Source organism: Amphiura filiformis, chromosome 11, assembly GCF_039555335.1.
Source record: "Amphiura filiformis chromosome 11, Afil_fr2py, whole genome shotgun sequence".
Lineage (NCBI taxonomy): Eukaryota > Metazoa > Echinodermata > Ophiuroidea > Amphilepidida > Amphiuridae > Amphiura > Amphiura filiformis.
The window spans coordinates 2921330-3808829 of record NC_092638.1 but is presented as its reverse complement, the minus strand read 5'-3'; the positions used below and the strand labels follow the sequence as shown (position 1 = coordinate 3808829).

The following is an 887500-nucleotide window of genomic DNA, read 5'->3' as shown; positions in this document are numbered from 1 at the left end:
GTGGTGCTGATTGGGGAGCAAAATGTGCCGATATATATTTAAGAGTAGGTGGATTAAGCATTATCTTTACCAGAACTTCGGCGAGGATGGTTGGACCCGGACAGCATGTGAAATGTTCCCGAAAACTTTGTGTGCACGGTGTATGCCAAGAACAGCGAATGCAGCACAGTGAAGGAGTTGAGATGAGAAATTCTTCAAATTTTGTTGAAGCTGAAAAGTTGCCACGAACTCTTCGAGCACTGAAACCAGACATTCAGACAGCCAATCTCATATCGCTAATCGGCAAAGGTTACAAAGAGCCGAAGCCACAAATACCATTACGAACTAACATTGGATGCGATAAAACATCAGATTGGAGTATTGCCCCTGAGAAATGTCTTGAACCACCTGCACCTCAGGCAGTTTGTTGAACTTGTCAAATGTGGACCAAGGTGTGATGTACATAGCAATTACTCAAACGTATCGAAAAAAAATGTCTGCATATAAAATGGAATAGTGGTCATTTTGAAAGCTTCCATGGTGGCTGAAATGATAAAAACCACAGGAATTTGGAATCCTCGTCATCATAAACATATATGCAAAAGTGAATTAAATATGGCGGCCATTTTGAAATTCAAGATGGCAGCCAAACCAAATTAGCTACAAGTAAGACAGTGGTTTTAATAGAATCCCTGGTATCACAAACATGAGTATTGCCATTATTTTTATTCTCCTATGTTGCTCAGAAGCTGAGATATGGGACAAATGATAATGAAAAATGGCGGCCATTTTGAAATTCAAGATGGCAGCCAAAACAAATTAGCTACAAGTAAGACAATGGTTTTAAAGGAATCCTTGGTATCACAAACATGAGTATTGCCATAATTTTTATGCTCCTATGTTGTTCAGAAGCTGAGATATGGGACAAATGATAATGAAAAATGGCGGCCATTTTGAAATTCACGATGGCAGCCAAACCAAATTAGATACAAGCAAGACAATGGTTTTAATGGAATCCCTGGTATCACAAACATGGGTATTGCCACCATTTTTATTCTTCTATGTTGCTCAGAAGCTGAGATATAGGACAAAATTTTTATAATGAAAATGGTGGCCATTTTGAAAATCAAAATGGCGACCGCAGACGCCATTGAAAAAAATGATACCTTATTTTTTTTAAATCAGCACCCCAAAATTGACCAAGTTAGCCAATAAAATCCATTTTGGCACGCAAATCCAGCGAGAATACATATGGAACTGTACTACATGGGGGGAAGACAGTCTGGAAGTCCAGTCCACTGGATGTTGAGGGGGGTTCTGGAATTCCAACGCGTCGTTCGGGGAAAAAGTCTGGAATTCCGATGCCCTCTATAGTTTGGAGTAGCCTACATGACTTTGAAGTCTGGAATTCCGACGCATTGGGAAAAAAAGGAGTAAAAAAAGTCTGGAATTCTGATGCCGCTGGGGGAATAAAAGTCTGGAATTCCGACGCGTTGGGGGAAAAAAGCCTGGAATTCCGACGCCCTCTATAGGTTTGGATTATATGATGTGAAGGAATTTGGGTGAAAAAAGTCTGGAATTCCGACGCATTGGGAAAAAAGGAATAAAAAAAGTCTGGAATTCTGATGCCGCTGGGGGAATAAAAGTCTGGAATTCCGACGCGTTGGGGGAAAAAAGCCTGGAATTCCGACGCCCTCTATAGGTTTGGATTATATGATGTGAAGGAATTTGGGTGAAAAAAGTCTGGAATTCCAGACCAGAATACATACAAAAAGAGTATGGAATTCCAGTGCCCTCTATAGGGGGGGATTGATTATTATCTGGAACAGCTTAGGAGTTACATTTCATCCACATCTCTCTAATGGGCATTTTTGTTAGAGTATTTGTAGAGTGAAAAGGTATCTTCCTGTTAGATCAGTTAAAACACCTGCCGAAGCACTTGTCTTTCCTCATTTTGACTACTGAGGCTGATCAGTTTAATCACGGACGGACATTTTCAAAATTGATAGAAAAACAGCCTGGTAAAAAAAAAAAACTACTGACGTTTACTTCACTGTTTTATGTTTCATGATTAAGAGTAGGCCTATCATTATATTCCTATTGAAAAAAAAAATGGCCGGTATGATTTGTTACTAAAAATAGAACGTTAAAGAAATGTTTGCGTCACGGACGGACGAGATAGAAATAGGTTCCCCTACTTCATGTACTTTCCAGGACAAATAGTAGCCAAGATACATGGATTGATTACCTGATACACAGATATTGGAAACAAGCTTCATCTTTTGCAGGAGAATGTGACCAATTTTGTTACGGACGGACACGTTTGGGTGTCACGGACGGACATAAATGCTAACCAGAGGAACAACTATTCCTGACACCAAGTGCCATTTTCAGTAGTGAATAAAGTAACAATGAAAATGAACTGTGCGTATCATTTGCTTTAACCACCAATAATGTTTGTTGCTTTGCAAAGATTGAGCATCACTTGAAGAGATTGGTCATCTTTGAAATAGGGAATAGACCACCGCCCCGAAATTAAAATGTCCGTCCGTGACACGTATTTTGTCCGTCCGTGTCCGTGATAAATTCTAAATTGAAGATTTATCTTAATTCATGGTGCCTTTGTTAAATATCATTCCTGCATGGGAAAGGGCATGAATGATATTGATAATTCAGCATGTTTTTATTTTTCTACCCTGTGTTAGCAAATAGTTAAAAAAACTCTCAAACGTGTTTTTCGTCATGGACGGACATGCTGTTACTAAGTGATCAAATATTTATTTTATTTTATAAATACGTGTTGAATATCACAGCACCAAACTTGATAATGTAACATTTACTTGAAAATATTGCTATTTGAATTTGCATCCGTGACACATATTAGTCACACCACTTCGGCAATAATGGGCTGTTCCACAGAATACTGTATGCATTTTCAACTTAGTTCATAGTTCCCGGGCATAGTATACAAATATTGACTGCTTTATTCGGGACGTAGCCGAGGGGCAAAGTCATGGTTTTGAGATCACCGCGGGCCTATAATTTTAACCATGCCCCGAATAAAGCAGTCAATATTTGTTTTATATACCGAATGAAAACGTGGATGTTGCGATTGCGCAGTTTGATCGGGACGCACGTGACCGGTCCATAGTTCATTTCCATGGACCGGTCCATAGTTCATTTTGAGGACATAGTTAATTCAATGACTGCACATTCAACCAATCAGATGACAGGAATTTATATTTGAGGTATATAATTCCAGTTAGTAGAGAGATACTGTTCAAAACTGTAAGGTATGTTTCAATATCAATATTAGAAATTTAATTTTTCAGACCAATGCTAACTCTAACCCGATCAACCTCTACTCCAGCTCTGTTCGGTAAAATTTAGTGCTGGTCACAGAAATGAGCTTCAGATCATTCTGCAGAATAGACTTGCCCGTATTTTACTTTCTGTAGTCATAGAACACCAGTGGACAAAATGATAAAAGACGTGGACTGGGTTAAAGTGGCAGAATCAGTAACTTGTTTTAATTTTTAAATGGCTAAAGAAAATTGCTCCACATTATTTTACTCTCATATCCTCTACTCATTCTAAGAACACTCATAACAAATTGTTTATTCGGTGAAAATTATCTTCTGGGCAGAGAACATTTCCCTTCATGGAATAGACTCCTTTTAATCTCTGTTTGGATTTTTGGATTCACTAATTAAGCTTGCTTGAATGAGTTCAAGAATGCCTTATATATTTCTGTACTAGTATTTAAGATATTAATAAGGAACTTATTATAGCCCTCTTCATTGATTTGTTAATTTGAACTTGTTCTATATTTCCATGGTTATATCCGGGGGGGCACTCAACTTTAGAAGTGACGGGTATATGTGTCTCGGTGTGGCGCAGTAGGGGCCTATCGGTAAAAAAAAGGGGGTCATTGGGTATAATATTTTGAAAAAGGGGTCATTGAGTACAAGATTTCAAAAAAATGGTCATCGGGTAGAAAATTTTGAAAAAATGGGGCAACATTTTGAAAGTTTCGGCATAGGCCTAATTTTGAAAAAATGGAGCAAAATTTGAAAGTTTCGGCATTATGTTGTTGCATTTTGATGATGCTCTTCTAGAAAATCTAGAAAAAAGGGGGTCATTGGGTAGCCGCAACCAAAAAAAGGGGGTCATTGGGTAGCCGCAACTAAAAAAAGGGGGGTCATCAGGTATGACTTAAAAAAAGGGGGTCATCGGGTATAGTCGACTTCAAAAGAGGGGCCTATTGACAGGCACATACCGTCACTTCCAAAGTTGAGTCCCCCCCCCCGGGGGGGGGGGGTTATATAGGCCTATGATAAAAATCTGAAACGCCATCCCACTCTTCGACTAAGTTCTCCAGATATACAAACGAATGTACGATGGCGGATGGCGCTATTGTGGCAAATTTGTCATGATGAGATCGGTGACATCCCGCTATCTCTAAGGTCCGCTATCTCTAAGGTTCGCTATCTCTAAGGTTCGCTATCACTAACGTGTAAAGTCTATGGAGACAGAATCCCGCTATCTCTAATAGAGAAAAAGGTTCGCTATACCTAAAAAAAGGTCCTCTACTTCTAAGGTTCGATATCACTAATTTAAAATAAGGTTCGGTAGTTCTAAGGTTCGATATCACTAATTTAAAATAAGGTTCGCTATCACTAATTTAAAATAAGGTTCGCTATCACTAATTTTGAATAAGGTCCGCTATCACTAATTTATTGAAGGTTCGCTATCTCTAAGGTTCGTTATCACTAATTCCAATAAAGGTTCGCTATACCTAAGGTTCGCTAATACTAATTTTAAATAAGGTTCGCTATCCCTAATTAATTAAGGTTCGCTATCTCTAAGGTTCGTTATCACTAATTTCGATTAGGGTTCGCTATACCTAAGGTTCGTTATCACTAATTTTAAATAAGGTCCGCTATCTCTAATTTTAAAAAGGTCCGCTATCTCTAATGTTAAAAAGGTCCGCTATCTCTAATTTTAAAAAGGTCCGCTATCTCTAATTTCAAATAAGGTCCGCTATCTCTAATTTTAAATAAGGTCCGCTATCTCTAATTTCAAAATGGGTCCGCTATCTCTAATTTCAAATAAGGTCCGCTATCTCTAATTTTAAATAGCGCCCGCTATTCCTAATTTTATATAAAGCCCACTATACATCTCTAATTTTCAATAAAGTTCGCTCTTTCTAATTTAAATTAGCCCACTATCTCTGACTTAAAAGTTATTTTAAATAAAGCGGGAAAGGCGCCCTCGAGTTGAATAGTTTATACGGGTGAAAATATACACATAAAGTACACGAACTCTTTTTAAAAAAAAGCCGTTTCTTAAACACACTAAAACTAAATTACAAGATAAAGTAGTCAATAGATAGAGAATTTTGTCATGCATATTTTCATGGCCTCATTTTCAGATATGCGGAATTTTGCTGTGATTTATGATATCAACAATATTATTATAAAGTTGGAGGTAACTCGACTAATGTCCTAAAACGCGACCCCCTATTTAGCACGTAGATTTAGGGATAAAAGTCTAAATACGGGAAAATCTGTCGCTAATTTTCTTAAAAAGTAGGCCTATACCTAAAAATGTGGTGTCATTTTCAGATATGCGGAATTTTGTTCTGATTTATGATATCAACAATATTATTATAAAGTTGGAGGTAACTCGACTAATGTCCTAAAACGCGACCCCCTATTTAGCACGTAGATTTAGGGAAAAAAGTCTGAAATTAATTGGCAACTTCTGTAGATTAAATTCAGACTTCCGCTCTCCCCATGGTTCATTTAGAATTGGGTAAATGAATCATGAAAGTACTCCGTCCTTCGGAGGGGACGTTAAGCCGTCAGTCCCGTGTGCAGAGAGCCATACCTGTATTATGTATTTCGCAGCCAGTTTCGAAAAGAGTAGGGTGTTAACCCCTGACTGTTCCCAACCCGTCCCGGTGTTCAAATGGAACCCAATGGAAATAAGCTTCAATAGAGGCTTTCTTGGGTTATCCAGGGTTGTCAAAACCCGAACAAATCAAATCAAATCAAATAAATTAGCATAGATTATCGTAGAGGGCAGTACACAGCCCACTGTTTTTTGCCAGGCTTATTGACAATAATCGTATGGTATTGCATATCGTATAGATTCCCCATCTCTTTTCCCTCCTCTCCCTATATCCCCTCTCTTTTCCCTTCTCTTTTCTCTCTCTCTCTCTCTCTCCTTTTTCCCTTTTTTCCTTCGCTAGGGGGCGGGGGCCCAAATAGCGCTAGGGGGCGCATTTTTGTCAGGGGGGCAATTGTAGTACATACATGTAATTATAGGCCTATGAGGCTAGATATAACACGAGTTTATTACCATTATTATTTCCTCTTACTTAATAAAATAAAAAGAAATCGATAGGTTTACCTGGGGTTCGAACCCACAACCTATGTATCCATAGTCTAATGCCTACACGACTGTGCTATGATTCGTTGTGCCAGATAGGTGTTTGTTTATGATAGGCCTACTTATTGATTACGGAATAAAGTGCATACACACAATATACTATTACTAGTATATTAGTACTAATAAATACGAATATAATCCTAACCCTAACCCTAATCCCTAACCCTAACCCTAACCCTAACCCTAACCCTATCACTAACCCTAAACCCTAACCCTAAACCCTAAACCCTAACCCTAACCCCTAACCCTAACCCCTAACCCTAACCATAAGACCCTAACCCTAACCCCTAACCCTGACAATAATGAACCTTGCCTCGGACGATGCGGTTAGTGATATATTGCGGCCCATTATGGTTGCAGAAAGAAATTAAGCGGACCGGACCAGTATACGTACTAGCGATCTTGTAAACTTTAGGCCTATCAGGTTTATTAAAATAAAATTACTGATCATAGCGAACCTTACAGTAAATTAGAAATAACGGGTCCTATTTTAAATTAGATGGGCCTTATAGCGGGCCTTATTTTTAATTAGAGATAGCGGGCTTTATTTTAAAACTTTTATTTATATAGATAGCGAATTTTATTTTCAATTACAGATATGAAGCGGGCTTTATATAAAATTAGAGTTAGCGAACCCTATTTGGAATTAGAGACAACGAACCTTATTTGAAATTAGTGATAGCGAACCTTATTTAAATTTAGAGATAGCAAACCTTATTTAAAATTAGAGATAGCGAACCTTATTTAAAATTAGATATAGCGAACCTTATTTAAAATTAGAGATAGCGAACCTTATTATAAATTAGAGATAGCGAACCTTGTTTGAAATTAGAGATAGCGAACCTTATTTAAAATTAGTGATAGCGAACCTTAGAGATAGCGAACCTTAGAGATAGCGAACCTTAGAGATAGCGGACCTTATTTGAAATTAGAGATAGCGAACCTTAGGGATACCGGGATTGTTAAAATTAGAGATAGCGGACCTTATTTTAAATTAGTGATAGCGAACCTTAGAGATAGCGAACCTTCAATAAATTAGTGATAGCGGACCTTTTTAAAATTGGAGATGGCGGACCTTATTTAAAATTAGTGATAACGAACCTTAGGTATAGCGAACCCTAATCGAAATTAGTGATAACGAACCTTAGAGATAGCGGACCTTTTTCGTAATTAGTGATAACGAACCTTAGAGATAGCGAACCTTAGAGATAGCGAACCTTAGAGATAGCGAACCGTAGGCTGGATGAGTTGGATAAGATTGCTTTATTTTAATGGGCTATTCCACAAAATAGGTGCACACCCCCTATAGAGGAGTAATTTTTCAATCAAAGAAATGTCCGGATTTCCAAGTCTGCTTTCTGAAAACGACTGGAATTCCGGTTGCCAATGTCACTTGAAAAAGCTTGGAAATCCAATTAAATGAAGGAAAAATCACGGAAATGTCCTAAATGAGCTCTCAAATTGAGGATTTCTGATTTTGAACTATTTTTCTGCCGGATTTTTTTACCTTTGGACACTTTAAAAGTCTGGATTTCCAACAGTCACGATTGGATAAAAAGTCCAGATATCCGACCTCCTCTATAGGGGGTGTGCATCTCTTTTCTGGAATAGCCCAATACTAGCACCCACAGTATGTAGATATATCATAAACGTGACTTGATCTCAAAATATGATTAATTCTTGAGCATTGTGTTTCTCGTTTGCTTATTTTGTTTTTTACTTTTTTTGATGGGGAGACTTCCTCTGACCTTACTGGCTTTCTAGTCATCCCCTCCATAATTCGTTTGTTTGATCACAGACCCTTTTTCACAGACCCTAGAAAAGGGTATGCGGTTTGATATTGCATTGTTTACTTGTTTTTAAAATGTATTCTTGTGTGATTTCTTATGAATTATGGGAAATAAAATTATCTTGTATCTTGTAAAAACTGAAGAATTATGTATAAAAGAATACACGAATATTAACAGTACATCATGTATAACGATTCGTGATACACAAGCGTACTACAGTTTATAGGAGGCAGAGAATTTTAATGTAATTTTATATACGCCGAAATATTTTATGAATTAAGTGAATATGAAGACTGAAAAGATGGTAAAAAATTTATGTAAAATTACATTAGACCCCGCCAAAGATTACTGTTTCGTTTTTATGGTAATAATCTTTTAGTTTCTCGGAAATAAAATTTGGGTATAATGTGGTTTTTTTTTTATGGAAATGATAAAAACTCCAGTCAAAATCGATATTCATGTATATTGTGCACGTGTAAAGGCCCTTGTATTGTCGTATTTCTGTACTTATGTATTAAGTATGTCAATGTTTAATTGTACTTATTTGTTTTTCATGTCTACGCCTCGGAATAGTTCTACTAGAGGGGTCGAAGGTCATAAAAGGGCCAACATTTTATATTTGTTCTGCCATGTTGAAATAAACCTCAAATTGCTCTTTGCTGGGAATAAAAAAAAAGTCAGGGTGCTTTATAGTTCAGGAGTTACAGAGTAGGCCTAAATAAGGTCAAATGTCAAATATCTCATACACAGAAGCCATTTTTTTCAAAATGCACCTATTCATTCGAAATTTGTCTTAAATTACTCCTCTCAGCAGCAGATAGGAAAAAAAAAATTTTTTTATGAGAAATGTAAAACCTCAGAATCGGATGAACTCATGTGTCAAATGTTATGCTTGTACATACTCTATAGAACTAATTTGGCTGCATGAATTCTGAAGGGGGACAAGACAATACAAAAATGCACTAAAATTTTGAATTAAGTATATATGTTGGAGATTTCTTATGTTAAGGGGAATAATTGAGACCAGTTTCGATGAAATCAGCCCATTTTTTAATTTTGACCTCTGTGTATGAATTATTTTGACATTTTGACCTATTCTACTTTATAACTCCTGACCTAAGCACCGTAGAAAAATATGACAATTGACTTTTTTTTTAATTCCGTGTGATAAGAGAAACAATTTGAGATACATTACTAAATGATGGGATTATTTTTAAGTTTTGCCCCACTGTATAAACCTTCGACCCATTCGGACCACACGGGGCATAGAAAAAAATGGAACCAATCAAAATTGTATCATTTCAAGTCTACGAATGAATATGAAACAAACTTTTAACTTTGAGAAATTAACTTTTGAAATTGGGTAAATTTGTTTTTGAACCACCCTGTAGTAGAGCCCCAGTGGCGTAACCAGTGGGGTGGCCGGGGGGGGGGGACAAGCTACCCCCCCCCCGGACACAAAAAAAACTGGGAAGAAGACCAAAAAATTGGGAAGGGGAAAGGGGGGAAAGAGAGAAAAAGAGGGAAGAAAAAAGGGGAAGGAGAAGATAACAAAGGGGAAAAAAGAGGAAGAAGAGAAAGGGAAAGAAGAAAAGAAAAAGAGGGGAAAAGGGGAAGGAGAAGAGAAAAGGGAAGGAGAAGAGAAAAGGGGAAGAAAGAGGGAATTTGAAATTTGTACTCTGAAACACTGAATTTTTAGCTTCTAATATGCCAAAAACCAGGAGCTTCAGGGGGCTCTGCCCCCTTGACCACCGCCGGGCTTTGCCCCTGGACCCCACCAGGCCCCCTAAGGCGGGCCCCTGGACCCCACCCGTTTTGTTTTTGTTTGTTTGTTTTATTTCTTCTTTAACCTGGGACACTCAATCAGTTGAAAACACAATTAATCATCTGTTCTTCCTTGAGGCCCAGGGATCAATACAACATTTACATAACATAATTATTAAGGTTTTAAAAATACTACATACATTCAAATACACGATAATATTGCAAATTTTGATAAATACAATGCTTACAAAATAAATCAAATTACAATGTAACTTTACAACATGTTTAAAATACTATTAATATTACATACATAGGCAAAGCATATAGAATAAAGGATCAAATATAAACATTAAAACTACTTAAAAGATAAAACACTACAAAAATCAACCTATGAACCAGCATAGCTATAAAACAATAATAATTATAATATTATTCAAAATAATCGATTGCACCAAATACAAACTAAATAATTCATATACAAATAATTCAATATGGAAACTGATTGCACAAACATGTAGTAAGGCCTAGCATGATAGTATAAATACAACTCAAACAAATCTTGCAAAATAAACGAATGAAGCCAAAATATGAAACAAATTTAAAGACTACAATTTAAGAATCATAAAATTGAGAGTTGTATATTGTTTTGAAAGTTGCTGTGCTAATTGGGAGAGGTGATTTCAGTTTAGGATCAAGTGAGTTCCAGGCCTTAGCCCCTCTGAATAAGAATGAGCGTCTACCAGCTTCAATTCTGGGTTTGAAATTAAGTGCAATATTGCCATGAGCGCTACCACGTGTATTGTGACGATGACTGGTTTTCACAGAGGTAAAAATTGTTTGCATATACTTTGGAACAAAACCAGCAATACATTTATAAGTTAAAAGACACAGATGGTCTTGTCTAAGGTTGCTTAGAGGCTTCCATTTAAGTTTTTCCCTGATCAAAGAAGATGGTGTCCTGACTGGAACTTTAAGAATGGCCCTCCCAGCCCTGTTCTGGAGACGCTCAATCCTATTCAGAAGAGTGTTATTGCAATTTCCCCATACGGTATCACAGTAAGTCAATCTTGGAAGAATAAGAGCTTTATAAATTGTATTCATGTGGTTAGCAGATAGCCATTCCCTGATTCTGTACAACATACCAATGTATTTCGAAACTGTTAAACAAGTTTGATTAATTTGTGCTTCCCATTTTAGATTTTGGTCGAGAATGACTCCCAGGTATTTACATTGATTGACATTTTCAAGTTGTTCCCTATTCATGTAAAGACTTAGCTCATCAACCCTTGCATTAAGATAACTTGAACAAAAAAGCATGGCTTTTGTTTTTTTAGCATTTAAGGTCGATTTGTTCACTTCCATCCACGATGTAATTCGTTTAAGATCATCATTAAGATGCACATTGATCTCATTTATGTCTTTTGATGAGCGAAAAACGGCAGTGTCGTCAGCATAAAGCTTGATTTTGGTATCACTGGACACAGTTAGAGGCAGATCATTGATATACATCGTGAATAGAAGTGGGCCCAAAATTGTACCTTGAGGTACACCAAAGCTGACACATTTGAATGCAGAAATAGTATTACCAATCTTAGTTGCCTGCTCTCTATCACTAAGATAAGATTTAAACCAATCCAGCTCCAGACCCAAAATTCCAAAAGATGTAAGCTTTTGAATAAGAATGGCATGATTGACCGTATCGAATGCCTTTTTAGGTCAATAAAGACCCTCCAACAAAATGGCCAGCATCAATGTTCTGGAGGATGTATTCTGAAACATCGATCAAAGTGGTAAGTGTGGAATGTTTGGGTCTGAATCCGGATTGATGTGAAGAGAGCAGATTATGTTGACTTAAAAAGGCATACAACTGATTATGAATTAGGCGTTCAAAAGTTTTCATTACAACAGGAATAACAGAAATTGGACGGTAGTTGTTGACATCGTCTCTGGACCCCTCTTTGAATAAGGGAGTGACTCTGCATAATTTCCATTTTTGAGGGACCTGCCCACTAGATAAGCTGTTGTTGAATAACTTAGTCAAAGGAGAAGTAAGGGGACCAGCCCCTGCTTTGAGAAGCCGACTGTTAATACCATCTAAACCAGTTGCTTTCTTTGTATCTAGAGACTTGAGACACTTAAAAACCTGTTCCTCAGTTATGGGGGAAAATTTAAAATGATTACCCTTAAAAGTAGACATTTGCTTAGGATATTTATCATCAACATTGTCAAACTTTTCTGCCAATTTTTCACCAACAGAAGAAAAGAAATTGTTCATAGCATCAGCTACTTGTTGTTTGTCATTAACAATTCCATCCTGCGTTTTAACAGCAGGGATATCACTCTTGGTTTTACCAGGTAACACGGTTTTAAGTGTTTTCCAAAGTCCACGTGGATCACTTTTTGTTTCATTAAGTTTTTGCTGAAGATCCTTGGATTTCAATTTATTGCGCAAATTATTAACTTTGTTTCTGAGAAGTTTTGCCTTCTCCCAATCTGCTGAGGATTTGGATTTCTCCGCAATTTCACGAGCTTTTGACTCTGCCGTCTCAAATTTAGATAATCATTAGTGATCCATGTGGGCTGTTGGTCAGATACTTTGATCCTCTTTATAGGAGCATGCTTATCACATACTGGAAGAAATAAGTCAACAAACTTGTCCCAACCTTGGTCTGGGCTATCAGCCGTGCCAACAGGATCCCAGTTGATATCTTGAAGATCAGCTGCAAATTTGGTCTCATTAAAATGGCGGTAAGATCGAGCCTCAATAATTTTGGACTGACGTTTGATGGTGATATTTTTCTTCCAGTATAAATAAGTGAATGGTCACTAAGTGTACAGGTATTTACATCTCTACTTGAGTACATGTGTGGCCTGTTAGTCCAGATATGGTCAATGCAACTTTTAGTGTTCTTAGTTATACGAGTTGCTTTTGTTATGATTTGTTGAAGTTTAAAAATACCCATTGTTTTTTCAAAATTTTTCCATTGAGAAGTATTTGTTTCAAATTGGTTGAAGTTAAAATCTCCCACGCACACTATTTCACATGGAATTTTACGTTTATTTATTGGTTCTAATATATCATGTAAAGCAATTTCAAAAGTCTCACAAAAGTTTGTTTCTATCTCTGATCTATAAACTGCTCCAAGAAGAATTGGGCGAGTTTTTGGTAATGAAAGCTGAATCCATAACATTTCTGATGTTTCCGGTAGAATAGGCTCAAGTAGTGTATAAGGAAGTTGGCTGTTGACATAAATGGCTACACCCCTCCATTTCGGGTCCTGTCCTTCGGTGAAGATTGAAATTAGGAATGTCCAGCTCTGATGAGCAGATAGTATAATTGAGCTTAGTCTCCATTAGAGCAATGACGTCAGGCTTACACTCAATCACTAACAGGCGTAGTTCCTCTAATTTTGCATATAAAGAACATATATTGAGCGAGATGATCTTCAGCCCTTTAACCATCCTTATGTTTGCGTAAGGGGATTCTGTAAGTTCTGTTTTGCTATTACCATCATTAGAGGACTGCTCGTTTGGACCAGGGTGGGGTTCTATGTCCCCACAGTCTAATAAGTTAACTCGAAAGGTGGAAACCGAGTTACTATAATAGCAAATTGGACGAGATAGAGTACATTTGGTTGTTTTGATACAGCCAGTTTTACATGGTTTGGCACAGGTTAATTGATTGCTATCTGCACCTAAACACAAAAACAGCAACACAGCAAGCTGGTAGAAATTCATTGTTGCCAAGTCAAGAACCACTTCAAATTGCTTAAAAGTAGAAGTTCCTTGATAGCTCTTATTGAAGATGATTATTGGAAAATTGATTGAAATCAACCATGCATGGGCCTAGTAGTTGTTATCAATACTACCAGTACTACACAAATCCTTGTCAATACTGTAGAATTCTCCTACCTGATTTGCACATCAGCTGAACAATATTTGAAGACAATTTAACTTATTTAGTTGACAGTCGAATGGTAAAAATACATCAAAATAATACTTAAAAACATGTTACACAGTGGCTATAGTTGTTAAAAGGTGGCGCATTGAGCCAATACAGCCCAATGTCTGAGTTGGCCGCACTTCCACCCTACCACCATGTCAACACGTCAAGTTTTTCAAATAACACACGGACGTCCCAGATAACGTCCCAGATAACACACGGATAACACACGGACGTCGGTCCGACGTCGGATATAAGGAGCTAGCAAAGTCGACCGGACGTCGGGATTCGTGTCGGGTGCTCATCGGGGGTGCATCCTGCCGTCGACACGTAAAAGACGTTGTTCCAACGCTGGGCCGTCGTTTTGCCTACTGTCATGCCGATTTTAGTCCGATGTTTAAAAAGGGTTGTCCCGACGTGGGACCAACTTTTTCATGTCGACTTGAAAAGGACGTCGTTCCGACTTAGGGGACTGAATGTTTTGCCGGCTACGGACCTTACTTATGCCGACGAGAAAAGTACGTTTGATTGTTTTAGGGCCAACTCTTTGCCTACGGCCTTACGCTAGTGCCGATGGTATACCAACATAAAAAGTAGGCCTACGTTGGTTTTACTTATACACTTTTTGCCAACGGTCCTGCTGATTGTATACGACATGATGGTCCGACTTCGTAAAGTACGGCAACGGAAGTTGTGAAGGCATCGTAGTGAGGAGAATCCTAGTTGTAAACACATAAAACCATGACGTAGTCATACACCGACCATGATAAAGTAAAGTACATCATGTACCCGGATCATGTAGTAAATGTATGACCCCGTGGTTAAACATGTTTCTGTTGACCGTTTTCTTTCACAAACATCAGTAAACGTCTGTGCCTACCTGTTTCGAGATTTAAAAAAGATCTAATATAGCAATACATTAGGCCCTAACTGGTTAAACATGAGTGAATTTGATGTAGTTTAATAGGTTTACACGTTAAAAATTCAAATTGGAAGAAAAATATTTAGAAAATACTTACTTGAACCTGCATAGGCCTAAGCTAGATCCTTCTACTTCTACGCAATTGTGTTTGTCAAAGCCTGCTCGGCACCCGGGGCTCGGCAACTAGACAACACTTATCTCCTCATCACTCTTCAATGAATACGAGCAGCAATCATATAAACAGTATAAGGCCAAGTAAAAAATAAAACATGTTTCACGTCCGGGTTTTCGAAAAAAAGGAGGAGGAGGGGGGCTTTTTATTTTCTATTTTTTATCGCAAAATTGGTGTAAATACCCATACTTAGAGCTGTTTTAGCGTATATAATAATGCCTGGAAAAAGGAGGAGGCCCTTTTTTATTTGTTGTTCTGAGAGTTACACCCCCTCCAATGATCACAAAACCTTCCTAAAATGTTTCTTGTATCTTAACAAGGCTATAGAAAGCATTCCAACTTCCTAGACATATTTTTTGAAAAGTTATAACTGAATTTCAAAAATAAAAATATATTTGAGGAAACCTCAAAAAGGAAGCGGAGGGACGTGAAACATGTTTATTTTTTTATTTTGCCTAATGTACAGCCAAAAAGATATAATATTATCCATAACTTCCAAAAAATATTAACGAGCTTGTCTCTTTGTGCCATTTGAATTTCAACTGCCACGCACTGATGTATAGTAATTCTACGTAGCATTGGCTGTACATGTTTACGGCAACGGAGGCCAAAAGTTCACTTCACAGCAAAAAATGGGAGTAATTTGCTCCCGAGTAAAACATTTTGAGTAAAAAACGAGTAATAATTTACTAAAGAAAGAGCGAACCGCGAAATTTAGATTACTCCTCCCTAAAGTAAAATCTGATAAGTTTGAATCGAGTAAAGTTTACTCGACAGCGTAGTAATATATGCTACAAGTTCGGAGTTCGCTACCGATTTAGGTTGCATTGGAGTAAAGTTTAGTCGGTACAAGTTCGGAGTTCGACGACGCGACGCCATTACAAGCCTATATACGTGTACGTGTTGCGAAAGATGGAAGACGTACCCCTGGAAAATTATGTGTGGTGTTGCGTGGCGACTGCCTGAGGTTTAGTGGAAATTGTCCCAATTCTTGAAGGTAAGAGCTGATTATTTTGACCCGCAGGTTATGCAATAATTGTGTCATTGTTTGATGCAATAAACATTTCATGTTTGGCATGAAGTTGGTAAACGTAATGCAAATGAATTTAAGCTTACTCGGTCCAGTATGCTTATGCTCTGAATGTACCTGCCCTGCATACGATCATGCTGATATATCACCTGTTTTATTGTGTTTATTTATTATGCAAATTGGTACATCAAGTTATGGAGGACAGAATTTTATTCAAATGATGATGACTCTGTTATGATGAGTGACGTCATACTGCATACCCTCTATAGGCCATGCACATGTGGCAAGGGGCTGTGTTGCCCCCCTCCCCCCATGCTTTGATTCTTTGGCAAGCCAATTATGCCCATGTAGTACCTACATGTGTTGGGTTGTGCAATAATTACAGGGGCGGAGAAATGGAGGGGGTTTAATTTTTTGGCAAACCAAAAAGGTTTGGGGGGGGGGCAAGCATTTTTTGACCAGTCAAAGGGGAGGGCAAGTAATTTCCCTCAAGAGCCATGTTCTCACAATGAGTTTTTTGTTTTTTCCTTTTTTGATACAGGAAGAGAGTTGCAACTATAGCTTGGATGAGAGATACTCAAGTTGGACTACATGGGATCAGAGGGTAAAAGGAACCAAGTGAACTGCCTGGTATCTGTGGTGTAAAGGACATGATGAACATTATCAATTGTATACTTAAATGAAAAGTAAATAACCAAATTGTACAAAGGTCAGAAAATAAAATTGCTCTAATTTGAATAGAAAATGATGCAAATCGTTCTCTTCGCAAGAGGAAAAAGAAAGGAAAATTTTGAACTATCGATGATGCCTGGTTCATATGTGTGCTTTATGATCTAAATGTCACATGAGAGCCAACCGGCTAATTGATCTTTATCATTTCATATTCTGGTAACTTAATATTGCAGATAATAGTGCTAACTACTTTCCTACCTTAATTCTGATATATGATGAAGAATTCGTAACCATTTGTAAGACCGTTTTGGAGCAATTTTATTATTTTTGTACCCTTGACAATAACCGTATTGTGACACTAGTGACATCAGACTGTCAGAGGACTTCTGATTTTTGAAATATTGTGGCATCAGACAACAAACATGTATTAATGGAGAACATTGAGAAATAATGGACATAAAACTAACAGCAGTGGTTTATACAATCTGTAGTTTAATTTAAAACTCCAACTGAGAGGTATGCTGCATTTCTGACCATCCACTACAAACCTGGTGCAAAATTGCTACATTTAACAAATTTTATGTAACTGTTTTTATAGTTTTCTTATAATATCCTTTAGGGAGGTTTTTAAACCTTTATGGGTCTTCACTCAACTTGTATTTATCATATTTTGAGGGTTTTTTTGAGTTAGATTAGATAGGGCTTTCTCACTTAAAAGGCCCTACTTTACACCAGGTTTGTTCTGGATGATTTTTGTTGGGTTTAGGAAGCAAAGGCAACTTTACATTTGCTTTGCTGATGTAACACTGTACTGATTTTGTGGATTGATTGTACTGTTATAGAGTTAATTGCTGTTAAAACCTTTTTTTATTTTGAAGTTTGAATAATACTGTTTAAAAAATAATTTTCTTGCCAGTCATTGTTTGATTAATTGGTGTGATGTGTAAATAATTTCATGTTTTTATTAGAACAGAGAGTAAAATTGAATGACAACAGCTTCATTGATTCTGGATATTACAGATGTCACAGTTTCAATCTACTCATTAAACTGAGTAAGACACTATTTTTGCATCTAATTTGAGCAAAATATTTACTCACCTTTAGTAGTAACCTTTACTCAATCCATAATGAGTCAAAATATTATACTCCATGCAGAGTAAATATTGAGTAAAATAATTGCTCAATCTTGTGGTAAATCTTACTCAACCTTAGTTGAGTACAGTTTTACTCTCTTGTTGAGTCAAAAGGGAAAGCGCTTTCCCAGAGTAATTATTGAGTAAAATAAGTTGAGTAAAAGTCTTACCCAATTCTGAGTAAATTTCTAATCAGCAAGTTGAGTAATTGGTTACTCAACCTTGATGGAGTACAATTACTCAAAATGGCGCTTTCCCTTTTACTATCAGAAAGAGTAAGATTTTGATCAACTTTGAGCAATTATTTTTTGCTGTGTTCCAACACTGGGCAACAGGGGTTAAGATCAGTTTAAATGTTGTAACGGTTTTGTATAGTCTCATCACCCGTGAGCTGCCTACTCATTTCAAAACAAACATCGTCATGATAATAGCTAGCCTATGACTGGGTCATCATTTCAACTCTAAAATCGAGATTATAATATTGCTAGTAGGCCTAGGCATGTGCCTATTTATTTTGGGGAAATCTTTTTGTTTTGCGTTAGTCATTTACACAGGTTATTATTATTATGACGTGAGTTTTAACATTGTTCAACACATTATTAGTATAGCACTTTCGACCAGGTAATGTACAGAACTATAAAGATGAGCCATTGCCGGGGGGGGGAGGGGCTATGAATTAATTAATAGGCCTACCCCATTCCAGGCAAAGAAACTTTTAACCCAATTTTGCAATTTAAATTATGCACTAAAGATCGTCCTATGACGTATATAGGCCTATACGGTTCACTGTCGTTGGACCAACGTTTTACCGACTACCCATAAAAGACGTCGTTACTCGACCGTAGGTCCGACTTTTTTCCGACTATGCATGAAAGACACCGGCTGACTGTTGTTGGCCCGACGTCCTTCCAACTATCTGAAGAAGACGTCGTTACATTGCCGTAGGCCCGACGCCGTTCCGTAGAAGCAAGGGCGACTCCGACGTGTTCCCACCATGTCCAACCCATTGCCAACGTAGGCCCGACGTATCGGTGTTTACTGGGATATATATCAATCTTGCCCCCCCCGAAGGTCAGGTCTGGTTACGCCCCTGAGAGCCCCCCAAAAAAAAAAAAAACTGCCCGCAAATCAGTTCTTAGTTCCCAAAATTTAAAAGTTGAGTACAATGTACCCGAGTTATTTCATAATTAACATAAGTAAATTCGATAACTACACTATTGATGTTAAATTCCCATACTTTTAAATTTGCGTTTCTGAGTTTCAACCACTGAAAGCGAAGGAATCAAACCTCGGTATCAATATTTCACAAACACAGTGTACACCAGGTAGGCCTACAAGTACAATACTGATTATACTCTGCATGTGTGCTGATTTATAATAATATTACGCATATTTTTGTTTGTGGTAACCCAAAAGAAATTCATCGGTTCATCGGATAACAACAAACAAGCAAGGGCAAAAGAAATGATGTCATATTCACGGTCAAATTCACTGGTATATTCTTATTTTCTTTTACGTTTACACAATACTGAAAAGCACTAAAACGTGCATACGTACCGAGCGTCTTATTGAAATTATGTATACACGTTTCTTGCATGGGCTGCATGTTTGTGACGGACTAGAATATTGAACGTGAAAACAGTTTATGAATTCCAAATTGTATATAATTATGTTGCGGCTAATTATTTTAATTTATATTCAGCATATAACTGGTGGTCTTGGAATTGACGGTAAGCAGAAAACAGTCAAACTGATTCTGATCACTTATTGGGAAACTTATGTTAGTATAATAATAATATACGTGTAGTATAGTACCTATTGCTAGGTAAGCTTGAAAGTATAGGTGAACACACCCCCAACGTTACCAAGTGTTAGAAACGCGTTATGGTTTTGGTGAAAACGTTATTATAACATTTAAATATCGGGTTATGTGAAGGTCATGAAAATATTAAAACGTTTATCAGTGGGAAAACGCTATAACAACAACATTTTAAAAATGTTGTTAAAATGTTATCGCAAAATATTTTCGGCAAACATTTGTTCAAAATATTTGTTGTCAACTCTTGTTAACATTATGTTAAAATGTTTTGCAGCAAGTTTTTAACGTTTTTTTCCCATTTAACCAGACATTTAAATGTTTTCTGTAAAATGGTTTGTGGTGTGGTGCTGGGTTGAAAGCTATTGAAACCTCATATCTGGCATTTGGCTGTGCCAGTTATTCGATATTTCAAGTCATGATAATGATTATTTTAATGTATGGTAATGTTGCTACTATTTCTGAACTCATTATTATTTTATGACTTATTGTTGATGCTGCGGCTATAAGCAATGTGTCGATTTTCATGATGTTTTTGGCGGGTTGTGTGATATACATCATAGTTTTATCAACAATTTGATAGCACATTTCGTTATAACTCCAAATTGACTAATTAACTGATCCAAGTGCACCTTCACAATTGCAGCTCGCTTCACAATTGTTGAAATCTGCCACGAAAATCTCTTGCTTTTCTCTTTTATACCAAACTTTTCAAAACTGAAAAGTCCCTTTCTATTAATACCTCATTCTGCCACATTCATCTTATTTATTTATTTATTTATTTATTTATTTATTTATTTATTTATTTATTTATTTATTTATTTATTTATTTATTTATTTATTTATTTATTTATATTTTTTAATTTTTACTTCTTTGTTTAATACAGTTACTCCACCAGATATTACCTATTGCCCGTCACCAATAACAAAAGGAGCCCCTTCTGGGCAATTCAAGACGCAAGTATCGTGGACAGAGCCAACTGCAAGAGATGATTCTGGACAGCAGCTGACAAAACTAAGGAGTCACACCCCCAACTTCAGCTACTTTTACGTCGGTACCACCGTGGTTACGTATTGGTTTATCGATGGGAGTTCTAACGTCGCTTGGTGTTCATTTACGGTAATAATAACATCTTTATGTAAGTATTTACCCTCCGTGATTTAAATAATAATGTTTTTTCCTTGACCACAGCGAGTGATTACAGATTTCCACGGGTTTTTTTTTTTTTCCGCTGTACAAAATATGGTTGAATCAAACCGAAAACAAAAGTAAAAAACATAGCAAAACAAAAACAAAAAAACTCAAATCGCAACATGTCTAGTTCCACCATACTGGCAGATTTCTCCAATCGTAAGTCAAATCACATACCGGTACTGTTTTTCTCCTGTAGCGTCATGCAAGTGGAGCTTCATAATAATTATCCATACTGCCGTTTTCTTCCATTTTGCCCAATTGTTTTGTATTGTGATATAAATACATAATGACAATTTCATTGACTTATCCTTCAATTTTATTAAGCTATTCCTACAAAGAAAGTATATTTTGCCATGACTAGGTGACTTTGCTACCAATTCCTATTTTTACACGTTTTACACGATCACGGATATAGACCTTTTTCCCTCTATCCCACAATGCACTATTCCAGGGGGGTATGACGTAGTTCATCAACCTCATAGATCGTGTGCATCCGATGGTCTTTGCCAGGCCTTTGCAATTATTTTGTCTTAATATGGTAATACTGATTCCATATATGCGGATTATCGTAAAGGCCATCGATGTTACTAATTATGCAATAATTGAATACACGAGTGATGCAGTTACGGAGCGATGCAGAACATCTGTGTAAGAGATTTTGTGTTCGTTTTATTTTCAACTCCGAAAAAAAAGTGACACGGATGCCGGTAAAATATCACTGCGTGTCCCGTCATCAGTTTTTCACCATTAGGTCTATAAAATGTATGCAAAGTTAGGTTTCAATAACAGGAAACTTTTTTGGGTGAATACACCATGTCCATAAGGCATAGAAATGTTGTTTTTTGCCCCCGAAAGGTATTAGTGACGGTGGCGCCATTATCATCATTATCGGGGATTCCTTTTTTGTGATGAATGGCACCAGTCGAAATGTCCGTATTCCAGAATGTGATGAACATAACTCTGTACTCCCCCGGGGAGATGATGTATTTTGCGACACTCATACCCCCCTGGAATAGTGCATGATGGGAAAGAGGGAAAAAGGTCTATACAAGCTTAAGCTGCGGCTTTTAAAGTTTGGTTTATTGAAATTTATTCAAAAATACTTCAGCCGAGAGCCGAGAATGTTCTTGAAGTACTATACTACACTCTTAGAAAAAATTATGCTAAAAGTGTTCTTCGCTTGTCCCGTATATGGAACCCTTTATGGTTCTCAAAGGAACCACTAAAGGTTCTTTTCCTAAAGACACTCTGGGAACATTTGTAGTGTAGGTTCTCTGTGCACGTTATAGAACCTTTAAGGGTTCCCCAAAGGGTTCCTGGATTTCCTAGAACCTTTTTTGAGGGTTCAAGAGCTAATGTTCCATATACGGGACAAAAAAGGTTCCAATTGGCACATTTTTTTCTAAGAGTGTATCGAGGTTTCATTTAGTCAATATTCTTTTCATTCTCACTATCTTTTTCAGCGTACCCTAATTATGACATAACACCACCCTTCCTGAGATGCCCACCCGAAAAGAAGGTCTCCGTAGATCCTGGTCTTCAAAGCACCAGAGTGACCTTCAACGTAGATTACAGCGATAATAGTGGTGGAGATGTTAACGGGTATATATACCCTCCCTCGGGGAGTTCATTTAATATCGGGACAACTACTGTTTGGGTTGTAGCGAGTGATCAATCTGGCAACACTGCTTATTGTACATTTGATGTGATTGTATCAGGTAAAACAGTTACTTTTCAATTCCTATCCATAAATTAATGTTCCAACTATACGTGTCCACTCCAATAAAGGATTAAACACAGTCATTTTGCTTTTAAAATAGATTTCAATTTTGACATCCTTATGGGATCTGGAATGAGCGTTTTGAGCGTTTCGACAGTATTTTTTGTGGGACATGAGAGCACATCAGACATATCGAATTGCATTCTGAATACGAAGAATGTCTTTCTGATATCAAATAATTTTCATTTTTGAAATTTACTACATAATACAAATTTTATAACAAACTATTAAAATTTGATATTTTTGACATTTTTGATATATAACAGTCCTCGAAGTAAATTTGATAAATCTAATGATATATTCTAAAAGTGTATGTAGCTGGGAGGAAAAGCCGACGATCAATTGAAAATTTTGACCTTTCATATTGAAGATATGGATTTTTTTTCCCAAAAAGACCTATTTTTTTGGGGAAATCCATATCTTCAATACGAAAGGTCAAAATTTTCAATTGATCGTCGGCTTTTCATCCCACCTACATACACTTTAAGTATAAATCATCAGATTTAAAAGTTTACTTCAAGTACTGTTAAATATCAAAAATATCAATTTTTAATGATTTGCCATAAAATGTGTATTACATTGCGAATTTCAAAAAATCAAAATTACATGATATCAGAAGGACATTCTTCGTATTCAGAATGCAATTCGATATGTCTGATGTGCTCTAATGTCCCACAATAAATACTGTCCAAACGTTCATACCCTTTCCTTTAAAGAGGTATTTCGGGATTTAAGCATCTTCTTTTCAGCATGTTTAGGGTATGGTTAAATAATTATCCATGACAAATGCATATTGCCAAACTTTTAGTTGATTCGGACATCGAGTAACGTATAATTACAAGTATTACATCACCCCATTGGCTTCTGTGTTGTAATTTCGCGGGCTGTCGATAGCCCCAAAATACAAATGGGACGATATCTGTATTAAACGACAAATGCTGCAAAAAGCTTAATATGCACACACTCATGATGTAGTCATAGGTTTCTGATGGTGTAAAAACCTTTTTGGAGTAAGGAGGGGGTTGGGGGTCGTTGTGAGGCAGTGTATCACGAAATGTCCCTTAAAAAAACCAAACATTATCGCTCCGTAGAGCTTGTCACCCCTAAGATTTTACAAGTTCAAACCAAGGGGGAAAAGTGAACAATATCAAAAAAATGTCCGTGTTACATATTGGTGATTATGGTTTTAAAAAGTTCCGCCAAAAAAACACACGTTATAATGCCCTAGATTATACTGAATGATTGACTAATTTCTCAAGCAATTATAATGCGCACGTTATATTAATGCGCTTGTGGTCTCTGAGACAAATAATAGATTTGCCTTAAACTTGAAAAAGATACCGGATTTTTTTATTTTTATCAAAATGAATTTATTTTGTTTTCAAACTAAATCACTCAAAGTCATTATAATCATGTTATTTTTTTATTGTAAATTTCTTTTCAGAATCGGTAGATATTTGCCAGCCAAATCCATGTCCGAATGGTAGAGAGTGCTACAGGAATGCAAAGAACAACGCGTATAAATGTGATTCGGGATCTTCTATGACACCTCTGCCAACAGGTATGTAGACGTGATAGAATATCAGATACAAATTAATTTCGTTTAATATTTGATACCAGTGTTGTTTTACCTGCACACCTGTATCTGTGTGTTCAATATCAGACGGTATAGCTGATACGTGTGTGGGTGTACCTGCAGCTGTGTGTCCAATAGCTGATACGTGTGTTGTTTTACCTACAGCTGGGTGTCCGATATCTGATACGTGTGTTGTTGTACCTGCAGCTGTGTGTCCAATAGCTGATACGTGTGTTGTTTTACCTACAGCTGGGTGTCCAATATCAGTAACTAGCGTTGTTGTACCTGCAGCTGGGTGTCCAATATCTGGTACAAGTGTTGTTTTCAATATTTTGATAGTATCCCAGTGTATGAAAATATTGGATCCATAACATAATAATGATAAAATTGGATGTTATGCGCCCAATATTTTATTGGTCTCGCTATGAGTTTTACAATATTGGAGTCAACTACGTCTCGTCCAATATTTTTTGTTGTATTACTTACATCCATATTAGGTGTCCAGTATCTGATATCAGTGTTGTTTTTTACATGGGTGTTCAATATTACATGCAGGTTTTGTATAACCTATGGATGTCCACTACCAGATACAAGTGTTGTAATTTAGTACTCGAGTGTTTCAAGGCAGGGAAGTGAGATCAAAATTAGATGCCAGTGTTGTTTGATCAATACTCTGGTGTTAAAAATCCGATGCTATAATTGAAGACCGTATTAAAAAGACTAGTTTGCGTCTGACGTACGGCATTATCGCTCTAGTTGACAGGATGTAATACGCAAACTACAATCTTGGAAATAAGTCTGGGAACACTTTTGTGTCAAGAATTAAAAACTGACACCCCTCTCCCCCGTACAATGTTGGAAAATGCCAAATGTATTCAGCAGTTTTCCAAAGTGTTCCAACATTGATTGATTGGGAGAGGGAAGGTTAAATCATTGCTGTAGATGTCATGTATGTTCAAAACCAAACTACACGTCATTCCCATGATCATTGTAATGTCGGAATTACGACAACGTGTACCAAGTGTTCCAAGTATTTTTTCCAAGATTGTAGTCTTCACGCACTCTTTAAAAGGCACCAAATATTACATTGCACAATTTCTATAATCTAGTTGGATGCAGTCATCCTGGACAGGTGGAAAATGGCTACGTCATACCTGATAAGGAAGTTTATGATTTCGGCACCAGAGTTACGTTTGTCTGTATGGACGGCTTTGTACTAAAAGGATCCACTGCAAGTATCTGTTCAAATGAGATGACCTGGTCTTCTGAGTTACCCAACTGTGCAAATGGAGGTGAGCTATACTATACATTCACTATTATGAAAGCGTGATGACTTTTGGCAAAAAATTTTGCCGTTTTCAACGACCGAAAAACGCTGACAACAGTATTAAATGGCTTTGTTAATTGTTTAAAATGAGTCTAAATTAAAATGTCAAATGTTTTCAAAACCACGTGTTATATTTAATTTCACGCTTCCACTACTCAGTTGTCAATTCTGGCGGTTTTACCCCAGACAAACTACGCGACAGCCTGCTACGCAACTCACAATACTATGCGCTACCAGCGGTTGCTCTTGCCAGTCTAATTTTTGAGCCCAAGGTTAATATCACCGTTCTAGCCACCATTGGATTTTAACGCGAGTGTGATAATAATAACGCTGAAAACAGCTCCACGAAGTTCCGTTTATCAGAAAATAGATCTACTATTATTGCAAATTATAGTGTACATTCGCTATGTAAATCATTATTGACATTAAAACCTACAATAATAGTTCCTGTGTAATATCCGTATTTCGCGCGGGCTTTGGATATCGTCTTTTTCCCATGATGCGTATTGTGGCCTCTCCCCCAGCAACCGTTGGGGGCGCATCGTATTATGAATTGATTTCCTGTGCAGAGCCACATCTACAATAGCTACTTCTTATTCTTGAATCTTTGGTACTTCGTCCGTTTTTTTGTCAATAACTGTCAATTCTAGTCTGTTCAATACCTGTCACAATTTCGTTAAGTTAGACAGTGAGTTAGCCTGTCAATTTTGACAATATTTGGATAATGTCAAACTCCGAAATTATAACATTTATTTCTCGAAATGTTGTATATAATTTCTAACTGTTGTCTGTTCTAGTACAGTGTACGAGAGTTTGACAGAAACTGGCCAAAATTACGATGTTTTTAAAGGGAAATTTTGTATTGTTAAAAGATGGAATAATCCTTAATTTCGGGAAACATATTTACAATGCACAATTACTGAAATTCAACACAACATTACTTTACAGACATTTCAGCGCAAAGTGGTGACTGCCAAAAACCTTATGGAACTGGTGATCTCCTTGGCGCTGTATTTGGATCTATCATTGGCCTGTTGGTAATTGAAGCTATCATATTTGCTATTTTGTACAGGAGGTAGGTTGAGATAATAATAGAAATATAATATTATTGTAAATGTGCAGTAAAAAAAGTTTTGACCACTTTGCAAGGTAATCGGCGGTCAAGTAAAATATTTTGAAAACTTTCACTAGGTGTGCAATATTCTTGACGGTTGTATCGGTTGAATCAACCTTCTTTAATAAAATGATGCCCAGTAATATAACCGACCATATATTTGTTCAAATTCAGATTAGATATACCGGTTTTTGGTTCTCTATTTTGACCGGCTGATAGGCTAAATTTAAGGTAGGGCACTTTATTTCGAGTCTGAAAATCCTGGGTCATATTTAAAACTAGTTTTCATTTCATTACAGATACCGACGAAGTCCTGACAGGCAAGTCACATCAACGACCAAACCCTCCCGGCCACCTCCGATATTAAGCACACGATACGCCACTAACCCAATTACATCAGTATCAGCGTCAACACCTACATCACCGTCACAACCAAATGGGGAACCCTACAGTACCCCTGGATATCAAGGATTAGATCCCATATCACGTGACAGAGATCATAGCTATATGTCAATAACAGATAGAAGCCTTACACAAAATGGACCCAGTCATCAATCCAATGGAGGTCTAGAAGAAGATGACGATGGATACATGCCGCCACTGCCAGATTATGTGGAAGTCATTCCATGAAAGTCGCGAAGGGCAAAACAATTTTGGGTCATACTCTCTTAATGTAAAAGAGTGAAAAAATCCTCCTCTAAAAGAGTGAGTAGAGTGGAAATCACTCTAAAGGAAATATACTCCTAAAAAGTAAAAACCACCACCCTTTCAAGGTATGATATAAGGAACATTTCTCTTTTTCGAGTAATGAACCTTATATCGTACCACAAGAAAGTGTCTTTTAGAAGTGATTTTCATTCTTTTGGAGCAATTTTCACGGAGTGATCCTCCTCGCCGCGGATACATGTATTATACCTTAAACACGTCAAAATACATGTATTTTGAAAGTATATTAAATTAATATAATATGGTATAGAATTTATTATTTTTTATGTGTATAAATACAATATGTGTGCAAACGTTTATATATAAATACGTTAACAAGTTAGACGTCGCTTTAGCTAAGGCACAAGAGCACAAACTGGCTGCACTATAGCGCAGCCGGCTGCACTCTGGCTGCACTCTAATCTTTGCGGGGCCAGGCGAGGCCAACTCAAGGTTGGCCCCACTACCTGCGGCCGGCTGCGATAGTAATAGTTTTCTGTTATCACCTACCTTGCGACCCATATCCAAGACGCAGTGAATTGGATCTAAGGCATAAAAGGCTTATTGTGTAATAGTAAATAGCCCAGAGAAACCACAAATCCTTATTGCTACAAAGTGGACAAAAGGAAATCAAGAGACTATAAGCATCACGATGACTGTTTCCTAGATTCCTAGATTCTTTATGCAAAGTATACTTCATATTAAACAGAACCCTGTTTGTTTAGCATTATTTTTGTTACACGGTAAATAACTTTTTGATATTTTTTCATTGCGTGCTTATTTCAGTTCTATCCATGTTTCTGTAGTATGACTTTGTAAAAATTGTATCTCGCTTATTCATAATAATAATCAATTGTCAATTGGACCTATTTGCATTAGGCCTACTATAGTTGATTAATCTATATTGTCAAGTTCTAATGGTATTGACCTTGGTGATAATCATATTTATATAATATTAATTGTATTAATAATCTTAGATTGTATTTGTAAATGTTGTTATATTTTGTAGGTTTGCATGTTGTATGATAATATTCTGTATTGCCTACGTTTTCTGATAACATTGAATATAACTGATGAATGAATGAATGATTTTAGGTGTCCGTGTTTTTATTATTTTATGTATTTCACATAATTATTACATGTACTATGCATTTGACATAAAGATATGCAGTAAGAATACAAAACATATAAAAATAGCATACCAGTGTGTTATGGTAAATGGTAATATGAAAGTATGACAATAGGAATAATGGTTTATTGTACAGCAAACCACATTATTTGTCCAAGCGGATATAATCCTCATGCGACCTAACACCCTATGGCCGCACTCTGGCTGCAACTTTCAAAATACATTGACCACCTATGTTGCAGCCAACCTTGTAACTGTTGCAGCCAGACAGTGCAGCCAGAATTAAAAAGAATAGTGGGGCCAAAGCGCAGCCGGCTGCGCTAGAGTGCAGCCGAATTTCGCTCGCATCCCTAAGTTAAGAAGGCATTTCACGGTTTTTAATTATAATATTAGGCTACTTTACTACCCTTGTTTGTTGACGAAAAACACTATAACACTGTTAACACAGTGAGAAAAGTACATCGCAATGGCGTCGCTTTCCTACTTGACGCCGTCAGGAAGCGTTGAATGATTTCGTTCATTTGGTTTCATGGAGACATTCACCCCAGCTCGAAGTTCGTCAACATGGTCAAAATGGAATGAAATCGTTGTCATTTGAGTCATTAACATAATTTATTGCGCATTTTTTGGATTGAAAATAGCACAAAACACACTTCTGTCAGTGTCATGACAAAATGGTGTTCGCCTTCAAATCGACATCACTGCTGCCATATCAGCGTCTATGAAGCAATGTCAACAGTCGATATCACTATATGGTGAGTTCTCTAGACACGATTGCGACATACCTGTTGCTAAATTGGATCCATTTCAGCGTGTATGACGCCAAAGTGAAGGTCCGTGTAATTTGATCCTATTTCGACATTTCTGAAGGCAATTGGTCATGGAGCCATTTCAGCATTCATGGCGCCAGAATGGAATCACTAATACAATACAGACCGAAAAAATAGGTACCAATTATTTCTTAGCCCTAGCTGTATATCCTAATCAAAGACAGACATGTCATTAGAACCAGCACTGAGCCAATAGCTGCATTTTTTGCTCGGATTTAAGACCTCATTCGTTAAAGTTAAAATCGCTCAAGAAAATAATAAAGACACAATGATCCAAAACGTTTTCAAAATCAAAAATTGCAGTTGATTTGTACACAAAGTGAGAACTAGCGCCGTGCTTCCATCAATTAGTACATACATAAAAGTAGTGCCGTGCTTTCTATTAATTTAGAACATAAAAGTGCAACCTTTGAATTAATTACTTCCTTGGGTTTTAGATCACCGTTTCTTTAATTCTCAAACAAATGAGGTCATAAATCAGCGCTAATGGGTACATGTACTGGCTGCTTTTGTATACAGGGGTGAATATGATTGGTACCTTATTTTTTGGCGGTCAGTATTTGACCGTACTATCCTTTCTAACGCAATTCGAAGTATCCAGGCGGTGAAAAAGGCAGACAAAAACGATGCCTAATGAAATTTACATCTAATGTGCACATTACAAGCTTGATAATAGTGATCAAATATTAAAATTTGTGAATATATATTTGTATTAAAACAAAAGTATGAACGATATTTGCTTCTTTTTCCTTAACGTAACTTGCAAAGTTTCTTTTAAGTATCAATTAAAGAAATTTTATATATATGCTCAAAATTTGGAAAATATTACACAATTTTGAAAAGGTTCGCAAATCCACTTAAAACTCGCGCAGCCTAAAACAAAATAAAGATTCCATAACTGACTACTTTCAAACAATACAAAATTTTCATAGCGAGACTTAGTTTCCTGACAAAACTTTGCCTTCCATCATGCATATCGATGGCTATAATATTTGCTCATATAGATAGATAGACAGATAGAAAAGGTAAAGGAGGTGGAGTTGCGTTGTATGTCTCTGACCAACTTAATTATAAAATGATATTAAATTAAAACCTAGTTTAGATTATGAATCACTTTTCATTGAAATAGAAACTAAACATAAAAACACAATTTTTGGCGTAATTTATCGACCTCCTAATAGCACTGTCTATCCATTAATCGATTACTTTTCTGCCACTAATCAATATCTACCACATGTCAATAAAGATCATAAGCCCTCTTTCATATGTGGCGACTTTGATTATGATTTATTAACATACTCTTAAGGCGTGGGGTATGGACGAACTTGAAGTACAGGTATCTGGAGAAGGGAAGCAACGAGTTACCCCAAATCACAGCGACAGGTAGTGACTGGGCCGCCGAGTGCTAATATATATTTATTTTGGAAGGTTCGTGTTTGTTTTAAATTTTGGGGCGTTATCACCAAAAGTTGATACTTTTGGTGATATTTCAAAAAAGCGACATGCCAAAGACAAATCTTTTTGCACATACTTTGTTATTGCTAATACAACTCTTATCTTCATACTTACGTTACAATTCGTTTTGGTGATTTAGTAATATTATAAATTTTGTGACTGCATTTTGGCGTTTTCGATGCGATTTTAGGCTTACCTTGATTTAACGTTGATATCTGGTCTTGCTCCTTTTATAATTTTACTTTGATCGTCGGCTTTTGTAAATAACAGAATGTAGATTGGCTCTGAATAAGTATCGTAGTCCTCTCGGCATGCTCGGTGTTTTTTTTTCGTGATATAATTAGTTTGTATTTGCATGTAACAACCCAAAATCTACCTCTGAATTCGGGGTTCAATGCTGTTTCTGGAATAGCCGTGGACTCAAACAAGTGCACGAGTGGCGCATCCCGCATTGATGATTGCGTCTACGCCTAATAATATACTTCTTTGTATTATGTTGACTGTTGCTGGTACAAAGAATTGGTTACATGTCAATGACCATTTGGTTAGTATGACTTCAGGGATAGATCCTTTGTGCGCCTTTCTATTATGCAGAATCTTTACCCGTAGACATGTGCCCGTGTCATGTGCCAATATTGCGTAACGTTAAAGGTTAATATATTTCTTTGACATTGAGTGGACTGTGTGATTCTGTGGCCGAGCGGTCTAAGGCGTTGTCATTTCTTAGGTGCTTTTCTGAGCGTCGCTTGTTCGAAACCGCGCGTCTATTACTTTTCTTATGCTGCTTTATTTTCCAGCGATGGGCCTAGAAAAACTAATTTATAATTTCTTTTTGTATTATTTATTCATTTATTTATTTATTTATTTATTTATTTATTTATTTATATATATATTTATTTATTTATTTATTTATTTATTTATTTATTTATTTATTTATTTATAGATTGATTATTTGATGATTGAGTGAGCAGATTTATCGATTGCTACTTGAGTTGTGGGACTTCTATTTGATTTTGAATGACAACGTACATTAGTATTGATTTTTTCCGTTGAAGCATTATCAAGAATTAATATCACAGGTTTCAGTGTAGATAGGAAGTTGGCTCAGAATCGAAAGGTGCCGGGTTCGATTCCCACCTATGCCTAATTTTTTAAAGACTTGGAAAATTACTGCAGTAAGTTTATTTGGCGCGAGATCTCAGTTATTCATTTTCTGATGGCTGTGCCTCTTACAGACGCCCTCCCTCTGGAATCCAAGCCACGGTTCGCTCTTTACACCTCCCTTAACCATACCACTTCCCCTGGACTTTCAACAACTCAACTAATAACTTAATAAACCTATTCAGACTTTCGCAGACTATTCCTCTCATACTAATAACTCATTTTACAAGTTAAGTACATTAAATATTTTTGACATAAATAAACATTAAATTTATTAATGTTACAATATGAAAAAAGTACCTCCCAAACTCATTCACTAGCGTTTTTCTTAAATGGAATTCATAGTTATAATACACGAATAGCTAACCAATTCAAGCCAGCTAAACCAAGCTTTGACATTTTCAAATTTTTCAATGAAATGATTTTTCCCAGTGGGTATGAAGGATATGTGGAACCAGGTTATAATACGCAGATTTATCGACCAAGATGCACTCCTGTTTGGAGGCAACGGTAAAGATCTTGCTCGTCTACAGCGCCTACAAAAACATCTCTCTAAACTCTCTTCACCGGTTACCAGTTGATAAACGAATCCGTTTTAAAATTCTTTTCCACGTTTTCAAAGTACTGAATGGACTTTCGCCGAGGACAGGCCTTCGCTCTGAGCTGGATATTACTCGCCTTGTCATCCCAGGAGTAATAGAAGAACTTGTGATGTACATTTAGTGTACCTGGTACTACTCTCTAGAACCAGTACCGGATAACATACGGACTTCTCTCATAGTTGAAACTTTCAAAAAGAGTCTTATAGCATATTATGTTACGTTACGTTACGTTACGTTACGTTACGTTACGTTATGTTATGTTATGTTATGTTGTGATATGTTATTGTTTACAGTCTGTCCACATAGAAGTACAAACCAAATCTGTGGCATATCAATTTGTAAGCGCTCTTTTGTAGTCATAGTTCATTAATTTACAACCGTATAAAAAAACAGGCGAAAATAGTAATTTTTTGCACAAGATTACCAATTTAAAGAGAATTTAACATTGCTCATTCTAGTGACTCTAGTATATGGACTATATAAGTGTGCTTTTTCATTTAATGACATGAAATTTGAAAAATATTGTAAGGAACACTTGAGGTTTTGACTTTTAAAACCTACATTTTTAAAACATTTTAGTCAAAAAATGTGCTTGGATAGGTAGTTTTCAACAGATTTTCCACATTCGCCTTGCTATAACATTGAATTGTGTTATCTGTTAATGTTGACATAGTTTCTAAAAGTGTTTTTAGGGGGAAGTTTTATCTTTCGATTGATAGAATTCTGATTGGATGAAGGGCAACACTTGAAGTTTCGACAAAAACCAATCAAAGAGGCCCATATTTTAGCTAGAAGCTTCACAGCTCCTACATTGCTATGCACTCACCGTGAATATGGTAAAGTGTAATCAAAGACTGTGGTGGAGACATTCGCTGATTGTTGTTCTCTACTTGTAAGCTCTTGGGACGAAAATGTGTGCTCAGGTGTATCGAGGTGGAAACTGCGCATGATGGTTTATAATAGAATCGTTTTTGTATAGAAACCTTTCCATATGCATCGGGGATTGACGCTTCGCGTAAAAACACGACGCATAAAGAGCTTGGTGCGCTCGGCAAGTGTACAAATCGCGCTGCAGTTGGCGCGTCAAAGAAGCATTTACGCACGCATTGCACCGACATAATTACTCTCATACATCCAATTTCCGAGATCTATTTACTTTGTACTTCTACATATGTTCTATGTGGACTGTAGTCTGGCCAAAAAAGGTCAAAGTTCAAATAAGTGGCATGTAAAGCGCACGGTGTATTCTTGGATGCTGTGAAATGGATCAAGAATGTGAATTATGGTATTATAATCTCTTTATTTCGGGTAGCTAAAGATCAAGGTTGTGATTAAGGATACTAAGTATTATAATATTTTAGTGTGATAGCTGAAGATCAAGGATGTGAATGAGCTATTATAATCTCTTAGTGTGGTAGCTGAAGATCAAGGATATGAATGAGCTAATATAATCTCTTAGTGTGATAGCTGAAGATCAAGGATGTGAATGAGGGTATTATAATTTATTAGTCTGGTAGCTGAAGAGCCTGAAGATCAAGGATGTGAATAAGGATATAATAATCTCTTAGTGTGATAGCTGAAGATCAAGGATGTGAACAAAGACATTATAATCTCTTAGTGACGTAGCTGAAGATCAATGATGTGAATGAGGGTATTATAATCTCTTAGTGTGTTAGCTGAGTAAATAGGGTGTGAATGAGTGTATTATAATAGTGTCATAGCTGAAGACCAAGGGGATTATAATCTCTTAGTGTGGTAGTTGAAGATCAAGGATGTGAAGGGTCAACCCAACAAAGCTCGCGTCACAATACCATTATAGCTGGACTGTCAGAACGTGTAAAGAAACACCTCAAAGCTTTTGGGATTTCCTCGTCGTTTAAGCCAAATAACACCCTACGTGGCAAGCTCGTACAAGTAAAAGACAAACAATCTAAAGAAAAACGCTCCAACTTAGTGTATGGATTAGTGTGCGGTGACGCTGATTGTTGTGCTGCCTATGTTGTCAAAACAAAACAAGCCTTGAAAGCTAGACTCAATCAACATAGGAGGCCCAGTACAAACGAGATCCAGAACTCCGCCGTGTACCTTCACCTTAAAGACACTGGTCATAATATTAACACCGAGGACGCAGTGATTCTTTATAAGGAGGAACAGTGGCATAGGAGAGGCATCAAGGAAGCCCGCTAGAAAGCCATCTGGGAGAGAGTAGAGCAGTCAAGTTAGCTCAATCGATAAGGCGTTCGACTATGGTGCGAGAGGTTGCGGGTTCGAACCCTGGTGTTGCCTAGTATGCTCTCGTGGAAAAATTGAGTTAGCTTGAAATTCCCCTGGACAAGGAACTCACTGCTAAGGGACCGATCGTTATTTACGGCAGGGGGGGGAATGGGTGTTTTGGCAAAAATATCGACAAAAAATTTCGCGTTCCCCCCTCGCGTCCGCTCAAAACTTTCGCGTTCCCCCTTGTTTTTCCAATTTTCTCCATTTAAAATTTAACAATCCCCCTCCTGGTTCAACTAAAATTTCAGGTTCCCCCTCAAGACCACAAAAAATTTTGTGTTCCCCCTAAATTTACCCATTCCCCCTGCCATAAATAACGATCGCTCCCTAATTTGTCTCGTTCGTTATAACCCGTAAGAAACTCGGGTATCTGATCCTGGTTGCGATGGTTATTTGTGGTATGTCTAGGGTGTGCGCTCTTGAAGCAGCAAAGTCCCTAAATTGTTGTTCAATGGTTTATGGAATGATGTGGGCCATAGTGGTCAGCGACAACCTGTAAAGTGCTTGTGGATCAGCGTCTAGGCGTTGTGCCTGTGCGTAGCGCACTGACTGAGACACATCTTCACGCATGGGACCGGGCCATCAAGACGATCCCTAGCCGTCTCAAAGTGTCACATGACCAGCCCAGCGGGTCAGTTACCTGATGAAGTCTGATGGTTTCAGACACAACGTGGCAAGTTGCAAAAAATGTAAGTTCCAGTATTTGATTTACGTTGAGATTCCTACAGATCGTGATGCCATCAATTTCCTTCATTCTGCAAACCTGCACCAACATGTCATCGGTCCAACTCACATATGTGGTCATACGCTGGACTTATTAATAACACATGAGGAAGACACTCTGTCGACGATATCATAATAAAGCGTATTCTTCCCTCTGACCACTATGCAACCATATTGTTAATATTGCCCGCCCTGTTGCATCCAAGGAAACTATGAAACTATGAAAGTCCGTAAAATTGAGGAATATTGACATCAGCTAACTTAAGGAATATATACTCGCATCTTCTCTGATTACATAAACAAACCTTTCGTGAAAAATGTGTTGCCTATAAATCTCTCCTGGAACAATCAAAATCAACATACCACAGATGTCAGATTTTAGAATGTGATCAGAGTAAGCTTTTCAAGCTGGTTGATAGTATGTACATCAAAAAATCTACCAATATTCTTTCCACTCATGAATCTGCTCAGCTCTTAGCTGACGACTTTGCCACTTTCTTTGATGAGAAAGTCCAAAAGCTTCATGCTAACTTAAGCAGACAGAGCACTACCCAGATTTACACTCTCTGGACATGGAAGAATTAGAAAAACCGTGCTCTTTCAGTGAGTTTTACCCTTGTCAGAAGTTGGTCAATAGTATGCCCTCCAAATCGTGTCCTTTGGACCCGATGCCAACATGGCTTGTCAAGCAATTCTTAGATCAGCTTCTCCTTCAATAACACACATTGTTAACCATTCGCTGTGCTCTGGTTCCTTCCCTTCAACTTTCAAAATGGCTGAAGTCATCCCTCTCATCAAAAAGAGCACACTTCAAAGCTACCGTAGTGTGTCCAATCTAAAATTTCTGTCTAAAGTGACAGAAAACGCCGCTATTAGGCAGCTCTAAACTTACCTTGATGAAAATGGATTGTACCCAGAGTTTCAAAGTGCTTATCGGAAACATCACAGCTGTGAAACTGCGCTGAACCAGGTCTTAAATGACCTCCTTCTGTCTGTTGATGAGCGAAAAGATGCGGTTCTAGTCTCTTGGATCTAAGTGCCGCATTCGACACTATCGACCACAACATCCTCTCTCAGCGGCTTAAGACCAGATACGGCGTTACAGGCAGTGCCCTTATGTGGTTTGATTCTTACATGCGTGACCGCAAGCAAGTTGTAAAATTTGTTGACTCTAGATCAGAACCACACAATTTGCTTACCGGCGTTTCTCAAGGGTCTGTTGCAGGCCCACAAATCTTCACTTTGTCCGCTGCCCCGGTTGAAGACATTGTTAAGCGTTACCAAGTCAGCGGGATGTACTATGCAGATGACTCTCAGTTGTATGTTAAGATCGACATAAATAATATTGTTCCATCTATAAGTGAACTTGAGAAATGTATCAAGGAAATTAAGATCTGGACTGTGCAAAACAAGCTCTCTCTCTGAATGACAGTAAGACTGAGGCTATCCACATATCATCCCGCTACTCACATAACGCTGACATTGATTCCATCATTGTGGGTGATACTGTTGTTGAGACTGTCAAACAAGCCAAAGATCTCGGCGTTCTCATCGATGAAAATCTCTCTATGATCTCCCATGTAAATAACACTTGCCGCTTCAATTCGCTCGCCATTAGAAATATTGGTCGTGTGCGCTAATACCTTGATCAAAATAGTACTGAAAAACTGGATCATGCATTCATCTCCTCAAGACTCGACTCAAACAATAGTATTCTGTATGGGCTTCCAAATGTTCAGATCAGCAAACTACAACGCATTCAAAATGCTGCCGCCCGGCTTGTTACATTGACTAAGAAATGCGAACACATAACTCCAATTTTTATATCCCTTCATTGGCTGCCTGTAGAGAAGCGCATAATATACAAGCTTATGCTTCTTACTTTCAAATGCCTCAACAACCTGGCACCTGACTACTTATGTAACCTCATCACCATCAAAAAGCCAACTCGTGCTCTTAGATCAAACATTACCACCAACTTGCAACGCAAGTCTGTCAATACTAGTGTTAAGTTACTTACGGCCAGAGATCTTTTTCATATTCAGCATCGGAACTGTGGAATCAACTCCCAATTCATGTCGGGAACTCCAATTCTCTCAATCAATTCAAGGGTTCACAAAAATCTCATCTTTTCAACATTTGATTGTGTTTATTTTGTATCTTTGCATATCATGCATATATTATGTGTAGTTTTAAGTTGTAGTGTAAGATTATGTACATATTGGGGTCAGTAAGTAACATTTCTGGTGTGAATATATGTAGATTGCAAATTTCCTAGACCGCATTATTTATGTCTTTTCCCTCTGCGATTAATTCCCTTCCCATGTTGTCAAGCTCAATTCCTGTGACATTTTATCATATAAATTTAACTTTTTGCCTAAATTTGCATAAATAGTTGCATAAAAGGATCAGCAGTCTTCTGCGATAGAGTAGTGCATCTGTCTTCCGCCATCCACGTAGAAGTGAATTCTAAACAATAAAAAAATCATTTACCCTTACTCTTTTATTATAAACTACTCTGTAATCTTTACTTTGTTTCTATTTGTTTTGTGCCAAAATCACGGGGTTATGTACTTTCCGGACTTGACCACTTTTACGGCATTTGTGTCCAGTGTTATACCTTTAATTCTTGTGATTTTATCCATATTACTAAGAGCCATGGCATAATTATTGGGCCCACCTGATACAAAAGTTTTGATGTAGCTTACCGTTTCCGATCTCATCAGTAAGGTCCCAAGATATGGCCCTAAAGGAGGAGAATATTCTCCTTCCTTTTCAGTTAGTGCTATCGAATCAATGTCAAAATATAATACTCTTTTTGCAATTTTTCTAATATGGAATAACGTTTTAATCTTACATGACATGTAGTAAAAGCCCACAATGACCACATTAGTAGCGTTATTTCGGCCCACAAATGATTCTTTGCATATGTATGATACCTTTGCAAACATATCATCAAACACATTTAAATCTTTCAATTCGTATTGACAACTTTCTAAAATTTGAAATATACGCTGTGGTTTTGTTACGTATTCAGTCTTGATGAAGTTGTCAGACATACCAAAACGAACACATAAAGCATTAGCTTAGCGATCCGTCGCGACGGTGCATAGACCAGGATAGTGTTCAATTTAATCATAGTCAAGTTAGACTCCCTCATTTTTTGCAATAATCATCTATGTACTTCGTTTGTTTTGACATTTTCGGGCCATTTTTTTTTTTCTATTTTTAAAAACGCTTTTTGCCATTTTTCGGAACTGGTAGGGGGTATATAGATGTAACTTGGTAGGGTGGTGGTAAAGGGGCAGTCTTAAGATCCCACGTGATTTTTGTCGCAAAATATTCAAATTAGCCACCTCATTTGCATATTTGTTTATTTTTAAAAAGCCTTTTTGACATTTTTTGGAACTGGTGAGGCGTATAGAGATTTAACTTGGTGGGATGGTGGTTAGGGGCAGTCTTAAGATCCCATGAGATTTTTGTCGCAAAATATTTCAAGTAACCACCTCATTTGCATATTGTTTGATTTTTCAAAACGCTTTTTGCCATTTTTCGGAGCTGGTGAGGTGTATTGGGGTGTAACTTGGTAGGGTGGTGGTAACCCAGCAAACACAAAACGTTTTCGACATCATTCGCAAAAGGTTATAAAAGGTTGTCAGAAAATGTTTAAATGTCGGGTTATATAAAGGGTATATTAAGGGTATAAAACGTTTTCATAACATTAAAAAACATTTATGGATAATCTACTGCCCAACAAACACAAAATGTTTTACAGAAAACGTTTAAATGTCGGGTTATATAAAGGGTATAAAAACGTTTTGATAACATTCCAAAAACTTGATACAAAACATTCTAAACATAATGTTATTTTGGGGTTGAAAAAACATTTTGCGAAAAATGTTTGCCCAAAATATTTGCAATAACGTTTTAAAAACGTTTTCATGACCTTTAAATAACCCGACATTTAAATGTTATTAAAACGTTTTGAATAAAACACTTTAAGAACATTTTTGTGTTTGCTGAGTGCAAATATTTTAACATAATATTATTTAAGAGTTGACAAAATATTTGGTAAAAAATGTTTGCGAAAATAGTTTACAATAACATGTTTAAAAACATTTTCAAAATTTAGTTGTAGTGTGTTTTCATATAAAACGTTTTCATGACCTTTATATAACCCGACATTTTAATGTTATCAAAATGTTTTTACCTAAACCAAAAGCCAAAATATAACTTATTTAAAACGTTTTTGTGTTTGCTGGGAAGTGGCTGCCCCCAGACTTGATGCACTTTTTGGCGCAATTTTTTTGTTGCCATTTCGAAGAACTGGTGAGGCGTATAGGGATGTAACTTGACGAGGTTGTGGTAAGCGGCAGTCGTAAGATCCGATGCGATTTTGGTCGCAAGATATGCAAATTAGTCACCAAATTTGCCTATTTTTTATTTGTTGAAATGCTTTTGACCGTTTTTCGGAACTGGTGAGGATGGTGGTAAGGGCAGTCTTAAGATCCCATGTGATTTTTGTCGCAAAATATGCAAATTAGCTATCTTATTTGCATATTTTGTATTTTTAAAAAACGTTTTTTTTTTGCCATTTCACAGAACTGGTGAGGTGTATAGGGATGTAACTTGATGAGGTGGTGCTAAGGGGGAGCTGTAAGATCCGATGCGATTTTTGTCGCAAAATATGCCAATTATCATTTACCATTTTTCGGAACTGGTTAGGTTTATAGAGATGTAAATTGGTGGGATGGTGGTAAGGGGCAGTCTTAAGATCCCATGTGATTTTTGTCGCAAAATATGCAAATTAGCTACCTCATTTGCATATTTTTAAAAACGTTTTTAGCTAGAATAGAATGCTGACGCTGCGCCAAAACACGTATGTAAGTGTATAATTATTTAATGATAAATGAACTACCACTAAATGTTCCTGTCAGTGCTGCAGTGCAAAACTTCTCATGCAATTCCATCTTTAACATTACATTCAAATAATAATTACATTGTAAATTGGAACTGACACCAATTTTTTTGCAGGAATATCTTGTTTCTTTTGTTTTTTCTTATTACATTTTATTTGTTTATGATTTACGAGGTCAGATGTGTCAAATCTGTCTTCTTTAGGGGTAGGGCCTAAAAATTCTGGAAGCGCCATTGTTCTCCACGTTGGTTTTCTTTTACCGCTTGGTTCACCAATGTGTTTTGGTTTACTTTCAATTGTTATCTTCCTCAACAGTCACTGTTGCCATTCCTTTCATTCTGCTTCTATGATATGTAACAGAACATCCACTGTCGACTATAATGACAAAGTTTCCATTCCCTGATACACGAACCATGTTGAATAGACAGGTGCTAGATTCAAAATGATAGACCCAATAATGATAAATCCTGGATATAATGGTTAGTGTCAACAAATATTTGGTTACTATAAACAAACTATATTTGTGACGTGTCATGTCAAAAGCACTTTTGGGCAGGTTGTCAATTTTGAGGTTTATACATATCTTATATAAAGAGATATTTTGCTCCACAGTGCCGTTTTCCCCAATAAAATTAGACATTCCTAAGTGAAGATATTGAGTTTGTAAGTTATGGTATTATAAAACTGGAAATGGAGATATCGGCCTTTAAAAATATTATTGACAATGTTGAGAGTAGGAATTACCTTGGAAAATGTCTCAAAAAATACAAGATGCCAGTTATATTCCGGTCTGAAACTATCAGACAATATTTTAAACATTAATAACATCACAAATTCGCAACAAACCCAAATTGTGAAAAAATCACCCGGGCAAATTTTTGGCTAATTCTCCATTTACGATCCTGCCCAATAGTGTCTGGTTTTGACATGACACGTCACATTTTACTATAAACGAATAGTGGTCAAACAATAGAAATCCAATAATCACCTGGATAATCCCATTTTCTACTGAGAAAGTGAAAGAAAGAAAAGTAAAGAAATTCCAAATTTAGAATTAAAGAAAAAGAATGGAAAATGCAAGAGGTATACAATTGGCATATAGCATATCTATTATTTAAATGCCCATAACATGTAATACATTGTTAAAGAGGTTAATACAACCCTTTTTAAGGGGTGTTATAAAGTTATAAATGTTTGTCAAAATTCTGTTTTTAACACGATTAGCCTATTATTGTATCTATAGTAAATTAACATACCCTGCAAAAATCAAGGCTTTACGGTCGAGCTATTAGTCGAACACGTACGTGATTTTCATGTTCATAATACATCAAAATGACCGACCTCAGCCACGTTCGAAGAAGAAGTGCACATTGGCGACATATGCGCTGCTATTAAATAGCGTCTTTCTTTGTATTGCCTTAAATGTTCGGGCCAAAATTTAAAACGGGACCTATCTGACAATGAAAACTAACATTTTGTTGAAAAGAAATACATTTCTATTTCGTATGTAAATGTTACAATATGGATTAATACTTATATAATATTGGATGGCATTGAGGGTTGTATGAGAATATACTGCACGCGCCATGAATGATATTCAATGAATTTTATTGCCCGGGATCTCAAAGCACAGAGTCCACACCAGGTAAATAATTATTTTTGTACAGGCGGTAAAAGAACCAATAGAAATACGCCGTGCAGCGAATCACGTGGATTTGCAATAGCATCGTGAAGCGCTGCTGAGTTACAAAATAAACTAAATTTATACTCCGCGTGCGGTGAGCGATTGGTATTTGAATAGTTGCATTGAGATGATTTGAATGACTGCCACTTCCATTTCTGGTATTTATTCCTAGCTATAATGAAAAAAGAGTCGCATGTATAGTTTGATCAGTTCGTTATCGGCGGGCCTTATAACATCGTGTATTAATATCAATATAATTATTTTATTTCGAGAATTGTCTTGTGACTTGTCGCCAGAAGCATCACGAATTATTAATTCAAGTCCTACAGGGTGTCCCAAAAAAAGAGGCCCCTCATTGCGCCCTCTTTTTCTCCTATTTCTGAAAAGTTGATCAAATATATTTTGGTATGTAAAGAAACCTTGAGGCGTTAGCTTTAATAAACCAAAACAATTATATCAATCGGCTCACAACTTTTGAAGATATACTCTTTTAAAGAAATGTACCCGTTTTTCACTCTGTCCACGGAAAAGGTTTGGCTACTTCAAAGATTGAAAAGGAGTACATATACCATGCACAGATATCCAACATTCCTCAATGATAACTTTGTAAAATAACTTTATTTATGGAATGGGCTTTACCGGTGGGTTTATGGGCAATACATTTGGTTAATAGTGTCATTAATTTGTGGGTAAAATGGATGCCGAATGGAACTTCTTTTGCTTTACTAGCAATTACTTATTTTTTCTTGCTAATTTATGCCTTTTTGTTTTAATATGTTTCTTACTTTGTTGTTTTTTGTTTTCTTTTCAAAGGTAGCCCTAAAAGGCTGTTTGGTTTGTCTTTGGTTCTTCTGAAGTGAGTTTACTGCGCTGCTCTGCCCTCTACCTGGTTCCCTCCTTGGCGAATACAGGTTTCAGCCCTGGTCCTCATTGCATCAATTGCGTTGCGTTCCATCCTTGTGCGCCGGGTACTTGCGAATGCATTCAGTAATACGTTTGCGAAGATCTTAGATTATGCCACAAAGGAAAAAAAATCAAGTGGTGTGATGCCTGGTGATCGTGCAGGCCGGGATTTTTTTTTCCACGACAAGGATGCGTAATAGTAATCTCTTATACAGCTATCGCCATACGCTTTCTCTATTAAAAGTAACGCTAGTAGCCATGATTACGTCTGTCCCAGAGTTTATACCACGATAAAGGGTGACAAGCTGCATTTTGTGTTTGTTTTGTTTACCAACTCAGCTGGCGAGCCGAAAAAAAGGCCGTGTAGGTTTGAAGTTAAAAGGTAACTGAAGTTTTTATTCGCAATTCCTATAATAATCAAATATGCGGATATGGATGAAACACTATCGAGATGAATATATCTTGTGGCATCTTCTCTTGCCATGACAATATAAAACACCCCGGTAAAATACATGCATGTAAATTGTAATACAGTACATATCTAGACTACTTCGCCGTAGCCCACTTGCCAATTGTGCCATACATTTAAGCTTAAAACTATGATTCAAGTATTTGTGCACAATTGATAGATTTTCACATCTGATCTTTTCAGTCACCATACTCCCTCTGTTTGTTAGCTTCCCAAGTGGACTACTGACTTTGACTTGCGGTTAACATTTTTAACACTGGACTCTATGGAGAGTTCGCGAGTTCTGGCCTACCTAAGGCCGAGTAAATAAAAAACATGTTTCTCGTCCCTCCCGCTTCCTTTTTAAAGATTTTGTATTTTTCTTTTTATTTTGCAATCCTTCTGTAAAGATACTAGAGAAATTCTGCTGTATCATCTCCGTCATGTGACGGAAATGATTTTCTCATAGTAAAGTCATCTCCGAACGTCCTATCCGTCACAAAATTGTGACGGATATGACGTGATGGTATATTACGAAATGAACAAACTTATGACCCTAGTGGTAAAACTATAACATACACATGGTCAATGCCGGAGGTAAACAACTGTTGTAATTTTGAAAAAGTAAAATAAATAATGCGAACATTTTAGGTATCAGAAGCGTTCAGAGATGATGATTAATAAAGGTTAATAAAGGTACCCACCCGTATGAGTGAAGAAATGGTTATAGTGAAGAAATGATTATTGCGCGAACATGAGGGAAATTTTTTAATGAATTTACTGCATATTGACTTAATTGTGCTCTCTGGGTCATATAGGAACATCGATACTAAACAACTGCAAAAAAATTAAATTCAAAATCATGTTTCATATTTTCTCCTGAAAGTGGCGGGACTGCAATTAGGCACCTTACCGAAGAATGACCCAAATGTAGGCCTATTATATTATATAGTATAGGACAGCTCATAATTATGTTTTTGTTGCAAAAAAGTAAACAATTTTTGGTGGAATACCAGGGATTAGGTGCTAAAACAAGCAATTTCTGGAATTTCTCTTATGATATTACTAAACATTCAGGTTTCTTTTACTTTTTATTTGATACAAATCGCACATTGCAAGTGAAAAACTTTCAACAGACGATGCAACAAACTGTCAGAATGAACGTTCATCCTATAATACACAATGCATTATATTTCTTATGTATTCTATTGTTTTCAAACAGTGTTACTACAGTAATCAACTAATAGAAATTAATTACAGGCCAAAATATTATAATGGAACAGAACAAATTGTTGCATATATAAAGTTCAAGTGATATGTCAAAAATAATCATTTCTAATCATAATATTATGCTAATTAGCTAATTAATATTCATATTTCAACATTATAACTTTAAAGTAGATTTTCTCCTATTTCATATTTTACCGAAAATGCATTTTCAAAAAAATGTAACTCCAAAATGTCTACATCACAATGTTTTGTAGATATCCCATTTCACACATCAAAAGAGAACAAAATGTGATGTACTTGAAATTTAAGGACATTTGTAACATTACACACACGCACATCCAATACCCTCCAACACACATTCTCAAGGGCTATGGTGAGGGGAAAGTCCACCCAAGCTTTTGCTTTTCTTCCCGTCATAATAGAAAAAGTGGGAAACGTGCAACTTTTTTGCCAAAAAAGCCCAATATTAGGCTCATTGTGCTCCGTTATAAAAACCGAGTGACTGTTTTCATGTAAATGTCTTATTTTGTGTCTTTTAAATACATTGCTTTCGGCTGAACCACTATAGCACACTATGTTTACATATTTATGACATTATAATGACAAAGGTACCAAAATCTGAATTTTGATGATTTTTACGATCGTCCAGATGAGCAAAACACTGTCATTTAAAGTAGTAAAAATGTTCAAGTAGTTCTTGAACAAAGCCCGCTGATGGCCCTTCTGGCACCATGGAGGAGAGGGGCCTTTATATTCAAAATTTTTACTTTGGCCAAAAATGTCCATTTTACTGGTCTGGTACCCTGGTATACCACTTAGACATACTGTAAGTATACAGTGAAATGTATGATGTATGTATAAATACAATAATACAATTTACCTGTGAGCAAATTGGATGTCAGGACAAATAGCCCTGTCTGCTGCTTTGATGTGGTAATCTTCCCCAAACTTCATCTGAAGCTTGTATTTCATCATTTCTACGGCTTGGGTGGGCCCATATTTCCTCTTGAATAGAGATGTGAGTGATGACTTTGCATCATCTGAGACATCTCTATATTTGAGAGCATCAGCGCAGAATATGGGGTGGTTGTGCCTAAAGTCCAATTTAATTTCTGTTGGATACTTGGGTAGGTGTGTATCTTTACTTCTGTGAGATAAGAAGAACAAAAGAAATTGTATAGTTGTATATGAGTGAACACAAGAGCTGAGTAACAAGTAATATTTTGTCTTGGGAACTGTTACACATATGGGGATGCCACTTGGTGGGAGGACGGTTAACTTCTGTAAGCAAGATCCTGGTGAAAAAATGTAGGTGCCCACCAAACACAAAATGTTTTACAGAAAACGTTTAAAGTTGGGTTATACAAAGGGTATAAGACAGTTTAATTACATTAAAAACAGTTCATATAGTTGGACTTAGACTTGGCTCAGACTTGGTACCCTGGTCTTAAGTCCGGACTCTGACACAAAAGGACTCTCACTTGGCTCGATTTGATTCGAATCGGCTCGACTCAGACGGGTACAAGTCTAGGTACCGGGTAATTTATAATCTGTTTGTGCATATTTGAGAGAATCAATGATGCATGATACCACTAGAGCCCTTTCCTGTTATAGGCCTATTAGCACAGGCTCTGTGCTGTACTCTGATACCTATATCATGATCCAAGATATTCCACCAATAGTAGCCCTCGCTACGATGGGTCAGTTTTGAGTCCGGACTCAAGTCCAGATTCGAGTCCACCTTTTGTTGGACTCTGACTTGGCTCGGACTCGGACACAAAAAGACTCGGCTCCGACTCTGACACAAAAAGACTCGGACTTGAAGCCAAGTCCGGTCTGAATCCAGTTCAATATTAAATCCATGTAAAATGTGAAATGATTATCTAAAAATGTCAAAATAGCTCTCAAATATGTTGACTTCACAGATTTGGCCATAAATTGATTCGGGCTTTCAAATCTGTGATCTGTCATATCCTACATATCCACAAAATTATTAGATTTATAGTATAGTAGAATTATTGTCATCATTAATGAAATAATTGATAATTATAATTAATTAAATGCATAATTTTATTAAATATTTGGACTATATAAAAATATCTAAGACTTCTTTCATGGAACTTTCTAATCCATTAAACTCTTGAAAGAGATATAAACACATACACACTGGACCATACATCTCAGCTCCAACTCAGTAACTTGGTACTCATTAAAATTTGTATGTGCTCACTACTCACTGCACATTTGTCTGGGACATTTGGCCAATTTTGAAAAGATTTTTAGAATTAATATCACACAACCAAATATTTCTGAAACGGTGAATTTCTGTTTTATTATTATGACGATGATGATAACGATGACGGACGATGATGATGATGTTATTTTTCTATTTGAATACATTGCCCTACATTTACATGTATGCTGCCCCAGATTTGGATCTGTGCTGCAAGCAAGTTAATTGTGAGTTTACATGTAGTGTGTCAGTGACACACGCACAAATACCCACATGACTGCTGTCTGATACATGATAGTTTTTTCCTTCGGAAGTTATTTTTGTTTTGTTGAATAAATTCAGGAGTTACCTGTTCACATACCTGCCAACATTGAAAACCTAGAAAACAGAGTCCATGGCGAACGTGCGCCCCTGACGGCCGCGGGTGCAGGGGCCCTTAAGCGGGCCCCTGCTGGGGTCCAGGGTCAAAGCCCCGGTGGGGGTTGAGGGGGCAAAGACCCCCAAAGCTAGAGGCTTTCTACACTGTAAAAACCCTTATACACCCCTTATCAAACAACAATAAAGAACAAGGTGAAAATGAAGCCCTAGGCTTTTATACACTTCAGCTTGCATTAGAGGAGGGATTTAGACTCAATATCTAGGAACAATTTCAACACATATGATGACTACAACCTACCTTTGAAAAAAAAAAAAAAAATTTAATTTTTTTTTGTTTTCAGAAAATCGTAGTACTCAATTTTCGGGGTTTAAAACTCGGAAAATCGGAGTAACTCCGCAAAATCGGAGTAGTTGGCAGGTATGTGAATGACCCCCATTTTTCAACAAAAATCCTACACACACAGACCCACAGATTTTACTCCATATACCCAGGCTAATATGCAATCCTGGTGGGCAGATCTGTAATATAAATGTAACAATAAAATATTACAGCATTCTATCTTTTAACTTTATACAATTCAACTTCTGATATGCTTTCTATCATACAGAGCAAAAAATTAGGTTACAATTTTATTTTGAGGTTATGGCAACTTCAATATTTGACTTCATTGGAATTCATACTGACCAGTGTTGTTGGGATGCATCTATTATTTGCTTTGTCTCCAGCAAGGTACCAGGTCCCCCTGTCTTAATCTTGAATGATACACATTACTGCACATCAAACTCAAAGACAGTATTATCCACTCTCATGTTGGGGGTATCACTGACCGCCGCTCAGCTCATTGTTGCCAGGTTCTGCTGGATACCATTGTTCGTCCAAATGGTACACCAAGATGTTACATAATAACACAAGGTGTATTACCAAAAGACGGTTAATATCTTTTACACCCATGAAATGATCTGGATGTTTGAATTGAATTGAATTGAAAAAGTTCAGAGTGACATATTTCTGTGACCCACAGTTTTTGAGCTATGACCACATCAAAACCATAAACCATTCCTTTCTGCACTTTTAAACATGTAAATACAGGCATAATAGCATGATTTTCTTATTTTTTTTTTTTGCAGGTATGTGTTCATGTGTATGGGTCTTTTAAATGAAGTGTGTACTGTTGGTTGGTCAATTCTTTGAAATGTGAATTTGTGAACAGTTCGCAACTCTTCTTAGCAACTCACAAAATTTCAACTCTCAAATTTCAACTTGCAACTTGCAAATTTTAACTCGCGAATGTCAACTCGCAAACCGTCTCGCAACTTCTTTAGACAACTCGCATCTCGCAATCGCAATTCGCAACTCGAACTCGCAACTCACAACTCGCACATTATCCACACCCCTGATGAGTCTTCTGGCACCATGGCCGTTTATATTAAAAACTTGGGCAAAAATCATTGCAAATAATTAGTCCAATTAATTGTCCACTTTGGGCATCTTTGGCAACCTCAGAAAAAAATTCCTGGTGCCCCTATTGACTATAATTACTGAACGTTTTAAGGGGGACTTATTGTTGATAACCCTGTAGTACCAATATCATAAATTTCCAAATCACTGCAAATAAAGTTCATACCTGCTGAGTTTGTGACCTTGATATTTGAACTTTTTGATAACCATTGTCATACTGGCTTGGCAGTTAGTGTGTTTCGAAGGTACACGACGGTTTGCATTGGTCGTTGACTTCACAGGCAGGGTATTGTGTTGGCAACGGTAGGTTTTCTGAAATAAATGTTAAATAGTTGAACATACATTTATTTACAGTTAACAGTCATGCAAATGTATCCCAGGGGGTTTCGCTCCCATTGTGGGATGTACACCATACGCGATAATCAACTTTTGAAAAGCACCCTAAACAAGGATTTAACCCTTGGCTAAAACGATACCCTACGTACTAAACAGTATGTAGGTAACACGCGCCTCTAAACAGGGATTTTATTCCTTTAATGCATCAAATTTCATACCCTAAATTTCATTTCCATGTATTAGCAATTGCAATTTTTTCATGTTTTTGACACCCTAAACACGATACGCGCGTATCGTGCCTACCCACGAAAAACTACCCTTTTTACGCGTTTTCATTATCGCGGATGGTGTACAGGCCACAATGGGAGTGACCCCCCCCGGGAAATGTATTTCATTGGAGATGTAGGCATTTGTATGCAGTAACATACATACAAAAATAGAGTGCTTAATTGTGAACTTCTCTGAAAGCATATTACAGGGGACTCAATTTATTTATTCACATAGCAAATGCAGATCTTACAAATCCTTACAGCTATTTTAAAAAAAACTCATATGGCCATTAGTCTTGAACTTGCCACCCAAATAAGGTGGAGTGGTTGCACTTTTTTGTATCCTTTTGAAATACATTTACTGTAAGGTACATCTTTGCTTTTGGTATCATTTTAAACCTTAAACTCACTTCGAGATGCTGTGCAAAATCAAGATATAATGTTGCTGAATGCTGCCGAAACGTCTGCTTGTATTTTGATTATTGTGGGTGGAGGAGATTGTGGAATCGAAGGTGGTGGAAGCAGCGTTCAAATTATAGGGTGGTTGGAATTTAAAATTACTCCCAAAGTATAAGAACCATGCCCATGCAACTTGGACCCAAGTGTCTATAAGTAAAGAAGGAAGGGTCGCAGGTCAAAGCTCATTTTCCAAAACAATAAGCACATCTGTATATTATGCATTACCTCTATTTACAAGTACATACATTTTTTGAAAACATTACACTTTGTGCACATATCACCGCCAGAAGAAAATCACAGGGTTCAATGATTCAGTTCAATATGCCAGCTAGCCTAGCACCTAAAAGAGACCTTGAATATGAGACTGTCAAGGGGTAAGTGTAGATTTCTGATTTTACATGATGCAAGAAACAAATCAATTATTATTCCCTGTTTTTCCTTTACATCTGCCCCCCCCCATTGGCGAAACCCAGAGGAGATTTGATAGATTTTTCCACCTTTATTGACCATTTTGAACAAAGTTAATTTAGGATTTACATCTCTATGAGAAGTGAATACTGAACTGTGATCTTTTGAAAAAACTCTCCATAATTGTTTGTCTCCATAACTAGTTTATACCTTGAAAAGTATTTTCTGTCCCTCTGATTGATGCTGCCTTAAAACTCTCCATGTAGCATATGAGACTTCTTGAAAGTCTTCCCGCCATGTGTCCAACTCCTTTTCACTTTGCAGAGCAAGTCGTAGAGTGGCAGTAAAATTGATGTCATTGTCACTGTTTGATGATTCCTCAACAGTGACTTGGCAAACATGGTAGTCGTAACCAACTGGAAGAATATTCTGTACAAGTTTTGAAATAGAATTGAAAGTACTGAGGTAAACTACATGTAATAGAAAAGCAATCGAGCTATCCCCACACAGATCCCATATATTTTCCTCAAATTCCTCATCATAGACCTCCATTTGAAAACAAAAATCCTCACCAAAAGATCCCTGAAATTTAGCACCGCAAGAACATTGCCCCTGAAAGACCCCTATTTTAAAACACCTTTACCCCTGAAAGATCCCCTTGGATGTGAAAGTTGCAGCTGCATCCCCTCCCCATGGTTACAAACTGAAAACTACCCAGGAGAGAAAATATTTTCACCATTTCTGTCCTGATGAACTTTCTGAAGTAAACACATCTGATCACGAATTCACGATTTTGTATTTGCACTTCAGCTTTTAATTTTAGAATGTTCAAATTAGGCAACATTTGCTATATCTGAAAAATATAGTTTGACTGATCAAAATGTAACTATCGTCTAAATTTAAACATCAACAGAATATTTCTACCGAAAATGATAGCTTAGTTAATTCAGACTCTAGCCTCATGCTCGAAATTCAAAGATTTAGAGTTTTTGAGTAAGAGGACAAGGATCACTTTCAAATCTTTTTGTGGGATTAGTGCCTGAGGGTTTATCAATCAGAATCTCATATTTGAAAAAAAAATTAAAGGGCCTCTTCATTTTCCTCGATTAGGCCTACTGTTGGAAAAAGAAAGACCAAAAACTAACAATGGCAATGCTATTTTTATATTGAACCCATGAAGTGGAAAAACACCTCCCTCACTCAGCAATTCATGTATTGTCCTGTCGAGAATTAAAAATAATCAAAAGTTAATATTTTGTGTGGCCTTTGGCTTTTTGGATGGGGTATGAACGTTTGGACAGTATTTATTGTGGGACATTAGAGCACATCAGAAATATCGAATTGCACTCTGAATACGAAGAATGTCCCTCTGATGTCAAATAATTTTGATTTTTTGAAATTCGCAATGTAATACACATTTTATGGCAAATGATTAAAATTTGATATTTTTTATACTTAAAGTGTATAGGTAGGATGAAAGCCGACGATCAATTGAAAATTTTTACCTTTCGTATTGAAGATATGGATTTTTTTCCCCAAACACCAAAAAAATTAGGTCTTTTTAGGAAAAAAATCCATATCGTCAATATGAAAGGTAAAAATTTTCAATTGATCATCAGCTTTTCCTCCCAGCTACATTATATATCATCAATCTTTATTCAGCAAAACAGACAAACAAAGAAAGTAATGAAAAACAAAGACTGGACTTACGCCCAGGACAAGTTGGTAGACAAAAGTCATCAACTATGCAGGGCTATGCATGCAACGTGAGCAACGAAAAACTATAAACTGGACGAGTGCCAAAGAAGATTAGAGCTGGAGGTGGGGTTGATCAGCAGTGCCCCAGGAAGGATCATGGCGGGCATTCCAAATAGTGTAGCTGGTCAACAGGGAAATTTTGCTGAGGTCTTTTGGCAAAGATCTCGGTGGTTTTGACTTACCAAAAGAAAAAACACTTTAAAAGAATATATCATTAGATTTATGAAATTTACTTCGAGGACTGTTATATATCAAAAATGTGAAAAATATCAAATTTTAATAATTTGTCATGAAATTTGTATATCGTGAATTTCAAAAAATGAAAATTATTTCATATAATAAAGACATTCTTCGTATTCAGAATGCAATTCGATATGTCTGATGTGCTCTCATGTCCCACAAAAATACTGTTGAAACGCTCATTCCAGATCCCTTAATAATTTACCGTACATTGTACCTCATTCCTCTTTATTTTGCCTTTGTCTTTTTCTAAATATAATTTAACTGTTTTAGGCTAAAATACATGTCATTCCATGCCAACCTAGCAAGGGGTGTACCCCATACATTGTGGATTTCTTGTTGGTTGGGGTAATTGAAAATAAAACCCCGAACATTTGAGCCTCTAACTCTGTTTGTTTTCACACAGCATCAATTTGAAATCTAGGGGGGTTGGCATGAGTGTGTCGTTGCGCAAATCCAACTTTTAAACGTTTAAATGTCGGGTTATATAAAGGGTATAAAAACGTTTTGATAACATTCCAAAAACTTGATACAAAACATTCTAAACATAATGTTATTTTGGGGTTGAAAAAACATTTTGCGAAAAATGTTTGCCCAAAATATTTGCAATAACGTTTTAAAAACGTTTTCATGACCTTTAAATAACCCGACATTTAAATGTTATTAAAACGTTTTGAATAAAACACTTTAAGAACATTTTTGTGTTTGCTGAGTGCAAATATTTTAACATAATATTATTTAAGAGTTGACAAAATATTTGGTAAAAAATGTTTGCGAAAATAGTTTACAATAACATGTTTAAAAACATTTTCAAAATTTAGTTGTAGTGTGTTTTCATATAAAACGTTTTCATGACCTTTATATAACCCGACATTTTAATGTTATCAAAATGTTTTTACCTAAACCAAAAGTCTAAATACAACTTATTTAAAACGTTTTGTGTTTGCTGGGAAGTGGCTGCCCCAGACTTGATGCACTTTTTGGCGCAATTTTTTTGTTGCCATTTCGAAGAACTGGTGAGGCGTATAGGGATGTAACTTGACGAGGTTGTGGTAAGCGGCAGTCGTAAGATCCGATGCGATTTTGGTCGCAAGATATGCAAATTAGTCACCAAATTTGCCTATTTTTTTATTTGTTGAAATGCTTTTGACCGTTTTTCGGAACTGGTGAGGATGGTGGTAAGGGGCAGTCTTAAGATCCCATGTGATTTTTGTCGCAAAATATGCAAATTAGCTATCTTATTTGCATATTTTGTATTTTTAAAAACGTTTTTTTTTTGCCATTTCACAGAACTGGTGAGGTGTATAGGGATGTAACTTGATGAGGTGGTGCTAAGGGGGAGCTGTAAGATCCGATGCGATTTTTGTCGCAAAATATGCCAATTATCATTTACCATTTTTCGGAACTGGTTAGGTTTATAGAGATGTAAATTGGTGGGATGGTGGTAAGGGGCAGTCTTAAGATCCCATGTGATTTTTGTCGCAAAATATGCAAATTAGCTACCTCATTTGCATATTTTTTAATTTTTTAAAACGTTTTTAGCTAGAATAGAATGCTGACGCTGCGCCAAAACACGTATGTAAGTGTATAATTATTTAATGATAAATGAACTACCACTAAATGTTCCTGTCAGTGCTGCAGTGCAAAACTTCTCATGCAATTCCATCTTTAACATTACATTCAAATAATAATTACATTGTAAATTGGAACTGACACCAATTTTTTTGCAGGAATATCTTGTTTCTTTTGTTTTTTCTTATTACATTTTATTTGTTTATGATTTACGAGGTCAGATGTGTCAAATCTGTCTTCTTTAGGGGTAGGGCCTAAAAATTCTGGAAGCGCCATTGTTCTCCACGTTGGTTTTCTTTTACCGCTTGGTTCACCAATGTGTTTTGGTTTACTTTCAATTGTTATCTTCCTCAACAGTCACTGTTGCCATTCCTTTCATTCTGCTTCTATGATATGTAACAGAACATCCACTGTCGACTATAATGACAAAGTTTCCATTCCTGATACACGAACCATGTTGAATAGACAGGTGCTAGATTCAAAATGATAGACCCAATAATGATAAATCCTGGATATAATGGTTAGTGTCAACAAATATTTGGTTACTATAAACAAACTATATTTGTGACGTGTCATGTCAAAAGCACTTTTGGGCAGGTTGTCAATTTTGAGGTTTATACATATCTTATATAAAGAGATATTTTGCTCCACAGTGCCGTTTTCCCCAATAAAATTAGACATTCCTAAGTGAAGATATTGAGTTTGTAAGTTATGGTATTATAAAACTGGAAATGGAGATATCGGCCTTTAAAAATATTATTGACAATGTTGAGAGTAGGAATTACCTTGGAAAATGTCTCAAAAAATACAAGATGCCAGTTATATTCCGGTCTGAAACTATCAGACAATATTTTAAACATTAATAACATCACAAATTCGCAACAAACCCAAATTGTGAAAAAACCACCGCCGAGAAAATTTTTGGCTAATTCTCCATTTACGATCCTGCCCAATAGTGTCTGGTTTTGACATGACACGTCACATTTTACTATAAACGAATAGTGGTCAAACAATAGAAATCCAATAATCACCTGGATAATCCCATTTTCTACTGAGAAAGTGAAAGAAAGAAAAGTAAAGAAATTCCAAATTTAGAATTAAAGAAAAAGAATGGAAAATGCAAGAGGTATACAATTGGCATATAGCATATCTATTATTTAAATGCCCATAACATGTAATACATTGTTAAAGAGGTTAATACAACCCTTTTTAGGGGTGTTATAAAGTTATAAATGTTTGTCAAAATTCTGTTTTTAACACGATTAGCCTATTATTGTATCTATAGTAAATTAACATACCCTGCAAAAATCAAGGCTTTACGGTCGAGCTATTAGTCGAACACGTACGTGATTTTCATGTTCATAATACATCAAAATGACCGACCTCAGCCACGTTCGAAGAAGAAGTGCACATTGGCGACATATGCGCTGCTATTAAATAGCGTCTTTCTCTGTATTGCCTTAAATGTTCGGGCCAAAATTTAAAACGGGACCTATCTGACAATGAAAACTAACATTTTGTTGAAAAGAAATACATTTCTATTTCGTATGTAAATGTTACAATATGGATTAATACTTATATAATATTGGATGGCATTGAGGGTTGTATGAGAATATACTGCACGCGCCATGAATGATATTCAATGAATTTTATTGCCCGGGATCTCAAAGCACAGAGTCCACACCAGGTAAATAATTATTTTTGTACAGGCGGTAAAAGAACCAATAGAAATACGCCGTGCAGCGAATCACGTGGATTTGCAATAGCATCGTGAAGCGCTGCTGAGTTACAAAATAAACTAAATTTATACTCCGCGTGCGGTGAGCGATTGGTATTTGAATAGTTGCATTGAGATGATTTGAATGACTGCCACTTCCATTTCTGGTATTTATTCCTAGCTATAATGAAAAAAGAGTCGCATGTATAGTTTGATCAGTTCGTTATCGGCGGGCCTTATAACATCGTGTATTAATATCAATATAATTATTTTATTTCGAGAATTGTCTTGTGACTTGTCGCCAGAAGCATCACGAATTATTAATTCAAGTCCTACAGGGTGTCCCAAAAAAGAGGCCCCTCATTGCGCCCTCTTTTCTCCTATTTCTGAAAAGTTGATCAAATATATTTTGGTATGTAAAGAAACCTTGAGGCGTTAGCTTTAATAAACCAAAACAATTATATCAATCGGCTCACAACTTTTGAAGATATACTCTTTTAAAGAAATGTACCCGTTTTTCACTCTGTCCACGGAAAAGGTTTGGCTACTTCAAAGATTGAAAAGGAGTACATATACCATGCACAGATATCCAACATTCCTCAATGATAACTTTGTAAAATAACTTTATTTATGGAATGGGCTTTACCGGTGGGTTTATGGGCAATACATTTGGTTAATAGTGTCATTAATTTGTGGGTAAAATGGATGCCGAATGGAACTTCTTTTGCTTTACTAGCAATTACTTATTTTTTCTTGCTAATTTATGCCTTTTTGTTTTAATATGTTTCTTACTTTGTTGTTTTTTGCTTTCCTTTCAAAGGTAGCCCTAAAAGGCTGTTTGGTTTGTCTTTGGTTCTTCTGAAGTGAGTTTACTGCGCTGCTCTGCCCTCTACCTGGTTCCCTCCTTGGCGAATACAGGTTTCAGCCCTGGTCCTCATTGCATCAATTGCGTTGCGTTCCATCCTTGTGCGCCGGGTACTTGCGAATGCATTCAGTAATACGTTTGCGAAGATCTTAGATTATGCCACAAAGGAAAAAAATCAAGTGGTGTGATGCCTGGTGATCGTGCAGGCCGGGATTTTTTTTTCCACGACAAGGATGCGTAATAGTAATCTCTTATACAGCTATCGCCATACGCTTTCTATTAAAAGTAACGCTAGTAGCCATGATTACGTCTGTCCCAGAGTTTATACCACGATAAAGGGTGACAAGCTGCATTTTGTGTTTGTTTTGTTTACCAACTCAGCTGGCGAGCCGAAAAAGGCCGTGTAGGTTTGAAGTTAAAAGGTAACTGAAGTTTTTATTCGCAATTCCTATAATAATCAAATATGCGGATATGGATGAAACACTATCGAGATGAATATATCTTGTGGCATCTTCTCTTGCCATGACAATATAAAACACCCCGGTAAAATACATGCATGTAAATTGTAATACAGTACATATCTAGACTACTTCGCCGTAGCCCACTTGCCAATTGTGCCATACATTTAAGCTTAAAACTATGATTCAAGTATTTGTGCACAATTGATAGATTTTCACATCTGATCTTTTCAGTCACCATACTCCCTCTGTTTGTTAGCTTCCCAAGTGGACTACTGACTTTGACTTGCGGTTAACATTTTTAACACTGGACTCTATGGAGAGTTCGCGAGTTCTGGCCTACCTAAGGCCGAGTAAATAAAAAAACATGTTTCTCGTCCCCTCCCGCTTCCTTTTTTAAAGATTTTGTATTTTTCTTTTTATTTTGCAATCTTTCTGTAAAGATACTAGAGAAATTCTGCTGTATCATCTCCGTCATGTGACGGAAATGATTTTCTCATAGTAAAGTCATCTCCGAACGTCCTATCCGTCACAAAATTGTGACGGATATGACGTGATGGTATATTACGAAATGAACAAACTTATGACCCTAGTGGTAAAACTATAACATACACATGGTCAATGCCGGAGGTAAACAACTGTTGTAATTTTGAAAAAGTAAAATAAATAATGCGAACATTTTAGGTATCAGAAGCGTTCAGAGATGATGATTAATAAAGGTTAATAAAGGTACCCACCCGTATGAGTGAAGAAATGGTTATAGTGAAGAAATGATTATTGCGCGAACATGAGGGAAATTTTTTAATGAATTTACTGCATATTGACTTAATTGTGCTCTCTGGGTCATATAGGAACATCGATACTAAACAACTGCAAAAAAATTAAATTCAAAATCATGTTTCATATTTTCTCCTGAAAGTGGCGGGACTGCAATTAGGCACCTTACCGAAGAATGACCCAAATGTAGGCCTATTATATTATATAGTATAGGACAGCTCATAATTATGTTTTTGTTGCAAAAAGTAAACAATTTTTGGTGGAATACCAGGGATTAGGTGCTAAAACAAGCAATTTCTGGAATTTCTCTTATGATATTACTAAACATTCAGGTTTCTTTTACTTTTTATTTGATACAAATCGCACATTGCAAGTGAAAAACTTTCAACAGACGATGCAACAAACTGTCAGAATGAACGTTCATCCTATAATACACAATGCATTATATTTCTTATGTATTCTATTGTTTTCAAACAGTGTTACTACAGTAATCAACTAATAGAAATTAATTACAGGCCAAAATATTATAATGGAACAGAACAAATTGTTGCATATATAAAGTTCAAGTGATATGTCAAAATAATCATTTCTAATCATAATATTATGCTAATTAGCTAATTAATATTCATATTTCAACATTATAACTTTAAAGTAGATTTTCTCCTATTTCATATTTTACCGAAAATGCATTTTCAAAAAAATGTAACTCCAAAATGTCTACATCACAATGTTTTGTAGATATCCCATTTCACACATCAAAAGAGAACAAAATGTGATGTACTTGAAATTTAAGGACATTTGTAACATTACACACACGCACATCCAATACCCCTCCAACACACATTCTCAAGGGCTATGGTGAGGGGAAAGTCCACCCAAGCTTTTGCTTTTCTTCCCGTCATAATAGAAAAAGTGGGAAACGTGCAACTTTTTTGCCAAAAAAGCCCAATATTAGGCTCATTGTGCTCCGTTATAATAACCGAGTGACTGTTTTCATGTAAATGTCTTATTTTGTGTCTTTTAAATACATTGCTTTCGGCTGAACCACTATAGCACACTATGTTTACATATTTATGACATTATAATGACAAAGGTACCAAAATCTGAATTTTGATGATTTTTACGATCGTCCAGATGAGCAAAACACTGTCATTTAAAGTAGTAAAAATGTTCAAGTAGTTCTTGAACAAAGCCCGCTGATGGCCCTTCTGGCACCATGGAGGAGAGGGCCTTTATATTCAAAATTTTTACTTTGGCCAAAAATGTCCATTTTACTGGTCTGGTACCCTGGTATACCACTTAGACATACTGTAAGTATACAGTGAAATGTATGATGTATGTATAAATACAATAATACAATTTACCTGTGAGCAAATTGGATGTCAGGACAAATAGCCCTGTCTGCTGCTTTGATGTGGTAATCTTCCCCAAACTTCATCTGAAGCTTGTATTTCATCATTTCTACGGCTTGGGTGGGCCCATATTTCCTCTTGAATAGAGATGTGAGTGATGACTTTGCATCATCTGAGACATCTCTATATTTGAGAGCATCAGCGCAGAATATGGGGTGGTTGTGCCTAAAGTCCAATTTAATTTCTGTTGGATACTTGGGTAGGTGTGTATCTTTACTTCTGTGAGATAAGAAGAACAAAAGAAATTGTATAGTTGTATATGAGTGAACACAAGAGCTGAGTAACAAGTAATATTTTGTCTTGGGAACTGTTACACATATGGGGATGCCACTTGGTGGGAGGACGGTTAACTTCTGTAAGCAAGATCCTGGTGAAAAAATGTAGGTGCCCACCAAACACAAAATGTTTTACAGAAAACGTTTAAAGTTGGGTTATACAAAGGGTATAAGACAGTTTAATTACATTAAAACAGTTCATATAGTTGGACTTAGACTTGGCTCAGACTTGGTACCCTGGTCTTAAGTCCGGACTCTGACACAAAAGGACTCTCACTTGGCTCGATTTGATTCGAATCGGCTCGACTCAGACGGGTACAAGTCTAGGTACCGGGTAATTTATAATCTGTTTGTGCATATTTGAGAGAATCAATGATGCATGATACCACTAGAGCCCTTTCCTGTTATAGGCCTATTAGCACAGGCTCTGTGCTGTACTCTGATACCTATATCATGATCCAAGATATTCCACCAATAGTAGCCCTCGCTACGATGGGTCAGTTTTGAGTCCGGACTCAAGTCCAGATTCGAGTCCACCTTTTGTTGGACTCTGACTTGGCTCGGACTCGGACACAAAAGACTCGGCTCCGACTCTGACACAAAAGACTCGGACTTGAAGCCAAGTCCGGTCTGAATCCAGTTCAATATTAAATCCATGTAAAATGTGAAATGATTATCTAAAAATGTCAAAATAGCTCTCAAATATGTTGACTTCACAGATTTGGCCATAAATTGATTCGGGCTTTCAAATCTGTGATCTGTCATATCCTACATATCCACAAAATTATTAGATTTATAGTATAGTAGAATTATTGTCATCATTAATGAAATAATTGATAATTATAATTAATTAAATGCATAATTTTATTAAATATTTGGACTATATAAAAATATCTAAGACTTCTTTCATGGAACTTTCTAATCCATTAAACTCTTGAAAGAGATATAAACACATACACACTGGACCATACATCTCAGCTCCAACTCAGTAACTTGGTACTCATTAAAATTTGTATGTGCTCACTACTCACTGCACATTTGTCTGGGACATTTGGCCAATTTTGAAAAGATTTTTAGAATTAATATCACACAACCAAATATTTCTGAAACGGTGAATTTCTGTTTTTATTATTATGACGATGATGATAACGATGACGGACGATGATGATGATGTTATTTTTCTATTTGAATACATTGCCCTACATTTACATGTATGCTGCCCCAGATTTGGATCTGTGCTGCAAGCAAGTTAATTGTGAGTTTACATGTAGTGTGTCAGTGACACACGCACAAATACCCACATGACTGCTGTCTGATACATGATAGTTTTTCCTTCGGAAGTTATTTTTGTTTTGTTGAATAAATTCAGGAGTTACCTGTTCACATACCTGCCAACATTGAAAACCTAGAAAACAGAGTCCATGGCGAACGTGCGCCCCTGACGGCCGCGGGTGCAGGGGCCCTTAAGCGGGCCCCTGCTGGGGTCCAGGGTCAAAGCCCCGGTGGGGGTTGAGGGGGCAAAGACCCCCAAAGCTAGAGGCTTTCTACACTGTAAAAACCCTTATACACCCCTTTATCAAACAACAATAAAGAACAAGGTGAAAATGAAGCCCTAGGCTTTTATACACTTCAGCTTGCATTAGAGGAGGGATTTAGACTCAATATCTAGGAACAATTTCAACACATATGATGACTACAACCTACCTTTGAAAAAAAAAAAAATTTAATTTTTTTTGTTTTCAGAAAATCGTAGTACTCCAATTTTCGGGGGTTTAAAACTCGGAAAATCGGAGTAACTCCGCGAAAATCGGAGTAGTTGGCAGGTATGTGAATGACCCCCATTTTTCAACAAAAATCCTACACACACAGACCCACAGATTTTACTCCATATACCCAGGCTAATATGCAATCCTGGTGGGCAGATCTGTAATATAAATGTAACAATAAAATATTACAGCATTCTATCTTTTAACTTTATACAATTCAACTTCTGATATGCTTTCTATCATACAGAGCAAAAAATTAGGTTACAATTTTATTTTGAGGTTATGGCAACTTCAATATTTGACTTCATTGGAATTCATACTGACCAGTGTTGTTGGGATGCATCTATTATTTGCTTTGTCTCCAGCAAGGTACCAGGTCCCCCCTGTCTTAATCTTGAATGATACACATTACTGCACATCAAACTCAAAGACAGTATTATCCACTCTCATGTTGGGGGTATCACTGACCGCCGCTCAGCTCATTGTTGCCAGGTTCTGCTGGATACCATTGTTCGTCCAAATGGTACACCAAGATGTTACATAATAACACAAGGTGTATTACCAAAAGACGGTTAATATCTTTTACACCCATGAAATGATCTGGATGTTTGAATTGAATTGAATTGAAAAAGTTCAGAGTGACATATTTCTGTGACCCACAGTTTTTGAGCTATGACCACATCAAAACCATAAACCATTCCTTTCTGCACTTTTAAACATGTAAATACAGGCATAATAGCATGATTTTCTTATTTTTTTTTTTTTGGCAGGTATGTGTTCATGTGTATGGGTCTTTTAAATGAAGTGTGTACTGTTGGTTGGTCAATTCTTTGAAATGTGAATTTGTGAACAGTTCGCAACTCTTCTTAGCAACTCACAAAATTTCAACTCTCAAATTTCAACTTGCAACTTGCAAATTTTAACTCGCGAATGTCAACTCGCAAACCGTCTCGCAACTTCTTTAGACAACTCGCATCTCGCAATCGCAATTCGCAACTCGAACTCGCAACTCACAACTCGCACATTATCCACACCCCTGATGAGTCTTCTGGCACCATGGCCGTTTATATTAAAAACTTGGGCAAAAATCATTGCAAATAATTAGTCCAATTAATTGTCCACTTTGGGCATCTTTGGCAACCTCAGAAAAAATTCCTGGTGCCCCTATTGACTATAATTACTGAACGTTTTAAGGGGGACTTATTGTTGATAACCCTGTAGTACCAATATCATAAATTTCCAAATCACTGCAAATAAAGTTCATACCTGCTGAGTTTGTGACCTTGATATTTGAACTTTTTGATAACCATTGTCATACTGGCTTGGCAGTTAGTGTGTTTCGAAGGTACACGACGGTTTGCATTGGTCGTTGACTTCACAGGCAGGGTATTGTGTTGGCAACGGTAGGTTTTCTGAAATAAATGTTAAATAGTTGAACATACATTTATTTACAGTTAACAGTCATGCAAATGTATCCCAGGGGGTTTCGCTCCCATTGTGGGATGTACACCATACGCGATAATCAACTTTTGAAAAGCACCCTAAACAAGGATTTAACCCTTGGCTAAAACGATACCCTACGTACTAAACAGTATGTAGGTAACACGCGCCTCTAAACAGGGATTTTATTCCTTTAATGCATCAAATTTCATACCCTAAATTTCATTTCCATGTATTAGCAATTGCAATTTTTTCATGTTTTTGACACCCTAAACACGATACGCGCGTATCGTGCCTACCCACGAAAAACTACCCTTTTTACGCGTTTTTATTATCGCGGATGGTGTACAGGCCACAATGGGAGTGACCCCCCCCGGGAAATGTATTTCATTGGAGATGTAGGCATTTGTATGCAGTAACATACATACAAAAATAGAGTGCTTAATTGTGAACTTCTCTGAAAGCATATTACAGGGGACTCGAATTTATTTATTCACATAGCAAATGCAGATCTTACAAATCCTTACAGCTATTTTAAAAAGAAACTCATATGGCCATTAGTCTTGAACTTGCCACCCAAATAAGGTGGAGTGGTTGCACTTTTTTGTATCCTTTTGAAATACATTTACTGTAAGGTACATCTTTGCTTTTGGTATCATTTTAAACCTTAAACTCACTTCGAGATGCTGTGCAAAATCAAGATATAATGTTGCTGAATGCTGCCGAAACGTCTGCTTGTATTTTGATTATTGTGGGTGGAGGAGATTGTGGAATCGAAGGTGGTGGAAGCAGCGTTCAAATTATAGGGTGGTTGGAATTTAAAATTACTCCCAAAGTATAAGAACCATGCCCATGCAACTTGGACCCAAGTGTCTATAAGTAAAGAAGGAAGGGTCGCAGGTCAAAGCTCATTTTCCAAAACAATAAGCACATCTGTATATTATGCATTACCTCTATTTACAAGTACATACATTTTTTGAAAACATTACACTTTGTGCACATATCACCGCCAGAAGAAAATCACAGGGTTCAATGATTCAGTTCAATATGCCAGCTAGCCTAGCACCTAAAAGAGACCTTGAATATGAGACTGTCAAGGGGTAAGTGTAGATTTCTGATTTTACATGATGCAAGAAACAAATCAATTATTATTCCTGTTTTTCCTTTACATCTGCCCCCCCATTGGCGAAACCCAGAGGAGATTTGATAGATTTTTCCACCTTTATTGACCATTTTGAACAAAGTTAATTTAGGATTTACATCTCTATGAGAAGTGAATACTGAACTGTGATCTTTTGAAAAAACTCTCCATAATTGTTTGTCTCCATAACTAGTTTATACCTTGAAAAGTATTTTCTGTCCCTCTGATTGATGCTGCCTTAAAACTCTCCATGTAGCATATGAGACTTCTTGAAAGTCTTCCCGCCATGTGTCCAACTCCTTTTCACTTTGCAGAGCAAGTCGTAGAGTGGCAGTAAAATTGATGTCATTGTCACTGTTTGATGATTCCTCAACAGTGACTTGGCAAACATGGTAGTCGTAACCAACTGGAAGAATATTCTGTACAAGTTTTGAAATAGAATTGAAAGTACTGAGGTAAACTACATGTAATAGAAAAGCAATCGAGCTATCCCCACACAGATCCCATATATTTTCCTCAAATTCCTCATCATAGACCTCCATTTGAAAACAAAAATCCTCACCAAAAGATCCCTGAAATTTAGCACCGCAAGAACATTGCCCCTGAAAGACCCCTATTTTAAAACACCTTTACCCCTGAAAGATCCCCTTGGATGTGAAAGTTGCAGCTGCATCCCCCTCCCCATGGTTACAAACTGAAAACTACCCAGGAGAGAGAAATATTTTCACCATTTCTGTCCTGATGAACTTTCTGAAGTAAACACATCTGATCACGAATTCACGATTTTGTATTTGCACTTCAGCTTTTAATTTTAGAATGTTCAAATTAGGCAACATTTGCTATATCTGAAAAATATAGTTTGACTGATCAAAATGTAACTATCGTCTAAATTTAAACATCAACAGAATATTTCTACCGAAAAATGATAGCTTAGTTAATTCAGACTCTAGCCTCATGCTCGAAATTCAAAGATTTAGAGTTTTTGAGTAAGAGGACAAGGATCACTTTCAAATCTTTTTGTGGGATTAGTGCCTGAGGGTTTATCAATCAGAATCTCATATTTGAAAAAAAAAAAAAAAATTAAAGGGCCTCTTCATTTTCCTCGATTAGGCCTACTGTTGGAAAAAGAAAGACCAAAAACTAACAATGGCAATGCTATTTTTATATTGAACCCATGAAGTGGAAAAACACCTCCCTCACTCAGCAATTCATGTATTGTCCTGTCGAGAATTAAAAAATAATCAAAAAGTTAATATTTTGTGTGGCCTTTGGCTTTTTGGATGGGGTATGAACGTTTGGACAGTATTTATTGTGGGACATTAGAGCACATCAGAAATATCGAATTGCACTCTGAATACGAAGAATGTCCCTCTGATGTCAAATAATTTTGATTTTTGAAATTCGCAATGTAATACACATTTTATGGCAAATGATTAAAATTTGATATTTTTTATACTTAAAGTGTATAGGTAGGATGAAAGCCGACGATCAATTGAAATTTTTGACCTTTCGTATTGAAGATATGGATTTTTTTTCCCCAAAACACCAAAAAAAATTAGGTCTTTTTAGGAAAAAAATCCATATCGTCAATATGAAAGGTAAAAATTTTCAATTGATCATCAGCTTTTCCTCCCAGCTACATTATATATCATCAATCTTTATTCAGCAAAACAGACAAACAAAGAAAGTAATGAAAAACAAAGACTGGACTTACGCCCAGGACAAGTTGGTAGACAAAAGTCATCAACTATGCAGGGCTATGCATGCAACGTGAGCAACGAAAAACTATAAACTGGACGAGTGCCAAAGAAGATTAGAGCTGGAGGTGGGGTTGATCAGCAGTGCCCCAGGAAGGATCATGGCGGGCATTCCAAATAGTGTAGCTGGTCAACAGGGAAATTTTGCTGAGGTCTTTTGGCAAAGATCTCGGTGGTTTTGACTTACCAAAAGAAAAACACTTTAAAAGAATATATCATTAGATTTATGAAATTTACTTCGAGGACTGTTATATATCAAAAATGTGAAAAATATCAAATTTTAATAATTTGTCATGAAATTTGTATATCGTGAATTTCAAAAAATGAAAATTATTTCATATAATAAAGACATTCTTCGTATTCAGAATGCAATTCGATATGTCTGATGTGCTCTCATGTCCCACAAAAAATACTGTTGAAACGCTCATTCCAGATCCCTTAATAATTTACCGTACATTGTACCTCATTCCTCTTTATTTTGCCTTTGTCTTTTTCTAAATATAATTTAACTGTTTTAGGCTAAAATACATGTCATTCCATGCCAACCTAGCAAGGGGTGTACCCCATACATTGTGGATTTCTTGTTGGTTGGGGTAATTGAGAAATAAAAACCCCGAACATTTGAGCCTCTAACTCTGTTTGTTTTCACACAGCATCAATTTGAAATCTAGGGGGGTTGGCATGAGTGTGTCGTTGCGCAAATCCAACTTTAAGGGGCCATTTTCCCCAAACTATACCCATAGAACATTCAAATGCTCTATTCTGGGATTTTTTTGGGGGGCGTAGATTTCAAATTTGCTTGGTAACAAATCCATATATCTTACTTCCAAACAAAGTTCAAGACCCATTCAGTGATCCCAGCGCAAGTGTGAAAAAATTAAAATTGTTTATAAATTGCTTAAAAGTGAAGGATAAGTTGTTCAAATTATCATTTGGTATTTTTAAAATGACAAATTTGACAAAAAACAAAGAAAACAGCAGTACGGTACTGACAAAGTTGAAGCCCCATTCAAATACATGTACCGGTAGTTAATTTAGACACTGTCAGTACATCTAAATTACAGATTTGTGTAAAATGTCTTATTTTGACTTAAATACACAGCTTTCGGCTGAACAATTCGCAAGCTATGTTAGCACACCTATGACAATGACAAAGGTACCAACATCTGAATTTTGATGATTTTTACGATTGTCCGGATGTCTGAGCAAATCACTGAATGGGCCTTTAAAGGGCTCCCAAAATGGGACAATTATAGGTTAATGAACGTGTATTACTTATTGGGAGAGAAATTAGACAAAATAATGCATGCGCGCTGATGTCAATGCGTCTAATGCACGAGCCCCGAAGGGTGAGTGCATTAGATTCATCAACATCATCACTCCTGAATTTCTCTCCCAATAAGTAATACAGTTGATTTTTACTTTTATAACAAATTATGACTATAAGTGTTGGAAAACAGAACCAAATATAAATGCATCAAGCCGCCCAAAAAATGAATCAATCCTGCGGACGCGAACATGCGCGAGCAAGTGCAAGATTCTCCCAGTGGTATATTGCAAGAATCCATGGATTCTTGCTAAATAACTTTGTATAATAAACTAATATACTTACGAGAATCCATTTAGATTCTTGCTGAATTTCTGACCCTGCATTGGTCCCAGATGTTCTCATATTTTGTGCTGAAGCTCCTTCTGGACTTTGTCAACACGACCATTACATTACACAAACGTACAGTTTGTCCACTCTGAAGTACAAAGTGACAACGTACGCGTATACAGCATAAACAGACTCCTATACAGTGCGTACTGTGTAGTGCTGCATCTCTGCTGCAGGTATGCGTGCCTCAAAGTAGAGCTTCAATGTGGGCACAATGTGTGCGTTCACGTCTATACGTTGTAGTTCAGAGTAGACAGACTGTAGACCCTATCTAGGAATCGCAGATTTGCAAAAGTGACTAAGTCTATATCCCTATACAGTACTAGTTAGTACTATTGATTATTACTCATTCATTCATTGTCATTTAGTACTGATACAATGACGTCGATGTGTAGCCTGCCCTTGTTTTATTAAAGTTGTGAGTTCATCTGGAACCAATGGAAATCGTACATTATTGTGGCTTTAATTTACATGTATGCTAGAGCCTAGTAGATCTATCATGTAGACCTTTCAACTAACTTTTAATTATATATATTAAAGCTTACCTGAATTCTTTCTGGTAATGTCACATCTTCGCACACTGTCACTGTGGACACTGGTAAGCTTCTTGAAGTCATGGAAGTTGAACTTTCAGATTGGCTTTCACTAGTTTTTGCCGTATCTACATGTACAATTACCACATCATTGGCGCACGCAGCGCCTGTGACATTTTCCTCCATTGGGAAAAGCTAACAATACTTGAAAACGACCGATACTTTCTTATTAAATATTGATACGATAAATAAGAAATTCGTATTTGGCCGCTGCTGCCAAGCAAAGCAAAACAAAACAGCGCGTAGGAAAATATTAAGCCCGTCACCCTTTTAAGTTGTAGTCTCTTGTACAAATACTATACTTACGCATACAATAACTTAACTGTGCAGAGCGTATATATATAACTGTATAAGAGATTACTATACGCATCCTTGTCGTGGAAAAAAAAATCGCGGCCGGTCCTACCACCGGGTAAGGTGCTGGGGTAAAAAACATTATCACTAGAATGAGCGCAAAGGATCGATGGGCGATCGTGTAAATGCGTCGTTTTTTTACAAAATCTTGGGGGGGAGGGGAGAGGGTAGGTTAAAAACACACCCCCTTGTAGTTCTAGGGCGACCCGTTGATTATTATAATTTATTGCACCGTCCCTAAATATAATAGAAAGCAAACAAACGAAAATAAAATGTGTATACACAATACCTGCCTGCTGACCGATGATGACCGTGACTTTGACCTTTTCAACAATATCAGCGATATTGGTGTTTGCACCAAGACCGATGTCACGGATTGAGCTAGGTCATAGAATAATATAAAAAACAGCAGCTAAAACGAGAACAACGTTTATAAACCTGCAGTGAACAAAATATTATACCATGGCTTCTGATGTTGGTGATGTTCCACGACTTGAAGATTATCATGTGTCGAGAAAACTTGGATTTCTACTTGAAGATCCGCTGGTAAGTTAGTATTTTATTCTGTACGTATTGTAAATGTTATGTACAATAATGAAACGGCATGTATCAAAATATTTATCATTCAATACTAGGCATACAATAAAACGTCTGACGGTGAATGTACATCATCTCTTTATAATAATTATGTGTGAAGGTCTATATATTAAGGCCGTATAAAATTAATGTTTTGGTTCTCGTCCAGAGGATTTTCATGAATTGATGAGGGAGGGAGGTGTTTTTTGTTTGTTTTTTTTTTCAATGTAAAATTAGCATTGTCAGTAGTTTTCGGTCTTCTCCAACAGTGCTCGAGGAAACGATGAGGCCCTTTTTTTTTTTTTTTTTTTTCAAATGTGAGATTCTGAGGATAAACCCCTAGAGTACCACAAAAAGACTTGGAAGTGATGCTTGTTCTCTAATAAACTTATTTATATGTATGAAGATTTCATAAATCATTCCAAAGTCTAAAAAATTGAAAAATCTAAAAAAAATAAAAAAATCTGACAAATCCCAGAAATTGAGGAGGGAGGGGACGAGAACCAAAATATTAATTTTACACGGCCTAATGACACTAGCTCTAAATAAATAAATAGGCCTAAATATAAAAATATTTCCATTTCTGCACGCACCTTGATTTATATTAACCCAACAAACAAACACGTAAATAAACAAACACCCAAGAAATAAATAAATAAATAAATAAATAAATAAATAAATAAATAAAAAAAAATAAAAAATAAATAAATAAATAAATAAATAAATAAATAAAAATAAATAAATAAATAAATAGATAAATAAATAAATAAATAAATAAATAAATAAATAAATAAATAAATAAATAAAAAGTTCAACATAGTTGAGTCAAGGTGCGGATTCAAATGGATTTCTTTTTTACATAACGTAATAATATTGAAGTTAAATTTACCTCAGAGTTATATAATATTTACCAAATTATGTAAAATTTTAATTAATTTGATTTGAATGAACCCAAGACTTGAAAGTTGCAGCAATTTGTATTCAGTATCCATTGAAGAAAATCTTACCAGCTCTCATTGGATTATTATTTTTTGTTTCATGCATTTGGGGGGTGGGGGGAATCAAAACATGCGATAATCAGTAAACAATTGTCATTATTCACATCAGTGATCATTATTCACTTAATGTCAAATTGAAACATGAAGATTTTGGTTCAGGTAAAAAGTTTTATAACTTTAAAATGTCGGGTTATATAAAGGTCATGAAAACGTTTTTTATGAAAACGCACTACAGCAATATTTTTAAAATGTGTTCAAAATGTTATTGTAAACCTTTTGCAAACATGTTTTGCCAAATATTTTGTCAACACTTAAATAACATTATCTTAAAATATTTGCACCCAGCAAACACATCTTGAGTTACTTTCATTTAAATGTACGCTGCGACATGGGACCGAAAAATTTGTAACTTGCCTAGACCAAACACACAACTGATAAATTCAACGTGGCAATACTGTGTTCTAAAAACCCAGTTGCTACAAATGAGGTGTCATAATGCGCAGAAATAAATTCTGCTTCGACTGCTTATTCCAAATTTGGCATAAAATTAACCGTTTAGGAATAAGGGGGGGTAATTAAATAAATAAATAAAGAAATTTATAAAGCGCATTATGCCAGGCCTCAATGCGCTGAACAGAGAACTAAACTTACTAATACATTATGCAAAAACTACAAAATTACTTTTTGTTAGATGTTTATTGGGTACAAATATGTACTATTCTGCATGTGTAGTACAAATAATACTATACAACATGTTTACTGACAATAAATAATAATAATAATAATAATAATAATAATAATAATAATAATAATAATAATAATGATGAATAATAATGATGATGATGATGATGATGATGATGATGATGATGATGATGATGATGATGATGATGATGATGATGATGATGATGATGATGATGATGATGATGATAATAATACCAAAAAGTTTCTCACTTCGGAGGGGGATTCCCTTCAGAAGTCCCCCTTTTCAAAATCCTGAATCCGCACCTGACGTGTGCACTGGGTTGTACACAATGCTCATTTCCCGAGGGTGGAGGGGTTGAGCAGAGGGACAGCATTTTTTGGCAGGTTAAAAGACAGAATTTTGGGGCAACTTTTCCATATTGCAAAATTGTTATGGATTTAAACTGGGTTTCCCAAACTCAGCGGCATGTTAAAGATGTGTTGCCACGTCGAAAGTCGGAGCGCAAAGATACAAACCCTAATTTCAAATCATTAGTTTTGGTTTCTTTTGTTCAGAAACCAAAAATCAAGGGATTAAAAAGTAGAACAGATCTGGTCTGCAATCATAACACTATTATGCTGGGAGGACACAGTATAGGGTATATTCAGAAGTATACAATAGCCTAATTGTGCTAACATAATTATTATCATGATTGATATCGGAAATCTATCTCCGCTGACGACAGTTGATGCTCTCTGTCGAAGGTGGCATATTCAACGCACTGAATAGTCTATTGTTCTATTGTGTCCGATTTGAGCGCTGACATATTGGAAAATGTTGCCAATCAATATTAATGAAGTCGTGCGATCGACACCTACAACTGTTCAATTGGGCGACTTTATTGTTAGGTGCTTTTATTCATACATTGGGCGTATCGAGCTGTATCGGTTGGTCCACAATTATATTTAATATAGTATTATAGGCCTACAAGTATAATTTGCTTTGCTTTATTGATTGATTCAGAAATAGTATGGCTATATGCTTCTCGAGTTATCAGCAAATATATCACATTTGAGGTCCAGGATAGACTCCTATATACGCGATTCTCATGTAAATTACTATGGTAGGCCTATACATAATAAAACACGATGTGGACCGCGGCTAATGTCCTTAAAAATACTACAGTAGGAGTGATATCATAATTACTTCAAATCCTTATCTGTAGACCTATTGGCAAACAATGTAGACAATTTGCTTGTGTAGATTCTTATATCCGCCACACAGAGCGCACACTTTGCCTATGCTGCTGAACTGTCCGTAGCGAAATGGTAGAGCAAAGCGTGTTCACTGAGTATAATCAAATGAGCGCCCAAACCAATTAGGGCGCTGCAATAGGTTTGTATTGTAGGTGAACCTCTGTTTTGTGTGCATGCGACAACTCACGCACACCCTTGGGATGGACTAGTACAAAAGGTACCTCTCGTTCGTATAGGCGCTTTTACGTGACTTTCGTTTCATCACTTATTGACAGTAGCCTGCCTATTATAGCGTTAATACGCTGGTCAGGTCAGTTACCGATTTAATGGCGGAAGCCCTTTGTCTCGAACAAAAGGCACCTCTCGATGAATAGCGTGTCGGGAACTCCAATTGGCACAAAGGAACACTAAGCGTTACATAATCTATTTCCTCTCCTTCCTATATAAACTCCTTGGGAATAAGGACATGAATCGATTTTGTTTATAACACCTATACAATTACAATAGTCGCCCCTTTTGTATTAATGTCGAATGCAAATATTTCGATGGTCTATATATTTTCACAGCTAAAATAGCCATGGCATTCGATTTTGTAAACCACGTCTTTCAATGTAGATTGCCATGCTCGATTTCTCTCCTCGTGAATATTGCACTGCGAAATTTAAACATTTATTTTGCATACTTCAAACCAATTAATTTTCTTCTTCACACCACTTATAAGAAACTGAAACGAAAACCGAATCTGCCTGATAAAAATGTTAAGTTTTTAACAAAAGGTAGAAACAAAGAATTCGATATCGTGTGAGTCAAGTGGTTAGGCAGGATAATAGGAAACCACGTGACCAAAACCAAAACCAAAACTAAAACTAAACATTTGAAATGACCGAAAGGGAGGGATATTTTGGGGAGCCAATTAGAAAAATTAACTCCCGTCATCCCGGTGAACGAACATAGCATTGACTTTTTCAAACATCAGAGGCGTTAAAGTCAATCAAATGATGATTTTAATTTTGATTATTTGGTATCAAGCTTGCAAAAATGTTGGATTGTTCCATACATCATGATGCATGAATAGACATTCCAAGCGCAACTGAAACAATATAAATTTAATAGCAAACTGTAAACACTTATTTAAAACTTATTTGTTTGTTTGTTTGTTTGTTGGTTTATCACTCACAGACGGATCTGCCTGAATATTTTCAGCCATGGATGAGATTGGCCAAAAATTTGGAAGAGCTTGTCAAGAACGAGACAATCCGAGAAAAAATACACCAGGTTGGTACTGCCTGAAGCATAATGTTCACTTTTTACTCAGGACATACACTCAGAACGCCACTGACCACCCTATATACTAAATTAGTACGATACTAGCCGGATGAATATGGGGGGAGGATGCCCCAAAAACTACAAAAGATGATGCTTAGATATGCCCGATAAATGATGATGTACACACATTTCAGAAACTATAGCAGCGTTGATATGCCATAACATGTATAAGTTTTATACATGCTTAAAGGTACATGTAAGAAGGGTTGTTATAAGATCAGAACAAATTCATGGAATGTTACGGATAATAGATGATACAGGTGCGTGATAGCAGGCCTGTAATCATTCCATGAACTAAAACTGAAAAGATAAGGTAGCTGCCGAAATTCAAATAAGTGAAAAAGTATGTAAAATCACACACTGAGTCTGCCAAGTCAAACTAGGACTCACAGTGGCTGGAACTGCATGAGATCGCAATCTTTGCGCAAAATCGAAGGAAGGGAATTGATTGGCGCATTTGAAAGAAACACTGTAATGCATGTTACGTACACAGGCTTGAAAATGTAGTAAATCTTTAACAAAAAATGTAAATCGACCACCATAAGATTGTTCTTCTTTTACTCATAGATGCTACTTTTGGACCACACTCGTCTAGCTATATTACAAAGAGTACTTTAATATATTACTGAAATATATTTTGTTCTCCTACTCGTAGATGCCACTTTTGGACCACACTCGTCTAGCCATGGAAGAAAGAGATAAGAAGGAACCACAACGAACGCATTCACTTTGTCCACTCCCTTTACCGACATTTAGTTGGCATTGTTATTCATGAGGATTTACTTTGATCAATACCCCGCGTTAAATAGGTGATTGGTATTGTATTCCATGTATTTGCATGTCTTCTGGAGCGTGTGTGAAGGATGATTTGAACTAATGACCTTCCGTGCAAGCACCCTATAGGATTTTCTCTGGTGACGTGATCATCGGTCATTGATGGCCTACATCTTTTTCTTCCATTTTGCCCAATTTTCCCGAACTTTGATGACTTTTTTCTCAGAGTTGGCAGTCTTTGGCACTAAAACGAGTTAGCTAGTTACGATTATACACATATAAACTATTAAATTAAACAGGTTTTATGTACCGGACTCAACCGGAACATTGTGCATTATTTAAGAACATTTTACATCTATTTTTCATCGAAAAAGTCACCAAAATCTTACCTTATTTGCTAAAGATGAAACTCAGCAAAAAAACGGCCGATTTTGATTACCTTTTCGATGTTTTATAGGACATTTTCTACACAACACGATCAAGAAAACAGTTTGACTGTAGATCCCAAAACAAAGCTACTATACATGTTCAGAGAATCAGTGAAATTCCATAATCTTACTTCTGGGTAGCGTTTGGTTGTTCGTGGATGGGTTTGTTATACATTTTTTCCAGTAATGATATCGCCAAGCATCGATCGCGGTAAATGGATTATACATGAAAGGAAGTACCATTGATAGCTTTTCTTTTCATTCGTCAATAGATAAGCGGATTAAAACTTGGCCGATCGAAGTCGTTGTGGTTCCTTCTCATCTCTTTCTTCCATGGTCTAGCTAACCACAAAGAACGACGATTAGCTCAAATTGCGTTGAGTTTCATGATGCAGGCATATGTCTGGGTGTTTGGTGAAGATGGTGTACCCGCTGTAAGTCGTTTATACTTAAATATTATGTGACAATTTATTTTGACATTATACCATTAAAATTAAAATACATTACAAAGAGTTCTTTAATTGCACCTTACATTTTGAGGTTGGTGTCTTGAATTTTAAAGGTTCTTCCCAAACAAGTTGCAGTTCCATTGGCAGGGATATGTGAGCATCTTGGTACACAACCATGCCCCACTAACATGGCGTATGGGCTAGCGAATTGGAAAAGGAAAGATCCTACTAAAGCTTCAGATCTCGAGTAAGTCAACGATATATCTGTCACCAATCTTAACTTAAAATGTATGTATTTTTGGTAGCACATTTAGAAAAAAAGTCAAGTCATTTATATTGTATAAAATCAGTTGAACGGCTGAAATGTTGCTTTATTTTGTAGGTCTGTATGTCCCACCTACAGTTAGTTGTACTTATATATATACATGTTTGAATATTTAAATAATTTGATAAAAGATGTTCTTTGTAAAAATGTATCAGCTCAAAATATATTAATGAAATATGGGTGGAGTTTCGTAAATAAAGGAAAGAAAAAATAAGCTCAAATCCTTTGCAGTCGAAAATCCACTCATTCTTTTTTATGTGTTATTCTGTTCCGTAGAAATTTAGAGGGCATCATTACACTGACTGGTGGCAATGATTTTAGCTGGTTGTTCATGGTCTATGTTGCCATTGAAATGGATTCCGGACCAGGATTGGGAGCCATGGTGGATGCTCAGCAGGTCAGTGACGCGTTCTAAGTTCCCGGACCGGGGAGTAAACTGATTAAGGATTGACTAAGTATTTTGTTGGTCGAGGCAGCTAAAAAGATAGATTTTCATTATCTAAATCAATATACGAGGGTCATTCAAAAAGTTCTACCTCCATCATCATATCTCTGTTATCGTACGTGTCAGGATATTAAAATTACCCATGATTATACCCTTACACTACAAAATGAAGGTTATTTGATGAAAATGTGATTTTTGGTTGTTTAGATATATTGGTTAAAGCGAATGCAGATTTGGTACGTCGGAAACGGTTAAAAACTGAAGCCAAATGTTTAGTAAGCATCTTATTGTAGCTTTGGCTATTCTCCATAAAATATTTTTAAGATGCAGTTGTCCAGCTGCTTACTCAGGATAAATATGCCGAGAGGGCAGAGCAAGCAATTGCACTTTTCGCAAGCCGTTCAGAAATTTGACCCCCCCCCAAGGAGGGCTTATTCTCAGAAATAAATCTGTAATGATTTCCACATAGATGTGGCCCCCGGATGTGGCCTACATTTTTAATCAAAATTGGCCTTTCTTTTCAGACCGTTACCGACGTACCAAATCTGTAGTGGCTTTAACCAATATATCTTAACAACCAAAAATGACATTTTACTCATATAATTTTTATTTTGTAGCCAAGATTTAAGAGTATAATCATGCCTAATTTCAAATTCCTGGCACATACGATAACGATGAGAGATATGACGATGGAGGTAGAACTTTTTGAATGACCCTCGCATTATTGAAAAATAACACCTTGATGTTTTGCAGAAGTTCATTCTACAAATCATATACTTTGAAAACTTATGTACGTTTTATAAAGGTGATGTTGTTTCAGCCCTCTTTATAACATAGTTCAAGCACCACCGGTCATACAAAAGTATACCTGATATTTTAATTCTTCTACACGCTCGCTATGAAATGATCACTGCAATATTTACCAAAGCTCACTACCATTCGCAAGATGCTGTGAACTACCATATTGCAACAGTTTAAAATAGTTGCTAACCTTTACAGAAGGAACACTCTGGAAATCACAACATTATGCCTTATATCGTTATGAATTGGTGAATTATGAATCAAGCATTTTGAGCAAATGTATGCTTGTGATTATGTTTAGGCGATCTTTCATTTCCACTAAAATTAATGATAAATCTTACTTCCCGACGTAGATATTGAAATTGTGATTTGGACGAATCGCGCCTAAGTGCGATTAATGAATTTGACCAAAAGACGAATCGTATACTTAGCTATACAAATCAGGTTGATCTCATTGTATAATATAGCTGGAAACTCCAAATTTTCTGTCCTATACTATTATATTTGATAGCAATGGGTAGCTATTAGGTATCTTCTTCAAGTGATACCAAAATAAGTACAAACATTCCCTACACGATATCGCTATGGCGTAATTATGTCAGAGCGCGTCGCAAAATTGAGAAATCGCAGAAAATTATACACAAAATATAAGCCAATATTGTTCCCGTCTTGTATCTCTTATGAGATATAAGTATAAAACAAACAGAAAAAAATATAGTTATAAGTTTATTATTATATTTAAAACGAACTTGGTTTATTCAATAAACCAAATTTGTTTTAAATATATTCCAGCTCCCTCCTTGATTTACCTTACTAACATTTATTTAGTTATAAGTTTAATCATCTTCAACCACTTCAAACTAAGATTGTTCAAATTGTACGGCATTTCAATTCACAAGATGGTGAAATAGAACAGAAGAGAAAATTCCATTTCACCTGTTTCGTGTAGTTACTTAGTTGTAATGTGTTGTTGTTGGTAATTCGCAGGCTGTTAAGAATAATGATCCGGAGAAATTAGCAGAATCATTAAAAACAATGGAGCTGTCCTTGCAAAATATGACGAAGACTTTGAGTCGAATGTACGGTAAGTCTCGTGTTTGTAACATTCAATTGATATAAATATCCAAATAACATTCAATTAAAGCCATATTACAACATTTCTGTAAAAAATAGATTAGTATTTATTTTCCATAAAATGTTAGCTTTTACTGTCAGATATGTCCAATTTTGATTTTGAGCCGAACAAGTGAGGTAAAGCATAGAAAATTGGAATTTACTACTAGCGCCCATGCATGTTACTCCTGCGGTGGTAATACGGTTATTATCGTAATAATAAAACGCCGGTTCCGTCGTTTTATTCAAAATCTCTGATTTTGTAAAATTGGAATTTACTACTAGCGCCCATGCATGTTACTCCTGCGGTGGTAATACGGTTATTATCGTAATAATAAAACGCCGGTTCCGTCGTTTTATTCAAAATCTCTGATTTTGACAAAACTACAGCACCTAAAGTTTTGATTTTTGCAGAGTATCTTTATTGACTAAAGTACATTACAATCGTGTAAAAACCAGAATTTAAAATAATTTTGAGGGTGTTCTCATCAGCAAATGTTATAATATGGCTTTAATGTTTTAGGCAAAACGTGTTTGAAACACATCTCATCTCTATTTGATTTAGAAGAGAGGGACTATTAGTCGTTCACGCTACATGTAGTATTTTAGACGGGAGAAGAACAGTCTTCCATCAAAGAACAGTCTCCCATCATATCAAAGTGTTAAAACTTAATTCAATCTTTCCACTGGACCTTTTTATCCATATTGCGCATTAATCCGTAATGGGGAACAACAAAGATCAAATGGTCAAATGGTTTTTTTAGTGGCCGACTCCTCGTGAGAGTGGGATCCGTATCCGTACTAGCAAGTGTATACACGCGCACCAAACCGTCTGCTCGCACTGTATATCACATTTATCCGGATGCCAGGAGTGCGTATTGATGATAATCCCACTTCCTGTGAAGAGTCGGCCATTGTTGTGTTTTAGTCCAATATCTGTGGTGTATCCCAACCAAATTACTATAAAATTCTGTGTTATATTTCATATAATAGTCGAAGTTAAAACACTTACGTGCAGACTGCAGACGTTTCGATAGCTACCAGCTATCTTTATCAATGCTTATAATAATAATAATAATAATTGGTTTTACAGAGCAATGTACACCTGAAGTGTTTTACAAAGTGATTTGGCCGTACTTTCACAGGTAAAGTATGACAACGTGAAAGAGCAAAAACAAGTTGGTCGAAATCATTGAAATCATTTATTAATTTGTTGCTAAAATAATATTCCACAATTAATATGGAATTTATGACATTGATCAAAGCCCATCATTGGGAATTACATGAATCAGGATTGATGAAGGTAAGGCGAGCGAATATAAAGTTGGGCGGTTGGGATAACCCAACAGTTGGTATATGCATATGTTCACAACGTTGGGCAAAATTTCGCCAAATCGTTTTTTGCAGCGTGGACTGACCGGAAAACGAAAAGGGTATTTAATAATTAAAAAAATATATTGACTATAATTATGATAATCGATGATAATATATACGTATTTAAATAAGGTCCAAAATACTTAGCCTAATTTTTGAAATATCAGAACAAGGGGTTTTTCTTTCAGAATATTTGCATTGTAGATTATGATTTTAAAGTGTCAGTTCACACTTCTAAATTAATCCAAAATATGAATGAAATAATGAAATAGTGAAATATCCTTATTCACGTCTTATATATAGTTTGGTCTATGAAATTGTGTATTTAACCGAACTATGGATGACAAAGTGTTATTCCTTAGCCGTAAAGAACAGTATTACATTGGCTTTGTGGTTAATTGAACATTTTACTTCTTCTTTAATTATTACAGTTTTAATAGTGTTGCGTTTAAAAACAAGGGTCTCGGAGGACTGATATATGAAGGTGTGAGCCCTGAACCAAAACAGGCAAGTTGCGGCTAATAAAACTGCCCTCCCAATGCAAAATGTTGAAAATAAATTTAAAAAGCGATACTGATATTAGTTTGCGTCTGACATCAGGGCAAAGGCGCGGCGTGATTGGTTGCTGACCTGCGCAATATGGCATTGCCGGTCAAGTTGCAGGACGTCATTCCGTCTTGAATTGTATAACGGCTCTTTTCAGAGCCACTTTATTTCTTTAGTAGCTACTACATAATTGGACAAGGGGTTGTAGACAATTTGCACAAACTCCTCACAAAAAGTATCGTTACATTTGAAAATGTTGCCATGTTTTAAAAACAAATTTAGGTATTCAATTAATAACTCCCAGTCAAAAATAAATCCTCACGTAGTGACGAACCATAATATTTGTAGATTTCTTCCATCCTCTTGTATGTTTTTATTTATTTCCACAGTTTATTGGGGGAAGTGAAGCACCAAGTTCTACGATTCAAAGTTTTGATGCAGCTTTGGGCATAGATCCTGGAACAGAAAGTAAGCATAATGTGGTTACGTGCGGTGTGCTGGTGGAGGGGTGGGTGGGGATTAAGGGTGTTACTAAGGTTTTGCAATGATGAGTGAGAAAATTGTTAAGCTCCTTTGAGTTCATTTTGTGTACACCGTATTATATTGGTTGTTTACACCACAAATTCTGTATTGGTCGCTTCTCTCAATGTTTCAGAAACAGAAATAGAAAAGTTTCGTGGATACATGCCCCCATCTCACCGTGATTTCATCATTGCACTGTGGCATGGACCATCGATTAAGACTTACGGTATGTCAGTATTTTGTGTTTTACGTTATTACTTTATATTTCAATAATTTCATCATCATCATCATCATCATCATCTTCATCATCATCTTCATCATCATCATCATCATCAACATCATTATCATCACCACCATTATTACTTTATATTTCAACAACATCTCGAATTTGGAAGATGCAGGTGTTTCATTAGACATTAAAGCTACCAATCATTTGATACAACCGGTATGTTGCCAGAATTTGCATCGTGATCATAATTTGTATAACAATATTCAAACTATTTTCAGTTCAAAGCGGTAAAAACAAGGAGCTGCAGCAATTGTACAATGGATGCCTGGAAGCCCTGACGCAGTTCCGGTCATGTCATATTCAAATGGTCGTAAGGTAGGGTAATGATTGGTTCCTTGATCGCAGTTCCTCTGCAATTTACAGTTTGCTCTGATTTTAGAAACATCCTGTCATTGGAAGCGTAAAAGAGTATAAAAACATTGTGCGATAACGCCATGTCAGTTTGCATTACGGAGCCCAATTCTAAATAAATCATTTTTGCCAGTAAGACTCCGCCACCGGAAATTGAACCGCGCCCGAGACCTCAAACGGCGAGCACTCTAAGCATTATATCATACTCCAGCACATTCAAAGCTGTATTTTTGTGAAGGAAGAAATTAATTGCTTATAATTACCATTAACGCAATTATAATTACCATTAACGCAATTATATCTTCATTCAGAAGTGAAGATCAAAATGTAGATTTTTCTGAAATTGTGGCGGCCATTTTGGATTTATGCAAATTAGGCACCTATCCTATACTTGGATATTTTGGGACTTTTAGTATTGTACTCTGGGGACCTCAAGGAAATGCATTGCGGTGAAAAAAATTCTGTTGCAGTTAATTCCTTAGAAAATGCCACATTTACTGGCCTAAATATCCGAAGAACCCGTGACAAGTTACACCGTATCTTCATTAATAACTGGCCTCAAAAAGAAACTTATAATTTTTCACAAGATCATATCTTAAAATCCTTTCCATAAAAATGAACAAAAATTGCACACAGGATTACTTCAATACTCTACTCTAAACACTGGTCAGTAACTAAACAGTCGTTCAACTGACACGACAGCAAAATGCACTGTAATTTTTGTTCATTTTTATAGACAGGATTTTGAGATATGACCTTGTGAAAAATTATAAGTTTCTTTTTGAGGCCAGTTTATATAGGAATTTGGTGTCTCATAAGGTCATTATTTCATTTTGTTACATAATTTGTTTGTTGTTTTTCTCAGATATCTGATCATCTTTGCTGGAAAAAGAGAAGATAATCCCAAGTTTCCAAACGCTGGTTCACATTTGCGGCAAGGCACTGGTGAGTATAAAGGGATACGTTTATCATTTTGTAGCAACATTTTGAGAAGTGGGTACCACCCCAGTCATCCCAATCATAACCCTACAAGGACATTTCTTAATGGTAAATAACTCTCATCCTAAAACTTCACCCAAACCTTAAAACCCAACCCGCAGTTATGCTATATAACGTCATGCTGATTTTGTTTACTTATTTACGATTGTTCTGAAAGGCTAATTTTGGTCAGGATCTGATACAGAAATATCTCTGTCTTTCCCTAATAGTGTTCGAAATAAAGAGGGGGCCCTGGGGCCAAAAGCCCGTTAATTCGAAAAGAGAAGGGGGACCATCCCCGGTTCTGATATCTGTATAATCACCTCCTCTAAGTTCCAGAGGACTTCCAGTTTAGCTCAAATGAGCTGCTATAGGAAGTACTAGAAAGGAAATGAAAGGAAAGGATCCGCCAATACGCTACCCTATGGACCCGCATTGCCCGTTAGATTTTGTCACCAAGGTCAGCAAGACGGTCTCATTGCTGACTTTACCATCAAACCATGGTATTATTTGTTATTGATATGTGGCTCTGAAGTCCTACAAAGTGTCACAGAAAGTGGACCAGTGTAACATTAATATTTACTGTAAGAAGTCGGTTCGTAAAAATTGACGAGGGCCTGAAGATTTCAAACCCAAAGGCCTAAATAGCCATTGACTGTAATTGAAGACCGAATTAAAAAGACTAGTTTGCGTCTGACGTCAGGACAAAGTCGCGGCGTGATTGATTGCTAACTAGTCTTTTTAATTCGGTCAATTATAGTGACTAGTGGAAATTTAAAACAAGAATGCTTTCAAGAACGATGAGAATTGGACAAAACTATGAGAATGGGAAATTTTCTCATTTGAAGTGAGAACATTTTCCGATCTTATATATAGTTTTGTCCAATTCTCATTGCTTATGAAATAATTCTCATTATAAATTTCCACTCGTAATCATGGTAATTGACATTTAACGTTTACGTTCGTTCACCTAGTGCTGTCTATAATCTTAACTCGATCTTATGCGGAGGGGAATATTGCATGTTAATATTTGAACTGCTCCAGAGCATGCGCATTGTGGTTTTCTTGCCTTCTTTTATTGATGTGTTTCTCTTTGTATTTTATTTTTTACAAACGAATATTATTCCCGAACCACTTTCCTAAATGATATAGCTTTCTAACAAAATGATCTTAGCTTGAGACCGAGATCTGTCCGAGAAAGCAAGACAGTGGAATAGTTTTGGTTCAGGTTTTGGATTATATGCAACATATAAGTCAAATGTGTCACAACGTTCATATTCAGATAAAGTCCCTGGTATAAATTTCCCCATTTATAAAAAATAAAACAAATCATTGTGCATGTATCTTTACTTTATAACCATTATATAGACATATTCGTGCATTATCATCATTGTTTCCTATTTCTAGAAACAATGGATTTCCTGAAGAACTTGAGAGATACCACCAAAAACGCGGGTCTTCTTGACTGAGAAAACAAAACAGAAACCAATCCAGCCGAACCCATCTTTTTGTATGACTAAGACTAAGTTTTTTTCGACTTAGAATATTCTAGAGACACTAGAGATTATTGTGCTCAGAGAGCAGACTTAGACAATGTCATTAGCCTTTCTTTACATGTATTTTATTGCAAAAATGACCAAAGAAAGACCCTTGACCAATGCCTGTTGCTTCAACCCTGGTAGTTGTCATTTACATTGATGTGGGTTTTTTGTTTGTTCAGAAATACATTTGGGGGGGGCTAGAAAATATGTAGGGGTCATACAATTGTTGGAGTTCTGAATGGGGGGGGTAAACAGTTTTGCACGCGCATATGTTCCAGTACAACCAGAACAAAAGTACATGGCAGATAAGGGTAAATCATTCAATACTCCACAGTAAGGGATATCCCAGCAAACACAAAACGTTTTCGACATAATTCGCAAAAGGATATAAAAGGTTGTCAGAAAACGTTTAAATGTCGGGTTATATAAAGGGTATATTAAGAGTATAAAACGTTTTCATAACCTTAAAAAACATTTTTTGATAATCTACTGCTCAGCAAACAAAAATGTTTACAGAAAACGTTTAAATGTCGGGTTATATAAAGGGTATAAATACGTTTTATTAACATTCCAAAAACATTCTTGAAAACTTGATACAAAACATTCTAAACAGAATGTTATTTTGGGGTTGAAAAATATTTTGCGAAAAATGTTTGCCCAAAATATTTTCAATAACGTTTTAAAAACGTTTTCATGACCTTTATATAACCCGACATTTAAATGTTATTAAAAGGTTTTGAAAAAAAACCATTTTAAGAACATTTCTGTGTTTCCTGGGTTCAAATATTTTAACATAATGTTATTTAAGTATTGACACAATATTTGGCAAAAATGTTTGCAAAAATAGTTTACAATAACATTTTTTGAAAACATTTAAAAATATTGTTGTAGTGTGTTTTCATACAAAACGTTTTAAAACGTTATCATGACCTTTATATAACCCGACATTTTAATGTTATTAAAACGTTTTTACCTAAACCAAAAGCCAAAATATAACTTATTTAAAACGTTTTTAAAACGTTTTTGTGTTTGCTGGGATATTATGCCTTGTATATAACTTAATTTTTGAGTGTCAGTACCTTCTGGTCCAAGTGCTCTTTAAATCATTAAGGAAGGTAGTTTTGTAGCTAATATGATGGGGGGGTCAAAAGTTTTAGGTCCATTAAGAGGGCGGGGAGGGGGTCAAAAAGGTTTGGGTTCATGAAGAGGGGGGGAGTTCCAGATTCCAGATCCCCCACCAAAGTATATCTGAACACTCCTTTAGTACACTGAATATAAGAGGTGGTGCAATAATTAGGTGTACCCCCGGGGTGGTGAATTATAGGGGAGGCAAAGATTTTTGGCAGGGCAAAATGGGGGAAGCATTTTTGGCAGGTCGAAAGGGGGGGGGATCAAGCAATTTTTGGCACAGATATTTTGGGCACCGTTTCTATATTACGCCGAATGGTATAGGAAAACGTTAGGAACATGTTCAAAAATGCAAAATTTCTTGATCGCTGCGGTCGCATTATATGATAAGACAATATAAGGTTTTACATTCAGGTTCCCAAAAATCTTGCATGTGTAGGGGGGGGGGGCAAAGATGTTTTGTTACATCAAAAGGGGAAACAGATTTTTTAGCACGGCCAAAGGGGGGGGGGGGCAAGAGATTTTGGAAGACCATTTTGAGAATTCACCACCCCGGGGGTACACATACTTATTGCACCACCACTAATATAAAATTAGGAAAGGACCCCTAAATGATATTTGACCCCAATTTTTTGTACAACTTTCAGACACTGGGTTTGTACAATCAATAGACACTGGTATCATATCGATTTGTAAGCGTACTTTAGCGAAGTCATAGTCCATTGAATTTACAACCGTGTGACAAAACAGGCGAAAATAGTAACCTTTTGCACAAGATTTGCAATTTAAAGAGTATTGGCCATTGCTCATTGAAATGAAGCTAGTGTATATGGACAATATAAGTGTGCTCTTTCATTTAATGACATTAAATTTGAAAAAAATATTGTAAGAAACACTAATTGAGGTTTTGACTTTTAAAACCTACATCTTGGTCAAAAATTGTGCTTCAATAGATCGATTTGCACCCTATTCGGTAATTTTTGCCCGGAAATTTATATTGTTGACCCCAACTTTTTTACAGAACCGTTTTTGCAAATATACCAATGATAATATTATTATAATTTATTGCACCGTCTAAAGCAAACAAACGGAAAATAAAAATATGTGTATACACAATATCTGCATGAACGTGACTTTGACCTTTTCAACAATATCAGCGATATTGGTGTTTGCACCAAGAACGATGGCACGGATTGAGCTAGGTCATAGAATAATATCAAAACAACAGCAGCTAAAACGAGAACAATATTTAAACTTGCACAGAACAAAAATATATGTATCATGGCTTCTGATGTTGGTAATGTTCCACGACTGGAAGATTATCATGTGTCGAGAAAATTTGGATTTCTACTTGAAGATCCGCTGGTAAGTTCGTATTTTATTCTGTACGTAGGCCTAGGCCTAATGTAAATGCTATAATGAAACTGTATATATATACAATAAAAACGGCTGGCGGTGAATGTATTTCATAATGACATAAACTTGCTCTAAATAAATAATGGAGTATTCAGAAATACTTTGGTGGGGGTTTGGAATACTTTTTTTCCACGTTTACATTTTTACCCCCCTTCGTGAACCCAAAACTTCTTTGACCCCCCCCCCCTCTTAATAGAACTTTTTGACCCCCTCAGCTCATATGTGAGTGGACGCGGCGAATCAGCCGTAAACTCGGCAAATTGTATTCTGAGTTAAAGTGTAAAATGTATGTGAAGGACGTATTCATAGGTGTATCAATTCGTTGCGACAAGTATCTTATCAAACGCTGTTTAAATCAATCAATAATACTACTGCTGAAGAGGATAATAAGCTTCTACCTATTTCTATAGAATAGTTCTTGTCTTTGTTTGCTTTGGCTAAATCCTGTTCAAGTGGTAGATAACAAAGCATTGTATTTTGTCTAGGTATGTATAATCAACAATGAACAATGAGAGGATATTTCTGAACCTCGTTGACTTGGGGATGATTTGAAATGACCGCCAATTATGACTGTTGGATATTTATTACCAGAAATGTAGAAAAAGAGGCACATGTAGAACCGATAAAAAATACAATTTTGTCGAAGGAACAGAGTTCAACAAATCATAACCCCGCTTTTGGATATCGTTTGAAGTCAAATGATATACCATTTTAAAGCTTATGGTATACTAGTTTCTAAACACGAAATAAAACAAAATTGACCGGGCCGACTTTACGGCTGATTCGCCGCGTCCAGTCACATATTAGATACACAAATATTTTGACCCTCCCCTTTATAATGTACCGTTCTGCATCAAAGGACAGAGGAAACATATTAATGATACTAACTAAAACTTGTGAATTAAAAGATGTGGAATTGTGGCAATGTTTTGTCATTTTGTAAAGTAGCTCATAAACATGCAACCCAGTATTGATAAACCGTCCATTTATGATATGAATCCGTGACAGCAGAAGCATTAACAATGGGGGGGGGGGGGTCGAGACGGATATATTTTGTTCTGGTTTTACTGGGACCTAAATTTTAGACTATTTTAGTCCGAAATGAAGGTGTAATTAGCTATTTGATGGGTCAGTTCACTTCGCGGTGCCTTTCGACGTGCTAAAAAGAAGATGCTCAGGACAATATTATTGCTTTATTTTTTTCTTTTTTAGGGGGATGTCCCCCATGGAAAAAAATAGGGGGGGGTGTATCCCCATTCCCCCATTTCGCTGCCTATGATGGGAATGCCACATGATTTAACAGTAAAGAAATATATAATGATCAAAATACAGTGATAATAAAATGTAAACTGTTGACACTAAAGAAGAATTAAGATTTTGCAGCTTTTTTAGAAGGAACTGACGTATAGCTCAAAATGAAGTTATAGACAAGACAATCTTTAACACTGCATACATCGATATATCTGACAGTGGATTGAATGATTTATCAAAATAGATCAAGTAGCTGATCAAATACCATTATCATATAAATTTTATAAATGATAAATTTTGGATTTATAAAGCGCCTTTCTCCCGATCTTAGAGGACTCAAAGCGCTGTAATTTCGCTGCAATGGTGAATCATCACAATCAGATCGCATCAACTAGGTTGCTGCCGAACGGCGCACACCTATCCGCATTTAGATTGTAACATCCATCAATTTCTGTGCAGCTCCCCAAATTCCATTGGGTGAAGGAAGTTTTGATAACCAAACAACTAATCACCGATTTTTGCGATACAGGAGGAAACCGGAGATCCCGGAGAAAACCTGCGAGAGCGAGCATGGAATCGGGATAAACCAAGTGCACATGAGTCCTTGGGCCGCGCCGGGGCTTGAACCCGGGACCTCAGTGGTGCAAAGCGAGGGGAATTACCGCTGCGCTAACTCGCCCTCCCGTCATGTACTTTTGTTTTGGTTTTACTGGAATATATGCGCGTCAAAATGTCAGGCTATTTTATAAGGTTTTTACACCCCTGTTCATACACCCAAAACACCCCCCTATTCAGAACTCCAAAAATGGTATGACCCTACATATTTTCCAGCCCCTCATCATGGTATTATTGAACACTCCCTATCAATAGGCCCGAATAAAATAGTTTCCTCCTCCACGCACCTTGATTTATATAACCCAACAAACACCCCAATAAATAAATAAAGTAAGTTAATAAATAAATAAATAAATAAATAAATAAATAAATAAATAAATAAATAAATAAATAAATAAATAAATATATAAATAAATAAATAAATAAATAAATAAATAAATAAATAAATAAATAAATAAATAAATAAAGGTGCGCATACACATAGAGAAATGTGTACACAACGTCATAAATAATATTATTATTAAAGGGGGGTAACCCTATCGGTTTATGATACAGATTGTCTTCAAACTTACATACAATGTCAAATATCGTCCCCTTGATGCATCTATGTGAGAAAAGGAGAACATTTTCAGCGTAAACGTGAATAATTAGCAAAATTTGCAAGCCAATACGTTGTATTATGGTCCGGCATGCGTTATTTCTTTCTGCAACCATAATGGGCCGCAATGCGATAACACGTAGTACATACATGTAATTATAGGCATATGAGGCTAGATATAACACGAGTTTATTACCATTATTATTTCCTCTTACTTAATAAAATAAAAAGAAATCGATAGAATTAAAATTATACAAAGGTTTACCTGGGGTTCGAACCCACAACCTATGTATCCATAGTCTAATGCCTACACGACTGTGCTATGATTCGTTGTGCCAGAAAGGTGTTTGTTTATGATACTTATTGATTACGGAATAAAGTGCATACACACAATATACTATTACTAGTATATTAGTACTAATAAATATGAATATAATCCTAACCCTAACCCTAATCCCTAACCCTAACCCTAACCCTAACCCTAACCCTAACCCTAACCCTAACCCTAACCCTTACCCTAACACTAACCCTAAACACTAACCCTAACCCTAAACCCTAAACCCTAACCCTAACCCTAACCCTAACCCTAACCCTAACCCCTAACCCTAACCCTAACCCTAACCCCTAACCATAAGACCCTAACCCTAACCCCTAACCCTGACAATAATGAACCTTGCCTCGGACGATGCGGTTAGTGATATATTGCGGCCCATTATGGTTGCAGAAAGAAATTAAGCGTCCGGCATCCAGAAACAACAACGCCATACCACTACGCCCATCATTCTTGTGACAAAATATCTCATTCTTTTTATTTTAATTTGACCCTGATATATTTCCTTTTAGTTTTGTGTATTATCACCATGTACATTTCTCACTTTTCTTTTATTTTATGATTTGTTTTGTGAGAAATTAGTAATTAGTAAATTAATGAGCACGGTCATGACGGTGGCCGAACGGAACGGGTTCCGATTCATAATCGGAAGGTTGCGAGTTCGAGCCCCGGTGACACCATCGTGTTGTGCCCTTGAGTAAGGCACTTTATCTCGATTCTTCATCTCCACCCAGGTGTATAAATGGGTACCGGCATTCTTAAATGCTGGGAAGGTAACAGACTCGCTAGCTGTAGCGTCGGTGTAGCGATCCCCCTACATATAGCAAAATTACAATCGCCAATGAAAGAGAGATGGGCACTCCGATTTTGTTTATACAGGATCGTCTCCTTTACCCTTTTAGGTCTAATTAATAGAGAGGCATTTAGTGCTGTTCTTTGTAAGCTTATTATATAAATGCCTTGCCATATAGGTACCACATTACTGCACGTAAAACCACGCAAAAGCATTGTATTAACTTAGTATATTGACTATGACTATGTGTGTAAACAGCGATTGTTGTTTATGAAAGCGAATGAACTAGTGATGAAAAGAAACAGAAAATAAGAAGAAGAACTGTGAACATTCTACATCTTGTGTTTCGTCTGCTTTACTATTTAGGCCGTTCATTTACATGTTGTGGCCCCAGCACTGGTTTGATAGGTTTCTGCCCATCCGTAAACATTAACTAGTAACAAACGCAGGGCGCATGCGCGAGCCGGGAAGTTCAAGCTTGCTGTAGACTCGGTCCCTACACACGTACACACATATTCACCGTATATGACACGTTTGCAACGCCCCGACTCAGGTGTCAATTTGTAGATTAAATAAAATAAAATTAAATATCTTTTTTTCTATATGTCCGTTTCTCCGTCTCCCGGGGAATTGACTTGAAAACACTATGATGATTACTCAGCCAATTTTTGAGGACAAAAATCGTGAAATTGGTGGTGTACGGGAATTTTGTTATGGCCAAGAATAAGAAAAAAAAAATATGATTTTTTTCGAAAAATTTTTGACCGAAAATTCGACCCTTTCTCGCTTATCTGATGAATTTTCAACTTCTTTTTGACATATGTGGTAGATATGACTTTGGTGTTTATATTCCCTGAAGTAATTGTTGTAATTTTGCTTAGTTTTATAAAAAGAAGTGATTTTCTGCACGGAGTTGTTTTGATATTCGGCTTTGTTTACGTTTCAAAACCAAAACTGAATTTCCCGGCCCGCGCATGCGCCGTGCGTTTGTTACTAGTTAACGTAAACATGGTCTACCGCCCTCATAAATATTCTCATAATCCCCTCCCAGTTTTCATGTTACAATACTGTACAGCTCTTTTATGGTCATGTCGGTGAACGAACATAGCATTGACTTTTTCAAACATCAGAGGTGTTAAAGTTAATCAAAGGATGATTTTTATTTTGATTATGTGGTATCAAGCTTGCAAAAATGTTGGTTTGTTCCATACATCATGATGCATGAATAGACATTGCATGCGCAACTGAAACAATATAAACTTAATAGGAAACTGTAAACACTTATTTAAAACTTATTTTGTTTGTTTGTTTGTTTATCACCCACAGACGGATCTACCTGAATATTTTCAGCCATGGATGATATTGGCCAACAATTTGGAAGCGCTTGTCAAGAACGAGACAATCCGAGAAAAAATACACCAGGTTGGTGCTGCCTGAAGCGTAATCTTCACTTATTACTCAGGACGTATACCGACTACCAGTGCCGCCGAGAGCCATTACGGGGTAAAATGAACGCACGGAGCCCCTTTTTTACGGGCCCAATGAGGTGTCTTTTCTTTGCTTTAATGGGCCCATTAATGTATGTTTTCTTAATTTTTACGGGCGCCTAGGACCCGGGCCCGGGGGTAATGCACCCCCTTAACCCCCCTTGTCGGCGGCACTGCTGACCATCCTGTATACTAGTACGATACTAGCCGGATACTAGTCGATCGCATCTGGTATGTTAAAATCAGCACAATTCTAAGATACGCCTTTTTGCTTTGAAATCAATTTTCACAGTTAAATAAAAACAATTTTTTTTTTTTTTTATAATCAGATAAAATTATCGTGTTTTGATATACTTTAAAAAATCCAGGTGTTAAAATTAGGCATGAAATTGTGTCTTTTAGTGTAAGAATTCTGATTTTTACAGACCTGAACGTCGTCCGTGAGCTTTTTTGGTGTTAACTTTGTAGCGTTTCGAACTAGATTTTTCCAACTCTATATATTATTGTCAAAATATGAAGAGCTCTCTTGCAAAACCCCTTACATCCACTTTTGGCTGAAATTGAGTTATTGACATGACATTATAGAGTAGGTAAAAATACACATTTTTGTGGTTGTTTGACCTTCATACCACCTTCCCTCCCGGTGATATCGTATATTTCCCGTTCGGAAAAATCTTAGGGAATTTCTGGAAATCTGAACTGAAATCTGAATTGAAAGAAATGTTTTTTGATGTATAATAGTAGCCTTGAATGTTCTTTAACTATTAAAACCAAAAGGAACTGTTTTAGGGTCACTATGTTTGAAAAAAGTCATCGCAATTAACAAAAATTGTAGCTTCGGAAATGCTCAAAATGGCATTTTGCCGGATTTAATTAAAAATTCATAATTAAAAAAGTAAATGAGATATTTCAATTTTTCTTTTTGATTTTGGAAGCATTCCCAGCAAACACAAAAACATTTTAAAAACGTTTTAAATAGGTTATATTTTGGCTTTTGGTTTAGGTAAAAACGTTTTAATAACATTAATATATCGAGTTATATAAAGGTCATGATAAAGTTTTTAAAACGTTTTGTATGAAAACACACTACAACCATATTTTTAAATGTTTTCAAAAAATGTTATTGTAAACTATTTTTGCAAACATTTTTGCCAAATATTGTGTCAATACTTAAATAACATTTATGTTAAAATATTTGAACCCAGCAAACACAGAAATGTTCTTAAAATGTTTTTTTCAAAACCTTTTAATAACAATAAGGTCATGAAAACGTTTTTAAAACGTTATTGAAAATATTTTGGGCAAACATTGTTCGCAAAATATTTTTTTCAACCCCAAAACATTCTGTTTAGAATGTTTTGTATCAAGTTTTCAAGAATGTTTTTGGAATGTTATTAAAACGTTTTTATACCCTTTATATAACCCGACATTTAAACGTTTTCTGTAAAACATTTTTGTTTGCTGAGCAGTAGATTATCAACAAATGTTTCTTAAGGTTATGAAAACGTTTTATATTCTTAATATACCCTTTATATAACCCGACATTTAAACGTTTTCTGATAACCTTTTGCGAATTATGTCGAAAACGTTTTGTGTTTGCTGGGTTAGTCAAGTTACATAAAGTAGTGCAAACAAATGGGCTCAAATTTGATTGCAAAGGTGGTTTCTAGAAAAGGGGTAAATTTATTATGTTGCAAAAGCCCTTATATCCACAAAAGGCGCAACATAAAAGAAATAATAAAATAAATAGAAAGGCTTGAAAATCGTACCAAACTTATTCTTTTAGTTTCATTTCATCAACACTTTATCCAAACCCAAATTGAATCAAATCGAGCAAGTAATACTTGCACACTTAAAAAAATCTGTTTTTCTCAAAAAGTCAAAAGTGGATGTAAGGGGTTTTGCAACAAACCTCTTCATATCTATTTTCATTTCACCATTTTTCACTTGCGACTGTCAAAATGTCCAACTGAGTACTTTATTTTGAATACAACCAACAGAAATAACCATGGGTACATTCTTACGTTAATGTTGGAAAAATTGGAAGTCTGAAAATGCAAAATGGTGCAATCAAAACCGAAATTATTTTCGAAAAACCTTTTGAAAGTTGGGAAAAACTTTCATTAGCGAATTACATTACTTTGAAAAGCTAAACAAATGACGCCCAAAGTTCAGGCGAAGTTTGGGCTTACCAAAATCGAAAATCTTACACTAGACGACTAAATTTCACACGCTGTAATGCATGTCACGTGCGCAGTCTTGAAAATGTAGTAAATCTTAAGAAAAGTAATGTTGGTTTCATACTTTCTGCCGCTTGCCGCTGAGCGGCATGACGCTTCATCATGCCGCTTGTACTTTTCTGCAAGCGGAGCGGCACACCGCTGAGCGACAGCGGCATGACTCTGAAAGCTACTCTTGCCGCTCCAAAATCATATTTTGTTCTCATACGTCAGAGCGGCACCGCTCCGAGTTGACTTGAATTCAACTCCCAGCGGTACTGCCGCCGCGGCAAAGCGGTGGAGTGATCGATATATCGGCTTGCCGCTGGTCACCGCTAGCGTTTTTAGTGAGATTGCGCAGTGAAGTAAAATCATCTTCAGAGCGGCAAAGCGGCAAGCGGCAGGAAAGTATGAAACCAGCATAAAACGCCCAATTATGCCACTTTTGGACCACACTCGTCTTGCGAACCAATAATTCTACACCAATAACAAAGAGTACTTTAATACTAGTATATTACTGAAATATATCTTGTTCTCCTACTCGTAGATGCCACTTTTGGACCACACTCGTCTAGCTAACCACGAGGAAAGAAGATTAGCTCAAATTGCTTTGAGTTTCATGATGCAGGCATATGTCTGGGTGTTTGGTGAAGATGGTGTACCCGCTGTAAGTCGTTTACACATTTTGGTACATTATCTGGAAATTTTCTTTGACACTATACCAAAACACATTACGAAGAATATTTTAATTGCGCCTTACATTTTGAGGTTGGTGTCTTGAATTTTAAAGGTTCTTCCCAAACAAGTTGCAGTTCCATTGGCAGGGGTATGCGAGCATCTTGGCATACAACCATCCACCACTAACATGGCGTATGGACTAGCAAATTGGAAACGGAAAGATCCTACAAAAGCTCCAGATCTCGAGTAAGTCACCAATCTGAAAATTGAAGTTCTTTGATATCCCGATTGAAGCGATATCCTTTGATAACCTGATTAAAACAGGTGATAAAAATTGTTTGATTGTTTGAAATTGGAAAGGTTACTTTAATTTAAGGGTTACTTTACAGTCGAAAATCCACTCATTGTTTTTTATGTGTTATTCTGTTCCATTTTTAGAAATTTAGAGGGTATCATTACACTCATTGGTGGCAATGAATTTAGCTGGTTGTTCATGGTCTATGTTGCCATTGAAATGGATTGCGGACCAGGATTGGGAGCCATGGTGGATGCTCAGCAGGTCAGTGACGCGTTCTAAGTTCCCGGACCGGGGAGTAAACTGATTAAGGGTTGACTAAGTATTTTGTTGGTCGAGGCAGCTAAAAGGATCGATTTTCAATATCTAAATTATTGAAACATAACACCTTGATGTTTTACAGAAGTTCTTCTACAACTACATATCATACTTTGAAAACTTACGTACGTTTTACAAAGGTGATGTTGTTCCGACCCTCTTTATAACATTGTTCAAGAACCACAGGTGGTCCTACAAAAGTATACCTGTGATATTTGAATTCTTCTACACGCTTGCTATGAAATGATCAATGCAATATTTGCCAAAGCTCACTACCATTCGCAAGATGCTGTGAACTACCAAATTACAACAGTTTAAAATAGTTGCTAACCTTTACAGAAGGAACACTCGGGCAATCACAACATTATGCCTTATATCGTTATGAATTCGGCAGAGTGACGAATCAAGCATTTTGAGCAACTGTATGCTTGTGATTATGTTTCAGGCGATCTTTCATTTCCACTAATAATTCTATATAACATGTCCTATACTGTTATATTTGATAACAAATGGGTAGCTATAGGTATCTTCTTTCCAGTAAGTACAAACATTCCCCACACGATATCGCTATGGCGTAATTATGTCAGAGCTCATCGCAAAATTGGGAAATCACAGAAAATTATAAGGTAATATTTTTTATATCAGTCTACTCTCTCTGAAATCCTTGATTTCAACCGGAGTTTTCACTAAATATTACGGGGATGACTAAATAACTTTTATACCAAGTGTAGAATCTATAGCCTTAGGACAACCAGTAATTTTAACATGAAGCCCCAAGTCAAGGATGAGTGCTATAGTTTACACGTAGTTGAATGCGGATCTCACACGCGATAGTATTATGATGAGATAAAATAAACAGAAAAAAAAGTTAAACGTTTAATCATCTTCAACCACTCCAAAGAATGTTCAAATTGTACGGTTACAATTCACAAGAGCTTCACTTCCGCCAATAAACTGTGGAGAAAAAAATTCAATTCACTGAGATAGGACAGAAGAGTAAAGTCCATTCACCTGTTTTGTGTAGTTACTTAGTTGTAATGTGTTGTTGTTGGTAATTCGCAGGCTGTTAAGGATAATGATCCGGAGAAATTAGCAGAAGCATTAAAAACAATGGAGCTGTCCTTGCAAAATATGACGAAAACTCTGAGTCGAATGTACGGTAAGTCCGTGTTTGTAACATTCAATTGATATAAATATGCAAATGACATTCAATTAATGTTTTCGACAAAATATGTTTGAAAAACATCTCATCTCTATTTGATTTAGAAGAGAAGGACGACTTGCCTTTCACGTTACATGTAGTATTTTAGACGGGATAAGACCAGTCTTCCATCAAAGTGTTAAAACTTAATTCAATCCTTCCACTGGACCTTTATCCACATTGTGCATTAATCTGTAATGGGAATTTTGCGTAGAAGTGACGTAGTTAATCGGATTAACTACCATAGCAATAGAGGAATACAATTTAGACTATATCGCCCTGTACTACAACGTTCACGCGGTACCGATGCATTGAATCATAGATGTCAAAGAAAGGCTGATCACTCGCCCTTGTAAGATTAGTATCTTTGAAAAGAGCGGAATTGTATTCAATCTATGTTTGCTGACATATACAGCTAATTATTGCAATCTGCTTGTAGTGCAGGACGATCTATTCAAAAATTGTATTCCTCTATTGCTATGGTAGTTAATCCGATTATGACGTCACTTCTACGGCGAATAACAAAGACCAAACATGCAATTGATCAAATGCTTCTTTTTAAGTGGCCGACACCACACGAGAGTGGGATCCGCTGGGCATCAATGCGCACTCATGGGATCCGTATCCGTACATGCCGTATAGCAAGTGTATACACGCACTCCAGGAAATGATCGCGTAGTGAATGTTATGAGGCGTTGGGGTGCATGTGTGTTCACGACGCCCATGACGTGATACTATCTGCGCGCACTGGATATCACCTTTACCCACATGCCAGGAGTGCGTATTGTTGATAATCCCACTTCCTGTGTAGAGTCGGCATCATTGTGCTTTGGTCCAATATCTGCGGTGTATCACAACCAAATTACTATAAAATTCAATTTCAAAACTTTTTTAAGTCATGTGGCCTTTATCTCAAAATCGTGTCTGCCGATTTGTTCCAGGTATTGTAGGAACGGTTCACAATTTTGCTCACAAACACTTATAATAATAATAATTGTTTTTACAGAGCAATGTACACCTGAAGTGTTTTACAAAGTGATTTGGCCGTACCTTCACAGGTAAAGTATGACAACGTGAAATAGCATACTCTAAATCTTACAACGGTTAATGTAGTTGTGAACAAATAGTTGAACCGTTTGTTGCACTCTCTTGATGCTGCGTACTTTGAATAAACATGTGTACATGCAGAGTTTATATGATATAATTACTATTAAATGGCCACATGTGTCTTTGGGTAAAGGGCTCGTGATTGTTAGAAGACAATTTATACAAATTTCTCCATGTAATTTCGGGACAAAGTTCACTGACACATAGTTGTCCCGAAAGTATACGTTTGTATTTTCGGGACAATTATATGTTAGTGCAGTTTAAATAGCCAATAAACTAATTACCAATTACGAGTCTTTTTCAAAAAGACAATTGACACCTATGCTTTATTGGATTTATATTGTAATATAGGCACTATATGTACACAGGTTTATTCAAAGTACGTAGCATCAAGACAGTGCAACAATCGGTTCAACCATTTGTCACAACTACATTATCCGTTGCAAAATTTAGAGTGCATACACTGACAAAACAAGTTGGTCGAAATCATTGTTGGACGACGTCTTTTATTAATTTGTTGCTGAAATAATATTCCACAATTAATATGGAATTTATAACATTGATCAAAGCCCAACATTGGGAATTACATGAATCATGATTGATGAAAAGTTAGGCGAAATTAAGGTGAATTATATAGAGTTGGGCGGTTGGAATAACCTAACAGTTGGTATAGGCATATGTCCACAACGTTGGACAACATTTCGCCAAATCGTTTTTTGCAGTGTGGACTGATCGGAAGAACTTAAGATATATATTAAAACGAAGAGGGTATTTAATAATTATTACTATCATGAGAAGTAAGATGCCAACTTGTCTGAAACGAAAGGTTTTCAACCAGTGTGTACTACCAGCCATGACCTATGGAGCTGAAACATGGCCACTTACTAAGAGGATGGAGCAAAAACTGAAAACTGCACAGCATAGCATGGAAAGATGTATGCTGGGCTACACCAAAAGGGACAGGAAAACAGTGGCATGGATCAGGAGCCAAACAGAAGTTACAGACATAATCCACACAATAAAGATGAAGAAGTGGCATTGGGCTGGCCATCTTGCAAGATCAACAGATAATAGATGGACAAAGAATGTCACAGAATGGAGGTCTTGGCTGGGCTCAAGACACCAAGGCAGACAGAAAGTCAGATGGAGGGATGAGATAGCAAGTTTCATAGGGATCAGGTGGATGGCAAAAGCAAATGACAGGAAACTTTGGTGCCAACTTGGGGAGGCTTTCGCCCTGCAGTGGGCTGAATACGGCTGATGATGATGATGATGATAATCGATACGTATTTAAATAAGGTCCTCCACCAACCGCACCAAAATTTGTCTTTAATGTACAAAAGAATACTTACCCTAATTTTTGAAATATCGTAACAAGGGGTTTTCCTTGCAGAATATTTGCATTGTAGATTAATCCAAAACATGAATGAAATAATGAAATAGTGAAATATCCTTATGCACGTCTTATAGTGTGGTCTATGAAATTGTGTATTTAAGGGTATACGGGGTAGTGTTGGTCGAAGCAGCCAAAAACAAACAAACATAGTTTCATTTTCTTAATCAATATATTATTTAAAAATAACACTTTGGTGTTTTGTAAAAGTTCATTCTACAAATCATATACTTTGAAAACTTGCTTAATGTATTGTTGTTAATGAGTTATGTACGTTTTACAAAAGTGCTGTTGTTTCAGCCCTCTTTACAACATAACTCAAGAACCACAGGACCTACAAAAGTATATCTGTGATATTTAAATTCTTCTACACGCTTGCTATGAATTGAGCAATGCAATTTTTGCTAAAGCTCACTACCATTCGCAAGATGCTGTGAACTACTTTTTTTTCTGCTGCTTCGACCAACAGTACATCATACCCTTAACCGAACTATGGATGACAAAGTGTTATTCCTTAGCCGTGAAGAACAGCATTACATAGGCTTAGCGGTTAATCGTGCATTTTACTTTTGTTTGATTATTGCAGTTTTAATAGTGTTGCGTTTAAAAACAAGGGTCTCGGAGGACTGATATACGAAGGTGTGAGCCCTGAACCAAAACAGGCAAGTCAAGGCTAATTAAACTGCCCTCTCAAAGAAAACCGTTGCAAATAAATGACAAAAGCGATTCTTGGGAATTAAAAAATAATACTGATTTGCGTCTGACGTCAGGGCAAAGGCGCGGTGTGATTGGTTGCTGACCTGCGCAATACAGCATTTCGGTCTAGTTTCAGGACGTCATTCATAAATTAAAGGTTTAAAATTCGGTCTTGAATTATATACCGGTAACAGCTCTTTTCAGAGCCACTTTATTTCTTTTGTAGCTACTATATCATTGGGCAAGGGGTTGTAGAAATTTGCACAAACTCCTAACAAACTCCTCACAAAAAGTATCGTTACATTTGAAAATGTTGCCATGTTTAAAAACAAATTTGGGTATTCAATTAATAATTCCCTGATAGGGACGAACCATAATTTTATATAAATTTCTTCCATTCTCTTGTATGTTTTTTTCCACAGTTTATTGGCGGAAGTGAAGCACCAAGTTCTACGATTCAAAGTTTTGATGCTGCTTTGGGCATAGATCCTGGAACAGAAAGTAAGCATATACTGTTGGGGTGATTGTGGGTATGTGGCGGTGTTGTGGGGTGTGCTGGTGGGGATGGGTGGGGATTAATGGGGTGTTACTAAGGTTTTGCAAGGATGGGTGAGAAAGTTGTTCAACTCCTTGGGGTTCATTTAGTGCTCATTAATTGTAGTTGCCTATTTTCAAAACAACTATTCCTTTATTTGCGTGAAACTATGATTCACAGTTTGGTTGTTTACATTACAAAATCTGTATTGGTCGCTTTCTCAATGTTTCAGAAACAGAAATAGAAAAGTTTCGTGGATACATGCCCCCAGCTCACCGTGATTTCATCATTGCACTGTGGCATGGACCATCGATTAAGACTTACGGTATGTCAGTATAAAATGACACGATTTGAAAGGAAGTTTTTGTGTTTTACGTTATTACTTTTATAATTTCTTCAACATCGTCATCATCATCATCATCATCATCATCATCATCATCATCATCATCATCATCATCATCATCATCATCCATCCCCCCACTGGCGTCTGTGTTTCTTACTTTCTTGTTCCTCCTTTTGTTCCATTCGCGTCTTCTTCACCTTCTGGGTTTTTTTTTTGCATTCTTCTCCACTTATCTTCTGCAATACTTCTTCTCTCACTTTTCTAATCCTCATTCTTAGGTTGCGTTCAAGCAGAGTCACGACTGGTCATGGTTGGTCAAAAACGAGACAGCTTTGTTTTGCGTTAACATAGAGATTTAGCCATGCGTCATTTTGAACATTACCGGTTGCGTCTGAATACTTCTGTCTGAACGCGCCTTTAGTCTTTGTCATTTCCCCTCTTACATCGGCATGCACAAATGCGGGAGGTTCAAGTTATTTTCAGCATTCGGGAGAATCAATATGCCTACTTTGAGTCCTCTACTTTGTACAAGTCACTGCTATTTGTCTCTCCAGAGCTGCTTCTATTTCTCCTTCATCTTCGCCTACATCTCCCTCTTGTACTTGCTTCGTTTTCGTCAACATTATATATTTCTTCTTCTAGCTTTTATTGCGGTTAATGATTTCACATTTTAATTAAATCTGATATACCATGTATACAGGGTGTATCAAAATGATTGGTACCAATCAGTATCCAACGAGTATGGCCAAGACTGCCATATCAAAATGCAGTATAATATTCACCTTATGTAATAAAGGGTCATTAACCTATATATAAATTGTAGTCGTTTCAAGCTGACCTACTCTTGAATTTGGAAGAAGTGGGTGATTCATTAGAAGCTGATAGCTACCAATCATCATGATCATTTGATACAACCGATATGTGGTCAGAATTTGTATCGTGATCATAATTAGTTTAACAATATTCAAACTATTTTCAGTCGAAAGCGGTAACAACAAGGAGCTGCAGCAACTGTACAATGGATGCCTGGAAGCCCTGACGCAGTTCCGATCATGTCATATTCAAATGGTCGTAAGGTAGGGTAATGATTGGTTCCTTGATTACATTATTTTTGCAATTTACAGTTTGCATTGATTTTAGAGACATCCTGACATTGGAAGCGTAAAAGAGTATACAAACACACACGTGTAATGGGCTATTTCAGAAAATAGATGCACACCCCCTATAGAGGAGTTCGGATATCCGGACTTTTTGTCCAGTCGTGACTGTTGGAAATCCAGACTTTTAAAGTGCCCAAAGGCAAAAAAATCCGGCAGAACAATAGTTCAAAATCAGAAATCCTCAATTTGAGAGCTCATTTTTAACATTTCCGTGATTTTTCCTTCATTTGATTGGATTTCCAAGCTTTTTCCAGTAACATTGTCAACTGGAATTCCAGTCGTTTTCAGAAAGCAGACTTCGAAATCCGGACATTTCTTTGATTGAAAATTTACTCCTCTATAAAAAAAAAAAATTAAAAAAAAGCGCAGTGATTTATATTGCGCTACGCACAGGCACAACGCCTAGACGTTGATCCACAAGCCTCAGCACACTTTACAGGTTGTCACTGACCACTACGGCCTCACATCATTCCATAAACCATTTAACAACAAATCAGGGACTTTGCTGCTACAAGAGCGCACACCCTAGGCAGTCCACAAATAACTATCGCAACCAGGATCAGCTCCCCGAGTTTCGTACGGGTTTCAACGAGACAATTAGCAGTAAGTTCCTTGTCCAGGGGAATTTCAAGGTAACTCAATTTTTATGAGAGCATACTAGGCACCGCCAGGGTTCGAACCCGCATCCTCTTGCACCATAGTCGAACGCCTTAACGATTGAGCTAACTTGACTGCTTATAGGGGGTGTGCACCTATTTTTTGGAATAGCCCAATAACGGCATGAATGTTTGCATAAACCCAATTCTAAATTTTTGCCAGTAAGACTCCGCCACCGGAGATTGAACCGCGCCCCAGACCACAAAAGGCGAGCACTCTAAGCATGCTATAAGCACTACGTCGTACTCTAGCATATTCAGTGCTGTATTTGTGTGAGGGAAGAAATTCATTGCATTTATTTACCATTACACAATATCTGAATAACCCGTGGCAAATTATACCGAATCTTCATTAATATATACATAAAAGGAATTTGGTGTCACATGAGGTCATTATTTTATTTGGTTACATAATTTGTTTGTTATTTTTCTCAGATATCTAATCATCTTTGCTGGAAAAAGAGAAGATAATCCCAAGTTTCCAAACGCTGGTTCTCATTTACGACAAGGCACTGGTGAGTATAAATGAATACGTTTATCAATTTGTAGCAACATTGTGAGAAGTGGGTACCACCCCAATCATCCAAATCATAACTCTAACAAGCGCATTTCTTAATGTAAATAACTCTAATCCTAAAACTTCACCCAAACCATAAAACCCAACCCGCATTTATGCTAACGTCTTGCTGATTTTGTTTACTTATTTACGTTTCTTCTGAAAGGCTAATTTTGGTCAGGGTCTGATACTGAAATATCTCTCTTTCCCTAATAGTGTTCGAAATAAAAAGGGTGCCCTGGGGCCAAAAGCCCGTTAACATCACTGCGGACCCGCCAATACGCTACCCTATGGGCTCGCATTGTCCGTTACATTTGGTCACCAAGGCCAGCAAGACAGTCTCAATACTGACTTTAACATCAAACCATGGCATTATTTGTTACTGATATGTGGCGCTGAAGTCTTACAAAGTGTCACAAAAAGTGGACCAGTGTAACATTGATGTTTACTATAAGAAGTCGGACCGTAGAAATTATCACGTTTCAAAATGCGATGCGCCGCCAGCGGTTGCTCTTGGCAGTCAATTTTTCTGACTCCAGAGTCGACATCGTCGTTGTAGCTGCTATTGAATTTTCACGCGAGTTTGATAATAAATAATGTTGAACAGCTCCACGAAGGATTCCCTGTGATCAATAGATAGAAAATGGATCTATTGTAAATTGTTGTTGTAGTGTGCATTCGCATGTAACATCGTTATAATGACATTTAAACCCACAATGATATATGTTCCTGTATTGTATTCGTATTACGCGGGCTTTGGATGTCGACATTTTCCCATGATGCACGAGGGCCTGAAGATTTCAAACCCTATAGCCATGACCAGTAACTATTGGAAATTTAAAACAAGAATTCTTTCAAGAGCGATGAGAATTGGACAAAACTATGAGAATTGAAAACTTCTCAATTGAAATGAGAAAATTGTCGATTCTCATAGTTTTGTCCAATTTTCATTGCTTATGAAATAATTCTCATTATAAATTTCCACTCGTAATTGACATTTAACGTTTAAGTTCGTTCACTTAGTGATGTCTATAATCTTAACTCGATCATATGCGGAGGGGAATATTGCATGTTCATATTTGAACTGCCCCAGAGCATGCACAATGCCTTCTTTTCTGCACTTAAAATATTGCCGTGTCTCTTTTTTTTAAATTTGTTACAAACGGATATTATTCCCAAACCACTTTCCTAAATGATAGCTTTCTATAACAAAATGATCTTAGCTTGAGACCGAGATCAGTCCGAGAAAGCACGTGTCCCGATATCAAACAGACAGTGGAATAGTTTCGATTCAGGTTTTGGATTATAGACAACAATATATAATAAGTAAAATGTCAGAACGTTCAGATAGTGATATAAAATTCCTAATTTGTAAAAAATAAAACAGATCATTGTGAATGCATAATTGCTTCAAAACCATAGATTTAATCGTGTATTATTATCATTATCCTAACTTCCAGAAACAATGGATTTCCTGAAGAACTTGCGAGATACCACCAAAAACGCGGGTCTTCTTGACTGAGAAAACAAAAGAAAGCAATCCAGATAACCATCGTTTTATATGACTAAGGCACGCTGTATACTTTTTGAATACAATATTTGATGCAACATGTCTTCGTCATGCAATCTATATGTACATTCTACATGTCCTATTCGCTTAACTTCTAACGAATGTTTGATGACGATAATATATATATTATCCACCAGACATTAGATATCAAATATAATTACATTTCTGTCGACACACTTTCGTTAGAAGATAAAAATTAATTGATATATATCGAATAAGAATACTTGAACGAATATACTACGTTAAATATGATGTAGTTTTGTAGTTTTGAGCGCTACTAACGATATTATAACTTTTGAGAGAGATAGAGAGAGAGAGAGAGAGAGAGCGGGAGAGAGAGAGAGAGAGAGAGAGAGAGAGAGAGAGAGAGAGAGAGAGGATAGAGAGAGAGAGGGAGAGAGAGAGAGATCATTATAATCACAGAGGTCGAAAGCCACGTATGTTATGTGTAAAGTCATTAATTGCGTTACCCTTGATACATTTTAGACTATTTTTGCATTTTCTCAAAAAATAATTATAATATAAATAATAATAATTACCAGTGTGTTGTTATTTTTAAGAAAAATGCAAAATTAGTTACAAATTTATCAGGGGTGTAGTACCACCTAAGCTTAGGCTAAATCAAGACAGATTGTACAGCTCTGCATAGTAAGTAATATGTATCTTGAATACTACTCTCGTTTTGGGAAAAAAATGTTATAAAAAGGTGAATGAATCAACGATTATTGGCAGCTCTCGTAGGAAGGAATTTATGGTCAAGTGGGAATTGAACTATCATCAGTTTTGTAAAGGGCTGCAAGAACATGTTAAAAAGTTTAAGTTCAAAAAGTCCAATTTTAAGGTACTTTTTCTAAATGTATTTATTAACTAGCGTTTTCTGGACCATTATATTTGCTTATAACAACATGAAATAAGATCATCCTGAAAATTTAAGCGATTTTGTTGACATGCAACAAAAATAATAAGACCTCAAAACCCAAGGTTTCCTTGGTGGAACCTCAAGCATGATCATAGATGGCTGTCATGGAAAATATCTCCACAGAGGAGCTGAACAAGAAGTGCAATATTTCAAATGGATAGCGGAAGTCTTAAACAGTGCTCAATCTTTTAAGGTCAGATTGTGACCGTGCTCTTGGTGTACTCTCTAACTGTATATACAAGATAGACACCTGGATGTACCAAAACAGGTTGCAACTGAATCAAGCCAAAAGTGAGTTTATAGTAATCGCCACACCAAGAATATTGAGTACATTGCCTGTTATACAAATGGAGCTCGGTAACATAACCATTCAAACTACCTCCTCTGTAAAAAAATTAGGCGTCATATTTGATTCTGTCATGAATATGTCCGACCAGATCTGTGTCGGAGCGTTAATTTACATATTCGTAATTTATGGCGAATAAGAAGGTTCATTACACAAGAAGCCTGTACTGTCATCACGCTGTACGATCTTTGGTCCTGTCCCGAATAGACTATGCCAATTCGTTACTTTTTGGCGCTAAGGAAGTCGACCTGTAGCGTATTTTAGCGCCTGCAGAATAAGGCTGCGCGGTTGGTGTTTGCTTGTGGACGGGACCAAAGTTCGTCACAGCTTTTGTGTACTCTTCACTGGCTTCCGGTTAAGTGTACGATTTCCTTCAAATTTTAAATTTGTCATTATATACTCAAAATGCTGAAATAATACTAGTAATAATTATCGGGAATGGTTTCTGTCCACTTTAAGCTGAAATAACGAGGTAAAGTGAAAGAAACACTGCTTGTTATTTTGACCGTTTAACACGCAGTTCTATGGGTGAACATATGTCATAATTCTTTGAATTATGACTTTATGTCGAACTTTGCTCTGTTTACCTACAAACACAACAAATTTGGCTGATTCCATTTAGGTGCAAGTTGTGACATGTGTAAACATTACAAATATGCCAAACAATCAGGTTTGAAAAAAATTAACCAAATTTATATTATAAGATCGTACATTATGACTTTAAGTACAAGATTCTGTTATATATCTATAAATGTCTTCATGATCTATATAGCTCCAAGCTATCTTACCAATGATCTTGTTATGTACAATGTTCCAGATGGCAGTGATGACTCTAGGCGTCGACTCCGTTCTTCTTCTGATGTTACCAAGCTTGTTGTTCCACGCTCGAGGCGAACGGCTGGTTACACAAAGTCTACCCTCACTTCTTTTGTTAATCAAGTCTTATTAGTCTAACAACCATCTATTGTTACCATGCACCCAGATGATGTATTTTTCTAGTCCCTAGTACACAAATTGTGTTGTTCCCCAAACGAAATATCGTCCCAAGGGTTCTTAGTTCCAAAATGATTCCATGTATCACACCGACACATAATTGATGTGGATTTGTTTTGCTGAAATCCTGAGGTTTCAAGCACAGGCATAACTGACCAAAACAACAGGCGCAGCAGAACATCAGTGGCGGATCTAGAGCAGTCAGCGAGGGGGCTAATTTGAGAAGAAAATACAATGAAATGTAAGAAATGTACGCGGAGCGGTCATAATGTCGCACTTGCGCGACGCAGGGGGTGTCTGAAGGGCGATGTGCGCCCTCAGAAGTAAGAAACTTTTGCAACATGAAGACCTAAATTGAAAAAGCCGAAAATTTGTGAAATGAGCGGTCCATGCAGCCTTTTTATACATAAGACCTAAATTGGAAGATGTTGAAAGAAGAGCAAAAATGGTCATTTGTTTATCCACTGCACAAGGGGGTGTATGGGGGTGTTCCCCCATCAGAAGTTTGAGAATTTTGCAAAATGAAGGTCCGATTGAAGCCATTTTGGTGCATCATTTTAACACTATTTAAATCAATTGCTTTAAACTGAAAAAAAAAATGGCCCGAACTCAATTTGCAAAACTTGAGACTCGCAATTACGAAAGCATGCATGGATTATTTGAGAGCTCGCAGACAAAAATACGGAGCCCGGGTTTTTGAAAATATTATTTCTTGCACAGCCCCTAAATAGCAAAGCAAGCTATATATTAAAACGAAAATACAAACACGTAAACAATACCATGACTTTTCCAACGATCATTATGTGGTGTTTTTCGTTAAGTACAAGATAGGCTTAGGAATCAGGGGGCTGGGGGGGTCAGTCCCTCAATAATTTTGGTGCGGGGCTGGAATACCTTTCAGCCCCCCAATAATTCTAGGTGAAGTTAAGAAATTGTGATAAAATAGAGGGAAAATGGGTGTTTGTGACCTATATTTTGAACCCCCTCGCGCACCCCCGGGGTAGACCACCAAAGTTTTTCAGGTTTCAGGCCCCCTCCCCAATGTTGAAAATCTTCCTATAAGCCAATGTACAAATTCGAAATAATAAGACAAACAAAGAGACAAACAAAATATAAACATGTTGTTTAAGGACCCCTCTTCATTTTATTGAAATTCAGTTATAACCTTCCAAAAATATGTCTAAAAAGGTTTTGTGATAGAGGGGCCTACCTCTAAGAACAAAAAAATAAAAAAGGATTCCCCCTTTCGAGGCATTATTGTATATACTGAAACAGCTCCAAGGGTGGGTATTTACACCGTTTTTGCGATAAAAAATAGAAAAAGCCCCTCTGCCCACTTATTTGTTGAAAACCCGGACGTGAAACATGTTTTTACTCTACTTGGCCTAATGTTGGAATAAACTAAGGTCATTTCAGGTCAATCGTAAAATCAATTCCATCACAACATTTTTGGAGTTCTGCTGACGAGGATGTGTTTCTCCACATAGTCTCAGTTATTTTTGTGTTGAAAGACTGTTTGAACTTAACGTTATTAAACTTAGACGGAACAAAATACACCATGGCTTCTGATGTTGGTGATGTTCCACGACTTGAAGATTATCATGTGTCGAAAAAATTTGGATTTCTACTTGAAGATCCACTGGTAAGTTTGCGTTCTTATTATTAATAATAACATGATTCATGTAAATGCTATATACTCGTATGATTATGTAGTAATAATAGTAAAAGTATTATTATTATTATTATTATTATTATTATTATAGTTATTATTATTATTATTATTATTATTATTGTTATTATTATTGTTATTATTGTTATTATTATTATTATTATATGCTTACAATAATGACGGTCAAAAAAGTTTGATTGAGCCAATAAAGTTTTATTTATTTTTCAATTAACCAAACAATCAAAAAAGTGTACAATAATTATGAGCCCTGGGGAGGTTAAATTGGGGGTGTAAGACATTTTTGGCGAGCCGAGGGGGGGGGCAAGCGATTCTTGCTTGGTTCATGGTGGCGCGCCTGTTTAATAAAACGCTTTATAATGGCTTATAATGGCTTCAAAAGGAGGGGCAGCATTTTGGCGGGCCGAGGGGGGGGCAAGCGATTTTTGGCAGGCCGAGAGGGGAGGGGGCAAGTGATTTTGGAAATTTTACCCCCATTGTGGGTTCATAAGGGGTGGTGCAATAATGCAATAATCATGTGTCCCCCCGGGGTGGTGAATTCTCAAAATGGTCTGCCAAAAGTCGCTTGCCCCCCAGCCGTGCCAAAAATATTTGCCCCCTCTTTTGACGTGCCAAAAAACCTTAACCCCCCCTTCCAGGCCAAAAAAATCATTGCCCCCCCTTACCAATGGGAGATTTTGGGGAACCTGAATTTACAACCTTAAATTGTCTTACCATATCGTTATGAACACGGCAGAGTGCCGAATACGCAAAATTGCTGTTCTGAGTAAACGGCGTTTCAAAATCTTGGTACCATTCCATTGGTCCTTCTAAAAATTTAGAACATTCGTGAGCAATCATTTGTAATGTATATCATAAAAGTAAATTTACACGAATTATTGGCAATACTTGCATGTTCTGAAATAATCAATATATCCCTCAAAACGCGTTTTAACAGCTATTCGGCTTTATGCTCCCAGCAAACACAAAAAACGTTTTAAATAAGTTATATTTTGGGCTTTGGTTTAGGTAAAAACGTTTTAATAACATTAAAATGTCGGGTTATATAAATGTCATGAAATCGTTTTGTATGAAAACACACTACAACAATATTTTAAAAATGTTTTGGAAATGTCATTGTAAACTATTTTTGCAAACATTTTTTGGCCAAATATTTTGTCAACACTTAAATAACGTTATGTTAAAATATTTGCACCCAGCAAACACAGAAATGTTCTTAAAATGTTTTTTACAAAACGTTTAATAACATTTAAATGTCGGGTTATATAAAGGTCGCGAAAACATTTTAAAAACGTTATTGTAAATATTTTGGGCAAACATTTTTTGCAAAATATTTTTAAACCCCAAGATAACATTCTGTTTAAAATGATTTATACCAAGTTTTCAAAAATGTTTTTGGAATGTTATTAAAACGTTTTTATACCCTTTATATAACCCGACATTTAAATGTTTTTTGTAAAACATTTGTGTTTGCTGTGCAGTAAATTACCAACAAATGTTATTTAATGTTATGAAAACGTTTTATACCATTAATGTACCCTTTATATAACCCGACATTTAACGTTTTCTCACAACCTTTTTTAACCTTTTGCGAATGATGTCGAAAATGTTTTGTGTTTGCTGGGCTGCCTCCAAAATGTCTCTACCACTGCGCAGAGAGAGGTCGAATACGCATTCAACTATGTATAAACTATATAGCACGCATTCTTGATTTGGGGCTTTTGTGTAGAAATTACTGTTTGTCCTAAGGCTATGTAGATTTAACTTGCTATATAAGTTATAAATAGTCATCACTGTAATATTTAGCAAAAACTCGAGGATTTTAAAGCAAACATATTTTTCAATTTCACGGGTGCGCACTCACATTATTAAACCACAGCATTATCATGTGGGGAATATTTTGGTATCACTGTATAGAATATACCTACAGCTATACGTTGGTATCAAATATATTAGTATAGGACATGTAATATAGAAGATTCGGGGTTTCCTGCTATACAATACTATAGATCAACATGATTTGTACATTTAAGTATACGATTCGTCTCTCTGCCGAATTCATTTATCGCACTTTGGCGCGATTCGTCCAAATCAAAATTTCAATAACTACATCGATTAGTAAGATTTACCATTAATTTAGGTTTTTTTTTACGATATTTGAAAAAATACAAAATGTCGTCAAAGTCATCTAAGAAAAGTACGTGTTAGCACACAGACTCAACGTGATTTATACTTTTAGCTACTTTTCAAATTCCAAAGTTCAATTTGAAACCCCATTTCTTTACAACTTGCCTCGGGCAGTTACTTGGGTCCACCAAAAGGGTTCGTGATCTTTCATAAATCGAGTGGGACAGGGCATTCTCTACTTAGAAAGGTCATAGACCCTATCGAATTAAAAAACAGAACTGTTCAACAAGAGGAAGAGGCCTCCACAGGGTAATTCGCATCAGGGCTGTCAACTCTCACGCATTGGCCGTGAGTCTCACGCATTGGGTAACTTTCTCACGGTCTCACGCCAAGGTAGTATAATCTCACGCGTAGGTAGTAAATCTCACGCAAAAAGCTGGAAAATGAGCAAAATCTCACGCATCGTCATGAATAATTTGTTGCTCCTACTCCCCACCTCCCACCCCCCGCTTTTCACATTCTGTTTTCTCTCTTTTTTTTTAGGGGGGGGGGGTCACCCTTTACGAACGGTTGTGGAATCGAACTAGAGACCTGCCCTCTGACACTAAGGTTTTGACTTTTAAAACCTGCATCATGGTCAAAAACCGTTTTTTCACATTCGCGTTGCTATAAACATTGCATTACAACAAGTTGCCACAGACCGAGTGACAAACTCTAATGAGCTGTGACATCATCACCCAATTTACATCTCGCTGTCCAATACAATTGGAGCACCATTAGCCTCGTGACATATCATTTACACACAAGTGCGCGAGAAAAGGATTTAATAGTGTATTTACTATACAAATAACCACTTTCCTTGCTCCACAGTGTATCGGGAACTAACCCTTTGTTATGCTAAATAGCCTTCTCAATTGTACCTCCATACCTCAGTAAATATCAAAAGAGAAGTTAGCTGTTTTCCATGTCAAAAATGACATGGAATTTCTAGCGCACTTGTTTATAATATTTTTGTAATGGTTTGCCAAATATGGGCATTATAGTGGCGTTCGACCAATGTTTATGAATATCGCATGGTAAATAAAGGAAAAATATCCGGATGGTGTCCAAATTTGGAATATGGTCAATACTATCGAATGAATTTGATATTCTTTATGAATGAACTGTAGTATGAATGGTAGCACGCCGCCATACACAGCTTTGATTCACTACGAAATTACATCGGTACCTTAGTTCATTCATTCATTCATTCATTTTATTTTTCATCATCATCAATACATATAGAGATAAACAATGTGGAATATAATGATGTGATGAGGTAGATGCATTACAAAGCCAAAGGCCTGAAAGACAATGCATCACCTTTACATTAAATAATATGTAAGTTTAGATATTTACACAAGAAAGAAAAATCAGTAAATAAAATTCCCTTTAAAAGGGAAAGCCAGCCTCAATGTAGAAGAGGTCTTGTAATTAGTTTTGGTCAATGTGAAAGGCATTTTTAGGATCACGCTTACATCTACATGACAGTCCACCAAACCATCAACGATGAGAACATGCACACTGAAACAGCAGAAAACATTAATTCCTAATCTCATGTCAACTCTTTTAATTCATTACATGTACTCCAAATTGTTCTGGTCTGTTTGTTTTGTTGTTGTTGTTGTTGTTGTTGTCGTTGGTTTTTTTTGTCTTTTCAGCTTTTTACCCACGATATCTCAATTTCCAATTTTGTAATACCAGAACTTACGAACTCAATATCTTCGCTTAGGAATGTCCGATTTCACTGCTTTCGATATATACACTGCCGGTTTGAGTTAACTTACATGTACATTTTATTTTAAAATAACTTAATTAATTCGCAATGTATAGTTTAAGCCTACTATATTATAATAGATAGTGGCCAGCACATTTATAAAGGACTGGTTACTCACTACAATCTTCACTCTTAAACTGTGTTTTTCTGAATGTGCTGATCATGTTGATTGCTAGTCGGAAACTCCTGCGAAGCTATGGACATGGCATCTTACATACTCCATTCTATAACAGTCTGCCTAGTGCCTTGTGTGTTTTCTCTTCAATCATTTTGTTGAATGTAATTTTATGAATCAAATAGTTATGTGTCATTTTATTTATAATAAAGAAGTTATTAAATTAATAAAGCAAGACAATTTATTTATCTATAAGTGCATGTCAAATGGGGTACATTGTTCAATACTATATGCATAAATTATGCCCATATTATAGCTAGGCCCTAAAACTTTATTTTGCATCGGATTTTTCCCGTTGAAAAGACACAACTGATGTTTATGATAGCAACCATTTCATCAATAACATTTTGAGTCATTTTTATCCATAAAACGACACAGGATATGATAGATAACTACTTTCACATCAATATGGTCCATATGATCACAGATTGTTGAGAATCTGTGATATGATCCGGGGATATGATGAAGATTTTGATTCTATAGATCTGTTATCAACATGATATCACGCTGTTCAGTGGTCAAGGAGTAAGGACCCCCGGTCAAGGACACTGATAGGACATCATAGGTGATGTCAGATTTTCTTCTGCTGACCATATGATGCTATATATATTAACTATTATTGTTACATTTAGGCCTTTAAACTTTTAAAGTCATAATTAATTAGTTCAAACATAACTTTGGTAATACTCACTCGTTTTCGTTCGTTGAAACGGCAAAACATACTTACTTTTCCTAACAAATCGAATTAAAATATTTAAAAAAAATTTAACCACAAAAAGTAAAAAAAAAAAAATCATTCCAATACCACTAAAATATAATCTCTTGAGTAAACTGACCCCAAACCTGAAACAGGTACCAGCCCCGAATGGGCTGGCGAAAACAGAAACAAGACAACACGGAACCCATCTTGAATATCACTTATATACATTAACGAGGCAAATTAATGCAAAAATCTTTTTTTAAAGTGTTTATAAGTAACAACTTCAGTAACTTGTACAACAGAGTATAAACAGAAATATTACTTGCATGCGATAATCAAGAGTTAGTGATCACCTTTAATGATTCTAATAATACCAGTTTTGAATTTGGAGATGCAATTTGCTTCTTTGACTTCTTTTGGTAAGCTATTTCACAGCCTAGGGCCAAGTGACAAAACATTATTAAGTCGATGGACCTCGGCCCGATAATCATTTTACCTCCTTTTTCGAAACTGGTATTATTAGAATCATTGAAGGTGATCACTATAAACTCTTGATTATCGCATACATGTAATATTTCTATTTATACTCTAGTTGGCTTTTATGCCTTTATGTTTTTTTTGATATTTTTGGCATGAAATATGAAGATAACATATTCAAATCAATAATAATTGTGATACTTTGGCCTAAATACATTTTGTTTAGCCCTTGAGTGTCTGATTATTACGTAATTATGGAATTGTGTCACCTGTTGACGGAATGAAAAAAAAATGTATAAAAGCATTCCTTTTTATTAATTTGCTTCAAGTGAAAGAGGTCTGAAACCAAAAGTGATGCATAAAAAGCCTATGTAGAAAAGTGCAAGTGGCTGTATTTCTCAGTGAAGATGATATACGATAACAACAAAACCCCGTTCACTTGATGCATAACTAATCAGTCAATGTTCCAAACTTTAAAACAAGAGAATTGATCAAGCTGTTTTTGGATATTACCAAAATGTCTTAGAGGGGACGTACTTTTTTTGAACCGTTTATCAGACATTTCATGCCCAACTGAAACGATATCAATTCGATATCGTAATTTTGTTTGTTTGTCAAGTCAATTGTTTGAGTGTTGGTTTATTATTTTGTCACTCACAGACGGATCTGCCTGAATATTTTCAGCCATGGATGAGATTGGCCAGAAATATGGAAGCCATGATCAAGAACGAAACAATCCGAGAAGAGATACACCAGGTATAATGCCTTCAAAATTAAAACTATAATTTATTTTAACGATTTATTTTAACCATTATACGGTACATTGGGGTTCCTGCCAGTGTCCTGCAGTCAGAGCATGATTGCGGAAATACTCACTGAAAATTTAAAGCCACAAATAGGAGGCCATATTTATTAATTGTCAGAGCATATAATAGACATGACACTGTTTTCCAAAGGCTCACGATGCATTGTAAGTTTCCTCTAAATTTGCAAGTTATACTACCTGACTACAATACATATGCCAAACCAAAATTAAGGAAGATTGTTGAGTATTGGAGAAAAGTATTGGGCTATACTGTTTAGTGTGTATGCCTACAGCAAAGCCCACCATGTCCACTTAAATTTTAAAACTTTTCCAAATATTATGATAGTTTCTAGTTATCTAGTATAAAACAGATTCACAAATAATCTATTAAATGCTATAGACTTGCTACTTTAGTATACAGCATAATGATTAGAATAAGATTGTGAATAGGCTACTTGAATAAAAGTTAGTTCAAGGGAAATTCACATGATGGGTGACCCTAGTATTTTGTGGCAAGATCCAGGTTATAGGGATTATACTTGCGTGCCATATCCCTTTAAGGGGATTTTTTATTAGGCCTGCTAAGTCAAACCAAGAAGCATGTCATTTCCATTTGTGATCGAAACTGAAAGAAATTGAAAGATTTAGATAATGATTTAAAGTAAACGTTAATAAATCGCATACCGTATCGGGATTTCGCTATAGACTTAAACAGATACCATAAAACACAATGTTGTAAACAACTTAAAATATTTAGGCAAAACAGTAATATTTTCTATCTTTTTAGATCGGGCTCAGTAATAAAATAGAATAGAAATAAAGGGTGTAGTATTATCCTTTACACCTATAATGTGTCCTAGGTAGTAAAAATGTTTAAATAATGGGTTCGGCTGCGCCTCAACCATTATTTACATTTTGACTGCCTCGGATATATTTTTGGGTGTTTAAAGGATACGGCATTACCATAATACTTTACTATTCTATCATATAGATGCCACTTTTGGACCACACTCGTCTAGCTAACCACCGGGAACAACGATTAGCTCAAGTTGCGTTGAGTTTCATGATGCAGGCATATGTCTGGGTGTTTGGTGAAGATGGTGTACCCGCTGTAAGTTACTTATACAATAATATCATCTGAAACTTTACTAATCCTACACCAACAAAGAGCACGTTTTTTAGACCTGAAAGCACATCAGACATCGAATTGCATTTTTTTAAATGAGGAATGTCCTTCTGATATCAAATAATGTTGTTGTTTTTAATTCGCGATATGATACACATTTTGTGGCCAATGATTAAAAATTGATATTTTGGATTTTTTTGGGTTGGCAGAAGCATTTACAAAGAGATACTAGTAATAATACGAAATAATCCATATCTAAACAAAGTAGTAAACTGAACTTCTCATGTCAGTTTCGTTTGTGACGTAGGCTTAATAAAAACGGAAATAGTCAAAAGATGGAAGATTTGAAAGTTATTATACTTAGTTCTCAAGGTTGATATGATGATTAAATTTTTATGATCTGTCCGCAGAGATGGAACATTTGTTTGCATCTAATATTCGACAACTGAACATAATATATGTTGTTACCTTCCATTTTCAAGGTTCTTCCCAAACAAGTTGCAGTTCCATTGGCAGGGGTATGCGAGCATCTGGGAATGCTACCATTTATCACCAACATGGCGTATGGGCTAGCAAATTGGAAACGGAAAGATCCTACAAAAGCTCCAGATCTCGAGTAAGTCAACAACATTTCTGTTACAACTTTGAAAATGTTAATTCGTTGATAGTCTCATTGCAGTGATTGATGAAACGTCGGTTTCTAATGGTTAGAAAGACACCGGTTTTCAATTTGACTTTTATTCTGCGCTTTTACGCTTTGCAAGACGCGCATCGGCATTTTGAGATTAAAACAGAAAATTTGGAAAAAAGCAAAATATTTATATTGTTATAACACTACATAAATCAATGAAAAGTTACTTTATTTTCTAGGCCTACAGTTTTACTAAAACATGTTTGAATATATTAAAATATTTTGGGAAAAGACGTAAAAGGAAAAAAAAACCCCACAATTTATGCAAAAACAAACCTAAATTCAATTTTTGTGTTAAATGCTATTCCATAGAAATTTGGAGACCATCATCACACTTAATGGTGGCAATGATTTTTCCTGGTTGCTCAGTGTCTATGTTACCATGGAAATGGATTGCGGACCAGCATTAGGAGCCATGGTGGATGCTCAACAGGTCAGTGAGACGTTCTAAAAGTTCCCGGACAGATGGTAATACGTCTTGTGATACAGTTGTTGTTCGGGCTGGGTTACTGTGGTGGATGAGGGGAGGGGAGGGGGGAGGTCAATAGAGAGATTACGATTTCAAACGAACGTGGAATCTATTCAAAACCACTCTCCACTGACGGGATTTTGGAATAGATTTCACGTACGTTCGCAATCTCTTTATCATGTGCGGTAGTCCTACTTTCGGGCTACGTTGAGTTCGCGCTCGGTCCAACCTTCGGGCCGACAGGCCGAGCTTGCGTTTCCGTGAGGGCCACAGGCCCTGAATACTTATCGATTGGTTCCAAACAAATTATTTGAACCGGTGTCCTTCACCGTAATCATGACGCAGTGCAGTCCATTCAATCAAATTTGACCGTAGTGCATTTTGTTATGTGTGTGAGACGAACTGTCGCGGTAGATTGCAATCATGCTTTTGTTGAATGTATTTGAGTAGTCCGCTATATTTACGGTATGAAACGTCACATGTACAACCTCTATATGAGCGGTTGTGATCACCCATTTTAGCGCCCGAATAGTTTTTTAAACACTTTTAGCTCAGAATGAATGATTTCGTTATTAAGACTCCATTTATTAATAAATTTGAAATTGTATGGCAATCTGGACTTTTAAATTCACAAGATACTGAAACAGAACAGGTAGACGAATGCAATTATTTCTAATTCACAGGCTGTTAAGAATAATGATACGCCGAAATTAACGGAGGCCTTAGAAATAATGGAGCTGTCCTTGCAAAATATGAAGAAAACTCTGAGTCGAATGTACGGTAGGTCTCAATTAATTTAATCAAACGCATGAAGATATTTCAAATGAGAGGCGACGCGCCTTCCACGCTAATATTTTAGAGGGAGGACACAGTAGCGTAGACAGGGGTGAGCCGGTTGGGTGTTGTACCTCATAGCAATTTTCAGTGATGAAAATGGGGACGGCAAAGAGAACAAATTAAAATGACTAAAAATGGGTCGGAAAATTGACGAATGGGGAAGAAGTTTTGACTTTGCCCCATCGCATTAAACAGCTGGCTACGCTGCTAGGAGGACTCTCGCCTTCCATCTAAGTGTTGAAATATAGTCTCACCCTTCCACCGAACCTTTATCCCCATTTTTAAATGGAACCTCCTAATCCGTAACGTTGACTAACTAAAGTAAATAATGATCAAATAAAGTCATTTCTAAAACGCTAGTCTTTTGTTATTTGGTAAGTGCTGCCTGTATCCCAACCATGTGACTTAAGGGCAGGTTAATACTATAAATGAACGTCGAATATTTGAATTCGTTATTTAATTGATTTTTATTTTCTGTTAATTAATGATGATGAGTTCCTGAACGCGGCGGTAGAACAGGGCACCTTATGCACCTTCAAATACACACAACTTCTTTAAAATTAGGTCTTCTTATTTTGTCGAATATTCGACGTATAATAAAAGTATGAATCGGACCAAAAAGCATTTTTAATTCACATTTTGCTTTATGGTTTGTTGCCTTTATCTCAAAATCATATCTGGCAGTGTTCCTGCTTTTTGCTCAAAAATACTTAATTTTTATTTCGTTTACAGAGCAATGTGCACCGGAAGTGTTTTACAAAGATATTTGGCCGTACTTTCACGGGTAATGTACTTCCCCTATCCTGGACGATGTCGGAAAATAATAGGGTTTGTGGGCGATGTCGGAAAATAATGGGGGTTTGTAATTGATGGTTTATTACGATCCCTGAGGATCGATTTCTCTAGGTATTACGATTTTTTGAAGGGATAACTTCGATATTAAAAAGATTCCTCTAATCAGAGGTTTTTGATTTTTTTTAATTAGCAAAATGTTTGTCAAGTTATCTTTTTAAACCTGTATATTTTAACCAAATTTTTGTTTAAATATGAACAGCCTTATTAATGGTTGAACAACCTTATGCATAATATGTATGTGTTACGTTTCATCGTGCAGTTTGTTTTCCTTTAATTGCAGTTTCAATAGTGATGCGTTTATAAACAAGGGTCTCGGAGGACTGATATACGAAGGTGTAAGCCCGGAACCAAAACAGGCAAGTTACGGCTAATAAAACTGCAACCCCATATAAAAACACAATATCGGCAAATAAGTAACAAAAGTGATACTTGGGTAAGAGATCTAGACACTAGGATCCACAACATGCTCGTCTATCAGGGGCACAGTTCTAAAACCCTAATACATTTGTACATTCATTGAATGACCTTTGAAAATGTGGGTACAAAAAATCATACTCTGCAACTTGAGGTCAAATTTCACACTATGATTGTGTAATTGAGGTTATTGGACTATGCCATTGGGATGAGGCTATTGTGGTCCATAGTGAGGGCAACTCCATACGAGAGCGGAATGTGCATCAATACACATCAATGTGATTTCCCACGCTTCTTGCAACACACACCCACTCACTTTATATAGTATTGCAACCACTTCCAAAATAACAAATATACCGTAGCTAGGATTTATTGGGGTGCGACCTTCTCATAAGCGGACCTTCTGTGATTTAACCCTAACTCTCCTGTATACTACAAAATACTACTTGATATATGCGCTGTTCGTGCGTGCATCCCACGTGGTGTGATGACGCAATCGCCCTAAGTGATATATAGGCACGGTTTCGCTGGCCAGCGAAGCCCAAGACCCATGGCAAAGTGTCGCCGACCGAGTGCTTGGCATGCGAGGGGTCTCGGGATCGAATCCCACCCAGAGCAAACAACTTCTTTCTTTCTTTTTTCTCTTTATTCGTTCCTTCTTTCCCTTCCCGTCGCCAAAAAGCCCTTGGGCGGTTAGGGTTAAGGGGTTATTTTCAACAATTTTACTCAAAAAAGTGGACCTTTTCATTCGCATTGGCATTTGGTCACATTAATGTACAATAGACTACGAAAACTGTAAAGATAAAAAAAGACCCTAAGAATAACATATAAACCTAGCTCCTTTGTATTATTTGTAAATAGAGGGTGACGTTAATATCGACTATTTAAGGTTGCAAATTTGACGAATTGCGTTTGATATGGCACTTATATTGATTTAGGATCTTTAACCCCAATATATTTGCCCATTCATTGAATGACCTTTGAAAATTTGGGTACATACTTTGGCCAAATTGAGTTAAGCATGGGAAATTGTTGCTAAACATAGGCCTGTCATATGCATGAAAGAACAACTCAAATTCATTCTCTGTGTCTATTGGGCATGTGAAAAATAGCATGTATGAACGAATCACCCAATTCCATGATTTGAGTCTTGTAACACATTGATTGAAATCCAGTATGTATAAAAGTTCACTTGTAACACATTCATTGCTAGAGAATGACTTTTGAACAAAAAATGGGTTTAATAAAGGAAAGTGTGTGGTTTATATTACATGGCAGAATGCTTATCAACATTATACATACCTGTGTGCTTTATTTTGTATTATCTTACTAGTGGTAATCTCATTCTAACATTGTTGTCTTTGTATATGATTCAAAAACCAAAAGTCCAAAATTTAAAATGAACCCTACGAAGTCCCTGAAATGCTAATCGTCATACCTAATACAGGTTAATCCACTCATTTGCACGTAACACTTACCATATTGACCAGGTAAATCTAACTGAAGGAATTAAAATGATACACGGGTTTTTCTCTCAAAATAACTTCGCATGGACTTAGGTTGCTGTTGTATTCATGTATTCAATATTGAGGTTATTGAACTATGCCATTGGGATGAGGCCATTGTGGTTCGTAGTGTAATCGGCATTATGCAAACATTTCAATAATTTTCATTATTGATAAACTGCAACTAAAAGGCTACTTAAGATACACAAAATGTTATCAATTACATTCATTCAATTCAATTGCAATGCATTTTTGTACAAGATCAGATTTGCGTACGGAGCTACGTTTATATTTTATATTATATTCTATACCTCTTTTTTGTGTTTTCACAGTTTATTGGAGCCAGTTTTGCACAATCGTCGACGATTCAAAGTTTTGATGCCGCTTTGGGCGTAGAACTGGGAACATTAAGTAAACATACTTTTATGTCTTTGGGTGTGGGGATGTGTTGATGGGGTGGGTGCGTGTTAAGGTGGGCTTGAAAGTGATGGGGATAATTGAAAATAACTGCTGCAACTTGAAATACAATTGTCTGACTGCGCCTGTTGTAACGACATATTAGAGAGATTGCGATGGTGCGTGACACGTGTGTTGCCCATGCGTTTAAACGACGTTGAAAACGGTGTTAAATATTGCTAGTCTCAGTTCCAAACTGGATTGTGCTAATTCGTCACGAAGGGGAACAAGGTGGCTGGAACAAAGACTGATATCTTATCTGGTCGATAGAGGGCAATGTGATTGAAATTTTAATGGTTACTGACTCTCTGCCTAATTCAATACAGCATGCTTTTGATTTCGACTAAAAACCAAGGTTAATATGCTGCTTAAACTTAATTGTATTTTTGTGCTCCCCAAACAGGATAGTTGCCAAAACATATATTTTGGTAGATTAAAAACCACTACATCCATATATCATGTCTTTACTTTCAAAATGAGACCTTTTCATGCTGAAAATTAGGCGCGTTTCACGAACTTCGACATGTCGTAAAATCAGAATATTTCCAAGTAAGCCCATGCGTTTTATACGCTGGTGTCCAAAATGCGAAATCTATGTCATTTTTTATACGGAAAGTATCACACACATTTCAATATCTGCGTGTGGACATCGCCTAATGAAATCAGTTTTTAACACATCACTGTAGCTTTATTGTTAATATGATTTGTTACAAACAAGAAGGATCATAATAATAATTAGACTTTCCTTCGTATGTTCACTATCCTTGACTTTCTTTAACAAATTATAAAATTGGCAAATTTCGTGTATTTTCAACGATGTATCCACGGTCATATCGAACGTGCAAAATCATCAAAACTGGCTAAATACGCGGCCTCGCTTTGACACAGGAGAGTGGTTATAAATCGCAATCTCTCTATTGTATTATACTCAATACTCAAAAACTGAGCTGAGCTCAATATTACCCCAATTGTCTTTCCAGCCCAACAAAATCTTTGTTGCTTTCTTCAATGTTTCAGAAACTAAAGTGGAAGAGACTCGTGGATACATGCCCCCAGCTCATCGTGAATTTATCATTGCACTGTGGCATGGACCATCGATTAAGACTTACGGTATGTCAGAATAGGTCTGTAAAGTGCGCTTCAGACTCCGTATTGTACGTACAATATTGTATGTACAATATTTTTCGTGACGTCAGAAAGTATTGCACGTACAATAAAAAGTATGTACCGGCAAAATATATATTTTGCCACAATCATTGGTTGCTTAATTGATACGGAGTTGCCAAATTTCTAAGAGTGGTAAATTTAGTGCAGTGTTCGTGCACGGAATGATGAACATCTTTTTATGTCTTCTTGTATTCAACTGTACTTGAATTATTATATAATCAATGGGCACCTTTAAAGTTAATAATATTAATACTGATATTAATAAAAAAAAAATTAAAATTGTAATAATAATATAAATGGCACATTCAGTTCTTATTTATTTATTTATAGGTTCATTTATTTAGGCCTATTCTATTTGTTTATTTATTTATTTATTTATTTATTTATTGATTACTGATTGATTAATTGATTTAGAGATTAATTTATATTTAGTCATATATTGATTTAGTCAGTTTCTTAAGTATTATTTATAGGCCTGTAGACCCGGATGCAACGCCTTCTATACTTTTTCATTAATTATAGGCCTATTAATAGTAATGCGTTGAGATTTTAAAAAGTAATATCCGCCTTTATTTCTTTCTTTTTGAAATGATATACTCGTTACAAAACAAATCAGCATGGAAAACTTTTTTTTCGTCAGAGGCGTCCAAAACACCACAGTTAAGCGTCCAAAATTGTAAGTGGGCTTTCTTTTATTTTACCTCATTATTTCGTTAAAATTACTCGAAAACCCTCCTAAGAGTTGTTACTAATAAACATTTCATAATTTTGGGCAAAGAATAGCCAAATAGTTGACCGTATATTTGCATCAATATTTGACTGAAATCGTATATTAGCATTACCGTCCCTTCGTGGCTTTATTGCAAGCCAAAGTGCTGCTAAATGTGAAACGCGATTACTTAAAATATTGAAAGAGTTTCAACTATACGAACATATTTCTGAAATATGTCTCTCTGATTGGTTGATTATCAAGAGGATTACGGCATCCTCAAAGCCTCCTGCTGTAATTCTCTATTCGATATCTATTATAGGACCGATCTTTTGAAATCCATACAACCGTGTCAAATGAAATAGTCTCGAATCATAATTTGTGCACGATACAACGTTGATAGGCCTACCGTACGTCAGATTTCGGAATTTTATTGAAAATAGGCATAAATTACATTGAACAGGTTGAATGCTGGCAAAAGTAGACAAAATAACTATGGGTCGAATTTACATTAATCAGTGTCCTGGGCCTGGGTAACATTTAGGACTCCTTCGCATTCTAAAACAATACTTCACCAAATGTCCTTGCTTTCATTTTCTCATTTAATTTGTTTTAATTTTAATTAATTTCTTTATCCACTGGCTCTGTGGTAAATCCGGTATTGCCAAATATTTCTCGTCCGTTATCCGTGTTAATCTATTTATTTATTAAAATGCACCATCTATTAAATTCCTGTAATACAATGTATAGGCCTAGTGTATTTGACAACAAAGTTGTTTTTATTTTTGATTGGAATTTGGGGTTCCAATTTACAAGTGGTCTGTTTTTACACGATTTCATATATAAAATATGTTTGGGCATGGCGGAATTAGTATATGATTAAAAATAGACATACTCTTAGGCCCCCTTTTTTAATGTTTGTACATTATTAATATTAATATTAATATTAATGTACAAAATGCAAACGAATGTGTATATATTTGATTGTTTTGTAAACATTAAATTTGATGTTTACTCATAATTATGTCTGGAAAGTCAGGGATAAAACTAAGGAGTATCGGTATTTAGTTTCCTGGGAAAGTGGATCAGATGAGCAGTGAGTAAAAACATTCCCTCTAAATGTTTATTTTATTTTTATTTTTTAATGAATTTATTAGGCCTACTGGTAAAGTGCAGAAAACCTCAAAACGCACTCTAGGATTTTTCATCAGCAGCAGTAGAAATTTCTCTTGCATAGATTTTCGGGTGACCTCGCTTGGATTTAGCAAACAATGAACCGTCAGGGTTTTATATTATATAGCGCGTTATTTAATCTGATTCAACTCGTCGTGGCACGTATATTTATTGGACGTGCAATACTTTTTGACGTCACGAAAAATATTGTACATACAATATTGTACGTACAATATGGAGTCTGAAGCGCACCTAAGGTGATTGTCAGTATAGGCCTGTAAGGTGATAACCTTCAAGTTAGCTCAATCGATTAGGCGAACCCTGGCGGTGCCTAATACGCTCTCGTGGATTATTTAGTTAGCTTGAAATTCCCCTGGACAAGGAACTTACTGCTAATTGTTTCGTTGGAACCCGTACGAAACTCGGGGAGCTGATCCTGGTTGCGAAGGTTATTTGTGGAATGTCTAGGGTGTGCGCTCTTGAAGCAGCAAAGTCCCTGAATTGTTGTTAAATGGTTTATGGAATGATGTAGGCCGTAGTGGTCAGCGACAAATTGTAAAATGAGCTGAGGTTTGTGGACCAACGTCTGGGCGTTGTGCCTGTGCGTAACGCACTATAAATCACCTCGCTTTTTTATTTGCTTAGATGGTTATTGTTGTGTTTGCCATTGTTATGTTATTTCCTTAATAGTGTAATATTAATATATATCAACATAAATCATCATCATCATCATCATTATCATCATCATCATCATCATCATCATCATAGTCATTCCGCCCTATCTTTATTCTCTTCCATTTTACTCTTTCACTTCTTGCTCTCTTTTTGTTCAATCTTCACCTCTGAACTGAAGGTGGCGTTCAAACAGAGATTTTAGTCAAGACCTGTCATGACTAGTCAGGAACGAGACAACTTTGTTTTTCGCTCACGCAGAAATGTAGCCATCATTATAAACATGACCAGTTGTGTCATAAATGTTTCTGTTGAAAAAACCCTCAGTCTTCCGCCTCTCTCCTTCATCCTCATCCTCCTCTTTGTCTTTTGTTACGGTATCCGTTTATTAAGTTTACAGCCAACTTGTCATGTTTTGCACTCATGACATAAAAATTTTGTTTACAACGGCACTATACTAGGAATTTCAATTGAAAAAAACATGGCTTTCAACAGCTGTGCACGATCCAACCGTGATCAGTGGACTTCGGGTATATATATATAAATGCGCTTTTATAAATGCGCACGTGACATCTACAAGTCACCATACCGTGTTCAACGATGTAAGGTACCCGGATGTACACAAATTCCACACGCAAAAGTATAGGCGAAAATGACAGGTTACAAGGAAAAATCGTTTTTGCAAAATAGTGGCATTGATTGCAAAGTGCAAAATAATTTGACCCGAAACATAAACTCTTTATTTGGATTTTCCATCACGGAAAAAAAAAATTAATGACGGAAAAGCTAGATATAGCTGATTTAAAAACTTATATTTCATTATTTCCGTGCTGAATGGGCGTGGCAATCGGCCATATTGATGACGAAATGTGACTCTTACTGGCATTAAGGTCAGAACTGAGTAGCTGCCGATGATGTTATTTGATAATTTTTGCGCGTGATGATAGGAAACTTAGGGGGCTGTCATTTTCTTCGGAAGGAATGGGTCATGGATTTATTTATTTGGGAGTCAAGATAAGTACCCCCCCGTAGTGCCACCACAGAACATACCCCAGACCCTAATTTTAACGTAAATTGACGAAATTGTAACTTTAGCCCTATTCGGAATAATGATCCTCTCGAACTAATAGATGTTCCCGCCTGACCTCCTCAACCCTAACTTACTCATTCGCTGGCTCACAATAAAGTATCAAAATGGACAAAAACAAATTCAAAATGTGTTTTTTTACCTTTTTGTGTCCCCCATGCTAAATCGGTAATCTGTACACCCTCTGACGTACAATTTAGAGTATAAACACGTAGATGACTGTACATTATCTAATCATCCCGGCTGGAAGATGTTGAGGAAGACTCGTATACAATACATCACACTCATACGTTATATGACAATTTGACGTACAATCACGTATGTAAATCATGGTTTATTGGGCTAGTATCGTATGGTGAGTTAGATCGTCATACACATTATTGTCATGGTATATTGTAAATGTATACGTCAATTTTGTTCAGTTTGGTTCAAACGGCTTATAAAGTTTTACTTTACACGGAAGGGGAAACTTAGCAAAAACAACTAATTTATGAGTGTAAAAGGGGGGAGGGAGGGTGGGGTTTTGTCTAGCCGAAAGGGGGAACAAATATATTTATAAAATTATAAGTAAGGCGAAGAAAAAAAGAAACGCTGTTCTACGGGCGGACGGACCTTTCAAGTAGGGTCGGTCGGTCGGTCGGTTTTTTTTAAATAACCCAAAAAATCACCAAAATCTGTAAATAATTTGCAATTTGAGAAAATACAAAAAAACAAATAAATAAATAAATAAATAAATAAATAAATAAATAAATAAATAAATAAATAAAAATTAGTTATGTTTGTACATGGGGGGGTGCTGTGCAATAATCATGATCCTTCAATATCCATGATTTATCCTTGCAAATTTATAGCATCGAACCTCCAGCCAATGTTCCGTGCCAGTGCTAGCAACGAAACAAGGTCACAATTGTAGCCACTCCCTCAATGGTCGCCATTTCAGTGATTGACAGTGATGTAATGCAAAGATGGCGCTAGCCATCTGGTCACGTGCGCATTTATAAAAGCGCATTTATATATACAACCGAAGTCTACTGGTGATCGTATATCGCGTATTTCAAACTACAACGCGAACCCACGGCCTTGGATACATATTATTCAACCAATCACGAGTGCGTTGGCATGGTTAGATTCACTTTGGCGTTACGCACGCACAGTCGCACACGCTGGCGTACATCGCGCAAACAATCACTCTATGTCAGGCTGTGTTCATTCAATTGAAATGTCTACTTTAGGAAAGAATATAATACCTACTATTGCTCAATGAGTACGTAATCTTCGTCTTGTACAGGGTTAAGAAACTTTCCGTGTCGATGAGAATGTCACACTCTACCCCACCCAACACACTACGTTTTCACGACGTTCGCAGAAGTTGTGCTTAGGTTGTCATCTACGTTGTAAATACGTAAATTTGTAAACTCGTATTGTAACAATTATTTTCGACGTTGATTTTCGGACGTTGATATTAACGCCATTATGACATTGTTTTGACTTCAAGTTGTGAATGTATTATTCGAACGTCCCTATTAGCCTAAGTCCTGTCGAACGTTGTAACAACGTATGAATAATACGATCACAACTTGACGTCGAAACAACGTCAACACGAATACGAGTTTCATACAACGTTGTAACAACGTAAAATTGTTGGCTGAGACATCAGTATAAACATCAAAGGAAAAGTTAGAACAGGCATTAAGTAAAAATCAGTGGTATGAATTGTCTGTGAGGAAGCAGAAGTATTCTGTAAAAAACCTAGGAATAATCTGTAAAGAACAGATATATTCTGCAAAAAAAAACCTGAAATATTTTGTAAAAAACAGAAATTGTCTGTAAAAAACCCAAAAATATTCTGTAAAAAAACCCAGAAATACTCTGTAAAAAGCGACAAACTGACAATTCTGTGAAAAAAACCAACCCAGACAACTCTGTAAAAGAAAACCTGGACAAATCCTGTAAGAAAACTGGACAATTGCTAGCAGTTTTGCCGTTTTTTACGGAATGATTTTTAACATTGTTTCATTTTCTGGTTCTTCGTGATCTTCATCATCATCTTTGTGTTTTGTTTTCACTGTTTGCTTTTATTGCAATGCCATTTCATTGAACCAGATTTATGTGATCTGAAGTGGTATCATGATCATAATTTGTTTAACAATATTAAAACTAATGATTACGTCTTAATACTGGAACTAATTTTGCAACTCACTTTGCTACATAGTGTCCGAAACCATAGGACATGATCAGGCATCTGATTTATGATGGTGGGACGTCAGACGGCGCATACTCATACTGCAGTTACTGTCCGTTTTCCTATACACAATACACAGTGCTCTTACCATTGACGCGTAACCTCTACAAATAGCGTATGTTAGAAGTATGGGTAATTGCCTAGTTAACGTCGCTGTGTGAAAAATAACCGGCCAATATTAAAAGTACTCTTCTAAAATTCTAGAAAATATAGTTTTGTAACATGTCCTAAATTTTTAGCTAATTTAGATGTTTGGAAATATTCGTACTTTGGTGTTTTAGTGTAGGTTATAGGTAATAGTACATTGCCTAGTTAACGTCGCTGTGTGAAAAATAACCGGCCAATATTAAAAATACTCTTCTGAAATTCTAGAAAATATAGTTTTGTAACATGTCCTAAATTTTTAGCTAATTTAGGTGTTTGGAAATAGTCGTACTTTTGTGTTTTAGGAAGGATATATAAACGACAGATAACACCAACAAATATGATGAAATTATTTCCAAACCGTGTTAAGTCTGCAAACCACCATGCTTCTCATTTTCAAGAACGCTGGTTAACAATAAGCAGAGTATTGTCTCATTTCGGAAACAAAAGCCCACACAGAATTTTTCTCTAGCGTTCGCTTTATAATCGTTCACCCAACTGAAACTATAATACCAGCTCATTGCTCCATTGCACAGTAACGCAGAAACATATGTTGTGTGGATTTAACCTGAGAAGATATGATTTAATCAGTTGAGCTGTTTTCAATGAGTGTTATCTTGGTTTGGGTTTAAGTCCTGCAAAGGTCGTGGTGAATTTTACTGTAGACATGACTGCATCATGGATGAGTGTGTCGTAACGTATACATGACTGCATAATGAGATAAATGTCAAACTATTTTCAGTTGAAAGCGGTAACAACAAGGAGCTGCAGCAATTGTACAATGGATGCCTGGAAGTACTGACGCAGTTCCGGTCATGTCATATTCAAATGGTCGTAAGGTAGGGTAATGATTGGTTGCAGTTTCTTTGCATTTTGTAGTTTTCTCTTTTTTAGAAGGATTCTGTCATAGGACACCAAACATACAAAGGGGTATAAAAGCACGTTATACAATAACGCCAAGCCATTTTTATTATGGTACATTGCATTTAATACCCAATACCCAACTATATACTAAAAAGGAATTTTTTGTCAGTTTACTTAAGGTTGGTCTGAACCCTGGAATTATGGAAACTTTCGGGCCTCATAACTTCTAAATTGTTGGTCTAAAGTATATAAAAGTATACATATTTAGAATGGCAAAGACTTGATAAGTTCATCTGTGAGGTCAAATTTGGGCCAAAATGGCACTTTTGGCCTAAAATCCCAAAAATAACGGTTTTTGGCCCACTTCTTTTTTGTGCACCGTAACAAACAAATTCTTGGGCCAAAAGTTTTTTGAAACTAATTTTTAAAAACTAGATCAAAATATCTAGGACCCGTTTTTTCATTTTTTTGAATTTTGACCAATTTCACCAAAAGTATTTGAAATTTGTGCCAAAATCGGGCTTTTTTATGATTTTTTTGAAAAATCAGCATTTTTTGACCATTTTTGGCGCAAATTTCTCAAAGTTAGTCGAAATTCAAAAAAATGAAAAACGGGTCCCAGATATTTTGATCTAGTTTTTAAAAATTAGTTTCAAACAAATTTTGTCCAAGAATTTTTTTGTTACGGTGCACAAAAAGAAGTGGGCCAAAACCATTATTTTAGGGATTTTGAGCCAAAAGTGCCATTTTGGCCCAAATTTGACCTCTCAGATGAACTTATCAAGTCTTTGCCATTCTAAATATGTATACTTTTATATACTTTAGACCAACAATTTAGAAGTTATGAGGCCCGAAAGTTTCCATAATTCCAGGGTTCAGACCAACCTTAACTTACCAAGATCAATATATATATATATATCAAAGAGCAAGGATTTGTGATGTGTCAGATGTGACTGGTTTCATGGGAATGTGTCACATGAGGTCATTATTTTATTTTGTCCCATAATTTGTTTCTGTTTTTCTCAGATATCTGATCATCTTTGATGGAAAAAAAGAAGTTAATCCCAAGTTTCCAAACGCTAGTTCACATTTCACCGGTGAGTATAGATGGATTCATTTATCAATTAATTTGTGGCCACTTTAAAAACAAAGTGGGCACTACCCTACTCTTTTAGCCCTAACCTTTCTTAATCCCAACTCTAATCTAAAACGTAACCCATAAAACCCAAATTTAATCTCTTCGGGAATCCGGCAGTTATTCTAAATTCTTGTTTATTTGCGATTATTCTGAAAGAATTCTTTAATTTTGGTTCTGTCTGATACGGAAATATCTTTACCCGTCTTCCTCTAAAGCCCGTCAAGATCACTGCGGACCAGCCAATACGCTACTCTGCGACGTTTGGAACTTCCCATCAGTCTGAAGGGTCATTAGTCTAAAACCTACAAAAGGGTTCGGGTTTAGGGCATTTTAGGTTAAATGATTATGGTTAGGGTTATATTTAGTGTTAGGTTTAGAGTTAGGATTAGGGCTTAGGATGTAGGTAATAGTCCTGCTTCCTGAAGATATTGTGTGAAAGGTGGAAATAGCACCATTTTTGGAGAAAGCAGCGCAAGGATTTAGGCGTTTGGAGAATTTTGAGGATTTTATTCGCAAGGATATTTATCAATGCAAGTGTACCAAGGACTTCGCTGATTTTCGCAGGACAAGAGAATAAGGATATACATCAGCCGTCCAGAACATTGCAAGAACTTTTTATGATCACCAAGAAGAAGAATGCTGGCTACGTACTAAATAGTTAAAGAGTGATTATATTTGATTATTGTGTATGTGCATTTGTTATCATATATTGTACCAATCATAGGCTTAGATTTTGTTAGCTTAATCAAACAGTGTATTTGTGTTGTGCATTCGTGTGAGTTCTGGTAAAAGGTGATTTTGGCCTTGAGTCAAGTACGATTCATAACACTAGTATGATTTCTAATAGCCCTTGACATCTCGCATTCACATTCATTCACTAGTGCTGTCTAGCTTAATCTTGATCTCATGCATAAATGAATGTGGCATGTTAATATTTAAATTGCATTGCTCAGTGCATGCGCAAATTGGTTTATTGTCTTCTTTTTTACACCAAAAATACTGTAGTGTCTCTCTCTTTTTATTGGATGCAAATAAAATACCATTCCCGGAAAAAACAGAGCAATATCAGTCCGAGGAAACAAGCGTACCGATATTATATAGACAGTAGAAAAAAAGATGAATAATTTCGTTTCGGTTCATACTTCGATTATATGAAACAATTTTTTAGTGTTTTTGACAATAAATTGTCTGGTTTACGACTTTATTTTTTCTTCTTCTTATCTGCTTTATTCTTTTATACAATTATTGTAAATATTTTAACATAAATGTCACTTAATATTACAATCTATTTTACAATAATATCATTTTCTATCTACATGTATATTCATTCTCAGTTTTCGTTTTGTATTTAACATTATTTGGTCAATTCGATATGCAACAATATTATAAGTCTAATCCCGAAAAATAAAATAAAGCAAATCATTGTGCATGTATGCTTTATAACCATAGATCTAATCGTGTATTGACATCATTGTTCTAATTTCCAGAAATAATGGGTTTCCTGAAGAACTTGCGAGATACCACCAAACCAGCAGGTCTTCTTGACTGAAAACAAAAGAAAGTAATCCTGCTGAACCAATCTTTTTGTATGACTAAGGCCCGCTTTATACTTTTTATTCGACGAAGAGTATTCGATTTTTTTGTTATTTAATCTACAGACAAAAATAGTTAAGATACCAGTTATATGCACCCCTGTATATCCTTATAAAGATGATGTCAAAATGAAAACTAGGCGCTTATACCTGTATAATATGTACGTACCCTTTAGCTGTGAAATGATGATCTAAAGGAACGAAATCAAATGCACTTTTAAAACATTAAAATGTTACAATCAATGGAAACCACGGCGATTTTTGATCATCGTGTTTTTACCGATTTCAACGAATGAGGTCTTAAATGCGAGCTATTGGCTACTGGTTCTAATTATGAGATATCTGCCTTTGATTAAGATATACTGGAGTGAAAGGAACTGGTACCTTAATTCTTTTCCGGTCTGTATTCCCATTTCCATTTTGATGACGTAAAATCTGTAATATATTTATACCAGACATTCGCTATCATATATAATTGACTTTCCGCCAACAAACATTCGCTAGCTTAGAAGATAAAAACGAGTTGAAATAGATTAAATAACGATTATTGTTGAACAGTTATTGTATCGAATAATTGGAGTATGACCTTAAGGGCTGGGGTATGAGTATTTGGGCAGTATTTTTGTGGGACATGAGAGCACATACGACATATCGAATTGCATTCTGAATATGAAGAATGTCCTTCTGATATCAAATAATTTTGATTTTTTAAATTCGCGATATATTACATATTTTATGACAAATGATTGAAAAATTTTAATTTTTGTTATTTAACAGTCCTCGAAGTAAACTTTATAACTCTAACGATATGTACTTAAAGTGTATATAGCTGGGATGAAAAGCCGACGATCAATTGAAAATTTTGACCTTTCGTATTGAAGATATGGATTTTTTTCCAAAAACACCAAAAAATATAGGCCTTTTGGGAAATTTTCAATTGATCGTCGGCTTTTCATTCATTTATAAAGTTTACTTCGAGGACTATTTAAAAAATATCTAATTTTAATAATTTGTCATAAAATTTGTATTATATCGCGAATGTCAAAAAATCAAAATTAGTTGATATCAGAAGGACAATCCTCGTATTCAGTATGCAATTCTATATGTCTGTTGTACTCTCAGCTTCCAAAAAATATTTGTGAAAACGTCTAAACGTTAATATCAGATCCCTTAAACGTTACTAAGGATATTATAGGTTTTGCTAATGAGAAAGAGAGAGATCATTATAATCACAGAGGTCGAAAGCTACGTATGTTTAATCTTGTTAAATGTTTTTAAAGCCATTAAAACTACGAATGGGTTATACCCCAAGATTTTTTTATCCGTCATAAAAAACGCCCTTGTTTACGCCCTAACAACCTAAGCTAATCGTAGATCCATCCTTTGCGCCCCGGCTTTGCGCTCATATTAGTGATAAAATATTTTAAATATATAAAATATTTACCCCAGCACCTTACCCGCGGGTCGGACGGACCATCAAAGATGACCAGGGGGCTGGTGAGGCTCACCACTGGTTTCTAGAGTAAAGTGCATGCTTTTTATTTCACTCTTGTAAAATTATTCAAACTGTTTACTCGTTAGTTAGGTTGATTTGATATTGCCTTTTATAATTTATGTAGGAGAAAATAAATTTTGCCTATACTTTTGTACCTGTACATAGCACATAGCAAGAATGTCCACATTTTGCATGGGCGCCCTCACATTATGACGTCATAGCGATATTATGTGGGGAATGTTTGTACGTATGTTGGTATCACTGGATAGCGGAGACCAAATATAACGGTATATGACGTTTATAATTGAAAATTTAAATTAATTGATCTTTGACTATTGCACATAGCAAGTAAAGTAAACAGTTTAGAAGGTAAGTTCTGTGCCGTTTTTGATTCGTATATCTGTTGAAACGGGAGTAAGTTGAAATGTTGACTCCCGTACAACCAAAACATGTAATTTTCCCTAAAAATGAGGTTTTTGTAGGATAACTCAATAACGATCGTAGGTCGAAGATAGCATTAAATATTAATCTTTGTCATCAAACGAGTAATTTGATATATCTTTCAACAAAATCGAAGCATTTTCAATTTGTTACGCCTGCGTGACATTTCAATTTGAGTCCACTACCCCCGTAGCAGTGATCTAGAGGGTCTATCCTAACACTTATTTGTAAAAGCATTGGTTGACATGGGTGTGGAACGCAATCCTTGCTCGTGTGAGATTTAGCTCCTAGACTAAAAAGTGCAAGAGGAAAAGAGACGAGACAAGTGCAGGCAATGTAATTTAAACACGCATGCGTAAATTAATAACATAGGAAACAAATAAGGGGTATATATTTTGTATGTAAAAAATGAAATTAACTTCATAGAAAAACCGTGATTTCACGTTTCTTAAATTATTATTCAGAGAATTCCGTAATAATGGACCTTGTGTTCGAGCAATGTTATACTTAAAGATATGAATTGATCTGTTCAGAATAAACTAATCGGCGAAGTTGATGGGAGAGATTTTCAAAAGAATAATTATGCATAATTAAACCAGTTAGCAATCTATGAATGTCGAAAATGGTAAAAGTATTGATATTCTTGAATAAAGGAGGTGTGTGAGCGAACCAGAGGGAATTTGAACAAGACTCTAATAATTCGTTTCTGTTTGAGGTAAATTGATTTATGATTGGCGTTATTAGAATTGGCTCAAATCAAATTGCAATGGTACAAATGAGGTAAGAAGGGTAGGAAAAAAGTATTTTTGATCATACAGGCCTCAACATTGCCCGCGAGGTTTTTTCGGAGTTATTTTTTTTTGCATTTCCAACTAATATAGTTCGCTAAAGAAAGATATTTCTCACCTCTATAAACTATGGTGTTGATTTCATCTTTTTTCACTTGCCAAAATATCCAACCAGTACTTCAGTTCTAATATAACTAGCAGAAATGATCGATATTTTTTTTATTGTGGCTTGCAAAATCATCCATCCATGGGTACATTTGCGAGTTGATTTTGACAAAATTGGTAGTCGGAATTGAAAAATGGTGCAATAATAAAATTCTGACAAAAATGTATATGATGTGCTGTAGAAAGTTGGGAAATATCTTTTGCTAGCGAATTATGCTAGTCTGAAAAGGAAAAACGTTCACCCAAAATATACGTCTAGCCCTCTTCTTTTGTTCCATTATCTATTGTATTTCTTTTGTTAAAAGTCTGGTCCACTGTCAATTTTATCAAGTAATGTGGACAGGTCAAGATAATCTGGACAGGTCAAGATAATCTTGGTCAGGTCAAGATAATCTTGGTCAGGTCAATAAATTTTGAACAAGAGAAGTACATGTTCGCATTTAGAAACACTGGCCACATTATTTGACTTTTTGAACATTTCAACAAACTTAAATTGCATCAAAGTACATTATGAATTGATCAATAAATTGATTATATATTTTACACGATCAGCATAAATTATTACGCAAGTTGATGCATATTATATTTAATTGAAGATGAAATATTGAATGACACCAAGAACACCTCTATTGAATAATGCAAATTAGTTTGTATTATGTCTCTTAACTTAAGCCTGCATAATAAGGACGAGAGTGTCAATCTACCTTTGTCCCCCTTCTCCCAACAAAACGCAGATTCCGACAAATTAGGTTACAAATCAAGAGCCATGAGGTCTTCCATCAGTTCAACCAAGGATATTTTGTGCACCTAAAATGCAGTACATTACAGGCCACAAAGACTAGATGTAGGAAACCTACAACAATCCGCGGCCTTACCCCAACCAAAATAGGTCGAGGAGGGTACCCAGGAAAATGCGTTGAGTTGGTTCGGGACATTTATTCTAAACGTATATTAAAGATAAATATATATTCTATGGTGTTAAAAGAGTTGTCTTGGTAAAACCCACCTACTTTGGTAATTTGACCTTTGAACTATTTACATATTCATTATTAATATTATGAATTAATGAGGAATTAATAAGGCTCTGTTTAATAATGGTCTGTTTCTCACCCTTTATCTACTACATAACTTCGCGGGCCAAGTTGAAGCCTGTAAATATCGAAAATCTTACACTAGAAGCCTAAATTTTACACCTAAGTTTAACATCAGGGTTTGAAAAAAATATACAGTACCAAGTATTATAGTTTTCTTCTGACATTTACCGAAGAATTGAAAATTATTGCTTTCATTTAACCGAGAAAATTAAGTGAAAAGGTGTAACTATGCTAATTTCAACGCCGAATTCTATCGTTTCAAGCGCCTAATCAAGTGACTGAGTGGGTCGTGTAAGAAAATCCCGCGTTTTTTCATTCAAAATTCTAAATCCTGGGTTAAAACCTCGGGGTTTCAATGCGAAAGTAGCATGTTATTGTCGCATGATTCAGAGGGGCTTGTCCGTTTAACGTACACAGTCAAATAGTCTGTCGCTCTTTATTTTTTTCCACGGACGCAACATGAATATTCATACTTTCAGGTTTCCGTAGATATAAAACTTGATATGATTGGATAAGAGAAAAGGCCCCTTTTTTACTTAAAACTTGAGATTTATTTTGAAAAATGTGCTAAAGTTGGACAAAACCACAGTGCCCACTTGAGTAGTCAATACTTGTGCCTCCTTTTGTGCAAGCGTGGGGTCAATTATTATATACAATGGCACACACTAACTGTGCGCTTGGCTGGTCAATCTTTTCTGGCTAAAAGTGGGCCAAACTTTTCCATATAAACTTTTCCTGATAGCTGCGCTCGCAACATGTATCTAACCCATTTAAGGTTTGCAAAGTGGTATCCAAAAAAATTGGCATGTGCAAGGGGGGGGGGGCACAGATTTTATGACAGGCTGAGAGGGGGGGGGGGTTGGCGAGCCTTTTGGAAATTTTATCCCCGGGGCGGCTCATAATTATTGCACAGGCCCTTAGCTCGCATTATTCATCCCGTATTTTGGGGGAACAGGCCGTTTTTGAACATATTTTTGCGCAGCCCCTAAATAGCAAACCAACCTACATAAAACAAAATACAAACACGTACACACACCCCCATTGACCTTTCAAACGATCACTGTTTGCTTAAAGTGCAATTTCGGAATAACAATAATAATATTGGAATAACACAGCAGTTAAACCTACCTAACGAGAATAACGTTATTTACACTGAACAAAAATATACCAATGATGGCCTCTGATGTTGGTGATGTTCCACGACTGGGAGATTATCATGTGTCGAGAAAATTTGGATTTCTACTTGAAGATCCGCTGGTAAGTTTGCGTTCTTATTTCATTAATACTAGGTAAATGCTACATGTTGCCTATTTTTATAGACTTTCAATAGGGCTATAGTCTTTTTTTAAAAACGAATGTACATCATCTCCATCATAGCTCATTTCAAGTTTATGCAATAATCATAAATGATAGACATTAAATAATACCCTTTTTTGAGGCAAATCCTACACCCAATGACCACTCGTTCAACACTGAACATGCTGAAAGAAACACCGATATCGTACAACGCAAACAAATTGGTGTAAATAATTGTTGCAGATTGTTGCCGACGTCTTTTATTCATTTGTTGTTCAAATAATATTCAACAAATCATGGAATTTGTGACATCGATCAAAGCCCAACGTTGGGAAATACATGATAAAAGTTGGGTGACACAAAGGTGAATTCTACAACGTTGGACGGTTTGGATTTACCGGAATTTTGTCTAACAGTTTTCAAAATTTCCATATTTGCACTGTACTCAGGGAGGTACGTCCGTCACTTTCAAATTTGAGTGTCCCTCCCCTTGGGAAAACAGTCATCACAGTCAATATTGCTCTCTGGATAAATTATGGGAGCGTATAACCAGATGGAGCTGGAATGTATTTTAGAAACATTAATTTCCAAAGTGCTTTTCAACGCCTTTTTACGCCTACCACGTGCACCTGTCCTGAATATCACCGTCCTGACCTGTCAGGCACCAACAAAACACTCACCAATTTACCATCCTCTTGGGCACATACGCCGGATATTATTGCACATCCCTTGGGTTAATTCTTTCTCAAGAATTCCTGGCTTTATAGAATATCAATAATATCTTTGATATATAGTGCGCTTTAATAGGGAGGTCCGATTTTAAAATAGGGCTCTATATTCCTCCAAGTAGGGAAGTGAGATGTGCAATAATTATGTGTACCCCGGTGAATTCTAACAAATGATCTACCAAAAATCGCTTGACACCCCCACCCCTGTCCGCGCCAAGATTCCTTCAGTGCCCCCCCCCCCTTCGCCCTCAAAAATATTTGTCCCCTTTAATAGACATGCTAGCTTTTGGGGAACCCAAATTTAGAACCTGCAACCTGGCGATGTATTCCAACTAGTAAGTTTACTTAGGACAAAAAAGTTGTTTGCTTGTCCTCGTCTGACTGACCGTCTTGGCACACCTACGGAGCCCCCGAAGTGACATGAAAGAGTTATAATCTCGGGTCCGAGATAGTAACTTGGGGCCCCGACTTAATAACTCGGGGCCGAGATAGTAACTCGAGGCCCCGACTTAGTAACTCGGGGCCCTGGCTTAGTAACTCGGGGTCCGAGATAGTAACTCGGGGCCCCGACTTAGTAACTCGGGGCCCTGACTTAGTAACTCGTGGTCCGAGATAGCAACTCAGGGCCCCGACTTAGTAACTCGGGGTCCGAGATAGTAACTCGAGGCCCGACACCCGAACATACAGAACTTTTTTTTTTCATAAAAGGGTGTTTTTTTACAATTTTCCCAAAAATGCAGGAATTTCTCGTCTGAAAAACTGAAGATATAAAAGAACTGTTGTAAACTACCATATCCTGCATGTTTCTCCCTTCCAGTCGTACCTGGCTGAAGGTTCCGAAATTTCGTATTCATCCTCAGCGTTTAATCGAATATAAAACAACGCAGTATTTCAAATCTGTCAGACATGTGCATGACAAATAGTATAGGGATAACCTTGTCTTTAGTGGAAAGTCTGTGGACAGTGATTGTTTTACATACAAACAAGAGGGATGCTTCACGTTATACTTTTGGTACTTGGAAAAAAAATCTTGGAAAAAAAAATTCCCGACCTACTCAACTTCTAAAAGTGATCTATGGACAAGCAAATAATTACTTTCAAAGATACAATACAAAACAATGTCTATAAAATGTCCCATATTAGAGTGATACCTGCGTGTCCCTTAACCTGTTTGTGAAAAGGGATTAGGAATTTGAGTTTGTGAGTACCACCCAGGATGGTCACATGCTACGTGTTGCCACTGATATATATTGGGGGACGGGTGAAGGGTATTTGAGACCCTCCCAGTTTATGAGGGGGGTGTCGAGCCCACCACCTCCACCAAGCCCCTGGACGGTTCAAATATGCAATTTCATGATCACTGCATTCTTGCAAAGTTTTACATTTGGATTCCCCAAACTCTGTGCGGCATTTACTACGTGTAAAGCTTGTGGGTCGAGGCATAGCTTTTACATGTCGGAAAAAGGAGGGAAGAGGGGTGCCAAAGAAAAATGGGATTTTTATTTTGCAGACAATATAGAGAATTCACACCGGCACAGCTGTTCAGTCGCTCTGGGGAAGGAGCATGGTATTGACTTTTGAACCTCTGAGTTAGGCCAATGATGACTTGCAGAATTTTGATTGTATCGAGCTTGCCAAAATGTTCACACCTTTGACCTAAATGATGATTTGCAGAATTTTGTATCAAGATTGCCAAATTATTGGTTACCTGTGTTCCTTACTTCATGCTGCATGAATATCAGACAGCTAAAGGGCCCAACTCCGTCAAAACTGTTTTTAAGATATTAAGAAAAAACTTAATATTTGGAAAAGTTTTATAGACAAAATGTTTTCATCTTCTGGGGACCTTTAATACATGACTATTATTATTATGATGTTTCCATGGCAACGGTACAGGTCTTAATACGAGGTGCAGTTGGGCCCTTCTTCCACTAAAATACTGCAAGTGCCAGTTCCGCAAGCAGATTGTGTTAATATAAATAGCTACAGAAATTTGGTAATTTTCCATATTAATTGAACACGTAGAAGCATGTAATATGTTAACAAGAAAGTTTATTGTAATGAAAAGCAGATTTCATGGATGAACAAAAAATTCCTCTTTAACCCAATCATCTTTTACACACAAGGTAGAACAGTCTGCTGGCAATAAAATGCTGGGTCTAACTCATTTTTGTAAAAAAATGGAGTTGGGCCCTTCTTCTACTTGATACTCAATTATTTATTTGTTTGTTTGTTTGTTTGTTTCTCACTCACAGACGGATCTGCCTGAATATTTTCAGCCATGGATGAGATTGGCCAAAAATTTGGAAACGCTTGTCAAGAACAAAACAATCCGAGAAGAAATACACGAGGTATATACACTTCTCAAGTATAATTGAAGTATAATTTTTTTTAGTTTTTTTAAATCGTGGTGGCTATATAAAACCACCATATAATAAACTATTTTAGCAACAAATTAGGGGCTATCGGGGACTCTGCAGGTATGAAGCGCACACCCCTATACGTTCCACAATAAACCATATCACAGCCAGTTAGCTATTTACACAGTGGAATTTCAAACAGGGTTTGCACTGGAGCTCGAATCTTGAACTCTCATTCCCAAACACCAATGATCAAAGTTATGTTTATGGTGTTTCTTGTTTCAATTTAACCATGGAAGAAAGAGATAAGAAGGAACCACAACGAATGCATTCACTTTGTCCACTCCCTTTACCGACATTTAGTTGACATTGTTATTCATGAGGATTTACTTTGATCAATACCCCGCGTTAAATAGGTGATTGGTATTGTATTCCATGTATTTGCCTGTCTTCTGGAGCGTGTGTGAAGGATGATTTGAACTAATGACCTTCCGTGCAAGCACCCTATAGGATTTTCTTCGGTGACGTGATCATCGGTCATTGATGGCCTACATCTTTTTCTTCCATTTTGCCCAATTTTTCCGAACTTTGATGACTTTTTTCTCAGAGTTGGCAGTCTTTGGCACTGAAACGAGTTAGCTAGTTACGATTATACACATATAAACTATTGAATTAAACAGGTTTTACGTACCGGACTCAACCGGAACATTGTGCATTATTTAAGAACATTTTACATCTATTTTTCATCGAAAAAGTCACCAAAATCTTACCTTATTTGCTAAAGATGAAACTCAGCAAAAAAACGGCCGATTTTGATTACCTTTTCGATGTTTTATAGGACATTTTCTACACAACACGATCAAGAAAACAGTTTGACTGTAGTTCCCAAAACAAAGCTACTATACATGTTCAGAGCATCAGTGAAATTCCATAATCTTACTTCTGGGTAGCGTTTGTTTGTTCGTGGATGGGTTTGTTATAAATTTTTCCAGTAATGATTTTGCCAAGCATCGATCGCGGTAAATGGATCATACATGAAAGTAAGTACCATTGATAGCTTTTCTTTTCATGCGTCAATAGACAAGCGGATTAAAACTTGGCCGATCGAAGTCGTTGTGGTTCCTTCTCATCTCTTTCTTCCATGATTTAACGTAGTGAGGTCCAGATTTGAAATTTTTTTTTTTTGAAACAAATTTTTACAATACAAAAACACTCATATATCAATATCATTACACAGATTTCCTTCCATTACATTGAATACAAAATCAATACAATTTACTGCAACTTTGAAATCTTGGGTTACATTGATTTAAATGTACGCTGTGACGTCAATTTTTACTCAATTGCTGGAAATGAAATGTCAAAATGTGCAGAAATCAACGCATTTTACAGATTTGTAATACAATCACCCGTTTTTGAATAATGGTCATTATTTGAGGGGTTAGTTACGTTTTGCGAGATGTTTATATGTTGTTCTTCTACTCGTAGATGCCACTTTTGGACCACACTCGTCTAGTTAACCACAAAGAACGAAGATTAGCTCAAGTTGTGTTGACTCTCATGACGCAGGCATATGTCTGGGTGTTTGGTGAAGATGGTGTACCCGCTGTAAGTCGCTTTATGTTGGTACATCATATGGAATACGTTACAAAATACTATAAGCACTTATTATTGTGCTAGTGTTATTCTGTGAAATTACACGGGCTATTTTTTGTACCTTTTTTGAATTTTAAAAGCGTTGTTGGTGTTCCCTTGCTTGGCTCTTAACAAGGGATGGGACTCAATTATGAATAGGTGTGTAAATATAATACCTTTCCTCTGGTTCTCATTATCTATTTATTAAACATCCAGTATTCCACTCCGCAACATTGGAGGGGATTGTGTTATGGTCGGCACAACCCCAGACCTTCCAAGATGGTTTGGGTGATGGCCCTGTGTGTATCTAGCTCGAACCTTTTTCCAGGGAGGATCCCAGATTGTGGGATTTTGTTGAATTTGATTCTCTAGAGTTATGTTTTTAAATATATTTTTCTTCTATTTAGAGGTTTGCATAATATAGCGCGAAGCATGTGACTTTACATAATGTAATTATAATCATGACAAATCGTCAATGTCGGTGGGAATCTTGTTGTATCAGCAGATGCATTTCAGAGAGACTAGTAATCATTCAAATTAAAGCAAGCTTTAAACTTAACTCTAGTTCACCACAATTTCGGTAAAAACGTAGGTGCGTATTTAGGTGGGTATTCATATTTCTTAAATAAAATGGAATTATAGCTGTCATATGGAAAGTTTGTTTCAATGCATATAACTTAGACAATTAAGCAATTCAATAAACATTTGAATGTTTAAACCTTCAATTTTAAAGGTTCTTCCAAAACAAGTTGCAGTTCCATTGGCTGGTGTATGCGAGCATCTTATATACAACCATGTTTAACCAACATGGTGTATGGACTGGCAAATTGGAAACGGAAAGATCCTACTAAAGCTCCAGATCTCGAGTAAGTCAAAGACATTTTATTACAACATTTTTAGTTCTTTGATTGCAGCGAGTGATGACACGTCGGTTACTAATAATGTTAGAAAACACACCGGTTTTCAATAATTGTTGGACGTTTTTCAAGACGCGCATATCAGCTGAATGGTTTTGATTGCGCTTTTGAGCTAAACGACATAACGCATTTGTATCACATTTAGAAAAAATATGTTGCTTTAATTTGTAGACCTACAGTTTACTAAAATATGTATGGTTATTAAAATAATTTTGTAAGAGACGATCTTTGAACAAATTCAGTCTATATTATTCGATTCCATAGAAATTTGGAGGGTATCATCACACTGATTGGTGGCAATGATTTTAGCTGGTTGTTCATGGTCTATGTTGCCATTGAAATGGATTGCGGACCAGGATTGGGAGCCATGGTGGATGGCCAGCAGGTCAGTGACACGTTCTAAGTTCCCGGACGAGCCCCCATAATGTTATATAACAGAAAGTGATCACCGTGGCGGGGTGGGAGAATATGATCATATCTACCAATGATACAAATGTGCTTTTGTGAAAACAGATTTTCGCGCCTGAATTATACTTTCTTTTTTTTATTATCTTCAACCACTCCGCTGTAATAAGTTCAAAATTTAAGCAATATTTACAAAAAGAACAGTAGGTGATGTAGTTACTTACCTTTTAATATGTTTTTTATTGCTGATTCATAGGCTGTTGAGAATAATGATTCCGCAAAATTAGCGGAGGCATTAAAAACAATGGAACTGTCCTTGCAAAAGATGAAGAAGACTTTGAGTCGAATGTACGGTAAGTATCATGTTTGTAACATTCAATTGATATAGATATCCATATCCAAAAAAGGTTCATTCAAAAAGGTCAAACATGATTATTGATGATCAAATAAAGTCCTTTTCTGTTTTCTCAAATACTCGTCTTTTCTCAACCATGTAACTTAAAGCCATAATTGTAATAGTTGCTGAGGAGGACGCACTCAGTGTTTTTCAACAAAATTCCGATTTTTACCCGCTTGTAATGCAATTTTGTAAACTAACATACTACTACCCTAGAAAATCAAGTCTTTAGGTGCTGTAGTTTTGATACTATTTGAGATTTTAAATAAAACGAATACAATGGTTTCTGCATTATTCTGCTGCTAGCAGGAGACATAAATTTAAATCCAGGGCCTGCTTCGTGTCCAGTTTTGAGATCTCAATTGCCAAAAATCGTCGTAAAATAAAATGTGCAGAGTGCGACGATGAGTATCATGCAAAATATGCAAAGCTAACATCTAAAGACTATAATCTAATTCTGAAAGCTAACCATACATGGCTGTGTCCACTATGCAAGCCTGCCCCATGTGGAATGTGTGATTCACCAGTTACTAGTTACCACAATGGAGTGGAGTGTGATAGCTGTAAGAAATGGGTGCATGCATCTTGTGGTGATATTGACAACGAAACCTACAGTGAGTTATCTGGTAAATCATGCCTTTGGGTTTGTCCGATTTGTGACGTCATGAACTTTTCAGATACAATCTTCAATGGATCTGGGTGTAATACCAGAAACCAATTTTCAGTTTTAGAAGACCAAGATGGAAATGAAGAGGAAACTCAAGAAGGTTCTGAGACCCAAAACCCGGTGGACGTTGATCGATCCAGAAAACAAAACAAAACGCAGAAGAAGAAAAACAAAAGAGACTCTTTGCGCATCATGTTAATCAATTTTCAAAGTATTACAAACAAGACTTGTGAAACAAAAATCTTTATTGAACAATATAACCCTGACAGTATCCAAATTTACGGAAACATGGCTAACAGCTGACATCAACACTTCTGAAATATTTCCAGACTCCTATGATGTCTTCAGAGGAGACAGAAAGGGACGTGGTCATGGAGGCATACTTATTGCCTGCAAAAAAGATCTGATCATGACTCAGAAATCAGAATTCGAGGTGGACAGTGAAATAATGTGGAATCAACTCGAGCTACAGGGCAGACGCTCACGTCTTCTGGGAACATGTTACAAACCAAGACATGACGATAGAGAGACAGTTATTGACTTAGGTGAATCCCTTGGGAAGATCAATAGCAAGGCTAAAGGGTACAACATAATTTTGACTGGGGATTTCAATCAGCCAAACATGGATTGGAAAGAGGGTACTGTCATCAAAAATCATCCTGCTTCCAAAGAAACAGCTGAACTTTTGCTAGAGACCATAACAGAATTTGGGCTGGAGCAACATGTTAAGGAACCAACTAGGAAGAAAAGTATTCTGGATCTGGTGTTTACAAACAATGCAAGTCTGGTAAAGGAGACTACTGTGGTACCAGGGATTAGCGACCACGATATTGTTCTCGCCGATTTCGACCTGAGGGCTAAGTGGAAAAGACAACCCAGGCGCAGATATTATGTCCGTCGTAAAGCTGACACAGAGTCCATCAGTAAAGAATTTCTGACCTTCAAAGACGAGTACTTCAGCCTAGGTAATGCCTCTGTGCAAGATAAATGGGATGCACTGGAAAATAAGATCAAAGTGGTTATGGAAAGACATATCTCGAAAAAGACTGCAGCTAAACAGAATAGTTTACCATGGTTCAATAGAACCCACTCAACAAAGCTAAAGAGACCCAAAGGACAGAGGACTGGAACAAGTTGGTTGTAAGTCAGAAAGAGCTTAAGAAAGCCCTGGAAGTTTCCGAACGGGAGTTTGTGTCAAACAATCTCACTACTGCCATGAAAGAAAATGTTAAACAGTTCTGGTCATATATAAAGAGATTTGGTAACAATGAAACAGGGGTTTCAGACCTGAAAGTCGATAATAAAATTATCAGCGATGGAGAGGAGCATTAAACAACCAATTTTCGAGTTTGTTCACATCGGAGGACGACACAGATATTCCAACTCTGAGCGGGAAAAACATCCCTGATGTACCCGAGCTTGACATCTTTGAAAAGGGCGTGCTTAAACAACTGCAAGACCTTTTACCAAACAAAGCGCCAGGCCCCGATGAAATACCACCGTGGTTTCTTAGATGTTTGCCACGGAACTAGCACCCATTCTCACATACCTATTCCAAACTTCTGTAAAGCAGGGAGTATTACCAAGGCAGTGGAGAGAAGCGAATATCTGCGGTGTATTTAAGAAAGGGGACAAAGCTGCTCCTGAAAACTACCGTCCTGTCTCCCTAACTAGTGTTGTTTGTAAAATAATGGAACACATCATCCATTCCCATGTCATGAAGCATTTGGAAAAATTCAACATACTTGTGGATTCACAACGTGGTTTTAGAAGCAAACGATCTACTGAAACTCAGCTGATATTGACAGTGGATGACATTGCCAGAATCTTGGAGAAAGGTGAGACTATCCACATGGCTATCTTAGATTTCTCCAAGGCGTTTGACAAGGTGCCGCATGAACGACTACTGGGCAAACTCAATTATTATGGCATAAGAGGAAATTTGCTGGACTGGATGAAGAATTTTCTTACCACGCGCACCCAGAGAGTAGCATGTGAGGGAAATTTGTCAACTCTGAAACCAGTCCTGTCCGTCTCTTCGCTGACGACTGTTTGGTGTATTCAAATATCTCCTCAGAGGAAGACATGGATTCCTTGCAAGATGACCTTTTACAGCTTGAGAAACGACAGTCAACATGGAAGATGAGTTTGAAGTGTTCCATTATGGAGATATCGCATAAAAAGCAACCTCCACACAGAGACTACATCTTCTGTGGACAAAAACTCCAGGTTCCTAACTCTCATCCATACTTAGGAGTAGAGCTTGATGACAAGCTAAATTGGGCTGAACAAGTAGACAACACAGTGAAAAAGGCAAATCGTACTATGGGCATGATTAGAAGAAATTTGTGGTTCTGCCCAAAGGAGGTAAAAACAACTGCTTATATCACCTTAGTTCGACCCAAACTTGAATATGCAAGCTGTGCATGGGATCCATACAAAGCGGGACAAATCAAGAAAATAGAAGGGGTTCAGAGAAAAGCAGCTCGCATCTGCATGAGGAACTACAAGAGGGAAGCAAGCGTCACAAAGATGATAGCTGAGCTTGGTTGGGAAACACTCGAGCAGCGGAGGGAAAGTGCTCGACTGAATATGTTACACAAAATTCAAGACAACTTAGTTGGTATAAACAAGGAGACGTATATTAAGCCTTCGCAAATAACTGCCACTAGAACTAGGAAGCAGAAAGCAGAAGTGCCGTTTGCAAGAAAATATGTTTTTAAATAATCATTTTTTCCAAGAACATTGAAGAAATGGAACTCCATGGGAGAAGACACTGTAGACTTCAAGCAGAAAGACACCGTGGACTTCAAGCAGAAAGACACTGTAGACTTCAAGCAGAAAGACACTGTGGACTCCAAGCAGAAAGACACGGTAGACTTCAAGCAGAAAGACACTGTGGTTTTCAAGGAGAAAGACACTGTTGATTTCAAGCAGAAAGACACCGTGGGCTTCAAGCAGAAAGACACCGTAGACTTCAAGCAGAAAGACACTGTGGTTTTCAAGCAGAAAGACACTGTAGATTTCAAGCAGAAAGACACCGTGGATTTCAAGCAGAAACACACCGTGGATTTCAAGCAGAAAGCAACGGTAGATTTCAAGCAGAAAGACACTGTGGACTTCAAGCGGAAAGACACTATGGACTTCAAGCAGAAAGACACTGTGGACTTCAGGCAGAAAGACACTGTAGACCTCAAGCAGAAAGACACTGTTGACTTCAAACAGAAAGACACTGTGGATTCCAAGCAGAAAGACACGGTAGACTTCAAACACAAAGACACTGTAGACTTCAAGCAAAAAGACACTATAGACTTCAAGCAGAAGGATGACACTGACGCAGACTTAAAACAAAACGATGGCACACCTGCAATTTTAATGCGCGCAACCCACACAAGTTAGCGACTTGCGGAAAATCGCCCTACTGACTAAACATTCAGAAGGTTCAGAAGGTTATCGTTTAATTATTCCGATCAAAATAATAGACGAACGCTGCACGCGATGCCCACAACACTGTACGTATACAGTATGCGAGGGATCATAAGACATCAAGGACCAGACTCATGGTCAACAGAGTGACACGCATTGACGTCATGCTGGAAATTTTCTTTGTTTTGCCTAATCTGTTCGGGTTGAAATTAAATGGGTATATATCTGACAATGATTCTGCGGAAATGAAATGCAAAATATTTCATGGAAATGTTATTACATGGCTTTCAGGGCCGTTTCATACTTCATATATTCGTCGTCGAATATTCGTTCAACAAGTATTCGTTATTCAATTCATTTTTATTTTTTCTAAAAATCAATTATATCTGACGTCGAGTATGTGGTGGAAATATGCCTATTTTATCGATTTCACGAATTTTGTCGAATATTGGACGTCAAATAAAAAGTATGAACTAGCATATCTGAACTAGACCTAAAGGTGATTTATAATTTACAATTGTTTTGGTTTGTTACCTTTATATCTCAAAATCATGCCTGGCAATGGCAATACTCATAAACACTTACTTTTTGTTTTGTTGAAAGAGCATTGTGCACCGGAAGTGTTTTACAAAGTGATATGGCCGTACCTTCACAGGTAACGTAAAGGCTTGTAATTTTCGGCTTCTTACAATTACTGACCCCTGGGGAATCCTTTAGGTTCCCACTATACCGTGTTTAGTCTACTATCATATTGCATAGGTCGGCATATTGCACATGCAACAAAACGCTGCACACTTCTAAGCGACCCTCTGCTCCCCCCCTCCGTCGCTACGGCAATGACAGTTCGGACTATGATATTTAAAAACGTTTTCTGCTTCCACTTCCTTTTGGAGGACAATCAAACAGTTTTTGTTTTTGGGTCTAATTAAGGGCGGATCCACATACGAGAAAATCTGGCGCACACGCCCGAAAAAAAATTCTAAAAACGCATTTGAAATTTACATGGGTGTGGAGTGTGGAGGATTAATTTTTTTTTATTGGGGAAGTCCCCCCTTAAAATCTTAATTAAAGAAAAAATAAAGCAATAATTGCCCTGTGCATTTTTCTTTTTAGCCGAATAAACACCGTGTTTTGGGCTAAAATAGTATGAAGATGCAAACTTGCGATACATTAAACAGCTTAAATCACCTTAATTGTGGCCTAAAATAGCTTCAAATTGTAAACTTTTGTTTCGCGCGCATATGTCCCATTAAATCCAGAACAAAATTATTATGTTCACTCCCTCTAAATGTTAATGTTTCCACAGCCAATCTGTGGCATCGGGGTCGATGCTTTGAGTCACAAACACCACGCGACGCATAAAATGATAAAGAGCGTGGTACGCTCGGCAAGTACAAATCGAACAGCAGTTGGCGCGCCAAAGAATTATTTACACACGCATTGCACTGAAATAATTATTATCATACCTCCCGTTTTCGAGGCCTATTTACTTTGAGCTTCTGAGTTGACGGACTATAATAGACAATCCTTGATCCGCTCCTATTAATTGTTTATCTTCAATAAATAAGTTTGTTCGTTATATAACCACACTATGCAGAAATATGTTGCCTTGGCCGTATAAGTGGTCAAAGAGCATCACGATTCATCTTTCCATTTTGTTTTTCTTTAAAAATTGTAGTTTTAACAGTGTTGCGTTTACAAACAAGGGTTATGGAGGATTGATATACGAAGGTGTGAGCCCTGAACCAAAACAGGCAAGTCAAGGCTATTTATACATGTATGCACTTTGAGACACGTGCAATATTTTTGTATCGAGTGCAATATATTTTTGTATGACACGAAAATAAGCTATTGAATTTGAATATTATTATTATTACTTCTTTTAATATTATTTGAATTATTATAAGATTAACATGGTAAAAAATAAATTACATTTGACTCGATGCGATTTTGACAAGATCAGATTTGTTTTCTATTGTGTAACTTTGATTGAAACACTATTGTTTCTTTTATTCATCTTTTATTTTTGTATTTCCACAGTTTATTGGAGCCACTCAAGGACTAACGTCGACGATTCAAAGTTTTGATGCTGCTTTGGGCATAGAACCTGGAACAGGAAGTAAACATACTTTTATGTATTTGGGTGTGGGGTGTGTGGATGGGCTAGGATGAGCGGGTAACTAAATATAACTGAATTTTAACAACATCTTGTATCATGCTCCTAAATTAAGCAGCGTGAGTGAGGCCTTTTATTTTAAACAATCGGCTTTACACTACAACATCTGTATTTCGTTGCTTTCCTCAATGTTTCAGAAACTATATTGGAAAAGTTCCGTGGATACATGCCCCCAGCTCACCGTGAATTTATCATGGCACTGTGGCATGGACCGTCGATTAATGCTTACGGTATGTCAGTATATAGGACTGTAAAGGTAATGTTGTGATTTGCTCTAATTTATGTGATAAGGCTGTTCTTGCGGTGTTCTGCATTGTTGTTACATGTGTGTTTTTTCTTATTTTACTTGCCGTTTTTGTACTCAAGACAAACAATTTTGAACACAAAGGTACTAGGAAATAATTTATAATTTATATATAATTAATGCCCAAAATACTAGTATTCAGGGTTAGGAACAGCTAGGGTTACTTTTTGACATGCTGATAGTTTTATGTGGAGTAGTAGGCATCAAAGGAAGAATTTAGAACAGACATTAAGTGAAAACGGCAGCATAATTTGGGTCTTTTTTTGTTTGTACGGGCGGTCCGTTTTGTCTCCTTTCTCTGTTTCTCAGTTTTGTTTCAGGAAGCATGGTGTGAAATAACAATATTAAAACCTTTTTCAGTTCAAAGCGGTAACAACAAGGAGCTGCAACAATTGTACAATCGATGTCTGGAAGGATTGACGCAGTTCCGGTCAAGTCATATTCAAATGGCCACAAGGTAGGCCAAACGATTTGGTCCTTGATTGCAGTTTCTTTGCAATTTGTAATTTGATTTTACCTTTTTCCCCAAGTCACAGTAAATATCAACCACGGGGATTGGACCGGAACCTCATTTACCAAAGGCTTTCACGCGAACCACTGCATCAGTCACTAGCATATATATATATAAAAATCATATTAATAATCCAAGAAAGGTTGAAACCATGGACATGGTAAAGTGCTCAACCAAGAAGGGAGCTTAATACATGATAAATCTTAGATGACCCTGCTACATTAGTTTTACAGAACTTTTAGCATGGTAAGGGCCTTAGCCCTTACTCTTCAGAAACTCATTCTGCACAAAGTTTCTGAGGAGTGAGGGCTATGGCACTTACGAAAAAATTATATACCAAGAAAGAGTTAGTTGTTATTTAAAATTACTTAAATACAAAACTTTATACCATTATCAAAGGGCAAGGATTTGGGATGTGGCTGATTTCGTAGGAATATGTCACATGAGGTCCTTATTCAATTTTATCACAGAATGTGTTCATTGTATTTCTCAGATATATGATAATTTTTGCTGGAAAAAGAGCAGACAATCCCAAGTTTCCGAACACTGGTTCACATTTGCGACAAGGGAGTGGTGAGTATGTGATTCGTTTATCAATTAAAGAAGTATTTCGTGATCCTAGCATCCTCTTTTTATTTCATTTTTCAATAGTTATCCACGAAAAAAGCTTATTCCCAAAAGTTCAGTTGATTCCGATTTTGCGTTTGCGAGTTATGTGTATTGCACTGCTCCATAGACAATGTGTTGTAATTTCGTTCTGGTGTACCAGAACGTAATTCAAATTTAAAAATATTTTTGCTAAACGAATTAATCTGCAAGACATTTTTGGAACATAAACATTATGTAGCCAGAGATTTCCAGTGGTATAATAATTTCAACTTTTGTGAGAAAAATGGGGGATGATGCTGTGGATCACGAAATGCCCTTTTAATTTGTAGCAAGTTTTAGAAAAGTAGGCAGCACCCAACCTTAATTCTAACCCTCACATCTCTTAATCATAATTATAATCCGAAATGTTAACCTTAACCATAAATCCTAACTCTAATATCTTTGGAGTGTCGGCAGGTGTTTTCAAGTCTTGATGAAAAAGCCCGTTAAGATCATGCGGACCCGCGAATACGCTACTATGTGTGCCCGCATTGCCCGTTAAATCTGGAACTTCCCATTATTCCGAAGGGCCAGTAGTCCGAAAAGGGTGTCGGGCGTTTGAACTAGGGTTAGGGATTAGGTTAAGGTTACCATTAGTGTTAGGGACAGCGTTAGGGCTTAAGTTGTAGGTTAGGGTTAGGAAGAAGTTTATGGTTAGGGGTAAGGTCCGTTCATACTACCACCGCATTTGCGATGCGTTGCTTTGCGATGCGGTGCGTTGCCGCACTGCATCGTACTGCAAACTACTGCGTTGCGATATCGCAATGAAGTTAAATACATTTTAACTTGGAAATGCGACGAGTTGCGTTGAGTGGCGGCAAAAAGTAATCGATATTATCGGCCTCGCAAAGCAACACATCGCAAATGCGGTGGTAGTATGAACGGACCTTTAGGGTAAGAATAAGGATTTTCGGACTATTGACCCTTCGAACTATTGACCTGTAGCCGGTAAAATGTCTCACCAAAGTCCGCAAGGCAGGCTCAATGCTGATTTCAACAATGGCATAACTCAATTTGTAAGGCGTCAGACTCACATATCAATTATACCTATTATTGATATGTGAGTCTGAATGCTTACAAATTGAGTTCAGGTCCGTGACAATTGACGAGTGCCGGACATATTTCAATAGATAGATCTCAATAGCAGTTGACATGTCACTTTCACCTTCGTTCACAAAGCATGCCAAGTGTTACTTATAATCTTAACCCGATCTCATGCACAAATGATTATTGCATGTTAATATTTAAACTGCTCCAACGCATGCGCAATTTATGTTTTCTGCCTTCTATTCTTTCTCTTTTTATCTGATTTTATTTTGAAGTAAGCAAATATTATTTCTGAATGATGCATTTTTAACAAAGCGTTCTTAGATTCAGAGCCAGATCAAGCCGAGAAAGTTAGCATCCGAATTTGGATATAATAGTTTAGGTTCATTTTTGGGAATATATGCCATTTATAAAAATAAAAATAGAATATTGTGCATACAACTTTATTTAACAACAATATACCTAATCGTGCATTATTATCACTGTTCTTCATTTCCAGAAACAATGGATTTCCTGAAGAACTTGCGAGATACCACCAAAAACGCGGGTCTTATTGATTGAGGAAACAAAAGAAAGAAATCCAGATGACCATCTTTTTTATGACTAAAGCACGCTGTATACTTTTTATTTGTCAAATAATCCATGCGATGTCTTTGTTAGGCCGAGTAAAAAAACAAACATGTTTCTCGTCCGCTCCCTCCTCATTTTTTGAAGATTTTTCAAATTTCTTTTTATTTGGTAAACTTTCAGTTATAACTTGTAGAAAAAGATGTTTCAGAAGTTGAAACTTATTTTACGGCTTTGTAAATGCATAATACATCATTTAAGAAGAGTTTTGTGATCACTAGAGGGGTCTACCTCTCAAAACAATAAAATAAAAAGGGCCTCCTCCTTTTTCCCAGACATCAATCTGTATGTAGAATACCCGAAACATGGTGCCAAATACAGGTATTTAGCGTCGTTTTCCAATAAAAAATAAAAAATAAAAAGCCCCTCATTCTCCTCATTTTTAAAAACCCGGACGAGAAACATGTTTTTATTTTTACTTGGCCTTATGTATTATTATACTTATTATATTTCCAATTATGTTAAAATTTTAAGGAATGTTTATGACATAATATCGATAATATATCCCAATCAAGCAAAACCAGTCTTAAAGTAGGCTCAGGTCAATTTTGGGATTCTTACATTTTTTATTTTGAGCATATTCATTAAAAAGAAAGAAATAGAGAAATTCTCCAACTGTACTTTAAAGAGTACTGTAATTGAGTCATTTATAGCACACCTTAAATACATGTATACATAGCCAACTAAACAACGATACCTTCGGGTTGAAATATGGCTACGAAATTTGGCATAACAAAACGCTAAATCCGAGCTTCTTTTTCAATAATTTCACGATTGGGTGGGGTAAAAAAAGTCGTTTTTTTATCATTTTCCTTCAGAATTTCATCAAGATATATTTTCGTGTGAAAGAAGAATTAAGTCAATTTTGATTTTCCCACCCCTACACACATTATTTGGCCCATATCGCAAAACTAGGATTGCCGAGTTCCGACTAATTTTGCTTGATCGCATCACATCTTATTTCCACCAGACATTTGACATCAAATATAATTAAATTTCCTTCAACAAAATGGTCGTTAGAAGATACAAGCTATTTGAAATAGATTGAATAACGAATGCTGGTTGAACGAATACCGTATTCTACGTCGGATATTTGGAGCATGCCCTTTAAACGCTACTAAGGATATTATAGGTTTTGCTAATGAGAGAGATACCATTATATTCACAGAGTTCGAAAGCTACGTGTGTAAACATGCATGCATTGCTAGTATGTTTTAAAATGATACATTTACGATACCTGCATATATAAACATTTTAAGCTATTTCAAGAAACATTTATATCACAACTCTGCAAAGAAATACGCACCTTGCATATTATTGTACTTTCTGAAAAAGAAAAAAAACACCATTACGTTACAGAATCCCCAGCAAACAAAAAAGTTTTCGACAATATTCGCAGAAGGTTATAAAGGTTGTCAGAAAAATTTAAATGTCGGGTTATATAAAGGTGTATATTGGGTGTAAAACGTTTTTACAACATTCAAAATAACATTTTGTAAATATTCTAACTTATGTTATTTAAGTGTTGACAAAATAATTGGCAAAACATGTTTTCAAAAATATTTTACAATAACATTTTGACCACATTTTAAAGATGATTTTATAGTGTGTTTTAAAACAAAACGTTCTAAAAACGTTTCCATTAACTCTATATAACCCGACAGTTAATGTTATTAAAATGTTTTACCAAAACGAATACTCAAAATATAAGTTGTTTAAACCGTTTTAAAAACGTTGTGTGTTTGCTGGATTCCTCAAACATAACTTTGTTTTAGCCTAAAAGGAGGAAAAGTAAACCACTCAACCACTCTGGCCAATAAAATGTTACCAACTGCCAATAGTATACAACAACGTGCATCAGAGGTCACATACTGGAAAGCTGGTCATCTAATGTAACCGATTCCAAATGGTCTCAAGGACAGGCACATTATGGAAATTAAAACTGTCAAGAAGAATTGTTAAAACTTACATGGACCTGTAACGTATTGGAAAAATCTCCCTCCATAAAATGTATATAATTACCATACACATTTAGGCAGGATAATGCAATATTCCTTTCATCAAATACACATATATAAAAAGATCAATGTATTACAAAAACTAGAAGAAAACGTGTTCAATTTGAATGGAGGAAGAATGGTATAAGTACAATGGTCCCGTTTTAATGACGTTGCCTGTGTTGCAAATATTGGGAACTGGTGCTTCCTTCAATATATTACTACATGTTATAAATGGAGTCATATAATAAACTTAATACGTGAATATGTTCACTTTTTACCGCACCTTTTTTGAATAAAATACCAACAGGTTAAAGTTCGTCTTTGTGCAAATTAGCAAGAATAGGCGAGACAAGATTTTGCAATTGTATAAGACGTTTTTCATACACGTCCCGCTCCTCACCTGGATGATCTGATATCCATTTGAGTTCATTTTCCGCAGCTCCCTTTACTTTCTCAAGATTCGACTTTGAAATACCTTTCCCCTCCGTGATTTTGCTGATTATGGAATAAGCAAAACTTTGAAGTTCATTCTTGGCGAGCGCTCGTTGTTTCACCTTTCGATCTTCCTCAGCAAAATTCTCCGCGTCATTTATCATACGCTGGATTTCTCCAACACTGAGACTACTTTGTTCGCTTGTTATCGTAATATCACCGGTACTTCCCGAACTGCCAGCCACAGCTTTTACCGTAAGAATTCCGTTCGCATCAATTTCAAATGAAGCATCCATTTTTGCTTGTCCTGCTGGTAGTGGTGGAATACCACGTAACACGAATCCTCCTAAATAGTGGTTGTCCGCCGTCATCGGTCGCTCGCCTATGAATTTTGTAAAAAAAAACTCGTATTAACGCGGCTGTCTACTCCGAACGTTGTTTCTTTCGAGGAATTGAGCATTTTAGATATGTATATATTTCGCAATGTTTTTATAAGTTCAAGCAAAGAAAATCCTGATGTGTAAACCCCAACTGCGTTTTTTAGGAATTTTATTTCATTATTTCGCTCGTGTTCGAAATTTGAAAGGTAAGACAGTTTTGTTGCACCAGCGAGGTACACACGCATCGCGTTGCGTGGTCGCGCAATCTTTTAACGCACAGATACACAACTTTACTTATAAAAGCACTGATAAAAACCTAGTGGTCAAATGGCCCCGTGTTAGAAAGCTAGAAAAAAGACGGAAAAACAGAGAACAGGGGAGGAGAACAAACTAGTAGGCCTATATACGATCTAATCCATCCCATAAGCTGCTTGGGTACGGCCCCACCCCTTTTATGAGTCTCACCCTTTATGCAGAAATTGCTCATACATGCCCTATTCGCCGTCGAAGTGACGTCATAATCGTGGATTAACTCACCCATAGTGGGTAGGAGAACATGAAAACTAATATGAGATACTGTATTAGGATCACATATTAAGTATCATGTGAGAGTATACTCTTGTACTCCAGAAGACAGGATCACATATTAAATACTTGACACCATAGAATATAAAAACTAGTAATTTGATAAGTTAAAATAAGATTGTTAACGGAATAAATCTAAATAATATGATTATGCAGTTTATTCCGTTATTAATATTTACCCCATAATTTCCCTCATTCTTCAGGCCCTGCCCTCTATCGGGTGCTAATTTAAAGTTTAAGCTTGATTGCTATTGTTTCTTTGTAAGCATGCGGCGCAACCTTGAACAATATTGTCCTTGAGATACCCATATCCTGCTTTTTATATTCCATAGTGTCGCACATTTAATATGTGATCCTGTCTTCTGGAGTACAAGAGTATACTCTCACATGATACTTTTAAGTATTAAAATATGTGATCCTAATGCAGTATCTCATATTAGTTTTCATGTTCTCCTACCCACTATGGGTGATTAACTACCATAGCAAGGATGAACGTTTGAATAGATCGTCATGCACTACAAGCAGATTGCACAAATCACCTGTGTATGTCAGCAAACATCAACATAGATCGAATACAATACAGCTCTGTTCAAAGACACTAATCTTACAGGTGCGAGTGATCAGCCTCTTTGACATCTATGGTTCAATGCATAGGTACCGCGTGAACATTGTAGTGCAAGGCGATATAGTCAAAATTGTATTCATCCATTATTATGGTAGTTAATCCGATGAACTACGTCACTTCGACGGCGAATAGTCCGGTTGCCAAACATATATTAGGTCTAGCAAATATATCAAAACAAAGTTATTGGGTGTGTAGATTTGTGCACGAGTGAGAGCTTATTAAATTGTCTGTAAAGAGTGTGAAAAGAGTATTTTCATTTTAAATCCTAAATCTGTGTACCTTCAAAAATCGAAAAATCAGCGTTAGTCTGACCATCTAGGGCTGTAACATATACCCTTGTTTTTTTGCATGGTATTTCTGTGTTGCGCTTGATGACAGGATCCATGATGTTATTACTCAAAGTTATCGAAGTGCCTATTGTCAATGGTGTTACATCTTGAAGAACTATCAGTGCTACAAACGAAAGAAACGAGTGTCATTATAATCCAGATATGTAAAAGTATTATAATTATGTACAGGTTGTAACAAAAATTGTTATTCAATTTAGAAAATAGTATTAGGCAAACATGTCACTTATTAATTGTATTGAGTTTTACTTGGTCGTCAAGGTAATTTCTAAATCGGTGGTCTGCAAGCAAAGATATGACCAATTTATTGTGTAAAGTAGTCCTAAAACAGCTGGAGTCACTTTCAAAAATGACTGAATTGAGTTGAATCACGAACCATCTTGTCGGTGCTCTTAAGGGGTGGGGTGTGAACATTTGGACAGTATTTATTGTGGGACATTAGAGCACATCAGACATATCGAATTGCATTCTGAATACGAAGAATGGTCTTCTGATATCAAATAATTTTGATTTTTTTTAAATTCGCAATGTAATACAACACATTTTATGGCAAAAGATTAAAAATTGAGATTTTTGATATTTAACAGTACTCGAAGTAAACTTTATAAATCTGATAATAAAAATTCAAAGAACAGACCTTCCAGAATAGGTAGTCGTTACTCTGAGTTTCATGCCTAAAAGTAGGTATGTCACAGTGGCTGCACAATGATTCTGCTACACTGTGCATGCAAGCATAACAGTGAATTGAAAAGGGCGCGCTTCAAATTTGGCCAATTTTAGAAAACATCCATGTCGATAAATGCATTTCTTCATATGCTTAATTTATCCAAATTGTTTAAATTTTTAATATATGATGTGTGAAGCCTTTCCGAGGCTAACATCGGGTCCTCAAAAATTAAAAATTGTTTTGTTTAAGAGCTACTGCCTGTTTTATGGATTTTTGAAGATCGCTCATAAATCAGTAAATATAGGCCTATTGAAGTAAAGGAACTACCACCATTTAGCTGAAATACTAATCTTTCTTAGCATGTAAATTAATTCCGTCGACAACAAATGAAACACTTCCCTAAAACCAGTTGAAGCAAAACATTAATCAATGTTTTTTTAGGGAGTAATTTTCCAAACCACAATAGCTCTAAGCCATTGTGTGTGTCCAAGGCCATACTATTTTTGTATACGCGGTACAGTAAAATTGCTGTTCACTTTACCGATTGTTCTCCCATGTTAATCCAGATGACAAAATGTTAATTTAAAGTCTCATTGCAACTGAATTTTAATTTTTACTTTTCGGACTTGGCTTTGAGTAATGGTGACACATACCATGTTTACAGTAAAAATGAAAATTATATTCTAGACACCGTCAAAATGTCAAACTTTTATTTTTTTTGTATTGTTTTTAAATAATTAACTGCAGTTCATTTATTCAACCTCATAACAGGATCATACTTAAAAAAATTATGATGAATGAACAGACGTTCATTAAATATTGAAAAAAACCTAAAATTACTCATGCCTAATTTGCATAATTATAGCATGAATACATAATTAGCTGTAATTACCTAATTTGCATAATTAATTACTTTTTGTGTATTTTTTTGTTATCAATTGAAAGAACTTTGTACACATATGTTTGTGAAAAAACCGCACCCTGACATCATGTACGGTTTTCTTTTGGCATCAATTTTGCATATTAATTAGCTGAACTTAGTCATTTTTTCAACTTTAATTTGTCTGCAGATTGGCCGGAATTGCTAAAATAGTATATTTGGTAATTTATTATAATTATTCAATGATAGATTTTTTAATTTTGTTTTCTTTGACGAAGTTAAAAAAGATAGGCAATTAACCTGTAATACTTAAATTAACGTTGCTTTTTCAAGCAAGTGTCCAAATAAACCTTCAAAATCTCGAAATGTGCCAATTTTGTCATTTTGTCATTTTAGGAATTTGTGGCAGATTTGCATTCCATTTATGAGCATCTTAAAATTGACACTACGTCACAATGCATTGACCGATTTCAATTCGGTTTTTTTATTTTTGATGCTTTAATAAAGGTCATTCATGTAGAAACATTAAATAACGTGTTTCTACTGCCCTTATTTTTGAGGTGATATACCTACTAAAAGGCAATCGTCAGACGACACGATGAACTACCATCACTTGGGAATGTGAAAGAATATACTTTCCATGGTGTCAACACAGCCAAAGTCTATTCAGAGTCAATCTGTCTATCGGATAATATGTACTTTAAGTGTATGTAGGTGGGATGAAAAACCGACGATTAATTCAAAATTTTGACCTTTCGTATTGAAGATATGGATTTTTTCCCCAAAACACCAAAAAACATTAGGTCTTTTTAGGAAAAAAAATTCACATCTTCAATATGAAAGGTCAAAATGTTCAATTGATCGTCGGCTTTTCCTCCCAGCCACATACACTTTAAGAATATATCATTAGATTTATGAAATTTACTTCGAGGACTGTTATATATCAAAAATGTGAAAAATATCAAATTTCTGATATGTTCTCATGTCCCACAAAAACTAAAAAAAAGCTCAAAACGCTCATTCCAGATCCCTTAAGATGGGTAATTTTATTCAATGAAGCATTTGAAGTGATATTCTAATTTATAAAATGGAAATAAATATATTATTTATTTACTAATGTCAATTAAGGGAAAGAAAAACATGTAAAAACTTTGTTTTTGTTCTGAAATCTTTGACCAGAAGCATTTTACAAGGTGCAAACTTCATACGTGGCAAAAAGTGGCCCTATCCGGGCGATTAAGTACAATCGGGCACAGCGTTTGAACCTGGACTAGGAAAGGATCCAAGCAAAGTTTTCTGATAGCCAAGATATTACTGATTCTACTGCATATCACATTTACGCCATTTTAGTTTTGTTCGAAAATCAAAAATGCAATTGCTAATCGTCACTTTTACCCGATGCAAGCTTGATATGCGCGTCAAAAGTGGCGCAACTGGACGATTTAGGTAATTGGACCCAATACACACATATTGTACATGGAAAACACTGTGACAATAGGTAGTGTATTGTCACGGTGAAGACCGTGCTTGGAAGAGTATGCTGTATGCTAGCCTACGTATGGTCACGGTGTATCCCGTTGTCAAAATACCACGTACTTTAGTACAGTAATAGCGCCCTCTGTTGGTCATAATTCACTTTAGAGTGAAGAAATATTTTAGGTAATATAACACTAGAATATAAAAACTAGTATTTTTAGAATATAATGTAAATATATATAAGGGCCCCGCAGGGCAAGAAAGCAAGAGTAACCTTAAGGATGACGAACTGATAACGAAAATTCTGTTATATTTACGAACCGCTCGTCACCCATTTCATAGGCCTACTTTTACATTTTTTTTACTCTTTACCCCATAAATTCCATCATTCTTCAGGCCCTGCCCTCTATCGGGGGCTAATTTATAGTTTAAGCTTGTTTGCTATTGTTTTTGGAGCAACATTGTTTATTTATAAGCCTGCGGCGCAACCTTGAACAACTGATATTGTCTTAGCAATATTGTCTTTTGAGATAACGCCCCGCGTAGCCACCCCCAGCCAGCCCCATACAAAACGTTGAAAATACGTAATTATGACCAACAGAGGGCGTTATTACTGTACTAAAGTACGTGGTATTTTGACAACGGTATACTCTTCCAAGCACGGTCTTCAACGTGACAATACAACTACGTATTGTCACAGTGTTTTCCATGTCCATACGTGAGGATCAGGTAATTCAGCATAATTCGTCGTTATAGTGGCGTATAGTGGGGCGCCGCGAATAAACAACTTTCCGAGAAAATCGGCTTTGAAGAAATGCCAATTTAAAATCGAATTCATTATATTTTGTAAATGATGTGAAATTTCTGTAGTATACTAAATAGATTTTATTGTTATATATTTTTCAAAAGAAATAAATACATACTATTGATGGCAAACTAAAAATAAAACTATACGTCACTATGGAAAACAAACAAAACGCAATACCCTAACCTAACGTTAACCTTACGCCACCTCGGTCGCCGTGTAATCCCTATGGCGTTACTTTTCGTCGTTTGTATTCCATAGTGGCGTATATGGCAAGCTAAGCGGCTCAGAACGTGGGACTAGCTACGCGCAGCTTCTTTCTCGTTACGTGCAGCTTATTAACCAATCAGATTCGCGGTTTTAAACACGTGGAGCTGATGTAAACATCCTCTCTCACAAATATTACGTTGTTAATTTTTGTAAAATCTGTAGTATATCAGCAAAAAATGGTATAGGTGCTATTAAAGTAATATCTGAACAGAATGATGATTGTTCTATATTTAGGGGCTATCATTTTCTTCGGAAGGGGATCCCAAATATAGGGGGTCATACTTTTTTGGAAAGAAAAATAAGGGGAAGGGGGTCATAAACTGATAATGACAAAATGTAGGGAGTCATATGACTACAGATAGTGTGTTTATTGTATTCAAATAGACTGATTTCAATACAATTTTAGCCTGTCTAGGGGGTACGGTGTATCGGTGGTGGGTGTCGGGGGTCATAACATTTTGATGAGTGAGGGCCGCAATTTATTGACGCCGACTTTTTGTAAATTTAGGAACCCCCCCTTTCCGAAAAAATTGATGACCCATTTTACTCTCTCCATATTTACACAGTGGCATGTGATATCGCTTTCCCTGCAATATCTTTACACAGCGCTTTACATCAGTAGTTGTTGTTGTTTGACCTTCATATCCCCTGCACCGCTAATACAGCCCGAGTATAAAGTTACTTGCTCTTAAACACGGTGTAAACTTGGAAACACTAAATAAATATGCTTTGTGTCGTTTTAGCCAGGCATTAGCAACATGTTCTCTTGACACGTGCTGTGATTTGGCCTCCTTTACCCGTTCGTTATCTATGCTAATTCCGTAAATTAATTACAAGATAATAATTGTGAAAGAGGATACCTATAACTATACTACGCGCAGCTAACGACCCAACCACGTGATTAAATTTGACTATTTTGATTGGTCAAACAGCTGCTCGTAACGAGAAAGAAGCTACGCGTAGCTGTTCCACGCTTTTGGCCCCCTTGGCTTGCCATAGGCGTATAGGTCCGATACGTGTACGCCACTATGACATACAATATTTTTCATTTTGCCGATATTTCATAATTATAAAATGTGTATAAAAAGTGGCGTATGGTCGATACGCCACTATGGAATACAAAAATTTCACTTTGTAACTATACGCCACATTTAATTAATTAATTACTAATTAATTAGCTAATTATGACTGATGAGACTTAGAAAAATGAAAGAGAACATCATTAAAAACATATGTGCCAATTTTTAAAAAAAATGACCAAAAATCACTATACAGCCGACGAATTTTTATTGTTATAGTCTGTATAAAAAGAAGTTGTTTAAATGTTAAAAATTTTTCCAAATAACATTATGCATTATTTTCCACTCAAATTAAAAAAATGATTGTTCCAATTACCCAAGAAGCAATCTATTTATTACAATTATGTTGTAAAATATTTTATTGCTTTTTCAAGGAATTTATGTGTAATTAGACCGCGTTGAACCCTAAGTTAATTTCATGATTGATATTTTAAGTAGGTTTTTGATTTTTTAATTGTTATAGCTAATTTTTTTACCCTCCTGATTATTGAAAATTACCTAATTCCTTTTCGCCACTTAAAATTCCTCCTTCTACAGCAGCACCATAAGCCACAGCCTCATCTGGATTGATACCTTTAGACGGCTCTTTGCCATTGAAAAAGTCTTTAACAAGTTCCCTGATCATGGGTATTCGTGTTGATCCACCAACCAACACAATTTCATCAATGTTTCCTTTTGCAATGCCGGAGTCTTTTAACACTTGTTCAACGGGTTTCAATGTTGAGCGGAACAAATCCTGAAATGATAATACAGGCTGTATCAAAATGATTGTTCTCCGTCCTTGTTTTGGTATTTTTGTGAATCTTGCCTCTTCCAAATACACCATTAGATCCACGCAATTTTATCAGACTTAACACTTCATTTGTACGAGCCTAGTCATTACAAGTGGGTTAAAAATGTTGCGTTTGGAATGCAAAGTTAGTATTTTTTTAAGCAGGCAAACGACCAACCATAATGTGCCATAACACACAACCCATTGTTGTGGGGTCCAAAATATGAATATCACCCGTCTCCTACTAATTCAACATGTTCAAAATATTATACATTCTTACCATGTTCAGAGCTTCAAACTTTGCTCTGGTAAGTGTTTCTGAGAGGTCGTGTCCTCCATACAAAGAGTCAATTTCGATTCCAGCTTGGACCTGGTAACTCAACTTTCGTTTGGCTTTCTCGACTTCATGTCGTAGTCGCTGTATTGCACGGTTGTCTTTTCTCATATCCTGCCCGGTTTTTGTTTTGAAAAGTTTAATGAAGTATTCCATTACGCGATGGTCAAAATCCTCACCACCTGAATAAATGAGTGTGACGTATTATAATATCCATTATATACATGACATTTATGACATCTTTATATACCTACTCTGTATGGAGATGATGCTACCGCGTATGTTGTAACTCATTTGAAAGATTAAACCTCGACGCAAACTCCACTTTAATCAATTTAAAATCACTTTTATGTGACTGATTTTCAATTGAATTAGCTGGCGTAAAAAACTTCGCTTTGGAGTTCATTGCCTGCTTTCGCGAATAAAAATAAGAGCCGATATTTAATTCTTGAAATAACAATGCGTTCCTGTTTGAGGCTACACAGATTGTGCATGACTTTCACCCTTTGACCTTAAATACAAAGGGTCATTTAAAGGGGCGATACACAGAGTTTGTTTAACAATACTAGTTCACCTGTAGCTGTGAGAGCCTGGTTGTGAGAGTAACTGATAGCAATGCTGTTTGACCCCTGATAACCCTTTTGACTTTTTGACATGTTCCTGTCATATTGAGGATCGTTTCGCGCATATATTTCCCTCGTATCAAGGATTCCACCCATCACGTTTGAGCCCGATCGGACAAAGTTTGAAATTTGACCCCTCCGTGATAACCTTTGACCTCGGTTGACCTCAGTTTCGTTTCGCGCATTACATCCCTCTGGCATCAAGGATTCCACCCACCAAGATTGAGCCCGATCGGACAAAGTTTGAAATTTTGACCTTTGACCTTGACATCCGATGACCTTTAAATCAGCCGAAGGACATGCTTTTCTCGATACCCATTCATATCCGAAATATCGGATCGATGCGTCAAAGCACGGCGAAACGCATAGCCAGACAGACATACACCCAGACACACTTCGCTCATTATAGTAGATGCCAAAGTTTACTCATGGCTTGTGGTATTTTCGTGTAAAGGTACTTCAAGTTTTATAAATTGAAAGTATTCACATATACCCTTTGACTTTGTGTGCTTATTGAAGATAACAATGGAGAGAATTTGATAAATAATCTACTAATTGAACTTACTTTATGCCACTGTTCCTCCTGATCTAGAATAACGACTTCTTTGTTTTTAATTGAATGTAACGTATCTGTTTAAATCTTTTCTTTTTTAACTCGACAGAATTTTACACTTCGTTTGCGCTTCTGTTTGAATTCTCCAACATAAGCAGTTGAGCAATCGGTGTCACCACACACAACACCATACACCAAGTTAAAACATTTTTACTTTGACTGTTAGGGGCGTACCATTTGATTTCCAGGAGGGCGATGGGATTTCGACAATAAACTTACCCCACTAGTTAAAATTAAAATTTCAATAACAAAAAATTCGGGGATTTCTTTTTTTTCGGCAGTTCGGCGGCCAAAAGAAGTCCGCCAGACCAAAAATCCCATGGCCCTCCCCCCCCCCCCAAATGATCTTGTTTGCCACGTAGTGTGCTCACTGGCGTGGGAAATTCCGACTTATGATTGAAAGTGAATACCAATCGTCTATCACGTGACAAATCCAGCGGGTCAGCTGCCTTATGAAGTCTGGTGGTTCCAGAAGCAACGTAGCAAAGTTGCAAACGTAAGTTCCAGATTTATTTCTGTTTCCAACTACTAAATGTAATCTATGACTAAGAACATTCACTCATAGCTTTACATAGTCAATCAAGCGTTAACTACAATCTGAGTTTAGCGCGATCTTTAAGAAACGCCGTTAGGCGTTTACGGCGTGGAAAGCATACCTCTAAAGAAAGTGCCCCTCTGACAAAAAATTAAAGAGAAAATGGGAAGGGCAAAGGAAAAGCAAAGTGACAAGGAACCCCGATCATGGGCCAAAATAGTGTAAAATACAAAAAACAACAATCATAAAGCCCTTTTCACCCCGATCGTTGGCCAAAAATAGTGTAAAAGACAGCATATTGATCGCTGCGCGCGCATTGTTGGAGACTCGAAGACTTTACATGTACTGTCTCTCTACAAAAAATGCATATATTCCACCGATAATGCCAGGTCAAAATGCAACGGGGAGTGTTTTCGTCTGTAACCACGAACTTTTAATTTTGCCCCTCTCTTCCCCAACCAAGAAAGTTGGCTATACGCCACTGGACGTAGATTGTCATTCTTACGCACTCTTGGTTACTTCTCGATTGACTAACAATGTCTTGAATTAAAGGTTTCATACCTAAATGTGTATCACCGTCAATGGCTCTAACTTTAAAGATTCCATTGTCAAAAGTCATAAGTGATACATCAAACGTTCCCCCGCCAAGATCAAATATCAGGATGTTTTTCACTTCATCCTTTTTGTCGAGACCGTAGGCTATCGCAGCTGCAGTTCTGTGGAAACATTTGAATAAGACATGAAAAAACAAGAAAGACGAAAGGAAAAAAGTGTGCGATTGGTTATAGTATTAAGGCAGCTGTGTACTCTCAGACATGCATGTAGTAAAAGTGCCATAACTCTGTAATTATTCACGCAAGATATATAAAAGTATACATTTTTATAAAGGCAATACATCAATAAATCTTAATATAAATACCGATTTGGTGCAAAAACAACAATTTTGAAGAAAATCACAAAAAGTGAGTTTTGACAATTTTGTTCGGTACATCATAACAAAAAACAATCTTTCCAAAAATTTTCGTTTTGGTTTTTTCTTAATCTTGAGACACCATTCCAAAAACGGTTTTTTTAGTTTTTTGATATTGGCCTTATTTTTTGAGATATTGACCATATGTGACCGTACAGCACGAATGAGCCGTAAATGTCCTCAATTGTATTCTGAGTTACAGTGTAAAATGGGCATGAAGGTCGTATTCATAAGTACCTCAATTGGGTGCTACGTGTACCTCATTTAATGAGATACACGTAGCACCAAATTGAAATACCTATGAATATGACCTTCATGCCCATTTTACACTGTAACTCAGAATACAATTGAGGACATTTACGGCTCATTCGTGCTGTACGGTCACATATAAGGCATCAAAATTAACTTTTAAAAATTCAAAAACGCCTATTTGCACAAAATGATGCCTAAAATCGGAAATAGACCAAAATATAAAAAAATGAGAAAACCGTTTCTTAAGTCGATCATGCTTTTTATGATGAGCATAATTGCTTACCTATAGATGCTGTACTTATTGAGTTATCGTGTACCTAAATCGTCATTTTAACGAGAAAATTAACATTGAAATAAAGGCCGTTGAAGTTTAAAGTGGTCACATTTTGCACTTTGATCAATGCTCACAGAAGAATGCGGCAGTTCTCGTTTTTCTACCTTACATTGCGTGAACATCGGGTAAATCCACAGCCCCTTGAGAAGTTTGGGCGAACTTTATTCATATCTTGATGTTTAAATCGGGGGAAAGAACTTGAAAAAATTCACATTTTATCAGCTAAAACGGAGCCATTTGACCGCTAGGTTTTTATGAAATCAGTGCTTCCGTGGTGCTTCCATAAGATGCGCCGCGCATGCAAATAAGCGTTGCGTATGCGTAGCGTGTCTGTGCGTTAACAAATTGCGCGTCTACAAAACGCGATGCATTGTTGCGCGCGTATACCCCGATGGTACAACAAAGATTTTCTTTCCTTTTAAATTGTGGAAACAGTGAAATAGTGAAATAAAATCCATAAAATAGAGCAGTTGGGGTTAACAAATCTGGATTTTCTTTCCTTGTATTTATAAAAAACATAACAAAGTAAATACATTTCAAAAAAGCTCAATTTCGCGAAAGAAACAATGTCTAGAGTACACAGCCGCGTTAAAACAACCTACAACGATACTTAGGTTGCATGTTACGAAGGAAAAGAGGGCTTACATTGTTGCAATATTCTTGCAACTATGATCGTGTTAATTTACAATAAGTTTTTGGCTTTTATATTGAGACATTTTTGATCTGAAACTTGTCCTACAGAATAGTAGACACTCAGGCAATCTGGACAAATTTGAATCTTCGTGTATCTTTATAGTGTGAGAATGGGCATTTTTAAAAAGTAAATCAAAAGCAAAAAACAACAAAAAAAAAAAAAAGCAAAAAAAACAAAAACAAAAACCCGAAAATACAAAAAACGATCTCGTATAAATGTTTTGTAATTTTAAAACCTTTTTTTTGTTAATCAATTTAATGCATTTGTCACACTTAAACGTACTGGGTCAACGTACATCGCCGTATTATACAACACTAGATTTCGCGGTTCTCGGGTCGGGCAGTTCTTGTAATAGGATCCCCGAAATTAGTAAACGCAATAACGCCTAATATAACGGGTTATAATGCCATACCATAACTGATTTTTTTAATGTTAACCATTCTGGATGACCCCGGAAATAGTCATATTCTACTGAAATAGGCCTATGCACGCGTTCCGTATTGAAATATGTGTTTAAAATAGGACTATTGGTCCGATGAGATGCACATGGTAGTCACACTGTTAGGCCTAATGCTTTCAGTTGCACACACTGCGCCCGTTGGTACTCAGCGAAAGCGATCCGCGCGCACGCGATAGCGCGCGGACTCACGGACGGACGGACGGACACTCTGTAAATAGTATTATGATATCGTTATGAACACGGCAGAGTGCCGAATACGCAAAATTGCTGTTCTGAGTAAACGGCGTTTGAAAATCTTGGTACTATTCTATTGGTCCTTCTAAAAACATTTTGAGCACTCATTTGAAATGTATATTATAGAAGTGAATGTACACGAAATGTTTGCAATACTTGCATGTTATAAATAGTCATCCCTGTAATATTTAACAAAAACTGGAGGATTTTATAGCAGAAATAACAATACTGGCCTACCTTTTGCGTATGATTTTCCGGGATTTTCTAATTTCACGGAGGTGCACTCACATTATTAAACCACAGCAATATCATGTGGGAAATGTTTGTACTTATTTTGGTATCACTGGATAGAAGATACATATAGCTATACGTTGGTATCAAAATATCAGTATAGGACATGTAATATAGAAAATTCGGGGTTTCCCGCTATACAATATTATAAACCAACATGATGTGTACAGCTAAGTATACGATTCGTCTCTCTGCCGAATTCATTTATCGCACTTAGGCGCGAATCGTCCAAATCAAAATTTCAATAACTACGTCGGTGAGTAAGATTTACACTTAATTTTTGGTGGAAATAAAAGATAACCTGAAACATGATCATAAGCGTACATACTCAATTTCGTCAAATTTCTCGATTCGTCACTCTGCCGAATTCATAACGATTATATATTGTCCGGTGGCTAGTCCGGCAGAAAATTCGGTGGGATTTGGGGTCCGATTTCCGTTCGTTTCTCTATGCGTTTTGACCGGTCCGATCGTTCAACATCCGACAAATGACCGGGGAATCCGTCCCATGTGGCGCCAGCAGGGACATCGATCCTATAGAAAAATGGGCCGGGGGGGTGGTTGGAGAGTCTGAGAGGCGATGTGGTCACCTTTCAGGTGAGAAACCTTTGTAAAATGAAGGCCCAATTGAAGCCATTTTGGACCGTTTTTGCATTATTGGGTACAATTTTAATTTGAAAAAAAAACCCCGAAAATGGTGAAATGAAGGCCTAATTGAAGCCATTGAAAAGTTTTAACTATTATTGTATAAATGATTGTTTTAAACACAAAGGGGTGGATGTCCATAGCAGAAGCAAAAAGGGCGACTTGTTTATCCATACGCAGGGGGGGGGGTCTGAGGGGGATGCTCCCGCGCAGTCGTTTTGTGCAAAATGAAGGTTAATTGAAGCTTGTAAAACTTAAGTTTGAAAATGTGTGAAAATGAAGGCCCAATTAAAGCCCTTCGTGGATCATGTTGTTTTTGAAATCATTGCTTTAAACGTAAAGTGCACGGATGTCCAAAAGCAGAAGCGAAAAAACGGCCACTTTTTTTTTTTGTTTATACGTAGGGTCTAATGGGGGATGTTCTACCGACAGTAGTTATTATTATTATTATTATTGTGTAAAATTTTAGTTGAAAATGTGTGAAAATGAAGATCCATTTGAAGCTATTTTAATTCGAAAATTGGAAAATTGTTCAAATTTAAATGTACAACAGAAAATTTTGGTGCATTATTTTAAACTATTATTGCTTTAAACAAAAACAAAAGGGCCCAAACTCAATTTGCAAAATTTGAAATGTTACATTTTCACTGACACTTTAATATAAGACTTCAGACTCGCAACTGTCACGGGCCCTGCATAGCGACGGGCCCTGCATATCGACATATTTTTATGCTCATAATGTGATGTGTGCTCATCCCGGCCACTTTTACCTTGATAACGTTTAATCTTTTAAATTCATATTATGTTACTGTTACTGTTACTGTTACTGTTAGTTGTGTATCTGTAATTGCAAGGTTACAGATTTTGAGCCCCGTACCCCTTACAGATATCCAGATAAGGCAATTCTAAGATTTGGCCCCAAATGACCTTTGACCTGACCCATGCAAGATGTTCCAACATGTTCCCCTAGTCATGCGGTTTGTTGTCACCAAGTTTGAGCCCCGTACACCTTACAGATGTCCAGATAATGAAAATCTAATATTTGACCCCAGATGACCTTTGACCTGACCCTTGCAAAATGTTCAAAAATGTACACCTGATCATGAAGTTTGTTATCGCTAAGTTTGAACCCTATACCCCTTACAGATGTCCAGATAATGCAGTTGTAAGATTTTACCCCCTTAATGACCTTTGACCCCAATTCTGTGTACAAGCTATGGGCACTGGGTATAGCCAATGCATATGTGCAAGTGACGTCATTGTGCAATGTAATATGTGGCAGAAGAAGCATTTTGAAGGTATTTGGTTATATACCAGAAATGCCCCTTTAATGACCTTTGGCTCCAATTCTGTGTACAAGATATGGGCCCTGGGTATAGCCGATGCATATGTGCAAGTGACATCATTGTGCTATGTAATATGTAGCAGAAGAAGCATTTTGAAGGTATTTGGTAATATACCGGAAATGCCCCCTTAATGACCTTTACACCCTATGGCTACTGGCAAGTGACGTAATTGTAGGGAGTAACATGTAGGAGGAGAAGCATTTTGAAATTGTTGCCAGAAAGAAGAAGCGGAATCGGATAGCATTAGAATACCTAGCTGGGGGTGTAAACCCCCCAGCTAGGTAATAAATAAATAAATAAACAAACAAACAAACAAACAAACAAACAAACAAACAAACAAACAAACAAACAAACAAACAAACAAACAAACAAATAAATAAATAAATAAATAAATAAATAAATAAATAAATAAATAAATAAATAAACAAATAAATAAATAAACAAATAAATTATAATAAACAAAATGATTTATTTATTGCATATTTCACTTGTTTGAAGTGTGCTCGTCATCAATTAAATTAAAACAACGAATCTTCAGACCTCACTGACCATGAGCACTGATAGTGGAACGAGTACAATGGGAACAATGGGACCCGGCGATATACCATTTTGCCAAACACTGTATATATAATCCCTTGTCCTACTGAACCTTATTTAATAACACGGACTATGAAGGGTTTGTTGTTGCAAGTTTCTATAATGTCATAAAACCGTTACATTTGGTACCAATGTATAATTGTCCCCAAAGCAGTTCTCCCATAAATAAAGTTAGATGTAAACTTACGGTTCATTGATAATTCTCATGACCTTGAGACCAGCAATGGTGCCGGCATCTTTGGTCGCTCTCCGTTGGGCATCATTGAAATAGGCTGGTACTGTAATCACCGCGTGTGTCACCTTCTGTTCTAAGAAATCTTCTGCCGTTTCCTATTGACAATGAAAGACTGACCATTTATTTTTTCATTATTATTATTATTATGGTCCTTAATGTGAATTGTTCGCTAATGCTCAATAGATGTCCTTATACGTCAACATATGTCCACTGATAGGCAATGCATTGACGTAAGTGGACCTTTTTTCATTGCCTATTAGCGGACATATGTTGACGTAAATGGACATATATTGGCTATAAGCGGACATTTTCATAGAAACGTCAGTGATCAGAGGAAATCTATTGCGCATAAGGGGCCAAAGGTTATGCGTCCTAAAAACACTATGCATTTCAATCATAGCGCCCTCTGTTGTCACAACGTGACAAATTGCAAAAACACGGGTTATATTGAGGCGGTGTAGTGTGTGGTTACAGGGGTGTGCGTACGTGTGCATTCGTTGCTTTGGATGATAGGCGTAGGCTTATTCGTGTGTCGGGGTGTGGGTGAAGTATTAAGGTGGGGATGGGTATGAGGTGGGTATGGATGAGTGTAAATATTCTGATGTGTTGGTGAGGTCAGTGATAGAGTGCTCTCTTGTAAAATTGTTTAATTTTTACATTTCATAAATAAAAAAGAGAGTATTTTGCCCCAATTGGTATGATTTTTTAAAATGTGTATTGCGCAATACGAATATACACGTTTAAAAGCAGACTGGTGAAGAATTGGGGCATTGTTATTTTATTCTTTCCTTTATATATTTATATTAATTATCTATTTATATATTTTTATATCTATTTACTTATACAATATTTGGTGCACTACTTCATTAAGTTGTGCTACTCTGAGTTTCACGCCAGCACACGCTGTACCTAGGGACCTGAGCCCTCATTTTAGGGGGTACCTCAATTCGCGAGTTATAAAAGGTTGTTGGGTATGGGGGTGACCAGTTGGGTCCCCTCAACACCCTCCAGGTGCACAACCAAAAAAATATAGGTAACTTTTTATTATACGGGGGGGGCAAATGACGCTACTCCACAAAGGGACCTCAATTAGTCTGTCTTCAAAGTGACCACATGACTCCTAACGCCACAGTTACTCTGAAAAATTTCTTTAACCCAAAATGACCCTTACCCCAGACCCCAAATCCAAAAATGAATACCTACTCTATTCTTGCCCAGAATTAATTAAATAGGGCCTAATTGCCGTCTTCAGTAGATTGCCATATAAATTACTTAATTACTGTCTTCAGTAGATAGCAATAATAAATTGCATAATTTCCGTGACACCAAATGACCCTGCTCCACAAAGTGACCATACTCCGATATACAAGTTGCATAATTACTGTTTTAAACAGTAATGGATAATTTCATAATTGCTGTCAGCAGTAATAACATTAACAAATTTGCATAATTTGCAAGCTAATACGTACTAAAATTCACGCATGGTTTACATGCTCAGCCTGTTCTCCTACTTTACTTGGCACAAATGGCGTAGTGGGGGAAGGTGTGGGGGGAAGCTGCCCCTGTGGGATATATTGCCCTTCGGCCACGTGCTCGACCCCGGGGTCCGCCGTGATATTTTAGACGTTTAGGACTTGTACTTTTAAGCCTATATAGGTACATTTTAGTCACATTTCCCTTAACCCAACCCCCATGCCCCTCTCCTTCCCAACAATCCTGGTAACGCTAGTGATCGTAGCTACTTCCAAGAGCTAATGTTTAATTAAGCGTAATGATGAAAGAGGGTGATACTTAATAGGGATTCATTTTAGTGCACAAAATCGCAGTATGGTGGTACAAGATGCACATTTTGCATACATTGACTTATCTTTATTGACCCTATACAAGTGGTAATATTTAATGAAAAAAAAAATCATTTTACTTAATGAAGTGTTTTAGCGCCCTCAACGGTGTTTTTTCTTTTTCATTCACTGACGCTTTAGTTCTTTATATTTGATTTTTAAATTACGTGCAATTTGCTTTCATAATGATTTACTAATCAATCATTAGAGTGTTGATCAATTGTATAGTTTATTTAAAATAATATTCGACTTTCCCAAAATGATCTATGTGCATTGACGTAAGCGGGCGTGAACATTGCACATCAGAGGACATGAGACGTGAAAAACACAAACTCGATTAAAAGCTCTTTATGTGAATAGTATTTAACCAATCATCTGATATGTGTATTAGGGCGTGTCTGACCTCCTTCCCTGAAAGTTTGAGCTTAATTGTGATGGAAATAAAGAAACTATGGTCTATTGGTGTTTTGCAAAATGTCATCAAAATAAACATTTCATGCATGTTGGGTCTTAATATAAGACAACTTCATTTTTTCGTTAGGTGATTGCATCGGGTCATTTTATAATTAGTAGTAGAGCTATGATGCTAAAATATCAAAATAACAATTATATTATGTATTTCTGTCTAATTTGTACCTGAATATCATCTTTAAAGATCATTTAACAGGCCATCACTTTTGGTCCCTAACAGTTGTAGTAGTAGTATTACAATAAAAGTTTGAAAAAATGTTGTACTTTACTGATTAAATATATGCAAAATAAGCAAAATCAAAGTAATACGCAACACATTAGTACCCATTTGTTAACTACCGTTTATCAGTGGGGGCTGGCAGCCTAATGCACAGGGTGTCCGTCTACAGGGTGTAACAATAAAATTTATACAATTTTGTGCATTTTGACTACTCAGGAAAAAAGAAAAAGAGTTTAGACGTTTTGTTGATTCCTTTACTAGCTTTGTCCGATTAAATAAATCGTCCAGAAAACGTGTTGGGCCACTTTTGCCATGTTTGCGCATATCAGGTTTGCACCGCGGAAAACAGATTTTATGCTTATCGTGGATTAAACATCAACGAACTGACATAAAATAATTATAAGTGGTTTTTCCTCATATTAACATGTACTAAATAAAAATATTTATAAATGAAGTCATGATATTTCTTTCAAATTAAATTTTAAATAAGTAATGTCTCATATCCCTGAGATAATTATTATCATTTAACTAAGAACAGTTTTTGCATCCATAATTCTATTCTAGCATTTCAGTTGGTACTCTTACCAAATTCTACATACTTCTCATAGTTAAACGTTATTGTATGCCTGACGTTTTGGAAAATGGGCTTCAAACAATATTATAGTTACTGCTTGACTCCATGTGCTAGAGTATGTCACAACCATGAACGTGAATTGGGGTTGATGTTGTGGGGCTGCAGCCACGATTCCTAGTAAATGAGAAGGAGATACTCTATTATGTAATAATTTCTATCACTTCGAATACCCCATTGTTTAAAACTACCTATCATAAGAGCACCGACCAACTGGTTCGTGGTTCAAACTCTATTAAGTCACTTTTGTCACACACTGACAAAAGTGGCCCAAGCGATTTTAAGACTAAGTTACATAATTGGCCATATCTTCACTTGTATACCATTGATTTTTATTGAAAGAAAGCCTATCTGGTGGCTAAAACAATTATCTTGATAGACATCAAACTAAAGAAATAAGTGGCATACGGGGGGGTAATTCTATTTTCTAAATTGTATAAATTTTATTTTTACCAACCAGCATGCAAACTGGCATATTCAATTGCTTTTTTGTTGGGTTATGTGCCGGTCGGGATTTGTGTTTATTTGTTGTCAGGTTTAATTGTAATACTTTGGGTTTGTAAACTGTTCCTTCTTTCTTATTAAATATATTCAGCTTCGTGGTATAGCGGGCAATTGATCCCCAGTGTGTTTATTTGTTGTATTTAAGGATGCGTTAATTGCCGGTTCCATATTATGCTGGGAAAACGATTACGCATCAGCAAAGATATCCTGCACTCTCGTACTATAATATTTGTTTGTGTGTATTGTATACCTCGATTCCCTACATTAGTATCAAGTTTTAATCACCGTTTATATTGTGGGAGCTTGTGTGCCGGTCAGGATTTGTGTTGATTTGTTGTCTTGTTAATTTAACACTTTGGGTTGGAAAACTGTTCTTTGTCTCATATATACGCAACACATTAATTTAAGAAAACACTTACCTTCATTTTCATAAGGACCATAGCGCTAACTTCCTCCGGAGCAAATTGCTTCTTTTTATCACCAACATTTACTTCAATGTAAGGTTTCTTCTGTTTTTCTTTTTCTTTCTTACCTTTCTTCTCTTTTTTAACAACCTGAAACATAACATAACTATTAAATTTAAAAACAGCAAGTATGTGACATAACATCTAATGGGAGTAAAAACAAATAATTGCACAAAGTTAAATTAATTGTTGCTGTTTTTAGATTTATCATTTGTTAGACACACTGCATCCCTTTGATCTATCCTTTAGTTCCCTGTTTGTCACTTGGAATAGAATTTTAGTAATTATATTATAATGATTTTGTTCGTTTCAAGTTTTGGTATGAATTCAGATGTTTCTTTCATTCCACACCGTGGATATTATTTCCGTCTAAAGATTACCTTAAAGGGGAAGTATTTGATGTCATTCTGGAGAGCAGGGTCATCCCATGTGCGTCCAATAAGGCGTTTGACATCAAAGATCGTGTTTTCAGGATTCCTCTTGACCTGATTCTTCGCACCTTCACCTACTAAGCGCTCTCCGGTTCCTTCTTTGAAAGCAACATATGACGGTGTGATTCGTTCCCCTTGATCATTGGCTATAATTTCAACTCTGCCGTTCTTGTAAAAGCCAACACTATCAAAAGTGAAATAGTATACAAATACTAACTGTCTATAAATGTAATGGTCGAAATATAATCACGAGGTGAAAGATGGATTGTTCCATTCCACGAGCCGGAACGGCGAGTGAAATGGAACAATACATCTTTCACCGAGCGATTATATTTCGATCATTACACGAATTTGAAACAGTTAATATTTGTTTTATATCACTCATACATAAACTCTATTACTAAAATACTATTTAAGGTAGAAAATACATTTTTTCATCAACATAATACCATGTTTTGCCGTGATATACTTCACATTTTGAGGTCCACCCCAAATAGGCGAGTCTAAGAGTCAGCGCACGACTTGACGCAGGCGCACTACGGCGCAGCACTATGATGGTAAGAACTATCACACGGAGAGGCTGATGGTAAAAATGATAAATGGTAATCAACCAATGAACTGTCTAGAATGTATGTACGAGTGATATAATATAATATATAACTTACATAATAGTTAGGTGAAAAAGTTCAATTTGGTGACCACTCTCTGGCTAGTAAGGTTTGACGATTGATTCGACTTCTATGGACCATTTAGAAAAAAATAGCCACCATGTCCCTCGCGAAAATCCCGGCATTTTTCGCTGGAGGCCAAAATCCAAAATGGCCGCCGCCACCATTTTGAAAATTTAAGTTTTGAACCAGAGCACCTACAATCACCTAATTTTTCGCCTAACTATAAGAATACACTTGACACAGACCCCAGCTAACCGTTACTGTTGGGAGTACAAAAGCCAATAATGTCATTATAGACTAGTTCTATTTTGGAAATATGATCTTAGTTAAGCGCCAAGCGACAATTTCGCGTAAAAGCTAGCAACCAAATTATTTTTGATAATTCGGGTATGCCCAATTCAACTATTTTGTTTGCCAAGCTATTAACCCGTGACCCTAGTACGGTTTGAGACCCCACAATACGTGTACTAAGCCGTGAAAAAAGTGATTGTTTAAAATGTGGTGTAAAGGTTGTAAAGGATATTATTAGCTGTTCATTGATATGCAACACGATATGAACATATGTCACAAATAATCTGAGAAACAGATGCCTTAAAAAACTCTTGTTGAGGATTTATTTTAACTCTTTGTGTGCACCGCCTCCGTAGAGTATCACGCCAATGGAGGGTCAGGGTCAGTAGCGTAGCCAGCGGGGGGGGGCATGGGGGGCAGAGTGCCCCCTGACAAAAAATGAAAGAAAAAGTGCCCTCTGACAAAAATGAAAGAGAAAATCAGGAGGGCAAAGGAAAAGAAAAGGGCAAGGAGCCCTTTTCTAGCAAAATTCAGGACCAAAATAGTGTAAAATACAACATTTTTCCGCGCTACGCGCGCACATTGTAACAATAAAGCTCTTTTCGGGAAGCTCGAAGACATACAGTCTCTATGTATTGTATGATGCAACTGCAATTTTTTTCGTCTGTGCCCCAAAAATTTATTTTGACGCCCCCCCGACCAAGAAAGCTGCCCACGCCCTTGATCAGGGGCAGTTAGATGTGCTGCAGATGTGCTTTCAACCTTTCTTTAAATTGTGTTGTTTCTTTCTGTTTACTCATCGGTGAAATAGGCTTGACAAATGAAAGAAATTTATACTTAAACAATACTGCTTAATATTTCCGAATAGATAAAAAGTATAGAATTTGCGAAAAAAATGGCTCTATGACGTCTCAAAATCAACATTGGACTTTGTACTTAATGTGTAGAAATTTTCATGCTCATGCTTCATGCAGGAAGTGCAAAGTGGCTCCCAGTTTTGGAGCTTTGCAGCTGTACTATAAGCGCTGTAACACTGGTCAGCTCAATTCCTCCATGCTTGAAATGAGCTGATGAACTAATTTATAATCGAAGCCAGAGAAAAAACAAAACAAAACACTAGTTTGCCTTTGACGTCACCTGAACGCGGTGGTGAAGCTGTGCATTATTGTAATTTTTGCACCTTCAAGCATACAAACCGTCTCAAAGATTGGATCTTAGTAAATAGGACAGTTTCGTTTTTGAAGGCCCGTACCGGTATGTCAACAATGCCTAGAAATTGATGCCTTGTAAAAGTACCGTAATTTGTCGCCATTTTCTGAAAAATGTTCCTTTTCTGTAGTAAGTAGTAAAGTTTATTTTATTTCATATCGCAGCCCTAAGGCTGAATTACATGTAAACTTACAATTTTAAAACACATCCAAAATATATGATATTATATACAACAATCAAAATTACAATATTGCACATGACACATTTCAATACACAATTTATCACACATCAGTATCAAATAAGTTATGTAAATAAAAATTATAAAGGGATAAAATTTCATAAAAATCAACAGTGGCATATAGGGGCTGAATGAATTAAGTTAGCAGGACAGCCCTGGGCAGGTAATATGAAAAAACCTAACTATTCAATAAACTAATAAAATAAGGAATTGGACTACCCTGGAAGCGCGAGGTTCTGGTAAAAAGCTGGGACAATTTGTTAGCATTGCGTAGGTTGCGACCATGGACCCTGCCCCTGACAGGGGGTAGCAAATCATTTGTTCTAGGATTATTGGAGATAATGATCCACCCTCCTGTCACAGAGAGAGTCCAGGTCACAATCCTGCAGTGCTTCAGAAAAAGACTATTCTGCAAGCTCTTCTTTGCAGCTGTTCAAGTGATTTGGACTGGCCAGCAGTTAAAGATGAGTGCCATGCTGTGTCACAATACTCTAAAAGAGGCCTTATATATACCCTCTATGCACTGTTATCAGTTCTTGATGGTTAAAACCGAACTTTTTTAACATGCGCAGCATGTACAGCCTGCGGTTCTCCGATGAACGCACCAGAATGTTGTATCAAGCGTCATTTTATACACTACTATTAATACTTGTACCAACCAAGGATCTTTGGGAGTTTGATAAACATTGACGTCAAACGCAAACTAGTCTTTTTAATTCAGTCTCAGATTATAAGCGAGCCATTATATCGTTATGAACACGGCAGAGTGCCGAATACGCAAAATTGCTGTTCTGAGTAAACGGCGTTTGAATCTTGGTACCATTCCAATGGTCCTTCTAAAAATTTACAACATTCGTGAGCACTCATTTGAAATGTATATTATAGAAGTGAATGTACACGAATTATTGGCAATACTTGCATGTTCTGAAATAATCGATATATCCATCAAACAGCATTCGGCTTTATGATGTATCCAAAATGTCTCAACCACTGCGCAGAGAGAGGTCGAATACGCATTCAACTACGTGTAAACCATAGCACGCATTCTTGATTTGGGGCTTTTGTGTAGAAATTACTGGTTGTCCTAAGGTTATGTAGACTTAACTTGCTATATAAGTTATAAATAGTCATTCCCGTGATATTTAGCAAAAACTCGAGGATTTTAAAGCAAAAATAACAATATTGGCCTATATTTTGCCTATGATTTTCCGGGATTTTTCCGATTTCACGGGCGCGCACTCACATTATTAAACCACAGCAATATCATGTGGGGAATGTTTGTACTTATTTTGGTATCACTGGATAGAAGATACCTACAGTTATACGTTGGTATCAAATATATTAGTATAGGACATATGTAATATAGAAAATTCGGGGTTTCCCGCTATACAATACTATAGATCTACATGATTTGTACAGCTAAGTATACGATTCGTCTCTCTTCCGAATTCATTTATCGCACTTAGGCGCGATTCGTCCAAATCAAAATTTCAATAACTACGTCGGTGAGTAAGATTTACCATTAATTTTTGGTGGAAATAAAAGATAACCTGAAACATAATCATAAGCATACAAAAACTCAATTTGCTCAAAATTCTCGATTCGTCACTCTGCCGAATTCATAACGATTATTAATACCAGTCAAGAAATATGAAAACAAAATTAAGACTATTATTATTTTTTTTTATTGTAGGCCCTACGATTGATACATACATACCATGAATATGTGGTTCCCAAGTCTATTCCAATTACTGTGCCAATATCTTCTTCACCAAAACAAGATATCACCAAAGCAAATATAACCAAAGCAAGCTGGCACACCGTAGGCATGATTACTAAAACAAATGTATGCAAAGGCTATTATTTTCTCCGATGCACAAAGGTATATTTAAGAATCTTATTTTGTAACAAGCCCAAGTAATGCAAGTATGTTATTGGTTTTCTTCATCAATGAAAAGTCACTTTAACTAAGATAAAGAATTGAACAGGTACCGTATAATGTATCATTACTATTTTACCGTAACATTATCACAATCAAAAACAAACAAATAAAAAACATAACAACAGTATGTACCATCAATACATAGCATCACAAGGAATATTTTAGGTACCCGGTATCATTTTTTTATTTGGGGGGGGGGGTAGGAGAGGGCCTGGTATTCGTTGAAGGGAAAATATTAATCAGTTATCCAAAATGGTTATTTTAAATCTAAACAAAACAGTAGCGGCACTATGGTGGTTGCAAGGGGGACAGTGGCCCCAAAATACTTTTCGTATCCCCAGTTTGCATCCCCACACACTTTTAATGCCCTGTTAGCTTTGCAAACCCAAATTACGAAAACTTTTTGCGCCAATTTACGCCCCTGAAATTTACTTTGCCCCATGCCCACCCCTCGAGAAAAAATTCTACCACCGGCCGCAACTGAGTTAAAAGCGCAATTAAATATCTTGCCAATATATAGCTTCCTATACATCAACATAGATTATATTTCGTATAACTCACTTTGTACATACATGTAGATTATGTTAGCGTGGCCATGCGACATTCACAGACCATCATTTTATTTTAGGCAGAAATCACAAACATGCAATTTTTATACGATTTTTGTAATACAATATGAAATAAAAATAACTATTGGGGCTGGCGGTTTGACCGGTGCGGTGAACTTGAATCATAGCGCCATGAATACATTTTTATGTACATTTTGTATGTACAGTACGTTGTATGTATTGAACGTATGACTAATTCCCACTATCCGCTTTCGCTCCATTCACAGTAGCCTACATGTTGTTAAATATGTGACTGACTGTGTAAATGTTCAACCATTTAATTCGTTGACTATACGCCAAACTAAAACAACAGTACTAGTACAGTATTAGGCATATTAATATTATTTAGTGTCATGAATGTCACAATGTACTTAACACAACAATCCTTATTTTCTTACCTTTAAAAATGTTAATTCTTACAGTTAGCAAATTTGCCTGAAAAAGAATGAGGACAATGTCGATTTAAATCGTAGTTCTGATTACTAAACTGGGAATTCCCTATCACGAACAGCTACAGGGTCAAAGGGTTGAACGTTCTTAAATAAAATAAAAATCCCTTTAAAAAGGATGTACATCGACAGAGCCTTGCCTATAATGTTGCAAGGAAAATTAATAAATAAATGATTGAATTGATCATTTATGTTGTTACGCACTGGTACACTCGTAAAGGATGAATGATACGTGCTGAAACTACCAATATTAAATTAGTAAATGCCACGATGGAACATGGCAGTTGACCCGTTTCTGGTGTTCGGGAGCTTGCACTCGCATGAAATAGCAAAATTCGCTAAAGTATCACTAGCAGCGTTTGCATTGTACTTTTGTGGGACATAAGAGCACATTGCATTCTGAATACGAGGAATGTCCTTCAGATATCAAGTAATTTTGATTTTTCGAAATTGGCGATAGATATAAAAGACATTTAATGGCAAATTATTAAAAATTGATTTTTTTTATTTTTCACATTTTACAGTGAAGTAAATCTCGAAGTAAAATTTATAGATCTACTGATATGTACTTAAAGGATACAGCTTAATTTTTTAGGTCTTTTTAGGAAATGATTATGATTAATACGAAAAGTCAAAGTAAATATCATTAGATTTATAAAATCACTTTTGCCATAAAATTTGTATTATATCATGAATTTCAAAAAATCAAAATCATTTGATATTTAATTTGTTTTTGATTATTTGAGCATTTGATATCCTTGTATTCAGAATGCAATTCGATATGTCTGATGTGCTCTTATGCCCCCAAAACACCAGTGATGTATCATTCGAGTCCGGACTCGGACTCGAGTCCGTACTCGAGGCCACTTTTTGTTGGACTCGGACTTGGCTCGGGCGCGGACACAAGAAGACTCGGCTAGGCTCGGACTCGGACACAAAAGGACTCGGACTTGAAGCCGAGTCCGGTCCGAGTCCAGTCCAATTAAAACCATGTAAAATGTGAAATGATTATCTAAAAATGTCAAAATAGATCTCAAATTTGTTGACTTGACTTATTTGGCCATAGTTTCCAAATTAATTGGGGGCTGTCAAATCTGTGATCTGTCATATATCCTACATATCCACCAAATTATTTAGATTTATCTGTCACTTAGCAGAATCATATTACATGTATTGTTATCATTTAAAATGAAATAATTGATAATTAATTACATGTAAATGCATAATTTTATTAAATATTTGCACTATAAAAATATCGAAGAGTTCTTTCATGGAACTTTCCAATCCATTAAAACTCTTGAAAGAGAGAAACATGCACACTGGACCCTACATCTCGATCAGCTCACACTCAGTAAATTGGTACTCAAACATAGGGCTATTATACTATAATAGCGTGCTGTAGTTTGTGTGTGCTCACTACTCACTGGCACTGCACATTTGTGTGGGACAATTTTGAAAAGATGTTTAGAATTAATGGTGAATTTCTGCTAGTATTATTATTATTATTATGACGATGATGATAACGATGATGACGAAGGTGATGATGATGATGACGATGATGATGATGTTATTTTTATGTAATGTATTTGAATACATTGCAATTCATTTACATGACTTGTATGCTTCTCTAGTCTCTGGGTGCAAGAGTTTACATGTAATGTAGATTTTACCTTCAGGAGTTACATGTACCATTGTGTGGTATGGCTGGTTGGTTGACTTGGGTTGAGTCCTTGAAATGTCAACTGTGTGAGGTGCACTTGGTTGGGGTTTGGTGGGGTGGGTTTGATAGGGTGGGAGTGTATAGGGAGAGTGGTGTGTGGTGTGGTGTAGTGAGTGACCTTTGACCAATGACCTTGTTTTTCTACAATTTTATCATCAAAATGCCATAAAATTATGTGGAATCTTTGAAATTTTCTTTTTTTTTTTTTTTTTTGTATTGTAAATTTTCAAATTAGAAACAAAATATAAAATTTTGCTCCATTTCTTATGAACCATTTTTTCAAAATGTTATACCAAATGACCCCCTTCTTTCAAAATGTTTATACCCAATTACCCCTTTTTCAATTTGTTATACCCATATTTATACAAATAGGCTCCTACTAAGCAATGCCAGTAGGCAGATACATGTCACATTAAAGTTGAATGACCCCCCCACCGGGAATGGACTCTGACCGAGTCCGGACTCGCGCCGTCGGGCCCGGATTGTCTTATTTTTGTTGGACTCGGACTTGGCTCGGACTCGGCACCCCCGGACTTGGACTCGAGTCCGGACTCGGCATCAAAAGGACTCGGACTTGGCTCGGACTCGGATACAACTGGACTCGGCTCGGCTCGGACTCGGACAAGCTGGACTCGGGTACAAGTCTGCAAAACACTGTGCAAACGTTATTCGCTATCCGAGCCCGTAAATTGGGGTGAGTGTGAACTATCATAACCGATCGATAGCTTGCCTCACTTTCGCAAACCAACGGAATTTATCATAGGTTTGTGTCAATTGCTAACCGGTCACACCCTGCACACACTTTTCAATGTTAATTAGGTTACAGGTGCCTTACAGATTTTTCAGGGAATAATGGGACAAGCTACAAACAAAGCAGAATAGACAAGGTATGGCTGATGAGACATGTGCAGATAGGCAAGCACTGATGTCAGGGGAATACAAATTTTATGCATCATTTTGACCCGGTATTATGGATATGATGCATACTTATAGCTTTTTTTGTTAGAGATACTGTACATGTAAAAGTCTTTGAGCTTCCAAAACGATTTTATTTACTGTTTACCCTGACTGCTCATATCCGTAAGTACCAGACTTGAGTCCTGTTTATCAGGAACAGTCTGTGTAGCTCAGTGGTTAGAGCGCTCGCCCGAAAAGCGAGAGGTCTGGGGTTCAAGTCCCCGAACAGGCAGGTATGTGCGGAGTTTTTACTCCGGTATATCTCCCTATGCATGTCATGTTTTCATTTGTAATTTCATGTTTAATTGTACTATTGTGCGATGCATAATTCATCTTTCCCCTGACTTTATTGGAGTAGAGGCTCTGGGGATGATGATTTCGTGTACATTCTTTAAGAAATATTATACTTTGCATTTTAATGTTATATATAGTTCAACAACTCTTCCTATACCTTAGTACAGGAGCAAACCGTTGTTAATCCGTGATGAATCCACAGTTCAGTAGCGTATACGCGAACGCAAGGTTACGCGTACGCGTTACGCATGAGCGCGTAAAATTCGTCATGCCTGGAACATATGCGTAAACATGAACTCTCTTATGTTGGCGGTAGCAGCTAAATATTACCGCTTCATTATGTAGTTTTATTGCTGATATCAACAGATAAATACTGCGATCTTGTTGTAAGGTTGAGTGGCAATGACAAACGGACATTCCGAATGAATGAATCATGTGAATTAGACATCTTTAGCTTGTTTCGTTGTTGAAAGGATTCAATCATGTTTCCCGTTGTTCATCACCGATTAACAACTCGCGTCTGCGTGGTTTACTTCGCTCGGGCAGCTAAAGATGCCCTCGCGAAGTAAACCACTCAGACGACGCGGATGCATCGTTGTTAATCGGTGATGAACAACGGGGAAACATGATTGAATCCCTAATAAAATGGTCATAAAGAGTTTATATAATTACAGTAAAAGTTATCGAATGCAACATATCTTGCATAATTATAATGGCTCACCTCTACTAATCAATTCTGATTTTGGAATTGGTATTCCTTAAATCAACATGAGTTCCATAATATGTGACCCGGCAGCACAAATGAGCCGTAAATTCCCTAAATTGTATTCTGAGTTACGATGTAAAATGTGTACGAAGGTCGTATTCATCGGTAACTTAAGCTGGCCCGACATCTGTCTCATTTTGATAGTCAAAAACTAATCAATAATCCTATTGTTGAAGTGGATAATAAGCTTCTACCTTAGATGGTATAGAACTTTTAATAGCTCTGGTCTTTGTTGGCTTTTGCTAAATCCTGTTCAAGTGGTGGGTTACCAGGCATTGTATTTTGTACAGGTATGCATAACCAACAATTAACAATGAGAGAACTTTCTTAAACCTCGGTGACTTGGGGATGATTTGAAATGACCGCCAATTATGACTGTTTGATATTTATTGCCAGCAATGTGGAAAAAGAGACACGTAAAAAAAACGTAGAAAGCTATAATTTTGTTGAAGGAGCAAAGTTTAACAAACCATAACTCCGCTTCTGGATATCGTTTGAAGTCAAATGATATACCATTTTTACGTTTATGATGTTTATTTTTAAACACGAAATAAAACAAAATTGACCGGGGAGGAATTTACGGCTCATTCGCCGTGGACGGTCACATATTAACGAATACGATAAATCTACCCAGCGGCCTTTTAGCTATGCTAATTATAATATCCGGCAACTTTGTGCATCATGTTATTCATTATTTGTATATCTTTTATTATTATTGTTATTATTATTATTATTATTATTATTATTATTATTATTATTATTATTATTATTATTATTATTAGTATTAGTATTAGTATTAGTATTAGTATTATTATTAGTAGTAGTGGTAGTAGTATGCATAATGTCATCATCATCATCAGTCGGCTGCGGAGCAGGCGACTACAAGCTTTCTCCAACTAATGCGATCTTGGGCAAGCGAAACAATTTTGTTTGGCTGCAGCATCCTTCAGTATCTCCCAGGAGGTGCTGGACATACTGTAAGTACAGTGTGCGCGGCCGTCCCGGTTTCCTCTTCCCATGTGGTGGAATATAAAGCGCATATTCTTTCACAGGCTCGCCATCTTCAAGACGCAGTATATGGCCGAGAAATTTGAGTTGATGAATCTTGACTCTGGCAACCAGTGGAGTGGTGTTGGTCAGGTTGTAGATGGTTTCGTTTGGAATCCGATCCACACGCTTGATGTTTAACATGACTCTGTAGCAAGATGTTGCAAATGCATTGATCTTGTTTTCCATGTCCTTGGTAATTACCCATGACTCGCACCCGTACAGAAAGACAGTAACACACGTTGTCTGAAACAGCTTGATTTTTGTTTCGATTGGCAGGGACGGGCTTCTCCAAAGGCGTTCCAGTTTCCAGAAAGCTGCCCAGGCTAGTGCTTTTCTTCTTTTTAGGTCTCCAACACTAGAGCCCATCTTGGAACCCAAATACCTGAAGTCTGTGACATGGTTGATGGTACTACCATAGACTTCAAGTGCTGGTTGGGCGTTACAGTTTGCAGTCATATATTCTGTCTTAGGTGCGCTGATTACAAGGCCTAGATCTGCTGCTGCAGTTGCAGTCCTAGTAAGCTGTGACTGGGCCCGGTCTATGGAAGATTCCAGCAGGGCAATATCATCAGCAAAATCCAGGTCATTCAGCATCTTGGCAGGATACCTGCTTGACCGGCGTGGGTAGGTAACAATTCCAGCGTCAATTCCAGAAGTTGATTTCATCAGAAGGTAGTCTACCAGGATAATAAACAGGAATGGTGCCAACACATCACCCTGAAGCACTCCAGTTGTTACTTGAAAGGCTCTGAGATACTGCCATCTACCATAACGGCACTATTGGAGTCTTTGTAGAGCACCTGGATGGCATTGACCACAACCTTTGGTATTCCATAATGCCGCAGCACTGAAAACATGACGGACCTGTTGATGGAGTCGAAGGCTTTTTTTTAGTCCTCAAAAGTGACTGTTAAGGGAAGTTGGTACTCCTTGAAGCCTTCCATGATCCTCCTCAAAATGTGTATTTGCTGAGCACAGCTGCGACCAGATCTAAAGCCAGCCTGGTTGCTTCTCAGTAAAGGATCAATGTGGGGACGGATCCTGTTCAGAAGGATCTTGTTGTACACTTTTGCGGCAATGGACATAAGCGAAATACCACGGTAGTTTGTCATGAGAGAGAGGTCACCTTTCTTTGGTAGAGGAATGATTACATTCGTAACCCATTGACGTGGTGGTGTCAGCGTTGAGAATACTTCCATACAGAATTCGAGAATCATATCAATCATGCTATCCCTCCTCCCTGAAGTGCTTCTGCAGTTATAGCACAGTCCAATCCTGCTGCCTTGTTGGTCTTCATGGCTGCTATTGCTTTGACTACTTCTTCACGAGTTGGGGCTCAGTGATAATAGGAAGATCTTCAACAGCTGGTGCAGGAAGTTCTGAAGCTGCTGTGCCACTGTCGTTGTTAAGGAGTGAGCTAAAATATTCCTTCCATTCCTCAAGCAGTTCATGGTCACTGGTTGGAGCTGATCCATCTCTTTTTGACTTTCACCCTTTCCTTGAGTTCTTCCCAGAAAGCGAGTGTATAATTTTCCAGGTGGTGGTATAATTCCCCATCTCGTCGGCCAGCTTCAGGTCTTCCATCTGCTTATTGATGGTAGCAAGCTCATCAGATTTATAGGAGTTGTTAAGGCTGGTGTTCAAGTTCCTCCATCTTTCTCTAGATTGACGAGACTTTGAAGAGACTGGCCTCATCCCTTTCAAGTTTAAGTCTGATGGTTGCATCTGATACCCAACTTGGTAGTCCGCATGGCTCTTGCTTTCCAATAACTTTCTCGGCAACTTCACGGACCGCTGTTTCGAAGGTCTCATACCTGTCAGAGATGGGTGTGGTGTCATCCATGCTCAAGACCTGGAATCTGTTTGATAGCTCCAGCTGAAATTCCTCCTTTGTATCAGGATCTTGCAACTTCTTCCAGTTGAATTTTAATCTCTTGCAAGGTTTTCCTTTGCTAGTTCGCAGACTGGCAGCTAGACGGATGCTCACAATACGATGATCGGAGTCCACTTCTACTGAGTTGTATGCTCGACAGTTGCGGAGAGAATTTACCCACTTGCTGTTTATTAGTATGTGATCTAGCAATGTCAATACCTGCATCAGCACAGCCCATGAAAAGCTGATGCATTTTCCCTTGTTGATTTACAGTACGGACATTATAAGTAGATATTACAAGAGGTTTGAAGGTAGACAGGCGACAATAATCAGGGCCAACAGTTCGTGATGGTGTGCCGAGTTCCCGCTGGTCCGTCATGAAGTCAACAGTAGACTGCCGCTCATCTACCCTCGGTATTTTCGAAGATTTGCTTGTAGTTTTCGTAATGCATAATGTATGAACACAAAATACTACACCAAGATGCATTGCAATATATTTCTGTTGGATTGAAAGTGCGGTCTCACATTTGTTCCTGATCTGGAGTAGTGCCTATAATTACGAGTATGATTCAAATAACACCACTTAGTTTCGTTATAGAGTAGTTTATGAATAGAACATCTTCGACATATCAAGTTTGTTTAGATGTACACGATGTATCCAATGAAGCAGCCAAAAAAAATCGATTTCCATTATCTGAATCAATATATTATTGAAAAATAACACTTTGATGTTTTGCAAAAGTTCATTCTACAAATCATATACTTTGAAAACTGTTTCAGCCCTCTTTACAACATAACTCAAGAACCACAGGACCTACAAAAGTATATCTGTGATATTTGAATTCTTCTACACGCTCACTATGAATTGAGCAATGCATTTTTTTCTAAAGCTCACTACCATTCGCAAGATGTTGTGAACTACTTTTTTCTGCTGCTTCGACCAACAATACATCGTATACCCTTACATTAACATGAGTTGAGTTCCATAATATAAAACAATAAACTTGTACTCCAATTTCTTGCACCCCATACGGGATTTTTTTTTGAGACTGAATATAATATGTCCGGTGAATCTGATTAGCCATTGTTTCGTTGCATACACAATATGTCTATACACACCACTCCACGCCATACATAAAATCTCCCAGTCACATTTCCCCAATATGAAATTTAAAAAAATTAAAATTAAGTTTGGCAGAGGCGGGGTTCAAACTTCAAACTCACGGCGCACCGCTTTGGATACTCTATAAAAAATATTTTGGCGTATATAAAATTGAAATAAAATTCTCTGCTTCTCAAACGACATCAAATATGCTACAATTTGGTATCACGAGTCGTTATATATGATGTGCAGTAAATATTCATATATTCTTTTATACATAGGATGCTTCAATTTTGACGCAAAAAATATTTCATTGAAAACCCTCTCGGTCGGCTATTTAAAAAAGATAACCACGCTTCCCTAGAATGTGCAATAAATTATCATTAAACGTTTTCTTATTTTAGCAGCATTCCAGAAACACTTGTCGTTTGGCAAAAGAGAAGTAATATCTATACTAAAGTTACTTATGCATAATGTATGAACACAAAATACTACACCAAGATGCATTGCAATATATTTCTGTTGGATTGAAAGTGCGGTCTCACATTTGTTCCTGATCTGGAGTAGTGCCTATAATTACGAGTATGATTCAAATGGCACTGACCACCTAGTTTCGTTACAGAATAGTTTATGAATAGAACATCTTCGATATATCAAGTTTGTTTAACCCATTGTTTAACATATAACATGTTTATTTCCTTTAGCAGCATACCACTTCCGCAATGCATGCCGGTTAGAAATAAAATTGTGTACTTTATTCTTTAGACATGACCTTGATTACGTGAAGCTTCTTTCACTTCACTTCCTTCTGGTGTCACGGTGCCTTTTACATATATCATTAGTGCAATAATTTCCTTGCTATTGTCTGCAATGTACAACAATATGTGGTACGTTAGTGGCCTGCTGCTACTACTGTATTGTTTGCCTTTGATATCTGCTAAACCAGCCAAAGGTCAGTGTATATTGGATTGTTTTTACTTACTTTTTTTTACTATAATCGCATTTTTACTTTAGAAAATGCATTAAAATTAGTTTGTGTAAAGTAGCCATATTTCGAGCGGTAGCCTATATCAATATACTGTAGAATTCCGCTTACAAGCATAATATTTTTTTTAATGAGGGGTTTCGACAAATGCATAAATAGTAGTTTGAATAACTTTATAACAATTATTAAAGGCGGCATGTTTGTAGATGGAATTATTCGGTAGTGTATAATTATTAACATTATCGTGAAAAACATCCACCTTTCATTGCCCGGTACGCTTGCATTTCCTAAAGACAAGGTTTACATGTATATCTTCGATATGTTGCTTTTTATCTTGAAACAATAATATTTTTTCTTATTGGGCCCACCCCTGCTCATTGTGCCCCTATCAATAATCAAAGTATACGTGTGAAATGATCAGTATGTATTCTTGCTACAATTTATTAAAGGTATACCAAAAGCAGGCAACAACATACAAACCGATGAAGACTGGGGCTACGTCAATGTCAGGGAAGATGCTTATATGTTTTGGTGGTTGTACTATAGTACGTCCGAACCATATTCAGCAGCACCCCTTGTACTGTGGTTGCAGGTAGGAAAGAGTAAAGAAAAAAGTTGCAAAATGGAAAGCAAAATAATACAGAAAAAAACAGGGAAGTAAGTATAAAGAAAGAAAAAGAAGAACATTAATTTTATAATTGATAAATTAAACGTTTCATTGAATTCATTACTTTATTTTTACCTTAAACAAAGTTGTTGTTTTTCAATTCAGAATTTGAGTGTTCCCTGCCACATGTCTGTCTGTCTGTCGGTCTGGCTGTGTCTGTCTGTCGGGGTGTCTGTCTGTCTATCTGTCTGTCGGGGTGTCTTTCTGTCACTGATATGTCCACATTTAACAAATTGTCATTTAGACAAGCCAGTATATGGCTCAGATGGGTCAATGAGTTACGTACAGTAACCGTCTGCAGTCATAATGTATTATTCTTAACACTGTCGCTCGTCTGAGGCATTGTTAAAATGCTACATATTCTTCTAGGCATTTGTAACCTAATGTAAAGACAAATAATATGAGGTTCATAATATTTCAAATGTACATTTCACGTCTTTATTGCATGTAGGTTGTAGGAAGGGAACATAATACCTTCGAGTGTTAACCACTACCATCAAATATTTGTCAAGGTCATTACAATTATACTTGCTTATTAGCTTACGCTCTGTAAAAAAATTCGGAGAAGCCCAATTATTGTCAGTATCTTATGTGTTATACACTCCTCAAAAAAGTTTGGTAACTTTCAAAACGGCTGTATATCAGGAATTGTTTCATATCAGTGAAAACATTGTTTTTTCCTGTCAACAATGACACCTCATTTGTGACGACAACTTATTCCACGGCTGAGTAACTTTCTTTGAAAGACAGAGAGGTCGCAAAGAAAGTGTGCCAAACTGACCATTGTCTGCGTGGTTTGCAATATATCATTTTGAATGAAAGGTGCTAGGCTGGTTTAAGACAGATTTTGCTTGAAGAGTTGAATGCCATCCCTCAGGAGCGTGTCGCCAGGTTGATAAGAAGCATGAGAAGAAGATGCAATGCTGTTGTGAACGCATATGAGTGGCGATTGTTTTAATGAAACAGTGTGACATTCCTTACTCATGTTTTCTGATGCAAATGGCCCAGAAAATGGCAGATTTGGCCCATTTTGTATGAAACCTCCTTGTCTTTCAAAGTTACTCAACAATGGAATAAGTTATGGTCACAAATTTGGTAGCATTTTTGACAAGAAAGAACAATGTTTATATTGATATGAAACAATATGGAAATAGATCTCAAATATTTCTGATATATAGTCGCTTTGGAAAGTTTCCAAAATGTATTTGAGGAATTAATAATATGTGTTACTTATAGGGCGGACCGGGTGGTTCATCTTGTGGATTTGGAAATTTTGAGGAAATTGGACCTTTAGATGTCGAGCTAAATCCACGCAACACCACATGGGTAAGTGTGTATTTAAATGGTGGTCTTTGAACCGTCAGTCGCCGTACGCGCTTTACATTGATGTATACAATTTAAATATGGGGGGACTGCTTTCTCTATAAATCGCATTATTTTTGCTGTAAAGGAATAGGAAGAAAGGTATTTAAAGATATTTTGGCAACACTTACAAAAAGTTATTTTGGAATATTTACAGTAAGTTATCATAAAATGTTTTTGAATGTTATGGAAACGTTTTGTACCCTTTAACCCAACATTTAAACGTTTTCTGGAAACCTTTTCTAACCTTTTGCAAATGATATCGAAAACGTTATGTATTTGCTGAGATTTACCCACGATAATTATTGTTTAAACCTGTAAATACTACATGAATTATAGCGATATTCGGTCCTTATACTCTTTAATTTTCAGATTTCAGCAGCCAATGTACTCTTCATCGACAACCCAGTAGGAGCAGGTTACAGTTATGTTAAAAACACGAGTGCATTAACAAAGAACAACGAAGAGATAGCCAATGACCTGGTGACTACCATCTCGGCTTTCTTTAAGAAACTTCCAAAGTTTCAGGCAAGGACATAGGTTTGAACACAGATAGATACACAATGACAAAATGTCACTCGTGTAGGAATTCAATTTGTGACTGTACACCACGAATCAGCCGTAAAGTCGGCCCGGTCAATTTTGTTTTATTTCGTATTTAGAAAATAAATATATCATAAGCTTTAAAATGGTATATCATTTGACTTCCAACGATATCCAGAAGTGTGGTTATGGTTTGTTGAACTCTGCTTCTTCAACAAAATGATACCCTTTTTCGGTTTTTTGGTTTCACATTGCTAGTAATAAATATCAAACAGCCATTATTGGTGGGCATTTCAAATCATCCCCAAGACAACGAGGTTCAGGAATGTCCTCTTATTGTCAATTGTTGGTTATACATACCTAGATAAAATACAATGCTTTGTAACCTACCACTTGAACAGGATTTAGCCAAAACAAAGACTACAGCTATTTAAGGATTCTATAGACACAGGTAGAAGACTATTATCCTCTTCAGCAATAGGATTATTGATTGGTTTAAACGATGTTTGACTCACGCTAAAATGAAAAAGAGATCAAACCAAATTGAGGTACATTTTACACTGTAACTCAAAATACAATTTGCCAACTTTACGGCTCATTCGTAGTGTACGGTCACATTTATACAACTATTTATAATGAAACCTAACTTTGCATTAAGGGATCCAAAATGAGCGTTTATTGCGTTTCGACAGTATTTTTTATGGGACATGAGAGCACCTCAGACCTATCGAATTGCATTCTGAATACGAAGCATGTCTTTCTGATATCAAATAATTTTCATTTTTTAAATCACAATATAATACAAATTTTATGACAAATTATAAAAATTTGATATTTTTCAAATGTTTGATATATAACAGTCCTCGAAGTAAATTATATAAATCTAATGATATATTCTTAAAGTGTATGTAGCAGGGAGGAAAAGCCGACGGTCAATTGAAAATTTTGACCTTTCATATTGAAGATATGGATTTTTTCCCTAAAAGACCTAATTTTTTTGGTGTTTTGGGAAAAAAATCCATATCTTCAATACGAAAGGTCAAAATTTTCAATTGATCGTCGGCTTTTCATCCCACCTACATACACTTTAAGTATAAATCATCAGATTTATAAAGTTTACTTCAAGTACTGTTAAATATCAAAAATATCAATTTTAATGATTTGCCATAAAATGTGTATTAAATTGCGAATTTCAAAAATCAAAATTATTTGATATCAGAATGACATTCTTCGTATTCAGAATGCAATTCGATATGTCTGATGTGCTCTAATGTCCCAAAATAAATACTGTCCAAACGTTCATACCCCAGCCCTTAATATAGCATGGAAGTATAACATGTAGTTGTTCCCCTTTTAATCTGCATATCTTTATTCAACTCTGTTCACAGCTGAAGTAACCTCAATTTCTTCAAAATCTTTGCTTACTACTTCTTTTAATACCTGCAAATACTTAGAAATCAATTGTATTTCTCATAAATGATGTAGTTGTATAGGAAAGTCAATATCGACTGATGGAGTTTTTGACAAACCGAGGTTAGCCCAAGAAAATGCAATTATGCGGAGATAAATGTTGAATAATTGTTGTGAAGTAACAATAATTATTATATTGTTTCATTTATATTTTCAGGATATTCCATTTTACATTTTCTCTGAATCATACGGAGGTAAAATGACTGCTGGCTTCAGCAAGGCGCTACTCAAGGTACGGTCTCTGATAAAATCAATCGTATGATAATATCCCTATAATGTTATTTAACTGTACACAATCTGCCGTTGTTATCACATGGAGTAGAAGTTCAAAAATAAATTTGAGGACTCTCGGCCAGAAACGCGTACCTTTTTTCTTTTAAAATACCGTTTTTTACCGATAAAGGGATCCAATAAGGCTGGCTAGAAACTGGTTTCATAAGAAATGTCTTAATCAAGTCGACAACACTAATTGATACTAAGTTTATGAGTATTCAGAACCATCTGGATGACCATATTAGTCAGTAGCATAAGTGTTCCTGCACAAAGACTCTTCACTTTCATATTACGAGTATAACATTTTTACAACACAGGCTATCGAACTAGGGAGAGTGACCTGCAATTTCCAGGGCTTTGCAATGGGCGATTCTTGGATATCACCAGTTGGTGAGTATATAATGGTACAGTTTGCATGACTTGAGAAATATACACACATTATAATTTATATTACAGACTTGACATTTAGTATGGAATATTTTTTCGCCAAATTCCACGACTGGTCGGAAAGGGGTCTACATAAACCGTACGGGCTAAATTGTGGCGTGTCGGGAAATGGTGTAAAATAATTGTTTGATAGAAAATGTGCTTGTCATGAGTTTACACTATGGTGCTCATTATGTGGTGAATTTACCTAAAATGGCGGATTATTTTACACAATCTCCGACACACTCTAATTAATATTTAGCCCGTACGGCTTATGCAGACCCCTTTTAGCAGACAAGTATTGGAATTTTGCCACAAAATATTCCATACTAAATGTCAAGTCCGTACATGGGCATCTACAGGCAGTCAAATGTGTTCTTGTCCGTTTGTCAATGTTTGTATCACTTTTTTTTTAAAATATGAACGCAAGAAAATAATGTTGCCGCCAATGTTGAAGAAATACTACACTTAATAATTATATACTATTATACAATATTAATTTCAATGCAATGTAACCTGCGATTACATCCTGTCGTTTTTAGTCATCGTAAACAATTATTATTTACAAAACTATCAATTATGCGTATTTGCCTTGTAGATTCTACTATGACATGGGGACCATATCTGTATGCCACGGTAAGTGTATAAATGCAGGAAATGCAAAAACTATATGCTTATAACAATGCAGGAAATTATTTAAAAAAATAATTGAAACTAAATGAAAAAAAAACTTTATATCAATTTTACTGAAACCAAATAACTGAAACTAAAACAAACGGTGCGGTTTTAATAGACTTCTTGCATAGAAATAGTAGTAACAGTCTGACAACGAAACCAGAAAGAATGAAGAAAAAAGGCGGGGTCAAATGCATCAATTTACACTTTTTTTACATTAACACATTAAACATCAGTATATGAGTATAAATATAGGCAACCCACAAGAAGGCAAATACAGGGCTACCAAGAAGTAAGTCCCTCCAAAGACATTTCGGTATGATCCAAAACCAATCAATTATTTTTATCCTGTTGGGAACACAGACTGATTCATTATGCATCAAGTGAGCGTATTTTTGTTGCTACCTTTTATCATCTTTACCGAGAAATACAGACACTTATGAAATTATTAGCCAAACGTAAGTTACTAAGTACATTTTTCTAAAATATTGCTTACTCCTCCTTTGACATTCCCCCGCCCAATTTGACCCTCACTCCAGGGCTCATATAGCCCCTTAACAGGTTGAACTGTTATCATGGTGTTAATATAATTATTGTGACTTCAGAATTGAATAGTATCATTTGACCATCTACGTGGTTACAGTTTCGTCTTTGTCGCCAGCTGTGTATGTCATTGTCTTTTGCTCTTTTCAGTCTTTACTTGACCACAAAGGATTTGTGGCGGTCAACCAATCAGCAACGAAAACAAAGGAAGCGTTTGACGCTGGCAATTTTACCAAGTCCACGTTGCTTTGGAGTGTAACTGAAGAAGTCATCGATAAGGTAAATGATTCAAAAAATGATATGGTCGAATCCAACCAAAAGTGTCCACGGGCCAAAAATAAAAGTCCGAAATAAAAATGTCTCCACAATTTTTTCCTTTTGCCCATTGATTGATGACATATTGGCCTTATAGGAACCAAAAGTGCCATTACTAATCTTGAAAAATAAATCCAGGACGTGTGATAGTAAATGTGATATCAAAACCCAATGCTTTCACTATCGCAATACTAATCAACCTAAAACCAATGGAATATTCCCATTAACGCTTTTTTCGTGTAATGTAGACCACAGGGTGTCAGGAAAATGCTAACTCAACCAGAAAATATTTGTTTTTATTTTTATAACGCGATCAATATGATCTTAGTCAATTTATGCTAGTTTATTTTTGAAATGAAGTTTAGGTCAGTTTCTGTATTTTATTTATCAAATGAGTATGAATCAATTTACACATTGTATAAGAACGAGTATGATATATGTTTTCAAGAATATTAGGAATTGTACGCATACACCTAACGCTTTATACAATGAAAAGGTGAAGAAACCCGGGTATTCGTAGGTAATATGAGCGATTTAACAATATCTATATTGAGTTTATAGGTTTAAATTTTGCTATTATGGTAATGAATTAATAAAATGGTAGTTTTTAGATCCCTTTCAGATGGTACGTCCAAATGAATAAATGCTATTACCTTAGATCAAAAATTTTTTGATGCTTTTAGCAAGAATTTGATATACAAGTAGTTAATCAGCAATTTTACATAATAAATAATTGTTGAATGAATCCGTATATGGGTAATAATAGTGTCCTGGGGTACCGCTTAAAGTTTTTGACAATTAATTTCCATTGGTAGGGACACTTCATTACATATTTCATGTATTATGCTGTATTCGTAAGTAACATTTCAGTATTTGTAGGTAAGAATTAGACTTTTGGTGGATATCGCAATCAAAACTTCATTTTATAAAGCACTTTGAATGTATTATTTTCTTTATGTGCGTTTATTGATACATTAGACCCTATCATGTATAAATAATGTCGGTTCACAACGGTTGAAAGAGGATTGAAGTAAGAAACAACCGCACTAAAGTGACTTTAATTTGCTTAATTGCACACAAATCGCTTAAAACCGTTATTGCAGACTTGTGAAGTCCATCTTGGAGTCAGTTACGTCTTGTGGCCTTTCGTTTGAGGGCAACTACAATTAGCTTTATACCAGGGTCCATCAATGTGTTGTCTAGATCATGAGACAATGAGAACTGTCGTTTTTTCCATGGTATTCGTAGGTAACCTTAGCGAAAACGTCAAAAGTTACCTTCGAATAAATCAATTTGGACACAAATTACTAAGAAACCAGAAGGTCGGTGAAAATTTAAAATGAAGCACACATGACAGTTGACAAATCCAAGTATTTATCCCTTCTAATCTTCTTTGAATCTGATTTTTCTTTCAAATGAGCAGACCGTCGTCTATTTCAGTACATATTTTTCACCAATTAAGCCGTATTCAGTTTTGCATGGTGGGCACGTATGTGAATTCGCAACTTTCATTGACATATGATTTGATAGCAAACATACAGGCCTTCGTTATGTACCAATATGGGCATTGGCATGAATGGCGGTGTTTCACAATACTGTCATGATGTCAAAGTGTATTCGTAGGTAACATTCGGTTACCGAAATTTACCTACGAATATTTGCTTTTATTGTTGACATCTCAGAAATATTTAAACGCAGGTTATTGAAACTTGGTAGAAATAAAGAGTGTATTACCCTGCACCTATTTCTTAACTATTGTTTACTATTCTCTCACTTTGTGGAAATGGCACAGCTTTTAACATGTATTCGGAGGTAATGCATATTTTTTACCAAACCTACCTTTGTGCCATTTAGAATTTCTGGCAGCTAAACACAATAATAAAGATGTCCGAATGCAATGCATTTCAGTATTGGACATATCAAAGCTTGTATCAATTGCGCATTTATTAGTGATTTCCATTTTTAAAGATATATCTAGTGCTATGAAAAATTGTATTCGTAGGTAATGTAAAAAAATACCACTCAAAAATTATCACAAAAATTCATAATTATGTACAAATATGTGAAAAATTGAACAGGCAATCTTTGAATACACACCTTTCAGGAAATCAATTTAGATTCAATCCAATGACTTCTTTTCATAACTGATTTAGATGTTTTTAAAAATACTTTAAGAAATATTTTGAAAAAATGGGTAAAAATAGCTTGTTTTGGGGTCTCTGTGTCTAAGTTTTTCACAGTAGGGGGTCTTATTATATATGGCGCGAAGCGTATGATCAAGGCGAATAAACACAATACAAAAACGAATGCCAATTGATTAATACTTTTAAGTTATGGCCCTGAACATGCTGTGTACACTTTTCGTTGGATTCGACCATATAATTAATATAATAATAATAATTGATTTTAAATTTTTAGGTAAATGTTACAAGTAAGGCAGCCGCAAACATTTCTTGGAAAGTAATTGACATAATCAAGTACAGCGTCTACACCCAGCAAACAAAAAAATTTTAAAAACGTTTTAAATAAGTTATTTTTTGTGTTTTGGTTTAGGTAAAAACGTTTTAATAACATGAAATGTCGGGTTAGGTCATGAAAACGAAAACACACTACAACAATATGTTTAAAAAATGTTATTTTAAACATTTTTTGGAAACACTTAAATAACATTATGTTTAAATGTTTTGGGTGATAAAATGGCTGATATGTGTGATAAAATGGCTGCATGATGCGCAACTCCAACCTTGCTTTGCTCTCCCTACCTAACCCCCTCTTTCTCCCTGCATGCCCTTACCTCTCTCCTGCATGCTACTTACCCTTTGCTTGCTTTGCTATTCTTACTATACTATATGGTTGTAGGCACAGGAGGCATTCCATCAGTCCTCTTGTTCCTAATCGCCTCTCTGTAGTTACCAACCCCCACGTTCTCGAAGATTGCAAGTCAATCGCGTATCGCCTGTTATGGCTCTGCCTTGCGGCAAAGTTAACAGACGGGGGCTCTGGGGGCAATATTCTGTGACCTGAAAGGCTGTTGGAGCAGTCTGGATGGTTGCAGATGTTGCTTGCTGTAAGACATCTTAAGAACATCGAACCTACATCTCCAGGAATGTCTACAGATAGGAGGAGAATAAGGGTGAGGTAACCCTGACAGAAACCTCAATCGACAACACGCCCTGCCAGCGCGTCGATTTATGGCAAAAAACCTTCATGATTATGGAAAGTAGCAAAACTAGAGGCCGTAGAGCCCATGGCCAGAATGGGCACAGCTATCAACCATACAGAAGCTGTAAATTGCCTAGTCATAACGCTCAACATGACGTCTTGAAGCCAAAGCCTAACGGAAACTTCAAGATTGAGACGGGAAAAATGGCTGGACAAAAGTTGAACATTTGTACTTATAATACAAGGACTCTGAGAACAGAGGAAGTGTTTGAAACACTGTTGGATGAACTACAAGAATTCAAATGGGATATCATTGGATTAGCAGAAACCAAGAGAGAAGGACAGGGGATTGTTGAACTACAGGGAGGAATGTGGTTGTATAATCATGGTAAAACTGAAGAGGACACAGAAGCAAAAGGAATTGGATTTCTTGTACATCCAAAACTTACCGATTATGTCACAGAAATAAAAAGCTACTCCAACAGAGTAGCTGCACTGAACCTTCACTTGACAGGAAAAGACCAAATAAGCATCATCCAAGTGTATGCGCCCACTAGCGAGTACGATGATGAGATAGTAGAAATATTCTATGAAGACGTGAGTAAGGCAATAGAAGCCAACAAAGGAAAGTATACCATTGTAATGGGCGATTTTAATGCCAAAGTAGGAGAATGCCAACCAGATGAAGAGGCCATCATGGGAAAATTTGGTTATGGACAGAGAAATAAAAGAGGTGAAATGCTACTGGAATTTGCAGCACAGCATAAGCTGGTTATAGGCAACACATTCTTCAAGAAAAATAGAAAACCGCTATTGGACATGGGAAAGCCCTGATGGACACACCAGAAACCAAATTATTCTCAGTAGCCAAAAGGGAATTATCCAGGACTGTGGAGTTATCACAAATGTAGATATAGGAAGTGATCACAGAATGGTGAGGGCTAAACTTCATATCTGCAAAAGACTAGCCAGGCTTAAATTTATCAGAAATGAAAAGAAAAGCAAGATTAACATCCTACGACTAAGAGAGAAGAGGTCAGAATTCCAGTTGGAATTGAACAATCGCTTTGAGGGACTAGACATTGAAGAGTTGGATATAGACCAAACATACCAAACTATATCCAGCACTGTGATGGAAGTGGCAGCAGAAGTAGCTCCACAAGAGAAGAGGAGGAAGCAAACAACTGAGGAGGACAAAGAGATTGAGGCCCTGGACAAAAGGAGGAAAGAATTAAGAGAAATTATCGACAAATCAATACCTGAAAAGAGCAAATACAGGGAGCTCGTCAAAACTGTGAGGAAAAAACGTAGACAGAGGAGCAGAAAGAAGAGAAAAGAACAAATAGAAATCATTCTCAAAAGTGGAAGAGGACCTCAGCATATTGCAAAGCTGAACCGGAAGAAATCAAGAATGCACCAAATGAGACAAAAAGATGGTATCTTAACAAATGACAGGCAAGAGATACTTAATGTATGCGCAGACTTTTATCAGGACCTGTATAGCTCCAAATCAAATGAGGCAAAACCAAATACAATATCACCAGACATATCAGCCATCCCAAGTATAACACAAAAAGAAGTGGAAATGGCGGTAAAGGAGATGAAAGACAGCAAAGCACCAGGAACAGATGACATTACTAGTGATATTATCAAGATTGGAGGAGAGGGGATTACTCAACATTTAGTTGGACTCTATAACCAAATACTGGATGAAAAAGGATACCAGTTTGCTGGAAAGAGGCAAAAGTGATCCTCCTTTTCAAGAAAGGTGAAAAAACAGACATCAAAAACTACAGACCTATCAGCCTGTTATCACATGTTTACAAAATTTTCACAAGGATAATACAGAACAGAATTAAAGGAGTGCTTGATGAAAACCAACCAAGAGAACAGGCAGGCTTCAGAAGTGGATATTCAACAGTAGACCATCTGCATGCCATCAACCAACTTATTGAGAAGGCAAATGAATATAATTTGAAGCTATGCATTGGATATATAGACTATGAGAAGGCCTTTGACTCAGTGGAACATAAAGACCTCTTTACAGCACTACGTAAAGTTGGAGTCAACGAAGGTTATGTCCAAATTCTCGAGGACATATACACAAATGCCACAGCCAAAATCCACATTGAAAACGATGTTTCAAAAATAATCCAAATTCAGCGTGGTGTGAGACAGGGAGACACAATATCCCCCAAAATATTCACTACAGCAATGGAAGATATATTCAGAAAGCTGAACCTACAGGAGAGAGGGATCAACATAGATGGCGAGAAGCTAACAGATCTGAGATTCGCAGATGATGTAGCTTTGGTGACAAGATCAGTAAAGGATATGGAGGTCCAGTTAAATGATCTGAATAAAGGAAGTAAAAAGATTGGACTGAACATACACAAGGGCAAAACAAAATATATGACAAACTACCAGTCAGAGGATGTCATTGAAGTTGAAGGCGATGTTATCGAAAAGGTGGATGGTTACAAATATCTCGGCCAAACAGTGAAGATGGAGGACAACACCAGGGAAGAAGCTTTGATCAGAATAAAGGCAGGTTGGAGTTGCTTTGGAAGATTCAAGGACATTCTATGTGACAAAAAGTTACCAATGTATCTGAGAAGTAGAATGTTCAACCAGTGTGTATTGCCAACAATGACATATGGGGCAGAAACATGGACAACAACCAAGTACCTGGAACAGAAATTACAAACAGCCCAAAGAGCAATGGAAAGGAAGATGCTTCACATTACCTTAAGGGATAAAATTAAGAACACTGAAATAAGACGTCAAACTCAAGTCAAAGACATTATGGTGAAACTCAAAGAAGCGAAATGGAGATGGGCAGGTCACCTTGCACGAAGGGAAGATAACAGATGGACTAAACGGCTTACAGAATGGCAACCAAGAACAGGGAAAAGATCAAGAGGAAGACAGAAGAGGAGGTGGCGTGATGACATTACTGCCTACATGGGACCTACATGGACAAGAAATGCAAGAGACAGAGAACAGTGGAAGAATCATGAAGAGGGCTACGTCCAACAATGGTCGAACACAGCCTGGTGAGGTGAGGTGAGGAAAATGTTTTTGAATGTTATGAAAACGTTTTACCCTTTATATAACCCGACATTTAAACGTTTTCTGACAACCTTTTATAACCTTTTGCGAATAATGTCGAACGCGTTTTGTTTTTGCTGGGCAGTTACTAATAAGAGAAAGCAAAAGAGATGAGATGTTTATCTTCCAGCGTTTCTTTTTTCATTTATGGTCCTCCCAACAGCTCATTCTTGGTTGGTCTAACGGTTGTGGTGGGACCCATTAACCTGGTTTAAATCTACCACACCTTAGTTTTCGATAATTCCCGAGAATTTGCGCTCTACTGCGTTTGCATATATATCTTGACGTAGGTGAAACCTACCTTCTGTTGATTGAGAAATTATTTCTATTGAGAAATGGAATGCACTGACGGCGCGCTCATTGTGTACTGCTGTGTACGGAGATTTGGAGCCATCATATGTGACCGTCCACGGCGAATGAGCCGTTAATTCCTCCCCCGGTCAATTTTGTTTTATTTTTTAAAACCATCATAAACTTAAAAATGGTATATCATTTGACTTCAAACAATATCCAGAAGCGGGGTTATGGTTTGTTAAACTTTGCTCCGTCAACAAAATTATAGCTTTTTACGTTTTTACATGTGTCTCTTTTTCCACATTGCTGGCAATAAATATCAAACAGTCATAATTGGCGGTCATTTCAAATCATCCCCAAGTCAACGAGGTTTAAGAAAGTTCTCTCACTGTTAATTGTTGGTTATGAATACCTGTACAAAATACAATGCCTGGTAACCCACCACTTGAACAGGATTTAGCAAAAGCAAACAAAGACCAGAGCTATTAAAAGTTCTATAGCCATCTAAGGTAGAAGCTTATTATCCACTTCAACAATAGGATTATTGATTAGTTTTTTACTATCAAAATGAGACGGATGTCGAGCCAGCTTAAGTTACCGATGAATACGACCTTCGTACACATTTTACATCGCAACTCAGAATATTATATCATTATGAGTAAAACTAATTATAATAATAACATCTAGTTGATTTAAAGGAGTATTTCGTGATCCTAATATCTCTATGCCATGTTTCGGGAATTTATTCCCAACAATTCAGTTGATTCCGGTTTTGCGTTTGCGAGTTATGCATAATTATGTGTCTACTGCTTCATGCATGGACCACTATGTTGTAATTTCGTTTTGTTAACATAGCATAAATACAAAACATCTTTTATCAAGCGAAAATTAATATTTTGCACACAGACATTACGTAGCCAGAGGTTTCCAATGGTATAAAAATCGCAACTTTATTTGCGAAAAGTGGGGATGGGGCTGTGGACAAAAACAAAACAAAGCCATTACCAGTAGTGATTTCTTCGGCCAAACAGTGATTGAGTAATATTAATTCGGATATTACATAATTACATTGTTTTAATTTATATATTTATAGCATACAAACGGAGTAAACTTCTACAATATTCTGCAATGGAATGGCGAATCACCGAAGCGTAGGAAATCATTTGCCTTTGAAAAACTCTCCTACCTTGGTAAGTTGTATTACGGTATCCAAATCACAATTTGGACAACTTGCAGACATTTTGGCGGCCATTTTGAAAAACGCTTGCTATGTGGTGTTCCTATGGCACACTTTTTAAATGATTTCACCGTAAACAAGAAACCATTTTGAAATCACCTTCCCTGTGAATTGGCTACGGAACCCCTACTATTACCCCAACTAGCCGCAAAGAAAGTTAACTCTTTTATTTTGTTACCTTTGCATTAGTTTGTTATAACTTTCATCACTGTTTCGTTTCTAGTTTTTATATAGTTTTTACCTAATTCCAGACATCCCTTTCATTTATTCACTGTTTTGTGCTTTTTCATTCCAACAGATAAATTGTTTCAACGGCACGTGCAGCCGCTTCAAAGCGATGACCTTGCAGCTCTAATGAACGGACCAATCAAAGAGAAGCTAGGAATTCCAGATGACGTTACATGGGGTGGTAAGTCTGGATGTCTATGCTATCTAATTTGTCGACTATTACTATCTTGAATAATAAGTAATACAGTTGCATATTCATATAAGAACATTACAAGGAGAGGGTCATGTAGGAGCCTAGTGTACAGGTACATGTAAAGTACTTTCATAGCTTTTTTTGGTTTCAGCCCGCTATCTCAAAAAGACTCAAAGGTCGAATATGAAATGAGGTTCGCTATGCCGAAGATTCGCTATTTTCTAAAATATAAAATGAGGTTCGCTATGTTAAAAGTTCGTTATTTTAAATATGAGATAAGGCTTGCTATGTCATAGCTTTGACATAGCGAGCTAGCAGACCTTCGGCATAACGCACTTTCGATCTACCGGGCGTACATCCTTTCAATTTCTATGTCAATCTGTTATTTGACACTTCCTATCTTCTACTGCAGGTCAATCAGATGAAGTATTTGAGGCTCTTAAAGAAGATTTCATGAAACCAGTAATTGATATAGGCAAGTATACTATTATTTTTATTTAGTGTCGTTGATATGATAGTGTCATAGTATGGTGGTATATAAGCGACGATAAATCATAACCAAATAAGAAAACAAATTATAAATGACATGTTTCAATGCGATAACATGGTAATTAATTCAATTGTTTTCATAATGTTTTCTTCCTTTTGCAGTGGATGATCTTGTGACAAATAGTGACCTATCAGTGGTTGTGTACAATGGACAGCTGGACCTTATAGTTGACACGATGGGTATGAACTCGGCCGTATATGCTACTTTATTACTATTATTAAAATTATTATTTGATTCTCTTATATACCGTCACATGCTCCTTGAATAAATTCAAATTGTGAATTTCTTTTGGCTATCAAAGAGGAGAATACTGGTTTTTTTTTTATCTTAATGCCAAAAAATTCGTTTGACAAACAAAAGTGTCTGATTTGTAAAAATCATAGTTGTATGTCCCCCATTTTTCTACGAATTATTAAAAAACATTGTTACATGAGATTCTATATTTTCAGAAGACAGAGTAATGAATAATCCCACGTTTACTTCTATTCGATACTTGAATCTTATCTTAAAAATTTATCATTTATTTTCTTAATACCTTGAAGGAACGGAAAGGTGGGTGCAGAAATTGACTTGGCCAGGTTTGCGAGAATACAACAACAAGACATGGACACCTTTATGTGTAGAGTCAGCACCAGAAACAACGGCTGCCTTTGTAAAAACGTTGGATAACTTTTCTTTCTATTGGATTTTGGACGCCGGGCACATGGTAGGTGTTGGTTGTGTGACACTTCTTTTTTGGTTGGGGGAGGTCAAACGTACCGCGCTGTAAATGTTTGAGTTGGTGGGTGCATCTACTAGAGTTACATATTATTTCATTTTAACATGAGATTGTGGGGTTTTGTATATTACTTACTGGCCTATTAAGGGGATACAGTGTGTGTCTCAGTTATGGGTATTTTGAAACAGCTGTGTTTGGGTATATCCTGTCAATGTAGCTCGTGTTGGTACAGGGCTCTGTAAACGTGATTAGTTGTCCTTAAAGGATCTGTGTAGACCTAAAACTCATATGACATTAGGGACCCTTTACAAACACAAATGTTGTAGCGGGGGAGGGGCTGATGGAAAAAAAGGGGGGGGGGCTGCAAATTTATATCCCTCTGAAGGAGGAGTGGCCATTAAATATATAACATAATTTTTCTCGTAGAACATGATTTACACTATATTCTATGGGGTTGAGGTTCATTTTTCATGGCCAAAAAGGTGGGCCCTGATAATAGTTTTAGGTTCTAAAGGGGGAAATGAAAAAAGGGTGATTTTTCTGTTTTCTTCAGCCCCCTGATAAAAGTGTTTGTGAACGGTCCCTTACTGGGGGAAGGTATTAAGGCACCAGTTATGTTCAACCCTGTATATTCTAAACAAAGACAGATATGTCATAATTGGAACCAGCAGGCAATGGTTGCATTTTTTAGCTCGGATTTCATTCGTTGATGAAATTGTTCAAGTAATAAAGACAGGATGATCCCAAACTTAAGGTAGATGCAAATTCAAAGTTGCAGTTTGCGCCATTGCATGCCCTATTGATTAGCATACAAAGCGTTCTCAAACAAGAGAACTAGCGCAGTGCTTTCCACTGATTAGCACATGAAAACTAGAGTCGTGTTTTCATTGATTAGAACATAAAAGTGCAACTTTTGATATCGTTTCCTCCCTATGTTTTAGATCACTGTTTCTTTAATTCGCAACCAATTTCAACGAAATCAGACCTAATGAGTACAGGCAGGTATTGGCTGCCTGCTTAATGTTTAAAAAATGAATTTTACCTTAAATTTTAAATCTTCACCTAAAGTTATGATTTTTACCTTAAATTATTGGGGATCATTGGGTATTTGTACCCTGACCAAAATATTAATGGGGATGCCCCTCCCCCCGCTTCCGGAGCCACCGATTACTCTCTTCATAATAGTGTAATAATTTTGCATTCGTCACATTCGTGTATTAATTTCAGATTCCATCTGACCAAGGGGAGGTAGCACTAAAGATGATGAAGATGGTTATTGGAGCTAAGTAGGAAACTTTTACAAAGACATGTACTATGCAATCAAAGGAACAACAAATATGTCAAATATGGTTACACGACTCGAGGGATGTAATCTACATTATATTACTCACAATGTACTAGCTTATAAATGGACAGAAATGCGTTATGCATCATGAGCAAATAACGAGTTTTAGTTAAGGGACGTAGTGGATGAATGTACTTTACTTAGAGCGGTGAACTTGAGAGTCAAGTCTACAAGGTGGGTGCCGGTTAGCAGAACAGAAAACCCATCATGTGATGTCATCCACATAGTGCATCCGCTGCATCTTTTACAGGATCTCTTAACTAAAAGTCGCAATAGACCATTTGCGCAAATCTCATTACCGCACTTAATGCATCATTTTTTGAATAAACTAAGTCACACCATGTATTGACGTAGATTAAATCATTTGTAATGTATTTTGGGAATGCACGAATGCTTAATGTTTAGCATCATAAAACACAAAGACATTTTAATGTTAAAACAGGTTGCATTAAATGTCTTTATAATAGAAAAGTATCAAAGATAAAACATTATGATTATGGCGTTATCTAGCTTCCGAATTCCATTGCTTATTTTTGCATTTGTAATTGTATTTATTTTGTAAAGCACATAATGAGTTGCAGATAATTAATTTCATTAGGTTGAAAATTAAAAATACATTTTAAAGCCATCACCAGGATCGTCATTTTTATGTATAAGTTTTGGCATCATTATGAACACTATGCTCATTTTGCTCTACTCTCCATCTGAACATATCTCATAAGTGGCTCTACTTCTGAATTTTTGAAACCAAGTTTGTTTCGTATCTCATTTCATATATGATGGTTTGCTAAGCCATACACACATGGATTGAGCATATGGGATAACGCAAACACAATACATTGTATACTTAGAGCATTTCCCAACATGAAGGTTGCGCCAGAACGCGTGTAAAATATGATTACGTAGGCGATTACTTCAGCGACAAGCGGAATCCAGGTCATTGATAGCGTTAAAAGAACCAAACCTATAAGACATACACCCTTACGAACATCAAAATCAACTGAATGATGCAAGTTGCTGTGGCTGCTCGATAAACTTTGCAAAGATGCTGTCCTTTTAATCAATTTATGCCTCGCCCAGATGATATTGATGTAACAGAATTTTATAATGATGAAATAAATAAATCCGATTACCGTAAAAAATATCAGAAAGGTTATTTTGGTATATCCTCTGATGAATTCAGGTGGTAGTGTTACAGTACAAGCGCTAATAGCAGGAAGGTAGCCGAAATTTCCCCAGTCAAAAAGTGGTGGGATTGCAGTCAGAGATGCAATGATCCAACCTCCAATGATCAAACAGCGTACTCTTTTCACCGTAACTTTTTGATGATACCTCAGTGGGTATCAATAACCAATTATAACGGTATTTAGAATCTTCAGAAATACGATTCTCATTTTGCTCTACTCTCCATCTGAACATATCTCATAAGCGGCTCTACTTCTGAATTTTTGAAGCCAAGTTTGTTTCGTATCTCATTTCTTATATGATGGTTTGCTAAGCCATACACACATGGATTAAGCATATGGGATAACGCAAACACAATACATTGTATACTCAGAGCATTTCCCAACATGAAGGTTGCGCCAGAACGCGTGTAAAATATGATTACGTAGGCGATTACTTCAGCGACAAGCGGAATCCAGGTCATTGATAGCGTTAAAAGAACCAAACCTATAAGACATACACCCTTACGAACATCAAAATCAACTGAATGATGCAAGTTGCTGTGGCTGCCCGATAAACTTTGCAAAGATGCTGTCCTTTTAATCAATTTATGCCTCGCCCAGATGATATTGATGTAACAGAATCCTATAATGATGAAATAAATCAATCCGATTACCGTTAGAAATACCAGAAAAGTTATTTTGGTATATCCTCTGATGAATTCAGGTGGTAGTGTTACAGTGCATGCACTAATAGCAGGAAGGTAGCCGAAATTTCCCCAGTCAAAAAGTGGCGGGATTGCAGTCAGAGATGCAATGATCCAACCTCCAATGATCAAACAGCGTACTCTTTTGTCTGTCAGTTTTTGATGATACCTCAGTGGGTCACAACAGCCAATATATCTATCCAATGTGATCAAAGATGCGTTTAAAAGTGACATGTGAATTAGGCATAGTCCTAACCAGGCGTGAAATTGACACATTTCGTCTCCAAGTACCCACTCATTTCCACATAACAGCACGGCAATCCGAATACTCTGCAGAAACAAACACATAGCTAAATCCGTAGCGGCTATGTTCAAAGTGATCATAAACTGTGGTGTATCTGTGCGTCCATTTCCATTTCGTTTCCATAAGGCAAAGATGACAAGTCCGTTAAAAAGTACTCCGAATGTGATGATCACCATTGAAATAATTGCAGCTACAACTTGATAGGTGTGAGATGTGACAAATAGATATTCGGCAAACGATGGTCGATTGTAACCAAAATGGGGCGCTTTTAAAGTGTTATTTGAAGTCACATTCCTATTAGGTGTTTTGCTAAATACTGTTGAACCTAGATGTGGAAGACCTAGACCCAATTCGTCTGAGGATAAATACGTCATCATGTTAAGGGTTCCTTTTAAGCAAAGTAATCTCAATGTGTTAATATGGTACCGTGCGGACAAAATATGTTAAAGCTTCAATTCTTTACGTGGAACGCATCAGAAGTGTTTGCTACCAGATAGCTGACAGCTATCTACACGTCACCATTGTAATCCAGTTCATTCTGAACCGCCAAAATATTAATCAGAGGTGATTTGGTAAATACGTAGTATCCGTATACTCGCTGTCATTCCCTGCCAATGTAGGCTATTATTATGGTCCAGGCATACATGGATCCGAACCAATTTGAATTTAAAAAATTGATATTGATGGTCTACCAACATATGGATGCTTCCCATGTATATTGACCTTCTTGGCTACAAGATAAGATTATCGCAAATGTTTTTCAAGTATAAGAGTATAGTGAATTGTTAATACATGATAAGCTGAAGGCCTTATCTATAAGATATTGTTCAAAATATTTGCTTCTAGACGTGGCACGTTACTATGTTCACCGATTGTCACGATAAATGTTAAGTTTATGCTATTTTTTTTTATTAAGTAGTGTGTATTGTAAATGGATAAGCACCGTGGAAGACCTGAGAAAACCAAAGTTTCACCTGACAGCTTATTAAATCCTGACACCAGCGATTGTCAACGATGCTATAAATTACTAAGACATACATAAAAGTGGGGTTAATCATTACATGAATAAAATAATACACTTATAATTATTGTCTCTAGTCTATTTCTTAATCGTCAAATAATGTTAGTCCCAATCATCGCACTGACAGAGACTACTTGTCAACAGCCTCAATAGCAACGCAACTACCTTAAATCTGCCACTTTAGGCAAATGCATTACATTATGAGCCCCATAATATAAACTCATGGAAAGCACATTTTCTATCGCAAATCATTTGGCACCATCTCCCGACACACCCCAATAAATATCTAACCCGTGCGGTTTATACAGACCCCTTTCAGATTAGTCCTGGCACTTCGTGAAGAAATATGCCATACTAAATGTGAAGTCTGTAAGTTATTATTTGTTTGTTTTTGTGTGACATTGTGTGTGTATATATTCTGACAGTAAAATGGCTGGCCATTGTTGCATTAATCGTACTCCCAGATTGTTTATGTACAAAGTGTCCTTTATGAGTGTACGCCGCTCATAACGTTGTCTCGGTCCCAGCCGGTTTGAGTTCCTCTGTCACTAAACAAACCGTCTGGCGACAACCCTGAAATGACAATCGCTGATTGGTTAATTGATTTCCAAATAAAACTGTTTTCAATTGGCTATAGGACGTGACTTGTGTAAGTGACACTAAACATCATAGACCCTCCACTATTTGTAGTCTTTGTAGATACCGCAAACGAAAAATGTACGCTAGCTAATAGCAGCCACTGAGGCGCCGATCGTCCGATACTTGCAGCGCGTACTCACGTACATTGTGTGGATTTATGTAACCGCATAGCTGTCCATCAACCACTGCATGCGCCGAAGCCCAGCGTTGATTGACAGCAAAATTTAACGCCAGTATTAAGGCGTTGATGTTCAGCCAATCAGAAAAGACGTACTATGAGGTTGTCGCCAGACGGTTTGGGTTGGGTTGGAGGTGTGTAGTAACAGGTGCTCTATGCAATATCTGTAAATTGTAAAACTTATTCACACAATTACAAGCAATTGAAATTGAATACAAAACCCACTCAAGTTCATACTTTGGACAAGTTGAGTCAAGCACGGGAAATTTTGGTCTGGTGAGCATGTGAAATTCACCCCACACATATTATAGTGTCCTCACAAACAGGGCAAGAGTGCCGACTTGCTACATCGAGGTGATAGCAACAGTGATGACGGAATAAGAGCTAAAAAACCCGCAGAAATGAAGCTGAATGGGGAAAGAAAAAAAAAAAAAGACTGAGAGCAAAGGAAAAGAATACACTAGCTATGTGATTCAAAACCAACACCCCTCTCGCATAGTGCAAATGAACTAGCTAGTCTGCGTTTACCTGGAGACCGATATCCGAAAAGTTGTGTTAGTACAGTATGTGTATATGTTTGTCGGCGTGTGGGGTGCGTGGGTTGTAGATGTTGGGATGGGTGTAATAATCAAGCAAACCAACAGATAGATAAGGTATTACAAAGTTAAAATTGGTTATAGGATGACTCGCTTTACTGATATCCGCTCTATTGAATATGTTCGAAAAACTCACAGTTTATGTGGTGGCACATTTCAACGCATTTGAACTCCTTTACTCCAGATAGGGGTATTTCGACAGCAAAAATTATTGTAAGCAGTACTGGTAATTCTTTTGAGCATCGACTTTTGCATGATTTCAGATTTGTTTGTATAGATCAGTTAATAAATACCCTGTAACAAAATGGCATAACTCTCCCGCGAATTTCTGAGTGTGTGCAATGCGTGCTTTTAGAGCTTTATTTCACCGTGTTAATTACTGACAGATGCACATAATTATGTTTGTTCCATTTCTGCTACGTACTATGCAATTATTTCAAATGTGTGTCTCGAGCAAATAATGAAAAAGCCATCCATCAGTGTGTGAAATTATGCTCACAGATAAAAATCAAACCTGTCGCTCTAAAATTTATTAGTAAAACGTCGCATCACAGCCACAATGCGATTGGACGATATCACACTTAATCAGCAAAAATGGTGCGTGTGATCGACAAATTTATCAGTAGTGTTGGAATCCATACAGGAAGAAAGTGAAGAACTGACCTGGTTGATTTAACGAAGTCTTAAAATAGATCGCTGAAGTCGCGTGATAAAGGAAAGTGCAGTTAAAGCTACTATCATCTTTTGATATCAGAATTTTCCAAGAACTTGAAATCGTGAATTCATGCCAAGATGAATACCAGTGTTGTTCAGAAACCATTTGCTTTACCACTACCAAATCAAGATACTACAAATCCTTCGATAATTTTGGATAAAAATCAAACTAATTCCGGGCCGAATGATGACTCTTCAAGTCTTACGAACAATTCCTGGAATGGAGAGGTTACACCAAATAACAATTGGTCTCTACAGGTTCAGATTACAGTAGGTGTACTCTGTGCCATGCTCTGTATTTTCACAATTACCGGTAACTCGTTGGTTCTCTTATCCTTTATAATCGAGCGTCGACTTCGATGTTATTGTAACTATTACATCATCAACCTCGCAATATGTGATTTGCTTATTGGTCTCTTCACCATGCCTGTATTTTCGGTTTACTGGGTCCTTGGATACTGGCCATTTGGGTCGGCGTTATGTACGTGTTTTGTCTTCTACAAGTATGTATTCACTCACGCTTCGTTTTTAACTCTACTAGTCATATCGATAGATCGTCATAGAGCCATTGCGCATCCAATCGCTCATTTACAGGAACGAACAATTCAGCACGCAACAAAGATGATTACTCCGACGTATGTTTTTCCTGTTTTACTTTGGGTTTTCCCGTCTGTATCTACCCATTGTTAGATAATCAAAAACAGACCAACTAGAAGGAGATGTGCCACAATGTTACCTTCTATTGACAGGAGAGTTTGCAACCTTTGTGACAACGATTTGTATCTCATGGATTCCGTTGTCAATTACGGCCGGGATGTACTGTAATATGTATCAAATCATCCGAAAACATGATCAGATGAGATGCCAAAGTCTTCGTATCGTTAAATCGACAAAATCATCATGTTCTGTTGTTCTGGATGATGTCAAGATACCTGCAACTTTACCCACCATCAAAAGTGGGACAAGCAAATCAAATAACTCAGATGCTCAAATGCATTATACACAGAACGCTATTGTAGTAACTGAAAAGAAAAACGTTGAGCAAAATACCAGAGGAAGTAAGACATCTGAGGAGCCATTAACGAAACCTAATAATATTTTCGTTGCTAAATCAGGCCAATATGACCCGGAAATACACGACGTTGGTAAAAGAAGTAAGATTTATTCCATTGCTAAGTCTTTACAACACAAATTGGAACATCAGGAAAATTATAATACAAGTACCAAGAAATGTGAGTTAAGAAATTTAAAAAATCTCTTTCTCGCCTAAAACAAGTTTTCGAAAAAAGTGCCCTGATTGTAAATCCATCTCCGATAAAGCGAGAGAGCACACGGGCAATAAAGACACTGACTTTTACATATGCTTCAATGATGATTACGGGTGTACCATGGACTATTGTCGGGCTCATCATTTCTATCAATTCCGAGTTGATTCCCTATGCTGTAGTTCAGGTATTTACGTTTTTATTGTTTCATGCACAATTTATCTGTTATCACGGTGATCTGTTTATATGCATTGCGATGTTTTAATAATCGGACACAATAATGCACTTGCGTTTAATGTTGATGAGTTCAATGCACCCTCCTGCGGGCTCGTGCATTGGACACATCGACATAGCTCAGCGCGCATGCATTGAGTCCAATTACTCTCCCAACAAGTGATACGCATTTATCAAGCTATAAATAAAAGTTAAATTTCAACAAAATCAATCTTTCTTTGTCATTTGTCTTTCTCAGGGTTGTGTAATGGCGGCGCATCTCTGCAGTGCCTTGAATCCGTGCTGCTACGCCGCGGCCAATCCACTATTCAGGGAGACATTTGCTACCATACTTTGTTCCTGTTGTCGTCGTTGTCGTCAAAAGCCTTGAAAGAAGGGAGAAGTGATATGTGCAAGCACGAAACGATTTGCAATATAATTACATCTGTGTGACTTACTACATAATATAGAAAAATAGTGAGACTAAGATTATATTAAGCCTGTACTTAAGGAATGGGGTATGACAGCTGGTATGAACGTTTGGACAGTATTTATTGTGGGACATTAGAGCACATCAGACATATCGAATTGAATTCTGAATACGAAGAATGTCCTTCTGATATCAAATAATTTTGAATTTTTGAAATTCGCAATGTAATAGGGGGCCTACACATTTTATGGCAAATCATTAAAAATTGATATTTTTGATATTTAACAGTACTCGAAGTAAACATTATAAATCTGATGATTTATACTTGAAGTGTATGTAGGTGGGATGAAAAATGTTGACCTTTCGTATTGAAGATATGGATTTGTTTTTGCCAAAACACCAAAAAAAATAGGTCTTTTGGGGAAAAAAAATCCATATCTTCAATATGAAAGGTCAAAATTGTCAATTGATCGTCGGCTTTTCCTCCCAGCTACATACACTTTACGAAGTTATCATTAGATTTATAAAATTTACTTCGAGGACTGTTATATATCAAAAATGTGAAAAATATCAAATTTTAATAATTTGTCATAAAATTTGTATTATATCGTAAATGTCAAAAATGAAAATTATTTGATATCAGAAAGACATTTTGCGTATTCAGATATGTCTGATGTGCTCTCATGTCCCACAAAAAAATACTGTCGAAACGCTTAAAACGCTCATTCCAGATCCCTTAAGATTCTGAATCCACCTACAAAAAATTGACCTTCATTGCCAGATGGTTCTAACTAATGAATTATGCATCATTTCACTTCCTGAGCTATCATGGTACACATTATGATTTTATTTGAACAAGTTACTCAAGTTACAGAAAAGAGCAGTAAGAAAGATTTCAAAGAGTGACTTTAGATCTCATTCAACTCCACTTTTCAAAAGTCTACTGATTCTCACTATTTATGATATTTTATTTTATAAATTTATCTAGGAATCTTTATGTATTTAAGCATTCCGTCAAATTATTACCAAAATAATTTGAATATTATTTTATGAAAAGAATGAATGTTCATACTATAAATATAAAACGGGTTTCTCATCCAGAGGTGCAGGATCCACGGTCCCATTTTATGGAATAAAGTATCTCATGAAATACTAAATTCAAGGACTACTTACATATTTAAAATAGATTTAGTAAGGCTTTATGAGTAAGGTATTGGTTGCAAATCATTAATACATCACATATTTATTATATTATCCTCGCTATTTTTAATAATCTAAAATATAAATTATGTCATGTGGTTGTTATTGTCGGCATACATGTAGGTGCTCTGTATTTTTGTCTGTAATAATATGTAATGTACGATGAAGGGGTTGTCCACGCCTGACCTCCTTTGGGCTTGTGGACGGCTCGGCCATATCAAACAAGGGAGCGTTCAAAAACACTTGTTGGGAAGGTGGGGGTAGGCTGATGCAAAAAAAAAATCATCGCAAAAAAAAATTTGGGCCCCCTTTTCAGACCTCAAACATTTCAAGGCCCCCCTTTCTGACATGAAAATTACGGGTCAACCCCATAGAAAAGCATATAAACTCAATTTTCCCAGGAAAATGTGTGGTCATTTTTAAGGGGCCCCCATTTTGCATCAGTCCCCCTAACAAGTGTTTGTGAACGGTCCCTTAGTCTCCTGCACTTAACTTTAAAATGGTATGTATTGTTATGCATTATTTTGGCATGGAAATAAATAAAGATCTATGTCAAACTTGCAGTTTCGGCCAAATTGATTGTTATAACTCCTTCCATTAGCATAATGTCACAGATTGTTAACATTTGACAATCAAATACATCAGGCAAGCGAAGTTCACTTCAGAGTTCAGACTGCTTGAATGCAGAAGATGTATATAACTCATTGGTACATATGGGTCATTTACTGCCCGGCTACTTTCAAAACCAGTTTATGTGGTCAATTCAGTGATATACAGAAAGCCTTGAGGGAACTCAAATTGTGAAGTGAAAATGCCAACTTTGTTTTAGGCACATGTAATGTAATAAAATTATTTTGGAGAGACATTGTAGAATTGTATTTTATAAATAAAACTTTCGTTTTGATTCCTTGACTTTGAGTTGATATTCAGTTTGGGAGAAAATCACCTAAAACGTGTTTCTTCAAATAAATTCTTGAGTAAAAAAAAAACTAGATAAAAATATTTAGGATTGCTTTTTTATTCTTTGAATAACCAACTTAAGAAATGTTCACCAATATGGTTCAATTTGCCAAAAAATCTTAAAAAACATGATTTCACCCAAATTTCAAAAACAAATAATGGTGAAGTTGATCAAAATTTAAAAAAAAATATATAAAACAGGGTCCTAGATATTTATATCTAACTTCAAAAATTAAAAAAAAAATACTCAAGAATTTTTTGTTACGGTTCCGAAAATAATAATAATAATAAAAACACCACGTTTGGGGTATTTTCTCCAAAACTGAGCATTGTTTCCCAAATTTGACCTCGCAGATGGATTCGTCAGGTCTTTGCCATTCTGAATATGTATTCCTTTTATATACTTTAGACCAACAATTTGGCAGATTCGCCACTTGCACGGTTCCGCCATTATGCACTATATGCGGGAGAGCCTCGAACTGGCAGCATACATGAAAGGAAGAATTACGTAACCTTACACAGAATGTTATATGACTGGTTCAATTCCCATTCATGTATGCTGCCAGTTCGAGGCTCTCCCGCACATAGTGCATAATGGCGGAACCGTGCAAGTGGCGAATATGAAGTTATGAAGCCTAAAACCTTAAGTAATGAAAGAAAGTCATCATTCTTGACCAGGGCTAGAACAGGGTAACCCGGAGACCCTTTGATCTCCAGATTAGTGATCTTGTGCCTGAGCTGTGCAGCTAGTGCTTTTGCAAAACCGCAGCAGATCGTCGCAACCACAATAGTGTAAAAAAAGAGTCAGAGGCCAAAACGTCTACAGTGAGTATTGTTTAATCGCACTAGAAATAAGTAGTTTATGGTAGTCAAATAATATTGTAACAACAATGTGTTACATTGTTTTTGTAAACGATAGTAGATTATGTTATTCCTTATTCTTGTAGTGTCGATCTAAGGCCCTTTCAGTGATTTTGAAACTAAATAACTTAATTTGACACCCTTAAGGGGGTACTACACCCCTCAATAAATTTGTGTCTACTTTTGCATTTTTCTCAAAAACTAATAACACAGTGGTATCAAAAGTTATGTATATTATAGGGGCAAGGAATCCAATTACTACACTGGAATTTCGGACTCAAGACAAGCGGTTTGTTATTTATGATAAGAAAAGAGGTACCGCTATCATATATTCTGAACCGCTTGTCTTGAGTCACTGAAATTTAAGAGTAGTAATTGGATTCCATGCCCCAATAATATACATAAATTTTGTTACCGTTGTGTTATTATTTTTTGAGAAAAATGCAAAAAATGCAAATGTAGTACCCCCTTAACGTAAACATAAACACAATTTGACGTTAATTTGGGTGTGGAGAACCTTGTACCTCGCATCGCAAAAGTCCGTTTTTCAAAATAATGTAAACCGTAAAAGTTTTTAACCTTACCAATTCGCCAATCTCAGTAATTTATTATATATATAGATTAATACACATTCACACATACCAAAGTAAGTAAGTAAGTAATAATAATAATAATAATAATAATAATAAAGACAGATTTAATATAGCGCCTAATGCAAATGCCTCTAGGCGCTTTACACAACCAGAAACAGATTAAAATATCTTAAACTACAAAAAAAAGAAAATTTAAGGGCCTAACAAATACATTTTTTTTAAATAATAAACAAAATTTTATACAAGTACAATATAAACAAAATGAAAAAACATAATCCACGCCGCTCCCCATGAGCCAAATAAAAGAAAACGAGGAGGCACGACAAAAGGCACATGAAGCGACGAGGAGAATGAGTTTAGAACATCACATTTCAAAAAATCAATAAGCACATAAGGAATTATAATTGTAAATATACACAGAGTTTAAAATAGAAATGCACTACAGCCCAAAAACAGCATATATCGAGCACACCACCGCATAAAAACAATAAAAAAACTGTAACCGGCACAGACGAAAAACATGGTAAAAAACCCTGGAGAGGAGAGGTTGCCAGCACATCACTCTCAGCAATATTTCAAATGTCTTGCTCCCTAAATAGAAAAATGGGCAGGGTTGACTAAATATACACAAATAGCAATTATTATCACAAAATACAATAATAGCAATATAATAGCAATATAACTAAATATACAATATAAGTAAGCAAATGAATAACAAAATTCGTGTCTTATAAGTATATAATTCGTCGCTGTTTAGGCATACTGTCGTATGACGAAAATGCCGTTTTGAGAAATTCGCATTCAAAGTTTTTCCAATTTTTGAAGACCAACTAATCAATAATATATTTTTCTTTGTTCTCAACTTAATACAAACTTTTTATTCATTCACTAATTAGAAGTAATTAATCTGCAAACTCATACGGCAGTATGCCAAAATATGCACAATTTGACAACCTATGTAAAAATATATGATACGCCATGTGATACGACAGTATGCCAAAACAATAGGAAACTGCAGTTACACGGTGGCCTATGGCGACGTATCATGATACAACTATGATACGACTGTATGCCAAAACACAGAATGCAGATTTAGGGGGGTATTACATAAAAACCATGTCGTATCATACTAATTAGTGCCATATCTCATTAACTAATTACATTTAGGTCTCAAAACTGTGTAAATATATAGAGTTTCATTCATAGATTTTGAAAGTTTATATAACTCATTTTGCCCAAAAATCGTCATACGACACTATGCCAAAACAGCGACGAATTATTAAAAGTCAAGTTAAAGCGTACCGATTCTAGAAAAATACACTAATACTATTTGGAATAAAAAATAATTAATTTTTCTGTTTTGACAATGAAACATAGCTAATTCCTAATCCTTTTGTTGCGTAGCAATAACTGGCAGCAAAAGTCCAACTTTAATATTTGGCAACTTTTTGGGAATACAGGCCAAAGATATGCGTGTTTAAGGCGTTTTCTTGTCTTATGAAAGCACAAAATGAAAAGTACAAAATATGGTTCAAACATGCACTTAAACATATTTATTCACCAATCTTTGCACAAGAACAAATGATAATGATACAAATGAAAAGGAATAATCCGAAATAATTAGGGTGATTAAGTAACTGATGCATGCTTGCACCGCATTTTGTTCTTTGTTCTCAAAATTACAAAAATTGACTTAGGCAATTAGCGTAGCCGGTTGACGATATCCAATTAGTGCTACATTTATTAGTGGAGTCGGGGCGGAGTACTGACTGAGTACTGACATATTTACGATGCTCTGTGTACATTACAAGAAGGCGTGCCTTTCGTTTCATCAGAATTGATTGCGGCAAAATATAAGATTAGCTATAATCTAATTTTTTTGTACTGCAAGAAATCTTTTCTTGATCTTCAGCTTCTATTTCCTATTTGATATTCATAATACAGATTATATTTATATAAGAGACTGCTGTTATAGTTGATCACTTCTGTCACGATTTAATCACCATTAAACACACCCAAATCTATTTGTGAGGGCGTAGTTATGCATTAATTACACACGGCAGGCAAATAATTATCAATCTAATGACCTTCATGACCTTAGAAAGTGACCAAAGATGATAAGATCACGCATTTTCCTCATTTACTTTTCTAAAAATTGGTCTGTTAAATATTTGTAATAAGAATTTATTACGATTAAAGTAAGGTCTACAGGGTGTCCCAGAACAAATTACCGGGTGAATGAATTTGGACGTAAGTCAAGATAAAAACATCAGAATCAAAAAATCTAAACATCAGCCTGTAGCCCATCTTATTCTGCATCTTATATGCTAATTTTATTGGAATCAGTTGATTGATTACGAAGATATGAGCGATTACATAACGCATGCGTCAATTCACTTCATTCCAAGTTTGTAAAAAGATCATTCAACACAATGCGCACTAGTCGTTAACTATCAATGGGCTTCATATTTTGTTCTGTCACAGAAATCCTTTCTGACAAATCCTTTTCGGTTTTTTAAACAATATGTTTCTTGCAAAACATGTAATAAGGTTTTGTTCAAATTTGAAAACCTGCACAACATTGAAAAAGAAAGCTTGCATGTAAGATGATGCTCAGTACTTACAAATATCTTTTTTCGTTAATGTTGATATAAATGTTGCATAAAGAATTATTGCATAAAGATTTCCAGCTGGCTTAACAAATCTAAAAAGAAATTATAATGCAAAGTTTAAATCTGTTAAAACTTCAACATTAATGTTGCATTGTATCAAAAATCACACGTAAAGCTGTAAGCACTTGATCATTGTCATTCTTGGCTCAAATGTCCTTTGGAAAGTTAAAACATATTTTGCACAACCTAAAGAATTAAAGTTGGAAAGCTTCCAATTGCAGATATCAAAGTTTTTCTCGGACAAACTGCTATTCATCTTCAGTGAAAGCATGAATAACATAACATCGTCGGATTATATAATAGATAATGTGTACTAAATTTAATGACCGGTGAGCGAGTATGAATAAAAAAACGCCTGTTGATCAAACTTGGAATGAACTGCATTGATGCGCGCATTATGTAATCGTTAATTTCTTCCAGACCAGTTAACCGAATCAAATTAAATTTTCATATGTGATGCACACTAAAATAGGCTGTGCCCTACATTTTGTTGATTCTGTTGTCTATTTCTCGACTTACGTTCAATTCTATTCACTCGGTAATTTTTCTGGGACACCCTGTATTACATCAAGGATATACGGATGAAACTTTAGAGCAAACATGGTTTAAAGTTTTAGAAGGAAAGAACTCAGTGGCGCACCGTGGCCGCTCCTACCCCGGGGGTGGGGGGGCTGAAGAAAATTCAATTTTGCCGTCCCTTCCTCAACAGCCCAAAAAGGTTGACCAAATTTTTTTTAGATTTTTTGAAAAAGTGAAGAGCAAAAAAAAATTATTATAGACGCTACCACCCTAAAAGCAACACATTTTGATGTATAGTACCATTTTTTCAAATATTTTTATACTTTTTCAGATTTTTCCGCCCTTTTTCCTTTACTAATTCTTTGTGCCGCCTCTTCTTCTTCCGCCGCCCCTCTTTTTGCCGTCCCCTGCTTTTACCCCGTGGCGCTCGCAGCCTCAAAGCCCCTAAAAATACGCGCATGAACTTGATCAATTCTGTTGTCTAAAAAATTGAAACACGGATTGATTATTTTTGCATCAAGTGAGTGGCTTTTTTGCTACCTTTTCTTGTTATCACTTTGTATGCATTTCACAAATTTGTCATTCCAATTTAATTTATTAAGTAAAAACACCAGTAACTTCAAAGAAATATCTAGTATTAATTTATTCTACCAAAGGTCCCCTTTTTGGGTTAAATGATCAGGTATATTGGGTATTAATAATTTAATTAATAAGAACCTGTGGTAAAGAGACTACCCGAAGTCCCACCGCGGGATGTGCAGTGAGCCTGGACATCTGTGATCAAGATGACATAACCGGTCATCGAAAGCTAAGATGACATAACCGGTCATCGAAAGCTCAGAAAGTGAGTACAAAACATTGGATTTGTCTGACAAAAAGTCACCGATCGTATGAAACAATCCTACAAATGAGACTCTTTAACATCAAAAGTAGTTCATTATTGCGAAAAGAACACTCACTAAAATTACCACTCTTAGAAATTGGGCAACTCCACATGTAACACCCCTATAACAAAACATATATTTTCCCGGTACATAGTTGTATGTATTGGCCGTGGAATACTTTTTGACGTCACGAAAAGTATACGACATCAAATATTCTTAACATACGGAGTCTGTAGCGGTCTTTATATCTTGTGAACCGTAACATGTACATTCATTCACCATTCACGCTACACGTACGCACCCCGCGCCGCTTGAGCACCCTTCTACGTATAAACACTCAATACCAAATCACAGTTTATTTGGTGGCATAGGGGAATTCCGGTGACGAAGCAACAAAAAGGAAATTAAATTTTGTAAACATTTCATACTATACATTAGAGAGGTGCATTTTACAAAGCTATGCACCACTGTTCCACCATTGTGCAATAACGATATAGGCTCATTATATTTTTGCTATGTTCAAATGCGACGATGATGATATCAATCATATCAATAGTGTAGTGACTCCAGTTTAGTTATACAGCAGGACTTCCGTCTTGTGAACCTGTATTATACCGTATTATACATGTACATGTACCATGATGCAGTCATGTCTACAGTAGAATTCATCTCGAGCTTTGCAGGACTTAACCCCATTAAAAGCTATTAAACCAAGATAACACTCATTGAAACAGCTCAACTGATTAAATCGGATCTTCTCTGGTTGTGCACAAGTGTCTGTTTTCATGTGCGATATCGCAATAAAGCTGGTATTCAGAGCTTCAGTTGGGTAACCGATTATAAAGGAAATGAAAGGAAACAATGGTATGTGTACCTTTGTTCACGAAATGAGACAATGGCGTGCTTTTTGTAAACCAGCATTCTTGAAAATGAGCAACATAATGATTGTTGACTTAACACGGTTTGGAAATAATTTCTTCATATTTTTGGTGTTATCTGTCGTTTACATGTCCTTCCTAAAACACAAAAGTGCGACCCTCTCCAAACACCTAAATTAGCTAAAAATTTAGGACATGTTAGAAAACTATATTGTCTAGAATTTTAGAAGAGTACTTTTAATATTGGCCGGTTATTTTTCACACAGCGACGTTAACTAGGCAATGTACTATTACCTATAACATTAACTAAAACACCAAAGTACGAATATTTCCAAACATCTAAATTAGCTAAAAATTTAGGACATGTTAAAAAAATATATTTTCTAGAACTTTAGAAGAGTACTTTTAATATTGGCCGGTTATTTTTCACACAGCAACTAGTCATATCCCCATACTTTTAACGTAGGGCTATTTGTAGAGGTCACGCGTCAATGGGAAAAAGCACTGTGTATTGTGTATAGGAAAACGGACAGTAACTGCAGTATGGATTCATCAACATTTATGCTACACAGACGCACTCCGCTCTAGCCACTCAGCTCAACCTTCCACGTACATGAAAATCTCGATCAGGTTTTATTTGGGGATATGTCCTGTGACGAGGCAACAAAGCGGAATTCCATTTTGCAAACATTAAATGATAAAACACTGTGCGAGCGTCATAGGCTATATTCTCGGTATGCCCGCATGGGATGATGCATAGACCATTCCATGTTTCGATGGTCTATGGATGATTGTGAATGTAGTGACTTGTATGATTCCAAATTGAAAAATGATTGCAAAGGGCAAATCTGTCACTGTTTACGGTTACCAGATGATCCTTATAAGATTTTAAGTACTATTAGGTTGAAGCATCTCACCTATGTAAAAGTCTTTTATATCGGCCTCTTGTGTTCAAATACGTTTGAAAGCAACCATTCACCAAAACGAAGGGGACGCTCTTGTATAATTGTCCCAATGAATAAAACTGTCACGAACTCATTTGATTTTATTTCTGCAGTCTGAGTCTGAGTAGATATGTTATTCTCCTTGATCAGTCATTAAAAATACCGTATTTTTCAACATCCTGATTTGTTTGACATGTATGAGTAGCTCTGTCAACTGTCTCATTTGTCAGCATCCTCTTTAGAGGACTCCGTCATCTGTGAATTAGACTTGTCAACCTCCTCTTTAGAAGACTCCGTCATCTGTGAATTAGACTTGTCAACCTCCTCTTTAGAAGACTCCGTCATCTGTGAATTAGACTTGTCAACCTCCTCTTTAGAAGACTCCGTCATCTGTGAATTAGACTTGTCAACCTCCTCTTTAGAAGACTCCGTCATCTGTGAATTAGACTTGTCAACCTCCTCTTTAGAAGACTCCGTCATCTGTGAATTAGACTTGTCAACCTCCTCTCTAGAAGACACCGTCATCTGTGAATTAGACTTGTCAACCTCCTCTCTAGAAGACACCGTCATCTGTGAATTAGACTTGTCAACCTCCTCTTTAGAAGACTCCGTCATCTGTGAATTAGACTTATATGTCTCTATCGCTTTTATCATCTCTTCCAGATCTTTAATGATGTAATCAAGATTGTGCTTTATTTGGTCAGGTCCAGCGCATAAAATATTCCAAAACCGGACTAACAGTGCCTTGTAGCCATTTGCAATTAACTGGGCTTTGTACGCTTCATCTCCAGTAACCCTTGAATCGATGCGGCTTTTAAAGTTATTAAACTTTTTTTCCGGCCCCTGGTTTGCTTCCAGATCCTCCATCTTAATTTCTAGATCAAGCAATAGAGCCTTGATTTTGGCAAATTCTTTAAAGTGCACTTCTCTGATTCCAGCTGCTGTACTAAATGACTTCCAGACTATTTTCCATACATCTGTCAATTTGTCTATCAACCTCGCTGTTTGTAGGAATTGAATCCAAATGTTTGCATACGTTGGTACACTACCTAAGATCGCCTTCAACGTATCCTTTGACATTAAATTTGAGAGTAGTGTAGCCATGGTAGCTGAAGCAGGTTCCGGAATCTTCGGAGGATTCGTCGGGGGCTTCTCTGGGGGAATCTCACCCATATTTTATCTCCAAAAGCTCTCCTTAAATCCGTAATATTGACCGAATTATAACCAAAAATGGTAAGATGTAGTTATTCGCCTAATGTCATTGACGCCATTGTTGTTTCTGTTATCGTTAAGGGCGCATACCACAAATAATATGTTCATTGAAAACATTAATAAAAAATAGCATTTTCTCGAAGTCGTTTTCTACCTTGCGTCTCAACATGTTGCACTACAGTAAGCGAAAATATTAAGGTACCAGTTATGTTCACCATCTGTATGTCCCAAAGATATGTCATAATTGGAACCAGCAGCCAATAGCTGCATCTTTTAGCTCGAATTTAAGACCTCATTTGTTATTGTTCTAGCAATAAAAACACGACGATCTAAAAATCCGAGGAAGATGCCAATTTAAAAGTTGCAGTTTGCTTCATAGCATGCCCTATTGATTTGTACACAAAGCGTTCGCGAACAAGAGAACTAGCACTGTGCTTCCATTGATTAGCACGTTTCTTCATTAGGTTTTAGATCACCGTTTCTTTAATTCTCAACCAATTTCAAAAATTAAGATCTTAAATCATAGCTAAAGAGTACAGGTATTGGCTGCTTGTTTTAATTTTAACATTCTTGTCTTTTTTAGGATATACAAGGGGTGAACACAAAATTCTTTGGCTTACTGTATTAGGTTATCAGTAGTATCACGGTATTGGTTAATGATCATAAACTTTAATCTGGGTACGAGTTCTACGAACGATAGATCAGGAGGCTGAAAGTTCATAAAGGAACAAGGAACGATTATAATACGACCGAAAGGAACCGGAGCTTCTGGTCGACATAAATGTAACGATTTATAATTGTACATTATTGATTCAGATTTTAATCAATAATGTTGAATAGATTTTAATCAATAATGTTCCATATTTGTATATCTGGCCACTGAAATCCAGTTAAATCAAAGGTTTGAATCTCTTGTCGATTTCAATCACCAATTGAAATCGAACATCAGTGGCTGCAGCGACAGCAGGGATTTTTTCAGGGTGGAGGCATTGAGGGGAAAAGTAAATTTCAGGGGTGGGGGAAATCAACATATTTTGCGTAAAATTTACGACATGCCGAACATATATATTTCACGGAAAACGACGTCCTTCTGGACACCCCATAATTTGTTTTAAGTAAGCCTATCTTTTAATTACCTTTGAACCTTTGCGTATTGAGGACATCCATAACATACAATCTTTTGTTAAAATAAGTTTAGATGTTTATTTTTTCAAACCTGATTCTTTGGCATTTTGTAAATTGTAATGTTCCAATAACAACCCCTGGACAACAACCTACAACATATAACTGGAATCAGCCAATTGGGTTTTTTTTTATAGGAATTGAAAGAAATTTTGGATTATTGTCATCTTTACGATAATAGTAATAAATCTATAGAGCTCCAAGGTTTAACCATGCAAATACACTCTCAGAAAATAGGTTCTAAAAAACCATAAAGCACATTTTTTCCTCTGTATGGAACTCACAAGAAAAAGTTCTTCAAACTGAAAGAACCCTTGTAGGTTTTTAAAAAGTGTTATTTAACACTTTGTAGACTTTGTATTGGTCTTTATCGAACCTTTTTGGTCATTTACAGAGTCATTGAGGGTTCCAAAGAGAGGACAGATTTTGAGAGTGTAATAAATGTATTCTCTCTCAGTATTTTAGCGTAAATTAGATCGAAAATCTTCCTGACAATTATTACTAAATAGGCCTACTACTAATCCGACTTGTGAAACAAACTTGAATTTAATAAAAATTGTATATTCGGTTTATATTAGTATAACGAGTCCTTAATCGGAACTATGACCTTTGTTCACATGCCATTTCTTGCCATTGATACTAATTTAGTATCGTTTGAGCAACAAAGGGAAAGTACGTTATGTGGCAACACATAGGGGAAACTCCCTTTCCAGAACGTTTTCACGTAACTGATATAACTTACTAGCGCACACCGACATCGCCTGGCTAATAATTACTTTGTCACCAGAGATACTAAAATCAATACCCGGGATCGATACACGTGAATGTGCTATGCACGAGTTTGATATGAGACGAAAATCTTTGGGTACCGGGGTAGAAAATGATGAATATCTCCCGTAAATGATTTCGTATAAAGAAACCAGATATGGTTCCTTGCACTTGAAAATATATTTTGAACAGATATGATAGTCGTTAGCTTGTGTCTTGAGAAAGAAGCTTGCGTCTTGAGTCAAAAACTGACAATAATTCTGATTTATATGTGCCGTATTATATAGCGCAGTGTATAGGCCAGTCGTGGAGGTAGTCTAAAAGCATATGACCTATGGCGTACCATGCTCGACTCACACACAGCGAGGTCAGTCACCGGCTTTATCGGGACTATTGTCAGTAGCCTTAGTCAGATGTCCTTCGGCCCATTATGCGACTCAAAATTATTAAACAGGTCGGTACAAAATCGCCATGCGTGGCGGTGGATTCAACCTACCATGGCGATTCTGCCATGAAGATATCGGGGCGATGACACTGTGTAGCGGGTAACCCAAGCTCGCAGGTTTAATGTTTTATGATTGTATCATAGTCCAAGATAAATACGTAATGTTTCAATGGAATCTAAAAAAATTCCGTCACTACAATCCACAAGCTTGACATAATCCAAGGAGTGCATAGGCGTATATATAGGAGTATAGTTTGACCATTTCTTCAAAAGAGGGCCTTTTAAGAAGGCACCTGGTGGATCATTTCGTGGGCAGAGTGCAAGGCCATTGTAAGTGCAGTTTGCATAGGTTTCCACCTTATCTGGATTTTCATTGGCTAATATATCCGTCACCATGACACTCACTGTCAATCATAGCTCATGACTATGCTTCAGCGGTCAAGAAACGATTCTGCCCCAATAATCCCAAGCTATTGTCTGAAAATAGCCCAGTCTTCAAATGATAGTCATCAGTACGACGGCAACTTAGCTCACTTCCGGTAATTTTTACCGTCGTAACCTCTGCTGTTACGTAACAAAATGGTGAAAATAAGCCGGCAAATACGGCTTTTTGGAAAACAATCATAAAATGGATTTTGCGAGTCATCATTTCTCGCTTAGTTCCCGTAATTGAGCCCATAGAAAAGATAGGAAACACGAGTATAAAGCAAACAATAAAGTAAAAAATGAATTATTACGGAAAATAATGTTTATGGTGCGCGAAAAATACATGTCACGATCACTAAAAATGGTTATATCTACAACTGTGAGCAAACGCGGGCTAAACGCTTTTCTGTAATGATAGACATTCACTAACATCAGCTTGTATTCCATTTTCAGTGAAAATGGTTGTTGTAATAATCGAGTCGTAGGTTGAAAAGTTGCTTTCAAAGAGGCCTCGTGTCGTAATCATTCGTGACCATTGGTGACCAGTGTCACCGGGAAAATGAGCGAAAATTGACAGCCGTCCTCTCTATATATCGATTAACAATCGTCTAGTGATGTTTATTTATCAATGCAAAACACTACCTTGCCTTACAAAATATTGATATAAAAAGTAATATCACATCATTTTACTGAAATTCAATCAGTTTTAAAAGGATTGATATTGAGTGAGACACTGAAGGAGAAACAAGGTTGCAAAAAAGTATTTTGTAGCAGGTTGTGCTGGTGTAGTGGCTAATACTTTTGTTTTTAGTGGGAGAGGTTGAAGGTTCGAACCCCTACCGTTCCAAACTTCCTTTCATACGCAACACATTGAATTCAGTTCGTGTATGAAATAGAATAATAAATGCCGATCCCTTATTTCTCGAGCGAGCAATAAGCCACCTGTGCTGAATGTTGATGCATCCAATGCACTCATCTACATCTCAGCGCCCGTGCATTGAGGCCCATTTATCGCTAAACAAATGATACACATTTATCAATCTATAAATAACAGTTAAATTTAACAAAAACCAAACTTTCTGTATCACCTTCTTTTCTCAGTAGCTAATCTACTATTCAGGGAGACATTTGTGACCATATTTTGTTGCTGTTGTCGTTGTCGTCATAAACCTTGAAAGAAGGTAGAAGTGAAAATATTTATTATGCACGAAACGATTTGCTATAATTATAATGATGAAAATGATAAGTGAAAATGACAACTTTGTGTAAGGCACAGGTAACGTAATGTAAATTTAGCAATGCTAACAAAGACATCGTAGAATAATAGATAAAACTTTCGCTTTGATTCGGTGACTTCCTGTAAAAAAAAGAACATAATATATTTATCATAGTATTAATTTCTTTTATTGTCTGCTTCAAGTACTTTCTAGTCAAAATTTAGAGAAAAAATATTTCAGCTCTAGCCGTTTTCTACGCTATTGAGGTTTATCTGTTTTGTCGGAAAACAAAGAACTCGACACACTCGACAGCTGAACAACGTGGCTCAAGACGCACCTTAAACAGTTTAGCAACAACCAGGGCTTGCAGCTAAGAAACATATACCCTGTACATAAAATAAATCATCACAGCCAAGAACATGTTCCCGAGTTCTCGTACGGGAAACCGAATCAATTAAATTATTACGAAATTTCAAGTTAGCTTAATTATTTCAACTTCAACAGGGTTCTAGCAGGTCCCCCACTGTAACAATCGGACCAGCCAAATTTGCTCGCTACAGAGGCTGAAAAATAAGATCCCGCGAATCACAAATTGACACACGTATGGGAGCTGCCATCGGGTGCTAACGGCAACGCGGGGGGTCGCCGGGGTGCTAACTAACGCGTCGCCGGGGTGCTAACTAACGCGTCGCCAGCACAAGCGTCCTACGCGATCAATAACGCGTATAGGGCGCATTCAAGTGCGCCGTAAGCGACCGGTAGTTCCTGATACGCGAGACAGGGTCAATGACCGCTTCAGATTCAGATTCAGATTCAGATTCAGATTAAATTTATTTCAAATTCGTGGCCCGTAGGCCAAATTACATGAAATATTACATTTGCATTGTTTACATTAAAAGACATAAAACAACATATAAAATATAGATCTCCACACTCGCTGAGGCAAAATTTCACACTCATACAGGTAACTGCGTGGAAGCTGTTTATATTGGATATATTCGCCCAACATGTGAATATGCAGCCCCTGTCTGGCATGGTAGTATCTCCAACGACCAGGCACATCAATTAGAGCGCATCCAAAAGAGGGCTTGCCGCATTATCCTTGGTGCTAATTACTCATCCTACACAGATTCCCTAGACCAGTTGGAACTCCAAACTTTGAATGATAGAAGACTACATCTCTGTACACAGTTTGCCCAAAAATGTGTCGAATCTGATAGGTACTCAGAATGGTTTCCACACAATATGAGGACCCACAATATGACCCTTAGACAGTGCAATAAGTATCAGGTCCCCAGAACAAAAACAAAAAGATATGGGAACAGCTCAATACCATATCTCACTTATTTACTAAATTAGTGCATCTAATCATTTTCATATTCACCTTTTGCGTTTTAACTGTGATTTTATGACAGCATTTTTATCTTGATGTATCCAATCTGTCCCTTATAATTTGGCTGGTCCAATTTATGTGCAATATTTTGTTAAGTTATTAAATTAAGTTATTTATTAATTACTGTTGTATTAAATTAATTTTTAGTGTCTCTATATGGTGTGTGGGGTGTGCATTTATGGAGGGCTGATAGTTTGGATGTGGGTGTTGTTATGTGCACCCCAAAATATTCCATAATATTCATTAAAAGTTATGTATTTTGCCATCAAACATTAATTTTCACTTTTTGATATTTATCTCCATTTGTTTGTGCATGGAATATTCTAGAAGGTTAATGATTAAAGTGATCAAGAAATTCATATATCTAGTAATGTGGAGAAAGTTCTAGCAACAATTAGATCATACTCTAATGGTCACTTGATTACCACAGTAGTAAAGTGCTGGCACTGTGCCAACAATCAGTGTACAGTGTCTGATTGGTTTGTGTTGAGGTAATGCGCTATTTTTTAGAACTATGTGTACAGAGTAATTGATCTGATTGGCTTGTGGTGATTTCATGCACTATTTTGGGAATGGAGGTAAGGTAATATGCCATATATGGGATGATTAAATGCTGTAATTTATGCAGATTATTCTAGAATATGTAGAATTTAGATAAAAGCCTGGAGGTTGAATGATTGAGGCAGCAGTCTTGAGGTGTAAGAGGAAACTCTGTGAAACTTATGTTAGCCAGTATTGGTACAAAGTTACCATTGAAGTCTTCAAACTTCGGTTCGCGGTTCTTGTGTGTGCGTGTTGGAGAGAATTCTTTACGCCAAAGGCGGTAGTGAAAGCCAATAGTGCTTTATTGTTTGTCGACTCAAAGAAGTGACAGACTGAAGTATCTCCATCACCGAACTGTGATATTTTGCTGGACTAGCATAGAGTGTTATCTGTCTGTCAAGTGGAGCAGAAAGCTTGCTCAAGAGATCTCCAAGAGAGGAGCTTAAGGTCAACATAGAAGACCATTTGGAGAACACTAGCAGAGTAGCTAGGGTAGTGGAAGTATAGTCATCAGGACTTTGGACTGAGATTGGGGTAGATAGGATCGCGGACATTGCCGGATCTTGGATCAAGAACTGAGACCATCAACAGAATCTCATCAGAAAGCCAGCCAATCAAGATCTCCAGGCTTAGCTAAGTAACCATAGCATAAAGAATAAAGAAAGAGTTATTGTAAATTAAGTAATTGTTGTAACATTGTATAAGGATTGATTGATAGCCATACTGCACTAATTAGTAAATAATCATAAGTGTTTTAAGTAATAAACAGTGTGTTTGTGTGTTTGGTGTTGCGTGAACCCGAAGCAGGTGATTTTGGCCTGGGTCATTTTGGTGACCATAACAGTGTATGTAAGGTACGTGTGAAGATGTAGGTGGGTAGGTGGGTGTGACATACTTCTGAACTTGCTGTCAGGGTCCTGGTTCTAGCTTATTGGTAAGGATCTCCGCAGCTATGGCTTAATCCTAGAACTATGACTCTCCCAGATGATAAAAAAAAACGCCGTTGTTTTCGCCAAACGGTCTAAGCTAATCGTATAATTTTAGCCTAAAATCAAATTTTGCATAATTATACTTTTGTACATAGCCAGAATTTCCCGAAATTTGCATGGGCGTGCTCACATTATGACGTCATAGTGACATATGTGGGGAATGTTTGTACTTATATTGGTATCACTGGATAAGAAGCCCAAAGCTATGCATTAGTACCAAATATAATGGTATGTGACGTTTATAACTGAAACAAATTAGGCTCAGTAACTCTAGGGTTAATGGGATCTTACACGTCGTCTCTATTCATGCTTCATGATTTCAGTTGCTTCATTGATACGCGTTTTTATCATTCAGTAGACATGAATAATGACTTTTCATTGGTTAATAGCCAAATAATATAATTTCGTATTGTTCAGCGTTCATAAATTACCGTACAATATATAGCCGTATTTCATTGGTTAATAGCCAAATAATATAATTTCGTATTGTTCAGCGTTCATAAATTACCGTACAATATATAGCCGTATTATTCAGCTCTTAATCAGTACCGGCAATTAACGGGCCTGCATACTCGCGTTGAACTGTACACTGTGCTGATCGCGTATGCGGTAGAGACGGTAATTACGCGCTACGTCGCGTCGCGTGCTAAGTGTGCGTCACGCGTTGGCAATGGCGCGCTGTATTACATGGCCTAGCGCGCCCTGGCTGTAGTTGCATGACAGAAAACTTTAAAGCATGCATGGAAGAGTTTGGAGTAGGCCTATATCTTGATCATTTTATGATTGTGGTATTATTTATTTATTTATTTATTTATTTATTTATTTATTTATTTATTTATTTATTTATTTATTTATTTATTTATTTATTTATGTCTACTGAATGATAAATTCGTTACCCCCTGTCTGTTCATATGCAATACGAAAATATCACGCGCGTTACCATGGTGACGGCACCAACACGCGTCATGATACAACAGCACAACAATACACTACAGACACCGTAACGGCTCACAGGAGATTTTGTACTGTATAAACAAGTAAAATCACAAACTTAATTCGCGGCAATTCTGCCATGATGATAACCTGAGGAAATATAATCCACATCTACAAATAAACCTATATATAATTATTCCGAAAATGTCTTTGGAGAGTAAAGAGCAGAAAACAAGAAGGACAAAAGGTAAGCTTACATTACCATACACATTGCATTGGTTAAACCCGGTGGCTAGGTAAGCTTAAATTTTCATTTTACCGCATAGCAAAAGCCTGATATAAATAATAATAATAATGTTGAATGGCTTATTTTCGTGTGATACAAGAATATATTGCACTCGATTGAAAAATATTCTTGTATCACACTCAAAGCCATTCAATATTATATAAGTATCTAGCAGATTTTGTCGATGTTCTCAGTACACTGGCTGACAACAGTCTGAAATGGAAAACATTGCTTTACTTGAGTTTAACTAATGAAAGAAAATCATCATCCTTGACTAGGGCTAGGGTATCCAGATCTCCAGAGTAGTGATCTTATGGCAGAGCTGTAAGGCTTGTGTTGTCGTGAAACCACAGAAGATTGTCGCTATAACAATAGTGTAACAGGGTCAGAGGCCAAAATACCCACAGTGAGTATTGTTTAATCGGACTTGAAATAAGTAGTTTATAGTCGTGTTCACACAGTCGGACATAAGTAACTTATTTCCCGTTAGAAGTCACTTATTACCGGTAATAAGTCACTGATTACTGGTAATAAGTTACTTATGTCCGGCCGTGTGAACACGACTATTCGCTGGAATAGTGGGATGTCATAATAAAGCCTGTATGCCTACTTTGGTTCTTGAAAGGACATGTTCCCAGTCATGCATGGTTCCTATTGACTTTGTGTTGAACAGAAGAAGTTTACATCCACCTAAATTGCATTATTTCAAAAACAACACAATTGTAAGAGCTAAAAACTCATCCAGTTATAGTAATTAGCTAAATAAATCATAATATTCTGCAATTATGTCTTAAAAATATGTGAGTGGACGCGGCGAATCAGCCGTAAACTCGGCAAATTGTATTCTGAGTTAAAATGTAAAATGTATGTGAAGGTCGTATTCATAGGTGTATCAATTCGTTGCGACAAGTATCTTATCAAACGCAGTTTAAATCAATCAATAATACTACTGCTGAAGAGGATAAGAAGCTTCTACCTATTTCTATAGAATAGTTCTTGTATTTGTTTGCTTTGGCTAAATCCTGTTCAAGTGGTAGATAACAAAGCATTGTATTTTGTCTAGGTATGTAAAATCAACAATGAACAATGACAGGATATTTCTGAACCTCGTTGACTTGGGGATGATTTGAAATGACCGTCAATTATGACTGTTGGATATTTATTACCAGAAATGTAGAAAAAGAGACACATGTAGAACCGATACAAAATACAATTTTGTCAAAGGAACAGAGTTCAACAAATCATAACCCCGCTTTTGGATATCGTTTGAAGTCAAATGATATACCATTTTAAAGCTTATGGTATATATTTTCTAAACACGAAATAAAACAAAATTTACTGGGCCGGCTTTACGGCTGATTCGCCGCGTCCAGTCACATATGAAGTTTTGTCAGAATTTATCATGTTCTTTTTACCAATTGGTTGGTTTCCCAAAATCCAATTAGTCATACTGTGTGAACATGGTAAAGAGGGGCTGTCCTTGAGAGGTGCTTGAACCAAAACACTTCAAATTGTATGCATGGCTGATGTAATGACTATCTACCAAAAAACGTTTCAAAACGTAAAAAGCGGCCAAAATATAAAAAATCTTTCCTGTGTGGCTTTTCACCCTTTTTTAAACTTGGTCCCATTTAGTAAAGTAGTATTAACATGAAGAATGAGTCCTAATTTTTACATGCAACAATGTACTCTTATAGGTTTAAGACTGTTCGAAAGTGGTGCAATATGACGTAGGCTACCGTATGTATTATCAAAAACATTTCAAGGTTTATGTTTTATTATATTGCGTGATCATAAAGAGTAGTAGAGTATTATATATACTTAGCAAATTGACTGTGTGTCAACCTGCTACATATAGGCCCTACATCTGTACATAAGGCGCAGAATCGCACATGACGATGAAGAATTTAACAAAGTGAGTAATTGCTACAAAATACATTATAACGTCTATACGGAAAAAAACTTCAATTACGCACGAACATTAATTCATTTGCTCTACAAAATAAACATTGACAACTAAGAAAACCAACAAGTAGCCTATAGATGACTTCGTATGGGTCTTTAAAACTTTCATAAATGGGACCAAGTTTAAAAAAGGGTGAAAAGCCACACAGGAAAGATTTTTTAACTTTGGCCGCTTTTTACGTTTTGAAACGTTTTTGGTAGATATTAATTCTTTTTTGAGGTAAAAAATATTGCGCGCTAAGTGGTTCTTTGTAGCCATGCGAGGTGAACTAGTTGGATATCCATATTTCGCGGTTAATGGTGCTTTGTAGCCCTGCGGGGCAAACTAGTTGGATATCCATATTTCGGGGTGAGTGGTTTTTTGAAGCTCCGAGGGGCAAACTAATTGGATATCCATATTTCGCGGTTAGCGGTTTTTTGTAGATTTGCGGGGCAAAAGTAGTTGGATATCCATATTTCGCGGTTAGCGGTTCTTTGTAGCCCTGCGGGGCAAACTAGTTGGATATCCATATTTCGCGGTTTGTGGTTCGAGTGGTTTTAACGACCCGTAACCACCCCAGTCAGCTGCATACCGCATCCAGCTATTTTAATTATCAAAATACTAGTTTTTAATGATATGGGGTAACAGAATTAATAAAAAATTAATAGCTGAACCCAATGGTTCAGCCAAGGACTGGAAACGACATATTGATGACTTTATATAGAGTGTATTCAATAAACCCAAGGCGGAACGAGAGTTGCTAAGTAACCGCTATCCGAACCATAAACACACATGCATGATCAGACAACGAGTATTCAATTTCCTCATAGCATCCCACGTTGTACACACGTCAGTCGAATTTGGCGGTGTTGGTTTGTTAGCCCTCCAAGTTATAACATCGTTCACTTTGTGTTGAACATTGTATGTGGGCCTCGCTGTAATAACATAAAGATCAGTATGATCGGTATGGTATCACAGAGCAGACCCTTGAGAGGGTCTGCTCATTTGGCTCATTTGCATGGCAGTCGGACTCGCCATTGTATTTGATCATTTGTGTATGGAGAGCAATAGCGACCCGTCATTGTATTTGTTCATGTGTGTATGGAGAGCCACTCTTGGAGCCCATGGGACTTAGGCTAGGTCCTCAGGTAGAGTCAGACGCTGTATGTACTAGAAACGCCCATTCTTGATTCTGCGTTCATTCAATGTTAGCATTAAATTTGTATTGCCCGGCGGCCCCGCGTAATGGAAAAACCTGAATTTGTTACATAAAAAGAAATGAAAATTAAAAAAAAGCAAGGTTCCACCTGAGTACATATTAAATTGGTGTAGAAATTGTTTTCAAATATATATATGAATTTAGACAAACATACGGGATATAATGAACCTTTGACATGACGCCATGATGACATGATTTTATTAGTCGTTTTGTATAAATTATCATAATACCAGTATTTGTAATTTTATATTATATAGAACTAATATTTTGCATCATAAATGCGCAGTTCATATGCACAGACGATTACTAATCTTCAAGACTTCAAAATAACATGTTACTAAGCAGGTAATAGGTGCTGGCCTTGTCCTATTGTACTTGTTCATTTGTGTATGGAGAGCTCACTGACCTGTTAATAGAGGTCAATGGGATAGCTTCTTTATGGGGCACTTCTCCATCGGTTTCAGGGCGCAGTTCATTGAACTCAGCGGGATTCTATTGCAAGTGCTTTTATATTATTACAAAACGGATCGTGGTTATTGCCTTGACAAATCTAATACATAATTCATACCAGGGATTAATAAATCCAGGGGTGCGGACATTTCATTGGTCGCAAACCACCGGGAGTCGATACAAGTTTGCGTTGTAAATGAATGCGTGAATTAGAGTGTCATCCCCTTGGCGCGATATTTGATTTCTGAAAATACTCAAGTTGCCGTTCAAAATGCCTAAAAATCATCAAGATATTGCAATACTGTCTAAAGTGATGTAAAATTGTGGCAAATTTGTATGATTTATTGCACATAATTTCTGCGTAGCGTGGAGAATCATTTACATAGGATTTTGGAGAAAAAATGTGATAATTTTAGGGAAATATAGAATGGCGGAAGAAACAAATAAAACATTTTCCTGGAATGTGTAGACCATACTCTTTCTGTTCCTATTGATTTGGATACTGAAATAATTCTTAAAATGAAGCTGTTGGGTGATTTATGTTGGCGTTTCTAGAGTGTGTCATTATTGGCAAACATCTAGGGATATTGTTGAGAGGGCACTCGATTCACGAGATTTCTTTTGCAAGAACGCCAAAATAGCACGAATTTTGTTGGTTTGCGACTGAAGAGTGTCCGCACTATAGATTTCTGCCATGCAAATTAGCTAGTGTCAGTGGGTAAGAAAGTGGCATCTTTTGAATCGTTAAGACAAGCCAAATAATCTTATGTAAAACTCTGCTGGGTGTTTCGATGTATTATGCGTGTTTGGTCAAGTGAGGGTAATTTGTAAAGCATCAACTTGTGAACAAATCATAGAGGGTTTGATCATGCTGATGATGTTGCCATTTTGGAAGACTTCTGAGTGTTTAAAGCCCAAAATGAATGAATAAAATCGTGTATGAGATATTTGCGGGGATATTTGGGTGCATTGGGCACTTATGGGTTGGGTATAATAGATTTCTATGTATACAATTAAGTCTGATATATTTTCGATGGAATATATATTTTCACTTGAAAAGTTAGTAGTTTTCCGAATTGCAATTTCTGAATATTATATAAAAGGTGAGAATAAGACTATAAATGTAAGAGTATGGGATAATTTTGATTGTTAATAAATGCGAAACGCCGGCGGTAGACATCAGCAATATCAGGGATTGCCGCGATTCTTGCAGTAGCTTTTATGAATAGAATACAATAGTGGATACAATAGCGGATACAATAGCGGAACAATAGAGCTCTCTTACGGGCAAATAAACCTCGTCGCGTTTTGCTAAATTTCACTTCTTCTTTTCATGAACTAACCGTTATTTTTTAAACTTGTGGCAAAACTTCGACCGAAGTTTTTAATTCCAGCGAATAGACGAATCCAATTTTACGCATTCCTATTTCCATTTGAAATGTGAAAAGATGCGGCCTTGGCGGGATTTTAAACTGCATTCCTTCACCCGCGTAACACGTAGAAAAAAAAAAAGATGAAAGTTCACAGCGAAAGTTGGTGCGAAGGGGACCCAGGAATAGCCCAACCCACCTGATCTTGTTATTGCTGGAAAAAGCTTGAGTTGGTGAATGAAACCAAGATTCTAGGCCTTACAGACTGACTGAAGCGTTTTGGAGTACCCGTGGAGGACCTTGTTTCTGTGTACGTGGGATATGTTCGTCCCACTGTTGAGTATGCTTCGCCTGTATTGCACGGCAGTATCACCATCCAGCAAACTCAACGGATTGAAAGAATCCAAAAAAGGGCCTGCCGCATCATTCTTGGTTCAACATATACCTCGTACACAGATGCATTGTCCCTCACGGGTCTCCAGTCGCTTGAAGAAAGGCGTCATCACCTTTGCTGTCAATTTGCAAAGAATTGTACCACCTCTGAGAAATATACTCACCTGTTCCCTTTTTTACAAGAGTTCCCATGGTATGTGTCTTAGAAGATCCAGCACTTACCATGTCCCAAGGTACAGGACCAATAGATATGGTAACAGTCCCATTCCTTATCTCACAAGGCTTCTTAACCATCAGTGATCAGTGTTTAAATTTGTCTTGATCTTCTGATCTTATCTTGTTTTTCTGATGTGTGTTGATTAAGTTGTTTTTCATTGACGGTGTGTTTTAATCATGATTATGTAGCAGCATTTTTATCTAAAGTTTAGTTATATCATATTTGATTTTTTTTTATTACAATTTGGCTGGTCCAATCTATGTGCAATATCTTGTTTTTCATTGAATTGAATGTAACTTCATTGAATGAAGTTCTTAATGCCTGTGTTTATTTGTGTGTGAGGGCTGATAATCTGGATGTGAGAGTATATGAGCGTTGTGTGTAGAAATACGATGGCTTGTGCAGAAATATGAGGTGTGTATGTGGGGGTGAGTCTATGTATGCGCAGGGGGGAGTTTATATTTGGAGTGTTTGCAGGGCCGTGTGGATATAATTGAGTTTTGTGAATTTTGATTTATAATTCAATGTAAATTTATTATGTGTTTGATGTATTCAAGTGCTTCAGTAAGTGCAATTAATTTCTTTTAATAATCTTATTGTGTTTTTCAATTTAATTTTGTACGTTTTTTATGTCATTATAATTGTAATATTTCATGTAATTTGGGCTCCGGGCCACGAATTGAAATAAATTTAATCTGAATCTGAATCTGAATCTGATTCTTACCATCACTTGGATTCGTCTATATTTCATTTGGAAAAACAGGCTAATATATAAATCCATAACAAGCAGTTCTGAAATTTTGGAATCGGGTCGGAGTATAGACTGACATATTTCAAGAAGCCATGCCTTTCGTTTTAATAATCTAATTTTCTTGTAATGCAAGGAATCTCTTCTTGATCTTCAGGTTCAATTTGATATTCATAATACAGATTATATTTATATAAGAGATTACTATGATTATTGATCACTTCTGTCACGATTTTATCACCATTAAACACATCCAAGTCTATTTGTCAGGGCGTAGTTATGCATTAATTACACACGGCAGGCAAATAATAATCAATCTAATGACCTTTGAAAGTGACCAAAGATCACGCATGTTGCTCATTTACTTTACTATAAATTGCTCTGTTGAATATTTGGAATAGGAATGAATAATGATTAAAGGAAGGGGCATTTGCCACTTTTGAAACTAACAGTTTTTACGGAAAGAGCTCATATGGTATTCCTTAAGGTCCATAACATCCAGAAAAAGTATAGTTTGACCAACCTAAGACGTACGGTACTTGAGTTCTAAGATTGCTTTGGACATAAGTTGAGAAATATCAGAATCAAAACATTTAAAAGGCAGCGTGTAGCCCATCTTAATTTGCACCTTATTACCTAATTTTATTTGAGTTTACTGGTTGTAAAGAAATGAGCAATTACACGAAGCATGCGTCAATTCACTTCATTCCAAGTTTGAAAGATAGATCACTCAACACATTGCCCATGCACTATAGGCTAATGGGCTTTTACATTTTATTTGGTAAAATCCTTTTCGTTCGTCTTGATCTGTTTTTGAATATGAAAAAAAAAATCACTGACTATACAATATTTAAACCTGAAATCTGTTTCTTGCAAAACATTTAAAGCCATAATAATGTGATTTGCTCCACAGCGACGCCCTCACGTGTTCTTGAATTGTTACTTTTTGCATGATTGTAATGCCCAATGGTGTATTAAAATAGGACGTGAAAAACTAAACCTGAAGTGCTTTTTAAAATAACAGTAAAATTGACCTTTTTATATTAAATCCGGAGATCGCTGGTTTTATTTCGAATTCCGTGATGGCTTTTCACGTCTCGTGTATCATTGAATCAATGACGTAAAAAACTGCGCGTATATCGTTATTCGTCTTACGTCTTATTTATACGCAAGTTTCTTCGTTTTACTTTTATCTCATTTGATTGACTCCAAATAAGACGGGACAATTCGCCGGAATCAGACAAACGATTCAAGTTTGTTTTGTTTTTTTTGGTTTTTTTTTAAAGATGCATAATAAGATCGGGTAAACGCTTTTTTTTTAAATTTTGGATTCTGATGGCTATTTCTCGACTTATGTCCAAATTCATTCACCCGGGTATTTTATGTGGGATGATGCTCGGTACTTACGAATGAACACCCATGTACCTTTAAGTCAGTTTCTCTGGAGGTAACCACTACGGCTATAAATCAAGGAGTTTGAAGTGTTCTCCATTCGGTATTGAGTGCTTGTTTTGATTATATACAGCTATAAATCAAGGATTTCGAAGTCTCTTGCTTCAATCAGTGTAAATTGAGCGTATGTAGTGATTATATTACAGTGTTATATTTCTTCCACAGACAAAAGACATTTCAATTCCCTTTTTTAATTTGAACCTCCTTGAGTACATATTTACCGGTACATGTTACCGTTAAAAAAGGTCCTTTTTGTCGATTGAAGAGGTAAGTGTGTCATATGATATACGATATTTTAAATGACATAAAAGGACACGTCACATATTTCTTAATATCAATACTGTATTTATTAAACATACACACAAACGCTATATGATAAAACCGAATCTCGTACAGAAACTTCTTGCTTAGTCTATTCACCAAGATGCTAATTAATTATTCTTGGATGCTCCTAACGTGTAATTGATTGCTCTTCTACAAATCTGCTCTCAGTGGCGTAGCGTCATATTGCGGCACATGGGGCATTTGCCCCCATCTATTTGAAAATTTAGAAAATCCTATAGGAAAATTGCCAAAATATGGCATGTGATCCCCACACCCCCCACCTCATGGTCGGTGCAACACCACGTCCCTCCCCCGTGTCTCCATAGGAGGACTTACGCTACGCCACTGTTTGCTTTTCTCAAGCACCACAAAAGAGCATTTCAATAATGTACCCATGCTTGTCAGTGCAGCCCAGATCTCTAATGTTGCACTTGGAATTGTTGAATTGTGTAGAGTTATAAATATGCACGTGGCAAATATCAGGGCTCTATTTTACCGGCTTTCTAGATATATAATCTTACCTTATTAGCCTACTAACTTAATAACACATCCTACTAGCGCTTACTCGCAATGTTGCATATTACACGAAAACACAAGTTGCATGTGGGATGATTGCGGATAATAGTGCAATTATAGCCTAAATCCTCATGAGCAGTTTGGAATATCACCATCCTTGCATATGCAAGAAGGCTACCATGGGCTTGTGTCAGATCGCATTATTGCCTTATGCGCATAGAGTGGGATTCGCAATACCAGTTGCATAGCCAGAGGGAGCCGAAATGAAGGGAAATTGCTCCACCCACCCACCCCACAGTGTATTTTACCCATACGAAAAATCATTCCGTACGGACCGTACCGTGCATGCACAGATCACTGACAGTAACGCAATCAACCAATCAGCAGTTGGAAAATCGTTAACCCAATGACGTCATCGCTGCATTTTCATTGATAAAATTCAAAATCGTTCAAAAACACGAGCTTTTAATTGCAGATATTTAATTTTTGTAACCATGAATGTCAATGTCTAACTCAAATTAACATCGTGTATTATCGTAGCGTTGAAGCGCTGAAGCTTGTGAGGCGGATCCTTTGCAAATTTAGCGGATCTTTTGTTTTGTGACATTAAAAATCCATCTTTCGCATGGCCGCTGTGTGTGTGTGTGTGGGAACGGGGTCAGCTATGCACGCATGGATTCTATTAATAGCGACCTGCATGCATAAACACTAGTACTGCTGACTGAGTGTACCAATCGTAGCAGGGTGTAAAATATAAAACAAAGTCAATGTTTAATCAGGTGGTGTATGACGTGCATTCCCTAAATTCAGTAAATTTTCATCGTCAACCGTGTAAATGAATGGGATTATTTTGAAATTTTACCACGCGTGAAAAATCGCAAACAAAGGGGCGTGTGTTATTAAGTCATATAAATACAAGCTAAAACCGTTGGGGTTCGATAATGAACCCCACAAAACTAACAGAGTATATAGAAAATACCATACGGCCGGGCGGTTTCACGAGTTGCCGGCTCGATCGTGTCATCCGCCGCCTGTGTTTAATCTCAAATACGCTATGGGGTAAATATAAGCATTTGAATAATTTAACAATAATTTGAACCTGAAAAATAAATGAACATGAAAGTTCATGAGTGATTTTTCAACATATTTGACTGTTGGATAAATATGGGTGCTGCAGCTTTGGAGCTAAGGCAATATGGCGCATTACTTTGAAGTTGGTAATGGGTAAATTACACTGTGCACCCCCGCCCTAGAAAATTTTCACGGATAAAATGGGGACGACAACGAGTAAAGTGTCATTACATGACTGGAAATGGAACAACAAATAGACAAGCGGGAACGGAAATTTTGCTTACCCCAAAAGCATACCCACCCCCACACACACACCCACCACCCTCACCCACACACCGAGACACTAAAAGACTGGCTACGCACCCTGCGCAAAACAAAACTCACACTAACATGCATTTTAGTTTGTTTATCATTTGCCGACTGCAGTGGACAAATAATGGACAAAGGAGTGATATTCAATCTTATTTATGCGATTGAAGTTCCGAACCGATTGGTTGTCCTCTTTGTAAATCTTTTGCCGATTGCACACATAAAGGGTTAACAAAATACCCATCCCCTAAAATTATACAAAACATTTCTTTGCATAACTATACATACATTTCGTTGATTTGAAAAATTTTAAAAACCTGTGAATTTTCCTACCTTCGCAAAGTTCCTTTTTTCTCAAATCCTTCATTTTCCAAAAATGATGCTTTCAGAAATTTTTTTCACTTTTCAGCATCCTATACATGTAATGTACAAAAAACATTCTCGATTTCAATGTTAATGATTGATTTCATCGTTTAGTTGTGCTTCACCTTTCTGTCTCTGCTTCCTTAGTCACCCATGTAACCATCATTTAGTGCAAAATAATGATTAGTTGAAGCTAATTTTGACATAAATAATAACCGACTCAATAAAACCTAGAAAAAACCCGCACATGTCAATTAATCATGATACTCCAAGATGATTGCATGGGTGACTGGCTGTTCGCATTCGCATACGTATAAATTAAAGAAAACAAAAACACCATTAAATCAATCCTCGTACATTACATGTATAGGATGTTAAATCCCAGCAAACACGAAAACGTTTTAAAAACGTTTTAAATAGGTTATATTTTGGGTTTTGGTTTAGGTAAAAACGTTTTAATAACATTAAAATGTCGGGTTATATAAAGGGCATGAAATCGTTTTAAAACGTTTTGTATGAAAACACACTACAACAATATTTTTAAAATGTTTTCGAAATGTCATTGTAAACTATTTTTGCAAACATTTTTGCCGAAATAGTTTGTCAACACTTAAATAACATGTTAAAATATTTGCACCCAGCAAATACAGAAATGTTCTTAAAATGTTTTTTACAAAACGTTTTGGTAACATTTAAATGTTGGGTTATATAAAGGTCGTGAAAACATTTTTAAAACGTTATTGTAAATATTTTGGGCAAACCTTTTTGGCAAAATATTTTTTCAACAAAAAAATAACATTCTGTTTAGAATGGTTTGTACTAAGTTTTCAAAATGTTTTTGGAATGTTATTAAAACGTTTTTATACCCTTTATATAACCCGACATTTAAATGTTTTCTGTAAAACATTTGTGTTTGCTGTGCAGTAAATTACCAACAAATGTTATGAAAACGTTTTATACTATTAATGTACCATTTATATACATACATACATACATACATACATTTGAGGCATTTATATAGCGCTACATACATAAAGAGCGAAGCGCATATGACAAAAAGACAAAATAACATGGTAAAAGATGAAACCAGATTAATTAAATACAAAGAACATAAAAATTATGACCACTGTGGAACAAACTATTCATAAGCAGCAAATAAGTAAGTTTTAGACCCTTTTTGAAACCAGACAATGTATTTGATTCCCTGATGGTAGTGGGCAGATTGTTCCAAATATGTGGTGCTGAATGAACAAAAGACCTGTTTGTAGCAGTTTTCAGCAATTTGACACTGTTGATCTCAGAAAGACGTGTGGTATCAGAGGCGGATCTGAGGCCAGCTCTGGCTGGACAATACAGAGAGAGCAGATCAGTCATATAAAAGGGGAGCTGATCCATTAAGGCATTTGAAAATAATCATCATGATCTTAAAAATGATCCTCTCTCTGATCCGAAGCCAGTGTAATTCTTGTAAACAAGGCGTAGCATGGTCCTGTTTTGTTCTGCGGCAAATGAGTTTGGATGCCCAGTTCTGGATTCTTTGCAACCGTTGAATGTCAGATGTATTACTACCCAGAAGGAGCCCACTTCCATAATCAATGCGAGACAGAATAAGACTTCTAACAACAAGGTGGCATGTGTCAACATCCAAGAAGCGTCTAACATGGGATATATTACGAAGCTGATAATTCAAACTTGAACAAAGTGAGCTGATGTGTGATGTCATTGTCATTTGACGATCAAAATAACACCTAAGTTCCGATCATAATCTCCATGTCACCAATCCGAAGAGAAACAGGCGGCATAGTTTGCTTTTGGTAATCAGATACCGCTACAAAGAATTCAGTCTTCTCGTCATTCAGACGCAGCAAGTCATCCATATTTTGATCTCACTGCTACAAGCTGTGAGGCGAGCAAGCGCATCAGTGATGGATGATATATTTCGGGGATCAAAGTTGATGTATAATTGTATGTCATCAGCGTAGATGTGATATGAAAGACCGAATTGGAGAGGTGTACATTGAAAAACACAGCGGTCCAACTAGAGATCCCTGTGGTAATCCAAAGCTTAGAGGTTGAGGTTCAGACAGTGTACCGTCTATACTAACACGAGATGATCTGCCTGTAAGGTAACATTTGAACCACTTCCACACCACTCCACCAATGCAGAAGTCACTGGTAAGTCTGTTTAGGAGAGCACAATGATTCACAGTATCAAAGGCTGCGCTAAGGTCCAGAAGGACCAAAAACACGCCTTCACGCTTGGCAAGATGTTGCATGATGTCACTCTTCACTTTTAATAGCGCTGTCTCGTACTGTGGAGAGGCCTGTACGCTGACTGTAAAGGATCACAAAGCTCATTGCTCTCCATATAAGCAGATATTTGCTTGATGACATGTTTCTCAATTACCTTGGACACATAAGGAATGTTTGAAACAGGGCGGTAGTTCTTTAGCGTTTCAGGGTTGAGAGATTGCTTCTTAATTAGCGGGGTCACAATTGCTTGTTTCAAGCATGCTGGGAAAGCGCCGGTCATCAGGGAATCATTTGTGATTTTTGTTATGATTAGAACAAACATGTCTGGATGCTGCTTAATAAACCATGTGGGTATGGGATCAAGACAACACGATTTGGCAGGTGATTTCTGAACATACTCAAGAACATCATTCTCACTCAGTACATCGAAATTCGTGAGAGAACAAGATACACTTCTTTCAGGGTCCACATTAGTGGAGGTCTCATTACACAACTTAACAACATCATTTTCAAGACACTTATATATGTTAGAAACCTTTTCACTGAAAAATGAGGCAAACTTGTAACTTAAATCTTGAGATGACTCATGGGCTGGAAGAGCCTTAATGCTTCTATTTAATAGTGTGTTAACCTTCTTGAAAACAGTTTTAGTATCAGCTTGAGCAAGTTCATTTTTATAATATTCTTGCTTCGCTACACAGATTAAGCTGTTCACATGTTCTTTTTGAACAACATACAGTTGGTGGTCAACTTCAACCCTGGATTTCCTCCACTTGCGTTCATGCTTCCTACGCACTCTGCGAGCTTCATGGATAGAGTTGTTATACCACGGTTGATGCAATCTTGTGCTTCTGGTAGATCTTTTTTCTGGAGCATGCTTGTCCAAAGTGGTCTTAATGACTCTATTATAGTGTTCAGCAAGATCTTCTATTTGGGAACCTGAGGACTCCAGCAGTAAGTGGAAATCTGCCTCAAATGATGGAACATCCATCAAATGTAGCTTGCGTGATACTATGACTTGTTTCTGAGAATGAGATTTCTGTTGGCATATCTTGAAACAAACCACATGGTGATCTGAAAGGCGAGGATCTACAACACAATCCGTAACAAGGTTCTCTTCTGTGCGTGAGAAAACCAGGTCTAAGGTGCTTCCAGATATGTGTGTAGGGCCAATTACATGCTGGTGAAAACCTGCACTCTCTAACGTTGTCATGAAATGGACTACATCTGGCCTTTCAGGGCATTCAGCGTGTATGTTAAAATCACCAGATATTACTGTTTTTGTACCAAGCAAGTTGAGAAAATCCACAAATAGATCAAATTCTGCAAGAAACTCGCTTGTCTTTATGTCATTTCCTGAGGATGTATGAGGGCTATAAATCACAAAGTAATATAGATTCTTTGACATGTTGGTGAAACAACAATGCTCAAAAGTACGGAAAGATTTTCCTGTTTCAAAGATTTGTAGTTTCAGCTCATTCTTAAAAAGTACACCGATACCACCACCATAAGTATGTGAGTCACGAGGGATACTCAGGAATGAGTAACCTGGAGGGGTCAACTCGCCTATGACGACTGGTTCTGACTTCTTTAACCATGTCTCAGTGATGATAAGGCAATCTATATTATTGGCAAGAACATATTCAGAGCATAGGATATAAACCGACATTTAAACGTTTTCTTACAACATTTTATAACCTTTTGCGAATGATGTCGAAAACGTTTTGTGTTTGCTGGGATAGTGCAACTTTTTCTGAAAGCATCATTTTTGGAAAATAAGAGATAACACGAACAGTCCGTTCCTGCCCATCAGGAAACACTACCGGACCAGGCAGAATGTTGCCTGCGCAGCATGTTGCCTTTGTAACTCTTCTGAATGTTGCAGTTAAGCACTAAATTTTTCATGGTGACTTGGTGATCGGGGAAATTTTACTTTCACACACATGAGCTACATCTAATTTGATAATCTGTTTCACCTGGCGAAAAAAAAACGGTTTTTTTTTTCTTCTAATTTTAGCTATGTACGCAAAATTGTTAGAGCATTGCATTGTGGGATACCATATTGCCTGCACAGGCATCATGTTGTCTGGGCAGGAAGTGTTTCCTGGTTCCCGGAAGTGTTTACCGGACCGGACTGCTAAAATTTAAACGCAGACGGTGTCTCTGAATATCTTTAGTGCCAAAAACACTAGATAACTAGATATATAGTACGAGCATGCAATACATGTCAAGGAACATGTCTATCTTAAAGTTACATAAAATGATTTACAATCGTGCGTGAATAAATTTATACATTTATAATGTGCTCAGGACAACGTTGTGCGGAATATAAGAAAACAACATTTTGCAATTTGGAGACATAATGATTGATCACTTTCTTAATCATAAACCAACAGAAAACATGAATGAATGAACAGTTTAACCAAATTCTCACAACAGAAAACATATAACAGTGTTTTTAAAATTCAAAAATGCACGAATTTCCAAACAACGGCTCCTATGCTCACGATGATTTAACTTTTGATATAAAATTTGGTATCAACCTTCGATCGAAGGAAACTGTATAGAAAATGATAATATAAATTATTTTGCTATAAACTCATCAGACTCTGATTAAATGGGGATGGAACTGGTGGAGACTTTTTATTTTGACTGTGTTTATTATTTGGTACCAATGTGGATCTCCTCTATCCAGTGATTCCAAAATAAGTACAAATATTCTCCAAGTAATATCGCTATGACATCATAATGTGAGGGGCCCATACAAATTTGGAAATTCTGGCAATTAATTCATCCAGGTATAGGCAAAATTGATTTTCGGCTAAAAATTATAGAAAAAAGCGATTTTTACTGAGTCAGTAGCTTTTCGAATAATTTTACAAGAGCGAAATGAAAGTCATGAATTTTACTGTAGAAACCAATGGTGGGTCTCACCAACCCTCCTCTGTGGTAATATTTTGATGACCGGTCCTATCCCCAGGTAAGGTGCTGGGGTAAAAATTAAAAATGAGCGCAAAGATTGGATCTACGATTAGCTTGGATCGTTTGGGTGTAATCATGCCCGTTTATGATTGATGAAACCCCTTATAGTCCAGTCAATCTAAACAAATTAGTGGTGTCACTCACCACTAATTGCAACAGAATTTTTTCACTTTTATACATTTTAGAGATGTCCCTGAACATCATACCAAAAGTATACTAAAATATACTTGGTGGAAAGGTAGTTTTTATGGCGGGAAAAGGTCATGCACGGGTCAAATTTCAAAATTGCTTTAAGCGTTTTAAAAACTAGACCAAAATATTCCTCTAGTCTTAAGGATTCAGAAAAAGTATAGTTTGTCATATCTGTGATGTACCATTCTCAAGTTATCAGCAAAAGGTCAAATGTCAAAATTTTGGCTCCACGTGGGTCAACTTCAAAAAAATGCTCCGATCTCCTTTAAAATGGTCTCAATGTGTTCTTCCTTTAAAAACACTCCAAAATAAGAATAGTTTGCCATATCTTGGATGCTTTGTTACCTAGGTAGCAGGGTAAAAGAGGTCATTGACCATTGAACTCTATTGACCCCGGCCAAGTTTTCGATTTTACGCATGTAATTTAACAACCTAAACAGTGCAAATATTCTTTAAATGAATTATGTTTGCAAGCCGAACAATTTGAGACCATTTTGGTTTAAATCAGACAATTTTTAGTTTTTTGACCCAACATTTGACCTTTGACCTTTTCGGCTATAACTCAAGAACCATACATCACAGGTATGGCAAACTATATTTTTTCTGAATCCTTAAGACTAGAGGAATAATTTGGTATAGTTTTTAAAATGATTGGAGCAATTTTGAAATTTGACCCCTGTATGACCTTTTCCCGCAAAAAACTACCTTTCCACCAAGTATATTTTAGTATACTTTTGGTATGCTGTTCAGGGGACATCTCTGACATTCATAGGAGTGAAACAAATTCTGTTGCAATTAGTGATGAGTCAAAACCCACTTTGACTGGACTATTAGGAGGTGGTACAAATCGTACATTTGGGTAAATTGTGTCCTCAGTCTTTTGACTCCGTGCGCTACTGAATGTGCGAGAGAAAAAATCAGTAATGCTGAGGCAGACTCTTCTTTTGTAATTCTATTGGGCCCACACTCAGTAAAAATTGGAAAATAGCACGTCCGAAGACATCCGTCTCAGACTTGGTCAAAAACATTTTAATGACTTTAAATGTCAGGTTATATGACATGTATGAAGGTCATGAAACATTTTTAAAATATTGTCGAAATGTTATTATAAAATATTTTTTGTAAACACTTTGGTAAATATTTTTTCAATATTTGAATAACGTTATAATGCTAGAATGCGTTACAGCAAGTTTTAAAAAATATTTCGGAATGTTATTAAAACGTTTTATAAACATTAAATATCATTTATATATCAAAATTAACACGACATTGAAATGTTTTCTGGCACGTTTTAACCTTTTGCGGATCATTTCGCAAACATTTGGTTCTTGCTGGGAGCATATGGCTATATACAATGGCTCATTTGCTGCTCAGTGCCAGAAGTGGGTAAGTACAATAGCTGCCAAGCCTGCCATGTGTAGCTATATGTGTAGATGAGTACAATATACTAATGTACTTTAATACCCACTTCTGCACTGAGCAGTCGAGAAGACAATGCAGTAAATACAGACCCTTAGCCATGACGTGCCAAAGGACAAAGGTTTCTGCAAAGTTTACAGTACATATTATGCAATATAATATAATGCAGACTTATCTACAGTTCTACCTAATTTTAAAAACTACTTCAGCATTTGCTGATAATGCTGAAATGCCACGGTTTGGCTCGTGTCCGGAGTTCCAGAATAGCGATTTAATATTTAACACGCGTAGTAAATGTAAATGTCCATACAGGCGAAGACGTGGACCTTGGCAAGAAGTTAGATTAAACACTCGAAGAGGACCATTAGTCCTTATTAAAAGTTCATAAGTAGAGAATTTCAGGATGTTTCTATTGACGCTAAAATTGTTCTTGTAATTCTTGACATGGGTAGTCGTAGAGAATAGCGAGGTTATGACATGCGTAGGTGTCAATGCGGATATCCAAGACATAGTTATCAACAATTACGTTTGTCAGGCCCTTATAACTGGTTTTTACATATTTATTATAGGTACAACGAAATGTATTTAATTACAAATTTGCAAATTGACTGTAGTGGGCAGCGTTATCCAATTTGTTTGCCGTGCAAAGGCTTTTTTTGTCGCCATTACGCTATTGGTTATTCAAGTGTGAAATAACAATGGCTTACTCATACTCGAAACCCCAGGTAACTATAACCCCACCCCTCCGCTCTGTATTATACGGACTGTAGAGGGCAGCGTTATTATATGTGTTTGCAGTGCAAAGGCGTGTTTTACCATTACTACCCACGCTATTGGTTGGTCAAGTGCTGGTTATGTAGGGATACAAACAGAGGAAGAGGCTTACGCATCATATACACTGGAACATGGAAACATTCAAACATTACAACTAGCGCACGAGATCAAATTAATGATGCTTAATCGTTATTCTTAATATATCAATATACAGGGGAAAGAAGAATTACGCATCGCACACTAGCACATTTAAACATGAATTTACAAATGGAAACATAACATGCATAGGCAGATATACCAGAGAAAAAACTCTGGACATACCTGCCTGTGCGGGGACTTGAACCCCAGACCTCTCGCTTGTCGGGCGAGCGCTCTACCACTGAGCTACACAGACTGTCCCTGATAAACAGGACTCAAGTCTGGTACTTATGGATATGAGCAGTCAAGGGTGAACAATACACACAACACATTACATACCAGTGCACGAGATCAATTAATGATGCTTACCCGCCAGCCTAATATAATCATACAAACAGAGGAAGAGGCTTACGCATCATACACTGGAACATAGAAACATTCAAACATTACAACTAGCGCACGAGATCAAATTAATGATGCTTAATCGTTATTCTTAATATATGGACATGCATACGGGGGGAAAAGAAGAATTACGCATGTTATGTTTCCATTTGTAAATTCTTGTTTAAATGTGCTAGTGTGCGATGCGTAATTCTTTCCCCTGTATATTGATTTTGATTTGCAACTTGCGTTTCGCTCGCGGAGGGTAAATTCTCTGGATTATTTTGCAAACCTTTGTAACACTTGCAATAAATACCTGAGGTACACTTTTTGGTTCGGCCCGGGGATGGCGGATTTACTATAGCGTTAGGCATAATTCTGAGTCGGCACTCTTTGGATCTAATATCGTTGCTTTTTTGTAATACTGCTGAAACAAAATTGATCTCAACTTTTTCTATGGGCTATGATTCTTTTAATTTCTTCGTCCAGCAATTGTCCTCATTTGGATGTTCTCTTCCTGTCCTCCACATTCGCAACACTGGCATTTTTTTTGTTTTTTTTTAACCCAGCCAAAGTATATATATATGGATTCAGGGTGGAATTGATTGGCAGTACAAATGTTGCTATCCAGGCATATGCTTTAGGGCTTACTTCAATTGCACCTGCCTGGACAAGAATTGATACTATCCCAATTGATACCCAGCTAAAGAGGTCGGTGAGAACAAGAAGATACATTTTCCTAGCCACGCGCATTTCTTCCCTTGCTGTTTCAGAGCTTCCCGGGGCTCTACTTGTTTTTCTAGCAGTAATAAAAATGGCCGCGTAACAGAAACCCACTATTAAGAAACAGAGAAGGTTGAGACCAGTAAACACTATAATTGAAAAGTACATATGCACTTTGTTCTGATCATACAAATTCTGTGATACTTGATCATATTCAACACCAAAGGTTACAGTGCTTGCTTTGTAATACTTAAACTTTGAAATGGCGAGATCAACACAATTCTCAGAAACTGCATAAGCACTTGAATCGTTTTCTGATAGTTTATAGAAGGTAATACTTAAACTGAACGCCACTAGCCACATAATAGCCGCTAGTAGGCGGCCTGATTTTATACCCAAGCGTCGGTTTCCAAATGGATACGTTATCGCCAGAAAACGATCAATGCTAATCAGTGTTATAAAGAAAGCTGAAGCCTCACTGGATAATACAAATAAGGCTCCAGCAAACCTACACAACGCACTGCTTTGCCAGGATTCAGAATTTGAATAATCCACATAATATGCATCTACTGAAAGCAAAATGCACAGGTATATGCACATTGTGAGATCAGATATGAAGAGGCTTGTGATGAGAAGTAATTGGACCTTATTACCTTGTCTCCCATTTCTGAACCTGATGTAAAGAGCAATAATATTTCCAAGAATGCCAAATACACTTACAAACCACATAACAATGCGAAGAATATGAAAACTCAACATGCGCTTACAGTTTAAGATTGGAGAGGGTGGCTCATCACTAAGACACTGGACAGATGTTGCATAACAGCATGTTGCAGCGCTGGTGACGAATACGTCAACACTTTCATTTAACCCTAAAAAAGTGTCCCTTTGTATCCATATCAGTGGGTTTACTTTTAAGTTAACTGCTTGTAAAGAGATGCAGTTTGATAGGGGTGGAATCTGATCCAATTTATTTTCAGAAATGTTCAAATACCTTACTTGAGTCAAGCTGTGAAATATATTCTCTGGAAGATTGTGGAGCTGGTTGTGATCAAGTCCTAGCTCCAGAAGCTTGGTTTGGTTTTGAAATGTGCCCGGATGGAGGAAGGATAGCTTGTTGTAGGATAGCCACAGTTTGCGTAGGTTCCTCAAGGATCCAAAAACATCAGGTGATATTTCATGTAATGCATTATTTTCCAGGTATAACAGTTCTAAACTTGCCAGTCCGTCAAACTCCCCAGACTGTATGTCACGTAATGCATTGCTTATCAGTATAAGTAACCTCTCCAGACTTGTCAGTCCTGCATACGCACCAATCTTATGTAATGTATTGTTATTCAGGTATAAACTCTCAAGATGCGTCAGTCCGTAAACACACCAGGCCATATCTCTTGTAATCCATTGTGACCCAGATCTAACCACTCCAGACTTATCAGTCCTTCAAACACACCAGGATGTATCGCTTGCAATGCATTGTAACCCAGACGTAACCCCTCCAGACTTGCCAGTCCTTCAAACACACCAGGCGGTATCTCTTGTAATCCATTGTGATCCAGGTATAACCTATCAAGACTTGTCAGTCCTTCAAACACACCAGGCTGTATCTCTTGTAATTCATTGTGATCCAAGTTCAACAACTCCAGACTTGTCAGTCCCGCGAACACACCAGGCTGTATCTCTTGCAGTGCATTGTTATACAGGTATAACCTATCAAGACTTGTCAGTCCCGCGAACACACCAGGCTGTATCTCTTGCAGTGCATTGTTATACAGGTATAACCACCTCAGACTTGTCAGTCCTTCAAACGCACCTGGTTGTATCTCTTGTAATGCATTGTGATCCAGATGTAACCACTCCAGACTTAACAGTCCTTCAAACGCACCTAGTTGTATCTCACGTAATGCATTTTCACTAAGATCCAATATCTGTAACGTGTTGCCAAACCTTGCAAATGTCATCGGTTGAATACTATGCAAGGAACTGTTACTCCAGTACAGATCAGTAACATCGCCAGAAGGATACAAAACAGGCATGTTGAACACATTTCCATCTATGCAATTACTGATTATGGCACAATCATCCAAAGTGCAGGAACAATTAGATGGGCACTTCATATGACATCTTGCTTCCCTCTCTCCGACACACTTGATTATGGCTTTGTCCTGTCCATTCACACTTATCTGTGTGCTGCATGAAAACAAAATCAAGTATGCTGCCAGTGCTATTTCTATATAGCATAGGAGTGAACCAGAAATCCTGCAATAAGCCAGTCTAGCCATGGTGGTGTTGTCAGCTCCGTTTCAAATCACAAAATGATCGTTTCATCCTGATTGCTTCATGCGTTTATAAGTGTAAAGGTGTAATATTTCAAAAATCAATTAATTACTTGATCGTTTTATACACGATTTCCCGTTGGTAATCCTTGTTAATACAATGAGGTTGGGAGCAGCATAATAATCACAAGGAGACAAAAACTGTGATCGGTTGAAAAATCCGTGAAAAATCTGCTGTACAACAGATTTCATGATGTGAATATAAATTTATAATATATATATAAATATAAATAGCATCAATACTTAAGATATGGATAATTTTGTAAATGATATTTTTGCCAAATTGCTAGTCTGAGTAATGTGCCAATTAGTTTCCTGCCTTACACAGGATTGAATAGGGATTATCATGATTAAATACACCTCTTTTTTATAAGTACTTTCAAGGATTTGAAAGTCCACTTGAATCCCACGGTCAAATACCATGAAATTAAGAATTCCAAAATTTGATTTTTTTTTTTGGGTATGTATGCTTTAAAGGCAGAGAATTCAAAAACGTTGGAGCTGATCACAAATATTATGTTTTAAAGGCATCTTGGAAAGAATTGCGTAATTTACACTTTAAATTAGTTTAAAGTAGAAGAGACCGAAGAGTGTACGCCTCAGTTTTGGGTTGATTCGTATCATTATGGGGAATTTGGTGATGACAACACAGTGTCGACAGCCTCTAAATAAATATTTTTCCCTGCAATGAATCACGTTCTAATACTCCGTTGGTGAGCGACTGGCGATTGGTATTTCACCAAGAAAAGAAGTCCTTATCTGATCGGCTAGAACCCGATCGCTAGATCACTCAGTGATGTAAGTACAAACTCAGATGTAGAGATGTATTCAATTCCATTTAAATCAATATTCTATTATTGACGCAGATAAAGAAAGTTGTATAGTGTCTCACTATGGTGCATAGTGTATTATAGACTTGTGATTTAATTTTCTATAGCACGTGGATCTGAGCTGTATGGACTAACTACAGATACAGATTTAATATTCTATATAGCACGTGGATCTGAACTGAATGAGCTATGCTTGATTTTTTTATATGATTACAATTCTAAAACAGTTGAATATATCACATTATTATCGTACGATTTAAAAACATTTCGGTAAAAATGCAGTAAAATATATGTGTTGAATGAAAACGGCAATCGCAGCTGAGTGTATTGAACTTGCAGTTGGTGTATTTAAAACAAACCTGAGTTTTACCTGACAACAAATTGAATTGTAATGGCAACGTCATATGGGGTACTGAGCATGCGCAGATCGTAAACACGTGTATGAATAGAACCGCTGCGGTATCTCATATTGTTCAAGTGATATGCTTAGCCTGAGTCGCTCGGCCTATCTCGAACAAAATCGCCATGCGTAACTGTTGAAGAACGAGTGGATTCGCCGTACTATCACGGCAATTTTTGACAGGAAGATATAGGGATGATAACGCTGTGCAACATTATGTCACACAGGTCATCGTAAACTTCTCATTAAAAAAATGCATTGGAACGTGTTCATAGAACTGTAACCAAAGATCGACACCTAAAAAACAATAATGGTTCAAATTCAGATTCAGATTGTTTTATTTTCACATAAATTCACATCTCCACATACAGAAATATTTATGAAATAAATGTTACATGGTTGCACTTAAGTATTACAATTAACACACAAACCATCAACATCATTATAATGATAATAATAATACATAAAAATAATAATAACGAAAATAAAAGGAAAATATAATAAATTTAACTATACTGATAATAATAGCAATGACAATGGTGGTGTTAGGAATAATAATGGTAGTAATACCACAATAATAGTGCTTACATTTATATATACATAATGATTTTATAAAAATCATATGGGTATCACTTAAATATTAAGAAATAATAAGTTTCCATTACAGATATGAGTATGACAATCAATAAATAATAACATCAATAAATGAATAAATGAAGCGCCTGGTTCTAAGCCATGCTAGGTCCACAAACACGTGGCTCTGATTTACTCGTGCGAGTAAATGCAATGGACCGTGATGCCACAGGCACATTTAATTCAGATGGATGCCATCACAATTAAAGCAAACGTTGAATGGATGAACAACAATAGTCTGCATCCCTTCAATTTATTGTTTCTCAATTTTGGGTTTTGCCTGGCGTTTCGCCAAATGTTATAAATAAAAAAATAAATAAATAAATAAATAAATAAATAAATAAATAAATAAATAAATAAATAAATAAATAAATAAATAAATAAATAAATAAAAAATAAATAAATAAATAAATAAATAAATAAATAAATAAATAAATAAATAAATAAATAAATAAATAAATAAATAAATAAATATTGACAAGCAACTTTGATGTGGAAAATAATGGCATGTGGATAGTACAACTTATTGTTGCTAGTGTCATACTTGACAAAGCAATTGCGACTGCATCACACAGTCAATGAGAAACACGCTGTTGTGTACCCAACACGGCTTGAAAACAAGCTCTTCAAATAATAACAACATCAGATTTAACAAGCTGGTTTCATTTAGGTGAAAAGAACTAATTAATGTCATTTTGAGCATCATGATTTGTAAAGTGAAGGAGGGATGTTAAGGAGAGACTGAATAAACTCAGAGGAGCTTTTAGACTAGCCCCACCATAGGTTAGAATTCTTTTCTTGACTGATGCACAGTGTCTTCGACCCTATATCTTCATGACAGAAATCGCCATGGTAGGTTGAATCCACAGCCACGATTGGCCATTTGGTTCAGACCTTTGAAGCTCTTTGTGACGAATAATTAGTCGAGGGACATGACTAAGGCTACTCACAATAGCCGGGTAATTGATCTTGGTTGTGCGTGAATAAGCTTGTATACCCCATTGAGGTCAATGGTCATCGACTTTTATACTGCCTAGTAGTGAGTGCAGCTGTACTACACGCTGTAGTCCATACAGGACCAACGCAATATAAAATTAGAGTTTTGGTCAGATTTTGAGTTCAAAGCGCACGGCCAATTTTCAAAGCGCATTCTAGCGACTATCATATCTGTTCAACACGTATTTTCAAGTGTATGAGACCACATCTGGTTTCTTGAGACGAAATCATTTACGGAGATATTCATCATTTTCTAACCCGGTATATCAAAATCGTGCATAGCAATTCACGTGTATCGATCCCGTGTATTCATTTTAGTGTCTCTGCTGCACCAAATAATTATTAGCCAGGCGGTGTCGGTGTGTGATGAGGACAGGACAGGACTGGACAATACAAACAATGCAGGGGTGGGTGGGGCGGGAGTGGGGTGAGTTAGTACTGTTATTGCGATAAAGATATCATCTTTTAACATGGCAGTTAAGTTGAAATAGTCATTTCCTGTTATAATCCGGTGAAAATCGCATGTTCATATAATTTTAGCCAGAAATGTGGGCACGCCCATATTATGACGTCATAGCGACATTATGTGACAAATGTTTTTACTTATTTTGATATCAATGGATGAAAAAGAGCCATAGCTATGCATTGGTACCAAATAAAACAGTATATTTTATAACAGAAAATTATGGGCGGGTGATCGCAAAAAAACTTCTGTCGTAGTCCGTGTTACAAAATATGGCTCAGTAGGACGATGATTAATGGACAACGATGTTGATAAACAAAATAAGACTTACGATCTGTTTGTTATCGTTATATCAGGGTCGATTACAATCTCAATTTTGAAATTGGTGTTACATGTAACATTATACGATTCTTCATCCTGTGTCCCCAAAAGGGCATTAGCTTAATTAATTGACTTTGCAATACGCACTGTTCAACCTTATATAAAATTAGTATATTTTTTTCGTCTTTCTTCGAGCTTCCCATTCTGGGTAACAGGGTAAAGAAGGAAAAAGCCCATTCAATTCTGTTAACCTTGACATTTGTGATCATGTTAACCAGGTAACGAAACACCTGAGATATAGCAAACTTTTATCAAAATCTGAGCATTTTAAGTACAAAGCTCAGTCATGTCCTATCAGTAGACTATTTTATAACTCTAGAATATCATATACTGGTATTTTGCCGGCCATTTAGAATACTGAATAAGAGATTCAAATTTTGCAAAATGTTGAAAAGTTGAAGAAACAATTTCTCACTGTCTTCATCACTAAACAACATTAAATAAATTAAATAAAGAGATCATATTAATATAATTTGGATTTTTATTGCTTCCACTAAATTGTGCTGTAGTTATTTATTTACTCTTTTTTTTATCCTTTTTTCCATTTTTTTTCCTAGATTACAAATACACGTAACATAGGTAAATAAATACATGTAACATGGGTAAAGCAAAATTCCTGTGTAAAAGACAATTACTTCACATGGTCAGCACAGGCCTTTATGCTTGCTTTAGATTTTGCCAACAAGTCATACTCCTGGAACACAGTTTTGGTCTTGGTCCAGTGATTGGAACATATTATATCTCTCATACATAAATTCTAGAGAGTTCATTGGTTGATTACCATTATCATTTTTACTATCACCCTCTCCGTGTGATAGTCTTTACCATCATAGTGCTCTGTCGTAGTGCGCCTGTGCCAAGTCGTGCGCTGACTCTTGGACTCGTCGATTTAGTTATGGGGTGGACCCCAAAATGTGAAGTATATCACGGCAAAACATGGTGTTATGTTGATGAAAAAATGTATTTCCTACCTTAAATAGTGTAATTTGATGACTTGTTCCATTCCACTCGCCGTTCCGGCTAGTGGAATGGAACAATCCATCTTTCACCTCGTGATTATATTTCGACCATCACACTCATAGACAGTTAATATTTGTATACTATTCATCAACAGATCACTATAACTCGTTTACATTGTTTAAATCATTAGCTACCCTTGCCTTCATCCACCCTTCAAACCTCAAATGTTAGTGAAGACAGTGGTTTTATAATTAATTTTAAGGAAAAACTTGGTCACATATGGACAGATGGCAATAATGTTTTAAGGCCTCCATGTATTGTAAATAATTAATGCTATGCATGCATTGGTATAACTGTGCTCAAAGATTGTTAGCTATTGACAAAACCTCAATTAAGCATGACCAATATTAATTTTTTCCGTATAATTTTTGCAAATATCACACCGAATGTTGTCGTCAAAGTGCATACAAAAAAAATGCTATCAGTATACCAACTCAGAGCGCTATAGCTGCTTTATTTAAAAGATCGGCCCTTTGTTTTAACATCTGGGCCTCTGGGGCCCTTGGTATCAATCATCCGTTACCAAAATGGGCACAATGTACATCTACGGATTAAGGCCATTACGTGTTCTACTTATGAGCCCCTTATTTTAACATTTGAAACTATATAAATGAAACAAATTTGAACCAATTCTACTTTTATCCTTTGAGGTGTAAGGATGCCAAAAAACATTGGTTTCACTAAGTAGAAAAACTAGATACTCAAAAACTCAAAAATCACGCCTTAGCGCCATGCACTAATGGTTTTTTGATGTAATTTATTAATCTAACAAAACATTATATTCAATTCTAGACCTAGACAATACAAACAGCTATCACACAAATATACACATATATTTTTGTACCTATTTTAACAGTGTTGTAGTCGAGACCGGCCTATCCGAGACCAAGACCGAGACCGAGACCAGGCAGTCCGAGACCGAGACCAAGACCGAGACCAGCTGGTCCGAGACCGAGACCAAGACCGAGACCGGCAGGTCCGAGGCCAAGACCGAGACCGAGACCGGGCTTGAAAGTAATATCATTATTCATTAATGAATGATGACTCTCTCGGTGACTGATACCTGATGGGCCATACAATCCACTAGCTTTTTAAGCAATTAGATACCAAAATTCAATTATTTTAAAAATATTTGGATCCCAAACAAGAGAAATAAGGCGGTTCAAATGACCAGTTGGAAACATCGAAATGATATAATATAATGCACCATTGATTGATCATGGTGCATTAAGTTGCATGCAGCAATGTCTGCTATCCCTGCCATATGTCTAAGTATGGAATTTGAAGGAAAAAAATAGATCCTCCTGCCCCAAATGTCCTTTTTTTAAGAAATAATAAATGCACTTAAAAGTCATTCATATAATAGTTCGAGATAATTTCTCAGCAAACATAACGTGTTTGAAATGTTAGAGAACATTTGCCCAAAAAGTTGTATAACACTTTAATAACTTTGGCCTTCATATGGACTTAAGGAAAGATTTTAAAATAATAATTATCAAAAATAGTATTGTTGTCTTTATTATTGTTGACTGTTTTCTGCCAAACGTCAAAGTTAAATGTTTTTTAACTTTAAAAATAACAGTGTACACAACAAAATCGGAAAGGTTATTGTAAAATATTATGAAATTTTCCATAACCGCTACTAGAAATGAACATTTTAACATTATCTAACCTTTGTGAGTCCTTTCATGTTAGTTGAATCATTTTCTTACGATCCGTGACCATTCATAGCATACCTTTGTTTCTCTGTGGATTTGACTAGATGGATATATTTTAAGAAAAAATGGCTCCTATGTCCCTCCCAAAAATGGCGGGAAAATCTATTTATAGCTCATTTTTCAAAATGGCCACCGGTGACATATTGAAAAACATGAAAATCTATATACCATGACCTGGATAGGCTATAATGACAAATAATGTGCCGTTTTAAACTATTTTTGGCATGCCAAACCTTTTAAGATAATATTCAAAGTGTTTAGAGGTCATCTTGACCCCTAAATCTAAAATGGCCGCCAGCTTCATATTGAAAAACATGAAAATCGATTTATCATGGAGTGGATAGGCTATAATAACAAACAATGTGTCGTTTTCAACTATTTTTGGCATGCAAAACCGTTTAAGATCATATTCAAAGAATTTGGGGTCACCTTGACCCCTAAATCCAAGATGGCCGCCAGAGCCATATTGACAAAAACATGAAAATCTATATACCATGGGGTGGATAGGCTATACTGACAAACAATGTGTCGTTTTCCACTATTTTTGCCATGCCAACTCTTTTTTGTCATATTAAAAGTGTTTGGGGGTCATCTTGACCCCTAAATCCAAGATGCCCGCCAGCGCCATATATGAAAAACCTGAAAATCGATATAATGAAGTGGATAGGCTATAATAACAAACAATATGTCGTTTTCAACTATTTTTAGCATGCAAAACCATTTAAGATCATATTCCAAGAGTTTGGGGTCACCTTGACTCCTACATCCAAGATGGCCGCCAGCGCCATATTGACAAAAACATGAAAATATATATATTATGAAGTGGATAGGCTATAATACTGACAAACAATGTGTCGTTTTCCACTATTTTTGGCATGCCAAATCTTTTTATGCCATATTCAAAGTGTTTGGGGGCCATCTTCACCCCTAAATCCAAAATGGCTGCCGGAGCCATGTTGCAAAACATTAATATTGGTATTTAAGATGTGACACACATAAGGCCGATACTTATTTTTACTCAATCGCTTATACTTTAGATTTTGAAAGCGATACTTTTGTTCATTCAGGAAAGTTGCATGTTAAAAGCACGTGATGGAGAACAGACCAGACACTGAAGAGCTACAGAGCAACCAAGGGACTGATAAACTAGAATGCATGCTGTGTAAAGATCATTGCCCTGTAAAAGACAGTTTAGAAAAAGTATCTGGAAAGAAGTGGGAGAACATTAAAGACAAATCTTTACAATGGAAGGGCCTTGATAAATTTCAACATGTCAATAGTTCGCCAACAGTGGAATAGGATAAAGGACCTAAGGGTTATCATATGCATGCTACTTGTTACACCACGATGTCTAACACACATGCTCACTCCCAAGCCACAACACGCAAGCACAAATCTGAGAAACCAGAAAAAGGCTGGGATGTCAGTTCAGCAATCATCTTTCTCAGGACCTCCTGAGAGTATAGGTGTTCTGCATGATAAGGCATTGTGAAAGGTCCACAAAATCTGGTAACCGGAACAAAAAACACTTTTGTTGCTTTCGACACAAGATGCATGTAAAAGGTTCAAGACACACACTATCTACATTGCAGATGAGGATACAAGAGAGCGAAAATACGTATTATGTTAATAACGTCAATCCCAGACAGCCAAACAGCCTTTGGCTTGAAAATCAGATACCATCGTCATTCACTGCTGGCGTCAATACGTCAGCAATCAAGCGAGAGATAATATCATTAAAAAGGCAGAGCATCTACAGCATGTTAACCTTCAGGAAGCTCAAGCTTTGTTCTTTCAACATAGCCAACAAGTCGTATTAAAGATCATGAAATACGCACCCTTCAAGGACTGCTCAAAGACTACGGGCACTTTCCCAAGTATGATCCAGCTACCTCAAGGAACCTCTGAAGAATTTGGACAAGACATATGATTTCACGAACGTATTCAGTAGAATGTTAGTGAGCTTGTGTATGATACAAGAGCTGTCGGTACATTCATCGAGGCCGCGCTGTTATCACTGGCCAAGAATGTCACAACACGACTCAGAGAACAGGTTATCAAAACAACCATTGTTCCTTGGCCCCCGTACATACATGAGTTGGAGCAAGCTGAAAACTTGAGTGAGCTCCTACTAAAGCTCAACACAGGTTCAGCTGATGACAACCCAACGGTCTGATCAATTGCGTCAATCTTGCGTCAATCTTAGGGAACTTTAGTAGGAGCTCACTCAAGTTTTCAGCTTGCTCCGACTCATGTATGTACGGGGGCCACGGAACAATGGTTGTTTCGATGACCTGTTCTCTGAGTCGTGTTGCGACATTCTTGGCCAACTGGTCATACTCCCAGTGATAACAGCGCGGCCTCGATGTATGTATCGGCAGCTCTTGTATCATTCACAAGCTCACTAACATAACATTCTTCTGAATTACGTTCGTGAAATCCTATGTCTTTTCCAAATTCTTTGATCAGAAGTTCCCTGAGGTAGCTGGACCTTAATTGGGAAAAGTGCCCGTAGTTTGAAGTAATGTGAATGTAATCTTGGAGCAGTCCTTGAAGGGTGCGTATTTCATGATCTTTAAATATAGCTAAATATGACTTGTTGGATATGTTGAAAGAACAAAGCTTGAGCCTCCCGAACGAAGGTTAACATGCTGTAGATGCTCTGCATTTTCACTGAGATTATCTCTCGCTTGATTGCTGATGGACGCCATTGACGTTATTAACGTCGCTCTTGTATCCTCATCTGCAATGTAGATGGTGTGTACCTTGAACCTTTTCCATGCATCTTGTGTCGAAAGCAACAAAGGTGTTTTCTGTCCCGGTTACCAGACAATTTGTGGACCTTTACAGGGCCGTTTCTAGGGATTTTGCCGCCCTAGGCAAAGCCTCTCCCTGCCGCCCCACCAAAGCATACCAAAAAAGTGTTAAGGGGGTGTTACCCCCTTGAAAAGTAATCAGTTTTGACCTATTTGTATACTGCCCATTTTTTCTTTTTATCCGCCCTCATTTTTTGTTCCCGTCTTTCTCCATTCCCGTTTTTTTTTTTTTTTCGCCCCCTCCCTTTTTGCGCCCCTCAGCGTTTGCCGCCCTAGGCGACCGCCTTACCTGGCCTAATGGTCGGAACGGCCCTGCCTTTTAATGCACCACACACACAATACCTTGTCATACAGAACACCTATACTTGAACGAAGTTTCTTGGGAGGAGGTCCTGAGAAAGATGATTGGTGACCTGACATCCCAGACTTTTTTCTGGTTTCTCAGATTTGTGCTTGCGTTTTGTGTCTTGTGAGTGAGCGTGTGTGTTAGACATCGTGGTGTAAAAAGTAGCATGCATATATTATGATAACCCTATTCCACTCTTGTATTGACATGTTGAAATTTATCAAGGCCCTTCCATTGTAAGGATTTGTCCTTAATGTTCTCCCATTTCTTTCCAGATACTTTTTCTAAACTGTCTTTTACAGGGCAGTGACCTTTACACAGTATGCATTCTAGTTTCTCAGTCTCTTGGTTGCTCTGTTGCTCTTGAACAGTGTCTGTTCTGTTCTCCATCCCGTGCTTTTAACGTGCAACTTTCCTGAATGAATCTATAGTATAAGTAATTGAGTTAAAATAAGTATCGGCCTCATGTGTGTCACATCTTAAATATTGATATTCATGTTTTTCAACATGGCTCCGGAAGCTATCTTGGATTTATGGGTGAAGATTACCCCCAAACACTTTGAATATGACATAAAAAGGTTTGGCATGCCAAAAATAGTGGAAAACGACACATTGTTTGTCAGTATTATAGCCTATCCACTTCATGATATATAGATTTTCATGTTTTGTCAATGTGGCGCTGACGGCCATCTTAGATGTAGGGGTCAAGGTGACCCCAAACTCTTGGAATATGATCTTAAATGGTTTTGCATTCTAAAAATAGTTGAAAACGACATATTGTGATATATCGATTTTCATGTTTTTCATATATGGCACTGGCGGCCATCTTGGATTTAAGGGTCAATATGACCCCCAAACACTTTGAATATTACAAAAAAAGATTTGGCATGCCAAAAATAGTGGAAAATGACACATTGTTTGTCAGTATAGCCTATCCACCCCATGGTATATAGATTTTCATGTTTTGTTAATATGGCGCTGGCGGCCATCTTGGATTTAGGAGTCAAGGTGACCCCAAACTCTTTGAATATGATCTTAAACGGTTTTGCATGCCAAAAATAGTTAAAAACGACACATTGTTTGTTATTATAGCCTATCCACTTCCTGCTATATCGATTTTCATGTTTTTCAATATGGCGCTGGCGGCCATCTTGGATTTAGGGGTCAAGATGACCTCTTAACACTTTAAATATTATCTAAAAGATTTGGCATGCCAAAAATAGTTGGAAACGGCACATTATTTGTCATTATAGCCAATCCAGGTCATGGTATATAGATTTTCATGTTTTTCAATATGTCACCGGCGGCCATTTTGAAAAATGAGCTATAAATAGATTTCCCCACCATTTTTGGGAGGGACATAGGAGCCATTTTTTCTTAAAATATGTCCATCTAGTCAAATCCACAGAGAAACAAAGGTATGCTATGAATGGTCACGGATCGTAAGAAAATGATTCAACTATGTTGTCACTTTTGGCACGTACATTTATATTTATGATTATTTGGGCAAATACACCAATGAAATTACTTAAATAGATTCTAACGCAACAAGATTCTGGAGATTGAGATAGTTTGTTTACAATGAATTCATACAATGTTTTGAACAATCTTTACTAATTGGACCTAACTGATAATAAATTAATAGGTCCTGTGTAAGATTGAGAATGTTAAATGGGATTTAGTTATTCTTAAATGATTTAATTGATGAAAACTGTCTGCGCAGAATTGCTGCCAAGTATCCAGAATGGTGCTATTTTGCCGGTCTCGAACCCGGTCTCGGACCAAGACCTGGAGACCAGGAGGGCCGAGACCGAGACCAAGACCGAGACCAGCAGGTCCCGACCAAGTCTCGAGACCTACAACACTGTATTTTAACGACCCCTACCATCTTTATTTGTATTTTGTTCTTTTTGAGGTCCCACTACTTTAAGTCCCACAAGGATTAGATTAGGATTAGTGCATCTATTTAAGGGGGAATAATACCCTGATTTTCATCAGTACCCCTCTTCTTTTTTTTCTTGCAAATTTATGACGTACATAAATATGTTCATCACCTCATGTCCTGAACTTATAAAATATATCTACATACAAAGTGATTTTAAACCATTTTAGAAAGTCATTTTAGCCCTATATATTTTTTGTTTACTGTATCCTAGTAACTCAGATATGTGTTTCATAGCAAACCATATTTTATTCTTTTCAACATGTTCAAGTAGGGTACATGAATAGAATACATTAAAAATCCTTTGTTATACTCTCTATAGAAAATCTAGGGGTGCATGCAAAATACCTACCATGATATAACACTGAATAAATTAAATTAAGTTTCAGTGAAATAATGTTGCAAGTTAAAAATACAAAATATAGCTCAACATTGAAAATAGAAGCATTTTAACCAGTTCCTTTTTTTGATAGTTGTGGAGCACCAAGTTCATGAAGTCATAAAAGAAATCAGGAACCACTTATTCCCATTTTACATATCAACTTTATTTCCCTAATGTGTTAGCAACACATATCCAAAATTTTAACGAAAACGAGAAGATTTGCCCCTTCATTTTGCATACCACTTTGTCCATTTTTTTTGTAATTTCTTCTCAAACCCATTACAGGTGAGCAATAGAAACAAATTCAAAGTATAGACCTCTGGCAAGGCAACCGTTACTTAAAGTTTCACGGAATACCCTCACTTACGATCATTGGGTAAACCGATCATCAGACGGATAGTTTGTCATGATTTCAAATTTACAGAAATGTTTATACGAGTATATACATTCTGTGGTGTCAAAATCATGACGAACCAAGCCAACCAGAACAGTCTCTACTCCAAAAGTAGTCGAGAGTGCTCAACCACTAAAAATAGTGGGGGCGTATTATAACAAGTTTACTTTACAAGTGACTAACTTTGGAATTTTAGAGTGCTCAAACCCATTACAGGTGAGCAATAGAAACAAATTCAAAGTATAGACCTCTGGCAAGGCAACCGTTACTTAAAGTTTCACGGAATACCCTCACTTACGATCATTGGGTAAACCGATCATCAGACGGATAGTTTGTCATGATTTCAAATTTACAGAAATGTTTATACGAGTATATACATTCTGTGGTGTCAAAATCATGACGAACCAAGCCAACCAGAACAGTCTCTACTCCAAAAGTAGTCGAGAGTGCTCAACCACTAAAAATAGTGGGGGCGTATTATAACAAGTTTACTTTACAAGTGACTAACTTTGGAATTTTAGAGTGCTCAAACCCATTACAGGTGAGCAATAGAAACAAATTCAAATAGATTTTACACGTGTCGACGAGGAGATACGAAACGCTCGATAAATATATTAGAGGTACAAAACTTGATACGAGCGAATACGATAAAACCCCATAGACTTTACACACGACGCCGAGGAGATACGAAATGCACGAATAGCTGCATAGAAATTGATACGAACCAATACGACCAAATCCCATAGACTTTACACACGCTGGGGAGGAAATACGAAGAGGCGTGAAAATCGATACGAGCGAATCCGACGGGTTATCATCGAGTACGATGTCGAGAACCATCGGTCAAATAATCAGGGAAGTGAGCGAATGAGCGGGGTTGCGCAAAAGTGCGGACACAAAATACGGACGCGATGCAGCCGGTAGAAATCGCGGTAGTGTTCCAGGCCTACGCGATGGCAGGGTAATGGTGGCTTCCATAGTTTTATTACTTTTTATAAGAGTGACACTTCCCAATCTGTGTATTCCCTGGTGCTATTTAGACACGAAATAATTCAAAAATAGTTTTGACCCATCGCAATGGTAAATAATCCTGTATTGCCCTGCGCATAGACATACACCCTACCTCTGCATCGCATCATTGACTATCATAGAATAGGCAAGACATTGATCGTAATTCTATAGAAAATTCACATTATGCTGAGTCCATGTATGTTTCACTCGCACCTTAAAGTCCCATTCAGTGATCCCAGTGCAAGTGTAAAAATATTAAAATTGTTTATAAATTGCTTAAAGATGAAGGATAAATCATTCAAATTGTCATTTGGTATTTTTGAAATGAAGAATTTGGCAAAAATGAAGAAATCAGCAGTAATGACGAAGTTGAAGCCCCATTCAAATACATGTAGCTAATTTATATACCAGTGTCAGTATATAAATTACAGATTCATTTAAAATACCTTATTTTGTCTTAAATACATAGCTTCCGGCAGACCCACTAGCAGGCTATGTTAGCCCATTTATGACAAGGTACCAAAATCTGAATTTTGATCATTTTTAGCAAATCACTGAATGGGCCTTTAACTTGTCAGTGCTTACGCGCGACCGGACTCGCAAACTCTCTTTAGTGTATGCTTGCGCTATGTTTTTGTTGTTTATTAACGCACCCCTTACTTATCATCGGCCGCTTACCGTCCGCGGTATGAATGAATCAAATAAATAATTGATCTTGTTACGATACGATGTCCAAACAGTACAAAAAAGGATGGCATATTGAATTTTAAAGAGAGTAGACATAAAGAGAACAGACTAGAACAGAACAGCAAAAGCTCAAAGATGCAAAATGATCTTTAGATTTTGGGCTATTGACAATAAATGCAAGAGGAACACTATTTTTTTCTCCATTCAAGACCAACAAAGATGGCGCACACCGACATCGCCCGGTTAATAATTACATTACACCGCAGAGACACTGAAATGAATACCTGGGATCGTGAATGTGCTATGAACGATTTGATATTCAGACGATAAATACCGGGGTAGAAAATGACGAATATCTCCCATAATTTATTTAGTCTAAAGAAGCCATATTTTGTTCATTGCACTTGAGTATATGTGTTGAACGGATATGATAGTCGTTAGCTTGCGTCTTGAGAAAGAAGCTTGAGTCTTGAACTCAAAAACTTAAATTCTGATTTTATATGTGCCGAAATATAGACGAATCCAACGAGCCAAGTCATGGTCAGGATTTGGTCGGACATCTTTGGGTAGCCGATAGCACCAACCTGGTGTTTTGAGCGTCCAATTGTGCAAATAAAAGCCGCCTGACACCTAGAGAAGATGCAAGGACGAGGAGGGTTAATAGAATAATATATATAATAGAGATAATTCCGCAGGTAATTCCATCGCATCTATTCATACATAAATTTACATAGTCCTTTTGTTCACAATGCATAGATACCGCGTGTAGTTAATCCGATTATTATGTATTAAGGTGTAAAACGGGTGATGGAATGCAGTTTAAATTTCCGCCAAGGCCGAATCATTTCACATTTTGAGTGCATTGTAGCCGACGGCTACCCAACTAAAGGCTGCTATTCAGGTGTAGGAATGCGTGAATTTAGATTCGTCTATAGCGCAGCGTATGCTAGCTCCACTCACTCGTAGAGGCAGTCTAAAAGTAGATGACCATTGACCTCATCATGGCGTATACATGCTCACTCACACACAGAGAGGTCAATTACTAGGCTATTGTCAGTAGCCTTAGCCGGATGTCCCTCGGCTCATTATGCGTCTCAAAGGTCGGAACAAAATGGCCATGCCTGGCTGTGGATTCAACCTACCATGGCGATTTCTGACATGAAGATATCGGGGCGATGACACTCTGCCGGCGGATTTACTTTATACTCACAGACTGCTACAAACCATGTATCAACAGTCAAAGACCCCATGCATTGTATGCTGTGAATTCTCGCATATTCACGAGAGCCGATTGTTCAATCGTGCCGTGTCTAACAATCACGTCTTCGCGTGTACACGATAGAGTGTTGCGTGTCTTTTCGATTAGGCGATAGACCCCCGGGGATAGACCGTCAAAATACGCGGTAAATGCGTAGCAGTTTTACCTGTCGCATTTCATGGAACAATCAGCACTCATTATCAGGTGATGGTGAGACTTTGACTACTTGGACACGGTCTATTATCTTTTATACTATACAGGCCATTCTGAGTTGGCAATCTTTTGATTATTTTTTATTTTAAATCTAGCTCATATTTCCAAAATGTTTTTTTTTTCATGATCAAACCATGTATTTGTATATGCAGTGGTTACTCTCAACTTGTTTGAGGGTTCAGTTGTGGTTCTTTTAATTTCTTTGGCCAGTAAGTTTCCTCATTGGGATGTTCTCTTCCTGACCGCCACGTTTTAAACACGGGCACTTTTCTTTGTCAAATAGAAACCCAGCCAAAGTATATAGATATGGATTCAGGGTGGAATTGATTGGCAGAACAAATGTTGCTATCCAAGCATAGGCCGTAGGGCTAACTTCAACCGCGCCAGCCTGGACAAGAATTGACAATATCCCAATTGGTACCCAGCAGAAAAAGTCTGTGAGAACAAGAAGGGACATTTTTCTAGCCATGCGCATTTCTTCCTTCGCTGCTTCAGAGCGTCCCGAAGCTCTGCCTGTTTTTCTAGCATTAATAAAAATGTTTGTGTAACAGAAACCCACTATAAGGAAACATACAAGGTTCAGACCAGTAAACATTGCAATTGACAAATACATGGATACTTTGTTATGGTCATATATATGCTGTGGTACTTGATCAGTCCTGGTCAAAGTGGAATAGCTTGCAACTTTGACATCTATGGTGACTGTGCTTTCATTATAATACTTTAACCTTGAAATGGGAAGACCCACACAAATCTCAGAAACTGCATAAACACCGGAATCCCTTTTTGATAATGTATAGGAGGTGATGCTTAAGGTTAATGCCACCAACCACAAAATGGCCGTTAATAAGCGGGCTAATTTTGTACCCAAACGTCGGCTTCCAAATGGGTACTTTATACCAAAAAAACGATCTATGCTTATTAGTGTTATAAAAAAAGCTGAAGCCTCACTGGATAACACAGATAAGGCTCCAGTAAACCTGCATAACACACTTCTTCTCCACGATTCAGAATTTAATGGGAAATAGTCCACATAATATGCATCTACTGAAAGCAAAATGATCATGTATATGCACATTATGAGGTCAGATATTGAGAGATTTGTGATGAGAAGCAACTGGACCTTCTTACTCTGCCGCCTATTCTTGAATCTGATATAAAGAGCCACAACATTTCCAAGAATACCGAAGATACTTATAAACCACATAACAATGCGAAGGATATTAAAGGTTAACATACGTTTGCATGTCAAGAATGGAGAAGATGTCTCATCACTTATACACTGTACAGATGTTGCATTACAACATGTTACAGCGCTGGTGACGAACAAGTAGACGTTTTCATGTAACCCTAAAAATACGTCACTGTTCATCCATTGCAGTGGATTTTCTTTCAAGTTAACTATTTTTAAAGAATTGCACTTTGATAGAAGTGGAATCTGATCCAATTTATTTTCAGATAGGTTCAAATACCTTACTTGAGTCAGGGTGTAAAAAATCCGCTCTGGAAGATAGTGGAGCTGGTTGTGATCAAGTCCTAGCTCCAGAAGCTTGGTTTGGTTTTGAAATGCGTCAGGATGGATAAAAGATAGGTCGTTGTGAGATAGCCACAGTTTTTCCAGGTTCCTCAATGATCCAAAAGCATCAAATGCTATTTCGTTCAAGCCATTATTATTCAGGTATAACAGTGTTAGATTTGTCAGATATGCAAACACACCGGATGGTATTTCGCGTAATTCGTTGTGATGCAGGTGTAATTTCGCCAGACTTGTCAGCCCTGCAAACACATCAGGTGGTATCTCGCCTAATGCATTGGTATCCAGGTGCAATCTGTCCAGACTTATCAATCCCGAAAACACACCAGGCTGTATTTCATGTAATGAATGGTGACTCACATATAACTCTGTTAGATTTGTTAGTCCTGCAAACGCACGATGTTGTAGCTTACCTAATGCATTGTTATCCAGGTTCAACAACTCCAGATGTGTCAGTCCCGCAAACACTTCATCCAGTATCTCATGTAATGAATTGTTTTGCAGATATAACGTAAGAAGACTTGTCAACCCTTCAAACACATCAGAGCGTATCTCACCTAATACATTGTTATCCAGGTTCAATATCTCCAGATTTGTCAGTCCGTAAAACACACCAGGATGAAGCTCATCTATTGCATTGTTATCCAGGCTCAACCACTGCAGACGCGGCAGTCCTTCGAAAATACCAGCCTGTATCTCACGTAATGCATTGTTATCCAGGTGCAACATATTCAGACGTGTGAGTCCTGCAAACACACCATGTTGTATCTCACGTATTGTATTGTTTTGTAAGTATAATGCATACAGACTTACCAGCCCTTCAAACACACCAGGCTGTATCTCACCTAATGCATTGTTGTCCAGTTTCAACCACCCCAAACTAGTCAGTTCTACAAACACGCCATGCTGTATTTCACGTAATGAATTGTTTTGCAGGTATAACCTTTTCAAACTTGCCAGTCCTGCAAACACACCAGGTTGTATCTCACATAATTTATTGTCACCAAGATCCAATCTTTGCAAGCTGCTCCCAAATCTTGCAAATGCTCTTGGTTGTACATTGTGCAAAGAACTGTTACTCCAGTAGAGATCAGTAATATAGCTAAATGGATACAAAACATACATCCGAGACAAACTTTCATCTGTGCAATTACTGGTTATGGTGTCGACATCATCCATTGTACAGGTACAATTAGATAAGCATTCCATATGACATCTTGCTTTCCGTGTTGACTGCCACATTTCATTCTCACTGACACACTCTATTGCCTCATTGTTAGTTTGTCCATGGACATTCACCTGTGCAATACATGCAAACAAAATCAGGTATCCCATATAGCATAGGAGTGAAGCAGGAATCCCGTAAGCCATTCTAGCCATGGTGGTGTTTTCGTCTCCGTTTCACGAAATGATCATTTCATCCTGATTGTTCAATGTGTTATAGTAAGTGTAGAGGTTTAATATTTCAGAAATCAATTACTTCATCATATTATAGTCCAGGGCCCTGTGTCACACAAAAAAAACACCTCCCCAGTTTCATTTTAGTTTTTGTAAACTGAAATCCAATCTACACGGACCAATAAATCAAATGAGCCATGCTGCCAATATTTCTGATGTGGTTAAGGGATGATATCCAAGCTGGCGATCAAGTTAAATTTAAAAAAATCAGCATGATACGATCAAGCTCTTTATACCACAAATTCTTTCTCTAATCTGAGGAACAAAGAATTCTACTGTTGGTGAAAGATGCAAAGGTCAACGACCTTTCGTACATTGGTCAAATTTTTAGAATTATCTGATTGGAGGGAAAAATTGTCGAATTATTTAACTTTTGCAAAGAACACAAAATGATAGATGGTATAGTATGACCAATGTGACCATGCTGATATGCTGATAATATGTTGGTTGACCTATGACCTCCAGTTTTATTACCATTCGTAGTCCGTATTACAAAATATGGCTAAGTAAGTCATGTAAGTAGTTCTAGGGTTACTAGTTACGCATACAGCATGAAAGAACACACTCGGATCAGGCGGCGAGTGACATGATCGAGCCGGCAACTTGTGAAACCGCCTGGCCGTATGGCATTTTCCATATACTCGGTTAGTTTTGTGGGGTTCATTATCGAACCCCAACGGTTTTAGCTTGTATATATATTATTTATTAACATAGGCCTATTTGTTTGTGATATTTCAAGCGTTTTAAAATTTCAAAATAATCCCATTCAATTACACGGTTGACGATGAAAATTTACTGAATTTAGAGAATGCAATGCGACCACCACCTGCCTCGTATATCAAGGTAAAGTATGATTTTTTTTAATTGAAAATTTCGATATTTTACATCCACAATACATATTATGGCCCCTGTGCAAATTTGTTATTTACTGACATCCAGTCAGATGAGATTGCATTGGATTTGATTTGATTTTTTTTTTAAAATAAGCAGTCTGTGCTTAGCATTATTTTTTCAACACATTATATTCAAATAACTATCTCTGTATGTCATCCCTAGTAGTGACTGCTAGTGTCAGGGGCCGTAGCCAGCTTTCGTGGTCGGGATGGGGGGGTACAAAATAGTGATTCCGGGGCAAAGACGAAAGAAGATTTCCCGGTTGCATCGTTTTCACACGGAATTATCTGTGGGAAATAGCTCTTTTTTTTTAGTTGTTGGGTTTTTTCAACTGTTGCGTGTAAAATGTTAGTATTTTACATTATTTTGGCCCACGATCGGGGTGAAATTGGGGGAATGCTTGTTTCAACAAAAAATGTTGGTGTATTTTATAATGTTGTGGTTTGGCTAATCACTGATATTCCCTTTCATTGGATTATCTCTTTTCAGTAATAGATTTGTTCCCTGTTTTTAAATGATATTATATTTCAGAGATAATAACCAGTGTAAACCCAGCAAGTTGCAACCTCCAGATACTTAATACGTGTATAATCAGCTTAATGGGACAAGATCATATACAATAAGAGTAATTGTATACACAAAACCGTTGCCTGGTAGTGGTGTGACCATTATTAGGTTTCTGCAAAAATGAATTAATCGAATTAAAGGGATGTGCTGTTAAGTTTAATGGTTACTTATAGATATGAGAATACACATTTTGCTTCCGCTATATTGGTGCAAGACTGTAGTGTAGCCAGGATATTCCACAGAGGGAGCCAGAGTCAGATCCGGGTGTTTGAAGGGGTGAACCCATTTCATAACATATTTTTCTGGCTTTCATTTGTGGGCCAAATTTTACAGCAAATACGAATAGCCATCCTGGGGATGCAAAATCCATGATTTATTGGCATCCATTGTAACACAGTTTCATGACCACGATATCTTCACGGCAGAAATCCCCATGATATTAAATCGAATCCAGTAGTCCTTCAACAGCCAATCATGGCCATTTTGTTTCGACCTATTTTAGTTCATATTTTGTTTGAAGTGTGAAACCATTATTTTTGCTTTACTTTTTAGGGGAATCACAGTTCCTTTCCTGTAGGCGTACAGTTTTATCCTTTTTGGAATGCAAATAATAAATAATGACTAAAAGCATAGAACAGGGAGGGCGAGATGGCCGAGTGGCAGGCCCGTACGCAGGGGGGGGGGGCGGGGGTGCGACCGCACCTCCCAAATTTGCAAAAGTATACAAAAGTCCCAAAATTTCCGAATTTGCGAGAGTAGCGAGCAAAAAAATCAGGTTTTTTACGGTTTTTTGGTCAAAAAAGGTCCAAATTTGGGGAAGAAAGTCCACTTTTCACAAAATCGCCCCCCTTGGAAAAAAAAAGTCCACTTTGTTCAAAATCAGCACCCCCCACGGGCCTGCCGAGTAGTTAAGGCGTTGCGCTGCCGGCCGGGAGATACGATCGACGAGGGTTCGAGCCTTGGGCTTGCCTTAGGTGAAAATTCTCTTCCCTCCCAAAAAGTTCCTATATGGTCAGAAATCCTTCAATTCAGTTCAGTTTTTAATTGAAGAATCTCTTCTCGCCCCCATACACTGCTTATCACGTGCAGATATAGGTAGTGTATGTGCTTCGTCCGTGATTCGGAAGTCACGTAAAGCCGTTTATCCCGTGTACAGGAAGAGACAAACCCTGTCAGAGCTATTCCAAAAGAGAAGGGGGACCATCCCCGGTTCTGATATCTGCAATCAATCCTAGGTACCAGGATCGTGCATAGGTAAAAAACGATGCACGTTAAGCCCGTGCAACAATACTCAATTTGAGGTATGCACGTATATAGGAAGAAGAAGTATCATTCACACAAGCAGGACACATAATAAAGTCAAGTGGAAATAAAATAATACATAAAAGACACAAAAACATAAAAACAAGAATTTGTCTTTAAACAAGACAAGTTCACGGATCAGGTGTATAGTACTTTGAGCTACTTTGGTCTAACATTTAATATTCATATCGAACCTACTCTGCACTTACGACAATAAATAAGTGACACGAGGCTTAATAATGATAACAATTGTTTTAAAAACCTCATTTTGCATTTAGGTTTTTAAGCCACCTAAAGGATCTCATTTTGCATTAAGTTTTAAAGCCACCCACAGGAAACAATTTTGGCTATAACTACGAAGAAAATTGTATCAAATGTCCACTATTATTGCATGTTGGCAATATCTTAAATTTGTTGAATATAATTTTCTATACAGATGCAAGATGCCTTATCACTAACGTAAACAAATTACACAGCCATTATGGTCTTGCTGGCTTTTGTCGGGGGTATTTGTCTCATAGCCCTGCTTTTATGAACACCAATTCTTATTTTGTAACAAAAATATAGTATACAGGTTTATACACACATTGCTGGGTAAATAAACATTCAATTAACAAGAGTCAATAAACATTCAATTAACTATAGATAATGGACTTATGCAAGTTTTGTGCAATGTAGTTATATTGAACTTTTTCTAAAGTAAATCGCCCATTGTAGCTTGCTGCATAGTTTTCTATACATATAGGCCTAATTACAAAGTAAACATTCAGTATACTGACCATGACCTGCCTTCCTAGCTTTGATTAACCAATCAGTTATGTGTATTGTCAGCATGTGATGGCTATAAGCCAATTGCAAACATGTTTATAAAACAAAGGCTAAAAATGTCCTACACTGAACAGACTCACTGCCAGATTTAAGGGTTAAAGAGTACTTGTCATGTGGGGCAGGATTAGATAAAGGCATATAAACTAGGATATGAGATATTAGAAATTATTTCCTACCGTGAAAAAAGTCTTGGATCAAGTTGTGTACAGTATGAGCCCAAGTACAAACACACGGGTCTAGGCTAGTCTTTATGCTGGTAACATTGCGATAATGAGACGGCAACCTTGTTACTACGGTAAACTGTGAAGGACAACACCTTATGCATCTGTACCTCCTACTGCGTATAAAATTGCGTCGCTGGTACAAATGGGCGCGGTTGTCAAGCGGTAAGCTTGCAAGACCACTAAGACTTGGTCGCATTTGCGTTGAAGAAATCCGGCTAGAGCTAGTTAAGACTCGGGTTGCGAGAGCGGGCTAGGCTTAGTAGCCACAAGGTCACCTTAAGACTAAGGCTTACTAAGACTCCTGTCGAGAAATTCACCCAGGTGAACAAACTCGATATTTACGTGTCGCTAAATGAAGATGCAAATGATCATTACCTTTTGGGCTCTTGGCTCTTTTTGGACCTATATCATAGTTTTGAGACTATGGACCGAGGGGCTAGCTCCGACTCCCCAGCTAACACATTACGTATTCACGACGTTCGCTTACATTGGACTTAGGTTGTCATTTACGTTGTAAACACGCAAATCTGTTGTAAACACGCAAATCTGTGAACTCGTATTCGTGTAGTGAAAACGTTATTTTCGACGTTGATTTTTGGACGTTGATATAACATCATTATGACGTTGTAATGACGTTGTTTCGACGTTGATGCAATGTTTGACCAGACCTGGTGACAACGTTTGAATAATACGTTCAGAAAACGTTACACAAATACGTATCTGAAAAATAGTTTAGATGTTGACACCATGGAATGTAAATTCTTGCATTCCAAGGAGAATGTTGTCCAGCCGAAATGTCTCCATCGTGTCGTCTGACGATCGCCTTTAGCGTGAAACTCAAAGTAACGACTTTTATTCCTGAAGTTCTAAACTTTGAACTTTTATACGCTCTCCCTTTTTGGGATTGAGCATCATTGTTGCCGGATGTTAATATAATGTCATAATCACGTTATCTCGACGTATAAAGCACGTGGTTAAAACGTGGTTTAAAAGTCATGAACTGACTCAGATACAACGTCAACTATGGACGTTGTTAGTACGCAAATTTATGACGTTGTTTCGACGTATAAAGCACCTTATTACAACGCCGTGTAAATGTCATGGTCTGACCCGATACAACGTAATCTACGGATGTCGTAATTACGTTAATTTGTGAACTCGTATTCGTGTTGTGATTTTCGAACGTTGATATAACGTCATAGTGACGTTGTTTCGACGTTCACGACTTGACGTCGAAACAACGTCATAATGATGTTACATTAACGTTCGGGAATAACGTTGTCACTACACGAATACGAGTTCACAGATTTACGTATATACTCACAACGTCCGTATATTACGTTTTTACGACTTAATATAACTTTTAGACAACGTTGTAACAAAAAAATTGTTAGCTGGGTCAGGCTATTGATAGTAGCCTGATTTGTTTCCTTCCTACTACGCAGGCGCGGCAGCCCCTCATCTGCTTATCTTTTACGTTCTGCGCATATAAAACCCGAATTTATGTCTTCAACATACGCCATGCTTAACTCGGTTAGCCCAATATAGCCATTAATAAAATTATCTCAAGTGGCGGTCATTTCAAATCATTTCATCCCAACTCATTTATAAGCTCTTATGTATTGTTTGTAAACATCTCAAAAACAGTAACTAACCCCCCTTAAAAAGACACCGCTGTTTATGCATCATCTCTTCCACAGGTCAGTCTCTCACACAACTTAGACATAACACAACACACTTGATTGTACATTGAGTATCCTTGGCAAAAGTACCTCTCTCATCCATTATTGACGGTCGAAAGTTCATCGTAGTTTATGATGCCTGTTACACATTGGAACTTCGCACTGTGCATGATGCTGAAGAGGTACTTCTATTCGTTCGCGACAGGGGAATTTATTTCATACTTTTCATCGGGTTTCATCATAATTACTCAGTATGAAAAGGTCTATTACAAAACCACTTGCTTCGCTGCATGGCGTATTTCTGTTAGTTTCAAGCCTGTAAAATGAAACACATCATGACATTATGCTATACGAATTATGCCTACTAAAGACAAAAGTCTATGCCTCGTTTGCGTTCTAAAGGCTTAATGGAAATGAGATCAAAGTACGGAAAAGGGAAATTTTTTGAATAGATATGCATGTTAAAGCGGGTCGAAGGGAAAATAACATAGCGGTGTTTGGACTTAAATATTGAGACAAATAAAGCGGACATACAGGAATGATAGAGATCCATAAAGGAGATCACAAGCGGTGTCATTTCCGTCCCATGTACATGATTTTGTTTTATTTGCCATGTCCTTAATTACAGGTTTTGCAAAGACCTTTCGCACTGCTGCCGATTGATCGCGTAAAAAGGACTAGGTCACGCCAGCGTCACACGACGCAACGCAGGTTGAGCAGCGAATTCAAGTGTACAGTGGGCTTCGCTGAACAGGGATATTCTCAGGACAGGATCAGGATATATACATCAGTCGACCAGATCATTGAGTGTAACAAAACGTTGTTATCAATAAGAAGAAGACTATCGGGTTAGTTATAATTATTAGTGTGATTATATTGTATGCGCATTTATTGTTCATGTGTAAAATCATTACCAATCATATTTTATTTAAGAAATAAAGGGTAATGCATTATCCTTTACACGCAAATATTGTGTCCGAGGCAGTAAAAACGTAAATAATGGGTGGGGCGCAGCCGAACCCATTATTTAAACGTTTTTACTGCCGATGACACAGTATTTTCGTGTAAAGGATAATGCTGCACCCTTTATTTCTATTCTATTACCACAAAAATAGTGCTATATAAAAAGAAAATATCACATTTTTTCCCCAAATATTTTTCCCCAGCGTAAGTGATAAAGTTCGTTGCCCTTGCCACTTTATTGCTAATTAATGGTCTTTCACGTGACGCGTTTCAACAAATCACAGTGCGCGATTTTGAATAATGGGTCGTGGGGGTAATAGAATTTTCATTAAAGAGTCAGATATAAAGTGGGTTATTGTTGTGCATTCGTGTGAGAACTGGGAAAATTGATTTTGGTCAGTTCTTAAGTTAGGCGTGCAACCTAACTTATTTTTTTCTTGCTGTTTGTTTCTTTCTTTCTTTCTCACAATTTACTACTAGTGCTACATCCGTGATCGGATTTCGACCAAACGCATAGCCAAGCCGTATTGGGTAAGTGGCTACAAAAGTCTTAAAATGTTTTAATATCGGAGGTCATCCAGGGGTCACAGGGGTCAAAAATGGTCATTTTTGCCTCATATGTGCCCCACCCCCATATAATTAGGGGCAAAACATGGAGACATCTAGTCTAGTGTTTTGATAAACAAGAGATAACCACAGACAATGGTTCTGCTGTCTGTGCTCCAAAACGTGTAAATTTTCGTCAGGATTAGTCTAGTGCCAGGTGGTGAATGCCGTGCATTCTCTAAATTCAGTAAATTTCCATCGTCAACCGTGTGGAAAATGTCAGACGGCTGGGCGGTTTCACAAGTTGCCGGCTCTATCATACCACTCGCCGCCTGGCTATTGCAACTGTAATCCATACATCAAAATGTGTAAATTTTCGTCTAGTATGATCAATAATTCCCATTTTGGGGAAAATGATCCCTGACACTTGGGGAGTATAAAACCACAAAGGTCATGTGAGGTCAAAGGTCAGGTCAAATTTAAAGTTGCTCCAATGGGGCTGTAAGTCGGGGAAAATGATCCCTGACACTTGGGGAGTATGAAACCGCAAAGGTCATGTGAGGTCAAAGGTCAGGTCAAATTTGAAGTTGCTCTGATCAGGCTGTAACTTGGTGAAAATGATCCCTTTTTTGAAGTTGCTCCAATTAGGCTGTAAGTTGGGGAAAATGGTCCCTGACACTTGGGGAGTATGGAACCGCAAAGGTCATGTGAGGTCAAAGGTCAGGTCAAATTTGAAGTTGCTCTGATCAGGCTGTAACTTGGGGAAATGATCCCTGACACTTGGGGAGTTTAAAACCACAAAGGTCATGTGAGGTCAAAGGTCAGGTCAAATTTAAAGTTGCTCCAATTAGGCTGTAAGTCGGGGAAGATGATCCCTGACACTTAAGGAGTATGAAACCGCAAAGGTCATGTGAGGTCAAAGGTCATGTCAAATTTGAGGTTGCTCTGATCAGGCTGTAACCACAAAGGTCATGTGAGGTCAAAGGTCAGGTCAAATTTGAAGTTGCTCCAATTAGGCTGTAAGTCGGGGAAAATGATCGCTGACACTTGGGGAGTATGGAACCGCAAAGGTCATGTGAGGTCAAAGGTCAGGTCAAATTTGAAGTTGCTCTGATCAGGCTGTAACTTGGGGGAAATGATCCCTGACACTTGGGGAGTATTAAACCACAAAGGTCATGTGAGGTCAAAGGTCAGGTCAAATTTGAAAGGTCAGGTCAAATTTAACGTTGCTCCGAATATGAAACCAAAAGGTCAACCGAAGACAAAGGTCGGGTCAAATGTAACGTTGCACAGTATTGCTGCGTGATGATGTCATCACAGTCATACGTCTAACTTACCTCGTGCCCTTGCAAAGGGCACAGTTGCTCTAGTTCTTCTTTCTTTCTTTCTTTCTTTCTTTCTTTCTTTCTTTCTTTCTTTCTTTCTTCTGTCAAACTTTTAACGAGTCATAGTAGCCATATGCTTTAAGCCAATGTGACCATATTTGGTCACAAGGACCATTGGGTGGGGGCACAAATGTTACATGACCAACTCGGGGTCAAAGGTCATCCAAAGGTCATTATGGCCAAAATGTGATTTTCACTAAAAATGCTTCTTCTTCAACAAATTACATAACACAATGTCGTCACTTGCATACCTGCATCGCCTTTAGCTAGTGTCTAAAAGTTGTACAAAGAATTGGGGTCAAAGGTCATTAAGGGGGTAGAATCTTATAATTGCATTATCTCAACATCCGTAAGGGGTATGGGGCTCAAACTCAGTGACAACAAATCTCATGACCAGGGGAACATTTTACAGGGGTCAGGTCAAAAGTCATGCAGAGGTCAAATTTACGAAATGCATTTTCTGTACATCTGTAATGGATACGGGACTCAAACTCTGTGACAACAAACTTAATGACCAGGGGAATATTTGTGAACACTTTGCAGGGGTCAGGTCAAAGGTTATCTGGGGTCAAATCTTATCATTTCCTTTCCTGGACATCTGTAAGGGGTATTGGGGCTCAAACTCTGTGACAACAAACTTAATGACCAGGGGAATATTTGTGAACACTTTGCAGGGGTCAGGTCAAAGGTTATCTGGGGTCAAATCTTATCATTTCCTTTCCTGGACATCTGTAAGGGGTATTGGGGCTCAAACTCAGTGACAACAAATCTCATGACCAGGGGAACATTTTGCAGGGGTCAGGTCAAAGGTTAAATTTTAGAAATGCATTTCTTGGACATCTGTAAGGGGTACGAGGCTCAAACTCGGTGACAACAAACTTAATGACCGGGGGAATATGTTGGAACACTTTGCAGGGGTCAGGTCAAAGGTTATCTGGGGTCAAATCTTATACCGTAATTTCATTGTCTGTAAGTGGTATGGGGGCTTAATTTCGGTGACAACAAACCTCGTGACCCGGGAAACATTAAGGTCAAAGGTCAGGTCAAACGGCCATTAAAGGGTTACATGCCTTGCGATTGTCTGCGCTCTGTGAGCGCAAATTATCTCTAGTTTACGCTTGTTTTCATACACTGTAATTAAAGTTGCTACACATGATTTTCTTTTTAATAGCCCTTGTTGCTCCATAAATTGATAAAAATGTTTTGAAGAATTCCAATTACCTAGCTCTTATGAGCTGAGAGCTATCCCTAGAGTAGAAAGTTGTTATATTTTGTATTTTCAATATTTTGTATTTTCAATATATGGCATTATATTATTTCATCACAATGAAAACACAATATTGTAAATATGCAAATAAAAGCTGCAAATGCTTTGAATTATTAGCATATTGACAATATTTAAGAAAGAGGGTTCTGGTCTATCGAATAAAGAATCAAATAAACCCAAGCTGTACCGGTAAAGCATATGTAAATAGCGTCTCTTAAAAATAAAACATGCGAGTTACTAATCATTTTAGCATGTTTATTAAAAACACACTAATATTATCTTGAAAGGAAATGCAAAGAGGTTGAATCACACTCTTCTACCAACCACTCCAGGGATCTCTTTGGGGCAGTGAGGGGGGTCGCGGGGAAGGAACACCGGAGCTGAATGTAATCAAAGATGAGGATGGTGGAGTTCTGACTGGGGGTGATCGGGTCGGGCAGGGGTGGCGGCAGTCCTGTCGGGGCTGTGTGCGGGTGGGGATGGTTTGGGAGATGCGGCAGAGCCAATTGGGGTTGGTGAAGATGGGCCTGACATGCTGGGATCTGGGGTGGTGGTGGCGGATGTGATGGTGTCCCAGCTGGGTTGATCAGGGGAGGCCGTAGACAGGGGTGGGAACAGGGTTTGGCCTTTTTCTGAATGTGGGCTGAACGGGGTGATGGTCATCGGCCAGTAGTTAGTTAGTTAGTTAGTTAGTTAGTTAGTTAGTTAGTTAGTTAGTTAGTTAGTTAGTTAGTTAGTTAGTTAGTTAGTTAGTTAGTTAGTTAGTTAGTTAGTTAGTTAGTTAGTTAGTTAGTTAGTTAGTTAGTTAGTTAGTTAGTTAGTTATTTATTTATTTATTTATTTATTTATTTACATAAGTGGCTAAAATACATCAAAAATACACATACAAAGTATGTCATAAAATAAAAATTATAAAAGATTGTCCCGGTAGGCTAGCCAGGAGGAGCCAGAAGCCAACCCACCGACACAAGTGAACTCAAAACATAAATATTAAATATTGCACATTTAGAATAAGTTACATATTACACATTACACATATTTCATCAACAATAACATAAAATATAGGAGTCCAGCTCCAGCTCTTGCATAGTCATTTCAATAAAATGTGTTTTAAGGTGGCTTTTGAATGGCTTCATATTTTTATGCAAAATAAACTGATCCCTGATGGACACTGGAAGTGCATTCCAAAGACGGGGAAAATTGACTCTGATGCTATATTTAAAACAATCGGTTTTTGGGGTGATGTGATTGTTAAAAAGCAAATTGTCAAGATGGCGAATGTTTACAATCCAGTTGTTGTTAATCCGATGATTACATCACTTCGCACTTCGCTCAGTGATGAATATGGGTCATTTACTGCCTCTGGTTACTTTGACAAACAGTTTATGTGGTCACTTCAGTGATATACAGAAAGCCTTGAGGGAACTCAAATTAGTGAAAATGACAACTTTGTTTCAGGCACAGGTAATGTAATAAAATTTTGGCAACGCTGCAGAAAGTCGTTGTAGAATTATATTTTTTAAATAAAACTTTCATTTTGATTCGTTGATTTAGAGTTGATACTCAGTTTGGGAGAAAATCACCCAAAACAGGTTTCTTTACACATTTTTGTTTTTAATTCTTGAGTAAAAAAAAACTAGATAAAAAATTATTTAGGACTGAGTTTTTATTTTTTGAATTTTTACCAACTTAAGAAATTTTCACCAAATTGGTTCAATTTGACAAAAAATCATAAAAAACACGATTTCACCCAAATTTCACAAAAAAAACAAAAAAAAAAAAAAAACCTGGTCCTAGATATTTATATCTAATTTCAAAAATTATTTAAAAAATTTTACTCACGAAATTTTTGTTACGATTCGAAAAAGAAAAATTGACCTCGCAGATGGATTTGTCAGGTCTTTGCCATTCTGAACATGTATTCCTTTTATATATTTTAGACCAACAATTTGGCAGTTAATTAAGTAATTAAAGAAAGTCATCATTCTTGACCAGGGCTAGAACAGGGTAACCCGATACCCTTTGATCTCTTCTTGTGCCTGAGCTGTGCAGCTAGTGCTTTTGCGAAACAACAGCAGATCGTCGCAACAACAATAGTGTAAAAAAAGAGTCAGAGGCCAAAACGTGTGAGTATCTTCTCTGGTATTATTTAATCGCACTAGAAATAAGTAGTTTATGGTAGTCAAATAATATTGTAACAGCAGTGCGTTACATTGCTTTTGTAAACGACAGTAGATTATGTTATTCCTTATTCTAACAGTGTTGATCTAAGGCCCTTTCATTGATTTTGAAACTAATTAACATAATTTGACACCCTTAACGTAAACATAAACACAATTTGACGTTAATTGGGGTGTGGAGAACATTGTACCTCGCATCGCAAAAGTCAGGTTTTCAAAATAATGTAAACCACTAAACCGTAAATGTTTTTAACCTTATCAATTCGCTTATCTCAGTAATTTATATAGATTAATAAACATAGATAATATATTCACACATAACAAAGTAAGTAAGTAATAATAATAATAATAATAATAATAATAATAATAATAATAATAATAATAATAATAATAAAGACAGATTTAATATAGCGCCTAATGCAAATGCCTCTACACAACCAAAAACAGATTAAAATATCTTAAACTACAAACAAAAAAGAAAATTTAAGGGCCTATCAAAATAATACATTTTTTTTAAAATAATAAACAAAATTTTATACAAGTACCTGGTGTCCCAAAAGTAACTTAACATTGTGAATTTGCCATAACTTGCATTGGGTTAATAGTGTTATTACAAAAATTGCACAGTATGTAGATAATTCTTTTAGAAATGTTATGATACCAAACATGCCTATGTGGTCATGACCCTTTGGCATAAAATTAACGGATATCTACCGTACCGTAAAACCTACTTCTATAAACGCAAAATAAGTCTCGTCATTGGACAGTGTTTGAGACGTGATAACACGATATAACGTGTTATCGTTTTAAAATCTGTTTTGTTTAATTTTGCTCTGTTTGTTTGATTGTTTGTTTGTTTGTTTTCAATCCGTAATCTTCATAAGTTCTTTTTATCTGGATTTTATATGGAAACTGCTTTTAAAGATCTTTGCTGATCATTTTAGCATGTTTATTAAAAACACACTAATATTATCTTGAAAGGAAATGCAAAGAGGTTGAATCACACTCTTCTACCAACCACTCCAGGGATCTCTTTGGGGCAGTGAGGGGGGTCGCGGGGAAGGGAACACCGGAGCTGAATGTAATCAAAGATGAGGATGGTGGAGTTCTGACTGGGGGTGATCGGGTCGGGCAGGGGTGGCGGCAGTCCTGTCGGGGCTGTGTGCGGGTGGGGATGGTTTGGGAGATGCAGCAGAGCCAATTGGGGTTGGTGAAGATGGGCCTGACATGCTGGGATCTGGGGTGGTGGTGGCGGATGTGATGGTGTCCCAGCTGGGTTGATCGGGGAGGCCGTAGACGGGGTGGGAACGGGGTTTGGCCTTTTTCTGAATGTGGGCTGAACGGGGTGATGGTCATCGGCCAGTAGTTAGTTAGTTAGTTAGTTAGTTAGTTAGTTAGTTAGTTAGTTAGTTAGTTAGTTAGTTAGTTAGTTAGTTAGTTAGTTAGTTAGTTAGTTAGTTAGTTAGTTAGTTATTTATTTATTTATTTACATAAGTGGCTAAAATACATCAAAAATACACATACAAAGTATGTCATAAAATAAAAATTATAAAAGATTGTCCCGCTAGGCTAGCCAGGAGGAGCCAGAAGCCAACCCACCGACACAAGTGAACTCAAAACATAAATATTAAATATTGCACATTTAGAATAAGTTACATATTACACATTACACATATTTCATCAACAATAACATAAAATATAGGAGTCCAGCTCCAGCTCTTGCATAGTCATTTCAATAAAATGTGTTTTAAGGTGGCTTTTGAATGGCTTCATATTTTTATGCAAAATAAACTGATCCCTGATGGACACTGGAAGTGCATTCCAAAGACGGGGAAAATTGACTCTGATGCTATATTTAAAACAATCGGTTTTTGGGGTGATGTGATTGTTAAAAAGCAAATTGTCAAGATGGCGAATGTTTACAATCCAGTTGTTGTTAATCCGATGATTACATCACTTCGCACTTCGCTCAGTGATGAATATGGGTCATTTACTGCCTCTGGTTACTTTGACAAACAGTTTATGTGGTCACTTCAGTGATATACAGAAAGCCTTGAGGGAACTCAAATTAGTGAAAATGACAACTTTGTTTCAGGCACAGGTAATGTAATAAAATTTTGGCAACGCTGCAGAAAGTCGTTGTAGAATTATATTTTTTAAATAAAACTTTCATTTTGATTCGTTGATTTAGAGTTGATACTCAGTTTGGGAGAAAATCACCCAAAACAGGTTTCTTTACACATTTTTGTTTTTAATTCTTGAGTAAAAAAAACTAGATAAAAAATTATTTAGGACTGAGTTTTTATTTTTGAATTTTTACCAACTTAAGAAATTTTCACCAAATTGGTTCAATTTGACAAAAATCATAAAAACACGATTTCACCCAAATTTCACAAAAAAAAAAAAAAAAAAAAAAAAAACCTGGTCCTAGATATTTATATCTAATTTCAAAAATTATTTAAAAAATTTTACTCACGAAATTTTTGTTACGATTCCGAAAAAGAAAAATTGACCTCGCAGATGGATTTGTCAGGTCTTTGCCATTCTGAACATGTATTCCTTTTATATATTTTAGACCAACAATTTGGCAGTTAATTAAGTAATTAAAGAAAGTCATCATTCTTGACCAGGGCTAGAACAGGGTAACCCGATACCCTTTGATCTCTTCTTGTGCCTGAGCTGTGCAGCTAGTGCTTTTGCGAAACAACAGCAGATCGTCGCAACAACAATAGTGTAAAAAAAGAGTCAGAGGCCAAAACGTGAGTATCTTCTCTGGTATTATTTAATCGCACTAGAAATAAGTAGTTTATGGTAGTCAAATAATATTGTAACAGCAGTGCGTTACATTGCTTTTGTAAACGACAGTAGATTATGTTATTCCTTATTCTAACAGTGTTGATCTAAGGCCCTTTCATTGATTTTGAAACTAATTAACATAATTTGACACCCTTAACGTAAACATAAACACAATTTGACGTTAATTGGGGTGTGGAGAACATTGTACCTCGCATCGCAAAAGTCAGGTTTTCAAAATAATGTAAACCACTAAACCGTAAATGTTTTTAACCTTATCAATTCGCTTATCTCAGTAATTTATATAGATTAATAAACATAGATAATATATTCACACATAACAAAGTAAGTAAGTAATAATAATAATAATAATAATAATAATAATAATAATAATAATAATAATAATAATAATAATAAAGACAGATTTAATATAGCGCCTAATGCAAATGCCTCTACACAACCAAAAACAGATTAAAATATCTTAAACTACAAACAAAGAAAATTTAAGGGCCTATCAAAATAATACATTTTTTTTAAAATAATAAACAAAATTTTATACAAGTACCTGGTGTCCCAAAAGTAACTTAACATTGTGAATTTGCCATAACTTGCATTGGGTTAATAGTGTTATTACAAAAATTGCACAGTATGTAGATAATTCTTTTAGAAATGTTATGATACCAAACATGCCTATGTGGTCATGACCCTTTGGCATAAAATTAACGGATATCTACCGTACCGTAAAACCTACTTCTATAAACGCAAAATAAGTCTCGTCATTGGACAGTGTTTGAGACGTGATAACACGATATAACGTGTTATCGTTTTAAAATCTGTTTTGTTTAATTTTGCTCTGTTTGTTTGATTGTTTGTTTGTTTGTTTTCAATCCGTAATCTTCATAAGTTCTTTTTATCTGGATTTTATATGGAAACTGCTTTTAAAGATCTTTGCTGAGGATTCGATGAACAGTTGTACGCGGTACGTTCTCCATTGAAAGTCGACGTATTGATCGTCTTGGGCTTTTCGCCACCGCTCTTCGTATGACATCGATGTTTGTAGCCGATCTTCCTGTTCTTCCACGTCATGCCCGAGATAGATCATGAACAGATCAAGCTGATAGGAATTTCTGCACTAGTTGCTGGATTGTATTTCGACTGGGTGCATAATTTACATTAAAATGTTCCTTAAACTTTGCTTGAGTGAGTTTGTCCGACTTTGTCTCGGCAAAGAACCATACGATCTGAATCCTTTGATCTATAGGAAATTCATCTTCACTTCAACTGTTTTAAAGTAAAGTTTAATATTGTCAATGCATCCTAGTTATAATCTAAAACAGCAGTCACGCTTACGCTAGGCCATGTAATCCATGAATGTTCTTACATAAATGTAGCGTGTGCAGTGAGTGAAACAACTTTATTGTTCAGGGAAGCACATCATTCATATGCTTGAACAAAGATCATATATAAGCTTGCTTTTGTGGGTTTGATACACACATATGTACAGTCGCACAGTATGGTCAAGGAGTCATCAATAATGCTGTTTTTGGTATCAGAATAATTCTAAAAGATCAATCTATGTGAATATGTTCTCCATTTTGGTATGAAGTAGGAAATATTTGAGATATGGCAAATTCACAATGTTAAGTTACTTTTGGGACACGCTGTACAATATAAACAAAATGAAAAATCATAATCCACGCCGCTCCCCATGAGCCAAATAAAAGAAAACGAGGAGGCACGACAAAAGGCACATGAAGCGACGAGGAATATACACAAATAGCAATTATTATCACAAAATACAATAATAGCAATTATAATAGCAATATAATTAAATATACAATATAAGTAAGCAAATGAATAACAAAATTCGTGTCTTATAAGTATATAATTATTAAAAGTCAAGTTAAAGCGTACCAATCCGATTCTAGAAAAATACACCAATATTATTTGGAATACAAAATAATTAATTTTTCTGTTTTGCCAATGAAACATAGCTAATTCCTAATCCTTTTGTTGCGTAACAATAACTGCCAGCAAAAGTCCAATTTTAATATTTGGCAACTTTTTGGAAATACAGGCCAAATATATGCGTGTTTAAGGCGTTTTCCTGTCTTATGAAAGCCAATTAAGCATTCTAATTGTTGGAAACACATTTATCTCATCTCTTTTAAAACTGATTATATAAATTAACATAGCGAAATACAATTATATGCAAATTCTTAGCATATGTTCAATATTTTGAATGCAAAAACTTATGCCAATGTTTTAAATTTTGCGACTGCAATAATTGTAAGAAAAAATGTGCACAAACTACATGTTTCGACACATTTTTCCTGAAATTGCAAAAATAGAATTTTATTGCTAGTTGTGCCATTATCTGTTCCAACTGCAGTGACTCCTCACGCATATTGTATTTTTAAGGCCTATGTTCACTGGAGGGCATGTTATTATCACTACAGCCCTGTTATACTGATTTATCAAATTAAAATGCATATATCGGTTACAATACATTGAAAGGTCGAGGGAAATTAATGAGGTGTTACTTGAGTTAATAAATAATAATTAAGAATTGGGATTTAGCTATGTTTCACTTGTATATTGGTCATATCGTCAGCCTGCTACGCTAATTGCCTACGTTTTTTGTAGTTTTGAGAACAAAGTACAAAATGGGGTTCAAACATGAATTTAAACATATTTATTCACCAATCTTTGCACAAGCACAAATGATAATGATACAAATGAAAAGGAATAATCCGAAATAATTAGGTTGATTACGTAACTGATGCATGCTTGAACCACATTTTGTTCTTTGTTCTCAAAATTACAAAAATTGACTTAGCGTAGCAGGCTGACGATATCCAAAACAATTAGTGCTACATTTATTAGTGGAGTTTAGGCCGGAGTACTGACTGAGTACTGGCATATTTACGATGCTCTGTGTACATAACAAGAAGGCGTGCCTTTCGTTTCATACAGGATTAAGGGGATACTACACCCCTGCCCAATTGTGTGCCTATTTTTGCATTTTTCTCACAAATTATAGTACATTGGTGACAAGTAAGATATATCATAGGGGCAAGGACTACAACTACTGCACTGGTAATTTTTATTTCAACACAGACAAAAGTTGTGGAGTTACAGTCAGAAATGAGGGAAACCCAATATTTGATAAATAAATCAATAACTACTTGCCTTGAGTTGCTGAATTTTCAGTACAGTGGTTCTAGTCCTTGCCCCTATAATATATATATGTTACTTGTCACCAATGCACTATAATTTTGAGAAAATGCAAAAATAGGCACAAATTGGCCACGGTGTAAATACCCCATTAATTGCGGCAAATGTAAGATTAACTATAATTTTATTATCTTGTAATGCAAGAAATCTCTTCTTGATCTTCAAGTTCAATTTGATAATTATTCATAATACAGATATTACTATAATAATTGATCACTTCTGTCACGATTTAATCGTCATTTGTTAAACACATCCAAGTATTTGTCAGGGCGTAGTTATGCATTCATTACACACGGCAGGCAAATAACAATCAAACTAATGACCTTCGTGACCTTAGAAAGTGACCAAAGATCACGCATTTTCCTCATTTACTTTTGGTCTGTTAAATATTTGTAATAAGAATTGATTACGATTAAAGTAAGGACTATTACTACAAGGATGAAACCTATAGGGAAAACTTGGTTTAAAGTTTTAGAAGGAAATAACTTGATCGATTATGTTGTCTATAAAATTTTAAACACGGACTGATTATTTATGCATCAAGTGATCGGCTTTTTTGCTACCTTTTCTTGTTGTCACTTTTCAAAACAGGCTATTTGTATTCATTTAACAAATTTTTCATTCCAATTTAATTTATTAAGTAAAAACACCAGTAACTTCAAAGAAATATCTAGTATTAATTTATTCTACCAAAAGTTCCCTTTTTGGGTTAAATGATCAGGTAAAAGGTGTATTAGTAATCTCTTTTGCTGGAACCTGGGACCAGCAGCGTCGCCAGTCTTTTAGTGTGAGGGGGAAATTGTTTTAACCCAAAGGCCCTTGGAGCCTTTTGAAAGGAATAAAGAGAGAAAACAAAGACTGAAGTTGTTTACTCTGGGTGGGAATCAAATCCGAGACCTCTCACATGCCTAGCATTTGGTCGGCGACAGGTAGCCACGGGTCTTCTGCTGTTCCGGCCAACGAAATCGAGCATATATTTCACTTAGGGTGAAAGCGTCATCACGTCACGTGCGATGCATGCACGCGTAGTGCATATACGGGGTATTCTTAAACACTTGAGAACGTTCCTGCAATCCTATTGGTTCTTACCCGTGTGATATGACACGATATCACACGGGTCAGCGCGTGTGCATCGACGCGATACGCGTACTCACTATTTGAACCAATCGGAGGCGCATAGCAACAACGAGACTGATCGATTTCAAGCCCTTGGTAATTCCTTACAAAACGTAGAATTTGATTAAAATTTGTAATACTTATGATATTTTTATTTGAATTGAAGTGTTTAAGAATGAGAATAAAGGTATTGTTTTAGCCGGTGTCGTGCATTATCGTCTCATATAACACGGGCGAAATCATTATTTTTGGCGTAAAACAACTCGGCTTAAAATAATGATGTCGCCCGTGTTATATGAGACGATAGATGCACGACAGCGGCTAAAAACAATACCTTTATCCTCTAAGTATTTTTAGTACCTGGTATAATTAGGGTTAAGGTTAGGACACCCATTTTTGGGGTGGTCATAACCGGTCATCGAAAGCTCAGAAACCCAGCAAACACAAAACGTTTTCGACATCATTCGCAAAGTACATTATATTAAGGGTATAAAACATTTTCATAACATTAAAAATCATTTTTGATAATCTACTGCTCAGCAAACAAAAAATGTTTTAGAGAAACGTTTAAATGTCGCGTTATATATAAAGGGTATAAAACGTTTTAATAACATTCCAAAAACATTTTTGAAAACTTGATACAAAACATTCTAAACAGAATGTTATTTTGGGGTTGAAAAAATATTTTGCGAAAAATGTTTGCCCAAAATATTTGCAATAACGTTTTAAAAGCGTTTTCATGACCTTTATATAACCCGACATTTAAATGTTATTAAAACGTTTTGAAAAAAACATTTTAAGAACATTTCTGTGTTTGCTGAGTGCAAATATTTTAACATAATGTTATTTAAGTGTTGACAAAATATTTGGCCAAAAATGTTCGCAAAAATAGTTTACAATAACATTTTTGAAAACATATTCAAAATATTGTTGTAGTGTGTTTTCATACAAAACGTTTTAAAACGTTTTAATGACCTTTATCTAACCCGACATTTTAATGTTATTAAAACGTTTTTATGTAAACCAAAAGCCAAAATATAACTTATTAAAAACGTTTTTAAAACGTTTTTGTGTTTGCTGGGAAGTGAGTACAAAACATTGGATTGACAAAAAATCACCAATCGTATGAAACAATCCTACAAATGAGACTCTTTAACATCAACAGGTGTTCATCATTGCGTGAAAGAACTTGTTAAAATGACCACTCTTAGAAATTGGGCAACTCCACATGTAACTCCCGATTTTCCCGGTACATAGTTATATTGGCCGTGGAATGCTTTTTGACATACGGAGTCTGTAGCGGTCTTTATATCTTGTGAACCGTAACATGTACATCCATTCACCATTCACGCTACACGTACGCATCCCGCGCCGCTTGAGCACCCTTCTACGTATAAACACTCAATACCAAATCAAAGTTTACTTGGCGGCATAGGGGAATTCCGGTGACGAAGCAACAAAAAGGGAAATTAAATTTTGCAAATATTTCATGACTAAAATGGTATACTATAGAGACGTGCATTTTAACGGGCATTTTAAAAAGTTATTCAAAATCAATGTACTGTACCACCACTGTGCAATAACGTCATGGGCTCATTATGTTTTTGCTTTGTCCAAATGCGACGACGATATGATATCAATCATATTAATAGTGTAGTGACTCCAGTTTAGCTTCGCCTCGTTGTTTTACTTAAAATAATGATGTCGCTCGTGTTATATGAGACGATAGATGCACTCCAGGGGCTAAAAACAATACCTTTATTCTCTAAGAAGTTAATATGTTGCAAACGGCAACTCTGTCAATGCACCAGTGGTTTGACGGCTACTGGATTAAAAGTACTGTTAGGCCGAAGCATTTCTTGTGTTCAAACACGTTTAAAGCAGACATGCACCGGCAAATTGAATGGGAAGCTATTGTTTAATTTTCCTGATGAATAAAACATCACACCTTATGTTTATTATCGTCAATAATTATCGCGATATTTCTGCGCTCGTTTTCTTTTTACAGTCTTTCTGCAGTCTTCCTCTTAGCAGGTGATTTCTTCGTTGGCTTCCTGGTCGCTGTCTTTTTAGCTGGCTTTGCCGCCTTATTTGGCGTGACCTTATTAGCTGCTTTCTTTGTAGACCTCTTCTTCGTTGTCGTCTTCTTGACAGTCTTCTTTGTTGCTGCTGCCTTCTTTGCCTTTGCTGTTCCCTTCTTTGCCTTCGGCTTGGCTGCTTTCTTGATCTTCACTGCCTCTCTTGTCTCCTTCTTCTTTTCGGCAGCTGCCTTCTTGCGTTTTGCTGGTTTGGCCTTAATCGCCTTTGCCTTTTTCTAAGTCAGCAGAACCAATGGCTCCCTGACCCTTTACCTGGACTAGGCTGCTCTTGGTTACACAAGACTTCAAGGCTTTGTTGATGTGCGGGTTCATCGTCTCAATGCCGCACTTACGTTTCGCGGATTTGCGATATTTCTGCCCTCGTTTTCTTTTTACAGTCTGCGTAGATCTGTCACTCTTCTGCTCAGGCACCGTCATCTGAGATTTATATGTCTCTATCTGTTCTATCATCTCTTCCAGATTTGTGATGATGCAATCAAGATTGTGCTTTATTTGGTCAGGTCCAGCGCATAAAATATCCCAAAACCGGACTAGCAGTGCAATGAGACCATTTTCAATTAACGGTGCTTTATACGCCTTATCTCCTGTAACTCTTGAATCGATGCGCCTTTTAAAGTCATTAAACTTTTTTCCGGCGTCTGGTTTGCTTCAAGATCCTCCATCTTAATTTCTAGATTGAGCAGTAGAGCATCAATTTTGGCAAATTCTTCACAAAGTAAACATGTCTGACTCCAGCTGCTGTACTTAATGATTTCCAGACTATTTTCAATACTTCCGTAACATTGTCTATCAACTTCACACTTATTAGCCATTTAACAAAACTGCTTGTATACTCTGGTACACTACTAATAATCGCCGCCAAACCATCTACAATTGCTCGATTCTTCTGGGAGTTCTCCGGGGGATTCTCCAGGATAATCTCATCCATACTTTGACCCCAAAAGCTCTCCTTGGATCCGTAATATTGTCTAAATAACCAAAATTAATGAGACGTAGTTATTTGCCTAATATCAATGACGCCATTATTTTCCTGTTATCGTTATGGGCGAATCACACAAATGTTCATTGAAAATATTTTGAATCATTTCACCTGAGGCGTTTTCTACCTCGAGTCACACTTTAAGTTACCACGGTAATATATAGTTAATAATCATATTTCAATATGAAAACGAGTCCTATGTACAATTACTTTAAGATTAATTCTTATTGTCTTGTTTTATACAGGGTGTCAACCAAAAAAGAGAACCCTCGTTACACCCTCTTTTTCTCCTGTTTCTGAAAAGTTGATCAAATATATTTTGGTATGTAAAGAAACCTTCAATTGTTAGCTTTTTAAAATAAACAAAAAAATAAAAACAACTATTTCAATCGGCTCACAACTTTTAAAGATATGCTCTTTTAAAGAAATGTACCAGTTTTTCACTCTGTCCACGGAGGAGGTTTGGCTACTTCAAGATTGAAAAGGAGTACACGTAACATGTATGAATATCAAACATTCCTCAATGTTAACTTTATAAAATAACTTTACTTAGGGAATTGGCTTTATTGGTGGGCTTATGCGCAATGGATTTTGTTAAGTGTTATTAATTTGTGGGTAAAATGGATGTGGGATGGGACTTCTTTTGCTATACTTGCAATTACTTACTTTTTCTTGGTTATTCCTTTTTGTTTTATTATGTTTCTTACTTTCTTATTTTGTTGTTTCTTGCTTTCATTTTATTTACAACATAAGTCATTTCTTTTTTTTTAGGATAAAAGGTAGCCCTGAAAAGGGCTGTTTGGTTTATCTTTGGTTCTTCTGAAGCGAGTTTACTGTGCTGCTCTGCCCTGGTTGCCTCATTGGCAATTTTCCTGACAACAGAAATTATTATGGATTTATTAGTATAACGCGTCCATAATCAAAACTATGACCTACGTTTGTTGACACTCCATTTGTGCCACGCATATCGTTATGAGCAACAAAGGGGTATTGTAATTGTTAAGACTGCTACAGACTCCATATGTTACCTGGAATATCTGATGTCGAAATACTTTTCGTGACGTCAAAAAATATTAATTAATTTACTTAGAGCAACAAATTTATTAAACACAACTTGATGCATAAAAAGCATTAAACGCATTATAATAATATTTTTTATCTTAAAGCCATAATGTGTGATTTGCATAAAGAATGTTACTTTTCACATGCTACTGATCACATTGTCCCATTTTAATTTCGTGTCAAACATATGAGGTAAAACAAAGAAAATTGCTAATTCATTCCAGTGCCTAGAATGCGTGTATCAGCTCACCGATCGTTATTGGCGGAGCGTCACGCAGCTGGGATGTACAAACAAGACATAAGACGAATAGAGATATGCACACAGTTTATACGTCAAGATGTAAAATGAATGCGATATGGACACAATTTATACGACACTGATCACTTTAGGCTTAGTCTTTGACGTGGTATTTTACACCACTGGGCATTAGGAGTGGTGCAATACTGGGCATTAGAGGTGGTGCAATAATTATGTGTACCCCCGGGGTGGTGAATTATGGGGGGAGATTTTTGGTAAGCCAAAAGGGGGGGGCAAGCATATTTTGGCAGGTCGAAAGGGGGGTCAAGCTATTTTTGGCAGGTCAAAAGGGGGGCAACCGATTTTTGGCATTCACATTTTGGGCCCCGTTTCTATATTACGCCCTAAAAAGGTGTTGGAAAACGTTACGAACACGTTCAAATATGCAAAATTTCCTTCTCGCTGCGCTCGCATTATATGATAAGACAAGTTAAAGTTTTAAATTCGGATTCCCAAAAATCTTGCATGTTTAAGGGGGGGGCAAAGAATTTTTGGCACATCAGAAGGGGGCAAAGGTTTTTTGGCAAGTCAAAAGGGGGGGGGGCAAAGATTGTTTGGCACGGCCAATAGGGGGGCAAGCGATTTTGGGCAGACCATTTTGAAAATTCACCACCCCACAACCTTTTTGGCCGGAAATTTCATATTATGGCTGTATTTCTCAGTGAAAATTTCAAAAAGGTATCAACAAAAACTCGCTTACTTGTACAGTTGCAGAGCCGAACATCCAAAATTTAAAACAAAAGAACCGATCAAATAGTTTTTGGATTATACCAAAATGTCGTAGGACTTCCATCTTGTGAACCTGTATTACACCGTATTATACATGTACACGTACATTCATCAACATTAGAGAGATTGCGGAGAGGCGTTCACTGGAAACGCCATACGGGTTACGGGTTTCGGCATTTTGCGGGCGACCGTCATAATGCCGTTCGCCGCGAAAATCAAATACAATACATTCATGGTGGCGCTATGCCGAAACAAATATACTATAGATGCCATGCATGCTTTTCTCGATTGGATCCAAACAAAGGATTTGAACCGGTGTCCTTCACCGCAATCATGGCGCAGTCCAGTCTATTCAATCAAATGTTGTCATCAACCTATTTGATCGTAGTGCATTTGCTATGTGTGTGAGAGACGAACTGTCGCGGTAGATTGCAGTCATGCTTTTGTTGAATACATTTGAGTAGTCATATGCACAACATCTATAAAGAGATATGAATCACCCATTCACCCTTGGGTGCATCGAACCCACATTTGTATTGGTATGCAAATACGACTGGCTGCAATCAGTCCAGTTTAGAATATAGCATCGATGTTTTCCGGGCCTTTTTTAAATGAGTATTTTTAACAGGTGTATGTCATTTGTCATGTTTGTCTAAATAACGAAAAACAAGAGTTTGGTGTCGGATGGCGAAGCGAGTATGATTAGTAAAAACCTGAGTTTATACAGATTGTACGAATTTGAATCCACTGATGAGATTCTTGGACAATGTTCAAAATGTGCTATGATGATTTGATGATCGAAATACACGTTTCCTTTTTTGATTTCACATGAATTGAAGCAATGTTCGGACAATTTTCTTGTACAAAATGTTATATTTTGACGCTATTATTCAAACCAAGGACATTTTGCTTTGACTCGATTGCAAAATTTGATATATGCTGGCGAAGTTACGTAATAATCGGATTAACTACCATAGCAATAGGTGAACACAATTTTTGAATATACCGCGCTGCACTGATACGTTCACGCGGTACCTCTTCATTGAACCATATCATGCTGATTACTTGCACCTGTAGTATCTTTGAAAAGACCAGTATTGTATTCAATCTATGATTGCAGACATTAAACAGGTGATGAGTGTAACCGGGCTTGTAGTGCAGCGCGGTATGTTCAAATTGTTTTCACCTATTGCTATGGTAATTAATCCGATTAATTACGTAACTTCGCCAGCGTATAGGTCGTATTAAAACACCAAATTGGCAAATCTGAGAAATCTATTCCTTTGGGATATTTTTGGAACCCGATACTAGTATCGCTATGGACCACAAGAGCATCATCCCAATGGCATAGTCCAATAATCTCAATTACATAATCATAGTGCAAAATTTGACCTCAAGTTGCAGAGTATGAGTTTTTTTGTTCATTCAATGAATGTAGAAATATATTGGGATGTTACACACTGTTTAAGAACTGTTCCCCTAATAGATAAGCATATTGTTGATCCTAGTGTATACACATACATGGAAGACTCACGACCCCGGGGCACTCCAACTTTGGAGGTGACGCGTATGTAGGGCTGTTAAGACCCCCTTTTCAGCATCGCTGTCACCCAAAGACCCCATATTTTTTACGAACACATGTTCTGTCACCCGAAGACCCCTTATTTTTTCATTTGATCTGTCACCCAAAGACCTTTACTTGTTCAATTTAACAGCAACTTTCATTTATCACTGATTTTGTCACTTATTTTGATTAAACAAAGAAATTTGAAGCCATTTAGAACTAGAAATTCGATTTTCGAGGTTTCTGTTGCGCTGTTTTGGCTCTCACCCAAAGATTCCAGTTAAAAAAGTCATGTTCTCACCCAATGACCCCATATGTTTTACATTTTGCTCTCACCGAATGCCAAACATCATGCTCTCACCCACTGACCCCACATTTTTTGTATTTTGCTCTCACCAAATGCCCCTTAGTGCGAAAGTGCCAGCCCTACACCTATATCCATTTCAAATTGAAGTGCCCCCCGGACACGACCTTATCCAAAGGGCTTGTAGACTTCAATGGAGTCACCCATTCAGGTAAAGCAATTTGAAATACATACTCCCTCTGCCCGGGGGGCACTCCCACTTTGGAAGTGACGCGTATGTAGGGTTGTTTAAGACCCCCTTTTCCAGCACCGCTGTCACCCTAAGACCCCATATTTGTTATGAGCACATGCTCTTGTCACCCAAAGACCCCAGCTGTCATTTCGATCTGGCACCCAAATGCCCTTATACAGGGTGTCCCAAAAAAAATAGGCCCCTCATTGCGCCCTCTTTTTCTCCTATTTCAGAAAAGTTGATCAAGTATATTACCGAAGCCTTTACCCGTTAGCTTTAATAAACCGAAACAATTATTTCAATCGGGTCATAACTTTTGAAGATATGCCCTTTTAAAGAAATGTATCTCTTTTCACTCTGTCCACAGAGGAGGTTTGGCTACTTCAAAGATTCCTCGATAATAACTTTATAAAATAATAACTTTATTTTAGGGAATGGGCTTTACCTGTTTGCTATCCGTGGACAGAGTGAAAAACGGGTACTTGTCTTTAAAAAGACATATCTTCAAAAGTTGTGAGCCGATTGAAACAATTAAAGGTTTCTTTACATACCAAAATATGTTTCATCAACTTTTCAAAAATAGGCAAAAAAGATGGCGCAATGAGGGGCCTCTTTTTTTGGGATACCCTGTATTTTCATTTGATCACCAACAAGTCATGTATCGCTGATTTTGTTACATTATGCTCTCACCGAAAGCCAAAAACATGCTCTCACCCAATGACCCCATATTTTGTATATTTTGCTCTCACCGAATGTCGCTTACTGCGAAAGTGCCAGCACTACACCTATATCCATTTCATATTGAAGTGCCCCGGGTCCCTGTGCAAAAGAATAATATCTTCAATGGGGTTCTGGATATCAAATGGAACAGCCCAATACGAATTCCGCATGGTGCGCTGCCACGGGCCAAATCAATAAATTGCTGACACACTCTATACGCTGGCGAAGTTACGTAATTAATCGGATTAACTACCATAGCAATAGGTACAAACAATTTTGAATATACCGCGCTGAACTACAAGCAGGTTGCACTCATCACCTGTCGTCAATCATATAATAGATTGATTCAATACCGCTCTTTACAAAGAGACTAATCTTACAGGTGCAAGTGATTAGCATTTCTTTGACATCTATGGTTAATGCATGAACGTAGTAGTGCAGCGCGATATAATCAAAAATTGTTTGTACCTATTGCTATGGTAGTTAATCCGATTATTACGTAACTTCGCCAGCGTATTCGCCGTCGAAGTGACGTAATAATCGGATTAACTACCATACCAATAGATAAATTCAATTTTTGAATAAATCACCCTACACTACAAGCAGGTTGCACTCATCACTTGTTTATGTCTGCAATCACAGATTGAATACAATACCGCTTTTTTTCAAAGATACGGTAGCTTACAGGTGCGAGTGATCAGCATTTCTTTGACATATAATTATGGTTCGATGCATATTCAAAAATTGTATTTATCTATTGCTATGGTACTTAATGAATTGACCATTCCACTTGAAAGAGGTCATATGTCTGTGAAGCAGTGGTTGTCCGGCAAGGTCCGTAGAGCTGGCAAAGTAATTGCTCGCGGGCAACTCAACCCAAACCTCCACGTGGTGTCGGATGGATAACGCTAACTTGGGCTCTGGGGAACAGGCTTGGATGCGGGGAAGTCAAGCTAGCGTAGGATCATGCAAAGTAATTTGACCACGTTTTAGCCCTTCCTCGGCTGACTCAGCCTGGTGTGGCTCTGAAGAGACACCGTTTGGTTTTTACCACGTAGACAGAGGAAATGTCTGGATTTTAATGTACGAGCATATTATACAGCAGGTGAAATACAACGAGCGAGGCACGAAGAAGATAGAAATAACTAAGATGCAGTGAAGCAGATAATTACGCATTGAGACTGAATGGAGTTATACAGGTGCAACTTGACAAAGGAGTGAGTACTGGCGCAAATAACCTCAGTAGTTGAAAGCGCCATACAAATCAATCAAAAACAAAAAAAACAAAAAAGCAGTGGTTAACTGATCACTGCATTGCACAAACCCCTGGGGAGGAGTTCTTTCCGGTTGAATGTATTTTGCGGGGATATGTAGCACGGGTTGGTTTATCGATTGGCGGGTTTTCAGAGCGGCCAATGCGTCCAATTGGGCAAATGTTGGTGACTTTTGGTAGACTGCGGAACTCAGTCCTCAATGATAGTCAGTCATTTATCTTTTGGTCGTTATATGACTATCATTTGAGGGACTGAGTTGTTATGATATATCTTCCGAGGTGCAATTTCAGACAATAGCTGGGGATTAGTGGGGCAGAGGTTATCTATTGAATCCTTTCATGACCACTGAAGCATAGTCAAGTCTGCCAATGACACTCGGCACAAATTGAAAGACCACACGACACACGGCACCAATTTGGTGTTTGTTATGACTAGACTAAGTGAGTCATGTGGAATCATCAATATGGCAAAAATGACCAGGTGTGACTCAATGTGTATTAGTCAATCTGTATCACATGACTTATTTAGCATAGTCAAAATGATATTGACTAGACTAAGTGAGTCAAGGTGAGTCATGTTGACTCATCAATATGAGTCCAGCAACAATGACCAGATGTTACTCATGAAAATTAGTCAATCTGTATCACATGACTTATTCATCATAGGCAAATGGATATTGACTAGACTGTGTGAGTCATGTGGACTCATCAATATTAGTCCAGCAAAAATGACCAGGTGTGACTCATTTAGATTATTCAATCTGTATCAGATTTAGCATAGTCATTTAGCATAGTCAAAGGGATTTTGACTAGACTAAGTGAGTCACATGCACTCATCAATATGAGTACAGAAACAATGACAACCAGATGTGACTCATCTAGATTAGTCAATCAGTATTACATGAACTATACAGCATAGTCAAAAGTGTATTGACTACACTAAGTGAGTCAAAGTGAATCATGTGGACTCGTCAATATGAGTCCAGCAAAAATGTCACCAGATGTGACTTATGTAGATTAGTCAATCTGTATTACACGACTCATTCAGTACAACAAAAAGGGATATTGACTAAACTAAGTGAGTCACATGGACTCATCAATATGAGTACCGAAACAATGACAACCACATTCGCTCAGTATAGTCAATAGGATATTGACTAGACTAAGTGAGTCTAAGCGAGTCACATGGACCCATCAATATGAGTCCAGCAGCAATGACAATCAAATGGGACTCACCTAGATTAGTTACTATGTGTCAAATTACTCATTCAGCAAAAGTCAAAATGCTATTGACTAGACAAATTGAGTCATAGTGAGCATTAATTATAAGTCCGGCAACATTGATCAACCAGAGGCAACTCATCTAGATTAATAAAACCGTATCACATGGCTCCGGCATCAAAATGGACTCATTAAAGTTACCTTAGCAATCAATGCTAACCAAATTGGACTCATCTTGGTAAGTTGGCCTGTATCAAATGACTTCTCATGGTAATTCAGATTACATTGACTATGACATAAACTTAATTAAAAATAAGTCACATGGACTCATCAAAGTGATTTCGACAGCAATATCAAATGATTGTGACTCATCTAAGGGACCGTTCACAAACACTTGTAAGGGGGCCCTGATGCAAAAGGGGGCACTGAAAATGTTTGACCCTCCTTCTAAATAATAAATATTATACCGAGTTGAAATTATAGGAAACAAAACCACGGATGATAGCACGCAGGAAAAACGCTATTTCACACTACTGATTATATATTTTCAAGCAAATAGCATTTTCTTCTCGTTCATTTTAAAAAACCTTAGTTTTTAAGAATAATTTGTAGAGTATGTGTCACTATGCTATCAAATACATTTGATGGCTATCCAACACCATTGAAATGGGTCATCATAAACTGCTCATGAGATGACTCATCTTTGTCAGTCATCATGGATTATTTATTGACTCACTTGGCTGGGTCAAACTAGCCATAGCTAGACTCATCCATATGAGTAAAGACTGGACTCATCTTTGATAGTCACACTGACTTAACGTTTTGTTGATTCATTAAAATGGGTCATTTTAGACATAACTTGACTCACCCATGTTAGTCGATGCTGGACTCATCTTTGTTAGTCATATTGACTCAATATTTTATTGACTAATTTAACTGGGTAATTTTAGACATAGCTTGACTCACCCATGTGAGTCAAGGCTGGACTCATCTTTGTTAGTCACATTGACTCTATGTCTAAAATGACCCAGTTGAGTGAGTCAATAAAACGTTTTACTGACTCACTTAACTGGGTCATTTTAGACATAGGGCTGGACACGTGTTCCAAAATGTTCCCCTGGTCATGAGGTTTGTTGTCACCGAGTTTGAGTACCGTACTCCTTACAGATGTCCAGAAAATGCAATTTTTAGATTTGACCCCAGATGACCTTTGACATGACTCCTGCAAAATGTTCCAAATATGTTCCACTGGTCATCTAGTCTGTTTGAGCCCCATACCCCTTACAGATATCTAGAAAATGAAATGATAAGATTTGACCCAAGATAACCTTTGACCCCTGCAAAGTGCTCCAAAATGTTCCCCTGGTCATTAATTTTGTTGTCAGCAAGTTTCAGCCCTGTACCCCTTACAGATGTCCAGGAAATGCGTTTCTAAAATTTGACCTCTGCATGACCTTTGACCTGACCCCTGTAAATGTGCCCCTGGTCATGAGATTTGTTGTCACCGAGTTTGAGCCCCATACCCCTTACAGATGTCCAGATCATGCAATTGTAAGATTTAGCCCCTTAATCACCTTTGACCTCAATTCTGTATACAAGTTATAGGCGTATGGTATAGCCGATGCCATATATGCAAATGACATCATTGTACTATATAATATGTAGCATTAGTAGCATTTTGAATGTATTTGGGTAAATACCGGAAATTCCCCCTTAATGACCTTTGACCCCAATTCTTTTTAGACCCTATGGGCACTGGATATAGCCGATACATATGTGCAAGTTACGTAATTGTAGGGTGTAACATGTAGGAGGAGGAGCATTTTAAAGTTTGTTGCCAGAAGAAGAAAGAAAGAAAGAAGATATAGAAAAACAGTACCTAGCTCGAGGGTTGTAAACCCACAGATAAATAAAAAGGGCTAACACAATAGACTTATTAGTACATAAAGTGTTCATACAATATTTAAATGTTTGCAAAATAACATTTTACAAAATTGCTTTTCCTACAGTATCGTGACCTTTACATTCCCTGGTATTTTAATAAAATTTTATAAAAATGTTTTAACCAAAACACGTGATCATGTTTAAAAAATATTTTGATGTTTGCTGAATAGTATCCATAAGCAAAACACTCTGACAGCTGTTTAACACAACGAAAAAGCAAGGCGAAAAATGGCGTTGCATGAACTTCTGTCCCCCGTCCAAAAAAAAATTCAACGGCAAATTTGCCGTAACACGACTCGATCTTGCCTAAAACGCCTCTTCGCAAGCTGATTTTTGGACGGCATTTTCCACACAGAAATGAATAGGTAATCTTCCCGTTCGAATTCGCGTCGAAAAAAATCGAAATTTATTCACCTCTTCTGGTCTATACTAGGTCAAATTGTAACCCCCAAAATGGATTTTATTACATGTCGGACTCTACTTGCTCTATTAGGATACTTTGATTCGCTTCATAATAAGACAAACATAACATTTTTCTGCATTTTATAATGCGTCTTTTTGTCATTTTGGAACGTCATTTTTTGCTACCAACCGCAACGTAATCGCCTTACGGTAATTCCACGATTGACCAATTCACAATAGATTTCACCATCTAGAGGGCGCACTAACCTATTTTTGACTAATGTAGTTTGCCGTTCCCGTTCCCGTTTCACGTTTTACGTAAATTTCGCAATCTCTCTATTATGCTACACAGACGCACTCCGCTCTAGCCACTCAGCTCAACCTTCCACGTACATGAACATCTCTATATCATGTCAGGGTTCATTTGGCGACATGTCCAGTGACGAGGCAACAAAGGGGAATTCCATTTTGCAAACATTAAATGATAAAACACTGTGCGAGCGTCATAGGCTATATTCTCGGTACGCCCGCATGGGATGATGCATAGACCATCCCATGTTTCGATGCTCTATGGATGATGGTGATATGCAATAATGTAGTAACTTGCATGATTCCAATTAAGTTTAGAAGTTAACCATGGTTGAAAAAGGCAAATCTGTCACTGTTTTGGTTACCAGATGATCCTTATAAGATTTTAAGTACTATTAGGTTGAAGCATCTCAGATCTCACCTATGTAAAAGTCTATGTAAAAGTCACAAGCCTCTTGTGTTCAAATACGTTTAAAAGCAACCATTCACCAAAACGAATGGGACGCTCTTGTATAATTGTCCCAATGAATAAAATTGTCACGAACTCATTTGATTTTATTTCTACAGTCTGAGTAGATATGTTACTCTCCTGATCAGTCATGAAAAAAGTATTTTTCAACCTCCTCATTTGTTTGACATGTATGAGTAGCTCTGTCAACTGTCTCATTTGTCAGCATCCTCTTTAGAGGACTCCGTCATCTGTGAATTAGACTTGCCAACCTCCTCTTTAGAAGACACCGTCATCTGTGAATTCGACTCTTTGCATCCACCTCCTCTTTCAAATTGTCCAGGCGTTCAATGATGCACTCGAGATTGTGCTTTATTGTGTCAGGTCCAGCGCATAAAATACGCCAAAACCGGTATAGAAATGAATCGTCAATTAACGAATCTTTATACGTTTTATGTCTCGTAACTCTTGAATTGACGCGCCTTTCTAATTTCTGAAACTCATTTTCCGGCATATGGTTTGCTTCATCCTCCAGCTTACTTTTTAGATCGAACAGTAGGTCCTCGATTTTGGCAAATTCATCAAAGTACACATCTCTGATTCCAGCTGCTGTACTAAATGACTTCCAGAGTATATACAATCCATCTGTGAATTTGTCTATCAACTTCACATTAAGTAGCCATTGAACAAAATTTTTTGTATGCTCTGGTAAACTACTAATGATCGCCTTCAACGCATCCTTTGACATTAGTGTAGCTGCAGCAGATTCCGGCTTCTCTGCGGGACTCGCAGTCGCAGGGGGGTTCTCCGGGGAAATCTCTCCCATATTTTAACTCCAAAAGCTCTCCTTGGATCCGTAATATTGGCCAGATTATAACCCATAATGGTAACACGTAGTTATTCACGTAATATCATTGACGCCATTGTTGTTCCTGTTATTGTTAAGGGCGCACACCACAAATAATATGTTCATTGAAAACAACAAAAAATTAACATTATCTCGGCGACGTTTTCCACCTCGCGTCACAACATGTTGCACTAGTAGCTAATTAGTATCACGGTAATGATCATAAACTTTAATCTGGGTACGAGTCCTGCGAATGATAGATCAGGAGGGTAAAGGGTAAATCTCATAAAGGCACAATTAACGTCAGACTGATATTTTACGAATATAATACGACCGAAAGGAAACCGAGTTTCTGGCCAAGTCTCATTCCAACGTAGCCAGGATTTCGGAACGGGGGGGGCACTTGTTAATGTACCGACGGAAATATTTTTTTAACTAACGTCCTTCGTCTACCGACAGCCTTAGAGGAACCAACGCGTCGCGACGGTCATGAGGGGGAGGGCAGGTCCTACACCCCCCCCCCACCCCCCACTGGCTACACCACTGCTTCTGGACGCCCCAAACCTTATTCTTAGGCATTTCGTACATTGTAATGTTCAAACAACAACTCCGGGACAACAACCTACAACCATGACAAAATGTAATTGAAATCTGCCAATTTAGATGCCTTTTTTTTTATAGGAAAAGAAAGTAATTTAGGGAATGTCCCATATAGGTAAAAGTATACTTTTTCTGGATCGCCATGACAAGAGGAATAATGTTGACCTCTGTATGAACTTTGACCATATCTCAAAATGCCCAATGCTGACAGAGGTCCAGTAAACTTATTTTTGAAGTTGGTGGTCTTAAAAGCAATATCCATCAAAAACAAAACTATGGACACCAAAACAACATCATACCTTGGCAGCCAGACTAATACAGAATCATGGAGGATTCCACAGATGTTGAGAGTGTAATAAATGTTTTCTCTCCTATTATTTCAGTTTAAATTAGATCTTCCTGACAATTACTACTAACGAGGCCTACTAATGTTTATATTTATCATTCTCGTTAAACGCAATTTAATTTAAAAGAAATTGTATATAACGCGTCCTTAATCGAAACTATGACCTTTGTTCACACGCCATATCTTGCCATTGATATAATAGTATCGTTATGCGCAACAAAGGGGAATTACGTTATGTGGCAACACATAGGGGGAACTCCCTTTCCAAACCGTTTTCACGTAATTGATATAACTTACCAGCGGGTAACTAACGCTCGCAGATAATGATTCATGATTATATCATAGTCCAAGATAAATACCCAATGTTTCAGTTGAATCTCAGGCAAATTCCATCACTACAATCTACAAGAATGATAAATCCAAAGAGTGCATATGGCCGCCGATATTTGAAGTCTTGTGCATTGGAATAATTGTTTATGGTTCGTTTTCCAGACACACTTTTAGGTGCTTTTAAGGCCTAAAATTATAATACAAAAATAAGCACTGTGAATCAAAAGCTATACCTGTCTTAATTCGTTTCAACCCATTCATCAGCATCGGCCATTGTCGGTCCACTGCTGGACGCGGAACCATCAGCATGTCTCCGCCAGGTAGCTCTATCTCTCGCCTTGCTGAACCAATTTACTGTTCAGTATTGGTCTATCTCATCTCTCCATCTCTTATACTGTCTTCCCCAGTGCCCGTTTCCCACCATTGGTCTCCATACAGTAATTGTTGTTGTCCATCTGTTGTATGTTTTTCTACTAATGTGCCCTGCCCAATTCCATTTCATGTGTTTAGCTGTTTCCAAGATGTCTTGAGTCTTCGTTTGTTCTCTACCCATTTTTTTGTCTTTTTGTCTTTGTAGGTCATCCCTCTGTACCGATTGTAGCTTCTTTCCATTTTTGCAGTAAGCGTCCACGTGTCAGCCCCATATGTAATAGTTGAAATTATACATTGGTTGAACGCTTTGCTTTTCAGGCAAATTAGTATATCTCTTCTGGTAATATTGCTGAGTTAAGAGTTCCTTCGTGAAATCAAAAGAATGCATCAATTACATAATTTTTTTGTTAACTGTTTTTACTGTTTTATCATGATGCAGGAATAATGATTCTCTTTTTCCACTTAAAAAAGATTAAATGATAAATAGATATCGTCGGCTGTATTCCATAGTGGCGTATAGTGATTTTTGGTCATTTTTTTGAAAATTGGCACATATGTCTTTAATGATGTTCTCTTTCATTTTTCTAAGTCTCATCAGTCATAATTAGCTAATTAATTAGTAATTGATTAATTAAATGTGGCGTATAGTTACAAAGTGACATTTTCGTATTCCATAGTGGCGTATCGACCATACGCCACTTTTTATACACATTTATAATTATGAAATATCGGCAAAATGAAAAACATCGTATGTCATAGTGGCGTACGCGTATCGGACCTATACGCCACTATGGAATACGATGTTTTTCATTTTTGCCGATATTTCATAATTATAAAATGTGTATAAAAAGTGGCGTATGGTCGATACTACTATGGAATACGAAAAAGGTTAGGGTATTGCGTTTTGTTCGTTTTCCATAGTGACGTATAGTTTTATTGTCAGTTTGCCAGCAATAGTATGTATTTATTTCTTTTGAAAAATATATAACAATAGAATCTATTTAGTTTACTACAGAAATTTCACATCATTTACAAAATATAATGAATGTCTGATTTACACAACTCGATTTTAAATTGGCATTTCTTCAAACCCGATTTTCTCGAAAAGTTGTTTATTCGCGGCGCCCCACTATACGCCACTATGGAATACGGACGACGATATTTCACATTCTGCTGTAAACTTAAATACATGTGCATGTCAATGATTTTATCATGGTAAATACTGTTCTCTTAGTCACTTATGACATGTTAAAAAGACAAACAAATATTGTACATTTATAGGTTAATGAACGCGTATTACTTGTTGGAAGAGAAATCAGACAAAATAATGCACGCGCACTGATGTTGATGCGTCTAATGCACAAGCCCCGAAGGGGGAGTGCATTAGACGCATCAACATCAGTTATCACTGATTTGTACATGTACAGCTCTCTTCCATAGTAAAAGTGGCACAATTGTGATTTTACCCTTTCGTTGTTAAATAAATATATCTCGAAATTGAAACAAGCAAATTGAACAAAACAAACGGCATTTGAGAGCTAAGACTACGCCATTGACGTTGATGTAAGCATCATGTCACAACGGTATACACTCTCAGAAAAAAGGTGCTAATTAGAACCTTTTTTGTCCTGTATGTAGAACCCTAAGCAGTAATAAGGTTCTTAAAAGAACCTTAAAAGGTTCTATAAAGAACCTTAAAGATTTAAATAGGCCTGGGGACATTCTAATTCATTCATTCAGGGACTCATCACAAAGTTAAGAAAAGTAAAACGTAATGTTAACCCTTTTTGGTACGAAAAAATCATTTTCTTGGATGAAAAACCTTTTTTCTGTTCTACGAAGAACCCTTTGAGGGTTCTTTCTTTAAGATTCCTTAAAGGTTCTTCAAGCTTAAGGTTCTACAAAGAACCCTTTTCTTGGCTACAGAACCTTTTTTTTTTTTTCAAAGACCCCCATTGGGTTTCAATTGGGTTCTTTTCTTTGTAGCACCAAAAAGGTTCTGTAAAAAACAGGTTCTGTAGAACCTTAAGCTTGAAGAAAAAAAAAGAAAGAACCCTTTTTCGTAGAACAGAAAAAGGTTTTTATCAAGAAAAAGATTTTAGTACCAAAAAGGGTTAACACTACGTTTTACTTTTCTTAACTTTGTGATGAGTCCCTGAATGAATGAATTAGAATGTCCCCAGGCCTATTTAAATCTTTAAGGTTCTTTATAGAACCTTTTAGGGTTCTTTTTAGAACCTTATTACTGTTTAGGGTTCTACATACAGGACAAAAAAAAGGTTCTAAGTAGCACCTTTTTTTCTGAGAGTGTATTTAGAGTTATTCTACAAAAAACTCATTTTGGGTTAAAATGGCACGTTGTGATTGTACAGGGGTAAAAATTGAAGATGGTAAACATTTTCATGTCGAGATGTTTTTCAATGTTTTAAAATTGTCTTAGATCAAGAAATTAAACAATTCTAGTATTGCTTGCTGGATAAACAGTCCACTTTACTATGTCAACAAGTTTGTTATGGCTATGAATGTAATGTAGTTTCAACCAAATCAACACTGTATGCAAGAACGTTATTGTCACCTTTCTTGTTTTTGTTATAACAACATGTTTAAAGTCTGGTTCAAAATTAGATGTACTTCAATGAAAGATAACATACCGTCGGTCGCTATTCGATATTTTTGACTTTTGTGAGAAAAGTGGAGTGTAGCAATATGGTTTGAAGCTATTCAAATCCACTAACTTACATACCCTAATTCTTTCTAATTATTGAGATATAAAACGTACGTAAGCTACTTTGATCCATTTATTAGTACGTATTCACATGCAGGTCTATACGGTGAGCGACACATCACATTCAGATCGATTCAGAGCTTATTCGCAACCAATACACACATCACATAGAGACCTATGCGCATTAAGAAAACCATAGCGAGATTGCAGCATAATATTGCGACAGAGTAAAACAAAATCGTTTCACATACAGAGCTATATTAAAGTTTAACACTATATTAGGTGAATCATAGACATGTCAAATTCACCAAAATGAAACTTCTAAGTCTCTTTTGATATGTAAATACCCTGTCGAGGCTATTCTATTGAGAAATAAGTAAGTATGAAGCCACATCTTACAATCTTAGTCATTGTAGCAAACAAGTAAAGGAAGCTGCGTACACTACGTATGTCCGTCCTACTGTTGAATTTGCATCCACATCATGGGACCCTCATACTAAGAGAAATATCAACAAGGTAGAACAAGTTCAGCGAAATGCAGCTCGATTCGTTGTTGGCAACTACCAACGCACCAGCAGCGTTTCTGATATGATCAGCGCCCTCAACTGGCCTTCTCTCCAAGAAAGACGCATCCAGAGCCGCTTGGTGATGTTCTATAAGATCCATCATGACCTGGTTGACATCAAGTGCAAAGACTACCTCACTCCACTCAAATCATCCACCAGAGGTCACAACTCCCGGTACTTCATCCCATCAACTACCTCTTCAGTCTATACCAGCTCGTTCTTTCCTCAAACCATCAGGGACTGGAACAATCTGTCTGCAGATCCAGCTGAGTATGCATCCCTCGACGCCTTCAAGGACGCACTGAGGGACCGCCTGCTGAGGTAGCTCCATTATCTCACCTCCAGTTTTTACTTGCACTTTGTTTATACGCACCGTAATTCATTTTCTGTCGCCTATGAGACGACGCATGTGCACACCGCAGTGCGAGTTATTTTCGCTTATTTGAAGTCAGCACTACAAAGGGAGAAAGAAAAAAAAAAGCGTATTGCGTCGAGTAGATCAGTATGTGATGCGACTGACGATATCGGACTATTACAAACAAATCATTTAGAACAATGATCTTATTTGCATAAATGCTAATTATGCAAATACCGTAAAACCTCGTCTACAAGCATTATATAGTGTTGTTGATGAAAGCTAAATTACTACGAAACAGCCGTAAATATGCCAATACAATAGATTGATCTTACAATAGTACTTGTTTGTATATGCGTGTACAGGTAATGTATTTGCTCAAACTCAATATTGGTATACAGTTGTTGCTGGATGGCGCCTGGAATAATCAAGCTTTCATCAAGAGCATTCTATATGCTTGTAGACGAGGTTTGACGGTATGAAAATTACAAGGCGGCTTTACTTTCTGCCCAATGGTAGAAAAGAACTTATTCATAACACTGGCAATTTTCACTATATAATACAGACCATATTAGAAACACAAAAGTATACAAAATAAAAGTACCCTGAACATTTAGGGTTTTTACCAAAATAGTGGCAAAAATTACACATTAATGAGCTTTTCCAGTCATTTTAGCTCATTAACTTTATTGATTTTTGTGCAAAACAATAACATACAAAGAAACTATTGATATGTTTTGCTTCAAACAAAAGGCAAACGATTTCAACCTAAGTAACAAGTGAAAAGTCAATGGTTCTTGGAATAATTTAAGAGAGCGAAATCAAAATCATTGATTTTACTATAGAAGTACCTCTTCACCATCATGTACAGTGCGAAGTTACAATGTGTAACAGGCATCATAACTACGATGAACTTTCGACGGTCGATTAGGGACGAGAGAGACTACTTTTGCCAAGGATACTCAAGCGTGTGGTGGTAGTGTTGTGTAAGAAACTGACTGTGGAAGAGGTAATGCACATAAACAAAAAGTTCTTTAAAAAAAATTAACTGACGAAAAATTACGGACATTTTGCCATCTCTTTCAGTTAGTATCGTATTGTGAAAAACTAAGCTGATTTGTTAGCTCAATATGCTAGGAAAAATGAGCTGTATTTTCGCGCAAAAGGGTGTTTTTGTCCGCCAGTTTGGATACAATTTGACCACATAGCTTACTGAATAAATAACGTGGTTTTCCGAACTTTTCTGATCTTGATTTGAAAAGGTCTATAGATAAATATAAACTTCAGTCCGTTGGTACTCCTCCCTAGTCCATAATTAACTTCGGCTAGCCCAATTTTCCTAGTCCATCAGTAGACTTCGGTTGTATATATAAATGCGCTTTTATAAATGCGCACGTGATCAGATGGCCAGCGCCATATTTGCATTACATCACTGTCAATCACGCAAATGGCGATCATTGAAGGAGTGGCTACAGTTGTGACCTTGTTTCGTGGCTAGCACTGGCAAGGAACATTGGCTGGAGGTTCGATGCTATAAATTTGCAAGGATAAATCATGGATATCAAAGGATCATGATTATTGCACAGCACCCCCCATGTACAAACATAACTAATGTTTATTTATGTATTTTTATTTATTTATTTATTTATTTATTTATTTATTTATTTATTTATTTATTTATTTATTTATTTATTTATTTATTTATTTATTTATTTATTTATTTATTTATTTATTTATTTATTCGACGAAAAACGAAAACCCTGTTCTATTTTGAACAAATTGGGAAACAAATTTCGGAAATTTCAGGACAATTTTTTTTTTTTTTCTCAAATTGAAATTTATTTACAGATTTTTGTGATTTTTTGGGTTATTTAAAAAAACATTTAAAAAAATACCAACCGACCGACCGACCCTACTTGAAAGGTCCGTTCCCCGTAGAACAGGTTTTCTCTCTTTCTCGCCTTACTTATTAATTTTATAAATATTATTTGTCCCCCCTTCCCCAAAACCACCCCTCCCCTTTTACACTCATAAATTAATTGTTTTTTGCTAACTTTCCCTTCCGTGTAAAGTAAAACTTTATAAGCCGGTTGAATCAAACTGAACAAAATTGACGTATACAATTACAATATAATACCATGACAATAATGTGTATGACGGATCTAACTTACTAGCTGAATAAACCTCAAACCATGCATGACATACGTGATTGTACGTCAAATTGTCATATAACGTATGAGCGTGATGTATAGTATACGAGTCTTCCTCAACATCTTGATTAGATGATTAGATCATGTACAGTCATCTACGTGTTTATACTCTAAATTGTGCGTCAAAGGTTGACAAAGGGTGTACAGATTACCGATTTAGCATGGGGGAGACAAAAAGGTGCTTAAAAACACATTTTGAATTTGTTTTTTTGTCCATTTGCGAGCGAATGAGTAAGTTAGAGTTGAGGAGGTCGGGCGGGGACATCTAGCCTATTAGTTTGAGAGGGTCATTATGCCGAAAAGGGCTAAAGTTATAGTTTCCTCAATTTACGTTATAATTAGAGTTAAAATTAGAGTCAGAGTTATGTTCATTGGCGGCACTACGGGGGGATACTTATCTTGACTTCCAAATAAATAAATCCATGACCCCTTCCTTCCGAAGAAAATGACAGCCCCCTAAGTTCCCTACGTGCAAACATTATCAAATAACATCATCGGCAGCTACCCAGTTTTGACCTTAATGCCAGTAAGAATCACATTTCGTCATCAATATGGCCAATTGCCACGCCCATTTAGCACGGAAATAATGAAATATAACTTTTTAAATCAGCTATATCTAGCTTTTCCGTCATAATTTTTTTTCCGTAATGGAAAATCCAAATAAAGAGTTTATGTTTCGGGTCAAATTATTTTGCCCTTTGCAATCAATGCCACTATTTTGCAAAGCCAATTTTCCTTGTAACCTGTCATTTTCGCCTATACTTTTGCGTGTGGAATGTGTGCACATCCGGGTACCTTACATCGTTGAACACGGTATGGCGACTTGTAGATGTCACGTGCGCATTTATATATGCGCATTTATATATATACCCGAAGTCCACTGTCTAGACAGGACTCACTAGATAGCACGACAACATGGATGGTCATACTAACCGCACTTTCGTATAGTTTGGTAATGTTTTATACATGTTCAGGGGCGAAAACAAATCTTTCACAACATTTCTTGATGTTTTTACCCTGGAACATGTATTAAACATAAAACCCTAAGAAACTATACGTAATTTTAGTGTATACATGTTGAGGGGCCAAGTCGATTTACGGTCTTCTTGCGCTCAGGTCTTCATATGCGTTTACAAAATGTACAGTTGTGTACAACTTATCAAAATGATGCACTTGGCGGCTGCTACATGTGTTTTCTTTTTAAATAAAAGCTAGGAATACATTATCTCTATTGTCGATCACTCCAACATCTAAGTTACGTGGTTTAGTTTAGGAATACTTCTTCTTTTCTCCCGATCAGCGTATCAAAGAAAGGGATCTTGCCATTTATATTGTGCTCTTCCTCGAATGTGAATTTTATGTTACTTGTGGTGTCTATAGTATTCATAGGTTATGTCAGTTGCTATGAGGTGTCTTTCTTAATTATTTTCAAAATATCATCGACATAACGACGCCATAGCTGGGGTTTGCATTCTAATAGTGCGGTGGTGATGGTTTCAAGAACTCCATGAAAAGTGTAAGGACTATTGCACTAACCGACTTCCCATTGCTGCGCCGAATCCGTTGCGCGCCACTCCAATCCAGGTCTGTACTGACCTTATTTTTTTCTGTGATTTCCTTCTTATCTAGAAGTCAGTTTGTATTCTTTTGTGTCGTTTCTTTCATCGTTTCTTCCGAATGTTTACTGTTGTTCTCAACGTGTTTATCAAGGTGTTGCTTGACTTCCGGGTCTGTGATTACCAGTGTTTCTAGAACGTTATGTTGGCATTCTTGTTTCTGTTTTAAATTCCTTTGTTCCTTTAAGTTCCTTTGCTATTAGTTAGGTGAAAAAGTTCAATCTGGTGACCACTCTCTGGCTAGTAAGGTTTGACGATTGATTCGACTTCTATGGACCATTTAGAAAAAAATAGCCACCATGTCCCTCGCGAAAATCCTGGCATTTTTCGCTAGAGGCCAAAATCCAAAATGGCCGCCGCCACCATTTTGAAAATTTAAGTTTTGAACCAGAGCACCTATAATAATGCACAAAGACACTTTTTTCGGATATGTCGAGTACAAGGATTCCGATTCTGACATTAGTTTGACATTACGGCATCATTTTCACTCAGAAATCCAAGATGGTGGCCGGCACCATCTTGAAAAATTTAGTTTTGAATAAGAGGACCTAAAATCGTGTACAAAGACACTTTTTTGGATAAGTCGACCACAAGGATTTCAAATTTGACATTACTTTGACATTACGAACTCATATTTACCCAGAAATCCAAGATGGTGACTGCCGGCGCCATCTTGAAAAAAATAAGTTTTGAACCAGATTACCTAAAATCGTGTACAAAGACACTTTTTCCGGTAAGTCGACCTCAAGAAATCCGCATCTGACATTAATTTGACGTTACAAAATAATTTTTGCCCAGAAATCCAAGATGGCCCCATTTGGTAGAGCGTAAATGTGATTTTTGAATGAGAGCAGAAGCATAAGTGTGTCATTTCCGCCTTATCTGGGGTTCATGTCTCTTATATGGGGTTTAAACTGCCTTATATTGGGGTTACATCACTTATCTAGGGATAAGACGCCTTATCTGTGGTTTAGACGGCCTTATCCTGGGGCTAAGATGCCTTAACCTTAGCATATCGCAGTCTAAACCCAGATAAGGCATATAAACCCCAGATAATGCGCCGTAACCCCAGATAAAGCAGTCTAAACCCCAAATAAGGCGCCTTAACCCTAAATAAGGAACATAAACCCCAGAAAAGGCATCTACACCCCACATAAGGTGCCTTAACTCTAGATAAGGGTTGTTAACCCCAGATAAGGGTCGTAAACCTCAGATAGGGCATCTAAACCCAAGATAAGGCGCCTTAACCCCAGATAAGAGACGTAAACTCAGATATGGGAGTCTAAACCCCAGATAAGGCGCCGTCTGTGGTTTACTTCTCTCATCTTATGTTTATGTTCCTTATTTAGGGTTAAGACGCCTTATTTGGGGTTGAGACTGGTTTATCTGAGGTGTACGTCCCTTATCTGGGGTTACGGCGCCTTATCGGGGGTTTAGACTGCCATATCTGAGTTTACGTCTCTTATCTGGGGTTAAGGCGCCTTATCTTGGGTTTAGATGTCTTATCTGAGGTTTACGACCCTTATCTGGGGTTAACAACCCTTATCTAGAGTTAAGGCACCTTATGTGGGGTTTAGATGCCTTTTCTGGGGTTCATGTTCCTTATTTAGGGTTAAAACGCCTTATTTGGGGTTTAGACTGCTTTATCTGGGGTCTACGTCGCTTATATGGGGTTACGGCGCATTATCTGGGGTTTATATGCCTTATCTGGGTTTAGACTGCGATATGCTAAGGTTAAGGCATCTTAGCCACAGGTAAGGAACGTAAACCCAGGATAAGGCCGTCTAAACCACAGGTAAGGCGCCTTATCCTTAGATAAGGGATGTAAACCCAAGATAATGCAGTTTAAACCCCATATAAGGGACATGAACCCCAGATAAGGCGGAAATGACACACTTATGCTTCTGCTCTCATTCAAAAATCACATTACGCTCTACCAAATGGGGGCCATCTTGGATTTCTGGGCAAAAATTATTTTGTAACGTCAAATTAATGTCAGATTCGGATTTCTTGAGGTCGACTTAGCGGAAAAAGTGTCTTTGTACACGATTTTAGGTAATCTGGTTCAAAACTTATTTTTTTCAAGATGGCGCCGGCAGCCACCATCTTGGATTTCTGGGTAAATATGAGTTCGTAATGTCAAAGTAATGTCAAATTTGAAATCCTTGTGGTCGACTTATCCAAAAAAGTGTCTTTGTACACGATTTTAGGTCCTCTTGTTCAAAACTAAATTTTTCAAGATGGTGCCGGCCACCATCTTGGATTTCTGGGTGAAAATGATGCCGTAATGTCAAACTAATGTCAGAATCGGAATCCTTGTACTCGACATATCCGAAAAAGTGTCTTTGTGCATGATAATAGGTGCTCTGGTTCAAAACTTAAATTTTCAAAATGGTGGCGGCGGCCATTTTGGATTTTGGCCTCTAGCGAAAAATGCCGGGATTTTCGCGAGGGACATGGTGGCTATTTTTTTCTAAATGGTCCATAGAAGTCGAATCAATCGTCAAACCTTACTAGCCAGAGAGTGGTCACCAGATTGAACTTTTTCACCTAACTATATGATAAGTTCCTTTTCTGCGCGTGTTGATCGGACATCTTAACTTTTAAACTTAAGGTGATATCGCTTTGTCTTTACATCGGCGGGTAACCGTCAGGTGTTGTTGGTAATGGATTAGTTTACGGTCGATACTCCGTAGATTGAATACGTTTAAACTCATGAAATAGATTCATTAGTCGGATTGTATTTTCGGACAGAAGCCGTTAATGTAATACCATGAACACTATACTGAGACACGTCAGAACCTCGTTATGTAGCTGATCAGTACACTACGTATACCCTAATGTACGTTTTCACTTCACAATTCTAAGCGGGATTCTAAGGTTCTGTCAATGAAATGATGAGATGATCAGGCAGCGAAATAGCCGGAAGTAAGATGACAGGGTGTAGTTATGTATTTCATACATTGGTATTTTACCATGAAATATTTACCCCCCCCCCCCTTACATTTTAAGCGAGGAGATAAAGTTTGGGGCATGATTCAAGACGAGGTAGCTCTCCATTTATTTCTGTTAATGACTCGTCGTCTTCGGCACCGTAGTATATCGGCGAAGGTAGTTCGAAATAGAGGATTTGCAGCAGCGTAACAAATAGGATCAAACGTGCTACTCACGTGAACGATAAACACACTGGCCTATAAAAATAAAGGAAAAAACATAAACACGGTCATTAAATATTTTTAAATTGTTTAAAAAATCGGCGTTACCTTTATCCATTTCCATCAAAAATCTGCTTCTACATTTTTTTATGAACTATATTGCCGATTTGCTTTTTACTCCTTTACTCGCTTTACTTTGGTTTTCGCTGTTTCTCCCTAAATGTATGGGCGTTGTTTATCCATGATTTTGTTAAAGAGTCTCAGGTTTTGGTGTAGCCGATGTAACCTAGTGAATTGATCAATTAAAATACACAGGACAATGTAATTTGTATTAAAATAATAAAACATCATGATTAACCAGCTCTTATGGGCGGAGAGATGCTCCTAGAGTATATAGAAATCTGTCTGTTATAATTTGTATATTCGGTATTGGCATTATATTGAGACGTCTTGCGGTGCTGAGTCTCAATAGCCCATCCAGCAGCGCCCCAACGTGATAACTAAATTTATTTAGAGAATTACAGACAGAAAGCTACCCAAAGGTTAACTATAGCTGTTTTAAGAAACAAGGATTTTTCAATTTGCCATCTAATAATTATATTATTTCTTCCAAATGAAAATATTCCAAACAAACATATCGTTATGAATACGGCAGAGTGCCGAATACGCAAAATTGCTGTTCTGAGTAAACGGCGTTTGAAAATCTTGGTACCATTCCATTGGTCATTCTAAAAATTAAGAATATTCGTGAACACTAATTTGAAATGTATCTTATACAAGTGAATGTGCACCAATTATTTGCAATACTAGCATGTTCTAAAACAATCGATATATCCCTCAAAACAGGTATTTACAGCTATTCGGCTTTATGCTAAATCCAAAAAGTGTCAACCGCTGCGCAAAGAGTTACACAACGGACGAATCCGCATTCAACTACGTGTAACCTATATCACGCGTCCTTGAGTTGGGGCTTTTGTGTAAAGATTTCTAATTGTCCTAAGGCTATAGATTCTTAACTTGGTTTATAAGTTATAATTAGTCATCACCATAATATTTAGTTGAAATTAAGGATTTTTTGAGTAGAAATAACAATATTGGCCTATATTTTGTGTATAAATATCTGTGATTTCCCAATTTTGCAACGGCGCTCTGATATAATTACGTCATATCGATATCGTGTGGGGAATGTTTGTACTTATTTTGGTATCACTGGATAGAAGATACCTATAGCTACCCATTGGTATCAAATATAACGGTATATGACATGTAATATAGAAAATTCGGAGTTTCCAGCTATACTATACAATAGATCAACCTGATTTGTACAGCTAAGTATACGATTCGTCTTTTGGTCAAATTCATTAATCGCACTTAGGCGCGATTCGTCCTAATCACAATTTCAATATCTAAGTCGGGAAGTAAGATTTATCATTAATTTTTGGTGGAAATGAAAGATCGCCTGAAACACAATCACAAGCATACAATAACTCAATTTACTCAAAATGCTCGATTCGTTACTCTGCCGAATTCATAACGATATTATACAAGCTGCAAATGCCTTAAATTATTATCATATCAAGAATATTTAAGGATCACGAAAATTAAATGATCTCCAGCAAAGGGCCAGGATATGGGTTAGACATAATTATTGTACTTTTCGGTCAATCCCGAAATCCTTTGCGTTTGGTCCACTTCACACGTCACGCCGATGCGCACATCGTTAGTGAACATCGTTATTGCGCAGCCTTCCGTAACGATGTACGCATTGACGCAAATGATTTCGGGGTTTTGGAAATGGTCAATCACCTGCGTTTATCCATTACATTAACAACGTTTTCCCACTGCACTACCATGTTAAAAGGGAGAACAAAGCTAATCTGTTTAACCTGAAATACAACCGTTCATAAGTTACGAATACTAGACGTAACTTTACAAATTATTTACGAAGGTTACCGATCGTAAGTCATTTGAGTGAAATGAATTTTACTATGTGTCATAAATTACGATTGATTTTGAGACTTAATACGAAGCTTCGTAAAGTTGGGTGAAATGGTCCCCTGACTATACATAATACTGGCCCTTATCTTACCTGAATAATCGAGAATGGTATACACGCACACATCATAGCAACCAATGTGATGATGGCCCATGGTATGGTAGACACCAGCATAACAGTGAACGTAAGTGTCAAAGCCTTTGTTGCTCGCATGCTATCCCGACGCTTCTCCGTACTTTTAGAAAGTACCGTCGTGAAGGAACTCATCCGCGTAATGTTACCTGGCTTGAGTTTACTAACCTTTGACCCTACCCCTCTTTTCACCCCTTTGATTTGTTCTTCATTTTCATGTTTGATACTGCTACTTGCTTCACTAACAAACATCATGTTTGGGGCAATAGAATTCGACATGGGTGGGTTAATATCTGCAGTTGTAAGGATTGCATCAGCTGCAACTTCTGCCACCTTACTTTGATAAGGGTCGTCATGGTCTTCATGAAGAGGATCATCACTGCTTCCGTTATGCAAATGTTCTGGTTTCATTATGACATCAATTGAGATGCTGCGTCTAATGCAGCGAGTTTGTACAACACTCAATGCTATGTCCTCATCATACACAGATGATTCCTCAAGGTCACAAAGCATACTTGGCTTGCATTCGTGCTCTTGGATTGTCTTCAATTTAATAGACGTAGTAGAAACACTTCTGCAATAGATAGGTCTGATGTTATTGTGAATGCTACCAACATCACTTCGAGTTTCAAGAGAGTGGCTTTCTAAAGAAGGCTTCTGTGGGATTCTTTTTGAGTCCACACCAATGTCTCTGTTAGTTGTGTCTTTAAATTGAATATAAGGAGTTGCGTTTCTTGAAATTATCTGGTATATCTTAAAATACAAAACGGTTATTAATATCATAGGAACAAATGCGATGACTAGTGTGAGAACCACAGCGAACTTTTTATGAGGAAGATATCTTGGTAAGCAGATATATGCATAATCATGGTAGTGAATAAATCTGTCGTCAAAAATTGGCCAGATGAAATATACCGGTGTCCACAATCCGAACGGAATTGTGTAAGTAAACGATATCATGAAAATCGCGTGTCGTTTGGTACGCTGAAACAGTCGATGGCGTATTGGGTATACTAAAGCTCTGTATCTATCAATTGCAATGACTAGAATCGACAGAAAAGTAGCGTGTGTAAAGATGTGGTTAAGGTAATGATAAGTGGTACAGAGGTGTGTACCAAACGGCCAGTATCCTAAAATCCAATATATCGAATAAACAGGCATTGTGAATAAGCCCGATGCTAAATCCCAGATTGCTAAATTTACCAGATAAAAATTAGCGTATGTTCGAAGTTGCTTGACGGTCAAAAATGCATGCAAAACAATGGCGTTTCCGATAATAGTTATAAGCACAATGATTGTACAGAATGTGATGAGAAAGACTTGTATGTAGACAGATTTATCGTATGACAGATTTAAGATGTCATCGGCTGATGTGCAGGTGGAGAGGTCGACGTTGTCAGAGGTTGATGTCTCGTCTGGTATCCACGGAGTAGCCTCAAACATGATAGTAGTGTTAATTGCATTCATGATGAAAAATTGCGATGCAGTTGTTGCACTTGTTGCAAGCAGATAAGGCATTCACGAACTTCTTCGATTAAACCTGTACCTACATGTAATAAAGTAATTCAAATATGGTTATGGTTTTGGAAAAGACAGTACACATGGTTATTATCAACATGTGATACAGCCGATAACATAGTTGTTTCACTTTGTACTAAACAAAAAAGCGCAGTGATTTATAGTGCGCTACGCACAGGCACAACGCCTAGACGTTGGTTCACAAGCCTCAGCACAATTTACAGGTTGTCGCTGACCACTACGGCCCCACATCATTCCATAAACCATTAAACAACAATTCAGGGACTAGTATTACCTGGCTAAAAACTTCATTTACATTTGCACAATATTGAATAACAATTAACAATACTTATAAGAATATAGAAATCATCATCTTTATACAAATTTATTTTTGCCCGTTTACTTACAGACCTACGTACTTCAAAGAGCAACAAAAACCCAATTGTAGCAAAATACGACTCACTACTACTCCCAATATTCGAAACGCCGTAAAGGTGATATTCATATTCTACGTCCAGATGAATAAACTCGGTCTAGCTGATCGTGTTTGTGACAAATCTATCACCAGGGATGTCTCAGGAATTACTAGGCAAATAGGACGTGCCTTATCTCAGAGAATCAGGTCCATGTTAACAGGCTCACTGGGTTTAGTTATTGAAACGTGCTGGGTGCTGGAAAAATTACGTTTAACGTTTGGAATAAAAGTCACAGTCGTGTTGAAAAGGCGTTGATTTTCAAAGATTACTTAGAGTGGAGTGTCAGATAATGATTAATGGGAGCTTACATATCGCGTAATACATGGTTGTCAACAATAACTGGTATTCACCCATATTGCAGTGTCAGGTGTATTTTGAAGTTTTACTTTACTGACAAGTTTCTTCCCGATTTCGAAAATTGTGTTTTGCTTCTAAATAATAATACCAGTCTCAAGGATAATTTCCACATGTAATTGAATGATCCTGAATCCATTCAGATGGATCTTGTCAGACCACAAAATTTGTTATAAATCTGTTTTGTTTTGCTTTTAAGTAAAAAACCGAATCAAAGTTATGTAGGGATAGTGTTTGAGGATAATATTGCTCATGTTGTGTGTTGGTACAAATGCTCATATTAAGTAACTTATTTTCATAATTATTTGTTTTTTTATTGAATAATAGCAAAAAACGATCGCAATAAACGATCAATTTACGTTATGTTTACTACAAGACATTGCCATGCTGTATGTTGTAGCTTCCAGTATTATTGAGCTTCTTTTTTGGATTGAAACTACATGCTAGTATGTAGGACAAGTAATAATCAAAGATTAGGGGAAATAAAGGTCAGTAGTAAATAAAAAGGATCAAGATTGATAACCAAATGACCAAGACGTGATACAATGCCTGGAGTAAGTTAGTAAGTATCTGATAAGAGTAAGATAGCATCAGTCCAATCGAAACTCATCAGTACGTGTGTTCTTTTCCGCCTATCAAACGTGTTTGTGAATGCCAATGAATTATAATGCTACGCAGAGCACTAGAACAGCTTTGACGGAAATGGGTAAGAGTACACTTCCTCATCAGCTACACTGGCGTTTTATTGTAGTCCTTGATGATTCTTAAACAAAATGCTTGATATTCAAGTGGTAGAAACTGAATGGGTGAAGAATTCGACAGTAAGGAATCAGCATGATGCTACGTTTGGAAATGAAATTCTGCGGAATCCTGTAATTCCGAACCGCACGGAAGGGTTCACTAGTTCAACGCCTTGGCATTTGACGAACACATATTTTCCTCTATATGCTCAAATACTAATTGCAACGTTCTGTGTGGCCATGATAATCCCCGCAATATTCGGAAACATTTTGGCTCTGTACACATTTTGTACCATACCGCGATTAAGACGCTATAACAATTATTACTTGGTGAGTTTAGCTGTTTGTGATTTAGTCGGTGGCATTGTGATCATGCCTGTATATGGCACATATTGGACATTAGGATACTGGCCTTTTGGCAACCTAGCATGTGAAGTATATAAGTTCATCAACCATATTTTCACCCATGCCACGTTTTTATCTGTTTTGGTTATAGCAGTGGACAGATACAGAGCTCTGCATTATCCTATTCGGCATCTACAGGAACAAACTGCCAAACACGCCCTTAAAATGATATCCGCTACGTATATCATACCCTTAATAATCTGGTCGCCGCTTAAGCTTATTCAAAATTTTTCCGATATTATAAAGTTTGTCTTTATTGAGAACCACTGCTTACCATTCTATAGTAACAACATCGGTTTTGTAATAACAGTTTCTTTCTTTAGTTTCCTACCGATGGTTATCACTACTGTCATTTACATCGAAGTCTACAGGATCGCAAGCAGAGCAAGATCGCGTACATATTGTTCAAAAATAAAGCCAAAGGAGAAAATTAATTTTAAAGGACGAGTTTACCGACGACCATCACGGTCTTGTCCAGTGCATCACGTCGATGAGACCGAATCTTCTTTTACGACTCTTAAATCCGACCTTTGCTCTTCTCAATTGCCAGCAACACGACGTGCATTCAAACGATCATGTTCTACTGTCGAATTCACGCAATCTACTTTCATCAACCCAACTTTTGAAAATGATATAGATGACACAAAAGATGATTTGGTCAACAGTGATAAAACAGTTAGAACATTGAAAAGGTATTTTTCTGCCGATAACCTATTTAAGCGACCACCACAATTGACTTCTCAGGACAAGCAGTTAAGCTTCACCTCGATCAAAAAGGAAAGTTCTCGAGCTACTAAAACGCTGACTCTGACATATTTTGCCATGGTTCTGTCCGGATTACCCTGGACTATTACGTCTATAGTTTCTCAGTTCTGCAGACCCTGCATACCATACTATTTTGCTCAGGTAAGCTTAAATGTTTTTTACATAAGTGAGAGTTTGGACTGAATTTTGTCTATGTTGCCCTTTTGGTATGAGAAATGTTGTCGATTAATAAACTATTTTGCCTGCGGCGATTAGTGTTTCGTCGTGGAGTTTGTATTCATAGTTTTAAATACAAATAATTACCACCACCCATCTCTATAAACTTTAAACGTCTCCCTCATCGGTTTATATAAAATGAGGGCGCTTTATATTAATAAAGGTTTGATTGTTAAAATCAAGGTGAATTTAACAAATTTACACGATTTCTTCCTTTCTCATTTTCCAGGCATCAGTGTTTATTATTCACGTAAGCAGTACCTTGGATCCACTCTGTTACGCTGCTGCAAATCCACAATTTAGAGATGCTTTCTTACAAGTACTCCGTTACAAACGTCAGAAGAATGGACATGGCGGGAAGTCATCGAATGAAGACACAGGGACAACGTCGTGAGGCGTGTTGAAGTAACTAGCTGTTGTGATTTGGTCGAATTGGGGTAATAGTAATGAACACTGACGCAAATTGTTGTATTTATGTTGAAGCAGACTTGACGAATAATTCAAATTCACAATTTTACCTTTGTAGGTGCTGTAGTTCTTGAGTTTATGATGTAAAGAGATTTGAAACGAAACATCATCATAAAATGACTCATACACAAGAACTAAGAAAAATTGCTCAGTATATGTATTACGCAATTTCTGAAAATGCATTTTTGGCATTCCATACCCCCCCCCATTCAAATCTTCAAGGTTAATCCCTAATCTATGAAATGATAATTCATTGTTTGGCGTTTAACAATCATGACCATAAAATTGATTGAAACTGCAAGGCAAAGGAATTTTCGATGCTCGAAAAGGTTTGTAGCGCTTTTATCTTGTATTTATGATATGATTTTGTAGGTATAAATTGCTTTACTATTTAGAAATTGTATTTATTCGACATTAACATTATAAAATTTATTTCTACCGAACAATACATCAGTTGTCCCGGTAATATTCCTCATTCCCAATTTCGGCATTTTTAAAAGCCACTGAAATAGTATCATTAACCTGGGTGTATTCTTTGACACTTATGCGTTACACTGACCAAGATGCCTGTATAATAACTGTTTGTCTTGTCTCAAGTTGAGAGTAACGCCATGTTGGATTTCACAGTGGCAGAATCGATTCAGTGCGTTTACGCGGTTGTGTCGGGTAACGACAGAACGCCCTTCTACGCAATTCGAATCTGCCACTGCAGAACAAACAGGAGATAATTGAGATGTGATCAAGCAAAATCAGTCGGAAGTCGACTATATTTGAGATATAGCCGTACTTACTTTTGTTCTTATTGTTTTGGAAATTCTTTAACTGCTCACATCTTTTGAACTGGTTGTCCAAATTCAATGGCATTTGCTTGCAAAATTTAGTTTTGCAAATGCTGTTTACAATCCAATATGAAACTGAAAATTGAATATATGCGACTTCAGATTGATTTTGCTTCATCACAATTAAAAATACCAATATATCCATTATAATATCACGGTCTTAACTTAAATTAGGGTCGGTAATATATAGTTTAAGGTATGCTTGATGGCATAAACATATATTGGCGTGACAGTAAATAAAAGGGCAGCAGCAAAGCACATCATTTGGTCAAGTGGCCAGCTGATCCTTATTTCTTAGTCAAGACAAAAGTACGGTGTCTTATTATTCGTCAATATCCATTTTATGTCTCAATAGTGTGCACTTAAACTATTGTGCTTTATTCAACTCTTAAAAGCCATATCCTTCGTGTTATCTCTCAAATTCTTCAGAAAATCCATAAATCCTAGAACAAAAGCAAAATACAAGAAAGAATCTTGGTACTTAGTGACCGAAGAATGAGCAAGGTAAATTCCGCTCTATTTACACATTATATTTCCCGGGCCACTAATGTGATATTTACTCCGCACCATATAGTCGTACGGTAGCCTCTTTTCAAGCTCATTCTCCTGAAAAGATATGTCCTTAAGCACCTCATGAAATAGGAAAATAACAAAAGTCAACCCCCGAAACCTCAGTGTGAAAGCTAGGGAGCGTAAACTGTCTCATTTGCATAACAAAGAACCATTTTAATAAGAGCTAACACCTTGTATATCAATTTAGTTGATGTCTGATTTATCATATATCTGCAAAGCAATAAGCGATAAAAGCCCGGGGATAAAAAACCGTTTACTGGGCCCAGGGTAGATCCTCCAAAGGTACTCAAATCTGAAATATCATGTAGCTAGCTTGTTCTTGCAAACCTTAAACCCGTTTAGTCTGTTCAATTTTGCTTGTTTTAATCTCGAGATATACTTACTTAACAACGAAAGGGTAAAATCACAATTGTGCCACTTTTATTAGGGAAGAGGGCTGTACATGTAAATCAATGATAGCATCAAGTTTATCAAGAGTTCCTTCGTGAAATCAAAAGAATGCATCAATTACACAACAATACAAAATTGTTTTTAGTGTTTTATCATGATAAATGATAATGATTCTCTTTTTCAACTTACGATAAATTAAACGATAATAAAATATTGGACATTCTGCTGTAAAATTAAATACATGTGCACGTCAATGATTTTACCATGGTAAATACTGTTTTCTTTGTCATTCAATGTTAAAATACAACAAATATTGCACACTTATATAGGTTAATGAACTTTGACAAGTTTTTTCAACAATTTTAATGAAATTAGACAAAATAATGCACGCACGCTGGTGTTGATGCGTCAAATCCACGAGCCCCGAAGGGGGGGGGGTGCATTAGACGCATCACCATCAGCTATCATTAATTTACATGTACAGCCCTATTCCCTAGTGAAAGTGGCACAATTGTGATTTTACCCTTTCTTGGTTAACTAAACAAATTTCGAGATTAAAAAGAGCAAATTGAACAGAACAAATGGTATTTGAGAGCTAAGACTGTGCCCTTGACGTTGATGTAAGCATCATGTGACAGCGGTATTTTCCAATTGCCAAAGAGGGCGCTTTTCACTTGCACATTTTTTTTTTGAGACAGGCTGTATATTAATTTTTTGCAAGATCTAATCCAAGACCCAAGTAGGCATTTTCTTTCACATTATTTTGAGTTATTATGAATTATCAATTGACCTTTTCGGTAAATCCCATAACCCTTTGCGAGTACACCTGAGAACTCGTCATTTGACGTCACGCCGACTTGCAATGCGCAGTAACGATGTTCGATAAACGATGTGCGCATTGGCGCGGAGCGGCGTGACGCAGAATGACGAGTTCTTAGGTGTACTCGCAAAGCCTTATGGGATTTACCGAAAAGGTGAATTTGCTATTGCTGAAAACCTTACATCCCTAGAATACTTGGTTACAAAACTACTCGCTCTTACAGTCCCATATTTCTTATGTATTTGATTGTTTTTGTTCCATTATGTTTGCCTGTATAGCAATTTGACAATTGCCAACTATGAGCTGATTGAATCAGATCTGAGCTGATTGAATCAGATCGTGTCACAAATAATATGAAAGGTCCTCATATAAAATCTTCATATGCATGTTACCTGAGATGAAGCAATACGGATATGTTTTTAATCCCACGAAAATTATTCAAACAATATATAAAGCGTTTTTTTACCAGTTCCACCCGTTCCAGCCAAAGCTTGACTTGATTGCTCAGAGTTGTTTTTCTTGTTGGCCATTGCAACTATATATCTGCCAAAATATTCGAGAAACAAAAAAGAAATGATGATGGGAGAAAATTGAACAGAAGTGGTGGTCGGAAGAATCCGACAGGAAATGAAGGTATATGTATTCCAAAGAGAGAGAGAGAGAAAAAGGACTAAAAATTCTCACCAACAGTAATAATGTCACGCGTCAATCGCCAAAAGATGTTAACGACTATTCTTAAACACTTAAGAAAGTTCCTGCAATCTTTTTGGTTCTTACTCGTATGATATATCACGATATAACTTTAGCAAAAGCGTGTAGAAGCGATACTCGTACACTCTTAAAATAATGGTAAAAAAAATACAAATCAGCACGGTTCACAGGGAACAACCAAATTTTGTGGGTAAACTTTACACAATTTTGAAAAGGTAAAACGTTACCCCATTATTGAGTACTATTTTACACAATTAGTTGTAAAAGTGCTCACAATTAGCTATGTACGGTTTTACACAATTAGTTGAATAAGGTTTTACAAAATAAATTTGGTTGTTCCCTGTGAACCGCATTTTTGGGTAAACTTTACAAATTTCAAGAGTGGTAAGTGGTAACCATTTTACTCAAGAATTGTGTAACATTTTGACACAGAAATGGGGTCAAATATTTTACACGATCATGGCTTTGGACGTATTTTGCCACTAATTTGTGTAATTGACTTTACACATTATGTGTAAAATGTGTGTCATGCTGAAATGCAGAACATCAAGCTGCACACAATTCAGTGACTAAGAAGATACAGGGTGATACAATAACATTTAGACGCACATTGCGAGAGTTGCGGGTAAATGGGGGCGTGAACGCACCTTGGATCGTCCCCTACCCCCAGTTCGATATTTAGGGTTCGACTCTATAGAAATACGATATGCATGTTTTCACTCCAATGAATGTGACGTGGCTCCGACCCTGACATCCGTCACATGATCATAATGATAGTCAAGATGAGATTTGGTTAAGCTTAACCATGTCAACGCTATAGGCCTATAATTCATGGCTATAAGATCCGGGCTATAGGTTTAAACTTCACTCTTAAATACAACAACAAATGGCACAAAACAATGCACATGCTTGTTTCTTTTCTTACCTTTAAATGTTTCCAACAAGTGGCATAAGCCACTTGCTTGCAAAAAGTTTCGGACCTGATCATATTTGCGAGTGTCCTCCATCATGGTCCCTCGCGCGCGGAAGTTTTATGCATCGGGATGATTTTTTTACACACCACACATTTGTTTAACTTTTATTTTACACATTTTATCGTTTAAATTGACAAAACTTTTTACGGTTTCCGCTTTACCGCTCAAAAGTTCTGTAAAAATAATTAAGAGTGTACGCTCTTTTTTGAACTAATCGGAGGTGCATAGCAACAAGGGCACTGATCGATTCTAAGCCCTGGGTAAGTTCCTTGTAAAATGTAGGATTTAATTTGAATAAAATTTGCTATACTAAGTGTTTTTGACCGCTGTCGTGCATCTATCCTTTCATATAACACACGTCATCACTAATCACTATTTTTGGCGTAAAACAACTTGGCTTCGCCTCGTTGTTTTACTTAAAATATTATTCATAGTTACCTTGCTGTAAGCTGAATGTGATAGGATCGAAATTGCTCTAACGCGGTTAAACATCTGTTGTACAACTCATGGAGTGAATTTATATTGCTGTTGGATACTACAAAGGAAGAAAATTGTATTTATGCAGTTAGCTATATAATTTATTTCAATAGTGATAACCTGGAAAACTGCAGGTCAATAAATGTCCATAAAATGTATTAAATTGTCCACAAATGTCTTGGTCATCAAAATCAATCGGTGGCAGTATAACTGTCTATAAAAGGGCATTATCATGATTGTTTTTTTAGAAGTAGTAAGAACTTGTGCATAACGTCCATATAACACCTTGTCTTGTGTTCTACCCCTACATGATTAATTACACATTCTTCCTGCATAATAGATCAGCAAAATAATGGACAGTGCTTGGAGAGTAGTTGATGTTGGGAAATGCTGGTCAAGTGCTTTCAGAATTTGTGCAGTTTACTAGTAAAAATAATGCCAAAATGTATTGCACCCGTTATAATACTTTAATGTGTATGTATAATCTTGAAGAACAAAAAAATGCAAGCTCTTTACCATATGATTTAATGGAAGGACCATTTCTGACAGCATCAATAAAATCACTATGAGCAGGTGGCATGTAGTCTCGAAATGTATCCAGTAGCTTTTCTGCAAACAATAATAATAGTTCATAACCTGGTTTAAAGGAGTATTTCGTGATCTTAGCATCCTCATTTTATGACATTTTTCAGTAGATATACACAAAAGAATCTTATTCCAAAAATTTCATTTGATTCTGATTTTGCGTTTGCGAGTTATGCATGATTATGTGATTACTGCAAAATTCAAATTATTATTCAATATTTTTGCGAATAATATTTCTGCAAATAATATGTGAGTGGACACTACGAATTGTATTCTGAGTTACAGTGTAAAATATGCGTGAAGGTCGTATTCATAGCTGTCTCAATTCAGTGCGACAAGTATCTCATCAAACACTGTTTAAATCAATCAATAATACTATTGCTTACGAGGATAATAAGCTTCTACCTATTTCTGTAGAATAGTTCTTGTCTTTGTTTGCTTTGGCCAAATCCTGTTCAAGTGGTAGATAACAAAGCATTGTTTATTTTGTCTAGGTATGTATAATCAACAATTAACAATGAGAGGACATTCCTGAACCTCGTTGACTTGGGGATGATTTGAAATGACCGCTATTAAATTATGACTGTTTGATATTTATTACCAGAAATGTGGAAACAGAGACACATGTAGAACCGATAAAAACTAAAAATGTTGTTGAAGGAACAGAGTTGAAGTCAAACGATATACCATTTTAAAGCTTATGATATATATTTTCTAACCCCGAAATAAAACAAAATAATTGACCGGGGCCCGACTTTACGGCTGATTCGTGATGTCCAGTCACATATTTGGTACGTAAACATTATGTAACCAGAGGTTTGCAGAGGTATAAAAATCTTAACTTTTTTGAGAAAAGTGGGGGGATCATTATCATCATCATCAACAACAACAACAACAACAACAACAACAACAACAACAACAACATCATCATCATCATCATCACCATCACCATCACCATTATCATCATCATTAGCATCATCATCATCATCATCATCATCATCATCATCATCATCATCATCATCATCATCATCATCAAAACATGTAATTTCAGACCTAGTAGCTCGGGCTAACTTACTCTCTGGCGCAGGAGCTTGCACACCTAAAGCTGCATCAAAACTTGGAAGAGTTGAGCTCTGTGCTGCGGTTCCACCAACAAGCTGTGTTGAATACATTGCAATATTACTAGCAGCACAAAACAACAACAACAACAAAAATAATAGTAATAATAAAAGTGATTGATATTGGGCTATTCCAGAAAATAGGTGCACACCCCCTATAGAGGAGTAAATTTTCAATCAAAGAAATGTCCGGATTTCCAAGTTTGCTTTCTGAAAACGATTGGATTTCCAGTTGCCAATGTTACTGGAAAAAGCTTGGAAATCCAATCAAATGAAGGAAAAATCACGGAAATGTTGAAAATGAGCTCTCATATTGAGGATTTCTGATTTTAAACTATTGTTCTGCCGGATTTTTTTGCCTTTGGGCACTTTAAAAGTCTGGATTTCCAACAGTCACGACTGGACAAAAAGTCCGGATATCCTAACTCCTCTATAGGGGGTGTGCATCTATTTTCTGGAATAGCCCATTCCATCTGTATTACGATGATTATATTAAATGTTTTTATTAATTGCTTTGATAAAAGTTACCATTAAGAAATATACAACTTTCTTACACGTTTTGGTACTGTGCTGACTCCTTCGTAAATCAGACCTTCCAATCCCTTTTTCTGAAATGCTAAACTGTCCCAACTGTAAACAAATATATTAAAAAATAGCACATTTTAACGATCTATATAATTATTCACATCAATGTATTTATCATTTAATTTATTTATTCATTTATTCATTCATTCATTCATTCATTCATTCATTCATTCATTCGCTTATTCATTCATTCATCAATTAATTAATTAATTCGTTCGTTCAATCATTCGTTTATTCATTTATTCATTTATTCATTCATTCGTTCGTCCGTTCGCCCGTTCGTTCATGCATGCATTCATTTATTTATTATTCTTTCATTCATTCATTTATTCATTCCCAGTTTCTTTCTTTTTCTCGTTTCTTTTATGTCACCGCTTTTCTTTCAATCGTTTCTTGCAATATATTTTTTAGCATATTTCAACTTACCCTGCAAGAAAAGGACGCAATTTATTGAAAAATGCTTCAGGTGCACATTTTTCTGTAGAAAAAGAAATACAAATGATCAGCAGTCAAACTACTGGTTTATTGTCTTTAACCCAGTAATATATAATATCTTAATCTACATTTCATGCATGCAAGTAATCAAATTTGGATTCACATTCCCGTCACTTCCAAAGTGAGAACTCCCTTTTTATGGCTATCCCAAAGCAAAGATAAAGAGGTGTCCACAATGGATATGTTTGCCTTTGCCATTATTAACAAACAAAAATGAAGAACTAAATGTATATACCAACCGTGCATTCGACTCATAACAGTCTTCATACGCCTCAAAGAAGTCTCTATCTTTTGTAGAGCTAATCCCAACATTTCTGCATCGTCATCTTTAACAGCCTTATTTTAAGGAGATGAAGATCGAAAAAGGGAAGAGAGAAAGAGCAGGTTGTTGTAAAAAATAGATACGTGTATCATTTACCAAACCAAAACTAAACCTTTTGACAGCAATGAACTTTCATTCAAATATAAGTAAAGTAGGACTACAAACTTCTAAGCATGAGTGGTGACAACATCTTATTCTACCTACAGATCCTGGTACAAGTGGCTTTTGACCGTTTGTAGGCACTGTTTCCTATATATACCTAAGGCGTTGGACGCATTACATCCCCACCTTGAGGAGAAGGAGTTAAAAGTTCCACGAAATCATAAATAATCACTGATGAACCAAACTCGACCCAAATGGGTGAAATACTATTTCATAGTTAAAGGTATACATTGGAATGTCATCTTTCCCTGGGTAAGATCTGATACCAGGCCAGCCCATGGCCAGAGGGTAAAATGAGTAGGTATCTTTCACCTTGAAGTCAAGGTTAGTCTTGCAAATATGGGTTAACTTTCCCCTAGGCCATCCAATATGCCATATACAGTAGGACTACAACTTGTATCTACTGGTCAGTTTATACTCCTATTTCCACATCTGTTATTAAGAAGATTTGACTGTCAATAGCTCTTTTTGGGTGGGTGCGGCGTGCCGCACCCACCCTGTATTCTCTGACTATTGACCTACTTTTTCACATGCCGCAGTGTTGAGAAAATATTCGTGCCGGTTATATCCCAAACACCCACAGAGGTGATAGTTTACGGCGAGTTTTGTAATTATTACATGATTTTGATATGTAAGTAATACGATAAAGTCGTCATAGGCAGTAATATGTTTGTATTAAAAGAAATAACAAAAATAATTATTTAAGTAATAGAAATACTATTTGGAAATTGCAGCAAGATTTGCAGATGTTTTTATTTGAACAGTACCAGTTCACCAGTTTTGCTAGTTTTCCTAATCTTTGGGCTAAATTAATAGCATCGTGAAGGTCATATAATACTGACAGCTTCGGCATGTACTTGAATACAGCTTGTATGTTCAGTGTGTACATAGGCTATTTACTTTTCAAATCTTGTGACAAATAGTGTTTGCTGATGCTTGTATAAGGTATTATAGACAAATTATTATAATGCATGTGAACCAGTAGAAATGGCCCAGGTTGAGTAAAATAAATAAACATATGAATGAATATTTTATTCCCTGGATTATTTTTGTTGGGACAAAATAATGATAATAGTTTGACGCTTTGAAATACAGTTATGTTAATCATAATAAAGTTACAAAGTTAAAAAATAATATCGAAATATTGTAAAATCAAACATTTCCCCTCATAAGTTGCAATACAACATATTGAGGAAATTGATATGACAGCTTTTTAAACTTTGATATGGAAAGATACCCCAGCCCTGTTGTCTCACCAGAGAAGATGAGCAGAAGTCTTTCTATCTGATGATAAAAAAAACCCTCTAGGTATGATTACGAAAATGTTTTAAATAACTATTATCTACAAAAGTTTTATAACCATGTTTTATTTAAAATGTTAACATAAAACGTCTTGTGTTATGATGTGAAGGGTTAATATTAAAACAGGGAAAATCTGTTTCAACTGACCAGCAGAGAACAAAGGATAAGCAATAGATCAGATTAAAATCAGGGAAAATATGACACAACCTCCAATGGGGGAATAACAAACGTATAAACGTATAAAGTTAAACACTCTTTTAACTTTGTTTATACGTTTTGTGTTATTCCCCTATTGGAAATCGATGTTGTGTCATATGTTCCTATTTTTAATTGTGAACTTGACTTACTCATTCTTTCATTTCTCTTGACAATTTTTCATTTGCCCACCCTATTCCTTTTAAAGGAATTTTTATTAAGGACTACCGCCGGGAATCTTGAGTCTTTGGTGATGAAAGCTTGGCCTTCTCTAGGAAAGCTGTGCTGTGCAGGGATAGCGGTAACATACCCCGGGGGTGAAGAAAACTCAATTTTGCCGCCCCTTCACCAACAGCCCGAAAAGGTTGACCCAATTTTTTACGGTAGTTTGAAAAAGTGAAGAGCAAAAAAAAAAAAAAAAGGATATAAGCGCTAGCGCCCTAAAAGCAACACATTTTGATGTATAGTACCATTTTTTCAAAATTTGTTAAGCTGTTTCGATTTTTTTTCGCCCTTTTTTTTTTACTAATTCTTTTTGCCGCCCCTTCTTCTTCTGTCGCCCCTCTTTTTGCCGCCCCTTCTTCTTCCGCCGCCCCTTCGTTTTGACCGCCCCTGCTATTACCCCGGGGGGCTGGCACCCCTACCCAAAAAAAAAAATACGCGCATGATACATACTTGCTGGGCATCAATGATCGCACCTAGACCAGGGCCACATTCCATTTCTACTGCAACATATACCGTAAAGAACCAGCAAGAATCACTTCCGCCAGTTATTTTGATAATAGGATCTAAATTACTGAAAATATAAAAATGGAGGAAAGTGTTATTTTTTTTTTTTGATGTTGGTTTGTTTTGAGTCGTTGATGAGGGCATGATCACTCAGAGGATGATTTAAGGAAGCCCCATAATGCACTGTAAAAGTGTTATCACTAGAGTTTCAACTGCCACTTTACTTTTCAAATCCCATTGAATTCTGTACAAAAGATGTTGTTTTAGAATTGTGTGTGTGTCATTATTACTTGGGCAATTTCAGATCTAAAGTGATATATGCATAAAGGATAATTCACACCTTCTGTAGATAACATAAAATGTGAAATCGACCAGCTTTTTGAAGCTGTTTTATTGTAAATTTATCTGTCCAAATTCAAATTTAACCATGCACGTGTATAGTGCAGTGGGCGAGCAGTGGTGTCATGTTCACTCACACAGCTATGCTAACCGCAAGACTTGCTGGGTAGTGCTTAAATCATCCTCTGATGATCACTATACAAATGTAGTGAGTCTGTTTTGTCGAACAAAATGATATTCATTATTCCAGATTCTTCAATATACTATAAATTTCTTTAAGAATTGGTCAAAATAGAATAAAATTAATACTCAAGTTCTGCCGGTTGAGAAGGATCCTTAAGTTTCCAGTTACACAAGCCAAAGTTTGTAACACATATGATTGGTTGCACATGTAAATGTTCACTGACTCCTGCAAAGGGAACAGCTAACTGTTTGGGAAGAATCTGTAAGAAGATATCGTTGGATTTCTAATTCGTTTTTTCAAACATAATATCAAATGTTTTCTTTTCGTACGGATTTTTATTACTATAGAACTACGTACTAGAAGGGTCAATTGAACTGGGCAATTATTACGGACGAAATATATACTGATGGATATAATAAAAAGAGATGACAATGAAGTAGGCTATGGTCATGATGAAAATAGATGATGAAGATGGTTATACGATGATGATAAAGAAGATGATGAAGAAGACGACGAAGAAGAAAGAGAATAAAGACGAGACGAATATGGTGCTTACAAAGAAACCATAGAGAAGCAAACGAATAAGAGGATTTGGGGGAGAGGAAAAAAGGGGAAAAGACAATAATAAGATGATATAATGCATAAAGAAAAAGTACAAAAATGAGAACAAAATTACCTCAGGAATACCATCCTCTCCGTCGACCCACACGTAACCCTGTGTCAGACAGCAAAGTATCAGTTGTGCAAGACGATATTGCTTATGTCCTGAAAGCCGACTATAATCCAAAAGTGGCATCTGGAAATTAAATATTGGGTTTAATGTTATAATAAAATTTTCCATTACATTTTCAGATTTCGGAGTCCATTTCAGTACTAAATTATTTTACCACAGGAGGCATCTGCAGTTGACAGTTGTTACTCTATCTCAGATGGGTCTACAGCTGATGACAACTTATGAACATCAGTATAATGTAAAATTATCAGGTTAACGTATGTGAATAAAGAACGTATGCACACGATATCATGTGATCCCGCTATAACCAATCAGCATGACTGAATGGCACAACATTGGCATGACGCGTTCACGTATAGAGTGCTGTCTATTATATCTATTATATGATATGAGTGAATGGTGACCGCATTGCAAAAGAGACATTGACAAATTTTCCCGATGAGCTTAAAAATGAACATAATTCGATCGAGACAAAATGCAACATCAATAATAAACATTATTATTTATATCAGGCTTTTTATCGATACAATAAAACTGTATATTGTACAATATTTGCAAAATACCCGGATGCAATACAATATTTTTTAAATATTGTACGCGTATCGCGCGTTATCATGGTGTCAGCACAACGCGTCATGATACAACGGCACAATACACTACAGACACCGTAACGGCTCACAGGAGATTTCGTAATGTAAACAAGTAAAATCACAAGCTTAATTCGCGGCAATTCTGGATGATGATAACCTTAGGAAATATAATCCACATCTACAAATAAACCTTTATTCCGAAATTGTCTTTTGAGAGTAAAGAGCAGAAAACAAGAAGGTCAAAAGGTAAGCTTACATTACGATAGGCCTACACATTGGTTAAACCCGGTGGCTAGGTAAGCTTAAATTTTCATTTTACCGCATAGCAAAAGCCTGATATAAATAATAATAATAATATTGAATGGCTTATTTTCGTGTGATACAAGAATATATTGCACTCGATAGAAAAATATTGCACTCGTCTTCGACTCGTACAATATTTTTCTATCTCGTGCAATATATTTTTGTGTCACACTCAAAGCCATTCAATATTATATAAAAATTGGCCCTAGAATGAAGCCCTGAGGAATGCCAATATCAATGCAATGTTTACAACTAAGATAAATAAACGCGAATAGGAACCAATAATATCGTAATCAGAGAGTATCTCAAGTAGAAGGGAGTGATTGTCATAGATAGTCAGATAAAAACAAAACAAATGTTACTGTTAACACTCTACCGAGGTCAGCTTTTTAGCCATTGATTTATTGAACTTTGACACTGCAAATGAGATTGTTTGTCCCACTATAATGATTCAAACAATCTTAAGCTTACCGCTTGAATTTGTTCTCTGATGGTGCCATTTGATATAGACTGTTCCAAGTTCTCGGCTATTGTCATCCATGGTTGATAATATTCTGGTAGTTTAGTCTACGAGACAACAGAAAATAATCATAGTGGGCACGTATGTCATGAGTCATATTCAACTCGTAAATTTCAAACTTGTTTCAACAACAGCTCTTCCTATACTTTTGCACAGGAGCACAACTCGCGTCCGGCGTGTCTGCGTGCACCACTAATACGACGCGGACGCGTCGTTGTTAATCGGTCATGAACAATGGTGAAACATATAATTGAATCCCTAATTCAACAACTCTTCCTATACCTTTGAAGCGGATGTTGTAGTATCACAGGTCACCTTCGAGTTCAACCTGAGAGAGGGATCTTCCTAATCGCTGAACTGTAGGCCCCGGCCAAGTTGTGACGTAGGCCGCCTCCCCTGTTCAGTGAAGGCTCCTCGAAGGTGACCTGTGATACTACAACATCCGCTTCACAGGTCAATGAACTTTTACCGCCAGAAGATCAGTCGGGCTGATGATGCGTTCAGGATAGAACGTGAAAATTTCCCACTCAAAAACGTAAGTCCAGTTGCCTAGATTGTAGTTCAAAATAATTTATTGTTAACAAAATATTTGGCAAAAATGTTTGCAAAAATAGTTTACAATGACATTTCGAAAACATTTTAAAAATATTGTTGTAGTGTGTTTTCATACAAAACGTTTTAAAACGATTTCATGACCTTTATATAACCCGACATTTTAATGTTATTAAAACGTTTTTGCCTAAACCAAAGCCCAAAATATAACTTATTTAAAACGTTTTAAAAACGTTTTGTGTTTGCTGGGTTAAGTATGATATGGCCATGCTTTTTAAGAAATCTTTTTGATTATATAATTTTATTGTTTATTTATTATGCTTTTATGATTTTGTGCAATACGGAAAATAAAAAACAAAGTGTAACATGTCAAAATCCCGCTCCGATTCAATTGTTCCTGTTACATTGTGTGAATTATTGATTAGCCAGTGGTGCTTGTGTACAATACAACGATGCGTTCCCATTGAAAATCGTTGAAATTACAACTTTTGATTTTGGAGTTAGAGGGTTTGGAGGCGCATATCTTGGTAAATTCTTACTCGATTTTCACGAACAGGGTGTCAAATGAGAAAGCAAAGTCCAATTAACAAAATGTATATTTCAGAATTGGTTGTTGAACAGCAAGGATGACTATAGCTTTTTTATGCCTGGTGTAGATACAAACATAGACCGATATCACAAACAAATATTGAAATGGTTTTGTTTGAATTGATTTTGGATCGCTCTTGACAGGTGACCGAGATAATCACTTGTCAATTTACCAAGATTAAAATTTTTCATGAATGTAAATAGAACAGTCGAATTTTACATACATGGCAATGGGTTTATTCCAAATTTGCGAAAATGACCATGCGTTTCAAGTTGGGTACCCCAATGCGTTTCAAATTGGATACCCCAATAGGTTGGAGTTGTGACATTTTACTTGAGAAAATTAAATGTTCTGTTTTATTTGTTTAGGAAATAACTAGATTTACAACTTATTATGGTCTTAATGGAAAGCATGTTACTTCCTTTCTAATTTGATACCAAATTAAGGTCTATACACTGTTGCTAACTTCTTTTATGATTAATTAATCTAATTAGGTCCTTAGTTGGAGGAGGTGTGGACACGGAGGTGTGGTCACGGAACCATACACACTGTATGGATAGAGTCAATTTTGATGACATGTTTGTTTTCCCTTTTATGTTGATTTACAAACTAGAATCCATGAATATTTAGAAACAAGGTTGACAGTAATCATATAGCCAATAAATAATTAAGTAGTTAATTTCAATTAATAAATTAGACTAACGAACTATTATTTTCCGCTCCAATACAATTAACCAATTGTTTTTTCGCTTCACCCTATAATCATGATTGTGTTGATTATTACATGAATGGAGAAACATGTTCCAGAAAGTTATCTCATTTTAATTGCCTATAATCAAATGTAACCCTGTTGGTTTCATTCATATATTTTTCTCTTTTTGTTTTTTCAGCTGTTTTTTGTTATTTTGTCCAAAACAAAATGTAATAGTCCTATAATGTCTACCTGTACTGTATTCTTAACTATATGTGATGCGATCAAGCAAAATCAGTCGGAACTCGGAAATATTAAATTTTCAGTTTCTTATAGTATTGTAAAAAGGATTTACAAAGCTGCATTTTGCAGAAAACGCCATTGAAATTGAACAACCAGTTCCAAAGATATGAGCAATTAAAGAGTTTCCAAAACAAGAAGAAGCAAAAGGAAATATTTCCTTTGTTTGACTGTATCTCAAAATCAATATTTCCGAGTTCCGACTAATTTTGCTTGATCGCATCACATATATGCACACTTGATATTCGGGTCATTGGGTCATTCATTACGATGATCAACTACAAAGGAAAATATTATTGTCATTCTCCATGAACCCAGTATCCATAGAAACCTTTGAAAAAAGAATTAGTGATGCATACATAAATCAGGGCACACAGGTCTAACCACAGATTCTACATTACGTCAACAGTACACATATTATTTGTCAATGGATTGCAGGTGAATTCATGCTATGCTATTGGCCCTATCCATTGTCCGTTTCATTTGAGAAGGACATTTTTGACATTGAAATACATATAATTGCGATTAACTCGTAACGTTAAATCGTACAGTGCTGCTTTAACCCTGTCCTTTCACTAAAAGTATGTTTGATACTTTCCAAGACTCCAGGGTTACAGCCAATGTAAAATGTTTTTACGGAATATCACTATGTGGCCTCTTTATTACAATAATAGTATACAAATGACATGACTTTATTCACTTCAATGTTGATAAAAACTACGCAATATGATAATAACCGACAAACTCCTCATTATCTGACTTAAATTTTTCTTTATAGAGGGTAGCCCAAATCAGTGAACAAAGCACTGCTTTCCACTGGGGCCCTCTTTACATATTAAAATACACAGATATACAAAGTTATAAAAAAAAAATATACAAATATTGAAAAATAAAATTTCCTTAATCTTAAATTACAAAGCACTTAAAGGAGTATTTCGTGATCCTAGCATCCTCTTTTTATGACATTTTCAGTACATATCCACGAAAAAAAGCATATTCCCAAAATTTCAGTTGATTCCGATATTGCGTTTGCGAGTTATGCATGATTATGTGTATTACACTGCTCCATAGACAATACGTTGTAATTTCGTTCTGGTGCACCAGAACGAAATTCAAATTTCACAATATCTTTGCTAAACGAATTAATCTGCAAGAAATATTTTGTACATAAACATTATGTAGCCAGAGGTTTCCAGTGATATAAAAATCTCAACTTTTTTTGAGAAAAGTGGGGGATGAGGCTGTGGATCACGAAATGCCCCTTTAAAATACCATGAAAAACTGTATAAATTGCACTTTTGTAGATTGCATGCATATCAATAAAATAAAGTCTGCACAAAAAGCAACGCAGCTGCCACAAATACGCCCATAGCTCCAGAACCAAATATTCGCTCCCACAATATCCCAACATAAAAAGGAAGGACGATCCACCCACGCGCTCTCCGATGCCCAATCTATCCAACTCGGTTCAACATCAACAACACAGCAGCGCCTCGATAGAAAAATACCCGAACTCAAAAGCTGCAGCTATCCGTATGGAATCTAAGCAAGCGCGACTTAGACAACGGCGGGCCCCACAGCACCGGAACAACATCCATTGAACGATGTTAACTGCAACCTTCAAACCCAGGCACCTCTCCCCAAAAGCACTATTACGCTGTCAATATTGAACGACATCCGACAAATGGGGCACCAAAACGCGCGCAAATAAACCACCCCCTCTCCACGCGGAAACATTCCGAAAGCAAATACTAGCTCCGAAGCCACCGGCGCATCTATAACAGCCGCGTCACTTCCCGTGCAGACTATACATGTACATTGGATCACAATTTAAAATCAAATGAGCATAAAATATAGGTACAACAAAATTGATAAAATTGCATTTAAATAAAACTGAAACATCTCATCAATGCACAGAGAGTAAATTGAAGATTAAAGTAATAAGAAGAACGGCGCGCATCATCACAGCATACGAATAGACGAATGGCAGACATGTTGGTTCTAAGTTCTAAGTGTCAGAGGGGCAGGTATCTTGTTCGATTCCACAACCATTCATACGTATCACCTGTTTTGTTGTATTATCATTCGAATTGCCTCGTGGTGGCCTCTTGGAGGGCAGAATTTATTTAAATGTGGACGAGTGACGTAGTATTCGATAGGGTCTAAATGTAAAGTGAACTAATGAACTATATGGCGTATAAGACCATGTAAGATGTATGATTCTGAAAATAACCGTGTGAGTCGTATTATCAGTATAGTTTTCACCTAATTTGAGAATTTGGCAAGGATGGTTTAGGGAATAGGGAAGTATTAGGGAAGTATTGTCTTGTAATTTATGCTATAATCGACTTGACTAATTCAGAACTCAACGGGCGAAAACCAACGTTTTTCAGCAAAATAAAATGTGAATTTCTGGTTATGTTCAACTGTATATTTCTAGTTCTCTCACGATTAGTCATTAATATAGGCTAGTCATAGACAAAACCCAGTGGCCTTAATCCTTGAGACCAGTAGTGTCAACTGATGAAGGAATCAAGGAACAAGTCATTATTAAATAATTTACTTACCAACGGATCTTGGAGCAGAAAAGCATATTTTGCTGACACGTGGTATTCCTCTAAACATGGGACCGCTTTATCCGAAGTCACCTTATTTGCCATGATTAGATATTCAGTTTATCGACTTGCAACTGTTTCTTTATCGGCATACAAATCACTGCACTGGTTAATGAGTGTTTAATAAGCCAAAGGTTGATCCTACAATCCTTGAACTCCTGTAAGGCTTTCGTATTATAATTATTTCTGTTCATTATTTAGGCTCATCCAACCGTTGAAGGCAACACACAAGTATTGTCTCTGCCACAGGTTGCTAGTCATTTGTTTAAACTCCCAAGTTCAACGTTCTTTTGAATACGGCACTGTTGGCAAACGACAGAACGTGACTTTTAAGAAAAGTTGAACAACGATGGCGCTATTTATCTTAAATATTGTTTGCATCTTTTCAAGGGTAGACACTTTTATAATAGTATTAGAACCTCAGCAAAAAGACTAACAAATGACAAGGGAATATTCAAGCAACTTTTATCATGCAATAATAACTGATATCATTTGGCTAATTTAAATTTAAAATACATATAAATAGCGCCCTCAATTCGTACAGAAATGTACAGTTTATAGAAAAACAATTACCACAAAAAGCAGAAACATTTGAGTAATTTGATATAGAAACGAAAATCTATGATAAAAATGGCTACAAAATATATGTTTATCAGCGCTCTGCTTTGGACACATTACGAACCCAGCGCCTTAGACCACTAGGCCACTTGTCTTGTTGGAATCTTTTTGAAACTTATTTGAAGATATAATCGCAACTTCAACATATGCCTACCACGTGACAAGCAAAGGCAGAAAACGTACCATATTTTGAAATTTTATTTGCCTAAAAACATTAATGTGTATTATTAGCGCTCAATTGCTGTTAACTGCGTGTTTTATACAAAAAAAATCCAACAATAAACATGATAAATGGGCGTCTATATGGACAATACATTATATCGATTTTGACACGTGCTCGTGTCTCAGTACATTTCCATGGTCAGTAAAATACTATAGAGGAACCTACCATTTTCTTGTATACACGTTCGATGTTTTGATCAAGTATGTGAATATTCGACATTAGACCCAAAATGTTTTTTCAGGAAATAAAAGATTAGATTACCATAAAAACGAAACAGTAATCTTTGGTTGGGTCTAATGTAATATTCACATAGAATTTTCAACGTTTTTTATCCTTATTCTTGCTCAATTAAAAAATATTTTGGCGTATATAAAATTGAAATAAAATTCTCTGCCTCTTAAACGACATCAAATATGCCACAGTTGGGTATCACGAATCGTTATATATGATGTGCAGTTAATATTCATATTTTCTTTTATACAGAGGATGCTTCAGTTTTGACAGGAAAAATATTTTCTTGAAAACCCTCTCACTCGGTTATTTTAAAAAGGTAACCACGCTTCCCTAGAATGTGCAATAAATTAGCATTAAAATTTTTCTTATTCTAACAGCAAGCGTTTCTAGAATGTAGTATGGCGAAATGTGGTGTAATTTACATTTAGCCATATAAAAGACACTGCATGTTTCAAAGTAGACCTACGGATAATACAATGCCCCTAAAAGTATCCAGACACTTGGAAACAAGAAATGTCTTAAAAAGACAATGCCTCAGAGATACCAGCAGGCACCTTTTTGTTATTAGTTAAGGAGATTATGGGGGATACTTGAAATGCTAGCTTTAAACCATCTTGCAATCCTGCAGATAATTCTGATGTATTTAATGCAGGAATAAGTTGTCCACATTTGATATTCAACCTTTACTCTGGGCATCTGAGATAAATGTGAAAAAATTAATTCTAGTGCGTTCAAAGCTGACTCACCACCTATTGTATTATTTTTCCTTCATGGCAGAAACCACTGACTTGCGTATAGATCAATACCCAAGGTCATTAAACATTGTCACACATGTCATCATAGATCTCTTCATTTTTTAGTCAATGTTTACAGTATTATTATTTACTAGGTTTGACGGTTCTCAGCAGTCGCGATTACCTGGCTGACGGTGACTGCAACCACCAATTGTTATGCCCATACAACAGTTTTTACTAATTTGACCTCAGATGCCCCTGGTGACCCGGAAATGACCTCTAAAGCTTTTGGCTATAAATGTTGACTTTAACCACCAAGTTTCATACCCATACGACAGTTTTTAATATTTTGACCTTTGTAGTTTTTAGTAATATGACCTTAGATGACCCTGGGTGACCTCAGGTGACCTTCCAAAAATTTGACTTCTTGCCAGGACAGAACTACATCCACCCACCGAGTTTGAGCCCCGTACGACCTACGACGGCCCCATATTAGCAGTCACAGATAAACAAACAGATCTACAGAGAATCGCGTGTTATAATATAGATGATGATTATTTACTAATTTTGAAGCGTTAAGGCTGTTCCTGTTAAATCACATACCCAATGGCTGTTCCATTTAATTTATATACATACTCCCTCTGAAATGGCCCCCAAAATAGCTGTTCCATTTCATTTACATACTCTCTTTGAAATGGCTATTCCATTTAATTTACATTCTCCCTCTGGCAAACATTTTTCACTCTTCGTTTTATTTTTATTAAACTACAACCCATATAAAGAATTTTATGACCACTTCCTGTAATGCAACTGTTCTAATGCATAATTCATAATCCTGAAATTTCGGGCTCTTTATACAGCAAGACCTGGAGAATAATTGGTAACATAGAAAACGTAGCCCCAACCAAGCCCCAACCTGAGCGTTATCTCAATATTGGGCGGAAATTAAAGTACTTGTCAGAATATCATTCATCCAGGTATTTAACTATGAATTATACTTGTCAGAATATTAAATTCATCATGCATAAAAGGACAATTCGGCTACATTCCACCCAATAGTAATAGGTGTCAATTTGAAAACATACTGCCTTGGTCGGCAGAAAAAAAATCTAATCCTGCATAATTTATTATGACACGGCAGGCATCAGATGAATCAACATGCCGTTTACGGCCTACAGGGTGTATCAAAATGATTGGTACCCATCAGTTTTCAGTGATTATGGACAAGACTGTCACATTAAATTGCAACGTAAGATTCACCTAATTTGTAGATAGATGTTGTGAAAGGATGTAAACTCTAAATTGTTGCAATTTCAATATGATCCAATGTTGCATTTGGAGGCAGCAGGCTTGTCAATAAATATGAAAACTGATGGGTACCAATCATTTTGATACAGCCTGTACTAACCAATCAATGGTTTTAAAGCGTTTGATTGACAGTGACGGCAGACGCAAACTAGTCTTTTTAATTCTGGCTCAGATTATAGTTTACCGAAAACATGAACGCAAAGATGGACTTAGATTAGACCATTTGATTGCTTTAATGTCCCAATATAACATCTGTTGAGAGGTGGATAAAAGATTATTTCATGCTGCTAGCTAGTTTCGTAAATGAAACTCCAAATTGCATATTATCGATCATAATTATGTTAATTGATTTTTGATTTCTTGTTTACTCATAGTTCAAAAGGTCAGACACTGACTATTGTACCGCTTAGACGTATAGATATTACAAACCACGTTGATATCGTCATTATCTAACGTTCATGGTTCAAAACTTTACAATACCCATGGCATTTAGCTATATAAGTATTATATCAAATTATATATAATTACAATTAAACGGAATTTGTGTATGCAGGTAGTAAGTACAAACAAAATGGCCTTGACAACAAGCATCATTTTGCTTATTACCTGTGCTGCAAATTGTTTCATTGACGTTGATTCACTTTACACGGTAGTTCGGCCTCCTACCCGCAATATCGGTCAGGAAGTTGCTTTAATTTCCATACCCGGAGCGAACATTACAGGAGAAGCATACGAGCCTCTTTGCATCGCGATTCAGAAGGCTACGCCGATGAAGATATGGGTCGGTTTGGCGTCCGGGTTTCCTTCAAATTTGCCAGACCCAATTAACGTCGGTGCTGCAATCAAGTTGGCCATAAATGACTTACATGCTGCTGGAATGAGTTTAGACGCACCCATCTTTGTAGGGGCACATGATATGGGGGGTAGGTAAGAAGGTGCAATTTTATACCATGTTTGTATTATAAATGAACGTGAGAAAAGAGAACAGAGTACGCATGGCATGTGTGTTTTGTGGAGTGGAGATCACTAAGTGGACAGTACCTTACAATTATTCGAAGCAGAATGACCAGTGAGTGAAAACAAATCACAGGCATTATAGGTTGCAATAGCCCCAAGCTTTGAGTTAGCTTGAAATTCCCCTGGACAAGGAAGTTACTGATAATGTGTCTCGTTGTAACCCGTCATGATGCAGTCATGTCTACAGTAGAATTCATCTCGACCTTTGCAGGACTTAAACCCCATTAAAAGCTATTAAACCAAGATAACACTCATTGAAACAGCTCAACTGATTAAATCGGATCTTCTCTGGTTGTGCACAAGTGTCTGTTTTACATGTGCGATATCGCAATAAAGCTGGTATTATAGCTTCAGTTGGGTAACCGATTATAAAGGAAACGAAAGGAAACAATGGTATGTGTACCTTTGTTCACGAAATGAGACAATGGCGTGCTTTTTGTAAACCAGCATTCTTGAAAATGAGCAACATAATGATTGTTGACTTAACACGGTTTGGAAATAATTTCTTCATATTTTTGGTGTTATCTGTCGTTTACATATCCTTCCTAAAACACAAAAGTGCGACCCTCTCCAAACACCTAAATTAGCTAAAAATTTAGGACATGTTACAAAACTATATTTTCTAGAATTTCATAGAATAATTTAAATGTAGCTTGTACCGTTTTTTGTGGCATCCTTCAGAAGTGAGCGGTCCGATACCAATATTTTCGGTCACATCTCCATTCAATTAACACGGGGAGTTGGCTAGCTATGCCTTGCCCTCACTCATATTTTACAAAAGTGCGACCATTTCTGAACATCTAACCTAGCTGTAATTTTAGGTCATGTTAGAGAAATATATTTGCTAGAAGTTTGGAGAATAAATTAAATATTGGCTGGTTATTTTTCACACAGTGATGTTAACTAGGCAAGTGTCCATTCTTCCAACATACATCATTTGTAGAGGTCACGCGTCAGTGGTGAGAGCACTGTGTATTGTGTATAGGAAAACGGACAGTACCTGCAGTATGTACCTAACTCAGGGAGCTGATCCTGGTTGCGAAGGTTATTAAATATTTTGTAAAATGTCTAGGGTGTGCGCTCTTGAAGCAGCAAAGTCCCTGAATTGTTGTTTAATGGTTTAAGGAATGATGTGGGGTCGTAGTGGCAGTGGCGTAACTATGGTTGGTAGCGCCCGGGGCAAGAAACAAAATTGACGCCCCTACACCCCCCCCTCACCCTATAATATCTTAGACGAGGGCGAAATTTGCGAAATTTTGGACAAATAAGGCCTAACTAATTAATTTTGGTTACTAGAAGTTGAATATCGGGCTCAGAATGTTCTTTCAATTGATTTTGTGGTGAAATGTGCGCGAAGCGCGCGAAAACTTTGACTTTCATCGCTTGGAGGGGCGCATAATCGACGCTGAATTGGTCAATTTGGTGTCCCCCTAAGGGTTGCGCCCGGGGCACGTTGCCCCCTGCCCCCCCTAGTAACGTCACTGCGTAGTGGTCAGCGACAACCTGTAAAGTGTGCTGAGGCTTCTGGATCTGTGCGTAGCGCACTATAAATCTCTGCGCTTTTGTTTTCTTTTTTGTTTAGTCCGTGTTACAAATCTAGACAATGAAAATTTATTTTTTGGAGTTGAACGACTGTGACTACTCCGAGTTGTAAAGTACTAAAATATCATGGGTATATGAATCACAAATCCTTTGATAAGCCGTATCTCAATTTTTGCAATTCCAATGGATCACAGATAGTGCAATGTCGGTAATAAGCATGAGAGATTTTAAAACCAGCATGGAACTAGCACAATATTTATGTATTATCTTGGATTATGTTTTTTTTTTCATTACGTTTTAGGTGTCTCTATTCAAACCGTAATAGCTGCTGACCCAGACAGATATGCTGGTGTATTGTTATGGGCTGCCTATTTAACAGGAGCGACCGGAGATTTGGGCGCATTTCCAACACCAGTCTTAACTGTTTCAGGTGATTTGGACGGCATCACCAGAATGACTCGTATTGGAAGAACATTCAGGTAGGTAAAATAATAGTGCACTGCAAAATCGTTTATGGAAATCGGTCCTTGGAAAGCTTTAGATAATTATACACGTGTTTGAAATTCAGAAATAGACAACTGAAAAAAGAAAACCTATAACACAGAATGAAAACACTGCAATTAAGATACAAAATTTAGACCTGCATCAAAATCAATTTACAGCTAACAAGTTTTACATTTTAGATGTATATTGCATTGTGGACCTGCTTTTTTGTGGCGGGACTTTGTGTCTTGCTAAAAAAGTATCTCAAAACAGGACGTCAGGACGTGTCCTGGATTGGGTTTTATGGTAGGACGCATCGTTTCCATAATATATTATTAACAACATTTTACTCAAGTTAGACTATCTTTTGAATAAAGTGCTCAATCCCAAAAGGGAGAGCGTATAAAATAATTCAAAGAACATACCTTCCAGAATAGGTAGTCTACCTATTCTGGAAGGTCTGTTCTTTGAATTTTTAATATATTATTATCTTATTGCTTGTTATATTGTCTTTGTGTGCAGGGTGTGGGGAGGGTGTGCTTATGTATTTCCTTTTTGCTTGTTCTTAACATATCTTCCCAATTGTATACTTAACAATAATAATTTGCAATTTCTTTTTTAGAGAACTTTCAACACTTGTCGCTTCTAATCCCAAAGCCATATATACCAAGCCTGTTGTCCTTATAAGTGGTGTTAATCACGGCCAGTTTGCATCTGGAATATTGCCGCCTAATATAGTAAAAAATGACATCCATTCCAACCTGTCTCTCGCTGAAGCACAATGTCTTATTGCCAAGATATGCAGTCTTTTTATGGTCGTCAATACGGAGTCATCTGCTGATCAAGCTAAGATACTTTTACAAGAACAAGTCGTGACAACGAATTCAACTTTTAAGCCGTTGTTTACAGCTCAAGATGTTGAAGGTCTTGGAGAAATTAGTAACTGGGCTATTAAAGCGCAGGTAAATTGGTTTATAATACAAAATTGTCACATACCGGGTGTCCCAAAAAAAGGTTACATGTAGATTTTTTAAAATAATCTAAGTTAATGTTAACAAATATGAATATCCTTTTCATGACATAATCTTTGTACCCTCTACTAGTACTCCTGTGAATGTCAAGTTTCCAACCTACGTACTTAGTCCGCATTCCACGCATTCCTGAGCAGACCTGAGCAAGCTTTTTACAGGACATAATGCAACACGCGGTTCATTGTCCGTCACAGCCCACGTGCATTTGGCGGGCCACTTGAGTAGGCGCAGCCATAGCATGGCAGATGCATTATTTTATTCTGATAAACAAAGAATAAAATTTGTTCAGTTTTATTTCGAAAGTTCAGTCAGAAATGTAAAAACAAAGAGCAGCGATTTCAAGTCAACAAAATCCAAACAAGGCCTCTAAATGCAAAAGATTGTTATTCACGGTGTTGATGACAGGAGTTACAGCGTGCAGAACTGCATGCTTTCACCAAAAACGTGTTCTTCTCTTTTGACCATCTTCCTTGTTTGTTACCACCAAGAGTCCAAGAAGTTCTAAAACTCATTTATTTTCGGTGTACAATTAAAATTGTCCATATGTTTCTTTTGTGCAATAAGTTCAACAATGAAAAATAAGAGAAACATAAAAAGTAATAAAGAAAAAATCTGAAAACAAAGGTGTGCGTGTGTTCAACTTTCGTTGTGCGATATTGTGATGGTTAGCCACTCTTGACACCCCTGTCATCTTGAGCTCATAGGTTAAGTTGCTTTAAAGGTACGGAATTGAAACTTAATAAACAGTTACAAGAAGGATCAATAAATAATTTGTGAAAAAATGACATTGTTTTGATGTATCATCAAAAAATGCGGTTCATTTTCTACATGTAACCTTTTTATGGGACACCTTGTACTTTTGAATTGCAATGTTACTTTAATCATCACGGTTGAGGTAGAAATTATTTTATGACGTAATACCATCTGTTGCTGAAGAGGATGCCCTATCTTTTTTTTTCAAAATTCTGCCTTTTTACACAATGGTAGTCTGGGGCTTTTTTAACGTGCTTCCTAGACTATGCCATAGTCGATTTTGATAAATAAAAATGTTATTAATCATGATGAACGCATTCAGTTGAACTCGAAATTATACTGATATTTAGTACATCAAAATACTAGTATAAAATGGTTATGAAAAAGTTTAGGCTATATAATTATATTTGTGACAGTAAAAGTAAAGTATAGGCCCTACGTAGTCTTATATTATTGAATGCAACATATCATAATGGCATAATTATAATGACACTTCAATATTGAACAATTCTAATTTTAGAATCTGCCAGTTTATTATCCGAAAAACCGACTATGGACTTTCACTTTTAAGCAGAACTTTACCCCGGGACTCACACACTGTCAATCATACTTGTTTATCAATAAAATCTAACCACAAGACTAAGCATGGTGGTACAATACGCGCTAGATGCATACGTTCATCCACCAGCACAAAAGCGCCGCATTCCCTAGATAGTTGTGTACCATGTATAGTTATAATGGTACCAGTACGCGTCGGGAGGATTTAAACAATAACGCGATCTGGGCGACCAATCACAAGCCAGATTCATTTTTAAAGATGCATTACATCATCACCAATTTTAGTTAGGCCAGAAATTGGCCTAACTCTCAAGGCAAAGTCAGTAGTCCACTTGGGAAGCTAACAAACAGAGGGCGTACGGTGACTGAAAAGATCAGTTGTGAAAATCTATCAATTGTGCACTCATTAATTAAATCAGAGTTTTAAGCTTAAATGTAATAGCCAGAGTAGTGCACAATTGGCAAGTGGACTACGGAGAAGTCTACGTGCTTCCTGACACGTTCGTGCAGTGAGATTAAAAATACGTGCAGTGATAATTAAAAATACGTGCTTTAAATATTTATATGCCATTCAAGTTTCAATTGGTCGAATGACCAGGAAATAAAAGTTCTTCCGCGAGTAAGAAAAATGCCACCTAAAGTGGCCAAAATATCTCTCGCTGAAACCTATTGTCTTATTGCCAGGATACGCAGTCTTTTTATGGATCAAGCTAAGAATACAACTTTTAAGCCGCTGTTTATAGCTCAAGATTTAGAAGGTCTTGGAGAAATCAGTAACTGGGCTATTAAAGCGCCGGTAATTGTAAACATTGCAATATTTTCTTCTACTTTTCAATTGGAATGTAATTATTAATGTTTGTTTGATTGATCAGTGATCATCGCGATTGAAGTAGAATGACTGACATGTTGATTTGATAACATTTGCCGAGGAAAACGCACTAGTTTGTATCTGAATATTTATTCCATTGCTAAAGATTAAACCTTTTACCAATGGGCGTCACTTTTTAAAATGACTGCTCCTTGTCTTTGGCAAATTGGTTTGTTTAGTTCCGGGGATCAGTTCGTATGACAGTGTCATTTACCTATAATTATGTCATACGCGTGGTTTTATGACGTCCAATTCACGCCATGTATAAAAAATGCCCTCTTCAAGCAAAAAAATACAATCTTGTTGAAACCGTGTTACTTCAAATAAACTATTAGGCTTACACTAATTAAGTTTGCTTAAACGTACACTTGCATTATCTTCTTCTGCCAACAGGAAATGGTTGCCAGTATTCCAGTCGCTTATCAAAGCATCTTCGATATAAATTGCCATATTTATCCTGATGAAGACAAATTCGTTGACTCCAAGCCTTCTGTTATCAAGGATGAAAATGGGCATGTCGTGGCTACCACCACAGTCAAGATTTACTTACCAAGCAATCCCACTGATAATTCACTGACTGCAGAATCGGCTGATCAGATTGCGGTGAAGACTAAGAATCAGAAAGCTATTCAAAGAGTTTTGGGGGATGGGAGTTACGGATATATGAAGTTATGTCAAGAAATAAATCAAGTGAGTTAATTTAATGGTTAAATGGTAATGCTGGTTTGGATGAAACTATTGGCGGGAAAACTGGATTACTATTTCGAAAACAAGAAGAAACATCGTGATATTGTGTACTTGATATGTTTTAATATCAGTTACTTGGTCACTGTTAGAGAATGAAGACAGCAATGTTAAATCGGGTGGTCTGAAGGTATCCATGGATTTGGTGACTTATGATGCGAACCAGATACTTACCAAATTTAAGAAGATATTTAATCTTGATATTTCACTTGGGAAGCAATGATAAAGTATCTTTAGATGCGATATAAGTGAGTATTGTGATCAAAACGATTGAAAACACCAAAACTCTTTTCAATCAGACTTATTTTGTCGGATATGTTAATCTACAGTTTTCGGCAAAGATCTTCAGCGGTCTGCCGATTTGCCGCTGTTTGGACTGTAAACACCGGAGTAGGGTTCTGAGGGGCTAATTTAATGACGTAATCACAACAGCACCTTATTCATATCGCATGACCCAGGCGTTACCTACCCTAGATCTTTTTACGCGATAATCAGTTAGAACAAATCTTATTACAAGCAGACACTTTATATCGCTTTTACCCAGAGCAGGTCAAGTCGATACAATAAATTATATCTCCAGGTACGATAGAAATGAGTCATCAATACATATCGGGGCACTGATAGCGCTATTATAGGACCAAGATAATGATCCCGATATAACAGTATCCTATTATGCATCTTCATTTGTTCAGGAAGCCTTAACATGGGCCTTACAGAGAGCATCATCTCAAGCCATCCATCTGTATAACACCAGAGGGAGAGACATGGTATTTGATAAAGATATGAAAGCAGCAACTGGCTCACAATGGGTCGCAGCCTCACTGGACTATAAATACACTTCTACAGGGGATCAAGTGGTATGTAACTGTTTAACTTTATATTAGAAAACACAAATAAGAAGATTACAACGGTCCGTTATTTTGATGATTTTGTTAAGAATGCATTTAATAATAGTCAAACAGAGCATATCTTAGTTTTAAAATTTCCGTATTGTTTCAAAGCTGTTCAAATAAGACACCAAACACAGTTAAATTGGTACGTCCTAAACCTACCGCCTTGGAGAGGCAATCTTTATTGAACACCATAGCAGACTAAGATGCACGTATTTGAAAGTTTTTAGTTTAAGTGAGTACTACACCCCTGGCCAATTTTGTGCCTATTTTTGCATTTTTCTAAAAAATTATAGCGCATTGGTGACAAGTAAGGTATGTATATTATAGGGGCAAGGACTAAAACTACTGCACTGGAAATTTTATTTCAGCACAGACATCAGTTGTGGGGTTACAGTCAGAAATAAAGGAAAACCAATATTTAACCAATAAATCAATAACTACTTGCCTTGAGTTGCTAAATTTCCAGTGCAGTAGTTGTAGTCCTTACCCCTATAATATACATATCTTACTTGTCACCAATGCGTAATAATTTTGAGTAAAATGCAAAAACAGGCACACAATTGGCCAGGGGTGTATTACCCCCTTAAGTTGACGGTTGACATACATGCCTAACGTTTAATATGTTTCAAAGAATTAATTTTAGCTTTACACAGATAGTGCCAATTTATAAGAAAAAAATGTTATAATTTATTCTAAAATTATGCGTTACTTGAGTATTTTTCATTTATTTTTAGGTGACTTCGACATCATTGTACACAGATCCTGATTTTATTATACCTGATTTAGCGGGAATGTACTACTGTAAATTGTTATCACCTTACCGAGCCATGGAATGGATTTACGTGGACAGCCTGAGACCATATTAAACATTTGATGAGTAAAAAGTGATTTATGTTGACAGTCTGAAACCATAATGATGAGTAATATCAATGATGGATGCATAATTGTAGTCCTAAATGAGAATAGACTATTTAGGCCAAAAGATCAATTGTTCATTTTGCCGACATTTTGAGTAAAATAAACTGGTACAATAGACAATGTTTCGAATATTGTCAATAATATGAACTATCACTAAGCTTTAAAAGAAATGAAACTTTTTGTAAAAAAACCCAAACAAACAAAAAACCACTCCAAGGAACAAAACAAAGATTTTTTTCTTTGTGCGATTGCCTCAAATGATTATGTTAGATTATGCCAGAATGAAGATATTTGCACCCGGTGCGATCTAGCATGATCAGAGCTCTGGCCACCCTCAACATCTTCTGGTAATTAAGACACAGTTTACTGGCCTTTAACCTAGCTTGTAGTTCAGAGTTAGACTTTCTTTTGTCAAGCTCCAGTTTGATCTTGCCCAATATATATCAATATGTCTCAATACTCTCCAATATTGATTCACCTGCCATCAACGCAGGGTACACATCATCCATCAATGTCTCAAATTGGGCAAGTTTTACAATATATGGATTACTAGTAGCCCCAGGTTCACCACAAGAAATGTTAACTTTAATTAAAAATTATGTCCCAATTGTTTACTAACTATATTCTACTATTAATTACGATTTGTATCATATATATTCAAAATGGCTGCCTTCATGGAAATAATTATATTGAATAATACATTTAATAATGAAATTAATGTTTCCATTTTACTTGTTTTGTATTATTTTTAATTGTTTTATGAAACATTTGAACAAATGTATAGCTTTTGTCAAAATTTTCAAAAATTTACAATTTAGGCAAAATATTTCAGAAATGGCAGCCATTTTGAAATTCAAGATGGATGCCATCACTTGGTGAAAGTTTTAATGGTCTCATTGGATTATTTGACCTCACAAACATAGGGATAGACACCAAAATTATAGCTCTATGATAAGAAATAAGTGATTTATAGCAATTTTAAGGGTATTGGCGGCCATTTTGGACGCCATCTTGAAAAAAACACACTTTTCGAGTGCCCGATTTTTTAAAACTTTTTTTCTGTTGTTTTAGAAGTCCAGTAGGACTAAAATCCGTTGGAAAACCTTTTGTTGCAATTTTTTGACGTAACACCCCTTATTTTCATATATTCCCCCGTCTACAATGCCAAGTCTTCGATGTAAGAGCCAGTGAAGAGAACTACCAATCCGAGGGACTAGCTGAAACGAGCTGGCCAAGACGCTTCTTCTGTTATCTATCCTGGTACGAACCTCGCCGCCTAAAATATTTATTATTATTATTATTATTAGAATTATTATTATTATTATTATTATTATTATTATTATTATTACAAACGCTCGTTGAATTACAAATATCGCCGTTAAATAATATACATTCCTAGTTAAATAACAGAGGAAGATAGAAGTTTTGTTTTACGATTTCTATATACATTATTATACGTCTGTCACATTTATTTCAAATTTACTGTATCGTAAAATAACGAAGCAGCGCTCGTTAAATTACCAACACTGCCATTAAATGACACGATATTGATACTTTCCCAGTTAAATAACAGAGGACGGACAATCTGATTTCCATGTTATTTTACGATTTCTTCGTCATTATACGTCTTTCTTCAAATGTAATTTCAAGTTACTACGAGGGGTATCAAAAGGTTTTTGAAAGCACCCAGAAGTAAAAGAGCTATATCGATGAAATTTTGTCTATGCAATTACGGGTTCTTATGTACATTATAGTACAAAAATGGTCTCATAAGTATGTTTACTTTCTTTACAGGTGGCACTAGATGCCAGTAACCTACTGCCCCAGTTACCGCGCATAAACTGCAAGATGGAGAAAATTGAGGCAAACATTTAAGATTAAGATCCTGTTTTTGAAGGGTTAAAGTGCCAAGAAAATCTATGATGAAATGGAAGCTGTCTACGGTGGTGATTGTCATATGCCACTATTGCTTTTTAGATTTTCAGGGCACAGCACACAACAATTAAAATGGAATGCCTCAATATTCTCCATCTGCTGGTTATGCGGTTACATAGGCAGGTACTGACATCTAGCGCCGCTGTAAAGAAAGTAAACATACTTATGAGACAATTTCGGCACCACAGTGTACAGAAGGACCAGTACTTACACTGACAAAATTTCATTGATATAGCTCCTTCACTACTTGGTGATTTCAAAAACCTTTTGATACATTTTCGTAATAACAACAGGATAAAAACCAGCAATCATAATAATATACAAACATCAATAATGCAGGGCCAATTTACACATAAACCTAATACGACTAAAACCAGCGAAATTTACACATGCTGAAATCATTAAAACACAAGAATCAATCATAGAGTACATCATACAGCAGTTCAGCTGTATGAATGATTGAAAAGATGAATTTTGAGACATGTTTTGAATTGGTCAATTGTACTGGAGTCTTTGCACCACGAAATAGCGAAAAAAAGTCAATGGTCATCAATATATGCCGACAAAAGTTGTGGAATCTCCAGAAACAGAGCTTAATTTGATACCAGATTCATTTTGCCAAGTATTGTATGGACACAGGAATGGCGCTTGAAGTAGGCCGAATTCACACGTTATCATATGGGACACTGATTTTAATAGTGTTGCGCCCCCTTGACCGTCGTTATGAACGCGTTCTTTATTATGTAACAACGGCATTCGGCTAATATAGTCCATAGTGAATGATGATAATAATTATAATGGACAATCGCACAAAACAAAGGGTCTATAGGCACTGCACAAAAATGAAAAATACAGTAAACTACAAACATCTTAAAACTACAAATGCATAAAAACCATCAAGTACATAATTTAATCTACAACAGGATAAAACGAGCAATCATAATAATACAGAAACATCAATAATGTGGGGCCAATTTAAACATAAAGCTAAAACAACTAAAATCAATAAAATGTATACATGCTGAAATCATTAAAACACAAGAATCAATTATAGAGTACATGATAATCAGATATAATACGGTTTGCGAACAGTTCAGCTGTATGCCTGATTGAAAAGATGAGTTTTGAGACATGTTTTGAATTCATTGGTAAACTTGTACCGGAGTCTTTGATATAAGAGGAAAAACTGTTCCATAGCTTGGGTGCAATTACGGAGAAACTCCTTCCATATGTAGTTGTGTGGCTGGAATATTCGTGAAGCAAGTTCTGTGAGGATGATCTTAAAACCCGACTTAAGATAAGAGATCATAAGCGACCGTATCTACCGACATGTTCAATTTAAATCACTTAATATCCGGTCATATCCACAAAGAGTTTCTAGGCGCTTCTCAAAAAGGAAAAATACAGTAAACTACAAAACTAAAAACTTCAAAAGCATCAAATACATAATCTTAATCTACAACAGGATAAAACCAGCAATCATAATAATACATCAATGTTGCAGAGCCAATTTACACATTAAGCTAAAACGACTAAAATCAGCAAAAAGATGAGTTTTGAGACATTGTATTGAATTCATTGGTAATTTGCACCGGAGTCTTTGATATAAGAAGAAAGACTGTTCCATAGCTTGAGTGTAATCACATAGAAATTCCTTCCATATGTAGTTATGTGGCTGGAATGCTCGCGAAGCATGTTCTGTGAGGATGATCTTAAAACCCAACTTAAGATAAGAGACAGTAGTCACTATATCTACCGACAATACCTCTCAATATCAGCTCATATGATTTCGACAAGTGTCTCCAATGATAATATGCAGAAAAAAACCGGACATTTTATCTTAAAAGCAAGTCTCTGTGGCAGATTAAGACAACTTCCGATTTTAAAATGTGAGTGGTTAGTTAAGTATATTTTTAGCACTTATTTTTTGCACCACGAAATAGCGAAAAAAAGTCAATGGTCATCGATAAATGCCGACAAAAGTTGTGGAATCTCCAGAAACAGAGCTTAATTTGATACCAGATTTATTTTGCCAAATATTGTATGGACACAGGAATGGCGCTTGAAGTAGGCCGAATTCACACGTTATCCTATGGGACACTGATTTAGTGTTGCGCCCCCTTGACCGTCGTAATAAACGCATTCTTTATTATGTAACAACGACATTCGGCTAATATAGTCCAATAGTGTATGATAATAATAATAATAATAATGGACAATAAAGCCCACAAAACAAAGGGTCTATAGGCACTGCACAAAAAGGAAAAATACAGTAAACTACAAACATCTTAAAACTACAAATGCATAAAAACCATCAAGTACATAATATTAATCTACAACAGGATAAAATGGGCAATCATAATAATACAGAAACATCAATAATGCGGGGCCAATTTCAACATAAAGCTAAAACAACTAAAATCAGTAAAATATATACATGCTGAAATCATTAAAACACAAGAATCAATCATAGAGTACATGATAATCAGATATAATACGGTTTGCGAACAGTTCAGCTGTATGCCTGATTGAAAAGATGAGTTTTGAGACATGTTTTGAATTAATTGGTAAATTGTACCGGAGTCTTTGATATAAGAGGAAAAACTGTTCCATAGCTTGGGTGCAATTACGGAGAAACTCCTTCCATATGTAGTTGTGTGACTGGAATATTCGTGAAGCAAGTTCTGTGAGGATGATCTTAAAACCCGACTTAAGATAAGAGATCATAAGCGACCGTATCTACCGACATATTCAATTTAAATCACTTAATATCCGGTCATATCCACAAAGAGTTTCTAGGCGCTTCTCAAAAAGTAAAAATACAGTAAACTACAAAACTAAAAACTTCAAAAGCATCAAATACATAATCTTAATCTACAACAGGATAAAACCAGCAATCATAATAATACATCAATATTGCAGAGCCAATTTACACATTAAGCTAAAACGACTAAAATCAGCAAAATAGATACATGCTGAAATCATTAAAACACAAGAATCAATCATAGAGTACATAATAATCAGATATAACACGGTTCGCGAGAAGTTCAGCTGTATGCCTGATTGAAAAGATGAGTTTTGAGTATTGAATTCATTGGTAAATTGTACCGGAGTCTTTGATATAAGAAGGAAGACTGTTCCATAGCTTGAGTGTAATCACATAGAAATTCCGTCCATATGTAGTTATGTGGCTGGAATGGTCGCGAAGCAAGTTCGGTGAGGATGATCTTAAATTCCGACGTAACATAAGAGATTGTAGCAACCATATCGACCGACATGTTCACTTTAAATCAGCTCATATGAATTCTACAAGTGTCTTCAATGATAACATGCAGAACAAAACGGACATTTTATCTCAAACGCAATAGTATTCTCTGTGGCGGATTAAGACAACTTTCGATTTTGAAATGTGAGTGGTGAGTTTAGTATATTTTTAGCCCTTATTTTTTGCACCACGAAATAGCGAAAAAAAGTCAATGGTCATCGATTATGATATATGAGAACTTGATAATAATAATTGTTATCGCCATTGCAACACACTTTGCATTTTCTTTGATTCTTACTTTATTTTATTTTGTCCAAACTGACAGTATACAGTCTTTCAGGTTGATGTTCACACTTTCTACAAGAGAAAGCAACCCGTGTGGTGTCACTGTTAAACTTCTGTGCACTAACGAATCTACGTTTTCAATGACGCGTCCATCGTTGGTGTAGTGCGACTGTGGGCTGCTAGTCACATCACAAGTGTATTTGTACACGCAGCAGGAGCTATGTTTCGTTTTGGTTTTCGTCTTACTACCAGCAACATACATCTCTCCGACATCTTTCCCAAAGGACACGCTTCTCAATCGCCACCCACTAGGCGACCCTATCCTACACAACTCTTGTTTCAGATTGCTCAGTGGTTTTACAACTATCTGATTTCGACTCATTATTAACAAGTAATCTTTACTGATACTCAGATCATGTATGATGAAGTCCATATCACAGCTGTTCTGACGTTTGAAATCAGGTAAATGACACATTATCAATGAATGTTCCTCTTCATGTGTCCATGATCGTGGCTTTCTTTGGACAATGACGATAGATGTGCCATTAGCCATCATATACACTGGGTTTACGCTATCCGGTAAGCCGTCACTCTTTATTTCATATTTCGTGACAGCATTATCGGCCTCGTGATCTGGAAATTGATACACATACGGTTTTGAAAGGCATGTAACCATGATGCTTTTAGGCAAGTATTCACTCACTGCAACTCCGGTGATTTGATCGGATAAGAAGTCGCCTGATCTTAACGTGTATAACAGGGGAAAGCTCTCTCCAGCAACCTCGTACACATCCACATGGTCACCCACACAGATTGCCAAGTGCTTAAGGCTGATCCACCGACATAAATAGATACGGCCTGCTGGAGTGTGAATTGTGTGCTTTTGGGTGCACCGCCAACCTGAAAGAAGGAAGGAAGAAAGGACGGAAGGAAGGAAGGAAGAAAAGAAGGAAGGAAAGAAAGAAGAAAGAAAGAATATTAGAAGAGCTCTTTGATCTAAAAGTATTGCCTAAAATAACAAAAAAATATTGCAATATGGAATAGATTTTGAATAATAACTGTGGAAAAGAAGAGGGGTCTTGTATTAAAATATTATGTTCTATCTCCCCACTATTGAGAATTTTTTTCTCATCTTTTCTTGGCTCTTGCCTGTGAACAACAACAGTAACATCTTTGCAAATATTTCTACAGTATATATCGCAGCATTGCCATCCTCTCGTTGCTGCAAAATTACCAGAATCATCTTCTTTACCAGCAGTGACGTAACTGGGATGTTTTCCAGGGGAGAGGGGGGGGGGGCGGAGGCCCAAACATACTAAAAATAAGGTGTAGGTGCTGGTGGTACAACAAAAATGTATTTAAAAATATCAAAGAGGTTCAGAAGTAAAAAGAAAAATTACAAAGGCCATCTTCATGCTAAACTGTTTAAAACAGGCCACAAAAGTGAGTTTTTGCAGGAAAAATTGCCGCATTGCAAAATATTGTCACCATTCTCTTGCAAAACAATATTGCCTACGTGCCTCTTTGTCTAAATTTGGCCTCCACCAAAACTTCGGTAGCAAAGGAGTAAGACGATTTTAGACAAGGAGGGCCGAAATTATCAATTTTTACAGTGTATTGTGTCATTTGCTGTGCCCTTTTGTCTATTAATATATTTTTAATGTAATGAGTTTATTAGTTGTTTCTGTGCCTTTTGTTCTATTAATATATTTTTAATGTAATGAGTTTTATAGTTGTTAAACACAGGGCTAGCAATGCAGTGGTCCAAGATGGGAAATGAAAAATTGAATCATCTACCGGACCTCTCCCTATACTTATCATTTTTTCAAAAAATAAAATGTGCAATTTCCATACGAAATGAAGCCGTAATGTGTGATTTGCTCCACAGCAATGCCCTAATTTTGTTTTTTCAAATTTTACTTTTTACACCATTGTAATGGCCGTTGGTGTACATAAATGTCCTGTGAAGACTAGACCTGAGGTGCTTTAATTACAGCATTGCACCATAGTAAAATTCAACATTTTATAATAAAACCGGAGATCTCCGGTTTTATTCTGAGTTAGCCGATCGAGTGCTGGATAACCACATCGCGTGCGTGTGTATCATTGAATCACTGAATCAGTGACGTATACACTGTATGCATATCGCTATTCGTCTTACGTCTTGTTTGTACATCCCAGCTGTTTGAAGCTCCGCCAATAATCATGATAATAATACGATCGGCGAGATGATACACGCAATTGTAGGCGCTGGAATGAAATAGCAATTGTCTTCATTTTTTTTCTCACTTGTTTGGCTCGAAATTAAAAGGAGAAAATGTGATCAGTAGCTATCAGTGAAAACTAACATTTTAATAGGAATCTATTCTTTATGCAAATCAAAAATTAATTTTTGGCCATGCAAATGATTTATAATTTTTCATTGAGACAATGTGAACTTTATACGATATTTTAAGTCAAACAACAGCTCAGTTAATGACTAAATCGAGAAATTTTGTGGCAATACCGACTTTCTTTCTTTCTTTTACCAATTTACCATTTACTTCTACTATAGGCGGCTGTTTTGTGCAATTTGCATTTAAGGGATCTGGAATGAGCGTTTTAAGCGTTTCGACAGTATTTTTTGTACGACATGAGAGCATATCAGGCATATCGAATTGCATTCTGAATACGAAGAATGTCTTTCTGATATCAAGTAATTTTCATTTTTTTAAATTCACGATATAATACAAATTTTATGACAAATTATTAAAATTTGATATTTTTCACATTTTTGATATATAACAGTCCTCAAAATAAATTTTATAAATCTAATGATATATTCTTAAAGTGTATGTAGCTGGGAGGAAAAAGCCGACGATCAATTGAAAATTTTGACCTTTCATATTGAAGATATGGATTTTTTCCCAAAAGACCTAATTTTTGTTGGTGTTTTGGGGAAAAAATCCATATTTTCAATACGAAAGGTCAAAATTTTCAATTGATCATCGTCTTTTCATCCCACCTACATACACTTTAAGTATAACTCATCAGATTTATAAAGTTTACTTCGAGTACTGTTAAATATCAAAAATATCAATTTTTAATCATTTGCCATAAAATGTTGTTACGAGTCGTACTTGACTCAAGGCCAAAATCACCTTTTACCCGAACTCACACGAATGCACAACACAAATACACTGTTTGATTAAGCTAACATAATCTAAGTCTTTAATTGAAAACTAAGTATGCTTGGTACATATAACAACAATTACAATAAAATCACACAATCAGTTTTATACTATAGGTACTTAACCAGCGGTCTTCTTGTTGGTGATTCTAGAGTTCTTGCAATGTTCTGGACAACTGATGTAATATATCCTTATTCACTTGTCCTGCGAAAATCAGCGAAGTCCATCGTACTCTTGCATTTATAAATCCTTGCACATAAAATCCTCATACGAAAATGATGATGCTTCCTCCAATCTCCTTTGCGCTGCTATCTCCACAAATATATCTCCTTGCGCTGCTTTCTCCGCAATATATCTCTTTGCGCTGCTTTCTCCAAAAATGGTGTTTCTTTCACCAATCACTCTTTTTCCAGGGAACAGGTTTCTTTAACACAGCTCCGCTGTTTTTGACAGATGTGTTGCCTTCACAAACCCAGCAAACTCCAGCAATTTGACAGAAGAACTTTTAATCCTTTGATGAGGAAGAGCACTTTTGTGTGCTCGCTGTCTTCTTCGTTGCTGTATTAAAATTAGCTCAATTATTGGCTATATAAACTGGTTTAAATGTACTTCCTTTTTGAAGCACGAAGACCATCACACACATGTGGAGTTTTCAATCTCACATGACATTCTGTAAAGTCCCAACAAAACCTCCAGCCTTTTATATATCAGTACTCATGCAAAACCCATCATCTATTAATAAACCATTACTTCAATCACATTTTCACAACATTGCTGCAATCTTGGGATTTCCCAAGATTAATTATACACATTCACCTTTCACATTACATCACTTCCTGGGGGGTTTTCCTGATGGTGCAATAATGAACTGGGGCTTTCCAAGTTCCAAACATAGATCTGACTTTGTTTACAATAATTTGGGGAATTCCAATATACAAGGGGGTTTCCCATCTCATGAAATACTTTCAGCTTGTAAACAAAGTTAAATAATTAAATTAAATCAAATTACTATGGGGCACATCACACCCTCCCCCTTAAAAGAAGAAAGTTCGAATGTAATGAAAACTTTCTTAAATGCTTTCTTCTTTTACATCAACTTCAACATATTATCAACTTTGAGTATTTAACTCATCATACACAGTGACTACTTGTCACACACAACTTCCCTTTTAAAGGAAATTTTGTTTATCAAGTTTTTTTATGCAATTCTGGACAGGGCATCAGCCATTACATTGTCTTTTCCCTTAATATGTTTGATGTCCAGATTGTACTCTTGCAAGGTCAAACTCCACCTCACCAGTCTTTTGTTTTTGTTCTTCATCATGTTGATGAAGGTGAGGGGATTGTGATCTGTGAAAACAAGCACAGGGTATACTGTGGTACCCAAATACACATCAAAATGTAGCAATGCTAATAGCAATGCTAGACACTCCTTCTCAATTGTGGAGTAATTTCTCTGGTGCTTGTTGAATTTCCTTGAAAAGTAACAAATGGGGTGATCTATTTGATCTTCACCCTCTTGCATCACAACACCTCCACAGCCTATGTCACTGGCATCAACAGTCAACTTGAACTGCTTCTGAAAATCAGGTGCAGTAAGTACTGGTGAACTCATGAGTATTGATTTGACTTTGTGAAAAGCATTTTCACACTGTTCTGACCAAATGAATTTTGCATCTTTCTTCAACAAATCAGTCAAAGGACTTGCTATCTCTGAAAAGTTTGGACAGAACTTTCTATAATAGCCAACCATTCCTAGAAATCTCATGAGTGCCTTCTTGTTTACAGGTGTGGGGTATTGCTCAATTGCTTGAACTTTGGCTTTGATAGGTTTCACCTGACCTTGACCTACAACATATCCTAAGTATGTGACTGTGGCATGGCAAAACTCACTTTTTACCAGGTTGACTGTCAATTGTACTTCTGACAGCTTCTCAAACAATTGATGGAGTTGTTCCATGTGTTGTTCCCAAGTTTGACTGTAAACAATCAAATCATCTACATGGTCAATTCCAGCGAAAGCGGGACAAAATTCTCTCTATGTTAACTTTCCACTTTAAAATGTCATTAATAAAGGAAATCACGTTATTGATGGAGTATATCATGTCACGTCCAATGTGCTCTCTTTGTGCATACAGGCCTTTACTAGCAAGTCATACCAGGGGACAAGTTATGATAGCTAAAATGAATTGGCGTTACCCACGAATTCAAAGATAAAGCATCATATATGTCATTGAATGTCCTTCAATCAAAATGAAATTATTACCGTTAGAAAGACGTTTGCATGATCTCTCATCATATGTAAAACGATTGAATTCCACCAAAGTTTGTGGACTCTAGAGGCCATTAAGTCAATTTGGCTAATAATTTTGTTACCCGCGTATCAAAAATAAAATGATCGTTCTGAAAAATGTTAAGTGAATATGCCATAAATGACTATAGCATGAGACGAAGTTTCGTTCTATAATTCTGAGGTCCAAGTGATTATTTTATGCAAATACGTTTTACCCATAAAATTCCATAAAATCAAATTTGACGTTACCCACGTATCAACTGTTACCCACGAGTCCAGCAAATATAATTGCCATAACTTAAATTAACATTTAATGACTTTGGACACTGAATTTAGTTTGACAAGCGCTTAAAATTGTAAATCGTAAAAATACGTTCACCGCTTTAATAAAGAATCTACGACGGCTTAAACTTTTGTTACCCACGAATCCCGAATAGATGCTAACCTTGAAAAATAAGGAAATTGTTTATTTTAAGTTTAAATCAGCACATATTCAAGCCATGGGTATGCTATAATTTTGACAGTACTTAGAGTTTATACACCTAAGAAACGCAAACCCCAAACGGTACTATAGTACTTATAGCTTTACCCACGAATTCGGCTTTACCCACGAATCCAAGGATTTACTCGTAAATTATATGTTTCTTATGTATCTTAACATTTTGAAAACATGCGAAATAGGTTCCAAAACAGTCCTGTTTAATAGCGTCCTCTTGAAGGTATACTGAAGCTGTATCATGAAGTTTTGATTGATTATCCTAAATTACCATTTTTTGGGTAAATGCAATTGGTTAGAGAAACGGGAATCATTGAAACACAATGAATAACCGCATGGTGGTTTCCAACCTTCTGTAATATTTTCTATTTTGCCGCTTACCAATACATACCTTCAAATATGTGTTACCCACGAACATTTTGGTTACCCACGAATCCCTACTTAAATTATAGTTAACAATGTATTGATAGTGTTTTTAGTTCATAGGAACTGTCAAACACGAGTTAATAGAATATTGCTGCATGAAAATATGGAATGATTTTACTAAAATAATAATATAAAACTGTTTGCTCTGTCTATTTGAATTTGGCAACTTCATTATTCTCAAAATTGTTATACCCAAAATGCCATAATGATCCATTCTAAATATTCCATGTAGTCTGTATTTTGATTAAAATTCATTTTAGTGCCATTGCAGCCTGAATTATTAACATACGGAAAAGTATTTTTTATTTTTATTAAAAAAAAATAATAGGAATTGCTATTTTCCAGACGCTGTTACCCACGAATCCATCCGAGATCCTCATCCTGCGACGAGATACAAAATCTAACTTTACATTTATATGAAGCATTTATTCTAATCTTTCGAAATAATACAGTAATGTTAAATGACAGCCACTTTGGAAAGAGTTCGAAGAATTGACACAATCTTAACTGTACACCTGGTTCTTTCTTAAAATTTGTAATAACCAAAATATTTCTTTGTAGATATATGTAATAAAATTCTATTTTGCGTTCAAAGTCTTCATCGATTTCTAGTGCATATGAGTCACACATAAAATATTGAAAGATATTAAAGAAAGTGAAATTTTATGGCGTACAACAGGTGAAAAATGCTTGAATTCGTGGGTAACATGCATATGCGCATTTAACACTTTATTTGGTCTAGCAAGAAAAGTTATTTTTCAATCCGATGGCACTTCCACCTGATGATTCACTAGACATGATCGTCTCATTTGATAAGTCTAGAATTGAAAAGGAAAACATATTCAAAATGGCCCCCAGAGAGAATTTTGGCCCGCTTTGGCTGGAATTGACCACATACGCTTCACATCCCTCTATGTCTGCCACAATTTGGTTCACCATTCTCTGAAATGTTGCTGGGGCGTTTTTCAACCCGAATGGCATAACTTTGTATTGGTAAAGACCAAATGGTGTACAAAAAGCAGAAATCTCTTTGGCACGGTCTGTGAGTGGAACCTGCCAGTACCCTTTCAAAAGATCAAATTTGCTAACAAATTTTGCATTCCCAATTTTGTCAATGCAATCATCAATTCTTGGAATTGGGTACGAGTCTGTCTTTGAATGAACATTTGCAACTCTCATGTCTGCGACCAATCGGTATGAACCATCAGGCTTGGGAACAAGAATACATGGTGAACTCCACTCACTACTACTTGGTTCTATGATATCATTGTCTAGCATGTAATTGATCTCATTTCTGAGATGTTCCATTTTCAATGGATTGACTCTGTAAGGATGCTGCTTAATTGGTTTAGTATCACCAACATCTACATCATGAAATGCAGCATTTGTTCTACTTGGCGTATCAGGAAATATATTGTCAAATTTGTGAATCAAATTTGCAATTTGACTTTGTTGATCTTGAGAAAGATGACCTAACTTTGAGTCCAAATTAGTGAGCACATCAGAATTGTTCAATTTTACATTATACTCTTTGTGCTCCAGCTCTTTATTCTGGTCAAATGTGACATCAGAATTGTCATCTTTACTCTTGTCTACATTGGCGATTTTGTCTACATCGGCATGTTTGTCTACATTATCAGCATGTTTTACTGTACACACAGGTTTTGAAATGCCACTGTCACTTCTTTCAACATACTCTTTGAGCATATTTATGTGGCATAACTGCCTGCTCTTGCGTCTACCAGGAGTCTTGATAATATAATCTACTTCACCCACTTTTGACTCTACCTCACATGGGCCATGATATCTGGCTTGTAATGGGTGTCCTGGAATTGGAAACAGTACTAGAACTTTGTCACCTGGTTTGAACACTCTCTCTTTGGCATGTTTATCATACCACTGTTTCATTTTGGCTTGACCCTGTTTCAAGTTTTCTTTGGCGATATCAGTTACTCTGTTAAGCCTATGCTTAAAATTGGAGACATAATCCAATAAATTGATATCTGATTTCTCATTGAGCCACTTTTCTTTCAACAACTTTAAGGGTCCGCGTACTGTGTGTCCAAACACTAACTCAAAAGGACTAAATCCTAAAGTTTCCTGAACAGCTTCCCTAGCAGCAAACAACAACAAGTGTACTCCCTCATCCCAGTCCCTCTGAAATTCCAAACAGTATGTTCTGATCATGTTTTTCAAAGTTTGGTGGAACCTTTCTAGTGCACCTTGTGATTCTGGATGGTAAGCACTTGAGGTATACTGCTCTATACCTAATTGATACATGACCTGTTGAAATACTCCAGAAGTAAAGTTTGATCCTTGATCTGACTGTATGGACTTGGGGAGCCCCACAAATGTGAAGAACTTGGTTAAAGCTTTCACTATGGTCACTGCTTTAATATTTCTCAAGGGTATGGCTTCAGGAAAGCGTGTTGACGCGCACATAATTGTCAGAAGGTATTGATTACCTGACTTAGTCTTTGGTAGGGGGCCTACACAATCAATAATAACCCTACTAAATGGTTCATCAAAGGCTGAAATTGGCTTTAATGGAGCAGGAGGTATTTTCTGATTTGGCTTCCCTACTACTTGGCATATGTGACATGTTTTGCAATATTCAGAAACATCTTTTCTGAGAGTGGGCCACCAGAAATGTCTCAGAATGCTTTCATGAGTTTTCTTAACACCCAAATGCCCTGCCATGGGACTATCATGTGCTATGTTAATTACTTCAGTGTGGTAGACTTTTGGTACCACAATTTGGTGCACTACCTTCCACTCTTCATCGGCAGGTGCATCAAGGGGGCGCCATTTTCTCATTAGCACACCATCTTGTTTGTAAAAACAGACAGAATTTTGTTCTGCTTCTTCTAGGGTCAATCCCGGGGGGGGCACTCGAATTTTTTTTGGGTAGGGGTGTGCCACCGCCAGTTTCGAACTTGAGGTCTAAGGAACTGATCGGCCAGCCAAAAAGGAGGGTCTAGGGAACTGATTGGCCGGTCAAAAGGGGGTCTTGGGAACTGATTGACTGGCCAAAGGGGGGTCTTGGGAACTGATCGGCCGCCAAAATCTGAAAAATCTCGGAAACTAAACCCGCAGGCCAAACCAGGGTTCAATTTTGTTGCGTTTTTGCCACAGATTTTTGAAGGAATCGATTTCACTTTGAATTGTGCATTAAATTATTAATCAGGAAAATCATTAATGCAAAATAGGTCTGGTTTGGCCCATTACGATGGAAACCTCAACAAAGCAAAACAGCATTCAAATCAAAATTACTAGACCCTGTAGACCTACAATCTATGCTATTAGCCTACTGATAATTATAGCAGCATTACAAAAGCCCACCATAAAAACAAACCCACAAGAATTATTTTTTTCAGTGCCGAATAGAAAAACATTTAGACTACATTGAACTGTCATGCTTATACCATGAGATGATTGAGTGAAGTGTGCAGAATTTGACAGCCATTCCACTCCCGATTTTACTAGACCAGTAGATCGTAAATTATCTTTTATTTCATTGTTTATGGAGAGCTGCAAGGATGTGTACATAATTATTAAGGTACTTTTCCTCATATTTGGCAATTTTATTCCAAAAAGAGATCTCAAAATCATTTATTTCTAGCTATTAAAATGTTCACCAGCTGGACTCTCGCGATCGGCATTGCTGCAATGTTTATTTATTATCAGTCAACCAGTGTTGCCACTACTAAAGGAGCCCAAAATCCCACCCAAAGTTCACCTTATTCCTTACAATGTGTTTCAATGGGGAAGAAATTAATGGAAAATTCCCTTTGAAGTTTTTGGGCTCGCAAAAGTAGCTTTTGGGTCTGCTTTTGGGCTTGAAATAGTAGGACAGAAAACACGTCTCTCAAGATGCCGATGAGAGCGGAAATCGATGATCTGAGGGTCTTGGAACGGCTAGAAAAATGTTGGGGCTTCAGAGCGGGCAAACAATGAATTCAGAGGGTCTAAGGAACGGCCAGTGGCTCTGAAAAAGGGGTCGTCGCCGCGGCACATACCCGTATAGCTGGGAAATGTGAGTGCCCCCCCCCCCCGGGGGGTCAATGCCCTTTGATTGATCTCTTTCAGTTCTGGGTCATTTTGTTGCTCCAGAATCAGCTTGTCATGACTTAATGGGTCTTTCATGGTTTCCCCAATTTGTTCATGCTCAGAGGCTGTGTCATTTTGAGGGGTATTTTTATCCCCAGGAGAAGGAAGTTTATCTTCTTTCTCATTCAACTGTGACACAAATGTGTCTTCCAAATTGTAGCCTAAGTCATCAATTTGGTTGTCCTCAATTGTTTCTAATGAAGCTCTCTTACTCATTGCCCGTGTCACTGCACATGCAGGAAATATCTCCTCTTCCTCACTATTATCATCCTGTAAACAGGGCTTATCTGTAACTATTGGGTCAGGAAAAACCTTCCCCCCTGCCAAATCATTTCCTAGCAACATGGACACTCCTTTGACTGGCAATTCATGTCTAACTCCTATGGTTACAGGACCAGAAACCAAGTCAGATGTCAAGTTAATTTTGTGGAGAGGTACACTAATTATTTCCATCCCAATACCCTGGATCAAAGCATTACCTGCTGAACTATCCTCATTAAAGGGCAAAGTTCCTTCCAGAATCATAGACCGTGCACAACACGTATCTCGCACAATCTTAATGGGCTTTGGACTACCATTATCACCAAGTGATACCACTCCCTCTAACACAAATGGTTCAAATTCTTCACACACCTTGTCTGTCTCACCTCCCTTTTGTGGGACTTCTTGTTTCTTGATTTGACTGACTTGTTTCTTTGACCCAAGTGACACTGCACATCCTACAGTATTACTAGCAGTTTGCTGCTGTTTTTGTGCGTCTTGTCTGCCTTTTAAGAAATAACACTGGGTCATCGTATGCCCTGGTCTCTTACAGTGAGTACAAGTTACTTTGGATTTAAATTCAGTCCCAAATTTTGCTTTGTTACCTGAACTCCCTGGGATCCCTCTACCACCAGCACTATGCTGTGAATTAGACTGAGATCTCCCTTCTTGTGTACCACCCTGATTTGCTCTAGGCTGATAATGGCTGAACCTGTTTGAATAACTTCTGTTATGACTAAATCTACTGTGCTAATGTGCTTCCATTTGAATTTTTGCTAGTTTTTCCTTTTCTTCCATTTCTAATTTGTGGTGCTCAAGCGCCATCTTTTCTTGGCGTGCTTTTTCTTCCATTGCTAGTTTTTGTTTTTCAATGTCTAGCCGTTCTTGTTTCTCTTTATTTTCCATATCTAATCTTTCTTGATTTTCTTTATTTTGCATATCTAGCTTTTGCATGTCCAACTGCAATTGCATTTTCATTTTTTCCATTTCCACCTGAACTTCTAGTTCTTTCAACTTAACTGCATCCCCGATTTCAGTTTTGACCTCTTTTCTCTTGTCCAAAATGGATTCCTCAAAATACTCTTCATCAACCAAAACTTCAATCAAGGCATTTTTGATTATTTGTTTTCTGTTGGCTTGCTTTACATCCAATTCATAGTATTTTGCAAATGCTAATAAATCAGGTTTCTTCAACTTATCAAACTTCTCCCAATCTATAGTTTCAAGAAACTCTTCTGCTTTAAACTCTGCCATACTGTACTTTCACTTTCAAGACTCAGTAAATGAATGTCAACTTTTTTACAGTGCATATCCCGGACGAGCCCCCAATTTTGTTACGAGTCGTACTTGACTCAAGGCCAAAATCACCTTTTACCCGAACTCACACGAATGCACAACACAAATACACTGTTTGATTAAGCCAACATAATCTAAGTCTTTAATTGAAAACTAAGTATGCTTGGTACATATAACAACAATTACAATAAAATCACACAATCAGTTTTATACTATAGGTACTTAACCAGCGGTCTTCTTGTTGGTGATTCTAGAGTTCTTGCAATGTTCTGGACAACTGATGTAATATATCCTTATTCACTTGTCCTGCGAAAATCAGCGAAGTCCATCGTACTCTTGCATTTATAAATCCTTGCACATAAAATCCTCATACGAAAATGATGATGCTTCCTCCAATCTCCTTTGCGCTGCTATCTCCACAAATATATCTCCTTGCGCTGCTTTCTCCGCAATATATCTCTTTGCGCTGCTTTCTCCAAAAATGGTGTTTCTTTCACCAATCACTCTTTTCCAGGGAACAGGTTTCTTTAACACAGCTCCGCTGTTTTTGACAGATGTGTTGCCTTCACAAACCCAGCAAACTCCAGCAATTTGACAGAAGAACTTTTAATCCTTTGATGAGGAAGAGCACTTTGGTGTGCTCGCTGTCTTCTTCGTTGCTGTATTAAAATTAGCTCAATTATTGGCTATATAAACTGGTTTAAATGTACTTCCTTTTTTGAAGCACGAAGACCATCACACACATGTGGAGTTTTCAATCTCACATGACATTCTGTAAAGTCCCAACAAAACCTCCAGCCTTTTATATATCAGTACTCAAGCAAAAAACCCATCATCTATTAATAAACCATTACTTCAATCACATTTTCACAACATTGCTGCAATCTTGGGATTTCCCAAGATTAATTATACACATTCACCTTTCACATTACATCACTTCCTGGGGGTTTTTCCTGATGGTGCAATAATGAACTGGGGCTTTCCAAGTTCCAAACATAGATCTGACTTTGTTTACAATAATTTGGGGAATTCCAAAATACAAGGGGGTTTCCCATCTCATGAAATACTTTCATCTTGTAAACAAAGTTAAATAATTAAATTAAATCAAATTACTCAGGGCACATCACAATGTGTATGACATTTGATATCAGAAGGACATTCTTCGTATTCAGAATGCAATTCGATATGTCTGATGTGCTCTAATGTCCCACAATAAATACTGTCCAAACGTTCATACCCCATCCCTTAAGTGCATTTATATTTGTTTGCCTTTGAGAAATGCCAACGATCACCATCACTGAACCTACGGGTATACTAGTAAAATATTTCGTATGAAACTGCACCTATCGACGGGTTCTCCGGGACGGATTCTCTCACTCTCTTCTCCCCCTCCCTCTCTCTTTCCATCTCCTTCTTTTCCTCCACCTCTCCCTTTCCTCTTTCCCCCTGCACTGGGAGGGGCGTGTGCTCATTGTTTACCAGGTAAATGCCATAAAGAAATATTATCACGAGCCTTATTATGTTTGTTGTATGAGAAGGATTTAATCTGTTCCAAGAAAAGTTATTATCAAAGAATGTCTTTGAATTATTAAATGAATGTTTTATGCAATTACGATATATTGCTAATATAATATAAGCATTGATTGTAATATAATTTTCTATCTTACTCACCATGCAATTTTTGTTCTCTAGCTAAGTCTAATGAATACTTCGCCACATCTGCTCTTGTATGTTGGCTGAGATCACTAGTAGAATAATTGTTGTCAACTTGTTCACCTAGAGAATATTCGACACTCCCGGCTTCTTTAGTTGTTTCATAATTGGCAGGACCATTGTCTTTTGTCGGGCATGTACAGAATCAAGAAAACAAAACAATGATAAGTCATTTATGAATGTTGAATGTGTATGAGAGTAAGAATATTTTCATGAGGTGAATATGGACCGTTCCATTCAACGAGGCTTTTCCATTGAACGAATAAAAACATTAAATATTTGTTTTATATAACTCATACACAAATTCTTTATCTTCCACTTTCATTAGTAAAACAAAATAACTTAAAAAATATATGAAATATGCGAGTCGAGGTGGTCATCGCATTCGCTTTACGCACGCGTATGTCTTTGTATATAGCTGCGCATGAGTGCAATTGAAAATTGACAATAGTCTTTTTTTTAAATAGCAAAAATAATCAATAGTAATTGAGCAATCAAATCACAAGAATCGTTGTATGGTGAATCAGGATGTGTAGAAAGTAGAAAATTAACTGCGTCGACATTTAATATATATATATATATATATATACAACATTTTACTCAAGTTAGACTATCTTTTGAATAAAGGTAGTCGTTACTCTGAGTTTCATGCCTAAAAGGCAATCGTCAGACGACACGATGAAATGCTTTGGGTGGACTACCATCACTTGGGAATGTGAAAGAATATACATTCCATGGTGTCAACACAGCCAAAGTCTATTCAGAGTCAGTCTGTCTATCGGAGATAGTCAGAAAGTGCTCAACTGCAACTACGGGGCATTGAGTGCTTCAAATTGTATTAATAATCTGGCTGCCAGTGTGTATGATATGTTTTGGTGTCCGTAGTTTAGTTTTTGATGGTTTTTGCTTTTCAAGACCGCCAACTTCAAAAATAAGTTTACTTGACCTCTGTTAGCATTGGGCATTTTGAGATATGGTGGGTCAAAGTTCATACAGAGGTCAAACTTCAAACTGCTTCAAACTGCTGAAGAGTTCTCTAAATTCATAGCGATCCAGAAAAAAGTATACTTTTACTTATCTGTAACATCTCCCTTCTGGAGTTATAAGCAAAAATGTCATCGAAGGTCACGGGAATTGCGACTGGTAAGTCAGACACCTTTATAATATATAATGTTAAGCTAGAGCGGCCAGATTACAAGTCGATCAAAGGTCACGACTTGACCTCCACAGGGGGTAAAAACCTGAAAAATACTCTGTTTTTTATGAAAATAGTCTCAAATTGTTCGTCTTCTAAAAGCAATTGAAAACAAACAGTTTGCCATAACTAGGATGTTTCGTTACCATAGTAACAAGGTGACAAAGGTCAATGCCCATTGGATCATAATAGACCTGACCTTTTTTGCTATATTACCATGGTTACCCACGTAAGTAAACATATCATATACAATACAAACTATTATTTTTCTGGATGGATTTTCTATGATGAACACTTTGAGACTATTTTGGTGAAGATCCGAGTATTTTTCAGGTTGTAACCCCTGTCATGCCTGTGGAGGTCAAATCGTGACCTTTTACCTTTTTGCTTATAACTCCAGAAGGGTATTTTACAGATTTCAAAGAGGCAAAATTTGACACTCTTTTCATAAAAACCGGAGTATTTTTAAGGTGTTGACCCCCGTGGAGGTCAAGTCTAGCCGCTCTAGCTTAACATACATATTATAAAGGTGACTGACTTACCAGTCGCAATTCCCCAATCATGGGATGCTCTTAATAATTAGCAGTAAGCATTGACTTACTAAGAAATATTTAGCTGCCTAGAAAATTTGCCAGAGTATACAGGACTATGATTATACTTAATGAAATATGATATTTTGATATTGTAGCGTGAACAAATTAGAAATTTGCCTCATCGTAATATAATTTTCTGTCTTACTCACCTTGTGATTTTTGTTCTCTAGTCGAGTCTATTGGATTCTTCTTATCATCGGTCACTGTCCCTTGACTCTCTTCACTTATTGAATCATGTTCGTTAACTCTTTCAACAGTAGATTCTTCGACACTCCCAACTTCTTTTGCTGCTGCAGAATTTGCAGAACCACCATGACCATCTTCTTTGTCGGGCAAGTAGAAATAAAGATAAAATATTATTTATTTAGTGAGCATGAGAAGGATTTAATTTTCCAAAGCATCATAATTTCATAGCCATTATTTTCGTCTAGGAAATGTGGCCTCTTCTCAATAAAATGTTTATAATACACGTGAATATTGGCAGTATCACTACTTTTAGCGGGCATTATGATAAAGAAACAATGATGACCCATTAATAATTTGATGAACATACAAAATGTTTTTATTTACCCAAGCACCATCCTTTCATAACTGCTAATTATTAGAATTTATATACGCGCATTTTGATAACACCATGATTGCCGATAATTAGAGTTTCTTGTATACAAATCCAAAATTTGGGTTGATGTTACGTACCTCAATGACAGTTTCGTGCTAAGACTTAGCACTTTCTCAACATTGACGACCAATTCCTGCACCTTGACGGCTGCTTCCGGTTGGAGCTGACGTTGGTGGCGCAATTAGGAGTTGGTCGTAGATGTCAAGGTGCAAGTAATTCCCTCGTCTCTGTTGAGTGTTTTGGCCCCTCTTTCTCAGCAGAGAAAGTGCTAAGTCTTAGACGAACTGTCATTGAGGTACGTAACATCAACCCAAATTTTGGATTTGTATACAAGAAACTCTAATTATCTGTTTTATTGACAATCCTGATGAACTTATTTGCGGACCATGATTGCCTTACAAGACATATTATGAGCACCGCGTTTCGGATGCTGAGTACATGGCCAAGCATTACATAGGCCCACATATTTTTTGTGTGAAATATCACAGTGCCCCTTATTGCTGTTTTAATAGTGTATGATAGGCCTACTAATGGCATTTTATTCACTGGCTGTATACCTGTGGGCTAATTCTGTGTACTCTTACAAAAAACCTCAATATACCTTCATTCCATACATTTTCGAGAGTTTCTTTGGCGTCGACATTTTTACATTCAACAAGAGCTTTCAGAATGGATTCCCGAGTAGCTTCTTGACCATTTAGTTTTTTCCATGTTCGGAGCACATTTATTCCCTGCAGCTCAATATTGTCTGTAGTGGCCTCCTTCTTTGCTTTCAGGACAATATGGTGTTCAATGTCAAGCTCAATGTATAACAAATCCAAATCATCTGGACTGAGATGTTTCACTACAGTCTTGAAATCGAGCTCAGTTATTCTAAACTTTTCCTCACTTGTTTCTTCATCTGCGTTCGATGTATCTACAAGTAAATGACACAGTGGATAGAGTATTTTTATTTTATAACTGCAAATTTGTTGAAAAGTGCCCATAGAATATGTGTAAAAATGTTGCCACATCATTTTATCATTCTTTATAAATCACAGCATAAAGAAACATCAAAATTAACAAAAGAATGTACAAACATGTAATTGAAACAGAATCCATTTTGCATGCGTCCATCTCCCAAAAGCTCACACAAAAACATATCAAAAGTCCCCCAAAATCCAAGTATTGAAACAGTGCCTAATTTGCAAAAATCCAAAATGGTACCATATTGAGGCCAAATGAAGTTGACTTATTTTGCTGTTTTACCTAGATAACGAAACATCCAAGATGGTGCAATCCTATCCTTATTTGATTTGTTTCATCAAAACGAATATTTTGACATCTTTTTGTGTAAAATCGGAGCACTTTGATGTTTTGATCTCCATAGAGGCAAAAACATGACCTTTGACCTTTTTGGTTATAACTCAAGAACGATACGTCCTAGATAGGACAAACTATAAATTTTCTGAATCCTTGTGACTAGAGAAATACATTTTAACACAATTTTGGCAAGTTTGAAATTTGACCCTGTTTTTAGGGTCATCTCAGGAACCTAAAAAAGTTGGTTTGGTGCGGTCCGGGGGGGGGGGGGCAAAGCAAGTGGTCCTAGCTCCCCCGAGTACATCTGCTTCACAGGTCAATGAACTTTTACCTTTAGAAGGGCTGATGATGCGTTAAGGATTGAACGTACAAATTTTCCACTCACAAATAACACTAGAAAACATTTTTCTGTGAAAAAATATTTGACTGCTTGAAAAATCCGTGTTGAGTTATAGATTTTTCACGGATTTTTCAACCGATCACAGATTTTTGTCTCCTAGCATGCCTAGTGTAAGTTTAGTTGACTGGGTTATAGATCAAATATTATTTTTGCTTTCCTCAAACTCGTAAATCTACAATCGACTACTTTGGGAATGTTCGTGTTATTTTCTCCAATCCAAAGAACAATATAATGATCTAAAATAGTGAAATAATCTTACCTATCTCTGCTGCTGTTCTCTTATCAGAACTGACATGAATGATCTTTATTTTCACGCTCTTTTGCTTGTCATCTAGCCTTGTTGCGGTTAGTACACCATCGATTCTTTTAATATTATGACAATCATTGTTGACTAATTCGAAGTCAATGGAAGAATGTCCTAATCCGTTTGTCATATCTTTGGCGGCAATTGTCTTGGGAGGAACAAGAACAGCAGTAGATTAGTAAATTACAAATATTGATATAGACATATTAGAAATGTAACTAAAAGGGAACAAAACACATTTCGGGACGTTACTTGCATGGTAAACTGACTTTCCCGTGTTTTATCATTTGGGTTTGACGAGAGTCCGACAAGCTTAAATAGTTAACAAGGAATACTTTTATAGGATATATCTAGCTCTAAACGTATACGTCACTATGTGAAACGGATGATGGGGGGCGGGGGGTTGGGCACGTTTTTGAAGCTTTGGTTGCCACTATATATGTGGCATGGGTCATAGAATTTAAGTGTCTTTTTGTACTCCCCCGTTGAAATGTCTTTCCGCACCTCCTATAACCGCAGAAAATGTTAAATTGTAATGATACTACAAATGGAAAATGTATCAAACTTACTCTCACTAAAATATTCTCTTCTGGAGCCCTGTAGATTTAAGGGGGCATGATAAACCCTTCTGCCAACTAGACATCTAGTTAGTTTTATCTTTGTGACTGAATTTACCTTATTCATTTCGCCTTTCCACGTACTGTTATTATTTTCATCCATAACATCAATGGAAATTTGTAGACCATGACCCCTCTTTACTTTGATGCTTTGCAAAGGCCGTGAAGGTGATGCACAGCAGACGTAGTTGTGTACTGCTTTAAGATCATTTTCAAAGGTCTTTTGCGGGTTAAATGAAAAGAAAAATAACGATAACAATGATACATGTGAATATCTGTAAATAAGAGTACAAGATTAGCCCTAGAACTAATAAGCCATATTTTGTAACAAGAACTACTAGGGGGGTGGTGTTTCAATTACAAACAATATATACCATTATATTTGGTACCAATGTATAACTATGGGTCTTTTTTGACCAGTGATGCCAAAATAAGTACAAAAAACGTCATAATGTGAAGGCGCTCATGCAGATTTAGGAAATTCTGACTATGTACAAAAGTAGAGGCAAAATTGATTTTTGCTAAAACTTATTTTCACAAAATTGTCTCATAAATAAAAACGCAAATGACTATTTCAAACGAATTAACAAGTAAAAAGTCAGTAGCTCTTGAAATAATTTTACAAGAGCAAAATAACACTCATTGATTTTACTGTATAAACCAATAGTGGGCCTTAATTACCCTAAGGTGCTGGGGTAAAAATGTTATCATACACATACTGCCCAGTGATGAATATCCGTTCATACATACGCGCTATATAACGTGAGTGGTCGAGAGCCGGGCATAAACAGCGTTTATGCCCGGTGGCCCGGATGTGCGATCTCGGGGTAAAGAAAACGAAGGAAATTCATCGTTTTTTATGATGTTCCTTCTTATCTTTTGTCATTATTTTGTTGAAATAAGAATCACAAAATGTTCTGCTATGTAGCATAAACAACCGTTTAGTCATGAAAATATATGAATGAACCCCTAATTCAGAAATTCACTTAGGTGACGTCCCAATCTGTACTATGTGTCGTCTTCAGATTTAAATAAAGGAATACATACTTATTAGAATTCTGCTTGTCCCCCAAAATGGAAATGTAAACGTGAAATATATACTTGAAATGGCACCGGCTGCTTTGATTTTGGCTTCAGAATTCGGCAGCTTTACACATTTGATTTTGCCGTAACGTTATAATATTTTAGAAAAATACCGTCTTGCTGATGATTTTCGGAAAAGGGACGGTTATTTTCTGATCAAAACAAAAGCATAGTTTGACAATCGTCGATCGAAAGGTTCAAAATATCGAGAATAATGGGAATAATTGCTTGTTGATTGAAACTTTCTCTTCATAGTTAAATGATTTAGCTTTATATTCATCTAAGTGTAGTGATAAAAAAATCTTAGGTGGTGATACACACCCTTCGTAGTTCTAGGGTTAAGGCTACAGATGATACGAAATCTCACCTTGCTAGCATGACTTTTAATAACGTACACCGTCATCATCGACTTGGATGTCTTGCTGTGTAAGCATGGTAAGAAGTCTTGCCTGATGTAAGGGAATATCACATACTTCAATGGAAGGAGTTTATCAGCACAAGTTATAACAAATTTACCCAAACGTTTTGGATAAAACTTGATGCGCTTCGTTTTGTGACATAATGTTGGTTTTGCGTCGTCACATTTACTCCACCCCTCTGTTTCGTCTGAAAAAGTATGTAATTATATTTCTGTTGGATGTTTTGATGGTTTTTCTTTGACACAGGATGTAGCAGCTCGTCAAAAACGTGAGAAACTGACATTGCCCTTCGCCTCTATTCATCTGAGTTTATGTGACACCCATTTTTGGTGCAGAGGGTGTTTGACCAAAAGGAGCGCTTTGTCGCGAGCGAAATAAGAAAATAAGAGCGTAAAAGAAGAAATTCCAGGAAGCGTTGAAAGTTTGTGACTAACGGTTATCCTGATTGGAACAGGTGAAAGACCAGACTGACGCAGGCAGTCAAACCTAATTCACTAAGTGTGCAGAAAAAAGCGAGGGGAATGTGGTTTTGTCATAGGCCTACCCATAGCAAAAAGAAAAGGTATCGGTATAGTTCGGGCTACTATACGGGATAGTATCCGATAGGTATTCTGGAGCTATCCGAAAGTATCTGCTAGCAGATACTAGTTGGATACTAGTATCGGTATAGTGATCTGCTAGCGGGTACTCCGATACTAGTATCTGATACTATAGTATCGGAATAGTATCCGCTTTCAGCTGGCGCCAATCCATGTCACATGACTAATTAGAATAACTGCCATATCGGCTTGGAGCCAAATTGCTATACAGTCAAGGAATGAGTTCCTCTGATTCAAAGGATAATATATACGTTATGCGATCCGTTTAATATTACCCAATCCATATACAACATTCCTTGCTTGAATTTTGATCTTTCGTACGTGTGAAAGACGGGGAATAAATTTGGCACTCGACTAGATGAGCACCGCTCGGAAAAGGAACTTAGTATTAGATGGTACAGCTGTGTTTTACCAAAACACTGATATCTATGCCCGTGACTTCTACCCTATCACCCCTTAACCCCCCATGACACCACTTAACCCACCCTTATAACTCTTAACTAGTAGATGTCTCATTTAAGACAAACCATCACCATATGCTAATTATTGTCAAGGGTTTAACCCTAACCCTTACCCAAACCCTAACCTCGTAACCACTGACCCTAATTAGCGTATGGTGATGGTTTGTCTCAAATGAGACATCTACATCTTAACTCAGCAGGATCCCTCAACCCACCGTGACATCCGCTTTTTATGGTAATTGGCTAATTTGGATGGGTCTAATGAAGAAATAAAGGTCATTTACAATGATGCTCATCAAATTGGCCACATTTTGGTATCAAGGTTGATACACTTATTGAGACAATATTTGAGTACTTTTATGCTAATTAGCTAATTTGCATATAGGCCTAATTCAAAACAGAAGCGTCTAATGAAAGAATGAAGGTATGTTGCTCATGAAATTTTCCACATTTTGGTACCAAGGTCGATACACTTTGGGCAATATTTGAGCACTTATATGCTAACTAGCTTATTTGCATATAAATCAAAACAGAAGCGGTCAATGAAAAAATAAAGGTCATATATGTTTTTCATAAAATTTGCCACATTGTGGTACCAAGGTCGAAACACTTTGTAAAAGATTTGAGCATTTTTATGCTTATTAGCTATAGCTGTTTAAAATTTTACATATTTTGCTCTCTGTAGCCCATGACCTCTGACCTCTGGGTCGATGCTATCACATGAATATCAAAGGATCATGGTTCATCATTGTACCGAGTAAAAACCTTGAGGGCGCTGTAGTTCTGGAGGTAAAGCTGACATATAATGTCTTGTAAGATAGAAATGAGCAATGTTTTGGCTAATGGAGGCTGCCATTTTGTTTTATTTTGCTCATGAATATTCATAGCCTATGACGTCACTGTACCGAACGACCAGAAATGAAACATTTAGTATTGCTATTGCATGTATAAGAAAATAATAAATTTGATCTTGCTGTTCAAACTTTATTAATGTTGTAGTAGTGTCTATGACAAATGGTATTACGATCATTTTTTTAAAACCATTTCTTTTTAATTGATAAAAAATTGCTGTGTCTGTCCCATCAATATCACCCCTCTAGCGGCGGCCCTGCTGGCGACCAAAATCAAATTTTAGAGGTATAGTTTCATTCGATGAACAATTTGTTCAACCTTTTACATTAATAATTCTTCTTGTCCCACCCTTTTTTTCTTTGATATTTCTTCTCGTCGCCCCTTCTTCTTCCGTGCGCTCCAAAGCCCCCCCCCTGTTTGGGCCCAAATTAAAAGAAGAAATATCCGACAGTGAAAACTAACATTTTATACCAAAAAATACAATTATATTTCTTATGAAATGTTATAATATGGCTTTAAGTCTTTCTAATCCTGAATAATATTTTCCACAATTCCTTTAATTCCATCTTTAAAGTACTTATTTTGACCTTTAAAATAATAAGATGCTCATTATTTAAAAATATCTTTTATCATTATAAATGAATCTGTTTTGCGTAAGATCAGTCCAATTTTAATCAAATAAATTGCTAAAAAATGGGATTTATTTATGACTGCCGTTTGGCAGTTCATCTTTCAGTCTTTCAATGTATAGTACAATAACTCTAGGCAAGTTTGGTACAGTAATGGTACAGTGACGTCAAAATTCAATCCCATAATATGGAATTTATCACAGCGGCACTACGGCAGTAGTGGCGAATTTAAAATATTACTGGACGAGAGAATGTTGTTTTTATTCATATTTTGCATTATGGTGAAATATTTATATACATTATTGTTAAATAATCAGGCTGTGCTTGATAAATATTTTAAGATCATTTGATTGATATAATTTGTTTCTTCACTACGATTCTCCTTTAGTACATTTCCGGTGTTGTACAATTTTAACTACTATAAAGATTGGAAATAAGACCTGAGCAAGGCTGGCAACTCGGCACCATGTTTTATGATTAAATAAAGTAAGTGCTCTAAAAACAGAATTTTGTCTAAATGCAAAAAAAAAATAGTTTTTTGGGTGTTGATGTTAGAATTAGGGGTAGTATTCGGGAATTTAACAAAAATAAAATGTTTTAGGTGCGTTTTAAGCAAAGGGGTTTTTCCATGGCGGATACGAATGATATGAATCCAGAGCAAGCGGGAAGGAATCGCTAACAGCCACCAATCAATTGGCCAACTTAGATCATTTCGCCGAAAGGTTTCATGTCATCGGTTGTGAAGGCAGAGGTCTTAGACACGGAGCAAGACCTATATAAACGTTGGGTCAAAGAGGCGATAGAGATTAGGAAGAGAAGGGGCGCCACCATGAACAGTGAAGGTCAATATCAACTTTCTCACATATGCTGCATATCCTGTGTCAAACAATCAATCAATTCAACCAACAGGAAGAAAATCAACTGGTAACACTAAGTCAATCAATAGGTGATTGTAAGACCAATTCTCAGCAGCAGTCTTCATATGCATTCAGTGTAGACAAAGATCATACAGAGTGAATATCGAAACGTACACAAGTGCGATTTATTGGATTATAAATAAGAACCTTTTGATTGATTTTATACCGAGTTCCAACCTTTTTAATTATTTTACCTAAATCATTAACCTCTTTTACATGTACAACGATTAATAACGTTGTACTTGAATAAGTGAACAATGATTATTATAATTTTTAATACGGCAAACCAGCTCCAAAAAAAAACACGTCAACGACCTACAAATATTAATCTCACAAACAAAAAATAAAATAAAATAAAACTTGCCAGCAAATTTGTGCATAATAATGCATTTATTACCATTTGTGGTCCAAACTTGCAGATCTAGCTCCTCATCATTTTCAGTTTCAATTGAACACTCAAGTGACACTACCACAGGTTCCTCAAGATGTAAACCCTCCGGTTCTATCTTAGTTACATGCGTTACAATGTTCGCACTTTCTTCTGTTATTGGAAGTCCGATGCTTTCTGGCGAATCCAGCGATATCAAGACTTGAGTTTGATTTTTAAGGCTATTTGCAGGGATTTCAAGATCAACATTCGCATCTTTTATAGACAAAATACCACCGTCTCTTCCGACTTCTTTCTTTGTCAAATATTTAGATGCCCAATCTTTTCCAATATATTTTAATTCGTCTTTTTCTGAAACAAAAATACATAATCTTATCGCTGTTGTTTGTACATTATTGCGATTGTATAAAATGTTTTAGGTGCGTTTTAAGCAAAGGGGTTTTTCCATGGCGAATACGAATGATATGAATCCAGAGCAAGCGGGAAGGAATCGCTAACAGCCACCAATCAATTGGCCAACTTAGATCATTTCGCCGAAAGGTTTCATGTCATCGGTTGTGAAGGCAGAGGTCTTAGACACGGAGCAAGACCTATATAAACGTTGGGTCAAAGAGGCGATAGAGATTAGGAAGAGAAGGGGCGCCACCATGAACAGTGAAGGTCAATATCAACTTTCTCACATATGCTGCATATCCTGTGTCAAACAATCAATCAATTCAACCAACAGGAAGAAAATCAACTGGCAACACTAAGTCAATCAATAGGTGATTGTAAGACCAATTCTCAGCAGCAGTCTTCATATGCATTCAGTGTAGACAAAGATCATACAGAGTGAATATCGAAACATACACAAGTGCGATTTATTGGATTATAAATAAGAACCTTTTGATTGATTTTATTCAACTGATCATTATGTATTTGTGCAAGCAGGTGCTGAGACTTGTAGATAACGTTGTCCCTGTGCGTAGCGCACTACTACACTGCGCTTTTAAGTGTTTTTTCGGAAAGGTATACAAATTGCATACATAATGTGTAATTTTGACCCGTTTAAAAATTTCGCGGAACGTGTCACTGATATGAAAGCGTACAAAATCTCCTTCTAATTACATTAAAAATCAACTTAAATGCCTGTTGGGAACTACCCTCCCACACCCACCCCGTGCACTGCTACGAGCTATTACTAAGTCAGGACCTAAAGACTTCACAAAAAAACCGTTACGAATTCGCTTATAGCTTCAAAACTATAACTATTTCTTGTTATCACAATATTGTATCATTAGGCTAGTCCAAAAAATCACCCACCTCAATTGAAACAAAAAACACTTTTTTTGAGGGGGGAGGGTGTTACATCCTTTGAATGAGGGTAAAAAAATTGTTTGTTTAAAGAAGGGGAAAAGAAATGTTTTATAATTGCAAGTCCAAGAAGTTCGCGCGACTGAATTATTTCAGAACACTCTCTAATTCATTTAATAAGAGACTGCCAATGATTTAATATGAAAATTTGTCCAAAAGAGATGACGCAAGCAGCTTTTAACATGAACATTTAGCGCTATTCTTTTTCTTTATTTTGATAAGTAGGAAAATAGGAAAAAAGTGACCCAGATAAATATATTTGTTTGCTTTTACATTTGATGTTGGAACCTGGCCTCCCAACTGCAGTGTATAGCCAGTTTGCAAATGATCATAAACTTATCATATACGTCAGATTTAAAACGGAATAAATCTAAATTATATTAATATGCATCTTATTCCCTTTAATACTTACCCTTTAATTGTCCTCATTCTTCAGACCCTAACCCTCTATCGGGGGCTTTAATCTTGATCGCGATTGTTTTTGTACGCCATTGTTTCTTTGGGAAATCTTGATTAATATTGTTTTTAAGCTCTATTGTTAACCGACAACTTCAGCGGATGTTATTGTTCTGAAGATTGTTGTTACTAGTTATGTTATTGAGACACCTCCGATGACGTCAAAGATGTAAATGACGTCAAACTAAAAGATGTTGTGGCGCCCCTTGGCTGGAGGGTGGTCAAGAGGTTGTCCCTGACTAGGGTCGATGTATAACCCTTTGTCACGGTTCAGTCTAGGTCTTTTAGTTCTGATATGTCCTGACCTCTGGATCCAAGGGGGCGCCACAACATCTTCCAGTTTGACGTCATCTACATCTATGACGTCATCGAAAGCATCTCAATAACATCATCACCAACAACAACAATCTTCAGAGCAATAACATCCGCCGAAAACGCCGGTTGACACGGTGAAAGCGCTCCGGTAAGTGAAATTTGCATAGCGTAGAAGTCTAAATTTGCTTTCTATTTACGTTTACCTCTACGTATAACCATTATAAGCTTAAGATTATATCTAAACTGATTATATACGGCAGTTTAGTTGGAAGACCATGTTGCATACCGAGTTCTAACCTTTTTAATTATTTTTCCTAAATCATTAACCTCTTTTACATGTACAACGATTAATAACGTTGTACTTGAACAAGTGAACAATGATTATTATAATTTTCAAATCAGCTCAAAAAAACCCGTCAACGACCTACAAAATATTAATCTCACAAACAAAAAATAAAATAAAATAAAACATGCCAGCAAATTTGTGCATAATAATGCATTTATTACCATTTGTGGTCCAAACTTGCAGATCTAGCTCCTCGTCATTTTCAGTTTCAATTGAACACTCAAGTGACACTGCTACAGGTTCCTCAAGATGTAAACCCTCAGGCTCTATCTTAGTTATATGCGTTACAATGTTCGCACTTTCTTCTGTTATTGGAAGTCCGATGCTTTCTGGCGACTCCAGCGATATCAAGACTTGAGTTTGATTTTTAAGGCTATTTGCAGGGATTTCAAGATCAACATTCGCATCTTTTATAGACAAAATACCACCGTCTCTTCCGACTTCTTTCTTTGTCAAATATTTAGATGCCCAATCTTTTCCAATATATTTTAATTCGTCTTTTTCTGAAACAAAAATACATAATCTTATCGTTGTTGTTTGTACATTATTGCGATTGTATAAATCACGAAATAATTTCATAAATAACGATAAGATGACATTAACTGCATTGCGACTATGATTGTGAGCAGCTGAGTAATGATTTCAATAAAACAAAATATCATATATAATTGTTTTCAAAATGAGACCACACAGGGGGACGTCCTTTTGGACCATTCGGTGTTCTTCTATAGGATGCCACCTCTTGGACCCCATCCGTTGTTGATCCACTTAAAAGTCGTACCACTTACTAGTATCAAATCTACACCACTGGTAGTTGCCGGTAATATTAGCAGTATGTGGTTTATAAGTATTAGACCTGCGGCGGTGATAGTTTTTACGATGAAGAGGGTTTAACCAGAGTTGGATGAAAAAATCAACATAGATGATAAACAACGGTAGGATAAGATAACCTGCTGAAAATAACAGGCGTATGGAAATCTAGTTTAACCTTGTTTATCGACCTCATTGGATTTTTTTCCAGCTCGAGTAAACAATTATAACATAAATATAAATGAACATGATTTATAAATCCTGTTCATTTATATTTTATTTTTAAAAATGAAGTCACAGAAGTCACACGAAGTATCAATAATACCTTATCAGAGCACGCGGGGGCCCGTCATTTTAGAGTGACTCTAAAATGACGAACCCCGGGATTTAGACCCTTCGGTGTTCTTTCTAAGATATCACCTCTTGGACCACATCCGTTAGTTGGTCCACTTGAAATTCATACCCCTTTCCTACCTAGAGAAGAGGTTTTATATGAGTTGAAAGGAAAAGATCAGCAGAGGTTCATAAAGCACATCAGAATAAGATAAGCTGTTGACAATAATATGCGTATGGAAATCTTATTCTACCTTCTTCTATCAACTCCATTTGATTTTTTCATCCAGCTCTTGTAAGTCTTGCATCAAATCAATCATAGGTCAAATACACATTGACCTTTATTGATTTTTCTTGTTTTATAAATACGTATTGAATTTGAAATTTAATCTTACCTTTGTTTATCAACCTTTGTAGATGTTCATCATCCGGCTCTTGTAGACCATCTTCGTCTGTAAAAGATGAGGTACAAAATTTAACATGTAGGATAATTTACGATGCATAGAAATTGTAAATTGATTTGTCTTCAAACTATGTTGAGATACGAATTCTAATCTACATTGTTAAATTACGAGAGGACATTCTAGCTGTTCATTAATAATAATTGGACAATCGTTTCTATTATATGGGGATGATTATTATAGATGATATACCACTTGTGACCTTTTTCAGTCGCCTATCCCTTTATATTGATCCCTGACTCTATTCTCATCCTCTATGGTTCGATGTACACAAGGGGAATGAATTGGTACTTCATATATCTTTAGATAAACATCTCAAAAAAAGTAACTAACTCCCCTTAAATAATGACCATTACTCAAAAACGAGCTATTGTATTACAAATCTGTAAAATGTGTTGGAAGTAGAATTTATTTCTGCACATTTGGACATCTCATTTGATACGATAACTCAGAAAACAATAAAACACCGGTCAATTTAATGTAGTGAGGTCCAGATTTGAAAGTTGCACTTACAACAATACAAAAAGACTCAGATATCATTAATTACACACATTATCATTTTCAGTTTTAAACTCATGTGATTTAATGGTTTTTACAAATATTTCTTGAACGGTTGTTGTAATGTTCACTTTCATATCAGTTAATATCGAGTGTGGCCTCCTTCTGCCTGAATAACTGCCAAGCACCTCCGCCTCATACTGTTTACAAGACGTCTGATGCGTCCCTGGTCTTGATCTTCTTGATCTTGTTGTTATACTGGCCAACACTCCTCCTGGAGTCAGACGGTCAGGAAGTGTGCGTGCGGAGTGCTAAGTTAGTCTTAACTTGAAGTGGTTTTGATGTGGTTGGCTACAGCTTCTTTGAACTGTGGTATTTGTTCTATTTGTGTTATTTTTTTCTGGTAGGTTGTTCCAATTTATAATAGTTCGGGGAAATAAAGAGTATTTCATACAGTCTTTGCTAGTGGTGATTGTAGAATAGGCGTTGCAGTGGAGATGCCGTGAACGACGTTGGACGGGTTATAGGAGTGTTCCGGTCGGCAGGGACAAGTGGCCTAGGCGGGATTGCTGCAGGATAGTTAATCTGCGAGAAGTTCTTCTATTCTCCAACGAGTCCCATTCCAGGTTTTCAAAATATTTGTAACTGATCCAGGTGTGCGATATGTGTACTCATTGAAGACAAAGCGAGCGGCTCTTTTCTGTATCATTTCAATCTGGTTTATAGAATCTTTGGTGTGAGGATCCCACGCTGCCGAAGAATATTCTAAAAGTGGTCTGACGAGGGATCTGTAAGCAGCCTCCTTGGTGGATTTAGGAAATGAATAAAAATTTCTCTTGATGAAACCCAGTGTCCGGTTTGCCTTAGCGGATATCTGTTGAATATTTTTCCAATTCAGCTTGTTGGTAATGAAAACACCCAGGTAGGGGTGGCCATCCGTTTCATTTAAAACAGAATCACCCAGTTCGTTTTCAAAGAGTTTCGGTTTTTCAGAGTGTGTGAGTCTCCTTATGAAACACTTTGAGGGGTTGAAACTTAATTGCCACTTTGATCCTATTCAACCAGGGTATCAAGATCATCTTGAAGCTCCTTTGCATCAAAATCATTTTGTATTTCATGGTATAAAACGCAGTCGTCTGCGAACAGACTGACAGACGAGTTCAATTTATCAGGCAAATCATTAATGTAGATGAGGAATAACAACGGCCCCAACACCGTGCCCTGAGGGACGTCTGAAACAACATCAGCCCAGGTCGAGTGTTCGCCACCGACGACGACCCTCTGGACACGGCGCGTGAGGAAGTTGTTAATCCAACTGTGGGTTTTGTTATGAATACCATACAACTGAAGTTTATATAAGAGACGATTATGGGGAACGCTGTCAAAAGCTTTAGAGGAATCCATTATGGCAAGGTCAATTTGAGATTTTTTATTGAGGCCAAGGGCAAGGTCATGAATGGTGAGAATTAACTGACTTTCACAGGAGTGTTTACTCCTGAACCCATGTTGTTTGTCAGTTAAAATTGAATGTTTGTCAAAGTGAGCCATGATACTGGAATTAACAATATGCTCGAGAACTTTGGAACACATACAAGTAAGTGACACAGGCCGATAGTTGGCGGCGCATGTGCGCTCTCCTTTTTTAAAAAGAGGGGTAATATTTGTTCGGAGCCATGACAAAGGAATCTCTCCAGAATCCATTGGAAAATTAAGCTTAAGACTGGGGCAATTTCCACAGCAGCGATTTTGAGGATCCTGGCGGGGACATTATCAGGCCCTGAAGCCTTACTAGGATTGAGCTCCTGCAACAATTTGGTAACACCGGCAACTGATACCTGGATATCAGGCATGATAGGAATTTTCAAATCAGGCAAGCCAGGAAGGTCAGGATTTTCACAAGTGAAGACCGAGCTGAATTGTTCATTTAGTATCTCTGCTTTCTGCTTATTCTCCGACTCAAGTTTCCCGTCCTTTATTCAAGGTAGGGATACCAATATTGTCGACTCTTAAGCTTTTTACATAGGACCACAATTTCTTTAGTGACTCAGTACATGTATTGTTAATATAACTCCTGTATGCGTTTCTTGTTTCTTTGAAAGTTTCTTCGAAAATTTCTTTCCGTTGTTGGATGAGGCCCAAAAGTTACAATTAATTATTGCTATTATAATATTGGTATTCTATTGCAATTGTCATTGCTCATATCAACGGCATCTCTTTGTTTTGCAGGAGCTCTGGCTTTTGACCAGGAATTTCCCTCTTAGGATCTTAGGATGCATGGAAATGCATAAACTTGATTTGTCAGTACTCTGTATAATGTCCATTGTGCACCCGTCTGCATGGAGAAGCCATTTTTCCACCGAATGAATAATTGCTGTAAAATGAATACAATTTTGACTATATCGCCCTTCACTACAACGTTCACGCGGTACCGATGCATTGAACCATATATGTCAAAGAAAGGCTGATCACTCGCACCTGTAAGATTATTATCTTTGAAAAGAGCGGTATTGTATTCAATCTATGTTTGTTGACATACACAGGTGATTAGTACAATATGCTTGTAGTGCAGGGCGATCTATTCAAAAATTGCATTTATCTATTGCTATGGTAGTTAATCCAATTATGACGTCACTTTGACGACGAATAATTTAATACTTTAAAGGAAGCATCCATGTTTCAAACAGAAAATGAAATAAACATAAGTTTGGTATCATTTGAGATGCATGAGCTGCGTTCAACGAATTCAAAATCGGAACCAAATGCTGTGCTTCCTTGAGGATCACTCAGCTTGCTAGTGGCAAATTCACGAGGATCAGTAAGCTTTCCACCTGCAAATTCTCGAGGATCGCTAAACTTTCGAGCTGTAAATTAATTGGCGTGTATTTAGATAACATTTACAAAGATGAATTATGCTAGTGTATGCCACCAAACATACAGGGTGTCCCAAAAAAAAGAGGCCCCTCATTGCGCCCTCTTTTTCTCCTATTTCTGACAAGTTGATTAAATATATTTTGATATGTAAAGAAACCTTCAATCGTTAGCTTTAATAAACCAAAACAATTATTTCAATCGGCTCACAACTTTTGAAGATATGCCCTTTTGAATAAAAGTACCCGTTTTTCACTCTGTCCACGGATAGCAAACAGAGTGGTTGGGATGGCTCATGCTGTGGAGTGGCCTGCACGATCACCATACCTCACACCACTTGATTGTTTTTCCTTTGTGGCAAAATCCAAGATCTTCGCAAACGTATTACTGAATGCATTCGCAAGTATCCGGTGCACAGGGATGGTACGCAACGCTATCGATGCAATGAGAACCAGGGCTGAAACCTGTATTCGCCAAGGAGGCAACCAGGTACATGTAGAGGGCAGAGCAGCACAGTAAACTCACTTCAGAAGAACCAAACAGCCTTTACGGCTACCTTTTATCCTAAAAAGAGAAATGACTTATGTTGTAAAGAAAAAAACCAAGAAACAACAAAGTAAGATAATAAGAAACATAATAAAACAAAAAGGCATAAATAACCAAGAAAGACTAAGTAATTGCAAGTAAAGCAAAACAAGTCCCATTCGGCAATGTTCGGCATCCATTTTACCCACAAATTAATGACACTATTAACAAAATCCATTGCCATAACCCACCGTACCGGTAAAGCCCATTCCATAAATGAAGTTATTTTGAGGAATGTTTGATATTCATGCATGGTGTGTGTAGGCCTACTCCTCGCTTTTCAATCTTTGAAGTAGTCAAACCTTCTCCGTGGACAGAGGGAAAAACGGGTACATTTCTTTAATAGAGCATATCTTCAAAAGTTGTGAGCCGATTGATATAATTGTTTTGGTTTATTAAAGCTAACGACTCAAGGTTTCCTTACATACCAAAATATTTTTGATCAACTTTTCAGAAATAGGAGAAAAAAAAGGGCGAAATGAGGGGCCTCTTTTTTGGGGGACACCCTGTATATAAAAGGAATGCAACATTCAAACAGTAGGGAGTAGGCAGTATGGATGACGGACTTGGTAAAATGTCCCGCCTTTAATTACTCGACCGCACCAGTTTGTGTAGTGCTCTGTGTTATATGAATCGCGACCGAGGTATCTTTGAAAAAGACAAGACCTGTTAATTTGGAAACCGAAACAGAAATGTTGCTAACGCCATCTACACAGTTGGCACTCCAAACGTGCGTGACGTTATAAAACTGGGGGCGACATTACAAATTATCATCCGGATAATTTTTAAATCGTTCACTGGTGAAATAACTCGATAACATAACAGTTACTGTCGCTAAGAATGTACCATAATAGGGTTGTGTCTGTGTGTGATACAAGTGCTTCATGGATATTTATAGAAAATGTTTTAATAGCATGTTATCTCAAGATACTAAATCCAAATCTTTTCCTTCCTTTTTTTTTTTTTTTTATCTTTGTAGCCCGTGAGGGTCTTTATTAAAGTGACACAAAAAACAACAATATACAAACATGTATATTAACAAAAACACACACAAAAATTACATCAGCCAGCAATGATTTTTACATAATATATGACAAAAACTTTTCTAAAATGGTATTATCAATACATTGGTTCCCATTTCTTGACATGAACACCATATTTATCTTTACTGAAGGCAATATTTTTCTCAACTTTTTCCATAAAGTATAACCACACCTTGAAATCAGAGAAATTCAGTTTTAATTCTTGAACTCTACACTTGTAAATGTATCTTTTTGCAAAAAGTATAATCATATTTATGAAAACCATATTTATATCATCTTTATAGCATCCAAGACAAATGTCAAAATATGTTAGCTGCACATTGATATTTACATCTTTCAGCCATTTCATAATATTGTCCCAAAACATTGATACACTGTGACAATCCCACATTAAATGTCTCATTGTTTCCTTAGCTTTCTTACAAAATGAGCATCTGTCACTTTCAATTTTTCCAATTTTAAACAAGAATTCATTTGTTGGAAGAATCCTATGGATGAACCTAAATTGAAAATAGTGATCTTTAGTTTCAATTGTACACCTGTATGGCATTGAAAACACCTGCTTCCAATCAACATCCATCATGCCCCTCTCACAATTAAATTCAATCTCCCATTTATGCTTAGCTGTTGGGATGATTGTGCTTTGCTGACACAGCAATTGATATGCAAATGAGCAAACCTTTATGGCAGCTCTGAGTTGGTTAATCAACTGTATCTCACGGTCTAGCATGCTAGTAGGGGTCAACTGATGTTTATAATGTTTGGAGACTGCATTAATTACACTGAAATACTTCAAAAAGTTACACTTAATATTGTACTTTGCTTGAAATTCTTCATATGTCATAAAATGATTTTCAAAAATTAAGTCTCCAACAAAGTTCACACCTTTTTCACACCATGATTTATAATAAATTGTTTCTCTGTTTATCTTAACATGAGAATTATGCCATAAAATATCATCATTATTTTCAACACAAATATTTCTCAAATTAAACCATGACTTCATAACCTCACACAAAAAGGAGTTATGAATATTCTTATACTTAAAATCATTGACTGACCTTGGTTTACAATACCAAACCCATTCACCACCAACTTTGGAAAGTTCCTTGTAGAAAAGGCTTTTCCATTTTCCTTTATTATCATCATCTAAATATCTCTTTACCCATGTCACTTTTAAGGCATTACAAAAATGAGAAATATTTGTCATTTTTAAACCTCCATTTTCTTTGTTACAGTACATTACATCTCTCTTAACCTTATCTGGTTTACTATTCCAAATAAATTTGAAAATAATTTGCTCCACTTGTTTCATGTATTTTGAGGAGGGGGTGGGTAAAACAGAAAATAAATAAGTTAATTGTGAAAGAGCCAGTGATTTAACAATTGTAATTCTGCCTATTGGGGTCAGGTCCCTCTGCGACCAGATGTCTAAAACAGTTTTTAACTTCTTTAATTGTGGATCAAAATTTAGCTCAAACAGCTTAGTCTTATCCAAAGAGACATTTATCCCAAGAAATTTAACCGGGCCCTTTGACCACTGATAATTTTCCTCTGGAATTGGATTATCAACATTATCTTTTAAAGAGCCAATTTTGAGAAAAGTGGATTTATCGATATTTAACTTCAAACCAGAAACTGTACCAAAATTTTGTATGATATCAACTGCATTCAAAATTGATTCTCTGGATCCATCTAAAATAAGTGTGGTATCATCTGCAAATTGAGTGATTTTAACATGGTTATCATTAATTACAATACCTTTCACCTTTTTATTTTTACGAATAGAGATACCCATAAGTTCTGCACATAATATGAAAATATAACAACTTAAAGGGCAGCCTTGACGCACGCCGCGAGATAATTTAAAAAATTTGACATATAACCATTATTTACAACACAACTACTTATTTCTGTATAAAATACTTTGACCCATTTTTTTCAGATCTCTTCCAAAACCAAATAATTCTAGACTCTTTTGCACAAAATCCCATTCAAGTTTGTCATATGCTTTTTCAAAGTCAATAAAGAAAAGGGTACCCGGTACATTATACTCTTCTGTATACTCAATGATATCAAGTACTAGCCTAGCATTTTCACCAATATATCTATTTGGCAAAAACCTGTTTGATCACATGATATAATAGAATTCAAATTCTTTTTCATTCGATTGGCAATCACTTTGGCAGCTATTTTGTAGTCAACATTCAAAAGGGAGATCGGCCTCCAGTTTTTAAAAATTCTTCATCTTTCCCTTCTTTGGGAATCAATGTAATAACACCTCTACGTTGACTCACTGACAAACAACCTTTATTGAAGGAATAATTAAAAGATTTCACCAAAATAGGCCCAATTTGGTTCCAGAAAATTTTGAAGAATTCTACAGGATAGCCATCAGACCCTGGACTTTTGCCATTTGGCATAGATTTTACAACATTGAGACACTCACCAATTGTCATAATTCCCTCACATGAGTTGGCCTGTTCATTTGACACCTTGGGAATATCATTTAAAGTAATGCCTAGTTTATTGAGAATACTTTTACTATCCTGATTATCAATTGTACTTGTATAAAGTGCAGAGTAGAAATCAACTTCTTCATCCAGAATTGCAGCACTACCAGTAATAACATTACCATGCTTATCATTTAACTTACAAACACTCTTCTTTGTGAAGTCCCGTTTATCTAAATTTAAGAAGTATTTGGAATTCTTTTCACCTTCTTCGACCCACCTGGCTCTACTGCGTATCATGGCCCCTTTGGCCCTATAATTATACATAGATTCCAATTCCTTTGTTTAACTTCAATAGATGCCAGTACATCTGGGTTAGAATTTTGTGCATACAACATTTCCAAATTTGTAATTTCATTCTCAAGAGATTTTTGCAAGTTATTTCGCTCTTTAGCTTTTTTAACAGAATATCTTATAGTATTACCTCTTACAACACATTTTATAGTCTCCCATAAAATACTAGGATCGGCTTCACTATTCTCCTTTACAATATTGTCAATGTCTGCTTTTACCATGTTTACATAATTAATATCATTCAATAACGAAACATTTAATTTCCAGTACCCTTTACCTGGCTTTTCATAATTGTCATTAAACACAGTAGAAATTAATGAGTGATCTGTTCGATAACCATGGGATATAGTACAATTCTCAACACATGCTTTTAGTGTCTTTGTAATTATGAAATAATCCAAACGACAAAGTATTGGTGGGTCACCATTAGATTTCCATGTAAAACATTTTGTATTTGGATTCATATCACGCCAAATATCAATAAGGCATCTTTTCTCCATAAATTTCAATACCTCCGATCTTGCCTTAAAATTTGTTTGCTTTCTACCACCTTTTTTGTCAAGAGCCAAATTAAAAACAAAATTAAAATCGCCACCGTAAATTATTCGATCACATTGGAAATGGTTTAGATTAGTATCAATTTCACGAAAAAATTGAGGGCAATCATCATTCGGAGCATATATATTAACACATGTAAATATTTTATCTGCAATTTTAACATCAACAATAATATACCGTCCATCATTGTCAATAACACTGTGTTCAATTGTGTAAGCAAAATTACTGTGAAACAAAATACCAGTACCTTTACTGTTCGTAGTACCATGGCTCCACAAGGCTTTTGAGCCCCATTCATTGGTCCAACACTTAATATCATTTAAAGTGCTATGGGTTTCTTGAAGAAAATACATTGAGAATTTTTTATCTCTTAACCATAAAAAGAGTTCATGTCTTTTATTTCGGTCTCGTAGACCTTTGACATTTAAAGAACATATTTTAAAGTCAGTCATTAGTAAAGTTCTTTATGGTATAATTTTTACAATGGTATCGATTGCTGGCTGCCACATTGAAGAAATTAAAAAGACATTGAAATTTGAACATTAACTTCCATTTGTAGGCTATGAAAATGAAATAATTGCCTACATAGGGTAGACCAAGTTTTAAGCAAAAAACCATGGTCATAATTGTGGTTCTGTAAGTTGGTAAAAATAAAAAACACATGTCCATAGAGTTCCTATGCCACCGAAAAACACTAAATGAATGAGTGCAGCAGTTTGCCATTTCTAAAGTTTATTTTTTAGATCTCACTTGATTTTATCTTTCTGCTTGTTCCATCCGGTTCAACAATACGAAGGACTGCTGGGAAGTTCACAAACACTTTCCTGTTCTTATTTTCTTGTAATAATTCATACCGCTTCTTCCATAACTTCTGTCTTTCTGCTTGCAACTTCTTACTCAAGTCTTCTGCTATTATCACTGTTGCGTCAGGGAATGGATTGTCTTTAAGTTTAACCGCAGCATTCAGCACCGTTGTCTGTCTCCGTATCGCAAAAAAGCGATATGAATTGGTCTTAGCTTATTGTGTTTTTGCTTATTTGCAAACGTTGGTGTGCGATGCGCCCTTTCTATTTCTTCGACTTCCAGCTCTAGGTGATCTTTGAAAAAGGTTTTAGAAAGTCACTGCATTTCTTGTTTTGATTACCTACTTCTTGATTACCCTCTACACCTTCTGGCAATCCGAACACTATGAGGTTATTTCTACGTAGCCTGTTTTCAAGAGAATCTACATGGTCGACTAATCTGTTGAAGTCTTCTACACTGGCTTTAGATGCCATGTCATCCTCTAGGGATTGCTGTCGCTCTTCAACTTGACTAACATCTGCTTTAATATCAATAAGTTCTTTCTCTATATTTGTCAACCGATTATTTATCGAATCAAGCACATCTAATCTCTTTATTATAATGTCAAATTGCGCTGAGCTATCCATCATATTCATAGTATTCATAGCGGGATTCATAGGTCTATTTATAATGTCAGCGTTAGTTCCACTACGGCACAGCGCCGATGTGTCTGGGTTGTCGAATTCAGCACCTCCTTCTGTCGACGAAACACGCCGATATTTCTCACCTGGTTTTCTTTCTTTTTCTTGTGAAGTTTTCTGTCCTTTGTTGCTTGGCATCTTGATATTACTTAACTTGTTAGGTATATCAATAGTTTATGCTGCTCTGGTTCTAATAATGGTGTAAATAAAAACAATTTCGGTGGCAGGAAAAGACAGCTGATGTTTACGCCATCTTTGACATGCGCAGAACCTTTTCCTTCCTGGTGATTTTGGTTCGTCAGATAAAAATTCTTGAAATTTTGGACCAAAAAACCTCATGAAACGATGAACACGTTTGCAGTGAATGGAAAATTGTGCACCAACATTATCTCAATGAAAGTAAAACAGATTTGGAAACATTCAGTTGGTCTTTATTAAAGATTCTATTACCCCCACGACACATTATTCAAAATCGCGCACTGTGATTTGTTAAAACGCGTCACGTGAAAGACCATTAATTAGCGATAAAGTGGCAAGGGCAACGAACTTTATGTTCTTCTATTATCACAGCGCACAGCAAAGCGCACAGCACACCTGCGTATGTAGGGGAGAATGGAGTGCCAGGGGTGTGTTATTGTATGTGCATACCTGCTTAGGGGAGAATGGAATGTTGCGTTATTGGAATGTGCATACGCTTTGGCTACGCGTAGACGCTCCACCTTGAGGTAAACAACTTGAAATATTTGGCCAAAAAATGTGATATTTTCTCTTTAAATCGCACTATTTTGTGGTAATAGAATAGAAATAAAGGGTGCAGCATTATCCGTTACACGAAAATAATATGTCCTCGGTAGTAAAAACGTTTAAATAATGGGTTCGGCTGCGCCTCACCCATTATATGGTCAATTCCAGCGAAAGCGGGACAAAATTCTCTCTATGTTAACTTTCCACTTTAAAATGTCATTAATAAAGGAAATCACGTTATTGATGGAGCATATCATGTCACGTCCAATGTGCTCTCTTTGTGCATATAGGCCTTTACTAGCAAGTCATACCAGGGGACAAGTTATGATAGCTTAAATGAATTGGCGTTACCCACGAATTCAAAGATAAAGCACCATATATGTCATTGAATGTCCTTCAATCGAAATGAAATTATTACCGTTAGAAAGACGTTTGCATGATCTCTCATCATATGTAAAACGATTGAATTCCACCAAAGTTTGTGGACTCTAGAGGCCATTAAGTCAATTTGGCTAATAATTTTGTTACCCGCGTATCAAAAATAAAATGATCGTTCTGAAAATGTTAAGTGAATATGCCATTAATGACTATATCATGAAACGAAGTTTCGTTCTATAATTCTGAGGTCCAAGTGATTATTTTATGCAAATACGTTTTACCCATAAAATTCCATAAAATCAAATTTGACGTTACCCACGTATCAACTGTTACCCACGAGTCCAGCAAATATAATTGCCATAACTTAAATTAACATTTAATGACTTTGGACACTAAATTTAGTTTGACAAGCGCTTAAAATTGTAAATCGTAAAAATACGTTCACCGCTTTAAAAAGAATCTACGACGGTTTAAACTTTTGTTACCCACGAATCCCGAATAGATGCTAACCTTGAAAAATAAGGAGATTGTTTATTTTAAGTTTAAATCAGCACATATTCAAGCCATGGGTATGCTATAATTTTGACAGTACTTACAGTTTATACACCTAAGAAACGCAAACCCCAAACGTTACTATAGTACTTATAGCTTTACCCACGAATTCGGCGTTACCCACGAATCCAAGGATTTACTCGTAAATTATATGTTTCTTATGCATCTTAACATTTTGATAACATGCGAAATAGGTTCCAAAACAGTCCTGTTTAATAGCGTCCTCTTGAAGGTATACTGAAGCTGCATCATGAAGTTTTGATTGATTATCCTAAATTACCATTTTTGGGTAAATGCAATTGGTTAGAGAAACGGGAATCATTGAAACACAATGGAGGAATAACCGCATGGTGGTTTCCAACCTTCTGTAATATTTTCTATTTTGCCGCTTACCAATACATACCTTCAAATATGTGTTACCCACGAACATTTTGGTTACCCACGAATCCCTACTTAAATTATAGTTAACAATGTATTGATAGTGTTTTAGTTCATAGGAACTGTCAAACACGAGTTAATAGAATATTGCTGCATGAAAATATGGAATGATTTTACTAAAATAATAATATAAAACTGTTTGCTCTGTCTATTTGAATTTGGCAACTTCATTATTCTCAAAATTTTTATACCCAAAATGCCATAATGATCCATTCTAAATATTCCATGTAGTCTGTATTTTGATTAAAATTCATGTTAGTGCCATTGCAGCCTGAATTATTGACATACGGAAAAGTATATTTTTTTTTAAATTTAAATTAATAGGAATTGCTATTTTCCAGACGCTGTTACCCACGAATCCATCCGAGATCCTCATCCTGCGACGAGATACAAAATCTAACTTTATATTTATATGAAGCATTTATTCTAATCTTTCGAAATAATACAGTAATGTTAAATGACAGCCACTTTGGAAAGAGTTCGAAGAATTGACACAATCCTAACTGTACACCTGGTTCTTTCTTAAAATTTGTAATAACCAAAATATTTCTTTGTAGATATATGTAATAAAATTATATTTTACGTTCAAAGTCTTCACCGATTTCTAGTGTATATGAGTCACACATAAAATATTGAAAGATATTAAAGAAAGTAAAATTTTATGGCGTACAACAGGTGAAAAATGCTTGAATTCGTGGGTAACATGCATATGCGCATTTAACACTTTATTTGGTCTAGCAAGAAAAGTTATTTTTTAATCCGATGGCACTTCCACCTGATGATTCACTAGACATTTGATAAGTCTAGAATTGAAAAGGAAAACATTTTCAAAATGGCCCCCAGAGAGAATTTTGGCCCGCTTTGGCTGGAATTGACCATATACGTTTTTACTGCCTCGGACACATTATTTTCGTGTAAAGGATCATGCATTACCCTTTATTTCTTAACTATGTCAAAGTCGTATTTTAAGTAAAATAATTATGTTATTAATGATCATGATGAACGCATTCAGTTGTACTCGAAATTATACGAATGTTTATTACAATTAAATTATTCAAGAGTAAATAAAAGACCATACAAAATTTATATAGTTAGTGACAGTAAAGGTAATGTATACGTAGGCCTATGTTATTGAATGCAACATAATTATCTTAGCATAGCTCCCTTCAATACTAATCAATTCTGATTTTGGAATCCACCAGTTTATTGATCGTGAAAGCCCGAATAAAAATCAGCTAACAAACAGAGGGATTACGGTGACTGACAAGATCAAAATGTACACATCTATCGATTTTTATTGTCTGAATCAATATATTAGTGAAAAATAAGACTTTCATGTTTTGCAAAGGTTCATTCTACAAATCGTATACTTTGAAAACTTGCTTGATTTGTTGTGAATGAGGAACTGTTATGTACGTTTTACAAAAGTGTTGTTGTTTCAGCCCTCTTTGCAACATAACTCAAGAAGCACAGGACTATAATATAATGTGATATATCAATTCGTCTACACACTCGCTATGAAATGATCAATGCAATTTTTGCCAAAGCTCATTACCATTCGCAAGATGCTTTGAACTACCAAATCGCAACAATTTAAAATAGTTGCTATAGCCAGAGTATGCACAATGGGCAAGTGAACTACGGAGAAGTCTAGTCTCATAACAAAAAAAATAGGATCTTGTTTGCCCATTACGTAATTGTACGTTAAGGGCTTGATGTTCTTTAATGTAGACTTGTTATTTTGAGGGGATCTTTATGGCGCATTAAGATATAAGCCCATAAAAATGGCATGATGGCGCTTTTCATCAAAGGGGCAAGCAACAATAACGTCATGCGCCAACGAGCTCCCATTTTTTTGTTATGAGGCCAACTTAAAGTCATAATGTACGATCTTTTTTCAGAATTTACCTTTATTTTTTTCAAAACCGATTTTTTGGCATATTTGTAATACTTACACATGTTCTAACTTAAATCTATGAGCAAACTGTCAAATTCGTCCTATTTATAGTAAAACGGACGATTTTCTGTTGGTCCGACATAAAGTCATAATTTTTAGATTATGACTTTATGTCGGCCACGATCGCAAACCGTAGTCTCCTACAAAACTAGCTTGGTTACGGTCCACATGTGGAGGGAGCGTAACCAAACTGGCCGCGTAGGAGACTAACTCTGAGGCCGCACTCGCTGTCCTAATCCAAATAGTGCGAGATGTTTCGAGTGATAAAGGTGAAGTTTATGATGTTGTTTCTTTGCAAATTCCCAATGTTTTTCGCGTCCAAATGTATTGGGAACTTTCATAATGATTGCATATTATCATTTTAGAAGAAAAAAAAGAAAAATCTAAAAATTTAAAAAGATCGTACATTAAGGCGTTAAGGTTTCAAAATCTTTCATTGGGATAATGTTGGCGCACAATTTTCCATTCACTGCAAAATGTGTTTATCGTTTTATTAGGTGTTTTGGTCCAAAATGTCAAGATTTGTTATGTGACGAACCGAAATCGCCAGGACGCTAAAAACTTGTATGTAAATACGATAATGTGCTATCAAAATATTTTTTATAAATAAAAATCAATGACGCACTTGTATCACCACATGGTACACTCTTCGCGACAGTAACTGTAACTGTGCAACTAGGCCTCCAATTCTATATGTGACCGTCCACGGCGAATGAGCCGTAAATTCCTCCCCCGGTCAATTTTGTTTTATTTCGTGTTTAAAAAACAAACATCATAAACTTAAAAATGGTATATCATTTGACTTCAAACGATATCCAGAAGCGAGGTTATGGTTTGTTAAACTTTGCTCCTTCAACAAAATTATAACTTTTTACGTTTTTACATGTGTCCCTTTTTCCACATTGCTGGCAATATATATATAAACAGTCATAATTGGCGGTCATTTCAAATCATCCCCAAGTCAACGAGGTTTAAGAAAGTTCTCTCATTGTTAATTGTTGGTTATGCATACCTGTACAAAATACAATGCCTGGTAACCCACCACTTGAACAGGATTTAGCAAAAGCAAACAAAGACCAGAGCTATTAAAAGTTCTATAGCCGGCCATCTAAGGTAGAAACTTATTATCCACTTCAACAATAGGATTATTGATTAGGTTTTGACTATCAAAATAAGACGGAAGTCGGGCCAGCTTAAGTTATCGATGAATACGACCTTCGTACACATTTTACACCGTAACACAGAATACAATTTAGGGAATTTACGGCTCGTTTGTGCTGCCGGGTCACATATGTGAAGAGCTTTGTTGCAAAACCTCTTACACCCACTTGAGCTATTTTGAGACAACATCAAAAAATCATCAAAAAAAAACCTCACTGATATAATCCCCTTATATAAGTGATTTTTTTTCTTTTTTGATGAATTTTTGATATTGTCTCAAAATTGCTCAAGTGTGTGTAAGGGGTTTTGCAACAAAGCTCTTCATTTAGACCCAAAGTATATCTGCATACAACTCATGCTTGTCAAAACATATGGATAATTGTTGGTTGTAACAAGTTTCCAACATATCACCTTTGTAAAATCCGACAACTCAAACGAAGCATGTTGTGCACTCATATACTTCATAAATATGCACATAACTGAATGTTTTTGCTCAACAATAGTTCAATATTAATGATACAAAAGAACGCAAGCATAAAACATCACGTATATCTTGTGAAGACTTCTTAAAAAGCATATCCATGTACATGTACAGGCTTTTTATTTTATCAATCGGTAAAATGGCAGTTGGATACTTACAAGTACTTAACCATGTTAACTGATAATAGTGATTTGGTGTTTCAGAGTGTTCAGAGAGCGACGGTCCGGGTATAGTCCTATATGAAGATAAAATGTCACCTGCGTCGACATCTTCGGTATCCTCGACCTGTAAAATCGGATTCACTTTTGGTAGTGATCGACACCCCTGGGAATAGAAGGTTAAACCGGTGTTATCGATGAGGTAATAGTTTTAAAATGCGGGTATACAATACATGTGTGTTTTAGTTGCCCAGTAAACACCAAGATGCTTTTAAATCGTTACAAACGTGTTACGAACGTGTTATGGTTTTGGTCAAAACGTAGAGGTCGTGAAAATTTTATTTTTATTCTATTCATCTGGCAATTAACAACAAAATTGGAACAAAACAACAAATTCAGGTCTGTCAGGGAGCACAGAAAGCACAAAATAGCACTGTCACCACAATGCGCAGCGCTCCCAACTCAGCAGACCTCATACATACAAATATATCTAATGGCATATAATAATAATGACCATAATAATGGGAAATTGACTAAAGCATCCATTTTAGGAGTGATTGATTGTTTAAAAATTAAAGTTTCATGTCTAGTATTAACACACCACCTGGCATCAGTAAGACATGAACAAGCGAAAGAAACAGATAAATAGGTCTTTCTAGTTTTCAACGTTGTGAGATTAAAATTTCTGAATCTGTTCTCATGTAATTATGCCTTTTTGACAAAAAATTGACCTAGTTGCACGATGTTGTATCTGTTCCAATTTAGCAATATTACATTTCTTGTAAACATTCTAAACAGCAGTGACGTGCGCGAAAGGGGGGGGGGGCACATGCCCCCCAGTTTGACCTATCAGTAGGGGAACAGGAGTGGACACTGTTCATGTCAGTTTGAGTCGGAAAATTTGGTACCGTTCTGTACTTCACGTCGGCAGTGTGAAAGCCTACTTGAACTGTTGAACAATCAAATTGCCCATCGGTTGGTCCCGCGCAAAATAATAGTTAGTAGGGTCCTAAATAATAAAGATTGCTAGCGCCCTTTTTTCCTAGGCGAGCAACAATCTAGTATTGGCAAAATGAGTGACTGGTAAAGTTTGAGTAGAAAATAATGAGTAGAAAATAAGAGTTCTTACGTCCAGCGAGAATTATGGTAAAACCAAGCATTTTATTGCACTTTTTGACAATGTTATGACATGACAATTCCACGAAAGATCACCGGAGACTATTACACTCAGGAGACGAAGGTTATCACTCAGTAGTGGCAAGATTAGACGTGGTAGAAAGGAACAGGTTTGTTTTTGCGTTTGCGCCTGGTTACTCAAATGGTTCGTATATGTCTGGAATGGACTTGTGAATTATTATAGGATTAATGTCTTTAAAGACGAAGACCAGTGAATTAGGGCGTAAACGTGGAAGACATAAAGATGAGATCTGGAGTGGACATAGGCAAATCGAGTGAATTTGGTGTGAGGCTTACCTTCATAAAGGCAATGATTTGATTTTTGATTTTATTTGTTCGGGTTTGACAACCCTGGATAAGACAAGAAACCGAAGTGAATGTGGTCTAGGGTAAGACAAAGATGAGTGGAACCAGTGGATTTAGCCGTAAGTTTTCCTTCATTACCTTCATTTTAAAGCTATCTCACTCTCTGAGTTCAAAAGGGGGATATTATCAAATTGATAAATTCCCGGGTCCGAAAGAGATCGCCCTTTGGTTCTAGTCTCTGTTGCGATGTCATCATTATTATCTGCGTTGGGTAATCCATTAACCATAATGTCTGGAGGCTTCGCCGGTGGCACATCATTTGAGTTATGTCCATTGCTTTCTACAATTCGATGATGATTGACAGCAAACGATGATGATAAATCCGAGCCACATTTCGGGCACGTATTTATATCTAGCAGATTCACCTGAACTTCGGCATTCTCAAACTTTTTCTGACATTGTATTCCTACATCACGTTGACATGGAAATCGCGTATCGCTACTCTCCCCAACGATTTCAATTTGCTCATATACTGATATATCGTGATCAAAACTCGCCTGAGGCACGTGGGTATAGGTTTCACTCCTCGGAGGAGGGGGTGCTGTCCCAGTAGTATGTGCACGTCGTCTAGGTAACGAACCTAAAGCCGTCGTTGCCATTCTGTTGCTCGGACTCCTGAACTTTGGATGCCGAAATGGCAAATCAGTCCTACTGTCTGTGGAGTTGTTTGTTTCTTCATCTTTCAAATCATGCCGTGCGTGTATGTCATAGGATGACGATGATTGCTTGCTTATTCCCAGCGCAAGAGTATTCGGCGGACTCTCTGAAATGAACAAGAGTAACAAACAAAACTTTATTACTAAGATTATGTTTTTGTCTATGAATATCCGATACTGGAACGTGGTCAGTGGATTCCTTTAAACATGTTAAAAGGTTTGCATCAGGGACCGATCAATATTTATGCCGGGATATATAAGGGGGATGGCGAGATTTGTGGTCGAATTATTGACTATATAGTCGACTTCAAAAGAGGGGCCACAGGCCGACAGGCCCATACCGTCACTTTGAAAGTTGAGTGCCCCTCGGGTGTCATTTTTAAATTCAGTGGTCACATGATATCTTGCGTGCAATAATATTATATTGGTATTCAAGTGGCGGTCACTTTGTGTAAATTATGTTTTTGTAGTATGGAAAGGTAAGAAATTGAGTGATGCATAGTCGGACTGAATTGCATGATCTCATCACAAGCAATTTATTGAAACTATAACGTGGGCACAAAGAAGGCAAATGGTGAGTAGTATGGCACGTCCCTTTACGAATGGATTAGGAGGAATGTACCGGGAGCAGGATGAGAACATGACATCATGATGGACGGAAGTGGTGTTAATGACAGGAAATCACGCCTTTTTGGGTCGAAATCCTGCTCTCTGATTGGTTAATTCAATGTATCTGGGTCAAATTAGGTGTGAAACAACGGAAGGAGATGTGTGAATTAAAACTTACTCCCGAAATTGGGAGGAGAATTTAGGAGGGAAGAGTCGGGAGCGTAAAGTATTTGTACTCTATATGTATTACGTAAGTTAGTGTTTTAGTATAAACTTAAGGATCGGGCTATGGAAACTTGAGGATTGGGGCGAATATAAAAGCATTAAGATCACGTGTCGGCTCATCCGGCTCACTAAAAAGGGGTGTGTGGGGTTTACGGGTTGGTCCATGAATTTATTTTTAAGAGATATAGGCATTACAACAACAGGGATGAAAGAAAAGAGACAAATACGGACTGATTATGAGATCGTATAGAGTTAATATTTTATTGTTCTTTTATTCGTTACTCTTTGTCTTATATATTTGTACAGCGCTTTCTATAATATGTGACCGTACAGCACGAATGAGCCGTAAATGTCCTCAATTGTATTCTGAGTTACAGTGTAAAATGGGCATGAAGGTCGTATTCATAGGTACCTCAATTGGGTGCTACGTGTACCTCATTTAATGAGATACACGTAGCACCAAATTGAAATACCTAGGAATATGACCTTCATTCCCATTTTACACTGTAACTCAGAATACAATTGAGGACATTTACGGCTCATTCGTGCTATACGGTCACATATAGATTTACATTAGAAATCTTTACGATAAAACATAACGAGTATAATATTACAAGTATACTACTAATAAATTACAATATTATTATTTAAAGATGTGGTTTACAAGTATTTACAGTAGGTTGGGACACACGCAGCCCCCTCTATACAGCATAAATATTATAAATTATACAAGGGTTGCTATATTTACAGCTATTACAATAATACAGTAAAAATTATTTACATGCAAGAATACATATTTGAAGATCCAACTGGGTAATTAAATTAAATCCATCCATGTCTATAATTTTGGAACCAACATTGGCCAGGTAAAAAATAAAACATGTTGCACGTCCGGGTTTTCGAAAAAAAGGAGGAGGAGGGGGCTTTTTATTTTCTATTTTTTATCGCAAAATTGGTGTAAATACCCATACTTAGAGTTGTTTTAGCGTATACGATAATGCCTGGAAAAAGGAGGAGGCCCTTTTTTATTTGTTGTTCTGAGAGTTACACCCCTCCAATGATCACAAAACCTATCTAAAATGTTTCTTGTATCTTAACAAGGCTATAGAAAGCATTTCAACTTCCTAGACATATTTTTTGAAAAGTTATAACTGAATTTAAAAAAATAAAAATATATTTGAGGAAACCTCAAAAAAGGAAGCGGGAGGGGACGTGAAACATGTTTATTTTTTTATTTTGCCCAAGATTCAACTTGTTTAATTGAAACTAATTAAATAGTTGCGTAACAATTGAAACTTCCTTCTTCCCTACTATGAGATAATTGATATTGTCTTTAGTCAGGTTAATTACTTAATTGGTATTGTCATAATCTAAAATCATAATTACTTCATGACATTTATTAATTTGCATAATTAATACACTTCCCATAATAGTTCCCGCTATCCCATAATAGTTTCCTGGCATTTCTTTGTTAATAGGACAGTGTTAATCAATTTGAAATCATTCTGTCTTTAGACATCGAAGCGTTCACTTGTCTTCTCTGCTCTTCAGTATCTTCTCTGCAGTAAATTTATTTATGATTCTTGTTCACAATATACATTGGCTGTTACAGTATAATTCGCCATGGCTTCAAAAGGCATCAAGCAACACCATTGTCAATTTTGCCAAGCTACCTTTGACCGTGCTTTTAATCTGAAGAGACACATTCGGACGCAGCATAAACAAAATGATAGTAATTTCGTCTGTGTTGTCTGCGGTAAAATCTTTTCTCGAGAAGACCACATGAAAACTCATCGAAAATTACACTTTGGACGCGAGGGTAACCTTATCAACATACGACCGAGACAGCAGGTCTTGAATTGTGACAAATGTCACAAAACTTTTAAACGAAGCGACAATCTAAAGAGACATCAACGCGAGCAACATGGAGATGGAACAGAGTCCTTTCAGTGTGGGACATGCGGACATATATTTCAACGTGCCGACCACCTGAAAAGTCACTTGAAGGTTCATACAAAGAGACCAAAACCAGACACAACTGAAATGGGTGAGTGTATTTTATTATTATTATTATTATTATTATTATTATTATTTTTCTTTAATTGTTTATAAACATAATAAGAATGGCTTACGTACGTTCTAATATATGGTTGTTTAACTGTTATACAAATTCATGCAACACTAAACTCATTTGTTGTGAAATAGGTTAGAGCCTATATACAGAAAGATTGTCTTTTTAAACAATATTAATAATTTTATTATTCATTAAATTGATCAAAAACAGTACAAGGTTCGGTTATGTAGAATTTACTAAGAAAGTATTGACTCTATTTTAAAATAATAGTCAGTCTATAGTCTTTAATCGGCATTATCTTCTTCGTCAGTTTCCTCATCTTCATCTTCAACTTGTTGGAACAATCCGTCAAATTTGGATTGGTGTTTAGGCAGCACTCTGCTCAATGCTTTGTTGACATCCACGCCTTTATCTAATTTCTCTTCAAGATCTTCCACAATTTCTTGATAAGTATCGTCGTCTTTAAGGTGTAGGTAACTGGACAAAAAGTCCGTATAGTTGTCGAAGAAGTTTCTCTTGACTGCCCACTGTGTCTTCCTATTTGCTTTTTCCTTGGCTTCATTTTCACTCATGCCTCCATTGACATATTTTCCATACTTTGCACTCCACATTTCTTCAGTTGACTCCATGGCTTCTTTCAACCAGTCTTGATAGGTGGCATTGTCTTCCAGTTCAGAACTAGAGTCATTTTCATCCGTTGACTCCTCATCTTCTACCTCCTTTTCAATCTCAGAATCCCCTTCCTCCAAATGATTGTCATCATCAGGAGATTCACTTTCAGAATCTTCTACTTGGGAATCTTCAACTCTACGCTTCTTAAACATAGGCCTATAATTTTCCGATGTGTGTGAATTTTCATATCGAATGGCTTCCATTTCATTATCATCACTTTCATTTTCATCGGTTGTAGACTCTTGATCAGCATGTACAGCTTCTATGTGTCTTCTTAAATTATACTTCTTATCGAAGCTTCTGTCACACAGGTGACAAGCGTGTGGTTTGATGATGGAGAGAGAATTCATGATGTTTACTCTTCTGAGGTTTATCTCTAAATGACAAAAATGTGATGAAACGGTTGTTTATATAGACAATGCTCACTTTAAGTTCCTCATCTCCTCAGTTCCTTCCTCTTTTGCTCACTTTGTCCTCCTCATCTGCACAATCAGCTCACTTTAAGTTCCTCATCTCCTCGGTTCCTTCCTCTTTTGCTCACTTTGTCCTCCTCATCTGCACAATCAGCTCACTTTAAGTTCCTCATCTCCTCGGTTCCTTCCTCTTTTGCTCACTTTGTCCTCCTCATCTGCACAATCAGCTCATTTAATAGAACATCATCGGCTCATTTTGGCTTTTCATTGGCTCATTATCAGCTCTTCTCCTCACTTTAACCGGCTCAGTTGGACATTATTGGGTCTTTTTGGCTCCTCATTCGTTCATTTCCTCATTTTACCTCCTCATCCACTCATTATCAGCTCTTTTGTTTACTACACATTGCACATTTGAATAATACTGGCTCATTTTATGTTCCACATTAACACCTTCCCTGTTTGTCTCAACTCTTTGCTTAAGACAACAAAATAAAACTGGTAATCATAGAATCATTTTTTTTTTCTTTTTTATCAAAGTTGTTGACATGAATGCTCTTTTTAAAATCAATTAATAAAACCGATATTTCTGCTTCATTTATACAGGAATACCTGACCATGGTGATCAAGATATTTTTCAAAACCAACAAGAACCTGGACGACTATTCAAGCGAAGAAGGACTGGACAAGCATCTGATTTTCCAGAAGAACAAGAGGAACTTCCTAAAGATCTGTTTGATCAACTGAAGAATGACGAAGTATTACGCGCATTGTACAGAAAACATTGGAAGAAGATCAAAGACTCTTGTAAAAAGGGCAAAATTAGGGACACTTATAACTTTAGGTTACTGTCTCTGGATTCAGAGTATCTAGCCAATCTAGTCACAGACTTGTTTGAAAAACAGAAAACGGCATTCAAAATTAATGTGGCATTTGGCTTCGTGCTCCGAAACAATGAGACTAAAGAATTAAAGTATCATTACTCATCTACTAATACCAGAGTATTGACAGCCCCTTTCATGATTCAGAATAGGCTTGATCTTATGTCGTTTCTGAAATCTTTTTCAGAACAAGATCCCCTCGAGTATGCAAGATTGCAACGTCCCGATTCTAAGTGGATAGTAGATCTTGTAACAAATGTCACATTTTACCTCTATAGATTACCCGATCACCCCATAGGTGCTCGTGAAGTTCAACTGCCCGAATACATCCGAGATAACCGGGCGGTGATACCTTTGACAAATGACCCAAAGGGAAACCCTTATCACGACAATCTTTGTTTCTTTCGTTGTCTTGCTTTGCATCAAGGTTACACCCAAGATCGGCTCGTAAAGAAGACAAATGAACTATTTCATATATACGCAGCTGATAGTAACTGTAAGGACTTTCCAGGGGTAAAACTCTCAGAGTTGAGTAAACTAGAAGAGGTTTTTGAAGTTAACATAGTAGTTTACGAGCTTGTACAGAAGTATGACAAGAATGACGAAGGGGAAAGGGAGGAAAGTGAAGGGATGAGTGAGGCTGTTGATGGTGGGGTTGATGGAGATTCAGAAATGGATGATGTGGATAGAATCAACCAACCCGTGGTAGTTGCTCATCTCCTGCAGCGCAGTCTTGATAGATATGACACCACCATGTATCTGAATTTGTATGGATGTCATTTCAGCTTCATCACAGATATTAACAAGTACAGCAAGTCATTCATCTGCAAGAAGTGTAATAAGCTGTGGAAGTCGGGTAAACAACTACATCGTCATGAGGCAAAATGCAACGGTGAAGGGACAAAGCACAAATATCCAGGAGGATACTACACCAAGCCACCCACAATTTTTGAAAAGTTGAAAGAAGAGGGTATTGTCATTGCTGAAGAACAAAGATACTTCCCGTATCGAGCTGTGTTTGATTTTGAAGCGTTTTTCGATAAGACTAAGAAGTCTTCTCCAACTGACACGCTGACCTGGGATATGAAACATGTCCCTGCCAGCGTTTCAATTTGTAGTAATGTACCGGGTCATGAAACTCCTCAGTGTTTCGTTTCAACAGGAAATCCTCAAAGCCTAGTAGATACCATGATGCTATATATGTTGGAGATCAGTCATACCAGGTATAAGTTGATGAGAGATTCATTTGCTGGGGTCTTTGAACAACTCTCTGAGCAAATCAACAAACTTGCACCTCTTGCTAAAGATGATGAGGGTAAACCAATGCGAGTTCACCTGGAAAAGTTGAATGCAGAATTAGAAGCCTACTTGAAAGAGCTCCCGGTATTTGGCTTTAACAGCGGGAGTTACGATACAAACCTCATCAAGCCCTACCTCTATAAATTCTTCAAAACACATGAGGAGGTGAAGTTCCAGGTGAAACGAAACAATAGTTACATGTGTCTCAAGACCAAACATTTGCGCTTTATGGATATTAGGAATTTCTTAGCACCCAATTTCAGCTACGATGCTTTTCTTAAGGCCTATGATTGTACTTTGAGAAAGGGGTTCTTTCCATATGAATGGTTTGATAGTCTCGATAAGCTTGTATACCCTTGTTTACCACCATACGAGGCCTTTTATAGTTCCCTCAAGAATGATTATGTATGTTCGCCAAATGATTATGCCTATTGTCAGCAAGTTTGGAAAGAAAACCACATGCAAACTGTGAACGATTTATTAGTATGGTACAACAATAGGGACGTGGAGCCATTTATAGAAGCCCTAGGGAAGATGGCCAAGTTTTACAAGGAGCGCAAGATAGATGCTTTCAAAGATGGGATATCAGTTCCTGGATTGACTATGAAGTACCTCTTTCAAATCAGCCCAGAATCTACTTTTTCGCTGTTCGATAAAAAGAACAGAGACCTTCATGGAACATTCAAAGACAATTTGGTAGGAGGACCGTCGATAGTTTTCCACCGCTACCACGAGGCAGGTAAGACCAGGATTAGAGGAGGAAAGGATTGCAAGAAGATAGTTGGTTACGATGCAAACGCACTCTACCTATCAGCCATCATGCAGCCCATGCCAACCGGAGACTATGTCCGACGACTCGAGAAAACTGGCTTTAAAAAGAGAGGAAGTCAACGTCTAGAGTAGCTCTTGAGTGGCTTGAGTGGGAATCTCACAAGCGAGGTATCCCCATAAGACATATAGGCAACAAGCGAGTAGGACCGCGAAGAGTACCAGTCGATGGATTCTACGACAATCTTGTATTCGAGTTCGGAGGGTGCTTCTGGCATGGTCATGATTGTTTTCTAACAAACGGTTGTGAGTTCAACAAGAAAAGTGGAAAATCCATGAAAGAGCTGTACGAGAAAACACTCTACCTATCAGCCATCATGCAGCCCATGCCAACCGGAGACTATGTCCGACGACTCGAGAAAACTGGCTTTAAAAAAGAGAGGAAGTCAACGTCTAGAGTAGCTCTTGAGTGGCTTGAGTGGGAATCTCACAAGCGAGGTATCCCCATAAGACATATAGGCAACAAGCGAGTAGGACCGCGAAGAGTACCAGTCGATGGATTCTACGACAATCTTGTATTCGAGTTCGGAGGGTGCTTCTGGCATGGTCATGATTGTTTTCTAACAAACGGTTGTGAGTTCAACAAGAAAAGTGGAAAATCCATGAAAGAGCTGTACGAGAAAACACTTGAAAAACGCCGGTACATAGAGGACCTCGGATATATATACGTAGGGATGTGGGAATCCGAGTTCAGGACTCTGAAGCGTACTGATCCATCCATGAAGCAGTTTTTTGAAGCTCGACAATCACCTCTTGACAGATGTTCATCTATCTCTTGTCAGAGGATTATTCAGTCAGTCCTCAATGATGAACTGTTTGGTTGCGTCGCATGCGACACGTACCAGACAACTTAAAGCCCTACTTTGAAGAAATGACACCAATCTTCAAAAATGTCAACATCTCAGTGGATGACATAGGCCCATTCATGGCAAATTATGCAGAAGAGCACGAGATCATGACTACTGCGAGAAGAAGTCTAATAGGAAGCATGTTTGGGGAAAAGGTTCTTTTAGCCACACCTCTCCTAAAGTGGTACTTGACCCATGGTCTTGAGGTGACACACATCTACCAAGTAGTTGAATACTTACCAAAGGCATGTTTCAAAGCCTTTGGTAATGCCGTATCAGATGCTCGAAGAGCTGGTGATGTTGATCCTTCAAAGGCCATAATAGCTGACACCATGAAGTTGATCGGTAACTCTGCTTATGGAAAGACCATCACAAACAAGGAGTGCCACATGAATGTCAAAGTCTGCACTGACACAGAAGCAGCTAAATACATCAATGAGCCATTATTTCGAGATCTCGATGATGTTAATGAAAACGTGTATGAAGTGGCACTGGCAAAGAAAGTTATACGAGAAGACTTGCCGATACAGATAGGCTTCTTCGTCTACCAATATGCAAAATTGCGCATGCTGGAATTTTACTTTGATTTCTTGGATGTGTTTGTAGATCGATCCAATTTCCAGTATGTCGAAATGGACACCGATAGCGCCTATATTGCCCTTGCTGGTGAATCGCTAGAAGAACTTGTTAAGCCAGAATTACGAGAGCGTTTTCACAAGGAAAAACATCAATGGTTTCCACGGACAGATACCCTGGCAAACGCTGCTCACGATAAGCGGACCCCGGGCCTGTTTAAAGTAGAATGGGAAGGTCAAGGCATTGTGGCCCTTTGTAGTAAAACGTACTACTGTTTTGGTGGGAAGGACAAGTTCAGCTGTAAAGGGGTCAACAAGCAATGCAATAAAGACATCATTACCAAAGACCTATATTTGGAAGTATTGCGAAGCAAACAGTCAGCGAGTGGAACTAACAAGGGGTTTAGAGTTCAAGACAACAGCATTTACACATACACACAATCTCGGGCTGGGTTCACGTACTTCTATCCCAAGCGAAACGTCCTAGAAGATGGTATCACGACCACCTACCTAGACAAAACGCCCCCTACGATCGGGTTGACATGATTATATAAACGTCCGTTACTAGGTGACAAAAAAAACCACAATTTCCATCAATCTACGGCATATATTCAAGTAAATCTTCATTCTACTACTTCATCTAAGGACACGGAATACAATGGGCGATAGGAAGGAGACAAGATCCCTAAGTCTTAGAGGTAGAAAGGGAAACTCTACATCCTCACCAACATCCTCACCATTACGTAAAAATCAAAATGGCGCCCAACCGTGTGATTTGCCGTCATCACCAGCCGTCAGCACACATACGCCGTCAACACCAGCCGTCGGCACACAAACCAAGCTGGCCACCCAACTACGCCAACTTTTAATTAATGATGAGTCACTTCTCAATTCTCTGGCAGACACAATTGCCAATATCCTCTTAACATCTGACACTCTTGTTGACAAGATCACAGACAGACTACAGGAGAGCCTGGAAGATAAAATCTCCCAGAACGTAACCAATGCCTGCGAACACGATATCCATGCACTGAAAGAAGAATCTGGTACTATGAAAGAAAAACAGAACTCACTCTCCACTGAAGTAACAAAGCTAGATGAAAAACTGGATGACCTAGAACAGTATTCCAGAAGGAACTGTCTCCTCTTGCATGGTGTTCCTGAGCAAGACTCAGAAGAAGAAGACACCGATGACATAGTCATCAGCCACATCCAAAATCATCTCGGCATTACCATCACATCAGCAGACCTAGACAGAACCCACCGTCTTGGGAACAAGAACAAGAAGAGCAACCGATCCTCAGATGAGAACACTGCTTCCCGTCCGCGATCACCGCGACCAATTATCATCAAATTCATTAGCTACGCCGACAGGAGCAAAGTTTTTAAAGTGAAGAAAGCGCTCAAGGGGACCGGGATCCTTATTTCCGAGAATCTTACAGCCAAACGAATGAATCTTCTCAATGCAACCAGATCTCATCCGCTGGTGAAATCTGCATGGACCACTGATGGACGCGTCCAATGCCTTACAACATCAGGCAGATTTGTTAATATCTTCAGATCACGCGACCTAGCATCACTATAATTTATTTTTACAAGCCGACGTCAAACGTCGGCTTGTGCTGTCTCTTCTCAATTCTTTCTTCTTTCTTTCTTTACAAGCCGACGTCAAACGTCGGCTTGTGCTGTCTCTTCTCAATTCTTTCTTTCTTCTTCTTTCTTCTGGCAACCGCAATCAACTGCATGTAGCTCCGCAAGGATTGACAGATTTCAACCAAAGTTGACCCAAATGACCATTGGGCTAGGCCAAACCTTCCATTTGACTTTGACCTCGCTGTGACCTTTGACCTAGCTATAATGGTCAAAATGTGATTTCACAAAAATGCTACTCCTTCCACAAATTACATGCAATGATCATGTGACTCATGCATATGAATCAACATGTGGCAGTGCTTAAAACTTCCTAAAAAGAATTGAGGTCAAAGGTCATTAAGGGTCATTTCCGGTCAAAATCTGAAAAATTTGTAAAAATATTCAAAAATCACTGTCTGTACAAATTACATAGAAGAGAGTCGCCATTAACACACATGCATTGCTATTAGCCAGGGTCTTTAGGATGCCTACAGTTTCGGGGTCAAAGGTCATTAAGGGGTTACTTCCGGTCAAAAACCAAAATTATCAAAAATGTTCAAAACATTTTTATCTCAAAAGATAAACAGACCAGAATAATATAACCATCACACATGAATCAGTGTTCCCTGATGTATGCATGGTATTTTTATTTTGGGGGTCAAAGGTCATTAAGGGGTCACTTCCTGTTTTTAGCTGAATAACTTTAAGAATTTTTATCTCAAGAACTGAACATGTTAGAATTTTTTAATTAAAATTGGAACAATACATTTTGTCGGTGTACATAAGGTTTTTTTTTCATTGAGGTCAAAGGTCATTAAGGGGGTCAAAAGGTCAATCAAAAATTTAAAAAATCAAAATCCATGTATAAGTTCCGATTAAGCTGAAATTGACCAGGAATATTTCTTATGACATCCTAAGCACAATGCAAGAGCAGTTGACCCCATCCGTGACCCAGGGGTCAAGTTATAGGGGTCAAATTGCGGCTTGTATTCAGCGTCTGTTGACTCTAGTTACCTAGCCGGGACACCGGCTAGGTCTTGTGATGCTATCGGATCTTTCTTCTTTCTTCTTCTGCTTCTTTCTTCTGGCAACAAATTTCAAAATGCTTCTTCTCTTACATGTTACATCCTACAATGACGTCACTTGCACATATGCATCGGCTATATCCAGTGTCTATAGGATATTCACAAATTTGGGGTCAAAGGTCATTAAGGGTCATTTCCGGTATAAAACCAAATATCTTCAAAATGCTTCTTCTCCTACATGTTACATCATATAATGACGTCACTTTCACATATGCATCGGCTATATCCAGTGCCTATAAATTATTCACAGAATTTGGGTCAAAGGTCATTAAGGGGTCATTTCCGGTCTGAAAGCTAAAAATATTCAAAAAATCACTGTCTTTACAAATTACATAGCAGAGTGTTGTCATTAGCACACATGCATTGCTACCAACCAGGGTCTTTGGGGTGTCTACAGTTTTGGGGTCAAAGGTCATTAAGGGTCGCTTCCGGTCAAAAACCAAAAATCATCAAATATGTTCATTTTTTTTATATCTCAAAACGTAACCAGACCAGAGTGACATAAATTTCATATATGTATTAGTGATACCTGATGTATGCACGGTATTTTTATTTTTTGGTCAAAGGTCATTTAGACGTCATTTCCGGTTTTAAGCTAAATAACTTCAAGAATTTTTATCTCCATAACTAAGCATAGTAGATTTTTTAATTTAAACTGTAACAATGCATTTTCTCGGTGTATATGAGGTTTTTTATATTGGGGTCAAAGGTCATTAAGGAGGTCAAAACGTCAAATTTGCAAAAAATGTTTAAAATTACGGAAAAGTAGCTGTATCTCAGCCTATGGAAAACGGATAAAGCCCCTACATGCTACAGTGATGCACCATTAATGGTGTGAGATGTCCATAATAGCCGGTCAAAGGTCAAACTTTAAGTTAAGACTGGCATTTCCGGCCCGCTAGGTCCAGATCTGTAACCAGATCTAGTTCTTTCTTTCTTCTGGCAACCGCAATCAACTGCATGTAGCTCCGCAAGGGATTGACAGATTTCAACCAAAGTTGACCCAAATGACCATTGGGCTAGGCCAAACCTGCCATTTGACTTTGACCTCGCTGTGACCTTTGACCTAGCTATAATGGTCAAAAATGTGATTTCACAAAAAATGCTACTCCTTCCACAAATTACATGCAATGATCATGTGACTCATGCATATGAATCAACATGTGGCAGTGCTTAAAACTTCCTAAAAAGATTGAGGTCAAAGGTCATTAAGGGGTCATTTCCGGTGAAAGTCTGAAAAATTTGTAAAAAATATTCAAAAATCACTGTCTTTACAAATTATATAGCAGAGAGTCGCCATTAGCACACATGCATTGCTACTAGCCAGGGTCTTTAGGATGCCTACAGTTTTGGGCTCAAAGGTCATTAAGGGGTTACTTCCGGTCAAAAACGAAAATTATCAAAAATGTTTAAAAAAATTCTATCTCCAAATGTAAACAGACCAGAATAATATAACCAACATACATGAATAAGTGTTCCCTGATGTATGCATGGTATTTTTATTTTGGGGGTCAAAGGTCATTAAGGGGTCACTTCCTGTTTTTAGCTGAATAACTTCAAGAATTTTTATCTCAAGAACTAAACATGTTAGAATTTTTTAATTAAAATTGGAACAATACATTTTGTCGGTGTACACAAGGTGTTTTTTTCATTGAGGTCAAAGGTCATTAAGGGGGTCAAAAGGTCAATCAAAATTTTCAAAAATCAAAATCCATGTATAAGTTCCGATTAAGCTGAAATTCACCAGGAATATTTCTTATGACCTCCTAAGCACAATGCAAGAGCAGTTGACCCCATCCGTAACCCAGGGGTCAAGTTATAGGGGTCAAATTGCGGCTTGTATCAGCGTCTGTTGACTCTAGTTGTATATGTTACTGACATTTGCTCGCGTTTCCACAACGGAATAATCACGCGACCTCGTCTATCAAATTCGGACTATTTGTTGTATTGTATTTTGTATCAACTAAAGGTTGTTATCTCTTTCATCTAAACAAGGTATTTACTATGCTTTGACTTTTTTATGTATCTAATTATGTATACACTCTTGAGTACCTACTCTCAATGAGTCATTCATGACTGAATTTGATATTGACTACTTGTTTATGCTTTCAAAATATCCCTGATATATTTTCTTATTTATATTCCTTCAGTTCTTGCTTAACTATATTCATTGCACAAGGCACGTGTATTGCTAGATCAACTTCCTCAACTGGTTTCTTGATCTTCCTTTGCATCCTCCTTTTAGCATACACTTGTCTCTGCAATTAACTTACTTTATTAGTGCTACATTGTTTCAAATAATGGCTCTGCTTTATCTTATTTATTTGAGTTCAAAATCTTAGCATATCATCTTGTCTAATTATATTAATTGTACAAGGCACGTGTATGGCTCCATCATTTCCCTCCATTGGTTTTATGATCTTTCTTTGCATCCTCACTTTAAGCATACACTTGGCTTTGCAATTAACTTACTTTAGTGCTATTGTTTCAAATAATTACTCTACTTTGTCTCATTTACTATACACTGATTGCATGTCAATTCCCACTTAAATATTGAATTATGTTCAGTATCTCTCACTTGATCATGGTTTTCTATTGTCTTAGTTATAGACATGAACTTGATTATGATGTTTATATGTAGTAATTTGTATTTGAGTTCAAAATCTTAGCATATCATCTTGTTTAATTATATTAATTGCACAAGGCACGTGTATGGCTCCATCATTTCCCTCCATTGGTTTTATGATCTTTCTTTGCATCATCACTTTAAGCATACACTTGGCTTTGCAATTAACTTACTTTAGTGCTATTGTTTCAAATAATTACTCTACTTTGTCTCATTTACTATACACTGATTGCATGTCAATTCCCACTTAAATATTGAATTATGTTCAATATTTCTCACTTGATCATGGTTTTCTATTGTCTTAGTTACAGACATGAACTTGATTATGATGTTTATATCTAGTAATTTCAAAATCTTAGCATATCATCTTGTCTAATTATATTAATTGCACAAGGCACGTGTATGGTTCATCATTTCCCTCCATTGGTTTTATGATCTTTCTTTGCATCCTCACTTTAAGCATACACTTGGCTTTGCAATTAACTTACTTTAGTGCTATTGTTTCAAATAATTACTCTACTTTGTCTCATTTACTATACACTGATTGCATGTCAATTCCCACTTAAATATTGAATTATGTTCAGTATCTCTCACTTGATCATGGTTTTCTATTGTCTTAGTTATAGACATGAACTTGATTATGATGTTTATATCTAGTAATTTGTATTTGAGTTCAAAATCTTAGCATATCATCTTGTTTAATTATATTAATTGCACAAGGCACGTGTATGGCTCCATGATTTCCTTCCAATGGTTTTATGATCTTTATGTGCTTCCTCACTTTAAGCATACACTTGGCTTTGTAATTAACTTACTTTAGTGCTATTGTTTCAAAAAATTACTCTACTTTGTCTCATTTACTATACACTGATTGCATGTCAATTCCCACTTAAATATTGAATTATGTTCAATATTTCTCACTTATTTATGGTTTTCTATTGTCTTAGTTACAGACATGAACTTGATTATGATGTTTATATCTAGTAATTTCAAAATCTTAGCATATCATCTTGTCTAATTATATTAATTGCACAAGGCACGTGTATGGCTTCATCATTTCCCTCCATTGGTTTTATGATCTTTTTTAATTCTTTGCATCATCACTTTAAGCATACACTTGGCTTTGCAATTAACTTACTTTAGTGGTATTGTTTCAAATAATTACTCTACTTTGTCTCATTTACTATACACTGATTACATGTCAATTCCCACTTAAATATTGAATTATGTTCAGTACCATTCATCATTCCTACTAAATCTGTTCTTGCTGGTAACACCTCTAAAACCAGAGGACCACTTCTCTGGAACTCTCTCCCTCTTAACATCAAACACTCTGTATCACATGTTGCCTTTAAAAGCAGGCTGAAAAAATGTTTCATCGGTGAATATGATTTGGCATAGACACTACATGTTTACCCTCGAAGCTTTACGGTAGTTGTGCTTGATTTTTTTATATTCTACTTAGCTGCTATCCAATCTTTGTATTGTGTTCCCCCTGTGTTCCCTTTGTGTGCTTTAATTATCTTCTACTGCTTGCATTCCTACAATAGTAGCCACCGAACTTCACATTAATACTGCATCATCAGAATCATCATCAGAAACCGTAGGCGTTTGTTTCCATTATGCTCTTGACGTAATTAGTAGCTATGACCTTCACTATTCTTCTCTTTCTCTTTTCTTTTTCTTCCCTTTCATATCCTTTTCTCTTCTTTTCTTTCTGTCGGATATGTGTATGTGTATGTTTGTGTGTCAATGAGGTCTCTGCACCTCACGCCCCGCGTTTAGCAGAGTCCTCGTCAATCATCTCTTTTCCCTCTCAATTTCCTTTGCTCAACAACCTAGTTTAGAATTGTATTACTATACTTTGTATTTATTGTATCAATGACCATTTAAAATGTATTCTGATAAGCATGCATTATTATGTTGTTGTATTTATTTATATTATACTGATATAATTGTTACTAATTGATTGTATCGATATATAATTATACCATTAATTCTTGCCTCATATTTCGTATTAATTTTGACTATTCATTATATCAATGATCATTCATATATTTTGTATAATCTAATGCTTGCTTAATCTTGCTTAATAATTAATCATGCAGTACTATATTGTATTATCATTATTATTATTATTTGTGTTATTATTATTATCATCATCATCATTATTATTATTATTATCATTACTGTCATTTAAAATGTAGTCTGCTTAAGCATGCATTATTATATTACTGTATTGACTTACATTATATTGATTTAATCGTAAGCTTGATTATACTATTGATTCCTGATTGTATTTAATATTCTAGCTTTATATATTTTGTATTACTTTGTTGGCTTTTATGTATTACATGCATTTTGATGATTGATGAAAATAAAATATGAATGAATGAATGAATGAATGAATGAATGAATGAATGAATGAATGAATGAATGAATGAATGAATGACATTTAAATCGGTATAAGCAAAATTTAAAATGAAAAAAAAATGAAAAAAACTTATTTCTCTGGTCTTCGCGCCATTGTTATCCTCTCATATCGAGTGATTGAAATAATCAAACAACTTAAAATAATGCCTCACTGTGTATGATGATCTGATCAGTCTTGGGTTTAAAGATTTAATGTAACCCTTGAAAATCAGCAATTAAAAGAAGATGCTCTATTTTACGAACGAATATAAAATAAATTATACATATATTTATACTCGCAATGTTCTATCTGTCAAATTTATTTTGGTAATAATATCTTTGTTTGATGCCTCATGAGTATGAATATAAAACAACATGCTTTGCTTATAATCTGTATCACACAGTCATTCTTAAAACCTTTGTAAATGATGTAACCATTTACTGTGTAAATGATGTAATAATATATACATGAGTATAATGTGTATGTAACCAATGTTAAGAATTAACTTACTACATGTATGTTAAGTGGATATGTACAATGTAAATACACCTGTAAATAAAACTACATGAACTTGTTATAAATGTAGAATCATTTTAACCATTGTATAAAATGATTTTTTCAAATCATAGTATGGGTTTACATGTAAATATAATGTAAATATAGCAACCCTTGTATAATTTATAATATTTATGCTGTATAGAGGGGGCTGCGTGTGTCCCAACCTACTGTAAATACTTGTAAACCACATCTTTAAATAATAATATTGTAATTTATTAGTAGTATACTTGTAATATTATACTCGTTATGTTTTATCGTAAAGATTTCTAATGTAAATCTATATTATAGAAAGCGCTGTACAAATATATAAGACAAAGAGTAACGAATAAAAGAACAATAAAATATTAACTCTATACGATCTCATAATCAGTCCGTATTTGTCTCTTTTCTTTCATCCCTGTTGTTGTAATGCCTATATCTCTTACAAATAAATTCATGGACCAACCCGTAAACCCCACACACCCCTTTTTAGTGAGCCGGATGAGCCGACACGTGATCTTAATGCTTTTATATTCGCCCCAATCCTCAAGTTTCCATAGCCCGATCCTTAAGTTTATACTAAAACATTAACTTACGTAATACATATAGAGTACAAATACTTTACGCTCCCGACTCTTCCCTCCTAAATTCTCCTCCCAATTTCGGGAGTAAGTTTTAATTCACACATCTCCTTCCGTTGTTTCACACCTAATTTGACCCAGATACATTGAATTAACCAATCAGAGAGCAGGATTTCGACCCAAAAAGGCGTGATTTCCTGTCATTAACACCACTTCCGTCCATCATGATGTCATGTTCTCATCCTGCTGCCGGTACATTCCTCCTAATCCATTCGTAAAGGGACGTGCCATACTACTATGGTGAATGTGCTGGTATGTGAACTTTCTTCGGTGAGAGAGTTACATTTTATAAGAAACAGCATGTATATCGTTAGCTACGCACATCGTCCACACATTGCCTCATTTCAAATATATAGTTTTAGTTTTGGTTTTGGTTTTGGTCACGTGGTTTCCTATTGTCCTGCCTAACCACTTGAATCACAAGATATCGAACTCATTGTTTCTACCTTTTGTTTAAAACTAAACATTTGTGGCAGGTAGTTTCGGTTTTGGTTTCAGTTTCTTATAAGTGGTGTGACAAATAAAATTACAGGATTTTCGAGTTACCTGATCTAAGTATACAAAAGAAATGTTTAAATTTCGCAGTGCAATATTCACGAGCAGAGAAGTCGAACAAAGCAGTCTACATTTGAAAGCATTGATTTAGTTTGAAAGCATTGACAAGAGACTACGAAATAGCCTAAGCTGATTTCACTGTGAAAATATATAGACCATCGAAATATTTCCACAGACATGACAATAGACACTTGACAGATTATGACTTCAGTGATATAAACACTATTATACATAACTCTATTTATGTGCATGTCGCATGACGGAAGATCAATATCATAGAAAGCTGGTTTAAACTGACTTTTATTCAATTTATTTATTGGAGAAGGGAGAGAGAGAGAGAAAAGAGAGTAAGGGAGAAAGAGAAACAGAGGGGGAGAGCATTGGAAGTGGGAAGGAAGGAGGGGAAAGGGGGCTCAAGAGTGGAGTGGAATAATAGGGAAGAGTCGATATCGAGTGTGGGGAGGGGGAGGAGGAGGTTATATATAGGTGGCGGAGGGAACATAGGTAAGAGGTATGGGTTGTGCTTTCCGGGGAATAATCTAATTCATAATCAAATCATCTACATCATCATGCATCGTTTAAATTCAGACAAATAAACAAAATACCCCCCCACCCCTCAATATATGCACATGATTTCTACATGTAGGCCTAGGAATCGTATATATCCATCCTTTAGGCCTATGTCTCAACGATGTCTATGCATAACTTATTTTATGGTGTCATGGAAGTGTGCCACCTACGGCAAGAGAGCATCAAAAATCGCCCGCGTTGTTAGATATCGATAATGAAAATATTAGCACAATAGGCTATTATATACGTATGGTTATAGGCCATTATACTTTTGATTATATATACCCTCTTGTGTCCTCCCAGCACAATAGTGTTATGATTGCATACCAGTTCATCTCCACATTTTAATCCCTTGATTTTTGGTTTCTGAACAATAGAGAAACCAAAACTATATATTTGAAATGAGGGAATGTAAAGAATTATTTTTATAGGCAGTAAACGAACCAATAGAAATTCGACTTGAATCAATGGATTTTTATATAGGTCTAAGATCAGGGTCTGCCTTAGATTAAATAATGGATAATGGACGAGAAATAATTGGCAAGGCCGGATTTACCACAGGGCTAGTGGATAAAAAAGACATTTGGTGATTTTATCAACATTGTCCGCATTCAAGTTCAAATAAAATTCCAAAATCTGACGAACTATTCCATTTGACACGGATTTATGAACATCAAAAGATCAGTCCTATAATAGGTGTCGATTATGGAACTATGCTATGAAGCTGTCGCACTCTCCTCGACAATCAACCGATCATAGAAACATATTTCAGAAATAGTTTCGTTGAGTTACATTTATTTCAACTCAGAAATATATTTCAACTTTAATCTCGTTTCACGTTTAGCAGCACTTTGACTTGCGACTATGCCACAAAAGGACGGTGATGATACTTAGTATACGGTATACTATTTAAAGCCATAGGCCCGTAATATAAGGGTTTCAAGCAATTGTTTCATAAATGTCATCGATGTTGGTATTTATCCACAGATCCATCATCAATATTTAGTTGTTCACAATTTTTCACAATCTTATTTATCTTGTTTATGAAATAACAAATTAAAGTTTAATCAACAAGTTTTAACCTATCCCTGTTGTGTAACCCCGGGTGTGTAACATTGAATTAACCAACAAATGAATAAAAGGTTTAGCCAATCACATGCTAAAGTTAACCAACAGCTGTTGGTCACGGTTTTTACCAACAAATGTGTAGTTCACCTGGAAGTCTACCGTTGAAAAGTGTATCCATCAAATTTAAACAATTTAATACATGATTTCAAAGTAACAGTGTACAGACCCAAAGGATTTACATGCCTATTTTTGTGATTTTGTCAACTCTGTCCCCTTAATGTTATGATCCTGCCTCACTATAAAACAAATTACGATCAGAGAATTATTTAGTTTCACGCCATTTCCTTTCAAGCTGTAAGGGAGAGTTGCATATGTAAGGGGTGGTGCAATAATTATGTGTACCCCGGGGGGGTGAATTCTCAAAATGGTCTGCCAAAAATCGCTTGCCCCCCCCTCTGGCCGTGCCAAAACATCTTTGCCCCCCCTTTCGACGTGCCAAAAAACCTTTGCCCCCCCCTTTTGATGTGCCAAAAATCTTTGCCCCCCCCTTACACATGCAAGATTTTGGGGAACCCGAATTTAAAACCTTAAATTGTCTTATCATATAGTGCGAACGCAGCGAGCAGGAAATTTTGCATATTTGAACGTGTTCCTAACGTTTTCCTACGCCTTTTTAGGTCGTAATATAGAAACGGTGCCCAAAATATCTGTGCCAAAAATTGCTTGCCCCCCCCTTTGACCTGCCAAAATCGCTTGACCCCCCTTTGACCTGCCAAAAATGCTTGCCCCCCCTTTTGGCCTGCCAAAAATCTTTGCCCCCCCTATATTCACCCCCGGGGTACATATAATTATTGCACCACCCCTAATTGACGCAGTTGTTCTATTTAAATTTGTTGTACCATACATTGCCATTTTACATCGTTTCAACAAATAGAAAAATGGAAATTGTATTTACAAATATCCCGTGACTCACTATCAAATCCTGAGATCTGATTGAGACTAAAGATTACTTTGAATCATAATTATAATGTAATGATATCAAAACTAACAGGCATAACAGAGTTTGGGATCAAGAGGTGACTGGAGTAACCATACATGCCCTCTTCAGCAAACAGGTAAATCAAAATGTCAATATTTTCATGATCATTAATCAATCTCCGTGGCGTTTATTTTACGTATGTGCTGATAAGCTACATGCAATGAAACAAGGCCGATATTTAGGCATTGAACACGTCTACATTCCTACCGACAGATCACCACACTCACGCCGTGCTCATAATTAGTGAGTTTATGGAAATGTTGTCACTATTGAAATACTCTCTTTTTATTGAAATTGATATAACTTGGATAAATAAAGTCGCATAATGTTAAATTAGGTATCAAAATATGCAGAACATTAGGTTTCACTGCCTGAACAGAATTGATCATGTCTCACCTCCTTTTTCCACCAAATCGACGGTCATAACTCTTATAGTGACAAGTCATAAAATATACAGGTCAACAAAGGAAATCAGCGGAAACACATCATGGAAAAAGATAGGTCTTAATCGACTTTTTAAAACTCGCGATGGAAGAGGATTGTCTTATTGTGATGGGAAGGTTATTCAATTCCCGTGAAGCACATAAAGTAAATGTCCTGTCGCCTGCTCTAAGGTGAGCCTTAGGGTGATCCAAACGATGAAAATCATTGACGGATCTGAGATTGCGGGTTGGCTGATAAATATGGAGACAAGTGTTCAGATAATCTGGTGCTAATACTCGGGGAGCTAGAGGCACATCCTGTGCATCCCCCAGGACTAAATCAAACCAACTTTTTTTGGTTCGTGAGATGACCCCAAAACATTTTCAGGATGTTCCCAAAAATATAAACTGGCCCCAAGTGGGTTTTTCCAAGATGCCGTCCAAAATGGCCGCCAAATGCAGGTAATCACTATAAATGACCATGAATACTATTTCTGAATCAAACTAACCTTTTTAGTTTAATTAAAGAGCCCTGCATAAACTCAAGTTGATATAAAGAAAACGAATTCCCAAGAGTCAGTATATTTTCAATATGGCGCCCAAAATGGCCGCCAAATACTGAAAAAAACTATTAGTTATCATATAACGGGATTTTTCTGAACCAAACTATAACTTTTTGGCTTGATTTAGGGCCTAATATACTTCTAAGATAAGATAAAGGGAAAAGCATCCCAGCCATCAGTGTCCTTCTGTGATAGCACCGAAAATGGCCGCCGAAATTGGCACCGATACTAAAAATGACTAAAAATACTCAAATATTAATATACTTTTATATACACATCCAATTTCTCACTGGATGTACTCTGGAGCTACTCCGGATTACCCCCAGGGCTACTCTGTAGCGGTGTACCGTAACGCGAGTCAAAAATCCGTGGACTACTCCTATCCGGTTTTCCACGGTGTACCTCCCGTAGAGACAGACAATAGCGGAGTACCTCTAGAGGTACTCCGTAAAAAAATGCGTGATGATCTGTTGCCAGATTTAATGCTATTTTCTCAATTTAGCTTTATTGTATGCTTTTATTAGGATATATTAGGGATTTTTTTTTTTTCTTTCTTTCTTTCTTTTATTATTTTTCAAATATATGTTAATAATATAATAATAGAAAATAATAAACAAGTAAATAGGCCTACATAAATACATAAACACGTTCAGAAATAAGCAAGTAAGTAAAATTAATGATGTAAATAATTGACTAAATAAATTTATCAAGGAATAAACAAGTAAATAAATAGGTAATTAAATTAACAAGTAAAAACTACACAAATAAGAAAGTAAATAAGTAAACATGTGCATTATTTAAGGCCTAAAAAATGAATAGTACTCGTAGGCCTAGGCCTATGTAAAATAATCAATAATATAATTATTGTTATTTAGCTTTTAATTTGATTACCCGTTTGCTTAGTTCTTTTTTCATTTGTTTGAGTAGGCTTGCATTTTGTATGTTTTTAAGCATTTTTCTTTGCATATTATACTTGAATAATTGGTCATTTTATAGCTAATATTTATTTTAGGACCCCACTTTTACTCAGTTATTTTTACGCTTTTATTAAATTTATTATTAATTTCATATTTATTATTTCTTTATATGTATTATATTTTACTTATTTACTATTTAATTGTTTAGTAAGTTATTTAAATATTTACTTTTGAATAAGTGACTAATCATTCAAGTATAATAAGCAAAGAAAAAATGTTTAAAAAGCAAACAAAATACGGCCTACTCAAACAAACGAAAAAACACATATCAAATAGGTAAGTCAAAGTAAAAGATGAATAACAACCAAGTATCAAAACTGCGAATAACATCAAGATGAAAGATGAAAGACTAGTAGGGCCTAACCAAAACATGTAAAATATCAAAACTGTATTGCAAGTAGGCATATTATAGGCCTAGGCCTACGAATTACAACAGTAAAGGAATGTGGTGCAAAATGTTAGGAAAACGGCGTGAAAACAAGAAACTCAAGAAGTATAAATTATGAATAAATTTTAAATGTGGGCCTAATAATAAACTTGGGTAATAAACAAACAACATGGGAAAGCAGAACCGCGAACCGCAATATGCACACTTTCTTTAAAATACAGAAAAACAACGTCACGCAAACATCTAAAGTTTAGCAAAACTAAAAACATAACAAGAAACACAAAATTAAATAATGATTAAAAATGATTTTAAAAACAAATTGAAAAGAAGTCGTACTGTCGTTAAACAAAAGAACAAGTTTCTACAAAGGAAACAACCACTAAATAGAAACAAAACGTCTCCGTGACATCGACAACGGTGATTCTCATTCCGTGTGGCTGAAAACGATTCATGACGACCTATGCAAAAAACGTGCAATACACTGCGCACCCTCTACTTACCTCCCACGACCTGATCTATGCACAAAACGAAGTTTGGGACCACAAGAACCCCCCTGTACCACAGAAAAGGTTTTGGCACCCCCGGGAGAACGGGGATGACAACGCCCAGGTGTTGGTATCGCCCAACACTAACGAGATATCGCCCTCACCAATTCGTTTCTTGCGACCAACAAGGACGTGTTTACGAAGAGCTCCAATTTCTGTTGAGAAATATCGTAGCAGCGTGAGGCTTATTTCCGAGTATCAGTTATCACTTCGGTGGTATTTTTTGTAACTATAGCAAGATTTTTTCCCATTTGTGATGTTTTTCCTTGCTAGTTTCTCGTAGTCTCTGTGGCCGACGTGAGACCGCCCAAGTAAAATAATCATAGGTTCTCACTCGGCTCCCCCCTGGTAATTCAACAGGGAGGTCGCCGGGATTATTTCTTGGCGATTTCCCATTCTGTCCCGGCTACTTTGGCTTTCGTAGTCGGTGTTTTGACTCATTTTTCTTCGCACATGCAGTAAGCTTAAAATTCGCGTTTTTTTTTTCGCTTAATAGTGCGGGGGCATATGTCAAAACTGTTCCCATGCGCACCTTTCAGTAGTACGGGATCTCGTGTTCACTTTTTTGGATCCCGTGCGCTTTCTCATGTTTTGGGTTCTCTGGCGGTTGAGGAGGGTGTCCTCCCCTTTGGGGAGTCGGTGGCCCCATTGCAGGTTGGCCCTCTTGCTTATCCCTCTCCTCTTACGCCGGGGTTCCCTCCCTTCAGTCTGTTCGGAGACGAGAGGGAGTTTACATGTTTTCTTATCCTTTCTCCATTGCAGGTAGCTCCAGGAGACCAGGTATGAGAGAGACGGTCTCTCTCTCACTCTGTTGCTGGGTGGCTCGTACCCTCACGGGTCGATTGCCGTAGGTGGGTGTACAGCCCCGGCACCCCACGGTTGTTTGATGGGATAATTTATTAGTTTTTCAAACAAAACATCATGTACAACCAAATTTTAGGCTTAAACAGCTAAAAGTGATATCATGCTAATGTATACAGATGCTTTTGATTCATTTTCAACTTCAATTTTCCCTCTTTTACAAAATTATTCACTTTTATACTTAGTATTTTTAAAGCTTTTTCGGATATAAAATGTATCTGTTAATGACAAAATTGGTGGCGCTATTTAGTTACTGGAAATTACTCTTTCAAGCTTTTAATACAAATAATTCTTTTTCTTGTTTGATAAAATATGTTTATAAAATTTCCTTGTTGCTTGTTTCACCTATTCCAGCTTTTTTAATGGCAGTATTAATCACCTAACCCTTGCAAATAAAGAAATATGATTGGGGATAAATAGCGCCATCCATAGTTTCCATTTAGTTAATAATGAAGCCAATTCTATATACATCAAACAACCGTGGTACCCTGAGCAATGGCCTAGCTCACGCCCGAGCGGCCACTCCTCGATTGCACCTGTTGCGGTCGGGTTGAGTGCCCCGGGCGTGGGCGCTGCTCAGGCGTCCTCCCCGTGTGCGGTCGACCTCAATGGTTCCATGGCTCGACCTCCGGTGGCAGCTACGGTCCACCGGTCAGCCGCTCGGCTCCTGGCCAGAGCGGGTATCGGGATCTCTCCTCTGTCCTAGGTTCTGGCCCGATGGTTGAGCATTCGAGATCCCAGAGCAGTCAGTGCTCGGCATCTCAGGCTGAGGCCCTGTCAACACTCATCTCATCGCTTTCGGACCCTGTCAGTCACTCATCGTCCTTCTCGGTCTCTCGCCTTCCTTCCGTCAGGCTCGCAGGCTCAGATCCCACATCTCCCCCCAAGCTTAGCTGGCTCGGCGTTCGCTGCAGAAACTCAAGCTTTCTCCTTACATTCGACCGCAGAGCGGTCGGGCCGCCTCGGTCCTGAGCGTGGCCCCACTCAGGAGCCAACTCGGTGGGGAGGGGTTCCTCAGCCCGATTCGGCTCCACCTGGACGGTACCAGTGGAGTTATGATCAGTGTCGAGGCTGGGGGACCCTTACTCATTCCCATCACCGATTCAGGGCTCCGAGGAGGACCAGTTGCGGTAGAGGCTCCTTACGCCTACGTCTCGGCTCCTTTTCTCGCAGCCGTCCTATCGGACGCTAAGATCCGATTGGAGTTTGAGACGCCCCCACAACTGGCTTCCGACTTCGGGTATGCGGCAAAGCCAACTAAGCCATAAACCCCCAGTCAATGCCCTTTATCGCCTTATCACGTGACATCAAAGCACTCACCACGTCCTTACAGGATAAGGGTGAGGTAGACCGCCTCCCGTGGCTGGCACGTGCGTTCCCCCACGTTACAGAGGATGTGGCGTTCTTAGAAACCCCCCCTCTGTCCGGAGGCGGCCTATCACCAGATGGAGCGGGATAAGGGGACCAAGTATCGCCCGGAGAGCTCCCTCCCCTCAGGAGTTGAGGGAGCCCCAGGCAGGCTGGACCAAAGGCACCACACAAGGTGCCTCCCTGGGATAGGGCCCGGGATGAGGAGCTACGGTCCCTGGAGTCTCTCGCCAGGGACAGCGCTCATCTAGCACGGAGCTAGGCAGAGCACTTCGCTCGTATCTCGACCCGTTCTGTCTTGGCGCGCCGAGCCTTGGTTGCCCATGCGCTCAACGTTTCTGATAAAAGAGAGCTGAGGTCTGCTCCGTTTGGTACCGATCTATTCGGTGGGGCCTTGTCCAGGCTGGCCGAGGATGAGCGTACCAAACGGAAGGCGGCTAAGGAGGCCAGCCAACCAAAGGCATCGGCCACATTAGCGCCCAAGTAGTTTCGGCCCAAAATTCTGACAGCCAACCCGACCTATATCCAGGTGCCTCAACAGCAGCAGCTGGTTACGCAGTAATTTCAGCAGCAGCAGTATCCTTCCCTCTTGCAGCCGTTATTTCCGCCAGCCACCCATGCCCCCTCTGGCTCCGTTCGGGGTGCAAGAGGCGGCAGGCGGAATCGCAACCGCAATCGCAGTCGCAAGGGAGGGCGAGGCAAGAGTGACGGTGCCGGTCGTGACGACCCATCGGACGTGGTCGGGGACGCCGGTTCTGACTCCCTTCCGGGACCCGACCGTCCACTCCCAGTGGGCGGTTGTCTCCTAGGGCTTGGCGGGGGTGACCTCAGACCGATGGGTCCTAGATACAGTGTCCCTAGGCTACCAGATCGAGTTCACCTTCCGCCCCCTCGTTTCCGGGGGGTTCGAGTCACCCCGTCTCCGCTGGATCCCTTACAGAGGGAGGCCTTGGTAAAAGAGCCATCAGACCTCTTCCCAGGGCCTTCCTTTCAGGCCACTACTCCACGTTCTTCCTTGCCACAAAGAAATCCGGAGAGTGGCGCCCAATCCTCAACTTGAAGCCCCTAAATGCCAACATCAAGGCCCCGCGTTTCCGGATGGAGATGCTGCGGGCGGTGTTATCTGTCCTTCAGCCAGGCTGGTGGGGAGTCATCCTAGATCTGAAAGATGCATACCTCCACGTACCAATCTGCGAGTCAGACCAGAAATGGCTTCGCTTCGTGTTCGACGGTACCGCGTTTCAGTTCCGGGTCCTCCCCTTTGACCTCTCCACGGCCCCCGGACATTCACTCGACTGGTCAAGTCGGTGGCAGAGTTTCTCCGGAGGAAGGGGATCACGATCTTCGTCTACCTAGACGACTGGTTGTTGGTAGCCCCATCTCCACAGTGTCTGCGCCAGGATGTTCGGGGTGTGTGTGCAGGCTGGTCGGGTCCCTGGGGTTTATCATAAACCACCAGAAGTCTTTTTTCTCCCTATCCCAATCGCCTCAGTTCCTGGGGGCGACTATGGACTTCGCCAGGGGCCGGGTTTCTCCTATAGGCTCGAGGATCGCCGACGTTCGGCTCTGCACTCTGCAGATCAGGTAGGCAGCATCGGTCCAGGCTCGGTCGTGGCTTCGCCTTCTAGGGCTGATGGCCAGCCTTATAGATCTGGTTCCAGGCTGCCGGCTACGCACGAGGAAGATACAGTTGTACTTCCTCGGGCGGTATCGAACGTGGTACCATCCTTTGAGCCTCCGGATTCCGGTCCCTCGGCATCCCCTCCCCTGCCTTTCCTGGTGGATAGGTCAGCCAAGTGTTCAGTTAGGCGTTCCATTCCCGAAACCCTTAACCCCGTCCTTCCCACGTCTTTACCATGGATGCATCCAAGTCAGGGTGGGGAGCCCACTTTCAGGGCATCAGGCTCTCCGGGCGGTGGTCGAGAACTCAAGCTCGGAGACACATCAATCTCCTCGAGCTGTGGGCCATTTTCCTCGCCCTCCGCCAGCTGGGCCGGCGGATTCACGGCCTGTTCATCCTGGTCAGATGCGACAGCATGACAGTTGTGTCCTACATCAACAGGGTGGAAGGCACCAGAAGTCTCAGCTTTTGCATGGAGACGGTGTCCCTCCTCCTGTGGTGTCAACGGAGGGATATTTCCCTCCTTGCGGAGCATCTGGCCGGGGTAGACAACACCCTGGCCGATTCACTGTCCCGAGGGGGGCTTCAGTCCTCCACGCGCTTAGCCCAGAGGGGAGCGTCAGAAGATTGGCATCTTCATCCAGCAGTCTGCCGTTCCATCTTCCAGATCGCCCGCATGTCGACCTGTTTGCGTCTCATCGGAACCATCAACTTCCGACCTACTTCTCCTGGGGTCAAGACCCCCAGGCGATAGGCAGAGACGCCATGCGGGAGAGCTGGGAGGGCGTATTCGGTTACGCCTTTCCTCCCATTGCTCTGATCCCTCGGGTGCTGGAGAAGGTAGCCCGATCTGTAGGCTGTTTCCTCCTTCTAATCGCTCCTCTCTGGCCCAAGCAGTGGTGGTTCCCCGCCTCCTGGACCTCCTAGTGGGGGAGCCAGTCAGCCTCCCTCGCCGTAGGGATCTTCTGTCCGTTCCGCCACGCCAGCAGGTCAGATGGAAGTGATCAACAACCTCCATCTTACTGTCTGGCGTATCAGGCGTCGGAATTTTCTGAGTCAGCTGCCACGCTCCCCGCAAAGGCAAGGCGACAGACGACTCGAGAGTCTTACGACTCGCGACTTTGCCGGTTCTACAGGAGGTGGGCTGGTCGAGAAATCGACCCCCATTCTGCCCCTGTAGACTAAGACGCGGACTTCCTTACACAAGTTTTCCACGGCGGTTGTATGCCTCGGACCACCCAAGCGTACAGGACGGTCATAGCCACGCACGGTCCATCACGGCTTTGGGGAGGACCATCTCCTCGGGTCCAGCCCTCTCCGCCCTCATTAAGGGCACATTCAAGGAGAGGCCCAGTCCACTCCTGGTTCCGGAGTGGGACCTCCCGTGGGTGTTGCGATATCTAGCTGAGATTTTTGAGCCCTTCGAGAATCTCTCGCTGCAGGACCTGACACTAAAGACAGTGTTCTTAGTGGCAGTGGCCTGCGGCCGTCGTTGCTCTGATATCCATGCTCTGTCGATCGACGAGCCCCTTCTACGCTTCACCTACGGGGTTGTCTCTATTCTGCCTAGGACCAGATTTTTGGCTAAGAACCAGATCATGTCCTTGCCCGTTAGGGCCCTTAGACCGTACCTAAAGCGTACCGAGCAGATCAGGGGGCAGGGGCATCAGGCAGCTTTTTATCACATCGGCCAGGCCATTTAGGCCGGCCGCTAAAAACACCATTTGCCACTGGGTTGCCTCCGTCATCCGTTGCGCCCATCAAAAACATCCTGAACGGATGACGGGTCCCCAGACACTGTCACAGTCCGGTGTCACAACACTCGTTCCCGAGCGGCCTCTTGGGCCTTCCATTCTGGGACGTCCTTAAGAGAGGTGCTCGACGCAGCAGGCTGGAAGAGCCCCACCACCTTCCAGTCGACCTACCTTGAGGACGTCCTCGCAAGTCGTTCAGCTGTAGGTACTTCAGCACTGCTTGCAGGCCGCCAGGGATCGGGTTGAGGACGTTAGGCGAGCCTTGGGTTGGGTGGTTTTTTGTTGTGGTTGAGCGGAGTTGGCACTGCGTGCCCTCCTCACCTCTCACGACTTTCTTCCACCTCCTAGCTCTCAGTGGTATTCTGTGGATAGATCAGGTCGTGGGAGGTAAGTAGAGGGTGCGCAGTGTATTCCCTCTCAGAAGTGAGAGGGACATACACAAGCGCACGAAACTTACCTCCCACGACCTGAGCCCTTCCCGCGTTTTATGCGTTCCACCCCTCAAGAAAGTCATACGTTCTCACGTAGAGGGTCGCAAGAAACGTGTGTTGGTGAGGGCGATATCTCGTTAGTGTTGGGCGATACCAACACCTGGGCGTTGTCATCCCCGTTCTCCCGGGGTGCCAAAACCTTTTCTGTGGTACAGGGGTTTCTTGTGGTCCCAAACTTCGTTTTGTGCATAGATCAGGTCGTGGGAGGTAAGTATCGCGCGCTTGTGTATGTCCCTCTCACTTCTGAGAGGGGAAACATGGTCAATCAATTAATCAAAACAACAAACGTTCGCTTTGCTAAAAATAGCTAGGTACGCGCACTAGTACGTGGCCGATTACGCGTTCGGCGAGTTGTTTACCGCTGCCGGTCAATGACCCGTTTGGCTGCGGTTGTACACCGGAGCTGACTTCGGTGTTACTCCAGAGTTGGCTCGTGGCTGACAGCTATCAGATGTACTTCAGAGTAGCTTCTTAAGAGTGCCTTTGGAGTAGCTCCGATATGGCGTATCCAGAAGTTGGCACTAGTATAGCACCGGAGTTGGCTTCTAGACAGACAATGGATGGAGTAACAGCGAAGTAGATCTGATATGGTGTATCCACTATGGGTTTTGCTAAGGTGTAGCTGCTTCGGAGTAGCTTCAGAGTAGCTCTATTAAGGTGTAGCTTCAGGGCTACACCAGGTGTAGCCGCGAAGGTATTCTGCCGCGGGGGTAAACCGTGAATGAGAATCTGGATGTGTACTTTAGACCAACAATTTAGAAGTTATGAGGCCCGAAAGTTTCCATAATTCCAGGGTTCAGACCAACCTTAATAATACGCTGTTGGACAGGAAGTCAATGAAGAACAGACAACAATGGTTGCGAATCGTGCTTGCGAGGTACATTAAAAACAAGTCGAGCTGCCCAGGTTTTTTTTGAAAACCTTGAAGACGAAGGACATGTTTATGTGAAATTGAAGACAATAGACCGTTACAGTAATCCAAACGGGACAAAACAAGTGAACGAGCAGCATGATTACACATGTACAAGTATCTTAATCAATATATTTCCGTATTTTAGTTAAATTACGTAGATGAAATGTAGTTGTTCTGCATAAATTAGTGATGTGCGTTGTCATAGACATAATCAAAAAATGAACCAAGGTTACAAACTGATTCTGATGGCAAAATGGTTGAATCTCCAATTTTGAGCGAAACATTGTTGATAAAGCGTGTGTTATGAGGAGACGATGCAATGGAAAATTCAGTTTTATCATTGTGAGTTGTAATTTGTTTTGGATCATCCAAGTTTTGATTTCATATATTCAGTTTTGAACTTTTGCGATAGTGTTATCTAATTCACCGCGTATCTTTGAATTACAGGAGACGCAGAGTTGGGTGTCATCAGCGTAGACATGGTAGGACAATTCCTGTTTACGAGCGATATAACCCATGTGAGTCATATACTGCCTCTCGCTATAATGACAGCCTGGTGATGTGGTCAATTCATTGATAGATACTAACCTCAGGAGGGAATTCAATTTTTGATCAATTCTCTTCAGGAAGTGAAAAGTAATGTAAAATTAACCATAAATTATTATATTGATTAATCAGGCACTCGTGTGTGAGTACCAATTCATGCTAATAAATTTAATTACTTCGACTAATCGACTGAAAGAATCGACAGACTGAAATATCTCCATCAACGAACTGTGGTATTTTGCTGGACCAACATATTGTGTTATCTGACTGTCAAGTGGAGCAAAAAGCTTGCTCAAGAGATCTCCGAGAGAGCATCTTACGGTCAACAAAGAAGACCATTTGAAAAACACTAGCATACCAGCTAGGATATTGTAAACATATTCTTCAGTAGTTGTACTGAGACTGTGGTAGATCAGGGGTTTCCCTTGGGTAGACAGGATCTTGGACATTGCCGGATCTTGGATCAAGAATTAAGAACCATCAAAGGAATCACATCAGAACGTCAGCCAATCAAGACCTCCAGACTTAGATAAGTAACCTTAGTAAAAGGAAATCTGTGTAATAATTCGAAGTTTAATTCTTGTATGATATTGTAACTATAGTGACTTGATTCATAGCCATACTGCATTAATCAATAAATGATCATAAGTAATTTGTTTGATATAATAAACAGTTGTTTAGTGTTGAGTAGGCTCAATAGCAGGTGATTTTGACCTAGTTATTTAGTGACCATAACACCACTCCTTACGCCCATTTTATCCAGGATTTCCCGTTTACTTAAATTTTCCCGAACTTGCTAACCAGTGAGGGATAGTAGAGCCCAGCGAACATTAGACTTCATCAGAAACTTCATCAGAAATGAAAGAGACCCCAAGGTCCTATGGAATGATTTAATGGTCTAATGGTATAGATCTCCCATCGCATTCGAGATGTTCCCGTGTTCGAAACCTGGTGTAAGAACAAATTTGTTTTTGTCCCTGATCACAATACGTTGATAATTCCATAAATTCTGTCTAAAAATCCAAAATTTTAAGAAATTTTCTTTTCTTGCCCCACAATTTGAGCGTTTAATTCTTATCTAGGTATTTGTAATAACGCAGTTTAAAAGTCAAAATTCTGGGAAAATTTTGTCCTTTTTTATTACACAGAGAAACATCCATTTTAAAAAGGATTTGTCGACTACATCTTTCATATTCCAGTAAAACATTGGTATCTACGATTATAAATTAACTGTGGAAAGTTGCATGAAGCTGAATTAAGATGGTGGACTCATGACGAAGAAGAAATTCTCCTAAAAATCGAAAACGATCTTCGCAATTCGCATACTGTGCTTTGTCTTACTCACCTATTCTGAATAATAGTTTTCCTACTACCAGTGCTATGATGGCTGAAATAAAATGTGAAAAACGATTAAAAATAACAAATATTTCTAGGCACAATGATCATGATCATTGTACTATTATTTTAATTATTATATTATTATACGTACGCAATATCCAACTGTCAGGGTCAGATCAAAGGTCATGATATGGCTTGTCTATTTTGATCTTGTCCTATGATAAACGTATACAAGACACCGATTTGAATGGCTAAAAGTGGTTTCCGTATACCGGGACCAAATTTTGCTAAACTTGTTAGTTCTCGGGTGTAAATTATCTAAAGTCAAGAACAAAATAAATATATTGATTTCTGCCTCTGTCTTATTTATTACTGTACAGCAATCTCTCCTCAATTTCTGAAAGACTGAAAACAAAAAGGCTGCAATTTGTTGGAAACTGCCAGAAGCCAAACAAAGCCAGTTTTTTTTTAAAATTATTAGTGCCGCAGCCTACAAATGATAAAAACCAATAGGACAACCACAGAAGGACTACTGGAATAGAGAGACAAGACTTGAAGACTGCATGTATAACAGAGACGTTTGGGGAGCCATCTGCGGAATCCGACTGGACAAATCGGCCTAAGTACAATAAAACAAGGACGATGCTTGAAAAAAAAAAAAAAAAAAATGACATGACGATGGGAAAACCAAAGAAGATTGGAAAACCAAATGGGAAAAGGGAAAAGACCCAAATTAAACAACAGTTGATGAGTATAACCTTTTATTATATACATATTGTAGTATTACCATTTCTACGATGTATACAATATTTATAATACGGACTTGACATTAACTATGGAATATTTATTTACGAGGTGCCAAGACTAAGCTGAAAGGGGTCTGCATAAACCGTACGCGTTAAACATTTATTGGGGTGTGTCGAGAGATGCTGTCAAATAATTTTTGCTAGAAAATGTGCTTTCTATTAGTTTACATTATGGTGCTCATAATGTAGCAATTGGCCTAAAATTTAAATTTTGTGGGGGGGGGGGGGTAAATGAATTTGATAATAGCAGAACAATGTTGCATAAAGTCCGAAATTGTGTCCCCCACAAAGCTCAAATTCAGTCTCCTTAAGGTGGTCAATTACAGTGACTCAAGCAAGCGGTACGTTATCTATGATTAAAAAAAGAGGTACCGCTAGAACGTACCTCATTTCTTAACATATATATGACGTGTCATGTCAAAAGGAGACACTTTTGGGCAGGATCGTAAATGGAGAAATAGCCAAAAATCTACCAGGTGGTCATTTTTTCACAATTTGGATTTGTTGTGAATTTGTGATGTTATTAATGTTAAAAATATTGTCTGATAGTTTCAGACCGGAATATAACTGGCATTTTTTAAACATTTTTCAAAATAATTCCCACTCTCAACATCGTCAATAATATTTTTAAGGCCGATATCTCAATTTCCAATTTTATGATAACTTACAAACTCAATATCTTCGCTTAGGAATGTCCGATTTCATTGGGGAAAACGGCGTGGTGGAGCAAAATATCTCTATAGTTAAGATATGTAAAAATCTCAAAATTGATAACCTGTCCTAAAGTGTCTCCTTTTGACATGACACGTCACATATAATGAACCACTTGTCTTGAATCACTGAAATTTCAGTGAAGTAAATGGATTCCTTGCCCCTATAATATACATAACGTTTGTTACCTGTGTGTAGTTACTTTTTGAGGAAAAATGCAAAATTAGTCACAAAATTGATCAGGGGGTGTAGTACCACTTTAAATCCGCCTTTTTAGGAAAATGCACGGCATTATGAGCATCATAATGGAAAACATGGAAAGCACAATTCCTATCAAACAATTGTTTGACACCACCTCCTGACACACACGCAGACTAGTCTTGACACCTCGTGATCGTGAAGACATAATGTCAAGCCTGTATATTGGTATATCCACTTCCATTGTTTTTAAGGAATGCACTTCAAACAAAACTTTACTCTTACCAATGACCACCAACATCACGTCTGGAATGAAGTCGTGGAAGTGGTACCACCCCGCCATCGATTCTTCTACGATTACACGCTCACTGTACTAGTCAACTTAATTCTTCCAGCTAAAGTTGTACATTCTAAAATCAGTACTCTGAAGCCAAATCTGCATGTTATGGTGTAGTGTATTTTGTGATTGAATATTCTGTACAATGATTAGGGAAAGAAAAACAGAAATAATCGAAAAAGCCAGGCAGAAAACAGGCAAGATAAAAGTACAAATATCAATAATTGTTTTTATACCTAAACAATGCGAGTATCGAATCAAAATTTTCCTCACAATATTTTTCAGGATGTCATGATTTTACCTCTAAAAACTAAAAAAACTAAACAAAATGATTAGACTATATAAGTGTGAAAGGCAAAGACAAAGAGAATGAGTGAATAAAACGACATGAAACTTAAATCATATATAAATTTATATAATCATTAAATAGAATTCCATTTATAGATCTTATCATAATTTAACAATGATAATTACTATTACGGTTTATAGAACTATAACGGTCATGATAACGGATCAAAGTGTTAACATTTTTAGCATTATGCGTAGTAATACATTTACATCTTTACGCCTTCATATAATTCATTGCAAAATGTCAATTAATTTTTCTTTTACTATTACTAACGCAACAAGAAATATTGCTGGAAACACTGCACTCACCAATACTACCGAATTTTATATAGACAGGTTTTCACCGGCACAAAGAGAAACATATTGTCACTGATGTTGCACATTTGAACAACGAATCCATGATAACAAACAGATCTCAGAAATCGTCCCGACCAGTGCAATGCGCCTGCGCAGATTTTATGCCTCCAATTAATGATTGATTGAACGATAAACCGTAATGTCTACACAGGCTGAGCGCACAGCGGCCTTCGCCATCGGGCCAAAGTGTTTTCAAAATGCGTAAAAACAACTTGATTTTAATGCTAATTATTGCATGTACTAGGGAAGTCTGATTATCTTTATAAAATAGCCGAGTGGGCGGGTTTTCGCTGAAATATGTTTGTGTAAAAAATGAAGCATTCTATGTATAAAGGAATATATGAATATTAACTGCACAAGATGTAGAAAGATTCGTGATACCCAATTGTGGTACAGTTGGTGTTGTTTAGGAGGGGAGAATTTTATTTCAATTTTATATACGTCAAAATATTTTTTTAATTTACTGAAAATTAACGCTCAAAAGATGATGAAAAATTTATGTAATTTTTACATAGAACCCCGATAAAGATTACTGTATCGTTTTTATGGTAATCTAATCTTCCATTTTCTAAAAACGTCTTGGGGTTCTATGTGAAAATCTTGAATAAACTGGGGGAAACCCAACGTCTATACTCCGAGGACTATAGGCCTACAAGAAAATGGCAGACTCCCTATACATTGCACGGACCGATATACCATGCACGATGCAGTCAAAATCGATATTATGTATTTTGTGCAGCACAATACACGTATTGTTGTATTTCTATGCTATACCCGAGACATGTTGGAGTTGCCTATAACCTATATGTTTAAAATTCAATCTTGCTACCAACAACTGGACTTGGAGATTCTGTATGCAGCTGCGGCGTGGGTTCGTGGCCCTCCTCTACCAAACTGGATTTCACTTTTTCTAAATTTCATATTTGGGAAATGGGACTGGGCGAATTTATGTATGGCGAAGAGTGGTGTGGGCTGAGCGCTAGTAAGTCGATGCCTAATTACTCTGAACGCTGGTCAACAATGGGTCTATTGTTGTAAACACCACTCCACGCCATAGATAAATTCTCCCAGTCACATTTCCCCAATATGAAATTTAAAAAAAAAGTAAAATTAAATTTGGCGGAGGCGGGGTTCGAACTCACTGCGATCCGCTTTGTTCACACTATGAACCCAGCGCCTTAGACCACTCGGCCACTTGTCTTGTTAGTATCCATTTGAAACATATTTGAAGATATAGTCGCAACTTCAACATAGGCCTACCACGTGACAAGCAAAGGCAGAAAACGTAACATATTTTGGAATTTTATTTGCCTAAAAACATTAATGTGTATCAATAGCGCTCAATTGTTGTTAACTGCGTGTTCTATATACAAAAAAATCGAACAATAAACATGATAAATGGGCGTCTATATGGACAATACATTATATCGATTTTGACACGTGCTCGTGTCTCAGTACATTTCCATGGTCAGTAAAATACTATAGAGGAACCTACCATTTTTCTTGTATACACGTTCGATGTTTTGATCAAGTATGTAAATAATCGACATTAGACCCCAAATGGTTTTTTTTCAGGAAATAAAAGATTAGATTACGATAAAAACGAAACAGTAATCTTTGGTTTGGGGTCTAATGTAATATTCACAAAGAATTTGCAACCTTTTTTCTATCCTTATTCTTGCTCAATTAAAAAAATATTTTGGCGTATATAAAATTGAAACAAAATTCTCTGCCTCTTAAACGACATCAAATGTGCCACAATTGGGTATCACGAATCGTTATATATCGTTATGAATTCGGCAGAGTGACGATTCAAGAATTTTGAGCAAATTGAGTTTTTGTATGCTTATGATTATGTTTCAGGTTATCTTTTATTTCCACTAAAAATTAATGGTAAATCTTACTCACCGACGTAGTTATTGAAATTTGGATTTGGACGAATCGCGCCTAAGTGCGATAAATGAATTCGGCAGAGTAACGAATCGTATACTTAAATGTACAAATCATGTTGATCTATAGTATTGTATAGCAGGAAACCCCGAATCTTCTATATGTGACCCGGCAGCACAAATGAGCCGTAAATTCCCTAAATTGTATTCTGAGTAACGGTGTAAAATGTGTACGAAGATCGTATTCATCGGTAACTTAAGCTGGCGCGACATCTGTCACATTTTGATAGTCACAACACCAATCAATAATCCTATTATTGAAGTGGATAATAAGCTCCTACCTTAGATGGCTATAGAACTTTTAATAGCTCTGGTCTTTGTTTGCTTTTGCTAAATCTTTTCAAGTGGTGTGTTACCAGGCATTGTATTTTGTATAGGTATGCATAACCAACAATTAACAATGAGAGAACCTTCTTAAACCTCGTTGACTTGGGGATGATTTGAAATGACCGCCAATTATGACTGTTTGATATTTATTGCCAGCAATGTGGAAAAAGAGACACATGTAGAAACGAAAAAAGCTATAATTTTGTTGAAGAAGCAAAGTTTAACAAACCATAACCCCGCTTCTGGATATCGTTTGAAGTCAAATGATATACCATTTTTAAGTTTATGATGTTTATTTTTAAACACGAAATAAAACAAAATTGACCGGGGACGGAATTTACGGCTCATTAGCCGTGAACGGTCACATATTACATGTCCTATACTAATATATTTGATACCAACGTATAGCTGTAGGTATCTTCTATTCAGTGGTTTAATAATGTGAGTGCGCACCCGTGAAATTGAAAAACCCAGAAAATCATACACAAAATATAGGCCAATTTCGTTATTTTTGCTTTAAAATCCTCGAGTTTTTGCTAAATATTACAGTGATGACTATTTATAACTTATATAGCAAGTTAAGTCTACATAGCCTTAGGACAACCAGTAATTTCTACACAAAAGCCCCAAATCAAGAATGCGTGCTATAGTTTACACGTAGTTGAATGCGTATTCGACCTCTCTCTGCGCAGTGGTAGAGACATTTTGGAGACAGCATAAAGCCGAATAGCTGTTAAAACGCGTTTTGAGGGATATATTGATTATTTCAGAACATGGAAGTATTGCCAATAATTCGTGTAAATTTACTTCTATAATATACATTACAAATGATTGCTCACGAGATTTTCAAACGCCGTTTACTCAGAACAGCAATTTTTCGTATTAACTCTGCCGTGTTCATAACGATATGATGTGCAGTTAATATTCATATTTTCTTTTATACAGAGGATGCTTCAGTTTTGACAGGAAAAATATTTTCTTGAAAACCCTCTCACTCGGTTATTTTAGAAAGGTAACCACACTTCCCTAGAATGTGCAATAAATTAGCATTAAATTTCTTATTCTAACAGCAAGCGTTTCTAAAATGCAGTATGGCGAAATGTGGTGTAATTGTTGTACAAGGCTCACTCAGTCATTTAATGAGGCAATACACACGATCGAATTTGGTGTTGAAATGAGCAAAATTTTGAGTTACACCTTTTCAATGTAAAATTTATTTCCTCGGCCAACTGAAAAGCAATAATTTTCATTTTTTCAGTAAATGTCAGGGAAAACTGTAATACTGTATTTTTTTTCAAATCCTAGTGTTAAACTTAGGCGTGAAATTCAGTCATTTAGTGTAAGATTTTCGATTTTGATAGGCTTCAACTCTGCCCGCGAGCCTTTTTGTATCAACCTTTTAGCTTTTCAAAGTAATATAGTTCGCTAATGTAGGATTTTTCCCAACTTTCTAACGCACATCACCGTGAGAGATATATCATAGTTTTGTCAGAATTTCCGTTTTGATATCACCATTTTTTACTGCCGGCTGAAAAATGTTCAAAATCAACGCGTGAAATCTGAGGCTAATACTAGCATTGTGGATCGATATCCCTGGGTGCCGTACGAAGATTGTGGAAAACCGGCCGGCCTGGCTACAGTGTTGCCAGAACTTCAACATAACAAAGAATTCCCAGGCCTAATATGTGGGCTCCTATGACACTGATCATGTTAAGCACAATGAGAATCAAAAATCTTACACTAAAATATACAATTTCATGCCTAATTTTAACACCAAGATTTTTTTTAATGTATATCCAAGTACTATGTTTTAACTGACATTACTGAAGGAAAACAAATAATGCTTCAGACGGAGAAAAGTAATTTCAAAGCAAAAAGGTGTATTTCTGAATTATGCTGATTTCAACATATATCGATCGACTTTTAGCGCGACTATGCATAACAAAAGAGGCTGTGACCACGGTTCTGAGTGTACATGCTAAACATAAGTACAACACAAAAAGAAATTAGAGACTTTCGAAATGAAGTTTGAAACCACAAACTTTAACGTCTAGAGGATTATAGAGGATTATGTATTCAAAATCACTCTGCCATTAAAGCCGCTTGAAGTAAAAGTTAACGCGAGAATCTATAGTGTGCCGTAAATTATGATGAAAAAAAGTCATAATTTAGAACAATAGTTTGCATATTTCCTCATAGACTACATAATTACCACTTATGTATTATCTAGTTAATAGACCAATTATTGGAAATCTAATTTGGTTTGGGTAAAAACATGCTACATGTTGCTGAAAATTATTGATTGAATTAGATCAAAATAATTTTTGTTCCAAACGTCACACTTGATATATACTTTTGTGTGTGCTCATGACGTACACCAAATCAGTTTCCGGAACCAAGTTTTGGCTTGACGTCAACGCCAAGGGGATTACGTTTTTACTTGAGCCAGCAGTATACGATACTTCTAGAAGAGTAGAAGCAGGTGCATAACATTTTTATATATAACATGTCATAGGTTGTGCCTGGTAAGAGAGTGGGAAGGAGGGGAAAGAAATAAAGAATATGTATTTCATTAGGCTTTGCGTAGTAAATTGGAATATGAAATTGACAAAGCTGACGAGCCTTTATTAAATAATATATATAGGCCTATAACTATTGTAGGAATATTAATTGAAACGTATGGCTAGTTTCAAAATAATATAAGGAGATTAACGCTGGGTCCCGACATAATCCATGTTGAGTGGTATCGCGAGTTCATTCATGTTTACTCAAACGAAGCTCTTAAGGTAGAGTCTTTTGTCTTGAAGTGGGACTAATAACCACTTGACTGAACAAAAGAGAGACATTTTGATGTAGTCAGTTACAAGCTCTTACACATGCTCTTCTTTTGAACGCACATTGATACACATGTCCCGAGTTTAAGCGACAAGACGCTGTTGTTGCAGCAACCAACCATACGTTCGCGTTGGAGTTAATTACCTCACTAACATAACCCGTCATGGTTTCTCAGGTTATGACAATTATGTGCATTTTAAAAAGTTGCAAATTAAAATGATCACATAGTTGGAATTTTATGCATGGCCATGCAAGCTCGCCTGCACGCGACGATCCCCTGTCGATTATCGCAAGTGCTCGGTTTATATACATTGCTAATGCACCTAAATATTTACCCTCAGTATGATCGTTCAAAAAAAAAAACAGGTACTTGGAAACTATCGCCTTGGGTGACATTGAAAAAATAAATTTTTGCTTGTTGCCAGGGTCACAGGCAAAAATTCAAATGTCCTTATTTTGGCCTATTTTAAGCAATTTTAATGTTGAAATTGGCACATTTCAATCACCTTCCACTCTGACAATTTAAACGTTAATTTTCGTAATCGGTTTAAACGAAATATGATTTCAGTTTATGAATAACTTTTTTTCATAAACTGAAATCAGTTTTTGGGCACAGTCCATTTTGTCTTATTGGTCTTGCATGTTAGGTCTCAAGTGATTTTGTTCTTGTTATTTTTGCAACGAATTTTGTTTAGGGTTTGTTTATTCAGGCCTCATTGGCCTTCCGGTCAACTTCTCCATATTGTCTTTTTTGTTTGCTGTTTGTTTTGATATAATTTTGATTTGATTTGATTTGATTTGATTAGAGAAACCCACTTCCATCCATGGGCTTTCTCTTGCATGCAAATTGTATAAATTCAGATTGAAATAAAGGATCTGGCAACACTGTAGTTTTCATTTTTTCCAAAACACTTTTCCATGACACTTTTCAAGGTGAATTGCCAGGGGTCTGAGAGAGTTGCGGTTCTTTGTGGGCATGCATATCACATGTACATTGGCCCACAATAATCTGGTGTTAGAACTTTGGGCAAAGGCAGTGTAGCACAATTGTCAAATTCTTACCAAATTACAAAAGGTAACATTTTAAAGGTTTTTGATTAGGTTTTGTAGCTGAAACTAATTCTAACATATATTTTCAATCAAAAACATTAAATTTGTGACTCTCAAGTGCTAAATACTGTTATATATTTTGACTACCTTTAAGTATCAAGTAGTGTTGCCATATTGGGTAACAAGTCAATAAGCATAATACATTCAACGTCCAGTTTTCGAAATTGGGTGACTTGTGTTTGGCAGGTGTGAAATACATCTGACTGGGCGTTTTAATTACGTAACGCTGTCCAGTGCTGTTATGTGTTTAGTTATTATATAGCCTAATAATTATTATTAAATGTATTAATCATTCCTTTCTTTTTCTTTCTCTGTACTTATTCTTTCCTAGAATACTTTATCACTCCCTCGCTCTCCTTGTCCCTGTCACCCTCCCTCTCTCATTCCCATCATTTTCCTTATATATATATTTTCTATTTATCTACTTGTATTTATTATATCTCTTCATTTCTTCCTCTTTCTCCCTTCCTCCAGCCCTCTCTCATTCTCCATTTCCCCTCCTCCCCTCGCAAGACTTCTCACAGGGGTGAATATGCCCCTCCCCAATCCCCCTCCCCTCTTTGGGTACGCCACTATTTCTATACCAATCTCCTTTTTAAAATAAAATTAAATGGAAATTTCTTAAAAACAACCTTTATAGGCCTATACTAATACTTACATGTATACGTATAGCGATTACCATTATCGTGTAATATAGATATATGGACTGGACATGGCAGCCTTCATACATTCTAATGTGTAATCGTTCAGCAAGAGCATTTAATTTATTTAAATGAAGCGCCCAAAGTCAGGTGGGTGGTAAAGATGATTGCATCGACAGCTAAAGCCTCCTTTATAGACTTGAGACCCACACAAGCACACATTTGGGATACGTGAGAACGATGGTACCACTTAACACATGACTGCCCTTAATGACTGTATTGTGGTCACTTATTGATACTCGCCTGTTGTGTAGAGCGTTAATATGATGCCGGATCAGTGACCAATTTAATGGCGGAACCCCTTTATTCGAAACAATGGTACCACTTTTATGAATAGCCTGTCGCAAACTCTAATCGGCATCAAACGAACAAAGCATTACATAATCTTTTGCCACTCTATTTCTATTAAAAGCTCTTTGCCTAAGGTAGTCTTTTGTTTTGAAGTGTGACCAACAACTCACTTGACCAAACAAATGGGAGAAATTTGGCTGCAGTCGCTTACACATGTCCTTAATTTGATCGCCCATCGATACACATGTCTGGATATTTAAGCATCAACACGCTGTCGTAACAAATTAGACGTTCGCGTTGAAATAAATCTGAGCAAGACATCCATTCGATATAATGTGAAGTTGCCGTGGAAGTTGAAGTAAACTTTGAAACTTCACTTCGCAAACTCTCTAGTGTCACAATTTGCGGTCAAAATAAAACCTCTTGTATTAATTAACTTTGGTAGAAATAATTTTTTGGAACAATAGCTACTCGGAGCAATGACAAATTAGCATTGGTGCAAGAATCTTTCGGGTTTATGACCTTCCATAGAAAAGCGTGTACGAACAAATGACCCTTCGGAATAAAAACCGTTCGGAACCGAAATAGTTCTGCCATATTTTCCATCGCGTCTTCCGCTTGCACCATTTTATTGGATTGTATGTCATTAATACAAAATGTGCAACATCACATTAATAACATATCAGCACATATCCATTTGGGAACGGTAAAGATAAATAAATTGCATTAAAAAAAAAAAAAGGAAAAAAAAACCCAAAAAACAAACAGCCACTTTGTAGTTAAACACAATCTCCGTCACATCCTATATCGTCAAAAGGTATTGATGTTCCTGAATTATTGGATAGTTGTGGCTGGACCACAAAATCCAACCTATAGAAGAAGATCTCCAATCACTCCTTAAAAGACAGGTCAGTATCCATGTTTTGGGTCTTTTTTACAGTAAATAACTCCCAAAAAGGCGTGACTCCTTGGTGATGTTAAATGAAAGCGATCTAGAGCGGTTGTTGCAAAGGTGGACCTAGCTACATGTAGTTTCTTCAACCGGATTGTTAACACTTTTGGTTTCTTATTTTTTGAGATGTTTAATTTTAAAAATAACACAAAATGGGATCGATTCTAAAACTTTTAGGAGTATCCCCAGTGTTTTTAACGATTTCTTTACATCCATCTTCCCATAGCAGGGGCCAGCAACAACCGCCACTTTAATTTGAAATATCTGCGTACAGCCCCTGGTAGTTTAGTACATCTTTGTCAGCTCCTATGATTTGTTTGTCAGTTCCTCTACAGGTTGTATGACATCTGAATCTTTTTGTCGTATCTTTTTCCTAACATATATAAAAACGAAAAAAAAAATTAATCAGGTTCACTATCAGTTTGATAAATAAATAATTGAATCTATCACCTTAATTTGCTTGAGGACGTCAAGAATTGATTGAAATTTACGATTATAGAGACATCACAAAATACTTTAGAGAAAGATAAAACACATTTTCATGATGAACAAATCCCTTACTTTAATTTGGTTTGACTACGCACAGAATATGCTGTCCATACAACAGTAAAAATGCTTGCAACTGCGACTACAGCAATTATAATGATGGTTGAAGTGCTAGACGAAGAATTATCTAATAATGGTAATACAATCAAAGATCACGATCATTAGGTATAATACTTTTGTATGAAGGCGAAAGTTTTGAGAATGTACAACTTTCTTTCTCTCTCTTTCTCTCTCTCTCTCTCTCTCTCTCTCTCTCTCTCTCTCTCTCTCTCTCTCTCTTCTTTCTTTCTTTCTTTCTTTCTTTCTTTCTTTTTTCTTTCTTTCTTTCTTTCTTTCTTTCTTTCTTGCTGCAACACGTCCACTGCTCCTTCATGCTGAGGCCGATCTTGACCAAACTTTGTCACAAGCACCACCGTCCAAGATCATGATACGTGATCAGATCCGGGTCAAAGGTTACGCAAGGGTCACAGGGGTCAAAAAGGTGATTTCAGTTTAAAATGCTACTCTTTCCACAAATTTCATGGCTCAGAGTTGGGACTTGCACACATGCCTTAACCTTCGATTGTACACAAAAGTAAATCTTCGATTTGAGATCAATGGTCATTTAGGGGTCACTTCCGGTCATTAACGAATACCTTGAAATGCTATTTCTCGCACAAATTAAGTAGTACACACATGCATTGACCTTAAGGGGTGCACAAAAGTTATTCTCCGATTGGGGGTCAAAGGTCATTAAGGTGTCATTTCCGGTTAAAATCTAAAAAATTAAAAATTTCACATCTGCTACATGTAACATAGTGTGTTGGTGCCACTTGCACAGAAATGATCCTAAGTGTTTAAAATATTTGTGACCCCAAAGGTCAATGTTTATGGGTCAAAGGTCAAATTTTAAAATTGGTTTAATTGAGCTCAAATTCTACAGGGATGATCCTTACGACATCCTTAACATGTTAAAAAATATTTATGACCCCAAAGGTCAAAGTTTAAAGGTCAAATTTTTAAAATTAGACCAATCAAGCTCAAATTCAACAGGAATGGTCCTTACTACATTCTAAGCATGTTAAAAATATTTATGACCCGAAAGGTCAATGTTCAGGCGTCATTTCGTCTAAGGTCATTTAGGGGTCATTTCTGTTGAACGGCTACGGCTAGGTTCAGATCTATAGCTAGATCTAGTTTATCTTCAATCTTGTTTGCTTCTTTACAAGGCATATAAGGGGTGGACACTTGTATAGTGGTATTAGAACATAAAAAACTAACAAATGACAAGGAAATTTGAAAAAAAAACCTTTTTATCATGAACTGTAGGGAATAATCCAAATTATTTGGTAATTTTTAATTTAATTTTTATTTTAATATCATTTTTTTCATGGTTGAACTTATTGTACAAAAGAAACATTTTGAAAAATTAAATACAGGAAGATGGTCAATAGAGAAGAACACTTTTTAGCGAAGGCGTTTCTGCACACTGTATCTGCTGTCATCAACATAGTGAAATTAATAACGATCTTTTGCATTGGCTTGTTGAGTTGAAATCGCTTCTGTGTTATACTTTAAGAATATTGCACATTTCTGACTGAACTCTTGAAGTAAAACTTTTATTATCTGTTCATCAGCATGAAAGACTACATCTGCCATGCTATGGCTGGGCCTACTTAAATGCTCCGCCAAATGCAAGGTGGCTGTGATGGTAGTAATGAACCCCGTGTTGCATACAGCTTGCTCATTCATACTGCAGTTACTGTTCATTTTCCTATACACAATACACAGTGCTCTCGCCATTGTATAGGCATAGGGCATTGCCTAGTTAACGTCACTGTGTAAAAAATAACCGGCCAATATTTTTTGTACTCTCTGAAATTCTAGAAAATATAGTTTTGTAACATGTCCTAAATTTATAGCTAATTTAGATGTTTGGAAATATTCGCACTTTGGTGTTTTTGGCCTGCAAAATTCTCTGTGTAAATCGAATGCAACTTTTAGTGACTATCACTCACTTGTGGACCGCTCTCTTCTGAAGGGCATTAAAGCTGAACCACGTGACGGATATTTTTTGTACTTGCTGTCAATCAAGAATAATGTATACATTTCATGTTGGCTAAAAACTAAGTAGGTGGGGCATCTGCAAATGTTCGTACCTCCCTGATATTTAAATGACAGGTAACAGCAAAAACCTCTCCCATATCTGTCCATAACTTTGGTCAGTGGAGCAGTCAGTGGATTTCAAGTGGGTGATTATTGATTGGCAAGTGCCATATTTGGGCATAGGTGCAGTCCACCATTCAATGTGGAGGATGGGCTAGACTTTATCGATTGATTTTGCTGGAGTAATTTCCTGTTAACCAGGTTTAAGTACTGCAAAGGTTGAATCATGTTTGCTGTGCAGCATAACTGCACTATGTAAAAGGACATTTATATTTGTTAACATTAACATAGATTATTTTCAAAAATCTACATGTAACCTTTTTTGGGACACCCGGTATAATGTGAATTATGTGAATAATGTGTGCCCAGAATATTTTGATACCTTTCTATGCAGTTTTCCTTTTAAAGGTTAGAATCGGATTAATAAAAATGTGAACCAGAAGTAAAAATGCAAAGGAATGCCAAAGATCAAAGGTTTTTTTTTTACAAACTAACATAGCATATTTGTTTTTTACTTATTAACCCACGGCTTCTATACTACACGTGAAAATGCTATTACACAAAGTTTTTCAAATATATCATCATGCAGCTTTGATAGTATATGGGGAACTTAACCCGTTCTCAAACGCAGTTTTTAATAATTACTCATTGGATTGAGTCTAAATGTCAGATACTACAATTTGATGACTAACATTGCACGTGCCTAGTGGCGTATTTGGGTGGAAGTGGTATGGGCAAGGGAAAAGTTTGGACCAATATTGTTATGTGCATCTTCTGCTTCGCAAGTTTAAAACCAAACTTCAACTGGAATATGGGTGGCCAAAATATTGCGTCTCTTCAGCTGCATAAACCAATTTTGGGAAATCGGGCCCTTTGAAGCTACTATCTGGGCCACGTAAGGAAAAAGCTGCTATCATTGGTATTTAAACACATCCCAATGTGTAAAAGCTCTAATGCAAAAAAACCAAACCATCAATGTGTCTCTTCACCTGAAAATACCATAATGGGGGCCCCATTGGGGATACTGTCTGGGCAGGCAAAAATTGATGTCATTGTTATCATTCTCCTGGCAGGGATATCTAACATGTTTTGTCCGTGTGTCTCATGAGCCGAATAAATGCATATTTTGGCACTCTATTGTGGGACCCCCGGCTGCCTGTACAGGCTGTGACCCGGCAGCAATATGGAATATTGAATTTGGCCCTATACTTACACAGCCAGACCTTTTGGTCTCTATTGACCTGAACAAACTCGCTGGGCTTTCACTTTTCCCCTTTTTTAATACTTTCATTTCAGATGACTTCTACGACAGTATAAAGATTTATGAACTTTTGTCGCAGTTAAGAGCAATACAATCGGTGATAAGTAAAATGAGTGCATTCCAGGGTTTTTAACATTTCAAAAGATATTATTTTCTTTACATTACGGAAAAAACGAGCAAGGCGTACGAGAGTTATGGCGATTTTATTGATATTAATCAATAATGTAGAGAAGGTAAAGCCAAAATGACGATTTCTCTGGGAAAGCCCAGCATCTATAAACCCGCACCCTAAGAAATAAAATCCTGGCTACAAACCTGCACACGTCAATCTACAACTAGTATTTTAACCATTTTAAAAATCCTTGTAAAGCTATTGAATTTATCCAAATAAGTACATCGTACATGAGTGAGTTCTGCTTTTTAATTATAATCTATACTGCAACTTTTAAAACATTGTTGAACTGGTCATAACTGGCATGTATAGATTTACACGATTTTAAAACAGAAGTTGTACAACATGTTTTTTTAAGTTGTGATACCTGAAAACTCCAACATAGCTGATTGCGCAAAAATGTGACCGACCCTCTCCGACGAAGTTCACAGACTTTACCTGTAACTGTTATTTTGAAGGAAGCGGTAGCTTGATTGCCACTGGGGTCCGTTGCAGTGTAAGTCACTGTGGTAGTGCCGATAGGAAAGTTTGATCCGTTCTTAGCGTCAGACGTTAGTGTCACAGCACCAGAATTATCAGAGGCCGATGGATCTATCCAAGACACAGCAGCGGTTGCGGAATTTGAATCCGTGTTAGTGGCTATTGCGGGTGGTGTACCAGTAATAGTAGGCATTTCAGCATCTGTAATTTAGGAAAAAAATAAGAGTTAATAGTTATGTGTTCACAGAGCACAACCTAAGCCATTAGCTTATAGCCTTTTAGCATGTGTACCGATTTGAAGAATCGTTGTTGGCAGCCCAAAAATGTGACCGACCCTCTCCGACGAAGTTCACAGACTTTACCTGTAACTGTTATTTTGAAGGAAGCGGTAGCTTGATTGCCACTGGGGTCCGTTGCAGTGTAAGTCACTGTGGTACTGCCGATAGGAAAGTTTGATCCGTTCTTAGCGTCAGACGTTAGTGTCACAGCACCAGAATTATCAGAGGCCGATGGATCTATCCAAGACACAGCAGCGGTTGCGGAATTTGCATCCGTGTTAGTGGTTATTGCGGGTGGTGTACCAGTAATAGTAGGCATTTCAGCATCTGTAATTTAGAAAAAAAATAAGAGTTAATAGTTATGTGTTCACAGAGCACAACCTAAGCCATTAGCTTATAGCCTTTTAGCATGTGTACCGATTTGAAGAATCGTTGTTGGCAGCCCAAAAATGTGACCGACCCTCTCCGACGAAGTTCACAGACTTTACCTGTAACTGTTATTTTGAAGGAAGCGGTAGCTTGATTGCCACTGGGGTCCGTTGCAGTGTAAGTCACTGTGGTACTGCCGATAGGAAAGTTTGATCCGTTCTTAGCGTCAGACGTTAGTGTCACAGCACCAGAATTATCAGAGGCCGATGGATCTATCCAAGACACAGCAGCGGTTGCGGAATTTGCATCCGTGTTAGTGGTTATTGCGGGTGGTGTACCAGTAATAGTAGGCATTTCAGCATCTGTAATTTAGAAAAAAAATAAGAGTTAATAGTTATGTGTTCACAGAGCACAACCTAAGCCATTAGCTTATAGCCTTTTAGCATGTGTACCGATTTGAAGAATCGTTGTTGGCAGCCCAAAAATGTGACCGACCCTCTCCGACGAAGTTCACAGACTTTACCTGTAACTGTTATTTTGAAGGAAGCGGTAGCTTGATTGCCACTGGGGTCCGTTGCAGTGTAAGTCACTGTGGTAGTGCCGATAGGAAAGTTTGATCCGTTCTTAGCGTCTGACGTTAGTGTCACAGCACCAGAATTATCAGAGGCCGATGGATCTATCCAAGACACAGCAGCGGTTGCGGAATTTGCATCCGTGTTAGTGGCTATTGCGGGTGGTGTACCAGTAATAGTAGGCATTTCAGCATCTGTAATTTAGGAAAAAAATAAGAGTTAAAAGGGCATTTCGTGATCCACAGCCTCATCCCCTCACTTTTCACAAAAAAAAAGTTGAGATGTTTACACCACTGGATACCTCTGGCTGCATAATGTTTATGTACCAAATATTTCTTGCAGTTTAATTCGTTTAGCAAAAATATCGCCAAATTTGAATTTCGTTCTGGGGCACCAGAACGAAATTACAACACGTTGTCTATGGAGCAGTGTAATACACATAATCATGCATAACTCGCAAACGCAAAATCGGAATCAACTGAAATTTTGGAAATAAGCTTTTTCGTGGATATCTACAGAAAAATGTCATAAAAAGAGGATGCTAGGATCACGAAATCCTCCTTTAATAGTTATGTGTTCACAGAGCACAACCTAAGCCATTAGCTTATAGCCTTTTAGCATGTGTACCGATTTGAAGAATCGTTGTTGGCAGCCCAAAAATGTGACCGACCCTCTCCGACGATGTTCATGTCGTGTTGCATATCAGTGGTTAGCTACTTTATCTTCCTTTACAATGACACCACATTTGAAACAATCCCCTTTTTCACACGTCTTGTGAATGTAGTGGGGTCTCAAACCGAATGTGCCAAATTGATCATTATTCTGTGCAGCAAGTTGTAATCTCATATCTTCACAATCTGTGGCCTAATACAATCCTCCATGATAACAACGATCGCCTCTAAGAGCCAGGGTAGTCAACGACTACCTACAGAATATGGAAGTAGAGAGAATGGAATGGCCTGCCATCAGCCCAGACCTCAACCCGATTGAACACTTGTGAGACCAACTTGGTCGTGCTCTGCGTGCCAGAGTAGCCAATGCAACCACATTAAATGACCTGCGACGAATCCTGGTTGATAAATGGAATGTCATTTTACAGCAACGTGTGACCAGGCTGGTGAGCAGCATGAGAAGGGGGTGCCTGGCTGTCGTGGCTGTGTATGGCTTTCCACCCGCTATTGAGGCTAGTGAATAGAGTTGTTTGAGCACAGAATAATGGTCAATTTGGCACATTCTGTTTGAGGCCCACCAGTCACTACAGTTACAAGACGTGTACTCAACCGTGAAAAAGGTGATTGTTTCAAATTTGGTGTCGTTGTAAAGGAAAATAATGATATGAAACACGATATGAATATGTCACAAATAATCTGGGATATTTGATTGACATTTGACTAGATGCTTGAAAAAAAAAAAACTTTCCAAACTTTTGTTGAGGAGTTTATATCTATATCTGACCTCACATTGGTCATGTGACAGTAGCTAGTGATCTGATTGTGGCTAACGTTGGTAAAAAGTAACAAAAGCATATGCCTACATTGGCTTTAAAAAGTGTGGATTTAAAATAGGAAAACTGACAGCTATCTTAACAGGTAGTATTATACACAAGTGTACCGATTTGAAGTGTGAAGAAAAATGTGACAGACCGTTTCCGATAAAGCCCTCAAACTTACCTGTTACTGTTATAGTGAAGTAATGGGATGCTTGGTTGCCACTAGGGTCCGTTGCAGTGAACGTCACTCTGGTAGTGCCTATAGGAAAGTTTGATCCGTTCGGGTTATCTGATATTAGTGTCACAGCACCAGAATTATCAAAGGCCGTTGGATCTGTCCAAGACACAATAACGGTTGCAGAATTGGCATCCGTGTTAGCGGTTATTGCAGCTGGTGTGCCAGTTATAGTAGGCATTTCAGCATCTGTAAGTCAGAAAAAAATAAGAGTTACTAATTATTTGTTCACAGAGCACAACAACCTAAGCCACTAGCTTATTGCCTTTTAGCATTTAGTAATATATAAGGGTGGTATTTGACCTCGCATTGGTCACGTGACAGCAGCATTAAGTGGCGTTAAAAAGTGTGAGTTTAGAATGGGGATATAGCTTCCAGATAGCTGGCAGTCATCTTCACAAGTAGTAGTACACACAAGTGTACCGATTTGAAGAATCGTTGTTGGCTGCCCAAAAATGTGACCGACCCTCACCGACCAAGCCCTCAAACTTACCTGTTACTGTTATAGTGAAGGAATCGGTCACTTGATTGCCACTAGGGTCCGTTGCAGTGTAAGTCACTGTGGTAGTGCCGATAGGAAAGTTTGATCCGTTCTTAGCGTCTGACGTTAGTATCACAGCACCAGAATTATCAGAGGCAGTGGGATCTGTCCAAGACACAGCAGCGGTTGCGGAATTGGCATCCGTGTTAGTGGTTATTCCGAGTGGTGTACCAGTAATAGTAGGTATTTCAGCATCTGCAATTTAGAAAGAAATCCATTTGGATGACCTATTACCTCGCATGCATTGGTCACTTGAAACTAGGTAATGATCTTATAGTAACCAACTTTGGTCAAAATTAACAAAAAATAATGCTTACAATAGTTGATAAATGAGAAAGTAAACCTGCAAATTAGTAAAGGGGACTCTGTCTTTAATAATCAGCCCCAAAGTATAATGCAAGAAAACCAAACAGCAGATCCTAATTGTGGGGATAGGCTTTTACGACGGGAATTCATAACAATTAGTGGGTTTTTAGCGGGTTTAGAACTGTCAAGCTTTCGTCAGGAGTAGCTCTGACTTAATTCTTCAGGACAAAGTACCTATCATCCCGGTCAATATTGTTCGAACACTTTAACATGAGTGCGGCAAATATGCCCCCATTGCCCCGATCAATGTTGGTAGTTGTTTATTTGGCCATGCACCCTTAGAGACAACCAACATTGATTGGTGGGGAAGGGGGAGGGTTGTAGTAGTAGGAACGGGTTCAAACTTTACACCAAAGAAAGCTAAATTTCAGTATGTTAAGTATTATAACTAAAATACGGGTTTAAACAATCAAACTTTTACACAAGTGTTTGAACGACTTATGGCCGGGATTGTAGAATGAGACCCTTTTGGTAGCTCTGAAAGGAGCCGTTCACTGAAGACTGCCCCTTGTTTACAGAAAACAAGCAGACCTCGCCAGTGGCTCTGGTTCGGTGGCTCAGAAAAGAGCCGTTCAATGTGATGCCTTTTTCTTATAAATCTTGTTCCTATCACGATTGGAACCTGACAACACACTAAGCGAGAGAACCCGCTTGTCTGCGATTCAAATTGTTAACTTTTTTGAAGTGTGTATCAAGTGTACTTATTTTGTGGACAATTGGAATTTCTACCAGCAAATCCACGGAGCCGCAATGGTTTCATCCGTTTCGCCGATTGTCTGCAATCTGTACAAGGAACATTTAGAGCAGGAGGCCATAAAATCAACGCCCCCCCCCCCGTTATGGTGGTATCGTTATGTGGATGATACGCACTCGAAGCTAAAGAAACAGTCGCGGAGGAGTTCACTAACTATCTGAACTCCATTGATCCGGGCACCACTGAAGGAGAAGAGGATAGAGCGCTCCTTGATACACACGCGGTTATCCAAGCGGATGATAGTGTGAAGATCAAAAATTATCGCAAACCAACGCACACTGATAAATATCTCGATTTCCAATAAATCGTTCCTTTCAGCACAAATTAGGTGTCATCCAAACCCTACATCACAGGGCAGACAACATCATCACTGAAAAGGAGGATAAGGAGGAGGAAAAATTGCACGTCAATAAAGTTCTAGAGAAGTGTAATTATCCAAAATGGGCTTTTGATTATGCGAACAAGCCCAAGAAAGTGAGATCTGACAATAACAAGGACAATACAAATGTAGAGACTAGAAGACAAATAGTGCTACCTTATATTAAGGGAACCTCTGAGGCCCTCAGCAACTACGGTGTCAGGGTGTGTCCCAGGGAGGAGCCGGGAACTCACACCCTTAGACAGTTACTCGTCTCACCTAAAGACCAGACGGAAAAAGAGGACATAGCTGGATCAGTGTATTTTATCCCTTATCAAGGAAAACACGTAAATCCAGTGCTCGGAATCTTATATTGGCGAAGCAGAACGATCTTTAAAAGCCAGATACCTTGAGCACCGTCGTCCAAGTTCCAGCTCGTCAAAGTCTCCAAACACATTCACATCGAATCCCCGGGACACCAAGTTGATTTGGACAAAGTCAAGATCCTCGACTGGGAACCAAAGTATTTCGAAAGGAGGCCATTTACATCAGAGTCAACTAACCATCACTCATCCGTGACGGGGACTGATATCAGTTACCAAGATTCTACGACCAAGTGTTGGGGTCAAGTGTCCAAAGGTCATTGGTCCCAAACTTGAGTTGCCAGTCTCCCGATGAAGGTCGAAGTTACAACTGAAAATTTGAGGTATGTCTAATTTTGTGTTGAGATCAAACGTTTAAATCTTAAATTAAGTATCAAAATTGTTTTCTGCATACAAAATGGAATGGCGGCCATTTTGAATCGTCCATGGTGGCTGAATTTGCTCATGAATATAAATGGTAGACATGCAGGAATTTGGAATCCTCACCATCATAAACATGGGCAATGGGTATTGCCATCATTTTTATTCTTCTATCCCCTTCGTACATACTGTGTACAATTGTACACATGAACTTCTATTGCACCCTCTGTGCCAGTGGAAGCCTATTACTGCAAACAGTCACCAAGCGTACAATATTGTGTATTATTGCTATTCTCCTGTACAAAGCGCCCTCGCCTAGCTGAATGTCACTTTTCACAATCTAAGAGGGCACCAACCTCTACAGCACGTTGCCAGAAGACAGTTACTTTCCCTTTTTAATTTTATATGAAATAACATTATGGACAAGCTAAATTCTAGTCAGGGGGTTAGTGTAGAACACATGAAACCTTACTTTTGATAAAATGCTTCAAACATGTGTGGTATAGAATTTTATTTAAAATGGTTTGTACAATTGTACACACTGTGTCTCACCTTGTAAATATATTGTTTTCATTTGTACACAGTGTGACTAATCTTATCAATAGATAGGAGACATTTAGTGTATTTATAAATCATTAAAATATTTGTAACTCTTTTGTTAATACTTCCATTCAGTTTATAATTTGTTCTGGATACATTTTTTGACAATACCATTCTATAGGCCTATTATAACAGAGAAAGTCAGGAGTAACTGGTCGGTGGTGGGCCCGGAAATGGATCGTGTAGAGTGGAGTAACAAAATTGTTCTCAGAAATCAAGTGTAGGGGGCACTCCCACTTTGGAGGTGACGCGTATGTAGGGCTGTTAAGACCCCATTTTTCATCGTCGCTGTCACCCAAAGACGAACACATGATTTGTCACCCGAAGACCCCCTATTTTTCCATTTAGACCCTTACAAGTTCAATTTGTAAAGCAACTTTTATTTATCATTGATTTTGTTATTTATTTTGAAAAAATAAAGAAATTTGAAGCCATTTAGAACTAGAAATTCGATGTTCAAGGTTTCCGTGGCGCTGTTTCGGCTTTTACCGAAAGGTTTCATTTAAAATAAAATGTCATGTTCTCACCCAATGACCCAATATTTTTTCACATTTTGCTCTCACCGAATGCCAAAAATCATGCTTTCACCCAATGACCCCATATTTTTACATTTTGCTCTCACCGAATACCCCTTACTGTTAAAGTGCCAGTCCTACACCTATATCCATTTCATACGAATTAATAGCAATTCAACAGTATTCAACTGTCTCCAGATGCACCGTAAAACAGAAGGGATATGATTATAACCAAGTATGGAAAAATAAAAGAATGATCCTGCAAGAAACAAACCACGGCAAAAACGTTGTCATAAAGAAACTGCAAGAAAAACGGAACACATACCTACTGTGTAAAGAAATCCCGCATAAAACACACACCATGCACACACAAAACCCAATATCACGTAGATTAACAAACTCCTATCTTCTTTTGTTCCTGCAGAAAAGTGACGTAATTATAGAGGGATTTTAAGAATTCAGGGCGTAACGGGGATAATGTTGAACGATACATTAATGCGAAATACTGTATATGCCCTAAATGTATCTCAGTAGAGATGCAAATTTCTTTCTGTATTAACTTCGTTAATGAAGAAATATAAATCATCTCAGAAAACTTCACGTATTACACCGAAATACCGAATTTGTTTACAATATCCATCATTATGTGAATTGCTTTTTAATTAAAAGCATTTGTATTTAATAAGATTACCGTAAGGAATGATCGGGACTGATGGTTGACTTGGATCACTGACACCACGTTTATTACAAGCTGCCACGCGGAATTGGTATTGATTGCCCGCAGTTACATCACTGAGGATATATTTGGTGTCGGTTATTTCCTATAATGAAAAAGGCAAAAAGGAAAATAAAACATTTATTTCATATCCAAACGAAAGTGCCAATTCACGTTTCTAAACAATGTAATTTGTAATATTTGTACTTAGAATACAGTTAGCAACAAAACAACACAAATTAGACAGTGTATCTTAAAGAAATCCAGATATGTCATAAATGGAACCAGCAGCCAGCTAGCAGCCGTCTGTAAATCGGTCAAGAAATAAAGACACGACGATCCAAAAACACAAGGGAGATGTCAAATAAAAAGTTGCAGTTTGCTCCATTGCATGCCCTATTGATTTGCACACAAAGCGTTCTAGAACAAGAGAACTAGCGCCGTGCTTCCCTTAAATCCAGCGTGGTGCTATCATTGATTAGAGCACAAATGTGCAACTTTTGATTTCATTTCTTCCTTAGGGTTTTCTTTAATTCTCAACCAAGTTCAACAAAAAATTGACCAATTTGTCTTTATTGCGGATATACAAGGGTAAATATAACTGTTACCTTAATTCTTTGGCTTACTGTATGAATGCTTACATTTTCTTGGACTTGCACCCATTGCTGTTGTTTGATGTCTATTCTCTCAACAATGTACTCAGTTACTGGGGAACCATTATCACTTACTGGTGACCAAGTAATCTCAATTGTCTTCCGGCCAATGTTTTTAACCGTAGGTGTACTCGGTGCACTCGGTTTATCTGTATTAGAAATAATGCAATTGGGAGACACTAACTTAGTTAGGCATGTCATTTTGTATTTCTTATTTCTCATATTTACTACAGATTAATAGCTTTTAATTTGTGTATAGTCCTTACCTATGACACACATCTTGTACAATCTCAAAAGATAACTAAGATTGTCATAAAGTAAACAAGAAACATATAACTGCTTCATGTGGAACACACTTCACTTATTGCTCACTGCTAGTACAATATGGATGAGTTTAAACAAAGTACATGTAGTAGGTACATGTATGGTATCTCTGTAATTTCAAACCGGTTTGTTGAATTAACATAAGTATTATAGAGTTTATTGAAAAGTGTTTAACTGAGCGTATGGCAATTCAAGAACAAATAACATCAGTTGTTTTAAACATTTACCATAAGGAATTATCGGGACTGATGGTTCACTTGGATCACTGACACCACGTTTATTACAAGCTGCCACGTGGAATTGGTATTGATTGCCCGCAGTTACATCATTGTGGGTACATTTCGTATCTGTTATCTCATTTATATAAAATGCAAAAAGAGAAATAGTTAGAATGAGTACATGTTTTGATATCCAACCGAAAGTGTCATTTCAATTTTCTTTACATTGAAAGTTATTTCCATTACATTAAAGGTTGTAATCTATGAAATTAACTTATATCCTTTTTTTTTGTATGTACTTTTGAATATTCATGTGCAATATATTTTGATGTTATATTATAATTATTGTATATACCAGTGATGAAGTGTAATAAATAAAAAATAAAATAAATAAAAATTACCTGTTGTTGGAGTTTCACCCATTGCTTTTGTTGGATGTCCGATTTCTCAACGATGTATTCAGTGATTGGAGCACCATTATCACTCGTTGGCAACCAAGTAATCTCAATCTTCTTGTTACCAATGTTTTTAACTGTAGGGGTACTCGGTGCATTCAGTTTATCTATATCACAATTAAGAAAATTGAAGGAAAGGAACTTCGGCTTTTTTTCCATTAAATTTGTTCTCACATTTATTAAGATAGTTGATATATAGTCTCCAAATTTTTGCATATTTTTTTCTTATTAATTTAAACACTGAAGTGAGACAAAAAAATAAAACTGCGTCTAACTGCCTGAATAGCGCCCTCAACCATTTTTAAAGATACAATACCTCTTGTATAATGTTTGGTGCTCTCCATTAATTGTATAATTTCTTTTAAGTATCAATCGTTGTCAAATTAGAGTATTTGGTAGCACATTTGGTATCAAATTGGAGATAACAAGATTCTGCACACGGTCGTATGTGTTTTACTTGTATTTTGCAGAGTGCATAACATTATTCAAGAACAAATCACATCAGTTGTTTTAAAAATTTACCCTATGGGATTATGGTGACTGATGGTTGACTTCGATCACTGACACCACCCTTATTAGAAGCTGCCACTCGGAATTGATATTGATTGCCCGCAGTTACATCACTGAGAACATATTTCGTATCGGTTATCTCCTTCGTACAATGAAAAAATGTAAAATGGTTATATTGAGCACATTTATTTCATGTCCAACTTAAAGTACAATTTTAACTTTAATAAAATTACACGTTGCAATCTATGTAATTAATTTATCAAGACTTACCTGTTCATGGACTTTCACCCATTGCTTTTGTTGGATGTCCGATTTCTCAACGATGTATTCAGTGATTGGAGCACCATTATCACTCGTTGGCAACCAAGTAATCTCAATCTTCTTGTTACCAATGTTTGTAACTGTAGGGGTACTCGGTGCATTCGGTTTATCTATGTCAGAATGAATAAAACTTAGCTCGACGTGTCGTTTTGCATTTAATATTTCTCACATTTACTAAGATTGTCGATGTATAATCTATAATATGTACTAGTTTAGTCACCAGAGGGGGTTCCCATGCACCGAGTGCTTTTTTTTCTAACTGAAATTTGTGTAATCCTGAAGGTGTCTAGTAAATGAATATTGATGTTCCCAAAATTAAATATTGTCCCATGGGGTTCATTTGGCGGCCATCTTGGATTCCGACAAAATTCAATTAAATTGACATAGTTTTTGAACTAGACATCATAGGAAGACAAATGACCCCATTTTTCGGGATAATGTGGACATGAGCAATCAATTAAAAGGGTTATTTGCATGATTTAATCATGTTGGATACATTAAAATGCAAAATATTACTAAAAATAGTGTCTTCAAGGCATACTCGTCTGTATATAATAGGAGTTCTTTTTGGTACACTGATAAGGATATTTTGATGTTATTGATTTATTTACTATTTTCTCTTCTAGGTGCATGACTTAACTTATTATTAGCTAGAACTGGTGTTAGTGAACTAAAAATCGTAGCATAGTTATAGTGAAGTGGTGGATAATCATGCCAAAATAAAGGGTGATAAAGGTCACTGCAGAAACGTCCACCTGTAAATTGTATTTTACATGTGAGTGGTATTGAGCATCTAGATTATACGCCGCTCAGCAAAGTAAGGGGCTCCGCCACTGACAAGCTGGCTCAGCTACATGACATTTGCGACAAAAGACACATTGAACCTCATGATTCACCCTATCGCATGGATGATGTCTTTAATCACATTCCGGAGAGTCTTCCTGGTGTATATTTATATAGAAACAATTGGATATCATCGAGGCTGCTACCAAAACTTTACTCAAAATCAATATCGTTTGAAATGTAGTGCAGGAACTAATAGAGCTTCAACATCACAATCCTCTCGTAACCGTAAATTACAATTATCAACAGTCAACAACCTGGACAACCGATTCTTTAGAAATGCTTAGTCGCGCTAAAAGTCGATCGATACATGTTAAAATCAGCACAATTCAGAGATACACCTTTTTGCAATGAAATTAATTTTCTCGGTCAAATATAAAGCAATATTTTTTTTCTTCAGTAATGTCAGTTAAAAACTTGGTGCTTGGATATACATTTTTTTAAATCCAGGTGTTAAAATTAAGCATCAAATTGTGTCTTTAAGTGTGATATTTTTTATTTTTATAGGCCTTGAGTTCGCCTGCGAGCTTTTTACGGAATTGATTTTTTATCGTCTCAAACTAATATAGTTTGCTAAAGAAAGATATTTCCCACCTCTGTAAGGCACATCGTGTGGGTCTATATATTATAGTTTTGTCAGAATTTCCGCTTTTATTTTACCCTTTTTCCCTTCATGCTCCGAAAATGTCAAACTCAGTACTTTCATCTCGAGAGCAACCAGCAGAAATAGTCGATATTTCCTTTGTTGTTATCCAGGTCAATTTTCCATTGAATTGCCCGATTGCCCGACCAGCGATTTTGTGGCCCAAATCCCCAATTGGATGTTCTGGTAAATGAGGTGAATTTTAAAAATTTGCTCCCGTGATAGCCTGAATTTCAATTCATATGGATTCCATGATTATAAAAACCATTTTGTCTGTCTGCTTGTTTGTTTACCTAGGTTAGTCCGTATGCGTATTAAAGAGACGCACGCTTGAGGCCCATGGGAAAATCCACGGTCCAAACCTAGAAAAATTAGCGTGTTATTATAGGGGATTTTAATCTTCTGTCCCTCCTATCTCCAGGTGAATATTGTTATGACCCCACCGCCCCCCCCCCCCCGCCCCCATCGCGGGTTGGCATTTTCATTACACCCTTCAGACTTGTGTTCGGGTTTGTTTTTAATTTGACATGTTGGCCTATTACCATTATTTGTCACAATGATTTAAGCTATACCTATATAAATGTATAGCTATAGTCGTGCTATTTAAATATTATTATGTACCAGTATGTAATATCATGTACAGACTTGACATTTAATATGGAATATTTTTTCGTAACATTCCAAGACTGGACTGTAAGGGGTCTGCATAAACCGCGCGGGCTAAATTTAATTGGTGTGTATCGGGAGACGATGTAAAATAACTGTTTGATAGAAAATGTGCTCTCCATAAGTTTACATTATGGTGCTCACAATGTAGCGAATTTGCCAAAAATGGCGGATTTAGGGAGGCTGAATCTGAGCTTTGTGGGGAACACAATTTCGGACTTTATGCAACATTGTTCTGTTATTATCAAATTTATAGATGTTTGAAGTGGTATTTTGTAAACTTCGTCAACAATTGGCATTCATCACAGCTGAAATACACTTGCAATGTACCAATTATTTGAACATGGGAGGAGCTTAAAATGTGGCTCATAAGAGTTTTACGTATTCAGAAAGTTTGAATGGCCCCCCTGAGGTCAAATGTTATAAACTTTCAGTACAAAACAACTGCGTGGATTTTTGGTTGTCCAATGAACTCACGCTGTTTCTTTGTGTACAGTAAGTTAATAACATTTGGCCCCAGGTGGCCATTCAAAATTTCTGAGTGCGTAACACTTTTCAGAGCCATAATTTTAAAAGCTCCTCCCACTTTTAAAACTGGTAGATTACAAGTGCATTTCAGGTCTGACGAACACCTATTGTATTTAGGTTCAGTAAATATCCCCTCAAACCTCAATAAATTTGATAATATCAGAATAATATTCCTCAAATTCAGATATTTTACCCCCACAAAAATCAAATTCAGTCTCCTTAAACCCGCCATTTTAGGCTAATTCAGTACATTATGAGCTCCATTACGTAAACTAATGGAAAGTACATTTTCTGTCAAACAATTACTTTACAGCATCTCCCGACACACCCCAATTAATATTTACCCCGTGCGGTTTATGCGAACCCCTTCCAGACCAGTCTTGGAATTTTGCGAAAAAATATTCCATATTAAATGTCAAGTCTGTACATGTAGGCCTATGGGGTGGGGTGGGTACAGAAGTGTGTGAGGTGGGTAGCCGGGGTGGGTAGTGTGGGTGTATGTAGGGAAACTTTGGGTGGTACTCAAGACACTTTAACCATGACTTTCAATGCAAGGCTCATTGTTACCACAATTTTTTTTCCTTTAGGTTATTTAATAGGTTTTATAAACTTCCATGTTTAACCTGGTATTGTTTTGGCTGCTTCATTAGGGCCTATGACTTTCCGTGGGTTTCCAAAAGCAGTTTCAAACAAAGGCATCATACCCAGTCACCTTCATCACAATTGAAACACTACGTCAAGTATTAACATCCAAGTTATTCTGTTTTTAGGCAAGCAATTTTAAATAATTGCTTGAACAGGTTTTTGTTTAAAAACAAAAACCTGTTTAAGCTAACAATGATAATGAATGGTTCTTATAACCCACAATATCTTCTGATGAGGAACTCAAAGCGCGTAAAGCACGAAATTTACAAACGTAAAAACGATCAATTTACAGAGATTGGTTTTAAGCTGGCGTTTAAATAACGAAAGTCTGGGGGCGTTACCAAGGTTATATGGAAGTGTGTTCCAAACAGTTTGCTTGATCATAAAACATACAGCGTAATATTTATGTTTTGTAAATGAAAGTTTTGCTTAAAATATTGCCCGATTGCATGTAAGATTGTTGGGCAAAGTTGTTTTGAGGAGAAGCAAATTTCAACACATTGGTCCGATGATCACGGTGATGATGAAATCAAATAATTAATCACTAATCGTGCTTAAACATGATCAGTAGGAGCGCTATTATAGGCCTGGGAATTTCTTTGCTATATTGAAGTTCTGGCAACACTGTAGCCATTCCTATTAAACCCAGGGATATCGATCCACAATGCTAGTATTAGCCTTAGATTTCACGCGTTGATTTTGAAAAATGTTCAGCCAGCAGTAAAAATGGTGAAATGAAAACGGAAATTCTGACAAAACTATGATATACCGCTCACGGTGATGTGCGTTAGAAAGTTGGGAAAAATCCTTCATTAGCGAACTATCTTACTTTGAATAGCTAAAAGATAAAAAAAAAAAAAAGGCTCGCGCGCAGAGTTTAAGCCTATCAAAATCGAAAATCTTACACTAAATGACTAAATTTCACGCCTAAGTTTAACACTAGGATTTGAAAAATACAGTATCAAGCACTACAATTTTTCCTGACATTTACTGAAAAAATGAAAATGATTGCTTTTCATTTGGCCGAGAAAATTAATTTTACATTGAAAAGTGTAACTCAAAATTTAGCTCATTTCAACACCAAATTCGATCGTTTGTATTGCCTCATTAAATGACTGAGTGAGCCTTGCATAACAAAAGAATTGGTTGTCCAGGTTGCTAACTGTGTATACATTATCTAAATTTGAGATACCGCTTCTATAATTTTGAACATTCTGAAATTGTTACATTTCGTCGGCCGTATCACATACTGACGTGTATTTGCAAAATACGCATTTCGAGAAAATCGAACTTGTAAATCTAGCGATTTTCATTTGCTGCATAATCTATATTAAACCATTATTGTCGATTTAAATTTGGTTAAAAGTAATGCAAATATACCATATTTTTAGTATAATTCACATATCACTATCAGAACATAACTTATTCTGCAAAAAATCAATATTAAATAAAATACGTCAATATGTGAAAAGCACCAATGACAATTTCGCCGTTCAAATGACAGATACGTCGTGCAAATACGTGTGAAACAGTTGCGCAAATACGTCACTATGTGAAAAGGACAAAACAGCAATTTTACCTTGCAATGACAAAGTAACGCAAATACGTCGCGCAAATACGTCACTGTGTGAAACGGCAAATTTCAAGGTTTTGCAAATACGACATAATTAAACTAATCAATATCTTAAGCCACTTTGAGGCTTGGTTTTTGGTGAGTATATAGAGTAGAAAATACGAAATTAATGTACCAATTTTCTCAAAAATTTTAAACATGTTGAATACGTCAGTATGTGATACGGCCGACGATATTTATCCCAGTTATTTTATAGATTCAAGTTTATTTTCTGTAACTTTAAGTGGAAAAAACTTACGTAGTTACACCGAAACGCCAAACTGAGTATGTCTACAAATATTTTACAATATGCATCATTAATTGAATGGCTATTTATATATAACTAAAAACATTTGCGTTTCAAAAGCTTACCGTAAGGAATTATCGTGACTGATGGTTGACTTGGATCACTGACACCCCCCTTATTGGAAGCTGTCACGCGGAATTGATATTCATTGCCCGCAGTTATATCACTGTGGATACATTTGGTGTCTGTTATTTCCTATGAGAAAGGGAAAAAGGAAATTCATTCGTTGAATAGATTCATCAGGTTTGTTCATTAAATAAGCATTTTGGATTTTTTGATTTTCGAAACCAAGTGAAATTTTACTCACTACAATATTTCGTCCTACACGTCGGAGGACTTCATCAGGTATGACTGATTTTGGTCATCTGATCCATTTTCCCGGCAAACAAGTTTGAGTGGTTTCCGGTATTCCTTAGTCTCTTTTGCAGACTTCAGAAGTGGATCGTAGACATGACTCAATTCATTCATTTTATATCCCACCGAAAGTCCAATTCAACTTTTAAAAGCTTACCTGTTCATGGACTTTCACCCATTGGTTTTGTTTGATGTTCAATTTCTCAACGATATAGTCAGTGACTGGGGAACCGTTATCACTTACTGGTGACCAAGTAATCTCAATTGTCTTCTTACCAATGTTTTTAACCGTAGGGGTACTCGGTGCACTCGGTTTATCTGTGTTAGAAATAACAATTGGTGAAACCGGTAACAACGCTCTGGTAACACCGCTTGCACAGTATTTTTGTGGGAAATGAGAGCACATCAGACATATCGAATTGTATAGTGAAAACGAGGAATGTCCTACTAATAATCATTCAAAATCTCCTGATATAGCTTCAGTATAACTACAAGACGCTATTAAACATGAATGAGGAGATTTTTGGAACCTACTTCGCAGAGGAAATAGGTTCCAAAGCAGTCCTCTGAAGCTGTATCAGGATTTGATTGCTTATCTTAAATTACCATTTTTGCAGAGAAACGGGAATCAATAAAATGATTTCCAACCTTCTATAATATTTCCTATTTTGACGTTTTTCCATACCATGAATACATACCTTCAAATATGTGTTACTCACGAATCCCTGCTTAAATTATAGTTAACAACGTCTTTACAGTGTTTTAGCTCGTAGGGACCACCAAACATGATTTAATCGAATACTCCTACTGCAGTTACTGTCCGTTTTCCTATACACAACACACAGCGCTCTTACCATTGACGCGTGACCTCTACAAATAGCGTATGTTAGAAGTATGGGGATTTGCCTAGTTAACGTCGCGCTGTAAAAAATAACCGGCCAATATTAAAAGTACTCTTCTAAAATTCTAGAAAATATAGTTTTGTAACATGTCCTAAATTTTTAGCTTATTTAGATGTTTGGAAATATTCGTACTTTGGTGTTTTAGGAAGGATATGTAAACGACAGATAACACCAAAAATATGAAGAAATTATTTCCAAACCGTTTTAACTCTATAAACCACCATGCTTCTCATTTTCAAGAACGCTGGTTAACAATAAGCAGAGTTTTGTCTCATTTCGTAAACATGACTGAAAATATGGAAAGATATATCTATTTGAATTGGACAACTTCATTATTCTCAATTTTAATGCCATAATGATCAATTCTAAATATACCATGTAGTTTTTATTTTGATTACAAATCACTTGTGCGATTGAAGCCTGAATTTACTGACATATACGGAAAGGTAACTGAATAGGAATTTGCAAATTTTCAGAAGTTGATACCCAACGAATCCATCCTAGGTTCTCATTCTGCGACGAGATAAAAAATCTTATTTTACATTACTATAAAGCATTTATTATTATTTCGAACTAATGCAGTTATGTAAGATGACACACTCCGCACGCTAGTCACTCGATGGCTATTGTTATCTACAAAGCTCACTCATTCATTTTAGACTAGTTTTCTTTTGGAAAAATCGCGTTCCTAGCAGCAAGTTTGTTTTTGTTAATTTGTGTAAGCTGAACTCGAATCTGCTGCCTGTCAAGCAATATTTGGAATCCGTGACCCTAAAAAAGACACACCCCTCTAAAAAAAAGAGACCCCAAAGGATCGCAAAGAGGGACAAAAACTAATTTCATTCCAATAACATTTTCAAATATGTCAATTTATGGCTCTGGCCGGCCCCACGGACCCAGAAATGTAATGTTTGTGCGTTTACGACCTATCGTTAAGAAGTTATGGAGCACGTTGTTTGTTGTGTATCGGTCAAAAGTCAGAGATGCTCAAATGTTCGCAAAGGCTGAGGCAAATTGTTTGTCAAGCTAAGAGGATTTAGAAAAAGAATAATTCGCACTTCGCACTGTCTGCGAAGTCTAGTTAGCATGACACACAGCAAAGAGTCAAAACATGTAGGATTCAATGTAATTTGTATTTATTTATCATCTATCTTCTGAACTTGACCTCGCAGATAGTAAAAATGATTCTTTTCCTGAAGCCCTAGAATTTGAGGAACAGTTTGCATCCATTTGTTCGAAAATCGGAGCAACTTTAATTTTACACCCATGTATAGGCTTACATACAAATTGACCTTGCACATGTTGAGCCTCATACCTTGGTAACTATATGTTTTACATTTCTGTGATCCTTATACCTAGACGAATAATTTGACATGCTTTTCAGTGAATTTAGAGCATTAGAGGGTCTTTTTTAGGGTCACGGGGCTACAATATAGCTTGGCAGACAAAATGTTTGAATTCAGCATACCTGAATTAACCAAAATAATTTGGTTGCCAGCTTTCATGCTTAAATAAGCACATATTTCCAAAATAGAACCAGTCTATTTAATTAGGCACTGTAATCGATTGTATTCGGTATTGAAATGAGCAAAATTGTGAACTACACCTTTTCACGTTAATATGTATTTTCTCGACAAAATGAAAAGCAATGATTTATATTTTTTTCAAGGGTCTCGCCTTCCGAGCGACTAACATGCTCACCATACCTCAACAAGACACCGATTATCTATGGTAATGGTCTGTTTCTCACCCTTTATCTACTACTGAAAAACTTTGGGAGGTACAATCCGCCCCACCCCTCTGCCTTTGTAGCACTATCGCTAAGGTTATCAGAAGTTTCGTTGATCTTATATTTATACTCTGCTAATGTATATGATAATTGGATGAAGGCAGTATTCATTTCGGCCAAACAAATGCTTTGTGTTCATATCAGCAGTACGATTTTTTTTCATTCAAGTGAAGGGTAAAAACACCTAATATACCTTTATTCCATAGTTTGTCAAGGGTTTCCTTGTCGTCGACGTGTCTGCATTCTACCAGTGCTTTCAGTATGGCTTCTCGAGTAGCTTCCTGACCATTTCGTTTCCTCCATGCCCGGAGCACATTTATTGCCTGTAGTTCAATGTCCTTCGTATCAGCCTCTTTCTCTGCCTTCTTAACAAGCTGGTGTGGAATATCAAGCTGAATAAATAACATCTGTAAACCATCAGGAGTGAGCTCTTTCACTACATTGGCGAAATCAGCCTCCGTTATTCTTCTGAAGTGTTCGTCACTCGTCTCTTCATCTGTCCTCTCAACTAATATCGCAGATAAACGAGACAGAAACATGCAAATAAAATAAGAAAATGGACTTTTTACCGCCTTCAACATGTTCAAACATGTTGCGAAAAATATATATAACACTTACAAAACTATGACGTCTACTAACCCTCATCTTTAAGAGCATAATAAGGGGAGAAACTGATAGAATACTACTTCTTGATATTTCCTCCTATTTCTTCTTGATTTAAAGATCATTATTTCACTCTTTCCAACTCTATAAAGTCACATGGCTCAAGACAGCTGAAGTAAATTTTCGGGAAATATGAGTCAGGAATGCGAGAATGCGAAATATTGTGATTACGCGAGCGATTCGCGGCGCCTGATGCGACGCAAACCTGCTCGTTTGGCCAACGCATTTAACGCGGCTGTGTACTCTAGCCATTGTTTCTTTCTCAAAATTGAGTTTTTATGATATGTTTGTACCTTGTTATGTTTTTTATAAATACAAGGAATGAAAATCCAGATTTGTAAACTCCAACTGCAATATTTTAAGGATTTTATTTCACTATTCCACTCGTGTTTGAAATTGAAAAGGAAAGAAAATCTTTGTTGTACCAGCAAGGTACACGCGCGCAACAACTCATCGCGTTGCGTATCGCGCAATTTGTTAACGCACAAATACGCGACGCATACGCGACGCTTATCTACATGCGCGGCGCATCTGATGGAAACACCACGGAAGCACTGATTTCACAAAAACCTAGTGGTCAAATGGCTCCGTTTTAGCTGATAAAATGTGGGTTTTTTCAAGTTCTTTCCCCGATTTAAATATCAAGTTATGAATGGATTTCGCTCAAACTTCTCAAGGGGCTGTGGATTTACCCGATGTTCACGTAATATAAGTTTGAAAAACGAAAACTGTCGCATTCTCCTGTGAGATTCGATGAAAGTGCAAAATGTGACCACTTTAAACGTCAACGGCCATTATTTCAATGTTCATTTTCTCGGTAAAATGACGATTTAGGTACACGATAACTCAATAAATACAGCATCTGTAGGTAAGCAAATATGATCATCGTAAAAGAATGATCGACTCAAGAAACGGTTTTCTCATTTTTTTATATTTTGGTCTATTTCCGATTTTGGGCATCATTTTGTGCAAATAGGCGTTTTTGAATTTTAAAAAGTTCATTTTCATGCCTTATATGGTCAATATCTCAAAAAATAAGGCCAATATCAAAAAATAAAAAAAACCGTTTTTGGAATGGAGCCTCAAGATTGAGCTAAAAACAAAATAAAATATTTTGGAAAGAGTGTATTTTTGTTATGATGTACCTAACAAATATTGCCAAAAACTCACTTTTTGTGATTTTCTTCAAAATTGTTGTTTTTACCCCCAAATCTGTATTTGTATTAAGATTTATTGATGTCTTGCCTTCATAAAAATGTATACTTTTATATGTTTTGCGCGAATAATTACAAAGTTATTGCACTTTTACTACATGCATGTCTGAGAGTACACAGCCACCTTAAGTCGCATTCGGAATACCGTTACCGGGGCATATAAAGCATACATTTTAGTATTCATTACTGCAGAAGGACAGCATGACAGTCTTACCGTTTTAAAATGTAAGGACATTTAATGCATGATTATGATTTGTTTACTATATAAACGTCGATTTCTTAGAGTTCACTTTTGACAACATTGCACGATGCAAGCAAAAGGTAATTTTTTGCACTATCGTTTTGAGCACATCATATTCTACGGCAGCTTTTCCCACTTTTTTTTCAAAATATACACCATTATGTGCAACTTTTTGATAATCAGCAGTCGGAGCAAATTCCCTAATCAGGTACAGATTTACCTAATAAGGTAACGGTTTTCGGATTTTGTCCCTGGACAATTTATTTCAGGTCTGGAAAAGTTAGGTAAGCCATGAGCGTGTTAATTAAAACAATACAATTGATAATATTACGTAATCAATTAAATGAAACATTATATTTTGATTCTTTGACACATAACTGTAAATAATTAATCATGAAACAATTTTTATTCAAGAAAACTTGATTTTTACCATTAATTTTGGTCTAAATTAAATTTGAAATTTGAATTCAGAACAACAGCTGCAATGCATTATGGGATGTATTTATAGCTATGAAGAAGAAAGAAGAAAGAAAGAAACAGCTAGATTACAGGACCTAGCCGTCGTAGCGGCTAGGTAATTACAGTTAAGAAAACTAGATATGCTGCGGTCTTATTAAGACCGCGAAATCCAGCCGTGACTTTGAAATGACCTTCGATGACCTTGAAATGACTTTGGACAAAATTCCCTTTTCGTGAAAAATGTAGGCACTAAGTTTAATAACAATATATCTACTAAAATAACTTTACATTTGTTGACCTCTGATGACCTTGAAATTACCTTCATTATATGTTTTAAATCATGTCAACATCACAATATACTAATTTTTATTTAAATTGGACAAACTAAGGAATTTTACCCCGTTTGACCTTTGGTTGTATCTGGTGACCTTGAAATAACCTCCATCAAATTTGAATCATATCAGGATTACATATACTAAATTTTCATTTAAATTCAAAACTTTAGAATTTTAACCATTTTGACCACAAAACAGACCCCTCCTAATGTTCAAGCCGAATTTGATTACAACCACATATGCTTCTAATTCTGCAGCCTTTTTGGCATTATTCTGATGATCACAAAACTTGATTTTCAGTAATCAACCCTTTTTGACCTCTGCATGACCTTGAATTCAAAATCTGTGTACACCCCATAGACACCAGCTAATGTCAATGCATATGTGACTCGTTCCGACAAAACCAGGAACAAGTCGCATTTTTGACATTCCATGATTTTAATACAAATGTAAGCACGGGACAATAAGCTTCAAAATTATATACATAGCATCAATACTTTTCAAGATATGGATAATTTTGTAAATGATACCTTAATTTTTTGTCAAATTGCTAGTCTGAATAATGTGCAAATTAGTTTCCTGCCTTACACAGGATTGAATAGGGATTATCATAGTTCAACTGGCAAATATTGATTAAATAATCCTCTTTTTGATAAGTACTTACAGGGATTTGAAAGTCCACTCAGTTCTAAGGTCAAATACCATGAAATTGAGAATTCCAAAATTTGATTTTTTTTTTATGGGAATGTCATCTTTAAAGGCTTATAACTCAAAATCATGCCTGGCGACTTGCTCCGGGTTTTGTTGGAGCTGGTCATATAATGTGTCAGTCGCATCCCTGTACCATGTAATCTGCAGGAAAAGAAGTATTTTGAAGGTATAATGATTATGTACCGGAAAAAACCTTTGGCTTCAAATTTGTGTACATATAGGTCCCGGCTATAGCCAAGGTCAATGCTACCTACCTATGGTGTCAAACCTTGTATGTAGTGGGGGATGACCGAACTCATTTTTTGAGGTTGCTGCTCCTGGACTAATACTAAAGAGTGATTGGTGAAAGAAACACCATTTTTGGAGAAAGCAGCACAAGGAGATATATTTGTGGAGAAAGCAGCGCAAGGAGATACATTTGTGGAGATAGCAGTGCAAAGGAGATTGGAGGAAGCATCATCATTTTCGTATGAGGATTTTATACGCAAGGATTTATAAATGCAAGTGTACTATGGACTTCGCTGATTTTCGCAGGACAAGTGAATAAGGATATATTACATCAGTCGTCCAGAACATTGCAAGAACTCTAGAATCACCAACAAGAAGACAGCTGGTTAAGTACTGATATAGTAAAACTGTCATTGTGTGATGTTATTGTATATGCAATATTGTTATTATATGTACCAATCATACTCTGTTTTCAATTAAAGACTTAGATTTTGTTAGCTTAAACAAACAGTGTATTTGTGTTGTGCATTCGTGTGAGTTCGGGAAAAAGGTGATTTTGGCCTTGAGTCAAGTACGACTCGTAACAATTGTCATAGGTTTTTATAAACAAAGTTTATCGACAGACAAGCCTGTTTTTTGGCGATAAACCTGATTTTCACTGATAAACATGGTTTTTCAGTCGAAAAACCAAGTTTTTGTTTTAATTCGATTGCCATAGTTTTTGATAAACAAGGTTTTTCGTCCTTCACATTTAAGCAATTAAGATTTCTTTACACTATCATTGGGATCACTGAATTGCCCTTTAAGTGTTGCAGATACGTGACGGGTTGAATTAAAGAAACGTGCATTGTTTTATCATACTTGAATTTGATCTCACCAGGTCTGTAAACTACATTTTGTATAGTTTACAGACAAATATAGGCAATACAAATAAACACCACCACTGTCAAACATCATGCGCGATTGTTCATACACTGCTTCGCACGTAGGCCAAATAATAGCACGGTGCATCATACGAAATCCATCATTTTTATCATGCTGGGCGAACCGTGGTTTGGATTCGGAGGGACGGTGTCTGTAAGAGACACAGCCCACACAGGGCTTACTGAGATCGCGCGCCAAGTAAACTTATCATAGCAGTATTTCCCCAATCTTGAAAAAGAAAAGGGAAAAAATTGGCAGAGTTGGGAATCGAACCCAGGACATTTCGGTTGTGAAGTATGGTAGAACCACTAAACCTACTAACTTTCTGCTCTAAGATGTGTGATATTAATCCTTGATATTGCTTAATGGAATAAATCAATACTGTTGATCAGGGGCGTATCCAGCTTTCTTGGTCAGAGGGGGCAAAATAATTTTTTGGGGGCATGGACGAAAAATTGCAGTTGCATCATAAAATACATATACCGGTTTTGTTTTTAGAGAGACTGTACTCTACGAGCTTCCAAATAAGGCTTATTGTGACGATGTGCGCGCGTAGCGCACAAAACATTTGTATTTAACACTTATTTAACGGTTGCCTTGCCAGAGGTCTATGCTTTGAATTTGTATTTAACACTATATATTCGCCCATGATCGGGGTGAATTTTGGTGGAAAAGGGGCTCCTTGCCCCTTTTCGTTTCATTTGCCCTTCAGATTTTCTCGTTCATTTTTTGTCAGAGGAGCACTTTTTTCTTTTATTTTTTGTCAGGGGGCCTGCAACCCCGCTGGCTACGCTACTGCTGTCGATGTATCGAATGTAAGATGTCATTCAAATAGAAGTTCCACAATTAAAGTAGCAAACGAAGAACCATCACTCAATTAGGTATTCAAATAATCAATTGATAAATAAAACAACAAATAAATAGATAAATAAATAAATAAATAAATAAATAAATAAAAAAATAAATAAATAAATAAATAAAAAATGCAATAAATAAATAATGCAAAAGGAAATATAAATCAGTTTCTATAAAAAAATTATTAAAAAGAAAGAAGGTTTCGACCCAGATCAAAATTCCAGTTGATCCCAGTTGAACCATAGATTATCTATGGTTATCTGATCGATGAAGTTCCGTCACGGAAAATGGAACACTCCAACTGGTAACTATAGGCCCTGGACTACGAACCGACCCCCTAGGGATTTTTGAAGACAACTTCTTTTTGGAAACCAATTGAAATCAGGTTTTCTGCAGAAATGTCGACCATTGGTTAAGCGGTGAGGGTGCTGTTTTCAAAATAGTCGCCAGTGATATACTTTATTTTTTTCTTTGCAAATGTAGTGTAAAATTGACTCAAGCCTACTTTTGTAAACGAAATTTTGTTTTTCAAAATGGCCGCCAAAATGCCATTTGAAGAAATTGTAATTGTTTTAAGTTAGGCGGGCAGCCTAACTTATTTCTTTCTTAAGTTAGGCGGGCAGCCTAACTTAACTTTCTTAAGTTAGGCGGGCAGCCTAACTTATTTCTTTCTTGCCATTTCTTTCTTAACGCTACATGCTCTTTTTGGTTGAAATTTTTGGCGGGAAATAATTCCGCCAAAACATTAAAGTAATCTTTTCCCACAACTCAATATCATAGTCAGGAAATTAATGATGCATCTGGTAGCTTAGATCATAACTTTAATTATACTTAGTTGCAATTATCCCAGAAAATTCTTGATTTGTTTTTACAGAGTCTTGAATTGTCGATGTTTTTGGTCAAAAAACATCACTCGGTGTATTTTGAAACTCGAGGCATTAACTCTTCTCAAATTAGCCCCAAATCAAAATTTATTATATGCACGTGTAGCAAACACCAATGGGAATAATTGGACGTTGTTTGCGGAGCCTAAATTTGGTTTGATTTTATTTCACAATAATTCTAAGGTGAGAATTTTGACCTGACATTTCCTTTTTGGATTTCCAATTTAAATTCATTGATATGTGATATTTTGAATAAATAAAGAGTATGCTTACCTTTCTGCAACACTTCCCGGTATCATTAAGTATCTGCTGATAACCAACATTTTAGCTGAAAACAGTCCCTTCCTATCATTTTTGAACAAAATATGGTTCAAAAGTGCGGCCGTGCGAGTATAAACGGGCACAGCGAGGCAATGAAGAGAGCTATTTACGGTGGGGTATCTATTGTAAGCTATTAGGGTAGGCCTATAGTATATCTTCCGGCAAGTGACAGGATGTGTCAAGCAGGGCGGTATATTCAAACGCTATTGTCTGGATCATTGAGTATCGATTGCGCACGTATACGTGCAACACGGATGTGTGTGGTCCTCCCCAGGTTTTGACATGAATTACAAATGACGTCGTGAATGACCCAGCGTTTTCATTTTATTATTACTAAATTAATCGTCGTTTATCACGAGTGCTAAGAGTCGTACCAGTTCAATTCATCAAAATTAATTTGTATTAAATGAAAAACAAACAGACTGGTACTGTTCCTTCCAAATGGAAAATTAGCAGGGTCACACCATTGTTTAAAGATGGTCAACGTTCTTCTGTTGGAAACTACCGACCCATCTCCGTCATTCCTGTGGTGATGAAATTGCTTGAAAGGATAGTTCATGATCAGTTTTATGAATATCTCTCTAGTCATAACATGTTTTCTAGTGAACAATCAGGCTTCAGACCCAAACACTCGACTCAGACAACCCTTCTTGAGGTATCCGATTACATTCTGAAAAATATCGATGCTGGTCATCTTGTTGGTGCAGTATTTTTGGACCTCAAGAAGGCGTTTGATACGGTTTGTCATCCTATTCTTATTAGAAAGTTACAGAGTTTTAGTGTTGGGGGTCTGGAGCTTGATTGGTTCATCTCATATCTATCAAATAGAAAGCAAATTACTCAAATTGGCACTGCCATTTCAGATGTTGCTAGTGTAAATTATGGGGTGCCGCAGGGATCCATACTAGGCCCTCTTCTATTCACATTGTACATAAATAGTCTGCCTGCTGTGGTTTCTCATTTGCCATGTAAAATCAATCTTTATGCAGATGACACTGCTGTTTTTTGTGCCGGTAAATCAGCTGTTGAAATTGCTAAAAATCTCACTGCATGCATGACTAGAGTTGCAATTTGGATGGAAGAAAATGGACTTACTCTGAATGTATCAAAAACAAAATCCATGCTTTTTGGGTCTCATTTTAAACTAAATAAAGCTGCCCTTTCAATGTATATATTAGAGATGATCAAATTGAAACAGTGCCCTCTTTTAAATACCTTGGCTTACATTTTGATCAAACCCTATCCTGGAATGTTCATGTTGATAATGTTATTAAATCTGTGGTGAAATATATTGGGTTGTTCTACAGAATAAGAAAGTATCTGTCTCAGGAAAGTCTTACCATTTTACACAATTCCCTTTTATTGCCAAGAATTGATTACTGTGATATTGTATGGGGCAACTGCAGCAAGTATTTATGTGACAGAATAGAGCGCCTCCAAACAAGATCAGCCAGGGCTATTCTAAGGAAACCAATTCGCACAAGTAATGAGTATCTTCGTAAAAAGATGGGGTGGGAAACTTTGGAAAAGCGCAGAAATTACCATCTCAATCTTGCTGTTTTAAATGTCTTTCTGGGCTGGTCCCAAATGCTTTGTGCAATCATTTTTCACTTGTAGGGAATTCACACACTCTCAATACTCGCTCGAGTGCTCACGGGAAAATTAGACCCATTAGGCCTTTTCTTGAATATGGCAGGCGCTCATTTCAATATAGGGGGCTCTTGCTTGGAATCAACTCCACAATTCAATAATTTCTCCGTTACCAACCAGTACTGGTGTTTTTAAATCAAGATTATATCCAAAATAGTAGGTTTATAAATTTCTCTTGCCACCAAACATTGGTTTAAAATTTAGGCTCTTTTGTTGAGTATTTTTAAATAAGGCATTGCAATGATTGTTACAGGATCAACTTTTGCCAAATTTCTTTTGTTTAAAATTTTTTGCTGTTTGATTATTGTGTTCTATCCTTCATTTTGTAGCCACTAAGTTTTTATCCATTTCCTTTGATTATTTGAATGTAGTTTGTTGTTTTTTTGAAATCCTGATTTAAATTATTATGCTGGCATAAAAAAACATGAAATGTTTTATCATTTTAAAATTTAAATTCTCATAGTGCAATAAGAAATAATAATAATATGAATTTTGTCAATGTATTTGAAAATGTAGTATAATTAATGCAATATAGTGTGTGCTATGTATTATTTTTTACCTATCTTTTAATATTATTGTTGTACCCAATTAATTTAGGTAATTCATGTAATTTAAGTTAATATAGTAAATTATTCTAAGTGTTTTGTAATTATTTATTTGTATTTTTAGTATGTAATAACTGGGCCATATGGAAGAACAGGGGAATACTTAAATTTTCCCCTGAATATGGACCCAGTATAAAGAAGAAATAAACAAACAAAAACAAACAAACAGACAAGTAGAGTCATATGTCTTTCTATGACCGTATTCCTACCAAAGTCTGATTTTCAATACACTAGGAACGTGTTGATATGTATATCTTTGAAAATCGCCGAATGTTAACCACAGTCACCGTGGCACAGTATAGGTATCTTTAGTATTCATAGTGCAGTTGGCAGTGGTTCGAACCCCGGTGAAAATTTTAGTATTTTTTATTCTTTTTACTAATGCGCTGTGCCGTTTTTCAAACACGCCCCTGAATGAAACTGATGGGCAAGTACCCTTAAGTTAGGCGGGCAGCCTAACTTATTTCTTTCTTGCCATTTTTTCTTTCTTTCTTTCTTCTTTCTCACAATTTGCTACTGCTCCCACATCCTTGATCGGATTTCGACCAAACTCAGTCACAAGCAGTATTGGGTAGCTGGCTACAAAAGTTATGGGTGGTATAACGTGAGAGGTCATCCAGGGGCCACAGGGGTCAAAAAAGGTCATTTTAACCAAAAATACTCCAATTGAGCTGAAATTTATATGCAATGATCCTTATGACATTCTAAACATGTTTAAAATATTTTAATATTTATTTAAGTTCATTAAGGGGTCATAAAGGGGTCAAAGGTCAAGTTTTTCCAAAATACTCCAATTGAGCTGAAATTTAAATGCAATGATCCTTGTGACATTCTAAACATTTTAAAAATATTTTAGAATTCATTTAAGTTTTCAAAATACTTCAATTGAGCTGAAATTTAAATGCAATGATCCTTATGACATTCTTAACATGTTTTAAATATTTTAAAATTCATTTAATGTCATTAAGGGGGTCATACAGGGGTCAAAGGTCAAGTTTTGAAAATGCCAGCTTTTCACGATCACGGTATATTTAAACGGCAATTAATGAAACAGTCTTAACATATTTTAAATATCTTAAAATTCATTTAAGGTCATTAAGGGGCCATACAGAGGTCAAAGGTCACGTTTTCAAAATACCAGCTTTCCCTGATCAATGTAGGCCTATATTAAAATGGCAATTAATGAAACAGTCTTATTAAAATTAATCTTATCCAGCACAGTATTGCTGCTTGATCAGATAGTCACAATCATCCGCCTAACTTACCTCGTGCCCTTGCAAAGGGCACAGTTGCTCTAGTTGCCATTTCTTTCGGCTTTCTTTCTTCTTCTTCTCACAATTTGCTACTACTTCCACATCCTTGATCAGATTTCGACCAAACTCAGTCACAAGCAGTATTGGGTTGCTGGCTACAGAAGTTATGGATTTGTTTAACGTCAGAGGTCATGCAGGGGTCACAGGGGTCAAAAAGGGTCATTTTAACCGAAAATGCTGCAATTGAGCTGAAATTTAAACTTAATCATCCTTATGGCATTCTGAACATGTTTAAAACAGTTTAAAATTTATTTAAGGTCATTAAGGGGTCATAAAGGGGTCAAAGGTCAAGTTTTTCAAAATGCTCCGATTGAGCTGAAATTTAAATGCAATGATCCTTATGACATTCTAAACATGTTGAAAATATTTTAAGATTCATTTAAGGTCATTAAGGGGCAATAACGGTGTCAAAGGTCAAGTTTTCAAAATGCTTCATTTGAGCTGAAATTTAAATGCAATGATCATTATGACATTTTTAACATGTTTTAAATATTTTAAAAGGGTCATACAGAGGTCAAAGGTCGAGTTTTCAAAATGCCAGCTTTCCACGATCAAGGTATATTAAAACGGCAATATTTGGAAACAGGTTTTATTAAAATGAATACTATCCAGCACAGTAAGTGATCAGATCGTCACAGTCATCTGCCTAACTTACCCCGTGCCCTTGCAAAGGGCACAATTGCTCTAGTATTTTTTTCTTGCTGTTTCTTTCTTTCTTCTCTCAATTTACTACTAGTGCCACATCCATGATCGGATTTCGATCAAACTCAGTCACAAGCCGTATTGGGTAGCTGGCTACAAAAGTTATCAAAATGTTTTAATATCAGAGGTCATCCAGGGGTCACAGGGGTCAAAAATTGTCATTTTTGCCTCACATTTGCCCCCCCCCCCATTATAATTAGGGGCAGTAAACATGGATACATCTAGTCTAGTGTTTTGATAACAAGAGATAACCACAGACAATGGTTCTGCTGTATGTCTGGGCATTTGTTTATAATACAATTATTTCAGACATGTTTGTTTACATCCAGTGGGCGATTCACACGAAGCAAACTGCGGTATGTTCAGATGCCAATTTTGTTACATATCTTGAGTGAGTTTGTTTGTTATCTATGGTATAACTTGTGATGTGATGCCTGTATGCTAGATAAAGAGCTTTATCATTTCCACTGATGGCTATACTTGTGGGAGGTGTGTGTGTGGGGGGGATATCTTGGCTAAAACTGCATCATGCCTTCCCATGATGCATTTATGGAAATCAATATATAGTTTCTACTGATCGCAATAATGGTGAATTATTGGGGGGGGGGGTAAGTAAAATTGTGAAATATGACTATAAAACTTAAAAGGTCATGTGAGGTCAAAGGTCAGGTCAAATTAGAAGTTGCTCCGATTGGGCTGCAACTCGGGGAAAATGATCCCTGACACTTAGGGAGTATGAAACCACAAAGGTCATGTGAGGTCAAAGGTCAGGTCAAATTTGAAGTTGCTCCAATGGGGCTGTAAGTCGGGTGAAATGATCCCTGACACTTGGGGAGTATAAAACCGCAAAGGTCATGTGAGGTCAAAGGTCAGGTCAAATTTAAAGTTGCTCTGATCAGGCTGTAACTTGGGGAAAATGATCCCTGACACTTGTGAAGTATAAAACCGCAAAGGTCATGTGAGGTCAAAGGTTAGGTCAAATTTGAAGTGCTCCGATCAGGCTGTAACTTGGGGACAATGATCCCTGACACTTGGGGAGTATCAAACCGCAAAGGTCATCCGAGGCCAAAGGTCAGGTCAAATTTAAAGTTGCTCCGATTGGGCTGCAACTCGGGGAAAATAACTCCTGACACTTGGGGAGTATAAAACTGCAAAAGTCATGTGAGGTCAAAGGTCAGGTCAAATTTAAAGTTGCTCCAATGGGGCTGTAAGTCGGGGAAAATGATCCCTGGCACTTGGGGAGTATGAAACCGCAAAGGACATGTGAGGTCAAAGGTCAGGTCAAATTTAAAGTTGCTCCAATCAGGCTGTAACTTGGGGAAAATGATCCCTGACACTTTGGGAGTATAAAACCAAAAAGGTCATGTGAGGTCAAAGGTTAGGTCAAATTTGAAGTTGCTTCAATTGGGCTGTAAGTCGGGGGAAATGATCCCTGACACTTGGGGAGTATGAAACCACAATGGTCATGTGAGGTCAAAGGTCAGGTCAAATTAGAAGTTGCTCTGATTGGGCTGTAACTCTGGGGAAATGATCCTTGACTCTTGGGGAGTATGAAACCGCAAAGGTCATGTGAGGTCAGACGTCATAAAGGGGTCAAAGGTCAAGTTTTCAAAATGGTTCAATTGAGCTGAAATTTAAATGCGATGATCCTTATGACATTCTTAACATATTTTAAATATTTTAAAATTCATTTAAGGTCATTAAGGGGGCCATACAGAGGTCAAAGGTCAAGTTTTCAAAATACCAGCTTTATTAATCTTATCCAGCACAGTATTGCTGCTTGTTTCAAAATACCAGCTTTATTAATCGTATCCAGCACAGTATTGCTGCTTGATCAGATCGCCACAATCGCCCGCCTAACTTACTTCGTGCCCTTGCAAAGGGCACAGTTGCTCTAGTTGCCATTCCTTTAAGTTAGGCGGGCAGCCTAACTTCTTTCTTTCTTGCCATTTCTTTTTTCTTTCTCACAATTTGCTACTACTTCCACATCCTTGATCGGATTTCGACCAAACTCAGTCACAAGCAGTATTGGGTAGCTGGCTACAAAAGTTATGTGTTGTTTAACGTCAGAGGTCATCCAAGGGGTCACAGGGGTCAAAAAAAGGTCATTTTAACCGAAAATGCTCTGATTGAGCCGAAATTTAAATGCAATGATCCTTATGACATTCTTAACATATTTTAAATATTTTAAAATTTATTTAAGGTCATTAAGGGGTCATAAAGGGGTCAAAGGTCAAGTTTTTCAAAATGCTCCAATTGAGCTGAAATTTAAATGCAATGATCCTTATGACATTTTAAACATTTAAAAATATTTTAAAATGCATTCAAGGTCACTAAGGGGTCGGTCATAAAGGGGTCAAAGGTCAAGTTTTTCAAAATGCTCCAATTGAGCTGAAATTTAAATGCAATAATCCTGATGACAATCTAAACATGTTAAAATATTTTAAAATTCATATAAGGTCATTAAGTGGGTAATAAAGGGGTCAAAGGTCAAGTTTTCAAAATGCTTCAATTGAGCTGAAATTCAAATTTCAATTCAAATTCAAATTCAAATTCAATTGAGCTGAAATTCAAAGGGGTCATACAGAGGTCAAAGGTCAAGTTTTCAAAATGCCAGCGTTCCACGATCAAGATATATTAAAACGGCAATTAATGAAACAGTATTATTAGAATTAATACTATCCAGCACAGTACTGCTGCTTGATCAGATCGTCACAGTCATCCGCCTAACTTACCTCGTGCCCTTGCAAAGGGCACAGTTGCTCTAGTTTATATTTCTTTGCTAATGTGGTGTAATATTGACTCAAGCCTAATTTTGTAAACGATTTAACAATTTGAAGTAATTGTTAGATTTTTTTTCTATTTGCAAATATGGTGTAATATTGATTTAAGCCCACTTTTGTAACTAAAAGGCTGTGATAGAGGGTGCTTTTTGTGAAAATGGCTGTCATGCCAAAATGCCTTTAAATGACTAGAATGTACTACAAATCTATCTACGTTATTACCATAGCCGTTGTGTAATTTTGCACATAAAATGATTGCAATTTTACTTCTTTGTTCTTTTTCTCAACAAGTCATAGACTGGCTATATGCACTACCTGTCTATACAAAAGCACTCTTCAGTGTCCAGATAAAAACATGAGAAAAGCAAATTTTGAATGAACGATTCTTGGTGCACTTCAAAGAAAAAGTAATAAATGTCATGGTCTGACCCCCGGTGCAACGTAATCTACGGACGTCGTAATACGTTAATTTGTGAACTCGTATTCGTGTTGTGACATCGTTATTTACATAGTGATGTTGTTTCGACGTTCACAATATAACGTCGAAACAACGTCATATTGACGTTACATGAACGTTCGGGAATAACGTTGTCACAACACGAATACGAGTTCACAGATTTACTTACAACGTCCATATATTACGTTTATACGACTTCATAAAACTTTTATACGCCGTTGTAATAACGCAAAATTGTTAGCTGTGTCTTTCTTTCACATAATTTGCTACTTCTTCCACATCCTTGATCGGATTTCGACAAAATTTAGTCACAAGCAGTAGCTGGCTACTTGGGTAGCTGGCTACAAAAAGTTTGGGTTGTTTAACCCATCCAGGGGTCACAGGGGTCAAAAAAGTTCAATTTAACCGAAAAAATGCTCCAATTGAGCTGAAATTTAAATGCAATGATCCTAATGACGTTCTAAACATGTTTTGAATAAAACACTCAAGGTTTGAGTGCTCTGTGACATCCACATCAAGAGAAATGTCTTATCAAAGTTACATGGGTCAAAGGTTATGTTTTTAAATGCCCCAATTGAGCTGAAATTTAAACGCAATGATCCTTATGATTCTTAACATGTTTAAAATATTTTAAAATTCACTTGTCATAAGGGGTCATAAATGGGTCAAAGGTCAAGTTTTCAAAATGCTCCAATTGAGCTGAAATTTAAATGCAATGATCATCCTTATGACATTCTGAACATTTGCCTAACTTAACTCGTGCCCTTTCAAAGGGCACAGATGTCCTAGTATATTGTTGTTGTTTTTTGCTTTGGTTAATTTTGTCATTATAAGATCTTTTATTTTTTGTAAAGCGCTGTGGTCGTGTTTTCTCATGTAACGGCGCTATATAAAAGCCGCTTTGTTGTTGTTGTCGACAATGTTAAATACAAATACATACATATTTTATTTATTTCAATCAAAAAACATGCAAGCAAATTTAATAAAACAGCAAAATATAATTTAAAAAAGGTGGCGGAGATGCAACAAAAGGCAAAAGCCTGAATTAAGCATTGCACCACGTTAAATGAAATCTTATAAGCTAATTATTATAATACTAGAATTAAGAATTACACACAATCACACTTACAAACATTACACACAAAAAACACAGATGTCTCAAGCAACAAAAGCAAAGTAATGGAGGAAAAAAATCACAAAAATAAATCATTTGACCAATAAGTCAGATTTACGGATGTGATAAGAAAATAGTATCAACAAATCATAACCAATTATATATGTATCAAATACTGGTACATAATATACAACAAAGATATATTATAGCTAAAAGCTACAGCTATTATTAGCTAAAAGATATGCTTTTTCAGGAACATTTTTGGAGTGTGGAGATTCTCCCTGGAGGACACTATAGGACCCTTTTGGAGTCTACTGCACCTATACAATTTCCACGGGTTTGAATCAGATTACTTAATTGTGCTAAGGGCATGTCAGAGTAATGATGCTCGTTCAACTCCAAAGAATGGAAGTTGCACCTTTAAGATTTAAATGGCTACGAATTGCAAAAGATGCACTTTTAATGAATTTTTAATGTATGTGGTTCTTCAGATATATAAAAATGTGTCGTGTTATGGCGATGTTTCGTTTCGACACTGTTTACATCATAACACAAGAACCACAAGACCTACAAACGTGTCACGCTTCACAATAACCACACGAAATTTATCCAGGGTTTATTACTATTCCCATTATACCACTATTCACATGATACCACTATTCGACCAATTTACAACAGTCAAACACAATACTGGTCTTAATAAATGTTGAACACTTGAATATCTGCAGACGTTCTGTTTTCGGCAGGACAGGTGTTCACTTATTATTCTAAAGAAATATATCAGTTAATTTACCTTCTTCACTTTTTGCAGACTTCATGATATCCAAGCTTTCTAAAATGTTCTTGATATTTGGCCTTTGTCTGTTATGTCCATCCCAACATCTCTCAATAAGATTTTGTATAACCATGGGCATATCTGTTGGTATTATCGGCCTTTCATTGGCACGGACCAATAGCGTTATTTTATATTTAGTTTTGCCTTCAAACGGCACATCTTGTGTCCACATTTCCCAAATCGTCATCCCGTAGGAATAGATGTCAAGCGAGAAAGCTACTTCGCACCCTGAATATAATTCGGGTGCCATATATCTCCACGTTCCTCTTTCCGCAGCCGTCTGCAGCTTACTCCGATCACCTATGTACACACTTGTGTCAAAATCACAAAGTTTTAACACAAAATCTTGAGTTATTATAAAGTTTCCAGGTTTAATATCGAGGTGAACAACTTTCTTGTTATGAATGTACTCAATAGCTTTGGCCGATTCCGTCATCCATTTATAAAGTCGTTTGTCAGATAACCATGATAACCGCGATTGACGAAGTCGTTCTTTAGATAATCCAAACTGATTCGCTTTCACGTCTTTAAGGTATTTGTCAAGTGAACCTTTGGATCCATACTCTATTACTATGTCATAAACGTTGGGTGTACTGGATCGGGTACCCACTCCGAAAAATTTTACTATATTTTCATGGCCAGCCACATATTTGAGTAGTTGAATTTCATGCAATGCTTTCTTCGTGCCCGAATCTATAGCTACACGTTTAACAGCAACATCCATGCCCGATATTTGTTTACGACGACACGTCAACGTGGCAGCAAATATTTGACTTGAGCCAATTTCTCTCCCAACTAATAGCTCAGCACTTGTCAATTCGTCCCCTAGGAATCCGGATTTGTCGTCGGCTTTTTGAAACTGGTACGAGTCAAATCCAGAAGCCATTTTACCATAAAATCTCTAATATTCACGCTAATGTATATGCATCACAAGGTCCATACACGCTAGTAAAATATAATGAGACTTTTTTCCCGTCATGCACTATTCCAGCGTACAGTTTGTTTAGGGGCTGTGTAATAATTATGAGCTCCGGGGGGTAAAATTTCCGAGCAGCCCGCCATGTTGCGAGCGCAGCGAGCAGGAAAATTTGCATATTAAAGCGTTTCCGTTTTCCTAAGCCTTTTAGAGCGTTTTATTTAAAAGGCGCCCAAGAGTGTGTGCCAGAAATCGCTTGCCCCCCTCTCTGCTGGCCAAAAATTGCTTTCCCCCTCTTTCGGCTCGCCAAAAATGTCTTCTCCTCAATTTTACCCTCCAACTAGGGCTCATAATTATTGCACAGCCCCTTAGTCACCAAGGAGCACAAGCCGGCTGGGACCGAGACTAAACACTGACTATACGTTTGATGAGGACCCGGCACAGCTCCGATGACCCTTGACCTGGCCCTTGACCCTATGTTTGTTATTTAGATGAGCATCCACTGTCTCGGAAACATTCACCGGACTCGTGATACTGTTGATTATTTTAAAAAAAACCGTGGTGTTATATATCAAGCACATAGCTTATTGCGCCTTTCCTAGATAGTTACGGACTTTGAAATGATCCCATGTTTGACAAGAGTTGAATGACGCGCTTTTTTATTAGTACAAAGTCTCGCGTGATCTTTGCTTTTTATAAATAAATCGATCGACATTGTCAGGCAGAGGGAGATTTACCGGCGGTGAACAAACATATTGAGATCAAGGAGCTCCTGTGGCTTTACTGGTTTGCATTTGATATATCAATTTTAAGGTAGGTCATGTGAGCGTATTTTGTTATAGGGATAAAATGACACTGAACAAACAGAAACCATTCACTAGCAATGTATATGCTACCACAATACTCTGGATACTAAATACCTGAATTGCTTTAAACTAATCCTAAACAAATTACTAGATATTCTAGAATTTTCAGAAAGTAACATAATTATGTGCGTGAAATGTGAAACTCATGAACTGTGTGAGAGCATTCCGGAATCCTGGTTTAAAATTCGATGTTACGATGTATAGACCACACAGCATCATCATCCCAATATCTTCGTGTCAAAAATTGCCGTGATAGTACGGCGAATCGACTCGTTCTTCAACAGCTACGCATGACGATTTTGTTTGAGATAGGCCGAAGACCCAGGCTAAGCATATCACTTACACGATATGATATACCGCAGCGTTTCCATTCATACACGTTTTTACGATCTGCGCATGCTCAATACCCAATATGATGTTGCCATTACAAAAAAATTCGAATTGTTGTCATGTAAAACCCAGGTTTTGTTTTCAATTAACTCACTGGAATTTCAAAATTTCAATTAACTAAGATACGATTATCGTGTTCTTTCAACACATATATTTAACTGCATTTTCAGCGAAATGTTTTTAAATCGTACGATAATAATGTGATATATTCCACTGTTTGAGAATATAATAATTATGAAAAGAACAAGCATATCCCATTCAGCTCAGACCACGGTGCTGTAAAGCACAGTGAAAAACTATACAACGTTCTTTATATGTGTCAATAATAGAATATTGTTTTAAATGGAATCGAATACATCTCTACATCTGAGTTTGTGCTTCATAATCATCACTAGCAATCGGTTTCTAGCCAATCAGATAGGACTCATTTTCTTGCGTTCGGTGAAATACCAATCGCCCGTCGCGTACCAAGTACGGAGTATTAAGACGTGATTCATTGCAGAGAAAAAATCTTTATTTACAGGTTGTCGAAACTATGGACCACTTGACATTGTTTATCAACTGGTCTATGGATATACTTGAACAAACCTGTAAACTGTTCAATGGCTTTCTTGTGCATATGAAATGTGGTGGGCGATTTAAAATGAAACATTTTCGCGATGAAATTTTTTTGCATTAGCCCCCTCCCCTTACAAGTGTTTGTGAACGGTCCCTTGAACAATTAAGATATAAACTAATCACATTACACCACAAGGCAGCCATTCGATGATTTCAAAGCCTTATGCGCTATACGCCGTAGAAGTGACGTCATAATCGGATTAACTACCATAGCATTCATTCATTCATTCATATTTATTTGGCAAAAAGCGACATAAAATTGTACAATGAAACATACAAAATATTAACACATTGAAAAGCTGCACACCAAAAAGACACCAAAATGCCGAATTGCCAGGATGACCCATAAAGTCTAGCTTCCTGTGTAGACTTAATTCCAATGGGGTCCCACAAAAGAACAAAAAGATGCCTGGGAGCGTGCGAAACATAAGATAAAACAAAGGCGGGGACCTAAAAGAGTAAGCTACACAAATTCAGCAGACTCATGGGTCATAGCAACTCTAGCCAGGTATTTTTTCATAGCATGTTTAAAAGTACATTTGTCCAGAATGGATTTAATATGCGAAGGTAGGTTATTCCAATCAAGAGTTGCATGGTAGAAAAAAGATTTTTTGGTATTTGAACCAACTCTTGGGACATGGAAATTCCAAGAGCTTGACCTAGTGGCATGAGAATGAATATCAGAAATTTTGGTAAAAAACTGGGTAAGATAAGAAGGGCCCTGTGAATGGAAAATATTGTACATGTGGTTGATGAATACAATTTTTGAATATACCGCGCTGCACTACAGCAGGTTGCACTCATCACCTGTCTTCAATCATATAATAGATTGAATACAATACCGCTCTTTTCAAGGAGACTAATCTTACAGGTGCAAGTGATTAGAATTTCTTTGACATCTATGGTTCAATGCATCGGTACCGCATGATCGTTGTAGTGCGGGGCGATATAGCCAGAATTGTATTCATCTATTGCTATGGTAGTTAGGTCTGGTTAGGTATCCTATTTCACACCTGCCTAACACAGGTCACCCAATTTCGGAAACTGATGCTGATTGTACAAGCTTATGAATATTCGTCGTGGAAGTTGCACGCCAGACGAAAAAAATATTAATGCCTAACTATTTAGATTGCAATGAAGAAGGGGACTGGGGAGAAAATTTGGCTAAAGCGGGATTTAAACTGACCACGTATGCAATTTGAATGTAGTTGTCTTCCATCTAAGGCATAGATTGCCATATGATGGACGGTGATCCCAATTTATGTTCCATCGCTGGTCAGAGCCATTGATATTTAGAACTCTTTTAACTGTTCCATGAACTGCAGACATGATCAGTAAGATTTTGACACTGCGTATATTAAAGTATACTTCTTGTTCCAGATAACGTCTGATAACTTCAACCATGGCTGCAGGTGATATTCCATCTAGGAGATGGAACGACTTAAAAGTTTTTGGAAATATAGGTCATTCTAAATTAGCAACGGTAAAATTGGAGACGACCCAAAAGGGTGAATATATATCAGCGATTGCTAAGACATTCGATCATCCAAAATTTATCAAACGAAAGACTGCATATCAACGAGAACTAGAAATTATCAAAAGATTACATCATAACAATATTCTGAAATGCATTTGGTATTTTGGAGACACACAAAAAAACGTCTTCAACATTTTCCTCGAAAGTGTTTCTACAGAAACCGTCCTCGATCGTTTGAAATCCAACCAAAACACTACCCTAGAAACGGACATTTTACTCTCCTGGATGCAGCAATCTGCAAGTGCTGTTGAGTATATCCATGAACTTACACCCTCAGTTATTCACAGAGATATTCGTGCCAGCAACTTCTTCATCAACGACAATGGGATACTCAAGCTTTCTGGATTCGGTTTTGCTGAAAGTACAGAAGAAACTATCAATAGCCCAACTATGTCCACTACGACAAGTGGTATCTTTCACGATGCGTCTGCGTGGAAAGCACCGGAGGTATTAGACGAAGCAAAAATTACTAAACCATCAGATATATATTCGCTCGGAATGTTCTACTGGGAATGTACTACAAGAGAAACTCCTTTTGCAGGAATGAAAGTTGCGGATATAGCAGAAGCAGTTGTCAAAGATCAGAAAAGACCGGAAATACCAGAAAGATGCACTAATAAGTTGCGTGCATTGATAGAAGCATGCTGGGCTCAAGAACGAAGCAGAAGACCACGTATCAAAGAAGTCTCAGAAATAGTGAAATATATGTCAGACAAACACCATGTCCGAGGTAAGATCAGGGTGTCCCTGTAATAACTGTGTCGTCAGCTTAAGGCTGCGATCACATAGAAGTATACGGTATACGGTATTCGCTATACGAAATACACTCATTCGATCAGGCTGAGTTCACATAGGAGTATACTCCTATGTGAACTCAGCCTGATCGAATGAGCGTATTTCGTATAGCGAATAGCGAATACCGTATATGTGATTCTATGTGATCGCAGCCTTAACACATAAACCAAAAATAACTGTTGTGGTTGAGAAATATATCAGATCAGCTTTCACATACTGTTTAAATTGTGACAATTGGCCACTCCGTTTTTGAAATACAAGCATTTTACGAAACTACCTCATTTTCGATCCGTTCCATGGAGTCAGATATCTATCAATAGAGAGCTTGCGAAATGGAGTTAGAAAGCACAAACTTTAACGTCTAGAGGATTATAGAGGATTATGTATTCAAAACCACTCTGCCATTAAAGCCGCTTGAAGTTAAAGTTCGCGCGAGAATCTATAGTGTGCCGTACATTATGATGAAATACGTCATAATTTAGAACAATAGTTTGCCTATTTCCTCATTGACTACATAATTACCACTTATGTATTATCCAGTTAATAGACCAATTATTGGAAATCTAATTTGGTTGGGTAAAAAACATGCTACATGTTGCTGAAAATTATTGATTGAATTAGATCAAAATAAATTTTGTTCCAAACGTCACACTTGATATATACTTTTGTGTGTGCTCATGGCGTACACCAAATCAGTTTGCGGAACCAAGTTTTTAGCTTGACTTCAACGCCAAGGGGATTAAGTTCTCGTAAAATGGTCTGGTTTTACTTGAGCCAGCCGTATACGATACTTCTGGAAGAGTAAAGCAGGTGCATAACATTTTTATATATATCCTGTCATAGGTTGTGCCTGGTATTGAGAGGGGGCAGGGCGGAGGAGAGGGCGGGCATTGGAAGTGGACAGGGAGGTGCTTTGCTGGTAGCCAGGGGGCTCCCCCGTTGGTCATCTTGTCTTCCTTCTTGACCCTCCCCTTTTGGATGCTGGCCGCCGTGATATTTTACGCTTTTAGGCCTTTTTCTACAATTTTAAGCCCATTTTTGTAAAAACGTTTCCCTTTGAGAATCGGCCCACGCCCTCCTAACAGAAAAACCCTGACAAAATCACTGGGAGGGGGAAACAGGAGTGCGAGTGGGTAATTATAGGAGGGTCAAGTTTGAGAGAGCGAGTACAGATAGAGGGGAGAAGGAGGGGAAAATAAGGAGAAGGTAGGGAAGGGGAAACAGGAGGGGAAGGGGGAGAGAGATTCAGAAGGAGGGGAAAGAAATAAAGAATATGTATTTCATTAGGCTTTGCGAAGTAAATTGGAATATGAAATTGACAAAGCTGACGAGCCTTTATTAAATAATATTATATATATAGGCCTATAACTATCGTAAGAATATTAATTGAAACGTATAGCTTGTTTCAAAATAATATGATAAGGAGATTAACGCTGGGTCCCGACATAATCCATGTTGAGTGGTATCGCGAGTTCATTCATGTTTACTCAAACGAAGCTCTTAAGGTAGAGTCTTTTGTCTTGAAGTGGGACTAATAACCACTTGACTAAACAAAAGAGAGACACTTGGATGTAGTTGGTTACAAGCTCTTACACATGCCCTTCTTTTGAACGCACATTGATACACATGTCCCGAGTTTAAGCGACAAGACGCTGTTGTTGCAGTAACCAACCATACGTTCGCGTTGGAGTAAATTTGAGCAAGAAATCCAATCGATATTTCTGAAGTTGCCGTTCCAGTTAAAGTAACTTCATTCCGCAAGCTCTCTAATGACTCTAGACGCCTCATGCGCTGATGATGCGTAGTGATTAGCACTCCGAATACAGATCATCCGTTGATATTTAAAGCCGTGGAAAGGTTTGAAAATGAGGGAGTTTCGTAAAATTCTTATATTTCAAGAACGGTGCACACCGACACCGCCTGGCTAATAATTATTTGGTGCAGCAGAGACACTAACCTGAATACACGGGATCGATACACGTGAATTGCTATGCACGATTTTGATATCAGACGAAAATCTTCGTATACCGGGTTAGAAAATGATGAATATCTCCCGTAAATGATTTTTTCTCAAGAAACCAGATGTGGTCTCATACACTTGAAAATACGTGTTGAACAGATATGATAGTCGTCGGCGTGCGCTTTGGAAATTCGCTGTGCGCTTTGAACTCAAAATTTGACCAAAACTCTAAGTTTATATTGCGTTTCCTGTAGCGTGTAGCGTGGCACTACAACGTGTAGTACAGCTGCACTCACTACTAGGCAGTATAAAAGTCGATGACCATTGACCTCAATGGGGTATACAAGCTTATTCACGCACAACCAAGATCAATTACCCGGCTATTGTGAGTAATAATAATAATAATAATATGGAGGCGCTTTTAAGTGCATAAACAAAACATGTCTCTATGCCCTTTACAAACAAGAAAATAAATGCTATCTTAAACTACAAACTTACACTACAAACAATAAATACATATTAAATGACATTTGAAATAAATAAGTGAGTTTTGAGTTGCGATTTGAATGAGTTCAGAGAATGTGCGTGACGAATATGAATTGGTAACTTATTCCATAGTGTGGGAGCGGCAACTGAGAAGGCACGCTTAGCATAAGAAGTTGAAAATCTTGGTGAAACAAGTTGGTGTTGTGAACTAGAACGAAGTGACCGAGGTGGATTGTAAAAAGAAACAAGTTCAGCAATATATTCCGGTGACTGACCATTGACGGCTTTGTATGTAAGAAGTAGAATCTTGTAAATGATGCGTTTGTGGATAGGCAACCAATGAAGTTGTTCTAAGACCCTGAAATATGATCAGATTTCTTTGTTCTGGTGATGAGACGCGCAGCAGTGTTTTGGATTCGTTGAAGTTTGTCAATCTGAGCACAAGGTAAGCCATAAAGAAGTGAGTTGCAGTTGTCAAGATGAGATGTTATAAAGGCATGGACAAGTCGTTCAGTTTGGGTATTGTCAAGATATTTCCTTATTTGGCTGATCTTCCAGATGGCATAAGTAGCAGTACGACAAATGTTTGTAATATGATTGTTCAGAGAGAGTTTATAGTCATGTCCCTCGACTAATTCTTCGTCTCAAAGAGCTTCAAAGGTCTGAAGTTCTCTGAACCAAATGGCCAATTGTGGCTGTGGATTCAACCTACCATGGCGATTTATGCCATGAAGATATAGGGTCGGTGACACTGTGCGGTGTGGTTTGAAAATGAGGGAGTTTCGTAAAATTCTTATATTTCAAGAACGGTGTGGTCATTTGTCAAAAATTCAAAAAGTATGTTACGGCTGATTTATTTCTCAACCACACCAGTTATTTAGTTATGTTTAGTTGTGGCGTTAAGATACCTAAACAATTAGTTTCCGACTATACCATTCTATCAAGGACACCCTGTATTTGGTTGGACTGTATACAACACTTGTAACCCATTCCGTATTCTATGGGCTTTCAAATGCACATAATTATTTAACTAGAAACGGTGTGGTCTAAGACCACGAACACAGCCGTGCTGTGACCTCCTGTGACCCCCCATATACTAGGTCGCATCACAAATATGTCCTATTCGAGATTTTTGACTTTTTTGAGAAAATTGGTGTGTGGCACCACCTTATATACCTCAATTTGTTCTAATTAATGAGATATAAACCTTATATTTTGGTATATTTGCTGGCTTTTTAAATTTATGTTTCACATATAGCGCTATTCAACGACGTAAGCTACTTTAATCCTACCCATTATATGGACCATGTCACACTCCTCCCCCCACCATCTCCACCGGTTCTACGCCTATGAACCGACAGAAAACGGCCAGTCAGTTCGTTACAACTTGATGATACTACATATTGTTGAAGGGGAGGATCCTCATATTGGCTTTTGGAAGCATGGTATTTGGCACCTCAGCCAACCAGAACAATGAAAGAACATTTCTAAACTAAACCATGCGACTTGGAGATGTTACACGTGTAGCAGCCGACAAGTGATAAGTTGTACGTAACTGTACATTTAATATGTAAACGCATAAGTAAAATGACATTGACATGATTCTTGTATTGATTGATCAATACAGTTTCATTTTAGGGAAATCTAATCCATCGCGAAAGGACATACAAGTGCGTTATAATGCCCATCAACGCTGTCAGGCGTTGTTGTAATGACCCATAAGGCTGCGTTCACATAGAAGTATACTATTCGGGTATACGGTGCACGTTTTGCAGGTGCACGCGTATAGCTTAAATCGAGCAATGCAATTCCATAGTACCGGGTCACATAAGGCTACGATCAGATAGAAGTATACTATTCGGGTATACGGTGCACGTTTTGCAGGTGCACGCGTATAGCTTAAATCGGGCAATGTAATTTCATAGTACCGGGTCACATAAGGCACTATTCGAAAAGGCCGTATACCTGCGTATAGTATAGTATAGCATGTATAGTGGGAATCGTGCGTGCTCGATTTTAGTGCAGTGTATACCGTCCTAATTTTAAAACTAAACCATATGTGGGTAAATTCATTTTTTTTTAATAGATGCACTATCTAATTCTGCACATTATGACACCTCATTCAATGCAATGTGACCTCAAGAAGTAAAGTTACAAGCATTTGATTAGACGAAGAAAATTGGTAAACTGACCTACAAATGTATACTCGCTGTTAGCTATACGAAATACGCTCATTTGACCAGGCTGAGTTCACATAGTATACTCCTATATGAACTCAGCCTGATCGAATGAGCGTATTTCGTATAGCGAATACCGTATACCGTATACTTCTATGTGAACGCAGCCTAACGGGTCCTTTCTTGATGGACTAGAGAAATTGGGCTAGCAGAAGTTATATGCACGGCGTAGTGAGGAGTGCGTTTGGCTATGAGCTAATACGAAGTGAAAAGTTATAGTCGACCTGAAGTCTATTGACCTGAGGTCACTTGACCTGAAGTCGACACTTTAATGGTTATATCCATTCGTGCATATATTATTAAATGTTGATGCATTTGTTTTTGCCAATTGGTATAATTATCTTATCTTGCCGGCTGAGATCCAAGATCCTAGAGCGTACTCCAAGCCACTATGGAAAAGACAGCAGTTTCACAATCTTGTTTTTTCTTACATATCAACGATCAGAGCTCATTGGACCAGAAGGGGGCACTCTAGGCTTTGATGACAACATCGCACAGCTGAGCATTCCACCAGGAGTCTTGAAGAAGACGACACAGATAACATTATCTATTGTCTCACCAGCATCAGACCATCCACCACTAGACGACAAGTTCATCATTGCGCCAGTAGTGAGATTAGAACCTGATGGACTTCAATTATCGACACCTGTGACATTGACTGTGAAACATGCGGCAGTTGATTTGACTCTGAAGGACCTCGAAGTCTGGACAAAGACCGCAGGTAGGGGAGATCCAGGAGAGTTGAGCATAGTTTTATATTCTTGCCAGTATCTTTTTATTTTATTTGCGACTTGTGTGGAACATTTATATGCATATTGACATAGAACTACTCCCTATTCCAGAAAATTAAAGCACTAATTTTTCGGAATTGAAAATATTATCCTGTTTTGCTAAATTAAACCATTTAGTCCTAACTGGCGATAAAAGACAAATTTTAATATTTTTGCAATTTGAGGTAGAATGGTCCAAAAACATGTGATTTTGAATGCTTTCTTACAATTGTAGTGACAAAATTGTAAGACTTGACACAAGTCTAAACATTCAAAATCTTGAATATAGGCTAAGAGTTATAGCTCAGAATTTTAATATTATATGTTATTTTTGCTAATTGGTTATAAAAAAGATTTGAAAATGTGTTTTCCAAAAATTAGAATGCATAACTTGAAATTGGGTTTTTTTTTTTTTCTTTTTGGGCCTGATTGTCACATAATATGAAAAAGGTCTAAAAACACTCTAGAAATGCATGCTTTGGCCCTTATTTCCAAAAAATTGACCAAATATTCAATTCTGACTTTTATTGCCAGTTTGGACTTTTTATTAGGCAAAACCCGATAATATCTTTTCTTCTGTTGCTGCACGTTCAAGCAATTCAGAATTACGCCCACGGTTTTGTTGTTGTCTTCCTGTGGCATTATGATCTACAAGAAAAACATCATAAGTAATCATTAGTTCTGCAGTATCATGGGTCACTCCATCGGGTTGAGAGACAAAGTAATACATTCGTGATCCGTAGCCTCGTTCCCCTACTTCCCTCTAAGCATGTTGAGATTTTTATGTCATCAGAAACCTTTACCTATAATATTAATACATGCACAATATTAATACATAAGTTGAGCACCGGATGAACTCTACTTATGCTTATTGGCTCAATTCTCCTTATTGCTAATATGTAAGTAATAAAAGGGATCTTTCCTGGAACTCAAAACGTCACTTTTTAGCGCAATTTAGCTCTTTGTTGTGCACTATTTCTCTGTGGAGCTGCTATCCATCTGCCTGGTTCAACTAAAACAGAAGTTATGTTACACACTACCAACAGAGGGCGTTTGGTCTTTACCACTCTGTATAGGGGACTTTTCCTGGGGGATCAACCCTCTTGTGGCTCAACTGGATCTTCCCTAATGGGTTATGGGAGGTGCTTAATATAATCATGAATTGTTTTTAAGTACAAATTGAAACCAAATCTTTAAATAATTGCTCATATATGAAATGATATAATTTGACCATTTTCAGGCCGAGATGCCGAATGGGAACTCGATTATGACAGTCAGACCGGTAGTAACTCAAACACATCCTTATCAAAGGACGAAGTTACGATTGGTATGACGCATTTCTGCTTCAAGTGCATATTTGGAAAATGTAAGCTACGGGTGCAGATTATGCCGTTTATTCCTGTTGACTTGCGGAGGTCAAAATCAATAGGACTTACAGTTTACGCTTTGAAAAGCTTCGATGTTCAGGTAATTACTAATTAAAAACACAGGATACAAAAAGAAGATAAAACTACATGTCCCATTGGGTGAAGATTCGAAGAACAAACGTCATAAATATAACAAGGGAGGTTACTAAAGGACGTAACAGCGGTATAAGTATAAGTCAGGGACAAAATGTTCATTATTTTGATCTTTTCATCAGATCGTTATAAATCATCCATTCAGATTATACATGTATTTATCCGTAATTTGTCTAAAATTCAATACACCCAATAAGTGACATGTGCCTTTTATTATTTTCTAAATTGTATAAATCTTTTGTTACAACCTGTACGTAACAATTGATACGTATTGGGTTCAACTTCTTCTACCTAGAACAAAAACTGACAAAAATAAATCATTATGCCCAATACGTAACAAAACTAAAAATCTAGTTAATATTACATTATTCAATTCCCTCCCTCGGTCAATTTGATACGTATTGTGTTCAATTTCTTCGACCTATACCAAAAACTGACAAAAAATAAATCATCCTGCCCATATGTAACAAAACTAAAAAATTATTAAATTTATAAATAATTAATATTACATTATTCCTACTCCCTTCCTCTGTATTGAACACATTAGCTTTGGTTGTTTAAGCAAATCATGGGTGGTAGTTACATGTGTTTCTTATAGAAATACTTCATATTGACCCAGTAACTCATTTTGAGTCATTTTGTGTTGTTTTGGAACAAATTATTTGATAGCGTTTTTCCTCTAGACTTGAAAAAAAAAATTGTTACGTATTGGGCTCTGGCTGTTTTGAGAGCAAAGGGTTGTAGAAGCATTTGTTTGCTATTGACCCAGTAAATTTTTGTCAGTGTTTTTCTCTGGATTTTTTTGTTACGTATTGGGCTCTATACATTTTTTTAAAGCAAATTATGAGTAGTAGGTGCATGTGTTTATTATTGACTTACTTTATTTTGACCCAGTAGCTCATTTTGAGTCATTTTGAGTCTTTTTTAGAAACAAATCTTAGTGTTAAAATTAGGCATGAAATTGTGTCTTTCAGTGTAAGATTTTTGATATTTACAGGCCTCAACTTCGCCCGTGAGCTTTTTTCGGAATTATTTTCTTTGCGTTTCAAACTAATTAGTTCGCTAAAGAAAGATATTTCCCACCTCTGCAATTGGCACATCGTGTGTGTCTATAATTATATTGTAGTTTTATCAGAATATCCGTTTTGATTTCACCTTTTTTTACTTGCGACTGCCAAAATGTCCAACCAGTACTTCATTTCTAACATAACCAGCAGACATAATCGATATTTCTATTGTGGCTTGCAAAATCATCCATCCATGGGTACATTCGCGAGTAAATTTTGACAAAATTGGTAATCGGAATTGAAAAATGGTGCATTCCAAACCGAAATTCTGACAAAACAATGACATATAGCTCTATAGGATGTGCTTTAGAAAGTTGGCCAGGAACCTGTTTTTGCCGTTGCCGGTAGCAAAAACTGGCAAAAACCTGTTTTTGCGTGGTTTAAACCGGCAAAAATGGCAAAAACTGGCAAAAATTCACATAATTATAGTCTCAAATATTAAAGGTAACACAGAAAGCTCATTAACAGTAGCATACAACTTTTAATGAATCATTGAACATATTTTTTGTCTGATCAAGTCCTTAAAATGAAAAAGTTTTGAATTCGATATATGGCACATTTCGGTTAAATGCACTTGAGCAATGAAAACGCATGCCTTTAATTTCTTAATATGTTACTTATAATTACAAAATCTGGCCTTGTTATACTCAGGAAATTATTTTTGTAACTTAAGGGGTACTACACCCATTGCAATTTTTTGCATTTTTTTTGCATTTTGTGAAGAAATGAGAAAAAGAAATTGGACAAAGTGGTATGCAAAATGAAGGGGCAAATCTTCTCGTTCAATTGGTGGCATCGGTATCAATGAAGCGTACATGCTTCTAATGGTATAAGCCAAAAGGTGGTACATCACTGATGTTTTAAATTCACTTCATTTTGGAAAGCTTACTATCAACGGATTTCGTTAAAATTTTGGATATGTGTTGCTAACACATTAGGGAAATAATGTTGATATGTAAAATGGGAATAAGTGGTCCCTGATTTCTTTTATGGCTTCATGAACTTGGTGCTCCACAACTATCAATAAACGAACAGGTTAAAATGCTTCTATTTTCAATGTTGAGCTATATTTTGTATTTTGAACTTGCGACACTATTTCACTGAAACTTAATTAAGCCATAGGTAACAGGTTACCACAACCACACTGCAGCAATGTTGAAAAAAATTGTATTTTTTGTCACCTATACCACCATATTAGGTAGTTTTCCGTAAGCTTCATTTTTGTGACTTTGGTAACTATTTTATATTTATTTGCCCAATCCATCTCAACTAGGCAATCTAAATTGTACTCACCATTTACATCCCAAGGTATTTTAGTATATCCACCTCACACATTTCCATTATATATCCAGTAACAGACAAAATATCAAAATTGATGCCTCATTATGACATATGATATCACAGACTATCAGATGTATTCAAAATTGATGCCTGAATTTGACCTGAACCAATTGACCTATAACCTGACCTTTGATGACCTTATAGCCTTTTTTAATCTCTTTTCCTAACAACACATTATAGAAGATACATACATTGTGTAGTATTAAATTGTCTATGTGGAAGAGATTAGACCTATTTAATTTATTCAGTGTTATAATCAGTGAGTACATTTCTATAGATAGTATAACAAAGGATTTATTGTATTCTATTCATGTATTCTACACACTTCTGAGTTACTAGGATACAGTAAACAAAAAAATATATAGGGCTAAAATGATTTTCTAAGTTCAGGACATGAGGTGATGAACATACCGGTATTTATATACTTCATAAATTTGCAACAAAAAAAAGAAGTTGGGTACTGATGAAAATCAGGGTATTATACCCGCTTAAGGGATCTGGAATGAGCGTTTTTAGCGTTTCGACAGTATTTTATGTGGGACATGAGAGCACATCAGACATATCGAATTGCATTTATGAATACGAAGAATGTCTTTCTGATATCAAATAATCTTAATTTTTTGAAATTCACGATATAATACAAATTCTATGACAAATTATTAAAATTTGATATTTTTCACATTTTGATATATAACAGTCCTCGAAGTAAATTTTATAAATCTAATGATATATTCTTAAAGTGTATGTAGATGGGAGGAAAAGCCGACGATCAATTAAAAATTTTGACCTTTCATATTGAAGATATGGATTTTTTTCCCAAAAAGACCTTTTTTTGTGTGTTTTGGGGAAAAAATCTTCAGTACGAAAGGTCAAATTTTTCAATTGATCGTCGGCTTTTGATCCCACCTACATACACTTTAAGTAAAAATCAGCAGATTTATAAAGTTTACTTCGAGTACTGTTAAATATCAAAAATATCAATTTTTAATCATTTGCCATAAAATGTGTATCACATTGCGAATTTCAAAAAATCAAAATTATTTGATATCAGAAGGACATTCTTCGTATTCAGAATGCAATTCCACATGTCTGATGTGCTCTAATGTCCCACAATAAATACTGTCCAAACGTCCATACCCCTTCCCTTAATAATTTGTTTTGAGATGAAAAAAATGAACTATAAATCACTTTTTTTAGTTTTTGCCATTTTTGCCGGCAAGGAACAATACGAAGAATGTCTTTCTGATATCAAATAATCTTAATTTTTTGAAATTCACGATATAATACAAATTCTATGACAAATTATTAAAATTTGATATTTTTCACATTTTGATATATAACAGTCCTCGAAGTAAATTTTATAAATCTAATGATATATTCTTAAAGTGTTTGTAGATAGGAGGAAAAGCCGACGATCAATTGAAAATTTTGACCTTTCATATTGAAGATATGGATTTTTTTTCCAAAAAGACCTTTTTTTTTGGTGTTTTGGGAAAAAATCTTCTATACGAAAGGTCAAATTTTTCAATTGATCGTCGGCTTTTGATCCCACCTACATACACTTTAAGTATAAATCATCAGATTTATAAAGTTTACTTCGAGTACTGTTAAATATCAAAAATATCAATTTTAATCATTTACCATAAAATGTGTATCACATTGAGAATTTCAAAAAATCAAAATTATTTGATATCAGAAGGACATTCTTCGTATTCAGAATGCAATTCCACATGTCTGATGTGCTCTAATGTCCCACAATAAATACTGTCCAAACGTCCATACCCCTTCCCTTAATAATTTGTTTTGAGATGAAAAAATGAACTATAAATCACTTTTTTTTTAGTTTTTGCCATTTTTGCCGGCAAGGAACAATACGAAGAATGTCTTTCTGATATCAAATAATCTTAATTTTTTGAAATTCACGATATAATACAAATTCTATGACAAATTATTAAAATTTGATATTTTTCATTTTTTGATATATAACAGTCCTCGAAGTAAATTTTATAAATCTAATGATATATTCTTAAAGTGTATGTAGCTGGGAGGAAAAACCGACGATCAATTGAAAATTTTGACCTTTCATATTGAAGATATGGATTTTTTTTCCAAAAGACCTTTTTTTTTGGTGTTTTGGGAAAAAATCTTCTATACGAAAGGTCAAATTTTTCAATTGATCGTCGGCTTTTGATCCCACCTACATACACTTTAAGTATAAATCATCAGGTTTATAAAGTTTACTTCGAGTACTGTTAAATATCAAAAATATCAATTTTTAATCATTTACCATAAAATGTGTATCACATTGAGAATTTCAAAAAATCAAAATTATTTGATATCAGAAGGACATTCTTCGTATTCAGAATGCAATTCCACATGTCTGATGTGCTCTAATGTCCCACAATAAATACTGTCCAAACGTCCATACCCCTTCCCTTAATAATTTGTTTTGAGATGAAAAAAATGAACTATAAATCACTTTTTTTAGTTTTTGCCATTTTTGCCGGCAAGGAACAATACGACGAATGTCTTTCTGATATCAATAATCTAAATTTTTTAAATTCACGATATAATACAAATTCTATGACAAATTATTAAAATTTGATATTTTTCACATTTTTGATATATAACAGTTCTCGAAGTAAATTTTATAAATTTAATGATATATTCTTAAAGTGTATGTAGTTAGGAGGAAAAGCCGACGATCAATTGAAAATTTTGACCTTTCATATTGAAGATATGGATTTTTCCCCAAAAAGACCTTTTTTTTTGGTGTTTTGGGGAAACAATCTTCTATACGAAAGGTCAATTTTTTCAATTGATCGTCGGCTTTTGATCCCACCTACATACACTTTAAGTATAAATCATCAGATTTATAAAGTTTACTTCGAGTACTGTTAAATATCAAAAATATCAATTTTTAATCATTTGCCATAAAATGTGTATCACATTGCGAATTTCAAAAAATCAAAATTATTTGATATCAGAAGGACATTCTTCGTATTCAGAATGCAATTCGACATGTCTGATGTCCTCTAATGTCCCACAATAAATACTGTCCAAACGTCGATACCCCTTCCTTTAATAATTTGTTTTGAGATGAAAAAACTGAACTATAAATCACTTTTTTTAGTTTTTGCCATTTTTGCCGGCAAAAACTGGCAAAAATTGTTTTTTGCCAAGCGGTTAAAACCGTGGTTTTTTCCACCTGCGGCAAAAACCTGCGAACCCTGGTTGGGAAATATCTTTCGTTAGGGAATTATGTTACTTTGAAAAGCAAAAACGTTGACTCAAAAAAAGGCTCACGGGGCAAGTTGAAGCCTGTGAAAATCGAAAATCTTACACCAGAAACCTAAATTTCACATCTAAGTTTAACACCAGGATTTGAAAAAATTTACAGCATCAAGCATTATATTTTTCTTCTGACATTTACCGAAGGAAAGAAAATTATTGCTATTCATTAGACCGAGAAAATGAATTATAAAGTGAAAAGGTGTAACTAAACATTTTGCTAATTTCAACACCGATTTCGATTGTTTCAAGCACCTAATTAAGTGACTGAGTGGGTCTTGTTTAAGAATGACCATCGACTGACTGGCGTTCTGCGTGTAAAGGGGGTTCAAATGAGGTTATGAGGAAAATATATGAACCTTCATAAGGAGGGGGTGAGGATGTCTATCGGGCCACACAATTTTAATGTAAGCCCTACTTTTCATCTCAATATTACATTTGGCCCAGAACGTTGCATACGACATGGCGGCGACACAACATCGGAGTTGTCTAGAGAATGTTGTACAAGTCTATGACATTCGTAGACACAGACGGCTTGAAATCGACCTTGAAGAAGTCCAGGACAAAAATAATAATATTGATGCATGGAAAGTTATAGAAACCTCTCAAGTAAGTATATTTTACTTGTTCCCTTTTTCGAAAGAAACGTGTCCTCTACATTTTGCCCGGAGGCACTTCAATAGTCGATATGTTAAGGCAGTAGTAATATTGCTTTCTAGGACCATTTCAAGGCCACGAGGTCAAAGGTCACGAGGTAACTTCCGGTTAAAATGTCAAATGTCAATCGAGGTCACATCCGGTTTACATATTCATGAGGTAGGCGTGGCTAATTTACATATATGAATATTAATAAAGGGCGTGGTTAATTAGCATATATGAATATGAATGAAGGGTGTGGTTAATTGGCATATATGAATATTAATGAGGTGGGCGTGGCTTATCGTTCCAAAAAATATTCCAAAAATATAATTCAAACAAAAAATTTTAAAAAATTCACAAAAATTTCCAAAAAATTCCAATAAAAAAATTCCCCAAAAAATCCAAAAACATTTTTCAAAAAAAAATCAACCAAATTTTCGAAAAAAACAAATTAATGAGGTAGTCATGACCAATTAGCATATTCACGGAATCATGAATATGAATGAGCAAATTTGAATAACATACCGCCATTTTTAATCGTGAAGCAGAATTTTCTTCTTTTTACCTTTATTAAGAACATTTAAGAAGTAATACTAGTAATTAAGCGATTGAGTCATGAAATACGTAAATTGAGTAACGAAATGAGCGAATGAGCACTGAAATGAGTCAATGAGCAGGAAAATGAATCAATGAGCATGTGAATGAGCGGTGAAATGAGTAAATGAGCAGGGAATGAGTAGAAAAATGACCGAATGAGCGTGTAAATGAGCAAGGAATGAGTCAATGAGTGAGGGCGATGCAGCGCTCTTTGACCATAACTATCGAATATTCCCCTTTCAAGGGGTATTTTGAGACGTATTTACAAGTCAAGGGGGAATCGTGATATAGAACCGGATAAAACCGGTTCCTCTCTCCACTCCCACCACCTCCCACATACATAAAAATGCACTAATTGCGTCAAAATGCGTCAAAGCGTAACGAATCGCGTCAAAATGCCTCGATTGCGTCATGAAATACGTTAAAGCGTAACTAAATTGCGTAAATTACACAACAAAATGCGTCAAAGCGTAAAAAAATGCGCCAATACGTCGTTGTTATGAATTGCGTCAATTACGCAACAAAATGCGTCAAAGCGTAACGAATCTGATCGGCGCTCTTAAGATGGGTGATTTTTTTACAATTGGGGATTTGAAGTAGTATTTTCATTTGTAAATTTGAAATATATATCATATTATTTATTTACTAATGTCAATTAAGTGACAGAAAAACATTTCCTTTTGTTCTGAATCTTTGACGATAAGCATGGAAGTTCATTTTACGCGGTGCAAACTTAAAACGTGCGAACATGGCAAAATTAGCCCAACTCGGGCGCTTAAATAACATCGGGCATAGCGTTTGAACTTGAACTGGGAAAGAAAACGAGTAACGGTTTTCTGAAAAGCCAAAACGCAATTGGTAGGTTAATTTATACGGTTTGGAAAATCATTGAAAGTATAAGAAATGTATAAATCATGAAAAAGGAGATAATAATATATAGATGTGATTATGCGAGAACAAATAGCACGAAAAGGTTTCCTGCAGAATACAATATTGTGATGTGCCCTGAGTAATTTAATTTGATTATTTATCTTTGTTTACAATTAAAATCTATTCTATGAAACATTTTAGGGATTCCCCTCTTATGTATACAGCAAGTTGGGCAACAACAAATTGAATCATTTCTAATTTTGGCTACTTGGGAATTCCCCTGAGATTGTAAAGTGAAAGTGACATCTTATGGGAATCCCCTCAGGAAGTGATGTAATGAGAAAGGTTAATGTTATAATTAAGGCTTGGTAATTTCCAAGATTACATCATGTGTTGTAAATTAGCAATTGGCTATTAAAATAATGGGATTTTCCAATTCTTGGTATATAAGAAAATGTTAACATAATTCTGCACAGTTTGTAGTGTTGTCCTGGGCTAGCTAATGTACTTACAGTCCATTTCCTTCAAAGAAAAGATATTGCGAACCAGAAATATTTTATGTAGTCAATGTATTACTACCTGCCAGTAATTTCGGAGAAGATCTAGTTTACGTCAATTTCTGTAGACTTGCTGAAGTCTGGTTTATGAAACAACACATCTGTCAATGTAAGTGGAAACAGGGGAACTGTATGGGACACATGCCTGTTTCCTGAAGAAATTGTGTGAAATGTGAAAGTAGCACCAGTTTGGAGATAGAGAACGGCGCAAGGAGCTATTAAGTGTTTGGAGAATAGCGCAAGGAGTTCAGAGTGGAGAAAGCAGCACCATTTCAGAGCGAGGATTTTATACGCAAAGGATTTTACGCATAGGATTATACATGTAAATGCAAGTGTACAGTGGACTTCGCTGAGTAGTGATTTTCGCAGGACACTGAATCAGGATATAACCCTATATATCTGCCTTCCAGAACATTGCATGAACTCTATGATCATCTAAAAGAAGACTGCTGGTTAAGTATTGAGTAATTAAAATTGTGACTGTGTGATTTTTTGTATGTGCATTTGTTGTCGTATATTGTACCAATCATATTTTACTTTCAATTAAAGACTTGGATATTGTTAACTTAATTAATCAGTGTGCTTTGTTGTGCATTCTGAAGTGAATTTGGGATAAAGGTGTTTTTGGCCTTGATTCATTAAGGGATCTGGAATGAGCGTTTTGACAGTATTTTTTGTGGGACATGAGAGCACATCAGACATATCGAATTGCATTCTGAATACGAAGAATGTCTTTCTGATATCAAATGATTTTCATTTTTGAAATTCACGATATAATACAAATTTTATGACAAATTATTAAAATTTGATATTTTTCACATTTTGATATATAACAGTCCTCGAAGTAAATTTTATAAATCTAATGATATATTCTTAAAGTGTATGTAGCTGGAAGGAAAAGCCGACGATCAATTGAAAATTTTGACCTTTCATATTGAAGATATTGATTTTTTCCCAAAAAGACCTAATTTTTGTTGGTGTTTTGGGAAAAAATCCATATCTTCAATACGAAAGGTCAAAATTTTCAATTGATCGTCGGCTTTTCATCCCACCTACATACACTTTTAAGTATAAATCATCAGATTGACAAAGTTGATACTTCGAGTACTGTTAAATATCAAAAATATCAATTTTTAATGATTTGCCATAAAATGTGTATTACATTGCGAATTTCAAAACATCAAAATTATTTGATATCAGAAGGACATTCTTCGTATTCAGAATGCAATTCGATATGTCTGATGTGCTCTAATGTCCCACAAATAAATACTGTCCAACCGTTTCGTAAACGTCTCGTAACAATATGTAAAACTTCAATTTTTTTCAAAGTTTGTGGTTTTTCACTTCAATCACTAATGCTACACACAGACACGAAAGTGACCCAAGCTGTTTATGGACTACTTTACACAATTGGCTATTATCTTCGCTTGTAGACCACCGATTTTATTTAAGCTTATAGTAGCATAAGTAATCTACCAAAAAACGTTTCAAAACGTAAAAAGGGGCCAAAGTTTGAAAAATCTTTCCTGTGTGGCTTTTCACCCTTTTTTTAAACTTGGTCCCATTTAGTAAAGTAGTAATAACATGAAGAATGAGTCCTAATTTTTACATGCAACAATGTGCTCTTATAGGTTTAAGACTGTTCGAAAGCGGTGCAATATGACGTAGGCTATGTATTATCAAAAACAAGGTTTATGTTTTATTATATTGCGTGTTCATAAAGAGTAGTAGAGTATTATATATACTTAGCAAATTGACGGATTGTCAACCTGCTACATATAGGCCATAAGGCGCAGAATCGCACATGACGATGACGAATTTAATAAAGTGAGTATTTGCTTCTTTTTCTTAAATCAAAATACATTATAACGTCTATACGGATAAACTTCAATTACGCACGAACATTAATTCATTTGCTCTACAAAATAAACACCGACAACTAAGAAAACCAACAAGTAGCCTATAAATGACTTCGTATGGGTCTTTAGAAACTTTCATAAATGGGACCAAGTTTTAAAAAACGGTGAAAAGCCACACAGGAAAGATTTTTTAAACTTTGGCCCCTTTTTACGTTTTGAAACGTTTTTTGGTAGATATTAATTCTTTTTTTGAGGCAACAAAATATTGCGCGGTAAGTGGTTCTTTGTAGCCATGCGATGCGAACTAGTTGGGTATCCATATTTCGCTGTTAATGGTTCTTTGTAGCCCTGCGGGGCAAACTAGTTGGATATCCATATTTCGCGGTGAGTGGTTTTTTGAAGCTCCGAGGGGCAAACTAGTTGGATATCCATATTACGCGGTGAGTGGTTTTTTGAAGCTCCGAGGGGCAAACTAGATATCCACATTTCGCAGTTAGCAGTTCTTTGTAGCCCTGCGGGGCAAACTAGTTGGATGTCCATATTTCGCGGTGAGTGGTTTTTTGAAGGTCCGAGGGGCAAACTAGTTGGATATCCATATTTCGCGGTTAACGGTTCTTTGTAGCCCTGCGGTGCAAAATAGTTGGATATCCATATTTCGCGGTTCTTTGTAGCCCTGCGGGACAAACTAGTTCGATATTCTCATTTCGCGGTTAGTGGTTTTAATGACCCGTAACCACCCCAATCAGCTGCATACCGCATCCAGCTATTTTAATTATCAAAATACTCGTTTTTTAATGCTATGGGGTAAAAGAATTATTAAAGAAAAACAATAGCTGAGCCCAACAGTTCAGCCAGGGACTGGAAACGACATATTGATGACTTTATATAGAGTGTATTCAATAAACCCAAATGGAACGAGACTTGCTAAGTAACCACTATCCGAACCATATACGTCTAGCCCTTTTCTATTCACAGATTATCCATTGTATTCCTTTTGTTTGAGGTTCGTTGCCTCGACCATTACCTAGAGTAATGGAGGTAGCTCGCTGCCCGAGACCGTTATCTTGAGCTATTGTGTTGATAACGGTCTCTGGGCAGCTAGCTAAACAAAAGGAATACCATGGACATTCTAGAAACACTATGGAAAGGATCACAACATACATGTAGAATCTGAGTTGGTTACTAGTCTCAGATAGAATTTTGGAAATGCATTTACAGCTCGATTTAAATGCAAATGTTACATGGCAAGAGAAAATTATAGAGGGCTCATGCAGTCCGTATAATAGTAATTCATATAACACCACTGGTGCTCAGTTAGATTTATGCAAATTAAAGTTTAATTAGCATAACGAAGTAAATATTCATAAATAAAAAGTAACCGTTTCGTTGAATGTAAACTCAGTACATGTATATAAACTTGCCATTGGTTTTAGAAGGGAATCTGCCTTTATCCTTGCCCGACCCAAAAACGCTCAACGGTCCATGCAAATTAGTTGCTAGGCAAGAACCCCCGGGATACTACCCGACCAGGGGAGCTTCGCAAACTAACCTGCGGTACTCATTACAAGTCAAGAGGCTGGGAGTGCAAAGCCTTACTGTGACCTACCCATAATGGGGAGCACCATTGGACACAACGTTACTAGGTCTTTCAAATATCTGCTTATACTCACATTTTTCTAAGATATAAATTTCATGGTGTTGAAACAGATTGTAGTCCACGTTGACAACTCTATATAATTTGCATTATTCATTAATTATTTGAATAACAATGGTCACGGGGTGAATAAACTCCAGCGGATTAAAGCAAGTGAATAACCTACCAAACCACTTCAAATACAATTGTCAATTGAGATCAATTCTGTATTGATTTGATTAAATCACTTGCATTGTCATTAAATAGACTCTCACGCAGGACACATGGGAAGAATATTACACTATCTCGAGGTGTTTTTATTTTGGGAAAAACCCACAACTTTAACAAAATAATATACATCCGTTTTTTCCATTTTGTTTTTGGAAAATGAATACACTTTTACAACAAATTCGTTTATTTTTGCTCGCCGTATATGTAAGATAAACGGTTCAAAACAGACCATCACCATAGATAATCGGTGTCTTGTTGAGGTATGGTTCGCATGTTAGTCGCTCGGAAAGGCTCGACCCCTCACCATACCTCAACAAGACACCGATTATCTATGGTAATGGTCTGTTTCTCACCCTTTATCTACTACATAAACACGTATGCATGATCAGACAACGAGTGTTCAATTTCCTCATAGCATCCCACGTTGTACACGCGTACAGTCGAATTTGGCGGTGTTGGTTTGTTAGTCCTCCAAGCTATAACATCGTTCACTTTGTGTTGAACATTGTATGTGGGCCTCGCTGTAATAACATAAAGATCAGTCTGATCAGTGTGATATCATTTCAAGAGGTCACTTCCCGATTAAGCTAAACAGCCTATGTGGAGGAATGTTATGTATGAGCAATCATATAAATGATGAAGTAATGAATACCCTCTATTGTTATCGGCTTAACTTTTACGACCTTCGATTACATGGAGGTTGCGACGAGGGCGCGATATTTGATTTCTCAATATATATACTTATTTTGCCCTTCAAAATGCCTAAAAATCATCAAGATATTCCAATACTGTCTAAAGTTATGTAAAATTGTGTAAAATTTGTATGATTTATCGCACATAATTTCTGTGTAGCGTAGAGAATCATTTGCATAGGATTTTGGAGAAAAGTGTGATAATTTTAGGGAAATATAGAATTGTGGAAGAAACAAATGAAACATTTTCCTGGAATGTGCAGACCATACTCTTTCTATTCCTATTGATTTGGATACTGAAATAATTCTCAAAATGAAGCTGTTGGATGATTTATGTTGGCGTTTCTAGAGTGTGTCAGTATTGGCAAACATCTAGGCAGATAGTAGATATTGTTGAGAGGGCACGCTATTCACGAGATTTCTTTTCCAAGAACGCCAAAATAGCACGAATTTTGTTGGTTTGCGACTGAAGAGTGTCAGCACTATCGAATTCTGCCATGCAAATTAGCTATTGTCAGTGGGTAAGATAATGGCCTCTTTTGCATCGTTAAGACATGCCACGCAAAACTCTGTTGGGTGTTTCGATCATGTATTATGCGTGTTTGGTCAAGTGAGGATAATTTGTAAAGGAGCAGGTCATAGACGGTTTGATCATGCTGATGATGTTGCCATTTTTGACGACTTCTGAATCTTGAAAGCCCAAAATGAATTAATAATCGTGTATGAGATATGTGCGGGGATATTTGGGCGCAATGGACACTTCTGGGTTAATTGGGTATAATAGATTTCTATCTATACAATTAAGTATGAAATATTTTCGATGGAATATATATTTTCACTTTAAAAGTTAGTAGTTTTCCGAATTGCAATTTCTGAATATTATATAAAAAGCGAGAATAAGACTATAAATGTAAGAGTATGGGATCATTTTGAATGTTAATAAATGCGAAACGCCGGCGGTAAACACCAGCAATATCAGGGATTGCCGCGATTCTTGCAGTAGCTTTTATGAATAGAATACAATAGTGGATACAATAGCGGATACAATAGCGGAACAATACAGCTCTCTTACGGGCAAATAAACCTCGTCGCGTTTTGCTAAAATTTCACTTCTTCTTTTTCATGAACTAACCGTTATTTCATTAAGTAACCGTTATTTTTTAAACTTTGGGAAAACCTCGACGCGAGGTTTTTAATTACCTTGACGACAAAGTAAAATTCAATACAATCAATAAGTGACATGTTTGCCTAATTCTATTTTCTAAATTATATACATTTTTTGTTACAACCTGTACTTCAAGAACATTGGATTGATAAGGTGGCTTTTTTTGTAGAATAAGATACCTTTGTTCCATAACCATTAAGGTATAGGACATTTTTTGTTTTTACTATAGCCCCCGAATGAAATATATTTAATTATGTTTGTACTCACTCAGGTAGCATTGTGTGTGAATTTTACATCCAAACTAAGTGCTATTCTTTTTATTGTCATTTTAGTGTCTAAAATGGCCCAAAATGAGGGTTTTTCAATATTGCCGTCCATTTCTAATCGTCAACCCCATAGACTTTACATGTAATAAAAAGGCCCATAAAAATTTAATAGCACTTAGTTCGGATGTACAATTCACACAAAATGCTTTTTGAGTGATTACAAAGATAATAAAATACTTTTCATTCGGGGGCTATTATGATGTGCCCTGAGTAATTTAATTTGATGATTTATCTCTTTGTACAATTAAAATCTATTTTATGAGACATTTTAGGGATTCCCCTTTCTTGCATCAACTTGATCAAAAACAAATTGAATCATTTCTAATTTTGGATCACATGGGAATACCCCTAGAGATTGTAAATTGTAGATTGATGATGTCACAGGATTCCCCTCAGGAAGTGATGTCAGGGGATTCCCCTCAGAAAATGATGTCATGTGAAAGGTTGATGCTATAATTAAGGCTTGGGAATTTCCAAGATCACATTTGGCTATTAATATTTGGGTATTTCCCACTGCTTGATATATAAGAAAATGTAAACACAATTATTGACACAGTTTATAGTGTTGATCTGGGCTAGCTAGCTAATATGCTTACAGTCCAATTCCTTCAAAGAATGGAAATTGCAAACCAGAAATATTTTATGTAGTCAAAGTACTACTATTTGCCAGTGTTGTCGGAGAAGATCTAGAATACGTCAAAGAACGTACTTCTTCCAAGAAAGGAATATATATTCTTCTGTCGACTTGCTGAAGTCTGGTGTTTTGATTCAACGCAACTGTCAATATAAGTGGGGATAACTGCATCGCAGTCCTGCTTCCTGAAGATATTGTGTGAAAGGTGGAAATAGCACCAAAGCAGCGCAAGGAGTTAAGTTTGAAGAAAGCAGCGCAAGGAGATAACGGTTTGGAGAAAGCAACGCCATTTTTGTGTGAGGATTTCATACGCAAGGATATTTATAAGTTACGCAAGTGTACACTGGATTCCGCTGATTTTCGCAGGACAAGTGAATAAGGATATATTACATCAGTCGTCCAGAACATTACAAGAACTCTAGGATCACCAACAAGAAGACAGCTGGTTAAGTACTGATAGAGTAAACCTGTCATTGTGTGATTTTATTGTATATGCGATATTGTTATTATAATGTACCAATCATACTCTGTTTTCAATTAAAGACTTAGATTTTGTTAGCTTAAGGTTAGCCGAGAGTTTTTCATGCGCTTGATTTCAGAGGGGCGTAAGTTCATAACAGAAACAGCCAGCTATACTGGGACGTAGGCCTACTTACAATACAATATTGATCCACGGTCAAGACATGAAACTTGGCTTAGCTCGTGCCCGGAGCTCGTGAGTCGGGGGCGGGCGGGGGGTTACATGAGGGGCGACCGGCAGGGGCGTGGCCAGCTTTCTTGGTCGGGGGGGGGGGCAAAATAATATTTTGGGGGCACAGACGAAACAAATTGCAGTTGCATCATACAATACATAGAGACTGTATGTCTTCGAGCTTCCCGAAAAGGGCCTTATTGGGATGATGTGCGCGCGTAGCGCGAAAAAAATGGTATTTTACACTATTTTCGCCCATTATCCGGCTTAAAAAGGGCTTTATCGTTACAATGTGCGCGCGTAGCGCGGAAATTTTTTTATTTTACACTCTTTTGGCCCTGAATTTTGCTAGAAAAGGGGCTCCTTGCCCTCCTGATTTTCTCTTTCATTTTTTGTCAGAGGGGCACTTTTTCTTTCATTTTTTTTGTCAGGGGGGGCACTCTGCCCCCCTGCCCCCCCGCTGGCTACGCTACTGGTCGGATGCCGGGGGAGGGGTACAAGCCATTTTCGGCAATTTTCATAAGGATTTTATAAATTTTAAAATTGATTGGGGCACTTCGTCAAGCTACGCCCTGGAAAATGTGTTGATTTTGAATTTATAGCCTTGATATCTTTGATGAAATAAATCAATGCTGCTATTCCCCTGATTACAATGTAATAGGGTACAACAATAACATCAACAACAATATCAAAAAGCAATTATTTGCAAATCGAATTTGGGAAGAATATTCAAAAAGACAGACTTAGCAGGCCTACAAATTTCTGAATTATATAAAGTGAAAAACAATCAATCACGATTCACTGCAGTCAGCGAATCAATCAAATAAAACTAAAAAGAAAGGAGCAAGAAAGAATAAAGAAATAGTGAAAAAGAGAAAGAAAGAGAGAGAGAGAAAGAAAAAGAACGAAAAAGAAAGTAAGAAAGAAAAAGAAAGGAAGAAAGAAATGAAAAAAAAAAAGAAAAAAGAAAAAGAGAAAGAAAAGAGGAAAGAAAGGAAGTAAAAATGAGAAAAGAGATAAAAAAGGAAAGAAAATTCAGCCACATGGGGACTCGAACCCACAAAAATTGTTCATAACAGATTCCCAGTCCAACGCTCTATCCACTGGACCATACATCAGCTTACGCAATTTCTAATTCTCGAAGCGGATATGTAACTATAATTTGATGTAATTACTTGATTACAATCGCGTCCGCACAATGGCTCTTAGAATAAACACTCATGTCGGCGCTGAAATTTTGAACGAACTGATGGAGGAAAAACCTCGTTTTTTGCAATACTAGCTTCAATTTGGAGTGAAAATCAAATGGGATAGCAATTGGCAGAATGTTGAGAAATAATGTAGGTATTCAGATGTCTAAATTAACGCCCCGTTATCAAGATATCGATAATTTCACAAAACAGTTTTTTCTCAGACAAGATTCTCGAAAATGTTCCCCAAAAACGGGCTTTTTAAATTTGATCGGTACTGTATTTGGTTCTTCCCCATGGCAACATTATTTCTTTAATCGATTTGTAGTACAATACAAAAAAGGAGAAAACAATCACTCGGCGTGGTTTTATACGGAGCGAACATTTGAAAAAAACTGCATGGAACGTGTTTTTGATCTTGTGAACATGGTGCGTAAAAATTATTTAAACGAAGGATTTTCAAACAGATTCTAAAATTTTTTATAAACACACAAAAATAATGTAAAGATACATCCATGCACCAACATTTGACTCACTGCGATATTTGATTGCTGAGAAAACGCGGTTTTAGAGAACAACTTTATACGTCTTTTATACGTTTTTTATACGTTTCTTCGTGTAACCTTAATCAAACAGTGTATTTGTGTTGTGCATTCGTATGAATTTGGGTAAAAGGTGATTTTGGCCTTGAGTCAAGTCCGACTCGTAACACTATGTGGATTTTTTTTTTTTGTATTGCTTGTACACTGACATATAGGTCCTTTCACAATAAGATGTCCATCTGAAACAAAGGTGAAGAGTGAATTTACTTCGTTACTTTTTCCTCCTTGCCTTTTTCATTGTAGAACATACTCGCGAAGAGTATCAATAAAGGACCGGGAAACGGATATTGTCGATTTGTTTTGACACCAAAAGATGAAAAGGTTAATAGCATTAAAGCAACCCTCAATGTTCAGAGGAAAGCTAATGATCCAGATGGCATTAAGGTGCACATCTTACACATTATGGAAGATGCATCGCCAGACACCAGACAATTGCCAGCAGTCTCAGCAGCCGAAACATCATATTCAGGATCCAGCACCAGTGCCATGAATACTAACAAAGCAGCTGATATTACGGATTTGAATTCTTCGGCTACAGCTGCTGTAAATTTGAATACAAGTACATCAGTACGATGCAGGAGTGGTAGGTGAAGAATCGTTGTTATCATCATCATCATCATCATCATCATCATCATCATCATCATCATCATCATCATCATCATCATCATTTCTCTTCTTGTTTAGCAGATCGTTGACTTTGTCACAACTGTCTTCTGTATCTCTTGCTCACAGAGCACGAACAGAGCTGGCAAATTGTGACCCATTAATGACCTTTGACCCTAAATCTGTGTACAAAACAAGGAACTTATATATACAGCTGAAAGTGCTCATCCGTATACCGATTCCAGTGACGTACCGTGGCCACTTCTCCCCCGGAGGGCTGAAGAAAAAGTTAATTTTGCCGCCCCCTTCATCCACAGTCGGAAAAGTTTGACCCATTTTTTTTTCGATGGTTTGAAAAATTGAAGAGCAAAACAAAAAACAAGTTTTAGGCGCTAGCGACCTAAAAACACAAACTTTGATGTATTGTTCCATTTTTTGCTAAATTTTCACAGTTATCATAATTCTTCCGCCCTTTTTTCTTTAACAATTCTTCTTGCCGCGCCCCTTCTTCTTCCCCCACCCCTTCTTTTTGCCGCCCCTGCTTTTACCCAGGAGAGCTCCCCCAATACGCGCATGGATTCGTGGCCGCAAACGTAAACGTCCCGGCTAAAACATGCATAAATGAATCAAAAAAGGTATTTTTGTGCACCATGTCGAAGTTCACTTTACAATGTGCGAACTTAAGATAACAGAAATGACTGGTATGCAGGTCTACTAATTGTTAAGTCGTCTGAAAAATAAAAATGGCGGACAAATCGCCGTTTCCCTCTCCAGAATTAAAACAGCATATTTAGCCATTGTCAACATGGGGTCATGGCAGAAATATTTTCCTAACATAAAAAATTAACTGACTTCCGCTGTATGGGATTTCACGATATAACAGTAGTGGAAAGAAACTTGCAAATGTTCGTCGTGTTTCACATCGGAAAAGTGACAAGCTCTAATGACGTCACGATATAAACAACGTACGGGAATTAATAATTAATTTGGTAACGCCAAATATGGAGGTATCCAAAAGTATGCTAATTAGAAGTTCAACAAATCAAAATGCGATCCTGGTATTCAAAGTTATGTAAATGAGTTGAAGGATGTTATGTGAACAAGTACATTATGAATCTAGGGAGTAGTATTCCAAGATCTTTAGTACAACATTATAAATATTGACTACAGATAATTGGATACTGTGCAAATGACATCACTGTGCTATTTAATATGTGGCTGAAACACTATTTCAAAGGTATTTTGCCCGCACTGAAAGCCAAACTGGAGTCTAGGTGACTCCAGTTTGGCTTTCAGTGCGAAAAGTAGAGTCTAGCCACTCTGCGACTCTATGTCTAAAATGGCTCCACATTGGGAGTCATTTGACTCCCTTGGAGAGTCATAAATTTCTTGACTCCGCTGAAGAGTCACTGTTGATGACTCTTTACACAGGAGTCATTTGACTCCCAATATAGAGTCATTTTAGACATAGAGTCGCGTAGTGGCTGGACTCTGCTCCTAGAGTAACCCAGACCCCATTAACAGAGTCACCCTGACTCCATTACAGGGTCACTCCGACTGTTCGAAAAAAAGACAAGTATAAACCTACCGGAATAGGAAATCATCATCATCATCATCATCGTTTCTCTTCTTGTTTAGCAGATCGTTGACTTTGTCACAACTGTCTTCTGTATCTCTTGCTCACAGAGCACGAACAGAGCTGGCAAATTGTGACCCATTAATGACCTTTGACCCTAAATCTGTATACAAAACAAGGAACTTATATTATACAGCTGGAAGTGCTCATCCGTATGATTCCAGTGACGTACCGTGACCACTTCTCCCCCGGAGTGCTGAAGAAAAAGTAAATTTTGCCGCCCCCGTCATCCACAGTCGGAAAAGTTTGACCCATTTTTTTCGATGGTTTGAAAAATTGAAGAGCAAAACAAAAAACAAGTTTATAGGCGCTAGCGACCTAAAAACACAAACTTTGATGTATTGTTCCATTTTTTTCTAAATTTTCATAGTTATCATAATTCTTCCTTCCTTTTTTCTTTAACAATTCTTCTTGCCGCGCCCCTTCTTCTTCCCCCACCCCTTCTTTTTTGCCGCCCCTGCTTTTACCCAGGAGGGCTCCCCCCCCATACGCGCATGGATTCGTGGCCGCAAACATAAACGTCCCGGCTAAAACATGCATAAATGAATCAAAACAGGTATTTTTGTGCACCATGTCGAAGTTCACTTTACAATGTGCGAACTGTAGTTAGGATAACAGAAATGACTGGTATGCAGGTCTACTAATTGTTGAGTCGTCTGAAAAATAAAAATGGCGGACAAATCGTCGTTTCCCTCTCCAGAATTAAAACAGCATATTTAGCCATTGTCAACATGGGATCATGGCAGAAATATTTTCCTAACATAAAAAATTAACTGACTTCCGCTGTATGGAATTTCACGATATAACAGTAGTGGAAAGAAACTTGCAAATGTTCGTCGTGTTTCACATCGGAATGTAGCTGGGAGAAAAAGCCGACGATCAATTGAAAATTTTGACCTTTCATATTGAATATATGGATTTTTTTCCCAAAAAGCCCTAATTTTTTTGTGGTGTTTTGGGAAAAAAATCCATATCCATATCAATACGAAAGGTCAAAATTTTCAATTGATCGTCGGCTTTTCATCCCACCTACATACACTTTAAGTATAAGTCATCAGATTTATAAAGTTTACTTCGAGTACTGTTAAATATCAAAAATATCAATTTTTAATGATTTGCCATAAAATGTGTATTACATTGCGAATTTCAAAAAATCAAAATTATTTGATATCAGAAGAACATTCTTCGTATTCAGAATGCCATTCGATATGTCTGATGTGCTCTAATGTCCCACAATAAATACTGTCCAAACGTTCATACCCCTTCCCTTAATAATAACCTTTTTATCATAACTATGTGTAAAAATGGGGGGAGGGGCTTCAGTCCCCCGGGGTAAAAGCAGGGGCGGTGAAAAGGATGGGCGGCAGAAGAAGGGCGGTGAAAAGAGTTATTAAAGAAAAATGGCGGAAAATTGTCAAAATGTTTTAAAACTTTTGTTTTTAGGTTGCTAGCGCTTATTATCCTCTTGAAGGGGGAAGGCGGCAAATTGCACCCCCCCGGTAGGAGCGGCCACGGAACGCCACTGATTAAGAATACTCTTTGTATGATATCTGACGTCAAGTTGTTCACTTGACATGTGTGCCACTAGCATTGATCCTACTGAGCCTTTAGTTATTACCCGATGCTGTGTTTTGCTTTGGACAGTAAATCTAAAAACACGGTCATGATCCACTTTGTCATTTATTTGTAGATACATCAAAGACAGATGAAGAAACAAGTGAGGAAAAGTTTAGAATAACTGAGCTCGATTTCATCACTGTAGTGAGACATCTCAGTCCAGATGATATGGAGAAGTTATACATTGAGCTTGACATTGAACACCATATTGTCCTGAAAGCAAAGAAGGAGGCCAAAACAGGCGATCCTGAGCTACAGGGAATAAATGTGCTCCGAGTATGGAGGAAACTGAATGGGCTAGAAGCTACTCGGGAAGCCATTCTGAAAGCTCTTGTTGAATGTCGAAACGTTGAAGCCAAAGAAATCCTTAACGAAATATGGGGATGTTTAAAAGTTGAAGCCAAAGAAATCATACATTAAGTATAGAATGAAGGTATTGACGGGTTGTTTTTTGGTAACTCTCACTTAAATACAACATATCAAAGGATTTCCTTTCTCAAAAAAGGTTGGGCATTTTCCCTAACATCTACTGTTGTAAATTGTAAATGGATATTTATATATTGTGGTCATATTTCCAAAGGTCATGCTGTATAGATCTAAAACTTTCTGCCCAAGAAATCATTGATTCTTTCTTTCATTCTTTTTTTTCTTAAAGCCATATTGTAACATTTGCTAAGGAGGACGCCGTCAATAATTTTCAAAATTCTGTTCTTTACACGATTGTAATGTACTTTAGTAAACTAACATACCTTGTAAAAATAAAGACTTTAGGTGCTGTAGTTTTGTCAAAATCCAAGATTTAGAATATATCGTCTGAAAAAGACGGTTTATTATTACGATGGAAATATTAGTCGAACACGTACGGGATGTTCATAACACAGTACGTATATGGCGTGCAGGTGGTCATATACTCATATACACACATCTAAGGATCGTACCGTAGCACTACCGACGGAGTGACACGCATTGGCGACATCGGCGCTGATTGTAAATTCCAATTTTCTTTGCTTTACCTCAGTTGTTCGACTCCAAATCAAAAGGGGACATATCTGACAGTAAAGCTACCATTTGATGGAAAAGAAATACTGACCTATTTATTATGGAAACCAACTTCAAAAACCGCTGGAACAATCACAAGTCATCTTTCAAACTTGAACATAAAAGGAAAGAAACTGCACTTAGTAAATACATTTGGGAACAAATCCACTGCATTAAATTCTAAATCCGCGCGCAATACGGAGAAAATAAAATATATAGACCTTTTTCTGATGACGTCACCTATACTCAAATGCAGCAAACCTTTGACGAGCGCGACTACCGCGATGTTGCAAATTCGGAGCTAACAACGCGTACGGCGCACAGTTCATTCATAAATTTCCACTCGGCAACAGCAGATTGTGAAAACACCAAATACTGCGTATTTTCTCCTCTGTTTTGTCATGTTTCACATTAGCTTCCATAAAATAATTTTTTAAATACAAAAGATACGGAAAAACCGCCATGCTATTTGAAAATTAATCTTTGTTTTGTTTCACATAATGAGTGCAAGTGATTTTGACAGTATTACTCCAATAACCAAATTCGTCAAATCAGCTTTTGATTCACCAACGAACATGGATAGATAAGAACAAAGTCCCCATTTTGGCTTAGAGCAGCGCGACCCCCTGTCATATTTTCATTCAATAGGCTCAATGCAACGTGGACTTGAGCGCCACTAATATTGTCTATTATTATTAAGGCTAATTTATATTTCTTTTTTCTTTTATAATTGTAAATATTTGTACTTGTAACTTTAATATTACAATTTCAATTGTAAATATTTGTAGGCCTATTTGTAAATATTAACTATACCAGTTTGTTTGGTGATAGACTGGCCCCCAGTCTCGGTTCGGTTCCATCTCTGGATAATGTAACAATAAATAATTACGTAATGCCCTATGAAAAAAAATGCCAACCCCCCCTTATTTTCTTCAATGCCAAAAACCCATTCCTCTTCATCCACAAATCGACGCCACTAATTACACCCGCCACAGTCAACCATGCAGCAATATAGAAATATACTCGTATTATAAGTGAACGCGAAAGTCCATTGAGCGCTGATTTTTAATGCTATGTAATCTACATTACCAGTCGTTCTCCACGGACCCGAGGGAGGGTCTAGTTTGGTGAATGTTAATAAAATATTGCTATTGCTATCGATTGATTGGTGACGTCTGAGAAAAAGGTCTATAAATTTTGTAAGCGACACCGTAAGCGACACGCAAGAAAGCGACCAGAGCGTTAAACGTGTTTAAGGAAAAACGCAAGCGAGCGTATAAAAATCAAGCGCGTTAAACATGTTTATAAAGGAACGCGATAAACGCATGACTCTTAAGTTTGTTCTACATTTCTCTCATTCACCTGAGGAGCCTTCGGGCAGAACGGACCGTAGTGATCATTCGCTACTTGCACGGTTCCGCCATTATGCACTATGTGCGGGAGAGCCTCGAACTGGCAGCATACATGAATGGGAATTGAACTAGTCATAACGTTCTGTGTAAGGTTACATAATTCTTCCTTTCATGTATGCTGCCAGTTCGAGGCTCTCCCCGCACATAGTGCATAATGGCGGAACCGTGCAAGTAGCGAATGGAATAAATTTGTTTCTTTTAATGTTATGTACACGCTCTCCTTCACAGGATCGAGCACTCTTTTTAATGAAAGAAGAAACGCAACTTTATGTATATACATATATAGAAAATTAACTGCGTCGACATTTAATGAAGGAAGCAAAGAAGCGAAGAATAATTATAATGTCGTAAAAGAATATTTATTACACGAATTTTCGGGCCTCGCCCTTCGTCAGGTGACAAAAATAGTGTTGTGAGGCCTACACAAGAGAAACATTTAAAACATGATTAAAACGCGAGCGCTTTTTTTGTCACCTGACGAAGGGCGAGGCCCGAAAATGCGTGTAATAAATATTCTTTTACGACATTATAATTATTCTTCGCTTCTTTGCTTCCTATCTATATAAGGGACCGATCGTTATTTACGGCAGGGGGGAATGGGTGTTTTGGCAAAATATCGACAAAAATTTCGCGTTCCCCCCTCGCGTCCGCTCAAAATTTTCGCGTTCCCCTTGTTTTCCCAATTTTCTCCATTTAAAATTTAACAATCCCCCTCTTGGTTCAACTAAAATTTCAGGTTCCCCCCCTCAAGACCACAAAAAATTTCGTGTTCCCCCTAAATTTACCCATTCCCCCTGCCATAAATAACGATCGCTCCCTAAATAAAAGAAAGTCGCTAAATCTTGTTCGCGAATAGACTCGGAGATGATTTCACTTTCAGCTCTGATTTATTCGTACATTGATCGGGTACATTTTGCTCATTTTTGCAAAACTATTCAATCACTATGGAAATAACAAAAAAATTGGTCGGTTGCTAGGCCGTTGAGGTCAATAACCTTACGGCTCAGGTCATGACCAAAAACGCGTCAAATGCACGCGCGCGATTAGTGGCGAGTCACGCACCCTGACACGTACTGCGTCTGGGTTTATAGGTCGCGCGCCGCATAGGGTTGTCTGATGGTCATGAGGAGGGGGTGGTGTCCTAGCCTGAATCCTTCCAGGCCCAGAATTGCGGCGTCTTTATATTACCCACAATCCTTCACGTTGCCTTATTCAGGGCCTGAATTCGTAACATGAAAAATTTTGGTGCACTTTTTTCGTCTGGAGCCAGAATTCTGGCTCCACGAGCGTGCGCAGTAGGAAACTTTTTCTCATAGTCTCCAACACCGCCAGTTTTGTTCCGCTCAAACCATTGCAGCTGAGGCCCGGGTTGAGGAGACTATGTCATGAATAAGTAATGAGCTTGCGTCATAGCTTGCATATTGTCGAAATCTGGACAATCATAACTACAGCCAGCGGTGTATAGACAGCATTAATTGATTTTTGCGGGATTTTTGGAAAAGCAACAGTTTAAGTTTTTAAGTTTAATATTTTTGTTTTTAATTTACTTTCATTGCCACAAATTATTATCATTCTCATTCTTAATATTCTTCTTATTACCATTATTAGTAGATTTTTTCCAAGGGGGGGGGTTGTGAAAAGTGGACTTTCTTCCTAAAATTTGGACCCCGGATTTGGACCTTCTTATTTAGACCAAAAGTTAAAAACTTGAATTTTGGCTTGTTACGCTCACAAATTGTGATATTTGGGGACTTTCTTTTTTGCAAAATTATTTTTTTACTTTTTGGTTAAAAAGAAAACCAATCACAAAATGCCGTTCTCTCGACTTTCAATTTAACTGATTCCCCAAAAACCCAGAAAAAAAATCACGCTGTAGTCCTAGTACTTTCAACCAGGGTCCAGGGATGTTGTTTCATATCAGTCTCTAAATATTTCAACAAAACTGATTGCAGAATTTTGCCCTATGCCTTCATTAAGATTTCTCAAAAGCAACCGCAAAAAGTCGGGTTTATATAAAGGGCATTCAACGTTTTAATAAATAAATTCAACTTTGAACTTTAAAAAAAAACAAATATTTTGACAACATTTAAAAATGTTTTTCTTTTTTGGCAGAGTTTTTCATGTAAACACGTCTTCATGACCTTATGTTCTTAGGGAGTGTTCATGACTTCTTTGGTGGGGGTGTAAAATGTGGGGATCAAAAATATTGGGTTCTAAAAGGGAATAAAACCAGTCCTTAATAGCGGAGGCCGGGTAACAAAATTGAGGGTAAAAGTCCGGGGTAAGATGTACCAGAAGGCATGCACATTTTAATTCTTTTAATGAAAAATTGTGTTTCATTTTATAAATTCTAACATTTACAAGTTTGTCTTTTTTTACTGGAAAACGTATCACCGAATACATCAAATATTGATTAGTCCTGAAAACACACAGATACCGCACATGTTATATTTCTTTTCATTTTATTTTTCTAACACATGACTGATACAAAAAGGATAACAACTTGATATGGTCAATATGATTTAAACAAACATCAATTTATTTTAATTGAAAAATACACTAAGAAAAGTTGCAAAAAAAATCAATAAAAAATTGGAGGAAATAAAACTGCTTTTAACATGAAGTACCTGATATCCAGATTACTCAGTTTACTTATTTTTGAAAGTTGCCACGTCCCCAACTTTTGTCCAATCTGCAACCCTAATAAACTATGACCAAAGAGGCCTAGCCAATTCTGAACACCTTTTCATGAAATTGTACATCACTCATCACTGTCAGGGCCTAGATTTCAACGAGCATCACAGAATCGATTCTCGTAATGATTCTTGTAAGATTCGGGTGTGAGAATCAAAATCTCTCATTGTATCATACAGTAAGTGCAGTGACTAGGATGGATTTTGATTCTTGCAAACCAAGGCGAAATCTAGGTTTCGACTGTGCTGATTTATACAGAGCCCTCGAAGTGACCTGGAAGAAAAAACAGGGTCTGAGATAGCCTTGAGATAGCAACTCGGGGTCCAAGATAGTAATTCGAGGCCCGACTTAGTAACTCGGGGTCTAAGATAGTAACTTGGGGCCCAACTTAGTAACTTGGGGCCCAACTTAGTAACTCGTGCCCAAGATAGTAACTCGTGCCCCGAAATAGTAGCTCGGGGTCCCCAAACTACTAGTCAGGGCCCCAATTTACTATCTCGGACCCGAGTTACTCTTGGACCCGAGTTACTATCTTGGACCCAAGTTACTAAGCCTGTTTTTTTTCTTCCATGTCACTTTGGGGGCTCCGTAGTCAGTGCAGTTGAAATTGCTGCTTTTGGAAGTAAGGCATTTTGTGATTGTGATCCACAGCATCATACCCCCCCCACTTTTCTCAAAAAAAGATTTTTATACCACTGGAAACCTCTGGCAACATTATGTTTATGTACAAAGAATTTCTTGCAGATTAATTTGTTCAGCAGAAATATCATGAAATTTGAATTATGTTCTGGTACACCAGAACAAAATTACAACAAATAATCATGCATACCTCGCATATGCAAAATCGGAATCAACTGCAATTTTAGGAATAACCTTTTTTGGGAGATATCTACCTAAAATGATATAAAAAGAGGATGCTAGGATCACTAAAATTGAAAATTAACATTATCTAATTATTGTCCACTGTTTAGTACATACAGGTACATGTATAACCTACACCACATCCCTCTCTTCTAGGTTATTTATTATTTATTTATTACTATAATTCATAGTCTGTAAAATGGGTACATACATGTACAAAAGTCATACCTAGCTTAACAGGGTAAGGGGACAGTTATTGGCAAGTTAAAAATGGGCGAGTAAGAGCGAGAGAAAATGGCGAGTCAGATAAGTTTAATATCACCTGGTCCCTGCAGAGGTTAAAGATTGATCCCTGCTGAGAATACGGGAAGTCTCGCCATTGAGTTAAGATTTTTTTGCAGACGAGTTACGACAAGTCCCATCGATGAGTTAAAATTTACGGCAAGTCCCATCAGCAAGTTATGGCAAGTCTTATCAGCAAGTTAAGATTACAATTTGATTTAGGGTAAAATGGATTTTTTCTCATCATCATGAACCTCAACTATAGAAAAAATATTAAATTTGTGTACATCGTGGAACATTCAACTACGCTTGTTACTCCGCAACTAATCATGCTAACTACACGCCAAGCATACAATGCTACTCTCACGCGTCCATATTAGCGAGGCTATCTCATGCACAACTGCTTACTACGCACAGCCACGCAAAGAGTATGTTCCACGATGTACACAAATTTGATAATTTTTCTATAGTGAAAGCCATTTTCCATTCATCATTACGGCATTCCTGTAACTCTCTTACAGGACTTGATAGCATTGCTGTAGCTCGCCGATTTGATCGTGTTGTCGTAAATCGCCATTTGGACTTGATGGCTTTGCCGTAACTCGCTGGTGGGACTTTGATGGCTTTGTCGTAACTCATCTTTAGCTTACTTTGTGGGGGTAATTGAAAAAAACCACACCCTAATCTCTGGGGGGGGGGGTAACTTGCCTTTTCTTTAACTCGCCTTTTTTTAACTCGCCTTTTTTTAACTCGCCTAGTTACCACTGTGTCCAGTATTTGTTGACTTAATTGTAGTCCACATTATCATAATTATATATTATGAGTTCCACTGTGTGGTAAAACATGTTCCAAATTAACAGTGATGGCTAGTGGCTACCAGCTAGCTAGTCCACTAAACCTAATTGATAGGTAGGCGTGAGGTAACAGCCATATGTTGACAATGTCTTTTTCTGTCGATAGTTTTCCCCTCGAAGTTAAATTCGCTTGATTTTTATTTTTAGTGCCGACATTCTATATGGCACAGGTGATTGCTATGGAGCATTTACCTGTATCTTGCTTAAGCTTGTTGCTGCAGGTGGTTCCTTCCAAGAAGTTCATATTTCATCTGTAAAGAAAAATAACCAAAATATCAATTAAAATATTTAGATTTTAATATTGAACAACCTACAGATCCCCAAAAGTGACATAGAAAGAAAAAATATCTTTGGGCCTGAATTAGTAGCACTGGCCTGACCAGGGTTGTCACCATGACCCAAATAGTACTGGTTAAAATATTGAAGGCAAAGCGTGGCGAGCGAAGCTCTCGCCTCGCACTATCTTTTTAGTTGAACGCTAGGGATCGGGAATAGGCTTTGAGGGTACCACCCCCTAAAAAAATTTTTTCTTCCTCTTTTATGATGAAATATCATCATCCACTTCCGGAAATATATAAAATAAAAAAAAATGAAAAAAAAAAAACTTTAAAAAAACCCAATTTAGTGAGTGCCAGACAGCCCAGTCCAGCGTGGTGATAACCCTGGGCCTGACTATAAATAAGGGCCCATGCTACTAAGTCAGATACTATCTTGGGGCTTGAAGTTACTATCTTGGGGCCTGAGTTACTAAGCCAGGCCTTATGGCCTAATCCTTTCATCAACCAATATAGCAGTTACTCATGGATTGTCTTTTGGAACTTGAAGGAGAGCAATAAATAGCTCTTCATGAGCCTTCAAGGAGAGCTGTTTCACATGTCAAACATCACTCTCCTATATCAGATTTAAGGGGGTACTACACCCCTGGCCAATTTGGTGCCTAATTTTGCATTTTTCTCAAAAATTATAGCACATTTGATACAAGTAAGATATGTATATTATAGGGGCAAGGAGTACAACTACTGCACTGAAAATTCAGCAACTCAAGGCAAGTAGTTATTGATTTATTGATCAAATACTGGTTTTCCTCATTTTTGACTGTAACTCCACAACTGTTGTTTGTGCTGAAATAAAATTTCCAGTGCAGTAGTTTTAGTCCTTGCCCCTATAATATACATATCTTACTTGTCACAAATGCACTATAATTTTTGAGAAAAATGCAAAAATATGCACAGAATTGGGCAGGGGTAGTACTTCTTAAGGAGAGCAGTAGAGAGCAATGCTCTCACTCTCCTCAAAAGGCAGTCCCTGGTTAATCATAGTACATGTACATACCAGCTTTTTGTTGTACCAGTACTGTTGAGTTCATCACTATACATTCTGATTAAAAGCCACCACCTCCTGAAAACAGTTGCTGCAACGTAACTGTACAGTTCACATCAAGTTGACATCACTGGTATCACCTAGTTGGGAAAATTCAAGAAACAAAATATTAAAATGGAGAAACGTTTTACAAGAACAAGCATGTTTCACTGTGCCTCCAGGTTTCTGAAATTGGGCTGCTCCATGCTGCAAGCCCCAGAGTTACATATATGGGAGGCCTAAGTATGGTACCAATTCAAAATATATTTATGGAAATTGTTTTACCATTTATTTGCACACAAAAGTAAACTCATGCGGATTTACTCATGCACCTTTTAGATAAAAATTTGATCATTGCATCTGTGTGTGACTTGTATGGCATGCGAGTTGTGTTGGAGATCAATGGTGGTGCATCCGTAGTGTACGTAGCACACATATTGCAATTTGGCATTTTGCCCATTCATGCCTAAGGCTAAACTATGATCAGCTCATCATCATGTGTGAGATGGGAGTCAGGACTAACTATAAAAAAAAAGCCCAAAATTTTCCGCTTTACAAATGTCAAATTCCGCTTTTTTCCGCCTTTGTAAATTTTATGACAAAAATTTTTCACAAAAAAATATTACGCCTTAACATTGGAGATTGTCAATTTCGCACAAATATCATTTGATTTAAGCATTGCTTGCGACCACCTGCATGGCAGTGCGTGCATGCCATTCTACATACACATATATTTCAACAACTCTTCCTATCCCTTTGTACAGGAGCCAACCGTTGTTAATCCATGATGAATCCACACTTTTACTGTAGCGTATACGCGAACGCGAGCGAGACTAAGCGTTACGCGAGAGCGCGTACAATTCGTCATGCCTGGAACCTTTATGCGGATGCAAGCTTACAAGTTGAATTCAGTATTTTTCAGGTAGTGGCTAAACATTGCCGTTTTATTCTGTAGTTTTATTGCTGATATCAACAGAGAAATCATCGAAGTTTTTGTAAGGCTGAGTGGCAATGATTAACTGACATTCCTTGTGAAATAATCGTGAATTAATAGAATTATACGATATTTAGCTTCTTTTCGTTGTTGAAAGGATTCAATCATAGTTTCATCGTTGTTCATCACCGATTAACAACTTCGCGTCAGCAGCGTCTGCGTGGTTTACTTGGCGGGCAGCTAAAGCTGCCCTCGCGAAGTAAACCATGCAGACGACGCGGACGCATCGTTGTTAATCGGTGATGAACAACGGTGAAACATGATTGAATCCCTAAATCAATACCATGTTGTTTCTTGTTACAAGTCTTATTTGTTCCACCTTATAAAAAACCGAACAAACTTAAGGTGCCCTCAAAGATCATGTTGTCCGCCTCGGGTTGTCTGCATCCCAATTTAAATGCATGAATGTCACTCTCCTCAAAAGGCAGTCCCTGGTTACTCATTGTACATACCAGCTTTTTGTTGCACCAGTAGTACTGTTGAGTTCATCACTATACATTCTCATTAAAAGCCACCATCTCCTGAAAGCAGTTGCTGCAACTGTACAGTTCACATCAAGTTGACATCAGTATCACCTAGTTGGGGAAATTAAAAAGAAATAATATCTTAAAATGGAGAAAAGTTTTACAAGAGGGGCCTCTAGACTTCTCGCGTAAATTCACATAATCATGCGCCAGTCCTGCATTACACAACGCACAACTAGCGTAAAGCATTCATACACTCCTATCAAAGCAGCCAATCAGAAAAGTATGAAACATGCATTGATTGTGTATATTGTGCATTCTGCGTAGTCTACGGCAGTGTTTCATGCGTGTTCGTGTCACATAGGATTGATTCATTTTTCGGGGGGTTTATATTTGGTTCTAATTTCCAACATTTTGAGTGATAATTTGTTACATAAAAAGTTAAAATTATGTGTTTTTTCTTGTCGTGTATGACATGCGCTTATTTTGGGGGGCTTTGGGGGTGCCAGCCCCCCAGGGTAAAATCATGGGGCAGCGAAATTGAAGGGGCTGCAAAAACAGGGGTGGCAAAAACAAAAACAAAGGGGAAGGAAAAAAGAATTAATAAATAAAAAGGGCAGAAAAATTTGATAAAGCATACAAATTTTTGAAAAATGTTGCTATACATCAAAATGTGTTGCTTTTAGGGTGCTAGCACCTGAAATCTTTTTTTTTTTTTTTTGCTCTTCACTTTTTCAAACAACCGGAAAAAAATGGGTCAACCTTTTCGGGCTGTTGAGGAAGGGCAGCAAAATTTAATTTTCTTCAGCCCCGGGGTTGGGGCGGCCACGGTAGGCCCTACGCCACTGTATGAAATAGATTAATAAACACATATTACTTAGGCCCTATTGCTCGAGAAATTAGGCAAAATAATGCACTTGCGCTGATGTCGATTCGTCTAATTTTGTCTTCCCCTTTGGGGCTCATGCATTAGACGCATCAGCATCAGCGCATATGCATTATTTTTCGAGCAGTAAGTAATACGCATTCATAATTACCTATAATTATTGAACCCCAGGCCTTGCCGTTTGACTTTTTTTTGGTGAGCGATCGCTGCCACACGCCCCCCCAAAAAATTTTTTTTTCTAGTGAGCGATTTTCCACTCGCCATGGCAGGGGCTATTTTAACGTGCCTCACCGTCACGTTCGTGCAATGAGATAAAAGTGTTGATGAAGTAGAGTGCGTTTCAAAAATAAAGAAATTGACATTTTTACCTGAATGTGACCGTATTAGAAAGGCTCTACCATTGACATTGTCTACTATAAAGCATATCTACACGGATGGTTAATTGTCACTGCACAAATATTTTATCTCGTCACGCACGTGACAGTGAGGCACGTTAAAATAGCCCCTGCGCATGGACACTAAATATTACTCGCTGCGAATCTCACAAAATCAGCCAGCGAATTAAGTGTTAAAACGATTTAGAAAGGTACAAATATTAGTGCCTTTCGCGTGCATTTGAACGTGAATTTTAAAACCGAAACTCTTATTTGAATATACCCCAATAAGTGTATTGTGAAAATTCAACCATTCGCGTACCATCATTCGCGTACCATCAACCACTCGGCTTTAAAATCTAGACAGCAATGCCTGGCGCTCAACTGCGTGCATGCCATATCAAATCGATTGTCATTGATACAGGCATTACAGGTTAATTGTTTATGACTGATGTTTTTCGTGGCCTGATCCCGGCCTGGCCTAGCCTACAATATAAGAGTGAATCAGTCATGAGTCACGACACTGCTCTTGTTTACGGTGTAAAAGATGGCCTTATAAACCATGCACACTACACGTGAAAATAATTGAAATAACTTCAGCTTTTATACTTACATTGTTTACCACCAGTGCCACTGCACCGCACCGTGAACGCCGAGGCTGTGCATAGCCATAGTCAGTGCATCCATGTCACTGTGGTCTGAGCGGGGTCTGTGGCGACGAACTTTCCTTCTCAAAATCAAGTTAAATATTGCGATCTGACGGTGTGCAATGGACTCAATATGTTACAAAACCACAAAAGTTTCACCATGAGAGTCGAGAAGGGGAAGAGTGGAGAACTCGGGGGTCGCCGTGGCATTAAAGAAAAAACTACTAATGGCGGACGCATCAGAAATTTTTTTAAACATCAGCTACCAAATTTGCTGGCAAAGAGGTTTATTCCCTGCATCGGTACTCAGCTGTTTGTTTTCAAGCTCGCTTTATGTGTAGCGAACAAAAGCTACCCAAATCAGCCAAATGTCGGGCTTTAATCAGGGCTCCGTTTGTCTTTATATTCCCATGGTAGCTTCATGAACGAAGAATGGGGCACAATAGTAGCTGAAAGCAATGACGTAATCAAAATCTACTAAATATTCATATTTTAGCATTTTTCACTGCACCAATATTGGATTGCTGAACGATTCAGTCCTCACCATCAGCACAACCCGATGACCGTGCGTAGATGTTGATAGGACTGGAGGATTCAGTCTAGTGGTGTCCACTCAGAATTGAACACTTGATCAAAATAAAGGCCTAGGCCTATAATTGAAGCCATTTCGGGGGCCATTTTTGTTTTGTCATTGCTTTAAAGTGTACAGGTGTCCAAAACAGAAGCCAAAACGGACACTTCTTTATACGCAGGGGGTATCAAGGAGGGGGGGCTGAGTATTTGAAAAAATCAAAATAAAGGCTCAATTGAAGCACCATTTTGACACTAATGTTGTTATCATCGTTTAAAACGTAAGTGTAGGCTACAGCTGTCCGAAGCAGAAGCAAAAACGGATACTTCTTAATACCCCTGAGTAGGCCCTATTTGAAAAAAAAATTCAAAATAAAGACCGAATTGAAGCTATTTCGCGACCACTTTGACACTATAATAGTTGTTATCGGATGCATAAGGGGTGGTGCAATAATTATGTGTATCCCCCGGGGGTGAATTATAGGGGGTGGCAAAGATTTTTGGCAGGCCAAAAGGGGGGGCAAGCATTTTTGGCATGTCGAAAGGGGGGTCAAGCGATTTTTGGCAGGTCGAAAGGGGGGGCAAGCAATTTTGGCACAGATATTTTGGGCACCGTTTCTATGTTACGCCCAAAAAGGCGTAGGAAAACGTTACTGAACACGTTCAAATATGCAAAATTTCCTGCTCGCTGCTTTCGCATTATATGTTAAGACAATTTAAGGTTTTAAATTCGGGTTCCCAAAAATCTTGCATGTGTAAGGGGGGGCAAATATTTTTGGCACGTCGAAAGGGGGCAAAGGTTTTTAGCACGGCCAAAGGGGGGCAAGCAATTTTGGCAGACCATTTTGAGAATTCACCCCGGGTACACATAATTATTGCACCACCCCTAATGTCCAAAACAAGCTTCATATCAATACGCGGAGGGAGGGTGTCTGATAGAGGGTGCGCCGGGGAGGGGGGGCACTCGAATATGAAAGTAACGTACCTGTCCCTACCAGAGTATGACACTAGGGTCTATCGAAGGCGATTATGGTCAAAAAGGGGGTCAATCAGTGGGGGCCTCCAAGAAAATGTGTGAGAACGCTAAAATTCAGTGCCATTAACCGTAAAATATAACTTTGGCAACGTTTTGTGAAACTGAAATTGCTACAAAAATGTTAAAATTGTTCAGAATGCGCGCGAAGCGCCTAAAATATTTGCAGATTTGTTGTAAATTTCTATTAAAAAAGGGAGTCATTGGGTGCAGCTGGTGAAAAAAGGGGTCATTGGGTGACAGATTGGCAAAATAAATCTGAGGGATTGAGTGAGTATAACAACATTATCACAGATCTGGATATTCACTTAAATAAAAGTTTAGCTTCTTACATGACAGGAGCTAACAATCAACATCTGATTATTACTGGATGAATATACACCAAGACAGCATGATTATCATCACCGTTTACTCCCGTTTACAAAAAAACTCCCGTTTACTAACCACTCCCGTTTATATACTCAACTAGCGGGGACCCGCGCGAAGCGCGGGTCTCCCGCTAGTATACATATATAATATATTTTATAATATATTTTATATGGCTTTCCTAACTAGATGACGCTATATCTACTATATATAGCCCTATCTATATGTATATAAGGGCCTCATTGTCCTCACAAATACGGAGATCAGGTCTTCATAAAATGGTATATATGTAATGTCCACAAATTTCGGTGTTTTATATAGCGCCTTTTCCAGATCTAAGAGGCATTTGGATTTGGATTTGGAAGATACCTTCTCTTAAATAACAGTGTTGCGAACCACCAGCATACATAACTCGATGTAGAGAGTCTTTCCTATTCAGAGGAAATATTGCAATTACACACCTTATTGCCTTTTAACAATAACCATTGACACTAGCACTAGCACATATCAGAGAAGATGTAAGAAAAGGAGGGAGAACATAATTATATCCTTGAGATAATCCAGTAGGTAATCCTGTTGCGCCTATTCATAGTCCTTTATTCTCAAGTGGTGGGTTAACCAACAATTAACAATGAGAGGACATTCCTGAACCTCGTTCAGTTGAGGATGATTTGAAGTGACCGCCAATTATGACCATTTGATATTTAATACCAGTAATGTGAAAAAAAAAAAATGTAGTGCCAAAATAATGTACCCTATTACGGAAGGAGCAAGTTATAACTCCGCTTCTGCAGTAGGAATGTCAGCGGCGAATGTCAGGTTATTATTTCCCAGTCTTTAAAAAACATTGCAGGCAGAGGTGGGAATCGATCTCGGTACCTCCCGGTTAAACAGCACTGTGCAAAACCACTAAGCCAACTAAATATCTGTTGTGAGATGTGTGACATTAATCATTGATATTGCTTAATGGAACAAATCGCGGAATTAAATCAGTAATAAAAGAAGTAGATTTTTATATAGCGGTCAAATTGGATAAAAGGGGAAATATTTGTCCCTGCTCTAAAGAAAATATAGTTAGAAAATTCAAACAAATAAATTTAAATTAAAAATTGAGATTTTATATTTATTTATTTCACGAGGCGGCATTATCACAGACAAACACTGTATAATAAGCTAAAAACTCGACCCTCATCACTAGATGCTGTCATAGCTCAATGGTAGAGCATCAGACTGCTAATGTCAATATCGTTGGTTCGAGTCCTCCTGCCAGCAATGGTAATATTTATTTGTTTTGTTTTTTCGCACAACACCTATGAGTTTGCATCATACATGTCATCATCATGAAAAAAACATTCTACAGGCTGTATCAAAATGATTGGTACCCATAAGTTTTCATGTTTATTGACAAACCTGCTGCTTCCAAATGCAGCGTCGGATTACAATAAAATGGTCTCAATTTGTAGTTTATAATTGTTCACATTATTTGTCTACAAATTAGGTGCATCCTATGTTGCATTGTGACGTGGCAGTCCTGTCCATAATCACTGAAAACTGACGGGTACCAATCATTTTGATACACCCTGTATGTATACCTGACGCCGGCAACTAGCCTACTACTATACAAAAAATAGTATCACATCTTTCCTGCTCAATATAATACTTGCAAATAGATCATAGTTTACTAATCTAATCCTGTAATATAGACCTGTTATATCACCTGTAATATAGGTGACCATTGTTTACATGGTTTGTTATGGTAGGATTATTGTCCGATCTCTGTAATGTAATGTAAATGAAGCATATTGATATGCAGGAAGAATCGATCAGGGCGCTATCTATTAGGGAAAGATAAACACTATTCAAAATATCAATACACAAGAAGAAAGGGATGTACAGATTTGTAATTGAGTCATGCATGATTTAACAGAAGGTTCTTTCCAAAACCCAAACGTAATGGGGATCAAAGCGCTTCGGTGCCATGGTGGATCATCACAATCAGATCGCATCAACTAGGCTAGTTGCAGCTGAACTTGGCGCAAACCTATCCGCACTTAGATTGTAACATCTATGCAGCTCCTCAAATTCCAAGGAAGTTTTTGATAGCCAAACAACTAATCACCGATTTTTTGAAAGCAGGAGGAAACCGGAGATCCCGGAGAAAAACTGCGAGAGCGAGCATGGAATCGGGATAAACCAAGTGCACATGAAACCTTGGGCCGCGCCGGGGCTTGAACCCGGGACCTCCGTGGTGCAAAGCGAGGGAACTACCACTGCGCTAACTGCGCTAAATATAAACAAGGGGACTATCCCTGATTTTGCACAAAAATACTGCAGATTTAGCGAATCAATTGAGCCCAAGGTGAGTAACAGAATTGGCATAATTTTCTCCTAATGGGTCACTTCATAGGGAAAATGTGTTAACCAACGTAAGCCATTTCATTTGTGAAATTCCATTATTCCAAGGTCAAAGTTTATACAGGGGTCAAAATTTTAAGTTGCTCCAATGTTGTTAAAAACCTATTCAAAAATATTTATGTGGTCATAAGGATTAAGAAAACATAAGTCAACATTTGGGCTCCACATCGGTACGCGGTCAAAACAGAAAATTTCCTCCGATTTTGATGAAAATGGTCTCAAAATGTTCGACTTGTTAAATAAAAAATTCTAATAGTTTGCAATACTAAAAGGAATAGTTTGCAATACCTGAGATGTTTAGTTGCCTAGGTAACATAGTGAAACGGGTCAATACCCAATCAGTACTATTGGTTGTGACCTATTTTGCTGTTTTCTAGGTAACCAAATGTCCTATAGTGAAAACTATTCCTTTTATTGATTGCTATTACAAGATAGCAATCAATCAACGAAACAGTTGAGACCATCAAAATGTGTAGCCCAAATGTTAACCTTTGATCTTTTTGCTCATAACTCTGAAACGATAAGCCGTAGATATGTCAAACTATACATTTTCTGCATCCTTATGACCCAAGAAATATTTTGGAATAGGTTTTAACAAAATTTGAACAATTTTGAAATTTGACCCCTGTATAAACTTTGACCTCGGATTTCTGGGATTGCACAAATGGCTAACGTTGGCTAACATATCTTTTTCTAATAAGTGACCCGCAAGGATAGTATATTCCAATTATGTTGATTGTATCATCTTGGGCTCAATTTTGGGTTGATCCTTCATGTAATTATTTCGTGTAAGCTAATCCTAACCCTAACCCTAATCATAACCCTAATCCTAACCCTAAACTAACCCTAACCCTAATTTCATGTAAAATTACATGAAGGAATAACCCAATTTTGGCATCAAAATTGATTAATCTGCAGTACTACAATGCAAAAACCATTTCGCCCCTTAAAGAATTTTTAAATGTGTTAAAAGTACCCAGTGTGTTATTTACATTCTTACAGAACAAAATTAATAATTGTTTAATTAAATTGTTAAAAATCAGGATTAAAGTTACACTTTATCATTTAAATTCCCTTAAATATTGTATCTTTAACTTATACAAAGCAAAGATGCAATTTAGTCTACAACTGTTCTCACAAAATTCATTCAAATTTGAATTCAGAAACTACTCTGAAATAATCTTAGCATAAGCTTATTGCATGTACAGCCTAGCAAGTACATCGCAGCTAGTCAGGTAAATCCCTGCACAGCAAACTGATGGTGCCTTCATCAAGCTCTTTAAAGTCCAGGGGCACCATGTGAGGACTTGTAGATGGCACAGACATCGATGATGTGCTGCATCATTTGAATTCACAGTTCGGTGATGAGATTTCACCAATCTTGGATTAGAAGAGGGCTCAGGTTAGTGGATGATGTATGTCTCCCATTTCTTAGCCCAGCACTATGCTATTCTGGAGGAATGGCTGGAGGTAGGTAACTTCAGAGGCAGACCTGCCACTTGTTTACACAGTGTCTTCTATAATCTAGGATGGTAGCACAATAAGGCTATCATTCTGGTCACATTTATGGGTTAGCTTTAGGGTATGCAGATCTCTTCTCAGCTTTCTTAACAGGCGTTGCAGTGAGTGCACCACTCATGGCATCGTTAAGGACCTCATCGACCTTGTCAGTGTGGGGCCTGTGGCTCCATGCAAGTGCAATATACTTAGCAGTAGAGTGTGAAAGTTTATGTGCCTAGTGTGGCATAAGGATGCTCCCCAACCAGTGCCAGCAAGTTACTTAATAAAGGTTACATTAGATATACGCTTTTACATGAAGACACTAAGGGGCTGTCCATAATTTTCCCCATTTTCACTTACGTACAAAGTGTACGTAACTTTTTACCCCCCTCCCTCCCTCGAGTTACGTACAAATAAAATGGCAAAGTATTTCAAGTACTACTTATAGCAAAATTGAGATGTTGGGTTGGGGTTTGGTTAGAGTTTAGGTTACGGTTTGATTAGGGTTAGGGCTATTGTTCCAGGAGAACAGTTGGTTCTAGATTAATATTTTTACAAATAAGTTAAGAAATACTAAAAAAACCTTCCTTTTAAACCATATTTTCATGAAAACGAGAGCCATCAATAAATTAAAATATAGCTTAAAATGCAGCCCGAATCTTAACTAAAAGACCATTGCACCCCAAAATCTACCGAACACCCCAATACTCTCTTTTCCACTAAGAACCCCCGGGATCACATCATATATAGGGGAACCAGGGGGACTTCCTTTTGGCATATTTGGTGTATATTCTTGCAATTTAGACTATATGCGTTTCATGTCTTTTGTCGCAACAGTGACAATCCACACTTGAGCCTCTGCTGCCATTGATCCTAGCGCAGATAGAAATATTTTCTTAATGTATTTTGGTATGAAATAAAATTAAGCATAATGTGAAAAAGGACCACTGTGCATAGACTCTAAAATAAAGAAAAAATCATTGTTTGCTAGAACGAATTGAACAATTTTAGGTCAATTGGTTATAACTTATGAATAAAATAATGGAAAATACCATAATTTTTCACTCTCATTTTTTTTATTGCTCAAACAAATCGCCATTTTTCTTACGTACACATGCCCAGGATTTTTACCCCCCTCCCTCCCTCTTACGTACGCTTTGTACGTAAGTGAAAATGGCGAAAATTATGGACGGCCCCTAATAAACTACATTATACAAAAACTTTTTTCAAGGTTTCTTTTTGGGAAATTTAATTGATAAATATACACAGAAAATAACATGCAGTGTATCACACTATCAAAAACAAGCATGCTGTAATCATACAAAACAGATGTACAAACTCATATCATCAAAAATGTAAATACTAGTCAAACTGAAAGTCAACAAAACCTGTTTACAAAGAGAGAACAATGCTTATATTTTGCCTTTTGATTTGGCTAGGAGGAAAGGTAACTGCTTATCATAATTATTTAGTTTTATGTCTTATCAATGTTTAATATTCCATGGTATATGTATTATCTTTAGGCCTATTGATTTGGACCTTCATCACCTAAATTAACCCTTAACACTCCCAGGTACTACAAAACACTGTAAGATATGGGACAGGCAATTTGCACGGAAAAAATAGCAAATTGCGCGGAATTGCGCAGAACTTTTTTTCAGTGCAAATCATGTATCCCTGCCCATAGGAAAAAAATAGCCAATAGCGCGGAATTGCACGGAAAAAAAGTTCCGCGCAAATCGCCTGTCCCTGGCTCATATATCCACTACGTGTGCATGCATTGCATCCTACATCATGTGATGATGCAATCACCCAAAATGATTATACACAGGCTTTTGTTGGCCGGTCAGTTAAACACCTGCAGTCACCAACCTAGTGCTTGGCACGTGAGCGGTCTCAGGTTCGAACCCTGACCCAAACAAACTTCTTTGTTTGTTTTCTCTTTATTCCTTCCTTCTTCCCTTCCAATCACCAAAAAGCCCTTGGGGCATTAGGGTTAATATAATATTCCACTAAAAATAACCATATTTGATATGCGAAATGAACATGCATCAAAAATTCATGATAATCAGAGAAAGGGTGATTGTATTATAATTATGTTGGTTTAAAGCATAGCTGATTATATTGTTTGATTTCACTGAAGAGCAACTGAAGAGGTCTTTGGTTTGGTACTAGCAATATTTCATGGAAATTATGATCAAATATTGCGCTATTCCAGTTGAAATCCATGCACCCCTCTGGAAGACATGGCCTTATTCTCTCAAACAAGGAGTGTAGATTTCGAATGGATTCACCCATTCAGGTAATTATAACCCCATTTGAAATTCACACTCCCTGTGTGGAAGATTAAGGTGATGCCTTCCATAAGGGGAGTATGGATTTCAACTGGAATAGCCTATTTTGAAATAGTCTTGGAAATATTCCAGAAAGTATAATAATGGAATATGTGCCCAGGGGGTCACTCCCATTGTGGCCTGTACACCATCCGCGATAATGAAAACGCTTGAAAAAGGGTCGTTTTTTAGTGGGTAGGCACGATCACGCACGTATTGCGTTTAGGGTGTCAAAAACATGAAAAATTGGAAAAAAGACGGTATCAAAATTGCAATTTCTAAATACGCGGAAATGAAATTTAGGGTATGAAATTTGATGTTAGGAATGAAATCCCTGTTTAGGGTGTCGTTTTAGCCAAGGGTTAAATCCTTGTTTAGGGTGTTTTTCAAAAGTTGATTATCGCGGATGGTGTACAGGCCACAATGGGAGTGGACCCCGAATATGTGGTTATATTAAATAACAAAAAAAAAACACCTTATTCGAATCTTGATGGCCCAGAAAGGTGTACAACAGTTGGTGAACAGAGTTTTGTGTACAGGACTGAAGAAGCAGCAGATATATGCAGGTTCCAAGAATTAGCAAATTGATTTTTTTTTACCTCATTGTACTTTTTAGACTGAAGACACATATTTTGTAACTTGCTCTGTACTGAAACATGTTGAACATCTTATCTAAAATATCATAATCATTTGTTCAATACTGCTCTAAATTTATTCACTAACACACATTAAATATACAATATTGGAATGAATGGGCATTAAAAGAAATTGCATTTCAGCACAGGTACTAAATAAATTCACACATCATGGCGGACAGAGTAGTAAATAAGGAATATGCCGTAAACATTTTGCATTAAGGCCATCAACATCAGTCATATAATGCTAGCTTTAAATTCACACATTACTTTAACAATGTTAACAGCACATATTTTCTTATTATGTTCTATATTTAACAAGTTATATGTGTCTGTATCTCAAAACAAGAAAAATGAATATATCGCTGTTTGCATCTGAACTGAAATATATAACGTATTGCATCAAACACAATGGTTCTCAGGAAAATTAATATTTGATACCAAATGGAAGATAATGGTTATGTGCTTCAAAATGACATTAGAATATACTTCCCACTTACCGAAATCTAAAATTGCCACAGGATTTTCTGAGCCGCAGCAAGCAATATTCAACTAACCCAATTCTGCAGCTCAACCCTGCGTTGGCATCGCTGATAGCATTATCAGTGTATAGATTCCTATTGCTGCCACCCCTAGAGGTACACTGCTGCCTAGTTACTTAGTACCAGATGTGCGCATCACCAGTCCAGTAACAGTGTGTGTACTATACCAATTCCGATGTGTATACTCTACAGTACCCTTTACAGTACCCACAAGGGTACTCCTTGTGGGAACCATCATGGGCATACTAGAGTACCAATGAAGTAGCTGCATGGCAGTGTACAAAGTACATCTGGGGGCAGCAGCAATAACAAGCTGGTTGTGTAACTCTGCAATCTAAGGCAACCTTTAATCACATATATCCATACTTTGTATTAAAGATAACGAATAAACATAAAATACAAGGTTCAATATAATCACTTGTTACAAATGTTTCACATGAGTGACATGTTCATTATACACTCCACATATTGAAAACAAATTTTTCACAAGAAAACTAAGTTGGAAAGGAGTTTACTAAACCCATCTGTATTTTTATCATGTATTACACTGATATCTTTATCCCCAAGTACATACATTACGGGCGTTTGTAAAGCACCTCGATCAAGAACAAAGCACAAATACTGGTTAGGTTTTAAAGATTTTCTTCATCACTCATATGGCAACATTAAGGCTCTTATAACCAACATATGCAAATGCAAAACAAAATCAAAATTTCAAATTATCAGGATACTATCTCTTGAAATAAATATCAAAGTAAAGTAATTCAACAATATGTGACCTACTGGAAACCAATTCAGAAGGATGAAAGTTCATCTGGGTTGTTATATTTATTTATTTGTATTTCCCATGACAATGATAACCTATTACATTATCTTTGTAAACTCAAATGAAAATAATCTAGTAATAAAAACGTACCATTTTTACAACATGCTGCACATGGCTGAAATGTATGGCAAAAAAAATATATATATATGACTGTATCAAGCAATTTCTTTTCCTAAGTAGTTTATATAAAAGTTTACCCTTTTTAAGTAGATGGACTAAGTATAGCAACAAAGCAAACATTCATTAGTCAAGCGTAATTTGAGGATAACCCAGTTCAGGAAAACATGGGTCAAAGTTTTTGTGGTATTTTGCCGACATTCAAAACAAGCTCACTTGTTTTTCTAAAATGAATAGCCCAAACATTTCCAACTGCAGAATTGGTCAACCTAAAATAGTTTTTAAAATGGAAGACATAACCTCAATGTTCCACACAGAGGGTGTAGATTTCAAATGGATGCACCCATTCAGGTAACCTCATTTGAAATTTACTCCCTGTGTGGAAGGTTAAGATCTTCCACAGGGTGTATGGATTACAACTGGAATAGCCCAATGGTCACAACCAAAGCCTGGGGACATTTGTCACTTTCCCTGAGAGAATATTACCTTATTATTTAATATGAATATGAATTTATTTTAAAAGAACATTTAAATCCATCAAAACCATTACTGCTTTAAGATCAAACACCAAACCAGGGATAACAGATTATAATTGTTTGTAAAAATATATGCTACACACATTAGGTTTTCGGAAATTTAGTGGATACATACATGTATACAAAATTCTACAATACTTCAACTAGACCGTTTTCAAGTTTCTATAATTGGAAGTACATCACATAAGGAATTTACAAGTTTTGAGGAGATGCTAGCCCTAAATCACCGTTACAAAGATACCAATTTCTAGAAAATATATTTGGATGAACACAACTCACAAGGATTTAAATAAGTTTAGAAGACTTATTGATCTGCTAAAATACTGACTTCTTGTTGACTTACTTAACTTACTATACATATGAAGAGTTCCTATACTAAAATGTGTTTGTGTTAGGTCTGTAATAAATATTGCAATTAATGTCTTTTTGTTTTCGTCCAAGTATTTTTCTGTGCTTTTAGTTCTTTGTTCATGGATATTCTATTCTAATGAATAAACTATTCAACTCATATTTGTGACCATCCTCAACAAATCCAGTGTAAAGTCGCACTTTTGAGTATATTATTAGGTTATTAAACAGTTGAAATCTCCATAAAATAAAAAAGGATATATCACACTAGAAATTCCTTCTTTTTTTTCTGTAGTGCTTATTGGTCCATATCTCTGAATAAGCACTGGGGACTTTACACTGGGTTCATGGTGGATGGTCACATTTCTTTTGTATTAAATTATCAATATTAATAACAAACAAAGTGCAGCAATGGTGTATATTACTAAGCATCTGTAGCATGTTAACTAAAGCAGGATGTCTGTCACCAGTATTGTACGTATACATATAGGCTACCTGTTATTTTTGGTTCCAATTTTCTTGTTTGCTGCAGGGGCAGAATTAGATTTTTTTAGATTTTAACCTTGCAGTAATATGATGCTGAACCAGCTTGGCATATAAAAGGCAATTTGTAAAAGCAATGGTAACACTTTTAATAGAGGTAATGGGAGAATCATTTTCATGCAGTTTATTGCTGTACAAAGCATGATTAATAGTCACATAATCTCAGTACTGTCAATACGGGGATGCCCTGGTCATGATTAGGGAGCAGCAGTCAAAAGACACAAAGGCCAAAAGTTTGTTCTTTTCGAGGCCACACAGGTGATAAAATGTGTTCAAAAATTAGGCCATCTATTCCCCTCCCGGGCCTAGGCTAGTTTTCTGCCACTCTACATGATCTTTTTCTTTTCCAATGTTGCGCTACCATTCAAATTGTTCATTTGATGTGAGAAACCTTCCTGTGACATTGGTTATCACGTACAGAGACTCAGGTCAAGCAATACAACTAATTTGTCCAGATGAGAGTTACCAATATTTCAAGAGCAAAATTATTGATCAATCTGAGATTTTGATTTGTTATCCTTACAATTTGTCTTCCCTAATGTGAAAAAGGCTGCCAAGTACACTTTACCAATAACCAATACTTTCACAATGTTTTTTGAAACATGCCTTCTTAAAAGACCGAGTTTCATTTTAATTTGATAATATTCAAGACATTTACTCCAGGTAAAAAGTTAATTATTATCTTTGTACAGAGAAAATAGGTAAAAAATATCTGGATTCAGGATTTATCCTGAAAACTAATATGCCTGACAATGTTCTACCTATTATGTGAGATTATACTTTTATAAACCCAAGAAATTCAAACAAAATAAAACGTGCCAAATAGCAGGAAGTAATGAATATTTCCTGGCTTGGAGACAGGTGGAAGAAGCTGGCCATGCCATGCACATATGTGACCATCCACCACAAAGTGGTAGTAAAGTCAGCTCCAGGTCATTTTCTGTTTATTGCAGATTTTGAAAGAATTTACTTTCAGCTTTAAAATGACACCTCAACCAGCTTCATCAGACACCTGGAAGTGAAGTTATGGTTCATCAAAGGTCAAATTCCTAGTATATTTTACATAGAAATCCATATACTGTTTTTGATTGTATCTCAAAATGGAGAATGCCGACTTTACGACCAGTTTGTGGTGGATGGGCACATATGGTATCAACATTCAAGGTGATTGACCTTTGTATCTTCATACTGTGTGATTAAGTCACCATTGACAAGATGCCAGAATAACAACGGGAAACAAAAATAGAACATGTCTATAAACAAAAGGAATTTACTATTGTGATATCGATATCGCCACTCTTGGCTAAACTCCAAGGGATATGATAAAAATGGTAATATTCATGCATTTCCCCCTCTACAAAGAGGTCTGATTATAATAAAGTTTAAAGATCAAGTTATAATTTTGTAAAACAAAAATGAAACAAACAAAAAGGCAGAGATGGATCTTTATCACATTTCTTTATTGGAAACATTTTCCCCATTTTTGGGGAATCAAAATTTGTAATGGGTACTAATAAAATACATGCTGGTTTCAGACATCTATGCCAGAAATTAGAATAAGCAAACAAAACTGTGAACTCAATATAATAGTTATGACGTTCATATCAGGGGAAGATGTTCATAACAATATCCCAAGATATATATCTTTTATACCATTTTACACCCGATGTCAGTGCGCATTTCAATGGGTACAGCTTCAAATCGCTAGCATTCGCTCAGCACTGGTGTACACATGCTCAAAACAGGTATTTACAGCTATTCGGCTTTATGCTAAATCCAAAAAGTGTCAACCACTGCACAAAGAGTTACATACGGGGCGAATCCGCATTCAACTACGTGTAAACTATAGCACTCATCCTTGATTTAGGGCTTTTGTGTAAAAATTATTGATTGTCCTAATGCTATAGATTCTAAACTTGGTATGTAAGTTATAATTAGTCATCCCCGTAATATTTAGTGAAAACTCCGGTTGAAATCAAGGATTTTAAAGTAGATATAACAACATTGGCCTATATTTTGTGTATAAATTTCCCAATTTTGCGACGGCGCTCTGACATAATTACGCCATAGCCATATCGTGTGGGGAATGTTTGTACTTATTTTGGCATCACTAGATAGAAGTTACCTATAGCTACCCATTGGTATCAAAAATAACAGTATATGACATGTAATATAGAAAATTCGGAGTTTTCAGCTATACTATACAATTTATCAACCTGATTTGTACAGCTAAGTATATACGATTCGTCTTTTGGTCAAATTCATTAATCGCACTTAGGCGCGATTCGTCCAAATCACAATTTCAATATCTACGTCGGGAAGTAAGATTTATCATTAATTTTTGGTGGAAACGAAAGATCGCCTGAAACATAATCACAGGCATACAGTAACTCAATTTGCTCAAAATGCTCGATTCGTCACTCTGCCGAATTCATAACGATATGACCCAATGCGAGTAAATGAGGAATATGTCATAAATTTTAATTGAGATTTTTGCATTTTCATAAAAAGCACTCAATATGGATTAAAATGATATCGTCACATTTGCAGTTACTAATTATGTACAGAGAAACAAGTCTTTAAGTTGAAGCACATTAATTTTAATAATAAAAAAATTGCTTTTTTGAAAATGTAGATGTGGATATATGGTTCGAAAGAGGAGATATCATGGTAAGGTATGATTTGCTGCAAATTTTAGTTTGTTTTGAATTTTCAACACCTTCGTAACAATTTTTGGCTGCACAGTAAATTAGTATTTGTCGACACCAGCCAGCTGGCGTTGAGACATTAAGCCTTATGGTTTTACACAATGATACTAGTATATCAGCTGTACTATAGGGAGGTTGATACTTGATACAGCTTGTTCAAGATATATCTTAGGATATTCATATTTTGAGAATTCACCCCTAAACACAACTAAATTGGCTTCTGTTCACAACATCTTTGTACAAATTTCTCTCTGTATAAGTACAACAACAAAATTCACAACTGAAAAAAAAATCAAAACCATAGTTTCATTGAGAATACCACATGTAAAATATTATTTCATTAACTAATGACACAACCACATCTTGTATAATAGAGGAAGTATATGTATGATCAATACTTATCAATACAATAGATCAATACTTATCAATACAGTAACTGTAACCATAACAACACATCGTTTTTAGTCTTTGGCTTGGCATTTCGTTGGGCAAGAAAACCCTCCTATGTGTCTATGGCTCCTGAACAAGTTTAATGCAAAACCTCCTATAGGAGGTAACCTGTTGGCAGCTTTGCTTTAAACATGTTCAGGGGCTAAAGACACATACGAGGTTTTTCCAGCCCAACAACGTATTATGTTACTTGTCTCATTGCAACCATTGGCCTTTTTTAAGGCCTGTTTCCAAAACAGATCACACAGCAGTACCTAAAACACACAGGCTACTTCAGATTTTCATAGCATTTGATAGATCTCTATTTTCAGTTTTTTGAAATTACATGTATCATACATGACCTGCTGCCACGGAATTAGTGTAAAGTCACAAGTTGGTAGTTCCAAGACCCTGGCTGCTGAGTTGGTGAAAACGAAGACAACTCTGCGCCTCGTTGTCTGGTTTTAATTGTGGTCACACCCTTTCACAACAAAATCAAAGTAATGCTGCATATACACCCTCTGTTGGGCAATCTGTTTCAGAGTCGGCACTTTGCACATGGCTATATACCTTAAATTGTTACAACACACACAGACTGACTATTACAGTTACATGAAAATAGATGCATTTTGCATAATATACTTGACACAAGATGTAAATCCTGTTGCTTCCATTGGTGACTCTTTAGTCTAACTCCAGTCACCGGCACTAGCTTTGACGTTCAGCGTGTTCTCGTCAGCTTAGCCTTACTTGGTGTGTGTACATCAGGCCTGAGAGTGTGTCTTTGTAAAAATATCTGTTTTAGCTTTTAAAATCTAAAATTATATAAACCATACATACTTTTGAACACAACAAGTGTAGAAAAATATCTGAAAGTTGAAAAAAAAATATCTGAAAACAGATAAATATCTGGTATCTCACACCCCTGGAGTACATACTTTCATGGGCATGATCAATGTGCTGCATATGTACATGCAAGAAACCACACCAAGTCAACGCAGCACATGCTGAACTTCAAAGCTAGTGCTAAGGACTGGAGGTAGATATAAAGATAATAGAGGAGAAATATGAGAGTGAATTTGCATGTCAATTCTATGTTGAAGGAATGACTGCGACTCCCTACCTTTTACCCGATATTGATGGGTACCAATCATTTTGAACACTCTGTATATATCTAAACTTCATTACTAGACCAAACATACCAAAATCATTTATTACACAAGCTGTAGTTAATTTTGAGTTATTGGAACTAGAACATTTTGAGTATTGGAACTGGAAGTCCCATTTTTGATGGCATGGCATTTTCAGCAAATAAGATGGGCAAGAAAATTTATACAAATGAAATACGATTCATTAAGCTTGATCAGATCACCCAGATTAATGACAACAAATAAATTTCCACTGGTACCTGCATTTTGAAATGGAAAGTGGGACGAGCCTGCCAATCAAAACATCCTTCACTGATCGTGTACATACCCAGTGTTCCAAAAGGTATATTTAAGAAAAATTATATAAGATTTAGTTTTCTGTTTTCTTATTTTAATGCTGGAAACCTCAACAAAAATAACTTTAAATGCTGTTCAATTTTTGCAAATGTTTGGAATTTTTGAAAATCAATTGCTCCATTTGGGCCCATACCTAAATATCAGTGTGTAACTTTCCCCCAGCTTGTCTGGGGAATCCATCGTTCAATGGGAGCTTAAACAATGTGGCTGCAGTAAGCTGAAGCAAGCTGCAACTTGGCTGGGTAAGGCTGTGCACTGGTAAATAGGTATGGGCCCTTAAGTATATTAATCCTACAAAAACATCTCATTTCAGGGACTGCCTTTTGAGAGGAGCAAGAGCAATCGCTTCTCTTGATGACTTGTTAAATTCTTAATGCTTTAATGGTCACAGGTGCAAGCAGCTCCTATAAAGCTTTTCTTGAAGAGACCAGAAGAGCATAATACAGCTCTTATCCTCATTTTCAAAAGACAGTCCCCATCATTTAGAATCTCCAAGAGGACAAACTGTGAAATAATTACAACAGCTTTGAGAGAACACGGTCAACTCTCACAGTGAGTATAAATGTTCTTTTAACAGATATACTTTCTTTCATTTAATCTGCGAATCAAAATGAGGTGTAAACCAGTCAGAAATATGTCAAATATGCTTTTTACTTCATTCAGAAGATCATTTAAACCTCATTGCCCTGGGCATTATTTAATATTTGCAATGACACCTGTAATAGGGTTTTGAGGCAGCTTCCCCAGCATGAGTGCCAATGACTCAATGACTACCAAATGGTTACACCCAGAGCTGCCAACATTGGAATATGAAAATGCAGAAGATTTCTGCCAAGTGTAAAAAAAGCTTAAAATGTGGCTCTCTCGCACCAAGGACAGCGGCCCTTGCTTGGGATCAGCCCTCCCGAAAGCTCCTGGATGTTAGCTTTTTGTGACCCTTAAAAATGCCTTTCCAAGGCTACCTAACCTTTTTTTTCAAAGGACAGGACAGTGGGCCTATAATTGATTTTATTTTGCTTTTTTAGCCCGATGGCTGTAAATGCAGAATATTTAGCCAGATGGCTGCAAATGCAGAAGATTTAATATGTTTTGCAGAAGACAGAAGATTGTCAGCAAATGAGGAAGTATTGTGCAGGATCAAGAAGGGTTGGCAGCTCTGTACACCACAACAGCAACAGGATTAACTCTTGTGTCTTTATTTACTACCAATATCCAGACCATCACAATTGTATTCATTTATCTGTATGTAATCAATAATAATCTGTACATCAAAAAATTATGATACATTTCACTCTTTTTGTAATATAAATATTTGAAAAATATGAACAAATGTAGTATATAATGTAGCTCTACAAGGTTTCTTTTACAATAGTGTATAAAATTGAAAAAGATGGGGTCTCTGAGCTGATGATTAAATAGTACACAAGAAATGATACACACAAATAGTGACTTACATATTTGTGTAGACCACTGACAAGATTTAGTTACAATTATAAATACACTACCATATTCCTATTGCTTCCGACCTTAAAGGTACACTGTTGCCTAGTTACTTTGTGGCTAGGGTACCAGTGTAGTACCAATCCAGTACTAGTGTGTACTGTACTTGGGATTCCAATGTGTGTACTCCCGAGTACCCACTCATGTTCCCACAGAGTACAATGAAGTAACTAGGCAGCTATGCTGAAAATCAAGAAAGTAGACAGAATACCAAACACTACCATCTACAATCTGACAGAGACAGCACCACATGTTGAGAAAGCCAGGACTCGTCAACTGAAATTTGTAAGGTATATACTCCGCTTGCCTGACGATGAGCCAGTAAAAGAGTATGCATCATATGTCTCAACTCATGGCAAGAGGAAACCCGGACGGCAATGAACCTTGTTCTGGAAATACATCCATCATGCTGAGTCAAGGTCAACTATCAGCAAAGGCTCAAGACTGATGTAGCTAAAAGAAAGTTGTTGTCGCCTGCTCCGCAGCCTAAGGATGATGATGATGCTAGGCAGCAGTGAACCTCTGGTGGCAGCAATAGGAATCTTGTAGTGTTGTTTTTGCTTAACAGCTGAAAATTATTCAAGGAAAGAGGAACAAAGCGAAGGTGAAAGTAAAAGTATTCCAGCTCAGTGACACCTCATTAATTTCACTGGATCTTTATTTGGATATATGTATATATAGCATTTAATTTTACAAATCAATATGACAGGGCTGTAGCACTAGTTTTCATGCACCACCAGTAAGCATAGGCCTAATCCTACTCAGAACAATATACATGTGTTGTAACTGGAATTGGTACAGATAATAATTATTATTAGGAAGCAGCCCACATTGGACAGTAAATCCACATTAATGACCATCAAGGCAGTTCTACAGTCAGCAATATGGAGTAAATTTCTTCGAGTGCCATTTCATCAGGATCTCATCACTACTGTTCACAACCATTGGGCTATTCCAGTTACAATCCATACACTCCCTATGGAACATATAGCCTTAATCTCCCACACAGAAAGTGTAAATTTCAAATGGAGTCGCCCTTTCCAGTAACCCCATTTGAAATTCACACTTCCTGTGTGGAAGATTAAGATCATTTCCATAGGGGGTGTATGGATTTCAACTGGAATAGCCCAATGCCTTGGAAATGATGCCTGTACTTTAGATTGTGAATTAAGTATTGCTCTTATTTGTAAATCCCATACGCCTTTGCGGGCAGACCTGAGATGTCATCATTTGACGTCAGACAATGCACAAATTGTTTAGCGACTATCGTCACTGCGCATTTGCTGTGTAGTGCACAGTAACAATGTGTGCAACGGTGTGACAACATCATACAGGCATGAGACTAAAATTTCCTAAAAAAATTGAACAAACTGAAAATACTCGTGAAATTGGACAAGAAGTACCAAAAGCAGGCTGAAATTAAATAAAGTTGCAGAAATGTTGACAAAAAAAATGAATTCAGTTTTAAAACTGAAATTCTCATGCCTGAATTAATAGGTCTACCCCCAAAGGCTTATGGGAAAATGGAGAAGGTGAATTGTTGATGCAGATTTATTATCCCTAGTAGATTGCTGCTGTGTTCTACAATAGTTGGGAACCAAACCAAAAGATCAATGCAGTCCTGTAAACTCAACTAATTTTGTTAGGGAGGGAGGGAGGGAGGGGATTAAAAATGTCGATTATATTTCTCCTATAAAATTAAAAAAATATTGATATTAGTTTTGCTCCATTTCCGGTTTTATTACAGACTGGGAGGATGGGTGGTTTCAGCTATGAAACAAAACTAGTTACGATTATAGGACTACATTGATCTTTTGGGTCGCTCCCTGATAGCACCTATGTATAGATTTCATGGGTCCATTTCACTAAACTTTACGAAGCTTTGCAAGTCTCGAAATCGTTCGTAATTTTCCAATTCACTAAACTTACTTACGAACAGTACCCCTTGTTAGTAATAGGAATTTACTACAAGACCCTTCGTAATTACCTCTAGTATTAGGTATTCGTAACTTTACGAACAGTTACTTGAGTTACGAAGGGTTAGAAGTTTAGTGAAATGGACCCCAGGTGTTCTCCCACCAGTTGTGCTTTTTAGACTCAAAAATTAAATTGATGCCAAAATTCTCAAAGAGCATTTTATTATTCGCTTCATTCATTCAGCTCTGGATAAGGAGATGTGGTTTATAAATATTCTTTGACAACATGGGCATTCAGAATGAAAAGAATAAGGCAAAGTTATATTGAAGAGAGTTATCAACACATAGAGAGAGACATATTTCATTTTGTCTTCAATATGATAGTGAAGTCTACAATGTATTCAAATTGGCATATATACATTTCTTTCAACAGCAAACAAACAAACAAAGAGACCTACAATAAATGATCTCATTGAGTGTATTTATATACTTGATGGCTTAAGCATCGTTGACTTATTCTCTATATGGGTTTGGGCAACACACCCAATTAACAATTCAGGAGAGGGCAGGGACAATGTTTGCCAATATAGTGCACAAGTTCATCAATCGGTGAGGAAGTTTCATGATGACCAAATGCAAACCATGGGACAAGAAACTTCCTCGCAGATTGACCTCGGACGACCTTAGGTCATACACCCAGCTGAAGGCCCACAGTTTTGGCCACAACATCGGGGATTGACTAGATTTAATCAATTATAATTTTCAACCTTTAACACAATTTTGCCTCGTACTATTTAAGTAGTAATTTTCCTGAGGGTTTTAATTTGTGAATTTTTGCAAATGGGCAATTCCATTTGAAATCCGTTCACCTCTATGGAAGACATGACCTTAATCTCCCACAAAGAGATGAATGAATTTCAAATGTGGTTACTTGAATGAGTAACTCTTATTTGAAATCTACACCCCAGGGGTGAAAGATTATGGTCATGCTTTCCATATATAATGTGTGGGTTTCAACTGAAATAGCCCAATAAAGGCTAGGTCACCAATTTAACAAGAAGTATATGATTTTTTGTCATTCATACATGTATATGACATTTTGTCATATAGCATTATATTGTCAAGGTATGGATTTTATTACCACTGTACAATAAGGTCCCCTTCGGTGCGAAAATTCTGTATGTGAAAATAGAAACTTAAAAGTACTTCGCACGAATCACACAGGTACCTTAGGTTAGAGACCATAATTCTTTCTTTGTTTTACAGAAAATGGAGAAATTTCATGGAATTCCAAGTAGAAAATAGAAAATTTAGTTTGCGACAACAGTCAAAATTTAATTATTTGGGTTTCATTTTGAATGTACATTCAACAGAATGCACAAACCGATTAAATATCTAACCGAAATATTTCGCCGATTTGCGCATGTGAATTGAAATTTTTGATTCAGTGTTTCTAGATAGAAACATACTGTTTGTATTTTTTCAGTGTTTTTTAATATGAAAAAAAAAAAAAAGATTTCCCTAGTGTGGGATAATTTTTTGGTTATTTTTAAAACGGAAAACAACACAGAATTAAACATTTACAAAACGGGAGAACTTTGGTCTCTACCTTAGGTATATCTACTCTTTATATCTAGCTATAATTGATCAAAAATACTTGTTCTTCATAAATTTCATGTCTGTCAACATTATTATCCAAATATACACACAGACAAGGAGGACTGCATAAATTTCAGCTTGTTCAATTTAGAGACATTCAATATTCTCAATGTCATATTACGTCCCATTCAAAATCAACACATTCATATACACATCTTATCATTGCATTGATATACATAATGTATCTATCACAAGATTTCACAATGTTTTTGTACAACTCATGTTTAATAAACAGTTTTTCAACTTCAAACCGACTCGGTTGTGCACACACTCTTTTGTACAACTGGACTGGAAACTCTCGGAGCATCATCTGTGCTGCTGATGAACTATGACCGACTCAATTTTTGTGTTTGTCGTATATAAGTCTGACGCGAACTTGTTTGGCTTGAGTGGAAGGCAAGGAATCTCACAAGAGAACTAGAATACACCATATCAGGTTGGCAAATTTCATTATATTCCAGTTAACGTCAGTTCCTACTTGTTTCCAACTAGCTACACAGAAGCTTATTAATTACAGATTGCCGGCTGGCCGACTGACCGGTCATTCTCATCTCTTGTTATCGTCATCGTTACGCTTGCTGACCGCCTCTGCAGCTTGTTGTGGTACCTGACCTGGATCTGAAAGTATCGAGGTTGTCCTACTCAGCAATGTCAGCGACGACAGCACAGCTGGTGAAAAGGAAACAAACAAACACATTGTTTTTGTGAGGAGTCTTATAGAGAGATAATGTATAATTGGGCCATTCCATTTGTAATCCATACACCCCCTATGAAAGACATATCTAATCTACCACACAAAGAGTGTGAATTTTAAGTCGGGTTACCTGAATGGGTGACTCCATTTGAAATCTACACTCCCTGTGTGGGAGATTAAGGGCATGTTTTCCATAGGGGGTGTACGGACTTCATCTGGAATAGTCCATTGTGTAAACATTACCATTTTATTCTGTAGTTTTATTGCTGATATCAACAGAGAAATCACCATCATCTTTTTTGTAAGGCTGAGTAGCAATGAATAACTGACATTCCTCATGAAATAATCATGTGAATTATATGATCTTTAGCTTGTTTTTGTTGTTGAAAGGGATTCAAACATATTTTACAGTTGTTCATCACCGTTTACCAATTCGTGTCCAATGCGTCTGCTTGGTTTACTTCACTTGGGTAGCTGAAGTAAACGACGCAGATGTATCATTGTTAAACAGTGATGAACATACGGTGAAACATGATTGAATCCCTAAATGCCAGGCATGAGACTGCACTTTCAATCCTAAAAAAACTGAAAATGCATGTGATGGGCAAAAAGTACCGAAAACAGGCTGCAATTAAATTAAGTTGCGGAAAAAAAAAATGAATTCAGTTTTATAACTGAAAATTCTCATGCATTTAATGCATGTCAAGTGTGTTACTTACTAGGGCGTAAGGCAAGAAGTGAACAGTGTTGATCCAACCAGGAAAGCACAGTTCGGAATAATTCCTCAGTTGACGCTGTCGACACGGACGCATTGTAGGACTCAAAGAGTGGCCGAATAATAATGCTGAACTGTAGGATACTATGTCAAGGAATACAACTTGATATCTTTTACTTAAACGAAAAAGACATGCAACAATGTGTGAATTTTTGTTAGACTTGGGCTATAAAACAAATGGTCTTGGGCATATTCAAACATTCTCATTGCATACAAACATGCAATGTTGCCTGTTGTGGCTCCATCTGTTTCTCTATAATCTATGGATACTAGGGCAATGAACACTTCAAGATGGTACTGACCTATTTAATGAAAATGCATACTGCTTACTGATCAATTCATAAAGCAGTTAAGCTAATAATTTGAAAAAAAAAATGATATCTCTGAATATAACTTGAATAAGAGCCCTGCTGGGGAAGATTTTCTTTACCCTAATCCTGGAGTTCCCCATCCAATCTACCCCCGAACCCGACCCAACTCAAACATTTGAAGGCAAACCGGATGTACTCCGACTCGCAAGGTTTTCTTCTAGACTGGACTGATTCTATTTTTGTCAATACCCCAGTATAGTGAGTCTATGAACTTCCTACACAAATCAAATCGTCAAATTCAGTTCCCGTTCGCCAATTGCTGCAAACTTGCTATTATTACATAAAAGAAAGTACAGAAACCGCATACTGCATTATCTGAGTCAGAGATTTTTTTTTTTTAGTTTAACCCAAGGCTATGAGTATTTTATATGGACGAAAATTCCTGGTATGCATTAAATTATTTCCCCAGCCCAAATGTAATGCAGCCATGACCCGACCCAACAATATGTTCCTGGACTGAACCGATAAATAGATAAAAGATGGATCCCAGACCCGGTTTCAATATGGTCCTGGGAAATATGGGGTACACTATACGGCTATAACTATTTATTGTGGTCACAATAAATGTGTCAAAGGATACAATCCAGAATTTCCAGTTGTGAGTGGTCCTATCCCTGACGTATTCATCAAATATGTCCTTCATCATATCAAACCTTTGTCTTGTCACTGGCACACCACTGGCTGGTAGCTGAGATTGAGTTTCACTGAAAAACACACAAACAATAACTTAAAATTAGACACAAGAATTCCACCAGCTCATTGTTAAATTGTTGCCCTTCAATGACAGAAGGGCATCTTCTAAGGATGAAATTTGAAGTTTTTATAATTTAAGGCACCAGAACCAAATGTGTCTGATCTCTGGATTGACCGTCGATGATGCTGCTGCGTATCAACTACATGCACAGATTCATATGTAAATTGAGGTTTTTAGGCCCTATCATTCACAAAAATAAGTTGCTCCATTTTGCTTTTCTTTCAGTAAATCCATCCATTTACCTGATAGCTACATTGAGTGCAGCTACTTCTTGCTTGAGTGTGTCTATCTCCTCATTCACATGAGATCTCTCCACCTGAAGCCTCTTGGTGTATTCAACAGCTAAATGGTGAAGAACAATAAGATAATTAAACATTAGTGTACAGCAATTGTCATGTGGTTAACTTAAATCAAAAGTTCCTTCCTCACTCACTCACTAACAAGGGACTCTACTATCATATGGAGTGCATATTTTCGATTCAAATTAAACACATTGCTCATTGCTGACTAAACCCAGAATTTCCTGTTTTGGAGGTACTGTGCAGCAGTTGTTATGAGGATATTGTGAAAAAGATTAACATTTTGCTTTTGGAATCGAGGAATAAGCCCTTTTCTACATGTTCCTACATCTGTTTGTCATATTTTTGGGTCTTGGTGTCTTCTGAACACTTCTTCTGAGATCAATGTCAATTAGATTCAATTTCATTACATGAACCATTCTCTCAGCTGTATTGTACTGCAAACCCCCCATCAAAATTTACTTATGCTTCTAGAGACATGGCCAATTTAGTGTTGCTCAGAACAATCAAATACAAAGAAGTTGAATACTATTGCAAATAAAGAGATAAATACGTGTTGAATACTATTATTGGCTATATCTCTAGATCAATATTCCACACATCGTGACTTTCAATCATATTTCAGTTATACAGTAGAAGTGTGTGAACCTACCTTTCTGCAGCATCTGTGCTTTGCTGACTTTAGCATTAGGGTTTTGGATCAGTGATGGCACTAATGTATTCAGCATGTCAAATCCAGACTAGATAAGGAAAATGGGGGAAAAGAAACCACATCAAACATATTACATTGCAGATAGATTTTCTTCAATGGAACTTAAATGAACTTCTTATTATAATTTGAACGCAGTAAATAGCAATTGGATGCATTTGCCCCAGTCCATTTCACTCAACTTTACTAAGCTTTGTAAGTCTCAAAATCAATAGTAATTATGATGCATCGTAAAATCCATTTCACTAAAATGATTTACGATCTGTGCCCTTCATAAGTAATAGGGATTTACTACAGGAAGCCTTCGTAAAGTTACATCTCCTTAAAGGGTATTTATAACTTACAATTTTTTATTTGAGTTATAAAAAGGGTTAAAAATTTAGTGAAATACACCACTGAAACACTTTTACTGCCCTCGTGCCCTGCCATAGGATCAGAAGAATCGGGAAGCAATGTAAAAAAACTTGGCGCCTGGTGGCAAGAAAGTTCCGCACCACGTACGACAAAGTTAACTTTTCACAGGGCGAACTGTTTTTACGAAAACAAAACAGAAAAAAAGTCTACTAAATGACCTCCTAAGGTCAAGTCGTCTGTGAAAATTAAAATGGCGTCAGTGACTGTAACCCTTACGAGTGAAAATACAGCTTATTTAGTCATCTGTTTGCATATTTTCCTAACATATTGGACTAACACCACTGCTATAATTATTTTCACAATTTTGTGACGTCTCCCTAGAAGCATCACAAATCATTAATTCAAGTTCTATACTTTGTCTACTTTTTAAACATGCACAATAGAGACCAGACAGGTCACCTATATCACTCTTAACATGTGTCTACTTTAAGGCGTAGAGGTAAAAGCCGAACAATTTCAGCGATTATGAGGTGATCAAACTGATTATCATGACTGCAGGCACCTGTTGCTGTAGTTCAAGTGAGCATTATTGGACTTGTATTCTCTTACACCGACTCAATATGGCAATGTCACTTGTAAACCACAGTAGTCCAGATCAACACAAATTCATTTAACTGCTAAAAACAAAGAAACGTCCATTACCCTGAAAGGGCTTTTTGGTGCTCGGAAAGGAGGAAGGAAGGAAGAAGATGAACAAAGAAGTTGTTTGTTTCCTTTAGGATTCAAACCCCAGATCCCTCGGGCGGTAAGTACACCATCAGCGACCAGTAGCCTTGGGTGTTTTGCTGGCCTGGTCAACAAAATCATCATTACATCACGTCGGATGCATGCATATACAGTGGCTTCCCTTAATAAGATTTTACAGCGCTGGGGTTAAAGGTCACACTTACCTTGATATTGACTCTTCTCTTCTGTTCTGCAGATATGTGAGTATCTTTCTTTGGTGTCTGTAAAACAGAAAAAAAAAACATTTTACAGGTAGTTAACATCTTTAATATGATACTAATTTACCAGCTGAATGCATATACATGCAAATACCAGAGATAAACTAACCACATTGATGAGTAACTCTCACAAATATATTTATTGAGAATCGAAATTGAAAATTGAGATAAGGAAAACAAAAATTAGCCACTTGTCAAGAAAAAATTATAATTTCTCCTCTTTTTTTCCTTCATGCAATATCATTCCCTGTCATACTGCAACACAGACTCGAGTGGGACATAAATGGAAATGAGGGAGTATTGCCCTGACCAGTCACAAAAATAATGATGAAAAAGTAAGTAAGGAAAGATCATCATGTGCACACTACTGAGAAAACAAGACCATGCAAAAGACAGATGTAGAATTGAAACTGAACCTAGAGTATATGATCATAGAGACTTTTTAACCTTCATGCACTGAATGTGACAACACCAGTAAAAAAAGCTTCAAAAGCAGCTGCCCAACTCTTAAAAAGATTCTCCTAAACAAATATTTGTTACAATACCGTAGAATTTCATCTACAAACATCAGCTCAAATGAGTGTTTTTGTTTTTGTTTTTTGGGTTTTTTTATGAAAGAGGTGAAAGGCAGACACTCTCCAAAAAAGCATTACAATAGATTGGTTTTACAATAAAACATGTTTGTAAAACCGTCTGTATCATGCAGTAATATAGCTGCTCAAACTCCAAATAATGTTTTTATGGAATATGTCCAAGTTTCATCTCTTTGAATAAAACAATATTCATTTACAGGCATATATCCTTGTAGATGGAATCCTATGGTATAATAGACAAACTTTCTCCTGCTCTATGCAAAGTAGATGCCTATATATGGTAAGTAGATGCCTATATATGGTAAGTAGATGCCTATATATAGAAATAGGCCTACCTGTAATGCACTGTTCTCCATCATCTCTAATTGCTCCATAGATGTAAGGTCACCCTAAACAAATGAGCACAAGATACATGTACATGTATATCCCCTTGATGTAGGTAAAAAACATACACTGACATTTCACCTATCAAAATGGCAAAACACCCGTTGAGTATCATGCTCTACACCCAAAATGAATTTAGCCCTGGATTTCACATACTGTGGGTCTCGACCAAAATGTGGGTCACACTTCTTCAGGGGTCGTGGACCTTTTTTCCAAAAGGACAAATAAAATATGAGGATGATAATGCGTAGTTAAACTTCTTTAAAGAGGAATTTGCGTAGGTTCCTGCAGCTTTTGTGTCTCATCACTGTGCACTGCAAGGTACCATTGTATGATGTCACCAATTTTGTTCCGTATTAGCATTAAAATTGCACATTTCACACAAGTTTGCCCCAGAAAAGTTAATATGGGAGCCAGTCACCTGAACTACTTTGCAATTTTGCCCCTATTGGAGTATTCCAGATGAAATCCACACCCACTAAGGAAGACATGACATTAATCTCCCAAACAGGGAGTGTAAATTTCAAATGGGATTACCTGTGAATGGGCGACCCCATTTGAGATTAAGGTCAGGTCTTTTACAGGGGTTTATGGATTTCATCTGGAATAGCCCATTTGACGTTGAAACTTGCTCTGTAAAATGCAAAAGCTGTCACATCTATCAAGCACATGTAGCGAAATCTTATTATTAAGATACTGTGCTGCTAAAGATTTGGTTTTGTATTTACATGACTTTTGTGATTCTTCCGAATAACATTTTCAAGTCCTTGTAAATTGTAATACTTAGCTTGACAAGGAAATGAATTTGCAAGTGCTATTCTACAGTGTTGGGGTAATTTTTTGATTTAGCGCTCAATAAATGCTGTGATATGAGTGAAAAGTATGTGATTTCCAGAAAAATAAATAGTATCAGCCAAGAAAATATAGCAGTGTTCAGAAAGGTAGAGTCTGAAATTGTGCATAGATAATTATAGGGAACGTGTGTTTGATGTGATGATTGGTATGATAGTTTGAGAATATTTCACTACTTCATTTTCAAAGAGCACCACAATCCGTATTCTAGATGAGTGTTGCCAAATTATAGCAAGCACCAATCCAAACTACAATTTGCACCATGGCCTGATTTGCATTATTGATAATGAGTGTGATTTTTCCACTGATCAAACAATAGCTATAAGTTTTGGCAAGGTTCTTCTGTGGTCTACCGATTTAGTGCTGTTTAGAGCATAAACACAAAAGTGGGGTTCTGATTGGCTAATTGCATTGCTTCATCATCATATCACACCTCATTTGACGATCAAACTGTGTAGCATCGTGGGATCCAAGCGTCCCCTAGTTATTTTTATGTGATAATCAGATAAAGCAGTCAGACACCACTGAAGGACCTTGCTGAATACAATAGCTTGATCAGAGAGGTGCACAATATGATTGCTCTTGGATTTGTAATAGGCTTAACTCTTAATTAAGGGTGGTCTTAACCATGGAATTATGGAAACTTTTGGGCCTCTGAACTTCTAAATTGTTGGTCCAAAGTTTATTTTGGGGATTTTCTCTACTTTTGCCCAAATTTGACCTCAGCGATGGATATCATGTATACTTTTCTATACTTTAGAGTTAAAGTTTCCATAATTCCAGGCTTAAGACCATCCTTAAATAGTGGCTGGCACAATTACTCATCATGCAAAACTGTCATGAACCAACAGAATTTGATTGATCAGACAAAATTGCTTCCATGGGCCTGAAAATTCAACTGATCTTTTAGGAACCTATGCGAGTGGATTCTGCCTTAAATAGACAGACTGATCACACTTTCATGACACCAGGCACTGGAAGCGATTCATTATTACTACATTGGAGCCCATCATAACCCAGGGATGCTAAGTTTGAATTCTGTATCACTTTGATGATTCTCAGTAGATGCCATATGTGCTTACCTCTCCAGCTGATGATCCAGATGCTGATGGTGTTGGCGGTGATGATACCATGCCAATTGTAAACGATGGTTTATTCTCATCCGATTTGCTTGGAGCTGCAATCAATCAATCAATCAATCAATCAATCAAAAAGTTAAATCAAGTTGTGTGTATGGGATGGACCAGGGTCTCGATTTCATCTTGGTTTGCGAGAATCAAAAGCCATCAATGATCATAGTCGCTGCACTTACTGTACGATACAATGAGTTGATTCTCGCAACCGAATCTTACAAGAATCAATTCTTGTTGAAATTCAGACCCTGGAGACTCGAAAAAGTAAAATATGTTCAAATGTGCTAATCACTATTTGGAATCTCTGATGAAAATGAAGCTGTGATTATCCATCGCTTTTCATAAGTGCTGCATCACAATCACTCAGCGATTGTAGGATAATGACCATGTATTACTTGTTGCTCGAGAAATTATTGCATGCACGCTGATTCTACTTCTGAGTTCTTATTTTGGCTAGTCGCATTGGAAAACCGCTATCCAATATGTGACAAATGTGATGTGTGATGAAGGAGCTAGGGCCGAGACTAGATGGAGCTGGGGCTGAGGCTAGAAAGAGCTGGGGGCTGAGACAAATTATATTAATACCAATTAATTATAAACCTACTAGATAAGACGGATGAAATGCCAAGGATAGACATTGAATTTGTTGTACTTGTTGATGCTGGCGATGCGGTGAAGAGACTCGGTGTCTGAGAGACTCCAATGAATGGCACTCCACCTGGCAGACTGGATGTCTAAAATAAAACACAGAACACAAAATAATGGTCAAGTATTGACATTTTGTGGATGTGGGTATACAACAGAATTAAAACCAGAGAACCAGTATAACGGTATGTGCAATAGCAAGGACAGTTATGGGGGGTTTGGGTGTTTTCGGGTCCTTGCAGACGGTACATGGAAACGAACAAAAACAATTTTGCGTAATAATCAATATAATGCATTACATCGCTCCTTCGATGCAGTCTGTGCGTCACGCCATGCATGAAGTGGGTCTAGTGTCGCACAAAGGCACCGAGCAACACACAAATACTTGCAATTTTTGCTCCATGGATGTATCAAGATGGTGGTCGAGTCTAGGTTCTCTGGTTTTAAATCTATGGGATATACACTATTATTCATTTAACTTAGCAACACTTTTGAATGCTGATTTTTATGGAAAATGTGTTCTGTCTGTACCTAGACTGGCATGTTTGGTAAAATAAGTTGTGCCTCTGAACCCTAGATATTTTTCTTTGGCACAGAATGCTCATAGTAGTACTTAAGTGCCCAGTAGGCCTCTGTGTGCTTTGAAGGCTGGTAGATGTCAGCTGAAGACTATACAGCTCCAACCAAAAACAAACTTGCAAGATATATGTGTAAACTTTCTTTTTTATAATGGTGTTAATTGATACCAGGCTGCAAAATAACCAAAGGCAGTTGCCTACGGTGCCCCTACCAGTTGCCTTGATGCCCTATTAATTGCTGCTATTCTTAACATGTAATTGCCTTGGAAAATAGATGTGCCCTTTCAAAATTGCCTTGAAATGGGTGCGCTTCAGAATCCTTATTTTGCAGCCTGGTTGATACTATTCACATAAGATCATTTTGGCCAAAAGATATGCAACTTACCACACTAAGAGCCACAGGCATGGTGCAGGTTTTTGCCGATTTGAACTCTGACTCTGTCTTGATTGGCTGTATCAAGATTGAGGTTGTTGTTGTTGCAGCTGGCGGTAGTGGCTTGATTGGCTGAGGAGCACTTGATGCCCTCAAAGCACTTTCAAATCTCCCTGTAAATATTAAAACAATGACAGGTCAAATAAGATCAACATTTGTACTTGAATGTCACAAACATCTTGATGAGGGTCTACAAGTTTGAACAGTTTTAAGTTCTCACCTATTAAGACTCTTTAAAATAAACAATTTTTTTAGGATATTAAAAGATTGTATAATAATTGGTAAGAAGATAGGGTACCAATAGGTTTTGTAATCTTTTAATATTGTAAGCGATTTAGTTTCAGATTCAATTTCCGGCTTTCACTTAAATATGTCAGAGGTACAATATTTTGCTGGGCAAAAAAATTATACTGGCAACATCTGTAGATGATGAAATTCAGACCTCAACTCTCCCATTGGTGCATTTGGAATGGGCTAGTGAATCATGAGAGTACTCTTTCCTTTGGAGGGGATGTTAAGCCATCGCTCCTGTGTATTAGAGAGCCATCATGTATATCACAGTCAGTTTAATTAGTGTGTTAACCCCTGACTGTCCCGGTGCCATTTGCATATTCACAATTCATGTACAGACAAGATGTGTGTTGAAAGGCTGCTGCTTGGAAGGGATCCATTTTGATATTCACCATATGGCCACAAAAATCCAGTAAATATGGAAAAATCCAGACAAATCACACCCATAACATAAGCACTCACTAATCACAGGCACAACCATGGCAACTAGCTGCACTCAATAACTGTGTGATGACTCAATCTTATACAGTGGGTCATCATAAACAAACAGCTATCTTCAGGAAAACTTTGATTTTAAAAGGTCTAAAAGTGGCTCATAACTTACCTTGTGTAAGAAGTTGTGTAAGTAATGCTGTACTACTAGGAGCTGTGATGTTGTTATTAGTACTTGTGCTACTAGGCGGTGCTGGTGCTATCTTAGCCGGCTGTTGCTTTGGTTTAGGCTGTCTCTTAGTTTTAGCCTTGGCTCCCATGGGTATCGCAGTACCTGATGTAGCCTTCATTTGACTGGGCACTTTTGCCACTGATGTCACCAGCTGATTTTTAGTGACTGGCTGCGCAGTTCGAGTTTTTGCCTGAGGTACTGCTTTGGTAATTGCTACGGGTATTGGCGGCTGTTGCTTACGCTGTCGCTGTTGCTGTCGCTGTTGTTGAACAGGTTGTTGGACAGACACAAAGCTGTTATTTCCAGTCGGTATCATATTTTGTTCAAAAATTTGTGTGATAATACCTTTGTTTTCAGTCTGTTGGACAGCAATGCTTTGCTGTTGCTGTTGTGGCTGTTGCTGATTATTCTGTGACACCTGATTAGCTACCTGCTGTAATAGCTTGATAGCTTGAGTCTGATTGCCACCAGTGGACAGTATCGTGGGCAAACCTTGCAGCTGGCTGGACTGCCCACTGGTAGTCAACGTCCCTGCTACATTTTGTGCCTGATTGACTGTCCTCACCGTCACACCAGACTGTGACGATAAAGTTCTATGTGGCCGAACATGAGGAATTTGGTTTTGCTGAGAAACATTAGCAGCTAACTGATGAATAGGCGTGCCTACTTTGACATCATCACCAGGTGCTATTCTAACTTGCACGGATGTCAGCGGGTTCAGCACCGGCTGAGTGTTTATTCCCTGCATGGGCTGCTGGGGCTGCTGCTGTGTGTTGTTTTGTAATGGGCTCATGCCGTTACTATTGTTAATGTGGCTCTGTAAACTAGCCAAGTCAGCATTGTTCAGTAAGATATGTGTGGTGTCACCTGTAGCACTGTGCAAGGTGGCTGGATGACCTACACTGTTTAATGGTATGCCTAGATTCTGCAGCTGATTCTGCTGTGTTTGCTGCTGTAGAATAAGCTGCTGTTGCTGCTGCTGTATCAACTGGATCTTGAAATAGAAAAATAGGAAGAAAAAAACTAATTATTAGGAGACCTGTCAAATTGCTATATACATATTACTATTCAAAGAAAAATCAGGAAAGGTAACTTGTCGAGACATACAGAGATCTCTGGATCATGAGTGTCGCTTGATTTCACATTCTCGATTTGGGCTGTTAAAAACTCAATTGTGTCATGTGATTTTTCAAACAAAACTCAAAGTTCTAAAAACTAATAATAAAATTCATGAATAACCCATAACTGTTTAAAATGACATCAATTGACCCCTAGATACAGTTTCATCAAAATCCACTGCAGTCTCTGGAAGATGCATGTTCAGTAATTAAGGAAAATGACACATTTAAAATACCTCACTACGATAAAAGCCAGAAATAAAGGAACTATTATAATAGTCCGTCAACTCAGAAGCACAAAGTAAATAGACCTCGGAAACAGGAGGTATATGAGAATAATTATTTCAGTGCAATGCGTGTGTAAATGCTTCTTGCCGCGCCAACTGCTGCACGATTTGTACTTGCGGAGCGCAGCACGCTCGTTATGTGTCGCGTTTTTTAACCCGCAGTCCGTGTGACGCAAAGCATCGACCCTCGATACCACAGATTTACTTTGTACTTCTGAATTTAAGGACTATAGTTCGCATTTGACGCTCCTGTCAATCAAACTGTCCATGGCCTGTGATTGGTTAGTAGGGCATAAAAGGTAGGTTTATTCATCTGCTGCCTTCATAAGGTTTATAATACATATAAGTGCAGGTCTGCAGGTTCCCTGTAGAAATTCAAGAGTCTTTTTGTGTTTTTACTGTATTGGTCAATGCAAGGAAAGCCAGTTCTTGTGCTATCAAAAAGCTGAAAATGTCCACTTTAAGGTGGTACTACACCCCTTGATAAATTTGTGACTATTTTTGCATTTTTCTCAAACAATAATAACACACCGGTAACAAAAGTTATGTATATGGCCAAGGAATCCAGTTACTACACTGCAATTTCAGTGACTCAAGACAAGTGGTACGTTACCGTATTTCGTCAAATAAACGCCCCCGGGGGCGTTACATTTTCCCACAGGGGGCGTTTATTCAAGGTCAATTTTAGAACGATAATTCCCGTTAAAATCATTAGGTAAACTTAAAACTCACGCTAAAATGACGAACTATGAACTAGAAACACTGACTTCTGGTTCACTTCCGGGTTTCCAATCATTGACGCTATTATCGACCATGTGGACAATTTGGTAAGCTTACTACACAAGATAGCATGGAAATATCGGCATTTTTGAAACATCTTGGTTGAAAAAAGTGGTGGGGGGCGTTTATTTGAGGGGGGGGCGACTATTTGACGAAATACGGTATTTATGATAAGAAAAGAGGTACCGCTAGAATGTACCTCATTTCTTAACATAATATATAATGACCCACTTGTCTTGAATCACTGAAATTTCAGTGAAGTAATTGGATTCCTTGCCCCTATAATACACATAAATTTTGTTTTTTGAGAAAAATGCAAAATTAGTCATAAAATTTATCAGGCGGTGTAGTACCACTTTAAGTTTGTTTAAAGAAACCCAGTTCTTGTGCTATGAAAAAGCTGAGAAGGAAATCAAACTTTCATACCTGTTGCTGCTGCTGCTGTAACTGCTGTGTATTAAACTGATGATCAACAACTGACTGCTGATTTACAGCTGACTGTCGATTGTTAATGTGTTGCTGAGCTGCTGACATCTGACGACTTACTTCCTGCAGCTGCTGTTGAGTGGCTGCAAGTTGTGAACTAATGTCTTGAGGTGTCAATGGCTGCTGCTGCTGCTGCTGTTGCTGATGAGTTTGCAAATCCTGCTGGGTAATGATAAACTGCTGGCCATCAAGCTGCTGATTACTGCTGATTTGTTGCTGTGTGTTGAACTGATGTGGCTGTTGTTGCTGCTGCTGTTGATGCATTTCCAGCATCTGCTGATTTTGCTGCTGTTGCTGTGACATAGACTGATTGCTGCTGAGACTGTCTACGGAGTCTTGTAATGTCATACTTTCAATCAGGTTTTGCTGCGGCATTTGTACACTTGGAGTTGAAGGAGGAGTGACATCATGTACTGATGACGATGAAGCCCCACCCAAGAACTGTAATGGAAATGCATGATGAATATAGGTATTAATGTACTTACATGTAAGGCTGTCAATTTACACGTGCCAAATTTTTAAACGGTGCCACTGAGAGTAGCCACTATTTGAAGAGCTTTCCAAACCGTGTTATGTCCACAACCACAAGTTTCTCATTTACTTGTGTGATACAATCACAATTTATACTTTGACAAGTTTAACATTAGCAACAATGAGTTATACCATCAAGAAGGCATTATTTACCACAACAATGCTGGTTAACAATATGCAGACTATTGTTCTTATTTGGGAATCAAGGCCTCACACAGTATTGTTACTATGCATCCATCCACTGTTTGCTTTGTAATGGTGCATCAAACTGAAATTATAATACCTATAGCATCACAACCCATATCGCACAGGTAAATCAGACGTGTGTTTGTGGACTTAACATGGTTTGGAAATAAGCTCTTCATTTGGTGCAGACTAATTATAGCTGAAGTCATACAACCATAATATTATCTTATGTAGCACCATTGTTTTGTTTTACATGAGAAATTCCCTAAATCCTTCATTTACATTAATCTCAGTTAGCACATCCTTCTACCAATAGGACTTTTATAAGTAGCTAAACCTATTTACAAAGACCTTTCGCACTGCCTGATTCGACATAGTTTACGGTATAAACATGAGGTTTGCTTCTGATTGGCTAATTGAATCATGTCATCATCACATCAGCATCTCATTTGCCGATCAGTATGCATTATGCAAAGCTTTGTGTGATGCAGATGTAACCTAGTTCTTTTCAAGCAATCGGTTGACCAGTGCAAAAGGTCTTGGCAAAATAGTGTACAGTTTGATCAGCTCGTAATCGGCGGGCCATATAACATCGCGGATTAATATCAATATATTTCATTTGGAGAATTGTCTTGTGACATCTCGCCAGAAGTATTATAATTGAAGTCCTATACTTTGTCTATACTTTCTTTAACATGCAAAATATAGACCAGTCAAATCAACTACATCTCTATTAATGTGGATCTACTTTTTGGCGTAGTGATAAAGCCTATAATTCCCGCCGAATACGAGCTGATCAAAGTATAGGGTGTAAATTATATAACAAAGTTTGGACTCACATGTGCTGCTTGGACGACAGGTCTGATTGAATTATTTCCAGTGAACACAAATGTACTAGGTGTATGGAAATTATGGGCAACAGACTTCATCACATCTGAAAGTAAACACCATAAATGAAGCATTAATACATCAAACAAATCATTGTGGGGTGTGCATGTATAAAAGGACCGTTCAACAACCCTGGTCACACAAGTAGTTTTTTGTTATTGTGGTCTAATTACTTGATTAGGATAAGTTAAACAACAAAAGTGGTCACAGTTAAAAAGCAGTCTGCATCATAATTTGAATATTCATGGTATGACGACAAAATGCGGGCACACAGTGACTTAACAGCATTATATTGTGATCACAGTCCTTTGAGCAATTATCTTAAAATTACAGAATTCAGATCTCCCTGCGACTTCATGGTCTTAATTATGACATAATCATGCTACAAATGGGCCTAATGATGTCAGTTTTCATCATTCACTACTGATGACACAATTGTAGTATGTTAATGACATATTGTGGACGCCTCTTAATGATCGTAATCAAGGAAAAAACCACTAGTGTGAATAGGGTCTAAGAAATTAGTAATTATCAGTTTCAGCTACAGTGATACCTTGTGCACATTGTCCTGGGTACAATGTTAACTGCAGGCTGCAAGGGCATCAATGTGTTGATTTGAATTGTTAATCCCAAGCACTACACAGAAGAGTTAAATCGATTTTAAAAGTATTACATTTGATTTAGTATTATCATTATTACCAAATACTTATATGGCGCTCTACAGAGATCACAGCGCCTTACTTAATCCTATTACAACGCATTCAAAGGTGCAAGACAATTATTGAGGGAACACTGTAGCTGAAACAGATAATTATTTTTCCTTTCTTAATACTGAGGGTTTTAAAGCCAAAATTATGAGTTTCCTTCAGGTATAGAGATGCACAGTTCGTTATAATTAAGGGATTATGTGGAGTATGAAGTTTTCACACAACTAGATTTGTGAGTGACTTCTAACATGTAGGAGTAACCCAAAATCGGGCCCAGAATGGGCAATATCAAACATGTTTATAAACTAGGCACAGCAAGACACACAAATTCTTGGATCTAAGCTCTCTGAATTTTCCATAAAATAAGAACTTGACTGATTGCATAATCTTTTAAATTTGAAGTTCTAACACAAAGATGGTGAAAGGTCACATGTACTATTTGCCACACAGGTTGGACCAGGAGAGTTTAGACTCCATCATGTTGCTCAAGGAAGGCATAATAGTGTACCTACAGATTATTTTCCCCAAGCACCTGGCACACTACTTAGATTTAAAATGTGTGCTTTTTTTATGTAACAAGAATTTAGGCGACAGTGCACAATTAGTTTTCCATGTATAAACCATATAATTTAGCATAGCTGTATGGTGTTATAAAGCATGCACTTTTTAGGAAAAGCACTTAATTTTGATGTATGTAGAGTGTCATGCTAAATAATTCTTGCCATGGGCATGGTCATTCTGCTCTAAAAAAAATTGAGTACAAACTCCATGTTTGCTATGGAAAACACATAGGAAATATGCAACAAACGCCCTCAACATTAAAAGGTGTACATAGTCGGCAACTGTGACCCTGAGAGAATTATGCGTACAATTTAAGAGGTCCCTTAATATACCGCCACCTAGTGACCACATGCTAACCAGACAGGTTAAGCAGGTAGTCTATATAAACTGACCTGACGACCCCATCTCCAGCATCCAGCCTGGAATAGGAGGTAAAGCAAGTAGATAAAACATTATTGATGCAACACTCTTGATATCAGCTTTCCAGTGGCGTAGCCAGGAATTTTTAGGGGGTTAAAGGGGAGCAAGGCAACTATCAAGGTGGGCAAAATTTTAAAAAAATTGACTAAGAAGCACAAAAAAGGCCGAAAAATCTTACATATTAGGGCAGACAGCATATCTAACGGGGGGAGGGGGGAAGACTTCGACCAGGGGAGGCGCCTCTTGCCTCTTCCCCCCCCCCCCACACCACCATTGGCTACACCACTGCATCTTTCGGGTAACAGTACGGCTACCGCCGAAATCTACACACCATCACCATCAATACCAACTTGTAATAGCCTCCTTTACTAAGCAAGCAAGCATGAATACAGGAAAAGGGAAGCTTAAACATCCATTGCTTTCACACATAGGGTTTTATGAGACAGTCAAGGAAAGACAGTGAAGGTCCACTTCCAAGCAGCTGACAAACAAGTACAGTTAACCTGCAACTTATGGTGCATAGGGAAAGGTAAATCCAGCACAAGCAGTAAGCAAAACACACCAGTTATTGGTTACTAAGGATGTCAGGAAGTCTCAGAACATTTTAAAAGCCCTGCACACAGCGCCATATAGCACCCACTGAGTCTAACTATAGCACAATATAGACCTTTTCACCAGATGATTAGACATTTTCAAAATTTTTCTGAAAGACATTGTATGAGGCCAATAAAACCAAACACCTATTAGACACTGGTGACAGCATGTTCTATGAGCGTGTGGCATGGCGTGAATCGCTCAGTACTTGAAGCAGCGTATTGAATCCTGAGGCCACTACATGATCCAATATGCCTTCCAAATCACCAGTAATTAATTGGTTGAATATGTTTTGATTATAATGCATATTCGGTGTTGGGTTGTTTTTTTGTTAATCTTGTAGAATGATCTATTGCACCCAGTCTAGCTACTTGTTGACAAACCTACATCAACAACATGATAAATAAACAAGCACATACAGAACAAACTAAGCTTCATATACAAAGGTAGGGCGTGCCAGGTATCAAAATTATTTGTCCAACTTGTGTCGCCAAGTTGCACCTTACTTTTGAAGTTGAGTTGTAATGTTTTTTTCAAAACAGGAATATAAAGTTGATAACATAATAAAAAGTGGTATCACATTTTGCACCCCTATGAAAGTTGTATCGCAAATTTTGGAATGCAAATTGTGATGCAATATGGGTTAATTAGATGTCTACAAAATTGAGTGATGTTGTGTTCAGACAGATATTTTAATATCCAAGATGTAGATTAGTAAATTATGTGGTGCTTAAAATGCGTCCCCACCAGAAGGGTTGTTAAATTGTTTTCGGGGTTTACTACCTTACATGGAAACCTCCTATTGTCAAAGCGATCTAATTCTGAAGTTCTGAGTTAAAGTGCTCCTGCAGTTTATATTAGTAGCAAAAACATGCATAGATCAATGGCCCATAGAAGAGTACAAACTTTTGCAGCACATAGTACACCAACATGGGGATGAGGTTACCACTCATAACACAAAAGGAAGCATGTCTCAAGCATAATATTTAATTTCATGTCATTGAAAGAAATATATGACTATGAGGTTTTCTTAACCCAACTATCCTCTGGGTGGTTTGGGGAGAGGTGTCAAGGCTGTAGTATTTTGAAGTATGCAGTAATATTTGGGTTAGTGTATAGGAGGGTGTGGCACCTGTCTTGTGGATGTGGCAAGGGGGAAAAGAGAGAGTGCAAGAATAGCATGTGTCTCACAGACTGGTCGGCCCCAATATGGCAAATTAAAACAGCTCAACTCAAAATGTTGACTTTTTCAGTTATGATCATTTTTGTGTAAATCCGGGGCGCTCTTTTCATTTCTAAAAGCCTTAGCTTACCAAAATGTACAGTTTCAAAGATAGCTTGACACATCTCAGCCTCATTTTGCAATTTGTTACCAAGTTGTATGGCAAAATAATGTATCTCAAGTTACGTGGTGCACATAGCATATTTGTATCTCTTGCAGAAACAATACAAAAGCAACAGATTCAACAGGTTGTTCTGTCATATAAATTTGCCTTTGACAATAGCATTTTTGTAGACTAAGAAGAACAAATAAAGAAACTTTTATGAGAATGAAAATTAAACACACTTTTCTAATTTCAGCAACTTTTTTAGGAAAATCTTAAGGTAAAACTCTGAAAATGTCATATTTTGAATTACGTTGTGTTGCCATATCAAGGCTGTGGTGAGGAACGGGAAGCACTTTCTGACGGCAGGGTTGCTGGCTTTCCAATTAGGTAACACATCTTTAATCTATCATTTTGATCTGAGCCCCATTTAAGAGATTTGTGCTACTGTTCAAGTCCACCAACCTACCTTGTAATGGTTCAAACGTATCCATTAACTCTTCTAACGACGGCTGAAGTTGGACGAGACCGGGCTGCATGATGTCAGCATTGGTGGACATATGTGCTATATAACATGAAAAGCATAAATGATGTTAAATAATATGCAACATTTTTGTTGGCTTCTTAATTTCAAAAATGCCATTTGATTTTAAAGCATCTTATTAAAATGTGCCATAAAGCCTTGATCACACAAGAGCTGGCTATGTATCACCATTTCATAGCACAAATCCAGTTCCACCAGGACCAGAGTTCCCTTTTTTGTTGAACCAATTCAACTACGGTATTTGTTCTGATTTGGGCAAAAAATCAGGCTTTTTTATGATTTTTTTTTAATTGAGCATTTTCCAATCATTTTTGGTGCAAATTTCTCAATAGATATTTTCATCTAGTTTTTAAAAATTAATAATTTTATCTTATTTAAGAATTTTAGAGGATCTCTCCAAAAATAAGTATTTTTTTTTTTTTTTTTGCCTCAGAGATGAATTTATCAAGTCTTTGCCATTCTAAATATGTATACTTTTATATACTTTAGACCAATTATTTAGCAGTTATGAGGCCCAAAAAATGTCCATAATTCCAGGGTTAAGTCCACCCTTAATTCAGCTATACTCACACAACTCCTTTGGATTTGGGAAGAGGAATTTACTATCCAGACTCGTAAACAGGGTATCCGTGAATTCCGACAGCAACGCTTCCTCGTCCAAGATCATCGGCACCGGATCCGGGCTCTGATGGGTTCCTCGCAGAATCTCCTGCAATAGTGGATCCTGCAACGGTGAGGCCTATGCATTTTATGTGCAACAAATCAAATTTGCAGCATGCAAAGGTAGTGGCACACCAAAACATCAATGATACATGGGTTACTAAGGCAAAAAGCAGTTATCTACGTTAGTTAGTGTCTACAGCAGGGTTGTTACTTGTATTCTAGGTCAAAGGAGTGTGGAATACTGTAGAATTCTATCTATTTGACAATACATTATTTGGAGTTTGAGCAACTTTACTGATACAAGTGGCTGTACAAACATGTATAATTGTACAAGACCAATCTATTGTCTTTTTGTGGAGCATGGCTTTCCTCTGTATTGTCAAAAAACACTAAAGAGACATTCTTGCTCAAAGATGGATTTCTACAGAATAACATGAAAAATGTAAATTTTTTAATAAACCCAACTCTAATCCTAACTCTTATCTTAACCCTAACCCATGACTAACAACATTAACCCTAATGCTAACCCAAACCCTAATCCTAACCTAAAATGCCCAAACCCTAAGTTTACCTCTTTTCGGACTAATTGGCTGATCCCAAAACGTTGACTAAATTTATATCTGTTTGCTCTTGGGCAGAGCAGAGAGAAGGTAATAGGAGTTACCATGTCCAGGCCCAAACAGGATGGTTTCAAAATTCTTATTCCACAAATCAAGAATAATAACTTTTTGGCACATTTCAGCATTATTGCAAATTTGTATGCGCTTTATGCGTTCTGATGAAGTCCTTCTGAGAGCGTATCAGCGGGACAACTTTGCAATTTTTCCTCCTGGGAATTTTAACATGTGGACACATTTCATGATGGCTTCCCTAGAAAACAAGTAATTGAGCAATTCCTTACTGGGGTAAAAAACTAAAATGAAAGGAAAAAAACACACATTTCAACAATTGGCAACAAAATTAAGGTCAGTATCAACCACAATATGAAAAACAAGAAGAGCTCTTAAAAAGCACAAGGTCCTACAGCAGACATATCAATGGATCATTGTGCGTTTGACCTCATGTTATGACCTTCCTCATAACCACATTATGAAAATTAATCGTGAATATACTTGAGGATTGGAAATACTAAAAAGATTACGCCTCATAGCACGATATAATTTTCTGTAGTGCAATGAGCCTTTTGGCAGGATATATTTTCTGTAGTGCAATGAGCCTTTTGACTTTGTTTTATTGTGTAACAACCCTGTTAGTTCTAGGCACAACAAAGAAAAGGTGAACTTTCTTTAGCAAATGGAATCACTACAAAAATGATTTTGCACATTTGACTTACCATACCGTAACGCGTTAGCTAATGCGGCACCTGGGCTCATTTGCCTTGGGGTAAATTTCATGTGCAAATAGAGAGCTCCCTCCTCTGAAATCCCAACAAGAATTAAGGTTTTGTGCCCTTATTTGCTGGTGGGAATTTTACGGGAGGGCACTTTTAGGTTGTGCCTAAAATTCTAAAACTTTTTACATAAACCCACCATATCTATTCCAGCTCCAACCCATTAATTTCCCTGGACCTTTGGATGTATTGTAATAGGTATTAGCATTTTACTTTGAAAAATCATTTATCAGGTCTGTAATGCTAGTTTCCATGCCCCTTCGGTTGACATAGAGTCTCTGGCAGAGAAGAATGGCACTTGAGGTTCTGATTGGCTGATTCAATTGTTGACAATAACAATAAATAATAATCTGATAGGCCGATTACGCGTCAAAGCATTGGTCGGCGCAGTGCAGCGTTCTGGAAAGGAGCACAAAGCTCAGGTATGTCGCTCATTGACAGGGCACGTGCGTCAATCAGAACAAAAGACTGCCATACTTTTCTGGAAGCTAGTGTAGGTAATCATACCCAGGACAATATGCATGAGGTGACACTGGATGTGGAACAGAGTAACAGTTTCATTAGGTCAAATACAGTATTTACAGTTAAGCAGTCAAAGGGTACATAAATTGCTAACTAAAAACAACGTAGGTACCTTAATAACTACAAAGTGGTCATTTTCATGAGTGAATTTTTCGCACGAAGCTGCTTTTGATCTACTTGTGTTTATCATGACTTTTGGTCTTCATCCATATACCACAGAATTAGAGGAGAACAGGGACTCCCGATACCACCACATGCAATCACGCCTTCAGCTATGGGGAGAAATTGGAGGTTTTCTTAATTGGAGGTTCTTGCCAACGGTGCGTGGAGATGAACAAAAGCAATTTTGCGTCTCATCTAAATAGCGTCTTGGTATCGCGTTCAAGTCGTATCAATTGTGCGTCTCTCAAATGTCCATGTCCCATTTGCATTCGGCTTCGAGCGCATTCCGAGGCAAACAGAACACCCCCAATTTTTGCTCCATGCCTGTATCAATTGGCAGTCGAGTCCCGGATCTCCTCCTCTAATTATGTGCCAGAGAAGAACATATTTGTGTCAATCATATTTTCGCTAAATACATGTAGGTCACTAGGATTCCAACATGTTCATCTATCAGGGCACAGTTCTTTAACCCCAATACATAATTTGTACATTCATTGAATAACTCATACTTGAGGTCAAATTTTGCACTATAAGTGTTTAATTGAGGTTATTGAACTCGTCCACTGAGATGAGGCCATGATGGTCCATAGTGGGTGTGTTGAGCATATGAAATGCATGAAAATTAATGCCCCACAAGCATTTCCACTTTATGGATAAGGCCAAGGAAAGTCGATTTTGAGTTTCCCGTCACCCGCCCTCACTTCATTTTCTGACCCTCACTTGAATTCATTATTGTGATTTTCCAAAAAATACCGATAAAAACTGGTTATATTTACAAAAACAATTATGAAAATCCCTTTATTTTTTGTGGAAAAATCAAAATCAAAACATACATTTTGCTGTCAACCTTGCAGACTCTTTTTTAATATACTTTTGAATCTCATTTGGGCTAAACATCCATCTTCAAGTGATTGAGCGGCAAATAACAACACATTTTACATGCGTGTTGGTCATATAAAATGAAAGGCAGAAAAGTTCCCTCACTTGTTTTCAGAAATTATGTGACGGGAAACTCAAAATTGACTGTTAGGGGCCTAATAATCAGCTAAAAGAAACACCACATCAATTGGAGTGAAATATTCATTCATGCACTAGCACACATGTTCTAACAATAACAGCAAAATATATTTTCACAATTAAAAAACACTTGTACTTTATGATCGTGTAAAGACTTTCAGTTTGCCAAATTTTAAGGGTATTAAAGCAAAACATGTTGCAAGAATTAAAAGTTTTACAAATTTCATGGATGACCAAAATTTGACAAATTTTTATGAAATATATTGTATCAATTTTGCACAATTTAAATTTGTTTCTAAAAGTATCATGAATATGTTTATGTGCTTTACAATGGATGGATGCAAATTATTAGGGTCAGTATCTCAGCAAGCACAAAATGTTCTTAAAACATTTATTCAAAACGTTTTAACAACATTTACATGTCAGGTTATAAAGAGGGCATGAAAACCTTATTTATTGTAACATATTTTGGGCAACACTTAAATAACATTCTGTTAGAATGTTTTGCATTATAAAATTTTCAAAAATATTTTTTGAATGTTATTTTAAAACATTTTTATACCCTTGATATAACTCAACATTTAACCATTTTCAGTAAAATGCTTTGTGTTTATTTAAAATGCTTTATGTTTGCTGGGATGTTTGTCACTACATGTATACTGCTATTGGCAGATGAAAGGTTAACAAATGTATGGTGGCAGCAGAAAAAAACTTTTATGAATGTAATATATACGTACTGAATATTTACATGTACATAACAGCAGCATCATATAGGTTAGTCTGTCAGACCATCTGGTCTGTAAAAGTAATAGTGAAACACTGTGGTTCCTTTCATCACTCAAGAACCAATCAAGAATTTGTTTTTAACTCATGGCTACAAGCCTTGGGCATGAACTTTATATAATCAACATCTTCAAGGAGTATCTCCTGAAACTTAAAGGCCTAAGAAGTAACCATGATAAGGAGCGGAATTAAACTGCTAAGTTTTGGTTGTAAATTTGCTTCTGGAAAAAGAACATCCTGAATCATGCTACGTAGTGAATGCAACATCAGTAACACAATAAAGTGGAACATATAAATCTGTTCATTTATTTAGTGGGGATTTTTAAAAACTGAAGATTTAAAAAAAATGATAATCGACCGACTGGCTTTTTCATTTTTTCCACTTCAGGACAACATAAGAATGGTGTTTTTTTGGGCCTAATCATAAAAAAAAATATGATAGTTCATTTTAAATCCTTTCCATTAAATTCCAATGCACCAATCAAATCAAACAAACCAAAACAGTTGAAATAAATATAATAATGGGTATAAAAAATCCGAAAGGTAGATATAATCGACTTGTAATGGGATGAATTTGTGCGAGCAGCAAAGGTGCTTGCCCCTATTGGGTGGGGGGCAGGGGCCAGCCTAAGGGCCCTTGGCGAAGCCCCGGCAGGTGTCCAGGGGCAGCGCCTTGTTCTATTTTGTTTCGTTGCCGCATAAAAATACTCAAAATATAAAATTCTTTCAGAGCCACCCTGTATCAGCAATCTATAGTGTCACATGACTCATCTCTTATGATAGTTCAGTCCTTTGATAAATGGACAGATTTTAATAGTTTCAAAACAATGCCATGTGTGCACAAAATATTTTGGTCTGTCAACAGAAACTGATACTAATCAATCATGGGATTGATTTTAAAACAACCATCTTTAAAATGTACATGTAGGCTATACGAGGGGGTATCAAAAAGTTTTTGAAATCGCCCAGAAGTGAAAGAGCTATATCAATGAAATTTTGTCAGTGGAATCACTGGTCTTTATGTATACTATGGTGCAAAAATGGTCTCATAAGTATGTTTACTTTTTTTTTACAGAAATAGATCACAATATAGTGGTTGTCTTGTCTTTGTAGAGGTGAAACCATTATTCAACCTCCTGAGTTCCATTTATCAAAGGACAGAATGTATTTTGTGACAGGCTCCAATACTGCATTCACTACTAATTTTCACTCATATTCAAACTTTATATGAGATAATTACTTAAGTCAGGGTAAAGAGAGCAAGGGATCTGAATCTGGGGAAAAGGTGTCCTTTGGAAAGTTTCAACTCCAATTTGAAGACTTTCCAATCTTAACCCCCTGAGTACTACCTGCTGATCTAACATTGCCTCTGATTGGTCAATTACATGATATCTTCACTTTAAAATCACCAATCAGATTGGAGCTTTGCAAATAATTCACCCCAATATTTTTGTGTGGTGAAATTATTCTAACAATGTTGCTGATTGGTCCAATTGATAACCAAAACTTCTTTTTGACCAATCGGCAGGTAGTTCTCATGAGGTTAAACACCTGCCATCACATACCGGTTCGTTTCCACCATCTGATGAAAATGACAATGACCTCCTCTTCTTGTAGAACGCCCTCCATTTCATGTACTCTTTGACGACAGTGCCAAGGGTTCTCTTCCAATACTTCCCTTCCAATACGACAGCCTGAACAAGCAGAAGTGAAAATAAAAAACAAGGATACAAATTTATATCATAAGGTGAAAATTAGCTTTGTTTCTGCTTGAAAAGATGCATGCAAATTGCAAAGTATACATATGTACAGTGTACCCCAACAGAAATACATGCATCACCTGTATGTACAATGTAAGTAACAGGGTTCACACCATGGCTGAAAGAATATGGGAGATATAATTAATTGTTTTGTTTTTAAATAAATCAGTGTGTTTGAGACCTTCCTCAAAGGTCCACAATTTACAACTAGTCACCACCGGGCAAATAACAGCCACAGTGTAACTTGCCCCACAACTTTACAGCTCTCAAATACGAAAGAACAAGTTCTGACTCTAAGCTACATGTATATAGTAAAATTTAGTATAATTTGCTTCCAGTGCAGTGAAATCTCCAAAAATACAAATGGTGACAAGCAAACTTTGCCTTTTGAAACAACAAAACTGGCAAGCAATTGATGCCACAGAAAAGGAAATCTAAAAATTAAATTATTCAAATATGAAGTTATTTACTCTTTTCAAAAGGTCAACATTCCCGGGTGGTTTTTTTTTGGGGGGGGGGGGGAGGGGGTAAGAACCATATCAAGCAAAAGCATCAAATTTCAGCTACAATACATCCCAGATGAAGGTAACATCGAATCATGCACATTGCAATTTTAATTGTCACAATTTAATTTTGTAGAAATAGGTCCCTTTTTAGTTTGCACATTGAACACATTAACCTAAAAAATAAATGTCAGTGTGTCTGCTTTAATGTACCTCCTATTTACCAATGCCATGCAGAACAAAATTGTGGCAGTAGTATTTATAATCACATGTTACATTTCCCTGACGGTGGATATGATTAAAGCAAATTCACAGTGTTAGCTCTTAGGTTTTACAACATTAATGCATGACTGGAATTACCTTTAATAACACTACAGTTGAAAATGTAATTAAATTTTGTTAGGACTACGTGTATGACATGACAAACGTGACCATATCACATCTAATTTGGACACTTCAGCAGCAGCATTTATCTTGTTCAAATCTAAATTGTCACCCACATAAAATTTGGCATCCAACAATTACCATGATATTTATAACAACTTAACAATCTGTGTAATGGGGAGGAGGCGCAAGAGGAGGAGGAGGAAGGTGAGGAGCGGTGCAGAGAGAGAAGATGAAAATGAAGATGATGATGATGAATGTGAAGGTGAAGATGATGATGATGAAGATGATGATGAAGATGATGATGAAGATGAAGATATAAAGATGATGATGATGATGATGATGATGAAGGTGAAGGTGAAGATAAAGATAAAGATGATGAAGGTGAAGGCAAAGATGAAGATGAAGATGAAGATGAAGATGATGAAGATGATGATGAAGATGAAGATGGTGAAGATGACGAAGATGATGAAGATGAAGATGAAGATGAAGATGAAGATGAAGATGATGATGATGAAGATGAAGATGATGAAGATGAAGGTGATGAAGATGAAGATAAAGATGATGAAGATGAAGATATGATGAGGATGAGGATGAGGAGGAGGAGGAAGACGAAGAGGATGAGGATGAGGAAGAAGAAGAGGAGGAGGAGGATGAAGATGATGAGGAGGAGGAGGAGGAGGAGGAGGAGGAGGAGGAGGAGGAGGAGGAGGAGGAAGAAGAAGAGGAGGGGAAGAAGAAGAGGAAGAGAATGAGGAGCTGAAGCAAGAGGATATATTCAAAACATCAAACCGGCAAATGTTGACAGCTTTAATACTGAAACATTACTCATACAATTACTGTCATCTGGTCTGGTTGTGTACATAAAAAACACTACACTATCAGTTGATCATACAGTTGAGTATGCATGTGTGTGCTGCATATAACCATAGGCCATAAGTGTCAAAATACCAGCTAATCAATACTTGATGCGCTTCCAACATAGCATTCCCATTACTGCAATGGTACTCTACATGTATCTGCCTGCCCTGATGATGGGTCACAGTTTTCAACATTTTACATTATTATTCATTTCATGTCTTGCCTTGATTATTTTTTTGAACTTCTATAATTATTTGCGTGCATAATTTGTGAGAGTAATATGATGATAAATGTGAGCAAAAAAAGAGAAGCTTGTTTGTGTTTCTGTGCATATTGGGGTGCAGGTTGCACTAATCACCTGTGTATGTCTGCAATCATTGATTGACTACAAAAAAGTATACAATACCATAAATACCGCTCTTCTCAAATATACTAATTTTCTATAGTTCACATAAGATTCAGGTCTTTATCCCTGTTCTTTGACATCTGTGGTTCAATGCATAGGTACCACATGAACGTTGTAGCGCAGCCCTGGCGATATATTCAAAAATTGTATTCATCTATTGCTATGGTAGTTAATCCAATTATTACATCACTTCTACAGAGAATTTTGTCTGATTTAAATACAAAAGTACACAGACAGACAGACACATCAAGAAACGATTTGACCACATTCTTTGAAAGTTCCCAGTGGATAAACTCTGTCCAATAAAACCAACATCAGGGACTGCCTTTCGAGAGGAGCGAGAGCAAAATTTGCTCCTCTGCAGCTCCTCTTTAAGTTGATTTTGCAAGAGCGATTCATAGCTCCTCTTAATGACTCATTAAATTCTTTACGCGTTAATGACCACAAGTGCAAACAGCTCTATAAAGCTCTTCTTGAATAGACAAGAAGAGCATTCTACAGCTCTTTAATCTCATTTTCAAAAGACAGTCTCTGCAAAATGGCTAACAATCAAATCCTTCATGCAGTGCCTGTGAAATGAATATACAGGGTTGCCAAAAGCGCCAAAAGATTTCAGCCCGAATCGCGGGTCAAATAATCAAAAAGGTACCCAATTTTTCTCTTTACCATTGGTTTCTATGGGGCAGGAAACTATTGGAAGTCGCGGGAGCTAATGTTGAAAAGTCGCCCAATTTTTTCTTAACCATTGGTTTCTATGGGACAGGAAATTGTCAAAAGTCGCGAAAAATCTTTCAAAAGTCGCCCAATTGGGCTATAAATCGCTGGTTTGGCAACCCTGTGAATATAATGGTCATACCCAGAAAAGATATCTTGTGCTTTCCACAATGCAATTCTCCCTCCTTTTTAAATTTCCTGTACTGATTTGTACATCATATCGGACAAACTACCTTTTTTTTAAAATTCCCTGTAACAACAAGGCATTATCTTTTGTCCCTTCTTTCTATTATTTACACAATCCACTTCAAAAGGAGTAACAATTCACAACCAGCTCTTGACATTCCACTTCAAAATGAGTACTAATAGGAGTACTAATACAAGTACTAATTCAAGATCTGCAGACCACTATGGAGCATAGTCTTTTTCATTGATTTGTAAATTAATGCCAAGAGGTGGAAAATAATTAACATTGCGTGGAACACGGACTCGTTTGATGTTTTGTACCTTGTTTTTCTACTTTGGGTGAATGTACTTGTTTCAATTTTTGTTTTGCTACTCGTATTGCTAGGGTAACAAAGATAATCCCCCATTTTTCAGGGGCGCTTTAAAAAGAGGTGGTTTGTCAAATGTGATGCCATCAAGCAAAATGAGTCGGATGTTGGGAATATTGATTTTGAGATATAATCAATAATAGTATTCATCTTCCTTTGTATTTTATTTTTCTGAGCAAAATTAAAATGGCCATATCTCTGGAACCATAAGTCTAATTTTGATGGGGTTTTCAGTAAAACAAAGCATTGAGAATGTGTCGTATAATGAGATTGAAAACTGAATTTTTATTTTCATCGACATCAGACTCATTTATCGCATCACAAACACTAGGTACTTCCATACCCGGGGGAGGGGGTACTCCCTTAGAATAGGCATACGGGGATGTGGAGCTCCAATGGGTTGATCGCTTGCAAAAAAACCCTTAGACGTGGGTCCCTATTTTTTGCTGGAAAATCCTTAAACATGGGTCTGTTTTTGACATAAACCCCTTTCCATGAGCATGATTAGTATCTCAATCTTTTCAAGGAAAATGGGTCTGCAGTATTTCTAAAAGAATCATTAGACACAGACCTCTATTTATGAGAAATTCCATAGAAATAGGTACCTGTCCATGGTCAAATGGCCCTTGGAAATGGGCAAGGGTTTCAAATCTGGAGCCTCACATCCCCGTCCAAAAAATACTGAAGTACGGTGCTTTCAATTATAAGCACAGCTTTTAAATGAAAACTTATAGAATTATTAGAATTTTTCACACGGTGGAGGAAATAGAGTGCATTGAAAATCATAAACTCCAACTGGTGGTGTACACTGTACAGAATGGTTATGAAAAGGAAATACATCAATTTTACAAAGAATATATTATAATATATATCAATGTTAGTAAATTGTACATTAATTAGCCAGGTGAACACACCACTCCTAGTTTCATAAAAGAAAATTAAAAAAAACCATTATGTACATTTTTGTTTTTAGTTGGGCACTGATTAACAAACTTAATTAGCAAACTTTTAAAACACAACTTGTGGCTCTGAGAAACTAACCGTTGGTATTTCCACCATATCTGCTAGCTTTGAAATTCCGCCATTCTGTAAAAGAAACGCATCGATTTTGTCTCTAGGTTTTTTTCAAAAAAACAATCATGAGGATAATTGTTTGATGCTACTTGAACAGAGAAGGAAAAAAAAGCGGAACAGAGCTCTCCAAAATCCTTGATCTTCACCAATTCACCTAAGTTCAGGCCTTGTCTTTTGAGGCGAGTGAGAGTGATCACTCAGCTAAAATGAAGCTGAGGAAAGCTTATTTGGTGTAATATTAATACAAGTGAATAAAATCACTCACCTACAGCTCACCTGACAAGTTTTGAGGAGAGTGATTTGTCACTCGCCAGCAATTTTCAAAAGCCCACTCGGTACCACATATGCAATAGAAGAGCCATTATATCCATTATATGGTCTGTATAAATGCAGTTGGCTTTGATTTTATGTAGATTTCTAACTACCATAATATGAATCTAGATGTTTACACACATGTCTGTATGGACATTAATTCCCGGTGTTAACTAAGGGTAAAGTCTAGTCTACAAATTATGACAAATGACTCATCAACCAACAATTAATTGTAAAATTACCGTATTCGTCCGAGTATAGTCCCATGTTCGAGTATAGTCCCACCACCCCCCCCCCTCCATTTTTCGAAAAATTCCAGAAATTGCAAGTTATTTTTTCGGTTTTGGAGTGTCCCTGGACCTAGATCTAAATGCTAGGTTCATTCATGGTTGACCTAAAAAATAAATTTGCATGATGTTTTGTGTTTTTAATATGATTGATAATTTGTATTCATGTCATACTTAAAATGATATCAAAATGCAATGAATTTGAACTTAAAATTTTTTTTTTAATTCGAGTATAATCCCACCCCCCAATTTTGAAAAAATTTTTGCCTAAAAAACGGGTGGGACTATATACTCGGACGAATACGGTATCTTCTAGTTACAAGTAATTTATGATAGTTCATAAATTTTTGGTGAAAATTGAGTGCTATGTTATGAAATTACTGTAAAGAAGGATTAAAAACGTACAAGCAATCACTGAATTCATTTCATTAGTCGCCCAAGCCCCTAAAAGCACCCAACCAGTGACTTTACAATTCATGTTGAAAATAAGAAATTATTAAGCACCAACCGGATATATTCAAACCCCCTTAGCTTCAGAGTCAAGTTATGGTCTTTCGGCATTTAAAAAATGCTATGAAACACTTCTTATTTATACTGTAAAATGTATATACCTTTCTAAATTGGCAATTTCTTTTATGAGAGAAAATTTAATTTGGAAGTCAAAATGTAAATTTTGTGACAATTTTTACCTTCATATTGTGCATTTTCAAAAATTTATAAAAAACTACAAAACTAATACTGAACATCAAACTTGAATAGCCCTCTTATGTGATTAAACACCACCTCAAAGCGCCATAGTGGCAGCACAATCAGTTCAATTCATCTATGTATGTGCATGTTAATGTCCCCTCCAAAGGACGGAGTACTTATTTTCATGATTCAAGTATCATTTTGTGCTAACAGGTCTCATACAATGTATGTTGTGTGTTGTGTGTCTATCAACATAGTGAATGTTTGTTGCATCCCACAGGTTGGTCAATTATTTTTTGCTGGCTGGTAGCAGTTCAATCTTAAAATAGTTAATGGCGACAAACTGAAAATTTGGGGGAGGGGGCATGGGGAGGAGGGCAAAGTGAATTTCAGGGAGGGCAAAAATCAACAAACTCTACACAAAATTGCTGCAAAAAGTGGAAATGTTTGTAATTTTGATTGGTTTTTACTGAATCTGGGGCAAGAGTGCTCCTCTCCATTGTGGTGGCATATCTCCTGTGTTCCATAATGACTTCCATCAGACGATAGCTGGGTCTATAAAACAATACTTTGATTATCTAATCCTTTACTGGAGCCCTGTAATACTTGTGGTCATACCAACCCTACCTTGTAATACCTACCTGAGGTGTGCTGTGAACTGCCTCTGAGATTGGGAATGAAAACTGACATAGGATTGGTTTGCGTCCAAACACGACTGTTGAAAGAGAAACAAGAAATCATAGAAAAAATTAATGATAATGATTTTAATGTAATGCAAAAATGTAAACTATATAAAAAAATAAACACCCATTTAAAATGACTTTGTAAAAGCGCCCTGGGCGGTTTAAGATGGATCGTATGCAGTACCATTTTTCAATTTAATGACAATAATTTTAAAAACCTACAACTTCAAATATTCCATTGCAAAGTATTTAAACACTGTAAGTGTAAAGCATGACAAGTTTGGAATGAAAATTTTGTGAATGTAAGTGATTCATGCAAAAAATAGTTTTCTTCATGTATAGACCTTCGTGAAAATTTCATGTCACAAAAACAAGGGTTCTCTCCACAACGCAATATTTTTATGTTGCAAAAATGTCATGCTTACAAGTCACCAATTGTAGTCCTTTATGTAATTTTACACCAAGTTAGGGCTAGGGTAGGAGCAGGGTTAGGGATAGATGACTGTTATTAGGATTATGCTTAGGGTTAGGATTAAATTGCACATTTACACGAAGGATCGATCCAAATTGCAAGCACTTGACAAACTTCGTGAAGTGACAGACTTACAGTTACAATTCAATTCAACTTTATTTCAAAATCATAACAAAATCATCGCAAATATACTAAAATATAAATTCACATCATCTGCCAAGTTTTCTGTAAGAAAATTACAATCTTTGCACAATGTGGTTTTAGTGTCGATATACAATGCAATTTTTTCCAGACAATTTGATTTTTTCCGCACAATTTGAAAAATAGTTCTGCACAATTAACATTTTAATCTGTGGAAACATAGGGCCCTGGACATTTGACTGAAAGGGATTGGTTTCATGATCTCTATGAACTGGAGCGGTTACAGCACCAAAGCTGAACCATGGCTCCGGCAGTATATTGTGGTATACATGTAGGCCTACCATTGTCACCCGGAGTTGATAATTGCCTTGGATTTTCACTGAAAAGGCAAGGCAGCACAGCAGTTTGTGATATTTCAAGAGGGCATCATGGCAAATGTTGAAAATTTAAAAAGGGCACCAAAGCAATTTATCAAATTCAAAAGCGAAGAAAACACACACAAACAGTGTGATACATGATTTTATAATGTAAGGGGCAGGGCTGGGGCACCGACAGCAACTTCATTAGAGGGCACAGCAAGTGACTGCCGTCGGCAAAGGACATATTTTTAAGGGCATTACGGCAGTGGGGATGGGCACCCAGAGCATTATGCCGTGGGTGCCGTGGGTTAATTCGAGGGCTGGTACTCAGCTACTTCTAAATCTCTTAACTCAACCAGGACTGGACTTGAAAGTGCACTGACTGTTAACTAGCGAAAGATGGTCTTACATTGTGCAAGAAAATCAGATTTTACTTTAAAATAATAATTTGCTTGTTGTTGAAAATAATATGTGCAGCAGAGCGAGTTGTTACAGATACACATAATAAAAAAAAGCAACTGATCTGTGTCAACGGTACAATTTCAGGCTGGACCAGATCTGATCAACCCATACCTCATAAATGAGCCATAGCAATAGCAATATTTTGCCTGCCCAGGGTTCTTTCCTGAGTGTAGATTGTCTGGACAATACACAGTATGCTCACACCTGGCACCTGGACAGCACCCAAGACTAGTACTAGCTAGGCCAGTATGTAGGACTTCAAAGAAATTATGGAAATATGAATCATGGTACGCTACTTACATTTATTATTCTACAGTGCAGTTCTTATCTATTTCAAATTATTGTTTATTTTTCAATACAAGCAATATTAAAATGAAATTATGGATTTAATCCTTATTAACTTGTTGTTGTTTTTTTTTTTTTTTTTTTTTTTTTTTTTAATGTTTGGTTTGGTTTACTGTACATACTTAAGTACATAACATGTACGGCCTTTCAATACTTTAAGGCATGCTCTGATTTTTTAATGTTTTCTATCTCACATTGAATTCTAAAAACAATACACATTTCCACATTTTGAGAACACTCCAGCAGTTTTGATATTTAGCAAAATCATAACAACTGGTGCCCCACAGGATAGACTTTTGGTTTATACCACAATTTGCCACAGTTTTGTTCACGCCATCTAAACAAAATGGGCGTTCAACTTTACTTGGGTAATGACGAAAAAGGGGGGGGTGAGGGCTGTAAATTGGGTTACACCCCATTAAGTCTGATACAATACTGTAAAATATGAAGGGCAAAACATAATCTTCATTACAACTGATAATACAGGATGAGGCTGTACAGGTTGTACTGACAAATAATGATAAATTTGTAATAACCTTTAACACTAATGACCATGTATTACAATTTCCTTTTGAGCACATTTGTAAAACTGGACCTGTCAGTGTACCCTTTTCAAGCAAATCTCACCCCCATTACCCCCACTGGTTGTTATAATTTTAGATCAGCAACTCCAGTTTCAATTATTTACCAGTTACCACACAATGACAAGCTATTTTCCAGATAAATTGAGCAGGCCTTTTCAGATATGCAGCAAAAGGGGTACCAGTATCCCAAAATTGAGAAACAAGACAAAGATTCAACTCAAATGAAGGTATACTCACTCCACAGACTGCTAGCAGTTTAGAGTCATTTTCCCTACACGTACTATGTAGCTATGGCATACAATAGCAGAAAGGGCAACAAAAAAGGACTTTCCCCTTCATTGTAATACATACGACATACATGTCTATTTAGTATTATCAATAAGAAAAATTTAACTGTGTATGGATGTGGGTGGGAAAGACATACTGCATGGGCTTCACAAAATATGTTTTCTAACTTATCAAACTCTCTAATGGTCATGCGTCATATGGTGGGGCACAATTGCGTTACAAGCACTGATTTTGATAATTTGTCCTCCTTTTCACTAAAATTGTTACATGTCTAAAACTATACATCTCACACCAACAAAACTATACATTTTTGGAAAGCTTATGTTCCAAGGAATCCAACTATGCAAAAATGAAGTTGGTATACAGGGTGCGTAAGAAAATATATAGGGTGATATCATGAAAAAAATTAATTTTACTAGTAAATTCGTAATTTATTGCATTTACTACTGATATGGAATACATCAAATGTAATCTAATTTTGGGGCAGGCAACACTATGAGCTTGAATAAAATTTATACTTTTGCTATGTTATGAATGACCAAAGTGGTGATACAGGGTGTGAAAATATACGTAACTTCACGCACAAAATGTTGATTACATTTTTGAAAATATTTTCTTTAGAGTGTATCCTACATTCATTTTAACTGCATATTTGGATTCCTTGGGTAAAAACCTTTCCAAAAATGTATACATTTCCTATCTTAGGGTGTATAATTCTCAAGATACAACAATTGAAAGCCAAAACGCATGTTGTGACTGAAAATCTTGACATTTGTGTGTAAGTGACTAGGAAAAATTGAGGTTCTTGTGACTTGCGGCTCTCAGTGAATACTTGTAAACACAATTAGATCAAATTAATAGCTGAATAAGAATAATGAATGATCAAGCTTTCATTTGAGGTATGATTTGCAAGTATAGCACACTATTTGGTAATGATATAATTCAAAATTCAAAAAGATGCCATGTCTCCCATAGAGAATGCACATACTCCTCCACCGCTTATCCACCAGGTTTATCTTCGTCAACATTTTGGTATTTTTCACTAATTAAACAAATTGGCATTCCAAATTGAGAAACATATTTGAAAATTAGAATAATCAGGCTGTATAATGAGCCCAAACTTGATGCAATTGGACCAAGAATAGCCCTGTGACAACAAGTTAAATCAGAAAGAGGAGAGAAAAATGTAACGTCACCAGGTATTTTGGGGTCCCACCATAAGACACACGACCTAATACAATAATGGTATCAATGACAAACATTTAGCAAAATGAGTAATTTTTTGACAAATTTATGAATTAGATCAAACAAGATTAGACCAAAGTGGAAAGTGGTTGTATAAAAGACCTTTTCATACTGAGTAATTCTGATAAATCCCGAAGCATGAAAAAATTTCCCCTATCGCGTGTGCGAATCAAAGCACCTCTTCATCATCATGTACAGTGAGAAGTTCCAATGTGTAAGTTCTAGCATCATAAACTATGATGAACTTTCGACGGTCAATTATTGATAAGAGGGGTACTTTTGCCAAGGATACTCAATGTGCTATCAAGCGTGTGGTGGTATGTCTTGTTTAAGAGCCTGACCTGTGGAAGAGGTGATGCATAAACAAAACGTTCTGTAAAAAAATTTACCAGGGGTAACTGCCCAAAAAGATGAACATTTTATCATTTCTTTCCATCGTTAAAAACCAAGTACTGTAGCTGTGGTTTTAGGAAAATATTTAAACTGATGACCCCATGTTTGGCTAAATAAGATGTATTTTGGTGCAAAAGGGTACCATAATTCATTTTTGTCCTCCAATTTGGGTACAACTTGACCCCCTAGCTTATTGTATAAATAGCGCAGTTTTCCGAACTTTTCCGATCTTGATATGAAATGGTCTATAATTATGAGCCCTGGGGGAGGGTAAAAGAGGGGAGGGGTGAGAGAGAGAGAGGATGTCATGTGCAATTCCATATAATTATTATCAATATACCAGAGCTGTATCCCAGGATCCTTTTTGACTTCCTTTTAAAGGGGGTACTACACCCCTGTGGTAAATTTGTTACTATTTTTGTATTTTTCTCAAAAAATAATAACACACTGGTAACAAAAGTTATGTATATTATTGGGGCAAGGAATCCAATTACTACACTGAAATTTCAGTGATTCAAGACAACAAGCGGTTCGTTATTACAAGAAATGAGGTACATCCTATCGGTACCTTATTTCTTATCATAAATAACGAACCGCTTGACTTGGGTCACTGAAATTCCAGTGTAGTAATTGGATTCCTTGCCCCAATAATATACAAAAATTTTGTTACCACTATGTTATTAGTTTGTAAGAAATATGCAAAAATAGGATTTCTTTTAGAATACCCAAGTACCACTGTAGATTTTCAATGGGGGTCTTTTATGAACGACCCATACACATTCACTGTGAATGTAAAAAATGGTAGGGTATTCTAAAAGATAGCCCAAAAATAGACACACATTTATCGAGGGGTTACTTACCCCCTTAACGCGGCTGTGTACTCTAGACATTGTTTCTTTCGCAAAATTGTGTTTTTTTGATATGTTTGTACTTTGTTATGTTTTTTTATAAATACAAGGAATGAAAATCCAGATTTGTAAACTCCAACTGCAATATTTTAAGGATTTTATTTCACTATTCCACTCGTGTTTGAAATTGAAAAGGAAAGAAAATCTTTGTTGTACCAGCAGGATACACGCGCGCAACAACGCATCGCGTTGCGTATCGCGCAATTTGTTAACGCACAAAATACGCTACCCATACGCAACGCTTATCTGCATGCGCGGCGCATCTTATGGAAACACCACGGAAGCACTGATTTCACAAAAACCTAGTGGTCAAATGGCTCCGTTTTAGCTGATAAAATGTGGGGTTTTTTAAGTTCTTTCCCCCCGATTTAAATATCAAGTTATGAATGGATTTCGCTCAAACTTCTCAAGGGGCTGTGGATTTACCTGATGTTCACATAATATAAGGTACAAAAACGAAAACTGCCGCATTCTCCTGTGAGATTCGATGACAGTGCATAACGTGAACACTTTGAACTTCAACGGCCATTATTTCAATGTTCATTTTCTCGGTAAAATGACGATTTAGGTACACGATAACTCAATAAATAAATAAATAGGTAAGCAAATATGATCATCGTAAAAAGCACGATCGACTCAAGAAACGGTTTTCTAATTTTTTTATATTTTGGTATTCCGATTTTAGGCATCATTTTGTGCAAATAGGCGTTTGTGAATTTTAAAAAGTTCAATTTGATGCCTAAATATGGTCAATATCTCAACAAATAAGGCCAATATCAAAAAAATCAAAAAAACGTTTTTGGAATGGAGCCTCAAGATTGAGCGTAAAACAAAATAAAATATTTTGGAAAGAGTGTTTTTTTGTTATGATGTACCTAACAAATATTGCCAAAAACTCTCTTTTTTGTGATTTTCTTCATAATTGTTGTTTTTACCCCAAATCTGTATTTATATTAAGATTTATTGATGTCTTGCCTTCATAAAAATGTATACTTTTATAAGTCTTGTGCGAATAATTACAAAGTTATTGCACTTTTACTACATATGCATGTCTGAGAGTAGGCCTACACAGCTGTACAAAGGCAATTGCTGAAATGATATCGCAGAAAAGCCCCTATCGATAGGAGCAGTAAATTGTAAATTGGACAAGTAAAAATAAAACAATGGAAGGGCCAACTTTTGAATAGTTGTACCCGCATAATACAGCACATACAAAATGACCCAATGATGGCGAGAGGATTAAAAATATGGGTGATGTTGAAAGCATGGTAATGTGAGGTGCTCACTATAAACACAGATCGTGATAAACCATACTCAATGCGCTTCACAATCACAGCAGTGCCTTGAGATCCACTTGCAATTGGTGGATACAATTCTAATTCCCTAGTATTTGTTTAACTTGAACTTATTTTGTGATCCTAGCATCGTCTTTTTATGATATTTTTTCAGTAGATATTCATGAATAAAGCTAATTCCCAAAATTTCAGTTGATTGCGATTTTGCGAGTTATGCATGATTGTATCGTTCTGGTACACCAAACAAAATTCAAATTTGACAATATTTTTGCTAAATGAATTAATCTGCAAGAAATTTTTTGTACTTTAAAAACATAATGTAGCTGGAGGTTTACGTGGCATCAAAATCCCAACTTTTTTTGAGGAAAGTAGCACGGGGGATATATTTTTTCCTGTGGATCATGAAATGCCCTTTTCTAAAAGGGCATATTAAAATATGTCAGCTCACAGGTCAAACAAAGATGTTTATAATATCAAACACGAAATTGTTTCCGATATAATCAAGTAATCTATCAAGAAGGAAGCAAACAATTCACAATATAGTTCATGTGCATATTACATATTTACACAAGTCACTGTCTCATATCCCTGCTGATATCAAAGTGTACCCTACGTGAGTACAAAGGACCAGACATTATAGTATGTACCGATAAATGCAAGCAGAAAATTCAGTGAGAAATTTAATCATAGAGATCAAAAAATTCATATTAGCATCCATGTAGAACTAGTAAAAGGTCAGTCAATTATCTGATATTCTTCTTATTTGAACAGCACCGTTGATGAACTTTGCCCGAACTGCAAACCGCGTACCCAGACCTACAATGCACATGTACGTGCAGAACCTTAGCAACAGAATGATGATCAATGATCTAAATATAACGGTTACTTTATTTCAATCACTTTTCAAATATTGGATAAAAAAAGTACACTCAGACTATAACATTTGGGGACAATATTTAATCAAACTAACATGCTTTGAAACACATCCTACCTACAGGTGCAAACAGCCGAGTTTCACTTTAAAATCTCAGGTTTCAAGCGCATTTCTAGGAAGTACTTTGACTGAGATTCAGTGAAGATGTTACTTTTTACACTTTTTTGATTATACATACCGTACGTAGAAAATATAAATTAACATTTTTTTTTAAATTTGTTTTGTTCTTACTGGTCAGTATTTACATGTAGGTTACAAATCTCTTTTGATATACAATGTATAATCTAAATATCAGTCCAATTTTGGTATCTTCCTATCTTTTGATGTACATCAACATAACATGTGCAGATCTTCATACATGTATCTTCGTAAATGTCCTGTGGTTTGGTTTCATGTAAATAAATAATTTGTCATTAAAATAGCCATTGAGAGCCATTGACCTATAAAACTAAAAGTGCACAAGAGGAAATATACATTTTTCACTGCCGATTAATTTCACAGCTCTTCAACTGGTGTCTATTTTCTTTATTTAATTCGCTGTCGTAGTGCACGTTAGAATATATAACCGTTGCTAGCTCAACTGGATCACGCTTGCTTTGTTACGAACCACTGATCGAAATGATCACAACACAAAGCCTATGGCATATCAAAATTCGGAACAGGTGTATACTATGAGCCCAGGCTTGGAGCAGTAACCATTGGTTACTAATGTGCACTACCACCACAGCGAATAGTTGAACTGATGTGAAAGGAGTAGAACCCTTACCGAATGGAACTGGATGTAACTTTTACTTTTCAGGGCTTATAATTAGGCAGCCAGCCGTGTACACACCCAAATTTGTAAATACAAACCCAGTTTTTGCCCACATGGCCTATAAAATACTTTGTCACCTAGTTTTTTTTAAATTTATACACCAAAACCTTCAAATCCTGCCTAAGACCCCTGGCCCAAAGCCAGGCTAAAATTTAGAGCCTTCTGGTTTATATCCTGAATTCCTGATCCGTGTTTTACACCCACACCCAGCAGTCCAGCACTGCAAATCATTTCTCATTCAAGATTTTACATTTTAATTTTCCTACATTTTTTTTAATATTTTTTTTTTTTTTGGTAATTTTTGCAGGGGGTCCTGGATCTTGTCATTTGCACCCTGTGCCTGGGCATGTGTGGCCCTGTGCAAAATCCGGCCCTCTGCAAAATCCATCTGTCTCAGAAGATGAGATACAGGTCTAATTGAGGGTTTATAAGCAGTGTCCGAATTAAGAAAATAAAAGGGGTTGTCCCACGGACAACCAGGTTGTAATTTTTGGTTGTCCATTAAAGTTTTTGGTTGTCCGTAAGCTGCCACAATCTGAAACAACTACATGTACCCAATAAAGTGGAGTGAGTGTAGTCAATTTATGAACGATTACTCTTAAATATTTAACAATTCATCAGTTCTGTCAAGTTTGAGCAAACTAACATGCTGAAAAAGTGACTTTTGGCTGTAGATCTTTGGTTGTCCGCCGGACAACTAGAGCATTATTTTCGGTTGTCCGGTGCATGTTTTGGTTGTCCCGGGGCGAACGGACAACCAAAATTTCGAACACTGTTTATAAGTGTCCCTCCACCACCACCACTCACCTGGCACAGAGCTTGTCCCCATCTGCCACAGGATACATCACCATAAATTGACAGAAATGTAACATTGCCTCTGATTGGTCAATTACATGATATCTTCATTTTAATCACCAATCAGAATGGCGTGTTGCAAATAATTCACCCCAATTTTTTTGTGTGGTGAAATTATTCTAACAATGTTGCTGATTGGTCCAATTGATAATGAAAATTCCTTTTTGACCAATTGGCAGGTAGTTCTCATGGGGTTAAATAGAGCACATCAAGTATGCAGTGCTTCTTTAAGATTTCATTCTTGATTATGTCACTTGAACTCAATGACATTTGAATTCTTGTCAGCTTTCCAAGCTTCTTGTGCTTCAAGTTCTAATGAATAGATAGTCTCCATTTATTTTCAAAAGCACACTGTCTATCTATGAACACCGCCAGAGAGGTAGCCCTGCAATATAAATTTGCTGCCAAATTGTGTTCCAGTTGACTTGTAAGGTGAACTGGGGTACGGTAGTGCAAAAACATGCAATAATTATGTGTAAAATTGTGTATGCAGGGGATGAATTTTACGAACAGGAGACAAGCATTTTTATGGAAAGATAAAAGGTGGGTGAAAGTCAATATTTTTCTGGGAAATAAAAAAGGTTGGCAAAGCAATTTATGGTACATAATTTTAGGGCACGTTTCGATACATATGAATATCGATTTAGGAATTTAACCCACATGAAATTAAAGCCATGTTGCAACATACCATAAAAATAGATTAGTATTTCTTTTTCCATAAAATGTTAGCTTTTACTGTCAAATATGACCCCTTTTAATTTTGAGCCGGACAACTGAGGTAAAGCAAAGAAAACTGGAATTTACTACCACTGCAGATTCATCTTCCCCTACAATAATTTGCAACAAATAATTTTACTGTAATGCAGGGGGTAGTCTGCCAAGTAGCCTATTGTGTGAGTTTCATGTTCAACCACGTCTTGGTTTGAAAAATAAACTTACATGCATGTAGTAACATTGAATTTGTGAGATACTGTTGATGAAACTGTACCACTGTGCAAGCACAGACTCTGTGCCGAGAAACTGATACCTGTATTATGAAAATGGACCCTATGGAGCATCAAGTGACTGTTGATTTTTTAATTGATAAATTATCAATTGCTGTGATTTTTAGACAGAAGAAGTAACCTGTGAAGAATGTCATCGATATTCTTGGTCATTGTATGTTTGTTTGCATATTTTCTACCTTGTCCGTGTCGCTCATTTTATGTGTGTGAAAACTCACCCCTGTACTAGCCGAAGATGCAAATTTGTGCGTGAATATATATTTACAAATTGGTTTTTGTGTGTGATTCACATGGCAATATAGTGACATGATCAAGGGGAATGGGTCACATGTCGGCCCTGGTCGAAAATGAGTTTTACACATGTTTCTAAAGAGGACATTTAAAGCTTTCAGAAACTGAAAACCCCATGTTGATACAACTTTTCTTTGCAAAGTTACGTCAATTTATCAATCGCTAAAAACAATATAAAACAAAAGAATTTTAACACTTTCTTTGCTAATATCTCAAAATCAATATTAGCGACATCCGACTCATTTCCCTTGATCGTGTCACATATATTGCGTTCATGCGACCCCTGATTGCCCTGAATGGGGAAAGGTCTAATTTCTAGTCAGGGGTAGCGCTAGGTTGCTTTTTGGGGTCCTGGACCCAACAAAATAGAGTTCGGACCCCTGTTTTTAAATTTTCTGCAAGTTCAGGGGTCCCTGCAGACCCCCAGTTTATCAATCTAGCGCTATTGCAGACATACTATTTATACTGCATTTGTGCAACTCGGACTCGCCAAACGCTACTCCGGACCCCCTACTTTTTAATTTTCTGCAAGTTCGGGGGTCCCTGCGGACACTGGAGTGTTTAGTTCTGGCGCTACCCATGTTTCTAGTATGTGCATGCATGTGACTTACATTGGCAGTGCCATTCCCTCCATATGGCGTTGTTTAACCTGATTTTGTCTTTCCATGTTAGCTTCATTCCTTTGAATGTCTTCCATTTCGGTGACACAATGGCAGCTCTGAAACAAATAATATAAAATGTATTCAATTATTTCAAATATAAAAACATTGTATTAATCTTCAACCAAAATGTATACAATTACAAGTTTGACAAAAGTGGCAAAACTAGTCCAAAGAGGTCAATTGTATAATTTCCACACACCAGGTAAATATACTGCGCCAAAAAAGTATCCTTACACTTGGAAAAATAATCACAATTTCAATACTGGGGTAAATTTGTTTTTTAAATGCACTATCTAATCCAGTACATTATGACACCCCATTGAATCCAATGTGACTTCAAGAAGCAAAGTTACAAGCATTTGATTAGACGAAGGTCCAGTTTTAAAAGTGACCAACTGCCCTATTCAAAACTCCACGGACTAGACACCTGGTTTGAGAGTGGTGAATGGTTAATTTGTGTATGCTTTTAATTTAAAACAAAAGGAACAAAAGAAAACTTAAACAATAGAGCTGACAAATAAAATAAAAGTTATGAAAAGTACAGAGAAGTAAAAACTTAAATAAAACTGCAAATAATAAAGCTTCATTGAAGAAACTGTGTTGTCTTGTCTCTTTGATGTGCTAGTTGGAATCTTTTCGCGCCTTACATAGGCCAATTTGTCACTTTTAAAACTGGAATTTTGTCTATTCAATTGCTTATAACTTTACTTCTTGAGGTCACATAAGATTCAATGTGGTGTCATAATGTGCAGGATTCGATAGTGCATCTATTAAAAAAAATCATCCCAATATGGTTCACTATTGGTTCAGTTTTGATTCACAAAGACCTGGTTTTGGTCTTATTTTGTAAGCAATTTAGTAGGCTAAAAGAATCAGAAGAGAAAACTAAAACAATTCACTTTGACTAATTAGTAAAGCTTGTTAAGTGGAATTAGGCAGGGGTGGTTGAGGTGGCAGAGCAGGAGGTGGCGGAGCAGGACAATGCTGTACAATGGTGATTTTACATGTAGTACACATTGTCTCAATAAACATCATTGATGGGTTTCTACTTGTTTAGATGTACTTGATATCAGCCAAGTGATACCACTTTTAGCATTCACTGCCTCAGAATTTGTTAATTGGACAATTGAAAATTACTAAATTTTACTTCTTGCTACATGAATTTAGTTCATTCTTGACTTCTGTATATTTAAATAGGGATTTCATGTACAGGGAATATTGAAATGGGTACTACGGTTGAACGAAACATGATACAAGCCTTGCATTTTATAAGCAGACCTTGGTTGTGATCCTTGTTACTTCGGTAAACTAATATTTATTAAAACGTAGACAAATCTGAAAGAGCGCCCTCACACTCAAATTTGATCCGAAAAGTCATTTTTATGAAAACGCTTTGTTAAATTTTCTTTTACCTTTCAAAATTGGATTGTTGAGCTTATTTTACATCTAGTTACACACCTGAATCATGAAAATTTGCATCTCCAGTGCCAGATAAGGGGTATTTTGAAGAAATTCATATAAATATTAATAGATTTTTGACCACCCTGTATCTACATCAAGCCTTACATTAGACAGGCGCCGGGCGATTTTTACCCAGTGGTTCTAACCTTTTGGCTCCTGGTTCAAGTGAAAAATGTATAGACCAGGAGCCACTAAAAACAAGTGTTTGGCTCCTGGTATAAAAGCTTAAATTGACCAGTATAAACTATAATTGACTGTTTTTGTGCTCAGTTGGCAGGTCAACATGACAAACCACTAGTATAATTATTGCTTTAAAAAGAAAAAGAAAAGAATAGGCCTAGCAGTTTAATTAATCGTACAAGCAACTAAAATGCCCTTAAAGCCCTCAGCAAGTAAAGTATTAATACTAGTCCAGGTGCAATTTTAATTTACCTTGCCACTTTGACCTTCTTGAGTCCCAGTCCCAAAACACTTGTTCATTGAAGTTATTGCAATTTTTGAACGCAATTTTCTTATCTGGTTCAGTTCATGAAAAGAGTGGGTCACTGGGTTGCCAGTTTTATTAATCTGTATTACAAATTAGGATGTTTTTTCTTTGATTTTGTATGATTTAAGCTTGGTCTATCATGTAAAAATGGATAGAACCTGTAAAACTAATTAATTTCTTCATTTCTTGAAATTGCTCCTGGGTTTGCAAAAATGGCTCCTGGTTCAGCAAAAATCCCAAGGACCAGGAGCCGCTTGTTGGCTCCTGGTCTTTTGACATGCTTAATGTAAGGCTTGATCTACATAATCGAAGTACTTGACCGGTAAAAGTTCTGTATGGCTGGGTGGGCAATTAAGTTAGATATATCAAAGATGTGTCAAAACTTTACATTATCAATGTTCAGGTGTGACCCCCATAACTGAATTAATATTTTTGACCTAATTTTGTTTGTTACACCCTGTATTATTATGAGTCACCCTGTATAATGACTCTCATTGTATCGTTTCTGAAATCATCTGAGTATATGCTCTCAGAATATAATTTTATACTTTTATTGGGTTCTAGTGTAAACTTATGGAGTTATAGCACCAAACCTGTAAAAGCATGTGATTTGCTTGAAAAATGCATCCATGTCACGCAATTGGTACCCAGTATAAAAAAACATGACCAGATATATACTAATTATGCAAACTTGCCAAAATAAAACCCTGGATGCACCTTACAACTACAACTTGAGAACAAGTCCTCAAGTTTTTGAAGAAATTCATATATAAATATTGATAGATTTTTGACTACATAATCGAAGTACTTGACCGGTAAAAGTTCTGTATGGCTGGGTGGGCAATTAAGTTAGATATTTATCAAAGATGTCATTAAATATCAATTCATAACCTCATGAATATGCATGATGCGTGTGATCCAATCATATTTTATTATTTGTGAAAACGCGAACGCAATTCGAGGTCATTAATATCTCACAATTGACTCCGGACGCGCAACAATGACTTCCGCGTCTGACGTAGCAATCAAAACATGGGGTGATCGGGGCCCCGAACATGGATAGAGAATTGGCATTGCGAATTGCAGCGTCCAATTCAAATGGCGACTCCCTTCAAAAAAAATAAATAAAAGCAGCCCCGATCACAGCAGGTAAACCAATGAATATGCACACACATTCTAAACAAAACAGGGTCCTGTTCTGAATGAATATTGAATAAATATAAACAATTTTTCCTAATAATATGTTTATCCCTGTGTTACGTTGATCGAGTGAGCTCCCGGAGTGAGCTTTATGACCTGCGTCTAGGTCTAAGCTGCTCCCGGCATCTGCTGCTCTCAATATTTATATGATTGCATCGTATGACGTGACTCAAAACAAATACAATTGGGGAATCCCAACAACAACAAGAAATAGCAACAACAACAGGAACCAAATTTTAAGGCCCTCCGTGACATCCCAGTGAAGGTGTAAAAATACAAATTTGTTATTGCCTACGTGTACTTGAAGGATAAAGTCATTAAAATTGCCAATTAGATATTTTTTAAATGAAACATTTCTTCTTCTACCATTGTCTACCGGTGAGTACATTCCTCTCTTGAGAGAGTATCGTCAGTACTGTGTGCAGTGCAAATGTGAATGACGAGGAACACGGCTTGCCCCCCCAAAAAAACACACAAACAAACAGGAAAATTAGCAGTATGGTGGACTATTGACAAGACTGGAAAATAAATCTTATATTTTGTTTGTAAAATAAATTACACGTCCGGCTTTCGGCTTTAAAACCACTAACAAAATCTGAATCTTGATTTTTATTTATCATCCAGATGAGAAAATTACTGAATGAATAGGCCTATTTATTATTTTGTATGTTAATTATTTTGAAGCTCAAAATATCATGACCATATAGTTATGCTGCTGGCCGGGCATACTGGTGGTTCTTTCCCATGTTCCTCACAATATAAACAATTAATTTCTTCAGGTATTTATTCACAATCATTTTGTAAATGGTAGGCCTAACAAATATCATGTAGCCGAAACATCAGGGGGCCTAGCATGCTAGCTAGGCCTAGCATTTGTTGTTCCTCACCATAGGAAGTCAGTCATCATAGTGACGGAGGTGTGACGATGTGAGTAGGCTACCTCGGGATAGGTAATTTTAAACCTGGAACTGTTTTTTTAATTTCATTTTTAGAGCATCATTCCATTCTATTTTTCTCGGATCATTCTGCAAGTTTGTTTAAACGGTCCTCACATGCTCGGTAAACGGTCGCGCCGTGCAGAGACACTTGCACTCGCGCTCATGATGCTGGACAGGCATGATGCTTGGTTGGGTCCTGATATTGACCAGCAGTGCCAGGCTTAAACAAAATGCTCAAGCTAGGCTTAAAAACGTAGTAATCATGATGATATAAATTATAACATAAGCATGCTGGCCAATATGGAACAAGAGCACCAATGGCGCTGTGGCTCTGCGCTTTTTGGTGACAGTGAAAGTAATTGTTCTTGGAGTCGCATGGGCAACAAGTGAAATCATTTGAGTATGTGACAGATCACATTCCCCCAACAGGTACATCTGGTAGGTTGGTAGCTATCTCATTTGCAGAGCATACAATGATACATCAATCAATTTAGGGAATTAGCGACATGGATCGAAACGGGTGGAAATGAGTCCAAATGGGCCAAAACACATCAAAATATAATTATATACAGGCGAGTAGGCCTATGTCAAGAATAGTGTTAGTCTGAATAAGGCTTTGGCTCTAAATGGTGACTGTACCACCAAGTTTCATGACAGTTAATACTAATTTGACCTCAGATGACCCTGGTGACTCTGAAATGACATTCCCAAAATTTGACTCTAAAAAGTGACTATACCTAACAAGTTTCATGCCCATCCGACAGTTTTTATTAATTTGACCTCAGATGACCCCTGGTGACCCCAAAATGACTTTCCAAAAATTTGACTCCAAATGTTGACTGTACCCACCAAGTTTAAAGCCCATAAGACAGTTCTGACTAATTTGACCTCAGATGACCCCTGGTGACCCAGATATGACCTTCCAAAATTTTGGCTATAAATGTTGGCTGTCTCCACCTATTGATAAGCCCATATGACCGTTTTTACTAATTTTACCTCAGATGACCTCTGGTGACCTCAAAATGACCTTCCAAAAGTTGGCTCTAAATGTTGATTGTACCCACCAAGTTTCATGCCTGTCCGACCGTTTTTACTCATTTGACTTTAGATGACCCTTGTTGACCCCAAAATGACCTTTCAAAAATTTGCTCTAAAATGTTGACTGTACCCACCAAGTTTCATGGCCATATGACAGTTTTACTAATTTGACCTCAGACACTGGATGACCACAGGTGACCCTAAAATGACCTTCCAAAAGTTGGCTCTAAATGTTGACTTACCCACCAAGTTTCATGCCTGTCCAAGAGTTTTTACTACATTGACCTCAGATGACCCCTGTTGACCCCCCCAAATGTCTTTCCAAAAATTTGACTCCCAAATGTTGACGATACCCACCTAGCTTCACACCCATTGACAGTTTTACTTATTTGACCTCAAGATGACCCCTGGTGACCCTGAAATGACCTTTCCAAAATTTGGCTATAAATGTTGACTGTATCCACCAATGTTCATGCCCATACAACAGTTTTTACTAATTTGACCTCAGATGACCTCTGGTGACCCCGAAATGACCTTCCAAAATTTGCCTTTAAATGTTGACTATACCCACCAAGTTTCATGCCCATCCAACACTTTTTACTCATTTGACCTCAGATGACCCCTGGTGACCCCAAAATGACCTTCCAAAATATGACTCAAATATTGACTGTACCTGCCATGCCCACAAACACTTTTGATTAATTTGACCTCAGATGACCTCTGTTGACCCCGCAATGACCCTCCAAAAATTTGGCTCTATATATTGACTGTACCCACCAAATTTCATGCCTGCCCAAAAGTTTTTACTAATTTGACCTCGTGTGACCTCTGGTGACCCTAAAATGACCTTCTAAAAATTTGGCTCTAAATGTTGACTGTACCTACCAAGTTTCATGCCCATAGGACAGTTTTTTCTAATTTGACCTCAGATGACCTCTGGTGACCCGAAATGACCTTCCAAAAATTTGGCTCTAAATGTTGACTGTACCCACCAAGTTTCTAATTCTTGCCATGACAATTTTACTAATTTGACCTTAAATGACCTCGGGTGACCTTGACCCACTTGCCAAAACAAACTTGTTCTGTCTCGGGTCAAGATGCACCCACCCACCAAGTTTGAGGAACACGCGACCCTAGTCTCCGAAAAAATAAGAATTTGCTCACCGATAGCTTCACATTCTACATTGCATTCAAAATCTAATCGGATTTGCTGAAGAATGACACCGTGTAATAATGGAAGTTCAGAAGTAAACACAGCCGATCACAACAGGCGATTGCATCAAAAATGTTGCTAAAATTACATTTCACTCTTCGGCAAAATAAGCAAATCTTGCTCAAAAGATGCAGTTGACTCATCGAAATAACTTTCATCCAAATTTCAACATTAACAGAATGAACCTCCAGTGCAAACTGCAAAAAATTGCACTGCTGTCTGCCTGAAAAACGATAGCAAAGCACTCTCATGGAATGCGTAAGAACGTGTACAAATTCGAAACTAGCCCGAGGTACTCACACTGACGTCATCACCGCGACGTGACTTCACGGTGCCCCGTTTTTACGTACGTATGTATGGCATTCAGGGCCCTAGTGAGAGCTAGTGAGGAAGGAACAGGGCCATGATGTTTGAGGCTAATTCGAAACTAGAGTTCTGGAGTAAACTGACAGACAGATAGACGTTGCGTATTATGTGGGCATAATTTATTCAATATTATATTATTACTTGTCTTTGGGCATTATTTTTATGTTTGAGAAAATATTTGGGCCATCATAATTATCTATTTTTTTTTTTTTAAAAGCCAGTTGAAAAAGGATGTTTGGTTTGGTGATTGAATTCACTCAGTGGCTAGTAGTAATACTATGACTTTACCATGTTTACGTCCCGGGTTTACGTCCATGTACCCATGATGTACCAGTGCTATGTAGTCCATGAGTGCATCATGTGCATGAGCATATGCCCATGATGATGGCTGATGACTGAGTGGTTTCCGACTTTGAAAGTTGCATCGATCGTAGAGGTAGTACTGCTCCTACTCCTAGTCTCCCAGACACCTTGCGATCTCTCTTTGGGATATTTTTACCAAATAGAGTAACAATCTGTCCTTTGACATATTTAATTTCATTTGTTTTAACCATGTTTACGACTTATCGTAGTGCAATTTCGCCGGCGACATCTGTCATGTGTATTCATGTGGGGGCAGACATCTTGGTTGTTTGTTGACTTGCTCACTTGCTCCACTGCCAAAGACTGTTCATTACGATGTCTGTGATTGGTTCATTTTGGGGCTAATTTCTAAGGACAGCACTGATTGGATAATTACGCATTACATCATTGGGAGATAACCGCGTTACCGAAAAAGCAAAAATTTGCACTTGCGCAAGGAAAATAGTCCACTAGGAAATTCATTTTGTTCCGATTTATTCAAGATTCGACAATTTTCATGACTATTTTTTTGATATTCCTTAACTATTTCTTTATTTAAATTGTAAAGAAATAGTTAAGAAAAGTTAAGAAAGTCAAAATAACTTTTGAATCTGAACCTGAGAGTACTAAAATCTTTAAGACATTTTAATGTTAAACTTCCGTTGGTTTGCGCCATTGTCACGCAAGGTTAAATTATACAGACCAAAATAATCTCTAGCACACTGGGGAACCAAGTAATAACTCGTTATGGTGGCTTTTTAACCAAAAAATCACATTTTCTCAACTGAATTTCAACTCTATCAGGAGTGCAATCGATGAAAAAATAATTTAGCAAAACTTAGAAACCAATTTGAAAACCTAAAGCCAAGCACAAAAAATTCCTTAGCATAAAAACCAACACTGTATTGTGTAACCCTACGGTTCTGATGACGATGACTCCTTAGCTTCGCTGGAGCCAAAAATAGGGCCTACAGATTTGAAGATACAGTGCAAGGAAAACTTGAGCTCTATTTTTACTGTCAGCCACCGGTACGTACGGTATAAGTTGTGGGCCAAGATAAAATTCTGATTTTAAGCCAATAAAATTGTAATCACATTTATAAAACCTGTAAAACCTACTTACCGGGTGTAAACCCTAATGGTAGAACTATTCATCCATTTAAATCCAAGTATACAATATATCCAGGTCCACTTGTAAACATGAGAATATATAAAACTCGGCGTGCAATATCATGATTGATGCAACTCATTCACGCATTCAGAAAATCTGCATGATCTTGGGCCAAGAGTGATCGTCCAATTTCACACACGTACACGTCTCATGCATGCATAATTACGATAGCCAAATATTCAACATGAATATGCTATTGTTTTCCAGATAATGTCACGATATAAAAATAAAGTTTCATGTAAAAATACATTTCTGTAAATCAACAGTATCGCAGTCAACGGTCAAATTAATCAATTAATCAAGGGGCCCCGGAATATGGATAGCAAAAATGCCCTGTATCCACGCCAATGACGTCATGTAGTCAGGATTCGCCCATTATTAATGAGGGATGACGACAAAATAAATTGAAATATTCGAAAAATTTCCAGCACATAATACAAAGGAAAGATAGGATTTTGTACAAAAAACGGTAATGAATGACAATAATAACTTTGCACCATCTATTTTGAGGTCATTGTGTGAAATTGTCGGGTTTTGTTTTGGGCCTCGGTATTTTCAAGGCGCTGACGCGCCCTCGGAAAATACCTCGGCCCAAAACAAAACCCTCCAATTTCACACAATGACCTCAAAATAGATGGTGCGCAGTTATTATTGTCTAATTCAATTATGTATGTTCAGGTGTGACCCCCATAACTGAATTAATATTTCTGAAATCATCTGAGTATATGCTCTCAGAATATATACTTTTATTGGGTTCTAGTGTAAACTTATGGAGTTAAAATAGCACCAAACCTGTAAAAGCACATGTGATTTGCTTGAAAAATGCATCCATGTCACGCAATTGGTACCCAGTATAAAAAACATGACCAGATACTAATGCAAACTTGCCAAAATAAAACCCTGTTAGGCTAATGAAAGTCGATTCCTTGTTTCCCGTTACCCTACTCCGCTCGAAACCAATTGCTGGGCAAATAATTCATTATTTTGAATAAAATATTTATTTCTAACAAACTTTAACGTTCCAATAAATAATTGTGGTTTTAAAATATCATAAATCTCTTTCTGTTGATTTTCAGGGATTTTCTTTGCAGTAGGAGCATGGTATGGTTAATAATGAATTTATTATGAATACCTACTCAATTCTATGTCCCACACTTTTTGATTTGCTCTGATCTCATCCCGTAAAAAATATTGTGAAACTTTTGATAATACTGTAGTTGGTCGCATGTCACAAATAGGTCACCCAAATATGGAGGAGCCGTAACATGAAAATGCTTTCTTCCCACTTCAAGTTTAGTTTATTCTAAAAGTATGATACCTATTTTAGAAAGTTTGGTGTCATTTTGCAGATAATTATGTTCTTTGTCAAATGCAAAAAACCCCAAGTCAATTAGACAACTACTTTGAGATTTATACTTCAATATGTAAGATGTGTCAATGGAGGAGCTGGGGCGGGTGAGCCGGGGCGGGTGAGCCCCATAGGGTTGTACACAAAATTGTGAAAATATAGCAAACTTCAAACCTTTGTATCTTAAAAAGTACAACTAGCATGGACACCAAATTGCACATATATCATCCTGGATTGTTAATCTACCTCATAGTAGATCAACTGTAACAAAAGATGTAACTAATTAATTGCCTAATTAAATATTAATTAAGACAGTTTTCCCTATATGTTACTGTACAAAGTGTGTAGGTAATGCGCCGACATTTCTAAATGGCCTATCTCTTGCCCGGGTCACCCTGCTTATTCAAAAGTACACATTTTTTTAAGGAAATTTGATGAGGAATTCAATTATGCTATTAGTTTTAGTGCCAGACATGGAGGAAAAAAGTTTTGATTGATAATGTCATACAAATTGTAAAATAATTTTTTCAATTTTTGCCCACCCTGTATGTTTAACGCAAGGGATACCAAACTCTTTCTTCCTAATTTGTTGGAAGGGCCCATGCAATGTCTTTCTGAATCCATATTTATTTTGAGCTACATAGCTTTCAGAAAAAGAAAATATGGGGTTTACCATGACACGAAAGATGCTAATTTTGTTGATGTTCCACCCTGTATATTTCTTACCCACCCTGTATTATGATATTATACTTTGTTGATTTGGCATCCTTGTAATATAAGCTTTCCAGAAATGTATACTTTTAAGGTTACGGAGGGTGAAAATTCCACTCAACTTGTCTTTTGTTTTTTAATTTTTATTTATGAAGTATATACATTAAACATCTCAGAGATGTAGATTGAAAAAATTGTATCAACAAAGTATTTTTTAAATTATTTTTGTGTATCAATATTTGCTCTAGATATCCCACAGCACTAATTCTTTTTTAAAGACAGTTCTTGTTTTAAGGGGACACTACACTAAATCCTTCCGCATTTGGTGTAACTCATGGAAGAAAGAGAAGGTGTGAGGGGCTATCATTTTCTTTGGAAGGGGAATCCCAAATATACATGGGGGGCCCGTGGGTTAGATTTTAAAAGGTATGCCAACATTTCCTGTCATCCTCCCCTGGCCCTGCTCTCGGCCAGCCTAACTTTGCCAATGTGGAAACTTTAAATGGCCTAGATATTATGATGCAGATTTGAATGTTTCTGTAGTGTTTCCTAAGCCTTATAAAGATGCACTGTAAATGTTTGCCAAAAACTGCTCCCCCTCCCCATTCTACCCTCCCCAGGACTCATAATTATTATGCACCTAGTTACTTTATTGTATTTTCACATGTATTTCAATGGGACATTTATTTAGTGATGTGCCCCCTTATAGTGATTATTATTCCAGTGCATGAACTGGCAACCCTATCATTTTCATTTGATTGCTAAAATCACTGAAGCATATGCACAGTGCAGCATGAGTATTCAACCAGCACTATACTAGACAAAATCAATAAAATAAGTACTATCACCTTGGCCCTGGCAACACTAACTAGCATTGTAAACAAGTTAGCACATGGTTTGAACATGATAATAGATAGTGTGTAAGTTTTGGCAGAAATTTGTCAATTTCTGCAAGTTTTGTGAAAATCAATTGATACTTCCCATGCAGTAAGGATTGTCAGTAGTAATACAGGAGCACTGCACCTGGAATATTATGGGATTGTGAATTGATACTGTGAAATAGCAGAAAATGTGAGTACTTGAAACCAAATGTGTGGATATCTCAGAACTCCATTTTGGACCATTTGGCCTGATATGCTGAGATGAAATAAATTATTTTTAATGTTTCCCGTAGCTGATTCATAAAATTTTGATATGCATGTGTTAGCTGATACTTCAAAGAAATAATGTAGGGAATAATTGTGTCAATATATTGGCACACTAAATTAATATTGTTGTTGCAAAAAAGACGACATTTACCCCATCATTTTCATTGACATTCTGTGAACATGCAAGCTTACTGTTTTAAATCAGGAGGACCTATCGAAAGAATAAATAGGTACATTATTTCATTGGTTTGTTTGTAACACATATGCGAAATCGCAATGAAATCGGACCCTCTCCCCATATTTTCCTGGCCTCTTTCCCAAAAAAACCTCATGCTCATGAAATTGAACACAAATTGAAACACTTACAAAGTACATTTGTGTATGAGCTATGACGTTAGAAGTATTACAATAATAATCATTAGAGTGTCAACTTTAAGATGAAGTATGATTTTTAGGCCTGCCATGTTTATTTTTGAAAAACAAAATATTTTAGGTGGCTACGTGCAGCCAATTTGCCTACACAAAAGTTCAAAATCCTGTATTATAACCTTAATGGTCTAAAATGTATTCATTAAAAGTTGTGTTGAAGTGAATCAAGATTGGTGATATTTTTATCATAAAACATTATGTTACACAAAAGATGACCAATTCATGACATGCGACCAGTTGTACAATCACCTTCATGTGGTTGTAAACTACATGTACATCTGTAAACTACAAACTATGATTTATCACATGTATACATGGGTAGTTATTGGTTTACACCTGTAACAGATGCAATAATGAAATGGTATACAAATAATGAATGTTTATGAGTGCAATGGTAAGAATATTTTCATGAGTTGAAAAATGGAATGTTCCATTCAACGAAGCGAAGCTGAGTTGAATGGAACATTGCATTTGTCAACGAATGAAAATATTCTTTCCATTGCACGAATGAAAAACATTCATTATTTGTTTTATATAACATCTAAGTAGATCTTTGTCATTTGATTGGTTGATTGTAATGGCCTTGCACGAGACGAGTTTTAAAAAATCATACTGAATCGTATAGACAAGTAGGCCCTTTTTAGCAATATATTCTTGTATCACCAAAAATAAGCCATTCAACATGTTCAAAAGTATTATAATAAGGGCCTATTATTATTAATATCAGGCTTTTCCTATGCGGTAAAATGATATTTAAGCTTACCTAGCCACAGGCATGCAGGGCCTAACCAATGCGTATTGTAAGCTTACCTTTTCACTTTGTTTTCTACTTTCCCCAAAGAAAAAAAAATCAGAATAGGCATATTCGCAGCTTTATTTGTAGATGTGGATTATATTTCTTAACGGTTATTCATCATCCAGAATTGCCACAAAATAAGTGTGTTGTTTTAAAATCCCCGTAACCCGGTATGGCCGATCGGACTGAAAAACATGCAATTCTCTAGCCATGCAATAGAACGTATGGAATATAACAAAATGCAAGGTGCATATAACGAAAATGCACGGCGCATATAAGTTATAACCAAACTCCACGGTAGTGACGTAGGCCGTAAAATAGTTTATTTATTGAATGACATGTGACCAACAATCAACCAATCAAATGGCAAGGATCTACTTAGGTGTTATATAATATTATACAAATATTTACTGCTCATGATTCTGGTGGAATCTATTAGTCGAGGTGAACTGGAGACCGTGAGCCTACTATTTCCCGAGACCGCCAGGTCGAGGGAAATAGTAGGCTCACGGTTTCCAGTTCACCGAGGGGACCAATAGATTCCACCAGATCCCGAATTTAGAGCAGTAAATATTTGTTTTATATCCTTCATTAATATATTCTTTGTTCATTAATTGGTTAAAATATTAGAAAGGCCGGCTTTATCATACATAGGCCTATGCATAAATCTAAGCTAGGCCCGAGTCAAGGCTAGGCTGGCCTTGCTTTGTTTTGATTGAATGCATGCACATAGGCCTACATGCACAAAGCACGCACCCAGTTGAGTGGCTATAAAGCTTACCGTTGTAATGTTGTAAACCTCTATGCATGTTCTCTGTTATTTCGCCGTCAATATTATAAGATATTGATCCTGATGTAACTTAGATTAGCCTATGCCATGAAACCGCCAGTATTTTAGCTGCACTTCTGTGCTGATTGTAGGCCTACTAGTTGTAGCTGCTTGTGTGCTTCACAAGACAACATGACTTGCTACACATTAAACCGGTAGCGATATCCAGCGTATCTGGCGAGTTGCACCGACCACTAGGAACTGCGACGCTGCTATGAGGTCATCTACGCTCAGAGGAGATAGTAAAACTATTTCCCGGAAATAGTACTTTGAATAGTACCTCATTCCCTCATCAATCGGCTTTTTCCACTGCTTTACAAAATAGCAAAACTATTTTTTGGTCACATGACAGTCGTTTAACCAATTAATGAACGAGAATATATTAATGAAGGATATAAAAAATAATGAATAATGAAAAATGAAATGGTCACCAACACAGTCATGAATGAAAAATTGTGTAACGGGAAACAATGAATTGACTTTCATTGGCCTTACGGGAGTATCTACAACTTGAGAACAAGTCCTCAAACGTTTGAAATTTGTAGTTACTACAACTACTGTCCTGCCAATAAAATCGATATCCTGATACTGAACATGTTGAATGCAACTACAAACATGTATCGTGTGCAAATTCGAAGCTATAGCCAAAATATAAATTCTCGATCATGAGAGCCAACTTGGGTGGGTACGCACAGTTATTTGTGCCGAGCGTACAACGCAAATAGCGGCACTTACAGCGCAAACAAAGCTTTTGAGAGTTGACCAATCACACGGTCGTTGCTAGACATGGTGAAGGTTTGGTCATGCAGGTCGCGCGATCGTGTTATATTCTATGAAAAGTACGCTGACACAGAGAAGGTACATCCTCTCATGATCGAGAAATTGTTATTTTGGCTATACATGTACCTATGGTAGAGTTCTCGAGTAACGGCAAGTGGCAGAAAGTGATGTTACGTCTTAAGGGGGTACTACACCCCTGTGGTAAATTCGTGACTATTTTGGTATTTTCTCAAAAAATAATACCACACTGGTAACAAAAGTTATGTATACTATTGGGGCAAGGAATCAAATTACTACACTGAAATTTCAGTGACTCAAGACAAGCGGTTTAGTTTATATGATAGGAAATGAGGTACATTCGAGCGGTACCTCTTTTCTTGTCATAAATAACGAACCGATTGAATTGAGACACTGAAATTCCAGTGTAGTAATTGGATTCCTTGCCCCTTAAATATACATAACTTTTGTAACCACTGTTTTATTAGTTTTTGAGAAAAATGCAAAAATAGACACAAATTTATCGAGGGGTGTAGTACCCCCTTAAGCAAGCGTAAATCACCGTCAAAACGAGCATACATCAAGCGCATGTGCTACGCGAAAGTTTTGGAGTTTGCATCACCGGTTTTGCATTCAGCTCTAGCTCTTTTACGTCAAAAATTGCGATAAAAACATGAATTTTGGAACAAAATAAAGCTTGTTCGACGAAATAAAAGGTATCTTTGTATAGCTAAGAACATGTTTAACCTTGAATGATGCGAAAGTTTAATTTGATAAATTCGCAATTTTAACCTTAGCTCGGGTGGTCCAAAAGAAAAGATCGCCGAAGCTATATTTCCCGGGTATAGTTCCACATTCTATCTCTATCTATACAGTAACAATTGTCATGATTGTGTCGTCATGGATATTATAGATTTCTTGATCAATGCATGACATTCATTGAGATTGACAGATTACATCACATTCACTGTACTGTACATAGAAAAACTTCTGAACATCAACATGGATGAACTTTTTGTCAACTGACAACTGATCATAGTTCTTACCCATTGTAAGCTAAACTTAAACATTGAAACAGCTTAGCAAATGAACCATCTATTTCAAAAGATTCATGTTCTCCTGCACCAAACCGATAACTGGTGAGTGGTGACTTCAAAGCATCCTCGAAGTTGTAACCATGTTTTTTAATACGATGCGGATTGCTGATCATAAAATGACCCGAGTGTATCTGCTCAACTTTGTCTGCATCCAAATTTGTCGGACTCGGTGGAGACCCGTCTCGGGATGAAGGCTCCCTCCACTGCCCATGTTCGAAACTTTGAGCTCCTAAGATTTCATCACGAGCCATTTTGAGATGGAATACTATTCAGAATCAGTTAAATTGAAGGCTTTTTGACATTTCGAGAATCATTCTCTCGACAAAGTCGTACGCCATTTTAGCATCTGGATGGTCTTGCGGGAAAATTTGGGTTGCCAGTCCAAAACGTCCGATCAGGTAAACAACTTGAAATCCCTAAATTTTTTTCAGTAAAATGGGTTCGCGTACAGTGTTGCCGTTGCGGTATTATATCTCAGTTCAGATAAAAATTCCTTTAAAAGGAATAGGGTGGGCAAATGAAAAATTGTCAAGAGAAATGAAAGAATGAGTCAGTCAAGTTCACAATTAAAACAGGGAAATATGACACAACATCGATTTCCAATAGGGAATAACACAAAACGTATAAAACAAAGTTAAAAGAGTTTTTAACTTTCTACGTTTATACGTTTGTTATTCCCCCATTGGAGGTTGTGTCATATTTTCCCTGATTTTAATTTGATCTATTGCTTATCCTTTGTTCTCTGCTGGTCAGTTGGAACAGATTTTCCTTATATTAACCCTTCACATCATAACACAAGACGTTTTTTGTTAACATTTTATATAAAGCATGGTTATAAAACTTTTGTAGATAATAGTTATTTAAAACATTTTCGTAATCATACCTAGAGGTTTTTTTTTATCATCAGATAGAAAGACTTCTGCTCATCTTCTCTGGTGAGACAACAGGGCTGGGGTATCTTTCCATATCAAAGTTTAAAAATCTGTCATATCAATTTCCTCAATATGTTGTATTGCAACTTATGAGGGGAAATGTTTGATTTTACAATATTTCGATATTATTTTTTAACTTTGTAACTTTATTATGATTAACATAACTGTATTTCAAAGCGTCAAACTATATCATTATTTTGTCCCAACAAAAATAATCCAGGGAATAAAATATTCATTCATATTTCTACTGGTGCACATCCAATAATTTGTCTATAATACCTTATACAAGCACTATTTGTCACAAGATTTGAAAAGTAAATAGCCTATGTACACACTGAACACAATGCACATACAAGCTGTATTTAAGTATAGTCCTCTTGCTCTATGAAAAGGGATGTGTATCCAGGACCAATTACTAGTACAAATGTAATTATCCCCTTCAGCCAAATTCACTCCAGGCTAGACTAGGGCACCCCAATGATAAACCACAGTAGACAAGCCAAAAGATAGAAAATTGTTATGTAATAATGGTATTATGGGATATTTTTACACCATTTTGATAGCTCTATAATTGGGCATCAGCAGGGGGTAATTGGATAAATTTGTGGGTTTGATAGTAATTCCTTTTTGGTAGAGCAACCAGAGTATAGGCCTACATGCTGAAGCTGTCAGTCTAAAATGATATATATGACCTTCACGATGCTATTAATTTAGCCCAAAGATTAGGAAAACTAGCAAAACTGGTGAACTGGTACTGTTCAAATAAAAACATCTGCAAATCTTGCTGCAATTTCCAAATAGTATTTCTATTACTTAAATAATTATTTTTGTTATTTCTTTTAATACAAACACATTACTGCCTATGACGACTTTATCGTATTACTTACATATCAAAATCAAGTAATAATTACAAAACTCGCCGTAAACTATCACCTCTGTGGGTGTTTGGGATATAACCGGCACGAATATTTTCTCAACACTGCGGCATGTGAAAAAGTAGGTCAATAGTCAGAGAATACAGGGTGGGTGCGGCACGCCGCACCCACCCAAAAAAAGTTTTTGCTATGTTTTAGGCCGTATAAATTTAATATGTTTTGGTTCTCGTCCCCTCCCTCCTCAATTTCTGGGAATTGTCAGATTTTTTTTGATAAGATTGTTCAAAATTTATGGATCACTTTTTAGACTTTTTAAGGTAGGCCTGCTCTAGAAGGTTTATCCCCCAGAATATCATATTAAACAAAAAAGAAAAAAAAAAAAAAGAAAGAAAGAAAGTAAATACTCCAACCCTTGATTTACCGGATTTACCATTCGGCCAGAATGGGCCTTCTTAGCCCAGAAACACTTTGTGTTATTTGGTCTGATCACTGAGAGGACTGAACCGTAGGGTCTAATTAGCTATTTATAGGCCTATACATTAATTCCATGTTTGTCTTTTGAAACAATTTGAGGAGCATTACACGATTCGATTCTCTTTTTCGGGTCACTATACAGTATTTCTTCCAAGATACAAGACTTCAAAGGGTATTTCGATCGTGATCCACAGCATCATCCCCTCACCTGCCCCCCCCCCCCTTTCCTCAAAATAATTGAGATTTTTATACCGTTGGAAGCCTCTGGCTACATAATGTTTAGGCCATATAAAATTAATATTTTGGTTCTCGTCCAGAGGATTTTCATGAATTGATGAGGGAGGGAGGTTTTTTTTTTTTTTTTTTTTTTTTTTCAATGTAAAATCAGCACTGTCAGTAGTTTTCGGTCTTTTCCAACAGTGCTCGAGGAAACGATGAGGCACTTTTTTTTTTTTTTCAAATGTGAGATTCTGAGGATAAACCCCTAGAGTACCACAAAAAGACTTGGAAGTGATCCTTGTTCTCTAATAAACTTATTTATATGTATGAAAAATTCATAAATCATCCCAAAGTCGAAAATAATTAAAAAATCTTTAAAAAAAAAAAATATCTGACAAATCCCAGAAATTGAGGAGGGAGGGGACGAGAACCAAAACATTAATTTTATACGGCCTTAGGCAAAAAAAAGTGTTTGTTTGCCCAGACAGGGGGTAAAAAGGAGTGGGTCGGTAAAGGGCGATTTCATTTTCTTTTCTTTTCTTAAGCATAGGTTAATGAACACGTAGGCCCTATATACTTGTTGGGAGAGAAATTAGACAAAATCAACTATAGGCTGGAGTACAAAATCTCAGACAATACTTGTCAAGTTTGGTTCTCTATTGATGTTGATTGATGGTAAAATATTGTTGGGGAGGGCTAAATGGGAAAAAATGAAAGCTGTGATTGCTAGGATAATTAACTTTTAAGTGTCATTACATTTTTATAGGAAAAAAACACCATTTTCTTTATTTTTATATCATTGTAAAAAAAGTGTTTGCTGGGTTTTTTTTTTTTTTATTTTTGGGTCGGTCGTGTCTGGGCAAACAAAACGCTTTTTTTTTTTGGCCGTATGTAAAACTTTCTTGCAGATTAATTCGTTTTAATAGCAAAAATGTCGTGAAATTGCGCGTACATCCTTCATCCATGCTATTGCCGTTTATTTTTACTCAATCTGGCAACCTCGATCCATTATTGGTTCAAAGCAGCTGTAAGGTAACTTACAAACGATATACAATCACAAAGATTACAAATTCATGAACTTTTCACCCATTAGCGTTCATAAATGTGTTAAGAGCGTACAAATTATGATGCAATCAAAGTTCCCTGCACGATGCGCACGGTGTGTTGATTTCCAAGAAACCTAAAAGCTGCTGGGTCAATATAATTGTGGGCGTTCCCAACTACATGACTGACAGCACATCCCAGGGACCAAGGAGGAAATCAGCACTTCATTGAGACAAGGTTGGTCAGCTGCCCGCTGGGAGCCCGGGGCTGGGACCCGGTTGGGAGGTGAAGTGAAATCGGGAAAAGCTACTTTAAATTTGGTAATTTGCCCAGATTAGTGAGACTTCCGCTAGCGATAGGCCAAAGCTTATTTGTCATAAAAAACCAAGCTTGGGGTGCAAGATATAGGCCTATTTGGCCGCAAAAAAGAAAAAAAAACAGCAGTTGAATATAAAGTTGAGCTCCGTTCAAATATAGGCCTAGGAGGGGGTCTACATAGCTCCTACATGGAGGTCTATAGGTCTTAGTTAATTTTAATGACTTATTTGTCATTTTAGGCAATTTATAGGCCTATATAGGCCTACAATTCTAATTTTTTTACCCCTTCGCTGAGATCATCCTCCATAAGGCAGGCCTACCAGGCAATTCGCATGATTGAACATTGATTGGCAACATTTTTAAATTAAAAATTAATTAAATTAAATGTCAGCGCTCTATAAATGGGAAACAATTAATAAATGCTACAGTCCGATGAGGGCTCTTATTAAGAGCCATATCTTAGGACAAGGAAAATCTGTGCGCAAAAAACGCCGAAAATTGGGCATTTTGGGCCATCGCGCATTTTAGGTTCAACCGCGAATTTTAAAATTTGCCCAAAATAACCATTTTTCAAGGTACTCATTTTCCAAAAACATTTTCACTAAAATCAAATAATTCATAATGATCTGCACTGCAATCCATGTTTAAAAAAGTATAGAAAATAGGCCGCCGCAAAAATTTGCAAGAAAATATAGAAATATAGAAGAAAAAAAGTAAAATTGTTTAAATAGTGCATACATTTGAACGTTTTGGGGAGAAAAATCACACATTTTGGTAAAAATTGCGCAAATTGCGCATTTTCAAAAACTGCGTGCGCATTTAAAGGCTTAGTGTAAATAGAATTTCCTTCCAATTTTAAATTTGTCATTATATATACTCAAAATGCTGAAATAATACTAGGCCTAGTAGGCCTAATAATGATCGGGAATGGTTTCTGTACATTTTGAGCTGAAATAACGAGGTAACGTGAAAGAAACACTGCTTGTTATTGGCCGTTTAACACGCAGTTCTATGGGCGGACATAAAGTCATAATTTCTTGAATTATGTCGAACTTTGCTCTGTTTACCTACAAACACAACAAATTTGGCTGATTCCATATAGATGCAAGTTGTGACATGTGTAAACATTACAAATATGCCAAAAAATCAGGCAGGCCTACCAGGCAATTCGCACGATTAAACATTGATTGGCAACATTTTTAAATTAAAAATTAATTAAATTAAATGTCAGCGCTCTATAATGGGAAACAATTAATAAATGCTGCAGTCCGACGAGGGCTATTATTAAGAGCTATATCTAAGGACAAGGAAAATCTGTGCGCAAAAAACGCCGGAAATTGGGCATTTTGGGCCATCGCGCATTTTAGGTTCAACCGCGAATTTTAAAATTTGCCCAAAATAACAATTTTTCAAGGTACTAATTTTCCAAAAACATTTTCACTAAAATCAAATAATTCATAATAATCTGCACTGCAATCCATGTTTAAAAAAGTATAGAAAATAGGCCGCCGCAAAAATTTGCAAGAAAATATAGAAATATAGAAGAAAAAAAGTAAAATTGTTTAAATAGTGCATACATTTGAACGTTTTGGGGAGAAAAATCACACATTTTGGTAAAAATTGCGCAAATTGCGCATTTTCAAAAACTGCGTGCGCATTTAAAGGCTTAGTGTAAGTAGAATTTCCTTCCAATTTTAAATTTGTCATTATATACTCAAAATGCTGAAATAATACTAGGCCTAGTATGCCTAATAATGATCGGGAATGGTTTCTGTACATTTTGAGCTGAAATAACGAGGTAACGTGAAAGAAACACTGCTTGTTATTGGCCGTTTAACACGCAGTTCTATGGGCGGACATAAAGTCATAATTTCTTGAATTATGTCGAACTTTGCTCTGTTTACCTACAAACACAACAAATTTGGCTGATTCCATATAGATGCAAGTTGTGACATGTGCAAACATTACAAATATGCCAAAAAATCAGGTTTGATAAAAATTAACCAAATTCATATTATAAATATAGCGAAGCCAAGGAAGGGGGTGATATCTATACTAAAAATAACACATGCACAGCAAATGTATATAGCCAATGGTGCGGATGTGTTATCTGCTGACGATAAAAAACAGAAAAATAGCCCAAGGGGCAGGTGTGATGCTGAAGATAACACACATCAAATATAGCCAAGGGACAGGTGTGCTATCTACTGAAGATAACAGACAGCAAATATAGCCACGGGGGCAGGTGTACTATCTTCAAAAGAGATAACACACAACAAATGTAGCCAAGGGGCAGGTGTGCTATAAGACAACACACAGCAAATGTAGCCAAGGGGCAGATGTGCTATCTACTGAAGATAACACACAGCAAATGTAGCCAGGGGGTAGGTGTGATATCTACTGATGATAGGGGCAGGTGTGCTATCTACTGAAGATAACATACAGCAAATATAGTCAAGGGAACAGGTGTGATATCTATTGAAGATAACACACAACAAATGTAGCCAAGGGGCAGGTGTGCTGTCTACTGAAGATAACACACAGCAAAATTTATGTAGCCAAGGGGGCAGGCGTGATAACACAGAGCAAATGAAGCCAAGGGGGAAGGTGTGCTATCTTCTGAAGATAACACACAGCAAATATAGCCAAGGGGCCGGGGCAGGCGTGCTATCTTCTGAAGATAATACACAGCAAATGTAGCCAAGGGGCAGCTAGTGCTATCTACTGAAGATAGCGCACAGCAAATGTAGCCAGGGGTAGGTGTGCTATCTACTGAAAATAACACAGAGCAAATGTAGCCAAGGGGGCAGGCGTGCTATCTTCTGAAGATAACACACAGCAAATGTAGCCAGGGGCAGGTGTCGTATCTACTGAAGATAACACACAGCAAATGTAGTCAAGGGGCAGGTGTGCTATCTACTGAAGATAACACACAGCAAATGTAGCCAGGGGCAGGTGTACTATTTACTGAAGATAACACACGGCAAATGTAGCCATATGGGGCAGGTGTGCTACCTGAAGATAACACACAGCAAATGTAGCCAGGGACAGGTATGCTATCTACTGAAGATAACACATAGCAAATGTACCCAAGGGGGCAGGCGTGATATCTACTGAAGATAACACACAGCAAATATAGCCAAAGGGGCAGGTGTGCTATCTACTGAAGATAACACACAGCTAATGTAGCCAGGGGCAGGTGTGCTATCTACTGATGATAACACACAGTAAATGTAGCCAAGGGGGCAGGTGTGCTATCTACCGAAGATAACACACAGCAAATGTAGCCAAGGGGCAGGCGTGATAACACAGAGCAAATGTAGCCAAGGGGCAGGTGTGCTATCTACTGAAGATAACACACAGCAAATGTAGCCATATGGGTAGGTGTGCTATCTACTGAAGATAACACACAGTAAATGTAGCCATGGGGCAGGTGTGCTATCTACTGAAGATAGCGCACAGCAAATGTAGCCAAGGGGGCAGGTGTGCTATCTACTGAAGATAACACACAGCAAATATTACAGCCAAGGGGCAGGTGTGCTATCTACTGAAGATAACACACAGCAAATGTAGCCAAGGGGCAGGTGTGCTATCTACTGAAGATAACACACAGCAAATGTAGCCAAGGAGGCAGGTGTGCTATCTACTGAATATAACACACAGCAAATGTAGCCAAGGGGGCAGGTGTGCTATCTACTGAAGATAACACACAGCAAATATAGCCAAGGAGGCAGGTGTGCTATCTACTGAATATAACACACAGCAAATGTAGCCAAGGGGGCAGGTGTGCTATCTACTGAAGATAACACACAGCAAATATAGCCAAGGGGGCAGGTGTGCTATCTACTGAAGATAACACACAGCAAATATAGCCAAGGGGGCAGGTGTGCTATCTACTGAAGATAACACACAGCAAATGTAGCCAAGGGGCAGGTGTGCTATCTACTGAAGATAACACACAGCAAATGTAGCCAAGGGGGCAGGTGTGCTATCTACTGATGATAACACAGAGCAAATATAGCCAAGGGGGCAGGTGTGCTATCTACTGAAGATAACACACAGTAAATGTAGCCATGGGGCATGTGTGCTATCTACTGAAGATAACACACAGTAAAATAGTTAATAAAACTAGTTAACAAGATCATTTCAAACAGAATAAATAATTACAAATAAATCACTTTATTATTGAGCTTTATTACCTTGAAAATAATATAAAGTTCACAATTTCAGTGGTATGTTAGAAGTGTGATATTTAGCTTTTTTGTGTCCCATACTCCCATTCCAATTGAAATCCATAGAGCTACGTACCCCCATGGAAGGCACGACCTTAACAGGGTTCCCGCATGTATTGATACTTGCATGCATTTTCCACTTTTTAGTGACAATTTTGTTGTAAAATAGCAAAAATCACAGGATTTTTTGTGTGTATAATAATAGGTTAATAAATATGCATCACCTGTACTGAGATGTTGATGTGTCTAATGCACAGGCATTAGACACATCAACATTTCAGTATGCATGCATTAATTTGTACAATTTCACTCAAAACAAGTGCTACACATTTATTAACCTATAATTAAAGACCGACCTTATATTTTAGGTTTTAGTTTTGGTAAAAATGTTTCAATAACATTAAATGTCAGTTTATATGAAGCCCGAATGAAGGTCATGAAACTATTTTAAAACATGTTGTAAGAAAACACACAACATCATCATTTTTAAAATCTTGTCAAAATGTTATAGTATAAATAATTTGAGCAAATATTTATGCCAAATATTTTGTCAACACTTAAGGGGTGGGGTATGAACGTTTGGACAGTATTTATTGTGGGACATTAGAGCACATCAGACATATCGAATTGCATATTTCTGAATACGAAGAATGTCCTGATGATATCAAATAATTTTGATTTTTTGAAATTCGCAATGTAGGACACATTTATGGCAAATGATCAAAAATTGATATTTTTGATATTTAACAGTGCTCGAAGTAAATTTTATAAATCTGATGATTTATATATAAAGTGTATGTAGGTGGGATGAAAAGTTGGCGATCAATTGAAACTTTTGACCTTTCGTATTGAAGATATCGATTTTTTTCCCAAAACACCAACAAAATTAGGTCTTTTTGGGAAAAAAATCCATATCTTCAATATGAAAGGTCAAAATTTTCAATTGATCGTCGGCTTTTCCTCCCAGCTACATACACTTTAAGAATATGTCATTATATTTATAAAATTTACTTTGAGGACTGTTATATATCAAAAATGTGAAAAAATATCAATTTTAATAATTTGTCATAAAATTTGTACTATATCGTGAATTTCAAAAAATGAAAATTATTTGATATCAGAAAGACATACTTCGTATTCAGAATGCAATTCGATATGTCTGATGTGCTCTCATGTCCCACAAAAATACTGTCGAAACACTCAATACGCTCATTCCAGATCCCTTAAATAACATTATGTTACAATATTTTGCAGTAAGTTTACAAAAAATGTATTGGAATGTTACGAAAACATTTCATCCCCTTTATATAACCCAACATTTTAACCTTTTCTGTTAACCTTTTCTGTTAACCTTTTCTAACCTTTTGCAAATAATGTTGAAAAAAGTTTTTGTGTTTACTGGGAAATTATCTGCTAATCACAATGAAATACACATTAATATTAACTGTTATGTTAAGTGTTTGTCATTGAATACAAACAAATTACTAGTATTGAATTAAGAAGGAACAATTAGTTGTTCCAGCGGTTTGAGACTAACGATGGGTTAAAGGCCTTAATGATATATCTACGCCACAACTTGTCTCAAAGCTACGAACCAACCATCAGGAAAATTCCTCGGCAACTCCAGTGTGATGTCACACCTACCACCATGACGTCACAAGTCAATACCACAGAGCCAATTCACATCACTAGGCCTGATGAAACATCAGAGATATGACGTGATACTGTAGTCAACAAAAACAGTAAGTCCAGTTGCAAAGATTTATAACCTAATCTAACTTGACTTAATGATATGTTGGAAATGTTTAATAGTGAAATTCATCCTAAGGTGTAAATTGAGTTTTTCTTTGTTACTCTGTTTTGTATCTCACATGCTGCAAGAAAGTACATTATTTGAATGTCTGTGCCTCTAAAATAAGAACCATGTTACTTTTTACACTGGCAATATGAATTTTAGATTCCAAAACCTTTCAAAAAGAGTCTTGATACCAAATTAACTTCACTGAATGAATCATTGGCCTTAGTTTCAAAATGAAACATCTGAATGCTATTTCACTTCTTTTTTAAAAGTTTTGCAGCCTCACACTTGCTCCAGATATCTATGGAGGACATGAAGTCGTATAGCCTGTGCAAATTAAGTTGCACAACTGTGCCACAAGACAATGACATATTACCTTAAGAACAATGAAACAACAATTATAATCATTACATTTGCAGATTCAAAGTATGTATACTTCCTTCCTGCTTTTGAGAGCCCTTGGGCCTGAATGAAATGTTTGTCAAAGTCCTTTTCTCTATGTCCTGCGTTGAAGTACGCATACCATCATAGGGTCACACCCTTGCTGATATGCGCAGAGTTATGTTGACACATTAATGAGTTGCATAACCACCAATTATAGACAAGTGAATGGTAATGCACAGTATTCACTGCACACTTAAAGTATGGGAAAAAAAGAATATCGGTAGAACTTCTAGACTTTGCCACTCTTCATGTTCTGAGGTTGACTGTTATCATTCTGGTAAATCCATTATTAAGTTCTCTTGGCTTGTTTCACCGGTGTCTTCAATCTTGATTTTTGGCGATGACTGAAAACTTGGCTTCTCTGTTGATTCCCTGCAATAGAATAATAAGAAGAAGAGAAGATGAAAAGCATACATTTGGATATGCCAGTTGAAATCCATACACCCCCTGTGGAAGACATGACCTGAATCTTCCACACAGGGAGTGTGAATTGCAAATGGGGTTATCTACACATGTGATTACATTTGCAATCTACACTCCCTGTGTGTGAGGTTGAGGTCATGTCTTCCACAGGGGGTGTATGGATTTCAACTGGAATAGCCTACTGATTGCTTGAGTTTTTACTGGCTAGACAAATCAACAAAAGTGACCCAATGCTGGAATACAAAACTAATGAATCATCAAGCTTTACATAATTCTGAAATCTTTACTGCCTGTCGGACAAGTCCACTTCAAATTCTACTTGCCCGACTTAAAAACCTGTGGTGCTCTTTGCACACATTAATTCACAATAAACTGTATGATGGTAATCACTAGACAAAGCGTAGCATGCAATGCTGTGTACTTCTTTTTAACAGAGACTTTTAAAGAATACAGTTTGCATGTTTTTAATATCTGTCGTTTTAAATCTAGTTGCTTGCCAGGCTGACATGTTAGCATCTTTGGTTGTCATATGATGGTTGTCTTCAGCTGCCGGTCACATATTTACTAATTACAACCATAATGGGCAGCACAATACTAAACCGTAACCCTAAACCCTAACAGGCTATACTGCTTCAACCTAGAAGTACAAACCAAATCTGTGGCATCGGGGTCGATGCTTTGCGTGGTGAGCTCGGGCCAGTACAAATCGCGCAGCAGTTGGCACACCAGAAGCATTTACACACACATTGCACTGAAATAATTAATCTCATACCTCCAGTTTCCAAGGTCTTTTTACTTTGTACAAGTTTCTGAATTAACAGACTGTATCCAAGTTATGGACCATTGTGGTTGCAAAAAGAAATTACACCTGTCACACAGAGGGATTTTGCAAGGCTTGTGAATCACACCATGCTTATGTTAAAAACTCTCACCTTTTTACTTTCTTTTTAGCCTGTAATCTATCAGCTGTCCCTGCACTGTGTGATACCAATGATGATGTGGGTGTGGTCTGGTTACCTAGTGATACTGATGATAGGTTGCCAGGTGATGATAGAGCTCTCTCTAGTATATTACTGGATGATAAGCCAGTGTTGCTACTAGTGGAAGGCTGGTTTATAATAGTAGTACTGCTAGATGATGTCAGACTGGATTGGGACTGCTTCCCTGTTGAACCTGAAAATTATATCAGTTAAGAAGACTTTTTTTTTTTCATTTTCATTTTATAAGAATTTTATTTCATCAAAGTTTGTTTCTCTCTCTCTGGGTCAGATGGCGCAGGTTTACGCTGCTGTGGTCTTCACAAGAGTACGCCATCTACTTCTATCTAAAACCAAATGTGTTGCACCATAAAGTTTGTTTACAACATGATTATTGGTCATGTTATAGTGGTATTGTAGATTAAATAAGTAAGTTCTGCTAACAGATCAAAAGAAATGAAGTACTCACTCAATATATTTCAGTTCTAATCAGAAACCTTGTTCACTCTGCAATGCCTGTAGTGTTTCTAGATGTCGGCAGTCATTGGTGGCTGTGATGATGTCAACACTTTTGTAGGTTGTCGTTTGGAAATAATCTGGTCGTTTATTCTGTCCAATTTGTATGTACCCTTGTCCTTGTTCATAGTGTATTTGCCCCTGCTCCTGATCCAAATGGCTTCTTTTAGCCAACGGGTGGTTTATCTGGCTCTTGATCAATGATTTTGGCCTCATCCCAGCTGATTATTTCAAAACAGCAACCAATAAAAGTGACGACGTCATCACAAGAACTGCCAGCATCTAGAAATACTAGTCATTGCAAAGTGAACAAGGTTCTTGATAGGAACTGAAATATTTTTGTGGATTTGTGCAACATTTCAAATGTCATGCCTGCGAAATGGGGTGCATATTGGTCTATTCCAGTTGATATTCATACAACCCTATAGAAGTCATGACCTTAATATCCGACACGGGGGTGGAGATTTCAAATGGAGTCACCCATTCAGGTAAACCCATTTGAAATTCTTACTTCCTGTGAGGAAGATTAAGGATGTCTTCAATAGGGGTGTATATATTTCACCTGGAATAGCCTTTTTTATGGCAACCCAACTACTGATAATAATTACTGTACAAAAAAGGTTACTCCTTTGAATGAGTTATAAAACCCTATGGGTCAAAATCATTTCTGCTGGATTATAAATTTGCAGTTCTAAAATCACCTGTGAATTCAGAATTCACCAATAAAATGTATACTTTACAAAAAGAAATCCAACTATAGACAATTTTCATAATTGACCACTTCATCGCCGTTGGCGGCGTTTGGCTCTGCTAACTCCAATTTAGCAGAGCGGAAAACTGAAAGCGAGGGTTAATTTCTTGAAAAAATAAAATGAACTCTTAATTAATTATGCAGATTAAAATTAGCAAAATGCTAAACGTAATACACTTCTATTTTACTTGTACTACATATGTACCAAGTTTCAGCTAGATAGTCCTTATAATTACTTAGCAAATTAACTTTGCATAATTGGGAGTATGTAATTAAATATTTGGCCTCGCTTTCAGTTTTCTGCTCCGCTAAATTGGAGTTAGCAGAGCCAAACTCCACCAACGGCGACGAAGTGGTCAATTATGAAAATTGTCTATATCATTATGACTATATTTTACAATTGCAAAGAACTCACCTAAACCTGCAAATGGTTGTGTCGATGAGCCTGGTAGATTACTTGTTCCTTTGCTCATAAGCTCTGCTATCTGTTGGCTCTGATGAAAGATGGACAGACATGAATTAAGAACTCAATAAGAGGTAACGTAGCTCAGGGACATAACAATGCAAAAACGGAGGGTCCCACCAAAGAAATATTGGGGGTCCCAACTATTCCTCGTAATTGTTGAGCAAAGTCCATCCATTTGTGATTTATTTGTATATGCTGTACAATTAAATTTGTTTAAAATTTGTTTTAAAATGTTTTATTTATTTGTAATTTATTTATTAATTTACTTATTTATGTTTGTTTATTTTCCTTTCCTTTTCTTTTCATTTGCTTGTTATCTACTACTCTGCTTCTTCTGGAGGTTCAATCAATTCTAATAGCTAAATTGCTATAGCCTTTATCTCTGGCATTGTTTTGAGTTCACAAAACTTATTCAAGCATTATTTTTAGAATTTAGCATATGTCATAGCCATTAATTTTGCCTGTCCCAGGAGCAAACTGTCTGTCTAAAATGACAGGTGGACGGGTGGCTAGCTAACACCTAGACTACTTCGGTTTGAAATTAGCTTAAAACTACAGTTTCAACTACACAATCAACCAAAAGGAGAACATTAGAGAGCTTGCGAAATGACGTTACGTTAACTTTAACTTTAACTTCTAGAGGATTATAGAGGATTATGTATTCAAACCCATCTTGGTTTTGAATACATAATCCTCTATAATCCTCTAGAAGTTAAAGTTAAAGTTAACGTAACGTCATTTCGCAAGCTCTCTAATTTTATCTATGTACACATCTACATACACATTTATTGAAATCTAATTTGAATGTCTCAAGTAAACCTTGTACATGTGCAATATCCTCAACATGGTCATGAAATTACTTGACCAGGAAATGAACCCAGGACCTCCTGTTTATTAAGTGGACCGTGACGCTCTCACCACTGAGCTAACAATGTCAGTTACCTATAGGCCTTGGTTCCAATTCCCTTATTCTCCCCCTGACAAAAAATGAAATAGAAAAGTGCCCCTCTGACAAAAAATGAAAGGGAAAATGGGGATGGCATTGGAAAAGAAAAAGGGCAAAGTCAAACCTTGTACATGTTTGTATTATGTAAGATAGAGTATACTAACCATTTGTTGTGTAAGAGTTGAAGAGAATGCAAGATTTGCTAACATTGGTGTTTTCTCACTATTGTCTTGAGTCACCTCTGGTTTCATTTGCGTTAATTTCTTCTTCCGTTTCTTTGCTTTTTTCTTCTGCTTCTTTTCCAGTGCTGCAGCTGCCTGTAATATGGAGAGGTTCTAAATGTGTTTAGCACAGCAGTCAGGGCCATCACTAGAGGGGGGAGGGGTATGGGGTGTGACACCCCCCATACACATATTTTGTTGGCAAATATTGACTGTTGTCGTCAAAACCATGTGATTGTCGGCAAATGTAGTTAAAGCTATGTGATTGTCTGCAAATTGCAAAAGTCATATAAAAGATTAATGTGTTACAAAACTGTGCTGTTGTTACCTAATAGACCTATTGCTAATAGACCTATTGTTTTAGTTACTAATTTTAAAAAAATTTGTCTAAAAATTTTTGACAGTTACACCCCCACTTTTTAGACTCTTGAGCGCCGTCCTGGCTAAAAAAAATTTGGGTCTACAATTCACAAAATATTTCCGTCGGCAAAACATGCTGTACAACCCCCGAATCATATTGGTCTAGCGACCCCTGACAGCGGTTCCCTAACTGTGGGTCGTGACCCTTTTGGGAGTTGCGGCCTCTTTCAAAAAGGGTTGTGGGATTTGCTGGAAAATTTTGAAACCGAAATTAATCTGTTCATCAAAAAATAGGGTACCATCGTATTGGTCATGCAACCCCATTTAAGCATTAATTACAAATTTTTGCATGAGTCTGTCTTGGAAAAGTCATTTTGAGAGCTGGTCAGTGTAACAATTTGGAAAGTTTGCCACCTTTGGAAATTTTGTCTGGTATGCCGCTGATAAGTTTCAGTAAGTAACAGCATTTGTATTATGCTGTGGGTCACGTAATATTTTTCTTATTTGGGTCAAGGGAAAAAGTTTGGGAAGGCCTGGTTTAGCTGAACAAGCAAAGAAGGGTCTTATTTATTTATTTTTATTTTATTTTATTTTTTCTTATTTAACCTGGGGTGACGAATCAATGCACTGGCACTGTTTTCCCTTGGTTCCCAGAGTCTTAGCTAGGATTTGACAAGTACCTGTTATTTATACCATAACTGCCTGTCCAAAACTTGACCCCGAAAACATAAACCAGACCTCTATACAATTAGGCATGTTGGGGGATCACTACCGGATCAGTCAATTCAAAATAGCTATTGCTATGTTCGCAGAACTTAATCAACATTATTTTTTTTAATTTAGCATAATGTCCCAAGCATTAGTTTTGCCTGTCCCAGGAGCAAACTACCTGTCCAAAATGACAAGACAGGTGGCTAGCAAATAATGCTTTCTGATCACCTGCTTGAATCAAATTGGTAAAATTTTATACAAATGTACCTTCTTTGTATCAGCGTCTGATGAATCAGTAGACTCAGCAGATGAAGCAGATTCCTCAACCCTCTCATACTGCATTAATCTGTCTAGTAGAAAACTCTTATCTCTGGATACCTTCAGGAGCTTCCGTTGTGATCGTCGTAATTCCTCATGAAAACATTCTTGCTCCTAATTAAAGGGAAACAAGACAGACAATTAAACAGAATCTATTTTAAAAATTGCATCTTTAAAATCAGCCGTTGTTCGTAAAACACATATTACGAGGAGCGAAAAACACCAAATTGGTGTTTTATGAGTTTCAACATTCTTCTGTGGAGAGCGACAAGTCTTTCAATTCACTTGAGTGTCCTTAACTATGCTTCAGTGGTCATGAATGATTCAAAAGATAACCTCTGCCGCAATAATCCAAAGCTATTGTTTGACACTGCTCCCTGGAGTATGTAAGAACTCAGTCTTCAAATGATAGTCATATAACATCCATTCTAATAGAAGGCTGAGTTCCGCAGTCTATTAAGGGGGAATAATACCCTGATTTTCATCAGTACCCCTCTTCTTTTTTTTCTTGCAAATTTATGAACTACAAATTATATGTTCATCATCTCATGTCCTAAACTTACAAAATATCTCTACCTACAAAGTGATTTTAAACCATTTTAGTATATCATTTTTGCCCTATATACTTTTTTGCTTACCTGTTACTATGGGATTATAGTAACTCAGTATGTGTGCCTCACTCATAACAAAACATAATTTATTCTATTCAAATAGTACTTGAATAGAATAAATTATATCCTTTGTTATAAATACCATCTTCAGACTTGTGATCAACTATATCTCTTCCTCAATGAATGGTATAGCAAATTTAATACTATCATGTCTCTATCATGTGTTGTTTGGAAAAGAGATTTCTATAAGGTTATAGGTCATCATAGGTCAGGTTATATGTCACCTGGTTGAGGTCAAATGTTACCCCATTTTGTACATTGTATACACATGTGACATCAACATAGCTGCAATGAGGCATCAATTTTGATATTTGGTCTACATGTAGTTTGTCTTTTTACTGGATATATAATGCTATGATGGACAGAATAATATTTCTTGGGAATGGATGTAAATGGTGAGTACAATTTAGATTGGTTTGTCCAATCCATTTCAACTAGACAAAGGTAAAATTGGTACCAAAATCACAAAAATGAAGCTTACGAAAAACTACCTAATCTGATGGTATAGGTGAAAAGAAATGCAATTTTTTCAACATAACTGTAGTTTGGTTGTGGAAACTTTTTACCTATGGCTTAATTAGGTTTCAGTGAAATAATGTCGCTAGTTAAAAATACAAAATATAGCTTAACATTGAAAATAGAAGCATTTTAACCAGTTCGTTTGTTGATAGGTGTGGAGCACTGAAAATCACCAAGTTCATGAAGTCACCAAGAACCATTTATTCCCATTTTACATATCAACATTATTTCTCTAATGCGTTTGCAACATGTATCCAAAATTTTAACGAAATCCGTTGATAGTAAGCTTTCCAAAATGAAGTGAATTTAAAGCATTGGTGATGTACCACCTTTTGGCTTCTATCTGTAAAAGCATGTAAGCTACATTGATACCGATGCCACCAATAGAACGAGAAGATTTGCCCCTTCATTTTGCATACTACTTTGTCCAATTTTTTTTTCTCATTTCTTCACAAAATGCAAAAAAAATTCAATGGGTGTAGTACCCCCTTAAAATGATATTATACAATTGTGCAAGACATAAAAGTTTTATTATAACTGCCCAATGTTTTCTTATTTCTGATTGGTTGATAACTTGTAATGCTCATTTCAATTGCCAATTACGACTAGGCTTAAAAACTATTTATGGACAAACTTGCATTTGCAGAGGACCTTATTAATACCCTCCTTGATTGGTTCAAAATTGGACACAATATTCATTTTAGCCAATCGGCAGGTAGTTCTGGTTAAACTTACATAAATAAGAAACCTTAGCTTCTTCTTAAGAGACCGGTATTTCTGTTTGTAATCTATTTCCTCCTGGCTAGCCATGCTGTTCTGTTTTACTACCTGCAAAAACAAGCACAACAAAGGATTGGTTGGTATGAAAGAAAGTATGCACAGCTTTTTAAGTAGACAGCTTTACTTTTTCCAAGCACTGTTTATAGGGCCTATTCATTCCATTAACCGCCCAGGGCACTTACCGCCCAGGGCACTTAACAATGTCACTTTGAGTGGGTGCTCATTTTTGACATTGTTTACATAATTGCAAACAAACAATGGCCCAAAATATTGATTTTAATCAAGTATAGATGGTTCCATGATTATGTGTAGTTGGTTCCCGCACATTACACACATAATGTTGGGGAATTGTGTGTAGTTAAGTCACTGGGTGGGCGCTTATAGGGGCATGGGCGGTTAATGGAACGAATACAGTAAGTCAAGAGTGAAAACCCCTTGCATGTATACAATGTACTAGAGAAAAGCAGCTGCTGTTTGTTTTGGACACCTACATTTTTATTGTTTAAAAAGTAACAAGTAGTTTTTCGCCAAGTTTGAATACGGTACTACACATGTTTCTAGTAGCTGTGATAAACATAAAAACATGTGTAAACGTGGTCCAGTCCAGAAGATTGTGTGCATGTGCCTTTTACACTGGGCACATTCTACATGGATGCAAGTAGGCAATTGCAACATGTTTGTCAACACATCATAAAAAGAGGTAGGCCCATACTTTTTTTGGTTATTTCCCCAAAGCCCTAGCTTGAACTGGAAGTAGTTTTACCTACATGGATCTATACATGGATTTTTTAAGGGTGGATCAACATATAGGAAAGTTACATTGAAAATACAGGTAATCCAATGCGCTACGCAATTGAATAGCGTTGCGGAACTCCAGAGCCGGGCATAAACAGCATATCCCGGATGTGCCATCACCGGGTACGGAAAATGAAGAAAAATCATGTTTTTTAATAATGTTACTTGTAATTGTTTGTAAATTATTTTGTTGAAATAAGAATTACAAAATGTTCTGGTATGTATGAACAGGGTTCATTCATATATTTTCATGACTAAACGGTTGGAATGGCCTCGGGCCACAAGCAGCCCCTGGGGCATAAACAACCGTTTAGTCATGAAAATATATGAAGGAAGCCCTAATCACCTATCTCCCTTGACCCTTGGTCACTGACTTTGCCTTGCCAAGTCTCCCAAGAGGTTTGTTAATTGGTCAGTGTTTCAGGGGATTTGTGGTAAGCCATATCACAGCAGTACACACCTATGTAATTGGGCAGATTTTTCTCTGTTCAATGCTGTTTTTAGATAGACCATGCATATGGAGATACCTCCATGTATGGATATAGTGCCGTACTAGTCTATTACTCTGCCTTTCGTATTCGCCGAGGAGGACAATTTCGACCTCCTCGTTTGTTTACAAACAGAGAGGTAGACAAAAGGCCTGTCAAAACTGTTCCGCTTGTCCAAATACTCAAGTATCAAAAGGATGGTCCACAATAGAGTGATCCACGCAACATGAATAGGGGATTAAAAAACTGTGAAGTAGGACCATACATGCTTCTTTTGTCCAATTTGGCATCAAGATTTCGAATGGAAACAGTTCACACCCAGAACACGATCATGTCAGAAATTAATACTAGTATTTTGTTCTGGGACTGATTATTCGGACTAGGATAGACTCGCTTGCCAGTCTCGTGTACGCCGAATACACAGAGACTGGCTTATGCCATTATGTGTTTTACACTAAAACGTTTTGCGCAGCTCAAACGTTTCAACAATTTTTTTTGCAATTCAGTCAATTTATTTGAAATTGATACTCACATATCTGATCTCCAAATCATAGTTATCCTATTCAATGTATCCAAGTAAATTAAACTTGGAATTTCTGATACTTAAAAGATAATTTCCGAGCCATCGACCCCCTACGTCTGACGAGCGTGTTCCAAGATGAAACAATGCAAGTCACCGAGATCTCGCAAGATGACCCACCTCTTTTACAGCCGGTTTCTGTCGTCAAGTCATGTTCGCGATACAGCCACGTTGCACTCTGGGGTCGAGACTAATCAGTTACATCGTTAACAACAGAAAACGCTGGATATACATGTACTAAAGATATACAGGTACATTGTAGGATATAAATTGGATGGTAAATAAGCCAAATATTGCAAGAAATCTCCTCGCTAGAATCGTATCGAGCCCCCAAAAAATGACTGTCCAGTGTCCATGCAAATGTAATATTGAAAACGTAAAATCCCTACTAGACTATAGAAAAAATAGCATGGCTGGAGCCTGTGTTAGACATGATCACATTTTGAACATGTGAGGGCGGGCTTCATTAAGCTTACTTGTGATCCAAGATCCTGTCTTAACTGTGAAATCCAATAGGAAAATGAAGAAAATTTGGATTTTGACCCTCAAAACTCCAACCTAGCATGATTTTTAAAAAATCTGCATTTGAATAATATTTGATGCTATCATTTATTACTATCAAGTAATGAAAGCTACATTTCATGAAACAGTAGCACATTTTTGTAAAATGGCCTTCCTGCTCAAAATTTTAGCCATAAAATACATACTCACATGTTAAGACATACATGTACATGTAGGAAGCCATTGATAATGCTGGGACACACAATTTGGCCCATTTTGGGACATGATTCAGGCGAGCATACTTTTCCTCATAACATTGCCAATTATAGGCCTACATACATAATTGCATAATCTTCTTCCACGGTAAACCAAACAGCTACCGTGGTAAACCTTATAGCGCCATCACTTGATGAAAGTACGTTATTAGTAGGCGTGAGTTAAAAGCTATCTGGGCTAGAACTATTGGTCGTGTGTCATATGGTGGGGCACATTTGCGTTACAAGCACTAATTTTGATCATTTGTCTTCCTTTTCACTTAAAATTGATTATATCTATCTCACACTAGCCAAACTATACATTTTTGGAAAGCAATGTTCCAAGGAATCCAACTATGCAAAATTAAATTTGGTATACAGGGTGTGTAAGAAAATATATAGGGTGATATCATGAAAAAATTTTGCTAGAAAATGTGTAATTTATTGCATTTGCTACTGATATGGAATACCTCAAATGAAATCTTAATTTTGTGACAGGCCACACTATGAGCTTTAATAAAATGTATACTTTTGCTATGTTATGACTGACCAAAGTGGTGATACAGGGTGCGAAAATAATACGTAACTTCATGCACCAAATGTTGATTACATTTTCGAAAATATTTTCTTTAGAGTGTATCCTACATTTATTTTAACAGCATATTTAGATTCCTGGGGTAAACAGCTTTCCAAAAATGTATACTTTTCCTATCTTAGGGTGTATAGTTCTCAAGATACAACAATTGAAGCCAAAACGCATGTTGTGACTGAAAATTTTGGCATTTGTGTGAGTGAATACATGTAGGAAAAAATTGCGGTTCTTGTGACTTGCGGTTCTCAGTGAATACTTGTAAACACAATTAGATAAAAATATACCTGAATATGAATATTGAATAATGAATGAACAAGCTTTCATTTGAGGTATGATTTGCATGTATATCACACAATTTGACAGTGATATAATTTAAAATTCAAATAGATGTCATGTCTTCAAAGCATTTGCCATAGAGATTGTACATACGGCCGTGTTTCCTGAACTCGCCATCCTTAGCGTTACATGACAAATATTTGAATTTTTACACCAACCGGGTTTCTAATTAGATTATCTCGACAATCATCAACACTGAACTAGAAAAAGTATACATTTTTGGAAAGCTGAAGGCATAAGCAATTCAAATATATACATTTCAACTCATTATACAGGGTGACCTACAAGTTATACAGGGTGGAATAATAAAGATTTTGATAAAAAATGGATCACTCAATGCATTGCTTATTACCAACTTACAGTAATAAACTGGAAGTAAACAGCATTCATTTGGTTAGAGGATATGGAGAGCCAACTGACTTTGGAAGAAACCAAAATCACAGCTGTTTGGTAATCTTGGAATATAGGGTGTCCCAAAGTATGTTAGATTTTTTACAATTCAACATATTTCGAACCTAAAAATTTTCCCCCTGACCCATACAGAAAAAATATGTCCATATTTAGATTCCTCGTCAAATTTCCCTTCAGAAAATCTATACTTTGACTATGATAGGATAAGTAATTAAAATTTTACAGTAACTTTTAGATTTTGAAGACATCTGCATTACTTACTACAGTGTGACAACGGGTAGTTTTGTATTGAAAAGTTTGTATTTTCTAGACTAAACCAATGATAAATTATTAAAAACAATTAGTAGAATTGTTTAGCTGTAAGGCCATGAGTGTTTTAGATGCTAAATAGAGTCCAAATCCAATTTACAGCCTTTACAGAAGCAGATTACGCACTAAAAATACCAATCCCATAGAGTTTGTGTGTACCACATCCCCCACCACCACATCCCCCATCACCGCCACCCTGCCCATTCTGAATTCTATGAAGCACAGTGTCAGTATTAAAAAGTTCAAGTATTTCTTTTTACAGGGTTGAAAGTACATTTAATACCTTCTTGCTTGACAGAGAGATCATCATTTGTTTTGAGTCGACTTTGGCAAAATGTAACGTCGCCACCTTTTTTTGGTGGCGAGCTCAAGACACACGACCATACTCCTCTACCACTTATCCTCTACCACTTATCCACCAGGTTTATCATCGTTACCATTTTAATTTTTTTCACTAATTAAACAAATTTGAATTCCAAATTGTGAAACATATTTGAAAATTAGAATAATCAAGCTGTATAATGAGCCCAAACTTGATGCAATTGGACCAAGAATAGCTTTGTGACAACATGTTAAATCAGAGAGAGGAGAGAAAAATGTAACGCCACCAGGTATTTTGGGGTTCCACCATAAGACACATGACCTATTGCGACTGAAGTAGGGGTAGGCCTAAGCTTGCCTACAGGTAAAAAAAATACTTGTGGCGGTTATATTACACGTCTAGTTTAGGGCAACAGGGGTGGAAAGGAGGTTAGGCCTACTACGGGATGTGCGACAGATTCGGGTGCATTTTGGTTTATTGATGGCCCTCAATTTCATGAAAATTTGGTTTTTAAAGAAAGATTTTTTTTATTTTTTTTTTTTTTAATTAATTTGTTTCCCAAATTTTTATCGGAAAGTGTGCCCTTTTTTTTATTGTTACCATGGTGTGCGATAATAAATAGGCCTATTAATATAATTTTTAAATGCTATTTTATTATTTTGTTATTACCGGTAATTGAAAATCTAAAATAGTATAAAATCGTATATGATGCCTTAAATTAAAGTTTAAAACGTTCTTCAAATTATTAATAACTATTATTAAATAATTCCTAACATCTCGGACAACACGCCCCCCTCCCCCAACACACACACCACCACCCCCCTACACCAACAACCACATGCCAAGTCTTGGCGAAAGTCTACCTTGCACATCGTGCACGCGTGCGTTCACCATCCAGCATTGTCCCGCTACCCGCTAAAATACACTACCCTATTACGAGCAATGGAATAGCCCGTCAATCATGCACAGTGGTTGCTCCTGGAAGGAAGATTATACCCTATGTGACGCGGTTGCTCATGGTCCGGAAGACAAGAAGGATTATACCCCTTTTCCATAATTGACCACTCATTTTTTAAGTTAAGGGGGTACTACACCCCTGCCCAATTTTGTGCCTATTTTTGCATTTTTCTCACAAATTATAGCGTATGGTGACAAGTAAGATATGTATTATAGGGGCAAGGACTACAACTACTGCACTGCCTGGAAATTTTATTTCAGCACAGACAACAGTTGTGGAGTTACAGTTAAAAATGAGGGAAAACCAATATTTGATCAATAAATCAATAACTACTTGACTTGAGTTGCTGAATTTTCAGTGCAGTAGTTGTAGTCTTTGCCCATATCTTACCGGTCACCAATGCGCTATAACTTTTGAGAAAAATGCCAAAATAGGCACAAAATTGGCCAGGGGTGTTAGTAGTACCCCCTTAAACGATTCTCTTTTTAATGAAAGCAATTTTAGATGAATTTATTAAATTTCAAAATTGTATGAACATGCCTCATGTCATGACCTGTGTGCGTAGACGTAGTACGCTGTTATATGTGTGGAATAGGGAGACATGAAGTCCATGTACAAAGACCAGAATTACATTTTAAATGTACACCAAGGTATTCTTCCCTAACTATTTCACTTACCATGTCACTGTTGCCCTAAACATCTTTGAAATAAGCTTCCTTGGTTGTATTATGTCTCTGGAAATTTATTGGTCCAAATTTGTAGTCAATATCCTGAAATTATGTGTCCTGCTTGTAAGCTACACCATGCTTCAAATGGTGTTGATCAAATCTAGAGCTCTCTCAAAATGTCTGACAAAACAATCCCTAACTTTTGACCTTTCATAAAGACATGTGTTATTCTACCAATACCCCACAGAACAGAGACTGTGACTATGAGCATGAGGTTGATGACACATCAGCAGTTGTTGAAGCATGTGCTAACATGTGCAGGTGCATGGGTGAATGAACATGTGGACTCTCAACCAGTCTCTTGTTCAGCATGAATTGGGCTATCAAGGCCTTGTGCATGTGTCTAAGGTCTGATTTTGGGTCATGTTGTGAACATATACAATGGACATGTACAGCTGAATTTGTCATGTGGATATTTGGACTTTTATCAATAAAGTAAGTACAAATTGGGGATCATGATTCATATTTTTCAGATATGGAATAAGGACTTTGAGTGCATTTTAAAAGTGGTATGTGTGTGGGAATTTTTATAACTGGTGCAGTTATCATGTTTTGAAATATACACTCTTTGACAGCTCTCTCCGTGCCTGTTTGAATGCCTGGTTATACCATGTACCATACACTAGGTATGGGTACATGAGTATAGTACACTGTCACCATGCTGTTGTACGCAGATAACCTCGCATATATATCATGGACGCGCAGAGTAGCGTTGTACGCTCGCGTATTAGCATGATTAGTCGCAGAGTAACAAGCGTAGTTGAATGTTCCACGATGTACACGAATTTGTTATTTTTTCTATACATGTATAGGATGGATAGACTGAATTTGGAATACAAGTTGTAATGTCTAATGATACAAAAAAAATTATTGCAGGTTTAATATTATAATTTGTAACTTTCTACATTTATTTCTATTTGAATACCTTCATGAAAACGCAGGTGCACTTTCCGAATTCAGAAGAGTCCGAGTGAACAACAAAGGTAAATTTAACAGGTCCTTGCCCTTGCAGTAGACAAATTCTCGCTGCTCTGTATGTACCAACATGACCAACGACAAATGATCAGCATGCAACCATTTTATGTGTTGATCAATACTTTCTAGAAACACTGAAAGATTAATTGAAGAAATAAAAAACTAAAAAACAGAGTACTGTGAAAAAAACATATAAAAATGAAAGAGGCTCTATCTTTATTTGCATTTAATTTAAATTTTCATAGCATACATTTATGCTTTGACATCTCCTGGATTATAGATCCTTTCTATCTTCGCTATTTGGCCTGTTGGCCTGTTTGGCCAGAGCTATTTGGGCGCAAATTTAGGCGCTTTCATACAGCGGTATTGCCAGATGGCCAAAAAACTGAAACAAGAACTATCTTTAAAAAAGACAACGCCATGGATAAAGCTCAAGTTTCATAATTTTGCATTGACAAGTACTTGGAATGACAGGTTGGAATGCTAGTAATTTTGTGTGTGTCACAGCTAATCGGGTGGGACGCAAATTTTTGTGTTGTGATAAACCACTAAATTAAATTAAGAATTTTCATGTTGAGAGCTGAATTTAAAAATGTGTTCTAAATATAGGTCAGACGTGTAGGGTATAAGATGGGGTAAGTGGGACACTTAAGGATATTATTGGATATAAAACTCATGTAAGTGAATAAAGATTGGATTTATGTTTTTATAATTCAGGTATAATCCTATGTCTGGTGTTAGTTTTGGGGCGATACTCTAATTCCGGGGGTAGGCCAATTATGCAATGACTCAATGCCACTTACCCCCAACACTTTGAGGTAAGTGGGACACATAAGGGGTAGGGGTAAATTTGACACATATATTTATGATATTATTACATTAACATTTGGAAAGGTTTCTATACAAAAACGATTCTCTTATAAACCATCATGCGCACACTCCGCACAGTTTCCACCCTCGATACACCTGACCTGAGCACACATTTTCGTCCCAAGAGCTTTAAAGCAGAGAACAAAAAGCAGTTAGCAACGAATGTCTCCACCAAAGTCATTGATTACACTACACGTTTGAGTGCATAGCAATGTAGGAGCTATGAAGCTCCTAGCTAAAAAATGGGCCTCTTTGATTGGTTTTTGTCGAAACCTTAAGTGTTCCCTTCATCCTATCAGCATTTTATTTATATCAAACGAAAGTTAACAGTTCCCCTTAAAAACACTTTTAGTCACTAGGTCAACAGATAACACAATTCAATGTTATAGCAAGGCGAATGTAGGAAATCTGTTGAATACTACCTATCCAAGTACATTTTTAGACCAAAATGTAGGTTTTAAAAGTCAAAACCTCAAGTGTTCCTTGCAATATTTTTTTAATTTTATGTCATTAAATGAAAAAGCACACTTATATTGTCCATATACTAGAGTCACTAGAATGAGCAATGATCAATTCTCTTTAAATTGTAAATCTTGTGCTAAAAGTTACTATTTTCGCCTGTTTTGTCATACGGTTGTAAATTCAATGAACTATGACTTTTAAAAAAGAGCGCAGACAAATTGATATGAAGAACATAATTTACAGCATTATGCATAACTGGAGCATTTGGGCATTATTAAAATAATTATACCAAAAAATAGTGATACTATCATTTTGTTTATTAATTTCATCTGAATAGGCCTACATGCATGAGGCAGCGGATTTTTTTTTTTCATGGTTTTTAGTGACAAAACCCAACTAGTGGCAAATGGTGGTCATAGACCACAAACCTAGCTGGGGCATGTTGGTGTTGTGGAGGTATCTGACCCCTGCAAAATGTTCCAAAAATTTTCCCCTGGTCATGAGGTTTGTTGTCACCGAGTTTGAGTCCCGTATTCCTTACAGATGTCCAGAAAATGCAATTTTGATATTTGACCCCAGATGACCTTTGATCTGACCCCTGCAAAATGTTCCAAATATGTTCCCCTGGTCATCAAGTTTGTTGTCACCAAGTTTGAGCCCCGTACCCCTTACAGATGTCCAGAAAATAAATTTATAAGATTTGACCTCTGCATGACCTTTGACCTGACCCCTGCAAAATGTTCCCCTGATCTTGAGATATGTTGTCACAGAGTTTGGGCCCCATAACCCTTACAGATATCCAGAAAATGAAATTATAAAATTTGACCCCAGATAACCTTTGACCTGACTCCTGCAAAGTGTTCCAAAATGTCCCCCTGATTATTAAGTTTGTTGTCACCAAGTCTGAGCCCCGTACCCCTTACAGATGTCCAGGAAATTCATTTCTAAAATTTGACCTCTGCATGACCTTTGACCTGACCCGTTCAAATTGTTCCCCTGGACATGAGATTTGTTGTCACCGAGTTGGAGCCTCATACCCCTTACAGATGTCCAGATAATGCAATTGTAAGATTTTGCCCCTTTAATGACCTTTGACCCCAATTCTGTATGCAAGTTCTAGGCGTGGGGTATAGCCGACGCATAAATGCAAATTACATCATTGTACTATATAATATGTGGCAGAAGAAGCATTTTGGAAGTATTTGGTTAAATACAGGAAATGCACCCTTAATGACCATTTGCCCCAATTCTGTTTAGACCCTATGGGCGCTGGATATAACCAATGCATATGTGCAAGTTACGTAATTGTAGGGTGTAACCTGTAGGAGGAGAAGCATTTTGAAGTTATTGCCAGAAAGAAGAGGAAAGATCGGATAGCATTACAGTACCTAGCTGGGGGGTGTAAACCCCCCAGCTAGGTAAGAAAGAAAGAAAGAAGAGGAATCGGATAGAAAAACAGTACCTAGCTCGGGGGGGGTGAAAACCAACCAGCTAGGTAAAGAAGCCGAATCGGATAGCATTAGAATACCTAGTTGGGGGTGAAAGAAGCATAGGATAGATTAGAATACCTAGCTGGGGGTGTAAACCCTCCAGCTGGGTAACCAGAGGTGAACCAGTCAAATTTTATGGGCCCTTATGGGTTAGCATTTAGCATTATCAAGTTTCCATTTATGGTACATGCCCACATGCACAGAGTGCATAAAGAGTTCATCTGTTGCCAGCGGAAGAAACTCACTTGAAAACAGACCCTAGCTGGGGGGTGTAAACCCCCCCAGCTAGGCAAAAATTAAAAACCCACGATTTGCGATTTTCAGCCACAAAATCAATAATCAAGTCATTCAATAGGCGTGTTCAGTATCAATTTAATTTTTGAGCTTGTTGGCTCATTACGAAATGAATTTGGAGAAAACCTTCTGTTAATAAAATACTATGCTGAGCCACTAGCCTGGGTGGCTCACGCTCCAGTAATTTCAGATGATTGAGCTCAGTAATACATCAAAGAATGTCTTCCATTTCATGAAAACAAATAGATAATCAGCTTATCGGATTAAAAGCTTAGTGTCCCACTATACCCCACTGTCCCACTTACCCCATGATATTACCCTAACAACTAGGGCTCAATGGAAATCACATCCACCGATTTCACGACAATGATCTATATTCAGACAACCTTTAATCAAGAAGTAAGAATGTTTGCTGACAATCTATACTTATTTTGTTTGTTTTAATTTTTTTTTAAATTGTCTCTATTTAGAATATACAGGGGTGAATCACATGGGCGTATTTGGAGGGGCGATTTGGGGGGCGCGAGCCCCCGGGGTAAAAGTAGGGGCGGCCAAAACGAAGAGGCGGCGGAAGAAGAAGGGGCGGCAAAAAGAATTAGTAAAGAAAAAGGATAAAAAATTGTGAAAAATGGTACTATACATCAATATGTGTGGCTTTTAGGGCGCTGGCGCCCATAACCACCGGCAAAATATTGAATTTTCTTCATCCCCCCAGGGTAGGAGCGGCCACGGTACGCCACTGGGTGAATACAACTGGTACCTTAATTCTTTTGCTTACTGTATATATATTCACATGGTATAATTTACTGTTAGTTATAAGGCCCTATGTCACCTGATCGATAACGCAAAATAACGCAACATCGTTTAAAAAAAACCTAAGAAAACACAAGAATGTTGTAAAATAACACAAATATTTACAGCAATAACGGAAAATATCAGTAGATATTCTAAGATAATCAAAAAGACTGCATGCTTACTCGCGGCATTTTCTGAATGAATTGATTATTGTGCAGCAAAAGTAGGGTTTAATATGAAAAAGCTTTATTTGTGCACGCATTTTCATCGTTGACAAAACAAAATGTATGTTAAATATATTAATTATTTCATCGGTAGCATTTCCCTTAAATTTCATCCATAAATAATCACAGAGTATTATCTGTTTATAAAATAAGCGGTTTTTTTAATTGTATGTTCAGATTCAATTAGCGATTCCTCATCAGTACTACCTGCTGAGGCTACAAAAAACATGACCTTGCTCATGTTTACATCGTTATAGGCCTATGTCAAAAACAGATATATGCAATAGTAAAATCCGTTTCTGAGTATACCACTACCATATACTCTATAACTGATTATTTATGAAACTTTGGCTACTAGGAATTTTACCCGGGGGGGGGGGGGCACTTCAATTTGAAATGGATAATAGGTGAAGGGCTGGCACTTTCGCAGTAAGGGGCATTCGGTGAGAGCAAAATGTAAAAAATATGGAGTCATTGGGTGATAGCATGATTTTTGGCATTCGGCGAGAGCAAAATGTAAAAAATATGGGGTCATCTTGGGTGGGTGAGAACATGCCCTTTTTTTTAAATGGAATCTTTTGGTGAGAGCCGAAACAGCACCACAGAAACCTCGAAAATATAAACCAGATATTGTTGATTTTACAGCAAATTTCATGAACAAAAAACCTATAGGCCTAGGCCTACAGCACATTTCATAGTTGCCTAAACTCTTCAACAACCTCATCTCTTTTTCGGAAAAAGACACATCTTGAAGGTCAACACAAGAAAATCATGCATAATAATAATATGCAAAAGGAAATTCCTACATGTACTATGCCAACTCAGGTAAAATGCATGCTCGTCATAGCCCAATCTCGTACATCATAGCACCCCCCCCCCCAGTTTTGGTTTGTGGTTTCAAAATATTGCAATTAAACATTGGTTCTCAAAATGAGACTATGCAAAAACCCAACACGGTGCTTTCGTGAATTTGGCCCAAAAAAAGTCTGACACATTTGGTGCTATGTGTTTTTCAATTACAGTCATAGTCGGGCACAATATTTATGTAGACCTACTTTTTGATATTCAAATACCATGAATACATTAAACATTATAGTATAGGCCTAATACTACTACATGTATACAACTTATACACGATGCGGATAGTTTTGTTGGTCTCTTAGTTTCACCGTCATGGTGAAATGTGTAGGCCTACAAAAAAAAACAACCAAACTGCAAAAAAAAAAGAAAAAAAAAGAGAGACAAAATTGGATCGCTATTGGCCTATACGATACTGAAAAATATTTTTAAAAATTGAACATATGGGCAAAAAAAATTATGGCCAACTCGTAACTCTAAGCGCTAAATTGGAGCCCCCCCCTTCACAAACAGAATGCACAATGCCATAATATGCCATGATCAGACCCTGGCCATCGTCACATTTTCTACGCCCAATTGTGCGCACCAAACGCCGTCTAAATTGTTTTTCAATTTTAGAAGCACCGGATATAAATTAAAGATCGCCCTCATCGTCGAAAAAATATTCAATGACCTTTTTCGTGTCAACCAAGAAAAATGTGAGTGGAGTAAACAGTATGTGTGTTAAATATCATTAAAAATCTCCCAAACACGTAACCATCGACACTTATGTACCAACATTTTGTGTAGAGTATATAATGATTAGTATCATTAAATGTAAATTTAGTGTTATATACCGTTATTTATCTTGTCCTGGGCAAAAATGAAGAAGAGGTGGATAAATGCTCCAAATCCAACAGAATCTTCATGTTGTCTATCGATCTTCAATCTTCAATCGATGCATGAAAGTATCCATTATCGGGCGCAGATTTTCTATAATTTTCTCTTCCCCGATCCCGAATGGCACGTAACATAATTATGTAACCCTCACTGCCCAAGAACTGGCCATATAGTACGGTAACCCTATACTATTTAATTTAGTCATGATAGGGGTGGTAAAGTTGACCCCGGGGCCGGGCCCGGGTGGTGAATTGGGGGGGGGGCAAAGTTTTCTTGGCAAGCATGCAAGACGGTACTACTGGCATGCTGGGGACCTGGGCGTAATAATTTCAAATTGATTCTATTTTAAACCTGAATGAATTGTTTTTGGAAGAGAGAACTTCTCAAGCTTCTACTGTATTGCATTAGCAATAGCATGTGATTGTTAGTTCGCAACGCAAACTTAAAAACCAGGCAAAACAGACACGTCATTTATCGGTATGACATTTTCGTATACTATTGGTGCTGCCCTAGTTAAGTTTGCACTGAAATGCCATCTCAATTTGGGTGCGCCGATTTGGATCATGTGGTAATGAATTTGTATTTATTCTGGACTGGATAAGTAATAAAGTATTAATTACAATTTCAAGCATAGGTGTTTAGGCAAGAAGTACAAGAAGCTGCGTAATTAATATTATGACAAACATGCAACTATTTAAGCCACAGCAGGAGCCTTGTATTTTTTAGTGCAAACTCTAATTGAAATCATGCAATAATGTTGCACTAGCTTTTTGTATACAGATCATCCCATACCGTACTAGCAGAGCTAAGTACGGTGTCGGTATGGGTTCCTCGTACTAGTATTGCATGCTAAGTTGCCCATGACAGTGAGTGTGCGCTATGTGCAGGGTCAGAAATCCAGCGAGAATCCATTCTTGCAAAGCCAAAGATTGGCTTCAACAACAAAATTGTAAGAATGTAAATGGATTCTCGTAAATATTCAATTTATCATACAAAGTTTACATGCAATGCATGGCGATAAGCCATGCATGGCTTCTTGCAAAATTCCATTGGGTCTGGGAGAACTCAAAAGGATTCTCGCACTTACTGTCGGAACATAAAGCCCTATTTTCTGATTAGACTTGCCATTAGGAGTGCATGGCCATGCATCCTTGTGCATTTTTGTGCGACCCTGATCATTTTGTTTAAAATAAATTGTAATTTAATCTAATTTTTGTTGAAAATTAGAAGTCCTTAAATTCATAAAAATTCTATGATTTTTAGAACTTCATGATGTACCGTACAAAATTCAATTCCAAAATATCAGAGCGTGGAATCATCAATAACATTGTTAAATTCATCACTAAAGCTTCAATGGGAAAATGCATGGCGTCTGGAGAGGACATTTTGTTTTACAAAATAACTTTGACCACTTGATCATTTTCAACACATCTGTGAAATTTCGTATGAAAATTCAAATTTGTAGATAAATTGCGATTTTTATGCTAATTTTGGTCAAATATTGCCATTTTTCAGCCGTATTTATTTCCCAAGGCAAAAAATGATGATTTTTGCCAAGCAATTACAAAAAAAGTGCCTTCTCTCCCGGCAATTAAGTAAACTTGATGGTATATTATAAATTTTATGTTTTGAGAAGCGAATTGACCTTTTAAGTAGACCAAATTTGTAGGAGGAGGCCATATCAGCACATATTTGAACCCCCAATGGGCTATAGATGTCTTATACATGTTTTAAAGGTCAAATTAGTACAGGCAATTTTATTCATATGATGGGCAACCCTCAATTTCTAGCTAAGACCCTGCTTAGATGTGCCCAGTGTTCGATTTACCTGGATTAGCGTAGCAAAATGCTACTCACAATTTTGGAATTGCTACTCAAATCTGAAAGTGAGTAGCAGTTTTTACTACACACAAAAATATACTGAAAATCGATCACTGGCCACTGCATTTGTCTACGAACTTGCAAGAAGGAATAAAAAGAGATGATAGATACAGTTATGACAGGAATTCCTCTGAAAGTAAGAATGTTTTGGCGATGGTAAGAGGTATACAAAAAAAATCCACAAAATATGGTGAAAATAATTGCTACTCACAATTTTGGAATTGCTACTCAAATCTGAAAGTGAGTAGCAGTTTTTACTACACAAAAAAATAGATGAAAATCGAACACTGGATGTGCCTGTTCCCACAGGGCTTGAAGGGGGTGGTGGGCAAGCATTTTTAGGCAGGTTTAAGCGGGGTCAAGCGATTTTTGCTAGGTCGAAAGGGGGCATGGGGGGGCAAGCAATATCGGCACACAACTATATGGCCACTTCTTCTACTTCTACGTGATAATCAGCAGAGTCAAAAAGTCTGCATTTAATGCCAACGACTGGTGTAAGCACATGTGCGGAAACCAAAGGTGCGAGTAAAAAAGACAAGTGAAATAGGGAGCAGTTATGAATATTGTCAATGACATTTTTGATAGAACATTTTAAGTTTTTTAACTTACAAATTTTGTGGATACACCTAAGGTCCTCTTATCTAAAAGTAGTCCTAGGCTACAGTTAATTACACTAAGTGAGTTGGTTGATGCATGACGCTGTATTCTTTTTTGTGTGTGTACATTTCACAGCATGGGCGACGACACACCGAAGAAGGGTAAGAAGCACTCTTCCCGCCAGAAATGGCTGACTGGCGGTATCCCACGATACAGCAAATCGCAGATGTACAAGCGTGCTGCTAAATACAAGAGAAAACACGTAAGTAATGAATTTTTTTATTTTTAGAATACTGATCACCATTCAATATGGCAAAGATCAGATGACCCTAATCTCTTAAATCCCGAGCCTAATCTCTTTAATCCCAATCCTACTCAGCTCTGGAAGGTAAATCCATCCTAGACATAAATATGAAAATGATGAGAACCATTGATGACCAGTCCTGCTTCTGAAAGATCTGTGAAGTAAATGGTTATTCTGATTTGTAGTCTTCCCCCCAAAGCCATCTTTTGTTAAAACTGAATGATACTTATCTTTTGGATTCAACTTTAAAGATCAGCATATTGATAACATTTTGATGTACTTTTTGTTTTGTCAGGTTGTTGTTAAGAAGGAGAAAGTCAAGCCACCCAAGTTCATCGAGAAGCCAATTGGCGGTGAGAAGAATGGGGGAACTCGTCAAGTCCGAGTTAACAAAGGGGTGAGTGTGTAACAAAACAATGCTTAATGATTTAAAAACAGAATACATTAGCCAAATTTTAAGATTCTCATTTCATATAAAGGGATTATAACCTCTCTCAACTTGCAAGTAGGGAACAAATCCAAAACTTCCTGTAAATGATGGTCCCCTTGTTAGGAATGGGGAAAAATGTGTCATTACGTCGGTAAAACATTTGTTGGAATTTTCATTATTTCGCACTTGTGTTACAGAGAGAGGGGAGGGGTCAGCCTCCTAACGAAAGCACTTGTCGTTTACCTGACAGAATCAAACTTTTGGGTTATTCCTAACTATGGGCATAAAAAAATTAGAAATTGACCCAAATGTTGTTGCACATCATCATCTTTGTACAGTCATAACAAATATATTCCATGCAGAACTGACTGCAACTTTGTATTGGGTTGTTCTGGTTAGTTAATATGGTTGTTGAATTGACAATGAAGAGAACATTATGACCAGTCCTGCTTCTGAAAACAGCATTGAAGTCAATGGTTATTCTGACAGTCAATATTCAAACCTACCATCAAGACTCAGATTTGAATCCAAAGGTATTTCAAGTGCTTTGCTGGATTTGCTTCTCACTTGAGTCGCTTCCCATTATAATCAAAACCACTGTCCAGGGCAATACAACTCTCAATTTGGAAACACTGTTTTAATGGTGGGCTTCAACAATGTAAGATAGAAAACAGAACATAAAAAGATTGGACTATGACACTTTTAAAAGCAATATTGAATTCTTCAAATGTTTGAGTCCTGCTAACAGGACTTCAAAAATTCAGAATGTGGGTACAGTCTGGCTTGTCAATCAAGCAAAGTGTCTTGTCCTGTTTGAATAGAAATTCCCATTCAAATAGAACTCATAATTTTACAATTTCAATTTTGTTCTCTTGCAGCCCAAGTACTACCCTACAGAGGACCGCCCAAGGAACCTGCACAACCGTAAGAAGCAGTGTTTCAACGAGCACAAGCACACGCTTCGCCCATCACTCACCCCAGGCACCGTGCTCATCTTGCTGTGCGGACGCTTCAAGGGAAAGAGGGTCATCTTCCTCAAGCAGCTGAAATCTGGCTCGCTTCTGATCACAGGTACGGTGTCAGTGGTGTTCTTATTTGCAGAAAATATCTCTTTTTCAGATCCCAAAAAAATGTTAATATCCTATGGTGTGTTTTTATGATTTAGCAACAGAAAACAAGTCTACATTTAATGTTATTCTTTGGTTCTCCTCAAGTTCAGTAGTGACGTATGTGCATATTTTTCCGGTCGCAGTATCCATTCGCGTGCGTAAAGTTAATCTTGCAGATCATACACGTACGCCTACAAAAGCGGTTTGTCAGTACAGCGAAAAGGCATTGATGTCACTACCGAACTTGAAGCGAACCAACGTATAGCAAAGAGGGATAATGCAAAACATAGCCTTGCTAATGGTAAACCAAATAAGTCCTGCCAACATTACTTCACAATTTCCTAATGAACTAAGAGCCATGTGTGACAAAAAATGACTCCTGGACCTGGATTTCTTATGAACAGCCTTCTTTCTTCTTTATTTAATAATCCGTCAATAGTATGCTGAGTGATGAGAAAGAAGATGTGATCGAAATTAGGTGTTGGAAATACAAAAACAAACAAAAAACACCCCCAATGGATAAATTAGATGTTATTTAAGCAATTCATGGCTGCACAAATTATAACATGAACATGATGAGAACCATTATGACCAGTCCTGCTTCTGAAGTTTACATTGAAGTTAATGGTTATTCTGACAATTCACAATATTATATTTGACATAAATTTGCCCTTTTTTGTGTTGCATTATTTTGAATTTAATCAATTGAATCTTGCGTTTGTTGCCCAAAAGGTCCCATCAAGGTCAACGGTGTACCAATGAGGCGAATGAACCCAATCTATGTGATAGCAACCAGCACCAAGATTGACGTCAGCGGTGTCAAGATCCCCAAACACATCAATGATGATTACTTCAAGAAGCCAGCAGAAAAGAAAGGCAAAGGTGGTGGTGATGAGATCTTCGATACTGAGAAGAAAGAGGTACGTTTATTTTATTGTTGGCCAAAAAAAATTTTCCTTACAGAGCTACAAGAAGTTATGTATTGGAATAACATTGTTCCAGCAATTTCAATTTAGAAGAATCAACATTTAGAGAATCAATTTGTGAAATAAAAATTTCACACAAAATAATTTATACCCTAAACATCTTGTGACCAGTCCTGCTTCTGAATTCAGCATGATGAGACCAGTATGACCAGTCCTGCTTCTGAAGTTAGCATTGAAGTCAATGGTTATTCTGATGAATACAGAGAAGAAAAAAAATAATGGTCAAATCTCACCCAATTTTTGAAAAGACTTTATCGGACAACATTTTTGTGTCATAAAAATGTGCAAACGTTTCGTGCTCTACTAATTAATTGTGTTTTGTTTTTTTAAATTAAAATGTTGCATTTGTTAAAGGCTGCTTGCACCACTTTAGCTATTTAAAGATGAAAGATTCAATCATTCAAGACTTGCCTAGTTTGGGTTTTTAAGAAAAGCATATCATATTAGTATTGAAAATTTGACCAATAATTAATAACAAAATAATATTGACTAACTGAAATGTCTTTCTTTTTTATTGAATTTGCAGAAGAAAGAATTACCAGAGGAGAGGAAGAATGACCAGAAGGAAGTAGACAGCCAGCTTCTGCCTCTCATCGACCAAACAGAGCACCTCAAAGGGTACCTGAAGATGCCATTCTCACTTCGTACACATCAGTATCCCCACAAGATGGTCTTCTAAGGAGACACTGGACTTGCAAAAACTCTTTCACATGTCAAAACAAAAGTCCCATATAATTGAATCATGCCAACACAGGTTTTACCTAAATGGTTGAGTTCACATATTTTGCTGCAGAATTACGTGAAAATTTGATGTAGGTACTTTTTGAAGACATGCATTAAATGGAGTATATGATGTGATTCATGCAGGAGAAAATGCCTTTTTGCAGAGCCCCACTGGGTTTTGTAATTACCAGTCTGATAGGCATGGGTCTGCTATTTAGGATTGTGTGTTGGCATGATTTGATATGATGAAAACAAAATATGATCATAATGAACATTTTATCAGCCAACAAAATAAAAGCCATTGTAATATGTGGCAAAACAAAAATGGCATTGTGTGATGTTTGTTTTATATTTGAAATATGTGTAGCTCCATGTTTGTATTCCCATGCTCAATGTTGGGCAATCCTGAATGGGCCAAAAATGGTAAAAAATTATCCCCATAGCATTAAGCCCTCTCACCAAAATAAATTGTCCAAATCTTTGAAAGGTCAAGTTTATAATGAGCTTTCAGTGCGACTAGACTTTGCAAAATGTCTCCAACATGCCAAATTGATATACATAACCCATTTTTTTCCGTGATGTTGGTGAAGACATGATTATGCTATTTATGTAAGAGTCCTGTACTGTTGTAAACCCCGACGATGGGCTATTCTAGTTGAAATCCATTCTGGAAGGGATGACCTTAATCTCTCACACGGAGTGTAGATTTCAAATGGAGGCATCTATTCAGGTTAACCCTATTTGAAATTCTTTCCCTGTGTGGAAGATTAAGGTCATCTTCCAAAGTAGTATGGATTTCAACTGGAATAGCCCAATTTAGCAATGTCACAACAGTAGTCTCGGGCCAGACTGCATGTGGTTATCACAAACATACAGGAACAACATCGGGACCGACACAAACTAGCTGTGAAGGAGACTACGTTCCAGGGGGCCACTGGTCTTTGATAAGGTATTATGCATGATCATGAAGTCTCAAAACACCTAAACAAATTCTGACCTGCTACCATGAGATGAGCGTCAAGTTGCAAGTTGGTAGTTTGAGACTTCCTGGCAGCTGCATTGGTTCTTTCTGTTTCACATACACCTGTTCAAGCCAATAGTGTGCCCTTTGTGATTGGGTTGGGAAACAAAGGCACAAAAGAAATGTGAACACCCATTAGACTAAAAAGGGTTCGAGTTGGGGTTTGACATTTAAAATTGGGAGTTCGGGATAAGATTAGGTTATTGAAGTTTGGAATTAAACCCTAGCCGTCTGTCACATGACCAGTCCAGCGGGTCAGTTGCCTGATGAAGTGTGATGGTATCACACGCAACGTAGCTTTGCTAGAAATAGTAAGTCCAGTATTTTGATTTAATTCCAAACTTCATATACTACAACTGGATGACTGAAAACATTCATCAAGATTAGGTTATTATTAGGGATATGGTAATATGAGACATATTGTGGCGTGTGGTGTTGAGCTATACGACATGTAATCGTTAGTGCACGCTGGTTCGAATCCGAACGGTTCTGATTTTTTCTCTCCATTATTATAATGCCAGTTTGTCTGAGCTCCGTTTCTTTAATTATTATATATTTTCTCAGGCATGCATCCTCTGGATCCTCGCATTTAATATTTAATGTCTCATATTGACCGATGTTCTGCCAGGACACAGCAGATAGGCTGCCCTCTCTAATTATAATTAAAATTACATTGGCCGTGAGACATTTTCGAGAGAATAAAATCATTACATGTTCAATTCGCCGGTAGATCCGCCATGAGCTGTTGTGGCGTGTGGTGGTGAGCTATACGACATGTAATCGTTAGTGCACGCTGGTTCGAATCCAAACAGTTCTGATTTTTTTCTCTCCTTTATTATAATGCCAGTTTGTCTGAGCTCCGTTTCTTTAATTATTATATATTTTCTCAGGCATGCATCCTCTGGATCCTCGCATTTAATATTTAATGTCTCATATTGACTGATGCAGATAGGCCGCCCTCTAATTATAATTAAAATTTGACAGAAATTGTACATTAGGCTTTAAAAACAAAACAAAACATGAAGAACAACGAATTTCACGATTTTCAAAGACTACGCACAAGGTTTTATGCACACGGCTGGCTTTGAGACCCTGGGATTTAATTAAGATGGCCCAAATATTGGCATTATTTTTACCCCTCCAGAATTTGGAGATTCATGAACCCCACCATATCCTTGAGTTGGGAAACAAGCCACAAAGGAAATGTGAACACCTTAAAGGTTAGAGTTGGGATTTGTGGCATTTTAGATTGGGGTATGGATAAAAATTAGGGTTATCATTAGGGATATGGCAAGGCTCATATATTTACATTTAGGTTCAGGGTTAGGGCTTATAGGGCCAATCCAAGTAAGAAAAATAAGCGTTAAGCCACCATTGCAACAGAATCCATTTAATTCCCATTCATTTCAGAAAAGCATAGTAAATAACACATGAAAAGCCTGATTGAAAGTTGGTCAAATCTCCCTGTGGAATCCAAATTTTGACATTTAACCTTTTCCCCAATTGTACATGACAAGAGGAATACATTGGTATGGTTTTTAGCAAGATTTTACTCATCAAAATTTCACCCCCTGCATAAACGGCCATTTTGGATTTATGTAAATTAGGCACTGTTCCACTATTTTCGGGGACTTTTGATTGATATGTTTTTGTACAAGCTTTTGGGAGATGGACCCATGTGAAATGCATTCTGCTGGAATTAGTGGTGAGTGATTTCATATTTTGACTGCCCTAGCAGGTTAGGTGAAGTTTAGGGCTGGGGTTAGGATTTTAGGACTATATTTCAGTTATAGGTTTTCTGACTATCAACTCGCAGCCAAAGAAACAGACCGACAACACTGTGTATAGTATCTGGTTCAAATAAAGTTCTCTTTATTACAATAAAGTATTCAAATTCATAACCCATAACTCATCACCACACACAGATAGTAAGCTGCATCAAGCAGAAGGAAAAAAAAGAATACAAGGCCCAAAAAATATTGTTGTGTTGCCCTCAAGTGGGAAAGTTGGGTCGGTCAATGTTTAAAAATCCCCACAAATATTACGTAATGCTTCTTCGGTTCTTTCATAAGAGACATTGTCAATTTTTCTACTGTATAATAGTTAGATAATCAATGCAAGACTAGTCCTTCAATAAAAGATTTATTTTTAGTGAAAAACATCTGTAAAAATTGACATTTTTTTCCAAGATTTTTCAGAATTTAGGGTCGGCAACTGTAGGCAACACAACAATTTTATTTTTTGGCCTAATGCAGTGTCAAAGGAAATGTATATATTTCTTGCATAATTACCATTATGTAGAAAATCTAGAAGATAGAAAAAGATCATTTTGCTGATGATTTAATAGCTATACAAATAAATTAATGTCGGGTATGACCCAACCACTTAAATTGTTACACATTTGATTGGAAATTAAATTGAGCAGATAACATGTGAAGGGAACTACTCATATTGGAATGCATGATAATGGAATTATTACAATTATTTAGTCACCTTCAATCATTTTATTTGGTGTAGTGTTTGTTTGTTTAATATAGGCACACAGCTTTAACGGTCAGTGCTATATTTGTGACACGTTGTAACATCAATCATTAGGCTGTATAATATTAATAGTTTAGTTCTCGTCCCCTACCACCTCAATTTTTGGAAGTTGTCAAGATTTTTTTAGCAGACTTTGGAATGCTTTAGTAAAACTTTATACAGATAATTAAGTTTACTGGAGAATGAGGATAGTCTTTGTGGTACTACTATAAGGGGCTTATCCCTCAGAATCTCGCATTTTAAAAAAGAAAAGAAAAAGGCCTCCTTTTCCTCGTGCACTGATAAGCATTAAAAAGACTGGAAACTACTGATGATGCTAATTTTACATTGAAGACAAAAACAAAAATGCCTTCCTCCCGCATCTGATCAATTTGTGAACATCCACGGGACAAGAACAAAAAAATTAATTGATGTGGCCTTATGTCTGCAATTCTGGTTCTGAGATTAACAATGACACCAATTTAACTGCAATATAATGCCACATTTGCTCAATGGATTACAGGATAGACAGGCAGAATGTGTGCAAGTAAAATTAAACATCACTTCATATTTGTTACTTAGACAAAACGTGCCTTCACATCATAAAACTGCTTCGTCAAACTTAGAAAATGCTTGCTTCATCAACCGAAGCAAATTTAATCTCGAACAAAGCTGTGCATTCAGATCAGCAAAATCTTGTTTTTAATCTTTGAATTTATGAATCTTCGTCAAATGAAGCAATTTTAAGTGTGAACAGTGTCTTTATTGACTTGAACCAATTCAATGGCACAAGTTACAAACAGGTGGGGTGGGGCAAGACCTCAGTCAGGACACTGGCACCCAGAGAGGGGGGGCATGCTCATAAGTCAGGACATTGGGGCTCCGGTGAATTGTCAAGATTCTACTCGTGGAGATCTAGATTTTGCCTAGCCCCTGCACTGTATCCATATATAATTGAAGACTGAATTAAAAAGACTCAGTGGCGTAGCGTCATAGGGGCACTGAAATTTTTTTAAATCCCATAGCAAAATTCCCGAAAAACGGCATCAGACCCGGTGCCCCTCCCCCCCCCCCCATCATGGTCGGTGCCTCCCCCAATGTGATGACCCACGCTCGCCACTGAAAAGACTAGTTTGCGTCTGACGTCGGGGCAAAGGCGCAACGATTGGACGTCATATGCAAACTAGTCTGCTTAATTCTGTCTTCAATTATACCATCTCTACTGCCCCAAGTTTGATATAAAATTGGATCGATTGAGCCCGTATTTATTGGTCGAGCTATGAGTTTTAAAATATTAAACGAGACGTAGTCAAGTCCAATCTTTTAAAACTCATAGCGAGACCAATAAATATTGGGCGTAAAGCATCCAAAATTTATCATTATTATGTTTTGGATCCAATATTTTTACACACTTGGATTCAACAAAACATAATAATGGGAGCATCTGGGCACACTTCTCTGTCTCGTATGTCCGTCTTCAATATCACACATTCTGCCAATCCATAGATTAATACGGTCAAACATTTTGTGCCGTTTATATATAAATTTCACATGATCATTATCACACGCTGGGTCCAATCACTCCCTGCACTCCGTGTATCCACAGGTATGCAATATGCATGCTTGTGTGTGATTTTAGGTGAAAAGCACCCTTTTATTTTGCCAAATTCATAAAAAAATTTGCCCTTCAACAATAACCTTTTTTTGGCTAAAACATGAACAATGGTGACGGCTTTTATTGACAGAAATGCATCCAACAAACTGAGCAATGTTTTTATTTCTCAAAATTTTGTAGCAATCATATATACATAATTGTTTTTATCATTGTTGGTTCAATGATGAACACCTTTATTTAACAGTTTTGCGAATGCGTTTCGCAAAATGAACTTTTCTTGTGTTTCGCAAGTCGCGTGTCTTCATCAGAAATCGCACCCTATTTCGTGAATTTTTATGCAAGCATGCCTACCTGCTGAGTGCATGGAGTGCAGAGACTGATATTCTCTCTTAAGTGGGTAACCATGATTGTCCTCCCATTTTTGAAATATCCACTTTCTCCAAATTGTGCTATTCCAGTTTAAACCCATACACCCCCTATGGAAGACATGACCTTAATCTTCTAGAATATCAAATGGAGTTACTAAGAGTGACTCCATTAGAAATCTACACTCCCTGTGTAGGGTGTATGCATATTAACTGTAGTAGCCCACTGTGTGGACCAAGGATTCTCAACTGTATTTGCTTGCAGGTCACGGCTGGCCATAAACATTTCAAAGAATTGTTTGAGGGCCAAAATACACATTGGTATGCTATGTTTACTGTACATTTCAGAGCTGTTCAAGGACCAACCACACTGGTTGGCGGGCCGGACCTTGCCCGGCCATGGGCCACCAGTTGAGAAACCCCGGCATGGACAGTGTAACTTTAAATGGGCTATTCCAGTTGAAATCCACACTACCCCTGTGGAAAAGTTTGGAAATATCTTCCACAGGGGAGAGTATATTTTTCAAATGTAATTGGTCAGGGTGTATTATGGCTTTACCCTATATCTTCTACAAGTGGAGTGAGTATTTCAAATGGAAGTTACCCAATTGTCTATTCCATTCAAAACTCATACTCCCTCTGTGGAAGACTTCAGCTAAATCTTCCACAGGGGTAGTGTGGATTTTAAATGGAATAGCCCAATACCACTTATTTGATGATTTTTCAGTTTGTGCTGATGTTTGGAATAATACCAACAAATTGAAACCAGAGAACAAAACATGAATACCCCAAATGTTTAGTCCATGCATGCATCAAGATGGCAGTCAAGGCCTGGTTCTCTGCATAGACTATAGAAAGTTTTAATTCTTTGAATAATACCCCTTTTCTGTGATATTTATACTTTGGTTCACCTCAAGTTTGGTAGTGATGCCAATGCTTCTTCCCGGTTACGCTACAAGCGTGCCAACAAAACGGTCATGTACGTGTGCATGCACACTTAGGGCGTTTAACTTTACACGCGCGATTTGATACTGCGGCACGAGAAATACACACATACGTCACTACCAAACTTGAGATGAACCAAATTATAGAACAACTATGGTCACCCACTATAATATAGTTTTGAGTAGAGGGACTAGGAAGGACATATTAGTTTATACTGTACAAAATAGTGGTGGACCACTTTTACCAAAAAAATACTGTGAAACATAAAGGCACATCTTGTTATTATAATAATTGTAAATTTGTAAGTATGATTATTAAGTTTTTGTATACATTTTGTCAACGCGGATTGGCTAATTTATACACATCATAATTTTGTTTTTAATCATCGTTTTGGACAAAACATCACGTTAATGATTTGCTGGAATGAATAATTTGTGACTATAATTATAATAAAGTCCTGCAAATTAAAATGTTAAATCAGGTGTCAAATTTTATGAATTGTGATTCCGGTTCCCCTGCATCCTAGGGGAGGGAGTAAGACATTTGATCACAACACCATTAAAGCATGGCATCTGTTCACTCTCAGTGTATTTATACATGTATTGGACAAATTGCTTGCATTGTTAAGCAGTTACATCTTATGAAATTACTCCCACTGATACTGCAGATAAAGATTTGTGCAATCAAACAAGAATTATAGCTCATAATACAAATAAAAAAATAAAGCACTAAACTTTGTTTTTTCAATTAAACAATAAAGCGCCTCTATCCAATGGGCCCTGCATAGGCATCTGAGAGCAAGCCGGGCGTCTGGAACCTGCGATTGAAGCGTCGCTGGAGCTTGGCACGCAGTTTCTGGCGTTGGCGCTCTAGTGACTGATGGTCTTTGTGGAACTGCTGAATTTCATCTAATGGTATGTGAGGTTCTTCCTCTTCTGTTGAACAACGATGATCCTGCTGATAGAGACAACATGAAAACACACAATGAGCATTTATAGGTATCACCCACAGAGTACTACAGAGAGCGTACCACCAGTCAAAGTCTCTGCATCACCCGATAATGAGGGCCGATTGTTCCATGAAATGCGACAGGCGAGACAGCTACGCAATTACCGCGTATTTTCATGGTCTATCGCGTAATCGCGAAAGCATGCAATGCTGAAGGCACGCAGCGCTGGCGTGATTGTTAGACACGGCACGATTGAACAATCGGCCCTCATAAATATGCGAGAACTTACACCATACAATACACAGGGACTTTGACTGGTGGTACGTACTCTGTGGTATCACCAAACTGGTAATCAGGTTTCCCGCTGGGTCCAAAAATGATGGTATGCAGTTGGATCACATAATCTGGAGTCCCAAAGAATTGTTTTTGGCTTGTAGACACACATTCTGACATAAGGTTATAAGGTTTTGATCTCAAGTCAAATTTTGAAAAATATAGAGTCCCACACAATTTTGCTGTGTAAAAAGACCCCAAAACTCGTCTATAACATATTTCATTCTGATGTGACAGTGACTTAAGTGCACATTGGGCGCATCTTCAAATCGCTAGTGTTTGCTCAAAGTGCTGGCGTACACACACATGCACACAGGCAACACCTGCTTCACTGGCACATCAGGGTGAAAAATGGAACAGTGTGCACCCTGCTGGTAATGCAGTAAAGTGAAGTACTCAAATGGGTATAATACAGGCCTTTTGTTTTGAGGAGAGCTAGAGCTGTCACTCTCCTACAGCTCTCCTTAATACCCTCAAGGGGAGCAACAGCTCCCCTGCAAAAATCTAAAACACAAGGCCTGATAATATCAAGCTTTGTTTAACCCTGGTCATAGCTAGTGTAGCAGTTGTAATCATACTGTCCAATCTCTGTATGGTTAGTCTAATACATCATTGAATGTCTCCACCAAATTTGCGCATAAGATCACAAAATGTTGGTTAGTCCGCCTTTGTGTTGGTTTAATCAGATTGAGTCCCAAATTGGGGGTCTGAGTATCTTCTGTCATATGTCTTACCTCTAGCATCTCTGTTAATGTGGACGTCCAACCCAACGCATGCCTTAACTGCCTCTCATTGGAACACTGGCAAATCTTCTTCACTTGCTCATTCACCTCAACCCCCTGTGTAACAAAAGCAAACATCAGTCATGAATATCACACACATCCACAGAATTAAAACCAGAGAACCCGGACTCCCTATTCGCGGGTATAGTGCACGTTAGAATATGACCATTGCTAGGTCAATGGGCTCACACTTTCTTTGCTACAAACCACTGATCGAAATGATCACAACACAAAACCTATGGAATATCATAATTCGGAACAGGTGTATGAGTCCTGGCTTGAACCAGTAATTAGGGGTTCATTCATAGGATTGAGGGCATGATCGCTGTTTGTGCGTGAGCCGAGGGCATAAACAGCGATCATGCCCGAAATCCTATGAATGAACCCCGTTCATACATACCCAACATTCTTAGCAATTCAATACAGATGAAAATAATAAGGGTTTACAAGTTTAAATAACATTTCCATACCGTTTTCCTTCATAAATAGGAAGAAAATGAGTAGGCCTACTTGCAGGAAGCAGCTCAGCTCATGAGGTCAACGGCCGGGCGTCAACGCGTTCATCTCTTGCGCTCCGCGTGTGATGGGCGCGGTGACATGCGCGTGTACGCAACACTAGCAAATCGTGGATCGTGTTAATTGGGTTCCAACGCTGCGTGGCGCAGCTTGTTTATGTTTCATGCGTACTGGTCATAAACGGTATTTATGACCAGCAAAATGGGCGCAAATCCAATCAGAAACGTTGTTATATCGTGAGTATGTATGAACGTATGGTTATTAACACGCACTACGTCAGCAAATACCATCATGTACAGTAGCGCAGTTGGCTATGTGGTAAAAATTGGGGGTATTTCTGATCCTTGCTGACAGTGCACTGTAACAAACAAAAAGTATTGTGTGCAGGTCTCTCAAATGCGTCTAGTATGCGATGCTGAGCTCACGTGACAACGATTGCCTCAAGCACATTCCGAGCGAAACCAAACACCCCCAATTATTGCTGCATGCGGGTATCAAGATGGCTGTTGAGTACTGGATCACTGGTTTCAATTCTGTATGCACATCTAATCTTTAATACAAAGGTGATTGTATTCAGAATATCCACTGGGAAGCTTCCAAAAATAGTAAAAATGTGTTTGATTTGGATTGTTTTTTAAAGCAGAAAATTATTTTAAACAGGTACGAGAGGACAGACCAAAAAAGTGGAAAATTTACAACGCCAAATATGGGCTGAAAACATGAATTTTGGCAACAAAAAAAAGGGGAAAATCAGCTGAAAAGAGAAATTCTCAGCAATCTGGATCTTAAGGTGCCAAAACATTCATGGGTTTTGTGTGCTTACAACAAGAGAAGGGAAAAATATGTCAGAGAATGAACAACACAAAGTAAACCCTGAACAAAACTTTTTTTCTTTTTTTTAACATTAAAATATTTCCAGATTTTTTTTTTGTTGACAAATTCGGAATTCCGGTACTTTCCGGAAGATCTACATCTCTGTTTACAGATGAGCATATTATTCACCCATTGCACGTTTCAGCCATGATGCAAGGAGAGCCTCGATCGGCACTCTCCTCACACATGGTGTAACCATGCAATGGGTGAATACTGTGATTCCGACGTGCACGTTTCCAAACTACACAACCTAAAACATGCAGTGACGTCATTTCCAAACTCAAAGCATCACAAGGTATCATCTGGTAGGATTTTGAGATTCTGCTCACACATCCAGTCCCACTCACCTGATCATCACAATGTGGACAGGAAGGATTATGGATCACTTCTGCCTCGCCTTCTCCACATCCCCCATGACGGGGAGACTCTGCCGCATCCTCCTCATCACTCATCACGCTCCTGCAGTTGATGTGGACCTCTTCAAGCTTGGTCAGTGAAAAGTCTCCGTTGCAACTTGTGATGTGCACCTCCTCACCTAGATGGAAAAACATATAATCCTTGATCCCTTTGCAATGGAAATATAGAAAGGAAAGGAAAGGAATGCAGGATGATGGTGGTTAGAGACGTGCAAAATGGGCTAATCCAGTTGAAAACCATACACCCCCTATGGAAGATATGATCTTAATTGCTCACACAGGGAGTGTGAATTTCAAATGGGGTTACCTAAATGGGTGGCTCCATTTGAAATCTACACTCCCTGTGTGTGAGATAAAGTCATGTCTTCAATAGCGGGTATATGGATTTCAACTGGAATACCCCAATAGTGGAATGTGCAGGAAAGAAACATGGATGAGTTAGTAGGAAAGAAATAGGCAGAGTACACACCACACATCATTCAATCAAAATTGTGTGGTTTTATTTTCTATGAGTGACAATTACCGGTATTTGAAATATTTTTGAATGAAATGAATGACACTACCAACAATGTGCTTCTCCGGTGTTATAACCCATTCAATCTTTACTTGGTTATGGTTAGTTTTGTGCAAAGGTGAGAAAGAAAATTTAAATTGGAAAACAGTATCAGTGGTATATCATGTGAGGTTTGAGGTGTAACTATGGTGAGAAAAGTAATGCAATGATGACAAGGAACGAAGTATCGGTGCTACACACAGAATTAAAGACAGAGAATCGGGACTCGACCGCCATCTTGATACAGGCATGGAGCAAAAATTGGGGGTATTCGGTTTCCCTCGGAATACACTCGAGGCATTCGTTGTCATGCAAGCGCGACATGGATGAAGGGTGCATTTGAGAGACGCACTTGATCAGACCTGCACGCGAGTACAAGACGCTTAAGATGAGACGGATCATTGTTTTTGTTCGTCTCCGCGCACCGTCAGCAAGGACCCGAATATCCTAAATTTTCTCCCCATAGCTGACGGCGCGATTGTACATAGCGGTATAGGGAGTCCCGGTTCTCCTTCTCTAATTCTGTGGTGCTACACCATTGTGAGGTATGAGACATGTAACAATGGAACAATGGTGAGAACAATGATGACAAGGAATAGGAGACAAAGACAAGTTTGGCTACTACATAATTTTCATTGTTGAGTCAGCAAGAAGGTGAATTTCAAGTATGATGAAGTTCCCATTAACTGTCCCTTCAACCACATCAATAATAAATTGTCAAAATCATATGAGCATTTTGTCGTTTGCATCACACACTGTCACATCTCAAAAGGCTTTGTGTGATTTTTATTATCATTGTTGTATTTCACATGCAATACAATTTGGTGCTACTTGCGCTAAGTAATATGTGCACTAACTTCTAATGCTTATGCTTTCAGATGACAGTGGTATACAATTTGGGTACCCATATGAGACAATTTGGTAACTCTTATCATTTATACTTTGATCAGCTCGTAATAGGCGAAAGTTATTCGGTTTATGTTACTACAAGCATGCGCTGTCACACAATACGCAAACACGCAGGTGCTGCGCCCAGCTGTGTATACACCATTCTTTAACACTTGAGAATGTTCTTGCAACCTTATTGTATCTTACCCATGTGATATGACACGATATCACACACTTTAGCGCGTGCAAGTCGACATGATACTCTTACGCGCTATTTGAACCAATCAGAGGTGCATAGCAACAACGGGACTGACCGATTCTAAGCCGTAGGTAATTCTTTGTAAAATGTAGGATTTGATTTGATTAAAATTTGGTATACTCATGTCATGCGTTAGACATTACGACCCCATTACGCGGAAGTCGCAGCGCATGACGTACCTCTTCAGTCAAGCGTCAACGCGGTAATCTTAGCAACAAGGCACTCCGTACCCACAAGATGACAGTGTTGACATCACAATGACTATGACTACCTCTATTGTTTTTAGTGACTACCTCTATTGTTGTGTATCTATCGTCTCATATAACACGCCACATCATTATTTTTTGGAGTAAAACAACTCGGCTTCGCCTCATTGTTTTACTTAAAATAAAGATGTCGCCTGAGACGATAGATGCACTCCAACGGCTAAAAACAATACCTTTATTCTCTAATTCTATATCAATCCACAATGTTATGAGTCGGCCTATTACGAGCTAATCAGAGTATACCTTCTTTGCATATACCACTAACTATTTCATTCTCACCTGGTGCATCATGATTACACAACCCCTCGGAGCAAGCCACATCTGAGCTCTCTCTGGAACTTATCATGCAGTCTTCTCCGCAATCCACCCCACTGGAATCGTCCGCTTCATTGGCCCCACCTCCTCCTTTGGTCTCTCCAGGACACACAACGACTGGTTCCCTTGGCCCATGTTCGGTGTGGTTGTGACACGGTATTAATGGAGGTATTTTGTCCGGCAGGTTTCTATGGGCATCTTTAGACGGCTTGTTTGTAGGGTTGGTATCACACACATTGCAACGAAGGCCACGCTTATTATCGTTTTCGTCTGGTTCTCCAGGACACTGTATGTTGTAAATGGAAAGATGGGTTAGAATGATTCACACACTTTCCAATCAAATAATAACTTCACTAGCGTACCGACAAACTGTCCTTGTATGTGTGCGTGTACGCTCTGCATGATTCGATACTTCAACCAGCAAAATATACACCTACATCACTGCTGAACCTGAGGCAAAGTTAAACCAATTTACGAGGGGGTATCCAAAAGTTTTTGACATCACCCAGAAGCAAAGGAGCTATATCGATGACATTTTGTCAGTGTAATTACTGGTCCTTATGTACATTATGGTCCAAAAATGGTCTCATGAGCATGTTTACTTTCTTTACAGGTGGTGCTAGATGGGCAGTAGGCGCATAACCTTTAAAATGGTGAAAATTGAGGCATGCAGCGGGATTAAGTTCCTGCATTTGAAGGGTTAGGCCTACAATGCTCTGAAAATCTATGATGAAATGAAAGCTATCTATGGTGATGATTGCCCATCATATGGTACTGTTGCTTTTTGAAAAAGGAATTTCCAAACTGGCCACATGTCCCTCACAGATGAGCCAAGAATTGGACGTCCATCACTTTCAGATGATGCGCCACAGTGAAGAAATTCAAGAAAGTGGAGGATCTTATCATGAAAAGGTTATGCGCCTACTGGCCATCTAGCGCCACCTGTAAAGAAAGTAAACATACTTATGAGACCATTTTTGGACCATAATGTACATAAGGACCAGTAATTACACTGACAAAATTTCATCGATATAGCTCCTTCACTTCTTGGTGATGTCAAAAACTTTTGGATACCCCCTCGTATACAAGAATTGATTCCCTGATTCTTCCTTAAAGTCTTGTTTTTATGACGGAAAGTATGACCTTACCTCGCATTTGATTTCTTGCGACAAGCCTTTCTGTGCCGCCGTGTCGCCATTCTCCATCATTCCCTTGTTCTTTTTTCTGGCTTTTCGCTTTTGTTTCTTGAGCGCCCTCCTCTCCTGCTTGGCTCTCTCAGCCTCGTTGATCTCTTCACACACCTGTTCCAGCTTGGACATACCCTGTTTGGCCTCCAATGCCATCTGCCAATAACAAATAAATACAGCTCTATAAATACTGCCATTTATAATCCATGACTTGGGGAACGGACCGCAAGATTGATGACGTCCTATAAATACAAGAGCAGGTATGCTGCTGAAGTTTCGCCTGAATTTATCATTCAAAATTTTGTTGAAATTAAATCAATTTCAAAATGTGACCCTTGCATTATCTTTGACCTCAAGTGGCCTCTGCTTTGCTTTTGGGGAACATTCCATAAGATCATTGACATCCTATACTAAGCCAAAAAAGAAAAATCCTGTCCACCAAAATTAACCAAAATTACACACAGGATTGCCTCAATACTCTACTCTAAACACATGTCAGTAACCAAGCAGTTATCCAACTGACACAACAGTTGGATAAGTTTCACCAGGGGGAGGGGTCAAAAAATATGATTACATAAATAATTGTAAAATAATTGCAAAACAAGAAGGATATAATTAAGAAAATTCCACAAATGATGAATTTCCAACATTTCATGATTGTGGTCTGGTCAATCTGGTCCATGGAGGCGAGGGAGGCATTCTTGAACATTGAGTTACTTATTTTTATTTCCTTATACAAACATTTGGCTATCATATACTGAAAACACCAAAGGTCTAGCATACTTGTTTCTGAAGTTTTTGATGTCTATTTTCTTATGTAATTTATAATTTTTTTACTCCATACCTTTGCCTTATCTCAATTTCAAATTTGCTGCCTTCAGCCTCCATGGACCAGATCGTATCACATTAAGGATGAAGCTAGTTAATAATTTACAAACCTCAAAGGCTTTTTGTAACCTCTGCACACCAACATGGAATAGCAGCAACCAGGTCTGTTCCTCTGTTCTGAGGACCTGCCAGATGGCATTCAATCTATTGTACACATAGATCCCTAGACATGTCAGCATCTCCTCCTGGGCTATGTCAATGGTCTTGGCGTGACGCTCACGACGTCTGTAATGTAGACAGGTAAAATGTGTAAGCAAAAGTATTTGTATGAGACGTACTACTCACAAGAGTATTTGATGTTTGATTTGATATCAAAGACACCGTTTATGGAGACATTATCATATGACCAGAGTTAATTAAACGGAAATTATTTGGCTTTTGTTACTGCGCGTGTCAATAAAGTCCCAACTCATGCTCACGTAAATTCACATAAGCGTGCGACAGTTATGCACTACACAACGCACAACTAGTGTAAGCACTGCGCCAAACAACGTGCATGCTATTCTATATTAAAACACGGTGTTACAAGTCTTATTTTTTCCGCCTTATATAAGTAGAACAACTAATTAAATTCTTCATAATCTTGACATGACATTTCAAAATTAAAATTAATTTTGCAAAATTTTATGTGCTAATATTGTTACCATGGTAAAAGCCAAAACAGATTTCCCTATTTTCAAGTAGAAATAAAGAGAGAAAAAATTCAACAGGACATCCTGGATATTGTATTGAGTTCAGAAACGGGTGGCCTTTGCACTGCATATTATGCTGCCAATCAATAGCATTTTGCCCGACTCTGATGGCATACAACAGCTGTATAGTGCTTTAATTTACAACAACATTTTGGTATTACGTACACAAGTCCTTGATTAATTTGTATCATGTCTGGTTTTTTTTTTTTTTTAAATGATATTTTGCAAAATATAATATTATTCAAGTTCACTGTGCTTAACACTTCTCCCACTGTCATTCATACACTACAAAAAAACCCGTAAGAATCTCCTTACTAAAGTTTGTTCGGCTTATAAGGCGGAAATTATTCGGCTTTTGTTACTGCTCACCTCAATAAAGTCCCAACTCACGCTCGCGTGATTTCACATAAGCATGCGCCAGTCACGCATTCGCAACGCCGCACAACAAGCGTAAGCATTGTGCCCAACTGCGTGCATGCCATTCTATATCAATACACAAGGTTATGAGTCTCTATTTTTTCCGCCTTATATAAGCCAAATAAACTTTACACTTACATTCCATTGAGGTCTGGTTCAGCCCTGCTGATTAGGCCCCCAATATACGCCGTGTCACACACAAGATGCAGGTGCCTCTCATGGGGACACTTGCGGATACCCTCATAGAGGGAGGCACAGTAACCTTTCTCATCTTTGGTTTCCACTTCACCGATCATCAGATTATAGGCACGCATCACTTTGTTCTTGCACTCCCCACAGAACCTGAAATAAATGTGATACAGGCAAATTAGATCAAAAAGATACTACAACTCTGTTGTTGACAAACAAGTTTTAAAAAAGATGTTGCAAGAATGTAAGTATTTTGTTTGCTTGTTTTTCAGGTCTTGTCCCAGTACAACCCTCAGCAAAATAATCTTTCAGTTTTCCAATTTATTGTAAATAATACTAGTAAATAAAATTCTGATGAAACAAGATAATAAATCAAGATAAGGATGATTTTAAAATGATGACTATAGTCAAATGCTGCAAACCTTTGACGAGCGCGACTACCGTGATGTTGCAAATTCGGCACTAACAATGCGTAAGGCGCACAGCTCATTCATAAATTTCCACTCGGCAACAACAGCAGATCGCCTCAGCAGCCAATCAGAGACAAGTGCGCGCAACGCAGTAAATACGCGATGTATACTTACAATACGCGATCGTCAAAGGTTTACTGCATTTTAGTATACCAAAATCCAATTAGTCAACATCTTCTGTACAAAGAGGTTCTTTTGGCAGATGGTCATGACAATTACTTCTGGGACAGCATACTGACAGTGCACATGATTTTAACATCCCCTCCCGTACCCATTGTCCTATCATGACATGGCCTTATTGACCCACCTACCTGTGTTTTCTGAGATAGTTTTCTGTGGTGGTCAGCAATCCTGCTGCTGATACTAGTGTCACCTCCTCTCTACATGACATGTCCATTGCATCCCAAACATCAATCCACTTATACTGATAATACTCATTGTCCTATCATGACATGGCCTTATTGACCCACCTACCTGTGTTTTCTGAGATAGTTTTCTGTTGTGGTCAGCAATCCTGCTGCTGATACTAGTGTCACCTCCTCTCTACAAGACATGTCCATTGCATCCCAAACATCAATCCATGTGCTGAAAAAAACACAAAGTATGACACCAAAAATAACTTCTCATGAGGCATGTAATTGGCAAATTTGCAATCAAGGATGTGCCAATAGCAGAAAATGTAGGAAAAAAGTCCTAAAATCATCACATTTCCTATTCTTTGGAAAAGGAAGGGAAGGTAAAATTAATCGGTTCATTATCAAGTTGGTTCCGCTCAATAATCCAGTTCGAGCACAAATGGTAGGCCAAATCATGACAACTGTTGGTTCAATGGGGACCTAAACTTGAAATTTCAGGCATGTGAGCCTCAAATACACCCTAAATTTTTGTACATGAACACCATATAAGGGGGTCAGTTTTAATTTGAAACATCAATTTTTTTGGGGGTGACTTATCGTGCAATAATTGCTAGTATGCTTTAACATAGGGTCCACAACTTATAAGTTCCCCAATACTTTTGAAAATAAGTCGAAAAATATTTTACAAAATTTAAAACTGTAAAGAGGTATGTATAGCCCCAATTGTTTTACACATGTGGACCAATTTATTATAGCATCACATATCATTGCATTCGGTCACAATGGTTAATTGTGTAAAAGATGCCGTTTTAAGAGCTGCACCCGAGTCCATAGCAGTCAGGTTTTAAACACATGAATAGACCTGGCTGACTGTATTGTTTGAGAGTTGACTCCTATGGACTCAGATGCAACTTATAACACTGTTTAAAACAGGTTCTTTTTACATAATGAACCATTGTGACTGAACGCAATGACGTATAACGCTATAATTTGGTCCACATGTGTAAAACAAATAAGGCTACCCATACCTTTTTCCACATTTGCATTTCGTCAAATATTGTTCAATTTATTTAAAGAAGTATTTACGGGGGAACATATAAGATGTGGACCCTATATATGTGGTCTGGATGATGATTACTTACGATATTTGTTTGGCTCGGTGGTTATCCAGGGAATGTAAAGCACACCTTTTATTCTTCTTATTCTTGTGCAGAGCTTCAATCAGTTCATTTAACTTGGTCCTGAAAAGAAAATGATACGCCATCAAATTACTGAACATTGTAAACGTAAAATGAAAATAAGACTAGAATAATTAGAAGCTAGAACAATTCTATCAGCTGATATTAGGATGCCAGTAATCTATAGATACATGTATGTTAATCTCATTTGGGTGGATCCAACTAAGTGACAGGTGGAAAAATCATATGCTTATTCTTACATCATTCTTCTAACACGTTGATTGTTTCAAAATACAACACTAATTCTGGTTTGCGTACATTTCATGTCAGAGGTGCGCATATTTGGAACAATTTATCACCAATGATAAGAACTGATATGGAAAATATGTCTGAGACAATTCAAAACAAATGTTCTCATTTCATGTTAAAGTATAATTTATGAATTCCTAATTGTTATTGCATTTTTTATCTTATATTGCATCAGTTTTTGTGTACTATTATACTAGCTTATACTGTATTATACTATGAATATTATGTTTTGTATTGGCTGAGGGCCTCCTTGGAAAGCAGTGCTGGCCACTGAAGTTGTTACCCTCAATAAAGAAAGAATAAACTAAAACTTTTAATTAAATTATAGCTGAAAGGATTGATTTCCCATACGCTAAGATTATGTGTTTTACATTTATTACACAACATGAATACCTACCCATAGACAAAGAGTAATGAATGCATCATCCTCATATCATACAGATAATGATGGGTTAGGGACAGCTCTGAGTGGCCTGTGATGACCAGAGGCTCAAAGGCTCCTGTCAAGTGTTGGTCCTGTGTTTTACATTTATTACACACCATAAATACCTACCCATAGACAAAGAGTAGTGAATGCATCATCCTCATATCATACAGATAATGATGGGTTAGGGACAGCTCTGAGTGGCCTGTGATGACCAGAGGCTCAAAGGCTCCTGTCAAGTGTTGGTCCTGTGTTTTACATTTATTACCCCCCATAAATACCTACCCATAGACAAAGAGTAGTGAATGCATCATCCTCATATCATACAGATAATGATGGGTTAGGGAGAGCTCTGAGTGGCCCGTGATGACCAGAGGCTCAAAGGCTCCTGTCAAGTGTTGGTCCCGTGTTTTACATTTATTACACAACATGAATACCTACCCATAGACAAAGAGTAGTGAATGCATCATCCTCATATCATATAGATAATGATGGGTTAGGGACAGCTCTGAGTGGCCTGTGATGACCAGAGGCTCAAAGGCTCCTGTCAAGTGTTGGTCCTGTGTTTTACATTTATTACACAACATGAATACCTACCCATAGACAAAGAGTAATGAATGCATCATCCTCATATCATACAGATAATGATGGGTTAGGGACAGCTCTGAGTGGCCTGTGATGACCAGAGGCTCAAAGGCTCCTGTCAAGTGTTGGTCCTGTGTTTTACATTTATTACACAACATGAATACCTACCCATAGACAAAGAGTAGTGAATGCATCATCCTCATATCATATAGATAATGATGGGTTAGGGACAGCTCTGAGTGGCCTGTGATGACCAGAGGCTCAAAGGCTCCTGTCAAGTGTTGGTCCTGTGTTTTACATTTATTACACACCATAAATACCTACCCATAGACAAAGAGTAATGAATGCATCATCCTCATATCATATAGATAATGATGGGTTAGGGACAGCTCTGAGTGGCCTGTGATGACCAGAGGCTCAAAGGCTCCTGTCAAGTGTTGGTCCCGTGTTTTACATTTATTACACAACATGAATACCTACCCATAGACAAAGAGTAGTGAATGCATCATCCTCATATCATATAGATAATGATGGGTTAGGGACAGCTCTGAGTGGCCTGTGATGACCAGAGGCTCAAAGGCTCCTGTCAAGTGTTGGTCCTGTGTTTTACATTTATTACACAACATGAATACCTACCCATAGACAAAGAGTAATGAATGCATCATCCTCATATCATACAGATAATGATGGGTTAGGGACAGCTCTGAGTGGCCTGTGATGACCAGAGGCTCAAAGGCTCCTGTCAAGTGTTGGTCCTGTGTTTTACATTTATTACACAACATGAATACCTACCCATAGACAAAGAGTAGTGAATGCATCATCCTCATATCATATAGATAATGATGGGTTAGGGACAGCTCTGAGTGGCCTGTGATGACCAGAGGCTCAAAGGCTCCTGTCAAGTGTTGGTCCTGTGTTTTACATTTATTACACAACATGAATACCTACCCATAGACAAAGAGTAGTGAATGCGTCATCCTCATATCATACAGATAATGATGGGTTAGGGAGAGCTCTGAGTAGCCTGTGATGACCAGAGGCTCAAAGGCTCCTGTCAAGCGTTGGTCCTGTGTTTTACATTTATTACACACCATAAATACCTACCCATAGACAAAGAGTAAAGAATGCATCATCCTCATATCATACAGATAATGATGGGTTAGGGACAGCTCTGAGTGGCCCGTGATGACCAGAGGCTCAAAGGCTCCTGTCAAGTGTTGGTCCTGTGTTTTACATTTATTACACAACATGAATACCTACCCATAGACAAAGAGTAGTGAATGCATCATCCTCATATCATATAGATAATGATGGGTTAGGGACAGCTCTGAGTGACCTGTGATGACTAGAGGCTCAAAGGCTCCTGTCAAGTGTTGGTCCCGTGTTTTACATTTATTACACACCATAAATACCTACCCATAGACAAAGAGTAAAGAATGCATCATCCTCATATCATACAGGTAATGATGGGTTAGGGACAGCTCTGAGTGACCTGTGATGACTAGAGGCTCAAAGGCTCCTGTCAAGTGTTGGTCCTGTGTTTTACATTTATTACACACCATAAATACCTACCCATAGACAAAGAGTAATGAATGCATCATCCTCATATCATACAGATAATGATGGGTTAGGGAGAGCTCTGAGTGGCCTGTGATGACCAGAGGCTCAAAGGCTCCTGTCAAGTGTTGGTCCTGTGTTTTACATTTATTACACACCATAAATACCTACCCATAGACAAAGAGTAATGAATGCATCATCCTCATATCATACAGATAATGATGGGTTAGGGACAGCTCTGAGTGGCCCGTGATGACCAGAGGCTCAAAGGCTCCTGTCAAGTGTTGGTCCTGTGTTTTACATTTATTACACACCATAAATACCTACCCATAGACAAAGAGTAATGAATGCATCATCCTCATATCATGCAGATAATGATGGGTTAGGGAGAGCTCTGAGTGGCCTGTGATGACCAGAGGCTCAAAGGCTCCTGTCAAGTGTTGGTCCTGTGTTTTACATTTATTACACACCATAAATACCTACCCATAGACAAAGAGTAGTGAATGCATCATCCTCATATCATACAGATAATGATGGGTTAGGGACAGCTCTGAGTGGCCTGTGATGACCAGAGGCTCAAAGGCTCCTGTCAAGTGTTGGTCCTGTGTTTTACATTTATTACACACCATAAATACCTACCCATAGACAAAGAGTAATGAATGCATCATCCTCATATCATACAGATAATGATGGGTTAGGGACAGCTCTGAGTGGCCTGTGATGACCAGAGGCTCAAAGGCTCCTGTCAAGTGTTGGTCCCGCATCTTGTTGAACAATTGCTCCATACTGTGGAATGAAAAAAAGTCAAAATTTAGGTGTTTGTCACAACTGAAAATTTAAAGATCTACCATATGGACATATGGGAACAATATTATTGTGTCAATATTACATGCCTGCAAGCAAGCCTTGAACGAAGCGGGCGCTGGAACAAATTTACCCTTGTAAAGCCACCAATTGCTCCTGGTCCTTGTAAAATTCACATAAACCAAGAGCAATTTTCTACAACAAATTGTTCCTGGTTCCAGTGCTGGTATGTCGTATTGTATGCAGAAAAGGATTTACTATTTGAAAATTAATCCAGTTTCTTCAGAAATTGCTCCTGGTTCTTGTAAATTCCCAATGAACCAGGAGCAATGTTCAAAAACAGATTACTCCTGGTTATTTCATGGCTTGCCTGCAAGTTCCATTCGAGTGTGACTGTGAGGGATGTTTGTGTATGAACATTTCAGGCTTACAGTGCACTCTGCCAAATTGTACCGATTTGAGTGATAATTTCCAATTTTAGAGTGCAGCATGATTCACAACTTACACATGGAAGTACAGGTTTCTTGAAGCCCTTATTAAATATTCCAAAGTACAAACAATTATTCTTCCATTGTCTTTTCACTTTACCTTCTTCTGCATCCGACACAAGGCACGTTTTCTTTCAGAGAGCTCCCAAAGAGCTCTTTGCTGGGAATCAGTAACGATGCCGCAAGTTCATCCCGACTCAACAACTGTGACCGCTATAAAATACAAAAGATGTACAATATGACATTTGAAATATTATTCTAACATGCAGAGTTGTACAAAATTGATTTAGCCGTTTATACTGTCATATACAAAAATTTCTTCAAGGGGGCGCTGCACCCTTGAACCCCCCGAAGGGGGCGCCCGCAGAATGCCTTGCCTTCGGCTCGAGCCATGGCCTTTGGCCTCAAGTAATGTCATTGACCCAAAGTAGGGAGGTTTTGAAGCTTGGGTTTACCAATTTACTTTTGGTTTGTTACTGCGCGCGTCAATTACGTCCCAACTTACACCTGCGTAAATTCACAAAAGCTCGCGTCAGTCAATCAATACACAAACCGCAGTCCGCGTAGATGGTGCACCAAGGTATTTGTACGCAATTCTATATCAATCCACGATGTTAGGAGTCCCGCCAATTAAGAGCTGATCAGAGTATGATATAATAATGGTCACATAATAAAATCACTCAAGGAAATCTTGGCCACCTGTTAAATCACCATTACCTTGCCATCACTTGTCAACCCTTTGCTCAGTATGTACACATTGTCTGAGTCTAATTTCAAGTGTTACATGTGGACTACACTGGGGCTGTCGTCAGCAAGCTTTTGGCTAAGCGACATGTCGGGAAAAAGTCAATCCCGACGTCGACACATTGTCGACAAAGACAACAAATCAGATCAACCACATGATCCCGACTGCCAAAACACTGTAATCGTCACAAAAGTAAAAACAAAGTATGAAAAAACTCCGAAAAAGTAGGGATTACCATTGAATACGCGCTATGCTTGCTCATTAACTTAAAATGCACTCTCGAATAAGGGCAGTTTGGAAAATAAGGTCAGGGAGATGGTGCAGTATTCCATTTTTGTTCTCTTATTAAACTTTTGCAGCTTTGCCATCGCAATCATTGTGTGATGCTGCCATGCTGGAGCATACTGCTACATGCCTGGTAAACATTTTTTTCCTTCTTGCTTGTCGACAATTTCACTAGTATTGTCGACTGTCGGGGAAATGTGCCTTGTCGACAACATTGTTGACAGAGGCCTTGTCGATGACAGCCCTAGACTACACATAGCTATGCAATTTAGTGTCTAGCCTATTATAACTTAGTGCCCACATTACCTTGAAGAAGTCATCCACACTAGAATGCTTGGATTTCTTGCCTTTTGCAAAGTCAAACGCAACAGGTTCCAACTCTGGAAGCTCCATGATCATCTGCAAATTATGAAGAGAGGACACTTATAAAAATGTTGGGAATAATAGGTATCCCAGTAACCCCAATAGTGTTTTGAGCATTGTAGTACCAGAGCCCATATGATCTCCATTTACGGGCAAGCCCATCAATGTGTTTTTGAGAGACTTCTGAAGCTCTGGGTTGCTTGAGAAGACTAGCCACAAACTTGCTCACCGATGAGCTTCACATTCAAGGGCTTACATGTATGCAGCCAGACGTGTCTAGTGTTTTACACACCTAAATTTGTAAATTACACACCCAGTTTTTGCCCACATGGAATATAGAACTATACTTTGTACATGTACACAAACTTTTAATTTACGCACCCAAGTTTTTAAATTTACACACCCAAACCTTCAAATCCTACCTAAGACCTTGTTCACGTTCGAGGCTAGAGACCAAATGTTGCATTCGAAATCTAGGCAGATTCGCTGTCAAAGCATGACACTGTGTAAAGCAATGGAAGTTCAGAAATAAAACCCCAGTTGACCATGAATCCAGGGACCATGCTCTTGTTTGCTCGATGAGGGGTGTGGCCAATTAGAAAATTGTGTATGGTACTGATATGCTCCATAATGCTACCCCTACCCCTTAATTTAGCAACTCAAATATCATCAATATTTAACTAAATACATGTCTAAATTTTAGCAAAAAATAATGGTAACCAATTGGAGATTGCTTGCTAATTGGTGATGTTCTGGAGGGTCTAAACAAACTACCCAAATTGTTTTTGTGTCAGTTCCTGCAGAACATTTTTTTTGCCATTTCGAAGAACTGGTGAGGAGTATAGGGATGTAACTTGATGAGGTTGTGGTAATTAAGCGGCAGTCGTAAGATCCGATGCAATTTTTGTCGCAAGATATGCAAAATAGTCACCACATGTGCCTATTTTTTATTTGTCGAATTGCTTTTGGCCATTTTTCGGAACTATATAGAAATGTAATTTGGTGGGGTGATGGTTAAGAGCACTCTTAAGATCAGATGCTATTTTTGTCACAAAATATGCAAATCAGCCACCTCATTTCCCTTTTTTCTATTTTTAAAAAACGGCAGTCTTAAGATCCCACGTGATTTTTGTCGCAAAATATTCAAATTAACCACCTCCTTTGCATATTTGTTTATTTTTAAAAGGCTATTTGCCATTTTTTGGAACTGGTGAGGCGTATAGAGATTTAACTTGGTGGGATGGTGGTAAGGGACAGTCTTAAGATCCCATGTGATTTTTGTCGCAAAATGTGCAAATCAGCTACCTCATTTGCATATTTTGTATTTTTAAAAACGTTTTTAGCTAGAATAGAAGGCTGATGCTGCGCCAAAACACGTATGTAAGTGTATAATTATTTAATGATAAATGAACTACCACTAAATGTTCCTGTCAGTGCTGCAGTGCAAAACTTCTCATGCAATTCCATCTTTAACATTACATTCAAATAATAATTACATTGTAAATTGGAAAGTCTGACACCAATTTTTTTCAGGAATTCTTGTTTAAATATTGGCTATGATGTCATTTCAATGCCTACCCAGGTTGTTTCTACCGATTAATCTATATTAATAGAGTACCGGGGTACACTAAGAAATTATAACAAACAAGTAGGGATTGTGTGAAAATCTACTGCCTGGGCGAAACATGCTCCGATCTTACTGATCCAAGTCGATCCAAGAAAAAAATGTTTTTCGCCCCACCCTAGTGCACATGCCCAGACTGCCGATCGAAATTATGTACAGTGTAAATGAAGCAGTTTTGTTACTGTTAGTGGTGGCTTAAAACGAGTAAAAATAGTTTACATTAGGGGTAGGTTAAACAGCCTTTTAAAAAGGGTGATGTTTCATATTTCTTAAGGAACGCATCATATTTGATGCAGTATGATCTCCTGAGCATTTTGACACCATTTTCATCCAAATCGCCAAAAATGAGTTGGTGCCGCCAAAACAAGTATTTGGACAGGGGGGGTCTGTGGGGGGGTCTGAAAATCAATATTTTTGACAATAATCATTAATATGCCTAATTCTGTTAAAGTTGGTGCTGATTTGTATGTAATTGATGTCTAGAATTCAATTTATGAAAGTTGCATAAAAATTGGAGTTGTCGTTTTCTTTAAATGGCTGTTTAACGTCCAAATCTGGATGCCAACCAACAGAAAGTAACAAAATCTGAAGACGACATCAATAATTTACATGAAACTTGCTCAAAACATTAATTATTTAACACTAATTTAGTAATACGTCGATAATGCATAGTTTCTGACATGTTTGGGGTTGGGCCCAGTGTTCGAAATATGATTTTAAGTTTTAGCTTCCTCGCTCATTTTGTTTGTCCGCAAAAAAATGATGAAATTTTGGCCCCAAAAACATTGTTAAATGGTTTATTAGGCCCTTCGCACTTGATTATTAGGGTCAGTCCATATCAAATCAACAGGATTTTCAGCAAGTTCCACATTGACCCTCTTGGAATTGGCCGATATGCTCATGATGTGTTCCCAATATGCCAAACTGAAGAAATCCGGCGAAAACAAACAAACAAATATTTTGGTTGTTAAGGAACAGCCCCACCTAGCAACCACTTAAATTGCCATTGTTGTGGACCTTTTTACCCCTTCAATATTTGGGGGTCATTTTGTCACATAAATTAATGAAAGAAAGACCCCAATTATATTAATTATGTTTGACCCATATGTCCTCTTCACATTTACGGGATAAAAGGGGAAAAAATATGCATCGTTTCTACGCAGGGGGTAATTAAAAAAGCATTTTATCACATTTAGTAATTTAAGTTGGTACTTTCATGGTGCTTTAACCTATAATAAAGAAGTGCTTGTTAAAGTTATTTTTTGTGGCAGGCTAGAGCCCAGTGGGAGTAGGGGAGATTGGGGTTAGTTGAAACATTTTTCACAAAATCGTCTTTTTAACGCAAACCGATTACTTTCAAGAAACACTAACCATATCAGTATAAACATATACATACATGCTACAAATACAGCCTTAAACTTTATTGGACCTGCTTATGATTATTCATATAATCCAATTTGAAAACTTGAAAAAAAGTGTTTCAACTAACCCCACCCCTGGGGTAAGTTGAAACATAGGGTGGGGTTAGTTGAAACACGGCTTGTAAAAATTTCAAAATAATTATTATTGTGTTGTTAGGGTTATACATGTACTTCCCTTGAAGGCACCCTTTAACATACAATCAGTGTGAAAAAATGAATAAATAAATATGTGGGAGTGCGGGTCAATACTTTGGACACAAGGTGACGAGTGTCACCATGGACCAAAATATGAGAAGCCTAAAATATTATAAAATGTACTTTCTGTGTGCACTTTTTGCTTGTATTATTGCATTTTAACCATAAAAGCAATATTGAAGAAATGGAAAACATGTTACAAATTTTTAAAAAGTCAAATTTTTAACCATATTTTTCTATGCGATTTTCACGTGTCAACTAACCCCACCTCAAAAGTTTCAACTAACCCCGATGCCTATTTTTCCATTTCAAAGTTCATTACACAAAATAAGAAATACAATAAAACTTTTATTTAACATTATTCTGGGACTTACTACTAGTGCTTATGATACTCAAAAAATAATCCCCTGAATCTTCAAAGAACATGGAGATAACGCATCTTTTCCGAGGGGTATAAAAATTAGTCAGCAAGTCAAAAAACAGATATTCCTTTCCCAAGCCAACACTGGTGGGGCATCAGTGCTGACATTGCTAATTTGGTGGATGACCCTTACTAATACCTATTACTAGGTGCCAGTATTTTACCAAATTAATTTTTTGTGTCAGAAAAAAATACAATGTTTCAACTTACCCCACGTTCCAACTAACCCCAATCTCCCCTACTCGAGAGTTATGAAGAAGAAAAAAATATTTTTGACTTAAATTGATTTTTAGGCCTCCGAAATCGACGAAAAACATGCAATTTCCCCATATTACAGAGAATATAGGGCCTATTATGGGTTTTCCATTGTCTGTAACTTAATCAAAATGACTCAGAAAAGTTTTATGTTGAAGGAATTGGTAATCTACCATGAGAGGTTTGGATTGCTGTGAAAACAAGCGGTCACAAATTCTATAACATTTATGAAAAGCGCCCTCAAAGTTGAGATTTTATCAATCAAATTGAATTTCATGGGATTTCAATGGCCAATTTAGTAATATTGCACTAATTGATTTCCTTCTTTTGTGTGTGAAAAGAGAACACATGTGAGACTACTTTTAATAATTATATTATAAAGTTACAGGCACTGGGAAACCATAATCAACCATGTATTCTCCAAGATATAGGGAAATTGCATGCTTTTCGGCAATTTCGGAGGCCTAAAAATCAATTTAAACCAAAAATATACAAACAAAGCACTATAGATTTTGAAAATAGACTGCCTGCTTTACTAAAACCATGAAAAAATAGAGTAATAGATGGAGTGCCACAGGTCCAAATTTCCCCTTAAAATAGGGCCAAAAATGGAAAATCTCAACTTTGAGGGCGCTGTTCAGCTAAATGAAGCGCTTCAGTATTTTTTTTTCTTTGTAACTCTCGAGTACTCCCACTTGCCTCTAGCCTGCCACAAAAAATAATTTTAACAAGCACTTCTTTAATAGGGTTAAAGCCCCTTGAAAGTGCCATCTTAAATTACTAAATGTGATAAAATGATTTTTTAACTATCCCCTGCGGAGAAACGATACAATTTTTTTTTTTTCTTTTATCCCCAAAATGTGAAGGGGACATATGGGTCAAACATAATTGATATAATTGGGGTCTTCCTTTCATTAGTTTATGTGACAAAATGACCCCCAAATATTGAAGGGGGAAAAAGGTCCATAACAATGAAAATTTCGATGGTTGCTAGGTGGGGCTGTTCCTTAGCAACCAAATTATTTGTGATTTTTTTTTCGCTGGATATCTTCATTTTGGCATATTGGGAACACATCATGAGCATATCGGCTAATTCCAAGAGGGTCAATGTGGAGGCCTCTGATGAATTGACATGGATTGGCCCATTAATTAGTTTCCTGTTAAAGATTTGAAAAAGGGACGAGGTGACTTTTAATTATTAATTATTTTTTATTTTCTTTATTTAGTTTGAACTATTACAAGCAACTCGTTTTGACTAGAGCGGGCATTTAATTATTTTACGACAATATTTGATTTTATAAATAAGTGAAGGTGGAGTTGTACTCTTTGTTCATTCATCATTATTGTTGATTAAAGTCAGAAAATGGCAAGTAGAAGTAATTGAAAATTATTTTAAAGGAGAAAATTAGAAAGAAACAAAAATAAAATAATTACCGTAATTATTTTGAGATTTTCAATTTTGGACGCGGGCGGTAAACAGGAAACTACCGTACTGACGCGAGTATAGTCTCACCCCGTTTTTGGGTGAACATTTTTCAAAATTGGGGGGTGGGACTATTTCAAGATGTTTTGTATTGTATTCATGCCATACTCTATTAATGATTTCAAAATTGAATTTGAATGCATTTTGAAATCATTACTAGAGTATGACATGAATACAAATTATCAATTTTCATATTAAAAATACAAAACATCTTGAATGTTTTTTTTGTTTTTTTAGGTCAACCATGAATGATCCTAGCATTTAGGTCTAGGTCCTGGGACACTCCAAGGCCGAAAAAATAAATACGGTAACTTAAAAAAAAAAAATTAAAAATTTAATTTATGAAATTTTTCGAAAATTTTGGGGGACCCCCAAAATTTTTCGAAAAAATTTCATAAATTAAATTTTCAATGGGGGTGGAACTTTACTCGAAGGTGGGACTATACTCGCGTCAGTACGGTAATAATCAAGTGCGAAGGGCCTTATTTAGCAATGACTACAAAATTGTGCGCCAACATTGGCCCAGTAAATAGAAAACAGTTTTTGAATCCTAGATGGGTGTCATTACAATTACACACAAAAATGGTTGGGTTACCATTGCCGCGCCGTCGTAAATTTAAAATATTAGTGAAAAGCACCCTTGTGTTGTTTTCTGTGGCTTGAAACTCATTGCGCCATTATGCACCCATGTAAAAACTAAGCAAGCTAAAATGGATAAACTAATTATTTAGAAGCAAATGCAAATGCAAAATTGATGGGTGCTTGTTGGTGCTAGAAGAAAATTGGGGTCAAAGGTCAAATGTTCTTATTTTGCGATATTTTCACGCCCCATTAATTTTGTGAGCCAAGGTCAAAGAACATTAAAAGTGGTGTTCAGTACATGTAGTAAAGAAACTATAACTCTAATAAAAGAAACAGAAACAAGCTTGGGTCCTGTTGGTTCACTATTTTTAATGATTTTCTAAATATCATCCCAAAGCCTAGTAAATAGTAAATAGACCAAATAGGGGTTCCATCAATGTTCAAGCATCCACAACAGGACGTGCCAACAGGTACCCATGGTGTTTTTACTTCATTCACCATATTTAAGTGCTGTTATTTGCATTCATGTAGAAATTAGTTTGGGCTCATGTTGGTGCAAGGATATTTTAGGGGTCAAAGGTTAATCCAAAACCATAAAGTTCGTGCAACCAATATGCAATCTTCAGGCATCCACTACTGCTTAATTGCATTTTTAATGTAGAAATTAGTATGGATTCATGTTGGCGCAAGGATGTTTTTAAGGTCAAAGTTTAATCCAAAACCATAAAATGCTACTTTTTGATAGTTCCTGCAACTACATGTAATACGCAATCTTCAAGCGTCAACTACTAACTAGATGTGCCAAAAAGGTGGCCTACCCATGTTATTACTTCAATCAGTTTATGTGCTGTTACCTGCATTTATGTAGAAATTTATTTGTGTTCATGTTGGCGCAAGGATATTTTAAGGGTCAAAGGTCAATTTTTTTGCGAGTTTGTACAACTGTGAAAATGTGCGCAAACATGTCCCAATTTCTACCTCAAATGGAGTATGTATTTGCTTGTTGAAGTCATAACAATGGGATGCTCATGTCATGGCAGTGATATTAAAGAATATAGCACTTACATGTACATGTAGCTTAATTTTGTTGAATGCAGAATGTGTATCGAAACTTACCCTGCATTTTCAGATCATGTGACCATCCACAACAAACCAAGTGGAAGGTACACATTTTAAGTTTTCATGGTTTACAAAAATATTTAGGAACTCCAAAATATTATAAGCCTGCAGTGTGACTGCCTGCACATGTTACAATACAAGTATATTGATTCATTGACATTGCAGTCAAAATGCAATGTCTTATAATAATTATATTTTTAATAAGCTTGCAACTTCTGCATTTTAAATAAAAATTCACTAAGGTACCATACAATGAATGAATGAATGCATAGGTTTTTTAGCCATAACTCATGCATGCATGCCATGAACTGTTATTATTGTGTTTAAATGTTATTCATCAACTGTTCATGTTATTCTGTCATGATCATGTCATGAGTGACTGTCATACATGTCTGTTCACTGTCAGTTCCAATAATTGAAACTCCCGGCTCTGACCGGGAGTTCCAACAGGTGCTGTGTATGTGTTTGTATGTGTTTAATGTGCATTCACATATTATAAGATGGCGTCAGACTAGAACTGTCACGGCACAGTCATCGCTGCAATTTCCTTCAATTTTAGTGCAGTTTCTTCAGTTACCTATCATTCTACAAGTGCTTGTTAGAATTATCTTAGATTGGTGACTACTCCGGTTGATCATTTTGAAAGTTAATTCGCCTTCAACATCGTAATTTTGGCGGTTTTGTGAGTCTTCGTTTCATCGCTGATAGTTTGTGTGTACATGTATATAAGTACTCAAGGCTGACATTATTTATATTTCACGACTCTCCAATACACCCTCCATAAACTTTTGTGTGCAGAGATGTCAGCCCTGTGTAGAACTCGCTTTTGCATTGCATTACATTGCATTGGCAATTCAACTGTGTATATAGGAGCCCAGATATAGATACATAACCATGGCAACTGATAATTCGTCGTGTTACTTTTATGCAGTGGCAATTGGCCGAACGGTAGGGATTTTCCTGCAGTGGCCGCTGGCTTTGAAGAGTACGGACAAGTTCCCCGGAAATCGCCACAAACGTTTTGATACCTGCTCAGAGGCTATCGATTTCCTTGCAAGTTTCGGTATCGCGGCGTGGCGATATCAAGGTTTACCTTGATGATGATGAGACTCATGTAATAGACTTATGTGACTTTGATATTAAAGCTGCTCTCCTTGATTTTGATTCTTCGTCGTTAACCATAACTGATCCTGTTGTCACGATAGATACTGAATCTAAGTCCATGTGTGCTACAATCATGATGCAGCCTGATAATCCTGACTCTACTTTGACCACCGTATCTACCGATACTCCTGATTCGTGTGCTACAGATAAGCCCGACTCTACTTTGACTACTGATACTACTGATTCGTGTGCTACAGATAAGCCCGACTCTACTTTGATTACTGATACTACTGATTCGTGTGCTACAGATAAGCCCGACTCTACTTTGAATACCGATATTACTGATACGTGTGCTACAGATTTACCTGCGACTACATGTACTGACTCTGTTAATTGTGCTACAGGTGATCATTGTGTTGCCATGGACGTGAATCTTGTTGCTAGATCTGATATTTCTGATAAGGATGTGCCAAAATCATGCCCTATATGCCAACAACTTTATTCTGATGAGTTCATGATCCGTTGTTCAAATTGCGATTCTTGGATTCATTATGAGTGCACTCAACTCCCAGCATATGGTCATTTTCACAGTAAAGGGTGTAACTTTTTGATTTTTAGGGTCAAAATTTCAAACCACTTAAATATGTTTCTATTTACTGAAATAATGCATAGAAGCAACTTAAATTCCAGTAAAATAATGTTTCAAGGCTTAAACCTTTTGATTTCTAATAAAAAATTGACATTTCCATAACATTTTGGTTAAAATCTAAGAAAAAACGTATTTTACATAACCTCAGAAAATCATGACATGAAAGCTGGAATACATGTGACATCCCATTCCAAAGTAAGTCAACAGATATAAGTTAAATTTTATACCATGTTTTGCTATGTTTGTAATTGCAGTTTTGAAAATTTTCAACATCAAGTGTCATTTACAATGGAAATTTCCAAACCTTAAACATATTTTTTAAGTTTTAATTGGGTTCCTAAAATAATTTGAATGTCTAACTTCATGTACAAATACTACTTGATGAAAGGAACCTCCCAGCCAAGTTTCACAGAAATTGGAGTTATTTTTAGAATTGGCAATTCAAGCGATTTGTGTTTCGGAGGCTTCAGTTAACAACACAGGTGATCATAAAAGTAAAATATTTGGCTAACTACTACAAGTTGACATAAAAAAATAGGTAAAAAATATCACAATTATCAATTTTCATGATTTGCTTCTAAGTATTGAATTTCAGTTGTGACAAAAATTAAATTATCACAGCAAGTCATTTTTTTTGTTTCGGAGGCTTCATGTTAACAATTGTTAAACATTGCAGAAGTAGTTTTTTGAAAACAACAGTGTTGGGATCATCTAAGCTGTTATTTTCTTGTGTGTATTGAATCAATGATTCTATGCGGCAGATATTGTAGATTTATCACATGTTAATTTTTTCACCCATTCGTTAAGTGTGGTGTTTTTTGCATGTGAAGCCTCCGAAACAGGCTTTTTTGGGTATCAGTATATTTTTCAAACATTAACCATAATGTCAATTTTTTTTAATTTATGACATTCTGCTCATATCAAGTAATAATTACAATGCAGATATCAGTATGAAACACACCAATTTAGATATGCATAGATGATAATTAATCTTATTGTTGTTTCGGAGGCTTCATTTGTTTCGGAGGCTTCAATTGTTAACGGAAAGTTTGTATTGGGTCCCATTTTCAAACGGTGATACATATCTCCACGATTTAAAAACATGTGACTTGAGGATCTACTTTGCTACATTTTGATAAATAGATTGGATGAGCTCTTTTATTTATATTTGCACAAGCTTGCTGAACAGTTTGTTTCGGAGGCTTCAAAAAGTTAACGGAAAAACGGCTCTTTGAAGTCAAGATTTTATAAAAATTTTAAAAGCTTGCAAATCGACTAATTTTTGTTACCCACTTCAAGTTAAGATAACAACTGTTATGAATCAAGAAGAAGTGAAGAAATAACCAAGAATTATGAACCAAAGCTACACCCACAAAGTTTGTTAACAATTGTTAACGGAAAATGAAGCCTCGAACGACAAATATCGAAGTCTGGTTCTCAAAAATACAGTGCTGTTCACAATTAAATCTAATGTGGCAGTGTTTACTGAACATATGACTGTACTTTCAGGATAAGAAAAATTATCCATGAACTAACTGAAGAAAACACAGGGTTTTACAAAAATGTTACTGTTTTTTATAGTTTTTCAAAATGGCAATATTAAGTACATTTAAGCCTGCTAAAACTGAACGCAGTAACTCCCAAAGCTGATTATGCTACCCAAGGTAGCTGCTAACTAGATGACTTATGTGGCCAAAAATCATGGAATTCTGTGGCTTTATTAGAACACTACGGATTAAAATGTTAAAAATCCAAAGTTACACCCTTTACCGTGAAAATGACCATATAGTCTTACCATGTACTCCAACACCACCAGGAGGTATTCTTGTGCTAAATGCTATATAGCTGACAGTAACATAGTTGCATATTTAGATCAACAGTCTACAACTGATATTATCCATACGGTAAACTGTGCAACACAAGCTTCCACATCTGTTCCCATGGTGGACTTTGGTGTTCAATCATCTGTACCTGGCGATCCGGATTCGTCATGCTCCTCTCATATAAGCTGTCAAACTGAAATTATCCCTACAGTAAACTGTGCTACACAAGCGTCCATATCTGTTCCCATGGTGGACTTTGGTGTTCAATCATCTGTACCTGGTAATCCGGATTCGTTGTGTTCCTCATCGTGCCTAACTGCGATTAGAGATTTAGAAACTACTCTGGTACAAAAACTGTTGGAATCCGAAAAGACCTGTTATAATCTCAAGGTTGACAAAATTGCTTCAGAGATGGCAGTATTGAAGAAGGAAAACGCATCACTAAAATCACAATGTGATTCACTTAAGACTGAATGCGAATCGCTAAGAAAGAAGCGCGATACGGGTAATGATTCTTGTTCTTCTGTCCCGACCCAATTACACAAGATGAAGCAAGACATTGACCAGCAGCTTAAGAACAGGCATCAACAATGGCAGAAGTCCTTTGACTCTTTACATGATAAGCTGAAGGCCTTTGACGCTATGGTTAAACGTAATGATCAAATGCTTTTGGCCAAAGATGAACAGATTGCAAGTCTTCACGCTGATTTAAAACATACCACAGCAAAGTTAAGCGCAGGCTAAGGATGACCTTTACGAGACCAAGCGTGCCCCCATTATGTACACTCCTGAGGAGTTTCAGGCAGTAACACAGACACCTAAGCATGTCCCACCATCGGATCTGCCTAGTACATCTGCGCATGTGAACCCCCAACCTCTTCCACCTAGGATGGACTCACCTCAGCAAATTGTATCTGCGCAAAGTGTGGTCCTCCAACCTTCTCCACCTGTGATGGACACGCCTACTTGTTCCTCATCGCTTCCAGTTAACCATGATAATCATCGTTCCAAATCGTATGCATCTGCTACGGTACTAAAGCTCATGATAGCTCTCACTCTTCTCCTACTAACTCTGCTCGACATGGTCAACAATCTAGTCCCCGCTCAGGTAATCACAGACGTCAAGATCATCAATCTAGTCCCCGCGCAGGTAATCGCAGAGCGTCCCAAACCATCCGTTGTGGTAATTGGGAACTCGCATATGTCCTCCTTAGACACCAGCCGTTTCATTCCAGGCGCTGAGGTTACCTCTATTCGTGCATATACAATCGATGAGGCGAATAACCAGTTGAATCAACTGAATTTTGTTCCGGATTGTGTGGTTATCCACGAAATAACAAATGACATTACGGCATGCCCACCTGATAAGTGTGCATCTTATTTACAGTCCATCATTGACTATCACGGTACAAGATTTTCACATACTAAATTTGTCATATCCTTAGGTGTGCCTCGTCTTGATAATTTGTTCTATAACACCATGACGGATGTTACCAATGCCTTCATCAAATGCTCTGTGCTTAAATCTAGCAACAACAATATGAGTTTCTGTGATAATAGTAACTTTGTTAAGAATGGTACTCCGTTCGTCATCTGCTTAGCGCCTCTGATTGGTATCATTTGTCAGAGGAGGGTAGCTGCTTATTGTATAGCAACATCAGGTGTAAGGTACAACAGGTGTTATCTCTGAATAGAAGAGGTTATTTCAGAAAATAACTTAAAATTCACTTTTCCAAATAAATCTATTTCTCTTGGAGCTTGGAACATCGATGGTCTTTTCTCACGAATTGGCAATACTCGTACCTCTAAACTAGATCTTGCTCCCATTCAAAACATTCTCAATAATTATGATATTTTCTGTTTATCAGAAACTCACTGTGAGGTAAATGATATTGTTGAACTTGATGGGTATAGTATTTTTCAGAATCATAGACCACGTTCACATAAAGCTCCACATGCATTTGGTGGACTAGCAATTGGGATTAAATTGAATTTAATGAAAGGTATCAAGGTTCTACCTCATTCTAATTCAGAGTTTATGTGGATTAAATTGTGTAAGAACTTTTTTGGACTTACCAATGATATTTATCTGTGTAATGTTTACATTAGTCCTTCTACTTCTAGCTATAGTCAACGTAGAGATGATATATTCTCCTCATTGAAACTGACATTGCAAAATTCACCTCAGTTGGTAATTGTGTGTTGATGGGTGATTTTAATGCCAGAACATGTACTGAACCTGATTTCATTGTTAATGATAACGATAAGCATATTACTGTACATCCTAATTATGTAAATGATATTCCTCTTATCAGGCGTAATTTAGACAGAAAAGAACCTGATTCTCATGGTAAGAAACTTTTGGATTTATGTAAAGGCAGTGGTCTTCGCATTGTCAATGGACGTAAATTGGGTGATATATGTGGCAATTTTACTTGTTTTAGCCACGAGGTAATCCTAGTTTGATTGATTATATGTTATGTGATACTGACATCTTTGATGATGTTGAATTTTTCAAGTTCATGATTTAAATCCAGTTTCCATTCATTGTTTGATTACTTGTAAGTTACGAGCGGGTTGGAAGAATTATGAGATTCCTTCCACACAGGATTCCATGCAACTTCATGATTTACCCACCCAATTTAATTGGTCCTCCAAAGTTGCTTCTTTATGGAAACTTGCTTTAAATCGTGATGATATAAAACGTGATATTGATTTGTTTTTGTCAGAATTTGTTAATGCTGATATTTCTGTTGATACTTGTCTTGATAAGTACTATGAGTTGTTACGCATTTATCAGTTGTAAAGCTGGCTTACGACGGATTAATTCTAGAGGTAAACGTGTTAAAACCAATAAGAAACAATCTTGGTATGATCATGATTGTAAGTTGATTTACCGGAAACTTAAATCTCTTTCTCGCAGTATTAAACAACAGCCTACTAATTTAACTCTAATTCATAGTTATCGCAAGATTCGTAAGAGTTACTTTAAGTTGTTATCTAGCAAGAAATCTGCTTTTCGGAGAAAGATTTTTCAGAAGTTGGATGATCTTCAAAGCAACAATCCTCAAGCTTTCTGGAACATTTATAATGATCTATGCGTCTCTAAGAAAAACATGTCCAATCCTATTTCACCTAAAAATGGTGGGACCATTTTCTTACTCTAATGAATAGGAATATTTCGCATAATGATGTTAATTTTGAGAAGCACATTGATGATTTTGTGTCCAATTTAAATGTTAATGAAATTAATTCACTTGATTTTGTAATCTCTCCATCTGAGATCATTCAGGCGGCTAAACACTTAAAAAGTGGTAAGGCTGCTGGTATCGATGGCATTAGACCTGATATGATCAAAGAAGGAATTGATATATTTGCTCCTGCTTTAGCAAATTTGTTTAATTTAATCTTCCAGGAAGGGAACTTTCCTTCCCAATGGAGAACTAGTTCGCTCACTGTTATTCATAAAAAGGGAGATAAAAATACTCCTAGTAATTATCGTGGTATTGCTGTTTCTAGTAATCTCTGTAAATTATTTTGTATTGTACTTTATAATCGTTTATATACCTTTGTTACTAACAACTCTGTTATTCCAAAACAGCAAATTGGTTTTCAAAGAGGCTCCCGTACAAGTGATCATATTTTAGTTCTTAAGTCTCTGATTGATAAATATATTAATCGTGCTGGTAAGTCTTATCTTTATGTTTGCTTCATTGACTTTTCTAAAGCGTTTGATACAGTATGGAGAAATGCACTTTTATATAAATTAGTCCATGTTGGAATTGGTGGCAAATTCTTAAATATCATTAAAGATATGTATAATTCAGTATCTTTTGCCATTAAGTGTGATGATAAGATTACAGATTCATTTCAAACTAGTGTTGGTGTAAAACAAGGTTGTGTTCTTAGCCGGTATTTTTTAATATATTTCTTCATGATCTTCCGCATATTTTTGATACAAGCTGTGATCCAGTTACTTTAAATAATTCTTTCTTGAGCTGTCTTATGTATGCTGATGATTTAATTCTTATTTCTGAAAGTGCTAAAGGATTACAATGTGCTATTGATAAATTGTTTGATTATTGTAATAAGTGGAAGTTGATAGTCAATATACGTAAATCAAATGTTATGATCTTTAATAAGAGTGGTCGCATGCTGAAGAATTATACTTTTAAATATGGTGATGTTACATTAGACTTAACGAATGAATATTGTTATCTAGGTATCATTTTTTGTTCCATCTGGCTCTTTCACTAAAGCTATGAACCAGTTGAAAGATAAGGCCAATAGGCATATTTCAAAATAAGAGATAATTTGTATAGTTCATCTGTTGCTTGTAGCCTAAAATTGTTCACTACTCTTATTCAGCCCATTTTGAATTATTGTTCTGAGGTTTGGATGCCCTATTTGCTTAAGAATTTAAATGATTATAATATTACATCTATTTGTGATAAATTGCCTGGTGAATCTTTACATGTGAAGGTTGGTAAATTAATTCTTGGTGTTAATAAAAGAACCACTAACAATGCAGTAAGAAGTGAATTAGGTTGCTTTCCAATGTTACTTTTTATGATGAATTTATCTGTTAAATATTGGTGGTCTTTAAATAATCATTGTTTACATGGGAAGAATTCCATAGCCATTGATGCTCTTTTGGACAATAGAATATTATGTGATACTGGTTTATTCTCATGGTCTTCTGGTATTAAGAAAATTCTTGCTAGTATAGATAGATTAGATATTTGGGATAAACCAAACATATTAACTAAGCACAATTTTCATGTTAATATTCTTTCCAATCTTCAATCCAATTATGAAGTTCAATGTTTAGATTTTATGTGTCAACATCAGCCTAAACTTCGTTCTTATTGTTTGTTCAAAACAAATTTTCATTGTGAGAATTATGTTCTTATGTTTCATCGCATTTAGATCAAATTTCAGTAGATTAAGACTCAGTGCTCACTCTTTGATGATTGAAAAGGGCGTCATTTAATACCTAAACTAGATCCTCATAAGAGAATTTGTCATCTATGTACTTTAAATATGATTGAGGATGAATTTCATGTTATTATTAAATGCCCATTTTATGATACTTTGCGTGAGAGATATGTTGAAAATTTTAACTGATATGTATGATAACTTTGATAATCTGACTGACGATGTTAAATTTATAAAATAATGAGTGTCACAGATTTTGATAGTATAAAACCTGTTCTTACTTTTGTAAACTCTGCTTTTGAAGCACGTAGTAACCTAGATGTTTAATAGTTTAGTTTTATAATTTACTTATTCTCTTTTATATTTTCTATATGTGTATCTTTTGTATAACTTGACTGTACCTATTTGTTTGGTGATGTCAATAAAATAACTTGAACTTGAACTTGAACATACACACATAGCCGTCGGTTCGAAGAAATCGTTGCTCCAAAAATGATTGCAAATTACACATTTGTAATCATTTTTCACCACAAAATATGATATGAAAACACAGGTGAGCAATGTATGAATATATGTGACAGTACATACGAATGAGCCGTAAATGTCCTCAATTGTATTCTGAGTTACAGTGTAAAATGGGCATGAAGGTCGTATTCATAGGTACCTCAATTTGGTGCTACGTGTACCTCATTTAATGAGATACACGTAGCACCAAATTGAAATACCTATGAATATGACCTTCATGCCCATTTTACACTGCAACTCAGAATACAATTGAGGACATTTACGGCTCATTCGTGCTGTACGGTCACATATGGAGAGGTGAAACAGGTTATTAATTTAATATTGTCAATATTAATATTTTGCGACATTTATAATGAAAATAATTAACACTCTAGCCACCCTATGGCACCTTCTACAACTTGAGAACAAGTCCTCAAACGTTCGAAATTTGTAGTTACTACAACTCAATCTCAATCTCAATGTGGTTTCGTCGGTAACGGTGAGCTGCACACATCTAAACCAATGTTAAACTGGTTCACTGTTGACGTTGTGTCTGCTCTCTCTCTCTCCCTCTCAGTCGCGCGCTCTCCTTCTCTCAAGTTGTTCTTTCTCTCTCTTTTCTTTCTTTCTTTTTCTTTCCTTCCTGACCTAAGCTTCTTACCGTGAGGGATTTTTCCACGGTAACTGGCACCTGTCTCCTCTTGAATTGGTACGGATTGTCCACATAGCCAGCCAACGGACAGACACCTACCAATCGGGCGAAACCGCTCAGCTCCATATTATCGCTCCTGGAATGTACACGTAAAATCGGGAATGTTATGGGCACATCGACTTCTCCAGCAATCGCATAACTTGTTGCACTACGTAGACGAGCTGTTTAAATAGTTATTTGGACTGTTTTAATATGTAAACTGATGGTAATTTCGACCAAGATACTGGTTGCGACATAACTGCCACTGAAATGTACGGGAATAACATTGCCGAGCAACACATGAATGTACATGTGTAACAATGGGCAATAGAAAAGTAGTTCATTTTGTAAATTAATTTTTATCAAATTTTTCACCATTTTAGTTAGTTTTTGTAAATAAAAGTATGTTTCTAAACCATTTTATCTCAAAATTTACAATTTAAGTCAATAACCTCATCTAGTAAATAATCAGTGTATGAATATAAAATATTGAAAAGTTATGCGGCTTAACATCGATAACCAAATTTGGGACTGCCGCGTGGACGTCTGACGGACTGTTAATTTGACCCTGAGAATTGTCACCGCGTGGTAGAGTCCATAGATAATATCACAAATTGCAAACGAGACTACTTTATTCGCCATTTTTTATTTTCTTGGCCGATCGAAATGCTATTCCCGTGTTTGCAGATAGCACCACCTTTCCGATCAATTCGTTGCAAAACTATAAATGAGCAATTTTCAAGTTGAGAAAACATCAAAAACAACGGGGGTTTGCAAATTGCAACAAAAACAGTTTTAGCGGGATGCAATTGGGTATGATGAGCATCCCGCCAAAAACCGCTTTGGCAATCTTTTGCTACTCATTTGCATCAAGGTTTACTTTTGCATCGGCAAGGTTAAACAATTAATTGCCAAACACAGTCAAGGTTTAATCAGTAGGCATATTGCAAGGAGAGGGCAGCAGGGCTTCGAAAAGGGAAATTATGGGGTAAAATAAGGTTAAACAACTTTTTGAAATCAAAACAAGTGAAAACAGCTATTCTGCTAGGAAGTTTTTGTCTCAAAAAAATAAAACATCACTGATGATCACTTCCGTCACATACAAAGATGATCAGATGAGTATGATATAGGCCTATGTGATTTTTTTAAAAGAAAAATAGGCCTACTATGTTTTAAATCGCGTCAGTGCAGTAAAATACCGTAGGCCTACTGTCAAAGGCGCCAAAATGCTTGATAAGCGAGCGTAGGCCCTAAAGCCGTGCCAAAAATCTCCCCCCTTTCGACGTGCCAAAAACCGTTGCCCCCCCCATTTTTGACGTGCCAAAATTCTTTGCCCCCCCCTTAGTGCTATAGGCCTAGGGAAGGTGGGGCATAACAGAACACTTAACTTCGAGGATGCTCTGTGACGTCACCATACTAAAAAGGCCTAATATGACTGTAAAAAGTATATGTTCAGTTGAAGTTTGTATTTACCTTTAATATACCATTAACCAATATAACTTGAACCTTACAATTTTTTATAAAAATGAAGAAATATTTTCAAAAAAATAAATCCGTTTTGCCCCACTATCGGGGCAAAACGGAACCCCCCTATGGGGCAAAACGGCACCCTGGGTGTAAACTTATAGGCCTATCAGTAGTTCCATCGGTAGGCCCTAGGCCTAGTTATATGTAGGCCTATATTCAGTTACAATATTAAGTGGGCCTACCATCTCTGTGGAGTGAGTGGTTAACTTCTTATAGACCTAGTAGGCCTATAATATGTGTAACGGTTTAGATTTTTAGGGTGATTTTCTTTTTGTTCAACTTTGGATCCAGGGGCTTACTCGGGCGATAATAAATGTCCAATACCGTTACACAAAATAAATAGACACGATGGAAGACTTGTAAATATACGCTGTTAATGCTCCGGCTTTAATATATGATGATAGAACCAATGAAGATGGATGTAATATTATAAATATATATTTAATGAATATGATGGCGATTGAATTGATGTTGACCAGTTGGAAGCTAAGTTGGAATATTTTGATGTTGATCAGTTCGATGCTCGGATGGAAGTGAAGTAAATTTATCTAAGATACAAGTTCATATGTGAAAACACTTGAAAACCAACTTAAGTACCATCTCTGCAACAGCATAAATAATAACCCTAACTAAGCATTTACTTAATGACTAATCTTAACAATACATAACACGTTAAAGAGATAAAACTTTCTCATGAATAATTCATAAGTAGGTCACCTACCATCTTAAGCCAAAAGATAAGTGGCAATAATTTACACCACACTTAAGTTTTTAGGATAACAATACACACTCATATAAAAAGGAATCAATTGCTAAAGTGCTCTTAAAACTTCTATGAATGGAAGACAATAAACAACTAGAAGGCTATATATTTGTACACAAATACGGCTATACCCGCATGTTATCGGTGTACCCAAACTTACAGTCCTTATTTGCTGCACATAAAATAAAGAAATTGTAAAAAGTCGCCCAAGCTTTAATTGAATGTAGGTTGCACTGTCGTAGCACTTAAAATAAAGAAATTGTAAAAAGTCCCCTCCCAGGGGAGTCGTCTCTGTTACTCTCCATAGGTTGCTGTTGTCAGTCTCTCTTACTCACAGTGAGGCTATGCAATATGATTAGGGGAAACTATTCCAGAGGGAGTATGTAAATTAAATAGAACAGCCATTTCAGAGGGAGTATGTAAATTAAACGGAACAGCCTTTTTTTGGGGCCATTTCAGAGGGAGTGTGTAGATTAAATGGAACAGCCAATGGGTATGTAATTTAACTGGAACAGCCTTAACGCTTCACGCTGGTATTTCCAATTATGCTATAATACGATCTGTCTGTTTAGTCCTACATGTGTGTGGTGGATGGGTGTTTGAGTGTTAGTAACAATATAATTCTCAGGTGCTATCTGTGTACAGATTCTGAGCCCGGAAGCTGCTTTCTTTGATGAGAAACGGTCCGCCCTTTGTTTTAACATTTGGGGCCCTGGGGCCCATAATATTTGACTTATGAGGCCCATCTACATAATTATGTTGAAGTATAATTCTCTAGTGCTATCAGTAGACTCAAGCTGGCCACTGTAGCTACTTTATTTACTGAGTAACGGCCGGCCCTATGTTTTAGCGTTCGGGGCCCTGGGCCCAATATTATGTGATATATGGGGCTCATATGTACATATAACAATGTAATTCTCAGGTGCAATCTGTGTACAAACTATGAGCCATAAAACTGCTTTATATGATGAGAAACGGCCGGCCCTTTGTTTTAACATTTGGGCCCTAGGGCCCAATATATATGACTTATGGGGCTCATGCACATATGTTGAAGTATGATTCTCAAGTGCTATTAGTAGACTCAAGCTGGGCATTGTAGCTGCTTTATTTACTGAGCAACGGCCTGTCCTATGTTTTAGCGTTTGGGGCCCTGGGGCCCATATTATGTGACATATGGGTGTTATATATACATATGACAATATAATACTAAAAGACCTATCTGTGTACCAAATCTGAACCCTGTAGCTACTTTATTTGCTGAGAAACGGCCGGCCCTTTGTTTTAACATTTGGGCCCCTGGGGCCCCCAGCCTTGTACATCTGGGGCTAAAATGGGCAAAAGGCACATCTACAACTTAGGGCCCATACATATGCCACATATGAGCCCTAGTGATCTTGTACTTTTAGAGCTAGGCTTGTCAATCTGTTGCACCATATTTTAACATTTGGGCCCCTGGGGCCCATAATATATAACATATGAGACTCTTGTATATTTGTAAATATAGAGTACACCTAGGGCTATCTGTGTACCAACTCAGGGCCCTGAGGTTGCTTCATTTGATGAGAAATGGCGTGCTTTGTATTTTCACATTTGGGCCCCTGGGGCCCGTGACCTTTGACCTCTGGGGCCAAGATGGGCAAAAGGCACTTCTACGGGGTAGGGCCCATAAGTGTACCACATATGGGCCCCAGGGCCTTTGTAGTTTTAGCGCTAGCCTTGACAGAATGATGTGTTTGATGGAAGAAAAGGAGGAGAAGAAACCACAGGATGGGAAGATACCCTGCATGCTATTGCATGCGGGTATAATGAAGACATAAATATTTGAGGTACTCTTGAGAAGCAAAGGATGCCTACATTTTTATGATCAAAAGAGGTGACTGACCTTTTCAAATTAAAGATAAACCATGATCTATTAAAATGATTTCAAAGACAATGATGATTATGATGGAAAATAAGTTAACTTGATGATGATTATGATCGATTAATTACACAACAGATAGAAATATAATTTGATATGAAACCAAAAACCTTCATTAATTAAGAATGACACAATCAAAATAAACAAAATAATAAACATGGTAAATAATAATATTACCTTAATCCCTAACATTTCAAACCCTAACCTTATTATTAAAACCAACCATTCTAGTGCCGGTTACATTCACCCCTGCTGCAAAGAAAATGACGTCCGCGGCATTTTACATGAACTTTGGAAAATAATTTGAATGTTACAAATTTCAACAAAAACATAATAATCAAAATACATGTACATACTGTAACTATCTCTTTTCAATATAAAGTGCATTTATGACTTTCTAATTTGGTGTCAAATCCAAAAGGTACACTTTGCTCCTATACAAAACAATACAAAAGAATCAATATCCACACTTCAACTTTTATGACTTTCATGACCACATCCAAATCTGACTTACAAATCAAAAGAAACTTTTCATGATAAACCAATTAACACTTTGGAAGAGACAAAACCAATGTTATGAATGCAATGACTCAATTTGAATTAAACATGATATTAAAACAAGATTAATTTGGAGAAAATAAAGGCCTACATGTAGAATACATTTTCGAGATTCTACTTTTAATTTAGTCATGTGAAAATGACACAGATCAAAAATAAACAAGTGAATAACTTTGCATGTATACGATGGAAAACAAACAAGTTATACGATGACAAGATAATTATGAACTTAATGAACTTAAGTTAAGATGGAGGATACATAATTAACTAATCATTAATATTCCTGACAATGAAATCAAGAACAAAATAGAACACATGATTGATGGTTCTACACATAATTCTTTCATATGTAGATGACAAATCAATAAAATCAGTATCATGATGATGAATGAGACATAATATCATAAAATAATAAAACATTTGCTGAGTAGCTTTTTGGAAAAATGTGATGACATGTTGCGCAAATTAAGATCATCTTTTCCCGTGATCTTCATGCCAAAAACATAATTAATAAAATATAGGTTCAGTTTATAAAACCTACACTACTCAAACAAAATAGTGACCCATAAAACTTCTAAAAACAATCCTAGCAAACCATAATCTTTATGATATGATTCTGAACGCAATGTTAAAGCTCATAACTTAGCTCATATCAAATGTCATGGAAAAATAAAAATAAATTATGAGATAAATTGGTTGGCAAATTACTCAAGATGGTATCATGATGGAAATGAAAAATACCTTTGTTTAAATAACTGATGCCAAACAAATATTCAGATGATTTGATGATAATTTTGGATTGACAATAGCATGCAAATTGGATCAAATTTTGGTAATGATCTCAAATATGCCAAAACACAAAATACCACAACAATAGGTTTAATTTGGAAACCTGTTCAAATCAATTAATAAAACATCAGTTTGCAAAATGAAAATCAATAAACATGTAAAACAACAGGAGACTATCAAAAACTCTGTTTTGAAGAGCAATTGGATTTGAGCAGTTATGATGCTCAACTTAACTCCTTTGGCCTACATAAAACATGGAGTGAAATAAAATAATGAAGCAAACAATGGCTTCAAACTCAAAGCAATAACATGATTAATAAAATGCCATGACATACTCAGATTTTTATGAGCAAAAATAATAGAATCGCAAAAGAGGACTGCAACTCTTAATTTGAAAGAGGAACTAAGTTTGAATAAGTGCACGTCTTCAAACTTACTCTTTGCAAAACTATACGTAAACATGATAAACACCTCTAAAATAATGATTTAAGAATTTAAGTTGTACACAAAGAAGACAACAAACTTACTCATGATCATAAAATGAAGCATTAAGAACCATTATCTGACAAACATAATATAAAGTTACTCAGGGGTGACACCTACATTCAACTCTGCTGCGAGGAAATGGCGTCCTCGACATTTATATAATTATAACACTGTAAAAACATGATAAAAAATAATGTTTGATGTGCATTTTATGACAACTACATTATGATATTTTGATAGAGTCAGTATTTGAGAGATATTATTCAGATGACAAAAATATGTAGATCGCACAATAATTTGAAATTTAAATGTTGTAGGATAATGTCATTTGAAGTGTTTTTCAAAAGTCAGTTTACTTTTGTTGCTCTGCTGCTCGCTGATAATATACCTTCCATCTTCGATAACAGTTGTATAACGTAGTGGCGATGAGTTCTTGCTCTTTGCTAATGTAAAATAGGTGACATAATTTATCAAGCAAATGTCCATATTGTTCCAAGTTGGTATGTTGATGGTTGCAGAAGATCTTACTTGCGTTGGCACTTGTGGCATTCGCGATTTCAGAGTCCGAATAAAGGATGGCAGAATCGTCAGAATATAAGCTGCGATATGTGGGGTGGGAGTTGATGGCTACATATCCACAGGAAATAAAAGCATGGTACTTCCTAAGTACTGTCACAAATGGTGGTATAATATCACGAAGATGTCCATGGTGGTCAACGTCCAGAAGGTGTTGGCATAAACATAATAATACTTTCAAGATATCTTGGGATGGAACACGACGGGAAATATCTTCCAGTTGACACAATATAAGGAAATTAAACTTTCTGTCCAGTAACTGGTCACAACAATCATCAGTTTGTAAATTACTCAATTTCTCCCAAGCTTGAGACATAGAATGTTTGTCCTGTTCAGTAACCAGATGATTATCAAGAGTTGCTGCAGCTGGTGTGTAATTCAAATCAGAGTCACTACATGAATCAGATTCGACAGATGGTAGATCTTCAGCAGGTAATTCTTCAGAAATAGTGTCAACCAAAGGCGCAATATCAGATGGTGGCAAGTCATCATGATCAGGTATAGAGTGTTCACTTACATCACTTGTGTCACATGGAAAATCATCAGAGTTATATTCAAACATATCATCATGACTATCAGCAAGATTGGGTTCAGAGTCAGATTCACTATGTTCACATTCAGGCTCAATTGCATGACTTTCATCAGTTGGATCACTTTGCATTGTTGTACATGTAACAGTTTGATGCTGAACACTATGATTGAAGTACATGTATGGTCTGTCCATGGTATAGTTACTTCCAAGAACACATACGCCTCCAGGGCCGGTGACATGAATGGCTTCAGGGGTGCGTCCTGGAATGAGCACAACGTCGAATACAACCGCCTCACCATCGCCTACACTTGATTGCACTTTCGCAGGGTTGTTCCTGGTAATACCTCGCCAATGCACAAACACATCTTCTCTGGTGTCATCGCGAGTGATGAAGCCATACCCATTCTTCACGTTGAACCATTTAACATGTCCTGATATCTGATGAGCAAGATATGATGGAGATGAATGCTGTCTAAGGTGATGGAGATGACGAAGATAGTTCACTTCAGCTTCCAAGGCTTCAAGCCGCGATATAATACCAGAGATCATGATGTAGTCCAAGGGTCGTGGGTGCCCTGATCCAATTTGTTGAAGAAAAGTTGTCGCCAATATTTAGCCCCACGTTGGGCGCCAATGTAACGGTGAAGATTTTTAGGGTGATTTTCTTTTTGTTCAACTTCTGGATTCAGGGACTTATTCGGGCGATATCAAATGTCCAATCCCGTTACACAAAATAAAATAGACACACAGATGGAAACTTGAAGATATATACGATGTTATGCTCCGGCTTTAATATAATATTAGGGATGACCAATGAACCATCAACTTGATTAGAACACTCCCATAGACATGCAGGGAGCTCAACTGTGCACTGCTTGCACATACATTTCTAAATTGATCTCATTCTTTTATTTTTCAATATTTTTCTGTAAAATTTGGGGAAGTTACTGCCAATTATATTTTGTAACTATCTTGCAAATTACAGCAACATAACTTATTTTGTTTTTCTGTAAGTGCGAGTCAAAATTGGTCCATCGCCACAGTGCGCTTAATTGCCAGTAGCTGAGTTTAGCACTGCTCAAGAATGGCACAAAATATTCAAATCAGTAAGATCAGGTGAAAAACGTGGCCTACTGAGCTGTAATTTGGCAGAGTTGCCAGTAATACCTCTATCATACCCTCTGTAAAAAGGTTAAAAAATTGAACAAGTAGATCTCGAGTTACAAATTAAATCACCAGCTTCCCTTTGGAATTTTTATATTCCTTTCAAATCGTGTTAAGAAGACACCTTTCTGAACATAAATGTGAAGTTTCGTGCTCATTCGATGTATTGTTCACCTGATATTAACCCTAAACGTTTTCTTATATTTAGGCCTATAACATCTACAACTTGCTGCTGGCTATACCTTGTTTAGGACTTTCAAAAGAAGTACCTGAATGTGCAACCATAACTGTTTCAAAATAGCCCGCGATAGTCATGCAGGTAACTCCGAGGTCAAGCATTGAATTGGTTTGAACAAAGATACTCATAATGTATTGAGTGCTACTTTGGTTTGAATGAGGAATACTACAGGAATACACATGAGCATGATGAGGATAATCTCTATTGTTGTGAATGAGTCAATGACCTTCAAAACTTAAGATTTTGTTTACATACACCTACTAATTGGTCATATTAAACCCAATAACATTGAAATTCTCCCGGAAATTCTTGGTTGTGAAAAAAAAGTTCACCTACTTAGTGCAATTTTGATTTTGTGCCATATCGGCTATCTTGGATGATTTTTGGCAAATGTCCTCTAAATGCATGATTTCAATGCCTTGGTTTGAAAAAATAAGTTATGCCAGTGACTAGTTAAGTGCCATTGCATAAGAAACTCCTTTGATACTTTCACAAGATGCTTGTTTCATGTTTGCAAATATGTTAAAATAAAGAAATATATAAAGGTAAATATATGCTTATGCCAATTTTGCTCCCAACTGCTATTTTTGGACCTTGTCATTTTATTTCGTTCCAATGACCGGTCAGAATGGGAAACTTTGATAATTCATAATTCGAAAAGTTTTTGACCGATTTTGACCATTTAACCACCAAAATACTTCTGTTGATTAGTTCTACTCAGAAAACAATCTTTTGTAGCAATAGGGTCAACATGAAATTTTGATGGTTATCCCTAATAATATAATATGATGATACGCAGAAACAATATTCTTGAAGAAGATGGATGCAATAATATATTTAATGAATATGATGACGATTGAATTGATGTTGAGCAGTTGGAGGCTCAGATGGAAGATTTTGATGTTGATCAGTTCGATGCTCGGATGGAAGTGAAGTAAATTTATCTAAGATACAAGTTCATATGTGAAAACACTTGAAAACCAACTTAAGTACCATCTCTGCAACAGCATAAATAATAACCCTAACTAAGCATTTACTTAATGACTAATCTTAACAATACATAACACGTTAAAGAGATAAAACTTTCTCATGAATAATTCATAAGTAGGTCACCTACCATCTTAAGCCAAAAGATAAGTGGCAATAATTTACACCACACTTAAGTTTTTAGGATAACAATACACACTCATATAAAAAGGAATCAATTGCTAAAGTGCTCTTAAAACTTCTATGAATGGAAGACAATAAACAATGAAGACATAAATATTTGAGGTACTCTTGAGAAGCAAAGGATGCCTACATTTTTATGATCAAAAGAGGTGACTGACCTTTTCAAATTAAAGATAAACCATGATCTATTAAAATGATTTCAAAGACAATGATGATTATGATGGAAAATAAGTTAACTTGATGATGATTATGATCGATTAATTACACAACAGATAGAAATATAATTTGATATGAAACCAAAAACCTTCATTAATTAAGAATGACACAATCAAAATAAACAAAATAATAAACATGGTAAATAATAATATTACCTTAATCCCTAACATTTCAAACCCTAACCTTATTATTAAAACCAACCATTCTAGTGCCGGTTACATATGTATGACCAATATTTGATTAGAAAGAAATATTAAGTAGGCCTACCCATCTCTGTGGAGTAAGTTAACTTTTAATCATTAATTCTATCTGTAGGCCTAGTTTAATATGCCTATGTTTCAGCGAAGTGTTTACCATGCTCGAGTAGGCCCCTAGATAACGCCTACATTTCCTTGAGTGAATACGTATTATGTCCAATTGGGGCAAAACGGAACCCATCTGTGGGGCAAAACGCCCGGGCAAAACGGAACCCTGTTCCGTTATGCCCCACACTAGGGTTCCTTTTTGCCCCATACCTGATTTTTTAGGAATAGGTTGCATGCATAATACATTGTAGCATATAGGCCATGCAGTTCATACAGCTCAAAGCTAGTACCTTAGTGTTTACAATATACACAATTATTTGGGAATCCGATATTAATGAAGTAAAATTTCCGCGCATTAAACATGTAGGGCCTACATATCTTACGTCAGACAGGTTGTAATTTTTTGACTCGATCTTGCTCGGATGTCAGTAGATTGTTTCAGATCAAATTTTTGTTGTAAATCTGTGTGGCCATACTTGTGTTCCTCAATATAATTTGCATAGACGGCAGTATTGCCAAGGCCTATTTTTCCGTTGGGTCCGTTTTGCCCCGGGGGTCCGTTATGCCCCACCTTCCCCTACATGCAAGATTTTGGGGAATCCGAATTAAAAACCTTTTAGGCCTATTGTCTTTTCAAATAATGCGAGCGCAGCGACCAGGAAATTTTGCATATTTGAATCCTTTTTACGGTAGGCCTACATGTGTTCCTATTAGGCCTATAGGCCTAGTAGGCCTACGGTATTAGCCTACAAGCCTAACGTTTTCCTACACATTTTTAGGGCGTACCGGTAATAGAAATGGTGCCCAAAATATCTGCGCCAAAAATCGCTTGCCCCCTTTCGACCTGCCAAAATCGCTTGACCCCCCCCTTTCGACCTGGAAAATGCTTGCTCCCCCGCGCCCTTTTGTCCTGCCAAAAAATCTTTGCCCCGGGGGTAGACGTTTGCACTCCCCACACTAAAAGGCTGGTGGGGGTCCCGAGTGGGGGTCAATCCAAGGTTGAATTTGGGGTAGGCCTACCTATAGGGCCTATTCAGCAATTTTCGATGGGTGGGTTTTCAGTGGAGATCAATGCGCACAATTGGGCGCATTTTGGACGAAGTCCCCGTATAAAAGCGCCCAATTAGGGCAAATTTGGGTGCTTTTGTTGAAAATTCATACTGATGCACGATGGGTAGCACAAACAGCAAACATGACAGAGGCATTTTATTATAGAGAAAGAAAGTCAGCATGCAAAAGTATGCGTGGCACGTCCCCGTATAAAGTTTTATGAAGACCCCCCCCCCCCCCGGGGTTGCTGCTTACGGCACTTGCCGCCCCATAATTTAAGCATATGGTTAAGAGCTCTTTTGAAAGATTATTAATTCTGCTAATTGTTTTTAATCATTTTGAACACTTTATGATTGGTTTAGTCTATAAAATACAAACTTTTACGTACAAAACTACCCGTTTTCATATTAAACACTGTAGTAAGTGATGCGGATGTCTTCAAAATCTAAAAGTTGCTGTAAATTTTTAATTACTTACCCTATCATAGTCAAAATATACATTTTCTGAGAGGAAATTTGATGAGGAATCTAAATATGGACTTACTTTTTCTGTATGGGTTAGGGGTAAAAATGTTTCAGTTCAAAATATGTTGAATTGTAAAAAAATTTGAACATATTTTGGGACACCCTGTATTCCGAGATTACCAAACAGCTGTGATTTTTTTTTCTTCCATAGTCAGTAGGCTCCCCCTAATCTTTAACCAAATCAATGTTGTTTACTTTCAGTTTATAACTGCAAGTTAGTAATAAGCAATGCATTAAGTGACCCATTTTTTATTTGGAATTATTTTATTCCACCCTGTATAACTTCAAGGTCACCCTGTACAATGAGTTGAAATGTGTATATTTAAATTGCTTTTGCCTTCAGCATTCCAAAAATGTATACTTTTGCTAGTTTAGGGTTGATAGTTGTGGAGATATTCTAATTTGAAACTTGATTGGTGTAAAAATTCATAATATTTGTAATGTAACGCTAAGGGTGGCGAGTTCAAAACACACGGCCATATAGCCTATCTCACCAACAAAGAAAACCCGAACATGCTCTTGCAGAAGCCCTGAATCGTAGTAAAGCTCAAAACAATCAATTTACATTAAGGTTAATAACATTTATTATACTTACTTTAACTTTGCCAGATAATCTGCTAAAAGTTTCTCTAGTTCTTTTTTGGATGGTGGTTGTTTCATCATGTTGACTTGCAGTGCTTCATCCCGTATTTCATCGATCATGTCGACATCTTCTTCTCTTTCTTTCTTAGTCTTGACCAAGAGACGATGTTGCACGTAAACCTGGAGATTACATGCCTGCCAACCTCCATCTTGTCCTGGATTTCTTTGCATGATTGATATTATTATGCTGATTAAAATTATAGAGCAATTTTTATCATGATTAGAGTACCTATTTCGGTATATTTTGTAAAATCTTTATGTCGAATGAATCATCATGTTGATGTGGCTATCGCGTTATGTTGTCGCGCCGGTGCGCTATCGCGCAACCTCGCAGCTGTTTCACGCCTGAAAGCCACGCGAGGCGCTAGCTTTGTATTGCGTAATAAGGCCTAAAAATTGTTTGATTGGCGTAACCCGACCTACCCTAAAAGCTCCTAAAAATATGCCCGACCTTGACTTTTTTTTTTTTCAAAAAAGATTTTAAAAATATTAAATTTGATAAGTAAATTAAAAAAGAAAAGAAAAAAGTTCCGAGGCCTTTAATCGAACGCAAAAATTACGCAATTTACGGCTTTAAAAAATCCCTACCTTATACATACCTACCTACCTACCTACCTACCTACCTACCTACCTATACATACCTATACCTACATACCTACCTACCTACCTACCTACCTACCCTAAAATATTTTTATGTTACGCCAATTAATTAATGTTTTTAGGCCTAAGTGCAGGACACAGAATTCATTCTGTGGTGCAGGATCAACGTCGGTATATGATCGATCGGAAGTTTCAGTTTTCAAGCTCATTGTTCAAAACCAGATTTACCATTGGGTCCGATTGGCCCGGGCCCAGGGTCCTCAACATTTGGGGGCCCACAAAATTGCCCTGTGCATTTGTCATAAACCAAAACACCATTATTTTGGGCCAAAATGGGATGATATTGCAAAGATTTTGCGCCCTAATTTGTAAACCTTCATTTTGGACTAAAATACCGTAAAATTCCGTCTACAAGCATATATATGCCCCGGGGGCACTCACATTTCCCAGCTATACGGGTATGTGCCGCGGCGACGACCCCCTTTTTCAGAGCCGCTAGCCGTTCCTTAGACCCTCTGAATTCATTGATTGCCCGCTCTGAAGCCCCGAAAATTTTCTAGCCGTTCCATAGACCCTCAGATCATCGATTTCCGCTCTCATTGGCATCTTGACAGGCGTGTTTTCTGTCCTACTATTTCAAGCCCAAAAGCTACTTTTGCGAGATCAAAAACTTCAAAGGGAATTTTCCATAAATTTCTTCCCCATTGAAACACATTGTATTAGGAGTAAGGTGAACTTTGGGCGGGATTTTGGGCTCCTTTAGTAGTGGCAACACTGGTTTGTTGATAAACAGCACTGCACTGTCGAGTGCCTGCCGCGATGCCGATGCCTTCAGCTGATGAACATTTCGCTAGAAATAAATGATTTTGAGATCTCTTTTGGGAATAAAATTGCCAAATATGAGGAAAAGTACCTCAAATAATTGTGTGCACATCCTTGCAGCTGGCCATAACAGTGAATTAAAAGGTAATTTACGATCTACTGGTCTAGTGGAATGGTGTCAAATTCTGCACACTTCACTCAATCATCTCATGCAGTTCAATGTAGTCAATGTTTTACTTTTCGGCACCGAAAAAATATTTTTGTGGGTTTGTTTTTATGGTGGGCTTTTATGTAGTGCTGCTATAATTATCAGTAGGCTAATAGCATAGATTGTAGGTCTGCAGGGTCTAGTAATTTGATTCGAATGCTGTTTTGCTTTGCTGAGAATTTCATCGTAATAGGCCAAACAGACCTATTTTGCATTAATGGTTTTCCTGATTTAATAATTTAATGCACAATTCAAAGTGAAATCGATTCCTTCAAAAATCTGTGGCAAAAACGCAACAAAATTGAACCCTGGTTTGGCCTGCATGGTTTAGTTGCCGAGATTTTTCAGATTTTGGCGGCTGATCAGTTCCCAAGACCCCCTTTTGGCCGGTCAAACAGTTCCCAAGACCCCCCTTTTTGACCGGCCGATCAGTTCCCTAGACCTCAAGTTCGACCTCAAGTTCGAAACTGGCGGCACACCCCTACCCAAAAAAAAAATTGAGTGCCCCCCCGGATATATGCCTCTAAACGAAGTTTTTTGACACAAGAGACAAGAGGCAGACACTCTCAACAAAAACGTTATTTGGGGTTTGAACAACTATATTACTGATAAAGGCGGCTGTACAAACATGTATATTTGTAAGACCAATCTATTGCAATGTTTTTGAGAAGGGTAGGCCTATTGGCCTTTCATATCTTTCGTTAAAAAAAACCCTCGTTTAGAGGCATATGTGCTTCTAGACGGAATTCTACGGTAGCCTGAAATTGAATTTTTGCACTGTTGACTGAAAATAAAACAACAACAGACAAACGGTTTTGTTTCTTTGTATTTTATTCACCTTTTTCCCAATTATTTCCATTTTATTTTTCCAACTACATGAACCTTTTTCCCAATTATTTCAATTTTATTTTTCCAACTACATGAAATCCTGTTTTCCGTTTTCTACCTCTTATTCCGTGAAATTCGTCCGTAAATTTTCCGTCATTATTATTATGGCGGAAAACTTACCGGCTCTAAAATAACCAGACACCCCTGCGCACTCCTAGAAGAAAGTGCAACTTAGAACCTTTTTTGATACAGCACCCTAAGCAATACTAAGGTTCTATAAAGAACCTTGAAAAGTTCTAAAAAGAATCGTAAAGCATGTTGAGATTTAAATAGGCCTAGGAACTTTTTAATTCATTAATTCAGGGACTCATCGCAAACTTAAAAAAGTCAGGAGTTGCACCGTCAAAGGCAAGTTCAATCACTTAATTGCATAGAGCAAGTAGCAAAGGGTGTTATTTGGAATTTAAATGCAATTATAGCTGACAATAATTTTAAAATCTTAATATCTAAAGTAATCAAACCCCCCGGGATCAAACCCTATTAATCTAATAAAGTAATAATCTTAACAATCGAATAAAACTCGTCGCATTATACCTGTGGTAGCCCAGCACAGTTTACCAGAGCGCCATCAATACATATTTTTTTAATGCTAACACGCCAACAGGGCGGCGTTTCCCTACTTTTCTGGCTTCAGAAATATTTCCTAAAATATTATTAAAACGTCACAACATTTAAATGTCGGATCAGAATACTTTGGTCGGATAATATGAAGTTCATGAAAACATTTTTATAAAGATTTATATGAAAAAAAAACCCCAATACAACAACATTTAGAAAGTGTTGTCAACTTTATATTGTAAAATATTTTTGGCAACCATTTTAGGAACATAGGCCTATTACCGGTATTCTGTCAACACTTATTATGACATTTTCAAAAACGTTTTCTGAATGTTATTAAAACGTTATACACCAGCTTTATAACCCGGGCATGTACGAACAAACGCAATGAGCAATTCGTTTAAATGAATTAACAAATCGTTTAAGCCAGGGCAGTGTTATCAAAATTTGGAGGCTGCAAACTCACGGCGTGATATGCGTAGGCCTACCGTGATGTGAGGAAGAGATAGGAGGTGCACTGAACATGCTGAAGTGGTCAAGTTTTGGTATATAAGATCGACAGTAGCGGCGGGTGCATTTAAGAGCTAAAGGGCTAGGGGACGAGTAGGCCTATAATGTGTTCCCAGGACGCGCGAGAGAAAAGTTCAATGTCAGGCTATTTTAGCATAAAAACGAAGGTGAATTTTGCTATTTGAAGGGCGAAGCGCGCATAATTTTATCCTATTTTGGCCCAATTTCAGTATTTTCAGCCACGTGCCTGATGTTATATCACTCTAAATTTCAAGGATTTAAAATAAATCCTAAGGATTGTGATTAGGGACCAATCAAGTATTAGGGGAGAGCGGGGAGTGTTCGCCCTAGGGGCAGGTTCGCCCACCCTTGTTTCTCAGCACTACGGCTATCGAGGAATTTGGTGGATTAGGTGACATAGGTCATGATAAACTTCTCATATTAGCTACGCGACATATAGGGACGTGTTCATCGAACTGCAGCCAAAACAAAACAAATACACCAAAACGTAATTTTGTCTTGCATTAATAATGTTGTTTTATCATTGATACATAAATACAGATGGTTTTAATGGAAATCTGTATTTGGAACATATGGGATTTGTTAAAGATTTAATGTAGTTATAAACTCCTTATTCGATTTGGTTTTTGCATACCCTGAAGAAAATACAAAAAATGTGCACAAGGGGCACGTTCGCCCTTTTGAGGATGGGGCATGTTCGCCCTATATCTTCCCCGGGCGGACTTGCCCCGAACTGGAGGGCGGGCCTGCCCCATCCGCCTATTATGCAAAATATTGATAATACCATTAAACAAGGTAAAACTACTGAAAAGCATATTTTTTTAAAGTTATGTGGTATCAGTATTACACATACCACCGTTTATGTCCTAATCCATAATTCCCTCGAAGTTGTAAACATTATACGTTTAAGCTCACTTTTTGGACCCCTACATTTTGCCTTGACCCGACCCCTGCAACAAATTTAGTGATTCCCCAGAAGAGAATGAATGCCCTGTATACTCTTGCTAAATGTTTGCATTGAATATGTTATTGTTACGCAATGTTTAAACCTTTTTTTTTGTGATTAGGGTGAACTAACCCCACCATATGGGCGAACCTGCCCCAATATGGGGCAATTTCGCCACTTTGCAAACCTTTTTTGCTTGCTCCAGCCTGTTGCTATTGTAAGGCCTATAGTTCTGAGATTGTGGTCATATAGCTAAGACATAGGGCTTTCACATGGGCTAATCAGGTCATCCCTAACCTTAAAATTGACATCGCTAGGCTGGTCAGAAAAAAATAGGGCGAACACTCCCCGCTCTCCCCTAGATATAAAATTTAAAATTCAAAAAATTTCAACCTGACTTTGACCTTCGGACGTCGAAATTTCAACCTGATTTCAAGGTGATTTTAACGTCAGGTGTGCCCACTGGGATGGAGAGTGTCGTCAGCATACTGAGGGAAGTTGGACTGAACTCAAGGAGCTGTTTAATAGCTATAGGGTTGAATAATGGAGACGTCACAATTTTGTGAGAGGCAGAAGCACCGGGCAGAACCAGCTTTGAACCCGAACTAAATAATATCATAGGACAACCGATAGGCCTAATATCATATTTTAAATAAGATGTGCACCCGATCAAAAAAAATATCGGTTTTTAATCAAGTGCACGTCTCTCGCAAATCACAGAAGTTTCCCATCAGGAAACAGCTTACATGATTTTGGCTTCATTATTCAACATTCATGATCTAGGTACACTGCAAGATTCTCATCTGTGTGACGCCGATGTCACATCAATGTCACTGCATCGGAAACTACACCTCGGTTTTCCATATCGCCGGTCCGAAATAGCCGGGTAGCCAGCCTCCTAGGTTTCTACAAAGTGACTTCGCGGCGCGGTGACTTCGCAGGAGAGTCACACAGGTGTGACTACGCGACTGGGCCCTGGTGCTCAGTACCGGCGTTTTGGGTTGCCGGTTTTGCTTTTATTGCCATATTTTTTATATTCTCTTGATTTATTCAAATAATATTCTTTATTTCTTGCTTTTGTTAGGGGGTTAGGGAGGGGAAATTGCAAACTGGAATTTAAAAATAAGGGAAATATTAGATGAATAAAATAAATTTGTTAGTAAAAGAAATAAACATGATCAGTAAACAAAGTATAATTCAATAAACTAATATGATGAATAAAATACATTTTTGTTAATTGGTGGTTATTTGAATAACTAAATAAATAAAAAGTTAAGAAATAAATAAACAGGAAGAAACCAATAAACGAAGAATGGAAGAAACAAAGAAACACTTCGAAAGAAAACAACTTGAGAAAAATTGCAAATAAAGAAGTTAAATGTAGGAATATTATAAGAAGCATGTAGGCCTATTGATGAATTAAAATATTAAATGTGTAAAATAAATAAATAATTATAACAATAATAATTCATAACAAGCATTAATATTTGCGTGATAAAAAATGAGACAATTTCAAACAAACATTGCAACAGGCCTATATTGATGTGACACCGATTTATAGGCATAATTTGATAACGTAAAAAAAATCAACATGAAAAACAAATCAAACTAATATAGGCCTATAAAAACACCATTTTGAAAAACGGAAAAAGAAAATAGCACAAGCCAAAGTTTTGCATAAACTTACGGCAGTAAAAGTATAAATTTGCAGTAGACCTTTCAGGAAAGTGACAAGAAGTAAAACAAAATGCATGCTAGGCCTATAAATCAATTTTAAATATAACAGAAAAATTCTTGCTTCAAAATAAGTAAAGTTTTGGCAAATCAAAATGTATAAATTGAAAATGCTAGGCCTAATAGGCATACACTGCAAGATTCTCATCTGTGTGACGCCGATGTCACCAGAATGTCACTCCATCGGAAACTACACATCGGTTTTCCATATCGCCGGTCCGAAATAGCCGGGTAGCCAGCCTCCTAGGTTTCTACAGAGTGACTTCGCGGCGCGGTGACTTCGCAGGAGAGTCACACCGGTGTGACTACGCGAATGGGCCTGGGTGCTCAGTACCGGCGTTTTGGGTTGCCGGTTTTGCTTTTATTGCCATATTTTTTATATTCTCTTGATTTAGTCAAATAATATTCTTAATTTCTTGCTTTTTTTTAGGGGATTAGGGAGGGGAAATTGCAAACTGGACTTTAAAAATAAGGGAAATATTAGATGAATAAAATAAATGTGTTAGTAAAAGAAATAAACATGATCAGTAAACAAAGTATAATTCAATAAACTAATATGATGAATAAAATACATTTTTGTTAATTGGTGGTTATTTGAATAACTAAATAAATAAAAAGTTAAGAAATAAATAAACAGGAAGAAACCAATAAACGAAGAATGGAAGAAACAAAGTAGGCCCCTACACTTCTAAAGAAAACAACTTTTTCAAAAAAATTGCAAATAAAGAAGTTAAAAGTAGGAATATTATAAGAAGCATGTAGGCCTATTGATGAATTAAAATATTAAATGTGTAAAATAAATAAATAATTATAACAATAATAATTCATAACAAGCATTAATATTTGCGTGATAAAAAATAAGACAATTTCAAACAAACATTGCAACAGGCCTATATTGATGTGACACCGATTTATAGGCATAGGCCTACTTTGATAACGTAAAAAAATCAACATGAAAAACAAATCAAACTAATATACCGTAGGCCTATAACAACACCATTTTGAAAAACGGAAAAAGAAAATAGCACAAGCCAAAGTTTTGCATAAACTTACGGCAGTAAAAGTATAAATTTGCAGTAGACCTTTCAGGAAAGTGACAAGAAGTAAAACAAAATGCATGCTAGGCCTATAAATCAATTTTAAATATAACAGAAAAATTCTTGCTTCAAAATAAGTAAAGTTTTGGCAAATCAAAATGTATAAATTGAAAATGCTAGGCCTATAATAGGCATACTTTGCGAACTTAGGCTGAAAATTAATATCTCTTTTAAAACTTTAAAAAACACAATTCGTCTTAAATATAAAAAAGTTTCATTAGGCCTATATAACGTTATCATGCAAAATATGAAAAAATAGGCATAATTTGATAGCAAAACATGTCATCTAACCACTGAAGTAAACAAAGCAATGATGTAAGTTTTGTGGGAAAACAAGCAAACAAATAAACAAAATAAAAATGTTTGAAATGAAACAAACAAACAAATAAACCAAGAACAAGAAATGCAAATAAAACACACAGTTGCTGAGGTTATTAAGCAGGCAGCACGAAAAGAATTAAAATATTATAAAAGAGAACAATAAATAAATGAAACAAAATGAATCGGAAGTCTCACAGTTGAAATATAAATGATAAAGAATGCAAAAGCACAATAAAAACAAAACAAAAACAAAGACGGCAGTAGAACCACAGACCCACTGCATCAATCAATTAATTATAAAACCAGCTCCTTCCATTCATGAGCGTATACAAGCAGTAAACAAGCATGATATACGCGTATTTGTCATCATCAGCGCGTATTTGGTAGATATACGCGCGCGTCCCCAGAGTGTTCGAACTCATAACAGGGTTCGGTCAACGACCTTTCGGCAGCGTAGTCACCTTGAAGTTCGCCGACTGGGCACCGAGCAGGCGACGCATGGGGCACTGGCTACGGAAGTCACTTTGATGTGACTACAAGATGTGGACCACTGTCGGAATCTAGTCGGTGGTGTACATCATGAGTCGCCGATGCGGCATCGAGCAGGTAACACATCGGAGGCTAGCAGTTGTAGTCACTACGTGATGACACTGCTGCATAGTACCCTACTGCCTTGTTTCCGATGTAGTCACTCTCCTGTAGTGACTCTGTCGGCCACCATAGGGTAGGTTATTCGGGAGTGACGGCGGTAGTGACTTCAGAGTTCCAGTGCGATGTAGTCATTCTGTCGCCAGGAATTTTGCAGTGTACTTTGAGAAACTTCGGCTGAAAATTAATATCTCTTTTAAAACATTTAAAAACACAATTCGTTTTAAATAAAAAAAAAGTTTCAATAGGCCTATATAACGTTATCATGCAAAATATGAAAAAAATAGGCCTAATTTGATAGCAAAACATGTCATCTAACCACTGAAGTAAACAAAGCAATGATATAGGTTTTGTGGGAAAACAAGCAAACAAATAAACAAAATAAAAATGTTTGAAATGAAACAAACAAATAAACCAAGAACAATTAAGAACTGCAAATAAAACACACACAGTTGATTAGTCTATTAAACAGGCAGCACGAAAAGAATTAAAATAATTATTATAAAAGAGAACAATAAATAAATGAAACAAAATGAATCGGAAGTCTCACAGTTGAAATATAAATGATATAAAAGAATGCAAAAGCACGATAAAACAAAACAAAAACAAAGACGGCAGTAGAACCACAGACCCACTGTACAGCATGCATCAATCAATTAATTATAAAACCAACTCATTCCATTCATGAGCGCATACAAGCAGTAAACAAGCATGATACGCGTATTTGTCATCATCAGCGCGTATTTGGTAGATATACGCGCGCGTCCCCAGAGTGTTCGAACTCATAACAGGGTTCGGTCAACGACCTTTCGGCAGCGTAGTCACCTTGAAGTTCGCCGACTAGGCACCGAGCAGGCGACGCATGGGGCACTGGCTACGGAAGTCACTTCGATGTGACTACAAGATGTGGACCACTGTCGGAATCTAGTCGGTGGTGTACATCATGAGTTGCCGATGCGGCATCGAGCAGGTAACACATCGGAGGCTAGCAGTTGTAGTCACTACGTGATGACACTGCTGCATAGTACCCTACTGCCTTGTTTCCGATGTAGTCACTCTCCTGTAGTGACTCTGTCGGCCACCATAGGGTAGGTTATTCTGGAGTGACGGCGGTAGTGACTTCAGAGTTCCAGTGCGATGTAGTCACTCTGTCGCCAGGAATTTTGCAGTGTACCCGATGTTAAACATGTCGGTAATTCATTAAACCTGCGTGTGTTATTCATTTTATGATATTAATTCATTTCAACCTGTGTGTTTTATTCATTTATTTATTTATTTTCTAATTGTGGTAGGAAAACGTGATATATCAATCTTTGAAGTAAACCAGGAAAGATACTGGTAACGTGGATCTTGGTAAAAATGATCATTGTGAAAATGCACTGCACTGACCCAGAGAATAGATTCAGTCTGTGATGTGGCCTTCGCGAACTTAGCGAGCGCGTATTGTAGCGCGAGTGTGCTGACATGGCTGACGAACAGTCGGCCCGAAAGTAGGGCTAAGTTTTGAAGTGACTCGAACTCATAAATAATATAGGCCTTTCATCGAGAGCACATTGTTTCCTATATACAGTAGTGGTGAATAGGCCCACATGTTTTCCCAACAGGAAACATCATGATATGATTTTAACTTCAGATTCAATATTTTTATTCATTTAGCTGATGTTATGCAAGCTTTTCTAGATGGATTAGGAATAAAATGCTGTCAATATTTTGAGTTAAACCAGGTTTATACTGATGCACGTGGATTCTGTCAAAACATTGAGAAAATAAAGGTTGTCCTTTCTAAAACTTTTTTAAATTTCAGAAAGGACAACATTCATTTTCGAACTAAAGGTGTAAGCTCTATACTACAAGTGGATTGGGTTTGGAATTGCCGAATAATGTAAGCCGAGCCGGGGTGGGGGGGGCGAAAATTTGTACGAGGGGGGGGCGTTAATTTGGGACAACTTTGTAGTGACCTGAACTTAATACTATTATCAATGTGAAGGTCTTTGGTCGAGAGCTATAGATCTTGTTTCCTATGATAAATACATGTTTTCCCATCAGGAAACATCTAACATAGTGACATGATCATTTTGACTGAATTTGATTTTAATTTTCATCCAGGTACCTGATGTTGTGCATGATACTACCATTTCCACATTGATCATTCATTTGCGTGTGTTTTACATTTATTCATTTATTTATTTGAAAAAAATAAAATAAAGAAGGAAGGTAATTCTATAAAACAGGAAAGTTGCAGATTACGAGCATTTCTGTGAAATTATATTATGAAAAAAGTTTGCACTGGTTTGCACCGCATCCATAAACATATGATAAATGAGTTCGTCGTGTTTACTGCAAGAATTCTTTATGTACCATTTTGCAGAAGTGTTACAATTTTTAATTATTTATTTTTTAAACATATTAATTAATTAAGCAAGTAATTAAATGAATTTAAGATTAGTAAAATAGCAAAATATGCGCATTTACCTATATTTTCACAATCCATCAAATATTAATTTTTGACACTAAATAAGAAATACATAAAAATAAGTTTATCAGAGAACAAGGATATAATTTCCCAAGTATTTTTGTGGTGTTCTGGGGGTTTCCATCAGAATCTCATAGTAAAAAAGGGCCTCCTCCTGTCCTCGACCACTGTTGGAAAATACCAAAAAACTACTAACAAAACGTATTTTACAAATAATGACAAATGCAGACAAAGCTATAATAAATGTGCATTTTCTTTGACATGTCTAGAAATTGTCTGCTTATTATATATTTGTTAAAACTACATATATATATTTTAAAGGTCTAACATCGTTGGCCGTGCCAACTGGCCAGTTTGTGCAGTAACTGAATATAATACCACCAATTACTCAATTACTTAGGCAAAATAAAAAAATAAACATGTTTCACGTCCCCTCCCGCTTCCTTTTTTGAGGTTTCCTCAAATATATTTTATTTTTGAAATTCAGTTATAACTTTTCAAAAAATATGTCTAGGAAGTTGGAATGCTTTCTATAGCCTTGTTAAGATACAAGAAACATTTTTTTGTGATCATTGGAGGGGGTGTAACTCTCAGAACAACAAATAAAAAAAGGGCCTCCTCCGTTTTCCAGGCATTATTGTATACGCTAAAACAGCTCTAAGTATGGGTATTTACACCAATTATGCGATAAAAAATAGAAAATAAAAAGCCCCCTCCTCCTCCTTTTTTTTTTTTTTTCGGACGTGAAACATGTTTTATTTTTTACTTGGCCTTATATATACTAGGATTTGGACAGGTAACCTTGTCCTTATATATTACAATGTTGGAGAGTTGGATACTTTTGTTATCATGGATTAGGCCTATGTTATGCCATAAAATGTTGAGCTTGTGTAACATTTTATGAATAAATCCAGATGTGTTTACTCTTTAAGGGCAAGGCCACAAGCAGTAGGCCTATATCACCTAGGCCTCAGTATATTATGTTTTTAAATTGGTTATTGCTCATTCTTGCTCACCCAGCGAAACAGTGCTTTGATTGTTTTTATACAAAGACAACCAAATCTGATCTGAATAAATCACGCTCTTAATATAAAAATAATGCTCTACTCATTTTTTATTCAAATTACCGAAGAAACATTGAACATTACATTTGTTGAAAAACGTGCTCGGAAATGTGCTGTTTCTTGAGGAAATGAAATGTTATATTTTATTAAATGATGGAGCAACTTACTAAGCTTGAGTAATTTCACTATTGTATAATGGTTTAAAGGCTCACTCGAGTCCTCCTTATTACTTTTCATAAAATTATCATAATTATACCGTGTGTCTTAAGTCCGTTCCGCCTATTCCGACTTCCCCCGGGAGCATAGCCTCAATATGGAAGTACCCCCTCTGTTTAGGGGCTGTGCAATAATTATTTCCCCGGGGTAAATTTCAAACGGCTCGCCAAAATTGCTTGCCCCCCCTCGGCCCGCCAAAATTGCTTGCCCCCCCCTCGGCCCGCCAAAAATTCTTTGCCCCCCCCCTTGAACATGCCAAATTTTTTGGATCCCAATTTGCAAACCTTAAATGGTCTAGATGTATGTTGCGAGCGTAGCGAGCAGGAAAATTTGCATATTTAAGCGTTTCCGTACTGTTTTCCTAAGCCTTTTTAGAGCTTTTTATTAAAAAGGCGCCCAAGAATGTCTGCCAAAATCGCTTGCCCCCCCCTCGGCTTGCCAAAATTGCTTGCCCCCCCTTTCGGCTCGCCAAAATGTCTTGCCCCCCCAATTTTACCCTCCCCAGGGCTCATAATTATTGCACAGCCCCTTATTTGCCTTTGGGCTACTAGCTGCAACGAACCTTAAGGCTCATTGCAGCGAAAAAAATATGTCGGCCGTTGTTCTAGAATTTTAGAGCTAATTTTGTATGTTATGGCAGATTTCAAGGTCTGCAAACCTTGATTTTTAATGGAAAAACACTAACAATGACCGAGGTTTGCAGACTTTCGGAGGTTATCGACCATAAAAAGACAACAACTTCAAATAAATTGCTAAGTGACATTTATATTAATCCCAAACAATAACCAGTAACAAATTAATATCAAATTAATAGTGTAAGTTTAATATAAAGCATGTTAAAATGGTTTTCCTATGGGGGGACACACGGTATATATTTTGATCAAAATTAATGCCTTATCTTCATCATTTCCAAATCTAGACCAAATGTCATGTGTGGTGTTCGCCAAAATTATTCTAAATTTAAACATGCTAATTAGCTAATTTGAACCCTTTACGGTAATAGGAGCTGGAATGAGATAGCCATTTTCTTTGTTTTATCTAATTTGTTCAGTTCGAAATTAAGAGGGGACCTTATCTGATAGTCAAAACTAACATTTTGCGGGGAAAAATAAAAATCTCTTTTATGGAAATGCTAGAATATTACTTTCACTCCAAAGGTTTTCAAGAAGACTGCAACAAGCAATACATATACTTTCTAAAGTCAACATTTATTTCTATGTACAAAACAAACAATTTGTTAACAATAATTTGCATAAATACGATTGCATATGTACGTTATAAATACAATTTTTACAGTTTTATACTTATATACATAATATGTTCCAAAACGCAAGGCCTAATTAAGTGTAAAGTCATTTCAAGCCATATTAAGTGTTGCGTCTATGGTGTCCAGACTACAGGCCAATAGTCGGAAGGGTCGTTACTCCGAAAACCCAATAACTTAGTTATAAACTCGTATATATACCTAACCCTAAACGTCACCCTATCATGTAACCTAAGCCCTAATCCCAACCCCAACCATAGCCCTAACCGCAAACTTAACCATAACCATGATAACTTTAATCCTACTCTCTAAATGTAAAAGAGTGAAATTTTCTCTCCCTGTCAAGAGTGAACTGATTTTCACTCTTATCGAGTAAAATTGGCTCCTTTTCGAGTGACAAGAGATTAATATAATTCACTCTAAAAAAGATTGATTAGTTTTCACTCAATTAAGAGTGAATTACCACTCTTTTGGAGTGAGAGTCATTTCATTTCCATTCTTTTGAGAGTGGGTTTCAGTCTTTTTAAGAGTGAGAAAGCACTAAAATATTTTCACTCTTTACAAAGAGTGATTTTCACTCTTCAAGGACTGGTCCCTAGAGTCACCCTTTGTAAGACTGAAAATTCACTCTAAAAAAGTGAATTTTCACTCTTTTACATTAAGAGAGTAATATTAACTTTAACCCTATAACCAAACTCTATCATATACCACTTACCCTAACCCTAATGCTAACCCTAACCTTAGTAATATAATTCTAAACTAAAATGCCGTATAATTGAAGACCGAATTAAAAAGTTTGCGTAATGACGTCCCGTCAACTAGACCAGAAATGCCGTCTGCGCAAGTCAGCAACCTATCACGTCGCGCCTTTGCTCTGACGTCAGACGCAATCTATAGATTCAGTCTTCTATTATACAAACCTTAACTTTAACCCTTTTCAGACTAATGACCCTTGACTAATGGGCAGTTCCTGTATTTTTGGAAGTAAAAAACGGCTGACACGTTCAAATTAAAAAAAAATCATATATAAGAACCCATAGCTTTTTTTTTTTTTATATATAGCTATGTACTTGCAATTATAATTTGGTTCACCAATTTCTGTAGCGATGTCAATGCTCTTTCGCAGTTGCGCCGCAAGCTTAGTGCCGACAAACCGCCTCTGTACATGCGTTTGTGTACACTTATGGCCTTTAACTTTGTACTTGCGCGATTCGATATACCGGCGAGAGAAATACGCCACTACCGAACTTGAGATGAACCAAATTATATCCCTCATAAATGTAAAATTTGCAGTTTCAGCGACAATAGACTAATGATATGCCACATTTACCATGTTTACGCAATGACGTGACAAAGTACACGACCTGATTCCGATTGCTGCCGCCCGAGATGTACACTGCTGCCTAATTCATCATTGGTACTAAAGAGTACCCGTGTGGACACTTTCGACTACACACACTTTAATCACATGTACAGTACACGACCGGAATGCACGACACACTGGTATTACACTGGTACTCTAGAATAGCCACAAAGTACCTGGACAGCTGCAGTTTATCTTTTGGTTCGGATCGGCAGCCATAGGGATCTGGTGATATAGTTTTAAAGAAATGTACACACATTATTGAATTGCGTTTATTGGGACAACTGCATATAATTATATAACCAACACACAAAAAGGTGCAAAGTGCAGTTTGGTATCGCAAGTCTTTAAGTCGAGTTTGTGTTTTGCCGAAACGAGTACTTTCTTGAAACAATGATGTCCCAGTTATGCCAAAATAGTGGTGTGCGGAATCATTGATGGGCTATTCCAGAAATTAACATACACCACCCCTAGAAAACACTTTTTATTTAAAACTCGTAAATTCCCAGACTAGAATTTCATTTGGGGAAATTCCATTGAAAACTCAGCCCCCAGGTAATATTTCGCTAAGATTCTTGGGAAATCCCATGCCTTCTTTATTTATTTGAAACATGATACATAAATTGGGAATTCCCATTTCTTTTCCTAACAGGCGACATGCTAAAATGGCTGGGAATCCCATGTCTTCTTTAGCGGGTGTAATTCATTTCTGGAATGGCCCAATACGACATCACTTATGATAGAGCCATCCTCTTTTAAATAATTATGTACACCAGGAGGTCTCCAGGGAGAATTTGTTATGATAACACAATAAAACGGGTGGTAGGTATATGAATGGTTGTGGAATCGAACCAGAGACCTGTCCTTCTGGCATCTTAGAACCAGGGGTGTGATTTGTCTGGATTTTTCCAGATCTTTGCCTAATTTCACGCTGTTTTTCTGGATTTCTTTACTATTTTCTGGATATTTCACAAGCTTTGAATCACATCCCTGTAGAACTGAGATGGCTGTCATTTCAATTGCATACGTTCCGGTGGAAAACTGAGAAAGAATTAAATAGACTAGTATGCTTCTGACGTCACTGTCAATCAAACTCCCCATTACCTTTGATTGCTTTGTAGCGTGTAAAAGGGAGTTGATTCATCTGGTGCCGGTCGGAGAAAAAGAATAGCAGAAATTGGCGAAAAAATGGACTTTTATAAGGCAAAAAGCCTTAGTCTTTCTAAGGGAACGTCTCCAAATTCCCACGTTAATTTTAACGTGTACTTAACGGGTCACGATGGAATTTTTAACCGATGATATTTCAAACTTGAACTTGTGTAGACTTGCACACCATTTACAGTGAGGTACCAAACAACGTAGGTCTACACTTCTAACTTCTAAGTACATGTTAAACGTGGAGGTATTAAGTGAGTACATTAGTGCTGACTCCAACATGTCCAACGTGACACGTTGTGTACACGTTAAAAGTAACGTGGGAATTCGGAGACGCTCCCCAAGCATTGTTATTATGGTGTCTTCGGAAAGAAAGTGTCCTGCTACTAAGACCTAACTTTTGAGAAACTTTGTATATTTGAAGGTACAAATTTAACCAAAAGGCACGCTGGTGCCCGAGTTTGATTGGCAGATGACGTCAGACGCAAACTAGTATCTTTAATTCTGTCTTTGATTTATAGGGTTTATAATTCCAAAATTGTAAGGTGTGGAATCATTTGATACCACTGCAATGCCGGCCAAAATGGTGACTTGCCGAATCTTTGGTACGACTGTTATGCCACATTGATGTCTTCCGAGTCGATTCATGCAACGCCAATATAGTGCCTTAATCATCGGTTCCGTTGTAATACCAAAAACAGTAGTTTGTGGGATCACTGATAACACTATTCTAAACTTGAAATGGTGGAATCAAAATATTCTAAAATGCTTGAATTCTCAATTGTGGCTTGTGGAATTATTGATGCCACGTCATATGCCAAAATTGTGGCTTGCCGAAATATTGATACAGTGTAAATGCCAAACTTGTATCTAGCAATTACGGCCAAATCATTGATCATAATTATCGCCACCCTACTACGATAATAAGTCATTTGTAATTTTGAGAACAAAGTACAAAATGTGGTTCAAGCATGCATCGTATTTACCCTAATCATTTTGAATTATTCCCTTTAATTTGTAGTGTACCATTATCATTTGTTCAAAGATTGGCGAATTAATATGATTAAATGCATGCTTGAACCATATTTTGTACTTTGTTCTATTTTGTACTAATTACAAAAAATAGATTTAGGCAATTAGCGTAGTAGGCTAACGACATACCACTTTACTACCAAAATGTTGACGTGCCAAATTATTGATAGACCAAAATTGTGGCTTGCCAAGTCATTGATACCACTGCATTTCCAAAATTGCTTTGTGGGATCATTGTATGTAGCCACAATTATGCCAAACGTTTTGGCTTGCCGAATCATTGAAATATGGCTTAACCTATAGACGAATCCAACGAGCCAAGTCATGGTCAGGATTTGGTCGGCCATTATAGGGTCCTCGCATGCACCAAACAGGTGTTGTGAGTGCCCAATTGGGTGGATTAAACCCGCTTAAAATTCGATGATAGATTATTTTGTGTTGTAAACTGTCATCATTCGTTTGTCTACGTGTAACACGGGTGATAGAATGCAGTTTAAAATACCCTTCAAGGCCGCACCATTTCACATTTTAGATGAGATAGCTGGGTCCCCGTCGCGGCTATGGCTGCCATTGAGGTGTAGGAATGCGTGAAATTGGATTCATCTATACCTAATCATTGATGCCACCGTTATGCAAACATTGTGGCTTGTTGATTCATTGATGCATAATATGTTTGTTTGGTATATGTAGCTGAAAGACCTAAATTGCATAACTTGCTGAATCATTAATTCTAAAGTAATGCCAAATGGCTTGCTGAATCACCGATACCACAGTAGTGCCCAAATATATTACCTGGTCGAATCACTGATATCCATATCCATCTAAGACCAAACTGAGATATAGCTTGAAAACCGTTGATATCACTGCAATGCCAAAAGCGATAGTAAAATACCAACTATTTATCAAAAGGCATTGGCAAGATACTTAACGGATATAGCTTCAAAACTCAACCACCGTACGACCACCGACGCCCTGGGTAGAAAACGCGGTAGATCCCAGTTTCTATTGTTTGGAACATAACCATCAGGCGGTCTGCCGGCGGTTGGGCTTTGAAACCATCCCTAATAAACAAGTTATATTATGCCCCTTATAAAGAATATGACAGTATAATAGGGGAGACGAATCTATAGGAACTGGTCAGTAACAAACACATAATCAATCCATTGGACTTCTCTTCCTTTCCCATGAACAAGCAATTTCTAAATATGCAAGAAAAGGTTCAATGAAAATATATTATATTATATTATTTTCATTTATAACTGACAATTTTACAATTTGGTCTACACGATGCCTATCTAGTCTACCAATTTGATTCAGTACGTTACTTGTACAATATCGTCATGTCATACTAAATATGGTTTTGAACGTTATAATCATATTTAAATATCAGCATATAAAAATTACCATGTAAAACAATATAAACAATTAAGGGATCATATCAAAACGCGAACGCTAGTTCCGGGTAGGAAACCACTCAGAACCGGCGGTCAACCGGCGGTCGAGATTTGATTTGATCCCTAATGTAAATAAGACGTACTTTTCCAACACACAAGTGTACATTGCATTAAAGATCATCAACATATTATTCTACTACCACCGGTATGCTCTGGTCAAATTCACACATTTTTTGTCCGGCTCTTACTCCCATTCCGCTCATTTTCTTCCTTTGGTCAATTTACGGACATAATGTGAACCGTTCAATTGATTCTCCGAAATTTGGTATATCGCAAGAATCATCCTCCGAAACTATTTATAAAGTTTTGAACAAACGTCTCATTGTCCGTGGTCACACTTTCGGCATCCATATCTACAGCAACGAGCGAAGACGAGTTATAACACTCTTTCTGGAGACATTTACTGGAACTCAGACACATGGGGTAAAATGACCCGTTAAAAATGGTAAAATATTCCGGTTGTTGATCGAACAGTCTCTCTTATTAATCCTTGGAGTAACATGGATACTTGTTTGTGTCTGTTTATGACATTATTGTCTTATGTATCAGTATAAAAACAGGGTGATAGACACATATCCGACTGATCTTCCAAACGAATTCGAAGTGTTCGCAAATACTCATATTAAAATACTCTATATCATCACACTGATAAATCACAATCTATGATAATATCGAGAAGGTTGTTCAGTGCGTGCAAAATCTGCTACAAATAGTAAGAATATTATTTCCCAAAGCATCGACATCAAAATATGTACGTTGTCAATAAATAAAGAGCAAAGGTGTTCTATTGGTTGGATCTAGCTACAAAATATCATATTTTGCACTTGACAACCAGCTACTCATTCCTCGATCCTCAAAAATCAGCGTAGCTTACTTATAGCGATCCTAATAATCTTCTGATCAATAATTAATCAATAAAGTTGATTTCATTCCATAATAATACATTCATTGAATTCAGCTGTTGGTAAAGGTTCATGTTCAATTGTACGTCGTTTAGAAGAACGCCCTCTATATCTCCACGTAAGGAAGATAGCTACCAGAAGTACCAAGACAATAAACACAAGTCCAAAGGCGATAAACCCTGAGATACCCCCTCTACCGACACCGGATGTACGTTTCTTTGCTTTCCTCCATCTTCCTCGTGATTTCCTACCGCCGCTTCGTCTTGCGGATGCCTGTCCACGTTTGCTGACCTGTATGATATCCACATCATCTGCATCGGTTGTAGTCATGGATCTGTACAAGACCAACTTTTGTGTAGATGCAGAAACTGGAAGACAAAAGACACAAAATTTGTTTAAATTGTTTGGTTTCAAGCTTGGTTTGGCATTTTGAGAGATTACTTGATCACTCATACAACAACAATGCATCGGTGAATGGAGATGACGGGGCATTTTAACTTAGTCACTTTTATGATAAGCTCATCTAGAGGGCGTCATTATCTCCATCTGATGACATCGTCATGTACGTATGAACCCCGAAGGACACATTTCGCTTCAGAATTTTCTTTGAGATGGAGATAATTCAGTCCCGGGAATACAGTCTATGAGTCATCTGAAGGTGTCACATTATTGGTAGGCCCCTAGCCACTAATATTAACAACGTGTTTTACAATTTTTTAAGAAAAGGTGAAGATACAATTTGTTTTGAATTCCTGCGTGTCTGATGAAGCTATTCATATTTTGTGAATATTATTCAGCGTCATGCATGCCACCGTAAGGCCACCATGAAAATTACTTAATACTTAAAAAAAAGTGCTATGACCACCAAATTTGGGTCCGAAATAAAACACATAATTTGCATATTTAATTGGTGACCATCTTGGATTTTAAGACGTGAAATTTCAAACTAGGTATAGAACTCATGGAAATGAGCTGAGAACTTGTCTTTATAGAGGTTATCCGTGTTCTATAAGCTGCATATCCTATCGGCGACTGCTATACCTTGTTTAGGACTTTCAAAAGAAGTCCCCGCATGTGCAACCATGACTGTTTCAAAATAGCCCGCCAAAGTCACGCAGGTAACTCCGAGGTCGTGCATTGAATTGGTGTGAATGAGGAATACTTCGGGAACCAGCGCTTTTTGTTAGAAGTCACACATGAGTAAAGTGGATAACCTCTATTTTAGAAAAGTCAGTCATACATATTATCTAAAAAATGTGGAGTCAGATTATTTCTAAATTTGTTTGTTTTGCCCCCAAAAATAATATCCAGAATACCAAAAAACGCACTTGTTTATATGTATGAAAGGTTCGTTTTTTGGTATTTTGAGGTTTTTTTGTCTTCCCTTGAATTACAAGTATCCAGTTTTGTTTTAAAACCAAAACATGAAAATCATGTTCAAGGTATTTCGTATTCAGAATACAGCTGAGCTACAAGTCATTGACTTCATGTTATTCCCAACGGATAATCCTGACGATATAGCCAATTTTGTATAAATTCTACAATTAGACAGATTGTGTGCAATTAGACACTGTGTAAATCATATCACTCAATACTCAATATTCCTATTATGTCATACAACGGTGATTCCCGAAGGACACTTTCTCTTTAGAATTTTCGACTGACTCTCATCGGCTCATCGGGATGATTCAGTCCATGGAGTGATCTGACGGGTGCCACATAATAAGAACAATCGGCATTGGAAGTTTGCAATGCATTGTGGGACACTTTTTGCAGTTTTGGGACACTTTGTCCTTTGACCTATCGGGAAAATTCAGAAAAATTGGAGTTTTGTGCATACAAAAAAATAATTAAAAACGTGTTACTAGAATAAAAACAAACCCGAAAATTTGGTTATTGTATAAATTAATTATTTTCTTATTTATAATGATAACATTATTACAATAATAAATTAATTATTAATGAGTACAGCAATTTCGCCGATATGTCAGAGGTCAAAGTGTCACAAAACAAACCCCGGAAGTTATAATGGCGATTGGGCTTATTGGTGTGGTGCATTAACCCTAACTCTATATAATCTTATATAAAGCATTAACACTGCGCATGCACACATCCCACGTGATGCTATGACGCAATCACCCTAGTCCCTAAGTCATATGTTACGCACGTTTTCGTTGGCCGGGCCAGCGAAAATCAAGTGGCTAGCGGGCGATGATCCTGTGCTTTGCACCCGAGGGGTCTAAGGTTCGAATCCTGGGGTTGCAAAGTAACTTGAAGTGTATTGTTCCTCTTCTGTCCTTTTTCCTCCTTTCCTTTCCAATAGCCAAAAAAGCCACTTATAGGGTTAATAAAACTACTATGATCATGATAACATTCAACAACATGTTCAAATTGAGCAAAGTTTGATAGTATTTAGCCTGTATTATAGTGTCAATGGAAAGACAACGAAATTTTCCCCCTATTGACATGCGTTCTCGCTTGGGATGATGTGAGCACAGTAAAAATTTCAACTTCCGTGTAGCAATTGGTCCCTGGACCTTTTGAGCATGACTAGTGACTGAGATTAGTGAAATTGTTTATTCATAGAAATGAATCCCTTCCTACATGGAAGTATTAAAGAGACGCTTACTTCTATGCTTCATAACGCCGGTTTCCTGGATCGGTTCTGCAGAGAATTCCTTTTGAAGCCAATTTATTTGGCCTACCATCATGACCATTAGACCATTTTGATGCAAGAGGGAAAAGGGGAATTCCCCGTTGCACCACAATGGTGATGGGGAAGAGGAAGGGCCTGCTATACGTCAATCATGTGTAATGTATCATGATTATGATCACGGTTTTATAAAGGTATCATTATCAGGTATGTTCTATATGATTCATGCTTAAATAATATTGGAGTTACATAACCAGCGCTACTTTTACATTGATACATTCCATTGGTGTTTTTTTGGTCCCACCTGACATCTGACGCCTGTCATGAGATGGTCTATTGAAAGAGCTCTTTTTATAGTAGTGTCATCTACAGCAGGCTGACCGTCAGACTCGGAGCGAATGTTCCGCAGATGTAGACCAGAATATTGATGCAGCCCTTTGCCACGGTATTTTCCCGACACTCATTGTGGCAAATCTGTCAGTACCGCCGGGCATGTCTCAATGCATATTTCCCGGGGCATATTTGCAGCAGCATTTCTATCAAGTGGCAACTCCCCCTAATATCGAGACAACAAATACCGGCACAAATTGCCGCATCAAGTCGGGGTACATCTTCCTTTAGGTCACTCTGCTTAAGATACCCATTTACCTTGGTTGAGAGCCAAATGTAAAGTCATGGTAGAGTTGTTTTGCCAGCAGGGTCAAATTTTTAAATTCGAAAATTTCAGAAACATTTGGCACATTTTGTTTGACACCTACTTGTCTTTCAAAGACAGTTACTCAACCATGGAATAAGTTATGGTCACAAATTTGGTATCATTTTTGACAGGAAAGAACAATGTTTGTATTGATATGAAACAATTTGGAAATAGATTTCAAATATTTCTGATATATAGCCGTTTTGGAAAGTTCTAAACTTTTTTTCGTTTAGTATAGCCTATTATAGTGTCAATGGAACGACATCGACATTTTCCCCTATTGACATGCGTTCTCGCTTGGGATGATGTGAGCACAGTAAAAAAAATTCAACTTCCGTGTAGCAATTGGTCCCTGGACCTTTTGAGCATGACTAGTGACTGAGATTAGTGAAATTGTTTATTCATAGAAATGAATCCCTTCCTACATGGAAGTATTAAAGAGACGCTTACTTCTATGCTTCATAACGCCGGTTTCCTGGATCGGTCCTGCAGAGAATTCCTTTTGAAGCCAATTTATTTGGCCTACCATCATGACCATTGGACCATTTTGATGCAAGAGGGAATGCCCAGGAGGGAATGCAAGGGGAATTCCCCGTTGCACCACAATGGTGATGGGGAAGAGGGAGGGCCTGCTATGCGTCAATCATGTGTAATGTATCATAATTATGATCACATTTTATAAAGGTATCATTTTCAGGTATGTTTTATGATTCATGCTTAAATAACATTGGAGTTACATAACCAGCGCTACTTTTACACTGATACATTCCATTGTGTTTTTTTTTGGTCCCACCTGACATCTGACGCCTGTCATGAGATGGTCTATTGAAAGAGCTCTTATATAGTAGTGTCATCTACAGCAGGCAGACCGTCAGACTCAGAGCGAAGGTTCCGCAGATGTAGACCAGATTATTGATGCAGCCCTTTACCACGGTATTTTTCCCAATCTGTCAGTACCGCCGGGCATGTTTCAATGCATATTTACAGTAGCATACCTTAAAGTGGCAAACTCCCCCTAATATCGAGACAAATAATACCGGGACAAATTGCCGCATCAAGTCTGGTGTACATCTTCCTTAAGGTCACTCTGCTTAAGATACACATTTACCTTGGTTGAGAGCCAAATGTAAAGTCATGATAAAGTCATTTTGCCAGCAGGGTCAAATTTTTAAATTCGAAAATTTCAGAAACATTTGGCACATTTTGTTTGACACCTACTTGTCTTTCAAAGACAGTTACTCAACCATGGAATAAGTTATGGTCACAAATTTGGTATCATTTTTGACAGGAAAGAACAATGTTTGTATTGATATGAAACAATTTGGAAATAGATTTCAAATATTTCTGATATATAGCCGTTTTGGAAAGTTCTAAACTAAACTTTTTTTTGTTTAGTATAGCCTATTATAGTGTCAATGGAACGACATCGACATTTTCCCCTATTGACATGCGTTCTCGCTTGGGATGATGTGAGCACAGTAAAAAAATTCAACTTCCGTGTAGAAATTGGTCCCTGGACCTTTTGAGTATGACTAGTGACTGAGATTAGTGAAATTGTTTATTCATAGAAATGAATCCCTTCCTACATGGAAGTATTAAAGAGACGCTTACTTCTATGCTTCATAACGCCGGTTTCCTGGATCGGTCCTGCAGGGAATTCCTTTTGAAGCCAATTTATCTGGCCTACCATCATGACCATTGGACTATTTTGATGCAAGAGGGAATGCAAGGGGAATTCCCCGTTGCACCACAATGGTGATGGGGAAGAGGGAGGATGCCTGCTTCACGTCAATCATGTGCTATATATCATAATTATGATCACATTTTATAAAGGTATCATTATAGCTTTGTTTTATGATTCATGCTTAAATAATATTGGAGTTACATAACCAGCGCTACTTTTACATTGATACATTGCATTGGTTTTTTGGTCCCACCTGACATCTGACGCCTATCATGAGAAGGTCTATTGAAAGAGCTCTTATATAGTAGTGTCATCTACAGCAGGCAGACCGTCAGACTAAAGTTTTTTAAACTTCGATCCGGAGCTTCCATAAGGCTTATATACAATGGGACCATGAGCTTCCATAAGGCTTTTATATACAATGGGTCCCTGAACTTCCATATACAATGGGTCCCTGAGCTTCCATGAGGCTTCCATGTACAGTGGGTCCCTAAGCTTCCATATACAGTGGGTCCCTTAGTTTCCTTATACAGTGGGTCCGAAACAAACTTGCAATAAGGCTTCCATAAGGCTTTCAAATACAATGGGTCCCTGAGCTTCCATAAGGCTTCCATATATAATGGGTCCCCGAGCTTCCATATATAGTGGGTCCCCGAGCTTCCATAAGGCTTCCATATACAATGGGTCCCTGAGCTTCCATAAGGCTTCCATATATAATGGGTCCCCGAGCTTCCATATATAGTGGGTCCCCGAGCTTCCATAAGGCTTCCATATACAATGGGTCCCTGAGCTTCCATAAAGCTTCCATATATAATGGGTCCCTGAGCTTCCATATATAGTGGGTCCCCGAGCTTCCATAAGGCTTCCATATACCATGCGTCCTTGAGCTTTCATAAGACTTCCATATACAATGGATTCCTGTGTTTCAATAAGGCTTCCATATACAATGGGTCCCTGAGCTTCCATAAGGGTTCCATATACAATGGGTCCCTGAGCTTCCATAAGGCTTCCATATACAATGGGTCCCTGAATTTCCATAAGGCTTCCATATACAATGGGTCCCTGAGCTTCCATAAGGCTTCCATATATAATGGGTCCCCGAGCTTCCATATATAGTGGGTCCCCGAGCTTCCATAAGGCTTCCATATACAATGGGTCCCTGAGCTTCCATAAGGCTTCCATATACAATGGGTCCCTGAGCTTCCATAAAGCTTCCATATATAATGGGTCCCTGAGCTTCCATATAGTGGGTCCCCGAGCTTCCATAAGGCTTCCATATACAATGGGTCCCTGAGCTTCCATAAGGCTTCCATATACAATGGGTCCCTGAGCTTCCATAAAGCTTCCATATATAATGGGTCCCTGAGCTTCCATATATAGTGGGTCCCTGAGCTTCCACAAGACTTCCATATGCAATGGGTCACTGAGCTTCCATAAGGCTTCCATATACAATGGGTCCCTGAGCTTCCATAAAGCTTCCATATATAATGGGTCCCTGAGCTTCCATATATAGTGGGTCCCTGAGCTTCCACAAGACTTCCATATGCAATGGGTCACTGAGCTTCCATAAGGCTTCCATATACAATGGGTCCCCGAGCTTCCGTAAGGCTTCCATATACAATGGGTCCCTCAGCCTCCATAAGGCTTCCATATATAATGGGTCCCTGAACTTCCATAAGGCTTGGATAGGTAATGGGTCTCTGAGCTTCCACAAGGCTTCCATATTCAATGGGTCCCAGGGCCTATGCCAAGTACGAAGGTAATGGTAAAGGAGGCGATCCTGTATAGACATTTTTCCCTCTATCCCACAATGCACTATTCCAGGGGGGTATGACGTAGTTCATCAACCTCATAGATCGTGTGCATCCGATGGTCTTTGCCATACCTTTGCAATTATTTTGTCTTAATATGGGCATACTGATACCATATATGCGGATTATCGTAAAGGCCATCGATGTTACTAATTATGCAATTATTGAATACACGTGTGATGCAGTTACGGAGCGATGCAGAACATCTGTGTAAGAGATTGTGTTTACATTTTATTTTCATCTCCGAAAAAAAAGTGAAACGGACGCCGACAAAATATCACGGCGTGTCCCGTCATTAGTTTATTACCATTAGGTCTATAAAATGTATACAAAGTTAGGTTTCAATAGCAGGAAACTTTTTTGGCTGATCACACCATGTCCATAAGGCATAAAAATGTTGTTTTTGCCCCGAAAGGTATTAGTGATCGCGGCGCCATTATCGTGATTATCGGGGATTCCTTTTTTTTTTTTTTTTCACCAGCCGAAATGTCCGTATTCCAGAATGTAATGAACTTAACTCTGTACTCCCCCGGGAGATGATGTAGTTTGCGACACTCATACCCCCCTGGAATAGTGCATGATGGGAAAGAGGGAAAAAGGTCTATAAACAGTGATCGGAGTGCCCATCTCTCTTTCATTGGCGATTGAGCCAGACTCCTCCATTTATGTAATGTTGCTATAGGGGGATCGCTACACCTCCTCCACAGCGAGTCTGTTACATGGCGGTACCCATTTATGCACCTGCCTTGGGTGGAGAGGTGTAATCGAGATAAAGTGCTTTACACAAGGGCACAACACGATGGCGTTGCCGGGGTTCGAACCGGCAACCTTCCGATTATGAGTTAGAGCCCATTCCGCTCGGCCATCGTGCTCCCTTGCAAATACTGATTGAAGTGATTGTCATAAAAAGCACAGAAATGGATCCTTTCCTATCGGTTTCCTGAATTGGCCCCGCAGAGAATTCCTTTTGAAGCCGATTTAATTTGTCATCCTATTTTGATGCAACGGTGAAATGCATTGGTTAGAGGAAGGATTCTGGTTTGTATCCATCAACTCATCATTAATATAATCACATTTATGTAAAAGTACCATAAATAGGTAAGTTATATATGATTCACGCTTAGATAACAGTACAACATAGCAATATTATCAACAGTAGCGTAGATTTCTTTTTGACATTGGGCAGTGTTGAGGACTGGTTTTGGGGGAAATCTTGTGAACATGCACTCATAGAAATGACTTGTTCGTCTTGTTGGCGCAATTCAAAAGGAGTAAGTTTGGACAACACAAAAATAGTGTAAAAGTTGCCAAAACAAAATTAATTTTAGTTATCCGAACTTAAAAAATGCTGAAAAAGCTCAAAAAGTTCCGTCAACTATAAATCAACTTTGTTGGCATTACTTAAAAAGTTGATGTAAGTCGTTGTTTCAACTTTTAAGTAATGCCAACTTCTGAATTCAAGTTCAGGGAACTTAGAAAATAAACAAGGTTCAAAGAACCAATTAGTTGAGTAATTGTAACTCAACATGTAAGTTGATGTAACTCGTTCATATTAAGTTACTGGTACTTATTGTTTTGAGTTATTCCAATTTGGTACTTTGTTACTTAATTCACGTAATTGGATCATTTTCTGCACAATTAGCAGTATTCAAATATTTATTTTTGTAATCAGTGCAAAATTGTGTATACTATAGCACACCTCTAGAAAATTATGCTAACCTAGTTTAATTTTCTGAGTTGTAACAACTCAATAAAGTAAGTGCAAATGAGTGCGACCAACATAATGATATCGAGTCAGCGTTACTCAAAATTGTACGCGTTGGCATTACTCGGAAAGTTGACGCAACGACTTACATCAACTTACTGAGTAATGCCAACGAACAATTTCTATGAGTGTGGTGAAAGTATAGTGAATTCATTACCTTTTGTGGCGACAGAATTATTAGTGGTACATGACAAAATACGGGATATTGCGCGCGCGAACAATTTTGCTATATTGAAGCTAAAGGTGAAATATGGTGTAAAAATTGAACAGATTTGCGCAAATATTTGCACTTTTAGGCAACTAATGGCCAGAAATGAGGTACATTTGGTCAGAAACATGATACAGCCTGGCGTCGACAGGGGGAGGGGTAATTGTATGGACCATCACCCTAGTATCAAAATATTGGGGGAGTTATGATTATCAAGTGACTACACAGCTACTTTTCCATTCCCTTGGGGTTTTCCCACGTGACAATGACACAACCATTTTTGACATGGAATGTTTTATTTAAAGGACCATCACGCGATATTGATGGGGAGAAATAATCGACACCATTCATGCTAAAAATGCGGACTTTAATTCAGGAGGAAATTGACGGGTGGATCTGATGCAGTGTGTCCCGTTTGAATTAGGCCCATTCAGTGATCCCAGAGAAAGTGTAAAAACAAATAAAATTGAGTTACTTAAGAGCTCGGATAGCGACGTTTTCACGTATTTTTTGTGGGATCTGAGAGTACACCAGACACACCAAATTGCATTTGGAAATCATACGTAGACACTCTGTAGAAGTGACGTAATAATCGGATTAACTACCATAGCAATAGATGAATAGAATTTCTGACTATATTGCCCTGCACTACAACGTTCACGCGGTACCGTATCGAACCATCATGCTGATCACTCAGACCTGTAAGATTAGTATACCATTGAAAAGAGTGGTATTGTATTCAATCTATGATTGCAGACTCAGACATACACAGGTGATGAGTGCAACCTGCTTGTAGTGCAGGGCGATATGGTCAAAATTGTATTAATCTATTGCTATGGTAGTTACTCCGATTTATTACGTCACTTCTACGGCGAATTTTGGATAATGCATGGATACGCAATTGATGCGTGTGGATTCTCCCATTGTTCATGAGGAAATGAATTTGGAGAAAACCTTCTGTTTATAAAATACTATGCTGAGCCACCAGCCTGGGTGGCTCACGCTCCAGTAATTTCAGATGATTGAGCTCAATAATACATCAAAGAATGTCTTCCAATTCATGAAAGCAAATAGATAATCAGCTTATCGGATTAAAAGCTTAGAGGGAAGGTCTTGCTGCTCAGCGAGTGTTTGTAATTATCATCAGGTTTTCTCCAAATTCATTCTCTAATGTTCAACTGGTTACTGTCGACTTACCGGCTTTTTTGTTCCTTTCAGTACTTGCAGGATAACTTTGTTGGATACATAGAAAAATGATGAATATCACCAAAAACCACGCTCCATTATCAGTATACATAGTGATGCGCTGTCAGTGGTAGGTTCCTATCATATCTGTAATACACGGAAACAAAATATCAAAAGTCAATCGATTTAGAATAGTGAGAATAGTGAAAACAACTAGTGAGTTCACGCACAAAACGCGAAATACTGCGTGTGCTGCCTGGCTTTTGACTAACACACGCGTCGCGTCACGTCACGTCACGTCACGTCACGTCACGTCACGTCACGTCACGTCACGTCACGTTGATATCTTCTTAAGTTACAAACAAACCTTGACCTCTATCAAGTTGGGGGCATTGGGTGAATGCACCCGAGGTGGGCCACATAACACCCGCCCAACGAACTGGGTACCGTTGGGTCCCTCAATTCTCTGTTTTCAACTCCTATTTTCCTATTTTATTTTTATTTGATAAAACTTTCCCGGAAACTTTTTTCCCTTCGCCACTTAGTTTGTATTTCTTTTGCCAATTGAGAATGCTTGACAACCACCTGTATTTACTGCCTTTTTGACAACCCGATCCAGAACTCAACATGACCCTTGTTTGCACCCCAATCAATGTTTCGCTTAGCACATACCATGAACATGCACTAGGAACTTCCATTGAAAAGACCCGATATGAATGCATGGGATACGCGTGGCTATTTTTAAACTGTGGAAAATACCCCGGGCCGTATTCTCGCAAAGGGGCTAACACCCGTCCCAGGACACACCCCGGCCCCGCAGAAAAACCCGCAGACGCCACGAAAGAATGAACAACACAACCGCGCAATAACATGACCCAGCCGGTGACATCCCGCTATCTCTAAGGTCCGCTATCTCTAAGGTTCGCTATCTCTAAGGTTCGCTATCACTAACGTGTAAAGTCTATGGAGATCAGAATCCCGCTATCTCTAATAGAGAAAAGGTTCGCTATACCTAAAAAAAGGTCCGCTACTTCTAAGGTTCGATATCACTAATTTAGAATAAGGTTCGCTAGTTCTAAGGTTCGATATCACTAATTTTAAATAAGGTTCGCTATCACTTATTTAAAATAAGGTCCGCTATCACTAATTTATTGAAGGTTCGCTATCTCTAAGGTTCGTTATCACTAATTCCAATAAAGGTCCGCTATACCTTAGGTTCATCACTAATTTTGTTTAAGGTTCGCTATCCCTAATTAATTAAGGTTCGCTATCTCTAAGGTTCGTTATCACTAATTTCGATTAAGGTTCGCTATGCCTAAGGTTCGTTATCACTAATCTTAAATAAGGTCCACTATCTCTAATTTTAAATAAGGTCCGCTATCTCTAATTTCAAATAAGGTCCGCTATTTCTAATTTTAAATAAGGACCGCTATAGCAAACCTTATTTGAAATTAGAGATAGCGAACCTTATTTAAAATTAGAGATAGCGAACCTTATTTGAAATTAGTGATAGCGAACCTTAGAGATAGCGAACCTTCAATAAATTAGTGATAGCGGACCTTATTTAAAATTAGAGATAGCGAACCTTATTTAAAATTAGTGATATCGAACCTTAGAAATACCGAACCTTAGAGATAGCGAACCTTAGAGATAGCGAACCGTAACCACCCAGCCCACCCCACTTGACATGGCCAAAGAGCCTCCCAGGCCTAAGGTTTACCCGTCTTCAAGAATACGACCTCAGAGTTTTCAATGGAAAATTCCATACAGCTGTGTTTTCCATGGCCTGCTCTATTGCATATGATACACACATGCTGATATCGACAGCGAACGAACTTGCACCCGCTGGGCCTGTTGAAATCAAAACAAATCTTTGCCGGGGGTCCACTCTTGCAGTAGATGGGGCACTTGGGGTTCTTTTTAGACGGTATTGGGAGCCTCCGTGAGGGTAATTTGTGGAGTTTCCTGGGCCTGATTGAGTGGGATTTTTGAACCCAGAGAACCCATTAAATGGGGTCGGATTTGACATGAACATTACTGCAAGAGTGGACCCCCGGCAAAGATTTGTTTTGATTTCAACAGGCCCAGCGGGTGCAAGTTCGTTCGCTCATGAAGATATCAACGTGACGTGACGTGACGCGACGTGACGCGACGTGACGTGACGTGACGTGACGCGACGCGTGTGTTAGTCAAAAGCCTGCTGCCTTGCGTTATATTTATCAGAATGTGTTCTTTTTGCAATTCAGCCCCATGGAGATAATGGTGCGTTCCATTACTTATACTCTTACTCACCATTGGTCCTAAGGGGTGTGAATGGGACATTCACATTCGTAAATATGGTCTTAAGGGGTCTGAAGGGAGTAAGAGGCAATTCACGCTGATTGGTATACCGTCACATTTTGGTCAAATAGTATTTTTGGGTTTTGATACCGTATTTTAATAATGCCACTTTAATATAAGTTTCACTTTCTCTGCAAAATGTAGCCTGGGTTCGGAACAGTAACCTCAGATCGTGCACTGCCTACTGCGTGCGTGCTAGCCATATGCTTCAACGTAAAAAGTTCCATGTTTTCTTAAGAACCACTGAACCAATACTAGACTTGTTTGTACACATGTTCCATTATAGAGAATGAATTTGGAGAAAACCTTCTGATAATTAACACTCGCTGAGCAGCAAGACCTTCCCTCTAAGCTTTTAATCCGATAAGCTGATTATCTATTTGTTTTCATGAATTGGAAGACATTCTTTGATGTATTACTGAGCTCAATCATCTGAAATTACTGGAGCGTGAGCCACCCAGGCTGGTGGCTCAGCATAGTATTTTATTAACAGAAGGTTTTCTCCTAATGAATGCATTTTAACTCTCTTCACGCGGGTGTCGACTGCAGACGACAAGTTTCAATTTTTTTTTTTAAATTCAAAAATTTCAAAAATGTAAATTTTCATGACCATATTTGGAATCAGCATTAAAAATGCATTAAAATGAGTACAAACAAGCCTAGTATTGACTCAGTAGTTCTTGAGATAGCTCTTGATATTTTGAGAAAATATTTCAAAACTTGAAATTTTTCCATTGAATCGCATGGATAGCACGTAGAGCATTAACAACAGCATTCCAAATATCATGAATATGATGGTCGTGAAAATTTACAACCAAAATTATTGTCGCCTGCAGTCAACAAAAGACAAAAGCAAGCATGAGAATTTTCAGTTTTAAAACTGAATTCAGTTTTTTTAGTCAAAATGTCAGCAACTTTATTTAATTTCAGCCTGTTTTTGGTACTTTTTTGCTCAATTTCACGCACATTTTCAGGGTGTTTTTTTTTAAGAAAGTGCAGCCTCATGCTTGCTCACGGCAGCATTTGGTTATACTGCTTCTTGCACCTAAACTTTTCGACCGGTCATCTGAATATGATCTGCGCAGGAAATAATAAAGAAATTTGAGCTGTATTAAGATTATCCAGGACAATCTATGAGATGTTGAAATAGCCACGTACATTTACTCAAGTTCCGAAGTTGCCAAATATCGGACGGAAATCGAGGACTATGAATCAATCATTTATTTCTTTATCTATCAAAAACATCAAACATGATTCTATAAATGATATAAACAGGGCAACAAGTGACTAAGGCTAAGAAAAGTTCGACAAGTTGGTCTTAGAAAATAGAAATCAAAAAGTGGTATACATACGATAAGCAAATCGTTTTTGTTAAATATGATAAACATCTCAACATGCTCAAGATGAATGGAGTGGTTTTGACAAATGAATTTGGATTGAAACCGAGGTAATTTCAGAGTGCAGAAGAAAATGTCGCCGGTAGGCCTATAGGACCCATTGTCATGGATTTAGTTTGAAATATTACCTTTCATTTTTATGATCACTGTCAGTTTTTAAAATTGAATGTTTTCAGAACTACATGTATTATAGGCTAGCCTACACTGTAAAAACAATATTTAATCTGCGTTTACTTTTACAAGTTTGTCAGTATTATATTAAGGGCTGGGGTACGGTATGAACGTTTGGACAGTATTTATTTTGGGACATTAGAGCACATCAGACATATCGAATTGCATTCTGAATACGAAGAATGTCATTCTGATATCAAATATTTTGATTTTTGAAATTCGCAATTTAATACACATTTTATGGCAAATCATTAAAATTGATATTTTTGATATTTAACAGTACTTGAAGTAAACTTTATAAATCTGATGATTTATACTTAAAGTGTATGTAGGTGGGATAAAAAGCCGACGATCAATTGAAAATTTTGACCTTTCGTATTGAAGATATGGATTTTTTCCCAAAACACCAAACAAAAATAAGGTCTTTTGGGAAAAAATCCATATCTTCAAAATGAAAGGTCAAAATTTTCAATTGACCGTCGGCTTTTCCTCCCTGCTACATCCACTTTAAGAATATATCATTAGATTTATATAATTTACTTCGAGGACTGCTATATATCAAAAATTTGAAAAATATCAAATTTTTATAATTTGTCATAAAATTTGTATTATATTGTGATTTTCAAAAATGAAAATTATTTGATATCAGAAAGACATGCTTCGTATTCAGAATGCAATTCGATAGGTCTGAGGTGCTCTCATGTCCCACAAAAAATACTGTCGAAACGCAATAAACGCTCATTTTAGATCCCTTAATGTGCCATTACGGTATATTAAAGTTATTTGCTAAACAGTGTAGTTGCAAAAGTGTGGATGCAATGGGCAATTCCATTCAGAGAATAAGTGCCCACCCCATCGAGGAGTAATTAAACTGAGAAATGTCTACATTTTCAAGTTTGATCCCTGAAAACGACTGGGATTCTAGTTGCCAATGTTACCGGAAAAAGCTCGGAAATTCAATAAAATGTATATAAATCACGGAATTGTCAGAAATGAGCCCCTCAAATTTAAGATTTTCGATTCATATGTGAGCTATTTTGTCTGGAAATCCGAACTTCTCGGTAGCGGGTAGTCACCATTTTCACTAGGTTTTTCAACTTGCCGATGGACTATCCCATATCAGGTTAGATTTGGATTAACAACTTCCGCGATTGATCATGTTCTTATTGTTTCTTTACTTATAATTTTTTTTTTTTTTGACACAATGAGGTTTCCGGGTGAAAATGCGAACTTCAAATCTAGGTCAAGCCGAGATGCCGACAGGTATTTATCCGAATGATTTTATAACTCCACACTTATACTTTGATATACAGGCAAACTTTGATCAGAAATATATGGGATATTATTTTATATTAAAGCCACAATGTACGATCCTTTGAAATGATGATATTTTTTTTTCAATATTTGTAATGTTTACGTATGTCCAAGCTAAGTTTACACCTATATACTAGTAATTAGAATCAGTCAAATTCGTTACCGTAAAAACTTGATAGTTAGCATATGTGCTTACTATCGAGCGCTGTTGAAAACATGAAATTGTAGGCGCTTTACCAACTGAGCTAATGGGGTTGAGACACACATTTGTTGGTTTACTTGTTCGTCTATAACTATGTGTATCGATGATTTGATCAAAACCCTTTACACTTTTGTGGGTGGGGCTCTTCATGTTTGCATGTTTTAAAAGCGCTCGATAGTAAGCACATTATGCTAACTATCGAGTTTTTACGGTATGTTTCTAAGACAACGGAACAATTTGTAATTAATATATTCATACAAGGTACTAAAGGTTTCCTTTCATTTTACCTTGTTATATTTCGACTTAAGGGGATACTGAAGTTTTTTTTAATGGTGCAATATGTGTATATATTCGTATATATTTATAATTTCTTTGAAATTTCATCTCAATTTGGTTTATATTTGAAAGAAATAAGAAAGTCTATTCTCAGACAGACAAACACCCCTTTCACGATTCCGAAGCTGGATATTAGTCTTTGAACAAAATGATTGGTGCCGGCTGCCGACAACTGTGCTTCATTTTTATAATTCGCCATAAAACTATGCGGGAGAAAACAGCAAAACACTGTCACATTATTCACGCTATTAAACAAAAGTAGAAATTTATACCAAGAGTCAAACCACAAGTAACACAGTAACACACCATCTAACATACAACATTACGAGTTCAAAGATTGGCAGCAACAATTTCAAACGTGCGACCCTCTGAAAATAAAGTTTTGCTAGTTTTAGCAAAGTGCAACGATCCTTATCATATAAAGTTGTCAGAAACTGTACTTTTCTATTACTCGTTCTACATAAGGGAGTCATAACAAATGTTGCAACACATGCAAACTGTCTGACATGTTCTCTATCAAATATTAACCCTCTGTTTACATGGTTTACACTATGGACCACAATAGCCTCATCCCAATAGCATAGTTCAATAACCTCAATTAAACAATCATAGTGCAAAATTTGACCTCAAGTTGCAGAGTATGAGTTTTTGTACTCAAATTTTCAATGGTCATTCAATGAGTGTACAGATGTATTGGTATTAAAGAACTGTGCCCCTGATAGATGAGCATGTTGTGGATCCTAGTGTTATATTATGTTTTAGACAATAACTTGTCATATTTGATGACAATTTATATGAAATTCTGCGAAAATTGGTTATAAAATAAACCAGTTTATAGGCCCTAAGTAGCCTAATTATCCCGTGCTTAAAGCAACCTCAAAGCTAATATTGTTTATCGTGTAAAAACGCAAAAATATACTTCCAACGCATTTTAATACATAAAATAAAACTTCATGATTATTTACAACTCTATTAAAAAGTATTTACAATACAATTTCAGCAAACCAAGGCTCTTTGTACTTTTGATTACTATTTTACGGCTGACATACTGAGAAACAACGTACGATAATAATTGTTAAATTGGCATTTACTTATCACTTGTCGAATATCGTCAAAAGAAAAGTGCATTTTATCATGAATCACAGGCCTATAGGTGTTTCCCCAGATTTGATGAAGGCTTCTTCAAAATTAAATGCAATTTATTCTATCTTAGCTCTGGTCACAAGAATACAAAAGAAGAATTAGCTTCAACAAGAACATGTTCAACAAAAGAACAGGTCTGTCAAGGTACCGGGCTTTTTATAGACCTATATAGTCATTTTTGACAAAATGTAGAATTTTATAAAAGAAACTAGGTTTTCCATTAACAAAACCCCATTTTTAATGTTCACCGGCCGTCAAAACCTGGGGTTTTGCTAATTTTCAGTTTATTTTCTATATCCGATCCGAAGCGCCTGATTTCAGTGAAAAACTATATGGTTCTGTGAAATCAATCGTTCTACTTTTGAATAGTACAAAATATGGTAAGCTGCATAGAATTCTTCCATTTCTGTGCACACTAAACCCCCCTGGTTTTGCTTTAAATTGTGAATTAAGAGCACAATGTATGCTTTTCGCCAGCCCATTCGGGGCTGGTACCTGTTTCAGGTTTGGGGTCAGTTTACTCAAGAGATTATATTTTAGTGGTATTGGAATGATTTTTTTTTTTACTTTTTGTGGTTAAATTTTTTTTTAAATATTTTAATTCGATTTGTTAGGAAAAGTAAGTATGTTTTGCCGTTTCAACGAACGAAAACGAGTGAGTATTTCCAAAGTTATATTTGAATTATTTATGGCTTAAATATTATACGTTTATTGGTATTGGAATGACTTTTTGTTAAAACGTTTTGTGGTTGAATTTTTTTAAAAATATTTTAATTCGATGTGTAAGGAAAAGTAAGTATGTTTTGCCGTTTCAACGAATGAAAACGAGTGAGTATTACCAAAGTTATGTTTGAATTAATATGACTTCAAAAGTTTTAGGTATAGGCCTAAAATGTAACAATAATAGTTAATATACAGCATCATATGGTCAGCAGAAGAAAAGTATGTCATTTCAGTGTCTTTGACCCGGGGTCCTTGACCACTGAACAGCGTGATATCATGTTGATAACAGATCTAAGAATCAAAATCTTCATCATATGGACCATATTGATGTCAAAGTAATTATCTATCCTATCCTAAATCCTAAAATGACTCAAAATGCTATTGATGAAATAGTTGCTATCATGAACATCAGTTTTGCCTTTTCAACGGGAAAAATCCGATGCAAAATAAAGTTTTTAGGGCTTAGCTATAATATGGGCATAATTTATGCATGTAGGCCTATAGTATTGAACAATGTACCCATTTGACATGCACTTATAGATAAATAAATTGTCTTACTTTATTAATTTAATAACTTCTATGTTATAAATAAAATGACACATAACGTAAGTGAAGCTACTTTCTATCTTTTTTATTTGATTCATAAACTTACAGTCAAAACACACAAGAGTGAAGATTGCAGTGAGTAATCAGTCCTTTATAAATGTTCTTGCCACCATCTATCATACAGTAAACTATACATTGCGAATTAATATCAAATTATTTTAAAATAAAAAATGTACATGTAAGGTGAGTTTATATTATGTTATATGGCGAATTTAAGGAGTATTTCGTGATCCTAGCATCCTCTTTTTATGACATTTTTCAGTAGATATACACAAAAAAGCTTATTCTAAAAATTTCAGTTGATTCCGATTTTGCCTTTACGAGTTATGCATGGTTATGTGTAGACAAATTTCACGATTACTTTGCTAAACGAATTAATCTGCAAGAAATATTTTGTACATAAACATTATGTAGCCAGAGGTTTCCAGTGATATAAAAATCTCAACTTTTTAGAGAAAAGTTAGGGGATGATGCTGTGGATCACGAAATGCCCTTTTAACTAAAACCTGCAGTCAGTGCAGTGTAGTATTTGTGACGTGGTATATCGAAAGCAGACACTTTTGGGCAGGATCGTAAATGGAGAAATAGCCAAAAATCTACCCGGGGTGATTTTTTCACGATTTGGGTTTATGATGTTATTAATGTTTAAAATATTGTCTGATCGTTTCAGACCGGAATATAACTGGCATGTTGTATTTTTGAGACATTTTTCAAGGTAATTCCTACTCTCAACATTGTCAATAATATTTTTAAGGCAGCTTATCTATTATTAATATTAAAGGCCCATTCAGTGATTTGCTCATCCGGACGATCGTAAAATCATCAAAATTTTGGTACCGTACCTACATGTGCTAAGTCTGCAAATGGTTCAGCCAAAAAGCCGTGTAGGCCTATTTAAGACAAAATAAGACATTTTACACGAATCTGTATTTTTAGATACTGACAGTATCTAAAATTAGCTACAAGTATTTGAATGGCGGGGCTTGAACTAAGTCAGTACTGCTGTTTTCTTCATTTTTTGCCAAATTTGGCATTTCAAAAATACCAAATGACAATTTGAATGACTTAGGCCTATCCTTCTCTTTTAAGCAATTTATAAACAATTTTAATTTTTTTACTCTTGCACTGGGATCACTGAATGGGTCTTTAAGAAATGTGGCGTATCATGTCAAAAACAGACATCTTTTGGACAGCTTATAAATTTGGAGGCTTTCACATAAAGAGCTATTTTGCTCCACAACGCCGTTTTCCCCAATAAAATCGGACATTCCTAAGCGAAGAAATTGAGTTCGTAAGTTATGGTATTAAAAAATTGGAAATTGAAATATCGAGGGTAAGAAGCTGAAAAGACAAATAAAACCAGAACAGAACAATTTAGAGAACAATAATGAATTAATAATAATGAACAATAATGAATTAAAGAGTTGACAGGAGATTAGGATTTAATGTTTTCTGCAGTTTCAGTGTACATCTTCTCACCGTTGATGGTTTGGTGGACTGTCATGTAACATGGATGTAGTAAGCCGTGATCCTAAAAATGCCTTTCACATTGACCAAAACTAATTACAAGACCTCTTCTACATTGTGGCTGGCTTTCCCTTTTAAAGGGAATTTTTATCAACTTATAAACAATAGATTCCAGTATCGACATTCCATTCCATGTGTAACTTGTGACATGCCTAATTTGGTAGCAATTATCTAGAAATTGTACTCTTCAAAGCCAGCGAACTAAATCAAAGACTTGAAAAACCACAGTTCTTTGACCAATAGTGATACGTAAATTTGACACATGAGGAAATGAGAAAATGAAATGAGATTAATTTAATTTACATTCTGCATAAATGACCATAATAAAAGCTCATTGAACTTTAGTCTCCTCCGCAGCCAGTTTGGTTACGCTCCCTCCACACAAACAGTCTGCCAATGGCCACTTATAACGCCGTTTCTGATTGGCTGCACGTTTGTAGCCGTAGAGCTGTACATACGGGAACTTGATTGACCTCAGTCTAGCTGGCGAGATGGCGGGTCAAACTTGCTCATGAATAATAAAGTAGCCGTCTAGCCGATCGACCAATTGAAAGCTTTGTTTGACGTCAAGCTGGATGACATCGGCAGAAAACCGTTAGCGAATCAAAAAGGACCAGTTCGTGACCATTGGCAGACTGTTTGTGTGGAGGGAGCGGAACCAAACTGGCTGCTGTGGAGACTAATTGAACTTCAACTCTATTGCCAATCATTTCGTTATTGGTCCCTTGAGAAGAAACGGAAGTTCAAAGTACATTTAGCATGACCGTGACTGCCGTCACTTGTTCATGTCAAATCAGCCAAGAAGTCAATCTATATGCGGCCCACCCACGGAATACTCAGAGTTAGGGGAAGGGGGCATCATCATCACATCATCATTGTGGTCTTTATCATAGAGGAGGAACTAGGAGTTTGACCCAGTCAAGGTCAGTGCCCCTACATGGATGTGCACAATGGCCACCCATACATGAAGAGGATTTATCAGTGAAGGGGTAATGGGAATTCCAACCTGTCCAAGACAAACTTGAAAAGCGTCGGGGGAGGGGGTCTTCAAAAACTTGTACTGGGATGTGCCACGCAGACTTTTCGATGATGACTTTCTCTATACCTACTTTCTGATGTTTTTGCAACCCATCAGAATATTAGTTTACAAAAAGCACATAATTTGGCTATAATCATGCTAATTGGGCGCTTTTAAGAGCGGTACTTTTGCCCAAATACACCCAATTCTCCACTGAAAACCATATACCAAAATTGCTGAAAAATTACCCCCAAACCGTGACACATTCCCGTATACCTTCAACCAGGAAGAAAATCCCCCCCCTAGTTGGCTCCTCATGTTCATCAAGTCATATCAATACGCCTGCATGTTATATTATTTTGTTTGCAGTTGGTGGCAGTCAAAGGTTCCACTCATCAGACACAGTGCCATTTTTTCCCCTTCCCTCACAAATCACAATTCTTAGGCTCCCCCCCCCCCCCCACAAAAGAAGACAATCGCTTCCACGCACAATGAATTTTTTCATTACCTTAAATAGGGCTATTCCAGAAAATAAATGCACACCCCATATAGAGGAGTTCGGATTTCCGGACTTTTTGTCCAGTCGTGACTTTCCAGGCGAAAAACTCCAGCAGAAAAATAGTTCAAAATCAGAAATCCTCAATTTGAGAGCTCATTTTGGACATTTCCGTGATTTTTCCTTCATTTAATTGGATTTCCAGGCCTTTTCAAGTGACATTTGCAACTGGAATTCCAGTCGTTTTCAGAAAGCAGACCTGGAAATCCAGACATTTCTTTGATTGAAAATTTATTTCTCTATAGCGGGTGTGCGCTTATTTTCTGGAATAGCCCATTATCTAAATTAGATCATCCGAACTAATATGTCAGTGGTATATAGCATGCGAGAAGTCTTACCCCTTCCCCTTCCCCCCTGTGAGATGCTGGCCGCCCTGATACAAGATTTTTGGACCTCTTTAACAGAACCAGACTTAAGATCATGATTGTTGATGAAAATATTGATTTTCAGACTCTCTGTCCAAATAATGGTTTTGGCCGGCAACAACTCATTTTTTGGCCCATTTGGATGAAAATGATGTCAAAATGCTCTGTAGATCATCATGCATCAAATAAGCTGGTTACTTGAAACATCACTATTCCTTAACCCACCACTAATACTATTAGTATATTACTTAAAGTTCCCCATAGAACTCCATGTTAAAGGCCAAAATAGCCACTGAGGGTGTTTATTATTACAGCTTGAAATGGACAGAAATCATCCCCGCAGTTATTACTATTATTATGTCAGCATTGTAGGTAAAGAATAACAAAATAAACATTTAACAGAAATCGTGCATTATGGCATCAAATCCTGACCTCTTTACGGGGATAAAACCATAGATTAACATTATTCGCAGACTAAAAACCATAGTTTAAAGTTAAAAACCTGGCAAAAATCCCGATCCATCAACGTTATCAGCCATGTAATAAATATAAAACAAATTGTCATACCGTAAAACCTCGTCTACAAGCATGAATAGTGTTTTTGACAAAAGCTAAATTAATACGATAGGCCTACATGTGTAAATATAATACAATAGATAGGTCTTACAATAATACTTGTTTGTATGTGCTTGGATCTATAATTTATTTGCTTAAACTTTATAATGGCGCCTGGATTAATTTAGCTTTCATTAGACATGCTAGAAGAACTTTAGGCCAAGTAAAAAATAAAACATGTTTCACGTCCGGGTTTTCGAAAAAAGGAGGAAGAGGGGCTTTTTATTTTCTATTTTTATCGCAAAATTGGTGTAAATACCCATACTTAGAGCTGTTTTAGCGTATACAATAATGCCTGGAAAAAGGAGGAGGCCCTTTTTTATTTGTTGTTCTGAGAGTTACACCCCCTCTAATGATCACAAAATCTTCCTTAAGTGTTTCTTGTATCTTAACAAGGCTATAGAATGCATCCCAACTTCCTAGACATATTTTTTGAAAAGTTATAACTGAATTTCAAAAAATAAAAATATATTTGAGGAAACCTCAAAAAAGGAAGCGGGAGGGGACGTGAAACATGTTTATTTTTTTATTTGGCCTTATATGCTTGTAGACGAGGTTTTACGGTGTTCGATTTATTGCCATTCATATATATTGGTGCATGTACTTAACAATTAAGTGAATATTCTCAGTCATCCAGTCTTTAGCCCATTTTTGTCTATTGAAAGTTGTCTTCCCACATTGCTCACCCTCTGAAAAGTCTTGGCTACACGTTCAAAATGTACAATTAAAACAAAACAATGCTACTCAACAGCTCAACGCCCTCGCAAACAGAAAACATGCCGAATGGTGCCCGGGGAATGGTGACTCAGTTGATTAGAAATATATCCAACAATTTGTGGAATTTGTAGAAAATAAAGTGAAGAATCTACCTACAGGCTACACTAATGTTTTGTGATTATTTGGATTCGTCAGAGTATATAAATACTATCGCCTTACAAAAATAAGTGTACGAGGTTGCATGTTTGTGAGATACCGGAGTTTGTTTGTTTCAAACACAATATTTCTCTCAAATTGGTACAGAATAGACGTATGGTTTTGCTTTTGCAGCAAATTACAATTCGCAGTGACGTACCGTAAAAAGCCTCATATAAATTTCGCCGCACCTTCATCAACAGCCCCATTTTTTTGTCGATGGTTTGAAGAAAAAAATCTAAAAATTCCAAACCAATTTTTACGCCCTTTTTTTCTTTAATAATTCTCTTTGCCGCCCCTTCTACTTCCGCCACCCACCGACCCGCCCAATAATAAATACTCGCATGAATCGCATCATATAATTTTCATCGGCGATTTAAGATTGAACATTTTCAACAAGTAGACACCCCCCCCGAGTACAAATGACCATACGGGGACGTGCTGCAAACATGGGTAGCATTTTCGGCCTTCTGGTATATCAATGACCCCTTTTTCAAAGCCTATTTTGGTATATGAATGGGTCCTTTTTTCAAAATTTTCTCAATTTTTTCGGAAAACAGCCCAATTTTTCCTTAATCTAGCCAAAATGTTCCCAAAATTTGTAAAAACTAAGACAATTTTGATTAAATTCGGCCAAAATTTTTGACTTTTGGTATATCAATGATCATTGAAACTTTAAACAGAAGCATAATCATGATACTAGTAATCATGGTAATCATGGTAATAGGTTTATAAAAATCAGTAATCAAGCTATGTGCAATGTGCATTATAGCATAAGCAAAGATAAAGCATGATGAGCAATACTTTGGCTGAAATTGAAATTGGCGCCGTCAGATTGAATTCAGGATGCATGATGAAAGCACCAATTGTTGACTGATTCAAGACTGATTGACAATATTTGAACAAGACAGAAACATGAAAACATGCAATCTACCAGATTATATATCATGCATGGTTTATTTGGCCTAGCAGCCTGATCGCAAAAATATATTTTAAAATAGGCATATTATGTCAATGAACGCGTTTTGGTTTTGGTCAAAATGGGTTTTTTAATAACGTTATTTTAAATGTCGGCTTGTACATGTATGATAACTTTTCATATAGGCCTATTTAAAAAACGCACTTCAACAACCATAACCATGATAACAGCATTTTAAAAATGTTGTCAAAATGTTAGTTGTAAAACATTTTTTTAGCAAACATTTTTGCAAAATATTTCGTCAACTCTTTACAACATTTTTTGCATCACGTTATTAAAACATTTATATCCTTTATACAACCCGACATAAAAACGTGTTCTGCAAAACATTTCGTGTTGGGATGTATACTAAACAGTTATCTTGCCCAGGGAGGGATTGTTGCTTCATGCCTATCAGCCTAAGACCTAAAATACTTTCAAAAAAAGCTAGTAAACAAATGCTGAAATTATGGATGGTTCCTCTGAAAAAGAAACCAAAATATCGACCTGTAAAATAGAATATTATTATTAAATTTCGCTGCACAATGAAATGCAACCCAAGTAGGCCTATCAGTTCTTCAAAACTTCTCATGCATGATGCATATATCATGCAGTCGCCCAATTCGGAGCCTCCTAGAAAATTACAGTAAGATTATTAATAACGTCACTTTCTCTCTGAAACTTGAGTAATACTAATAATGACAATGCCAAAATGACTTTCCTATCAAGAAGATGGAAACAATTACGATGAATATGTGACACATTTACGCTCTGATAAAAACACCCTCGCCTTAAGCGAAACTATTACAGCATAAATACGACTTGGACTTGGACAGGGGTTCAACTTAAACTTCTGAAGCAAAATGGTGTCCCCTTGACCATAATTGACCAGGTGAAACGGACTTCATCAATGACAGTGACCAGCAGTAACCACGAAAAAAACATAATTTCATTTACCTTCCAATTATCTATATTTATCGTCAAAAATAGGCTGACATTGCTTGGCATTAAATAAATGATTAAAATGATTTGCGTTCATTTTGATACAGATTGCTGTTTTTAAGTAGTTTTAAGTGACCCGTCATACAGGTCAGTGACCGTAGCAATGACACAGAACCCGATTATTGAATGGACGAGATGAAATCAAACCCACATGCATTTCATTAAATTGGTAAATTGGTGTTTATTTTCTGCTCAATTGCAAAAGGCTGAGTTTGTGGTCTTTTACAATAATTGCAATAACTAACGAACTTGAAGCTTAAATTCCGCCTCAAACGTGATATTGGAAGCACAGAAACCCATATTCCTACTTAGTTTTTGGCTTTAGGCTTATTATGTAAACTTAAATGTGCCAGATGGTTCTAATAACATTTCTTTGCCATTGTCATTGGATTGCTTCATTTTTTACTGCGTAAAATGAAGTATTCTTTTTCTCTTTTTTCCTGGCTTTTTAATAAGGGACCGTTCCCAAACACTTGTAACCGGGGGGGGCTGATGCAAAAAGGAGGGGGGGTTTGAAATTTTTAACCCTCTGAAGGAGGGGGGCTTTAAAAATATCACCTTAATTTTTCTCGTAGAACATGAGTTTACACTATGGGGGGGGGGACGTTCATTTTTCATGGTCAAAAAGGGGGACACTGAAAATAATTTTAGACCCTAAAGAGGGGACCTGAAAAAATATGTGAATTTTTCTTTTTTGCATTATGCATGGCATAGTTTGGGCACAGTGGGACAATATTCATTCTCAAAATCACACATTCCATGAACAGTAACATTTTGATCGAGTAGCACTTTTGAATAGCCTAGCATTAATTGGAACTGTTGAATAGATAGTTTTAACTTTTCATCTAAGTTGAACTTGAACCCATGTCCAAGCAACGTTTAGGTGACTGCATTGAGTAACCGAATCATTCACTGAAATGTTCCCCACTTGTTCAATACATCATCAGCTTCTATAGCCCAGACTAGTTGATGAACTAACAAACAATTTCACTGAGTTAAAATGTCATAATTGCACGCAAAAGTAAAAGTTGTAGCCATTATAAATACCAAAACTTACCTTTCTCAAGTACTGATTCCAAGGTATAAAAACCTTTATATTTTTAATCTAGTTCCAGGATCTAGTTCTCAATTGATCGCAAGAATAATGCATACAATTGCTAAGATATCATATATCAAATCCAAAGGCAAATCCAACATTTTTTTATAAAACTTTTCACATAAAACAGAAGCACCATAATCATGATAAATCCAAAATGTAAATCCTATTTTGTAGAAGCTCGTAGATAGATAACGCATGGATTCGGATATCATGGATATAGCAGCACTGCACAGACTATCACCTTGATCACCAACAGCATTTCTGGACGTCCACGGATCTCGCACTCCGGTCTCGCACTATGAATATTTCCTATTCGTCGTCTGCGTACAATGAATATCTTTTCCTCACCACCACAGTTCCCGCGAGAACTATTCATTCAGGTAAGAGGGCCTGACCCACCAAATTTGTTTCCAATCATAGAGGAAATAGGAATCAACCCCGAAATTAGACGCCGTAATATGGGTCTAGTCTTCATATCCCCTGAGACTGACGAAAAAGTTACGCGTTTAAACTTTCAAAACTTTTTACAGGTACTTTATTCACTGGTATTGCCAGATTTGGTGCAAATGAATATTGGTTTGTGCAAAAAATATCAATTTAGTGGTTGGATCTATACTGTTTCATCATACATTTTGTTAAACAAGTGTACTTGCAAGTTTGCCTTGCGATATTCCCTCTTTACGAAAACGCCCAAGATGCAACTCTTATACGGCGTTTTCCAAAATGATCTCTCTGAAACTTTGAGCCAACGTCCATATGACGTCACAACTAAATTTAGCCACATATGCGCATTATGATTGCGCACAATCCGTTAAAATCGAATTTAGCGGATTTGTGAAATTAAAAGACAATATGAGGGTATGAAACGTTAATTTTCAAATTCGAAATGTTTCAACACTTTATAATCATTGGTTTCGGAACCGGGGCCGGGGCGGCACCCCTAATGGTGGTGACGGGGTTCCAAGTACCCTAATCCTCCCCAATATAATTTAAGGTATAATTCATACACTGCAAAAACAGCAGAGCAACACTTAATAAACACTTTAACACTTCATAAACACTTGTTTGTACAGTAAAGGTATTTTAAACACTATCTTGTGTTAAAAAATATAAACATCTTCATGTTTCTAAACGTGTTTTGGTGTTTATAAATTAACACCCCTATACCTTCACTGTACAAACAAGTGTTTATGAAGTGTTAAAGTGTTTATTAAGTGTTGCTCTGCTGTTTTTGCAGTGTAATTGAAGGTAAACATCACGTCATACATTTCCAAAGCTGGTGGCTGACACCACCGACACCTCCTGCACCCGCCCCTCACCTCAGTAAGTCACTATACATTTCTAAAGCTGGGGCCAACACCACCTCCTGCACATACCCGTCAGCGTTTCGCGTCTCAGATGAGGCCTCATAATGGATACCCCCGCAGTGGCTTAGGAAGATTTTCAACATGGGCAGGGGGGGGAGGCTCAGAAAATAAAAATTGTCGATGACCCATTCTGGATTCCCCCTCGGTGTCAGAATATGTTGGAAAAAATACGAAAAAAACACCCATTTTTCCTGGTTTATGAAGACATTTTTCCACTAAAATTATTGAGGGGCTGCCAGGGGGGGGCACTTCACTTTGAAATGGATATAGGTGTAGGGCTGGCACTTTCGCACTAAGGGGCATTCGGTGAGAGCAAATGTAAAAAATATGGGGTCATTGGGTGAGAACATGACCTTTTTTTGAAATGGAATCTTTGGGTGAGAACCGAAACAGCGCTTCAGAAACCTCGAAAATTGAATTTCTAGTTCTAAATGGCTTCAAATTTTTTTTTTTTTTTATAATAAATAACAAAATCAGTGATAAATGAAAGTTGCTGTTCAAATTGAACTTGTAAGGGTCTTTGGGTGACAGATCAAATGGAAAAATAGGGGGTCTTCGGGTGACAGAGCATGTGTTCGTAAAAAATATGGGGTCTTTGGGTGACAGCGATGCTGAAAAAGGGGTCTTAACAGCCCTACATACGCGTCACCTCCAAAGTTGGAGTGCCCCGGGGGATGAGCCCCAAACCCCCTCCGGTAAGTCATGCCCCGGATAATACTAAGTTAAAATAACAAGCATAATCCAGAGCATGAAAATGAATTAATGTTAAGATATTGCAACTTTTCAAAATCACTTACTTTTGCCATTGTTTAGATTCGAATTAAAGCTGCATTTTTGTTGGAAAACGATGATAGGAAATAGTCTATGAATATCATTAATTCGAACTTTTCCACATTTTCCGGGTACCTTTGTGGGCCACGTCACGAGCCCATGCGCGCCTTTTAAATAGACATAAAAGAGCGTTACATTAGAAAAGGTATTTTGAAAAATCGAAAACCTTTTTTCAATCGTAACTTTTGTTTTCAATTTTACTATTTTAATTATTTTATAATTATAATTATAATTATAATTATAATTATAATTATAATTATAATTATAATTATAATTATAATTTTAATTTTAATTTTAATTTTAACAGTGGAGCTTTTTCGAAAATTTAGACCTTTTTGACCTTTTTTTTTTTCCATTTTGGTCAAAAATGGGACTTTTTGGCATTTAGCGATCGGGGGGCGTCCTTGCCCCTCCTCTAGTACGGGCCTGCTTGCTCGTTGTTGTTTTTTCTTCACACGAAAAAGTATTTTCCGGAATAATGAATCAAAATGTTCATGAACCCTTGAACTAGGCCCACTAACCATACAGGAACCGTATACCCTAGGATCCACAACATGTTCATCTACCAGGGCACAGTTCTTTAACCCCAATACATTTGTACATTCATTGAATGACCTTTGAAAATTTGGGTACAAAAACTCATACTCCGCATCTTGAGGTCAAATTTTTCACTATGATTGTTTAATTGAGGTTTTTGAACTATGCCATTGGGATGAGGCCATTGTGGTCCATACCCGGGCCGTATACAATCTGGCAGCTATCGGAATGTCGTCACACAAGATAGTGTTTTATTGACGCCCTTAACATTGACATCGGAAGTGCTGTCACATAAAAATTAATATATTTATTGTTTGGAAACATAGGACATGAAAATGGGACATAATAAAATGTAATGAAACATATCCACTTCATTTCGCACCTGTTAAGCTGTCTGTACCAATACATTACACGATCCTAAATGGCTCTATTTGCTTATCAAGATGGCTACACTCTTAGGAAAAAAAGTTTCTTAGCTGTTTATGTGGAATCCTCAAGAGAAGAGATCTTGATTGAAAATTAAAAGAACCCCAAAATGGCTCAATTAATTTCGGGCCTTTACAGAACCCTTTTCATGTCTATGGTTCGTTCTGACCTTTCCAGAACCCTTTTCTATTCTTTGCAGAACCATTAGGTTCCTTACACGAAGTAATGTCGCTAGTTATAGTTACACCAATCAGCTGTTCCAGATGAAATCCATACACCCCTATGCATACCATAGGCTTTGGAACCGGGGGGCTTGTGGGGCTCACCCCTTCAATAATTTTGTGTAGAGCCGCTCAGTCCCCAGCACCCTCAGGATGGCTCACCAAAACTTTATCTTTTGTTGGGTCACCCCCCCCCGTGAAAATAGTTTTAAGCCAATGCATGTTAAAATATATAGAAGAAATTTAGCAAATGGGTATATTTTGTAGATATTTTTGTAGCGCCATAACATAGATGACCTAATCTTCCACACAGGAGGTTTGAAATTCAATGGGGTTACCTGAAAGTGTGACTCTATTTAAAATCTACATCCCCTGTGGAGGGGGGTGGGGGGTGGGGGTATGGATTCTAACTGGAATAGCCCAGTTTCATTTACTTTATGGCTCTTGATTGAATGTCGATCCTTTGTTGCTCGTTACCTGCGTTCCATAATTTAGGCAACTTTAGAAAAAGTCCATTTACTGAAGATATTTAATTGAATAATGCACATTTTGAGATTTCAGAATGGGTTTCTTCGTGATAGGGACAAAGTAGGGGCCTAAATAATAATTTACATCGCATAAGTACAAATTTTTCATCGTTTTTAGCAAAAGTTAGTAAAAATTATACGCAACATTCGCAATATTGTTTTGTAAATAACACTTTGACGCCGAATTTATACGCACCTTTACGAGCAATTTGGTAAGCAACTCTACTATTTTTACGACAGATACATATCTCCTTTTCCCAGCTATAGGAGCATGTACTATTTTCGACAATTTTTTTCTTCTAAATTTCAATTTCAATTTATTTTCAATAAAAACCAACAAAGAAAGAATATTAGAAAGAGGTTAAAAGTATATGGGACGAGGTGCAACGCAAAGCAAATGTTTGTCATTTTCGGCAACAGTCTTGTGACACACACCTTTAGATAAGTGTGTTATCTACTGATATACGGACGGACGGAAGTTGGATACCATGTACCTAATTTCTGTTCTAAATTCAAACCATCACTGTTTAACTCATTTCAGCGACACTTTAAAATCATCTTAACCTATGTGACGCGACTAATCTGACTTAGTCTGACACTATCAGCAATTGTAAAATAAATTGAGTTTAGGCAGAAATAGGGTGCCAAACATGATAAAATACATAAGAAATTTGTTATTTAAAAAGCTACGTTATACCATTGAAAGCAAGAAACCTACACTCTAAAATGTTTGGACATGTACACATGCATGTATGCATTTACACACATTTAAACACCTTTTTTTGTAACAGTTCGTGAACACCATTATGCATTATGTGTTCCACTATTGAACATTGGTGTTCCAAATATATAAACGGCAGTGTTCAAGGAGGTGTTCCAAATATGAACGGCAGTGTTCAAGGCCCGGGTTCAAGGTGGTGTTCTAGGTTTGTTCCACTATTAAACACTGGATGTTCAAACCTTGAACACTGCCTTATATATTTGGAACACCACCTTGAACACTGCTGTTTATATTTGGAACACCAGTGTTCATATTATGGTGTTCAAGAACTGTTACAAAAATGTGTGTAAATGGTGTTCATTCTTTTAACATCAGGCGTCCAAAAATTTTAGAGTGTATTCAGAAATAGCACACTTGGTTAATACTGCTGCATAGGCAAGTTGATGACGATACTAGTAAGTCAATTTTCAAAATGACCTACTTTGGCCTGATAGAATCAGATTGTCTGGACCTAATGGATATACCGTATACACTGTAAAAGTCATAGAACACATGTTTCCAAGATTAGTTATGAAAAGATGTCTGCATATCCATACTAAAATTTGCCTTAAATAGTGTCTCCTATAGCACTATCACAAAAGGAAACATTGTTACATTTGATTTTTAAAAATAAGACAACATTTTCAAAACTTAGAACACATAATGTAACACCTTTTGAACACTTGACACGTGTTCAAAATGTCCTTTTGTCTTTCTTTGTTTCATTTGAACACTGGTGTTCTTGTAGTTTGAACACTGATGTTCTGAAATATTTTTAGAACACTTATTACACATGTGTCATGTGTTCAACTGTATCTTATGAACACGTCTCAGGTGTTCACACTAGTGTTCTCTAAATAAGTTGAACACATGTCATGTGTTAAAAACCGTTACATTGATGAATGAGTTCCATGTGTTCTGGCCAATTTACAGTATAGGTAATACAGGGTGTCCCCCCCAAAAAAGAGGCCCCTCATTGCGCCCTCATTTTCTCCTATTTCTGAAAAGTTGATTAAATATATTTTGGTATGTAAAGAAACCTTTAATCGTTAGCTTTAATAAACCAAAACAATTATTTCAATCGGCTCACAACTTTTGAAGATATGCCCTTTTGAATAAAAGCACCCGTTTTTCACTCTGTCCACGGATAGCAAACAAACAGAGTGGTTGGGATGGCTCATGCTGTGGAATGGCCTGCACGATCACCAGACCTCACACCACTTGATTGTTTTCCTTTGTGGCAAAATCCACGATCTTCGCAAACGTATTACTGAATGCATTCGCAAGTGGCAGCGCACAAGGATGGTACGCAACGCAATTGATGCAATAGACCAGGGCTGAAACATGTATTCGCCAAGGAGGAAACCAGGTAGAGGGCAGAGCAGCACAGTAAACTCACTTCAGAAGAACCAAAGACAAACTAAACAGCATTTTAGGGTTACCTTATATCCTAAAAAGAGAAATGACTTATGTTGTAAATAAAACAAAGAAAGCAAGAAACAACAAAGTAAAAAAGTAAGAAACATAATAAAACAAAAAGGCATAAATAACCAAGAAAAAAATAAGTAATTGCAAGTAAAGCAAAAGAAGTTTGGCATCAAGTTACCCCCAAACTTAATGACACTATTACCAAAATCCATTGCCCATAAACCCACCGGTAAAGCCCATTCCATAAATAAAGTTATTTTATAAAGTTATCATTGAGGAATGTTTGATATTCATGCATGGTATGTGTACTCTTTTTCAATCTTTGAAGTAGCCAAACCTTCCCGTGGACAGAGTGAAAAACTGGTACATTTCTTTAAAAGTGCATATCTTCAAAAGTTGAGAGCCAATATTGATATAATTGTTTTGGTTTATTAAAGCTAACGACTCAAGGTTTCTTTACATACCAAAATATATTTGATCAACTTTTCAGAAATAGGAGAAAAAGAGGGCGCAATGAGGGGCCTATTTTATTTGGGACACCCAGCATATATTTTCGTGTGCGTTTGGCAAATTTGACATCTTGGAAAAATATCACATTAGTGGATCACATTCAAGTTCCTTTAATAGTGGTATAATTATACAAAGTAAACTTTGAGTCGAAACGCACCGCTCAGGCAACTATCAATTCTGGTAAATCATGGTGGTTGTGAAATATGAGTCTCTTTAATTGAACTGAACTAAATTAAATTGAAATAATTAAGAATGAATTGAATTGAATTAAAATGCGTTGAATTAAATTGAAATTAACTGAATTTGATTGAATTGCATTGCATTGCACTGGATTGAATTAAAAATGAATTGCATTGCTTGACATTGAATTGAATTGAATTGAATTGAATTGAATTGAATTGAATTGAATTGAATTGAATTGCAATCATGTGCATGGCATTCATTGATATTGTATTTACATTGCATTACATTGCATTGTATTGCATTGCACTGCATTGCATTGCTTTTACTTTGCATTACATTACATTGCATTGCATTGCATTGCATTATATTGCATTGCATTGCATTGCATTACATAATTTTGCATTGCATTGTATTGCATTGCATTGCTTGCATTGCATTACATTACATTACATTACATTACATTACATTGCATTACATTGCATTGCATTGCATTGCAGTGCATTGCATTGCATTGCATTGCATTGCATTGCATTGCATTGCATTGCATTGCATTGCATTGCATTGAATCATTAATTACTTCAGAATGGGTATATAGTTTCTTATACAAGAAAGGGAACAATTGCGTGACAGTCATCTTCAATGTTAAATAATGATACACATTATATTATGTAATAAAATTATAACATAGGGCCTACCACTGAGAATTTGATTGGCAAAGTAAAAAGTAAATTGAGTTAGTAATAATATTATTGAGATATTCCATGTCCCGACATGATCATGATTACATTCACTCATTTATGCTCATGGGATAAAAGATGGGCTGAAAACAACTTCCCTGAAATGGTAACTAGCTTCTTCTTGACAGTATCAAGGCTCTGAGTGGTGAGAAAGAAGTAGTATATCATTCAGACCCTGGATATCGTTATTTCTATTATAAAGGTAAAAAGTTTGAAACTACCGTAATGTACAAAGTTTGGCGAGCTTTCAGCCATATGCCTTTTCATAGCCATAATAAAATACTTCAATATCGTTATTTCTACTTAAGCGCCACCCGTTCAGTGCACAGAGGTCGAAAAGAATATTGCTCACAGGCGAGGGCGTAAAATTGAATTTTGGTCAGAAAGCTAAGAAAAGACCCTTGATTATGACCATTTGCAGCTCCGAAAAAACACCCATTTACCACCCGATTTACCGGTACGCCGTCAGCTCTCAAAGACCCACCACGACAAAATTCCAGGAGAGCATACCCACCAAAAACGATGATGTGCCCCACCCCCTCCTCGGAGTTCTTCATTCAAATGGTAACAATTTGGGACTATATTGACACAACTAAAGACCCATTCAGTGATCCCAGCGTAAGTGTGTAAAAATTAATATTGTTTATAATTGCTTAAAAGTGAAGGATAAGTCATTCAAATTGTCATGTGATATTTTTGAAATGACAAATTTGGCAAAAAACGAAGAAAACAGCAGTACTGACGAAGTTGAAGCCCCATTCAAATACATGTACCTAATTTAGATATCTAAATTACAGATTCGTGTAAAATGTCTTATTTTGCTTTAAATACGCGGCTTTCGGCTGAACCACTCGCAGGCTACGTTAGCACGTCTATGACAATGACAAAGGTACCAAAATCTGAATTTTGATGACTTTTACGATCGTCCGGATGAGCAAATCACTGAATGGGCCTTAAGTATTAAAGTGAGCAAAAGCATCTTTTGTGTTATTAAACTTTTAAAATATGATGCACATCGGCGATATTGATTTGTGGTCTTCCAAAATGATTCATACGAAATAAAGTCAAACTCAAAATTTCAGGCAGCTTGTCTTGAACCAATCAAAACCCAGGGTATTTATAAAGTCATTTTTCATGTGCAATGAGTTAATGGGCCATTGCATGACAGGTACCACCATAGGGACTGAAACCCCAATGTTACCTTTAAACATGGATTGATGCATTCACAGGTGGATTCAGATCATGATTCATCATTTTATTCAGGTCATTCATATTTCATGAAATAAAATTATGTCTCAATAACATCGAGAATATGAAATTACAAATGATTTATTATGTGCCTGAGTATGACATTGTTGGTACAGTCATGTTGTATTTCTCTCAAAAGCTCTCACTGTCAAAGTGAGATGATATTTTTGAAAAAAAAGTGCTCCACATAATATAACTGGGTTTCAAATACTGATAATAATTAGGAGCATCACGTGCATGCACGTATTTCTGGGTTTTAAATGTATTTTAAGAGCAGATGTTGGTTCTAAAAGGCTTATAATGTATCCTAATGTAATTAAAACGCTGAGATCGATGTGGATGGATGTGCTCTTAGGTCCCACAAAAAATACACAAATAAAAAGCTTTAACACGATACAGAAATAAGCAACATTTAAACAACTATATAGCATTTTTTTTACATGTATAACATATAAATTTGTAAGCGCTCTTTAGCAAAGTCATAGTTCATTGGAATTTACAACCGTATAGGCGAAAATAGTCATTCTTTGCACAAGATGGCAATTTAAAGAGAATTGGCCATTGCTCATTGAATTGAAGCTAGTATATGGACAACATAGGTGTGCTCTTTCATTTTATTGACATAAAATCTGAAAAATATAAGGATCTTTCGAGGTTTTGACTTTGCCTACATTTGGTCAAAAATTGTGCCTGGATAGGTCGTTTTCAACAGATTTACCACATTCGCCTTGCTATAAACATTGAATTGCGTCATCTGTTGACGTAATAAAAAAATGTTTTTAGGAGGACGTGTTAACTTTCGTTCGATATATTAAAAAAATCTGATTGGATGAAGGGAACACTTGAGGTTTTGACAAAAACCAATTCCAGATGCCTATTTTTTCCACTAGTCACCAGCTAGAAGCTCACATCTCTTACGATGCTATGCACTCAACCGTAAAGACTGTGTAGAGACAATTCACTGCTTGCTTGGAAGCTCTTGGACGAAATTGTGTGCTCAGGTGTATTGAGCCAAACCTTTCCATGTATGCAAGAGCCACCTCAAGAACCACTGAACCAATGTGTTGTTTGTACTCATTTTAATGCATTTTTCATGCTGAATCCAAATATGGGCATGACAAATTATGTACAATTTTGGAATTTATCGTCTGCAGTCGACACCCGCGTGGAGAGGGTAATAGAAACAATCGAGGAAAGGAAAATTCTATTATTTAGGAGGAGAAAGTAAACGACTATTATCATCACAGATTATCACACACAAAAAGGTGAAAAGGTCCGTTTTTAAAAGTTTTAAAAATGCTTCAAACATGCTCAACATTGCTTGCAGGTATTAAACAAGAACAATATTTTTTGCACACACGTTTCTTTATTATTGAGAGACTCATCGCATCCAAATTACCACGGATATTAGCAGGAAGACTGTTCTATATTTTGGCAACTCTCATGTGAAAAGCACATTTTAATACCAAAAGAATTCTAAAGAGAGATGACATTATGAGTAAGTGGTTGGGCTATGTACTCTTGTCTTACTTTGCCCTTTTTTATGTCTGTAGGTAGGTGGCAAATGTGGTGAAATGCCATGATAATTTTGATTCGATTTAGCAAAAGTTATACTTAATGCTTCATGAATACCCGCATGCCAAGTTGTGAAATTCCTTCCGAGAAGTTGTGGCTCTGGCATGTTTGGCGACTTCTAAATAATTATGTGGTATTAAACTACGATCATGTAAATAAATGAATATTTTGTTTTGGGACTGATTATTCGGACTAGGATTAAACAAAGTTGTGTGCAAATCATTAACATTATCAGTCAGTCTGATCCGCAACGAAACTAGGTTACGTTCCTGCTTTAAACTGACAGGTAAACGTCACCGATGACGCGGTTTCTCGTTTCAGTCTTAATTGGACCCTGTTCACATTAGAAAATTTCTTAATTCAACGAAGATAAGTTAATCTTGATTAACTAATTAAGCATGTATACACATTACGCTGAACGAAGATCGAACGACACACATTTCATGAAAATTAACGAAGCTATTAACGTCCGGCTATTATTAAAGGCGGTGAGGGTCACTTGTCACATCGGATCACTTTCCTTCGTCGAACGAAGCGAACGTACACATTACCAATGATTACAAAATCAAAGTATTCCTTCGTCGAAACAACCTTTTTAGCTTCGTTGAACGAAGCATTTTCAATCTTCGTCGAAGGAGGAAAAGTGCGTACACATTAGGAAAAAAGGATTTTTAATCTTCGTTTGAGATTCGTCGAAAGAATAAAATTTTCTAGTGTGAACAAGGTCTTGGATATCAAGGTCCAGGTAAGTTTTCTTGGGTATTTTTCGCATTTGGAACGTTTTTGACAGCCCAATTCGACGCCTTAATCGCGACACTGGAATCACTGATCAAAGGTGTACTGATGCCGATGGCTGACGTTGCCTACAATTACATTTGTGTGGCGCCCTCTATATATTCATGTTATTTACGGATCCCCATCATGTATTTCGTGTGCCAAACTGGCCCTGGGAGACTTGCGTTCCCAGGCTGGCGTTATCAGGAAATTAATCGAGAAAGAACACATTTCTACATTTCAAGCACACGATGGCTAGGCTGGTTAATGCATCTGTCTTTGCGTTTCATCAAATGCCAAGTATCTTAAACTTTATAAACATAGTCCTACACGTATCATGGTATCGAAATCCAATGACATAAAAAAATTACATGGGACTCATAGCGCAGTTACGTCCACGGCAAATTCACCGTGACCTTTCCAGCCATAAACCCGCTTATTGAAGATTAAACCGATATATGCAGTACTAAACCATTATATAGTAATCTATTGTCCAATGCAAATTTATTACCACATGATAATATTAATCCAATGAACGACCGAATTGTCCGCTACGGACGACTAATCCAATCGATAATGACGCTATTGGCATGTACGAGAGGAGCTCCACTGACCGAGTTTTGGGGTATTTTTTCACTGGTTTGCAGCTGTTTGCTGTCATTTACTCATCAAGGCGGACCACCGTTATTATTTATAAGGACTATGCTAATTATTTAAAGATTGACATGTAGAGAATAAGCCACACTTGATTGACAGAAAGTACTAAAATTGTACCTATTACGGTTTTATGACACCAATCTTCCAAATACGACCAAACCATGGCTGCCCGGTGAAGCAAAATGTGCAATGCATTGGAATAACACGGCGAGTTTGGATAGATGGTAGGATTTCTTTTTCATAAAAATGTATGTACCCCCGTTATTAAAGCTTGTACCGGGTTGAAAATTCAGATATTTGGAAAAGAATAAGTAATTGAAACATAGAGCAAGTTCTAAAATCATAGCTTTTATACTTTTTGATATATGACGCTAAGTAGTTCATCCCCTGTAGCTACAACACAGCGCTACCAGTAGGGTTCAATTGCCTATTGTGAGTGCCCCTGTGCTGTGTGCATATATGTAGTTAACATCTCATATTCACTATGGACTATATTAGCCGAATTTCGTTAATTAGTGTTGCGCCCTTACTTTTAGTATAACTCGTTACAGTACGAGTACGTGTAAGGCGCTCATGATATCGTGTGCGTGTGGTGGAACACTCATGTCACGATGGCGTCTGCGCGCACTGTCATGACAAGAGGATATCACATTGATCCGCATCTGAGGAGTGCGCATTTATGCAAATTCCGCTTCCTACAGAGTCGCCCACTATCTTTCCCCTCCTAACACTGTAACCATGGTAACAGTCAAACCAAATATTCACATTCCAGGGAAAGGGGGAACATTAACAATCGGGCTTAATGCATTGAATAATGGACAAAATTCGGTTCTCAAATGTTTTTTTAACTCACAGTTATATCACATCCCCCCGATAGAGGGTGACTGTCGTTATACGTCAAATAAAAACCAATTATACAACTCAATACTTAAAATTCTCTTGTGGCACGTTTTGCATCACGCTTCTAAATAATACTGGACAGATGCTACAGTAGTCATGAGCAATGTATGTTTGTTTCCCGTTTGTTTCCTTTCTTTGCAGAGTGAATAAGCAACTAAAAATAATATTAGAATACCTATAATGAAAGATTCCTCTGTGTTCACGTATTATTGTACGTAGTTCGCACTTATACACCAGGCACAAAAAGAAACTCGTCAGTTATAGTCATCCGTGCTGTTCAACAACCTGATAAGTTTGGATTATTCTGAAATATACATTTTGTTAATTCGACTTTGCTTTCTCATTTGGCACCCTGTTCGTGAAAATTTAACGAGAATTTACCAAGATATGCGCCTCCAAACCCTCAAACCCCAAAATCAAAAGTTGCAATTTCAACGATTTTCAATGGGAACGCATCGTAGTATTGCACACCAGCACCACGGGCCGATCAATAAAGCACAATATAACAGGTACAATTGAATCGTAAAAATTGCAACTTCACTATATTTGCCACCTACCTACAGACATACAAAATTGCAAAAACATCTTCCTGAATATTCTTGGAATTCTGAAACCAGTTCAAATAAATCCCATTCATTAGAGAATTATATTTTCTCATATTCTTAATAAGAATATCAAATTCAACAACTAAATCTTCACATGTTTTGAACAAATTGTTACCATAATAAAGATCTGAAATATGACGAATACCCTATTCATCCCACTCATGGTAATAGAAAAACATTTTTTGTTTTCAACCGAACATTTTTTCCCACCAGATTGGGTCTTGAAGATGAAAGTCAGACAAGTCTAAATTCTCCTTGATTTTGTACCTATATAAATACCAAAGTTCAATACTTTCCACAAGCTGGCAGTTAGATAAAGTATTCAAAACACAATCAGGGGCATCAGTCCTAAACAGGACTGTCCAGTCAGAATGAAAATTTTCCAGAACAGAAAGTTCCAAATGCTTCAAAAAGCTAGAATAGAATAGTCAGGGTCAAGCAAGTGCTTAATCCAAATAAATTTTTGAGCCTGAAAAAACACAAGAGGATCAAACATGCGTGGCCCACCATGCTCAAAATCATTACATAAAATGTCCCGCTTGACTCTATATCGTTACCCCCCATTCCAAATGAATTTGTAAAACAAGTGATTCAACTTTTTAAAAAAAGGTTTTGGGGATTTAATGCAAAGAACTGAAAACAAATAAAGAAGTTGGGGCAGCAAAAGGGATTTAATAACAGTAACTTTCCCAATACTAGTATTAGGGATAAATTTTATATGCCTCCAACAGTTAAGGGTTTGCTCAATCTGATAAGTTTGGGGATAAAATTGAGTTCATAAAGGGGGCTGACATTAAGTGAAGAATTATCGCCCAATGTTTTAAAAGTGTTTGAATTCCACCTAATGCCATTATCCTGAAAAGGACAAAGATTGGTTCCCTTAAGACTACCAATGTGGATAGCTTCAGATTTAGACACATTAGTTTTAAGGTTATTAATTTTTTTAAACTGTTGTGATTTGGTACTTCACAGCATCTTACGAATGGTAGTGAACTTTGTCAAAAACTGCATTGCTCAATTCATAGCGAGCGTGTAGAAGAATTAAAATATCACAGATATATTTTTATAGGTGCTGCGGTTCTTGAGTTACGTTGTAAAGAGGGCTGAAACAACAACACTTTTGTAAAACGTACATAACTCATTAACAACAATAAATTAAGCAAGTTTGCAAAGTATACGATTTGTAGAATGACCTTTTGCAAAACATCAAGGTGTTAATTTTCAATAATATATTGATCTCTATAATGAAAATCGATTTTTAGGTTGCTTCGACCAACAATACCTCGTCTACCCTTAAAGCCAGACAGTTCATAGCTTAGCAATCAAGACTTTGGGATTTTACATCAGTAAGCTTAGGTTCTAAGCAAGTTAGTAATGGTAATAACTCGATTTTCAAAATTTTAGAGTAGTCCGATGATCTCTGAATTGAAGAAAAAAAAGAGAGAGCGGAGATGGAGAGAAAGAGGGAGAGAGTTGAGGAAACATACAGAACGTTACGCTAATTTCCTTAATTTTAAAAAAGGATCCAGATGTTAAGTAAAGATACAGTTGAAATTATAAATAGAATACAATTACCACGATGACTGATAAATAATAAAGAAAAAAATCTAATTGACTTAGCGTTTGAAGGCTAGCCTGGATGATATAGATATGAGCTGTCTTGCACCAAAAGGTGTTTCTGTCCTTGTCTTCTTTCTTAATTTGCTCTTTCAATCCATGTGTTTGAATACGAGTAACTTGTTTGCAGTAAGGTTGACTCAAAAAATCAACTTTGTATACTACTTGAAAACTAACAAGTTTCTATAATAACGTACATTAAGGGTCATTCCACCGACACAAACTTCTCATTCAATAATACAAATTACTGTCACATCGGCTTCATAGCTCGCTCTTTTCGCGACTGACATCCGATTTGTCACAGCTTAAAGTTCATGTTGAAAACTGTTATTTTTTTTTCTTTTTGTATAGGCCTATGTGTCAGAAATTAACAATGGTTATTGAAAATATGCCAAAACATGCCAAATGCGGCAGGTTAGCCGGGCCGGGTAATCATAACACAAACTAATTATCAAGCACGAATCACATGGTTTTATTTAAAACAAACTCATATTGACCATAAAACGAATAAAAACAGTCGGCTTTCAACACGCAATATTCAAAATTTCCGCGCCGAAATTGTCTAAGTGCAATGACGTAAGGATCATTTGTGCTAATTTGTCGTCAGCCTTCATTGTATTCATAGACACAATCCAAGGTGATTTTGTTCGGGTGGTCGGACGCGGAGAAATAAGCGTTCATGTCTGGAGAGAAAGACGCGCTCCTTTGCGTGATTGTATTAATAATCTAAGGTTACGCCATTATCGCTCGCGTCAAATGCAACATGTTCCATAGACGCGAACATATCTGCTTGCTTGCGTCCGGGTATGCGTCCTTGTCAAAGTCGTTGCTAAGCAGTGTCGGCTTCACTACGCGAACCAAAGTCACTGGTCTACAGTCTGTCCACATAGAAGTACAAACCAAAATCGGGGGTCGATGCTTTGCGTCACACGCGAACGCGACGCGACGCGTAAAGAGCGTGGCTCGCTCGGCAAGTACAAATCGCGCAGCAGTTGGCGCGCCAAAGAAGCATTGCACTGAATTAATTATTCTCATACCTCCTGTTTTCGAGGTCTATTTACTTTGTACTTCTATGTGGACAGACTATAGGTACTAGTTTGTCTGGGATTGTATTACTGGGACGTCATTGCACTCGACAAAGTTCGGCGCCCGCGCCCGGGAATTTTGAATATCGCGTGTTGAGAGACGCCGCAAAAAATGCGTCCAAAAGCATTGCAGTAATGAAGGGCTTTTGTGCGCAGTATAGTTGCATTACAATGACGTATGCCAATGTCCAAAATTCAAGAATGGCGGACCACGCCAGTGTTACCTACTCTATATTATTCACTGACCATTTTATTGCAAGTGTTTTGTTAATACAAGTAAATGACGAGGCTTTATTCTTTAAAAGGAAAAACACAAATCCCTAGCGCCACTAACTCATAAGCGGAACCTGGGCTTAATTATTACAAATACAGTAGTACCAAGAATCAGCTGTTTTGATTGGGACCATAGGATATGCGGCTAAGCCAACCGTCCCCTTCTGACACGCCACTATTGCAAAAGTGCCAGAAAAATAGTATTACATGTATAATGAAAACTTGTCTACTTCCAAAATAGACCTCACCTCACCTCACCAGGCTGTGTTCGACCATTGTTGGACGTAGCCCTCTTCATGATTCTTCCACTGTTTTCTGTCTCTTGCATTTCTTGTCCATGTAGGTCCCATGTAGGCAGTAATGTCATCACGCCACCTCCTCTTCTGTCTTCCTCTTGATCTTTTCCCTATTCTTGGTTGCCATTCTGTAAGCCGTTTCGTCCATCTGTCGCTTCTTTGAGTTTCACCATAATGTCTTTGACTTGAGTTTGACGTCTTATTTCAGTGTTCTTAATTTTATCCCTTAAGGTTAAACAAAGTGTTGAAGGGCTTTACCTCCAGAAAAAATATATTATTACCTTATACGTAAGAAAATATGTCTACTTATCATGTGAAATAAAAAAATCCGGAAAAAATTGTGTGAAAATGTGTTTTTAGCCTATTTTTTTTAGCTGTTATCAAGCACTATTATTCGATTTGTTTACAAGCGCCAAGCAACTGTCGTCTGGGAGAGTGATTGACATCTTTATTATTAGAGAAGAATGGAATCTGTATAGTTCATGAATATTCATGTAGTATTTACACAACCTGTATCCCAGCCATTTTTCCTAGTTATCGTAAATCGTAATCGTTCATATAAGACGCCCATATGATCCATGGTGTTAAACTGATATTCAACAACTTTATATCTCTCGATCTTTGCGATCCGAAATATTGAATTTCAACTTTAGGCACATCTCTAGCAAGATAATAAATACCTGTCACAAATAGAGGTCTTGAAATGTTACTTGCAACGTTAAAAATGTGAATAGAGAACAAATCGGGTTCAAACATGCTTCAAAAATATGAAGGTAATTGTCGACGCCTACTACCAGAATAGCCGGAAGAGGGCAGACTTCATAAGGGAGTGTTCATATATTTTAGTGGGGGACAAAGAATTTGGAACTTATTTCGGGAAATTTCCTGGGTTTTTGGTTTTGTTTTTTATTTTATCTTCCTGTTCGGGTGTTTCGGTTGGCACATTTTCGGGGCATTTTCATGCACTTCACAGGAGTTTTTCGTGGTTTCTCTGTAGCTGCCGTGTGTACTTTTTCCCACGTACAGGGTATAAATCCCGGGGTATAAATAAATAAATGAATAATAACATACAAAAAAAAGAATCTGGAACTTCAACGTCAAAAAACAAGACAAATTGTACCCTGCTAAAAATATCAACCCATATCCTCTCTGAGAATAAAAATAATAAGACTCCAACCTCACCTGCAAAAAATATTTTTCGGGGATAATTTGGGATAAGTTCGGGCCTATTTTATTGCGACAATTTTCAAAATCTATAAGGTGAAATGTGTCGTGGGATGTGCGACAGATTTGGGGTGCATTTTCAGCCATTTAGTTTAGACTCTGTTGTATTTTTAGCCATGATTTTATTGACCCTCAGTGTCATGAAAATTAGGTTCAAGAAGGGTATTTTCAATAAATTTCTCGAAAAAGTAAAAATTTGCGAAAACTTTCAGTCCAAAAGTTGATACAATTTTGGATCTGTTTTCTTCAAATTTGGTTTAAAATCGTACCGTAGTTTTTCGGAGTCGCAGCCTCACATCCTTACCCAAACCAGCTTGAGAAGGTTCCCCCGGGTGTGTGCAAATTTGTAATTTATAGGCCTACACTCGTTATTTAAGCCTAAAATCAAAGTGTTAATACCATTAACACTGCCATGGCCCCGTTTTGTCGTGATGACTGGCTTCCAAAATGTAGGCCTATTTTAAATTATAGAGGTGTGTTTTTACCCGCGGAGGTCTCTCCTCGGGTTCGTGGATGTGCCACAGTTTTGGGGTAGGCCTACCTTTTCAACGACTATGATGGGTGGGTTTACAGCGAAGACCAACTTTTGGGCGCATTTTGGCAAAAGTGCCCTTAAAAAAGCGTCAAATTAGGCCAAATTTGGATGACTTTGATCCCCGCGGTACAAATGTTTTGAACACACCCGCCCGAGGTGTTTTTATTTAAAAAAATGGTCGGGCCTGCTAAAAAACCTCCCGGAATCAAGCATGGGTAGGCCTACCAAAATGCCTTGAGACCCCCCCCCCAACCCAGCGCCGGGACCTACATGACATGATATTCTCCGCGAGTCCACCAGAAAATATAAAAATACAACATTTTGATAGGCCTACTATATTTGTCTGTATAAAGAGCTAGGCGTACCGGGATTTGCTGACTCCAATGGGGGGTGGTAGGAGCAACAAATTAATCAGGACGATGCGTGAGATTTTACTCATTTTCCAGCTTTTTGCGTGAGATTTATTACCTAGGCGTGAGATTATACTACCTTGGCGTGAGACCGTGAGAAAGTGACCCAATGCGTGAGAGTTGACAGCCCTGCTTGTAGGCCTACCGCGTATGTCTACCGTGATGACAGTAGCGTAGCTGCCGGGGGGGGGGGCAATTGCAAAAATTGCCTATTTGGGCCCCCGCCCCCTAGTGCAAGGAAAAAAAGAGGGAAAGGGGAGGGGGAGAAAGAGGAAAAAGAGAGGAGAGGGTGAGAGGAGGGGCAGAGAGATGGGGAATCCAAACGATATGCAATACAGCTCAATAGGCCTACCATATACGATTATGATAAGCCTGGCAAAAATTGTCTATTTGGGCCCCCGCCCCCAGTGGGAAATTTGATGGATTTGGGCCCCGCCCCATAGGGCCTACAGTCTTGCCCCTCCTGGAAAAAATCCCAGCTACGCCGCTGCGTGATGATGTTGCAAAGTTGCGGAAGTTCATTCATAAATTTCCCATTTCCACTCGACAACAACAGACCAGCACGCAGCGCGCAGTAGCTAATCCCCGAGCTAATCAGAGACATGTGCGTTTCTCTTTCAACAGAAAATAATGTGACCATGTGACTGACACGATGTACGCTTCAAATAATTATGCTCTCGGCGTCAAAAGTATGATAATGGAAAATATTTATAATGAACACTCCCTTATTTAGCCACACCTTTCTCGTGTTGCCTGGTATATCAGCAAAATCCTACACTATCGCCTTCCCTTGGTAAAATCCCTGATAAAAACTCGTGATATTGAAATTGAATTTCAGCGCCAGAACTTCCGTCATTCTAGCATCATGGATGGATATGCAGTGGCGCCGCCAGGGGGGGGGGGCAATATTTCCCCAATATTTTTTCTTTCTCATCCAGTTTTTAGGCAAAATCCCCACAATTACGTAATTTTCCACTTTTTGCGGCAATTTCAAGTGCAATAAGTGCCCCCGTCTCAAATTCACTTCCCCCCGGGCCCCATGCCCGGAAAAAAATTCTGGTTCCGCCACTACGGGTATGGCCATAGCTAGGGGGCGTCCCCCCCGTTGCCCTTGGTTATGCTGGACGTATGAGAAATTTAGAGCTTGTTCAATTCCGCCAATTTTAGAAATGTTAAAGGTAGGCCTATATACAGTGTAGGCATGTATATAGCCTATAGAAAAACGGATCACAGTCAAATAAAATATAAACTTGAATCGTAGGCCCAATAATTTTACTAATGGCATTTATTGAGCTGCTCACTTCTAGAAAATCCTATGGTTTAATATTGATATTATATAATTAAGCTCCTTGTCAAGCTCCTCAGTATAGGCCTACACATAGGAGAGTGACTAACTGAGCTCCCGCTATTTTCAGAAATGAAGGCCTGGCCTATTAAATGAATAATTAGGATTGAGGCAGCCTTTTGTTTCATTTTACAGAACTTTTTTAATCCTCCATAATTAGTGGGTTTTTTTAATGGGGAGTAGGCTTTTAAAACGAAATTCAAATTTGGCAATATTTTCCATTGCTTAATGAATTGATCTGCGTGAAAATGCCTAAACATGTGGCCAGAGCGGGATGACTGGTATAAAAATCTTAACTTGTGAGAAAGGACGTAGGCCTATGGGGTTGTATGAGGCTGTGGATCACGAAATGCCCCTTTAATACGTGCTAGGTAAAGTCATTCTTCCTTTCGACCTGCCAAAATTTAATTTTATTCCCTCCCCCGGCCCCGCCTTGCCAAAAATTGCTTTCTCGAAAGGCTGTGCAATCAGTACCGGTATTAGCCTACTAATTATAAGCCAACATTTCCAAGCGACTCGCTAAAAATCGCTTGCCTCCCGTCTCGGCCAGCCGAAAATCGCTTGTCCGCACCCCCCTGGACTGCCAAATTTTTGTGGCCCCCTCCCCCTTGGCCTGCCAAAAATGCCCCATCCCCTTTGCATATAGCCTATATATAGGCATACGCCAATTTTTTGGGATCCCCAATTTCCATACCCATACCTTAAATGGATTTCTAAATATCTACCTGTTGCAAGCGCAGCATTGGCGCTGGATTTTAAGCTAGAAAATACCTAAATATTTTAAAATCCAAACTCGGCAACACCACTTGCCCTCGGCAACACCACTTGGCAAATACAGCCCGTCGTAACAATGTCGTAGGCCTACGTAAACAACGTGTTTTAAAAAGAAATGAGAGTGTCACTTCTGTCCAAAAAATTTCGAATTTTGGCCTTGAGCAGCGACAATCAGAGGTAAGAAAAACACAGTATGACGCAGCTTGAAATATAGAATCACTATATCAATTTTGAAGTTTGTACTCCAAAGCACAAGCCGAAACGAGGTGAAATGGTTCGAAAAAAAAATTGATTTCGCTGTATCTTTTTATCGCGAAACTAGACAATTTGGCAGCAGCGAGTCGGAAAAATAGCAAATATCTCAATTTTCTGCTATCGAAATGAAAATTTAAATAGCACCTGCATGCAGAAGAGGGTTTATAGAAATAATGTAGGTCAGAATTTTGTCTATGAAATCTTGCACGGAATTATTATTACTGGTTACAAAACGACATACAAGTGGAGGCCATTTTACTTCAAATTCGGCCAACATTTTAAGCTTACATAAAAATCGAGACAACCAATATCAAGAATGAATATGCACATTCTTTTATTGACTTGTTTGTAATGTGCGTCGAAGTTCCCAACAAAATCGCCACTTCCAATGAGAAATTATGGCCGTGTTCCCAAAAATCTTGATGCTCCGGATATTGAAAAAAAAAATTGAAATGTTTGAAAAGTACATTTCATTTTGAGCCAAGTGGAAAATTCAAGCATAATAATGACCCTTACACTTTCAGCTTTTAGACGTAGTTTGCGTTTTCTCTCTCGATATTTATTTCCAGAAATAGATAAGTTTAAAGGGGGCTACGTGCATCCCATTTTGCTTCTGAAAATGGCAAAATTGTGTATAACCTTAAGGTAATGTGAAGCATCTTCCTTTCCATTGCTCTTTGGGCTGGTACTTGGTTGTTGTCCATGTTTCTGCCCCACATGTCATTGTTGGCAATACACACTGGTTGAACATTCTACTTCTCAGATACATTCTCGATCTCCAAAATAGACATTGACCATTTAACATTTCATTTTAGCAGATAAGCGGCCTAATACACGTTCAATTTTATTAACCCTAACGCCCAAAGGGCTTTTTGGCGACTGGAAGGGAAAGAATAATGAAGGAATGAAGAGAGAAATTGAATTGAATTGAGAGGATTTGAACCCTAGACAACTCGCATGCTAAGCACTAGGTCGGCGACCGTTAGCCACGGGTCGTTCGCAGGCCGGGCCAATAAAAAGCGTGCTTATATCACTTAGGGTGATTGCGTCATCACATCCCGTGGGATGCACGCACGCGCACTGAAGTTGTTTTTTAGTAATTTGTAGTACTCAGGCCTGTTAGGGTTTAATCAATATCATAAACCATAGATACAAGCTTCGTAGAAGTGATAAGATATAGGAGAATAATAATTTTGGCACCGCATCGGACTTATAAATAAAAGTTGATTTCTAAAATAGTTCCGATTAATATAAAAGAATAGACCCTTTACTCGTATTAAACATTCAATTAATTAAATTCGTATTAACAATGGAAGGCACAGTCAATTGCATTGGAAACTTGGAATATGGTAAAGTCACATTCCTTTTATCAGCCGTATTTCCGTAAGTTTGAATGAGTCTTTGTTTAGTGTTAAGGGGGTGTCAATCCTATATCCTTTCCTAACCGCTCGAATTTCCTCCTGTCTCAGCAATCAAGGTTCGTGCCAAATTTAGTCTTGGTTATAAAAGGGTCTTCAGTGTTACTATTTTAAACAATAATAAAACATACGTGGCATCTTGTGTTTTAAATATCATATTCAAGATATTATTATGCCAGGCAGTTTGTAACAATCACATATACTTTCGTCGCATTATATTGTATAATTACTTATTATTGCATTGTTTCAACACCATAGAGTCATCTAGTAGACACGGCAAATTAAATACTGTCACGTGACTGTGATTCATGCACCCAATCCCTGAGCGAGTGATTTGAAAGCACAGAGGTACTTGGTCATCTTCATGATTTGCTCAACTAGTCAGTCAGCGTTCTTTTCAAGTACTTCTTTCCATTTGATTATTTGAATAATAACCATAATGCAATGCCAAGCTAGGCTCCGTTCATTTGTTTTCTGGTTCAGGGTGAAAGTTAACAACATGGCTGGCTTTGCGCTGATGTGCAACCCAGTGGTAATTCTAACAAGAAATGTCTTTAAAAAGACAACGCCATGGATGAAGTTCATGTTTCATAATTTTACATTGACATGTACTTGGAATGGTAGTGTGTGTGTGGCACATGCACAACTAGGGAAATATCGTTACCACAAATGACACACTAGGAAATTCCCAAGAATTTGCATATTGAAAGCTGAATTGAAAAATGTTGGCTTAATAGGTCTACATTTAATTCATACTTACAAAGGGATCAATGGAAATCACATCCACAGTTTCGCAACAATCCAACAATCTATATTCAGACGACCTTACGAATGTTTGCTGCCCAAGGGTGATCATAACCAATTCATGACAATCCAAATATCTATTATCAGTAACTGTGAACTTTGATATGACTTTGAGGGTTTTTTAATGCTTAATTGTGATTACGTTTTATGACACAACTTTGAACATTCTGACAATTCAACCAAAAATACTTAGTCGACCTCAGATGACCTTTAACATTTTTGACGCAGAGTTGTCAGTGATCGACAATCTGTACTTAATTCACCTCGGAGGACTTTGACCTGACCTTCAACATTTTCGTGCTTACACCCATCATGTCCATAATAATTTAACTCTTACAACTTTCTGTCAACTCTCTAATTCATAACTCTAAACTTTTGTCAGTTTGGCTTTTCTATCTTTTACCATTTAATACACTACAGTTTTTTAATTAAATGGCTAAAACTGAAACAAGTAGAGTCTAAAGACACAATTCACGGATCAAGTGTATAGCAGTTTGTTCTAACTTTGCATTTTCGTATCTAATCTACTCTGCACTGATCTTATAATAGATTAGTGATTTGAGGCATAATGAAACCTACATTTTTTGTACATCCTGACTATGACCTATTAAACTCACCAGCAAGAAACTTGTTCAAATACAAGCTTTCAAATCATTATCACAATAATTTATTAGGATTCTAATTAAGATAAGCAAACATTACTGGTAGATAACAAGAACAAAGTTTTGAGTTGGCAGTGTTTAAAAAGTAGTATAATGTCAAATATTAATGGTCCTAAAAACTTTATTTGTAAACGGATTTTCATTGTTAACAAAACAAAATGTATGTTTAATATATCAATTATTTCATTTGTAGCAAATTTCTTAGTTTCCACCCATAAATAATCACAGAGTATTATCTGATTACAAAATAAGCGTTTGGTGTTAAAATTCAATTACTCTATCTATGCACAAGCATAGTGGTCTTGGAGCCTACGACCACAGATATACAACAACATTGTATTGTGACCTTGATCATATGTTATAGTCAAAAACAGATACTTAGAACGTACGGCCCAGCCTGCATGAAGGAGACTACATGCACTTGATAATTTTCTTGTAATAAAATCCATTTTTGAGTATAATAGGAAAAAACTCAGATACCATGGATGGATACTGACTATATTATTTAGAGAACTTTGCCTACTAGGAATTTCATTGAAACATAATGGGATAGGGGAAAAACAATTGGACAAGTATTAATTCAAAAGAAAATATCCTAACCAATTTGAATATGTTGGGTGTCAATCTGGACTGAAAATGAGCCATTCGCCAGATTCCGTTGATTACAGGAAATTTCATCCATAAACAAAAAACTTATCCAGCACATCCTTTTTTCTGAAAATAAACACATTTTGGTGGTCATCACAAGAAACTCATGCATATGCAAAATGAAGCAATTCCCTATGTAAAATGCACACTTGTAGCCCATTATCGTATATCATAGCACCCAGTTTTGATTTGTTATTTCAAAATATTGCAATTACACATTAGTTCTTTCAAATATAAAATGCAAAAACCCAAATCTAGAACAATCGATCATAGCTGATCATTATATTTATAAAGATATAGCAAACTTTCCATGACGTTCGACCCAAGATAAATTACACCTAAATTGGGTGCCAATTCAGTATTATACCCGCATGGCGGGAAAAAGACAAACATGTTTCAATAAAGCTCAATAAGGACTTGTACTCAAGTAACAAGGTTACAAAGAGTGTTCCAACCCCGGGGAGGGCACTCATATGTCCAGGCTATACGGGTATGTGTCGCGGTGACGACCCCCTTTTTCAGCGCCGCCGACCGTTCCTTAGACCCCCAAAAATTCATGGATCACCGTTCTGTTGCCCGGCAAGTTATCTATACGTTCCTCAGACTACCATAATTCATCAGGTCGCTCTGATGCCTAGCTTGGATCGGCATGTTTCCTGTGCTACCTCCATGATTTATGCAAGCCCAAAACTTCAAAAGGTGTTTTTTAGTCAATTTCTCCCACAGAAAATAGTTCTTTGGGTGAGATATTGGGCCCATATTTGGCAACACTAATTAATGCAATTTGTATGTTTATAAACATCACCAAGGGTGGATCGTCCGACCAGCTCAGTGTTGACTTTTTGGCTGATGACCATGACCATTTGAAATGAGAACACCATTGGGAATAAAATTAGGGGAATATGTTATGACTATACCTCAAATATGTATATTTTCTTGGGCCAGGAACTGTATAAATAGTGAAGAGAGGTCTACAAATCTTGTGGAAAGACTGCCGAATTCTGAATACTTCAGCCAGTTCAGCACACATGTAATGGGTAGGCTTAAAATGTTTTTCTTTACGGCAATGATCGAGAAGGAAAACCATTATTTTGGGGTTTACTTTAAATTGTGGTCTATCTGGTCATTCAACCCCAGTGTAGGCCCCTAATGAAGGTTGATATGGGGTTAATATTCTCATAATTCATAAATTTTCCTTTATAGCCTATATTCATGTAAGGGACGCACTATTAGACTTCAAGGGGGGGGGGGGTGGAGGAAGTTGGGGTCGGGCAAGATTTTTTTTTTCGTCATAAAGGCGACAAGTTTTTTTTTTCAAAAAATCCCACCCCACCCCCTTGAAGTCTAATGGTGCGTCCCTAAATGATCTTGATCCAGAGAGTACTTCCATGCTTGGATTAAAATAGTCTCCCAAAATCGTGATATATTAAATTTGATGCATAGTTTTTGACACGGATCGCACCCGATTCTTTCGACTGTGGCAAAATTGCTCAATTCCCGATTGGCGGATGATCAGTTCCCCAGTCCCCTCTTTTTGACTGGTCGATCAGTTCCCTAGACCCCCTTTTTGACTGGCCGATCAGTTCCCTAGCCCCCCCCCCCTTTTTGGCCGGCAGATCAGTTCCTTAGACCTCAAGTAGGAAACTGGCGGTGGCACACCCCTACCAAAAAAAAATGAGTGCCCCCCTTGTTGTCGAGCTTTCGTTAGGTACGACTCTACCTTCATCAGGACTCAATCCAGATGACGTTATGGTGTTTAATGGCACCGCACCGAACTAAATGTCCAAAATCAATGGCAATAAGCTTTCTAGAATGGTTCCGATTAATTTAAAAGAATGGAGATACCCTATCCCTGTGCCTCTACTCATAACATTGATTAATTTGTATTTTAAATACGGTCACGTGACTGTGACGCATTCATCCAATCCCTACGCGAGTGATCTAAAAGCACAGAGGTACTTGGTCATCTTCATGATTTGCTCAACCAGTCAGTCAGGGTTCTTTTCACGTGTTGATTTCCATTTGATTATTTGAATAATAACCATAATGCAATGCGAAGCTAGGCTCCGTTCATTTGCAGTTTTCTGGTTCAGGGTGAAAGTTAACAACAAGGCTGGCTTTGCGCTGATGTGCAACCCAGTGGAAATTCTACTAAGACACTTTCAATAAAGCTCAATAAGGACTTGTACTCAAGTAATAAGGTTACAAAGAGTGTTCCAACAGATTGAAAAGGTTGTCGAGCTTTCGTTAGGTACGACTCTGCCTTCATCAGCATGATTTTATCGATCAGGACTCAATCCAGATGACGTGTCCAAAAGCAATGGCAATAAGTTTTCTAGAATGGTTCTGATTAATATTTAAAAGAATGGAGATACCCTATCACTATGCCTCTACCCATAACATTGATTAATTTCGTATCTAGTGCCAACAATTGAAGGCATAATCAATTACAGTGGAAACTTATCATGAATATAGTAAACTCACATTCTATTTATCAGCCGTATTTCCGTAAATTTTGAAATGCTGACAAAAAGCCTGACATGACTCTTGTGTGGTGCTTTTGGGGTGTCAATCCTATATCCTTTCCTAACCGCTCAAATATCCTCCTGTCTCAGCAATCAAAAGATTCGTGCCACATTTAGTCTTGGTGCCAAATTTTCAGCAGTACTGTTTAGTGTTTTTAGCTGTACTATTTTAAACCATAATATAGCATGCGTGGCATCTTATATTTTAAATGCCATAATCAAGATATTATTATTTCAGGCAGTATTACGAATTGCACTGTTTCAATACCAGTCATAGAGTCATCATGCACCCAATCCCTGACCGATTGATCTGAAAGCACAGAGGTATTTGGCCATCTTCATGATTTGCTCAACCAGCCAGTCAACGTTCTTTTCAAGTACTTCTTTTCATTTGATTATTTGAAAAATAACCATAATGCAATGCGAAGCTAGGCTCAGCTCATTTGCAGTTTTCTGGTTCAGGGTGAATGGTGAATGTTAACATGTTTCAATAAAGCTCAATAAGGACTTGTACTCAAGTAACAAGGTTACAAAGAGTGTTCCAACAGATTGTTGTCGAGCTTTCGTTAGGTACGACTCTGCCTTCATCAGGACTCAATCTAGATGACATCATGGTATTTAATGGCACCGCACCGAACTAAACATGCTACATGTCCAAAAGCAATTGGCAATAAGCTTTCTAGAATGGTTCCAATTAATTTAAAAGAATGGAGATACCCTATCACTGTGCCTCTACCCATAACATTGATTAATTTCGTATTTAGTGTCAACAATTGAAGGCATAATCAATTGCATTGGAAACTTATCATGAATATAGTAAACTTACATTATTTTTATCAGCCGTATTTCCGTAAATTTTGAAATGCTGACATGAGGTTGTTTGGCTGCTTGGGGTGTCAATCCTATATCCTTTCCTAACCGCTCAAATATCCTCCTGTCTCAGCAATCAATTGATTCTTGTCAAATTTAGTCTGGGTTATCAGTGTACTTCGGTTATATTTATAAATGCGCTTTTATAAATACGCACGTGTTTATCAGTGTTCTCTACCGCATGGGCACGACATACCAAGACCAGCAAGCGTGACCAAATCCTCATGCATTGAAAACTATATATACAGAAAAGGATAGGAACTCTGTAGATAATTTACGTGTTAATTGAATTGCAAATGTATTACACATGTTGCAATTCCGAATTTGTAATAGGTTATCAAAAACAACATTTTGAAAGTATTTGACGACGGAAAAAATATTCAACGGTGGAAACGTTTACAATATAATCTCAAAATTGAACAAAATAGACAATTTTGCAACACATCAGTCTCATGTTGTTCTGTCTTTGCATTCAAATGTATAGGAAGACCACTCGCTATGCAGAAGGTCACTTCGAGACTTACTGTCTATAAGCTGTTATGGCAGCGCGGAGGTGGTCACGTGCGTATTTATAAAAGCGCGTTTATAACTGAAGTACACTGGTTATATGAGAGTTTTCAGCTGTACTATTTTAAACTTTAATAAAACATACGTGGCATCTTGTGTTTTAAATGCCATACAAGATATTATTAGTCCAGGCAGTTTGAAATAATCACATATAATTTCGTCGCATTATTTTGTACAAATTCTTATTATTGCATTGTTTTAACACCATGGAGTCATCTAGTAGACACGGTAAATTAAATACGGTCACGTGACTGTGATTCATGCACCCAATCCCTAAGCGAGTGATCTTAAAGCACAGAGGTATTTGGTCATCTTCATGATTTGCTCAAGCAGTCAGTCAGCGTTCTTCTCACGTATTTCTTTCCATTTGATTATTTGAATGATAACCATAATGCAATGCGAAGCTGGGCCCCGTTCATTTACAATTTTCTTCTCCTGGGAGAAAGTTAACATGGCTGGTTTTGTAATGATGAACAAATCCAGGGGCATACTTTTAGACTATTAATAGACATAATGTTATGTTTCAATAAGGTACTTGGACCTTGACTTCATCAGGACTCAAACCAGATGAAGTTATCATGGTTAGAGACACACCTGACAAAATCTCGACAATCGTTTTCATTCCGACGACCCACTCGTTGAAACCTTGTTACGGATTCCAGTCGTACAGGCTTATCTACTTATGTACTTAGATTCATTCATTTCTTGTTAAAAACAACAAAAGTTTGTCATGACTGTTTCTGTCCAATGAACTTTTTATATTCATGGAAGGAGACAAAACCATTCACAAAATAGAGTAAAAAAGGTGGACAAGCATACAGATGTGTGAGATCATTTCGACATATAAACCATGGAATGAATTGATTTTTGGAAATTTAAATTCGGTTTCCGCATTGCCTCCCAATTTATCCTGCGTATTCATATCTGGGAATGGCACAATTGTGGAGCAGGCGGCGTGGTATTTTCTTTTAGAATCCAGTATAAAAAACTACAAATTTGATATATAATGTTAGTATCCTATAACATTGTGGCAGACAATCGCTTTGAATTGTGGTATTTGGTTAATTCGTACTCTTTTTCTTGCAATAATGGTAATAATCGCTAATGACTGTACGTTAACTAATCGCTGAATCATTCATAATCGTCACTGCACTATGAGCTTATTGGTCTCAATTCCGTAGCCATAGTTTAAAGACCTGATTGACCTCCATTAAACAACTGCAGCTCAAAAGTTGACCTCAAGTTGTATGAGTATGAGGTTGTATACCCAACATAAGTAAAGGTCATTATGTGATTGTTGAAGCATATTGAGGTTAAAGAAGTGTGTCCTTATAGATGAGCATGTTTGTCTGAGATCCTAGCGACTGTAACAGCCAAGTTTGAATTCAAGGTCATTCGATCATCAGCAGTTTCCCTCGATATACGTTAGCTCATGTTTTACTCCATTAAAACTTTGTATTAGTTTTGGCATAGCATTTATTATTTCCGTCAACATTGTTCAAATTATGTACGGGAACGCATATCATACATTGGATAATATTGTATGGAAATTTGTTTCCCTGTCAAATTATTTAGTCCCCTATATGAAAAATAATTATTGTATAGAGGCCTTGCATTCTTTTATCGATTGGCTCCAAACAAAGGATTTGAACCGGTGTCCTTCACCGTAGTTATGGCGGAGTGCAGTCCATTCAATCAAATGTTGTCATCAACCTATTCGATCGTAGTGCAGGGTTATATGAGCGAGACGAACTGTCACGGTAGATTGCAATCATGCTTTTGTTGAATGCATTTGAGTAGTCCGCCATATTTACGGGATGATACGTCACATGCAATGCCTCTATAAAGAAAAAAGAGGGAACAAAAGTGTTTGACAATTTTCTGATATATGCATGAAAAAATCAGCCTATATTAGAACATGCAAATAAATCATTGGTAACCTATGTTCAATATCACGAATAAACTTTATCTACCTAATATAGAGCTTTTTAAAACTCGTTATACGCCGAGAACCGCTAAAACTCAGTGACCATGGTGACTACTTCGGTCACTTGGTTCTAGCAGGGCTAGTTTAAACTGGGATGCTGTACCCCAGAGGAGAGAATAACCCGCAGCATTCCATGTTTGATGATAAGCTATCATGTTGATTTGATCTAATAAAGAGCATGTAGTGCCGGTAGTTACTCAAACAACTTTCCGGAAAATAGAAGCACAACCCCTCCTCCTATAGAGGAGTTCGGATTTCCGGACTTTTTGACCAGTTATGATTACTGGATATTCAGACTTTTTAAAGCATCTATATACGAACAAATCCAGCAAATTTGAGGCACAATTCCGTGATTGTTGGATACATTTTATTGCAGTTGCAAGCTTTTTCTAGTAACATTGACAAATGTAATTTCAGTCGTTTTCAGGAACTTTTTTTCTCCCCCTTGAGGGTCTGCACTTACTGTCAGTGTGTTGCATTTAGAAGAAGACGATGACACGAAAAGAAAAGGTCCTAATCTATACCATAGTATGAAACGGCACTGATCGGCTGATAAATCGACCGATCGATTGCTTGATTGATTGGTTGTCTGTTTGATTGATTACTAAATTGATCGATGTGCTTGTTAATTTATTTACTTGCTTACATACTTATTTGTATATCAACCCTCATATCGTTATGAATTCGGCAGCATGACGAATCGAGCATTTTGAGAAAATTGATGCTTGTGATTATGTTTCAGGCGATCTTTCATTTCCACCAAAAATTAATGATAAATCTTACTTCCCGACGTAGATATTGAAATTGTGATTTGGACGAATCGCGCCTAAGTGCGATTAATGAATTTGACCAAAAGACGAATCGTATACTTAGCTGTACAAATCATGTTGATAAATTGTATAGTATAGCTGAAATCTTCTATATTACATGTCATATACTGTTATTTTTTATACCAATGGATAGCTATAGGTATCTTCTACCCAGTGATGCCAAAATAAGTACAAATATTCCCCACACGATATGCATGCGCGTATTTGGGGGGGGGGGCTTTAAAGCAGGGGCGGCAAAATCGAAGGGGCGGCGGGAAGAAGAAGGGGCGGCAAAAAGAAGTAGTAAAGAAAAAAGGGCGGAAAATGTGAAAAATTGTACTATACATCAAAATGTGTTGCTTTTTTTTTTTTTTTGCTCTTCAGTTTTTCAAACGACCGTAAAAAAATGGGGCAACCTTTTCGGGCTATTGAGGAAGGGGCGGCAAAATTGGCTTTTCTTCAGCCCCCGGGGAAGGATCGGCCACGGTACGCAACTGGCTATGGCGTAATTATGTCAGAGCGCCGTCGCAAAATTATATACACAAAATATAGGCCAATATTGTTATATCTACTCTAAAATCCATGATTTCAACCGGAGTTTTCACTAAATATTACGGGGATGACTAATTATAAGTGATATACCAAGTTTAGAATCTATAGACTTAGGATAACCAGCAATTTTTACATAAAATCCTCAAATCAAGGATGGGTGCTATAGTTTACACGTAGTTGAATGCGGATTCGTCCCCGTATGTAACTCTTTTTGCAGCGGTTGACACTTTTTGGATTTAGCATATTAATTAAAAGCCGAAAGCTGTAAATACCTGTTTTGATGGATATATCGATTGTTTCAGAACATGCAAGTATTGCAAATAATTTGTGCACATTCACTTCTATAACATACATTTCAAATGGCCTGGGTGCTCACGAATGTTCTCATATTTTAGAAGGGCCGATGGAATGGTAGCAATATTTTCAAACGCCGTTTACTCAGAACAGCGATTTTGCCGATTCATCACTCTGCTGCCGTATTCATAACGAATTATGATCGAAGATGTTTATTTATTGGTTGGGCTATAATAGTAAGAGTCAAATTAAGCCCCAGACTTTCTCATGATCTGATTCTGAGGACAATTAAGCACGAGGTTACACGTTCATTTTACCGTGTTTACGCAGTAACGGTATAGAACAGTTTCACTGAGCTAAACACCTGAACACCAAAGTAAACACATTAATACAAGGAGTATGCAGATTTTAAGCATTTAACATGTTTACTTTCAGAAAGTAAATGCATTATGTGTTTTTATTTCTAAACATTTCTGTATTCAGTATTAATTTTATCTTCATAAATTACCCTTCATTATATAAATTATGTAAAAAAATCCGAACACTTATGTGTTTCTTCAAAAAGGAGATTTGCACCCATCCGTGCTCCTGAAAGAGGAGAACTAAAGTAGTTTAGAATTTAGAATTCTAATACATTATCTACATCTCTTCATTTTTATTCAAAACCTTACTCACGCATAATTTCTATAAACATAAAATGTAATCGAGAGACATGCCTGAAAATTTTGTTTCATGAACTTTCAGACTGGTTTTAGGAAGTAAATGACAGGTTCAGATTATTTCATTATCCCATTTTACCTGAGAGAGATGACATACTCATTCATCCATTTTATGTGAAGGAATTATGGAACTCTAAATCTTATCGCAAAATCACTGCCTTCTTTTTCAATTATTCGTCAAATGACACTTGATAATACGTGCTCATGGGGTTATATTTCCTGAAGTCTGGGGCTTAATTTGATTCTTACTAGTCTAACCCATGACGAAATTTGTCCTGACCAGGTCCAATTAATAAACAATCTTCAATCATCACATAGATATACGAGGGTTGATGTACAAATAAGTACGTAAGTGAGTAAATATATTTACAAGCATAATCGATTAGTTTAGTAATCAATCAAACAGACAACCAATCAATCAACCAATCGGCCGGTCGATTAATCACCCAATCAGTGCAGTTTCATGCTATAGTATAGATATTATTATATACTAGAAAAGTTTTGAAAATACAATGAAATGTATAAAAAATCACGAAATGTGCGAACTATTTTTGCTGGATTTTTCGTATCTAGACACTTTGAAAAGTCTGGATATCCAATACTCATAACTGGTCAAAAAGTCCGGAAATCCAAACTCCCGGTCCAAACTCCTCTATAGGGGTTGCATCTATTTTCAGGAAATTTTTGTTTGAGTAACTACTTGCACTACATGCTCTTTATTAGATCAAATCATGATGAGAGCCTATAATCAAACATGACGGAATGCTGCGGCTTATTCTAACCTCTGGAGAACAGCATCACAGTTTAAAGTAGCTCTACTAGATAGAACTGCTAAAACCAGAGGCGTAGCCAGCTTTCTTGGTCGGGGGGGGCAAAATAAAATTTCGGGGGCACAGACGAAGAAAATTGCAGTTGCATCATTACAATAAATAGAGACTGTATGTCTTCGAGCTTCCCGAAAAGGGCCATTGGAATGATGTGCGCGCGTAGCGCGAAAAAAAAAGGTATTTTACGCTATTTCGCCCATTATCCGGCTGATAAGGGCTTTATTGTTACAATGTGCTCGCGTAGCGCGCTAAAATTTTGTGTGTTACACTATTTTGGCCCTGAATGTTTCTAGAAAAGGGGCTCCTTGCCCTTTTTCTTTTCCTTTGCCATCCTCAGTTTCTCTTTCATTTTTTGTCAGAGGGGACCTTTTCTTTCATTTTTTGTCCGGGCCCCCCTGCCCCCCCCCTACTGGCTAAAACCATGGAGCGGTTACTAGATTTTAGCAGGTTCTCGAAGGAGAACGTGTTTAAAAAGGCTCTATAGTTAGACTATGTTGCATGTAGAGCACGGTAAGATAATAGCATGTGATATTGAACATATGTTCCCATTTTGATTCAAATGAGTTATTTGCATGTTCTATCATAGGCTGATTATTTTCTGCATATATCAGGAAATTTTCAAACATTTTGGTTCTCTCTTTTTTCTTACGATGTGTTTTGTCTTTTCATATCGGGGACTGAATATTTTGACAGGGAAACACATTTTAATAGAAAATTGTACAAAATGATATGCTTTCCCGAACATGATTTGAACAACGTTGACGGAAATAATAATTGCTATACCAAAACTAATACTAATACAACGTATACAAAAATTAATATTGCCTTCAGTCGACGTTCCGGTTAAACTATTGGACCCGAGGTGAGATAGTACTGCTATATTGATCTCACCTTGGGCCCTGATTTACAATCAGAACCTCTCATAGTAGTATATTTACCGAACATGTTTAGAGTACTGGATAATTATTTTAATAAATGAACATTGATGTTTTAGAAATTGGATAGCTAATGTGCTGCTTCTACTACACCAGTAGACTCCCCTGGACAAAGTGATTGCAAGAAATTGTACAATTGCTGCTACACATTGCATTGGCATTTCAATTTAAAAATGGTTCAAGCAAGAATGCAGTGTACAGCTGCAATTAATCTGACCCACTTTTGACAACGAAAACAGGAACACATCGGTGTCCTTAGTTAACTCTGTGCATTGCTCTAAGCCGAAGTCAATTTGTCAAAGGTTATCTTACTCTTTAAAGCACTTGGAATGGAGAAGGTGTTTTTGAGCGTTGAAGTGAGAGGGTTTCAATTGGAGGACAATAGAACCCTATCATATTGATGCAGCAGAGTAACATTAGGAAATGAATTTGGAGAAAACCTTCTGTTAATAAAATACTATGCTGAGCCACCAGCCTGGGTGGCTCACGCTCCAGTAATTTCAGATGATTGAGCTCAGTAATACATCAAAGAATGTCTTCCAAATCACGAAAACCATAGATAATCAGCTTATCGGATTAAAAGCTTAGAGGGAAGGTCTTGCTGCTCAGCGAGTGTTTGTTATTAACAGAAGGTTTTCTCCAAATTCATTCTCTAATGAAATTGCCAATCCTTTTTATTAATGGTACACCTCGAATGCATGCAAGCTAAGCTGTTGCAAAATATGCTAATCAGTACTGGAATGTATTTAAAACAGTGCATTTTTAAACCAAAGCCTTATAATAGCTTTCATCAGTTTTATGTGATCATGTCATAACGATTTAGAGAAAACGTATATATTTCATTCAACTTGCACATAGACACTTTTGTTCATGTGGATATTGAAATTACCATTAATTACGAAACCTGCACTTTGCTAGCTTTTGCTGAATGAGTTGCACTTTATATTATTTATGATGGCGTTATTCCATAATGGTCGATAATTACACCCGTAAACATTGCTGTTTTCCACTTTTTATAGTCGTAATTATAATAAACCATTATTATAACATAACAAACGCGCACTCGCATTCCCTTCTGAAGTGGTATAACTTCTATTTCTGTTTTTAAGTCACAACATGTATTTCTATTGAGCATTATTTTCGTTTTTCAAAAATACCAAGCTTATTAGGATAGTCAACGCATCATCTATTTAAATTTAACGTACAGTCCGACTAGGGAAGCAAATTAATTCATTGTCCAGATTTTCAGGTAAACATTATTCGATCTTCGTGCTGACTAATAGACACGATGCTAAGTGAAGATAATAAAGGATGCAGTAAAATACGAGGGCTGGTCAATAAGTTCCCGCAACTATGGTGAATCTCCGCTCATGCATGACTTGGATGGCTGTTACTTACGCTAAATTCAAGTTTGTACTTTTGTCTTTCAAAACGAATATGTATTAGCGATGCTGAATGCGTGATTACGTAATGACATTAGCATAAACACAATAGCGTATTGGCACTGACTGATTTATGGTGAAAAGTAGTCAAGAAAATCTCGCTCCAAATTGAGGTATTGTTACATAATTCCAAATATCTCGAGAATAAAAGTATAGAATCTGGCACGATTTTTGCAGCTTTATAGACCGATAACATAGGCATGATGCTGGACTCTTTTTAGACATATACCATTTTTATTAAAGAATATCTCCAATTTTGAGTAGGCTTTATCACCCATTGTTCTTTACATAATAAGAGATAGAAAGATTAATCGATGACAGAATTTAACAAATGGTACCTGGTTTGATTGGGTATCTACTGATTATAAAAAAGGGAGGTCCCAGTGGTGAAACCATAAACATTTCTTTCTTAATGAACCCTTAATTTCAAAAGATCTTGTTTTTATAATTAAAGGGACCATTGAAAGAAAAACATATTTGGTATCAAAATAAAGCTAATAACATATAGAATCCATTTCTAAAATTATAAACGCAATTTTCCTTTATTTTACCCCCCAAATCAGCAAATAAAGACAAAGCGCCCAATGTCGCGTCGTTCCGCCCAATTCATATGTGCAGAGACACGTGGCAACCCCTGTGACGTCAAAGTGGTTATCCTTCCCGCTGCATGGCAACACTTCATAGTCCAGACTTGGTCCTAAAACAACGCATGAACGTGTTTACAGCAATGAACTTTTATGTGTCTTTTAGGCCTAACAAGTTAGTATATAGGCCTATATTAATAATATAAATTATATATTATAATATAATATAAATTACAAAGCTACAATGACTTCTATGATAGGCCTATATATAAATTCTAGCTAGGCCTACAAAATTGGCCAACAACGGGGAAACATAAGTTAGGCCTAGGCCTTCATATTGACAAAGTCAAAGCTGTCAGTGCTAGCTGCTCGGCGCACACCGTCGACGTCCTATACGATAAATATAAATTTAATACTCCGTTGGTGAGCGACGGGCGAGTGGTAGTGAGCGACAGGCGAGTGGTATTTCACTGAACGCAAGAAAAGGAGTTCTATCTGATTGGCTAGCAATCGATCGCTTAGGTCGCTCAGTAGTCAACTACAAACTCATGCATTCAATTCGATTGAAATCGATCATTCTATTATTGACGAAGATAAAGAGCGTGATAGTGTGTCAATAATGCACATTGTATTGCAGCTGGATTTTACATGCATTCTTTTATATACATTTTTTCTCAAAGAGTTGAATATGATTACAATTTTTACTCAGGATTTCAAATTTTTTACCCGCAAATTGCAGTTAAACATATCCACAGCAAAATACCGGTCCTCACTAATTAGTACATTTAATTTCCAGTTAGTACATTTAAACGAAACCTGTGATTTACGTGACAACAAATAAAATTTTCTTACAATAGAAATATCATATGGGATACTGATATGGTAGGCCGCAACCGCCACAACGTGTCAGTGGAGCTGCTACGCGTAGCTGACTTTTTGTTCCGTGGAGCCAAATTGACCAATCATGTTAGAGTTTTTCATCACTCGGAGGTAAAACTGACCAATCAAGTACGACTTACTCATTACGTGAAGCGAATTTAGTCATTAAGAATTTGCCAGACGAGCTTCACGTAGTTGCAAGATATCCTCGGTCACGATAGTTATGATTCAAAAAGTAATTTATGAAAAGTACGAACCGACTTATTATTAAGATGGACATGCACTCACAAGAAACTCATACAGTATTGTACACAACTATATAGCTAGGCAGAGTGGTGGTAAACCATGCACACAATTCTGCGATCTGCAGTGTATCGCCGGGAGCTGATTTGTACATCTTGCGCGGCGTGGCCTGCGGGATTCGACCTTCAGCAAACCAGTTCGGATTTACTTTATATACTAGTAGTAGGCCATACATACTGTACTGCCCGTTTTCCTATACACAATACTCAGTGCGCTCACCATTGACGCGTGACCTAGTGTATGTTAGAAGTATTATGCCATTGCCTATATGACGTCACTGTGTAAAAAATAACCAGTCAATATTTAAAGTATTCTCTGAAATTCTAGAAAATATAGTTTTGTAACATTTCCTAACTTTTTAGCTAATTTAGGTGTTTGGAAATATTGGTACTTTTGTGTTTTAGGAAGGATATGTAAACGACAGATAACACCAAAAAATATGAACAAATTATTTCTAAACCGTGTTAAGTCTGCAAACCATTATGTTTCTCATTTTCAAGAACGCTGGTTAACAATAAGCAGACTATTGTCTCATTTCGTAAACAAAAGCCCAGACAGTATTGTTACCTTGCGTTCGCTTTATAATCATTCACCCAACTGAAACTATAATACCAGCTCATTGTTCATTGCACAGGTAAAACAGACACAAGTGCAGTGTGTATTTAACCAGAGAAGATCTGATGTAACATAGTTGAGCTGTTTTCATTGAGTGTTATCTTGGTTTAATAGCTTTTAATGGGGTTTAAGTCCTTCAAAGGTCGTGGTGAATTCTACTGTAGACATGACTGCATCATGATTATTTTAAAGTCAACAACATTCAACAATATGATCACCGTGATAGTATGGCAGTATCAGTACCGTGGGTGTCAGTGATCCTGGCCTGACACAGTAGACAAACAAACAAACACGCCACACACATGGCACATGCATGCAAGGTAACATTGACTATACACTAATCAAACACTGGTATTGATCCTGTACAACTGTTGGTGGTTTATTTACATTCGATTCATTTAAAATCCACATAGTAAACATTAATTTTGGCAAGAGTTTTCTCTCTCTGGAACGATGATGCATCAACTGGCTCCGCGTAATGAAAAGATCTAACATGATTGGTCAATTTAGCTCCGCGAAGCGAAAAGTAAGCTACGCGTAGCAGCTCCACGTTGTGGCGGTTACGGCCAGCCATATACTGATCATGCGAAAATCGTAAAACATAGAATAGAAACAGTGTGGCCGGCTCTCAAAATCTCAAATTGTATGCATAGCCTGAGTCGCACGGCCTATCTCGAACAAAATCACCATGCGTATATGTTGAAAAACGTGAGGATTTATCGTACTACCACGGCAATTTTTAACACGAAGATATAGGGATGTTGACGGTGTGCGGCGTTTGCAAGAGAGTATCATTTGTCTTGACTGAAGCATTCTGATATAGCAACTCTTTACTTATATTTCCTCTGAAATATCTGGTGAGGATAGGAAAGAGAAGGCAATGGTGTTTCGGGTTAGCCCATGACATGCGACTTCATTTCTTTAGAGCTTTTAGGCCTAATTAGCCTACCTCCCGGGCGTGCGGCCTAGGTTAGGCCGTATAAAATTAATATTTTTGTTCTCGCCCAGAGGATTTTCATGAATTGATGATGGAGGGAGGTGTTTTTTTTCAGTGTAAAATCAGCATTGTCTACAGTTTTCGGTCTTTTCCAACAGTGCTCGAGGAAACGATGACGCACTTTTTTTTTTTTTTTTTCAAATGTGCGATTCTGAGGGATAAACCCTCTAGAGTAGACCCTACCACAAAAAGACTTGGAAGTGGCCCTTGTTCTCTAATAAACTTATTTATAGGCCTATGTATGAAAAATTCATAAATCATTCCAAAGTCTAAAATAATTGAAAAATAAAAAAAAAAATCTGACAAATCTCAGAAATTGAGGAGGGAGGGGACGAGAACCAAAACATTAATTTTATACGGCCTTAACCGCCAGGCCTAAAACGCAAGCCGATTCTGACTCCGAAGTTTGGAAGCTGAATTGCGAGTGATTAAAGTGTGTTGCTTGTTTCTAAACGGTCGCTCCGTGCAGAGACACACTTAGGTTCAAAACACACCAGGTTCAAAACAAAGGTCAGGCTCGGGAGAGCGAGTTGTCGCGGTTGTTTCCTCGCCTTGCACCACTACTGAGGTCCCGGGTTCAACTTCCAAGCCCCTGGCGCGCGGCCCAAAGACTCATGTGAACTTGGTTTATCTCGATCCCGCAGGTTTTCTTCGGGATCTCCAGTTTCCTCCTGCTTCTCAAAAATCGGTGATTAGTTGTTTGGTTATCAAAACTTCCTTCACCCAATGAAATTTGGGGAGCTGAAAAGATAATTGGTGGATGTTACAATCCAAGTGCGGCTAGATTTGCGACAGGTTCGGCAGCATCCAGCCTAGATGATGTGATCTGATTGTGATAAGTACCATGGCAGCGAAATTACAGCGCTTTGAACCCTCCGAGATTTGGGAAAAGGCGTTATTATATAAAAGCCGAAATTTATTTTTATTTATTTTTAAAAGCCTATGAAAATGAGAAACAAATTTGAAGATAAAGAACCACGAGAGGAACATATAAAGGCCACTTCAAACAATCATATGAACAATATTTACTGTCAGCCTTTAGTTTACGTTATGGAAATGCTTATAGGCCTAATCCAATCTCAACTCCCACTGATACCTTAAAGTGTCCGAGCGTTTAATCAAAGGTAGGCCTACAGTTACAAAGTTTATGTTGATTGGGTAAATATCCTGGCTGGATATTTCGTTTTTAGAAATGACTGACATCAATTTCGCATAGCCTAGGCCTACCCCGGTCCTACCATCCATGGATTAAAATAAGTGTAGGCCTATAATATTTCCCATTTGATGTTTGTAGCATAATAGGCTTTTTGAAGGCCTATGTATGTTTATAGGCGCTCCTCGTAATTTATTTCAAGAACAGTTTGCATGTCATGTTCTTCTGAACCAACTTCTTCATCTGCCGTTTCAGCTACTGCCCCAGTGCCAACGGCTCAAATAATATTGGCAAGTCTCCCGGCATAGCACATGGTAGGCCTATAGGGGAATAAATTTGCAAAATAAAAGGGCCTAGGCCTACTTTGCATTGTTTGGGGTATGAAAATAAGCACTTTTGAAAGTTAACTTATGGAAGAAAAAGCGTTTTTATACCAATTGTCAGGTTTTGGAAAAAATAATCATCTCTTGAATATTTTTTAAGGTAGGTCCTACGGAAAAAATACATAGGCCTATAATAAATAATACCCACGGGAGGTGCTCGCGCTGGCACATCATCTGCAATGTATGTGTTGCGACCAATCTTGGTGATATTCCCCTCAACATCGTCACTATATCATAGGCCTATAGGCATACTCATAATTAGTTTTATGCCAGTTAGGGCCTACATAAAGTCATCGGAATCATGGTCATGTTGACCGGGGGTTGAATTTATGAATAAGTAAAATAGGAAGCTGCTTGATGATGATAAAAAAAACCCAATTGATCGTCCCCGCCCGCTTCCTTTCGCATGGCATTGTAATTGAGGGAGTCTGAAATGTTTAATGCTATGATTATAAGGGAAAACTTCTTTTTTAAATGTTTCAAAAGTTAATAATATTGTCAATAGTTTAGATTTGCTTCTGTCCAATAAGCATTTCAATTTAGAGGCTTTGTTTTAATCATCCTCTCAGAGAACCATCAAATAACAAGAGCCTCGATCCTATCATCCTCCTCTACAAATTACACAACTAGTAATGTCCGGGAATATACATAGGCCTAAATGATCCATTTGCATTGTAAAAAATAATAATAAATGATAAATAAAAAGGCCCTCCACTTCCTCTTTTTGATACAATGTGGACAATCAACTGGAATTTTGTTTTTACTTGACCTTTAAATAATTATAGGTGGTTGTATTACCATGATTATTGCATCTGATATTTAGATCGCGATCGCTGTTGTCAAATTATCCCGGCAAAAATGTCAACGCAACACAAACGCGTAACCACAATGACGTCATCAGGAAAGCGCCCAATTTTCTACTTTTGATAAATGATGCGCGATGTAGCGTCGGAAGGGGGTAAATCGAGTACGTTGTTTTCATTGTATTTTTATTTCTAAAATAGTTAGTTCTTCAATTGTATTAGATATTGATTCTATATTTTATGGGCTTTATTTTGATACCAAATCATATTTTCTTTCAATGGTCCCTTTAAAGTAGCACACCATAGAGAGGCTCTGGATTGAATAAGAAATTTGAATTTCGAAAGGTGTGTCTAATTTTAGCATAAGACTTGGTATAGCAATTCACTCACACAGCTACTGTTTCGCAAACCTTGTATTAGTCATATTTTTAGCGCGTTTTTTGATGAATTTTTACTTTTTTCATACATTTTTGGTACCTTCAATCATGCATACCATCAACGCATGCGCATATTTCTATTTTTATTGCAACAAATTCTATTGTCCTGACTATGATCTCTAATACCATACCAATAACCATATTTGGTTTTGTTTTATTTTGGAGATAATTTGGATTCTTTCTTCTGCCGTGTGGGCTCTTTTTCGCGATTTTCACACCATTTTTGCTTGTTGTTATAGGCCATTTTTTGGTGAAGTTCAAAGACGGTCCCTTTCCTCATCTGTTGACGGGTACATTTCTTCTTTCACGATTATCAATTGAATAATACTCAGATTACCTCATACCAAAAATAAGGCTTGTAAACTGTTTTGGTCCTTACTTCTGCTTCTTTTTATTACACGTTCCTCAAAGCCAATTCAAATTTCTCGCCAATGTTGACAATTGTCAGTGTACATATAGCAATGACTTTATGCAATTGAGATTACGTAATTAAAGGTACTCTGATACTAATTGTTGTGCGTTTTGAAAGACAAAGGTACAAACTTTATTGATCGTAAGTAACAGTCATCTAAGTCATGCATGAGCGGAGATAAATAATGGTTGCGGGATATTATTGACCAACCCTCGTAAGTCGTGTGTTGAGGAAAATGATCCTTTCATGTCATAACTGACAAAATTAGGATTAGCTTTTCCTGAGATATAACAATTTTGAAGTCTGAAAACGAAATTAACTTAAACCATCAAATAAAGAGCAAACAAGTAATACATGTACGTTTTTCATTTGGACCTTAAAATGGCTTCTTTTGTTTTTTCGTCGCTTCACAAAATACGAAAGTGTGAACATCCGCCCTTTGAAGAGCAACAAGGATAAGTGGTTTTGGAGTCACTATTCTATGACCAATAGTGTAGTGTTTTGATTGAAAGATTGTACTCTACAAAAGTTGAATGACCTTGCAAATTCTCACTATACAGAAAGATGGCTTCCTTAATTGTGCATCATTTTTCTTTTTGAAATTAGATAGTGCAGAAGAATTAATATAATTTTTGAAACATAGAGCAATTATGCCTTCCACACAGAATTATTGATTTTTGAAACAACCCTGTTAGATTGCAGTGGAGACATCGAACATGATCTTAAAAATATAGATTAAATCTTTTATAAGTAGAATTTACAGAAATTGCAAAACGTGCAAAGCGAGCAAAAGGATTGTAACAGTAACCCATATATTGAGAATTCAAGGTCAAGAAGGCAGCGACTCTCCTTTTAGCATCTATAAAAAATAATACTCTCACAATAATGATAATGAGGAGAATTAAATTAATTAATTTCTTACTTAACATGTCTTTCCCCTTCGTCCTGTACCATTTACAAAGAATGTGACAGAACTGATCAAGAGCATGAGAAAAAATGTCCTATAACAATCGAAACTTTATATTTCAGGGCATAAAGAACTGTAGGGATAACTTTCTTTCCACTTTGGAAGTCTAAAAGTCTTTTTAGTACCGAAATTCAAGTAAGAACGAAATAATGTTTATTTTTAAACTGCTAAAATTATAAGTCAGTTGTTCGCTTCTAAATTTAATGTGTCATATTCTGCGACAGTATATGTAATTTATGTGTATTAAACTTTCCATTTGTATTGTTTTGCAGTTGCAATGTAAGGGAGCTTTTCAAATTAGTGATCTAAGTTAAACATTCTAATCGAGCAAATGGATGGAATTTGTGTTCATCGTACGGTAACTGCTGCTGATATTGGCTTGCCAGTCCTATTTAAATTGTATTGAATAACCATGTTAGACTCAACATTAGTTAAAAAAGAATATGATAGCTGATTCTTTCCTCAACCACGCCAGTTATTTAGTTTTGGTGTTAGAATACACAAAAAATAAGTTTTCGACGATACAGTAAGTCTTGCAGAGACACCCTGTATGTTAGCTTAGTTTCTGGGTTAGACTGAAAGTGGGCGTAATACTAAGGTTAAAGGTCACTTAAAACTACCAATTAAACATGCTGAACACAATTTTGCTTTAATCCTAAATGAAAACAATACATATGTTTCAGGAACGGTGTGGTAAATTATCAAAATTAAAAAAGTATATTATATATAGCTGATTTTTTCCTCAACCACACCAGTTATTTAGTTATGTTTAGTTGTGGTGTTAATATACCCAAACAATTAAGTTTCCGACGACACAGTTCTTTCAGAGACACCCTGTATTTCTGGGTTAGACTGAAAGTGGGCATAATACTAAAATTAAAAGTCGCTTGAAACTACCAATTTTAAAACATGTTAAACACAATTTTACTTTAAACCCAACTGAAAGCAATACATAACCACGTTAAATGAATCCATACATGTGTCTCAACAAGGAAACGGATGACGCTGGTTGGTCATAACTAGTATTGGCTTGTCCAGATCTTGTTAATTTAAATAGTATTACCTTAGAATCCGGAATAGCCATGATAGATTCAGATTAAGCACCTCCTGTCCATTCCATGTGTTTCAAAGAGTAAGATAGCTCGTGACAAATTGACTTCGGCTTAGAGCAATGCACAGAGTTAACTAAGGACACTGATGTGTTGCTGTTTTGGTTGTCATAAGTGGGTCAGATTTATTTGCAGGTGTATGCTGCATTCTTACATGAACCAGTTAGATTGTAATGCCAATGAGTAGCAATTAAACAATTTCTTACAATCACTTTGTCCAGGCCCTGGTCCAGGGGATCCTACTGACGAAGAAGCTGCACATTAGCTATCCAATATTTCTAAAACATCAATGTTCCATTATCAAAATAATTATCCGCCAGTACTCTAAACAAATATACTGCAATGAGAGATTCTGTTTAGTTTTAACCAGAACCTCGAATAAAGGCGGTATATTTACGTCCATTTTTATGGTTATTTTAGTTTTTATATCAAGTTCAATACAAGTCACTCCCGTGCACGAAATTGACGATTCCGTTCACGTGCGAATGCAAAATACCGCGCCGCGCGTATGGAAGGAAAGAGTATTATTATACATTCATAACCTCATTAATAAACGCGATGCGTGCGATCCAATCATATTTTATTATTTGCGAAAACGCGAACGCAAGTCGAGGTCATTAATATCTCACAATTGACCGCAAAATGCGTAATTGTTCCAATGTCGAACACAATTGACTTCTGCGTGCGCCATATTGTGTGTCCAACAAACTGCGCGCGCTGGCTGCCGTATTTGGATTGCGCGCTACCATATTTGCACAGATTCTGATACGCACTTTTGTTATTGGTCGTCTTGTTTTAGCCTGATCGATTTTGGGAAAGGGAAGATGTAAAAATAGTTTATTTTTACAAACTTTTGAGGAACATTTTGTGTTATTTTGTAAAGTTAAAAGATCAAAGTGACGGTTATGAATGAGGTTAATAACTTTGCATCGGTAATATTCGGGCATTGTGAAAAATCTAAACATTTTGCTTTGGACCTCGGGATATTCCTCGGTTCCAAAGGCAAAATGTTTAGATTTTTCACAATGCCCTCCAAATAACCGATGCGCAGTTATTAACCTCTAAATCATTTAACAGTTATATTAACGCAATCTTGATATTTAATTGGTTAAAAGTGGATAACATGACCAAAATAGTAACTACCATCAGTACTCCCATCCGTAAATATGAATGTAAGCAATAGACTTTTCAGTGTCCCGGATGAGCCGTAAAGATTTTGCAATTTATACATGCGGAAGACAATTTAGACAACGCTAAGCCCTGGAAGCTAATTTCATCTTTAATGGTATTTTTGTACTGGTGTGTATTCAAGTGTGGAAAAAAGTAAATTAATATTCTTTATTATTATGAGTGGTCAGATGAGATCCAGCTCACGGGCAACAGGTGGTCTTAGCTTCTACTTTATTATATTTTATGTGACCACGCGCAAATGATGATACGCAATGACAAGGTCTTCGGACGTGATGGATAAGACCATAAGACATAAGACATAAGATCATAAGACATATGACAGTTTTGTTTTGACCTGTTTTTTCAGTAACAACATCATTATGAAATATTTAAATTCAAAATAAATGTCAATAAATAAATTTGGGATTTATGGTGCACCATGCCAACTCACTGGTCTCTGCACAGTTTATATATATTTTCGCTGACCGCTGTGGCCCATGACACACCTTATACTGCATTTTGCAGTGGCTCCGGAACCGCCGGGACGGGGGGCTCGGTCCCCCAATAAATTGGATGCCTATGGAAAATTACCATTGCCCCCCCAATAATTTGGGCCAGGCAACATTGCCCCTCCCCCTCCCAATATTTAACATCTTCCGGAGCCAGTGATTTTGCAACATTCCGGGAAGCAGCTATCTAGTCTCCCATCGCAACCACGATCAACTCCCCGAGTAAAGTGCGAGTAAACAAAGACCATGGTAATTTAAAGGTATATATTTTCTTCAAGCTTGTTGAAAAAGTTATTAATAAGTTATTATATCTTGCGTTATTAACTCAAAATGGCAAGTGTTCGTCCTCTTGTTATGACATCTTTCAAAAAGGTCACATATTCAATAAAAAAAAAGAACAACCACCAGACCACATTAAACCTAAGAAAGGTAACCTGTACTTTGGTATATTCATCGTACAATTAATTTTACTCACAGGATCGGCGAATAATATCTAGGTCAAGGTTATGTCGGCTGCGGTTAGAATGAGTCAAACTCTAAAATGCAAAGTATTTATTTTCTACACGCTTTATTTTCATGTCTTGCAATTATTAACTAATTATTATTAGGATATATTGTGTTGATGAGCCTATCGCATAAGCCGTGCATGTCAATGTATTCTGTCATTGCCTGAATTCCAAACAATAACCTCTATAATTCACGAATTAAACCTCTATAACTCACGAATGTAACCTCTATAACTCACGAATGTAACATATATAATTCACTAATGAAACCTCTATAATGCACGAATGTAACGTCTTTAATGCACGATTGTAACGTCTATAATGCACGATTGTAACGTCTATAATGCACGAATGTAACGTCTATAATGCACGAATGTAACGTCTATAATGCACGAATGTAACGTCTATAATGCACGAATGTAACGTCGATAATGCACGAATGTAACGTCTATAATGCACGAATGTAACGTCTATAATGCACGAATGTAACGTCTATAATTCGCGAATTAAATCTCTATAAAAATAAATACATTTTTATTTTTTGGACTATCGAAACTTAGGATAGACAAGATATGCATTATGGGAAGTGTAAGATACATGTATCTCCTTCTTCTCTGCCTTAAGGGCTGGGGTATGAACGTTTGGACAGTATTTATTTTGGAACATTAGAGCACATCAGACATATCGAATTGCATTCTGAATACGAAGAATGTCATTCTGATATCACATAATTTTGATTTTTGAAATTCGCAATTTAATACACATTTTATGGCAAATCATTAAAAATTGATATTTTGATATTTAACAGTACTTGAAGTAAACTTTATAAATCTGATGATTTATACTTAAAGTGTGTAGGTGGGATGAAAAGCCGACGATCAATTGAAAATTTGACCTTTCGTATTGAAGATATGGATTTTTTTTTTTAATTAGGTCTATTTGGGAAAAAAATCCATATCTTCAATATGAAAGGTCAAAATTTTCAATTGACCGTCGGCTTTTCCTCCCTGCTACATACACTTTAAGAATATATCATTAGATTTATATAATTTACTTCGAGGACTGTTATATATCATAAATTTGAAAAATATCAAATTTTTATAATTTGTCATAAAATTTGTATTATATTGTGATTTAAAAAAAATGAAAATTATTTGATATCAGAAAGACGTGCTTCGTATTCAGAATGCAATTCGATAGGTCTGAGGTGCTCTCATGTCCCACAAAAATACTGTCGAAACGCAATAAACGCTCATTTTGGATCCCTTAATACTAGCGGTCAACGAGTCCCGTTAACGGTTTATGTATTAAGAGATATTTTAAATTAAGCGCTCTGTATCAAGTTGGGTAATCCTATTCAGACTATTTCCTTTATAAATTACCTTCATGTCAGTACTCTTATTAATATAGATATTAAAGTTAAGAAGTTAAAAGCACTGCATTTGATCACGTTGACAGAAGGTTTCAATCAAACTGCACTATAATACATATCATGCTTTGCCATGTGTATTGAGAAATATATAGTCCCGTATATAGTATTTCTTTCAACAAATTATCGGACACTGAACTCAAGCGCTAACCACCAAATTAAGGATGAATAGAACATAATCCTTGATTTTCGTTGAGGTAATATGGACCCTGGACAAGGAGGCTACATTTGAGAGGAAAAACATAAACTTACAACTAACTGAATAATATAAATTTAATATTAATTAATAAATTAATATTAAGAGCTTACAACTCAACTAATTGTAAGCTTAGTTGTAAGGTAGTTTGAAGCTCTTAAGCAACCTGTTAATCCAATTCGCAAAGAAGGCTCACTGCAGTATCGTTGTGTATCACTAATTATCCACACGTTGATGGGATAGATTCTGTATGAGATGCAATAATGAAACACAGTCTTCTAGGTTTTTTATCCATCTCTCTCTATCTAAAAAATAATTTTCCTAATGGTGCTCCGCATAACATTTTGCCCATTTGCGACAGATCTATTATTATTTTCCCCATTCATTTGCATTGAAATGTGACAACGCATGTCATGTGCATATGTTGGTAATCAGACTAAGAATAACTAACATTATTAAATTATTAGAGTTTAACAATGGGTTATCTGTATTAATCAAATTTGTATATAAATATATCATATTGTATGGATTTCATTCAACATGCGTCCGCCGGAGCGACGCTGAATATAATATCTAATTATTTCTGAACATCATAAGCCTTATACATGCGATGACGCGTTCTGTACTTGATCTAGAGTTTCCATTGCAAAAACTGGATTGCAAAAGTTGTATGAATATTCCAATCTATGGAATTTCTAGTGCAGAATAAAACTGGATTGTAAAATGTTGTATATGAATACTACTAATTACATCTGACGCCACGGGTAATATTTTGTGAACCCTACATAAATGTAGGCTAATGCTAATTGTATCAGACTATATCTAGACAATTTCATTAATGAAAACCAATAACCTAGCAAAACCATAATAATTACAAAATATAACTGACGTTTTCATTTTATTCTACTCCGAATGAAACCTTAGGCTAAAAAAATGTCACTGTCACATCAGGGTGAAATGGTATTGAACAACGCAAACCAGCCAAATTTGTCATAAGTTTGAATAGCCACTAGAAAAACCGTGAATATAGTGTCAGAAAGTCTTACACATCTTAGTATAACCTTGTCGTTAGTGTGATACTGAATGCAGCGCCATGTTTGGAATATATTCGTACACGGTGTGGGCAAATAGTTGGTCAAATGTAGGCTAAGTAGGCCTAAATCATGAAAATCGCTTAATCTGAATAATACCAACCAGTAACGGACACTGAGACAACACTACGTGTAAAGTTTGAGGTAAGTAAAGCTAGTAAAACAAGGAAAGGGCAGTCATTTTTATCACAACGCGATATTTAAAAAAAGTACATTTTGAGAGGGCCTACGCTGATTCTTTTGATTCTAGTTTAAAATCTGTTCATCACATGCAGTCCGATTTGGTATCTATGGTGTCATCAAAGTCTTGAGAACTAATTTGGATGGTATGTTGGTTAACAAAAACGATACTGTTAAAAATAGCGGTATTTATGCAAGCGACGTATCTATTGTGTAAAATGCATTGAAAATTGTCGGCTAAAGAGGGCATAAATTAAAATCGCGAAGAGTAATATAGCAACAATAACTATCTACATTCCAAGCGGAAACGCTTTTCAAAAACATACCACCTTTTTCGGGCAATCGCTGAAACCGAAATATGAAATTCCAGGCTATCTGTTAAAAAGTGCGTGAACAGAAATGACCACGAACTTGGGTCACCGAAACAAGTGTTTATATTAGTGTCAGGCCTTTCATAGTGAAACAATTAGCCCCCAATAATGGCTTTCATTTGAACCGTTATTTGTTAAACTGCGATTTTTACTTTTTGAGAAATCAATGAATGTATCAAAAAACTTTTCGAAAGTCGATTTAAAATGGCCTAACCCGTTAAGGGATCTAGAATGAGCGTTTATGGTGTTTCGACAGTATTTTTGTGGGACATGAGAGCACCTCAGACTTATCGAATTGCATTCTGAATACGAAGCATGTCTTTCTGATATCAAATAATTTTCATTTTTGAAATTCACGATATAATACAAATTTTATGACAAATTATTAAAATTTGATATTTTTCAAATTTTTGATATATAACAGTCCTCGAAGTAAATTTTATAAATCTAATGATATATTCTTATAGAGTATGTAGCTGGGAGGAAAAGCCGACGATCAATTGAAAATTTTGACCTTTTATATTGAAGATATGGATTTTTTTCCAAAAAGACCTAATTTTTTTTGGTGTTTTGGGAAAAAATCCATATCTTCAATACGAAAGGTCAAAATTTTCAATTCATCGTCGACTTTTCATCCCACCTACCATGCCTACGTACACTTTAAGTATAAATCATCAGGTTTATAAGATTTACTTCGAGTACTGTTAAATATCAAAAATATCAATTTTTAATGATTTGCCATAAAATGGGTATTACATTGCGAATTTCAAAAAATCAAAATTATTTGATATCAGAATGACATTCTTCGTATTCAGAATGCAATTCGATATGTCTGTTGTGCTCTAATGTCCCACAATAAAAACTGTTCAAACGTTCATACCCCTTCCCTTAAGAAGTTGCAATAACTGGATAGGAAATCAAGTTATAAGTGAGTTATAACTTCACACTACTGTACAAACCAATTATCCGTCCGAATCGTGAGTTTTTTTGTTTTACCAACAACGTAGTACCAAAAGATGGATCCAAAAGGATACAACAGTGTCACACTAGCAACGGATAAAATTAAAAACAGGGAAAATATGACACAACATCCAATGGGGGAGTAACAAAAAACGTTACAGAAGTTAAAAACCCGAAGTTTCGAAAAGACAAAACTTTTCTTTTTCAAGGAATAAAATTGGAGACCTACTCTCAACTCTTTAGCTTTGATTTAAGACCTTATTTGTTGACATTGGTTGAGAATTACAGAAACGGTGATCTAAAACCTAATGAAGAAACAAACAAAAAAGTTGCACTTTTGTGTTCTAATCAATGAAAGCACGACGCTAGTTTTTCGTGCTAATCAATGACAGCACGGCGCTAGTTCTCTTGTTCGCGAACGCCTTGTGTACCAATCAATAGGGCATGCAATGGGGCAAACTGCAACTTTTACATTTGCATCTTCCTGAGGTTTTTGGATTGCTGTGTCTTTATTTCTTGAACAATTTCAACGAATGGGGTCTTAAAATTCAAGCTAAAAGTTGCAGCTATTGGCTGTTGGTTCCAATTATGACATCTGCCTTTGTTTAGAATATACAGGGATGAACGTAACTGTTACCTTAATTGTTTGGTTTACTGTAGTGCAGACCAGCTCTCAAGAACTTTTCTGCAAACGGAACTAGGAACAGTGTTTATGTGGGTGTATGTAACATGTGTAAGGTGCTAGGTGTAAGTTAATACATCTTTATATTTTGAATAGACCAAATCGGAGGGATGATAATAGTAGCAATTATATTGTGATATAGTCTCTTCCTTTCCCTGTATATGTAACGCCGCCCATAAGTCTATCACAATAATAAGACGTACGCACGTCAACATGATAAAGACCTACTCCAATTTATATTTTATCCTACTTATGGTACAAATTATAATTGCCATAAAATCGGACTTCATAGTCAATTTGGCACCGCAAGTTGATGGCACTGACTCATTCTGACAAATTCAGTACTCTGCAGTTAACATATTAAATGGTCATCTATGTTCCATTAAGAGAGACACTGTTGGTCCCTGGGTAAAAAAAATGATGAAGCACAACGCTGGGTTGATGGTTGGGCGGATATGAGCAACGATAGGACTTGATCCACTTGACAAACAAGAGAAAAGTCCCTCGGATTTATCGTTATTATTTTCTTTTATCTGATTATGTTTATGAAAACATTGTTTAGATTAAAGGCAAATGGTTAGAGAATGGGTTTGACTTCCTCGTATAAACGGTTCCTTTCTTGTATACCTAGGCCTTCATGCCCTGGTTTTGTTTGTGATTCCATCAAATGCGCTTTCATGCTCTTTTTAAATTTTTTTGGAAATAAAATGCTAGAGTGAACAATAGTGAGGAGTGACACCTAGGCACTAAGACAACCACATGGGCCAATCAGTGGTTCACAGCAGCTTAGGATCAACACGAGTGACGGGGTACAGTAACTTAAGCATCAGAGACATGAAATGAGATGCTTATGCACTCTGCTCTTGAAGGAAGGTGCGCCGTTGCCATCTGGTAGGCTATTCCAAACGTGAATTACAGTAGGGATGAAGGTCATGCCAATAGATATGGCTTTAGAAACTGGTACTGTGAGAACATGGCAAGGCATGGACAAACTGGAGCGGGTAGCTCTTCTAACTACAAATGGCTTTGGTAGCAGTGCCTTCAGATCTGGTGGGCACAAGCTGGTGTAGAGGACTGTTGCTGCAGTAACTTGACGTCTTTGAACGGGCAAACGCGCTAACGATGTTCTATTAACCTTTTCGATGCATGGCAGCATTTTAAATGGGTAAAAGTCGGCAAATTCATGCATGTACCACCATCATATCGTGACCGCCATACCGCTAAAAGTAAAAGACTAACCAAATGACTAACCAACTGACTAACTGAACGACCAACCGGCACCGATAAATGATGGACTAACCGACTAATTGATCACGTTAGCGACTAATCGACCAATTTATGGACCAATCGAGGAACTGCCCGACCATGCTGACATGACTATGCAACCTGTCAAAGAACCGACATGTATGCGAGCCGAGACCAGTCAACAAGCGAAGAACCAACCAAACGAGTGACTACTCTCACCGACGCGACTGAGCAACCAAAACTAACTCAACATTGACTAATATACCCACCGACTACACACCTACATCCGTGGGATTACAAGAATATTTGAACCAACAGGCGACCATTTACCATGTACTAATTTCTTAAATCGAAATTTTTTAAAAATGTTGACATTCATTATGTAATTGGCTGTTCAATAATTATGAGCCCTGGGGAGTGTGAAATTGGGGGTGTTGGCCAGCCGAAAGGGGAGGCAAGCACAATTTCGCAAGCCGAGGGGGGGCGGGGAGAGAATTTTGGCACAAATTCATGGGGCGCCTTTTAAGGTTATTAATTATTTTAAACTGTTGTGATTTAGTAGTTCGCAGCATCTTACGAATGGTAGTGAGCTTTGGCAAAAACTGCATTGCTCAATTCATAGCGAGCGTGTAGAAGAATTACAATATCACAGATATACTTTTATATGTGCTGCGGTTCTTAAGTTACGTTGTAAAGAGGGCTGAAACAATTAACAACACTTTTGTAAAATGTACATAACTAATTAACAACAATAAATTAAGCAAGTTTGCAAAGTATACGATTTGTAGAATGAACTTTTGCAAAGCATCAAGGTATTAATTTTCAATAATATATTGATCTAGATAATGAAAATAGATTTTTAGGTTGCTTAGACCAACAATACCTAGTCTACCCTTAAATAAAACGCTCTAAAAGGCTTCGTAAAACAGTACTGAAATGCTTCAATATGCAAATTTTCCTGTTCGGTGTGCTCGCAATATCATGATATGTAGATCATTTAAGGTTTGCAAATTGTGGTCCCAAATATTTGGCATGTGCAAATTAGGGAGGCAAAGATTTTTGGCAGGCCAGGGGGGTGGGCAAGCGATAGCCCTAAGTGAAGGTCCTGACAGATTTGTCAGTGGTGTCATTTATGAATTTAAAAACGACAGCAATATATTATTTGAAATTCAGATACATACAAATAGTAACCAGCGAAACATGCATACTAATAGCTGAAAGTAATAAAGAAAACAACGACAGCCAAAACAAAAAGCAACAGAACAACCACCACATGAAAAAATATCAAAGAAAGCATACTACTTTTGCCAGGCATGCCAGGGATGCTTTTACTAAATATATATCTAATCATTCGTTAATATTCTACTCACGGATTACGAAGGACCAAAGAATAAAATCCAAATACTATTCCAAATCAAGCATCAACGGCGTACGTATTTCCATTGCAATAAACACAAATATTGTTGGTATCAACAAGAAATAGCTATAGAGTTGCAAGTAATCGACGTGAAGAGTATTTCCATTGGTTTGCCATTAGTGATTGGAACGTAATGAGGTATATCGTAAAAGCTAATGATCTGTTGTGTGGCGTGCCTAGATGAAGTGACATAGGATCCTGTGGTCCCTCGCTAGTCATGCAAAAAGCTAAGTACTGTCTTTCAACTGGTATCATTTGTGCCAATGTACCTGGCATGCCATGAGTCATATAAAAAACCGACAAAATATAGTCATAAATGCAATTTCGTATCTATGACGCTTAAAACTGTTTTGTACAGCCCGGAATTAAAATAAATCCCAACAAATGTATTAGAAATAACTGTCAGCTTTTATAAACCTCAAATTTAAGCTTTTGAATTAGAGGGTCAGGATCAGGGTTAAAGAAGTAAACTTTACTAATGTTAGCGTAACAGATTAATGATACGCTTCGGGATATGGTGGTATACAAAATAAGGATTAGAGTCAAGATTCTGTTGCACTGTGATTAGTATGTTTAACAGTAATTCATAAATACTTAAAACCAGTCTTTAACTCTCTCCACGCGGGCGTCGACTGCAGACGACAAGTTTCAATTTCTTTCTAAATTACAAAAAATGCAGAATTGTATATTTTCATGACCATATTTGGAATCAGCATGAAATATGCATTAAAATGAGTACAAACAAGCCTAGTATTGGCTCAGTGGTTCTTAATATAATATCTCAAAACGTTTGACTTTCTATGTTGAAGCTTATGGCTAGCATTCAGAGCATTAAAGGTTACTTAAAACCAGCCTTTAAAGGTTATTCTTTTCTACTTACAGTTCTTAATAGGTCATTTGTCTACCTTAAGCCCCCTAAACAAATCACTACAACTTAAGAGAAGAAAGTGTTACAATGTTACTCCTCCGCTGCAACAACATCAAAACAAGCCGAGAAAGCTTTTATTACCATTGGGATATATAACTATACACGCATTTTGAACTGAGTTTTTATAACAAAATGAGTAATTCATAAACTTCTGCAATTTCGACAGGTTTATTAAATTGTCTGGGCATTTCAGGATATAGTACTTGATAGACATCATGAATGTTCTGAAAGGTATGTGATTTGCTTTTCCTCTATTTACCACGTTTACCCTCAGCGTGCTTTAAGTGGTATGCAAAATAAATTGAAACAAAAACATTTAATTTGTTGTTATTAATTTTTAAAATGAAATGTAAACAAATGAATATAGGGACACGCCTCCCAGTATACAGTAGTTGTTGAGGTAGCCCTATAAATGAGGGAAATGACAGAAGTGATTTTTAATGATTATGAAATCAACAGCATCCTATTGCATATACTAAGTTCCGTTTCAAATTCCATAATGCTCTTTAAGAATTATACTGACTTACAGGTGCAAGAAAACGCGTAACGAAAACAGGTGTATTTTAAAAGGATGTGTAGTATTAATATAATTCTTTAAAAGTACATTTTTTATAGGTGGTGCTAACTTCGCAAATTAATGAGCTGTTTGAATAATGAACCTATTGTGTAACTTATTATTGTGTATCTTATGAAATATATTTCAAATATTTATGAAAATACTGTTACCCCATACTTCAATGACATAATTGATTTTATGTTTTACATTTCTTTTAAAGGGCATTTTGTTTCATGATTCGAAGCCACATCCCCCACTTATTCCAAAAAAGTTGGGATTTTACGACATCAAAACATAATGTTTGTGTGCATAACCATGAGAAAGATATGGTTCCACTGTGGGGCACTAACGTAAGAACTTGACAATTCAACGACTATTAAAAGGAGGATGAGCGAATCACAAAATGTCCCTTTAACAGATTGATTTGTTATTTTGTAAAAAGCAGAGGTTCTTTAATAAAGGGAAATGTTTTGACTGACTTACGATAGTGATTTTGGGGGAAATTGACATAGCCTAGTTTAGTCTGGGATAAGTAGGGTGAATCTGAACCAAAATGAAGCCAAAGCGACGACAGGCTGTACTTCATGTTTTATCATGTGTTTTATTTCGTATTCATTTTGTAGTCTTCTGAAACCTGTGTTCAAATATTATACCTAGAAAGTGATTACAAGTCACATCATTTTACAGAAAATAATTTTGTTTGTAACAGTTGACAAACTAAGCTTTATAGCCTGGGCTGTAAACCTTCTCAATAGATTTCTTTTCAAAGTCAAACATATTAAAGGTACCACGATATTACATGTATATTTCCTGTATTGAACACACTCTTTCCAGTTTTAACCCTTGGCTAAAACGATACCCTTAACAGGAATTTCATACCCTAAATTTCATTTACTCGTATTAGCAATTGCAATTTTGCTACCCTTTTTTTCCAATTTTTCATGTTTTTGACACCATAAACACGGTACGCGCGTATCGTGCCTACCCACGAAAAACTACCCCTTTTACGCGTTTTCATTATCGCGGATGGTGTACAGGCCACAATGGGAGTGACCCCATTGTAAAGATGTAAAGATGATATCTGAAATAAATTATAAAGATGTATACAGGGGTTGGTCTGGAAGTTTCCGACGACGCTTAAGAAAACAAATTAATGTGCAAAACTAATACTAGGTATGTCACAGTGGCTGCGAAATAATTCTGCCACACTGTGCATGCAAGCATAACAGTGAATTAAAAAGCGCTCGCATCAAAGTCGGCTGATTTTTGGAAAACATCAATGTCAAAAATGAATTTCCTTAGTATGTTCCATTTATCCCAATTGTTTGAAATTTTAATATATGGTATATGAAACCTTTCTGAAGCTACCATTGAATCCGACAAAATTAAATTTTGCTTTGTTCAAGAATTACTGCCTGTTTAATGGATTTTTGACGATCGCTCATAAATCAGTAAATATAGGCCTATTGAAATAGTCTGATCTACCACCATTTAGCTAAAATACTAATCTTTCTTAGCATGTAAATTATTTCCGTCTACATTGAATGAAGCACTTGAGGAACACTAGTTAAAACATAATATTATCAAAGATATTCCATAGGGAGTAGTTTTCCAAACCACAATAGCTTTAAGCCATTGTGTGTGTGTCCAAGGCCATACTAGTTTTGTATACGCGCTAGAGTGAAACGGCGCTTCCTTTTACCATTTGCCCTCCTACGTTAATCCAGATAACAAAATGTTAATTTTAAGTCTTATTGCAAATGAATTTTTAGTTTTAGTTTTCGGATTTGGCTTTGAGTAATGGTGACACATACCATGTTGACAGTAAAAAAGAAAATTCTATTCCAGACACCATCAAAATGTCAAACTTTGTATTTTTTGTATTATTTTAAAGTAATTAACTGCTGTTTCTTTATTCAACATCAAAACAGGTTCATACTTGACAAATTTATGGTGAATGAATAGACTTTCATTAAATATTAAAAAACACCAAAATTACTCATGCCTAGTTTACATAATAATATCATGAATACATAATTAGCTGTAATTAGCTAATTTGCATAATTAATTACTTTTTGTGTATTTTTGTTATCAATTGAAAGAACTTCATATACATATGAGTGCAAAAAAACCCGCACCCTGATATCGTGTACGGTTTTCCACTGGCATCAATTTTGCATATTTATTAGCTGAACATAGTCATTTTTCAGCTTTAATTTGTCTGCAGATTGGTCGAAATTGCTAAAATAGTACATTTGGTTAATTTATTATAATTATTCAATGATAAAATTGTAATTTTGTTTTCTTTAACGAAGTCAGGAATGACAGGCATTTAACCTGTGATACTTAAATTAACGCTGCTTTTTCAAGCAAGCGTCCAAATAAACCGTCAAAATCTCGGAATGTGACAATTTTGTCATTGCAGCCATTTTGTGGCAGGTTTTTATTCCATTTACGAGCATCTTTAAATTGACACTACATCACAATGCATTGACCGATTTCAATTCCGTTTTTTTATTTTTGATGCTTAAATAAAGCTCATTCATGTAGAAACATTAAATAACGTGTTTCTGCTGCGCTTATTTTTGATGTGATATGCCTACTAATACTATTTTACTTTTACATCGATCCATATGCGGAATACATAAAACATTTAAAGCTGAAAAATAAATTGTCACAGTAAAATGCGATTGTATACTAGTATATCCTTCACATCTTGTACTTTATATGGAGTTAAAATGTCAAGATAAAAAGCGTCTTTAAAACCATGACAATGTACTCTTACTTGTACGCGATTGGTTCCCTTTCTCCAAAAAATGGACCATTTTATATTAAAAGGTTAATGTTTGATACTTTATAATTCTGTCCATGTAAAACGGAGTTCAATATTGTCAGGTGAAATTTAGCGATTTAAAATACGATTGATTATAGAGTTGTACAGCTATTTGTAATGAAGTAAATAACATGTTAAATAAAAAAATCAGTGGAGCTAAATAGAGTTCAAATTGGTATTTACATGTAATTTTAGGTGAAGGAGATTATCGTGATATGCTGACGCTTGTTTGACAAATTCTGAATGGAATTAGATATGTTGGAGTTGAACTATAAAAGGTGATCCACATATTATTTTCGTCTTTATGCTGGTTTCAAACTTTCATGTCGCTTGCCGCTGAGTGGCGTGACGCACGCGCATCGCAGGTAAACGGACATAATCAAACCTTGTCAGTGGCTAATACGTCAAGCCCTTTGCCGCAGCGGCATATTTAATAGTTAATGAAGGTAAGATTAATGTAACCAGTACAGCGTATTTTATTTGTTGTTATTCCAAAGGAGGTGATTACAATCTTAAGAAAATGTTTCGTGCTTTAAATACAAATAAATTCGACTCCTAGATGTGGATTAGGATAAAAGAATATTCATTTCCACTACGTGTCACATTAAATTGACTGAACTCAAGCGAGCTGATACTTATTAGAATTATAGTTATCAGCAATATAACATGATTAGTACAGTAGCAAAGCGTGATGTTATGCAAATAGTATTATTGTATTGTGTTTAATAGTTTTATTAAGGGCTCGGATAGCGACGTTTTCGCATATTTTTTTTGTGGGACCTGAGAGCACATCAGGCATATCGAATTGCATTTTGAATACGGAGAATGTCTTTCTGATATCTAATAATTTTGATTTGTTGATATTCGCGATATAATACACATTTTATGGCAAATGATTAAAGATTTATTTTTTGGAAAGCTAACAGTAAATTGTATCAATCTAATGATATGTACTTAAAGTGTATGTAGATGGGATGAAAGCTCGTCCGTCATATGAAAATTTTGACCTATCGTTATTAAGATATAGATTTTACCCCAAAACAACAAAATAATGAAGCTGTTAGACAGATGAGCCTGATCAATTACTGAAATATATGCAAACATTCATTTTTATTTTAAACGAAAGCCCTGTAGTTGACGTATAAGCGTATAGACGAATCCAAGTAGCCAAGTCATGGTCAGGATTTGGTCGGACATCTTTAGGTAGCCGTTTGCACCAACCTGGTGTTTTGAGCGCCCCATTGTGCAAATTAAAGCACCCATCACCTGTGTATGTCTGCAATCATAGATTGAATACAATACCGCTTTTTTCAAAGATCATATCGTACAGGTGTGAGTGATCAGAATGATATGGTTCAATGCATAGATACCGCGTGTAGTTAATCCGATTATTATGTCACTTCAACAGCGAATAGACCATGTAAGCTCATGTAAAAGCTGTGTGTTTTGCCGAAGGGAACTGTAGGGCCTATTGTGTTGTAAACTAATCATTCTTTTGTCTACCTGTGTTTTCGCGGAAGGTATAAAACGGGTGATGGAATGCAGTTTAAAATTTCCGCCAAGGGCGAATCATTTCACATTTTGGGTGCATTGTAGCCGATGGCTACCCAACTAAAGGCTGCTAGTCAGGTGTAGGAGTGCGTGGATTTGGATTCGTCTATATCATAAACTTCTTTGCGATTTACAGAAAGACGTGTATTTCATCAATTCTCGCTATTCACAATAAGGGCGCCGCCAGCGGTTTGCGATATAATCGATGTATCATGGGAAAAGGTCGACATCCAAGTCCGCGCAATACGAATATTACCATGCTATTACATAGGAACACGTGACAATATTTTTTAGTTTGTCAATATAACGGTGTTACACGCGAATCGATACTCAATAATACTTAATAATGTGATTTGAAATGTGCACAATTAATTTTTTCTCTATCGATTTGCGTGTAATACCGTTATATTGACCAACTAAAAAATATTGTCACGTGTTCCTATGTAATAGCATGGTAATATTCGTATTGCGCGGACTTGGATGTCGACCTTTTCCCATGATTCATCAAGATTACATCGCAAACCGCTGGCGGCGCCCTTATTGTGAATAGCGAGAATTAAACTTGCGCATTATAATTATAGATACATGTGTAAATTGAAATGACCACTAAACGCACTTTGCTGGAATGAGCTGTCCTTCTGTAATAGTCGATAATTTTGCCTTGAAACATAATCATTTTCCACTTTGTCGTAATTATTACAAACCCTTATGATTATTGCGCTTTTTGAAGATCCTATTTGTTTCTGTAATGTATGAATCTAAATTACTGGTTGAAAAATTGCATTTACAAAAGAACCATCGATGATCAAAATGTTGTTCCAAATTACTCATTTGTCGCTAATCGTCTCGCACTGCTGTGTGGAACATAATGCGGGTGAAAAGCAATTTTGCATGGCGCTGACTTTCCTATTTTCACTAAGGCTAATGCAAGTAGTTGTTAAGTCCGTCACATTTATTTGTTGAGTGATGAGGCGGCTCTTTAATTATTCATTATTTGGCTGTATTTCATTATATTGTTGATGTAAGACCATGTCAACACTTGATAGGTGATACAAAGGCAACTATAACAACTAATAAGATAAAAGACCTCTTCTCGATAGTGAGCCCAGCTTTCCCTTTTAAAGGGAATTTTGGTAATATGTAATGCCCATTGTAGTTTGTACATAGAACTTAAATGAAAATAGTGATTAGCTTTTCCAGCGATTACCAATTTGAAGGTTTGATTTATTTTTCATTTGGATCTTAAAAATGACTTATTTTTCTTCTTGATTGCTTCATAAAATGCATAAGGGTGAACATCCACCCTATTTTATCTCTATGATAAAAAGCGCAGTGTTTTGATTGAGCGATTGCACTCTATAAATGGAATCACCTTGAAAATCTCACTCCAGAAAGATGTCATCTTACAATGTGCATTATTTATCCTTTTGAAATTAGAAAATGCGAACAAATTTATATATTGAAATTAGAAACTTTATATAATTTTTGAATTAACATACACCGATTATGCACTCTTACATAGAATGATTGATTTAGGAAGACCATAACCTTGTGAATGGTAGTTAAGAAATAGCAGTGTAGCGATTGGATATATTCAATCATAACAATAATTCGACGCGGAAATATTATGTTGAAATATAAATGTGACCAGTAGCTTCCTTGACTAATTTCCTATAAGGCCAATGTATAACATTGCAGAAATAAACTGTACTATTTAAGCAAAATAACACAAACTGAAAAAATGATCTGAAGGCTGCGACACGCCTTACATGTTAAAAAAAGAGGGTTGCATTAAGGCAAATTCAGTGATTTGTTCATCCGGACGATCGTAAAAATCATCGAAATTCATTCAGATTTTGGTACCTTTGTCATTGTCTTAAATGTGTTAACGTAGCATGCTAGTGGTTCCGACGAAAGCCGCGTATTTAAGACAAAAATAAGGAACTAACATGAATCTGTAATTCATATACTGACGGTATGTAAATTAGCTGCATGTATTTGAATGGAGCTTCAACTTTGCCGTTTTCTTTATTTTTTGCCAAATTTTGCATTCTAAAATACCAAATGACAAATTGAATGACTGATTTATTTATTTATTTCTTATTTAACTTGGGGTGACCAATCAATGCACTAGCACTGTTCTCCCAATTTGTAAGCAATTTTAATTTTTTACACTTTCGCTGGAATTTCTTAAGGGATAGGGTATGAACTTTTGGACTGTATTTATTGTGGGACATTAGAGCACATCAGACATATCGAATTGCATTCTGAATACGAAGAATGTCCTTCTGATATCAAATAATTTAGATTTTTGAAATTCGCACTGTAATACACATTTTATGGCAAATGATTAAAAGTTGATATTTTTTATATTAAACAATACTCGAGGTAAACTTTATAAATACCACACACAAAAAAAATTAGGTCTTTTTCGGAAAAAAATCCATATCTTCAATATGAAAGGTCAAAGTTTTCAATTGATCGTCGGCTTTTCATCCCACCTACATACACTTTAAGAATATATCATTAGATTTATAAAATTTACTTCGAGGACTATTATATATCAAAAATGTGAAAAATATCAAATTTTAATAATTTGTCATAAAATTTGTATTATATCGTGAATTTCAAAAAATGAAAATTACTTGATATCAGAAAGACATTCTTCGTATTTAGAATGCAATTCGATATGTCTACGGTGCTCTCATGTCCCACAAAAAATACTGTCCAAACGCTCAAAACGCATATTCCAGATCCCTTAATAGGGTTCTGTACTTAACACTGCGCTTCTCTCCTCATGTCTTCGGCATCGTCAGCCTTCATCAAGCTGATCATCAAGCTGATTGAATCTTAATGGAACATTCTGAAGAACATAAGTTGTATCCTATTAGAATAATGAAGTATTTTATGTACACAAAAACCTAAAACTTTCTATCCACATATATGTTAGCGAAAAGTTAAGTAAGAACAAAAACATGTTTCTTGCCAAAAATGATAGGATTAAAAATCAGTTCAAGCTATTACTTCGACCTGACATACTTTTTTCCGTGCAACCAAATCCAAATTATATTAAAACAAGTCAAATGTGTCACAATCTGCATCCAACGAGGCAAACGGGTGGAACTTGTGTTGGTGTTCATTAGCATTGGCTTGTCCAGTTCTAGGTAGTTTAAATGGTATTGCATTTTCTTCCGGAATAGATTTAAATTAAGTACCATTATATAGGTGCTTTAAGACAGCCCTTGCCAATTTGTCTTCAGCTTCGCACAATGAGAATTTAAGGATTAACTATTGACCAAAACTTACTAAATCAGCAGATAGGCGAGATCTGCTTGTTTCTGTAGACAAGGGGCAGTCTTCAGCAAACGGCTCTTTTCAGAGCCACCAAAACCTTTATATTAGCAGATAGGCGAGATCTGCTTTTTCTCTGTTGACAAGGGGCAGTCTTCAGTGAACGACTCTTGTCAGAGTCATCGGTAGACAAGGGGCGGTCTACATGTCTCATTCTTAGGTACTTTGTCCTGAAGAAGTAAGAGCAACTCCTGACGAAAGCTTGACAGTTCTAAACTTGTCCGACGGCGAACCCGCTAAAAAACAACTAATTGTTATGAATTCCCGTCGTAAAAGCCTATCCCACAATTTATTGACATTGATTTGTTGTTTTTTGTTCCTGTAAAAAGTGGGTCAGAATTTTCAGGTGTATACTGCTTTGTTACATGAACCATTCATAGCTGCGTAGGCAGCTTTCTTGGTCAGGAGGGGCAAAATAAAATTTCGGGGGCACAGACGAAAAAAAGTGCAGTTGCATCATACAATATATTTGTAGAGAGGCTTTATTCATTGGGACGATTTGCGCGTGTGGCGCGCAAAAAAAAAAAATATTTTACAATATTTAGGCCATGATCGGGGTGAATTTTGGTGGAAAAGGGCGCTCCTTGTCCCTTTTCTTTTCCTTTGACCTCCAGATTTTCTCATTCATTTTTTTTTTATCACAGGGGCACTTTTTCTTTCATTTTTGTCAGGGGGGGCACTCTGCCCCCTTGCCACCCCACTGGCTACACTACTGGTCCATACATATGTATTAACTTCCCAAACGGATGATACTTAAGTTGGTCATAACTAGTATTGGCTTGTCCAGACCTTTTTAATTTAAACAAGTATTGCTTTAGAATCCGGAATAGCCATGATAGATTAAAGTGTCCATTCGATCCAGGTTGTAAGTGTAAGATAGCACGTGACAAATTCACTTAAGCTTAGTATAGTTAGAATACAGACAAAGTTAACTATTGACATGCAAATGATAGTACGCAACGACAAGGTATTCGGACGTAGTGGATAGGACACACATCCATTTGCTTTTCGTATAGTGGCAACATAATTTTGCCTTAACAAAATATGACAAGGGAGTTGCTATTCAAATATATGAAATAATAAATAATGAATAATTCAAGTGGCAATTCACGAACTAGGAAAGTACTATTCAAAAATTCGAAATAAAAAAGACAGTTGATTATTTTGTATTTAATTCGTTTGTCGTAAGTTGTAATTTTTATACAATATTTGTTATAAAGTCACATGATGTCTTACTTCATATTCTGTTTCAATAATAACTTCGTATTGCACTATATTACTAATAGGCCTATTTCGCCCAGGCTGAAGTCGAAAATGGTTAATTTGAAGAAAAATGACAATAGCGTATCGAAACAATAAAATACATACCAAAACGTCATTTTGAAATATCAAAACTTTTTAACCAATGCAAGTGTGCTATAGACATACATGGAGTTGTCAAATTCACAAAAGATTAATAATCATGATATGGGCAATAAGATCATAATATTTATATACGTCGCTGTCAGTCAATTACACCTTACAAAGGTTATCTGTACTTTATAATATCCTACAATTAATTTTACTCACAGGATCGGCGAATAATATCTAGGTCAAGGTGATGTCTGCTGCGGTTAAAATGAGTCAAACTCTAAAATACAAAATGTTGTCCTTACCTGATTTTGCCTTCTTATCTTTGCTCATATTTGTAGCAAACAGATTTAGCATTATTAAAAGATACCCTGTTGAATAATTAGTAAGCTTAGTAAGTTGCAAGTTGAGTAATCCTGTGCAAGACAAGTAACTGTGTAATAATAATTTGTAGAAATAGTTTCTGTCTAAATTACATAATTTCTGTACTCTTATTATGAATATTAACGTTAAGAACTAAAAAGTTAAAAGCACCACTTTTGAACAGGTTGGCAGAAGTTTCCAATCAAATGACATCGCTCAATAAACATGATTTACACAGACGGAACCAAGTTGGTGTTATGTGGCTGGAATGTGTAACTGAACACACAACGTTTTGTTTAACATACAAAACCAAGGGATGGGTAATAATTGTAATTATATTGTGATATCGTCTCTTCCTTTCCCTGTATATGTAACGCCGCCCATAAGTCTATCACAATAATAAGACTTACGCACGTCAACATGATAAAGACCTACTCCAATTTATATTTTATCCTACTTATGGTACAAATTATAATTGCCATAAAATCGGACTTCAAGTTCATAGTCAATTTGGCACCGTGAGTTGATTGCACTGACTCATTCTAACAAATTCAGTACTCTACAGCTAATATATTAGATGGTCATCTATGTTCCACTAGTCCTAGCCGAGCCCATGTTGTGTCACTATTTTTTTGAAAAAGGAGAGAATGTGAAGAAAAAAATCACTTGGTACCCGGGATTCTACCCTCGGACCCCTCGCATGGCTGGCAGAAGATCACCGACCTGGCCAGTGATTCCGTGGGTATATAATGACTTGGAGCTGATTGCACCATCGCATCACGTGTGATGCATGCATGCGCAATCCTTTTCATAGTGAGCTTTAGTGAGTTTTAGTTCGGTTAAGGTTATGAGAGATATTGCTGGTCCCTGGGTACCAAATGATAAAGCACGACGCTGGGTTGATGGTTGGGCGGATATGAGCAACGATAGGACTTGATCCACTTGACAAGCAAGAGAAAAGGCCCTCGGATTTATCGTTATTATGTTTCTATTATCTGATTATGTTTATGAAAACATTGTTTAGATTACAACCAAATGGTTAGAGAATAGGGTTGAGTTCCTCGTATGAACGGTTCCTTTCTTGTATACCTAGGCCTTCATGCCCTGGTTTTGTTTGTGATTCCATCAAATGCGGTTTCATGCTCTTTTTAAACTTTTTAAAAATAAAATGCTAGAGTGAACAACAGTGAGGAGTGACACCTAGGCACTATAAAAGACAACCACATGGGCCAATCAGTGGTTCACAGCAGCTTAGGATCAACACGAGTGACGGGGTACAGTAACTTAAGCATCAGAGACATGAAATGAGATGCTTATGCACTCTGGTCTTGAAGGATGGTGCGCCGTTGTCAGTTACGTCTCCGACAACTCCATCTGGTAGGCTATTCCAAACGTGTACTGCAGTGTAGATGAAGGTCATGCCAGTAGATATGGTTCTAGAAACTGGTACTGTGAGAGCAGGGCAAGGCATGGACAAGCTGGAGCGGGTAGCTCTTCTGACTACAATTGGCTTTGGTAGCAGTGCCTTCAGATCTTGTGGGCACAAGCTGGTATAGAGGACTGTTGCTGCAGTAACTTGACGTCTTTGAACGGGCAAACGCGCTAACGATGTTCTATTCGATGCATGGCAGCATTTTAAATGGGTAAAAGTGGGCAAATTCATGCATGTACCACCATCCTATTGTGACCGCCATACCGCTAAAAGTAAAAGACTAACCAAATGACTAACCAACTGACTAACTGAACGACCAACCGACACCGATAAATGATGGACTAACCGACTAACTGATCACGTTAGCGACTAATCGACCAATTTATGGACCAATCGAGGAACTGCCCGACCATGCTGACATACAACCTGTCAAAGGACCGACAATGTCGGTCCGTCGGACATGTATGCGAGCCGAGACCAGTTAACAAGCGAAAAACCAACCAAACGAGTGACTACTCTCACCGACTAATATACCCACTGACTACACACCTACATCCGTGGGACTACAAGAATATTTGAACCAACAGGCGACCATTTACCATTTACTAATCATTAATTCATAAATCGAATTTTTTTTTTAAATGTTGACATTCGTTATGTAATTGGCTGTTCAATAATTATGAGCCCTGTGAGTGTAAAATTTGTGGGGTGGGGGGGGATGGCTGTTGGCCAGCCGAAAGGGGGAGGCAAGCAAATTTTGGCAAGCCGAGGGGGGAGGAGAATTTTGGCACACATTCATGGTGCGCCTTTTAAATAAAACGCTCTAAAAAGGCTTCGTAAGACAGTACGGAAATGCTTCAATATGCAAATTTTCCTGTTGGTGTGCTCGCAATATCATGATATGTAGATCATTTAAGGTTTGCAAATTGGGGTCCCAAATATTTGGCATGTGCAAATTAGGGAGGCAAAGGTTTTTTGGCAGGCCGGGGGGGGGCAAGCGATAGCCCTAAGTGAAGGTCCTGACAGATTTGTCAGTGGTGCCATTAATGAATATTATTATTTGAAATTCAGGTAGATATAAATAGTAACCAGCGAAACATACATACTAACAGCTGAAAGTAATAAAGAAAACAACGACAGCCAAAACAAAAAGCAACAGAACAAACACCACATGAAAAAATATCAAAGACAGCATATACTACTTTTGCCAGGCATGCCAGGGATGCTTTTACTGCTTTTACTATATCTAATCATTCGTTAATATTCTACTCACGGATTACGAAAAACCAAAGTGTAAAATCCAAATATTAATCCAAATCCAGCATTAACTGCGCACGTATTTCCATTGCAATAGACACAAATATTGTTGGTATCAACAAGAAATAGCTATAGAGTTGCAAGTAATCGACGTGAAGAGTATTTCCAATGGTTTGCCATTAGTGATTGGAACGTAATGAGGTATATCGTAAAAGCTAATGATCTGTTGTGTGGCGTGCCTAGATGAAATGACATAGGATCCTGTAGTCCCTCGCTAGTCATGCGAAAAGCTAAGTACTGTCTTTCAACTGGTATCATTTGTGCCAATATACCTGGCATGCCATGAGTCATATAAAAAACCGACAAAATATAGTCATAAATGCAATTTCGTATCTATGACGCTTAAAATGTTTTATACAGCCCGGAATTAAAATAAATCCCAACAAATGTATTAGAAATAACTGTCAGCTTTTATAAACCTCAAATTTAAGCTTCTGAATTAGAGGGTCAGGATCAGGGTTAAGGCGATATAATACCCCGATTTTCATCAGTACCCCTCTTCTTTTTTTTCTTGCAAATTTATTAAGTACATATATATGTTTATCACCTCATGTCCTTAACTTATAAAATATATCTACATATAAAGTGACTTTCAACCATTTTAGTAAGTCATTTTAACCCTATATATTTTTTGTTTACTGTAACCTAGTAACTCAGATCTGTGTTTCATAACAAACCATAATTTATTCTTTTCAAAATGTTCAAGTAGGGTACATGAATAGAATACATTAAATCCTTTGTTATACTCTCTATAGAAAATCTATAGTGGTGCATGCAAAATACCTACCATGATATAACACTGAATAAATTAAATAAACACTTATACAATGGATGCATAGTCATTAGTTGTTAGGAGAAGAAAAGGCTATTAGGTCACCGTATGTCAGGTTATAGGTCAATTGGTTCAGGTCAAATTTAAGCATCAATTTTGAAAACACATGTGAGAGTCTGTGATATCATATGAGGCATAATTTTGATATTCTGTCTTTAACTGGATATATATCGAGAAGTGCATGGTGGATATACTAATATACCTTGGGATGTAAATGGTGAGTACAATTTAGAATGCCTAGTTGAGACGGATTTCACAAATAAATATAAAATAGTTACCAAAATCACAAAAGGTAAGCTTACGGAAAACTACCCAATATGGTTGTATAGGTGACAAGAAATACCATTTTTTCATCATTGCTGTAGTATGGTTGTTGTAACCTGTTACCTATGGCTTAATTAAGTTTCAGTGCAATAATGTCGCAAGTTAAAAATACAAAATATAGCTCAACATTGAAAATAGAAGCATTTTAACCAGTTCCTTTTTTGATAGTTGTGGAGCACCAAGTTCATGAAGTCATAAAAGAAATCAGGAACCACTTATTCCCATTTTACATATCAACTTTATTTCCCTAATGTGTTAGCAACACATATCCAAAATTTTAACGAAATCCGTTGATAGTAAGCTTTCCAAAATGAAGTGAATTTAAATCATCAGTGATGTACCTCCTTTTGGCTTCTATCTGTAAAAGCATGTAAGGTACATTGATACCGATACCACCAATAAAACGAGAAGATTTGCCCCTTCATTTTGCATACCACTTTGTCCAATTTTTTTTTGTAATTTCTTCACAAAATGCAAAAAAATGCAAAAAAAAATCAATGGGTGTAGTACCCCTTAAAGAAGTAAACTTTACTAATGTTAGCGTAACAGATTAATGCTACGCTTCAGGATATAGTGGTATACAAAATAAGGATTAGAGTCAAGATTCTGTTGCACGGTGATTAGTATGTTTAACTGTAATTCATAAATACTTAAAACCAGCCTTTAACTCTCTCCACGCGGGTGTCGACTGCAGAAGAAAAGTTGCAATGTTTTTAATTTCAAAATTTTCAGAATTTATTGTACATTTTCATGACCTTAAGATAATATTTCAAAGTGTTTGACTACTTTCTATGTTGAAGCTTATGGCTAGCATGCAGAGCATTAAAGGTTACTTAAAACCAGCCTTTAAAGGTTATTCTTTTCTACTTACAGTTCTTAATAGGTCATTTGCCTACCTTAAGCTCCTTTAACAAATCCCTACAACTTAAGAGAAGAAAGTGTTACAATGTTACTCCTCCGCTGCAACAACATCAAAACAAGCCGAGAAAGCTTTTATTACCATTGGGATATATAACTATACACGCATTTTGAACTGAGTTTTTATAACAAAATGAGTAATTCATAAAAACTCCGCAATTTCGACAGGTTTATTAAATAGTCTGGGCATTTCAGGATATAGTACTTGATAGACATCACGAATGTTCTGAAAGGTATGTGATTTGCTTTTCCTCTATTTACCACGTTTACCCTCAGCGTGCTTTAAGTGGTATGCAAAATAAATTGAAACAAAAACATTTAATATGTTGTTATTAAATTTTAAAATGAAATGTAAACAAATGAATATACGGACATACATACCAGTATACAGTAGTTGTTGAGGTAGCCCTAGAAATGAGGGAAATGACAGAAGTGATTTTTGTAATGATTGTGATATCAACAGCATCCTATTGCATATACCATGTATACTAAGTTCCGTTTCAAATTCCATCATGCTCTTCAAGACTTATACTGACTTACAGGTGCAAGAAGATGCGTAACGAAAACAGGTGTATTTTTAAAACGATCCTTTATCTATAGTCTTAATATAATTCTTTATAAGTATATTTTTTACAGCAGGTGCCAACTTCGCAAATTAATAAGCTGTTTGAATTTGACCCTATTAGGTAAATTATTATTGCGTGTCTTATGAAATATATTTCAAATATTTACGAAAATACTGTTACCCCATAGTTCAATGACATAATTGATTTTTAATTTTACATTTCATTTGAAAGGGTATTTGTTTTTCGTGATTCAAAGCAGTCCCCCACTTCTTCCAAAAAAGTTGGGATTTTACGGCATCAAAACATAATGTTTGTGTGCATACATATGAAAATTTTTTGTATATTCTCTCTGTCGACGAACAGAAATTACAACACATTAGTCTATGGGTTACTGTAATAAACATGAGTAAAAGAACTCGCAACTGAACGACTAAAAGGAGTTCTTTAATAAAGGGAAATGTTTTGACTGACTTACTAAAGTGATTTTCGGGTGAAAATTGACATATAGCCTAGTTTATTCTGGAACAAATAGTGAATCTGAAGGCGAAATGAAGACAGAGCGACGACAGGCTGTACTTCATTCGTGTACAAAAATATATGTATGGTATTTTTTTATTGTGTGTTTTATATTGTATTCTTCTGAAGTCTTTGTTTAAATATTATACCTGGAAATTCACATCATTTTACAGAGAATAATATTGTTTGAAACAGTTGACAAATTAACTACGCTATACAGCCTGGGCTGTAAACCCTCACAATCGAAATTTCTTTTCAAAGTAATACATATGAAAGATGCAACGGCATAACATGATTGAACACTCTCTTTCCAATCAATTATGTCAACAACAGGTGGTAAAAATCTGAAAAGATATAAAGATGTTTACAGGGGTTGGTCTGGAAGTTTCCGACAACGCCTAAGAAAACAGATTAATGTGTAAAACTAATACATTGTACTATTTTACTTTTACATCGATCCATATGCGGAAAACATAAAACAATTAAAGCTGAAAACCAAATTGTCACAGTAAAATGCGATTGTATACTAGTATATCTTTCACATCTTGTACTTTATATGGAGTTAAAATGTCAAGATAAAAAGCGTCTTTAAAACGATGACAACGTACTCTTACTTGTACACGATTGGTTCCCTTTCTCCACAAAATGGACCATTTTATATTAAAAGGTTAATGTTTGATACTATATAATTATGTCCATGTAAAACGGAGTTCAATATTGTCAGGTGAAATTTAGCGATTTAAAATACGATAGATTATAGAGTTGTACAGCTATTTGTAATGATGTAAATAACATGTAAATAACAAAATCACTGCAGCTAAATGGAGTTCAAATTGGTATTTACTTGTAATTTTAGGTGTTCAATTTACTTTCGGTGAAAGAGATTATCGTGATATGCTTATACTGGTCTGATAAATTCTGAATGGAATTAGATGTTAAATGGAGTTGAACTATAAAAGGCGATCAACATATTATTTTCGTCATTATTCTTAAGAAATTAACGCAAGCTGATACTTAGCTTTCTCAATATTCTGTACAGTGGGTTTCTTTGTTTATCCAAAGGAAGTGATTACAATCTTAAGAAAATGTTTCATGCTTAAATACAAATAAATTCGACTCGTAGATGTGGATTATGATAAAACGAATTTTCATTTCCACTACGTGTCACATTAAATTGACTGAACTCAAGCGAGCTGATACTTATTAGAATTATAGTTATCAGCATTATAACATGATTAGTACAGTAGCAAAGCGTGATGTTATGCAAATAGTATTATTGTGTTGTGTTTAATAGTTTTATTAGGGGTAGGGATAGCGACGCTTTTACATATATTTTTTGTGGGACCTGTCGAATGGCATTTTGAATGCGAAGAATGTCCTTCTGATATCAAATATTTTTGATACTTTTTATATTCGCGATATAATACACATTTTATGGCAAATGAGTAAAAAATGATATTTTTTAAAATTTAACAGTCTTCGAAGTGAATTGTCTAAATCGAATGATAGGTATTTAAAGTGTATGTTGCTGGGATGAATGATCGTCCATCATATGAAAATTTTGACCTTTCGTGTTGAAGATATACATTTTTTCTCAAAAATACAAAAAAATCAATACTGGAATAGCGTATATCATAAACTTCTTTGCGATTTACAGAAAGACGTGCATTTCATTAAACTTGCGCATTAGGCGACGAAAAAAGAAAACCCTGTTCTACGGGTCCGACCGACCCAGATTTTGAACAAATTGGAAAAAAAATCATGTACAAATGAATGCCGACCCAAATTTCGGAAATTTCAGGAACAATTTTTTTTATATTTTCTCAAATTGCAAATTATTTACAGATTTTGGTTATTTTTTGGGTCATTTAAAAAATAAAAAAAAGAAGAAGAAGAAGAAGAAAGAAAAAACAGATATACCGACCGACCCTACTTGAAAGGTTCGTCCACCCGTAGAACAGGTTTCTTTTTTTCGTCGCCTTATACTAGATACATGTGCAAATTGAAATGACCACTGAATGCACTTTGCTGGAATGAGCTGTCCTTCTGTAATAATCGATAATCACGCCTTGAAACATAATCATTTTCCACTTTATCGTAATTATTACAAACCCTTATAATTATTGCGCTTTTTAAGGATGCTATTTGTTTCTGTAATTAATGAATCTAAGAAACTGGTTGAAAATGCATTTACGAATGGACCATCGATGATCAAAATGTTGTTATAAATTACTCATTGTCGCTGATCGACTCTCGCACTGCTGTGTGGAACAGAACACTGGCGAAAAGCAATTTTGAATGGCGCTGACTTTACTTTTTCCTCCAAGGCTAATGGAGGTTGATGTTAGGTTTCCCGTCACATATTTATGTTGAGTGATGAGGCGACTCTTTCATTATTCATTATTTGGCTGTATTTCATTAATACATATATTGTTGATGTAAGATCATGTCAACACTTGATATGTGATACAGAGTCTACTATATCAACTAATAAGATAACAGACCTATTCTCGATTGTGAGCCAAGCTTTCCCTTTTAAAGGGAATGTTGTTTTCATGTAATACCCATTGTAGTTTGTACATAGGGATTATCTTTTCCAGAGATGACCACTTTTAAGATTTATTATTCATTTGGATCTTAAAATAGCTTATTTTTCCTCTTCATTGCTTTATAAAATGCAAAAAGTGAACATCCGCCCTATTTAGGGCCTTCCATATAAAGGACAAGCGGTTTTAGAGTTTGAACTCTGTGATCATAAGCGTATAGTTTTGATTGAGAGATTGCACTCTATAAATGGAATCACTCCAGAAAGATGGCATCTTACAATGTGCATCATTTGTGGTGTGATCAAGCAAAATCAGCCTGAAGTGGGACATATTCAAATTTCAGGTTTTTTTTATAGGATTGTAAACAACATTTGCAAAGCTACATTTTGCAGAAAAAACCATCGAATTTGAACAAGCAGTTCAAACAAAAGATATGAGCAGTTAAAGAGTTTCCAAAACAATAGGAAACAAAAGGAAGTGCTTCTTTTGTTTAGCTATGTCTCAAAAACAATATTTCCGACTTCCGATTGATCACTTATCCTTTTGAAATTAGAAAATGCGAACGAATTAATATAATTCTTGAATTAAAAGGGCATTTCGTGATCCACAGCTTCATCCCCCCACGTGTCTCAAAAAAAGTTGAGATTTTTATATCACTGGAAACCTCTGGCTACATAATGTTTATGTACAAAATATTTCTTGCAGATTAATTCGTTTAGCAAAGATATTGTGAAATTTGAATTTCGTTCTGGTGCACCAGAACGAAATTACCACGCATTGTCTATGGAGCAGTGTAATACACATAATCATGCATAACTCGCGAACGCAAAATCGGAATCAACTGAAATTTTGGGAATAGGTTTTTTCGTGGATATCTAATGAAAATGACATAAATAGAGGATGCTAGGATCACGAAATACTCCTTTAACATGCACCCATTATGCACTGTTACATAGAATGATTGATTTAGGAAGAACAAAACTTTTTGAATTATAGCTAAGAAATAGCAGTGTAGCGATTGGAAAATATAATCTTAACAATAATTCCATACGGAAACATATAAGGAAATATTAACGTGACCAGTAGCTTCCTTGACTAATTTTCTATAAAACCAATGTATTACTTTGCAGAAATAAACTGTACTTATTAGCAAAATAACCAAAAACTGTAAAAATATGACCTGAAGGCTGCGACACGCCTTAAGAGGGATGCATTAATCGAGTTCTGTATTCATACTTGTGCTTCTCTAACGTCTTCGGCATCGTCAGCCATCATCAAGCTGATCATCAAGCTAATTGAATCCTAACTGAACATTCAGAAGGACAGAAGTTATATCCTCTTAGATTAATAAAGTATTTTCCCACTTCACATGTCAAAATTCTTATATGTTAGCGAAAAGTTAAGTAAGAAAAATGATAGGATTAGAAATCTGTTGAAGCTATTGCTTGGACCTGATATAATTCTTTCTGTTGCAATTAACCAATTGCAAACAATATTAAACATTAAAGTTAAGTACCACGTGTCCATTCCAGGTTGTAAGTGTAAGATAGCACGTGACAAATTAACTTAAGTATAGAGCAATGCACAGAGTTAACTAAGGACATCGATGTGTTGCTGTTTTGGTTGTCAAAAATGGGTCAGAATAATTTACAGATGTATACTACATTCTTAGATGAGCCAGTCAGATTGTGATGCCAATGTGTAGCAATTAATCATTATCAATTAAACAATTTCTTACAATCACTTTGTCCAGGGGTACACCACATTTCGCCATAATACATTCTAGAAACGCTTGCTGTTAGAATAAGAAAAATTTTAATGCTAATTTATTGCACATTCTAGGGAAGCGTGGTTACCTTTTAAAATAACCGAGTGAGAGGGTTTTCAAGAAAATATTTTTTTTTTTTTTACTGAAGCATCCTCTGTATAAAAGAAAATATGAATATTAACTGCACATCATATATAACGATTCGTGATACACAATTGTGGCACATTTGATGTCGTTTAAGAAGCAGAGAATTTTATTTCAATTTTATATACGCCAAAATATTTTTTTAATTGAGCAAGAATAAGGATAGAAAAAACGTTGCAAAAGATTACTGTTTCGTTTTTATTGTAATCTAATCTTTTATTTCCTGAAAAAACATTTGGGGTCTAAAATGGATTTTTATGTAATTGATAAAAACATCGAACGTGTATACAAGAAAATGGTAGGTTTTCCTCTATAGTATTTTACTGACCATGGAAATCTACTGAGACACAAGCACGTGTCAAAATCGATATAATGTATTGTCCATACAGACGCCCAGTTATCATGTTTATTATTGGATTTTTTTTGTATAAAACACGCAGTTAACAATAATTGAGCGCTAATAATACACATAAATGTTTTTAGGCAAATAAAATTCCAAAATATGGTACGTTTTCTGCCTTTGCTTGTCACGTGGTAGGCCTATGTTGAAGTTGCGATTATATCTTTAAATAAGTTTCAAATGAATTCCAAGAAGACAAGTGGCCGAGTGGTCTAAGTCGCTGGGTCCATAGTGTATCCAAAGCAGTCCGCCGCTGTGAGTTCGAACCCCGCCTCCGCCAAACTTTAATGAAGTAAAATTAAAATTAATTTTACTTTAAAAAAATTTCATATCTGGGAAATGTGACTGGCAGAATGTATGTATGGCGTGGAGTGGTGTGGTCCAGGGGAGTCTACTGAGAGGCAGCATATTAGCTATCTAATTTCAAAACATCAATGGATGTTCAATTATTAAACTAATTGCCCGCCAGTACTCTAAACATGTTCTGGAAACAAATAAATATTGCCATGAGAGGTTATGGTTAAAACTATGGGCCAGCGGTGAGATCAATAGTAATATACTATGGTCAGCTCGTAATAGGCGAGAATTATTGGGTTTTTGTTACTGCGCTCAAGTTGTTAAAAGTGCGCGTTTTTACGCCATTCTATATCAATGTTACGAGTCCATCCTATTACGAGCTAATATTTCGTACTGTATTGATCTCAACTCGGGCCCATATAGTTTTAACCAGAACCTCAAATAAAGGCAAAGCATTACAGTACTGGAGTACGCGTACATGCATTATACACACTCTGATTGGTTCTATCAATATACGAATTTGACGATAGTTTTGCTGCAACGATATTTTTTGCACACAAACTGACAAACGCTATTAAACCTGAATAATCATACCAGCAATGTCAATACATATACCACAAGATTTATCAATTTATATACGTCCCCGTTAGGTCGCATTAATCTGCATGTGTGCAAAAGTCTCTTTGATGTCTCTTTTAAAACATTTACGAATTTGGCTCAAGTTGTTAAGGGAAGGGGTATGAACGTTTGGACAGTATTTATTGTGGGACATTAGAGCACATCAGACATATCGAATTGCATTCTGAATACGAAGAATGTCCTTCTGATATCAAATAATTTTGATTTTTGAAATTCGCAATGTAATAGGCTCGTAGGTTAATAAATGCGTAACATTTTATGGCAAATCATTAAAAATTGATATTTTTGATATTTAACAGTACTTGAAGTAAACTTTATAAATCTGATGATTTATACTTAAAGTGTATGTATGTGGAATGAAAAGCCGACGATCAATTGAAAATTTTGACCTTTCGTATTGAAGATATGGATTTTTTCCCAAAACACCAAAAAAATAGGTCTTTATGGGAAAAAATCCATATCTTCAATATAAAAGGTCAAAATTTTCAATTGATCGTCGGCTTTTCCTCCCAGCTACATACACTTTAAGAATATATCATTAGATTTATAAAATTTATTTCGAGGACTGTTATATATCAAAAATTTGAAAAATATCAAATTTTAATAATTTGTCATAAAATTTGTATTATATCGTGAATTTCAAAATTGAAAATTATTTGATATCAGAAAGACATGTTTCGTATTCAGAATGCAATTCGATACGTCTGACGTGCTCTCATGTCCCAAAAAAAATACTGTCGAAACGCCATAAACGCTCAATCTAGATCACTTAACAATACACACATATTCATAATAAAAACAATAAAGACATAAATTATAGGAACAACCACAAGACCACAATTAAACCTAAGAAAGGTTACATGTACTTTGGAATATTCATCTTACAATTAATTTTACTCACAGGATCTAGGTCAAGGTTATGTATGCTGCGGTTAAAATGAGTCAAACTCAAAAATACAAAATATTGTCCTTATTTTTACCAGATTTTTCCTTCTATCTTTGCTCATATTTGTAGCAAATAGATTTAGCATAGTTGAAAAATGCCCTGTTGTTACTTCCCGGGGGTTACTTGTACTTTGGAATATTCATCTTACAATTAATTTTACTACCAGGATCGACGAATAATATCTAGGTCAAGGTCATGTCTGCTGCGGTTAAAATGAGTCAAACTCTAAAATACAAAATATTGTTCTTATATCTACACGATCTTTCCTTCTTGTCTTTTAATGTTACATTTTCTTGCATAAAAACCTCAATTTGAGACTTCTGACAGGAAGTATTGTTACGATTTATTTTGTCGATAAGCCTTTCGCTTAAGCCATACATGGCAATGTATTTTGTCATAGCCTGAGTTCCGAACAATAACCTCAAATTTAACCTTTATAATTCAGGCTTATTCAGATTTGATGACTATTCAAATTTGATTTGTATTCAAATTTTCAAAATAATCAAATTTGATATATATGAATAATTATTCAAATGTTCTGACATTTTTCTATTTTTTTGAATACTCAAATTTTATAAACCCCAAATCACAGATCCTAAAAAGAATGTAGTCAAATCGTCTACATCCACTGGTCACCCAAGGTCTGCTAGTCCTAAGGTTCGCGAATCCTGAGGGTCGCTAGTCCAAAAAGTCTCTAACACCCTAGCATAAACCTGATCTTAACACTAAACCGAACCTGAACCCAAACCCTAACGCTAACTCTAAACCTAGCCTAACTTTCGAAATAGTGAACCTTTTTGTTTTTATTATTTATGGCACTATCGAACATTAGGATAGACAAGATATCGCACAATTCCCAGAATCCTTTGCAGCATGATACATCACCTCAGTTCGTCAAATGATACTTCTATTTCTTTGTACATGTTCTATTTGCTTTGAAATTTAGAATATAATACACTGGCTAAACATGGGTCGAATTTGCAAGCTTTGAATGTGTTCTGTTCGTTGAGGTACCGTTGGTCACTATCAACCCATGTTGCACTAGATAGCAAATCAGTACAGGAAATTGAAATAGAAGAAATGCATTTCGGGAAGTGTACGAAATCTTCTCTACCTTAAGAAAGGCGGTCAATGAGTCTCTGTTAACGTTTTATATGTATTAAAAGATACTTTATTGAATAAATTAAGCGCTTTGTATCAAGTTGGGTAATCCGAAGATGTGTAGAAATCTACCTATTCAGACTATTTCCTTTATAAATTACCATGTCAGTACTCTTATTAATATAGATATTAAAGTTAAGAAGTTAAAAGCACTGCATTTGATCACGTTGACAGAAGGTTTCAATCAAACTACACTATAATACATATCATGCTTTGCCATGTGTATTGAGAAATATATAGTATTTCTTTAAACAAATTATCGGACACTGAACCCAAGCGCTAACCACCAAATTAAGGATGAATATAACATAATCCGTGCACATCATACCTTGATTTTCGTTGAGGTAATATGGACCCTGGCCAAGGAGGCTACATTTGAGAGGAAAAACATAAACTTACAACTAACTGAATAATACCAATTTAATATTTATAAAATAAATTAATATTAAGAGCTTACAACTCAACTAATTGTAAGCTTAGTTGTAAGGTAGTTTGAAGCTCTTAAGCAACCTGTTAATCCAATTCACCTTTGAGCACTGCAGTATTGTTGTATATCACTAATTATCCACACGTTGATGGGATAGATTCGGTATGAGATGGAATAATGAAACACTGTCTTCTAAATCATTATCTGTAACTCATTAGGTTTTTTCCCATCTCTCTCTATCTAAAAAAGTAATTATCTAATGGTGCTCTGCATTGAGTACTTTCCCCATTCATTTGTATTGAAATGTGACAACGCATGTCATGTGCATATGTTGGTAATCAGACTAAGACTAACTAACATTATTAAATTATTAGAGTTTAACAATGGGTTATCTGTATTAATCAAATTTGTATACAAATATATCATATTGTATGGATTTATAAGCTTGCGTCATTCAACATGCGTCCGCCCGAGCGACGCTGAATATAATATCTAATTATTTCTGAACATCATAAGGCCGTGTAAAATTAATATTTTGGTTCTCGTCCCTCCCTCCTCAATTTCTGGGATTTGTCAGATTTTTTTTATATTTTTTTTTAATATTTTTCTATTTTTTAGACTTTGGAATGATTTATGAAATCTTCATACATATAAATAAGTTTATTAGAGAACAAGCATCACTTCCAAGTCTTTTGTGGTACTCTAGGGGTTTATCCTCAGAATCTCACATTTGAAAAAAAAAAAAGGGTCTCATCGTTTCCTCGAGCACTGTTGGAGAAGACCGAAAACTACTAACAATGCTAATTTTACATTGAAAAAACAAAAACAAACAAAAAACACCTCCCTCCCTCATCAATTCATGAAAATCCTCTGGACGAGAACCAAAACATTAATTTTATACGGCCTAAGCCTTATACATGCGATGACGCGTTCTGTACTTGATCTAGAATTTCCACTGCAAAACTGGATTGCAAAAGTTGTATGAATATTCCAATCTATGAAATTTCCAGTGCAGAATAAAACTCTATTATAAAATGTTGTATATGAATACTACTAATTACATCTGACGCCACGTGTTATATTTTGTGAACCCTACATAAATGTAGGCCAATGCTAATCGTATCAGACTATTTCTAGACAATTTCATAAATGAAAACCAATTACTCAACAAAACAATAATAATCACAAAATATAACTGACGTTTTCATTTTATTCTACTCCGAATGAAACTTTAGACCGCTTTTAATTTGAAAATAACTATTGTATATAAAATACTGAAATGCATCAAATGTCTGAGGAATATATTTTTTACCAAATAGTCATCACAGTAAAGCAACAAGACCGCAGCATAAACGGGAGCTGCCCACACTGTTCAAATCATATAAGAAGCATGCACAAACCAGGGAAATTTGTGTTTTTTCTATTCAATTTGTGATGAGGTTATCCCACATGAAACAGACGACTTAAGGGATCTAGAATGAGCGTTTATGGCGACAGTATTTTTTGTGGGACATGAGAGCACCTCAGACTTATCGAATTGCATTCTGAATACGAAGCATGTCTTTCTGATATCAAATAATTTTCATTTTTGAAATTCACGATATAATACAAATTTTATGACAAATTATTAAAATTTGATATTTTTCAAATTTTTGATATAGAACAGTCCTCGAAGTAAATTTTATAAATCTAATGATATATTCTTAGAGTATGTAGCTGGGAGGAAAAGCCGACGATCAATTGAAAATTTTGACCTTTTATATTGAAGATATGGATTTTTTTTTTTTTTTTTCCTAATTTTTTTTTGGTGTTTTGGAAAAAAATCCATATCTTCAATACGAAAGGTTAAAATTTTCAATTGATCGTCGGCTTTTCATCCCACCTACGTACACCTTAAGTATAAATCATCAGATTTATAAAATTTACTTCGAGTACTGTTAAATATCAAAAATATCAATTTTTAATCATTTGCCATAAAATGGGTATTACATTGCGAATTTCAAAAAATCAAAATTATTTGATATCAGAAGGACATTCTTCGTATTCAGAACGTTCATACCCCTTCCCTTAAGAAGTTGCAATAACTGGATAGGAAATCAAGTTATAAGTGAGTTATAATACGTGCTTTGAAATAAGTACTTCACACTACTGTACAAACCAATCATCCGTCCGAATCGTGAGTTTTTTGTTTTACCAACAACGTAGTACCAAAAGATGGATCCAAAAGGATACAACAGTGTCACAATATCAACGGATAAAATTAAAAACAGGGAAAATATGACACAACATCCAATGGGGGAGTAACAAAAAACGTTACAAAGTTAAAAACCCGAAGTTTCGAAAAGACAAAACTGTTCTTTTTCAAGGAATAAAATTGGAGACCTTCTCTCAACTCTCTAGCTCTGATTTAAGACCTTATTTGTTGAAATTGGTTGAGAATTACAGAAACGGTGATCTAAAACCTAATGAAGAAACAAAATAAAAAGTTGCACTTTTGTGTTTTAATCAATGAAAGCACGACGCTAGTTTTTCGTGCTAATCAATGACAGCACGGCGCTAGTTCTCTTGTTCGCGAACGCATTGTGTACAAATCAATAGGGCATGCAATGGGGGCAAACTGAAACTTTTAAATTGCATCTTCCTTAGGTTTTTGGATTGCTGTGTCTTTATTTCTTGAACAATTTCAGCGAATGGGGTCTTAAAATTCAAGCTAAAAGTTGCAGCTATTGGCTGTTGCTTCCAATTATGACATATCTGCCTTTGTTTGGAATATACAGGGATGAACATAACTGTTACCTTAATTGCTTGGCTTACTGTAGTGCAGACCAGCTCTCAAGAGCTTTTCTGCAAACGGAACTAAGAACAGTGTTTATGTGGGTGTATGTAACATGTGTAAGGTGCTAGGTGTAAGTTAATACATCTTTATATTTCAAATCGGAGGGATGATAATAGTAGCAATTATATTGTGATATAGTCTCTTCCTTTCCCTGTATATGTAACGCCGCCCATAAGTCTATCACAATAATAAGACTTACGCACGTCAACATGATAAAGACCTACTCCAATTTATATTTTATCCTACTTATGGTACAAATTATAATTGCCATAAAATCGGACTTCATAGTCAATTTGGCACCGCAAGTTGATGGCACTGACTCATTCTGACAAATTCAGTACTCTGCAGTTAACATATTAAATGGTCATCTATGTTCCATTAAGAGAGACACTGTTGGTCCCTGGGTAAAAAAATGATGAAGCACAACGCTGGGTTGATGGTTGGGCGGATATGAGCAACGATAGGACTTGATCCACTTGACAAACAAGCGAAAAGTCCCTCGGATTTATCGTTATTATTTTCTTTTATCTGATTATGTTTATGAAAACATTGTTTAGATTAAAGGCAAATGGTTAGAGAATGGGTTTGACTTCCTCGTATAAACGGTTCCTTTCTTGTATACCTAGGCCTTCATGCCCTGGTTTTGTTTGTGATTCCATCAAATGCGCTTTCATGCTCTTTTAAAACTTTTTTTGAAATAAAATGCTAGAGTGAACAATAGTGAGGAGTGACACCTAGGCACTACGACAACCACATGGGCCAATCAGTGGTTCACAGCAGCTTAGGATCAACACGAGTGACGGGGTACAGTAACTTAAGCATCAGAGACATGAAATGAGATGCTTATGCACTCTGCTCTTGAAGGATGGTGCGCCGTTGCCAGTTACGTCTCCGACAACTCCATCTGGTAGGCTATTCCAAACGTGAATTACAGTAGGGATGAAGGTCATGCCAGTAGATATGGCTTTAGAAACTGGTACTGTGAGAACATGGCAAGGCATGGACAAACTGGAGCGGGTAGCTCTTCTAACTACAAATGGCTTTGGTAGCAGTGCCTTCAGATCTGGTGGGCACAAGCTGGTGTAGAGGACTGTTGCTGCAGTAACTTGACGTCTTTGAACGGGCAAACGCGCTAACGATGTTCTATTAACCTTTTCGATACATGGCAGCATTTTAAATGGGTAAAAGTCGGCAAATTCATGCATGTACCACCATCATATCGTGACCGCCATACCGCTAAAAGTAAAAGACTAACCAAATGACTAACCAACTGACTAACTGAACGACCAACCGGCACCGATAAATAATGGACTAACCGACTAATTGATCACGTTAGCGACTAATCGACCAATTTATGGACCAATCGAGGAACTGCCCGACCATGCTGACATGACTATGCAACCTGTCAAAGGACCGACATGTATGCGAGCCGAGACCAGTCAACAGAACCAACCAAACGAGTGACTACTCTCACCGACGCGACTGAGCAACCAAAACTAACTCAACATTGACTAATATACCCACCGACTACACACCTACATCCGTGGGATTACAAGAATATTTGAACCAACAGGCGACCATTTACCATGTACTAATTTCTTAAATCGAAATTTTTTTTAAATGTTGACATTCATTATGTAATTGGCTGTTCAATAATTATGAGCCCTGGGGAGTGTGAAATTGGGGGGGTTAGCCAGCCGAAAGGGGAGGCAAGCACAATTTCGCAAGCCGAGGGGGGGGCGGGGAGAGAATTTTGGCACAAATTCATGGGGCGCCTTTTAAGGTTATTAATTATTTTAAACTGTTGTGATTTAGTAGTTCGCAGCATCTTACGAATGGTAGTGAGCTTTGGCAAAAACTGCATTGCTCAATTCATAGCGAGCGTGTAGAAGAATTACAATATCACAGATATACTTTTATATGTGCTGCGGTTCTTAAGTTACGTTGTAAAGAGGGCTGAAACAATTAACAACACTTTTGTAAAATGTACATAACTAATTAACAACAATAAATTAAGCAAGTTTGCAAAGTATACGATTTGTAGAATGAACTTTTGCAAAGCATCAAGGTATTAATTTTCAATAATATATTGATCTAGATAATGAAAATATATTTTTAGGTTGCTTAGACCAACAATACCTAGTCTACCCTTAAATAAAACGCTCTAAAAAGGCTTCGTAAAACAGTACGGAAATGCTTCAATATGCAAATTTTCCTGTTCGGTGTGCTCGCAATATCATGATATGTAGATCATTTAAGGTTTGTAAATTGTGGTCCCAAATATTTGGCATGTGCAAATTAGGGAGGCAAAGATTTTTGGCAGGCCGGGGGGGGCAAGCGATAGCCCTAAGTGAAGGTCCTGACAGATTTGTCAGTGGTGTCATTTATGAATTTAAAAAACGACAGCAATATATTATTTGAAATTCAGATACATACAAATAGTAACCAGCGAAACATGCATACTAATAGCTGAAAGTAATAAAGAAAACAACGACAGCCAAAACAAAAAGCAACAGAACAAACACCACATGAAAAAATATCAAAGAAAGCATACTACTTTTGCCAGGCATGCCAGGGATGCTTTTACTAAATATATATCTAATCATTCGTTAATATTCTACTCACGGATTACGAATGACCAAAGAATAAAATCCAAATACTATTCCAAATCAAGCATCAACGGCGTACGTATTTCCATTGCAATAAACACAAATATTGTTGGTATCAACAAGAAATAGCTATAGAGTTGCAAGTAATCGACGTGAAGAGTATTTCCATTGCTTTGCCATTAGTGATTGGAACGTAATGAGGTATATCGTAAAAGCTAATGATCTGTTGTGTGGCGTGCCTAGATGAAGTGACATAGGATCCTGTGGTCCCTCGCTAGTCATGCAAAAAGCTAAGTACTGTCTTTCAACTGGTATCATTTGTGCCAATGTACCTGGCATGCCATGAGTCATATAAAAAACGAGAAAATATAGTCATAAATGCAATTTCGTATCTATGACGCTTAAAATGTTTTGTACAGCCCGGAATTAAAATAAATCCCAACAAATGTATTAGAAATAACTGTCAGCTTTTATAAACCTCAAAATAAAGCTTCTGAATTAGAGGGTCAGGATCAGGGTTAAAGAAGTAAACTTTACTAATGTTAGCGTAACAGATTAATGCTACGCTTCGGGATATAGTGGTATACAAAATAAGGATTAGAGTCAAGATTCTGTTGCACGGTGATTAGTATGTTTAACTGTAATTCATAAATACTTAAACCCAGCCTTTAACTCTAACTCTCCCCACGCGGGCATTGACTGCAGACGAAATGTTTCAATTTTTTTCTAAATTACAAAAATGTCAGAATTGTACATTTTCATGAACATATTTAGAATCAGCATGAAATATGTATTAAAATAAGTGCAAACAAGCCTAGTATTGGCTCAGTGGTTCTTAATATATTATCTCAAAACGTTTGACTTTCTATGTTGAAGCTTTACATGCCTAGCATGCAGAGCATGAAAGGTTACTTAAAACCAGCCTTTAAAGGTTATTCTTTTCTACTTACAGTTCTTAATAAGTCATTTGCCTACCTTAAGCTCCTTTAACAAATCACTACAACTTAAGAGAAGAAAGTGTTACAATGTTACTCCTCCGCTGCAACAACATCAAAACAAGCCGAGAAAGCTTTTATTACCATTGGGATATATAACTATACACGCATTTTGAACTGAGTTTTTATAACAAAATGAGTAATTCATAAACTTCTGTAATTTCGACAGGTTTATTAAATGTTTGGGCATTTCAGGATATAGTACTTGATAGACATCACGAATGTTCTGAAAGGTATGTGATTTGCTTTTCCTCTATTTACCACGTTTACCCTCAGCGTGCTTTAAGTGGTATGCAAAATAAATTGAAACAAAAACATTTAATTTGTTGTTATTAAATTTTAAAATGAAATGTAAACAAATGAATATAGGACACACCTTCCAGTATACAGTAGTTGATGAGGTAGCCCTGTAAATGAGGGAAATGACAGAAGTGATTTTTTAATGATTATGATATCAACAGCATCCTATTGCATATACTAAGTTCCGTTTCAAATTCCATCATGCTCTTTAAGAATTATACTGACTTACAGGTGCAAGAAAACGCGTAACGAAAACAGGTGTATTTTAAAAGGATGTGTAGTATTAATATAATTCTTTAAAAGTACATTTTTTATAGGTGGTGCTAACTTCGCAAATTAATGAGCTGTTTGAATAATGAACCTATTGTGTCAATTATTATTACGTGTCTTATGAAATATATTTTGAATATTTACGAAAATACTGTTACCCCATACTTCAATGACATAATTGATTTTATATTTTACATTTCTTTTAAAGGGCATTTGTTTCATGATTCGAAGCCACATCCCCCACTTATTCCAAAAAAGTTGGGATTTTACGGCATCAAAACATAATTTTTGTGTGCATAAATATGAAATAGACATAGTTCAATTTGTATATTCTCTCTGTCGACGAACAGAAATTACAACACATTAGTCTATGGGTCACTGTAATAAACATGAGTAAAAGAACTCGCAACTGAACGACTAAAAGGAGGATGAACGAATCACAAAATGTCCCTCTAACAGATTGATTTGTTACTTCTTAAAAAGTAGAGGTTCTGTAATAAAAGGAAATGTTTTGACTGACTTACTAAAGTGATTTTGGGGTGGAAATTGACATAGCCTAGTTTATTCTGGAACAAATATAGTGAATCTGAAGGCGAAATGAAACCAGAGCGATGACAGGCTGTACTTCATCCATGTCAAAAATATCTGTATGGTATTGTCTTATTGTGTGTTTTATTTTTTATTCATTTTGTATTCTTCTGAAATCTGTGATTAAATACTTGACCTAGAAAGTGATTAAAAGTCACATCGATCATTTTACAGAGGATAATATTGTTGGAAACAGTTGACAAACTACGCTATACGTGTAAACCTTTCAAAGTCAAACATACTAAAGGTGCAACGGCATTTATACATGTACATTTCCTGTATTGGACACTCTCTTTCCAATCAATTATGTCAACGGCAGGCGGTAGGTGGTAAATATGATATCTGAAAAGATATAAAGATTTTACAGGGGTTGGTCTGGAAGTTCCTGACAACGTTTAAGAAAACAGATTAATGTGCAAAACTACTACTATTTTATTGTGGAACCGATAACGATGAAAACTAAATAGTCACAGTAATTTCCAATCTTTCATAATTATTTTTTCACATCCTGTACTTTATAATGGAGTTAAAACGTCAAGATAAAAGGTGTCATTAAAACCATGACAAAGTAATTGTGTACTCTTGTATACGATTGGTTCCCTTTCTCCAAAAAATGGACCATTTTATATTAAAAGGATAATGTTTGATACTGTATAATTCTGACTTAGGTAAAAGGAGTCCAATTGTCAGGTGAAAGTGATTGAAAATACGATATATTTTAGAGTTGTACAGCTATTTGTAATGAAGTTAATAACATGTAAATAAAAAATCAATGGAGCTAAATAGAATTCAAATTGGTATTTACTTGTAATTTTAGGTGTTCAATTTACTTTCGGTGAAGGAGATTACCGTGATATGCTTATACTGGTCTGACCAATTCTGAATGGAATTAGATGTTAAATAGAGTTGAACTATAAAAGGCGATCAGCATATTATTTTCGTCATTATTCTTAAGAAATTAACGCAAGCTGATACTTAGGTTTCTCAATATTCTGTATAATGGGTGTCTTTGTTTATCCAAAGGAAGTGATTACAATCTTAAGAAAATGTTTCATGCTTAATGCTCTGCATGCTAGCCATAGGCTTCAACATAAAAAGTCCAAGTTTTCAGGTATTGTCTCAAAATATCAAAAGCTATCTTAAGAACCACTGAACCAATAGTAGGCTTGTTTGTACTCATTTTAATGCATTTTTCATGCTGATTCCAAATATGGTCATGAAAATTCACATTTCTGAAACTTGTCGTCTGCAGTCGACACCCGCGTGAAGAGAGTTAAATTCAAATAAATTCGACTGCGACTCCTAGATGTAGATTATGATAAAACGAATATTCATTTCCACTACGTGTCACATTAAATTGACCGAACTCAAGCGAGCTGATACTTATTAGAATTATAGTTATCAGCATTATAACATGATTAGTACAGTAGCAAAGCGTGATGTTATGCAAATAGTATTGTGTGTTGTGTTTAATTGTTTTATTAAGGACTCGGATAGCGACGTTTTCACTTTTTGTGGGACCTGAGAGCACATCAGGCATATCGAATTGCATTTTTACTACGAGGCATGTCCTTCTGATATCAAATATTTTGGATTTTATTTATATTCGCGATATAATAAACATTTTGTGGCAAATGATTAAAATTGATATTTTTAAAATTTAACAGTCCTCGAAGTAAATGATAAATCTAATGATATGCACTTAAAGTGTATGTAGCTGGGATGAAAGGCCGTCCATCATATGAAAATTTTGACCTTTCGTGTTGAACATATGGATTTTTTCCCAAAACACCAAAAAATCAATACTGGAATATATATATTAAAAATTCATTTTTAAACGAAAGCCCTGTAGTTGACATATAAATTTCTTGCGATTTACAGAAAGACGTGCATTTCATCAATTAAACTTGCACATTATAGACACATGTGCAAATTGAAATGACCACTAAACGCACTTTGCTGGAATGAGCTGTCCTTCTGTAATAATCGATAAACATAATCATTTTCCACTTTGTCGTAATTATTACAAACCCTTATGATTATTGCGCTTTTTGAAGATCCTATTTGTTTCTGTAATGTATGAATCTAAATTACTGGTTGAAAAATTGCATTTACAAATGAACCATCGATGATCAAAATGTTGTTAAAAATTACTCATTGTCGCTGATCATCTCGCACTGCTGCGTGGAACAGAACACTGGCGAAAAGCAATTTTGCATGGCGCTGACTTTACTGTTTCCACCAAGGCTAATGGGGGTTGATGTTAAGTTTCAAGTCACATATTTTTGTTGAGTGATGAGGCGACTCTTTCATTATTCAATATTTGGCTGTATTTCATTAGTACATATATATTGTTGATGTAAGACCAAGTCAACACTTGATAAGTGATATAGAGGCAACCATAATACTAAACTAATAAGGTAACAGACCTCTTCTCGATTGTGAGACCAACTTTCCTTTTAAAGGGAATTTTGTTATCATGTAATGCCAATTGTAATTTGTACATAGAACATCTGAAATTAAATGAAAATTGGGATTAGCTTTTTCAGCGATTACCACTTTGAAGGTTTGATTTAGTTTTCATTTGGATCTTAAAATGACTTACTTTTCTTCTTGATTGCTTCATAAAATGCATAAGGGTGAACATCCGCCCTGTGAAGAGCCATCCATATAAAGGACAAGCGGTTTTAGAGTATGAACTCTGTGATCAAAAGCGTAGTGTTTCGTTTGAGCGATTGCACTCTATAAATGGAATCACCTTGAAAATCTCACTCCAGAAAGATATCATCTTACCATGTGCATCATTTGTGGCGTGATCAAGCAAAATCAGACTGAAGTGGGACATATTCAATGTTCAGTTTGTTATAGGATTGTAAGCACCATTTGCAATCCTACATTTTGAAGAAAACCTCATTGAATTTGAACAACCAGTTCAAAAGATATGAGCAATTAAAGAGTTTCTAAAACAATAGGAAACAATAGGAAGTACTTCCTTTGTTTGGCTATATCTCAAGATCCATATTTCCGACTTCCGACTGATCACATTTATCCTTTTGAAATTAGAAAATGCGAACGAATTAATATAATTTTGGAATTAAAATGCACCGATTATGTACTAAAGTTTTACATAGAATGATTGATTTGAGAAGAACAAAACTTTTTGGATTTTTGAAATAGCACCGTAGCGATTGGAAATTTTAATCTTAACAATAATTCGATACGGAAACATATTATGAAATATTAATATTACCAGTAGCTTCCTTGACTAATTTGCTGTAAGACCTGCGACTCGTCTTAACAGGGTTGCATTAATTGAGTTCTGTACTCATACTTGCGCTTCCCTGATGTTTTCGGTATCGTTAGCCATCATCAAGCTGATAATTTCGTATACTTGTATAATTATGTAGTGTAATGCAATAATCTTTGTGTTCTGAAAATGTTTGTTTTAACGATTTAAATATGTATAATATGTGGTTTTCGTAATATGTATAATAAAGGCCTAACCCTAACCGCCTAAGGGCCTTTTGGCGACGGAAGGAAAGAAGGAAAGAATAAAGAGAGAAAAGAAGGAAAGAAGTTGTTTGCTCTGGGTGGGATTCGAACCCGAGACCCCTCGCATGCCAAGCACTCGGTCGGCGACACTTTGCCACGGGTCTTGGGCTTCGCTGGCCAGCGAAACCGTGCCTATATATCGCTTAGGGCGATTGCGTCATCACACCACGTGGGATGCATGCACGAACAGCGCATATATCAAGTAGTATTTTGTAGCATTCAGGAGCGTTAGGGTTAAGGAAGCCTATACTGAGTTTCGATAGTGGTAACCTAACCCTAACCGCCTAAGGGCCTTTGGCGACGGGAAGGGAAAGAAGGAAAGAATAAAGAGAGAAAAGAAGGAAAGAAGTTGTTTGCTCTGGGTGGGATTCGAACCGAGACCCTCGCATGCCAAGCACTCGGTCGGCGACACTTTGCCACGGGTCTTGGGCTTCGCTGGCCAGCGAAACCGTGCCTATATATCGCTTAGGGCGATTGCGTCATCACACCACGTGGGATGCATGCACGAACAGCGCATATATCAAGTAGTATTTTGTAGCATTCAGGAGCGTTAGGGTTAAGGAAGCCTATACTGAGTTTCGATAGTGGTAACCTAACCCTAACCGCCTAAGGGCCTTTGGCGACGGAAGGGAAAGAAGGAAAGAATAAAGAGAGAAAAGAAGGAAAGAAGTTGTTTGCTCTGGGTGGATTCGAACCCGAGACCCCTCGCATGCCAAGCACTCGGTCGGCGACACTTTGCCACGGGTCTTGGGCTTCGCTGGCCAGCGAAACCGTGCCTATATATCGCTTAGGGCGATTGCGTCATCACACCACGTGGGATGCATGCACGAACAGCGCATATATCAAGTAGTATTTTGTAGCATTCAGGAGCGTTAGGGTTAAGCGCGCTTCAGACTCCGTATTGTACGTACAATATTGTATGTACAATATGTACGTTATTTAATCTATTGCCATTCTATTTCAGTAATGTTTAAGTTCTAACGAATGTTTGATGACGTAAAATCGATAATATATTTCTGCTAGATATTGTATGTAACATATTATCGATTTATCGTCATCAAACATTCGTTAGAATTTAAACATTACTGGAAATAGAATGGCAATAGATTAAATAACGTACATATTGTACATACAATATTGTACGTACAATACTCGGAGTCTGTATACGACTTTATGCCAACTCGTCAAAATTTAATATAAAAAATCATCAAGCTGATAAGCTGATTGAATTATAATCCTAATAGAATAATGAAGTATTTCTGTGCACAAAAACCTAAAACTTTCTATCCACATATATGTTAGCGAAAAGTTAAGTAAGAACAAAAACATGTATCTTGCAAAATGATAGGATTAAAAATCAGTTCAAGCCATTACTTTGACCTGACATATTATTTTCCGTGCAACCAAATGCAAACAATATTAAACCAAGTCAAATGTGTCACAATCTTCGTCCAAACATGCGTATCAACGTGGCAAACGGGTGGAACTTGCGTTGGTTATTACTAGTATTGTCTTGTCCATTTCTAAAATTAAGTACCTCCTGCCCATTACAGGTACTTTAAGACAGCCCCATGCAAATTTGACTTCAGCTTCGCACAATGAGAAGAATTAACTATTGACATTGATTTTTGTTGTTGTTGTTGTTGTTGTTGTGAATAGTGGGTAAGAATTTACACGTGTATGCTGCTTTATTACACGAACCATTCTTTAAAGATAATTTTGGTCTCAAAATCAAATCAAACCAATACATAATTAAGTTAATGGGTCATATTCTGCGTCCATCGGATGATACTTAAGTTGGTCATAACTAGTATTGGCTTGTCCAGACCTTGTTAATTTAAAAAGTATTGCAAGAATCCGGAATAGCTACGAAAGATTAAAGTTAAGTACCACGTGTCCATTCCAGGTTGTAAGTGTAAGATAGCACGTGACAACTTAGAATATATAAACACACAAAGTTAACTATTGACATGCAAATGATAGTACGCAACGACAAGGTATTCGGGCGTGGTGGATAGGACATATACGTGATTGACAGCCGTTTGCTTTTCGTATAGACGAATCCAACGAGCCAAGTCATGGTCAGGATTTGGTCGGCCATATTTGGGTACCCGCATGCACCAAACAGGTGTTGTGAGTACCGAATTGGGTGGATTAAACCCGCTTAAAATTCGATGTTAGATTCTTTTGTGTTGTAAACTGTCATCGTGTCTACGTGTTACACGGGTGATAGAATGCAGTTTATAATACCCTTCAAGGCCGCATCATCCCACATTTTAGGTGGGATAGTTGGGTCCCGGGGGGGGGGGGTTCTTCGAAAAATTTTGTACGGGGTGTGCCACGCAGACTTTCGGATGCTGACTTTCTCTATACCTACTTTTTGCTGTTTTGCTACCCATCAGTATACCAATTTTCAAGAAAAAGCACCCAAAAGCACCCAAATTTGCCATAATTGGGCGCTTTAATGGCATTTTGCCCAAATGCGCCCAATTGGGCGCATTGGTAACCACTGAAAACCCACCCATCGATATACCAAAATCGCTAAAAAGGTACCCCAAAACCGTGGCACAACCCCGTATACCTTCAACCAGGAAGAACCCCCCCCCGGGAGTTGGGTAGTACCCGTCGCGGCTAATGGCTGCCATTGAGAAGCAGGAATGCGTGAAATTGGTTTCGTCTATAGTGACAACATAATTCGTCGTCTGTATTCCATAGTGGCTTATAGTGGGGCGCCGCGAATAAACAACTTTTCGAGAAAATCGGGTTTGAAGAAATGGCAATTTAAAATCGAGTTGTGTAAATCAGACATTCATTATATTTTGTAAATGATGTGATATTTCTGTAATAAACTAAATAGAATCAACTGAGGAGTGTAGGTGTGACAACACCTATACGAAACAACAGTTCTGTATTAAATGATGGTGTAAATATTAAATTCACTACATTTAAATATATTCCTGCTCCTTTTTAGTTGAGCACTTTATCCGTAGTGATGGTTTCATCTAAGTTTATTCTTGTTGATTTTATTGTTATATATTTTTCAAAGGAAATAAATGCATACTATTGCTGGCAAACTAAAATAAAAAGCACAAAACTATACGTCACTATGGAAAACAAACAAAACGCAATACCCTAACCAAACGTTAACCTTACGCCACCTCGGTCGCCGTGTAATCCCTATGGCGTTACTTTTCGTCGTTTGTATTCCATAGTGGCGTATAGGTCCGATACGTGTACGCCACTGTGACATACAAAGTTTTTCATTTTTGCCGATATTTCTTAATTATAAAATGTGTATACAAAGTGGCGTATGGTCGATACGCCACTATGGAATACAAAAAATGTCACTTTGTAACTATACGCCGCATTTAATTAATTAATTACTAATTAATTAGCTAATTATGACTGATGAGAACATCAATAAAAACATTTGTGCCAATTTTTAAAAAAAATGACCACTATGGAATACAGCCGACGAATTTTACCGTAACAAAATATGTAACGTAGGGAGTTGCTATTCAAATATATGAAATAATAAATAATGAATAATTCAAGTAGCAATTCATGAACTAGAAAAGTACTATTCAAAAATTCGAAATAAATTTGTCATTATGATGTTTATTTTTTTTATTCAAATTTTATTTCAATAATAACTTCGAATGTAGGACGCATTCATGTAAGCCTAGCCTATGCCCCCCAAACCCCTTTGTTAAGTAGAATGTGATATTATGTGAACGGCACGATTTTATTCAGGCTGAAGTCGGAAATATTTAATTTGAAGAAAAACGACAATAGCGTATCGAAACAATAAAATACATACAAAAACGTTATTTTAAAATATCAAAACTTTCTAACAATGCAAGTGTGCTATATAGACATACATGGAGTTGTCAAATTGACAAAAGATTAATAATCATGATATGGGCAATAAGATCATAATATTTATATACGTCGCTGTCAGTCAATTACACCTTACAAAGGTTACGTGTACTTTGGAATAGTCATCGTACAATTAATTTTACTCACAGGATCGGCGAATAATATCTAGGTCAAGGTGATGTCTGCTGCGGTTAGAATGAGTCAAACTCTAAAATACAAAATGTTGTCCTTACCTGATTTTGGCTTCTTATCTTTGCTCATATTTGTAGCAAATAGATTTAGCATTGTTGAAAAATAACCTGTTGAATGAATGTGCGCTTTGCTGCAAACTGAATAATCCTCCGAGAGGTCTTCGAACAAAATTACGGGGATGGGCAACGCAAACTTTCGGATGCTGACTTTCTCTATACCTACTTTTTGCTGTTTTTGTCACCCATCCGTATACTAATTTTTAATAAAAAAACACCCCAAAGCATCAAAATTTGCCCTAATTGGGCGCTTTTAGGGGCTTGGGCGCATTGGTCTCCACTGAAACACACCCATCGATATACAAAATTGCTGAAAAGGTACCCCAAAACCGTGGTACATTCCCGTATACCTTCAAACAGGAGAACCCCTCCGGGGTAATCCTGTGTAAGAGAAGTAACCATGGTACATGGTAACTGTGTGATAATTATTTGTAGAAATAGGTTTTTTCTACATTACCATAAATTCAGTACTCTTATTATGAATATTAACGTACAGAAATAAGAAGTCATTTAATAGTATATCTTTTTATGTATTATGTATACCTTTTGGTGACAGTGTCTTGATACTTCTGACTCTTCCTGGCTAGCCCATTTGGGTCTATTTATTTTACTTTTATTTCCTTTTGTATGTATTGCGTAATTTTACTTTGCTTTTTGATGTATTTTAGCCGAATTTGTAAAATAAAATAAAAATAAATAAAATAAAAGTTAAAAGCACCACTTTTGAACAAGATTTCAATCAAATGATGTTGCTCAATAAACCTGATTTATACATACGGAACCAAGTTGGTGTTATGTGGCTGGAAGGTGTAACAGAACACACAACGTTTTGTTTTAACAGACAAAACCAAGGGATGGGTAATAATTGTAATTATATTGCGATATCGTCTCTTCCTTTCCCTGTATATGTAACGCCGCCCATAAGTCTATCACAATAATAAGACTTACGCACGTCAACATGATAAAGACATACTCCAATTTATATTTTATCCTACTTATGGTACAAATTATAATTGTCATAAAATCGGACTTCAAGTTCATAGTCAATTTGGCACCGCGAGTTGATTGCACTGACTCATTCTGACAAATTCAGTACTCTGCAGTTAATATTTAATAGATGGTCATCTATGTTCCACTTACCCTAACCGAACCCACGTTTTGTTGTTGTTGTTGCTGTTGTTTTGTTTGTTTGTATGTTTGTTTGTTTGTTTTGCTATCGGAAGGGAAAGAACAAACGAGAAGGAGAAAAATGAACAAAGAAGTCACTTGGTACCCGGGTTCTACCCTCGGACCCCTCGCATGGCACGCAGAAGATCACCGACTTATAGCCACGGGGTTTCGCTGGCTTGGCCAGTGACTCCGTGGGTATGACTTGGAGCTGATTGCGTCATCGCATCACGTGGTATGCATGCATGCGCAGTGCTTTTCATAGTGAGCTTTACTGAGTTTTAGTTCGGTTAAGGTTATGAGAGATATTGCTGGTCCCTGGGTACAAAATGATAAAGCACGACGCTGGGTTGATGGTTGGGCGGATATGAGCAACGATAGGACTTGATCCACTTGACAAACAAGAGAAAAGTCCCTCGGATTTATCGTTATTATGTTTCTATTATCTGATTATGTTTATGAAAACATTGTTTAGATTAAAGGCAAATGGTTAGAGAATAGGTTTGACTTCCTCGTATAAACGGTTCCTTTCTTGTATACATAGTTCTCCATTCCCTGGTTTTGTTTGTGATTCCATCAAATGCGGTTTCATGCTCTTTTTAACCTTTGTTTAAAATAAAATGCTAGAGTGAACAATAGTGAGGAGTGACACCTAGGCACTATAAAAGACAACCACATGGGCCAATCAGTGGTTCACAGCAGCTTAGGATCAACACGAGTGACGGGGTACAGTAACTTAAGCATCAGAGACATGAAATGAGATGCTTAAAATGCACTCTGGTCTTGAAGGATGGTGCGCCGTTGTCAGTTACGTCTCCGACAACTCCATCTGGTAGGCTATTCCAAACGTGAACTGCAGTGTGGATGAAGGTCATGCCAGTAGATATGGTTCTAGAAACTGGTACTGTGAGAGCATGGCAAAGCATGGACAAGCTGGAGCGGGTAGCTCTTCTGACTACAAATGGCTTTGGTAGCAGTGCCTTCAGATCTTGTGGGCACAAGCTGGTGTAGAGGACTGTTGCTGCAGTAACTTGACGTCTTTGAACGGGCAAACGCGCTAACGATGTTCTATTAACCTTTTCGATGCATGGCAGCATTTTAAATGGGTAAAAGTCGGCAAATTCATGCATGTACCACCATCATATCGTGACCGCCATACCGCTAAAAGTAAAAGACTAACCAAATGACTAACCAACTGACTAACTGAACGACCAACCGGCACCGATAAATGATGGACTAACCGACTAATTGATCACGTTAGCGACTAATCGACCAATTTATGGACCAATCGAGGAACTGCCCGACCATGCTGACATGACTATGCAACCTGTCAAAGAACCGACATGTATGCGAGCCGAGACCAGTCAACAAGCGAAGAACCAACCAAACGAGTGACTACTCTCACCGACGCGACTGAGCAACCAAAACTAACTCAACATTGACTAATATACCCACCGACTACACACCTACATCCGTGGGATTACAAGAATATTTGAACCAACAGGCGACCATTTACCATGTACTAATTTCTTAAATCGAAATTTTTTAAAAATGTTGACATTCATTATGTAATTGGCTGTTCAATAATTATGAGCCCTGGGGAGTGTGAAATTGGGGGGGGTGCTGGCCAGCCGAAAGGGGGAGGCAAGCACAATTTCGCAAGCCGAGGGGGGGGGGGGGCGGGGAGAGAATTTTGGCACAAATTCATGGGGCGCCTTTTAAGGTTATTAATTATTTTAAACTGTTGTGATTTAGTAGTTCGCAGCATCTTACGAATGGTAGTGAGCTTTGGCAAAAACTGCATTGCTCAATTCATAGCGAGCGTGTAGAAGAATTACAATATCACAGATATACTTTTATATGTGCTGCGGTTCTTAAGTTACGTTGTAAAGAGGGCTGAAACAACAACACTTTTTGTAAAATGTACATAACTAATTAACAACAATAAATTAAGCAAGTTTGCAAAGTATACGATTTGTAGAGTAAACTTTTGCAAAGCATCAAGGTATTAATTTTCAATAATATATTGATCTAGATAATGAAAATAGATTTTTAGGTTGCTTAGACCAACAATACCTAGTCTACCCTTAAATAAAACGCTCTAAAAAGGCTTCGTAAAACAGTACTGAAATGCTTCAATATGCAAATTTTCCTGTTCGGTGTGCTCGCAATATCATGATATGTAGATCATTTAAGGTTTGCAAATTGTGGTCCCAAATATTTGGCATGTGCAAATTAGGGAGGCAAATATTTTTGGCAGGCCGGGGGGCAAGCGATAGCCCTAAGTGAAGGTCCTGACAGATTTGTCAGTGGTGTCATTTATGAATTTAAAAAACGACAGCAATATATTATTTGAAATTCAGATACATACAAATAGTAACCAGCGAAACATACATACTAATAGCTGAAAGTAATAAAGAAAACAACGACAGCCAAAACAAAAAGCAACAGAACAAACACCACATGAAAAAATATCAAAGAAAGCATACTACTTTTGCCAGGCATGCCAGGGATGCTTTTACTAAATATATATCTAATCATTCGTTAATATTCTACTCACGGATTACGAAGGACCAACGAATAAAATCCAAATACTATTCCAAATCAAGCATCAACGGCGTACGTATTTCCATTGCAATAAACACAAATATTGTTGGTATCAACAAGAAATAGCTACAGAGTTGCAAGTAATCGACGTGAAGAGTATTTCCATTGGTTTGCCATTAGTGATTGGAACGTAATGAGGTATATCGTAAAAGCTAATGATCTGTTGTGTGGCGTGCCTAGATGAAGTGACATAGGATCCTGTGGTCCCTCGCTAGTCATGCGAAAAGCTAAGTACTGTCTTTCAACTGGTATCATTTGTGCCAATGTACCTGGCATGCCATGAGTCATATAAAAAACCGACAAAATATAGTCATAAATGCAATTTCGTATCTATGACGCTTAAAATGTTTTATACAGCCCGGAATTAAAATAAATCCCAACAAATGTATTAGAAATAACTGTCAGCTTTTATAAACCTCAAATTTAAGCTTCTGAATTAGAGGGTCAGGATCAGGGTTAAAGAAGTAAACTTTACTAATGTTAGCGTAACAGATTAATGCTACGCTTCAGGATATAGTGGTATACAAAATAAGGATTAGAGTCAAGATTCTGTTGCACGGTGATTAGTATGTTTAACTGTAATTCATAAATACTTAAAACCAGCCTTTAACTCTCTCCACGCGGGCGTCGACTGCAGACGAAAAGTTTCAATTTTTTTTTATTTCAAAAATTTCAGTATTGTACATTTTTTTCATGACCATAATATCAGCATGAAAGATGCATCAAAATGAGTACAAACAAGCCTAGTATTGGCTCAGTGGTTCTTAATATAATATCTCGAAACGTTTGACTCTTTATGTTGAAGCGTCTGGCTAGCATGCAGAGCATTAAAGGTTACTTAAAACCAGCCTTTAAAGGTTATTCTTTTCTACTTACAGTTCTTAATAGGTCATTTGCCTACCTTAAGCCCCTTAAACAAATCACTACAACTTAAGAGAAGAAAGTGTTACAATGTTACTCCTCCGCTGCAACAACATCAAAACAAGCCGAGAAAGCTTTTATTACCATTGGGATATATAACTATACACGCATTTTGAACTGAGTTTTTATAACAAAATGAGTAATTCATAAACTTCTGCAATTTCGACAGGTTTATTAAATAGTCTGGGCATTTCAGGATATAGTACTTGATAGACATCATGAATGTTATGAAAGGTATGTGATTTGCCTTTCCTCAATTTACCACGTTTACCCTCAGCGTGCTTTAAGTGGTATGCAAAATAAATTGAAACAAAAACATTTAATTTGTTGTTATTAAATTTTAAAATGAAATGTAAACAACTGAATATACGGACACACCTCCCAGTATACACTAGTTGATGAGGTAGCCCTATAAATGAGGGAAATGACAGAAGTCATTTTTTAATGATTATGATATCAACAGCATCCTATTGCATATACTAAATTCTGTTTCAAATTCCATCATGCTCTTTAAGACTTATACTGACTTACAGGTGCAAGAAAACGCGTAACGAAAACAGGTGTATTTTAAAAGGATGTGTAGTATTAATATAATTCTTTAAAAGTACATTTTTTATAGGTGGTGCTAACTTCGCAAATTAATGAGCTGTTTGAATAATGAACCTATTGTGTCAATTATTATTGCGTGTCTTATGAAATATATTTCAAATATTTTTGAAAATACTGTTATTCCATAGTTCAATGACATAATTGATTTTATGTCTTACATTTCAATTGAAAGGGTATTTGTTTCGTGATTCAAAGCCTCGTCCCCACCTTATTCCAAAAAAGTTGTGATTTTACGACATCAAAACATAATGTTTGTGTGCATAACCATGAGAAAGATATGGTTCCACTGTGGGGCACTAACGTAAGAACTTGACAATTCAACGACTATTAAAAAGGAGGATGAGCGAATCACAAAATGTCCCTTTAACAGATTGATTTGTTATTTTGTAAAAAGCAGAGGTTCTTTAATAAAGGGAAATGTTTTGACTGACTTACGATAGTGATTTTGGGGGGGAAATTGACATAGCCTAGTTTAGTCTGGGATAAGTAGGGTGAATCTGAACCAAAATGAAGCCAGAGCGACGACAGGCTGTACTTCATCCGTTTCAAAAATATCTGTATGGTATTGTCTTATTGTGTGTTTTATTTTTTATTCATTTTGTATTCTTCTGAAAGTTACTGTGATTAAATACTTGACCTAGAAAGTGATTAAAAGTCACATCGATCATTTTACAGAGGATAATATTGTTGGAAACAGTTGACAAACTACGCTATACGTGTAAACCTTTCAAAGTCAAACATACTAAAGGTGCAACGGCATTTATACATGTACATTTCCTGTATTGGACACTCTCTTTCCAATCAATTATGTCAACGGCAGGCGGTAGGTGGTAAATATGATATCTGAAAAGATATAAAGATTTTACAGGGGTTGGTCTGGAAGTTCCTGACAACGTTTAAGAAAACAGATTAATGTGCAAAACTACTACTATTTTATTGTGGAACCGATAACGATGAAAACTAAATAGTTTTTTTTTAAATAATTATTTTTTCACATCCTGTACTTTATAATGGAGTTAAAACGTCAAGATAAAAGGTGTCATTAAAACCATGACAAAGTAATTGTGTACTCTTGTATACGATTGGTTCCCTTTCTCCAAAAAATGGACCATTTTATATTAAAAGGATAATGTTTGATACTGTATAATTCTGACTTAGGTAAAAGGAGTCCAATTGTCAGGTGAAAGTGATTGAAAATACGATATATTTTAGAGTTGTACAGCTATTTGTAATGAAGTTAATAACATGTAAATAAAAAAATCAATGGAGCTAAATAGAATTCAAATTGGTATTTACTTGTAATTTTAGGTGTTCAATTTACTTTCGGTGAAGGAGATTACCGTGATATGCTTATACTGGTCTGACCAATTCTGAATGGAATTAGATGTTAAATAGAGTTGAACTATAAAAGGCGATCAGCATATTATTTTCGTCATTATTCTTAAGAAATTAACGCAAGCTGATACTTAGGTTTCTCAATATTCTGTATAATGGGTTTCTTTGTTTATCCAAAGGAAGTGATTACAATCTTAAGAAAATGTTTCATGCTTAATGCTCTGCATGCTAGCCATAGGCTTCAACATAAAAAGTCCAAGTTTTCAGGTATTGTCTCAAAATATCAAAAGCTATCTTAAGAACCACTGAACCAATAGTAGGCTTGTTTGTACTCATTTTAATGCATTTTTCATGCTGATTCCAAATATGGTCATGAAAATTCACATTTCTGAAACTTGTCGTCTGCAGTCGACACCCGCGTGAAGAGAGTTAAATTCAAATAAATTCGACTGCGACTCCTAGATGTAGATTATGATAAAACGAATATTCATTTCCACTACGTGTCACATTAAATTGACCGAACTCAAGCGAGCTGATACTTATTAGAATTATAGTTATCAGCATTATAACATGATTAGTACAGTAGCAAAGCGTGATGTTATGCAAATAGTATTGTGTGTTGTGTTTAATTGTTTTATTAAGGACTCGGATAGCGACGTTTTCACTTTTTGTGGGACCTGAGAGCACATCAGGCATATCGAATTGCATTTTTACTACGAGGCATGTCCTTCTGATATCAAATATTTTGGATTTTATTTATATTCGCGATATAATAAACATTTTGTGGCAAATGATTAAAAATTGATATTTTTAAAATTTAACAGTCCTCGAAGTAAATGATAAATCTAATGATATGCACTTAAAGTGTATGTAGCTGGGATGAAAGGCCGTCCATCATATGAAAATTTTGACCTTTCGTGTTGAACATATGGATTTTTTCCCAAAACACCAAAAATCAATACTGGAATATATATATTAAAAAATTCATTTTTAAACGAAAGCCCTGTAGTTGACATATAAATGTCTTGCGATTTACAGAAAGACGTGCATTTCATCAATTAAACTTGCACATTATAGACACATGTGCAAATTGAAATGACCACTAAACGCACTTTGCTGGAATGAGCTGTCCTTCTGTAATAATCGATAAACATAATCATTTTCCACTTTGTCGTAATTATTACAAACCCTTATGATTATTGCGCTTTTGAAGATCCTATTTGTTTCTGTAATGTATGAATCTAAATTACTGGTTGAAAAATTGCATTTACAAATGAACCATCGATGATCAAAATGTTGTTAAAATTACTCATTGTCGCTGATCATCTCGCACTGCTGCGTGGAACAGAACACTGGCGAAAAGCAATTTTGCATGGCGCTGACTTTACTGTTTCCACCAAGGCTAATGGGGGTTGATGTTAAGTTTCAAGTCACATATTTTGTTGAGTGATGAGGCGACTCTTTCATTATTCAATATTTGGCTGTATTTCATTAGTACATATATATTGTTGATGTAAGACCAAGTCAACACTTGATAAGTGATATAGAGGCAACCATAATACTAAACTAATAAGGTAACAGACCTCTTCTCGATTGTGAGACCAACTTTCCTTTTTAAAGGGAATTTTGTTATCATGTAATGCCAATTGTAATTTGTACATAGAACATCTGAAATTAAATGAAAATTGGGATTAGCTTTTTCAGCGATTACCACTTTGAAGGTTTGATTTAGTTTTCATTTGGATCTTAAAATGACTTACTTTTCTTCTTGATTGCTTCATAAAATGCATAAGGGTGAACATCCGCCCTGTGAAGAGCCATCCATATAAAGGACAAGCGGTTTTAGAGTATGAACTCTGTGATCAAAAGCGTAGTGTTTCGTTTGAGCGATTGCACTCTATAAATGGAATCACCTTGAAAATCTCACTCCAGAAAGATATCATCTTACCATGTGCATCATTTGTGTCGTGATCAAGCAGAATCAGACTGAAGTGGGACATATTCAAATTTAAGTTTTTTATAGGATTGAAGAAAACCTCATTGAATTTGAACAAGCAGTTCAAAAGATATGAGCAGTTAAAGAGTTTCTAAAACAATAGGAAACAATAGGAAGTACTTCCTTTGTTTGGCTATATCTCAAGATCCATATTTCCGACTTCCGACTGATCACATTTATCCTTTTGAAATTAGAAAATGCGAACGAATTAATATAATTTTGGAATTAAAATGCACCGATTATGTACTACATGTAAAGTTTTACATAGAATGATTGATTTGGGAAGAACAAAACTTTTTGGATTTTTGAATTAGCACCGTAGCGATTGGAAATTTTAATCTTAACAATAATTCGATACGGAAACATAAGGCTAGTGAAAGTCGATTCCGAGTTTATCGTCCCCCGCCCGCGTCACTTTTTGGAAACCAAAAACACCCGCGTCAAATTTTCAAAAATGCCAAAATAATTCATTATTTTCAAAGTATCAGTGTTTTCACCAGTTTTAGCAATTGGAAACATATATTTTTGTTTGTAAAACATATAAATTCATAACTTGGAAGCAAAACCAGGCTCTTTTCTAACTTTTCTAGTCCCTACCCATATAAAAACATGTTTATAAATAACATGTATGAGTGTGGCTTTAAATCAACACGCATTTCAGGTCAATAATGAAATCTGATGAAATAATGAAAAATGAAAAATGAAAAAGTCACCTCACCAACCTGGGAAAAAAAGGGACGATAAACTCGGAATTAACTTTCATTAGCCTAATAGGAAATATTAATATTACCAGTAGCTTCCTTGACTAATTTGCTGTAAGACCTGCGACTCGTCTTAACAGGGTTGCATTAATTGACCTTTTCGGTAAATCCCATAACCCTTTGCGAGTACACCTGAGAACTCGTCATTTTACGTCACGCCGACTTGCAATGCGCAGTAACGATGTTCGATAAACGATGTGCGCATCGGCGCAGAGCGGCGTGACGCAGAATGACGAGTTCTTAGGTGTACTCGCAAAGGCTTATGGGATTTACCGAAAAGGTCAATTGAGTTCTGTACTCATACTTGCGCTTCCCTCATGTTTTCGGTATCGTTAGCCATCATCAAGCTGATAATTTCGTATACTTGTATAATTATGTAGTGTAATGCAATAATCTTTGTGTTCTGAAAATGTTTGTTTTAACGATTTAAATATGTATAATATGTGGTTTTCGTAATATGTATAATAAAGGCTTAAGCGCGCTTCAGACTCCGTATTGTACGTACAATATTGTATGTACAATATGTACGTTATTTAATCTATTGTCATTCTATTTCCAGTAATGTTTAAGTTCTAACGAATGTTTGATGACGTAAAATCGATAATATATTTCTGCTAGATATTGTATGTAACATATTATCGATTTATCGTCATCAAACATTCGTTAGAACTTAAACATTACTGGAAATAGAATGGCAATAGATTAAATAACGTACATATTGTACATACAATATTGTACGTACAATACTCGGAGTCTGTATACGACTTTATGCCTGACAACTCGTCAAAATTTAATGTAAAAATCATCAAGCTGATAAGCTGATTGAATTATAATCCTAATAGAATAATGAAGTATTTCTGTGCACAAAAACCTAAAACTTTCTATCCACATATATGTTAGCGAAAAGTTAAGTAAGAACAAAAACATGTATCTTGCAAAATGATAGGATTAAAAATCAGTTCAAGCCATTACTTTGACCTGACATAGTATTTTCCGTGCAACCAAATGCAAACAATATTAAACCAAGTCAAATGTGTCACAATCTTCGTCCAAACATGCGTATCAACGTGGCAAACGGGTGGAACTTGCGTTGGTTATTACTAGTATTGTCTTGTCCATTTCTAAAATTAAGTACCTCCTGCCCATTACATGTTCTTTAAGACAGCCCCATGCAAATTTGACTTCAGCTTCGCACAATGAGAAGAATTAACTATTGACATTGATTTTTGTTGTTGTTGTTGTTGTTGTGAATAGTGGGTAAGAATTTACACGTGTATGCTGCTTTATTACACGAACCATTCTTTAAAGATAATGTTGGTCTCAAAATCAAATCAAACCAATACATAATTAAGTTAATGTGTCATATTCTGCGTCCATCGGATGATACTTACGTTGGTCATAACTAGTATTGGCTTGTCCAGACCTTGTTAATTTAAAAAGTATTGCAAGAATCCGGAATAGCTACGAAAGATTAAAGTTAAGTACCACGTGTCCATTCCAGGTTGTAAGTGTAAGATAGCACGTGACAACTTAGAATATAAACACACAAAGTTAACTATTGACATGCAAATGATAGTACGCAACGACAAGGTATTCGGACGTGGTGGATAGGACATATACGTGATTGACAGCCGTTTGCTTTTCGTATAGACGAATCCAACGAGCCAAGTTGTTGTTCTTTGTTTGTTTTTTATGCCCGTTAAAGATGTATGTGTAAAGTGCTCAAAAACTGTAAACCAATGTCACAAGGATATATCATGTAAATTATGTAACGGTTATGTTCATAAAAAGTGTACTCTATTAAAACCAAAACAATTGAAAGTTCTAAATCCCAAGGAATGGATTTGTCAGAACTGCAGTAGGCCTTCTGATAATTGTGACAATTCAAATTCTGACATTGAGGCTGAAGTATACGATTTAAACCAGTCCCCCCACGTTAAAAATATAAAAGATGTAGACCTAGAAAAATATGATAAGATAATTTTCAATCCCATAACACTGGATTGCAATTTTAATAATAAAAATTATAATGATATTGTAAACAGTGCAAACTGTGATATGCACGAATGCTCATATGTTACCCTTGAACAGTTCTGTTCAGATCCTGATGCAAGTCGTGGAAAATTTAATATACTAAATGCCAATATCAGAAGCGTGTCAAAAAACTTCGAAAAACTCAAAAATTGTTTAAATACATTGGACCAAAATTTCAGTGTAATTGGTATTTCCGAGACTCATTTGAAAGATAAACCTCATGATTATTTTAATATTCCTGGATACAATTTGGAATATATGAACAGGACTGGTCGGGAAAAAGGTGGTGTCTGCATGTATGTTTCTGATAAAGTAAAGTATAAACTCAGAAAAGATCTTTGTCATGCCAATTCAAATTTTGAATCTTGTTTTATTGAAATTGAATGTAAATCTAATCAGAATGTGTTAGTGGGAGTATTATATAGAGCACACACTTCAATCGATAATTTCATTACAGACATTGACCCTATTTTAAAGAAGTTAACTTTGGATAAAAAACATATTTATATTATGGGTGATTTTAACATCGATTTACTTAAAGTAGACAGTGACAGACCTACTCATGATTACCTTGAACTTCTTTACTCCTATTCATTAATACCTACTATTTATAAACCAACAAGAATCACAGAATCAACTGCTACAATTATTGATAATATCCTTACAAATAATGACAATATTATCAAATCAACAATTATGATTACTGACATAAGTGACCACTTTCCAACTACTTTATCAACCAACCTCGAAGTAGAAAATCAAAAGTGTAAAACGAAAGACGTTATATATAAAAGAAATCATAATAATAAGAATATTGATAAATTTAAAACAAAACTATCCGACGTTAAATGGGGTGAAATTCTTGATAATATTGATGCAAATGATGACTATAATAAATTCATTGACACCTTTAATACGCTTTACGACGAATGTATTCCGTTAAAGAAATGTACTGGTAATAGAAGAAAAGAACCAATATCGCCATGGATTACGAAGGGATTGTTAAAAAGTATTAACAAAAAGAATAGGTTATATAAACAATACATTCAATCTCCAAACGACAAACAATTTCAAATATTCAAAACATATAAAAATAAGTTGCAAATGCTTATTCGAAAATCAAAACGCAAATACTTCTTTACCAAGTTTGAGCATGCTAAAAATAATATATGAAGCAAACATGGAAAACAATTAATAATATTATTGGACGAGGAAAGAAACAATCTGCACAGAGCAAATTTAAAGCTGAAGATGGCAGTTCTATTACAAATCCTAAAGAAATATCAAATCAGTTCAATGACTTTTTTCGTAAACGTAGGCCCTAAGCTTGCATCAAATATCCAAAACACAGGAAAGCAATATTTCGCTTATCTCAATGAAAACAAGACCAGTAATATGTATATGAAGCCTTTTGTTGAATCCGATATTGTAAAAATAATTGATAAATTCGACATAAACAAAGGTGGAGGCCATGACAATATTGGCAATCTAATCATTAAAAAAGTGTGTAATGAAATTGCCAAACCTCTTAATATGATATTTAATTTGTCTATATCTACTGGGATTGTTCCTGATAAATTAAAAATAGCAAAAGTCATACCATTATACAAAAAAGATGATGCCGAGGCATTCTCAAACTATCGTCCAGTTTCTCTACTACCGTGTTTTTCAAAAATTCTTGAAAGGTTGGTTTTTAACAGATGTACGGATTACATTGACAATAAGCAAATCCTTAACCCCAAACAATTTGGCTTTCGGTCAAAACATTCCACCTTTATGGCTATAGAGCAAATGGTAGACAAAGTTACTGCAGCAGTTGAAAGAAACGAAACAACTATTGGAATATTTCTGGACTTATCAAAAGCCTTTGATACAATCGATCATAACATACTCTTACATAAATTAGAACACTATGGCTTTCGTGGTATTGTGTTAGAATGGTTCAGAAATTATCTAAGTAACAGAAAACAATATGTTTATTATAATTCTTATGAATCAGAATCACACGATATTATATGTGGTGTTCCACAAGGATCAATCCTGGGGCCACTTCTATTTATACTCTATGTTAATGATATAACTAATGCATCTAAAGTACTCGAATTCGTCCTTTTTGCAGACGATACCACCATTTTATACTCCCATAAAAACGTAGAACGCCAGACAAACCTTGTTAATGAAGAGTTAAAGGAAGTAAGCAATTGGTTTAAAGCTAATAAATTGTCAATTAATGCTACCAAAACAAATTACATGATACTTGGCACACCCAAAATGACATCGATGAATCAAGACCTGCAAATCACACTAGATCACACGGCTTTAGAAAGAGTGCATCAAACTAAATTCCTTGGTGTACTAATAGACGAATGTCTCACTTGGAAATGTCACATAGATTGCGTATCTAGAACAATTTCAAGAAATGTCGGTGTCATGAATAAATTGAAACATTTTGTTCCAAGTCGTATTTTATTTACACTTTATTGTACGTTAATATTGCCTTATTTGAATTATGGAGTACTTTTATGGGGAAATACATGTAAAACTTACTTAAATAAAATTGTAAAAATTCAAAATGGGCTATTAGAACGGTGGCAAACGTTCACTATAGAGACCACACAGTGCCATTGTTGTCAAATTTGTAACCGCGCGTTCATTTCCATTTCCACGCCTTTAAGGGTACACGAAGTACTACTCAGGATTTGGTCGGCCATATTTGGGTACCCGCATGCACCAAACAGGTGTTGTGAGTACCGAATTGGGTGGATTAAACCCGCTTAAAATTCGATGTTAGATTCTTTTGTGTTGTAAACTGTCATCGTGTCTACGTGTTACACGGGTGATAGAATGCAGTTTATAATACCCTTCGAGGCCGCATCATCCCACATTTTAGGTGGGATAGTTGGGTCCCGGGGGGTTCTTCGAAAAATTTTGTACGGGGTGTGCCACGCAGACTTTCGGATGCTGACTTTCTCTATACCTACTTTTTGCTGTTTTGCTACCCATCAGTATACCGATTTTCAACAAAGAGCACCCAAAAAGCACCCAAATTTGCCATAATTGGGCGCTTTAATGGCATTTTTGCCCAAATGCGCCCAATTGGGCGCATTGGTATCCACTGAAAACCCACCCATCGATATACCAAAATCGCTGAAAAGGTACCCCAAAACCGTGGCACATCCCCGTATACCTTCAACCAGGAAGAACCCCCCCCCGGGAGTTGGGTAGTACCCGTCGCGGCTAATGGCTGCCATTGAGGAGCAGGAATGCGTGAAATTGGTTTCGTCTATAGTGACAACATAATTCGTCGTCTGTATTCCATAGTGGCTTACAGTGGGGCGCCGCGAATAAACAACTTTTCGAGAAAATCGGGTTTGAAGAAATGGCAATTTAAAATCGAGTTGTGTAAATCAGACATTCATTATATTTTGTAAATGATGTGATATTTCTGTAATAAACTAAATAGAATCAACTGAGGAGTGTAGGTGTGACAACACCTATACGAAACAACAGTTCTGTATTGAATGATGGTGTAAATATTAAATTCACTACATTTAAATATATTCCTGCTCCTTTTTAGTTGAGCACTTTATCCGTAGTGATGGTTTCATCTAAGTTTATTCTTGTTGATTTTATTGTTATATATTTTTCAAAGGAAATAAATGCATACTATTGCTGGCAAACTAAAAATAAAAAGCACAAAACTATACGTCACTATGGAAAACAAACAAAACGCAATACCCTAACCAAACGTTAACCTTACGCCACCTCGGTCGCCGTGTAATCCCTATGGCGTTACTTTTCGTCGTTTGTATTCCATAGTGGCGTATAGGTCCGATACGTGTACGCTACTGTGACATACCAACTTTTTCACTTTTGCCGATATTTCTTAATTATAAAATGTGTATACAAAGTGGCGTATGGTCGATACGCCACTATGGAATACAAAAATGTCACTTTGTAACTATACGCCGCATTTAATTAATTAATTACTAATTAATTAGCTAATTATGACTGATGAGACTTAGAAAAAATGAAAGAGAACATCAATAAAAACATTTGTGCCAATTTTCAAAAAAATGACCACTATGGAATACAGCCGACGAATTTTACCGTAACAAAATATGTAACGTAGGGAGTTGCTATTCAAATATATGAAATAATAAATAATGAATAATTCAAGTAGCAATTCATGAACTAGGAAAGTACTATTCAAAAATTCGAAATAAATTTGTCATTATGATGTTTATTTTTTTTATTCAAATTTTATTTCAATAATAACTTCGAATGTAGGACGCATTCATGTTAGCCTAGCCTATGCCCCCAAACCCCTTTGTTAAGTAGAATGTGATATTATGTGAACGGCACGATTTTATTCAGGCTGAAGTCGGAAATATTTAATTTGAAGAAAAACGACAATAGCGTATCGAAACAATAAAATACATACAAAAACGTTATTTTAAAATATCAAAACTTTCTAACAATGCAAGTGTGCTATATAGACATACATGGAGTTGTCAAATTCACAAAAGATTAATAATCATGATATAGGCAATAAGATCATAATATTTATATACGTCGCTGTCAGTCAATTACACCTTACAAAGGTTACGTGTACTTTGGAATAGTCATCTAACAATTAATTTTACTCACAGGATCGGCGAATAATATCTAGGTCAAGGTGATGTCTGCTGCGGTTAGAATGAGTCAAACTCTAAAATACAAAATGTTGTCCTTACCTGATTTTGGCTTCTTATCTTTGCTCATATTTGTAGCAAATAGATTTAGCATTGTTGAAAAATAACCTGTTGAATGAATGTGCGCTTTGCTGCAAACTGAATAATCCTCCGAGAGGTCTTCGAACAAAATTACGGGGATATGGGCAACGCAAACTTTCGGATGCTGACTTTCTCTATACCTACTTTTTGCTGTTTTGTCACCCATCCGTATACTAATTTTTAATAAAAAAAACACCCCAAAGCATCAAAATTTGCCCTAATTGGGCGCTTTTAGGGGCTTGGGCGCATTGGTCTCCACTGAAACACACCCATCGATATACAAAAATTGCTGAAAAGGTACCCCAAAACCGTGGTACATTCCCGTATACCTTCAAACAGGGAGAACCCCTCCGGGGTAATCCTGTGCAAGAGAAGTAACCATGGTACATGGTAACTGTGTGATAATTATTTGTAGAAATAGGTTTTTTCTACATTACCATAAATTCAGTACTCTTATTATGAATATTAACGTAAAGAAATAAGAAGTCATTTAATAGTATATCTTTTATGTATTATGTATACCTTTTGGTGACAGTGTCTTGATACTTCTGACTCTTCCTGGCTAGCCCATTTGGGTCTATTTATTTTACTTTTATTTCCTTTTGTATGTATTGCGTAATTTTACTTTGCTTTTTGATGTATTTTAGCCGAATTTGTAAAATAAAATAAAAATAAATAAAATAAAAGTTAAAAGCACCACTTTTGAACAAGATTTCAATCAAATGATGTTGCTCAATAAACCTGATTTATACATACGGAACCAAGTTGGTGTTATGTGGCTGGAAGGTGTAACAGAACACACAACGTTTTGTTTTAACAGACAAAACCAAGGGATGGGTAATAATTGTAATTATATTGCGATATCGTCTCTTCCTTTCCCTGTATATGTAACGCCGCCCATAAGTCTATCACAATAATAAGACTTACGCACGTCAACATGATAAAGACATACTCCAATTTATATTTTATCCTACTTATGGTACAAATTATAATTGTCATAAAATCGGACTTCAAGTTCATAGTCAATTTGGCACCGCGAGTTGATTGCACTGACTCATTCTGACAAATTCAGTACTCTGCAGTTAATATTTAATAGATGGTCATCTATGTTCCACTTACCCTAACCGAACCCACGTTTTGTTGTTGTTGTTGCTGTTGTTTTGTTTGTTTGTATGTTTGTTTGTTTGTTTTGCTATCGGAAGGGAAAGAACAAACGAGAAGGAGAAAAAATGAACAAAGAAGTCACTTGGTACCCGGGTTCTACCCTCGGACCCCTCGCATGGCACGCAGAAGATCACCGACTTATAGCCACGGGGTTTCGCTGGCTTGGCCAGTGACTCCGTGGGTATGACTTGGAGCTGATTGCGTCATCGCATCACGTGGTATATGCATGCATGCGCAGTGCTTTTCATAGTGAGCTTTACTGAGTTTTAGTTCGGTTAAGGCATGGGTTCATTAAAGTAGCGTTCTCCGAAAAGTTTTTCGATAAATTCATTAATTTCTCAAAAGTAAAAATCTCAGTTTAATAAATAACGGTTAAAATGAAAGCCATTATTGGGGCCTAATTATCGTATCATTATAATAGGTCTGGCACCAATGCAAGCATTTGTTTCGGTGTCCCAAATTCATAGTAAAATATGCTGACGCTATTTTTTTTTTTCGCCTGGAATTGCATATTTAGGTTTTAGCGATTGCTGAAAAAAGACGGGTATATTTCTGAAAAGCGTTTCCGCTTGGAATGTAGATGCCTATTGTGGAGCTTAATGTCCGTGATTTTAATTTATAAGCTCTTTCATTGACAATTTGCAACGTCTTTTGCACACCATGCGGGTCGCCTGCTTGAATCCCGATATTTTAAAATTATGTTTTTTTAAACCAAACAACTAGCAAAAAGAGTTCTCTAAACTGTCCTCTAACCGCAGATAACATTAGATCGACTGTGCTATCGGTAGAATTTAAACGAGAATCAAAAGTGTTCGCCAAAGTCATGTAAATATGGACTATCGCGGAATATGGCGTTTTAGTAAAAGTTGCATTTTTGCCAGTGATTATTCTGTTCTTGCTACGAAGAACATTATGAACTTACCTCAAACGTAGAACATAGTTGGCAAATATATTCCGGTTCGACTATGACTTATTCCAGATCCTTGATCTTTGCTATTGGCAAACTTATGAGCATATTTGTATTTTGTAAAATGGCGAAAATATTCCAAAACTGACTACTCCACCAGCCATACTTTAACATCTAGTTACAACGTGTCATGCTGTCCTTTCCGATTTTGACAGAATGCCGTAAGCGTATTGGAATTCATATTCTGTCCTATTGATTTGAAACAATTGATTCGAACCAACGTCCTTGATTCTACTGTAATGTGTTCAGAAGTTTATGGATCTTGATCAATTGTGCAACAGCTGTGCTCAGTCTGTCGTATAATAAGCGTCTCTTTGTTATTTACATTTAATAAATGATTGGGAAATAAAGAGAGTTTATTATCGTGAGTTCTATATATGTTTTTTGGTTTAGTTTATCACTATGCACAGCTCCAAGATATAATATATAGTGCGTTTTATTTTTTTTAATTCATCCCATTATTTTGGCTTCAAATGGACATAAACCATTTTTACAGTTATTACTGATATTATTTCTTGACTTTTGGTAAACCGAAATAATAAACTATAAAACCATTAACTTATGGAATATATTTCCTATAAGGCGCGTGAAAGTCGATTCCGAGTTTATCGTCCCCCGCCCGCGTCACTTTTTGGAAACCAAAAATACCCGTGTCAAATTTTCAAAAATGCCAAAATAATTCATTATTTCCAAAGTATCAGTGTTTTCACCAGTTTTAGCAATTGGAAACATGTATTTTTGTTTGTAAAACATATATTCATAACTTGGAAGCAAAACCAGGCTCTTTTCTAACTTTCCTAGTCCTTACCCATATAAAAACATGTTTATAAATCACATGTATGAGTTTGGCTTTAAATCAACACGCATTTTATAGGTCAATAATGAAATCTGATGAAATAGTGAAAAATGAAAAAGTCACCTCACCAACCTGGAAAAAAGGACGATAAACTCGGAATTGACTTTCATGGGCCTAATCTATACTGTCATGTTGGTGCAAAGTAGAGCATTTGAGATTGTTCATCAGGTGGTAAAAGTTGTTCCTGAGAGCATCTTAAGTCCCGCTACCTTCAAATTTCAAGCCGTAACAGTATCAGAAATGTTGAATGATACCAGGCAGCTGTTAATTGCCTAACCCACCCCTCCCCCATAAACCCCGGGCCATAAACACAACACATGCCCCTCACATCCACACACCTCGCTCTGCTTTCACTTTGCAATGGCGCTTATAACTCCCCATTAAGAACTCAGGAAATCATTTTGTATTCTTACATGTCAAAACTAAGCATAAGCCTGTCATTATCTTGCTATTCGGGGAGCACTTCAATTATATGAGATCTACTAATGACGCCTACTAATTTCAAAAGACTATTCGGCAACATAATCAGTGATAAATATAATAAAAGTTGTAAATGAAACAATAAAAGCGTCTGAATCAGGATGACGATAGATCCAATGGGAAACAAGTGTGTGTGGGGGTGTGTGTGTGTGTGTGTGGGGGGGGGTGGTGGTGGATGACAAACCATGTGATCTGGGTGATAGCGAAAGGGGGGGGTCTTAATTCAGTGATCCCAGCGAAAGTATAAAATGGTAAAACAATTTTAAATTGTATATAAAATGCCTAAAAGTGAAGGATAAATCATTAAAATTGTCATTAGATATTTTAAAACGTTTTGGCAAGAACCGAGGAAAGCAGCAGTATTGATAAAGTTTAAGCCCCGTTCAAATGCTGAGCCCTGTCCTATATTTTGTTAATCTTTTAAATCAGTTATCTCCTAGTCTTGGTGCAAGGTGCTAAAATCTAAATTTTGCTGATTCATGGATTTCTACATTCTACGGATGAAATTACTGAACAGGCTTTTTACAGCCCTACATAGGCCTACTACGCATCAGTCACCTTCGCCATCCTAGAAAATAACGCCACTGAGCTATTATGGAAGACCCCCGGACAAGACAAATTTCAATACCATTTAAAGCTCGAGGTACTTGCCCACTGAAGCATGATTAATAGCTGCTAGTATTGCATAATATTGTAAAGCGTTTTCTATCGGAAAAAATATAGTCTGGTCAGTACTAAAAGCGCAGAGTGATTAAAAAATATTACTATAGTCTGGTCAGTACTAAAAGCGCAGAGTGATTTTATTTATTGCATTTTTAATTAAAAGAACCACTTTTTAGGTAAGTTACACAGCTGAACTTGTGATAGTATTGAGATACAACAATATCATGGTATAAACAAGAATATGTTCCTTTGGTAAAAATTTCTATTGTCTCTACCCTTAAGGTTATGAGAGATATTGCTGGTCCCTGGGTACAAAATGATAAAGCACGACGCTGGGTTGATGCATGGAAGAAAGAGATAAGAAGGAACCACAACGAACACATTCACTTTGTCCACTCCCTTTACCGACATTTAATTGACATTGTTATTCATGAGGATTTACTTTTATCAATACCCCGCGTTAAATAGGTGATTGGTATTGTACTCTATGTATTTGCATGTCTTCTGGAGCGTGTCTGAAGGATGATTTGAACTAATGACCTTCCGTGCAAGCACTCTATAGGATTTTCTCTGGTGACGTGATCATCGGTCATTGATGGCCTACATCTTTTTCTTCCATTTCGCCCAATTTTCCCGAACTTTGATGACTTTTTTCTCAGAGTTGGCAGTCTTTGGCACTGAAACGAGTTAGCTAGTTACGATTATACACATATAAACTATTAAATTAAACAGGTTTCATGTACCGGACTCAACCGGAACATTGCGCATTATTTAAGAACATTTTGCATCTATTTTTCATCGAAAAAGTCACCAAAATCTTACCTTATTTGCTAAAGTTGAAACTCAGCAAATAAACGGCCGATTTTGATGACCTTTTCGATGTGTTAAAGGACATTTTCTACACAACACGATCAAGAAAACAGTTTGACTGTAGATCCCAAAACAAAGCTACTATACATGTTCAGAGCATCAGTGAAATTCCATAATCTTACTTCTGGGTAGCGTTTGTTTGTTCTTGGATGGGTTTGTTATAGTTTTTTCCAGTAATGATTTCGCCAAGCATCGATCGCGGTAAATGGATCATACATGAAAGTAAGTACCATTGATAGCTTTTCTTTTCATGCGTCAATGGATAAGCGGATTAAAACTTGGCCGATCGAAGTCGTTGTGGTTCCTTCTCATCTCTTTCTTCCATGGTTGATGGTTGGGCGGATATGAGCAACGATAGGACTTGATCCACTTGACAAACAAGAGAAAAGTCCCTCGGATTTATCGTTATTATGTTTCTATTATCTGATTATGTTTATGAAAACAAATGGTTGGAGAATAGGATTGACTTCCTCGTATAATCGGTACCTGTCTTTTATACCTTGTTCTACATTACCAGGGTTTATATATTTTATGTATGATTCCATCACATGTGGTTGCACCCTTACTTGTTCTAGATTTGTTTTGAACTGTACTACTTTTAGTCTGAACAAACGATGCTTAAAAAATTATGCAAAGGCTGATGCAGCATTACTTGATCACGTTCTACCTGTTCGACGTACTATTGCATTATTTCAATTGGAAAAAACCCGCCAGATTTAACCCTCTTTCTTGCAACGCCATCCTAAGCGTCCATCATACTCTTACGGCTAATTTTGATAATACTTACACAATAAACTGTAAACCAATCCATCGGCTATCCAAATGACCAACCATGTACCAATAAATTTCCAGTTAGAGACCTTGGTAACTAATTCATCGACCAAGTGAGTAAACCGACTATTTAACGGATCAATGGACCAACAGTTACCCAATCATGACCAGCCAACAACACAACTGGAGAACCAACCAATCGAGAAATTGTTGGTCTAAAGTATATAAAAGTACACAATACTGTATTTAGAATGGCAAATTCAAATAAAATAAAAAAACGGTTCCTAGATATTTTTATATAATTTTCAAAAATTAATAAACACATTTTTTTGGCCCAGGATTTTTTGTTACGTTGGTCCAAAACTCGTTTCGAGGATTTTTTCCAAAATGAGCATTTTGGCCCAAATTTAACCTCACAGATGAATTTATCAAGTCTTTTCCGTTCTAAAAATCTATCCTTTTAATTCTTTAGACCAACAATTTAGCAGTTATGAGGCCCAAAAGTTTCCATATTGGGCCGCCCTTAACCGATTAAGGGATCTGGAATGAGTGTTTTGAGCATTTCGACAGTAGTTTTTGTGGGACATGAGAGCACATCAGCCATGTCGAATAATATTCTGAATACGAAGAATGTCTTTCTGGTATCAAATAATTTTCATTTTTTGTGCTCCAATGTCCCACAATAAATGCTGTCCAAACGTTCATACCCCAGTCCTTAACCGACTCGGCAACTAATACTGTATCACAGTATAGGCCTATGTAATAACCTAGTGTATATAAAACTAACTAACCCAGTCACTATATCAACTGACCTACAAGCACGAAATTAAAAAAAAAGTTCCACTGACCAATAGCCATGCGCTTCAATGGAAAAAGTTCAAGTTTTGAAATATTTTCTTAAAATATCAAGAGCTATCTTAAGAACTTACTGGATCAATGCTAGGCTTGTTTGTACTCATTTTAATGCATTTTTCATGCTGATTCCAAATATGGTCATGAAAATTTACATTTCTGAATTTTTGAATTTAAAAAAAAAATTTCAAACTTGTCGTTTGCTGTCGACACCCGCGTGAAGAGAGTTAATATGGAAAATTGTACGCTGTTGACGTTTAGATCCTATAATAAAAGTGGAGGTCCTAGTAGCAGGTTTGGCCGTATTGCCATCCCGGGTTGAACAATCACCTCGAATCAAATTTAAAAAAAAAATAACTACTAGCAATAGTAAGGCCTATATTGTATGAAATGCACATTGGTACAAATGCTAAATAGCGAAACATGAAATACACATGAAATGCTGATAGCAATAAAGTAAACAACAACAACAAACACAAAACAGCAGAAACAAACGAAATGAAACAAATATCACCAAAAGTACTGTTCTTTTTACAGGGATGCTCTTACAAATCATCAATCATAAATGCATCAGCGAATCTAAAATATTTGTTATTCTACTCACGGATTACGAAACCACCAAAGTAGAAATTCCAAATATTAATCCAAATCCAGCATTAACTGCGCACGTATTTCCATTGCAATAAACACAAATATATTTGATATCAACAAGAAATAGCTATAGAGTTGCAAGTAATCGACGTGAAGAGTATTTCCATTGGTTTGCCATTAGTGATTGGAACGTAATGAGGTATATCGTAAAAGCTAATGATCTGTTGTGTGGCGGGCCTTGATGAAGTGACATAGGATCCTGTGGTCCCTCGCTAGTCATGCCAAAAGCTAAGTACTGTCTTTCAACTGGTATAATTCGTACCAATGTACCTGGCATGCCATGAGTCATATAAAAATCCGAGAAAATATAGTCATAATTGCAATTTCGTATATATGACGCTCAAACCTGTTTTGTTATATCCTTTATACAACACGGAATCAAAATTAATTAGACAGAACTGTCAGCTTTTATTAAACGTCAAATTATAGCTTCTGAATTAGAGGGTCAAGATCAGAGTTAAAGCAATAATGTGTGATTTGCATAAAAATAGATTCCTATTTAACTGTTAGTTTTCACTGATCGCATTGCCCCTTTTAATTTTGAGTCAAACAAATGAGGCAAAACGAAGAAAATTGGTATTTCATTCCAGCGCCTACAATGCCTGTAGCTCGCCGATTATAATTGTCATGATTATCGTGAGTTTCACGCAGCTGATGAGATTCAAACAAGACGTAAAGACGTTTAAAGACACCGTTTATGCGTCAAGTCGACGTACAGCGCCTACAATGCGTGTATAATCTCGCCAATCGTTTTATTTATCAGATTATTGGTGGAGCTACACGAAGCTGACGGGATGTACAAACAAGACGTACTACGAATAACGATATGCGTACAGTTTATACGGTACGTCACTTATTCAATAATTCAGTATACACACGCAGGCGACGTATTTATTCTGCATTCGATCGGTGAGCTCAGAATAATACCGGGGATACCCGGTTTTATTATAAATGTTAAATTTTACTGTAATTAAAGCATTCCAGGCTTGGTCTTTCACAGGGCATCTATGTACACCAATGGCCATTGCAATGGTGCAAAAAGTAGAAACTCGAAAATCACACATTATGGCTTTAAAGAAGTAAACTTTACTAAGGGGCTGTGCAATAATTATAAAATTTTCACATGGCTCGCCAAAAATCGCTTGCCCCCCTCTCGGCCGGACTAAAATCGCCTGCCCTCCCCCCTTGCACATGCCAAATTTTTGGGGTCCCAATTTCCAAATCAAAGCGAGTAGGAAAATTTGCATATTTAAAGCGTTTCTGTACCGTCTACCTATACCTTTTGAGGACGTTTTATTTAAGAGGCGCCTCATGAATGGGTACCAAAAATCGCTTGCCCCCCCCTCATCTTGCCAAAAATTGCTTGCTCCCCCTTTCGGCTCGACGAAAGTTTGTTGCCCCACCCCCCATTTTACCCTCAGGGCCCATAATTATTGCACAGCCCCTAATGAACATGGTGGTATACAAAATATATAATGATTAGAGTCAAGATTCTGTTGAACGGTGATTTAACACTGTATAACAGTAAATCATAAAGTTATACTTCAAACCAGCCTTTAAAGGTTACTCTTTTCTACTTACAGTTCTCTACCTTAAGCTCCTTAAACAAATCACTACAACTTGAGAGAAGAAAGTGTTACTCCTCCGTTGCAACAAGATCAAAACAAGCCGAGAAAGTTTGTATTTAATACCATTGGGGTATTACCATACACGCATTTGAGCTCAAATTTAAGCCGAGTTTTTATAACAAAATGAGTAATTCATAAACTTCTGTAATTTCGACAGGTTTATTAAATAGTCTGGGCATTTCAGGATATAATACTTGATAGACATGACGAATGTTCTAAAAGGTATGTGATTTGCCTTCCCCGTATTAACCATGTTTACCCTCAGTATGCTAAAAACGGTTTGCAAAAATTTAATACAAAAACATCTAATTTGTTTTTATTTATTAAAATGAAATGTAAAATTTTGATGTTACCTATAAATGTGGGAAATTACAGAAATGGTAATGATTATGATATCAACAGCATCATATTGCATAAGTTCCGTTTCAAATTCCATCATGCTCTTTAAGACTTATACTGACTTATAAGTGCAAGAAAATGTATACCAAAACAGGTGTATTTTTAAAAGGATCCCTTATACTGTATATATATATAAAATTAATATCAATATATACCCAATCTAACAAATTCTAACAAAACAAAGGAAAACCACTGCCGATAAAAACAAACGACGATGGATTAAAGAAGCAGTGAAAATCTGGCAGCAAGGTACCACCATGAATAGGGGCCAGAGACGAGGGGCAATACAATCTACTAAGTAACTCACGTGTCTTCAAAAGAAGGAACCAACTGGCAACCTCGATGCTATAAGCAACGAGTGGTAAACAGAAGGTCGTTTTAACATCTTATGATTACTGACATAAGTGACCACTTTCCAACTACTTTATCAACCAACCTCGAAGTAGAAAATCAAAAGTGTAAAACGAAAGACGTTATATATAAAAGAAATCATAATAATAAGAATATTGATAAATTTAAAACAAAACTATCCGACGTTAAATGGGGTGAAATTCTTGATAATATTGATGCAAATGATGACTATAATAAATTCATTGACACCTTTAATACGCTTTACGACGAATGTATTCCGTTAAAGAAATGTACTGGTAATAGAAGAAAAGAACCAATATCGCCATGGATTACGAAGGGATTGTTAAAAAGTATTAACAAAAAGAATAGGTTATATAAACAATACATTCAATCTCCAAACGACAAACAATTTCAAATATTCAAAACATATAAAAATAAGTTGCAAATGCTTATTCGAAAATCAAAACGCAAATACTTCTTTACCAAGTTTGAGCATGCTAAAAATAATATGAAGCAAACATGGAAAACAATTAATAATATTATTGGACGAGGAAAGAAACAATCTGCACAGAGCAAATTTAAAGCTGAAGATGGCAGTTCTATTATTAATCCTAAAGAAATATCAAATCAGTTCAATGACTTTTTCGTAAACGTAGGCCCTAAGCTTGCATCAAATATCCAAAACACAGGAAAGCAATATTTCGCTTATCTCAATGAAAACAAGACCAGTAATATGTATATGAAGCCTTTTGTTGAATCCGATATTGTAAAAATAATTGATAAATTCGACATAAACAAAGGTGGAGGCCATGACAATATTGGCAATCTAATCATTAAAAAAGTGTGTAATGAAATTGCCAAACCTCTTAATATGATATTTAATTTGTCTATATCTACTGGGATTGTTCCTGATAAATTAAAAATAGCAAAAGTCATACCATTATACAAAAAAGATGATGCCGAGGCATTCTCAAACTATCGTCCAGTTTCTCTACTACCGTGTTTTTCAAAAATTCTTGAAAGGTTGGTTTTAACAGATGTACGGATTACATTGACAATAAGCAAATCCTTAACCCCAAACAATTTGGCTTTCGGTCAAAACATTCCACCTTTATGGCTATAGAGCAAATGGTAGACAAAGTTACTGCAGCAGTTGAAAGAAACGAAACAACTATTGGAATATTTCTGGACTTATCAAAAGCCTTTGATACAATCGATCATAACATACTCTTACATAAATTAGAACACTATGGCTTTCGTGGTATTGTGTTAGAATGGTTCAGAAATTATCTAAGTAACAGAAAACAATATGTTTATTATAATTCTTATGAATCAGAATCACACGATATTATATGTGGTGTTCCACAAGGATCAATCCTGGGGCCACTTCTATTTATACTCTATGTTAATGATATAACTAATGCATCTAAAGTACTCGAATTCGTCCTTTTTGTTGACGATACCACCATTTTATACTCCCATAAAAACGTAGAACGCCAGACAAACCTTGTTAATGAAGAGTTAAAGGAAGTAAGCAATTGGTTTAAAGCTAATAAATTGTCAATTAATGCTACCAAAACAAATTACATGATACTTGGCACACCCAAAATGACATCGATGAATCAAGACCTGCAAATCACACTAGATCACACGGCTTTAGAAAGAGTGCATCAAACTAAATTCCTTGGTGTACTAATAGACGAATGTCTCACTTGGAAATGTCACATAGATTGCGTATCTAGAACAATTTCAAGAAATGTCGGTGTCATGAATAAATTGAAACATTTTGTTCCAAGTCGTATTTTATTTACACTTTATTGTACGTTAATATTGCCTTATTTGAATTATGGAGTACTTTTATGGGGAAATACATGTAAAACTTACTTAAATAAAATTGTAAAAATTCAAAAATGGGCTATTAGAACGGTGGCAAACGTTCACTATAGAGACCACACAGTGCCATTGTTGTCAAATTTGTAACCGCGCGTTCATTTCCATTTCCACGCCTTTAAGGGTACACGAAGTACTACTCAGGATTTGGTCGGCCATATTTGGGTACCCGCATGCACCAAACAGGTGTTGTGAGTACCGAATTGGGTGGATTAAACCCGCTTAAAATTCGATGTTAGATTCTTTTGTGTTGTAAACTGTCATCGTGTCTACGTGTTACACGGGTGATAGAATGCAGTTTATAATACCCTTCAAGGCCGCATCATCCCACATTTTAGGTGGGATAGTTGGGTCCCGGGGGGGGGGGGGGGTCTTCGAAAAATTTTGTACGGGGGTGTGCCACGCAGACTTTCGGATGCTGACTTTCTCTATACCTACTTTTTGCTGTTTTTGCTACCCATCAGTATACCAATTTTCAAGAAAAACCACCCAAAAGCACCCAAATTTGCCATAATTGGGCGCTTTAATGGCATTTTTGCCCAAATGCGCCCAATTGGGCGCATTGGTATCCACTGAAAACCCACCCATCGATATACCAAAATCGCTGAAAAGGTACCCCAAAACCGTGGCACATCCCCGTATACCTTCAACCAGGAAGAACCCCCCGGGAGTTGGGTAGTACCTGTCGCGGCTAATGGCTGCCATTGAGGAGCAGGAATGCGTGAAATTGGTTTCGTCTATAGTGACAACATAATTCGTCGTCTGTATTCCATAGTGGCTTACAGTGGGGCGCCGCGAATAAACAACTTTTCGAGAAAATCGGGTTTGAAGAAATGGCAATTTAAAATCGAGTTGTGTAAATCAGACATTCATTATATTTTGTAAATGATGTGATATTTCTGTAATAAACTAAATAGAATCAACTGAGGAGTGTAGGTGTGACAACACCTATACGAAACAACAGTTCTGTATTGAATGATGGTGTAAATATTAAATTCACTACATTTAAATATATTCCTGCTCCTTTTAGTTGAGCACTTTATCCGTAGTGATGGTTTCATCTAAGTTTATTCTTGTTGATTTTATTGTTATATATTTTTCAAAGGAAATAAATGCATACTATTGCTGGCAAACTAAAAATAAAAAGCACAAAACTATACGTCACTATGGAAAACAAACAAAACGCAATACCCTAACCAAACGTTAACCTTACGCCACCTCGGTCGCCGTGTAATCCCTATGGCGTTACTTTTCGTCGTTTGTATTCCATAGTGGCGTATAGGTCCGATACGTGTACGCTACTGTGACATACAAAGTTTTTCATTTTTGCCGATATTTCTTAATTATAAAATGTGTATACAAAGTGGCGTATGGTCGATACGCCACTATGGAATACAAAAAAAATGTCACTTTGTAACTATACGCCGCATTTAATTAATTAATTACTAATTAATTAGCTAATTATGACTGATGAGACTTAGAAAAAATGAAAGAGAACATCAATAAAAACATTTGTGCCAATTTTCAAAAAAAAATGACCAAAAAAATGACCACTATGGAATACAGCCGACGAATTTTACCGTAACAAAATATGTAACGTAGGGAGTTGCTATTCAAATATATGAAATAATAAATAATGAATAATTCAAGTAGCAATTCATGAACTAGGAAAGTACTATTCAAAAATTCGAAATAAATTTGTCATTATGATGTTTATTTTTTTTATTCAAATTTTATTTCAATAATAACTTCGAATGTAGGACGCATTCATGTTAGCCTAGCCTATGCCCCCAAACCCCTTTGTTAAGTAGAATGTGATATTATGTGAACGGCACGATTTTATTCAGGCTGAAGTCGGAAATATTTAATTTGAAGAAAAACGACAATAGCGTATCGAAACAATAAAATACATACAAAACGTTATTTTAAAATATCAAAACTTTCTAACAATGCAAGTGTGCTATATAGACATACATGGAGTTGTCAAATTCACAAAAGATTAATAATCATGATATAGGCAATAAGATCATAATATTTATATACGTCGCTGTCAGTCAATTACACCTTACAAAGGTTACGTGTACTTTGGAATAGTCATCTAACAATTAATTTTACTCACAGGATCGGCGAATAATATCTAGGTCAAGGTGATGTCTGCTGCGGTTAGAATGAGTCAAACTCTAAAATACAAAATGTTGTCCTTACCTGATTTTGGCTTCTTATCTTTGCTCATATTTGTAGCAAATAGATTTAGCATTGTTGAAAAATAACCTGTTGAATGAATGTGCGCTTTGCTGCAAACTGAATAATCCTCCGAGAGGTCTTCGAACAAAATTACGGGGATATGGGCAACGCAAACTTTCGGATGCTGACTTTCTCTATACCTACTTTTTGCTGTTTTTGTCACCCATCCGTATACTAATTTTTAATAAAAAAAACACCCCAAAGCATCAAAATTTGCCCTAATTGGGCGCTTTTAGGGGCTTGGGCGCATTGGTCTCCACTGAAACACACCCATCGATATACAAAAATTGCTGAAAAGGTACCCCAAAACCGTGGTACATTCCCGTATACCTTCAAACAGGGAGAACCCTCCGGGGTAATCCTGTGTAAGAGAAGTAACCATGGTACATGGTAACTGTGTGATAATTATTTGTAGAAATAGGTTTTTTTCTACATTACCATAAATTCAGTACTCTTATTATGAATATTAACGTAAAGAAATAAGAAGTCATTTAATAGTATATCTTTTTATGTATTATGTATACCTTTTGGTGACAGTGTCTTGATACTTCTGACTCTTCCTGGCTAGCCCATTTGGGTCTATTTATTTTACTTTTATTTCCTTTTGTATGTATTGCGTAATTTTACTTTGCTTTTTGATGTATTTTAGCCGAATTTGTAAAATAAAATAAAAATAAATAAAATAAAAGTTAAAAGCACCACTTTTGAACAAGATTTCAATCAAATGATGTTGCTCAATAAACCTGATTTATACATACGGAACCAAGTTGGTGTTATGTGGCTGGAAGGTGTAACAGAACACACAACGTTTTGTTTTAACAGACAAAACCAAGGGATGGGTAATAATTGTAATTATATTGCGATATCGTCTCTTCCTTTCCCTGTATATGTAACGCCGCCCATAAGTCTATCACAATAATAAGACTTACGCACGTCAACATGATAAAGACATACTCCAATTTATATTTTATCCTACTTATGGTACAAATTATAATTGTCATAAAATCGGACTTCAAGTTCATAGTCAATTTGGCACCGCGAGTTGATTGCACTGACTCATTCTGACAAATTCAGTACTCTGCAGTTAATATTTAATAGATGGTCATCTATGTTCCACTTACCCTAACCGAACCCACGTTTTGTTGTTGTTGTTGCTGTTGTTTTGTTTGTTTGTATGCGTTTGTTTGTTTGTTTTGCTATCGGAAGGAAAGAACAAACGAGAAGGAGAAAAAATGAACAAAGAAGTCACTTGGTACCCGGTTCTACCCTCGGACCCCTCGCATGGCACGCAGAAGATCACCGACTTATAGCCACGGGGTTTCGCTGGCTTGGCCAGTGACTCCGTGGGTATGACTTGGAGCTGATTGCGTCATCGCATCACGTGGTATATGCATGCATGCGCAGTGCTTTTCATAGTGAGCTTTACTGAGTTTTAGTTCGGTTAAGGCATGGGTTCATTAAAGTAGCGTTCTCCGAAAAGTTTTTCGATAAATTCATTAATTTCTCAAAAAGTAAAAATCTCAGTTTAATAAATAACGGTTAAAATGAAAGCCATTATTGGGGGCCTAATTATCGTATCATTATAATAGGTCTGGCACCAATGCAAGCATTTGTTTCGGTGTCCCAAATTCATAGTAAAATATGCTGACGCTATTTTTTACAAATCGCCTGGAATTGCATATTTAGGTTTTAGCGATTGCTGAAAAAAGACGGGTATATTTCTGAAAAGCGTTTCCGCTTGGAATGTAGATGCCTATTGTGGAGCTTAATGTCCGTGATTTTAATTTATAAGCTCTTTCATTGACAATTTGCAACGTCTTTTGCACACCATGCGGGTCGCCTGCTTGAATCCCGATATTTTAAAAATTATGTTTTTTTTAAACCAAACAACTAGCAAAAAGAGTTCTCTAAACTGTCCTCTAACCGCAGATAACATTAGATCGACTGTGCTATCGGTAGAATTTAAACGAGAATCAAAAGTGTTCGCCAAAGTCATGTAAATATGGACTATCGCGGAATATGGCGTTTTAGTAAAAGTTGCATTTTTGCCAGTGATTATTCTGTTCTTGCTACGAAGAACATTATGAACTTACCTCAAACGTAGAACATAGTTGGCAAATATATTCCGGTTCGACTATGACTTATTCCAGATCCTTGATCTTTGCTATTGGCAAACTTATGAGCATATTTGTATTTTGTAAAATGGCGAAAATATTCCAAAACTGACTACTCCACCAGCCATACTTTAACATCTAGTTACAACGTGTCATGCTGTCCTTTCCGATTTTGACAGAATGCCGTAAGCGTATTGGAATTCATATTCTGTCCTATTGATTTGAAACAATTGATTCGAACCAACGTCCTTGATTCTACTGTAATGTGTTCAGAAGTTTATGGATCTTGATCAATTGTGCAACAGCTGTGCTCAGTCTGTCGTATAATAAGCGTCTCTTTGTTATTTACATTTAATAAATGATTGGGAAATAAAGAGAGTTTATTATCGTGAGTTCTATATATGTTTTTGGTTTAGTTTATCACTATGCACAGCTCCAAGATATAATATATAGTGCGTTTTATTTTTTTTTTTTTTTTCCATTATTTTGGCTTCAAATGGACATAAACCATTTTTACAGTTATTACTGATATTATTTCTTGACTTTTGGTAAACCGAAATAATAAACTATAAAACCATTAACTTATGGAATATATTTCCTATAAGGCGCGTGAAAGTCGATTCCGAGTTTATCGTACCCCGCCCGCGTCACTTTTTGGAAACCAAAAATACCCGTGTCAAATTTTCAAAATGCCAAAATAATTCATTATTTCCAAAGTATCAGTGTTTTCACCAGTTTTAGCAATTGGAAACATGTATTTTTGTTTGTAAAACATATATTCATAACTTGGAAGCAAAACCAGGCTCTTTTCTAACTTTCCTAGTCCTTACCCATATAAAACATGTTTATAAATCACATGTATGAGTTTGGCTTTAAATCAACACGCATTTTATAGGTCAATAATGAAATCTGATGAAATAGTGAAAAATGAAAAGTCACCTCACCAACCTGGAAAAAGGACGATAAACTCGGAATTGACTTTCATGGGCCTAATCTATACTGTCATGTTGGTGCAAAGTAGAGCATTTGAGATTGTTCATCAGGTGGTAAAAGTTGTTCCTGAGAGCATCTTAAGTCCCGCTACCTTCAAATTTCAAGCCGTAACAGTATCAGAAATGTTGAATGATACCAGGCAGCTGTTAATTGCCTAACCCCCCCCTCCCCCATAAACCCCGGGCCATAAACACAACACATGCCCCTCACATCCACACACCTCGCTCTGCTTTCACTTTGCAATGGCGCTTATAACTCCCCATTAAGAACTCAGGAAATCATTTTGTATTCTTACATGTCAAAACTAAGCATAAGCCTGTCATTATCTTGCTATTCGGGGAGCACTTCAATTATATGAGATCTACTAATGACGCCTACTAATTTCAAAAGACTATTCGGCAACATAATCAGTGATAAATATAATAAAAGTTGTAAATGAAACAATAAAAGCGTCTGAATCAGGATGACGATAGATCCAATGGGAAACAAGTGTGTGTGGGGGTGTGTGTGTGTGTGTGTGGGGGGGGTGGTGGTGGATGACAAACCATGTGATCTGGGTGATAGCGAAAGGGGGGGGTCTTAATTCAGTGATCCCAGCGAAAGTATAAAATGGTAAAACAATTTTAAATTGTATATAAAATGCCTAAAAGTGAAGGATAAATCATTAAAATTGTCATTAGATATTTTAAAACGTTTTGGCAAGAACCGAGGAAAGCAGCAGTATTGATAAAGTTTAAGCCCCGTTCAAATGCTGAGCCCTGTCCTATATTTTGTTAATCTTTTAAATCAGTTATCTCCTAGTCTTGGTGCAAGGTGCTAAAATCTAAATTTTGCTGATTCATGGATTTCTACATTCTACGGATGAAATTACTGAACAGGCTTTTTACAGCCCTACATAGGCCTACTACGCATCAGTCACCTTCGCCATCCTAGAAAATAACGCCACTGAGCTATTATGGAAGTCCCCCGGACAAGACAAATTTCAATACCATTTAAAGCTCGAGGTACTTGCCCACTGAAGCATGATTAATAGCTGCTAGTATTGCATAATATTGTAAAGCGTTTTCTATCGGAAAAATATAGTCTGGTCAGTACTAAAAGCGCAGAGTGATTTAAAAATATTACTATAGTCTGGTCAGTACTAAAAGCGCAGAGTGATTTTATTTATTGCATTTTTAATTAAAAGAACCACTTTTTAGGTAAGTTACACAGCTGAACTTGTGATAGTATTGAGATACAACAATATCATGGTATAAACAAGAATATGTTCCTTTGGTAAAATTTCTATTGTCTCTACCCTTAAGGTTATGAGAGATATTGCTGGTCCCTGGGTACAAAATGATAAAGCACGACGCTGGGTTGATGCATGGAAGAAAGAGATAAGAAGGAACCACAACGAACACATTCACTTTGTCCACTCCCTTTACCGACATTTAATTGACATTGTTATTCATGAGGATTTACTTTTATCAATACCCCGCGTTAAATAGGTGATTGGTATTGTACTCTATGTATTTGCATGTCTTCTGGAGCGTGTCTGAAGGATGATTTGAACTAATGACCTTCCGTGCAAGCACTCTATAGGATTTTCTCTGGTGACGTGATCATCGGTCATTGATGGCCTACATCTTTTCTTCCATTTCGCCCAATTTTCCCGAACTTTGATGACTTTTTTTCTCAGAGTTGGCAGTCTTTGGCACTGAAACGAGTTAGCTAGTTACGATTATACACATATAAACTATTAAATTAAACAGGTTTCATGTACCGGACTCAACCGGAACATTGCGCATTATTTAAGAACATTTTGCATCTATTTTTCATCGAAAAAGTCACCAAAATCTTACCTTATTTGCTAAAGTTGAAACTCAGCAAATAAACGGCCGATTTTGATGACCTTTTCGATGTGTTAAAGACATTTTCTACACAACACGATCAAGAAAACAGTTTGACTGTAGATCCCAAAACAAAGCTACTATACATGTTCAGAGCATCAGTGAAATTCCATAATCTTACTTCTGGGTAGCGTTTGTTTGTTCTTGGATGGGTTTGTTATAGTTTTTTCCAGTAATGATTTCGCCAAGCATCGATCGCGGTAAATGGATCATACATGAAAGTAAGTACCATTGATAGCTTTTCTTTTCATGCGTCAATGGATAAGCGGATTAAAACTTGGCCGATCGAAGTCGTTGTGGTTCCTTCTCATCTCTTTCTTCCATGGTTGATGGTTGGGCGGATATGAGCAACGATAGGACTTGATCCACTTGACAAACAAGAGAAAAGTCCCTCGGATTTATCGTTATTATGTTTCTATTATCTGATTATGTTTATGAAAACAAATGGTTGGAGAATAGGATTGACTTCCTCGTATAATCGGTACCTGTCTTTTATACCTTGTTCTACATTACCAGGGTTTATATATTTTATGTATGATTCCATCACATGTGGTTGCACCCTTACTTGTTCTAGATTTGTTTTGAACTGTACTACTTTTAGTCTGAACAAACGATGCTTAAAAAATTATGCAAAGGCTGATGCAGCATTACTTGATCACGTTCTACCTGTTCGACGTACTATTGCATTATTTCAATTGGAAAAAACCCGCCAGATTTAACCCTCTTTCTTGCAACGCCATCCTAAGCGTCCATCATACTCTTACGGCTAATTTTGATAATACTTACACAATAAACTGTAAACCAATCCATCGGCTATCCAAATGACCAACCATGTACCAATAAATTTCCAGTTAGAGACCTTGGTAACTAATTCATCGACCAAGTGAGTAAACCGACTATTTAACGGATCAATGGACCAACAGTTACCCAATCATGACCAGCCAACAACACAACTGGAGAACCAACCAATCGAGAAATTGTTGGTCTAAAGTATATAAAAGTACACAATACTGTATTTAGAATGGCAAATTCAAATAAAATAAAAAAACGGTTCCTAGATATTTTTATTTAATTTTCAAAAATTAATAAACACATTTTTTTGGCCCAGGATTTTTTGTTACGTTGGTCCAAAAACTCGTTTCGAGGGATTTTTTCCAAAATGAGCATTTTGGCCCAAATTTAACCTCACAGATGAATTTATCAAGTCTTTTCCGTTCTAAAAATCTATCCTTTTAATTCTTTAGACCAACAATTTAGCAGTTATGAGGCCCAAAAGTTTCCATATTGGGCCGCCCTTAACCGATTAAGGGATCTGGAATGAGTGTTTTGAGCATTTCGACAGTAGTTTTTGTGGGACATGAGAGCACATCAGCCATGTCGAATAATATTCTGAATACGAAGAATGTCTTTCTGGTATCAAATAATTTTCATTTTTTGTGCTCCAATGTCCCACAATAAATGCTGTCCAAACGTTCATACCCCAGTCCTTAACCGACTCGGCAACTAATACTGTATCACAGTATAGGCCTATGTAATAACCTAGTGTATATAAAACTAACTAACCCAGTCACTATATCAACTGACCTACAAGCACGAAATTAAAAAAAAAAAGTTCCACTGACCAATAGCCATGCGCTTCAATGGAAAAAGTTCAAGTTTTGAAATATTTTCTTAAAATATCAAGAGCTATCTTAAGAACTTACTGGATCAATGCTAGGCTTGTTTGTACTCATTTTAATGCATTTTTCATGCTGATTCCAAATATGGTCATGAAAATTTACATTTCTGAATTTTTGAATTTTTAAAAAAAATTTCAAACTTGTCGTTTGCTGTCGACACCCGCGTGAAGAGAGTTAATATGGAAAATTGTACGCTGTTGACGTTTAGATCCTATAATAAAAGTGGAGGTCCTAGTAGCAGGTTTGGCCGTATTGCCATCCCGGGTTGAACAATCACCTCGAATCAAATTTAAAAAAAAAATAACTACTAGCAATAGTAAGGCCTATATTGTATGAAATGCACATTGGTACAAATGCTAAATAGCGAAACATGAAATACACATGAAATGCTGATAGCAATAAAGTAAACAACAACAACAAACACAAAACAGCAGAAACAAACGAAATGAAACAAATATCACCAAAAGTACTGTTCTTTTTACAGGGATGCTCTTACAAATCATCAATCATAAATGCATCAGCGAATCTAAAATATTTGTTATTCTACTCACGGATTACGAAACCACCAAAGTAGAAATTCCAAATATTAATCCAAATCCAGCATTAACTGCGCACGTATTTCCATTGCAATAAACACAAATATATTTGATATCAACAAGAAATAGCTATAGAGTTGCAAGTAATCGACGTGAAGAGTATTTCCATTGGTTTGCCATTAGTGATTGGAACGTAATGAGGTATATCGTAAAAGCTAATGATCTGTTGTGTGGCGGGCCTTGATGAAGTGACATAGGATCCTGTGGTCCCTCGCTAGTCATGCCAAAAGCTAAGTACTGTCTTTCAACTGGTATAATTCGTACCAATGTACCTGGCATGCCATGAGTCATATAAAAAATCCGAGAAAATATAGTCATAATTGCAATTTCGTATATATGACGCTCAAACCTGTTTTGTTATATCCTTTATACAACACGGAATCAAAATTAATTAGACAGAACTGTCAGCTTTTATTAAACGTCAAATTATAGCTTCTGAATTAGAGGGTCAAGATCAGAGTTAAAGCAATAATGTGTGATTTGCATAAAAAATAGATTCCTATTTAACTGTTAGTTTTCACTGATCGCATTGCCCTTTTAATTTTGAGTCAAACAAATGAGGCAAAACGAAGAAAATTGGTATTTCATTCCAGCGCCTACAATGCCTGTAGCTCGCCGATTATAATTGTCATGATTATCGTGAGTTTCACGCAGCTGATGAGATTCAAACAAGACGTAAAGACGTTTAAAGACACCGTTTATGCGTCAAGTCGACGTACAGCGCCTACAATGCGTGTATAATCTCGCCAATCGTTTTATTTATCAGATTATTGGTGGAGCTACACGAAGCTGACGGGATGTACAAACAAGACGTACTACGAATAACGATATGCGTACAGTTTATACGGTACGTCACTTATTCAATAATTCAGTATACACACGCAGGCGACGTATTTATTCTGCATTCGATCGGTGAGCTCAGAATAATACCGGGGATACCGGTTTTATTATAAATGTTAAATTTTACTGTAATTAAAGCATTCCAGGCTTGGTCTTTCACAGGGCATCTATGTACACCAATGGCCATTGCAATGGTGCAAAAAGTAGAAACTCGAAAATCACACATTATGGCTTTAAAGAAGTAAACTTTACTAAGGGGCTGTGCAATAATTATAAAATTTTCACATGGCTCGCCAAAAATCGCTTGCCCCCCTCTCGGCCGGACTAAAATCGCCTGCCCTCCCCCCTTGCACATGCCAAATTTTTGGGGTCCCAATTTCCAAATCAAAGCGAGTAGGAAAATTTGCATATTTAAAGCGTTTCTGTACCGTTTTCCTAAGCCTTTTTAGGACGTTTTATTTAAGAGGCGCCTCATGAATGTGTACCAAAAATCGCTTGCCCCCTCTCATCTTGCCAAAATTGCTTGCTCCCCTTTCGGCTCGACGAAAGTTTGTTGCCCCACCCCATTTTACCCTCAGGGCCCATAATTATTGCACAGCCCCTAATGAACATGGTGGTATACAAAATATATAATGATTAGAGTCAAGATTCTGTTGAACGGTGATTTAACACTGTATAACAGTAAATCATAAAGTTATACTTCAAACCAGCCTTTAAAGGTTACTCTTTTCTACTTACAGTTCTCTACCTTAAGCTCCTTAAACAAATCACTACAACTTGAGAGAAGAAAGTGTTACTCCTCCGTTGCAACAAGATCAAAACAAGCCGAGAAAGTTTGTATTTAATACCATTGGGGTATTACCATACACGCATTTGAGCTCAAATTTAAGCCGAGTTTTTATAACAAAATGAGTAATTCATAAACTTCTGTAATTTCGACAGGTTTATTAAATAGTCTGGGCATTTCAGGATATAATACTTGATAGACATGACGAATGTTCTAAAAGGTATGTGATTTGCCTTCCCCGTATTAACCATGTTTACCCTCAGTATGCTAAAAACGGTTTGCAAAAATTTAATACAAAAACATCTAATTTGTTTTTATTTATTAAAATGAAATGTAAAATTTTGATGTTACCTATAAATGTGGGAAATTACAGAAATGGTAATGATTATGATATCAACAGCATCATATTGCATAAGTTCCGTTTCAAATTCCATCATGCTCTTTAAGACTTATACTGACTTATAAGTGCAAGAAAATGTATACCAAAACAGGTGTATTTTTAAAAGGATCCCTTATACTGTATATATATATATAAAATTAATATCAATATATACCCAATCTAACAAATTCTAACAAAACAAAGGAAAACCACTGCCGATAAAAACAAACGACGATGGATTAAAGAAGCAGTGAAAATCTGGCAGCAAGGTACCACCATGAATAGGGGCCAGAGACGAGGGGCAATACAATCTACTAAGTAACTCACGTGTCTTCAAAAGAAGGAACCAACTGGCAACCTCGATGCTATAAGCAACGAGTGGTAAACAGAAGGTCGTTTTAACATCATCAGTGTTGATAAAGAAATCTGACAGACTTCGAAACGTCCACAGTAAGTCTTTGAACAAGTTCAATGTTGATTTCAACTGTAAATTTTTTTCATTTTGAACAATTCCTATAAAAACGAAGTTTGTTAGCCCATGTTTTAGTGACGTTTCAACAGTGGCTTCTTCAGACTGGCAACTCATCACATCTGACGGTTTCCTTTTATGGGTAACAGGAGACACCGTAGAGGGCGTGATGAGTTGTCAAAGATATTGTTGAGTGCGGAAGCCCCTCGTCCTTGTTTAGAGTTTCATGTCCTTTTCTGGGGATCCAAATGGCTTTTTGAGCCACCTGGTATTTTTTTGTGAGACATGAGAGCACATCAGACATATCGAATTGTATTCTGAATACAAAGAATGTCCTTCTGATATCAAATAATTTTGATTTTTGAAATTCGCGATATAATACACATTATTTTATGGCAAATTGATAAAATTGATATTTTTGATATTTAACAGTCCTTGAAGTAAAATTTATAAATCTAATGATATGTAACGAAAGTGTAGGTAGCAGCTGGGATGAAAATTTAGACCTTTCGTATTCAAAAATATGGAATTTTCCCCAAAACACACACACAAAAATTAGGTCTTTGGGGAAAATGTATATCTTCAATATGAAAGGAAAATTTTCAATCGATCGTCTGCTTTTCATCCCAGCTACATACACTTTAAGTACATATCATTAGATTTAGAAAGTTTACTTTGATGACTGATCAGAGGATGATTTAAGCACTTCCCAGCAAGTCTTGCGGTTAGCACAGCTGTGTGAGTGAACATGACACCACTGCCCGCACACTGTATACACACGTGCATGGTTAAATTTGAATTTGGACATATATATTTACAATAAAAACACCTTCAAACAGTTGGTCGATTTCACATTTTATGTTATCTACAGAAGGTGTGAATTATCCTTCATGCATACATCACTTTAGATCTGAAATCGACCAAGTAATAATGACACACGGGCAATTCTAAAACAACATCTTTTGCACAAAGGTCAATGGGATTTGAAAAGTAAAGTGGCAGTTGAAACTCTAGTGATAACACTTTTACCGTGCATGATGGGGCTTTCTTAAATCATCCTCTGATGACTGATAAATATCACAAATTTAAAATGTATTCAGAAGGACATTCCTCGCATTCAAAATTCAATTCGATGTGTCTGATGTGCTCTCATGTTCTACAAAAATACTATCGATCCGTTCATAGCAGAGCCCTTAAATTCAAATAAAGTCGCCTCCTAGATGTGGATTATGATAAAAAGAATATTCACTTCCACTCTGTGTCACATTCAATTGACTGAACTCAAGCGAGCTGATACTTATTAGAATTAGAGTTATCAGCAATAATAACATGATTAGTACAGTAGCAAAGCGTGATGTTATGCAAAAAGTATTATTTTATTGCAGTTAATAGTTTTATTAATCTCTAACGCATTTTGTGTGAACTTTAATCTAGTGGACTTTCAAAAACCCGTAATTTGCGGGTTGAAACCAACGTCATATTTGAATGAATGGCAGCAACACAGATGCCCGAAGACTTGGACCCAAATTCTTGTAACTGTCTCAGAATATTATTATTATTAGTGGATAGTGAAGGTACAGTGATTGTTTATTAACATATCGGCGCCTGAAAAATATGAAGATTTACACATTGAAGGGTATCAAGTATCAACATGAAACTTTATTTAATTTTAAACCTTCGGCCTATGAAGGGGGGTGGTTGTACCAACCCCATAAGGTTTTCATTCGGCATAAAATATTTATCCCAGCACCATATCCGGGGGAAGGACCGACCATCAAAAATAGTGTGGCGTAGCTATACGTGTCTACAGCCTAAATCTAGACTTATTTTGTTTATCCAGATTGATCTGGTTTCGAAACGTTCTAGGATAACCCTGCAGTGTTTTGTTTTTGATTAAGTTTGTTTGTTGCACCTTGCATTCCTTGGTTAGAATCCAGCTTCACGTCATTAATCCAAGATGTTGGTGGACGTCCTCTTCCTCGTCGGCCTTCCATTGCCCCTGCGGCAAAATTTGTTTTCTACATCACCATGTTTCCTGACAATATGGCCAAAGTACTTCAGCTTTCTCTCCACTATGCCGCCTCTGATAGTTAGACTTATACCAACATGACCAATCTTGTCGAGGATCTAGGAATTTGTTCTCCTGTCTTTCCATGTCACTTGTAAAAGCCTCCCTATACGTGCAAATTGTCTCAGGTGAGCTTCGAAGAACTTGACGTTTTCTAACACGCAAATTCATTTCCGGTGACTAAAAACCTGACTATTCCGTCATAATATTCAACGGGACCACTGACAGGCCATCCTGCTCTCCCAACTAAACTGCTGTTTGAAGTCAGTTTACAAATTATCTTAAACTAATCATATACGGCAGTTTATGATTTAAAAAGTGATAGCGCCCCTTTTGTTATGCATTAAATGTAGTGCGTTTATCCAACGTTTTGAAGATATTTTGACACCATACAGAATACATGTATAAAACTAGTAAAATGCCTCTATAGGGGTATGGGTAAGGGTTGGGAGGTGTGGACCGTAAAAATAATAGCGCTCAAAGACAACATTGTCCTTGATGGGGCCCAGTATCAACAAACATATCAAGTCCGCAGGCCCGGCAGGGCCGAGGCCGGAGACTCACATAGGCATAGACGAGCTGTCTCTATCGTAATTGGTATTTGAAATTAACCTTAATTGCAACAAAAAAAAATTGTCTCTCCGAGGTGTTGAAAAAAATTTTGCTTCATCCAGGGGCTAAAAAAAAATTGCTTCACCGAGGTGCTAAAAAAAATTTTTTGTCATGACCCCAACTACCCAGCCCCTCCTTGATATCTAATGGTGCGTCCCTTATTGATGTGATCAAATCGGGTGTATCCTTCGTGTAAGAGAATACCAAACAAATCCCAACTCTAATCCTAACCCTAACCCTAACTCGAACCCTAAATCCAAACCCGAACTCTAATCTTATTAGTATTTTGTGCTCTCTTGCACTAAGGATAAACCTAAAATCGGGCCATTCTCCATGAAGTTATTGATTAAAAAGAGTATGAAGTTTGAGTGAACAGCATATGAACAGCATACGTCCATCGAAAATTTTGACCTTCATTATTGAAGATATTTAGCTCAAAACACTAATAAAATGTAGGTCTTTTTGGAAAAATTTTTTAAATTTTTCAAATGTTGCGTAGCCAGCAGTGGGGCAGGTGGGGCAGAGTGCCCCCCTGACAAAAAATGAAAGAAAAAGTGCCCTCTGACAAAAAAATGAAAGAGCAAATCAGAAGGGCAAAAGAAAAGAAAAGGGGCAAGGAGCCCTTTTCTACCAAAATTCAGCCCGATCATGGGCCAAAATAGTGTAAAATGCGAAATTTTTGTGCGCTGCGCGCGCACATTATAAATATAAAACCCATTTCCATGGCTGTCAGATATATCCCCTTTTAATTGAACCGAACAAATGCGCCAAAACAAAGAAAATCGCTATTTCAATTTCTGCGAATATGTCGCCAATACGTGTCACTCTGTCGATAATGGTTGAGCCCTTTTTACAGTTTTGAACAACAAAGCACAGAACTACATAAAATCTTGTCCTGTTGAGTGTGGCTGCGTCCGCCGAGCAAGTACTCTTTATAATAGAAACTTTTGAACAGCGACTCGCTAATAAAATTCTGATCACCGTGGCGCTGTTCAAATATATATTACATCTCAGACGATGCTAGCCTATGTCATTTTAATACGGTGCAGCCGATCACGCTTTATAACTAATTAGGGACACCGTTTTTTCACTTTCAGCCTAATTTCCAAGTTGACCTTTGACCTTGAACTCCACCATTACATTAAAGCTCATATATATTTATATACCCATAGTACAGCTAAGTTTGTTATATTAGGTTCATCTGGATTGTCAATTGCCACTATACTAGTATCAAATCCATTTTGGTGACATACCGTGTTACAGT

The 887500-nt window shown here is 36.8% G+C and overlaps 20 protein-coding genes, 3 long non-coding RNA genes and 1 other non-coding gene across 37 annotated transcripts; 13 read left to right on the top strand and 11 right to left on the bottom strand.

The window, feature by feature from the left end:
* Nucleotides 1-19298: 19298 nt before the first annotated feature.
* Nucleotides 19299-25558, top strand: LOC140164457 (hyalin-like). The gene is made up of 5 exons (XM_072187740.1): nt 19299-19591; nt 20565-20816; nt 22336-22590; nt 24097-24213; nt 25338-25558. Exons 1-5 carry the CDS (start codon nt 19507-19509, stop codon nt 25556-25558), a joined length of 930 nt encoding a protein of 309 aa, XP_072043841.1. The 5' UTR covers nt 19299-19506.
* Nucleotides 25559-26501: 943 nt separating this feature from the next.
* Nucleotides 26502-28943, top strand: LOC140164234 (uncharacterized). The gene is made up of 3 exons (XR_011860509.1): nt 26502-26630; nt 26969-27735; nt 28859-28943. It is a non-coding gene; the product is annotated as an uncharacterized lncRNA (long non-coding RNA).
* Nucleotides 28944-45610: 16667 nt separating this feature from the next.
* On the bottom strand, nt 45611-50894 carry LOC140163899 (uncharacterized). Its single transcript, XM_072187209.1, has 3 exons — nt 50487-50894; nt 48971-49116; nt 45611-45881 (listed from the first exon to the last, which is right to left on the bottom strand). The coding sequence occupies exons 1-3, from the start codon at nt 50826-50828 to the stop codon at nt 45611-45613; spliced, it is 759 nt and encodes a 252-aa protein (XP_072043310.1). The 5' UTR covers nt 50829-50894.
* A 3286-nt stretch (nt 50895-54180) lies between these two features.
* LOC140164455 (uncharacterized) lies at nt 54181-67882 on the bottom strand. Its single transcript, XM_072187738.1, has 5 exons — nt 67657-67882; nt 63898-64116; nt 62383-62528; nt 59028-59294; nt 54181-54286 (listed from the first exon to the last, which is right to left on the bottom strand). The coding sequence occupies exons 1-5, from the start codon at nt 67828-67830 to the stop codon at nt 54181-54183; spliced, it is 912 nt and encodes a 303-aa protein (XP_072043839.1). The 5' UTR covers nt 67831-67882.
* A 611-nt stretch (nt 67883-68493) lies between these two features.
* Nucleotides 68494-73580, top strand: LOC140163898 (uncharacterized). Its single transcript, XR_011860426.1, has 3 exons — nt 68494-68604; nt 72750-72845; nt 73552-73580. It is a non-coding gene; the product is annotated as an uncharacterized lncRNA (long non-coding RNA).
* Nucleotides 73581-74440: 860 nt separating this feature from the next.
* Nucleotides 74441-79127, top strand: LOC140164449 (indoleamine 2,3-dioxygenase 2-like). The gene is made up of 6 exons (XM_072187731.1): nt 74441-74532; nt 74661-74794; nt 75149-75269; nt 77106-77202; nt 78325-78376; nt 79037-79127. Exons 1-6 carry the CDS (start codon nt 74485-74487, stop codon nt 79125-79127), a joined length of 543 nt encoding a protein of 180 aa, XP_072043832.1. The 5' UTR covers nt 74441-74484.
* Nucleotides 79128-79244: 117 nt separating this feature from the next.
* On the top strand, nt 79245-83002 carry LOC140164442 (indoleamine 2,3-dioxygenase 1-like). Its single transcript, XM_072187724.1, has 6 exons — nt 79245-79256; nt 79541-79619; nt 79807-79899; nt 80181-80277; nt 81179-81258; nt 82699-83002. Exons 1-6 carry the CDS (start codon nt 79245-79247, stop codon nt 82758-82760), a joined length of 423 nt encoding a protein of 140 aa, XP_072043825.1. The 3' UTR covers nt 82761-83002.
* Nucleotides 83003-85042: 2040 nt separating this feature from the next.
* LOC140164233 (indoleamine 2,3-dioxygenase 2-like) lies at nt 85043-131077 on the top strand. 3 transcript variants are annotated; one of them, XM_072187491.1, is made up of 13 exons: nt 85043-85325; nt 113079-113174; nt 114215-114334; nt 114832-114965; nt 115353-115473; nt 116193-116289; nt 117079-117130; nt 117482-117557; nt 119453-119531; nt 120594-120686; nt 127513-127609; nt 128661-128731; nt 130260-131077. In XM_072187491.1, exons 1-13 carry the CDS (start codon nt 85242-85244, stop codon nt 130319-130321), a joined length of 1182 nt encoding a protein of 393 aa, XP_072043592.1. In that variant the 5' UTR covers nt 85043-85241; the 3' UTR covers nt 130322-131077. The 3 variants fall into 3 exon arrangements, with proteins under 3 accessions (XP_072043592.1, XP_072043593.1, XP_072043591.1); XM_072187492.1 differs by lacking the exons at nt 113079-113174; nt 114215-114334; nt 114832-114965; nt 115353-115473; nt 116193-116289 and adding exons at nt 90291-90386; nt 93218-93337; nt 93461-93594; nt 93787-93907; nt 95024-95120; XM_072187490.1 differs by lacking the exon at nt 85043-85325 and adding an exon at nt 106897-107078.
* LOC140164102 (indoleamine 2,3-dioxygenase 1-like) lies at nt 98155-103510 on the top strand. Its single transcript, XM_072187347.1, has 6 exons — nt 98155-98211; nt 98781-98859; nt 99126-99218; nt 100216-100312; nt 101488-101567; nt 103069-103510. Exons 1-6 carry the CDS (start codon nt 98155-98157, stop codon nt 103128-103130), a joined length of 468 nt encoding a protein of 155 aa, XP_072043448.1. The 3' UTR covers nt 103131-103510.
* A 4322-nt stretch (nt 131078-135399) lies between the features above and the next one.
* LOC140163897 (indoleamine 2,3-dioxygenase 1-like) lies at nt 135400-151499 on the top strand. Its single transcript, XM_072187208.1, has 13 exons — nt 135400-135604; nt 138627-138722; nt 140220-140339; nt 141100-141232; nt 141548-141668; nt 141945-142041; nt 146782-146833; nt 147857-147932; nt 148219-148297; nt 148492-148584; nt 149019-149115; nt 149663-149742; nt 151364-151499. The coding sequence occupies exons 4-13, from the start codon at nt 141138-141140 to the stop codon at nt 151423-151425; spliced, it is 852 nt and encodes a 283-aa protein (XP_072043309.1). The 5' UTR covers nt 135400-135604; nt 138627-138722; nt 140220-140339; nt 141100-141137; the 3' UTR covers nt 151426-151499.
* Nucleotides 151500-151922: 423 nt separating this feature from the next.
* Nucleotides 151923-179993, bottom strand: LOC140164232 (endoplasmic reticulum chaperone BiP-like). The gene is made up of 10 exons (XM_072187488.1): nt 179892-179993; nt 178661-178778; nt 174484-174718; nt 174059-174193; nt 169925-170067; nt 164476-164630; nt 162090-162325; nt 161536-161773; nt 155793-155966; nt 151923-154305 (listed from the first exon to the last, which is right to left on the bottom strand). Exons 2-10 carry the CDS (start codon nt 178771-178773, stop codon nt 153800-153802), a joined length of 1935 nt encoding a protein of 644 aa, XP_072043589.1. The 5' UTR covers nt 178774-178778; nt 179892-179993; the 3' UTR covers nt 151923-153799.
* Nucleotides 179994-182778: 2785 nt separating this feature from the next.
* Nucleotides 182779-182851, top strand: Trnaf-gaa (transfer RNA phenylalanine (anticodon GAA)). The gene has a single exon. It is a non-coding gene; the product is annotated as a tRNA-Phe (tRNA).
* A 5670-nt stretch (nt 182852-188521) lies between these two features.
* Nucleotides 188522-209060, top strand: LOC140164229 (retinoid-inducible serine carboxypeptidase-like). The gene is made up of 14 exons (XM_072187485.1): nt 188522-188656; nt 189139-189281; nt 190593-190682; nt 191091-191246; nt 192889-192963; nt 193322-193394; nt 194029-194066; nt 194799-194927; nt 202624-202720; nt 203066-203176; nt 203601-203663; nt 203840-203917; nt 204281-204444; nt 205684-209060. The coding sequence occupies exons 1-14, from the start codon at nt 188575-188577 to the stop codon at nt 205744-205746; spliced, it is 1362 nt and encodes a 453-aa protein (XP_072043586.1). The 5' UTR covers nt 188522-188574; the 3' UTR covers nt 205747-209060.
* On the bottom strand, nt 192550-638596 carry LOC140164231 (uncharacterized). Of its 3 annotated transcripts, XR_011860508.1 has the most exons (8): nt 638483-638596; nt 631239-631331; nt 629263-629427; nt 627868-628020; nt 626707-626785; nt 624980-625220; nt 623557-623996; nt 192550-192573 (listed from the first exon to the last, which is right to left on the bottom strand). XR_011860508.1 is itself a non-coding variant. In XM_072187486.1 (7 exons), exons 1-7 carry the CDS (start codon nt 638486-638488, stop codon nt 623894-623896), a joined length of 840 nt encoding a protein of 279 aa, XP_072043587.1. In that variant the 5' UTR covers nt 638489-638596; the 3' UTR covers nt 621325-623893. The 3 variants fall into 3 exon arrangements, 2 of the variants coding, with proteins under 2 accessions (XP_072043587.1, XP_072043588.1); XM_072187486.1 differs by lacking the exon at nt 192550-192573 and having other exon boundaries at nt 621325-623996; XM_072187487.1 differs by lacking the exons at nt 192550-192573; nt 638483-638596 and adding an exon at nt 633099-633220 and having other exon boundaries at nt 621325-623996.
* Nucleotides 244607-246235, bottom strand: LOC140164422 (uncharacterized). The gene has a single exon (XM_072187702.1). The coding sequence runs from the start codon at nt 246233-246235 to the stop codon at nt 244607-244609; it is 1629 nt and encodes a 542-aa protein (XP_072043803.1).
* LOC140164397 (muscarinic acetylcholine receptor M4-like) lies at nt 322930-324676 on the top strand. The gene is made up of 2 exons (XM_072187676.1): nt 322930-324207; nt 324512-324676. The coding sequence occupies exons 1-2, from the start codon at nt 322930-322932 to the stop codon at nt 324674-324676; spliced, it is 1443 nt and encodes a 480-aa protein (XP_072043777.1).
* Nucleotides 325781-332649, bottom strand: LOC140163896 (indoleamine 2,3-dioxygenase 2-like). The gene is made up of 8 exons (XM_072187207.1): nt 332557-332649; nt 332249-332300; nt 331792-331867; nt 331195-331276; nt 330051-330143; nt 329496-329592; nt 327839-327915; nt 325781-326032 (listed from the first exon to the last, which is right to left on the bottom strand). The coding sequence occupies exons 1-8, from the start codon at nt 332627-332629 to the stop codon at nt 325971-325973; spliced, it is 612 nt and encodes a 203-aa protein (XP_072043308.1). The 5' UTR covers nt 332630-332649; the 3' UTR covers nt 325781-325970.
* LOC140163895 (indoleamine 2,3-dioxygenase 2-like) lies at nt 335480-342701 on the bottom strand. The gene is made up of 4 exons (XM_072187205.1): nt 342396-342701; nt 337648-337743; nt 336227-336346; nt 335480-335809 (listed from the first exon to the last, which is right to left on the bottom strand). The coding sequence occupies exons 1-4, from the start codon at nt 342486-342488 to the stop codon at nt 335669-335671; spliced, it is 450 nt and encodes a 149-aa protein (XP_072043306.1). The 5' UTR covers nt 342489-342701; the 3' UTR covers nt 335480-335668.
* LOC140164376 (uncharacterized) lies at nt 413448-414946 on the top strand. Its single transcript, XM_072187653.1, has one exon. It carries the CDS (start codon nt 413807-413809, stop codon nt 414944-414946), a length of 1140 nt encoding a protein of 379 aa, XP_072043754.1. The 5' UTR covers nt 413448-413806.
* On the bottom strand, nt 529152-533837 carry LOC140164228 (uncharacterized). Its single transcript, XR_011860507.1, has 4 exons — nt 533646-533837; nt 531761-531883; nt 530288-530415; nt 529152-529206 (listed from the first exon to the last, which is right to left on the bottom strand). It is a non-coding gene; the product is annotated as an uncharacterized lncRNA (long non-coding RNA).
* Nucleotides 553238-613663, bottom strand: LOC140164227 (MLX-interacting protein-like). Of its 5 annotated transcripts, none has more exons than XM_072187480.1 (21): nt 613238-613663; nt 597887-597993; nt 586844-586917; nt 584881-584925; nt 580223-580351; nt 574691-574859; nt 574046-574141; nt 571630-571656; nt 569921-570015; nt 568305-568805; nt 565634-566687; nt 564691-564851; nt 563687-563816; nt 563032-563126; nt 561049-561102; nt 560067-560123; nt 558706-558793; nt 557997-558096; nt 557581-557704; nt 556574-556703; nt 553238-555829 (listed from the first exon to the last, which is right to left on the bottom strand). In XM_072187480.1, exons 1-21 carry the CDS (start codon nt 613537-613539, stop codon nt 555708-555710), a joined length of 3660 nt encoding a protein of 1219 aa, XP_072043581.1. In that variant the 5' UTR covers nt 613540-613663; the 3' UTR covers nt 553238-555707. The 5 variants fall into 5 exon arrangements, with proteins under 5 accessions (XP_072043581.1, XP_072043583.1, XP_072043585.1 ...); XM_072187482.1 differs by having other exon boundaries at nt 574691-574829; XM_072187484.1 differs by lacking the exon at nt 561049-561102.
* Nucleotides 638597-644151: 5555 nt separating the features above from the next.
* LOC140164225 (large ribosomal subunit protein eL6-like) lies at nt 644152-650518 on the top strand. 2 transcript variants are annotated; one of them, XM_072187477.1, is made up of 6 exons: nt 644152-644223; nt 647018-647144; nt 647482-647583; nt 648495-648687; nt 649458-649645; nt 650238-650518. In XM_072187477.1, the coding sequence occupies exons 2-6, from the start codon at nt 647019-647021 to the stop codon at nt 650388-650390; spliced, it is 762 nt and encodes a 253-aa protein (XP_072043578.1). In that variant the 5' UTR covers nt 644152-644223; nt 647018; the 3' UTR covers nt 650391-650518. The 2 variants fall into 2 exon arrangements, with proteins under 2 accessions (XP_072043578.1, XP_072043577.1); XM_072187476.1 differs by lacking the exon at nt 644152-644223 and adding an exon at nt 644953-644972.
* Nucleotides 650519-655073: 4555 nt separating this feature from the next.
* On the bottom strand, nt 655074-691079 carry LOC140164223 (gametogenetin-binding protein 2-like). The gene is made up of 13 exons (XM_072187475.1): nt 690767-691079; nt 673931-674023; nt 672695-672807; nt 671942-672088; nt 668392-668490; nt 667368-667478; nt 666373-666576; nt 665176-665350; nt 664199-664393; nt 663015-663336; nt 660701-660888; nt 658917-659021; nt 655074-657854 (listed from the first exon to the last, which is right to left on the bottom strand). The coding sequence occupies exons 1-13, from the start codon at nt 690881-690883 to the stop codon at nt 657666-657668; spliced, it is 2058 nt and encodes a 685-aa protein (XP_072043576.1). The 5' UTR covers nt 690884-691079; the 3' UTR covers nt 655074-657665.
* A 25468-nt stretch (nt 691080-716547) lies between these two features.
* LOC140164222 (uncharacterized) lies at nt 716548-867480 on the bottom strand. Of its 5 annotated transcripts, none has more exons than XM_072187471.1 (3): nt 867249-867480; nt 732546-732680; nt 716548-722898 (listed from the first exon to the last, which is right to left on the bottom strand). In XM_072187471.1, the coding sequence occupies exons 2-3, from the start codon at nt 732643-732645 to the stop codon at nt 722555-722557; spliced, it is 444 nt and encodes a 147-aa protein (XP_072043572.1). In that variant the 5' UTR covers nt 732646-732680; nt 867249-867480; the 3' UTR covers nt 716548-722554. The 5 variants fall into 5 exon arrangements, with proteins under 5 accessions (XP_072043572.1, XP_072043574.1, XP_072043573.1 ...); XM_072187473.1 differs by lacking the exon at nt 867249-867480 and adding an exon at nt 834001-834074; XM_072187472.1 differs by lacking the exon at nt 867249-867480 and adding an exon at nt 817012-817188.
* Nucleotides 867481-887500: the final 20020 nt, after the last annotated feature.

Excerpts from the sequence above, each read along its gene's own strand:
- LOC140164229 (XM_072187485.1), top strand. The coding sequence starts at position 188,575 with ATGTACAACAATATGTGGTACGTTAGTGGCCTGCTGCTACTACTGTAT. Across the intron at positions 189,282-190,592 it reads CCCTTGTACTGTGGTTGCAG|GGCGGACCGGGTGGTTCATC; the intron begins GTAGGAAAGAGT and ends TGTTACTTATAG. Across the intron at positions 191,247-192,888 it reads AGAAACTTCCAAAGTTTCAG|GATATTCCATTTTACATTTT; the intron begins GCAAGGACATAG and ends TTATATTTTCAG.
- LOC140164232 (XM_072187488.1), bottom strand. The coding sequence starts at position 178,773 with ATGCCTACGGTGTGCCAGCTTGCTTTGGTTATATTTGCTTTGGTGATA. Across the intron at positions 161,774-162,089 it reads AGTTTGAAGCTCTGAACATG|GATTTGTTCCGCTCAACATT; the intron begins GTAAGAATGTAT and ends TTATCATTTCAG. Across the intron at positions 154,306-155,792 it reads TGATTTTTCGATTTTTGAAG|GCGAGCGACCGATGACGGCG; the intron begins GTACACAGATTT and ends CAAAATTCATAG.
- LOC140163897 (XM_072187208.1), top strand. The coding sequence starts at position 141,138 with ATGCGAGCATCTTATATACAACCATGTTTAACCAACATGGTGTATGGA. Across the intron at positions 141,233-141,547 it reads ACTAAAGCTCCAGATCTCGA|AAATTTGGAGGGTATCATCA; the intron begins GTAAGTCAAAGA and ends TCGATTCCATAG. Across the intron at positions 141,669-141,944 it reads CCATGGTGGATGGCCAGCAG|GCTGTTGAGAATAATGATTC; the intron begins GTCAGTGACACG and ends GCTGATTCATAG.
- LOC140164227 (XM_072187480.1), bottom strand. The coding sequence starts at position 613,539 with ATGGCTCGTGATGAAATCTTAGGAGCTCAAAGTTTCGAACATGGGCAG. Across the intron at positions 566,688-568,304 it reads TACAGCAGCAGCAGCAACAG|ATCCAGTTGATACAGCAGCA; the intron begins GTATGAAAGTTT and ends TTCTATTTCAAG. Across the intron at positions 563,817-564,690 it reads TGCCTGTGGCTCTTAGTGTG|ACATCCAGTCTGCCAGGTGG; the intron begins GTAAGTTGCATA and ends GTTTTATTTTAG.
- LOC140164225 (XM_072187476.1), top strand. Across the intron at positions 647,145-647,481 it reads CTAAATACAAGAGAAAACAC|GTTGTTGTTAAGAAGGAGAA; the intron begins GTAAGTAATGAA and ends TTGTTTTGTCAG. Across the intron at positions 647,584-648,494 it reads AAGTCCGAGTTAACAAAGGG|CCCAAGTACTACCCTACAGA; the intron begins GTGAGTGTGTAA and ends GTTCTCTTGCAG.
- LOC140164457 (XM_072187740.1), top strand. The coding sequence starts at position 19,507 with ATGAATTCCAAATTGTATATAATTATGTTGCGGCTAATTATTTTAATT. Across the intron at positions 19,592-20,564 it reads TGGTGGTCTTGGAATTGACG|TTACTCCACCAGATATTACC; the intron begins GTAAGCAGAAAA and ends TGTTTAATACAG. Across the intron at positions 22,591-24,096 it reads ATTTGATGTGATTGTATCAG|AATCGGTAGATATTTGCCAG; the intron begins GTAAAACAGTTA and ends ATTTCTTTTCAG.
- LOC140164376 (XM_072187653.1), top strand. The coding sequence starts at position 413,807 with ATGCGACACGTACCAGACAACTTAAAGCCCTACTTTGAAGAAATGACA.
- LOC140164102 (XM_072187347.1), top strand. The coding sequence starts at position 98,155 with ATGGATGACAAAGTGTTATTCCTTAGCCGTGAAGAACAGCATTACATA. Across the intron at positions 100,313-101,487 it reads CATATTCAAATGGTCGTAAG|ATATCTAATCATCTTTGCTG; the intron begins GTAGGGTAATGA and ends TATTTTTCTCAG. Across the intron at positions 101,568-103,068 it reads TCATTTACGACAAGGCACTG|AAACAATGGATTTCCTGAAG; the intron begins GTGAGTATAAAT and ends CCTAACTTCCAG.
- LOC140164397 (XM_072187676.1), top strand. The coding sequence starts at position 322,930 with ATGCTTGATATTCAAGTGGTAGAAACTGAATGGGTGAAGAATTCGACA. Across the intron at positions 324,208-324,511 it reads TACCATACTATTTTGCTCAG|GCATCAGTGTTTATTATTCA; the intron begins GTAAGCTTAAAT and ends CTCATTTTCCAG.
- LOC140164455 (XM_072187738.1), bottom strand. The coding sequence starts at position 67,830 with ATGGAGGAAAATGTCACAGGCGCTGCGTGCGCCAATGATGTGGTAATT. Across the intron at positions 64,117-67,656 it reads CATTACCAGAAAGAATTCAG|AATATTCTTCCAGTTGGTTA; the intron begins GTAAGCTTTAAT and ends AAACTTGTACAG. Across the intron at positions 59,295-62,382 it reads CAAGGTCACAAACTCAGCAG|AAGTAAAGATACACACCTAC; the intron begins GTATGAACTTTA and ends CTTATCTCACAG.
- LOC140164442 (XM_072187724.1), top strand. Across the intron at positions 79,620-79,806 it reads CATAGATCCTGGAACAGAAA|AAACAGAAATAGAAAAGTTT; the intron begins GTAAGCATAATG and ends TCAATGTTTCAG. Across the intron at positions 80,278-81,178 it reads CATATTCAAATGGTCGTAAG|ATATCTGATCATCTTTGCTG; the intron begins GTAGGGTAATGA and ends TGTTTTTCTCAG.
- LOC140163896 (XM_072187207.1), bottom strand. The coding sequence starts at position 332,629 with ATGTTGGGATTAGCTCTACAAAAGATAGAGACTTCTTTGAGGCGTATG. Across the intron at positions 332,301-332,556 it reads TGTTATGAGTCGAATGCACG|AAAAATGTGCACCTGAAGCA; the intron begins GTTGGTATATAC and ends CTTTTTCTACAG. Across the intron at positions 326,033-327,838 it reads GGCTGGAACGGGTGGAACTG|GATTTATGGATTTTCTGAAG; the intron begins GTAAAAAAACGC and ends CTTTTGTTCTAG.
- LOC140164222 (XM_072187471.1), bottom strand. The coding sequence starts at position 732,645 with ATGTATACTGATAATGGAGCGTGGTTTTTGGTGATATTCATCATTTTT. Across the intron at positions 722,899-732,545 it reads TGAAAGGAACAAAAAAGCCG|TTTCTGCATCTACACAAAAG; the intron begins GTAAGTCGACAG and ends TTTGTCTTCCAG.
- LOC140164223 (XM_072187475.1), bottom strand. The coding sequence starts at position 690,883 with ATGGAGCTGAGCGGTTTCGCCCGATTGGTAGGTGTCTGTCCGTTGGCT. Across the intron at positions 664,394-665,175 it reads GGTTACAAAAAGCCTTTGAG|ATGGCATTGGAGGCCAAACA; the intron begins GTTTGTAAATTA and ends TGTTATTGGCAG. Across the intron at positions 663,337-664,198 it reads CGCAAGAAATCAAATGCGAG|TGTCCTGGAGAACCAGACGA; the intron begins GTAAGGTCATAC and ends TACAACATACAG.
- LOC140164449 (XM_072187731.1), top strand. The coding sequence starts at position 74,485 with ATGATGCAGGCATATGTCTGGGTGTTTGGTGAAGATGGTGTACCCGCT. Across the intron at positions 77,203-78,324 it reads GACTTTGAGTCGAATGTACG|AGCAATGTACACCTGAAGTG; the intron begins GTAAGTCTCGTG and ends TTGGTTTTACAG. Across the intron at positions 78,377-79,036 it reads ATTTGGCCGTACTTTCACAG|TTTTAATAGTGTTGCGTTTA; the intron begins GTAAAGTATGAC and ends TAATTATTACAG.
- LOC140164231 (XM_072187486.1), bottom strand. Across the intron at positions 629,428-631,238 it reads AGCTAAGGTTTCTTATTTAT|GAGCAAGAATGTTTTCATGA; the intron begins GTAAGTTTAACC and ends CCCTTTAATTAG. Across the intron at positions 628,021-629,262 it reads CAGACGCTGATACAAAGAAG|GCAGCTGCAGCACTGGAAAA; the intron begins GTACATTTGTAT and ends TCCATATTACAG.
- LOC140164233 (XM_072187491.1), top strand. The coding sequence starts at position 85,242 with ATGGCTTCTGATGTTGGTAATGTTCCACGACTGGAAGATTATCATGTG. Across the intron at positions 114,335-114,831 it reads GTGAAGATGGTGTACCCGCT|GTTCTTCCCAAACAAGTTGC; the intron begins GTAAGTTACTTA and ends TCCATTTTCAAG. Across the intron at positions 128,732-130,259 it reads CGCTAGTTCACATTTCACCG|AAATAATGGGTTTCCTGAAG; the intron begins GTGAGTATAGAT and ends TCTAATTTCCAG.
- LOC140163895 (XM_072187205.1), bottom strand. The coding sequence starts at position 342,488 with ATGGCAAATAAGGTGACTTCGGATAAAGCGGTCCCATGTTTAGAGGAA. Across the intron at positions 336,347-337,647 it reads TCAGAGAACAAATTCAAGCG|ATGCCACTTTTGGATTATAG; the intron begins GTAAGCTTAAGA and ends TTTAATTTCCAG. Across the intron at positions 335,810-336,226 it reads GAGAGGATGGTATTCCTGAG|ATTCTTCCCAAACAGTTAGC; the intron begins GTAATTTTGTTC and ends ATCTTCTTACAG.
- LOC140163899 (XM_072187209.1), bottom strand. The coding sequence starts at position 50,828 with ATGGAGGTCTATGATGAGGAATTTGAGGAAAATATATGGGATCTGTGT. Across the intron at positions 49,117-50,486 it reads GACAGAAAATACTTTTCAAG|AAAACCTACCGTTGCCAACA; the intron begins GTATAAACTAGT and ends CATTTATTTCAG. Across the intron at positions 45,882-48,970 it reads CAAGGTCACAAACTCAGCAG|AAGTAAAGATACACACCTAC; the intron begins GTATGAACTTTA and ends CTTATCTCACAG.
- LOC140164422 (XM_072187702.1), bottom strand. The coding sequence starts at position 246,235 with ATGTCGGTTTATATCCTATGCTCTGAATATGTTCTTGCCAATAATATA.